This window comes from Phodopus roborovskii, unplaced genomic scaffold (assembly GCF_943737965.1).
Source record: "Phodopus roborovskii unplaced genomic scaffold, PHOROB, whole genome shotgun sequence".
Lineage (NCBI taxonomy): Eukaryota > Metazoa > Chordata > Mammalia > Rodentia > Cricetidae > Phodopus > Phodopus roborovskii.
Window position 1 is genome coordinate 3,209,967 of NW_026126619.1, and position 1,030,034 is coordinate 4,240,000.

At 37.6% G+C, this 1,030,034-nt stretch overlaps 4 protein-coding genes across 7 annotated transcripts; 2 read left to right on the forward strand and 2 right to left on the reverse strand.

Annotated features, from left to right (window-relative positions):
- Nucleotides 1-39,357: 39,357 nt before the first annotated feature.
- Mettl25 (methyltransferase like 25) lies at nt 39,358-96,561 on the reverse strand. 4 transcript variants are annotated; one of them, XM_051206400.1, is made up of 12 exons: nt 96,303-96,561; nt 88,566-88,736; nt 85,856-85,962; nt 84,100-84,687; nt 81,070-81,217; nt 71,195-71,289; nt 68,403-68,432; nt 64,703-64,776; nt 55,057-55,150; nt 41,846-41,920; nt 41,082-41,153; nt 39,358-39,582 (listed from the first exon to the last, which is right to left on the reverse strand). In XM_051206400.1, exons 1-12 carry the CDS (start codon nt 96,532-96,534, stop codon nt 39,481-39,483), a joined length of 1,788 nt encoding a protein of 595 aa, XP_051062357.1. In that variant the 5' UTR covers nt 96,535-96,561; the 3' UTR covers nt 39,358-39,480. The 4 variants fall into 4 exon arrangements, 3 of the variants coding, with proteins under 3 accessions (XP_051062357.1, XP_051062358.1, XP_051062359.1); XR_007835892.1 differs by lacking the exon at nt 55,057-55,150 and having other exon boundaries at nt 39,512-39,582; XM_051206401.1 differs by lacking the exons at nt 55,057-55,150; nt 64,703-64,776.
- A 160-nt stretch (nt 96,562-96,721) lies between these two features.
- On the forward strand, nt 96,722-100,991 carry Ccdc59 (coiled-coil domain containing 59). Its single transcript, XM_051206407.1, has 4 exons — nt 96,722-96,875; nt 97,650-97,956; nt 98,389-98,482; nt 100,311-100,991. The coding sequence occupies exons 1-4, from the start codon at nt 96,722-96,724 to the stop codon at nt 100,470-100,472; spliced, it is 717 nt and encodes a 238-aa protein (XP_051062364.1). The 3' UTR covers nt 100,473-100,991.
- Nucleotides 100,992-433,071: 332,080 nt separating this feature from the next.
- On the forward strand, nt 433,072-805,425 carry Ppfia2 (PTPRF interacting protein alpha 2). The gene is made up of 32 exons (XM_051206391.1): nt 433,072-433,143; nt 437,074-437,324; nt 504,501-504,554; nt 656,423-656,524; nt 661,959-662,123; nt 665,874-665,948; nt 691,940-692,056; nt 703,987-704,208; nt 712,255-712,401; nt 714,281-714,415; nt 718,982-719,068; nt 719,498-719,581; nt 719,853-719,984; nt 721,022-721,084; nt 723,852-723,943; nt 729,246-729,381; nt 731,350-731,570; nt 734,991-735,228; nt 738,663-738,692; nt 741,437-741,567; nt 743,416-743,570; nt 747,809-747,902; nt 770,648-770,729; nt 773,498-773,698; nt 781,992-782,054; nt 783,196-783,225; nt 784,975-785,150; nt 787,502-787,599; nt 798,628-798,803; nt 800,247-800,315; nt 803,981-804,140; nt 805,307-805,425. Exons 2-32 carry the CDS (start codon nt 437,076-437,078, stop codon nt 805,363-805,365), a joined length of 3,843 nt encoding a protein of 1,280 aa, XP_051062348.1. The 5' UTR covers nt 433,072-433,143; nt 437,074-437,075; the 3' UTR covers nt 805,366-805,425.
- Nucleotides 805,426-812,071: 6,646 nt separating this feature from the next.
- Acss3 (acyl-CoA synthetase short chain family member 3) lies at nt 812,072-974,903 on the reverse strand. Its single transcript, XM_051206396.1, has 16 exons — nt 974,594-974,903; nt 946,188-946,332; nt 920,453-920,641; nt 914,037-914,171; nt 910,296-910,436; nt 893,700-893,780; nt 893,519-893,614; nt 871,319-871,470; nt 866,824-866,927; nt 851,811-851,906; nt 848,262-848,325; nt 824,585-824,666; nt 822,321-822,443; nt 813,388-813,487; nt 813,126-813,301; nt 812,072-812,244 (listed from the first exon to the last, which is right to left on the reverse strand). The coding sequence occupies exons 1-16, from the start codon at nt 974,887-974,889 to the stop codon at nt 812,176-812,178; spliced, it is 2,049 nt and encodes a 682-aa protein (XP_051062353.1). The 5' UTR covers nt 974,890-974,903; the 3' UTR covers nt 812,072-812,175.
- Between the last annotated feature and the right edge of the window lie 55,131 nt (nt 974,904-1,030,034).

Sequence of the window (1,030,034 nt, forward strand, 5' to 3'; positions counted from 1 at the left end):
TCACAGGAGTTTGGGCATCTTATTTAATTATCCGTGGCGCTGTTTCCACTATAAAATGTGGCTACCAAGGGCTACCATACTGGGTTTTTATTGTTGTGGGGGGTGCTAAACGAGTACAATAGATGTTTACGTTGGGATTTTTGACCAATACATCAAGATAAAATAAATGTGAGATAGAATATACTGCAAGTATACCTTTGTTTGATCGTTTGAAGATGAATAATTCTGTATATTAGTGTGAGAGGATTTGCGAGAGAACAGGTACCCATGACCAGAAGAGGCGATCCATTTTCCTGGAGCTGGGGTTACAGGCAGTTTTGAACTACCCTTACTTGGGTGCTGGGAACTCAACTGGTTTCCTCTGTAAGAGCAGTTGAGTGCTCTGAGCTGCTGAGACATGTTTCTAGCTCACGCCTCTTTGATTTTGGAGACTGGGTCTCACTCTGAAGCTCAAGCTGGCTTGAGCAATCCCCCTGCCTCAGCCTTCCACGTTCGGGGACTGTAGATGTGTACCACTTCACCCGGTCTGGCCCCAAATGCGAACTGAAAAGACAGCTTTAGTGGGCCTAGAGAATGGTCACAGAAACCTAACGGGGTCAGGATTGGGGAAAGCTTTATAAGGATGCTCAGGTGCAGCTGCACCATCACTGTCCCTTGATGTGGATATGCTGCCTCCCGTGCTAGATGAAGTGACCTAGGAAACTAGAGTGAGACCATTCAGAGGAGGCTGGGTGTTCTTAGGTTTGGGTGACTGGTCTAAACATTGGCAGCGGAAGGAAGAGAGAGCAGCTGCTGGCAGAACAGCGTATCTATTCCTGGAGAGGGACCACTGCTGTTTGATCACTGGCACATTAACTGTGCCTAGACCCCAGGCCCGCATCTTACCATCATGTCAGCCATCAACCTGTTTTTATTGCTGTTATTGTTTCAGCCATCCCCACCTCCTCACTCCACTCTGGCAGGGTCTCAGGTAGCCCTGGCTGGCTTTGAACTTTCTATGCAGCCAAGGTTGAGTTTGATCTTCTGATCCTCCTGCCTCAACTCCCCAAATTGGGAAGTTGGGGTTGTTTGCTAAAGGGATCCTGTGCAAGGATATGGTTGACAGAGAAAAAAGAAAACACAGGCTTCCCTGGTGGTCAATGAGGGGTGTGGGTCCATGGTAGCGTGATTGCCTAGCCTGTATGAGGTTCCAGGTTCCATCCCCAGAGCCACCTAAGTGGCAGAAAAGATGTATTATCAACTCAGAAAGAGGACAGCCAATGCTGAGGCCTTGCCAATGACCAGGAGTTCCCAATAATCAGAAAGTTCCCACAGGAGAGCTATCAATGTCACCCACTCCACTCCCGAGGTTATTTTTATTTCACAGAACACATTGCCAACTTAGGGAAGCACAGTCAAGAGGGAACCTTGTCTCACATCTACTGCTCTGTCCTTGGGGTTTCCTATTACTGTTTCCCTCGCAAGTCCAAGGACAGGATCCAGACTACAGGAAGAAGGGAGCATTTTCACCTTCATCCAGGCTTGGACTTCTGACTGTAAGACAATAGCGGATGCTTCTGTGATGAATTCGATGGTTGTTAGAATTTAAAGTGACTCTAGACTACCATGCAAGTGTACAGAGTGAAGTCGCAGGCTGGGCCAAGTTTCATCCAAAAAGGAAAGGGATAACCCCACTGAGCAGTCCTGGAAGAAGGGGCAGAAACAAGGTAATTTTTGTAATAATTCTGTATAATGCGTGCTATTCTAGAACAGGCAGATTGGGTTTGCCATTAACTGAAACCCTCAAGTTATTTTCATAGGAAATATCCTCCCATGTCAGATCTAGCTCATCCTGTACTTACACAGGAAGGGTATAATTTTAAAATCCCCTGTCTTTGTTTCTCTTTCCCCTCTTTGTACTGCACAGTGGGGCTATTCCATTCCCCATTCCCCATGGCTTCCCACTAAGGTCAGTTAAAAAACCTTGGATATATTGTGCTCTCAATGCTATTAATAGTCTTTCTGCAGTCTACAGGTCTATTTTCTTATTATAGAAATAAGACCTTAAAATGCAAAAGAACATGAAGAAAATTTAAGCCATTTAAAAATCTCTCTCTCAATAGCTAATAACAGGAAAGTTGTCAATGTCTTCCTGATTGCTTCCAGCAGTAACTCAACTACCCCATTACACTACTGGAAACCTACAGATGTCAGAAAGCTCCTTCTCAAACTTAAACAAAATCCATATTCATGGGGTTTCTAGCCACTTGCTCATGTTTTATCTCCTAGAGGAATACAGCTCATGCTCAGCTGGGATTCCATGCTTTTAAGATTTTTCCCCTCCTCACTTAATGGCAGAAGACAGTTATTTCTTCCTCTCACTGAACGCCAGGCCCAGATGTAACCAAAGAGGAGAGTTCACTCTGCTGTCATGGAACACGCATATTAGGTTTGTGGTCAACTCCAACCCTCCAGTGATTTTCATAGGAAACACACGCAGAAGCCAACTCTGTCCCATCCTGTGCTTGTATGTGGGCGCCCAAATCAGAAAATTTAACACATTAGATTCTTTCTGCTCATTGCTCCCCCCCTTCCCCCATGTCCAAGGCTTTTACACATACTTGGTGTTTCGTGATATTTTGTTTGTGTTCTGACAAGTAAAACATGCCTGGAGATCAGAGGGCAGAGCTAGCCACTAGTCAACCACAGAAGCTGGGCGGTGGTGCCTCACACCTTTAATCCCAGCACAGGAAGTGATAAGGTGGGATGTAGACAGGACCTCAGCCTTTTGGATGGAGGAAGGAGATAGGTAGTGTAAGAGCCTCAGAATGAGGAGTCTCCCCGTTCTGGTCAGTTCTCTCAAGAATTCAATGTCCAGTCCAGTTGATGCAACACGCAAGAGGCTTTAACTGACCGGAAGGTGTTTGTACAAACAGGCTCCCTCAGCATGCAGGCTAGAGAGAAGCATCACTCTTCGGGCATGGGTATTTTTAAAGTCAGAAACCACAAGCTTAGGGAGGGGCCATGACCCTCTGACCATTGAGTACATCTAAAACGATAAAGAGCATGCTCGTTATCATTTTAGATGGTCTCACTATTTAGGTCAGTAGGCCTCAGGGTGTGCTAATCAATCTTGCCTAAGCAAAGGAGAGTTACAGCTTATCTCTTTGTTTCTCTAGGTCCCATATGGAAATTCTTGGTATCCAGCTATCTTGGGGCCTTGTAAGAGAGAGGTTGCAGGTGGTTAGCAAATTCCAGGAACTAAGTCACAGTGGCCTTGGTCAGCTTTCTGGGTCAGACTGCCCTGTATTTCAATTATTTGGGCTCTATTTCCTTTCTTTGTTAGTTTAAGTCTTTCAATAGGAAGCAACTGGTAGCTGCTCCGGGTTCTCTGACCTTCCATGTTTTACTCCAATGTCTGGCTCCTGGTCTTTGTTGAAAGATTAATTAGATTAAGGCTTCAATTTGGAGTTCCTCTTGTTGTTTAGAAAGACTGGTGTTTGGAAACTACCTTTTTCTTGTATACCCACACAGATTTGTCCTTTGATGGTTTACTTATCTATTTATTTGAGTGTAGTCTTTGTTTCATCCACAGGTAAAAGAATTGAATAGGAAAGTTCTTCGTGGCCATTCCTGGATATGTAGATCCTTGAGTATCTCCAGGACCATGCATCCCAGTGTGAAATCACTGAGAGATGTCAGGGTCAGACCCATTAGGAAGTACCAGCTATGGAAAAGCTGACTATTTTAAAGAGAAGTTAAAGGCAAGTGCTCTGATGACAATTAAAATCAAGGTGTTGCTATTCTGGAAGTCGTTGCTTACATGGAGTATATCTAAGAGGGTCATGCAGAACGGAGCACAGTATCTAGGGTTAAGGGACAAACCTCAGGTCCAGATTCCCATGGTAGCAGCAAGAGTGTCATTAGTTTGGCTTCTGGTGTGATGTGGGTTCTGGCCTGAGCTTCTTCCTACCCACATTGTTAAGCTTGCTTGCCCTGTTCCATGATGCTTCTCATATTAACTTGTACCCTTTGAACAAATTCCATTTCTGCTCAAACCCAGAGCCCCCGCCCCCATCCTGTTGCTTACAGGGAACATCACAACTATTTTCCTAGTGCTATTTAATTTGCAATTTCTATTTTCTGTCCTAACACTTTTAGAGCAAGACTTCACGACCCTGTTTACACGTATATGCATAGACGTGTCTGCGTTCCTGCAAGCTGGTGACTCTTGTCCCATAGGAGCGTCATTCAATCCTCTTTTCTTTGAATGTCTAGAGGTGAACAGGACTTGGAGGAAATCTCCAAATTCACATAAAACAGTCAGTCTTTTATCAGTGGAAGCGCTCATCATTTAAACCAAAGACTGTTTATGTGTACATAATCACTCACAAAAATAAACCAATAGGTAAATACTGTAGGCTTGTGGTCCCATGGTCTTCAGCAACAGTTCTAGTTGGTCCTTTTATTTGCTTTGCATGTCCCTACTCTAATCCATGTCTAAAGGGCTGGTCATCTACGTCTTGGAAAAGAACATTCCTTGATCTCTTTTAATGGTTTTGTTTGTTTTTAGAAAGGAATTGTATATTTTTTTGTATGCACATGTATCTTAATAGGAGTATTTTTTCAATCTTAAAAAAGTAGTTGTTCTGAAGATGGGTGAAATGGCACTCGGTAAAGGGACCTACTGCCAAGCCTTAGGTGCTAATTTGGATTCCTGGCAGTCACAGGGTGGAAGAGAACCAAGACCTCCAAGTTGTCCTCCTGATCTCTCTACTCAATCACTGTGCCGTGCCTGCCATCCATCAGAGAGTAAATAAGCGTAATCTTTAAAAAGAAGTTATGCCAGGAATCCCTTACTATTTCCAGTAACCTATTCCTGGAAAGACCAAATTCCCAGTATTAACTGATGCTAAGAACCTAAAATTAACCAGCTCTCAGTTCCTATATCCCAGAGTACTAGGAAGACTTGCAATTAGCACATCTAAAAGTACATGTCTGCCATTTGCAGTATTTACAAATTCCTCTAGTATAGCATGAAACCGGAGCTGATGAAATCTGCATATGAAACACAGCAGAGTCTCTCACTGGACTTGGCCTGATGTACTTTCCCCTTTCTGGGGCTCTGCTGGTGGACAAAGGCTGCTCCAGCTTATAGCCCACAATTCAGCAGGGACTGATTCAAGGCTGTGGCTTGGGGTAGATGAGCAGGCTTACCCATTATTCATTGCCTTGGCTATGGTGATGACTTTAGGGGTAAGCGCCTGACCTCAACAACGTCAGCAGACTTGACTAAAACTGGACATTCGATTTCATTCTGAGATCTCCTGGCTCCTACCTGCCACTTCACTCACTATGGACTTCTGCTCTCACAGTGTTTGAAGCACGGCTAAGGAGAACAAATCTCTTTTCTGATGTTTCTTTACTAACACAACATTTTTATTCCCTCTGTATACTGTTTATGGTCTAATAAAGCTTGCCTGGGAAACAGAAGGCAATGCTAGCCTTATTCATAGAGGCCAGGCAATGGTGGTGCCCACCTGTAATTCAGAAGCCACACTAGTTAGCCTAGAGCTGGGCAATGGTGGTGCACTAGAGAGGTATGTAAGATGGGAGCAAGGTCTCATACGCTGGCAATTAGTCTCCAGCCACGTTGAGGACAGGATCGCCCTAACCTTGGTAGAGGTAAGGGCTCTCTAGTGGCTTGGCTGCTTTGCTTTGCTGATCTTCAGCTTGAGCCCCAATGTCTGTCTCTGGGTTTTCATTATTCGTGATATACTTCTGTGTGTTTCATACATGCATACAATGTATTTTCGTCATGCCCTTCCCTCACTCCTCCCTCTAACTCCTCCCAGCCCTCTCTCTCACTTTTTTTAAATACCCTGCAAAGTCCAATATTAGGGCTTCACCCGCATGACCTCATTTTATCTTAATTATTTTCTTATAAATTCTATCTCCAAACGCTGCCATGTTTGAGACTACGGATTAAACACATGAACCCCGGAGAAATGTAAGTCAGTTTTTTAACCATGGTCCTCCGAAAGCATCGGGCTGCACTTTAAATCCTCTTACATGACAAGGTTCCAAATGCAACAGCTGCCACTGTTGACTCTTAAACTCACCTCACTCTGTGTCTGTCCTGCCTTTCCAAGTAGATCAGTGCATTAGAACAACCAGGCAATTGGGATGGGAAAGAGCTAGGGCTGGAGAGATGGCTCTTAGTAAAGTGCGCAAGCCTGAGACTCAGTGCAATCCATACAGAGAAGTCAGGTTCTGTAGCATGCTGTTGTTGTTTTCATTTTACTCTTTGGGCTCTTCGATCTTTACTCTTTGGGGGGGGCCTGTCACCCCACTCCCAAATGAATACACACAGACATTATTTCTCATAAATGCCAGGCTTAGCATGCTGTATTTCTAGCCAGCTTTTCTTTTTTTCTTTTCTTTCTCTCTTTCTCCTTCCTTCCTTCCTTTTCTTTTTCCTTTTTGGTTTTTCAAGACAGGGTTTCTCTGTATTGCTTTGGAGCCTGTCCTGGAACTACCTCTGTGTACCAGGATGGCCTCAAACTCAGAGATCAGCTTGCCGTTGGCTCCTGAATGCTGGGATCAAAAGTGTGTGCCACCAATGCCCAGGACCAGCTTTTCTTAAATTATCCCATCTACCTTGTTCCCCTGGGCTTTTACCTTTCTGTATTTGTGTGTGTGTTCTTACTCTGTGTCTGTCTGTGTGCTCCGCCCCTTCTTTTCTCACTCCTTGATCTCTCTTGCTTCCCAATCCCTCCTTTTCTCCTTCTCTTTATTCTCTCTGCCTGCCAGCCCCTCCTATCCTTTCTCCGGCCTTGCTATTGACCATTCAGCTCTTTATTAGACCAATCAGGTGTTTTAGACAGGCAAAGCAACACAGCCTCACAGAGTTAAACAAATGAAACAAAAGAATGCAACACATCTTTGCATCATTAAAACAAATGTCCCACGGCATAAACAAATGTAACACATCTGAAAATAACATTCTATAAACGTAGCTCAAGCTTCTACTCACAGCATTGAGAAGGCAGAGACAGGTGGGACCCTAAAGCTAATAGGGCAAGCCTAAACAGTGAGAAACTAGACAATGACATACTCTGCATCAAAACCCAGGATGGATAGCTGCCTGAGTACTGGCATCTGAGGCTTGACCTTCCACATGCCCATGTACACGCATGAACATATACACAAAGAGATGGACAAGATTATCTAGCGGTGTAGTTCAAATGGGACCTTTTGTATACTGACTGCTAGTGTTACCATTTACTTAACCTTCTGTCTGAAATCATTCACCTGTAAAAGGTCAATACAAGAGCCCATCTCTGCCATCGTGTAGCTTTCTTGCATTAGTATTTGTCAGGTGGCACTGTGTTATTACATTTGTTGAATAGACCTGAGTTTATTGCTCATATGATTATAAAGATACAACTATATACACGTTAGCTGACTTTCCCAAACTTGTTTATTCCTAATGTGTAAAAAGAGGGTGATTGCTACAGGGGACAACACATGTAAATCACATGTAAATGAGCCAGGATGGGTCCTGACACAGCAAATGATAAATGGTATGTGAACAAAGGGATACATTGCAATTAAGGGATGTAGTCCTGTTTTTTTTTTTTCTTTTTTTTTCCCTTGAAATGTTCACTTTGTACTTGAGTATATCCAATAATTTTGGATTATTTCATGCATTTATTAGACTCATCTATTTTTCTCTCTTAAGCATTAGTTCTCTAGTGCTCAAATGTAATTACATGGGAAGGACAGTTGTGCCCAAATGAGAGAGAATAATTTAGACAAGATTTGATAATAGTATTCTCTGTGATTCTTTTTAAAATCTGTTGCTGAAAAAAAAAAATTGTAGCCCAAAGTGGAAGTCTAACAGAAACTGTGTAATTAAGCAATTATTTAAATAGATTATGTTTTCAAGAAACTTACTGTAATGGAAAAAACAGTAGCCTGCCTGTGAAAATTATACACTTTATGTTGAAAATTAGGGCCAGGCAGTAAAAAAAGGAGTTCTGACAGGCTTGTGTAGTTAAAAGCAGGGCCTGATTCAGAGTCAAGGTCCTCTCCAGCTTTAGATGAAATTTATATAAATGTAATTCCCCTTCAGACTCTTGAACTGCTGGCTTGAGTTGGGAAACAAATATGATGTTATTATGTTATTTTCCAGTCAGATTAAAAATTATACACACACACACACACACACACACACACACACACACACACATACACACACACACACACACACACACACACACACACACAACCTACTGCTAGAGAGGGTCAATACAGGAGGTTGGCTCCCCGGGACTGGCATTAACAATCAAAAGCTGCCATGTGGGTGCTGGAAATTGAACTTGGGTTCTCTAGAAGAGTAGTCTGTACTTAAGTGCTGAGACATTTCTCCAGCCCATGTTTTCTTTTCTGCACTTTGCTTTTGTTGTTTCTGTTAGTATCTGTGATAAATAAAAGAACCGGAGATGGATGTTGGGATTCAAGCTTCAAGCTGAAGATCAGAAAAGCAAAGCAGCCAAGCCAGTAGATCTTACCTCTTCCCAGCCGAAGTAATCCTGTCTCCACGAATCCTCAGAGGTAAAAGCTCTTAGTTCCTGTCTCCTCCTGCCTTCTATTCCTTTCTCCATCCAGCCATATCACTCCTGCCTCCACCTCCCTAGTGCTGAGATTAAAAGCGTGTAATCCCAGGTGCTGAGATCAGCTTTGTGTCAGCTGTTTCTTTTAGGGCTGGATTAATTTCTTGGCGTCAATGTGACCTTGAACTAACAGATTCATCTACTTCTTAATCCTGAGTCCTGAGATTAAAGGTGTGCACCACCACCCTCTAGCTTTTATAGCTAACTGGTGTGGCTGACTTAGCATCCTGAGTCCTCAGGCAAGCTTTATTAAATCATAAATAATGTGTTGCCACATGTATCTCTTAGCTCCCCTTCAGCTTAGAACTGTAGCTCACGCTCACTTTGCATATAAGACCACTGTATTTCAAGAGAAGCATCATTTTTTCCCCCAGTAAAGATGTGACAGGATTGTTCACTGGGTCATCAAGGCTGTCTCTGGTTTCCATTATATTTTACTTTTGGTCTTCATAAAGAATGTACCAATAAACAAGCACATGTTACTACATTTACAGAATCTTACAATGGGATTCTTTCAATGTTTAGCTATTTTGGGGTAATTTCAGATGGCTGCTGCCACATAACTCAAAGAGATTAGGAATGATCTGTATAGACAGGAAGCTTTGGTGATAACAATAAAAGAATGTATAAATCAAAGGTAAGTCATTTATGTCAAAAGTGTTTCAACTCACTTCTGCAAATGTGGGGCTTACTCTACGTAACCTTCATAAATCATTGCTAAATTTGTCAAAAGAGACAAAGTGTCCATACTCATTTCAAGGCTGGTTTTGTTTGATAGAAGCTAGAGTCGTTAGAGAGGACAGAGTCACAGTTGAGGAAAAGCCTCCATGAGATCTAGCTGTGAGGCATTTTCTCAATTAGTGAACAATGAGGAAGGGCCCAGCCCATGGTGGGTGGTGCCATCCCTGGGCTGCTAGTCCTGGGTTCTATAAGAAAGCAGGCTGAGCAAGCCAAAAGAACAAGCCAGTAAGCAGCATCTCTCCATGGCCTCTGCATCAGCTCCTTCCTTTGGGATCCTCCCTGTTTGAGTTTCTGTCCTGATTTCCTTCAGTGATGAACAGTAATGTGGAAATGTAAGCCAAATAAACCCTTTCCTCCCCAACCTGCTGTTTTGTCTTTCATCGCAGCAATAGGCACCCTAACTAAGACAGGGCATTTGTCAAAGTGTGGTCCCTAGAAACACACCAGTAGGGCACATATGTGTTTTTACTGTACAGATTCCATTGCCCCCCCCCAACAGATTTTCATCCAATATACTCAGTAGGGCCCAGGTCAATTCACTCTTCAGCAAAAATTCCCAAATGATACAAATGCCTGAGTAAAACACTCCACCTGATATTTATGGCACAGAGATGGGTAGTTGTGAGGATGATAAAAATCATTTAAGAATGGTTTCCCACTGAGCACAACCGGGGAATTTGTCTCTGCTATTTTATGAGATTCAAGTTCCAGATTACTGTGGCATGTCCATGCCCATTCACGACACCTAGTTTTAGGGTTTCAGCAGCATTTCAGGAACAGAGAGAAAGGAAGACTACTATCCTATCTCTCTTTTGAAGTGTGCGTGCGTGCGTGCGTGCGTGTACACCCTACAGGAGTTTTCTTCTCCTACCTTATGAGTCCCAGGCATCAAACTGAGGTGGCCAGGCTTTTCCACAAACACCTGTACTCACTTAGCCATCTTTCCTGCCTCCGGTTCTTTATCTGAGAAAGAAGCTGTATAATGAACTGATCTCATGTAGTTGGGTTGCCAGGGTCCACCAGGTGTGGCAGGGACTCATCTCTACTTTGACTGACATTGCATTCATAAGAATACTTTTGATTTTTGTAGTATGATCCCCCAAATATTTATGAACAGAGAAGTTAATTCAAATATTAAAAAACAAAGGAAACTCCCTATGTGGTCAGAACAGCTAAAGACTACAGGCCACTAGGGTATAAGCCATGCTGTGGTATTTTTATTTCTAGATTAAGTCATTCCAAGCCTTTGCTGTGTCTCACTAGATAGAGATGTTTAATGGGAATCATGACTAGCCTATGAACATATGCCAAGCTTCGCAATCATCTCTGGTTGAAGACAGCTCTAATGTTAATTTCAGAAGTTGTCTCACCTGGAAGACAGGGTATCCCAAAGGCTAATAACCTACTTGTGTTTGTTATAAAACATGCCTGCTTTCTATTATGGCAGACAATCTTGCTGGGACCCACAGCAGTGATAAGTGCTTTCTCTTAACTTAAAAGCATATTTTTGTAGCTCTTCCAGGAATATCTTGATGTTTTTAATGGAACTACAACCCATTTCCTTATTTAATCTTCAATCATATAATGTTTGTTTATTGAATATAATGGTTCACGCACATCTACTAGTGGTTCCAGAATAAAATATCTTTTTTTAAAATTTGAAAACATTTTTGGAGCAGAATACACAAAAAGAAAAAAAAAAAACAAAAATGCCACTTGTTTATTTGAAGTGTAAAATACAAAGTTTGGAATACTAAAACCATGAGTGATAAATCACTGTAACAAAATATTTTTAAAAGTTAATCATTCTGGCAATCTGAAAAAAAGTATTTAAGTTATTCAGGCATCCTCCTGAAAATCAAACTAAAGAACCTTCAGATCCTATAAGAAACATTTTTTAATAAACAATATTTTATATTTCCAATGAACATCTATTTAGAAAAATAGTACTTTGGGTGGAAAATTTAAATCAATCATAATTTATTACTCAAGTATGACATTTATGTGTTCTTGTTGGAGTTCATGGACTCTGCACAGAGTGGGCATTATATTGAATATTTTCAGTTCTTTAATATATAGTGTCATAAATAAGGAACAAGTTGTCGTTAGAGATTTGCCTGGGAGTCAAGAGTGTGAAAAACGTGGCATGTTGGCACTCACAGCAATTCTCCAAAGAACACAGCTGCATTAAATGCTTAGTTGGAAGCAGCAACGGGGTTGCAAATTAAGAAATGTAGAACATTACAAAAGATCAGTTTTTAAAAGAACAAAAAAACATTGCAAAACTGTGTACAATGTAAGGTTCTCACTTAGACTGTTACACAGCAAAAGGTGGTATTAGGAAACTAGCGTAACTAACATCCTTTAGTTACTTTATTCTGAGCTAACAGTAATATTCCAACACGGCTTTCTAAGTATTTACAAAGGCATCCAAGGAATGTGAGATGTAAGAGGGGGAAACTGACATAAGACATGTGTGGGATTCTCCTTTTGCTATTTTCCTGCAACTCTAAAATCACCCCCATTTGAAGGTCTATTCTTAATGTACTTTGTGCCTTTAAAGCATCCAACACAATAGGGTAAGCTAATAAAGTTAACTTTTTTTGCTCATGTATGGCTATATGATTATAGTTTACTGATTTAGATCTTTTCTTCAAATTTTTAACCCTGCATTCAGGATTTAAAAGGACAGAACTAAGTGTGGAATGGAAGCTTGCAAATATTCTGTTGATGTCTAAGGCCAGACATACTGGTGTATGCTGCACAGTATCTGATCACACTGTGAACCCCTAGGTCACATTTTGTACTGGCAAACCTGTTTCTAGTTATGGTGTGGTTCAGCCCCAGCACACACACACCTTTAACCCAAGAGGTTTCTGCTTGAATATTGTAAACAGGGTTAAAAAAAAAGTCAACCATCGGTCAAGAGGCAGAGCAAGCAACCAGCTGACAGGAGGGGACACAGGATGATGAAGGAAAAAAAACCATAGAGAGGAAGGGGCAGCCAGGAGGGTGAAGAGAGAGAGGCGCAGGAGGTAGAGGGAGGGGCACTGAGTTTGAGGAATCTTGTTTGAGACAGCATAAGAGAAAGCTTTCTGAGCTGTCAGCTGAGGAGAAGGAAAGCCAGCTGGGTAATTTCTCCTCCTCTCTGAGCTAGCAGGCTTTCACCCCAGCATCTGGCTCCTGAGTCTTTGTTGGTAAAATGGAACTGAAGGATTGAGACTCTGTTAAAAGCAGCAGATACATGTCTGTGACCCCAGCACTCAAGCTGAGCAGCAGGCTCAGCCCACACTGCCATAGGCGTGGTCTTTACAACGTTTCAGGTATTTCAACATCTTGTTTAAAATACTGAGAAATTCAGCCAGTGTAGTAGCACTCACCCAGCATTCTAGCACTGGGAGACTGGGTAGTATGATCAGGAGATCAAGACTAGCCTTAGCTACATAGTAAGCCCAAAATATCCTGGGCTCCATGAGAAACTGTAACAAACAACAACAACAACAATAACACACACACATACACCATGTGTCTGTGTGTTTACATACATATACATGCATATTCTCCTTAACACAAGTCTTGCCTTAGTTATAAATGGAAAAATTAGAACACTTGTTCTTATGTGCATTTGTTACTTTTAATTTCCATTTATGCCCTGAGAGACATCTTTTCTGACCACCTGTGCATCATCCCCAGAAGCAGACATGTGTCCCTTGCACCTGGACACTCACATGAACCCTTAGGGCCAGGTTCTCACAATTGGAAAGGTGGTGATGACTTTGTGTGAACATGCCGGGACCAAACTCCTTCAAAGTTGGAACGGATCCTCGAGTGCAGGAAGCCTGGGTTGAGCTCATGCGCAGATCTCCATTGGGTGTCTGCGTGGTGGTTTTGGTCCACTTGAAAAGTGTATGCCAGCTATCAATGTCATGTCTACAGACATGCAGAACTTCTTAACTATGGAGGGAGTTGGAGAACTTATTTTCCTTCTTAATAAATATGAGCAGGGGACATTTGCCTTCAAGTTTCCAGAAATGTTGATATATGCACAAAGAGTTGCATTAACGAATGGCATCAGCTGTGGGCTGTAAATTCTGCAAGTGGTAGAAAGAAAATCAGTGCTGTGGCCAGGGATTCAGACGTGGGTTACTCTTTCCTTAATGGACTCAGTCATTATTATTTCTTTTCCCCTTTGGGTTTTAATCTTCAATGTTCTTGGCACTGTTCCAGTATGCATTGTTCTAAGAACCCATGAAAGGCACGTCAGACTCTAACTTCTTGGTACACTTAATTTGCCACCATAAAGAGCAAAGTAAGCCTGAGTCAGCAGGAACAATTTTAGTGAAACTAAAGGATAAAAACCCAATGTCAAGGCCTTGGGGAATATTTCATCCTCTCTATCCTATCTTCATCCCAATGTATACTCAATAATATTAAGTAATTTGGGTTTATTAAAATAGGTATATGACACATGAGATGGTCACTAAACACTAAAATCTGGTGATTTGTCACTTGATGTGGGGTCTAACAAGATCAGTGTTCAAGAAATTACATTTATGTTGTTTTTGGGACCAACAATAATAAAAAAAACAGTAAAATAAAATGAAAAATACACAGTAGGTTTCAGAATAAATTAGAAAGGGCTGGAGATATAGCTCAGTAGTTAAGAACACTGGTTGCTCTTCCAGAGGACCTGGGACCTGGGTTCAATTCCCACCACCCAATTGGCAACTCACAACTGTCGGTAACTCCAGTTCCAGTGGACCCAATTTCCTCACACAGACATGCAGGCCAAATATCAATGCACATAGAAATAAAAATACAAAGGAAATAAATTAGAAACTTGAGGACACTGCCAATATATGAAAAATCAGGACACATTTTGTTTTGTTTTGCCTTGTTGATTATGCCTACTGAGAGTTAATAATTAAAAGGAAGTCATAGCTTCGGAAAAGATTATGTCACAGTTAGGTAGTTGTACTTGTATTCACAATATTTTGCTTAACGAGGATCTGAATTTGGAGTCTGATATAAGCAATCTATAGGGAACTAGGGCTATTTTGGTAGTAGTGGTATACATACATACACACATACTACATATATTACTATAGCTCTATAGTAGAGCTTGAAGTCAGGGATGGTGATACCCCCAGAAGCTCCTTTATTGTACAGGATTGGTTTTTAGCAATCCTGGGTTTTTTGTTTGTTTGTTTTTCCATATGAAGCTGAGTATTGTTCTTTCAAGTTCTGTGATGAATTGTGTTGTGATTTTGATGGGGAATGCATTAAATCTGTAGATTGCTTTTGGTAATACTGTCATTTTTACTATGTTAATTCATGGCCGTCCTTGGTAAAGACACACTTGAACAGACAACAAGGAGATGATCTGCCTACACACTGCTCAAACTAGAAGTCAAATCCCATCAGCCGCCTGCTTATGGTCTTCAAGTTTCCAGTGGCTTTTGCATTTTTGGATGTGCCTATTTGGGGGATGGAGATAAATGCATCCTATAATAGCCTCGGTTTTGCCTGTTGGACTATGAACTCTAATTATTGCCATCAACCTCTTTGAGAAGTGCTTTCTGACTTTGACCTAGACCACTGTGGTGTTAGTCCTTTTCTGAAGATGCTGACTCTGTGCTGTGGAGCACCATAGGCATGTGGACACTGAGCCCAAGAGGTTTGTCTAGTGTGCCTGGGACACTGCATTTTCTATGTTATTTAACACATTTAATTTAAATACTCTCATATGGACAGTAATGAATGTGCTCAAAACAAACAACTTAACAGCCTTGGGTAAAAACAGTAGTTACACATATCCAAGAAAAAAAAAAAAGAAAAATATGCGCTAAAACATACTTTAGCTTATTGATGCTTAAGGTGATCTAGATACTTACTACATATTAAAAGGCATACATAAACATGCATATATAGGTGAATTAAATCCCTCAATTCATAGAAACTGGTATTATAACACCAACACTTTGAAAATAAAGGCAAGAAAGAATTCATCTAACTTGACAGTTACAAATTCATTGTAACTTATTTTTAACCTATTTTTCATTGAACACAAGCACTGGTTCTATTGACATATGAAAAAAAAATTCCTGAAGATTTAAGCCATTCTTTCTATTTTTGAAGAAGTTACCACTTATTTGAAAGAACTTCTTGAAATAATCCAGTGGCCTCGTAGAGTAAAGCATGCTATGGTGCAGTAGGAAAATGTGGGCGACAGTAACTAGGTCAGCACCATTTGGCAGCACTGAAGTAGGTATTAGAGTGGCCTGGGACATGAAGACCCAAAATGCAGAACGAGGTTTACAACAACCACACCCACAGGAGGCTGCAAGTCTTTACGGCGACAGGCATTTCAGGGGAATTCTGAAATATGTACTATTTAGGATTAAAATTGTTTAGTTCTGTTATTCATAAGCCTTAAATAACAAAATTGAAAACTGGAGTGTACTTTCTTTTCATGCTTTTGGTGTTTCTGACATGGATGAAATAATATCTCTCCAAGTAAAACTACTTTGGCTGCCTTCTTATTTCAAAATGAGTTTATCATTAGGGGAAAGTTTAAAGTCACGGCGGACAAATAATCTCTTAATGCTTTTCCTGGCTAACAAGTAATTCGTCAAAGCAATCCAATTTCTAAATAGCACACAAATCCAGTAAGACAGTGAGCCAACACATCTGTTCCTTCTGTATTTAGGCTCTATATGAACATCTTTTATTTGGGATTGGGGAAGTCAATCCTGAGGTTGGATTTTTGAGTAGGGTAATTTAGCATTGTTGACAAAATATTACTTATACTTGTGTATGCTTTGCAGTATCTACATTTGTTTAGATTTATTTAGTTTGTGTATGAATGCTTTGCCTGCATGTTTGTAATGTGCACTACATGTATGCCTGGTCCTGACAGAGGCCAGAAGAGGACATTAGATCCCCAGTAACCGGAGTCATGGATGGTTGTGAACCAGTAAGTGGGTGACAGGCACTGAACTGGGTCTTCTGTAAAGAGCAAAAAGTGCTCTTAACCACTGAGCCATCTTGCCAGCCCAAGTTTGCAATATTTTTTTTTTTAAAAAATAATCTGTGGTCTATTTTTTTTTCTTTGTCTTGAGGTCTGTTGGAGAGTAGACATCTTCAATTTTTTTCCACAACAAGTTCTCATTTTATTGACCTGGAACTCACCATGTAGAGCAGTTTGGCCTGAACTCACAGAGATCTACTTGCCCCTGCCTCTTCGGTGCTGAGACTTAAGGTGTGTCTAAGTGCTAAGACTTGTGCTGCTATTTTAAGTTTTTGTTTTTTAGTTTAATTAGGATTTTTGTACTCTGATAAATGTTTTTAAAATCAAAATAGACAAAATATTTTCTCTTGCATGTTCTTCTAGATACAGTTCAGTTTCCATTGGCTATAACTCGGTTATATAAAGCATTGCCGAGAAGAGACAGAGGTACTGATGGATGCTTCCATGTCCATGGCGTAGAAGCACTTTGTACACCAGCGCGCCCATCTTGCAGGTCAGCTGTTTCGCTTCTCCTCCACTCTGGGAAGGACATTACTGTGATTTTAATAATCAAGGTGGTTTTGCTTTCCTTTAATCTCTTTAGCTCAATAAATGTTAGCTGAATGCGTGAGCCTGGGCACATGCTGTCCCCGCCAGAATCTGGAGATGTAAACATTGACACGGAAGGGGACCCTGGACAGGTGACTGTTTATGTGAGCCACTGAGTTCTTACAGCGGTGTACTAGCTTTCCCTGCTGTGATAAACAACCTGAAGAAAGTGACATACACAGATAAAAGCTTTATTCTGGCTCACAGCTTTGGAGTTCCTGGGCCTGATTTAAATGGCCCCACTGCTTTGAGCTTTTAGATAAACAAAAGCATCAGCTCATAACCACAAAGCAAAATTCACGAACAGTTTTTCAGGGTTCCATGACCCTTCAAGGGCACATTCCCAGGCGTCCAAAGATTTTATGCTTAGCTATACCTCTTACACATTAAACCACATGCAGACAGAATCATAGTGGGTACCTGCTAACAGCACAGGCCGGTGAGGACCAATCAAGCCCCGACCTACCGTGGAATGTGGGAGATGGTGTTCTTATCCCTCTAGTGTGGTGGATGATGTGAGAGCAGATCATCTGCTTTGCCCAGGACTCCAGGTCCATTAGCCTGGAGACCATGAAGGTATTAAGTAGAATCGGAAGAGGTTGTTTTTACACAGAGGAAATGTGCAAGTTTCTTTTATCATTCTGCCTGAAGCACTGGGGCAGAGCAAGCCCAAAGGAGGAATTTCACACTTCTTTCCCTACCTCCTCTAGAGTGCACTGGAGCAAAACAAAGCAAAACAAAACCTGGAGAGGCAGAAACCAAAGCAAGGTCCTTCTTGAATGGAATACCCCCCCCCCCCACGCTCTGGCATGCAGAGGTTTTCTCTAAGCTCTTTCTCCCAATAACTGCATAGAGTTGCAGAGCCCATAGCCAGAGAAGTCCTTCTGGCAATGTACAAGTAGTTGGAAGGCTTTGGTGGTTATGGACAGTCCTGATTTCTCCGTCAGTCACCCGCTTGAGACCGGTTCGGCTAGGGCAGAGGTGTCCTTTCCCACTCTTGGTTAAATAAGCCATCAGTTATATCCAAACAGAGATGATTAGTGAGACACATTTCTGCTAACAATGTTATTACATGTCATTACAGTACTTCCGCAAGGCCAGCAGCATCAGTGTCTCCTCAGCTAATTCCTGACTAATTGACTCCTCAGCTCTGTTAAAAGCTACAACAGCCTTCTCTGCCTTCCGTTTCCTGGAGTACCTGGGGCCAGACCTCTGTGACAGGGTTACTTTCCTTTATCTCAATGGAACAAAGCCTAGCTGCCCATTTCACATTGTCTTGTGAATTATGCGAGGGTGCCAGGAAAAGTGTGTGCTGGTGATGGATGTCTCTATTAGTTTAGGACTTGTAAGCCGTTGCTTAGGTATCATGAGGGAAACCACTGGCTTGCATTTGTGCTTCTGTTTCTAATTGCTGACAGAACAGTACAGTTTCTGACAAAGAGCATGCTACCTTTCCTACAGCCAGTGAGAAGGTTTGAGGGGGCAGGAAAATGCATATAGAATGGAAACCCACAGTGTCATGATGTCATTTACCTGACACTCTTGTCTTTTGGGGGGGCGGGCTAAGTTTTCATGGCCACAGATGGTCAAGTATGCTTATGTTCCTCCTTTCTGGTGAGCAAATGCCGAATACCTTCACTGCCAGCCAGGGGACAGAACAGATAACGCTCCCATATTTATGCCCTTCCAGGAGGAACACAAAGGTTTTTAGATTAAGTGAACTGCATAGAGCATTGTGGAGACATAATAAAAACAAAGGGATCCAAATGCGGAGAAAGGATAATAAATATTGAGGACAGCATAGGAAAGTGTTGACAGCAAGAGAGAGGGAAGGCAGGCTTTTTTTTTGGATCAGGAATCAGCGAACAAAATCCAGATGGCGGTAACAACGATTAAAATTTTCTGGGTAATTTGAAAAATCTCGTTAGATAGAGTGCAGCAAAAGATTATGCTGATGAAGTAGCCAGGGGAAACACTGTTGGGGATTTGAATGTCACACTTAGGGCCTTCACAAATTCTTCTCGTATGAGGAATCTAGATTTAAAACATCTGCCGTGTGTCTATCATCCATCCATCCATCCATCCATCCATCCATCCATCCATCCATCCGTCTATTTGTTCATCTGTATGATTTGAAAGTAGTAAAGGGACTTTTTTGAGGGTAACAAAAAGATCTAAAGGCTCTAAAGGGATGAGAGAAGGAAGGACAAGACGAGTGGATAGGAGAGGTTGGAAAAATACAGCAAGCATAGCATGATTCCTTATGCACAATCTAGACAGATACACATGCATACACACACAGAGACACAAACTTTATGAAGCAAAAGCACAATGCAGGGAGGTTTGCTATTCCTGGAGAGGAGTGCAGTCTGGGAGAAAGCACAATAATTGTGTAAGAATGCAAATGTCATAATTAAATCCATGAGTTTTTACACTAAAATACTGACAGCACTATTAGGCTCCCCTATAAGGAACTGGGATGTCAGAAGATAGGCAGGATTCATCGCTAGATGCCAAAGAACACAAGAGTCATTGGGATGCCCTGAGTTTAGACACTTGGATTAGAAAGGGGTGGCAGCTAGGAGACATGGAACAGGCAGAATGAACCAGATTCAGTGTTTCACAGGAGAACTATGGAATGGTTTTTGGGCTTGGGTGGAAATTCCCTTTCATGGAAAGGAAGCAAGGGAAGGTAGGATTGACAGGCGCATTCCATTTTAAACATGCCAATTTTAGGACCGCGAGCCAACAGTTCCTGAATGAGCCCTCGTGGCTTGAAAAGAAATCTACTTCTTTAGCAAGAGCATTAAACATCCTTATTATCAAAACCCATAACCTCTCTGGTTATCTCCACTTAGTATTTGGATTAGTAAACTTCCAAACCCGTGCAGCTGCCATGCTGTTTCATGATTATGTGATAGACTGAATCTAGTATTTACTTAATACTTTAACATTTCTATATGCAAGAATTCTTAATAGCAGATCTCTTCTTCCATAGTCTGGTTTCCCCTAATTAGTAGGTATGGGATAGGCATACCGAAGAAGTCTGTAGTAAGATATTTACTTTGTCTCCTCCTGTGACACTAACCACGCCCATTGTGGGGTGGAGCCATGGGCGGAAGTGACCGGTGGAAGGAGGTCTGAGGAGGAGCAGGGGAAGTCTCTCTTGCTGGCGGGACTCGGACAGGAGAGCATCCGGTGGAACTTGCTGGTGTCCATCTGTCTAGGTTGTAAGTTAGTTCTCCCTGAATAAACATCTATTCGGCCTATTTGTTTATACTGATTCTTATTTAACCGCAATAGAAGTCTGACTAATGTTACACATCTAATAAGGGACAAAACCAGAACTCAAGATATATTGCTTTCATCCTTGAAACTGTCACTTTTAATCCGTCCCACTGTCTCTTCTGGATGATTCGATGTCCCTTGTGAAACAGCTGACTTCATACTTAACTCCTCATCTACTTTATCTGTGTTCTACTTCTAAAAATACAAGAAAAAAAAATCAGTGATGAATTTTTTCAGGCTTCGTGTGTGTGTTTGTGTGTGTGTGTGTGTGTGTGTGTGTGTGTGTGTGTGTGTTGTTTTTTGTCTCTCAGATGCTTCAACCAGTTGTCACCTCTCCCTCCCGCGGTCCTCATGCCTTAGGACAGTCTTCCTGGCAATGGTACACCCGGTCTTTGTGTATATCTTCTATGTGTTTCTCAGTCTTCTTGTTATTTACCCTTCTCCATAGGTTCTTCCTGCTGGGGCTCTTCAGCAATCAGGACTTGTTTTCTCATTCTCCTTCCTCAGACTTTTTATGATGAGTGATCATCATAGACTAGTTTCAATTTCTGTTTCCATGTTAATAATTTTTAAATTTGTCAGTCTTATCATTTGTGTGCTATGATCCTTACTGACTAGTACATTTGAATGGCTAAACAGTTTGCTAAATTCAGCAGATCCAAATTAGTATGTGGACATCCCCTCCCGCTGCAAATGTTGTTGTGTAGTGAGCTTGAGTACTATTTTATGTCAAACAAGCTAGACACATACATAGTTTATCAAACAAAGAGCATGAGAAGCATGACAGTAGTTTATATTAGACTTATTTACTGTTTTTGTTTGTTTTTGAGACAGGGTTTCTCTGTATTGCTTTGGAGCCTGTCCTGGAACTCAAGCTATAGACCAGGCTGGCCTCAAACTCACAGAGATCTGCCTGTCTCTGCCTTCATAGTGCTGGAATTAAAGGTGTGTACCACCACTACTCTAGACTTTTGAAAAAAAATACCTTCCAGAAAAACTAGAAGCTGATATTTCTAGTTGAATTTGTAGGTGCTTCTCACAGGATTTGGGCTTGTACAAGGTGGTAGAAGATTCAAAGCCATGGAATCCTCTTTTGGAGAGGATGTTATCAGGAATCTTTAGAGCTCATAACCAAGAGGATGGACAGTGAAGTGAGAATACTTACAGAGTGGAAAGAGAAGTCACTCCTGCTGATAACGAAGGAATGAGAGGGAGTTTTCCACTGTGTCCCTCAGATCACCGAGGAACTCACTGACATTGTAATTATGTAAATATTTAGTTATCTTATGTATTTAGAGTTTTATGATCTTTAAGGTGTTTTGGTTTTTTTTTTTTTTTTTTTTTTTTTTGGTTTTGTTTTTCTAGACATCTGATTGCCTCTGCTAGGATTGAAGGCATATGCCACCACCTCCCAGCTTTTGAATCTTTTAAGTAATTAAATTGGAAGAAATGATTTTAACTCTCAGTTTGCTAATGCAAAAATGAAGGCAAATATCTATTGTGTTAGGCAGAAATTCAAAAATTATTTATAAGTGATTTTAGCTGGACATACCTTTCCCTTAATTTTAATATGATGTTTTAATGGTTTGCATCAAAAATAAAGACACACATTCTACTCACTTCCTAAACAGCTCTATCTTATTGGGAGATTATGAGTTGTATTTATTTTGAGATAGGACACAAAAGCATCAATTGTTTATGATTGCTAGCATTGTGTGTCCAGTGAAACCTTGCATTTGTCAAAGGGAAAATGCAAAGGTGAAGAATATCACAGAAAACATTCAAATAACGAAGGAATAAGACAGCATCTGTAACAGCTAGGTAGTTAGATTTTTCTGGTCAGAAGGCTTGATTCTGACACTAAATTTTTCTTTTAAATTATAGCTGTCTCTACCTATATTTATTTGGAGCAAGTTGCTTGGCATCTGTGTACTGCGTCTTCAGTAAAGCAATAGAAACAATATAGTCCCTTCCTCTTAGAATTGTTTTAAGGGTAATAAAAGTTAAAGTATGTGGAGTGCCTTAGAGCAGTGCCTATCACAGAGGAGGCACCCAATAAATATCTAGCTGGCATTATTCTTATAAATCACCACTCCATATGAACATTTAAAAGCTTTTAAATATTGAGTTGTCGCCAAGGACACTGTATGAATGGTATGCATGTATGTAATAGAAATCTACCATTGGAGTCACCTCTGAAATTGTTTAAACAGCTTGGGTCATTTGAGAAGATTCTTCAGAGAGTTGCTTATAAAATTATGTTAACATATAATAAGATTCTGTGGTGATTGGGATGGCAATCATCAGCTAGAATAAGACCTTCAAAACTGTCAATAAAAATTACATGTTCCTGCTTGCCAGGAAGGGCTTATAACACCTTAGGTCTGCATAGGAGGCCAACACAATGGAAATTCTGAGGGGCTCTGTGAAATCTGTTAACTAAAGTGGCCACATTTTTCTATTGCTGTCAAGGTGGCCATTTTGACGTCTATTAGGTAATACAAGTGAGCAAGGTATTTATTATTATTATTATTATGTCATCTGTTTAAAGTAGGTGTCTGTTTGAATGATTCGTAATTTCAGTTAAACTCTATACATTTTGCATATTCTAGTTTTCGAGGTAGTTTCTTTGAGATGGAGAAAACAGTTTACCATATTTTAAGTTTCAGGCTTTCTTCTAGTTATATGGGACCCATGGAAAACAGCCTATATGTACCTGGCTAGTGGTCATTTGTACAACTTTTGGAAGGTATTTGAAATAATTTTCTGGACACATTTATATAGAAGACTCCAGTTATGTAAACTGATATTCCTCCTCAAGCCATTAATAGATCAGGTCTTTATATCTCCTGATATCTTATGTACAAATATCTAGGTAGGAGGCTATGGAGGGTTTGAAGTTCATTGTCATAAGATGTTTTTGGATCTTGCTTTCAACTACCAATGCCTTCACAAGATGAGCAGAGCCAATAAATAAATTCTAATTTCAAAGGTTTTTGGGGAGAGGGATGTAGTGATATTTTGTTTAGGATCTAATAAAGCTTGCCTGAAGATCAGAGTGCAGAGCTAAGCCACTAAATAGCCACACACGTAGTTAACAGCCGAGCCACTGCTTAGCCACACACCTAAGCCACTTGTTAGCCATAGAGGGCAGACAGTAGTGGCCACGCCTTTAATCCCAGCCCTAGAGAGACAGATAAGGCAGGAGCTCTGCGGACTCTCATTGAGCAGCTGAGGTTTTGGGTGGCGAGGTGAGCAGTCTGAGTGAATCTGAGGAGCAGGGCAGTGGGGACCAACCTGAGTTTGGGTGAATCGCCTTTTTGGTCTGGGCACTGACAGAGGTGAGAGCTCTCTAGTGGCTGCTGCTTTGCTTCTCTGGTCTTCAGCTTTAACCTCAGTATCTGTCTTTGGGTTTCTATTATTCATGCTACGTGGGTGCTCCTACTTAATATAGAACATGTAACTCCTGGGGATATATTTGCTGGAAGCCCAAATGGCATAAAAAAGGTAACGCTTTAGGCATCATAACAGTCTTAGATATCGACAGGAAGAAGTTTAAAGCAACCCACCTCAAGTCAGAAAAGGAAACACTGACAAAGGAGAATATATTTATTAGGATAGACCTTATGAATCCATTAAAAATTGTAATCATAACAGTAGTAGAAGGCCCAATAAAGTGTTCGTTACATAATGTTAAATGAGAGACCCAGAGAACCGGGTAGTGGGATGGCTCAGTGGTTAAGGTGCTTGCCACCTACCCAGGAGATGCAGGTCTGTTGACTTGAGTTTGATTCCTGGAACATAAAAAAGTTAGAAGCAGAGAATCAACTTTAAGAGGCTCTCCTCTCAGTGAGAACATGTACATCATGTGAACAGTGGCACCCTGCTCCACCATCCCAGATAATAACAAATCTAAAGACTAAGAATACAAACAAAAGGCACACTCAGTGCTTAGGCCAATATAAACAATGTATGCCTAAGAACAAATACAAGTATTCACTCCATTGTAAGAATAGTAAGTAACTTAATAGTAATTTTTGCCTTTCTTGAAATGGAGGAACATTCAGTTTTAAATACCATTACCTATATTAAGCAAGAGCTAATTTCTTTGTTCATTTTTTTCATAGACTTGTAAAAATGTCATCTTCTATGTCAAGATAATTTGAGCTTTGTCTCTCAGTTTTCTTAATCAATTCTGTGACAGTTACAGTGCCATTATGATTATGAAAAAACAAACAGGAAAAGCCTAGCATATGGTGTGTAGAGTTCAGCAAAAAATATAAACACCTAATAATAAGTTACGTTTTCCATGTTGCAATACTTACTTTTTAGAAATGAGATAGCAACTAAATGTCATTATTAGATTTAGTCTTAAATTAGTTCCTCTATACTAAAAAGATACAGCCACAGTCAATAATAAGTTAATAATAAGATGCAATGGTTTAAAAATATAACTCTAAACCCAAAATTCATTAACTGTTATGAGAAATGTTTGCTAAGTGCATCAGCTGAAGGTATAGTATCTAATTCTGGCAATTTTTGTATCTGTTCTTTGGTAGTGGTTAACAAGAAGGAGGTCCTGTCTTGTCCTATACATGAGTCAAGACATGAGTCCATTTAGGGAAAGGATGAGTGTTGAGTCCATTATACTAGCAAGCCCTCTAGATTTGGAAGACACAGATACTATGGAGCCAGCTAGGACTCTGTGTTGAGCATAAAGCTTTTTCAGAGAGCTACTATATGTCTGTGTTTCTCAAAGACGGAACACATGGGGGTCTCCTTAAAAAGGTGATTCTGATTGAGTAGATTCTGAGGCAAGGCCTCCGATCCCACATTTTTAATAAGACCTCTAGAGACACTGATACTGGTGGTCCCTAGAACACAGATTAGTAATGATATCCAGGGAACACAGTGTGTAACACTGAAGTTGAGGTCATAACATAACACTAAAGTTGAGGTCATAGCATGGAACACTGAAGTTGAGGTCATACATTTAACACTGAAGTTGAGATCATTGTGTGGGACTCTAAAGTTGAGGTCACAATGACTTCTGTTTTGAAAAACTGCCTTGGACTTTTCAATTTCATTTATAAATAAATCTCTTCACAAAACCTCTCACATTCTTTTGACGGCCCTTCAGTATATTTGTAAAGCATCAAAGCATTTAGTTTTTAATAACTGCCAATAGATAGGTTTATTTTTAGGAATTATTTTAAGAATTCTTTTAAAATGAATGTTACTAGTTTGGATTAGGAAATTTCTTCATTTCCATAATCTTCCAAAGTTAAGTTATAATTAACACTGTTGTTAGTATTCAATTCATTCAAAAGTAGCTTCAGGCTAAAACTTTTATCTTTGAATTATAAAGTTCTAATAATAACTTTACATACTTGGAGTTAATAAAAGCTAAACATGGAATATGTTACTCACTGTAGTAAAATCAAATGCTATATTTGGAATCAGTGGGATTTGTATCCCTGAATCTTTTTAAGTTCATGACCACTGAACTGAAAGATGTAAAGTATATACCTTATATTAACTAATTTCTATGGAAAACACATTTCTATGATATTGTTTCCCTATTTTGGAAAACTACATTCTCTAGATATTTGGCCTAGCAAGGTTTAGACATTAGGAGTATTTAAAAAAGTGAACTAGCAAAAGAGAAGCTAGCATGAAGACAGATATTGGATATTCAAATCATACTTTCAAGATAATGAAAGCCTTAGAGTGAATGGAGAACTGATGAAACATTCTAAAGTATTATTGCATCCTTCCTGGATGGAAACTAATGCTTTGATATGAAGAATTCATATCCTGAGTACACATTATAAAAATCAGTTGTTCCAGGGACTGAGAGTCTGAGATTAAGTGTGGAAACACCCATCACAGTGTCTAGCCCACAGATGGGAAATGTTCGCTGGAATTCAATATTTGTCACATGATCTTTGAAAGGCTACACAAACCTGATTTCCTGCCTCCTATCTTTCTATAATGGCAATTTGTTTTGGTTCCAAAAGCCTTTCCATCTTCCTTCCACAACAGCATTTTGCAGGGAGGTTAGGATCTTAAAATTAGGGCACACACTAAATGTACATGTTGTAATCCCATGAGATTTCTGTAACTCCTGAACTCTGTGTCACTACTTTGCTTACTTAATTGAATAGAAGTCTATAAGAATAAGTTTTAATTTCTGTAATAAAAGAAAGCTAAGGAGATTTGATTGATTCACCCTGTTTCATCACCTTTAAAGTAAGAGCTAAGAAGACCAATTTTCTTTGCCAAACACAACCAATGCGTTGTAATCAAAGCCATGTATTAAAACCAAAACAAGACACATGCAATCTTGTTAATAAAAGTAAATACTGTGGTAGATATCTACAACAAGAAGCATATTTTAAAAAAGAATCTCAAATCTGTTTATATGCAAGATATATACCATTTGCTGTTAGTGAGAGCACAATTAACTAAAAATTTCTTGCAAGAGTCTTTAGTTTCCTATTCAGAATTCTGGCCCTGAAAATATATAAAAAATAAACAAACAACAACAACAAAAAACTTGAACTTCAGAATACTAAAATTTACCCTTTAGGCTAGCTGTGCAGTAGCAAACAGGTCATCCCAGCACTTGGGAGGCTGAGGCAAGAGAACCAGGAGTGTTCAAGGTCATCCTCAACAATGTAGCAAGTCTGAGGCCAGTTGTGTTTGAAAAAAAATGTATATAATAAAATCCTCCTGTGTAGTATAACCTGTTCTCAGCTAATAGCTTCTTGAACTCTCTAGCCTTAGCAGCTGGTCATGTGAATACAGGCATGACTTCTTTGGAGGTCTGCTTTTGTTTATAAGAACATCTTCTACATGTTCAACAATAGAACACTGATACTCTATGATTTAAATTCTCCCGGCAACTGCCAGGGAACCAGGTAGAATGATTACAGATCTTTAATCCCGCTCACAACTCCAACAGGCACCCCCTACTAATACACAGGGAGAGCACTCTTGCCAGGGAGGCAATTAGGCAGATCTTCATCTCTCCCCTCTGTTCCTCTAGACCAGCAGTTCTCAACCTGTGGGTCAAGACCCCTTTGGTTTACCTATCACATAATCTTGGATATCAGATATTTACATTAAGATTTATAATGGTAGCAAAATTACAGTTATGAGGTATCAATGAAATAATTTTATGGATGGGGGGGGTCACCACAGCATGAGGAACTGTTTGAAAAAGTCACAACATTAGTGAGATTAAGAACCAGTGCTTTAGACCCAATGCCTAAATGTCACCTGCTACAACAGAACATTGGCTGAAGCCTTCCCTTCCTTGCCTTCCTGCCTCCATCTTCTGTGGGTACCACAGAGCTTTGACTCATACCGCTCCCCCCCCCCCACACACACACACAACACACACCACTGCTTTATTCCAGTCCTGGACAGCAGCAGGCAGTCTCTGCTCACCCTAAGGCTACCCCAACCAGGAAAGCAGGTAGGCTGAAGGCAAACCCAAACTTCTGCTTCTGCTCCTCCAGATCCAACGCCCAGTCTCATCCCCTGCTCTGTAAGAGAACACCTGCTGGGGTCTCCATTTCCTCAGTGACCCCATTCCAACAGATCAGGTAGATCTTCTCAACCCTTCCTTTCTCCTATTCAACCTGTCATCCAAGACTCCATTCCCAGGGATCACACCAGTTGAGCAAGCCAGGGAAACGGATGGGCTAACTAAAGAGATTCACTACTCTCCTCCCCTCCCCACCCCACCGCCAGTTCCTCCAAATCCAACCCCTCATTCCCATTCCTAGCTCTGCAACACAACACCAGGTGCAGCCTTCCTTCATCCTTCCCCAACATCTCCTGTGGATCCCACTTTCCATCCTCTCCATCCCAACCCTCCCCCACCACACCTCTCAGCCCTCAACTCCAACAGGCATTCCCTGATAACGCTCAGGCTGCTTCTGCCAGGGAAGCAGGTAGGCTGACTGTAGATCTTGCCCTCTCTTCTGTTCCTTCAGATCCAATCCCCCAGTCTCATCTCCAGCTCTATAGCAGACCTTCTGGGGTGACCTCTCTTCTCTTCCTACACCCCCATTCCAAAAACGATTAAATAAAAAGATCCTGGTGGAACATTCTGCTTTTCTCCTTCCTGTGAACCAATTTCAGGCCCCCAGACTATCCCCATCCCTAAGTGTCAGCTCCCAATATTCAGGAACACACTTTACCCTGACCCCCTAGCGGTCACACCTATCAGATACACAGACAACTTTCTACCAGGCAACCCACAGCCACTTTACTCTCCTAAAACCCAAAGAGGAAACAGAAACCACTGAACAAAATGTTGTAGAATAATCATTTTGTGCACTGTGAAGATGTGTTGCTCTCAATGGTTTTAATAAAGCTCTAAATGGCCAATAACTAGGCAGAAACAGGTTAGGCAGGATGTCAGGATAGAAGAGGGCTCTCTGCAATGAAGGAGGGCAGAGTAGCTGGGAAACTGGGAGAGAATCAAGATGAGCTTGCTATGCTCAGAAAACATTTGTGGTAGAACAAAGACAAGAAATACGGGTTACTAGCTAGTAACACGCCTAAACTATTGGCTGAATAGTTATTATTATTTTTTCAGTCTTTAGTTCTTCCTCTCTCTTTTTATAAATTTAAATTAGAAACAATCTTGTTTTACACATCCATCCCAGTTCCCTCTCACTCCCATGCCCCTCACTGACCCCGCCCCCAAATTCCATCCCCTTTCTGCTCCCCAGGGAGGGTGAGGCCTTCCATGGGGAGTCTTCAAAGTCTGTCACATTATTCAGGGCCCAGGCCCTCCCCCATGTGTCTAGGCTGAGGGAGTATCCCTCTATGTGAAATTGGCTCCCAAAGTCCATTCGTACAACTAGGGATAAATACTAATCCACTAACAGAGGCCCCATAGACTGCCAAGTCCTCCTAACTGACACCCACATTCAGGGTATCTGGGTTGGTCCCAAGCTGGTTTCCCAGCTATCAGTCTGGGGTCCATGAGCTCCCCCTTGTTCAGGTCAGCTGTTTCTGTGTGTTTCTCCAGCTTGGTCTTGACCCCTTTGCTCATTACTCCTCCCTCTCTGCAACTGGATTCCAGGAGTTTGGCTCAGTGTTTAGCTGTGGGTGTCTGCTTCTGCTTCCATCAGCTACTGGATGAAGGCTCTAGGAGCATATCTCATTATATGGGAAGGGCATTTAAGGTTGGTTGAGCATTTATTATAATAATAAATCTGTTTTTGTGATCCAGGTGATGGGAAAGAGCTGACTGGCCAGACAGAAAATTATGCCTACAGCAAAGCATCTATCCAACAAAGACAAAACCAGGTATCTGTATTTAGAACTCTAATTTCCCCAGTGTAGATGCCTAGACAGCAGTGTAAAAATATAGTAATAATAGACAGGATAATATGTTTCCAGTAGAGCCTAGCAACTAACTCTACCAAAGCAAACCCTGAATATTCCAACACAGATGAAACACAAGAAAGACCTTAGAACAGTCTTTATGAACATAACAGAAGTCCTTAAATAAACCCCTTAAAGAAATTCAGGGACCACACACACACACACACACACACACACACACACACACAAGAAGGAAGCTAATACAATGGTTCACTATGTGAAAATGTAAAGTAAAGCAATCAACAAAACCCAAACTGAAGGAATTCTGGGAATGCAAACATAACTACAGCAGCAAGCTTCGCCAACAGAATACAGCAGACAGAAGAAAGAATCTCAGGTGTTGAAGATAAAATACAAGAAATGGATATATTGGTCAAAGAAAATGTTGAATCTAAAGAAACTCTTCACACAAAATATCCAGGAAATCTGGGGCACTATGAAAAGACCAGACATCCACTCAGAAAAACAAAACAAACAAAACAAAAAAAAAAAAAAAAAAAAAAAAAAAAAAAAAAATCAAAACTAAATCCAAACAGCAAAGCTGCAAGCGCAAAAGACCAAGTAACAAATAAAGCAGACCTATTAGAACTACACTTGACTTCTCAGTGGAGACTCTAAAACCCAGAAGGGCCTGGACAGATGTGCTGCAGACTCTAAGAGACCACAGATGCCAGCCCAGCAAAACTTTCAATTAATATACATGGAGAAAATACATTCCATGATAGAGCCAAATTTAAGCAATATTCATCTAAAAAAAAAAAGTGCTAGAAGGAAAACTCCAATCTAAGTATGTTAACTGCAAACATGAAAATACACAGAATAAATAATCCTAGATGGCAAAATAAAAAGAAGGGAGGTGGACACGCACACACCACTGCCACTGCTACCAAAATAACTATTGACACCTCTTAACACTAACGGTCTCATTTCACCAATAGAAAGACACAGACTAACAGAATGGATGTGGAAATAGGACCCATCTATCTGTCTGCTGCATTCAAGAAACATACCTCCACATCAAGAGACATTACCTTAGGGTAAAGTGTTGGAAGAAGACATTCCAAGTAAATAGACCAAAGAAGCAAACTGGGGTAGCCATTTAAATATCTGACAAAATACATTTCAAGTCAAAATTAACCAGAAGAGATAGGCAAGGACACTGCATACGCATTAAAGGAAAAACTCACAACGATGACATTTCAATTCTTAACATCACTGTCCCACACACAAGAGAAATAAAACTTGCAAAAGGAACACTACTACAGATTAAATCACATATTGACCCTTGCACACTAATAATGGGAGACTTTAATACCCCACAATGAACAGGTCATCCAAACAAAAACTAAACTGAGAAATGCTGGAGCTAACAGACTTTATAAGCCAAATGGACCTAACAGATATTTACAGAACACTTCACCCACCCAAACAGAAGAAAAAATATGCCTTCTGTTCTGCACCTCATGGAACTTTCCAAAATTGACCACATAGTTGAACACAAAGCAAGCATCAAACACACATAAGAAGATTGAAACAACTCTTCATCTTATGAGATCATCATGGGTTAAGCTGGATATCAACAACAGAAACAACACTAAGCTTAAAATCTCATGGAAAGGAACAATCCTCTTCTGAATGAAAAATGGGCCAAGTCAAAAGATTAAGAAGTATATGAAAGAATTTCTAGAATTGAATGAAAATGAATGCACACCATACTCACATGGAACACACTGAAGGCTGTTCTAATAGGCAAGTTCATAGCACTAAGTGCATATGGGGGTGGGGTGGGGATCGTAGTAACAACAGCACACCTGAAAGCTCTAGAACAACAAGAAATCACATGGAAAAGGAGTGGAAAGCAAGGAAGAATCAAATCTTCCTACGTGTAGCAGCAATATTAGATGTCTAAAGCTTTTTCTGGAAAGGGCCGCTAACTGTGAGTACGTGAACACCTTTAATTCGGGAAGATAAATTGGTGTACACAGAATCCCAAATGAAAAGGAATGAGGTACATTAAGGCTGGAATCTGCAGTGTTCTCTGCTTTTCTGACAGTCAGCATGTTCAATGCTAACTGTCTCAGTACAAGTCAAAGGCATTTCCTCCCATGAGATTTAAATCCATGGTGCTTTGTTCTATACAGAAATCTGGTAATACTCTTATGCTGGATTGTCCATTGGAAAATTCTAGTAAAAATACTAAAAAATTTGACAGAGTCCTTCCATTGACAGAACATCTGCAAATTTAATGAGGGAACCTGCTGAGATACATGCATCAATTAGTAAATTCCTCTACATGCAGACAGCAGCTTCACTAGCCAAGTACAACCCTTCTGTGGAGCCTTGAGGACTTAGTTATTGGTTAGAGTAGTAGTTCACACAGCAGATAATTCATTAAAAGTCCTCATAAAAAACAAGCTACTCTGTGGAGCACATTTTAGAACAACCCAGGGAGAGTAAATAATGGCCAGAATAGGGTAAAGTGAAATAAATATTCCAGAGTACTATTCATTATACAGTATTACATGCTTATAAAGCATGTTTCTCCCTTGACTTTCCAAGGTCGTTATCTATTGGGCCATGATCTTAACTCTCTTGTGTACTTATTGTATGTGTTTCAATGATTATGACCTCTTGAAGATTATGAAATATCACATATTTCAAATCTTTTTCACAATCATTAGTCTTTTCTATTAAATAAATTTTGTTCTTTGAAAACCTCATGCATGTTTATAATGAATTCCAGTTCTCCCCAAACTCTTTTATTTCCCCTCACCCTTGACAACCTCCTTATCCTTATTGATTTCCTTCTCATACTTTTATTTTGTTTCATATTCTGTAAAGTCATTTGCGTGACCCTGAGTTTAGAACTAACCATCAGAGCTTGATGGACTCATGAGTAGGTACAAGACTGGGTTCTATTTCTCTTCCTTTCCCAGAGAGTCTGCTAGTGGACAAGAGATCAGCAGTAAGTGGCAGGCCTTGTGAATCCCTTTTCATTCCATAGCTGACTGTTAGGAGAGCCCAACGAGTATGGGCCTAGTAAAACAGCTGGGATGACTTCAGGATGGCCATGGCCATGTTGTACTAAGAACTTAGCATTTTTCAGTCCTTCTCCCCATCTTCTGGGTCTTATATTCCCTCTTCTTCCTTCTCTGCCATGTTCACTGATCCTTCAGGGGTGGTATAAATGTCTTGTTTAAGGCTGGGCACTTAATCAACTTTTATTCTCAGCATCTTTTGTGGTTATGGGTCTCCACATTCAGCTCCATTCACTGCAAGAAGCTTCTTTGATTAAGGCTGAGAATATCTTTTGTCTGTGTGAATAAACATAGACACTCAGAAGGTAATTTGATGCTATGCCAATTCAGCTAAGCAGCAATATTAGATTCCTCCCTAGCCAATAAACAAACAGTGGTTAAAAATTATGCAACATTTACACAATACTTTTATTGATGAGTAGAGATTCAATAAAGGATTGCAGCTTCAATTAAATAGCTATATGCTAATTAACGACTTACTTTTCTTGAAACACTCTCTTCTTAAGAAACATTTCCAAAGTAATGTATGTTTAAATTCATGGGTAAAAGTTATTCCTACTATTTTTTTTCCTGATTCATGTAGGTTCTACAATAACAGTTTTCATTTCTCATACTGTTTGAGTGTTATTTTAACACTAATTAGTTTTGTCAAAGTTGTATCAATTTCTTAATTGTTTAATAACTAAATCCATTTGGATGTGTTAACTACTTATGTGACTGTTGTTTATTAATTACTAATCTTTTCATTTGCTGAGTACTTCTTTTCTAATAATTACATTACAAAGCAGAACACCAAGTCTCAAAGACAAAGTGGAGGAATCAGACAACATACGCAAAGAATATGAAAAAATCCAGTTTCATATGAATATGCGGGACCTTTGGGACACCATGAACAGAGCAAATCTTTGAATTATAGGCACAGACAATGGAAAAGAGTCCTAGATCAATGGCATAGATCAGATCTTCACCAAGATCATATATAAAAACTTCCTTCAACTAAGAAAAGATATAAACATACATAACATCAAATGCACAAGACCAGAAAAGAAATTCCCCATGACATACCATAGCTAAAGCACTAAATACACAGAACATCAACAACAGAGTATCACTGTTCTTCATAATTGAAATTGATGTTGCTTATTGATTACTATTAATTATTAATGGAAGCTTCATTGGTCTGTTGTGTTCCACACTTTGTTCAGCCTGTCTATATTTTGTTACTTTTGCTGGTGGGCAGACCATTACCTACAAAATTGTTTATAGGATGAATCAAAGCCCAGAATGGTGTATTTGATAAAAGATTTACTTCTACAAGTTCCCATCTTCATATAGGCATAATGAACTTTCAAGAGGATCAGAGCTAATATATATGTTTTGGCAATGTCTAACCAAAGTTCACTTGCTGGTACTGTGATACCATCAAGCACTAAGTTCTATAACATATTTAGGATGTGACTGAAGCAGATGGTGCATTCCTTTGGCAAACTGTCATAGCTGTCATAGTGAGTAGGTTGTGCTTTAGGCCTTGTACTTGTTTCTGGATAATGGAATTTCCTACTATTTTGTGTGATGTAACCTAATGTGACACCATGGCAGACTGGTGGCAGAGTTTGATTGTTTGATGTTATACTTGGACATATTCTGGGCATCTCTCTTGTGTTCTATTCTATTCCAATCTTCCACAGTACTATAGGCAGGATCAGCAGTAGTGAACTTAGACTAGGTACTATCCTGTATTTTGTTGTAACAGTACTTCTCTTGGACATATACATTTGTAGGAATAATTTATGGCAACAATATTCTTATGTGATTTTATAGCAATGAATTAAAGTTTGGGAGAATTAAATATCTTTTCTTTTTTGTTGTTCAAGACTGGTTTTCTCTGGGTAGCTTTGGCTCAGACTCACAAAGATTTACCTGCCTGTACCTCCCAAGTACTGGGATTAAAGGTGTGCACCACTACTGCCTGGCAAAATATATTTTCTTACATTTTGATAAGAAACCCAAAAGAATAGAGAATTTTGAGAAATTTGAGAGAAAGAAAATCCCAAGAATAGTCAATTTAAACTCATAGCCATTTGGAAAAATATGAAACTTCATGCCTCATGAGAGAGATTTGGGTTAATGGGTTAATAAGCATGCTTGAAAGGTACCAGTATACTACCACCACCACCATCTGTGCTCAGGCTACAACTACAAATCAAAGAACAATCTATCCATACATATCATATGGGAATAACTATTTATGTTATCTCTATTTATGCCTATGGATAAATACTAAGACAGAAAATACAGAAGGTAAATGGAGGAAATTACCATAAAATCAATATTAACTTGGAGGATATAGCTCAGTGGTATAACCAGGCAAAGATAGCACTTGGTAAAGGACACTTACGGCCCAGAGTTTAATTCCCTGTAACCCTCCCCCTATGATTATTAATTAAAGGACAATGTATTATCTCAGCCAGCAAAAATGCTATACAACTTTGCTTTTCATCTGATGACATTTCACCTTTAAATGTAGGTAATTCCACTTGCAAGTTTTTTGACTGTTATTTAGAACACACGTTTCCCCATCAGATCAATGCTATAAACATGAGTAAGTTCCCATTTCTATCCCTCTAGGACACTTAACTAATACAAGTACCAAATACCATGCATTAGGGGCCAGGAAACAAGTGTTTTACACTTGGAACTGCACCACCTGCATGAGTGTGATGGAGCTCCTGGGTCTAAGAACTGAAACCACCTGCACCGCCATGATTTATTTGCTTGTTACAGGAAAACTTTTCCTGGGAAAGATAAGACTGTAAAGCAATAAAGAACCTCATTGTTTGTTTCAGGAAATTCCTATTTATTAACTTATCTCAGAAAAACAATCTTTTTGCCTTGGTAAAGAGCTCACTTATCAAGGGTTTCTTCAAGACCTTTGCGGTGCTGTATTTATTTATCCTGGACAATAATGTCTAGACCTTTACAAAGCCTGGTCTCTTCTTTATAGAGAAACCCAGACACTCAGGTACCCATAAGTATTCTCTTGACTTCTCCTTCAGCAACACTAATGAGACTGTCAAGCTGGACATTTCTATTGCTGCAATGAGTCCTAATAAACTAAATCTCATTTTTTGATGGCTGTCTTGGAGTTCAGTAACACGTATGAGTACAATTCTCATAGCATCTAGCCTAATCTGTGTTGCTATAAACATACCTGAGACTCAAATACAATACAAATTCCTTCTTCTACAGTTGTGAAAGCTGGACAGTCCATTATGATGTTGCATGTTGGCCTGGGACTTTTCAGTATATCTTTAGTGGTGAGAACAGATGGACAGAGTGAACACCCCCATCAGCTCATCTGTAACAGTGGAGCTTCCAGGACCTAAACACATTCCAAAGGCTCCATTTGCCTTCATGGGGTTGGAGTTTCTAACAGGACTCTTTTGACTGGATGAATCATAAAACTCATAACAACACCATTATGAGTAAAAAATTAATAGATGAGAAAATCGAGGTACACTGAAGAGTCTGGCTACTTACCCAATTTCAATCATTTTGACTTCTGCAATTGAAATCATGTGACTCTAAACTACAATGCTTCTGGCTAAGCATTCCTAACCTGAAAAGCCTGAAACTGAAATGATCCAAGATTCAAAGTACTGTCATACATAGAAATGCCATACCTGTTATACATAGAAATTTCCATGCCAAATAAGTGTTATGCATAAAATTATTAAAATTGAGAAAAATTTATTATCAGGCTGTATAAAAATGCGTATGACTCACAGATGAATTTTAGGTTTATACTTGAGTCCTATCCAAAATATATTGTAGATGTATATACCAAGAATCCAAGTACCTTAAAGACAGGTCTCAAGTGTTCAGAATATAGGGCAGTTAATAGGTAGCATTTTTGAGTTCCTTTCTAAAGTATTGTCTATTCACTGAAAAACAATCCAAAGAATCCATTGTAGGTTGCCAAGAATATTGTTAAATTTTTATAGAACTAAAATTGCAAAAGGAAAGAAAAGGCTAGCTAGATTTTCTGTTCCTTCTGAGATAGCTACATATTGCAAGCAATATGAGAAAATAAAAGGACAGTATGTTGAAACAAAAAGGCACTTTAGCACTACTAAAGTGGTAAGCTGTTAAAGTAAAATCAGGAATATTCTCACCCAGCCAACTGGAATATGGCAAATGAATGCATTGTTTGTAATGTTATCTGTCTTTATTGGTTACTTTTTATTTTTGAGAACATAATTAAAGCATTTTTCTATTATCTCTCTTTCCTCCAAACTCTCCTCTCACATAATCCTCCCACTCTCCTTCAAATTCATGGCTTTTTTGTGTGTTTGTGTTGTTATTGCATATATATATATATATACATATATATATATATAATATATATTATATATTCCTAAATATAACCTATTCGGCCTATATTATTATTTTTTATTTAAAAATTATTTTACATTTTACAATCCAACCCCAGTTCCCCCTCCCTCCCCTTCTCCTGACCCTCAACTCTGCTTCCCCCTAAACAACTCCAATTCACTGGTTCGGGAGCCCCAAGTCTGGCATATCAAGTTGAGGCAGGACCAAACCCCTCCTCCTTGTATCAAGGCTGAGCAAGGTACCCCACAATAGGGAGTGGGATCCATAAAGCCAGTTCGTGCCCCTGGGTTAGGTCCTGGTTTGTTTATATTATTTGTACGTGCGTTTTCAGGGATGAGCATATGGCACAACCACTCCACTAAGAGGAAGGCTGAAGGAGGAAGTTTGTGTTAATTAGGTCCACAGCTGCAAGGAACTCATCAATACTATTAGCACCGACACAAGGCAGCCAGAGAAGGTGTGACGCATGAGAAATCACGACACTAACCACTATAAATAAAACCAAACCAAGCAAACAAATAAACAAGGCAGTGAGATGACCCAGAGGTTACAGGCACTCCTAGTCGACTGATGGCTTGAGTTCCAGTCTTGGCGTTTTCATGGTAGAAGGGCAGCACTGACGCCCACAAGTTGTCCTCTGACCTCCACACACTGCTGTGGCACACACGCACCTACCAACTCCCCTCCGCAGAACCCGAGTAAATGTGAAAGATGTAGTCAGAGCAACGATCTCACATCTGTAAACAATAATCTGAACTTGACTAATTCAGTTTAAATTGACCTGATATAAAGGTTTTCTTAACAAATCAAAGATATGTGAATGAGAACACCTACAAACATCACAGAAAGATTCCTAGGTTTTGGAATTTATAACAGATTAATTATGAAAACTCACCAGCTGTCTGGAATTTTCTTTACAATTCTTTAGCAGGGGAAGTTTTGGTGGAGGTATGTGTGTATGTATATTCATAAAGGTGAAGTAGGACTGATAAAATACTGATAGCATTAGAGTATATGACTAGTACAGGGATTCCTCAAAATTGACTTGTTCCTCGCAGACATTTGACTTTTTATCAAATAACAGGTAGTTTAAAGTAGCTCCCTAGGAAAGTCCGGGTTAATCATTTGCATCAGCTAGAGATTGGACAGCCTGGGCAAAAGCCCTAATTTGCATTAAGTGGCACGCTTCTATCACAAGGCTCATTATGTAGCAATAGGGTACCATACCAGAGCTCCTTAGCACAAGTCTCCTTAGCAGGGATGTATGCCAAAGGCCAAGCTAAAGATGAATCAGGCATCTGGTTCAGGGATGAGACAGCTTTCAGATACACTCAGTCCCAGGGACAGACTCCAGATAAGGGCAGGTAGAGAGCAGGAAGCTTTGCTGGGGGGGGGGGGAGTTCTATGTTGCCTAGCTTAGAGAAAAAGTTGCTGGCTTATGGCAGACTGTGACCTCTAACCAGCCAGCAATGTATTCCAACAGAAACTCACAGGAAAACCAAAAGAAGTAAACTCCTTCTCATCTAGGGAAAGGCTCAAACATTCACAAAGCCATTACTATTCTTCTCCAGGGACTCTGAGTGCTCTCCAGCTGAGCACCCAGGAGGCCCTATCTAGCCCAGCTGTCCTGCTCTTTAGTGTGCACCAGAGACTTGGTGTTTTGCTCTACACTGGGCGGAGGCGTCTCCCATTCAGTCTGGTTCACTCAAGGTGGCTTTTTATAGAGTACAACTTAATTCTCCTGAGCATCACCCCATCCCTACATCGTAGTAGGATAAATAACCTAAAGAATCCTGAAAGTGAATACTTTCTCATAAGATACACATTTCCTTAAAGAAATACAATACTGCCAAATGTACTTCATGTTAAAACAGTGTAAAATACGCTCTGTATTAGGCATATTTACAACTTACCTGCTTGTGAGTCTCTTTAAATGTACATCTCCCCATTATGGCAATGTAGAAACTATTCTGAAATGTTCTGAAAACACATATACTCAGTGTTTGATAACATCAACATTTGGACTCATTTTCCTTTAAGCAAATAAAGGTCAAAATGTGACGTGTGGTAAATGCTAAGGGTCCCAAATATTGAACCAGAATTACAATCTGCTACTGACACACTCAGGAATGTTGGTCATAATTTTTTCATAAGTTCTTATTGTATTAATGAATGCTTTGAGAATGGAAGAATTGATTATGATCTTATGTAGCCATTATTTTTATTATTTAAAATATATCAAGTATTCAAAAATGTTTATAGGACAGGATATAAATGTTTAGAAATGTAATCTTCGAGGTGTGTCCCCAAACAAGCTGCCAAGCCACTTGCTTCAGCTTTGGTCACTTTGTTTCTTGAGGGCAATGACACCGTAGCATCTGGGAGACTGAACAGGATCAAACAGCTTCACAAGAGCACACCACGCTACATCTTCCTGAAAATTGATAAAGGATTTACATATACAGCCACTTCTGAGCAAACAAAAGCAACATGAGTCAGACTACACAGAAGAATCAAACTACAAACTGTAATAGGAAGGGTCAGTAGACACCAAAGGCTGAGATGTTTTTCTGAAAGAAAATTAACACTTACAATTTCACTTTCATGAAGTTATGTTGAAAAAATAAACACTTATAGAGACCGACTGCCAAAGTTTTCTTTGTTTCAATGTAGAAAAGCTGGACAAAGCCAATAACAAATACTGTATTTTAAAAAAAGAATTAAAAGAATTTTATGGTGAATCACTATTCACCTTGCACAGATAGGGAAAAAGTGAGATGTATATATATATATATATACACACACACACACACACACACACACACATATATACACACACACATATATATATTACACGCTTTAAATTTTATTAGTTTTAAAGTGAAAATAATATGCACACATATACACAATCTATAATCATGTGTGACATCATTATAAAAATATACATAGTATTCAATAGTTAAGTCTGAAAGGTGGGATTATTACTTCTTTTACTTTTCTATATTATATACCTTACATTTTTAACAAACATGACTACTTTCATAAGACATTTAAATATTTAAAATGAATAATCATTTGCTTGTATCATTCCATTTAGACCTATTTATTTTGTTGTGTGCTATTCTATTTCATTATTTACCTGGATCAATTGGATTTTTTTTAAAGGAAATAAGTACCTATTTAAATAGGTAGTGTATCACCCCCTATTTGAGGATCAAGGTTTTGTAGGGATTTGGAATTAAACGGTGGCTAAAGGAAGTGTATTATTGAAATACTTAAAAATTGCCTTAATCTGTAAAACCACCAATTAAAACACATTTAATAAAATCCATTTATTTAAAGAAGTCTTTTGAAAAGAAAAATCAGTAAGTATCCAAATAAAGTTGTTAAAATAAAGGATTTATAGTGGACAATAAGTTGATTCTATGAAAGGGATTACACAGTTCAAAACAATTTATTGACCACAGCTCAGTAGACCATATAACACAGACAACATGATAAAGATTGTGGGAGAGAAGAAATACTCCTCACTGATTAGAAAGATATTTGCACATCATAGAACATATATATCCAAAGCACATTAAAAGACCAAGCCTTACAAAGTGAAATGTGTACATAGGATCTTCTATGCCTGGCCATGATTAATTTTGGCTCTAAGATCACATATGATTACTTGTATTCACTGTCTATGAATATTAACTATCACATAATTTTAAAAAATCAAGTTTATTACAGCAAGTTTTGAAGACATCTGCTGTACATATGTTTACATATTAAGCAGGAAATAGAGTGAATATTAAAAGTAATAGGGTATGAGAGACATTATCTTACTAATTTGTGTGAAATACCTTTATCCCAGCTATATGATTTTACTTATTTTTTTTTTTCCACCTAATAAAGATATTTGTTAGGCTCTGAAAAATAACATGATACCTGTTCCTTCAGGTAACAAAGTCGATCAAGAAGAATCAGGGTTTCTATGCAAGGAGCCAGGACAACTTTCAACTGGAAGAAAAGAAAAGCTAGTGGTATTTTAATAGTTTATTAGCTATAACATTAATGTTTGAGAAACTAGCTACAAAACTTCACATACGTCAGATACCCAATACCTACTGTATATCATCGGAAAGTGAGTACTACAGATCAAAAGCTTTTCTTTACTAGGAACAGGGAAAGAATGCCCTCCAAGAGACACGAGGTGGAATCCAGGAAGCAATCATGGGATGGAAAGCTTTTAAAGGAGACCTAAGAATGCAATTCATTAAATGGAAAGCTCGTGAAATAACTGCTCTGGAGATCAACATGTGTTCAAAGGACTGTGAAGCATTGCTCTGTGCATTTATGATGCACTTTAATAGAAATCTACCATGTGCTCTTTTTATGACATTACTAACACCTAATATAGTTCTGAAATAGGAAATCATCCCAGATAGTTTTCCTACAAACACACAGACGTGCAGACACACACACGCACACACACATGCACACACATACATGTGCATGTCCATGTCTATACACACACTCTCTCTGTCTCTCACATGCATACAACAACAGCAACAAAACAGGCTGATTGGCCCATAATAATATTTAATAGAATACTATTCTAGTGTAGCAAAAAATACAGAATAATACACACACAGAACTATATATACACACACACGCATACATATATGTATATGCATATGTACATGACTTACCATATTAAATGCCTCCAGTTCATTCATTCTAGGCTTATATTTCTCATAGTAGTCCATGATAATTTCTTCAGAGACCTTTGAAATAAAAAAGCAGCAATACATTTATCAATAGTCACAGCTAAATAATTTAAAAAGTCTTTATAACATAACCTAAAGTGAAATAAGAACGGTATCAATTTAAGATAACCTTATGTCTGAAGAAGTGTCTTGAAGCAAGTGAATTTAACAAAATCCTGCCATTCCAATCTTCTGCACTGATGCTAGTCACCATTTCATAAATAACATTGCCTTAAGTTTCCCCACGTTTAGTACTTATTGCTATGTTGGCAAAATGAAGGTGTAACTTATCTTTTTTATATTGTCTTTTTATAGCAAATACCTGTAATGCATACTCTTTAGTGCCTAGCCTTGGTTGAAATAAAGCAGGTCTTATTTTTTCATGAAAGAATAAATATGGTTTTCTCATCTTTTCTCTCCAGAATATCTCTAGTAAGCAAATATAGAAAGAAACAAAACCACATACTTCTTTGGCCAACATTAAAGGGCATGTTCAGCCTTAAATTAGGTGTGTTGTAAAGTACTATGGCTATGATAGAGTGACATAGAAAGGGGCCAAAGACATGTTCTGGGTCACAGGTCCCCAACAAATCAGCAGGACAGTCTTCCAACATTATGTCTTCTGAGCAGCAGGGTCAACAACAACATCGCAGCCCCTGGTTCTTTTCAACTGGCACCAAGAGAAAGCAGCATGGAGAATTCAGAGTCACAGAAAACTCGTACGCGTAGACGTCAGCACACTAAACATCATGCATGCACACTGCCCTTCAACTGCTGACCTCAGCACACAGGAAGAGATATGCAAAAGGCCCTGACTCTGACACACGTCGGTGAAATGGAGCCCTCTGCAGTCTCTGACAGCCATTCGACACTTTTATACTTTCAAAATTTACAAAATCTGCACAACAGAAGAATTAGGCATGTATGAGAAAAATCTGACATCCTGTCAATTTTTTAACTCTTTATTCTCTTTGCCTTGCTCTGACATGTCTTCTTAGTTACTTTTCTCTTGCTGTCATGAGATATCATAGCCAAGGCAACTTACAGGAGAAACGTGAAGGCTTACAGGAGAAACGTGAAGGCTTACAGGAGAAACGTGAAGGCTTACAGGAGAAACGTGAAGGCTTACAGTTTCAGAGGGTGAGCCCGTGGCTAGCACAGTGGTGAGCATGGCAGCAGATAGGCAGGCGTGCAGGCATTGTTCTGGAGCAGTAGCTGAGAGCTCACGTTGTGAAACAGCCACATGGCCTCAAAGCCCAGTCCCCAGGGGCGCACCTCCTCCTACAGCGCCACACCTCCTTATCCTTCTCGAACAGTTCCACCAACTGGGGACCAGCATTCCTTTAATGAGCCTGTGGGGGTCACTCTTACTGAAACTTCACTCGTGTATATTTATTTGGTTGGTTGATTTTGGTTTCATGAGATAAGGTCTTGATGGATAGCCCAGTCTGGTCTTGGATTTGTGGTCCTCCTTCCTGGGCCTCCTAAGGGCTGGGATTCTAGGGAACATGGTTGTGCCCTGATTCTGACATGTACTCTGATTGCAGTTTCATCGGGTGATTTCCCTTTAAGTAGCACTTCACAAAGACATTCACCTTATAAACACAATTTTCTTTGCATTCATTTTATTGATTATGCAACTTCATCAATTATGTATGTTTTATATTATTATTCTGATAATATAATGGACATTAAAAAGCTGAGAAATGCAAAACAATTGACACACTAATCATTCAGCTGCTGAATTCACACTTATATGTGACCTACAAAGTGCCTCGCAAGTGTGAGGAGTGAGTATAGTATGAGTGCATTATTTAGACAAAAAAAAAAAAAAAAAAAGGAAAGTAATGGTTGTTGCTGTCTTACAAAATTGCTTTAAAAGTGAACTGTGCTGTTCTTGTCCTTGCTGCCATTGAACATAGAATGTACACTGAATGGCAGATCAAAGTACTAAAAACAAATCTATTGTTTCCTGCCGTCCAAGTCCCACATTCTAGAAACTGCCCCTATTATGAGTTGAGCTGTCTGTGAGACTTACGGGTTATAGTCAAAGAAATGGTCAGTTCTAAAGAGAAAGTGTAGTGGAAACAGTGTGTAAATGACCATCTCAGGCACTTTATTCAATATCCTACCCTCCTTGTAATTTATTGAATTATTCTGGCTCTTAACAGGGTTTACACATTAGATAGTATTATGTGTTACTGCCCAGTGGATTTTGTGCACCTGACCATATTCAATCTTTCTGGAAGAATTTCAAGAGTGAGGATTTGGGGGGAAGCATCTGTTAACTGTTCACTAACATAACTTCTTGAATTTCTTCTGCCTTTATTTCAAACCTTAATATTTAGTCTGCTTTAGAAATAAGTTTATCTGTTGGCAAGCATGAATTTCCTCTTTATTCCTTTGCAGCCTGTTTGCTTGATAACTGCCAGCTTTGGAAACATGCCCAACAAACATTCTTCATGTGAACAAAGCCTGTTAACATGTTATGGAAGTATGAAAAATATGGCCTATAGAGTTAGCTGTTTTAAATTAGAATACTTCTTCCCCAATGAACTAGATATTGCCTTTAGAAAGCCACTTAACTTCAACTTAGATATGACTGTTTTTGCTTCATCTTATTCTATTTTATTTTGTCATATGTGGTTGTTGTAACTTAGAACCCTGTTCTTTAAGGGGAGACAGAAAGGGAATGGATGAGGAGCGAGGGAAGGGAGGGAGGAGCAAGAAGGAAACTATAATCGGGTTATAGGATATATTGTCTGAAAAAGGAAATCTGTTTTCAATAAAAGAAAACCAATTTTAAAATATACCTAATAGAAGTAGGAAAATGAAGCACTGGAGAGAGGTGACTGAATGAGAATTTAGGAAGAGTAAAATTAGAAGGGCTTTAGAGTTTTACATAGAAATTGGTATTCAAGTCTGTGGAAGTTTTGGGTTGTTCTATCTACTTGTGCCTACACCTAGAACAACATAATTCATGTACCCAGACCTCCACTGGATTTTGTAGGTATTTAAAAAGAAATACACCAAATTTCCCAAAATAAGTAAAGTTCACTTAACTTACATCTCAATCTTCACCTAGAAGATGAAAATCACATCAATTATTTTATAATCGTTAATATTAAACATGATAAAATGCTTTAGCACAATATTTACAAGAGCAGAAATTCAAGAACTTTTTGGTGCTATTTTAAAAAATATTTTGATTGGTTTTCATGTTGCATTCATGTTGGACTGGGCATATGCAGGTGAACTGCAGATGTGCAGAGCCATTAGAGAGTCACAGACCCTGTGGAACTAAGTTACCTTATGTACACACTGACAGCCAAAACCTGGTCCTCCTCAAGATCAGCAAGTGCTCCTAAGCCCCGAGTCACCTCTCCAGGCCTCATTTATTATTTTTTTTAATAATCATGTTTCAGTAGGGCTTTTATAACTATATAATTTCCACAATGCATTTTAGTTTTTTTTTAAATCAGACAATTTACTTTTATTTTTTTCCTCAGACAGGGTTTCTCTGTGTAGTTTTTGAGCCTGTCCTGGAACTTACTCTGTAGACCACCAGGCTGGCCTTGAACTCACAGAGATCTGCCTGCCTCTGCCTTCTGAGTGCTGGGATTAAAGGTGTGCGCCACCAACGCCCAGCAAGACAATTTACTCTTATCAACGTTTCCTGTACTCCCAACTCCTCCGGATTCCCCTCACCTCCCATCTCTCCATCTCACACAGTGGTATATTTGTATTAGTTAATGAGCCTATGCTGATACATTTTTAACTAAAGTCTATACTACAGTCAGAGTCCCTTGGCTTTTACATCATGTGCTCTTTCAGTTTCAGAATCAAACATAGGATGTCACAAACATTTAGCTGTATTAGCTTTGATAATTTCTTACTTATTTCTAATGACCTTAACAGTTTTGGGAAATGCTGGTCATACATTTTACAGAAAGTTCTTCTAGTACATTTTAGATTTTTTTTTTTTCTCAAAAATCAAAAAGCGTTATGGCTTGTGAGAGGAGGAATTTAGGAGAAACAGTACATGCCCTCACTGCAAGTGTCCACACTATTCATCACTTATCACTGTTGACACTGACCTTGCCTGTTTGGTAGAGAGGGTGTCTGCCAGGTTTCCTCACTGGAGAATTCCTCTCTTGTCCCATTTCTAAATCCTACTCTTTAAAGGAAAGTTACTGTGTCCTGGAGATGCCTAATTAGTTGACACTTATATTGTCTGTCTTTGAGTATAGAATATTGTGGTGGTTTTAGTGAGAATGTTCCCCCATTGACATAGATATTTACACACTTGGTCTTTAATTGATGGAACTTTTTGGTAGGCATAGTAGATGCAGCCTTGCTGGAGGAAGTAATCACTGGGACAGACATTGAGATTTTAAAATCACACACCACGCACAGTTTTCTCTCTGTATTTCCTGCTTGAGGTTCAAGAAATGTTGCAGCCACAATTTCCTGCCATGAAGAATCTGGAACCGTAAACAACTGACTTATTTCTCATCACTAGATAGCGAGACAAAAGCTGCTGAGAGAGATACCACTGGCCAATAAAGAATTAGCTGAAGAACTAAGCTAAGTAGAGAACCCACCCACTTCATGCAATTATAACAAGAGGATTTCCAAATGTGGGGAAAGATAGGGATGGATAAATACAAGAGCAATGTACAACTTCAAGTAGACATGGCCAGAAAAGAACTTCTCTGAGACAGACCATTTTTAAAATATTGAAGCTGGCAAAAAAGAAACAAAGCAGCAAGAGAAACTCATTACTTAGCGTGTCAAACACGCCAGAATAACACTATACTTCTTAACAGAAGGCTTAAAACCTATGTGAAGCAGTTCAGTGGGTAAAGGTGCTGGTGGGTGACGGAGTTTAATCCCTGGACCCCACATAAATGGTGAAGGAAAAAACCACAAAGCTGTTTTCTGATCTCCATATGTGCACCAAGAAATGTACCCTTCCTGTTATGTACACACACACACACACACACACACACACACACACACACAGGCACACACACAAATAATAAATAAAACAAACAAGCTTGAAAACCAGAAACACATGGAATGATATGTTTTAGGTCAGAAAAGCAAATAACTGTCAAAATAGATTATATCTTATCTAGCAAATATTGCTTAAAATTAATGGAAAATATTTTCCAAGATAAGCACAGGTGAAAGCAATTCACCAGCATTACAGAGGTTCTTAAATAAATTCCCCGCATCCAGGAGGAAAAAAGTCACAACGTAAGAGCACATGGAAGACTGCATCTCAGGAAGAACATATTAAGAAATGAGAATTATGGGGCTGGGATGAGTCAGTGTTTAGTAATACCTGCTGTTCTCACAAAGCACTGGATTTCAGCTACCAGCACCTATGCTGGGCAACTGTACTGCCTGTAATTTAGATCCAGGGTAGCCAACATTTTCTTCTGGCCTTCATAGGCACCCATGTGCAAATAAGCATAGACACACACACACACACACGCGCACACACACTCAAAGAAATCTTTTATTTAAAGAGAGCTAGAATAGAATAGAATCAAACATTTCCAATTCAGTAATCAATACACCTCTAATAAGACCTTGTAGAAATGCATACATTAATGATTTTGGGTTAATATTTAAGACAGAGCTACCCAATAAGAAGCTCTAGACATCAGCCAACAGCAATATAATAATAAAACACCGAAGCAGTATCAGAACCAACTAGCACTGTAGTAACAGGAATTAGCAAATACCTTAATTATAACCTTGATAGATGTTAATACTCTCAATACTCCAATTAAAACATGTAGAGCAGTTAACTGGATCAAAGCAGAAGATCCAGTTATTTTAAAAGACTTAATAGTAAAGACTCACACAGAAAAGCAAAGGACATAGTAGTATGTGTCAAGAGAACGATAGTAGGAAAGGCATGATATCTCACAAAGTAAGCAAAATTCAGTTGAAAGAGATAAAGGTCACTGCATACTACCAAAGAGTACAGTTCATCAAGAAGAAAAAACGAGTAAATACATATTCATCAATTATTGGAGCACTTACTTTGACAAGACCAACTATGGGGCATAAAGAATGGCTAGGCATGCATCTATCTATCATCTATCTATCTATCTATCTATCTATCTATCTATCTATCTATCTATCTATCTATCTATCTATCTATCTATCATCTATCTATCTATCATCTATCTATCTATCATCTATCTATCTATCTATCTATCTATCTATCTATCTATCTATCTATCTATCATGAATGGGTGACCTCAATAGCCCAGTTTCAGCAACAGAAAATCATTCATATAGAAATTCAGCAATGAAAATTCAGACTTAAAATGTCATACATCAAATGGATATAGCAGGCATCTAAGAGATCTTGTTTGCAACAGCTATAGAATATACCATCCACTTAGAAGCCCATGAAACTTTCTTTAAAACAGACTACAATTAGGGCCTTACATCAAGTCATGAAAATACAAAAGAATAAAGTTAATTTGCATATGTTACAGGCAATAATTGAATAAAATAGAGGTAAATAATAGGAGAAACTACAAACACATGGAAACTAAGCAATATACTCCTAAATGACAAGGGCGGGGGTCGCTGAAGAAATCAGGGACGAAACTGAAAACTTCTTGGAATTAAATGAAAAATACATAGACATACAAATTTCTACTAAAATACTTGCAAACTCCATTCAACAATACATTATAAAATCATACACTACAATCAAGTTTGTTTCATTTGAGGGAAGCAAGCATGACTTCACATATACCAATCAATAGGAAAAATGTATCACACAGGCAGCAGAATTTAGGAGTAGGAGGAATATACTTTATCTAATAAACGGTATAGAGGGCAAACTGTCTGAAAAAAGTACAATTCTAAAAACAGTGTTGGAAACAAAGACAGAACCACCATATGATCCAGCTATACCATATTATATTCAGTATGATAGAAGTTATTAAACCAATCAGAAACAAGTTCTGTGACTACTGGAGCACAATCCACAATAACTCAGGTATAGAATAAGCTTGCGTTCAGCAACACATGAGTAGAGAAAGAGAAAGCAGCATGCATATACAATGGAGGTTTATTCAGATGTAAAGGAGGACGAAAATATGTCATTCTTAGGAAATGAACAGAGTCGGTCATCATAAATGAAATAAGCCAGACCCATAAAGACAATATCAGACATTTTTCTCAGATGAGAAACCTAGTTAACAGATATACATATAAGCACAGAAACACAGGTACCACACGCGCACACACATGGCACAGGTAAGACATGAAAATTAATGGGGGGGCTACTTGAGAAGAGAAAGGAATCTAAACAGGAGAGGGTACAGAGAGAGTAGTGACAGGGAGTGAAAAAAACATATTGAGCAAAACATGAACAGCTGGACAAAGCAGCCAGGATTTCTGCATCTTCTTCGAATCCCCCATGACAGCACCCCTTACCAGCAGGAAGTAGTTTGGAAAGAACGACGCCCAAATTCCCAAATATTGTGTATAAATGTTTGTTTTCATTTAATTGGACTTTGTTATATAAAATAAAATAATAAAAAAACATGTCATTAGTGAAACCAGCTACTTCAACAAATATATTCTAATAAAAATTTAAAAACATGCTTTGTATAAATTATCAAAAGAAAGGAAAAGGCAACAAAAAGCATTAAAAGAGGTGGCTGTGGAGGTAAGGTTAATTTCTGAAACCCTGCCAACCAAGCCGGAGAGATAAAGGCAGTGCAGAGAGGCTCAGGTAGTCATGGCATTCTTAGGCTGACTGAGAAACTAACCATACTCTTTCTCAAAAGATTACTGACACTGTGTTTCTATGAAGAAACAGAGAAAATGGAACATATATATTACCCTTTGAAACCATGAAATCATACATGCACCTAACCTTCAGGAACTTGAATTTTAAGGGAAGTAAAATAGATACTTTTAATTTAAAAAATGAAAAGTAAATTATGAGGGGCTCTTTATCCTCCCCTTCCTCCTTATTTGGGTTTGAATTATTAAGATTGAGATTCCACAGTCCTTCTGGGCAAATATCCAAAGGAAATGAAATCACAACATTGGAAAAATATCTATACTTCCATGTTTACTGCGGTATTATACACAAGAGCCAAGACATATTAATGACATTTTGTTTCACTGACAGGAATGGAAAAATATACTGTGGTATCTGTGTGCATGTATGATATGTACACACACACAAACACACACACACTGAAATACTATTCGGCCTCCAAAAAGAAGAGAATCCTGTTATTTGTCACAAGGTACTTGATATCGTCCCACAATTTCTTGTTTTCAGAGGTGTGTATGTAGTCCTAACTTTGCTGGGGGATGGTAAATATGTCTTAAAAACAGTCTATACTTAATGAAGGGGGCATGGTGACCACAACTATCCGAGATGAAAGATCAAAGAAGGGATCATTTTGAATAACAAAAGCTTCAAGCATAGAAACGGTATACTACAACCATTACACAGTCCTCTTTCCTCTCCCATACTCACCAATGGGAATGGCGGTTTAAAACATAGACACGTAACGGGACTGTTAGGTGGTGGCAGGTGAAATCATAAAGGGGGAAAATGCTCAAAATCAGTGATTCTTAATGGGTCAATTTTGTTACTCGCCAGAGTGTTAATCATTGTGTTACTGCTGACATCTAGTGGACAGAGTCCAGAGATGCAGCTGAATGCACAGACCAGCCTTTCACTAGGAATTAAGAGCAAAGTCCTGCTGTTGACTTTCACAACTGACTACAGACTTAGGGAGAAAGCCTTCACACTGTGTGAGAGCCACTGTGAACCCAGCATGTTTTTCTTTCTGGGTCTGGGTTACCTCACTCAGTATGGTCTCCTCTAGCTCCATCCGAATTTGTATTCTATTTGAAAATCTATATATGTCACTTTGGGGGAGGGTACTCATGTGATGCTGATGTACCTTAATTTCATTGTTCATTGTTGCTGTTGAGGAAAACGATTTTGTAGACACTGTCTTTATATCATAACTTGCTTAATTTTCTTATCTTAATTGCTCATTATTATTTTTAGTGAAGATGATCATTGTATTCTGAATAAGGATAACTTTCTTCCTTCCCAATAAGGATACCATTCAGTGTCCTTTTTTTCTCTTAATGCACTAGCCAGTATTATGGAATGATGAAAAAAAATCCTTATTTTTCATCTTACTGAGAAGACTTTGTGTTTCTCACATTAAATGTAGTGTTGTACTTAGTCTTTTTGGGGCTATTTTTCATCAGTGTACAAATGATCCTCCATGGGAGGCCTCACCCTCACCATTGGGGGTGGAGGGATGGGAAGATGGGAGGGAGAGGGAACTGGGGTTAAAATGTAAAATAAGATTGCTTTTAATTTAAATGAAAATTAATTAAAAAAGAAAATATCTACCCACATGATCAAGTGATTTTATTTTTATATCCTGTTACTAATCTGGGCCACATTAAATGGTATTTGAATGCTGAACCCAGCTCATGTCCTTGCGTAGATTTAACTTGAAGTCTGTAACTTCCTTTAATTTTTATTAGTTTGAAAAATGCTTCATGAATAATAATTTCACAGCCTAAAGTATTTCAATGCCCCCTTCTCTCATATTTAAAATATTTCCCTTACTTTCTTATTGTTCGTGTGATTTCTAAGCTGAATTTAGATGTGATTTTTCATCTTTGCTTATCCATGGGTAAAAGGCCATCTTTATCTTCTTTCTGTTTTTCTTTAGCTGTGACATTTCTGTTTGTTAAAACTATCTATCTTAATGCATCTTTTTCTTACTTGTCTTGCTTGGTGGTCTCTGTTTTCGGGATCTGTGGTTTGGTAACTAGCCAACTGGAGACATTTCCAACATTAGCAATTCAATTATTTCCCCTGCTCCTTTCCCGTCTTCATTCTGATAAAAGCACAGTGTGTATTCATGCTTCACCTACTTTTCCAGTCCGTGGATTCTCCCCAGCTCCCCCTTTTGCCTTTGCTTCAGGTTTTGCAGCTTTGTGAGTTTGCTACTCACACATCCTCAACCTCTGAGGCTCTTTCCTCAGCTGTGTTTGGTATACTAGTAAGTCTCAAACATTTACTCATTTCCCTCACAGTGCTTTTTTATTCATTCATTCACTCAGTTATCCGGGAATGTTCATACGGTATATTTTGACCATGTTTTTAAGTCTGTCAGACCCTCCCCACTTTGCGTCCTTTCTCTTTCCTTCTCTCTTCTTCTCTCCAGAAACAAAACCAAATCAAAACGAATAACTTAAAAAAAAAGTAAGACAAAAGGTGCCAAAACAAAACAAAACATCCACCCGCCCTGATCGCACACAGACACGTATGCAACATGGAGTCTGTTTTGTGTTGGTCAGCTCTTCCTCAACGCGCTGCCTGCTGCAGAGGGTGGCTGACATCCACCAGAGAGGTTTCCCTTTCCTAGCACCATCAAATCCAAATGGCTTCTTGCTTAGTTAGAGGTGCCTTCTCGCACTTTTGCCCACTTCTGTTTCTCAGAGTGGGGATTTTTCTGGATTGAACTGTGTAGGTCTTGGAGGTGCTGTCACACTCTGTGTGAATTCATTTGTGCATCAGTCCTATTGATCTGTAAGACAATGTTTCTTCGGAGGCATCCTCTACCTCTGGCTTCTATAATCTTCCTGCCTGCCTGCGTATTTAGAACTTCGTCTAACATCTTTTGAAAGTTTTATCTTAGGCTGCCCAAAGTCTCTCTGCTTACACTGTCCATCTACTCTTGGGTGCTATCCAGTTTACTAATTCAAACCTTTGGCATATTACTCTATTGCAATTGTAGATTAACACGTCCCCTGTCCCTGTCAAGTCACAGTGTGGCTGTGACCAGTTCCATCTCGTCAAACTGTTTATTGTCTTCAGTATGCCTTATAAATTCAAAAGTAATACACTATGTAAGAAGTACTTATGAACGTGTCATTAGTACTGTGGTGGGAAGAAGGATTTTGTATCCTTATGCTTGGGTCTCTGTCTGTCACCGAGCCTGTCACCTGACTATGAACTTCACGGCACTTGTCAGTTTTTTCACGCCCTCTTGGGTGGGACAGAATTGACAAACTTGACTAAGGCTGGATACTTGCTTTCCTCTCTTCAGTTAGCTGCGGATAAAACTCTAGCCGACAGGTTCTGATTACACATGGTCTCTTTAAAAGCAGGTTTGGGTATGAACAGAATATACTGACTTATTTAAATGGTCATTCTTTCAGTTCCCTTGCCACAAGAATGAAGGGCGTTTTGTCCAGTGTTCATCAGAACTCGGTCATATTCAGAGGCACTCACACAAGTGTGGCAACCCCTTAAAACTGTCTGCACACCTCTAGTGTTTCGTCCTCACGACCGCCCACTCTGAGTCACCGGTAGGTACGCTGCCAGGGTTTCTTACTGTGCTTCTTGCTTCCTATCAAACTTCTCCGTTGGAGTTTGCTCCTCTTTGCAGTCTCCTGTTTCCCTCCAGTCTGAGGGAGTCAGTGGTTTTTGCCTTATGATTTCAGCTGTCTCCTGTAACTGTTTTGTGAAGAGTAAACAAGGCAATAGCATAGCATCTATCACACAGGGTTTAGTAAATGTTAACCATAATTCATATTCTAATAAATATTAACAGATGTAGGAATGGACTTTTACTGTGGTTACTATTAATAACAATAAACTTGAGATGACAAAGTCAGAAAGGAGGGTAAATATTAATCCTGGATGTTTTACTGTTTATTTTTGGAAAGGACAGAATGTTTTCAGTTTAAGCAAGCTACAAGGAACATGCTCAATCATCCCCACAAAACTGGCTTTGTTTTATTAAGTAAAAATATATATAAGAATTCTATCAATTATGTCATCACTAATAATTACCAATAGAGATAAGCAGTAAGATGTCATGCAGTCAGCAATTATATACAAATATAGGGTGACTTTGACATGTATCTTCTCATTCATTCCTAAATTGTACAGCTTCCATAACTATTTGATAGGGAATAAAGCAACAAAACTACTACTAGTCTAGTTGCTTTAAGAAATAAATAATAAGACCAAAATGACAACAGGACGGTATATAATCAAACACTTTTAAGTTGGATGCAATACAATTATGTCTGTATAAGTTTTGTCTTTCAAAAGAATAATTTTGTACTGTGATGGTTAGTTTTAATAACCAATGGACATAATCCAGAATCACGTAGGAAGAGTCCCGGTGTAGGACTGTCACAGATGTCCCTGAGCATGTGTATGGGGATTGTATTGAAAACACTGAGGTAAAAAGATGCATTCACTGTGGGTAGCACCATTCCAGGGCAGGGGATGCGGAACCACAAGACAGTGGACAATGTGAGCTGGTGGATTTGTTGCTCTCTGTCTTCGATTATGGATATGATACAACCAACTTCCTCAAGCGCCTACTATCATGATCTCACTATTATGAAAGGATGTAACCTGGAGGTGTGAGCTGAAATAAATCTTTTTTTTTTCCCTAAAGCTTTTATTAGGGCATTTTACCACAGCAACCAGAAAAGAGACTAAAAGGCATATTATTTTCTAATTTACAATCAATTCAATATGTTAGCATAACAGTAGTTCAGTTTAAATATTTTAGTTAATGTATAATTTGAATTACATTGAGTTTTTCATGAGTCACTTAGCCTACTATTTACTTTTAATGATGTTATCAACAATGTTAGGGCATAGCTATTGTGACGGTCCAACTTAACAGAGTGCTCACAGGGAGCGGCATTCTAAATTTAATATTGAAAGTTATAATTTGCCATAAAATTGCAAATAAATGATTTTAAAACTAATCATCTCTTCCTTATTCAATTCTAATTTCCATTGATAGTGTTTCGCCTTTTGGTCTTATTTTATTCAGTGAAATTAAATATTCTTTTAACTAAAATTCCCTAAGGAAGAGTTGCTTTGGTGATACACAATAATAAAAAACTTTCTATAGATTTGACAGGAAAGGTGAATTGCAAAAGAGGTAGCAGGGGCTTAATTTCAATATAATTTTGAGTTTTTATAGGATGGAGAAAGGTAGCAAATGACTTTGTACTGCCTCAATCCACTATCCTACCAAGAATTCTGTTTTTGTGAAAATAAAAGGTAACCACACACTGACCTTGGACTCATCTAATCCAAGCTTCTTGAGAGACATTCTGACATAATCCAGAAAGGAAGAACACTTGGAATAAATTTTACCAACGTGCCGATCGCTGCAAAACAAAAGTGAATCTCTTTTTAGTTTTTCCAACTTAAAGTATAGATAGTTTTACATTACAACATGAGCTATTTTAAAATATCTTTCATATATATGGCATAAAATCCAGATGTGGTGAAAACGAACTAATGCCTTTGTGACATTTATAAAGTGATGTGATAGGGTCTGCTTTGGAGGATTCTTGGAAAACAAAGCAGTGGAAGATAACACAATACTACGTAAGAAACATTTCAAATTCATACTATTATTACAAATCTTGTTTATCAAGGTCCTCAAACATTTCCACTCTGCTTGAAATACATTTTCCTTTGTTGGCACTATTTACTGCAGCATGTTCTAGCAGGAGCAATACTTCAGCAACTATTCAACAACAACTACCAAGCAGCAACGGCCAACTGGGGTCTGACTATCATCCATGCCTTGCAGATTTGCAATATAACTTAAAAAAAAAAAAAAAAAAGCATCATGACATAGTTTTCAATTTAAGTAATACTAGGCTAGACTATCACATCTCTTGATTTGGGCTATAACTTTAGCATGATGTAAAAATCAGAGGCATAAAAAAAAATCAGTATCTATATGTTATCAGAAGTGATAAATTGAGCCTCATTTACCCTTGATAGAACATTAAACCCATGATTAGACACTATATTCTATACTTCTATCTTTGCAATGCATCTTAGATTCCTCCAGCTATACTTCCAGAGAGCAGCTTTAATTCTATTTACCATGTCATAGAATTGTAATCCTAAGTATTTACTGAAGTCTGTTATCATTGCTGTTTGAGAATTTTATAGATGCATCCATGCATATGATATTTTGTTCTCTTAATTCCTCCCCTTACCCCTATAACCCCATCACCTTTCCCTCTGTACTCTATGTGCTGTTTTTAGTAAACAAGTCCACTGTGTGTGTGTGTGTGTGTGTGTGTGTGTGTGTGTGTGCGCGCGCATGGATAAAGGAGCATCTATTGGATCATGGGCAGCCTCTCAGCGGTCTTATAAGAACTGGCTATCCTCCACAGTCTCCATCTATCGCTAATAACTCCCAAGCCAGGTGTGAGATTCCATTCACGTTAGTAATTTGGCTAGCTTGGTGTTGTTATTACGCATGCAGTCACAGCTTTATGTGCTCAATGACCCTCTAATGTCCGTCAAATGTGGCTTTACCTCAGAGCTCCACTACCATTGAATTTTACAGTTATTCACCCTCTCTTCTGAAACGACTCCTGAGCCTGAGGGTGAGGAGCTATGGTACAGATGTCCCATGTAGAGCTAAGCACCCCAGTCTCTTATTCTCTGCAGGATGATCAGTTGTGGATCTCCACATTAATCACCATCTACTCCAGAAAGCAGCTTCTCTGATAAGGGTTGAGAGATGTACTACTCGATGGGTATAAAGATAAGAACACAGGGGACATTTTATTGCTATGTCCAGTTAGAATATTAGTATTGGGTTGTCCCTTAGGGCCCATGAATTAGCCAATTAGCCAGTTATGGGATTTGGCCCAGGTAACAACACTAGACATGCATTCCATTTTGTAGTGTTGGCTTTAAATCCAGCCGGAACGTTGTTGGTTAATCTCATAACATCTGTGCCACTATACATCAGTAAACATATTTAGCCAGGATAGTTGTTGCCATAGCTCTGAGTGTTCCCAGCTGGATAAGACTTTTAATGACTCTTCTTTGCCATCAGCATGCACAGAACTATGGAAATCAGCCAGCAAGGACAGAACTTCCAGTTTTGTATCAGCTTGATTTTTTTCATATACTATGTGGCATCTTTTAAAACTATAATTTTTTTGTGTGGTAAAGGCCACTCATAAAATATATTCTAGCTCCCATTTTATGACTTCAAACTTTTTTTTTTCCCAAAAAATAGAATTTTCCTATCAAGGTCTAGAGGTTAACCAAAATCAATGGCAATAGCTTATACTTTTTTGGGTGTGTGTGTGTGTGGGGGGGGAACTATAGTACCTCATTGGCCAATAACTCAAAAAGAGGCAACCCACATCTGACACTAGCCTTTTTACTTAACGAACTATGGTATCTGGAGAGAAATGACCCTGTTACGAGGTAACATCCCTTAAACTTGTGCATATGTATATGTATATGTATGTACTTTTGGAAGCTTCCATAGATTTCTATAAGACATTTTCAAAGGTCTTTATTGTTTGTTATTCCTCCCCATACTCCCTTCTCTCCCATCTCCCACACCATCTGACCCTTTTTCCATTATACCCTCTTCCCCCCCCCCCATCATACCACCAATGTTCTACCCCAGCCTTGAAACCTCTCTTCATTCCTGTCTACATGTGTGTTCAGAGGTAACAGTTTTAGAGCCATTTCATCATTTCTCTGCCCTAAAAGTTGGGGATAACTATTCTATTAAAAAACAGAGAACCCTTAGTTACACCAGCATGACCCACATTTATATCATTTTCCTGCCTTCTCACACACCATTCATTACATTCTAGACTCTAGTTTTCTTTCCTTAAATGCTTGCTTCCTGGCCTTGTCTTACCTACTCACGTCATCACTTCTGAATATGTGAGGAGGGTCCTCACTCTTAGTTGTACAGTCATTCACATGACAAAGCTCATGTGTACATATTCTTTCTGGTGAAGTAGTTAACAATCCACTTATTCTGAATTTCTATAGCCCTTTTTATCTTTGCATCCAATTTGTTAGTTTACCACTGTGTTGAATGAAAAGACATTTGAGTAGGTGCACTTTGAGGAAGCAGGAAACAACACAAAAAACAACAAACAAAAACAAAACCTTTGCAGGGTTATGCGTCAGTCTCAGTTTCTATAAATGGTTACACATCTTACGCATAAGGAACTGATATAGCAGATAGGTACAGAATAGAAATCACAGAACACTGAACTGGTTAGCTAGGCAGAAAAGATTCCATTTAATGTCACTTCTTGATTTTCACCGTAAGGATGTGTGTAAGGTATTTATTCTCCACATCCCCAAAGGGGAAAAAAAAGCCCTTCATGTTTTCCCTTGATGCCTGCATTCTGCTTATCCTCACTGTTGCCTTACAGAGTCCCTCAACAGAGAAAGTAGGTACAGACAAAATGTAGCTTTCAGTTAGGTAGTTCTGCCATCAACTAGCTTCATGATGGCATTAATAGTACCTTTCTTTTAGCGACACTGTAATGACTTCCATGGATAATACAAGTATGGGGTTTAGGACAAGAGATACTATGTTAGATGTTTCTGTGTATTTTATTTCAAAACTACATTTATCTTGTGTGTGTGAGCATGGAAGTCATGGTACCTATGTGGAGGGCAATGGTCAGCTTGCAAGAGCCTGTGTACTCTCATTCTACCATGTGGGGCCCAGGATTGAACTCAGGTCATCAGGGTAGGAAGCGAGCACCTTTACCAAGTGAGCTAGCCCTCTGGCTCCATTAAAAAGAAAAAACATTCCTGAATTCATAGCCTGAATTTGTTTGGATGTGGTCTATGTAAGCGTGTGTGCATGTGTCCATTTATATATCCCTGTGTATGTGTTGTAAGCCACTGCAGGTTAAAGTCAGGGTATAAGTATTGGCACACTGGTTTGATTCCTGGGTTTTATATTTTTGGATGCTTAAAAAATAAGAGAAACATTTTCAGTTTTGATCTGCTCATGTCTTACTTTTCCTTTTTAGAGTAAACTTTCATTGTTCCAAAATCTGACAGCATTGTTATTGTTAAGACTACTTTTAGTACATTATATAATAATATGTTGCATAAGACATTTGACATCTTTTATTTATCTGTATTATTATTTATCGTTAGTAATAACAGGAAGAAACTCTAAGCCAAATAGAACAAGAAAGGTGATTGGTTGGGTCACTCTTGCTTTTTAAATTCTTTAAGAGTGTCTCAAGAGTCTTAAATCTTGAGAGTGAGATGTGAACCCTTCCCTGAGTGCATAAGTCTGTTATGTGGTTCTCATTAGCTCTCCGACATTGTGATATGGCACTGTCTCCTCAGCAACACTAGCATTTTAACAGCTTTTGGAGCACACTTTCTTTTAACTATAAACACTAGTCTTGGAACATTCGTTCCAGTTTCAAGCCTTGTCCTTGGAATCCCAAACTCCTTTCAGATCCTACCTCAAACACTGCTTCCTCTGACCTCCACACAGCTACCAAGGCACACACAAAGCATCCCTCAAATTTTGAGTCAAACAGACAGAAACATAAGTGTAATAGTTTTTTTAAATTTGTTGTTGTTGTTGTTGTTTTTAAATTCATGCTGTAAAACCCAAAATGTTCAAGGAACTGTATAGATGGCTCAGTTGGTAGAGTGCCTGGTTTTCAAGCATGAGGATCTGTGTCCCTAGATCTGAGGTAACTACCTAGGCATAGAAGCTTGTGCCTTCAACCCCAAACTTGGAAGCTGGAGAGGTGGAAACAGGCAGATCCTTGAAGCTCAGTGGCCAATCAGCTTAGACAAACCATGAATTTCAGGTTTGTCTGAAAATGTCAGGTTTGTCACTCAAAAGTGATCAAGGAAAGACTAGACATTAACCCCTGGCCTTCCCTGTGCACCTGTGCTCACAATGCTGGCATGTACGACAACACACACACACACACACACACGGGCATACACACACACACACACACGGGCACACACAGACATACACCAGCACACACATACACACACAAGCACACACACACACGGGCACACACACACAAACGGGCATACACAGACATAGGCACACACACATGGGCACACACACACACAGGACACACACAGTGCACACACCCGGGCACACATACAGACACGCACACACACATGCACATGGGCACATGTCCAATCTTTACCTCTGAAAAAGAAAACTGCAAACAAGCAAACAGCAATAACAAAAATACAACCCTCTCCTCAAACCCATTATCCCCAAATTCCCAAACTATTTACAATAATAGCATGCCACATGAACAAAAGATAGGGAGGAGTTGGTTCCTAGTGGGTTTTAAATTACATGAAGAAAAGTAATACTTGCATGGATTATCACAAATACCATAGTATGTTATTTAAAGTATTACATAATATTTTACACAAGTATTTTGAGATATACAGGCAAATAATATGCAGACGAAACTATCAAAAATACTTACAGGCTTCTAGACATAGGGTAATCTTGTCATACATAAAACTTTAAACGACAGCAAAGACCACTCAGACCAATGAAAAGGAGTTGAACAAAACTTCCCAAATTTAAAACATGCCTGCATTTACCACAGCTAACAGAATATTAATGTAAACAGTTCCATTTAAGAATCGCAGTACCTCACTGGTTGTTCACAAGCGATTATAATATTTAAAAAAATCACAGCAACTTAATTTATTTTTTGTCTTTGTTGTTGTCAGCTCCTTTGGCTTTTTGGTAGACAAATACTGACTTAAATACCGACGGAGGCCCTCAGAAGGGATACAATAATTCCTCTCGTGCGTGCGTGCGTGCATGCGTGCGTGTGTGCGTGCATGTGTGCGTGCTTCAGAGTTTGGTTCATAAAACACTGAAAGAATGAGTGTGTGTATTTTTTGAGAGATGGTTTCAACAAAGAAAATGAATAAACACTATGTTTCAAGCACTGTTTTGAGCAGTGACTGAACTTTCAAATATCCATTTAAGGTAAGTATCATCCATCCCAATTTACTATCAGGATAACGGGGGGTGGGGGGCTCAGAGACACTGGAGTCCTCACTGATGTAACACTGGGGACAGGATTAGTGTGGTAGAGTATTAGAAGGTGTGTGACTTTCATTTATGCTGCACTTGGTTAACGCAGAGAAGCTGTGATTCTTTCCCTGTCTCAAACACCTGATGGTCCTAATAAAGAGCTGAGCGTCCACCAGCAAGGTTAGGTGGGGCTGGCAGGCAGAGGCTATGAATAGGAGACATGGGGAAGGAGGGAAGAAGGACAGCGCCAGGCCGGACACCCGGCTGCCCATCCAGCCAGAGTGGAGTAAGAGATATGAAAGTAAGAAAGACAAAAGCCCAGAGGCAAAAGGTAGATGGGGTAAGTTAAGAAAAACTGGCTAAGCTAAGGCTGGTCGTTCCTAAGAATAAGCCTTCATGTGTGATTTGAGAGATGGGTGGTTGACCCCTCAGAAAGACTGAAGAACCAAACCAGCAAAACAGCGTAGAACAGATCAGTGCCTGAGGCGTACATCTCCTGGGCTTATGAACTTGTTTTTCTTTATCTTCACATTTTTGAGGCAAGACTGCCACAGAGTTGCCCAAACTAGTTATGAAGTGGCGATCTTCTTGCATCAGCCACCCAAAATGCTTTTAGTTTCAATGGTGGCTCTGCTGTCTCTGAACCAATCACCCGGTCTTTAACATATGAGCGTGCAGTCTGGATCTAGGCAGGGCAACGGCAGATGATGCATTCAGGCACACGGAGAACCCTTCTCTTTTTAAGTCCATTCGCTTTTAACGGTGGCTCTGCTGTCTCTGAACCACTACCCAGTTCCAGCCAGGGAATATCAGAGGCAGAGCCCTAAGTGTCTGTGGCATTTTCAAGGATCATTAAGGGACTCAGTGTTTCACTAGAATAGGAGATAAGTATGCTTCATCACAGAACAATAGACTATGGGCTGCACAGATGACAGGCAAAGAAAGATGGGGCTTGAGAAGTGACTGGTATTTAGCAACATGGGGACATTCAGGCTTCTGCAAAGGGTGGTCTGCTCAGGTGGGGTAAATGAAATAGAGCAGAATATATTTAAGGGAAATAGAAAAGTAACAGCAGTAAAATAGTTTGTTTATTATTATTATTATTATTCTTGTTGTTGTAAAGGAAAGGAAACACTAAGACCACAATCGACTGGGCAGATGACCAACAAGGAAAATATGGTCCAGAGAGGACTTTTCGTGTAATAGGGTGTGGCCATTTAGGAATTCATAAAGTGGTTGAGGAGTAGGGGGAAACGTCATTTTACTATGACTATCATGAAAAGCTATTGACTACAGTTTAAGTACTATGGAAGGAAAGAGGAGGCGAGAAGACATGCAAACTCCAGTGTGGAAATTGAAGGCCACTTCGGAGTTCATCTGCTGCATGTTCTAGGGGAAAGTGGTGGCAGTAATGGGTAAGAGAATACAGCTGGTAGGTAAATGGGTTCAAAAAGCAAAGTTACACAGGAATGCAATAATCTAGTGCAGCCAGGCTGCATGGGCAGATAGCTACTCACAGACCAAAGAATGATCTTAGTGGAACGGATATTTGAATGAGACAATGAGTATCTTTTAGTTTGGGTATATAAAGGTGAAGAATTATCAAACATTTCAACAATCTAGAAAAATGCAATGACTCTCTGAACAAAAAATGATAGGAAATTAAGGGCAGATTAAAAGAGAGCCCTCTGTGAGACTGTGAGAATAAAGCATGGCCAGCATGCTAAGGAGGAATTGTATTGTCTTTTAATAAAACGGAATCACTAGGTCTAATTAAAATTCTACTCAAGGCAATCCACCACCACCCACTTGCTTTTTCAAAACTACAACCATAAGAGTAGGGCAGCAGGCACGCAGCACTCTCTAGCCACAGCAAAATGGATTTCTAGGACACAATGAAGCAGATGTACGCTAAATTAATAAAAACAAACACGAAAAGAACAGACATGTTCAGAAGCTCAGTTTCTCCAACATCATGGAAGGGCCATGATCTTGTACCTTTTCCATGCTAACACACATTGAAGACTTCAAATATTATTTACGAGTCCCTCCCATTTTGTAAAATCTTTACATTTCATTTCATGGCGCTTTTAATTTTAGCTTGACCACACATTACAGATTAAAAGATCTGCTGTAATTTTGTGAGAAAGTTTCAAAGATCTGGGTTTTCATTTTACTATTTGGTCAGACTGGAAAAAAAAAAAAACTAAAATAAAACTCAGCAACAAATAATTACAATAGAAAAAAATTTCTTATAATAGGTGGGTATGGTTCTTATCACAGATTAGAATCAAATGGGTAAGGCACTAATGATGCAGTTCAGCAGTAAAATATTTTCCTAGTATGCTTGGGTTTGTCCCCAGTACAGCAAAAAATAAGGACAGTAGAGTAGCTAATAACTGTTGGGAAATGGTGTAAATTCTGATTATTATACCGGTGGGAGAAAAGGGATGCAATTCATCAGGGCTGGGTAGCTTGGTAGGAAGATGTCAAGCTTCTCATGTGGTTTCTACAAGACTAAGTTGTTAGTGATAGGGTATGATAGGGTTCTTCTTAACAAGGAACATTAGAGTGCCAGTTTTCTATTCAGTCTTAACTGGCAGGACCCTACCATGCTGAAGAGAGGTAGAAGGAGTCTAAGAGCCAAAGAGTAGATAACTCCAAGAAAACAGTGTCTTCTGTATACATCAGTGCAGCTGCACATATGACCTCAAAGCAGTAGTTAAGGTATGCACAAGACCATGCAAGCCCAAGCCAGATCAAATCGCAGTCTGGAGAGGGGAGGTGAGCACAAAGTCCCACTAATGGGGGGAGCTATTAGCACTTGTGAAGGGCTGGGAAAGGAAGGGTCAGGTGGTGTAGTCTCTGCCTGGTAAGTCAAACACACTCCAGTAGAAGAACACACATCCAAGAATATTGGGGCAGCACAAATTACCCTTATTTTTTGGGTGGGACTGGTGGGGATACAAAGGCAAAAACTTGGGTGTGGAGGGAAGGGAGATAAATCTGGGAAGAGTGGGGGAAAGGATTGCACATGCTGAAAATTCATTGTTGCTCTTCCAAACACTGAGAAAGTATACCTTCCAAACCCCAGCTCCCAGTTTTCCTCACTGGATAGTTCCCTACTATTCCACAGAGTTCGAAAACATGTCACAAGACGCCTTGTCCAATTTAAAGTCCACTCAGGGGATGCTTGCAAACCTGGGAGTTTGCACTCAAAAGTCTGTTTGGAGACTCAGTTTGAGCACAGTAGGAGCACGCACTCCTTGGGTTTGCAACGGATCCTTATGCCACTTCTGATGTCAGTGTGGGTCAGGGTCAAGGGAGATGGAAATTTCGGCTTTAGTTATAGTGCTTCAGGGGAAGGATTATCCAACCCCTTTAACAGAACAAGCAGTTATTAATGGAGGGAAGGACCACCATTGACTCACTTTCAGATGATTGCCACACTTGCTTTACTTTCACGGCCACATTTTCAGCTTCCAGAAAACCACTGAGGCTGCACTATATTCCACTGTTACAGATGATGAAATGTCCCAGAGTTACTGACATCCCCGTTTCTCTTTGTTTGGGCCAATTCTTGGCCACACTTATTATCCTTAAGTAATTATTAATAAACACCATGTTCTCTCTCTCAGAAAAAAAAATGTTTCTTTTTTTCAAAAAATACATGAACAAAAACTAATCATAATTTATTCTGCATAAGTTTATGCAAATATTAAAAATTCACCTAACAATATAACACAGTTATTTATCTACTCATTACTCGACTGCTATTTAATGAAAGACATTTCATGACCTAGGAAAACTATCTACCTCTGGGACCCAGCATAATTACAAAGTAAAATTCTCATACCATTTGGTGATGCCATAATAATCTTTAATGATATTCTGAAGAACAGCACGATAGAAGAGCGATTCAGTGGGCAGCTGAAAAAAAAAAAAGAAAAAGAAAAAGAAAGAAGATGTACATATATATGTATGCGAATAGTAAATACATGAAACCCAGAAACAAAATTAATACGGAAGACTTGGGAACTTGTAAATGTTATAACCTGACTTTGTTGTTAAAAAAAAGAGTAGGATTTTTATAGTTTTTCCACTGTAAACTAAAGGATTACCCAGAGACTAACTCTCACTGAGAAAGTAATTCTGAAACAAAACAAGAAACCATAGAAGGAATAGCATTAAGTGGGGGAATAAAAGTCATAATCAATAAAAAGTAAGCTATTGCCCCAAGTGGATGAGGTATCACCGAAGAGGGATGAACTTTGGAGTCTATCCACAGCATCTCTGAGTCCAGCAGAGTCAGGAAGGACATGTGTGAAAGAGAGTGTCATGAGGCCCTTTCCTAATGGGGATGGACTAGAGATAGCACCCAGGACCCACACTGTGAAAGACAGTGCCCATGTGGAATGTTTTAAATCATATGTCCGAAGCATGACAGGTCACAGCACCACAGTGTTGAAGAGTAGAGGTAAATGGGACAAAGGAACTGGAGACGCTGCTTGGAGGAGAAAACCAGAAGAGTCTATGAATGATCCAAGTTTTATTTTATTTTTTAAATTATATTCAAGTACAGGTCGTCTGCATTCAGACATGTGTACACATGCCCACAGAGGCCCGGGGGTGTTGAAAACCCTGGAGCTAGAGTTATAGGAGGCTGTGAGCTGTCTAACACGGACACTGGGAACTGAACTTAAACAAACAAAACTATAAAAGCTACCAAAATGCCACTTTACCTCAAGAGAGTTCATGATACTGACATGGAACAGGAACAAAGGAAAATAATCCTAGCAACAAGCCAGCATCCATGGAAAATTATTATTTTAAAAAGAGAAAAATATAAGCAAAGATTAAGGAAGGCCAAGGATAATGCATGCTTTTGAGATGGCAAATAACATAAAAACTGATTGCCCAATGTCTGGTCAAGTTTTATGGATAGATTTCAGTGGGATGAATATTTTACTGACTTAGTCTTTTCAAGCTCTGTTTTTCTGTAAAGTGACAGTGTAGTTTTATTTTCTCTGGATGCATGTGTGTGTTCTTGTGTGGATGTGTGTGTGTGTGTGTGTGTGTGTGTGTGTGTATACAGTGGGCAAGCTGGGATGATTTTCCTCAGGAAAAGCCCATGTCTACATTTCTTGTCAAAACAGGGTCTCTTGCTAGTGAATAGCTCCCCAAGTCGACTGGCTGGCTAGCTGGCAAGAGCCAGGGGCTGTCTCTGCCTTGCCAGGGCTGGGATTAAAAGTGCCTTACCTACTTGTTAACATGGGGTTTGATTTCAGATTATCTGGCTTGCAGCGCCAGAACTTTATAAATTAAATTATCTTCCCAGCTTCATTTTTTAAAGTCTATTTTTAACTGGAATAATTATGTTTGGATTCTGTACGAGGCAAACACTAAATAAAATTTTATCTTTGTTTTAAGGCAGAAAAAGTACAAAACATTGGAACCAAAACCAATCACCATTCCCAAGTTACCCTGAGCAAATAAAAGCTTAACAGGTGTTTCTCGAGAGAAAGGGAAGTGAATTATAAAATGCCTTCAAATATCCACTCTTGGAATAACTAGGCTCATCCATGTGGTGAATAGAATGGGGTGGGGGGTGAGGGGGGATGGCACAAGCAGCCTGTGCCTGACTGTTTCAGGTGTAAACTGGGTGTGGCTTAGAATTGATTATCCTTCCCTCACAAGTGATAAAGTCACTTAACACTTTTAATGTATTTAACACCAGGAAAACACAGGGTATACCCCGATGCATGTATTATGCACGTGAAGTACAGGACTATGGCAAAGGGTACAAGCTACAAATCACTTTTATGCAATTAATTTAGGGAGCTGGACTATATCATTAAACTCCTGCTGCAAATCGTGTTCTTATGTAAGGCTAAAATAATACCCAACTCCTCAGACTGAATGGAAGCATGAGCAATATCTGGAAAATTTAAAAACGACCACAACTAATGGATACCAACAAGATAAAGGTTTCTCACTTTCCCAGGGGCCTAGGGAGCCACTAAGGAAGCATGTACTACAGATGTTAAGGATGTCTAGTGTGAAATAGAGATTGAAATTCTAGAATTTGTTATCTTACAGTTGCCTCCTGTATATCAGGGCATAATAGTCAAAAATAACTCACAGTCCTATGTATTCATTACCACAATTGACAAGAAGTTTTGACACTGGTTTACAAAGCTCTATATGAGACTTAACTATTACTTTTTAGATAATAATTATTATTGCTGAAGACGGTTCTGTTAGCATTCAGGCGTCTGTACCGGCCGCCCTTGGGGTTCTGACAGGATACATCCTCAGCTGCAGCCACTAAGAGCATCACCTGTGCACATTCACTACATTGTTTTAAAGGGCCCTGCCCACCCCCGTCCTCCTCCTCTCCCTCTCTCCCCCTCTTTCTTTGCTCCCTCGTTCCTCTCTCCCACTGCTCCTGTCCCTGGATGTTGGTCTCCCACATCTCCTTTCCCTAACAAAAACCCGTCCACTTGAACTCTGTCACATGGCCTCTTTCTCTCTCATGCCACTTTTTACAATTACAACAGATTGGCTTTCTTGTTGTTGTTGCTTTGTTTTTTGAGACAGGGTTTCTCTGTGCAGCTTTGGCTGTCCTGGAACTCACTGTAGACCAAGCTAGCCTTGAACTCGCAGAGATCTGCCTGCCTCTGCCTCCTGAGCGCTGGAATCAAAGGGGTGCAACCCTCATTGCCTGGCAACTGTTGACATTTACTGAGCACTCTGTATTCATGTTAAGCATTTTACCTGTTTCACTCACTTTGCTCACCATGATACACCTTAGACAGGCACAATTAATACATGGGGGGATAAAAGGCAACTGCTACCACCACCAAAGTACTTATCAGGGTAACTGGCCTAGAGGAAGTAATGCTTGTTATTGCAATTATTATCTTAAATAAGTCAACATTAACATTCCTTAAAAAATGAAACAATAGATTTTTTTAAACTTAGGTTCAGCAGGATAATTTTATGAAAATGTTCAAAACTGCTTTTAAAAATGTATAAGTTTCATGAATACATGGTAATAATATACTGTATGGATATTTAGGATGTATCAAACTTGTAGTTATACTTTCAAGCCTGTTTAGCTATTTCAACTAAGGACTAATTAAATTGAAAAAGGTATCAAATAACCAAATGAAATGTGTTTTCGATTACACATTTCGATTAACATTGCCCTGTTAATGCCATTTTCTTTGCTTGAACTGACCCCATTAAAGCCTGATGGTCAGCTACAACGTTTGTTAGGAATACTTACAGATTGTTAATACAATAATGAAGAAATGTGAGGTTGGTGGAGGAGAATAATGTGGAAACTTTCTTCCAACCTCAATGTATCTATCGTTCCGAAAGTTCACTTTAAACACTCAGAGCGTGTGTACACTTGCACGAGCATCAGTGACAAGCGGAGGTGATATTTATTAAAATCCACCGGGTTTCAAGTTCAACAGCAGGTCAAGTCTGAAGAGGGCTTGAGAGAAAAACTATCTTGTTCATTAGCTACATTAAACACTCTGACTTACCCCTTGGCCAACTGCAACCCGTTCCAATGCCTTAAAGGAGAAAGAAACAAGACAAAGATTGCTGATGTATTTTTAGTCTTATGAGATTTATAAATCTACTCTGTAAGAATTTGCAATAGTGACAATCAAAAAGATTAATGAAGTGATTACATGTAAGTTTACATAGTTAAAAGTATCAATATTATTAAAGAATGTTAGCTCATACGAATATAAATTAGGACTAATTTATAATGGGAAAGTGTCATACATAAAAATACAAATCATGTTCTGATTATAAACTACATGAATAGTGCAGAAGAAATTAGAAAGCAGCAAGAAATAAAAACGGCAGTCGGACCCATGTTCACTATTGCCCTTATGTACCATACAGACATAGATGTGTTTTTAAACTTCTTCTTAACATCCTGCAGTTTGTGGGGCATGTGATTTCATCTCTAAGTTTTACTCTGGTGTTGGGAACTAAACCCAGGTTCTTGTACTTAACTACACAGGTGCTCCATCAGTAAGCAAACTCCCGACCTCTTAGTTGCATCTTTGAGCAAGCAAACAGGAACAGACTGTGTAGGTGGAAGAGTGTTTCAGGGGAAAACATGATCTGCATGTTGTGTGAATTCGAAGCCTATTCTCATCTGATCTAGCATCACAAGGAACAGAACGGGCTACAGCACACAGTGTCTGCATGCTCTGAATGCTTGTTGGGTGATGGCACTAGGCACTATTTGGGGAGGCTGTAGAGCATTTAAGAGGCAGTCTATTTGGAATCACAGCATAAGCAAAAACAGTAAAGTTAAATTTGAGGCTGTTTTTTTTTTTTTTTTTAAACTTTAGGTATGGTTATTTAGCAGAACACAGGAAAGCAAGAAACTGTGTCAGACTTATACTAAATTAAGGATATTGAGTTATGTTACTAATATATGCAACTTTAATTTTGTTTAACACTACCTGCCAAAATATATTTTATTCCCTGTAACTTAAAAAAAAAAGAGAGAGAGGCAGTCTAGCTGGTGGGAACTGGTTACTAGTGGGGAACTGGTGATGGCTTCTGCTTCCTAACGTGTGGTGGCATGCATACTATGCTCTTGCCGCCATGACCTAGGCTGCCTCACCCTGACTTCCCTGTCTTACAGTTACTGTTAGTTACTACAGTGATATAACTGTAACTAATAGAACACTATAACAATTTTATGGTATTGATTTTACAGTTAAACTTAAAGAACACAGACATTTCATATAGTACTTCCTAACATTTCTAATAATCATGTTGAACATATGATACTTACTATATAATTTATAAATGGAATAGGCCTTTATAAATTTCTTCATTTCTTAGACATACATTTCCAGATTTATTGGATACTAAGTACTTAATGAAGATCATGTTTTTAAATGTTAATTAGGAAACATTCCAAACATAAGGTAGATAAAGTATAATTGATCTGTGTAACCTTGATACTCAAATTTTAAATATCTGTGTTTTGCTTCAGGTTTCTAGGTTTCCACAAATTTTTAAGTGATAGCTGAAACAAACACTTTTTGAATTAAAGTGTAATCTACAAACTAACTTTTCTAAACGCCGTGTCCAATGTATAAGATGGTTGACATGATCAGTAGCTTCCCAGGAACTATGTGGCTAGGTAGCAAATGATCATGGGCTGAATCTTGTTCTTTGACTCTTGATTTATAACTTTTTTTCTCATGTCTTGGCGGGTGTGCTTCAGTGAACATCACAGAACAAATGCATATCAAGTTAACCCTAAAGTCTACTTCAATGTCTTGCCTTTAGGGAATAGGCCTGGCTAGCAGCGTTCCGTTAGAGTCATCCTCACTCTAACAATCTTCTGAGCATGTCCCATTCACACACAGCATGAAGGAAGAGGGATTTCCAGGGAAGTACATTAAGCATGCCACATAAGAAAATGATTATTTGGGAACAAATAGATTTCTAAGCTATTCCTAGGACACAAACTCTTTGCAGCTACATATAAGCACATAGTAGTAGACTAGTAACTTAGAAACAATGAGCTTTGAAAGAATTCATTTATCTAAGATTGGACAGTAAACAAATTATTCAATGAACTGTATGTTATTTTTAAAAAGTTACTCTATGTTTAAGTAAACATGTTGTGGTGTCTGCATATACACAGTGGGATGATTAACACAGGTAAGCAATTTCCTATGTCCATTATCATTTTCTTTTTAAGTGTATGTATTGTCAGAATAATTACGTACATAATAGCATATTAATTATAGTCTTGTTCTATCATTTAGTTTTCTAGATTCATTCTTCCAAACTAACTACAACATTTAAGCTTTCTGATAATTATTCACTTGTGATATTTAGCTTGCTCTTTTGTAGACTAATATGGTATCATGAACAAAAAATGCCAACGGCTAAAGTGTTCTACATTTAGGAACACCAGTCAAATCAAACAAAATAAAGTTTTTGACTAGTTAGTTCATATCTCACAGATTGTTTCCTATCCTATAAGGAAATTAGAAGGTGAAACAACTTTTACAAATATATAAAGATACTGCCAAGCTATGTATAAAACATTGAACTGATTCTGTGTTTAAGACCTGGCAGTTGATACGCTTCATAAACTTTCCTATGATGCTGCGTGTAAAATGGGTGATTGAATACCTTTATCATTATTGTTTTTACACTCACAATGTTCAAAAGCATTAATGGGATGCTTTGTTAAAATTTGGCATTTAACATAATCTAGCTAAGAATAATGAACTGCATAGCGTCTGGATAAAGCTCTCGAGTTTTCTAGAATGCACAGGCATACCAAGCACGCTGACATCCTTGCATTACGGCCACAACACCATCTCTCCTCTTTCAGATAGCGGCACATTGGAAATCCCCAGTTTTCTTGGGCATATTCTGCAGATGGGAAAAATGAGGGCTCGTCAAATAAAATCCTTCCTCTTCCAGTTACAATAAATAATCTATTGAGAGAGCAGATTAGTCATTGAGGAAGTCAACAGTGATGAGATGAGCTGGTGACAAGATGTTTAATAGTGCATTCCAGTGTGCTAAATGGCAGCTTGTAAATGTTATCAAATATGTTTGCTCAGCAACAGCCACCTTGTGTTTAAGCTCCAGGTCTGATATTAGCCAATTTGCCAAAAACTATTTATGTAAGATTTAGCAAAAGCCACTTAAAATTCAACAGTCTTCCTGTTTAGTGTAACCATAGGAGACAACTAATAACACACTGGACATTTATTGCCGACCTAACCTTCTAAAATGAAAAAGAAAATTTAGCAGCTGGCAGTTTATTAAAGAAAGGACAGCTTCATCCCTAACAATACTGAAGCACCGTCTTTCTTGTCACTGTGGTCACCCCTCTGGAATGGAACAGCTGTACGGACTCTTAGTATTTTCACTGTTTGAAGAGACTGTAATGTTTTTCCTCTACACTCCTATTTGGCGCAACTGCATTTATGACTCAAATAATGACAACCAAAATCATAATTCAGACTTAAATAACTTGCTAATGCTAAAATACCTTACACGGATATATTGAATCCAATATACTCTCGGGAAAGCAAAGAAACCACTTAAATTTTAAATTGAGGTCTCTGAAATAGATATCAATGTTATTACAATTATGACAAATAATTGAAAATTGAGATAAATACACATTATTGTTAGAATTAAGAAAAACATACTACCTTGAAAAACTCCTGAAAAGAGAATACAACTGAGGTATATTCTACTAAGAAAAAACTGTACTAAGAAGGATTGGGTGACTTTTCATTAAAAGAAATAAAGTTTTCATTTTATGCAGACCATATATCATTGAAGTATTACATTAAAATTTAGAATACACCCTACCAAAAGCCAGATACAGGGAACAAGGCAGGCTTGTTCCCTACCTTCAGAATTGGGTATTCATAATTCTAATACTGATTCTAGTATTGATATGGCATTCAATACTGTGAAATACTATGCTAAGTGCTTTAAATGTACTAATCTAGTTTATATCTCTGATGCAGTTCTATGAACTAAGTACACTATAATCCCTCTGTTTCAGATAGGAAAACTGGACACAAGCAAGTTAAGAAAACACTCTCACATGGGCAGTCTTACTCCAGAGTGCATGCTTTCAGTTATCAAGCTGACATTAAACATTCATAATCCATCCCACTTACAATTAGAGTGTTCACGGAGCCCCTGAAGTCTACCAGGACTGCCGGGTCCCTGAGCCACTGCTATTTTCAAGATGACCCCAAAAACCATTTGAGTGTTGCTGAAGGTTTTAGGACCTGACTGAGACATAATTCTTGCTTAATGAAAGAACTGCCATAGATAGCCAGGTATTACTGCAAAGGTGAAGTACTAGAGAGCAGGTAAGCGTGGTAAGAATAAAACACTCACCAAATAAAAGCTACTCCTGTCCTTTCCTTGTTCTTTGTTCTCAGAGGGGGGTCTCACTGTTGAGACTGGACTGAAATTTCCAGTTTTCCACAGAGTTGCTAGAAAAGCTAGCTACAGGACTATGCTTTGGCCAGCTGGATGTGTGCAGAAACAATGGATGTGAACTCTTACTCTAAATGTGGTGGACATTTTCTAGTTCTCTAGTTGAATGTGATGACTGTGGTAGACCAACTACCTTTGGACTGAAACAGAAATATCCCCGTGTTTTGTTTAAGCCACTGTCACTCTGATTCTGAACCTATTATTATTATTTTTCCCCCCTCAACTTTTTTTTTTTTTTTTTTTTTTTTTGGCATTTTTAGAACAAGTTAATACACCAACCTGATCTTATTCAGAAGGAGACCCACAGAGTGTTAACAGGACAGTAATTAAATATTTTTCTCCTAATTGTTACAGTGATTTTTTTTTTAAAGGATGTTACATTTAAAGAGAGAGCTAAATCAAATGAGAAAGTAAGTCATGAGAATTTGGTCAGACCCATTTCCTATATTCCATGTCTATAGGGACATCAATTCTTGCTTAATGCAACAGTGCATTTTTAAAAATTCAGTCTGTACTGAATGAACATACACTTTTTCATGTCATTATTCCCTAAAGAAATAGGCATAACAGCTATTTATTTAACATCTACATTTAGGACGTATTGATTCAATCTGTGAATGATGTTTAAGATTAAGGGATCTTCAATGTGAAATTTTATCCTATTTTGTAAGAAGGACTAGGACAGATGCAGCTTTTGGTAGCTCTGGGGGAGCCTGTTACCAATGCCCTGCATAAATTGAGGGACAACAGTTATCAGGAATGATTCAATGCAAAAGGACAAACAAACAAAGCCCCCATGCTTCCAAGAGATATTTGCCCCAAACAGCCGAATACTTTCTTAACAACTCCAAATCATAACTGAATAGCAATTCCCCAATCTCTTTAATATCCCAACCAAATACTTGTAAGTAAACAAGCTTGTCTCACTGAAAAACAGCATGAAAGGCAATTTATTTACTCAAGAACACACAAATTCCACTTACATGAAGCAACAGAGGAAATCCACCCAAAAACAAACAAACAAACAAACTACAGTCCCCAAGGGGAGAGGTAGGCTAACTGCAGCTCTCCATCCCTCCCTTTACTCCTCTAGCCTCATCCCCAGCTCTGCAGCAGACCACCTGGTGTGGCCCCTCCTCACTAGGGGAAGCTCCTCTGCATGCTACCAAAGGAGAATTATAAGCTCCAGGCTAGTCACAGTCCCTTTGATCTATAGTGGTGTCCTGCTGATGAGACATGCAATGGTGGCATAAAGCCTGTGGCAGTAACCAACCAATACCTGATTTGACTTAAGGTCTACTCCATGAGATGGAACCCATACCTGCCACTGCTTGGGTTACCAAGAATGGGTGATTTAGACAGCTCAGGGATCTAGGGTAAAATCAAACACTACTATTATAAAAAATAAAAGTAAAATAAAGTTAGAATAAAATAAAATACTGACATTTTGCTATACTCAAAGATCAGTGCCTTGCTTAACCACTATCAGAGAAGCTTCCTCCTGCATCAAATGGGAACAAATATGGAGACCCACAGACAGACATTCTGCTGAGAGAGACAGATAAAAGACATTGGAACACTTATCCCTAAATGGGAGGTCTCCATCAAATTCCTCCCCTCAGGGTCGGGGAACTCCAAGGGAGCAGAAGCAGGAAGAGTGTAAGAGCTAAAGAGAAGGGAGGACACAGAATATCTTCCTAAGTCTGACTTCTTTCTCTTTAGAAATTGTCCTGACTGTGCTACAAGTTGTGCATATTTCTGCTAATGTCTATGACAGAGCTTTGGTGAGAGACTGAGATTTAAACTGGTAGAAAGGGTCAATCAGACTTCCTTCCCTGGTGTGGGGAGAGACCAGTGAGAAAGTATACAACCTTAGAGTTCTATCCAGATTGAAACTGTCTGGGATGGATTCCAGTCCAGATACTACTGCTTTATGATTTCACTCATGACTACAAATTAGCACAGCTCAGGTACTAAGGGAAACAAATATTCTAGTAAACACTGTAACAACAGCTTCCCAATGAGTATATCACTGTGTACGACAGGGTGCCCTCTGTTGCAAGAATCTTGTTGTGATTAAACAAACAATCAAACAATATTAAAATATATATGGAACCTTTATACTAATATTAAAGGTGAGGTTATATTTTTAATTTCTGTTGTTTTAGACAAAAAAAGGAGGCCATTTTGACAACTAATGTATGATTACCTCAGGAAAAAAGAAAACTAATACAAGGTATTTTCCATATAAATACAATTTACTGTAAACTAGTTTTCATTAAAGGCTATTAGCCTCCTCTATTAACTTTAATATTTATTTATGTTCAGTTGAGATTATTTCTCTTTACTAGTACTTTTGTGTGATGTGGGTATCTGCATGTGGACAGGTGCACATATGTGTCCAGATTCACATATACAGAGGCCAGAGATCAAGTTTGTTGTTCCTCAGGCGCCAGTTACTTTACATTCTTTTTTGAGATAGAATCCATCACTGAGACCTGGAGCTCACTGATAGGGCTAGGTGCTGGCCAGTGAGCCAAAGGAATCCTGGTACCCCTGCCTCCCACATAGATTACAAGCGCCATTCACCACCCCAGGTATGTGTACACTGGGATCAAACTCATGTCCTCTTGCTTGGGAGCCAAGCATTTTACAAACGAAGCCAGCTCCCCAGGCCTTTCTTTACTAATTCTGAGTGAATTTTTGTTTCAGATTTATTCATTCATATTCTTGGCTTCCTTTATTTACCATGAACAAACATAAGATGGACTTTGTGTGTGTGTGTGTGTGTGCTCAACAAACCCAATCTACATAAGCTCCAAAAACACTTTACAGTAATTGGAGAAAATAATGAGGTGTAAACTAAAGTAAGGAGGAGGATGCTATATTAAAGATCCATTTTTTAAAAGCACGAGACAGCTAAAAGATGGCCCAGGGCGAAAAATAAATGAGTGCCAACATTCTAGAAAACACACAGCTGCCTGAAGATCAGATACAGCTGTTGGCTTGAAGACTGCCAAATATATCTACAAACATCTGCACTCACCCCATGCATACTGCCAAAAGGTTTTCTGAGACATGGGTCCAGCTTTAAAAAGAAAAGGAATATGGTATGAAAGAAAACTATAGGTAGGTGGCTCTCAAGTTGGTAGTACAATTTACCTATCTCCTTTAGCTTTCAAAGAACAACACCAAGAATATCATCCCTGATGATTTTTTCAAGCTGAGACATGTCCTGACAGTTTCCAACTGGTCAACTAACTATTAAACTTAATTTTGATGATTAAGAAGCTTAAGCATATATTTGGTATGGATTATTGCTGGGTTGACTTTCAGAAACCAGACATAAAATCTTTGAAAAACAGAAAATTTATGGACATTACAACACTGGTATTTTTAAATTTCTCAGAGTCAACCAAATGAAGAGTCACAGCAGGAAATCAGACTATCTAGTTAGGTAATGCCAAAATAATTAAGAAAATAAGGTGAAGTAAATCAAAATGTCAGGAAAAAATAAGCTAGGCTAAGTTTAAATAAGCCTGCTTTGGAAAGCTGTATTCAAATCAAATGCCAGTATCATTTCAGTCACAAGAGAGCATCCCAGTTAATTTTGTCTTCTTTCACTAATTTACAGAAGAGCTACACAGGAGAACTGATTTATTCCAGGACACAGCACAGCAGAAGTACACTGAGGAGTCAACCTCTCTCTGCTGAACAGTGTTTCTGTAGAAGCCATCATCTCTGTGCTTCTAATACAAATTGTTACCTAGCTTCAATACAACACTGTGGAGGGCTGGAATGGGTAGAGGGCCATGTAGGATCATGTGTTGAGCACGTGTTCCCCAGTCAGCAGCATTGTTGCAGAACACTGTGGAACTTTTTGGAAGTCCAGCCTTGATGTGAGAAGTGGGACACTTGGGTTCATTCTCTACGTCCCAAGTGTAAGAGAATGCAATGCGACCAGCCTGCTAGCTTCCTGTTCCTGCTGTATGTTGGACTGTATTCCTCTGAAACCATACCCAAATAAGCCATTTCTCTCTTAAGATGTCTTTACCAGGTTGTTTTCTCACAGCAATAAGGGGATAAAAGAGAATGAAGATGAGGTGTAAGGTACATAATGTTTAATACCCTTACACACCAGTTACCCTGAGATGCTAGAACACCTGACACTGTTAACAGTGTTTCTTCTTACCTGTAACACATTCTACCACGCTGTACATTCATTTAGCTAACTTTATGTGGGCACACCTCATACCTATCAGAGAGGGCTATGAGAGAGCACTCAGTCTGCTGATTAATCCCCAGCTCTAAGCACTGTAGATGAAGTTTTTCATTGGGACCACTAGCCAGTTCTGCCCGTCAGTTAGCTCCCAAATAACTACACAGAGTGGTTATTATATAATGACTAATTATAAATTCTCAGCTGATAGCTTAGGCTTGTTTTTTTAAGCTATTTCATCACTTGAATTAATCCATCTCTATTACTGTGTGTGCTGCTCCAAGGCTTGTGGACCTCATGTCTGTACTTCTCATCCTGCTCACCCTGCATCTCATGGCATGGCCTCTGGACTCCGCCCTTCTTCCCACAACATTCTCTCTGCCCCAAGAATCCTGCCTAGCTACTACTGGCTAGATTAGTTTAACTTTCTATTAAACTAATCACAGTGACATATCACATATTTGTCCATTCTAGGACAGAACTCTATGGAACCTGGAGCTTGGTATAAGACAGGGATTATGTTAACTTTGCCACACAAACCCCTTGCCCTGTAAAGTCAACTGTTTTAATATAATGACTAAGCTACACAGTGATATATTTGTAATTTTGTGAAGACTTCTAGTGGTGGGGCTGGAGAGTTAACTCAGTTCTCAAGAACCTTGTTGCTCTTGTAGAGGATCAGGTTTGGTTCCCATCACCCACATTGTGGCACAGAAACATCTCTAACTCCAGTCTCAGGGGATCTGATGCCCTTTTCTGACCACTGCAGGCACATGGTGCACATACATACATGGAAGTAACATACTTGGAAGTAAAACACTACTCATACACATTAAAAAAAAAAAACAAAAACTAAAATAAGTTAAAAAGAATACCAGGACCATACTGTGTACATTAAATATATAAAATAAGGCTACATTTATAGTCTATTGGTTGCTAACTACACATACAGTCATATACGCTGACCGCCCCCCCCCCACACCTCTTAAGTGCTTAGCAATAAAGAAATACAAGCTATCAAAATTCTAGTGGTACCATACTTATCTTGAATACTCTACTAATTGCTTTTCTCCTTGTGACAAAGCTGCTCATTTTGGCTCACTGTTCAAGGGCACAGTCTATCTTGGCAGCAGGGTCTTAAGGCAGCCATCACATTGCATCCACAGCCAGGAAGCAGAAAGCAACGGATGCTTGAGATGGACTGGCTTTCTCCTTTTTATCCAGTCAAGAGTCCCAGCTCATGAAATGGTACCATCCACATTTAGGGTGACTCTTCCCATTTAATTATTTCATCTCTAATCTAGATAATCTCATACGGCTGCACCCAGGGATTTGTCTCCAGGGTGAGTCTAAATCTGATTGGACTGACAATCAAGATTAACTACCACAGATACTGCTTGCTAGTTTTAGGCTTTCCTCCATCAATCTGTCTTGTTTCTAACCTATCACTCCAGATTTACAACCCAATTTCCTCTGTTCTTGAAACTATGTCTGCTAGGAAGCTAGAGGCCTGTTTGGTGGGCTTTGTTAGGAACAATGAGCCTGGCTTTCTGTACGTTGACTTTGATATGTCTTGCTGTGGTCTTGTAGCTCAATCTCTGCTTCTGATCTGTAAAGGGCATCTGAATATATAGCCCACTTAAGTCTATGCATAGGAAAAGTTAAAATAAATATTGTGCGTATTTTCTTAAACATACTTCTACAAGCCATTTTCTCAAATTCTATGTCTTAATCGTAATCAATTCCTTGTTTTCAAAGTGGTATTCATCAGAACTACTTATGGAGCATCTTAAAAATACATGCATTCATGTTCTGTCCCTGGAAGCTATACTTCAGACGGCCACAGGCAGTTCTCCCACGTCCTGTACTGACAAATTAGATTTAGCTGTACAGTCAGCGTTAAGAAGCCTGATACAATGCTGCAGGCATGGCTATCCCACTTCCTTTTACTGAGGACATGGTAGGAAATGAGAACGCAATATGGCAAAAGGTGGAGAAGGTGCCTGCCTGGCTCCCCAATCCAGCTGGTTTTGTACATAAGACAAAGAACAGTCCAGATGAAACAGAAACACGAACCAAGCTTGTTATGCTTACCACTCGCTTTTGCACACTCTCTTTTTTCTTGGCTGGGCAACTGTTTTCCTGATGCTCAGGCTTCGGTGTTACTGACACTGCATGCATCTGCACCCAGTTCAATCATCAGTCATCAGTCAGACCACTGTCTTCCCATTTCTACTCTGCTCTCCTGACAAGCAGAACTCTCAACTCTGTTCATTTCAGGTATATATGGAAAATAGTATGTGTTTTACCTGACCAAAGCTTATTACTACCTATCTGGTAAGGCAGTCATTCTTAATAGATAAGATACTCTTCCCAGGAAGGTCTTCCCGTGAATTAACAAAGCCCACAACAGTGAGAGAAAATGACAGAGTGTGGCTGTTGGTCTCTGAGGACAAATTTTCACACTTCTTTTTGTCTACCTCAGGACTTCAAATGTTCAATAAACTCATTGAACAATGGTAACTTCGCCTTTTGTCACGGCACTTCTAAAGTAACTGAGACACGAGGGGGAAGAGGAGACAACAAGTGCATGGGTATAGCAATTGCTCAGTTCCTTCAGACTCTTCCAGTGACTTCCTAATGTGTCTCAGTCAGTGTTCTCCTGCTGTAAAGGGACACCATGACTGCAGCAACTCTTATAAAGGAAAACATTTAATTGGGGCTGCCTTACACTTTCTGAGGTTAACAGTTAGTAGCATGTCAGGAAGCAGGGCAGAATGCAGGCAGACATTGTTGATGGAGAGGCATCAGAGAGTTCTACAGGCATCTAGATCTACAGGCAGCAGAGACTCTGGGCCTGGCTTGAGCATTTGAAACCTCAAAGCCCGTCCCCAGTGACACCCTTCCTCCAACAAGGCCACATCTACTCCCACAAGGTCCCAGCTCCTAATTCCTGTCAAACAGTGCCACTTCCTAATGACAAAGTATTCATACTTATGAGCCTATGGGGACCATTCTTTTTCAAACCACCACACTTTCCTATTCAAACTGAATTTAATCAAATACTGCCCTATATAAGAGAACTGCCACTATTAATAGTCTAAAAACTGTTGTGAAACAAATTTGAAACAGCAGTTTTGAAGCTGTATCTTAGAGAGAGTTATCATATAAAAATGCATCAAGCAAATACTATATTTGAAGCTTCCAACATATTTTTCACTTTTCTCTATAGAGTCCAGAGAGCACGTAATGAATATTACTGTTTTAATAAAACAACAGTACTAAGGTTTTCTAGACTCATAGTCTAGAAAACATAGTCATAGACATCTAAGTATGTTGACTTTTCTTTTTTTTTTTTTAAACAAAGAAATATTGATTCTTCAGAAATGGAGAAAAGTTTGGAAATGAGAATAAATGTTTGTACATAACAGTTTCATAATCACAATTAAAGCAAAACTTACAAGTATTTATAAACTTAAGTCCTACAAAATATATATCATATACCAGTGAAATTTTAGGTATTTGCAAATTTTACGTTTTCAGTAAGCCCATTTTATGGCCAAAGAAATACAATATAAAATACAATATAATACAATATAAAAGTGATATAATATAATATAATATAAAATATATTATAATATAATATAAAAGTCCTTCATACTACTAGTGTTAAATTCGCAAAAAAATTAGATGTTATCTTAAATGCTAATTCAAGTCACAATCATGGCTAGGCATAGTACCACAAGTCTCTAATGCAGCTCTCAGGAGGAAGAGGCAGACGGATCTTCGAGTTCATGGCCAGCCTGGTCTTTATAGTGAGCCCCCAGATGTGAGGGACTATATAGGGAGACCCTTTCTCAACATGGAAATAAGACAAATCAATCAAGACACAATAATAATGGACAAAAGAGAAAGAGAAAACAGCCACGATAATTGAAACACCACAGAACGCTTACTACCTTTAGGCTGGTTTTCAAATTCCTCAGATAAGAGATGGTAGCAACAGCCCACACTGCAAACTCCCTTGACTTCAGACTTGGATGCAAAGATCCGCAGAGTGTTTGATGCAAGGTCGCCACAAGTGTGCAGCCCCACCATTAGACAGTCCTGTGGAGACAAGGCAAGGAAAGACTGATGGGAGATGTCATTCTGTAAATATGTTTCTCGTGTTGGCCAATAGGAAAGCAAGATAGGCAGGACTAGGAGACTAGGAGGAGAGAGGAAGTAGTAGGGAGAAGATCCAAGATGGAGGACAGAGAGAGCAGAACACCAGCCCCTCTTTCCGGTAAGATGAGATCAAGTGGAAATACTTAGATAACTAGAAGTGGGTTAGTATTTAAGACAGAGCTACCCGATAAGAAACTAGTAACTGGCCAACAGAATTATATATTAATACAGAGTCTCTGTATTATTTGCAGTGGGACCAGGCTGCCGGGGAAAAACCTACTCGTAACAAAAGACAAAGGCAATTAAGAGAAGTTAAAAACTACACAAGCCAAGATTTGAAGTGTGTTTTCAAATATGTGAACCTTTTAAGTAATCAATTCTATATAAAATTCTACATACCATTTTATATGCAAAATAACTAACTGTTCATTTTAGTCAAAATGGCCGTATTTTCCCACAGCTTCTGTTTCTTTAATTTCATTTGCATTTTTCTCATCTCTTTTACAACTGTTTGCTCAACAGACAAGACACTGCACATTAAAGGTTAAGGTTGGATCAAAAGTGCAGCTACTCCATAAACCTGAGATTTGCGATGTTTATACGATACTGTGACTCTTCTAGTCAAATTTCTTCTATTGATTGAACTTATTCAGGCTGCCCACCTTATAAAACATGGTTATAAGAAACAGAAAACAAACAAAACTGCCATTTCTAACATAATACGAATATATTTATTTTACTGATCAAATTTACCAAAATAAAAATCAAAATATCTATTCTTGCTCTCAATTTTCTAAAATGAATTTTATGTAAAAAATTGTCTTACAAAATGCTTTTGCTAATTCCTCCAATCCTAATTTAAATGTACTCACATGAAATTGAGTACAAATGTATACATGCATAGAATCTTGTCAATCTATCAAGCATCTCATAGTTGTATTTATTATTGCTTTGCTTAACATGAATCATAAAACTGAATTAAAGAGGGGCAACTGGGACCTTTCATGCACACAATCTGTGCCCGTATACTTTTGCCATTTGTGACTGGAGACTTTTAGGGAAATTGTACTATCTTTTGAGGGTTTAAGAAGATACCGTTTAACATACACATTCATGGGTCACACTATTATTACATTTATGATATAAATATACTGACAGCAATTTCTCAGGTTCTCTTCACAACAACACCTTTAAAAATCATCTACCAATGCTGTGTTAAGAATTATTCAGCCAAAAACTCAATTTTTATAGTGCCAATTAGAATTTTAAAGGCATAGGGGTAATGAGACTATAGTCCTCAGGAGGCTGAGGCAAGAGGATTCTCAAGTTAGTCTTGGCTACATAATAAATTATACTCTAGCCAGGTTTACATAGCAAGACTCTATCCCAAAGCAAAACAAATACTGATGATACTGCTTAAGAGACATCAAAGAACTGAGTAATTATCAATAAGTCTAATACAGATGGAATATATCAATATCACTAAGAACATAAATTTGAGAAACAGGTAGCTGGCTTTAGAGTCTAGTTTGTTACAAATGTGATTTTGCAAATTTAACTTCAGTTTGTTATGGACTCCTCATGTCTTCCTACATAGCCCAGGCTGTCCTTGAAATCAGGAAGCTCCTGCTTCAGTGTTTATGCTATTTATATATGTGTGCCACCATGCTCAGTAATATAATCTCAAGACTACTTTGAAAAAATGAAGTGGCAAAATACACTAAAATTTTGAATTTTACCAGATAACTAATTACTGTTTTTTTTTAATTCATGAGGACTAATGTTTCCTATAACTGGTACCTTTTATGGGTATCTGGCAAGAGGGAAGGCATTGGAGTGATGGCTCATTGGTTAAGAGCGTGCACTACTCTTGCAGTGAACCCAAGTCTGGTTCTCAGCGTGCAGGTTGGGTGCCTCACTCGCCTATAACTCTAGATCCATGCCATCTCTCATCTCTTCTGACCTATGTAGTTGTTGCCCTAACATTCACAAAGCCTCAAAGAGACACATACATATATGCATAATTCAAAAATAAGAATAAAACCTTTAAAAAAATATCTGTGGAGGAAAACCCCTTTTTTGCAAAAATCATATAAAACAAAGATTTAAATTTATCAAGAATTCCGGTACTTTGTTTAGCCATTGCTTTTGGCTAGATTTTTAAAAATTAAGAAAGAATAATATTAACTTCAAAAGATACTTTGTCTTACAAGAGGCTAGATAATCTGTAGAAGCTTCTGTAAATATTGTTTTAACATACAGTAGCACATTTAAGACATATTGTCTTTCAATTATACAACTTGAAAACTTAGAGAGCATTAAAGCCATAAGGAATTCTCACAGGCTATTCGTGCTCTAGGACACTGCATGCCTGTCAATATATTTATGTTAATTACCTCTTTACTGGTTCTCATTGCCCTGATCGGATCATCAAGTGTGGATGCATGAGAACATGCTTCACTTCATGAACATCTACAACCACTGTGTCAGTTTACAACAATAAGAATTACGAAAACACAGACTTCTTGGACTAGAAATTTAAACAGTCTCTAAATTGTAGATATAATAATTTTGCTAACTGACTAGCATTTGTGCTAGTGCTTCTATTTAGAGGTGAAATGAGGCGAGGGTTTGTATTCTTCAGCATGTACTTATTAAATTTTGACAGTTGAGGGGACAAAGAAAATCAGTGCAGGACTTCGTTCTTTATCTTTAGGACTGAAGTGTCAGATAATATCATATTAGTACAATAATAAACTATTCAGAGTGTATTCTATGGTGGTAGCATTCTTGCAAACCAGAGGATTCGAGAGCAGACTCACCTCCAGGTCTGTAATAATGTCGTGTAATTCTGAGTCAGCAGTGATAAAAGAGGTCAGTGGTGAATATACACTTGAATCATTTGGCTTGGATTTCATATCTCTTCTCTGTTTCCCCACTTCAGACATTTCTGTGTTGTGCACCTGGGGTGAGGTAGGTTCGATGGCATCAACAGGCAAAAGGTCCATGAGAGAAAAGGCATTTTCCAAACAGAACTTGTCTTCTTCTCGTGGCTGAGCATGTAGATCTTGCTGTTTCCCAATGACTGAAACGGCTGATTCTGAAACCTCTGGCAAGACATCGGCAGCCATGTTTTGACTCCCCAGGCTGCTCTTGGGTGCGCTCTCAACACCTCCCTTACACTCTGCTTCCTTCTGAGTTTCCACTGCTTTCGGCATTTTTAATGCCGCTCCACTGGCATCTACTCTTGTCTGACGATGATTCAGCTTACAGTGTCTCCTCAACTTCCTGTTTCTCTCCTTAGCTCCATGAGTATTGGTATTTGAGGAATCGATGCCGTAGACATTTAAACCATACTTTAAGGACAAGAAGGAGCTTAGGTAGCCTTTACCAGAACCCACGTCAATTATCTGGGGAAAACAAAAGAGAATGAATTCAGGATTTTAGTCAGTTGGTAGTGGAAACATTCCAAATATTTTACTAAGACGAGTCAACAAAAGTAATGTGTCATTTATGTAATATGTTTGTTATTTTAATGTTTGATTCCTATTAAAAATCAATCACTGATCATTTTCATTAAACATTTTCCAGTTCTAAATAGCATACTAAATCAGAGCAACAATTAAGTAACAGAAATAGTATTTGGTAGTGACGAAGACAACATGTTTTTATCATACATGACATAACTGTTTCCACGGAAAATCCCAAAGAATATATTTAAAAGTCACCAAAAATGACAGATGAGCTAAGCAATGTGCCAAGGTACAAAGCAAACAGAAACTAACAAAGATCTATTAGAGTGTAGTAACACAGTAGCAATGGACGTTGTGAAAGAAAGGTTTTCAAACAAGACTGTAGTGTACTCTCTCTCTGAACCACCCATCCTGACTCCTCCTCTTCTGACTGATGACTCCACCTGCCTTCCTCCCAGAGTTCTCTCTCCGCTCAGAAGTCCCTGCTATACCTCCTGCTTGTCTACAGGCTGTTCAGCTTTTGATTACACCAATCTCAGCAATGCATCTTCACACAGTGTACAAATATCCCACATTTCCCCCCTTTTGTCTAAATAAAAGGAAAGGTTTTAACTCTAATACAGTAAAACTATATAATCTGAAAGCTGAGTGCTCACATTTCATTCATAATAGGAAGTGGGGCCAGGCTACAAACCTCAACTTCATCCCCAGTGACATAGTTCCTCCAGCAAGGCTCCAGCTCTCAAAGATTCCATAACCTCCGTAAACAGCACCCCCGACTGTTCGGATACATGCGCCTATGGGCAACATCTCACATGCAAACCACAACACTGGCTTACATAGTATTTCACATAAATACAAATACATAAAGTTATGAGGACAAGGATACAGTAAACAGTCTTCACCTTTCTAGTTTGGTATAGCTTAGTGACGGCTCTATCAATGAAGACCTGAGACCTGTGTGTGATCTCTTTGGCAAGTGAAGTAAACACTGAGAGGAAGCTCAAAAAGGGGCGGGGTGGAGAACAACAGTCCAATAAAAAGTAAAAAAAATGAAATAAGCGTGATGCTAAAAATGGTAATACTTATAAGGAAATAATCTTACCTGCTTTAAACCACAGTAATCAGCGATACTGCAGATTAGCTCTGACATTGCTTGAACCTCATGAGATTTTTTTGTATTCATAAACTCAATTGCCTTCACATTTTCACCTGAATGAAAATAAAGATAATTAATATACTTCTACTAAAAAGACTTTTAATGAGTTGTCACAACTTTTTATATTAATATGGAAGTGGCATAAACCCTATTGTAATATCTGTATGATTGCTATTAATTTAACAGTTATGATTCCAATTGAATAAAATAAAAATATCCACAGATAATTAAAATCAATCCTTGATATAACAAGTAGTTAACTATGAATGGAAAAAAAACTGTACTACAAAATAATTCAAGGAACAGCATTAACACAATAAAAAGATAAGCAAGAAAGTGGAAATAGACATTGTTATACACACATAGGAAAATAAAACCAAGTCTTATTCACCAAAAAAAAAAAAAAACCAAAACCAAACCAAACCAAACCAAACAAACAAAAAAAGCCTAATACAAGAACAGACAAATGAACAATTTAAACTTTCAAGCTACACTAGCCACATATGAAGAGCTTAATATCCACATGTGGCTATTTTCTTCTATATAGTGTGCTCCGGGGCCCTGCTCCAAATGATATGACAGACTTTGAAGATCCCATGTAAGTCTGCTCCCTGGATAGCAGAAAGGGAATGGGCTGGGGGTTTGTGGGGGAGCAGGGGAGGAGGGGAGGGTAAGGGAACTGGGGTTGACATGTAAAGCAAGTTGTTTCAAATTTAAATAATAAAAAAAAAACTTGCTAATAAGGTCTTCCCAGGTGAACATGGTTACTATACAATGGCATTCTGCTGACTGACACCAGCCCAGAAAACAGACAGACATACTCCAGCATGGGGAGCAGATTCCCTCCATGCACAGCTGTCACTAGCCTGTATCCCTACACTGAGAAGTCAACTTTCTTTTACTGGCATAAGACAACATCCATCTAGATCTTGGTAATGGTTTCATGTTTGTGTACGCTATTGTTGCTCCTTTGACACCCAACATATAGTTCCTATGTTTTAGAAGGCAGATGGAAGGCCAGGCTTTACTCAGCCGTGGCCACTTAGCAACAGCTTGGTGTTTTGATTACAATGTCAGTAGCAATGTTGCTGATTAACTCAATTACAGCCAGAATGCTCTTGCCCAGAGCCACCATTGCCCAAAATCCTTTGTTTTGTTTCAGGAGGAACATAATAAAATATCTTCATTAAAATGCTTAGAGATAAAGGAAAACAACAATAACAATGAGAAAATTGGACTAGAAGGGGGATAAGCTCCTTTTGCAATGAAGGGTTTCGGAGGATCCAGTTTTGCCAGCAAACACTAAGTACCAGTGATAGGTAAATATTACATTGCCTCTTAGTGAGGGGCATGAGAAAGAAATCCTTTAATTAGAATCTCAATTAAAAGTGTAAAGCTGTACTTAATCAAACAAACCTTCCTGCATGGATCAACCTATCAGTGTCAGGAAAAACAACCAGACGAAAGAGGAGAAAATTCTAGGTCCATTATCGGACACCCATGGCAGCGCATGCATACCTTTTCAAAACTAGAGGCCCTCTTCTGACCTCTGTGCTCATCAGGGACACACTTGTACTCACACGTGCGTGTAAGCAAAGCACTCATACATGTAAAATATATTTAAAAAAGTATGAAAAAAAAGAAGCTGTAATTTCTGCAACACTAAAACATATTGAATACAGTCTGCTTATTAGATAATGTTACTAAAGCCAAGTGAAAGTCCTGAATAAACCGACATGATATGGGGTAAGTAGGAATTTATCCTGGTTCTTATGGATACATATTAAAATTCTTGTGGGTAATTCCATGTCTCGGACTGATGGTCAGAGGATCCAGACTTTTACAAAGTGTGTGAGGGTGCCTGCTTACAGCAAGTAAGACTTTAACATGGCAAATTTAGGTCAAAAGTATCCAGGATTCACTGTAGTATTAAACAGTGTTTCTGTAAGTTTAGAGCTTTCTTTAAAAACAAAAAACAAAAGAGAGTTGGTGAAATAATGAGGATCAAATGAGGTAGCAGCAAAAAAGACCTTGGTAAACAATAAATTAGGCATGTAGTCCCTATTTTATCGTGAATGTAATTATTATTTAACCCATTGGCTCTACTACTAAAGCTGATTCCTTGACATGGAGCACAGTCAGTTTTTAAAACCTCAGCCTCCTCATCACGACCATCTAACTGGGGTGTCTACTGGCATTTAACATAACTATGGAAGGAAATGACTTTTAACCTATCTTGACACTTGAGTTTTAATTTGGGTTTTCCCCACTTTCATATACTTATGTCTCCCCCATTTTCCCAGCCACCATCATCCACATTCCTCATATTCTTCCCAAAGAACCAGGTGCAGAGGTCATTATCCAACTGCAATAAAAACTAACGCAAGGATTTTTGACATCGTAGTAGCACAATACATATGTGCTTGAAAGTCTGAAATTAACTGTGGTAAAGACATCCAGGGACTAATGTAGGGAAAAGCATAGAGATATGTATGTGACTTTAATTTAGGATAAGAGAACCTGTTCCTCCCAGAATGAGTGAACGTATCAGTGCTCGGAATATCCAGGAACAAACTAGACTATAATGGAGAGACATATATATGAACCGTGTCCTGCTGTTAAGAACCTAGAAAGCGTAAGCATATGTCACACTCACACGTATCAGTCCTCTGTTCTTTATTTACTCCAAGGGCTGTAAGCAACTGCTCAAAAGGAGTACACAGACCCAAGCTTTGCACAGAGTAGTGTCTGGCGGCTAGAGCGAAGGCTTCCGTGCTCAACAGCTTCTGAGACCTTTCACAAAATACTCTGGGGAGATCAATAAGACCTGAAAATCGGACAGAAAAGGAAGATGAGCAGTATTAATATCTAAATTGTTTGCGATTTTAAAACAGTAAATAAACCATGGAGATTTTACAGCAGCTTACAAGATTTTAACTGTAGAGTATGGCAATATTTCTAACAGTTCCTTTGCATTTGTTACTTAAATGATCGGCCTCTGCAAAACCCAGTTTTAGCATTTTCTCTAATCATGTCTTGAAAGATCAAATTAAAATTTGGTCTTTCTGTTTTCCAGGGACAACAGCAGCAGCCGTTTCCTGCCTGAAGAGTACTGTGGTTGCGTAACTGTGAGCTGTCTCGTCTGACCCACAATTGTGCGTTTCAAGGTGCCAGTCCCAACAACACTGTTACCCCTGCGTTGCACAGTCTCACTCTTCTGGACGGCTGCTAGGGGGCGACACTTTATTTCTAAGGTTTTCATTCCAGTTTGTCATAGCAGTCATAGACCTCAATGGATAAAGCAGTCCAAGTGAGCCCATTCATTAAAGGGTGTTTCTAAAAACTAAACCAACATGTGACAAAATAAAAGCAAGCTCACAAAACCATCAAATCCAGTTGTTAAACAATGTGTGCAGAGCACTCACTTAGGGGAAACATACAATCTTGGGAACAACTTGGACTCTACCAAAACCAGACAGACATAACATACATGCCATGACATCTTGCCTAGCCTACACTACATTCATAACTACTTCTTAAAATATCCAGCTAAACACAAAGGGGACCATTGCTCTCTGACAAAACTTGAAAACAATGTAACTGATGAATATCTTCAGATTCTAAAGAAAATTATACTCCCACTCATAGCTTCTTAAAAAATAGCATCTCTTAAGATGAGGTATAATGTGTGCACAATTTATTAAACAGCAAAAAGCAGAGATGTGTGTACTTCAACTTTTGAGTCAATTAAATAGAAAATAAAACCACAAGGTTACCTTGGTGAATTTATTTAATATAGATTTTAGGAAATTTTACGAGCTGAATTTACCGATGCAGCCAAAGCAATAAAATCTACATCAAAATATTTAGACATGATGCAGGAGGGAAAACTCAGTCGACTATTAAGTGAGACTTTCAGGTTTAAGAGCAGTTTCAACATTTGAAGGTTCCAGGGGAGCAGTTTCTTAGAGTGTGATAGAATAAAGTATGAAATCGCAGTGAGCAGAGGGGCCATTATACCTGGCAATTATTGGGCAATGTTGCCAACAGAAAGAAATGTGGTGTTTCTGTTGGAAAAGTAAGTGTCTGAATCAACTTAGCTATCCTATTGAAAATTCTTGAAAATATTCCACTTTGACCTGAACTAAATGCTATTGATTTGCTTTTAATTGCCAGCATTCCAGAAACTTTGGGTACTGGAGGCCTAAGTTAAAATGGTAGCACATTTTCAGTGATAGTCAATGTTTTAAAGGATTGCATATTTTGATTCAATCTCATAGTTTATTTCTTTAGAGTTAAAACCAGTTTATTCCTATTTTGATTCAATCTCATAGTTTATTTCTTTAGAGTTAAAACCAGTTTATTCCGTCTAGAGTTCCACAATTGTTTTTTTTTTTTTTTTTTTTACCACAGAAACACAGCTGAGTTATTATTATTGTTTTTTTTTTCCGAGTGGTTCAGTCTATATAACTGCCACAATTTGCTGCTTTTGGAGATTCATAGAGAATGAGAAGGGCCAAAAATCTAGGCTTGCCTTTCTTCTGCATGCGAGAAGGCCATGGGGCATGGGCCCAGATCCTCACAGTGCCGTGTGTGCATAGTAAGTTTGTGATTGGCAGCCAGTAGCACAGAAGCCCCATGGCCACTGAGTTTTAGTTACTTCTTAGTTGGGTGTAGATATTCTTCCCCACAGAGAAAGTTCCTGCATTTGTTACATTTGTTGCATATTCTGCAGCTTGATTGCCTTGCCTGCATCTCCCTCTGCTGGGAGTTTCTGATTTTCCTCGGGTGTCTTCTTCACTTGTCTCTTTGTGTGACCTATCACTATCCCAGGGTGTCGAGGCTAGGAGACCGACCATTGGGGAAGAGATTAGCGGCAGAGCCAGAGGGCTGGCTCGGTGGGTAAAGATGATTGCTTCCACACGGTGGAAGGCTAGAAACGACTCCTGCCTGCTGCCCTCTGACCTCCACAGACTCACCCCAGTACACTACGCACACATATATACTAACAAATCATACATCATACACATAGTGATAAAAAAAAAACACAGGATTTAAAAATAGCATCAAACTAGGAAATGAGATGGGGAAAAAGCAGGAGAGGTTATTTTCGATAAACACGATACCAGGATATACCTCGAACCTGCTTTTAATCTTTTACCAGATATCACTGTACACAGGAAAACCAAAGAGTCAAATGCAGACTGGAAGAATTTTTCAAAAGAAAAAATGCATAAAGTTTTAAAACCAGAAATAAGACCAATGGATGCATATTCATAATTAACAAGTAAAATTTCCAAGCTACTTACCTGTTCTGGTACTTGGATGTCCTATAAGACTCTAAGGAAGATGAGCTCCATCAGGGTGAACAATAACTCACCACCCCACTGCAGACAGCTACTGCACGTTTAATGCTACATGCCAGGCAGGATGCCAGACACTTTACCTGTTATACGAGCATGCTAATTGTTGCTCTTTCTTCATTTGCAGAGGAGATTCCTGAGACCTGACAAGACTGTAACGGATTCAAATGTCACACACTAACACTGTCAGAGCAAATAAGCTGTGGCAGTATGCGTTTACACTGCGCTCTTAACCCTCATGCTCCACTGGCATAGGTCACAGCAAGCAAATAGCAGTGAGCATCGATGGACCTGACTATCAGTCAGACAACTTCCCTGGCAGAGATCCATCTAGAGTGGTGAGTTTTTATTACACACTTGGTTTTCCTTTGTAATCACTCCTATACTCCTCTTCACATCTCCCTCTCCACTAGAAGTGATCTTGCTTCCAGAAACTGAAGCATAATTTGGATATCTAAAATAATTAATGTCTCTGAAAAGAAAGCAAATTCAAGGTGTACGATTTTCTGTGGCGTCTACTAATAGAAGCAAATACCACTGTCTCCTATGTTCAGTTGTAAAGCAAAAGGACTTTGCACACAACATGAATGATGGATGATGGATGGATGCATGCATGCATGAACGACAGCATATTTCAATGCACTTACTATTGTAGCATCACCGGCTACGGAATTCTCCTAAGACTCTGTAGTGGCTGAAATCACTGAGGCCACTGTGAGGACTTCCATAGCACCACTGAGCCTGTTAGGGAAGCATAAAACCTCATTTCAGCCCGAGTACTCACAACCTTAGGGTGAGACAGGAGTGATTTAGATCACACAGAATACAATGTAAGATACGAATATGTACTAAAGTTACGGATGTAATTTTGTTATAGGGGTATAAGAAATTATTAATCACACAGCCAATAGACCAGAATTTCAGGGAGATATTGACAGCAGTACCTTCCTGATGATCATCTTCACAAGGATATGGAAATATTTTGTATTTATTTCTACAAATATTCTTATTCCTGACACATCTTGCCTTTTTCCTGTCTCCTGTGTTGGTAAATAGCATTTCCATTCACTGTTAAAATTAAAAACATCTTTAGTTCATGTGTCCAGCCAGTCATCCATCCTGACATAAAATTGTCTTTCATTTGGAAACCCTCCCCATCACCGCTACAGTTCAAATCCCATTAATTCCAGCATTACCACAAAAGCCTCAAGGTATGTTCCTTTTGGATAAAAAGCACAGTGTTCCCCAAGTGTTGGATGAGTTGAGCATGTGTTTCTTAAAAGGAAATTAATTTTTATTTAATGCAAACTTAATAGTTAATAGAAGTTTTTAAGGCTTTGGTTTTTGCAATAGTTGACTGTTGGATTACATCTTTGTTAATTGCTTAATAGCTGAACGTTAACTCTGTCTTATTAAACTTTGAAAACTAAAGAAGGAATGGTTAAGTTTTACATACTTTGCATCTATCCAACATACTGTAATGTACTAAGAGAACAAATACAATACATATTGTTGCTCTTAAAATGAATCAATTATATGATCCAATTATGTGGTAGTATTTTTTTTTTTTTGAATAAGCAACTCTAGCTTAATTTATAGTTGAATACAAAATAAAAAAAATATGTTAAACAGGTAAACCATGTTTTTGGATGAAATAACACATATTCACAAGGACTGACATATGGTTCCTTACCATACCAACATTAACACCATAATGAATGCATAAGTATAGTCAATCATGCCAAAAGCATTTTCACATTGAACTATGTTATTTATGAAAATTAAATTAAATGTAAAACTAGAAAAGTTAACCATAATATTTTAACTTTAAGATTCCTTACTTAGTTTAACTTGTTGAGAAATACAACTGTTCAATGAGACATATTTAGAAACACATTTGCTAAATAAAATGATAAAAAGCAAAGTAATTCAGGGGTGTCTAATGCTATGTGAAATAACAGTCATGGAACACTGGGTCAGTTTCCTGCTAAAATGGCATAAAAGCCCTCAAGAAACACAGCACAGTAGAAAGAACTGGTCTGGGGAGAAAGTTCAGTGGGTAAAATGCTTGCCACATTAACCATAAAGACCAAAGTTAGGATCCCCCAAACCAGCAGTCCTCAACCTTCCTAGTGCCGCGACCCTTCAATACAGTTTCTCATGTTGTGGTGACTCCCAAGCATAAAATTATTTTTGTTGCTACTTCATAACTGTAAGTTTGCCACTGTTGTGAATTGCAATGTAAATATATGTGCTTTTCAATGGTCTTAGGTGACCCCCTATGAAAGAGTCATTTGATTCCCCAAAGGGCTACACCTCACCAGTTGAGATCCCCTGCCCAAAAGTCACATGAAGACACAGGTCCAGCAGCCTCTGTCCTGTTCCAGTTTACTTCTACTGCTGTGCTCAAGACCACACACAAGGGGAACGTGGGGAAGATGATTCTGTGTCCTCTTTTTGGAAAAGGTATATAAGAGTGGTGGAAAATAAACTCGTGGCATTTCAGTATTGACTGGTCTGCCCTCCTGACCTTTATTCTGTCTCTTTATTGTCTATAGCTAGCCTTTCCCTCATCCCCACTCACCCACTCAGGTACGGACTTGGGGCCGCTCAACTGGCTCTGATTACAGCCCCACAAAGACCGATCCCGACACAATTGTGTAAAACAAAAAGCCGATATCTCATATGTGTCTTATCTCATACATATACAAAGATCAAAAGTACCCTTTGGACACTGCTCAATGCACAGGACTTTCCTATATTCATCTAGAAAAAAACTGCAATCAGTTAACTCTGAATCTGTCTTCACTGAGAAGTGTAAGGTTCCAGTTAAAATAAATACTTCATTTGTTAGTGTGCTATACAATTGCTGACGTCTGTGATCTCCCAACACGGACGTCAGATTTGTTTAACTTGTTCTACCGATGATGAGAAAATCCTAAGTGATGCTTCCAATAAATCAGTATTTTATACTGGAAAAGTTATTAGGTTCAGAGACATTTCAAAGGTCAATAACCCAGCCAGTCTCTGTTGTTTTTGTTGGACAGACATATAATTGACTGTCAGGTCTCTCTCTCTCTCTCTCTCTCTCTCTCACACACACACACACACACACACACACACACACACACACACACACATTCCTAGTCTAAGAAAGCAAACACAAGGTATTACTGATGTGCTCAGTTATACTTTGGCAATACTTATTAACCATCTTCACTGACCAGACACTGTCCTAAACACACAGACAAGATACTCTTAACATTACTGCTCATGGGAACAAAAACTAAGAAGGAATGCATTCAGATTACTAAGAAATCACTCTGGTGAGAAACTGACTTCGTAATTACTTGCTAAACAAACCAATAGATTCAAATATGGATATGACGAGCTCATACTGTGGCGTCAGATAATGAGAAACTGACAGTATGAACCTTCTGCTAAAAACTGTGGTCCCTGGGAAATGAATTTAAGCTGCAAATTCACAAGCCAAGATTAAAGAATCCAATTTCAGTACAATGTAAAGAGTAAGAGAAAACGGGGTCTGGAAGATAAAATGTTTGCTTTGCAAGCATGGGGGCCTGAGGATCCACATAAAAGCCAGGCATGGTGGTACACACTTGCAATTCCAGGGTTGGGGGGGGGGTGCAGAATTCTTCAGGTAGATTCCTGAAGTTCACTAGCCAAGCACCTTAGCCTAACTGATGAGTCCCTGTTCAAAACATAGGGTGCACAGCCCCTGAGAAATAATGCTGGAAGCTGACCTGATCTCCCACATGAGGACAGGCGTGTACACACACACACACACACACACACACACACACACACGAAAGAGAAAATATATATATGGAGAAAAATATAATTGTGCACCTAGCAATAGTACATAGCAGAATTCACGAGGAATACAACTATTAATATACGTAAAATAATGTAATCCCATCGGGCAGAGACCCAGTTAGGCACACATTAAAGCCTTGTTCTGCTCTTAATAGTCGCTTTTCTTCACATTTTCTTTTTTGAAAGCCACCATGAGTCAGTGGTTCAACAAATGTTTAAGGCGCACTTAACACATGCCAAGTATTTTCCCACGTGTTGGAATCCACCCACTGTTCAGACAAATATGGTTCGGGCTCTTTGCAAGTTTTCCAAGAGAGACTTGAAAAGACCGGATATTTACTAAGTTCCATCTTCACTACCCCCACCCCGACCCCCCGTGGCACACTGCATATTCAGGGATTTGAGGGAAGACGTTCACTAGCGACACCTGGAGAGCCTGGAAGCGAAGCAGAAATGCCAGTAGATAGACAGTTCCTCCGTCTGTTCGCAAAACCGACACTCGATAGAATCTACGTCTCTTGAGGGTGCGAAACCCCAGAGCCTAGAAAACTTCTGGTCCCATAACTGGTACTGAAAATACAGTTTCCAAACGAACTGGAGAGCATTCACAGGATTTTCACCCTGCGAACCCAAGACACACTCTACAGATGCGACACAGGCTCTTAACTGATCTGTCCACGCTGCACCTGTCTCCAAACAACCTTTCTGTGTTCCCGGACCTAAGCTGCTGATGCCCGTAAACTGGGGCAACACAACAACGCCCGAAGATGAGAAGGCGGACGGGGCCTCTCCCACCTCCTATTCAGATCCCTGCCTTCAATTCCCACAGGCGCCACGATAGTCTCCGCCACTTCCGCCGAGATGCACCAGGGGGCGCACGACTAGCCGCGTCCCGCCCACCGCCCGTCAGGCACCAGATCCCGCACCGCCCACTCGCCCGTCAGTCACCCTGTCCCGCCACGCCCACCCGTTAGTCACCCGGTCCCGCCCCCACCTCCCGTCAGTCACCGGGTCCAGCCCCGCCCCCTGCCCGTCAGTCACCAGGTCTCGCCTCGCCCACCTGTCACATGGCCCCGCCTCCGCCCGCCCACCTGTCACATGGCCCCGCCCCCGCCCGCCCCATGCCCCGCCCCCGCCCGCCAATGCCCCGCCCATCAGTCACCTGGCCCCGCCCCCACCCGCCCGTCAGTCACCTGGTCCCGGCCCCGCCTCCCGCGGCTCGGCCCCCGCCGGCGCCCCGAGCGCCGCCAGCACGCCGTCCGGCGACAAGTCCACCAGCTCCCGCCACAGCGACTCGGTGTAGAAGTCCACCGTGTGCGCGCTGCAGATGGGCAGGGCTGCCCTCAGGAAGCCCAGCAGGTCCTGTAACGTGGCCCGCAGCGCGGACAGGTCCGGGCTGCCGGGGAGAGAGCAAAGCGCCGCCATGGCGCTCGCCCTCCAGGGCTGCAGGTGGCGCCAACGTGGCCGCGCCGCACCTCCGTTCGCGGGCCAGGCCGAAGCAGCCGAGCTCCGAGCACGCGCCGCTGGCGTGGGGCTGGTCGATTGCTTCGGCCTGATGACGTGCTAAGCCGGCGCCCGCCGTGGTTCCTGCAGCGCGAGCGGCGGGCGCGGGATGGCGCCGGCGGGGCGGTCTCCCGAGTGGCGGGCCCGAGGCCCGGCGGCGCGGGAGCAGGGGGCGCCTCGGGTCGGACCCCAGAGCCCAAGAGGGAAGCGCAGGGCCTGGCGGCCCCGCCACCAGCAAGCCTTCCCCGGCAGCGTCCGCGAGGGTACGGCGGGCGGCCGCGGTGGGGAGGCCCGGGCGCCAGCGCGCGTGCGTGCCGGGGCTGCCGGGGCTCAGCCGCGGGGCCGCTGCTGTCAATCTAACCCGAGGCACGCAGCGTCGGGTGCGCCCGTCCGTGTGCTGTCCGAGGCAGATTCGTACCTGTGCCGCAGCAAAGGAAAGAGGGACCGGGCTAAGCATGCACTGATAATCGCAGCGCCCCAGCCCCGTTCCCCTCTCTTCCTTAGATCCCTCCTTCTGTCTCTGTAAGGCCTCAGTCGCTCTTCACATGGTTGAGTGTTGTGTTGGGTCTGAAAGTAATCGACAAGATGTAAAGAAAGTTGTACGTTGTTGTCCCCTCTGGTGGTGTTGTGTCTTAATTTGGAAAATTAATGATTATTAAGTTCCTCTAGTGGAAAATCAAAAGTCTTCCCCACCCTACTTTTAATTATTTGCTGAGGACCCCCAGTGATGTTTTAGAGGGATGTAAAAAAATTTTAATTTGTGAATACGATTATAAATTCAAGTGGAGTTTAGCTTACTCTTTAGTTTTACTTTGAAGTGTTTTGTCTGTTTTGGTGGTGTTTGACAGTTGTTGGCCTTATATTCAGGCCAACTTGCTCCCCCAGTGCAGAAATAAATGTATTGACTAACCTAATCTTTAAAGCAAAACCAAGTAATTCTGTCATTTGAGTATAATGTTAAAAAAAAAAAAAAAAAGCTTCATCTCTAGTAACCTTTATCACTTTCTGTGAAAGTAACTGAAATCCTTCGATGTTAGGACAAGGTTTTGCATTTCGGAGGAAACTGAAGATCCAGCAGAATTACAAGAAATTGCAATGGAAGGTAAAGAAGGCACCAACGTCCCAGGAACCCCAGTTCACGGATCACTACCCAGACCATCTGAAACACCTCTATTTAGCTGAAGAAGAAAGACTCAGGAAACAGCGGAGAAAGGTTGGTCAGCCTCCATCAGAAGAACAAGTTGACCAGCCCGTGCCTGAAGAAGAATGTAACACTGAACAGACTTTGTCTGAAGAACAGTCTAGTGATTACCAGCCTCAGCCAGAACAGCTGTGTACACTAAAGTATGTACTTCCTTCCTTTGAAACTCAATGTTTTGTAGACGATACAGAGCAATATGGGTAAGAAATTAGAAATTTTCTTAACAAATTTTTGAAGTCATGCTGTAATGTTTTCACAATCTCATTCATTCATCTCCATATTTTTAACAGTCTAATATTCATCAGAACCTACTGTGCTTTCCGTGCTTAAATATTTGTTGAAAAATATCCATTTACCATCATCCTTTAATCTGTAATTGTAACTATAAATGTAAATGGGGTTTTAATGTCTTATTTGGGCATTTTCCTACTTTTTGCTGCTGTTTTTTCTCATGCTAACTTCAATTTGTATTAGTGACCTTTTTGTATATAAATAATGTATTTGACACAGTTGCATAATTTTGTCCAAATCATTTCTTAATGATTTAACTTGCATGTCTTAATTTCTCTTGCAAGTTCTGTCACGGTTCCCAAGAAAAAGAAAACTTCAAACCAAAAGGCACAAGAAGAGTATGAACGGATACAAGCAAAGCGTGCTGCTAAGAAATTCGTAAGTTCTACTTTTTAATTATTTAAGGTTTATTTTTCTTTATCTTTAACATGGGTACAAGACATATGTCTTAGTATTTAGGCCCATAATATTGTCTTCTCCAGTACTTTTTGTATTACTCAGCAGATTTGTAGAATTGTACAATATTCTAAGTCCTTGATTAGCTCAGACAATTCTACTAGGTCAGTGAAAAAATTCCAAAAAAAAAAAGGTTGCTTGTCAGTTAATAATACGAGCATCTAGCGTCTGTGATAATGTTTCTCAGACTGCAGCCTAGAAACTTAGATCTTCAATGAGTTCCTTGAAATAATCTGATATGCTGTGAATTAGAGGACCTGAGACCTAAGGGAAGTATTGATGGAGTAAAAACTCCAGAGGAAGTGTTGGGATAAAATACTCAGAAACAAAGCCATCTCCCATGCTGAGATATTTCCTCAAACATCTCCTTCCGTCCTTGCTCTGTGACCTTAAAAACTGCATCTGTGCAGGGTAGCAGTCCTTAGTCTCAAGGTTCAGGGTTTTAGGTTTTTGTCAGTTTGTTTTGTACTAAAGCTTAAGTAATGTGCCACTATTTCATCAAAATATCCCCAAAGACAGTACTGATATAATTTCATTTATACCCATTAGGATATGAATAAAGAAATTGGAGTTTAATATCTAAAATGCTTGTGATTATTCTGCAGCTGGTGACAGGGAGAGATGATCTCTATCTCATGTTAATACAAAAGCCAGTGACACTTTACCCATGAGATCAGAATTGTGAACAACTGGTTAAATAGAGCTGTAAATAAGAGTAATGACATAGGGGTAAACCAGGCAACCAGGCCAGGCAGCAGAACTCATGAATAAGTTTCAGTATTTTTTGAGGCAGGATTCACTGTGTAGCTCTGGCTGGCCTGGAACTTAGAAGATCTTCCTGCTTCTGCCTCCCCAGTGCTGGGATTAAAGACGGACACCACCAGCATACAGCTTCAGATCTCTAAGTACATATTAAAATAAATACTATGTCACATGTGAGCATTTGAATCTGTTTACAGCCAAGCCTGGCCACATAGTGGTCCCTGCAAGTTCTTCTTTATCACTCAGCTTGGTCCTTGTTTGTAAGATCAACAGGGTAGACTAGAAAAGTTTTTAGAGGAATGGAGTATACTGCAGTTTCTCAAATTGCATGTATGACTCTTTGCTAACTATAATTACGTGTAATCACAGTTGCGTGTAAGTCTAATGTGTTTCTAGTAGATCATTTGGAGGCTCCCTGAACTGGAGATAAGCACACTACAGTGCGGCTTCTTTTCAGCTGTTGTTTTAAGTTAGAATGTTGTAGTGCTTGTTTGATAGTGCATCTTCAGAACTGGTTACCAGTTTGAGTTACAATCTTCTGTATTTGAGTTTCTGTCAGAGCAACAAATGAGCACAATAGTGAAGCTCGTGGTGTCTGACTGAGGGTTTTACACTAGAGTAGTAAGTAGGTAGCCACCATTTTTAAATTAAATCTGTAAATTAGCTAAAGGACAGATAAAAACACGGGATACAGTTTTTTTTGGAAATAAACTTCAGTGTTACGCAGAATATTACACTAGTTAACCTCTGTCAGGGTCCCTCTAATTCTTATAGATTTAAACGGTGAAATTTCTAAAGAAGTATTTGACTTCTCTTTTAGTTATGTAACATTTGATATGAAAGCAAAGAGCTCACACTACTTCAGTTTTGGAAAATTATTCACATTTTATACAACAGAAGAGACAAATAGCAGTGGGTCTGCTATTGTGGTATATGACCTGTGTTTTCTGTTTGTGACAATGAACATTGTGTATGTTTATAATTGCAGGAATTTGAAACGAGAAAACGAGAACGAGAAGAGGCTCAGAGGCTCTACAAGAAGAAGAAGATGGAAGCTTTCAAAGTCCTGAGCAAAAAGACTAGAAAGGGCCAGCCAAACCTCAATCTACAGATGGAGTATCTTCTCCAGAAGATACAAGGGACCAGTTAAAGCCGTGTTAAATGCTGACTGACTACTGCATCTGCATCCGCATCCTCTTATGTGTGTATTGGCAGCACTGAACTGAATTTGCTGACGTCAGTGGATTAGTGAATTACTTTTTTGTTTTTGTAATACAAAAAAGTTCTCTATATTTTTTTTCCACAATGAATGACTTTATCCTGAAGAACTTTAAAAACCATCCATGGAAATTGTATGAAATAAACTGTTTTTGGAATAGGAGGCCCGAGCTGGCGGTGAAGCATTTCAGTGATGTGAACGAGTTTCAGTGCAACAGTCAGCTACGGCACTGGGGTCTTGCCTACTGAGAGTTGGGTGCTTGCTCTTGTCTGGCGGTTGTACTATCCCGAAGGTGCATTGTATCCCCTGGCAGTTTGTGGTAGGGTTTCAGCGTTGCTGCCACGTCTCAGGCTGGTCTCAAACTTGGGATCCTCTTGCCTCTGCCACGAGGGCACTACCGTGCCTGACAGGTTGAATAGTGTTTAAATTAAAGTCATTTTAATGGTAAAGGAAGGAATGACTCTCCTTGGAGTTTTTATTTGTAGTACCTGTTGCAGGAAAGTGGATTTTCTAGGCTATCTGAAAGTAGGTTACCTGGGCCCTAAGTTTGCACCCCATGATAAGATACACCTAGTAAGTACGGTTTATGAATTGAATTTCATAGGTATGTTCTGTTATGTGGAATTACTTTTGGTGTCTTAAGTGATGGGAGAAGCCCAGTATTTTCTCATTGTTAAGCTCCCCACATCCTTGAGGGGGACCCTGTACTTTGAAGGGTATTGTCACCATGTAATATTTTTGGTACCTTTGTGAGCTGAGAACCTTTCTGCTTTTAGTTGCAACAGAACAAGAAAGCCTTGTCAGCAAAAAAAAAAAAAAAGTGCACAATAATGGTTGTAAAACTGCGTGCCAGCAAGTATTCTAACATTGTGTTAAGGTTTTAGAGAACCTTTGCATGCTGCAGCCTTTCTCCTGGGTTACAATGACAGATAATTAGGAAATATGAAACTTGCTCTTTGCCTAGAAGAACAATGTTTAGAAGTTTATGATATTGAGATGCTATTGCACTTAAACAGCCCAGAAAGCCAAAATCTGATGAAGGAAGTGTGCACAGTGAACAATTCACTCAATCCCTCTCCTCAAATCTGTATTTTACATTCTTATCCTGACAACACATGAAGAGCTGGTCCCTTGAAGTGCATTTTACAGGACTGTTAAGGAGAGGTCTATATTTATTGTTTGCTTTCTTTTGTTTGTATCCTAAGGTGTTTTAGGGCAGAAAGCAGTTAACACCAGGATCAAAACAAAAGCTTTCAGACTTTGGTGTAAAAACTACATAGCTCATGTTGTTGGTTGGTTTTTACTCAGCTCTGTTTATGGGCCAGTTTTGCTTGATTTTAAATTATCCCGTTTTATCTTTTGCCTCTGGGCTTTTATCTTTCTCTATTGTATATACCTTTCTTCACTTTTTACTTCAAGGCTTATGTAGCAGGGTGGCTGGCCCCTAGTGTGCATTCTCCTATTTTTGCTTCTCCTTTTCTTTCCAGATTTCTCCTATTTACTCTGTCTGCCTGCCAGTCCCGCCTAGCCTTTCTCTGCCCAGCTCTCGACCATTCAGCTCTGTTAAACCAATCAGGTGCCTTAGACAGGTACAGTAACACAGCCTCACAGCGTTAAACAAATGCAACATAAAAGAATGCAATACATCTTTTTTGTAATCAAACATGTTCTACTGATAAATATAACACATCTTAAAATAATATTCCAGGACACCTGCAGGTTTGATAGTAGAGATTGGCTTGGTAATGGCTGTTGATTATTCTGCCACACTTAACCAAAGTCTCAGCCAAAATATCAAGGGGGAGATTTAGTGTGAAGAGATTAGGGGAGCTGGTGTGGGGGCTGGAGACAGAAGCTAGGGCCAAAGTGATTGGCTGTCTCAGTGAGGCTATGTAGGCAGATAAGAATTTTATGGGTGAAATATTTAAGAAAAGTATTCAAGGTTGTAAAAAAAACTACAGGCAAATGGAGCAGGAGGAAAATTACAAGGGAAAAAAGGTTTGAGATGTAGTGACGTATATAAAAATAGTTTCAGTGGGGTAATGTTTTCCCTCTATTCCTAATGGTTCCTCCCATACAGAGAAAACGTCATTGTCTCCATATTGACTGACTTGTTTGCCTTGGGGCAATATTGTAACTGTTTTATGTGTGAAAACATATAAACTGTTTTAGAGTACATACAATCTCCCTGTCCTCCCACCCCATGCTACTTGTTATGTGTTTGTATGTACATGTACACATCTGGGCATGTGTGTGGAGGTCTTCAATCACAACCTCATTGTTTGACACAAGAGTTTCTCATTAACCTGGGTCTTTCTGTCTCTACCTCCCCAGCACTTGGTTATTAGGAATGGCATTCTGGACTTTGGGGAACCCCAGCTCAGGTCCATATGCTTGGACAGTAGTGCCTCAGTCATTTTAGTGACTGAACTGTCTTCTGAGATGGGTTCTCATGCTGTTTTGCCTAAGCTGGCCGTAATTAAGTGCTCCTCAGATTCTTGTACATTAGAACCTGGGCCCCATGCTTCTCTGCATGGACTGCTCTCTCTTGATGTCCTGTTACATCTGGCTATTTCTATTCTGGGGCTTCAAAATTTGATTAATATGACTAGAATATTTGTATTTCATTAAATGAGCCTTGTAAAACCACACTAACACCATTCCAATATCCACTTAAATCTGAATAAAAGCCAGCTATAAGTATTTATTAGAATAATGGTGGATGTATCTGAGACTTCGAAATACTCTTAAATTTTCAGGTAAGTAACCGGCTTATCAGAGAAGAAGACTCATGCTCAAGTCACGGTGTTCTGTCAATTTCCTGAAGAAAGACACAATGCATTTTTCTTTAGTAAATATGGACACAAAAGTAGTTGACATTTTTTTTATTTTAAAAATTTTAGTGTGCAGGGATGGTTATACCATGTTTTTGGAATTCCCTTCATGTTTCTTTTCATTATAAATGATTTAAACAAAAGGATTCAAAGTGTGTTTTCAATCTACTTCACTTGAACATTGTGTAAGGAGCTGGCTCATAGCATGTGTGGCTGACACATTGCCATGCTTACTTACTCTAAGATATGAGAAACTCTACATACGTCTTTTCAAAGTTAGCTGAACAGGGATATAACAACTCTAGAGAAAAGTCTTAATGTTGTCCAAAGCTGAGGAAATTATTTGGATCTCCGTAAACGTGGACACTTTCTGCCCTGCAAAAAACAGGCTACATTTCTAAAAGACTGAAAATTTTAGAAAGACTGGTGATTAAAGCATAAAATAAATAAATAAATAGTACCCACTTAAAAATTAGTTACTCCCTTCAGGAACTTTCTAAGATGGCACTTCTTAAGCCTCCGCATAGACCCAAATTTGAAGAAGCCTTTTTTTTTTTTTTTTGCCTTTGTTTTCCTCTTCAGAAACTTCCAACTTGGAGTGCCTCTTTTGTTTAAAAAAGAAAAAGGAAGAAGGTGCATGGTGAGTAGAAACCCAGCAGAAGCTTTCTGCTGCCTTTTAGGGCACGTCCCTTCAGTCACAAAGGCCCACCTTTCACGGTTGCGAAAGTTGGCTACAGCTGAAGCATTTGAAGCTTCTGCTAATATGGTGTTTGTAGGAGGGCTTGCTGACTTGGGTTTGCAATCCCATCTACTCAGCTCAGGCAGCAGGCCTGTCTGCTATAGAGTGAGTTGTATTGTCCATTAATCATCACTGTTCAACATTGTGCAAATCTCCCTGCCAAAACTGGATTTCCTCTATGAAAACATTTGGCTATAGCAATAACTCAAAAGTTCAGCACTCCCAAGTAAGATCTTACTTTAAAAGAGACACTATCATCTTTTGTTGTATTCTTTGAAAATACAGTCATCTAGACCACTCCATTCTTTCGTGTCCAATCTTCCAGGGTGGCTGAACTAACAGTCTTGACTCTATTAAAGTCTTGACTTTATTAAAGATAAGAGATGAAAAAGTAGTTATGCTCTAAGAATTGCTCCTGATTTGGATATATTCTGAACATTGGAAAGATTTAAGACTCCTTCATACTTTTTGACTACCGCTCTGACCATCTGGGCAGCAACGAAGGCATGAACCCCAAAGGACCTGGAATGAAGGACAGGAGAAACTGGGTGCAAGACAGACTTTCTGATCAAGCTGCAAAAGTTTAAAGCATGTGATATAGTGGTTAGGGAGGGGAAGGTGGATAAGGTGGGGAATCAGAGGCTGGGAGGTCACTGGTGTTCATTACAGGTCACTGAAGGTGAGCAGGATATGCAGATAAGAACATTGTTAGCAGGGGAAGGGGTATTTGGAGTTGCTAAGTAACTGCATAAGGAGGGAGGGGGTACCTAACTGCATTCCTGCAAGCCCTAAATTCTCAGGAAGTTGGGGAGGGGGAGAAGGTAGATTGGAACTGAAGGTAGCAACCTTCTAATTCAATGGGCTATTCTGAGAAAAAGCTGGCAATCTCTAAGGCTTATGCCATGATCGCTCCCGGCATACTACCAGTAGAAAAGATCAATAGGTAGTGGAAGCTATTAAAAACCCCAAGTTTATGAAGATAAAAGTAATATGAGGTGAGAATAAGTGTGAAAATAGGTACAGGGGGATGGAGGGGAATAGGGTTGGAGATGAGGGTGAGGAAGTGTGCATGGAAATTCACATGGAAACCTTTTACTTGTAGTTAAAAAGCTTAAAACTAAATATAAAAGCAGGTAAAATGTTGTGTTCGTGAAAACTTGGACAGTGTCATTTCTAGGGTCTCACTCTTTCTTTTGCTTATGACTGGAGTGACACAAAATGTGAGGGGATGGATGTCTTAGGGTTTCTTTTATTGTTCTTTGTTGTTTTGCTTTTTGTTTTGTTTTTCAAGACAGCATTTTCTTTAGCTTTGGAGCCTGTCCTGGAATTCACTGTATAGACCAAGCTGGCCTCGAACTCACAGAGATCTGCCTGCCTCTGCCTCCTTAGTGCTTAGTTCGGATTTGTACTTCTGTGAAGAGATACCATGACCACAAGTGTTTGTTTGTTTTTTGTTTTTTTTCGAGACAGGGTCTCTCTGTGTGACAGTCCTGACTGTCCTGGAAACTGCTTTACCAGGTTGGGGTTGGACTCACTGAGATCCACCTGCCTCTGCCTCCCAAGTGCTGGAATTAACGGTGTGCACCATTACGTATAGGGAACTCTTATAGGGAAAACATTTAATTGAGATGGCTGGCTTACAGTTTCAGAGGTTCAATCCATTGTTATCATGGCAGGGAGCATGCTGATTTGCAGGCAGACATGCTGGCTATATCTTGATCAGAAGGAAACAGGAAGTAGACTGAGACACTGGACAGTATCCTGAGCATAGGACACCTCAAAGCCTACTTCCTCCAACAAAGCCACACCTCCCAATAGTACCACTCCTTATGAGATGATGGGGGCCAGTTACATTCAAACTACTGGGGAGGGGAGGGTGACTGAATAGGTCACTCAGATCTGTATGGCCCTGGCTGTAGCCTGACCATTAGTTACAAACTTGTTCTCGGGTGGTAGCCCAGACCCCAGACATCTGTATGGCCTTCCATGGAAACTGAAGCCATGGAGCTCGACATAGACCCTGGCTTCGATAGAGCCACAGACTCAGACAGGTAAAGCCACAGACATAGCCCTAGGCTATCACCATGGCCCCGTGTGGCAGCATAGGCCACTCAGATTAGCCTGACCCCACTGGCAGCATAACTCTCAGACACCAATATAGACAATAATATATAAATGATATGAATCACACAAAAGGTCTGTAGTGCAAGTTTCTTAAGGATTGGTTTTTGTCATACTTCCTTCTTTCTGTATTGGGTTTGTGGATCTAGTACTTAGTGGAAGGAACCTTAGAAATAATTTGGCCTAGGTTTTGTTGTTATTATTTTAAACCTACTTTTTGACAACCATGAAGAGTGGCTAGGACCCAGTATAAAAGGTAAAACAATAGTCCACGTATCAAAGGATGTCACCTTTGGCTAGAAGATTATTTTGTTGAAGGGAAACTTCTAATTGTGATTGTGTTTACCATAACATGATGTGATTATATCATTAGAAAATCGGTATCTAGTTTTATGGCTGACACTTAAGTGGTGATTACATGCAGAGTTGACTAAATTCCTAAGGGGTGAACCTGTTTTCAGATAAAAGTTACTTGCAGGGAGAAACTGGTTAAGTTTTGACCTCTTGGATGCATGATTATCTTCAAAACAGTTAGCCTAAAGTCATGATTACAGTTGTAGAACTTTAGCCTGCAATCCAAGGAATATAGATGTCCTGACCATAAAATGGGAATTACACATATATTCCATCTGGATTTATGTTATATAACCCATAAATCTAGATGGAGATAGTAGATAACAGTCTTGCTTTTCTAATGTGAAGCAGATGGTTCATAATCTCATGGAGACACAAGACCTACTGCATTTCCTCCCCTAACTCTTTATATGAGCCTCCAATATTAGTCCTTTTATTATATGAACATAGTATGTTTATTATTACAACACCAGGTATAGAGAAACAAATAAAAGACCATGCTTTGGTTAAAAATCTTGAGTTTGTTAGATATTTATATCTAAATAGGTTTGGAAGCAGTGAGGGAAGTCAAGTTTGTGTCTTTGAGGCTATCCATTCCCTATTACCATGCTTAGAAACAGGCCTCAGAAATTCTAAGTACATTAATCACTGTGGCTAGGTATTGAGGGCGAATTTTCATGCTCTCAATTGTATACCAAAACATGATTTCATTTTTAAAATGTTAGCATTTAGTGTGCCTTATGATTTATACTTGTATGTTGAGAAATGTGGTTTGATCACACTGTGCAAATCAGTTTACAATTAGTGTTTGTGTTCATGTGGCTTCTTACTTTGCAAACATTTGCAAAAGCTGTTTGCAGTAGAAAGGGATAAACTACTGTGGATCTATTACATTTTACCCCTAAACTATGTTTACAGAAAATTTTTATTTTGCATATTTATTAATAGCATAATATAAAACAAGTTTGGACATCAGCATCTTGATTCTTTGTGGCAATAGATGGGTTGTCATTTAAAAATATTGTGTGATACAAATAATTATGATTGACATTAGTATATACAGGGTGTATAATATTCCCATAACTAAAAGGGCTTATCTAAATTCTTTGCTTTCATAAGAACGGGTTTACATTGGTGGATGTATTAGAGGAATATCCACATAAGCCACACACAGACATCCTTCTGTGTACACAGAACTTTTAGCAGCACAGAATATAGCCTGTTCTATAAATTAGAAACCATTAATCCAGTATAAAAGGTCAGAGTTGATTGAAATTATTTATCTGTTTGCAGTATTGTTCTGTCCCAACATTTATTGCAATTCTGAGACATCATTGATGATTTATATGGAGTGTGATGGGGATATAAACACTTGAGGGACTGTTATCTTACACATGTACAATTCCACTACTTAAGGCATATGATTTTGGAGTGCAATTATGAAATTACCCACTTACTGCTTTAACAGCTATTAAGGTCTCAGGAACAAATTTAAGTGTTCTATCTTGGGGGCATACTGCAGATGACAAATATCCACTGCTGTGAAACTAGGACACACCATTTTCTGAAATAATCAATGCTACTTGTAGGCCTTCCTTAAAATGGTTCAATTAAATGCACTCATGTCCATTTATTCCATTTATGGTTCATGAAAACAGAATTTTAAATATGATTTAAATTTTAAGAGTGAAAATATGTGATGGGAAAAATCCTTAGTTACTGATTCAAGGTCACACAACATTTTAGTTTCAGAGTTAGAAACAGAAACTCAGTTTCCTAACATCCATCCCTAGCGGCTGGATGATATCTCTAGAAATTGCATCTGTGAAATTACAATCAAGACAGATATATTTAAGCCCTTGAAAAGCTTTGCTTGCTCTGTAATTCCATATCTCAGGCTGATTATTACATCATAATTCACAGCAGGTTTTTAGACTATCCATGCTGGCACAGCATTTGGCACCCTAATAGAAAAAAATAAGACGCATACTTCAATAAGTTCATATTTCTGCATTGAGTCTTCTGGGTAACCAGTATGTCCTCCTTTCTCGAAGATGCAATTATTTCTTAGCTAGCAACATTAGGAATAGTCATTTTATCTAGTTTTACCTTTCTAATGACAGTCAATGAGTATATGTAGCAAACCACACTTAAGATAATGGAGTCGTAGAAAAGGAGAGGATTGGAGAAACATTTATCTCCCCAGTAAATATTTATTGGAGTAATGGAAATGATTCTCATTTCAACTGCTTACAAGCTGTGTGATTTTGTGTAATTTCCTATTTTATCTCTGCCCCATTTATTTGCTGATGATCTGAATAAGAAAAGGGTTCATAACTTACTTCTAAAACACTGGGTAAGTGTGCTCGTCTTGTTTTATTAAAAAAAAAAATTGTGATAGGAGTTGGAGAGAGATGGGGGTGTTAATTAGTTCAGGTTAGATTTCTGACCCTGTGGGAAAATAATGAAACCATGGCAGGCAGGCTTTCAAACTGTTGGATGGAGACTCTAGATCTGGGATAACATGATCACAGAGAGGGAGCTGTACATAATAATTTACAGTTGCGACAGCATGCACAAGACCTGGGAAAACCAAGCTAGATCAAATCCCAGCATGGTGATGGGAGATGCACATGGAATCCCGGATTCTAACCTTGGAGTTATTGGCTGGTTTTAGCTGCTGGGAGTGTTAGAATATAACACTGGGTAAATCAACCGCAAACTGGTAGAAGACATTTTATCGAACAACATTTGGGCAGAACATAGTGGTTTTGATAAGGTTACAAACAAAAACAAGGACACAAATTGGGGTGCATAGGGAATGGCGATGGGTCTGGAAGTGTTGGTAGAGGAGTGATGACAATCAAGGTGTACAAAAAACTTAAAGAATGAGTATTCTTAAATAAACAAATGAAATATGTGCACATCATATTTAAAAAGAATCCAACAAAATAGACATTCCCTAAATTGCGTTGAAGTATATAATCCCTAGATCACAGTATAGCTTGAGATTTAACATAACACACTTTTTGTTTCTAAAATGAGATGGAAACATAATTTCTGCATTCTCTCAAGTCACGGCATGAGGCTGCTTAAATTGTAGTTGGATGTTTATAGCTACTTTCTCCTAAATCTCCTTGTAGTGTTTTAACTGGATTGCTACATATTAAAATTAATAACTTTTCATTTATATTGTATTAATGCATCTTCTCAAGCTGACCATTGCAAAAAAAAAAAAAAAAAAAAAAAAAAAAAAGACTAACAGACTATGATATTCCTGTTTTGTCTTTTGCTGTAACGTAAAGGGAAATTAACTTCTTATTGCAACATGGGATCCCCTTTATGATGTTCTATTACTGTAACTTTATCTGTTATTGTCTTTTTAATAATAATCTGTATTATAGCAAGATTTATTTGACTTTAAGCATGAAACCCTGATGCTGTATTGGGTAGCAACTTCCCATTCCTTTTCTCTCTCATCTTGTTATGTTTCTAGTGTTGTCCTGAGCTCAAGGGTACTCTTTTCTTTGGATTGCGAATGCTGGGACTACAGCTATATACCGACATGCCTGTGATCAAGTCTAGGAAAGCAAAGACAAAAATCTTTTTACAAGGCTTCTTGATATTCTCTTTAAATTTGAACTAATTGCTTTCTCATCAACATCATCACAAGAATCCCAAATCCCTGTGTGGTGGTATCTTTCTTGCACAAATAAAGCCTGTCTGGGAGTCAGACAATGGAGCTTGCCACTAGCTAACCATAGAGGTCTGGAGGACAGGAAGTTGAGGTAGCTGGTCAGAAACAGGATATAAGCAGGGAGAAACAGGAACGTGCTGTCTTCTCTGCAGAGATGCTTAGGAGGTTAGGTGTTCTGTTGGTGCGAGGCGGTAAGGATGGGATGTGCCAGCGCTGGGAATTCTCAAGGTCTGGGAGCGTGTCCCTTTGTCCGAGTAAAAGCTGGGTGAAACCCCCAGATGCAAAGGAAAAGGTTTTAGGGATTGTATGAAACACCGGCCTGGGCGCAGGGGAGTAGCAGGGAGTCTGAGCCAGGCAGCTGAAAGCTTCCTCGGGCCTTACTGGGACCCTCGTGCAGCCACTTGCCCCTGGCCACGCGGGTGCCAATATGTAAAAAGGAGTTCTTAATTGGTCTAGATAATAAAAAACTGGAGTGAGATACAGAGGGAAATGCTGAGAGATCGGAGAGAAGGAGCAAGCTGCTGCACACCTCACCACCCTTGCAGCACAGCACACCTCACCACCCATGCAGCACAGCACACCTTCCCGCCCATGCAGCACAGCACACCTCACCGCCCTTGCAGCACAGCACACCTTCCCGCCCATGCAGCACAGCACACCTTCCCGCCCATGCAGCACAGCACACCTTCCCGCCCATGCAGCACAGCACACCTTCCCGCCCATGCAGCACAGCACACCTCACCGCCCATGCAGCACAGCACACCTTCCCGCCCATGCAGCACAGCACACCTTCCCGCCCATGCAGCACAGCACACCTTCCCGCCCATGCAGCACAGCACACCTTCCCGCCCATGCAGCACAGCACACCTTCCCGCCCATGCAGCACAGCACACCTCACCGCCCAAGCATCTCCGCTTGCGGGCCCTAGCTAACCATAGAGGTCTGGAGGTCTGGACAGACAGACAGGAAGTGAGGTAGCTGGGCGGAAACAGGATATAAGCAGGGAGAAAGATGTCCTCGCTCTCGAGGCTGAGGAGGTAAGGTGTGCCGTGTCCTTGCGCACTCAGCATTTCCCTCAATATCTGACTCCGGCTTTTTATTACTTAGACAAATTAAGAACTCCATGTGCAGGTCACCAGAAGAACTCAGGGAGCGTCTAGTCTTTAGGGCCCAGGGATTCAGATACCCCAAGCCAGCGGTTCTCAGCCTGTAGCTCACAACCCTTGGGGGAGGGTCAATGGCGCTTTCACAGGGATTGGTGGAAAACAGAGATGTTTACATTACAGTTCATAGCAGTGGCAAAATTCGAACTAGGAAGTAGCCTGACAGCAACAAGAGTAGCTGATTCTTCCGCATGCAAAACGTGTGGAAACAGTAAAGATGCATTAGAATTGACTCACACCACTGGTGAGAATGGAAAATGTTATAGCTGCTTCGGAAAATTTTGACAGTTTCTTAACAAGTTTAGCTGATACTTTTGATACAGTTACATGAATCTGTACCTAATATATGAAGTAATGGAATACATATCCACCCATAGGTTTGCATGGGCATTCTCACAAAATTGATGTTAAGAAGATCTCCCTAACTACAAAAAGCTCAAATCATTTTTGATCAGAGACTAAAGCTGGAATACTCCTTAGCAACAAGAAATAAGAAACTACGGTTATATGCAACGGAATTGATAGTTCTGAAACATATTCCTGTTGTGGTTTAATAGGGATTGGGATAAACAAATAAGCGAGTAGATGTTTATTCAGGGAGAAACAACTTACAACATAGATAGATGAACACCAGCAAGTTACACCTGATGCTCTTGGGGTCCGCCAACAAGAGAGGGCCCCCGGGCTCCTCCTCAGACCTGGGTCCCCAGGTCACTTCCACCCCTGTCTCCACCCCCCAATGGGTGTGGTCAGTGCCACAGATATGGACAAAGTGAATACCTCACTACATATTGCACTAAGGAAGCATGAAGCAGAGCACAGGAAGGGGCTCCCTCCTGTACCCAGATTAGTCACAAGCCACACCAAGTATCTGTTTTCAGAGAGATCCTTTATTAAACAGGGATGAAAAGTTCAAGTGGCTGTGTTTTGACTCAGGCAGAAAAACAGAAGCAAATGACCTTGCAGGGGTCATTTTTAAGAAGAGAAAAAGGGAAGCCCGGCTAGCTTTAGGAATGTAATCTAATGGTTTTTAGCAAGGCAGAGAGGATGGGGGAGAAGGGCAAAGCCTGCCAGAGCCATGCTTTCTGTGCTTGAGCGGGCCAGATTCCCTTCGCTTAGGGGCTGGGATGGGTTGCAAATGGGTATGGGAAGTTTTGGGGAGTGGTGATGAGTGAATTATTCTAGACCTTGGCAGGGTTCTCTAAAGGATCAGAACTGATAGAATGAATGCATATAAAAGGATTTATTAGTTCGGCCTACAGAATAGTGTCTGGGTAGTTCAACATTGATTGTCTCACACTAGAGGGGGCAAAAGTCAAGTACTTGTTTAGTCCACGAGGCTAGATGTCTCAGCAGTCTTAGTCTGTTGTTGACATCCGGCAGGAATCCTGGAGAGCCCCTGGCTTTCAGTATACTTTGGAATCTGGAAGACCTAGGTTCTGATATTGGTGAAGGTATGCCACAGCAGCAGGATGGACATACTTAACCTGGGAGAGTGAAGGCTGCCCAGGTTCAGGGATGCTCTTCCTGCTTCAGACAATCTGATTTTAAGAAAATCCTTCAAAAGGGTGCCGGTCAAGCTGTGTTTCAGTTAAGACCAGATATAGTCAGGTTGATGACAAAGATTTGCCATCACTCTTGGCCATAGCGGTGGTTGCTCAATACCATAAAGTTAGTGAAACTCACCGAATTAAATATTTATTTAAGGCTTATTTATGTATACAGTGTTCTATCTGCATGTTTGCCTGCACATCAGAAGAGGGCACCAGACCTTATTATAGATGGTTGTGAGCCACTATGAACTCAGGACCTCTGGAAGAGCAGTCAAGGCTCTTAAAACTCTGAGCCACTTCTCCAGCCCTGAACTAAATATTTAAATGGGAAGATCTAACTCAATGAAATCTTTTTTTAAAATAGTGTGAAAAGGGGAAAAAATTCAGCCGTGAGCATGAGGCACCAGCACAAGACTCTATTTTTTACTCCTATGTATTATATTGGTGTTTTTCCTCAGGTTACCCGGCTGAGGCACCAAGCAGACTCCAGGCAGTTCTCCAGCGAGGGTTTAAGGCACAGTACTGAGTCTCAATCCTCACTGTGCTTCAGAATCACCTGGAGAGCTGTCTAAAAATAGCATAGAAGAAGCTAGCCCCAGTTCCAAGATGGAAAACAGTCCAGACAAAGCAGGGTGTCTTGTTTGCTTTGTCCTCTGCTTGATTCTCGGGTGGAGCCCAGGCTGAAGGAAAATAACTAACAAAATCCAGCAACACTACACTTTATTTATTTATTTTTTTTCTGGAAGAAGTTTTGAAGCTATTTTGGGAATCTGTCTAAGTATTGCCCACACCTGTGATCACAGCCAACCACGAGGATTCACATCAAGTGTCACGTGGAGAGAGTACTTAACCCTGGGAAATCTGTAAGCCTACATACAGCCCTAAGCAGGGCTTAGGCTGGAAAGGCAGAATCCAAAAACCACTAGGGAGTTCTCCCACATAAGGGTGTGCTTAGGGGCACTTGTCATACTTCTCTCCCTGGAGTTTATGGATACACATTGCTGGGTGATTAATTTTATTTCTCTTGGAGGTAAGAAGAGAAACGCACAGTCCAAGCAAAGGTACCATATATCTTCAAAGATTGACTGTGTGTGTGTGTGTGTGTGTGTGTGTGTGTGTGTGTGTGAACTTAATAGAAGGTAGAGTCATCAAGAGGAAGGAGCCTCAGTTGAGGAAATGTCACTTTGAGATCCATCTTTGAGACAGTTTCTCAACTAGTGATAAATGAAGGGCCCAGCCCATGGTGGGCGGGGCCATCCCTGGTCTGGTAGTTCTGGTTCTATGAGAAAGCAGCTTGAGCAAGCCAGTGGAGGGAATCAGCTCCTCCCTCCAGGTTCAGGTCCCTGCCCTGTTTGACTTCCTGTCCTGATTTCCTTTGGTGATGAACAGCAATGAGGAAGTGTAAGCCAAACAAACCCTTTTCTCCTCAGCTTGTTTGCTGGCCACAGCATTTTGTTGCAGCAATAGAAATCCTAACTAAGATAGCTGTAATATATGAGTATTTCCTATCAATTCCCCATGCTTCCTTTCCTTTATTAAATGTTATTCACATATTAATACATTTTTAACTGGAAAAAAATTAAAATGTTGCAAAGAATTCAAGAATTATAAATAGTATAGTTGAAAATTACTTCCACACTGCCCATTTGTACCTCCTTGTTGGTTGATATAGAGGTCCTAGTCATTTCCTGCCGTGTCACTTACACACACCAGAAATCACACATAAAATGGCTTTATTATCTATGCTTTCTTTAGCTTTTTATTAAGAGTCATCTGAATGATTTCAACATGATCAAAATATACTTATTTTATATCAGTGTGTACATAGATCTTTCTTTTAAATAATTGTATAAAAGGAATGACTCTACCAAAATTCAATTACATGGTATTTCTATGGTATTTGAATTCTTTGCTACACCAAACATACCACATCATGGGTTGCTATTTGCATATTCTTTGGTACTGACCCTTTTGAGTTTTTGTTGGATACATTATAAGTCAAATACTTCACCAAAAATTGCGTATGTGCTTAATTTATAGACAGTGCCAAAGTGTAACCCTCGCATGGAATGTCATTAATGTTTCAGATTTTGGTCAGCACAGGCTTGAGCTATCTGGCCTATCAGTGACTCATAACCTTCACCACCCATTGCATTTTATTTCACCTTCCTTGACTGCTGATGAAGCTGAGAAGACTTTTACACACTTATTGGCATTCCCTTCTTTCTTCCTCTTCACTTTCTTGCCATGTTCCTGCCTCCTCTTGAGAAAGGCAAGCTTGAATAGCTCAGGCTAGCCTTGAACTTGTGATTCTCCTACCCCAGTCTCCTGAGTGCTGGCTGGTCTTACTGATAAACATCACCACGCTGAGCTTAGATTTCTTTTAGGATTTTCTTTAAAATCAATCTTTATTTTTCCATCGAGTTATTTTTATTTTCTCTCCAACTTATAGATACTCTGCATTCCAGGGGATTTTCGCCACACATTTATTATCTCTTGCAGTATTAACACATACATGGCTCTTTTGTTCAGTTCATATTGTTTGTAATGCCTGAAGGATGCTCTCTTCTTTGGGATCTTTTATTCCCCTCTGCCTGCTTGAATACCTCACATTGATTTGATTTTGATATCCCTTTAGTTTCCAGATATCATGACTCTAAATATGCTTTAATCCTGAAAAATATATGAATGGTTCATTTTTACTTTGATTTTAATTATAATTTAAGTAGTTGTGTAATGTTTAAAGTGTTGACAAGTGTTTATCATTTTTCAATGCTAAGCTACTGCGTAAATACACTATTCTTTGTAAAGTTGCACTAACCTGGGAAAGCCAGCAGAGGGCGGACAAGTAGCTATTTTGCTAAAGAACTGAAAATAATTTGTAAATGTTATCATGTAGTTGATTAATGGAATAAATTTAAAGACTTCAAAATATTTACTCATTTAGGCATTTTTATTGGTCAAAATTACTCCTACACAACCAAAGCTTACCTAAATATTTTATGCCTTTCATACATTACTGAATTTAGGGAAGAACCTAGGTCTTTTGGAAGGGAGGAATTTGGGGCATAAATTTAATTTATTTATAAAGCACAAGTAACATGAAATTGAAACAACATGGAGTGTATTAGATGTGACTCCTATGCATATTTTTAAAGATCACAGCTAGGGAAAATTTCAAATGATTGTAAAATAATAGAGGATACTATTTTTAACCACACATTTCATAAGATGAACAGTGCTCTAATGTAAAAATAAGACGTAAAAGTCTTTTGTGAATAAAAGCTATAGGTAATTTTAAAGCACTTGTTTATTTACCTACACTGTAGGAAACTTGAAAACAAAACACCGAGCACAGGATAAAATGGGGCTAATTTAATGAGAAATTCATAAACGGGCTGTTGGCTATTTTGAAAATGGTTGTCATCTGATGTTGTTTTTGTTTGTGGCCTGCTGCTTTTGCTATTTATAAATATTAGACTGGTGGAGACTGCTATGAAGTAGGAAATGCTCCACTGAACCTTTCAGGGACAGTAATTCAATCAAGCAAAGGTTACAAAAGCCCTGAGGGCCATTTATTTGTTATGTGACAACACAAATAGACCTGATTTTGTCGCATCAATGTTTTTTTAAGTCGGGGAGCCTGTTGTTAAATTAATGCTCTATCAGGCCAATGCACTACTCTGAATTTGCTGTATCTATTTCACTTTTGTCCTAGATTTAGTTCTGTTGTCAAGATATAGTATCTGCTATATGATTATGTATACATATGTTAATATGTAGTGTTGTGATGTGCAAATATACTTTATAAATGACAGTATAAATAAATTTAAATAGAGTAACTTAAATATTTACTCTGAATCTAAAATTTCTCACACAAATGAATTTTGCGGTATTGAAAAACTTTAAAATTTAAAATAAATACCCAGATGATACACTTCAATTGTCACCACTTGTGAGCCAAGCTTTCACTTAAAAATAGTGTGAGCGTTTTAGTTTTTCACCTTACCAATGAAAACAAATTTAACTGCAGTACTTGCAGATTTCTACTTATGGTTGAGACTACTGTCAGGCAAAAAGAATTTGGTTAGCATGTGTCAAGACCCAGGTTTAATCCTCACCAAACACACACACAGAGTTATGAAGCACAAAGACTTACTTATCCTTATAAAACATGTTCATTTGAAAATAGGCTTATGAAATATAAAGTAAATATGCACGTTAGGGCTCAGAACCTGCTGTCACACAGGCATGGGGACCAGAATTTATCCCCAACAACCAGGTAAATGCAGGATGGGCATAGTAACCTATTTGTAATCCCAGAGCCCCGGAGTCAGAGATGGGGTTCCTGCAGCAATCTGGTTGGCTAGACTGGCTGATGTGATGAGATCTGGACTGAAGTGAGGGGTCCTGCTTTATATCTAAAGTGGAGCACCAAACTCAGGTACACATATGCACACATGTGAACACACAAGTGCACACACATGCACACAAACCCTCACACGTGCAAAACTCACACATAGAGATTTGTACATGTGTTTTTGGTTATCCATGTTTTTTAGAACTGAGAAATAATTAAGTAGTACCTCAGTGTGAATCAAAGAAAAGAGTAGGTATATTTTAGTACAAGAACTTAGAAATATTTTTGCACATCAATTAACATCATCAGATGGAACGGACAGTGTCAAAACTGGCAAGATATTTTTCATAATGTATTACAAGTCATGCATCACAGAGTAAACTTTTCTGATTCATAGGATAAACTAGAATTTAAAAGTGAAACATACATTTCACGGTACAGGAACTTCTTAACGGAATAAGTACAAAATGATTTCTAAAACATCAAGTGGCACATTATCTAGAGAAAATGGAAATGCAAAGGGTGAAGTTGGCTTTGGGTTGATGAGCGAAGCGGTAACATTAATGTTGAAGTTTGGAAAGTAGTTACAGATGTGGGTTTTCTTTTGGGGGCCAAAGATGTCACAGAGATCACAGCTCATGAGAGGCCACTGCGGTACCACTGCCCTATGTCTCAAGTGCTATTAAACAAGTTTTCATTTGAAATAGCATTTCGCCAAACTGCCCAGGTTTACTACCTCAGTTTCATGAGCAGCTGGGCTTCCGAATATGTATCATCATCCCTGGTTTCATGCACGTTTTCAATGGAATTTCAATGCATGTAGTCTTTTAGGACTGAGATTTATGAAGACATTTAAAAATACCCTTGGTGAATATGATATGTGATCTGGTAATTACATTACTCAGACTTCATTGTAAAAACATATTCTTTGGCATTTTACACAGACTTGTCCTTTGCTTAAAAACTCTTAAAAATTTTGTGGCTAACTTTACCACTTTGCCATCCATCTTCACTGAAACAAGCATCAACTGTTCAATATGGTAACCCCAAACAACTTCTAAACCAAATTCTCTCATTATTGTCCCATTCCTTTATTTTGTAGCACGTAACATCTTCTGGTATACTTAGAATTTATGTGTTTATCACAGGATAGTGATTTTCTGTCTCTTCTCAGTGGAGTGCAAACTCAAGAAAGACAGTCTTGAAACCCTTGTGTTGTTTCGTCGTCCCAGTTACCCAGAAAAATCACTGCCCGTGTGTTTATATCAAAATCATGTTGAATGAAAAATTCCTAAGGGTCTGCATTCTAGAATTATTTACGGCAGCAAAAGGAAAAAAGGAAATGGTCCTTTGTAATTGAAGATGGTTGAATAAATCATAGCTCCTGCATGTGCTTTTCTAGGGCTGTCATAATTGCCCAGATGTGGGTAGTTAAGCAGAAATGTATTCTCCCATGGGTTTGATGTCCAACAGTGTGAAGGCAGGGTGTTGGCGGGGTCCCCTGGTTCTGAAGCTCAGAAGGAGTCAGTCAGGTCTTGGGTGCAGCCCCCAAATATTCATGTAATCTTTGTGTGTCTTATCCCCTTCTCCAGTTGCATAAGGATGCATAATAGTTTATTTGGGGCCGCTTTAGTCATTTATTGTGATCTCTTTTGGAGATCATAACTTTAGTTGCATGTGCACAGACTATTTTTTTTCCCAAAAATAAGGTCACATTCACAGTTTACACAGAAATTTGTATGGGGGTGAGGGTCAGCTCTCAATCCACTAAAATGCTATTACTATTTAAATTTGTAGATAATGTTTGTGTCTGATGCATAATTAAGAAAGGCAATGCTTTAGGTGGATGTTTTCTGTCCTGCCCATCAGTCCCCACAGCCACTTGTTAATCATTTTGAGGCTTATTATTATAATTGTTTGTCCAGTGGCTCAGACTGACTAGCTCTCTGAATTTAATTAACTCAATTAAATTTAATTTATATTTTACCACAATGCTTGTGGCTTGTTACCACACATCTTGTTGCCCTAGTGGCTACATGTTATCTCCCTGACTCAGACCTCGTTCTTTATCTCTATTTAGATTTCCCACCTAGCTATTTTCTGCCTGGCCATTGGCCAAACTAGCTTTATTTTTTCAGTAAAAGTAACACATATTCTTAGCATACAGAAAGACATACCATATCACAATGCTAATTATATTTTTGTGTATGTAGGTATCTGTTCACACATAGAGAATAAATAAGTTTTCATTGAAAGTATTTTTTTCATCGAGCATATTCTGTTCGTGTTTCTCTCTCCATCTCCTTCCAGAGCCTTCCCACCACACCATCCATCTTACTCCATGCCTTCTTGCTCTCTCTGTAGAAAACAAACAGGCAAATAAAAAACAAAAATAAAACAAAACAGAAAAAGAAACAAAGAAACATGAGAAATGCATACACACAGAGAGACGTGCATAAATGCACACATGAAACCCATAAAAACACAAAATCAGACACTATAACAGATAAACAAAAGACAAGTAAAGTTGAAAAATGCCAAACCAAATCATCAGAGTGGATATCTGGAAAAGCATCATCTGGTTCATTTGTGTTGGCTGTCTACTGCCTGCCGTTAAGCATGGTTTGTATATCCAATGAGACTTCATTGAGGAAAACGGATTTTTCCTTTGGTTGTCTGTTGGAACTAGCTATTGTGATGGGGACTTGTGTCGAGTTACACTCCCAGCACTCCATTTAGCTCTGCACGCCCTGCCCCATGCCTGCTACCACAGTCTCCGAGATCATATCTGTATTAACCCTTCTGTCTCTGGACAGCCTTGTTTTCTTGGTGACGTCCACCCCCGCTGATTCTTACTATCTTTCTACCTCTTCTACAAGAGTTCCCTGAACCTTGAGATGAGGGGTTTGATGAAGATGTCCCATTCAGGAGTGAATGTTCCAAGCTCTCTGTTCTTTGCACTATGCCATGTTGTGAGTCTCTCTATTAGTTACCATCTCCCGCAAGAGGAATCTTCTTGGGACACTGCTCTATGGATATTGTAGAATGTATTCAGGGCCATTTTATTGCTATATTCCTTTACTATAACAATACTATTTGGTTTTCCCCCAGATCCATGGCCTATCTACTTTCAGATTCTGGTCACCTGAGCAGTGTCAGGGATGGTTCCATATTATGGATTCCATATCATGGTTGAGTAGTTGGTTACCCGCACAAGTCTTGAGCCACTATTTTATTACACCAGCATATCATGCAGACAGGTCACCATTGTAGATCAAAGGGTTCATAGCTGGGTTGATGGTTATTTTTGGGGAAGCATTGCAGAGTACCTTCCAGTATCACAAACACTAGCCCATAGGGGTGAAAACTTTAGTTAGGCCCCAGCTCAGCTTCTTTGCGTTCAGTGAGCTATGTGTTGTCCTCAGCAATAGGGCCTTACTGTCAGCTTGTGGAGTACAATCAGTAGCCTTGGCAATAACCTCAACTGTCAGGGAATTTCAGTGGGGCCTTATTTGGCCAACAACTCAATTAGATGTAAGCCATCTCAGGCACGGGAGGTTTCACTTGGTGGTGAGAGAGTTCTGTTTGGGGATTTGTTTTCCCCTGTTATTTTGTGATTCTATTTAGATTTTTGTCATACATGTATATAGCCTAAGAAGCTTCTACTGCAGTAGGTTTCCATATGACCTCTGAAACATTAACCTTCTCTCTCTATTCCCTCTTACTTTACCCTCCTCCTCTGTCTTTAATACCCCACCCAGTCTCCCTCTGTCTCACTATAACTATATACTCTCTGTCCCCTATCTTAGACGTTCCTTCCCTCTCCCCTAGTCTTTTACTTTATACGTAAACTCTGTTGATTGTATGTATTGTAGCATGCTTATTGAAGACTTAAAAGCTAGATCCACACTAAGAGAATACATGACATATTTGGGGGAAAGGGGTTCCGGGTTACCTCACTGATATAAATTTTGTTGTTATTGTTGTTGTTGTTTTTTAACGGAAGTTTGAATTAAGTTAATACCATCTTAGAGGAACACTACTCTATCTTGTCCAAGGTTGTTAGCTATATCTGTTAGATACTTCTGGCAAGGTGGTATAGTTAAGGAGTAAAAATGAAAAATCATTGGTTTCCCTTTTAATATTTTATATTTGACGACTGAATATTGTTATAAGCAATTTAATATGAGTACTACACATGTAAGAGATCTCCTGGCAGTATAACATACAATACAGTATTCTTTTAAAAATTACATTTATTAGTAATCATTCATTCACTTAAACAATAAATAACTTGCTATGTAAATATTCCCTTTAGTCTTAGAAGTATTCATGGAAGCAATTCCCCATTTGTTCTGACCTGCTGTGGACATTAGCCAGTGTTAGGCCTTTTAACACTAATGTGAACACTTCCATTTTGAAGTTCATTCAAAAGATGATACCTCTAGGAATTCAGCAACCTTTTATGTTTCAAATCTATCTGGTGTACCTCTAGGGAAATCTGTCGGGCTGTCTTTCAATTAGTTGAGTTCAATTCTCAGAAAGCCTTTTAGCAGCACTTCAGTGATCTCAAGAATCCACTTGTATAAGATTCCGCTTAAGCTGATGAAAGTTCCTTCCCTATCTTGCACTCGATGCTCAGTACTATTGATGACAGTAGGAATTGTAGGAAATCCAGTCCTACTTTCAAGAGTTCAAATATGGCTGTGTCGGTCACACATGAGTAAGACAAGGAAGCACCTACCAAGTTTCTCTCTTGTCCTCATTGTTTAATTCAGATGTTCACCTTGCATAGCATGTTACTTTTCTTAATGCTTAGAGAAATGAAGCTATTCTAAAAACACCATTTTCTGTTCTCTTTCTATCAGACTATTGAAACAATGGGCTGCAGAGAAATGAAAATTTCCACAATAATTTCATGTTAGGAGAAGGAAAAGGCCTTGACTGGAGGGAGAATTTGTCTCTTGGACCACTTGTCAGATAACTTTATGAGGCTAAAACCTAGGGTGATGGATCAGTGGTGGGCAATGCCACACCTTGATCTCAACTGCTTAGGTCTACATATCGTTGGCCCTCCAAGTTTTAGATTTATTTATCTTCTTTATGTGCATGAATGCTTTACCTACATGTTATTTATATGCATCATGTGCTTTCCTGGTGGCTACAGATTTGATTAAAAGACATCAAATCCTCTGGAATTGGTGTGATGGATGGTTGCAAGACACCAAGTGCATACTGAGAACTGGACCAAGATTCTCTGAAAGAGCAGCAAGTCCTCTAAATGGCTGAGCTATCTCTCTGTCATGGTAGGGAAGCTACAGTAGTAGGAGCCTGAGGATACTGATTACACATGTTCACAGACAGGAGGCAGAGAGAGAGGAATGCTGGTGTCCAGCTCTCTTTGTCCTTTTTGTTTAGGTCACTATCCAAGCCCATAGAGTGACCCTTCCCCACAACCTCATAAACATACCTAGAAGTATGTTTCCATGGTGGCTTTACTCTCATCAAGTTGACAGTCAAGGCTAACAATTAAAGGTAGCACTTTAAACTATAAAAAAATAAAAGTTAAACAATAAGCCTACCTCTGATGGCTTCTGGAAGTGAAGGAATCACCTAGCCAAAGGTCAGTTCTGACACAGCACACACTGTCTCCAACACATTCCCAGATATTGAGTCTTTCTTTTCTTGTTCATTGTTTTTCGTTGTTACATTAAAAAAAAAAATTGTTGCTGCTAAGATCATTAAGATCGGTGAACCCTATTCTTAAAATAAAAATCTTTATTTTTTATTGTTTGATAGTTGTGTGCATGCATATGCCATTTCCTTTCCATCACGCCTTCCTTTTCTCCATCACTTCCCACTTGCATGGTTGCTTGTTCTCCCCACTGGGTACACTTACTGTTGCCTGCATGTGTCTGCATGTAGGACCATCTACTGGAGCATGGGTAAACCACATCATTAAAGAAAACCAACTCTCCCCAGTAACCATCAGTTGCCAGTAGCTCCTCAGCTACGGGAAGGACTTCATGACCACCTCATTCTTCCATGCTGGCATTTTGTGAATCTTGATCTTGAAAGGGTCTTATATGTGCTATGGGAGGTGCTGTGGGCTCATATGTGCAACTCCCCTGTTGTGCCTGGAAAACGCTGTTTTGCTGTTTTCAACCACTGCTTCTGGCTCTTGCGGTCTTTACATCCCTCTTCTATGAGATAATACCCGATCGTTAGGAAGAGAAGTGTGGTATAGATGTCCCATTTAGGGCTCAGCCTTCACTGCCTCTTCTATTCATTGACTAGTTGTGGGTCTCTGTATTAATTGGCACCTACTGCTAAAAGAAACATCACGATGAGGGCTGAGAGATGCATTAATCCGTGAGCATGAAGGTAACACTACATGAAGAGAAGCTTAATATTATGCCCATTTAGCAGGTAGGAGGTTCTTCCCTAGGACCTATGACCTCTCTACCAACAAGTTCTTAGCCCTAATTATGGCACCAGGCAAAATCTTCTCTTGTGAAATTAAAATTGTTAATAAATGAAAAGGAAAAAAAAAAAAAAACAGGAATGTTGCAAATGAAAGCTGCTTTGTTGACACAAGGAAGGAAAGTTAAAAGATGCTGTAATCTGATTCCTGATATTTGGAGTTGCATTTTTTTCCTTCCATAGTATCTGATTTAATGGTTCTTTATAGCACTTATGTCACACATTTACTTGCCTGCTTGAAAATATTTTCCCACCATTTAACAGTATTAACTGAAGCAGAGAACTTGTCTCCCATGTCCCCAGATGAATTTTAAGTGCTTAAAATAAAGTCTGGCACCCAGGAGACACTCAACTATTTTTAAAGAAATCAATACCACCTCATTGCAGCGAACTACACACCACAGGAATCAGTTTGCTTATGTGTGTGGCTTTTCTGTTCTGGTGGACCTACTTGAACTACAGAATGGAATAAGAACGTATTTTAATAAGATATAATTACACAAAGAAAAGACTTAAACTCTTTGTCTAGAGAGATATATTTTGCTACTGAAGGGTACAAGGCTACAGAGGAACACAAATTATCAAAGCATAATCATATGGTAGGCAGCACATACTCTTCTTGAGATATTAAACATTCCCTTTGTGAGGTTAATGCCTTATTTTTTTGCCACAGTCTTTAAAAGGCAGAGTTTAGTATTTATGTTGAAAAACACTAATGTCCCTTTAATATAAAACAGCGTTGGATGGAATGTTATAATCTATCAAAAAATCTTATGTTTAATTAGTATACATAAATATTATCTCATGTTTATTCAAGCATGTACTGAATTGGCATATTTTTGTCAGTTCTGGTCAAATTACTTCCTCCTTTGGGAAATGCTTACCCCAAACTAACAATTCGGCTTGTCTGACAATCTTCATCCATGGTTGTCTGACTTTTTTTTAATTTTTTTTTTTTAGTGCAAACTAGATGATTTTCATACATATGAGCTTAGCAATAAGAACTATTATTCCCTGTAATGGTTATTTTGTATTGAGTTCAAAGACATGTATTATTAACCTTAAATACTCCCTCAAGGATTATGTTAAGGTCTTTTAGGAATTACTTTAGTATTCTATGTTATTTCATAGGAGTAGTAGAAATTCCTTTCTGAATGTGAAAATTTTATTTATTTATATTTTGCTTAAGTAATGTGAATACTCAACAATTTCTATTTTTTATTTTCTGTTTAAATAGTGTGAAACATATGAAAAAAATAAGCCATTCTCTCAGGGCTGGAAAGATGGCTCAGTAGTTAAGAGCACTGGCTGTTTTTCCAAAGGACCCAGATTCAATTCACAGCACCTACATGGTCATTCACAGCTGTCTGTAACTCAGTTCCAGCGTACCCAACACCCTCATGTCGGAAAAACACCAATGCACATAAATTTTAAAAAATCATTCTCTCACACATTTCAAGGTAATATTTTAAGCTTTAGAAGCCAGATGATTGGCCAATTGACATTTTATCTGTTTTTAAACATTTGTTCTTCCAGTTTTTGCTTATTTGCTTGCCTCCATAATAAAAAAAAAAAATTTAAACAGAAACTATCCTATCTTTACTGACATTCTTTTATACCTGTGCTATTACAGTTTTAGATAATGTTTTTACCCTCTTGACTCTGTTATTACCCATATTGTGACACATATTTAAAGTTCAAAGTATTTTCTGTCAATTTGTTATACTAATGGTAACTAATAAAATGACATCCATGAGGGTTTTCTTTTTCCCCTCCCTCCCTTCCTTCCTTCCTTCCTTCCTTCCTTCCTTCCTTCCTTCCTTTCTTTTTCAATGTAGGGGCTCTCTATAAAGTCCTGACTGTTCTGGAACTTACTATGTAGACCAGGCTAGCCTTGAATTCAAAGATCTGTCTGCTTCTGCTTCTTGAGTGCTGTGATTATGCTGGGATTAAAGCCAATCACCACTTTACCCAGTCTCCCCCCCCCTTTGTTTTAGGAGATATTAATTTAACATACAGTGTTAGAACTTACAGTGTAGTCCACTTGTTAAAGAGATATTACAGATATAGTGCCGTTATCTTAATTAAAACTCTTAATTATACATAACAGGAAATGAACTCAAAGAGTATAAGGAAAATTTAATGGTAGATGTTGAGTTGCCCAATGGTATTGCAGGGCAGGAAGGGTGCTCTTCACTCTAGTCAAAATCAAGAAAGACATTAGGACTCCTGGTACAATTGGTCCCTTTCTCTGCCTCATACCCTAGTATCTATTTTAGGTTTTTGCTAAAGGATCTCTTCTGCTTTTCCATATCCTTGTTTATTTGCAGATACCAAATTGACACCAACATTGCTCAGACTACCTAACTGGTGGTTTTGACTTTAAATTGTAAGTTTTTAATGACCCCTCCCCCTTTTGTTTTTGTTGTTGTTTTTTTTTTACTAATTTAAGTTGGGTGCTTTTGTAATCACTAGTAATGTCACTCATCAACTATTTGATTTTCTTTCCATCTTATATGCATATCATAGACTAGTACTTCCAGGCCTCATTATGGTTGGATGTGACCATGTGACTTATCCAGGTCAATGAGTTGTGCATAGTAGTTATGTGTATCATTTACATAGCAGTAAGAGACTCTCTAGTGTGTGCTTCTCCTCGGCTGTCATGATCAGTGATGCTGTAGCTAATAGCTGCTTCATTAGCTCTGGTTCGGGAGTGAAGAGAAGGCAAACTAAAGGCCACATCCATCCCTCAAAGGAGCAAGAAATCAGGCTTTATTGTTTAAGTCATTGGGATTCTGGTACTGTTTAACTTAGTGTAGTCAAGCCTGTTTCCACTAATGTATCCATGGGGCTGCATTAGACTCCCAGTACCTTCAGTTGACTGTGTTAGTTATTTCAAACCTCTCTTGGCCAATGCCTGTCCCAGTTTGCCAAACATTCACACTACTCTCCTGTCTCCAATGTGATGCCATTTTGTTCCATCCTGCTGTGTTGCTGTTAGTATCCTCAGAAGACATATACACGGGAATTAAAATGTATTGAAGTAAGCATTGCCCTGGGAGTTAGAAGACACATATTCTTTGACTCATGCATTGGCCATGTGACCATGTGGCAGTTCATAATGTTGGTAATAATTACTTCAAAAACTACAGTTGCTTTGAAGCTTTTTTTTTTTTTTTTTTTTTTTTTTTTTTGGTATACCTGACACTAGCTTTGGAACTAAAGACTATTATAGCTACTTCAGAACAGAATGGGTCATGTCCAGGTCCTGCTTTAGCTATGCTGATCATTGAATGTCAACAGATAACATCTATATTCCTGGTTTTATTCTGTTATTTATCAAACAAATGCAGCGAGGAGATCTGTGGGATAGGCTCAGACTTTGTGTCTTCCCTCTTGATTAAATTCTATGAGAAATTTGAATGAAAATGTAAGGTCTGTTTGCTGTTGATTCTTAGGCTTCCTCTCTGGTTTTGGTATTGAGATATACATATCTGTAGACAGTAATGGTATGTCTTAATTGGGGTTCTCTAGAGGAGCTGAACTTATAGAATGAGTCTCTTCATATGTGTGTGTATGTGTAGAAAGGGGATTTATTAAAATGACTTACAGGCAGACGGTCATTGGTGGCACACACCTTTAGTCCCAGCACTTGGGAGGCAGAGGCATGTGAGTCTCTGTGAGTTTGAGGCCAGCTTGGTCTACAGAGCTAGTTCCAGGACAGACTCCAAAGCTACAGAGAAACCCTGCCTCAAAAACAAACAAAAAACAAAAACAAAAACAAAACAAGCTAAACCAACAATGGCTAGTTATGTACAAAAGTCCAAGAATCCAGTAGTTGTTCATTCAGTGAGCTTGGATGTCTCATATGGACTTGAAAAAATTCTGGACTTTTGAAGAAGTAAACTCTAACACCAGTGAAGAAATGGACTTGGTAGCAGGGAAAGAGTAAAATCTTCCTTCTCCCATGTCTTTATCGAGGCTTCTAGCAGGAGGTGTGGCTCAGATGAGAGGTGGGTTTTTTCAGCTCAAAGGACTTGGATTTCTATCTCAAAGATCTGGACTAGAAGTAGATCTTCCTAGGTCGTATCAGGCAAAAAAATCCCTTACAGGTGTGCTTTCCATTTGGGGCATTTAGTTAATTCCAGATGCAGTCAGTTTGACAACCAAACATAGCCATCACCTGGTGATTCGATTTCAGCATCCAGGTACAATTCCACAGCTATTGTACATGTTTATTTCTGGAGCTGTTGTTCAGTGTTTGCTCTCACAGCCTTCTCAGTATTATAATTAGCATCTAGCCCATATTAAATGCATTTTTTTGTGTTTTGTTTTTACATATGTGCATGTATGCCTATGTGTCTGCCATGGGCATAAAGATAGTTGTATAAGCTAGAAGAGAGTATCTGGTTCCTTGGACCTGGAGTTACAAGTAGTTGTGAGGTAACCAAGGAGGGTGCTAGGAACCAAACTCAGGTCCCTTGAAAGATCAGCAAACATTCTTAACCACTGGTTCATCTCCCAAGCCCCTTAAATGTATTACCCCATACAATATTTAAGAGTATGACTTCTCAAACTTTAGTAGGACTTAGAAACAGACTATCTGGCTATTTTCCCTGATTTTTGTCTAATTTGGCACAGGGTTAGAAACACTAGAAGTTATTAGATTGCTGATCAAAGGACCATACTTAGAGAATCACTGATCTAGAGTCTTTTCCATTTCCTACTCAGACTATATAATAAAATATTACTTGTCTCTAAATGTTTCAAATGATATGGGCTAGTCACAATCATTTGCATCTCAAATGGACAATATTAATTGCACTTAGAGTATAATACACATTGAGGTTTTTATGTAAGTTTAAAAGAAAAGCTATTAGAATAATTTATGGTGCTTATATATTTGTTTTTATTCTTTGCAATAAAGCCTGATGAGGTAATATAAATACAGTAATATTCCTGCACAGTGACACACATGTCTGAGACACTAGACTGTGTTAAAACATTTCATGTTGACTTTGTTATGTTCACCACCAAGACAAAATACCTAATTAAAGCAACTTATTGGAAGAAAGATTTGTTTGTGCTCATAATTCCAGTGGTTGAGATCATGGTTGGATGGCTCCATCTCTGAAGTGAACAGACTGGCATGGAGGTAGAAGACGGTAGAGGAGTCTCACCTTACAGTTTCCAGAAAGTGAAAATAGTGAGAGACAGGAAGAAGCCCCCTAGACATGACACACATATAAGAAATGCAGCCCCTGTGACTTCCTCTAGGTCATACACAATTCTTAGAGTGTCTACCACCTCCCGGTCAAAGACCATCAGTTCTGGACCAAGCCTTCAAGACATAAACCTGCAGCTGATGTTTCATTTTCCAACCGTGTCACACACGCCTATTAGAAATGATGGGAAATCTTCCTAATATTTAAAAGTAGCAACACTTCATGAATAATCACCCAGTGGGGCATTGTTTATCTTTTTTAATTGTCTTAATCACTGTACAGAAAAAACACAATTTTTAAAGAAAAACATTGCAGGCTTGACTTGAAAAATGATAAATCTAGGGTGGGGTGGTAAAAAAATGTACTTTGTTATCTCAGACTTGAAGAGAGGAGCGATTGACTGCTGAGTTCAATTAAATTTCAGAAAAGAAAATCAAAATTAGTAAATCCTTAACAGTCACTCTGGGAGGAAATTAAATTTTTGATTAAATAGCATGATTATAGAGTGAGAGAGATTAATTTGTAGTGAGCTTTTGGATGTCTTCCAAATAGATTACTTATTTCTAAGAATTAAAGAATAACTTAAAATAGTATAAATGATACTTTAAAGCAGAATTAAAATAGCAAAAACTGGTGGTAATCAAGTATCTCTGGTTAGCTATGTTGTATTTGGTGATGAATTTATACTAGTGAATTTTAAAAACCCATTTCAAATATGAGAATAAATTTCCAGTGTTGTATTTTGAACATGCATGTGCATGCTTACACACACACACACACACACATTTGCACACACATACACATGGACACACTCATTACACATACACACATTTGCATGTGAGCGTGCACACACACACACACACACACACACACGGCCCATACCCAGTAAGAGTTGGATGAATAGTACAAAGAATCAGGAAAAGAGTCTCTTTAGATCTCGTGTGAACAGACTGGCATGTAAGTAGAAGACTGTGGAGGAGGAGTCCTCACTCTACCCTGAACAAATGGAAAAATCAACCACCCTTCCTAGATCCATGACTGAAGCAAATCTACAGAGCAAACCAAGGCCACGAAACTCAAGAGACAAGTACAGAAAAATCACAAGTCACAGGAACCACAGTAGGAACTAGGGTACATTCTAAATATATTAAGCCTGTATTTTTGTCATATGTTTTAATAGTGTGCTTTTAACATGGGTGTTTCTGAGGTTTTCTGATCATACTGTGAACCCCAAATTTGCATTTGTGTTAATTAAGTAAAATTAATCTTTGGTCAGGAGGCAGAGTTAGCAACTAGTTCACAGATGGTAATCATAGAGCATCTGCGGGCATCTGGAAGAGATGAAGAGATCCATGGGAAGTAGTAGAGAGGAGTTTTGAGTAAGAGTGGTGTGACTTTTTCTGTCTTGTGGAGCAGAAGAACAGGTTTTCACCCCAGCCTTTGAACCTCAAGTTTTCTTTATAAAGAAATCAGTAGCGGTTTGGTTAAGGCTACCCTTTGCAGTTGTGACAGAGCCTGTGCTGTAGCCTGAGTGTTAGGCCACGGCTAGAGAAGCAGGGAGGTAACTGTGGAGTCAGAATGCTGGCTAAAAGAGCAGCCGATTACAGTACAATGGGAAATGAAGCAACAGCGTGCATCTAAGGAACTAGGATGGAAATCATTTCAGCAGTAGATTCCCATGGGCAAGTTTTTGTGGAAAGTCCAGACATTGTTTTTTCTATTTCTTTCTTTCTTTCTTCCTTTCTTTCTTTCTTTCTTTCTTCCTTCCTTCCTTCCTTCCTTCCTTCCTTCCTTCCTTCCTTCCTTCCTTTCATTCATTCATTCATTTTTTTGAAACAGTGTCCTGGTTAGCCACTCTGATCACACTGAACTTCTAGCAATTTCTCAATACAGACAAGGTACTGAGACCTTCTGCCCACACTCAGGAATGAACCATTTCAGAAGCCTAGCTTCCAGTGCAAGTTCCAGTGACTGAAACTTAGCTCACTTGCTAATTACAGACTCACAAGAAACCCTAGTGAGTCAGAACGATGTCCCCCTTCAATTCTCAGCCGTGGGAACTCTGAAATGACAAACGCTTATTATTGTAAGCCAACCTTTGCAGAATGATAGGTAGCTAGCTATACAGCAGACTTGAAATATTTTCTCATATGTGCAGTTAATACAGTTTTATCTCAGTATGGGAGATGATAGCACAAACTCCAAAGCCATTCTCTCTCTTCAAATTCCATGTGAGACATACATTAGCTCTGTGCCCTGGGGAAATTAGTGAACGTATTTGTGTTTTGGTTTCTTCATTGAAAAAGTGAGGAAATAGTATGTCTATATCAAGGTTGAGTGAAGGATTTAGAAAGCAAACACATATAATGTCTATCAAGTGAATCCTTTTAAAATTTTTAACAGTATTCTAGTTAAAATTTTTCATGTTTGTTTCTCATATGGATACATGGTTTTTAAAGTTGAGTGAAGTACGCTTTTCCTTATGTGTGAAAGATTTTCACCAATGTCATCTACATTATACCCAAAAAAAAACACATTCATGGCTTCTAAGAAAGTGTTTTTTTTGGGGGGGGGGGTGGGAAGGTGGGCTGGAGAAAAGGGATCAGCCAGTGAAGTGCTTGCTATGTAAGCATTAATATCTGAGTTTGATACTCAGCACCCATGTAATAAGCTAGACACAGTGGTGCCTACTTGTAATCCCATGGCTAGGGAGACAGAGCCAGGTGGGACTAGTTTGGTCAGTCAGCCTAGCCTAATCAGCAATTCCAAGACCAAGGGAGAAATCCTGTCTTACAAAACAAAATTGATGGTCCCTATAGAATAGTCAAGGCTGACTGCTGACCTCTCTGTGTATGAACACAGACTGTGCATGCCCTTACCCCATGAGCCTGTCACATGTGTGCACACTCTCTCACTCACTCTCTCCTTCTCCCTCCTCTACCGCCCCCCACATACATATTACAAAAGTTTTTGTACTTCCACTTGGGTTTGAAATGCTGTATTAAGCAGCTGGAAGACATATTCTCTATCCTATTTTTCTTCCTTCTTACCATATCAGAAACACTTCCAGTTTCAGTATCTAGGGTTAAAACCGTGTATGTTTCCTTATACAAGGCTCAACAAGGTTTTATTGTTCAAGTGTTTTCGTTCCTACAACATCCAGCTTGAACATCTCGGTAAATGAATCTTTTCTTTTCGAACCATATCCTCTCCCACTGTGTGTGACCTACATGCATTATTTTCTCTGTAAAGGAATGTTCTTACTGTTCTGGAGATATAATGTAGCTTGAGTTGTAGGTTACCATGGTGATCTGACCATATAGAATGACTTCAAGACTTTATCTTTCAGAGGTTTTATGTGTGTGTTGGGGGAAGGGGGAGGACTATGGGGGGAGGAGGGAGTGAGGGATAAATAAGGAACTGTCTTTTTCAAGAACACTTTCCTTAAATTTAATCCTCCCTGCCACTTCTTTTAAACATAAGTAAAGAAATGTTCTATTGGTTGATGTGTAGGCTTGTTATTTTCAAAAGTAGGCAACATTTGTCTCTTTTACACTTTTCTTTCCTGTGACCTTTTCCCTAGTATAGAAGTTCTCATAGCTACTGGCCTTACAATGCTTCTAACAAGAATAAATGAATTTGTGAATTCCATTCATGCAGAGCTTTAAAAAAAAAAAAAAAGTCAAATCACTATATGTGTATTGCATTGTGTAGGCTCAACTCAGAATTTCTGACTACAGAGAGTTACATTAGCGGAAGAATTCTAATAGCTTTGAAAAATGGCACTGGTGGTACAAATCTCTGTAACTGGAAATAGGCATTGAACTATTTTTTTTCCAAAATTACAACTATAAAACTTGAGTAGCTTTCAAATGATTCCCTAAATGTATATATTTCAAAAAGCAGAAAGGCCTATTTCTGCTCAAAACACTAGTTTTGTTCTTTGCCACAAATATTTTTTTCTTTGAGAACATAACTTACATCTTTTCACTTTGTTCTTTTTGAATTGGTAATATAGGGTTTTATTTATGTGTGTGTGGGGGGAGAGTTTCTCAAAATTTTATTGATTATACATTCAAGTAAGTATTGTCATCTTTAAAAATGGAATTACATTGTTACCGAAACAAAAAAAGACATTTTCACTAGTTGTCCTGGGAAATAAATATATCTGAACTTTTCAACAGTTCTTATTTTCATGTGTGTCAACCGTTCTCTGGCATCTCCTGGCCACCTGACACCTGCTTAGCTTTCTATGTGTACAGTTGTCTCCATGTCTAAATGTAAAGCCGTTTGATGTTAGCATCATGCCAAATGTTTTGTATGGTTCTAGTCTTTTGTTGTTACGTTTTTGCTCTTTTGGCCTTTTTGGGGGGCCCATCACCAAGCTCCAAGGTAAATCACACAGGGAGCTTAGTTATCAGTGCCTGGCCTTAGCTTGGCTTATTTCTAGTCAGCTTTTTTTACCTTTAAATTAAGCCATCTAATTTTTTTCCCTTTGGACTTTTATCTTTCTCACTTCTGTGTGTCTTACTTTTTCTTCTCACTCTGTGGCTGTCTGGGTGGCTGGTCCCTGGTGTCCTCCTCTCCTTGTTCTCTTGCTCCTTCTCTTCCTCTTTTCATTTTCTGTTTGTCCTCTCTGCCTGCCAGCCCCACCCATCTTTGCCCCCACCTCACTATTGGCCATTCAGCTCTTTATTAGCACCATCGGGTGTTTTAGATGGGCAAAGAATCATGGCTTTACATAGTTAAACAAATGCAGCATAATCAAAAGTCATACTCCAGAAAATAATTTACCAAAGTCCTTAGCAATTTAACAAACATTTAATTGACAATATATAACAGCATATGATGTTTCAGGGAAAGTGATTCTTATTCATCTCATCCCCCAAAGAAATGTTTTTTCACTGAATTTAAGTTTTAGTTCTTTGTTCAAGAAGGGTGACATGCTTATGCATTTGATAAATTCTTTTTTTGTGGTGGTGGTGGGGGGCTTCGAGACAGGGTTTCTCTGTATTACTTTGGAGCCTGTCTTAGAACTAGCTCTGTAGACTAGGTTGGCTTTGAACTCACAGAGATCTGCCTGCCTCTGCCTCCTGAGTGCTGGGATTAAAGATGTGCACCATCACCGCCCAGGTTATATTTGATAAATTCTTAATAAGAAAATCTCCATTCTTTAAGGTAGGAACATAGGTGACATGATCTCTAATTTCATGGACATTAGTGGAAACAAATACCCATGTATTTAGGCAAATGATGTACAAGTCTAGTGAATATAGAAGCTCATGGTACAAACTGTTTAGGTACTTTAGATAACTGTCTAGGAGGTGCCAAAACTTTTTACATGAGACAAATCAGAAAAGGGCTCATAAAAACCAGAAGCAACATCTGCAAGCGACAATGTGTGTGTATTGGCATGAAGATACAAAGAAGGCCACTGTGGGTGGAGTGCACAGGGTCAAGGAGTGTAGAGGTTATCTGTTAATGGCAAACAGGGAAAAAAAGGCTAGACTATGGAGCATGCAACCTCCTTTGTAAATTGTGGTAAAAGACATGAACTTTTTTTTTTCTTTTAAGGTATAGTGGGAACTGATGTGAATGCTATAAGGAAAGACGAAATAAGATCTGGCTTCTAGGTTAGAAAGCTGTTTTAGGTTAAGAGGTGAGAGTGAGCTCAGTTGTACTTGGGGGTAGGATGAGGGCAAGAATTTCAATTTCTCAGTGTTATGTGTTTATGTGTGACAATTTACTGGATATCCACTTGAAGATATCAGGTAGAAAGTTGGTGTCTATTTTGTTTTCAATAAAAACTGAAGAACATCTACATGGATAGACCCGAAAGATTTTCAACTTTCATTGAATAATTAAAAATATAAGTATGCTTTTGTGGTTTCTGCCTTGGCAATTTAATTATGTTCTTCCAGTCCTTTACATGTATGATTTCTGGTTAGAGTTGGCTAAGAGAAGAATCTGGAAGACTTTATTTTCTGAAGGCTGTCGTTGTTATCCGAAGTGACAGATACTGCCTATTGGACCCTGTTGTATCTTCCTCCTCCCCTACTATAGTTCTGGCTCTTGCTATTGTCCTTTCTGACCAGCACTGCAAACAAAATGTACGCAGATGCTGTGGCTTCTAGCTGGGCATTGCTGCAGTAGAAGTAGCTTCTGGATGGTTCTTTCTTGATGGGTGATGTGTTTCTTTTATTGGTTGATAAATAAAACACTGGAGAATAGAGGCACAAACATAGGCAGGGTGAAAAGATGAGGAGAATTCTGGGAAAGGTAGGTAGAGGGAGTGGGAAGATAGGATATACCAGGCGTTCTCCGGTAAGAGAAGGCCATGTAGAAATACATAGATTAGTAGTTATGGGTTAATAATTAAGACAGAGCTGCCAATAATAAGCCCTAGTAATTTGCCAACAGTTTTATAACTAATATAGCATCTGTGTGCTTATTTGGGGCTGAAGTGGAAATGGGACATGGCGGGAAAAGGAAACATATAGCAACACTCCCTAGCTACAGGTCCATCACAAGTTACTTGGATGTGAACTATCAGAGGTGACAGCTCCCTGGACATTTCCCCTTCCATGGTCCTGTTTTGCTATCTGTCTGCTTTCTCACATTGGCTGTTGATGATCCATCCTTCTGAACCTCTAACGCCTCTTTAATAATTCAGAAGTTTCAGTTACCTCCCTAAATAGTAAGGTCCAGTTCATGTAAAGCATTTTCTTATACTATGATCTAACTATTGTTTGACTATTGCTGACTAATTGATTGTGTCCTTACATCAGTATTTTTCATGGCTTGAGCTTCGTTTACTGCCTCCAGGGTCCCACTTTGAGTTCCTTCCCTGACTTCTGTTCATGATGGACCTGTAAGCTATAAGATGAAACACAACCCTCCCAACAAATAACAAAAATAAACATCAACAAATGAGCCAAACTCAAAATCAAAACAAACCCCCAAACTCCTGATACAGTTATTGGGAAAGAAATATATGATCTCTTAAGTAGCAGTAATATTTTAGTTCCTTTGCTGCACATTCATAGACTCCAAGAAATTTGGGGGTTTTTTTTGTTTGTTTTTTGTTTGTTTTGTTTTTTGTTTTTTTTTTTTTTTTTTTTTGGACAAATTGTGCTAGACAAGAACTGTAAGGTCTCTTATTCTTAGGAAAAAAAAACTTCTTTAGGATGCTCTTTCTACAAAACTGCCTTTCCCTATAACTTATTCTCAAAATATTATATTAATTACCAGTGAGAGAAATGCTTACAACCTAGTAGAGATAAATTAGAAAACAAAGAACACACACACACAAGAGAGCTACTGTGTGGAAATCCCTTTAGACCTTGGGAGTACTACAGCTTTACTTTCGGGATTTCATTTACTGTAATGAAGAAGATCCAGGACAAATAAACAATGAAGGAAGACTTCTGTGATGAGATGACTGGAGTTGGGTTTTGAAGAATAAGGTTCTAATCCTGCAATAAATTTGTGAGGTTTTGGGTAGAGAAAACTGCAAAAGAGATAAGGATAGTCTCAGATCAATGTAAAACATCACATGGCTGTTCTACAGTGAAGGAGAGGGAGAAGAGGTCCAGGTGTAATCTTTTTAAACAGTTTTGTAATCATGTCTACAATTTAAACTTTTGTTCTAAGTTGAAAAGTGCTGGGCACACTCTTTAGTCATTTGAGTATATTTAAACACTTGACCACAATGAAAATCAAACTCTCACAGTAGTTATCTTTGAGGGATGAACTTAAGGGGTGGTTTATTTTTAAAATCATTTTTATAACATTTCAGTTTTGTATAAATATGGAAGAAATTCTGGCTTTCAAAAAACCCTTTTTATATCAATGTGATTATCACTATGGATATATTTGGACTATGTGGTTAAAGTGGTAAGTGGCTACATATGTGAATGGAATGGATCATGCCATTTTTTTTATGGCATCCACAAAAGTGTCCTGGCTTCTTGTACAGCCTTTTGAACCACCCGCTATGTCTGGATGCCACCATAGTGCTTGTCACAATGAGAGAGCCAGACAGCGGAAGAAAACGTGGTCGTGGATTATTGGATGGAGAGCAACCACTCTGCTATGTGAGCAAGAAATAAACTTTGGCATGTTACATGAATTGCATTTTGGAACACATTGCCTCATTGTCTCACATAACTTAAACTAAGATAATGAGTATGGCCATTATTTTTTGTAATATGAAGGATTCAAAAATCCTCAAAAAGGATACATGTAGAGTAGTACTTCAAATTAAGTCTAAAGTCTTATTGAAATCTTGCTGCAAATAGTCAATAAGTTAATTGGAGCACTTGAGCAACTAAGTGCTTAGCAATAGCAATGAGACTGGATTTTGGTCTATGGGTACCAAATACTAAATACACAAGGATTCCTAATAGGTCCACTCTACCGAGTTACAAGTTTAGAATTACCTATTTAAATGTATCAAGGACTAATACGCACCATTGGATGATGCCTTTTAAAATCAACTTTAGTCAATGTTGAGCCATAATAAAATGTTCATTTATTATATTGTTAAGTTTCTTATCCCATTATTAGGCTCCTAAACAGAGAGAATGATTTACAATTAAGAAAAGGGCTGGAGAGATGGTTCAGAGGTTAAGAGCACTGGCTGCACTTCCAGAGGTCCCGAGTTCAATTCCCAGCAACCAATGGTGGCTTACAACCATCTGTAATGAGATCTGGTGTCTTCTTCTGGTGTACAGGCATGCATGCCAGCAGAATACTGAATATACATGATAAATAAATAAATCTTAAAGAAAAATAAACAAAGATAATAAATTTAAAAAATTAAATTAAGTTTCATTCACTAAGAATTTCAAATTAGCTGGACGTTGGTCGTGCATGCCTTTAGTCCTAGCACTTGGGAGGCAGAGGCAGGTAGATCTTTGTGAGTTTGAGGCCAGCCTGCCTGGTCTACAGAGCGAGTACCCAACACGCTCCAAAACAATACAGAGCTACAGAGCAACCTTGTCTCGAAAAACCAAATATATATATAGTATGACACATTTACTGCCTCATATGAGTACCTTTAGTTCTTATGCACAAACCTTAAAGACAAACCCAGAAACTGATATTGGGGTTCAACTTCAAGATGAAGACCAGCAAAGCAAAGCAGTTGGCCATTAGCTCTTACTCTACCTATGCTCAGACCAGAAGGGCAATCCTCAAACTGCTCCCTACTTAACTGCTCCTCAGATTCATTCAGACTTTTGTGCTCTCCTCAATGTGGCCAGAGACTACGCCTTAGACTGCATGTCTTTACCTTTTATACTTCTCACATCCTAGGATTAAAGGTGTGAGCTCTAATTCACTCTCTGGTATCCCAATGTGGTCTTGGACTGAGAGATCCTCTTAATCCTGAGACCTGGGGTTAAAGGTGTGTGCCACCACTTCCTAGGTCTATGGCTGCTGGGATTAAAGGTGTGTATAATCACTCAGGCAACCTTTAATAAATCATAAATATTATATCATCACAGCATTTGAATAGTTTTATTCAAATAATTTTAGAAATGCCAGAATTATGGTTAGGACATTATTTCAAGTACTATTACTGTCAATGGAAGGTTTTGAAAAGGAGGGTGTTATGATCTATTTATATTATGTAAAAATCACAAGAGAATTGTGTTAGTGGTAGGTGATGAGTTATAAATCGTACAAGCACACAAGCACACAGAATAAGAGAGAGAGAGAGAGAGAGAGAGAGAGAGAGAGAGAGAGAGAGAGAGAGCTCGTATAGCATAGTTTCCAGTTGGGTTGAATGTAGGGGGTCAGGGGCTCTTGGCCTTGAACCTCAAGAAATATGTGAATGAAGTATTTATTAGTTATTTTATATTGCCTTGACCAAATGCTTGACAGAAAGAACTTGGGAAGGAGTTACTTACCTTGGCTTACAGTTTCAAAAGATCCATCTGTGCACTTGAATAGAGCAACATTACAAGTAGAAGTGTGTGCCAGAGGAGGGTATATCCATGATAACTTACCTCCTGCACCGCCTCCTACTTTTCATCAACTCACAATAATGCCCTTCTATTAAGAATCCGTCATGGTATTAATCCATTCATTCAGTCAGAGTTTTCAAAATCTAATCCTCACTGAAATACATAGATAAACCTAGAGTTAAACTTTATTAGCCTTCTAGATATTTTTTCATCCAGGCAAATTGATAAAATTAAGCATCACAGAAGAGGGACAGGTCCTAGTGGGGAGATACGATTTTAGGTGTGCTGAATTTAAAATGTTTGTTAGATTATTGGTTCACGGGTGAATAGTGAGATGAAGGCACATGGAAGCTGATGAAAGAAGTAGAGTGGACATTATCTTCGAGAGTAATTAGTGTAGAGATGACATTTACAGGCAAGTGATTGAAATAGGGTCATTTATGGTGGTAAAGTAAATAGAGATACGTTCCTTTGGTTCCTTTGATTGCTCTCGGGACACTGTCATTCAGTCTTAAAGATGAGAAAAGAGGCAGCAGCAAGGACACAAGGAAGTAATAATGGGACAGGACGGGAGGAGGACACAGACCATGGTACCCTCAAAGACCAAGTAATTTTTAAAGGGGAATAACCCACTGTGTCAGGCAGTGGTTAGATGCCATGGAGGCTGAAGTCTGGGAGCTGATGTTTGTCTGCAATTGTTAAAGGGAAATCGGTGATGGTTTTGACAGAAATAGTTTCTACCAGAATAGCAGAGTTAAAGTATTGTTAAAAAGTAAGTTTAGACAAGAGAGAGTAGAACTTGAGAAAATCAAAGCACTTCCTCTCCTCCCAGTCTCTGTCTCTCCTGATGGAGAGGATTTATCCCGGGCATTGGTGTTCTATCATTGAAATACAATCTCATACCTACCTCAACTGTATATGTTTCTTAAATAAGAATGATCTGAGGTATATTTGAGAGAGTGAATGAATCCACATAAACTGTATTTTTGAACTATAAATGGTATTACTCTCTATACATACAATTTTCGGTAAACAATCTGAGAACAATTTTGAATCCAAGAGTTTCCATCTTGAATTAACAGATACAAATATATCAACTGATGTGTTAAATAAAAATTTCTGTCCAAAGTTTATTATGTGTTTTATATGATAATTAATCCATGAGTTAAAAAAAACAGTTGATCTTTTGCAGTAATTATCTTTGACTGAGAATTATCCTTTGCATACCTGTTAAATATTTATTTTAAAAATTTTATTATGTGTCTGTGTATGTTCTTATGTGTGTACGTGCCTGTGAGGCTGAAAGAGAATAGTGGATCTTCTGGAACTGTTGTGAGCCTCATGCCATGGGTTCTTGATACAGAACTAGGGTTTCCTCCAAGAAGTAAGTGTTGTTAATGGCTGAACCATCTCTTCAGCTTCCCCATCCTTTAGAGATAAGAAAGCTGAGGTGATGGGCTATAGGTGGCTTGCTCAAAGTCTTATAACTAGTTCTAGATGAATGGTTTTATTGCACACCTGACAGTACTGGTCCTTGATTTAAAGTTGCCAAACACTTGAGAGAAAAAGAAAACACTTATGCCCTGCCTATGTGACACCAATAAAACTAAGTACTTCTGAATGAATTCCAGTCCAGTAAATAAACATCCAATAATTATACATGTAAATTAAAGTCAAACATTCTGGATTTCCCAAATAGAGGGTGGTTGGTTAAATAATTAAAACAATTAACCAAATTAGTAAAAATAAATTATATATTAAAATATTTTAAATAGTCTTTTGAGGCAAGGTTCTGTTATGTCATCTTGGCTGGCCTGAAACATTGTTTTCCAAGTTGACTTTGAACTTGTGCTAATCCTTACTCCTGTGTGTTAGAAAAGATATGCACTGCTATGAAACCTAACTCTCCTCCTCTCTCTAGATTGACATATTTCATGAGGTTGAGCGATTTTCCTGAATGTGCATGTACCATATGCATGCCTGGTGCTTGTGGGGGGTCAGGAGAGGAAACTGGATACCCTGGATAGTCTGTGTCCAGAACACAGACTATTGTGAGCTACTATGTAGGTGCTGGCTCTCAAATATGGGTCTTCTGTGAGAGCAGCCAGTGCTTTTAATGTTGAGTTATCTCTCCAGCCTCAGTTTCTTTATGTAGTCTTAATGTATAATTGTACTTGACATTTCTTTTTTTTTTAACAGAACTGTTAACATACCTGTTAACATCTTTTAGACACACACAAGCACATGCACACACACACACACACACACACTCACACACTTAAACAATTTATAAAATATAAAATTTCTGAACTTAAGAAGATTAATGAAATATATACAGTCATTAAATAAATATGCATCATTGATTTTTGTGGATAAATAACATGAAGATTAACTCATTTAGTTATGACTATATTAAATAGAGATCTGAATCTATAGTGTATGCCAATTATGAATATAATGTCAAACCAATTATGCATTCAAGATTTATAGCAGCTATTACCTAGGCAACCACAAAATACATAATCTTAAACTGAATTTATTAAATTAAAAGTTTTCCTCTGTGTGCTTGCAATTGCTATGTGTAAAATGAGAAAACAATTTAAAAGAACATGGAATTATATAAAATAGGTTTAAATTTTTGTTTTTATATAATTAGAAAAGACAAGATAATTGAAGTATTTATTTGAATTCAATATCAAGGAATATGCAATGATGATTAATTTTTTATTGTACATTATTACAGTAAATAATTGAATGTGCTTTAATATTGTTCTTAAACTATTCTGAGAATATGTAAGAAGACAGTGGTTGAGAGTTATTTTTATTATGCTGACATTTAATGAGAATAAAAGCACTAAAATTTTTCAATAAGCATAAGTTGCTGAATAATACATTTTCTTTCCTGTGTGTCTTTCTTGTAAGTTATTTTAGCACGAGTGTAGTGAGTGATATTAAGCCAAATCCATCCTTCTTTCCTCTTCCCGGTTAGGAATGTTGAAGTGCTCTTACTTGGGTGTGATCATGCGGTTATATTGTCTTAAATATACGAGTGAGGAGATGTGTGCTATCCTGGGCACAGTCCTGAGTATTTCCCACCAGTCTCCCGTGTCTGCTAGCCAGAGCCATTTTCTTGATGAAGTATCCGATTTCCACTATATAGAAAAATATGATACTAAGAAACGATGGTGGAATATAGAAGAAAAATACTAGGAATCAACCAACTGCATGGAGCAGAGTAGATATTGGCCTAGAATTGTCACTATAGATGAAAGAGAAACAAATTACTGTCTTTTGAACTCCACTCAATAGTGATAATTCTCTTTCTGATAGTAGAGAAATTAAAATAATAGCCACTGATTAATTGGATCAGATTTAGTGAGAAAAAGACTAGATAATCCCCGTGCTTTCTCAAGTTTCAATAAATTCACGTACGTACGGCCACATTTGTTCACATAACGGTACCAGTCTTAGCGATGCACGGTTTCTCAGCCTTCTCTCAGGTTTACAGCGTGCGGCTCCACCTCCAGTTCATGCATCTTTTATCACCTGGACATTTACTTATTCTGGGTCACAGTTCAGGATGCTTTCAAAGGCTTTTTGGATCTGCCATGCTTGGGAAGAACATTATAGTGTGGGAGCACATGGCGGAGCAGCCCATCTCAAAGGAAGGAGAAAACTGAGATGGAGAGAAGAGCCCAGTGACGAGATAGCCCTCAGCTTCGCTCCCGGTTCCCCACTTTCTCCAGCTAAGCCCAAGCATCTAATGCTTTCAAGGACCCGCTAGATGGGTAACAAATGAGCCAATAGAACAATTTGCAAATCACCCTCTAACAGTGCTCCTCTCTAAATAGAGGAACATTTTGAGGATCACAGTGTCAAGACATTACCATATGAATTTTGAAAGACAGTGTTTTAAAAATGTCTTAACATTTAAAAGCCATAAGCCTGTACTATTCTCAATCTCTTTCAGGTACAGATTTACCTTTGCAAAACCACCATTGAGATAAGTATTAATATAAATTCCATCCCATAGATGGGAAAATTGAGGCATAGAGTAGCTAAACAAATTTCTAAACATTTTGGACTTGAGTGGTAGACTATGGAATGGGCATAGAGAGCCTGGTCTCATATCTACTTTCTCAGCGGAACAATGGAAAGTGAATGCATTATGTGTGAACTCCCAGTTCAGAAGATGACATCATGTTTTGGCTGCTCTGCTGGATGGCTTTCAGAAAGCCATCTGATCTCTTTTGGTCATCTGCATCCCCCCTTTTTTTTTCCTGCAGAATAATTGACAAGATGATGCAAAGCTCTTTTGCAAATAAGGACTAAATAAATGTCAACTGTTGTAATTTAATCAGTAGGAGTGTGTTTGTCACTTATATTTATGAGCAGCCTAGCTACTCAGGGCTATATGGAGAAAATAGATCCATGATAGAATGAAAAAAAAAAAATGGTAAAACTGTGTGGCAGATAAACTTTTGCAGCTCCTGCAGTAAATCTAACACGGTGCTGAATTGTCTCTAGCTAATATATGCTGGACTTTCACACCCAAATGAAAGTAGTTGTTTTAAAATTCACTCATGTGAGCAATAAAAAATACAGCCTTTGACATATTAGAACTGAGGTGGTACAACTTGAGGCTTTAATATTGTTTGAAATTGGGGTGGAATTCATTGCTAGTTCTTCTCTCATTGGATATGAACTGTCATCAAACACAGAAGACAAGGAGGCTCAGAAACAGTTAAAGGAAGGCATAAGAAGACGCCCTGTCTGTCATATTTACAAACACAGGCAAAACCAAGATCATTTTCTTTTTTTTTTTTTTTTTTTTGGTGTATTTTAAAATATATTTCTTTTTTATTATTTTATTTTATATAACAAAGTCCAATTAAATGAAAACAAATATTTATATACAATATTTGGGAATTTGGGCGTTGTTCGTTCCAAACTACTTCCTGCTGGTAAGGGGCGCTGTCATGGGGATCCTAAGAAGTTGCAGAAATCCTGGCTGTAGTCTGTAAGGCTGCTTTGTCCAGCTGTTTTGAATGTACAGCTTGTACTCTGTTTCAGGTGGTCTGGCGTGATCAAACCACATTAGTCTGGAAGGAATCCACATCTTTTCATTTTCTGTGGAAACAAAAATAGAAATCCTTTTCCCCAGTAACTTGTTCTTCAACTTAAATTTTGGAGTCAAAGCATTTTTTTAAATTTAATTTATTATTTTACATGTCGATCCCAGTTCCCTCTCCCTCCCTCCCTCCATCCATCCCTCCCTCCTTCCCTCCCTTTTACCCTCTCTGCCCTCTCACATGCACTCTAACCACCCTCCCCTCCCATCCCCCCACCCCAATTCCATATGTAGGGGAATGCCATCCAGTTGGGGTCATATAGATCTGACAGGTCATGTGAAGTAGGGACTAGGGCTTCTCTCCTGTCTCTAGATTAAGGCAGTTATCCCTCCATGGGGGATATGTTTGCAAAGTCCTTTTGTGCACCAGGGATACATCCTGGCTCCACTGTCTGAGGTCTCTTAGACTGCTCAGTCCTTCTGGCTGAGACCTATATTCAGGGGGGCCCGAGTCAGTCCCATGCTGGCTTCCCAGCTATCAGTCTAGTGGCCGTTAGCTCCTCCTTGTTCAGGTAACCTGTCTGTATGTGTTTCTGCCGCATGGTCTTGTCCTCTCCATCTGCATCTGGGTTCTAGTTCGACTCAGTGTTTATGTATGGGTGTTTGATCCTGTTTTCAACAGGCATTAGTTGAGGGCTCCATGGAGAAGTTAGATCATTTTCATACAGAATAACAGCACACAGACCCCTTTTCTGGATAGCAAAAAGGGACAGTTACTCCTTATAATGTTAGCTTCACTGTAGTCCATCTTTACTATAGATGGCAATTTATTGTGATGTCCAAGTGTTGAATTGTCTCTGCTCTCTCAGGAGCCTCAATAAGTTCTCAAATGCTTTTGTTTGTAGGAGCCTCCATGCTAATTTGCTGTGTCTGCTATATTGAAGTATCAGATTCCTTATATTAGCTAGTTTTCTTTTCCACTGTAGCAGTTTATAGAATAAAATGTTTAGTTTTGCTTATCCATAATGGTAGGCACAACATGAAATCGGGTGGCAGGCATGGTAGCAGAAACAGGAACCTGAGCACTCACATCTTCAGCATAGCAAGAAGTAGAGAGAACAAACTGGAAATGTCTCATGGCAAATTATTTTTTATTCAAATAACTATACTTGGTTTGGCTTAAACAGCAGAGATGTATTTTCTCACTGATTTTAGAGCTCAAGACCAAGGTTTCCTCAGGTTTTGTTTCTTAGAAATTGTTCTCTATGGCTTGCAGCTGGCCATGGTTTTGCTACGTCAGCTTTACCAGAGGCCAGGATGGTCCTAGGGACCCAAGGTAAGACATCTCTCACAACATGCTTAAATACTCCTTAAGGCCTACCCGGTACTGACTGAAATCTTAACTAAATCTAAAAGTTTTGTTTGTTTGTATGTTTTTAGAAAACCACCCAAGATTGAAATGATTTCATTATCGAAATAGAAATTTCTTCTGAGGCAGGATGCCCTTTTGTATGCTGTTAATATATGTTTCTATTATTGGTTGATGAAAAAACACTCGTTGTCCATTAGACAGGCAGGAAGTATAGGCAGGGCTACCAGAAGAGAATTCTGAGAAGAAGAGGCAGAGAGGAGCCGGCAGAGAGATGCCATGTAGCTACCAGGAAGATAGGATGCCAGACATTCTTCAGTGAGATAAGGCCATGTAGAAATACATAGATTAATAGTTATGAGTTGATATTTAAGAGAGAGAGCTAGCCAGTAAGAAGCCTGAGCCATTGGCCAAGCAGTTTATAATTAATATCAGCTTCTATGCATTTATTTGGGGCTGCAAGGCTGTGGGACCAGGTGGGACAGAAACTCTGTCCTCATTGTTCTATTCAAATGTGGGTTTTGCTTTTAATCTTTAGGCCATAAAGGATGAAATGATGTGCCAGTCACATTTTTTTTAAAATGTGTAAACATCACAGAGAGGTCAGTATGCTCTTGATTTGGTCTCTAGTTTTATGCTATCAGATGTAGAGAAACATTTAAAAGGTGTAGCCTAGCAAACTATTTTCAGATCACCAGGGAACAAGCCCTTGGTGGACGTAGTGGGACCCCGTTGTCTTCTTCTTTTTCTTTCTTTCTTTTTTCCTGACCATGAGATTACTTTTTCAGACAGGGTTTCTTTGTGTAACCCTGTAACCCTGTGACTCACTCTGTAGACCAGTCTGGCCTTGAACTCACAAAGATCCTCCTGGCTCTGCCTGCTGATTAAGGTGTGTGCCTTACAGCCAGGCTCCATGACACTCTTACTATGGTGGACTGCATTGAATACTAGAGATCTAAAAAAGGCACAGTGTTGACAATCCTGGACTTGAACTTCCCATACTTTTGAGCCAAATGAACCCAACTGAACTTATAAATTGATCATCCGAGGTATTTATTGTATTGATGGAAAGCCGAGTCATTCTAAATCAAACATTGTCCATCTTGTCACCAATAGCGTTACACATGGCTCAGCACCAAGCTCCAGTTCTAAGCATTCTTCCATTCTTTGAGCCACAATGGATAGAAAATAATGAGGTTTACAGTATTGCGAACTGCCTGCCCAATTTAGTTGCAAACTGTCCACCCACTGTTCTGTTCTTTGAGCTTTATGCCAATGCAGCAATTTGAATGATCACATTAAATGATGGACCTAATTAACTCTAAGAAAATTTCAGGCCTCTAACTGGAAAATCTACCTCTTATGGCTCATTTTATTTCCTCACAGAAAAACTGCTTTATGCTCACAGCTTATTACTGTGTGATAATTTATGCAGTATTTGCCTCCATGCACGTACACACTCACCTAATCTTATTTTTAACACCTTAATTCATAGTCTGTGGCTTGGAATTTCTGCCTTTCTCCATATGGTTGCATAGCAACCTCTGCAACTTGGGAACAACAAAATGACTTGTTATTGAGTGTGTGGTGAGCAGCATCGAGTGTGCACTTCCACTGGTAGATGTTTGTCCTTTATGCTCTACGGAAGTGGCTTAAAGCAGAAGGACTGGTGCCTGGGAATAGTGAGAAAAGCCAGCATTATCCAGCAGCAAAGACACATATTCAGACAACTCGATAAGTTAACCGACTCCCTAATTCACTTTCATTCATCCTTTGTCGAAATGTGAGTGTCAACATTTGACTTGTATTTCACATCCTATGAGTGGAGAGGTTAAGTTTTAAAATAATTAGGCAGAGTCACTACTGTGTTAAGGAATGTGCGTATTGCAAATGAAGTTAGGATCTGGGGGATATATCCAATACAACAGCATTACAAAGCAGTCTCAAAAATTCTTGGCTTCTAGTTCTCATGACAACGACTAACCTTCACTTTTGGTTTTGGTCTCTAATCTGCTTGAGAGTACAGAGATCAAGTGTCCCAGTGTCCCCAAGTCCCTTCTGTACTGCAAAGATGACTTGTCCTTTAAGAATAAATCTTGTGAGAGGTGGGGTGTAACTGGGGAAGATGGCAATAATTGTACATGTTTTTCTTTCTCCCCAAGAAGTTTGCTGAGTTTAGAATCTGTAGTATTGCAAACCTCACCTTTTACATCCTTTGTCTAGCTAATGCTCCTTATTAAAATATATGCACACAGCCACAATTCTTTCTGATGCAGCACTCCAGGGAGCCTTTCCTTGGCTATGCTTTTCATTTGATGGCAATGTACTGTGCCTTGTAATGCCATCCTTGAATGCCTTGTTCCTACAATGATTTTAAAGCATTTGTTTTCGTCTGAGATACCTTTTATTGTCTGCCTAGGGAGCTTCATATTGCCCAAAGGTTCTGGCCCCATTCTGAATTAGATCCTGTCTATCAGAAAGTCATTCAGTGTTAATGGACTTCTAATGATGCTCTGAGGCCCGGTTTATGGATAGGATCCACATATCAGGTTTCAGTTTCATGTACAGACAGACAACAAAATATTATTTTTCTAGCTTCTTGATCTGTTGTCTATTATAAACTCTAGACTTATAATCTTACAAAATCAATTATCTAATGGAAGGGAAAAACTATTATTTATAGAGCATCTAGTATACTTCACTATCCACATATTTTTCTCCATTATTGCAAGCAACAATCAAGTAGAATTATATAAACTTTATGTGCTACAATAACCAACTCTCAAACTAAGACTATCAATCCAAGGCACAGGGCAAAAAGTAGCAGAGAGGTTATTTAGCTCTGTCTATTTGATCTCCAAGCTCTTTCCTACATCCCTATCTGTGGTTCAGAATGTACTGACTACCATTTGCCCAGCGCTGGGTATAAGATACATGTATTCTATCAGGTGTAGTGGATAAAGAATTCTCAGCCATGACTTTTGAACTCACAGACTTCGTTAACAAATTTAAGGAAAGAAATTGTCTGAGGCAACATCAAAGTTCCAGAGGCAGAGCCAAAGGTGTGCAATAGGAGGTGAGCTCAGAGCTTCATTGCTCTCCTCTGGCAGCTAGAGGTTGCGACCCAAGAAAGCCATGTTAGTTTCCCACTGCAGGGAGATAGGGAGATGAGGAGGGAAAAGAATCTATTAAAACACGCTTTTTTTTCGAAAGTGCCATAATGATAGCCAATACCTTGTATAGCAATGTAAGAAATTAAAAAACTTGAAACAAAATCAGTACTTTCCTGATTTTGTCATTAATTGTATTTTCAATGGTTTAATTAGTGCCTTTTGACTCATCATCTCAACTGTACCACTTACTGCACGTGTGATTCTGGGAATATTGAATTCTGTGTCTAAATATCTTCTATAAAGTCTATGTGATGCAACCTACCTAATTTATGGGCTTGTGGAAGTGAGGGCATGAATGATGATTGATGATTATTAAATGAGAAACTCATAATTTTAATATATATTTTCCTTTTAGATACTGTGATCTTAAAATAAATTGAAGTTTATATTGGTCAGTTAATGTGACCCAAACACTGATAATCAAATTTATTCATTCCAAGGATATGATTTTAAATATGCTCGTGTGCTCAAAAATCATTTAACATCAATACCAATGAATATTTGTTGAGCACTGTGTACAAGCACTGTGATTCGTGCATTTGAGATACATATCATCATTGACAATGATGTAGCTCATCCGTGGAAGGAAGAGTAAGAACAACACGCATGAACAGACACTGCATGTAATTTTCAAGTAAAAAGTCTTTATCTGTTTGTAGCGAACCATGTTTCATTAGCCAAATGTTCCTGCTTATACAGCTGCCCTCTTAGCTGTCTAGTCCTTTGACAGAATTCCAACCATAGTATACTAATCACAGGTGAGTGCCCCTCTACTGGCTACATAGCTCTAACAAAACACAACAATAAACTATCCCCCAAAAGATAAGAACGGCTCTCCACAAGTATTTAGTCAACCACTACAACTGCCAAGAATTTTACTTTCATCTCTCTTTTAATTTTCAGATCAATCCATTTCCAGTGAGAACTCAACCTGTTTGAATCAAGCGCACAAGCTCCACATCAGACTACAGAGATGTGAGTGTTACTATACCGTCGTTTTTCTCCTTTACAGCCGTCAAGACCATCTCCAGGTCTATGGGAAAAGAAACCAGAGGGTCATATTATGTTTTCTTGATGCCTAAGGGGAAAGATTGCTTAACCATAAAGAATTCTTAAAATAAGATTGCTAGATTAGTTACTTTTGAATAAATACCCAGCAAGCAATTTAAGGAAGGAAGTCTTTACTTTGGGTACAGTTCAAAAACACAATAGAGTTGAGGGCATTCACATCTAAGGTTATAATTGGGAGATTTTCCTGGCTGTGGTTTTGGTGGATTGGGTTATGGTTTAATGCTTTCCTTTGTCTCTATTATCATTAGGGCATTGATGGTTCACTGATGAATTCTTTCCTAGCTCTCCTTTGTTCATCTACAGGTCTTAAAATTTATCTTTTGTGATTATGCCTTGCTAGTCATGTACATGTTCATTTTGAAATGTCTTTATTTCTCTCTCAAAGTTTATCTTTTAACAGATAGCTTTACTGCATATCATAATCTTGTTTGACAGTTCAGAGCTTGCAATATTGTTCCATATTTTCCTGGCTACTATTTTGGTGTGTTTGTGAATGAATTAGCAATTTCCTCATAGCTTTCCACATAGTTTCTTTGTAGCTTTGCAATATTAAATATAATAGATTGTGGAGAGAAAGGGCGGAATCTTTGTCTAATGATACTACGTTTTGTTGTCTTGTTCAATAAATAACAGCACCATTAGAGATAAAGATGGAAAACACAGAGAGAAATGGATATTAATTTGGGCTTATTTATCCTTGATTGGTTTCAATTACCCTAATAGGTAGTGTATTTTTTGTTGTTGCTGTTGCTGGTGTGTTTTTTTTGTTTGTTTTGTTTCTGTTTTTGTTTCATAACCACAACAATGCCTAATAATGAAATGATTCAATAAGTTAGATAAAAACTAAAAAGGGGCCACATGCCTTTAATCCCAGCACTTGGGAGGCAGAGGCAGGTGGATCTCAATGAGTTTGAGACCAGCCTGGTCTACAGAGCTAGTTCCAGGACAGGCTCAAAGCTACACAGAGAAACAACAACAACAACAACAACAACAACAAAACCAACCAACCAAACCAAAACAAAACAAAAAACCAATAAACAAAACTAAAAACGTTCAAAACGTCTGACAAAATGGTTTGGTGCCATAGCCCACTTGGATGTCCTACATTTGATCCCTGAAATCCACATGGTAGAAGGAAAGAAACACCTCCCACAAGTTGTCTAGTAATCCCCACATGTGTACCGTGGAACAGTGGAGTATGCACTTTTCCAAAAAGAAGTATTTTTAGGTAAAAATACAACTAAAAGTTTAGTAGGAAGGAAAAACTTAGAAGCGTAAGGCTCAAGAAAAATTGTGAGAGAAACTGATGATGATGATGGTGGTGATGATGATGATGATGATGACAACAATTGTTAGGGCACCTTCATCCTTTTTTCTCCAACTCTATTAGCTGCCAGTTTCATGCACAATACAGGAGATTTGGTATTGGCTGTACTTGTAGATGTTTTTTAAAATTTTCCTATGGTTACTCTGATGTTGTAGCTGTACTGGACAAGGATCTACTGTCTGCAGGAACTGGCTGTGCCTTTGTGTCTTTCCTACTTTTCATGCTAGAAGCATTACTGGGCAAAATTGTCTCTGAGTATATTGCAGCACAAATAATAGAAACCCAGAGGCAGATATTGGGGTTCAAGCTGAAGATCAGAAAAGTAAAGCAGCCAGCCACCAGAGAGCTCTTACCTCTACCAAGGCTGAGGGAGGGATCCTGTCCTCAGTGTGGCTGGAGACTAATTGCCAAAGAGTACTGAATGCCCTTTTCCTATTTTATATACCTCTCTAGTTCTGGGATTAAAGGTGTGTGCTGTTATTCTTTCAGACTGATTCACTCTTGTGTAGCCCTGGGTGGCCTTGAACTCACTGAGATCCATCTGCTTCTGTCCCGAGTCCTGGAATTAAATGTGTGTGCCGCCCCTGCGCAGCTTCTCTGCCTGTAGCTAGCTTTGCATTCTGATCTCCAGTGATGTTACTAGATCATATCCATATATTAGCACCGGATGTAGTAGGCAAGAGTCTCTGGAATGGCTCATGTCATGAGCTAGCTATGTGATGTCAGCAATATGGGAAGAAACAGTAGCACAGCATCTTTACAAGGGGAGGGTGTATCCTCATACATTTAAGATATTGTGAGTATTAATCAATCTTCTCATGAGATGTACTTCAGAACTCTCAGGCTTCACTGTGCTCAAGGGCAGATAGACAGATATGCAGATAGGAGGACCCAGAGGTTGAGCCTCTGTTCATCTCATACTCAGAACTATCCAGTCAGATAGTCTGTCAGCTCTGGTCACTGGAAGCCCCTTGTAGCCTACTCTGCTTCTTGTGTCTGGCCCTGAGGCTCTATAAAACTATTACCGTGGGTGGATATGGTCTCCTTATATTTGTTTCAATTTTAGATGGCTTATCTTCTGCAGACCAATTCCAATGACTAAATTTATGGTTTATTCCTTAAGAATAAGAATGATTGCTGAATTTAGTTCTACCAAGAGTCCCAAAGACTTACTGGCTTGAAGGCATTGTTTATCTCACATTGATTTCTAAGTTTTAGAGATTTGGAACGGGCAAGAGGTGGGGACCCACATTCTAACTATGACTAGGACTAAGTGTCTGATCACAAATTTTTGTCAGAGATCATTTCTCGGTTGGATCGGCAGAATATCAAGAATAAATTGTGGCCTTTTATTTCTCTTTTCTAGGAAATAGGAGGATGCTGATAGCTCAGCGTTTCCCATGCTTCTGCCCACTCTGAGAATCTTAGTTTTATGAGAATCGGGAGGGATGGTGAAGGGCTTTGAGGCAGTTAGTGCATATGGCTCTTTGTCAGAGCAACTGTACAATCTATCTATAAAGAAAGGTATTTGCTTTTCTAAATTTTTACTCTACTCTTCACTCTACTCCACAAAATTTTGTTAGTTTCTTCTGACATTTTGTGTAGTTTAAAACCATTTCATATGTTTACTCTGTGTGTTTGTAGATTTTAGAACTTGAGAGGATTTAGGGTTTCCTGGTTCTCCATAGTGTAAGAAATGCATCTACATTCACAGCAATACCTGGTGGGTTCAAGAAGCCGTGGTCTCTGCTGTGGGGATGCTAAAGGAGTGTTGTGATCTCACAGCATATTCTCCACACCGTGTCCGTGTAATTCTTTCTAAGTCACAAAGCCAATTACAACATGGCAAACAGCCGGTAAGTGATTTCTCATGCTCCCAGGCTAAATTCTAACCAGAACAGTACAGTACGTCTTTACTGACTCTTCCCACTCTGGCTTTTGTGTCTGCTCACAGGTTTGCATGATGTTAAAGAGAATGCCTTAGGTTTGCCAAGTTTCTCACTTTGTTTTCATCTGAACGTGCTGATCCTCCTGCTTGGAGCATAGCTGCTCATTACCATAATGTCTTTGATATTTATTTGTTAATTTTTAGAAGTATCAGTTTTCTAGAGGTGTTTTCTGATAGCCTTTCCCTTACTCAGCTATCTGTCTCAATTTAAGTCGCTATGACATTTTATACTTGCTGCTTCTCCTATTGATTTATTAGTCATTTTTGAAGTTTTCAAATTATATGAAAACAGTAGTATTATCTCACTTGTGATTATGTACTTTTGGTGTGATGTTATATTGTAGGAAATTTATATTTTTTGAATATTTTAATAGTTTTCATTTATTTAGCTAGTGCTTATAGAAGTTACTGGCATTGTGTTAGTTTTAGGGAACTCAAATGTGGGCTAATTTATCAGAGCATTTGAAAAATGGAAAATGTCCTATGTTTTGTAATTCTAGTCTTTTATTCTATAAGTCTGAGCTTTTGTAACTAAATAGAAAATGGAGAAGTTTTGAATGATACTGCTCCCCTGAACAAAGGGGAGCTCACGGACTCCAGTCTGACAGCTAGGAAACCTGCATGGAACCAACCCAGACCCCCTGAAAGTGGGTGTTAGTTGGTAGTGGATCAGTATTTATCCCTAGTATATGAATGGACTTTGGGAGCCCATTCCACATAGAGGGATGCTCTCTCAGCCTAGACACATGGGGGAGGGTCTCGGCCCTGCTCTAAATGATTTGACAGAATTTGAAGATCCCCAAGGAAGACCTCACCCTCCCTGGGGAGCAGAAAGGGGATGGGATGGGGGTTGGTGGGGGAAACAGGGTAGGATAGGAGGGTGCAGGAACTGGGATTGACATGTAAAACAAGCTTGTTTCAAATTTAAATAAAAAAGAAAAAAGAAAAGAAAAAGAAAAGAAAAAACAAATAATGCCCTTTTCAGCTCATCTTCTTCCCTCCCTGTTTCTTCCCTTCCTATACCCCTTTCTAATTCTTCCTTTACTATTCTTTCATCCCCTTTCTTCCTTCAACCCATTGGTTAAGACACCCTGCAGAGTGGAAGAATAGACTAGTTTCCTCAAAAGAGAAACAGAAAACAACACTTAGAATAGCACCTTCCTCTCATTGCTTCTATTCTTAGAAAGTCTTTTTGTATTTTTAGAACTTCTCCAGTCTGAGAGGTATGATGATAAACGGCATCAGGGGAGGGGGAGATGTGATAGGTTGGGAAGAATTGCCTAGGTAGGACAGTCTGTAGTTTATTTTACCTTAAACGTATTCTTCTTCGGGAAGACAGGTGACAAGATTGCTGTAGGATTAACTGAGTTTTGAGGACACACTTCCCTAGCTTATTTATTCATTTACTAGTCACATAAATTATACAACTGTAGCTTTCCTTTATCAAGACGTTTGAGAAGATGATGATGGATTAGTGAGGTGAGGGAGTTCAGAAGAGTTAGGAGCTGTGTAATGCTCATATGAGAAACTTGAAATATGGGTTCAGGATGTTGCCTTATGCAGAGCCTGACATTTATCTAGCACTGTGCTTCTCAAACTTTCCAACACTGTGACCCTTTAATATAGTTCCTCAGGTTCTGTTGACCCCCAACTGTAAAATGATTTCATTGATTCTTCGTTAACTATAATTTTGCTACTTTATGAATTGTAAGTATCTGATACACAGGGTATCTGATATGAGACCCCCAAAAGGGCTGTGACCCACAGCGAGAACCACTGAACTAGTGTATTAGAGAAATTTGGATGACATTTAGACATCTATATTCATATATTAAAACATCTCAAGAATTGTACAGATATATAATATATCCCAAATATTTGTCTGTTGAGACAAAGGGACTTTAAAATAAAAAAAGTAATATTTATTTACACTGAGAGTGTGTAGTTAGTGAGCTTGAGTTCATGCATACCAGGACACAATGTCAGAGGACAACTTGTTTCCTCCTCCAACTATACACGTTTTATAAGTTGAATTCAGGTTGTTAGGATTGGAGGCAAGCATCCTTACCTTCTGAGTCATCTTGTTGGCCTCTTTCATACAGTTCAATCCAATAAAGAAGCAAATGTCAGGAAGAGTGATTGCATCAAAAATAAGAGGTTGCTTCATTTAATAAATCCTTATGCTAGGAACCACCAGTTGGGTGACTACAGGGATGGTCTGAATGCAGACAAAACATCTCCATGGTAACTGAACAAGTACATCCTGTTGGGAGTTGGGATGCTGACTGGGGATTCTTGTGGTACTGCTGTTCTTTCTTGCACATCAGGACCTGACATTCAGGGTGCTGGTAAGGAATTTGAAAGAAACTCAATGAACATGCACACCAAAGCTTCAGTCCTTCCTAAACTTAGTGCAACTTTCCAGTTCCTCTAAACCAGTGTTCTCAACCCATGGGTCACGTCCCATTTGTGAGTCACATTTCAGATTTCCTGCAGGTCCTATATTTGCAGTACCATTCATAATGGCAGAAAAATTACAGTTATGAAAATAGCCATGAAATAGTTTGATGGTTTGGATCACCACAACATTAGGAACTATATTAAAGGGTTGCAGCATCGGGAACATTGAGAACCTCTTCTCTAAACAAAGCAAATGGGACTAGCAGATTGCAGTCGCATGATGGATTCTGTATGTGACATCATGGGAATCTCTATGTAACTACCTATTTTAAATGAAGGCAAATAGGATAGCTATACAAATGACATGGTTGATATGTATCTCTGATACCAGCAGGAAGGTTATGAGTATGAAATATGCCTGGGCTGGGGAGTGAGATCAGGTCTTAAAATACAATCAGTGTAGAAGAAAATATCTTTTCCGTAATTAGTATTTGGTGTTTTTCTTGGCTTAGTAATAATGCCTTCATGGAGGCAAAAATGATAGCCATAAAAAAAGTGTACTTTTGTTGGGGGAAAAGAGAAAAATAAGTTTTGTAGTTTAATTATTTGGACCATCAGTGGTTACTTCAGAGGAAAATTCTTTCCCATCAATTTGTCTAATGTCTATAACTGTGCAAACGCTTCTTATTTCTAAGTGGAAGATTCTTAGGTAATGAGAAGCCAGTGTGTTTCTTCTAGAGTGTTGTTGGGCTAGAGGTCATCTAGTCTGAACTCCACTTCCCCTTTCTCCCATCTGCTCCACAGAGAGGGTAAGGCCTCCTATAGGAAGTCTACTAAGTCTATCCCATCATCTCGTTGAGGCAGGACCAAGGCACCTCTCCACCCCCACACTCCTGTGTCTAGGTTGGGCATGGTATCTCTCCATATAGAATGGGCTCACATTATTGATGCTTTAAGACCTCACATAGATGTTGTTAACACTTGTCAATTTTCATTGATATGTAAATTTTAAGAATTATTCCAATGGGTAAAATTCAATGCACTGATTATAGATTTGGAATGGTGGCAATATTAATTTTAGCTCTAAGGGGTTCTTAAGCATGAGAAATTACATCATCAATAGGAATGAGTAAGTACTACTACTAACATGTTGATTGACACTTATAGATACAATTAAGATTGGGATGCTAGGCAGGCAGAAACAAAGTAATCAAAGTAATTAAACATTGTTATGGTAGACATCTTGTATGGCCTTGATAAGTACTAATGTCAAAGTCACCATATATCGTGTAATTTCCTGTAAGACTTAAGAATAAACCCAAGAACAAAAATAATTATGCTATTGTATATATTGTGTAGTAGCCCGCAGTGTGGATGGTTGATTCAGGATGCTTTAATCTAAAACAAGATACTTCTCCCCCCCCCCCCCCATGTCCCAGCATGCAACTCTACAGAGTGGCTGTGGGGATTAAATATTTTAATAAAAAGGTACTAGCAGATACTTGGTTAATACAAAATGTTGACCGTATTATTGGTTTGCCACTATTGGTCACACTTGTGAACTGTAATAATATTAAGGTATAGGTGGCTGAATGTAAAGAAAACTATAATACACAAAAAAGGGTTAAGAAAGTAGAATCCATGCTTGGGATTTTCATGTGTCAGGCTATGTTTTCTTTTATATTTTTAAATTTAAATTTGAAGCAAGCTTGTTTTACATGTCAATCCCAGTTCCCTAACCTTCCCTTCCTCCCCTGTCCCTTTATACCAACCCCCAGACCATCCCCTTTCTGCTCCCATGGGGAGTCCTCAAAGTGCCAGGTTATTTTTGAACAATAAGAGAGTAACTATTTAAATATTAGAGATAATTTGTGAACATCTAGCAAAGGGGACAGTGACTGTTACAAGCCCAGGTAGATTTCATTTCAAATGAACTATGTTAAGCTGAACACATTTCTCTTGACAGAAAACTAGAGTGATAAAGAGCTTTACCTCTAGCATTTTACCTTTAACAATATGTTCTTTCTTGTGATTGTGAACAAGATTAACAGGAGAGGATGATAGGCACATAGGTAATTGATTGGGGAAAATAATGGATCTGAAATGTGACCCAAAATGTCCTGATTCATAAGTTAATGAAAAAAAATTTATAGCTGTGTGTTCTGGGCTCTAGCTTTGGTTTACTCAATGAAGAACAATTAAAAATGTTAGCAAGATCTTCATGAAATATAATCTCAAAATGCAGTTATAAAATCAATACATAAGTAGATACAATTTAGAAAATATTTTTATCTCAATATTAAGGAAAATATGAAATTCTATTTTCAGAAATGTTTAAGTAAAACAATAATTAGACATCTATGCTCTTAAAGATTTGTTTTAGAAAATAAGACTAAAAATTTATATTAACTCTCTGTCTATAACTAATTAATGAAGTACCACATCATGACCTAAAAACAGTATGCGAAAGAACATGTAAATATAAGATATAAGCTAGGAAACAAGTATAAAAAATGAAGTATCAACTAAGCCTAAAGGCTGTTCTTTTAGAGTGAAAAGCTATATAGAGCTGATAAATATCTGCTGAGTTTGATTGCAGACACAACACACATATAACTCATTTAAAGAATGAAAATCAAGGTTAACTATAGGAGTTACAAATAGTAAATGTGATATTAAGTTGTGTATGCCTATACATTTGGAAACATAATTAATTTATACCAATAAAGTATTGAGAAAATGTTCAAGTTTCAGGGAAAATGAAAGCCTTTCCTGGATACCTAGTATTAATTGTATCCAACATCACAGACAGAAATTGTGAAAATTATTGAGGGATTTTAGTGAAGGTCTAGTTATACCAATACCACTTAGAAATATATTTAATGTTGTGACAGCTAACAAAAGAAAATAAAAATTTAGGATATTGTTGTCTATAACAACAACAAAGGTGTCAATGTCTGACATAAGCAATGGAATGTAAAATGACAAATAAAAAATGGCACTATAAAGACTAGGCAGTCTATGGGTCCTCTGGTAGTGGATCAGTACTTATCCCTAGCATACAAATGGACTTTGAGGGCCCATTTCACCTAGAGGGATACTCCCTCAGCCTAGACACATAGGGGAGGGCCTAAGACCTGCTCCAAGTGCTATGACAGACTTTGAAGATCCCTCATGGAAGGCCTCACCCTCCCTGGGGAGCAGAAAGGGGATGGGATGGGGGTTGGTACAGGGAACAGCAGAGGATGGGAGGGTGCAGGAACTGGGATTGACATGTAAAACAAGCTTGTTTCAAATTTAAATAAAAAAGAATTATTAAAAAAGAACACCTTTCAAACACATTTCTAGATTATCATTTAAATCAAATTCACATTACATATATTTGTTTTTTAATTTGAGTTGACACATAGTTTTCATGGAAATGCCTAATATCTAGGTATTATGAAATGAAAAGAACATGACTGTTGGTGAGAAGTGTCTCAGACATTAAAACATCTTCTAAACTTAAAAATAAAGAGTGTGCTGTATTGGATAGGTTTACTGAAATTGATGTAGGTGAGCAATCTAAGACAGTATGTATGAACAGAGCTGGTACTGATAGTACAGAATGGGTCTTTTAGAATAATAGTGATATTGGAAATTGTGACTTACATTTCATCCACTCACAGAAGTCAAGTGCAGGCAGGTAAAATTTCAAATTAGAATATCCTGTAATAATATCATGCCATTAGTATATAGAGAATTTCCTTTATTGGAGTACGAAAATCTTTAGCAGAGAAACATCTTCTAGTAGAGAGTAATGAATACAGATACCCACAACTGGCCAACTTGTGGAGAATGTAGAGTGACTGTAGAGAGCCCAGTTGTGAATGGGGCACACGTTTGCGTCTTCACATGTAAATAGGAACAGGAAGAGACTGTGGAGGACTCTGTTGTAAATGGGACACACATACCAAACTTTCTATCCACAAGCCTTAAAGGGGATTACACGAGCAAGAGGTAATGGAGACTTGCAGTGACGCAGCAATTCCTGGACAGGACAGGACCATTTCACAGATGAAATCACAACAACCATGAGTGTTTGCACAAGATCTGCACAACATCAGTCCAACTAAAATCTGAGCATGGATTGAGGAAAGGGCTCATGAGATCCCACCAACGGTGGATGCACAATCAACAACTGATGGCTTCTGGGAGAGGGAAAATCAGTTTTCTTCAGGGACACAGCCCTGAGAGGCCACATATGTTACAGCACATTACTCTATACTCACACACACACAGGCAACACAAAGCAGTCTCATGGCTGTAACTGAAGAACACATGGAGTTGAGAAAGAATTGTGGGGGGAGAATGGGTGAGAAACTGGAGGGCAGCAAAAGCAAAGTGCCGTTTCTCAAAATGCATTTAATGCATGTATGGAATTTCAAACAAACATAGCATGAGACTCTTTGAAGTAAAAGACTGATTTATCTTTATTTCACATTTAAACAGTGAGTTACTTGAATATATTAAGAATTTATTTTTCATACAGGGAATGCAGTTACAAGGAAGCTGAACATACACCGAATAAATGCACTAAGTAATTTATTTGTAACTAAGAAATTCTCTCAAGTCAATGGAAGTGAGAATATTTAAGTGGAAAATGAGCAAAAGGTTTATCTAGATTCTTAATGGGAATTAAGAATGGGAAACCCAATGATCTGTGAGCAAAGAGAAAGCAAATCTGCCTCACTTGTTAAAGAACTTCAAAAAGAGACACAGGTAAGTGTCCTTTCTCATCAAGCAATATAAAATTAAAAAAAAAATAAAAACTATGTGGCATAAAAATATACAGCTAGTTGAGAAGCAGCATAGCACTGTTGAGTTCAGTTCATGATATGCATAACAGTTATTGCCTTCTTAATTTATATTCTGGTGAACCATTTGCATGCGTTTACAAGGAGATGGCTACAAGAAATTTTATCACATCAGGTTATTTAAATAATCCCAAGTAAAAAGCTACACAAATATTCTTTATTAAGAAAATGAATAAGAAGGTCTGGTGTAATCATGTAATGGAATGTCTTGAGACTAGATGAATTTAACACATATAATAAAAATGAAAAAATAACAGTTAATTAACATATGCCAAATTATTATAATTAGTTAACACCAAAAAAATGAGAAAGTATTGTTTTAAGCAAGTGATAATTATTGTAAATTGCATATAAATTGCAATGCATTTCTTTGTGCTTAATCATCTTAAGTAAGTTTTCATATTCTTATTTGTTATTTGTTTGTCTTTTGAGAAATATATGTTCAGGTTATTTGCTCAATTTTTTCTTTTAACGAAATTGTTAAGTAATTTTTTTTTGAAGGTGTTTTGTTTTCTGCTTTTTCTTTTTTTTCTGTGTTTCTGGGAATTGAACTTGGTGCTTTGTGCATGGTAGTCAAGCACTCTTGCTCTTTGCAACATCTTAAATAGCTAACAGAACTCAGCGGTATTTTTGGAGGTTCCTTGTCTCATAATTTCACATTAGGATTATTTCTTCTTTCCTTCCTTCCTTTTTTCCTACCTACCTTCCTTTCTTCTCCTCTCTCCCTTTTTCTATATCCTTCCTTCCTTTTTTCTTTCTTTTTACTTATTTTTAATTTTATCTTTTATCTCTATTTATTTCTTCCTTTCCCTCTCTTTTTACCCGATATTTCTTTGCATGTATACATTATGGTATTGGATTTTGAATTTTTTTTTTGTGGGAATCCCGAGTATGAGAACAAGTTCATCTCTGCATCTGTATCTCTTTCTTGAAATTGGGCACTTTCTCTTCTCTTTATTTGTTTTGTCCTATTCCACTATGTTTTTTCTAAATCTTACTATTTATTATCCCTTAGATGCCTGTTTGTTTTCTAATGAGAGAAAGGAAGAGGGTGGATCCAGATGGGAAGGAAAGAGAGCGGAACTGTAAGGAGTAGAGGAAGGGGAATCCATAATCAGAATATAGTGTAAGAAAAAGTCTATTTTAATAAGGAAAAATTATAAAAATTTTATTCATGCAATATATTTTGATTATGTTCTTTCTCTCCCCCAACTCTTCAGATGTTCTACCTATTTCCCTACAGACCAAACTTCATGTTCTTTCTGTATCTCAAACAAGAAAACCAACAAAAAAGACAAAAATCAAAATCAAAACAGAAAAACTACAGAAAAAAAATCAATAAGACAATACCGAAACAAATAATGAGCAAAAAGCACCCAAAAATAAGTGGAGTACACTTTGTGTTGATCAAATACTCCTGGACATAAGGACATGAGGACATGAGGACATGGAACGTAGTTGATATGCTCAGTGACAGTCCATTGGAAAAAACAAACAAACAAACAAACAAGCAAACGCATACGCACACACACAAAACAAAAACCCCATTTTCCCATTCCTAGAATAGATCAATTGCAAATAGCTTCTTGTTTGGGAGTGGAAGTCTGTGTTCACTCCCTTTCTCAATGGTGGCGTTTTTTTCTGGCACATTGAGCCTGTGCAGGCCTTGCGTGGGCTGTCTCAGTCTCTGTGAGTTCATATGCTTCCACTCTTACGAATCCCACAAGAGGGTAAAACTGCAACATATATGTAAAGTGCCTAGGTCAGCCCTGTGTAGGTGTAGGCTGTCTGGGTGTCTGCTCAGTCTCTGTGAGCCCTTTGAGCCCAGGTTAGTTGATTCTGAGGGTTTTCTTGTGGTGTCCTTGACCATTCTGACACCTACAATCCCTTCTCTCCATCTTCTCTAGGATACCCTGAGCTCTGCCTAATGTTTAGCTGTGGGTCTGCATCTGTTTCCATCAGTTGCTGGATGAAGCCTCTCCAATGACAGTTGGGCTAGGCACCAATCTCTGAGCATAGGAGAATATCTTTAAGCACCATTACATTGACCTTTTTTCCTTCGAGTCCATTTTGGTTCTATCCCAGATCCCTGGGTCATCTGCCCTGTGGGTCCTTGTACTCCAGGCAATGTCAGGGGTGGGATTTCTCTTCTAGCATGGATTTCAGGCTAGACCAGTCATTGGTTGGCCACTCTAGGCCATCTTTACCCCAGCACATCCCATAGGCAGGACTAGTTTTAACTCTTAAGCATAGATCTTTAACCAGTTTGTTGACTTTTGTACATAATATAGCATAGGGCCCTATCATATGTTGATTGGATGTGAAGACTGAATTTTCAAAGTGCTATTTGTTGTTGTTAAGAATATATCTTTTGCCTATTGTGTTTTCTTAGCCAGCTTGTGCTTCAGATTTTAATATGCCCAATATAAGAATAGAGCTCAAAATTGATCATTAATGATAAAATGAAATTGGTTCATTCAAACAATAAGATACTATTCAGCAACATTAAATAAGCTGCAAGTTTAATGGACATTAAAACTGTGTGACAGTAGAGACATGACAGTAAAATAAAGAGACAAACAAAGCTACAAAATTGTGTATTCCCAGAATAGGGGGATTTATAACTAGATACAGTAGATTAGAGACTTAGCGAGTTTAAAAATTTTGGGTCAAGATATGGAATTGATTGTTAAATAGAATGCTTTATTTTGAGACAATAAAGTGTTCGAATATGGATTTGTGATAGAGTTGAACAACTGTGAATATACTTGAACTGTACACTTGGAATGCATGGGTTATGTGTTACATGGACTTCAAGAAAGCTGTTAGAAAAACAGAAAATATTAGGTTCAATTTGAATAGAAGGTACATGAAATGTATTTCATCACTATAAAGGGAAATGAATTACTACCAATGGAGCCATTTGATTCTGTAGTGTTTTAAGTTAAGATGCTTAAGATGGATGAGAATTAATGTAAAGTAATTAGTATGTGGTTGTCAAAAAAATGGTTCTTCAGTTTTCTTTTAACTTGATAGTTCACTATTAGGCAAGAAGCAAGTTAAACAGTTATAAAACATGAAATGACAATATGACATTTGTGAAATTGTATCTTGACCAATCATTGTTTTAAAAATAAAAACAGAAGCTATCAGTTTCACAGAATGGTGACTTATTTCCATGAAGAGAATATATATCAGTTGTCTTCTGGTCCAAATATGAAAAAGGCTCTGTTCATCTAGCTGATTCCTTAGAGGATAAGTTATTATTAAATTTCAACAGGAAAATAGGTGCTTTTCAGAACTATTCTGGAAAATCATTATTTCATCTTAACCTCTTTTTCTTTTCTGACTCTGTGAGCTTGCTCACACTTTAAATTTAACAGCTATGTAGAGTTAACAATGGCACCAAGCTCCTCTAGCATAGTGTCCAGCACATAATGAAGGCTCTAAACATGTTTTTTGAAAATGCTAGGTAAGAATACATGAACTCTACTCATGACAGTGGATAAGCAATGTGTTAGAAATCTAATGGAGATCTAGGGAAGAAAATGAATTAATCAGCAGAACTGTGTGGTGATATAGTGTTTATGATCCAAAGCTTGCCTGGAGAATACAAAGCTAGCCACACCCATAGAGGCTAGGCAGTCGTGGTACACACCTTTAATATCTGCAGCCTAACTAGTTAGCCATAGAAGCTGGGTGGTGGTCATGCACACCTTTAATCCCTGGACTCGGAAGACAGAAGCAGATATCTGTGACTTCAAAGTCACCCTAGCCTACACAAGAGTAGATCCATCCAAAAAGAGAAACAGAACACACACAAAGGTGATCTCAGCATTTGGGATCCCATGCCTTTAATCCCAGCACTAGAGAGGTATATAAGACAGGAGCAGGGGCTCAGAGCAGGCAACTAGTCTCCAGCCATGTTTAGGACAGGATTGCCCCAGCCTTGATAGAGGAAAGAGCTTTGCTTCTCAGATCTTCTGCTTGGACCCTAAAATATGTCTGGTTTTTTTTTTTTTCCTACTACAGAACTGCCTTATGATTTTTTAGTTATATTCTATATCAGCATACTGCTGTCCTTATTGTAGCTGCAGAACCTGTCCTCTAGTGATGGAGTATAGAGGACAAATGGGGACTTACAAGTGTATATGAATATTTCACTTTTTACATGTCCCTTGGGACCAGGAATGTGTATGCTTAGTGGACGATCACAAGACAATGTGGAAACTTACATATTTAACAAATATATTACACTTTTTTTATGAGCATATATGGAACCCCAAAGGACATTTTAAAGACTAAAGTCATGTTATAACTGATGGCATCTGTCACTTCATTCTTGGTGCTTAAAGTACATCCAAGACAAATGCAACATAAAATAGAATTTAAGCTTTGGTGCCGACACTAAAAATACAAATGCATGAATAAGTCATATCTTGGATGCCTGTCTATCTTAAATTTTATTTTCAGATTCCTCCAATGACCTTTGTTCTAGGCTGATATGGCTGTTATAATCTATGTTTTAGATTTATAGCTTAGGTGAAGATGTGATGTCTTATATTAAGATACTAGATCAATAATGCTTTCATTGATTTTACTTGAATCATAGCTAAGCATTTTGAAGCCTGAGATAATGCTATTTTTCTAACTTTGAGGCATTTGATACATTTCTAAAAGTGAGAGCAGGACACACAGTAATTATAGAACAGCAACAGCCTGTTTCTGGTTGTTTTATTTTGAATTTTATGGCTCACTATCTTTGAGTGCTGTAGATAATAATAGAGACAATTGAAATACATTGCATGGTTTCAGCATACATCAAGCCACCAAGATTTATTTATAAATGTGTTGAGGGATTTCTGTCTTGTCAGATCTTGTTGAAAAAATATCTCTTGTTTTTCACAATGAAAACTGAATTCTGTGAAAGAAGGAACCTTATACCTATAGGGCTTGTATCTACTCATTTTCATATTCTGTCCCCAAGCTGAGATTCTCAGAACTACTTAACTTATCTTTGGTCTTTCTTTACTTAAAATTTTTTCCAAGTGATAAATGCACATTCATTCTCAATTTTCCCATTCACACTCAGCTAAATTTGATTATATTCTAAATATAGAGATAATTTTCTTATAGTCCACATTCCTTGCTCTAAAAACAGTGTTCAACTAACTTATTTCTGATATGTGTTCCTCCCTGCTAAAATGTAACCTGTTCCTCATGAACATTTGAATATCTATGTGTTCTGCAGTCTTGCATTGGAAAGTTTGGAGGCCTTGGACTGTTTTTATTTGTTGAGATTGCCACCAAACTTCCCACAATTCTCTTCTTTTAGGGTTGAGAGAGCAGAGATGAAGTGATATAATTTTGAATATGGATAATAGACAAAATTTTGGAAAATATCAGTAGATCAAGTGCAAAAAATGAGAGAATGAAGCCATGACATGTGCTGGTTTTAGAGTAGACAATTGGAAATATTCAGGGAGAAGTAGAGGCAGATAGAGGGAGGTGTTGCCGTGTGTGGTGTGATTCAAGAGTTTTGCATGGAGTATGTCAGAGGTGCCGTAGACCAAGGGTCCCAGCACTTTGGAGGCAGATGAAGGCAGATCTCTGAGACTGAGATCAGCCTGGTATACAGAATGAATTTAAGGATGGCCAGGGCTACACAGAGAAAATGTCTCTCCAAAAAACAAAACAAAACAAAACAAAACAAAAAAAAAGAAAATAAAGTAATGTGAAGGCTAATAATTTTAACAGATAAACAAAATTTACACTAATATATAAAATGTCATTTTACATAAAATCTCTTTTGAAATGACATTATATGTCTGCCTTTCCCTTTTTTTTTGTTGAGGATACAGATAACAACAATGGGCAACAAGTCTTTATTTTAAACTATATTTAAATGTGTTATTATATTGTAGGATTGAAGAATAATCTTTCTATTGAAGCAGCATCTGTTGAAAAATATCATCAGAAAGCATTGACTGCATTAGCATTATTAATAAAATAATTGTTTTGATTCCTAAAATAGTACCCATTTTATAACCTAATTAATAAAGACTGTCACTTCATCATATGATATTTTGGCTTTATTCCAAATAATGTTGTAGTTTTATCATTCAAGGTGCTAACTAATTGCCGTTTTACTCTTAGTTGTTTTGGGTATTATCATAGAAATTATTAAAAACTCTAAAATTCAAGATGCATGTGTATTAAATAGATGAATTACTGATTTCGAGACTCAGTAGCATACAAATCTCCATGCAGATGCTATTTATACACAATATATTGTTCTAATTGGATATTTTTTATTTTAACTAATTTTGTAGCAGATTTTGCTCAAGACATAATAAATTCTTGAAGGAGAACAGAATCTTCTGTTTTCTTGGGAGAAAAATATACTTAACTGAAGAGATGAGATATGAGAGCCTTCAGGTTACTTTGTTGTCATGGAAATTAAAAAAAAAGAGATGTGCTGTAGATTTTCAATTTTCTTTCATTATTGATATTTTATCTCCCATAACAGTTTGGAATACAGTGTACTTGTCTAAGTGTAACATTCAATTCCATGGTATTTCTTGTAGACACATGGATGAGCTTCCTTTTTTTGCAGGGAAACAGGAAAAAAAGAAAGAAAGGAAGGAAGAATGAGAGAAAGAAAACAAAAGAAAAAGAACAGACAGTTAGGCAATAAAGAACCAGCATCTGTCCAGATTTACCTGAAACATCAGAGAGGTTTGAGCCAAATACATTTCATTTTACTTATATTTTCTATAAATTATAGGACTACCCTAAGTTATTGTCTGCTGAACAAAATACCTTTAAATCTGGCAATCATTATCTTCACATTTTTTTTCTTGTGTCTATGGTCCTGTATAACAAATAAAAATTCACAGCAATTTTGAAAAGATGCTTAGTGAGATCAAATCTTCGTCAGGTTTCTTTAAGCCCCTTTAAGAAAACCTAGAATTCTCTAAATTAACCCACATGTGTAATCATTAATGGAAGTGTTCTACACAGTGTCTATTATGAATATATTATTAAAATGTGTGATATAAGGAAATACCTTAAATATTTCAAACTCTGAAGAGCAAGCAATTATTGGGAGTTAGCAATGGGTCAGACTTGGTGCTGTTTTCGGGTACACATTGATGAATATAGATAGATGGGCATGGCTAACTAAAGGGCAGCTGACGCTCAGTGAAGATTCGGACTCAATGTGAGCTTCAATAGTCTGTCAGTTTCCTGAAGACACTGGCTGATGAATTCCCAATTGTGAAGTCATCCAGTTAGGTGAGAGAGAGAGCCATTGAACAATAAAAATGAAGGGGGAAAGAGTCCCATTGTGGTATCTTGGTCTGATCGTGTAGAGGAGTTTAATAGTTTTAAGCCACCACCTTTTTTTTTTTAATTTATTTATTTATTTTATATAACAAAGTCCATTTAAATGAAAACAAACATTTGTAGACAATATTTGGGAATTTGGGCGTCGTTCTTTCCAAACTACTTCCTGCTGGTAAGGGGCGCTGTCATGGGGGATTCGAAGAAGATTCAGAAATCCTAAGCCACCACCTTTTCATACTGGGTTGTAATTTGAGTTTCTGAGAGAGGTATCAGAATCTTCAGTAAACTCTCTGCAGGGCATTATGGGACTTGTCCTTTGAAATTAACATCAGGGTGTCCAGCTATAGTTAATAAGGACCCAGGAACCAAGCAGTTTTTGTCCTTAGGGAACTGTAACTAGAAGTTAGAGAATGTGAAGAATTAAAAATCCAATCCAGTCTCTAGATCAGTCATAAATGCTCCAAGTCAAGAAGTGGATGGGAAGTGAGGTTGGTCAATAAAGTGTGAGGACTTGAGTTCAATTCTCAAACCCATGCAAGACAATGAAAACAAACAATGAAAAAAGTCAAGCCAAAGTCTCCCAGACTGAACCCAAGCAGACCAGGCTAAGAGTCAGTACAGAGTTGTGCTAAAGTTCTGGCCCTAAAAATGAAGCTAATGAGTTTGCCTGACCTTCAAAGACGTAGGGATTAGAGAAATATTAGGCAAAGTTCCCCAAAAGGCCAGTTCCAACTGGGTGATAACAAAGCTCTTTGAGTTAATCTTTTCACAAAAGTTGTAATCTGAAACTGCCTGATATAGCCATCATTATTTTTCTCTTATCCTACCTCTCTGTCTCTTTGCTGTGGAAATAATTCAAAACAAATCACCCATCTTTCATTTTTGTTTCTGACTCCCTAAATGCTTTGTCTGTCAAACCAAAGTCTTTTGCACAGACTATGAGATCACTTACTTGATTGTATGAAATTAAATATTCTCTACATCTAGGATAAAGACAATTAAAATGGTTAAATTCAAAAATTATAACACACACACATGCACACATATTTATATACAGTTAAATAGAAAGAAGTAGAGAAGAAGATTAAATGGGACATCAAAATATTTGTGTGTGTGTGTGTGTGTGTGTGTGTGTGTTTTCCCTTTACCCAGTGGTATTAGTTGCAGATAGCCTTGCAGATAGTGAGAACCTTTGTCCTTTGTTCACTGGGAGCAACTGGGAAAAGGGGAAAAATGACCAAAATACATTGTAGAAATTTGCTTTCGATAAGAAAAAAATCTGTAGTATTTGGTAGATATTCATAACCCTGGATTATAGCAGTACTGGTGAACACCTATTGCAGAGTCCAGCTATCTTAGACATTTCTCTAAGAAGGTCATTTATAAGATGGGTTCTACACTGTGCCTGGAGGAAGCAGTGGTGGTGTTGTTGAAAAGTTGGACAATGGGCAGAGTGTTCTTTGGTGAAGAACTCTCAAGGTGCGTTCAGAATCTTATTTCCATATGTGTTTATAATTAATGTCTAAACTGCCTGCACAGAGACACATTTTCATGGGTCTGTCATACTTCTGCATATTTTATGAGCAGTTGCATTAATTACCTTTGTTCTAGACTGTCTTTTGGAGAATGCATGTATAGTGAGCGTGTAGCAGGATGGAGATAGGGCTTTCCTCCGGAGCAGAGGGCAGTTTTGTGGTGATAATGTCTCCCTCTGGGGACCTGTCAGGTAGACTCACTACCCATTATGAAAAATTCATTGTCTTGGAGCTCCAGATTTCTTTTATTTTTATTGTAACTCATGAGATACATGGATATTAACAGGTTTTCCACATTCACCTCTGTGGAAACTAGGACTCTGGCAATTGTTTTGAATATTACTTCCATTTTTACCCCCAGTGGTATACTAGGCAGCAAAGCGGATGCAATGTGTGTGATAAATGAGGTAGAAGAGGTGAACAGTTGCAGGCATAAGATTTATTTCATGAAATGAGCCTGGCAGGCCACATGAAGAAAGTCTGCTCAGAGGGGAAAGCAGACGTTTGGCAGTGATTGGGTTAACATCCAGGAAGACTGACAGTTTGTAAGAATCTACTGGATGAGTCATACTTTGATTGGTCTTAGTTTTACAAAGCATAGTGATCAAGCCATCGTCAGAAAAAGATAGTAGAGAGGAGCAGAAGCTGAAGATTCAAAAGTAAGAAAATACCGCTGGAACTTGGGAGAGTGGGCTAAGGCATCAAGCAGTGTTTTCTGAGTTCTGCCCACCCAGTGGAGGAGAGGTAGAATGTAAGAAAGCCTGCCACCCTGATAGAGACTCGCCAGTGTCTCTGAGAGGAGAAAAACAGGATAGGCACAGGTTAGCTGATGTTAAATAAGATGGGTCATGAAATGCCAGAAACCTCAAGCTTATCAAAAATGATGCAGTAGCTGAGGACTGATAGACAGAGCAAACAGGGTCATGAGGAGAGTCTTATGAGTAAACTATGGTAGGGTATTCCATTGTTTCTAGTAAATTTATCTGTGGAATACTTTAGGAGTAAACACCAAAGTTGTTTGTCTGGAACTTTCTAGTTTCTTGTTAAACTTTGCTAAAACAAACAACGAAGACACACTGACATAGGGAATGGCAAGCACACTCTCCACTCTTACCTAACTAGCTTCCATACTTCAGCTCAGAGGCAGGGCGGGTTGCTGTTCGCAGAGTTATGATTACAGAGCCCACTGCTAGCAGCGATCTTCCCCCTGTGCCGCCCAGCAGTGTTTTGTCTCTGTCAGATGATCATTTTGAGGGGGAACATTCAGTGTAAGAATGCTGGGACAACCAAATTCCACTCCCCACAGATTGCACATCTGAGCCATAGCGCTTAGACAAATACGAACAGAGCACGCAGGGAGCATGAGGTCTTTATCAATACACCAGGGCCGAAATTAAGCAAAGAGAACACCAACCTCACATCTCATTCGAAGGGCTTGCTGACTAGATGTTAGCAAATTATTTTCATGTGTTCTCCTGTTGCTCGTCAGATTTTCTTATTGGCCCATCCCCTTTCTGCTGCCCAGGGAGGGTGAGGCCTTCCATGGGGATCTTCAAAGTCTGTCACATCATTTAGAGCAGGGCCTAGGCCCTCCCCCATATGTCTAGGCTGAGAGGGTATCCCTCTATGTGCAGTGGGCTCCCAAAATCCATTCGTATACTAGGGATAAATACTAATCCACTACCAAAGGCCCCATAGACTGCCAAGTCCTCCTAACTGACACCCACGTTAGTTAGGTCTGGGTCAGTCCTATCTGTTTTCCAGCTATCAGACTGGGGTCCATGAGCTCCGCCTTGTTCAGGTCAGCAGTTTCTGTGGGTTTCTCCAGTCTGGTCTTGGCCCCTTTGCTCATGACTCTTCCCTCTCTGCAACTGGATTTCAGGAGTTTGGCTTAGTGTTTAGCTGTGGGTGTCTGTTTCTGCTTCCAACAGCTACTAGATGAAGATTCTAGGACTGCATATAAGGTAGTCATCAATCTCATTATGGGGGAAAGGCATTTAAGGTAGCCTCTCCACTGTTGCTTAGATTGTTAGTTGGGATCATCCTTGTAGATCTCTGGACATTTCCCTAGTGTCAGATTTCTCTTTAAACTCATAATGGCTCCCTGTATTACAGTGTCTCTTTTCTTGCTCTCCTCTATTCTTTCCCTGACTCAATGTTCCTGCTCCCTCATGTCCATCTCTCCTCTCCTCTTCCTCCTAACTCCCTCTCCTCCCCACCGTGCCCCCAATTTGCTTGGGAGATCTTTTCCCTTCCCCCTTCTCTGGGGAACCAGAGCTTTTCTGGTGGTGTGTACTGTAGGCTGGTAATCTTTTGCTCTATGTCTAAAAATCCATATTTAAGTGAGTACATACGGTGTTTGTCTTTTTGTGACTGGCTACCTCACTCAAGATGGTTTCTTCTAGTTCATCCATTTGCCTGCAAATTTCAAGATTCCATTGTTTTTTTTTCCACTGAGAAGTATTCCATTGTGTAAATGTACCACATTTTCTCCACCCATTTTTCAGTTGAGTGGCATTTAGGTTGCTTCAAAGTTCTGTCTATTACAAATAATGCTGCTATGAACATAGTTGAACAGATGTCCTTGTTGTATGAATGTGCATCTTTTGGGTATATGCACCGGATCTTGAGGTAAACTGATTCCCATTTTCCTGAGAAACTGACATACTGATTTCCAAAGAGGCTGTATGAGTTTGCACTCTCACCAGGAGTGGAGGAGTGTTCCCCTTCTCCACATCTTCTCCAGCATAAACTGTCTTTTTTTTTTTTTTTTTTTAGCCATTCTGACAGAAGTAAGATGGTATCTTAGAGTTGTTTTGATTTGCATTTCTTTGATGGCTAAGGATGTTGAGCACTTTCTTAAGGGTCTTTCAGTCATTTTAGATTACTCTATTGAGAATTCTCTATTTAGTTCTGAACCCTGCTTTTCAATTGTATTATTTGGTGTTTTGGTGAATAGCTTCTTAAGTTCTTTGTATATTTTGGAGATCAGCCCTCTGTCAGAGGTAGGATTGGTGAATATCTTTTCCCAGTCTGTGGGCTGCCCTTTGGTCTTGTCAACTGTGTTCATTGCCTTACAGAAGCTTCTCAGTTTGAGGAGGTCCCATGTATTAATTGTTACTCTCAGTGTATGTGCTACTGGAGTTATGTTCAGGAAGCGGTCTCCTGTACCAATTTATTCAAGGCTACCTCCCACTTTCTCATCTAAGAGGTCCAGTGTGGCTGGATTGATGTTGAGGTCTTTGATCCATTGGACTTGAGTTTTGTGCATGGCGATAGACATGGGTCTATCTGCAGTCTTTTACACACCATCATCCAGTTGTGTCAGCACCATATGTTGAAGATGCTTTCTCTTTTTCATTGTATATGTTTAGCTTCTTTTTCAAAAGTGAGGTGTTCATATGTACTGAGAATTGTTTTATCGTGGGTAATAACTGGTTTCTCTCCAACACAAAGTGTCAAGTGATAGAGAAATTGAATTAAGGAAGGAGGCAGGTAACAAATTGTGCAGGATACTGAACATTCAATGGAATTTGAGTTCTGGGGGAATAACAGACTGTGAATAGGTGACTGCACACAGTGAGGGGTGCAGGAAATTGAGCTAAACTAGTGTTTGTGATTATGCCCTGATACTACATTGTCTATTTTAAACATGAGAGTAATAACAGTGATCATGTATTCTTGTAATGTTTACTGTTCACAGAAAATGTATACTTAATAATAATTTTAGTGAGAATCAAGGTTTTCTTAAAGCGTATTGTTTGTTATTGTTTAACTTATTACAGTATTGAACTGTCATCCCCTTATCAGTAATTATAGTCTCATATCATGGCTTTGTTATAAGACAAACACCTACTGGTGATTAACCCCAAACACAGTGCTCAGAACTTGGGTTCATCATCTCCTTCCTCTCTCTATTTGTTTTATTGAGTTGAAGGTGTTTTCTCTTAGACTTTCTGATCGTTAATGTTTTAAATAGAATCCATCCATCTTAGACCACTTTAAGGAAAATGTGAAGATCCTAAGACTCTGAATGATATAGAACTATAAAGACTCAGAGTATGAAGCATATTATGGATATTTGGGAAACATAATATATTTTGAAAAGATCTATCAAGTATGCAATTTGAAGGTTAAAATGGGAAAAATAGGAAAGGTCCTTACTATCTGGCATGAGGTCTGCAAGAAGGAGGACCATGTAAGAGGCCTCATATAGATGATTTTAACTTCCCTGAAGAGACATCGTGAAATATCTACAACTACTAACTGCACTCAATATTTGTTTGTACCACAAGCAATTTCCACATTATTGTTGCTGATTGCATACTTATTACAATCAGTTGGATATGGTACTGATTGTGATAATTATGACAATACTAAGAAAATTTTATCAGACACTCAAAATAATCATATTCAAATGCCAAATGTAATACTTTGCTCACGCAGGAAAATACAACATTCTAAGAAAACAGTAGTAAATATTTCTAATAGATAATTGCATATTTGTTGGGTATCTCAGGAAACAGATTTATGTAGCTACATATTTTTGAGCAAGAATTTGAATAGCTAAAGTTGAATTTGTATAATAACCAGTTGTATGAAAATTTTATTTATGGTCATATACAATAAGAAGATATTTTGTGAAATCTATGCAATGTCTCTTTAAAAAATGTGTGTGTGTGTATGTGTGTGTGTGTGTGTGTGCGCGCGTGTGTGTGTGTGTTTTGGCTGCATGTATGTCTATCTGTCTACTGTGTAAGTGCCTAGTGGAGTCAGATCCCCTGGTACTGGAGTTAGAGATATTTGTAAACCATGACATAGGTGATGGGAATTGACCACAGACCCTCTGGAAGAATAGTCAGTTCTTGAAATCATCTCTGAATCATCTCTGCCTCCCAACCAAAACTTTATTTTAGTATGTATTTTTAGCTAAATATAATGAATGGAAGAAAGTGAGATAAAGAATTCTCAAAACAAACAAGTAAACAAACACCTTTCCTTATGTTCTACTAGATAAAAGGTTTATCTTCAAAAAATTCTTCATGTTTAATCTGTAGAAGCTTCAAATCTTGACAGAAACAGCTGTGCTCCACTACAGACTAACCTGAGCATTTTTCTATTTGGATAAGATCAAGAGAAAGGGATTCCTGAAGTTTGTAGGGCTTTAAACTCTTGGAGAGGTTTAACTCTGAGAAGACAGCATTTTGAAAGTCTTTATTGATCAGTAGTTACAAGTGTAAATCACACAGCATTAGCTCAGAACAAAAAAATTTCTGTCCAGATCTGTCATCTTGCCTGCCTCTTCCTTTCTGTGATATTTTGCTTCTGAAGAGGAAGGGTAAGCCCAGGAATTGTGCCATCATCGATCTCTGTGTAAAAGCTGGTTCCTGAGAGATTTTGAATGCATTATAAAAAAAATTAATGACTGTCTTTAAGTCAGTCTCCTTTTCCCGTGATCTAAGAGAAACTATATACAAAATGTTTGTGTTGTCAGTTGGTGCATATTTTATGTAAGAGATGCAATAGGTAGAATGGCCAATATTAGGCAATAAATATTGTTATTATTAAAGCTTATGAATATATACCTTATACTTGAAAGGCATGCAATTATCAGTTTAAGACTAGTTTCTATATTTCCAACTATGACTCTGTTAGCTTGGTTTAACTAAGTTGTTTCCTTTATGTGTATGGGCTTCTTAACTGTGTCTGTGTGCACGCACCGCATGCTGCCTGGTGTCCTTGGAGATCTCTGAAGAGAGCAGTATGACTGTGACTACACTTATAGATAGTTCTGAGCTGCCACAAGGGAACCAAGTCCTTGTCCTTTGGAAGAACAGTAAGTCCCGTTAACCACTCACACATCTCTTCAACCCCAAGAACATAGTTTCTATACAGGAACATTTTCTGTGGGTGAAGTGAGACAATACAAAAATCTATGTCCTTTTGATTAAAAATATTTAGTAAGACTGAAGAGATGGCTCAATGGTTAAGAATGCTGGCTGCTCTTACAGACTTGAGTTTGATTCCAAGAACCTACACCTACATGGCCACACACACACACACACACACACACACACACACACACACACACACACACACACGTATATACTTTAAGGAAGCTTCCAGAGTAATAGGTTTCCATATGGCCATTTCAAAAGCTTTACTATCACTCCTTATAGATACTACTTTTTACATCTGAGTGATATAGAAAATTAACAAGGGTATTCTTGGTGGAAATTCTCTTTTACATGTCTTGTAATGGAGGTAAGTAGGTTGTTAGACCTGGTTGGTGATAATTTTGGCAATAGAATGCCACTTAGGGATGTTTTGGTGATATGTGACAGGAAACTTGACTAGGAGTGACTTGAGCATATGAGACTTAGTTTTCTTACACATCAAAAATATGCATCAAAAATATGCTTAAAAGGGAAAGTTAATTCCAGGGGGTCAGTGATAATTGGCAGCAGCTTGTCTGGAATTCCCTTCATCTGCTTCTCATGTCTATCATATAATGGGCTCCATTGTTTGTTTTGATTCCAGGCATTTCATCTCCATCCCAAGTGGAGATGATGAGAAGAGTACACCAGCTTTGAGAGCAAAAGTCTCTCTAGACATTTCCCCAAATGCTTCCATTTGAGTTTCAAAAGGCCCGACTAGCGAAGCAAAGATGGAAAGCGACTATTTTCTTTTTAATTGCTCTGGTGAAATGTGGTAAAGGAGAAGCGGGTTGACGTTGGCTTTGCAGTATCCAACTAAAAATCAGTGCTTTCCAGTGTACGAAAGTTGTTTTCACATGTCCGCGTCTTTGATCTGATGACTTCATATTCACAGATGGCCCATTCAGATGAATTTCCAAGGATACTATATAGGGTGGTTGAGATACATTTTCTGAAAGTACTAAACTTGAAGGTAATAACTCATAGTTAATCTAGGGTCCATTTCTGCTCCTCTAGAATACACACCCCTCAACATAGCTTGAAGCAGAAATTGTTCTCAGACTCTCTTGTTGTAGAAGAGGTTTTCCTCCTTTCCAATGGTAGAAGCTTAAGAACACCTGCTTGTATTGATGTCAAGACAGTCAGATTGCACAAACCTAAAAGAACGTAGTTCACAGTAGGTGGGATAGTTACTGGGACAAGAAGCCCAGTAGAAATAAAAGGGTTTTAATTCATAACAGGACTTGGGCTTGAACGTGTCTTAAAATTGAAGAGGGACGCTAATAGAGTGAGGAGTCCTGTGAGTAAGCCCCAGAGGAAATAACTCTCTCATGGGACTGTGTAAATCAGAGATGCATGCAGACCTCTTTTAGACAATCTACATCATGCACCTGGCTCACCAAACATCCTGGTGGCTTGATGGTTGGGTTCTAACAATACAGAGCAAAGAAGATGGCTTTCTTCCTCTCCAGCTCTCCTTCCATAACATGTCAAAGAAGAGAAATTTAACAGTAAGGAGTATTGCTGTTTGCTGCCGCTGCAATGATGAGAAACAAACCACAGAACTCAACAAAACCCACATGGAGTTTATTAGGGAGAAGGAGCGAGGGGAGGGGTGTTGATATCCACTGGGAGAAATGGGGAACAGAGCTCCCTTGCTTAAAAGGGAAAGTTTGCGCATGCCTTGACTCCTTAAACAGCCACTCAACAGCATGACATAACCACACCACACAGGGCCCTTTGAGCTGGTGTGGGTATTCATACCCTGCCAGTTGACAGGGGGCAGGGTCAGCATAATGCCAGGGTATCAAAAGGAGTGAGAAAGGAGTCAAAAAGAGAATTGAGTTTGATGGGCCAGACCATGGTTTCAACACTGGAGGGAGCTGAGGTAGGAGGGCCATGCCATGATGAGCCGACTTGAGTTAAATAATGAGATCTTACATCCAAAGGAAAAGAATACTTAAAAACAAAACAAAACAAAACAACAACAAAAAACCTCACTATTCCAGAACTAACAAGAATAAGAGTAAATAATAGCAGTTAGCTCCTTCCTAGCCTTCCTTAGTCATGGTTCTAATTAAACTTTTCATTTAAGCTGTGAGATAGTATAATACCTAAAAGCAAGTTGTAGCATTGAATGATTTGCAGAAGCCAAGAGATTTGCCTTGCACATGAAGGAGTAGGAATGAGGGGTGGGGTCTGAGAAATTATTATAAAATTTTAGTGTGTATCGCAAATGCTCATGGGACCTGTTAAAACACACCCTAGGATCCCTGGTTCAATAGGTCTGGAGGAGTGGCTTTAGGCCTGTGCATTTACACTCCTCAGTTTTTAGTTGATGTTGGTGATCTAGCAACAGTTACATGCAAACTCTCGTTAGGGACAATGATTAGACTGTCTTGTTCTTTGTACCACTAATCCACTGTAACAGAGTGATGTGCATAAGAAATGCTAAGGGATGCTTCATGTATAGAAGAAATGGCCCTCTGAAACAATACTTGGTTGGTAAGTTTTTAGTGCAGTTGGTTAATAGTCTTGGTAAGAAGTCAGTATCAGTGCAGAGGTGGAGGCAGTTTGATTCTGAAATTTATATTTTTCTAAGTATTTTATTTAATATATGCATCAAAAGAAGTGAAGTGGTTATAAGGAGCCCATGCTTTTGCATCCTCAAGTCTAGTAGTTCTCCACCTTCCTGACGCTGCGACCCCTTAGTACAGTTCCTCTTGTTGTGGTGACCCCCAATCGTAAGATTATTTTCGATGACACTTCATAACCCTATTTTTGCCTCTGTGATGAATCTTAGTGTAAACATTTGTGTTTCCTGATTATCTCAGGCAACACCTGTGAGAGGGTCATTCAACTCCCCCAAAGGGTTGCGACCACAGGTTGGGAAGTACTGCTCTAGTCCAACCAAGCTTGATACTTTCCTATCTCTTTGAAAATTAACAGCTCGTCTAAGCATGCAGGAACTTTATCTCCTTTATGGATCATCCTATAAGTTATTTTTCATTCAGTTGCTTCGGTGTTACATCTTCCTAATTCTTATTTTGAAGTCTTGCTCATCAGTCATGCAAGCATTACTGTATTCTGCATAGGCCATGCAAGTACAAGGTGATATTTAGGTTAAATATGTACATGCAGGTGAGGACATAATGGGAAGGTGCAACAGACCTCAGACGAAATGAAATGTACTAATTGGATTCATATGTGCAATACACTTCTGCTATTTAAGACATCCAGTTATGTTGTTTTTGTTGGAGCAACTCGACCAAAATAATTGGTTCACAGTTTTTGTTCATCCATGTTGAATGTTTTGTTCATCCATGTTGAAATTCCACTTTAACACATTTATAATTCTTTCTAGCCACAGTGTTGGAACCTTGTTGGATTGGCTTTTATGGTGACAAACCATTTGCTACAATATTAATAGATTCAGACAACAATAATATTATTTTACCTATTTACTATAGATCAAGAGTCTGGTTCTGCTCTCTATGAGCTTAAATAAACATTGGTGCATTTCTGGAGGTTCCCAGAGGGAATCTACTGCCTGTACCATCAGATGTTGGCAGAAGTCAGCTCTATGTGGCTATGGGACCCAAGCTTCTCTTTCTTCTGTGGTTTTCAGTTTGTTCAAAGCGCTAGGGTCAGAGGCCTAACAAGCCAGCCACTTGTCTTTGGTTAGTCAGTTAAAAGAACCGAATAGTGGAAAGCAAAAAAAGATTTATTTATTGTGGTCACACTGGGAAGAGGCACAAAGGGATCGGATCACACTACCCCTCCCTCACCCCCAGGTCCATTTCTAGGGTTCTGGCATGAGGGTAAAATGTAAGCAGAAAATATGAAATGTGCACAATTATGTAGTTGTGGTCAAATGCAGTCATGTCCATCATTGATACAAGGAAGGTGGTCTGACAAGTTGTTGGAATTGTGTGAAATCTCTTTTCCTTTCCATGAGACAAATTGACCCCCTGTTGGGCTGTAGGCACGTGCTTTTCAGTTCCATCCATATGGAATCCCTGGAGGAAATTCTAGTTCTAGTTTGGTGAGGTGCCTTGTTTCAACTGTCCAGATGGCCAGACATATAGGTGCCACTTAAAATATATTCTCATTCCTTCTACGCATCCACTCATAAGCTTCAGGGTAACTCTGCTTTTAGAGGTCTTCTGCATCTCGAGGGAATCAAAGAGCCATGTGTCCTCACAGTGCACATCTCTCATCTTGTTCCCTTGAACTTAAATAAAATATTATCTTCAATTGAGATTAGTTTGGACTCTGTGGAATAAAACAGTGTGATCTTCCCATTTAAGCTTTATAATGTTGGTTAATCTACAATGTAAGGAGCCATGCCTGTACAGGTTATGGAGATGAGGACACAAGGATGCCTATATTTATGTATAGATTTCATTCTTTGTTTATTCTTAATATTTGACAGGGCTTGATAAATAGATGATGATGATTATTGTTATTATTATTATTGTTTCTTTTTTGAGCAAGGTTTCTTTGTGTAATAGTCCTGACTGACTGTCCTGAAACTAGCTCTGTAGACCATGCTGGACTCGAAGTTACAGAGATCCACCTGCCTTTGCCTCCCACGTGCTGGGATTAAAGGTGCCACCAACACCCAGCAACAAATAGATTCTTAACCACATTTTAAAACTGAACACATGGAAGGATGGAAAGCAGAAAGAGAAAAGAATGAGGGGGCTAGAGAAACTGTTGAACAGTTAAAGTCACACACAGCTCTCACAGAGGACCCTGGTTTGTTTTCCATGGCAGGTGGATTTGACACCCTCCCTCTTCTGGACTCTGAAAGCACTTGCGGCCTCTCTCTCTCTCTCTCTCTCTCTCTCTCTCTCTCTCTCTCTCTCTCACACACACACACACAAATTAAAGAGATATATTTAGAAGAGATTAGTGAGAGAGGGAGAGAAAGAGTAAGGAGAAAAGGGGGAGGAACGAACAAATAATATGCCTCAGGGAACTCCAATCAGATAGAGAACTTCATACTTAGTTCAAATCATAAAAAGGTTTCTGTCTGTTTAAGGAGACACATAATAGAATTTAAGAAGTGCTTCGAGTAGATTTGAGTCATAACGCTTATGAATTTCACTATTGTCAACTTAGCAATGACTGATCTAGAGAAGTAATTTCAATCAGTTTCAGTCAATTGTTTTCTAACATGATCAGAAATGAATTTAACCAATTTTCTTTGGATAGATTATAGAACCTATGACGTTTCATAACTTTTAAAGTGCTAGGGTGAAATATTACTTAAGGCAATTTAATATTTTTGTTAACTAAAAATGCCTGAAAATCTTGAAGTGAGTCATTTATCATTTTATAAATCTTCAGGATAATGTCTCCAACTTGAGAGAATATGCTTTCTAAATGAAACTATCCTTTTTGGGGAAAAAAAATTGGGTATTCTAAAAATGTCATTTGTTGGTTGAAATTCTGAAGTCATTACCAGGTATAGATATAATAGTAGCAAAAGCATTTTAGGAGGTAAATAGAATTTCTTGCATATTAACTTCAGAGTACATTGTTGAGAACAGCCTATTTCAGACATCTTGGTTGGGTTTTATGGGGATATTTTTAAAGAAAATGCAAAGAACTTAGTATCAAGTAATTGTCAAAGTGAGATGGCTCATAAAACTGCTGAGAAAAATATGATGTCTTTGATAAAAAAAATTATAGGTTTGCTTAGTAAGCCAGGAATTATCATCATAAACTTGATTTCTTCATTGTTTTGAATTTTCTTTGACTAACTAAATGCTCAGGGTTGTTGTGATTGCCAAGGTTTTCTGTCCATTGTTTCCATGGCAGACACTTTAAAAATCTCTTAAGATAAGCCATGCAGCTATTTGTTGATAAGTATTTATTTTTTCCCTTCTAAGTTTGAAGGAAAGAATGTTAGGTTCTTTGGGTTAATATTCCAATTCGAAACACACTATATCCATGCACCTGAAGTGCTTTGCTACTATGGTAACCCACAACTCAGAAGTGCATAGGTGGCATTTATCATGTTCTACATCTCACTGTGGGCTTAAGAATGTGCCCCCTCCAAGTCTCCTAACAATAAAGGCTATGGTTGTGTAGGCAGGTGGATGCCTGGCTTGAGTTCCTTCAGTTTCCTGCCTCCTTCAAGTTCACTTTGACTTGCATCATTTTGTTAATTTCACAAAGATAGATCTCAATTATCCGTGATAATTGAGTTCAAAGCAAGAAAAAAAAATTAAATCTACTGGTAATCAAAAACCCTAATTTAATTACAAGTTTCAATTTCCTCTTCAGAAATATTTATTTAACAAATTGGCTGCAAAGAAATTAAATGAGACTCTCTCTTTACCTCTCTCTCTGTGTCTTTCTCTCTGAAAAAAAAAAATGTCAGAATACACTAGGAGAATGCTCCTTTTAGTTTTCTGAATAATTTCCCAGACTGGACAATCAACTTCTGAAAAGCCTCAATTGAGATCAAATTAAGTCATATAAAATTTCCATACTCAAAGTATGTATCACAGAGTAATTTATTATAATTGTTTCTGATCCAGATCACTGCTCTTTGTATCATACATTCTGTTCTCATCAGTTTAGGGTGGGTATGTGCTGTTGGTATGTGTGTTGACAAGCAGCTGATGCTGATTAGAATACTGTATGGCAGTATATTATGACTCCTGATGGCTCGGCACTGATAACATTTCTCTGCTCTTAAATTTTTATTTCAGTGACATATCCTTGACACTTTTCTATCATCAAATAAATAAGAGGCATACAGCTTTGCTTTATGATGTTTTGGTGATTCCATGTATCATGTTCTGCTTTGGTCCAATAATTACAATTTGGTTTCATTGTGAGTTGAGGGTCTAACAGTGAGTTCATTATTTTTCTAGTTTATATTTAATGGTGGTGATACTGCATTAGTCAGAGATCTCTAGAGGAAATTATATATATATATATATATATATATATATATATACATATATATATATATATTGTATTTATGAATGAATGGTTTACAGTCTGTGGTCCGCTAGTTCAATAATGGCTATATACCAACAGAAGTTCCAAAAATCCTCTAGTTGTTCAGTCCATGAGGCTGGATGTCTCAGCTGCTCTTCAGTAGATGCTAAAATGCCAGTGAAGGAATGGACTTGCACATGTTAATGAGAGCAAGCAGGCAAGTAGAGCAAGATTCCTTCTTCCATGTACTTTAGGCTGTCAACAGAAGTGTGGTCCAGACAAAGGTGGATCTTCCCACATCAAAAGATGTAGATTAAGGGTGGGTTTTCCCACTTCAGATGACTTAATTAAGAAAAGAATCCCTCACAGATGTACCTAGACACTTGGGTTTCAGTTAATTCCAGGTGTAGAATTAACTGAATAGCCATCAAAGATACCAGAGAAGCACACTGACTGAGAAAATTCCTGTCTTTGATTCTTTAAAATATATTAAGAGGTTTATTACCGTTTATGCACTTATATCTATAATTACAAAGTAAAAGTAAACATATTAGCTTCAGAGTTCTTAAACAATCTTGGTGACCTGTTTATCAACCGATCTCTGGACTTGAATTACTTCTTTAGAACTAACTTGTCCTTGTTGTGGAGGAGAATTGTACTTCCAACCTTCCTGTTTGTATCAGTGTTGTCCGGGCTCTGGAGAGAGCCACTTAGTGAGATTGTGCTTTCCAGTTTGCTTCTTGCGGCACCGACAAGTGGAAGCAAAACCAGCCAATCGGCTCATATTTTCCTAGAGAATTATTCTTTTGAAAAAAAATTGCTGGTTTGTGTAGAAGAGAAGTAATCATATATTTTTGAGAATTACACTGAAGAGGCATAGACTACACCCATAGCACACAAAATCAACAATTACCTAGTTTTAAATCACATAGTCATAAAACTAGATAAAACATTATGGAAATGTGTGGATGTTAAATGAGATTTCTGTGATGCAATTCAATTATTAACTACTAAGCACATACTACAGGACACACAGTGCATTTTTATGTGAGCTAGCAATTTGGAACGGATTTTGAAAATGAATTGGGTTCAGAAGCATACAGATTAAAGGAAAGATACTTGGCCTTCAGGTCTGTCTGTCTATATACCTACCTCATTTATCATTCACCATCTTTCTATGTGTCTATGGACATAGCTATCATACATATCTTCAATCATCCATCCGTGTATTTGATATATTTATCTATTTTGTCTCATGTGGTGTATAGTAATCTGCCACTTTTAGCATGGGCCATTATATTTCTGTCACCCACATCTTAATTTCTGGCACTATAAGAATTGAATGGAGATTTTTGTATAGTCAAAATCTACTGTTTTACTTTTAGCCACATTGTAGTGAATTGACTTTTGTCAAATATATGCTAACTGAAAACGTTACTTCTCTTCTCTGGGAAAATGGAACTCTAAATAAACAGCCCACAAACAAACTTCTGGAAAATACAGTCATAAATTGTTGGGCAACAAATATTTGTCAAGAAAATATGCTTTGGTAAATTTGCTTCCATGGCATTTTCTCAGAATAACACATGGACCTTCACAGCAGGGAGATAGTGATACAAGCCATGAGCACCTGCTGTCTGCTCTGTAGCACTGACATTCAAAAGGTAAAGAAAGCAAGACATTTATTTATTGTGGTATTTGCTTTAGCAGCCTCAAGGTTGGTGTTGTACAGAGTTCCCCTCTCCTCTGTGTACGACTCAATATGTCTCCTTTTCTTGAGGCACAGACAAAACTGTAAGGATGAATAATGCATGTGGGAGGCGTTTCTGCTTTTTTTTTTCCTTCAGGACAGTTATTTTCATCAATTATTAAAATCTGATAATAAATGCTGATTATCTGAAAATGGACTAATAAATTAGGGCCTTGGTAGATACACAGGCAATTTCTCTGTCGAGGGAGATTAGTATAAATTAAAGAGGAAGTTAAAGCATTTTTTTAAAAGGCCCTTGAGGCTTATCTGTAATTGCAATAAGCCTTTGATGCCTGGGATGGGATGCTTCGCGAACAGACCAGAATATATGAGCAGTACTGTGAGTGGAACTGTTGGTGAATGGCAAGCTGAGTTTTGAGCTACTGCAAAAGTGTGAGCAAGCTAGCAGACTTCTTACCTTTCTTATTGTTGTGACTAAGGGCCTAACTGAACCAACCTGAGGAAGAAAAGTTTTCTTTGGCTCACAGATTGAGTGGATATAGTCCATCGTGGCAGGGAAGACATGGTATGGGCGTGTGAGGTGGCTGTTGATAACATTGCTTCACAGGACAAAGGAGTGGGGCCAGACAGGCAGGCAGAGACAGACAAACACAGCAAGACAGAGAGAAGAAAGGAGAGAGAGAGAGAGAGAGAGAGAGAGAGAGAGAGAGAGAGAGAGAGAGAGAGAGAGAGAGAGAGCTGTTGTGCAGGTGCTTATCAAGCCTCCTCTAGTTTCCATTTGATTTATTATAGGACCCTGGCCCATGGGATGGTGACATTCACATTTGGGGTGGGTCTTCTTCCCTTCTTAGCTAAACATTTATAGATGTTGCCTTCAAAGATCCCTTGGAGTGTGTCTCCTAAATGATTACAGATCTATGCAAGTGAACAATGAACATTAAGTATCATAATCAGAAAGGATTAAATGGGGAACGCCGTGAACCAGGGGGTGTGGGCAAGCACATGCGTCTGTAAGATTCTGAGAATTAAGTCTAATACCTTGTGTCTGGAAACTCAGAGAGAAAGAACTTAGTGGGGAGGGTCTTTACAGGGACAGGCAGAAGAGAAGAGACACACACTGAGAAACTACATCCTGTACGATACCATGTCCTGAGTCAGTGTGGAATTATGGAGCGAAAGCAGAGGTGCAATTATAGCAATGAACAGAAAAAAAATATTCAGAAGAAGACAAGAAAGGATGGTAAGTACAAATGAAAAATTTTAACCAGGTAAAGGCAGATGTGTAAATAAAGGCAGTGAGCACAGTGTAGTGTAAAAGATTTCAATAAATAATTTTTAAATTTTAAAAGTCCAGCCACTTGTAGCAACTATTTTGCAGGTATTCTTGTCATGCTGGCAAAGGATAAAGCAACATACATAATAACAGCTTTAAGTGAAAGATGAGTGTTGTGGTGTATGCCTTTAATCCTAGCATTCTGGAGGCAGAGATAGGCCAACTCTGTGAGTTTGAGGTCAGCCCGGTGTATGTAGTGAGATCCAGGACAGCCAGACTACATAGAAAGACTCTGTCTCAATAATGATAATAATGATAATTTTATTTATTTATTCATTTTTTTTTTGAAACAGGATTTTCTGTACAGCCCCGGATGTCCTGCAACTTGCTCTGTAGAATAATAATAATCTTAAGTGGTCAGTAAAAACTTATTATTCATTCAATTCAATTCTTAGAAAACCTAGGATATTATCCAGAATGACTTGATATCAGGTTTTGTGTGGGGTATTCTCTTAATATTAGATAAATTATTATGACAAACAATTAATTTTACAATATTGCATTTAAAATACAATAGACTGAATGTCTGCTGACTTTTCTCTTCTAACTAATTGCTTTCAACCTCAAAGTCCTCTTTAAATAAGTCTATGTGTTGGAAACCAGAATACCAAAGCAGATACACCAAACCAATATGCCCATTTATTTCATCATCAATAATTTGGTAAATGTCGGTTAACTGTCTGTGCAGCCTGGTTCTATGTCATCTTCACCCAGCAGCTGGAGCCATTTGGGAAGAGGGAACCTCAACTGAGAAAATGCCCAAATTAGCCTACCGATAAGCCTATGATGCATCAGTATATTCTGAGTATGTTCTCTACTCTTCCAACTCCTTGTAGATACTCCTTATCTCTCCACCCATACCTTTTCTTTCTCTTCCCCTTTAGAAAAAAAAAAAAAAAAACAAAAAAACCAAAAACCAAAAAACAAACCAAAAAACCAAAAACAAAAACAAATCACTATAAACAAAAGAGAGAAATGGAAGAAACACACACACACACACAATCCATATAAACACAAAACTGGAAATAATATACAAGTAAATGGCCAGTAAGAAGGAAAAAAATGTTCAAACAGAGCAATATGATTGATTAGGATGGCCTAGCTCACTGTAGGTAGGTAGCGATGCCCCTGGCCTGGTAGTCCTAGACGCTATAAGAAAGTAGACTGAGAAAGCTGTATGGATCAAGCCAGTAAACAGCGTCCTCCATGGCCTCTACATCAGCTCCTGGCTTCAGGTTCCTGCCTTTCCCTGCCCTGACTTCCCTTAATGACACGGTGTGACTTAAGAAGAGCAGAAAGATGAAATACACTCCACCCCAAGTTGCTTTTGGTCATGGTGTTTTATCACAGCATCAGAAACACTAAGAAACTATAAGGCTTTATAAAACCTATGTCTTTCATGGACCATGCACAGAGGCGGGAGACAGAAACTTAGGGAAAGTGTAACTTAAGTGTTGTATTGAGTGAGCATGGAAAAAGCAATTGACCACTCTTAAGGGAGACACTCCACCTATGTTTGAGTTCACAAGTTAAAGATGATGGGGAAGGGCTTTGCAATCCACAGAAATATTAATATATAAGTGATGTTATGGAGACACGAAGGAGCCTGCTGTTTTTGAAGAAACAGAAAAAGATAGTATGGTAAGAGAATAACAAAGTATTGATTGAGATGTAGGATAGAAACAGAGGTTGGGACCCTGGAAATTGACAAATAGAAATAAATCAGCAGTGCTAGAGTGTGCATGTTTTAAAAGACTTACATGATTTAAAATGGTCAAGAGCAAACACAGACATGGGGATTGGCGATGGAACACTGGGATATCTGTTCTTTTGTCTGTATGAAAGCAATGGCTGTTGGGTACCGGCAGAGGAGCAGAGCAAACTGACTAAATGGGGTGTAGGTTCTTTTGTATAAGTGACCTAGTTAGCTTTACTTGTCAATTTGACACAGCCTAGAGTCATCTGGGAGGAAAGCCTCAAAGTCAGATGGGCCTGTGGACATGTCCTTGGGAACTGTCTTGATTGTTAACAGATGTAGGAGGGCCCAGCCCAATGGGAGGAACCAGCCCTAGGTAGGTGGTCCTGGACTTCTGTCAGAAAGCAAACTGAGCTTAAGTTTGCCTCTGAGCCAACAGGCAGTGTTCCTTGATGGTTCTGCTTCAATTTCTTTCTTTCTTTTGTTTCCAAATAAATAAATGCATTTTATTAGTTAAAAAAAGAGAAGATTGCTTCAGAGATATTTTATAAATACAATTGATTTTATTACTTTTCATGTCGAGGGTGTCTGGTTGAATATGGGAGATGGATTGAGAAGACATGATTGAGAATGCAAACATTCTGTTTTTAAAATGCCTACATTGGGAAAGTCACGATGATGAAGACGAAGGAATAGGAGCAGGAAAGTGTCATGGAATGAAGGAGGATGCATTGTAGATTGTCACTAATTAGATAGCAAAATGCTTTTAATCAACTGACACTCAAATAGGGTGGTTATAACTGGTGGGGTATTGCTTGGTAAGCCAGGCTTAATTATAAGGTAGGAATCGCACTAAGAGATAATGTTAAACTAGTTACGCTTTGGCATCTGTGACAGGCAGCTTCCTTGTGCAGTGGTATGAGCAATGGTGGGGTTTTGTGTTTCTATATTTTCTCTGTGCTGTTTCCCCATGCATGGCAAGTTTTCCATATGTTAGCCTGGGTAGGCGCTTGTTGCCATATGGCAGCATACAACGCAATACAAAGAGATCAGGAGAAGATATGTCTTGCTGTGGAAAGGGAATGCTCTTGGGAAATCAGACTTCCAGTGTGCTGGAATTCCATGCTGAGTTGCAGAGCTATGCAAACTAGAATGTCTGTGTTTTAAAAAAGTAGCCCAGTAGGAGCCGTTAAGATATTCATGATGAAGACCTGGTCGTTTCTTTTCTTTAAATTTCCTTAAGAAATAACTGAGCACATTGAATACAAAAGCAAAAGCTAAAGTTGTTCACCTTGACAATACAACTGTTGGCAGAGGGTAGTTGTATTTTTAATTCAGGGCAGGGGCAGGGTAAAAAAAGAGGGCAGCTGACTGCTTTTGCTAGCTTATTTACGAGATGCCTTCACACTTTCAGTTCTGCTCAGGGAGCATTGTCATGACTATACAGACATCGAAGGAAGTCACGACTATACAGACGCTGGTGGGATTAAAAAGATGAGCTGGTCTTACGCCAGGGTGTGAATAGATAGCATTGTGGATATGGTACCAGGCAGCAGGTTTTGACCAGAGCCCTTGTTTCCCTGTGCTATCTTCTCATGTGGACCACCCCACATCCTATGCTTCAGTACCTTCACATCTAAAATGGAGAGAGTACTGCTATTTTGTTCAGAGCAATTAGGATCATTCGACACACATACAAAGGCCTTGGGGTGCTGCCCAGGATGGGAAATGGAAACCACTCTTTTGTGGCTTTCAATTCTATCCAGACTCAAAGCCTGACAAAGAGCTTCAGTGATAACTTTCATATTTTTATTTATCTTTTTACTTCATATATTATACAAATACATTTGATGTGGATTGAGACACATGTCTAAGGTGCTCCTTTCATTAAATGTGACATTGGTGTGACAATTGTTTACTCATACATGGGTGATGCTTACAAAACTAAGCATCTTTTTTTTCTAATATTTTTTGATAATATTTTTAATTTAAATTTGAAATAAGCTTGTTTTACATGTCAGTCCCAGTTCCCTTACCCTCTCTTCCTCCCCGGCCCCCTCACAACCCCCATCCCATCTTCTTTCTGCTGCCCAGGGAGGGCAAGGCCTTCCATGGGGGGTCCTCAAAGTCTGCCACATCATTTGGAGCAGAGCCTAGGCCCTCCCTCATGTGAATAGGTTGGGAGAGTATCCCTCTATATGGAATAGGCTCCCAAAGTTTATTTGTACACTAGGGATAAATACTGATCCACTACCAGAGGCCCCATAGACTGCCCAGTCCTCCTAACTGACACCCACATTCAAGGGGGTCTGGGTCAGTCCTGTGCTGGTTTCTCAGCTATCAGACTGGGGTCCATGAGCTCCCACTTGTTCAGGTCAGCTGATTCTGTGGGTTTCTCCAGCCTGGTCTTGACCCTTTTGCTTATTACTCCTCCCTCTCTGCAACTGGATTCCAGAAGTTCAGCTAGTGTTTAGCTGTGAGTGTCTGCTTTTGCTTCTATGAGCTACTAGATGAAGGCGCTAGGATAGCATATGAAGTAGTCATAAATCTCATGATCAAAACTAAGCATCTTATAAAATGCATATAGTCTGCAATCATTTAGAATATATCTCTTCAAATTGATACTGTCTTTTAAGTTGATTTGAAATGAATATGTAGCTTCTTTATTGTCTCAGTCATAGTATCTATTGCTATAAAAAGACACCACGATACAGCAACTCTTATAAATGAAAACATTTATTTGGGTTTAGCTTGTAAATTCAGAGGTATAGTCCATTATCATCATGGCCAGAAACAAGGCAGTGCACATGCAGACACAGTCCTAGAAAGGAACTGAAAGGTCTACATCCGGATTGGCAGGCAGTAGGAAGAGAGAGTACCACTGGACCTGGCTTGAACATCTGAATCCTCAATGCCCACCTACTCCAACAAAAGGACGCCTCCTAATGGCCCCACTACTGCATTAATCAAAGGTGGGACAAAAGAAGGGTTAAAAGGTGTTGTTGATCTGCTTTAATAAGCAAATATTCACATTCCAAAGTTAATGATAGCTGATCATTAATGTGACTGGTAGAATTGCCGGGAAGTATGAGCTTTTTATTTTTAATGCTTTTGAGGTGTACACTGTTGTTGGTCATTTTCTTTTCTTCATAGAAATAAAGTTCATAACAAGCAATCAGAAAATTCTCCATATATTCTAACAGTACATTTTTCTTATTCCTCCGGGTCTCCTGGTATGGTACTGTTCAGCTTGTCAGTGCTGGACTGCCTCAGGCCTGGGCAAAGCCCGGATACACTAAAATAACTTTGGCTTTGATCCAAGTCTACATCTCATGCTCCATCCTCGCCTGCAGACCCAAAGAGAAGTGGTTACATAGGGCCCATTTCATTCAGGGCAGAGGGCAACACTTCTAGGAGGCTTAGCCAAATTACACAGTCATCTTTAGAGCCCTTCATAGCAAAACCTAATACCTCGCAGAGAAGTAAAAAAAAGTAAACCAAACTTCAGAAGTGTGGGAATAATGTGCTCCATATGGAAGGAATTATAAAGCTACCTTTCAAAGCAAGTGAATGAATTTTCAAACAGTGTGGGATTTGGTTATTTATCCAACAAACCACAATATTATATTAACCGAATAGAAATACTGTTGTTTCCAGTACCCTAGAGCAGCCAGTTTTCAAGGCAAAAATGAAAGCTATTGACTTTTGCCTTTTTACTTAATGACTATGCTCTTCTTTCATTTAATAGATACCTACTGAAGGCTAGTCCATGGACTGCTTCCTAAGTTAGCACAAGTTTACCCTTGGTTAGTATGTGAATGGGATCCTCTAGGATAATGTCATACAATTGCCCACGTAAAATGATACAAAGCACTAGAAAAGTAGAAAATAAAGTCTAGGGGGTCACCCAGCAGTAGCAGACAGAGAAAACAGATTGGTTATTGTGCAATAGATTCTAGCTATTTCTTTCTTGAATAATAATAATAACATTTGCATGTTCTGAGGGCATGTCTTTCAAGGTTATATTTGGTAGACTTTTGCCTAGGATGATAGGCAGATATTAAATAATAAGTATATATAAAATAATAATGTCGGCAATTTTGATTGGCATTACCAAGAACATCATTATGAAAAGTGAAAGTGATGAATAGTATGGGAAACCTTAATCAGGAAGAGGCAAATCTCATGGGTCATGTAACTCAGAGCTGTCACTGAACTAAGGAATAATGGCAATGAGCACTTTTGCTTTCTTATAAGTGAGCCATGATTCTAATTTAAAAGCCAGCAACTAGCTTGGTATGGTGATACATACTTTTAATACCAGCACTCAAGAGGCAGAGGCAGACAGATCTCTATGAGTTCAAAGTTAGCCTGGTCTACATATCAAGTTCCAGTATAGCCATAACTATATAGTAAGACTCTGTCTCAAAACGAATCAAAGCAAAGCAAAACAAAACAAATGTTAGCACCTGTAGCTACAAGGTGATTTCCAGATTATGTTATAAATTATACAGAATCTATAAATACATTGCTCATAGAAAAATTAAAAGTTGCTAAGGTATAAAGTAAGAGGGAACATTATTATTTAATGAATAAATGCCATTCTTTGCTGTGGTTTTAGTTTTACAAAAGATCCTGATTTTTTACTATGATAGCCATCCTTCCTCTCTACCTATGCTAGGGTCCCTGTATCATTAACATCTTACATTAGAGCGGTACAAGATTAATACACTGTTTCTGGCTGAATAAAGTACATAGATCACAGCAGGGTTCACTCTTTATGTTATATATTCTGTGGGCTTTGCTGTATATATGACTTATACCCACAAGTATAGTAACACATGAAATAGTTGGACTTCTCTAAATATCCTTTGAACCATCTGTCCATGCTCCTCTTCTGTTGCTCAAATAGAAAATTACTTTTTTAAAAATCATACATCATTTTGGTTCATTTAAAATGTTTTAAAGGCAATTCTATTAAACTAGTAATTAAACTTTCAATTCCTAAGGAGTCTAACAACTATGGCATGGAAATGTAATAAAGTGATATTATAGAGTTGTTTCATAGATTAATATTGGTACTGGTAAAGGTACGGGTTAAAAATCATGCCATTAGGTGGGACACATGAAAGCTGTCTTTCAGACTTGGAGATGGTAGATTAATCAGAATTGATGACAATTTTTTTTTTGTTAAATAAAGGTAGATGTTAGAAAGTTCATAAAGTGGACTTGGAGTGCAAAACCATGATGATTTGATTCAGGTATAAAAGTTGTTGATCACACATGTTAAGTATCTGCATCTCATCTGATAGAATCCATGATTCCTCCTCTCAAGAAAGACTTAAGCTAAGCCAATACCATCAGGCCTTATACAAGCATATCTGAGAGTTTTACTATGGGGATAGGTGGCCACAAAAAGTGTATAGTTTGTTAGAACAGATCTCTGACAGAATATGATGAGACACTGGACTCCATTGACAGTTGCAAAGACCAAATGAGCTATGCTGTGCTGTGTTTTGCAGCATTATAAATGGCAGACATTTAAAAGTCTCAACTATCAGGATATTTTACTGACTTTTACTTGAGAGAATGAATTAACAATTCTCAGTCTTATATTATTAATGATTAGGTTTTATTATTTAGAGATATTTAAATCTCAGCCAAATGGATCCTATACCCTTTAGCTCCGAATACATTTCTAGCAGATATCTAATATAAGTTAATATTTGACATTCATTTCTAGACGCACAGAGAAGAGGATTAAACTGATATTTCAAAAAATAGAAAATTAGCACAAACTAGCCAAGAACAATAAAAGTTAATGCCTCCAATTCAATTTATCCATTTTAGGCTAAGAAAATAGTAGAAATATCAGCTTGTGTGCAGACTGTGTGTTCTGTTACTCATTCCACTCTCTGCTTGGCTTAGAATATGTGTAAATCAGATGAACAACAGAAAGCATGCATGCTGGAGTTACTCCGTTTGTCATCTGCTTCTGTTGAACATGCAACATGCTGTTCTGTAAGTCAGATCTCCTACTCTTGTACATCTGACCTTTTTGCCAAAGTCGGTTTGTTTTATTTCTCAGTATCCCCCAAGTCCAGCATTCCCTCTTCATTTGATTATGCATACCTACATGCATCTTCTTTGTCTAGCCTTAGTCATCTCTTGCATAGAGTTTCTAATTGTTGAATGACCTTTAAAATGCAAATTTTTATCATGTATCCTGTCTTCTTACAATCCTTTAATGACTTCTCATTGTTCTGAGAGTCAAGTAAAGAAATCCTGGCATTGTTTCTGTAGGCCAGACCCTTGACCACCTGCCTCATCTTGTCTGTCACATCCCCATCAACTACTGATATCGCCACAAAAACTCTACGGGAAATTTGTTTTTCACATTCTTTCACTTATTTGTATAATTTTAAGGCTAAAAATGAAGAGTCAGGAAGCATGTGAAATGACTGGGCCTTTTCTAGAGAAAATGCATTGCCAATTGGGAGAAGGGAACTTAAGTTATTGATTCAGTCTCTGCAAGGTACTGGAATATGATGGAGCAATTTATTATTGCCCCTTGTTCTCTGAGTATAGGGAAACTCAGAAATGTTATTGAGTGATGGTCAATAATCATCAAAAATTGAACTATTATAGACTTTAATTGCAATTGTAAATGACTATTTTTTTTTTAAATTCAAGTATGGTAATGGTGAGAGTGTCCTGGGTTTTATTATTTAGTCTGGAATGCTCATGAAAAATATTAAAGTAGGTAAAAGTGTATTAATAAAAGTTTTTAAGAAATAGAATATTTTAACTGTTTTGAGAAACAACATATTTTGATCATACTCACTTCCTACTCTTCCTCTTATACCCACCCTTATATTCCTAAAAGCATCTCAACTTTGTGAAGCCTTCTTAAAAATAACCCACTGTCCTGTTTAGATTTTTGTTTTTTCTTTTTGTCAACTTGGCAGAAACCAGGGTCATTCAGGAAAAGGAAACTTCAATTGAAGGGGGAAAAAAAAAAAAAAGGGCTCCATGAAATTGACCAGTAGCTAATTCTGTATGTGTGTGTGGGTGTGGGGGGCATTTTGTTTTCTTGATTAATGACTGATGTTGCAGAGCCCTGCCCACTGAGCGTGGGACTACCCCTAGGAAGGTGGTACAGGAGGTGTAATAAATAAAGCAGGCTGAGTCAGCCATGGGCAAAAAGCCAACAAGTGGCATGCTTCTGGGCTTTCTGCTTCAGATCCCACCTTGGTTTCCCATGATGGTATGTTGAGATCTTTACTCCATTTCACGATGACTTTGGTACAGGGCAAGAAGAAAGGGTATAGTTTCATGTTTCTATCTGCTCTTGTTGCTTCTATGTATTTAAGATGCTATCTTTGGTGTAAGAAATGCATTTGGCATCTTTGTCAAAAACTGGGTAACTGTAGTTACAATGAACTTGTATGAGTTCTTTATTCTGTTTATTTTTTTCCCTGTATCTTTTGTGTGTCAGTTCTATGCTATTTTTGTTTGTTTTGTTTTGTTTTTTTAGATTGGTTCTCTATTACAATTTGAAATCAGATATGATGATACCTCCTACAGTATTCAAAATCACCCTGGTTAGAGTAGTCAATATCAGAAATACAAAGGACAGCAAATGCAAGCATGGATGAGGGAAATGAGAAACACACAGTATTTGTGGGAGTACAAATTTATGCAACTACCTTTGAAATCAGTCTAGATGTTTCTTTGAAGAGACCATCTCTTAAGCTAATTTCTCATGGCTCACCTCCAATAGTTTTGAACAACAACCAAAGTTTGTTCAATACATGAGTGGAGTTGATGCCCTGTAGAGGGGCAGAAAAAGACCATTTGTGGGGATGAGATGACAAATGGCTGTCTTCCTGTTGTCCCTCAGAGTTATGCTGTCTCCCATTGGCCTGGACATTATTTAGGGCCCTTTTAACACGGTATTCGCAGCATTCTACTTCTCCATAGATCCATGGCATTCTGCCTCAGGTTTTCTTCCCATAACTCTGTTCTCTGTCTGGAATGCCCTCCTGCCCTGAATATCAAGCTACGGCTTCCATGATGCTACACACTTTTATATAATTTCTAGCCATCTGTGTGTCTTTGAAGAAATGCGTATTAAAATTCTTTGCTCACTTTAAGTCAAGTTTTTGTTACTCTTTGACTGTAGGGATTCTTTGGACTGAGCCAAAACTTAATCTGGTTCAGAAAATAAAGACTTCATTTCCATGAGGGTTCTGCAACAAACACAAGAAAAGCTGGCTTGGAAATTGCTTTAGCTCTGGTCTTTTAACTGAGAGGCTCATGTTTCTTCGGCTAGATCAAGAGCTCCTTTCTCCTCCTTGCTGCTCTTTGCAGCAAGTGCGGTAACCTGCTTGTCTTCCTTTACCTCAATCCAACCACTTCAGTTTCTTTTGAAAGTAGTTGCACTCACAACCATTTTGTCTTTCATGTTGTGGATTCCGGCAGACAAGCTATGAGGGATTCATTTGCTTGCCACATGCTGCTGCCAATCATGTCCGGGAGTAGTAGCAATTTGCAGCTGCTTAAACCACCATTGTTTACAAGATAAAGGCTAAACAGCACCATGATTACATAGAAATTAGAGCAATCAAAAGGCACCATAACACATGCGCCCCAGTCAGCTATAAAATACTGTGTTAGTGCGCAACTTAGTATTTCTTACTTTTGTTCACAATATAACTAGCGCAATGAGAAGTGGACAGTTGTTAGGAGTAGTTTTTTCCCTGCCTGCCTGGACCCACTGTGGTGCCAGCCACAAATAATACACAGAGAGACGCTGTATTTGATATAGTATTTGATATAATGCTGTTGGCCAGGTACTAGTTTCTTATCGCCTAGATCTGTCTTAATTATTAACCCATTTTATTAATCTAAGTATTTCCACGTGGTCTCATCTTACCTGAGAATGAGAAACATATTTACAGAATGACATCTCCTATCAGACAGTGAGTTTTAATCTTGCCTGGATTTTCTGTGTAAGACCAACCTTAGACCAAGTCACTATTGCCCTACAAATATCACATGTACACACACACACACACACACACACACACACACACGTATATGGATAATCACACCTGCTCTAACAATATTATTGAGCTTTTGCAAAAATTCTTTACACATGAAGAACACAATCTGTTAATGGTCATTGAACCAAGTAAAACGCCACAAGCTTGTATAATAGAATGTGTTTAAAATGGTGTTGGTGTTGTACACATTTCCTGTGTGTGCACGAAATCATCTTTCCAAGTGGGAAAAGTATGAAGCTGCTGTGTGGTTCTGTCTCCAACAGCTGTTGCTATGTAACACGCATTGTTCTACTGGGAAACCCTCTGAAGACTGCACATTCATTTCTGCTGTGTTAGGTAGCAGGAGGAGAAAACAAAACAAAACAAAAAAATATCCTTTTGCAAGAAATGTGCTAAGGAATAACCCCAAATCTATTGGTCCTTGTTTCTAAAATGCTGAATATGAATTTCCTAAAATGTATACATTTTTTGTAATGAAAATCAAAATTAGTTCAGTTGCATGCATTATTACCAGTTCAGGTGTATGTACCATTTTTCTTTGATTTTGTGTATCAACGAAAAAGGAAAAGATACATAATAATAATAATGACCATGTGAAGAACAATGGCTTATCAAAAAAAAAAAAAAAAAAGGAATGATTATTTATTGGCAGTTTCTGGAGGGCTGTTATAAAATGTGTTTAATTTCCATGTATAAATTAATCATCTCATTACTCTAGGTATGAACACAAAGCAATAAAATATATTATCCCAATTTTCTGTAAGAGGATACTAAAGTAGAAAGGTTATTAAATGCTGTAGGCTGTTCTCAAAATCAATGTCTTCACAGCGAGGGAAAAAAAAATCACCCTGCACTTACTTTATCTGCTGAAAATTAAATAAGTCCACTTATTCTTATTAGATTTACTTTTTTTTCTTGCTTAGGGCTTCTAGTGCTCGATTTTAGGTATTCTTCATTGCACAGGTTTCTTGTGATCTCCCCTGATTGGAGCCATGACAAAACAAACCTGTGGCCTATACAATCCTGTACAGTGCTTGCTGCACTGAGTCATGAGAAATAAGATGAACGCAGGTTTTTGTTTCTTGTTTTTTTTGACAGCGTGGACAAACTTTTTATTATGAGGATTTGGGGGAAACCAAAGAAACTTTGAAATATAAATCATGTGAAAATACAGGCATTGTGTTGTAATGGTGCATACATTTTTTTTTCTTTCTTTGTATCATTTCTGTGTTAGATGATCCCTTTGCTTTCTATTTAGCTCAGTGTCCTTTTCGGTGTACACAGTTACACACATGACATGCAGCTCTGCTATTCAAAGTTATAAGATTAATAAAGGGAAAGTAATGCTGTAGACATAGAGGTTCAGGACTTTTACAGTAAGCACTATAAAATAGAAAGCAGCTATTTCAATGAAGTCAGAATAAGGAATTCCTGATTTTGCCATGGCTCTGTATGTGGCACACACTCTGGAGGCCAGCTTCCTAATGTTCTCCCAGTGGCTCTACTTTGCTTCTTTGACACTATCCCCTCTCCTCAAGCTGATGTCTGGCTCATTTGGTTTGTGATGCTGCCTGTGTTTCAGCACGGGTGATAGGGAGGCTTGGTTCTGTCATAACTTTCTCCTTGGTGCCAGGTCTCTACAGTTGGCTTTATTACCAAAAAGCAGTTGGGGACCAGATCATGCTCACAAATGTTCTACATGGGAATCAAGAGGCTGCTACATTCCATGCAACCTCATTCAGCTTCTTCAGGGTTATTACACCCTCTACACGTCTATCCATTCGACGATGTACGGAAGTGATTTGTGACAAGACATTTGCTATATTTTCATGTGGTTCTTCAGTTTGTAACAGTGCTCTTGCCCTGACCCTGGATATCGTTTGACCCACAGACCTCTAACCCTGAATAGTAGTACATAGCATTGGGTAAGTGTTCCTTATTGTCTTACTGTCTGACAACATATGTTATGAGATGGGACGGTTTATTTTCTTACCAGGATTCAGCACACCAGCAATTCTAACCACAGTCAAAGTTTTGCTAGCAAGAAAACAGAAGGAACTAAACATGTGTGAAAATTGAAAACAAAAGTTTGCATGTAGGTCAATTGAGGTGAGAAGAAATACTGTTTCCATCACCAATCACACTATTAGTTTGTGGTAGACTGAGTATGGGCTAGCCAAGGCAGCTTAGGGAGTGACATTGGCTGATAAAGGAAAGCTACTAGGGGATTTTCCTGGCCACAATTCATTTGGGGCTCAAGAGGTGGGAGTTTCATATGTGAAACGGACTGTAGGAAGAATAGAGAGGATCAGGAAGAAAGTAAGCAAAATATTAGAAATTAAAGGTAAAAAACAAGCAACGGACTGGAGGAGAAGCATTTAGGTTTAAAAGCAACAGTGTGATCTGAAATAAGAACAGCTTTGTGCTCTTTGAGATCTGTCAGGGAAAGGAGAAATATTGTCAACTATACCTGCAGTCCCTGAGCCCGAGCAATGCATAGTAGCAGAGGGTGAGCATCATTACTCTGAAGGTTTAGATGCCAGGCAATCCCACATCTGAAACTCTGTGACTCTGCATGTTAGGGCAGCAGGAAGTTTCATTTTCTGGAACGTCCCTATTTTGGATTCTTCAGGTAGAGCTGCTTAGATTGTGCTGAAATGGCTGCTTTCAGCACTGGCCCTGGGGCCAGTCTGCAGTCAGCTTGCCTTCAGCTTGGTTGAGGGACACAGTCGTCAGAGCCATTTGGAAAACTGATTTGTGCGTTTTGTTCGCTTGCTTTTTTAATATCTTGTTTTATTTTTTAAAAATATCTTCCGTCTTTATTTTAAATGTCTGATGTTCTGAGATTCAATACATCGATGTATTCTATCATAGATTATAAGATTTTCAGCTGGAGAGATGGCTCAGCCATTAAAGGCTAGGCTCACAACCAAAATTAATAAGATTTCCCTTCTCTTCAGTAAGTTCCAAGTCCATTTTAAATATGAGACTCCAATTCTTTAGTCTTGGAGGAACTTATAAAACTTTGAGTTTTCTATAATTTTCTGTTGTTAATTTCCTATGTTCCACTTGTATGTTGTGAAATCACTTCTGATCCTTTAGTTTTTCGAAGCTTTATTATTGCTTTGATTTTCATTCTACTTTTAAAACATTGATGATATATATGCTTGAGTACATACATGGGATTATTTGCTTAACATAAGTTTGGGTCCTTATGTTTAGGTTTATTATAGCCATCTCTTTAAGGATCTGCCATTTTCTATTCTCCATCAGAATATTTCTTCTTATTGCCTTCCCTCTTTACCACCTGTATTGTTTTATTCCCTCTTTTCCCTTCCTTGCTCTCTCTCTCTCTCTCTCTCTCTCTCTCTCTCTCTCTCACACACACACACACACACACACATCTCTCTCAAGCTCTGAGTGTGTGCATGTGCATATGTATCACAGTTCGTATGTAAAGGTTCAAGAACAATTTTCTGGCAGTCAGTTCTCAGCTTCTGCTTTTGTTTTGAGACAGTCTTGCTCTTTCTGCCAGTAGGCTGCTCACAGAAGCTTCCAGGTGTTCTTCTGGCTCCCAGCGTCCGTCTGCTAAAGAACACGATGCTGTCTAGTTCTCCGGGTGTGCTCTTGTTGGGATTGGAGACAAAAGTCTCCTTATCTAGCTTTTTTGGCATGGATTATGGGGATGAAACTCAGATACTCAGGTTTGTTCCAGAGATGTATTTACCAGATGAGCTGGGCTTTTCGTTGATATTTTTATTTTATTTCTTTTTCTTTTATACCACTGTAAATAAGGCATGCATAATAACTTAGTTTAAGACAAAGATATTTGACATTATTTGTAGTTGGAGGTTTTCTGTCCTGCCCATCAGTTCCCACAGCTGCTTATAAAATAACACATCACTCTAAGGCTTAATACTAATTATAATTGTTTAGTCAATGGCTCAGTCATATTACAGACTAGCTCTCATAACTAAATTAACCCATGTCTAAAAGTCTGTGCATCACCATGAGGCTGTGAATTACTGGTAACGTTCTAGCTTCTTATCTCTTTGCTGGCTATCTGGTGTCTCTCTGAGGCCACCTCCTTTTCCTCTGTATCTTTGTTTGGATTTCCTGATTTGCTCTATTCTGCCTGGCTATTCATCAAATCATCTTTATTCATCAGCCAATAAAAATAACATATATTCCTAGCATACAGAAGAACACTCCACATCAGTTTTTTGAGTGTATATTTAGGTATCCAACTCTTGGGAGAGTTTTGCCTAGAATATAGATGGAACCCATGAGCTTCTTGAAATGGCAAAACATATCACACGTCATTCTCTTTCTAGAAAGCATCCCTATGTGCATGGATCATACTGTCATTTGTTGCCTTTCAAAGGACACTACAATCATATACTCTGTCTATCCTCACAAACATGCTTGCATGCAAGGATTCTTCATGAGGGAAAGACGAGCTAAAGATGGACCCGATACTTCTCGAAAACACCGGAGGGGGAAAGCCAGCAATTTTGGCTATATTTTCAGAAAAGACGATTCTCCAATTAAATCTCCCCAAAACACCATGTAAACAACCAGAAATGTCATAATTTTTTCTTCGTGTTTCCCCAAAGAGGCAAGTAGGACCCTTTCTAGGCCCTTCACCTGTATAGCCATCATTTTGTAGAATTAGAGAACAGAGAAGTCTGTTGTAGGGGAGGAGGCAGACAAGTATAGTTCAGCCTGAGACATGAGGTCACTGGTCAAGATGTGCATTAACCTGAGCCAAGGATGTCAACTCTTAAATGTTGTCATCTTTAGTTAGTTTACAAAATTTCCAAGAGGGTTAAAAATAGACTCAGCATATAAGGAAGGTTCCGTGGTAAAAGTGCAAAGCTGTGGGAAATTGGAAGATGGGAGGGTTTCAAGGTTAAGTGCACAGTCTCAGCTTGTACTAAGGCCCCTAAGTGTTAGACTATTGGAAAGATGGGCCTAAGCCAAGGCATTGGTGTTCGGGGGGAATTATGAAACTAAAGAAAAGAAGGTCACTTCATATTCTTAGTTTAGACCAGCATTACTTTGTATGTGGTATTATTTTACAGTTAAGTTTTGTGGGTTTTTTTTTTGTTGTTGTTTTGTTTTGTTTTGTTTGTTTCTTGTTTTTGAGATGGGGCAAAGTTAGCAGCTGTAGAGACATCATACTATATCAGGGAGAATGGAGAAAAACCTAAAATGCCACAGGCTTCCTAGGAGCAAAGGAAGATACCCTAAGCGTTCCAAGATCAGTTTGGGAGGCACATTGGTGTGGTGTCTGTGGCTGTGGTGGTAGTGATGGCACGCAAGTTCTTGTCAACCCAGAAAGTGGGTTTGTGCATGCAGACAACTCCTGAGCTTCCTTGTGTCTGTTATTGTAACTGGTTTTGTTTTCACCCCGGGATGGATATCGTAATTAAATAGATTGATTGTCCATGTCAGATTAGTTTAGAGGGAATGAGGTGTATTTCTTTCTTAGTGTCGGGTACTCATAGTCAGAAGTGCTGAATTTTCATGCATCTCAGTTGTCACATCTATGAGCATTATTTCCATTGATTCTCTCTTCTCCTCTCCTTTCTTCCCCTTTCCTCTCCTCCCCTCTCCTCCCCCCTCCTCTATTTACACAGCTCATCTAAAGCATCTTGAATATTTGTAAACTCCTGAGAGAACACACCTTCATGTGCTTCACTGTGACGTGAAAATCATCTGATGGCAGGGGACACAAGGCAGCATTATTCACGCACTTGTGTCAGACGTTTTTCTGGCCCAGAGTTGTCATGCTTTGCATCTGTATTTAGAGAAAGTCTGTCTTCTTATATTTTTGCTTGACATGTACATTGATCATGGCTGATGGACGGATTCCTAGTCTACAACCATTTTTTTTCCTTTTTTAGTGAGCTTAAATTAAATATGATGACATCATTAAGAGAACCTTGAAGAAATAATATCAGAAAAAAAAAACCCTGAGTCACCTTCCTTTCCCATCTTTCCAATTCCTCCTTTTTTTTCATCGCACATCTCTGCTCCCTATCAAATTGCTAATTATTCTAACTTCGTAAGTTTAAAGTGTGCTCCCATTAGTTTCCCATCATCCCTTGCTGAATTCTTGCATCATATCCCTCAGTTGTCTCTCCATAGGGAGTGCTCCCATTTCAATCTATGACAAACGAATATAAAATTGGATTTCTATAAAATAGTTTTCAGTATTTGGTACACATGTGTAAACGTGTGTGTGCATATTCATGTGAGTGCTGCTGCATGTATGTGTGGGCACCGGCATATGCCTGTGCCTGCATATACACGCTAACATAAACCTGGGTGTTGTTTCTCAACACGGCCTGTCCACGCTGACTGTTGACAGTCTCTCATTGAGACCTAGATCTTATCAGTTAGGCTAGTCTGGGCTACTAGTGAGCCCAAGGATGCTTTTGTCTCCAGCTCCGCATCTAAGGCATTGTGAGGACATGCTACCGACCTGGTCTTTTTACATGAGTCTGGGGTCAAATGTGTTTTCCTATGTGTGATGAAACCCTTGTATCAAGCTCTCAGCCTCATTAGTTTATGTTCACACTTTTGTGCAGAAAAGAACCCATATATATATATATATATATATATATATATATATATATATATATATATTTGATAGTTTGTTTTTCTTCCCCTTTCCTCCCTGTGTATCAATTACTGTTGTTCTCAAAAATATTATGGAATAGTACTTCTTGAACATAAGACTTCTGGTGCATGTATTAATAATGAATCCACATGTATTTCAAGAACTAGAAGGAATAATCTTTACATAAGAATTTCTCCTTCCTGTAGTGTATTCTGCAGGACAGTGTCTTTTGCAAGCTACTTGGTAGCGCTGTAGAGGCTGGCTCACCTATGTCTTATTGAACCATGAATTCTTAGAGGCATACAGAACAGCTGGTATACCTCTTGTAGCAGTACCATGCCCACAGTAATACTTTAAGTAGGCATTTTTTTGTGTGTGCGTGTCTAAATTTGAACACCTTTGTACTTCAAGTTTTTCACAACATGTTGTCTGTAAGTGCTGTGTTTATAATGGCATTTCTCATCATCCTTTCTTGGGTTTTCAAAGAGGAGGCTCTACAAAGTAAGATGCAAATTCACATGGGATAAATTGGATAGTCAACAGGACTGATGAAGAAACATCCTTACTGAGAGATTTAAAATAGTACATCGTTTATCATGGATCAATATCTATTGAGATAATAAGCAAATCAAATCAAATATTAGACAAGATACCAGGGATCTGATAATGAATAATCAAATTCCTTTCCTCAGTAGCCCATAATATAGTAGACGAGAAAAAGAATTTAGTTTAATGAAAATGTATTGATTGGGTGAACAAAAGGTCTCTGCCCACTAAATATCCCATTAACCATGAAGAAAGGGAGAGAACATAAATAAACAGCAAGAGTACAACACCTACATGTTATGATAGGAAAATCCGCAGAGGGTTTTGAATCCTAATGAGGATTGATTACCGTAGCTCACTGTGAAGCAATAATGGAGGCTTCCTATATGGGCCTGTAAACTTATAAATAGTTTAATACTATGCTATGAATAGAGGATTCATGTACAATATATGTTTCATTTCACAGAGGTGAGGTGGAACTGGAGCTGGGACTTCACAATGAATAGTATTCAATATCAGAGGCGGGAAATGGCATCTACCGAAGGGGGACAGAAAGTACAAGTGCATGGATATGTGTGTTGTTTGAGCTAGTTTTAAACAGCTTAGAAGAAGCCTACTACGTGTGTATGTGTGTGTGTGTGTGTGTGTGTGAGAGAGAGAGAGGGGGGGAGAGAGAGGGAGAGAGAGAGGGAGAGGGAGAGAGAGAATGAGAATGTTTATATCTCTATTGTGTACTTTCCTGAGATGGGAACAGTTGATATTTGCAGATAATGTCATATTTTGTTTATGCAAATTTAGATTTGGTGGGTATTCTAGGGTTCCATTTCATCAACAGCATAGTTTAATGATGCTTTAAAAGCTGGATATAATATAACCCTTCTACCCAGGAGGCTAAGATATGAGGTGCTCAGATAGCCAACCTGTGCACTCAACCTAACAATTACATGAAAATCTAAAACATTTTAAGAAGATAAAGGGGAAAAACAGCTGGCACACCTTTGGCCCCATCACTCATGAGGCAGATGCAGGTGGATCTCTATGAGTTCAAAGCCAGCCTGGTCTACAGAGCTATTTCCAGGACAAGTTCCAAAGCAATGCAGAGAAACCCTGTCTCGAAAAACAAACAAAAATATTAACTAATTATTGTAATTCACACTATTATTGGAATACTGGGATGGATACTATTATGCCATTATCCTTGTACTAACAAGAATACTTATAAAAAGTATGTGTCTCAGGGTAAACTAATAAAAGTGATAATCAATATTCAGTAAAAATTCACTATTAGGGAAATTTTTATTGTGCCATCTAATGTATAGTTGTGTTGCTTTAAACTGTCAGGGAACATAATGAAGGGCAGATTTACATGGGATTGTCTGGAGACAGAGGAGATAGGGAGCCAGATGGACTCTGTAGGTCACGTGTTAAGAACTTGGATCAGGTCAATTAGGAATAGATTCTTTTCATATATAAACAGCACTAATGATGACTGGAAGGATGTGCATTTATATTCTTGAGTCAATAGATGGATGAGTGAAGGAAAAAAGAAACAGATGCTATATTTTCTTATAGCATCAATTCTTAGATGATTACAAATTATATAAGAATCGTCCCTCGTTCTCCCTTTATTTCTCCTCCTCCTTTTCCTCTTCTCCTTCTCTCCTTCTTCCTCTTCTTTCTAGTCCTCTCCCTTTGGCACTGAGAAGTAAATCAGGTGTTCCTTGCATGCTATGCAAATTCTTTTTGGTTTAAAGCCCTGGTGTTTTCAGAAACCCTCCCTTTCCCCCCAAAAGTGTACACTCTGAACTCTTTAATATAAAAAGAAGAAACAGAAAAGTGAAACTGGAAATAAGAAGCACAGCCAATAGACAATAGTTAGAGTTTGCATAAGAAGTTTGTCCTCAAAGTCTCATGTGTTGAAGGTTTTGGTTCCCAACTGGTGGATCTAGTTGTTGAAGATTATAAGATGACACAGGAAACTAACTTCACCATTGAGTTTACTCAATGAGTTAACTACTCATTGAGTATTCACTATGAACTTATCAGTGAGTTAGGTGGGGCCTGGTTGGAGCAGGTAGGTTTGCTTGGGTGTGTATTTAAAAAGCCTAACCTGTCCAGGCACCTCGCTGTCTTTCTGCTCCTTAGCGTCATCAGATAAATGGCTTTGCTTTACTATGGTCTTACCGCCATAGGTTTGTATCTTATGCCAAACCAGGAAACATGGAGTAAGGCATCCAGGGACCGGAAGCTTTTAACCCCAGAGGAACACTGTTCTTATTTTATGAGTTTCGCTCAGTTGATCTTTATTGGCAATGAAAAGTTTGTGTGAGTCAACAGCTTCCATATATCCCAAGGAAAAGAAAGTTTGCTTTCTAAAATTTTATCAAGGTAATATGGCAAGTTATTTGGCAGTATTTACTAGGCTTTGGCAGTATTTACTAGGTAGTTTTGTTTCATTTCTTGACACACTATGTGAAAGGGAAAAGAGAACAAAACATATTTTAAATAAACATGGACTTAAATAGTTCATGTACAGATTTACTACACAATTACAAGTGTGCACTCGCTGTATCAGATATATCCAAGAGGCTTTAGAAAAGCAGTGCGAAGAGCCAGCACAGTTGGTTTTGCTCAATTCCAACTCTCATCTGAAACATTCAGAGATGCATTTGTCATTCGTAGTTTTGCACATGGGGATTTTTAGTCACAGATTCTAATTACTTGGTGCCAGCTCTGCAGTGGTATGCTTAAATGTTTAACAACAAACTCATAAATAAGTAAACTAATAAGTACCCTTGTTTTCCTGAGTTTGCTGGTTTCTGGACTTCCGCCTCGGCAAACTTCAGGATTCTAGGAGACATCATGCAGTGCTAATCACCCAAACTAGATGATGGTATCCGCACAGATTTTTAGCTTTTAGTGCTGGGGCTGATCCAAATGATGCCAAGTGGAGCCAGGCTTTGCCAAATTCAAACCAGGATGCACATTCATGAGTCAAATAAAGACCATGTTTTAAGCCATTTAGATTTTTTTTTTTTGAGGGGGCTGGTTATATTACATAGCTTTAGATAAGTAGAACACCCTGCTTCATGAAACTGTCACCATTTCTTACTCACTGTTGACTCCAAAATTTGGCACAGAGTCTTTCAAATGATATTTGATTCATAGTTTCTGATATAATAGGAAAAGAAAAAAATAATTCTGACATTTAAATTTTCATTTATTGAAAATAGATTGTTTTCATTCACTATATTCTGATTGTGGTTTCTCTTCCTTCTATTTTCCTCCAAGTTCCTCCGCACCTCCCTTCCAGTTCAGGCCTCTTTCTGACACTCTGTTTCCCCAGATATGATCCCTAGTGTCCTCCCTCTGCCATAGAACAGCGGTGGCCCCATTTCCTGTCATATTGTTCCCACCTCCTGTGGATCCCGCTGAGCTTCCCCTTCTAATTTGACTCTCCACACCTTTACTCATTGTTTTGTCCCAGCCCCCAACCCCACAGGCGCCCCCTGCTAACTCAAGGGCTGTTCCTGCCAGAGCAATAAGTGGTTGAAGATGGATGGACCCCCATCCCTCCTGATCCTCCAGAGCCCATCCAACAATGTCTCATCCCCAAACTCTGTAGCAGAACAGCTGCTGCTGCCCCCTCTCCTCTCTAACCTCATCCACAAAGGATCACAAAGATCTTCCCCTCCATCCTTACTTCCCCTGACTCACCCCAGTATGGCAGCCTCCAGCAGGCATTCCACCAGCTGAGCAGGCCAGGGAAATTACGCCCAACTCACACAGACATGCTGGGTTGACCCATAGACCACCCCTGACACAGAAGCAGGTAGTCTGTCAGTAGATCTTCCCCTCTTCTTGCTGTCCTCTATATCCAACCCGAGTCTCATCCTCAGGACTACAGAAGATCCTCTGGAATGACCTCATTACTGCCTCCGCTGATTCCAAGGAGACTAAACAAGCAGACCCTGGTTGAACACTCTGTTCTCCTTCCTCCAGCAAACCCTTCAGATCCCTAGCCTATCTCCATTCCTAATTCTGATAGACCTGACAGGTAGTGACACCCTGATTCTCAAGCTCCTTTACAGATCTGAGAGCATGGCATTGAACACAAAAGCTTCTTGAGATAGAAAGCCATGCCAGCTTCTGGCTGCATCTTGTATCTCCTCTGAGATAATGGATGCTGTGTAAAATCTTCCACTGGAGGTTCGCCTCAAAAGTGACAAAGCTCACAAAGTCACAAAGCAAAAACAAAAAACAAAAACCACAAAAAATCAAAACTACCTTTCACCTCAGCTGCCTTAGACCCTGCCTGACTGGATAAGAGGACACTGGGGGATGGATCATCCCATCCTGCCGAGACAGGTAGACTGATCCCTAGCCATACAGGAAAATCTGTTAGGCCTTCTGAGTTAGCAGCTAATGGCAAGTACTGCTTCTGTCTGGGACTTGTGTCCCACAAAGACCTCGGAGAGACTTGAGATTGTCTACATAGCCAGAAAGCAGTCCCACTTCTGCTCATTGAATTATCCCTCTCAGATCTACCTAATGGCATTTGATGACTAAGGTACTGATAGCTCGTAAGTTTCCCATTAAAAGTACAGACAGGTGTGCCTCTGTATGGGCTTCATAGTCACCGACTAACAGATGTAGTTTCAGAGTTTTAGATTCCCTTTGGTTGTTATTTTAAAAAGCGTTTGTGCCATGGGGCTCTGTGGTGCAATGGATGGCTCATTGGACTTCTTGTGAGGAAAAAAAATGTTCATGCTTTTAACCTAAAGCCATAGCACAAGCACAAGGGCACCTCTGTTTGCAAAACAAACACCCTTAAATCACATATAGGCCCTCATACAATAGTGGGAGTCTTCAATACCTCATTCTCATCATTGGACAGATCTTCTGAACAAAAGCTAACCAGAGAAATACTGGAGCTGACAGACCTTATAAAGCAAATGGACCTAAAAGATATTTACAGAACATTTTACCCAAACACAAAAGTATACCTTCTTCTCTGCACCACATGGAACTTTCTCTAGAATTGACTACATACCTAGACACAAAGCAAGAAAATTAAAATAACTCCCTGCATTCTAGCAGACTACGCAGATTAAAGCTAGATATCAGCAATGACAGAAACAACAGAAAGCTAGCCTTCCTGATTCCCTGACTAGCTGGCCTGAGGGTATACATGGGGGCTGGATAAAGATTTGTATGATGCTGGGGTGTGGCAGAAAGGAGGCAGGGCTGAAGCTGGGAACAAAACTGAATAACTGGATTTGAAAGACAGCAAATTTTGTCATTTTTTTTTTAAATCAAGGCAAAAAATAATTTCATAGCTTTATTTAATCACTCCAAGATAATGTAAGTGAAAATATCAAACATTGGTAGTGGATAGTAGGAATTTGTTGGGGGAAAGCTACATCTTAAGGATGTCTAACATGAATATGACTTCAGGAGGATTTATGGTCAAATGTATTTTTTCTAGTTAGCCTTCAGAATCCACTGACTAAGGCTCATTATAATAGTGCATTCAGTTCTGTCTACTCAATCAGAGATCAAACCTCAAAATCCTTAGGGATGCCTTAAATGTTAGCCTCACTATAAGCAGTTTTGGAGCTGTTAGATACTTCAGAACACGTCATCATTTTATCACTCCAGTTTTGTTTTCTTCATGCTGCTTCTTGGTATCCTTTACTGGCTTTGCTCAACTTGCCAGTCTCAAGAGCAATGCCTTTTATTCTGCTTTATTCCCCAGTCCCATTTACAGATTTTCTAATGGTGATCTACTATTCCCACAGACGAATGGCTCCAGATGATGGTGAATTCAGATGGTGTTTAATGATCTTTGATCTTTCTGCAGTTTGAATGAATGCCTCTCTTCTAGTGTCTTGTGGGTTTATTTGTATAGGCATCTAAGCATGTGTTCTGAGGTCTGATTAGAGTGTTCTTATTTTCATGCAGTAGATGACTCATTCTAAGAAATCCCTGCGTAAAATACTTATTAAGTTTCTGTCATATTGTCTGACATTCTAGAGATGGTCATAGGGTCAGTTAATGTCAATGTTGGAGGAAATCACATAGATGATTGGGCATGGCTGGTATAAAAACCTACTGCAAAGACGGAAGCTGAGTTGCTGTTTTTATATGTATACATAGCCAAAGAGTTTTAATTTCTTCATAAAACTCTTCATAGTTAAAGGTGTAAGATTAATCAAAATGAATTTTTGGCTAAATTGCTGGGTCTTTCACATGTGGTAAAGTTGGAACGTTTTGATAGCAATTAATGCTCTCTTGAGAATTTTATCAGTGACTGGCAAAAAATATTCTGCAGCACAAAATATATACTCTTCAATTTGCAGTAGTTCATTTTTATAGTGAACATTTTACAGTGAACCTAATGGGTATTTTGGCTTCATAGCATGCAGTGTGTTAAGTGAGAACTAGACTTTCCGTCACTGTTTCCTGTAGCAGACCCCAAAGACAGTGTTTCCTGCTGCAGCCCCCCCCCCCCGCCCCACTGTCTGCTGTAGCCTCCCTGCCATAGTGTCTCCTGCAGCATCCCTTGATGGGGGATGTCATTCTGTATGTTTCTCGTATCGGTTAATGAATAAAGCACTGTTGGCCAATAGGCAAGCAAGATAGGCGGAACCAGGAGAGAAGGAGGTTTCGGCGAGAGGTAGGAAGAGATTAAAAATGTAGGACTGAGAGAGAACAACTCCAGACCCTCTCTCGGGTAGGATAAGGCTACGTGGAAATACTTAGATTGATAGAAATGGGTTAATATTTAAGATAGGGCTAGCCAGTGAGAAACACTAGTAACAGGCCAACAGCTTTATATCTAATACAGAGTCTCTGTGTGTTATTTGGGGCTGGCTCGGCTGTGGGACCAGGCTGGCAGAAACCTACTCGTAACAATCCCCTGCCATAGTGTCTCCTGAGTCAGCCCATTGCCATATTTTCTCCTACTGCAGTCCCCAAGCCATAGTGTCTCCTGCAGTTCCCCATGCCATAGTGTCTTCTGCAGATAGAGTTCACGTTCCCAACAATTCCATACGGTTTTATTTTAATGTTATAACCCCAGTGAATATTCATGGCCTTTACTGGTTTCTTCAAGAGTTTGTTTTCTTTATTTCTTTTTATGATTGTGTTAGTGTATGCATATTGTAAAGAAAACTAATAAGCTTTATGTGCAAAGATGTTTACTATGACATTATTTATGATTAAAAAATAAAACACTAATGTTCAACGAAAGGGGATAGGTTAGTAAATTATTGCATGTCAGTGTGAGAGAATATCACAGGATGTTAAACCTGCAAATTGACAGCATGTAATCTGTCAGCTTAAAAAAGCAGACATAAAATAATTTTTCTCTGAGTCTGAAAGTCAGAAGGTAAACTTTCCTGGCTATAGCGATTTAGTCTGGACCATTTGTTGTTGTTTGGCTTGCTTTCTTTTAAGCCATGAAACAAAACATTTAAATACAAATAAATGTCTTAGGCCTTCACTGTTTCAGTGTGTGTGTGTGTTTGGGATATGCTGTTATTGTGGTTGTGTTGCCTTTGTGAATAAATTAGCCATTGTCTCTTGAAGTTAAGGCTGGCCTCAAATTCACTGTGTATCACAGGCTTTCCTGAAACTTTCAGTCTCCCTGCTTGAACTTTCCAAGTGCTAGGATGTAGGTGTATACCACCACACATAACTTTCTAAGAAGTATTCTTTTGGACATCACTTGTACATTGCAGTCACATAGAACTCAGTTAAACTCACAGTAGTGATGCTTATAAAATATGTGCTCCTAGATGGATTACTTACTGAATTCCACTTCAGAAAATCAAATTGAAAGAATTAAATAATGATAAAATCACGACTCATTGAGGAAATCATAAAAATGTTAGCAAATTTAAATAATCATTTAATCTGATAAAATACACAGTTTACCAATAATATCAGCACCCCCATTCTTCATATAGAACTGATTAAACCAAAACTAAACCATAACTCCAGTGCTAGGTGTGGGATATCTCTCAATTAGTTGTTGACTCAAAAGCTTCCAAAAGAATAAAGCCTATTACTGCTGCTCTTGGTTGCTGTGTTAGGTACTTTTCTATCGCTCTGATGGAATAGCATGGTTAAGGCAGTTTACAGAAGGAAGGGTTCACTGGGGAATTGTAATGAAGAAGGATAGGAAGCCATTGCCCTCATGGTAGAGAAAGAACGTGGTGGCAGGCAGGCAGGCGTGGCAGCTGAGTAACACCTGAGAGTTCACGTTCCAACCCACAAACCGGAGGCAGAGGGAATCCTGGGAATGATGACTCTTAGAAACCACAAAGTCCTCCCCTACTGACACACCTCCTCCCAGGCCACAGATGCTAATCTTTCCAAACAGCTCCAACAATTAGGGACCAAGTACTCAAACATATGAGCCCTTGGGACCAATCTTATTTAAGCCACCACAATTACTTAACAGAACTAGATAACCTCCCCGCCATCTGCTGATGATAACATACACTTTGATAGAAGATTCAGAGAAATCACTTCGAAACAAAGCTGGAAGCTTCCTCCTTGTTGTCTAGTATTCATAATGCCAGAGATGCTACAAAAGCTTTTGGGGAGAAAAGTCATCAACAATCTTACCAAGCTTTGGGCCCTGTGAGGTGCAACACTGACCTAGCAGTCAAAATATGCCTGCAGATGTATTACTGCCATTACTGTTCTAAGGATAATTGGCTATAAATCCCATTCCATGGAAGGGAAAAATATTTAGTGCTCTAAATATGGCCTAATGTCTGTGGCTAGGAAGGTCACAGGCCTTTGGGGGCTAAATGCCACCGATGTTAATGGACATGTAGTTAAACCATCTTCTAAATTATTATATTTGTACTCACATAGTGGTATATCTCAGTCTTAGTGAGTGAAACCTGTTTCAATAGTATGTAATAATAGAAGACTATTGACTATTGACAGATGGCTCATCAAAGAGCTAAGAAAAGGGGACAATTATGGATTGTTTATCACCCACGCTGGTCTGGGGAATATCATAGAAGAGATGAAAGACTGTAAGAGTGGAGAGTCGGGGAGAATTATAATAAAATGTTCTTTTCTGGATTAGACATGGTCATTGTAATCATCAATAGATGATATATGAAAATCTACATACACATAGACTTAAAGAAATGAAAATCAGAGTGAAATTAATCAGAAAAAGAAAGGGACCAGCAGGAATGGGGAGGATTAAGAGGAAGATATTGGGGAAGAGATGGTCACAATACACTGTATACCTGTAGGAAAGTGTCGAAAAATAAACAACTAAATAAAAAAACCATTTAAAATTCCTTGGATAGTTTTTCTTTCTGGTTCAAAGGCTTTTGTTTTTGGTGAATGATGAATTTCTAAAAATACTTTTAATACTTATCAAATTTTTGTTAACTAAACATCCCGTCCTCTTAAAAATAGCTCAATTTAATGTATTTAGGACCATTGTTGTGATGACCAGTCTTGACATCAACTTGAAAGAATTTAGAATTATCATGTAGACAAATCTCTGCTCATGTCTGTGAGCTATTATCTAGATTGTGTTAATTGAGGCTGAAAAAGAGACAGTAAAAGAGAGAAAGGGACCTACACTGTGGCATTTTATTGATCCTGCTGCTGGAAGCTGCAGTTGTCATGACTTCCCTACCATGACAAACAATAACCTCAGAGTGTGGCCCCCAATAACCCCCTCCTTCTTTATCTGTTTTTATCATGTGCATTGCCACCACAATGGGATAATTAGTTAAGCTGTGGACACCTTATAAACTGGACAAAATATGTTGCCAAATATAGAAGTTGGTTCATTAGTAGAACTGGATAAAGGATGTGGTTTTTATTTTACCAGTGAACCTACTTAATTTACTTAAGTGGGCCTCAAAAAGCTAAAAAAGAATGTGGTTTGATTGAACTTCCAGAAGAAAAGAAAATGCATAAACCAGGCTTTAAAACATATAAAGATGGAAAAACGGCAAACTCACTGGTGCACATGACAATTTTTCCTTTCAGATACAAAAATAAGATTTGATCGGCTACACTTTTCTTTGCCCCTCTCTGTCTTTTCTTGTGATGCAGTACTCTTCCTCTGGGATGACCCAAGCCCCCTAAAAATGATCGGATGAGCTAATGGATTCTTTTGGGAAGGAATGGATTGAAAGATGTGATGTACATTTGGCAATGTTTGGAAGCTATCTTTTTATTGACGGGACAGACAGTAGACATATTAAATGGAGTCAAGTGTTGGAGGCCAAGAATGTCAGTAACAATTCCACGGTGTACAGTAGGGTCCCATAACAAAGCAATATATCACATCCTCTATGCTCACAGTGCTGGCCTCGAGACTCTGCTTTAATCAAACGCTTTCTTACCTTTTCTCCTTCTCAATTTTGCAGTGTCAGGCTGAAGGGAAAGCAAAATCATTTCCCATCTTTGTGTTGGCTTTTCAAATACCTGAGTTTAAATGTAGACTTTGATTCCCCTTCCAATACTTTTTTCTTTTTTATATATGATTAAATCCCCTATTCCATTTGAGTTTTAAAATATTTTACCTTTTATATGCTCTGCTTGAAGTTCAACAGACACAGAGGAAATCCAGACAATTTTCAGGTCATACTTTGAAAACCTGTATTCCACAAAAAATTGAAAACTCAAAGGAAATGGACAAATTTCTGGATAACTATCACTTGCCAAAATTAAGTCAAGAACAAACAACTTAAATAGACCTATAACCCACAATGAAATAGAAGCAGTCATCGAAGCCTTCTAACCAAAAGAAGTTCAAAGAGAAAAAAAAAAAAGTCCAACTGCTGTAGCAGTAAATATTTTTCTCGATGATCTCAGGCATGGGCTGCCCTGGTTTGTGTGTGGTCTGAAGGCTTCTTTGTGGATTTGCTGCTTTGTTTCCATTAATAGCACCTGGCTTTACATCATCTTCATCATCATCATCATCATTATTATTGTGATTTTCTTTTTCGATAGGGTATGGCTTTGTAGCCTAGGTTGGTCTTAAATTTACAATCGTCTCAGTTTATAGGGTGCTGGGATTACAGCTGTGGACCACTGGTCTCAACTCACTTCTTAATCCAAGCTGGTCTTGAACACATAGACATTCTTAACCTCAGAAATTCTAGCCTGATTATATTTACCATTTGGTAAGGCCTTATAACCGTTTGAAAATTTCTCAGCCTAATAGTCTTTTACTCTTTCTATTTAATTACTCATTATCCATTTTCAGCATTTGCTATTCCACGGGATTGTTGAATTGATTTTGTCCAGTTTTGAAAAAAAAAAATCGATGAGCATTTTATTTTCTTGGTTTTATTTTTAGGGTTATTAATTAGGGCTTTGACTTTCTGTTTTTATTTCAACTTTTCAAGCTAGATATTGAGCTGCTTAGATTCAGACTTTTTTCCTAATAACAAGTACATCTGTATACAGTTTTACTTGAATGTGCTTTTGGCTGTGTCCAATAAATTGTAGTAGGATATTCTTAACATTTCTTGCTTTTTCCTACTATGTGTGTGTTTGTGTGCATAGAACGTCAGTATATATTCTTTGATCAAGTTTTAAAACATTTTTCATGTCTATAAAATTATTTTATTTCTTTATTTTTCTTATTTTACATATCTAGTTCCCCCTCCCTCTCTCTTCCCTCTCTCCTCCTCTCCCATGCCCCCACCCTCCCATCAAATGGATGCATGATTTTAAATTTAACGATGTTATAATGAGAAACACAAGATTCCCATATTCATTGACCACTTGTCCATCAAAAGTTGCTACTCACTAAGCTACCAAAACCAATAGCAGCACATCCCCTCCCAAAAAGATAATGGCCCAAACAACATAAAACAAAGTCAACCGGTCCCTTTGCATTTCTTAGAGTCATGTAGCTTTTCTCCACAGGGAAAATGTTTTCATTTCGTTCACCCCCAGCACTAGTTTAGTCTCAGTTTGGTTTTCTGATACTGTCGCCACAGCTTTCCCCAATGCCGCCTTTCTCTTTCATATTTCCATTTGCGCCCATCTGCTTACCGAAGGAAGGCCACAACCTGCACTACTTGAGGGAAGTCACAGTAGTGGACCCAGCCTGTGAAGCCTGGATCTGCCCTCTTAACTTTCGTCGGGAAAAGACTGTGAGGCAAGAGCTGGTGGGCTGGCCAACCTTGCAACTACACGGGCCCAGAAAGTATTGATGTACCCCAACACTCATCCCATCTGTGATCTGCTGGGGCACGGATAGGAGGGGGGTTGGTCCTGTGGACCCCAAGGCTACAGGAGCTCCACAACACAAGGCAGCCACAGGATATCCAGGGAGAGTCTCAGTGAAGGTCCAGTGTTGATGGTGTGTGTAGCAGAGATCAGGGGCCTTGAACCCGATTTTTTTTTTTTTTTAAGGTTAAAGGTTTTTTTCCATTTTTTTTCTTTTTTTAAAAAAATCTTTTCTTTTGCTTTATTGTTTTTTGATGGGGGTGGAGGTTGCTGGGGTAGAGGGTGGACATGGGATGGATGGAATCAGGATGCATGATGTGAGAGACACAGAGAATAAAAATGAAATAAAATTAAATATAATGACTATCTAAAAAATAAAGCGAAACAAAATGGACTTTATGTTAATGACTTTGCCCCACTGTAAGTTAATGTGAGTGCTCCACAGCTGTTGAAGTGAGACTAGGCAGTGTTGTGATGCTCAATGGAATACATGCAATTTAAAGAAAAAAAAACCCTGATTATTGTTAACGTGTAAGTGGGTACTGAGTCATTTGTCTTAAGTTATTTGTCTACCTGTGTTATTTCCCTAAGTCCTGAAAGAGAAGAAATTTCGCATTGTGTAATGTGAGGGGAAATATGCTCGTTTCCAAAGTCTTTTTCTTCAGAAAGTTAAGTGCTATGAATTTTTGAAGAGGGATTTTAAGACAACTCATTAGAATGCCCAATGGTGGACATTAATAGTTATTTCTAATGAAGTGATGTGCAGTAGCTCCCTTGAATCTTTTTTGAAAGCTCTGTTGGTAGAATTCTTATTAGGAGTATGCTCTCTATGAGACTTTAATAGTGGTTCTATTTTTATCTGGAAAGAAATGATCCTTACACTGCTAATTTTCTCATTTAATGAGATTTCCTTCCCTGTATAACCCGAAACTTTCTAACTTTGGGCTAGGAATAGCTTACTTTAGTCTATGTGCAAAGGTGCCTTCATATTATATGTCAGAAGGAAAGGTAGAGTAAGATTTAATTTAAGGCTTTCTTTTGGAAATTGAAGAAATCATTCCTGTTTTGCTTCCATGCCTCGTTTTGAATATAGACTACAAAGTCAAGGCATTTCAATTAGGCGAGAAGTATTGTAGAACTGGGCGGGAAGAGAACAGACTCTGCTTTTTAAATCCTTTCACACATTAAATCCCAACTGCAGTTTCCGTCTTCCTCTCCCTCCACTCCCACAGGTCCGGCTGCCACCTCCCCAAAATCCACTCCTCCTCCATTTTGCTTCAAAACATAAATAAAGAGAGAAGATCAGGTCTTCCAGTGATATCAGCTGAAAGCAGCATCACAAGATCAAATAAGACTAGACACAAACCCTCCTATCAACGCTGGAGTAGGCAACCCAGTAGGAGGAAAAGCGTCCCAAGCACAGGCAAAAGTGTCAGAATCCCCCCCCCCGCCCCTCCCCCCCCCCCCCCCGCTGTTGGGAATCCCCCAAGAACACCAGACTACCAAACAGTAAGGTGGTGTGTGTGTGTGTGTGTATACACACACACACACACACACACACACACACACACCAATATATATATATATGCGCAGAGGGTTAGCTCAGACCCATACAGAGTCCATGGTTGTTGCTTCAGTCTCTGTGAGCCCCGCTGAGCCCTGCTTAGACTCTGTGGACCGTGTTCTCCTCCTGGTGTCCTCTTTCCCTCTGGCTCCTACAATCCCTCCTTCTCATCTTCTTCCGGGTTCCTTGGGTTCCATTTATTATTATTATTACTCCATAATACCCCTCTGATGATGACTGGCTAGTCACTGATCTATGAGTATAACAGTTTTCATTAGGAATCATTTCATTGACTTTTTTTCTGTCACGTTTGGTTCTATCTTAGACTTCTGGGTTGACCTGCCTCTGCTTCCTGGCCATCCAGGCAGTGTCAGATGTGGCTGCCTCTTGTGGCATGGGACGCCAGTAGGACCAGTCACTGGTTGGCCACTCCCACGAGTCCTGCACCAACATTACCCCAGCATCTTGCAGGCAGGACAGATTGTAGGCTGACAGTTTTGTGGCTGGGTTGGTGTCCCAGTCCCACTATTAGGAGCCTTGACTGGTTCCAACCGTACCCTAAATAACACGCCAGTGGGAAGCATTCCCAGAAAAAAAAAAAAAAAAAAATGGAGGTGCCAAGGCTCTGCTACAGCAGCGTGCTTGGTGATTTATGGCAAAGCTATGAACAGAGTTCTGTTTGGCTGCAACACACTGAACAAGAGGTTGTGGGTAAGAAACGGTGTCAGGCATGGGGTGGAAACTGAGCATGAGGAAGCTTATAGACCACAGATTCACTGGTTTTCGGTGGATTTTATACTAAAAGTCCAGGGAAACCACTGGCAAGATGAGAGGAAGAGAGTGATTGGCATGAGTCTATTTGTGCTTTAGAAAACACGTAACTTCCATCAACAAACTTCTTTTTTGTCTTTTAATATTATTTATTTATTCTTATTTTACATATTGATCCCAGTTCCCTCTCCCTCCCTTCCTTCCTTTCTTCCTCTCCTCCCATCCCATCCCCCCCCCCACTCCACATGTAGGGTGGTGCCTTCCAGGAGGGGCCAACAAAATCTGTCAAGTCATTTGGAGTAGGGACTAGGCCCTCCCTCCTGTCTCTAGGTTAAGGGAGTATCCCTCCATGGGAGATGTGCCCCAAAAGTACTTTTGTGTACCAGGAATACATCCTGGTTCCACTGTCAGAGGTCCCTTACACTGCCCAGGCCTTCTAACTGAGACTCATGTTCAGGGGGGTCTGAGTTGGTCCAATGCTGATTTCCCAGCTATCAGTCTGGGGGGCCTGTTAGCTCCTCCTTGTTCAATTCAGCTGTCTCTGTGGGTTTCTGCTGCCTGGTCTTGTCCTCCCTCTCTGCATCTGGATTCCAGTTCAGCTCAGTGTTTAGTTGTAGGTGTTTAGAAGTAGGTGATTGCTTCTGTTTCTATCAGCTACTAGATGAGGAGCAAACATGTATGTAAGTCTTGCTTTAGTTAGAGAAAAACAGTAGAAGGCTGGAGCTTATTGGATTTTCTCTCTTCCTGGAGTCATGTTTTGAAGGCACAGATTTGTTCTAGCATTCCTCTTCTTACAAACTCTTTGAGTCCCCCATGAGGCTTCACATGTCTCACAGTATAATGGAGCTGGAGCTGTCCATGTATTTACTTATTTTTCTGATATTCCTATTACCATCCCATGGTAAAAAGGAGATAATCAAATAATAAATCAGCTAACCAGTAATTATGGTGTTTCCATCACTTACTGTTTTAAGTTAGATTCCAAAATACCCTGAAAATAACAAAGAAAAAACACTGAGAGGGTATTTTGCTGCTTGTTTTTGTTTTGTTTTTACATGTATATGTGAATGGTATGGATGTGTGCGTGTGTGTGTGTATGTGCGCATGCATGCGTGTGTGTGTGTGTGTGTGTGTGTGTGTGTGTGTGTGTGTTTGCGTAGGGCAGAGATTGCTGTCATGTATCTTTTTTCATCGCTCTCCACTTTCTCTGCTTAGGTAAGATCTCTCACTGAACATGGAGCTCACCTATTCAGTTAGTTTAACTAATCAGCTTTCCCTGAGCATTCCTTATCCTCTCCTTCTAAGCACTTAAAATTACAGTTGGGCTACCATGCTTGCCACAGTTTTTATGTGGATGGTAGTGATCCAAAGTCTAGTCCTTATGCTTGTACAGCAAATGTTTCATTCACTGCAACATCTCCTCTGCCACAGAATTAGTCTTTTAAAGAGAAAGTAATATAGATGACAAAACCTGTGACTTTAGGACTGATGCGCATATGTGAAAGCAATCCCAACACAGTAGACATATTCTTTGAAAACTGAGTGAAAGTTTAATGAGTCTTTTCAAAGAAGAATAAAAAGGAGTAATAGAGCATTTAACAATTCTCTTTAAGTTCATTTAAAGTGCTGTTGACTTCTAACTACAGCTAGTTCTTTATACTTAAATTAATCAAAATGAAATACCATTAAAATTTTAGTCATTGCCATGGATACATTTCAAATCCTCAAGAACCACATGTAGCTAGCTACTATTCCAATTAGGCCATAGATGTAGAACATTTGTACTATTTAGAAAGTTCTAGTGGGAAAGGGACATAGTAGAGGAACTGGTCTATAGAACTATGGATACTTTCTTTGAGCAAATAGCAGGGTTACGAAAGCCTAAGAGCAAACTAGATATGCTACGATTTTATGAGTCTTAGTATGTATATATTAAGTCTTATGACTTAAATTGTTTATGCTTCTCAGGCAGGTGCTTTATTAAACACCAGACCACCTTTTAAACAATTTAAAAAATTGTTTTATATATTCTGAAACTGTACTATTTATATTTGAACATAGAATTGTCAAATAATATGCCCTACAAATGGGGCATATTATTTTCTCTCTCTAAAAATGGTGTTAGCCATTCAGTCCACTTGTAAGTAAATCAGTCTAGCTACAAGGAAAAAAAGAAGGAGGAGGAGGACTATAGCTATAATGAGCACTTGCTTTACTGCCTACATCTTGGCCAACAAACTGTTGCCACAACATCTGATTCTAATTTGGTGCATCCCAAGTAAAAGACACATAAGAGCTGGTTAAATAAAGGATTTGCAGTGTCCATGGAGTAGAAATAGTTTGCCCAAAGTGGAGGGAACAGCATAGGGATGGGCATGGGGCAGATGAGATCGATGAAAATCTTGTTTATAACTTAGGGTGTGTGGTGGAGACAACTGAGTTGATGCTTAGCCAGTAAACAAACCAGAGAGCACAGAGCCTTACCACTCACTCCAGGATACCCTTTAATGGGCAGTGAGGGTATTTGTACATCTCAAGGAACAAAACATTATTCATTTTTGGCTCATTGGATTCTTCTGCAAATATGGGTAACGGACTGAAAAGCAGAAGGGGGCCGGGGAGGAGAAGCATGGTCGTAAATTAGAGGGATTAAAATAACTGGTTGAGAAGTAATGGTTTTAAGGCTGAGATGCTGCCATTGGCTGAGATAATAGGTTGCTTACTGCTGAGGCATTACCAGATAAGGACGACTTAGAGTTGACTTCTTTTCTGACTTACAGTCTGGGTGTCACATATTATGTTTGGAAAAATGACACCTTTGTTTCCCTGCTTTTGTTCCTCCCTTTTAACCGGCTTGTTTGAATTGTCCTTAAGCACGTCTCATTCGGGTGGCTCTGTTGTCATTGTGCATGAAATTTCTTCTCTATACATGATGCTTCCTTTACCAGGATTCATTTTCTTACGTACATTGAACAGAGAGCTCCAGGGAAATTAATTGCTCATTCTCATTCGTCTGTAATTTTATAAGATTTTTTTACATAACTCTAATGGAGAAGTAATTACTAAAACATCTGTGTCTGTGATTCCCACTGAATAATAAGCTTATGGTTATCACATTATTGCTTGTACAAGCCAGCATAGTGAGTTCAGCACATCAAAACAGATAGCTGTCTATATCACGAAGTGAAAGCATTCATTCCGCATGTGGACCATGGGAAATAATTCAAAAGGCTGTTTTAATTTGAGAAAGAAACACATGACTTTGAGGAAATGTTGGTAAAGGAGCAATCTATTTATACAGTTTACTTCCAGAAGAGGTGGTCAGAAATGCCTCTTGAAGAAGGGGATGATGCGTTATAGGTTGTCAACTCGTGCCTGAGGCAACTAGTTAAACAAGTGGGGACTAGAGGAAGACTTCGGGTTGAAGTCAAAAGAAAGGATGATGGAAAAGAACTCTGTCTCTCAAATTCGTATCAAGTTAGCTTTGAATGAATAAATAGTAGTTCTCATAATTGTCTTTCCCTAGAACTCAAACGACTCCATGGCTAGAGGTAGGTGATGTATTTAATTAGATAATATACTAATCTACTGACATAACAAGTAAATCACAACACCTGTGCCTTACATGCTAAAGCCATATTTCTCATTTAAATGCCACACTATAGTTAGCGTCCCTTCTTATGTGACATTCCTCATGATCACTCAGAGAACATATGCTTTGAGAGTTGAGCATCCTTTTCTTTACATCTGCAGATTTACCTGTGTGTGTGACCCTTGGGTTGGAAAATATCTTAGGGCATCAAGTATCAATCTTCTAGCTTGGGGGATGTCAACTCTGCTCACATTCTATTCATTAGGACCTTCTAAGAACAAAAACAAATTTAGGACCTAAACACGTGGGAATCAGGGAGATGAAGCGCAACTATGTGCCTAAGAGGAGGAAATGATGAATATGTGATCATACATAAATACACACACACACACACACACACACACACACACACACACACACACGCTCATGTAAAAAAAATAGTGATACCTCTGTATTTATTTGGGACAATAAATTATGTTGAAGATTATGACCTATTCTGTGATTGTTCTTGGTGTTGTGTTTGATGGGTGTTTTCTCAGTTAATTAGGAAATTAAAATCATATAAATAATGGCAAAGTCCAAGCATAACTATGAGTTGTCAGCAGACTCAGGGTGTGTGCTTATCCTGTGCTTTATTTTTCTTGGGTACACAGTAACCAGAGCAAAATTAAAGTGTCCCTTTTGTTTCCCATGTAGTTTACACACAGTTTTAGTCATTCTATTATATAGAATTCCTTGTAACTGGAATAAATGAACCGAATTACAGCCCAGAAGAAGATGCAGAATTAATATTTAATGGCAAATGTACATAAGCTGCTTGAGTATATCGAGAAACACCTAGCTTTGTGAATAGTTATAAGCATGCAAATGTTGACATTTCATTAATCTCTCATTAGAGACCCTCATGATTTCAATCCATTCTCGGACCAGAATCAAAGAACCTGAAAACTAAAAGAGATGTAAGAAATAATCTAACAAGCATTCTAGCTTTAAGACTTGGAAGTTAAAATCTAGAATGTAAAGTGATTAAATCCCCAGCAGCATAGAAATAATCTGTATCATACTAAAGTTATTCCTACACCTAATTATATGTAGATTCATTACATGTGCTATCCTCCTGGCAAGTGTATTCTAATGGTTACTCCTTGATATTCAAGCACATTATTCTCTGTTGTGAGTTCTGTCACATGCTCCTTTTACCTGGATTTAATAGACATTTACAGAGCATACATTTAAAAATTTTTACTTTATATAATAAAAATAGTCTTATTTTTATCATTAGTATCTTATCTCTATGATATCCAGAGGTTTTATAACTCAAATGGCTCACTTAATATTAGCATTAAATATAAATGGCTGAAGGAGGAAAGGTAATTTACCATGAAGGGCCATTGCATAAAGTCCTGTTTATTTCATTTATTGTATCTTAGAGCAGAGACATTGGTGCTGAAACTCAGGCCTTGCCTTCCTGGACTAGAATCATTTTATTTTGAAAATGGTAATTAAAAGTCACCTTTCACTGTCTACCTGGGAACCCCCTGCCAACACTGGCCTGGGATTCAGGCAGATAACATCCACGCTCCTTCCTATCCCCCGTTCTCAATGTGTCAGTCCCACCCCTCACCAGAAGATGACCACTTGTAGGGGCCTGTCCTCCCTCTCTGCCTCCACTCTGTCAGAATCCTGGACCTAGCCTTCCTCTCTTACTCTATTTATTTGTTTCAGCCTCCTGGCCACACCAGTCTAGGAATTAAGTAGGCAGTGTTTACTTCCCTTCCTTTTCTTCACTTCCAATTACCCAGTCTCATCACCAGCCCTGTAGCAGTTCCCTTTCAGGAACCTGTTCACAACGCCTTCCTCCATCCTCTGAACACTCCACAGATCCTCGTGGCAGTCAAAGCTTTCTTCCCCCCTGCGGATCCTTTTAGACACTTCTAGGATATCTCATTCTTTCCCGACAGCTCCCCAATACCTAGAAACACATTCTACCCAGATACCCAATGACCACACCTGACAGGGACTCAGAAGCACACCCTATCAGGCAACCCACAGCTGCCATGCTTTCCAAAGGTCCAAAGATAGTAACATAAAGAAAGGTACCCACCCAATAAAGACAGCACCTAGAATTACACTCACCCAAACCCAGATGCATAGACATCAGTGCAAACAAACACAAAATTCAAAACAACAACAAAAAACCAACCATCAACAACAGAGACAGTATATGTCCACCAAGAAACAGCAACCCTACTACAGTAGTCTCCGAGAAATACCATATAGCTGAAGCACAAGACAAGAGCTTCAAGATATCTATTATGAGTATGTTCAAAGGGCCGAAAGTAAATATGAAAAACATTATGAAAACTCAAACAGTCAAATGACATGAATAGTTCAAGATCTGAAAGTGGAAGTAGAATCAGTAATGAAAACTCAATCTGAGGTAAAATTGGAAAGGAAAAATTTAGGAAGCCAAACAGAAACCTCGGAGGCAAGTGTCACCAACAGAATACAAGGTATGGAAGAGGGAATCTCAGGCACTGAGGATGTGGTTGAAGAAATGGATACTTTGGTCAAAGAAAATGTTAAATCAAAAACACCAAAACAAACCAATTCAGAAACCCCAAAACATCCAGTAAATATATAGCACTGTGAAAAGACCAAGTCTATTAATGATAAGAATAGAGGAAGAATAAACCAAGGTCAAAGGCACAGAATATATTTTTAAAAAAATCATAGAGGAAAATTCCGTGACCTAAAAAAGGATGTGTCTACAAAGTAGAAACCTACAGAACATGAAATAGACTGGAACAGAAAAAAATTCCCTTCCACACATATATCAAAATACTAGACATACAGAAAAAAGACAGACTATTAAATGCTTCCGGGGGGGATATATAATAAAGATAGACCCACTTGAGTAACATCTGACTTATCAATGGAGACTCTAAAAGCCAGAAGAGGTTCAAGAATGTTCTACAGAATTTAAGAGACCACAGATAACAGTCTAGACTACTATATCCAGCAAAAATTTCAATCACAATTGGCAAAGAAAAAAAGTTCATTACAAAACCAAATTTAAGCAGAATCTACTTACTAACCCAGCTCTATAGAAGGCACTAGAAGGAAAAGTTCAATCTGAATGGTTAACCATACCAAAGAACCACAAGGAACAAATAATCCCAGACTAGCAAATCAGAGAGTCCCAAAACATAACAATGAATTAACAAACATTACTCATATGTATAAGATTTTCAGTGAATACGTGAAATATTATTAAAAAGTCATAGTCTGAAATAGTTTCATTTTTAAATGAAATATATCCAACATTATATTTGTGTTGGATACCTTCAGAAATTCTTATTCAGAAATATTTAATATTTGCACAACAAATAAATTAGAAAGATGTTCAAACCTAGAGTGGAGTCATCACTCCCAAGATTTGCCAATATTTGAGTCCACAGATGCTAGAAAAGAGACCTGGCAGCTAAGGCCATGGTTGTTTTCCATTTAATCGCTAGAAAAGTGGGTACATACTAATAGAGTAGAATACAATGTTTTGATATATGTGTACATTGTGGTCTTGTCTGCCCAGGCTGAACCTCAGACCACTTAAGTGAATCTTCCAAATTAGTATAGTTAGAAAGTGTGCTGTCTAGCTTTATGTCAACATGCTGGAGTCATCAGAGAGGAAGGAGCCTCAACTGAGAAAATGCCCCCATGAGATCAGGCTGTAGGCAGTCCTGTAGGGCACTCTCTTAACTTGTGATTGCTGATGAGGCATTGTGTGTGTGTGTGTGGCCAGCCTGTGCTGGTGTTCCTGGGTTCTATCAGAAAGCCAGTAAGCAGCAAGCCAGCAAGTACCTCCCCTCCACGGCCTCTGTGCCAGCTCCTGCCTCCAGGTTCCTACCCTGCTTGAGTTCCTGCTTTCATTGCTTTTAATGATTAACTGTTCTACAGAACTGTGAATAAAACAAGCCTTTCTTTCCCAAGTTGATTTTGGTCATGGTGTTTCATCACAGCAACAGTAATCCTAACAAAGACAACAAGTGAACAAATTGTAGGTGCTGGGTCTTAAGCTATTCCTAGCCATCTAGACCAGAAGCAGGCAGGAGTGGGAACTTATATGCTGTCACAAGACATCTCTATTTGTCACCATTCAGCATTTTTACCATCTCAGTTATATTTCCTTTCTTCTTCTACTTTAAATTTTTCCAAAATGCAAGAATATTTTGGCATATTGTAGCCAAGAATAACTAGCACTACCACATTATCATATATTTAATAGAACAAATCAAAATATAGCTTGAAATTATACAGTATTTTATACTTTTACAGTGAAAAATTATCTGAGTAAAAGTAGTTTTATAATCAAGTGAATCACAATCTCTATAGTTTAAAGGGATTTTCATGTACAATTGTATTTTATCTTCATTCAAATCAGTGAATAGATTATGAAACTAGTACTGGGAGCCATTTTTCTGTGAGAGGCACTATTATGAATATTAAAATGTATTACTCCATTTAACAACCATAGAAATTCAGGACTGGGGTACAGCCACAGCCCTCATCTTACTGATGAGGCACCTTAGAAAAGGAGATTATTCACCTTGACCTAACATCTAATAAGCAGGTGGATATATCTAGCATCAGAACCCATCTTTCCATCTAGTTTTGTTTATTTCAATTTGATGGAGGTGAATGGTCCAAAGATAGCTCAAAGAGTACATCTGCCCATGAAAAGCCACTAGAAATTTAGAAGTTCCGAGTGTTCTGGCTGATTTCATCTCTTTGGCATGTCCATAAGTTATGAGACAACAAGGTTTACACCCAGGTTAAATTGTGTTTGCACTCTATGTGGAATTTTCCTGATGGCTAATTATATCAAGTCAGAGATATTTACTGAGAGATCTGATTAAATAAATAGAGTGTGTGTTCATGCAACTAATCATTTATGAAGAGAGGAGAAAGGTGGAAGAGAGCTAAGAGAGAAGGGAAGGAAGAGAGGAGAGAACAGGCTTGGACTTTTGAATGATCACCCAATTGTGTATTAGTTATGGCTGTCATTATTAAGAGGGAGAATGGAGAAAAGATGGGGAGGGGAGAGAGAGAACATACCAGATTTAGTATCTCTTTTTTAAAAAAATTCTTTTAAAATCTTACTCTTGTGACCTTAATATTTTCCAACATAATTGAACTTAGTCACAATGTATGGTACATGCAGCTAAAGACTTAGGTTTCTTGTCTTGCAGAAAATGTGAAAATTGATTTAAACCTAATATTCTCCATCAAAGGCTTAGATTCAGAATCTCCTTGAGTCACAACTCTGAGAGAGGCCTATATCCTGTCCATTCCAGTGACACTACACTTAATCAGAGCACCCCTTAAAGAATAGGCTTTTAGGTTCTGACTCTGTCCCTGGGGTTCATTTTAGAGTCTCAATGCTTAATCAGATTTCCAGTTGAGTGTTTTTACATCATGTCAGTAACAGGTCTTTATGTGGACTTTTGGGGGCTGCTAATCTAGTGACTACATTTATTTTAGAAAATCGAGACCTTGGGAGATGAAGAGATTCAATTACGTTTACATATATTTTTGGTAGCCAGAGAGTCATCTAATAGTCTCTCAAACATGCCGTGATGGGACTCCATCAGGAATTGCATGTAACTATCAACCATACCAAATTTAAATGACAAATGTGACAGCTGACTTAATTTCTCAGCCATTATAATGAGAGAAAAAAAGTGTGAAAACATTTCAAAACATTAACTTCAATGCTTTGTATATCTGAGACTTGATAAATGTTACACAATACTTGCATTTCATCCAGTTCAAAATATACAGAAGTTACAAACAGGCATTATATAGGAAACCCTTATTTATCTCAGAGAAGTGTATTATAGAAGAATGATGGCTTTATTAGTTTGGTTAATTCCTACTTATTACCTGGCATATATACAAATACTGTCGTTCTTATATTTCATTACTAAATTAAATGACAACAACATAAAAGGTGCTAATATCAGTAACCCTGAATTACACTTTGGAGTATATCCTCAATCATTTTCTGAGATAAATATATGTCACATTAAATTTTGTCATATTTGTATCTGTAAGATTATTTGTAGCTGTAGTTTATTAACATACACATTTTATATGTATGGCAGTGAGTGTCATTTACATTTTATCATAGTGAAGGTGTCTTAGTGGTAAAGGTGTTTCATGGTAAAAGAGGCTTCATTTTAGATGTATGTAAATCCAAATACTTACAAATTATAATTATTACTAATAGTACTAATGTGTCTAGTTTTTTGGTCACTGTTATACCCATTCATTTAAAAATTGCTTACTGAGGATTTATTACACATTGGGAAGTAGAGATGCTTAGTGGCATTTTAATTACTCTGCAGAGACTAGGTATCAAATGTAGATAGACTCTTGGCCCTACATACACACATCAGAGATTCTCTATAGCTGCACCATGGAGAAACAATGACAAACAGACAGAAATTGAAGAGTAACTTGAATTGTCTTTATTTCTGAAAATAATTTCAATTTCCTATTGTATTAGTCAGGATTTTTCTCTAGAGTGAGTCTAAATATATAAAAGGGGGGATTTATTAGAGTGCCTTACAGACTGTGGTCCAACTAATCCAGTAATGACTGTTTCCTGTTTCCTGAAGAGCTGGGTTGTTATACCCAGGAAGGAAAGCTCAGAAGCAGGATATGTAAACTTGCCAGTGACAATGAGGGCAGGTAGGCAAAAAACAAACAAACAAGCAAAAAAAAAAAAAAAAACCCAAAAGCTCTTTTTCCCCCCTCTATGTCCTTTATCTACAAGAAGGAATGGCTAATATTTAGGGTGAGTCTTTTGACCTTAAATGGTCAGGGTTTAAGGTAAATCTACTTCAAATGATCCAGGTATTCCCAGCTGCTTGGAATTTTAGTTAATTGCAGTAACAAAACCAAATTAGAGAAACAAACTTCTAAAAATAGAATATCAAAGCAACACAGCAGTTATGACCTATGGGACATGAGAGCAGAATTGGTTCCAGCCCATGATGCTTGCAGTTTTGGGTGAGCTAGCCTGGGAGCTCATCCTGATGGTAAGGATGTGGGAGAGCCGTTGGGCTGACCGGCTCAGGTACCACCCAGGTCCAGATCCAGGGGAGGTGGCCCACTACAACACCTATCCCATCTCTGTACTCCTGAGGCGTGCAAAGTGGAGTTGGTCCTTCAGATTCAAGCTGCAGGATCTCCATGACACGGGGCAGCAACAGGGTACCCAAGAGGAGTCCCAGTGGGTGCCCAGTATTGATAAAGTAGCAGAAGCCAGAGACCTCCAACAAGATCAGTGACTCACAGCAATGCACATTTGCAAGTATAGATGTATCAAGTGAAGGATATATTATATGACTAACTATAACACATCATAGCTTTCAGCATGAGATTTTTTTTCTCTCTAATTTGTGTGGGGGTTGCAAAGGCAGAGGACAGATATGAAGGAGTGAGGAGATGAGTGGGATTGGGGTGCATAATGTGGAATACACAAAGACTCAACAAAAATTACAAAAAATAACCCCTTCAGGTCACTGAGATTCATAAAGTGTATGCAGTACTTAGTTGAATAAATAGTTACCTCCCTGATATTGTAAACACTTGAGATCTATGTGTTTATAAATTTTGAAAATTTTGTGTTTGACATATTGTATTATAATATTAAATTTTCCTTATTATTTTATGTTAAATACATTGCCATAGTAAATGATTTTATGATAGTTTGTGTATAAGATTGGTGACTGCCCTAGTTATTATCATAGAAGCTCCATCTAGTACCTGATAGAAGCAAGATGGAATCAGATGCACTGGGCTGAGCTCTGTGAATCAAGTCAAACAAAGGGAGTTGGCAGGGTGAGGCTATCAAGATTGTGATGGTAATACTGCAGAGACAGCTAACCTGAGTTTGTGGGAGCTCGTGGACTCTGGATGGACAACCTGGGCCCTCTGCATCTGAGTGACAATTGTTTGGGTTGGTCTTTTGTGGGGCCCCTAGTATTGGGACAAGGACCTGTTCCTGATGCATAAGCTGGCTCTTTGGAATCCATTCTCTATGGTGGGATGTCTTGCTTAGCCTTGATGCAGTTGGGAGGAGCTTGGCTCTGCCTCAGCTTGATGTGCCATGCTTTGCTGATTCCCATAGGAGGCCTTACCCCATCTAAGTGGAGATGGAGGAGCAGTGGATGGGAGGGGGTAGATGGGAGGAGGGGGAAATGGGGTGGGAGGAAAAGAGGGAGGAGAAACTGTGGTTATTATGTAAAATAAATTTTAAAATGATGAAAGAGGAAAAAAATGAAAAATAATAATTTTTTGCTTCATGATTAAAAAAATAGTGTGGATGAGGTGTGTTTGTGTGTGTGTGTGTGTGTATTTGAAGTAAAGAAAGTCACTATAGTGGACTGTTTCAAATGATGAACATAGTTTTTTTAGACATGAGATTAAAAAAAAAACAGCTCAGACATCTTAAGCATATGTTCTTTAAGTAAAAATAAAAAATCAAATACCAAGAAAGTTGTTCTCAGTTTAGCATCATTCAGAAGGAATCTTCTTCCATGTTAAAAATGGAAACTGTGGTAGTTAGAAAGATAATACTTTTCATTGAGTTAATATTCAGTACTGCATTTGTGTGGAGAAGGAAGACAGTTACTTAGAACAGCTCTAAGATGTCTCTCAGTAAAGCAGTGGAGAAGGCTGCTAGTAATTAGTAAAACAGACTTTGAAAGTCAACTCTTAAATTACAGCTTTTAAAGATTTACGCACCAATTTTACAGTTTCAATTCATTTGCAAGATGACACCCATGACAGATTTAAAAGGATCATACATACCTTTTCCCCTTCCTCAGCTGTGCAGTGTAATTCTTCTAGAATTTAAAAAATACCTTTGTTGGGTAGACAGGTTATTTACATCCGTCTCTTACGCTTGTTTTTCTTATCATCACAACCATGAAATTATCTATTACATGTGTACCAGGACTGACTATGCATTAGCTATGAAGATATAAGTAATTACTTAATATGCGGTGACTACACAGCAGTCTATAGTGAAGGTCTTATGAAAATCAAATAAAAGTGAATAGATTTTAGATAGAACACAGGGCCTTTAAGTACGTTTAGTCAATTCTTACTAGTATTATTTATGGAATGATATAGGAGAGATTAGTTTAAGCAACATACCTAAATATGTGATTTTTAAAAATATTTTCCCTCTTTTAATTAAATTAATTCTTTTCTCATACAGTGTAATCTGAAAACAGTTTCCCTTCTCTCCTCCCAGTTCCTTCCCACTTCACTGCCTCTCTGGATCCTCTCCCTTTCTGTCACTCATTAGAAAAGAATAGGCTTCTAAGACGTAACAACAGAACATAACAAAATAAAATATAATCAGAAAACCAAGATCATCATATCAAAATTGGACATGACAAGCTAACAGAAAAATAAAAGAGAAGGCACAAAAATCAGAGACATACTCGTTCACACAGTCAGGAGTCTCATAAAAGTACTAAACTGAAGACTGTAATATATGTACAGAGAACATGGTGCAGACCTGTGTAGGCCTTGTAAATGCTGCGTCAGTGTCTATCAGTTCGTATGGTCTCTGCTCAGTTGTTTTAGAGGGTCTTGTTATTCTGTTGTTTCCATCCCTTCTATCTCAACTCCTCATGCCTCACCTTCTGTGCATTTTCCTAAGCTTTGAAGGGAGAGATTTGATGGAGACATCTCATTTAGAGATATGTGTTGCAAGATCTCTCTCTGTTTAATGTTTTCCTGTGGGTCTCTGTCTTCATTCCCGTCTGCTGCAGAAGGACACCTCTCTGATAATAGCTGAATAGGGCCATCTATGAGTATAGCAGAAAATCGTTAGGAATATTTTATTGTTACTTATTTTCTTTTGATCAGTAATATTTGATGTTACCATAGATTTGTATGGGCTCCATTTCATGGAGTGGGCCTTAAGTAAAATCAGACATTGGTTGGTTACTTCCATTAGGTTTATGCCACCATTGCCCTAGAATATTTTGCAAGCAGGACAGGTTGTAAACCAACAATGTTGTGGTTGAGTTGATATGTGTGTTTCTCTGTTGATAGCATGCAGAGTAACTTTCCATAGACATAGACATGAGAATATGGGGGTGAGGGTTCTATGTAGGCACCACCTCAACCTCTCCATGTTCAGTGTGTTCTGTTGGTGTTGCCTTTAGCAAATGGGGCCTTGTTAGTTTTTGGAGAGCACCCCATTTTCTTGGTAAGAGTCTTCTTTGTCTATTCTTCAGTTGAGGGGCATCTAGGTTGCTTCCAGGTTTTTGCTATTACAAATAATGCTGCTATGAACATAGTTGAATAGATGTCTTTGTTGCATGAATGTGGGTCATTTGGGTATACGCCTAAGAGTGGGATTGCCGGGCCCTGTGGTAGACTGATTCCCATTTTCCCGAAAAACTGCCTTACTGATCTCCAAAATGGCCGGTACAGTTTGCACTCCTACCAGCAGTGGAGGAGTATTCTCATTTCTCCACATCCTCTCCAGCATAATTCATCAGTTGTGTTTCTAATTTTAGCCATTCTGGCAGGAGTAAGATGGTATCTCAGAGTTGTTTGATTTTCATTTCCCTGATAGCTAAGGTTGGTGAGCACTTTCTTAAGTGTCTTTGAGCCTGTCCTGGAACTAGCTCTGTAGACCAGGGTGGACTCAAAGTCACAGAGATCCACCTGCTTCTGCCTCCCAAGAGCTGTAATTAAAGGAGTGTACCACCAACGTCCAGCTCGTGATGTCTTTTTTTTAAAGAGCTGAGTAATACTCCATTGTGTAAATGCACCACATTTTCTTTATCCACTCATCTATTTAGGGACATCTGTGCTGTTTCCAATTTCTGGATGGATATTATGAATAGAACAGCTGTGAACATGGTTGAACAAGTGTCCTTATGGTAGGAAGAAGCATCCTTTTGGTGTACGCCCAAGAGTGGTATCACCACACTGATTTCTGTAGCAGCCTTATGAGTTTGCACACCCAGCAACAATGGATTAATATTTCCCTTGCCCCACATCCTCACAAGCAGAAGCTGTCACTTGTATAATTGATCTTAACTATTCTGAAAAATGTGAAATGGAGGTAATTTTGATAGGACTTTCCCTTATGACTAAGCGTGTTGAATATTTTTTTAAGTGTTTCTTAATTATTGGCATTTCTTATATTGAGAATACTCTATTTAGATCTGTATTCCACTTTTTAATTGGGTTATTTGAATTTTTTGATATCAAGTTTATTGAGTTATTTATATATTTTGGAAATTAGCCCCCTATCAAGGATGCAGCTGATAAAAATCTTTCCCTTCCTGTACACGTTGTCTGAATGACAGCATCCTTTTTGATTCAGAAGCTTTTCAGTTTCCTGAGATGCCATTTATTAGTCGTTAATCTTAGTACCCACATTAATAGTTTTCTGCTCAGAAAGTCTTCTCCTGTGCCAATGTGTTCAATGTGTTTCACTTCTACCAGGTTCAGTGTAATTGGTTTTATGTTGAAGGTCTTTGACTCATTTGGGTTGAGTTTTGTGAAGGATGATGAGTATGAATATATTTTGCATTCTTCTACATGCAGGCATCTAGCTAAACCTATACTTTCCAAATATCACTTCTAGAACTAAATGTGAACACACATATGTGTCAATGTCCATGTTTATATATGATAAATACACACACAGAGAGGCAGAAATGGCCAGTTTCAATTTTAATTGTAGTCTCAAAGAGATGTTCATCCCCTGCTTGGTAAGGGTTATGGAAGAAGAAAATGAAAAGAGAGCTGCGAAATAATATGAAAACCTACAAGCTATATTCAACTGCTAATCATTTGCAACAAGGAAATTAGTTCTTCCCAACATGGTCTTATGGGGAATACAAACCACACTTAAGGGCAGGCATCATGCCCAGCAGTAGACTTTGAACAAAATAATGAACTAAATGGTATTCTTTGAAAGTTTTTTTCTTTAACCTTCCAGACTTTTGCTTATGTATTATGGTTTCCAATTATTTCTTTATGGGTTTTCTGTGTGTATGTGACTGTGTGTGTTTCAGTATCTGTATGTGTTTCCTGTACTTTCTCTTAAGCTATTTTTCTTTTGTTTTTTGTTTATTTTGTCTTACTCTAGTTTTTAAATTATTTTTAGATACCGTTTATATTTTAATAAGAGATGAAGAAACAAGTGGATTTGCATGGGCGGGGAAGTGGGAAGGATCTGAGATGAGTTGAGGGATGGGAAACAATCAGAATATATAGTATGGGAAAAATTCTTAAAAAATGAAAACTAAAACCAATAGAAACCATATTGGTACTGAGGATGTGCGTTTAGGATAAAATAAAGCAGCCATTTTTAGGATTATTTTTTTTTTAAAAAACAATGTAACACCTTCTGCCTCATATCCATTGGGATCAAGAGGAGACTGTCTATCATGCTGAGAATCTCCCTGTGACTGAAATGTGCCAGGACACAGGTGTTCCTAATCCAATGGCTGTTCTTGCTTGTCAGGTTGACTACACCTGGGATTAACAAAAACCAAGGTGCCTGGGTAGACCTGTGGGGGACCTTTCTTAATTAAATCATTTGAAGTGGAAAGACCCACCTTTATTTTGAGTCTTTGGAGGTGGGAAGATCCACCTTTAATCAGGGTCACACCTTCTGGTGGCAGCCTATAAAAGAACATGCTGTTTGCCTGTTTGTGAGAGGCAAGGGATTTGGTGACTATATATACATAAAACCTTCGACAACTTGTAGAAAAATATGGGGAATGATGCTGCTGGTTGGTTGCTCCAAGCGTCTACGGATAAATTGACAAAGGAAAAGAATGGGCTCTGTGATAAAATCAACCAAACTTCTATCATCTCAGAACACAGCGAATGATAAGGATGAACTCAGTGATAAAACTGACCAGCTCCAGACCCTATAAACAGTCTAAATGTTGCAAATTGTGCCTTGGTAGAGAATCTTCTCTCCAGCAGACATGGAGGGCAAGCTATGGAAAAATCAAACTGAGGTCTTCATTATAAGGTTGGCCGAATGACTAAGAAAAGTCAATATCAACCTTGAAAGGTGTTGGTGATTAAAGTAGGGGCATTAATTGGTAAAGCATGGGATCCTGGAACTTGAGGTGGATGTTGGAAGGCTTTGCTCCTCAGAGGTTGCAGTCTGTCATGGCCTGAGAGCTGGTTAAAAAGCTCAGAAACATGAGGGACTCACTCACTCTCCAGCAAGACCTCTGTATCTCTACCTGACCTTATATGGAGAAGGGTCTTTAGGCCCAGAGGACTAACCTTATCTGGAAGCTGTCTTTAAGCCTGATTGTCCAATTTATCTCTAGACTGACCCTTAGCATAGCCCTCTGCTAGAAGATTCTCCCCCTGCTGCACATATGGTAACTAAGACTTGTACTAGAAACTTTGCCATAGGACCCTAATTGTCATAGACAAAGCAGGAGCATGCTGTTTAATGCAAATTACATGATTCCCCTGTAATCATCCTCAATCCTTTATATTCCCCATACACTGGGATAAGGTTGAGTTTTCTCACTGAACTCTCTCAGAGGGCTATCTCCATTGTATCCACAGACATCTGAAGCCTGTACCCCATTTCTGCTCCCTCCCCTGTTGAGGACATGTAGCAGAGGATACCATATTGTTAATTCTACTATGTGAGTGAGCATAAAGACCATTACCCGAATTCTTTGGTCAAATTAACCAAGTTCTTTTTATGTTTTATCTTCCCTTCTGGAAGACAAGGGTATTTCTGTAAAGTAGAATTTGAAAAATGGCAATCAACATAGGAAAAATCTGGGGATTATATAGCCCAAAAATTGTAAGACCAGGGTGTTTCCAAGGATTTCTGGTTACTTAGGAACTTCTAAGAACATCTCAAAATTATTTGGAAGTACATTTTATCTTATCATGGTGGAGGTCCGGATATAGGGTATGGAACATGTCAAATTTCAGGAAAGTGGATCAAAACATGGTCATACTTAAATTTTATAGAAAACAGGAATGAACTGCTTTTGATCTTGTAACAAGATAGCTTCTGAACGTAAGATGGAGTCAGGCTAATTCATCAATATCCCTTGGCTTAAGGTTGAGGAAATTACAATGCTAGGGTGGATATGCTGGGTAAAACTGAATTCTCCACAGTGGAAGGGCCCATAAGACACTAATCTTATAAGATGCAAAATTGTGAGAGGGGCTCCATCCCCTTTGAAGGGCTTTATTTCCATGGAGAAAAGAGCAGGAACAGAGACCTGTTACTCAGTTGAATGAATTAAATGCAATATGTTTAATTGGGCCCCAAAATAGCAGGGGCCAGGTGGCAGCACAGAGTCACCAAAGGCAAGGTGACAGTTATTGTAATGAGCTGCCTAAGAAAATCAATGTCCATAATAGCCTCAACCAAAATAGGCAGGACCGGCAAAGTTATTTTTATGGTGGCATGACTTGTATGAGTGTTTGGCTAGTCAATCATGCTGTTTCCAGGGACATGAAGTAGGTGAGGGGCCTACTGCACTTTGATTGATCTATGTATGTGGTAAAATTCTCAAAGGAAAGAAAGAAAGACTGTGTTAGATTATGGCAAAAGGGAATCTTGGCCCATGAATAATTCCCAGGCTTGAATCAGTTAGCAGATCCAGAACCCTTTGAATGAAGACTTGACCAGTTATCACTTAGGGAAGATCTTGATGAGATACCTAGTATTGATAGGTTAGATAAAAATACTCTAGTCTCTTCCCAGAGAGACCCAAGGTCTTTTACAAGTGTAAGTGTACACTGGGGGAAAGGAGACAATTAGACTCTCTGGGGTCTCTTGGATACTGGTTCTGAATTGAGTCTGAGCTTTGAAAACTCCAGGAAACATCATGTTTCTCCAGTTAAAGTAGGGGCTTACCGCGGTCAGGTGAGAAATGGAGTTTTTGTTGAAGTCCACTCCCCACAGTAGGTTCAGCAGGTCTCTAAACTCATGCTGTGGTTATTTCCCTAGTTCCCAAATGTATAATTGGGTTAGATAGATTTAGGAGTTAGCAGAAGTCTCACATTGATTCCCTGACCTGTAAAGTGGGGGTTGTTATGCTTGGAAAGGTTTAATGGAAGTCTTGGGGCTGCCTCTGCCAGGGAAAATAGTGGTTCCGAAACAGCATCACATTCCTGGAGGAACTGCAGAAATCAGTGCCCCCATCAAGGACTTGAGAGGTGCAGGGCTGGAAGTTCCCAGCACCTCTCCCTTTAACTTCCTTTCTGGACAGTGCAGAAGGCAGGTGGATTATGGAGAATGACAGCACTAAATCAAGTAGTGACTCCAGTTGCGGCTGCTGAACTAGGTGTTTTTACTTGGGCAGGATTAACACATCTCCGGATACATGCAGAGCTATTGATCTGGCAAATGCCTTTTTCCCCATAAGGACCACCACAAGCCATTTGCCTTTAGTTGCCAATGCCAGCAGTATATCCTTACAGTCTTACCTCAAAAATATATATTAACTCTGTGCCATAATTCAGTTTGAAGGAAACTTGATCCTCTGTCTCTTCCACAAAACAACACGGTAGTTAGTATATAGAAAATATTATGATAATTAGATTAAGTGAACAGAAGGTAGAAACCATTTTGGACTTGTTGGTAATAAAAATGAATGCCTGAGGATGGGGAATTAATGTACCTGTTTTCTTTAAAACCTCATTAGTGTATAGGTTACTTAAACATACGACGAACAACAATAGCAAAAAGAAATGTGAACAGAGAACCTCATAAGATAATAGGTTATTAAATAGAATTCTCAATGCTGGCCCTGAGTTAGCTCCTTAGGAATTAATTGTTAGGGAAGCCAATGAGGCTCCCAAACAATTCAGGCTATTGCCATTGCCCTTGAGTGGCTGCCATAACTAGATGTTGTAGTGGTTATCAGAATGGTCATAGGCTGATATACCTGAATACTTGGATCTCAGTTGGTGAAACTGTGTAGAAAGAATTAGGAGGTGTGGCCATCACTGGGGGGGGGTTAGTATTTGAGATTTTAAAAGATTCACACCATTCCCATTTAGCACTCTCTGCCTTGTGATTCAGATTTAAGATACTTCCCCCCATTGCTAGGCCTGCCTGCCTTTTGCCATGATGGTCTTGGACTCACCCCTTCAAATTATAAACAAGTTGCCAATGGAGCCAGGGGCTGGAAGAAAGAGAGAACTAGAGGCCACGGGAGTATCCTGAAGTGCTGGCCTCTGTGCATGACATGGCTGCTACACACATGAACTCACAGCAGCTATGGTTACCTGCACAAGGCCTGAACAAGATCAAGCTGGCAACAGCTCTAGTATGGTGAGGTTAGGGTCACTGGGGCCCCAGGGAAATACTAAATTTGATAGGTTCTGCTGCAGGGAGCAGCCACTTTTTACTTGGAGGGGTGGCTACTGGTAGGTTGACTGCCCAATGCATGACCTCGTACTTATGAGTATATGGGCAGCGCTAGTGGACTCAATAGATTTTTTTTTAATGGCAGAGAGGGGACATGAAGCGGGAAGGGAGATGTCTTGGGTGATTTGGAGGGAGTTGGGTGGATTTGATAAAAGTGCATTGCACCGTTGTATACAGTTATGTAATTTTGAGAGAGTGAGTGAGAGTTGGGGAAGAGTCTGAATGCATCTGGACAGTTTCACACATGGACTTGAATGGATGAAGTGATGCATAAACATCTGGCAAACATTATTTTGGTGTGCATCTGCAAGTGTGTTTACAGGTAGATTAGCATTTAAACTCACACACTGACTAGAACAGATTGCCTCCAATATGGGTAGGCATTGCCCATGCTGTTGAGGAACCAAATAGAAGCCGATGTCTCAGGAAGGGTGGACATTTTTTTTTTTTTTTTTATCTGAGATGGGTCAGGCATTTGCTAGTTAGTGCTCTTGGACATTAGTGCCTCTGGCTCTCATGTCTTCAGATTCGAGCTTTTTTTCTTAGATGTTAAGAAAAGAATCTGTTCGCTCTCCTCCGTTCTCCCTCTTACCTGGATTCAGCTTTCAGACTAATTATACTCCAGTAGTACTTCTTGCTTCGCCATCTTGGGGGCAGTGGATATTTTCAGATCTCTTGGCCTCTGTAATTATATAAGCCAACTCCTATTTTACGTGTGCATGTGTTTACACACATGTTCATGCATCTTATCAGTTTGCTTTCCTTAGAGGTCAGTAACATACTATCATTTCAGGAATGAAAATCTCCTGGACTACCTAGTGTTTCAGTATATTCTCTTGTTTCCCTTCCCAGTGTTTTTACTCATCTTTGTATTTTATTTTATTTAAATGTTTGAATCTTTGACTTTTGTCATTTGGCTGATATATAGGGTAGTGCTAATGAAGACAATATTTAAAAATAATCTTCATATATAAGCATTTGAATGCACACTAATTCAGGAATAGTATTGAAATATGAAACAAATTCTAAAATATTTAGTGTTAAGTAATTTCTGTGAAATTGTAGCATGTATTGTATATATATTTACTCTAATGAGAGTTATATTTATAGGACAAACACCTCTGTAAAGACTCAGCTATGGGAACTGAGGAGATGGCTCTGTGGGTAAAAACACTGGTTGCACATTCATAAGGACTGAGCTCAGATACCTAGTACCTGCATCGAAAGCTGGATATGGCCACTTGCATCTATAACACCAGCACTGTGGGGTCTTATTCTGGACAGGAAGCTCACTGAGACTTGATGGCTGCCACCCTGCCTGAAAATAAGTGAGGCCCAGGTTCAATAAGTGTCCTTATATCAGGGCAAGAAGTTAGAGCATGACAAAGCAGGGCACTAGACATCTCCTGTGACCCCCCTTCCACAAGTTCACACACACTAAACACACACACATGCAGACACACATACTTGGGCACACCATACATATCTCTCCTCATACAATAAAATTTATCTTGTTTCTTGTTAAGGAATAAGGTTTTCCCCCCGTCAGCCTGGACTTACCGTGGTGCCAGCCCCAAATAATACACAGAGAGATGTTATATTAGATATAATGCTGTTGGCCAGTTACTTGTTTCTTATTGGCTAGTTCTGTCTTATGTATTAACTCATTTCTATTAATCTAAGTATTTCCATATGGTCTCATTTTACCGGGGAGTGGGGCCAGCGTCTGTTCTCCCCAGTCTCTCTATACTGACTCCTCATCACTACTACTTCCTCAAATCCTCCTTGTCTCGTAGTCCCGCCTGTCTTGCTTTCCTATTGGCCAACGGTGCTTTAACCGTTGAGAAACCAGTATGAGAAACATTTACAAAATGACATCTCCCATCATCTCTTCTTTTCTATCTAAATTAAAAGAAGGGTTTTAACCTTAACATAGCAAAATATATCGCACAACAGTTATCACATAAGAACCACAGTTAACAAAATTTAGTCCATTAACATTTAGTAAGATTTGAGAAAATATTCCATCATCTATTCTATCTTTGTGAGTCTAAAGCCCTATATGTAATTTATCTGTAATCCTAACTAAGGAAAACTATAATTATAACTATTTGTCTTTAACTCACTCAAATACGAGAGCAGGATACTTTATAAACTCTAGAAATGACAGAGACAACTCGCCTGGTCAGTCACCCAAGTTCTTCTGTAATCTTCCATCTTCAGCCCATAGGCCATAGTGTGCCTAGCAGTCTCTTCAGCAAAGCAGGAAACTTTAAACTGTCCACCTGTATTGGCAGTTTGTCAGTCACTTTTCTCTGTGTCCTGCAGATTGTCTGGCAGACTCTTCCATGAAGTAGGAACCCTGTAGCAATGTCCATCTTGTTTTAGCAGTCACTTTTCTGTGGGTCCTGCATGTCCAGTTTATACAGCATAAAGTCAAACAGTCCAGACAAGAGCAGTATCTTGTCCAAATAGCTAGTTTTGCCATATTGGAAGTAAACTTCATAACACGTTTCTTCAATGTCCATCTTCCTTTCTGACACAGGTGGTGTTGCCAGGAGCAGTTGCACCTCACTGTTAAGAAAAATCCTAAACCATTTTAAATGCCATATTCTGTAGGTCTTTGAAAGGTTTGAAGAATGCCTATCCATCTCAAATACATCTTGAAAACCTAACTAACTTAACTCCAATTTTAGATTAACATTTGATCACACTTGAACACATTCAAAATTTATTTGCATGTCTGTTTCTTTTCTAAATGGTTTCCAGCCATGCTGCTTTAACATGGCCTGTCAGGATTTTTTAAAAATACCAAATATCCATACTAAGATATGTAAACAATGAGAGACCCTACATTTCAAAATATATTCCTTATATATAATGAATCATTTAAGAGTAATTGACATTTATAGACATTAAACCCTCTTACAAGTTAAAGCAACAGCATAAAAACACAAAGAAATTATTGTCTCATATTGGATGCTCATATGCCTGGTTATTAAATTTCAAAGAAATCAAACTCCAAATTTTATTATATTGTTCTCTTTTGAATATGAACAGGTAGGATTTCTTTATTCAGGATGATTTAGTACTTATTGTATACTCACAGTATGGAGGAAATCACACACTGAGATATTGAATGTGAAATCTCTAATGTGATCACTGTCTTATGAATATAGGTGAGGATAAATTTATTCAAAGATGCACTGAATGTAGAAAACTTGGTACCTCCCCTACAACGTAAGTCTCAGGTTTTGGAGTTAAAGAGAATATAATAGAAAAATCTTCTCATAGGTTTTAATCTTATTAGGATACCAGAATTTCATTTCACATATGCCAGTGGTATGAAATCTAAACATAATAAGAATTCATATTGTAAGATAATAATTGATATTATACCATGACAATAATAACTTAGGGAAATATGCTCGTGTTTCCTAGGTGCACATGATGAGGGATATATAAAAAACTGTCTGTGGACATCACACTACTCATCTAAGGGACTGAAAACTTTTAAAGAGCTGTTTGTCACTGAAGATCACCAATGACACTGTTCTACAAGTCTTCACTTTTTTAAAAAAGTTTTTTTTTGTGTTTTAATTATGTGTACTCTGTGTATGTCTCTTCACCCTCTGTGTGTGTGTCTGTGGGAAGATATGATATATATATATATATCATATCTATATCTATAAATCTGAGTATTGATGTCTATGGAGGCCAGTGGCATCAGATATCCCTAGAACTTGTGTGACTTAGTACCACTGTTTCCAAAAAAATTGCCCCTAACTGGGGACAACATTTTAAAACACATGAGCCTGTGAGGAATATTCCATGGTTAAGCTATAGCATTCCATCCCTAGATCCTGTAGACTTACAGTATCTTGCTGTGCAAGATACACTCAGTAAAACTTCAAAAACTTCCCATGCTTTGCCATTCTGACACTGTTTAAAAAGTCTTTGCTGAGACAAGACAATCTGATAATGTGATCTTCCATGAAATCTAAAACAAATTACCCATTGTCAACATACAAAGGCACATAATAAACATTACCACTCCCAGATAGAGGGTTAAGGAAGGTAAAGCCGGACCAAGGCAAAACTGACAAGAGGCAGGGGAAACACCACAACCATGGTCAGCTTCTGGAGCTCCTGCTGGTATTAACAAGCTTGGGTATCCCTCATGTCCCCGCTCTGTCCCTTTCAGTGTATAACTCTTCTAGCTGGTTGACATCACTCAGTTCCTACAGCTCCTCCCAACCCCAGATCTCCCACATTAAAATGGCATTACACCGTGCAGGGGCCTACACTGCGATTTGTTTCAGTTTCACAGCCTCATGCAACTCGCTCTAGAACTTCATGTAGGGTATCTGACTGTGCTACACTCTGCACTCTGCCTTGCCCAAGTGGCTATCTGAAATCTTGGTACAATCTATAATGACCTTATAACATTGGGAATTTGATGTTAAAAAAAAAAAAAAAAAACAAACCTTCAGCAACACATAGACAATGGCAAATTATGTTGCCAGCTCAAGATGTGTCTTTGCCTTCTCTTATCACAATTTTAGCTACTCATGGGAGCTAACTGAACCTGAAAAACACTCCAGGAGGAGAATTCTTTAAAATGTCTGTTTCCCACTTCCTTTAAGATCTCCTCCCACTGCTCACAAGCTCCCAATCACCTTTCTAGTTCTATGAGACACACATATAAATATATACTGTGGTGGTTCGAAAAGGGATACACCCACATAGACTTATCTATTTGGATGCTTAGTTACAGGGAGTGGTACTATTTTCAAAGATTGGAAGGATTAAGAGGTGTGACCTTTTTGGAGGAAGTATATTATTTTGGATGGGCCTTGAGGTTCCAAAATCCCACACCAAACCTAGAGTATCTCACTTTCTCCAAATCAGCTGCTGCTTCAGAGTCTAACTGCATAGTGCCATGCTCTCTACCATGATGATAATGGAGTAAACCTCTGAAACCACAAGCAAGCCCCCATTTAAATGGTTTCTTTCATAACAGTTATGGTCATCAGGACGTCTCTTTACAGCAATAGAACAGGGACTAAGACATAACACCTTCTGGGATATCTTAGACACAGAAATACATATATGGGGTGTATTCACTTAAATGAAGATATTAGCTGTTATAACAATGATAACTAACCTATAGTCAGAAAAGTTGCTGAGGATAGGTAGAGAATAAGGGACTAGGAGAGGGACAAATAGACCTTGTTTTAGGAAAGGAAAATAGGATAGTTATAGATGGATGGGTTTACATCTAATTGGGTTGTTGGCCAAAGGAGTCCACCTGAACCCTGGATTCATAAGGGTGCTGGAACAGGAGGATAAAGCAGGAAAAGGAAGGGATGGCGACAAGCGAGGGAATATGGGGAGAGACAGCAAAAATTAAGGGCCATCTGAGGTGTAGTATGGAAACCTAATACAGTGGAAACTTTCTAAAATATGTTCATATATTATGATGACCTAAATGCAATCACCAATAAATCACCAGATGGCACCAACTGAAGCATCCAGTACTAGAATGAGTTACATCTAATTGAGTTATTGACCAAAGGGGTCCTATAATCCCTGATGCCAAGACTCTATAGGCTGCTCTCCACAAAGTAATGGTAATGCCACGATGCTGAAGACAACATTTACATAACCCGTTGGACCTGGAGTCAATCGGGCATGTACTCAGAGCTGCCATATTCTTTGGTATGGGAAGGCACTCTGCAAGCTACTAAAAGAGAAATGTAAACACCAACTCAACCACAAACCCTTTGATTGAAAATGGTGACCGCCTTCAAGATACAGTAGTGCCAAGAGTGGCAAAAGCTTGTGGGAATAACCCAGTGATATCTGATTTGACTTAGGGCCCATTCCATGAGCTGACCTATTTAATTTAACACATTGCTTTCCAGTGTCAAACATTTTTTTTTTCCTGGATTGTACTAATTTTATTTTACTTTGTAGATGCATAAAAATTCCATCCTTTATATGTGTCTTTCCCCCTTTTTTCAGTAATATGTTGATATGCATCTAGGATGGTTCCATTTCCTGGACATTTTGAATAGTGCATCTGTAAACATAGATGTGTGTGGATTTGCTACTTGCTGTCTTTCCATATCTTAAATTTAGATGGGTATTTTTGGCTGTGACACCATTTCAATTTCAAATAAGATCACATAAGGGCTTAGATGTGTAACTTTTGCATTTTAGAAGTAGTGTTACTAATAATTAGTAATTGGGACACTGATACTAAGAAAAATACCTCCTTAATTATCTGATATTCAGAAAAACATGGGCTCTTTATTTTTTGCTTGCCGAATGGGGCAACCTACTTGAAAACCCACTGGCATTGTAGGAGTTCATTCAAAAGGCCACATGTGGTGCCAAGACCAGAGAGGTTGAAACACCATGTGGATTGAGAAAGAAAACAGACTGTCAAGACCCCAGCCATGACACTAAAGAAAGTTGTTAGGAAGTGAAACCCGCCAGTGTGAAACTAGCGGCTGAGACTTCCCCACATTCCTGACCCATAAAACTTGCTATCAAAATAAAGGGGTTTAAGCCACAAAATTGAGGGGTGGTTTGTTTTGTAGCTGACAATTGATAATTAAAATATAGCTGTGTTTGACAAACTAACAAAAATGATATCTTAGTAGGTTCCAATCTGTGTTTTGCTTTTGTTATTCTTGATCCTTTCTTCTGGTTTTGATTTCCTTTGTTTATGAGCCCATCTCGGATAGAATTGATATTTGAGGGTCTCAGTTTCCTGAATATTGAGGTTATTTGTTTTGAGAGAAAAGAGAATTGCATTTTGTTCTCTGCCCCTGGAGGTTGTAGAGTGACATATGCCACCCAATGGTCTCTGGGCCTCTTGCAGCCCAAGGAATCCAAGACTATAGTTCAACCTCAAACTGAAGACTTCCTTAAAAACATTATGAGGTATGGGTGTCTTTGTTGTAAATTATTTTTGCAATTTTTCTGGCCGTGACTGTGTAGTTCTCAAGTGTGAACTTCATAAATAATAATACCCTGTCACAATGCTGAACAAGCCCAGTAGAATAAGCATGTTCTAAACAGGACTTTTTTTTCTCAGTTCCCCATCAGAGATATCAAATTTGGAGACCTGTTTTGGGCCAATATCATGAGTAAATCCAGATTTTATCTACCCTCGTTATTAGATTTATTATGTTCAAGGTTCAAATCATAATTTATTATTTTTCTTTGAACAGAGAAGTAATGATTCATATTTTTTTTTGAGTTTCAGTGAATAATAAGGTTCTTTATATAAGCTCCTAAAAAGAAATTTTATCTAGAAGTGTTTCCTTTTTTGGTAGGGCCTTACAGATATCTATCAACTGCGCTGTGTAATTTCCTCCTGTTATTTATCCTGAAATTTGAAAGTAGGTCATATGAGATCAATTCACGCTGTGGTGTTAGTGTAACTATGCTATGTATTTCAGATTCTCATTTTGAGCCTATGCAGAATTCTCTGCTCTTTAAAATGGAATCAAGAAGAACCCTTTCAAGGTCCTAGCATAAATCAGGTAGAATCTTACCTTCTATAACTTTCTACTCAAAACAAAACAAACAAACAAACAAAAACACAAGAGGGTTTAATTTGAACTTTTTTGGATTTGGAGGTCTTCAATTTGCAACAAGATTTAATCTTTCCATCTTAATTCTTTCTTTAAAATATACAAGGAAAAGAAATTTATTTCAGACTTTAGCAGTCTTTGATGGCTACATAATTTTATACTTGGTCTTATATGTAGACCCATAGTCTATGTTGGACCATAACCAGACATAATTTGACATGAGAAGCAGAGGTGAAACCACACTGTTGGCTTTGGGCACAGCGTGCCTTTGGAGTCAACTCTTAGCGGACTAGGAAATGACCGGCTCTGCATGGCAGTGTATTTCACACAAGAAAATCATGTCCTAAGTTTGTAATTACTCCGTGCTTACAGTTTGGACAGTACAGTTTTATACAGTTGTGTAAACAACTCCGTGTTTTACAGTATCACTCGTGACATGGATATTTATACCATTTGGTATATTTTGTGCCATAGATAATTTCTCTGGTTAAGAAAAAGAAAAGAGTAACTTCCTGTTAAGTATTCCATTAGCTAACGTTGCTAACATTGTGTAAGCATGCAATGTTTGTCTGGGGTACTTTCAGAGAAATCCACTGCATTAAGTTTCATGAAACCATAGGGCCCCAGAGTGAGGATTTTTCTTCACTGTTCTTATAAAAAACAAGTATGTGTGCATATAACCCTGTATACCTTATAGCATTGAGTAACTTTTCATTTTGGAAAAGCCAGTTAGAATTACAAAAAAAAAAAAAAAAAAAAAAAAAAAAAATCTTTGACCAACTCAGTTACTTGTTATTTTAAATCATTTTAGAAACACCAAGAAAGAAATAAAATCTATACTGTCCATCAGTGATTTTCAGGAAGACATGAATAATTATGAGGGATGGTCAGTAAGGGATGATCTTGGACCATTAAAGAGGAGACCCCAGCAACTCAGTCCTTTCATAATATCCAACAGAGAATGCATACAAAGAAGCCATGTTTTTCTTTCTTTTTTTAATGTATGTGCAGCATTGGTGTTTCGTGTGTGTGTGTGTGTGTGTGTGTGTGTGTGTGTGTGTATGTGTGTGTGTGTGTATGTATTATATGCATGCATGTATGAGGGTAGATATGGGAGGGAACTGGAGTTACAGCTGGGAATTGAACCCAGGTCTTCTGAAAGAAATAGGCAGTGCTCTTAACTGCTGAGCCATCTCTCCAGCCTCAGGATGCTATATTTAAGAGTAGATGTGATATTAAAATTCAGTGAATGAAGAAAGCCAGTAGCTAATTGGAAGATGGCCAAATGGTGCAGACACTTAGCCGGTTTCTCACCCTTTCTCACACTCCCACACTCCCACAACTGTGTGCCGGCTCAGAAAGGGAAAGTGAACATGTGTAGTTCTGCTTTCTGCTTATCCTCTGTTTTCCAGGTGATTTTAAAGCTGAATTATGGATCAAAGTCCCCTAGAAATGCTATGTTTAAAATTTTTGATATGTGATATATTTGTATATATTTATAGGGTACACCATAAAATTATATATATGTACACTATAAAAATTTTATATGTGTGTGTGTGTGTGTGTGTGTGTGTATGTGTGTCTGCACGTGTATGTGTGTGTGTTCAATGTGTTTGAGAAAATCAGGATAATTAGCACTTCAATATCTGTAAACATTTAACGTGTGTGTGTTGGAACCATAACCCTTTTTCTTCTAATTATTTAGAAACAAAAAATGAATTACTGTGGATGACAGTGTTATTTGTTTGTACAGAATATTAGAACTAACTACCATTAGCTAACTAGAGACACTTGAAAAAATATGGAATGCAGGTTCCCTTCTCAGAGATTGGATTCAGTATGCCTACCATAGGCCCATGCATTTCTATTTTTCACGATTTCTCAGGTGATGCTGAGGCTTCTGGTCCAGAAACCACACCTTGAGATCTGGTGCTGTTTTACAGTTCTTCCCAATGACAGCTGAAGTCTGCCCTGCTTTTTTCCCAGCTAGGGGTTTGAAAGTGGAACTTCTGCCCTTGGGCTCGGGTCAGAACTATGGCTGACTCTAATATTAATGAGATCCTATTGGAGGTCAATAAGGATGCTACAAAAAGGGTGCTATTCTTCACTTTAGTTTTCTGACTGACTTCAGCTTCTTGTATGTTTAAATTAGATCAGAATTTGAACAGGAAAGTATGGTACTATTAATAGCATTGCATTAAAACTTGAAAATTAAGGTTACTATGCTCTCATGTGGTCAACACACATGCCAGTCAACATGGAGAGGCCGGAACATATATGTAGGCTACAGTGGATACACGAAGTTCTGTGTCTGTCTGTTTCAGTGAAAAGCCTGTTTTCACACTGTTCAGCACTGCCTTTTGTGCACTGGGGCCCATGCATGAAAGAGTAGCATATACACAATACTTCTGTAAGTATACTTACTCCAATAAGCTAGTTTAATTAGTTAGGTGTCCAGAAATGATTCAAAGGAGTGAAATGTTCCTGCTCCCCAAGGTGGATTGTGATTGTGTTGCAGGCTCTTCCGGAGGTCTGACCTTGATGAAATCACCACCAGCTGTGACTTCAGGGTTGAAGACTCTCTGCTCAGTAGGCCAGTTTCATAGCTGTGATCCCTTGATGTTCATATTTCAACTTTGATTAAGCGTCAACCTTGTTCCTTCAAGGTCTTCTACCTCACGCTGGGTGGAGTATAGTCCAGTGACTAGTGCTAGCAGCTAGCCAGCTGGTGGTAATGGCTGTTAATTTCCGGGTGTTTGGCAAGCAAACGTTCCTTGACAACTGGAGGGAGAGCATGCACAAGTGTCAGGAGGGCAGCGTCTACTGTTTCTATTTTATGGCAAAATGATACATACTTGTTGTTGAACACTTCAAATCATGAAATAATGCGAATCAAAATGTAAGGCTTTACACACAATCCCACAATCCTTTTATCGAGGAAAAAGAAATCATTTGCACAATTTAGGTGAATTTCCCTTGCATCATCTGTCCTTTGTCATGTTCCATTGTACTACTACCACCAAGCACTGACTGTCGGGCCCATTATACATAAGGAAAGATTGTTTTTTTGCATTTCTGGAAGTTGAAAGTCCATGATAAATGTGTCAGTGGGTTTGGTATCTGATGAATGTCTGCCTTCTCTGTCTCCAGTATCCCACAGAGCTGCACTATAATGAAGACAGGCAGAAAAGGGGGACCTAGATAGCTTCTTCCAGCCTGTTTGTAGGAGTACTAATCCCTATAGCACCCCAAATCCATTCCTGGCAATCTGACTTTCACTCATTATCAGGACTTGTTATTGCTATAAAACAGTTTCTTCATCAGATGCAGCATCCACACTTTGTCAGTTGTGAATGCTGACTTAAGTCACAATGATCACTGTCCAGCCATAGGAGCTCCTCTCACTTAAATATACTCCTAAAAATTGAAATTCCCCACTGATTCTGGAAGTGCATCATGTGCCTAACAGAAATCACTCCAGCCTAAGGTACATAGTGACGGGAATTCATCTTTGATGTTTGATTTCAATTTTGAGGAAACATCTCCTTTAGTTCTCAAGCTCTTTGGGCATAACGGTTTTCATAGAAAATGCTATTTGCTAGTCCTTACAGTTTTGGTAAGCAGAAATTTATCACAAGGAAGTGTCATGGTCTCAAATACCTGGTCAGAGAAGAGTAAGTAGAAAACGGTTCAGAATTTACTATATTGATGTGAATACAAGAATAGTGGATGGGAGAATGTAGAGTTATGATATTACAAAATCCAGCGAGTGCTGTATCTCTCCTATCACAGAAATCACAAGTATCATTTATAGAGGAAAATATATGTTTTAAAATCACTAGAATTTGCTCAAGGCTACAGAGAAAACAACAAGCCTATGTAGTTTGGGTGCTTTGGTACCTGTTTTTCCTGCCAAACATGACTGTCCCATATAATTGAGCAAACATTAGCAAAGTAGAAATTGTGTGTGTGTGTGTGTGTGTGTGTGTGTGTGTGCGTGCGTGCGTGCGTGCGTGCGTGTGTGTGTGTGTGTGTGTGTAGCATTTCAAGGGTTAAGATACAAGTTATAGGCCTGAGGAACAGAGAAATGTAATGCTCAAAGAAACAAGGATGGGAAAAAAATCTTTGCAAATAACAAAGGCAGAGATAAAAAGGTTAGAAAAGTGAAGTGAATGGAAGAGGAGAAATAAACTGCTTTACTGTATAACTAGTGTGGGTGGCATAGAACCCTTCCAAGGAACTGGTTTGTGTCCTAAAATCAACTGATAGCTTGTCTCTGTGTGTGAGCTTGTGTATGTGTGGTGTATGTATGTATGTGTTTAGAAGTGTGTGAATATGCTGGCCCATGCTTGTACATGTGAAGGTCAGAGGTCAGCAGAGAGTGCATTCCTCCATCACTCTCCCTGTTATTTTTTGAGAAAGGGTCCTCCACCACATCTGGAACTCACTGCTTCAGCTAGACTGGTTGGCCATTGGTCTCCTGTCTTTGTCCTCCTCCATCCTCAGGGTTACAAGCGGAACCATCACACCAGGGTTTATGTGGGTGCTGTGATATAAGGTGAAGGACATATGCCTGGGTCCTAAGCACCTTCTCTTGAGTTATGTCCCAGCTCCATGAAGTTTTGTCTTCTTACTAAAGGTGTGCACCTAACATGATGCACCCAGAGATGTAGTTCTGCGATGCAGATGCTAGCAGACAATCTGCTTCTTTCCCAGTCTCATTCAGTACAGAATATTTATTTTTAATTTACAAGACCATAAGTTTTATTTTCACAGGAGAAATCTCTAAGATGAGAAGAACATTTAAGCCACTATTCTACCGTCGAGGTGGTTATTATTTTAGATTGCTATTTTTTAGACAGCTGTGCAAGATTGTCAATGACTTCTTCCTTCTTTCAGTCTGTACAGAAGCTTCTGGGTTAGTGAGCATATTTATTTCATGTATTGCGACCCAAGTGAGTGGTGTCACTGAGAATGCTTATAAGTGAACCTATAGTTTGTTTCTGTGTTTGTGACAAATTATGCTACAAAATAGAAGTTAGTCACATGCCAGTCATATGGCAAAATATGACCCCAAAAACAACCTCAAGCAGGTAGCTTCCCTGTTAAGTTTGTAATGGATATAGTAGTAATACAGGCTTCTCTAATGTAAAAACAAACAAACAAGCAAACAAACAAACAAAAAACAGCTGAGCGATTTTAGGAAGATGAATTTTATAGGCCAGACAAGTCAGAGCTTGATTTGGCATCAATTGTACCTTTTGTGAGTTGGTGGTAAAGCTTGAATCAGGGTTCATATGCTGGAATTAGGTTGTCCATCAAGCTAAGTTCTTTTTTGTATTTTTGGAGGCTGTCCTGGAACTAGCTCTTGTAGACCAGGCTGGCCTTGAACTCACAGAGATCCATCAGCCTCTGCCTCCCTAGTGCTGGGATTAAAGGTGTTCACCACCAACACCTGGCTTCCAAACTAAGTTATTATCTGGATTATCTGTAAAATCAAGCAAACAAACAAAAACCAACCAAATAAAATAACAACAATAGCAGCAAAACCACATACCAAGTTTATTCTTGTTTAAATTTTGTGTGTTTAAAGGACTGGGCACTCTGTTTCTTCTCTGGTTCTAGAGTCCAAAGCTACTTTTGGTTACTCAAGACACTGTGACCTTGACATTGACAAGTAGACTTCACCTTCAACAGAAATTCCTTCATATTGAAGTCCTCCCTCTCAAACATTTCCCCCGCCCCAGCTTTCCCATCTCCAGTGAACAGAAAGAAATTCTCTGCCTTTTAATGTTCATGCAATTAGGTCAGCCTTAATCTGTTTCTTTTAAGATTTGAGTTCTTAATTATTTCTGCAAAATGCTTTCCTGGCAGTAACAAAATTACCCCCTGTAGCTGAATGTCTTCTGTGGGTTTGGGTCAATATCTTAAAGTCTATTTTTACTAGTTTACTCAAGCAAATCAAGCGTATTTAAATAAATAGGGCCTAGATTCTCATTTTGGGAAGCTGAATAAATTGAAAGATCTGGTATGGCAAGAATAACTCAGGTTTCTGTTTCCTCATATTGTTTCCTAGATGAAGGGGATGTTATCACAAACCCATGTACAATTCTGTTTCAAAAAAGTAGTCAACTACATAATGTAAATCATCCCTCTTAAGTTAGATCTCAGCTAAATGAATTCCCTATATTTTCTCTTATTAGTAGTATCAGATAAATATGGTTCATTTAGAAAAAAATCACTTCTATGGGTTAAATAATAGGAAGGATATAGTTGAGGTTAGGCCAAGGAAAGAAAGGACACCCAAGTTAGAAAGTAAAATGTTTATTTATTTCTGTTTGCAGAGAATGTGATATATAGAGAAATCCCATTAAATGCTTGCAAAGTTTTAATGTGAATAAATTTAGAAAAGTTGTAGAATAGGAAATAAATAGTATTCTTATATATTAATGGTACTTAGAGAATCTAGAAACCAAATAAACAAATCACATTTATGCTAGATTTTTCCTGTACATGTCTAGAAATAAGTGTGATGACACAGAGGTAAAAGATCTATACATTGAAAATCATGTTCTTGATAAAATAATTATTACAGGAATATCCCAATAAATGTGAAGGTAACAGTGTTTATGTATTAGAGTAATAAATATTGTTAAAAGACTTGTAAAACTCAGAGATCTACAGAATCATTGGAGTCATAATCACCATTTCAATGACTTTTTAAATAAGATGTGAAAGTATTCTAAATTTATATGGAACCACAAAAGACCCAAACTGGATAGAGATCATGATCTTGTCACTGTACTTGGTTTAAAAATCTATTCTACAAAAATAAAATAATAAAAACAGTATGATGCAATCATAGCAACACCACATTAACCAATGAAACAGGACAGAGAACTCCTAAATACATCTAAACATTCATTGTCCATTGGCTTGTGGCAAATGACTATTGGTTATTGACCTGGGCCTCCACCTGCAGAAGATTGAGATTAGAACATGATCTCATATAATATATAAAAATCAATTCAGCATCCTAGTAAGAGTATTACGTATGGGGTCAGTGGTAAAGGTCCTTGCTATCACACCTAATGACTTGAATTCAATCTCAGGACCCCCATAAATGAAGGGGAGAACTGACTCTCACGAGGTGCCCCGTGGTCATCACACCTGCAACAGCACTCCCCCCCCAGTACACACAAACACAAACACAAATCCATTTAAAATGGTCTAAATACTTTAAATAGTTGAACAAATGAAAGGAGTATAAACAGGGCAAGTCTTCTAAGACATTGGTTGTGGAGATTATTTTGTGGGGTGAGTTGGCCTCAAAAGAAAGTAGAAACAGCAAAAAAATAGAAACCTGGAGTTATATCAAGCTGACTGCTTCTGCAAAGAAAGCAATGAAGAGTGATGAGGTCATTTATAGGATGCAAGGGGTGTTTTTAAGCCCCACATCTGAAAAGGATTCTTTTGTGTGTTTTAAGTTATGTATCTCAGATTTAATGTGTCAGAGATTTAATCCCCAAAGTCACATGTTGACGATATTTAAGATAGGACCTTTATGACTTGACTAGTTTTTGATGAGGGTGAGGGTGGGTGATTCAATGTATGATTAGAGGCTCTTTCAGAGGAGCAGAAGATGTATATGTGGTCCCTTAGCCTTGCCATGTGACCTGCCATGTTATGATCCATAAAAAAATGGCTTTAAGAAGGACTTTACTTACTTTATTTGGCAGGTTTTATGAACTGTGTGAAATAAATCAATAATAAATCAATAAATGTTTGGGATTTAAGAAAAAAATTACCTAACGTCAGTCATTCTGTTATAGTCTGTTATAGCAGAAAATAGATTAAGATAGAGTCAACTACCTAAATACATAAGGAACTCAGTAGTGAAAAATCAAACCTGTTTTGAAATGAGCAGAGGGCCCAAAATGTATTTATCAGGAAAAGGCAAATAAATGGACAAAAAGGGAAATGGAACTTGAACCAAATGAGCTAGCACTGTTCAAGGGCTATTCCTTTTTTTTTTTTTTTTTTTTTTTTTTTTTTTTTTTTGTGAAAAATAACAGTGCGGAATGAACATGGAGAAACAGGGACCCTTGTACACTATGAGTGGTAATATAAATTAGCACAGTCATTATGGAAAATAGCTTCAAAACTGCTTTCTGTTCTAGACAGTACATTTCTGAATATGTAGCCAAGGAAATGAATCAAGTGTCTTAAAGATGAATATTTATTTTTCCTCATTCAAAACAGCGTTATTCACAATAGCCAAGATGTGGAACTGCCATAGATATTCAGCAGTGAATGACTGGCTAGAAAAAAGCTGTAAATATGTATACAATCATAGTAGAATGTTATTATCACTTAAACAAGAAAAAATATACTGCCATTGGTGACAACATAATTGAGCATTGAGGATTTTATGTTAAGTAAAAATAAGCCAGGCAGGAAAAATTTATTATATGTTGTGTAGAATCTAAGCATGTTGAACCTCTAGAAATGGAAGGTCAGATGGAGAGTCTCAGAGAGCCTGTGGTGATTGGAAGGAGAGTCATTAGAGAGATGTAGGTCCAAGGGTATCGAGGTTTAATTAGGAGGAAGACTATTCGAAGAAGATCAATCCTTAGTCATTGTCATCATGGCACATAATATGTTTTCTGTGCTTGAGATTGCTGAGAGGATAGATGTAAGCATACTTACCACTGAAAAGAGAAACATGTGAGGCCAAGTATGTGCTAATTTAGCTGTTCCAGAATGCACACACATATCAAAGCATGGTGCTGTGTGTCACAAATACACATATTTTTAACAACGACTTCAATTTGGGCGGCGCTTGTGAGAGTGTGAAAGGACAGGCAATAGTCACGTTATTACCACTGAAGAACTCAATACATAGATGCGTCTTCTTTATGAATCTTACATTTGAAGGTGACAGACTAACAGATGGAGCCATGGATGATGTGTCCCTGACACAAATCAAGGAGCTGGCACACAGGCAAAGTGAGGGACTTTGTGGACATCTGCTGGGAGTCAGTTGGCTAAAAATCAGAGTATCCAGCACAGTGTGGATTTGCCTGGCTGATGACTTCATCTCCCCAAAGGCAGAGAACAAAAACAGAAACTGCTCTTCTGATTGACTGTCTCTCCCAAAGAACTGGCATAGCACAAGACGTGGATGGCCACAGGGAAGGAAACAAAGCTATTTTTCAGGTCCGAGCAGCCACAAAAGAAAGCAATGCTTGTGCATCTAACTACTGTGAAATCTGCCATGGAAGGGGAAATGCAGGCTAAGTGCCAAGATAGAGCACTCACAAGAGAAGATAGTATGTTTCTATTGATGCAACAATAAACTAGCACCAAAATAGCGGCTTGAAAACACCCATTTATTAGCTCACCAATGTAGGGATCAAAAATCTGGGTATAATATGGCTAAGCTGGATTCTCTGATGAAGCCTTCAGAAAGACAAATCAATGAGCTTTTGTCTAGGTTGTTGACTAAATTCATCTCCTTGAAGTTGGGAGACTAAGATTCACATTTTCTTGTTAGTTATCACTGGGGTCAGTGCAAACCCTCTTTTACATGCCAAAGGGCAAAGATTGGCATGTGAATGTTTTGGGGAAGCATTATGCATACCATAGTAGTGATTCTCTTTCTCTCCTTCTGGGGTATGTGTATATATGTGTGGATGTATGTGTTTACTCTGTGTTTATACATAGTTGTACATGTTTGTGTTTGGGCCATATGTGTTCTGGCCAGAGATCAATGTTAGGTTTCTTCCTCTTGGTTTTTGGATAGGCTTTCTCATTGACCCTGGAGTTCATTGATACACCAAGACCTGTAAGGCAAAACTAGCTTTCCAGTGACCCAAAGTCTATGCCTCTCTACAACCAGGATTATTGTAATGCACCTGACACAAGCTCTGTATTGGGTATTCCCCTGATCTGAACTCAGACATTCATCTTTGCATTGCAAGAACTTTTCTGACCGAGTCCTCTCAACCTACAGCCAAGATGCATTTTTTCTTAAGATGTAAACTGTACAAGAGGTCCAAGAGTGGCTAAGGAGATGATACCTCGGTTAGTAAATGGGGCTTGCTGTGGAAGTGAGAGGATGTGAGTTATTAGAATAGATAGAAAAAGCTGGATGAAGCAGCCTGTGTTGGTAACTCCAGGGCTGGGGGCAGGGAGGCAGAGATAGATGGATTCCTAGAGGTCATGGACCAGCCACCCTGGCTAGTGAGTTTCAGGCTCATTGAGAGTTCCAGTCTCAAAATGTCATGTGGAACAAGTTTTGGGATGACGTCTGAGGGCAAACTCTGGCCTGCGCACATAAATGTACCTGCACAAGTGAATATCTACATACACTGCACACAAGAGAAAGTGGGTTGGGGAGTAAGAGAGGAGGAGGAGGAAGAGGAGGAACAAAATTTAGCATGTTTAAAGTTCAGAAGAAAGTGCTTACATTTTAAAACAGAATTTAAGAAGTGTTAGGAAGGCTAGCACCTGGCATCCGTAGCACAAAAACTAAAAGACCCAGAGACAGATACTGGAGTTCAAGCTTCAAGCTGAAGATCAGAAAAGCAAGGAAGCTGATCACTAGCCATTACTCTACTTCAGACTGAAAAGCAATCCGGGCTCCACCAAACCTCAGATTGCAATCCTATACTGCTATGCTTTCCTCAATGTGGCTGGACAATCCTGAAACTGAATGCCAGCTCTGAGACCTTGTTCCTGTCTTATATAACTCCTTAATTCTTGGATTAAAGACCTGTGATCCCAGGTGCTGGCATCAAAGGCATGAGCTCTGCTACTCTTCACTCTTGTGTAGGTCATGGTGGTCTTGAACTAACAGAGGTGCTGTCTGCCTCTTAATCCTGAGTCCTAGGATTAAATGTGTTTACCACCACTGTCTGGTCAGCTTGAGGCTCACTTTGCTTCTGAATCCCTAAGCAAGCTTTAGTAAATCATAAATATCACTACAAGCATCAGTCTTTTTTTTTCTCAAAAAAATATATAAAGAGAATCTGAAAGTACCATTACACAATACTTGTCATGAGAAAATGAAAGTTTTAAGGTGACAGCTGAGAAGAGAAAAATTGACAAATGTCTCTAATAATAACCAATGGGTATTCAGACTGGAAAAACAACCTACCCAAGAAATGTGATAACTGTTTTTGTTACTGAGATGGGTAGGCCTTCTTTAGCTGATTACACATCAGCACTGGGAGACAATGTAAACATCAAGGAGTCAAGTATGGCCTCTGAGGTATCATGCCAAATATGAGGCCTTCAGGAAATACAAGGCATTGACTTTATTCTATTCTAGTTAGAGGTTTTGACAATAATTTTGGCAAAGATGTCCAATAGATTTCTTGCTACGAATACAAACTGTATTTTCCCAGATTTAAGGTTTGAGTGATTATTAATTCCTGCTATGAGAACTCATCAATATGTTTTTGATATTGATACAGCTTATCACTAAAAGATAGTCTTGAAAAGAAAGGTGGACAGTTCCTGGAAAATCTTTGTATATACTGTAGGTCAGATATGCAGTAACCCATCAGAGGCTTGTGTGTTGAAGACTTAGTGCTCAGATGTTTTTGAGAGGTCATTGGATCTTAAGACTCCTAACTCCTCCCTTTTATTGGAAATAGTTTCTTTTCTCATACAGTACATCCTGATTACAGTTTCCCCTCCCTCCTCCTAATTCTTCTCCTCTCTCTTCTCCTCACCTCCCTTCTGGAACCACTCCATTCCTGTCTCTCATTAGGAAAGAAAAGGCTTCTAAAAGATAACAGCCAAACCATGGTCAAATGGTCAAAGGTGAAGGAAAAATTAGCATCACAATTGAACATGGCAACCCAACAGGAGGAAGAAAAGTCACAAGAGGAGTCACAAGAGTCAGAGACATACTCGTTGTCATGGTTGGGAGTCCCACAGAAACACTAAGCTCATAGCTCTAATATATATGCAGAAGATCTGGTGCAGAATCATGTAGACCCTGTGTTTGCTGCATCGGACTCTGAGATCATATATGCTTTGCTTAGTTGATTCAGAGGGCCTTGTTCTCCTGGTGTCCTTTATCCCCCCTGGCACTTACAATCTTTCTTCTTCATTTTTCACAGGATTCCTGAGCACTAAGGGGGGAATTTAATAATCTCTCATTTATTTCCCCCCCTCTCTGTCTGGCTGTGTGGGTCTCTGTACCTGTTCTCACCTGCTGCCAGAGGAAACCCGATGGTGACCTGTAAGTAGAGTAGAATACCATTAGGGACCATTTTATTAAGGAAAGTAGTATTTGGCTTTACTGTTGGTCTCTAGGCTACCTAGCCTCTGGTTACTCAAGCAGTGTTGGGTAGGAATTCTTGTAGAGCGAACCTTAAGTCAAATCAGACATTGCTTGTCTACTCCCACAAGTTCTGGGCCATCATTGATTGCCCTAGCATAGTTAGTGGGCAGGAAAGAATGGAGGTCAAATTTATGTGTCCACTTTTTGCTTTCAGTAGCCTGCAGAGTACCTTTGCTTTCATGCCTGCAGAGACTAGCATGTAAGGGTGAAGTCTCCATGAAAGCACCAGCTCAACTTCTCCAAATTTAATGAGTTGTGTGGGTGTTGTCCTCAGTGTGGGTGTTGTCCTCAGTGTGGGTGTTGTCCTCTGCAGTGGGGCCCTGCTGTCAGTGTGAAGGCAATCTCTTGCCTTAGGAACAGTCTGGATTGCTTAGGGATTTCCATGGGACCCATTTTGCCAACAAGTTAATTGAATACAACTCAATCCCACCACTGGTAGCTTTGCCTGGCTGCAGGAGACATCCAGTTGAGACTCCATATTCCCCATTGCTAGGAATCCTTATTAGGATATAACCTTCATAGATTTCAGGAAGTTTCCATTGCACTGTATTTCCACACCATTCCCCAAATCACACCCAATTTCAGCTGGCTCTCCCTGCACTACCTCCCTCCACCCGAATCCTCTCCTACTGATTCCTTGGCCTACATCCTCAGTCATCTCTTTTCCTCAGTAATATCTATTCTGTTTCCCCTTCCAGGGAGATCCATGCACCAATATGATCCTTTCCCAGAAAGGTAGAAATCCATATACCTCAGGACCCAGATATACCACTCTTGGATGTATACCCAAAGAATGAACATCTTATCACAAGGACACTTGCACTACCATGATCAGTACAGTTTTATTAACTATAACCAGAAACTGGAAACAACCTAGATATCACTCAACAGAAAAATTGATAGAGAGAATCTGATGTTGTTTCATCTACAATCCATAATTACCCTGTGTATTTTAGTGGTATCTTGGTTTCTATTTTTTTTTTTTTTTTTTTTTTGCTTTCAATTTCATGAATTGTTTTTCTTTTATTTAGTTTGGTTAAGGACTAATCAATTTGTGTGTGTGTGTGTGTGTGTGTGTGTGTGTGTGTGTGTGTGTGTGTGTGGTGAGGGAGTATGTGCATATAAGTGCAAGTGCTCACAGAGGTCAGAGGAGGGTCTATGATCCCTAGATCTGAAGTTATAGGTTGTGGTGAGCTACCCACCATGAGTACTGCGAACTAAACTCTCGTCCTCTGCAATAACAGTTTGGACACTGATGACTGTACCATGTCTTGAACCTCTTATGTGTTTGTTTTTTTTTTAAATCCCTTTGTATTATTCCTCTAGAATTTGTTTCATTAATTGTAACTCTGGTCATTATTATTTTTTTATACTGGTTTTGAAGGTGGCTCATTCTTGCTTTTTAGAACTGAATGAAACAATTATTTACCGATCCCTTTCTCTTTTTTTGTTATACTTTTAGATGTCAGCTAGTTTTTGAACCAACCTTAATTGTCGTCAATACCATTATCATTTTGAATCTTCAGGAGTCTCATCACATTACTTCTTATGTATACCAAAACTCAGACTGAATAGTGAGCCCTAGGTGGCGTTTATTGAACCTGCCACTGAGTCCTTATCCACAGTTTAAGACAAATATGCAAAAGTGGTATCTCCAGTTTCTTTTTTAAATACAACCACTCACAGCTACAAACCTTGGCTGTGTCTCACAGACAGACTGTTTTTGCGTTTCCACCTGCCATTTGACTCTAGGCATTTTGGAAGATCCTTTTGAATTTCTTCAGTAACAAACTGATCATTCAATGGTATCACTCAGTCCAACTTACCGTTACATGAGTGTGACACTAACACTTTTAATATTTGAAATTTAATATGTGAAATGCTACCTTGGGTTTTAGATTGGTCCAATGTCATTAATAAAAATTATCCCACATCTGAGTGCGGATCTGACTACAACAGCTACTCATTTATCATGAGCAGCTGTTTTTATTACCCCAAGTTGTCTCAGGAGGTAGCACAGGATCCCAGAGCCCAATCTGCTTGGAGAAGACAGTTTCTTTTACTTTTCACTTAATTCTAAAAGATTAGCAAAATAACTTTAGATGAAGTAATAAATATGAGTATCTTCATTGGACAAAACCATAGAATTTTAGAAAACCACTTTTTTCCTAGTTATTAAGTGAGGTCCACATGGATTTGATTTCAAACACCTCTCTTCTGAGATGCAAATTTATGCCTGTCTAGCCTCTTCTGAATCTACTTTCAAGTACTGCTTTGATTTCTTTTGTCCTTTTATGCCCTGTTCCAGATAAATTCACAATGCATTCCCAGACTGGTAATGTAATTAAGAGCCCAGGCACTGAAATCAAACTGCCTTTTGCCCACCCTGTATGTATTGCTTAATAGCTGTTTGACTCAGGAAAAGTCATAAGGTAAGACTAGTGAATACTTCATCATGTTGAAATATATTGCAGAGTAATAAACAAAATGTCTACATATTTGACTTGAGTGAAAGGCAATCACTATAGACACCATTTCTAACATGGCAACAGGATAGTTGGAGCAGTTGACTTTTTAAAATTTATACACAGAAGAGAGGTCCATGGAGTGTTGAGAAGGGAAAAATTTAGCTGGGCCAGAAGGGGAAAAACTCAGAAGAGACAGCACTAGAACTGCTTACCTGCTAATTCAAGTATATTTTAACAAATTAACAAATGATATAGTCATGTTAGTGTATAATCTTATGATATGGTTCTGGGCACATGCAAATAAAAGATAATGAAAAAGTTAAGTCTAATTATGAAATTAACCAAGAGCACTATCCATATTGAAATTTTAGAATTCTCCAATGAGTGACATTTTAAATCTATTTCATAGGCATGATTAACAAAAATAGTAGTGAATATTAAATGAGAAATTCCTAAGTGCTGAGTATTGTAACAAATGCTTTATGTGCATTTATTTTAAAATAAAAGTTTGAGGTGGGATTATTAAAACCTGAAATTTCTAGATGACAAAGAGCAGAGGGTCAAGATAAAAATTTAAAATCCCAATAGATATTTCAAGTATAATATATTTAGTATAAAAGACAGAAAGTGATGGTGTAGTTCAATCATAGAAGATGAGAGGTGAGTCCCCCTCAATATAGCTTGTTTCAGTTTGGGTTTTTATTGCTGCGAAGAGACACCATGACCATGGCAACTCATATAAAGGAAACGTTTAATTGGGGTGGCTCGCTTGCAGTTTCAGAGGTTCAATCCACTATCATCGTGACAGGGACCATGGTGGAGTGCTGGCCGGTGTGGTCCTGGGGTAGTAGCCGAGGGTTCTTCGTCTTTCAGGCAACTGGAATTTGACTGACAAGCTGGGTGGAATCCTGAGCATAGGAAACCTCAGATTCCCCCTGACAGTGATACACCTCTTCCAGCAAGGCCACGCCCAGCAAGGCCATGCCCATGCCCACACCCACAAAGCACCACTTCCCATGTGATCTGGAAGTCACATCATATCCAAACAACCACAGAGCTAGAGTTAGGCTTCTCTGGGACAAGTCACATCATATCCAAACAACCACAGAGCTAGAGTTAGGCTTCTCTGGGACAACTATTCAGAAAATGTTAAACTATACAAAAAGAGTCAACAATTGGAAGACAATTCTGAAGTACAAAGGAAACGGATATCCTATTTCTTTATTTTATAATACAGTTCAGAGGAGCCAAGCAGCTTATTCAAGTTTTTGTTAACCATCTTGTTAGCTAAATATCCAGTTTCATTGTACCAATCCTCCTTTCCATAAAACACTAGCACACAATAATATCCAGTCAGGTGTCCACCACTTTATAACAAGGATCGCATTTTCTCTATTGTTCAGTAACATATTCACTGTTTGTCTGAGACCTTTTCAAATGGCCCTTTACCATTCACACTTCTACCTGCATTCTGTTGTCATTTAGGTGTTCTCTAAGAAAACAGAATCTTTCTCTACAGCCTGACATTTCTTTTTGAGCTTGCACCACAATTACCATTAAAATCTCATCTGTTGTAAGCTAAGCTTTTCCTAACAAGTTTCTCAAAACTCTGTTTCTATTTGTTACCCAGTTTCAATATGTCTTTGGTATTTGTGGTTCCATTATCATCCTTGCCTCTTAAAACTGTCTACACTATTTAACACACACACACACACACACACACACACACACACACATAATATATATATATATATATATACATATACATATATACATATATATATGCCTATTATGATGACATATGACATCAAGGCAATTGAATGTGAGACTAGAGGTCTTTCAGGGGTAGAGATAAAAATCTTAACATTCACTGAGGTATATGTAGTAATGCTATCTATCTATATGATATTATCAAATAAGGTTGATAAACATTTGTTTCTTAAAATGTTAATCATCTTAAAGATTTACTTTTATTATTTTATGTATGTGTGTATATCTGTGTAAGGTTATGTGCATGTGAATGCAAGTATCTGTGGAGAAAGTTATTGGGGCAAGAGGCATAGGCAATTATGAGTCACCTCTTGTGAGGCCTAGAAAATGAACCTGGGTCCATTGGGAGAGCAATATGGGATGCTAACTACTTAGCCATATCTCTAGCCCCAGCATGAACTGTTCTTGTGTATTAGTAATTTATACTCTTCTCATCACCTTAAAATAAGTCATGTATTGTTTTATCCATCTTTGCTATAAGACACTAGAAGCAATTCCTCCTCTTTAACCATTCATTGCCCATTGTTTAACTTCTTCCCATCTCTTGATCTCATGTGAAGTTTTTATCGAGCACCAATCTACTCTGTTCAGTGAGATCAGAAGCTTTGTTTCCACTGATATGAAAACCTGCAGTGTTTGTCTGTGTGTGCCTGGATGATTTCCCTTGAAATAGCTCATTGAATACAGGAACTTATCACTTTTGATATATATATATATATATATATATATATATATATATTTTTTTTTTTTTTTCTTATTTTACATATCGGTATGCAGTCAATGGGAAGAGTTACCCACGTACACTGCCATTAAAGAACAGTGCATATATACCTATTTTCTACCCATATTCTATTTCCTTACACATAAATTCCTATAACTCAAATTGGTCCAAGAATTCCATAACACATTTTTAAAATCAAGTTGCTCATGTAGACGAACTTACAGACAAAAACATTTTCTCGAATGTTGCAATACCCAGCATGTTATGAGTAAAGACATCCACCCCCTAAAGTAGAATTATGAGCTATCATGTGTGATAAAAAGAGAAATTAACAGAAACATTCACTTTATCTTCTGGTTTGTTGTCCCTAAACACTGTTTGACTGAGTGATAGCAACTGAGTAAGGTCTCATTCAGGAAATAGGAGCCAGGCGAACCGTATGTGTGAAGTATTTAGACCTAGGAGCATGGAAGGTGTTGTGCCTGGAGGGAAAGAAGTGAAAAGCTGAGTGGCCTGTGCCATTGAGTAGGGACAGGTCACCGCCAGACTTGTGGTCACCAGTAAGCTCTTGTATCTCCTAAGAGCATTAGAAGTTCATTTTTTTTCCTTTGAAGGATTACATGACATTTGGAGGCATTTGTGTTTTTCAAATATTGCCTTTTCAGATTACAAAACAGATTGTACACAGGAAAGCACCTCTGAGGGGAAGCGTTAGAAGGATGCTGGCAGTCACCAAGGTGATGGGTTGATATTCAGAGTAGAGCAGTCAAAGGGAGGAAAGAACTAAAGTGAGATGCACACTTGGCAAGATTTGAAATGGATGACACTAACAATGAAGGTAGGGTAAAGCAATTTCCAGTTAAGATGAAAAGATATATAGTTTGCGATATTTGGTTTAACTATGGTTTACACACCTGGATGTGGTGGCACATGCCTGCAAAGTCAGTATTTGTGAGGTACATACAGAGTGATCAGAAACACAAGGTCAGCCTTAGCTATATATCATGTTTGAGTCCAGCCTGTGCTATATGAAACTGTATTTCAGAAATGACAAGACTGCTATAATTGTGATTAAAGCAATATGAATACTGTAAGGTTGTCAAGTTTCCAGGTGGAAATTATGAGTCTATTACTTAACAGTTTACACTGGATAGTCAGAGACATTAAATGGCCAATGACCTCACAAAACTCCAAAGTCTAATATGTATGATTTGCAGATTACTAGAATTGCACCAAATTTTCTCTATGTAAGACAACTCTTACACTTAACAATTTCAAAATCAGTAGGGAAATATACATGCCGACCTATCATTTTTATGAACTATTTGAGGGGCTATTTTAGAAGCAGTTAAAAGTGATATAGAAACAGGAAAATGATGTTTCCTCATGTAGGTACAAGAAATGTTGAAACAACATTAACTCTCAATCTGCTACTTGAAATATGAACACAATTAAGTGAAGGGAGTTTTTTTTCCCCCCCAAACCAAACCACTATTTTTTCTTCAGGGAACTATTTTCAAGAGGACTATGATTTTATAGAGATTTTATCGTTCATTGTGAATTCACTGAAATGAAAATACATTTTAAGTCTCTGAATAATGGATGCCATTAGTTCATTCAACAAATATGTACTCAGCACATCTTTTTCATCTACCACTATCTTGGGTACTGAGGATGCAGTAGTTAGTAAAGCAGAGAAATCTTTCCCAGGGTGATGCTGCTGTATCAATATAAAGGGGCTCAAATAAACAAGTGAAATATGTCAGTTGCAATTAATGAAGAACATGCATAAGAACGAGGAGGGGAATAGGAGTTGGTGAGTGGCATAAGCTTCAGTAAGATAATGGTACATAGCAAGACAGAAAGAAGGGGAGCATGCAGTTTACAAGTGTGCAGCGGTAAATGTCACGGCCTCAGTTCACACAATGGGCTAGTGTCAGAACCATCTTCTTGGGGTCTTGTTTCTGTGCTTTTGTTTCAAAGTGACACAGGTTTCTTTTCTCTGTTCAGACAGGAATCACGAATAGCAGAAGGCAGGCCCTTTAGAGTCAATGACAGTGGCCCTCAAATCTCAGGATTACACCCCTGAGCCTTGAGTGCTGGTGGACTCGTCCCCTGGGAGCTAGTGTCAACATCTTTGTCAGTAGCCATTGACAGCTGCTGGACTGTCGTGGCATGTTGGAGCTCCTTCGGTGGCTGGGGCTGGTATCTCTATGATTCCTCTGCTCTCCTGACATGTAGCTCTTCACATTCTGTAGTCTTGCATCCTCCACAATCTGGGGTCAACATGTCAGTCTCCTACCTTTTAGTACTTGAATGCATCCTTGCACGCTCAGTTTTATTGAAGTCTCTGCTCCTGGATATTTATTTCCTTTAATTCTTTAGTCATTTTGTTGTCATTGGGTATGACAGGGCTAATGGTCCTAGGGATTGCCTGTTCTTAGCATCACCAGGTCAGCCTACTCTAAATTTGATTTAAAAAAAAAAACAACTTCAATTGAGCAATAAAAACCTTCAGAAGAAGGCTTGGTACCTAAGGTGCAGCCGCAAAGGGCAGGAAAATGGGAACAGTGCTTCTTACAAAGCCAGACATGTGTTCGAGCTTCCTGTCAGTCCTAAAACATTTTGCTTGGTCATAGCAGTGCATGTGGTACTGGTACAGCCTGCTCTTGCATTGTGATAAAAGGTTCCCTTCTCTATGACCTCATTCATAGCATGTGCAAGGTAGGTAGGAACATCTGGAATGGCTGTAGTGGGGCCATCAGAAGTTGTTATGCAAAATGTAGCCTCTCAGAGTCATTAGGGGGTATCTTCAATGGCCCTGAATGAAACAGTTTCCTCAAGCAGAACCCTTGGCTTTAGTGGCAGCCATGACAGCTGTGGTAGGTTCTATGACAGGGGCAAAGTCTCCTTAAGTAGCCCTTGAGTCACTTAGAGCAGCTGGGTTTGCTTTTCAGCTCTGGGGAGAAGTGGCTGGTTGATTGCCAGCCCCCTATTTCTGTTAAAGCAGTAGGGCTAAATCAGAGTTTTTCCCACTTCCGATAGAACTTCAGGTGTTATAGTAATGCCCTTTGGAGTCCCACATGATTTGAGGGTTATGGAGGCAGAACCAGGGGGTTTGATCTGTTCTCCATCCCTGCCTTGCCTTTTTAGTTGCCCAGTCCCTGGGAAGTTCCCACTGATCTGAGTGGAAATGAAATAGGGAGAGGTTGACAGCTGTCAATTAATTGGATGAACATGTCACTCCTGGTAAGACACTTATTGAAAGAAAAATAATGTGTCAAGGTATTCTTGCCACAAACATTTAATGTGAAATTAATGTTTTTATTTAGCTAATTGACAATGCTTAATGCCCAGCAAATACTGTTAGAGATGATTGTATTCTCTTGAACCGAATCTTTCTCTCTTCTACAGCTTGTAAGGGACAATGACATTTTACAAAAAGTATTTATTTACTTTTGCGTGCGTGTTTGTTTGTGTGTGTGTGTGTGTGTGTGTGTGTGTGTGTGTGTTTTCTCCTACACATGGGTGCAGTGCCTGAAGAAGTCAGAGCGAGGCAACAGATCCTATGGAACTTAATTATAGGGGGTTGTTGGCTTCCATGTGGATGCGAGGAATTGAACCCAAATCATCTGGAAAAGAACCATTGCTTTCAAACTCCAAGTCATCTTTCTAACCCTCAGAGGATCTTTATTTGCTATAAAAGGAATAGAAGGGCCATGGATGGAACTAGAAAAGTAGTTCTATTCAGTAAAAAACAGGTGTCTCTGGGAGAACATAGCATGGTCTAATTTGAGATTACAACATCATCTATCTCCATGTCTGAGTGGCAGAAGAGGGAGAGACATGCAGGCGTACAGGAAGAACAGTCTCAGTCTTTTGTCTGAGGTGGGCACACCCATCCTAAAGCATCCTTTACAAGTGTCATTGAGGGTACCATGGCTTACTCATTCTAGAGTGCCATTACTGGGTAGGCAATAAAGAAAAGTTGGTCCTACCCTTGGGTGCTGCAGATCAGCAACTGCATGGCTATTTGACATTTTACATATTTTTCATTTATTATTTGACACATGAGCACAATGTAGAATAAGTATCATCAGTGTGCTGATGGCAGCTTAGAGCCCTGAAGCCACTCTGTAACCTATGTGGCCGAGTATATCACACTTGGCTTGTACCAAGACTTTGCTGAAAACACAATTTTAAATTGTTCTATGAAAGCAATTGATTTGCTGCCTCTGGGAGACACATTCTTTTTCTTGGGTTCTTTTTCTAGGAAGTAGAGCTCAGACCACATCCTTGGGGGGCCTGAGAAGAATCCAGGAGCTCTGGAATTATCATAGTACTTAAATTTGGGAAGAACCTAAAAAGGAGATACACAGAGAGAATATATGTGGGTCATTGTCCATGACACTAGGCCTGGGCTTCACTGTTGAACTGAGTTGACTTCAGATCTGGAGGAACCAGGAAGAGCCTCCAGGTTTCCGGGTACCAGTATCCATCTCCTAGTTACATACTTACACATTTAAAAATAGGTGTACACTGGTTGGTTTTACTGAAATGGTCAAAGTAAATGGTTATATTGATTATGCACTGGATGGGAGTTGTTGGGATTTTACTCTGCCCTCTGTGTAAAAGGCTTGAATTCTGACCAGGAATACCTAACAGTGAATAGAAGGGCTGATTTATTCATCATTTCCATTTCTTTTATCTACTTATAAAAGACTACTTTGTATGACTCAAAGATTAAAGTAAGTGTAAATTAAATATATCGAAACACACAGAGACAGTCTCTTTCCTTTTATTCTCAAATTATATATACTGTATTACAAGGAAAAATGTTGAATATTTTATTTGTAGGATTCTAATTCATATTAATAAAAATATGCTGAGCCTGTTAGTTATATTGTAATTTCCTTTGAAAATCTTTGAGGATAAGATTATTCTTTTATGTATACTTGTAATTCCCCATCTACAGCATGCCTTATCTTCAAATAACAACCAGTATTTGAGAAAAATGTATAATTCTATGGAACCTAAAAGCCCATCAGTATCTATGTAGAGGTTTGGCATATCCAGGAAAAGACAAAGGAAGACTGCAGAATCTTATTTGAATGTGAGATTTAAAATGATCAAAACGTATACTCTATGTTTATTCCTTAATTTTCTTCTTTGGATTTATATTTGTGGTTGTGAGCCTAACTTTTAACAGTTGAGCTATCCCTCCAGCCCCTTCTTTGGATTTAATAATGCATTTTAATGTAGATGTGCATGGCTGGCATCTAAGAAGCCTAAGCCTGTTCTTTGCCTTGTACATACTTTGGTTAGGGTGAAAGCTGTGGGTGAACATTCTGATCTTTTAAAATTCACTTCCTCATCATTGTCCCAGCGCTTCCCAGCAAGATGGCACCGCTATGGCTTTAATACATACTCTAAAGCTCAGGTGCTCTTGGGATAAACACTGGTCCCACTGTCAGAGGTCCCATTGCCTGCCCAGCCCTCCTCATATGGCGTCCACATTCTGAGGACTTGGTGCGGTCCAATGCTGGTTCCTCAGCTTTAATGACTGGAGTCCGTGTGCTCTCTCTAGGTCAGGTCAGCTGTTTCTGTGGTTTTCTCCTGCATGGTCTTGACCCCTTTGCTCATCCGTCTTCCTTCTCTACAACTGGATTCCAGGAACATGGCTCAGTGCTTAGCTGTGGATGTCTTTTTATAGCCGAGTTAAGGCCACTGATGTTGAGGGATATTAATGACCATTTGTTGCTAATTCTTGTTTGTTTTGTATTTGGCGGTGGTGGTGGTATTGTGTGTGCATTCCCCAGCCCTCTTTTTTCTTTCGGTTTTCGGTAAAGGGGAGTTATCTGTCGCCTATGTTTTGGTGAGTATAGGTAAATTCCTTGAATTGGAGTTTTCCTTCCAATTTATCCCCAGTGCACAAATGGGCTTTGGGAGCCCACACCCCAGGGCTCCCAGGGCCTACACAGGGAAGGGCCTAGGCCTTCCCCCAAATGATGGGACAGACTTTGATCTTCCCCCCATGGAAGGCCTCACCCTCCCTAGAGAGTAGATGGCGGTGGGATAGGGGAGTCAGTGGTAGGCAGGGGAGGGTGGGAGGGAGAGGGAGCTGGGACTAATATGTAAAATAAGATTGTTTCTAAATTAAATAAATAGAAAAGGCTCAGGTGTTTCAAAATAATGTACAATAAAATAACACTAGGTGGTGAGAGATTTAAGGAGGGTTTATATTATGCTCTTTCTTCCTACTGAATAAATTAATACTATTGTGGGTCAGTTATCTAGGATTTCAGATAAAAATGTGTTAATTTATTTCAGTTTAATATATACTGTTCCACTTACTACCAAAGATGACATATGGTATGAAGATGTTGCCAGATGGTGATGGCATGCTCTTGAATTTAATAAAATCGAGTAATATGAGTCAAAACAGCTAGTAGTTTACATATTATCCCTGCATTTTGTTGTAGCAGCAGAGCTTAGACAAAGACAAGTGTAAGCTTCAATGTGGCAAAACCCCTTTCTGCTTAGTACCCTTTATACAGGATGCCAAACTTTTCTGTAATGTATTGATACAATTTATGATAGTTTTTTTTTTATCATTTTTCACTGTTTGGTTCTACCTCTGGTCAAGACATTTCAGTTATATAATATGCATGAAAGATATGTTTGTATTTTATCTTTTTTCTCTTTTATTTATTATTCTTCGTTTTAATGAAAATACAATTTCTCTTATGTAATATATCCTGAAATAAATTTTCTTATATATCTCCCCTGTCATCTGGATCTATCCCTATTCTGTCTCTCATTAGAAAACAAACAGGCTTCCAAGAGATAATGAAAATATAATATGACATGATAGAAAATATGATATAATATAAAAAATATGATGAAATAAACCCAACACATCAGAATAGGGCAAAACAACCAGAAGAAAGAGAGCTTTTTGAGAAAAGGCACAAGAAACAGATATAGACCCAGAGTGTGCTTATTCCCACACTCAGGAATCCCATAAGGACACTGAATTGGAAGCATATATGCATATGCATATATATGGACATGTATGTTAAAAATAAAGATGAAATCCTGATGGTCTCACTGCCAGCACCGCTACCCCCACCCCCAACAAATCAAGTCACATAGCTGTCACTGGCATTCAGGGAGCCTACTTAGGTCCCATGCAGGTTCCCCAGCTGTCAGTCCATAGTCCATGAGTTCCCACTAGTTCAGGTCAGTTGCTGTGTGGTTTTTCTCCATTAATATCTTGACCCCCCCCCCTTGTTCATGTGATCCCTCCTCATCTCTTCAACTAAACTCAAGGAGCTCAGCCCAGTGCTTGGTTGTGGATCACTGAATCTTCTATCAGTGACTGATGTAGGTTCTATGATGACAATTAGGGTAGTCACTAATCTGATTCAAGGTTCGTGGGCTGGCTTCTTAGAGCCCATTACCTATGGGGATACCTTGTTCAACCTTGATACAGGGGGAGGGGCTTGGTTCTGCCTCAACTTGGTATGCCAGACTTTGTTGACTCCCAAGGTAGGCCCTACCCTTCTGAGGCATGGATGGGGATGGGGATGGGGAGAGGTGAGGGAAGGGGAATGAGGAGTTGGTATGTAAAATGAAAAAAAAATTAATCAAAATAGAGAAGAAAAATATACAAATAAAACAAAATGAAAAAACTAAAAAAATTAACATAATAATAATAATAACAAGACTACAGAAAGGCCCAAAAGCCTGGCACTACATTATGAGACCTCCAAAGGAACCTCCAAACATGCATTGAGTTCATTTTTGTTGGCCATCTACACCTGGGCCTGAAGCCTAACTTGAGGAGTAGCTTTTTTCCCAGTAAGACTCCATGGAGACAAGCAACATTTCATTTGCAAGTAGGTTAGGGATGGAGCATCCCATGGATAACAACCAGCCATGGCATATTAAGTTGCAGTGAAACTAGGCACCACTTCTACTAAGGCTGGATGAGGCAATCCTGTGTGTGTGTGTGTTTAGAACAGTAGTATTTAGTTTAACCCTAGGTCCCTGAACTCTCTAGTCTCAGGTTCTAGCTCATCCACGCAGTGTCAAGACTGGGTTCCATCCAGTGGAGTGGGCCCCAAGTCAGGTCTGATTCTGGTTGGTTACTCACAAGAGCTTAGTGCCACTTTCTGAACAGAAAACCATCAGCACAACACTGATTATTCAAAATTACCAACAATTAGCAAATGGAAAGTCATGAAACTGAAAAGCTTCTAAATGGCAAAAGACACGAACGTTCTGACAAAACTAGTCTACCAGATGGGAAAAGATTTTCTACCAACCACATATCTAATAGGGGGTTAGTATCCAAAATATTCAAAGGAATAAAAAACTGTGTATTAAGAAATCAAATAAATCCTATTTAAAATGGGGCATAGATCTAAGCAGAATTCTCAAAAGAGGGAAAGTCAATTTGTTGCGAAACATTCAAAGAAATTTTCACCATCCTTAGTCACCAGGGAGTACAAATCAAAACTACTTTGGTATTTTGTTTTACACCTGTCAGAATAGCTAAGATCAGCAAAACAAATGACAGCTCATGCTGGCAAGGATGTGGAGTAAGGGAATATTCATCCATTGCCAGTGGAGTGCAAAGTTATACAGCCACTATCAAAGTCAGCATGACAGTTCTTCAAGACAATGAGAATTGATTTACTTCAAGATCCAGCTCTGCTGTTCTTGGGCATATACCCAAAGATGCTTCATCCAACCACAGAAATGCTTATTCAACCATGTTCCTTGTTGCTCTATTCATAACAGGCAGAAATTGTAAACAACCCAGATGTCCCTCAGCAGAAAAATGGATAAAGAAATAGGCAATGGGATATTACTCCTCTGTTAAAAACATTGAAATCACAAAATTTGCAGGCAAGTGGATGAAACTAAAAAAAAAAAATCATCTTGAGTTAGGTATCTCAGACTCAGAAAGATAAACATGGTATGTGTTCATTTATATGTGGATGTTAGCTGCTAAATTAATAATAAACAAGTTACAGTCTGTAGAGCATCAGAGGCTTTAGAGTAAGGGACTTCAGACGGGGCAGAGAGAATGTCCTAGGAAATAGAGGGAGACCGGAATGGGAGAATCAAGTGGGAAAGGACAGGGAAGAGGAGGAAATACATTTAAGAAGCAGTATGTAAACTTAATACAGTATGCATACATATATAAAGGGGATCTAAGTGAAATCACCATATAATGGGGGAGACAGAGTCCCAACTTGCCTTCTTTTGTCACTAAATGGAGCTTCCAGGACTGAGATGAGATAGGGTTACATTTAACTGGATTGTTGGCAAAAAGGGGTCCTATGGGGGAAACTCCAAATAATCCAGGCTATTGCCAAGACTATTGGTTTCTCCACACAAGCTGATAGCAAGACCCCATTACTGAAGACAACACCCACACAACTCAAGTGAACATGGAGAGGTCAAGCTGGTGCCTACATAGAGCCTTCATCCCTATGTTCTAACTTGTTTGGTATCAGTCGAGCTGGTGCCTACATAGAGCCTTCATCCATCCCTATGTTCTAACTTGTTTGGTATCAGAAGGTACTCTGCATGCTACCAAAGGAGAAACATAACACAAACTCAGACACAAATCCTTTGATCTACAATGCTGTCCTGTCTGCAAGATATATTAGTGTAATAGTGGCAGTTTACATTATACCATGCTATAATAAATGTGCAATACAATTATTTGTAAAACCATGTATATATCTTAACTACTTATACTTTATTAGTGAATTTACATTTGAACTATTTTTTTTTGTTGTTGTTGGAAGAAGGTCTTGCCTCAAGATTTCTGGCTGCTAAATGATCATCATCATGTTGACAACTGTTCCATAAATTGATCTATTTTTGCACCAAGTAATTCTCTGTGGCATGAATTTCAACTTTCTAGCATTGTGTCTACTCTAGAATTTCTTTCAAATTGTTGACTAAATATCTATAAAATTCTATCTTTCCTGACATCACTTCAGCTATTTTCAAAGTATCTTCCTCGGGGATAGTGTCCATCTCAAGAAACTACCTTTTCTCACCTATATGAAGCAACTCTTTGAGTATGTATGCTTATCATGGAATGGCAGGCTTGAAATAACATGTTTATATTTCAAATGCAATTATAGTCATTTCACAACTTCAACCACATCTGTAGCTAACTCATCCCTGGAGTGTGGACCTATCAGAGTCATCTGCAAGGATTCGAGTCAGCTTCTCCCAAATTCCTTTTCACCTTGTGACGTCATCCTCATCTCATGACTCATAAATGCTCTTCATGGCTTCTAGAATGGTGATTTTTTTTTCCAGGAGCATGTTCAAGATACTTTCTCCATAACCACTGAAACAATCATTATGTCAGATATAGCCATATAAAATATATTTCTTAAATAATAAGACTTGAAAGTAAAAATTATTGATCCATGACCAACTGAATGGGAAGGATAGTAACAGGAATCATTCTGCCTCCATCCGAGCTCTTCTGTGAGTGGCATTGACAGTACAGTGATATTTGGAACAGGATCCCTTTTTTCCCTTGTGCAAAAGATCTCAACAATTTGCTTCAATAGTGTGTAGAACATACTATGTTTTAAACAGATGTTCTGCCATCCAGGCTTCATGCTTCCTTCTATATTCATTGAATGGATAGCTGTAGGGTGTACATTCTATATAATTGTAAGGGCTCTAGAGCTTTCAGAATGGGAAATAAGCATTGGCTTTAACATAAAGTCAGCCCCACTAGTCTCTAAAATCAGTTACCCTGTTCTCTAATCTCAGATGCCAGGACTTTTGACTTTTCTACCAAAGTAAATCTGAGATACCATGTTTTTTTCCAATAGGAGGTAGCTGCATTTGCGTGTAACATTTTTCAAAGCTGTATCCATCTTCATCAATTGTCTTAGCTAGATAACTTGCTATGGCTTCTGCCTTCTTGCACTTTTATGGTACTCAAATGTCTTTGTTTTGCAAGCCTCTTGAAGCAACATTTACTGGCATTAAACTTTCCTCTTGCAATTTCTTTACTTCTCTTGCCTTCATAGACCTAAAAAACAATTAAGACTTGATTTGTGTTAGGTCATGGTTTAAGAATATTATGGCGGGAATACTAACTTTCGCCAAATCAGAGACAGTGGTGTATCATTTTCTTTCTGTTTATGTACTCACTGAGAAAGCCCAAAATTCATTTCTTTTGTAGTCACAGCTTGGCTATATTTGTTGCAGAAGGCATAGGTTTATGCCTATCTAGACTTTTGACTTGCCTTTTAAAACTAAGTTTAATTATTTCTAGTTGTGGATGTTGGCTAAAGGAGGTGTGCCTGTGTCCATTACAAAGAGAGGAAGTAAAGCAAGGAATTCACCTTCAGATCTTAAAATGTAAAACTTCTTTGTTTTAAATTCAGGAGGTGGAGGTGGTGATCACAGCACTAAGTAAAACCAAGACTGTAGCTTTTATTCTCCTGGATTAATTGTATGAATTCAAAGCAGCACATATTTTTCACCTTTGGACATGGATTCTGTTAAAGACACATATATGCTGGAAAAGGAAAATCTTGGGTGAACAGCAGAAAAGGTGATATTTATTTAAAGGAGGTTCATGTGTGGCAATGAGGGCTAAGTAAGACTCAGTGTCCTCTATGAGTTACAGACTTCTGGACTACATTATTTTTAGGAAACTTTCACGATTACTTTTGAAGTATTCATCAGGGAAAGAAGCAGGACAAATGCATCAGCAGTGACCTAGTTTGGGCCTGACATCTCCTGTGGTTTCATTCAGAAGAATGTAAATAGTAAGATTGCTTATGTGCACTTGATATTGGCATGTGCCATGAGCCCTGACTATCTTGCTCCTGTCACACCCACTCAGTGGTGTCCCTACTGAACAGGTCCCTGCTGATGTCTCTCCCTTTTCCTTAAATTTTAGTCCTATCATCACAAGGAGTAATAGTTGAGAATCCAACTAGTTTTGATATTATTGTTTACTCTTTGTTTCAGACACACTAATCTGTCTCTGTTGTGTTGGCCCATGTCTAATTTTTGGACATAATCTCTTTTGGGTCAAATTTATCACCAAGTATGTTCACATATTGTTGTTTCCTACATCTTGCTCCTCATGTTCATTTTCTAGGACTTCCATAACTAAGCATCATGGATCAGTGAGTACAATAGTAGAGACTAGAAGTGTGAGGCTGAGTTAGTTGGGAGTAGCTATCTAAGACTCCCTCCTGGCTTAAGTCTTTTATAAAGATCCTATCCTAAATATAATCACATTCTTAGGTACTGATTAAGACTTCATATGAACTGATGGGGGAGTGTTTCAGCCTATAATACTTTTATTTTCCTAGATAGTATTTATTATCACACAACATCCTCAGTAGTTTATACCTGTTGTGCCAAAGACCAGACTCTGTCTGCACTTATCAAATTCTCCACCTTGTGACTTGACTACCATATTCTCTGTTGCCAGCTATTTGTTTTCTGATGCAAGATTGATGCCCAGCCATTTCTAGAGTGAAAGACTTGAGATGGCAATATACCCCAAACAGAATTTTATTTAACAGTTTGTCAGGCTGGAAGGCAAGACCAGGATGTCAGCAGGTTTAGAGTTTGCTGAGAGTACAGTCTGTTGTGATGATGGCACTTTTATGTCTGCAGAACGAGAATGAGCATTGTGCTTTTATGTCATAGAATTGCAAGACAGGAGCTTGGTAGTTTTATATAGCTTTTTCATTAAGATCTCTAATCTCATTCAGCAGGATAAAGCCCTCATTCCTCAAAGTTCCTACCTGTTAACACGTGCACTGGGAATTTTATCATTAATTTGAGTGACAATAAAAAAAAATTCCAACAACATATTTTTTTTTCCTATTGATTATAAAACTGGACTCCAGAAATAGTGCTTGTCTTTATTCTGGCTGTTGCCTTTATAGCTCATTTGACCTCCAAAAATTAAAACCAACTTTATACTTGTGCATCTGAGAATAAAATAATCACCCACAGAGCTGTTGATGCTGATGTTAGGAGGCATCACAAGTAAAAGTGTTTTGCAGTGTATGTGATGAGTACAGCGAAGCACTGATATAGTATATCCTACAGTAGTGCAAGTTAGTATGAAATACAATTGACAATTAGCAAATGTCCCACCCTTACCTTGGTCATTTCATTAACTTCACACTCCAAAGACAATATTCTTTTCTGAATGCGCTCATATCATTTTAGTGACATTACACTGTGTTCTCCATAATTTATCTCATCAGCAATCGTTCCTGCCACCCAGACATCCTGTGTTTGTTTCTGCACTTGCCATTGAGGACATCTGTTATTCCCTTTTATGTTGGTATCACCTACCTGAATTACCACATAGCTGTTACTATTTGAATTCTATTCCTGCCCAATTGTGCTTCTAACTGCTGCCTGTAATAGATTTGCCTTGCTCCACTGACTATGCTTAATTTGTTTCCTGGTTTTCTTTTCTAAGCGACTATATCTCATACCTGAAATAAGGCATGAACCTTTAAGATTGGCCATCTGGTACCAAGAGTCTTAGATCATTCTTATTCATTAGAGTGATATAATTAGTTACTTGTTTCTCAATAAAACATATCTTAACAGGTTGTGCTGTCTTTTATTGACTGATCCAATAAGATGTGGGGATAAATTAAGTGCTTGCTACCATGTGCATAGGTTATATTTGTGTTTATAATGAATTCAAAAGGTCTTAAATATTAGAGTTAAATCTACTTTCTCTGGATTCATTGATGGTCAGCATATCAATTCCACCACTTACTATATCTTTGGTATTTACTTCATTTTCTTGTATATACTAGTATATTAGACATGTTGGGGGGGAGTTTTGAGTAAAATGATTTGCCCAAAACAATTATATGTGCCAAGTACTGTACAAACATTTTATTTAATATCATGTATTATTATTATTGTTGTTGTTTGAAAAGATATTATGGTCAACATTCTTCCTAGATTCCTTTTACTTTTTAATTTTCTTTATTTAGAATTTCATATATGAGTACATACTTTATTTCTTGTCTTCCTTAAAAGTACTTTTCAGTATTTGGATATTCAGATGTCTTTATTATTTTTATTGACAGGAAGACTGTGTTGTGTTTGAAATATCTCTAGAAATCAGATGTGTTATAAATTACCTTTTTATTTTATTCCTTGGTAATATTATAAATATATTCAGTGGAAATGTATCTTGAACACACCAACTCCCAACTCCCCTCCCCCTCATATATCCAATAATATGTGTTCTTTCTACTTTGTGTCCTCTTTGATCTTCTTAATTACCTACATACTCCAGTCAGTGATGCCTGTAGGAGCAAAGGCAACCGACCAGTGGCCACACCCCTGGAGGATGTCTCCTGCTTCCCTAACACCAATCTGTCCTCAATAGCTCTTTACTTACACGGGGCCTCATAACCCCTTACTCATCAGTGATGGGATCAGTGACTAGAACTACATTTCTGCAGTGATTTCACAATTCAGTCTTCCCATGAAAACCTGTTATGGCAATTAAGAATGATATTTTGCTGTGTTCTAACATAAGACTCAAATTTGGGACAATAAATGCCAAAACCAGCTTTTCATCAAATCATTTCTGGCTCTGTGAGAGGAAAAAAAACAACATATTTTTAAAGATTAAATTTCACTGGTGGATTGGTTTATTTCGTGTGAAATTTTGTTTTATTTGAAGAAATGACTACAAGAAATCCTTAAAGGAAAAAGAAAACTATAGAGTGCACTTCTTGCTTGTTGAAGGCCCTGGGGTTGACAGCAGCACTTGGAAACCTTCCACCACAATAGAAACACAGCCAGGGTAGAAATGCTGGACAGTAGAAAAATAGAATTGTTCAGAAAATAGGCCATTTTTGGCATCAGAAATATGTTATTGGGACTAGAACCTGAGGCATTATGCAACTAAATCAGTCTGCCATGCTTTTGTATACTAGAGAGGGAATTGATCAATGGCTTTGTCATATATTGGCTGAAGACTTCATATGGAATATTAGAACAGGGTCAAAACACACACACACACACACACACACACACACACACACACACATGTTACTGGTGGCTGTTGACACTGACCTTTTCAAGTTTGTCTATGAAGTTATTCCTATGGAAGATATTTCTTTCTGTGGTCAGGATTCTAATTTCTCTTTCACTTCCAGTTTACTTTCTTGAACAGTGAAATCCAGACTTACTCTGCAGTACAGTTTTGCTCTGTCTTTTGTTTACCTCATTACGGAATAACCCAGTTTCAGCTTCCTTTTAAACAAGGTTTTATCCTTCTAGCAGATTTGGAAGCAGGACACGTTGTCTCACATCTGCTGCTGAATCACGTGCTTGCTGCAGCTGCTGATCTTAGTGCACAGCCCTCTGCAGAAATGGTTCCCTTCTGTATGCACATCTAGAACCTATGTGTAGGAATAATATTTATTCTTTTCAGCATAATTCCTTTTAATCTTGTTCTCATTTCCCTTTGCTTGTCTTACAAGTTGAACTTGACATATTCCATTTGGGTACATACTTTACTTATTTACTAAAATTGGGTATATTTAATTTGCATTCTATTCTACTTTCAAACATCAACATGTGTTATTTAATATAAATTTGTATTACTTATTAGAGAAAACTTATTAGAGACCATCATACACTCCTGATAGTCTCATATTAGGATTTAGCATCTATGGAACAAAATTCTATGTAAAGAGGAAATGGGTCCTCGGCTAATTAATATTATATTAATTAATATTAAAAGTTCTGTCAAACTTTACACACTTATTATAGAATCATATAATATCCTTCTGCCTTTGCCTGTCTAGATCTGGGATCAAAGATATATATCATGACAATTGGCCACAAGTATTAAACTTCCTTTCCAGTAATGGTGTCTTGTAGAATTTTATTTACCATATTGGAATGGTTTGGAGTGTTATTAAATTAAAAGTAATATATAGAGAAATCATGAATATTTCAATCCTTCAGTCATATTTTCAAGCAATTTGTCAGCTGAAATGCCAATAAAATGATTTCCCCAAATTACTTTCACTTTTTCATTTCAGAATCATTAGTTACAAATGATAGTATGGAAGAAATGTGAGACAAGGCTGAGAAAACAGCAGTCCATGACAAGTTTGCAGTGGGTTTCATTACATCAGTTCCCAGCGTTGAGCCTGAGAGCCTCTGTAGAATCTAGATAAATATATTCTACATATAAGCAGGATGTTATGCTGTTGGTGTGACTACTCAGATCCTACCTATTTAGAAATTCAAATTTCTACTTTGTCAAAACACTTTGTTTAACAATTTGTTTAAAAATTATGTATAGGCTTACATATTTTTGTTTCCTTTAAGATCCTATGGCCTCTTCAATGTTAACACAGATATCTAGTGTATTTTATCTTGTCCTTTTTTTTTTGGTAAGAAGTAGTATATTTATAACAGTATGTGTCTGTGATGGATAATCTTAATTTTGAACTCGACTGGATTGAGAGATGTCCAAGATATTAGTAAAGCATATCCATGTGTGTCTCTAAGGATGTATCCAGAAAGAATGGGTGTTAACTTGACACAAAACTAGAGTTATCAGACAGGAAGTAACCTCAGCTGAGGAAATGCCTCCATGAGAACCAGCTGTAAGACATTTTCTCAATTAGTGAGGGCCCAGCCCATGATGGTTGGTGCCATTCCTGGGCCGGTTGTGGGTTCTATTAGAAAACAGGCTAGGCAAAGTCAGGCAGTATGCATCTCACCACGGCCTCCAGGTTCCAGCCCTGCTGAAGTTTCTGTTCTGACTTCCTCCAATGACGGACAATGTAAGTCCAATAAACCCTCCCTTCTCCCCAACTTTCTTTGTTCATGGTGTTTTGTCATAGCAGTGGAAACCCTAACTAAGACAATGGGCATGTGGGGAAAACTGAGGGGTAAAGACTTGCCCTGAATGTGGGCTATACTAGCCAGTAGGCTAGGTACCTGGTGAATACAGATGGAAAGAGTGGAATGTAGTCAGCCTAAATGACATTTCCTGAATGAGGGCTCAACAGTGTCTGACTCCTTGTTCTTCACTGATCATATGGACTCACGCCAGTGATTCAGGTTAGAGACTATACAAACCATTGCTCCCTCTTCTCTGGCCAGAGAAGCTGCTGGGTTGCCTGGATCTTCCCTGTAGACAAATTGTTGGATTGCAGCTCCAGTTGTGTAATCAAATCTAATAATGCCCCTTTTAGTTACATTACTCTGAGGAGCTATGGCTAACTCGGTGCAAATCGTGAATGGAAATCCCATGAGTTGCATTGAAATGTTTGTCTGTTTCTGATGCTGAGATGGATTCTGCAGCTCCAGGAATGGCTTAAAGTGTTATGGAAGAAAAGGACAGTTCTAGCATATAAATCTTACTAAAATAGGATGCACAGAGAATACCAAGATTTAAACAGACTTGATCCCACGTAAGATGTTTGTGTAAATATTTGAGTATTATCTGCTGACTTGGAGTTTGGATATCAAAGAGGATCTGGCATGATAATCCCTATGAAAATGAGGTCTGCATATTTCAGTGGCCCGATGTGCTGAACAAAAAGGAAGTTACAGACATACAGATTTTATGCTTACCTCAGATTGTAATACAGAAATAGCAACAGAGCTCTAAAAGCTTAATTATCATGAAACTGAAACTAAAATACCACAAAACATTAGTTTAGCTCTTGTTTCCCAATGTTTCTGAGTAACAAAGTGAATATAACATGTTTCATTTCCATCAAAGGCCAGATAATTTTGTTTAGTCATATCTGCACATTGCGTGGCCCCCTTCTACAATGTACAGGGTTGTTTTGTAATTAACCGAAAATCGCAGAACTGATGGTACATTACATCCAAAAGTAGCTTGAAAAATCATTACAGAGACCAATACAGGAAACCACAACCAATCAAAATGCAAAGTTGGGGACACTAGTGCATATACATATGTACACACACACACACACACACACACACACACACACACACACACACACACACACACTTCAGAAGAAGGGCCGGAAAGATTGTAAGGGCCAGAGGATTGCTGATTTTGCAATGAGATTGTGTCTCCTGGTAATGTCTGAAGCTATGCCTGTGGAGTCACATCAACATGACTGCACAAATGTGAGCTGAACAAAGAGGATATCTGTGCCCATTCCAAACTACACAAGGAAAAGTCCATGAAGTCTCAGTCCTACACAAAGAACTACAGGCAAAGAAGGAATGTTGAGGGTGGAAGAAATAGTCTTCTCCAGGAAAGAGTATATCAATTGAGTGCCCACTACCAAAAAGTCAGCTCTTTTTGGGATCTCTCTTGAAGTAATTATTGTAAGGAAATATTTCCACGTTGCTTGTGCAGTTCTTGGAGGAGCCTCTGCGGTAAAGAATGGAAACCTCTGTCAAAGGGTCCTTCTGAAAACTTGGAAGAGAGTTTCTCAGCATCTTCCATATCCCTGCAACTGTTATAACTCAACCACTGGGGAACTTGGGAGCCAGAAATCCTAACCCTGCCTAAATTTCTGACCCTCAAAAGTTATGAGGTTATACACCTTGTCAATTTGACATACTATGTTTTCCATATTTTTAATGTATCAATAATAACTTACAATGCCTACAAATTACTCAGATTTTTATCATGTAGTTTTAAAAACACAATGATATTTTCAATAACAGCACCTTATTCTTGGGCGAACTCATGAAAACTTGGTCTTGCCATTTTCCCATGAGATGGAAAATAGTTACCCAAATTTTCTCAGACTTTATTTTCCTAAACCCAAACATGTCTTTGAGAGAGGAAGAAGTAAGGAAATGAAACTTAGAACTAAACTAACTAAAACACTTTATAGCCAGAATTGAAACATGGGTGAGTTTAGTTCCTATGTCTTCAATTTTCTAACGTGGAATATGTTAAACAAACCACATCTAAGTTCATGAGATAGGGACTAAATTTGTTGTGGTACTATTCGAGTCTGTTACAGTGTAGAATTCAATTTAAATGAATTAAATACCATAATTTGTAGACTTGACCTTAAGATAAAAGGAGAAAACAAGCCCAATGGTTTCATTATTGTAAATTATGTACTATGTAAGTATAAGACATATTGTGATATTTATCGGTATGTAATGGATGCTTAATACACATTTTCTAAAGGATCAATTTGTTGAACAGAGGGGGAACTTATTGTTCTTCATGCAAAATGAGTTTTAGAACCCATCTGCTTAATAATTCTTACATCTCCAGAATATACTTTGAATTTTAGGCATATCTGCCTAATCAATGTGTGTTAAAGTGTTAAGCCCCAGTGAGATCATGTGAGGAGGGAGGGCCATTGGGAAAAGGAGATGGTAAATGAGGATGGCATGGTGAATTTGGTGTCCTCATGAGAAGAGGATCAAAGCCAACTGTCCATCTGCTTTCTTCTGTGAGAGCAAACCAGGGAAAGCAGCTACCTTCGCAGGAGGAGCTGGGCTTTCCTTACACACTGCCTGCCAACACAATGACCTTGACTTCTAATCTCCAAGGACTATGGGAATTAAGATCGTTGTTTAAGTCAACTGATCTACAATGTATTTGTCAGCTACTTGAACACTGATGTATTTTTACTTCTTACATTGAGAATCTATTTAAAAAACACATTTCTATATAAACTTCATGCGTGAAAATTAATCTCCAAGCCATAGTGTTACCACTGTGGTTTTATCTGAAGTGTGAGGATGTGGATATATAGTTATGTTAAACTATTTAAAACACATGTGCTAATGTCATTTTGGGTTACATTTGTTGATCTCATATGACAAATTGTTTTATAAATATGCATATAATTTTGAGATTGCTTAATATTTGCTGAGACATTACCAATGTGTATTTCTGTGTATTATTTGCTTCATTTAATATCAATCTTGTTTTGCTTAATACCAAAATATGTTTGCAGTTATTCCTTCTGACTGTGTTGGTAGTACTCTCTCTCTCTCTCTCTGTTACTATTTTACTAATAGTTGGGTTTACAAACTACTGTATTTACTTCAAACAGTTTGTGGTTAAATGAAAAAACAGCTGAATAATTCCACACACATTCTATTGATTTTTTTCACAGATAAGTGACTCATGTTGACATCATCTGATCACCAAAGGGCATTGGTACCTGATGGGAGATGTCATTCTGTAACTATGTTTCTCATACTGGTTGATGAATAAGGCACTGTTGCCCAATAGGAAAGGACGATAGGAGGGACTAGGAGACAAGAAGGAAAGAGGAAGGAGTAAGGAGGGGTCAAGATGGAGAGTCTGGAGAGAACAGGATGCTAGCTGGCTCTCCGGTAAGATGAGACCACGTGGGAATACATAGATTAACAGAAATGGGTTAATACTTAAGACAGCTAGCCAATAAGAAACTAATAACTGGCCAAGAGAATTATATCAAATAGAGTCTCAGTGGGTTATTTGGGGCTGGCACGGCAGCAGGACAAGACCAGCGGCACGCGGAAAAACTTAGTCCTTACAGGTACCCTGTCCCTCCATCTCTGCATATATCATGTATAACTTTCTTTTTGTCATGTTCTCTTCTATGTCTACAGCTTTCCTAAATAGATTTACTTAACAACTATAAATGCTTTGTTACTATTTACCTTGTCTACAACTTTAAACCCTAGCCTTTCTCCCTCAAGTGAACTATTTTTCAGTGACACTTGTGATTCTCACATTATATCAGTCTTTACACAGATAAGAGACATGGGCACTGCTCATGACACAGACTGCATGCTATCTTGTCTTCATCTTTTTTTTCCAAACAAACTAACCCATTACTTTTGAATTCCGTCTCACTCGAGTTCTTATAGCATTGGCATAAAGCACCCAGATTCTTATTTCCCTCTGAAACCTTAGCTATGTTTTCATTTTTTGCATTTCTCTTGGATCTGGGATTTGCAGCTCAGGAAAGTCCAGTAAGCTCTACTTACAGCATTCTTTGGTTTCTCTAGCCCACAGCTTCAATTGCTTCCATTTTCCTCCCACAAATCAGTTCCAATACCCTACAAAGCACTTGCTCGGGTTCATCCTATCAATGACACCCCTACTTGGCACTGATTTTCTGTGTGGTTACTTTTTTCTCTCTGCAGTAAGAAGCTTGATAAAAGCAGCTGAAGGGAGGAAGGTTTTGTCTGTACGTAAAGTTAAAAGGGGTACAATTTGTTCTGTCAAGGAGAGGTTTTGGTCACATTATGTCCCCAGTCAAGAAGAAGAGTGGGTTAAAACCTGGTGTTCAATTTGCTTTATCATTGGGATTTAGATTGAGATGGCCCAGCAGATGCTGCTGGTCACATATAGGGTGCGACTTCCCAATTCAATTAGTAAATATGGAAAGTCCCATATATAATATCCAAAGGCTTATATGCTGGGATGTTCTAGACCTTGTGAAGCTGATATTAACTACCTCAGACTTGAGATGATCAATTTAGAATTGTAGAGAATCTTCTGGGGGTAAGTAGATTAAATTGCAGATGACAAGATTGATTGGAATAGTAATTCCAGCAATAGATGCTATTTTTCTACTAAAAATGGTTAAAGAGAGATAAGTTCTAAGTAGGTGGCAAATAATTAGGCATTTGACTGCAAATAGCAAAGAATATAAGTTGAAGTAATCAACATCTATCTTTATTTTTATATACCAAAAATCTTGGAAGTAGGTAATGACAATAATTGGTTCAAAAACTCAAGAAGTTCTTTCAGTTCTGTGGCTCTTTGGTGCATCTCTGTCTTATTTCCTATTGAACAACAAGAATAATGATGTAAGACACCCGTCAATGGACCAGTATCATGGAAGCCCACACTTTTCTAAAAACCCTTCTATAGTTTTCTTATTTTTTTTTTTTTCTTTCAGAGGAGATTCATTATCTAGTACTGACTAAAGAAGGATGAAAAATAAAAAGGAATTGTGATAATAGTTGATTATCAATGGTAGTTAGTACTGATTGTAAACATGACAAGATCAAGAATCATCTAGAAGAGTAGCTCTAGGGCACAACCATGAGGAATTATCTTGATTAGGCTAACTGGGGTGGAAAGAACAGCCCAAAGATGGACAGTGCTGTTCTCTTGACTTTAGTTCTGGATTGAATAAAAAGTACAAACCTAACTGAGCATTTTCATTCAACTCTCTCTGTTTTCTGACTGTGGATGTGATGCCTTAGATTCCTACTGACAGAATTTCCCTACCACGATGCACTGTACCCTTGAACTATGAATCCAAATACCCCTTCCTTCCTTAGCTTTCTTTTGTCATCCATTTAAAGCAACAGAAACACAGAAAATAACTAAGATAGTTGTCATATTTTTCCCTTAGTTAAAATAAGATCCTGTAGCTGGGTGTTGGTGGGACATGCCTTTAATCCCAGCACTGGGGAGGCAGAGGCAGGGGAATCTCTGTGAGTTCAAAGCCAGCCTGGTCTCCAGAGCTAGTACCAGGACAGACTCCAAAGCTACACAGAGAAACCGTGTGTGTGTGTGTGTGTGTGTGTGTGTGTGTGTGTGTGTGTGTGTGTGTGTGTGTGTATGCATGAATATTCAGTTTTATTATATGATTCTTGTTCATGAATTTTATTATAATCTTGCTTAGTGAATATCTTTTAAATGTAGGTAAAAATTAAATGTCTCAATCCATTTGACTTTCTTATCAAATGCTTTTATTTAGTAATGTCAACAACTAACCAGCATTATTGAAGCATCTCTCTCAGTCTCTAGCCTGGCTGAAGTACATCATTTTCCATTTTGATGTTTATAAAACATCATCAGTGCATACTAGCAGTAAAATGTATGAGGAGAAACTGAAGTAGAAGATTCAGAACTTAAATGTCAAGGGTATCATAACACTCCCCTGCATTTGAAATGTGTTATTTTGTAGACACTTTAATAGTGTGCATTTATTTTCACCAAGATAGTGGATTTTTCTTGTAACAGTGACATTCCAGTGTGAGTGAAATTATATGATTATGTAGCCTGGAACAGTCTGCTTCAGTTGTCTGGCAACAACCGCCTAAAGGACATTAACTCCAGGGAGCCTTCATCAAGCTTGAAGAGTTGTGGCATCTGGCATGTTAATTAGGGAGTTTCAAACAGTCCGTGAAACCAAATATCTTCTATGTATTTTTAATTAGTGTAAGAAAGTTGAATGCCATGGACCTTTAGGAGTTATCAATTTAATAATTTACTAAGTGTTTTAAAAATCTTGATTTATGTTGAGTAACTTGAACAGTTTTGTCATGGAGTAAATTTTGGAATGAAGCCACATACAGTCTGTCCCTAAAATATGTGATCAGAGAGAGTGAAAGTTGTTTTACTCGATGAAAATCAGCTTGCTCTGTTCTGTCTTTTTTAGTACTGTATTTTCTACTTCTGTGTTTTACATTTTTAAGTAATGTGTGTTTGATCATTACATGTTACAAGTAAACACTACAGTGGATGTAGTGCAGCCCATCTGGTCAGTTTTTTTGTTAAAATGTAGACCAAATTAAAATATTCCACTCTTAACAACAACCACCACAATAGAGTCAGTCATAGATGAGGTAGCTTTCGTTACCGAGATATTGTCTGAACTGAGAGACTAACTTCATTTTGCAAATGAAGAAATACAAAACAGCTCTTTGGATTTCTTCTCAAGACCTCACAGTTTACTAGGAAAAGTCAGTTCTAGGTTTGTAGTGTTCTAATACACCATTGCCTTATTTGGATCCCAAAACATATAGATACAGCTATTGCTCAACAAGAAGTTCTTCAATAGCATCTAGCACCAGAAATATGAAAATGGCTCGTTCATCACCACAAAGCCCTGTAGATAGTCCTTTCAGACTATCAGTTATAGAAACATGGATTTGTGGTGGGGCAGAGTGGTGGAGTATCAGCCTACACCATCAGAGTGTGTTTAGTGAAATTATTCATTTGTACAATAGATATTTATGGAGCATTTTCTGAGTGCCATATACTGCTTGAGAAACTCTAGCTATCTGTGTAAAAGATACTAATACTACTGTTGCTATAAAGCTTGTATTAGGAGACAATGTGGAGAACAAGCAGACAAAGGGATGCTAGAAATATGTTTACTTGAAAACATTCATCCTTAATGCCATTCCACAATGAAATTTTCCAAGTCTATGGAGTACTACATGTTCTCTGAAGCATGCACAAGTTCTGTTATCCTTCATTATGCTTTCAATGTTTACAGAAATGTCTCTAGTAAAGGAATTGTTTAACCTTCTTGCAACTGGCACACTAGAAAATCTCCAGCTTCGGGATAAAATAAGCCTGAATTCAGGTTTGCGTTTAATTATACACCATGTCTGTTGTTTAACATCCACAAGCCTGTTTCATCATGTGTAAAAACGACTTCATGGTATGCATCATATCATATGCTCAACAAATGTTACTTTCTTCTGTCTCCATCATTATTAAGGTTAAGAATATATTATCAAACACAGTTTGGTCTCCAAGATAAGCTTAAATTAATCTCTAGATAGGGTCCTTATCCAGAATATAGTTGTGAAGAATAGAGTGACTAGCCACTAAGAGTGCTAAGAATAGGAATCTGTTGACTCATTGCCTTTGCACTGCGAGCATGATTGAGCATCCACTCAGTCCTTCCACTGTCTTATGGGTCATAGCACCTATAAATCTAATGTATATTAATCATTTGCCGGTGTCCTTTCTTATTTGCTTGATAGAAGTATAGTTACATGGAACAATATATTGGTGCATTGTGCATGTAACAATTTCACAGATAGTTGTTTTTATAGAAGCAAATTAAGCAAGGAAAAGGCTTTATGAAAAGGAGTGTGTGTGTGTCTGTGATACTTTTGTTCCCTGCCTTCTTTCACTGTGGAAAGAATAATCTGTCATTACCTAGCAGGATTTTATCAGTGAAGCTTGAGTGCATGTTGAGGAACTTGAGGTAGTCTTAATGAAGGCTATCCCATAGCATCTTTGTCGAGTCTTTGTCTATCGCATTATGACCACACACTTTGATTCTAAGTCTACTGTATAAGTATTTGGTGTGGAAAAGGAGGGTAGCTGGTATCTAGAACAGCTGATCATATACACCAGTGTATAAGAGTAAATTCCATTATGGAAGTGTTTCATTGAGTACTTCTTTACTAATGTTCCATGTATGTCAGGATGGAATGAAACCTTATTTCTTCCAAGTCCATGATCAATATTAGAAAGATTTCTTAGCCTGGGGACTCTGTGTTTACAGACAAAGTGCTTGATGACCTACATAGAAAAGATTCTGCTGTGAAACTTCATAGTCCCCAAGGATTGGGCTAACTAACATAGCCACTTTCTGATTTACGTTTGAACTTTATTTCATTTATCTGCTTATCTGTGTGATATGGATTTGATTATATCAAATTTTAATATCTAGTTTCATTTGTATTTCTATAGTATGTTTTCTTTTTAAAAAATATTGTCCATCCTGTGTATTTCTTCTTTGGTGTGATCTTTCAGATTATTTCCCTATTCCCATAGGAATCATGTTGGGTTCTATTTAAAATAACTTCTACAGATTTGATAATTTCCATTACAGTCATCAGTTCCTTGAATTTGCTTTAAGATATTCAATAAAATTGGGTATACATGCTTTTCCTGTTTTCAAGAGCTCTGCATTGCTGAGCCTTACCCAAATTAGTTTTCCCCTTAATTATTAGTCTCTTTTCTTGAAGCCACCTACACAGATGTTTAAGTCTGTTAACAAGAAATACTATGAATTTATTATACCCCAGTTGCCAAGTAATTAACAGAGTAGGGTATTGTCTTCTAGAAATCTAAAAGTAGTAGATCCTTGTTACTTAAAAAAAATAGGGGCCTCCTGAGGATTGGGGACTGCATGTAGGGGAGCCCATCCCAGCAGACCAGCCCATCTGGAGTCTGCCAGTGCTCTAGTCCCACCACCATTCCCTGGAAGAGGAGAGCCATTGGAGTATTAGACCTGCTTGCACCCACCAGAAGAGAACCTTGGCCCCATACCCACCAGGAAAGGGAGAGACCCCACTGGTATGCACTGGAAGAAGAGATGAGTAGATGACAGTATAAGATAACAGTCAACAACAGAAAGATCAATATGATGGCATCAGAGCAGAGGGACTCCACTTCAGCAAGACCTGAACTTCCCAACATAGATGAAGCAGAAGAGAATGACACTAAAAACAACTTAATAAAGATGATAGCAACCCTAAGAGAGGAAATGAGAAAATCCTTTAAAGAAATGGAAGAAAAGACAAAAAATTGCAAGAAATAATTCAAACAGGGCAAAGTTTGAAAGCTGAAATAGAGTTAAAAAAAAAAAAAAAACCACAGTCTGAGGGAAGGCTGGAAATAGGAAAGCTGGGTAAATAATCAGGAAATTTAGATGCAAGTATAACTAACACAATACAAGAGATGGAAGAGAGAATCTCAGGTGTTGAAGATACATTAAGACACAAATCACACATAAAACCTCACACACTTTTATAGTGGGAGATTTCAATACCCCACTCTAAACACTAGACAGAACCACCAGACAGAAACTTAACAAAGCAATAAAGGAACTAACAGAAGTTATGACTCAATTGTGGTTAACAGACATTTATAGAACATGTCATCTAAACATGAAAGAATATACCTTCTCAGCTCCACATGGAACCTTCTCTAAAATCTATCACATAGCAAACATCTCAGTAGATACAAAAAACTGGAATAACGCCCTGTGTCTTATCAGACCACCATGCTTTAAAGTTAGAATTCAACAACAACACAAATTTCAGAAACTCTACAAACTCATGGAAATTGAACAATGCCCAATTACACCATTCCTGGGTCAAGGAAGAAATAAAGAAATTAAAGACTTCCTGGATTCAATGAGAGTGAAGACACAACATGACCCAAACTTATTGGACACTCTGAAAGGAGTGCTAAGAGAGTGCCAGCATGAAGTAACTGGAGAATAGTCACACTAAAGAATTAACAGCACAACTGAAAGCTCTAGAACAAAAAGACAAAAACTCACCCCAGAGGAGTAAACACCAGGAAATTATCTAATTGATGGCTGAAATAAATGAAGTAGAAACTATGAAAACAATACAAAGAATCAATGTAACAAAGAGTTGGTTCTTTAAGAGGATCAACAAGATAGACAAAACTTTATCCAAACTAACCAAAAGGCAGAGAGAGAACATGGAGGTTAACAAAATCAGAAATGAAAAGGGGAACATAATGATGGACACTGAGGAAGTCCAGAGACTCTTCAGGTCATACTTTGAAAACATGTACTCCACAAAATTTGAAAATTTAATGGAAGTGGACAATTTTCTGGATAGATATCACTTACCAAAATTAAATCAAGAACAGATAAGCAATTTTAGTAGACTATAAACCTGAAAGAAATAGAAGTCATCAAAGGTCTCCCAACAAATAGAAACTCAGGGCCAGATGGTTTCAGTGCACAATTCTACCAGAAATTCAAAGAACAGCTAATACCAATACTCTTCAAAGTGTTCCATACATAGAAGCAGAAAGTTCATTGCCAAACTCTTTTTATGAGGCTACAGTTATCTTGGTACCCAAGCCACACAAAAACACAACTAAGAAAGAGACCTACAGACCAATATCCTTCATAAACATTGATGCAAAAATACTCAATAAAATACTGAAAAATCTAATTCAAGTATATATCAAAGATATCATCTACCATGACCCAGTAGGCTCCATCCCGAGGATGCAGGGATGGTTTAATATAAGAAACCCCATCAGTGTAATCCTCCATATAAACAAACAGAAAAAGAAAAACCATATGAACATCTCACTACATACTGAAAGGGCCTTTGACAGGATCCAGAACTCCTTCATGATAAACATCTTGGAGAGAACAGGGATAACCTAAACATAATAAGAGCAATATACAGTAAACCAACAGCCAACATCAAACTAAATGGAGAGAAACAATGTGATTCCTCTAAAATCAGGAACAAGACAAGGCTGCTCATTCTCTCCATATCTCTTCAATATTGTACTTGAAGTTCTAGCTAGAGCAATAAGAAAACATAAAGGTTATCAAAGGTATACAAATTGGAATGGAAGAAGTCAAACTTTCACTATTTGCAAATTATAAGATAGTTTACATAAGTGATTAGAAAAACTCTACCAGAGAGCTCCTAAAGCTGATAACTGCTTTCAGAAAAGTGTCAGGAGACAAGATTAACTCAAAAAAAAAAAAAATCACTAGCCCTACTATATACAGAGTATACAAGGGGCCAAGAAATAAGTCACAGAAACATAGAGTAGCCACAAACAATATAAAATATATTGGGGTAATGCTAACTAAACAAGTTAAATATGTATATAATAAGAACTTTGAGACTTTAAAAAAAGAAATTAAAGAAGATATCAGAAATAGAAAGATCTCCCATGCTCTTGGATAGGAAGGATCAACATAGTAAAAATGGCAATCTTGCCAAAAATAATTTACAGATTCAATGAAATCCCCATCAAAATCCCAGCACAATTCTTCACAGACCTTGAAAGAAAAATATTCAACTTTATATGGAAAAACAAAAGATCCAGGATAGCCAAAACAACCCTGTACAATAAGGGAACTTCTGGAGGAATCAGCATCCCTGAGTTCAAGCTCCATTAAAGAGCTGTAGTCCTAAAAACAGCACAAATATAGACAGGTAGACCAATGGAACCAATTGAAAACCCTGATATTAACCCAAACATCTACGCACACCTGATTCTTGACAAAGAAGCTCAAATTATACAATGGAAAAAAAAGCATCTTCAATAAATGGTGCTGCCATAATAACTGGATGCTGGTATATAGAAGACTGCAGATATATTCATATCTATGGCCATGCATAAATCTTAAGTCCAAATGGATCAAACACCTCAACATAAATACAGCCACACTGAACCTGTTAGAAAATAAAGTGGGACCTCCTGCTTTGAACTAATTGGTACAGGAGACCACTTCCTGAACATAACCAGTAGCATAGACACTGAGATCAACAATTAATAGATTGGACCTCCTGAAACTGAAAAGCTTCTGTAAGGCAAAAGTCAACAGGTCAAAATGGCAGCCCACAGAGTGTGAAACAATCTTCACCAACCCCACTTCTGACAGTGCTGATTTCCAAAATATACAAAGAACTCAAGAAGCTAGTTACCAAAACACCAAATGATCCAATTAAAAAGTGGGGTATGGAACTAAATAGAGAATTGTCAATAGAGGAATCTGAAATGGCTGAAAGACCTTAAATTGCTCAACATCCTTAGCCACCAGGGAAATGCAAATTGAAACAACTCTGAGATACCATCTTGTTCCTGTCAGAATGGCTAAAAAAAAAAAAAAAAAAAAAACCACCAAAGACAGTTTATACTGGAGAGGCTGTGGAGAAAGAGGAACACTCCTACACTGCTGGTGGGAGTGCAAACTTGTATGGCCATATTGAAAATCAGTATGGCAGTTCCTCAGGAAAATGGGAATCACTCTACCACAAGATCCAGTAATTCCGAAAGATGCACATTCATACAACAACATCTGTTCAACTAAGTTCCTAGCAGCGTTATTTGTAATAGCCATAGCCTGGAAGCAATCTAAATGCCCCTCAACTGAGAAATGGATGGAGAAAATATACACAATGGAGTACTACTCAGCAGGAAAACAAAACAAAACAAAACAAAACAAAACAAAAAAAAAAAAAACAGTGGAATCTTGAAACTGGCAGGCAAATGGATGGAAACAGAAGAAACCATCGTGACTGAGGTAACCCAGTCACAAAAAGACAAACACGGTATGTACTCACTTACATATGGATTTTAGACATAGAGCAAAGGATCACTGCCTATAATCCACCTCACCAGAAAAGCCAGGAAGAAAGACTAAGGAGAGGTGAGATGACAGTGTACAAGCGGAAACCCAGTCTGGTTCTCAGTATCCCTGGAATGGGACACTAAGCTGGTATCCAGTGGATGAGGCGCCAATGGTACAAAATAGAATATTTTGCCAGCTGCAAAGTGTATGTGTAGAGAAAGTGGGGTTTAGAAGGACAGGATAGAAGCAGAAAAGGCAAATGTTGTCTGCATGGGAGTGGTGGGGAGGATATGATAGGAAAGTGGAGTGAGTGAAAAGGAACAATTATGCAGCTTTAGCAAAAAGGATTCCTGAATTCTGTTTAAAAGTCTATATGCAGGAGCTGGGGATTGCTAGAGGGAGTGGGATGTTTCATTTCACTTTAGCAGTGCGTTGGAGGATGCACTGGGTTGAGACTAGTGGTAAAATTAGAAGCACAGAGCTGGGTTTTGTGGATGGAGACAAACTGTGGAGGAGGAACTGGGAAAACTTCGTGAATAAAGGAATATAAAGGATCAGGAGCTCAGCAGAGAAAAACGGAGGACCAGCCACATGTGATCCAAAGCTATAATTTTTGGAAGAAAATATTGAAGCCTAATATATGCAAAGATGATTATAATTATAGGTATTATTTCCTCATAAGTTATATGGTGGGAATTTAATGTTTTATAAACAGTATTAAAGGACATTATCTGGAAAATTCATCAAATATTAAGGTAGCCCCCCAGATATAATCAACATAAAAGAAGGCTGTTAGGATTATTGACATGCTACAATTTTCTCCTTGCCTGACTTTCAACATGTACAGTATTTGCTCTGAAGAAGTTTCTCAGGCAAACATCAGCTCTTCATTTCCTACAATCTGATTGGCAAAAGTAGTGAGCTATTTATATTAAGATTTACCTGAAAGATAAATTGTGATGCCAAATATTAGTAGAGTGGATTTCAGTCCCATTATGTATTGTTCGTCCTTCTTTCTTTCCTTCCTTCCTTCCTTCCTTTCTTTCTTTTTTGCTGGAATAAACTCCCCATAATCCTTTTATTCCAGTTTATTATTTATTCTTTCATTTCTTCTAAGTCTTGGGTCTTATTCAAATTGTTACAATAACACTTTATTTTTTGTTGCATATTCTATAGCCACCCTTCAAGTGAAATATACAAAATCAACACTAAAATCAAAACTCTATTTCATTATAATATTGTGCACAGTTAATGATGAATGGAAATCTATTGTCTTGTTGTGCACCAATGTCACACACACACACACACACACACACACACACACACACACACACACAATTGCCAAAAGAAGACATAAATGAACTAGCTGCTAAGAGGACACAAATTATTAATCTCAGATTATTTTCTTGTTGTTTAACTGAACTGCACTAGTAATTTAATGTTATTGCTATTTGGAGTAATCTTTGTGTCAGGATGCAACCAAAGGTAAAATTTAATGATACTGTAACTTTAATTAAAACCTATCATAGTGATGGATTCTTTTTTATTTTTTTAAATTTATTTTTCATTTTACATACCAACCCCAGTTCCCCCTTCCTCCCCTTCTCTGCCCCCTCCTCCCATCTTTTCCAACCCCATCCATTCCTCAGAGTGGGCTAGGCCTTCCTTGGGGAGTCAACAAAGTCTGGCATCCCAAGTTGAGTCAGGACCCCCCCCCCCCGCCCTGGTGCTTGGCTATGGCTCACTACATCTGCTTCTGTTAGTGGATGTAGGTTCTATGATGACAACGAGGGTAGCCATTAATCTGACTAAAGGGGAAGGCCCATTCTGACAGCAGCTCCACTATTGCTAGGAGTCTTAGGAAGGCCCCAGGAAGGGAAAATGGTTATTATCTCCTGGATAAACTGGGAGGAGGGTAGAAGGGAGGGGATGGGGGATGGAAATATGAGGGATCAAGATGGCCAACAAGTTGGGGGAGGGGAGGAGGGGGTAAGAGTGAAAGCCATATGGTGATAGAAAGAGCCATTATGGCATTAGGGAGAAACCTGCTGCTAGAGAAATTCTCAGGAATCCACAAGGATAACCCCTGCTAAGAATCTTTTTTGTCTATTTATTTTTTTTATTTTACATGTTGATCCCAGTTCCCTCTCCCTCCCTCCCTGCCTCCTTCCCTTCCTCTCTTTCTCCCTCCCTCCCTCTTACCCTCTCTCTCCCCTCACATGCACCTCGACCACCCCTCTCATCCTGCCCCTACTCCACATGTAGGGTGATGCCATTCAGGAGGGGTCATCTAAAGCTGTCAAGTCCTGTTTCTAGGTTAAGGCAGTATCCCTCCATGGGGGATGTGTCCACAAGGTCATTTTGTGCACCAGGGATACATCCTGCCTCCACTGTCTGAGGTCTCTTAGACTGCTCAATCCTTCTAGCTGAAACCCATATTCAGGGGGCCTGAGTCAGTCCCATGCTGGATTCCCAGCTATCAGTCTAGGGGCCCATTAGCTCCTCCTTGTTCAGGTCAGGTGTCTCTATGTGTTTCTGCAACCTGGTCTTGTCCTCTCCTGAATCTGGATTCTAGTTCGACTCAATGTTTAGTTATGGGTGTTTGCTTCTGTTTCCAACAGGTACTAGATGAGGGCTCCATGGTAGTGGATAAGTTACTTGTTGATCTCACTATCCGGGAAGGGCATTTATGGTAGCCTTTCCACGGTTGCTCAAATTGTTAGTTTGTGGCAGTCTTATAGGTCTCTAGACTTTTCTTTAGGTTCAGTATTCTCTTCAAACCAATAATGGCTCCCTCTTTTATGTTCTCTCTCTCTCTCTCTCTCTCTCTCTCTCTCTCTCTCTCTCTCTCTCTCTCTCTCTCCTGTCTTCTATTCCTACCCTACCCTGACCCAATCTTCCTAGTCTCACATGCTTTCCTTTCCTCCCCTTCTCTTTCTCTTCTCTCTCCATTCACTGCCCCCCCACTTCCCCTGTGCTCTGGGGGACTTGTCCCTTCCCCCTTCTGTGAGGGTCTTTATATGAATCTCTTAAAATACACCTTGTATCCTAGTTCCTCTGGTGGCATGAATTATACGCTGGTAATCCTTTGCTCTAGGTCTAAAATCCATATATGAGTGAGTACATATCATGTTCCTCTTTTTGTGACTTGGTTTCCTCATTGAGGATATTCCACATATTTTCAAGAGTATCTGGATACTATGGTTTACTGAGTACTCATATTCAAATTGTTAACAGGGAGGTTAAGGAAGAACTTTCAGTCATCATCTTTGTTCTTATTAGTGTTAACTTTATGATAGTATAAAAGGTCACTGTCTTTGAGGGGAAAATTGAGACTCGTGGATATTGTTTTCTTTGAAAACTTCATATTGTAAATTATACCCTTCATCCTGTATTACAATCACACACACGTACACACACACACACACACACACACACACACACACACACACACGTACGTACGTACGTACGTATAATGTGATAAAATTCTTCGCAGTGTAAAAGTTTCATTCCACTAAGATGGTTTGTGATATGTAGTTCTGTGAATGTGCAAGATGACAAGACCTTGTCATCTTGATAAGGATAACTTTAATATGTAAGGAAAGACTGTCTCATGCACTTTTTATTGAATTACTTTATCTTTTAGCCAAGAATTTACTGTTTTTATTAAGTTTGTGAATGTGAAAGATGCCATCTGATGTGTTGAGTGTGAATTAAATGTTGGCTCAAATTGTTTCATAAGGAAACTCTAGGGAATATGCAGATGAATCCTTGTTGGTCACTAGTCTATGTATGCACCAACCTGAGCCCTGGACTCTCCTGTTGCTGCTCTAAAGTGTCAATGCTCTAGCACAACCTGGACACTTGCCTGGTTTCATCCGGCTTTATTCTGCTGAACAAACAACATAGAACTTGTCACTACCATATAGTTATGAAAATTAAAAATCATTAAAACAGTTGCAGTTCTTCAAATGAAGCCAAAATACCATTTTAAACCACCCAAGAGGAGAAAAGCAAGTAATATTTTGCAACCAAAGAGAAACAGATATAGACAACTAAATAGTCTGGCTTCTAAATAGTTTGGCTGTGAAAATATTCTTGAACTGGAAATGATAATTACTTTTTGTTCTCCAAAAGTAGTCTGGAAGAAATAATTATTTTAAGGCTGTGTTTTGGTCCTTTGAGGTCAGTCTGACATCCAAGTTTCTGACATATAGAATATGAAAATTTTTTTAAACAATTAGCATTAATTGTTACTTAAATGTTTGATAGGATTGATCTAATAGAACTATTTTGTGCTAGGTTTTCTCACCTAGAAGATTTTCCTTTAGAGATTAAGTTTCTTTGTTTTATGTACTTCATTTCATATTTTCTGTTTCTTTATGATTAGATTTAGATAGAAGATTGTTACACATTTACATATTATTGTAGGCATTCACACAGGAGTGTTTTTTAACACTCTTAGGACTCTTGGTTTATATGTGTCTTTGGCTCTCTGTCTTTCTTTTCTAACTTTTATGCTTTAATCTCCATTTCCCCCAAATTTGTCAATGTAGCTTGCCATTTCTAAAAACAACTGGTTTCATTATCTTTTCCACTTTTATTCTAAATTTAATTCTATTTATGTATTTGCTTCATTTTTTTAACCAATGTTGAGTTAGCTTTTTTTCCCCCTCATTCCTGGAGATATAAAGTTAAGTTGCTCATTTTTGCTTATTACAGATCTTTCTTTTTCTTCTTTAAGGTAAGCATCTCTCTGTCAGTTGTAATACCCTATATTCATTTCATTTGTCTCCATATTTTAAATTTTACATTTAGGTTCATTTAATATAGTTTATAACACACTTGGGAGAAATTCAATGGTACAAATTTAATTATACCTTTCATTTTATGTAATATAGGACAACGAGTTAAGGAACTAATACTTTGAAACCCATAGTATAGACACATTCATTAAACAGAATGAGACTTTTTAAGGTTTATATGTTTTTTATTTAAATTAGAGACAATCTTATTTTATATATCAATCCCAGTTTTGTCTCCCTCCCATTCTCCCATGATCCCCAGCCATCCCCGTCCCATCCCTCTTCTGCTCCATCGAAAGGGTGAGTGAGGCCTTCTGTGGGGAATCATGAAAGTCTGTCACATCATTTGGGGCAGGGCCTAGACCCTCCTCCATGTCTCTAGGTTGAGAGAATATCACTGTATGGGGAATGGGTTCACAATGTCCAGTCATACACTAGGTATAAATGATGTTCCATTACCAGGAGTCCCATAGACTGCCCAGGCCTCCTAACTGACACCCATGTTCAGGGGGCCTGAATTGATCCTATGCTGTTTTCCCAGCTATCAGACTGGAGTCCATAAGCTCCCTCTTGTTCAGGTCAGCTATTTCTGTGGGTTTCTCCAGCATGGTCTTGACCCCTTTGCTCATCACTCTCCCTCTCTACAACTGGATTCCGGGAATTCAGCTCAATGATTAGCTGTGGGTCTCTGCTTCTGTTTCCATCAGCTGCTAGACGAAAGGAATAATAGGTATAGAAGAAAGTGAAGAAACCCACCTCAAAGGTACAGAAAACATATTAAACAAAATTATAGAAGAAAACTTCCGCAACCTAAAGAAAGACATGCCAGTGAAAGTACAAGAAGCTTACAGAACACCAAATAGAGTGTACCACAAAAAAGAAGTCCCCCTCACCTAATAATCAAAACACCAAACATACAGCATAAGGTTTATAAGTAGTAGCTATTTATCACCTGACATCAGGTAGTATTTCGTGGCAGGAGGATGAGGTTGCTAGGGTAGTCATCATTGATGTTGGGTCATGAGAAATATTACCTAGCCTAAGAACAAATGAAAGAGCAAATTCCCATGGTTCATCTGTACCTGGATTCAGCTGCCTTTTCGTCTTCTCCCAGTTGTGTTATAGAGACTGCCTAAGAACCCTGGATCTTCAAAAGCTTTCTGCATTACAATACCCTGGGAAAAAATCAAAAGAAATTTATTTTGGAGACTTCTTTGTTTATTTAGTGAAGACTTTGGAAATGAGACTATAATTCAGATTAAAATACTTCGGTTAGCATTCTCACATGCATATGATCAGATTCATCTCCTTTCATCCCCTACAGTTTCTCCTCAGTCCCCACCATCTTCCCCACCACTTTTACGTGCTTCCGTTTTCTTCTTGTTTTAGTAGTCATTGAGTCTACTTAGTACCTTCATGGGTGTGGGGCCACCTGCTGGAGCATGCGCAGCCTCTCACAACCAGAATGCCTGAAGAAAACCGATTCTGCTTCCTCAGCTTTAAGGGTGGGGATTTATGGGTCATCTCCCATCCATGCTGGGAGTTTGGCTGGCTTGGTCTTGTACCTGCCTTGTATATGTGGTCACAGCCACCGTGACTTTGTGTGTTAAACTGAGCTGTCATGTCTGACAATTATGTTTTGCCATGGACTTCTACTTCCTTTGGCTTTTATAATCTTTCTACTCTTCCTTGGTGATCCCTGGAAGAGGGAATGTGCTGCAGGCATCCTATTTAGCGTTTTGCCCGCTGCCACTCACTGCAGTCTTGTATTCTCCTCATGTTAACTGGTTGTGGATCTCTCTATTAATCACCACCATCCAGTGGGAGCTGAGAAAAGATAAAGGTAAAAACAGGAGGTCTGTTTCTCACTATCTTTATTTAGCAGAGTAATACTATTGTGTTTCCCCCTAGGATCTAAGTCTGCTCTAGCCAATTGAATTTTTTGCTCCTTATCATTATTTTAAGATTTGTTATCAAGTATCTCTTATTCTTCTTTAGTTCAGTGATCAAAATTTAAGATGACAATGTGCCTTTGCATCAAGCTTTCAATTTTGCTTTACACTATATTTTATATATGTTTATTGTTGTTCTGAAGGAAGAAAAACTGATCCTATTTTCCTATTCATGAAAGACACCATTAATCACATTCCAGCTAAGGTTTGCATATACATAGACCTTTTGATCTAGTTCATGTTTCCTTTGAAACCCAGTGCCTTCATCAACTCCTTTTTGTCCTCCATTTTACCTTTGCCCACAGGCTTTTGGGTATTTTCAGATTATGATAAAGTGTCATTCTTTGCTGATCGGAATCATCTTCCATTATGCAAAATACTCTCCAGGTACTTTAATAAGTGACATTGTACTTTGGCACCATGGTAAAGGTTCCTGGAATTAAGCATTTGGTCATGATGAAGATAGTGTTCTTACACATTTGCTTGTCTGATTTTTACAACACTTACATGTTATTGTTATCAGTAGTGTTTATATATAAGCTTTCCCTAGTACTTTTAAGTTCATCTAGTTTCCAAAAGCTTTTTACCCTGTTTTGAAGTTACATTTTATCTAATAATGTGTGTGTGGGGGTAATAACCACAATCCACAATACATTTGAATGTTGGCTGTATGATAAAAAATCTTGTCTGATGGCAAGTGTATCATTTTATGCTTCTTTCCAAGAATCCCAAGCAACATAAATATGCACACAGACAGATTGAGATATAGACAGACACACATACACATTGATTGTTATGAATTTTGATTTGGTTATAGACTTTTGAGTACATAAGCTGTTGACTCCCCAAGGAAGGCCTTATGCCTTTTGAGGAGCTGGTGGGGAGGTGGGAAGGGGGTCAGGGGATGAGAGAAGGGAAGGGAGGGGGAACTGGGGTTTATATATATACATATATATATATATATGTATATATATATGTGTGTGTGTGTGTGTGTGTGTGTGTATATATATACAAACAAAAGATTGTGCTCAATTGAAACACATCTTTTACACAGACATTTCAGCGAGGGGGGATTTGGCAGACTGTATTATTGTGACTACTCATTGCTGCCTCTATAATAATAGGACTACACATTGATAGCCCCTGTCACATGCCTTTGGCCTATTCTTCCACTACTGTGAAAATGATACATCTCAACTCTGGGGTCTCCACTTGGAAGCAGCATGCTTTTCGCTGGATAATAACAAATATAATGTAAAGAAAAAAGTCTTAGAAGCATTTATATGTGATTGGATCTCCCTTTTTGTTTTTCTACATTGTTTTGAGATGACATACTTGTCCCAAGTTGTGATCTGGTCCTGGAGGAAGGCAAACAGTGATATGTGGAGTAGAACAAACCAGACCAGTTTTCCTCCAAATCAGCCATCCCTCTGTCCAGTGAGTGAACCCAATGGAGAGAAAAACACGTAGAGTCTTGTAGCTCAGCTCAATGTAAACCAGATTTACAAATGTTAGTCTAACATACAACCATGAGCTGATTATAACATGCTATGATTATAACTAGCTCAGTCTATGCTACTGAGATTTGGTACATATTACCCAAGTGATATCTATAATAAAAGAAAATAAAATAGATTGCATGACTATTAATTGATATCCCATACAGACTACCCTGAATATTCCACTTCTCCTGTATGTACGCTTAATACCTTCTCCATGATATCTCATAATCATGTTTGACTTATTGGTTATTTTATTGTGGTGTAGGCACATAAGATATAAAAATCCCATCAAAAGCCTGACTTACTAGATAAAGATACATTTTTATTTTTAAACTTGGATAGTCAGTGAAAAGCGGTGAGCCAAACACATCAGTTCCTCGTTCCACAAATTGAAAAGGATGACATTAAACATCAGAACTCAGAAAATGCAGTGAGATCTGTGGAACACAGGAGCAAAAAACAGACTGCACACTTTATATTCAGACACAATTACCAGGAGGTTGAGACAGACAGTTCCATGGCTCATCAAAACCCCGAGATGACAAACTGTCTTGGGCTAGTCTCCTGAAAGAGACAGAGATGAGTAGATGGCCTTATAATAACTGCTTATGGGGCTCTCATCGTCTTTTCTTGCAGGCTTATCTCAGGATATCCTGACAAGACTTAAAGAAGCTGGGCTTCAGGCCTTCACCTTGCAGACAGTGTGCAAAGTAACTGGTGTACCTTACAGATAATCCCTTCGGTGTTTTTGCTGCAACAAAAGCTTCAAGTTAATATAATCAGCAGATATGCAACAAGTCCTCTGCAGCCATGCAATACAGGAAGTTGCTTTGCTTGTTATTGCAAATGGCTTCATAATGTATCGGCATCTTTCTTAGGAGAACACAGAGCAAATTTTCCACTTGTGACATAATTATTTGCTCACCAACAGTAAGCAATATTTAGACACTGGCGATTATACAGCTAGTTGCATCTGTTTTCAGTAGAGGAGAACAATTTTCTGCAAGTAACAATTTCCTACCTGCCAGAGGTAAGTATGAAATTTCACTGTCTAATGCTAGGGGACTTAGGATAATCTAGTGACTTCCATAGAAGTGATTGTCCCGATACTTTATCATTAAGCCTTTTATCTTATACTGCATAAAATAAAATATCATTTACAAAATTCTCCTGATTTTCTTTTTTAGTTTTTCCTCTTGTTATACTATGTCATGTAGCATAGGATGGCCTCAAACTTTGTATGTAACAGAGAATGACCTTGAACTTTTCATCCTATCATATCTACCATTGAGTACTGAGTCTGTAGGTGCTCTTCATTGTACTCATTTTTATGTGTTTTGAGGGAATGGATCCTTAGACTTCATTCATGCTAGGCAAGCAGTCTACTAACTAAATTATATCCTTAGTCCCTAAGTGACAACATATAATTTTGAGAGTGTTTGTGATTTATATATATAAAAAATAATCTGTGGGGAAAAGTAATGGGCTGAGAATACAAGGTCTCTCACTCTCTGAATAACATCTGGCTGTGGCTCTTTGTATTTGTTCTTACATGCTCCAGGGGAAGCTTCTCTGATGGTGGCTGAACAAGGCACTGATCTATGGGCTTAGCAGAATGTCATTAAGAGTCATTTTGTTGCTACAGTTTTTTTTTTCTATAACTGTAGTGTTTGATTTTATCTTAGGTCCCTGTGCTGTTGTTTCAGTCCACAATCACCCAAGCAGTGTTTAGGTTTGGGTTCCATCACACAGAGTGGGCCTTAAGTTAAATTAGATATTGGTTGGTTACTCCCACAAGCTTTGGGCCACCGTTGCCCTGGCCTATCATGTAGGCAGGGCACTGTTGTAGATCAAAGATTTGTGGCTGGCTTGGAGTTTATGTTTCTCTTTTGGTAGTGTGCAGAATACCTTTCTGTACAAAAGATTCTAGAACACAGGGGTTAAAGGCTCTATGTAGGTACCAGCTTGACTTTGCCATGTTCATTGAGTTGTGTAGATGTTGTGTTCTGCAATGGGAACTTGCTGTTTGTAGAGAGTGACTGATAGTCTTGGCAACAGCCTTAGTTGTTTGGGGATTCCTACAGGAGCCCTTTGGCCAACAATTCCTTGTACTAGCAACTTCATTCAGTGACAAGAAATGACCAGTTCTGACTCTGTCTCCCACATTATTGGGTGATTTCATTTAAAAGTTCTACACATATATATATGTATATGTATATGTATATGTATATGTATATATACATATATACATATATGCTTCTACTCTATTGGGTTTCCTTACCACCCATCAAATGATACTTAATTTTAGTTGTTTCTCTCCATCTTTCCTCCCTGATTCCTTTGTTTCCTTCCTCTCCTCACTTGGTCCTCTCATTCCAACCCCCAGCCTGATCCTTCCCTAATTTTCTGTACTATTTTCCTTTCCTGATGAGATCTATCTGTACTAATCAGATGATGTTAGCTTTGAACGATATTTTTAAGGAAAATAATTAGACACCAACTTTCTTAGTCAAATTAGAAAGGCAGGACAATGACAGACAAAAGAATTCAACTCACTTTGGAAGAACCAGAGACTTGGACAAATGTACCCATTTGATTGCATTGACGAAGAACTGAAGCATTTGCCATTCAAAAGCTGAGGGTTTTGAACTGGGAGATGATGGGCACCACTGCCAGCTATAAAGATAGTCAGTGAATCCAGACTAGAGTCTTCTAAAGGGCTTCAATATAGGAAAAAAGCATGCAGTGGAAACAACATCCCAAGATTAAAGTCTTATTCTAAATCAGCTCAATCTCTGACTGGTGTGAGGAAACCTACCTTGTTTTGATTTAGTGTAGAGAGTAGAGACTGGTATAAATACTTGGATGCAACTAGATCTTGCGGGAACATTGTTCTGGAACCACAGAGAGATAATGGGGGTAAATATCATGGGAAGAGGGGAAGAAATAATTCAGAGTGTTTACTGATCTCATTGCTACTGGAAGCAGTTGGATCTCAAGCTAAAAGAGAACCACTGAGAAAGAATGCAGAAATTATTTAGGAATTATTTACCACTAGCAAAAGCAAATGAAAGATGCAGGTTTTATTATCGACATCTGGCTTTGTAAGTTGATTGCTATTCCAAGTATAGTATTTTTAGAACTTCATATCCTACCGCTAAGTTACTTGCTCATCCATGGCCACTGCTGGCCTATTCACAATAGCCAGTAAATACAGGTGGATATCTACTAACTGATAAATGAGTAATGAAAATGGGGTGCATGTGCCAAATAAATTTCATTCAGCTGTAAGAATAAAATTTTGATATACGTGCCTAAATTGGAATTGACAGAGAAGGCTTATAGTAATAAAGGGGGGCGGTTGGTGAAGTGGTTAGGTCACATGAAGACTGAAGATGGAAAGTAGGATAATGGAAGTGTTAACTTGGGGAAATTTATTGCTGTGTTTCCTAAAATCATATGTATGTATGTATGTATGTGTGTGTGTGTGTGTGTGTGTGTGTATGTATATACATATATATATGTATTCACACACACACACACACACACACACACACACACACACACACATATATATATATATATATATATTCTAGAATATGGGGACAGTGCATCTCCAAGACACCATAACCCTCCTTTAAGGTTCGTGGTCATACTGGAAGGAAATGTAGTGAAGGTTGATGGGGAAGGGATGGGAGGGAGTGGCAGATGAACTTGAAAAATATATGCACATAGGAAGTTGTTAAAACAAAAGACAAAAAAATATCACCACCTTATACTTTTACTATTTTACATATAATTATTTTTCTCTTGAGATATGAAGCAAATTTATAAGCAGTCTGTCTTCATATGAAAATACATTTCTAGGTGCTTACATTCACTTTATAGACATGTGCATTTTAAATAACTGTATTGCATTTGCTTTTGCACACTTGAAACACAATGGAGTAATTCATTTTTATGGCAGGCAAATAAAAAATATTGGTTTTTGATGGGTAATTAAATTTTACATCTTGATTTCAGATTGTATAACAGTACCAGATTGTTAAACTCTCCAGAAAAAAAAACATGTTGCTTTCTTGCATTTTTAAGACAGTCTCTGGATTGTCTTGGAACAGGTTTTTCTGTTAGGTAGAGGTACATCAGCATGCTGGTGTTGCATTATTTAATTTGTCTGATGTGCTGGAATCATGCATACCATTTTATATTTCAGCTGTGTTAGTACAAAGGAAATGTGTCTGAAAGCATCCAAATCAGTAGCTGGATAAGATCATAGGTTAAACCTTGCTGAAAGAATGTAATATTGTCAGGAATTTCAAGCTAGTTCTTCATTAGTTTTCAGATACAGTATCAGTATTTAGTCAGATGTAACTTATAAAAGACATATTTTGAGTGGAAGTAAAGACAGAAAAATACTTTAAAAGATATGTAACTAGATTCCAAAATTACCTATCATGTAGTTTAATATACGTAACTATTTCATTACATTAATGAAAATAAGTATATGCATCTGTAGAAAAATATATAAGGATTGCATATGAAACAAAAGTATAGTTTTTTTTTTTTTAAAATAGTCGTAGACAAAGAGGAAGATGAGTCAATGAAGGAAAACGATATGACTAAGCCTATACACAAAATGGGCAATATAAAAGGGACAATAAGCTATACACTGGGTAAATATAAAATCTTTGAATTTGGATTGCCAGTGAAAAGAGAGAGAATGAGCACTGATACAGCACTTGAGAAGGAAAAGGAAAGGTAACAAAATGAGGCATTTGAAGTATAGTGGGAAAAAAAAGCCAAGGTAAGCACTAAATGATAAAAAAGAAGAATCATAAAGAGTATTTTGAAATGAGGAACAGAAGCTCAGTTGACAGTTAGAGCATAGCTTTAAAATGCTTAAAGCACTGCTATTCTGGAAGATTGTAGTCACACAACCCCAAAGATACAATGAGGACACTTCAAGTAAGCAGACTGAAAATTAATGCATGTTTCAAATGTCATCTTTAAGATTTCACACATATAGAGAAAAGTGGGAGTAACTAAAGCTAAGGGAGTCTAAGATTTTGTCATTTATGAAGCCATGAACATAATTGTTTAGAATATAGGCTATGTGTAGAAATGCTGGTCTGTGTTCTGGACAATACAGATCCTACTGTCATCACAATTGTGTGTATTTGGGGGTTATTTGGCTTCTAAATACCCCATTAAACTGAAAAGAACCCATGTCGATTTTTTTTCCTTTGAGTCCTTGTAAAAAGACTTCATTAAAGAGCTAATTTAAACTGGAAAGATAAGAACATTTCTCGTTTCTGTTGTTAGTAATTGTTTTATCATTTGTCTGGTGGAGAAGGATGCTATGCAAATAAAGACAAGTTTGTAAATTATATTTGAGATAGCTTTAGATTGAAGTTATTAATGACCAAATTCTTCACTTAAGATATTATATTGGGGCCAATTTGTTCAATCTATTAAAACTCGCAATTTAATTTCTCTATAAGTACAGAAAATGTTAATTAGATTGTTAGACTTGTGTAAAACAAACTTATTTTTCTTTCATAATTATAAATCTTATCAACTCATTTCATTTTTATGAGCATGAATAGTACAAATGTGGTAAGAAAGACAAAATAACTCTATGTATAGATTCTATAACATGTTTAGGTTTATGACTCAAATTCCAATTTATATTTTTAAAACTTCTTTTTACAGGACAGAATAGTTCAACTATTCCCCAATGTTAGTTCCAACTTTAACAGCTTAAAATAGCTCTGCTTGAAGAGTTTTCACATCAGAGAGGTTAAGAATAAGAAACAGAAGTGTGTGTCCCTTCACATACACAGTCATCAGTATGAACACTTTATAAAAGATGTATTTTACAGCTTTCCTAGCAATTGCAATAGAAAAGAGTGCTCAGCTATCTATTGTCTCCCTTCCAAATAAGATTTTATTCTTTGTTGTGTGGTCCCTTGAACGAAAAAAAAAAAAAAAAAAAAAAAAAAAAAACATCCATTATAAGCTTGTGATGTATCACTTGTATTTACCCCAAACATACTTTGACTCATTGAAGTCAAAGATAACAATAGTCCTAGGATTCCTGTATGATTTCCTATGTGGGAAAGCTGTATACTTTAAAGTAATGTGGAATAGAGAATACTTTTCTTGGCAAGGCACACGCTGTCGATCTTGTCTGGCAGGTCATCAGTCAACAGGGTGTTTTCCTGCTCTACCTCAGCACATGCTGTCAGTGCCAGAATTAAACAGCTTCCTAAGTTCATACTTAAATCAATACACATCTTTGATTTCTGAGGATTAGGTCTCGTATAACAAACAATATCAGAACAAAAAAGTCTATGTTAAGATACACATAGATGTATAGGGAAACAAGTATTCTGTATGTTATTTAATTGAAATGCTACTTAAAATGTCAATAAAATTCTAACACATTTTAAGAAATTTGATTTCTTTTATCATACATATACACAAATAGCTCTTTCCTCAGAGGTGTCCATGATGGACAGATTTCTTTTTTATGTATCATCTGAAATGTTCTATGTATCTGTAGGTATATATATATATATATATGATTTCAGATAATTCTATTTTTATAGCTCTAGAAATATTACAAAAATGTCAAGTAATATGTAGTAATTCACTTAAGTGGTACTAGTAGAGGCACTTCAGGTGGGTTTATTTAAAATACTTTATTGTTATTAGCTAGTTTTTCTCTATAGTCAGTTTATTGAGAATAACAAAATTATCTGCAATGTATTTTAGTACATGTATTTTAGTACATTGACAGATCTTATTAATGTATTGTTCATGTAAATATGACAATAATAGATGGAGTTATTTTGTGCTAATTGCATTTCATACACTGTTCTAAGTGATTTATGCATATTGTTATATAATTAATTGTCTTATAAGTTTAACTCATCCCATATTATAGGTAAATATGCTTATTCTCAGAAACTTTGTATTTGTTAAAGGTTGCAGAGTGTTTAAACAGTTCATGATAGCTAGTATGACTGGAGAGATCATATTCCTAAATTGTGCTATCTTGGCTATCAGTATCTTATAAGGAGTCCATTTGTTCTACTAATCTGAAAAAGTATGTTCAACTACATAGATTTTAAAGAAAGTTCACATTGTAACCATAGATCCTCCTTTTTAATTTTGTTTTTCTTTCCAGCAAAAGAAAAACAATAGAAAGATCCTTTTCTCTGTTATCATTCATATTGCTGACATTCCTAACTCTTTCCAATAGAACTCTCAGATTTTTGACAAAGACTGTCTTGTCAACCACATGGAATGCAGGACTTATATATTTGAGTTATGGCACCAAATTTTCCTGCCTCATGTACATCCATCTGGAATTGACTTTCTGCCTCTCTTGCTATTACAAGCCTCAGCTATGTGACACTTGGTTAGTGATTACACCCTTCTTTCTGGCCTCTCTCCTACCTGCCTGTCACTCTCAACAGAACAAAATTCTTTAATGTTATGTTCCTCTTCTGGGATCAAACCCCCTTTAAAAGGAGTAATGAAGAGATGTGGTCTTCCCCAGGGAAGATGCACCAATCAGTTTCCAGTGCCAAATCACCAGCCTTGAAAATATAGATAAAGTAGCATTACTTATGGACTCAGAAGGTTATATTTAGGAATATATATGTATGTGATAACATACAATTGTTGAAAACAGAGGCCATGAATTTGAATGAGAGCTGGGAGGGGTATAGGAGAAGGTTTAGGGAGAGAAAGAGAAAAGGAGAGATGTTGTAATTAAAACACAGTTTCAAAACACTAACAACAAAAGGAGTAATCAGTGGCTTTGAAATAGTTTTTTTTTTTTTTTTTTTTTTTTTTAATGCTGTCAATGTATCAACCCACTTTATCTTGCTCAACAGCAATTTGGTGTTAAACTTGTCAGAAAGCTGCCATGCTTGACCAAAATACTCCCATATATGGCCTATCCTTCTATAGGTAGCTGAACAACGCTGCAAAGGAAAGACAATTGTTCTGATTTTTATGGATGGGGAACACTTTTAAACTTCTTTCTTAAATCATGTATATGTACATTTATATACATTTGTTTAGGTTCTGCATTGCAACCTATGAAGTTATTGAACTATGAACAACACAAAGTCATCTGGGGAAAAAAAAAGAAAAATAGGTACAGGGTAATGGAGAATTGTTTTTTTTTTCCCTCAAAAACTTATTAGCCTTGTATCTCAAGTAAGTTTTGGTTTCTTTCTCCATCTCTTTTTCTTATTTCTCCTTTTTTATTCTTATCAGTTGCTCTCCTTCCTATTTTTTGTTGTTTTGTGACACATCTAGTTTAACCAGGGCCATCTGTATCATCACTGGATTGGAAATATTCATTATATTCTTGTAGGAGCAGCAATGGTTACACAGCCGAGGGCAATGATTTTATCATCCACTGACTCTTAGTTAATAGTCAAGCAGTTAAAATTAAGGCTCTCTGATACCCTTATCCACCCTTGCTTGATAGACCCTGTCATAATTAGGATTTCTATTGCTGTGATGAAACACCATGACCATAGAGCAAGTTGGGTGTAGGTAAGGCTTTATTCAGCTAACACTTCCACATTGCTGTTTGTCACTGAAGGAAGTCAGGACAGGAACTCAAACAGGGCAGCATCCTGGAGGCAGAAGCTGATACAAAAGCCATGGATGGGTGTTGCTTACTGGCTGGCTTTCTCGGGCTTGCCAAGACTGCTTTCTAATAGAATACAGATCCACCAGCCCGATGGCCACACATTGATCACTAGTTGAGAAAATGATGACTCTAGCTTGTGTCAAGTTGACATTCAAAACTATCTACTACAGATCAATTCTTGTAAAGATGCAATGCTTGATGGACTCTTGATGGGCTCATTTTTTTTCATAGACCCACTGTATTCACCCATAGCTATTCAGTGGTCATGACTGCAATGACTATGCATTGCCTAGAAGATTTAATAGCCTCTTTACCTGTGTTTTCGTTCTTTTTTTTTCTGTGTACTCTTTTGTGATGTTCACTGAGCCTTGGAAGGGATGATATAAATGTCTAGACTAAGGATTTTCACTCAACTGTTTTTTCTCCTTTGTTTTGTTTTGTAGGTGAAGTTTTCTGTTCCACCAGTCAGTTCCCAAATAACAATACAGAGATGTGTTATTAATTATAAATGCTAGTCTGCTAGCCCAGGCTTGTTATTGACTAGCTCTTACATTTTAAGCTAACCCATATTTCTTATTTACAGTCTTCCAAAGTTTTAGCACCCTTTTCAGTATGGAAAGTTTATCTTGATTCTTTCTGCATCTCCTCAAGACTCCTGACACTCTGCCCTTCTTCCTAGCTTTATCTCTGCCCTCAAAAATCCTGCCTAGCTATCAACCAATCAGCTTTTTACTAACAATAAGAACATCACATTTTCTTTCTTCCTTTCTTTCTTTCTTTCTTTCTTTCTTTCTTTCTTTCTTTCTTTCTTTCTTTCTTCCTTCCTTCCTTCCTTCCTTCCTTCCTTCCTTCCTTCCTTCCTTCCTTCTTTCCCATTTGAAACAAGGTTGTTTTACATGTCAATCCCAGTTCACTCACCCTCTCATCCTCCCCTATCACCCCAACAACTCCCAGCCCATCCCCTTTCTGCTCCCCAGGGAGAGTGAGGCCTTCCATGGGGAGTCTTCAAAGTCTGTCATATCATTTGGAGGCAGAAACATTATCCCACAGCATTGTTTTGTTTTGTTTTTACCTATTCTCAAAACTGTTCATCACCATGCATCTATACATTCAGCAAAATTCAACAGAAAGAAACAATTTTCTAATTAAGGCTGAGATTGGTGGTTGTATGTACACACAGCCCCTCACACAAAGTTGTTTGATTCTATGCACATTTTGTTACACAGCAGAGTTAAGCAACTCACACAGTCTGTGACCACTCTCACCAGGACATTCTGGGTGGGTTGTAGTGACAAGTCCTGTCTCTCACCTGTGGAGTGGGACTCAAATCCATCCAGAGAGTGGCTACTACCCCTATAACAGTCTGGCCACTGTTTCCCAAGTGGTCACATCGTGCCTGTCTGGTTAGAATTTTGATGTGTAGCATTCACTGCCGAGTAAGACCAGTTGAGAATCTTTTTTTCCTCAGCTGTCTGTACGTGAGTTTTCAGCATTAGGAAAGAAAGCTGGTAGAGGAAGAGATGTCCAGCTCAGTTTCAGCTGGACTTCTCTATATTACGCAACCACGGTATATGGTGTTGAAGTGGATATTTAAACAGTTATTTGCTTAAATTGTGGAACTACTATATTAATAGGGTTTATGCACAAAATCGTAAAAATAACAACATATTAATGATGCTCTAAAATATTGATAAAATCTTATTAAACCTCTTTTCAAAACATTTAGTTGTGCAATTATAATTTGTTGAATTGCATCACTAGCTTCTAGGGCCTCCCTCCGCCCCAACTGTTAATTTTTATTTTTTTCCACACTAGATGTTTTATTTTGTTTTTATTGTTTCATAATTTTATACACGCGTGATGTATTTTTATAAAACCATTCCTCACTCTCTCCTCTATTCCTCCACCATCTTTCCCTCTCAGCTTCATATGCTATTTCTTTACACCTACTTTATGCACTTAATGCTAATTTTATGTGTATTGGTGTAGGACCATCTCATGGGTAGCCTCTCAGGGGCCACACCCTTGAAGACAACTGGCGCTGCATCTCCACAAATCCATAATCTTCCAATTACTCCTCTAGTGTAGGAAATTTATGAGCCCCTACCCAATTCATCCTGAGATTTTACCACCTGAAGAAATAATGTATATACTTTAATTTGAGACAATATTTCCATTTATGTTTGGTGAAAAGCATAATTATCCGAAAATGTTATAATTCCCCCTGTCAACATTGTGCAAATATTTGTAAAGAGTAATAACATTAACAAAAGCTTAGACACTCATTTTGTCCAGTATCAGTACAAAAACTGAAAGCAAAGGCAAAGTCCTTTTATTTTTGACATTACGGATCTCACAGCATAATGTAACTGCATAATTGATTTGTCAGTTTGCAGATCACACAGAAGATTTCTGCATTTGTTTCACTTCATTTTGTCTTGAATTGGCAGAATAAGCTATTTGGGGGGTATTCTGGTTTCAAAAAAAAAAAAAAAAAACACTGTGAAATTTTCCAATCAAAATCAATATCTCTAAAATAGGCATGCAAGAAGACTGGGATTTTGTGTGTTTAACGATTACCTCCACAGTTCTCAACTGTCTCACTGTGAAGGACAAAGTAATCATAAAATAAGCTTGCAGTAGGCTTCCTGTTGCTTTCTTCAAGTCAAATAATTTCCCCCTTTTGGATTTCATTGCCTGAAATGAAATTGCCTCATTGATTGGGATGCAACGCTCTGTACTTTTTTCTGATAGTTGTTTCCCTGAGCTTGTGGATTACATCTTTAATGCCAAATAGTTTACATAGGATCAAGAGGCATCTATATAAAAGCCCACATATTATATGGATGAACATTAATGAAGTATTGATAGTCTACAATAAATAAGGCTGTGATTAGCAGTATCTGTTGAAATCCTTATAGTTTAAAATGGTCTCATAGTCAATTGCTTATGCTTTGAATATTACCAAAAGCCTGGTATTAAAAACAGAGAAACACTAATGCAGTCATCAATGATAAGAATCAGTAACATTCCATTGTTAGAAAAATCTGAATGCAGACAAAAAGGAGAGATCTATTATTATATCATGCATTTCACAACTCAACACAGGGCACATGTTGGATTACACTAGTCTTCATACTTTTGTTTAAAAAAAAAAAACCCTTTCTAATCTGTAGTGTAGTCCTCTATCTCCAAATCCTTAAATGGTCACATCGTTTTTCCAACTTGAAATGCTTTTTGTCTTCCTTTTGTTATTCTGTACAAATACTCTACTCTTATTATCCTTTAACCTCTGGTTCACTTCAATTCTTGCCTCAAGACATTCCAAGACAAGCATCTATCATCCAATACCCGTAATCAAAACTCACAGAACTATAAATCCTCTCTTTAAACCTGGTTTTTATTACTCAAAACTCTGGTTCTTTCTATGCCCAAACCATTCTCCGTATTACATTGTATAATCCAGGCTATGTGTGTTTCCACTACTTGATGCTCAAGCCCTTGAAAACTTACTCCCTCTCTTTCAAGTTCTACAATACTCATCAATAAAAAGATTTTCAGTTAATTGATGTGCCTGTTTGTGAGTGTGTGTTAGTAGAAATACAAACTAGTAATTATGAGGCAAAATTTTCTTTAGGTAAATGAGAGTTACAGATAAAACAACAAATCCATTGGAAAACTTTGAAAGAAAATTTTATTTTCATGGTAACTGAGAATGATCTGTATTCAGTCCATACACTCACTCTTATTTTTCATCCCTGACACCGAGTGCCTTCACTGCTGTGATTCTATGATTTGCTACCTCTCTGTTGAGATTTTTGCCTGATTTTCATTTGGGAAATAGACTATCCTTGAAATTTGAATGCTTCTTAGGTAGCTGAAACTGCTTTTACGTATATGATTACTCTAGTCCCAGAATAAGGAAGAGTATTTCTTTCCCTGAATAGCTGGTTATTTCTTTCTTAGGACACCATGAAGTATGTAACTGAATCAATGCAATTCTTTGGAATGTTTTAAATTATCGCAGTTAAATAAGGATCAGGATAAACAAATAGGCCGAATAGATGTTTATTCAGGGAGAAATAACTTACAACCTAGACAGATGAACACCAGGAAATTCAACCCGATCCTCTCCTGTCTGAGTCATGCCAGCAAGAGAGCATTTTCCCGCTCTCCCTCCGACCTCCTTCCACAGGTCATTCCGCCCATGGCTCCACCCCCAATGGGCGTGGTCAGTGCCACAGAAGGACTATCTCACTACATTAAATTATTATTATTTTTTCTTATTTTACATATTAATCCCATTTCCCTCTCCCTCCCATCCTCCCATACCCCATCCCTCATCCCATCCCATTCCCCATTGTCTCAATTGACTGTTCATAGCCATTTACATTCTTTGGAAGTTTTGAGCCAATTTTTGTATCTTCCATAATTGTTAATGAGTTTTAAACTTACTCTGGCTTCATTTTATTTCCTCATTCATTTTTATATGATATATGATCTTCACTTTACATCTTCTTAAATTCCTGTCTAGACAAACAAAACTATATATCTATATCTATATATCTATATCTATATATACATATATATATCACATCACATTGGGAGACTACAACAGTGATTATTGCTCAGGTAACATTTCTCAGTAACCTTTAGCTTAGTTTGATATTCTCCCAGTTAGCACTAAGTTCAGAATTGTTTTCTGAGTGTATAGAAAACCCTCATCCAAAGCGTTGTATGGAATACTTGTACATAGTGAAATGTAGTTGGGTCTACTACCAGAGAACTGGGAAACATAGTTGTGGGTGCTCTTACATTTCTGTGTCTTACAGAGTCAGAGTAAGCCTGTGAAATGTTACTTCATAACAGCATCTGATTTTCCTTGGCATTCAGACATATTTAATTATTGTTCCTCTTGTACCTCAACAGGAGTAAAGAGCACAGGAGCTTTCTCTTCACTTCCGATGCTTAAAGTCTTTCCCCGATGTAATAAAATTAGTATTGAATTATTCCACTTGTCCTTCCATAAGCCAAGGTTGATTAATGTTAATATTATAAATGCATCTTCGTTATTTCTGTTTTATGATTTAAAGTCTTGCTTATGAAACAAGTTCACTTATTAAATGCTGGATAGCATTACCATCAACCATTTCTCTTCAATAGCATAATGATACAATGACAATCAACTCACACTGTTACACGTGTAGTTTCTCCCTACCTGTAATTCTTTCTATGACTTCACCTCTTAACACTCTCTGTTGGATTCTCTGGGAGGCAATGCAGGTCTTTTCGGCTTACTCTCAGATACCCACATCATTGCTCTTTGGGAAATTTCTCCTTGAACCTCACATTACTATTCCATTCTTTTTAATCTTTTTTTTTTAAATTAAACAACTTAAGAGTATATTCTCCATGAACACCCTGTATTCTCTCCTACCAGTAACATGCCATCATTATTTTGGTTATTTTATATAGCTGTTTATGCTAACCTATTTCTTTCTTAGATTTTTGTGTTCTGTGGGTTCCTTTGGATATTAGTTCCTCATAGCAGGGAACAGATAAATCTGCTTGAGTTCCTTATCTTGTGTTTCAGTGACAGATCTGGTACACAGCATGTTCATAATCAACACTTTTTATCTTAGTGAGCCAAGTGAAGGCCATTTTTCCTGATTTACTGAAGCAATGCTTGGCGTAAATCTACTTGTACTTGGCCCAGTTGGTGAGTGGAAATCCTGTGAGAATCTGCACTCTTCCTTGCAGTAGCTTCCATGAGCAAAACCAGCAACATCAACAGCTTCTTCATTCCCTGACAACTGGATTTTCCTTGGAAAATCTGGACACATCTATTCGTTTTGTAAGGGAGGCTCAAGTCTGTGATGGCTAGTACATTTCTTAATTACTTTTGAACGTGTCATAACAAAATGAACTCACTCATTGTATGCTCCCCATGCTCTCCCTACTTGATTCCAATTTGAAATTAAATAAATATGCTTGCCTGCATTGTTATAAAGTTAATCTCAGTTGCAGCAACCCATGAGTTCTCGGGCGTTGCAATGTATTTATGGAAAAAGTTGTTATAGATTTTGTTCAAGGTCATGAGGGATGAGTCATGACAATAGCAGCAAAAGAAAACAACATGAACTGAGTTGACATTACACACCCATCACCTTTCTCTTTCAGTTCTAAAACAAACTTCTGTTTGATTGGGCAGTCCTCCAAGAAGTTCTCATATTTGTTGCAGTTTGCAAATAAGGGATAGAGACAAAGAGAACACAGTATGGAATGAGAATTTTAAATCCAGGTAGCCGGGCAGATAACTTGTGTCACTTCTAGAAGGGAAAGGGAGGCAAATTTTGTCACTTGCAGCTGAAGAGCCCAGTGGAAACTGTTCTGCACTCCCTTTGCATCACAGTCTGCCAGGCTCTTGTCCTGGGAAGTAGGATCATCCACCCAACTCAAATCTTACCCATATTATCTTTGGTCTTTCCTTTTAGTCCTTCTCTAAGCCTGTTTATTTCTAATTTGCATTTTTAATTACAAAACAATTTACATACTAGAGAATTTTATAAAAATATATTGATTAAAAACAATAAAATCCCCTTTGAATGTGTCATGTCATATGACTGTTGTTTTTCCTCTAGTGTCTCATAATGTCTTCTCTTCATCGTTATTTGCATTAAGCTGCCATCTCATGTCAGCTTTCTTGAGTCTTCTAGAAGTAGATGGTGAGGTGGATTACATTTATAAGAGACTTAGTAATGCTACCTGTCCTGGAACAGAGGTGACAGCTGGGCAGAGCAGGGGAGAATCTGAGATCTATATTATATATGGAATCCTTAACCTTCCATGCATCAGTATTTACAAAAAAGGACTTTGCAGAGACAGTCAAGATTGAAAGAAGATCATAAATATCTGGTACAATATGACAGGATTGGTGTTCCCATAAATAAAGGAATAGACATGAAGACATTCTCTCTTTGTGTGCATATGCACAGAGAGGAAGCCTTACACTAACATAGTGACAAGGTGTCAAGGAAAACCCAGTAAGAAAAGGTTAACTAGAAACAAACTCTGTGGGCACTTTGACCTTTGACATTCTAGTCCCCAGAATGCTAAGAAAATAATTAACTATTGCTTTAGTTGCTCAGTGTGGTATCATTTTATGGTTGCTCAGTAGACAAAAAGTGGGAACCATTTGCCAACATTCTGACAATTAGGTATCTACTGATTATGCTATCTGAAGAAGAGGGTGAGGTGAATACATATTTCAAAGTCTGTCCCATTATCTCACTATTCAATAGTCAGGGACTTTGGGAAAGGATTTATTTTAAACATGGAAATACAACATGGAATTCTAACAGAATGCATTTTCTATTCAAATTCCTAATTAATAACTAGATATTTAAATTAAGTGGGTGGACAAAATGGAGAGCCAATATGTCTTTGTCCTATGAGCTTCTAGTATATGGAAATTCAATGCAGAAATTCAGGAAGAAGGCAGTCACGCTCAGTTCCATAAGTATTTGGAATGCCTTTGGTAAAAATAATATGTTGGGTCATCTTGAATATGCCCTTATGTTATATTCCTTAACTCTTTAGTACAGGTAATTGTGAATATGATGCTTACAAAATATCAAATAATGTAGCACAGATATTATAAACTAGAGACAGTTATTGGGGTTTAAGCTGAATTTCAGAGAAACAAGGCAGCCAAGCCGTCAGAGAGCTCTTACCTGTGCCAAGGCTGGGGAGATCTTGTCCTCGACATGGCTGGAAGTTAATTGCCTAGGACTGAATGCCAGCTCTGAGACTGTCTTAGACACCTTTCTAATGCTGGGATTAAAGGCATGAGCTCTGTTTCTCCTTTAGACTAATTCACTCTCATATAGCCCTGGGTGGCCTTGAACTCACAAAGGTCCATCTGCCTCTGTCTCCTGAGTCCCAGAATGAAAAGTGTGGTTACCATGGCCCAGCTTCTATGGCTTTGGCTAGCTTTGAATTCTGATCTCCAGGCAGGTTTTATTAGATCATAAACAACATATGACAACAAAATAAAGATAATTTTATACTTTTCCAGAATAGACAGTTCTAAACCATATTTTATTGTGGACCTATTATATTTGTATCTGCCAGATCTCCAGGATCCTGCCCTGCTTGAATTCCTGTCCTGACTTTCTTCAGTAATGAACAACACTATGGAAATGTAAACTTCCTCCCTAACTTGGCTCTTTGACTAAACCTTAACTAAAATAATAACCCTGCCTGTGATGTGTGATATGCTATAAAACATTTTGTGCTCTATATTCTAGTATGGAAAGGCACGTAAAACAATAATAGTATGATGGAATTGAATGGAGAACACCGAGATTCCAAGCCCTCTGAATCCACTAAGCAAGGCACATATGAACTCACAGATACTGAGGTGGTAAGCACAGAGCCCGCATGAATCTGACCTAGGTCCTCTGTGTATTTATTGTAGCTACTAGCTTAATACATTTTATGGATCCTCCTGACTTTGATAAGGAGTGGGTTTTAGGGAGAGATGGCTTAGTGGTTAAGAGTACTGACTGCTCTTCCAGAGCACCAGATTCAGTCCCCAGCACCCACATGGCAGCTCACAACTGTTTGTGATTCTAGTTCCAAGGAATCCCAAACCCTTACAGACATACATGCAGATGGTGAGTGGGTCTCTGCCTCTTGGAACTTTGTCCTGTTGGGTTGCCATATCCAACTTCAATATGATAGTTTTTGCTTCATCTTATTATATTTTTGCCATGTTTGTGCGCTGCCTCTTAAAAGTCTGTTCTTAGATCGGAAACAGCAGAGTGGATTTGGGGGGGAAGGAGGGATAGAGAGGATGAGAGGGGAGGAGGCGAGGAACTAAAAGGAGGAGAAAGAGGGGAAACTATAATCAGGATATATTGTATGAGAAAAATAATGTATTTTCAATAAAAGGGAAAGGGTGGAGAAAAACACCTATATAATATGACATTTAAATGAAATTTTCAATAAAAACAATACTTACCAAAGACATTTTAATGTTTCAAGATATTAGTGTCTTTTGGCACTGACAAAAAACTTTTTTTTGTGGGAGACCACTGAGTGGTGTGTGTGAGTCTTCATGCATCTCTTTCTCTGTGTGCCTGTGTACACAGTGTTGAATATACTCGCTATCTAATTTAGTTTTTAAACTGAATAAACACACGGATGTTTATTCTATATTAAACTTCTAATCCTCATGGGGAAATGCTCTTCCTTCCATAAAGAGATTTATTCTGGTCATATTAAAGTTGGTTCTCAAGCACTTTAGGTACATTCAAAAACATATGCAAGTATAAGTCATTTATTTTTCTATTGCCAAGCTCAAGGACAATAGCACTGGATGATTTTTATATGTCTTTTACATATTTTTATATGTAATCCTTCTGTTGGAGCTGCCTGGGAACACATTGTATTCAAAAGTTTCTCCAGAAGTCACATTGGAGTTGAACTAACCAGAAATTATATAATATTATATATATATATATGTATATGTATATGTATATATATATCTTTTATGAAGTTATTATATACTGAACTTCTTTAAAAGTATACTGTGCCAATATTCTAAAAGATTTTTGAAGTTATATAAGGCAGTTGCTTTGGGTACTTACTACAACAAAGTGAGATGTCTTACTAAGTTGACCAATAGTGTATCCACATTAAAAATACACTTAGGGATATTGGAAAGTTTGCTTTTAAGGTGTTTAAAATGTCTACCTCATAATTAGTCATATATGCTATAATATTTTAAAAATCACTCCATCCATTCTTCCTTGCACAATGGGGACACTGAATAGTTTATGGTGTACACGTCATACCCACATGGCAAGTAACTCAGCAACCCAGTGAGATGTTTAAATTATCTTTACTGATGTGTATCCTTCAGCTTCTATTTTAAATATTATATTAATGTCAAAGTTTTATGAATTAAAGTAATCTTGTTTACATCATGATACTTTCTGATTGAGAAAATATTTCGTGAGAAACAGAGGGACACTCAGTTTAAGGAAGTTATGAACAGGGCATGTGCTATTAAAAAATTAAAATTAGCATAAATGAGCCTTGCATTGGGGCACATATCTTTAATCCATCACTCAGGAGGCAGAGGCAGAGGCAGAGGCAGATCTCTGTGAGTTCAAAGTCAGTCTGGTCTACAGAGCAACTTCCAGGACAGGCTCCAGAATAATACAGAGAAACCCTGTCTTGAAAAACCAAAAACCAATTAATAAATAAATAAAAATACAAATAAAATAGCATAAATGAATGTATTGCTTATTGCCCATAAAGATGGCTGCACTCCATCTTGGCACAAGGACAGAGTTCAAAGCAGTCCTCAGCAAGTCATAAGACCTAAAGGTCCAAGGTGTGGCTACAGAAGGATGTTTGGCTGTCTTAGTCTAAATAACAACAGACCTGAATCTGAGGTGTGGCTACTCCTGACCCCAAGGCTAGGGAACAAGAAGTTGGAGCTAAGGTGTGGTTACTGAACCCTTAGAATAAGTGAGGAAGAAAAGTCTGTTTGTTCTGTATACATGATACTGTGTTCCCCTTTTTGGATAATGTATGTATATAAGAGTGGTGAAAAATAAACTTGTGACATTTTCAATGTTGACTGATCTGCCCTCCTGACCTTTATTCTGACCCTCTGTCTTTTCTTTATCATCCGTAGCTAGCCTCTCCCTCATCCATACTCACTCACTCCGGTACTGACTTGGGGCCTAACCTGGCTCCAATTGCAGCCCCACAAAGACTGCTCCCAACAATTGCCTCTTTGCTACATGTCTTACACAAAATTACTATTTTATTCTTAATCCTTTAACAGTACTACGGTTGACTCACATTTTGCAAATTTTCCTCTATTAAGAGGTACTTATATTACTATTGTAAAGCAATGTCTGTCTGTGTGTGGCTCTAACATAGAGAATTGTGTAACTATGTAGTGAATGTTAACATGAAATTTGTTTGACTTGAATAGACAGTAATCCACAACTCAAAGATGCAAAAAAATCATAAAGCACTTGATCATCAAGCATTATTGCCTGAGCATGATGCTTATGCACTATATGACAACTTACTGTTTTCCTAGTTAATCCTAATGCCAGTCCAAGATATTCTACAGACAAAATAATGTCAACAAACTTATTCTACATTATAGCAAAGAGCTAGACATTTTCAGGATATTTTCTCCCCTTTTTGACTTTACCTACTTCAAGTTTCCTATTTCACTACCCATGGGAGAGTTTTTTTGATATAAATTTTTATTTTGTCTTCTATTGTAAGGTTTGAAGGGGAAAAATGCTTAATACAGCTTATGCAATAGCTGAGTTAGATGTTCTGGGTTAGGACATGTGTCATGAATTGGGTGGTATTATTGACCCAGATTCTTACAGTGACTCCTGCAACATTTGCCAGGTTCACCCTGTGGTTGGGTTCATTCTGAAGAAATAGATGATCAGAGTGTTCACAGACAAATAATTCAAGTATTTTCATGTGATCACAAACAAGCATGTTTACAACTGATAATATAAAAGTTGGGTCTCTTTGGGTGCAATGCCAAGAATAGTTTTGTTGACTAGTTTTCTAGTGAAAATTACATTTATTATGGAACAAATTGCCAATAAAAATAATGCTGAAAAGTAATGTCTAAATGATACTTTTTAATTTATTTTTCCAAAATTATGTGTAAAATGCTATTTCCAGAACAAGTTCATTGACCTATAATATCTGAATGACTTTTTGTTTAGAAAGTTCCAAGACTTATAAACTAGTTAAAAGTTTTATACACTGGCTCACCAACACAGATAAAGCATTACTGAAATTTTAATTAATAGTAATCCAATTATAATTGAGATTCTATTATTATTCCATACTCAACCCTCTATCTGAATGTATGCACATCCACACATTTACATAATCATTCAAAAAGCATTAAAAATAATTGCTTTATAAAGGTATGGATTTGTCTTGTAAAAGTCAAACACACTGTCATGGACCTTGAATGTTTCCGCTGTAGGGATATCTTCACATTTAAAAAATTGCTTTACAATGTTGCTTAGCAACAATCTGGTCATTTAATTCAAAGACTATTTCTAAACTACATTTTTTTTTTCTCTAAGAGAAAAACTTCTCATGGAAAAGAAATTAAATACTCTGACTTTCATTTTTCACTGAAAATGTACCAGTCTTGTATTTTGTGTAAGGCACCATAGTTTTAATATCTTGGAAATCACATTGTTTGTTGTGAAATTGAAGTCCTTTTATCTAAGACATTAATGACAATGAATTCAATTGCTCTTTTATCTGCTTATTTGATTGTTTAAGATAATATCCAACTTATATCCAAAACCGTGAGTACCCATGGGAACTAATATTTTAAGCAAATCCTGATTAAATTACAGCCCTTCTTTTTTATAATGACTTAAGGAGAGAAGTTTAAATAAGGGCTTAATGCTTTAGTTATACAAACAAGTACAGTAAACACAGTGCCTATGCATCTTTCATAAGCACTCAATAATTCTGTTTGGTGTCAGATTTACATATATATATATATATGTATATATATGTATATATGATAAGTTGTATTGTTATGGGTGGTCCTAAAACTGTGATACACATTTTATTTATCATTGAGTTCCTTATAGCTAGGAATGAATTCTATATGACAGACAATTGATAAATATGTTGCAAATTAAATATGTTAATAATAGTGGTAATCATAATATCTAGAGTAGTTATCTATATATAATATATTTTTCCAGTATTGTTTTTTAATAGTAAAGAAAAATTACTATTAATTGCTTCTCCAGCACAGGATAGAAGTCTTAAATTATAGCAACTTTAAGTAGAAACTGAATAGGTGTTAAAATGTTTTTTTTTTTTTTTTTTTTTGCATGGGGATGACTAAATTAAATGCTTATATTATAAAGAATTGATGGTGTTAGGATTTGTTTTTCAGAAATGAAGATTTCAGGGCAAATCAGGAACAGAGAATTGTCTCTAAAGTAGCAATGCCTCTGTGTTTGGCCTGTGTTATGTCTGTTTTCTCTTCTGGTAATTTTTCCCCTTCAGAAATCTCTTCTCTGTTATTCCCAGTTCAATGAATATAGGAATGGGAACCTAATCAACACTTCTTTTTGATAATGACCTTTCTTCATTCGTATAAGGTCATCAGTTTAATAGCATATGGCTCAAGTGAAAAACACAAGTGATAGCCAGTTATAAAGGTTGCAGTTAGTGATAAAGCTATTCTTTGTGTTGGCATTACTGGACTTTTGACTTAAACCTAGAATTGCCATGGCCATTATTTTTAAGCAATGTTTATCTGAAAATGCAGCTAATGTCAAAGAAGCAATGTCAGCTGAACACCCCAGAATAAGTGCTATAAGTAACATCCACCAATGGATGCTAATCTCACTGGGTGAAAGGTCGAGAAGAAAAATGGATATTGGCTCAGTCTCAGTGTGTCTCCCATATAACTTGTTAATTACGAAGAGGAAAATGTTAACTTTCCAATGCCCAACACAGTAGGGGAACCCTAACATAATTGCCACTGTCAGGGATGCCAAATATATCATATTCATGTATCATCCTTATTATTTTGGGGGGAAGTCATAACTGCTGTTTATTTGTGTCAAAAGTACATGACTTAAAGATTGTGATGAAAAACAATCACACAACCCTAAATAAGAGACATCTATGAAACGATGGACAGGTTTAGCCATCACTAGTGTCAGACTTTAAGTGATAAAGCCCATGGATTTGCCTTAAATAGGAAGAGATAAAGAGAACAATTCAATTAATTAAATACAATGTAGACCCTTTCAGTCTTTGGAGGTGAGAATGGGGGAGAAATAAAGGATAATACAATTCAAGCATGTTTTAATTAATAGTATCATACCAATGTTATATAGTTGGCTTAGAATATGGCTTTATGGCAAATAAAATTTTAACATCATATAAAACCAAAGATGCAGGTGTGAAGCATTTGTAATATTGTCCCCTTTTTTTGTGACTCTAAAATTATTCCAAAGTAAAAGTTAAAAAAGAAAGTGAAACATTTAGACATAGATACTGAATATTATTTATGCTTTTATTCTGCCACATGTAATATCCAGTGATAGGATTTTCAGGCACATAGGTGTAAGCATTGTTTAATTATTTTATTTAGGTTTCCCTACTTCCAAGGGAGGGACATATGACATATCTATAGGTACTTTTCCAATTGAGCTCCTTATGGTCTGCCTAGAAAATGACTCACGACTAATGAGACATTTCTCATAAACAAATATAATGGATAAATTTCATAATCAAGGCAATTCTATTCATTTTAGTAATTTTACATGAGTGCCTTTTGTGCTGGATAGTTTTATGTCAACTTGACACAAGCTAAAGTTATCTGAGGTAAGAAAATGACTCCTTAGTATCAGACAGTAGGTTGGCCTATAGGCCATTTTCTTAATTAGTGATTGATAGGACAGGGTCCAGCCCATTGAGGGTGGTGCCATCCTTGGCCTGGTTTTCTTGGCTTCTGTAAGAAAATAAGCTGTGCAAGCCATGATGAGCAAGCCAGCAAGCAGCAGTCCTCCATGGACTCTGCATCAGTTCTGGCCTCCAGGTTCCAGCCCTCACTGTTTTTGATGATATGGGACTTTGAGCAAAGTAATTCCTTTCTTCCCTAGGTTGGTTTTGGTCATGGTGTTTCATCACAACAATAGTAACCCTAGCTAACTCACCATTCTATGCCATACTTCTCTGTTCTCATCAAGTATGTGAAACTGATTTTCTGTTGTTTCATTCACTTCTGTGGCTTCCAGTTGCCACTAAGGATGCAAAGATTTTTGAACAAGATACAAATCATCTTTGTAAGTGATGTGTGTATACATTGTTTTGCACTATTTGAGTTCTGCTAGGCAGTTTTGTCTTTAGCTTTTGGTTCTTTTATCTTATGTGGTTTTGCATAATATTGTGTTCTTAATTTTACATGCCAGTCCTTCTCCTCGAGAATACGCTGCTTTGCAACTGTCAGAAGAACAGCCTTATTGAAACCATAACACAAGAGTCACACTCTGAGTCTTAGTCTCATGACTAATGTGAGTGAATTATTTGATATGTATTTGATCCAAGAATATTTTAGTGGTTTTGCTTTTATGTATTCATAAGCCTGGGCTGTGGTTGATAGGAATGAATTCACTGAGTATTGCCTGTAGGGGGTGACATGTGATCCTATAAGGAAAGAGTATCCTTAACTTATATATCTTTATTATTATATTCTTTCTAGCCATCTATCTATCTATCTATCTATCTATCTATCTATCTATCTATGTATCTATCTAGCTATATATCTATCATCTATCTATCTATCTATCTATCTATCTATCTATCTATCATCTACCTACCTACCTACCTGCATATCTATGCAAATATGCCAGTCCCTCCTCTCAGTTGCCTTTGGCGCTTGTCCCTGGCACAGGCTTTGGACTTGCAATTAGTCTGAGCTCATCACACATTTCCTTGCTTCCCAGGTGCATCTATTATTACCCAGTCTTTTTTTCCTTCTGCCTTCAATTCAGCAGCAGCTCTGCTTGCTATGCGGTCAGCTACTTGGCTTGGAATCAATTCCCGCTTCCTGCTGAGTGCCATAGATCCTACAAAGTGCTTTTGTCGTAGTAATGCTGCTACTTAATAGGACAGAACAGCACAGCCTCAGGCCTTTGCTATAAATAGTATAGACCTTCCCAAAGGTGTCCCTCGGATTCCTCATCAGACTGATTTAATGTCTACCAATTCCCAAATTGATGCTAGTAGTCATTTCAAAATTTTTACTCTAATGCTGATTGCTTTTAATTGTTACATAGAGTGTTGCTTGTGCACTGTTCCTATTGGAACAGTTGTAGATAAACATGCCTAATCCTAGAGAATAAGGAGAACCAGAGGAACGAGAATAATCAGGGTTCCCCGTTACTTTTTGTTCTCGTGACATACATGTCACTCTAAGCAGGATGTAATTTTGAGGCTTCTGTTGTCTTTACTGTTATTTAGTTTTTTTAAAGAAGGGTTTCTCTACGTAGCTCTGACTGTCCAGGAACTTACTGTGTAGATAAGGCTAGCCTTGATCTCACTGAGATCCAACTACCTCTGCCTCCCAATTGCTGGGATTAATGGCACGAGCCACCATGCTGGGCTGCTTAGATCTGCTGGTCACTCACTAGCCACATTTAGTTCAGAGTTCAGTTAGCAGAAAATGATGTGGACACTGGAGAGAATATGGGCATGGAGCCAAGGGAGGTTATTCCTTGTCTTAGCCAGGCCAATGTATTTCTGTGTGTTCATATTTATGTTACCTCCCTTCTTCTGAAATTCTTTAGGTATGGCTATATAAATTCAAATTTCAAATTGCCTTTGTTTCTAATATGTTAATAGTCGAGATTCTAAACTCTAGAATGTGGCTTCTTTTTTAATCTGCAGTTTAGTTAAGAAGAGAATGAGGTAAGTATGTCATTTCTGAGAATTTCTGTATAGGTTTTGGAGCACAGAGATCATGCCATATCTTTGCTACCATCTTAACTATAAAGATAATGTGTGGTAGAGGTTTCAGTCTTTCCCTCAGAGATACAAATAGCACATGGCATGTATATTTCCAATACACATGTACAGGTATGCATGGTATGTAGTGATCAATATGGCTCTGTACTTGATGCGAAGTTATTGTTTGGTTTCCATGGAACCAGATATTATCCTTCCCTCCCATCTGTCATATTAAAAGCTCAATAACAATACTAATCTGATTTTCCATGTTTATTTATTATTTTCAGATGTAATGACCATATGTATAAAGTGCACATATTTAAAATATTGAATGTACTGTGTTGGCATTTATGTAAGATTTAGCACAATGATAAAAACTTTATCAACTCTAATCACTTCCACATAATGAGGCCTTGTAGTCCATTCTCTTTTTCCTTCTTCTCCACCCACAGGCAACTAAACATCTTAATCTTTAATATAATCAATAGTATTTTGATTTACTCGAATAATAAACAGATGAGACCAGGGACCAAGACTATAATATAAATGGTTTGGTTTTATATCATGTGATTATTTTGATATGTACTATTTTCTTATGGGTAGAAATTATTACTTACTTTTAAATTAGATTTTATCTTTAGATTTATTCTAGGTTCAAAACAAGATTGAGCAAGACATAAAGAGGCATTCCGTGTCGTCTTTGTCTAATATATATGTAGAGTCACCTGCTATTAACACCTACTCCCAGAGGGATAACAGCCCTACACTAATTTGTCTGTATTAACACATCCTCTTTATCCACACTCCATTTTTTACTCTATTGTTCACTCTTGATGCTTGACATGGTATGGACTGAGACCAGTTATGATGGCATGCATTCACCATTACACAGTCATCCTGACTACTTTGCCAGTGTTCCTCTGTTTTCTCTCTAGTAATCTTCCCCTTAGTAATAACTCAGTGCCAACTAACATTGTATTATTATTTCCAGTTTTGCCTTTTATTGAATATTATTAAATGTCAATAATACACAATGTAACCTTCTTGGATTGGCTTTTTTTCACATAGTAATATGCACTTAAGTTTACCTTATGTCTTTTCATTGCCTGGTAGATCATTTATTGGTGGTGAATATTATCCCATTGTCTCGGTACAGATTTATCTATTTTCTACTTGCATACTGAAGTGTATTTTTCTTAGGTCTGTCATTTGTCAGTAAACTGTTTATAAATATTTCTCTCTAGGTTTTATATGAATATAGAATTTAAATTCAATGGAATTTTAAAGTTTAATTTGAATTTTAAAACAATGGAATGGAAGTTGCTGGAGAGATTACCTGTTAAGGGTATGTCTAACTTCATAGAAACCACTAAAGCACCTTCCCAACTTTCCCTTTCATGCTTCATGTTCAGTGTAAATGAGCGCTCTTGTGACTTCACCCTTTCGGCAGCCTTTGATGATTATTTTAGTTCTGCATTTTATCCTTTTGAGTAAGTTATATTGTGCTCCTTCATAATTGCTTTAATTTGTTTTTCTCTGAAGACAATCTGTAATGTGTACCCTTATGAAAAGTCCTTTTTCAAAAAGTACAAAACCCTTTGCTTAATATTTAGCTTAATGGTGGTTGTTCAATGTCCCGCATTCGTCGAGGCTTCAGTTCTTTGGTGGGTGACCTTTGAGTGTGAACTTGCAGTCATTCCAGCACATTTTTGACATGACCAACTCTTCTCTGCTGCAGTGTATTTTGTATTTAGCCAAAGGTTCCTTGGTGATATGCATGTGTGTATGGTTCTGAGTGCTGCATGGTGTTCCACTGATCTGCCTGTTTGTCATTTCACCAGTGTTACACTGTCTTGATCGCTGTCACTTTTTCACCATCGATCGTTTTCCTTGCTTTACTGAAGTTTTAGTTTGATCTGATTCTGTCTGTTTTGTATAGCCTTGGGAGATAATATTGTACATGGCCTTTAATAAGGGCTGTCCGCATGTTCTTACAAACCACCCAAGTTGTCACACTTTATGATAACTTTACTCATGGGCTCCTAGCAATTTGCTTTTAGGTGAGTGCCTTTTATGCAAACCAATAACTACTTTTTTATGGATAAGATTACACAAGAAGCTCTGGAAAGTGCACATGAACATTATTGCCCTGTGGCATTCTGTTATATAGAAAAATAATGCAGAAATATGGTTTTCTGCCATATAATAGATTTCTCCAACCTTAGAAGCTTAATATAATACAAATATATAATCTCACCCTTGCCATGGTTCAGTGGTTCTGGCAAGGATTAGTTAAATCTAATGCCTGGGTATCAAATAACATCAGTGTGTCAACTGGATCTACATCCTCATCTCAGACTGGAGAACATTTTCCAATCTCATTCAGGGTGGCAAATTTCACAGATCTGCAGATAAGAAATTGATGAAAACAAATTTGTCTAGGCCAGTTAGCATTATACTTCGTCTTATTGTTTGCTATTTGTTGATTTGTTTACATAGTTATTACCATGTATGTTTAATTTTGCTCTGAATACTTAGCATGCAAGTTATCCCATGATAAAGTTTTCAAACTCACAATATGCTACTGTTTATTGTATACACAATGTTGATAGAAGATCTCAGTAACATTTTCATTTCATATACCTTACATTTCATATCTACCCATTAAAACTAGGAATAAAAACGGGCTTCCACAATTTGATAATGGAATCTACCAAAACTAGTTAAGATTAGTGACCAAAGGTTTAGTATTTCAACCTAAGATCAAGATATAGACAAGAACATCCAAATCTCACTAATCATCTTAACATTTTAATGGAGGCTCGAGTCTACAGAGCTAGGCAGATAAAAAGAGTGGAATGAAAGAAAATTAGGGTGAACTAAGTAAATTGAACTCTATATGTGAACAGTATATGACACTGTATCAAGAGAACCCATGCCCACAAATACACTCACACTTAGAACTAAAAGCAACACTAATAAGTGTGCAATACTTAAGACTATTAGAAAAAAAATCCATTACTTCTATTACATTCCTAAGACTAAAAACTAATTTAAATGGAGGAGAATGAGACTTGTACTATGAAAAATAAAGTGATGGAAGAGGCAATCAAAAGGACTTTAAAACTAGAAAGATATTACATGATTGTGAACGGGAAGGCTCAACATACATTGTTGAGATGGCCTTAGATCACTACGAAGTGATCCAAGGATCAAGTATAATTTCCATCAAAAATCTCTGCTGGAGTTTTGGAAGCAATTGGAAAGCTGAAGTTAAATCTGAAGCAGAATTGCAAACAACCCAGAATAGCCAAGCAATCTTGCCTACAAGTCTTTGATTTCCACCCTTGCTGCAGTGCCACAGTAATCAAGATAGGGTGGTACTGGCGTAATTGCAGACATATGGTCAATTTATTTTTGAAAAGGGTGCCAAGAAAATTGAATGCTGAAAAATAGTCATTTCGGCAAATGATTCTGGGGAAACTGTATGAAAATGAATAAAGTTAGCACCTCACCTCATACCATATACAAAACAAAATTCAAACAAATATAAATAAAAAGCAAGACAAACTCCCACAAAAGTTGAAAGGGGCCATAGACCTAAATACAAGAACTGAGTCTACAATCATGGGTGAAAACATTAAAAATATCCTTATGACTCTAAGGCAGATGACAGTGACTCAATAGCACATTTAAAACACAAGGAACAAAAGGAAAAAAAAAATACAGCTGGACTGCATTATTTAAATTCTTTTGAGAGTCAAAGGAAGGTAATGAATCAGATTGAGAAAGCATACTTGCAAATTATTTCTGACATCTGACTTCTGTCCAGACATGTAAAAATGTTTTGCCATTTGATAATAAAATGCTAATAATGCCATTAAAATAAAAAAGTTAAGACATTTTCCGTCATAACATATGCAAGTGGCCAATAAGCACACCCGAAGACAATTAATCATAAGTAAAACTCAGAAGCCTTAAGGCTGAGTCATTATATACTGACTGGGATAACTACCAGACAGACAATAGCAAATTTAACAAAGATAGGGAGAAGCTGATGCACGTGTATTGCTGATCAGAACAGAAAATCGTCCACTTGTTTTGAGAATAAGTTTGGTAGTGAAACTAGATCAGTGGTCGTCAACCTTCCTAATCCTATGACCCTGTAATACAGCAACTCATGTCGTGGGGACACCTAACCATAAAATTATTTTTGTTGCTACTTCATAACTGTAATCTTGGTACTGTTATGAATTGCAAGGCAAATATCTGTATTTTCTGATGGTCTTAGGCAACTCCTGTGAAAGGGCCATTCGACCCCAAACAGTCATGACCCAAGCTTGAGAGCCAATGCTCTAAATGTAAGCATAGTGTTAACCATGCAACCCTTAATTTCACTCCAATATATATCCAAATTAAATGTAAATATATTCAACACAAAAAAACTTGTGGAAGAATATTCATAAAGGGTTAGGAGTGGAAACCCTGACCTATCTGATGAGTATGTGAATAATATTTAGTGTACCTGCACCATTGTGTTATTATTTTGCATTAGAAATGATCACCCTTGAAAATACCAACCTAAATCTTAGATGTTAACCACAGAAGTGGGCAAAAAAGTGTGGGGCATTTCCATTTATATGAAGTGATAAGGGTAAGAAAAGAGGATGTGTATAGTGGATTTACAAATTCATGAGTATATTCAAAATTTTTTCAAGCGTGCACTTTGAATGGGTGAGTTTTGTGGTAGGTAAATTCTATCTCAGTGAATCCTGTTGCAGACAAGTGATTAGAAAATGTTACACAAGACCTAAGACTTCCAAATCAGAGAAAAACAAACTGATTGAGTAATATACAGCAGAAACTGGTCAATCTCACACCAGTGGAGTGACAAACTATACAGAAAAAGACAGAGTGATTTTGTTTTAGATATATGCCAAGGGTGAGTCTCCAAATTGAAATAAATCAAATAACTAGGAAACAAAGTTTTCTATGCCATATATTGAAAAATAATCTTAAAGGCTATCCTTACTAAATGACTGATCAGAAACACAACACTCACCTGCTTCTACACAGCAATGTGTGAAATCACAGAGGCATAAGATTCGTGGACTTAGCGAAGGTTAAATCAAAGTTAGAATGCATGTATAGAGGGAGTAAGACAGCATGTGGGGACTAGAGCTCTTAGTAGTTTTAGTTTCTAAGTTTTCCAAAAGGCAGCACTCGCTCAGCTGTTATTCTGAGACAAGCAGCTGGCTTTCTTTCTAAAATAATAATAAAAAAGGGGGTTTATTGAAAATTATTTTTCTCCATGAGAACTTTCTCCTAACTGAATTGCACACCTGTGTATTTAAATATACACGGTCTCTGAGAGCATGCCATGTCACTGTAGCTCCCATAAATGTTTCTTTCATCCCTCCTTTAAAATATGACCAAGTGTTTGTTATGGTTTTGGCATATATTTTGGAATCTATTTAGACATGAAAATATCCTGGAATAAGATGTCTGTCACCAGGTAAAAGGATAAATAGACTGATGTAGCCACACAAAGAAATGTTCTTAGCAATAAAGACAAATGTGTTTTCAAACCACAAATGAATTAGAGGAAGCTGCCAATTTTCAAAGGCTGCATGTTGCCTATATCTAACTAGGGAAATCTGCTGAATAAGCCATGAGACAGAAGAAAAAACAATGATGGCCAAGGCTTCATGTGAGGAGATGGATGAATAGACATAGCACAGGTCAATAAAACCATTCCATATGACACCATAAATGATGGTTGCATTTGTCAAAACACATCTAATACACAGCACAAAGAATGAATGAACTCCATCATAAACTATAGATATCAATTAATAGTTGTGTTGACATTTTATCAAATGAACCATATTAATGCAACTTATTAACAAGAGAGAGAGAGCTATTGGGGGAGGAGACCATTGAGGAAGCACATAGGAACTATAATCTACTCACTTGTATAAAATTAAAATGGCTCCAAGAACTTAGTCTATAAAACTTCTGAGGAATTTTAAAAAATGTTATTCTCACAGACTTAAAGAGACCTAAATATGTGCCTGCCATGCCATGATTCAGAAGAAAAGATGAATGTCATTTTCTTCATGACCTCTTTAATGTAGAAGCATGGTTTTCCTGGAAAAAGTTCAACTATGCTTACCTGGGTAATTTATAATTTAGGGTCACTTTAGGTCACATATCTCAGATCAACAGGTAAGAATGCAAAGAGTGTATGTTGACTATGGCTCTCCCTTCCCTAGAAAACACCTGCACTGAATATTGCTTGCACACTGAAATATAGCAGGTCACTTTCCAAAGTCCCTTTGCCAGTGCAGCACAGAGATGACTGGAGAATATCTTGGTTTATCCTTGGCCTCTGAGAGCAGGAGGTGTGTGTTCCTTGGAGAGTAGGAGAGATACCCTGATAGGGTAGGACATTGATTTATTTTTGCTCTCACTTGAAATTTGCCTGACCAGTGTATAATACCTTTGCTTCAATGTTGTGATTCTGCTTAGTAGGATGGCCTTTTGTAGGTGAGACCTTCATCTTTCTGTCTTGGTTTGTAATAGTGCAGGTAAAGTTGGCACATTTAGAAAATGGCCTAATTTTTTTTTTCCACCCGCTGAGTCCCCACAGGCATTTAATGAAATAACCATGTGACTTAATATCAGTTAGAATCATTTAACCAATGACTTGGCTTCTGAGTAGCTAGCTCTCTCTTAATTGTTACCCCATTTCTATTAACCTGTGTACCTCCACGTGACCTTAGCTTACCATTGATGTCCTGGCATCTTGACTCCCTGGTAGCCACATGGTATCTATTTGACTCTGCCTACTAACTCTCTTTATCCCTGTTTGGATTTCGTGCCTGGCTTTACTCCATCAAGCCATTGGCTAAAACAGCTTTATTCATCAACCAATAAGAGAAACATACAGTCAAAGCATACAGAAGGACATCTCCATCACATTTATGAAGCAGAGAAATAGCAGGTAGCTGTTTTTGGAAACAGTTGGTTTCATATACATCGAAGAGTTCCTAATACTTTCTTGTGCGCATTCTTACATTCTAGTTCTCTATTGTTTTAGTTCATTCTCTAGAGCCCTACAGTGCATATTCAGCCTCATTTGCTTTTTCTTCAGAAAGTATAATCTTTGAGTATCTCTGTGAGTCACTGTAAGTTTAGCTTTCTGCGACAGTTACATTCATCACCTGAAAACCCAACACCAACATTAAGCTCCGTCTCTTGATCTCAAAATCTCAGAACAAATTTATAGGAGATATATGATAATATTATCCTGTAAGGAAGTATATATTCAGCTGTGTTTGTAGAAAGTCACACATTATAAGGGGCCTTCCCATACTTTAACCAGTCTGAGTTTGAAGGTTTCTGAGGTAGATGTTGTTCAGAAAAACTTGTGTAATATATACATTGAATAGCTAGCTGTCTGTTTTATGATGGTTTTAATATCTATTACAGGTCTTCTTTATATTCTTCAACAGGTCTCTGAAGTCTCTCCATCACTGTCTGTCTGCTTGTCTGTCTGTCTGTCTGTCTGTCTGTCTATATCTATCTATCTATCTATCTATCTATCTATCTATCTATCTATCTATATCTTCCCTTTCCAGTTCAACTTGGGTTGGACAATTTCTTTTGGGTGTTGAAACTGCCTTAGTGTGATCAGTATACTAGGTTTCATATTACCAAACAAAACTGGCTTTTTTTCTTCTAGTAGCAATCAAATGCCAATAACTTATTAATCGATAGTTAGGTTTCAGGCCTACTTCATATTTTCCATGCTGATATTTTTGTCTGACCTGAATTGTGAAGTTTGAGTGATATCTCCTTATCTGCTTCTTGGTTATTATCAGAAGATAATACCTGGGTTTCATCCACCAGGATCACTATATCTTGTTACATCTACTCTTAATCCTACGTCTCTATTTCTTAATTTAATCTACATATACCTTTATCATGATTAAACAGTTTCCCAGTGAGTAGCAATCACTACCTTTTGAGGAATAATGACCCAAAATTTACTATTTACAGTTGTATTCTGATTTCTTAGTGCAGTACATTGCTGAAATCGATATGCAGTAACCTTTTGTTGAGTGTATTAATTGAACATGAACAGTTTTGGAAATGGAAAATAGAAATCCTGTTGTCTATTTTATATTTCTTCGTGGCTTCTGAGAAAGGTCAGCTTCATCTATGTTGTTTTCAAAAATCTAATGTTTGCCTCTGTAATGTTAGCTCCTTTTCTTGCCTCATTGGTTATATATATAAAACCAATATAAATATATATAACCGATGTATCTTTAATTAAAGACGGTTTTCTCTTAAGAATGACTTGATTTCTTAAAACTTGGATTATTAAACTTTTTTTCTAAAACTTGTCCTTGACTTTTCTAGAACTGGTTAACTACCACTCTTCGCTTTCTTAGCATGCTTGTATAAAATTTGTCACAAATTTTAACTCACAGAACGTGCTCTGCTTTCCATGTTCAGGATGCAGTAGATAGATACTTTGCAAATATTTTGTGAGTTAAGTCAGAATCGCAACATTGAAAGCATGTTTTAACATTCACTGTCAGAAGTTTGATGGAGTACTTCCCTTAAGCCTGAAGACATTCATTTCTTCCATTATTAAAATCATATTAGGTGTTCTTCCTCTAAAAGGGCTAAGTTGCTTTTCTTTGTTCTCAAAATAATTCTCAAGAGTGAGCTTGGTGTTATTCGATCTCAAGTTCATCAGTGTCCAAACCTTTCTTTGCAGTGAGACTTGACTTTATTTCTCTCTGATTGCTTTTGTTGATTGAGCTGGTGGCTTATGTTTTATTCCTGAAAAGTATTAAAGTACAGGCTCATTCAAGTAAGGCTATGCTTATAAAATGATAAATGATTTGTTTGGCAGTGACAAAATTATTTTGGCATCTTTGAGCACAGAATTGGCCTCAGCTTCTCCCTTAATGATAATATTGTGTTAGTATAATGGGCTTCAGGAGTAAAGAGAAATCCAGCATTGATTTGACAGGACTAAGTTTTAAGTGGGTCCTGCTACATTTGCTTTTGGATAGAAATAGAAAAATACTAACTATACCAAAGGTCAAGTGAATCTTGTAAGTGCCATTGGTACATAAATTAAAGTGCCCCAGGCAAGCTATTAGTTACTATTTCTGACTTACTATCTTTCTTAAAATGGAACATAAATGCATTCTAAACATTTTTAGGTCACCTACTGCCTTCATATATTTCCCAACTATATCTCAATTTATAAATTCTTAACCCGTTAGTGTAAAGTGGCATAAATGTATGATCTACTTAAGAAAATATAGAAGAAAATGCCAAAATATATGTATATAATTAAAGTATATTTTTTAAATAAATGGTTACTAGATAGATATATTTGATAACCTTAAAAGATGAAGGGGCTTTCTGTAGAAACCACTGAAACTTTACATTTTTCTATGCAGTTACTTGAAGTTGAGCATATGCTTTTGATGATAATCAGTTCATTTCTCTCCTTACTGAACAAAATCACCATTAACACACTAAAAATGCATCTTAGGATGAGTAGGAATCTGATAAGTAAAAGCTAAAATACCCCCTGTAGTCAGATGAGCAAATAGAAGGTCAGAGAAAAACATGTGCTGAGGTCAAAACATCTGCTATTCAAAGCCATATGCTATTTAATAATAATAATAATAATAATAATAATAATAATAATAATAATAATAAAAACAACAGCAACAACATGCGTTTAGAGCTGAACATTTCATTCTCTCCCCTTTATATTTTGTATTCCACTTACATAACTTTAATGCTAAAGCTGTCTCTTTTTTTTTTGCATCATTCATTGCTTTTTGTTACTTTTAAAGATTTATAATGATTGTCTTTGTGTGTGTGTGTGTGTGTGTGTGTGTGTGTGTGTGTATTGCCCATGAGGGCAGGTGCCTTCAGAATCTAGAAGATGGCATCAGATTCTCTGGAACTAGAGTTAAAAAGCTAAAACTGCCTTGTCTGGATGCTGAGAACTGAACATGGATCTCTTGGAAGAGCAGTAAGCAAGTGTAACTTCTGAAACAACACCCCCACCCCAGGCCCGCCATTGGTTCATTTCATGTAAGAGAAACTGCAGCCAGCCTACCCAAGCCTCAGTCGCCCTGGTCAGCTGCCCATACCAGCCCATATGAGCATGCATAGCAGGTACTTCCTCCCTGAGCCAAGCCTGCCTCTATGCCCAGGGACTGCTGATTAAGAGACACCTGACCAGAGACACCAGTGAGGAAAGGAAAGGCAGCAGAGTCATGCCTGAGCCAGTAGCACCTTGGGTGGGGGTATAAAGGCAGGCCTCACTCCCTTAATAAATGAGTCTGCTACTCACTGATGGCCAGTATCTGTGTTGTTGGTCCTGCATCTTCTCACCCCCTCCCCCAAGGGGTGTCCAAGCAGTATAACCCACAACAATTTCTAACATTGTTTTATAATTTTCTGTATATACAAAAAAACATTAAGGTTTGTTTTGTTTTAGCTCAATTCAATTTAATTTTGCAAAGATTTGCATGGCGATTATCTGCTCAAAATTTTAAATTATTTTTTAAAATTTAATATATACAAAATTTGGTTCAGGACATGTTGGAATATATGCTGCAGGCCCCTCTGGAGAGCATGACAAAGGCAGGGAAGAAAGCCCTATGTTAAAGTGAAGAATGTTATCCATGTGTAATTTGTACTTCAAAATTGAATTTTACCTTAGGAATTACTAAGGCATATTCTAGAACACTCTTCTGGGCCTGATGGTAATATATCATTAAGTTGTGCACAGTCTTTATTATAAATCAGCATACAAGAGCATCATGTTTGTGAACGCTTTAATTTCTCATTTCCAGCTAGATCAATACTCAGCCACTCAAGACACAAATATGTCTGAGTAGTATTGAACCCTGTCCAGGTTATTTTTTTTTTCTTTAAGTTATATTATTTGTGTATATACCAAGGTGCTAGACTGTGAATTGTGCTGTTTACTCTGTTAGGTATGCCATGTCAACCTGAAAAGAACTTACAAAGCATTGTTACAAACTACTGGTCTATAGAAACAAAGATACTGGCATATTGTTTGTGCCAGATGAGCATGGTCTATTCATAAGTACTTCAACATGCATTTGCTTACAAATTTTATTCATTTAATCATATTTAAATTGTTTCACTTGGTACTAATTGTCTTCGTCTTCAGTGATAGGATTTTCAGAAATCAAAATCAGTTTCTCAATTTCAGATCATCTCAATGTGTAAGATGCCCCAGACCTAATTAGGGTCCCAGACTATTTCACAACTGATGTCATGTAGGAAATGCCATTCAGGCCTTGGAACCCAGCATGTAGGCAGCAACACCTGCAGAAGGAGGAAGAGAGACTTAATCAGTCAAAGTCTATAGTTCTGGGGAAGTACTAACCTTGCATTTTGGCCTCTCCGGATCCATTACTGGCTAGCTGCTGTTGATAACTAAAGTATTGCCAGCACAGGATGAGGGTTTGTGTGTGTGTGTGTGTGTGTGTGTGTGTGTGTGTGTGTGTGTGCTTGAAAAGTCACTTTGAGAAAGGCCTTAGGTTTCACCTGGGTCCCAAACACCCAGTGTAGTCGCCTACCACCTCATAATGACTCTCAATTGGTCGGAACCCATGTCTGAGTGGTCTTCTTTGGTGGATAACTTACAACTAAAGCTTTCAGTAAAAAGATGTAGAAGTAATGACATGAGGGGCAGATATTAACATTAAAGGAGGTTATACAAAAAGGAGAATTAGGTTAACATTTTAAAGGAGGGCATGCAGAAGTAGAATTTTTAACAATGTGGTTTCCAGCTAATTTTGCTGCTAACATTGGCTTGAGCTCACGTTACTTGTTTTGTTTCACCATATGACATGCTGAAATCTGGAGTCTCTCCCTGGAAACCAAATGACTGTGTGGGGGTTAAAGCTGATCGTTATGCACTCAAGTGAAGTGTTAATTGTCAAATGATAACACTTGGAATTCAATCTTCAGTGTGTGTGTCTGTGTGTATGTATGTGTGTGGTTTGAGAAAGGGGGTTGATAGTGTGAATTTTATGGGACTATTGCTGGAGGAGACTGAAAATTGCTTGTGGAATGATATTAGACAGAAGAAAAGGAAAGAGAACACAAAAGCACTGTGAGTAAATGGCAAGTGAAAACATGAAGGCAGAACCTGCTTCATAAAACAAAAGAAACTTCTTAACCTACTGTAACCTTCTTAAATATTCCGCAGCTGCAGGCCACAAAATCCCGGCTGAATCTAGATGAAGCACAAGAAATTCTTGTTAGAGAACTTCCCAGAGCAGATCTGTTTCAGGTCACCAAAATCCAGCCCTTTGACACCTTGACATCATCAAGAATTTCATCTTCTTCTGTCCCCCTGTTCTTTGTCACTTTGCATGCCTGCAACTTGGGAACAAGAGATGTAGAGTGACGTAGACTGAGATATTCATGAAGTGTACACTTAGGGTAGAAGGAAAATTCCTTGATGGTGGTCAACTAATATGAAGAGGACCTTGAAAAGACTGGATAAATGCCAGCACAGAGTGTGGAAAGGGAGCCAACCACAACCAAGAAGGAGCCGCCTGGAAATGAAAGGTGTCAAGAGTACAAAGGCAAGACGAAGGCTGTTTTCCCAAACTTCTCCTCAGTCGTCGTATTTATAACAAGTTCTCCCTTTTCGTAAAACTGGCCATCTGCATGTTATGATGATGATTTCGGGCAACAGCCAACCGTTTCAGGTGCTTATAATTGAACCAAGCTAGGACCACCAGATTTTCAATTCTAAGAATCTTTAGTTTAGAATAGAAAGAGATTGCAGTAACACCCCGGAGATTTACTCAAGGTGAGCACATTAAACAAGGATAGAACCATGGACCAGTGAGGAAGCAGGAGAGAGCCGGTATCCCCAGAGGAAACACACAGAGAGGAGGGACACTTCTACATTTTGTCTTGTCTCTTAGATCTTAAAGGTCTGAGTTACATTCCAACGCATGAGCCTATGTATTCTCATCGCATAGCTTCCTTTTGCAAAGGAAATGGAACTTTTTACACAGAAAGTTCTTCAGTTCCTTATCACCGAAGATACAAAACATCAGCATTTACACTAACCCCTTTTGTATTATGTCAAGATGACAAAAAAAAAAAAAAAAAAAAAAAAAAAGGTGCTTACAAATGCGATCCCCAAATAGTGTGTTGACTTTATTACACGATTAGTCAAAAGGAGGTTTAAACTTGCTACCCAGCTTCCGGTAATCTGCGTGAAGGGTCTAAATGTGACCTTTGTTACTGGCACTCAGGCATTATCAGATAGTGATCCTCCATTTGGTTTAGACACTAGAGTGGTGGCGACACCAAGATAGAATACTGACAGTGACTTACAGATCACTAGGAGTCATTCCACCACCCTTTCTATTAGAGCTGATAAGAGAGCTAAGGCAGGCAGCTTCTAGTTCTATGACTCCATTCTCTCCTTGTTACTTATTTTCTTCCTCAAAATCAAAGCTGTACTCTCTAGTTTGAGAATGAAAGTGGGAATGGAGGATGTTATCCTGCCAGGTTACACTGGGAATCAATATTTTGACTCGTTTATGATAAATGAAATAATGTGCAAATCTCCTTAAACTTTCTCTCCAGAATGTGAAGGGTTGCTCAATTTTTCTCTTCATATTTAAATCCCAGGCCAGAGTTAATCTTTTCTACTTACTCAACATGTTCTCTGGGATTACTGTAGCCACAATGACTAGTGTAATGGGCCACAAATAACAGAGCCTCAGTTCAACCCTTGCGACTAGGAGAACGGATGGGCAATTCATTGACAGATGAATAGTTTGTGCAGATGGTTGGAAGATACAGAGGAAAAAAGACAAGTTTTGGAGGGAATAAAGCCTTTTTCCTGTTAAAAACCCCGTTTAACACAGGGAAGGATACACTATGAATTCACGTGGCATCTTCACACTGCAAAGAAAAGAGAGCGTCAGATGAAGTATGCTTCTTGCAGTGGCTATAGGCTCATGGAGACATTGATGAGAAGGTACAGAGAGTTTTGTATCTACTCTTGACCTCACAGCTATTTTTTCTCTACCAGAAATAGCATCCCTCAAGAGAGGGGTGCATTTGTTACTATTGTTATACCCTTTCTAATACTTAGATGATCTTCTCATGAATGACTACAATGATTTGAAACATGTTTAAATGGTTACGTGAGGGGTTCATTTATGTGTGAATTAATTGAAGCATTTTGATGAAAAATTATTTTTGAAGCAGCTGGAATAATTAAAGTAAGTTATCATTGATCAAACTGCTACAACTTTTAGACTAAGCATAGGTGTTAAAGCAATGTGTCTTGGTCTTCCAGAGTTCTTTGTGTTCATTGTTATTAAAATGTGGCCTGGATTGATAAAACTTTGGAAAAATTATGTGATACTTGCTTTAAAAATACTGGCTTTTTAATTAATTTATTTTAATTCTTGCTCCTTTCTCTCCTATTATAAGAATGATTCTTATTCCTATCTCCCGAGACATGGGGGTCAGTCTTCTACAATAGGCTTGCTCACGATATGCATGAATTTCTTTGACTCTAAATATTTTAACATTGCCTGTTTTTTTCTCCTATTGTTTCAAAAGATGCACAGTAGCTTTTTTTTCTATTTGTTAACTTTATAGTGAGCGAAATGAAAATATAAATGGCCTTTATCTTTTACTAAAGATTACAAAGGTTATGGAAGCTTTATTACGTGGTGAAGATAGTTTTTAAAAGTGTAGGTATTTCATCTTAATTACCCTTGATCTCAATAATTGGTGCCTCTACAAAGCCATTCTGCTTAACACAGTTTCCATCTGACACCTTTTAGAATACTTTAGTCTCTCTTAGAGGAAAACAATAAAATAAAGGAACTTGCTGTTTTAAACAGTAGCATTTAATAGGATTTGGAGGATGTTCTGTTTCTTTAAAACTAGGTTACTCTTGTGGATGTGCTCAGAGCTGTTTACCCTATTTGGTTCTCGTGTCCTGGTCGTAGTGCAAGACTGCTTCTTTGGCATTTTGGAAGACAGACACACACAGCTTTGCAGTGACTAAACAGTGACTAGAAGTAGCAACTTTGAAGAGTGGGAGTCCTTGATAAGCTACAGCCCTTGAGAACTGATGCCTCACTCATCCTGTTCATTGTTTGCCTCTTATGGCAAATCACATATCAAGAGGTGGAATTTTCAGAGTCTAAAACTCCAAGAGTTGAGAAAATGTCATGTTGACCCACGATAGACATGAGGTAGAGTGAAATGTAAACTGTTGTTTTAAATATCTCTGATTTGGGATGTCATAAAATATAAACATGCCATCTTTTTTTTTCTTTTTTTATAAATTCCTAAATTAGAAAACTATTGTAAAACTTTCATCACACACACACACACACACACACACACACACACACACACACAGAGAGAGAGAGAGAGAGAGAGAGAGAAAGAGAGAGAGAGAGAGAGAGAGCAAGAGAGAGAGGAAGAGAGGAAGGGAGCAAGAGCTAGCCATATCATATGAGTATGATATTCACTTAGCTAGTAAATCATCATACACCAGTCTGTATTATGAAATAATAATCTATATTATGTGATAGCAAAGTATGTGGTGAATCTGTCTCCTGAGGTAAAATAGGAATTAGTCTTTACACCCAGTGAACTTTAGCGGTAGAGCAGGAGTTTGGGAGAAGAATGCCTACGGTTACCCTGGCTGCTGTTGCTTGAATTGGTCTAGTAATTGAATATTGCAATGAGGTAAAGGATTTTCCTAGGTTTACAGAGAAGAGTGTGTGTAAGTAGATAACCTGAAATTCGGGGTTAAAATATATTGGCTCAACTCATTTTCAGATCTTAACAGGGGATCTCATTAAGAGATATTTTCAACATTAGAGTGACAAAAACTCAGTTCTGTCACTTCATCACTATGCTAAACACAAAAACACAGCAAACACAAAATGTGCATGAGAGTGTGAAACAAAAGGAATTTGTTGCTACTGGAAAAGCCATGTTGGAATGCATTTTCATAGACTAAAACATTTTGTGGTTGCCAGGAGTGCCCCCCCCACACTCACACACACTAAAATCATGCTAGACACAGTACTGGGAGTTTTGAACAATATGTAAGCAGTTATTCAAGCGCTGACTGGAATTTTCTGTTGCTATTTGTGCAGCATTGAAGAAAGGAGAAATTCAACAACTGGTTATTTCTTTTTCCAATGGATATGTAGATGTTTGGATTGATTACATTGCTTTATTGAAAAATATAGTATTCTTCATTTTCATAAATTTACATTTTTGAGTCATATGAACTTCTTTCTGAGTATCTCAGACTATTTAGTATTTTTCATAAAAATTTCTCAATATATGCCATCTTATACACAAATAAATCAGTTGATACAATAATAACTAATAATGAGAAATTTCTGTTTTGTCCATTAAAAACTTATTGGAATATAATCAAGGTCAGTTTTGGGAACTTAAACTCATCATACATTGCTTCCACTTCTGAATTCTCTGGGAGATCATTTAAAAGTAACTACAAATAAATTGAGAAAATTGTCACTGATGTGCTGTATTAGGAGAGAAACACATTATCAATTTATGCAATTGTTTGCTTATTCACAGTGACTTAAGATTATCTACCAAAATTTTAATAAAAATGCCATGGGAATGCCTTTTTTTTCCTCCAAAATAAATTTTTTTTTGTTATCATTTTTCTTATTTTACATATCAATCCCAGTGCCCTTTCCCTCCCATCCTCCCATTTTCCTCCCGCTCTCCCAATCCCATTCCCCACTAACTCCACAGGGAGGGTGAGGCCTTCCAGAAGAAATGTTTTTAGAGCAGCCAAATTAATTTTCAACAAGATACTCTGTGGCATAGTCATTGCTTTTCACACAGGCAAGGCTTACAAAAAATTTGTTAAGAGAGTCAGTGTTTTTTTTTTTTTTTTCTTAAGCAGCTTAGCATATTGTATTTTATGTGAGATTATTTATTGGTTGTTTAATTTGCAGTTAAAATATATCTGTTTATTATTAGGTTTTCCTAGTAGTTAGCCAACTGTCTCATGTCGTATGTGATAAAATTTTGAATGAGTAACAGTATTTACTGTCTGTTACTGTTTAATGTGAAAGCTATGAAATACACTCTGCTAATATTAATATATAAACACAAAGGAGAAAGTAATCGTCCTATAGGTATGAGACTTGAGGCTAATGATCATGAATTTTAGGAAGAACAAGAACAGATAGAGAGTTTGAAATGATACTCAGAAGCTGAGGTTTTCTTGATGACGTTATACTTGACCTAGGCATTACGAGTTTATCCAAATAGAATTGTTTCAAAAATCATAGCCCAGGAAAATATAATGTTAAAAAAACAGATGTAGCATGAGTAAATAAAAGGCCCTGAGACTGATATTGGGATTCCAGCTTCAAGTCGAAGGTCAGAAAAACAAAGTAGCAGGTCACTAGCTCTTACCACTACCTCAGGCTGAATGGGCTGATTCTGCTGCCTCTCCTCAGCATAGCTTTAGAATCCTGAGACTTCAATGTCTTCCTATCCTCAATGTGGCTGGAGAATGAATGCTTGATACTGAGACCTTGCTTCTATCTTATATACTTCCCTCATGCTGGGACTAAAGGTGTGTGACCCAGATACTGAGATCATCTTTGTGTGAGCTGTTTCTCTTTAGGACTGTATCAGTCTTGTGTAGCTCTGGGTGGCCTTGAACTCATCCATCTACCTCTTAATCCTGAGTCTTAGGATTAAAAGTGTGTGACTGACTCCTAATGCCTTGTGGTTGACTTTGCTTTCTAAATCCTCAGGCAAGCTCTAATAAACCATAAAAATTATATCACCACAAACAGATAAGGACTGAACAAAACTAAATTAATAACCCATAATAATTCAGATTCTTAGATAATATCCATGATGATCTGAGTTTAAGATACCATTTCTATTTTCCTAAAGCTAACAAAATGTATGATGGTGGGATTTCAAAAGTAGGGAAGGGAAATGGCCTATTTATTAAAATTAGTTGAGTATTCAGTAATTTCCTTAAAAGTATTTTCTACAAGTTTAGAGATACATGCATGGGGACACGTAGTCATTAACAGTCAGAAGAAAGTCATGTATTGAGATAGTCATGACCTATTCCCCGTACTCATCCTCTTAAACCTAACTGGTCCACTAGTTCTAGCTTGCTGTTATGATAAATTTATTAGCCTTTCTCCTTGTTATAGCAAAATTATGAAGTTGCCAATTTAATCTAATTTCCAATAAATATTAGCTCAATTAGCATATTTATTTGAGCATGGTCCATGAATGAGATAATGAGCCATAGATGATGAAAGCATCTATTCTTCAGTCTGTCGTTTGAAGAAGAATTGGCAAAGCAATTAGTTAATGACAATGAGGTATGCATATGAGATATCAAGGCTACCAGATAGATTCCATTTAGTTTATCTTTTATTTGCCTTTTCTCTGAGAGCCGTTTCTGGTTTGACATGTGGATAACGTAGAAGTCACCATTCACAGCACCCCAGGGAGGAAAACACATAAGTGTGGAGTGTTATTCCTTAGAACTGCACAGGAAACCTCTGCACTAAACTGTAGGGACACTTGAGTAGAGAATAGCCACAGTGTGCTGAGAACAGAAGGTCAGACTTGAAGGGTAACTGAATGCTGAATACAGAGATGGACTTCTTACAGAATTAAAAGTTCCTCAGGAGAAACTATACTTTTATGTATTTTAATCTAACAATTTCTCAAGGAATCATTCCCTTCTGCTTCTGTTTGGGGGAGAAATGCATAGTTCAAAAATATACAGAGAGCTCTCTGCGCTCTTTACCAAAGACCTCATTCCAAAGGGAACTTATTTTTATAAGAATGTCATCAAATCGGGTTATACCATAGTACAACTAAAGGGTGCTGCAGGGGTAGGCACAGATATGCCCAGTTACAGCCCAGTTTGGTCTTCTCCCATGATCAGAGGTTGATACTAGCTGCGAAAGCACAGATCAAGGTTACACTTCACAGACGGAGGTCCAGTGAAAGCCAAGACAACCACAGAGTTAGCGAAAAGTCCCCCGCTCCTACACTGTACTATTTCATCAACAGGGTTCAGCATAATAAAAGGATATTGCAAGTGGAAAATTGTCAGACTTAGGTCTTGTTTCAGAAATATTCTGTATAGTAACCCAAAGCAGTGGAAGAGAGAAATTCTCCAAGCTCTCAAAGGAAATATGTCCTAACTCTTAGCCAGGTAAATGAGTACCCTTTCAACTTGCAACAACAAAAATGGTAAACCCATTCTGAAACCCAGTCTGAAAACATGAAGGATAAATTACAACCAGATTCATATATATGGTGCAATGTTTTGAATTTTTATAACACCAATTCTAAATAAGAGTTATTATGGGAAATATGAAAGAACCGATGGGGGAATGTGAGCTGAGAGGTAGAAATCAAACATAAAACATATCTTTCAAGAGCTCATCCATAAACCTCCCATGACTTTAGGAAAACACGGCGATCTTGGGAAAAGGTCACCACAAAGTTCTTAAACCAAAAAGAAAAAGAAACAGAACTGGAAGAGAGTCTCACAAGTGATGGGAATTACAGAAGGAGTACAGTGCTGGCAATGGGAAGACAGGAGACTGGAAGAAAGGAGAAGATGGATTTGAAATAAGCATGGCTGAGACTTTCCTACATTCATAATTTATCTACAAAGTTCAAAGAATTCAGAGATAGACAGCTAAGAATCTATATGTAGGTACATTGTTTACAAATTACATAAAAATCAAAGACAGCAAATGTGTCTTAAGGTAAACAGAGATGCTGTGCAATATTTCTTTATACCATGTGCTTATATGTCACTGTGGTTGGTTTAATAAACAAATTGACTGGCCAATATCTGAACAGGATATAGTTAGTTGGGATAGCCTAGAGAATGATGGGATGAGGAAGGGTAGAGTTAGAGCAGTCGCCAGTAGACACAGGGGAAACGGAAGATGAATGTGCTGTGTTAATAAAGGTACTGCCATGTGGCAGAGTGTAAATAAGGAGTATGGGTTAATGTAAAATGCAGGAGTAAGTTAATATTAAGTTTGAGCTATTAGCCAAGCATCTATAAGTAATATTAAGCCTCTGACTGGTTATTTGCGAACTGGAAAGTGGGAAAGAAACGTTCATATATACAGATAAGGGAGAAAAAACATTTATTTAAGAGGAATACAGATAATAATTTTATTACACTGATTAAAACAAATGTCTCAAGAAAGAGCCATCACATTCAACTCTATAGAAAATATTGATTAATTTATCACCCAAGTTCAAGAAATAGTAAAGGCATTCCTCACAGGGAAAACATGACATAGAAGAGGAATTGATGTATACACAAAGGAAGATGATTGGAGAAGAAATAAATGAATATATAATAACATAACATAGTTTATAAATTCATCTAGTAACATGTAATTTCTTCACAATAATAACACCAACATCCTGGGAGATCATAACTATGTGCAAATGATATGAATATTAGCAATGTCATAAAGTACGGGGGGATGATTTGTGACTCCTCCCTATCTGAACTACCCAACAAAGCAGTATGGCACTATTTATGCTATTTGTGAATGTCCTTCAGGTACCTACATAGTTACAATCTGATACATAGTTACATAAATTCCCAGTCTGCTAATAGCAGAGTGAAAGTTGGGTTGCACCGGAACACAGCTATCATGGAAGGCACAGAACTTTTTTCTCAGCAAGATAAGCAATACATTCTTCAAGATCCTTGATACTATTATGCAGCAACAATGATTTGGGAGATGATATCTACAAAACAAGTCTACCAGCAAGGATGAAAATAGTAAGGGACTCACACCTTTCCACTCCAAACCTTGGGGAATACACCAAACCAATGAGCATGTATTGTGTGCTAAGGACGTTTTCTGAGCAGATTTAGTAGAGTAAGCAAAGTAAAGGTAGTCCCTTGGGGCTGCACTTAGGTGACTTTCGTGACCATTGTCATGTGACCACTGTGCTTTTCCTGGGGTTAAGCGTTACCAGTGCAGGGCTTTGCACACAGTGGCGGGTGATGTGTTTAAATCCAACTTGAACTGACTTTGGGATCTGTTTCCATTATGAATTATGTACATATCATGTATCATTATCATCAACACACCGAACACTTTGTACTTCAAAATGAACACATGGATACAAATTGGGTCAACTTTTCTGCCTCCAGTCCTCCAAATAATGGAATACTATGCACATCCCACAAGTAACACACTCTTTATCAAAACCTGACGAATTCTGAGCAGAGGCATTTTCCTGTATCCTGATTTTGCATGGCTAATGTTTGAACATATGTGCTGATTTTTGTTTCATAATGTCCACATGCTCAAGGACTAGTTTGCTACCTTGAACAGACTAATATAAACTTGGTAAATTTAGTCATTCTGCAGTATTAATGTTTAGACTCCTCCCATCTTCACATGGATGCTGGGAATTAAATTCAGATCGACAAAGTTTTACTGAACCATCTTGCCAGCTCTTCCAACATATCATAAGGAAAGTGTAAATATATGTGTTGTCACTATTACTAAAAAATATTCATGTTCCTCTTCTTTTTGATGAAGTGCGAAGCCAAGGCTTGTCTTTATTTTTCTTTTTTTATATGAATTCACTTCCTTCTTCATTCAGGTAGAATAATAAAAATACAATAATAAAGCTATTATATTCATAATGAAGGCACTAAGAGAATTGACTGAAATGGTATTATTAAATTCAGACTCATTTCCACTCTAGCAGACCAGAATCTAAATTGACTGAATAACAACCACAAGCTAATTTGAGGATTTTTGATGTAACATATTGGACTTTTCTAATGTCATTAAAATTTATTCAGTAATCTTCCCTCATTTTAAAGTGGATATACTGCTTTATGTTTTGTAAAATAATAGTAAAATACAATGCATTTACATGTTAATTTAAACAAACACTGACTTTATTTATGAGTAGAGATTTTCCATGAAGAGTTTATTTTATTCACACACCTTTGTGGAATATATATATTTTAGCTGTGATAGTTTTAAACTACATTCCTAGAACATCATTGTTAGACTACCCTGTGGGAATTATTGTCTTGCTATTACCAAAGGTTTAAGTGAAAACATGTGGAGTATTGTTGATATGTGTGTTTAGAAAGAGTGATAAATAGTGTGCTGAGACACACTTCAGACTTGGCCCTATGAGGGAGATTCTCGTGAGAGATTTGTTTGTGGAATTTTGTACTTTTCTTAAATTAGATTTATAAAAGAGTATCTCAAACTGCAGCCTAGGCTGTCTTCAGACTCCTAGCAATTCTCCTTTCTCAGCCTCCTAAGTCCTGGGATATTATAACTATGTGCCACTATGCTTGGCTTATATATTGTATGCTATTGCATTAAGATAGTTGAGAATGAGCTGTCTCTGTGGGAGAGAGGGCAGAGGCAGAGTTGCCTAAGTTATTTCAGCAGCCCCTACAAAGGTTTTAACACCAAAGGAGAAAAAAGAAAAAACTATAAAATTAATGTAAGGAGTAAGATTTTTCTGCCCTCCGCTGGTCTTGTCCCGCCACCGTGCCAGCCCCAAATAATACACAGAGAGATGCTGTATTTGATATAATGCTGATGGCCCATTACTGTTTCTTATCGGCTAGCTCTGTCTTAATTATTAACCCATTTCTGTTAATTTAAGTATTTCCACGTGGTCTTATCTTACCAGGGAGTGGGGCCGGCATCTGGTCTCCCCAGTCTCTCCATCTTGACTCCTCCTTACTACTTCCTCCAATCCTCCTTGTCTCCTAGCCCCACCTATCTTGCTTTCCTATTGGCCAACAGTGCTTTATTCATTAACAAGTATGAGAAACATATTTACAGAATGACATCTCCCATCAAATTAATATGACTCTTCAGAAGGTTTCTGTTGTACCTATAGTGTCATACTGTATTGCACTTACATTGGTCGGTCACTAAATTTATGGTGTTATCCAAAGAGACCTTGAGGGGAAGGTCTTTAACTGTGCACATTCTAAAGGCTCTAAGATAATTATTCATAGGGCATTCTAAAAGCTCTGGGATGAATGTTCATCCCTACCATCCTGGGTGACTTTCAGTGTTCAGTCATGTAAACTGGTAGGGTGTTGCTATGAATGAAATTCCAGTTGTCTTTATGTAAAACTGACTCCATAGACAATTAAGCTGAGCTTGACTCAGAACACTGAAAATCCCTTATATCTGAACTGATAAGAAAGGCTTTTCTGGGTATCTGGGGATGAAAACATTTTAGCTAACAGCAGCTTTAGTTTGTTCCCAAGATGCTCAGTCCCTCTTTTGCTGAGAGCCTGCCCTACAGATTTAATGCTTGCCTTAGCATTCTCCATATGAGAAAACAACTGAGCATGGTGTGTGTGTGTGTGTGTGTGTGTGTGTGTGTGTGTGTGTGTGTGTGTGTGTGTGTTCATCCTCTGGATTCGGCTTTACTTTTGGTTGAATCCTGACTGACACAGGCCAACAGCTAAGAGCGCATATTAACAGAAAGCCTACTTGCTGAATGATTAAATGGTTTCTTCTTATCTACCACTTGCACTCAGTTCATAGATTTACCACTTGCTAGACAGAGAAAGGAAGGAAAGGGCTTGGAATAGCTATTGTACTATGTGGCAGATAGAACTATCGTATTAAAGTTGCAGAAACCCAGGTTAAGCAGATCTCAACCCAGGTAAGTGGAAAATTGGAGGTAGATCAGGTCGTGCTGAACCTGTGGAATCAAATGAACTCCATTTTGGATCCCTGTTCTTTATTTTTCACCCCTGTTTTCCTGTGGGCTAATCATATATGTATATACTACACTCTATAGGATTTCATAAGTTTCATACTTGCAAAGGCCCAACTCTGTGCATCAGTCTGGAATCCTGATACTAGGATTTCTATTTCTTATGGTTAGATGGCAAACCTTGAGCCATTCATAATGATCAGACAAAACACAATGTACTGACTGGTTGCTGCAACATAGCTCCAATGCTGGTGATGGAGATAGAGGATTTATAGTAACTGCAATGCACGAAGCTAGAGATTTGGTCAAGATATTTTAAAAGGACTTCTGGTCTACATCTGGGAGAAGTACTCTACTGGTAACCAGAAGGACATCCAGTCCAGCATCAGAGAAATAGAGGGAAGTTTGTCTCAGCTGAACCTTTTCTCCTGAGACTCAAGGGCATCTCTGTTTAGGATTCCAGATATCCCTCACCTAATTTGAGATGTTTGGTCTGTTCTATATCTATGGTGAATCTGTGAGAACCAGTGTCCCAAGAAAATACCAACATCAAGGAACTGGGGTTGACAAGGCAATTCTCATATAGAAAAGACATGACCTTGTGCTTGTGTTGTAGATGCTTTGCTGAAGCCCAGGGTGAAAATCAGTTAGATTCAACAACAGTCCACCGACTTCAAGTTTTAGGCACAGAAAGCAGAGCACAGGCAGACACAGTGCATAGTGATCTGGGTAGAGTTTGAGTTAAGCCAGCAGGGAGGTTTGCAGACAGCCACTTGTTGAGGAGGGGGTCTGTAGCAAAGGTAAATAAGCCCAAAGTTTCATGAAAGATACATTTAAGGCCTGGCCAGCATTTGAAACAAGGGGACAGAAAAAGAATACAAGGAAGATTTCATCTTTCTGAGAAACTGAGAAGACAAAACAGAACATTATGGTAGCCTGTAGGAACCAGGGAGCTAGAGTTCTGGGAAAGAAGGAACAGTGTTTCACTGAAGGGCTGATTATTCCTCTTAAAGTTTTAGCACACATTAAGGCGAAAATATCTTCATAGGTGTAGACCTTGCCTTCCTAAGCAGGTTAGTCCCTTAGCAAAGTTTTTAATCCTACCAATCAGGAATGTTAAGTCTCCACCTAAGCCAGGTATTTTATTCTCTTAGCCAGAAAGAAATAATTTTCCCTTAAGGAGTTTTGTCCCTTAACTGCTGTTGTGTCAATTACATTTGGAAGAATTTCACAGGGCTTCTTTCAAATCTATAATAAGAGAATAATGAATATGGTTAAGAACCTTCGACATCACATCTTTTTCAATTTTGTATGTTCACTCCTTAATTGAATGTGAGTGACACTGAAACCAGCAATGATCCTTTTCCCATCTGAGTCAAATATTCACATAATTTCTGCTATGTTGAAATGAAATTGCATTAACAGATCTGAACTGTGAACATTGACTTAATTTGAGCTCATTACATTAAGGGAGAGAAATAATTGCAAAATTGGAAGAAGACCGAAGTAAATTTCACTGAAAGGAAAGGTAGAAAGAGGAGAAAAATACCAAAGAACAAGGTTCATGATGATAGCCAATGTGATTTCGGCACTTGGGGTGTATTAATTGTATTTTATTGACATTTGCAACAATTAGACTCTTTTCTCCTAAGGGAGACAAAGCAGCTCAAATTTTTGAGATGATTTCATTTGAAAAGGATGTCTGCAAAAGGCATCATGTAGTAGATTAAAATAATTCATTGCAGGAATATTTACTTGTTTATAATACTTCAGTCTTTGCCTGACATTTCCCAAATGACCATATGTGAAAGTTTTGGTATTTGTTTATAGTCTTATCTTTTTATAATTTTAATTACTTTTTTATTGTTGAGACTATAGTTATGTAAATATACCTTCCCTTTTCATGATGACCTTTACAATAGACATGTGTCTTAAAGTAATGTTGGGTTGCTCACTAAATATAACTTGTGCCATTTCTAACATTTGTGGAATCTTTGAGTAAAAAAAAAAAAAAAAATTAAAAGTTACTTGAAGTAAAAAAGCAATTACAGAATGACTGACTAACAGATACTGTAGAAATACATCACTGTATTGTTCAAGTTGCACATTTCAGAGCACAGAGAAAGAATTTATTAGTGTGAATGTTCTACAGCAAATATTCTGACAAGGGACGTTCAGGTTTCCAAAGAAGGAAAGACTTCTGCCTGAATTTGAGTGAACTTGAGGAGAATGTGAAGATGCTTATCTACGTCAATTATATCAATAACTTTCAAACTACATTAATATTCTTACTATTGTCCCAGAAACAAGTGTATTAGAAAAAAATGATGTGTTTTGTACTGTTACTCTAAATGTTTGATGCAAAGTGATAGCCTGTTGTCTCAAATTTACTTGCTGCCTTAATTAGTATTTTATTTTGCTCTAACACATCATGCTACCATCAATTTAAGGTCTGCATATAACTAGAAAAATGTTTTTGAGAACTACTATATGGAGAAAAGGCAGTTAATGTGCTATTATAGACAAAGAGGGCCAATAACCTGCCCGACTTTTAAACAATAATAAATTTCTATGCTAACTCAAAAGGTCATCTATGGTCCTGAGTCCTTTGTGGGATATTGGGCATGCGCATAAATCGTGACAAACTAAGTCATAAACAGCCATGTTTTTATTATTTGTTTATTTTCTTTATAAACAGCCATTTTTGTGAGGAAAAAAAATCCAGGCATTTCATTTCAAGATAAAACTGCTAGCTTGGTTTGTTTGAACCCCACACTTCCTTTTTCTTACTAAGTGCACTTGCATTCCAAGAGTTCTGGCTTTTCTTGGCTTTAAACTTGGTAACTGGTATTTTGAGCTAATGATGTTTTTAGGAAGAGCACAAGCACACAAAAGAAATTCTTCAGAAAATAGTGAAGTGACTGTGTCTCTGGGACCCTTTGGAAAAGGTAAGCAACAAAAATGTTTGTTTCATTTCTTGAGCAGAAAAAGACAAACAGCCAAGTTTATATTTTCTTTTTTATGAACGCAATGCTAGAAAATACTTGGGATACACACTTCTAAAAGTACTTATGTACAGAAAGAACGTGTGTATGCAACAGGTGTGAGAAATGAAGGAGTATGATGAAAAACTGGTAGAAACAGGGCAAAGAGAAGCTGTTGCCTGCTCTTCTGCAGGGCAGGCAACATTTGAGTGAGGAAAAAATATCATTTTATCATCACGCATCCTTAAGTTTTGCCATACTCTGAGTTTTACAGCTATTTGGGTCAATATCAGTTATTACACTAATTAAAGACCATTATCATATCAGTTCATAAATGTTATGAACTCTATTTGCAAATGCTGGTATTATATACATTGCATATATATGTCTACACACACACACACACACACACACACACACAGACACACACACACCTACCTGTCTGGTTCACTGTTCTCTATCTGCTATTAATAATAAAGCTGTCCAAGATGAAGATGCTTAAAGGTTGAGTACCCCCTCACTCTTCTGCACACTGACACAACTCAATTTCCGTCTGTGTGAACTGTTGACAAAAGAGACATCTCTCACCTCAAATGAATAGAGATGATGTATTCTTGAACCAATATGAGTGATACTGTCTTGGGAGCACAGATTTAGGTCACCCCAATACACTGTTGTAATGAGGTGACAATTCCATGAACTTTTTTATAGTAGCAGAACAAAAGAAGTCATAAAATAATACACTTTGAAAACATTGTTCATCATTCAGTCAGATTATGGCGAAGTAGGGGAAACTCTGCTTTTGGCTTTAGATGCTATCTGAAGGTATTCTTAGTTTTTGTCTGGGGATACAGGGACCTGTAAATACTTTCCACATATCCCTTTTCTATTTTTTTCTTCATCGACAATAGATGTTTTCCATACAATATATTCTGATCATAGTTTCCCCTCCTCAAGAATTCTAAGCTCCTCCCCTCCTCTGGGAGTCTACACCCCTTTTTCTCTTTAGCAAACAAGCAGGCATCTAATAAGAATAATAAAATAAGATTAAACAAAAAACAATCCAGTGTAGGTCAAACCAATGAAGACAATTAAGAAAAAGGAGCCAAAGAAAAAACACAGGGAAACTAAATCCATGCAGGAGCACACATGTTTGTAGTCACAGGAATCCCAGAGAGACATGAGTCTGTATAAATTCCAAGGACCCGTTAAGATAAAGCAATTATCAGACAGAGAACTTCCAAAAATGTTATTGACTTTGTTTTGTCTTGGCCATCTAGTGATTGACAAGGGGCCTTCTCTTAAGAGTGGCTTTTATTCCCAGTGAGACTCTGTTGGAGACAAATTTTCATTTGTCAGTGGTTTTCAACTGGGGAGAGCTTATGAGTTAGGGATGGTGGCATGTGTCCATTTCTTCTCTCAGGGTTGAGACCCCCATCTGGTACAGACCTATGCAAGCCTGTACATGTTGTCACTATCTCTATGAATTCATATGTGTTGGTTCCACTGTATTTACAGGGACTTATTTCCTTGGTGTTCTCCTCCATCCCCTGTGGCTCTTGTAATCTTTCAGCTTCCTCTTCCACAGGATTCCCTGAGCACTGAGAGGGAAGTTTTTGATGGAGACATCTCATTTAAGACTGTGTGATCCAAGGTTCCATTGTCTGTACATGGTTCAGCTGTGGGGTCCCTGTATTTTTTTCCATCTACTGCAGGGAGAAGCTTCTCTGGTGGCGGCTGAGCAAGAAACTGATCTGTGACTATAACAGAATGTCTTTAGGAGTCTAGTCATTTTATGTCTACTTTCCTTTGTCATAACAATAGTATTTATTTTTCCAGAGGTCCCTGACCTATCTGGTTCTTGGCTATTCAGATAGTGTTAGGTATGGGCTTTAAGTCTAATCAGATAGTGGTTGACTACTTCCACAAGCTTTGTACCACTACTGCACTAGTCTACTAGGTCATCATTGTAGAACATAGAATTTATAGCTGTGCTGATGTTTACCGTTCTCTTTTGGAAACAGAGTATCTCCCAGTAGCCCAAACACTAGTGCATTGGGGTAAAGGCTCAGGTAGGTACCAGTTTGACCTCTCTGTTTTCAGTGAGTTATATAGGTCTTATCTTCCAAAACAGGGCTTTACCATCAGTTTGTGGAGATCAACAGTCTTGACAATAGTTTGAGTTGTTTTGTGGTTTTCATGGGATATCTTTGGCCGGGAACTCTTTAGATATACAACATTCCTGGCACTGGAAGTTTCATTTGGAAATAAGAGATGTGCAGTTGGGCTCCATCTACCCTGTTACTTTGCAATTTCACACCCTCACCAATAGACAGATCATCCAGACAAAACTAAACAGAGAAATGACTGAGCTAAATGTCATCAGAAACCAAAGGAACCTAACAGATATTTACTGAACATTTCGCCCAAACACACACACACACACACACACACACACACACACACACACACACACACACTGTTTTCTCAGAAGCTCATGGAACTTTCTACAAAGTTCATCACATACACAAAGTTAGTCTCAACTGATACAAGAAAATTGAAGTAACACCATGAATTCTCTCTGACCACCATGGATTAAAGCCATATATTAACAAGAGTTACAACAGAAAGCTTGCACACTCGTGAACCCTGAACAACTCACTATTGAATGAAAGATGTGTCAAGACAGAAATCAAGAAAGAGACTAAAATCTTTAGAACTGAATGTCATTGAAAAGACAACACACGTAAATTTATGGGACACAATGAAGATGCCTCTAACAGGCAAGTTTGTAAGCACTAAGTGCCTACATTAAAAAATAAAGTGAAGGAGTTTGTGTGGTGGTGGTGGTGGTGGTGGTGGTGGTGGTGGTGGTGGTGGTGGTGGTGGTGTGTGTGTGTGTGTGTGTGTGTGTGTGTGTGTGTGTGTGTGTGTGTTATAACAAATAAAGCTTGCCTGAAGATCAGAGGGTGGAACTAGTCACTACTTAACCATAGAGGTACGGAGGTCTGTACAGACAGGCAGGAAGTGATATGGCTTGCTGGAGAGAGGAATGAATGTAAGGCAGGAGGAGACAGGAGCTTGGCCCTTTTTCAGCTGAGGAGTTAGCAAAGTAAGAGTTGGCTGTGGCTTGCTCTTTTCTCTGATCTTTCATGATTTGCTCTGACATCTGGCTGTGGGTTTTTATTATTAAAACCAATTAGAACTTGTGCTACAAAATTTCATTTTAATAACTTAACTGTGTTTATGAAAGCTCTACTACATAACACCCAAAATCAAACTCATGGTTAAAAAAAAAATCAATAAAGTAGAAACAATCAACAATAACAAAAAATACAAAAAGTCAATAAAGCATACTTTCTAAAGTAGTATCTCAGTAGTCACAGAGGTTGTTAGGTTATCAGTTGTTAGGTTATTTGTAGAGGAGGGTAATAGAAGGTATTAAAGATGCTCCAGGATAATTTGCCTGCAGCTATGCAGTATTGCAACTTCTCCACAGTACTTAAGTTCTAACCAGTGGATCAGGATCAGCAAATACAGCTTCTTTTTAAGGATATTTCATTCATACGGTACTTCATTTACTGCATAACGTAAGCTGGATAGATATTTAACAGACCCATATCTTATTCAGCTTGATCTTCATGTTCTAAATCAAGTACCATCAATTTAACCTACAATCTTTTTATGTCAGAAGAGTATTTTGACATTCTGAGGCTGAATGAAACAGGCTCCATTGACAGGGCTACCTACTCACACAGTGACTCTTTCCCCCATCACTATCCACATCTACAGCTTTGCTGTGATGTGTACATCCTCTCTCTCCCCAGTGTGCAGTGTCACCACTTGACCTAGTAATGACTGCCACAACCTGGAGGCTAGACAATTTACATCTCTTCCCACTGCATTTTCTCAGCCAAGCCACAAACACATCAGTATGTTGAAACACTGGTACCGAGAGATCTTTTCAAAATGTAATCCGCTGATATATCAATATCTCACTTCTTATTTAAACTGTTGGATGGCTTGCCTATGCTTCTGAACTACAACACATTTTTCTTAATAAGACATAGAAGGGTCTGCGTTGGGTGGGTTCGTTTTATCATGACAGTTTATCCTATTTCCTCATTCACTGAGTCACTAAATACTATCTGTTGTGTTTCCATCTAGAGAGAGCCATGTTTGCTGGCTCCTTGACCAAGCTTTTTTCCCTAGATGGCCACAGAGCCCCATCCCCTCCTCCTTCACACCTCTGCTCAAATATCAGTTCCTCGGTGAGACCTTCCCCGCCCGTTCTATTAGAGAGCATTACTACCCCTAACTTACTTTCTATTCTCACTGTTTTTGTTTATAATTTGCACATGACGTATGTTTTACTTGTTTTCACTATACTGTTAACGTGTAAACTGCCTCCTGAAGGGTGTCATTCCATGTACTCTTAATACTGCACTGCCTGAAAGGGCACCTTTTAGAACCCTGTCTGTTCTCCATTGCTGCGATAAAACTGCTTCCAGGGTTCCTTCCTGTCTGTCCCATATCCCAGTGGCCAGCTTCCGCAGATTGCTTAAGGGACTCCCTAACACATTAGTTTCTACTTTCCCAATGTCAGAGAGAAGAGAAAATTACACTGGTTAAAACTCCTCGGAACATCCACAGCCCTAGCTGAGGTTTTCTTCCGGCTGCAGTAGTCTCCTGGTTCATTCCTTGAGGCTGGGTGGAATGGTAGGGTCTGATAAGTGTTCTTTGTTTCTTCTCTGGGCCCTTTGGTGAGGAAACCTCCACTGTTTTCACCCCTAGTCTTCATCTCTTCTCTCCATTCTTTCAGGCACTCTTAAATCTCACACAAATGCTCCTCTGTATTCACAGCTTCTCTGTCATATATTAAGCTAGTTGCAGAAGGAAGATGCACATATTTCCCTTGACATTATATAGGAAACAACATACACAGTGTCAGAACATGTGCACTGAAACTGATGTCAAAATATTATCCATTTTCATAAGGGTCTGGTGAACCTTTATGCCTTGGTCTCAAGTAGTGGGGATCTGCCTTCGCACAAATGTCATATGGATCAGGAGGGAAAATTATGTTTCTCTGTGAGAGCATTCTCAGATCTCCATTTGGATGGGAGTCTATTTTTGCTGGGATCCTAGCAGATACAGTAAGCATCCAATAGTATCCCAAGCCAAAAAAAAAAAAAAAAAAAAAAAAAAAAAAAAAACCCAACAAAAACATTGTTAATAAGCTATATTGTAGGAAAACTGGAACCAGGAATATAAAGTATTAAACAAGGTATTTTTCTATGTTTGCTGTAAGTTCTGATTGCCTGATTCTTGCTATTAATATTTAGTCAAGATGTATTGTTAATGCTGAAGTCTTAGTAGAATTCCATGTGGAATCTTGTATGTGACATACTATTTTAATAATTACCATGGTGCATATGCATATCATTTTACTAAATCCAATCACTTTTCCCCAGTTTCAGTGATATTAACAATAATCAGAGAGCAGTCTTGTAATAACTTTGTTAAGAACTGGGTCTTCATGATTCATTTATTGTCATTTTATAAAAATTCAAGTGCATCCCCAAAGCTGCTGCAGAACCAGGAATATATTTGCTTTTTTTTTGTATCAGCCAGGTGACTCCTCTGTGTACAACAGCACAGTTCAAACACAGCTCAATATATGATGCAAACTGGATTCTAAAAATATCCCGTGATTACCTGCCAGCTCCCTCTGTTTCATCAAAAAGAAGCAGCACATAGATAGCTACAGAATACAAATGACCAACTCTAAAGCTGTGGGGTGTTCAATTTAAGGATGAGCTTTGATTTCTGTGCTGCTAAATGACTCTCTGTGGGTGTATTTTTGGAGGGTAAGTGTACGTGAGGTTATCGATGACATTAGAAAAATTCTACACCAATACTGAAACCCGTCTTGCTACATTCTGTTCCAGTGTATTGTTGTGTTCCCAACTGAGCACTCTGTGATCCCTATAATGATCCCTCACATTCCCAGAAGGTTCTTAATGAGCTAGGACAGAGTTAAAAAAAAAAAAGAAAGAAAGAAAGAAAGAAGGAAAGAAAGAAAGAAAGGAAAAGTGATTACAGCAGAGCTATGGGAGCTGCATAAAGAAACATATCTAAAAAACCGTTGGCTTGGTTGCAAAACTTAGAAGAAAATTAAGATTTTTTTCCCTGTATATTCCATATACAAACAATGTATTTCATGCTACATAATTTTTAAAAAATGAATAATAAGTGATTATATTTTAGTAATTACAAATGTTACTTTCTCAACAGTACAAAGTACATGATAACAAATAAAAGTTAAAGGCCAAAAGGCCAAATGTTCTTTTTGTTGATATCTAAGCAATCTCTGTCAAGTTTTGTTTTCTCCGTTTATGCCCGTGACTACAAAAGGTAAAGGGGCTTCTATATTTCAAGACCTGCTTTAACCTGCTTTAAATCAGATTCCTGTGTCACCTAGCCTATGACATTTGCTTTCCTGATTTGTATGTGGTCACACGAGACTAGACACAGCTATGCATTTTTCGCTATCCTTTCAGATCTCTGCAGACTTACTTTATAGAAGTACACATGGTCCCAGGGCTCACAGATAAGGCTTATAAATCTAGAATTGTTAAATACACAAGCTTTTCTTTTTAACATGAGGTATTTACACCTGTTTTGGCCAGAAATCTGGGAATAGATGTATCTAATAACTTGGTGATATTTTGCTATTCTGTAGATTCACACTTCACTTGACTTCCCTAGAATCTTGAGCATAGTTTAACCCATTTTTATGAAAGAGGACCTATCTATCTACATTGCAAAATACATGTGCTTTGCAAAGGAGCTTCTACATAGTCATGTCTTAAGCTTTATTGTGATAATTGTCACAAGGAAACCATTTTCTGAAGTATGCTTGAGCTCATCTCCATTCATTTTTTGACACCTGGGAACCCATAGAAACATTCTTGGGATCAGAGACCATACAACCACCAGACTTGTGTAAGATATAGAGTGAACCAAAGTACAGAAAACCCACTCAATATTAAGACCAGGCCAGATATATATATATATATATATATATATATATATATATATATATATATATAATATATCTCAAATATCATATAACTCATGCTGCTAAAATCCAGCACAAAATTATAAATGTGAAAGGCAAAGACAGTATGCCACTTTCAGAAGCCAGTAAAAGTCCCTGAAAAATGCAATTCAGCTGAAGTACAAGACAAAGTCCTCACAATAGCAATTATGAATATGTTCAATGACCCTAAAGAGGATATAAATAAATGTCCCAGTTAAGACTGTGGAAACACAGTCGAATGAAATAATGAAAACATTTAAGACATGAAATTAGAAATGGAATCAATAAACAAAAACAAAGTGTAATAAGGCTAGAAATTGAAAACATAGGAGGCCAAACAAACAAAAAATCTCAAAGTTGAGCCTTACCAACAAATCAAAAGTCACTAAAGAGGTAATAGTAGGTCTTGAAGACAGGGTAGTAGAATGGGATACCCCAATCAAAGAAAACATTAAATCTAAAATATTATAATTAAAAAAGGTTCAGGAAAACTAGGACACTATGAAAAGACCAAATCAAGAAATTATAAGGATAGAAGAAGGAGAAGAAAGGTCAAATGCACAAAATATTTTTAATCTAAAAAGGAGGTGCCAATCAAGGTACCTTTCGGTACACGAAGAATACAAAACAACAAATAGGACCAGAAAAGAAATTTCCCACAACACATGGAAAAACAAAACAACAACAACAACAAAAAAAACAGAAAAACAAACAAACAAAACTAATGGTCTAGAACAAGAAAGGGCATTAAACTTGCAAGGGAAAACAAACAAGCAACCCAAAGCCAGGCCCATTAGGATTAGCAACTGACTTCTCAAATGAGACTCTGAAAGATAGACCAGCCTGGATAGATGCTCAATAAATTCTGAGACACCACAAATGCCAGCAAAACCAGCAACCACAATCTATGGGGAAAGAAGCGCTTCACACCATAAAACCACCTTTCAGTAACTTTTATCTCTACATACTGCTCTACAGAAGGAAAACTTCAATATGAGTAGGTTAGCCACACCCAAGAGAATACAAGGAATAAATAATCACTGTACTGTAAATGAAGACAGTGGAGGGAATCCCCACAATATTTTTCAGTAACAGTGCTCGTTGATACTCTCAATATTAATGGTATCAATTCCACAAGTTAAAAAAAAAAAAAACAGACTAAAATATTAGATCGAAGAACAATAGCCATCTTTTAGGATGGACATAATTTCAGTGTCAAAGGATGAAAAAAAAAAGTATTCCAAACAAATGGGTCCAAGGTGTTGTCACTGTAATATCTGGCAAAATAGACTTCAAGCCAAAATTAATCAGAAGAGATAGGGAAGGACACTACATACTCATCAAAGTAAAAAATCCACCTAGAAGATATGTCAGTTCTAAATCTTTGTGCACCAAAATGAGAGATCCCAAGTTCATAAAAGAAGCACTACTACAATTAAAACCTCCACACAGTGAAAATAACAGTGTTCCTCACTCTCACAATAGGTCATCCAGACAAAAACTAAGCAGGGAAATGCTAGAATCAAATAACATCATTAATACAATAGACCTAGTTATATCTACAAAACGTTTGACACAAAGACTAAAAATTAAACCCTTGTGTAAAAAGCTTATGGAACTTTCTCCAAAGCTGACCACAAACTAGAAGACTAACAAATCTCAATAGATACAAAGAAGCTAAAATAACACCCTACATCCTATCTGACCATCATAGATTAGAGCTGGATACCAGCAATAACAGAAATAGCAGAATGTTTACAAATTCATGGAACATGAGCAACTCAGTACTGAATGCAAAATGTACCAGCCACAAGCTTCTTAAACTTGAAAAGAAATTACATTTCAAAGGCATTGTCTATGTTTTAAAGATTACAGTTTCCCATGGTGGAAAATTGTCATGCTTGAATAATTTTAATAATTATTTGTCATTATATAACAAATATAATAATTACAATCCCCTGAAGTTTCTGGGGAACTACTACCAGTTTAAATTATTAAATGTTAGTATTTATAACTATATGCAACCACCAATATATCTTCATTTAATATACATATTTTATATCATACTTTCATACATGTATTATATTTTAAATTACTTAATGAATCTGTAAGAGCAAATCATATTTACAAATGAAATAGAAAATATGACAAAAATTACTATCTGTATATAATAACGATTCTAGTATTTTGAGGAATCTACTTGAAGATGCCTAATTCACACACGCACCCCGCCCCCCCCCCCACTTTCCATGTAGTAAATATGCTATACTTCATTCCTTCACTGTTTTCCACTCAATATTGTGTTTTATACTACATAGAGAACATATTAACAGTGGCTTTAGAAAAATTATAATACAAGTAAGTCTGAAGATAATAGCTGAGATATATTGGGGTTATAGGTAAAGGGGGTTTTTAAAAAATCCTTTTGATTTCCTTTCATCTATTCTTACACATATTAAAACTGCAACACTAATTCCACTGTGGATAGCACATTGTATGCACTAGCACCAGACAATGGACACAACAGCAGACTGTCATTCGGAATTATCAACCCGGTAAAGAGGAAACAGAATTCAGCATACTAGCATATTTAGAAACTACCAGGGGCACAGAGAGCAATTGCTGGTACTTTGTAGGATAAACACACACACACACACACACACACACACACACACAAACCCCCCCCCAAAAAAAAACCAAAAGTGGGCAAACATTTTGAAAGAACATGAAGTGAGCTATACTTGTGAAAGATGGACATTTGTTGGGTTATTTGGAAGACTCAGAATGAGATAGAATAAGTAGTGTGTGATATTCAAATAGTAATATACTCAGTAGATTTTGTGAACTACTGTCAAAGATTGTTGAATTACCGATAATGATGGCAGAACTAAATTAAAGTTAGCACAATTAGTAAAACATTCAAACTCATGAAAAAGACATGCTTCCAGTTACATTCACTTTTTTCCAGTGTTATGTACTCCTTGTATTATTAGACACAGCTACATCATGTGCATTCTACAGTAGTGAGATTAGGTAGTTGTTTCAGCAAACACAAGCATGTTTTAATTAAAATGTCTTCTGAGAAAATGGAATGTCACGTTTTTAAATAGAATTTCAGGTTGCTATGGTAACTAATAAACTGTCACTATCTATTCTAAATAACATTAAAAGCATCTCTAAAAGATGGTAAATCATTACCAACATTGTCTGGTTATTAGTTACTGGTATTAAATCGAAACATATTAACAATTAGGCGATGGGAGAGAAACTGCAGAAAATGAAGAGGAAAACAAAACAGCAACATCTTTACAAAACTTGGTGGTTTAGCTGGAGACAAATGTGTAATCCCCTTTTGCAAAAGAGTGTGTCTCCCATGATCTGTTAGACTTAAATCATTTAGTCACAATAGATGGTCTTTTTCCTTTCTTCCCTATAGAAGTGTATAAGACACTACCATGTAAGTGTACTTAGTGAGAGAAACAGTAAAATGTCTATGAACCTCTGGGAGGTAGATATCCCTGTGGGAATTGTCTGGGACAGACCTTGTGTCACTGGAATTAAAGTAGTAAATTTATAAGTATTTTAAAAATATTTTAAGTGTAATTAATACCTCAAATACTGCCAGAGGCTTCCTGATAGTTTTTTCCTTTTTGAAACAAAATGCAGTAAAGTTGAGCAATACTTAATCATGTTCCTACTTACATGATGATGGTCCATAAACCCTACAACATTAATAAGTCAGAACTAATATTCCATCCTAGGTAGAAGAGAGGACCAGGAGGCACCACCCTTGTTAGGGTTCCATGGTTGAGTGAATAGTGTTAGGAAGAGGCTGTTATTTGCTTCATAGGTGTGCCCACTGAAAAGTAGACATGCACCAGTACATAAACTCCTACCCACATTTGGGGAAGAGATCCCAACTAAACTCAGTGGGGTTCATACAAAAAGAAGGTATGAATGTAGCAGCGGCCTTGTTGGTAAGGGGGTTTCGGTGGGAATAGGACGGGGTTGGTGGTGTTGGACAGAGAGTAAAAGCAACTAAAACTTTCCTTATAGAAATGTATGAATAATAATGTCAAACAGCAATAAGAAACACACAAACAAAACAACAACCATAAAAAAAAAGGAAGTCAAAAGGTCAGTAGGTTGTGGCCAAGAATACATTTAAAATTTAAGACTTGTCAGTGAAAAGCATCAAAGCATCTAGGGTAAGTTCAGAGTTAAACACAAATTCCCAAATTAAAAATTATACATACTTTTATTGTAATACCAGGATGTCCCTTCTGTTTTGAGGAAACTGAGTGACTGCTGTATTGTGCTGGCTGGTCTTTGATACAGTTTCTCTATGTGCCAGATGGGGTAGGTGGAATCCATTAGACTGAGGAAATGATTTTAGGGATTCTGGCATAGAACCGGATACATCTTGGGTCTTTTACTTTTCCTTCTCTTTTCAAGTTTAATAGAAGTCAACAAATCCTATGTTTTTATGCATACATTTTACACAAGTGTAGCATTTAAGGATAAAACATTTTAAAGAGGAAAATTAAACACCCTTTTCTTCATATGCCCATGCTGTGTGAGCCAAAGTAATGTAAATAATTTCAATGATGAAACAATGATACAATTTAGGAAACTCTTTGTCTTACCTATGGTGTTTTATTTGTTACATAGGCTGAAAGGTTATGCTGTTTGAGAAATGCCATGCTATGGCCATGTGCTACAAAACTGAAAAACTGATTAACACAAAGTGCTCTTACATAATTTCTTTTTATAGTTTTTAGAATACTAAGAAAAATACAATTTTCTAGATATATAATGCCTTATTTTAGGGTCTATGAAGTTTCTAAGATTTTATGGTGATTATTACATGAACAATTCTTATTAGAATTTGTTTACATGTTATGTATTTATGTTGTGTGTATGTGCATGTTTGTGTCTGTGCATGTCTGCGTATGTGCTTGTGCTCATACCATGACGCATGTGCTGAGACAACTTTTAGGAGTTGGTTCTCTTTCTACCATGTGGGTCTCAGGAGTCAAGCCCAAACTTCTATTTATTTATTTATTTATTTATTTATTTATTTATTTATTTATATGTCGATCCCAGTTCTTTCCCCCTCCCTCCCTTCCTCTCTCTTACCCTCTCTGCCTCCTCACATGCCCTGGCCACCCTCCCCTCCCATCCACCACCCCCATTCCACAGGTAGTGCAATGATATCCAGGTGGGGTCATGTAGATCTGTCAAGTCGTTTGAAGTAGGGACTAGGACTTCTCTCCTGTCTCTAGGTTAAGGCAGTATCCCTCCATGGGGGATGTGTCCACAAGGTCCTTTTGTGCACCAGGGATACATCCTGGTTCCACTGTCTGAGGTCCCTTAGACTGCTCAGTCCTTCTGGCTGAGACCCATATTCAGGGGGGTCTGAGTCAGTCCCATGCTGGATTCCCAGCTATCAGTCTGGGGGCCCGTTAGCTCCTCCTTGTTCAGGTCAGCTGTCTCTATGTGTTTCTGCAACCTGGTCTTGTTTTCTCCCTCTGCATCTGGATTCTAGTTCGACTCCCTGTTTAGGCATGGGTGTTTGCTTCTGTTTCCAACAGGTACTAGATGAGGGCTCCATGATGGTGGATAAGTTACTTGTTGATCTCACTATTGATTTCAAAAATATTTAGTACGTTCTTTTAGAACAGGATGTTCATTTTTAAATATAAATAATCTGTATCAACTATTTTCATTAGTTTGATTAAATGCATACTGGATGGCATGTTTTGTCTTATAGAAGTCAGTGTTAGAAGATCTGATCAGAAAACAAAATTAATTGTGGCCAATGACTGAATAATAGTTAAAATATATTAAACAGTATCTTAAACTATACTGGTATACTTTATTAACTTTCTCAGCCTCAATTCATGGGGAGGGGCTTGGTTCTGTCTTAAGTTAATGGGCCAACACTTATTACTTAGCTTATTAACATCAGATAGATCCACCTTAAACAAATGGGAGAGGGGAAACAACTCTAACTTCTAAAAGCATGTTGTGGCCCATGTGCACACACTCTAACATACATACACGGTAAATAAATGGAATGTTTTCTCAAAAACAAACAAACAACAAACCTAAAAACCTAGGTGGACAACTTCTGAGGAATAAGACAAAAGAGTATCTTCTGACCTACGTGCGTGCATACACACACACTCACACATTCATGCACCAGCACCCACTACAAATATACACACACAGACATTCACACACACAGATGTACAATATATACAGTAATTGCTGTGACATGATGTGATGAAATATATAACATAAAAATCAAGTGTTAATTTTAGGAAAAATGAATTTTAATACAATATGTTTTCATTTTAGCTAATGCATTGCTTAATATCTGTGTATATGGTTTACTCAGTCATGAAAAAGTTAAAAATCTATTGTAAAGAAATAGTTAAATTATATACTCAGTAACTTCAGGGAACATTGTGTGATGATAAAGGCACTTATTCCGTGAATATTATCATTACATTTCTAATCATTTTCTTTTTGGGTACAGTGTTGCATGTAATATGGCTAAGGATATAATTTATTTCCTACATCTCTTTTGTTTCAACAGCTTGTTCACTACTATTTTAGTGCAATGGGTAAAGCTACAGAATAATACATACTTTTTTATTTTCATTGCTACATTCTCTAAAATGAGAATATATGATTTCTATAAATAGTAGAAAATAATATATGTATTGATGCTTCCTCCAAGGAGTATTTATTGTACCAGATAATAAACATTTGCCTTACATACTTATTAGTTTGTGGAAGTTGACTAGCAGTGATTATGGTTTCCCTGAGTACTGCAGTTGTAGAAGCACTTGAACAATCTGAGCCAGTCTATATTTAAGACAATGTATTATATATTATGCCATACATGCCCTAAAGCATAAAATAACTAGTTATAAAATCATACCATATCAAAGGCAACTTTAGCATATGGTACAGATATTTCCAGCACCATATAATTTGTAATTAAACACTGAACCAATGAGCATGAATAATTATGTGCTTCATCTGAAAATTTACATAATAACCCCTTTGTATGTACTTATATAACTTTAATATATCAGAGGAAGCACTCATACATTCATAAATTTTTTGAGGAAAAGCTTAATAGGAAATCAGAGAAAACAGTTTAACAAAATGTGTCTACCATGTTTGCTCACATGTGAGTCTAGCCTTCAAACATTTATCACAGTGAGTTAATATATTTTTTCTGGATAACTGACAACTGTTTGCAATCTCCAGAGACTCCAATACCCTCTTCTGGCTTCATAGAGACAGATACACATACACACACAAATAAAAATAATCTTTAAAACAAATAATTATATGTGTTATAATCAGTCTATGAGTTGTGGATTTAAAAATAAGTTTCTCTCCTCAGGACATCATAAATTCCAGAGGACATTTCTTTTTTAAATTTAGCATCGAATAAAATTTGCTGCATGACTAGATTGAACTGATTGAAGGACAGACTCCTGGAGGTCCATGTTGGAGGAAGCTCCTATGCGTCTTCTTATAGTGTTAATGCTCTTAGACACAGAGCCTGCTGTAAGTCTTGAGTCTCGAATTTCCTCCTATAGGTGTGATTGCTGGCAAGTTGACTCTCAAACTATGCTGAGTATATTTTAGTACAGGATACTACAAATGCTCCATGTCCTCCTTCACCACGTACTCTTAACCCTAATCATGGATTTTGCTAAGTGACATTAAGTTATAAGGCTTAGATTTGCAAGGCCAGTCTTTGATGATAAAATAAATAATTCATATCAATTTTCTCATTAAAGACAAATTTCTGTCCATAAATATTTGCTGATATATTTTTCTAAAGAAATGATTATCCTAAAAATTGAGAATGATTAAATTGCCAAATAAGGATATGTAAGAATTTCATTAGGTATATTTCACATGAGAAGTCCCATCTTGTTTTAGACCACTACTTTAAAAAACATATATTTTCACTTAAAATTCAAAGAAAAGTCCATCCCTCAGGTTCAAACAGAAGCCACTGCCAAGAAGACAATCTTTGTTGGCCTTTCCTAGAGATATGGAATAAAATTAGATTGTATCTTTATAGTAATATACTGAACTCAGATGACAAATGCCAGGCCAAGTAATATTAAAACAATCTATCACGTTAAAAAAGCATTGTGTCAAGTTATAGACCAAACACAAATTTCTATAATAAATAAGTTCGGAGTTCTTACTCTTACACCTTAGAATCCTGTCTGTTTATAAGCACAGCCCACTTGGTACTGATGCCCACCAAGCTGTTCTGCCTGCTAAAGACCAGAGCTCCATTTCCAATCAGCAGGGATGCTGCAGCCCAGTTGAAAAGAAAGATAATAACAGTGGCCCAGCTGATTTGCATGCTTAGTGATGTTACCAGCTGCTGTTCAATAATAAATGAAGCCATCACTTTTAGCAGTCTGGGAAATAAACTGGAACAATTATGTTTTCAGTTTTGATTTAACTGAAAATACAGTCAATGGGAGGGAACCAACATGCTCACAACTGAGGCAAACCAAAGTCCACTGACAACCAGGTCAATTGTATAATTGTCAAGGTGGTCTAATTATTAGTATACATACATAACATATACTTCAATATATATCTGGCTTTAATATGGAGATGCCAGAATACATGGTAACATAACACAAGGTAAACATAAATTATTACTACCGGTCCTCTAATTAAGGGATATAAAAGTGAATGGAACATATGGTTATTCTACAGACTGAATATAGACTTTGTATATAAAAGGAGGATAACTGGTAAAAATACCGATCTCTAATTAATTTTGAAAATTGAATGAGTGGGGGACACCTTAGCACAGAGCTTGTGACACACAATAGTAATCGTGTTTAATATATGATAAGTAGCTGTAAAACATTGTTGCCAATGCAGCAGAAGGAAAAGTCTATTTTATTAATAATACAAGTTATGAGAAGAATAAATTGTGAAAAGAATGGAAATAGACCAACAAAAGAGGAAATACAATACAAAAAAAGAAATTCCTAAGAGTATTTTGAAAAAAAAAATTCACTGTAGTCATTCTCCAATTAAAGTAAAATTTACCATTTTCACTTATTATGAGATATAATAAATGTGTACAGTGCAGAGTATGAAAAGCTGTTTTATGTTTCACTGATGGTGATTTTCTAGGTTTGTAACTATATTTAAATATACTAGGCCATCTGGATCAAGATCCAATTTACTGTTATCTTTGGTCCACCAACATCAAAACCATGCATCTATACTTAATGAATTGAGTCCAGCATCCAGACAAATGCAAAAATGCTCTACTGAGATTCTCACATGAACAATAGTTTATTACATGAGAATCTTGTATGCCTAAAACCAAACTGCATCAGCAATTTGTCACACAAAGCACAATCCTTCCTACTTTAAGAAAAGGGAGTAGGTTCAGTTTTGTGAAATATTATGTTCTATAGTGAATTTTATCATAATGATAAGTATTAAATTGATTGCATGCACTATCTATTTTCTTATCTTTTTATATTTGTTGTCTTAGTTAGGACTAATTGTTATCATTGCTATAATGAAACATCATAAACAAAAGAAATTGACAAAGGAGTGGGTTATTTGGCTTACACTTGCACAGCTGTTAACCTGACGTCTCAGAGAGACCTAGACACTGATTACTTTGATCAGATCTGCCTGTGGGCACTTTAGTGTTTCCTTGACCACTGATTGATGTAAGAAGGCCTTGCCCACAGTGAGCATTATCATCCCTTGGTCAGTGAACCTGGGCTCTGTAAAGTAGTTCCTGAATGGGAGCCATGGAGAAAGCTAGTTAGTGTACCTCCTCCATAGCTCCTGACTGAAATGTCTGTCATGATTTCTCCTGATGGTGGAAGTGTAAGGGAAGCAAACCCTTGACTCCCTTGTCTTGGTCTCAGTCCATGTTGTCACACTGTCAAACAGGGCAAATGAGGACAAAAGCTAAATGACTAGTTTTTTTTAAGTCTCACTATTTTATGCATATGGTATTTTTAGCATTTGAATTCATTAAAATAAAAGTTTTGCTGAGTAGAAACATACAGAAAAAAAAAAAATGTCCAGGTATCATTTGATTGGTTGGGAATACAAGTTCCTTTTCATGTTGGGAAGGAAAATGAAATTATGTATAAAGGCTAAGTCAATCTATTTGATTACTCTATTCGCAATCATTTCCGTGGGGTTGTCTTATAATATGTCCCATTGGACAAAATAGAAATAATGATTGTTAGCCATTTAGTTTTCTTTAAACTATATTCTAGGGCAGTGAAATGAAATGCTTTGTAGACAGGTTGTAATGGGAGCGTTATTTGAGTACTACAGAAATTTCATAATAGAATGTGAATGACTGTGAGAACAGCCAAAGAAATCCCTAAGAAAAAACACATCTTATCCACCCTTTTAATTGCTACTTCTAGAGGAGAACGTATCCAATAATGTTGGTAGTCTGTAACTGACTGAATGGATAATTAAAGATTAGCTTTACCCCTAACAAAAAGGCAACCTGAAAATAATTTGATTTTACTACTTTTTCAAATTCACAATAAGATACTTTGAATATTTACTGTCTTCAACATTAGAAAAGGCTGGAAAATATTTTCCCTTCACTGTGTCTGGCTATCATAGAGTGATACAGGTGCATTTTTTAAGGGTGAGTGCAATTTTTGGAACATTTATTTATCATAAAAATACTGTAATAAAAACAAAAGAAGCAGGCATTGTTGCTGATAGAGTTGTCTCGTATTTAGAAACAAAATACCTTATGAAATCTGCGGTGTGCTAAAATATGGTTTTTAAAAGTTGGATTTGTTAAAATTCTCTTACCCTAGGGCTGATAGACATTTCTTTCAATTGTCTTACCAAAATAATTGATTGTTTAAACAATAAGCATTAAATATCAAAATACTGTCAATAAATGGCTAAAAGAGAAAAAAGTATTTCTGACAAATTGTTCACAAACTCTAAGCATTGATGTTAGATTAGTTTAGGTTGTTCTTTACAACACAGGCAGGCTGACTGTGTTGCCATAGCATGCATACTTCATAGAATGGCTGAAGCTGTGATGATATATTGTTTATGATATATTAAACCTTGCCTGCAGATTAGAATGCAAAGCTAGCCACAGCCATGGAAGCTGGGCAGTGGTGTCACACACCTTTAATCCCAGTACTCAGGCAGATGGATCTCTGAGTTCAAGACCAACCTGGGCGACATGAGAATGAATCAGTCTAAAAGAGAAACTGAGCTTCTGCCATTAATCCCAGTACTGGAGAGAATATAAGGAGCTCAGTGCAGTCTCAGGCAGCAGTCTGAGATTTGGTGAGGCGCAGTGCAATTAGGAGATACAAGCTGTGGCTCAGCGGATCACCCCTCCAGGCTGACCATTAATAGAGGTGAGAGCTCTCTGGTGGCTTGCTGCTTTGCTCTTCTGACCTTCAGCTTGAGCCCCAATACCTGTATTTGTGTTACATGAAGCAGTGATATGGTCAATCCAATATATCTCTGGCACATGGTAGGATGGATAGTTTTGATTGCATGCTTGACTGGGTTGAGGAATGCCTGAGAGATTAGTGAAGCATGCCAGCAAGGACTTTTCAGAGGTGAGCATATTATGAAGGCTCACGCATAAGAAACCATTTAATTTATTGATCTTTTCAAAATGTTAATGCGCTACTAAGAAGGGTTAAAACTATGGGGGATGGGGCCTGCTTCAGGAAGTAAGTCATTTGGGGTATGTTCTAGGAGGCTTTATCATGCTCTGGCCCCTTCCTGTTACTGTTTGCCATCAGCTCTCTATCCAAAATGATGTAAGCTCCTTCACCACGCCTCCCTTGACACAGTGACTTGAAATCTTTGAAGACATGGACAAAATAAATCATTTCACCCTTAGACTTTTTCTTTCAGGGATTGGTGTCCATCAGCAATGGCATTCACAGGTGGGTATTCTTCCTCAAGAGAACAACTCAGCTGTTTCCTGCTAAATTCCTGCTGAAATGAGAAACAGAAAATTAATCTTTGCTCTGAAGAGGTGAATGGTATTTCCATTCATGTTTCATCATCGTGAACTGGAAAATGGCTACACTTGCCTGCAATAGGAACTGAGACGCAGACCCACCAATGAATTAGCATTTGTTAGCAAAACTTGGTTAACTCGTTGAATAGAAAACTGGTGATATCTTGCTTGTACAAATAAAGCCTGTCTGAGGGTCAGAGAATGGAGCTTGCCACTAGCTAACTGTAGAGGCCTGGAGGTCTACACCAACAGATAGGAAGCGAGGTCGCTGGGCAGAAACAGGATATAAGCAGGGAGGACCAGGAACTCATTCTTCTGTCTGCTGAGATGCTGAGAAGCTAAGGTGTAGCTGGGGCATGCTCATTCTCTCAGCAGTTTCCTCAATATCTGACTCCGGGTTTTTATTATTTAGACCAATTAAGAACTCCAGTTACTGAAAGCAGCCTAGTACACAAATACCACGAGTATGTGAAAGGACCTAGGTCAGTCCCATTCAGGCTTCCTAGTTGTTGGTTCAGAGCCTGTGAGTTTCTCTGGGCTCAGGTTAATTGTTTCTGTGCATTTTCTTGTTCTGTCCTTGACCTCTTAGGTTTCTGCAATTCTTCCTCTTTTCAGGATTCCACAAGCTTGGCTTAATGTTTAGCTGTGCGTCTCTGCATCTCTTTCCATCAGTTACTAGTGGAAGGCTCTCTGATAACAATTGGGATTGCTTGGTCTACTTGTGGAACTCCTAACAGTAGGAGCAGGGACTGTCCCTAATGCGCTGGGTAGCTTTTGGGAACCTAGACCTCATATTGGATTGCCTTGCCCAGACTAAATACAAGGGGAGGAGCTTAGTCCCACCTCAGATTCATATGCCATGCGTTGTTGACACCCATAGGAAGCCTTGCCTTTACTGAACAGAAACAGGGGAGTACACTGAGAGGTGAGGAAGCTGGTGAGGGGAGGGGACAGGGGAGAGAGGAGAAACTGTAGTTTGTATAAATATATAGTTTGTATAAATAAATAATACAAATCAGCTGGGTAGGCATTGATTGTATGTGCATTTAGCTAATAATTAAACTCAGCATAAGATTATTAAGAAACTTGTTGAAGATCACATACTGACTATGTACATAAGTGTGTATATATCTGTTATTTTGTCATCTGTCTGTCTGGATGTCTGTCTGTCTGTCTGGCTGGCTACCTCTGTTATTCTGGGAATTGAAACTCAGGGCCTCGTGTTTTTTATATGTCCAGGTCAGAATTACCATAATTTTGATATCAATTGAGATAATTTTGCCTTTTGATTTTCTACCTGTTTGTGTCTCCCGAGCTGTAACTAAAGTTATTAAAAACAGAGCCCATGAATTTGAAAAGGAGCAAGCAGGTTTATATGAGAAGTTTTGGAGGAAGGAAGGGAAGGGGAGAAATGATGCAATTACACTATAATCTCAATAATAATTAAAAACAACCCAAATAACTGTGTCTTGGCATGTGTTTATGTATTTGTAATGCCCAGTACACACATAAATCAGCCATGATGGCACATATGTGTACTTTTAATTATAGTTCTGGGGAAACAGAGTCAATCAGATCCCTGGGACACTCTTGCCTGCAGGCCCACTCAGTGACTCCCAGGTCAATGAGTGACCCTGTCACAGCAAACAAAATAGATGTCTCCCGAGGGATGATACCTGAGGTGTCATTCTGATCTCCACATGAGTGAACCCACATATATGGACTCGTGTATGTGGGCTCACACACACACCTATACACAATGACAAATACAAATTGTCTAGTAGGAGTTTTTGCATATTTAGAATTTTGTTTATATACCGCTTCCAAGTTTGAAGATGCAATGTTTCCAAATGAGGACCTTATATGTGACCCCTGAATACTTTTTAAATTTAATAAATTACGTTAAAGATTGCTTACTTTGTATTTACGTCAATGTTTTTTCCTCAGATTTATTTTAAAATAAAATCTTATACTATTATTTAAACAAAAGAGGATGTTTCTGCTAAAGAAATATAAAAGTCAATATTAAAATAATTGGGCTGAATTGATACACATTTTATTAAACTAATGATTGAGTGCTTGTTAAAGTTGTATCAGATATGTTATTGAAAGCAGACTAACGTCAAGCTAAATACAAACAGTAGTGAGATTTTTTTTTTCTTTAATAATCTTTTTTTCTTCAAAAGTGCTGAGTACTTCCACTCTCCCTTATTTCATCGGCAAAACTCCTTGTTATATCCAGACTGAACACGTCGAGGGAAGGAATCATACCTTCAAAATGTATGTAAAACTGAAAGCTAGTGAGAATCTGTCTTTCCCCCTGCCCTTTACAAGTATAAAATGCAAACACATCCTTCCCATAAGTACCACGCAGAGAATTATTACAAGGCTTTTGGATTCTCTGCAGGAGATTAATATGACAGGCAGTTGTAACAGGACCTATTCTGTGGCTTGTTGGATACATAAAGCTGCAAGACAGCAGTTAGCAAGATTATAGGGAGTTGCTTAAATATTAGCAAGCTATAAAAATCTGGAGCTGTATTGTAGCCACTATAGATGTCTTGTTCTTACTACAGTAGTTTTGCCTTTTATTTGTTAGTGGAAATACACACCAGTTAAAAGGTGCAATATTACATGCTTGTTAACGTAAAATTTTGTTATTACAGCAACGAGTCTAAAGTAGAGGCGTTTATTTAAAGCATGTTAAATTCTTATGCTCGTTGCTCAAGAAAATTAATGATGTGTGTAAGCCATCTATGATATTTCTTTATATTTAAACAGTCCTGTGGGGGACTTACTTAGAGTAATATCAGTGGCTCATGAAGACAGGGAGTTCACATCTACTGAAGTGGGTTCAGTGCATGCTTTACATGTGAGTGTTTATCTTAAGAAAAACTGTTCCCTAGAGCATGTGTATTTTAGCTAATGTTGTCAGAGAAGCCATGGTATTGGATCACTCTTGAAAGTATAGTCTTTCATTGATAGCAGTGCGAGAGTTTTAATTAATTCCCTCTGTCTTTCAGTCTTTTTATTTAATAGTTCTGTTAGCATCTTGTTTCACTATTGGAACAGTTTTGGAAATATGCAAAGGACACTTGTGTCAGATCAATGATGACTGCTTATAAACAGAAAGTTGCCTCAAATTAATCCATTGCTACTAGCCATTCTGGAATTCAAGTCAAGTTTTTAGAAGGCTACACTCTACTGGATGAAATACATACTACTGTAAATGCTGCAGTAAATTTGTTTTAAAAATCTACTATTAAATGTAAAATAAATGCTTCGTGGTGGTAGTATACACAAATGCCAGGAAAGCAAATTGTCACAGAAAGCTAGGAACTTTTGTAATGGTAATATGTTTAGATCTGATTGCGGTGCAAACACTTTCTAATATTGTGTATACTATGATAACCCACACATAAAGTATAATACAATATTTCCAAGTATATTTGAGTCAACATTGATAATCTATTGAACTATACATTTTATAATGAATCTATATTAAATGTAACAAAATTAATGAAATAGCGTTCAATATGGCAATATCATTTTTTCCTTCTTCTCTTCCCTCTTCTTCCATCTTCCTCCCTCTTTCCTCTGCCCCCTTTCACTTCCTTCCTTCTACTCAATCTTCCCTTTGTTTGTTTCTTTCTTCCTTTTTCTTTTTAATCCCCAAAAGTGCCAGAGAGACCTAATCAAGGCCCTTCTACATGGCAGACAAGCTCTCTACCACTTAGCTTTTATCTCCAAGCTTGTGATTCCTTTATTTACTGTCTATCAACAATTGACTTTCAAGTGTTTTACCATTTGATGAACTATATACATGGATTTCAGTGTCCTGGGATACTGCTAGTTCCTTTGGTGCATTAGTAAATGTTCTGCATCTTGTTGTGTTTATCTAATAAAGTCAGGCTTTGAAATACTCAGAACTAAAATTCTGGAAAGGACAATAGCAAACCAAGAAATGATTTGCTACATTCAAAAACAGTGAGAGAAGTGAATAAATCAAATGATGGGAACACAAATAGGCATATGAAGTTTTAAAATAGGGTAATTATATTCATATTCTGAGGTATTAGAAGATTCTTTGTAGGGACTCATTGGGCAGATTAGTATTCTATGAAAAAGCTGCATTTCATTTTTAATGACTATTATGAGTTGGAAGGCTGGCTTGTTTCCTTCTTTCTTTTTCTGTTTTTTTCTTTGCTTCATTCCTTCTTTTATTTGAATGGAAACCCAGAAGGAGTTGGTCAGTGGTGAGGGAATGGAGGAATGTAGGGAAGGGAAACTGTAGTCAGGTTGTAATACATAATAGAAGAATAAAAGTTAACAACAACAACAAAAAAATATCAAATTCGGTGAAATTTTAAGTAGATTGTAAGTTCTCATGATGCAAAATCTTTCATAATGAAGGGAAATACATTTACATTTGAAAACATAAGCTGAATTACTTATCCACCTTAATTAAAAAAGCTGTGAGAATCTATTCCATTTATATGACCATCCTCCAAATTACACCACTTTCGCATGGTCGCAGAGATATTCTCAAATAAGGACATTCTATTTCTGGAGGTCCAGTTCAACATGTGGAACTTTTAATATTTATCATTCAGCAACATCATATAGCTTTGTAGATAATTTTAGACAGCTTTATGAAAAACTAAAATAATAATAGCAATGTAATTTTTGGAAACAGGCACAGGATGTTAACTAAATGTGTAAGGTGGGCTGGGGAAATGATGGCTGGGGGAAAGTGCTTGCTAGACAAACTTGAGTACTTGGGTTCAGATCCCCAGAGTACAACTCAATGCAGACTAGGTATGGCTGCTCACCTGCAATTCCCACCTCAGATCCTCACAGGAAATGGACTAGTGAGGTTGATCATATCTGCTAGCTCTACTTTTGATTGACAGGCCCTGCCTCAGAGAATAAAGTGGAAGAGCCATTGTGAAGGATACCTGATGCGAGCCTTAGTCTCTACACGTACACAAATGTGTGCCTTGCACCCACATACATGTGTACCTATACACACATGTGCACACACATACATGCACACACATGTATGTACATGCATGCAATACACATGTATGGCACACACACATGAAAATGGAAAAGGAATAGAATAAATGTCTAGCAAATTCACAAAAATTTATAAATATTTACCCAGAATATGTATTTGGTTGTGAAATTTACTAGCAAATTAAATATTAGTTTAAGAATATGTCTAACAGTGTTATATATAACATTGTTAGGGCTTAGTAAATTTTTTAATTGCAACCCATTTAGAAAACTGTTACAGGAAGCAAATAAGCTTCCCTTGTTCCTGTAATCCACTCTTTCATTGGTCGATTCTGCCACTTTTTCCTGTATGTGGCTTCTTGTTACAGCCTTATTCCTAGACACATCTATTAATGTATGTTCAATGCTTTCCAGGATTCTATTGTGTGTACATGCCAAGTTTTACTTACCCATTTTCTTTTTGTTAGATATCTTCTTCTTTTGGATTATTAAAACTGTTATGAATCCTTAGTGTTTTGTTTGAGAATGTATATATTGTCTTTTGTCAGTACACAAGTGGAATGGAGCTGCAGAGTTTCAGTGCTACATTTTAAAATAATTTCATTTTAGTATGCCTCTTTTATACAGCAGCTTGTAAACCATTGTAGTATTTATTGTGTGAATTAATCTGTTGGAGATTTCTTTCTTTAAAATTTGTCTCAGTTTGAAATAAAAGTAGCAATAACAAAACTACCTCATGCTGATGTTAACAAACTCTGTTTTGTTTTGTTTGGAAACATGGACTCCATTAGATTCTCTCTCTTTGTTCCACAAATAAAAGAACATAATTTAAACAAACATTTTAAGTTAAATTTATGTTCAACTTTCTTATAAAGTAATTAAAATTAAATGGAGGTCAAGAAGAGTCATTAACAAAATGTAATGTTAATTTACTAAACATTTTGAGATAGTGACCTCGTTAAATTTCTGGGGAATAACTAAAATCACAGGAAAAGAATGAAAGATAATTTAAGAACTAAAATGAGCATCTTGCAAATTCACTTTATTTAACAAGAAAATGATAGTACTAAAGAGAAAACAATATGTTGTTCTTTAAACAAGGTGTTTATAACTCTGATTTAGATTCCTTTTATGTGATCTTATCTTCCATTTAAATATCTTAAATTCAGAACTCCTTGATGACTTTATTCATTTATTTCACTAATAATAAGCAAACTCCTACTATGCCTGAGGCATTGTGTGTATTGGGTAGATAGTAACAAAAAGAAAGAATCTAACATGAATGTACTAAAGGAAACAAATGTATAACATGTTATCTGTAAAGTGTGAGTCAAGGTAAGGATAGCTGTATATTATGATATGGTAAGAGTTAAGTTTACAAGACAGCTGCATCAAGGAAAAGAGAAAATGTTGGATAATCATTTCATGAAGACACTAGGTAAATCCACTTTAGAGATTAGAGCAAACTGGGTTGGGTTTAGTAATGGAAATTATAACACTCTGGGTAATTTATCCATGATGTGCCTCTGCCATCCTTTTAAAGTTCTGTGATATAACATTCTAGTTATATAATAGACACTTGCTTACAGAATTTTGCTAACTAGGGTGTAATTTTTCCTCACATTTAAGAATCTGTATGAACATCAGATTGTTAAAGAACTTTAGACCAGATGGTGATGCTATATACCTTTATTCCCAACATTCTGGAGGCAGAGGCAGGGAGATTTATGAGTTCAAAGCCAGCTTTACAGAGCAACTTTCTGGACAGCCATAGTTATATAGAGAAACAATGTCTTGAAAAGTAAAAACCAAACAAACAAAAAGCCTGAGCAAACAAACAAAAGACCCCAAAACAACAATAACAAAAATCTTAGAACTTTAAACATTTTTCATTTTGTCTTTTCTTGGGATTTTCTAAGTGTATTTGATTTTAAAAAAGAACTTTTGGTTTGTTTTAATCAAGCACCTGTTGTTGCTGGAAAAACCTGATATTTTTGAAACATATTTTGGAGTATCTTGGAAAACCCGTCAAACTACCAAATAATGAAAAGGAATTTGAAATTGTTAGTCACAGTAGGGCAGCTGAAAGCAATTTTTAGGCAGTACCCAAAAGGGAAAAACAGAAAAAAGAAATGGCACATAAGTAAGTAAATTTTTGAAATAATTTGCATTAAATTATTGATGTTTACTGATAACTGACACAAGAAATACGAATAAGATGAGATTTAAGTGTGTTTTTAGCCCTTTGTGTATTTTTTATGACTACTAGCAAAATGATGGCCAGGGAATCGATTCTTTTTAAATTTAACACATACAATTGACCTTTAGATTCACTTATGTAGCTTTCAGAGAAAATGCTTTTTTACTTTTGGGACAACAGCAGCTCACCCTGTATGCTGGAGTGGCAGCAAGCCATGATCTAAAGATACTCAGCTTTACATAGCTTTTTATATCCAACAAATTCATAGTTGAAAGTGTATATAGTGTATTTTATAGAGTCGTAAATTTATTTAAACACATTATAAAAGATGTTTAAAATGTATTTTTTTTTCATATAAGGTACACTGTTTGCATAGTCATGTAACCCCGTGGTGTGAAATGCACTATCATGCCAGGAGGCTAGCACACATAGACTACACTAAAGCATGAATGATAGGATGGGAAGAATAGCACATGCCAACAGCTCATTGAAAATTCTGTACATAACAGTATTCAGGATATATAAGTAAGGTATATATCATTTTATTCTAGACTGATTATTTATTTCTGAAAAACTGTGCAGGTTTGTTAAATGGTGCCCAAATGATCAGGGCAATAGTTAATACTTTGGCCTTGATCTTATGACCAAATAAAGTTTTTGAAAATCGTTAAGTAAAACAGCCTGATCATATCATCATTTGAAAATACTTGTGTGTGTGTGTGTGTGTGTGTGTGTGTGTGTGTGTGTGTTTGAATATACCTAGTAGGAAAACATGGAATTGGAGTGTAGAGTTGTTTAATTTTTAATTGTGTGTGTGTGTGTGTGTGTGTGTGTGTGTGTCTGTGTCATATGCATTATATGAGGGTATGATAGTGCCATGACACACATGTAAAGGCCAAAGGAAAACTTGCTGAGCTGTTGACTCTTTCAACAATTTGGATTAAGCCAGGGTTGTCTGACACAGCAGCAGGTGTCTTTATTCACTGGGCCATCTCACATGCACTGGAATGAAGTTTAAAACTTCAGTCTGTCCTGGACTCATTACAGAGCTCTGTGCCCATCTGCCCTTCCCCCCTTTTAGTAGGCAGTGTTGTAATTTTACTTCTTAGCAAATCAGAGAAGATTCGGCATATCAATGCTGGATGGTATAGGAGAGATCAGAGGAAAAGGTAAACATTGACTGTAGATTAAAAAGCAAACATTCCACCCCCCCCAAAAAAAAAAGAACAGCAGAAGATGCTTGTTGACAGAGGCCAAAGGGAGGGCCAAGTACATGAATGCCAGTAGTGGTAAGCAGCAGCCAATTCCCAGTGTAGATGCTAAACTATCCCTACTCACATCACCTTCACTCAGTTTAGACATCTTGGCAAGATCTTACACACAAATTACACAACTATAAAAAATGTCATGAATTAATATTGTATCAATATAATGTCTTAAATTTTCAACTTGTAGAGGAAACATGTTTGAAAGGAAAAAGGATACGATAAATAGCAAGGAAATAACTTTTAAATCGTCACACTTAGTCTTGAATGATATTTTAGAAGCACAGATTTTTACTTTGGGTCACAAAAATGAAGATTAGTTATATTCCAGTTGATTATTTTTGTTAAATTAAATCAGGTTGCTTCTGTTATTCAAATATCATTTATCATCTTTGAAGTAGTTTCCATATTATAAATTATATTATTGCTTACTCCTCTCTTCCCTCCATGCACACTAAATAGTTCTAACATTTGAAAACAATCATTTTTAAACTGAATGTATATGTATGTATATATATTCACCTGGTTGTTTATATTAAATATGTAAGTTTAAATATCAATTAAATTTCAGTAACACTGTTAAGAGAGGAAGATAATACACTGAGCCCTGTAGCTGCATTAGCATACATATTTTATATATAATTTAAAAGTTCAACACATTTCTCTTGATAACTGGCATGATATTAAAGGAGTTTCTTTTTAAAATTTCATAGAAAAACAAGTACAATTTTGTGCAATTTAAATTTTTCTTTCTATTCTCTTTTGACTCATAAATTCTGATTGTTAAAATATTTGCATTAGTTCCTTGAGAATTTCACATGTGTTTTGATCATGTTCACTCTCTTTCCCCCAACTCTTTCAATTCTCTTCCAACACAACTTTGTATCCTTTGTGCTTGTTTGTTTCTCCTCAAAATCTGTTTGTGGTGCCTAAATGTTTTTGTATGTGTAGCCTTTGACTGGAGCGTGACAGAATTATCAGGGGCTACAACACTTGCAGAGAAGTTTGAGTCGTCCCCTCCATCCCTCTCCCCCAGCCAGCAGCTAACAGTAGTCAATAACTACTTCATTAGGGGTGAAATTTGTGCCCATCTCCCCTCTCCAAGGTTGATTTAGACTGTTTTCCACATGCTGCCACACCTGCTGTGAGTTCATTTGTTCAGCTGCCCAGAAGATGGTAAGTTCAATGTTCTATATGCTGTTTTAAATTCATTAACTCACTATTTAGCTAGAAGCCAATTTATAATACATTAAGCATGCAACGAAATAAACTCCTGTAAGCAATTCTCAAGTGATGTCAATCATGTGGCCCTATCTGGGAATTATAGCGGTGTGGAGAATGTAGGCTGTTTGTGTTTATTTCCTATTTGATAACTATAGGCTGGTTAACAAATATGCATTTCATTTTTTGAAGGAAAATGGAAGAAACAATTTAAGAACATCTGTGTTATTGGATAAAGTTTATTAATTGCTTAAGAAAGAAGCACTTTAAAAAAAATAGCTTGCAAAGTAATTTGTCATGTCAGTTTATTAATTTAAAAAGATTCATGGTCTTGTCAGAAAAACCTCCCAGAGCATGAAGAAACTAGAAGTTATTGTGCATTAACATAAACATGTGATATAATTTGGTGCTTATTGGATTTACACATTATCAGTTGATACATGAAACATGAAGTAAGAATGAAGTTTTAGCTTTTCTTCACATGCATTTATCATAGAGACAGGAATGGCTTTCTCCCTATTTTGAAAGCAATTTGATCACATCTGATGCATTCTCGTGTGTGTGTGTGTGTGTGTGTGTGTGTGTGTGTGTGTGTGTGTGTGTGTGTGTAATTTTTACATTGAGATGTACTTATAATTAATTATACCAATTAATGCATATCAGTATCCAGTTACTAAGGCTTGGCATTAATATAATTTTAAGTGTCTGGAATGGTTTTAATGTATGAATATCTACAATACTACTGTATCTATGTAATCACTACAAAAACAGAGATATCAAACTCCAGAACATTCTCTGTCGCTCTACTCCATCATCATCGATAACTCTTTCCAGAGACAATAAATATTCTCATATCTACTCCAACAGACTTATCGCCATCATCTGTCCTCGAACTTAGTATAAATTGCATAATTAATGGATGCCTTATCTCACCTGTAGTATTTTTGTGCAATATATATCTGAGAAATTGTAATTTAGACTAGCTTTATGTTTTTATTAAAGGGTAGGTCTTCTCTAAATATTCATTATTTAAAAAAAACTAATTTTCTTTTTACCAAGTTCAAATTAAATATCTGCCATTATCTATCTTCTATCTATCCATCTCTCTATAATATGTCATCATTTCTATCAACCATCAAGTATCTTTTCGTACAAGTTTTGGGTCAGTTTTGTATCTCTATTCATCACGTTCCTTGCATTGTCAAAACTACTAAGATTTCACTTCTACCAAAATCCAGCACGTGTTAAAAGTTTCTTTTTCTCAAGTTCTTGGAACTATTGTGAAGTATATACAGAATCACTACACTAATGTGGCTGTTCTGATTTTATTTCTAAGGCTGTTTTTAGCACAACACAGAGAGAAGAGCAATGCATTGTTAGTCAGACTGGCTCACTCCTGCAGGAAAAGCCTCATTATATTGCTGTATGTGAGCCACTTGATCCCTGAGAACCAGATGCGGGATTTTCTCCTTTTCAGTTCTTTCAAATAACTATTTTATAAAACTTCAAGTTAATTACTCAAATTATTAAATCCAGTTAAAACTATGTAAAGTAATCCAATTATCATTTCTACACCCCTTAGGCAAAAGAAAAGAATGCTTCAGAATGTGTATCTGAGCTTTCTAATTTATCAGTGTTCTGACACACACAAGCAATTATCCAGATTATATTTTGTCATGAGGCATAAGTAAAATTATAATAAATACAATTAAACATACAACTTTAAATACTTAATAAATAAGATGTCTGCATTGTAAGTATTCATATTTTAAGGAATGCTTCCAAGTTTCAAAGATGTGGTTCAATATTTAACATTTTATATAAACCAATGGCAGTGTAAATCTAAAACTATCATAATTAGTAGTTAAAATTGATTCTATTGATATGACCCATGGTATCTTTTTATTTTTCATAGAATAAGAATGCCATGACAACTTTAAAAACATATTGAACATCTTTTCCAAGCTGAACAAAATAAGACAGACCATTTTAAAATCATATCCCTATAAATATTTGCATATATGTTGCTCTAAAATATGGTAAGAGCTTGAAAATGTGCCGGTTTTATTAGTCATTGGGAAAGTGAATCAAAATCACCATGAAACTTGACATAAAGCACATGGAATTGGCAGTAACACAGCACTCCTAACAGCAGGCGTTGATAACCAATGTAGAAAACTTGCAGGCCTTGTACATTGTTGGCAGAAATACAAAAGGGTGTAGCTCATGTTAGTACACCAGATGTAGACTTACTGGCTACTAAAGCTTTATGTCTTCATCTTTCCATTTGGCCACATTGAATATATATCCACTCTTGGTGTTTCACTGTTAGTTATTTCTGTTTTAGAAAAAAAAATTACATGCATGAGTATGATGTGTGTGGATGCTTGTGTGTGAGAAAGCGGAGTACATACCAGGATACATGTATGGAGTTCAGATGAGTACTTGGCAAGGCATTGCCTTTCACCTTGTTTGAATCAAGGTCTCTGTTGGTCTCTGGTAGGTATGATGGATTAGCTGGTCTAAAAGCTTCAACTCTCTTGTCTCTACATCCTAACTTCAGTAACTGCACTAGGGTCACTCAGAAACACTCGGGTGCATTCCAGGGATTTAAACTCAGGTTCCACACACTTGCATGATGAGAGCTTTCCCCTTTTAGCCATTTCCCCAACCCATTTACTAGACTCTTTTAGAGTTACTTTGGGGAACAAGTTTCTATATATTTGTTGAAATTCCTTAAGCCCAAGTTTTGTCATTAAAATCTCTAGTTTTGTGATTACTTTAGAAACTGATGAGATAATGAGAAAAATACTTGAATAAGCATAACTTTTTTATATGTATATACATGATCAACTAGGCAGGTTGCAAACTTATTTGAGTGCTGACATCAAATGTTTTATTGTCAAGAAAATTGTGGAACTTACCTTTCAACAATAAATCAGATGGCAACCAGGACTTAAAATGTTCAGTGTCAGCTCTGAAATACAACTTGTTTTCAAATACTGCATTTTCAGTTGAATGTGGAGGGGGATGTAATCGAAGACAGAGCAGAAAGTGGGCAGACAAGTGAAAGAGAGAGTTCATCCAGTGGTTTGGAGTGCGTTCTAATCAAACTGCACATCCCGCTTCACTTCCCGCTTTGTCCCTTGCATTAATAACTCAAGCTTGTTCCATCCATAGAAGATTTCTACCTTCACATGTTTTGAACAAACAAAAATATGAGCAATGAGACAGATTTCAAAGACAGCCTTAGATTGGCTCTGTTTATAATCCTGTTTCTCGTCAGTTTCTACTTCCATCATCTGCTGTGCATCCTTGTGATAGAAAACTGGTGTATGCAAGGAGATGAAAATTGTCCCCATATTTGTACTGAGGCATTGGATTTCCAATGCTTCTCGTGCTCATTGATGCAGTGTGGTAGGAATGGTAATGGAGACCTTCTCTTAGGAGATTTAGGACTACATGGAATGAATTTTAGCTCAAGTTTAGAAATGACCTTGTGGAGTTTATCTTAGATTTCATCTCCTTTTTTACTTTTCTTCATTTGCATTTAAATCATTAACATCGTCTGTCAACTTTCCTACTCTTTGCTAGACACCCCTCTCTTTTTTTCATTTTAAAAAATTAATAATTTTATATTGTGACTGTAGTTTTCCCTCCCTCCTCTCCTCCCAGTGCCCTCCCCCACCTTTCCTCTGCCTCCTGCCCCATCAAATCCTCCATTTCTCTTCAGAAAAGAGCAGGCTTCATATGGATATCGACAGAGTTGTAGTAAGACTAAGCACCTCACCTTGTATTAAGGCAAGGCAACCCAGTATGAAGAATAGGGTCCCAAAAGCCAGCCAAAGATAGACATCTTTCTTCTTTGCTTCTGCAAAAGTATTACAAGTAATATCTGAATAGACATTAGTGTCCTGATACAACCCAAACATTGTCATGGCTTTTTTTGTCTTCCTATGCTACTGGGAGCTCAAAGGTCAGTGTGGTTTACAGAATTCTACTGAGTCTAGAGACAAAATGGCTTAGTACCTTGACATTCTTTATTGGATAATTATGAAATAAAATAATGAACATGATATTTAAACTAAGTGGCCAAAACGAAGGGTTGGTTTCAATTTCAAGGTTGTTCTTACCTTGGCTGATCTAGGAGCTACTGTCTCTCAGTGTCCATATATTAGTACTGTAATACACTGAGGTCCAGGTGTCATGTTATTTCTTGAGAATAGTCGGGCATTTAGTAGTAAATTAATTACTTCAGGTTTTCCTCTCCTTTTCCAAAGGTTGATAGATTTTATATTTGTGAGTTTGGCCAGCACCATTATTCACGTGTTCATGAATACCAATCTATGAATATTGCATTCCACCTAACTCACTTTATAGAGAAGAAAGTGTAAGAGTTGTGGGGAAACGTGGCTATGGAATCTGTTGCTGGTTCTAAGAAAGGCATCATCCAGAAGCCGTTATCTCTATAGGATATTAAAACAGCCATCTAAAGGTACAGCTATCTGGGCATTTACCATCTTAAGACCATAGAGTGATGGCATCAACAGATGGTAATGGAAAACAGGTCTTAACTGGAGATGCTCAGAACAAAGAAATGATACTAGTTTCTTACTTATCGACACTGTAAAAAAACATCCCTAATATAGTAACTTTAAACAAAAATAACTTATTATCTTACTGTTTATGACTCAGAAGTCAGAAACAGACCTCTGTGTTATAATCCAGGTGTTAGTGGAATGGATTCCTCCTGGGGCCATAAAGAAAAAAAAAGGTCTTTCTCCCTCTCTTTCTTATCCTTACTTCTGGAAGTCACATTTCTCGATCATGGGTCCATGCCTCTTTATTCAAGGCTGTCCATGTGTGGTTCAGTCTTTTTATACTGCTACCTCTTGAGTCTGTCTGGGTTCTGTTCTACATTTGCTTTAGGGAGATTTAACACCATTAAAATGATTGTACAGATCGATAAAATTCTCCCAGCCTGTGGATATCTCTTTGTTGAATGACTGTTCTTTGTTTATTCCAAAACCATTTTCCACTTGATTCTCTACCATAGGAACGTGGCCTGAGAATGCTGTGTCAATGCCATCCCTCTAGTTGGGCCAGGAATTATCCAGGTCAGGAAAAGTGCAAAAAGGAGGTTGGGGAGATTTGACATTTTTGTTTTTTTCCCTCCAAAAAGTCTTAGTTGCTACTGCATATTTACATAGTCTTGAAACTGGAGTTTCCAGTTTCCCAAATCAATCCTGAAGACATGAGTGCTTGCCTCTCATCTGGCGTTTTTCTGACCTACAGCTACAAACATCCATCACCAACAGCTTGAGGGTACTGCATCACCTAGGTGTTGCTCTGCACATTCATAAAATTTAAATAGTCTTAGCTGAGTGATCCTTGCACTCTGGTTGATGAAGGACAAGGATGTTTATCCACTTGTTTCCTTTAAAATATTCTTAATGAGTTTAAGTAGTATTTCCCTACCTACTTGTCTCTCCATTTCTTAACTAGCTGAAACTTAAATGCCCCAAACCCAATCTTCCCCACTTGGGGGGCGACATTGCCTTTTTTGAGGCAGAATGGCGGTTTGGGGCAGCAGAAATACACTAATTGGGGTCTCCATTGTTGTGAAACACAATTATCCACTTGCCTATGTTCTTAGCATACTTAGTAATAGGAAACGAAAGGGAGCTGTAAAGTTACTCTCGATTTGACCACCTGTCCTTGTTGCTCTTCAGTGTAGAATAATTTCACTTCCTGGACATAGAAATAGACAGGGGTCCTCTGGGCCAAAGCAAGGATATTTTCTCAACTAAAGACAGCCACAATTCCAAGCATATGGAAGCTAAGCCCACTACTTCTTTGGGCTTGTCATTCTTCTAAATCAATGGAAAGAGATGTTCCTGGGATTATTGGTCTCCCCACTAGAAAGGCATCTGAAGAAGGAGTCTGTTGCAAGAAGGCACTAAATTTACTGAGAGCTTCCTAGTTCTGATCAATGGGATTATGGGCAAACAGGCTTTCTACAGGAAGGGGCTTGGTTACCGGCAGTCAGAAAGAATTAGATGAAGTAAGCATATTGCAGATTAAAGCACTTGTTTTCTCAGCCGAGGGCTTCCGATGCAATACAGAAATAGAGCTTAGCAGTCATACGATGCTCAGATAATCTTTTTGCCTTTGTTGTGAGAACAGCAGTTGTGATAGATATTTTTTTAGACTAAACTGAAGTTCTGTGGGACTTTCTGGGTGTTTCTTTTCTCTCTCTCTCTCTCTCTCTCTCTCTCTCTCTCTCTCTCTCTTTTAATTTTTTCTTATTTCACATCAATCTCAGTTCCCTCTCCTTCCCATCCTCCTATGCCACACACACACACCTATCCCAGTCTACCAGTCTACCACAGGAACCAGCAATTCCACTCTTAGGCATATACCCAAAAGATGTACATTCATGCAACAATGACACCTGTTCAACTATGTTCATAGCAGCGTTATTTGTAATAGCCAGAACCTGGAAACAACCTAGATGCCCCTCAATTGAAGAATGGAGAAAATGTGGTACATTTACACAATGGAGTACTACTCACGGGGTGTGGGGAGAAGAGGAAACAAAGGAATCTTGAAATTCACAGGCAAATGGATGGAATGAGTAGAAACCATCCTGAGTAAGGTAACCCAGTCACAAAAAGATGAACATAGTATGTACTCACTCATATATGGATTTTAGACATAGAGCAAAGGATCACCAGCCTACAATTCCCACATCCAGAGAAGCTAGGAAACAAGGAGGACCCTAAGCGAGACATACTTGGTCCCCCACAGAAGGGGAAAGGAACAAGATTTTCTGAGCAAAGTGGGGGGGGGAGAGGGGAGCAGTGAGTGGAGAGAGAGTTAGGAGAAAGAGAAGGGGAGAGAAGAGCATGAGAGAGAAGGAAGATCCAGTCAGGGGAGGAATAGAGGAGAGCAAGAAAAGAGATATCATAATAGAGGGAGCCATTATAGGTTTTAAGGAGAAATCTGGCACTAGGGAAATGTCCAAAGATCTATAAGGATGACCCCAGCTAACAATCTGAGCAACAGTGGAGAGGCAACCTTAAATTACCTTCCCTGATAATGAGATTGACGATTACCTTATAGACTATCCTAGAGCTTTCATCCAGTAGCTGATGGAAACAAAAGCTGAACACTGAGTCAAACTCCTGAATCCATTTAGAAAGAGGGAGAAGTGAAGAGTAAATGTGGTCAAGACCAGGAAGGAGAAACCCTCAGAGACAACCTGACCTGAACAAGGGGGAGCTCATGGACCCCCAGACTGATAGCTGGAAAACCAGCATTGGACCAACCCAGACCCCCTGAACATGAGTCTCAGTTAGAGGGACAGTCTAAGGAGTGGAACCAGGATGTATCCCTGACCCACAAAAGGATTTAGGGAGCACATTCTCCATGGAGGGTTACCCCTTTAGCCTAGAGACACAATGAGGGCCTAGGCCCTACCCAAAATGACTTGACAGATTTTGATGATCCCTCCTGGAGTTTCTGGGTATTTGAAAGGCAATGCAGCTATTACCTGGGCCATAGGAGTGTATGTTGAAAAACGAAAGTGTGAATTTTGTGTCCCTTTGGGTTCACTGTATTTTATCTTCTGAGGGAAGACAGTACTGACCATTTTAGCAATTCTCTGACATCTAGTTGATTTGGGACAAAAACAACCCTCAGTTGCCAATAAGAGGAATCAAGGCAGCTGCTTAGAGAACCAGTTTTTTCCCGTAAGGATTTCTTCCTGTGAAAGTTGCGACCTTCTCATTTTTTTATTAGTTTCTTTAATAAACAATCCTTGGTTGAATTTTAACTGTTAGACCCATTTTTCTTCAAGTTCCTCAAGATAACTACCTTTGATGAGTTTTCTTCTGAACGCCTAATTACAAACTGATTTATCTTGTTTTTCATATGGGTTCTACTGTGCTACTTAAAATGGAATCATATGGGAAAATATTTCTATTTATACAAAGTGATCTGCAGCTTAAACCCCTCAGAATTTATTGTTAGCTCAAGGAAAAAGGAATGCATTTTGGCTTAAATGAAGCCTTCACTAACACAAAGTAACTCCATTCTGTGAAAAGTGAGTTTGTTTTCAGAGGCCTGTGTGGTGATTTAAACTCTGTTAGACCAATAGATAAGAAATGTAAATAAATTCTTCTCTCTATTTTCCCTGTGCTGATAATGCTCAGATAAAAATCTTGTAAATAACTAGTATGTCTTTACTGCATAGGCTCAATATACTATCATCCCTCCGGTTTATATGTTACACATTCTCAAATATAAAATCAGAACCAAATTCTAATTTGAATAATACATGATATTCCATTTGAGTTTGAGCATATAATTTATATATATATATGTATATATATATATATATAGTTTTGCTTCTCATTTACAACAGAGTAAATGACTTAATTCACTTCAATTAAAATAGACTATCAATACTTATTGATTAAGTGAATCCTAGGCTAAAACATACTTTAAATCTCACATAGGGAATACAAGACTTTGTGTAATTTTGCAAAACCTAAACTGAAATGAGAAAATGCACTCAATGGGAGAGTGACATTTCTTTTTTATTTCAATTTTTAAAAAAATTTTTTATTACGTGTGTGTGTGTGTGTGTGTGTGTGTGTGTGTGTGTGTACGCGTACCTCTGTATGCATACCTGAGAGTAACTTATGAGGGTCATTTTGTTATTAATATTTCATTGCAATCAGCTAAAATGACTATTTTTAACCCAACAATATTTTTATTATGTTTTAGGTAAAATATGGCTTGGTGTTGGCATTATGAGTTCCACTAAGGGAGTGGTTAGGTTTGGGATGTGTTTGGTTTGGATTAAGAGATAGATTTGTGAGGGCCAGACTTACTGCCTTGCCCTGTTCTGACATTGCTAGCTGTCCTTTTGTAGAGATGATTTCCCTCACTGTTCCCTATGACAGTTTGCCATCTGAGGAGATGGAGTTCTGGGCAAGAGGAGTTATTATAAAATGGACATTTTTATCTACATCAGAAAATAGAAGTGTGCTAAATACTGGCTAGAAAAATTATGTTTTTTATTTAAAGAAAGATCTGAAGTCTATAGAGGTGAAAGTAATCTCTGAAACCATACATTTAATCACATGAGTATATAACATTCACAGACATTTCTAAGGACAGGCAAGGAGATCATAGGTAGACAGACAGATGAGACAGGCAGAAAGAAAGACAAGACTTGATGAAAATTGCTGAGTTCCCTTTGTGTTTGCCAATATGCCAATACTGCTGAGCATTAAATCTGAAATCATTGATCTGTAAAACTCCTAAGCTGCTTACTTTCAGTAAGTGGACTTTTCGTGGCTCGCCACTTAAATGATTCATTCACCAGTTTGACTGACCACCTTTACTGAGCAGGAAAGTTCAGATGATATATCCTCATTTGCCCCTTTATATCCTCATGGACTCCTTCACCATGCAGGAACCTTGGGGATCGTGAACTTTACTTCATTTTCCAGGTATATCCTGTACCCACTACCATAGGTGCATTAAGACATGTGTGACCATGGAGAACACCTGTAAGAGAGTTTAAAACTATAGTCTAAATGGGATCTTCCTTCCCTGCCAAAACTTACAGGAAAAAAAGTAAACCAAATTCAATCTCACATCCTCTGTCTCTGCCTCTGTCTCTGTCTCTCTCTCTCCCTCCCTCTCTCTCTCTCTCTCTCATGTTCCCATAACTCTCCTGACCAGACACAAACCAGTTTATCTCTGTGCTGTTTTCCGTTAAGAATAAAGGCGCTTAAAGGATAGCCATGTCAGAAGAAATAGACCTGTTCCCAGTGCATGGCTGTGTGCTTTGTTACTGGATCAAATTGGAAATGAGATAGCCTGGTAATTTTTTTCTTTCTTCATAGAGCTGGTTTTTCGGGTCCTAAGGTCCTACTCCTTCCTCCCAGGAACAATAAACCTCTTAGCTAGGCCCTGAAAATGGAAGTTTGAAAGTAGAGATAGCTAAATGGTGACATTTAGTTTTGCATTTTGCAAAATAGTAACCACAATATGCAAACTTGTAAATTTAAGGAGGTTTTTTTTTTATTCATACCCCTTATTTTTCAACCATTTATTAAAGGAGAAAACACAGATGAGGATATTGATACCCTTTTTTTGTATTTAAAAAGTAAAAGTTCTATGTCAGCCACTGTTAAAACAATGAGACACTTGAGTTCCTGTGGTCAAGGATTTCTTTTGTTTAATCATAAGATGAGATAACATTACATAGGTGACAGCCAGCTTACACAGTCATCATTTTCCTCATAGAAAAACTGCTTATTTGTGTACCTAAAAGTAAAACAAAAATAACTTTTTAGTTTCCCTTTCTTTCCCCCTCGATAGAAAGAAAAAGAACTTAGATTTTTTTTTCTATCACTGCAACTGTTGTAATTTTCATCCTTTTCATATTTTATTTGTCAAGGCAAAAATTGTAGTTTCTCTTTTTTCAGCCAAAATTCTGAAGGGAGGACTGCTAAACATTCTGGAAGATTGCCACCATCAGATGAAGCTTCCAGGCTGCTCTCATTCATCCATCTTTGCTGTCCATAGATACCTCAATCTTCCTGCCTCCCTTTGTGATTATCGTGTTAATGATATAGACAGAAAGAGTGAAGGTGGTGAAAGATAAAAGCCTGTATCCTTCAAAAAAATCAACCTATTCATTCAAGAAATAAAGCTTCCTGCACAGCATTTCATTGTCCAGGGCAAACTGAGCCTAGTACAGTGGTTTGACATTGGTAATTCTCTCCTAAAGTCCAAGCACAAACACGTGGTATGCAGAATGATATGATTGGGGAGGTATGCTGGACCTTTAGGAAAGTTATTCAAAAATGGTCTCTCCCTCTGCTTCCTCATTCAAGTGTGACTGGCTCTTCTTAGGAGCATTTCTACCTTGATATGCCGTCCTAACAAGAGCGCAAAATAATTGGGCAACCTGAGCATCTTGGACTTGGGCAATAACCTTTTCTTTGTTGCCTTGTCACAGTAGCATGAAGCTGATAAACACCTGAGCCCTGCAATCTACAAAAGATACAGAAGAGGTGAATAAACAGAAGTTGGCTTCCTGGACTTAAGAGCAGAGGGATACAAAAGATATTTGCAGATACTTATAAATAGAATGAGCTACCAGAGTTTACAGTCACCTGAAGTTCCTTAGATGTGAACACAAAGCTTCCATTAAAGTTCAAGCTTTTATTTTGACTAACTATACTTGGATATACTGTATTAAAATGAGGCTACACAGTATTGATATACCTTGGGCACCAAAGAAAGTTATTAATCCTGGACATATAATGACAGAGTTTCTCCAGGATGTAGGCAATGAGACATTTTCTTTGCAAAGCCATGAAACAGACAATAAACTCAAAATATAGAGTAAAAGTTTTATATGAATTATTAACTTTTTTCAGAAAGTAAAGTCTATTTTAAGTTGAAATTCTATTGCTTGACATTTCTTAAAAAAATATTTTGTCAACACATCTAAAGGAATACAAAAAGAAGGGATGAAACAAGTTCAGGAGCTTCTCACCCAGGAGACTAGCTCTATTAGAGCTGAGGAAATCAGATAAGAGATATCAGTTTCTGAGACAGGGTAAATCAACAGAAAGCAAACAGAGACCAGGGTGTGACCTCAACAGATGGTTACTAAGACACATAGTGAGGGGCAGCCCTCACTCCTAGATCGAAAGGTCTAGGAGTGGGAAAGGCTGATTTTGGCCTGTTATGGGAATGTGCTGAGGGTTTTGAGAATGGGAAAATAATTTTAGCCAAGGGAAATGCATGCAACTTCAAATTCAGGCAGATAATCTGGCATAAGCTTACAATTTCTGGGCATAAAACAGGATAATAAATGTTACTTTGACTGAAAATGTGGTGCTGAGCTGATAAAACATAACATTTGATGGGTCCTAAGGACCTTCATCCTAGTGCCCCAGGCCTGTTTGTGTACAGAGAGTCTGATTATGGCAGTTCTAGTCTACTGGTCTACTCTAGCAAGTAGACAGCCCACAGTAATGTGGGAGTATTATACTTCAGTGTCATGTCAATCTTTGTAAGTATAGACTCAGTGCATCACACAACTTGGTGGCATTTCTGGCCATAAGTGTGATTCACAGAATAAGTGCTCTACCATCCATTGTAACTGTCCTTGGTGCTGAGTAAAGAAACACACAATGCCAGATCATAACCTGGTAACTACTGGTGTGGGATCTGTGCCTATCCTCACCCCAGGGACAGTTTTATAGGAAAAACAGATACATATTTGAGGCACTTCCTTGATTTTTCTGAAAAATATGACAATAGTGTTTTGGAATTAAACCTGTACTTCTTTGACCTCTAACACTAATATCAGAATCCCAAATACCTGGACCTGCATATCACCCAGAGCTAACATAATGGAAATCAGAAAAAAAAGGCTATTTCAAGAAATACAAACATAAAATTTCAAGAAATACAAACATAAAATAGTCACACTATGAAGACCATGAAACACAACTAATCCTTAAATGTGCAGAGAGCCTTGTATGTCAACTTAGTACCAGTAACTTACTATAGAAGTACCGGCATTGCATCTACATTATTTATGGCTTTGATACTAAAGATGTGGTACTAAGCAGCAGGGATAGGATGTTTGCCCTACTTTAAACATGGCAGCTTAGAAAGGGTGAAAATTTTCTTCAGAGATCAGTTTAAGAAAGATCAATGGTCCCAATAAAGAATGTAGCATGGAATGTTAGCCTCTATGTTCAGAAGGCCGATGTATGGTAATTGCTATAAGTTAGGTGTTTTGATCAGTGGGATGAATTGTTGGCATTCTGGAAGTTGGAAAATGGATTTATATTAATGAAAAGCAGTGACATTTGAAGACGATGATAATTTGGACATTTGAACTGTCAGCGAAGAATTTAATGACAGTCAAAAGCATCTACTGCTTGAAATGTTTTGGAGATCATCTCTGTCTTTTCACAAAGAAATCCCAAATCAAATGAATCTGGTGTCTTTTCATCTTATACTTGGTCTCCAGGAGGGTATTAGCTAATTGCTTCAAGATGACTATGTATTTAAAAAAAAAAAAAAAAGGACATTATTTTGCCTGTTTTTTTTTTCTTGTGCAAATTGTGCTTGGAGACCTTGAAGAGAAAGGGTCCTAATGTTTTGATTTACAGACTGTTTTGTGTGAATTATTTTGTGCCTGCCAATGACCATAGTTTGGCAGTGTCTGGAATGTAATAACATTGGTTTTAAACAATTCTCAATTCAGATACAGCAGCAAAACTCTGAAGATGAAGAGAGGCTGTGGGGGAGGAGCATGCTATCTGAAGCATTTTGACAGCTGCTATGATCAGTACAGATAAAAATGAAAACTAAAAGACTGAAAGTTGGTCATGACTAAACTGAGACAGGTTGTTACTAAAGCATCTTGCCCTGTGGAGTTTATCTTCTTGGAAAACAAATTGACAGCACATCAATAAATGCTACTATAAACACTTTTTTGTTGTTGTATACTCCACAAATATTCCTGAAGAAATCATGATTCACCCAAGATCTGAATAAAATATGTTATAATAAGTTAAAGCAAACAACCAAAATGTAGGTACAGTAAAGGTTTTTGTTGAGTATCAGGATCTAGGAGAGCCTTCATTTTAGAGCACACATAACCTACTTGAGGAAATTAAGCCTTCTAGCCTTGAAAAATGACTGTCGTGAAAGGAAACAAACAGTTCTAGCTCCCAGAGAAGAGTGAGAGCATCTTATGTAACCCAGGGAGGGACAGTGGTTACTTTAACTGACCTTGTAGATTTTCAGGCCAATATTTGCACATGTAAACATTTTGTAAAAGAGCTTCTCATTGTCTTTCATCTGCCTAAGTTACAATTCCATGGATCGCTATTGTTGAAATTAATCACATTTTGAAATGTGGTAGATGGAACAATTGTTCCCAAAGATAACCCAGCCTAATCCCCGTGTCTTAAAATTTATGTAGCAAAGTGACTTTCTGATATGATTAAATTAAGACTCCTGTTTTGAAAAGACCATCAAAGATAATTCTGATGAGTCCTAAATGCAAACCCAAGAGAGAAGAAGTCAGTGCAGGTTCTGAAGCAAGAAGCTGTCCTGCTGGCTTTGAAATTGGACAAAGTAATAGCAGCAAAAATTCTTTACAGGATGATGGTAGAATAGAAAACAATAGACAGTTCACTAGCAACTGGAAGACACCCATCATGGTTAATGCAAAGTGCAACTAATTTCATGCTTCGGCATCAAGTACTGTAAGAGAATAAACAGCAGTTTCAAGCCAACAAATTTGTAGCTATTGTTGCAAATCTAAAGAAACTACTGTTTGAGACAGTACATTTATATGTAAATTGATTTCTTAGGAGAATAATTATATTTATTTATTTCGTTTGTTTTGTGTGAGTTTTGTTTTATTATGTTTTGTTTGCATGTATATTTTTGTATCACATATGCACTCAGCAAATAAGGTCAAATAAGGTGTTGGATCCCCTAGGACAGGAATTAAAGATAATTGCCAGCCATCATATCTGGAATCTGAACCTAGATCTTCTAAAAGAATAGCAAGTGCTCACAACCACTGAGCTGTCTCTGCCTTCCCCTTCTCCTTCCCCCAGATATTTTTTTAAAGCAGGCTTTTAAGTAGTCCGGTCTAGCCTAGAACCCATTTTACTGTCAAGGATGAGCTTGAACTCCCAATCCTCCTGCTCAGTTTATGTAGTTCTGGTTATGGGAGTTGAACTTATAACCTCATGCATATCATGTAGTCAGTCTACCATTTAAGCATAGTAACAGCAATTCTAATTCAAAGAGGAATCACATTCATGAAACATGTAATAGAGGCATTTAGCAAGTTTTATGTTTTATAGAATAATACATTCAACATGGCAGTTAAATCTTAATTTCTGTGATTAGGAAAGTACACAAAGGAATTTAGATTCTGAAGGAATGATGTTCAGGATTCTATGGAAGAGAGTATTCATTTTATTTCACCACCTCAGTGTGTAGGTAAGGATGCTTACTTGTCAAATGTTTTCAGCAAGCAGCCTTTGATCACAGGAAGCATGCTTTTGATATTTCTTTACTTCCAGGTGAAGTATATATTATCTATTGGTTTCTAAATTTAGGCTTATATAAAGAAAGTCATCAGCGTGTGCTAGTAAGCAAAATGTGCATATTCTTCCAATTATTGCTATTAACATTGCAGTCAAGGAGTCTGCTAATGATATTTGTATACCGCCAAGACCTCAGATTCTGAAGTCAGACTATGTGAATCTGGATCCTTGTAGACATAGCTGTTAGACTCATGGGGAAGTCATTTGTCATTTCTCTGTTTCTTGTCCCTCATTCATAAATTGCTATTACTCAATGAACTAATATGTTTGGATGATGTAACATGAATGCATTAAAGCAAGCTCAACAGGTCATGCATAATTCCAGAGACTTGGTAATATTAATACTAGATAGTATCTAAAGGATCTAATCTAAAGGCATTAGATTCTTTTATTTTTAGCTGAGGTACATGCTCTCAGTTTGTAGGGATGCATTTTTGTTTATTGAGGACACAATGAGCCTGTATATATTGATGCCATATTTCTGTCTGCCAGCCTGTACCTCTTCTTTTCAAAACACTCTTGCTAAATACATAAAATAACATCTGGCTTCCAAAAATTAAGGCAAACCCTACTACTTGCCCCGTTTATTCAACCCACTGAAACAGGTTGATTATAAAGACTTCTGCAATCTGCAAGCCTCCCTAAGGGCAGAGCCTGCAAATACCATTTGTGTACATGCTAATTCCTTCACTGAGAGAAACCAGCCTTGTTTGTGATGACAGCTCTCAAGTAAACACCTGAGAGAGCTCAGTTTACAAAATGCTAGCTCCAAATCTAGATCAGATACGGGGGATATACAGCATGTGATCAAACTCTCAGAACTGGAAGGAAAGGAAACAGGAAATGGAGTAATGTACTACATTTTCTGTGAGAGTGAATAGACAATGTCATGCAGTTTGTTCCAAGCAAACTTTATTTGCAACACTCCTTAAACTAGCGTTTCAATTTCACACATGTTCAAGGCAGTGTAAAAGTGTCATCGCAAAATGCCCTGATATGGGTATTTCTAAACTCATTTTGTACTTGAAGGAAGATAGACTAAACACCACGCAGAAACGAAGAATCACCATTGCATCTATTGGTGATCTAGACACCCAAATAGCAAATGGATGTGCCAATATACATTTCACCACTTTTCTAGTGGTGGAGGCATAAGTGGCTTTCAATATCTCAATATTAAAAGTAACAGAACATCATTAATCTTTGTCAACACTTTTGTTGTCTTCAATAGGATAATAGAAAGGAACACAGTAGATCAAATGGTATGTAATATTGCTAAAGATTTTTTTTTTTAATAGCTGAGATGAAATTACTTCCCAGAAAGAAGGCACTTGGCTGTGGTCCTAGCAGGAATTAGTGCCAAACCTGAGCACTTCCATCACACGTTCATTCTTGAATCTTTGTGTTTTCCATATTTGTTACCCATAAATATTTATATTATGAATTATGATTATCTTTTTAAAATAGGAGAAGGTGTGATTTCAGAAATTGCTTTGTGAGAGATCTTCATGCATTTCAACATTTTTTTCACTCCAATGTAATAATTCCCTTGAGGAAATTTTGCCTTTAACTCTATTCTGGTTTTATTGTTTAAGGTTTCATTTGTACATGTAAAATTTTGCTCAAATTTTCTCCATTATCTTATTTCCAGATATTTTTATTTTCTACTTCTTTTCCCTTCCAAATTTCTGTGTTCTTAAAAAAATCCCTAAGAGTTTTAAAATCCACTTAGTGCTGTGAGTATGAGCCTAAGACCATCTATAGGAGTTTAATAATACCATGTTTTGGTACAACTATTTTAAAAAATGTTTTTAGTGTTAGTAATCTCTCCCTACAGTACCCCCACTTTTAACCTTCCTGTTCTGATATTTCCCTTCTCTCCTTCATCTCACTTACATTCCATCCCCAGATTGTGATGATCCCTTAGTTTCGTGTCTCCTATGGGTACTCTGGTTCAAATACACATAACTAAAGAGTTCAAACACGTATGAGAAAAATTTCAAATCATATCCACATATGAGAGAAAGCATGCCACATTTGGCTTGCTGGGTCCTAGTTAGCTCACTCAGAATCTTTATTCATAAGGCAGCCATTTATCTTCACGTTTCATAGCTTCATATATATATATATATATATATATATATATATATATATATCAGAATGAAATTTCTTTCTTTATATTTACTATATTATCATTATCTGTTCATCTGTTAATGGACATCTAGGCAGTTTGAAATTCTTGGCTATTGTGAATAGGTAGCATCGAATGTGGGTGAGCAAATGCCTCTGTAGTAGGATATAAAATCTTTTGTTTATGCCCAGGAGCAGATAGTCTGATCATACGGTTAGTCTATTTTCAGTTTTGTGAGAAACATCTACACTGATTTCCACAGTGGCTATTCCAGTTTATACTCCCACCAGCAGTGACTAACTTCTGCTCTTCACCCACATCCGCGTCAACATCTGCAGTGATTTGTTTCTTAGGTCTTTGGCATTCTGACTGGGGTTTGGGGGAAGACAAAACCTCAAAATAGCTTTAATTTTCATTTTCCTTATGACATGAGATGGTGAACATTTTTAAATATTCTCATTTAAATTTCTTAGCCATTTATATTTCCTTCGTGAGAACTGTTTAGGTTCACACTCCAGTTTCATCTGGGTTGTTTGTTTGTTTTTTTTTTTTTTTTTTTTTGATGTTTAGGATATTATTGTTGTTATTTTTCTCAGTTCTATGTCTATTCTAGAAACTAACCCTCTGTCGGGTCACGTGCTCTGGGCTGTTTTTCATGTTAGCAAGGATGCCCTTTACTGAGCAGAGCCATTTTAGTCATGATGTCCAATTTCTTATCTGTTGTTTTAATGTCTTTGCTGTTTCCATTTCTTGTTCTACTGTGAACAGAATGGTAATTATGTTGATGAGCAAATATCTCTGTAATGAGACATATAGAACCGATTGGGTATATGCCCATGTGTGACAGCCCTTGATCATACAGTATCTTCTAGCTTTCCGAGAATTCTTCCCATTACATTTCACAGTGGCTTCTACAATAGTTATTTCCCAAAAGCTGTAACTGTTACTTTCTCACTTTGTGCCAACAGTTCTTATCATGTTTAAAATATTGACCTTAGCCATTCTGATCAAGATATGATGGACTCTTAAAGTAGTTTTAATTTGTATCTCCCAGATGGCTAAGGATGTTGAATATTTCAAAGATATTTTTTCAGCTTTTTGTATTTCTTGAAAACTCTCTGTTAAGTTATGTCTTTAAAAAACAAACAAACTGGGTTATTTGTTTTCTTTGTGTCCAGCTTTTTTCCCTCCGTTGTATGTTTTAGATTCTAATCCTCTGTCAGGCATATACCCGGAATTTTTCCCAATTCTTCTCTGCGGGTAGAAGCATGTCTTGGGAGTGCATGTTGAGAGCTTATAGCTTCTCTCATGTCTAGTTTGCTCTGTTTGGGGTTTGTGATTGAAGATATGATCTCTCAACTTCTTACTGCAGCTTACCTGCTGCCATACCTCTCTCTGAAATTATGGCTATCTGCCCCCCCCCATGTCTGTGGAATCATAAGCCCACATAGAAGCCTCTGTAAAAACAATCCCCATTCTGTAGGCTGGTTCTTCACTCAAATGATGCTGTCCTTTGCTGTACAGATTCTTTTTAATTTCATGAGGTACCATTCATTAGTTGTTAACTCCTGTGCTGTTGGAGTTCTGTGCATAAAGTGTTTTCCTGTGCCTCATTACTTGGAGAGTGTTCCCTACTTTCTTCTCTAATACTTTCAAGATATCAGATCTTATGTTGAAGTCCTGGAACCATTTAGAACTGAGTTTTGTGAGGGGTGGCATGAGAATCTAGTTTCATCCTTTATATAGTGTCCAGTTTCCTCAGCACCATTTGGTGAAGATGCTGTCTTTTCTACAATGCACATTACTAGCATCTTTGTAAAAAGTAGGGTGGCATAGAGGGTTACTCCCTCAGCCTAGACACATGGGGGAGGGCCCAGACCCTGCTCCAAATATATGACAGATATTGAAGACTCCCCATGGAAAACCTCAGTCTCCCTGGGGAGCAGAAAGGGAATGGAGTGGGGGTTGGGGGAAATAGGGGAGGAGGGCAGGGAGAGGAAACTGGGATTAACATGCAAAACAAGCTTCCTCAGATTTAAAATTTAAAAAAGGAAAAAAATCGCATGGCTGTAGGAGTTTGATTTCATATCTACATCATCAACGACTAGATGAATTAATATTGTGAAAATGGCCATTCTGTCAATGCAGTCTACACAATGAATGTAATCATCATAAAATCCCAACATAATTGTTGAAAGAATTTGAACAAAAAAAATTATAAAGTTCATAAAGAAGCACAAAAGCCCAAGGATAGCTAAACAAACTTGTAACTGAAAATACCGATGTTGGTATCACTATCCCTGATTTCAGTTTCTACTATATAGTAATGAAAAGTATGGCACAGATAAACATAAAGAGACAGTGATGAATGGGATAGAACTGAAGTTTAATTATTTGTAACTACAGTTATACTCAACAATAATATTATTACTGAATTTATCTTTATGAGTTCTTTTAATTCATCTTTATTCCTGGATATCTCTTCACCCTCAGCCTCTGCCCACACACGTTTCTATTCTCAAACCACTTTTTTTGCAATTAGATACTAAGTAAATATATCATTTATTTTCAACTGGACTAAAATTTGTAGCTGTTCCATGTATTGATCTTTTACTCTGTCTCTCAGTAGAACTTTTAAGCCTGTGGTACAGATGTCATGTATTTCTTTATTAGAGTTTTATAATTCCTTGATCTTTGTCCTTATTGGGTGTGTGTATGTGTATATATATATATATATATATATATATATATATATATATATATATGTATTATATCATTTAATGGTAGACTGATGGCTGTACAAATTAAATAACCACTTGAATAGAGTTGAGAAGTCTAGATGCTGTCCAAGTTTCCTAGATCTAATTCTTATACAGTTATAATATGCTGACCTGTCTTCATTTCATTTCTTCTCTCTGATACAGTTTTACTATATTGGTGATGATGACACAGCAAATGTTATCACCCACTTCCTGTCTAGATATTCCCCATGGCAAGAACATGCGTTCTGCTGAATTAAGGCAGTGCCCTGATTATACTTACATTATGTCATTACTGCAAAGTCACTTTCACTCAGCATAATTCCAGGACTGGTTTTTTTTTTTTTAATTCTTGAAAACAGAACTCTTTCTACACCAATATTTAACTGTTCAAAACTGATAAAGTGCTTATTTTTGAATCTTCTAAAGTACATTGCAAGTCTCCAAAATATCACCTCACCCCAATATTTATCCTGCAAACAATTTGATGTGCAAAGCCTTTGCCAAATTCCTACTGTCTTTCAGGCTTTAGGAAGCATGTTTCTGTAAGATTAGGAAACAATGTGGTTATCACTTTGCTTATTCTTCCAACCCTGAAGGATGAAATTCTTTCCTATTAGGGACTGAGAACATCTGTAGTTCTTTTGCCAGCTTCAGAATGATCCCCTCAAGTTATATTGAAGTTAATATTTAGGTGTCAGCTTTCTGGAAACGTGTTCATAGTGGGCGCTCAGACTCAAGGGAGTAGACTCAAAGTACTGAAGTTCAAAATGAAACTGAAGAAAGCTGATTCACAGATACAGGCACAGATCTTGTCTGTTGGAAGTCATTCTACTACTGTATATGAGCCTCACTCAAAAGCTTTACTGTGTTCATGCCCTCTCTGCCCAGGATTTTCTTATGTGTCCTTTTTGTTCTACTCATCAGAAATATGGAGCAGATTTGAATATTTGTGGAATATGGAACACTGTCATGAGGTAGACAAATTATTCCCAGAATATGGCCAATGAACACTCTTGCTCCCCACAGTTCTAGAGATCTGGACACTGGTAATTTCGTAGGTTGAAGAGAAATAGGTGGAGGAAAGTCTATAATTGGAAAGTGTGAGCATCATCAGTGTAAGAAAAAGAGCTGTCATCCTGTGTAAAAATGTTAACAGCTATGGGACAGTGAGATGGTTCAGCAATACAGGAGCAGATCTCTTAGTCTGAAGACCTGGGTTTGATCCCCAGGTCTAAGATGGCAGAAGAACAGACACCTGCAAGTTGTCCTCTGACCTCCACAAGCAGACCATAGCACATGTGAGCAAGCATACATGTTTGACCCACACTTTCACTTGCACATAGAAAAATGTAATAAAAGCAAACTTTTTAAAATTGAACCCTGAGCCAGGTGTGGTAGTGCACATCTTTAGCCCCAGCACCCAGTAGGCAGAGGCAGGTGGATCTCTGTGAATGCCAGGCCAGCCTGGTCTACAGAGTGAGTTCCAGGACAGCCAGGACTCTGTTACACAGAGAAACCTTGTCTAGAAAACCCCCAAACAAAATGACAAAAAGAAAGACAAATCATTAGTCTTCTTTCTTTGCCATCAAACTCTGTTCCCTTCTTCAATCTGTTTTCCCTTTGCAGAAGTCAAGGCTGTGAAAAAAAATATCTTCAGACACAAAGTCAATGTCTGTTTGATTATAAGCAGGTTTCATCCTCTTCCTGTTTTGTCCTAAAATGTTGAAGGGCCCCTACTTTATGCCTATCATTTTTTCTTATGAGAATTGAGACATAAGATGCACTGGCTCTAGAAACATTTTGGTCATTTTCTCTTCCTTCTGTTAACGCTTTAAGAAGCATGCATGGTGTATCCAGTTTCTGTCATTGTATCAACAGTTTTGCTTTTGTCTTTATTTTTGTTCTGGGGTATGTTCTACTTTATTTCTCCCCACCCCATTCTGATATTATTTAGCAATTTCTTGAGAAAAAAAAATTTTAATACATAGAGGAAAACTTGTTTAGAATGATATCAAAGGTTTGCCCATAGTGACATACCTAAAGCAGTTGTATCCCAAAGTGGATATAGGATGCTTACCTTATGGGTTGACATTTTAAGCTTCTGTATGATATGCTAACTGTCCTTTGTTATGTTTTATTACAGACAACATTTTCCAACTAATATGAAGTACATTTTTTATTAACTATGGCATTACACAAATCTTCATAAAGGTAAAAGTGCCATTTTAATAATATGTCATTTCATAATAATTAATTTAAAAGAAGAAAAGAGACAATAGATATGAAGTAGACACTGCACTGGCATAGTCAGTGCTCATTAAGAATTCATGATCATTATTTATGTAGTTGATAGAGGCCAAGTAAGCTACTATTCAATTCATAGCTAAGAAAGATTTTGAAAAAATCATTACAATTTCTAAAGTTCTTACTAGGCTTTGATAAGTCCTTTGACTTTATTATATTGACCCACTATCATTTCACTTACAATGTAATTGAAACTTTCATATCACTAAGTAATTGATAATTTGCATATCAGAAAGTATTAAGCAATTTTCTTCATCTATTTAAATCCATTTAATAGTATGCTTCAGTAAATACCTAAGTCTGTGATTGCATTTTTTTAAAATAGTGTATATTTACACATATGTTTGTGGTTGTCTGCAGTAGTTTATTCTTAAGGAAATTTAGGAACAGACAAAACTATGTCTTCAATTTTTGTCCCAATATTTCTTAAATAGTAAGGACATAGAAAGGAATGTTGTGAACAATCAACAGTTCTAACTGATGATATCAGTAATGTTAAGGCTACAGTTCGATAAGAAGAGCTTCTTAGTTCTTGTACATTCATACATGCATACATAAAACACAAAGGTGTTTGCTTACAACAGAGCAAATACAACAAAAGATGGACAGGCACTTGTTTAGGTGATTGCATGCAAAGGGAAGAGAGCCAAAACAGAATGGCCATATGACAAAACTCTTCAGCTCAATAAACTTGCATAAAAAGCACACACCAGGCTTCTCTAATCTTGACAAAAATAATATTAGGGATCTATTTAAGAAATGCAAACAGGCTTCTTTTTTTTTTTTTTTTTTTGTAAATAAATGATGCTGTCTTAGTGACTTTTTTCTTTTGCTGAGACATCATACCCTGAGAAAATCTACTTAAAGGAGATAGAATTTATTTTTGCTCCCAGTTTGAGGGTCTAATCTGCCATGGCAGGAACATCCTAGTGACAGTACCTTTGAGACATTTGGTTACATTGCATCTATAGTCAGGAAACAAAGAACAGTGAATGTCTGTGTTCATCTTACTCTCTCATTTTTATTCAGTCCCAGATCCAAGCCAGATCATGTTGCTACCCACAGTGGGCAGGGTAGGACTGTGCACTGCAAGTAATCCCCAATGATCATTCCCAGAGGTGTGTCTCACAGGTGATTTTAAATATAGTCAAATGGATAGTTGAGATCAGCCATTACAGATGCTCAGTAATGTCTGTTCATTCACAACTCTACAGTGCCCTTTCTCCCTCTGCAATTCAGGGTTAAACTGATTCCTCAAGAGCTAGCATCCATTTTTGGAGTTCCCAGAACCCCATGATTACAGCCTTGATTCTTAGATATTGATGGTTCTTTTTTCATAATCTTTGAGGATGAGACCTTTTCATCTTTTGATCACAGGATAGTGGCCAAATTCATTCTTCTCCGTGGTCCAAAGCTAGTTTTGGTTTTTGTCTTTTTTCTCTCACTCTGGATGATGGCCAAATAAGTCACATTTCCTCCTATAGTCCGTGTAAATGATAGGCACCACCAGGAAATGTAAAATATATGATATTTACCGCTATCTACTCACCCTCTTCTGATCAACAATAGAAAAAAATTTATACCAGAAGGTTCAGCATGTTGAGAAAGAATCAGACAAATCAAAGAAGCATAGCATGTGGAATGTGACATATCCCTTAGGGGAAGCAGAGCCCCAGTTTTCTTTGGTAACAAAATGCCGAACTTGCCAGTAATATGCACCCTTATGTACTGTTTTGTTGCCTGGGCTTTTTTTAAAAAAATGCAAAGCCTTGACTACAACTAGAAGTAGATTTTTCTCTGGCAGGCTGTTGCCTGTGGTAATGGATCTCTCTCAAACACTCCATTTTTGTATTATTTTGTTCCTCTATAAGGAAATTCTCAAATATCTGTCGGCCAGTCTTACAAATTGTGATGTGATGGTGTTTTAAACAAAATTTTCTTAGTCTAAGGATTGTGGATTTGCTAGAGTGCAGAGGTGGTATGTGAAGCTACAACATAAAAAATAGCATGTGTAGTTAGCAGTTCTAACAACCAAATGTTTAAAAAATTGTCTTTTAGGTTAATATAGGTTTGATGATATGTGACAACTGGTCACAATATATTTACATGAGAAGTTGTCTTGTTTATACTCTAACAAATAAAGATTGCCTAAACACCAGAGGTAACCACTAGCCAACCATAGATGTCTGGAGGTCTGTGCAGACAGACAGAAAGTGAGATGGCAGAGCAGAGAGAGGAAGTAATAAGGCAGGAGCTCACTTTTTTTTTTTTTTTTTTTTATCTAGGAAGTTGAGTAGGTAACGTGGCTTTGGCTTGCTCCTTTGTCTGTCTGATCTCACATTATTTTCCCTGGTATCTGACACTAGGCTTTTATTATTAAGACCTTTTAGGACTCATGCTGCAAAAAGTAAACCAAATTAAGCATTTATCCCTTATGTCACTAGCCGTAGTTCACAAATCCTATAATTATACACATGGCTACTGTGCAGAATTACAGAAAACATCATCACAGGAAGTTGCAGTGACTGATAGATAACTAACCAGTCACCGTGCTGGTTAACACTTGGCCACCTTCTACATTAGTAGTTGTTTGCCTGTGAGTCCCTCCCCCTTTTGAGGTCTTATGACCCCTTCACAGTGGTCGTCTGAGACTACTGGAAAACACAGATATGTATGGCTTATAACAGTAGCAAGATAACAGTTATGAAGTAACAACAAAAATAATTTTATGATTGGGGGACAACATGAGGAACTGCATTAAAGGGCGGCAACATTGGGAGGTTGAGAACCATTGTTCTAGATGCAGACAAGGTTATCCATTGTGCACACATGCCGTGAGTTCTTAGTCTGCTCTATCTTCAAGTCTTGTGTTGAAGCTTCAGGCAGTAAAGAGAAGCCTAAGGAGGATGAGCTGATCACAGATCACTTTCCAATGTTTGTTTGTTAGAAAAGCAACAGCTTATCAAAGATCTACAAACTCTTCTCTTAACTAATGAAAACTAAGTGGGATACATGTGATGGGAGATGTCATTCTGTAAATATGTTTCTCATACTGGTTAATGAATAAAGCACTGTTGGCCAATAGGAAAGCAAGATAGGCGGGACTAGGGGACAAGGAGGATTTGAGGAAGTAGTAGGGAGGAATCAGCATGTAGAGACTGGAGAGAACAGAGGTCCGGGCCCACTCTCTGGTAAGATGAGACCACGTGGAAGTACTTAGATTAATAGAAATGGGTTAATAATTAAGACAGAGCTAGCCGATAAGAAACTAGTACCTGGCCAACAGCATTATATCAAATACAGAGTCTTCATGTGTTATTTGGGGCTGGTGCCCTGGTGGGTCCAGGCCAACAGGAAAACCTTACTTCTTACATACATGCCTTTCCCTGACTGAGAAAAGGAATGAAACAGTTAATTGTCCCATTACTATTACTTTTACTACCACAAAGAATATTGTGGTATACATCAAAAGAAGTGTTTAGTAGTCCATATCAGGATCCAAAGCCATGAGCTACCTGCTTGTTTAAATTTAAGCAAATTAACATATGAGTTCTGAATATATGATAAATGAATTTGGAGTACTTTATAACTTTGATGTGTGTGCACCTTATAAGAGGCTGGATTCTATTTTTGTCACAAAACATGAAAATATAATGAAATTGTGGCTAAAACATAATAGTAGCAAAAACTGACTTTTAGCAAACCACGTTATTATACACTCGCACATAATTTGCAATACTAAATCTTCTGTTAGATTTTTGATTTATTGATTTTGAATTTAATATATATTAATAATATAATAATGTATATGCCTATATGGTGCTTCATCTATGAGTAAATTTTTTTTTGTCATAGAAGACTTAGACAATTGAGAATTCTTCAAGATAGCAAAATATAATGACATATATACCACAGCCATAGTGCAACATCTATTGCTTTTGAGGCATCTTATAGAAATAAAACATTTCTGGAGCTGCTAAATAAGCATGTAATCCTCTGTTGACATAGAGTGTTAATGGTTCATCTAACTTAAGAGCTCTTCCAATGCTTTTTAAGATGTCATCAAATTTAGAATGTGGGTTTGGGATTTCTTGATGTTGTGATGATGGAGAAGAAATATTAGTCTACTTTTTATGCTACATGTTTAATACACAAAAACGTATACAAAAGTTGCAGGGTGGTGGCAGCCCATGCCTTTAATCCCAGCACTCATGAGGCACACATATTCTATTCCCACATACATACACATTCCACACACATGCAAGTATATGATATCCCCATTATGCTATAGTGCTTTATGTTGTGAACAGATAAGAATTTTCCACAAATGTATTTAAATTGATCTAATCTACTTTTTTCTTTGTCCTACATCATACAAATACAGTTCTTACCATTTACATTGGTAATGCTACCTTGAATTTTATAATGTAAGTTTTGTCTCATATGACATAATTTAGTTATGACTCCTTGGGTTTTATTTTCCTCTTAATAGTCTAATTTGCAGAGGGAGAAGAAAATGTAGACTTTATTTCCAGTAAAATCAATATTGGTAAAAATTAGTAAGGATAATGGTAATCACCAAAATATAGAGATTTATTTCTATGTAAAAGAAAGTGAAAGACATACTTATAAAAGATATAAGCAGTGATAATATTCCAATTTGAAAAAAATGTTTCTTATTACTAACAATAAATTTTTTTTACTTACTTTCTTCTATAACATTTTCTGTCTTAAAATATGTCAATTAGAGCTGGGCATTGGTGATGCACACCTTTAATCTCAGCACTCAGGAGTCAGAAGCAGAGGCAGGTGGATCTCTGTGAATTCGAGGCCAGCAGATCTACAGAGCTAGTTCCAGGACAGGTTCCAAATGTACACAGAGTAACCCAGTATTGAAAAACCAAAATAAGAAAATCAAGTGTCAATAAACAAATTTCTCTGGACTATTTTCCCTGATAAACTATTCATGCTTGAATTCTTACAAGGCAAAGACCTTGACATAAAATTTCTACCAACAGAATGTAGCACTTTCACATCTTTGCATGAATGCAGAATTCGTGTGATTTTTATATTTACAGGGAACCTCTGTGCTGACAGAATCATCACGGGTGAGAACTGATGTGAGCAGGAAGGACAGGTGAAGAGGAGACATGGCATCTTCAGAGGACTTGATTGTCCAAAACCAGTCCGGGGAAGCTCCTTGTTTAGCTCGTTCAGTAATGGTTTTCAGAGGCACAAACTCTAAATGTTGTTAATTTAGACATTTTGTAATTTGACATATAACTCCTTATGTGTGGGATTCTACAAAGGAAATATCGTTTGTGGTTAGGTAATCATCAGAAATGATTAAGTAGAAGTGTAGCTGGGAACCAAGTCCTTAAAATAATGGAATGTATTTATTTATTGTGTTTTTTTTTAACACACACACACAAGTCCATGCATGCACACACATATATTTGTGTGTTTCTGTGCGCATGGGTATCTGCAGAGACTAGCAGAATGGATTGGACTCTCAGAGCTGGAATTACCAGTGATATGAGGTGCACAATGTTGACACTGGTTCTGTGAACCAAGTCTGCTTCTCTGAGGGAGCAGGAAGCACTCTAAACCACTGGCCCTTCTCTCCAGTCCCAAGGGATTCACGTTTTCCACCTTCCAAATTTCAAAGAGAAATGAAAGAAAAATTTACTCTGCCGTTAGTGACGAGAGGTGATTGCCTTTACACACAGATAGCAATTGAAATCAGACAAACTATGCAGCAACAAATCTTTGTTGACCACTCCCTTTGTTTCTTACAGAACTAGTTTTTCAGTAAGAGGTCCTCATGCTTGATGGTTCCCACATGTCTATGAAAAATCACTAAGCACAATTCCAGAAGGCACTGGCATCTTCTAGTGGGAAAATTATGCTCTGAGTGCCAACAATTAGGAAAAGGGGCCCGATGTACTCTTGCCTTCTTTCTTTGTTTTAATAGAATCTTTATGGTTAGGCGATAGTAATTGGCAATTCTTTCCACTTGTTCACATAAAAAAATGTGTTTTACCATCAAGCTCATTACCTCTACGAATTTGTTTCATTTACCAAATCAGGAAAATATGTCAACTAAGAGCAATATGCAGTATGCCCAGTCTGCTTGGCATTTCCTGTTATCTGCCCAGAGTTGTTTTTTGTCTCTCTAACCTGGTTATAAAAATCAAGCAGAGACAGTAGCAACAACCCCAGCAGTTTTAAGAATCATATTGACTTGTTAATAATTTGTTCTCTCGAAACCAAAGCTTATGAAAAATATCCCTCAGTTATTAAGTGGCAGTATTTGTGTTGTTGGGGAGAGAGGTGGGTCACATCTAAGTGTGTACAGTGTTATTCCTGGATTTGCCATTTATCAGAACAGACACACAAATCAAATCTGTGTGACTTAGTTTCCCTTCTCTGTGGGTAATGATTTCTAGTTGCTGTATCATTAGGGAAAGGTCAGACACAACATCCTTACAGTGCAACAGCTGTGTCTTTAAATGAGCTGGAAATCAAACTAAAGTCCAAAGTTGCCACCTTTAGCTAGCTTAGAATATAATTGGAGATACATGATACATTGTGTGTGTGTGTGTGGGGGGGTGGATTAGTACACAGAACAACGTGAAATTCCAGCAGATGATTGATGGTGATAGTAGGTGTTAGAGAACTTTAGAAGCCTGCCTGTAAGATTCAGTGACATTCATAAGCTAGTGACCTTTTCTCAGCCAAACACCATGACGTAATTGTCTTTGCCAGGTCCTAAATTTTTTTAAAGAGTGTTGCTTTTCATTTTAGAGATTGCTATATAATTACATCATTTACTTCTTCTATTTCCTCCTTCCAAACCCTCGATCTAATCCTTGTTGCTCTCTTTCAAATTCACGACCTCTTTTTTATTCATACACACACACACACACACACACACACACACACACACATTCCTGAGTACATAAATACAATTTGGCACATCCTCTTGATGGCAGTTCACACAGTATACTAGCATTGGCTATTAGAGGTTAAAAAGCACATTGCAAAAATTGCATGACACACTCAGGCTAGAATTGCACCGACAGAAAATGCTATTTATACAGGAATTAAATGCATTTAAGGTCTGCCTAAACTGAGAAGGGAGCACAAGCAGGTAGCCTGATCCCCAAATATTAAAGAGAGATAAGTATACATTTCTGCATAAGTGGATTGATAGCATCATTGATTTGAAACAAATTGCATTGCATGGAGCTACTTATTAATTCAAAGAAAGCCAATTGTGACTAAAAATAAGCAGTTTACCAATGATTCTCCTAGCAACTTCACACCCTGGTGCTAGTATTGAATTTAATAAAACAAGGCCAAAGGAGCTTTGGCAATTGAAACGTGTAGCTTAGCTGCAAAGCAGAGAAGGGTCAGACAGGGCTTTCTCTGAGCTGCTTCACAAGCATATGCAATAATCACAGGAAACGCTTCAGGATTTGCTGCTCCATATTCCTGGTCATCTCTCCATCCTTGCCCTCCTACTGTCCCAGAGGCAGAAGAAACAAATGAAAAGTATCCATTAAACACTGTGTCTATCATGTTTAGCAATTTAGAGATGCCAGGCTATAATCACTTCTATTTTCAATGATTTGTGTTTGACTATCCTAAAATTTTGAGTATGTATTTATAGCCATAATCACAATATCTGGGTGTGTGACATTAAAGAAGAAAGCAGAGAATTCACCCACTGTCCCATCACTTTAGAGGTATTAGGTGAGTAGAAATGCAACAAGTTTGGCTAGAATAATTTTATCTTTGGTAGGAAAGGAATTCTTAATTTTGAGAACCTGGATTTTGTTTAAGAGACTGAAATGAAGTATATGGAACTAGGCTTTGAAGATGATGAGTGACAGAAAAAAAAATTTGTAGCAAATTTCCTGTGTTTCAATCTGACCTCTGCAATTCATCAGTTTAGATCTAATATGTTTACATAAGTCTGTCAAGAAAGATATTGGCATTTTCGGAACTCTTAAAATAATGCCCCAGGAAATAGGAAGTATTTTATGAGTATGTAAATGGTTTGTACTCAGTGTGCTCAGGGACAGATGACCAAGTTGGCAAACTTAAATTACTCATCATCTCTCTTAATTCTGAGTCATATGAGAAACAATCTATGTACCAGTGATCCTAAAAGGAAGTGAGTATCTTTTTTAAAATGTGTGCCTGGACTAGATGAATCACCACTTCTGCTATAGGAAATCAGTAGTTATAAACTATAAACACATTGAACAGATACTAAAGAGGCTTAGACACATGGAGGTCAAAGGTGACATGATTCAGAGAATGTTGGTTTTTGTCGAATGAATAAGAGCTAATGAAATGGAGGGCATCCTTTTTGAGTAGGTTTCCATGCTTGTAGCAATGACTCAAAATACATAGAGAGATCAATAATAATTAAAGGGGTAGAGGGAGGAAGGGTGGTGGGAAGGAGGGATGGAGAAAGAGAGGAAGGGAGCTCACTAGAGGAAATGGGTGGCAACTAGAACAAAATGGGAGTGAGGGCTGAGAGTCAGTAGGAAAACGGATCCCTAATGTGTTGGTTCCTGGCTTCCAATCAAATGAGTGAAAGTAAAACAAAATGCAAACGAGCAATAAAAGGAAAACCGTGAAATCAAGGTAAAATCTCTGTGGAAAATTCACCTGAGCACATGTGAGGCAAACTAGAATGAATGGGAACTAGCACAAAAAAATAAAGTAGGATAACTTACACTTATTAAGGAGGGATACAATAATAATTTACCAAGGCAAGTTTTTAGCAGTTTGAAATGAATTTCATTATAAAGTGAATTAAATAAATGAGAAAATATTAAGGAGGGCTGATTGCAGCAGTAATGGATTTTAAATTTTATGAAATGCTGGGATAATTAGGCCAGAAATTTCAAGTGGAAATTGAGTGATCATCTTTGGAAATGCAAAACAGTCACAGAAATGACACCCAGGATATTATTAAAATCTTCAGATAAATACAATCTTGGCACAAAATAATAACCTTTCATCTATCATCTCAAATCTTTATAAATTAGAATGAAAATGCTCTTGTAGGAACAAAAGTAATATGGGAGTGCTGAGTAAGAACACGGACGTGAGCTAGGTTTGAAAAGCAACTTTTGTTGGATTTTTTTTTTAAATTGAAAGTTGTGAAACTATTTTCTATGTGTATAGTTAAAGAATGCACATGTTTCAAGCACTTGGCTTAGGCTGAGTTCCCTACTGGGATGTCTTTATCAAAGCCCTTCCTCCCCTGCTGGCTCAGGGAACTTTCCTTGCAGAGGTGGAATAGCCTGAAGGGTCCATTGACTCCCAGGAAAGGGGTTTCCAGGCACAAGCGGAACTGATTCACGCATGAATGAACACACAGACTGTGGCAGTACCCACAAGGCCTGCACAGGTGCAAGACAGGACACCAGCTCGGAGAGGCTGACGTTTTCACAAGATCCCAGCCGTAATCAAGAAGCTGTCTAAAACTGACACAAAACTAACTTGAAAGTATTTTTGTAGAGTTTGACATCTTGCTTTGTTTGCTCTTCATCATCTCCTCCTCCTCCTCCTTCTGCTTCATTGATCTTTTGTGTGTTTTTGTATTTTTGTGGGGTTTGTGCTTCTGGTTTTTGGTTATTCTTGTTTTGTTTGTCTGGCTGATTTTTTTTTTTTTTTTTTTTTTTTTGTAAAGACAAGAAAAAAGCATAAAGTTAGATGGGTAGGGGGTTGGGCTGATCAAGCAGGAACTGGGGAGGGGAAATTTATTAAAATATTTTTCTTTTTTCCTTTTTGTTTTTTTCTGAGACAGGGTTTCTCTGTATAGCCTTTGAGACCAGACTGGCTTTGAACTCACTGAGATCCTCCTGTCTCTGATTCCCAAGTGCTGGGATTAAAGTTGTGCATCGCCACCACCTGGCTTAAAATATTTTTCAATAAAAGAAAGTAGTTAAATTCCGTCATTATTTCAACTTTTGCATAAGAATTCAATTTACTAGGTAGAATTTATTGTCTATATTTGTCTTACCATGTCTTTTATTGTTTTTACCATTGCTGAAAGGAAATCAATATTTGCATACATGCTGTAGCTGATAAAAAGTCTCTTTTAACTTGTTGTTTTTAATTGGTAAGATCTGTGATGTAGGGAATCTAGTAAGAGTCTAAAAATGCAACCTCTCTTCTCTTATAGGAGTGTGACTGCCTCAGTACCTCACATTAGAGATTCAGCCCATGCCTCACATATTCATTGCCACAGGCAAAACCGGATGGAATGCATCTTGGAATAGGTTCAGAGAAAAAGACATTCCAGAGGCCTAGCCACCCTACTCCTCACAGAGCTATAGCTCTATGTCCCACACATACCTACCTACATACATACATATTAATATAGCGTCACTGTTAAAGGTACTACTTCTTCGATGCATGGTGCTATTTTTCCAATTAATATTTTTACTTATTAACAGTGTCCTGTGAGCATTTAGTGAATTTTTGTCATTTACATCCCGCCTCATGTGATTCTCTCTTTTGTTAATATTCCCTTCTTACTTTCATGTATTTTGTGACATTTTCATTAACATCTTACCATTACCTTTTTGAAACATTCATAATGCAAAATTGTTATACAGTTTACAGTTTTTTTTTTTTTTTTTTTTTTTTTTTTTTTTGCTTGATAAGAGTTTCATCCACCTCTCCTAAAGCTTCCTGGATTAATTCCTCTTTTCCTTCTCAACCAACTTTGTGTCTTTACTGTTTTTTTTTTTTTTAATCCTAAAAGACCAATTTGTGCTGCCAAAATATGACTGTGTTTGTGGCCTTCCCCTTGAGTAGTTGGTTTATCAGAGATTACACTTTTCACAAAGACTGTGTCACTCTTGCCCAGTGTTAAGAAATGCCAGTATGCTTCGGGATGAGATAACGTTTCCAACTCCCCTCACTGTGCTGATGTTTAGTCTGGCTTGCATTTGCACAGGTTTTTTCAGTGCTGTTGTAATCTCTGAGTTTATATCTGAAGCTGTTGTGCTGTGTCCAGGTGATAAGGCTTCCTTGTAGGCTTGCACAGCTTCACACTCTTAAACTCTTTGTCCCCGTCTTCTGCAATGATTTCCGAGCCTTTGGGACAGAAATGTGGTACATACGCTCTCATTAGGGTTAAGTGTTCTGAAGTCCCTTATTTTTGTGCCTTTGCCAGTGTCACTGTATTAATCATTACCTGTTGTAAATAGAAGCTTCTCAGATTCAGGTTAAGTGATACATTGATCTAGGGTTTATCAGTAAGTTATTAGATGTCGGTATAGTGCTAGGTTCATTTAGCAGTATAATGATAGTGAATTTTCCCTTACAGCCTGTTGTCTCTCTAGCCATAGGATCTCAGCCTGGCAATGGTACCAGATAAGGAACAAAATGCTAACTCCAAGCATAAAATGGTTGGTTACATCAATGATGCTTGTGTCACTTTGAATCATTAAGTATATATTCCCAGATCAATGATTCTTGAAGCTCTCGGGGTTAATAGGTATATATTAAGCTTGCATTAGACACTGAAGAATTATGACAGCTAGCCCATAGGGAAGAAACATGAAGGTCCATACCAGCTTGTTTTCACTATGTTCTATGACTCAAGCATAGAATGTCTTCAACAATAGGCCTTACCATCAAGTTCTAGAGGGTCCCTATGGTCAGTGGCAAATTGCATGCAACCTTTGAGTAGGATATTTGGGACCTCAGTCATCAACAACTGCAACAGATGTAACTGATATACAGTATTAGGATTTTATGTGTTATCCTGTGGTGACTTGGGCCTTAAAGAATACCAGGTAGTTAACTCATATGGAGGAAAACATCTATCCTAAAGTGAGAAATGGGAAATGAAGGTTGTTTATGAACATAAGATGAGGGTTCTGAGAGGGATAATGAACTCACAAAGCAGAGCTTGTCCCAAAGCTACTGGACCACTGTGCTTTCTGTCAGCTGTAGGACCCCTGGAGCCTCATGGTGCTTTGGCTCCTTGCTTGCAAGACAAGCAACCTGTACCGAAGAGCAGGGTCCACTCTTAGCATGTGGAAACTGAAAATACTCAGCAGATGTGTGCACCAGATGCATGGACAGTCTGAGGGGAGAATTCCATTTGGGCAAAGCAGATTAGCAAACTAGCATAGGCGCTTTCCAACTATGCACTTCTGACAGCATGATGCTGTCATTGGTACGATGTGCAGAGAGCATTGATGTATAGGGATCTCCTTGGGGCAAGAGCTTCAAAACATGTGTTAATCAGGCTGCTGCCAAATTCACAATGCTCATTCCACACATTGTATTGTAGTGGAATGAATAGTGTCTATAACAGGTGTTAAACCAAAGGTTGCATTTTGCTTTTTTTTTCATCTTATTTAAGAACCTCCAGTACTGTTTAATAAGAGTAGTATAAGAGTAGTTGTATTTCTGAAGTCATCTCTTATTTTATTTCCCTTAAGAGCTGAATTTTCTCAAGTCTCCAATATAGGACACCACACACACAAATTAATAGACTCTCTGACTAATGGGTAAAGAACTTCAAATGTAACCATGGTTTCATCATTGAACATTTCTATTGTTAGTCCTCTATTGTGGAGGAGAAAGGCAAACAGCAGGACTTTTTATATTAAGATAAAATGAATGTACAATGACAGGATGTAATACCAATGGGAGATAACTGAATTTCATGTAAGTATGGGTACTTTTTTTTATTTCTAAAGGTTTTATGCATTGTAATGTCGAGCTGTGATTGACTGTGGAGGATGAAGGGCTGAAGAATCACCAAGGCTAACTTTCAGGATTGAAGCTTAAATATTGTGATTACAGTTGCTACTCAGAAGAGGAGATAATTTTTCCTTGAATTCTGTTCCCATAAACTTATTGTTCAAATAACATGATCCTAAAAATATGGCATCAAACAACTTAACTCACAGACTTAGATTTAATTATCTGTTTAGATATTTCCATTGTCTGATCACTGCATTTAGAGAAAATAAAGAATGCCAGTCTGTGGTGGAAAGACCTAGATAAAAGTGACAAAATGTGATTTTAATTCACTCAATGGCAGAGAAATTTCAAGGTAGATACTAGCTTCATAGGCATTTGGCTGTTTTGTGATTGGAAGAAGTTCATATTCTGAAAATAAAAGCACAAAATATGAAGAAGTACCAACAATTTTTGTAAATAACTTAAGATAATATTATGGAGATGATGAAGTTAAATTGAATTGATGTTGTCAATTGATATTGTTAAACAGAGGTGAAATAATTGATTACATTAATTATTGCAATGTGAAGCAGAAATTCAAAAACTCACAGACTAAAACCTTCAAAGATTATAATCTGCATTTGACCTGTCACCCAATCAATGACTCATACATACAGAGAAGATATTTGTCAATAAATTCCCTTGTTCTCATAAATATGTTCAGATAAACAAAGAAAATACTTTGGGCTTTAGAATTCTGTATGAGGAAACCAGTTAGCTTTTGATTGGATTATTAAAAACTCATATGCATTCTACATAGAAGAATGTTTTAGTGACCATCTGATCACCTGTCTAGGCAAATAGAGATCCCAGAATGAGATCTAAAATTTTTTAGTGCACATTCAAACTACAGTGAAATTTCCCTGGCTCCTTTTTAAACAATTTCTGCTCTTGATAAATGTTCCTAAAATATCAGAGATGTAGATCATGAGACCAGATATTTTACCTGTATCTTAAGTCAGTATAAAAATTTTAAAAGTCATTTCATACTTACAGCTTTTATGTAATGATTATTGATTTTTAAAAATTCACAATGGGGTCATGGAGTCACAGCATATATTACAATAGTAAAGGTCTTCGCTATGACAATCACTTATTCCTAAGTTCCTTCCAGATGAACATTTGTCTCTGCAGACATTGGAAACTTCTCGTATATTTCAACCTATTATACTTTCTACTAGCACTAATCCGATCATGCAGGAAGTCATTTGAAGAGAGTTAAATGTCATTTTATTTTCTTCCAAATACATATTCTAACACTATACAAAGAACTGCTTTCTCGTGCTATTTTTTTTAATTGTGTGGTTTCATGGAAAAGTAGCTTAACTTTTAACAATGAAAAATTCAAATATGCAAACGTGGTAGCACTCAGCTTAAAGGTATCATTTAATATGATGGCATTTTAATCTGGTTTCCTTTCACAATGATTAAATTGTGAACTCCATGGTCAGAATGACTCTTGATGTGAAAAAAAAATTGTACTTGGGGTGATATAATTTAAGAATTGATTTATCTTAGAAAACTGACAACATAATGGATTTGATATCATTAACCTTGAAACCAAGGCTTATAAATAGCCAGGATTGACAAGGAACAAAGGTCGTCATCTGAAAGTTAACCTTAACATTCTGATCTACTCTGGAGAGGAGGAATGGAGAGGAGGAACTACATAGTGTGTAATCTTTACGAGATAATTGTCAATTAGTCTAGACTGAACCAGCCTGTCCATTTTTAGAGCTCTTCTGACCTTTGATAGGTAAGCGACTAAGCAAAGCTGCTTCCTATCAGACATGTTGACATCCACCCGGAGCCCATCCACAGACTTTCACAGTCTCTTAATGAACTGGTATGTTGATCATCTTCCCCAGATGTGGCAATATAGTTAGTCCTTCCTAAAATGCCTTTCCTTCTCTAAGCAAAGATTTTCAACTAGAACTTTTCTAATAAGTAATATCAATGCAATTCTAGAAGCTTGAATAATTTCCTAACTTGAATATCTTAAATGTGTTTTCTTGTGATAGAATAGCAGTTAATTGAGTGCAGTGAAGGACCTTTAAGGAGAGGAGAGTACAACAAAAATACATTATTTCCTGAACAGGATAAGTAAGTGAGTGAAAATATTACCTGGGAAACTTTTCAATCATTGTGATTCTGTAACTATATCATGGTGTTGAAGAAACTGAAGTCACAAGACTCTTGTTTTCTTACAATCACTCAGAACTCTCCTCTCATGACTACAGTCTTGGACTATGTTCCAACAGGGAAGCAATGTAATTTTAATTTAATTAAAAGTTCTAATTAAATAAGTTAAATAAGTAAATGCTCTCATACTTATTTTAATAACATATAATGATGACATAAACATATCGATAAAGAATTAAAGATATTAAAAGCATTCTATATGTTCATTAAAAAGTTAGATGATTATAGTAGGAGTTTTATGTCAATATGAAGTATACATAGTTATATGCCTTTTAAGGGGGGATTGGAGACAGGGTTTCTCTGTGTAGCTTTGGAGCCTGTCCTGGCATTCACTCTGTAGTCCAGGCTGGCCTGGAAATCACAAAGATTTGCCCGCCTCTGCCTCCCAAATGCTGGGATTAAAGGTCTGTGCCCCCACTACCCAGCTAGTTACATGCTTTTTTGATAAAACATTACAGTATTGAGAGGCTGAAGAAAATGCATTTATCTACTAAGGGCAGCTGTGACTTTCATCTGCTCAGACACAGTAGCTTTATTGTGACTTGTAAATGTTATCTCAGCAACAATTACAAAGTTTTGCCAGGTTTCTCAGGTCAGGAATTACTGGTGCTAATAAGACTGGTCACTTACTAAGCCTTCAGTGTGAATGTCCTTTTTTCATCCTGCGGCGTAGGTAGACATGATCTTTTCTTGATTTTACACATATAATGAATTGAAAAATACAGAAAGATTAAATAATTTGCCTTACATCTGCTGGCAAGCAGCAGACAAGATTTACACAGGCGATGTGCTTAAATCATTCTTCCATCGTTGCATTTAGATCACTGAATATTCATCCTGAGACACGTTGAAGTAGGTTAGCACCTTATGCGTGGCTGTCGCACATTCTCTGTCTGGAGTTCTGTTTCGTCTATATCTGTATAAACCTCCACATGCTGTCAAGCAAGCTGCCTCTTTGCCCTTACTTGCTTGTTGAGTCACACACATCTTACGTATAGGCTGGATTTTCAAATGTTTTCCCTGCTAAGATCATTGTGAATAATACAGCATCGTACCTCATTGGTGTACTTTTTTTTTCCTTTTGCCTGCTTTATATCAATTATCCATTAACTTTTGTATTATTTCTCCAAAATTTGCTGTACTCCTTCACAGTCAGCAAATGGCATTAGTTACGTGACCGATTTTGTCTATGTGGTATATGCATGTAAGGACACACGTATGCATGCATGCACATACATGAGGCAAATGGAAACAACTGTGTCTTCCTCAATCGCTCTCTACTTTATTGTATGAGATGTAGTCCTCACCGAACATGATGTTTTGCCATTTGGCCACACTGGCAGGTCACCAGCTTCCCATTTAAGACTGGATGTTCCCAGGTCCCTCACTCTCTGCAGGGAGTAAAACATCAGTCTTAGGAGTTCATCCTCTTGACATTTAATTACTTCACCATTTCTACAAAGTCCCAAATGCATTCTATTTGTCTATTCAGTATATTGTTACATTTAAAATAAAATTCATATGTGCTTCATATAAAATCATTATTCACTTGGTTGGCACAAAATTGTGCTCAATTATACTTTTGATTTTTAAGCTAATTTACTAAGTGACTTCTTTTTGTTTCCTCCTTACAGGCTAAGACCTGCAGCTTGAACTGTCTTTTCACGTGGTACCTGTCTGTCTGTCTGTCTGTCTTTCCGTTTATCTATCTAATCTATGTATCTATCATCACCTGTCTGTCTCTCTAATTTATCTAACCTATCATCCATCCATCCATCCACCCACCCACCCACCCACCCACCTACCTACCTATCCATCCATCTATCTGCATCTGTCTATCATCTGTCTGTCAGGCATCCATCCATCCATCTATCTAGTCTATCATCTCTTTATTATATGTATATGTTTTTTTTTGCCTTCACCTAGTATTTTCTTTTTCCCACAACAATGGGGAATTTCTGTACACTGGTTAAGCTGTAGAAACCTGAAGTTGCTGCCAATTTCAAATGGGTATCGCCCTGCAAAACTACTTGATAAGGTCTGGATGTAAGGGATATGCATCGTGTTCTGTTCTGTCTTCAAGCTGCCTGCTATCTTAAATCTGTTGTGGAAAAAAAGAAGAACTTCAGCCAGTTATAAACTGTTGCACATTTTGTGTGACACGAAAACTTCTGTTTACATTTCATGAGCAACAAATATGAACAGGCTTAAACTACGCCATGCACAGAAGGGTTTGCAGAGGGTACACAATAAATGTAGTATTACATGATTATTTATATCTTCTTTTGGTGGACTGAATACTAGTAAAAGTAATACAAGACAAAATGCATATTTTAATAATAGTATTTATTACCTAAACCAAACAAAGCTTATAATAATATGCATTTGTTGTCATTACATGTTCTATTTTTATATACAGAGTGTATAAAACTAATCAATATATTTGCATAGCTGTAGTTATTTTATCTGATTGCATTAAAATAACACATACTAGCAATAACTGAGCATCTCAAAGCAGTGCAACTATGCATATACATGTAAATTTTGATTTGTATTTCAGGAGAATATGGGCCTGGCCACTTAGAGTTGTATTGGCTCTCAAGACAAAAACTGCTATTGTCTCTCTACAGCTTGCCTCTCCCCCTTATGCTATTAGCAATCACATTTATGGGAAAGTCAGTATTTCCACTTAAGCATCTTCTGCAATCTCCTCTAGTCATTATGACCTCTTTTCTACAATAATCATTTTTCTGAATTTCCTTAACCACTTGAATAAATACACTTATTGTTGCTCAATCCAAACAATTTGGTCCAAATTTTACCTATCTATTTTCCTGGTAGTGATCTGGGTCTCTTCTCTCATTTTTACAACTCTTGCCTCCTCTGTTGTTTGTTTGTTTGTGTTTACTAGCCATAACTCCCATTTCTTTCCAGAGTGATTAGCTCACTAGCAATGACCACTGGATTCTATCATTCTCTTGTCTCATTTAATTTATACTTTCTTCATCTACTATTTTATCTAATTTCATGATTTCAAACACTATTAATGTTTTACAAGCATTTATCATCAGCCAAGGTTTCTCTTTGATACAGTGGCATTTTTAAACTCTCTGCTTTGATAGCTCAGTCAGATGATGAGACTGAACACAATTAAAACTGGATCCATTTTGTTTCAGGCCACATATTCTCTTCATTTTTCATTGTGCCTTTGAAAATTGGCTCAATATTCACCTCAGCCACTCTCTTGAGCATACTCAATGTTCTTGACTTATAATTTTACTAAGACTCTGGTTATCAAGATTGTATTTAAACCACTTTAAAGATATTCTTTCATACACTGTCCAACCTTAGATTTTTATACCCTGTTTTTAGGATAACCTCCACCTTCGTAGACCATGCTAGTCTTGAAAGCACAGAGATCCGATTAAAGGTGTGTGACACTACTGCCAGGTGCAAGACCATTTTGGATGTCACCAATGGGTAGCCAAATAAGGACCCATGCATACAAGTTTTTCTTGAATGACTTTTATGCCCAGAATACTTAGAACCTCTCCGGGTTTTTTTTTTTTAAGGTGCATTTGCACTTGAAAATCAAAGTATTTAACAAAGAATTCATGTGAATACAAATATATCTTACCTTTATATTCCTTTTTATGTGTATTTAACATGTTTTGCAAACCATTTGTCTTATACAGAACAGTTCTCATGTGTTCTATTTAAACATTTTGCTTACTGGGTATATAAATCATTCCTAAAATAATTTAAAAGCTTTGTCTTTGTTTTATGAACTACAGATTTATTCATCTAGCAGAATTGAGTGTTTTTCAGTAGCAAATGAACATTTACAAAAAAGGGCTGCTGGGGATGACTGAGTGTTTTAACCATATTATTTTGTGTGTGTGTGTGTGTGTGTGTGTGTGTGTGAGAGAGAGAGAGAGAGAGAGAGAGAGAGAGAGAGAGAGAGAGAGAGAGAGAGAGAGAAGTGATTTTCCCTCTTGAAGCAAGAATATATATATACATACATATATATATATGGTTTCCAAAGGAGTCTGCCAGATGTGAATCTACTTTGCTTGTTTTAACTACTTGCTCTTACAGAACATCCCTGCTGTGTCTGACTGCCTGGAGGCTGCCATACTTTTGTGAAACCCTAATTCTTCCACTTAATATTTCACAGGTAATCCATAATGTGTCATGCACACAGGACAGATCCCCACATAGTCTCACGTGCTCCGGGAGCCCTCAATCCCAGTGTTCTCTATCTAGCTACGGTTTGATTACAGTGTCCTTGGCAATTCTAATTCAGAAGTTGTACTGTGATATTTAGGGTGCTGCTTCCACTTTCAGTTTACTGTGCTTTTTAACAAATACTCAGCAGGAGATATTAGGGCACCGTCTATTTCCTAACTTTGCTTTGAACCCTCTTTTCACATCTTGTTCCTCAGTGCTCATGACATACAAACCCCACACATATGGCCCGTCAGAAGACAACAGTCCATTGGTAGATTAAATACATCCCTGTCACTTTGGAAAGATTTTTCTGCATGACTTTCATTCCTGGACTTGAAAATAGGTTACTCTTACTAACTGAATGTTAAATATGCTACCATTTCTTTTGTATTATTTCCAAACCACAGTTTCTGTTCTCCATTGCTCCATGGGTCTAAACTCTACCTGAAATGAAAATCATCCTGGTCAGATATTTTTATTGTTGACTGTACTGTCCATGCCATATCCATGTTTGTGCATGTCTGTGGACACCATCAGGAAGATGATTTTTATTTGATGTTTTGTGCAGTGCTTTCTCACCAAAAGAACAAAGGTAATCATGCAATTTATTTTTCCTGCTGGCTAAGTTGAATGTTCAATTGGCTTCACTAATACAAGTGAACAAAGTCATGAAGGAATAATGAATAAGTTAGTTATATTTTGATGGCTTACATTTGGTACATGGTGTGCAGTATCTATGAGAAGTCAAGCAGTATCTTGAGAAGTTGTTTCTTCAATGCAGGAATTAACATAACTGAGCTTAGTTTACTCATTTATGTGAATGGAGTTGTACATAAAATTCTGTGACTCTAAATAACAACCTCTAAATTGGATCGCAGTAAGGAGGAAAAAAATATGTACCAGGAGACTTTACAATAGTACTTTTCTATCTAAAAGTTTTTCTTTTTTCTTTTTTTCCCCACGTTTTCTTCAGACAAAGTTTCTCAATGTAGCCTTGGCTATCCTGGAACACACTCTGTAGACCAGGCTGGCCTCAAACTCAGAGGTCTGCCTGCCTCTGCTTTCCAAGTGCTGGAACTGATTGAAAGTATGTGCTACCACCCTCTGGCCTGAAACTGAATGTATTGAGAATGACTTTGTAATTGTCTGAGGAAATATTAGGAAGAATGTGGAGTATTTTCTCCCTAATTTATCATTTTCTTTTAAAAATGAGAAAATATTTTAGAACCCTAAATGAACTTCTTTGCCTCCACAGGTGTCACTCTTAGGCCCAATGCCATCTGTATGAGTGATACGAAGCTCCCTGTAACTTGCCTTCTTACCCATGTTCTCAAAGAATAACTAACTACCTACGTTCCTCAAGAACACTGAGATAGCATTAGTTTCTATTCGAAATTCAGGTATACATTTGTTGAATTGCTAGTTTACAGCCATCCTACGCATGCATGAAGGCTGATTAATGTAGTGTTTACACACTAATGTATCCTGTAAGATGATGCATATTTGGAGGCACATGAGTCGGCAAACATGCACTTTGTGTGATTTCTATGTTAAACAGCAGTTTTGGAGAGATAGCAAGAGGTGAATTGTGTAAGCCTAGCAGGAAGCATGAAAGCCAATGAAAGCAATTACGCTCTCTCTCACAACCAGTATCATTTAGTATAATATTTGTAACCAGAATACAATTCATCTATTTAATCTATCCTGTGCTCATGGGTGTTTTGCCTGTATGTATGTCTGTGCATCTCATGCATGCCTGGTAACCGTGGAGACCAGAAAGCATCAGATCCCATGCAAATGGAGTAACAGACCACTGTGAGCTGCCAGGTGAGAGCTGAGCACTGGAAATTCAACCTGGGTGTTATTCACCAATAAGCCAGCCACCCCTCATCTAATGTATTTTTAAATAGTTTAGGTAATTTATTGAGAATTTCATATGATGTATTTTATCATATCCATCACAAGCCATTTCAGATTAACCCCACCACCCAAACTAACACAATACCATGTTGTCTTCTTGTTTTTAATGTGTTTTAGGCTCATGGAGTTCAATTTGTGCTACCTGAATAATCTTAGCTGTGTGGCTGTCCACACACGTTCCCTTAAAAAGAAATCCATTTCCCACCAGCTACTAACCACCCATGTGACTTCAGCTAGGCATGGAACTCTGTATCCACCTCCCCACCCATACTGAGATTTCGTGACTTGAGCTTTCTCTTGTCTTATGCATGCATGCTGTCACAAGATGTGTACTTTCTTCCATAAAACCACTCTGTTGTGTCGGGAAAACAAATTTTTTGAATTGTTCTCATCCACCTCCTCTGGCTCTTGTCATAGTTTTGCTCCCTCTTCTATGATGGTTATGATCCATGAGGGGATACATGATATATATGTCCTATTCAGGACAGAGACTCACTAGTCCAGTTATTAGTCTCTGTAATAATCACCATCTCCAATGAGGAGGAGTTTCTCTGTTAAGGTCTGAAAGATGCATTCATCTCTGGGTATAATGATATCATTAGATTTTGGTTTAATACTATGTCTATTTCGCAGAATAACAGTAATAAGGACTCCTCCTAGGGTTTATGATGACATATCAGAACAGGTTTATGGCCCTGATCATGGTGTCAGTTGTGGAATTATATCTTGGGGAGCTGGTCTAAATGAAATTTAAATGTATCTGGTCACTCCCATATCATTTTAAATCTACTTAAAAATGTTATACAGCAGCAAAGGTTTATGTCTCTTTTTTCCTATCTTTTAGTTCTGCATTTGCCAAGAGTATACAGAAACCACTGGCTAAGTTTTTGCATTTTTGACAGAATGTTTTTATTCTTCTTCAGAGATTAAGGCTTTCTCAGGCACTCTTATAATTAGATGCTACCCTCTGAGCACTCCTCACCAGTACAATGCAAGGAAAATGTGGCATTTCAGGTTCTATCTACTATCTCCATGTAAGAAGCAAAGAGCAGGGCACAGACCAGAAAGGAGCCCGAACCACTTTTTAGTAGAAAGTAGTCACTGGCATTCTCACTGTTGAATGTAGAAAAAGCCAATCATTAATTGCAATAGTCTTTGACCTACTATACTTACTTGGCTCTTTGGTGTTCCCCCTATGTAACACAGTATATTACTGTAATACATTAATATTAGACAGTGTCTATGAAGTTTTGGCTTGCCTGGAACTCATGTGTCCACTGGAAGTAAGACATACTAATGTCCCTTTCTCTGCATTCCAAGTATTGGAATTAAAGGTATATACTACAGGCTCAATGTACTGAGTGCATAATAAAAAAGTGGAAATAACTCTCTGTTAAGCTCCACAGTCAATTTTTATTAGATATAAAGATTCTATTCCACTCTGTGGACCCCCTTTTCACTTGGTCAATTATTTATCTTTCTGTACAGAAAATATTTTAGTTTTAAGTTTTAGTTTTAGTTTAGTTTTAAAAGGTCCCATTTGTCAATTGTTGGCAACTGAAAGCTTTCACCTCTCACCAAGTAATTCTATTTTTGGAGGCGATGGAGATCATCATAGCGAACTACAACATGTTAAAATACAGAAAACAACCAACTTTGGAATGCCCATCCCCAGTTGCATATCTACAGTTCAACTCCTACACCTAAGGCTCAGGACATATGGAAAAGGGGGAGGAACAATTGTAAGAGACCAGAGGACCACAAAGTCTGCTAGAGGATAATGTCTTACAACCATGAAATTGTAAAAATATAATCACTGACCTGCTCAATGGCATTAATTGACACGTCAGTGTTACAAAATGAGGAGATACAGGCAATTAATGGCTGCCAAGAGGGTCAATTGCCCTTGTCCAGGGATGAGTCCCAGATAAGTTATGTAATCCTAAATCATAATCCCTAAACATAGACACATATGAGAAACACTAATTGGAGCTTACAGGTTATATATTATTTATATATATATATATATATATATATATAAATAATTTCTAAAGTATAGGTCATGAATTTGAGGGGGAGTGGGGTCATTCCATTGAAGTGGATGTTCAGGTGTCCACCAGCCACTTTAAGTTTCTGGATCTCTTAAGCCAAGAGGGTAAGAAAAGAGTAACTATGTTAGGAGGATTTATTGATTCAGACTAAACCATATTGAGATTAAACCAGTGACTTGTGCAGGAGAACTGAAGTGGAATTCAAGATTCAGCACAAAAAGGGGCTCAAGGCTATGCCACTCAACTGTGCTTTACTGGCATTCAGTGGAGTTTTTAATTTAGATAGCTCAGGCTTCGAACTAGAAACAGAGAAACCATGAAAAACTTGCAGTATATTTCTCCTCACTATCTCCAGATCTGCTTAGGAGACTTAAGGTCTTCTGGTGAATAGGGACTGATTGAATAGTGTCCTCGGAGAGCTAAGCCGTATTGCTAAGAAGGAGAGAAGAAACATCTTGCTAGTGCCCTTTTTTTTTTTTTTTTTTTTTTTTTTTTTCAGACAGACACATTACTCCTAGGGGAGTCTACAGAGTTCTATGAAAACACGGTTTACACAGGTGGATAGTGTGGAAAAGTCTATTATGCACATGCTACAGGGGTGAAATTGGATTTCTTCTCTCACGTGGAGATAAGGAAGATTATGTCAGGAGTGCAGGAGGTTCTTGAGGGCATCTCTTGGTGTTATCATGTACTGTGTTTAAAGTCAACAGGAAGCTACAACCACTCAATTCAGTCATGTCAACAAAGGCCCAGGTTCTTAATGAATGAAGGTAAGAGTGACTCCTCTAGATAAATAACCAAAACCTGCTGAGGTTCTTTCCGGAGGTGGAGGAAAAACAGAATGCGTAATAGAGGAAGGTAGGTATAACCACTAGTTGAAGCCACATGACCATTTGCAAGAATGCTGATTGTAATTGATGATTGTGCCCACTCATCAATTTGTTAAGAATGTGTTTGTGCATGTATATGTATATTAGGTAGATATTTGTATTTCTTTATCATGTACTTTGATTTAGAAAATAATCAGTGATTATCATCACTCTGAGCTGAGACACTAAAAAACCAAGCATTCCTCAGAGGACATTATATAATCATAAATTATTTAATTCATTTGTGGTTGTATATGGGATAATTGTGTCATGTTAATTAATTGTTTGCATTTAGAAATTAGTCGTGATATAAAGAGATGGGACTGTGTGTCAAATTGACAAAGAGTTGACTTGTGATGGCTAATCTAGATTGCAACTTTACAACATTTGGTACCAATTAAAACCCAAGCAGCTGAGCATGCCTGAGGTGGATTTTCTTGATTGGATCATTTGCGGATCCACACTAAACCAGGGCTACACCTTCTGGTAGTAACCCACATAGAAGGACTAGGAAGAAGAAAGCTGTTGATTTTTGCCTGCTTACCCTCTTTTTCATTGGCAAGTTCATCTATCTTGTGGCTTAGGCACTCCTTCCATGGTACCAGAATTTATTTCTTTGGTATTCCAGTGTCGACTGGAGACTAGCTAAGACATACAGCTGGATGCACTGAACAATTCTTGGATTCTTAGCCATTCTATTGAGAGACAGACTTTAAGAAGCTATCCAGACCACATTCCATAATCCATTTATTCTCCATTTATGTATTATCATTTTATCAGGTCTGCTCTTTTGGAGAACCTGGCTAATACTAACAATTCATTAGAACATACAGAAGTAGAATACTCCGCCACTATAATGTAAGTGAGCATAGTTACATGCTATACTCCATTTAAAGAATGAATGTACACAGCAATATTTGAAATTGTGCAAAAGAAGCATTAGTTTTTTATGACCATAATACCATATGTGTCTATGAACTAGATCCATATTTGATCTTGTGCACTAGTACTAGTAGTAAGTGGCTAATATCACACTTGATAGATTAGATGCAGTTAATTATTTAGAGATAGGTTTAGTTCATACTCTTTGATTTACCATCTTGTAAAAATCAATGGAAGCAGGTGATAGCCTTAACATACCAAATATGTAGAGAAGTATAAAAGACAATTCACCTCATGCAAGGATGTTTAGTAGCTCTTGCTCTATGTTTTTAAGTCTCTCGGAATATGTAAAGAGTGGATGTCAAAGTAGGGTGTTGACCTAGCAGTATTAGTATCACTTTGGAACTCACTAAAAATGAAAATGTTGAGACAGAACCATTGACCCGAGAGATGCATAACTATGGGGGATGATGCTGAGCAATGTTCATTATAACAAGCCACTCTGCATAGTGTCTTGTATGTTGAATTTGATGATCAGTAAGCTATAAAAAAGGTGCACAGATGGTGGCCCTAGTGTTCTCACCAATGGTTTAATCTAATTTCTTTTCAAAATTACTTCTCCATTTCAATAGGGAATGTTACATTTTCTGCCTATCTGTTACAGGTAGGAATGCCTAGTTTCTAAAGTGAAAGGGATTGTGAATATCTTGACCCTTATCAAAATTATATTTATTATGGAGTCACTTCTTGCCCTTCCTTACCACACTTTGGTGTTATCAACTGCAGAGCGGCCTTTTAAAAATATTCGGTGTAAGATAATGTGAATGTGATATTTAGAATTAGAATTTGTATCTGATATATGGGAATCAGGCAAATAAATACTCTCGAAAATGGCAAGATCATTTTCAACTTCTACTTGCCAGCTATTGATTGGCATGAAAACTAAAATCAAGGTTTAATAAGGCAGCAATTGTCACATAGACACACATAGCATCTGTCTCTAAAATTGTGAAAGTTAAGGGACATTTTAATTCATATGTAAGATTCCAGACAGAGAAAGTTCTGAGCACTGAAATATGGATAATATAATGTGACTATTGCAATGTTAGACTTGTTTGAGGATAGACTTGGGTGCCTCTAGATTTCCTGTGATTGTGTGCATTGAAGCCTAGATAACAGTCACATGTTCCTGTAATCATGACTCCAAGAAGGCAGAAATAGGACGATTGTGAGTATAAAACCAGCCTGGGCTACACAGCGAAATCCTACCTTCAAATAAAAAAAAAAAATAAAACATGCACATACAATATTTCAGTGGGTATTCTATACCTTTACAATATCAACATAAAAAAGAAAACCACAGCTCTTATCTAAAATGAATATGACAGTTTATTTTTTGAATGGTCATGATTTGGAAACTCATCTATAGGTTACTAAAAATTCAATCATACAACATGGAATCAATTTCATACATTTTTATAGTTTCATAGAACAATGAAATTCACAGATCAAGGAAAGTTTAAATTAATACATTGGTGGGTACAGCAGAGAGACTGTTACCTCTAGATGAGGTGAGCCTTGCTGTGTGCCCAAGATGCTAATGGCATTCTTAGCTTCTAGGTTTGGGACCAGATAGTCTCCTAAGTTAATTGATACCAAAATAGTTTTATCTACTATTCACAGGATACTAGTTCTGACAGAGTAGTAAGATAAGGAATGGCTATTATGAATAGTTAAAGCTACCCTATGATAAGGTAATTAGCCTACAGACCAGCATTCCAGCATCTCCATAGTACTCCAGTTCAGCTGGACTCAGGTGACAGATTCTTTTCTGGAATTTTCGTTCACACCAACAAAAAGTATTGTGTGGGCACTTTCAGGAGTGTGGACAGTAAAGGTACACTCTAGCCTTAAAGTTTCCAGATCTACAAGGTGAAAGGATCCACAAGTTTGAGAAACATTGTTCCAGTTAGCATATAATAAATTTAATATGTTCGTGCTTAATATTTTATACTTAATCTTTGCATTGAGATTCAAAACTTGAATAGCAGTCTATGAGAGAAAGGGTTAAAATTCATGAAGTTCGTCTTATTTTACTGTTGAATTATCAACTACTTTAAGTTCTTCCCCATGAAAGAACTCTGCATGATGACCACACTTTAGCGAGTCAGTGATTAGGCAACATTCCTTAGTAAAATTTGGACTCCTTTAAGCGTAAATAAAGAATCCCTTTTGAGTTTCTTACCCGGCTTCCTGTGGACATTCGCTATAACTTCCACTGTATAATTGATGTTTAATTCATTTTTTCATTCCCTTAGTGCATCAGTAACTTCCTCTCAAACATTTCCTTAAATGTGTTGGAATTGTCTACTGATGCCTCCTTATTCCTGACCTACATGAATAAGCATATCACACACACACACACACACACACACACACACACCACGCGCACACACACACACGGGGTGGGGGGGAGATGGAGAGAGAAAGAGAGAGGAGGGAAAGAGGAGAAAGAGAGGGTATCATTTAACATGAGATCCTTATCACTAAAGCAATGAATGGGGGAGAAATGAAGAGATATTGCAAAGTGGCAGACACAGCCACACCCTAGACTGATTCAGGTTCCTACAAGCATGCCTATCCTTCCTCTGGTTCAAGGGAAGAAAGCCGCGGAAAGCAAGTACCTAAGGCCACAGAGCAGGAAGGTTCCCACTTCCCGAGAGCACATGCCAACACAAGCTTTCCTATCAAGATGATGTGTGGCAGAAGCTCAGGGCGGGCAAAGAGAACGTGGACCGACCCCCTTTACACGTTTGCCTGTCCTTGGCCCTTGACATCATTGAGAGAACTGAGACCAGCTAGATCCTCAGCAGCCCTGGAGAAGCTTTGAGGGAGACAAGTGTATCCACGAGCGCGTGTGCGTGAGGAGGAGAGCAAAGACGTGATTACTTCAGAATTTATTTAAGGGCCGGTGGAAACCACTGCAGCAGCTTCCAGGGGAAGCCCTTGTTCCGAGGAAGAGGAGGTGGAGGCTGCCAAGGAGGAGGAGGGGAGGAGACAGAAGGAGGAGTAGCAGCCTCTTGCATGAGGCAAGGATGCTATAGCATCCTCACACGTTCCCAGCAGGTTGGTTCTGTTGGTCAAATGATGCAAGCAGATGAGTTGCAGGGGTGGGGTGGGGGAGCTGGGAGAAGAAAATTGGTGCCGGGGTGGGGGCAGGTGATGGTCGGTGTGTGTGTGTGTGTGTGTGTGTGTGTGTGTGTGTGTGTGTGTGTTCTCCCCTTCCCAGAAAATAAACCTCTCAAGTGAAAGGATACACCCTAAGGCACAAGTAGGCTGGGTTGCCCAAAAGGAGACCTGTCCTGCTTCTAGCATCCCTGGGGACTCACTTCCTCTTAACCATCAAACTCCCAGCAATCCCCATAAACTCCACAGTGGCTCCGGGTGGGGTAAAGGGTGGAGAATTTTCCTTCTACATAGGTACTTGCCATACTTCACCCCCGCAGTTCGTGTTTGAAGGGAAGCTTGTTCGCCCGCTGGGTGGCCTGGGAGACCGCGGGAAGCCCTGGTACTAGGTTAAGTTTCTGAAAGTCAGTTCCAGTCCCGGATTACCAGCTCTCCGCCCCGGGGCTCCTGCTGCACGCTCAAACTGCTGCTGCTGCTGGGCGGCAAAGGGGCCGCGGCTGCTTTAAGAACCGCCTCCCCCTCTCTTCCCTTTGACAATGGTCTGAACCGAGCTCTGCTTCCCAAAGCAAAATTTGTAATATGCCATTTTTCGATGGACCCGTCTCCCTTTGGCTGCTGACGGAGCCACGGGAAGATGCCTAGTGGCTGCCACGCTACAGAGCCGGGGCACGTTCCAGGAGAACGCCGGGGCTCGCGGGTGTCTAAGCAGCCTTTCTCCTCCCGTTGCTAGGGAAATGGTCCAGGACTGCTGGGTGTGAGCCTCACCTCTCCTCCAGCCGAGACTGCGGTTGTCAGTGATCCATTGAAGAAACAGGACCTGAAATAAGAGACATTAGGTACAGACACCGTATTCGAGTTGCATGGTTTCTCTTCCGCTTCATTCCCCCCCCCCCTTTCTCTTTTTGACCACCTCCCCAGCCCCACCCCGCCCCCAGGGAAGAGGAGATGCAAAGTCCTTGTGGGTTACTGTTAGTTATCTTTGCTTTCCACCCATCTTCTCCATCTCCGATTTCTCTGCCTCCTACTTAGCCGGCTCTCTCCCGGGGCAGATGAACAGTTTTAGTGTGGAAATTATGAAGTCAACTTCTTTCGGGGTGGTGGGGGTGTGGCTGAACAGTAACTTGTCCAGCAGTGTGGGGTGAGCTCGCTTTGGCCATCTGAACAGGCGCTAGGGTGAAGAGAAGTGAAAGCGCTTCCATTGGAGCGGTAGGAATATTTCCTGAGGACGGGGGATTTCAAAGAGTTAAAGAGGAGGAGGAATATTCGTGTAATGTAATCAGACAATGGCTAGGCTTTCTCTTACTGAATTACTCCTTGCGGGTTAACAGAGATGGAGCTGGGAGGGTTCTGAAGACTAAACCTTTGCGAAGAAGAAACTTACTACAGAGAATGACTGCATCTTTCTTTGCCTGTGGTCGTGTATACATTCTAGCGACACAATTAAATGAAATGAAAGTCTTCTTGGACTATTCTTGTCTGAATAGGTAAAGCTCATAAGAACGTACATGACTGAGGAACATGCTAGATCTCAAGATCCTTCCTGAATGAGTCCACTGGGCGTTGAAAACTTTTATTTTGGAATCTGAGAGATTTAAAAGACAGTCAAGGTTATATGCTCATAGCACGGGAGTTGGTTTTCGTGGCATAAAAAATTATTCAGGCTAAATTTAAGCACTGAGATAATTAAACAAATCAGGGTTATTTATTCTCTCTCTTAAAGATAAAATTTGCATTGCCTGAAACTGGGTCCTGGAACCTTCAGTAGTTTCGTGAACAAGTGATCTATATATCTAGATGGGGCTAATAAAATTATATTTCACATTGACTTGAGAGAAGGCTAATGAAAAGACAAATACCTCTCTCAGTAAACTGTGTACTCTGCCTCGTTTCTCAGTGATGGTGTAGTATTTGCAGTATTAGTTCCAAAATTACTATAAAAGCAAAATGTGATCTATCAGGGTGCAATACACAAGATGCTGGGTGACCATATCTTTCTGCACCATATTCCCGATATTCATCCTACAAAATATTCTTCCTAGGTTTTTAATTACTCCCAGTACACTCAAGCTGTGCAGCTGTGCATTTAGGAACTGTCACACTATGTTGTGAGGGACATACAATTGTTTTAAAGCTTGTATCAGTATCTGAGGTTTAATGTTCAGTAACTGGCTGATGAAAGTAGCTTTGGTATTTGTAGACATATTTTTTTTTCTTTGGGGGAAAGAACTTTAGAGTTGCTTATTTAGATTGACTGGAAGGGCAGATAGCATGCATTCATCTTATTTTCTGGTAATTTTGCATACTTTGAATTTTATGAATTGAATTTGGAGAGTTCAGAAGTATATGCTAGAATCATAACTATGGGCCTAGTAGCAAGAGTTTTAAAATGCAATATCATTCTGTAAGGATAAGTAGTGACCTGTGTGTAATAGAGAATGTTGGGTTTTTATAATCCTAAAGACATTTCACTATGTCGGGACACATGAAATGGAAATTTCATAAATTTTATAAAAAATGTAATGTGTTTATTTCATAAAGAAATTGTTTATATTTTATGAACTGGTTATCATTTTAACTTTGGGGAAGGGAGCCTGAAGTTTTGAAAGGCAACCCAACTTTCCCCATTTCACATGCTCCAGGAGTGGGCTGGAACTGAGTTATTCAAAGTATGGAATGAATACCTTTTTCTAAGCTTGTCATCATAGCATCTTTTGGCTGAGCACATCCATGACACCTTTTCCACTGATCTGAAAATCTCCAGCTTGTGACTGTCCAGTGTCTCCTGGTAATACCAAGCCTTTGAACACATGCAGCATGCTTTATTTATGTGAAATAGATGCTTGGAGTATTAAAGACTGCTAACCCCTCCTTAGAATTTAAAGTTGGCAGTAATAGCTTTCCTCTTACATGGGTGTGATTTAAAATGCAGATTGAGGAACATTTAAATGACTAGATTTCATAGTACAATTGGTTCTGGTACTTTCTTTTAACCTCCGATGTCAAAAATTAACACATAGTTCATGGTCATGTCTCTTGGGGCATCACAGTAGTTGCATGTGTGAATGACACACAAGGCATGTGAATTAAGCCAATGTGTTGAAAAGTTTTTGTTTTGTTTTCAATTAGTGTAAAAAAATTATAGCAGTTAAAGGGGGGGTATTTTTAACGGTTGGGATAGTCCATGGATGAAAATCAAAATGGCAAACGTGTAAAGTGTACATTAAATAGGAAATGGTAATAGTAAAAGTGAATGCCTGTGTGGGTGTATTTGTAAAGGCATTCTAAAGATCTGCTCCACAACTTTCTCTCTTCAGATAGCTCAGTGTTTTCAATGATGGACACCTTTCAAAGTATTTTGAATTATTTTAGAAATTTCCAACTCTTTATTTCTTTACCTAGATTACTTGTCATAAAATGAGTCCCTTTCATTACCTTAGACTTTTCCTTAATATCCAATGGGTCATAACCAAATAGTTCACATGTAATTAAGTTTGCCCCTTAACAATCAGATTTACATGTCAAATCACATAGAAAGTAATTAAATATTGAACCTCTAAATCTTGACATTTTATTTCAAAATATCACCAGAAATATTTTCCCTAAGGATACATATGTGAACAGAAAAATTGATTGACCTTTCATTATAAAATCACGAGAAAGCTTTGGGACACACAACCAAACTGGGCTATCCTCACACCAGGCTCTCTGCAAAACCAAGGTCACTAATACCTTTATAACCATCACACAACAACTGAAATTGAGATGAGTTAGACATTTAAGCGCACACACACACACACGCGCACGCACACACACACACACACAGAGAGAGAGAGAGTGAAAGGGAAATTAAAATTAGTTTCTGATTTTTAAAGATGCCCCATGTGACAGAACAATGCTACACATCAATGACTGTGTCACCTACTTTAAATAAAATTAGTAAATAATCTTAAAAAGGATTCAGTCCATTTATTCCGACACTCAGAGTCTCTGATTAGCAGCTGAGATGTGAGGTGAGACTGTATTTGGTAATGTAATTTACTGCAATCTGTTTTATGGAATATTTGGGAAGAGTGTTAGTTTGTAATTGTCTGGATGGAAACCAGACAAGGCATCTACTAGGAAAGCTAAGTGTAATTAGCAGTATAATAACCAAGAGTTAATCATATATCTCAGATTAACTCTTAGAGTTTATGTCTAATTCAATCTGAATCATTCATCAAGTCTGTGCACAGTTCTGAAAGACAGGATATGAAAATAAATTTTAAAAGATCACATCAGAAGGGGTAGTAACAACAGAAATATGTTGAGGCTGTAAGAAAATAACAGTATGTTACCTAAAATAGTCAAGTTATTTTGGGGATTTTCTGACTGAAACAGTGAATATTAGGTCACTTACCTGCCTGTCACTCAAAAATTGTGTAGTTTCTACTCAATGGAATGCAAGGATTCGATTGACAAGTAAAGTACAGTTATGTTCATTATGAGAGATTATTTTAACAAGCATAGGTGGACAGGAATGGGATGTATGGTTATTCAAATGATGCATTTCTGCAAATCAAATTATAAGTGATAATTATATTGCATAATTAATTATGCAAAAGAAAATGGAAAAAAGGTTAAGTATTGTATATAAGACATGTATGGATTGCCATGACAGCTGACAGCATTTGGGTTGGACTGTGAAGGCTTTAGTGAGATGAACGTGGAGAGGGGAACATTATTGAAAATAATATATTTACTGAAAATTTCCCTTTGTGTTCTTCAAGCAATGATGTGTGAAGTGATGCCCACGATTAATGAGGACACCCCAATGAGCCAACGGGGGTCCCAAAGCAGTGGCTCCGACTCGGACTCCCACTTTGAGCAACTGATGGTCAATATGCTGGATGAAAGGGATCGTCTACTAGATACACTTCGAGAGACCCAGGAAAGCCTCTCCCTTGCCCAGCAAAGACTCCAGGATGTCATCTATGACAGAGACTCACTCCAGAGACAGCTCAATTCAGGCCTACCTCAGGTATGCTTCAGCGGTACAGGTTATCTTGTCAAAATGAAAGAAATAGAACAAGCTCTTTCTAATATTTACATCATGGTCGTTACTATAACTACTTTCCTACTGAATATATAATATGTGTCCAGGATTAAATTGCATAATAAATCACTTGTGTCTATCAAGATTTGCCTTACACAAAGTTACAGTGTACTGGTGTGTACGTGTGTGTGTGTGTGTGTGTGTGTGTGTGTGTGTGTGTGTGTGTAATGAAAGAGTTAGTGATTACCTAGACTTTTGTTCATTGAAAATTTCATTTCAAAGTTTTGGTGGAGATAGAAAAATACTTCTTTATTAGCCGTAATGTAGGGATGGTACATAATCTTGTCCTCAAAATGTTAACCTTTTAAACATTTTGAAAATGATTATTTTCAGTTTTCATCTGTTTGGTCTGTCTGTCTTTGAAAATGGTTGTAGTCTGGGAATTCACTCTATAATATTGTTTTCAAAAATATCCAGTACTTGAATAACTTTTAAAAAAATCCATACATTATCTGTTCTTAAAAGTACTCGTAGCAATTTCTTTTTACATATAAAATATTTTGGAAATTGCCAACCCTGGTTTCTCACACCTATTACCCTTGCGCTCAAAAAAGAGGATTATTCATTCAAGGACAGCCTACATTATGAAACAAAATTCTTTCAAAAATTAAAATAAATAAAAGAAGGAAATTAGTCAAAGTCAAATTGCAGACTAATATCTTTCAAACTAATGTTTCAAACTAATATTGTTAGTTATTGTAGTTATTTTTATATCTCTTCCTGTCAATTTTTAATATTATGGAAATAAAAAAATAGTGATCACAAGTATTTTTGTTTATGTAATTAACAGGATCAGTAACACCTTGAGGAGTTTCATGATTACACTGTTTTTTTTTTTTTTTTTTTTTTTTTTTTTTTTGGTAGAAAAACTACACAGAATATGAATGACTTTTTGTTTGGTAATTAGTTAGTTTGTTTGTTTGTTTTGAGACAGGGTTTCTCTGTGTAGCCCTGGCTATCTCTGTAGACCAAGATGGCCTTGAACTCATAGAGATTTACCTATCTCTGCTTCCTCAGGGCTGGGATTAAAGGTGTGTGCAACCGCTGGCTGACTAACTTTTTAAATAATTTCTGGCAATGAAATTTGTTATAAATATTAATTTTGGTTCTTTAATTAAAAAATAGAGTATCTAAATTTGAAGGATTGACTTAACTCCTAGAAGTGATATCTTGTAACACATATCCTTCTACTGTATAAAGTGAGTAAAACTCTGAAGCCACCTCTGTTATTAACTTTCTGTGTCACTTTCAGAGTAGTCTGGATCATGGTCTGTCTTACCCACTGGTAACCCAAGATCCCTATAAATGATTCCTGTTCTAGACCTACACAAGCTCGGTCTGTTTGTAATGGGAAATAAGCTTTAAGTGACTCCCACATGTTGTAACACTGCTTTACTTCAGCACCAGAATATGTTGACACATTCCTCAAAGCAGCTGTGCATTCTTCACCTGGAACACAGCGACTTCTTACACTGTCATCTTTCTCACTTTTGTAGAAGACTGCTTCAGTAGCTCACAGGTGTTTGTAAAACAATGTCCTACAGTAAATCATTATTCACTTACCTGTCTCACACAAGGTGATTGTTGGGCTTTCATGATAGTGTTGCATTGGAGAGGCCCATTGTACTTTGTGCATATACTAGGAATAAGGGTAAAAAACTTCTAGCAATTCTAGATAACTAAATTATTGGGATTATTATGTCAAATAATTCATATATTTTATACTGACATACAATTTGTTATGACAACTATTTTTAGTCTAGTTGTACTTTTTTATGTGTGTGCCAATGTACCTTCTCTCTCTCTCTCTGTGTGTGTGTGTGTGTGTGTGTGTGTGTGTGTGTGTGTGTGTGTAGTTACAAGAGTGCAAGCCTAAGATTGTCTTTGGGATCCTCACTCCACTGCTTTCCTTCTTATTCATCGAGGTATACCCTCTCTCACTTGAACCTAGGGCTAGCCTATGTGACTAGTCTGGCTTGCTGGCTAGCCTCAAGCAGCCCTTTTCTTCCTTTCAGAGCACTGGAGTTACAGACAGAATGCCATACAACATAAAACTCACATGTCCAATCCAGATGCTTGCTGTTTCTCTGCCAAACATTTAACTGATGAACAATTGCCTTGGTCCTAGGCTGGTTGTCTAGTGGACTTTTCTGCTTGTACACAATGCATGCACATATAACTCTGAGGAGAATCGTATAAATAATTCTACTTCATAGAAAAATTGAAATGTATGGTCTCATCACTAAAGGTTCTAGCTTTGCTATATAGTTTCAATAAGATACCAATTTTCAGTATATATTTGCTAGGAATTGTGGGCAGGGATTGTGCTCATGAACTATTGCATTGTCATAGCCATTTTTATATTATTTAACATTTTACATATATTGATCTACATGTCACTACTATTAACATCAGAAACCTACATCCTTAGACATAGTGATGCTACTCCCATTTCTCTAATATGAATATTTAATAGCCCAATCTGCACTAATAGGAGTGTATATTTCATGCAAATAATAGATTATTACTCTTCAACTGGCATGTATAAATGTTTGTGGATATTTGAAAGAAGTGCATTGTTGCTGACATTCACATTTTACAGGGAAATGTAAGAAGAAAATGGCCACCATAAATATGAGGTTTAAGGCAGAAATAAATAAAAGACATAAAACTCAAAACTACCATAGTGACATAAAAATGAAATTATTTCAGCAAGCAGAATTGAAAGCAGACACAAACTTTGTGACATAGGTATTCTAAAGTGACTCACATAGCTTTGGGGCACTGTAGGGGCTGGTGCTTAGCTTTAGTTACCCCATCTCCTTCTGTCTTGGGGGAGAAATGTAGTAATATTTCAATAATCTTAACTATGTAAATACCTGCCTTGTAGTGTATTTTGTTGCTCTATGGAGTGTACGCTTAAAGAGAACGGATAATTTCACATCATTTTACATTCTACCCCGATGTTTGTAGCTATACACCCATGTGCCTGCCATTGTACTCTTCCGTAGAAACTCCCAGTAAAAGCCCTGCACTCTCCCCCATCCCTGCCTTCTACTCTTCACTCAGATCTGCTCTAGCTTCCTAGACAAAACCTAAGCATCCTTAGTGAGGATTCTCGGTCCCACATCTCTGATCCCCTGCATCAGGAAGCCATATTATTCAGCCTCTTGAATAAGGCTGAGCTCTCCCCCCACCCTTTTTTTAAAACCTGACCCTACATTTCTAAGCCTTGTCTCCTAAGATCTACTGTTTGACAAATGTGGTCATAACGTATCTTCAAAAGAAAAACCCTGAACGATTTGTATGTCAGCAACAAACTCCTTGTCTATGCAGTGCTTTTCTTTTATGCTGTCTTAGTGTTCCTATTGCTGTGCTGAAACACCATGACCAAAAGCAACAAGTGGAGAAAATGGTTTAGTTTCATTCATAGTTCCATGTAGCAGTTCATCATCAACAGCAACGAAGTCTAAGACTTTGTCCACTGCAGGAACCCTTTCTGAAACCTAAGTACATTTCCTGTTTTACTTTCTTCTGTCATTTTCCACATAGAAAATAAGTTACCACTGAGTCCTCTGTGTCCTAACCCAAGCTTCATGGCATCAGAAACATGTCTTTTTTTTAATTAATTAATTTATTTATTTAATTTTATTTAACAAAGTCCAATTAAATGAAAACAAACATTTATACACAATATTTGGGAATTTGGGCGTCGTTCTTTCCAAACTACTTCCTGCTGGTAAGGGGCGCTGTCTTGGGGGATTCGAAGAAGATGCAGAAATCCTGGCTGTAGTCTGTAGGGCTGTTTTGTCCAGCTGTTTTGAATGTAGGATCAGCTTGTACTCTGTTTCAGGCGGTCTGGCGTGATCAAACCACATTAGTCTGGAAGGAATCCACATCTTTTCATTTTCTGTGGAAACAAAAATAGAAATCCTTTTCCCCAGTAACGTGTTCTTCAAGTTAAATTTTGGAGTCAAAGCATTTTTTTTTTAATTTATTATTTGACATGTCGATCCAAGTTCCCTCTCCCTCCTTCCCTCCCTCCCTCCCTCCCTCCCCTTCCTTCCCTTCCCCTTCCCTCCCTTTTACCCTCTCTGCCCTCTCACGTGCACTCTAAACACCCTCCCCTCCCATAGCCCCACCACAATTCCATATGTAGGGGAATGCCATCCAGTTGGGGTCAAGTAGATGTGACAGGTCTTGTGAAGTAGGGACTAGGGCTTCTCTCCTGTCTCTAGAATAAGGCAGTTATCCCTCCATGGGAGATATGTTTGCAAAGTCCTTTTGTGCACCAGGGATACATCCTGGCTCCACTGTCTGAGGTCTCTCAGACTGCTCAGTCCTTCTGGCTGAGACCCATATTCAGGGGGGCCCGAGGCAGTCCCCTGCTGGCTTCCCAGCTATCAGTCTAGTGGCCCTTAGCTCCTCCTTGTTCAGGTAAGCTGTCTCTATGTGCTTCTGCCGCATGGTCTTGTCCTCTCCATCTGCTTCTGGGTTCTAGTTCGACTCAGAGTTTATGTATGGGTGTTTGCTCCTTTTTTCAACAGGCATTAGTTGAAGGCTCCATGGAGAAGTTAGTTGTTGATCTCACTCTCCAGGAAGGGCATTTATGATAGCCTTTCCACGGAAGCTGAGATTGTTAGTTGGGAGCAGTCTTGTAGTTCTCTCGACCTTTCTTTGTGTTCAACTTTATCTTCAAACCAATATTGGCTCCCTCTTTTATGTTCTCTCTCTCTGTCTCTCTCTCTCTCTCTCTTTCCTATCTTCCATTCCTAACCAGGCTCAATCCTCCTGGTCGCACATGCCTTCCTCTCCTCCCCCTCATTTTCTCCTACTTCTCTCTCCATTCGCGGTCCTCCCCCACTTTACCTGAGCTCTGGGGGACTTGTCCCTTCCCAGTTCTGTCCCAGGGACTTTATATGAATCTCTTAGAATACACCTTGTATCCTAGTTCCTCTGATGATGTGAATTATAGGCTGGTGATCATTTGATCTAGTTCTAAAATCCATATATGAGTGAGTACATACTGTGTTCCTCTTTTTGTGACTGGGTTACCTCATTCAGGATGGTTTCTTCAAGTGCCATCCACTTGCCTGCGAATTTCAAGATACCATTATTTTTTTCTGCAGAGTAGTATTCCATTGTGTAGATGTGCCACATCTTCATTACCCATTCTTCAATTGAGGGGCATCTAGGTTGCTTCCAGGTTCTTGCTATTACAAATAGTGCTGCTATGAACATAATTGAACAGATGTCTTTGAATCCTTTGGGTATATGCCTAAGAGGGGGATTGCCGGGTCCTGTGGTAAACTAATTCCCATTTTCCTGAGGAACCGCCATACTGATCTCCAAAATGGCTGTATGAGTTTGCACTCCCACCAGCAGTGGAGGAGTGTTCCACTTTCTCCACATCCTCTCCAACATAAGCAATCACTGGTGTTTCTAATTTTAGCCATTATGGCAGGGGTAAGATGGTATCTCAAAGTTGTTTTGATTTGCATTTCCCTGATAGCTAAGGATGTGGAGCATTTTCTTAAGTGTCTTTCAGCCGTTTTGATTTCATCTATTGAGAATTCTTTCTTCAGTTCTGTACCCCATTTTTTAATAGGGTTATTTGGTGTTTTGTTGACTAGTTTCCCGAGTTCTTTGTGTATTTTGGAGATCAGCCCTTTGTCAGATATAGGATTAGTGAAAATCTTTTCCCAGTCAGTGGGCTGCCGTTTGGTCTTGTCAACTGTGTCCTTTGCCTTACAGAAGCTTCTAAGTTTGAAGAGGTCCCATTTATTAATTGTTTCTTTCAGTTTCTGTGCCCCTGGAGTTATGTTCAAGAAGCGGTCTCCTATACCAATTTGTTCAAGGGTACCTCCTACTTTCTCTTCTAGGAGGTTCAATGTGACTGGATTGATGTTGAGGTCTTTGATCCATTTGGACTTGAGTTTTGTGCATGGCGACAGACATGGGACCATCTGCAGTCTTTTACACACACTCATCCAATTGTGCCAGCACCATTTGTTGAAGATGCTGTCTTTGCCCCATTGTATCATTTTAGCTGTTTTGTCGAAAATCAGGTGTTCATAGGTGCGTGGATTAATATCAGGATTTTCAATTCGATTCCATTGGTCTACCTGTCTATTTTTATGCCAATACCAGGCTGTTTTCAGAACTATAGCTCTGTAGTAGAGCTTAAAGTCAGGAATGGTGATGCCTCCTGACGTTCTTTTATTGTATAGGGTTGTTTTGGCTATCCTGGGTCTTTTGTTTTTCCATATTAAGTTGATTATTATCCTTTCAAGGTCGGTGAAGAATTGTGGTGGGATTTTAATGGGGATTGCATTGAATCTGTAGATTGCTTTTGGTAAGATTGCCATTTTTACTATGTTTATCCTACCTAACCAAGAGCATGGGAGATCTTTCCATTTTCTGGTATCTTCTTTAATTTCTTTCTTTAGAGTTACAAAGTTCTTATTATATAGGTCTTTTACTTGTTTGGTAAGCGTTACACCAAGATACTTTATGTTGCTTGTGGCTATTGTAAAGGGTGATGTTTCTCTGATTTCTTTCTCTGCCTCTTTGTCATCTGAAAAAAATAGGGCTACTGATTTTTTTGAGTTTATCTTGTATCCTGCTAGTTTGCTGAAGGTGTTTATCAGCTGTAGGAGTTCCCTGGTAGAGTTTATTGGGTCGCTTATGTAAACTATCATATCATCTGCAAATAGAGACAGTTTGACTTCTTCCTTTCCAATTTGGATGCCCTTGATCTCCTTTTGTTGTCTTATAGCATTAGCTAGAACTTCTAGTACGATATTGAAGAGATATGGAGAGAGAGGACAGCCTTGTCTTGTTCCTGATTTTAGAGGAATTGGCTTAAGTTTCTCTCCATTCAGTTTGATGTTGGCAGTTGGTTTGCTGTATATTGCTCTTATTATGTTTAGGTATGTTCCTGTTATCCCTGACCTCTCTAATATCTTTATCATGAAAGGGTGTTGAATTTTGTCGAAGGCTTTTTCTGCATCTAGGGAGATAATCATATGGTTTTTCTTTTTCAATTTGTTTATATGGTGGATCACGTTGATAGATTTTCGTATGTTAAACCATCCCTGCAATCCAGGTATGAAGCCTACTTGATCATGGTGGATGATTTCTCTGATGTATTCTTGAATTCGGTTTGCCAGTATTTTATTGAGTATTTCTGCATCGATGTTCATCAGGGATATTGGTCTGTAGTTTTCTTTCTTAGTTGTGTCTTTGTGAGGTTTGGGTACAAAAGTTATTGTGGCCTCATAAAAAGAGTTTGGCAATAAACCTTCTGTTTCTATCTTGTGGAACAGTTTGAGGAGTAGTGGTATTAGTTCTTCCTTGAATGTCTGGTAGAATTCTGCACTGAATCCATCTGGCCCTGGACTTTTTTTTCGTTGGAAGGCTTTTGATGACTGCTTCTATTTCATTGCGGGTTATAGGTCTATTTAAGTTGTTTGTCTGTTCTTGATTTAATTTTGGTAAGTGATAGTTATCCAGAAACTTGTCCATTTCCTTTGAATTTTCAATTTTTGTGGAATACAGATTTTCAAAGTATGACCTGAAAATTGTCTGGATTTCCTCTGTGTCTGTTGTTATGTTCCCCATTTCGTTTCTGATTTTGTTAATTTGCATGTTCTGTCTCTGCTTTTTCGTTAATTTGGATAAAGGTTTGTCTATCTTGTTGATTTTCTCAAAAAAAACCAACTATTTGTTGCATTGATTGTTTGTATTGTTTTCCTGGTTTCTATTTTGTTGATTTCAGCCCTCAAGTTGATTATTTCCTGGCGTCTACTCCTGCTTGGTGAATTCGCTTCTCTCTGTTCTAAGGTTTTCAGTTGGGCTGTTAATTCTTTTATGTGACTATCCTGTTTTCTTCATATGGGCACTTAGTGCAATGAACTTCCCTAGTAGCACTGCTTTCAAGGTGTCCCATAAGTTCGGGTATGTTGTATCCTCATTCTCGTTGAATATTAGAAAGTCTTTAATTTCTTTCTTTATTTCTTCTTTGACCCAGGAACGGTGCAATTGCATATTGTTAAGTTTCCATGAGTTTGCAGGTTTTCTGCTATTTGTGTTGTTGTTGAATTCCAATTTTAAAGCATGGTGGTCCGATAAGATACAGGGGACTATTCCTATTCTCTTGTATCTGTTGAGGTTTGTTATGTCTCCTAGTATGTGGTCGATTTTAGAGAAGGTTCCATGTGGAGCAGAGAAGAAGGTATATTCTTTTGTCTTTGGATGGAATGTTCTATAGATGTCTGTTAACCCCAGTTGAGACATAACTTCTGTTAATTCTTTTGTTTCTTTGTTGAGTTTCTGATTGGTGGTCCTGTCTAGTGTTGAGAGTGGTGTATTGAAGTCTCCCACTATAAGTGTGTGAGGTTTTATATGAGCTTTGAGTTTTAGTAGTGTTTCTTTTACGAATGTGGGTGACTTTGTATTAGGGGCATAGATGTTCAGAATTGAGACTTTGTGTTGATGGATTTCTCCTGAGATGCATATGAAATGACCATCTTCATCTCTTTTGACTAATTTTGGTTTCAAGTCTAACTTGTTAGATATTAGGATAGCTACGCCTGCTTGCTTCTTATTTCCATTTGATTGGAAAATCTTTTCCCAACCCTTTACCCTAAGGTAATGTCTATCTTTGGAGCTAAGATGTGTTTCTTGTATGCAGCAGAAGGATGGATTCTGTCTTCGTATCCATTCTGTTAATCTGTGTCTTTTTATAGGTGAGTTAAGACCATTAATGTTGAGGGTGAGTAAGGTCCATTGATTGTTGATGCTTGTTTGATTTAGGTTTGTTGTTGGCAGTGGTATTGTGAATATATTTGTTCTGCTTCACCCTAGGTTCTGGTGTAGTTGGATTATCTGTTGCCTACATTTTTGTGGGTGTAGTTACCTTCCTTGGGTTGGAGTTTTCCTTCCAATACTTTCTGTAGGGCTGGATTTATAGATACATATTGGGAAAATCTGGTTTTGTCATTAAATATCTTGTTCTCTCCATCTATATTGATTGAGAGTTTTGCTGGATATAGTAGCCTAGGCTGGCATCCGTGTTCTCTAAATACTTTTAGAACATCTATCCAGGACCTTCTGGCCTTGAGGGGTTCCATGGAGAAGTCAGGTGTAATTTTGATAGGTCTGCCTTTATATGTTGCCTGTCCTTTTTCCTTCGCTGCTCTTAATATTCTTTCTTTATTCTGTATGCTAGGTGTTTTGATTATTATATGTCGAGGGGTCTTTTTTCTTTGGTCTAGCCTATTTGGGGTTCGGTATGCTTCTTGTACTTTCATGGGCATGTCCTTCTTCAGATTTGGAAAGTTTTCCTCGATGATTTTGTTGAATATGTTTTCAGCACCTTTGAGCTGGGCTTCCTCACCTTCCTCTATGCCTATTATTCTTAGGTTTGGCCTTTTCATGGTGTCCCACATTTCCTGGATGTTTTGTGTTAATGATTTGTTGGATTTATGATTTTCTTTGGTCGATGAATCTATTTCTTCTAGTTTATCTTCTGCGCCTGAGATTCTCTCTTCCATCTCTTGAATTCTATTGGTTATGCTTGTGTCCGTGGTTTCCGATTTTTTGCCCAGCTTTTCAATTTCCAGCCTTCCTTCCGTTTGTGTTGCCTTTATTTTCTCAATTTCAGTTTTCAAGTCTTGAACTGTTTCCTTCACATGGTTAATTGTTTTTTCTTGGCTTTCTGTACTTTCCTTAAGGAATTTGTTCATTTCTTCCACTTTTTTGTTTGTTTTTTCCTCCATTGCTTTAAGGGATTTTCTCACATCTTCTTTGAGGGCCTCTATCATTTTTATGATGGTGATTTTCAAGTCGTACCCTTCTGCTTCCTCTGCTTTGTTGTTGTGTTCCATTCTAGTTGGTGTATATTCCCTAGATTCTGGTGGTGTCATGTTTGTCTTTCTGTTGTTAGGTGTTCTCTTGTATTGCCTTCTTCCCATAGTTTCTTCCAGTAGGTGTTGGTGGTGTCTCTTCCCTCTCTCTATGGTACTTCCCCGATGGACTTATGTGGATCTGAGATTCAATATCTGTAGCTCTGTGCGGTCCAAGCTCTCTAGGAGGTTTCTCCGCAGACAGGGATCCAGGGATGGGGTCAAGGATGAGGATCCAGAAGAACATTCCAGCAGGTACTCACAGTGGTCCTCTGGCCAATAGCTCTGGCCAATAGCTCTGGCCAATAGCCAGCAGAAGAGGACGAGGGCTGAGCTTGAACTTGAGAAGGTTTTGCAGGGTAGTGGGATCTCACTGGAAACTGGTGCTCTCCTCGTTCTTTGGCAGGGGCCCGGATTTGGGGGTCAAGGATCTTGCCTGCAGGAACTCTGAGTAGACCCACAGAGATAGGCGGATCTCTGGGAGGGGCCCGGGACTCCAGAGGACTGGAGGCGGGGTCAGAGACCAAGCTGGTGGAAATTACAGGTGGTCCCAGGTGGATAGTCAGGTCTCCTTTGTTCGGAGTTGCTCCGAGAAGTCTCCGAAGTAGGGTGGACTGTTGGCTCCACCCTCTGTCCCAGTGCTCAACCAGAGCAGCAGGACCGTAGGTGGGGTAGGGCACAGGGTAGGGGGGGTAGGCTGGAGGTGGGGATGGGTGGGGGTGTATCAGAGCTCCAAGGGTGCTCTCCATGGGGACCAGAGACAGGAGCAGCAGGATCAGGGGCCAATCCAGGGAGTTCAGGCGGGGGAGGGAGGAAAAGAAATTGTAGGGGACAGGCAGCCCCAATTGGGCCCAGACTCACCTCTGGCCAATAGCTGGTGGAAGAGGACGAGGGCTGGGCTGGAACTTGAGAAGGTTTTGCAGGGTAGTGGGATCTCACTGGAAACTGGCGCTCTCCAGCTGATACCTCGTTCTTTGGCAGGGGCCCGGATTTGGGGGTCAAGGATCTTGCCTGCAGGAACTCCGGGTGGACCCGCAGAGATAGGCCAGAAACATGTCTTAATCGTTAACACCTTACTAGTATGTCAGAGATCTGATGTATTAGTTATCTGTTTCTTAAATAGTTCTTGGTAACAAACACTATGATATTTCGGTACAATTCAGAACTATGGTGATGGGGCGGATATCTTTCTGTATGCTGTGAATATATATTTCTCTTACTGGTCGATGAATAAAAAAGCTGTTTGGGTCCATGGATAGGCAGGATTTAGGCAGGTGGGAAATCCAAACAGGGTTAGAAAAAGGTAGTAGGCAGAGTCTGGGAGACTCCGTGTAGCCGCCAAGGAAGCAAGAGGCCTGGGCATCACCAATACGCTAAAACTAGTTGGAGATGCATAGATTAATAGAAATGGGTTAATAATTAAGAGAGAGCTAGCCATTAAGAAGCCATTGGTCAAGTAGTTTGTAATTAATATATTATTTGAGAATAAACGGCCGTGGGACTGGGCAGGACAGAAACTTCTGTCTACACTGCCGGTTTGTGGAGTTTGACTGATTATATGGGTTTGTGGAATTTGGCTGATTTGGGCTTGGATTAGCTGGTCTTGAATAGGTTAATTCATGCTACAAAATGTTTCTAATTATCTGCATACAATCTGCTTATTGACGGTTTCTAGTTGGATTTGATTGTGTATACTGGAACAACTCCTATCTGGGCTGTCAAATTCTAGGATAGTCTGGTGCTGCAAGTTCTTATATACAATGGCTCAGGAGGAAAAACAGCAGAAAGTTCATTTTCAAGTTCTACCTCCTTCTTTATTTTTGTATTGTCCTTTAGACAAGGCCAGAGATTCAATGGAAAATAATATCAAATGGCATGTACAAAGAAATGGGGGGGGGGCTGAAACATTAGATCAGTGTAATTGGTCTACCACAAATGTAATCAGGTGTCATCCACAGCATTGTCTGGTCAGGGAAAACTGCTATGAAAACAATGTACTGTTGGATATTAAAGACTTGAAATAGGATTGCAAAACCCCCAAACTACAAACTACAGTGTGAATATGAGAACACCAAAGAGAAAAAAAAATGGTCATAATTAGTAACTTGCTGAATGGCCAAGACTGTGGACTCTAGCCAGAGGATAGAGATTTGAATTGAGACATTTTTATATATAACTAAAAGTTTTTTTAAAAAATAAGGTTATTTTCTTTATTACCCTTTCATTCATGAGAGAGAAGTGTCAAGGAGTTGCATAAATGTATTTGTGAGAATATTCAAAAAGTGCCAGCTATTATTTTCAAGGTGATATACAACTGTCACAACTCAATGATAAATTAAGTTAGGAGGGGACTGATTATGGAGGTTTAAAAAAAGTGATTTTCCTTTAATGTCTCAAAACATTAAGGGGAACTCAATGAAAACATTTAGGAGAAATTTGCAGAGAGACAAATTTGCTCTGATACTGTTGTGTAGAAACTATTTTGCCTTGGAACTTGTAGCTCAATAACCTTGGTACAAGTACTGATTTCCGATGGTAGAAGGTGGTACATTGGATCATTATGAGAAATAAATGAGTTGGAACATGTTAAATAATTAGTTGAGTAATCACAGATACTATATGCTCAATAAATACTGCATTGAGCTATAGTTTCAGTATCATTGCTATAATGATTATCATCATATTTAGTCAACCTTAGCAGTGTGGTTTTACTTAGTGTGATTATGACCTCTTTGGAATACTAGAAATGTTCCATTTGCTCAATATTAATCAAATTTTGGGTGTTCTCTGGTGTAGTGAGATAGTTCTGTGGCACTGACCACGCCCGTTGGGGGGTGGAGCCATGGGCGGAGTGACCTGTGGAAGGAGGTTGGAGGGGGCCAGGAAAGGCGCTCTCTTTCTGGCGTGACTCGGACAGGAGAGGATCGGGTTGAATTTCCTGGTGTTCATCTGTCTAGGTTGTAAGTTATTTCTCCCTGAATAAACATCTATTCGGCCTATTTGTTTATCCTGATCCTTATTTACTGCGATACTCTGGTCTGTCATTTTTACTATTAGAAATGTTATTAGAGGTCTGAGAAATGGCCAGTGGATACATCCTGTGGTGCACAGGTAAAGGGCTCAGGTTTAGCTCTCAGTACCTGTATCAGGTAGCTCATAGCTGCTTGTAACTCCAGCTATAGGTTATCCAATGCCTTCCTTTGGCCTCTAGTGATTCTTGTGTTCTTGTGTGCATAACAGCCTCCACACAAACATACATGTTATTAAAATAAACATTTAAACATATTCTTAATTATGCTCTTAATAGTGTTCTCAAGTCCTCTGTTTCTATAGTAACTGTGGTCATAAGCACTTGTTGTATCACACAAGATCCCTTTGTACTGTGCCTAAATGACATTTGGATTGAGCAGATATCGTTTGTTGTATATGCCAATTCAACACACTGAAAGTGTTTTACCATTTGTCTGTTTTAGACAAAGACTTCATCTTTTCTAACTGCCTTTATTGTAACCATTACTACACTTTTCTCTGAGTAGTTCTTTTTTTATTCCTCCACAACTAAACACAGTATTATCCACTTGGAAATTATTTTTTCTTAGTTCTTTTATTTCTTTAATCCTTGCAACTGTGTTTCTCTCACGTGTGTTCCAAAAGTACACTTGTCAGGACTACTGTTGTAGCTTGATTGTGTGCATGTCTAGCCAGCTCAAGGTTCTGGGTTTAACCTTCCCACTACTCCAGAAGCAACAATACAGCAACCACTATTGCATTCTGCCTTCAGATATTTGCAAATATAGTCTTTCCCGCTTATTCCTATGCCTCTGATTGATCCAGCAAGACTGCCAATAATTTCATTTGGAATTCTCCTTCCCTTATTTCTTTATCATCATTTTGCCCTAGAGTCATTCTTTTCCTACACATGCTTCCAAATTGCCTCTATTCATATTTGCCTTTGTGTATTGTGTAGTATGTTCTCTAGTCTTTAAGTATTTCTGCTTTTATACTTTCAACCACTCCTTTTATCTTCCCTTTTGGTTAGTTTTTTCCTATCTATAGTATCAAGTGCTTCAAATGATTTTCCTCCCACCTGAATAGCTTTGTAACATCCAAATCTACTGCTTCAACTGTTGAGTATAATAACAACCCTCTGACTCTGTTTTCCTTTAGTCATCCCATCCCCCAAAACCTATTTCTCAGCTTGTTGTTCTATCTAAATTTCTTCATCTTCTCAACCGCAGCCTGGTTTCTCCAACTCTACAGACTCACACGAAACAGCAGAAGAGGAAAATCATTGTTTTACAGTTTTTGATTTGCTATGCATTATGTATTACCTTATACCTCACAGGCTATGGTACATAGTTTCAAGGAAACTACTCAGAAAGCTGGTGAGCCTCCTCCAGATTCTGAAATCAAAAAGCACAGTCAAGGCTGATGATGCCCTTTCCTCTATAGCAAGCTAGAAGCAGTCTTCTAGCTTTGGGGGCAAAAATAAAGTTGGTGACTCTTAAAATTCCCAATGAGCCTTCCTAAGGGAACTTTCTTAGGATTATCTTCAATCCACTGAATAGTAGCAGGCTGTCACATGCACAGCTTTTATGTTGAAACATAAATGACTAATTGGATGACTGACTCCCAGAGAGGAAATGGACAAAGCAAACTAAAATGGAGAAAAATGTACCCAGGGTTCTCTAAGAAAGTCACAAATGAACTCCTTGGGGGACATAGGACCATTGATTATAGATGTTCAATTATGAAAGCCCAGACCAAAGATGACAAGGAGATCAACCCCATCCCACTGCCCTCCAACCCAAGTTCTCTGACTCTGTTTTGACTGAAAACAGTTCCCTGTGTGTCAGTTTCCAGAGTAAAGAGAGACAACAATAACTCCCACAGTCTCAGGAGGATCGCAAACCTTAAAAGAGCCTGTACTGAGTATGAAGGTGGGTCATTTATATTGAGCAGGACATATTGCATTTTATGTTCTCTCATTGAACCGGAAGGAGGTCATCAATGTAAATTGGATTTTTAAGATCTAAAACTAAAGGACAGATAGTTTGCCTAAGCATAGTGGCAAGGTCAAGATTTCTGTCTAAAATTTTATTTGAAGTTTATTTCTTCTCCTGAGAGAATAGGAAGAGAGTCTGGGGTTTCCTGAGTCCAGATGACTTTCGGAACCACTTTGAAGTATCATCTCAATTTGTGCTCACAGATTTCTAGAAAGACCATATTTTGTGCTTCCATTTCACAGATAACAAAACCAAGGCAAAGAGACTTGCTAGGTACTGCACAGTGGTGAATGTTTGTTGGATTCCATGAATGGGACACATTTATTCTTGCGGTCTGCCATTTCCTTCATCTTATTGTGGTACATCTAGGTTAGAAGAGATATTAAACTACACTGGACACAAAAGTATGTTTGGGACATTGGCCATCAAAAGAATTTCCATGACTCTTTCTAAGTTCTTAAAAAAAAGAGCATTTCTTGTCATTTTTAATGAGATTGTAAATGATGGTTAGAATTAACATAGCTACTTGTGATAAAATGAATTTGCCTTTTTATGTAGTCAGCATACTTTATGGCCTCTTGGGTCATCTTTATAAGCAAGATAGCATGAGTCATATGAACAAATATTCTAATAACAACTTTAACATTTTAGTTTTAGTTTATGTTTTACTAAACCTTATGATGTTGGGAAACCATTGAACTGATATTTGCCTGGCAAATGAAAGACATTTTAGATCTTTCTATTGTTTTCTACTGAGAAGGACCCTGCCAGGTGGTCAAGGCAGACAGGGAAACAAGACACAAAGAGGTGAGGATGAAAGGTTCACATTGACTCTGTCAATCTGTACCTAGACTTCAGGGATTCTGATGCCAATCAGTTCACTATCAGCACATTTCAACCACAGGGCTATTTGTGAAGTGTTACTGGTATAATGCAACCCTCAGTGCACAAGGAGGCATAATGACATTGAAACTCAAATCAAAGTACATGTCATTTCTTCTAAGGAAATGAGTTCCAGAGATAGGCTACCTGTGCTAGCCTAAAGGACTATGGAAGTGTCCATCCTGGTCCAGATGTTTGTTAATATATCTATCTATATCTATATCTATATCTATCTATCTATCTATCTATATATATATATATATATATCAGTTCTCATGATGGTTTCTAACATTCATTATAACTTTGGTAACAATACAACTTTAATTGGTCAAGTTTTTAAAGCAATAATAATATGTTGTTAATATATCTATCTATCTATCTATCTATATCTATATCTATATCTATATCTATATATATATATATATATATATCAGTTCTCATGATGGTTTCTAACATTCATTATAACTTTGGTAACAATACAACTTTAATTGGTCAAGTTTTTAAAGCAATAAATTAAAAGTTTCCATGAAAAAATTTTATCTAGTGATATTTTTCTAACGTGTGTGTGTATGTGTGTTGCATGTGTGGACTTCAGTACTTTGGCATCCAGAGAAGATTTGTAAGAATTTGGTTACTTCTTTACTTCGTTTCTAAATATGGAAAGCAGCTCTCCAGGCTTGTGTGGTAACCCTTTACCTGCTTTATGTTTTGTGAGAATTCAGATCAAGGAAGGGCTCTAACAGGAGGAGGGGAGGATAATGGGGTAACAAATATTGCATATTTTCTCTCATATGGAAATCTAGATTTAAATATGCAATATGACATGAAAGTGATGGGTTGAAGAAAGGAGAGCAGAAATATGGGAAAAGGCATCAATGAAGGACATTGAAGGGTACAATGAAACATGTGAAAATAATGCAATTCTTCATATCATACGCTACATAATCATGAAATATTAAAAAGGAATATATCCCCATGACTTATTTTTTAAGCTTGACAATTAGTAGCAGTCAGTGTTGATTTAGTTAAAAGGAGCTAATCAAATTAGAAATTTGTGACTCCTGAAATCACAAATATTAATGGCTATAATAAATTTAATATTTTGTTAAATGTAATTTTATTTGAAATTTCCTGTCTGAAATTCTGTGTACACATAAGTTTTAGTGTCTACAATAATTATAGATTTTTTCTCTTAATTTTCATTTTTTCTTTGCTTTTTTATTTGGGGGTTATTAGTTTCACTCAACTATATCATTGTTATTAATAGTAGGATTTTATTTTCACGGTGTCTGTGTTCATTTCCAGACACTTGTTTTCTTATTAATTTTTATCATAACTTATTTTATGATTAATTAGTGTGGTGGTTTAAGTGAGGATGGCCCCCATAGTTTCATATAATTTAATTTTCCTTTCCCAGTTGTTAGACAGTTTAGGAAGAATTAGGAGGTGTAGCCATTTGAAGTAGGTGTGGCATTGTTGGAAAACGTGTGTCATTAATGGTGGGCTTTGAGATTTCAAAAGCCCATTCCAGGCCCATGTCTTTTTCTTTCTCTCTGTCTGCTTCCTTTCTCTCGGCTGCTCGGCTGTACACTTCCTGTTTGCTTTCCATGAGACGATCATGGACTAATCCTCTAAAGCTGTGAACAAGTTACCAGTTAAATGCTTCCCTTTAGGAGTGTTGCCTTGGTCACAGTGTCACTTCACAGCAATGGAACGGTAACTAGGACAATTAGCAAAAGCAATTCCTGTATGCTTCAATTGTATGCCATTTCTATATTTGGACTTTCAATTGGAGATACATATGTATTTATATCTGGGTTATACTGTTATAGCTTGACAAAATATCTCAACTTATTTCCTATCTTTATTTTTTACTGTGGTTGCCTATATGCTTGTGTTTAACCTGCAGTCTATAATATTTCTACATTCTTATTTGGTCAGTGTTCCTTTGATTATTTTTTCATGTTTTCGTGGAATTGATTGAATAAATTTTCTTTATTAACTATTTTCTCTCTTCTACTCTGGAAAGTTTACACTTTACACTGTTTAATGTTTTGCCTATAATTTGAAATGTACATCTTCAACACAGTGGGTTTCTCAATATGCCCTTCTCTTTATTGTATAGGAAACAATGTAAGGATATTGTCATATGATAGAGTAATGCTTCTTTGGACTTATTTTCATAATTACACTAGCCATTTCTTTTGGACCTCTAATCTTTTATCTGGGATTTTCATAAAAATGTGTACTTTGTTCTCTAAATAGTAATATCTAGACTATTTCCATTCGCCTCATATTTAAAACATAGGGGCTTTGCAATGGTATAGAAGTTTAGGTTAGCAATAATTTTGGCCATAAATTTTCATCTTTTTACTATATTTTAATTTTTTTAATTGGGAGGTAGTCATCAGTTTTCTACCTCTGAAGGTAACTTCTGCTTCCTACTATTTTGGAGGAACATTACTTTTAGAAGATCTGTGATATTCTTTCGTCTCATCATAGAACTATACTTCCCTTAATTCCTTTTATTTTATCTTCAATTCCTCTTATATCTCATGTATTTTTCCTTCCATTTTTCTCTCTATTTCATTTGGAATTTTATTTTTGTACTGGATTTTCTTGTTCACTGTTTTCTCTAAGAGCTGACTGAGTTGTTACCAAATGTATTTATCTGTCTCTTTGTTTTATAATTCACCATCACCATTTACTTCATTTCACTTTACAGTTTTATTTTTATTCCCCTGAACACTATCAAGTATATGAGCTTGTGAGGGTCATTCTTACTTAAACCAACACAAATTGACATTACATTAATTTAATATCTATACTTCAATGTGCATAGAAAAAGCATGATAAACATCTATAGCACATAGGCATTTGACATAAAAAGTACAATGAGATCATACATTGTATTCACTAAAATTTTTGTTTAATTAAAAAAGACAGTGCAAACCTTCGTGTGAAGCTTAGACCTTTAAGACATTGCTAAAGGCATATACTATGGCATGATCATTATCAAAAACAATTTGACAATTACTTTAAATAATAATCAAGCATGCATTCTATTTCTAGAACTCTCACATAGAGATTGAGAATGCATTTTCATATCTAGTCTGTTCACAGATGTTCACAATAGCATTATTTATAACATGCGATTAACAGAAGTGGATACAGATATCCTTCAAATAGTAAAGAGATTTTAAAACATCATAGTTACCTGTACCAGACTTCTATTTGGCAATCAGGATTAACAAACTACTGGAATTACAGCAGAGCTAAAGCTGGAAGTTTCATATGAAATAAATCAACATTCATGAGTTATCTAGACAAGGCAAAGCTCCAAAACAAAGACCAGTGGTTAATTTAGGGGTTGGGTTACAAATGAAGTAACTTCAAATGGACACAAGGGATACTGCCAAGTGGATTGTAGTGAAGAATACACAGATTACAAATATGTAAGATCGTGGCATTGGACATGTAAAGAGTATAAACTTTGTATTATGTAAATTATTTCTTTATGGTTTTGAAATAATTTTCTACGGTTCTTTATCACCTAGAGGAACTTTTCCAAACATGTCTGAAAATGAGAATTATTCACAACACTTGTTGACAATTGCATAATTTCATCTGGAAATTTTGTTTATGCTGTATTTTTGACAATTATCTTTGAAAATTCACAGATTGGGTTTACAAAATACCAATCTGGAAAAATGAATGATTAATTCTTCTATGTCTTAAAGCCAGATTTCTGTCTTGCCTCTTTTCTCTTTTCCCTTTAAAAAGCTCTTCCCCTTTGCTTTATAGCTGAAAATACAGGCCTGAACTTTTTAATCCTATCATGTTCAATGTCAGTTTATGTGTCTCTGTTATGTTTAAATGCAACATCATCTCTTATACTATAAGAGATTCTATCCTTAGGTCCACATCTTCCCACACTAGTAACAGTGCTGAGGCTGGTTTTATCTTCAGTCAACCACTGTGAGATGTCTGCAAAGTTTTGTCCTGTTAAACACAAATCAGACCGTGAACTCTAAGTAAAAAGGGAGAGTCCTGGTCACCCCACCATTCCACAAGTGTAGGGAAAGCCTCCATTAGCTTCGCAGTACCATTCCCTGGGCACTGGGAATGCCCAGGAGTTGTCACCCCACCCTTCATGTGCACAAGGAGAAGAACCCCATCCACTGTCCCGTCACCACTGCACGGGAACAGGGGGAACCTTTCCTGTGTTAGCATAGCATCAACAGCTCAGGTTCAGCTCACCGTGAAAGTGGTACAGTGGCTTCATCTTCTCTAAGGAAGAGAGTGCGTTCCTGCCCTCAATGGTTTATGTATTCCCACATTTTGTGTTACTGATTTGGGGGGGCCTAAGTACACATGTTATAGTCAGTTAGCTGATTTTTTGAGAACAAAGGAGGGCATTCACTTTTTCCCGTGAGCCTGTCCTGGGCCTACAGAAGGGAGCAGCGCAAATGAAGACTGCCTCCCCTGTGAAGAATGCTCAGTTTATTTGAGGTGACTGATGATTAAGCCAATATTTACGCTTATATGTGATAGATATGCGGTAATGACAGGAGAGTGACAGCTAATGAGTAAGAGCACAGAACTCGGTGTACCGCAGTGAAAAGAGGCATCTGTTGATCGCCATATTAGTTGTCATTTTCAAATGTTCCATCTTTGTTGACTTGAGATTAAACCACTAATTTAATTTCACACCTAGCAAGATAAAAATCTCTGAAAAAAAAACAAACATGCCTTTTTTTCTCACATTACTGGTCACAGAGGGTTTTACTAATTGTGTTTTCACTGTGGCAAAAGGGTCTTATCATGACATCTGAACAAATGTCTGCACACAGAATGCAGTTTTAAATATATGCCACAGGTTGCACAGTAGATCTCTATAACTTGATCATCTTGTTTAGCTGGAAAACATATGCCCATTACACTTTTGATATGTAATATCTCTAAAATCTTTAATATTTTGCAGTCAATGATAATCAGAAACACATGGTTGTAGCCATTTAAATTTTGGAAAATATTACACATAAATCTTTTTAAAATGCAGATATATATTGTATATACATTATATATTGTCTTAGGGATGACAAATATCCTTAAGAACTGGGGCAGTATCCTTATCTTCAATAAATTTATAATCTTATTGTTATTACATAGAACACATGAGGGATTACAATTTCAGTTTATAAAACCTCAGTGACAGATTATTCCAGTCAATATTTGGAGGGCTAATTAGGTACATATCCATAGTCAAGAAATACTATGAAATAAACTAAACCATCAGACTTGAATATTTTACATTGCCATCTGGGTAACCAGAAATAAAATGAGAAGGTATAGTATGACTTTCAATTTACCCTAACAGATGAGGGACTTCCTTTTAGTTTCAGGATTCAGACAGAAAGGAGAAATTTCGATAAAAGAGACAAAAGCATTTGCAGCAACAATCACTGGGCCAAGGCAGCATTTGTTCTAAGAAGATGGGGTGGAATTTTAAGAAAGACTTCTGTAGTTGGTAGAGGCTAAAGTGGTTCTATGAAAACACTGATAATTGATCAGGGCCAGTTGGCACAGACATCCAAAAGCTTAAACAAATATTGTTGACTCTGTCCTTAACCGCGATTGACATTTTAGTGCCTAACAGTGTCACTTGCGAAGAGTCAGGAGATTTTTGTTGTTGTTCTTTGTTCTTTTTTTTTTTTTTAATCATCAATGGGATCTATTTTTAAAACTATCTTCTGGTAGTTAGACTAACAGGTTTGGTAGGAATAATACTGACTTCATACCTTTTGACATTTATATAATGGTTGGTAATTTGTCCTCTAGTACATAACACACACACAGAGGTTGGTTGCTTTATCATAAGAATGCAGGCTGAATTGTAGTCCAGGCATTTATTTTGTGAAAATGTAAGTAACACTCTTATCTTTAATTTAAATAAACCTTAAAAATCATTGAATTTTCCTAGGCTGAATTAGTGTGGAGAATGGAAATACTTATATAGTAGCATGATATCTAAACATGCACTATGCTTTTCTTACGTTTGCCATTGCAAGAAGAGAGAGTTAACTGAATGGCTTAAGACCAGAATAATTTTCCCCTCATAATTGTGTGGCCAAGAAATTCAAGTAAGGCCTGGATTAGTTTGACACTCTCTGCATAGAGTCTCACAGAGCCAAAACATAGGCATCTTTGGAGCTACCTTGTTATATGATACCAAACCCCTTTGGGTAGTTACTGGAATTCTGTTCCAGCAGTTGAAAAATCCTGATTTGTTCTCTTTGTTGGCTATTTATGGGAGATTTCTCTTAGCTACCTAAGTATTTCCCGTGTATTCAACTCAGCAACACTGTTGGGTCCACACTGTCTTCTAATCTGTCTTTTCTTACCCCTGACATTACCTCATCATTAAAAAGCATGGAAGAAAGAAAAAAAACAAAACACTCTAAGCAAGTAAAATTGGAAATCAAGTGGTCACCCCTTTTCTAGTATGTAGCAAAATAGACTTCAAACAAAAACCTCAGAAGAGACAAAGAAGGCCACTTGATACTCATAAAGGGACAATCTTACCCAGCGGACATCACAGGTCTCAACAGAAAGGTGCACCACATCACAGGTCTCAACAGAAAGGTGCACCGAATTTCATAAATCAAGCACAGCTAGTTGTAATGTCACAAATTTTACCTCAACATAGTAATTGCAGGTGGTATTAATGCCCTAGTTTCACCAATAGGCTGGTCATCCATACAAAAATTAATTGTGAACATCGATGCTATAAATCAGTTGGATTTAATAGACATCTGCAGAACATGCCACCCTAAAGAATACATTCTTAGTTGACCATGGGATAGCCTTTCAAAACATGCATTTTATGAACCAAATCAAGCCTTAACAAACACAGGAAAACTGAAATAATGTGATGTCTTCTCTCTGACAACCACGGAATGAAGTTAGGTGCAAGCAGTCTAAGCAACACACACAGGAATGATAAATGGGTCATTGAAAAGAAAACCAGGAAGGAGAAAAATATCTAAAACTGGATAAAAGTATAACTATCACTTGCCAAACTCATTTGGACCTAATGGAGGCATTGCTTAGAGGAAAGTTCATATAGCTAAGTGCCTACATGAACACACACACACACAGTGCTTAAATAAATAATGATGTAATAAACCAAATCCAAAAGTAGTAGGTGGAAAGAAACAATTAAGTTGGGGACAGAAATTAATGAAATGGAAATGAAAAATCTTACAAATGATTTTTGTTTTCTGAGAAAGATTTCACCTGTGATTAGTCCCATAGTCAAGGACCCTCTCCATTACTAAAGTTCAAGCCACTACTTACCTTCACTTTGCCAAATGTGCAATATAATCACAAGTTCCAGTAATTAATGTACCATACCTTTTGAGATCAATCTGCCTACCACAATTGGTACTATATCTTTTTTATATACATTTTATTTTTTTAATCATTTTACAGACAAACTACAGTTCCCCTCCCTCCCCTCCTCCGCCAACCTTCCCCAAACCCACCCCCATCCCTTCCTCAGAAAGAGTAAGGCCTCCCATGGGGACTGGGACTATTTCTTACAAGATAAACTGCGTGAGACATTCACAATGTGAGACAGGAATTCACTTCAGTGTGGAAATGCAGTGGTGCATTGTGAATTAACCATGCAACCAGAACTTGACAGGTTCTTATTAAGCATGCCTTCATTGATTTAGCAAATATCCACTGTGCTTGTTTTAAAACTCAATCCAGATGTTCCTGGATGTTTTATGAGTTATACATGTTTTTTTTCTGTGTGACCATGAGTAATGCGATTTCTGTAAGGGGAAATTATGTAAAATGAACCAATTTATTCAAGTTTAGTGATGGTTATTGTCACTGTATTAGTCCTAAGTAGCATTTTCATATTAGTATATTGTGGTAGTATATTATTTTCAGGAATGTGACTTTTGTTTCTGCCACATTTGTTTAACTCTGTGAAGCTGTGATTCTTTGCTGGTCTAAAGCACCTGATGGTCTAATAAAGAGCTGAATGCCTGTCCAATAGAGAGGCAGGAGCAAGGGTAGGTGGGGCTGGAAGGCAGCGAACATAAATAGAAGGGGACTGAGAAAAGAAGCTGCATCAAGGTCAGGGGCCAGCCACCCAGCCACCCAGCCACCCAGCCACCCAGCCACCCAGCCACCCAGCCACCCAGCCACCCAGCCAGCCATGGAAAAAAGAGGAAAGTAAAATATACAAAAATAAGAAAGATAAAAGCCCAAAGGGAAAGGGGCTTATTTTATTATAAGAAAAGTTGGCTAGAAACAAGCCAAGCTAAGATCAGGTACTGATAACTAAGAATAAGCCTCAGTGAGTGATTTGTTGGGAGCTGGGTGGTGAGCCCCTCAAAAAGAGCCACAAAGCCCAAAGAGAAAAAAACTTACTACAGTATACAAAACACTTCATTCGTTGTTTGGAAAATATTTGATTCTGAGGAAAGATGATATTGCTTGTCCAGTTTCTAATTAACTGCTCATGGGTATTACAGTATTATTGATAGAGTTTGGGGTTAAGAACCAATTCATTCACTCCCAAAATAATTTTGTCACCCTATAATGAAGCCATGATTTTATATTTACTTAATTATAGTCTATGCTTGCATATTCTTTTGGTAAATAGTATGTGGTGTGCACTGGCTGGTTTTGTGTCAACTTGACACAAGCTAGAGTCATCAGAGAGGAAGGAGCCTCAGCTGAGGAAATGTCTCCATGAGATCCAGCTGTAAGCATTTTCTTAAGTAGTGGGAGGGCTTGGCCCATGGTGCCTGGTGTAATCCCTCAGCTAGTGGCCCTGGGTTCTATAAGAAAGCAAGCTGAGAAAGCCATGGGAAGCAAACAGGTAGACAGCTCCCCTCATGGTTTCTGCGTCAGCCTCTATGTTCTTCTAGCCAAGCTTGAGTTGCTGTCCTGACTTTGTCCAGTGATGGATTATGATCTGGAAGTGTGAGCTCAATAAACACCCCTTCCTTCCCAACTCGCTTTTTGATCATGGTGTTTTGTTGCAGCAATAGAAACTCTAACTAAGACACTGGTGTTACATTTAATTTTTTTGGTTGGAACATAAAATGGTGTTAACTAAGAAATCTAAGAAATATAGTTCTCTTCTGTTTCATATATTCACTGTATGACTCTTTGTAACACACGGCTGTTCAATTCAAAGCAGTTTTAAGAGCCATGGTGGATTTTTAAATTTTCTGATTCAATAAATTATAATTGTTATTTTACATAACATTTATATTCTCTTGTCAGATAAATCTAGAATTAACATTAATATGGAAATGTATGGAAAATCCAAAACATCATATTATTGAACAAAGTACAATGTACATTAAACTTTGGTAATAGAAATTTAGAGATGGGAAGGACTTAAAGAAAATGTATAAGCAAATGTTCTTTCCTTACACTAAGATTCTAGAGATAAATGAAAAAAGAAAAATTGGCCAAATGAAACAAAAAATTGACCGAAAGAAGAAATAGCACTCATCATATGAATTCTCAACAAATGAATATTTGACTTTGAATTTATATTGTATTCTATTTTTGCCATTGAAATCCCTTACATTATTGTGAGTGAAATTCATAATTAGTGAAAAAAGATATTTCTAATCATTTTTAGGTGATTTCCTTTGGTATTTTGCTTAGGGTAAAGCAGAGAAACTAAAACACAAAAGATGAAACACCAAACAGCAGAAAGTTAAGCCAGCTGCCAAAGCCTGTAGAATGATGACAGCCATTAACATTGCTTCCTGAGGCCATTCCTTCATGCTTCTTCTCCCTTCTGTATTAGATTTGCATGATATGAATTCACACATTCATTTACTAATCAATCAGCAAACGTTTGTAAGCCTCTAATTGGTTTGAGGCTTCATTTCTTTAATCCTTAAGACATTTTGTATGCTGTTTCATACAACCTGATAGCCCTTCGAGTCACAGGTGGAGAACTTGAAACTCGAAGCTTGAAGCAGCATCTTCTGTGTGCTACAGTGGGGCTGATGGCAGAGCTAGGATTCCAGAGCAATCAGCTATGTCTGCATTAGGTTTTCAGACAGAGTATTCTATGGATATCCAAATGCCAGAATCACCTGCAAAACAGAGAGGGGGAGAGAGAGAGAGAGAGAGAGAGAGAGAGAGAGAGAGAGAGAGAGAGAGAGAGAGAGAGAGAGAGGAGAGAAGGGAGGGGAGAGAGGAGAAGGGAGGAAAGGGGGAGGGGAGAGGAGAAAAAGGAGAGGAGAGAGGGAAAGTGGAAAGGAGAAGAAAGGAGAGGAGGTGAAGGGAGGGAAAGAGAGAGAGAGACAGAGAGAGAGTGTATGTGTGAGAGAGATAGGAGAAACTGAAAAGAAACGCTTGCCTCCAATAGCCTAGACCTCTGAGACAGAATGTCTAGTGGAAAGGCATGGTAGCAGGCACCTTTATCCACCACTCCTGGGCTGTTATCTCAATGGCAAAGGTAGAGATAATCAAGGCAGCAGTAAAAAGCTGCCCTTTCAATTCAATTGAAAAGTGAAATTGAATAACTTTTATTTTCATTCTGGGTTTTTTATTGCTTATTTATTTATTTATTCGATTGTTTGTTTTGGCTCTTGCCTTGGGGACATCCTAGTTGGATTTCTTTGGTACTCTTTGCTTAGCTTTACCAACTGAACTTCTGCTTCTGAACTAAGCCAACTGTCTGATCAAATTGAATAAAGTAAAATTTCCTTTGCTGGTTCTTAGTGAAAAGGTCTTTTATAAATTTTCTAAATAGTGAAGAGGACAGTGAAACACAATAATGAAAAACAAGATTTCAGAAGGTGTACACAGAATTTTAATTACATAAGGAAGTTTGTGACAAAAAAAGTAGTGTTATTCTAATTTGATATGGCACTCAGTTGTCTGGAATGGGTACTAGACACCTATAAATCTGTGACTTTCTAGTTTGGGCACCCTTAAACAGGGATGCGTCCATTCCTTTTTGCTAGATTAAACTGCCATAAGACAGCCACAGGTCAATCACAATAGTTTGTAAAAACAAATACTGCATTCCATTTTTTACATCATACTCTTTATCTTATTGATGGTTTGGTTTTGTGATCCTATACAAGCCAAGATCTAGCTAAAACTATAGCTTCCCTGAAGAGGTAGAAAACATCAGGGTAGAGAAGGGATAATGATCAAGAAATAGGAGACATCAGGGAAGAGAAGAGACAATGGCCAGCCATGCAGTGATTTACAGTGAATTTGCTAGTGCCAGCAATATTTTTCCATACATTGTTTGCCAAGGCTCAGCTCAGAAGCGATGTTATGGGAAATTCACTCTGTGTGTCAACAGACACCTCACAATTATTAATAGTATATATAATCCTTAATTATCATGAGATTGGCCGTTGGCGAATTGCTTACATGTACTTGGTAATAAGAATCTTTGATCTTAGTGAAAGTTTTGACTATTTTACATTAGAAACTCCCAAGTCTGTGTGAGACTTAACTGAAGAGTATTTCCAGGATTTGTAGAGTCTGACACTAAATTTTTTCCTTCATATTTTCAGTGTATTAGGATGGACAAAATACGGGTTCAGTGAGCTTAAGAGAAAAATTGCCCACTAAAAATTTCAAAGAAGGTCAAGAAATTTCATAAAATAGAAAATGTAAAGAAATAAACATCCCCTAGCTGGTAGATGGAGAGAATTCAAGAGAAAAAGTTGTACTTTTCCAGAAAGAGTAGCAAGGTGCAAAGTTTTTACACCTGATAAGCCTCTCCTGATTCAGTAATCTAAATCAGACCAAATCAAACTGAATCAGAAAACACCCATATTTAATGGATACAACTCCCCAGATGACTTTCCAGCCCCGCAGAGAGGAGATGGGAGAGACTGGGGTACAGTTTAAATGCTGGTATTTGGAAGGATCTAGGGGAGGAGGCTTGGGTGGAACTTCCACCATAACATTCCAAACTCTTTGAGTATATGATTCGAGGGGCAGGTTGAAGCTTCCATCAAAATACAAGGTTTTCTCGGTGAAGTAGAAAGTAGGGGCATCTCTTTAGAGTGAATATGTAAGATGGAGAAGAGAAGATGTGGTACACTTTTCTGAGAAGGAAAGATTAAAAAGGATTAGGTGCAGAGAGTGACCTCTGGAAATCAGTGTGTACTTTTTTTTTCCTGTCAAATTTCAACTTGATTCTCATTTGCCTTTCTCTTTTCTTGATTACATGCTAACATCTTTGTTTGTTTGTTTGTTTGTTTGTTTGTTTTTGTTTTAGGGCTTGTCTTGCTCATGCAAGTTGCTGTTGTTCTTTTCCTACTCTATATTTTTTTATTTACTTATTTTTTGTTAATATGAGTATTAATATGGCTTTTTGGGGGGGATAATCTTTTTGGTTTGTACTTTCAAAAGAAATAAGATTTCAACTTTTTTTGTTTATCTTATTTATTTACTTATTTATTTATTTTGAGGCGGGGTTTCTCTGTGTACCGCTGGCTATCCTGGCATTTACTCTATAGACCAGGCTGGCCTCAAAGTCGGAGATCTGCTAGCCTTTGCCTTCTTAGTACTGAGGTTAAAAACATGTGGCATCATGCCTAGTGATAAAGGAGAATTTTAAACTATCATTTATACTGATTTCATTTTTATTGCACCATGCTCAGAAATAGTGGTATCTAATAATCCTAATTTTAAAATTATTGCATTTTATGCAATATGTTGAAAATATATGAATTTTCTAAGGCAGTTTGGATACAAAACTAAAGTACATATTTTTTAGGGTGTACTATGTAATGAATAGATCATCTGGCCTGATAATAAAAAGTTTATTGTTAGGTATTTTTAAGTACTAACTTCCTTTTTTTGCCCCCTTGATTTGTCTTGAACTAAGAAAAATCTATAATTCTACAAGCAATTTAATAACATTTATTATTGCTTATAATTATAAAGCTTTCAAATAATTGGCTAGACATTACACAGCATTTGCCACTTTGAAATTTATTTAAAAACCTTTGAGCAGTTAACAAACACTATTAATAATATGCAATACATCTTTTAAGAAGATATCTTACAATGATTTTTATATTGCTTTAAGAGTATTCAAATGTGTTGCCAAGGCAAAGGATGATGGAGATTACTGTCATACAAAAAAGTTATCTTCCTTGGGTCAATAGCTACTTTTACCTTTCAACTTCACACAAACCTGGACTCACCTGGAAAGAGGGAACCTTCACTGAAAACCTACCTAGTTCACCTTGGCCAGTGCTATTCCTTGATTGCTAATGATGTAGAAGTTCCCAACCCACTGAAGTCAATGCCATTCCTGGACTGGTGTGCATGGGCTGTGGAAAAAAAAAAAAAAAAAAAAAAAAAAAAAAACAGCAGCAAGCTGAGCAAGCCAAGCATTGCAGGCCAGTAAGCAGTATATACCCCTACAGATTCTTCTTCAAACTTCTGCCTTGCATTCATGCCTTGGTGTTCCAGGATTCTATCCTGGAAGCTAAAATGTACCATTTCTTTCCTAAAATGTTTTTGGTCAGTTTTTTTTATGACATCAGAAAGCAGACTAGAGGAGCTGTTGTCAGTTTTTCTATTCTTTGGAGATAGTGCCACTACTAGAAAAAAAAAGTAGCTTATTTATTATATGAAACATCCCAATCTGAGATACTTTAGTTGATCATTTAGATGGAATTAACAGAAAATATAATTTACTATTCTTTTCAACTATAATCTTGAAGGAAAAATGTCACAATTTTGCGCTCTGATTTTTTTCTTTCATAAATAAAGCCCAGCAAAGGGGGGGGGGGAGATATTATCCCATTATTGAATGCAGAATTTTCTCAATGATTTTGCTTTATAGACAGAAATGGCAGAGCATTTTTATAGTTCATATTTACATGACAATACATGTATTTGCAAGGATTTAATTGGCTCAACAGGCAGGAAAAATTTCAGTGCCCTTGGGGAGCTGAAGATCTTAGTGATGCCATGTTTTTTGTGGTTTTGTTTTGTTTTTGTTTTTTGATAGAATGATTGTTTTTTGCTTGTTTGTTTTACTTTTTTTTGTGTGTGTGTGTGTGTGTGTGTGTGTGTGTGTACACCTGGATCAGTTTGTTAAAATTCAAATGGTAATGACAGAGCAGTTGACTATAATGGCAATTGATATTATGAGATTGTATATCATAGATTCCTCCAGATATATCAATAGAGCAATATATTTTCGATGTTTAGAAAATACTTAAAGTGGGTCTCAGCCAGAAGGACTGAGCAGTCTAAGGGACCTCAGACAGTGGAACCAGGATGTATCCCTGGTGCACAAATGACCTTGCGAACACATCCCCCATGGAGGGATACTGCCTTAACCTAGAGACAGGAGAGAAGTCCTAGTCCCTACTAAAAATAACTTGACAGAATTGGGGTGGGGGGATGGGAGGGGAGGGTGGTCAGGGTGCATGGGAGGGGTCAGAGAGGGTAAAAGGGAGGGAGGGAGAGGGAACTGGGATCGACATGTAAAATAATAAATAAAAAAAGAAAGAAAATACTTTAAGTGGACTAGAGAAATGACTCATAGGTTAACAGGTCTGGTTGCTCTTCTGGAGGTCCTGAGTTCAATTCTTAGCAACCACATGGTGGCTCACAACCATCTATAATGGCATGCAGGCAGAACACTGTATACATAATAAATAAATAAAGCTTTCAATTGAAAAAACACAACGTATATTAACTTCCCATATAGTAGTAGTCATCTATCTATTGTCTAACTATTGTTCTATTTATTGGCTTAATCCTTAAATTTTTACTTGGTTATTTATTTCTATTTCTTACTGTATCTGATAATACCCTTTATGTACTTGACATAATTGCATGTGTGCCATAGATCATTTAATTTATTCTTCAACTCTGAAATAATGTGTGAATTCTTGGCTATGCATCATCTGTGTACTTACTGCAGCTTGCCCTTTTAGATTTTATATTCAAATGAAGGCTAAAAGGGGGCCGTGAGTGAGTCAGCTTTTGACAAGTTAAAAAGAGGGCTTAAAGGGTTGCATGGAGTTAGTAGGACAGTGAAATATGAAGCAACCACATAAAGTGTAGTCTGCTCAGCTCATAACAACAGCTTTCTTACATGTTTGCCTGTATGCTTTAACATGTACTCATATGTACCTAGTCATTTATTTGAAGATAACATGGAATGAAAGGTTACATCTTTAGGCTGTGCTCTACAATTTGGTGTTAAATTATGCAAGTTGATTAGTAATTCACATGTTTTGGAACTCTGCCACATTGGGGGTAATGTTTATCTTTCATGAACCCATAGAAACTCATAAAGTAAATCATAAATGGGCCAAACAATACACCAGTTCAGATCAGCATCAGATAATCAAATCGTTTTAGATAAACATGATTTTTTTTTTTTTCGGGACATGGTTCTTCCTTGTAAGGGTTGAATTGAGTTGATCTGGAACAATAAATATATAAACACCTTCCTTTGTGGGAGTAAAAGCTGCCTACAGCAGTGTCCTTATTTGCATTTTTGAAGGCAAAACGAAAGAAGTAAAGATAACATTCCTCAAGGGATTTTTCTGGGAAAGCTAAACTTCAGATGGAAAATAGAAATGAGATCGGTTTCCCGTTTCTCCTGGGGTCTGTCATATTAGGGAAATCCTTCTTGATTGATGAAGAAATTTGTTTTCACTTTTTCAGGGAAACTTCAGAGGTTTAACTCCTTTTTATTTTAATCATATTTTGCAAAGGTCAATGTAAGATGTCATCAATTTAGATTTAGAGGTTTGATACAGTGAGCAGAACCTCACAGAATCCTCATAAACACCTGGCTTTATGGGCAGTGATTCTTGTTTACAGAAAATCAATATCAGAGACAAGTTGATATATATGGCAGCCAATTCTTAATATAGGTTGCTGTATATTGCCTTGTAATATTACAGATATTTGACCATTTGCTTTTTGTTAAGATTAACCTTGTCCCTTTGAAATATCAGACTAGTGATAGACACTGAGGGGTGAGTTACACTGCAGAAATCAGTTTCTGCTAGAGCAACTTTATATATTACACTCACACTACAATATCTAGGGTTGGTATAATTAATGTTTTGGAGATGATCACTGTAGAATATTTGCTTGAAAAGCTATCATGTTTGTTTTGTCTTGTGTCATTGGTTAACTTCTAGACACTAGAAAAAAATAGAAATCTAACATATAAACCAGTAGCCTACAGATGCCACAGAAGATACATTTGGGTTTTACAATATTCTTTATATACAGCAATAATAGTTAATATTTATTAAATGCTCTTAATTGATCAAATGCCACATTATATCTCACTGAAATCCTCATAAACCCCTTATGACATTAATGTTGCTACTATCTCATTTTTTTCCAATGAGTAAAGGGAATGCTTACTTACAGATGACATGACCAATGAAGCGGAAAATATAAATTCGGGCAGCCTAAACTGATATTTAATCACTTTAACATTCCCACTTTGCATTAATTGCAAAGTTGAAACTTGAGAGATTTCATTGGAAACCTGTAATTTTAATTTCTCTTCGGTTTTCAATAATCTGATAGATAACTAGGATTTACATTTATTCTGGAACAGATGAGTTTGAGCTGGGTTTTAAAGATACCTTACAGGGAGGTTGTCTGAAACATTTGTGTTCAAAGTTGGGATTCTGAAAAACAAAATTGGCTGTGTTTTTTTATCCATACTTGACTAAACTGCAGAGATCCACCTTTGATATTGTTAGTACCATGTGAACCATGGCAATTATGTGGACATGTGTAACTTCATTTTATGGTTTCCTTCTGGCATTGATTTTTATCCAAGACAGCTTAAGATTTTTGTTGGTTGCATATGAAAGCAATGTAGGACGATGACTGTATAAAGACATTAGATAATTTTAAATACACATGAATTTTGTCATGGAAGATTTAGTCTCCTTTTGGCCAAAGAGAGGAAGTGAAGTGACAGTATTTGTGTGTGTGTATGTGTGTGTGTGTGTGTGTATGTGTGTGTGTGTGTGTGTGTGTGTGTGTGTGTGTGTGTGTATGATGGAGCTGTGGGGGGCTCCTTAGCAGGAGAGGAGAATAAAGGTTGTTCAGGGAAAGAAATGCATGACACTCCTGTTAGAATTTCCTTTCTTTCTTTCTTTCTTTCTTTCTTTCTTTCTTTCTTTCTTTCTTCCTTCCTTCCTTCCTTTCTTTCTATTTTAGACCAATTTAAATACGATTAATTCTTGACTGTGTAAGAGTGAATTGAACAAATTGATGAACGTTAATTCGAAAAGCCGGAATTCAATGTTGTTAAGAGTGTCACAGCTTTTATTGTTTGGGTGTTTTAGTTACTTTTCTGTTACTGTGATAAAACACCCATACTAAGACACTTAAAAAGAAAACTTTTAATTGTGTTTATACTTTCAGTAGGTTACAGTTAACTGTAATGGCAGAACAAAGGCATAGTGATAGGATTAGCTGAGAGAGAGATCACTTATGTATTTACACTTAAGAGGCAGAAAGAGAGCACACTGGGAATGGCAAAAAAAAAGTCTTTAGGAACTTCAAAACTTGCCCCTAGGACACACTTCCTCCAATAAGGCCACACCATTTTATCCTTCCCAGATAGTTCTACCAATTAATGACCAAGTATTCAGACATATATGAGTATGTATGTAGACATCCCGATTCAACTACCACATCAAGTGTGTTCTTGTGGAATTTACATGGCTTATGTAACTGAAACATGTTGAAAGTCTAGTTGTCAATGGGATTGCGTGAGGTTACAGGGGAGGGAATGGAGTTTCTTTTTAAAACTATTGTAACAAAAATATTTTAATAGTAAAATTGTATACACTACCCCTGTTTGAATTATATATTAGAAACTAGACCATGTAAGAGTATAAATATGCTTTGTGAGATCCCAAATCTGTGAAATAATGTTAGTTACCTGTTAGCTGGGTACTCTGTGTGTGTGTGTGTGTGTGTAAAACCCTGTGGTTCTTGCGTACCAGAAATACATCCTGGTTCCACTGTCTGAGGTCCCTTAGATTGCTCAGGCCTTCTAGCTGAGAAGGGGGTTTGAGTCAGTCCCATGCTGGTTTACCAGCTATCAGTCTGGGGGCCCGTTAGCTCCTCCTTGTTCAGGTCAGCTGTCTCTATGTGTTTCTGCAGCCTGGTCTTGTCCTCCCTCTCTGCATCTGGATTCCAGTTTGGCTCAGTGTTTAGCTGTGGGTGTCTGCTTCTGTTTCCATCAGCTACTAGATGAGGGCTCTATGATAGTGGATAAGTTAGTCATCCATCTCATTATCAGGGAAGAGCATTTATGGTCCTTTCCATTGTTGCTCAAATTGTTAGTTGGGGTCAGACTTGTAGGTCTCTGAATATTTCTGCAGGTTCAGTTTTTTCTTCAAACCTATAATGGCTCCCTCTTTTATGGTCTCTCTCTCTCTCTCTCTCTCTCTCTCTCTCTCTCTCTCTCTCTCTCTCTCTCTCTCTCCTCTTGTCTATTCCTTCCCTGACTCAATCTTCACAGTACAATCATTGTTTATTAAAGAAATAATACAGTGCTCTGTCACAAAACAGTGCTGTATATGTTTGAAATACGACTACTTTAGTAAGTTGAGTTAAATTTCCTGTGCTATTTTTTTTGTGAAAAAACACATTTCAGTTGTTATTGAGCATTAATAACACCTTTGCAAAATGATGTTCCCCACATAAGTATATACCTATTACATTCAAATTTAATATAAAATCTTTTTTATTTTATTTAATTTTATATAACAAAGACAATTAAATGAAAACAAACATTTATACACAATATTTGGGAATTTGGGCGTCGTTCTTTCCAAACTACTTCCTGCTCGTAAGGGGCGCTGTCATGGGGGATTCAAAGAAGATTCAGATATCCTGGCTGTAGTCTGTAAGGCTGTTTTGTCCAGCTGTTTTGAATGTAGGATCACCTGGTACTCTGTTTTCAGGCAGTCTGGCGTGATCAAACCGCATTAGTCAGGAAGGAATCCACATCTTTTCATTTTCTTTGGAAACAAAAATAGAAATCCTTTTTCCCAGTAACTTGTCCTTCAACTTAAATTTTGGAGTCAAAGCATTTTTTTTTAATTTAATTTATTATTTTACATGTTGATCCCAGTTCCCTCTCCCTCCCTCCCTCCCTGCCTCCCTCCCTCCCTTTTACCCTCTCTGCCCTCTCACATGCACTCTAAATATCAAATCTTAATAGATCATCTTTTCATGCTGGATTATTAAGTTTCTGTTTCAAATACAAATTTAATCAGTGTACATAAATACATTTGGATGGAATGTTTTGGCTTCTCTAATTGCATATATCTTGCATTTATTTTGTAAGACATTGCAAACCTAACATTATGAAAGAGGATGTGCAGCACAGGCATGAAATTTACTCTTCTGTTTAAAGAAAACATGGGTAATGGATAATCATAACAGGGGAAGATATTAGTGTCAACTACTCATGAGGAAGAATTAGACTCCAAAGCATACATGGCAAAAGAAAAGCCGTTAGATTAAAATAAAGGTGGTTTTCACGAAAATCTGGAAACTTAGAAAACTCTTTTCCAAGAAATAAAGGGGCTGTAGCTTTGCACGAGACGGTAGGAGATAAGTATGATTCCGCGTAGGCACTCTGTAAGGTTACTTAACAGGCCTGAAGCTAGTCATAAATATTTTTATACAAGTCAAGTGTTCATATAAATTAAATTATTTCTTCAAAGTTGATAAAATTACAATGTATCAGCAGCTCCTGCACAATCTTGTGCAGTGGTATTTTCAAATTGTGCTTCAAAGATAGTCTGCCTGTCTATGTTCTTAAAATGAAAAAAAGAGAAATATCCTCCACAGAATTTAGTATAAACAAAAATTTGTGGGCCATACTCATCTTGGCGATAGCTGACCACTATATACAAGGGAACTCAGGCTTACAAGGTTGAAGTTATTATCACTTTATGCTGATGCAAGGTGCTGAAATTCTAGCTAGAGTAAATGCTAGCTAAGGGCAGCCTGTGAGTGTGAGCGCTATGCACAGCTGCCGGCTCTGCTCTTCTCACAGCTTCGCCAATGATGGGATGACATTAAGATGCAGGACTTCAACAAATGAAGTATGATGTGTGGAAACTGTTCAAACATTTATAGCAGACTTTCTCCAAATGTACTGAGTGGGAAGTCTCTTTCCACACATTTGAAAACTCTCTTCCTGCCTTTTAGTTTCAGTGAAATTCCCCACTGTAAAAGTGCTCCTGAAATTTGAAGTTAGACCAGATGTCTTTTGAGAGCCCTTCTGGTTCTAAAATTATGATGCCGAGGTCTTGTGGAACTCGGTGATTTTGATTCACCAGCGTAACTGCTGAGTGCTCTACAATGACACTCAACCTGTCACCACCCTTTCATTCCAGCCTCAGTCCCCACCTCTCAGCCCATCCATGTAATGTTTCGACACTACTTTTGGCTTCACTCAAAGAGTCTTTCTTCAGATAACTGCACACATTGGACTCAATTCCTTCACATCTATTCATGATTCACACAAACCCAGAGGCTCTCCTTGACCATCTTACATGAGAACAATGAATCTCTTGCTCCAAATGAATGTATTTGTATTTGCCCTTGCTATCCACCTCCATATTTCATGCCCAGATTTCTCTGCTTATCCATCATAGATGCCCATGTCTCTTTCTACATGAATGGGAAAAAGAAGAGCTACCACATTTTTTAAAGTATAGACATTCAAGATCTGAAATTTCTCTGGGGATTAGTTTCAAACCAAGGTTCAACCAAGACTCTCCTCCTGAATAAGCCAGAACTTTGCCTCCATGGACCCTAATGGAAGTCACTACTTTGAAATAAAAATTACCCCAATTTAGGTAATGTGCCTCCCTCATTCATTAGTATGGTCCCAGTAGCCAGGACAGTTCCCAACCTATGCAGTATTTAAGAAATTGTGAATGGCTGCCTTCATATTGACTATTTACTTGAATTGAGCTTTCTCTCTCTGAATTTGTGAACACATACACACACACACACACACACACACACACACACACACACACACACAGAAAACAACCCTGTTTGTTAGCTTTATCTCTCTCTCTTTTTTTTTTTTTTTTTGCAATTATCTTACGAGGTAGAAAGAGACCCACTAACCTACATGTACGATTACTATCTGCCAGCAGCATTCCATGTTCTGTATCTGTGAGATGACTTAGGCAAAAGTTAGCAAACTAATATCAAAGCAGATCTGGAGCTGCTTTGAATCACTTGTGATATTAACGTTTTCTTTATGTTTTGAAATGGTTGTGAAAGATAAAAACACCAGTCCTTTGTCAGGCTCCATGGGAATTGTACAAAGTGGACACTCGAAGTGTAGTGCTCATCCACGGATGCATTGTCTCTGGCTGGTTTGATGCTATGCAAGTGAGCTGAGTCATTGCAGCTGAGGCCTTGTGGCCCACACTGCCTAAAACAATTATCTGTGTCATCACAGAAGGTCTTTTCTGATTTCTTACTAATGCTGTCCCAGTGTCCCTTAGCATCTAAAAATACCATCAAGTCTGATGATACAAAGTTAACTCAAATAAGGCCTATGACACCGTTGTCTTACATGTTAGCAACCTGTTCTGTTCTGCTGAAGATGTTTAGGATAACCTTCGTTCTTTCCTGCTGGGATTTCATTAGTACCAGCTTCTTACTTATGCCAAGCTTCCTCCATCCTAAGAACATTTGCTGTCTGACCTCTGAAAATATTACTTGCAGAAGCCTAAAAACAGAAGCAACATCAAAACATAGAAAGCTCCCTATGTAATTAAAAGTGGTACACACTTTCAATCCCAGCACTTGGGAGGCAGAGGCAGGGAGATCTCTGTGTATGGGCCAGCCTGTTCTAAATGGTGAGTTCCAGGATTAGGGTCTGTCCAAAACATAGGACAAACAGGAAACTCCTCATATGTGACAACTTTCTTCTGATACATCTTCATTATTTTTCAGATGTGAGCCCTGTAATCATTTATCTCAGACAGTGTTCATAGAAAGACTTCTAAATTGTGCAACTTATCTTTATCTTTTTAGAAGGAGCTTTTATTTTTTATTTCTTCAACAGACATCATGGAAACAAAATTCTGTGTGCAAATGTGGTTTCCAATTAAAAGGTAGTTTAATATTTAATATAATTTCAAGAAGCTAGTGAGATGATTTGGTCTTAGTCCTACATAAAGTGTCTAAAAATCTCACCAAGGCAACTTGTGTCTATAATCCTAGCTCAGGAGAGGCAGAGAAAAGCAGATATCTGGATTTAAACCTAACTTAGGCAAATCACTGGGGTCCAGGTTCAAAAAAAATCCTGTCTCATAAAATAATGTAGTCAGTGATAAAGATACCTATTGTCTACCAATGAACTCCCATCATCACCCCAAAAGTCTCTAATCCATGACTCCTTTTTCTTTGTTTCATACAAATGTGAAAGGTAGGATGAGAGAGATAAATAAATAAATAAATAAATAAATAAATAAATAAATAAATAAATACAACCTGCTCCATCCATTTAATATTCCTTCTCTGTATATGATTTCATGGCTGACCACTTGGTATTGGATAACCAATTAGGGTACCCAATTGGAGGGGGGTCATCCTTGAGGAAGACTCATTCTCACTCCCACAGCAGTGGTTAATCTACCATAGCTCTTTGTTCATTTCACAGAGTGACAGTTTCAGAGCAGATGCCCAGGTCTTCTGACTCCCCAGACTTCCTGCCTATGTTCTGTGAGATTCCCTGAGCCTTAAGTGTGGAGATCGTGTTTAGATGTATCGAATGGAGCTGGCTATCTCATGATTCATCTCTGCCCTTTGACCACTTGTGGCTTTCCAGAATGGTCCCCATCTGTTGCAAAAAAAAAAAAAAAAAAAAAAAAAGCTGTTTTGATAAGGGATGAGAGTTACAGATTTAAGGCTAAGTATTTAGAATGCAGTTAAGAATCACTCTTGTGTATAGTAAAGTAGCAATAGTAGGTTCTCTTTTATGATTAATGACTTCAGGAGCCCCAACTAGTTGGCCAGGTTGACAATATCAGGCATTATTTTTCCCTCTTGAGTGTGCTTAATTTTTATTAGAAAATTGTTGCTTGGGGCTGGAGAGGTGGCTCAGAGTTTAAGAGCACTGGCTGCTTTTCCAGATGTCCCAAGTTCAATTTCCAGCAAGCGCATGGGCTTACAACCATCTGCAGTGGTTGCTCTCTCTGGCGTGCAGGCATACATGCATGCAGAACACTGCCTATATACATAATAAATTTAAGAAAAAATAACATAAAGTTGTTGGGTGGGACTGGAGAAGGACTCAGAAGTTTAAGAGCACTGGCTGTACTTCCAGATGTCTCAAGTTTAATTTCCATCAAGCACATTGGCTTACAACCATCTGTAATGGTTGCTGTCCTTGCCATGAAGGCAGACATGCAGGCAGAACAGTACCTGTATACGTAATAAATTTCAGAGAGAATAAAAGAAACTTATTGGTTACTACCAAGATGTGGGTGACACAATTGCATCTGTAGGGACATCTTGCTATGCTGCACATTGCCATGGTTCATAGATGTCACAGATAGGGAGAACTAATGATTGCTTTCTTCTCTAATCCTCATGTAGGAGGCGTTCAGGGTGGATCCAGCTCAACCTTCTGACCCCTGTGTTCTAAGTGTATAGTTTTCAGAGTCTCTTGAACTTGCCTGCCCTATATTTGAAAGAGGTTTCTCATGCCTAGACCTGGATATTGTGTTGGATAATCTGTTGCTCTTAGAGTAAGCATTACCATGAAGTGTCACCACACACCTCCCATACTCATTCAGACCACACACACACACACACACACACACACACACACACACACACTCACACACTCACACACACACACACACACACGGGGAGGGGCAGGGGGAGAGAGAGAAGGAGATAGAGTGACAGAGAGATTTATCTCTCCTCCCTCTCCTTGGGTATTGTCTCCCACACCCTCCCCAATTAAAGACCTCCTTGCCATTTCCAGTTTCCATTCATAGCACTTCTATCCAGCTGTTTACCCCTCTAGTATTCCTCCGCTCCGCCCCTGGTCTCTTTTCAGTTCCCCGGTTTGTTTGGTTATATATTTACATCTGAACTCTTGAAGCTAGGCACCACAGGTGTGAGAGAAAGTGCAACATTTGTGTTTGTGGGTCTTACCTAAACATTTTCATTGAACCTTGGTTTACGTTTTAAAGTTACCTGTTTAACAAGGTTAGTCAGATAAAAACTATTGTGTTGAAAATAGTACTCTAAGCCGATTAAATTATTTATTTTTAGATAGTTAAATAAAGAGATACAATGAGATCAAGAAGCATTTTGCTGTGTGTGTGTGTGTGTGTGTGTGTGTGTGTGTGTAGGGGTGAGAGTCATAGTCTAAGCTGACAAACTCTCTATGTAGTCTCAGCTAACCTTGGAATAATTCCTAGTCTTCATCAGCCTCCCAAGAACTAGAATTTCAGATATTTTTTACCATGCGTACACTTGAATTATTAAATTTTATCAATGATTATGTATTTCTTTTATATAATTCACATTTTTTTGTATTTTTTCCAACCAGTTTACAAGCTGTCATGCTCAAGTGATAAATGTGTTTTCCATTATTTATCCTTGTGTTGATATTTATGTTCATGGAAAAATGACAGTACATTTTACATTTTTCTCAAGGTTATGAAAAAAGCTGTGAAAAAAAAATCATGCAAAACTTGACTTTCTCCTGAGCTATTCATCTCTAGTCTCTCTCCTTTCTCCCAAGGCTTGAGTATGTCAATGTCTGAGAAAATATAAGTTCCTCTCTGATTCTCTGTTCAAGAAGTATTGAAGTTTTTCATTGAATGCTAGAGATAAAGAAACATTCAATAACATGCACGAGATTAATTCTTCCTGTGTCAGAGCTTTCCTGTAACAGTCATTTCTTCCTGTGACTAAATTTCCTAAGATCAATAAGGGACAGATGTATAAATGAAGAAAAATTGTTCAGAATCTAATCCAATATAAATTTTTCCAAGACTAGATCCTTATGTAAGAATATTTTATTTCCATTGTCTGGCACTTTTTTTTTTAATAGTTGACTAGACATGGGGTTACAGGCTTGTAGTCCCAACACAAGGAAATTGAGAGAGGAAAGTTAGGAGGGTCACAGATGTTCTCATGCATGGTTGACTCAAGGCTAATCTGTCCTATGAAAGACTCTGCCCAAATAAACCCAGAGCCAAAATCTCACCATCAAAAATGAAATGATTTGAATATTTAAACTATGGTTTTGTGTTCTCTTGACATAAAAACCAATGGACATATCTATCACTTTGCCAGCACCAATAGCCACTGATTACAGATAATTATATATAGTAAGGATAAATACTGATCCAATACCGGGGCCCCATAATTGCCCAGTCCTCCTAGCTAATACCCACATTCAGGGTGTCTGGGTCAGTCCTATGATGTTTCCCAGCTGTCAGACTGGGGTCCATGAGCTTCCCCTTGTTCAGGTCAGCTGTCTCTGTGGGTTTCTTCAGCCTGATCTTGACCCCTTTGCTCATCACTTCTCCATCTCTGCAACTGGATTCCAGGAGTTCGACTTAATGTTTAGCTGTGGGTGTTTGCTTCTGCTTCCATCAGCTACTGGGTGAAGGCTCTAGGATGGCATATAAGGTAGTCATCAATCTCATTATTGAGGAAAGGAATTTAAAGTTGCCTCTCCACTATTGCTTAGATTGTTAATTGGAGTCATCCTTGTAGGTCTCTGGACATTTCCGTTGTTATGACCCCCATTTTATTTCTGATTTGGCTAATTTGCATGTTCTCTCTGTTTTTTGGTTAGTTTGGATAAAAGTTTGTCTATCTTGTTTATCCTCTGGAATAACCAACTCTTTGTTATATTGATTCTTTGTATTGTTTTCTTTGTTGATAATTTTATTGATTTCAGTCCTCAATTTGATTATTTCCTGGTGTCAACTTCTCCCAGGTGAGTTTGCTTCTTTTTGTTCTAGAGCTTTCAATTGTGCTCTTAATTTCCTAGTGTGACGATTCTCCAGTTTCTTCATGTGGGCACTTAGTGCTATGAACTTGCCACTTAGCACTGCCTTCAAAGTGTCCCCTAAGTGTGAGTGTGTTATGTCTTCATTCTCATTGAATTCTAGGAAGTATTTAATTTTTTTCTTCATTTCTTCCTTGACCCAGGAATGATTCATTTGCATATTTTTCAATTTCCTTGAATTTGTAGGGTTTCTTCAATTTGTGTTGTTGTTGAATTCTAACTTTGAAGCATGCTGGTCTGATAAGATACAGCAGGTTATTACACCCACCCTTTTTGTTTAGTTTGTACTTATTGAGGTTTGCTATATTGCTAAGTATGTGGTTGATTATAGAGAACGTTCCATGTGGAGCTGAGAAGAAGGTACATTCTTTAGTGTTTGAATGGAATGTTCTATAAATGTCTGTTAATCTCAATTGGGTTATAACTTATGTTAGTTAATTTTTTTTTTTGTTAAGTTTCTGTCTGGTGGTGCTGTCTAGTGTTGAGATCAGGGTATTGAAATCTCCCATTATAAATGTGTGAGGTTTTATGTATGATTTAAGTTTTAGTAATGTTTCTTTGACCAATGTGGGTGCCTTTTTTATTTGGGGCATAGATATTCAGAAAGAATTGAGACTTCATCTGGGTGGATTTCTCTTGTGATGAATAAAAAATTATCTTCTTCATCTCTTTTGATTGATTTTGGTTCAAAGTCTAATTTGTTAGCTACACCTGCTTGTTTCTTGGGTCCATTTGGTTAGAAAATCTTTTCCCAACCCTTAAGTCTTAGGTAACGTGGGTCTTTGAAGTTGCGGTACATTTCTTGTATGCAGCAGAAGGATGGATTATGTCTTCATATCCCTTATGTTAGCCTGTGTCTTTTTATAGGCAAGTTAAGACCATTAATACTGAGGGATATCATTGACCAATGATTGTTAATTTTTATTTGTTTTGGATTTGTTGTTGGTGGTGATATTGTTTAAATCTGTTTTTGTCATGGAATATCTTGGTTTCTCCATCTAAATGATTGAAAGCTTTGCTGGGTATAGTAGTTTTGACTAGCATCCATGGTCTTAGTGTTGGCAGAATATCTATCCAGGACCTTCTGGCCTTCAGAGTTTCCATGTAGATGTCAGCTATAATTCTACTAGGTTTGCCATTATATATTACTTTTCCTTTTTCCTTTGCTGCTCTTAACATTCTTTGTTACCTTGTATGTTTGGTGTTTTGATTATTATGTGATGAGGGAAATTTTTTTTGTTGTTGTCCACTCTATTTGGTATTCTGTAAGCTTCTTGTACTTTCATTGGCATGTAATTATTAGGTTGGGAAAGTTTTTTTCCTATGATTTAGTTGAATATGTTTTCATATTCAACTAACTTTGAGGTGGGTTTCTTCACCTTCTTATATACATATTATTCTAAGTTTTGGTCCTTTCATGGTCCCATATTTCCTGGATATTTTGTGTTAGGGATTTTTTTTTTTTTTGAAATTAAGATTTTCTTTGGTCGATGAATCTATTTCTCCTCGTGTATCTTCAACGTCTGAGATTCTCTTTTCCATCTCTTGTAATCTGTTGGTTATACGTGTATCTGTAGTTCCTGATCATTTACCTAGCTTTTTTATTTTTTAGCATTCCCTCAGACTGTGGGTTTTTGTTTTTTTAATGGTCTCTATTTCAGCTTTCAAACCTTGCACTGTTTGAATTGTTTCTTCCAATTTTTGGTTTGTCTTTTCCTCCATTTCTTGATTTTTTTGTTTTTGCTTCTATTTCTTTAAGGGATTTTTTCATTACCTCTTTGAAGGTCTCTGTCATTGTCATAAATTTGTTTTAAGGGTAGTTTTCTTGTGCTTCATCTATGTTGTGATGTTCATGGTGTGGAGTCCCCAGGCCCTGGTGGCTTCATATGGATCTTTCTCTTGTTGACTGTGTTCTTTTACTGTTGTCTACCGATCTCTTCTTCAGTGTGTACTGGTGGGGTCTGCCCCTCTCCTGGTGGGTATGGTACCAAGTTTCTCTTTGGGTGGGTGCAAGAAGGCTCAGTACTCCAATGGCTCTCCAGTGGTGCAGGCCCCAGTCCTTAGGAGGCTCAGAGCAGGGCAGTAGAAGCCAGACTCCTTCCTACACGTACAACTTTTATAGCAGTACTATATTGTATACTGCTACACTGATTATCGAACTAATGTCCAGTTTGTAACTAGGTATAAGTTATTTGACAGCAAAGTAAATAACTCCCATGACAGAGTGCCTGGAATCCCTGCAGTGGGGTTTAGACAAAAGGTTTCCTGGAGCTGAATAACTGCTCAACAATGAAAAACTAAGCACAATATTGTAAACACACACGCACGCACACCCACACGCACACACACACACACATGCACGCACACACGCACGCACGCACACACACACGCACCGGAAACTAATTCCTAAGTCAAACAGAATGATAAGCATTTTAAAGTAAATTTTGCATCGAATAATGGACAAAGATATAAACGAGCATAAGAAGCTATTGTAAAAGAATGGGAACTATGCTTTTCAAGGAGAGGGGACCGACAGGAAGGGTGAGAACTCCAGCCCAGAATCAGCATTCTGGCTGGAGAGGGGAACAGTCCAAAGGAGCTGAGCTGAAGTATTCTGAGTAGAGGAAGGGGAATTCTGGGACACTAACAATCAGAAAGCTCTGATATCCATGAGCCTGAAACAAAACAAAAAAAAAAAAGGAATTTTAGTTCTGTTACAATGTATGAATGAATTTAATTTTGTGTAAGTACAAAATGAGAAAAATAATAAAAATGAATTTTATTTTAGACAATATCTTTTAAAAAAATAAAGTTTCAGCTGTACAGCAATCTGCTTTGTCTTTATAAAACAAGGGATATGATTTGGCTTCCCCAAGTATTTAATTTAATAGAGATTCACAGGCCCATTGAATCACAGATAATCGTCAAGCTTTCTTAGCAGAATTCTTCCATTAGTGTTCCAGTGATTATGTTTATTAGTAGTTGAAGTCTGATTTGTGATTCGGTAAAGATTGTTATCACCAAGTAATCTCATGCATTTTAACAGCTGTGTTATGCTCAAGCATTTCAGGAAGACTGTGTACTGATTATTAGCAGAGATTCCCTAAACACAGTAGATGGTATACAGCAATTTTATTTTAAGTGAATTCACAGAAGTAAGTGTTGCTCTATCATTAATTCAATGTTCTTCATGTTGTCACTCTTCTTATTAACTTTGTCAAGTTAATTTTAGTAATAATATTTTTAGAAGTGGTGATATTTTTCAGGATAACAAGAATTTTGAATGTGGTTTATTGACTGACAAGTAAATTCTCACTGAATTTTAATTAATTTTTAAAATAATTGATAAAAGGACTACAATGGGTCTTGTTCAGTGTTTCCAAATAAATGACGAACATTTTCTATCATTTTTTTAAATTATTAGGCTCTAGATTTTAATTACTTTCTAAATTAAAAAGTAAAGATAATCATAGTACATTGGTTTTTGAATTCTCCACTAGGATAAATACTTTTTTTAAAAAATTCTCATATTTAATTAGTACAGTAAAACAGCATTTTGTTAGACAAAAACAAATTTCCCAATACCTCAGGGTTAAGAGTAATACTTAGGTTTTATTCAGTGTGAAACTTTCATAGATTTATGTACACAATATATATTTTCCTCCATGGGAAGTTTTAGGGATTCAGTATTAAATAATCCCTAAAACATAAGTTGATGTTGATCCTTGACTTGAAAAGAACACTAACTTGGTTCATTAACTTTTGGGCCAGCAATAACGAACAGAAATGAAATGGGAACTCCATGCGTGACTCTGCATATATAATGCTGCATTTTCAAGTGGTCATAGTTAGAAAAACACAGGTGGGTATAGTTGCAACCCCTTTAATCCCAGAATTCAGTAGGCTGAGTCAGGAGAATCACAAATTCCAGGCCAGCCTAGACTGGACAGTGAGGCTAATATTGGAAGCATGGTTTAAGAAAGATTGTGAATTTATATGATACATTTTAATAACGTTTCCTCCCCACTCAAATTTTCTCAGACTTCCCTTACCTCCACACCTATCCTCAGCCTCATGTTCTTTCCCATTTAGTCTTGCTCTCACCCAACTCCACCCAACCGTGCCTACTCCCCTCCCAAACACCTCTCTCCTCTCTTTCATTAAAATGAAGAATATTCTTAATCAGGAAAGCTATTTGGCAATTGATACCTATGGAGAAAGGATCATTTTTCTCCAGTGCAGTGTTGATGGTATCAAACACACTCCAGTGCAGGCCAGATGTGCTGGAGTAGTTGCTGATACAAAGGCTCAATGAACTTCTTGGTGTGTGTGTGTGTGTGTGTGTGGTGTGTTGGGGTGATTTTTGTTTCCCATTGATTTGTTTTGGCATTATCGTCTCACTGTGATTTGTGAATTTATTGAATAATACATTTGACATTGCCCAGTACATCGAAAATTTAAACACAACCTGTGTCTACACTTTATGGCTAGGAGCTCTCAGATTAAACAGAGCCACTTTACATGATGAATTGTTCCCGAATGAAAAGCCCCTTCTCGTCTTGTCTTTCGTGGTTTTTGTTGCCTTTAGAGACTGGATCCCACTCTCTAGTTCGGAATGGGTTTAAAACTCTCCTGCTTCTACACAGCAAACGTGAGAATTATAGATCTGCTCTACCACTCTTGGCTGCCTTTTTATTGGCAGCTCACACCCTACCTACCCTCGTGGTCTGGGCTGATGAGTGTGTGTTCTGTAGATCCATCTTAGACTCTACCATATCAAATTAGATGCCTCCCCAATAATGGGATTTCTACAGCATGGTGTTTATGCCTTTCATATTCTGTCATTGTGTTTCTAGATGAATTTGGACCTCCTAAGATGGTCCTTCTTCTGTCCAAGATAGAATGTTTCCATTTGGAGGAAATAGCTGCACAGTGAGAAACAGTAGTGTGGGGAATGCTTTGGGAGAACCCTTGATAGAGGCACTGGGCTGGAAAAGAGCTTATTGTGGTGTTAAAGAGAGGCTGACATCCTGGGATTGTTCTGAGGAAGATATGTTGACAGAGCAGTGTGTGGGGGATGCTGATGAGCAGGATGAGTGATAAATCTGGAGAAAGGCAGTTTTATTACATTTGAAGTGTGTTGGATGATGGAAGTTTCTAATGAACAAATTTGACAGAAACACCATTGGAGGCTCTAAAAATAAAAAAGAGAAAGAGACATTTTTGAAGTTAGAAAATTTGAGGATTTCATGATATACCCCCTGAGATGTCAGAGAACAGACTTTTGCGGATATCTGGAGATCAGAAGAAAAAATTTAGATGTACAACTTTGAAAGTCCCTGGTGCAAATATCTCTTAATTTTTATGAAACCCTTCTATAGGTAAAAGAGGAGATAGCTGGAGTTAAAACAGGGGGCTGTGTTTTACCATTCCTCTGTAGTAACAAATTACCATGGACAGCAGCTCACACAGCAGATCATTATTGCTAACAGTCTCAGAGTTTGGAAGGTTGAAGATTAAGTGAAAGTAAAAATTCAGTTTTGGCAAGAAGCTACTTACTAGTGAGTATACTGGACCGTGTATGTGTGTGTGTGTGTGTGTGTGTGTGTGTGTGTGTGTGTGTGTGTGTGTGTGTGTGTGTGTGTGCGCGCGCACGCGCATGCGCGCGCGCTTAATTGGCAAAGAGAAGCAACTGCAGTCTCTCAGACACACTAAGTGTTGAACTAAGGTGTCAAGCCTCCAAACTAGATGTATATATGCATGTCTATGCCCAAAGACAAATGCCACCCTCAGCCTTAGTTGGGGAAGCTTCTCTTTACCACAAACGGTGGTGAATGTGGAGTTGTGGCTGCTCAAGGTGGGGAGAATAAGGAACAGTGGAATGCTCATTAATCTAATTAACTTTTAAAAATGCACTTATTAGTGGCTACAGTAAAGGACAGTAATAATTGGGGGAAGGGAAAAGAACATGAAAAGACACTTGGGCAATGAAACGGTCACCCATTTCTCTGAGGAAGAGGTATATGCAAACCTCCACCAATGTGAAGACTGAGCCATCACGTGACTGTGAGCAAGTGATGTCATTGGGGTTCCTTAAGTGTTTCACCAGATGCCCCGATTCTCCTCATTCCTGTCCAGAAACAAGTTGTGGAGGAAATCCAAAATTGTATCCACACTCTCCAATGTCTAGTCTCCTTTTGCTGGTCTATTTTCTCCTTTGCTCTTTTTACCCTGATCACAAACGTCCTACTTTTTGTGGGGTTAATTGAAATGAGCAGATAGGATCAATCTGTGATTTATTGGAACAGTCCATGTGACTGGTGAAATGATTCCTCTTGGTCCTGGTGGAGAAATGCATTCCAAGTTTTCATATACAGCAGAGAATGGCGGACCACAACTGTGAGTGACTTTGATGGCCACCTGACTATTTCATAAGCATTCCTTGAGCTTTTATGGAGAGTGTGCCATTCAAATATTACAACAACCTATTTATTTGGCCTTTATTCTTTTTCTTTTTTTTTTCTTTCTTTCTTCCTTCCTTCCTTCCTTTCTTTCTTTTCATAGACAATGAAACTAAGTAACTCAAGTAAAAGGATACATTTAAGTGACTTCACCAGTAAGATTTAAACCCAAGTAACCCTTGAAAAGCCTGAGCTCTAGCCTTCATGTTGTACCTGCTTAGGAATCAGAACACAATGTGGATGCGTGAACTTCTACTTCCAGTGTATAAACACCAGTTGATTCTTTCAGATGCTGATGTCACCCTGCTATTTCTCTCTGAACGCTGAAGCAATTTTCCTGGCACACCAGAGCTCTACCTAACACTACAGGCACTAACAGAGCAGATTCAGCAGCCATTCTAGTAACAGCATTTGTTAGATGTGAGCCCAGGCAATGCTCCAGTCACTCCTTTCATTTCACCTCATCTTCCCAAAGCTCCATGAAGAAGGCATCTCACAGCAGAGAGAAACCTCATCAGCTGTCGACCCCAACAGAGGTCTTATTCCTCACACTGCATACACTTTCCAAAACATCTCCCCAGCGCCATCAATAAAGGTTGGCTTTCTAACATATACTCCATTTTATCCACAAAATGAGAGAAAGGACAAATCATCAATTGTTTCCATACGGAGTCTAAAAAATAAAACTGAAAGACATACTGCTTGCTCGCAAGCCTGATGTCCTGAGTTCTGTCAATAGTAGAAGAGAATTCATTCGCAAATTTGTATGAGATTACACACACATGCAAACACATGCATGCACATTTACACCTCTCATATACACATGCACACACAATAATAATGAATAAAAATAAATAAATATTGCAAAAAGTAAGAGGTAGGCATTTTTTGACTCACGTGATCTGCTTATATTCAAAAACTTGGGCCAAAGGCTTAAAGGGATCAATTTAACAGTGGCTAGGGGGATTTTTATTTTTGTGTCAACACAAAATTTCTATGATTAAGATTTAGGAATATTCTATATATAAATATTTTAATAAATGTATTATTAAGCTTTAATGGTTTAATGTTATGGAAACATGGCTTATGTGGAGATATTTTCTTGGTCTTAAGGATTCTTCAACATTAACATAAAATTTTTATGTATCCAAATTGTGTAGTAGTTAAATTACATTATTCATGAAAGTTATAGTGTAAGAGATTCTCTATAATCTGCAAACTTACAAAAACACCCTAGGCTTTCCACAACAAAAACCAGTGTCCTTTTCAACTGCTAGAAATAAATGTGGCTTTGTAATGTGCGATCAAGTGAATGAGACAAAAATAACTCATTAAAAAAAAGAGTTGCATTATTTATTTAATCAATAGCAGCTTGTTACTATTTCTTGAGTCCTATGTTTTCTTTTGTGTGTCTTTCTGGGGACTGGGAGATAGTTCTGTCAGTAAAACACTTGCTGCATAAGCTTGACAACATGAGTTAGGACCCAGAACACATCCATAAAAGGCTGCCAATGGCAGAGCACGTGTAGAACATCAGGGCTGGAGAGGCAGGACAATCCCCGAAGTTCACAGACTCTGAGCTTCAAGTTCACATACACAAAATGTGAAAGGCAAGAGAGTAAGATAGACAGCCAGTGTTGAACTCGGGCCTACATGTGCACGTGTAGACATGTTCAGAGGCAGCCTTTCACACATTCCAGTAAACATCCACAGATATAAGTATGCACACATTACACACACACACACACACACACACACACACACACACACACACACACAGAATAAACAGCTTGAAAGTAATTAACACCTTTAAAATATTCATCTTCTGTTCTTTCCTTCTTCCCTCCATTGGTATAAGAACAGCAAGAAATTGTATAAACAATCTTATAAGGGAGGTTGGCATAAAGCATAATTAAAGTGTTTTTGTCTAGTAGGCACCAATTAATGAAATTTGTTCCTCTAACTATAGTCATTGAAGAACATAAATCTTTATTAGATAACAAGGTTTATAGTCTCTGACTTATTGAATCAGTAATCTCAGATAATGGTTTAGAATCTTAGATTCCAAATATTACTATGACGATAAAGTAAAATCCATCAGCATTCACATACAATTATGTAAGATATATGCCACGTAACTTCTTTTTGCATTGACCAGTACAAAACATGTTACGTTTTTTAGTAGAATCAGCATACAAGTTAGTTTTCTTCACAAGCATCTCAGGATTCATTCATTGTTAACACATTTGTTTCACTGTTCACCTATGTACTGTTGCAGTATTCGCATGTACTCAGGGTCCACACACCGTATCTACTTTGTTTAAATTCCTTGACTGGTCATTCTGGTTTTGTTTGAACTGAAGGTATATAGTCATCCAAACACAAACTCATATTCCTTTAATTTTTTTTTTAGATCTATCTATATGTAGGATTGTTTTGCCTTCACGTATATAAATTCATCATGTTGGTGCCTGGTGCCCATGGAGTTGAGAACAGTGCTTTAGATTTTCTAAAATAAAGTTACCAAGAGACACGAGTCACCATGTGGGTGCCAGGACCCAAACCCGGCTCTTTTGAAACAATAGTCAGTGCTCCAAACTGTTGGGTACTGCCCAGCTCAGTCATGTTTGAGTGCCTAGCTCGTGCAGGTGCTGATCAGGCTGGTGTCGTGGAATAACTGTGAACAGACACGGAGGAGGAATGGGGACAGGCACAGGAGAACACCGATAGCATTCAGGAAACGGCTCTACTAGTGCTTTGAGTTTTCAGCACAAATATTCTAGAAAACTCTCTTCTAATGAGCAATGTCTATTTCCCATGATTAGTCATTCCCTTCCTTAGAGTAATTCAATATATGCTTAGTTTGAGCCGAGGGTCATTTGGGGATGAGGCATACATGTAACGAACACATTTTTTTTCTTATTTGGTAGCTTTCCAATATTTTCAGATAATTTTCTGTGCCATCACACATTGTAACATTTAATAAATTGGAATCACATCAAGGTCCTAAGAAGGATTTCCTGTGATATGGCATTTTAAATGAATTTCTTTTATGAGAATGAGCCATTTAAAGAGACAAGAAAGACATTTTATTTTTATGTTGACATCACTACATAATTAAAATGTTTCCTTTAATTAAAACATTCAACAGGTTCCATTTTTTTTCCAGTAAACCAAGAACTTCTCTCTTCAAGCATTACCTGCTTATGGGTAATTTCAATAATAAAAGGATTGCATATTAATATAAGATGTGAACTTAAGATCAGGATTTTAATGTACATATAAAATAATGCATACTGCTACAGGTAAGGGAGGTCAAGGTCAAAAGGTAGAATACCATTTCAAGTGTCTGATATTTATCTAGGATTTGATATCTTGTGCAGTAGGGCACAGCAGGGAACCACTCAGGAGAGGGATAATTGGATCTCGTTTTAATAGGTTAAATTTTTTCTGCATATCTACAAATAAGTGTCCAAGATAATGCTTAACTCGTTACTTGGGGGAAAAATTCATGACCTGGCTTGTAAGCCTGCTTGAACTACATCAAGTGAATCAAATAAAAACCTCGAGTTATTTGCTTTTTTGAAACAAAGCTGTTCTGTTGAGGGTGTTACATACAAGAAGCCTTCAGAGGACCCTGTTTAATTAGGGTTGAAATCTGTGGAAATGCTCTCTGCTTTGTAATCCAAGGCAAGTGACTTTCTGGGGTTGCAAGTCAGACGTGTGAGTTATGTGCAAATGTGTGTCTATTTGTGTGAGTCTTTTTCTCCACCACTCACTGAGTTACAGTGTCTCTTGGAGACCCCACTGCTGTTCCTTTACAACTCAGTGGTGACACTGGAGAGACCACAGCCACAGATCAGGTAGAGACACCAACAAGGCCAGATTCTTCTCATGTGGATTGAAATTTAAGTAAAGCAACAGTCTTTTTTGTAAAAAGTACGATTTTTCCTCCCGCCACTGGTCTTGTCCCGCCGCCGCGCCAGCCCCAAATAATGCACAGAGACTCTGTATTTGATATTATGCTGTTGGCCAGGTGCTAGTTTCTTATCAGCTAGCTCTGTCTTAATTATTAACCCATTTCTATGTATTTCCATGTGGTCTTACCAGCGAGAGGCGGCTGGCGATTCTATTCTCTCCAGATTCTCCATGTTGACTGACTCCTCCTTCTTACTTCCTCTTTCCTCCTTGTCTCCTAGTCTCTCCTATCTTCCTTTCCTATTGGCCAACAGTGCTTTATTCATTAACCAGTATGAGAAACATATACAGAATGACATCTCCCATCACTTTTTAATGACTCTACCTGCTAAATTATTTCCATTCATGGTGCATGCCAGTTTTCCTTCCCAACAACAATTTCAGACTAATACTATATTATATAATTTTTTAATGGGGAATTAAGTTATAGAACTAGCTTGAGATCTTATAGTTGGACTTTGTCAGAGTTCACACTCCAACACCAGTATATTGACTTGAAAGATTATATCTGAAACCACATCTAATTCACTAATGACAGCACTAAATTACATGGCCCGAAATCATAGCCAGTTGGTTTCAATTATATTTTCAACTGATTTTCTGTCTGCAAGCTACTGAATAAGTTCAGTCCTCATTTTGGGGGATCCTGCTTGTTCAAACAATTATATAAAAAGCAGAGGGAATTATAGAATGAGGTCATGAAGTTGCCCAAGGAAACTAGAGCTGGAAAATAGGAAATAAAAATCCAATTATAAGGAGCAGAAACCAACAGCTATATAGTGAAAATAATCTAAGCAGAAAGTAAGTTTGCTAAAGGGAATACTTATTTAATTTTGACTGATGGCTTTCTATGCAAAGTAAAACTTAACCATTTGCTCATAAGGGAAAATTCTCAATATAATATATACCATATTATATGCCATATACCATCTGATTATATATACAAAATCATATATATATACATACATATGTATATATATATATGACCTTCTGAATTTCATTTATTTTAAAAATTATTTAGAGATAAATTGAATAGATACTTTCATTATGTGGTGAGACCATTGACCAAGGAGTCAGTTAAATCTATTATATTAACCCAAGTTTTAAAAAGCATGCATGAATCACCTGCTCTGACTGTTAATATTTAACTGATAAAATTTTTAGCCCTTTTAAAAAACCTCTTTTCAGTTTGGCCTGGCTATTCATACATCATTGAAAGGAAATAGTTTTTCATGAGATTCGGAATCTGCTCTGATAGTTACACAGCTTTTGGGTACCATATGTCAGCTGAATAGTTATAACCACAAACTGGTTGTCAGAAAGAGTGAATGATCCCTACACATTCAGAACTGGCCAAGTAAATAGAAATGTATATGAAAGAAAGTATGTTGTATTTTGATCAAACTATTTTTATGAGTCATGTTGATATTTTAACAATAGGCACAGTTAGTTATAATTAGTTATAGGAACATAAATGTTTCCTTTCTCTAGTCTTTATTTTTTTATTGATTCACTAATATAACATATCCATATTTTAAAACTTTTTTATTTTATAATCAATACTTATGTAATAAGAACACAAAAATGGATGATAGGTGTGCATGGATATCTATATTTGTGTTAGTATGTTCCTATATAAATAAGAAGACTTATTAGCTCATAACAACATTAGCTATTTCAGAAAATCGACAGGTAGGAGTTCAGTGTAGTTTAGGTAGGCCCTCTGTATCAGGGTCTCACTCAAGGCTATAATCAAAGAACCAGATGGGGTGGACATCATCTCAGTATTCAGAAGTTTTGAGGATAAGAAATAGATCCCGTGTCTAATTGGCCTGAGCATGGTGTGCTTGGTGTGAGACATTAGTTTCTGGCCTCAAGGAATTATGAGAGAAGGGGAGACAGGAGAGATGAGAGGGAGAAGGGTTTTGGGATCTACCTCAGGACACTTGGCAAATTTGCCTGAGGTTCAGTCAAGGAGAGTGAGCATAAATACCAAAAGGGGACCATTTGAGGATTTTAAAATTAATATTCCTTCCACATTTCCTAAATAAAAAATAATATATTTAAATTGTCATACAAGAAGACTGTATTATATCATTTCTACGTCATCCTCATTACCCTCCAGCTCCTTCTTTGTTCCCCTTCCTCCCCAAATCATGATTTACCCTCAATTGTTATTGTTTTAAACACATGTATGCATGTGCACGCATGCACACACACACACACACACATACACACACACACACACACACACACACACACACACACACACACACCTGCTGAGTACAGTTGCTGTTGCTTGTGTGTGTATGTATTTAGGGATCACTACTTGAATTTTGTAACCTACCAGGGTGCTGTCCCTGGAAACGTCTGGACTCAGGATCACAGAAGCTGTTACTGGCTTGATGCTCTTCATCTAAGGGTGGGGGCTTGTGAGAAGCCTCACATGCCCACCACAGCATGTCATCATGCAGGTCTTGTTTAGGCAGCCTATTTTTTGAGAGCTTCCCAGTCTTATACTGAACCCCTATTTCTTAGCAGACATCCTGATCCTCTGCTGTTGCCATCTTTCACCCTTCTGTCCCTTCTCCCATGGTGTTCCTTGAGCCTTGGATAACAGGGTTGTAGTGTGGATGTATGTATCAGTTGATGTCAGGCACCTCATGCTTAGTTTTCTCTGCTTTTGATCAGTTGTGTATTTCTGTAATGGATCCTAGAGGAGCACCTTCTGCCACCACTTTTAGAAATCAGTATATTTCCTAATTGTGTTCTTAATACTTATCCTTATAACCACAAACGTGCAGCTTTTATCCTCCATCAAAGAAACTTCTTGTTGCACTGCACACCCCAAAATGATCTTAATAGTAATGTAAATTAAGTACCCCCTCTGTTCCTCCCTCCCTCCCTCTCCTCTTCTTATGTAATTCTCCCTAGGTCCTATCCTATTATGATTAAAGTTTGCTTTCAGCTTTTATCCAGCAATATATTGTTATCATTTCAGTCTTATATGAAAGGCCCTGAATAACAAAGTACACTTTTTTTAAAACCTCTTCCTAATGAGTTTGCAGTGGAGGAGTTTAGCTTTGGGTAGAATCTATTGGTATGATTCACTTGAGGTCGGTGACTAATTCACATGAAATCATGCAATTGTTGCTAAGTGTTCACAGTCTTAAAACACAAAAGAGGATGTATCATGGCAGAGTCATTGTTCCCCCCCCCCACAGTTTTACAGAGTTCTTTAGAAAAGCCTGTTTGTGGCTAGGATGGTGACTCAGAAGTAGGAGAAGTACATGGGTTCAGTTCCTATAACCCACACAAGGCCTCTCATAACCACCGACAACTCCTGTTCCAGGTGACCCAATGACCTTTTGTTACCTCTGTGAACACCTATACTCACACATGCATATATGCACCTAGTTTGAAATAAAAAAAAATATTTTAAAGGAAATCTTGTGTTCTGTACATCCAGGAATGACTATTCAGAGCGGAACTTCCATTCATCCATTCATCCACAGCTATGATTTTTTTTTTTTTTTTTTGATATTTATTGAGAATTTGTAAAATACGAGAATTGTGTGAAACTGTTAAAGGAGTTAGGATACACATGGATAGAAACATGCATGCTGATTTAAGATAATATAAACATGAAAACAAGTGATATGGGAATTTAGTAGATGGGGTGGTCATTCCTGCCAGGTGGTTTTGGGAAGCCTCACTTTATTTGGAATCTGAGATATTCTTTTTTAATTCAATTTTTTTATCCCATTTTACACACCAGCCACTGTTCTGTCCCTCTCCTCCTCCTTCCTGCTCTCCTACCTTCTTTTCCCCACCTCTTCCCCATCCCCACTTCTGAAAGTGCAAGGCCTCCCATGGTGTATGAGCTGGCTTGTTTGGAGCCCGCTCCCTATGGTGGATGTCTTGCTGAGCCCTGATGCAGGGGTGGTGGCAGTGGTCCTTCCTTGTCTCAGCTTGGTATGCCTGAATCCGAGTTATTCTTACAAACATCTTCAGTCCAGTATAAGGCTATTGTACCTTACATTTTTATTTCCCTTTACTTCTATATCATAACTCACAGAACTTCTCACTATGTACATTTCATAGGAAAAAGAATCTAATAGACAAATTTAAGAACTTTGATCTTTAGGGATGACTTGGTATTTCTTGGGTGGATATGTGGTAGTCACAGGGTTGTTAAAAGAAGAAAGCCAAAGAGCTAGAGTTAGAAATAGGATACCTTTTCAGTACTGAAGACGGAGGAGATACAAGTCAAGGGATGCTGGTGGTTTCTAGGAATAGGGGATGGCAAGGAAATTATTCTGATCTGAATTCTTAAAAAGGGTTACAACACTTTAAATTTTCAGTCTTGTGTCCTCCAAAAGTATAAACCATATATCCTCACTCTCCATAGTAACTTATCCAAGTAACATGCAAAGTGAAGACACCTTAGCATACTCCCTAGTTTCTGTTACTGCTGTACAAGTGAGAACCATCTGTTTTTCTGTCTGGTTTAATTTAAGCAACAACATCCCTACTTCCTTGCCATAGCACTACCCCAAATATTAGTTCTGCAGTTCAGATGTCTTACCAGCCTGCATGGCTCCATTAAACATTGTCAATTACAATCAGAAAGCAGCTATACAAACTCTTAGTTTATAAACTAATATTGATATCAGTTACATGTTTGAAAAATATTAAGGATAGAGATGAACTGAATATAAAGTATTTCAAATTAATTTCCATAAGTTGAATAATAGCATGAAATTTGAAGCTTGAATTCTTATTTATTTGGATGGATAGAAGAAAACAAGATTGTCCGTAGCAAATACCATGACAATAGAACATTCTGTAACTGATGTTAAATCTCCACCTTGTTCTGTGTTCTTAGGCTCTTGTACTATGCTACAGCCCCAGTTAACGTAATAGCATAGATTAAAAATTCTCATTTGTTTCATAGCTTTTTAAATTGTGCTATTGATATCGCAGTCATTAGTAGCATCACTTATAGCAGCTCTCCCAAAGTGAAGTAGAGATATTAAATGTCCTGCTGCTGTTTATTACAATAATAATTTATCACTTCTAAATCTAAAGTAAGACATATATAATTATTATAACGGAGATGTGAGTTTTGATTAGTTTTCTTTAAATAAAGAAAATAGCAAAAAGTTGGCTTTTCCCCCCACATATCTTAGATTCAACTTCCTTCTGAAAATTTGGCATGTGCTTTTGGATATTGCCCAAAATTTCCCTCTCATCATATAGCTCTATACAATTCTTCTGTGATGGTAATTTCCAAAATCTGAGTGTGCAATACCAAATATCTTGCTGAAAAATATCTCTTGGCTAAATTCTCTACATGTGTGAATTTCATGTGTTAGAAAACATAACACCTGTTCTCTTGCCATGTTCTCATGATAAGAACTGTTGTTCATGGTTGGATTGATATATCAAGGCAATAGAGAAAAGGTATAGTCAAATCAAGTATTAAAATGCTTACTTTAGGAACAAATTTTATTTGTAGTAGATATGTACATATAAATTTTCCTGTTATGTTTGCCCTCTTTTGTTTGAAGCTAATAAGAAATTCTACCCTATTGTTTCATATGAACTAAGATTTTATATATATATATATATATATATATATATATATATGAGAAATAGAGTTATTTGCATCTAGAAATGATAGAAATATTTTATTTCTAGAGAGGTGTTCAGTTCCTGAAAGCAGCTAGTCACAGCACATCTGTGTTGAAAAGCTGAGATAAAATGATTAATCTGGCAATATCAACACTCAGCTTATTTTTTCACTCTAGTGTCATCCAGGATCCAAACCTAGGGAATGGTGTCACCCAAGACAGTTTGGTTCTTACAGCAATTAAGGTTATCAAGATGAATCCCCACAGGCCAATCTGATCTAGATAATCAGTCCCACACTTAGTCTTCCCGCGTGATTCTAGGTGGTACCAAATTGGTAATTAAAACCACCCATCACAGATACTAAATGTTGGGCATTTCCTTTTCAGTTTATATAGCACATTTCAACACACTTAAAGCTGCCTGCATTAGCATTTAAACATGTGGTGGTAAAAACATTGAAAAAAAAAGGAAACAAAACTATGTATATATTCATGGAATGCAGTTAACCAATAGAAAATAGCAACTACTTTATTGAAAGATCATTGCTGTTTATAACTGGAAGAATAGATACTATATTTTAAAAAGCAAATTTGATGAAGAATGTATAGACAATGACAAGGATAGCCAGGAGAAATGAAATAATTTTAGAATTTTTGTCCTTTCATAAAAGCCAAATTCCAAAAATCTTAGAAATATTTGTGCCCAAGATGACTTTATTCTGGGTTTTATCTGTGTGCATTATCCTGCTTGTTTACTTTGATGTATTACAGCTTAGGTAATCTGTGCATAGAGCCCATTGTAGTTTGTTACATGTACAATCTGTCTTGTACCTGTTAGTCACTTTACTAACAATAGGACTTATTGTTATTTGACAATTTTTGACAAATTGTCAATAGGTGATATATAAAATAATAATATATAAAATAATTAATAAGCTCAAGACTTTCCAATTAAAAAATGTGGATAGAAATTATTTAATCTATGACTTACACAATTAATATTGTGTTACTATAATTTCTATAATTAATAAATAAAAACTTCCTAAGTTAGATTTACTTTATATAAGGACTATCAATCCTATGGAGGTCACATTTTAGTATAGGACCTATTCTTACTTTTTTTCTAAATGGATATACTGTCAAATTACCCTCTAAATATGGATGATACAACTGGGACTGTTCTCAATGGTTGGTGAAGCTCCTTTTTCTGTGGCAGCAGGTAATGGAGAGATTCACAATTGGTCAAAGTGCTGAGAATAAGAAATTCAGTGATTACCCATTCCTTGAACATCTATACTGAGTCATTACCACTTATGGACAGAGGGGAGAGGAGACTGAAGATTGCTTGGGCATGCTGTCTTCCAGACATAGCATGGCTATCACAATTATTATCTAATATAGCACTGGTTACCTGCACAAGACCTATACAAGATCAATACTACAAAAATCCTGGAATAGATGGAGTAGATGATTTTGAGTCTCCAGTCCTTATTATTAACAGTCAATATCTGCTGTGAGAGTAATGGTTATTCTTTATTGAAGATATGATCACATGAAAGTTTCCATTAGATGGTCCCATTGGCTTGCACATATGGACAGAACTGATCAAATTTCTTGGATTATCCAAAGAGAAAAGGACATTAAGTTTGGAGGTGGACTTGTTGGGAGGTATACAGGGGAAGATGAACTGAGGGGACAAGGGATAAAATATTCATATTTTTGCATAGATGTATTTACTTGTTGGGAGCACAAAGGTCTTAGCTCCCACAAAATACTTGGAAAACCAAGAATGTTAAGCAATCTGTGTTGTCTTTTCAAAGAAAAATATGTATAACCTGTTTTTCCACCCAGAAACCTCGGAATCAGAGATGATTGATAGCCTGGTTATCTTACCTGAGGGGCTAGGCCATATCAGGTTCCCACAGCAGGAGCAGAGGTGGCTAATAATCTAGAGGACCTTTGCATTATATGTATGTCCAGACACTCCCCTAAACTTCCATGGCTAAGATGAGGGATATTTAATGACGTAGATGACCCTTGTATTATCTGTTTAATTAGGTTTTCCCCTAAACTCCCACATCCAGAAATTGAGGTGACTAATACCCAAATTACCTCTATGCTCTTTGGATGACTGAGACCATGCCAGATAAGGTAACCTTAAGACCATGCCCTTAAGGTAACATAGGTAATCTATCTTGAAACTCATCTTCTTAGAAGGGACATGCACACATGAGTCCCTTGTGTGTGCCAGGGAATTTGTTACTATGCTCTTTGGATGACTGAGACCATGCCAGATAAGGTAACCTTAAGGTAACCTTAAGACCATGCCCTTAAGGTAACATAGGTAATCTATCTTGAAACTCATCTTCTTAGAAGGGACATGCACACATGAGTCCCTTGTTTGTGCCAGGGAATTTGTTACACCAAGACCCCCCCCCCGATAGTACTGTGCTTAAAAGTGCTTACAAAACACTGCTTGAGGTCAGACTCTGAAGGGTTGAGCCAGCCTGGCTAAGTTTTTCTGAATGGGATTTCCTTCCCACCTCTTGTGGTTTATTTCTCTGACTGGAGCACAGCTTGCAGAAACTCCAACAATTACTAGTCATGAAAGACTATTACAACATGAGTTCAGAGCAACAGTGGCCACATGCAAAATATCTGTACAGTAGACAGCCCATCAGCACTTTACCATATAGTGGGGAGGGGCCTCATGGCTTCACTGCTCCCTGAGGAGCTGTAGGCAACTAATTGCTTCTGTGGAGGAAAGTAGACATTCTAAAATATCATGACCACTGGTAAGTTGTCATTGATCAGTCACTAAATACGCCTCCATCCAACCTTATGTAAACGAAGTGGGCCAGAAGCAAACAAAAAGCACATATGTAGGAAGTGACAAGGGAGACATTGGGAAGACGGGATTTAGTGGATGGGAACATGGGATGACTGGAGAATGGTGGATAATATGAGAAAAATATAATGAATAAATGCGTAATGATACATGTAGTGAAAGGAAAATTAAAGTGTTTACTTACATACACACAGAGAAAGGAGGAATCGTTGAATGTTGAGAACTGAAGTAGCCTATACATATTTGCACCTGAGATCCGTTCCTCTGGCATGGTGGCTCTCAAACCTGAGTCTGAGTCACAAAGCTTGCCAGTCGGCACTTCTGGGGAAGAACCCAAGAAAGCAGACTCTGACAAGATTCCAAGGAGTGCAGGTGCTCTCTTCACACATGGAGATGAGATCATAGAGGATCAGTAGTGGAAGAGAAAGCTCAAGGAACACATGGTTTTGAGGAAGCCAGAAGTAGGTTAAGTGGAAATGAATTAAAGCTGTGAACTAAGGGAGTAAATTCAGATGAGGGACAAAACATAAGAACAGAAGTTACCGGATGGATCCAGATATAGAGAAGGAACGATTAGCAGATTGTGAGGGGATACTGTTGATTGTCATGAATCCAGATAGGAAGATTGTTTGTTAGATATATCATTACAGTGGTAAATTGGACGGTAGTCAGTTTGTGGTGGACATGATAAGGGAAGAGAACAAAGCTTTCCTAGGTTGGGTACATTTTGTCTGTGAGAGCAAGGAAGCGAATGCAGTCATTTGTCAATGGTGTTCTTTATCACCTAGGCATACAAGGGAGGAAAGGAGAAGCTGTGCGCTGCCCCCCCCCCAGTTACATTGGGGGGGGGGTGCTTCAAACACAGCATTCCTTTAAAAAGTCAGAAAGTAAATCTGTGACGTCCTTGAAAGATTCCTGTCATGTGCACTATTGACTATTGACACAATCGTATACTTGATTCCTGGGATATGGCCCTGTTGTAATTTAAGAAATTACCGATGTTAGTTTAAGAAAAACGGCACTCAAGAGAACACTTCATAGAAAGACACCATGTGGCAGGGTTCAAGGAGAGGGGTTTGTTTTTTGTTTGTTTGCTTTTGTTCTTTGTTGTTTTTCTTTTGGATTTTTTTTTTGTGGGGGGGAGAGTGGTCATAAAAAGTTGAAAGGGAAGTGGGGGGGAACCAGCCTCCAGAGACAGGAGTAGCAGGAGAGAAGAGAAAGGAAAGGGGGGGAGAGAGAGACAGAGAGAGAGAGAGAGAGAGAGAGAGAGAGAGAGAGAGACGGGAGGTGGGTAGGGCCCTTTTAAAAGGGAACACAGTGAATCAGTGAATGTGCACAGGTGTTGCTCTTAGTGGCTGCAGCTGGAGGCATATCCCATCAGAACCCACAGGACAGACCAGTACCGATGCCTGAACACTAACAGATCTGCTCCCCACCCCTTGGCTTTAGTCTGGAAAGAATACTTTGAAATTAGAAACACGAACATACATACATACATACATACATATATATGTTCATTTGTTAAATTTCATATTAATTACACCTATCTGTACAGATTCTTCTCTGTCCCATCTGAGACCTTCCTTACCTCAAATGCTTCTTCTCCTGCTTTCAGTTCTTCATATGACACATAATTAGCATTGCTTCCCAGGCCTCTCTGCAGCATTCCAGCAAGCCTTTCCAATTCTTTGCTCAAACTTCAGCCAATTTTAGAGCCTCTGGCCATCACAGTGTTCTGTCTCGGGAGTCAGAATTTGAATTTGAACAGTTATTAGTCACTTACATGACCTCTCTGGAGTTATTCAACTCTGAAGGTCCCAGGCTGACCACCTTGAAAGTGTGAACTGAGACCAGGTAAGAGGGCTGAGATGCTGTAGTCAGTGCTAATGACTGCTGCTCAGGTAGTTTCTGTGGGGAAACTAATATGCATTCTAAGACAAAGTACAGCTCAGAATTACTGTCACCCATGCATTTACTACAACTGCTGTGTTTTAATGTGTCTCTTTTCAGAATCCCTCCATACATTTTCCTGTGCATTGGCTCCGCCTTAGATTTGAGAAATAAAACTTTAAGTCAGAAGTATATCTCACAGACTGTATTCCATACCTCAGGTTCAGTATGGTATGCTATCTTGGTTAAGTATTCAAAGTATGTATGATGGCTGACTTTTCTTTGCTATTCTGATTCTGCACAACACTCCGAATGCTATTAAAGCTTTGACTCCATTTCTTTACCATTATCTTTCTACTATGAACCTCATATCACCGCAATCACACTATATACTCAGCCTTTCCTCTGGAATGGAGTTAATTATAGAACTGGAAGGAAATCAGATTTGAAATAAACTATTTTCAAAGCAACAGAAAAGGATGCTATTTTGTCTCCCTGGGTGATATTTATGAAATGGGTTTGTGCATTTTCTATTTCTCTGCCCCCCCCCCCGACCCCAGGAAATTTACCCTGTAATGTTGCCAAGGAAACACTAACAGCCTCATTAAGAAATTTTACTTTATGATTTGGATATTTGCCTTAAAGAGCCTGTCCTTTTTTAAAATGAAAGATTGTTCCCACTAAAGAGCATGTGAAATTTGTCTTCCCGTATGCATTCCTTCTGTTAAGTAAACATTATGGATGCTAGTTTAACATCTTGGAAATACTTTCTTATGCTAGGCACCTGTAAATGTCTCAAACACTTTCATTCATTGAATGATAGTATACGTATCATGTCTATTGGCAGTATTTCATCCGGAGAAAATTAACGTATTGTGTGCTATCTACTAAGTCTTGTTTTTTACATTTTATCCCTTCATACGAGCTATAAAAACCTTGATATGTATAGAAATGTAATGTCTCAATATGAGATCGCATTGCTGAGCACTTTCCCATTAGTGATAGATGATAAAATCCAAAGTAAACTAAGCTTGAGGTTACAACACTGGGGAATTTCAAAGCTTTTTCCTGCATACACCATCTGTGTGATCATGGGTAGGTAATACATTATTTTGTTCATTTCTCAATTTTATGAAAATACATTGTACAAACATTATTGTCTGGTGCTATTGCTATGCTTTTCAAGGAATGCATTTATATAAAAGTGAGAACTGTTTTACCACACACACCCCAAGCTTCAGATCTTATCAGAGTGATATCATATGCTTTATTCATTTGCTCAGTCATTCTGCACTCAATAAATACTTACTGAACTTTCCTGTAAGGTGTATGGTTTTTCCACCTGCCACAGGTCTTGTCCCATCGCCGCACCAGCCCCAATTAATACACTGAGACTTTGTGAATGACATCTCCCAATACTTTCCTGTGTGGTAATCTTGTTAGAGGATGAGAGATGGCATTTGTCACCTGCTGGACATTGACAAACAGCACTACCCTAATACTTTATTCTTTTATATTCACGGCTTACATAGCTTCCAGCTATTATCAGTCCTAGTTATTCACCTTTCACCCGGATCTGATAAATTCCTCAGACATCTGTTAATTGGCCCTTCATTATACATCTTTCTTTAACTTCTTTGAGTTTAACCTTTTTTCCCCCTAGGTGAAACCTTGACTGTTTTGAACAAGTCCATTTTGATATTTTGGTAGTTAATCTTGTATGTAAGCAAAGTGAGTCAATTAATCAACTAGAAAGGTGCTTGAGGAATGTGCACTTTGAACAGAATAAAAAAACACATGAAAAGGTCCAAAGCCATGCTCGGACTGGTTATATTAATTAGCAAATGAATTAAGACTGCTATGACCCGAATAGCATAGGACACAGAGCATTTCAAGAGATGGCATTAGAGGAATTGTCTGAATTGAGACCACACAAGGTAAGGCAGAGCATAATAGTAAGCTGAATTTTATTCTAAGGTTTTTGAAAAAAAAAAAAAAGCGTAAGCTTGTTTGGGGTAAGAATTTAGTTAATCCATTTTGAACTTAAAATAGAGAAGGTGGGATGAAATGGAAGATAAAAACAGACTTATAGATAACAATTATATTGCTGTTTCTTTAGATACTGTTGAACAAATCCTAGAGATTATGATGCTAGGGGTTGTTAAAGGTAACTAAGTTAAACTTCCATTAAGACATTTGTGGTAGGATTTGATAATAGATTTCGACCTGAACAACTAGTAGTTCATTCAGTTATGGAATGAGGTACATAGTTTGGAGAAGTTGAGGTGAAAATTGATGTTTCAGCCACTTAACAAAACTTAACTCCAGAGATATCCAAATATAAATTGAAAAGACAGTGTGAATATGGGAAGATAAACCTAGGGTAAAGATAGAAATTCAGAATGCGTTGGGCCTGGAGAGATGACTCAAGAATTAAGAGACCATCTCTTGGGTGCATTTTATCAACTGAGGCTCCCTTTTCCCAAATGACTCTAGCGATGTGAAGTTGACATAAAACTGACCAGCCTACACCACCCAACTTTGCATCTTTCCCCCATACCCCATAAAGGCCAATTTGTGCTACCTAAATATTCTTAGATGTATATCAAGCTGCTGGAGCAAGGCTGACTTTCCAAGAATACTCAAAGAGGAACCTGACTTTCCCCATCTAGCACCTAAGAATGGCCAATAGCTCCTCAGGGAGAGATAAAACTTCCTGCCCATCTTTCTCCTGTCCATGCTGAGACCGGCTATTTTTGTTCAACACATGTGTTGATGAATACATTTAGATAACAAAACAGGCACATCTGTCAAAGATTTTATAGTCTTCTATAAAAATTACAATAATTGTCAGAAAACATGGCTTTTTTTTTTTTTTTTTTTTTTTTTTATGCTATGTAGAAGCAATGGCAGGCCAAAGGAAAGGCAAGCTGCTTTGTCAGAGAACAGCTGAGGCTGAAAGGGCTGTGAATATAGCCCAATATAAAATCGTAACCTGCATTTAAACATTAGGAAAGGATTACTTTGCTGCTGTGTGTGTGTGGGGGGGGGGGCGTGCTTTGTTTGGTTTGTAACTTAATTATTTAATTCTTCAGAGTGAACCCTGTAGATGGCAACATTGCATTGAAATGTCTAAACATTAACATGCCTTTTCATGGTTGGGGTTCCACCAAGTTATTAATATTATTTTTTTTAATCTATTGATTTCTCTACTCTTAATTCAAAAGCACAGCTCCTAATGCAAAGGGAACAAGAGAGGTTTTTGGTTTTTATTTTTTTTAAGAGCCAGATTTGAGTAACAGTGGCCCAGAAACATAGATTTAAGCTACCTTAGACATATGTTCCAATATGGAGGCAGTTTCATGGGGTTTTAATCATAACAGAAAAAAAATAGGAGGTTATTAATTAAGACGTGTAAAACACATTGGTGGAAACATCAGAAAACCAGATTACAGCAAGATGGGAACAGAGTCTGTCTTAGATATTATGTGACAACTTCTCAAACCTAAGGTTTGATTAAGCTATTATATTTCAGAGTGTTTTTATCAAGGTGTCAGTGTCAGTTATGGTTAGTAGCAAGAAGCCATTGAGCAGACTGGTGTGTGTGTGTGTGTGTGTGTGTGTGTGTGTGTGTGTGTGTGTGTGATTAAAACTTAGTGAGATTTTGTTTTAACACCTGACATTGTAGTTTATTTTGAAAAAGTTGTATGATCAGTATCAGTTACATTAATCCCTAGAACTGATATAATAGAATTATCATCATTTCTATAAATGTCACTGCCTCTAGCATCTTTCATGTCTCTGTGCATAATAACTCTGACATATATTATCATTTCTTATGTATTATCTTCTCTGGTTGTTAATTCAACAGGAAGAATTAATCTTTTTACAAGAACACCTAAGCTACCCATATCTTCTAACATTTTATACTTGCATTAACAGAATGGGCCACAGATAATTTAAAAGTTTTGTGGATACAGTACCATCATGAAGTAATGTTATCAAGAATAATATGTTGATTGCGGTTTATTTCTTTTGTTGTTCTCTGTGTCCTTTGGCTCTCTGCCTCAAAACATTTATTTTCCTGTCTAGAGCTAGTTTATTTTTATTTTTCAAAATCAATTGCCCGCTTACATTTACTCTTCCTTTTATACATCGTAGAGAGTCAGAGATAATAATTATATATTTACATATAGGGCATTTTATAGTTTTGTAGGGTCCAATATTGTCACAAAACAAAAATAGCTGAAGCATCCTAGCTTTGTTGCCGATGACAATACACTATGGGCCTGGGTATTGCTGTTGAGTGCATTCTATTGGGCAGCATTTAAAATCATCCCTTTCCCCCTTTTCAGGACATCGAATCCCTAACAGGAGGACTGACTGGTTCTAAGGGGGCAGATCCACCGGTAAGTTAGACCATCATTAGATATAAGTATTGCATTTAACAGACAGTTGCTGTATAGTATGTGTCCTGTATTGAGGCTTATTGAAATACAGTTATTGCCATAAGTAACTAAAAGTGTAGCATTGTTCAGGTGGCTTCTTGAAATGGTTACTTCTCAAATAATTAATCTACATTCATTCTGGTTACACAGAAGTGTAAAGAATTAGGGTTGTGGCTTATTGGTGAATACTTGCCTAACATACGCAATGCTCTAGACTCAATTCCCAGTAGAAAAGAGGAAAAAGTGTAAATGCTTTGTAGGAAATCATGAATAATTTCTAGTCAAATAACAGGCTGCAACTAACTTGATAATTTATAATTCTAAATTTGAGTACTGGATTTGAGTTTTACAGTATTTTGATTTTTACACAGAAAAATTGCAGGCATGCTGTGATTTGCACTGATTCTTGATTGCATTGTTTCTTTCCTACTCAACCCAGGAGTCTTTTAGACAAACAAGGAATGCGTTCTCAAGGGTGCATGTATATTTGCATGTGTGTGAGTACATATTGGCAGATACTTGTACATGGGCAAATGGATATGTAGAGGCCTACAGTGAATTTTAGAAGCAACCCTCAATATAAAATTACAAGTGGGCACCATGCCCACCATTCATTTTCATAGGTCCTGGGGACCCAAACAGTGGTTCTAATGTTTGAGTGGGAAGTGCTTGACCCCAGAACAATTTCCTCATCCCTTGCGGGAAAATTTTACATACTAAGAGGAGTTTGATGTATTGGAACATCACAGTTTTTACTGAGCAAGTGATTTCAACAGGCATTAATTAAGATGATTTCCCTGTGACTCAGGCTTGAGACACAAAATCCAGAGTATGTAAATTAAGTAATAAGTCACATCCAGTTTATGTTAGCAAACGGTCAATGTATAAATTTTTATCACTGTTTGCTTTATTTGAGTGCGGTGAGATTTAATGAGGAGCATGCATGTGCTGGCTAAATTTATGTCAACTTCAGACAAGCTAGAGTCATTTGAAAGGAGGGAACCTCACTGAGGACATGGGTCCACAAGGTTGAACTCTAGTCTATCTTCTTATTTAGTGATTGATGGGGAGGGCCCCAGCCCATTGAGGGTGGTGCATCCCTGGGCTGGTGAACCTGGATTTTATTTAAAAAAGAAAAGCAGGTTGAGAAGTACAAGAGGGTAAAGAAAGGAAGCAACAGCCCTCCATCGCCTCTGTGTCAGCTCCTGTATTTAGATTCTAGTCCTTCTTGAGTCTCTGTCCTGACTTCCTTCAATGATGAAGCTGCAGCCTGGATGTGTGAGCCAAATAAATCCACCACCACCCCTCCGCATCTTGCTTTTGGTCATGGTGTTTCAACATAGCAATACCTTAAGTAAGACAACATACAACTCAAGTTCATCAGGTTTGGTTCCATTAAAGCATCAGTGAATGTTCAAATGATAATCTTGATTGAAATTGTTTTCTGTCCAAAACTATGTGCCTCACGATACACCATCATCCTCACTGACTGACTTCTAGCAGGAGCTCAGCAGCGCTTACCAGTCCCTTTCTGTGATTACCTTCTAGATTCATACAGGAAACATGTTTTGGACTCACATAGCTATTTACACTACTCACAGCCCTGTAAAATATAGAAAGGTGAAACATATGCTTAAATGTTATAGGTAACATGTTATAGGTGACATATTTTACATTCTGCTTTTTACGGAGCATGCTCATAGTAACAGATATATCAGAATAAATTTATCTCCTCGAAAGTACCTCCTTCACCTTTACACTAATTCCAACAAGAAATATATAAGTGGAGAATGAATTATTTGAACAGGATTTGTTCCTCATTCACACCAAAACTAGATTACTTTCCTCTGTAAGTGGTGACAAAAATCTGATCTAACACATACATGTCAAAATGATGACAATATCATATCACTTAAGAAAGCACACTTTTCAGTATGAAATTTTGGGTGGGTAGGTAGTACAGCTATTGAAAGAAACCATTTTTAGTGGGAAAGGGTCATGGGCGAAGATGTGTTCTAAAGGCAACTTTTACCCAGTCCTTCCCACCAGAAAAGAAGGGTATGAATCTTTGGATACTGGGTAGAAAAATGCACACACACACACACACACACACACACACACACACATACACGCATGCACACGCGCGCGCGCACACACACACACACTTCTGTTTTAAACTTTTAAAATTGGTTTTCCTTTAAGCATAATTTTTAAAGATACAAATTTGGTTTTTTTTTGTTTTCTTTCTTTTTTTTTTTTTTGTGGAATTACTGATTTTATTACTGGAACATTAGCCACCAAACAGAACACAAGAACAAATCTAAAAATTCTCCCATGTCTCTCTGCCTTTCTTTCTAGTGGTAGAATTCCTGCTTAATATGACTGAGGCTCAAAATTGGTCCCCAGAACTGTAAAACCACAATTTAAAAATAAGTTAGGGAATCAGAAGTTGGATTAAATTATACGTATCTCAAATTCTACTGAAGTTTTATTTTTAATTTAAAATATGACATATGAGATAATCAAATACTAATTCCCATTTCAAAAGTTGTCTTTTTTACGTGTATTCATATTATATTTATAAAACCTTTCTACCAATTTTGCCAATAAAATTTTCATTGTTAAGTATCTCAAAGTCGCTTAAAAAGTAAAATTTAATGAACAGGAGCTGTGAGTTAGTGGATGAATGGTTTCTTATGAGGATATAAAACAGTGGAGTGATTTATGTTTTAGTATAACATGACACTGAGAAATGTTTAAGCAAGTGGAATATTAAAAATGAAAATTTTGCTTTGTGTGCACGTAAGAATTAACTTTGAAGGCTAAAGTTGTGGAACTTGTTTTATTTCAAAAGTTAGGATGTGTCTACTTAGTGCACCCAATGATAGTATTAATAAATAGCAATCCAGGTAAGATTGAATTTGCAGAACTCTAGGCACGTTTGGTATTAGTCATTTTAATAATAAATGTTAAGTACAATTTTTGAAAACTCCTTAGTTTTACCACTAAAGAGAAAACAGTTTACTATTTTTTCAGAGATAACTCAAGAAGACTTTAGAATTACTTTCTCTTTTAAAAAGTATTTTTAAGAGGGATAAATTTTTATTAATTAAATCTTCTCATTAATCTGCATCCTGCCTGCAGTCTTCCTCCCATTCTCTCTCCTCATCCCCCCTCTATCCCTCTCCTATAGCCACACCTCCTTCACCTCTGCTCAGAAAGGGGCAGGCTTCTCATGGGTGCCGACAAAGCATGGCATCCTAAGTTGAGGTAGGACTGAACTCTTCTCTTTGTGTTTAGCCTGTGCAATGCAACCCAGCTTTAGGAACACGTTCCCAAAAAGCCAGTGGGACAGGCCACACCCCCACTGCCTGGAGTCCCACAAGTAGAGCAAGCCACAAAACTGTCACACATATACAGAGGCCAGAAGCTGGTCCTGTGCAGGCTCACTAGCTGTGCTCCATGGTCCTTAGTTCTGTGGGTTCTTTTGTTATAACCCTGACACACCCCTGACCCTTATACAGTCCCTCTCCTTAGCCCAGTGCTTGGCTGGGGATCTCTGCTTCTGAGTTCATCAGTTACTGGACTATAGCTCTCCAATGGCAATTGAAGTAGTTATAGAACTGAATTACAGGAGATGGCCAGCTCAGTCTTAGCTGGGGTCATCCTTGTAGATTCAGCGTAGTTTCCATTGCATCAGATTTTTACCTGACCCCCAAATACTCCCCATTTCTGATCATCTACTTCAGTATACTCCTCCTCCTCCATCCCGCCCTCAACACAGTCGCTCAGGTCCAGTACTCAGGAGTTCTCTTCTACTTCCCCTTCCCAGGGAAATCCATGCACCTCCCCCTCCCCTGGATTCTTATTACCAAGTCTCTCTGGGGTTGTGGATTGTAGCATGGTTATCATTTACTTTACAGCTAATACCCATTTCTGAGAGCGTACATACCGTGTTTGTCTTCCTGGGTCTGGGTTACCTCACTCAGGATGATTTTTCTTCGAGTTCTGTCCACCTTCAAATTTCCTGACGCCACTGTTTTTAACAGCTGAGTAATAGTCCATTGTGTAAATAAATATACCACATTTTAAGAAGGCTATTTTAAAATAGAGAACCTAACAATGATGCTGTTGAGAATAGAGCTTCAGCTCTAAATTATATGTTTATCCTAGAATAATAATTGTGTTATTACCAAGAAAAAAATGTTAAGATAGATCTGTTCAAAAAATTTTCTTGAAGGATGTTCAACATTTAGCATATGCTTTAAGTTCATATAAATTAGATCACAGATTAATATGCATCATAAAAAGGCAGTATATGTTTATGTAGAAATGTTAATATAGCAAACTAAGTAATTACTAACCAAAGTGTTGCATATAACAGCTAAAATGTTCATGTTTGTTTTTCAGTGCTAGGGGAAATAGCCCATAGACTTGCTTGTATTTGTATTTGCTTGTATTTGCTATATTTGTAATGACACACATTTCAGTAGAACCTGTACCAAAGGATTTATTTTTATAAGTTGATTATATTTTGGGGTATGATTTGGAATATATTCTGTTTGTTAACCAGAACTTATACTCTTGAAAACATGATGTTTCTTAATGTCATTGTGAATAAAATCTAATGAGTGATGTGGGCCAAACTTAAAACACAAGAAGCATGTTTCTGAATACATGCAAACTTAAACCACATGAAGCATGTTCCTGAATACATGGTAACATATATCAATGTACATCAGGAAAATGTGAACACATTTTATTCTCCTTCAGGATGTAATTGAGTTTTAAATCTGTCTCGTAGCCTCACTCAGAAATTACATCAATAATGCCACTGGCAATGTGCTTCGTTTTGTTTTGTTTTTCTATCTTAAGCAGTAATTTTTGGACTGGGTTTATTTTTAATTGTTCTAAGATTCTTCTCGCCAATTGTCAATGGTGTTCTTCAGTTCTGGAGTGTGATGAATAAACCAATCCCCACTCGGCTTGTCCTGGGCTTGATGCACACAATGTCCTGAACATTCTTTAGCTCTATTAATTTCTCCCACTGAGTAGCAGAAATTGCCCATTCTGTGTTTTTGTACTTTCTGTTCAGATTTTATGGCCTCTTGATAGTTCTTACAATTTGGATACACACACGCACAGCAGAAGGGGTTTTTTTTTTTTTAATTATTATTCAATTTCCTGAAGCTGTTGCTTAAACTAAGGTTTTAAATTTAAAGTGCACTTAAAATTTTATATCTCCCAGACTCATTTTAAGTTTCATTATCCAAATATGCCATCAGTTTACTCATGATAAGAAATATTAATCTTAGTTTTGATCTCATTTAACTTTTTTGCATCCTAAGTTTCACATTTAGTAAATTCATTCTATTTATTTCGAACCCGGGCATAAATTATGTGTTATTTGATTAGGTTTTATAGTTTTACAATACAGTGGGCAGACAGCTTGGCAACAACTAAAACATCACGTGTGTGAAGAAAGTGTAAAGTGTCAGGCAAGTGAGAAGGCCAGAGGTCATTTTCACAGGACAGCAGAGTGAAGTCCCTCTTTACAACTGCAGGATGAGGAGAAAATCTCCAGGCGAGGAGAAGGAGGTGTGTCAAAAGCTGCATCTATACAGACCCAAAGTAAAATAACTGTAGTCTGGGATGGAAGGTACGGTAAGACCATAGGCTAAAAGATTAGGTTGAAGGGGGACATGGGAGGAATTTGTATTCAATAGTGAGGAACTTAAAGGACTCTTGGGTTTTCAAATATGAAAACAACTTTATTGGATTTTTCTTTATAATATCTTCTTGGCCGTATTTGTGAATAAATCAGAGTAAAAGGAAAATCCATGAAAAGTTTCTTGCAGCCCCCCCCTCCCGCCAGTTAAACTATACTGGCGATTTTTAAAATAAATTATATAAAGTATGGTAGTGAAAATCTCTTGTGATCTTTGCCATATACAGATGATAAAATAGTGTTTGTAATAGTATTTATGAAAGGCTAATATAGGAGAGAGGGGATACAAGAATAAAATCGATAATAGGGTTCTATAGAGCTAAATAGAAACAAGTCCTAATGTTCTGTAGTCCAGTGGTGGGACTATACCTCAATCTGATTATTGAGTTTTGTTTTATAAGAACTATTAGACAGTTTTATAAGAACTATGAGAGAGGAACTTGAAAAGTTCAAAACACAGTATAATGATAGCGATATAGAAATCCCCCCAGATTTGATCAGAGCATACTGAAACAACATACCATGCCCCATGAGTGGATTTCTTGTGTATTGATTACTTTTAAGCAGAGAAAGAAAATGTAATTGAGAGTACTGTTTCAGATGAGATGAGATGGTTGAGTATCTATCTGCTGAGGTAGGGTCACGTCTCTTCCATGATGTTTCTGCTGCTAGGTTGACCCCATGCCATGTTAGGTCCCTTTGTGAAGACAGTGCAAATGGACTTGAAGAAAGAAAAAAAAAATAAGAAAATTAAGTAAAGATTAAGTAAGGAGGGAGGGAAGTTTGAAGAGGGTGGTTATGGGAGAAGTTGGAGAGAGATGTGAGTCTGTTCATGAAATTCTCAAGAATTAATACAAATATCATTAAAAATAATAAACATAGTTTAAAAAAAGACATATTTTGCTGGTGTGAGTAGAGAGGAGTGGCTTGATCTGTGAGATATTGAGAGCATAGTAATAATAGATTTTTATTCACAAAGAGGAGAATGAAAGTTAGAAATAAATATCTTCGCTTTCTCCTTTGACCAATGAGGAAAGCTGGGACCTTTTGTAGTGACAACAAACAAATAGTGGAGAAAATATTTCTAGAGTAAATGAGGCATCTACAGATGAATTAACAGCTGAGTTGAGGAAAGTAAATGCTTTGGAGTTTATGTCATTTTACGTATATTAATTGAATAAGTAGAAGAACCCATGGACGTTTCAGAGGGGGTGAAATAGTCCCCCGTGTTACAAAGGTAGATAAGAAAAGAGTTGCATACAAAGCTTTAAGGAAGAAACATTTTGAAGTAAGCCATCGTGCAAGTGAAACATCAGAAAAGGAAGAACAGGCCTGCAAAAGGACAGAGCAGAGAGGAGGGTACAGCACAAACCCGAAGAAAGCATGGCATGATAACCACGGCTGAGCAGGGACCAATGGCAAAGGTTATTAGCAGTTTCATCACTTAGAGAGTTCTAGAGGAATGGTGTCCTTTGTATTCAGTGACAAGAAAATAAGCAGTGATGTAGTTGAGAATGATGTTAGCTGAATAGTTCATAGGAAATCAAGGTTGAAGTGGCCTAAAAGAGTAAGAAGGGAGAAAAATGGATTTAGAATTCTATATTAAAGAGCTTTGCTGTGAAGGAAATGTGTGCATAAAATGTAAGATATGAAGTGGAATGCAAATTTGAACGCATCCGTGTCATAAACCTGAGGATCGAAACACTGCTTGGTATCAATAAGATCCATAAATGTTTATAGAAAAGCATGATACGGGAAGTGAGAATTAATCTCGTTGAAGCTGGTTCCATCAAGGACCTGATAGGCTATGTCACTGAATGCTTCTTGTACTCTTTTCTACCAACATTTACTTTCTTGATTCTGAACTATTTTGACAATTAATACCAAATAATCTTTAGTCTTAACAACTGAAGAGGTAGCTGAAAACATGTCAACTATGTTGATACATTTCAGACTTTTGTGTTCAATTAAATATTAGACGAACCCTCTGGGGCAGTCAGTGGAATTCAAACCACTGCAAGTAAAACCCATATTTCTGACCGTCTTTAACAAGGTTACTATAGCTTCACCCATATCAGTCAATAGCTGATCATACCTATATTGTCCAGAAGCCACAGCCACAGAGCTGTATTGCAAGCTAGCTCTTCACAGCTATTCTGGAATACACTAGATTTTCTCACTATTTCTCATAAACTGCTCAGTGGTCATATCCATGTTATTTCCTAACACCTGCTTTCAGTGCAACCAGGAGGGTAGATGGTTTTGTGTGTAAGTAAAACCATGGCATATTTATGCTTAAGTCTTGTTGGCTTCCCAACAACTCGAAATTTACTTGGCTCAATGATGGTGTAAGTTGGTTTCAGGCTTTGGTGGTGTAAGATTGTAAGTAGGGATTAAGAAACCTCTACAGTAAAATTTTAGGTTGAGGAAAGAAATAGGACTTCAAAGAAACTTCCAATACAGTCTATTATGAGAAATAACAGCAAAGAAAATCAAATGCAAATAGAGTATCATACATCTTACGATGTTTTGTGCATGTGTGGTATGTACCTATGTGTACTCATGATTATGTAGGTGTAGGTATATTCACCTGAAATGAACATAGGTGTTTCCTTCTCTCACTTGCTACCATTTGATTATGAGACAGGTCCCTTGAATCTAAAGCTTGCAGTTTAGGCTAGACTAGTTGGCCAGCCTCTGGGGTTCATTTGACTGTGTGTGCTATCTCTGAACCATAGTGCTGGGATTGGAGATACGCACTGTCATGCACAGTTTTTGTTGTTCCTTTTGTTTTTTATTTTTGTTTGGAGTAGTGGTGGAAATCTAAACTCGGGCCTTCATCTTGGCAAAGTGATTATCCATTCTACCATTTCTTTTGTCTCTTACATTGTTTGCTATTACTTGGATGTGATAATTTCTTTTGCCTGTTTTTAGTTGAATTTTTAATTGTTTGACAGTTTCACACATTTGCTTAATGAATTTTAGTCATTTTCCACTCTGCACTTTCCCCCAACAGCCCACTCACTCCCCCACTGGCACGTTCCATTCCGAGGCCTCACCTCCTACTCCCCTGTCTTCTTTTTAGGGCCCACTGATAATTAGGGCTCCCTGCCTCAGAGTGGGTGGGAAGTTACTCAGCAGAACAAGGCCAATTTATCTGTGTCTCTTTAGTGCATGAGTTTGTGTGTGTGTGTATGTTCCCTTTCCTGTCAGAAGCCTGATAGGCCCCAAAATGCCTAGAATATCACAAGCTGTAATGAATAATTGATGAACAAGTAAGCTGGGCTACAAGGCTGATTATACTAGATCTTCAGATGGCAAAACTTTGATTTAGGTCTTGAACACATCAATGAACATGGAGCTCCAACATATAGAGTGGAATTTCCATCGCTTCACTGAAAACGTTCTTCGCAGCTAGGGCCAAGTGCCTGATAGAATATTTAAGGAGGAAAATGTTTATCTTAGTCCACAGTTTTAGATTCTTCTGCGAGTGGTTCCTTGAAACCATAAATGTGGACAGACCATCATGATGGCAAGAGAGGGTGCTAGAGGAATTTCTTGACATCATGGTGAACAGGAAGTAGCTGGAGATGCATGTCAACAAGTCCAGGTATCGTGTTTCTCCAGCTAGATTCCACCTTCTAAAATTGCTACCACTTCCTTACATAGTATTATCATTTAAGGTTCAACCCTTGAGCCCGTGACAATATCCAATTGTAACAAGGCCTAAATTGTACCATTGTCAATAGTTGTCATCATGTACATGGTGAAATATTAGGAGTATTAGCAGCAAACTTAATAACTGATATTCATGCCAGGCTTGCCACTGTGAGTTACCAATAATGTAAAGGATGATAAGAACAAAGTTGTCACCTGGTAAGTAGAACTCCAGAGGCTTTAGTCTCTATGACACAAGGAAGATGCATCACCTATGCAAACTGAGACCTCCCCCAAACTGTGTTTCAGAACAGGCAATATATACCCATGTTTAGAGGAGCAGAAAAGGGGATAGACTCAAGGAGTAAACTAAACTAGCAAGTACTTGGGAACATCTGTGACTAAATGTCTTCTTCACTTTCAGTAAATTTAGAAAGTCAAAACCAGTTCTGAGCTGTCTTAAGTCAAATCGTTGATAAGCCATGGCAATTAAAATGACCATTATATTCAGAAGCTGGCTTAAAAGTGTCCCAAACTATTGAAAGGCGGCAATAGTAACTTCCCCTGTGACTTATTACTGGGCAGCAGGACCAAAAGTGATAGAAACTGGGATGTGACCTGGAAGAGAAAAAGGAGCAAACAGGAAATTGCATAAATCTATGAATTTCACTGACTGATGGTAAGACTTCAAAATGGGACATTCCACTAAAGGCTCATGCATTAAAGGCTTGGTTCTCATCTTATGATGAACTACTGAATGGTGATTGGATGGTGAGCATGCCACCTCTACCAATGGCTATAAGAATGAGGAGGTGGAGACTAGTGGAGGAAATAGGTCACAGGGCTTGCTTCTTCTAGAGGGCATTGCTTCTTGTCCAAAGCCCCTTGCTCTTCTCTCTGTCCCCTTCGGCCTCTCTTTCTCTGTCTCCCTCTCTTCTCCTTCTCTCTTCCCACTCTCTCCCTCCTCCTCTTTGCCTCTCCTTACTCCTCTCCTTCCCTCTTCCTCTCTGTTCTTCCCTTTTCCTCTCCATCCTTTCCTCTTCCTCTCTGTTCTTCCCTTTTCCTCTCCATCCTTTCCTTTTCCTCTCCATCCTTTCCTCTTCCTCTCCATCCTTTCCTCTTCCTCTCCATCCTTTCCTCTTCCTCTCCATCCTTTCCTCTTCCTCTCCATCCTTTCCTCTTCCTCTCTCAGTCTCCCGTCTCTTTTTCCTGACCCTGAGTGTCAATGCACTCTCTCTGCTATGTTGCTCCCTCAGGCCTACAGGGATGGGGACAAGTGACACCAGACTGAAACATCTAAAACTAAACTCAACTTAAATGTCCCCATTCAAATTGTTTTCTTCACAAACTCTGCCACTGTGATGGCAAATATGGTGAAGACTCATGGTGTTCTCATGGGAACACTTCCAAAGACTAATCTATAATTAATCTCAAGTTACAAATCTAGAATTTAAATGCCTGACACATAGCTTGGCAGCATGTTATTCCTGCCCCAATTTAGTATAAAAATATATGAGGCGGAGAGAAGACAAACAAGAAGAGAATGGATCAAGCCCCTCTTTCTTAGTGGAGTTTCTCAGTTCTGCTTTAGAATTCTCAGAAGAGCTCAAAGCTGCAGTGAGATTAAAGCTCTTCTCTGAGCAGCGCTGAAACTTCTCAGTATGAAAAACAGACTTCAGGTCCCAGTGATAGTCATTCTTAAAGCTCTAAACTGACGGAAATGTATCAACCAACTCAGACTTAGGGCCATGACGAGGCATATTTAAAAAATAAATGAGATCAGAATGTTGCTTATTTGAGATGTGTTTAACTTGTATAATTAATTCTCTGAATTTAATTGATCTCACTCAGAAAATTCTCTAACTTTGTGAAGATTCCCATGCCACTCTAATTATATTAAAAACATACGATTTTTTTTTTTTAAAGTTACATATATAGTCATGCAAGTCTGATTGTGGTATGTGCACATGGTTGAAATGCCCCTGAAGGCCAGTGCACATTTACAGGTATTTTATGAGCTACCTCTTATGGGTACTGGGAACTAAACTCAGGTCCTCTGCAGGAGAGTCAAATACTTTTAACTGCTCAGTCACCTTTCTGACCGTACCCCCAAATCTTAACTAGTAATTATGGAGAAAAGAGGAAGAAGTTTTCCCTTCCGAGTAGAATCGTGATGGCTTACAATGATGCGTGCTTGTGGCCCCAGCATGTGGGAAACCAAGGCAAAAGCTGCACTGTAATTCCAAGGCTTATCTGAGTAAGATTTAGTAGGTTAGCTGGAACTATATGAAATTATTCTAGCCCTGCCCCCCCCCACTTGCCAAGAAAAGCTAGAACATATTCAGTATTGTATTCATGTTGCAATTTATTAAACAATGAACTCAAATATCTGCTCAGCAGTGAGTGATCTATGCTTTTCCTTGTGACTCAGTTTCTTAAACTTTGTATGAGGGTAAAACATAATCTCTTCCACAAGATACCTTGTATTCAATGAGTTACAAAGCTTAGAATGGTCTGCAAGGTGGCTAGCAGTTGTGCCTGTTCACCTTTGTAATTGTGACTCAAATATTTATGGTGTTACAGAAATCACTCTCCTCAGAGTATGTATTAGGATGAGCAAACACAAGTTTAAGTTATGGGTTAGAGATCGTGTCTCTATGGCAGGGTGTTTGACAAGCATCTGCAAAGCCTTAAGTTTGCCCTCTAACACCCCACCCCCCAAAAAGACTTTAAATTATGCTACATGTAGAAGTGAATTATAAATATGGAATGAATACATAGGAAATACAAAGTAGATTTTAACATCCAGAAGTTATTATCTTTAGTATAGTTACTAAGAGAAAAAAGCATTATCAGATACTAGCATTTTGTTTTGTTGGTGGTTGATCTGATAGAAAATAATAGAGGTATGGCATTTTTCTAATACCCGGCAAATTACTTGAGATATTAGAAGGATGTAGAAACTCAGTTGCTAGAGATAGCCTTTGCCTAATTTTCTCCTAATTTTTAATTAATCTGTTAAAATATAGTTGAGGTAAAAAAGTGGATACTGGGGATTAATTCTGGACCGACACATATGGTAGGCAAGAACTCCATCATTAAGCTGTATCCTCATCAATAAGGAAGATGTGTTAAAAGTCAATACAAAAATGAAGTATGATATGATAATAAAAATGAACTAGAAGCTTGTGTTTAGCCCGTATACTTTTTTGTTGTGGATTTGATAAAAACAATTGAGGACTTAGTTGTTAAAGACATTGGCTATCAGGCCTGTTGATCAGTGCTCAATTCCTGGGACTCACATAGTAAGAAAATCAGCTCCTGTAATATTTTTCTCTGCCTTCCACCCATGCATGTAAATTGCATATACTCATACTCACATGAAAACAATGCAATAAAATTATAAATACATAAGTGATTGAAATACATGCTTTATCACAAAATGCTATGTAGGATCAACTATGAATAGTATTAACACAGCTCTCTGGTTCCTCAAAATAGATATCATGACAAATATGACAGATCACTATAAATATTAAATTTATAATATATATTTGACGTTATATTTATATTTTTCTCTTTTGCTTCTGTCTTTGATTTTTCTTTACTATTTATTCAGCTGCTTATTTTACATACATTATATTTATATAACATGTATAACTATAAAATGCATTATATATGTATAAATATATTCATATCTGTATATACTCTTCTATAGAAAATAGAACAGATTTTTGAGTATTTTAAATTCTTGGCTAAGTAGAGGACATTTGCTAATTAGAATGTTCTTATCTAACACAATAAAGTGGAGCTATTTTTATTTTTTATCAAAGATGCTATAATTTCGAGTGTTTATCTGAAGAACAGAGTTGAATACAGCTATATATATATAATTACCCATTAAAATGCGAAAATATGAAGTAAAAATAAATGCTCACTGAGGAAACATCTTGGAATGTCTACTGGGTATTTGGTACTATTTTAGGCATTTTAGAAAATAAGTTCAAGATAACAAGTCGGCTACAGAATTTCACACTGTAATTTCTTACTGATTTTTCCTTTTGTTGATGAAATAAATATAAAGGGTAGCATATAGATGATGTCTAGTTATATAAAAATCATCATCATACTTTTGGGGCAGTTTTATTTTATTAGAAGATATATATATTCCGAGATATATGTTGAATCAGTTCTTGAAGGTATGATTTGCACTAAATTGCCAACGTTCTTCTGGGATAGGAATAAATCAAAAATCTTTTCGTGGTATGCCAAAATATTTAAAATATTTGGACTTCAGCAACTAATAGAGATTTTTGTATAAGTTTTAAATGGTATATCAGTTTAAATTTAGTTCCAAAGAATGAAGAAATGTGGCATACGAGGTCATGAACATCGGTACATACAATATAGTGTACGTCGGTACATAAAATATAGTGTATATCAGTACATACAATATCATGTACATCAGTACATAAAATATAGTGTACATCAGTACATACAATGGGCTTTTACTTCAAGCTACATCCTTTTCAGGGAAATAGATGGAATTAGAGATTATCATGTTAATTTGTAGAAGCCATCTCCACAAAGACAAATACTGAGTATCTTCTCCCTGAAGTTTAATGCAGGCATATAGGACAAAGTAAAATGAAAAGAAAAGCCATGAAAATGAAATGAAAAACACCATGGAAAGGGGTGCAGTAGAGAAAAGATGAGCATGGGTGGTGAATATGCTCAAAGTAGGTAATTTATGCAAGGAAATGTGACGATGAAACACCTTTGGTTGTCCGGTTAACATATACTAATAATTTTTTCCTATGTGTAAGATGCTGATGATACTCATGCAAGACCTGTTATTCTCAAAGAGACATTGGAAGCCATTAATGTATGATTAGAAAATTATGGGTGATTGCATCAACATTATATAAAAAATAAAAAGAAATAGAGTCTTTAATTCAAAACTTTTTTAAAAAAGTACTGTTGGGCTCTTGAATTTTTTTCTATATGAATTCTGCAATTATTTAATGATAGGATTCTGCCAACTAATATAACTTCTAAATATAGAGGCAAGAAGTACTTCCCCAGGTTGTTTTTGTTTGTTGTTCAAGACAGGGTTTCTCTGTATTGCTTTGGAGCCTGTCCTGGAACTTGCTCTGTAGGCCAGACTGATTTCCAACTCACAGAGATCCGCCTGCCTCTGCCTCCCAAGTTCTGGGATTAAAGGTGTGCTCCACCAGGTTGTTTTGTAAAACACATTGGCCTTCTATTGCTGTACAACAAATTTCAACTACCTCCATGGATTAATAAAACACATTTTATTTCATCTTAAGTAGGTCAGTATTTGAGTGATGGCTTATTTGTGTGGTTTGCACAATGATTAACAAAAACCAAGGCAAAAGCAGGTTTCGATGCTTTCTCAAGTCTATCCTTTAGTTCTTTCCTGGGTGCTCATGCAGGCTTCTCTCCATGTGACTCTCTCGGCATATCTGTCTGTCTCTCTCCTCTTGCTCTCTCACATCTTATAAAAATGCATCCCTTTACCTTGGGCTATCACAGGCTTGGTGTACCCGTGAAAGGATGGAATGATAGAAAGAATGAACACAGACCCCACCAGGAAGTGCTTTGACACCAAAGGCAATAATTGAAACAAAGGCTGATGTGATATTATGTCTTTACTCTAAATGTTTATCTTTTTCTGGCCACGAGTCTTTTATCTGGTAAACAACATTGCTAAAATGAAAGTCATAGCTGTGTCAGCCATGGTTTATCAAAGATGGCGGCGGCTATTTTACCGCCAGCAATGGTCTACGTTGCCTTGGTCTACACGGCAGCAAGCAGCATGTTGCTGGCTTGGAGATGTGGTCACTGCCATTGCCAGCTCTCATACACACCAATAAATTGTTAGCAGAGTTTTTTAAAGGCCGTGCAGTTTTTTGCCGCTTATGCTGAGTCAGGAATCCTCCTTTAAAAGAGCCGTGCAAATATCTGCTTGTCTCTTGCAAGTCAGAGTCCAACCGAGAAAAAGGCTGCTACCAAGAAACCTTGCTTGTCTTTGTTCTTTTGTTTCTAAAACCTTTTTTTAAGCTTTTGTTAAATTTTAAGTGTTCTTATTAGCCACGTGGGCGCCATATATAGGGAATAAAATTTTCCGCCCACCACCAGTCTTGTCCCGCCACCGCGCCAGCCCCAAATAACACACAGAGACTCTGTATTTGATATAATGCTGTTGGAAAGTTACTTGTTTCTTATCGGCTAGCTCTGTCTTAATTATTAACCCATTTCTATGTATTTCCACGTGGTCTTACCAGGGAGAGGTGGCTTGCGGTTCTGCTTTCTCCAGACTCTCCATCTTGACTCCTCCTTACTCCTTCCCCTTTCCTCGTCTCCTAGTCCCTCCTATCTAGCTTTCCTATTGGCCAACAGTGCTTTATTCATTAACCAATATGAGAAACATATTTACAGAATGATATCTCCCATCAATTATGAGCACAACAAAAATCAAACACAAGTCAATTTACTGTGTAAGAAGTTGCAGAAGCCCAACTTTAGTTAATTAAATGCAGAAGTGAGTTAGGATGCATACTCTTTATAGAGACAGGAAAATACAGTGGTCATTTGTAAAGCAACTCTCCATGCTTTTTATTTTGCTGCTATGTACAAAACTTTAATTCTGTAGGAAACCAATACCAGGATTATTGATGAGCTTTATGTTAGTATACTTTAAAATGTAAGCATTTGGAAAGCATTTCTTTCTGTTCTTTTAATTTCCTTATTATTCATACTGTCATATATGTATACAGTAAAATATGATATTCACTTTCTCCCTATAACTCTGTCCATGCCTCCTCAACATGTCCACTCCCCACTTCTTTTTACTACACACTAAAGTCTAGTTAGTGCTGCCCTTGTAGGGCCATCTATAAGAGTGTGGGACACCTATCTAGTGGCCATTACATCAAGAAGGAATAATTCTCCTTCCCCCAGTAACTACCTATAGCCAGGAGCTCTTCAACATTAGGAGGGGCCTGAGGACCTTTATCTGTGCAGGAATTTTGGCCGACTTCATTTATGCAGGTCTTGTGCATGTCCCCTGAGTTTCTGTGAGTTCATGATTTAATAGCTATGTCATGGTCAGAATATTTGAATTTGAAATTGGCAATTACATTTTATTTATTTTAAATTTTTTCAATATTGGAATTTTATCCCCCTGCCCCCCAGATTTCTAGTACAAATCATATCTGGCTCAGTATTAATAAAAGACATGACTATAGTCAAGTCTGAATAGCAAGATTTATGTCCTTACTCCAACCACCCCCTTCTTTGTTTCCATAGCTTTCAAAGGTCTTGCTCATGGATGTTTGTTTGGGCTATAAGCTATGAGTTGTCATAGATTACAGGAATAGTATTTTGCTCCTTTAAGCTATATGATTTTAAAAATAAGGGTCCATGCCCAGATGATAATTCTATGTGCTAGCCCTTGAGAAGCATAATTCTCCAATCCCCAACACATTAAAGTAACCCCGCATACTTTAATGCTTCTCAAACATTTAAAGATATTTACTTAAATTTTATTTTCAAGATAACATTGCAAGTAAATGTCTGTAGATACGCAAAAGGCAATTTCATTTGAATTAATGTTGGAGTAGTGCCAAGAATTTCAATGTTGTTTTCATAATGTAATTACAAAAAGTGTGCTTTTGTAAAGTGTGTGAAGGTTTTATGCATAGATCCATCTATAGCCCATCAATCAATATTCATAGACCCTTATCTAACTTGCCCGTGTTCTAACTTGCCCGTGTCCTTTCAAGGTCACATTTAATAGTAACATGGGAGAAAGCTTTTTTCCCCCCTCTGTCCCTCCTTAGGATATGACTCCTCTTGACACTGTAGATCATTCTTTTAACAGCAACAAAATCAAAAAATAAACCAATCACTCAACCTGACCTTTGTGGCCTGGTAACATAGGCCTAGAACTCTGAGAGGAGGAAGCATGAGGCAGGAGAATTGCAAGACTACACTAGACTACAACTTCTGTCCTGGAACACTTAGTGAGGCTTTATCTTAAAAATAAAAATTGATAAAAGTACACAGAGGGATGGAGATGTAGCTCATTGGTGACTGGAGTGCTGGAAGAGCATTCATGAGACTGTGGATTCAATCTGTGCAGGGAAAGAAAAAAGTCATCTTGTTTTTTCTCTTACAGGTTCAAGGACTCTATTAGTCCTTACTGAGATTAGTAGCCTACAAAGCTCTTTATTTAAATGTATTAGAACTTTGTAGCTTTGTTGCTTAACATTTCCATTGCCTTAGTCCCTACTCTATAACACAGTGCTTAAAAGGTACTGTACTATGCAGGATACTGAGGAAGAAAATTATACCAATGGCCTTAGACAGCTGTGTTTCTAAGATCCATGATAGCGACCTGCAGAGCAAGATGTGTTCACTTGTGCAATAATGGCAAAACTGCATGTCACAGGAGTAACCAACTGCTCTATGATTGGATTTGAGAACCTCTGAACAGGAAGGAATCCATGAGTAGTTCTGATCAGTGTACCTTTCATTACTTGGTATGTGTTATCATTAGTGTCTATTTATATTTTCAAGTTTTTTTTTCATTTTCTTTTCTTTCTGGGTAATATTACTCACTGTTTAACTGAAATCATTTTTCTTCATATTTTAAATACTCCAGTAGTTCCCTGCTACCTTACTTTGAGTATATGAATTAAGTTATATTAATATTCTCATGATTCTAAATAATCACAAGGTATGGAAACATATACACTCACAATCACACATTTTACCTTTATAGATTTACCTTTATAATTGTAATTATATACATGTATTTATTATGTATACTTGTATGTATATAATTGTAATTAATATATGTAATATATGTTATATATATGCTAAATATATATTATATATACACACATATATAAACACACACACACATTCGATAGATACTGAATGGCCCCAGGGGCTCACTGGGCTGCTAGTCTATCTATCCATTTGGTGAGCACCAGTGCCTTTCTTATTGGGGCATCCCCCAACAAGAATTCTATGCCCATGGGTTGGGCAGAGACAAACCACTGGAGATGGTTTCGAGGAACAGGGTCTGCTTCATTGCATACGAACTACTATTGAGAATGATACTCTTGGTGATGCAGTCATCAACACATAACTGTAACTTAGTGTAAAGCATCATTTCAGAAACGCATCTTGAAAAGAGGAATCGAGTAGCTGGAAGTGAAAAGAAGAAAATAGTACTTTTAGCTTTTAGTCCCATAACACAAGAGTGAAACTTTTGCCTTCAAGTACCCAGTGAAAGTTTTAATGTTTATACAGTGTGGTCCAGACTGTTTCAAGAATAAATCCCATGTCTTTTATTTTAACCTTTTTATTAACATATTAATATTATGGAGAGTTTTACTGTGTCACCATCGGTAAACCGTGGTCTCCGCTCATACCTCATGTGTTCTTTGTAAATTTTTCTCTATTTCAAAGTTTCAGTTTTATATTTAGGATTGTGCTGACCTTCAGTAGATTCTTTTTCTTTCTTTTTTTTAAATTTCAAACAAGGTTGTTTTACACGTCAATCCCAGTTCCCTCTCCCTCCCATCCTCCCCTATCACCGCTGCCATTCCCTTTCTGCTCCCCAGGGAGGGTGAGACCTTCCATGGGGAGTCTTCAAAGTCTGTCACATCATTTGGAGCAGGGCCTAGGCCCACCTTCATGTGTCTAGGCTGAAGGAGTATCCCTCTATGTGGAATGGGCTCCCAAAGTCCATTTGGGTACTAGGGATAAATATTGATCCATTACTAGAGGCCCCATAGACTGCCTAAAGTTACAGGTAGGTTCAGTTTTTAATCCTGTATGTAACTGTCCACTTTCCCTTAAAGAAAGTGTCTCCTCTCCAGTGCCTCCCATGTATGTTTTTGGTACCTTGGTTAAAGATTCAGTGGTTATAGCTCTATGGATTCATTTCTGGGTCTTTCATTCTATTCCAGTGGTCTTATTTGTCTGGAGAGAGAGAGGGAGAGAGATAGAGAGAGGGAGGGAGTGTGTGTGTGTGTGTGTGTGTGTGTGTGTGTGTGTGTGTGTGTATACCATGTTGTTTTAGTTAAGATTGCTCCATAGTATAAACTGAGGTCACCCACACTCTGCACTCAGAATTACTTTGGCCATTTGGAATGTTTGGTATTTTCATTTTTTAAAATTAATTCTACAAGGGATGTGATTAGAATTTTGATAGTGATTAGAGTGAGTTTGTATTGGTGGCTACTGGTAATTTGCTATTTTTACAGTATTAATTCCAGCATTCCTTGAATATGGGTGGTCTTTTGGTGGTCTATGCAGAATGACAGCTGGTCATAGGAAACTGAAGTAATGATTCCAATTGCAGCTCTTCTACCAGATGTGGTTTCCTTAATTTGAGCAGATTAACACATCTCTACATACTATATCTCTATCTGATGGTCTAGCAAATGCCTATATCCCTGTTGCGACCATCAGAAGAAATTTGCGTCCCGTGGATAATGTCGGAAGCAAATCTTTACCTTTTCACCTGAAGGGTGCGTTACTTCTTCAACCCTGTGTAAAATTTTACTTGGCAGGGAACTTGTTAACGTCAAAATATCACCCTGATCCATTACACTGACATGTTGCTGATTGGACCAAGGGAGCAGGAGGAAGGAACCACTTTGGACTTGGTAAAACATATGCCCATCAAAGGGTGAGAAATAAACCCACTCAAAATTCAAAGGATTTTTGTTTTAGCTAGATTTCCAACATTACAGTGGGATGGACACATATTTCTGATTGTCTTAGGAACTGAGGCGACATTCAGTACAGAAATGACAGTTATGAAGTAGCAACAACAGTGAATTTAAGGTCGTGGGTTCCTAAGGTCATCAGAAATAGGGGTTTTCTGATGGTCGGGATCCACAGCTTGAGAATTTCTTTAAAGAAGTTGCTGCACTACACCCGGGGCCCTTCTGCCCCTAAGTAAAAACCGTGAAACTCATTGAGCCTACTTGGAGTTTGGAAATAGCACAATACTCTAGCTCCTATGCCAAGTGACCCACAAAGCTGCTGGTTCTGACTAGAACCTGGGACAGAGGAAGGCAATCTTTTAAGTCCAGGCTGTTGAGCAGTGGGCTGTTCCATCACGTGCACCATGCGACCCAGCAGGACTTCACCCTCCCTTAGGGGGGAACAAAATCTTTGAGACAGAATTTGTTTAATTTTGTGCTTGGAGTACTCGATTTTGCGAATTTTAAAGAAAGAAAATAAATGAATTTTTTTGCCCCTATTTTCCTTTTCTTTTTTCTTTCTTTCTTTTTTTTTTTTTTCTTTTTTAACACAACAGGGATCTTGTTAGAATAATAGCAATGTTTTCTTAGCGTTTTTATGCCCAGAGTGGACACACAGCTTCCTTGATTTGTTTTTCAGTATTAGGACCCTAGTTTGGGCCCCGACTGAGAGGGACAGCATAAACTTGTAAAATTCTGGACATCAAACCAGGCCTCAGCAGCATCAGATGCTACACACGAGGAAGCTGGGGGAAACTGAGGACTTGAAGCCAGCAGATTGTCCTCCACCCCCCCCCCCCCGAAATAAGGTCTCCGAAATATGGTGGCAGAAATATTGTTCTATCTCTCTCCCTCTCCTCTCCCTCTTCCCCTCCTCCCCCTCCATTATCGAACCTCTACCTATCTTTGTGCTTGTTTCCATCAGTGGCCGGATTCCAGTTAACAAAATGAACATGTATGACTCCTTTGTCTGTTGGTTTTAGCCACATAAGTGGCACATATGTGCATCCGTGTTACATCCTACTGTTGAGTTTTGATTTTGTGGAGCAACTCCTGGCTAAACCTAACTCAGGCTATGCCTGCTGAGGCCCTGGACACATTTTCAGATGCAGATTTTTAACTCTAAGCCTTTAAAAATAAACTTAGGTAGATTTTCAATGACTTAAATTTCCATCAAAACCCACTCCGGCATTAGCGTCTTTAGAAAATACACAGCCAATCACAAGAAATCACAAATAAGAAATGCACTTCATTTCCTCCTTGGCAACTTCTAGTATTCTGAGGCCTGCATCATCTTTTCAGAGAGCACTCTGCAAATACAAACCCAAGCCGGGTCTCCTTGGAGTTTCTAAAGAACGAGCGCCACCGTGTGGACGTATGTGCTCTGTCCGATTACATGACCTGGGAAGGGGAGAAATGCTGGTGATATTATTTATTTAGATTATTTCTAGTGTATGCCATATTAAATTATTGATGTGAAAAAGAATTTTTCATTCCTTTTCGAAAAGTGATGAAAATAATACAAATACGCTCAATTTTGAATCTTTTCACCTCAACAAAAATCATTTGCAAAGTTATAATAGTAACAAAAATTCTAATAACAATTTAATGATTAGTTCCGTGTAAATATCTTCCTTCCATTTAATAGAACAAAATAATGAATAGAATTATAAGGAATTGTGATGTGATGTAAGCTCTAAAACCTTCGTATTCAAAAGTAAAGAATCAAAAGTATCCAACAGTAAGTGGACACATTTAGTATTTTTGCTGACATACGCAATGAGACATATTCATAACATCAGTTCTTTTGGGCTGGCTGGTTTTTATCACTTATCAGATATTATAATATATGAATCAGAATTCATTAGAATACTTTATTGATAAATACTTGGAGATACAGTTTAATAAAAAGATAAATGTGTTGGCCTGGCAAAATATGCATAACATAATGCACTATTCTTTAAATAAGTGTTATTGTTTTCCTTGTCTGTGATGGATTTTTGTTTAAAAAAAGATATTCAATGCATCCAATTTGAAAGAAATGAAAATGTTTCTTTTTCATTAGCATGCAGAATTTGGAATAAATTTCATTGAGATCCTTCTTCAACAGATGCTCAAAGCAGAAACTAGTTCTGTCTCTGTATGTGAAAAGAATATAGAATCACCCTGTAAATTCTGAACTGGACCCTCTTACTTTGTAAAGTCATTGTGCTTTTCTGGGTTGGAATTGTAGAATATTAGAATCTTTTCTTTCTTCATAGTAATACCAAGTGTATTGTTAAGTGGCTCCCACCTTGCTCTGACAGAGTTGGGCCAATAACAATTTATAGTGAAGCTGAGCTTTTATTCTTTCCGTTGTCTTTTTTATGCTTTAAGAAGGAACTTCCCCCCATGACTGGCAGAGAGTTAAGATTTTGGGGGGATGCATTAGTAATAAGCCGTAAGTCAGAAACTGTTGTATACTAGGCTAATCTTCTCTTCATTCTTCTTGTATTTCTTTAACTTCCTGTTACGCAAACTGAGCATGTGTGTGCATATGTGTATTGTATGAGTATGTCAGTGTGTGTGTATCAGAGCGTGTGTATGTATGACTCTGTGTGTGTGTGTGTGCATGATGTATGTTTAGTTGGCGTGTCACAATATCAGATATATATATATATATATCTGGGATCCCATATCTCCATATATTTAGGCTGTGATTCTCTGCTAAGGGATCTGCAGGTCTGCAGGGTAGTTCTGCTATGTGGACTTTGCTTAGTTGAGTTTAGCTCTGTCTGTTTGTTCAAGAGACCTCTGTCAGCCATTGGGTCAAGGACGCGTCTATTCTATAGTGGTTCATCTGGATGACACATCTTGTGTGGGTTGGCATCCTTTAGCAGCTTAGGAAGATTTGCTTGGCAGGAAGCAGTTACAGATGGCTTGACCTGAGTTCAGATTTAAAGCACCCACATAAAAAGTCAGACTTGGTAGCTGGTGCCTATAACTCCTGCACTGTTGGGGACAGCGGGTGTGTTGGGGAGGTAGAGACAGAAGGAGCTCTGGAGTTGGCTGGCCATCAGCCAAGCAGAAACACAAAAACTGTGAGCTCTCTCTGAAGGGAATAAAGCATTTGGTAATAGAAGAGGCCATCCAGTATTCTCTGTGAACAAATGAATACTATATTGAGTACACACACACACACACACACACACACACACACACACACGCACACACACACACGCACGCACGCACGCACGCACGCACGCGCGCGCGCGCGCGCACATTCCTCCGCCACCCCATACCAGTCCTGATTGAGTTGTGAATGGAATGGTGGTTGGGCCACTGGTAACCAGAATGAAAAACAAAGAAAGAACTCTCTTAGAGAGACAGCACAGAGAGGAAGCTGAAACAAATTCATGAATTCAGAAGATGTAATTATCATTGATTTGACGTTTGTTCAAACATATGGGGTGAGGTTTTACTTGTTTTGGGGACTAAGTTTTTGCTCATTCTGGTACAATCAGGGTTAACTCTTATAGGTGAGTCCTTCAGCAAGGATTTTGTTCATGTGTCCTCTGCTCTCAATCCTTAGTTTAGGTAAATAACAGCTCGTCAAATGCCACAACTGCATTAGATGTAACATTCATATCAGAAATTGATAAAAAAGTTTAGACAACCCATTGAAATACTACTTGATTGTAATATTAGGGTATTCCTGTGTGCACATATATTTATTATATAATATCATGCATATTGGGGGGCATCATCTAATATAGCAAAGCTTCCATCTAGCAAAATCGAAAAAAAATCACAATTGTAATTGTGTGCCATCATGAGATTATCTGATTCCTTCCAGAGAGAAGACACATTTCTATTACTAAGGCAATGGATCTTGCTTTTTTAAAGGAAAGACTTTTCCCAATTATGCACAACAGAGTGGGAGTGATCCCAGATTTCCAACAGTGATGGCCCAATGTGTAGAGTCTGTGCTTATAATACCAGTTCCAACTACAGTGAAGTAGTCTGTTCTTTTTCAGTCCTTCACTGAGAGTTTTAGCATAAATTACATGAACGACGGCCTTGTGTATCAGCTCATATATTCCCAACTTTATCAAAAATTCCAAATGTATGTAAGGGTTCTTGATTTAAGTCCAACACCAATTTCAGCATGCATGGTGCATTGTATTATATTTTATTGCTAGTATTAAAGAGACTAAAATTATTCAGTAAGTGGATTTCTTTGTTAAGTGTGGATAAAGGGAATATGTGTGCTTGAGTCATGCTGGAGGTTGGAAGGAATGTAGGTGGTTTATTTTATTTTTCTAGGCTGTGGGTGGTATTTTGATATGTTGGGGGATATTTCCAGGTTTGGGAGTGAATGTTCTATTGTAGTTTCTATTTTCTAGGCTTAGAGATCTGTTATTCTGTTTTTCTTGCAAATGGTATTTGGAAATATGATCTAGAGGAACAGGTTTGAAAAGGGAGAGAAAACGAGGGGGGAATTGATACTAGTCACACATGCACCCACGCTGTTCATCTGGTAGCAGTTCTTTCCTGGTCTTGTTTTGTTTCTCCACAAGGAAAAGGTGTTGCATGATAAAGAAGCATCCCCAATTTTAATCTTGGACCTACTCAGGCCTTTGACCTTTCCTATCCTTGGTAACAAGGACTTCTTTTAAATGAAGAAGGGAATGTGGGAAAACACTAAAGAAAAATTCTAAGAAAGTAATTCCAAAATAAATTAATGAGACAGTGAATTTAAGGACAAGAACAGAAAAAAAAATGCAACAGAAATCACTGGGTCCATTTTCTATAGTGATTATGACTCTCTGAAGAGAAATATGCACAGCAATTGTATTTCAGGGTTCCACCTTTATCTGTGTCTTCAAAATGGATTTTTCCAACTTAAGGCTTGTAGTGTAGCTGAGGGAATGATATACTATAAGTTTTTTATTTCCCTATAGAAATTGTTACTTATTTGTTTGCTTTTTAAAGCTCTGATCTACTTTATTTGAGCGTCACATCAGGCCTCACCCTACAAAATCCACGATTACCATCACTTTTTTAAAATATGTTCTTTATCTAAGTAAATAGTATTCCTCCCATTCAAATATTTTGTATCAATCTTGAATCATCCATTCATTTGAACCGTCCTCCTATTATCAACTTGCATCAAGTCATTTTTTTTAATACCTCTCAGATCTAAACACTCTTTCCCTTTCAATGCTGCTATTCTGAGTCTGCTACTGAAGTCCCTTAAGTGTACCTCCACATTGGCCTCTTCAGTGAAGTCCTCACAATGTCAAATGTCAGCTCAGCCTATAAACTCTATACCAAGTGTCCTCTTCCCAGCATATCTGGTTCCTGTGCAGCAGCGATGGCATTTGAGAGAAAACTCACTGGCAGCATAGGAGGGAGTCAAGGATTTGCATCCTGAAGCTCAGATTTAGGGGATGAGACCCTGCCTGGTGATGGCACTATGAAGACAAGGCTGTGGGCAGTGGCTCAGAGAATGGTCCAATGCATATGAACAGACCTGGAAAGGGATGACAATCACCAAGTTTCCAGAGTAGCTCTGCAAGTCGTAAGGAGCAATGATAGGTGTTGAGATCGAAACATCCAAGGCTTATTGGAGTTAAAAGATGTAACAAATGAAATTTAGTGACTATGGAGGAGAGGCTCAGGGCTGGAGGAGTAGATAACAATGAGAAATAAAACTAGTGACTAAAAAAATAAACACCATTGGCGTTGCAATCAAGCAGTTGACTGGCGATTCCTTTTGCTCTACTCAAGCAGGAACCACTGTTGGGCAAGATGAAACTCTTCAAAGGACAGACCGAAGAGACCGCACACCATTGGGTGCTCCCCACTGTACCCAGATTAGGCAGGAACCACAGGCAGACACTAATTTCCAACACAAAAGGATCCTTGATTAACCAAGGCAACATAGAATAGATAAGGTGGCTGAATCTGAATGCAGCAGAAACAGCAGCAAATAGCTTTGCAGATGGAATTTTGAGAAGGAAAAAGAGGGATGTCTATGTTTGAAATCATCAAAGATGGGGTGGTGAATTTGGATTGGGTGTGTTCATTGCAGTAGACAGATGCGGGGGGGGGGCTTGATTGCTGGACCTTGACATTTTGATCGTTGTGTCTTGGTGATCAGCCTGAGGAATATGTCAGGCTAAAGAAAGTGGCCAAATAAGGGAATATACCCTGGTGTCTAGCTTTAGGAATGCAATCTAATGGCTTGTTTAGCAAGGGAAAGGGGAGGGCAGAATCGGGTAGGACCATGTTTGCCATGCTTGGGACTGTTAGCGCCCTGCACACACTTTGGCTGTTACCATTCCTCTTGACAACACTGAGAAGCAGCACAATGTCCTTGAGAGTGACAACAGTTGGTGCCATCCACTGCATCAGGCCTGGGGTACTGTGGCAGCCACTGTGTGTGCCTAGGAAGTCAGGTCCCTTTGAGTCATTGTTGCAGATGGCACAGAGGACATGGATTTCTGTCCTGCCTAGTCCCAAGTAAACACCCTGAGGCTTATATTAATTGTAAACTGTTTGGGTTGATGGCTCAGGCTTCTTATTGGCTAGCTCTCTCTTAATTATTAATTCATTTCTATTCATCTATTTACACATAGTCTTGGCTTACCAGAGAATTCCCAGTGTCCTGTTCTCAGTAGCTACATGGCATCTCCCTGACAACTCTTCGTCCTGCCCTTCCCAGCATTCTCCTAATCTGGTAGCTCTGCCTATACTTCCTGCCTGGCTACTGGCCAATCAGCATTTATTCATCAACCAATAAGAGAAGCATGTATTCATAGCATACACGACATTCCCCCATCACTACTAGGCCTAATGGGGATGACTGTAATGTTGCATAGAGTTCTTCAAGCTTGTGGTAGCTGAAAGTCTGGTACATGTAGTTTCAGACAGCCCTCAGTGAGGCTCTAAGTTTTTAGGGAAATCAGCCATGATTGTTACATCATTTTCTTAAGGCACTTGTGAAATTCAAGATGACTAGTACTGGTCTAAGAGTAGTCTGTCTGGTGTTGGTTGATTGTCAGTTACAGTACCTTTGCTCAGAGATGCAAGGAAGCAAGAAAAATCATTTACTAACCAGAAAGTCAAGTTTTACCATCCATGTTGTCTCCTTATAGGAAAATTTAACAGCCAGAGTGCTTCCAAAAATTCATTTTTGAAATTTTTATTTTATAATATTTTACATTTTACACAATGTATTTTTATAATGATTTCTCTCATCCAAGATACTTCCTGATCTGGATACATTCAATTTCATTTCCTTTATCTCTCTTTAACAAAACAAACATACAAAACCAACGTGAATGCCAAATAAAACTAAAGTAAACAGCAACACAGAAACCATGGAGTCCATTTTTGTGTTGGCCAGCCACTCCTGAGCATGAGTCTTGACATAAAATATGTGGGTGATATACTCAGTGTCTTTTAGAACAACCAAGCATCCAATGGATTTGATATTTAGGATATCAGTAACAAAAATGAGTAATAATACAAAAGCATCATTATCACGCAAAGTAAACAAAGTAATTTTAATAATCGCAATGCCACTTAAAGTCTTCCCAGAGCTACAGAGAACATAGATACTCCCTTTCCATCTCCATCTGAACAGTGGGCATTGCCAAACTGTATTGTCACTGAGGTTTTAATTGTGTCTTTTAATAAGATGCATCTTTTTCCTTTGTATGTCTCAGATGCTAGATAGTTTATAACTGTTGTTGCCTCTTCATGGAAGAGAAAGCCCATGGCCCAGGCCATTCAGGATGAAAAGAAAGATGCCCTCTATTGTCTCTTCTCACTATTAGAATTTAAGCTCACAGGCAACTGACAGCAAGTTGACTGTTATCACTTTTAAAATCTTGCTTTGCACATTGTAAGTTCTCACTCTCTTTATTAATTGATAAATGAATACTGTTATTTAATATTTGGTTCCTAGGCTTGGAAAGTTTAAAGTCTAACAGAGGAAATAAGTTTTGCAAATGAACAGTCACAATGTGATAACCCTTAAAAGGCACAGTTGCATAAAGTGGTTCTATACTGTGAGAGCTGGAACTAGAGATGGGCATACCTTGAGCTAGATCAAGACATCGGATATTTCTCGTATAGCTAAAGGGAAGTGAACTTTAGGAAAGGCAATGCCACACATAAAGACACATGATATTTACACTAATGGGTATGATTTCAGGTAGCAAGTCATTTGAGGATAAATGCCTAGAAGGAGATAATACATGAGAACAGAAAGATGAAGGGCAGGTCTGAAGACTTACCAAAGCTCATTGGAAGGACTTTGAACATTACCATGGCAGCCATGTCTTTACTGACACTTCTTTAATTCACACTGGCTGGCGTTGAAAGTAATTCAGTGGCAGCAGCACACGGATTAACTTGTAGAAGAGCCAAGAGTCTTGACATTGTAAAAGAAGACCAGATAAGCATCATCCTATGCATCTTCAGTTGCTCACACTTTACAAGAGCCATCATGCTTGGCAAAAACAAGAATGAAGATAAAGGAATAAGAGATTTGAGAGGCTGTGAGAGCTAATGATAAAGCGGACTACAAGAATAACTGTTAAAGCAAGGTGTGTTCATTCTAAACCCCAAACATGGGACATGTGTGTGGTATGGTGGATGGAGAGTGCCTGATAAAAATAGCCACGGTGATGTTTCCTATTTTCACATGTTCTTCTGGAAGTGAGACTTTCCTAAAATCCCAAGAGAACTCTATTTTCCCCGTGTCCTTGTGTCTGAGAGTGATGTGAGGAGGAATTGGGCCACGTGGCTTCTATTCCTAGGCCACAGAAAAAGCAACAGAGCTTGCATTTGGCTCTTTTCAGAAAGGAGACTCGAAGGGGTGCATTTAAGGAGGCTGCAGGAACAAGCCAAGCATGGCTGGTTTCCCAGCTATCAGCACAGCTGGAGGCTCAGCGGACAGCCAGCACGCATGAATAAAGCACGTCCAGATGACTTCACCCTTCAGTTGCGGGTCATTTCATCTATTCTTGGTCGAGGCAGCAGACATCATTGAACAAAGCCAGGGAAGCCTCATGGTAATCTCTCCAAATCCCCAACCCAGGGAATCTACTCAGAAATAAAAAGCATCCTTTTCTGTGGGAATTTTTCATACAATATCTGCTAGGAAAATAACTGTGTATTCTCTTCATAGAACAAATTTAGTGTTAGTGAGTGACCATCCTTCTTATGTGTCCAATCAACTTAGTTGTTCTACTGTCTATAATTTTATAGGCAGGAATGTCCCAGAGATTTTTTTTCAACCTAAAGTATCCCTGTCGTGGCTCACATTTAGAAGATGAATGGTAGTGTTGCTAGAATATAGGGGGTGGGTTTTATTTTTTTTTTTCATTTAAAATTTTCATTGTTGCTCCATTTATAGGATCAGATGGTCTCAATTATGTAATAATAAAAATAAAAATTCATTACATTTTGAGAGGGAAGGGAGTGTGTCTTAAACTAATGTCTCATGGCATCTGATAATGACTATGAGGATATAGTGAAGATCAAAGATTTCATATGCTGTTATTTGGTTAAAAAAAAACAAACAAACAAAGAAACCAACAAACACACACAATATGTTTCCAAGGAAACATGAAACATTACCTTAGGAATACCATTGTAAATGAATTGGAATTGAAACATCAGAAAAGAAAAATAAACAAAGAAGATTTGAAACTATTGACAATATAAGAGATCTTCATTTGGAAATATCCTAACTGCTTACTGTTTGAAACAAAAAATTTACACTAGATTAATCAGACTTTTGTCATTATGAAAAATACCTGACATCCTCAACTTACATGCAGAAAGATTTGTCTAGTCTTACAGTTTCATTTCATTTGTTTGTTTATTTTTGTGTTTTTAACCCAGGGTGTCTCTGTCTAACAGTTCTGGCTGCCTTGGATCTTACTTTGTAGAATTAGCTGGCCTTTCAGCACAGAATTTCTTACAAAAATTATGCAACTGTTGAGCAGTGCATGGATCCCAAGGTCTGTAAGAACAGCACATGCCAATGTAAAAGTTATAGACATTTCTAAACTGAATCATCTTTCATTTGGGTCCATATTTGATGTGACAAATATACTGAGGGAAAAAATGTGTCCCCTTTGCTTCTGTTCTAAATCATTACATGATCTCCAATCATCAGCTTAACAGAGGAGATTGTAACAAGTAGTTTCTCCTCTTTAAACGTTGTCAAATACCAAAGCATCTCTTAGCGTTTGTATGCGTGTTAACCTGTGTGTGTACTTGTGTGTAGGGCTGCGGGATCACGTGTGTATATGCATGTTGAGATCAGGGAGTGAGTTAGGCTGTCGTCTTCCTCAGTCATTCCCCATCTAAATTTTTGACTCAGTCTTGCACTCAACTTGGAGCTCAGAGGTTTTCATAGACTGTTTGGCCAGCAAGTTCCAGGAATTCTGCTTTCTTTGACTTCACAGGCTGTCATTTATGTGCTACAAGCCCTTTGTCCAATGAACTATGACAAATATTCTATTCTTTCATCTTTAAAAGTGTATTTCTCTCAATTCCTAATGAAAATGTAAAAACCTTATTATATGTGACTCAACATCCCCAAATACTACCACAAAACACAATCCTCAATTTTTTTCATCATTACAAAATTTCCATCCTTTAATTCATGCAGATCTTCTAACCCTTCATTTGCTGAGACTTGTTTCTGTTTATAACATTTCAGGGATGATCTATGCCTGCCATGCTCCTCCTCCTCTGTCAAGCCAGGGTTTCTCTAGCTTTCAAGAACCAATATACAAATCACTTCCTGTCTGTTCTCTCTCACCGATTCCCTATCAGGCTAAGCTAATAAAAATCAGAGCGTAGTTCTCTTCCCTGTCTCTCCAGGCAATTTCCTATTGGCTAACACTGGCTTAAGGCTGATGTGTACCTCTTTCCTCCTAACACTGTCGGACTGAAAAATGAGAGGGGTGTCGCCAGGCTTCTATTATATAACCCAACGTCCAACATTCAACACTAAATTCTGTTATTCAATACTTCCCAATAGAAAAAGTCCCTAAGCCATGTAGAGACCACCCTTTCATCTTCTGGATAATAACAAAGTAATCATAGGTATGTTACAAGTATACCAACTTGGATAATATTTTTTCCTATAGCTCCATAAGGATGAGCCAGTAGTATAATAAGATTATATTATTTCTGTTTGTTTTGTCCTATTCTATCTTTGTTAATTAATATTTATTATTACTGTTGGTGTTGTTATCACTTAGATGCCTGTTTATATTCTAATGCCAAATGAGGCATTTGGAGACTTGCTACTGTGAGGACAAGATGTTAGCAGCTCAGGAATTGGGTGGGGGGGCGTGGAGTTAGTGAACTAATCGCTCAACTTGACTTTTATATCTGAGGGAGTAAAATTTCTCTGGGCCCAGCCAGAAAGGGAAAACACACACACATATACACACGCACGCATGCATGCACACACGCAAGTGTGCACGCACACACGCAAGCATGCACGCATGTACACACACCTTTAGAGTCTATCAGCTCTTTTTATTTTTCTCACCTTTATCCAAATGTATCCCTTCTTTGTCTTTTGATGTCTTTCTTCTAAATAACTTTATTTTTCCTTTACACCCCAGCAAAATGTTTAAAGCAGAATAAAATTACAATATGATTACATTCTATTTTAAGTGAATGTTTATAATGAGTACAAGTAAAAAGTAAAAGTGGCATGTTTTCCAATTCCATTACATGATTAAACACTAAGTATTACAGGTGAAAAGCAAATTATTTCCAAGAGCCTGTATATTTCCAGGTCCAAGAAACTTTGTTGTAGATTAACAGAATATAAGCAAGTAAGGTAATTTTCTCTGTCAGTTATTTTACTGGCAGGCTGCATTTTGCACTTATTTAGAAAGGGTTCATTGCTTTATTATTTATCTCAAAAAAGTAACCTTATTAAAGATCTTAAAAGAATCACAAATCTAAACTTTTGTATATGAAAAGCAGTTATTTTTACATTTAATCGTTAGGGTGCATACTCATTCAACAGGTTTTTATATTGGGAAGCTGAGGGCAGAAAGTGGTACGAGGAATTAATAACCGTCTTTGATTGCCAGCCCATCCTAGCAAGAAAAGTGCATCAGCCAGCAATAGTCAGGGTTCCATTGGTCTTGTTCTCTGACCTCAACTATTCAACTAAACTTTGTCTTTCTAAACTTTGAATGTTTCCTTAAGACTTTCTGCCTCAAAGCCAGTAACAAAAACACCGCCTTACCATAATCATATTAATAATGCTTCATGTCCTAATTCTTTCTAAGGGTGGTGGCTGAATCATTACTCTGTTCCAGCAGCAATGCTTGGAAAAAGTCAATCACTATTATCGTAAGTATCAGTAACACTGCCCAGTGAGGGGCTAGAGACCCCGTGAGAGTTTTCATATAACCCATAGATAATGAGAGACGTGGTGAACCTGAAGGCGACAATCAGAGCCACGCTCAGGAACAGCATAAGGTCCTTAGGACATGCAGTCCTTGGGATTTTTCCCTCTAAGGCTCACTCAGGCACTCAGCAACCTTCCACGAGTTCCAATGCTGCCTGTTGATCCCCTCACATGGCCCCAGACAGAGACTGTACTAAAACTAAGTTAGAGTGATAACAAGTCAGAGTCATTCTTTGAAACTATGTTTGTTGGGAATTAGAGGCATTGGTCTTGGACACAGGTCTATGCTGTGTGGACATTTTGGATCTGTTATTAAGCAACATTATCATAAGTTTGTACATCAGAGTGTGAACAGTGGCTTCATTGTGCAGACATGTGACAAGTCAGTTCATGGGTACGATCTCTGTCAGCCTCTTAATACAAGGAAATATGCTTTAAATTTTTCCTTTTCCCTAAGTATGCTTATTTAGCAATCACTAACTTAGTGTAATCTTGGGAATTTTTTTTCTTTTATGTTATCATACCCTTAGACCGTTGGGTGATAAGCACAGGACTAAACTGGAAAGTACTGGGTTTAGAGAGAATCATCCTCATAGTCACTCATTTAAAGGGATTTCATTGTTAGTGTGTGAACCTGCTGTTCCGGAAAATACTGATTAATTATATAATTCACAATGTATACTCAGAATAATAACTGGAAGTATTTCATAGTATAATATTAATAGTCAATACATATTATTTCCTAATCATAGGAATTGGGTTTGTCACAGACATGGTAAGGATAGGACAGAGCAGAACAGAGCAGTATAATTTTGAAATAAAGGATTGTGTAATTATGTAAAACAGCATTCTTCTTTTTTTATAATGTATTCATACATGGTTCTAGTTTGAGGAATTTGCTTTGATCTCCCTGGCTGTGTCAGGGAGAGAAAACCTTTTGAAGTTTTATGGTTTTGTTGTGAACTTTTCAAGGCTTACTGATGATAGTCTAAGGAAAAGGATTAAAGTAGGATAGTAGCCAGATATTATCCACTGTTTGGGCTCCTCAGCCCTGGAATCCCTCACTTGTTTTGAAGAACTGTTCAGCATGTACAAGTCAGAGGGAACAGAACCTATGTGCCCTACTGAGGCTGCACAAACATTGCATTTAGGAGCAGCTGCACTCTGATGCATGCACTCAGGGCTAGAACTGAAAGCAATCAATGAAGTTATTTGTGTGTTAGCTCCCTTCTACAAGTGCAACAATTTACTATACACTTGGTAGCTGAAAACATCACAGCTCTATCACCTTATTCTTCTACAGACCAGAAGCCTGACTATATATAGAATTGCTGTGCTAAACTCACATCATCAGCCTGACTGGTCCAGGAAAGCTCTTCCAGAGAAGATGCCACCTCACCTTTTGTTTCCCATTCCTGGTAGCATGTTTAGGTAGTACTGGACTAGCAACTTGCCCTCCTGTGTTCCTTTAACAAGGATCATCAAACATGGTATTTATCATGCAAGATCGCTGGCCCAACCTTTCTCTTTACAGACGAAGACTCTAACATTGAGGAGACGAAAAGAGGTAGCTCAGATTCAACTGATTTTCAATAGCTTTAGTGTCTGACTATATTGGTGTTATTCATCATGCCAAAATCATTAGGAATAGAAACATCATCCTGGGAGATGGCTCCCAATACTTCCTGTGTAAGCTTGTCCACCTCACCTCAAGCCTTGCAACACGCAGTGTATTGTGAGACCCAACTCATGAAATTTGTTCTCTATCCCCCATATGTGCTGTGCCCTGCGCGCGCACGCACGCGTGCGCACACACACACACACAGACACACACAGACACACACACACAGACACACACAGACACACACACACAATAAATGTAGCTGAATTTAATTTTTCTGAGAAAAGAACAGAAATTCCCACTTGATTAGGTATGCTAGGTAATTAAAATACATTTTCCCACTAATTTTACGCACTAACTTTAGTCTTTCTTTTATATTGTCCTAGATCAGTAAGACTTTTTAATTTTAATTTGTGAAATCAATGAATTATTCAACTTATTATTTATTATTTAAAGCTAATAATTCTAGCAAGTCTCCCCCATTTACTATTCCAGTTATTGAGTAATTTCATAGTAGCATTATCAAATTTTTAATATTGTGATTTTTTTCCTATGTTTCAAATACATTTCCCCTTGATATACTATAAAGTTGATTTTTAATAAACTAACTACAGCATTTATTATTCAGAAAAATGAAACATTGCCATGGAACACTTCTTCTTTAAAATGCTTATTTTTGAGACTGTAATGTAGCTATATATTTCCCCTTTCTATCTCCCCTTCATAATATACTCCTTGCTCTCTTTCAATGCCATGGCCTCTATTTTCATTAATTGTCGTTTCATACACATATGCATACGTTATATACATATATAGTCCTAAATCATTAAATTCAACCTGTTCGGTCTGTTTGTCGTTTGTGTGGACGATGGCTGCTTTCAGTATTTATTGGAAATTTGATGTTTTCTTTTCTGTAGTAGTATCGCATATGGCCACAAGAGGGCAACCAATGAAAACATTTTAAATTTAAGAAACTACTAGGGCGTGTACAGGTATTGTGAAGACAACTTTGGCACCAAATTTAGCAGTGCTTATCAACCTATAAAATCACTGTATCTCTTGTAGGACACAGAAAGAAGGTTTGTTTCAATTGGTCATAATTTAATGTGTTATTCAAAGCAGGAAAATTCACAGAGGGAAATTAAGCTCTACATACCCTTGTGGGTTGTAGGATTGATTGACAGCTAGCGACAGATACAGTCGATGTGCGAGACTGACGTCCGATTGGATGTTTCTAGCTATTCTGTCTTGAATAACAGTGTGCAGCCAGGAATGGTTTGTGAGAACAGCTGTCCTTAAACTGATCGACGTGACTCTCGTTTGGTAACAATTGCCATGGATTTTGTTCACCCTTAACTTGTGAGTGGGATTCTCGCGTTCTCCCTGCTTGTTCCTTGGGAGAGGCAAAGTTCCTGTTTAGGGCAGACGGAATGGAACCTGAGAAAGACAAATTGGCCTGAGTACAGAAAGAGCAAAAGGAAACGGAACAAAATAAAAGGGAAAGACCATCTTTGTTACGGCTGACGCCTCCCCTCTGAGGTGGGAGGGGCGAGGCAGAATGGGGAGTCAGAGGTGAAGGGGGGAGGGCTGGGTTAGGCATTCCGGAAGACCCCTGGGTCCTCTCTCCTCCCTGTGGGATGTCAGGGATGCCTGATGTTTGCTCCTGGGTAGGCTTCTTCTCTGTGCTGCTCTCCCCTTGGCAAAGCTTTTGAGAAAGCTTCTTTTCAGTCTCCGCCCCATACATCCTAAATCCCCTACCTACTTTCAAACACATCTCATAACTAAGGCATAGAGAGAGGATCCATTATGGGTTTGAAAGATGATTTTTTTTTTTTTTTGATAGGAAAGAACAGGCTGTTTATGGGCTTGCATGTTTCCCAATGCTCATAGTAATAGATCATAAAATAACTACGTTTCACATCGATGAAGACAGACAGTATTTACAGGCTAGAGAATGATTTACACCAAATACTTCCAAACCTCTTCCTCCCTGCTCTCCCCCCCCCTTGGCAATCACCAAATATTGTCCATCACATAAAATGCACCCAATTTTTGCTCTTAGGGAAATTATGTAGCAGAGTCCTCTCACTGAATTTTTGAAAGCAGGTGTCCTTCATGATAACATCTGTTAGTCTTTGCCAAGAACATCATGTTCAGCTCCAAATTACACTTTTATTAATTTCATTATTGTTTGCAGCGCTTTTCAGGCCAACCAGATATAAGGCAGTGGCTCGAAACAGGCATGGGGAGAGAGAGAGAGAGAGAGAGAGAGAGAGAGAGAGAGAAAGGAGGGGAGGAGAGGAAGAGAGAGAAATGAGAGAGAGGACAGTGTGCATGGGGTAGAGATAAAGAGAGACAGAGGTGCACAGAAAAGATAATCTATTTAATTTCTCAACATGTTCTTTATTTTATTACAAGATTTAATACTCAAGATGTGGCATTGTAAATTTTAATTTGAGTGCAATAGCAATTTTGGATTCAATATTTTATAAACATAAATTTTAATTATAAATATGGCTTTAGTATTATAAAATGACTTCATGTTTTGAGATTTTATAAGGTGACAGATGCTAGGCATTAACATAAAATGTAGCCCTTTGATGCATCCACCCAGATGTGGGAAACACTTTCTTTTTCGCTCTTGGAGAGAACTCTCTGTTAGCTCTGACATCTTTTTTGGCATTTTAACCTGGAGTCTCCTCTCTTGTTTAATGTTCTTGTAATTAAGAAGGATGTGTAAAGCAAATAAGCAAACTTGTGGTAAATGATAATAACAACATGAACTGATTACCTAAAGACATATGGAACAGACTTCCAGAAACAACAAACAGCAGTTCTATTTATCTAACTCAATAAGCTGAGTTTTGCTATTGATGTGGCAAAGTCAGGCCTTGGACTTTTAATAGGACAATGATTGCTTTTGCTAACTGCTTCTGTCTGGGTTTCTTTTTTCTTTTTCTTTTTTTCTTTTTTCTTTTTTTTTTTTTTTTGAGATGTTTATATATTTTTCTCTTTATTACAGAAAACTATGGAATGGCACATAAAGCAATTGTAGTAATATTTTTTTAAAAAAGAGGAAATCAGGAAATTATTATAATGCACTGAAAATGCAAGAAATGATAACAATGGAAATACAACTGAAGCATTTTCATTTAACTACACAAATAGTAAGATATACTCAACTTTTCCAAATGCCAGTGTCCTAAGACCCTCCTAGGTTGGATATGGTACTGAAGGACGGTAATCCTAGCTTTTAGGAGGTGGGGGGAAGAAGGATGGAGAGTTCAAGATCATCTTTGAGGGTAGCCTGAGCTACAAGAAACCTTGTTTCAAAACACAAAGGTAACAGTAAAAGGTCCTTTCAGGTGATTGCTATTCTAGCTGACACTATTACTGGGGTGACTTTAAAATTTGAGTGTCAGAGACAGACACACAAAGGGGCAGAGGAGGACCCAAACTAGGCTGCCTTATTTCAAGTTAGGTAGTCACACACATAATGTTTTTTCCTTTTGCTTGGTATTAAGTGCTTGGATATGCGCATGTACTGTGGAAAGGTGACTATTATTTTCAGGTGAGTGACTTTTGTTCATGCTGCATTTGTTTAACTCCGTGAAGCTGTGTTACTTTGCCTGTCTAAAACACCTAGAGATCTAATAATGTGCTGAATGGCCCAGAGTGAGGCAGGAGCGAGGATAGGCAGGGTGGCAGGCAGAGAGGGTAAATAGGAGGACCAGGGAAAGGAGGATGAGGAGCAAGAGACAAGGAGAGGGGGACATCAGGAGCTAAGCCAGCCACCCAGCCAGTCACCCAGCCAGTCACCCAGCCACCCAGCCACCCAGCCAGTCACCCAGCCACCCACCCAGCCACCCAGCCAGTCACCCAGCCAGCCACCCAGCCAGTCACCCAGCCACCCAGCCAGTCACCCAGCCAGTCACCCAGCCAGCCACCCAGCCACCCACCCAGCCACCAGCCACCCAGCCACCCAGCCAATCACCCAGCCAGTCATCCAGCTACCCAGCCACCCAGCCAGCCATGGAGTAAGAAGGAAAGTAAGATACACAGAAGTAAGAAAGACTAAGGCCTGGGCCTCCTAACTAACACCCACATTCAAGGGGTCTGGGTTGGTCCTACGCTGGTGAGGGAATTGGGATTGATATGTAAAACAAGCTTGTTTCAAATTTAAATTGAAAAAGGAAAAAAAAAATCCCAGAGGGAACAGGTAGATGGGTTAAATTAAAATAAAAACTGTCTAGAAACAAGCCAAGCTAAGGCCAGGCACTCATAAGTAAAGAATAAGCCTTGGTGACTTATTTGGGAGCTGGGTGGCAGCTCCCCCCAAAAGCCAAGAGTTAAATGTCACACAACACTGCTGGGAAAAAAATCTGCTGAAGACTTCTAAATCATTAAATGCTTGGGATCAACAGAGGTGCCCAACAGAAAGGCAAAGTAACAGGAGGCGAACCCCAGTGCAGGCAAAAAGAAAATGTTTGTTAGGATGTGGAGGTAAAGAAATTTGAATCTGTATCTGCAGAACCCCCCACACAAAAGTCTCCCCTCTGTTAATTCCTCAATTATTGTCAAGCATGGCTAAGGTGCAGCTTAGCTACTGCGTTCTGTGAGTGAACACAGCGGTCTGCATTGTGGCCTGTTCTGTAGCCAGATGTAATTAACACTCCTCGGTTGGTACGGTCATGACAATTAAATCTGGGTAAATTTATGATACTCTCTGAAAGCTTTATTTGTGTTAGCATATATTAATGGCATATAATAATGGGTTTCACTATGGCAGCTCCTGCTTACAGTGCTTTGAGGGTATTAACTCCAGTTACTCTGTCCTGTCCTCTTGCCTCTTAGCTGGTTCCTGTTTTTTTTTTTTTCCAGCCAATTTGATTCAGTTTCAATTTCCATGTCTTTCTTTCATTTACCCTTCCTTCTCTCCCTCCCTCCCTCCCTCCCTCAGTCCCTCCCTCCTTCCCTCCCTCCCATCCTCCCTTCCTCCTTCCCTCCCTTCCTTCCTCCTTCTTTATCTTTCCTTTCCTCTCTCTCTCTCTCTCTCTCTCTCTCTCTCTCTCTCTCTCTCTCTCTCTCTCTCTCTCTCTCTCTCTATGTCTGTCTGTGTCTGTGTCTGTCTGCCCTAAATGGGATCAACTAGGATTTCTTAGGGGATACTCACAGGAGTATGTATGAATCACCAATGACTACATTACTCTTTCCACTCCCAGTCGCCATTAAGCATCAGCTGCCTCTAAATCTCCATGGAGGGACAGGCTTTATAATCTCATCTCCCCGCCCCCCTGTGATAAAATGTTGATGGCCCAATTCAGAGCATACCTGCATACCTTACACGGGTAATTTCAACAGTTCAAGGGGTCACTGTCTGCACCATGCACCCCACAGTTCCCCATCTGTTCCTCCTGCTCTTACACCCTCGCTTGACTCTTTCCACAGCCTTCCCTGCATCGTATGGGCGGTTTTAGAGATGCTCTCTGTAAACCCGAGCAGTCCACAGTCACTCAGTCACACATTCTTAGTAGTAGGACCGGTTTTGAGTCTGCATTAGGCGCCCCTCATGGATGAAAGTTTCTTTAGCCAAATCTGAGAGCAGCGCTCATCTGTGGGGATAAATATTGAAGTCACTGTTGGTCGCATCCTTTTCACTTAGTAAGACGCTAACTAGCAGGGTCTCTGTTCTTGACAAGGTATTATGACACCCCCTCCCTGCTGCTGCAAACTTCAAAAACACTTGTGATATGTGTACGTATGTGTGGAGTGTATGCATGTGTGCTTATATATTCACGATGCCACTGCTATATTTATAGCTTGATTACTTTACTTTGGTTTTGACACATAACTTTCAATTTTATTTTTTTTTTATTTTTATGTCACACTGAGTTTTCTTGTCTCCCTGGGGTGCCATCCAAGAACAGCTAAAAGTTGAATGAGTCCAGAGTTGACCATGATGCTTTTGTATTCAGTTTTCCTTTGTCACATTAGTTAGATAAAGGTTTTAAGTTTCTCATTCTTATCTCTTTCCAAGTTTCCAAGATCGATAGATTTGACTTTAGATCATGTGCTGATATATTCCTCTCTATAGATTTTTTTTTTTTTTTACAATTCTCATAAGCAGAAGGGATGCATCTCAGACATTCCTGCTCCTTATGGTCATCATGTTTTATATGGTCATATATTTATGTCCTTATAAATACTCTATTTGTGTAAATGTACCCACAAATAACATATTGTTTTAAAGGAATCAGTTTTGTTTTATTTCATTGATGGACAAAGTGTTTCTCATACTTCCATAAATTTTCATTGAGTCCAATTATAGAAAGGGCAAAGGGGTCAAGACCATGTTGGGGAAACCAACAGAAAGAGCTGAGCAGAGCAAGTGAGAGCTCTCAGACTCCAGACTGACCACTAGGGAACTTGCATAAGAGGGAACTAAGCCCTTGAATGTGGGTATCACCTGGGGGATGGAGCAGTCTGTGGGGCAGTGGAACCAGAATTCATCTCTAGTGCATGGCTTCTTTTTTTTTTTTTTTTTTTTTTTTTTTTTTTGGAGCCCATTCCCTACGGAGGGATACCTTGCTCAGCCTAGATACAAGGGGAGGGCCTTGGTCCTGCTCCTAATGAGTGACAGACTTTGATGATTCTCCGTGGGGGTGGGGTGGGGGCTCACCCTCCCTGAGGAGAGGATGTGGGGGATGGTAAAGGAAGAGGGAGGGTGGGAGGGAAGAGGGAACTGGGATTGGTATGTAAAATAATAGTGTTTTAAAAATAAAAAAAAATTAATAAAAACATTTTTGTCTTGGAACAAAATTGAGTGCTAATAAAACTGAGAAACGGATATGAGAAATATCAGTATAATCACTATGCTTTCAATAAATTAATATCATCTATGGATGAAATGTGTTCAATAATTCATAGGGAACATTCTATAACTTAAAGTAATATAGGAATTTAGCCTCCTTTTTTGTCCATTGATAACCACATTTATAATATGAAAATATATTTATATAATCTGCACCTTAGCAAGTTACCCCTGTTACCAGAATTCTGAAAATGACCAAAACCAGTAAAAGAACACATTAGCCCCTAAAGTCACTATCTGTGTCATAAAATCTCTCCGGTATTTAATCATCATCATTCTGTCATTTATGTATTATAAATTCATCATTTGTGCACACCACTGTCATAGGGTAATTGTTAACAGAATCCAAAGAATATAGGATTGGCCTGGCATGGAGCATGAGAAAATAATCCTTAAGGAATAAAGCTAACAGTAATTAATAGGTACGTAGCTTCTGTCTATTTCTCTGGTTTTGCACATTGGCATATGAGATATGAGTAATGTAAATGCAGTATACACGTGCATGCATGCAGTACACACATTCATGCACACACGCAGTACACACACGCGCGCATGCAGTATACACGTGCATGCATGCAGTACACACATTCATGCACACACGCAGTACACACATGTATGTATGCATACACACAGTACACATGTACGCACACACAGTACACACACATGCACACACATACAGCACACATACAGCATGCAGTACACACAGCACATAGTACACACACACGCACACACACTGTCATCAGCTGCTGCAAGGAGAATGTGTTTTGACATTCAGAGCATGTAGACATGAATACCTTTCTCCAGCCACCTGCTTTCCATTGCACCTGCACCTTCCTGTTCACAGTTCCACACTGAATAATTTCCCTCAGCAAGTGAAAGACAGATTGCAGTAACCAGGCAGCACATATGAAAGTTCTCATGTAAAAACAGTTTTGATATAATGCCCAACAAACAAGACATAGTAATAAAAATTAGTGAAGCTTTGTGCAAAGGTTTTACAGATACTAAGTAGTATCCAAATTGTTACTTTCTTTCTTTTTTTATGAGAGATTAATGTACCAAGTAAAATTTGCTTCTTCTTTTTTTAACCCAAATATCACGGTCTTACATTTATCACATCCTAGGTGAGAAATGATGCAGTTAACACTTTCTATTCAAAATAGGATTTCTGCTTTTAAAACAAGGTATCCCTAGCTAGCACATAACAATTCCTGTTTAAAACATTCCATATGCCCTATGTTCTCTAAGGAGAGGCTTCCTTAAGTATCAGAGTAAAACTGCTTTTGAACTAATAAACATTACATTTTCTATGTTCCAGAGTTTATGATTCTCCTAAGAACACAACACAGTTGACCTCATCATTTGCTAACCCATACACATTATTTTAATGCTTAACTCCAGTTATTCATAAAGATATATTCAGAAGTAAGGACCGTTTTCTTATGAGGGGCTCATAGCCTCGATTTAGAAATACAGAAGCTGGACTAGGAACTCATCCACAAGTTGTTACTGATTTCCAGAAGAGTACTGCTAATGGCTTGAGGGATAGCTACACAAATATTTCTAATATAGAATTTACAAAAATTAAAAGCAGAATGACCCAGGAGTATGTCACCCCATTATGATTGGACGTTTTGCCACACTCACACTCACACACACACAACGCACACTCTATATAGTAATACCATACAAACACACACACACACACACACACACACACACACACCATACCCTCACACACATTTAACACCACACACACACACCATACCCTCACACACATTTAACACCACACACACACACCATACCCTCACACACATTTAACACCACACACACACACACACACACACTACAGTGCCAAGACTGATGGTATGTTTTAATCTCAGTGTTGCCCAGTTAGAGACAGGAGGATCTCCTGTCTAGCTACTCCAGCCTAAATGGTGAGCCACAGCCCAAAAGCAGGTAATAGTTGTTCTTGACATGATACCCATGCTGGTTTTTGATTTTCATTCACAGACACATGCACACAAGCACCTTGGGAAAGAAAGGATTCAGTGTTGAGTATTTTTACTGTCCATATTTTTTCAACCTGCTTTGTCCTGCTTTCATTTTGATTCTAACATGGCCTGATCACATTTAAGGTTTTGAGTGTCTTTAAGTACTGATGGTTATTATCTGGGTGAATGTTTTTTTAAAGATCAGTTATTGATGTAGGATTCAGGCTTCATGATCTTTCCCTTGTTAATTTTGATGTGTCTGCTGTTGTTGAACATGCTCAAATTTAAAAGAAAATAACCAATTCTTTAACTCACATATTTAGTTCTGGTTACCATATTCATTGTTTCTATCTTCTCTGAAACTACATTGTGATATCTATAATTGGGGAATAGCTAATGCCTTTTCTTAGAAAGTAAATAGATATTTTAGGTCTCATTTCCATGCAAGCCTGTAATTCAGCCAGGCTAATAGCTTGTTTAAAGTGGACATTTCAAAAAAGCATTCTGTGTTGATGCTCTCTGGCTTGTATCCTCTAAGTGGTTCATTTAGTTAGTAAATGTTGCATTCATTTGTTATTTTCTGTGGGGAAGTGCCAGTAGGAAGGATGCTTGGACAAAATGCTTCTATATAGAGGGACACTCCGCAGGAGGGACACTGAGTTCGTTACACTCAATTTCAGCATTCTGTTTTCAAAGAATTTGAGTAAGAGGATTTCCAGTGACCTATTTATATCTTTGATGTGCACCCATAGGACACAACTCTGGCTGTATGATAGGCACATCCTGAAAATGGGTTGTGGTTTGATCTGTGGTTTCACTGCAAGACACATTCACGTTATCTTCAGGACACCATTTGACTATTTTGTATTTGCAAACTGGCAATACATCTTTTAGTCTGAAAGACAAAAACTAATGACCTGATTCTATGTAATGGTTGTATGATGTCAAAGATACATCAGTTTGGGTCAATTAAAATGCCTATGATACCCATTTGTTTTAATGAACATCTATTAATAACAGTTTGTGTTTCTCATGACACTTATTTTTTTTGTCCAGTGTTTTAAATCCGTTCCATACATTTTAGCATCTCTATTTTTGCTGTTCTGAATGCCTCTTGAAACTCTCACTTCTTTAAATAAGCTGCAGTATTTCTCTTGAGGGACCCCACAAAACTGGATTTCTGTTCATACTTCTACTTATTGTTGTCTGCAAGGATAATAACCTTCCATTTGATTAAAACAGACGATAGTGTATGCAATCTTCAGTTCATTATTACACCCGCTCTTTGTTGAAGCTACTCCCATCCCATGAGTGTTATGAAGAAGGATAGTCAGTACTTTGCTTTCTATTCATAAAAATATCTTTTAAATGTATAACATTTTTTGACTCACAGTATTTTTTTATTTTTTTGGGGGGGGGTGATGGGTAAACTTCACTGTGTACTTATTTTGTTTTTATCAAAATATTCCAGTTTGATGTTGTACTATAACTTGCCTCTTTTATTTAAATAAAAATAAGTAAATTTACCCCAACCTGAAAGCTGCCTCCCCAAGGACTGACTTTCATGACACTAGAAGCCAATATAAGACTCCCAAAAGAGGGAAGCAACCGACAGTCTTACCCAGCTATGAGGCTTATGAACCTCAACAATGAGCAACATGACACCATTACTCCAAGGCTGCAGTAGAGGCACCCATGCCTGGATGATAACCAACAGTTCTGTAACCTCTCTTAAAGCCCACACAAGGAGAGGTAGATCACACATGGTATTGAAAACCTAACTAACTACTCAGGGCCACTGAAGTCGTAGATCTTGGAGGGGACCTTACTTGTCTTCTAGAATGTCAGAGGGCACATTTATAAAGTCTAACCAAAATGACTGAACATGAGCTGAAAACAGACGACACCAATAGACTTGCCAAAGTGGATGGGGACAGAGACCACAAGGCCTCAACCTTACACAAAAACTACAGGCAACTAAATAATGCTCAGTGCAGGAGACACTACTCAAATACACTTCATAAGTACAACTGTGTGACTGATATCTTAAAGTTGACATTGCAAAATCTAAGCTCTGGGATTTCCCTCCAAAGCGGACACACCCATGATCTTCTCCATCATAGCTTAGGACATCTTTATCCATTCATTTGATTAGAACACTTTTTGGAGTTATTCTTGGTTATTTCCCTTTCATTCAAATCTATTTTCAGAGTCCAGCAATGCCTCCTCACTATCACATTTAAGTATAGCTAAGCCACCATACGTATTAATTGTTGTATTTTAGATCTTCTCCCACCATAGACTTAATCATCTACTGTGAAGAAGAAAGCTAGAGTGTGCTTTTAAAAGTGTTCATGAACCTTTCTTTGTGTTGTATTTTGGCTATATATGGGGATTTCTTTACTGTTTCTGTGCTCTTTGTTTCTTGTGCCTGTATGAGTCTTTCTTTCCTTAATTTTAAAGAAGTTCTCTTCTCAGAACTTGGTGATCTATACCATTGACCTGGGATTCTTCTCCTTCTAAGACCAATGATTCATCTTTTCATGGTGTCTCAATATTTCTGCAGTGTTTTAACATTTCTTTGTAGTTCCTGCTTGAGAGGCCCAGTTCTTCCACAGTGTCTCCAAGTTCTAGTGTTCTATCTTCACCTTGATCTTTTGTAATTGTTAGGCTTTCTCTATTTTTTCTAATGAGATATTTATTTATTTATGTCTTTTTCCTTTTGATTTCATCTTCACCGGAGCCCTAGTCTGTTTCAGTATTTGAATTTCTTTATTGAATTAGGGTTTCAAATTATACTTTGCCTTCATCATTTTACTCAGCCATGTATTTGTGGTTCCTTGAACATCACTCAGGAATTTGTTCTCTCCTTCTCATGGACTTCATTGTCATTGTTCTTTACATCTTATTTGCCCTCATTGATTTCTCTGATGAAGTCTGTTACTGCTCTTTTGAATTCTGTATCTGGGTTTCATTTAGGGGATATCTTCAGAGATTATTTCCAGAGTACTAGTGCATTTGGGTGCAAAGTCTTTCAAACACTGTTGTAATTTTGTGATATCTCTTTGGTATGTGAAGAATTTTCATTGGTTGTGTGTCTGATGTAAGATACTAGCCTCCCTCAGGCTGGGCCAGAGGAGCTGAATCACAAGAACTAAGCCTGCGTATGTAGGGAAAGCTTTGTGGGCTTGGTTCTGGGTATATTCTTTATGCAAACTGGTACATATGCTGTGTGTCTGGACTAAAGAGTGTGGAGATTGTGAGGGTGGACTTGGGTTTAGGAGAACTCACCAGGAAGACCAGAGCTGGAGCTATGTAATTAGAGCTTGGCTTAGGAGTGTGGGGATGGAGTTGGTAGGCAAGGTTATGGGGAGTTTACCAGCAAAGCCACTGTGCAAACTGCATGCCAGGAGCTAGGCCCTGGGGCTGTGAAGATGGCTGACTTTAGTTCTGGCCAGGAAAGGCCCACACAAAAGTAAAAAGCTGGTATAAGAAGGATTTTGGTGTTTATCCAAATTGTTATAGTAGATTATTGGAGAGTGGAGAGTATGGAAACAGAACAATTTGGTTTACAGGTACACAAGTAACCTAGGCTACAAGTTTGAGCAAAATCTAAAACAATAGAGACTAGCAAGGCTCCCTAAGATCTCTGTTGAGGGAGTAGCTAAGAATAGACCACTGCACATCTTAAGGAGAGCTGCAGCTAACAAACAATAATACTGGGAAAATTATGGTTCCTAACATTGGTCTGCTGAGCCATCAAAGATGGACATGAAACTGGATCTTAAATAAAAGTGAAAAGAGAATACCGGACAACTGAAATGTCATTGTAAAATGCACATATCTAACACAATCTAATCAAGAAAAGAAACTTATAAAGTTGAAAAATTTTGTTCTGAGTATCATGGGTGATGAAAATAACATTCAATGCTTTATAAGCATCACCTTGCCTAGTTTTCACAGCAAGATTGAAATGAGTTAATTCTTACAGGAAGAAACTTAAGCTTGGGGAAGCTAAGTCAATGTTTTATTCACTTAGAAAGTAAAAGGAAAGGAGCACATTCAAGAGACTGTTTGACATGAGTGTCAGTACTCTGAATGATTGCACTGAGTTGGTTATTTAATAAGTAGTATAATAAAAATGCAGAGACATCCAATTCATTGCACCTAATCAGTGTAATAAATATTAATATGCACATATGTGACTAGGATCTTCAGTGTAAATATTAATATGTATTTGTGTGGCTAGGACCTCCAATGTAAATATTAATATGTATTTGTGAGAGTAGGACTTCCAATGCTGTCCAAAACACAGTAATTATGTTCGTGATTATGTGCCCCATAGACATTAGAGGGGAACATTTAAAATAAGACTTTCTACATTAGTTATGAAATATTGGTATTTGTTTGCCTCATTTATTTACATGTTGTGAATGTCAAGTACAAGGAAGGTAATTTGAATACATTATGTAGCCCTATAATTTTTCATATCATAGCAGATTCTTAATTTTGTGTCTCAAACCTCTTATTAAGAAAGCTGAACTGAGACTTAATTAAAGCCTTTCATGTGCCTGTATTTCCAGTGTAGAGATTGTGACTTGATATACTTTTAAATAATTTTGTGTCAATGGGTACAGTAGAGTTGTGTTGAGGCCACTGTCCTATGAGTGGCATGTCACCTTTATTTTTTTCTTTAGTTATTGGAACCTAATATACTTACCAAGTTTCATTGACAACATGAAAAAATGATAGCATGATCTGGGCATAGAAGTGAGTATCATACTAAAAGACACGATTTAGTTGAGGATAGAAATTGTTAAAGTTTACCACATTAATGTTTCTCAACGTTTGTGTCATGACATAGAAAATGCTATGTTTTTATAATCCAATGATATGCATAGAAAATAATGTGTAAGCATGGAAAACAATTTCTATCAATCGTACATAGCTGATATTCTTGCTTCCTAGTTTCCTGAGAATGTGCACAAATTTCATAGACACTACTAATAATGAATATTGAGCCCTATGCTATGCTTTTCTATCTATTACGCAAGAGAGTTTTATCTTCTCTAAAGCTGGTTCTATACCCTCAGTTCCTCCTCCCAATGACTCAGTAGTCTTACTCTGGACATTTACTTGTTGCATCTTCTGCCATCATTTTCCTCACCTTGTCTTAAGAGGGTTCTCTTTCCACATGAAGATGCTATTTCTTTGCCCGTTTTCATTGCAAACAAACCCTTGAATTTTTGGCTTTTTTTTATCCACTTGTGCTACAGAAAGGTTTTATGTGACTAGGGACTCAACCCACAAGTTAAAGCACTTGCAGTCGAAAGTGTGAAGAATTGAATTGGATTCTGGGCTGGTAGAGTGGCCACAGGCATCCCAATGCCTTGAAGAGAATACAAGTATTCCCAGAGCAAGCTGAACAGCTAAATTAGCCAAATTGAGAAATTGCTTAGTGAGATACATAAGGTGGAGAGTGATCAAGGAAGGCATGTGATGTCAATCCTTTTTCATCAGGCACACACATGGGCACATTCAACTACACACACATGCTCACATTTATACATTGGCACCATATGTACATATACACAAAAACCAAAGGCTTTATAAATATGACACTTATATATTAGTGTCAATCAGGTCCATTTTCTCTGTGTTGACACTCCAAAGTAACTTATATATTTTGATAGCCTATTGCTATTTCTCAGTCCCCACATCATCTGTCCTCTCAGGAGCATTTTGTACTCTTTGAGGTACCGCCCTCTGCTTGATTGGCAGGACTTTCAGTATACATCCATCCTTGTCTTCTTCCACGCCATCAATTGCTGGTTCATTCCTTATTGCTCCACTTTCAGAATGTCTTTTTTTTCTATGAGAGTCCACTTCCTTATTGATCTCATTCCAGTCTCTTGTTGTATTTCAAGTTGTATTCAGTTGTAGTTTCAGACTTGTATATTCATGCACCTCTGTGACATTATTAATTTGCTGCATAATAGTAATCTCAGATAAAACAGAGCATTCAGATTTGACCAAACCTGCTCTCCCAAAACACTTCTTGTCTCATATGAATGTAATTTTATTTTATCCTTCCACAACTTAGTCTGAAAATGTGAATCTCTACTAAGGACAAAAGTCTCTGGTTCTTTCCTTATTTTGTAACAATCTATATCTTATGAGTTAAGAAACTCTGAATAATTTCTTAAAATGAAAATAAGTATTTAATCAGATACAATGACATTTAGTAATTATTTTATGTATGATATACATTAATTAATCAGTAATTTACTCAGTTTTTGTATTATGAATCCAATTGATTTTTTTCTCAGAAAAGAATTGCCAAGAATATATTTTAATTTACAGGATACTTTGTAATCATATGCAGTGTTTTAAATGATAATGATTTACAACCTTTTACTTTTGTGGTCCTAAACAAATTTCATGATTGCAATCATGAAACAACTTTTCATATTCAGTAGGAAGAAAGAAACGTTTCTTCATGAGGATTCCTTTGAGGTCAACACAATGGCATACAACATCCTTTGATAAATGCAGCTATTGACATATTGTCATTCTTCTTAATCGGAAATTGATTGACTTTCTCTTCTGAACAAAATTCTTGGGGAAAGTAAAATTAAACAGGAAATAATATACTTGCTACCATGGCAACTGTGGCTCTGGAGATCTTGAAGAATGATAATGAAATTGGCATGAGGTTGGCATTAGCTTAGTTGTGCTAAGACTGCCCTTTCTTCCATAATATTGGGTCCTTCCTATGCATGAGATGCTGAATATAATGTCCATCCACTTTGGTGGCTATTTTTATTGAAAAAGATTTACTATTTAATACCAACCACGACACAATCCAAAACCCTTTCCATGGGTCAAGTGACTATTTTGGTTCTTTGCTACCTCTCATCATTTACGTCTCTTTCTTATGAGATGGTTAAAATGAAGTGTTTCAGGTTTAGAGAACAAGAACCTCTGCCCTTGGCAAGACATTCATTTCTCTTATTCCATAACACATTTTTTTCCAGAGCTTTGTGGTTGTACTGAGAAATGGACTTACACAAAGGTACAGATAGGGGAGTTGATGCATATAGACTAGCAAATGGTTGCCTTTCCATACAAAACCTATTAGATATCTTAAAGAAATTTGGAACTAATTCATTCTGTCATTAAAATAAGGACTGATATTTAGACTGCATTTAATTATTCTTGTCTTCATTAATTAATCAAAATCTTGCCTATTCTGTACCAAATACAGTATTTACTCCAAATTTACATATTGGCTATAAGAATCTGAAGGTAAATGTATTTTAATCATTAGGAGTGTTGATGAATCAAATAAGAGAGTTTATTTTAATTCACAAAAGGGTAAAAAATAGACAAAAGATTTTCAAACATTTCCCAAATGCTGATTGTATGAAAGCTCTAACCCATCTATAGAGTGTTGATCTTTCTTAGTGATATATTCAGAATTCTACGGGATCCATAACTTTTCAACACCGATGTACCTTATTACACTTCAAACTTTATTTAGAAACAATATTTGCAGTTATAAAAAGCTTCACATTAAGTGATAGAAAGCTTCACATTAAGTGATAGACTGGAGATTGTTGTTTGGTTGTTTGTTTGTTTTTGTTTTTGCTTTTGGTCAGTGAGCTTTTCATTAGACCAATCGGGTGCTTTAGGTAGGCAAGGCAACACATCATTACATCATTAAACAAATGCACCATAAACAAATGTAACGCATCTTTGCCTAATTAAAGTAATATTCCACAACATTTTTAGAAATGTTTTGTCTCATGATGTTTGGTAATTTTTGATAATTAGTTTTGTAATTTTACCTTCCTTTTCTCTTTGCTTACCTATTATGGTATCCAAGTTTGGGGTTTGGGTGTGTGTGTGTGTGTGTGTGCGTGTGTGTGTGTGTGCACATGCACATGTGTATGCTTCAACTGCTTTTTCTCTGTTGTAGAATGTTTTTTGTTTTCTAAAAGGAGAGAGACAAAAGTCTTGAAGTTCAATGAGTGAAGAGGATCTAGGAGGAGAGAGAGAGAGGAGAGAGAGAGACAGAGAGAGAGAATGGCCAGAATATACCATGTGAAAAAAATTTTCTGCAAAATAGAAGTAAACCAAAGAAATTGCACTGAACACAATATTCCTTATTATATATTATATTTTACAATTGAAGAATAAAGTTATTCATGACCCTTGTGCATGGAAATACTTCAAATATCTGAAAACATGGCTCAGGAAATAAGAAAATTAAGTAAAATAAGGAATAAAATATGAGAAAAGGAAAATGCCATTAAGATCTATCTAACCTTGTCCTGAAGACATACCTGTGCATCAGTATGGATAAATGTAAACACACACACACACACACACACACACACACACACACACACACACACACCTAAGAGTTTATGTGAAAATAAAGCAAAACATTAAAATGTGAACTGAGATCACACACAATATTTGTACCACTAGGAAGATACAGTGGTTTATTTTTATTTCAGTATAATATAATATTTATTTTTCCCTGGATATAAATCTTGATGAGCCCAGTGGATTATAGAGAACATGCAATGAAATTGGAAGGAAGCCTCTTTGTAACCTCTAATTGAAGAGTTTACTCCTAGTACTGAGGATCCATGCTGGAGGACATTTCTAATTCTCATGCATATAAAGAATAGTTTGTGTCCTTATTCCTTATTCACTTCTATCTTAACTATAGCTGTTATGTATTTCATAGCTCATCAATAATTATTGGTAAGTGAATGAATCCTTCATGTGGAGTGCAGTCAAAGTGATTTTGACTGGTTAGACAACTAAAAAAGAGGGTTAGTCAGGACAGTTAGTTTCCAGGTCATTGCTTATTTTACAAATGTGATATGAGCATAAAGATATATACCATTAGATCTGGAAATGGATAAATATCTCAGAGGCAAAGGACAGTAAATACCTAGCAATAAGTTACTGAGCTATCATAGTCCACATGGAATAACTCACATGCAGTGTCCATCTGGATCCTAACTTAAACCCCATCTGGTAGGACTTATAATTGAATGCTTGCTGACAGAACTATTTGTTATCGTATAGTTTTATGCTTCAAATCATAGCGACATGCCTATCTTTCCTCCTCCCCCCTCCTCTTCTCTGTTTTTTATCCCATACATTCTCCTTTTACTATGTCCTCTTTTCAACTCAAAGTTTGTCACAAACAAACAGAAAATGAGCACCCTGCATAATACGTTGTATAATCTCAAAAATTCTCATCACCATAGCAAACTTTTGAGCCTCTTATCCATGTGCATAAATGAATGCAATAAAAGCAAATTACTTACACGAAGCAAAATATGTCTGGCAACTACTTTTTAAAAGGTTTATTTAATCTGTACATATTTGCCTATTTTTGCACATGTGGCAGAACATGCAGAGGTCAGAAGAAGGTGGGCATTGGATCTCTTGGAGCTGGAGCTACAGGCATTAGTAAACTACCTGTTGTGTGTGGTGAGATCTGAACTCTGGGCCTCATCATTGAGCAGCACATACTTTTAACTGCTAATCCATCTCCCCAGTCAATCACAACTACTTAGAACAGTGGTTCTTAACCTTGTTAGTGCTACATCCTGTTAATACAGTTCCAGTGACCACCAACCATAAAATTAATTCCATTGCTACCTCGGAACTGTTATTTTGTTACTCTTATTAATCGTAATGTAAATATCTTGCTTTCCAATGGTCTTAGGTGAGCCCATGAAAGGGTGTCCACCCTCAAAGGGACTGTAATGAATAGGTTGAAAAGCACCAACTTAGAACAAAATCAATTTGAAGTACTATGCAACACTTTTGAGCAGAATCTTGATATTGACACACTATAGAATAACAAGTTCTGAAGAATTTTAGGATCATTCTAAATGAAAGTCTGTAACATACGTATTAGAAGGCCAGAGAATAGTCTCAGATGCAGAATGACATGGAAGATGATATCTGGGAGTCAATTAAAAACATTATTGGAGTTCAGGATTTTGCTCAACAATTTTAAGAAAGTAAAATTTAATGAGGGGGCAGGAAGATTAAGTCAGGGGAAGAATAGAGGGAGCCATTATAGGTTTGAAGAGAAAATTGGCACTAGGGAAGTGTCCAGAGATCTACAAGAATACTCCAAGTAACCATCTGAGCAATAGGAGAGAGGCTACCTTAAATGTCCTTCCCCGATGAGATTGATGACTACCTTATATGCTATTCTAGAGCTTTCATCTAGTGGATGGAAGCAGAAGTAGACACCCACAGCTAAACTCTGAGCCAAACTCCTGGAATCCAATTGCAAAGAGGGAGGAATGATGAGCAAAAGGGTTAAGACCAGGCTAGAAAAACCCACAGATACTGCTGACCTGAACAAGGGGGAGCTCATGGACTCCAGTCTGACAGCTGAGAAACCAGCATAGGACTGACCCAGGCCTCCTGAATGTGGTGTTAGTTTTGAGGACTGGACAGTCTATGGGGCCTCTGGTAGTGGATCAGTATTTATCCCTAGTATATGAAGAGACCTTGGGGAGCCCATCCCACATAGAGGGATACTCCCTCAGCCTAGACACATGGGGGAGGGCCTTGTCCCTGCTCCAAATGACATGACAGACTTTGAAGATCACCCATGGAAGGCCTTACCCTCCCTGGGGAGCAGAAAGGGGATGGGGTGGGTGTTGGGGGGGGCATAGGCAAACAGGAGGGTGAAGGAACTGGGATTGACATTTAAAACAAGCTTTTTTCAAATTGAAATAAAAAACTATTTAAAAAAGAAAGTAAAATTTAGTTGTATTTTTAATATCTTTTTTTATTTGATTTATATAAAACTACAAGTGTTTGGGAAAGCTATAATTAAAATTTCTAAAGTTTATATTCCTCTATTTTTTGTACATCTTAGAATGTGTTTTGCAATTATCTGTCCCTAGCAGTTGTCATGGATTCTTTTTATTTTATATGTAGAATGTTGCTTCAAAAGTACTGTTACTATGAACACATTACAAGTTATTTTACACAACATTTTTCTGTGCAGTATGTTCTTTCTGTGTATCTGTGTTAGACATTTACTTTATGTATGCATGGTATGTGCACAGGAATGTGAATATATATTCATATGTTCATACATATGAATAGGTCTCTAGTGTTTGTGGAACAAAGGTGCTTACCCACTGAGATATCTTCTTAGTCCCTGTGATATGTGTTTTATTATGTCCATTAATAATTTTATGATAAATAAAAACCAATCAGACAAATTAAGTTTTCTTAGTATTCTGAAATAACCTTGGAGTATTATTTCTTAAGCTGAGTAATGAAGTGAAAAAATGCTCATCAAAATTGTGGTCTTATAACTCTAAATCCGTATCTTTTACTAGACAAGAATGGTCTGATTCTACTTGGTTGCAGAGAAATAAATAATTGATCAGATTAAAGATTTTCCGAATTCTGCTTGGGAATTTATACACAAAAGACATCTAATTCAGGTACAGCAATATTTCTTGGTTGTACCATGTCATTAATGCTAATGTCTTTGAATACTAATCACTCTCTTTGGAATGTTGTCAGCCTTCTGTTTTTGCTGGTACCACTCTGATGCAGCCTTCAAAGGTAATTTTTAAACCAAATCACTTAGGATGGCTTATGCTGTATCACTGATTACTACTTGTCAAGTGCACTGCAAATCTTTTGTTAGGTAACTGTCTATTGTTAGTTGCTGTTGACCCTTCTAAAGTTATAGTTCTGTAAGGATCGTACTGCATAGTTGGCAGTCATTCAGAGCCTGGGAACAATACCAGTAAATGAACACATTTGATTATTAGCCATTAATTTATGCACAAGTGAATATTTAACTCTGGGGGAAAAATAATAGAGGGTGAGGCAGACATAGTCCTCTATTTAGGTTAGAATCATACCGTTTTCCTTGGGCAAGTTAAACTTATATACTATAGGACTGAGGTCTAAATTCTATGTTTTTTTTGTTATTCATGACAGGGTTTCTCTGTGTAGTCCTGGCTGTCCTGGCAATTGCTCTGTAAACCAGGCTGTCCTTGAACTCAGAGATCTGTATGCCTCTGCCTCCCAAACGCTAGGATTAAGAGTATGTGCCACCAAGGCCCAGTGAAGATAAGATCTTAATGATGGTCCTTCACTCCCTCTCATGTTTTCACAACATTTGCCTCTATGAAGTCAATTCCATCCATTCACCCGGTGTGAATTTCCTCATGTGAAGGATACCTTCAGACTTACACACTTCTCATAAATATTTACGAGTGCGCTCTCTTTAAATGATTCAAATGTTCTTTCAAAATAGACAAAATCTTGTGATTGCTATGAGTAGGAAGGTCACAAATCAAGCTTATCAATGGTATCTATTGTTAACATCTATTTTTAGCATCATAATTCACAGTTCCTTTTCAGCTTGATTATAAATTAACTATCCGATCACTAACCAAAGACAGACACCGTAAAACTACTTATACTATTTTCATGAACAAATCTGTAATCTGTACTCATTTAAAAGAACTATTTCATAAACAAAAATTCATCCATTTTATTGATGGATGAGCAAAAACCAACACTCATATGACTGCGTGCTTGAATATTTAAGTAATAAAGTATATTTCTTAAATCCAGTTATCCACAAAGCTACAGATTTGTGTTTGAGAAATGAGTTGTCCTTACAGGTCTCTGATGAACACAAAGTGAGTGTGTAGGGAGTTGAAGGGAATTAGAGTTAAAAAAAAATGTATAGAGACTTCAAGTTTTAAATGCATTTAATTGTCTTTCATTGGCTTTTCTAAGAACAGATTATGTCAATTCCATTTCACCTGCTGAATTTAATTTTAGATATCACAATGGGTTAACTTTTAAAGAATACACATGTTGTTAATTTAAAATTCAGCACACTTATTTTTAAATCAAGGGCAAGTACTACCTAGTCTTTTTTTTTTTTTTTTTTTTTTTTTGATTATCGACAAAAGAGACTAAAGTGATCATTATGAAAACCACAACATTGAACAGAGACCCAGAACTCAGAGCAGTTTAGACTACATATAGCTTTTCTGTCTGGGACTATCATAGCTTTTTAGGTCTGAACTGAAAGATTATCACTGGGGGTGGGTGGGAGGGGAGGTTGTTTAAATGTAGTGGAATAAATTTCATTCTCATTGTTTACTATACACTCTGTACAAGCCAAGTAGATGCAGTTTTAGTGAACAAGACTCTCCAAAACTAATGATCTAATTTACTCAGAGCTCCCGACTTCCACAATGATGGGGGAAACCTTATCGACAGCTTCTGTGAATGTAGCAAGTTACACATGCTCGACGGTATCTAGACCAGAACACCACCTTCCCTGTTGCCATCAGGCAGAGAACAAAAATAATTCGTTTCCAAATAAATTTTCAGAATAATGAGAAAATGTTATTAACATTATGCAAAGAAAGACTTTAAATTGGAGGTTTCCGTTGAGTCTCTCACTTCGGAGATCAGGGAACCTCACAGAAGAGATGGAAAGATTGTAGGAGTCAGAGGGGATGAAGGACACTGGGACAGCATGGCCCAAGGTAGGGGACCACTGAATCAACTAAGGGCCTACAGAGATTGAAATGGCAATCAAGGGGCCTGCATGGGGCTATATCAGGTCCTCTGCCTGTGCTATGGCTGTTAGCTCCATCCTAACAGATGGAGCATGTATATGTGACTCTTTGCCTGCTCTTGGGACTCTATTCCTCCTGTTAGGTTGCCTTGTTCAGCCTCTATATGAGGGCTTTTGCCTTGTTTCGTGTCTTGTTTTCTCATGTTAAGTTGTTGTCTCTTGGAGGCCTGCTCTTTTATGGAGAGGAAATGGAGTGGGGGGGCAAGTAAATCTGGTGAAGAAGGAATGTTGTAGGGAGCCAGGAGTTGTTGAGGGAGGGAAAACTGTTGCTGGGATATATTGTATGAGAGAATAATCTATTTTCAATTAGAAATATTACTATCTGTATTAAAAAAAACACTGAGGAAGGAGTGTGTACATTGACTGCTGTTACATTGAGAACAAAGCATCAGAAAGCATGAGTGTGTCATTACTGATTCTTCCTTATGCCTCTTTGAAGAGCAAACCATAACCCATTTTATTTCCTTCCTACAAAACGAATATGCATAATAAAGTTATCTTATTGACAGAGAGGCTTCAGGGATTCATAGCTATAGCAAAATAGCTTGAGTTGCTGCAAATTTAGCATATGCATGAGAACACATCAAATATGAGACTTGCACAAGACTATTCATAGTGTGTAATGTAAAGGCATACTGTTGTGTAATACTCTACTCAATGAACATCTTTTCCATGAAACTGAAATCTCCAAGAAGTTTCAGGTTTGTGCTTGAGAAAGCGAGTTCAGTTGACATTTTTAGGTGGCGGTGGGATAAACACAAAGCGAATGTTTGGGAAGTACCTTGTGTACATGAGTCTCTGAGGATCAAGAATCCACACTTTTACATGTAGCCTGATCATCACAGACAGCAAGCCTACACAATCACATTTAAACCTAAATCCATTTGAGAGAATCCCATGAGGGGTAAGAAGTAAGGGAGGGGGATTATTTATTTATTCATTCATTTTAATAGCAACCCCAGTTCCTCCTCCTCCTTCTCTCCCTCTCCAACTCCACCAACCACATCCACTCCTCAGAAAGGCTAAAGCCTCTCTTGGGGACTTATCAAAGTCTGGCATATACAGTATGTACTCACTCATACGTGGATATTAGAAGTAAAGCAAAGAATGACCAGGCTATAATCCATAACTTCAGAGAAGGTAGGTGAAAAGTAGGACCCTGAGATGGACACACATGGAGGATGCCCAAAAGCAGAAATAGTTAAAATCTCTAGGGTAAACTGTGTATGGGAATACAAGAGGGAACTACTAACTGAACAACAAAACATATCCAGGGCATGAGTACCTAAATTAAATATTTAAAATTGTTGTTGTTGTTGTTGCTTGAGACAGGGTTTTTCTGTGTAACAGCCCTAGGTGTCCTGGAACTTCTTTTGTAGATCAGGTTGGCCTCGTACTAAAAAATTATGCTTTTAAAACTTACCTTCAATGCAGATATGGTTAGTAAGTTGTTGAGATGAGATAAAAATTTAAAATTTCATTTAAGCTGAGATTCTGTAAACACACACACACAGAAAGAGAGAGAGAGAGACAGAGAGAGAGAGAGAGACGGGGAGGGGTAGATACCAAATGTCATTGTAACCTTGTGGAGGAGAAAACAAATAGAAGAGTGTGTACAAGTATAAACAAATGATTAAAATTGATGAAGACTAAGTAAATCCCTGCTCCATTTTTATGTGTACTGTGTGTGTGCATGTCTTTCTGAGGCCAGTCCATCCCAGAGCTCACTAATATGACTAGGCTTCTGGCCAGCCAGCCCTTGAGATCCTCTCTACCCAACATTTGCCTTAACCACTGAGCAACCTCCTCAGTCCTGGTAGTCCTTCAATGAGTTCCTTTTACCACAACATAGGTGCTTCCTCTTCCTAGATGAAAAACTCAGTTTCTCAGTTCACTTCCCCAATGTTGAGAGTGGGTAAACAGATTAATAAATTGAAGATGCCTTGCTTGGTTTTATTTTAATGTTTAGAGATAGAGTCTTGATTTATAAACTATAGACTAGGATAGCTGGTACTCATGAAGATTTTCTTGCCTCAGCCTCCCAATCCAGTGTGTGCCTGATGGAAATACCTTGGGATCCTATACTATCCTTTTATCCTGTCTCTTCCAAGTAGGTGGTTCCTAGTCCTTATGATGTGTAACTCTTTGAACTTAGATATTTTTGCTAAGACAGCTTCTTGGCTCATTCCATTTTATTCCTGACATCTCCACCTTTGAACCACGTGTAAATGGAACATTTATTTTTACCTGAAGAAGTTGTCATGTCACCCAAATCTGACCTTTTATACAGACTGAATGATTGCTTACAGAGTTAGAAAAATAGGGATGTTTAACAAATATTCTCAATGCTTATTAACACTTTTGAATCTTGAATTAAAAAGCCCATTTATATAAATACATTTATTAACTGCTTCCTATAAAAAATAACCTAGCTAAATGTGTGACATATACATTCACACACACACACACACACACACACACACACACACACACATATATATTGTAGAAATGACTGAGTAACAAACATATTGCATTTGTAATTTTTCATAGTTTCAGAAAGAAGAAAGTATTTGACTTTTATTAGTAAATATTCCCAGCATTTTACAGAGATTGAAAGGGTTTTTTATCTGTTGCTTCTCAGCATCGCAGCTAGTTGTATCGTACTTTGATCTATATGAAAGAATTCTCACTTTATAAAAGCTCTACAAAATAAATAAATAAAAAATGACACTACTGAAAAGGCTGGGAGTACCAGAGTGATAGAGGATTATAAAAAAGCAAGAGTGATAAAAAAAAAAAATCTTCACTTACCAAAGGCAGCTTTCAGTAGCATGTGAAGCAAGCTCCGCATTCGTCAGAATAGGCCCTTTGAATAACACCGTGCATGCTTCCGTGAAATGAAACTGTATGTTATTGGTTAACCAGGATATTTAGCATAATCACTCTGCGAGACTGTGGTGGAGGGAGGTGATTATCACCGAGAACAGATGGGCAGGTCCACAGCACTGCCAGATTCTGCACAGACTCCATTTATCGTTGGTTCTTGCTTCTTTCCTTCTGTGTGTTTAATTGTTTTTTCTTTTATACACTCTATGTTCTAAAGAACTAGATGCACGAAAGGTCAGTAGCTGATGCCCTTTTAGCTTAGATTTCAAACGTAGAAGAACGCTTCTAAAAGCTGTTCCCGTGTATCCAAGAGGGATGGGGCAGATTTCATCTTACCCTGTAGTCTCCCTCAATGCATGCACGGATTTATCTGCACACTAAGCTCTCGGCTCAGCATCCGTAACTCCTTGTGGATTATATTGTCTCTGTGATCAGGAATGATTTTCTCGGATATGAACACCGTTTCTGGCTCCCCCAAAGTGCATCTTCCTAACGGGACCCGGTTTTACACTTTTCAAGTAAGTGTGCTTTAAATGGCTTCACTACTTAGAAAGTTAATATATAGTCAAACTTTTAATAAAGAGAAATGAAAGGCAAACTGTAATGTGTGAAAATATGAAGTGGGTACACTGAGTGGATAGTGTGGATGCAACTTAATCTGTTTTTAAATGTGGGAAATGCAATGGCAGCTTTGTGAATTCAAGCTGAATAACATGTGGATTCAAGCTGAATAACAGAGAATGCTTTATTTCAGGGGGATTTTAAGTGCTCGCTTGTACTGTCATTGAAAGTTGTGGAGATGTGTTTGTTGTGCCTGATGTTTTTTATGGCTGCAATATGATGACTGCTATGAGGTTCTGTTCCTTATGGATCACAGAGTAAAAATTAAAGATAGCAAAGGGATTTTACAAACTAAATTCTTAGCTAAGAAAAGATTGCTGTCTTTCTTACACACAGCGTAAGATAATGCCTGTTACCTAATTTTGTTAAGGGTGATGCAAAAACAATCATTTTATCAGGAGGCTTAAACATGTTTACCATGCTATTCAATTTGAGGTAAAGTAGAAACTAATTAGGATAGATTTTTCTGCGTTATCAAAGATTCAAAATGATTTATATGGATTACAAAGGTGTTGCCTGCCAAATATGTCTCAATTGCCCAGGGATAACTCAGTTCTCGGTGTAGAAAATGCTTAAGTCTAAACCAAATCAGCTTTTACTTCTTAATGCTCAGAGGTGTGTCTTTCAGTAATAAGACTGACTGTATAGCTCTGTTACAGTCACTGCAGGAGACAATGGGTCTCTTCTGACTGCATGATTAACATTATGAAAATATAAAAGCCTTTCATTTAACTATTTTTTGTTGTTGTTATGGAATAAATACAAAGACACAGGGGGGAAAGTGTAGCAAAGCTAATTAGGGCGTGAGAGAGGAGCTCTGTATAAAAGATCATTGGATCTCCAGAAGTTTCTTGCTCTTGCAAACTGTAATCTCTCCTCCTTCCCATTGTACTTTTATTTTTAATCTTGTCACCTCTCCCGATTTACTTTGATGTCTACTGATAGTGCATGTCTGTGCTGTCCCGGAATATATTCCCTTCCCGGTGATGATGTGCTTACTGTGGCGGGGTGGTTCACAATGCCACTGCCCCGAGGCTGTGCACAGCAGCGTTACTCCTGCCCCCGTGCACTGAGATATAAACACCCTTTACAATAACCTGAAGCAGACTGAATGTGTGTCTCCTAGTTGAAGGGTCACTGAGTTTCACGAGATCAGTCGTGACACTGGCTTTTTCCAATCCCTTCCAAAGAGATCTTGCTGACCCTTCCTCAGCAGGCGATTTTCTCTGAAAACACAGAGGAATGATGTTTCCTTTATGGGATACCACACTCGGGTAAAAAAACCCTCTTACTCAGACAAGTCGTAAATGATACCAAATACAAACTTGCTTTTCCAACATGTTCCTGTTGTCTAAAATGGCATTTGATCTCGAAGTTTGCAGTAACAAGCAACGTGTTAAGTTTGGGTGCTTCTCTTTTGGCTGCTATTGCTTAGGATTTTTGTGGTAGTTCATACAGTTGCTAAAGCTGGAGCTACACAGGCTTGATGGTGAATCTTTATCTTTATTTTCAAAGGGAAGAATTATATCATTATTTTTACTCACGTGACAACCTCTTTTTTAAGACAGTATGTTTGGCCAAAGAGGAGTGTAAAAAAGGAAATCAAATAAAATGCTGTGAAAAGAACACCATGTATCTTGTGAAAAGATTAGTTAAACTTTCAAAATTTCATTAGTATTGAAGTTGTGCCGTATGCTTCTGAGAGGAAACTTCTGTGAGGAACTGAGATCTCAGAGCTGACATTTTTTAAAATCATGCCACCACAAAAGTAAACACATGCAGGGACATTTAGACACGCCAGCATGAATAACATAAAATTTCAATTTCGTCTCTTCATTAAGAATCTAAACTATCCTATTTTTGGAAGTTTATGTTATAAAATTTTATGAGTATCATTTAGAATATTTTTACTTAAGAGTTTCAGGCGTAAGAGGGTGACCAATGAGAAATTTGAATAGGGTCAAGATTTTATTTTCATTGCATTTTAATTTAGTAAAATATATTCATACTTCTATGCATGTACATGCAAACACATTTTATGCAGAATATCTAACACAATTTGAATTAATGTTTCTATGTGTGAATTCTCACTTCTATGTTACTATGAATATACTACTATCTGTTCAGAAGTTTCTGGAGCCTGCGAGATCCAAAACACAGTTTATAAATTAAATTTATTGGGCCTTAACTAAAGCCCTAGAGTAGAATTTCTTGTGTGTATGTGCATGGACCATCTAAAATTTGTAGCAGAGTACATGGATTGTTTCATTTACAAACACAGAGTTGGATGGGAAATAATAAATCATGCTGGAAAATGTTTGCATGTGTGTGTATTCTCATATGTATATCTACATATGGCACACACACACACACACACATATATATATGTATATATATAAAACATTTGTTAAACATATTTCCCAATTGTATATACATTTGAATATCATAAAGTTTTCTACCATGGTGTACATAAGTATAATAATAGCACCCTAATAACCAGTGTTTTTAACTTTTGACTATTTTACAAAAAACAGAAAACAGTTGCTGTATAAAAAAAAAAAAACAAAATGAAGTTTGCCACAGACTTCCCAAATCAAAAGAATTTAATCTCAGAAGATGTGTTTTACCCATTTATCCCACAGAGGAATGATCTGTGTCATTTATTTCTAACCTGTGTAGCTTTATGTGTCTAGCCTGTGTAGAAGGAACTTTCTGGTACCCTAACACACAGAAACAATCAGAGGAACATACTTCCCTCTGACTATGAAAACAGTAACCTCTCATTTCTGTGGTTGAATTTATTCACATAACCCCTCTTCTTATGGAAAGAAGTCCCTTTTTCTATGCTGTCCTCAAATGCCCTCTGTCACTTAGACAACACATAATGCACAGTTCTCCTTTACCAGAAAATTGCATGTTTTGAGTTTCCTTTTCTTCCTCTCGCCTTTGCACATTGGAAAGACGTTTTGTTTAAAACTCATCTCAAAAGCTGTCTTTTTCCAGAAGGCTTTTATGGATTCTTCCTCACTGTGTTAAGTGTGCTTCCGTGGATTGCCTCTGCCTGTTCCTACCATGATTGAAGAAGCTAGCCTGCTTCTGTATAATCTGTGAGGCCATTTTGCTAATTTGCCTACAACACATGCATGTCAATAATATCTTTTCTTAGTAAGCACTGTTGATTTCTTAAAGAAGCAACAGTTTACTCTCTTTAAACACTTGGGTAGGTAATGCAGCATGACCATATATCAGTAGGGAAAATACATAAAGATGTTCATTTATATATATGAAAATGTGGTTGATGCTAGGCCTTTTCTACACAACTTCAGCTTGGACTATTTAAATATGTAATAGTTACACGAATGACCAAAGAAAATCTTCCACCTTATTGATATGTATTTGTAATTACATCACAGTTAGCCAATACCATTTGCAAAGTTCTCTTCAACATTTTATTTTTTACTGAGTTTTCTGTTTAATGTAGTTTTTAATTGAATTTTTATTTTTTGAGAATTTCAATCACCCCACCCCTCTCTCTCTGCCCTCTACTTCTTCCTGTGTTCTCTTTTAACTCCATCTCAAATTCATGACTTACGCTTTAATTGCTATTGCTACATTTATCAATCTGTATGCATGCTTGTGTGTATGTATGTGTATGTATGTATGTATGTTTGCGTGTTAATATATGTATAAGTAGACCTTGCTGACTCCATTCAATGTTGCTTGAACTTAAAAGTGTTAGGGCTGATACTTTTGATGGCACAACGTATTAGGAAAGCTATCCCTGGAAAAGACTCATTTTTCCCTCTCTCAGTGGCCACTGGTTGATTGCTTACAACTCTTCACCTAGGGGCAGAGCCTTGAGAGAGTTGCCACATCCACAGTGACAACTCATGTTGTCATTATTCTGGTCTTGTTTAGGGAATTATATCCCTGGGATTTCGCGGATGCAACTCTCTCATCATGTCTAGAAGGTACTGTGTAGCAGCAGGCACCCTGGACCCTTAGCTCTCAGTTTTCCAGCCTCCTTTTTCTCGGTTTCCACTGAGCATTTGGTATAGGAGTGGCATTGCAGGAATATCATTGGGGGTCCTGTGCATTTGGACCAGTTTGTGGATTTCTGTAATCCCTACCTGTTAATGACAGGTGATTGATTATTGTGGTTGATCTTGGTTGTCTAACAGAACTTGAAAATAAGGACGTACTGCTTAAGATACCACATTTAGGACACAGAACACGGAGAAAGTGATCTAGGACTCACTAACTGCTTCCTCCTTGGAAAATAGTTTTCATTTTACCTAAAAGTAGAATGCAACCAATAGCCATACCTACGAACCACAGCAGTGGCCAACATCATGACATCATCAATAGTATAATAGTGGCACATTTATTTTGGAGTAACCAACAACAGCTGTCTAAGTCTCACTTGATAGGAAGGAATTTGTTTCTTGTACCATTATCCTAGCCAACTACTCATGGCTGCTTAGGTCATGGACTACAGCTACTTTCCTAGAATATTGTAATTTCTAACTTCTTTCTAAATACCGGTTATCATACCCACAGATATGTGTAGATATCATCCTTCATCAAGCTAGAGGATTTAAAATTGATTGAACCCTATTTTCATTTTGAAGAGCTGACATTAGCATTTGAAATATCTAAGAGGTGAAATGAGTAGTCTTGAAGCCTCGATTGCCTTAAGAGCTCTCACTCTGGATATGTCGTTGATAATTGGTGTGAACCACATATCTTTATAATCAAACAACTTTCGACAGGGTAGTTGTCAGCTTTTTAGAAAAGTTCTAGATCTTGTATATTTTATCATTTTGCTGTTAGCCAAGATACTAACCTTATTTATTTGGGGGAGGGTGTTTCACATCAGCATTTCATTGAAATGTATCTGGAAATACTTATGAGAATGCTTTGCACAAGTTGTGTGATTAGCAACAACAAACGAGTGAAGGGAACGCTAGCCTAACCTTACAATACTTATTGGGGAAAAAACACTCCTTGTCTCCTTGTCTCTGGGGTTATTTAGTAATACCAGCCAGAATTCAGCTAAATGAGAGGTAGGGAGTTTTCTTCATCTTCCAATTTTACACATTCCCGATGACTAGTGGGAGTGTTGGGGAATATTATTTTAAGGTGTGTGACTTTTGTTTATGCTGCATTTGTTTAACTGTGTGAAGCTGCGATTCTTTGCCTGTCTAAAACACTTGAGCTGAGTGGCCGATAGCAAGGCAGGCGCAAGGGTAGGTAGGGCTGGCAGTTAGAGACTATAAAGAGAAGGAGAAGCAAGGGACAGGAAGAATAGGAGACCAAGGAGGAAAGGATATCATCAGCCAGCCACCCAGCTACACAGCAAGACACAGAGTAAGAAGGAAAGAAATGTGCACAGGAATAGAAAAAGAAAAGCCCAGAGGCAAAAGATGCCTAGAAACTGTCTAGAAACATGCCAGCTAAGGCCAGGCTCAGTATGTGCTTTATTTGGGAGCTTGGTGGTGGGACCCACCAAAAACCAAAGTACCAAAAGGGTAAAACTTCACACTGTGTGGGAGAAATATCAAAGGAAATGTTTTAGTTGAACGTCACAGCTTGTAGAACAGTCTTGTAGAACAAGAGAGAATTTGTTATAATGAGAACCATGGAAAAGAAATTTGTAAAAACAAACTACATAAATTCAAAGTTCAAAAAAGGTAAAACACACACACACACAAGCTGACTTTCATATTTGGGATATTGGATTTGGGATTTGATGTTTGATGATTCTTTGGTAGAGGCCCTGGCTTGGAACGCCTCTACAGTTATAATATTCTATATTGACTTAAGAATTGACCTAGATGACAATTCACTTCATTTTTAAATAAGTCACATAATCTAAAACAGTTGTTATATTTTTTTTAATAAAAAATGACCACAAAACATACCAACAAAGTGTTAATATGGCTAACAGCAATTAGTAGGATCCTGTTTAAGTTGAGTGTTATGAAACTCTAAATAGAGAAGAAGCCAATTCCCATCCCATATCTTCTATTTTCTGAAGGGGAAATGGTTATATCCAGCAGCAAAAATACAAATAATATCACATGAACATCTAAGACACAAGCTTTTTATTATTTTTCTCTTTTTACTTGTTTCAATTATTTTGAAATAAAATAAAAACGAATACATTGGAATTGGAGAAAGCAAACACAGAAAAGAGCCCAGATTAGAGAAATTTTCTTCTGTGACTTTGTTGAAAATATTCTCCGTGCATGACCTGGGTTTCTTCTCCTTTCTGCATTTGTATTATTTTTAGGTTTGGTCTTTTCATAGTGTCCTAGATTTCCTGGATATTTTATGCCAGGATTTAACATTTTTTTTCTTTGATCATATTGCACCTTCAATGCCCAAGATTATCGCTTCCATCTCTTGCACTCAAGTTCCTAAATTTTTCCATTTCCAGATTTCCCTCAGTTTGGGTCTGCTTTATTGACTCTGTTTACACTCTTAGATCTTGAACTGTCTTACTCATTTCCTTTCACTGTGTGTGCTTTCATGGTTCCTTAAGAAGTGTGCTCATTTATTCCTTAAGGAATTCTTACTATATTCATGAAGACTAATTTAAGGATTTTACTTGTGCTTCAACCATGTTGCTATGCACAGAGTCTGCTGTGGTAGGGTTGCTGTTCTCTGGAGGAGACATATTGTCCTGGATGGTGTTGATTGTGTTTTTGCCCTGGATCTAGGCATCTGGGTTATATATTCTTCATATATAAATGTTTCTGCTGCATTTTCAGGTTCTTAGGAGACTATGGTTGCTGTGTGTTGGCTGGTAGGAAATCCTTCTGGGATCTTAACAGGTGTGGACACTGAGGTGGTCACTGAGGGTTCCAGGGAAAATGTGGTTCTCGGTGTTGGGAACTGATACTTAGAAATGGGATCGGGCTATGGTGGAGTGGCTGAGGGATTCCATAGGAAGGAGGAGAGCTGGATGCTCACCAGGATCTGCTTGGTCCCTGGGGATGGGGGCACAGAGGAAGGAAGCTGAAGCAAGTGGTCTGCTACAGAGCTGGGGATATGATTGTGCGTTGGACTTGAGAATGGAGAGCCAGGTGAAGATATATAGGTAGCCTGTCTGCTCTGCTAGCTGCAATGGACTGCAGGTTCCCAGGGAGTGCCCGTTTGAGACGAGGGCTGAGATGAGTCAGGGGCAAGGGTATATTATGATCCTGGATGAAATAAAATAAAAATAAAAAAAAAAAAGCAACTCCAGTCAGGGAAGCAGATAACCTAACCACAGATCTTTACCTCTCCCTCAGCTCCCCCAAACCCAGTCCCCCAATCTCATCTCTACTTCTGCAACAGAGCACCTGCTGAGTCCCCCCTCAACCCCATCTCCAACGGTTCACACAGATTTCCCCCTCTTAATTTACCCTCTTGTGTTTAGTTACATTGCATCTCCCCATTTAATATATTTATAACATAATCTGCACGTTTATTTTTTCCATTTTTTATTTAAATTATTTTTCATTTTACATGCTAACCAGTTCCCCTTCTCCCTTCTCCCTTCCCCCACCCCTCCCCCACCCATCCCGTCCACTCCTCAGATGGGGTAATGTCTCTTCCCTTGAGGAGTCAATAAAGTCTGATACACCAGTGTGAGGCAGGACCTAGCCCTCTCCCTTGCATCCAGACTGAGCGAAGTATCCCACCATAGGGAATGTACTCCAAAAAGCCAGTTCATGTACCCAGTATAAGTTCTCGCACCACTGCCACCCCCTACACCCCAACATAGGAAGCCACATAACTGTCACCTACATGCAGAGGGCTTAGTTTGGTCCCATAAAGGATCCCCAGCTGTCAGTCCAGAGTCTGACAGCTCTGATCATAGGCCAGCTGTCTCTGTGGTTTTCCCCATCATGATCTTGACCCCCTTCCTCATATGATCCCTCCTCCCTCTCTTCAACTAAGCTCCACTGGCCTTCCTCTATAATCAGATTAGTGACTATCCTAATTGTCATCATAGAACCTACATCCAGTAACTGATGGAAGCAGATGCAGTGACCACAGCCAAGCACTGGGCTGAGCTCCTCATTTAATATTTAAGGACAGTTTCTCCTGGCTGGAAATATGTTTGGGTTTTTTGTTTGTTTTACACATTATCAAGTAGCTTGTATACTTATGTCTTAGACTTGTACTGAAAAACATATGAAAATCTTAGCTATGTAATATTTAACACGAGATATTTAACTCAATATTTAACAATGCTAAACACAGAAATCAATGAATAGTCTCTGGGGTTCCAAACAGCAAATCAATCACAACATTCATTTGCAGAAGTTTCTGCTTAATAGAAATCTGTTGGAGTGTTTGTTGCACAAGGAACCATGCATTTCATTGTTTGGAATTTAATAGCACATGGTTTGTATGCTTAGCTTACAGCCATGTTAGATAGACAAGCATCAACTTGATTATAAATAGAAAAGAATTTTTGTTCTTTGTTGCACACTCATTGATGACCTGATTACTACACCTTCTCCACAGACACGAACTGTTGATGATATTTTTAGGCATGCAAATGTATTTACTTTACATAAACTTAGCTAAAATCAGTGTATGTTTCATACATCCCTAGAGAGGAGGTAATTGAAATTATAATGTGGATGGTGTTTAAATTAAAGCATTTAATACACTAACTACAGTGACCAGAGATTAGAAAATGATGCTAAGTATATAGGTTCTAGACCATAGCAGAAATAGCAAGGGTGTGACAAGGTTTAGAAATATGATCAATGGAATTTTATAAGCTTCTGAATAACGGAGACAGGAAAGAAAGTTCAAGGCAGCATTGTAGATAACAAAGTTCCCAGTGAAACAATGTCAAAAGTTCAGTTGTTGACTGGGTGAAAATTAGTCAGGTTCGGCTCTCATGAGAGGGCTGAGTGGTGTCCACTTACAGAGTGGAGGGAGCATTATAATAGGGTGAATGAGTGAGACCCTTAGAAACAGATAAACAGAAGCAGACACCCACAGCTAAGCACTGAGCCAAACTCCTGGAATCCAGTTGCAGAGAGGGAGGAGTGATAAGAAAAGGGGTCAAGACTAGGCTGGAGAAACCCACAGAGACAGCTGACCTGAACAAGTAGGAGCTCATGGACCCCAGACTGATAGCTGGGAAACCAGCATTGGACTGACTCAGACCCTCTAAACATGGGTCTCAGTTAGAAAACCTGGGCAGTCTAAGGGACCTCTGACAGTGGAACCAGGATGCATCCCTGGTGCACAAAAGGACTTTGGGAGCACATTCTCCAGGGAGGGATACTCCCTTAGCCTAGAGACAGGAGGGAGGGCCTAGTCCCTACTCCAAATGACTTGACAGATTTTGATGATCCTTACTGGAAGGCATCACCCTCCCTGTGGATTGGGGGGGGGGGGTGGGATAGTAGGGGGAGTCTGGGGGCATGGGAAGGAGGGAGGGAGAGGGAACTGGGATTGATATGTAACATAAGACAAAAAAAAGAAAAAGAGAAACATATGCAGACTCGGCACCTTTTGAGGCTGTGCATTTGTTTTTAGGTTTCCCCTTGTTTTTCCAACTTGTTGAATATCATTCTGTACCTCAGGTTACTTGCTCCCCTAAGTATTGGAGAGCTTTACTGTGTGTACTATTTTTTTCTCTCAGACACACATGGAAACTTGCATTGTCTTTCACTCCATCCAAGAGTAACATTCCTGACTCTTATGCAGGCTATAACCTCCTGTTCTCATGTTCAATTTTTAGATGATATTTCGTGTATGTGTGTGTGTGTGTGTGTGCGCGTGCGTGCGTGCGTGCGTGCGTGTGTGTGTGTGTGTGTGTAGGCTGTGTTGGCCACAGCATGTGTGACCAGGTCAGATGTTGATGTTGACTTAGAGGGCTCCATTTTTCCATTCTCACTTTGTCTAATGTTAGGGATCAGAGTGAGATTACCAGGCTTAGCAGCAAGTGCTTTTATTCACACAGCCATTTTGCTGGTCTTCCTCTTCTAGTCTTCCTCTGGATATTACTGTCTTGGTGCTAATTTCACTGTTATACCACATTTAGGATTTTTTAAAGTCATTTTGGTGCGATTCTTTTAAGACAAAAATCTGCCCAGGCTGCCTTCAGCCTTGCACCCGAACTCTCGTGTCTCTTCCTTTCGCCCCTTAAGTGTGCTGATGTTCCTGATGTTCCTTTTGGCCTACAGGTTGGAGAGGGGAGTAGTGTAAGGAAACTCAGGGTTAGGGGCTGCTGTAAGAGCAGAATTCGGAAGCAAAAGAAAGCCTTTTTTGCTGTTGTGGAATGAGTGCCTGTCAGAACAGCTCTCACCTGTAGCACTAGAAGCTACACCAAATGTTCCTTCCTGGGGTGGGTAAGAAGAAATCCAAGGTAGGCTCTTCATGTATGTAGATGGAGGTCAAAGCAAGCAGTGCTGGCTTCCTGCCAAAGAGGGAGAGTTAAAGCCACTGGTTGCTCTTGAGGGTGAAGTAGTGTCATTTCTCTCTAGGGGAAGCTGCTGAGTTACTTGAAGATGAGTTTATTGGTTTTTGGTTCTTTTTTTTTTTTTTTTAAGTATTGGGATGTCAAGCTGTCAATTAGCCATGTTCCTATTTCAACCTCATTTTCTCATTGTCTTTAGAAAACAAAATACGTGATTCTGAATATCAAATCCATGAATTGTAGTTTTGTTTAAAGCCTAATTCACAGTGGTGCTGATTGTAATAACCACTATTGGGCTGGTGGTGTCCCATATGCCTGTTTGTTGCCATGCCAACGAGTAACGGAAGCAGTAATATCTCTTTGAGCATGCTCTATATGGCTGTAGAGCATCACAGTTGTGCAGACACTTTGTATATCGGGTGAGGGAGGGTTTTCTAGATTTGGGGGGAGGGTAAATTGGGATTTTTTTCTTCCTTCCTTGGTGAGTTGGGGAATATTGTATTCAGTCATGCCCTAAAAATAACATATATAAAATCCTGAAGAGTGTGGGTATGTGTGAGTGCGTGTTTTTAAACGTCTGGCAATTAAAACTTTGTCTTCTGGAAGTTGGTGAATTTTTTTCCTTTTGTGGAAGTATTTGTTACAAGATTTGTAAATAAGAGCTCTACATAGTTTACCATAAACATGTTGCAGCAAACCTTACATGCTTAATTCCTGCGAGGCATGACTTGCCGGGTTACGGCAGTAGCCGCAATCTCAGTAATTGTTTGCCTTGATTCATCTTTTAGTCTTCATTTGCCAGTTCTAACAGCTCCCAGTCTTACGTTCAGATTTCATCCGCCTTTCTTTGCTACCATATAATTTTACTTATCCATTAATATTTGTTTACTGACACGTAGACTAACACATGTCTAGAGAAGATGCCAGTACTTTTTAAGTAAATGAATGAGTCTTCCAGTCATTAATCATTTGACACACCTGACTGAATTCCCAGTTTACGCCAGACTTTAATAGTGTTGAGTGAAACTTGTTTTCTGTTTTCTAACTCTGAAATCTCAGTAGCATATGATTCTGCTAAGTACACAGGTACAGAAAGCATTGACTTGAACATATGTAAAAACTACCATTATAAATTGATCGAGACATTTTAAACTTTTCCCCCACCCCTCCATGGTAAACTTTCCCACTTATGTTCCATGCTTTTGCATTTTTTGTTTTGTGAAGTGAATCGGATGGTCTACAATATGGATGGTCCCAACATAGTTATTAGCAAGTGAATTTTTTTTTTAAATTTTGGGTAGTAACACTGCTTAGTTATGAGGGCATCATGATTCAATGGAACACATAAAATCTTATAATTTCATAGAAAAGTTTACAAAATATTTACTTGCAATGAAAATTAACTTTGAAGAGTGAAATTATATCATTGTTTTGGAAAGCAGAGGAAGCTGCATATAATCATACACAATAGTCTTGTGATATTAGCCCAATCCATAAAATACTTCACCTCTTTTCATTCATATGCAACATATGCTTGCATATGCATATATTTAACACACGTGTATGTAATACAATTAGAAGAGTATTTAATGGGACAGAGAGATAGGAACAGGGAAGTAAATGAGAGTTGTCAACAGTAACAATGACTAAAAGATTACCCTTGTCCCATTTTAATGGTTAGTGTACTTTTTATGTTTTACCATATACTTCTTCCTCTTTCCAGAAAAGTGATGCTAAATGAGCATTGCCATCATTCAAAATATCTAATACAAAAGCTAAACAGTTCATTAAAATGCATTGTATTAATTTTCTAATTTCATGAACTTTGTTTATAAATTATTTGCTGGTTTGACAGGACTATTAAGGGCATTTTGAAGGCATTCTGATACATTATTTACTAATATATTCCTTTGACTTTTTCCCTTTATTTTCAGGATTACAGTATGATTATATCATGTCTCCTTTCTTCTTCGAATCTTCCCATGTATCCCTTTCTTGCTCTTTTAATTCATGGCCTCCATTTTGGGGGGAGAGTTGCATTTACATTTTCTTATTTTTTTTTTAATTTAAATGTTTTTTTCTTTACATACCAAGCACATTTCCCCTTCCTTCCTCTCTCCATTCTTCATTTCCCCCCTCTCTACACCTCAAAGAGAGTGAGGCCTCCCCCATGGGGAGTCAACTAAGCTTGGGATGAGTTGAGGCAGGGCTAAGTTCCCTCCCCCTGCATCAAGGCTGAACAAGGTTTTTCACCATAGGGAATGGGTTCCAAAAAGTTTAAGAATCAGGGATAAATCTTGGTCCCACTGAATGAGCTCTTTTAAATTAGTTTTTTTCTGCAATCTCTTATTGTATGTTCTCATTATTATTTTGCATTATTTTAAAATTTTGTGTTATTTTAAAGTTTAAAAATGCAAGTTAAGATCATCAATTTGTGAAATTGAGTATTTCAAGATACAAATTAGAAGAGCACAATATGAAAAGATTCAAGAAAGTTTGTATTAATGAGCAGCAAGAGATAATGTTATTATCAGTGCTTAAAAACATCTTAATTCATAATTTACATTTCATCATAAAGCAGCAGTTGGTAAAATTAAGGGGTAGACTAGATAATGTCACTAAGAAGCAATGAGCATTAGCTAAATCTTGGCTTGTGTATTGCAACTTTAATTATGTTGCCAAAGAAAACATGATTCATAGAAAACAACCTTATAATTTGCCTGATTTCTATTAAAAAAAAATTAATGTAATGGCAAGAGTTTGGATAATGTCATTGTGTGCAGTGACCGTTTTAATTCTTTTTTTTTTTTTTTTTTTTTTTTTTTTTTGCTGTGATAAAACACCATGATTAAGGCAACTTATAGAAGAAAGAATTTATTGAGGCATACAGGTTCAGAGGGTGAGTTCATGACCACCATGGCTAGAAAAGCATGACAGCAGGCAGAGGGCCTGGGAGCAGTAACAGAGAGCTCATATCATCTCACCCACCCCATTAATCACATTATCTATATATGGGTAGTTTATTAAAACTTTTAAAATGTGTTAGTGCATACAGGATTGCAAAACATTTATTCACAAAATCACTTCAGAAATATTTTTGTAAACTACAAAAGCCAAAAAAAAAAAAACATGACTAATTCTAATTTTATAATAAGTGATGCTGAAACAACAAGTTGCCTTGTATTTTCTTGAAATTAACCGAAATGTACAGAAAAGCAAAGACGAGGCTGGGCGTTGATGGTGCACGCCTTTAATCGGGAGGCAGAGGCAGGCGAATCTTGGTGAGTTGGAGACCAGTCTGGTCTACAAGAGCTAGTTCCAGGACAGGCTCCAAAGCCACAGAGAAATGCTGTCTGGAAAAAGTAATTAAAAAAAAAAACCCAAAAATCAAAACAAAACAAAAAAAGCAAAGACTAAACAATACCATATTATAAATCACGAAAGTTAGCTTCAAAATGCATTATTCAAAAGGATGTTTTCTGCTAGTGCCTCTCAATCTCCTTTTTAAAAGAGTTTTATTGAATATAGATTTTTTTCCTTGCAATATATTCTGATTATGGTTTCTTTTTCCCCCTATTCCTCTCAAATCCTCACCATCTCTCCTCCCACCTAGAAACACACCCTTTCAGTCTCTCCTTAGGGGGAAAACACAGGTATCTAAAGAATCATGATAAAATAGATAGAATAAGATAAATAGAGTAAGATAAAATAGAATAAGATAATGCAAGTCCTTTGACACCTCAAAACCCACCCCAGTGACACTTCCTTCAACAAAGATATGCCTTCTAATCCATCCCAAATAGTTCTACCAACTGGGGGCTACTTAATCACACATATGCACTTATGGCGACTCTTATACAAACCACACAGAAACTCATGGATAGTATGTTTTCGTTGATCTCATTCATGACATTTTTAGAAAGTTTAAAAGGCTTTCATAAATAAAATGTTATGTTTGTCATATTTGATGCTTCCATCGGTTACTGGATGTAGGTTCTATGATGACAATAAGGGTAGTCCCTAATCTGATTAAAGGGGAAGGCCCATTCAGAAACACTCTGCACTCTGCTAGGAGACTTAGCTGGCCTCATCCTTGTGAATCCCTGTTAATTTTCCTAGCACCAGCTTTCCTCCTAACCTCACAATGACTACCTCTGTCTATCATGATACCTCTTTCATTGCTCTCTCCCTGTTCCTTCCCTAACTTTACTCCAATAAGAGCTTCTCTGAGGGAGTTGAGAGATGCACTGAGATGTGAGTATAATGATAAGCCATTAGGAAATAGCCAGCCATGTGTTACCTCCATTTAGTAGAAGAATAGAAGTAAGTTCTCTGTTGTGCCAATGTCCTATGTATCCATGGGGTTTTGATCCAATAATGATGTCAGGTAGGGTTTCATGTTGTGGAGCAGGACTTAAGTCCAACCAGAAAGATGTTGCTTACTCTCATGATAGTCTTGCCACTATTGCACTAGCGAGCAGGTTTGTCAGATCAGTCATTGTTCTAACTCCCAGTGTAGCATGAATAATGAAAACCCAGAGACAGATAGTGGGATGCAAGCTGAAGATCAGAAAAGCAAAGCAGCCAGCCACTAAAGAGTTCTTACCTCTACCAAGGCTGGGGCAACCTGTCCTCAGAGTGACTGCAGATTGAATACACACTGAGACCCTGAGTTCCTGCTCATATTCGTCCCCAGTGCTGGGATTAAAAGTGTGCACCACCAGCGTCCAGCTTCTATGGCTAACTAGGGTGGCTGCTGGGATTAAGGGTGTGTGCCACTACTGCCTGGCCTCTCTGATTGGCCTGCTTTGCATTCTGATCTTCAGGCAAGCTTTATTAGATCATAAACAGAATGTCACCACACCCAGTGTTCACAGATGGGTGAAACTGAGGGTTACTTTCTCCTCTGCTTTTGTGTGGAACATATTCCACCATGATGAATGCTAGCTTGTATGGGTGAAACTTCTGGGTGAGTTATCAGTTTGATTTCTCTATGTTCTATGCCTCTGTTTTGTTTTGTGTTGTCTTACCTTTAAGTGCTTAGCAGGAAAGGAACAGCTTGAGCAACTGTTTACAGTGTTTGAAGATCTATAGGCTCTCACCATTAAACAACTCTGAGTTACCCCATTCTTGGCCAAGGACCTTTTATTTTGGGCAACAATAAACATGGATGAGCATGTATCTTGTAGTAGGATAAGGCGTTCTTTGAGGATCTATCCAAGAACAGAATAGCTGGATCATGGAGATCTGTTTCTAGCATTTTAGGTAATCCCTATACTAATTGGTATGTTGGTGTATACAGTAGGTACTCTCCCCAGCAATGAATACATACTCTCCCTGTCAGCATTTGTTATGATTTGACTTTTGGGGGTCTTAGTGATTCTGACTGGGGTAAGGCAAAAATATACCAAATTATAATATGGCTTTTTTTGATCACTAGTGATATTGAAAATTTTAAAATGTTTCCTAGCCAATTGCATTTCAACTCTGTTTCATTTCATACCCCCATTTAATAATAAATGGTTGTTTTCTTGATGTTTAGTTTCATTGGGTTTTTATATATTTTATATACTATTCCTCTGTCAGATATATAGCTGTTGCTGTTTTTTTTTTTTTTTTTTTAATTGTCATTCATTCATTGTTTGGTATTAGTACCTGTGTTACCAGGATCTGGTTTGGAACGCTCATCCCTCTTTGAGTTGACTTTCTCTTCGTCAGACATCTGTGCAGGTGTGAGCCTACATGTGGGTCATCAATTCTATTAACATTGATCAATGTCTCTGCTTTAAGACAGTTTTATGTTTTTAACTCTGTAACTTGAATTTGGGGATTGTGAATCTCCTGCAAAAGGTAGTTTTGTTGTCCTTCAGGATTGTTTTAAAGATAAAACAAACTTAACAAATTTTCGAGCCATTAGGTAATTCTCTAATTCAATTATTTTGTTATATGTTGTAATGAAGGTAAGTATCAGTAAATATTAAACACAAGTAGTTGAGAAAATAGGAGCAATATAGGTCACAATGAAGGTAACAGTAGTTTAACACAATCTAAGCAAAAGGTAGAATAATTTTCTTGACAAGGCCAAATGCAGTAATAATAAAATGTTATATTTGTCCTTATATTTGCATTTATATATGTTCATTTACGATATCTAGTTAGTATGTCATATTTTCAAAATAAAGAAATATTACATCTCTTCATATATAATATATATTGCACATACATGTATGTATAATGCCACTATCATCATTTACTAAGTCAAATATAAAGATGGAGGAAGTTGACTACTGCAAGCTATCTCTGACCCCCATAGTTTTGCTGTATCATGTGTGGGTGCACAGACATACACATGAATGATAAATAAATGAATGTCAAAAAAACTATTCAGTCAAGGCCCTTGATTTCAAGGAGAGATAATACAATATGAGTATTTGGAACAAAAAAAAAAAAAAAAAAAAAAGACACTAGAGGAATCATGGCAGACAACAAATGAAAAACTTAAAATGTCCTTGTTAAGATCTTAAAACTCTTACCTGTGTGACAATAACTATTCTACATCTATTATAACTATGTATCTCTATGTCGTTTGTGAGTTTCTTCAGCACAGAATTGCACTTCTTAGGGGAAAATGTTTGTAGGTATTTATCAAATATCTAAATATTTAAAGGAAGCATAAAGTATACTTTGTATCAAGGCTGCATGCTCACAATGTGTTTATTAAGCTTAATACTTTTTCTATGAAGTTAAAGTCATACAACTAATGACAGTTGATTGAACTGATCACCGTATTCATTTTTTTTTTAATTTTATATAACCAAGTCCATTTAAATGAAAACAAACATTTATAGATAATATTTGGGAATTTGGGTGTCCGTCGTTCTTTCCAAACTACTTCCTGCTGGTAAGGGGCGCTGTCATGGGGGATTCGAAGAAAATTCAGAAAACCTGGCTGTAGTCTGTAAGGCTGCTTTGTCCAGCTGTTTTGAATGTAGGATCACCTGGTACTCTGTTTCAGGTGGTCTGGCTTGATCAAACCACATTGGTCTGGAAGGAATCCACATCTTTTCATTTTCTGTGGAAACAAAAATAGAAATCCTTTTCCCCAGTAACTTGTCCTTCAACTTAAATTTTGGAGTCAAAGCATTTTTTTTAAATGTAATTTATTATTTTACATGTCGATCCCAGTTCCCTCTCCCTCCCTCCCTCCCTGCCTCCCGCTCTCCCTCCTTCACTCCATTTTACCCTCTCTGCCCTCTCACATGCACTCTAACCACCCTTCTCTCCCATCCCCCCACCCCAATTCCATACATAGGGGTGATCACCGTATTCTTAGGTTTGTGGCTGTTGTGGTTGGTAATGCTTTATTCGATGGAGAAAAATTACCATTGAAAGCAATTATTTTTGTAGAGATTTTAACATACCAATTTTAAATAGTCATAAATTTGAAATAAATTACACTTAGAGTTCAGAAAATGCTATCATCAAGATGTGAGTTTCACATGAACTCCCTTTTACATGAAATTTTGAATGCTCTATTTCTGTTGTATTTGTGCGTTATAATGTTTTCAAATTAGCTTCAGTTTATCATTTCTCACTTCCTGAAGTATTATTGTTAATAACAAATCCTTATTAACTCAAATAATTGAAGTCTGAAACACCTTACACTATCCAGCTATGGACATATGATAATCTTTCGGTGACTTCAATGTTCTCATCATTTGTGTGGTGATGTACACGACAATACCAACCTCACAGGACAGTCATTAAGTTATGGAGGCTACACACAATGTAATTGTTACTGACTCAGCACACAACATTTAAGCCAGATGAACAGGTATCTTAATTTTAATATTAAAATATAAAACATATTAATACAATGTATTGTTCAACCTAAACATAATTAATTACTGTTTACTGTAGACTAATTTGATAAAGTAATTTAGCTTTCAGATTCTATGTTACTAACTGAAGTTTATTTTAATCTCTTACATCTCCTAAGCTGATGTAAAAGATCCTTTTAAGAGTTATGTCAATTGTCAAACTCCTGAATGCAAGATTATCTTAACAAATGTGAGCCACCAACTGCCACCTCCAGAGATGATTCAAAAAATCTGTAGGGACCATGGAATTTGAATTTTTGAAGTACATATCAGGTGACGATGCATATGCATAAATGTCACAAGCTGGACAGCACATCAAGTACTTATACTACTATTAAGGGTGTTCTCTGTGTGAAGGACAACAGATAACAGATGAGTGGAAGGTTAAATATCTGCAAGGCCTCCCTTCACATATAATTACATCAATGCAGAAAATTTACTTTGATTTGTTATGACAAAACCATTTAGAAATGTCTCTCATGGGCCAACTTTTAACTTTAATTAATATATACATTTTGAGGATTAAAAAATAAACTAGTTAAATTGAGGGTCCTTTAAGGCATATGTTTGCCAAGAAATTTCCAAATTGAGACAATAGATCATCATGACAAGAAGTATATTCATCTGCTGTTAATTAATGATGCATCTGTCACTCAGAAACTGCAAAAATAGAGGAGCTGCATCAGATTATTCCCTACCACCAGTGTGACAATTTCCTTTGTAGACTTGTGACTTCAAATTCTAATACGATTAATATGAATGTTGTATCTTGCTTTCCACTTACTCTAACAATGTGTCTGGGACAACTCTCAAAAGAATGAACGATTCATTTGGCTCAGAGTTTTCAAGTATAGGGACATGGTTTATTATCCTCATTGCTGTGGGACTTGTGAACCATCAAACCAACATGGTTAAAAAGGTGATACAGTAGGCTGCTCACATCACACTGACCAAGGGGCAATGCAAGTGAGAAATCGGGATTAAATCTCAGTATTCCTTTCCAGGGCATGTATCCAATGATCAAACATCCTCTCAGAAGAACATACCTCTTAACTACCACTTTTCAATAGCACTACAAGAAGGCCACCCAAGCCCTTCACATCAAACATTGGGGATCCAAAGCAGAGAAAGCGGATCTAGGGATGTAGCTTAGTGTCAAAATACTTGTTATTTTTTTTCAGTCTCTAGAACTTTCAGCAAGCAAAAAACACAAAGGAAGCATAGCAATTATTCCTGAGAAGAAAGGGTCCATGTGGCTCCTGCTTCTGCACAAATACCATGAGTCATCATGCCTAGCATGGTGGGTTGTTGCCTTGATGCTTACATTTGATTTCACAAAAAAATTTAAAAAAGCCATTACTATATCACAAGCAAATTGTGATTTTTAAAACAGTCATGAGTGGCACATTAGTTCATGATTGGAAAAACTGTCACTTGGAACTTGTCTCAAAATGTTTTTGTTTTGAAATTAAACTAAATGGGTAGAAAATTGGGGACCTTATTCTAAGGTAAAATAAATGATGTTTAAACCTAGTATATACAAATTTACTCTGATTTCCTGAGTTATTGCTCTCAAGAAAAGTCTCCATCTCCTGTTTCGATTATGTGTATTCATATTTATCTTTTTGTGCTGTGTTTAAAACATGCAGTAGTTACTATTCAGAAAGATATTCTCAGAGCAGAATTTGTTAAGCGGCATTATGGTCTGGCTAAAATGAATGAGATTAAAATAACAATTGCATTTAATTTGGCACTTGCTCTGTGATTTTGGGCAAGCTATTTACTCTGAGCACTTATCTTTTACAATATCAAGGGGGCGTTGGTGATGCACAGCTCTAGTCCCAGCACTCAGGAGGCAGAGGCAGATGGATCTCTATGAGTTCCATACGAGCCTGGTCTATAGATCAAATTCTGGGACAGTGAGAACCACACAAGAAACCCCATCCCATCCCCAAAAGAATTGTATAAGTAAATAAATGTTGTTAAAACTATAAATGATGTACATTTTTACCATCTATAACATATAGTAACCTTTTGTGTATGATGTTTAGGATCAAACTGATGTCTTGACATATACTAAGCAAATAATCTACCATTGAGTTACACCCTAGCCCTATATCCCCAGCAATCTTCATTTTCTACAGTACATGACTTCGTGTAGAGCTTGCCAGTAACTTAGAATTGATTCTGTGTGAATCTTATTATATAATACTAGTGGTACACTGAGCCTTTCACAACGATATCTTGAAGACCTTATAGCTTCCATCTGGTTTCCTTAAAATTCTCACAAGTTGACGATTCTCAAACAACCCTGTTGCAACACTCTCTTAGAGGGGCACCTAGGTCTCCGAGCACTGACAATACCTACCTGCTGTCAAGTGAGTGAAGCAAGTTGGAAATGCAACCCACAGATAAGGCCTTCATCAGACACACCAAGAGCTGACCTCTGCTAGTTCGTGGGAGACCTGTACCCCAGTCCTAACCTACACAGTCCTCATGAGTGAGGGTTGATAAATAACTTTTGGGATAATATGCTGTGGAACAGTAGCTAACCAATACAACTGCCAAGGTAGAAAGAACAACAGTATCTAACAGTTCAGACAGTAACCAATTTTGTTCATGTGTATTTTATTTTCCTTAATTCATTTTCCTTAGGAAAATCAAGTTGTTTCCCTATCCAATTTATTTTTGCTACTTAAAACACTAAGAAGGTTTTCCCCTTACAAATGTCCCCAATTTTAGAACGCTAGTATCTTTTATATTGTAGAACTCTTATCACCTTCTGTTCCCAAGATTATCTTTTTATGTATTTATTTTTGAGCTTATAATTGAATTACAATATTTTTACTGCCCTTTCCCTCCCTCCAATCCCTCCTTCCCATCCCTGTCCTCCTTCAAATTCATGGTCTTTTTTTTCATTGTCATTGTAGGCATATGAATTTACACAATAAAAATGTGTTTTGTGAGTCAGGTTATTCAATGGGTCCTCTGTTTCTTCTCTTGACTTTTACATAATCTAAATCGTATTGCAAGAGATTAAATAATATATGGTGCATATCATCTGCAGTAGCTTTTTCTTGGTAGAAACCCTATACAGTGGGTGATACTGACTGCTGCATAGTACCCTGCCTTAGAAATGATTCTTCAGGCAAGAGTAATCAGTCTTAAAAGAGAATTCAGAAAGAAAAGAGGAAGTAACTAAATATTTTAAATATTTTTCTGTAGCATACACAATTACCTCTTACACAAGAGAACTGTAATTGTAGACAGGCTGTTAATTGAAATTATTAGGCTATGAAAGATAAAGTAAATTAAAACTTCTCTTCTTTGGGTGAGATACACTGTATAGTTTTAACTTTTCTTAAGTGACTGCAGTCCATCTGAGTCCAATTAGTATGGCTTTTATTATTCTGAGCAACACAATTGAATATACATTTTCCTCCTTTTTCTAGTTCGATATTTATTCCTATTTGAAGTGTTAAAATATGTGTTTGACTTTAATATCATCACTGCTGTTTTTAAGACTATTCCTACTAAGGCTGTGTCAGAAATGAATGATTGATCTGAAAGTCTTTAAAATTACTTAAGATAAAATTCCAACCCTCCCACTAAAAGAAATCATCAAGAGGAATGCTTTTAAATAGTTAGAAAATGAATCATCATAGTTAAATGTCTGATTTTAAATATGTTTTTTATTTTGCTAAAATATGACTTATGATAAACTAAAAACTTTCATAATTTGGTTTATTTCAAAAAGAAAAATGTAAGCAGCTATTTCTAAATATAGAAATACTCAAAATTCTCATAGCATTTATTATTTAGACACTTATTTACCAGCATGACTTTAAATTTAAAAATCATGAATTCATGGTGAAGGAAAAGTCACTATTATTAACAAGAACAACTAGGTAAAAATTTTTTTTCATACTCCAGATTCAGAGAAACATAGCAAAATAGAGGAGCTAGGTCTCATCATGGTGCTGGAAATGGCTATTTTATTGCATAAGACTAAAGGCAAGATAGAAAGAAAGAAAAGCAGGAAGAAGCATCATTCACCAGATAATTTAATTTTTCTCATCTATCAAATACTGATGTTTATATACCTTTTTTTTTTTTTTTTTTTTTTTTTTTTTTTTTTGTCCAACCGCACCTGGGCAAAGCTTGTTTACCCCATGCATTGTATACTTCTTCATTCTTCACCTCTTTCTCTCTGGGTAACAAACTTCAGATGCAAACCTATTTTCTCAAGACAGCTATAGTAGATACTGACACTTATCACCAAACACGAATACCTCTTTTCTTGTACTGTTCTTCTATAATGAAGGTCTCCCAGTTCCTATTCAGACTCTCCAGCCTTCCTTGTAGGTAAGTACTCAGCCATGACTGTTAGAAGATAATTTACACAAGACACAAAGAGAACTTCCACAAACGGAATAGAAAAATGCCAATTCTTACTTTTGTTCTTCATAAATGGAATGGAAACCTTACAGCTGGACCTTCAGCTGCCATATTGAATATGAGATTGAAAGATATACTCAAATAGAGCAGACATAAAAGGAGCACTTCTTATGTCTGCTAATCTTCTATAAGATAGAACAAATAGTATTTCTTCATTGTGATATTTATTTTGTGAATTTTTACATGCATGCAAACAAACCACACGCTCTCTCGCGCACACACACACTTTTCTTTTTTGATTCAAATCTGTACATAGATCTATGTGTGTGCTGTCTCTCCCTGGTTCGTTGAGCCTATCATGATATTGAATATGAATATGTTTAATTCCTCACAGGTCCCTTGTCTCTAAGGAGTGCTGTGAGTGTTGGGGGAGTAACATTAAGTGTCTTTTTTAATTATTTCTGATAAAGCAGTTTGAGGAAAGGCATTACCCAGGACCACTTTCACAGTACATAATTGCCCAGCTATGGGAGTAGTTTCCATTTTCCACTTAATCATAAGTAGTGTGATAAACACTGTATTGGCTGAATCAGATGAAATTATCTGTATATAATTTTCGGACATCTTCATTACATTTATATCCACTTTTAGGAACTATTTCTACTGTGTGAAAGGGCATATTAAAAATAGTTGCTAGCTCTGTGTTCATAAATCTGCTCTAAGAAGGAAATGTCATAATCTTGGGTGATTTAAAAATTTCTGTGCCAACAAGTACTGCATTTTTAATTTTAGATGGCATTATTTCATGTTGTTATTCTTCAGTGTTCAACATAATTTAAATACGTGCTTTATTTGCTTCTCAGTATTTTGCTGGTGTTTAGATCCAAAGGAAATGCTAAGTTACTATTCAAATTCATTTTAATACAATACTATGAAAGAATGGAGTGGTGGTATCAAAATATTTCCAAGCCATTTGACCTGATTCTGGCTAACATAAGAGCATGTGCAGTAAGCTGATTCGATAACTGCAAGATCAGTTGAAGTTGAACTAAAATAAAATCATTTAAATTAGTAATCTTTTTCAATAATGGCAGGTGTCTCAGTTAAAGCAGAGCCTGGCAAAAAGGTTTTTTTTTTTCCTTTTTTTCTGAAGAAAATCAAAAAGGTCTGTGCAAATACTATGATGACTAGAGGAAAAAAGCTCATTTGAATACTTTTTATTCACAAAGATCAGAGAATCAGGGGTTTTCTGGAGACTGTGTTTCCAAAAGGGCAGTTGGTGAGTTTGCAATGCATAGACTTCATAACATTTACAGAAGGCTATGATGTTTCATATCTGAAATACTAAATAAGCAGCAAAGACATAAAGATTTTTTTCTCTATATGTGAATATTTTCTATCTAATCAGATTGTTATAAGCTTTGTTTTTAATGCCAAGAATTTGGACATATTTATAGGTGTTCTGAAAGATCAAGCTAAGAGTCAATTGCATTTTGTATCATTTTGTTCTTTAGTGCTATTTAGCTCTTTAAGAGCACATTATGTGATGCTACCAATATTCTTACAATATCTAGAATTCCTCACCAATTCCCTGAACATGACAAAAATGTATTAACAAGCAATACTCCAACAGATGGTGAGGCGTGGCATACAACCTTCTGGCTACACAGAAGTGTATGATAAAAAAGGAAATGTGAAAGTTAATTTTCTTGGATGTCTACAGAAAGTGGATATGCAGCTGATAATAACTATTTTTGTATTGTGATATTAGAAAATGTAACATTAAATGTGCAATTGAGTACCATCTGTCTAGATGCAAGCAAATCATGACCACAGATGTGACATATAAACTAAAGTGCTAAAAATGGGTGTGAGTGGCACAGTTCCTGCTGAGGGTATCACCAGTCTAGAACAATTTACAGATATGATTTATTTTCCTCTTTCTGAGACAGTATTAAGCTGTCTTTACATTAGAAAGACTCCTGACCTGGATAGGAAACAGGAAGTCATTGGCACTTTGTTTACTAGCAATGCATGTTTTAACAACACTTTACATTTAAGGAATAAAATTAATTTATATTGTTTTTCAGACAGACTTTTGCTTTGCAGCCCAGGTTGGGCTTGAACTCGTGATCCTAACTCCTCAGTCTCAGATGTGCTCAGCCAACCCTAGGCGTCCACATGCATTTCGATGAACTACACTTGAACTTGGCATCAGTGTTGGAAGGGATGCCGCTTTCTCTGTGCATTTTTCTCAGTTGCAAAGGCAGAGGCTACTTCTTGATTGTTGTGGTTTTAAGAGCAAACAGTGCACTGGGATGACGTTAAAACAAGTGAAGTGAGCACAGGGATTCAAACTTCTCGGAAAGAACCTATGCTAGAGGTGTGCCAGGGAGGCTAGCTGCTGATTCTGCAGTGTCCCTTTTGAGAACAGAATCTTCCTTACTATACGGTGCTAAGTAATGGTCCAAGAAGCAGAAACATGGATGCCTGTAAATATCTTTTCCATAGACACTTAGAGGTTGCTAACAAGCCACGATGGCAATATAAGTTCTACCTTTAAAACACCTGGGTGTTAACATCTAGGTTTTGACAGTTTTTCTAATACCATAGATGACAGTAATGGCAGTGTGTATCCATTGATTATGGTATCCAGGAGTGAGTGGGGGAAAACAAAACAAGGAAACAAAGGGGAAAGGGGGGATCTGTGAGAGATTTTCAAGAGATCTCAGGTCATTGCCTTATAGCTTGGTAGCTTGCAGCAAACACAAATGAACTGGGTTCATTTCCCAGCACTCTGAATATCTGAAAATAGTCATGTTTTACACTTAATGAACTAGTTAAGTGAATGTGTTGTGTTTTTATGATACAAGTCAAGCTACATTTGTTTCCACTATGTGTTATGTAATTGCTTCTAAATTTAGACTATACATTTGTATTGGTTTTCCATTAAATGTATGGCATATCCATGACTCATCCATGCAATTTGATGGGAAATAAACTTTTCTAAAGAAGAAACTTCATTAAGTAAGCACTGTAATTTTCCATGTAACTGTAATTAGATTCTAACATTATATTTTCTTCATTATATTTCTAACACATAGGATTTTTTTGGAGTAAGGCCTATGAATTTTGGTATACATATAAATTCATACAGTCAACACCACTGTTCAATCACAAAGCCATTCCATTACTTCAAAATTCTTAGTTCATTTGGCATCATATTTCTTCCAATATCTGCCCATTTTTCTTTTTAACCCTATATTCACCAAACCTGAATCCATACTGTAGATTGAGTCTCAAGAAGTTAAAGGATGCTTTTTGAGAAATCTTAAGCTCATTGTAAAGTTAGTCCTACTGGCCATGCTCTGAACTGGAGGCTCTATTTCCCGTAGCCTCCTTCCTATCTCTGAACTTTAGGCTTTTCTAAAATTGCCCCTCTTGCTCCTTGAACTACATTCCAAGATCCAATTAGCTCAAGTAAATGGATTCAATTTTCTCAAAAAAGTCAGTGGTAGGCCTTAACATGTGTAAAGTTAAATGTGTGCATCCTTTAGTCAAGCCCGGCTAGTTTGGATCTATACCCAGATCCCAAGCCATTGGGCAATACCACCCGGATTCTGTCCTTTTCAACTGTTCCCCTTCTTCTCTTACCCCTCCTGCTGTCTCCATCACTACCATTGCCATCTGCCTTTTCAGAATGAGTCTCTCCTCTTTCTCTGACTCCTTCCTGAAATAATACTTTCTCTGGTAAACTTTTGTGATATATTACTTTAGATATATTCCTCCCAGTCTGGGTCCTGCCCTGTCGAAGTGCACTGGTTCCCAAATAATAGGATGTCATTTTTGACACCAGATGTTAAATTTCTTGATAGTTGATATGATGTCATACCCATCATCAAGGGTCAGTATGATTTCCTTGAAAAAACGAGTCTATACATGGGTGAATATCAATCTCTCCTCTGTTACAACCGAAAATATACTTTTCAGAAATATCCTTCCTGAAGGAATTGTTGCTCAACTAAATAAAACTTCTTAAAATCAAATGACATTTGACAGATTATTGTAGCATGGCAATTCCAAGCTGAGTCCAGAGGTTCCTAGTTTGTTCACACCCTCAGTGGCTGTAAAGCACTCAACAGACAAGCACACACACACACACACACACACACACAGGTACAAACATATGTGTCTCTGTTTATGTTGAGAGCATATTTTTAAAATTCCAGGAAACCACATGGATGAAAAAACATACCCAGATCACTAAATTCCATAGCCCTAATTCTTTAATTAAAACAAATATACCTTTCTAATTTTTAGATTTGAGAAATTCAAATGACATTTGTGAGAGGTATAGGGATTACATAGAAAAAGCTTTTTATACAACTTATAATTTAATAAATATTGCTTTTTGACACTTTCAACAAAATTCTATTTGCCCAGAAATAGTGAAAAACATGTGTAGTGTTTTGTAAATATTTTAAAATAAGTGATGAGTAATTACTCAATGAATATAAATTTTGCAAGATTATAAAATAAGTAATGAATTTGACCTATTTTATAAGTGCTTCACCCATATGCACAAGCATTGCCCATTTCCTCCTGAGAAATTTACCTGCCAATAATTAGTTAAACTTTATATTCATTTTGGTAACTGATATAATTATCCTAATTGCAGGTGAGTAACATGCTTAGATTACAAAACCAATACCTGGACATCTGGTATTTCAAATCAAGCAATGTGGTTCTGAGTTTATGAACCAATTAGTGATGTTCTCAAATGAGCTGTTTGTATATATGTTGCTGGAAGCAAGTTAAAACAGAATGGTGGTTAAAAAAGCAGGCAGTATTCTAAATATTTCCTTCTAATATTCTGCCTTTGTATGTCTATAAATTTCTAGTTTTTTTTTTCTTCTTCATCCCTGGTTTCTACGCAATCACTCAAAGTGTAGTTCAGGATGCTAAAATAATAAGTTATCAATAACAAAAGGCAGTGTAATTTTTTAAATATCCAGTGGTTTCCCTGGATAGCATCATTAACCCTGGCATACTTTAAGTAGGCTCTGCACATGTTGGTATCTACTATTGTCTGTGTAACCCTAACACTAGAGGCAGTAAGGTTTTAGAAGTAAATAATTAATATTTTAAAATATTAAATGTTAAAATATTTCTCTATTGAATAGAAGATACGCTGAAGGTATAGAAGATGTGGTCTAGAAGGCGCAGTTGAAACTTAGCAGTGTGAAAGACAATAAAAACTTCGTGAATCCAGATTTGTAGAATGTAAACATTTGGGTAAATATAAGCAAGTAAAGGGCTCCTGACTCCTGTGACGGGACAACAACATCTGGCAGATGTGCGGATACTTCTGCCATTCCATGAGCTGTGGGTCCCTGGTAGAGTGGTTCTGCCGGTCTTGAGTCACAAAGGATTGGAAAGTGGCTTGAATTATGGCTGAAAGGGGTAGCAGGGAACAACTGGGGGGGGCGGGCGGAGGTCCCCTGCATTCTGTATCTACACCAAGAGACCAAGTTTTGTACTAATTAAAAAGAAAATCTTTTTACTCTTCACATATCATCAATGTGAACTGAGAGAACAGCTCTGTTACAAATTATGGAAGCATATGTGAAAGTGAGAGAATATGAACTATAAGAACTGATACTTTAGGTAAGTAAAATGTCTGTGACTTACTGCAAAGAATGTATTGTACGACTTTTAGGCGTAGGCTGTCCCTTTTTTGTACATTAATACTCAATTAAAAAAAAAAAAGACTTTGAGATTATAATATAATCAGGTTTCTCCCTTTCCTTCCCATCCTCTAAACCCTCTACTACTCCTGCACCATTCATCTTCAAATTCATGGCCTCCATTTTATTAATTATGACATACCTATATGTATGTTCCTAAATGTAAATTACTCAGTGTGAATGTTACTTGTATATTTTTTTGCAAGGCTGACCCTTTAACAGCAAACAACAAATTAGTGTGCTCTTCCCTGAGGAAGACCACCTTTCCCATGCCTAGGTTTCCTCAGTTTCTCATAGCTCTTCATGTAGGAGTTAGGTCTTGAAGACTTTGCCTTGTCCACTTTAACATGTCTATATCATCGTCATCTTTGTTAGCCCACATCCATCTTCTTTTAAAGGTTATACATGTATTCAGTGTATCTTGATAACATGCATCCCTACTTGAAGCATTTTTTCTCATGGCCTCAAAACTTACTTTATATGTAGCCTATTAACTCCATACTGCTGGCCAGATTCTCATATGTGTAGGGGTGGGAAACCTACCAATTGCCATCCCTTCTAAAGAAACATGAATCTCACTTCCTCGGCAGCCATCAGCTACCACTAACCCCACAGCTAGTACTCTGACATCATTGGTCTCGCTCTGCAATGGACATTACAACTATTGAACTTGTGAAGGTTATGCGCTGATTATCACAGATGCTGTGAAATCCTGTGTAGAACAACCATCTCCTATGCAGAGGCTAGCTTTTTATAGCATCCTCCTCACCCCCCCTCCCCCAGGCTATTACATTCTTTCTACAGCTCTTCCCTGATGTGCCATAAGCCTGTGGGAAAGGTGATCCATAAGGATGTCCCATATTTGGCACATTTTGAACAGTACCCTCATCATTTTGGACAGTACCCTACTCAATAAGACATTTTTCTGAACAAAATATTACGGGGCTATTTGACAACATGACAACTTAGCAAAGCAACCTCAGTGGATTCTCACATAGAGCCTACAGCTTCCCTAGCCATGGTTTTTGACCCTGTTTATAGGACCAGGCAAACATCCCCTTCATTAAAATATTTTACTCTAGACTATTGTAAATCCCTTCAGAAAGGGATATGTACAGTTGTGCAGTGTTCACGTTGTACCAAGATTACCATACTGAAGTGAGCGAGCAAGCAAGCAAACACCCCCTAACCCCCCCAAAAAACCCCACATGTTAAAGTAGAAAGCACCTTTCTGAACAATGGTTCAATCGTTATAAAAAGATGTTCAGGCTAACTAGCCCCTAAAGTCCCTTTAATTTTAGTTGTACAGTCCTGTAATGTTCCTTGCATTAAATAAATGGCTTGAATAGTGTCATTGGCATGATCAACTCCAAATTGTTCAGTGAATGCTAGAGATATCTATTTAGACTTTTAATCAGATTAGCAAAACTTCCTAAATTAATCAAGGATCATGGTTTTTACTATTTCACAAAATGACAGTAGTATTTTGTTGTTCATACATGTACTTGAAAGTGATTATTCTTTGTTTTCACTCAAAACTATTTATGTATAATAATTTTGGGATTTTAATATACATGAACAGAAACATTATTTTTAAATGCATTCCAAAATCTTAATGGAAAATATGTGGAATTTTGTTCAAAGTTCAGAGATTTTCACATTTTTTTTAAAATTTAAACTATAGAATAGACAATGATGCATAATCATGGTTTAATATATATTTGTTCATATATATAAATTAATAATTTGTTCTAGTATATATAAATACAGGAAATATTAAACTTGAGTGTGCACTATTTAATAGTATGGTATATTTATATAATAAAACAAATTAGTGTTTAGAAACAAAACAAAAGATTCTCCTAGTTATTTTAATTAAGTTGTCTTAAATGTTTTTACTTAAAATATAATTTTATAGTCAACAATACTGGTGTACACTTTTAATTTCAGAACTTGAGAGGCAGAGGCCAGTCTGGCCTACATAATGAGTTCTAGGACACCAAGAGCTAGATAGTGAGACCCTGTCCAGACATAAAACCTTCCAAACTATGGCAATATAATTTTCTTGTAAAACATCCCATAAATGACCTTTGGATTTATGATACCACAAGTTTTTCTTGGCACTTGCACTTCTTTAATTAATTAAACTTTACAGTTATTTCACTGAATTCATACAATTTGTTTATCCTGTTCCTCCGGTTATGTTATTTTTTTTTTTTACAATGCTTAGCAAAAATAGAATCTGCTACAAAATTCTGAATAACATGAAGGCTTATCTTCTGCAGAAATTGTAAGGATTTAGAAGAGAGGAAGTCTTGTCAATATTAACTTATTAAATGATATTTATCATTGATGATATCAGCATTCTCTTTCATTAGCAAAATGTGAAAATGAAATATTTGTTAAAGTTAATGGAAAATCTAGTCAGAATTTTTATTAGTATATTTTCCTAAAAGGGGACACACAGGTAGATAGGTAAGTAAACAGAAAAGCTGTTGAGTACAAACTATACAAATTAAAACTGCAATGGAACATATTTGTAGAATATTAAATTTTGATCTTAATGTACAAATTAGAACTAAAAAAGCCTAATACATTAAATCTTCAGCTAAAAATATTTCCAAATGCCAGTCCATGATGCCTTCACTATCTCCATAGCTTTTACTGGGCCATACTTGAGGCATAAAGGGCTATCTCTATATATAACTCTGTCTGCTGTAATGGGACAATTCCACCCTGTCCATAGTGTTTTGTATGGTGACTGGAGTCAAAGGATTTATCCTATTATTCAGAGAGTGTAGCTCAACCTTCAACTTTCCTCCAAAGTGTCATTATGAAACTGAGATAGAAGCATCCAAATGTCTTTTTCTTTTTGAGATTCAGGGGGCACTTAGTTTGATGGGAGATGTCATTCTGTAAATATGTTTATTGGTTAACGAATAAAGCACTATTGGCCAATAGGAAAGCAAGATAGGTGGGACTAGGAGAAGAGAGGAAGTAGTAGGGAGGAGATTCAAGATGGAGGACGGGGAGGAGAAGAATGCCAGCTTCTCTCTCCGGTAAGATAAGACCACATGGAAATACTTAGAGTAATAGAAATGGGTTAATATTTAAGACAGAACTAGCCAATAAGAAACTAGTAACAGACCAACAGCTTTATATGTAATATAGTGTCCCTGTGTATTATTTGGGGCTGGTGTGGCTGTGGGACCACACCAGTGGAAAGACATACTCTTAACACTAGTTCATTTAATATCAGAGGAAGTATCTGGAATGAAGCATCTGAATCTAGCATTAAATGCAGGTGCTTCCTTCCTGCAAGAGTCACTTATTTCCACAACTCAAGAGGTCAAGCAATGCCCATTATACCCAAGAACACCAAATAAAGTTTCTGAGAAAATATTAGAAAACTACAGAAGAATAAACTTGTACATATACACATAAAATCTAGGAGTTGAGTGGGCTCTTATTTTCAGTTAGGTGAGAGAGAAGAGAGTCATCGGATGTTGCGGGGGGGCGGAGAGGAAGGGAACTAGAGATAACAGGAGTATAAATGAATGGACTGAGTATAGTGACATTTAGGTATGCAACATTCTTTAGTTCTGAGACCCAGTTTTCTTATCTCCGATGCCCGTGAGACACACATGATCATCACTCCAAACTGCTCCCCACCTCCATGAACATGTGTAGTTTTCTCATATTCAATTCAGAGGGTTAATGCAACAAGAAATTAGACTCACTTCTGAAATTATTAGCATTTATACAGTGCTAGATATACATATGTAAAGGCAGAACATTTGACTGGTAAGTAGCTGTCTTATGCCAAATGAGGGATATTTCATAATATGTTCCATGATCAGAGTTTGCTCCAAGGCATGTGGTGAAGTTTTTCAAATGGGTGGCTTTAAAATAGAAAATGGAAGTTGGTGGCTTGCATCTGTTGCTAATGTCACCAGAACATTGTGTTGTACTTTTCTACAAGAGTGATTTTTGAAATCGTCTTAGTCAATATTCAGGAAACCTATAATTCATTCATCTCTGTTGAAGACCCAGCTTTATTCTTCCTCGGTATCCAAAGTCCGTGAGGTACATATACTCTATGTCACTCTTGCTTGTAGGCATCCTCAGGCTGTGATGTGTCTCCCATCACATAGTAAAGTATTTCTTTAATTAAACATTAGTAAATTATGTTATTCTTGTCCAAATATAACATATCTTTTCTCAAATATAATAGGCCATTTTTGAAACAGTTCATATAATATGGGTTATTTTTTTAATTTGGAAAGCTTTAGGAAACTCTGTTCCCCTCCTTCTCTCTCTCTCTCTCTCTCTCTCTCTCTCTCTCTCTCTCTCTCTATATATATATATATATATATATATATATATATATCTCCTAACTATCCTAACTGTCAGGTGTCAGGTATCTTTTGCAACACCCAATCTCATCTAGTACTAAACTATAGTTGGTAGCATTTTAGATATTTTCTATTATTTTCCCCTTTCAGTCTTCTCTGCTACTTCTACATACAAACAAGGCTACTTAATTTTAATCTATTAGAAGCCATTAAGATTGTCTCTCAGCATTGTAAAACATTTGAATACTGTTCAAAGAAAAATGACATTTTAAACACAAAGTGTTTTTTTTTTTTTTTTGTATTGCTTGTGTTCTTTAAGACCAACTCTCTTATAGTCCGACTTAGCCTTGAATTTTCTTATAGCATGATGGCCTTGATCCTCCTGACTCCAACTCCCAAGTTCTGGTAATATAGATGGATACCATTATGCCTATCTTTAACATATTTTAGAAGACCCTTGAAGCTTAATTCTGGGAGCATTTCTTCAACCTTGCTTGCTTCTCTCTCTGCAACAAAATATGCCTCTTTCTTAGTCTTGCATTTCTGCTGGATCTCTTTCAATTACACTTGGATAATTACTTTGCTTGTATGCTATTTCATATTTGATTTCTTTATTCATTAGGAGAATTTGTATTGACTAGCTACTAAATATGTAGTAAGAAGAAAATAGAGACAGGGTATTAAATCCTATTGATAATGAAGGATCACAGGCTCATTAATTAAATAACAAATATTTGGTAGCACATTTAGAGGAAAGGAATGAGGTTCAGGGAAGCTATCCTCCAGGACGTGTGATCCCATGAATAAGCCACAGGCAAGCATTAGTCCCTTGAGAGGGAGAGCACAAAAGGGCAGTGGGCAATTAAGCCACTTGGAAGGGTCTTTCAGCTACCTGTTGTTCTTGTCATTGCTACACCATTCTATTTACTGCTCCATTTATTATTGATATTTGCCACACTCGAGAGAAGGTAAACATCTTATACCTCAAGTTGTGTCATCTTTACAGATTTGTTCACAGTTGTCTGTCACAAGAAGGTCCCTAACTGAGTTTTATAAATTGATCCCTATATCAGAATTTAAATGTTATACTTCCAGTTGGTAAAATTAATTTAGCTGCATTGCTGAAAGGGAGACTTGAAACACAAGAGGCACCGTTGTACATTCATGCAGTTTGCTCTTTTTCATTTCATGAAAAATGACTTGTCTGTCTTCCTTCTTTTGTAAGCCGCAATAAAAATTTACGCAGATATGTATAGGACTGATTTGGAGGTTGTCCTCAATTTAAACATTTAATTGAGAATGTCATTGAACTAAAATAGTGTGCTTTTTAAACTTAGAAACTTTTGTTGTTGTTGTTGTTTAAAATATATGCACATGGTGAGATGGTTCAGTGGTTAAGAGCAGTAAGATTACCCTTCCAGAGGGCCCAGGTTCAATTCTTGGCACCCCCATGACTGCTTACAACTACTGGTAACCCCAATCTTAGGAAATCTGACACCTCTGCAGGTAAAAAGCACAAAGACATTCATGTCGGCAAAACACCCATACACATAAAATTACATTTAAAAATATACATGGAAAGCGCCTTGCATGAACAGTAGTTATTTTGTTGATATCTTCTGTGATCAGCTAGTTCCTAAATGGGCAAACATCAACATGCCTTCTAAGTACTTACCCTCAAACCCACGTTAGTGCATCACTCATTTCCTCAGCAGAGAAGCTCTTTATTGTACTGGCACTCAGTCAACATGGGACTCACAAAGAATCAAGCTGCACAGAACAAGTGAAAGTTCAGGGAACACGGAGAAAGAGACGATAAAACTATTGCAAGACAGTGTCTTCTGGCCAGGCCAGGCCAGGACAGGACGGTAATTTTGATAAAGCTACAATAACCGTGGTGGACACTACAAGACCTGCATGGAGTCACATTTGTCAATACCCCAGTGTGTCTTGGGGAATAGCTTTCAAGGCAGCAGCCTTATCTTGGAGCTTTTGATATCAGAAGGCTGCTGTGAGAGTGTGAGGTCAGTGCATGGCCTCTCATAGGCAGCCTTTCTGTGTGGATGGCCATATACGCATGCTAATGCAAGCAGGGCTATCTGGATTTAGTTGGCAGGAAGGAAATTAAGCAGAGGACATGAAGCTGCAAGGGAGACATTCGTGGAGCACTCTGGGGAAGTTGGAGATAGGGAGAGGTGGTAGATATGATTCATGCATATATGAAATTCTCAAAGATAGATACATACATGCATGCATGCATACATACATAGAAAAATTATTAGAGTGTTTCATCTCGTTGCTCTTTAGTGTTTGTTAGTACAGGGTCAAATAACAATTGTTATGTTTAGCAGGGTGTTCATATGTGTCTCCCTATTACTATTTGAACTTTTGATTGGGTATTAATTTATTGGAGGATTTGAATGTGGACATCAGTTGTGTGCTGGGGAGGTGGAAATAAGACATAAGGTAATAAAAATTATCTTCTATAAAAATCAGATATGAAAAATAAAACAAAATTATGTAATTAAAGATGTTATATTTGCAGAATTCTGCCACTATATGAACATACTTTTCTTTTGATATATTCAACAAAATTTAATGTACCTTAAAGTCAACTCATATAATAACTCTGAAATTGACATCCCCAAAGAAAAATATCTCTGCTCATAGTAGTTCATCTACAATTTTATATGCTTGTGAAAGCCATGTAGATTTCCCACAAAGCATATAAGAAACATTAGAACATACTTTTAAAGAGTACTACTAAAATATTTATTCTCTGCTAAAATAAAATATATCGAATACCAAAACAAATGCATGGTACAAATGCATGAAAGCTAAAAGAAGCTGTGGTATAATTTTAAAATGACCTGGAGCCACTATTCCCAAACATGTGACTGGTAACTATTAAGCCACCTCTTTAAGGTCTTGTTTATCCATTTCCCTAATAATCCATTTGACTCTGGAGAAGCATAACACAAATCTCAACAAGGATTAGTGCATTTATAAATTGTTCATGGGAAAGTTCATGTAAATTAGGCCACACCATTCCCTGAATTGGCTTCTGCAAGTCTCAGAGGATATTAGAGGAATAATTTATGGCCAGAGAATTTGTAAGACGATTTTAGCATAAGCATTTATTCTTTCAAAGCCATTAACACTTTTAAATGAATCGCATATTGAGTGAATCAACTATGATGCAATTTGAGAAGGTCTAGCTACCATCTGAAATTATTTAACACTGAGTAATGGCTTTAATTGAGTATAGTTCCATGAATTAGCATAAATCCCAGAAAGGAATTTATCCATGCACCAGGGTAAAACTAGATTTTATTGACTAATAATAAAACTCGGTAAAGGGTGATGTTTAACTTAACTAAAAGCCCTTACAATAAAACTTTTACATAAGAAGGCATAGACTCTTGAAATTATATGGCTTCTTAATGTTGATCATTTTTAAGTTCTTTCCACACTATGCTGAAGTGAAGTTCTAACCACAATGAGTTGAGTATTGTGTGTCTGTATTTGAATGGGCCTTAAAAATCCTCCAAAGTTGGGATCTTGGAGATTTGGAGCATTCATACTGCTCCAGAAACACACAATATTCTCAGACTACCATGATAATGGAAGTAGGCTCTCTCTTCGGCAGTCCAGTCGATTGGGCAGATAACATTAATCCAAGTAATCAGTCAAATTAGATCACAGAGATATAGCTAACTATGTTACGAAAGGAGAGAGTCAACTGAGGAATAGGGTAAGAACACGTCTACGGATTACCCAAGTTAATATTCCACCTATGTAATTTTCTGTTTCCCACAATGCTGTGACTGTCTCTATGGGCATAATTTAATGGAAAACTGAGTCAACATGACCAGTTACTCACATTTAAACATTAATTGGGTGGTTGTCAGTCATTTTAACTAAGATTATGTGGGTTCTTGGTCACATTTTAATTAAATTGTATAGCTAGTCCTTATAAGTAAAAATATTGGCTGTTACGTATTCAAACATTTGTGAGCATATGTTCAAGTTTTATAATCAAACATACCTACAAAAAGAAAACATCTCAATTCTAACAAATTATATGTTCACCAATTTGTATTCTAACTTTTCTTGTGCAATAAATATTAATAGTTTTACTGTTTCTTTACTTAAACTGTGTAAAGGGTGAGTGAAATTAATGACTAAAGCTTTACAAAGATGAAAATTCTGTTACTATATGAAAATTATACTTAGTTAGATTTATAGATTATAAATTCAAAGGGATTTGTTGAATGAAGCATTTTTATACTGAGAAGGCTAGAAAAATAATTCACCCTAATGTGATCCTTTGATTATTTTATCCAACAACACAGATTTAAATTGACTTTAATTAATATGTGATGATTTTTTATGCAGATTATTATATTTTATACTGTATTGTACACCTGATATCATAAATTGACTATCACAAACATTTTGAAATTTGCAATCATAAAAATACATATCCAAAATAATAATATTTGCACTCTCCACTAAATAATTATCAAAATATAAAATCCTAGCTTTAAAAGTGCCTATGAGTATTTGAATTTATACATACACATCAGTTAAGACCTAACAGAAATACTATATAGCACCTCTAAAATTCATTAGTTCATACTGCTTTGTCTGTGGAGGATACTGTGCTGGAAAGAGTAAACTTCCTATAATTTCTTCAAACATGGTAACAGGAGGTTTTTATTCTTCTTGCAGCATCACCTTAAAAATAAAAAGAACAATGTTCATGAAGTCTTTGAAATTAGTACATGAGTTGTGATGATGCTGATGTAGACATGTAATGAAGGTTACTTCTTTAGCAATGATAAAAGAAAAAGTCACATTCTCTTTACTTTTTTATTTGTGTAGGAGAGAAAGAGTGAAAGGAAATATACCAGTAATACACAAAGAAGTGCATGCGAGATACAAGATCAGTTCACTAAGGACTGCTCCTCCAGGAAGCATATTTTTAATGGTTAAAAAACAATGACTCTGAGATAATAGATACTTAAAAAATCTTGGAAGAAGAGGTGATGAGAACTTTCAAGGAGGATGCATCCAGCAGCAATAGAAACTGTTTTCAGATTTGATAAGAAACGGGTAGAAAAGCACTTTCTGGTTTTGGCTGGTGTAAAGTGGGAAAGTGAAATAATATCAGTGGTGTGTACAGGCTGAACACAGGTTACACTGTGTGAAGATCACCAGACCGGAAACCACCTGCAGTGTATGAGGGTAATATCAATGTCAAGGCCAGACAGCATGACTATGGATTGGACTGATATTGACAAGGTGTCTGAGGGGGATTTGATTTCTTACTGCTCACATATGTAGAAGCCGCACAGGGGTGTCTTAATAATGCACAATAGACTCCTAGGATTAAGCACACACGTGTCCTTTATCTTAGATCGAGTGATTATTGTACTGAAACAGGGAAGAGAAATGCTTTCTTTAAATTAAATAAGAGCTAAAAAGTTATTTTCAGCACAAGAACTGAAGACTGTTCAGAAATGTATGCATGGTTTTTCTTATTTATTTCACACTTTTGATGCTCAGATATCTACTGCAACCTCAGTCAGAAGCCTGAGTACACTGAAACTAAATGGCCCACCAAACCCACCTCCTAACTTCTGTAGCTACTTGTACAGCCATCTTAATTAGGCTTGAAAAGATAAACCTTCCCCTCTACTCACTATCAAATTGATTCAGAAGATCCTGAACACATCCTTCTGAGATGATAATTCTTACTACCTTTTTCAAATTGTTTACCTTGGAGGTTTTATAAATGTTCTCTCTTCTTTGGGTCAAGAATCCCCCAACCTCCGTGTGACCTATCAGAGATTCTTCAACATTCAAAGACAATGATCACGTCTTCCCTTCTGTGTGAATCCTATCCAAGGCCCAGATTTTCTAATCTCCAGATTAATCCTTTTCTTTAATTACTCTATATGGCTGTAGGACAATATTTTACATATTATTTGATAAAGTTTTCATTTGTTCATCTTCCAAACTAGAAACTTTGGTATTTATATTTTCAGTGCTTAAGGTAAGGGAATTGACCTTTTCACTTAAGTTAAATCCCCCCCCCCTTTGTTTTGATAAAATAACATTCTGTACCAGAAAACTTAGTATTCTTTCTGAGAGTTAAACAACTTTTTTGTTGAATATATCTTAACAAAATCAGTTTTTGTCAACATGAAATAACTAAGAAATAGTTTTGCTAAGCTGAAAGATATATTGACAAATTGCTTCATGTGCAAAGTTAGTTGTATGATCAGTCCCTGTTGAGAGAGAGAGAGAGAGGAGAGAGACACTAGGGATGCCTGGAGAGAAATCGTTGACTGGAGTACAAATCTGCTGTGATTAAAAATTACAAATAAAAACAGTTTAGGATTAGAATATTACAATGAACAGTCATGCTGCTAGTGTGTATTCTGTAGTCATTTATGTATGTCACTATTTATTCTGAAAGTATGATTTTATAATCAAATACACAAATGGTCTATGTGCATGACAAGTTTGAGCTGTACAAGAGAAAGATATTCATTAAATGACTAGGGAAATGACACTAGAGTGACCAAGCTACTTTAAAATGAAAACTTGTATTGTTAAGCTATAAGAAGACATGCGTCCATAGAATAAAGCATGGAGCAGCAGTCACCATTATTTAGCTATCAAAAGGAACAAGATTCCAACTGATTTGTAGGTCATATTTTTATAGACACATTTGTCGGTCCCTATAGTGAATGTGGTATGCATCATTAGATATTTTCAGACTATGAATTAATTTCTGCATGAGTCAATGAAGACTTTGTCTTGTTTAAGAATGATAGTGATAGTTATTTTTCCAATAAACCATTTAACCCTTACAAAATATCATAAGGGGACAGATGGGCGTAGGAAGATAGAGACAAAGTTAGAACTATACATAAATGAGAAATAATGATGCATATATGTGCCAATGTTGTTCCAGGAGAGACAGATCTCTCTAAAGGTCAGATTTGGGTTGGAAACAGATGGAATATTATTCACTGCTTTCATGGAGTCCGGCTTCAACTCAAAGACACCATTTCTCTAGTGAGAAACACACTTCTCTTTTAGTTGTTGCTACAAAGAATCTTATCAAGCAAATCTTTGGGATAACCCAAATAATTCCTTTTTAATTTATTAATATAGTTTCACAACAAACATGTAATTTGTATGTATAATATCAGAGTACCCATTGAAACAACAAAAAAAGATTTTTTTTATAACCAGCTCAATTATTTTATTTCAATTTTGTTTTTATTCTAGATCTGGCATTACATTTAATTTGGGAAAATGTGTTATATTTTAAATGTTTCATTGAAAAATTTTAAGTTACAAAGAGGCTTTAAAAACTACTTACAGATGAATCATTGACTATTATCAATGCATTGCAGTTCATCTTCCATCTTTTGAACAAATTTGCAAAACCAGTATCTTTTTGTGGAAACTCCAGACACTCAAATAGGCAAATTTCTTTACATTATTGTTATTATTATTATTATTATTATTATTATTAGTGTGTGTGTGTGTGTGTGTGTGTGTGGTGTACGTGGGCATGTGTGTACCTCTGCACAAGCATGGAGGTCAGAGGACAACATTTGCTGTGCCTTTTATCTTTTCACTTTTACTTTTGTTCCAAGGATTGAACTCAGGATATCAGGCATGCGAGAAAAGCATCTTTACCGACTGCTCCATTTCTCAAACTTAGAATTGAACAAATATCTTAATGTCTACATTTGAAATGGTAATTCAAATAGTAAACTTTTGTTTTTCTGCTGTCTCGGACCCTTTTACTGGCTTTTGGTACCCTATTCCTCATACTGGGTTGCCTTGCTTACAATGCCTAATCTTACTGTAACTTGATATACCATGTATTGTTGATATCCATGGGTAACCTGCCCTTTTCTTAATAGAAATAGATGAGGAGTGAGTGGTGTGGGGCAGGGTGGAACTATGAGGAGAAGAGCGAGGGGAAACTGTGGTCAGGGTGTAAATATAAATAAATAAATACAGAAATAATAATACAGAAAAAGAAAACAAAATACTCATGAGTTTTATATTATCCAACTTGGTTTATTATAGTCCTATGTTGTTTCAAAACTAGTTCTTTAAGACCCTTTAACAAATCATTACTGTATGTGTATGGACATTTGTGCTGTGTGCATGTCTGTACAACATGTATGTGTGTGGTCCTCACAGAGAACAGAAACATTTTTGGAACCCCTGGAAATGGAGATACACAGAGTTGTGTTTCGGGGAAGCATGAAGGGTTTGGCAGGTACATGTCCAACATTGTTATAGCTGAATCTTGTGGTAGCTCTATACATGAGCATAGATCTTCTTGAGGAGCCACCACACTGATTTCCATAGTTTGTGCAATATTGCATTCCATTATTGTTGCCTACATATGCTGTCATTTGTTTTATTGAATTCAGCCATTCTGATTGGTATAGGATGAAATCTCAATGTAGTTTTGATTTTCATTTACCTGAATTATAAGGATGTTGGATGTTTTAAGTCTCTCACAACAATTTGAGTTTCCTCTTTTGAGGATTCTCTGTTTAGATCTGTACCCTGTTTTAAAATTGGATTATTTATTTTATTGGTATCAAGTTTTTTGAATTATTTATATATTTTGTATATTAGTTCTCTATCCATTGTATAGTTGCTTTGTCTGAATGACAGTGTCCTTGGTTGTACAGAAGCTTTTCAGTTATATGAGTTCCAATTTATTAATTATTGGTCTTAGTGACTATGCTAATGGTGTTTTCTTCCCTTGCTAGAAAACTACATAAGAGCTTTGATTTATTTTGATGTATATCTTATTCTGTAGTTACTTGTTATCCTTGATATATTTAGAAAATTGTTTTTTCCTCTTTGATTGCAGTAATAGTCCCATGAAATCTTCATGGATGATTAAGAACTCCAGATCAAAACACAGCGGGGTCAAACTTAAATTCCCAATTCTCTTTGTTCTCCCTGTTGTTCTCTGCTTCTCCAGTGCATAATAAGTTTAGAGTCTCCCAATAGAACATTCTTTTTTTTTTCTAAAGCAAAATTTGTATAAAATGTAATCTGCCTAAATGTGCGAAAACCTTATCCCATTAGTTCACCTTACAATACAAATGTAGAATTTTGAGGCTAACATTCAGAGGTAGACATTTATATCTGAATTGGATGCCATTTAAAGTATATAACTAACCACTGTGCTATTAGAGTAATAAAATTTAACAGTTCCTGTCCCCAGTTATTGTTAGTACAATAGAGCAATGAACTAATTCCATCCCAATTTTTGTAAAAAAAGGAAAAAATGAATGCACGTTTGTTATGGACAAATAATCTCCATGCCAACACCAAACTCTAGGTGCTGGAACATGTTATTTCACTTTCCCTTCCAGCACACCCACCCCTAGCATCTGCCATATTTCTCCCTGCCAGACACAGGGCATGATTAGGAGTTGGAAAGTCACAACCTCCTAACTCTTTCACCCCAAAGAAAACAGTCAGCAAACCAAATGCTCTCTGGACCAGCGTCCAGAGAACCCCCGGAACAATAAATATCATCCCTTTTATCTCTAAGTCAATTCACTCAGTCATCAATGTGATGCTCTAATCCAACAGCGCAGTCAGATAAAGGAAGTAATTCATTATCAATGCCATGTACTTTATGGTATTCAGAAATGAGTAGCAGTAATTGATTCGTTGTTCTAATAGGCAACTATGTAATTTTCTATATTTCATCATTTATGCTGATGAAAATATTAGCCATGGTTGAAGGAAACTTACATCTAACTTTTGATGCCAAGTAAACTCAACTCAGGGATGAAGGACTTTCTTAAAAACAAACCTTCTTTACTTTAGAATATATTTTTAACTCAGAAAAAAATGACAAGATAAAATACAAAAATTGTATGTCTGTTCTTACCCAGTTGTCTCATTACTAGCATCACAATATTTGTGAAGTTCACAATATTTTTCTCAACCAACAAGCCTGAATTGACACAGAACTGTTAGTTAGTCTTGATCCCTTTTATTGGAGAACAGCCTCAGCAAGCTCTAGGTGTAGAAACACAATGACACAGTATTATTAGTTAGTCTTGATCTCTTTTGTTGGAGAACAGCCTCAGCAGCTCTAGGTGTAGAAATACAAGTTGCACCTGGCAAAAGTAAACAATGAGGGCAGTTGCTGTGGGGATGAGTAACCAGAACTCACCGTGAGCTCACTTCCCTAAAACAAAGGGCTGGGAGGCTTTTCAAGAGGAGGTAAGGCCATATTAGCCCACCAGAGAGGAGATGTCTTTATGCAAAGGAGGAGTTCGTTCATGTTCATTGGAAGTGCTGTGTTTATAACTTGGAGTGAAGCGCCGCATGAGGTAGAAGGTTTACCCTTCCCCCGGAGATGGAATAGCGCCCAGTTTTCCTGAAGACTGTTTTAAAAGTGTGCAATTCAGATCCTCAGGAAAGGCATTACTGAGTTATGAGACTCTTCAGAGATTTTTCCAAAGGCATATCTCAAAGGAACTGAGAAAGAACAAATTCTCTAAAAGTAACAGTTCTCCAGAAAATTCTACAGTCAGAAAATAGTCAGAAAAAGAATCATTTTAAAGTCTCAGTCATCAGTGGTTTAATTCTCTTTGCTTTCTGGGGTCCTTACTTGACACCTTTCTTAGCTGCCAGAGAAAGTTTGTATTTTTAAAATTCCTGTATTTATCTTTTTTTTTCTATCTTCTGTATATAATCTATCATCTATGTATCCACAAAACTATCATTTGTTTTGTGTATTTTAAGATGTGACTGGAGACTTCCTAGACTGAAGCATTCAAGTATAGTCTTTCACAGTCTGGTAGAATAAAACCAGAATTTCTTTATTCAGGTGTCAATAGAACCTCTTACCATTTGAAAGTCTACATTAGAATGTCACATGCATCTCTTCAAATCATTGTTAGCTTCCAAGTATTCCTTCCCTTTCTTCCTCTATTCTTCTGCCTCAAAACCTGTTCTTGTCTATGTTTAAAAAACAAACAACAAAACAGGAAAACAGTGATTGCTTGAAGGCTTATCAAAGTATATTAGAAAAGATCCCACTAAAGATTCTTAACTTAATGCAAAGAAAACCTGAATTGTTTCTAATTAAAAATTTAAGCAATTCAAATAGACTCAACCTTTAGGAGGTCGTCTGTCACCCCATCCTAGCATCATTCTGTATTAAATGAAATGTAAATGCACACTGACACATCTCACCTGGATGCTGTAGCATATTGACTATTCTAGCCTTCGCTATCATCTTGCCAGCTCATAACCACTCACTGAAAAAATAAGCTGCTAGTAGCATCCATTAATTTGTTCATTGTTCAATTTCACTATATTGGTATAGTGACTTCAGAATTGTGTTTATCTGTGAAAACACAGTTGACATTCTTCAAGGTGGTGAAATATTTATTTCTGTTACACCATGCTAACTATTGAAGTTATTATTATACTTTTTCTTATTAATTGCTTTAAAGATAAGTTAATGTAAAAGTAGGAACCATTTGTCCATGCAATTTTTGATTTTTCTACAAAATTTAACTAAACCTTTCCCCAATTGTTATAAGCACTGCAAACATCACATGGGAAGTCACCCAAACTGATTCATTTCATTGCATATTTTTTATTGGTGTCTTTGACTTTTCACTGACATTAGATTTCCCAATATGGAAGACAGGTCCTCTCCTGGGATCTTCTCATAGAAATATTAATTTTACATGAAATTATCTTGCATTAGTATGGGCAGGTGTTGAGGAGGAGCTCATGGACATGACTGTCAAATTTGAATATGCCACGGACAGTTTCCTCTAGCTGAATTCATTTGAATAGGACACATTTAAAAAAAAAAAAGAAAGAAAAAGAAAGTTCCTGCCAATGTTCTGCTTGTAAGAGGATAAAATGAAAGTGGAAATAGCCCAGCATTCTGTGTAAGAATATAAATAAATGATCCTATTCTTATAACAGAAGACTGCTTAGCAACACATATCAGCACTGATAAACTTCAGAGGCTCAATGGTAAGTGAAAGGGAGACTTACATATATACATTTAAAACCAGAACAACACTGTGTGTTACCTGGGAGTATGTGACCATGAATCGAATGTACAAGGATTTGCATGAGAATAACAGATCCCAAATTCTAGACTGTGGGTATTCTTGGGGATAGAAATGATAAGCACAGGTTTGTGACACCTATGTTCCTATGGCAGAATTAAAAATAAATATAATACTGTGATATAGTTCTTTAAAACACACTTTAGTCACATGCATGCCAACTTATATATTTTTCTATGAATTGTTTTCACTCAAGTGAATAAGTAGGCTTTATAATTCTAATATAATGATATGTATATTAATACTTATGTGAATTTTTGCTTTGAATATATGGTATGCTTGTGTTAATGACTCATTTGCATCTCTGAAGCTTGTATTTTAACTGTTCTTTGAAATCCTTGTTAATAGCTACACTTATTTTAAGTAAATAATAAATTCTTCCTGTCCTAAATCTCTTCCTTTCTTAATACATAGAGCTTTTTTTCTATTTTATCATCAATATAATCTTTTCTTATTTACAGGCTTGACAAAGCATACTCACATTTGAGAGCTCCATCAATTCTAGCCCTCAGGGGAATTCAGGCATCACTGCATAGGTTATAATTGTTAGGCTAACAATTTAAATCACATGTATAAATTTGTTATAGGGTAATATAAACACAATTCTTTACATGACTCTTTTTGTATGTGCATAACTATTTTGAGTATGAGATGTGTGTATGTGTTCAAGAGCACGTGCATGCATGTGCATGCATATAGGCAGCCACATGGATACCTAAGGTCGAAGTAGAGGGGCTTTCTTCAGCGTCCTCCACATTGTTTAGGGGGGGCACGGTCAAATGTTGAACCAATGTACAGTGCTTCAGCCAGTCTTGCTGACTGGCTTCCTGGTTTCCATCTTCTAGCTATGGTTTTAAGGTTGACCAAGACACCTGACTCCCTGGCATTTATGTAGACATATTCGGTTATAAACGGGATGGAACTGTTCTCTTGTCCCTGCTTCCCAGCCCTGAATAAACACATAAAAGCTCATGTTAATTACAGAATGTTTGACCTATAGTCAAACAATTTAAATTAACCCATTTCTGCTAATCTACATTTTGCCACTTGGCCTCCTGGCTTTTTACCTGTTCTCTAGCATCTTGCTTCCCCAACAGGTGGCTCGCCTCTCTCTCCCTCTGCACTTCTCAGTATTTTCAGTTTGGCTTCTCCACCTGGCCTTACTCTGCCTCACAATGGGGCAAAGAAGCTTCTTTATTAACCAGTGAGAGCTACATGTATTCACAGAGTAAATAAGGGTTACTCCCACAGCATTGGGGAGTCTGAAGTCTGGTCCCCACTGAATCACATTGTCAGTCCAACTCTTTCCAGTAATAATTGAGAATTCTACGAAAAATCTTTAACCTCTTCAAACATCAAGGAACTTCAAAGTGTTTATCTTTGTGGTGGTGGTTGGGGGAGAAGTCTGGCTTAAGTTTCTGATCCTGTATTATATGCCTGGATTCATTTGTAGACTCATTTGCTTTCATAAGTGATCTCGGTATTAGCAAGAGTTATAGAATCTACCTGCAATAGATAGTGAACACATATGACACCTCCAGGTTCATTTGTCTTCCATCAGCCTCCTCCTTTCCCTTCTCTTCTCATCCCCAGTCTTTCTTCAAGTCTCACCCTTTGTCTCAATTCCCTCTCCATGCCCTCCATTTATTCTTTCTCCTGGATTTCTTCCCCTCTCTATATTCCCCTTTTTCTCCTCCCCAGACCCCAGATTGCACTCACTCATCTTATTACACCAATTCCTTTGGAATGCTAAATTTGAGTCAGTTCAATTAGACGACTTAATGGAAAGGAACTGAAGCTAATGAGCTCCACTTGTGGAATAAAACTTAGCCCGAGCAACTGAGTCTAATGTCCATAGAAAATAGACAAGTGTTGTAAATATTTATAAAAGCATATATCAAAGGAAGTGTAGTAGCACCTTGGAGTAAAATGGTGTATGTTCTTTAGTGACTTCTAATTATAAATCCAAAAGAATGATTGTTTTATAGTATCAGTGTCAGCTTATTGACAAAAGAATTAAAGAACATTTTATGTATATACCAAGCTCAAATGTTCCTCTGTGGCAGCTAGAGTATATAACAATTACTTGAAACATAAATGGCCATGCCCCATCCCATTGATACTGATTCAAGTGCAGCATATAAATTGCCTTTCTCACAATTTCCCTTATGTTGATGTTGAAACTAATTGCGGAGTGACAACATTGTTTTCCTCTTATTCCATGATGCCTACTTCTCCATTTCCTTTGATTGTTTCTCTTCTCTGGAGCATTCTCTTAATGATAAAATATTACAAAGCCAAACCTTGGTCAGTTGAAGTCATTTCTGGATAAAACCAAATCTGACAATAGTCAAGAATATTTATATCCCAAGAGCCCTCAGCTATTTTAGACACATATACAGATGCCCACCTAACATTGTCATTACTCTAGTAACAGTCAACTTTTTTCTTTTAATCTTACATATCCTGACATAGAACTCTCAAACCCCTAAGTTTTTCCATTCAGCCTCGCCTTCAACTTTGGCAGGTGATTATTCAAACCATATTGCCTGGTGGGAAAATATTGAAAGCCTCCTTTCACACAGCCCATGAGGAAGTTTGAGTCTATCTCACCACCTCTGCCATTACCTCCTGTAAGGAGTATGGTTTTTCCGCCGCCAGTCTTGTCCCGCCTCTGCGCCAGCCCCAATTAACACACAGAGACTCTGTATTTGATATAATTCTGTTGGCCAGGTACTAGTTTCTTATCGGCTAGCTCTGTCTTAATTAACCCATTTCTATGTATTTCCACGTGGTCTTACCAGCGAGAGGTGGCTAGTGGTTCTATTCTCTCCAGATTCTCCATCTTGACCCCTCCTTACTCCTTCCTATTTCCTCCTTGTCTCCTAGTCCCTCCTATCTTCCTTTCCTATTGGCCAACAGTGCTTTATTCATTAACCAGTATGAGAAACACATACAGAATGAAATCTCCCATCATCTCCTCTTTTCTGTCTAAATAAAAAGGGTTTTAACCTTAACATAGCAAAATATATCACACAACAGTTATCAAATAAGAATCACAGTTAACAACATTTAGTCCATTAACATTTAGTAAGATTTGAAGAAAATATTCCATCATCTATCCTACCTTTGTGTGTCTAAGTAACTTATCTTTAATCCTAACTAAGGAAAACTATAACCATAACTATCTGTCTTCAACTCCTTCAAAGACCACAGAAGGATAATATATAAACTCTAGAAATGACTGAGACATCTCACTGCCTGGCCACCCAAAGGTCTTTTGTAATCTTCTATCTTCAGCCCATAGGCCATAGTGTGTCTGGCAGACTCTTCAGCAAATCAGGAAATTTTAAACTGTCTTCTTTTATTGGCAGATTGTCAGTCATTTTTCTCTGTGTCCTGCAGACTGTCTGGCAGACTCTTCCATGAAGCAGGAACTCTATAGCAATGTCCATCTTGAATCAGCAGTTACTTTTCTGTGGGTCCTGCATGTTCAGTTTATACAGCATAAAGTCAAACAATACAGACAAGAGCAGTATCATGTCCAAATGGCTAGTCTTGCCATATTGGAAGTAAACTCCATAACGAGTTAATTCAATGTCCATCTTCCTTTCTGGTGCAGGTGGTATTGCCAAGAGCAATTATGTCTCACTGTCACGAAAACCCTAAACCATTTTAAATGCCATATTCTGTAGATCTTTGAAAGATGCTTATCTTGAAGAATGCTTATCTATCTCAAATACATCTGTATGTATCTTGAAAACCTAGCTAACTTAACTCTAAGCTTTGACTATCATAGGTAATTATTTATAATCTGTACTACATTATATAATACATTTCTAAATGAGCTATACAAACACAATACCTAAACAAGAGGAGAAATATACATATGACAAAATTGAACTGAAATTTGTATCAATAAATGAAAATCCATTCCAAAATAAAGTATTCATATCTATATCATAATTCCCTTTTTATCTTTAAAAAGATATTGGTTGTGATCATTAACCATTTATAACCAACCCCATTTAAATGAAAACAAACATTTATAAACATTATTTGGGAATTTGGGTGTCGTTCTTTCCAATCTACTTCCTGCTGATAGAGGGCGCTGTCCTGGGGGGAATCCTAAGAAGATGAAGAAATCCTGGTTGTAGTCTGCAAGGCTGCTTTGTTCAGCTGTTTTGAATGTTGGATCACCAGGAACTCTGTTTCAGGGGGTCTGGCTTGATCAAACCATATTAGTCTGGAAGGAATCCACAGCTTTTCATTTTCTTTGGAAACAAAAATAGAAATCCTTTTCCCCAGTAACTTGTCCTTAGACTTAAATTTTGGAGTCAAAACATTTTTAAAATATATAAATTGAATTAATGCAGCAGCATTTCCTTTATCAGTTATTTTCTCAGCAGTCAAACAATGCAGAGTCAACACAATAGCATACAGTAACCAGATTCTCTCTGAGCTTTTCATCTTTACGTGGCTTTATTATTACTCTTGTTTATTTTACTTTTATTTTTTTCATTTTTTGAGACAGGGTTTCTCTGTGTAACTTTTATCGGTCCTGGGATTCACTCTGCATACCAGGTACTTTAAAAATCACAGAGATCTGCTTGCCTCTGTCTCCCGAGTGCTGGGATTAAAGGCGTGTGCCTCCACACCCAGTTCCTGTCTTTTTAAAACCATTTTTTTATTCTCTCCCAAGCCTACATATTTTTTAAAACACACTGTAAACTTTTAGCGCTTTTTCTTAATGTGAATCTGTCTTTATTGTAAATCTTTTTTATAGCCATGAGTCTTTTATCAGGTAAACAACAACATTGCTAAAATGAAAGTCATTGTTGTTTCTGCCGAGTTTTGCCAAAGATGGCGGCGGGTACTTTTACCACCAGCCCTGAAAGCTGTGGTCAATTCCTTGGTCTATGCTGGTATAGCATAGTCTTCTGCCTGTCCATCCAAAACTCCACTCCTGTCCTATTTGTCTAAGGTTTCTTGTCAACATAGCAGAAATAGTGATGGGCAAATGTCAATTTGGTGTTATTTTTGTCTTCAGAGATTTCCCATCACACAAAATTCTCAAAATGGAATAGGGATAATATTCACTTCATGCTTTTAAAACTTTGGTTGACCTCCACTCTGTAGCACAAAAGGGACAGTACTTTATACTTTAGAGAGATTTTGCATTTTCTCTATTACAGAAGCTAGCAAATAATTGCTCTCAGGATAGTGGAACTCCCTAGAGCTAGGAGTCTGCCCAATGGACTCTGTGTTGGGTACTTTATAAGACCCCTATTGGTTCTGTTCATATACCCAGGCCTGTCCTTTCTGGAAATCTCTCTTTCCAATGCCTAATGGGAACTCAAAGCTCCCATCTTAAGGAATATATTCTTCCTTTCTTTGTCTACGTCTGTTTCTCTAACATTCTCTCAAGTCATTTTACCAAATCTTGGTGGGGAGGAAGGGTAAATTTAAAAACAAAAAAGAAGATTGCAGTGTAGTTGAAAGAAACCCTTGAGTGCTTGGTCGAGAGAAGATTCATTGAAGATACAGAAAACAGTTCAGTGCTTCCAGTGCTTTCCATAGAGGACAGGACAAGAGGAAATCCAAGAGCATTACTGGACAGAGCTTCACAAGGGAGGGAGAACTGGTTGGTATGCAGATGTTCTCGGTTGTCTTCTCTTCTTCAATTTCTTGTTTCTTGTAGCAAATGAGTAGCCAGGGGGCTGTATGGAACCATGGGAAATGTTGTCAAATGTTTAAAATAAATACACAGCACCATTTTCCAGCAAAAATTTTTTCTTAAACCATACATCATATCAAATAATTATCCCGTCTCCTGGTTTCTACACAAACATTTCAGCTAAATTTGTTCTTTTCTCCCATCAACCATTTATAGTTTTAAGATCTTTATTTAAAGATACTTGTTTTTCACTTTGAAAAGCACATCCTTTCCCATTTTTTTTTCTCTCCATCCAGACATTAAGGTCATACTGTGTTCTACTAACAGTGTGTACCTAATAAAATGGAACTGACTATTGTAAAAATGCAAGTTAGTCAGGAACTGAAAGGAAGCCTAGCACTTACAAATATGTTGCTTTCTCAGCAGTAATGGTCTGTTATGAAACAGCCTCTTACCTAGCTGTGTTAACCCTTAACATAATCTTCATCAGGCCTCCCCTTCATAACCACTCAAAAGAGGTTTGACAAATGTGAAGCTGGACGGATGGCTCAGTGGTTGCATGCACCCATTACTTTTCCAAAAGACTCATCATCAGTTTCTCACAATTACCTGCAACTCCAATTCCAAAGGATCCAATTCTTCTGCTCTCCAAAGGAACCTGCACTAATGTGCACATACTCACATGGAGCCACATACTTACAAGTAATGAAAAATAACAGAGATATCTTTTTCAAATGAAGGTGAAAATATTTATTCCCCAAACTAAATATGCAGAAACACACATACAGAAAATTCCTGAAGACACTTTGGAAAGTAGAATTAGAGTATTTTATTTGCTTTGGATTTCACCCAGGAAACTATTAGTTGCCTTTAGCTCATATCTAAAATATAGGTTGTTTGTGGTATGACTCGAATCACTAGAGAAATGTGATCGACATTATTATTGTAGACACAATAACAGTCAAAGATTTAAAAAGTATGGGACCACATGATATTTTTCAAGAGATGCTGAGTTGGGAATATCATGTATACAGGGTAGAGCAGATGCCATGTCTGTCTTGTTTCTTGTTAATTTTCTTTTAATCTCATGTAGAAGTAAATAATAGCTGTCAGATGTGTTGTGATTTCTGATCAAATTCATTTGATTTTGTAATTAAGTTATATAATGTATTCTTTGCATAATAATGAGATATGACTGCATTTAAAGTGTTCACATGTTTCACCAAAGCATTCACTTTCTACTACGTGAAAACAAGTTTGAGAAACAAAAGACTAGCTTTTCTAGTCTTGGGACCTGCCTGACTTATTGAAGTGGCTACCTACACAGTGACACAGAATGCTAATGTTTTTTTTAGATGTTGTCTTAAATTCTCTCCTGGTGTCCTTGGTAAAGAATGACAGACAAAGGATTAAAAATTTGGAGATTTTCCAAATTATAATGAATGAAAATCTTCACAAAATTCTTAAAATTATTTTTTAAGAAGTTTCTGTGAATTTCCTCATTTCCTATAAAATGGTGGTCCTGAGCTTTCATTTGTGCGCATGAAAGAATCTAATTGTCATAAAGAAGATCTCAATCTCCCAGCTTAAAGCACTCTCAACAGATATGAACAGAGGAAAATCTGTCTACTGTGTTTACTCTTGAAATATCTCCTTTCCATCCTTGCCAATATGGTATCTGAAAGGAAAAAAAAAAAAACTTAAATATCTTACTGGCATCAAATAAATGTTTATGACATGGTACTTACCTGAACCCATATTTGCCATACCAAGGATTTACATTTCACATTAGACATCATCCATGACATGGTATGCTATGGATGAAGGGTGGTCACATCTGGATAGCCTCAACTGCTAGCTTCTTGGGTGTGGTGGTGAGAAATCCTGATATGGTACCCATCTGAGGTTATTGAGATAAGCCATGGCTTGGCTATGGAGACAAGACATTTCCAACCATTTTCCTTTCGCAAGTCAACTAGAATCCTTCAAAAGACATCACTCCTCCTGTCTTCAGGGATGACATTGAAATGTCATCTTCTGGATTCCCTGCTATGGCTCTCTTCCTTCCCTCCTCTGTTCCTGAAATAATATGTTAACTGCTGTATCTGTCTTTCATTGGCGTCATGGACTGTCTTCTTTTATGTTGATTGTGTTTTTTCCTTCCTTGTTAACATTTAAAATTGTCATGCATGATTATGAGGTTTATTATGGCATTTTCATCCATGAATGTCATTATACTTTCTTTTCATTGAAGATTTTTTTATGCTACTCTTGAAAGTCAACCTTGGTATGAATTATCAAGTTAAGCTTGATGCTAAAAGTTTATCCACCATTTATTTCATCTAAGGTTCCCTGTGGCCTTCACAAGAGGAATCAAACAGGAAAATGAGGAAAGTTTTCCAAAAATACAAACAGACATCTTAATCTTTTTAAAATACTGACTTCTTTAGTTCTATTTTTCCTACTTGTTAGAATTCCAGAAAAGAAATTATAATGTCAAGATAAAAACCATGTTATTGTAAAGTTTATAGGACATGAGAATGATCTGAGGATTGGGAATATGAATTTACCCATTATTATACTTAAAGAGATTTAGTTTTAGTATATTTATATTTTAATTTATTGTTTACCCTTGTGCCACCAACTTTTTGCAATCCCAAGTAGCTTTTGCACATAATCTTGGTTATTCCTCCAAAAACATCACATTTAAAAAAAAAAAAGATTTTTTTTATTTCCATTTTATGTGTATGAATGCTTGCTGACATATACATCTGTTCACAGTGAGAATATTGATGCCTGAAAATTTCAGAAGAGGGCATGAAATCTGTGATAGGAGTTACAGATGGTTGTGAGCCACCATATGAGTACTAGGAACCAAATCTGGGTTCTCTGTAAAAGCAGTCATTGCTCTTAACGACTGATCTAACTTGTTTAACTTCAAAAATTTTACAACCTAGAACTAAACAGGTAAGAGTGAACACATAAACAATTTTTGAAGTGGAGGACATAAATTTGCTAGACGCTAGGTTGACAAATGACACTTGGAGAATGTTAGTATCTTTATAAAAAGAGGTTTTTGTATTAAAATATTACCATTTTACTCATAAAGTTATATCATGGAATAACTATAAAACTTTGAATATCCTTTCCATGAAGGCTATACTTGTGATTTAGGAGAGCCCTTCTGGTACGTGGAGTCAACAAATAGGAAACTGAAGTCAATATGCTCAGAAGGTTGAGTTCCCCTTCCTGCCATTTAATCATGTTATGATGCAAATTGGCAAGGTCAACTAATATATTTTGCAAAATCCAGAAACATGAGAAACATGCTATTAATAGGAAACTCTTAAGCCATGCTTAAAAAACAGGAGGTGGTGTGTTTTGGATTGAAGTACAGAGGCATTTAATTGTGTTGTTAAGAAATTACCTTGGGTATATACGGGGGTAGAAGAAACCTCAAATAGCAGCTTTCAAAATTACTCCTAGACACTACCAAGGAGCAGGAAATCATGAAGTGAAGAGAAGATTAAAAAAAAAAAAAAAGGCATATGGCTGTTACTTTAAAAAGTAAAATGCATGCCAAGAAAGAAACAGCCTATAATTTTAGTACATGAAATTCTGAGAATAGGAAGATAATGGTTTCAGAAATGTACATGTTCTGGGAAGGGGTACATTCTAATAGATACCACATCATGTACTTGTCTGTTTTAGCTTGACTATTAAGATCAGACCTCTAGCTAATGCCATGGCTACATTTGCTAAATAATACAGTTTTGCGGTGAAGGGGACATTCTCTGAACCCCTATAGTCTCCTTTAGCTCAGACCAGTCTCATCAGATCATCGAAAAGGATGACCTTGATGTTCTGATCTTCCAGCTTCCATTTCCTGGGTGCTAATCTTACACGTGTTTACCACCATGTTACCTTATGTGGTGCTAGGGCTTCATGTGTGTTAGGTATGTACTCCACCAGGTGAGCCACATCCCCAGCCTATACAAGACAATCTATGATTGAGCCTTGGGACTAAGCATTGTAAACTCTGGAGAAATAGCTACATGGAAGGTAATGCTGACTTTTTAGAAACTTAGCACTTGGATTGTGCCCAATATATTTCCTCCACTACAGATTGTACCCACTATATTTCCCAATTAATATCTAACTGATTGTAAGTTATTTCCAAAAATGACTTAACAGGAAAGATTTGATGCTTCAGTTCATTTCTTATTATTTCTTACTGGTACTGTTGTAGTTATTGCCTTTCTGGGCCTCCAGGCTTATTCTGTGACATTTCACCATAGTCACTCCCCTGTTTGAAACAAGCAAATATTTAATAATCTCCACAGTTTGTTAAATGATGCATCCTACAAAGTGTCTGGGAAGGCACACCTCACCCATCTTCCTGTCTCTCACATAACTTGCTAAGTCTTCACAGGGTAGTATTTGAATCACCCTTGTCTTTTGTTGCTTGTTTGTTGTTGTTCCTTGTTTTGTTTTGTTCTTAACAATTTGACTTGAACTCACCCATTGATAACTAAAGACTTTTCCATCTGTATTCAAAGCTTGAAGTCATCTGAAATGAAGTTTTTTTGGCTTTTTTTTTTTTTTTTCTCCCACTTTAAAGGTGTTTTTTGTTTGGTTCTTATCTCTTGGAGGCCTGCTTTTTTTTTTTTTTTTTTTTTTTTTTTTTTTGTGAAAAGAAGACAGGATGGAGTGGAGAAGAAGGGGAGGGAGGGGGAACCATGCTCTGGATGTATTGTACAAGATAAGAATCTATTTTTATTAAAAAAATAAAAGCATTAGGATCTATTTTGCTTTTCTACGACTTTTATGAGACAAATAACAAATTGTCTACTGTATTAGTAGTTTTTTAAAATTCCGTCTTTTCTGCTATATCATTTTTTGGTGTGGATATATATATATCTTTCATTTGGAGTGTCTAGAGTTAAATTGAATTCCAGACACATTGTAATGGAATAATCAATCAGAATTTTAAATCCCGTAACCATTCCCTGAACTATTATACTAAATACCATTTTCTCTTAAATAATCAGTATTGCATATAAACATAGTAGGACTTACACTTTAAATCACACTTTTAAGTCAGTTACTCAAGTAGAGACCTTAATAGGAATCAGCAGTCTGGCTTAAGAAAACCATGATTCATAAAATATCACACATGCATAATATTGCAAATAGAGGTTTGTTTTCTGAAACAAATATAGTAATAGAATATGTTACTTTTTTCCTTTCTGTTCTTGATTTTCATTTACCCTGGGCTGACTTCCTGTTCCTGCCTTAGGTTTTACAGAAAGTTGTCTGTGCTGTTTCTGCGCAATATTCCATCAGTCAAAGGCTCTGACTCACATTCTGAGGGATTGTTTTGTTCTCTGCCATGGCCATGCTGAGCAACTTTTCAAAAGTCACAAGCTCTAAATATTGTTTTGGATTCTTCTTCTAGCATTTCTAGGCAGTTGGTTCTTTTTACAAACCGGATATCATTCACTTGCTTCTTATATCACTGGATTCAATTCTATCATGGTTAAGCACACAAGATTTTAATTCTATATACCTTGTGATTAGACAGGGAATTGTTGCCTATTTTAAAGATTTTATTTGTTCTGTGTGTGTGCCATTTTTGCTGTGTGTGTGAGAGAGAGAGAGAGAGAGAGAGTGTGTGTGTGTTTTCACAGACTAGTAGAGAACATCGGATCTCCAGAGCTACCTGACGTGGGTGCTGAGATTGAGGTTAAGACATCTGAATAAACAGTAAATGACTTTATCTACCAATCTTTCTCTTCAGATCAGCCCAGCTCCCTTTAAATTTCCTTACTATGTTCAGATGGAAAATATAAAGGCTAAAGTTGCTTTCAGTGGTGATGTGAATATCTCTTCCTCAAAGCATTCCTGAACGCTGTGATGGTACAGTTTTGTATGTAAAGTAAATTACATGTATCAAATCATGTAATATTTTATCATGACAGCCAGTCATCTCTGCTCAAGTGGCTCCAAAAATCACAGACAAGGCATATAGAACATGCGGTTTTGCCACATCCTAACAAAGCTATTAGGCTGGCCCTTGAAATTCAAATTTCATGTGCTTGTCACAAGTCAATAGTTATTCTTTTATTATTAGTTTTTAAACCATATAAAGATGAAGCTAGTAAACATGAGTGTTCAGTTGGATTTGACTATGGGGATGCAGCTTCCTAATCATGTACCTAAAAGTCGTAACTTCTAAGTACTTTCCACTGATTGACAATAAAGATGAGTAAACTTGCTAACTATTGTAATTAAGTTTCTAAAAAAAATCACATGTAGATCTTCCTGTCTCTTTGGCTTGTTAATGAATACAAACTTGTATTCTCTATGGAAAACTATTACTTAATGGGAGCCTTTGGGCTTGGGAGTCCCTTGTTATTTTAAAATTTGTCTTTTTCTGTCCCCTCTCCAATCTTAAAAGACATTAATGCATGTATTATGTGATGTGAAACAAAAATAATAACTTTCATTTAAAAAGCAAGAAAAGTAAACTGAAAAACAACATATTATTTCACTTGATGCTAAAAAAGTAAATGACATACTAGCAAATAATCTCAAGTATATATAGTTTTTGATTGGCAAAACAAATTTCCATGACTTCTTGGGTTCTGTGACTTAAAGCTATTAAATAAAGCAACATGTTCTTTGTTAGGTGGAGTCTGTTATAAACTTATAAACAGAGTTCTCTTTTGGTTGTCAGTTGAGTGTCATCTAGGACATTGGTTGGGATAGTCTATGCTTTTCTTGGTTCCAGACAGATATTGCCAGTGTTAGAGGAAAATAGTTATATTAATAGAGCTACAGATAAAATGAAGACATTTTATTTGGGTTTGTAGTTTCCTAATATTGTGGCCATTGTTTCAACTTGTTAATTTTGGAGAAAGTATCTCTTTGTATAGTAAATATGTAATATAATTTATGATCATGGGTTTATACATATTTACATAATATTCAATGATACTTTACACATAAAACACAATTTCTTGCTTAATATGCTTGTGGATGAATAGCGTAGCCCCATGAGTCTGAGATAATAAAATCTTGCTATTAGTGTATTTCTTCTGACCATAGTCATAGTTGTTTGTATTTTGTTATGGAAACACGTAAGATGGTACTTTTTGTAGTGTTTGTTTCTGTCACTTGTCTTATTGTTGGGTTACTCGTTTACTTCTAAACAAACTGATGAACTTTAATTGTATTTGTAATCATAAAAAAAATTATAAAGCTTACCCTAAAACTCATGCATCCTGAAGATTTCAATAGATTTTATATTTGTTCTCACTCCAAGACTCCTTTTGTTTTCCCTCATACATAGAAATGCTATTTCCATTTAAACATGAGGCTACTTACTTGGAGAAAGGAAAGAAAAGGGGAAATGATACTATATTATATTTAAAAAGTTAATCAGCCTCATCAAAAGAAAATTTGACCCTGGAGTCTGCAAGGTACACATGCATCTTCGGATATAGCTGATGCAACAGCTAATTCTATTCTGTAAGAGTCTCATGTCTTTTTTTTTATCTTTAATTTCTGTTGTCCATCACATTATCTGTGTTTTTATTTGTTTGTTTGACTGTGTGTATATGAATAGGCACTTAAATATGCAATGATATGTATGCGCAGGCCAAAGGGAAACTTTGGATAGTAAGTCTCTTCCTTTGACTATGTTTCAAAGTTAAGGTCATTCTGGTTTCTACACTGCACACTATAGTAACGGATACCTGAGATTCAGACCAATCCTCCTGACTCTACCTCCCAGCTCAACAAGTTTATGAATGCAGCCACTTCATCTGGCTTTTTATGTGGTTATGGGAGATGGCACTTAGGTGGCTTTTAGACTTGTGCAGCAAGGGCTTTCACAGGCGGAGTCATTTCCATGGTGTACTCACTGAGTATTAACTTTGCTATGAGCTGTGTCCTACATGAGGGCTATCCTCCATCTATCCTCTTTTTTCAGACAGGATTACCCTACTGTTTGCTCACTTGCTCAGTAGCATTCTCTTATTCACGGAAAAAATAAAAAAAGGATGTTAAGTGTAATTTAAGGATCTAACTTTAGGAATTGTAGATTGATACTGTGAAAATAAATAAAAGATTCATTCTTAAAATCCTAAATCTAGAAATTATTGATCATTGTGGAAATCATTGTTTTACCTTTTAGATTACTACAGCAAAATAGCATCCAGACTTCAAATATAATCTTAATGTGTTCTAATAAACTTCCCAAACATCACCACCAATGCTGTTATATTAGAGAGTAGGCATGAACACATATGCATCCGTATACACATACTTACACCTCATGTTTTAGCCATGGTGTGATGTATGCTTTTTCATTATTGTCTTTCTTGCTTTGCTGTTTGTCTTGCTGCCTGTTTTTACCTTAGCAACCTAACTCTAAAAGTTACCACACATTTCCACCAGAAGAAATCTGAGCTATCTCTTCTCTCTGTGAATAACTACTACCTGTTCTTTGCATCTCAGTCAGCTTCTCTGTCTTCTTTTATATTTTTTGGTAAATCTGTCAAAGTCCTCAGCATTGTGGATGGCCAACAATTATCGCGTGGGAAATAAGAATCTGGGACACAGTATAGGCTGATAAGATGTTTATTCGTGGAGAAATCACTTACAGATGACAGCGGCAGGTTCCCATTCAAAGGATGCCCCTGGATGCTCTCTGTCTCCCACCAGGAAGTAAAAGCCCGAGCTGGGTCCTGAACCTCAGACCTAGACCCCTAGGTCACATCTGCACCTGTCCCCATGCCCCAATGGGCGCGGTCAGTGAAACAGATGCGGGCTGGGTGGATATCTCACCACAAACAATAAATTAAGGAAGACAAAAAAGTAATTGTCTTTTATGCTCCCTAGAGTGATAAATATTAACTTACAAAGTTACATGCCAAGTTAAACCATCATCCAAGGCATTATGCTAAACTCTGGAGGCCATTATATGTAATATAACTCTTTGTCAACTATATAATGAGTGGAGATAGTAAGTTTATAATTCCATGCCACTCAACATATTGTTGACCCATAGATGATTCATTACATTAATGAAAACATTACTGTAAACTAACAACAATTACTGCCCAAAGGCATTTCTATAATCTCTCCTAGTGCATGCTCATATAATGTGTGTTTCCATAAGAAGATAATCACTTTACATAATTTTTACCAACTTAATTTTAATTCTCTATCTCTTACTAATAGATTCCCATGGATGATTTAGCTGATATGATTAATAACTTGGGAGCTACTGTATGACTGCTCAATTGCATAATTAAAATAAATCTTTAAAAATGTTCAAGCCATTTAATTTTCTTCCTTAACAGCTGATCAAAGAGAAACAGTTTTGATGCAAAGAATATCTGAGGCTCAATACAATATCAATATAACATGTTTTGAGTGGCCAATTTAAATTATCATCCAAATACCTAACTTAAATATTTTTAATTACCAAAATTTATTGTTACCTTAATTGAACTAATTTCCACTAACATGTGGAAAATTTGTTAGGAAAAGTTTTAAGACAATGTTTTCAAAGAATGGCCTGTAGCACAAATATTACAACAAATTAGAATAAGTGTATATAATTGATTTCAAGAAGTTGATGTTTCAGTGGGAAGTACAAACACTTTTTAGGGATTTGCTTTAATTTAGTATGTTTTATTCTGAGTAATTCAGCTATTCTGTGAAATGTCAACAATAGAATATATCATATATACATTAATATAAGATAATTATCCCACTCATTTACTCTGTGAATATTTATTGAATTCTTATTGCACAATAGAACTGTTCCAAGCTTATCAGCAGAAGAGGTTTGTTCAATAAAATTCATTGAAATAGATGATGACTGGATAGATGAGAGTAAGTTATAAAAATCACAAGGAAAGGGATGTAGTCTTCAGAATGCTTGAGAAGAGGGAATTCTTGGAAATGGGAAAATTTTACATCACAATGAATATAGAAGTGGGTCTTAGACTATTAAAAAAAAGAGCTGGGCAGTCATGGCATACACCGTTAATCCCATCACACACTTGGGCAGGGTCAAAGGCAGATGGATCTTTGTGACTTTAAGGCCAGGTTGGTCTATAGAGCAAGTTCCAGGACAGGCTCCAAAAGCTACACAGAGAAACCCTGTCTCAAAACAAACAAACAAACAAACCCCCCCCAACCAAAAAAGAATATAAAGGACTGTTAGGGAATTCAGGTGTGAAGAAAGGGGAGCTATGAAGAGAGAGTGTTGTGAAGAAAACAGGGACAGATGGTTATAGATGTAATTTCTGCTAAATCTGGTGTATTTGTGGAGTTCAGCTATTTGCAGGGGTGATGGCATAGGGTTATAGAGAATGAGATAATTAGAATTGAGTTTGGGTGTGTGGTTATTATTAACAGCAGAAGAGAGACATGGATTCAACTTGTTCCATTCTCCCTCTGGCACCTTCATGGGTAACAGAAGAGGGAGAGCGGCCACCAATGCTGTAAACGTGCTTGCACTCGGTTGTATGTGTGTGATTTATGGTTCGTCCCTTGTCCCCTGCCTTTTCCAGCCTTCCTTCTGGGTTCCTTCTGCATATATCATGAACATGGGTGCTGTCCCAGGGAAAAGCAGCAGTGGTCTCAGCATTTTTGTAGCCCTTGTAGATGCTGAAAGGCAGTGCACATGGCACAGATGTCCCTGAGGCCTGTGACAAATGTCTCAGGAATCAGGACTCACTGCTGCCATGGGTCCACTCTGTGTGTCAGAGGCATCGCTGGCAGGGATTTGTGAGTGCCTGACTGGAAATATTCACCACCTACCTCCTCTGGATGTTTTTTTCTGTTAGTTTTCAGTACTCACAGTATTTTTTAAAGACACTTAACAATCTGTGACAGATCACTACATAGAATGGATTCTGGTCTCTCTACTAGAATTCGGAGCAGTGTAGAATGGTACCAGTCTATTTCAATCCCTCAGTCATAAATACAGCCATATTAGGTTAGAAAACACCAAATGATATCCACTTGATAATCTTCAAAGGCCCTGTTATCAAATAAATTCACACATAGTCTATACTGTTTTGGGAGTCACTACTTAAGGCTTCACCAAACAGCCTTGGTTTTGTGAATCACTCTGTGTTCTTCTCTTCCCTGTCATCACTCTGTGTTCTTCTCTTCCCTGTCATCACTCTGTGTTCTTCTCTGTCCCTCCCACTGTAGTGTACTACTCCCTATTTTCCCTTTTCATATTACCTGTCTCACTCGATTGTTTTTGGGATTTTTAACACAATAATAATAATAAGCATAATGGGAAGCGTGAAAATTTGGACAGCAATGAATATATCCCTGTCATTGATACTGTTGGGAAGTTTTTTACATGTACATATTTATCTCATAGATCATCAATAGGTATATATTAAATGCATGTAGCTAGCCTCTTACATATTAATACAGTTACAATTAATACAGTTACAATTAATACATATAATACAGTTTTTCAAAAAAGAAATTATGCTTGAGTTCATTCAAGAAAAAGTAAGCAGGTATATCATGTCTTCAACATGGAGGTGCATGAAAATGTTGTAAACATTTGCAAAGTAAAGGTGAAAGATACATTAAATTTTAAATGTGCATTCTCTTTAATGTAAACATATGCTATGCCCCTTAGAGACTAAAGAACAAATTTAATCAAAATAAAACTATTTATGACAGCCTAAGTAAAGACCAAAACAAACAAAAATTTTAATGATTTGAATGCATATACTCTAGAAGTGATCATCACTATGAGGTTAATTAATTTTCTCTGCATGTAATAAGATTTCTCCAACATTTCCAGTTTTATAAATATTATAAAGCAACATTTTCATGATGGATGATTGAATCATGCATAGTTATAACCAAACAAAAGCTGTTACAAAATGTATTTATTTTATTTAAATATTTTCAAATTTTATTTCAAATGACTATTTGAACATTTTATATTCATTATCATACAGTATTTCTACTCAATGTACTATTATGAAATTTGGAACTGCAATAGCTCAGTTATCAATGGTTCTGCACTGTAAATACTCCATCATCTCTCTGAAACTACTTTCTTTACCCTATGTCCTACAGCTAAATCTTGTACCAGCAAGCTATCTGATAACAATGGTGAATAGTTTTTATACAATTCAAATATAATAGTATTTATTAATATATGATTAATATGTAATTGGAAAGTGTTCAGACATGAGTCAAATGTGGTCAGAAGATTTACCCACCATGTATGAATGCCCTGAAATATTTAATTGTGCATCAGTATACTAAAAGAATAATTACTTTTTGTAAATATAGACATCTTTCAGAAAATCTGAATGCATTCTGCAATAAAAATATTCCTAAAGATAGGTTTTCCTTTACTTAGTAAATCATTGCTGTAGATTTGACAACAGCTATCTCTTGAGCTGCCATTTGGAGATTAAGGGAAAGATGACGATGAGCAGCAAGGAAAATAATAAAAGACAGCTAATAATAATACTTTAATGAGCCCATTAGCTTGCCTGGCTTGATTTGTGTTTGATGCTTTGTGTGGGCGGACATGTTTTCAGAACTGGATTTCTTTTCATGCTTTCTAGTCATGAATAATTTGTTTATAAGCACATTTTCTTTGAAGTGCTTTTTGACAACTGTACAAGATTAGTGCATCAAAATAAGAATTTTTAAAAAGAAGAAATAGTTATAAGTGTTGGTTCTAGAGTTATTTTTGTGTTTAAATATTTTCTCTAATACATTTATAACATTCTGTACTTACTGTTTTTAAAAATTAAATTAAAAATTTAAAAACCTACAATGTTTTCTTTGTGATTAAAGGAATGGAATTTGTAAAGGCTTCTGAATAGTATGTGACATCTAAAATGTGAAAAATGAATGCTAAATATATTAGAAATTGAGGAGCTATCTGCTTGATCTGGAAAATAAGCTAGCTACATAAGTGATGGTTGTGGATCAACCTACACAAATCACTTTTACTACCCTCTCCACAGCTCAGGAAATATTACCAAGTAAAGGATGGAAAGAAAATACAAGTCGGAGAGATTGAAATGCCATTATCTAGTGTTGACACAAAGCAAGCATGAGCTCTCAACTGTAGTTGCCTACAGTAGGCCCAAAGAAAGAAGTCCTTATCTACAATCAGTCAAGGAAGGGATGGACTCATCAATCTGTATCTCTGAACTATAGAGTATAAATAAATTTTGGAAGAACAAATGTCATTGTCTTTAGTGGTGTGGTCTTCAGAACTCACCAGCCTTCAACAGATTGCTTGAAATCTTGTAGTCTGACTAATGGCCCTGTTAATTGCAATGGACACAAAACAAAACTAGAAGCCATGCACCTGAGACAGAAGACTTGTGAAGATGGTGGAGGGTGGAAAGCTGTGATGGGTGGAGAGTAAGAATAATCGGTGTGAATGCAATACATATGCAAGATCAAGTGTAAATGTTAAAAGTTATATTTTACAAGTTATGTTCCAAAAACTAACATATGGATAGGTTGGATAGAATTAAAATTATCCTGAGCCCATAGAGAGTTCTAATAGATTTTTGTGGGAACTATTATTAGGATACATGCACACATGCATACACACACACGCACAAATCCCATGCTCACACATGTGCATACCAACTATATAAAAGTTTACACATACACAGTTTTCTATGTATCTACTGTGTATGTCCATTGCCAGTCTGTAAATGGGACATGCAGAATAGTAGTTTGAATGCATTAAAATATAATTAATATATAAAATGTGAATAAAAGAAATTTTTTGGATCAGCCAGGAAGAAAAACCGCAAATGGAATATATAGCCTATTAAGCCACTGAAGTGGCCAAGTTAGATTTGCCCATCATCTATACTCTTTCCTTTGCTCCTCTTCTCTATCCTTGTTTCCCTCAGTGTCTGATGGATAGTATATGTTCATCATGGCTTAAAACATGCTCACCTTTTTAATTCTCATGAAGAAAAACAAATCATGTTGTTATAGAAACGATGTTAAATGTTCTATAACCAAGGCACAGAGAGCCTATTTTAAACATAGTATCTAATTTTCTTGTTTGAGATAGATTATTAGGCATTCCACCTGCTGTATTCCTGCAGCGTCTATGGCTGAGTATAGGACTGTGAGGAGGTACCGCACAGTGAAGCTTGGTTTTAAGTGATGAGTTTTGTGAAAGACATATTTACACACTTTCAACCCCATGAAGGATGTCAGACCAACAGTGACTAACACTGAAAAGATATTTAGGTAGGGTGACTTCTGTCAGAAAGAAAAGCCTAAAAGTAGTCCCTGATAAAAGATGGTATTGTTGAAGAAGAGGAGATACCTAGGATCCAAAAGACCTTCAAAGGAAGGAAAGCATTGCATAAGTCCGGGAAGTTAAAAGCCCTTCTGTTTGAATACTTTACCTAATAGAGGCACCTGAGATATGTTCGCAGACTCTTAGAACAGTACAGAGAAGGGAAAGATAGCCCAAGTTTCCCTCAATAGTGTTCCCTCATCCAGAAATCCAGGGCACAAATCTTTCCTTTTCTGTCCTATTTAATTCATCAGTTTCCATAAAAAACAAAACAAAACAACAACAAAAAGACAAAACCTCCTTTAGGAATATTTCATTTTTGCCTTACAGTTTGAGGTTACAGTATAGCATTGAGGCCATATCATAGCCACAGGAGTTTGAGGCAACTGATCCAGTTGCTTCCACAGTTCATAAGCAGAAAGTAAGGAATACCCATGTTCAGCCTACTTTATTCTTTTTCTACAGTTCAGAACCCCTTGCAAGACAATGGTTCTATCAACTATAGGTGGATCTGCCTTGTATTTATCCAAATAAATATAGTACCTTGCATGCATATGAAGAGGCTGATCTCCTATGTGGTTTTATATTTCATCATGTTGAAATTAGAGACTAACCACCATGCTTACAATTTTATAATCCTATGTTGTATCTGAAATTTGAAATTCACAAGTCAAGGTAGTCCCCTTAGGTATCTCAACAGCCAAAGGTGCTGTTGAGAGTTAATGCACAGAGACTCTCCTTTGGTTTCAGTCCTAGTAACCTGCTCATTTCTGATCTTTGAAAGTATGCACTTATTCTTTTTGTAATTAAGCATTAAAAACTTTAGTTCATACTCTGAGATTTTTATTTAATAATCCATGTGTTCTGAGAGAAGCGCTATCCACCCAGATGGTATACTTCTTTTCAAACTCCTTATATGAGCTAAACCACATATAAGAGATAGAAGTACAGTGATGTTGTCTTTGGGTTTTGATGACTATGCCTTGTATAATTGATTCTAGTTACATCTATTTACAAGCAAATTTAATGGATTCTGATCTCTTTGCTCCTAAGTAATACTTCATGTTATATATGTACCCAATTTTCATTATCCATTTCCAAACTGATATTTCAGTTGGTTTCACTTTGTAGCTACTGTGGCTCAAGCTTCAATAAACATAGATTTACAAGTATCTGTGTAGTATGACACAAAACTCTTTGTTATAAAATTCAGGTCCTTGGACATGTCATGAGTCTTAAACACACAATATACAGGGTCTGTGGTCACAATATTAAGCTAATGGGAAATTCTAATATGGATATCGATATGGCACACCTCTGCCCAGGGGAGAAGTAAGAGCAGTTTATGGATGTGTAGAAAGGAGTGTTCCTTATCTTTGGAGAAATAGCTATCAGCAGGTTTGCCCATGTCCCAGTACGTAACTCTATATCCATGAACATATGCACATTGATTTCACTGAGTATCATTTTTAAAAAAGACAGAATATGAAGTTGATCATAATCTGGGGGAGTTGGAGTGATGGAGTAGGTGGTAGATAAGGAAGTTACATTATTTGCATGTATGAAGTTTTCAAAGAAACATTGCTTTCATAAGATAATATATGAAAGAGATATGATTTATACCATGGACCTCCTTTCAAAGATGAAGGAAGGAATATGTAAAATATGTGTGCAAAATTATAATAAGTGAATACCATTCCATGAAGTTTAGTATGACTATTAGAATATAGATGCAGAAACTGTAAAATCAAATCATGTCAGTATTCCAGTAGAGGCTATTAGATACTGAGAGATTTTAAAATTCATAACACTAAAACAAACAACATATGTGTCTAAATTTAGATAAACAGGTCATGTGACAGGACCACAGCTTCCTTGCCAGATGTCCCCTGTTTGGTCTCCAAACCAGAACAGACTAGCCACAATCAATGTAAGCCTAGATTCCCTCCCCACCCAACTCCAGTGCTCTAGAGTATTCACACTTTGGGTTTAAAGCAAAGAAAAACATCAGGTCTTGTGTGTGTGTGTGTGTGTGTGTGTGTGTTGTGCATAGTATGTAAGCACCTGTGTGTAAATAGGTATGAAAATATCTGTATGTGTTTGAAGAGACAGACTTTAGGAATCATTGCCTATTGCTTTCTTCATTATTTCTTGAAATTTAGTCTTGCATTGGGTTTCATCTAATAGTTCAAAGAACCTCAATGAACCTCCTAGATTGATATGACTCCAATTAATATCCCTCCTCAGCACCGAATTTTGAATTTATAGGCACATGCCACAAAAGAATCAGTCTCTCTATCTCTTTCTCTCTGTATATACACACACACACACACACTCACACTCACACACACACACACACACACTCACACTCACACACACACACACACACACACATATGTGAACCAACTGGGTTGCTGAAAAATGATAAGAAGTAGTTATATTCCAGATATTTTTTGAAATGTAATAAATATAAATTTTTCTAGTAAATTGAATAAAATGAAAGGGAGAGTACTATCTAAAGAACTTGAATTAAGCATTGCATATCAAAAAATTACCTGTACAATTCTACCCAGACAGGGGAAATCAACAAAAATGTTTTATGTTTTTTCTATTTTTTTCAATTAAAGTAATAGTGCTGTTTATATTGTTTCAAGTTCATAAGTCAAGGAAAACATTACTTTTGTATAATTTGTACCCCCAAACTGAATTTTTTTCTTGGTAGTATGTCTAGAAAATAATTACTAATGATAAATGTTCAATTTCCAATCATATATAATAAAATAAATAGAGGAAGAAAGACCTAAGAAGTTTTTAAATAAAATAAATATAAAAATCATTATAATTATAATAGTCCCCAAATAGACTGTTATTTACAAATACATCTCTGTCAACCAGGGCTAGTCATCTAAAACATAGAAAGAGGAAGCTAGTGCAATAGCTTTCCCTGCTCTAGATGTATAATGTGGAAATCCATCCAATACTTAAATAGGTACCTTCAGGCATTGGATTCACTCTCCCTTTCAACCAAGTTAAAAGGCTGGTAGAGATCTGGGCTATAACTGCCTGCAATCTGTTCTCATAAGTGGAGTTGTATTGGGACATGGCCATGCACATTTGTTTCCCTGTTATCTTGGCTGCTTTTGTGGAACATCAGAAATGTTTACATAGTGGAGAAGAGACTGCATAATCAAAAGCTGTGTATTATTAACAAGGTGCTCATTTACATAAAAGGTAAAAGTAGTGACGTCATGATCTGGGTTGGGGAGGGCATCTTTGAGACTGTGGGACACTCATTAATGCAAAACTTAGAATAAGTCACATTTCCCTTAAAGAAATTGATAAGAACGACTTTTAAAATAAAGATGAATAGCATAGTAATGAAAAAAAAATCTAAGAGGTGTCCCTAATTCATCAGTCATTAGTTGTGTCCTTTCTATACAACAAGTGTTGTTCTTGGTTTGGGGCAAATAATGAATGAACTATGTTCCAAAAGCTTAATGGAGTTATACTGTAGTAGAGAAACTACATATCAATTAAGGTAATTCTGTATGGGAGCATTACATTAATTTGTTATGAAAAGTGTGTCTAAACATAATTCTGCTGATGATAGATAGGAGACGCTTCAATGTAAGTAGCTAACTCGGGCTTTTAAGTAACTCTGGAACATGTTTGTGTAAGAAAGAAAAGCTTTTGTCAATGAGGGATGAACAAGACTGAAGGATGAAAGATGAAACAGTCTGTTGTAAAGTGAGTATGGGTGTGCTTTATGACCATTATGCTTCTGTGATCCCTGGCTTCCTGGTGTTACTACATCCTGAAGCATGGCTATATTTTCATGACGACAGAAACTGCCTTCTCTTCTTGGTAGTCTGCCCTCACGCTCCACCAAGGACCTAAGAATGCAAAGGCAGCCTCATTTTGGGCTCCGTGTGTTGGCAAACCATGCTCTTCCGTGGTCTTTCTTTGACCTCAATTCTCCACACCAGAGTAAATGTTTCTGAGGTCAGAAAGCTATATCCAACTAGACATTATTGCTCACTGTAGACCAATTCTGTGTCCTAGGAACCTGGTAATCTGGACCCCCATTGTTTTAAGCCTGCTTACAAGCTTTATTGGAAATCCTCATTTATCTTTAAGCTTTCCCTCTGGCATGGCCTCAGTAGTAAAACCGAGTAGCTAGCAAGATGTTTGTAGTGGAGGGGGTTTTACTTATGAACCAGGATGAAGACAAGTGTATGTATATCTGAGATCCCTCGCTGTGTGGAACAAAGTTGGCTGCAGTAGAGAGAAAAGGTAGACATTGAACTTCTGTTTGTACTTCTGTTGTGGGATCTAACTGCTTTGGGAATGCATCTGTAGTCAAATAGAAAATAATCTCAAGCACTGAATCGCTATACATCTGAGTGTGGTTGAATTCATTTGTATAGGAACAGAAGCTCTGTAAACACATTGGCAGAAAGTACTGTGTGTGAATATGTCACTGAAGGCAAGCAGAATGCCGAATTCTAGATTCTGCCCAAACTGTTTACTCTTTATAAAGATTAGGCAAAACAGTTACTCTGCTAAAACTTCCAAAACATTAGTTAGTTGAACCCTATTTTGGGTAGTTAGGCTCTTCCTTCTGTGTCCTTTCTTTTCATGTTTTATAGGTTTTGCAGCATCAATAATAATAATAATAATAAAAAGAGGATTAGTAGTTGATGGACCTTTCAAATACCTGGAAAACAGCTAATTTATTTATAATTCAGTTATGATTAAATTATTTCATATTAACTGCACACAACTGTACCCCACAATGAAAATCAGTCACCCTAAGTTACCATTGCAAAGTTTAATTATCTTATTTTGTGCATATTGTTTACTCAGATGGATTCATTTCTTTTATTGTAAGTTTAAGCAACATAAAATATTTTGTTTTTAATGAGTTAGGAGACTAAACATTATTTTCTAGTCTGCCCTAGATTCCCCTGCACAAAATAATATGTGTGTGTGTGTGTGTGTTTATGCATGGACATTCACATGATTATTTAGGTTATGGGGTAAGTTTAAAAGATGAGAGGATTGCAAGTATGGAAACAATTACCCACCTACAGTTTGTTCAGAAAACAGGAAAATGTAAATCCCATTCAAACACTAACTTTAAATTTGTATTTTAGTTGTAAGGTTATGAAAATTGCATAAATGGCTAAAATTTCTCCATTATTTGTTTATTTTGTTGTTGTTGTTTAATAAAGTTTTTTCTTGTTCCAAACCCTACAAAAGGTTACAGAGTCTACAGTTCAGTACCACTGAGGAGGCCTTGCCTGGTCTAGAAGTGAAATCTTTCTCTGTTTCTCTTAAGACTTCCTCAGAAACAGGGCTTTTGATGGGGGAAACTATCCATGTGGAGAAAGCTGAGCTGTGGTGTTAGTTGTAATGGGACTAAAACGAAAGAAATGATCAATAATACTTAGTTGTGATGGATAGAACACTAGCACATAAATAGATGTGTATATATATTTCAGAAATATTTTCTGCTTTTCTGGTCAATTTTTTGGTCACCTAATGTGTGAAATGCATGAACTAGTTCCTAATGCATAGTAAACCCTTGGTGTAATGATTCAATGAAGAGCCCTAGACAAAAAGGCCTCGAGCCACATCTCCCCCACTCTTCCTCTCTCAGGATGGGTTCTACATGAAGTTGTTTGGAAAACTATCAAAAAGACAGATGCTTGAGACTTACTCGGTCACATTTCCCTGTGTGTGACAGAAGCATGGAGTTAGCAAACCAGAACCATATTTGCAAAAGCACCCAAGAGATACTGATACACAGCCAGAATGGAGAGGACCATTTTTCCTTTCCACTGGTGTTTTAGGTATTACTGATGGTAATTTGCACTCATTTATTCCAGGGAAGAGATTTGTTCATTCTGAAATAGAGTCAGAAACAACACATCACGTTTCTTTAGCCTCAACTTCTGGGCATTTCCAAACAGAGTAGCTGTGGGGAAGTAAATGCAGCCATTTACTCGATTCTTGGTATTTACGAAGCGTGTTTGCAGAGATGCGATCCAATGATAAGAGCATGTAATCTATTTCCTCCAAATGATGAATCAGGTCAAAGCAAGAAGCCCCCCCCCCCCACACACACACAAATATGCCATTCCGCTAGAACACAGGAAAGGGCGCTATTGTATCACGTTGCCTGGGGAGAGGTGAGCACATGCCTGATCCTTCCAGGGCATTGGAGAACAAAGGAATGACCTAACCTGGATCTGCTCACTGAACCAGTGGGGTTACTTTCAGAGAACAGGTAAGGTGTTAGAGGAGCATAGGCAAGCTCAGAACAGCTGTATTTCTAAATGTCCCATTACAGGAAGGATAATGACAAATGGAAACCACCTTTCTGGAGTTCCTAATGTAACCCACATACAGCGCCCCCTAGAGGCGGTCTCCTCTTCACCAGCTACTTATAACAGCATCTATAAACCTGAAGTCCTCAAATGCTTCTGCCGCCCTCAGGCAAACACACAGAGGACATGAGACTCAACGCCCAGGAGGAAGATGTAGTAGACAAACAAGCAAATAAACAACAAGTAAGTGATAAAATTCTGGCTAAAAATAAAGCCAAGAAGAACTCATGAAATTTAAGTGAGGAGATCAGAGATTGCCTTGATGACAGGCTCGGGGACTATCTCGGGGAAAGAGAAGGGAAGAGCAAAGCACAAAGGTCCTGAGATGGAAACATTCCTGCTATGTTCAAACACGTCAAATTTAAAATAATGACAGTGAAAACAACATTAGACATTGTAGGTAGTGGCAATTTCCTTGGCATTTCCAGCAAGTAGTATCACAGTCTGTTGGAGTCATGCCTACATTGTTAACAGAGAGAGCGCTGAGGCTCATCTGTTATGTGAATAGGATCTACTGGCAAATGTTGAGACCAGGTGAAGGGAGGGCATCCGCGATTATTGGCAGTGCTTTTGACTGCTTCTCTGAAGCAGCTTTGTCTGAATCAATCGGATTATGAAGAGCAACAGTGAGAAGCCAAACCACCAGGTCCATTTACAAACACAAGCAGCACCAACGTAACAGTTAAGTGTCAGAGAAATCACTGTTCAAATACAGTGGGAGATAGGCAAGTGGTTAATACAAATAAATGAATGACATGTGTGTCATGGTTATATACCTTGCTCACACTAGTGAAAGCTGGATGAAAGGGACATTAAAAGTAGAATGTTTGTAAGACCTCTACACACCTAAAGTTCTTTCTAACTATCTTTAAGAAAATGTGTCTAGGATATTTGGCTGCTTGAATCACACCAACTCTGTAAATTTGTGGGAATAGCAAACATGTTTTTTTTATTTTACATTTATTTTTTTATTTATTTTATATAATCAAGTCCATTTAAATGAAAACAAACATTTCTAGACAATATTTGGGAATTTGGGCGTCATTCTTTCCAAACTACTTCCTGCTGGTGAGGGGCGCTGTCATGGGGGATTCGAAGAAGATGCAGAAATCCTGGCTGTAAGGCTATCAAGGATAAGTATCTTTTGGTGTGGACAATTCAAAACTTCTCTGAATAATATTACATTAACTGGAAACACACCCTCGTTCTTTCCTCATGTTCCAATCATTAACACGTCTATTGAAATATATATAAGATAGAGTAAAAAGGAGTCACAGAGAGAGAAAGAGAGAGAGAGAGAGAGACAGAGAGAGAGAGGAGCAGAAGCAGGGAAATGCAGAAGGAAAGAAGAAAGGAGTGAAGGAGGAGAGAGAAAACGGTGCAGTGAGTATCATCACTGTTGAACCATTACATTCTTCTATGGCTTCCTTTCTGTTATTTAAGAAAAAAATCTCTGAGTCTCCAGTCAAACAAAGCCCTGGACTCAATCAAGCTACCATGTGCCTACCAACCCTTTCATTATATTGCATATGACCAATAACACTTCCTTTTTGTATGTATATATGAAACTTGATATCTGTGGGCTCTTATTAATTTCAATTAGTAATATTCTGTGAGGAATCAAACAAAAAGAAAGTAAGAAAAGAAGGTTCAAGGACAGAACAACACCATGACAAAAAAGTTGAAATACCTTCATCTTTTATTAATGGGACTATGATTCATTTGTTTTCTAAGAGTTATTTATTTAGATCCAGTCATAACATTTTCCAAATATAATTTTTTTTGTGGACATGATGACATCATTTATTAGTGAAGTCTCTCTGCCATTCATTGTGAAAACACAGACTTTAGTCTCTTTGGCGAATAATTTGGCAGTAAATCTAGATTTTTAAAACAAATATGTTTTCATTTACAAAACAGGTGATAAGACTCTGCTAAGAGTGCGTATTTAAACTCTGGGTAAGGTCCTCTCTTGTGTTTTAGCGCTAGAGAAAAGATCCTGGGAGAGGCCAGTGTAGCAACAAAGTTTGGCCAACACCGAAGTCTGCTCAGTGAATCTGTGAGTTTATTGGGGTGACCTACAGGAGCATGGGTGGGGTGTGACTTACAGAGGCAGAATTGACTCAAAGACAGCTGCATCACCAACGTCTCCCCTAAGCATGTATGACAGCTCATGAAAGTTCATAACCCAGAGTGCACTGCACAACCTGAAGGCAACTCAGCCGTTTGCAGGGCGTCATTCCTGGGGGCTGCACCTCTTCCAGGAAGCTTGCATTGGTTTTTCTTTCTTCCTGGCGGTTTGGCTGATCTCTGTTTCTTCCGGGCACAGGGGGTTCCCGTGACAGTGAGTCTCTGCAATCTTTACAGTTTTTATACTCTTGGGGAGGGAGGGCCCTAGTGAATCTGGTCAGTTTTGGGGACTTCATGAGGTGATTTTGAGTTATTTACTTCCTGTCTTGAGAAGCTTCTCCACAGGAATGTTCCACCTTCTCTTTGAGCAGTAGTTCTCAATCTTCCTAAGGCTGTGACCCTTCCATGCAGTTCCTCTTGGTGTGGTGACCCCCAACCATAGTTATTTTCATTGCTACTTCATAAATATAATTTTCGACTGTTATGAATCGTAATGTAATTATCTGATATGTAGGAAATCCGTTCTGTGAAATGAGCGGTGGAACTTTTTAATGATTTAACCTTTTGGGAATACTTCAAATTTATACATATGGGCAAGGATTAACTTATGTTTATATGTTCACTAAACAAAAAAGAATGAAAGAAAGGAAAAAGGAAGGAGGAAAGAAAGGAAAAAAGGGAATGTTACAAGAGGGTATTCTGGGAAGAACTTTGAAGTTGCTGCATTCATAATGATGTGAATTATCAAGAGTAAAACAGATTTAATTAACTTAAATATATATTTATAGAATTGAAAACACTAGACTTCCCCTCCGTTTTAATGTATTTTATATAGACTTTTGATAGCATGTAAGTAAAATGTATGTCAGTACTTTCACCATGTTCCTGGAGTTTTCCACTTCTATCTACTTTTAGATTGTATTCCAGGGATTCATTTACTGGTAATTTTAAGCTGCGAGCACTGTGTTTAGTGATTCACAGAGATATTTGGGAAAAGTAGGGTGCTGAAATCACCACTGACTGCTGAGTCAGAGCTCATCTTTATCTAAATCTACTAACATGGTTTTTGGATGCACCAGAGTTTGCTGAGTAGGTATCGCAATGCCTTCTGGGTTACTGGTTCCCTTAATTATCAAGAAGTGGCCTCCTTTATCTCTCTTGATTTGTTTCACTTCGATGATCATTTTGTCAGATATTAGGAGATTGCTTCCTGGTTCTATTGGCTTGGGATACTTTTTCCCATCCTTTCATTTTTAAGGATGTGAAGGGCAAGTGAGTTTCCTGCAGACAACATAAATATGGATTTTGTTTCTTTTTATATTTTTTAATTTTTTGATTTATTTTACATCCCAACAACAGTTCTCCCTCCCACCCCTCCTTTTACCTCCCTCACCTTCCACCTCCCTCACCATCCACCTAGCTCACCCACAGTCCACTCCTCCCGTGTAAGGGCTCCCACGAGGAGCCAACATTGTCTGACACAATAGGTTGGTGCAGGGCCAGGGCCTTCTCCCATGCATCAAGACTGAGCATGGCTTCCCATCATAGAGAATGGGCTTCAATAAGCTAGTTCGTATACCAGGTTTATATCCTGGTCCTACTGACAGGTGCCCCTCTGATTTCTTTTCTATTTAATTTTTCACATATTTGATCATGTTTTTCCTTCCCCTTCCCCAGTCCTTTCCAGATCTTCCATACCCCCAATCATTCATCCATTTTCATAATTTCATCTCTCTCTCTCTCTCTCTCCCTCTCTCTCTCTCTCAAAGCAGCAAAAGAAAAACAATAAAATGACACAATGACTTTTCCACCCAAGCTCAAAGATCTACACAGAAGAACAGGCAGGGAAATGACAAGAACCAGAGGTGGTGGGTGACTCCAAGGAACCGTCATCTTCCAGACACAACAGGACGGAATCATGTATGAACTCAGAGAGACTAACAGCTACACAAGACCCGTGCAGGTTCAAACCAGAGAAAACTCAAGTATGGAAGAGTACATGGGTACAAAGCTAGCCCTCACCAAGAAGCTATTTGAAGTTAATACCTACTGGGAAAGTGAAAATCACTTTTTTTCCCCAGTGGGTTTTGTTTCTTAACCCATTAAATTAATATGTCTTTTGACTATAAAATAAGGCCACAAGTACTTAAAACTGTTTTTTTTTTTATCATCTTTGGATTTTTAAAAGATAAATATTATTTTTCTCTTGCTTTTACATATTGATACCAGTTCCCTCTCCCTCCCATTCTCCCATGCCCCCCATCTCCCTCCCGTCCCATTTCCCACCCACTCCCCAGGGACAGTGAGACTTTCCAGGAGGGAACATCAAAATCTGCTAAGTCATTTGGAGTAGGGTCTAGCACCCCTCCCCCCTCCTGCCTCTAGGCTAAGGGAGTATCCCTCCATGGGGAATGTGCTCCCAAAGGCCTTTCATGCAATAGAGATACATCCTGGTTCCACTCTCAGAGGCCCCATAGACTGCCCAGTCCTTCCAACCAATGCCCACATTCAGGGCGACTGAGTCAGTCTTGTGCTGGTTTCCCAGTTATCAGTCTGGGTCCTTGAGCTCCGTCTTGATCAGGTCAGCTGTCTCTGTGGGTTTCTGCAGCCTGGTCTTGACCCCTTTGCTCATCACTTCTCCCTCTCTGCAACTGGATTCCAGGAGTTTGGCTCAGTGTTTAGCTGTGAATCTTTGCTTCTGCTTCCATCAGCTAGTGGATGAAGGTTCTAGGGTGGGATATAAGGTAATCATCAATCTCATCAGGGAAGGGCATTTAAGGTAGCCTCTCCACTATTGCTTAGATTGTTAGTGAGGTCATCCTGTAGGTCTCTGGACACTTTCCTATTGTCATTTTTCTCTTCAAACCTATAATGGCCCCCTCTATTATGATAACTTTTCTTGCTCTCTTCTATTCCTGCCCAACTCAACCTTCCTGCTTTCCCGTCTTCTCCTCTCCCCTCCTCTTCTCCCCTTCTTTTCCTCCTTACACTCTCTCCACTCACTGCCCCCTCTCCCACTCCTTTCCCTTTATGTAGGGGAACCTTGTATGTCTCTCTTAGGTTCCTCCTTGTATCCTAGATTCTCTGGTGGTGTGCATTATAGGCTGGCAATCCTTTGTTCTATAACTAAAATCCATATATGAGTGAGTACATACCAAGCTCATCTTTTTGTGACTGGATTGACTCACTCAGGATGGTTTCTTCTATTTCAGTCCATTTCCCTGTGAATTTCAGGATTCCATTGATTTTTTTTTTTCTGCTGAGTAGTACACCATTGTTTAAAGGTACCACATTTTCTTTATTCATTCTTCAGTTGTGGGGCATCTAGGCTGTTTTCACGTTCTAGCTATTATAAGTAGCTAGATGTCTTTGTTGCATGGATGTGCATCTTTTGGGTATATGCCTAAGAATGGAATTGCCAGGTCCTGTGGTAGACTAATTCCCATTTTCCTGAGGAACTGTCATACTGATCTCTAAAATGGCTGTACAAGTTTGCACTCCCACCAGCATTGGAGGAGTGTTCCCCTCCATATCCTCTCTAACATAAAGTGTCATTGGTGTTTAAGATTTTAGTTATTCTGACAGGAGTAAGATGGTATCTCAGAGTTGCCTTGTTTGGCATTTCCCTGATGCCTAATGATGTCTTTCAGCCATTTTGGATTCCTCTATTGAGAATTCTCTATTCTTATTCTTATCAATGTATATCCTATTGTGTTGATATATTGATCCTATTTATCCATGTGTCATCAACTGATGAAATAGCTGGATAGTTTAAATTTATAATGCTGATATAAATATTTATATCAAAGTGCATGCACATACATATGTATTCATTTCTCTTGGAAGATGAATTACTGGGTTAATTACTGGGTTGTTTATTATCCAGTATTTAATTGGTTTTTAAAAACTTCAAAGTCAGAAGTAACTGAGAACTTCAATTACTCAAAGTAGCTGAACTATTTTGCAATTCTACTAGCACAGTGAATGGTTCTATATATTCTTTTAAATTCACAGTCAAGATGCAGAGTTATTCTATTTTCGTAGAATAATCTTACAGCTTCATAAAATAAAATCTCACTCAAATGTATATGTGGAAAATGACTGTATCATTAAACCATAAGCAGAAGTTCCAAAGCTGGGACTCACTTGATTCATATTTAGTGATCTCAGCAATTTTTGACAAATGACAGTGACTTGAAAAACATTTAATAAGTAAAAGCTAATATGAGCATAGTATATTTATAATTTATTAAGTACATATTTTCACTTCTTTCTCTTCATGGCATTCATTGTATCTACAAGACAAACCTTTCAAGTTTCCAGACAAAAGGCATTCAAATCGTAGGAGGCAACTTTTCTTTTCCATACTACCCACACCTGAGACCAGTCTCTTAACAGGAAGTATGTTCAGTGTTCAAATGTATCTTTTTTCCTTTGTTCACACCTGTTTATATGCTGTTCAAATGTATGTGGCATAAGCCTAGGTATTGTATGTTTTCCTATCTGAATTCATATTTTACATCATGTTTAATGTGTCTCACCAAATATATAACCTGAAGAGGAAAAAAAGTTCCCAAACTAATTCCCCAGTGGCATGGATTACACTTAATTGCTAATTTGATATGAGAATTCACCATTTATAAATATTTCATCATGCTCACTTCTGTTTTTGTCTGTGTGGCAAACATGAATACCTAAAAGATTTTTCCCACTAAAGTAACTGAAATAAAATTTAATGCATTTGGTTCTAAATACATAAAACTGTTCTTGAGTTAGTAAATAAAACAAAATATAATGACTATTAAATAAAAAGCACAGTGTATTCGAATGTCAGAACACCCTGGAGGTGTGTGTTGGTTTGACAGCTAGACAGTTAGGGTTTCAAGTCTGTCACCAACAATGGCAGCAGGAAGGGCTTCAGACCTTCAAACTATAAAGAAATAAAACATATGCCACCACTAATTCAGTACAGGCTCAACAATAGAAGAGCTTGAAGGAATTCACTATACACTCCAGACACTAGTAATGTACGACTAAGTAAGTTAAGTTGCTAAACGAAAAGAATACAATCTGTAATGTTGCTGCCAAAGTAGGAATTTAAATTTAGAGTAGTCTTTGAATCACAGGGTGTGATTAAAAGGTACATTTTTTTTTCTGAAGCATTTGCCTTTTGTGGGATTTGTAAAATTCTCACAGATGCTGTAATTAAATATTGGTTTACAATTCAATTTAGATCAGAAGAAATGAGTTCTTTTATGATGGAATAAAAAGTTAAATTACATTTCTAAGGCTGTTGAGCATTATCATAATTTACATAGCATTATCTGAGGGGGGGGGAGCTTTTCCTTTTTGCAGAACTCATGTACTTTAACCACCACATGCATACATGGCATTTGCATGTTCTCTCTCTCTTTCATGCACACACACATTAAATAATAAAAATCTCCTCTCACACACACACTAATGACAATAATGATGATGTAAACAAAAGAATATTATGGGCGTCCTGAGGTAAGATTGCTGGGAATGTAAGGTAATACAACTTATGAAAAGCAGTGTGAGGATTGTTAAAATGTTAAAAGTAGAATTGTTCTTAGTATTTGGCAATTGTACTTAGCAGTAAGTATCCAAAATGATCTAAAACAAAATTTTGTAGAAATACATTCACTCATATGACTACTTTATCATTTTAAGCTTGTTGTTATATTGTAGTTAATCAAGGAAGCAATTCCATAGATATCTTGTATGATATAATGCAGACATATAATAGTTGCTGGGTACTTACATTTTAAGTCTTCAGAACTAAAATTACTACTACCATGGTAAATAGGTTCACTCTTTCGTTGTTGGACACTAACATTGATTTGGCTGTTAAACTGGGGTTGATAGTTGTGGTTCACACCAGTAATTCTAGGAGAATATCTGTTAGGGCATTTCATAATGAGTTGAAGAGCAGCCCGAAAGTATATTGTGACCTACCAATTCACATTTTCATTGTTGACATTTGAGGTTTCTCCATATCATGGTCAATACTTATTATCCATGATTGCATGCTTTGTTAGCATTTATTATTCATGTTTATTGTAGTCATCCTCATAGTTGTGAAGTTGTATCTCACTGAGCTTTCAATTTATGCTCCCCCAATCCTTATTTTTTGTTCTTTAACAGTTGTCTAGGTAGAAAACTTACTTTTAAGTTGGATAATTTGTCCTTTTTATTGTAAGATTGCAATGAGACTTTGATTTTCTAGAAACATACTCTTTGTCAGATGTTGACTATTCAAATATTTGTTCGTATTCTGTGGCTTGCCCTTTACTTTTTGATTTAACTTCAAATGTAAGTTTTTAATGGTACATAATCTTCAGTTGTCATGACAAAAATACCATATGCCATATTTTATATTGGTTACCTTATACACAACAAATATTTGATTCTATTGGCTTCAGAGCCTAGCAGCCTGATAAGGTACTGAACTACCTGGTTTTGATGAGAACCTCTATTGATTTCCAGATGATGGTATTATTATCATGTCATTTCACAGCAAGGGAAGGGATATGGTACCCTTTCTTACATGAAAACTTTCTTCATGAAAACCCCATTTTGACATATCTACTTTCATGAACTCATCTATATATACAAATTTTTAAGATCCCTTTCTCCAAATACTCAACATATAAGAGTTGGTGTTTCAACATAAGAAAATTGGAAAAGGCAACTCAGTACATTCTGGTGGTGATTAGCTCTTCTATCTGCTCTTAAAACAGTATGTCTTAGATAACAATTCAACAAATCATTGCTTAATCTAAGGTGTATCTGGATCTTTTATCCTAAGGGTTTTTATAACTTTATTATGTTTGGGGGTAAGGTTTGCTCTGCTAACTAGAACTATTTTTTTTTAGCTGCTCTCTTCACACAAATACAGCCTACAGGATTTCATTTAAAAGGGCCTATGGGCTCAGGGCACTTTGCATATAACCCTATCACTACAATTATCACAAAGCAATGTCATTTCTTTTATTTATCATAATTTTACACTGTTGTAAATGGGATTGTGTTATGCTAAGTTTCCAGTAACATTTTCTGGAGACAATATAAAGATCAAAATGTCAGTTTTTTGTTTTTGTTTGATGTGAGAAACAGAATTGCCAAGCAGAAATTTTATTTAAAATGGTAAAAGACAAATCCTCCTAAAAATTCACATACAATTAAACTGCTTTGAGATCATTTTTGGTGCACATGTGATCAGAACACATTGCTTGAGTGTTTTATGACACCAGGGTAATGCACTATATAATTATTCCAGAAGACTCGTCCACCTGTGTATACTTCTGGTCCTAGACAGTTATACCCTTTGCAGAGAAAGAATACTTAATATAAGCCACTCAGTTTCCTTTTGTACAATTGGTGTTTCTCTGTTATTTATAGCTAATACTACCTCACTTTCTTTGGAGAGTTCTATACATTATTAAAACACACAAAGTACAGGGCACCAAGTAATAAGCTCTGAGCATCCTCAAAGCACTTCATGAAATTCTCAATGGCAGAACAATATTTTCATGGAATTTACAGATTCAACAGGACCTACTCCAACATTTTAGCTCAGTGAAGAGCCAACAGCATCCTAGTCCAAACAATGTGGGTTATATAATTATAATTCTCTTGATGGCAAGAGAGACATGTTTTGATTTTGTTTTGCTTAGTTGAAGCTTTATTGAGATTTTAAAATATTCATCTTGAATACAATTTTGTATGTCTTCCACAGCAGGAATTATCTAAACAGATGCTAAAGCCCTTCAAATTAATATACAGCATCTTGTTAAGCATGCCTCCTGCTTCACACTGTCAGAGCTATGGAAACCTGGCTTTTCCTGCCAAAAGAGTCTTTAGTTGGCAAGGATTCAGCCTTGACATGGGTTAGCAACAGTGTTTACCAGGCCTGGAAATTTTTACTAATGCATCTAAAAGGTTAGATTTTAATAGTTTTCCAAATAATTCGAGCATTCAGTAACCAAAGATGCCTTCTGCATTGTTGCCATAGGTAAAAGATTGATTCTATTCTTTCCCATACAGATGCACTGGGGTCAAAGATATAACACTAATTTTATTATAAATCTAGGAACCTTGATTCCTCTGTGAGAAATTGTCTCTGAGGCTCTTCCTCTCTCCTCTTTCATATATTGGTTGATACAGCCAACACATGCCTAAATGGATTGAGGAATATTGAATAGGAGGTGAAGTAGTTCAAAGCGGCTATAAATTTAGAGTGGGTAACTCCACCATGATTCTAAACCCCTGTGTCTGTGTTTTTCCATATATATATTATGGCAGAGTTAGGAGAAAGTCAGCTCACAAACTTAGAGCCCAAGACTTAGGACTGCATTCCCTTCTACAAGCTTTTATTCTGCCTACCTGAATCTTGGCCAGACTAGTGGGTAGGTGGGATCCCTTAAGCAGTAGTTGTTGAAACAAATACTTGTGTTCACTGAAAATGCTTCATACATGCTTTATGTTAGCATTTTATCTAACAATTACATACTAATTGAGGACCTGTATGAACTCTTAAAGAGAAATACAGACAGAACAAAATGGGAAAAGTGAAATATAGGTGTTACACGAGTTTTGCTTTAAAAGTGGGGCTATAGAATTTTAACCCCAGACGTTTGGAGATTAGGACAGGAAGATCTCTGTAATGTCAAAGATATTCTGGCCTATGTAGCAGGTTCCAAGCCAGCCAGAGCTAGATCCTATCTCACAACATGTAAGGGCATGAGGATGAGAAGTGCTGTGAAATGGAAACTTCTGTCCCTAACAGAGACATCACATTCCTGAACTCCCACCAGCTGTGTAGAGGCAGCTTGCCTTGCCAGTGAACTTGTAGTGGTGGCCACACCCATTGGGCGTGGTTTCAGGTACAGATGTGACCCATTATAAGGTAGAGGAAGGGCTGGCTGACTCTCCTTGGGTTGCAGAGAGCATCAGAAGGACAAAGACCATATCTTCAGGAGCTGGAAGACTGTGGGGGTTATTTCCTATTCTCTGTGTAAGTGCTTCCCTAATAAATACCTGTTTATCATTTATCCTGTGTCTGGTGGACTCATTTAAACATCGCCTTCACTTCTGTGGTTATCTAACAAAGTCAATCCAGCTAAAGGCCTGCACAGATGAAGGAGCTGCTCACATCCCTTACTGGGGAGCTGTTGGCAGCTGATGACTGCCGGGGGAAGGAAAGTCATAGTTAAAATGACAACAACTATGTGACAGTACTGATGATGAGAAGTGGACAAAGAGTCCCACCTGGAACCACTAGCTATTTGCAAGCGATACCTACTTGGAAAGGGAAAATTAGTTTTGTTTGATAGAGTGATACTGGGTATATCAGCCACACCCCAGGACAGGCTGAATGGTCAGGAGCAGTTTGCACTTCTTAGCACTTCTCCTCATCTTCAAGCAGACAGGTTTTGTTCCTCCTCTTCTGAAACATTCCTTGATCGCGATCGGGGGTTATGGTGTCATTCAGTGCCGAGCACTAAGTATCCTAGCATTTTGACATTGACTACTTCACCTTGATCAAGTCTGGGAGAAGCCCCGGGTCTGTGAAGAGACACATAAATATGTAAACATAACATGACAACATGACCAGGTAGGAAAGTAAAACAGCAAGAGCCCCATGACCTCCCTAAGTATAAGCTCTTAACCAGAGTTACATACAAAATTCCTCCTCTGATATAAGTCTCAAATTCAGCCAGAATGTAGTCATTATCACACCTGATTAACAGTCTTGCCATGACTGCACTAATGAATACATCATGGCTGCTAGATCTGCGTTGTACTATTCGGGGCCCAGAACTGAATAATACCATTGATGCCTTTTCTTCCCCATCAACTTCTGTCACCATAAAAGATGACCATTAGGCCAGAAACACCCACGTCTTCTGAGAGTGTCATGGTCCACACATGCAGGATAATTCCAAACAAGTTCATCAAGGCAAAACCACAGAGGTCCCTCAGAAACCATAATAAAGGGATAGCAAGGGAGATAATTTGACTTATGAAATAAAGACCAAAAACCAAAGATCGAAAAATATGACTTTTTCTGTAAGTGTGTTTCTAACCAATGTACATTAACTGTCTACTCTCTGTGACTGAGGATTCAACAAGTTACAGAACACTAGCCACCTGGGTGTCTGATTATGTGTCTGTATATACTGACTGACTGACAAATTATAGCTTACAGAGCTAAGTGCAAGTAGGATACAAGATGAATTTCAGTAGGAGGACAGTGAATGACTCATGGTAGAAACAAGACTAGATAATTTAACAGCCCGAGGCTCCCTGACTGCAACACTGTTTGATTTCAACAAACATTTATATTTTACAAGAGTCTGGTTGCCTTGATTGGATGATTTTGAAAACAGAAGTTTAGCAAGTACTCATACACATATCTGCCATTAAAAAAAAAAAAAAAAGGGCCTTTGTGGTTTGCTATGTTAGGCACCGGCTTCTGTTTCAGCCCCCAGATCACTGTGGTGTGTTGAATAATCTATGCAGTTTTAGGGAGAAGGCGAAGAATTCTGCAGCTAGGATATGTAAAAATAATCAAAAGGCACAAAATAGAATTTGAATAGAGTTGAAATATCTTTCATTTTAATTTGGATGGCCTTGTTTATAGAGTTCGGTTAAAATCCTGAGTCTGGTTGTGCTTGTCAAATTGCATTATTTATGCAAGTGAGTTTTCCTTCAAGCTATCTTGCCTGGAGCTGACCATGAGACAGAGCTATCTTACACAGTAATTTTGGATGACAGCTTGCCTGAGCTTATCTTAGTCTAGGAGGCAATTATAGAAACAGAGGTCATCTGTACCACATTTTATTATATAACAGTGATGCAAACACTCATATATGTATATGTTACATATAATGGTATAATATAAAGACATTAATTTCTATAAGGAAAAGTTACTGTTGCCATAAAACATTTATAGACTATTTGAAGGCTTTTCAATTTTAACAATTTTAAGGATATTGTCATTCTGTTGCATTTCTCTGATATGTTTAATATAATGAATCTATTAGTTATAATTAATCTGCTCTAGAAAGTGTACATTCTGATTTGTACAAAGATATACTTAATTTTATACATGCTCATTTATGTGCTATAATCCAAAATAACACAGATTAAAAATGAGTATAACTTATTTAATATTCTAAACATAACTAATTACTCAAAGAGCCAATATTTCAAGAAGAAACACCAAAATGGAGTAAGTGGGGATGGATTAGCCTAAAGAAAGTAATTTTAGTTTTTAAATGATTGGTGTGTAGCTTCTCACATTCCTGGGAGACACACTCTCACAGCAAAGTACCTTGTTCCTCTTGCTCTTACAATCTCTCTGCCTTTCCTTTTTCAATGATCACTGAGCCCTAATTTCTGGAACTTTATTGTAGAGGAATCAATTGGGATTGCATTCTTCAACTACACATGTACACATACAGAAACATGTATATGCTTACACATAGATTACATACTCATACACTTTTGTAACAAGGATGAATGAGACTTTGAATAAAACAACAAAGCTAGGTGTGGGGGAGGGTTTAGAGAGAAGAAATGGAAGCGGAAATGATGTAATTATATAATACTCTCAAAAAATTATTACAGGCCAGGCATTGGTGGCACACACTCTCTAATCCCAGCACTCGGGAGTCAGAGGCAGGCAGATCTCTGAGAGTTTGAGGCCAGCCTGGTCTACAGAGCGAGTTCCAGGATGGCCTCCAAAGCAATACAGAGAAACCTAGTATCGAAAAACAAACAAACAAACACTTAACAAAATAACACTTAAAAGGGCTGATGTGTCTAATCTCCTTCTAGGTGGACCTATCAGCATGATTCTATGCAACTCTTTCTTTCTTTAGAGCTAGGTTTTCATTGGTACCAATGGTCAAGGAGTCAAGTACAAACATGCTTATTTGTGGTTGGGGAGGATGTTGATGCTGTTCAGTGAACCTGATTCTCAACTCACCCTTTATTTTCCCCCTTCAGCCTCAGTTTGATTGGTATTCATGGGTCTTTAACTGCTATTTATTCAGATATATAGCTGACAAAGTAAGGCCATGTGGCCTTGTTAATTAAGTGACTCACACAAAGAGAAAATGCAGGTTTAATGGAAAAGTAGAGTGCTAAAATTGTCATCAAGATGAGTGAGTATATTTCCAGAAATTTCTCTTGTGACTGCTTGGAGCCATGGGCTGGAAATAGAAAGGTTGAATTCTCTTCTTGGAATGAAGTTACTGCCTTTTTCTTTTTTAAGCAAGCACCTGCCTATGAAATACATGCTTTTAAACATTTAGTAAGTAAGTGTGTGTGAAAAAATATTATCTTTCATAATTAAACCTCAAATAAACAGACCATATAAAATTGAGTTAGGAAGGCAGCAGGGTGGGAAGTCACCTACATTTATTATTATGCATCAAAATTAGATTCATGTGAACATATGTAAGGTTGAATTGATCTTATCCGTTGGCAGAGTCCTGACAGCTGCTGATGGTAGGCAGAATGAAAAGAGATCTGAGTTGAAGAAAGGAATATACTGTTGTTAATCTACAGGAGCTTCCTTCTTCTACCTGGGTTACCTCTGGAGAGTGTAAAAAGACAGAAGAACTCAGTTAATGGCTACTGAGGTTTGAAGGGACCAAAACAAAAACTGGCCCAAAGTACTAAACTGATTGGGGAGCTGGACAATGAAGTTCATGCCTGTAATCTCAAAGCTCAGGAGTCCGAGGAATGAAGATGTATGCTTGAGGCCAGCCTGTCTCCATCTCAATATTGATAAAAACAAAACCACAAACAGCAGAAGTAAACCTCAGTGAATGGAACCCAGTGGACTAACGGTTCTCATGTGAGACATGAGCAACTAAACCACTCAAGTTGTGAATAGTTCACATGCAAATTCATAAAATGATACCACAATTAGGACCCAAAGCAGGTGACTGTATTGAGATAGTCTGTGGAACTGACCACGTGCATTGGGGGGTAGAGCCATGGGCAGAAGTGACCTGTGGAAGGAAGTAGGAGGAAGAGCCAGGAAAAGCTCTCTTGCTGGCGGGACTCGGATAGGAGAGCATACGGTGGAAATTGCTGATGTTCATCTGTCTAGGCTGTAAGTTATTTCTCCCTGAATAAATATCTATTTGGCCTATTTTTTTATCCTGATCCTTATTTAACGGCAATAGGTGATATTTTCTCTGACACCTCACAGACTTAGGGAGGTTGATGCTACTGCTGATACTTGCTGATCCTGCCACATCCTCACATGGGCCTGGCTAGAGTTACTACCTCCAATTTACTTTGTACAAGTTTTCTCATTTGTGTTCTTAGTAAAAATAAGGCATCCATGATGAGTAAATAATATAATAGGTACAGCATTGTTTAGGGGTCTTCTAGTTTAAAAATAAAGCTACTATAAAAATAAATAATGTAAGAGAATTGTAGAGGCTAGGGCAGAGAGATAGCAAACTAGAGAAATTAACTGATGGAGGCCCTTTATATTTTGTATGATTTCAGAGACACGTGTCTTAAAAGTGTTAATACACAGGAATGGCATGGCTTGTAGTGGCATATTAGAAATGCCACCCTCAGTTATTTAAAGACATTAATGGGAAAGAAGTTACTTTTTTGTTTTTTTGTTGTTGTTTTGTTTTTTAAATGACACTCTATATCATGAGTCTTCTTTGTGGAGAAAAGAATAGAATATGGTTTCAATCAGATAAAATGTTACTAAGGGTAAGTGGCTGGATGTGTATAAACATATTCTTTGTAGCAACTTTCTCTTTAATGTTGTAGTGCAGCACATAAACCACTGTGGCACCTACTGAATGTTCAAAGGAATGTGTGTAAGGTGCGTAAGGGATGCCAAGACAGAAACGGTTCCATTCCCTTTAGTCTGAGGGTATTTCATGGCATTGGCTTTTGTAGATTCTAACCACTCTTTAAAATTCCAAGAAAAACGTAGACTAAACAAAAATAATTCTGTTTATTGGAAAAGTAAGAAATTTCCAAATTATGGTTAGAGAACAAAATAAATAGTCTGGAGAATTGGGTGTTTCTGCTTCAAGGGACCTATTCCTTGTATCTCAATCCCTTAGAGAAAGTTCAGCTTCTCCTACAGACTGCTTTGATTAGACTTTCCAAAATGTGAACAAAGTTTTAGCATTTATCCTCATTGACTTCACTTTCTAATAATATCTGCCACATGCTATAGTTTTGAATACTTCTTTTTTAAAGTGATGATCTGACCTATGCATTGTGCATTGGCATAAGTTGCCAACACGTTGAGTTACTATACTAGTTTATTAATTTCCTGTAGCTATAATTGTACACTGCTGGCAATTCTTGGTCACAAAAATTTGGCTCACAATCATTACCATTTGCACTACATTTATAGATTTCTAATGGCAAACTATATAGCGTTTATTATTTCTCAAATCGATTTGGCTGTGGACTTTCTTCCTGGAATTGTGTATAAACATTTTAAATAATATGGTTTTAGATACCCTAGAGAAAAGAAATAAAATATGGGTCATATTTATGCTTTCTGAGTATGACCAATGTGATGTTGCCAATTAGAAAATGCTAGATCTGAACGAAGGAACTACCAAGTGCAGTAGGCTCAATGTGTTAAATAATAGAGACTAGTTTTATTATCGTTTTTCACTTCTTGACTCTTTAAGTACATGGTTCTCATTTGCACTCATGTTTTTCATGTTCAGCACAAACATGACACTATGTTGGCATGATAAAGAATGTTAACACTAGAGCTGGCCTACTACTTACTATTAGAAACACTGAACATCTACTTTTAGAGGCTATCAAAACCAAAGGTGATTTTTCTGAACACTGTCTTGAATTCTGAAAGTTTCCAGATAGTTACTACATCACTTAAACACATGAAATAAGATATAGCAGACAGTAATGTCATTTCTGTATAGGGTAAACATCAGTTAACAACAAAAATACAAAAAAAAAAAAAGGCAAATTATTACCATTTCTTCTGTATTAAGGGAAATGTATTTTTATTAAGAAAATGAAGTGTAGCTAATTAATATCTTAAATAGTACTCCATTACTTACAAATTTGTAAGAAAAGGTTATTATTGATTCATTCTTACAACAAATATTTATTTTTGCTTATTAAAAATTATACTAGGAAAGAAACTCTGTCTTAAATGGTCATATTACATTACCATAAAATACAATGAGGGATAGCAGAGCATTAACAAGGCAAGGTGATGTTTAAAAATGAAAATGTTAATTAAAAGATAGTGATTGAAATAGACTTGAAAAAGTAGATAGAAGTAGAAACAGAAAGACTCAATGGTAGGTAAAATCTGTAAATCTTCTGAAGCGAGGGCTTCAGTATCACCTGCAGCTTCACAGTACCCAATGGTAATAACTAATGTTAGTACTGGTGTGACAATTTGGCAATGGGTACTAATGATAAAAATCACACAAACATGAATTTTGGACACTGTTAGGGCAAAGTGAAATAAAACTTTCCTGTTACCTTTACTACTTCAGTATTCAACATAGACTATGGTAGGCAGGTGGTAGCCAATAAATATATGCATTGAGGTACAGATGGATGGGTACATGCCTGCATGGTGCATGGATGCATGCATGAAAGAATTCCTGAAAGCATGAAGAGATGATTCACTTGGTAAAACTGAGTGAAAAATTTCACAAGATAATTTTCATCTTTGGCTAGAGTCAGGGCATCAGAAATATAGATTTTGGGGGTTATAATGGGTCATTGTAGGGTCTTATACATTTATTAGGTTATTTATCACTATCATCAAGCTTTGCTACTCATATACTAAGACAGGCAATCTATAAGACAGTTCATGCAGTATCTGACTCCAAGCACAGCAAGCAAATCAAGATACCTACTGCTCAAAATGGTAGTCCAAATGTTTATTCATAACAAACACATTTTTTGAATTATTTTCATTTTGTATAGTTTGAATTTTAAAACTTAAAAACCATAAAGGTGGCATTTTTGGAAGTGGAAGCCTCTTAAAGTTTTGTGAGTTTGGAAAGAAGTAAATTTTACAGATTAAAGGAAAGACAGAAGGAGAAAGCTTGAATCCGAAGAGGGCACACCCCTCTCCAGCAGTGATTCCGTATGCTCCTTTTGTACATAATCTAAGTTCTGGAAGTCTCCTTGAACTTTTCATGTCTCATTATGTAGGGCCCTGCGTGGCCCCTGAGGCACCTTGTGCAAGCCTAAAACCGTTGGCTGGAACATCTTGGCCCAGAGTTGTTACTGGTACTCTTCCCGTTGTTCCTATTTTGCTAACACACATCTGCTAGGGAGGAGCTGAGCCTGAAAACTTACAGTCTTGACCCTGGGTCATTTTCCACTGTGCTGTGCGTCAGTATAAAAGCCCGCTCCTTCCCCTCAATAAACGGCATTCGGCATTCTGGTATCTGTGTGGAACGAGTGACCCACTGTCTTGTCTCTTTTTTTTTCCAATCTCTAGGCCTTCGCCCAATTAGCAGAACAGATTGTAATGTGGCCACTATAAAATTGGAGGTTTATTTCAACATTCCTTTCTGTTGCTGTAAAAAAAAAAAAAAATGACTAAAACAACTTAAGGGGATAAGAGTTTGTTTGAACTCACAACTCTTAGGTCATGATCCCTCCTTGAGGGAAGTCAAGGCAGGAACCAGGGAGAAATCAGGGAGGAAGGAGGACTCCTTGTTACATTTATTCTTACTACATCTCATACATAGTTCAGAACCTTCCCAAGGGCCCGTCTACACCATTGAAGACAATCCCTTGCAGATATGCTCATAGACAACCCTGTTAAAGACCATTACATATTGAGATGTTTTTGTAGTTGTTTCTAGGCTGTGTCATTTTGACAGTGCTAACTAGGTCATGAAAACTTGACGAGACAATAAAACACAAATTGCTTGAAGTTCTTGCGTTTATAGGAATTCAGTCATTGCAACTCTGTTTGGTTCAATGTGGTACTTATTTTTCCTTTTTATTAATTTTTTTTTCATTTATTTTACACACCAACTACAGTTTCCCTTCCCTCCTCTCTTGCTGTTCCCTCCACCTACCTCCCATCTACTCCCCACTCATCCTCTATGCCCATCCACTCCTCCTCTCTTCAGAAAGGGGCAGGATTCAAGGAAGGATGAAGCATCAATTTGAAGCAGAACCAGGTTAAGGCATCCCAGCATATGGAATATGTTCCTAAGAGCCAGCTCATGTGCCAATCACAGGTCCAACCCCACTGCTAGGGTCCCTACAAACAGACTAAGCTATACCTGGCACATGCAGAGGGGACTAGGTCAGTCTCACAAAGGCTCTCTAGCTGTTGGTCCAGAGTCCTTATAAAACAATGTTTCTCATTTCCTAACAACGGTAATAATGGAACAGTAGATGGAGATAAATGTTGGAAGAAAAGTATTAAAATGTTTGGTGGTTATTTAATTTGTGTGACATCTGTTTGCATTACAAGTCTAAATAATACCATGTTCATCAGGGGTGTGTGTTGTGATGGTGATCTATGTTATTAACTATAAGTGAATCAATCTAAGTTTATATAACTACATCACAAATTTATTCAAAGTATTCTAATGATACTTAGACTAACATTAAGTTCAATGACATATGGGATTAATAAACACATGTATTTGATAAACATGAAACCATATCATGGTAATTACAAATGTATGGATTAGATAAATGTCACCTATTAGTATTTATTGGAACCATGAATCAGGATATTTAAGTGATAGCACTGTTCCTTGGCCAGCCAACTATGAGTTTTTTCTTATTTTTTAATCATTCAAAGTTTGTCTTATATTATGTTGCTCCTATTTGAGGTTTATTTCTTTTTCAAATATGTCTTCAAATATTTTTATTTCTCTTCCAGGAATTTGCTGCACTGACTAAAGAACTTAATGCTTGCCGGGAACAACTTCTAGAAAAGGAAGAAGAGATCTCGGAGCTGAAAGCTGAAAGAAATAACACAAGGGTAAATATTAAGTTTTCTTTTTTTGGTATCTGTAAATCGTCTACTGCGTATATCAGTACATACATCTAAAGACTTGCAAAAACTTTATGAGTACTTTGAGCGGATTCCAATTCACAGTCAGTTACTTCAAAAAGAAGGAGACATGGTATAATGCCCAATATAAAAAGAAAGGAAACCAAAATTATAGTCTCTGCTAAATCACTATGTTGCCCTGCAAAAATGTCTTTTAAAAGGAGAGTAAGGGATGGGCTTCAACATTGCAGTGGCCTGCATTTGGTTCACATTTCCTTCTAGCAAAGCACTTATTTAAAAATAAAGCTATTGAGTCAGCCGCTACCAGTTAAAAGAAGTTTACCACCTTTATTCCATTAGATGTCTTAGATGTTGATAGTTCTTATCAGCATTCTATCGTGTGATAAAACAGATACTTTCTTCATTCTCCTCTTGGGAATTCCTGTACATTGTCAGTCTGATTATGTGCCATGTAAGAATAAAGTTCAGAATTAGATTGAAGATAATGTATGTTTTTATAGACCAGAATAAAATGTTACTGAATTTTGCAGAATACATAACTAATTATGTTACTCACAAATTAATGTAATGTCATAGCTAACTGAAAGAGAAACCACTTTCATACGGTCATGAATGCAATTTTACCATTAAGAAGGTAAAATTTTATTAAGTACCATAGTCTTCCTGGGCTGAACCTCTGCCTATCAAGTGTGATTAGTAGCCAACTTATTTTTGCACTTGGCCTTACAGTGTTATGCAGATGCAGCTCCGCAGACATTGCTTGCACCTCCAGTGACAGGCGGGCTTGCATACATGAGGGTTATACCATCAAACTCACTTTACTCATCAGGTTCTGATTGTGTGGTGAAACGAATTCACACGTGTGCATTGCACATGGTGATTGGTTTTCATCACAGCTTTGATGAGCAGGTCACATGGATTTCCTCTAATACAGCATGGCAAGAACAGTTTGGATCATGTGCAGAAAAAAACAGTTTTGCTCCCTGCGTGTTTTTTTTTTTTTTTCCCCTCTCGATTCTTAAAATAGTACTGCGTTTCTTTTACCTATTTCCACCATATTGTTTGTTCTCCCTGTCCTGTTATTTTGAAGAGCACTGACAGATGTGGGGGTAGGAGAATAAACATGGGAATTAAGGAAATCGAAGACCTTTTGTTTCATTTTCGGGAAAATTCTCACATTTAAAAATGCATCAGATCATTTTGTCACCTACATGTGTACATCTATCCATGTCTTTTCATTCTTCATTTGTTTATTCCATTTTACAACCATGTGAAGAACATACTGTGTTTTTCCCCACGTTAAAGACAAAGCAAGTCAAATGTTTCTAAGGTCACACACTAAAATAGCAGAGGACTGGAGAGGTAATACAATGTATGCCGAGCCTGTACCATTGGCACAGATCCACGAATCTACTGGGAGAACTACCCACATTATACCTACACAGGATCTCAAAGATTTATCATGGCTTAGATGAAACATTGCCTAAGAGTCAACACCCTGCTGTGTGACATATGCCATTTGTTTTAAGTGTAACTGGATTTAGTGTAATTTGTTTCAGTAGCCACAAGATTTTGAACATGGTAAACTCCCTGAGTGCACAAACACATTTGGCCCTTGTTCTGAAAAAGTTCAGAAGGATTGGGCAGCTATCCTGACATACCTGCTAAGATAACAGAGAGGAGACAAAGCTTTCCTGACAACACCACCACCAAAACAATGAAGTTGTTGATTAGAAATAAGATTGATAGCTACCGATACTTAACAAAGGTGCACAAAATTTTTCTGTATTCCTTAAAGAGGTAACAATGAATAGATTTTGCCATTCATTAGTTCAAAGCAAACAGATTTCTGAATCTTATGGAATATAAAATCTTGATAATATAATGACTTCTTAGGTTGTATAACCACTGCATAGTTCCTTGATCCCATCAAAAACAAAAATAAAGCTACAGCTCTGAGATTCAAGCAGCTCTTCCTCTTCACCTAAATGCCATATCAAATATGTATTGATATAGTTACATATGATAGTATTTCAGATACTAGATGCTGTGTTATAGTGTTGGTATGAACACCTACACACTGCTACTAGAAACCAAGCAGAAAGACAACACAAACTTCCTTCTCTCAACAAAAGAACCCCTGACTGTACAGTTGTGAATTTCATTGGAAAAGAATGTTCAGATTTCTGGGGTTCTGATAAACGTTTGGACTTTTCCACATTAATGAGTTAGCCTCTACTTATGAATTGAAACAAATAACACAAAAAGACAATGCAGAAAATGACCTATTCAATATGATGATGAAGTTGGACTATCAACAAAAATGTCAAATCAGAAAGCAGTCTGCACTGAGATAATTAAATGAATTATATCCTTTATCACAATTACTGTGATAGACAAATGGAGTTAAATATACAAACTTATAATAATGCAAATGTAGCATTTAACACTAGTTAAGGGCTGATGGTTTTTTTCTAAAGGTTTGCATGGATGCCCCATCATAGCCCCAAAGCAATTTCACCATCTCTAAAAGCTGCATAATTGTGAGGGAAGTAATATGGACATAATCTGCTGCTTTAGTGATCCTGGGTCCTATATTTCAGAATTGACACATTTGTATGTGACTCCAAATAATAATTGATACACAAGGAGTTCATTTTAAATATTGTAATTCACTTTTAATGCATTTCATTAGCTGTTCAGTAAATAGTGCATTTATTTAGTCAAAACTGGAATTTTTGTTCATGAATTTTTGTCACCAAAGAAATGCCTAGTCCTCAGTATTAAGTTAATGAAAGAGTTCAAATTTCAACTTGTTCTTAAAGCTATCTGCTCCCCAAGTAAGTAAATAGAGGCAAACCAGTAAACTAATAGTATACATGATTATATAATGATAAAATTTTCAAAACTTATAATGGACATTTATAGAAATATACCAACAAGCTTAACATTTCTATGCAACTAAGAATACAGAAAATCACAAAACATTTTTATTCATAAAATTCCTCTGATATTAAATAGGCAAGTTATGTATATCTATTCATCACAGATAGGGATTTGACAATGGAACAGATTAAGAATATCACCAAGTCCAACATGGGGAACCAAAGAATTTTTTGAGACTATGGAAGGAAGAGGTAAGGAGTTACTGGAGTAGAACTAGCTCATTTTAGAGGTTTGGATTATAACCCAATGAATGGGAGGATACAAATGTGAGTTCCAGTTAATAAGCTGTTATCACACTCATTCAGGAGGAGATAAGTGAGTCCTGAGCACATGTGGCATCATTGGATGTACTTGCAGGTGGCTGAATTCTGGAGCTGGACAGACACATAAAGAATGAGTATGCAAAGAGGAATGTAAAATGTAAGGTGTGGTTCACTGAGTGTGAGCATGACATAACAAATCCCTGTGGTACAAGACTTGAGAGTGAGCAGTTTTTTTGTTTGTTTGTTTTTCTTTTTTCTTTTTTTTTTTTTTGAGGTCAAACATATAAATAGGCCAAACTAGAAATACAGTCATCTGTGACTTAGTGGGTAGCATTTCAATTATGGAAGAGTTGCACTTACTGGTAATGGTAGAGTCTCTAGTGAAATCATTAGATGTGAATTAGTAGAATTAGTAGACAGGAAATCTAGATTGTTAAGAATACATAACTCTTAGAGTTTTGGAGGGTAAATATTGGAAAAAGCATCTCAATGAATAATAAATATCACCATAAATTGTGAATGGGGTAATGTTGGGAGGAAACTGAAGTAACCAGAAAGCTAAGAAATTTAATGGAAGTGACCAGGCCATGGCATATGATAATTATAAGCAAGTTAAACAGTCAGTAGAACCAAATAAGTTGAGTGTTAATGTGCTCTTAGAAAATAAAATTCATTGCAGTTACCTTTAACAGACAGTTACCTTTTATAGGAAGTAAGAATTCTTGTTTTCTTAGTAGAACTGCTAAGGGAAATAGTGTATATAGTCTGAGTTTTTAGAACTCAAGTCTAGAAACTCCAGGCAAAAACTGATGAGGAAACTGACTTGTTTCTCCAGGTCAGTAGAAACTTGAGATTCCTTTGCTCTGCTCATGTATCAAATCTGGGGGGATGCATGCCTTTGATCCCAGCACTAGGGAGGCAGAGGGAGGAGAATCTCCATGAGTTTGAAGCCAGCTTGATCTACAGAGCAAGTTCCAGGACAACTAGGGCTGTTACACAGGAAAACCTTGTCTTTAAAAACAAACAAACAAAAATGTGTGCGCACTCTGTGTTGGGAAAGTAGAATTGCAGTGTGTAGAACTTTCCGAAAGAATACAGAGTGATGAGATTTAGGAGGTCTCTAAAGACAGCTCTCTTTGGTAGTAGAACAATACTTCATTATGCTTCATCAAGTGAACGTTTTCCCATGAGTTCTTATTCCTACACTGACACAAGGCAATGTCAGATTCACAAATATTAATTGAATCTACAGAACTGCATTTACATTTAGGGAGAAATGTAATCATATAGTTTGGTTTTTCATGAGCATCATCTAACTGAAACACTCATGCCTGTTCTTATAATGATAATGATTAGATTGAACCTTTATGATTTAACACAAAATACCAAGAGTGCATGTTTAACTTTTGACACTGATCTGCCTTCACTTTAAAAATTCATCATGTATTTCCACGTTTGTGTAGGTACCTGAGGTGCTACGCAGGTACACAAAGAATCACAAGGATGCTATCTAAATGCATAAAATGATATCATTCTTGTGCCATTTACATTGCTACAAACAAACAACTACTTTTTAAAAAGTCAATATTGTGACATTTTCCAAAAGCAGTTCTCAAAGGAATAATATTAATTTTTAATATTACATTAAAATACTATACAATTGTATTTATTTAAGGAATAAATGCTATCTAGTATTTCATAACTAAGTTGTCATACTTATTAGAACAGATGCTCTCAACCTATGAGTCACTATCCCATTTGGAGTTCAAATGATCCCTTTCACAGAAATCACCTAAGACCACCGGAAAAACACAGATATTAATATTGTGATTCAACATTACAGTTATGAAGTAGCAATGGAAATAATTTTATGGCTAGATGTCACCACAACACAAGGAATTGCACTAAAGGTTCTCAGCATTAGGTTCTCACATGAGAACCATTGTGTTAGAAGAATGCATGGCATTGCTTTCTTTTCAGTGATTTATTGCAGTCATGTGTTTGGCTTTAATGTGTTTTATAAACCTTTACTTAACCAAGTAGGTGCTTATTTCTGTCCCATATTGCATTCCCTAGGGTTATCATGGGTATTGTGAAAACTTGTAATAGTTTAAGCTAGAGTTCACACACACAAAAAAAATTGCTGGTCAGCTGTATTCATAAGACTACTTCATTTTCTATTGATCCAACAGCTGTTATTGGAGCACTTGGAGTGTCTTGTGTCACGTCATGAAAGGTCACTAAGAATGACGGTGGTGAAGCGACAAGCCCAGTCTCCCTCAGGAGTGTCCAGTGAAGTTGAGGTCCTCAAGGCACTGAAATCTTTGTTTGAGCACCACAAGGCCTTGGATGAAAAGGTACAGTACAGATACTATTTTTTAGGCCAAACTGGGCTTTCATTATGAGCTGGAAACTCCTTATTTTCACACAAATGAGCATGTAACTTAGGTCTAAGGAACAGTTTTGAGTTAAAAAAAATTATTTAAAAACCAGTGACTGGCTGGGTTGGTGGCACATGCCTTTAGTCTCAGCACTCGGGAGGCCAGAGGCAGGCAGATCTCTGTGAGTTCAAGTCCAGCCTGGTCTACAGAGTGAGTTCCAGGACAGGCTCCAAACCAACCAACAAACAAACAAACATAAAACCAGTGGCTGTTTGTGGATGGACAATATTCTTGACCACAGTCTTCTATTTATACCACTGAATGTCAGAATTAGACCCTATTACATCCTTACACCCTGGTCCAGAGTTCAAGTACTGTGTAATGGTGGTCAGTCCTTCTAGCTCTGTCTCTACCATCTCTCCCTCTCCGTTCCTCTGATGTGTATGTCCATACATGTCATAGATTAAAAAAAAAAAAGTCCAGTAACAAAAGCCACTTGTAGTTTGAACTGCAAACTGGGAATGCTTTAACTGTTAGACATCTATATTCGAAGGCTCTCTAGTGAGGGTGCTGCTAAAACCTGAGTTTCAAGCTCACATTTTGACAGTTTCTGCTAGTAACAACATAATGTAATAGAAGGAAAACTCATTTTTCAGTCTTCCCAGAAGCAGCTCTGAGCCTCTCTTAGCTGCTATTTAAATAAGTGCAACTGGCAAATATAAGGCAGTCTGGAGATAATATCCTTTAGAGATTAAGTAAGGTTTATGACGTAATTTTCTATTTTGTGCAAGTTCAAAGAAGTTATTTGACTTAGCATATCAAGAATTAGGACACTTCATTGTAAAATATATGACAAGTTACAAGCATTAAAATTCAAGCTTGGAATTATTACCAGATTATACCTAGGTTTTGAGTATGTAGAATTTAGTTCCACTCAATATTTATGTACTTATACATTATTATCAGTCTCTCAACTAGTTCTTACAGCAGAGAGCCATATGTAATGTCTGTACAAGGATAACAGTAATTCTGTCTTCTAGATTATTAAAGAGAAGCTGTATCCCACTTTCATTTTGGTTATAAGATGCAAAAACTATGAAAAATTTGAAGAAGATAAAAACACAGGTTATATAAATAGCCACATTAAGCCTCATACCCAATAATTACTATACTTCCCTTTGTACCAAAAATTTAATGATAAAATTCTCTCAAATCTATCTGGCTAAAGATACATGCACACATAATCCAAAGAAAAATGATTGTTAAAAAATAATTATGATAGTCTGTCAGTGCAATGATCGAGGCAGAACAAAGAGCTGAAAAAATTGTGATACATATTGATTTTTCCTGTTATACAATTGAAGTAAACCAGATAAGGTAAACATGATCAAATTCTTAGCCATAGACAGGTTACATATTTGCATCCCTTTCTTTTCCTTATAAAGTGTGGTAAATAAAGGTAACATTTTACTAGCTGAAATTTTGTCTAAAACAGAGAAGCAAAATGAATAATTCAATATTATTATGGCATTCTCTTTTGATAATGGCAGTTAAAAATTTTTGCCTGCATAGTATTAATTAAAACTATATTTAAAATGTGCTCATTTTTATATAAAGGTAGTTTTATATTTATTGATTTATGGTTAATATGTACTTATTTGTCAAAACTCACATATATTTATGGAAAAATAATAATTCCTTACTCACATTTCTTGATAGGCTTCAAGACTTTTATTTCTTGAAATGCTTAACTTGTGGTAAAAGAAATCAGTAGCTAAGACACTGTAAGATTGTCAGGCTAACAGAAATAGTTAAGATATTTTAAACTATAGCTTCTATTCAGGCAATCTTTATTCAACCCCAACAATAACTGAGAAACATTCTGATGTAACAGCTAAAATGTAACAGTTAAAATGTGGTACTTTAATCCTTCTGTGGCATTCTGAGAGTGCCCTAATAAGGCAAATACTGATACAGGGAAATCCCTAATAGGAATGGATGTCTCATCAACCAGGGACACTAGACCCCTTTAGTAAGACCCATATTCTATACTCCTCTGAGTCAGACCAGAAAAGACTTCAGTTTTTAATCATAATTTATTCCTTGCTATTCTTATAAATAATTTGATATTTGTCTAAATCACTGAGGTATGGCAATCAATCAGAGCTAAACAGAGATTCTGTGTAGATCATTTTAATCCTATATGTTGGGCTATTTTGTATTACTAATATATATATATATATATAAATTATATATATTTGTATATATTATATATTCTATATATATTATATATATTTGTGTATATATATGTATATAAAACATTAGAACATAAACTATAGTAGGGCTATGCTTCAGTGTAAAATTACACTCAGTCAGCTGACTGTTTACAACCACCATAACAGAATGTTTAACATTAATGTTCGAGACCTTTACAACTCACGTTTTGCCCTAAAATTAAATAAAAACTACTTGCCCTATGTCTTAGATAATTAACAAGGCAATTATTCCAACTTTAAAATTTTATATAATTCATATATTTATACATCTAGCTTATATTCCTATTTAAACCTAATTATTTAAGAACAATGCTATATGACAAAATACACAGGCAATTAAATAGTAAAATTAGTTTTCAGGGATATAACTATAGTATCAATATGAATATTTATTGAAAAATTTCTATAAAGCTTAAATAGGAAATATATTAATTTATAAAAAATCAGAAACCTGTATTGTGTCTTAAATATATATTTTATTGATTTCTTAGGTAAATTAAACTAGTATATTCATTAAGTTAATATCTACCCAGGGGAGTTTGCCTTTGGTAAATGTAATATAAAGTTTACTTATTGGTATAAGCATACAATGATTTGGGAATTTTTTTTCTCCTTTTGATTTAGTTTGATTTTTTATTTATTTTGACATAGGATTTACTAAGTAGACTGAGCTAGCCTGTAATTTGTTATATATCTCAATGTGGCCTTCAGCTCACAGGCTTTGAAGGGTTGGGGATTGATTGGCATGTGCCATCATCATACATGGTTTCAACTTCAGAATTTTTCAGAAAACATAAATCAAGGAAACAGTTCTGTAAATCTCAGTTATATAGGGAACACATTTAAGACATCCCTGTTTTCAAACTAAAATGTGTTTTGTTCTACCGAACACAATGCCTTTTCCCGAGGCATAGGGCTACAAGGTGGGAACTCCCAAATCATTTTAACACTTCATAGTCATTCAAAAGAAATCCAAATCAGTTTTCATTCTCCAAGAACTCTTTGATTTTAAACAAATTACCTTGAAGTTAGGCACCAAAAGCCAACAAAGAAAAAAAATTTCAATTCATTTAAAGACATATTTCACCTATTTTGCTTGCTTGATCACTGACAATTTTGTAAGGATATCATGGTTATGCTTTTGAACTTGGTCTCTACTTACTATGAATCAGAAACTGGAGCAAGGCCAGTTGATTTCCAAGCCCACTGGAAGATTACCAGTTCACCTACAAAAGTATTTGCTGTAAGGACATCCCCTTGATGCACTGATACCTCTGAGGTGACACTGTGTTCATGATGCTCATGCCAGGTGTATGAACCTGCGATTTTAGGGATACAGATGCCTGAGGAATGTGACCATTTGTCTCTTATGTTAATGACAGCTTCGCCATAGTTTCGTATATCTGGGATGCACATTACGGCACATATTTTGATTTTTTTTTCCTTCTAGGTAAGGGAGCGACTGAGGGTTTCTTTAGAGAGAGTCTCTGCACTGGAAGAGGAACTAGCTTCAGCTAATCAGGAGGTAACACACCAAACTCGCCTCCTCAGAGGCGCACTATTGCTCGCATTCTGGCCCTCGTGTTACACATTGTTTTTGTTAACTCTGTCACAAAATCAATTACGTTCTTTCTGTTCATGCTGCTGACTGATGCCCATGGAAATTAGTTCCCAGAGACCTGTGTTCTGGTTTCTGCTTCTCCAGATCTGTCACCAGGAAACCAAAGAAAAGCAACCAACAGTTCAAAGTGGTCCTAGAAATAAGTAGAACACAACCCCCAAACTGGGATTTGTGTCCAGTTCCTCTTAAAACTCTGAAATGCTAGAAATGAAATAAATACCCCCAGATGGACACATGCACCCCTATTTCCCCTCAAACTTCACCCTATTTTCAGTTTCTGAAAGCATTGTGCCTACCCCTCGAGGCACCACTCAAGTAGCAGCTTTGTGAAGATTCAAAGACATCATTTAAAGTCATGGCTTAAGATTTACAGAGCAGGGACCCCGTGGGGCCCAGTCCTGTTCACCCTTGTGCATGTTGCCACAGCCCCTGTGAGCTCATCTGTGCTTCAGCCCTTCTGTGTTTAGGAGGCCTTGTTCCCCTGGAGGTCTCCCAGAAGCTATTTCCAATTGATAACTGCTTGCAAATGATAACATTAGTTTTCTCAAATGGAGTCTCATTGAGCATACAGACTCTCAAGGCCAAGACCCATGCCCAGCAGTAAATGACCAACACAAAATGAACTAAGTGGTATTTTGGGAGGCATTTTTGTCTCATAGTGCTTTGTATAGGCATATTTTTCCTTCTTTCTCTTTCATTATCCAATTGGCCTTTTGCTCTTATATTATAGTTTACTGCTTTGTGTCTTTCTGAGAGTTCCCTGCATGTACCTCTTAGTCTTTATTGCATTCTTGTTTTGCCTTGCCCCTATGTTCTTCTGTACATTTGTTTGTTGTTTATTTTATTTCTTGTCTTTATTTATTAGTTGCTGTTTTCTTTGTTTTGTTTTGAAGAGAGAAAGCCAGAAAGAATGAAAATTTGAGTGGATAGGGAGATGGGGAGGATCTGGGAGGAGCAGGGGGAGGGGCAACCATTGTACAGTAAATTGTATGAAAGAAGCATCTACTTTCAATAATTAAAAAGAACAAAGATTTTAAAATGCTTTTTTCTTTATGAGTTTTCTGTTTTTATTTTTATTGTATTAGTAAACTTGAATAATTAGAAAACATACACAGAGAGAAAAGTATGGGTTTTTATTAGGAAATAAAATAATGCCAACTATATCTAATTTTATGTTTCCTTACAAGTGCACTTGTAAAAGTTTATTATTGTGATATTTGATTTGCATTACTGGTAGTGAATATAAAAAATGAATAAGCATATCATCCTGAATCTTTTAATAATTTAAAATGTGAGAAGTTAATATTAATACTAAGTAATATTAAGGATTTCTAACAAAATAGTGTGTCCAAATAGATTTAACAAGATTAATTTGATATTTTTGCAGAAGTAAAAGTCTATTTCCATACATTTTCAAAACACAGAATAAATTCTACTTACTACAAACTACTTTAGTATTTCTTTTTAAAAAATAACTTCATTTTAACAAAGTCATTCATTTATGTCTTTGGCGTAAAGTTTAATAATTAAAACTTTGAAAATAATGGACTTTGGGTAGAGAAATGTCAGAGTGGAGAAATTGATTACCACACAACAATAGTGTGAAAATCATCTTAGTTTCTTTTCTGCTGCTGTGATAAAATTCCAAGACGAAAGCAGCTTGAGAGACTAAAAGGGTTATAATTATTTTACTTCACAGGTTAATGTCCACCATTGTCGCAGCATGAAGGTAGCAGCAATGGAAGTAGCTAGTCACAGCACACTGATAATCAAGAGTAGACATCCACAAGTAGATGCATTTGTACTGCTTGTCAAGTCACTTTCTCCTCTCTTACACAGTTCAGAGCCCTCTTCAAAGGGAATTTCCCCTGAAGACACGTAGCGATGCCAGCGATCTGCCATACTGTTATGACTTCACTTTTATTTCCTGAGGTTCTAATGGTAATAGTAACCGGTCAAGAAACAAGGGATTTACTCAACCCCCAAATTTAGAAACGAGAAGCCAGAGAGTAGATTATGAGACATATCTTGACATATTTATACCTAAATGTATTTATGAGTACATACAGATAGTTTGTTCTAAATCTTCTTATATAACCCGTTCAGCCCTGTTTTCTCTCTGTGTGTCCTGCTGGCTAGCACTCAGTTTCTTTAACCCCATCTTCTTATACACACACATGACTTGGCATTTTCTCTATAAACCATTTTGAAGATAATTTGTGTTTCTATAGACTTCATATATTATTTTCTTCCATAAGCATCCAGCTTTGGACACAGGGAAAAACTGAAATAGTACTTCTAGTTGGCTAATCAGTCCATACACTGAAAGGATTGCAAACATATCTGGGAGAACAGTTTTTAGTTTTTCCAAGGACATCACCTACTCTGGCATCTTCATTATTTTGTGTGACACACCTTGAGAGTCTACATGGGCTATTGACAGAATAAAATAAGTAGTTTTATTTATGAAACAGTTATAATTTCCAATCTGGTAAGTGCTCCAAAACATCTTGCTTTTTGGGTAAATGATAAAGTTTTGTTTAATGATCCTAGTGTTTTTATAAATATAATTACAATGATATGCTAGTTTTAAAAAAAGAAAAGATTTTATATGTAGTGAAAGTTTTTTGTTTTTATCAAAGTTGGAGAAGACACAAATGGAGAGTCCAAGAAAGTGACCCATTCTTTCACAAATTGGAAATACCATAAAATATCAAAACTAAAGTCGTGTGTGTGTGTGTGTGTGTGTGTGTGTGTGTGTGTGTGTGTTCCAAGGATCTTATGTAGATTTGCAGATGCTGCCTCAGTCTCTGTGAGTTCATATGAGCTTTGGTCATGTTGACTTAGAGAGACTTGATTTCTTGGTGTCTTTCATCCCCTATGGATCCTGCCTTTTCTGACTCCTCTTTTATAGGAGTCCTTGAACCCTTAGAGGAGGGATTTTATAGAGACATTCCATTTAGGGCCAGCTGTTCCTAGGCCTCTCACTTTCTATATATTGTTCCCACTTGTTGAAGGAAGAAGCTTCTTTGAAGATGGTGAAGCAAGGTACTGATCAATGTGTATAGATCAGAATGTTATTAGGCATCATTGTATTGCTAATTTGTTAAACAGTAGAATTTGGTTTTACCTTAGATCTCTGGGAAATCTGGGCAATGGCCCTTGGTCACTCGGGCAGTGTCAGGTATGGGTTCCATCTCACCATAAGGCAAATCAGATATAGGTTTGTTAGTCCCACAAGCTTTGTGCCCCAATTGCCCTGCATAACTCGAAGACCATAGACCACTGTAGATCAGAGGTTTTGCACCTGGCTTGCTGTTTACATTTCTCTTTTGGTAGTGTACCCAGTACCTTCCTGTACCCAAGAGGCTAGAAGAAAAGGGTTAAGACTCTCTCTATGGATGTATGATCTGACTTCTCCATGTTCAATCAGTTGGAAAGCTGTTGTCTTCAGCAATGGGGCCTTGCTTGTCAGTTTGTGGATAGTCTTAGAAACAGCTTTGGTTGTTTGGAGGTTTCTGTGGGCCCGTTTGATCAACAACTCAATTAGATGTAACCCAATCCCAGTACAGGAAACTTGAATTGATGACAAGAGATGGCCAGCTAGTACTCTTTCTCCCCTATTATTTGACAACTTCTTTAGATTGCCTTTGTATATGTATTTCAGGGAGCCTCTACTCTATTAGGTTTTTATAGTATCCTTCAAATTCCTTTAATTTTAGCAGTTGCTTCCTGTGTTCCTCTCCCTCGGTCCTCTCTGCCCTTATACTTTGCACAAGTTCTCACATTCCCACCCTTCCATATGTCCATGAATGTCTGTTCTAATTCGTTTTCCTGTCTGAACCTTGTAGTGCCATACTCTATACCTAACCTCGGTTGTTCTACATATTGTTGCTTGGTTATCACTGACTTAGCAGCTAATATCCACATGGAAGTAAACACATATAATATTTGTCTTTCTGGATAAATGGATGGATACCTCAATCAGGAAGGTATTTTTCCTAGTTCTTTCCATTTACCGGTAACATACAGGATTTCATTTTTAACGGCAGTATAATATTGCCCTGCATATGTGTTCCAAATTTTGTTTATCTATTCTTCTTTAAGAGAAATCTAGGTTGTTTATATTTCCTGGATATAATAAACAGAGCAGAAAAGAATGTAATTGAGCAAATTTTTTCTGTAGAAGCAAGCATCCTTTGGATATATGCACAAAAGTGATATAGCTGGACCTTGGGATAGATCCCTTTCCATCTTCTTAGGAAGCACCATGCTGATTTGCACACTTGGTACACGCAACTTTGTGCTTCCACTAGCACTGAATGGGTGTTGCTCTTACTCTATATCCTTTCCAGCAATACGTGTCTCTTGTTTCGCTGATTTTAGCCATTCTGACAGGTATAAGATGAAATCTCACAATACTTTTGATTTCCATTTTCCTACTGCATAAGGGTGTTTAATATTTCTTTAAATGTTTCTCAGCCATTTGAATTTCTTTTTTGATAATTCTGTTTAGATCTGTACCACATTTATAAATTGTTATTTATTTTCTGGCTATCTAGATTTTTGAATTATTTATTTATTTTAGATATTAACCATCTATCACTGGTATAGTTTTAAAAATATTTCCCCCATCTGTGGGCTGCTCCTCTGTTTGAATGAAATGTCATTTGTTGTGCAGAGGTCCACTTTTATTATTTGTTGATCTTAGTGTCTATGCTAATGGTATTTTGTTCAGAAAGTCTTATCCTGTGGCAATGATATCAAGATTATTCATCACTTTCTCTTATAGCAGGTCCAATGAGACTTTGATCCATTTGGAACTGAGTTTTGTATTCTTCTATGTGGAGCCATCCAATTTGACCAGCACCATTTGTTGAAAATTATGTTGTTTTTTTTTTCTTGCTTTTGTTTTTGTTTTTCTTTCTAGTGTGAGTTTCAGGTGCCAATTGGTGTGTCGATTTGGTTCTTTGAGAATATCATTCAGATTAAATATTATCTATCCAAATTAAAAGAAATGCAGGCCAAGAATATCCAAATTAACAAAATTAGAAAGAAGAAGGTAACATAAGAACAAAGCACCAAGGAAATCCAGAGGATCATAAGAATATGGTGTAAAAACCTATAATCTACCAAAGAGGAAAATCTAAAAGAAATTTATAGTTTTTGACACATATACCACATATCAAAGTTAAATCAGTATGGGTAATCAATTTAAATGGAACTCTAATACCAACAACAACAGAAGTAGTCACTAAAAGTCCCCCTACCAAAATTAGCCCAGGGTCAGATAATTTTAGTGTAGAATTTTACCAGACTTTAAAAGAAGCATTAAATCCACTATTCATCAAATTATTCCACAATTTAAAGACAGAAGGAACATTGCACAGTTCATTTCATGAAGCCACATTTACCCTGATAACAAAGCAACATAAACACAGAAGTAGGAAAGATAATTATAAGCCAGTTCTCCTTATGAAAATCCATGCAAAAAAAAAAAAAATGACTACTGTAGTTATAAAAGAGACCCCAGACAGTTACCTTGCTCTTTCAGGAAAAAAAAACTCCATAAAATATTTGTATATCAAATCCAGGAACACATCAAAAAAATTACCTACCATGATTAAGAAAGCTTGAACCCAGTGATTCAGGGATGGTTCAACATCCATAAACCAATAAATGTAATCCAAACCGAAAGACAAAACCCACATGATCTTTTCATTAGGTGCAGAAAAGGTGACTGAGAACATCCAGAACCTCTTTATGATAAAAGTCCTGAAGATATTAGAGATAGAAGAGACACATCTAAACAAAATAAATGCAATTTTACAACAAGCTTATAGCCAACATAAAATTAAATGGAGAGAAATGCAATTGTTGCTACAGTCAATAACAATACAAGGTTATCTACTCTCTCCATAGCAATTCATTACAGTACTTGAAGTTTTAGCCAGAGCAATAAGACATCTGAAGGAAATCATTGAGGGGCTACTAATTGGAAAGGCAGAAGTCAAAGTATCACTATTTGCAGATGATATATTACAGTATATATAAGTGATCCCAAAAATCCCATGAGGGAGCTCAAACGGCTGAAAAACACTTCCAGTAAACATATCTGGATACAAAATTGATTCACAGATTCACAAAAAGCAGAAGCCTTCCTATATACAAATAGACTGAAGAAAAAGCAAAAAACAAACAACAAAAACAGGGAAACAAGTCCTTTTACAATAGGCTCAAAAACTATGAACTATCTAGGGGTCACCCTAAGCAAGCAAGTAAAAGACTTGTGTGATAAAACCTTTAACACAATGAAGACATTCCTCATCCCAAATTACAGAATCACTTATTTGTAGTTTTTAAGAAATGGTGAAATTCATTTTCTCTCCAAATTAAAATATCCATACCTGTAAGGGGAGGTTCCAAGACCAGAAAGACACAACAAAGCTCTATGCCTTGGTTTTCAATAAAGACAACTGCCCCTGGCCAACACTTTGCAAAACTCACTTCGGATATTTATATTTTAATTATTTGTCATTTCTATGAGGCAAAAGTTGATTGAATTCTGCATATCTAGTCTTGACAGATATGATTATTCCCATAATGGCTTTCAAATTTCCTTTGTTCATATAAACCTTGACTGGTTAATTAGCTTATTCATCATTAATAATCACATTGGTAAATTCCTTAGGATCTCTGAACTAACATCTGGGCAGGAAGTGAAATATTATTGAAACACCAGTATACATACATGTAAACGTGACAAGACACAGTGTTCATTTAATGAACAGAGTTTGTATGTGGCAAAACACGTGGTAGCATTAAAAATTAACTGCTTGAAGACAATATAAAACTCAGGAGCTAAAGCTTTTCTTTCCTTGAAAACATACCAGGAACTTGGTTTTCCTATTGAAGTTGCCTCTTTTTAAAAATAATTTATAATTATTAATTTATATATTTCATAAAAAAACTTGAATACTGATTGAATATATCTTTTTTCTTATTGGCCAACCCAAAAATTTCAGCTTTGTTAAACCAGTAGTTTAAAAGTTCTGTAAAGTTTTATTTTACTTCTAGGTAATCTTTGTTATGATATTATATTATAATGATCAATGTAGAAACTGTAAATTACTCAAGTCTTTACCCTCAATAGAAAATTGTTTCTTTTGCTGCTGATAAGTATGCATGTCAGTAAAATAATCTTTCCCAAATAAAATCATATCATATCTGTTTTCTTACAATATGTATTAAAATTCAACAAAGAAGATCGAATGAACATACAATTAATATACAATTAGAACATACAAAACATAACAAAATAAGATAAAATTCCCCTTTTTCATGTATTTGGTAAAATTATTGTATATACTATTGGGGAAGATTACTGTGTGCTTAGACCTGTGCTAAGAAGTCTACATTTTTAATCATCACAATTGACCTATGGGTAAAACCAAGTAATTACTAGCATTTTGTAAAATAGGATAAGCACCTTTTAGAAGCACAGTGAAATGTTCAGAGTAACAACAGTGATCAGTATGGTTTGAAATTTAAGGGGGCTAAATACAAGGATATTTGGCCTTTTTCTTCATAAAATGACTTCATACATGCAAAATTGGCATGACGTTTTAAGTTATCAGTTCATTTATCCTAGTTATTTAAATCCATCTTCCTACTTACCCTTTTCTATGAATTGTTTCAATGTTCAGAACTTCTACTGAAAGCCAAAACATTGTACTAGTTACATTAATAATTCAGACATTAAATTATGTAATTTAGCCTCTGAAAAAAATTGTTAAATATTTTATAATAAACATTGAATTCTTTAAAACATCCATTAAATTGTCCACATTCTGAAGCTATTTGGAAAACTTTAATGAGTAAATTATGTACTTTACATCCTAATCATTTCCCTTAGTATGAAAATTAAAAGCCCATTGATTGCTTTATTTTTTAACTAATATTTAATTACTGGTTTAATTGATTTTGAAAGTTTCTCTTAGCCAGAAATACCATAGTTCAATCAGCACTACAGATATTCTTTATACAAGGTTTGTTTCTGTTGCTATGATAAAATATACTGACAAAAACTGACTTATGGAGAACGAGTTGGTTTAGCTCATAGTTGAATTTGCATTCCAGCACTGCAGAAAACCAAGATGTCAGAAAGTCAAAATAGCTCTTTGTCATATGTAGAGTCAAGGACAAAGAGAAACCAAAGCATAACTACTTAACAGTATTCAACTTACTTTGCTCTATTCTTATATCATTCAGGGCTCAGTCTGTGAAATGGTACCATCCATGTTCACGGTGGACTCTCCCAGCTGAATTAACTCAATTAATAGTGTCTCTTGTATTCCAACAGTCTAATGTGATCTAGACAACTTCTTTTTGAGATCCTCTTTACACTTGATTATACATTGTATCAAATTGACAATTATAAGCAATCTTTGCACCCATAGATTTGTGGTAGAACTATATCCCAATAAACTCATCACAAATTAAAAACATTATAATACAAAAATATGTTATCTATTATACAGAGAATAGTACATGTTTGCATCCTTAGAAAAAAATTCAATATATAGTTTGTACTGAGTATGTAACCATTAATATCAGAATGCCAGCACACTGTTCAGTCCTAATAAGTTAGAAACCATCTGTCTTTTACCATAGCTTTTTTCATAACTAACCAAACTGCAAAGTCCAAGATCATGGTACTTCCCAAGACCCCCACCCCTAATAACAACCTAAAACATGGGGCAGTCCCAGATTCCCAACAGGTTCACTGGTTCTCTCTGAAGACATACAGAATTCATACTCAAAGCCATGATCTGTTACGTTAAAGAGACAGATTAAAGTTATTCAAGAAAAGAATATCAAGAGTCAGAGCCTAGGAAGTTCCCAACACGGAACATCTGTTATCTTATTGACTGATATGGTATTGTCCTAGATCCATGCTAGACAGAGTATGTTAACCAGGAAATGTCTAAGAGTTTTTCTTGTGTTTCATTATAGAAAAAAAAATGATTTACTGACTAGCCACATGGTTGATCTTAGATTCATTGGTGAGAGACAAAATACCCTAATCTTACTGGGATTTTTTTCTCACATAACCTGTCCCCAAACTAAGCCTATTCATTCAAATGCACTGTGGTCCAAATCCTCAAACAGATGGACTGCAAATATTACCACTTCAAATAAAGATCAAGACATTTCCAGAAATAATAATAGAAGTCATCTTATAAGGATGTTGTAATGTTTAAATGACTTGATGCATGGGGAAAAAATTGAAATTACTCTCAGAAAAAACTTCAATAAATATTGCTGTTGATAATAATATTGCTAATGTCACGGTTGCCCTAGAGAATATTTTTAATATTGTTTAGGCTGTTTCAAAACAGAAAGAATGAAAGAATCTCTGTCAAAGTGGGATTGTCTAGTTGCCTAGCTGCCAATTTCTTGGGAATAGGTAAAGGGTTTATTGTTAATTGTAATTTTTTTTTTGCCATGAAATAAGGTCATTATAACCACTCTCTGCCCTCTTCCCCTAGTGACATTTTGTTATGTGAACACATTTTTAAAAATGACACAAAAGTAAAATTGAAATGCATTCAGATGAACACAGCACATAATAATTATCATTGGAACCAAAGCGAGCGAATTACTTTAAAAGGAATTGTTCAGAATAATGGGCCTAGCATGCTTTTGTTATTTCTAAGGAAGGGACTAAATGGATAAATCCTTTTCATTTCCTTGACTTGCTTCTTACACCCAGTAATGACTAATGAATGTTGTTTCTTTCCCTTCTGTTCCCTACATTTTTCTCAAGTAGTTCTCAAACACACTGAAAGTCTTTCTTTCCCTTCATACTCTTTCACTCACTGAAGCTGAGCGGGGGGGGGGGGGGGGGGGGTGGGATTCTGAAACCCAGCCTGCTATTTTGTCACATTTGTCTTGACTGGGAAACAAAACAAAGCAATAACCCAAAGGTTCAAACGTTGTAGTGATTACCCCGCATGGCTGAGGCGGTCATATTGTATGATGCTGTGAGGGGAAAGACAGTGATCAGCAAGCCTGTCAAAGATTGTCATTAATACGACATTTTATAAGATGCCAGTATTTATTAATAGAACTACACTGTGATTGGTTATAAGACGGAAGGTTCATCCTAAACCATCAACATTCCTCACAGTAGACCAGCGTAGCTGAATAGTGAGAAGACAAAGACACATTAGGTTATGCAGCCATAGCCTTTTAAAATTTCACAATATTTGCTCCAAGTGTTTTAGCACACTAACAGCAAACTTCAAAAGAACTCTTGTTCATTTAAAAGTAAATATTTTCTGAGACTTGAAGCCAGGGACTCTTCATCACAGAATGTGCCTATTTTTTGCACTGTGATACCCCTTGAACTCATTGGATGTTTTTCGTGCTTCTCAGCATAGTCTGATTGCCACATTTTTTTTTTTTTTTTATTTTGTAGGGGAAAGTTTTGTGTAAAATCAGTTGTATTCTACCCTTAGCTAGTGGCAAAACCGCTTCAGCATAATTTATTCTCTGTAGATTCAGGATGTAAAAGGATCCAGAGGTGTTCTCGATGAGTGTAGCCTTGCTAAGAAGTACTTTATAACAATATAACAATAAAGGCATCTAATGAGGTCTTTTTTTTTTTTTTTAAGAAGAGCTCTGTTGTAGTCTTTTTTTTATGCATATAGAGTATTTTTTATTTAATTTTATATAACAAAGTCCAATTAAATGAAAACAAACATTTATACACAATATTTGGGAATTTGGGCGTCGTTCTTTCCAAACTACTTCCTGCTGGTAAGGGGCGCTGTCTTGGGGGATTCGAAGAAGATTCAGATATCCTAGCTGTAGTCTGTAGGGCTGTTTTGTCCAGCTGTTTGGAATGTAGGATCAGCTTGTACTCTGTTTCAGGCGGTCTGGTGTGATCAAACCACATTAGTCTGGAAGGAATCCACATCTTTTCATTTTCTGTGGAAACAAAAATAGAAATACTTTTCCCCAGTAACTTGTTCTTCAACTTAAATTTTGGAGTCAAAGCGTTTTTTTTTTTTTTTTTTTTTTTTATTATTTTACATGTCGATCCCAGTTCCCTCTCCCTCCCTCCCTCCCTCCCTCCCCCCAAGCCCTCCCTCCCTCCTTCCCTCCCTTTTGCCCTCTCTACCCTCTCCCATGCACTCTAAACACCCTCCCCTCCCAACCCCCCACCACAATACAATATGTAGGGGAATGCCATCCAGTTGGGGTCATGTAGATCTGACAGGTCCTGTGAAGTAGGGACTAGGGCTTCTCTCCTATCTCTAGAATAAGGCAGTTATCCCTCCATGGGGGATGTTTGCAAAGTCCTTTTGTGCACCAGGGATACATCCTGGCTCCACCGTCTGAGGTCTCTTAGACTGCTCAGACCTTCCGGCTGAGACCCATATTCAGGGGGGTCCGAGTCAGACCCCTGTTGGCTTCCCAGCTATCAGTCTAGTGGCCCTTAGCTCCTCCTTGTTCAGGTAAGCTGTCTCTATGTACTTCTACCACATGGTCTTGTCCTCTCCATCTGCTTCTGGGTTCTAGTTTGACTCAGTGTTTATGTATGGGTGTTTGCTCCTGTTTTCAACAGGCATTAGTTGAGGACTCCATGGAGAAGTTAGTTGTTGATCTCACTCTCCGGGAAGGGCATTTATGATAGCCTTTCCACGGAAGCTGAGATTGTTAGTTGGGAGCAGTCTTGTAGTTCCCTCGACCTTTCTTTGTGTTCAACTTTATCTTCAAACCAATATTGGCTCCCTCTTTTATGTTCTCTCTCTCTGTCTCTGTCTCTCTCTCTCTTTCCTATTTTCCATTCCTAACCAGGCTCAATCCTCCTGGTCGCACATGCCTTCCTCTCCTCCCTCTCATTTTCTCCTACTTCTCTCTCCATTAGCTGTCCTCCCCCACTATACCTGAGGTCTGGGGGACTTGTCCCTTCCCAGTTCTGTGAGGGACTTTATATGAATCTCTTAGAATACAACTTGTATCCTAGTTCCTCTGGTGATGTGAATTATAGGCTGGTGATCATTTGATCTAGGTCTAAAATCCATATATGAGTGAGTACATACTGTGTTCCTCTTTTTGTGACTGGGTTACCTCATTCAGGATGGTTTCTTCAAGTGCCATCCACTTGCCTGCGAATTTCAAGATACCATTATTTTTTTCTGCAGAGTAGTATTCCATTGTGTAGATGTGCCACATCTTCATTAACCATTCTTCAATTGAAGGGCATCTAGGTTGCTTCCAGGTTCTTGCTATTACAAATAGTGCTGCTATGAACATAGTTGAACAGATGTCTTTGTTGCATTGATGTGAATCCTTTGGGTATATGCCTAAGAGGGGGATTGCCGGGTCCTGTGGTAAACTAATTCCCATTTTCCTGAGGAACCGCCATACTGATCTCCAAAGTGGCTGTATGAGTTTGCACTCCCACCAGCAGTGGAGGAGTGTTCCACTTTCTCCACATCCTCTCCAACATAAGTCATCACTGGTGTTTCTAATTTTAGCCATTCTGGCAGGGGTAAGATGGTATCTCAAAGTTGTTTTGATTTGCATTTCCCTGATAGCTAAGGATGTGGAGCATTTTCTTAAGTGTCTTTCAGCCTTTTTGATTTCCTCCATTGAGAATTCTTTCTTCAGTTCTGTACCCCATTTTTTAATAGGGTTATTTGGTGTTTTGTTGACTAGTTTCTTGAGTTCTTTGTATATTTTGGAGATCAGCCCTTTGTCGGATATAGGATTAGTGAAAATCTTTTCCCAGTCAGTGGGCTGCCGTTTGGTCTTGTCAAATGTGTCCTTTGCCTTACAGAAGCTTCTAAGTTTGAAGAGGTCCCATTTATTAATTGTTTCTTTCAGTGTCTGTGCCCCTGGAGTTATGTTCAAGAAGTGGTCTCCTATACCAATTTGTTCAAGGGTACCTCCTACTTTCTCTTCTAAGAGGTTCAATGTGGCTGGATTGATGTTGAGGTCTTTGATCCATTTGGACTTGAGTTTTGTGCATGGCGACAGACATGGGTCTATCTGCAGTCTTCTACACACCCTCATCCAATTGTGCCAGCACCATTTGTTGAAGATGCTGTCTTTGCCCCATTGTATAATTTTAGCTGTTTTGTCGAAAATCAGGTGTTCATAGGTGCGTGGATTAATATCAGGATTTTCAATTCGATTCCATTGGTCTACCTGTCTATTTTTATGCCAATACCAGGCTGTTTTCAGAACTATAGCTCTGTAGTAGAGCTTAAAGTCAGGAATGGTGATGCCTCCTGATGTTCTTTTATTGTATAGGGTTGTTTTGGCTATCCTGGGTCTTTTGTTTTTCCATATAAAGTTGATTATTATCCTTTCAAGGTCGGTGAAGAATTGTGGTGGGATTTTAATGGGGATTGCATTGAATCTGTAGATTGCTTTTGGTAAGATTGCCATTTTTACTATGTTTATCCTACCTATCCAAGAGCATGGGAGGTCTTTCCATTTTCTGGTATCTTCTTTAATTTCTTTCTTTAGAGTCACAAAGTTCTTATTATATAGATCTTTTACTTGTTTGGTAAGCGTTACACCAAGATACTTTATGTTGCTTGTGGCTATTGTAAAGAGTGATGTTTCTCTGATTTCTTTCTCTGCCTCTTTGTCGTCTGAAAAAAATAGGGCTACTGATTTTTTTTGAGTTTATCTTGTATCCTGCTAGTTTGCTGAAGGTGTTTATCAGCTGTAGGAGTTCCCTGGTAGAGTTTATTGGGTCGCTTATGTAAACTATCATATCATCTGCAAATAGAGACAGTTTGACTTCTTCCTTTCCAATTTGGATGCCCTTGATCTCCTTTTGTTGTCTTATAGCATTAGCTAGAACTTCTAGTACGATATTGAAGAGATATGGAGAGAGAGGACAGCCTTGTCTTGTTCCTGATTTTAGAGGAATTGGCTTAAGTTTCTCTCCATTCAGTTTGATGTTGGCAGTTGGTTTGCTGTATATTGCTCTTATTATGTTTAGGTATGTTCCTGTTATCCCTGACCTCTCTAATACCTTTATCATGAAAGGGTGTTGAATTTTATCGAAGGCTGCATCTAGGGAGATAATCATATGGTTTTTCTTTTTCAGTTTGTTTATATGGTGGATCACGTTGATAGATTTTCGTATGTTAAACCATCCCTGCAATCCAGGTATGAAGCCTACTTGATCATGGTGGATGATTTCTCTGATGTATTTTTGAATTCGGTTTGCCATTATTTTATTGAGTATTTTTGCATCGATGTTCATCAGGGATATTGGTCTGTAGTTTTCTTTCATAGTTGTGTCTTTGTGAGGTTTGGGTACCAAAGTTATTGTGGCCTCATAAAAAGAGATTGGCAATAAACCTTCTGTTTCTATCTTGTGGAACAGTTTGAGGAGTAGTGGTATTAGTTCTTCCTTGAATGTCTGGTAGAATTCTGCACTGAATCCATCTGGCCCTGGACTTTTTTTCGTTGGAAGGCTTTCGATGACTGCTTCTATTTCATTTCGGGTTATAGGTCTATTTAAGTTGTTTGTCTGTTCTTGATTTAATTTTGGTAAGTGATAGTTATCCAGAAACTTGTCCATTTCCTTTGAATTTTAAATTTTTGTGGAATACAGATTTTCGAAGTATGACCTGAAAATTGTCTGGATTTCCTCTGTGTCTGTTGTTATGTTCCCCATTTCGTTTCTGATTTTGTTAATTTGCATGTTCTGTCTCTGCTTTTTCGTTAATTTGGATAAAGGTTTATCAATCTTGTTGATTTTCTCAAAAAACCAACTCTTTGTTGCATTGATTTTTTGTATTGTTTTCCTGGTTTCTATTTTGTTGATTTCAGCCCTCAAGTTGATTATTTCCTGGCGTCTGCTCCTGCGGGGTGAATTCGCTTCTCTCTGTTCTAAGGTTTTCAGTTGCGCTGTTAATTCATTTATGTGACTATCCTCTGTTTTCTTCATATGGGCACTTAGTGCAATGAACTTCCCTCGTAGCACTGCTTTCAAGGTGTCCCATAAGTTCGGGTATGTTGTATCCTCATTCTCGTTGAATATTAGAAAGTCTTTAATTTCTTTCTTTATTTCTTCTTTGACCCAGGAGTGGTGCAATTGCACATTGTTAAGTTTCCATGAGTTTGCAGGTTTTCTGCTATTTGTATTGTTGTTGAATTCCAATTTTAAAGCATGGTGGTCCGATAAGATACAGGGAACTATTTCTATTCTCTTGTATCTGTTGAGGTTTGTTATGTCTCCTAGTATGTGGTCGATTTTAGAGAAGGTTCCATGTGGAGCAGAGAAGAAGGTATATTCTTTTGTCTTTGGATGGAATGTTCTATAGATGTCTGTTAGCCCCAGTTGAGACATAACTTCTGTTAATTCTTTTGTTTCTTTGTTGAGTTTCTGATTTGTGGTCCTGTCTACTGTTGAGAGTGGTGTATTGAAGTCTCCCACTATAAGTGTGTGAGGTTTTATATGAGCTTTGAGTTTTAGTAGTGTTTCTTTTACGAATGTGGGTGGCTTTGTATTAGGGGCATAGATGTTCAGAATTGAGACTTTGTGTTGATGGATTTCTCCTGAGATGAATATGAAATGACCGTCTTCATCTCTTTTGACTAGTTTTGGTTTGAAGTCTAGCTTGTTAGATATTAGGATAGCTACGCCTGCTTGCTTCTTATTTCCATTTGATTGGAAAATCTTTTCCCAACCCTTTACCCTGAGGTAATGTCTATCTTTGGAGCTAAGATGTGTTTCTTGTATGCAGCAGAAGGATGGATTCTGTCTTCGTATCCATTCTGTTAATCTGTGTCTTTTTATAGGTGAGTTAAGACCATTAATGTTGAGGGTAAGGACCATTGATTGTTGATGGTTGTTTGATTTAGGTTTGTTGTTGGCAGTGGTATTGTGAATATATTTGTTCTGCTTCACCCTAGGTTTCTGGTGTAGTTGGATTATCTGTTGCCTACATTTTTGTGGGCGTAGTTACCTTCCTTGGGTTGGAATTTTCCTTCCAATACTTTCTGTAGGGCTGGATTTGTAGATACATATTGGGAAAATCTGGTTTTGTCATTGAATATCTTGTTCTCTCCATCTATATTGACTGAGAGTTTTGCTGGATATAGTAGCCTAGGCTGGCATCCGTGTTCTCTTAATACTTTTAGAACATCTATCCAGGACCTTCTGGCTTTGAGGGTTTCCATGGAGAAGTCAGGTGTAATTTTGATAGGTCTGCCTTTATATGTTACCTGTCCTTTTTCCTTCGCTGCTCTTAATATTTTTTCTTTATTCTGTATGCTAGGTGTTTTGATTATTATATGTCGAGGGGTCTTTTTTCTTTGGTCCAGCCTATTTGGGGTTCGGTATGCTTCTTGTACTTTCATGGGCATGTCCTTCTTCAGATTTGGAAAGTTTTCCTCGATGATTTTGTTGAATATGTTTTCAGCACCTTTGATCTGGGCTTCCTCACCTTCCTCTATGCCTATTATTCTTAGGTTTGGCCTTTTCATGGTGTCCCACATTTCCTGGATATTGTGTGTTAAGGATTTGTTGGATTTATGGTTTTCTTTGGTCGATGAATCTATTTCTTCTAGTTTATCTTCTGCGCCTGAGATTCTCTCTTCCATCTCTTGAATTCTATTGGTTATGCTTGTGTCCGTGGTTTCTGATTTTTTGCCCAGCTTTTCAATTTCCAGCTTTCCTTCCATTTGTGTTGCCTTTATTTTCTCAATTTCGGTTTTCAAATCTTGAACCGTTTCCTTCACCTGGTTAATTGTTTTTTCTTGGCTTTCTGTACTTTCCTTAAGGAATTTGTTCATTTCTTCCACTTTTTTGTTTGTTTTTTCCTCTATTTCTTTAAGGGATTTTCTCATATCTTCTTTGAGGGCCTCTATCATTTTTATGATGGTGATTTTTAAGTCGTACCCTTCTGCTTCCTCTGCTTTGTTGTTGTGTTCCATTCTAGTTGGTGTAGATTCCCTAGATTCTGGTGGTGTCATGTTTGTCTTTCTGTTGTTAGGTGTTCTCTTGTATTGCCTTCTTCCCATAGTTTCTTCCTGTAGGTGTTGGTGGTGTCTCTTCCCTCTCTCTATGGTCCTTCCCAGATGGGCTTATGTGGATCAAAGATTCAATGTCTGTATCTCTGTGTGGTCCAAGCTCTCTAGGAGGCTTCTCTCTGGCCAATAGCCGGCAGAAGAGGACGAGGGCTGGACTGGAACTTGAGAAGGTTTTGCAGGGTAGTGGGATCTCACTGGAAACTGGCGCTCTCCAGCTGAGACCTCGTTCTTTGGCAGGGGCCCGGATTTGGGGGTCAAGGATCTTGCCTGCAGGAACTCCTCTGTTGTAGTCTTCATGGAGATGACAAATTACTAGTGGAAAATGAAGAATATAGTTTGATATATTTAAAAACCTGTAGCCAACTGGCCGCCAACCTTCTCAGAAATCAGCTTTGAAGTCTCTTTTCTTTAGCTTTTCCTACTAATCTCCAATTTTAGGTCACTCTTAGCCAAGAGCTCACTATAAATTCTTTTCTGTGCCATAAACTGCTATTAATTCTTCTGGCCAATTTTACTTATTTTTTCCTTCTTTAAATTTATTCATGTTTATTTTATGGGCATGAGGTACTCGGGGTTTGCCTGCATTTGTGTCTGAATAAGCTGTTAGATCCCTAGATAGAGTTATATGGGATTGTGCGCCACCATGTGGGTGCTGGACACTGAACCTGGGTCCTCTGCAAGAGCAGTAGGTGCTTTTAACCACTGAGCCCTCTCTCCAGCCTCAGTCATATTATGTTTTCTGTAACCCTTTACAAGTCTCTGTCAAAAACACCAATATCCAATTGTGTTCACATTAGCCAGAAAAAAAAAAGTTTAACTTGATGTGAGAAAATATAATTAGAGATCAGGTGAATAAAATAGTCAGTTTGGTATAAAATTTCAAAACACAGTTGTTCTTAAAATGACTATTATTAAAATAGTAGTCATAGTTCTTATAAGCATCCAGCTGCAAAATCAGTGCGATATTTGATATTTTTATTGCTCCTGAAATAATCCCACAAAGTAGTTTTTCTCTTAAACAAGAGTAAATTTAGAATTTTGCAGCTCAGTGCTTAAACAATGCCATTTTGAGTAGTTTTTAAGGACTTGCAAGGCAGCTCAGTGAATAAAGGCACTTCCTGCAAGGTCAGTGGTATGGGCATAATTGTTCATTAGGACCTCTGGCTCCCCAAATAGCACACACACACACACACACACACACACACACACACACACACACACACACACTGCTTTCTCTGCACCTGACAGCCACTCTACCCTCCTTCTTCCCAGCATTCTCTCTGTCTTTCCCACCTAACCTCTTTCTGTATAGCTATTGGCCAGTTGGCTCTTCAAAAAACAAATGACAGCAAAACCTCTTCACAGTGTGCAGGAGGATTATTCCACAGCCCAATGACCTGAGTTTGATATGATCCCTCAGATCCACATGGTAGGAAGTGATGGCAGACCCCCAAAAGCTGACCTCGGACCACCACACTGGTATGGGAGGAAGCATACCTACCATCAAATATAAAGACACATGATACATTCATTTATTTAATCATCTATTATGACTGTTAGATCCTAAACATGCTTGGTATCAGGAAAAGCAGTTTTGTGATTTTTTTACCTCTAAGTGAAACCTGTTCAGTTGTAAATATGGCAATAGGTAATGTCACAACCTTTGCAGGAAAGACATTTCCCATTAAAGAAAATGCAGAAACTATCTGATAATGTGCTTTTGAAAGTTAGCACTAGGCTTTATTTGTATAGAGTATAGGGCCTGGCCACCAAAATCGATTGAGTCAGGGAAAGAATAGAGGAGAGCAAGAAAAGAGATACCATACTAGAGGTAACCATTATAGGTTTTAAGAGAAATCTGGCACTAGGGAAATGTCCAGTGATCTACAAGGATGACCCCAACTAACAATCTAAGCAATAATACAGAGGCTACTTAAATGTTCTTCCCCGATAGTGAGATGGATAACTACCTTATATACCATCCTAGAGCCCTTATCTAGTAACTGATGGAAGCAGAAGCAGACACCCACAGCTAAACACTGAGCCAAACTCCTGGAATCCAGTTGCAGAGAGGGAGGAGTAATGAGCAAAGGGGTCAAGACCAGGCTAGGGAAAACTGTTGACCTGAACAAGGGGGAGCTCATGGACTCTAGACTGATAGCTGGGAAACCAGCATAGGACTGACCCAGATCCCCTGAATATAGGTGTTAGTTAGGAGGACTGGGCAGTTTATGGGGCCTCTGGTAATGGACCAGTATTTATACCTAGTGTACGAATAGACTTTGGGAGCCCATTCCACATAGAGGGATACTCTTTTGGCCTAGACACTGGGGGAAGGGCCTGGGCCCTGCTCCAAATGCTATGACAGACTTTGAAGACTCCCCTATGGAAGGCCTCACCCTCCCTGAGGAGCAGAAAGGGGATGGGATGGGGGATGGTTGAGGGAACAGGGAAGGATGGGAGCTTGGGGGAACTTGGATTCACATGCAAAACAAGCTTGTATCAAATTTAAATAAAATATTATCATAAAAACCCAAAATTGAATGTGAGAGAATTTTTAAATAAGTATCTGTAGCAGAGTTCGAGTAAGTGATACAAATAATCAAGACAACTAAGAAGTGAGCCTGTGCTTCTCAAATACAAATGGTCTGATCCAATTAAGATAAATGGATAGTTTAAATATACCATTAATAAAATAGCCTTTATTTGACTTGATTCGAAACACATTCTCTTAATCAAACTTGGTATTCTCACCTCAAGCAACTCAATGGAACAGTTGACTTTCACAATCTATCCATGCTTCCTGAAACAAAGGTGAAATATAGGTAAAACTGATAGATAGATAGATAGATAGATAGATAGATAGATAGATAGGTAGGTAGGTAGATGATAAAAAGTTAGATGATAAATAGATGAGAGAGAGAAAGAGAGAGAGAGTCCAGGGAAGTAATAGGAGAAATTGATAGGTCAGGAAATATATATGTGAAACTAATGAGTTTGCACAGATTATACAAAGGTGTTTATACAATCTTAATATGCTTGTATGTTTTTTTATAAATCTTTTTCTCAAAACCAAAGACATAAAGTAAAATGGAGACTGTTTAGAACTCTAAAATCTGTTTGAATGTGTCTTGGCATTTAGGATTTCCCAAATGTATAGAACAATCCAGACCAAAGCAGAAATTGCTTTAGTAAACTCTCCTGCTCTAGTTTCTGTTGTATCTTATTTTGTTTATTGTAATCACAGTGTTATATAAATGTTGATTTCAGATAGAATTAGAAACAATCTACGTAGAACCTAATTATGTGTTGATATGTTGATACATCTTATGTATCACTCCTAGAATTTGAAATAAAAATAGATGAAATGAATCACGCTTAATCACATGGGTATACCTCCTGAAAATTGTTGTGAAATTGGTTAAGGGAAATATGAATTTTCAACCATGAGCATGAAGGTCCCTGTAGAATAAGCAGTGGGGTTTCATGTATGGATGAAGTTTAATTTAAAAGAAAATATTTGAGGAATTTTCATGATTAATATAAATGCTTAGAGGCCACTTAAAATTTGTAAATTAAAATGTTGAGTAATGTAAAAACCATTATTTTTTTCTTATTATGAGAACGCCAGACACCTTCAACCTGGTTTTTAAAGATATATTCTAAATTGCCAGCCAAAAGTAATACAGTAAATTGCACTGCTATCAGAACCTAGACCCTAGATAGATAGGATTATATTTTCAGGGAAGCATTCCACTGGTTATTCATAGATCTGTTATCCTGACAAGGTAGATAGGATTATTTTTTCAGGGAAGCTTTTCACTAGTTATTCAAAGATACTATTGTTATGCACAGATCTTCGTGATCCCCAAAAGACAACTACAGAGACAGAATGCTGTTTTAAAAGCAAAGAACCTTCACTTCACACTGGAGCTTGGATCCTCCATGTGTCCAAGATTAGAGAGTGTCAAGCTCAGTTGGGGTGGGGTTTTAATCATAGCAGAGGTTGGGGTGAGGGGATTTCTAAGATTCAGGACCCTTGATTGACTGACATTTGTCTAGGGGTGTCTTGGCGAAAGGGGATTGGTGTGGGCTGGGTTAAGAAATATCTGGTGATCCTATCTACTATGGTTGGAACCTTAAGTATTTCCATTGGAACATTGAGAATTGACCCCTTGGATGATGATTGATCCATTCACGGATAGTGCCTGGGTGGTCTTCACTTTCTGGCTGCTTTCTATTAAGCTTGTCATGGTGTCAGTGCAGCCAAGCAGTAGCAATGTAGCCAAGCTGCGCTGGGCCCTACACTAAAACACAATGTGTAAAAATGATAGAGCTTTGGCCAGGTGTTGGTGCCATATGCCTTTAATGCCAGCACTCAGAAGACAGAGGCAGGTGGATCTCTGTGAGTTCCAGGCCAGACTGGTCTACAGAGCTAGTTCCAGGACAGGCTCCAGAGCAAAACTCTGTGAGCTCACCACTCAGCTCCTAAAAAAAATCAAGAAGACTTATTCTTACTTATAAATGTGTGGCTTATGATTGGCTGGTTTCTAGCCAGGTTTTGTAACTATTATTCTGTTTCTTTTTAACTACAGTCTGTAGTTTTTAATTTTTCTTTATTCTGTGTATCTTTCTTTCCTTCTTACTACATGGCTGGCTGTGTGGGGATGCTTGGCTGCTGGCACCCTCCTCTCCATCTTCCTTTCCACTCATCACTTCTCTCTCTTCTCACGCGTTCTCCTCCTACTTATTTATTATTTATGCCAGCCTTGCATGTGTCTCTCTCCTGCCTAGCTATCTCACAGATTTCACATTCTGTACCCCTGTAAAGTTAGCACTATAAGGATGCTGCACCAATGATAGATGGGAGAGGGTGCTTTGAAATCATCCACGAAGTCTTCAGCATCACTTCTCTATGTTATGATATGAGTGAGTAACATCTTAGTCTCAGTGTTTCCATTATAATATTTATAAACAGATTTTGGCTACACTTGGAATTTATCCTCTAAAATGGCTGTCAATTCCTTACATTCCCTAAATTAAAGACTTTCCAACTCTAATTCTGTCTGGTTATGAGTTATTCTGGAATCTGTCACCATCCTCTGACATTGTACTTTAGTCAGACAGGAAGAGCCATACCACAAACCAAGTACTTTGTGTGAAAAGTTCTTCCGCTAATTATCCTGCACAGCTCCTCTACGTTTTTTGCAAAGCATTAAATCGAAGATTTAATCCAATCAGGGGCTTAGCTGTTTTATAACAAACACAGCCTTCCCTCTACTTCCAAAGCCTTCTTCCCCATTTTCAGGTAGTTTATTATCAAAATCACCTTACCATACATATTGCCAACAGCATGACTACAGCGATCTCTCAGATTCAGGCACTCTACATTCCTCTTCTTTCGGGTGCTCCAGAATTTCCCATTACATTTCACGGCAATCATCCCAAGGTTTTTCTGAAGTTCACTTCAACATCACACCTACATCACACCTTTCTCCTCTCTCATCCAGACCTAAACTACTCCCACATCTTTAGGTATTTCCATAATCACACCCTGTTCTGGGAACCACTGCTTACCCTGATTTCTTTGTCCTGCTCTGAACTAAGATTGGAGATTTTCTAAATAGGAAAATGTATTTCTGGAAACTAGAAGGTCTAAGATCAAGCAGCCCAGACTGTGTGTACTACAGTTCTTTCTTCCTTCAAGATGGTGTGGTGAGCACTGCGTTCCTGCACGACTGAAGTGAAAGGGGAAGCTCAAAGAGGGACTTGGCCTACATTCTCACAAGAGCCCTCTTATGAAGGATTTGTCTCATTCAGAGGGTCAGAATTTTCTTCAACCAATCATTTCATCTCTATATTATTGCATTGACTCTTATATATGAATTTGTATATTATTTATATTTACATATATAATTATCCAACTATATCAGTCCTCATTAATTAAATTATGTTAACCTTTTATTAGGAATGTATAATACCATTATCCCTATAAAAATATTTTAACATAGTGTTTGCCCTCAGAGTATTTTCAGCATTTTCTAAAGGTTGTAAAGAAATGCATAGGGTGTGAGGTTTCCACGGAAGAACTATTCAGTAGTGAGTAGTGTAGATATTTTAGTGTACCTCCAGCCTTCCCTCTGACCATCTCCCTATGAGAGAACTCCAAAAGTGTTTTCAGAGCATTAGCTGATATTCATTCTGCTGTGTGTCTCTAGTCGATTCTGTAGTCATCCATTAAGTTCAATTCTCAGGCAGTGGGCCAAATTTTCCTGCAAGGCCAGAAGTACCTCAATCAGCAAACATTCCTTAGGTAATTTCTCCCTCCTCAGGACAACTGCAATATCACATATGTGAGTTCTGGGAAAGGAGTACAGATTCTCTAAAACAAAAGGAAGAGTCATCTTATTTATTAAGATTACTAAATTTATTAAGATGGTTATAGCAGATGATAAAGGCTCACTCCCATAGCACCTGTTGTAATTTATTATTTCTGCAAACAGAACAGAATAAAATTATATGACACTGATTGAAAATAACAACCCCTTGTCCTATTTTAAAGAGCTAGCCTAGATTTATTTAAAATTGGGATTTTTATGTGAGTGGCTGAAATTATATCTACATGGAACAAAGTTACATCCACACCTTGAGAAAGACTTGAAATTTATAACATATGAAAGTATTGTGTTACTCGAATGCTCAATAAATGAAAATTCAATTTATCTTTAAAGAAAATTGATATACCTATCCAGTGACTCATTCTTTAACCTTTCCAAATGGTCTGCTTTTGTTAATCAACAAGATATATTTGAAATTCATATAACTTACTAATAAATTTAAATTAGCCTAAATGCTGGGAATTAAAACTAGAGTTTGAGTTTTGGTGTGTGTGTGTGTGTGTGTGTGTGTGTGTGTGTCTTTACTTATGTATGTGTGCCACTGATTATCTATAGAAGCCAGAGAGTGCATCTAATATCCTGAAACTAGAGTTATAGGCTATTGTAAAGAACCCTATGTGAGTTCTGGGAAAGGAGTACAGATCTCTTGCAAGAGCATCAAAGTATTCACTCCTGACCCTTCTCTCTAGCCCAAAATCTGGAGTCTTAGTATTTTGGTTTGATTTGTTTTGGGGCAGCGGAGAGGGATGTTCTTTAGAATGAAATGCCTAGAATTTTTTCATGACTTGGCTCATGAATCTCTTGAGTTAGTAGAGTAACAATTCTGTTATTTTATATACTCAAATTCCTCTATCTTAATAGAACTGTAGCATCCCCCACCCCCCAACAAAGGCAGCAAATTAGGAAAGTGACTTTCCCATGTACTGTTTCCTTCTAGTCTTTCATTTGGTGTCATCCATTCCTGTGTTAATAGGAAAATGCTGACTCTGAAGCTGCCTGTGTGCTTCAAGTCTTTTGCTCCTGATTTAACTAGGTTTATACCCTTCATCATTTCATACCCATTCCTTGTTTAATTCATTATTTCATTGACTAACCTGCACAAAACAGTTTGTTGTGCTAATTCCAACAAGCACTCTTTTTGAAACTGTTTTACAACTTGAATACTCAAAATTGAACTGAAATATCTTATAGAAAGTTTTGTAGGTAAAGACTCCATCTTTGAGGAGAGTTATTTCTGATGAGTTTTGAAAACTGGGTATTGTCAACTGTAGGACTTAGGAGAAATGTCTCAGGTAGGAGGACAATGATTTCCTTAGGAATCAAGTAAGACACCCAGTGTCAACCTCTGGCCTCCACATTCTCAAACTCAAACTTGAATATACATGCACATTTGTGTACCCTCTCAAAATAATATATACATATACAACAAAAACACAGAGATTTACATATACACACTTTCATGCAAACATGATTATGGATAGTATGTTGGTTTGTGTGTGTGGGGAAAAGGATTTAAAAACATCAACCATTTCTTGACTGTTTTGCTTTAATGCAATGTTTAAGTAGTTGTTCTTTGCTATATAGTGACGTGTTCCTATAAAACAGTATGACATATATTCACATGCCAGAGGCCATATGCATAGCCATAGACACATCCTGGAAAATCCCAGCCCTGAAGCACTGATAAGCAACATGAGGGACACTCAAGTTCTGTCTTGTTCTTTAATAGTTGTTGGTCTATGTGGTCCATTGGTCTCATGAGTTCAAATATTACATAGTTTTGTTTGATTCACTATTTACCACATACAAAATTGGAACTGCTTGAGAAGCTGTTTCTTAGTTTCAATTTCATGTCCCTAAAATTGAGCTGAGAAACAAGCATTTATTGCTTATTTCTTTTTCAAATAAGTAAATTTGGATGAAAAGTCCTGTTAATGACCATTGAAGAAATGAATGATTGTGGGTCTGATTTAAACATAGTAGTTTGGATCATGTACAAATTCATGTAAGTCTTGCTCAATGATTTGCTATAGGGTATCTCGCTAGGTTAAGCAATTGGAACTATACTTATTTCTCAGCCTATCTATATTCTTCTTATTTATATGTTTTTCATATTTTGAAAGTACACACAGCAGGACTTTTTAATGACACAACTTAAAGGTTAATTTTGCAATTACTCACTGTATTTCCAAATGAAAAATATATTCTCAGGTAAATTTTTGCAGTGCTTTAAATTTTTTAAGGAGAAATGTTATGAATTATAATAAGAATTTTCAAAATGCTGTCCTTAAAGACAATGTTTTTGAAATAATTATGTAGGTAAATTTAATCTTTGTGTTTCAATCATGTGTCCATCTTCATTAGTGATTGGCCACATTAAGGTAAATTACTTTTTAAAGGAATTACTCTTTTATTTTGCAGATTGTTGCCTTGCGTGAACAAAATGTTCATATTCAAAGAAAAATGGCATCAAGTGAGGGATCCACAGAATCAGAACATCTTGAAGGGATGGAACCTGGTCAGAAAGTTCATGAAAAGGTATGATACACATGACCTGCTTTTAAATGGAAATAAATGTCTACCGGCCTTTTCATTTGATAGGAATATAAAAAATAAATCCATATATTAAATGAACTATAATATGTGTTGAGTTTTTTAATCAGAAGTTTACATGTTTTTCTTTACTTATTTTAATTTGTTAATTTTAAAGTTTAATATGTTTGTACTGTACAAAGTTAGGCATATATATGACATTTTTATTAATTGCTATTAATTTTATTATATATACAATTTATATATTAAAGACTTACAAAATATACATTTTAAACTTCACATAAAGTGTTTTGTATGGTACTCTATTGAAGGCACTATATCTGAGTTATTCAGATAGGTGTTATTGCATCCAGTGTATTAATGAAAAATGTTCTTGATAATCATTATTTTTCTGTTTTGATTCATAATTTAAGTTCTTCATCTTATATCAAAGATCCTAGTCTTACTTCTGATAATGAAATATTGTGAAACTTAATATATGGAGCCATTGGGTTTTCGCCAGTTTTATTAATTCATTGATTGATTCATTCATTCACCTTTGAAAGAAACCATTTTTCTTTGCAATATAGTTTAGACACAGGCAAAGGATATAAGCAGCCTGTTTAGGCACTATCAAAAGATAGTTTCAGTCTTTCTAATGTAACACGAGGAACATAAGTTATAACTGGGTCTTAAATTAGATGAAAATTACTTAAGTATTTGCATAAACTGAGCTTAAAAGTCAAGAGAATCTACTTGTTTGCCTGTAACTCTTGATATTTTTGGACAGCTAATCTCCTTGGACATTAAGCTCACATGAAACAAGTAGCTAAACTGGTGTAATTGAAAGTGCCAAGAGGCTCTAAAACCCAGAGATTAAGAAGGAAGTGAGGGAATGATAAGGCAGGTAGCCTTAGATTCCCCATGAAGTGTGAAGCAGCAGCATTCCTCATTGGAGCTGTGGAAACACATGGGGGTGGGGCATTTCGTTTTACTTCCTTCACAAGACAGGGAAACTAAGACACTCAGGTGGGTTTCCGGGGACAACCTTTGGATCTGGTGGCCAACACTCGTACAGATCTTTATACAACACCACTATTTATTGAAAATGTAAGCCACATCTTACTAATAAACAATTTGGGATGAATTTATAAGCTGTAACTGGAATTAAAATAAAAAAAAAATAATTCATCTTTCAGCTAAGTTGGTCCAAAGAGGTTGATTGTACAAGGTATTTGCATTCAGGAAAACGTTGAGGAAGGGAACATAAATTTTACCATTATTCATTCATTTAAATGATGTCATCAGTAACAGATTTTTCACAAACAACTCTAAAAGCACACAGATTTAATTATGAACATTGATTTTATATTACAGATTTTTACTTATGTAACTATAGTGGCAAAATATATAACATTTGTGTTCCTACATTACATGATGAGAAACATAGGTGACGTGATTTCAGGAATAAATAACTCAAATATTTGCCTGTCTTTAACGTACATATATGCACTTACACATCTGCATTTATCTATGTTATGTGCCAGCAAATGATGTTCCATTTAATGACAGGTAATATAAAGGATAATATATGCCAGATGTAGTATGCAGTAAGAATATTATCTAGTGCGTAACTAATCTGTGATTCACAAGTGACAATATTGCTGCATGATATATTATTCATAATTCATAAGACTTTCTCATTTTAGGCAACACACAGCCCCATATATTTCCTGCTCAAATTATAGCTTCTAAGATAGGTAGCCATTGGAAGATTTTAAAATAGTTTCTTTCATGTTAATTCTCAGCTGCACTTACAAAACTGGGGGAAAAAGTAATTCTGTGTAATTGTTTTTGTTCCCTGGCCTCATAGCTACAGGGACACATATGGAAGACTCTGGGAAAAGATGACTTGAAAACTTTCACGATTTTGTTCATTCTTTTGGCAGGAATATATAATAAAACATTTCAAACATAGTGGTTATGGATATTCATTACTCTTTAATTTTCTGCTATTTGTAGAATTATTTCTGTATGCTTGAGACTGACAGCATATTATTGTTTGAAATAACCTTTTAGTATGAGCCTTTTCCTGAATAGTTTTCTGTCAACTTGAAACAAGCTAAAGTCATCTGAGAGAAAAGAACCTTAATTTTAAAAATGTCTCCAGAGGATTAGGATATAGGCAAGCCTGTAGGGACTTTTTACATTAGAGATTGGTGGGGGCGGGCCCAGCCTCTTGTGGGTGGTGCTATCCCTGGGCTAGAGTCCTGGGTCCTATGAAAAGTCATGATGAGCATGTTGTTAGGCAGGTCTCCTCCCACGTGGCCTCTAAATTAGTTCCTTCCTCCAGGATCCATCCCAGTTCGTTCGAATGAATTCCCTACCTGACTTCCTTCAGTTATGGACTACTATGTGGATGTGTAAGCCAAATAAATCCTTTTCTCCTCAGCCTTCATTTGTTTGTGGTGTTTCATCACAGCCATAGTAACCCTAACTAGGACAGAAAATCGGTACCTGAATCATGGGGGTATTGCTGTGACAGACCTGACCATATGTTTTTGGACAGATTATGGAAGTACTTGGAACTTGGGGCTGGAAAATCCATGCAAAACTTGGTGAACTGTCCTGAGGGAACTTGGAAGATTAAGAATGTTGAGAAAAACACAGACAATGGAGGCCTTGCTGTGGAGTTTAAAAGTGAAGCAAAGACTCTACGGGGCCTTTTTTGCAAAGAATCTGTGGTGTCTGCTCAGCTGGAGATGAAAAATAGGCTGTGGTTGTCAAGAGACCAGAAACACTGATGTAAACCCTTCACTTCATTGGGACAACTGATGCTGCTCGGATGGAGCTGAAAAATTAGTGGTGATTAAAGAGGAAACCAGAATCACTAAGGTGAAATCCTCTGGGAAGTCTCCCAGGAGGTAGCAGATCTGGAGGCATGAAGGGGTACGCTGAGGCTTGATACTGATAGAGAGCAGGAGAGGCCATTGGTGAAGGTTAGGCAGGAGTAGCTGTGGAAGCCAGGATTGAAAGTGTCATGGAGAGACTTGAGGCTTTGTACCTTGAAGAGAGCCCAGGAGATGCTATTGGTGAGAGTGCAACACAGTAACACAGTTGCTACAGAGACCTCAGCATTTTGGAGATGCCAGTACCACGTGACAGCCACCAAGAACAATGGCAGGTGTGGAGTGGACAGGAGATGACCACCAAGACAGCAGCAGATATAGAGTGGACCCGGCCTGGCCCTCGAAGACAAACTCAGTGTGTTGCAAAGGGCGGAGCTGGAGAAGTGACCCATGCCCCTTGGAGGAACTCAGAAGATCGTGAGTAAATCCCAGATATTGAACCCCGACTGATTTACACTGTTGAATTTTGGTTTTGTTTCCATCTTGCTGTGACTGGTACCCTCATGCCTCCCTCCTGAAATAACTCACTTTTGATTTTAGAGGAGCCCCTAGTTGAGGTGCTTTCAATTTTAAAGGAGACTTTGGACTGTAAAAGGAATTTTGAACTTCGTTTAAAGAGACTGAATTTTTGAGTGTTTCAATTTATAAGATTGGGGTCCTTCTTATGTATGTAACATGTTTTAATGTTTTATATTGGGGTGTTAATACCAATGTGTGATCTTGGAGATGAACATTAAAGGAGAAGTTATGGATGTATATTGGTGTCTGGGTGTTAATTGGATAAGGGGTCTATTGTGCTAGCTATTTTTTATGTCAATTTGACCCAACCTAAAAAGAAGGAAACCACACTTAAGAAAATAACCCCATATGATTAAGAAATAGGCAAACCTGAAGGTAATTTTCTTAATTAGTGATTGAAGGATGAGGGCTCAGGCCATTGTGGGTGGTGCCACACTGGGCCAGTGGTCCTGGGTTCTATAAGAAAGCAGGCTCAGCAAGCCAATAAGAAGCACTCTTCCATGATCTTTGCATCAGCTCCTGTTTGAATTCCTGTCTTGACTTCCTTTAGTGATGAATAGAAATGTGGAAGTATAAGCCAAATAAACCATTTTATCCCCCAGATTGCTTGGTCATGGTATTTCACCACTGTAATAATAACCCAAACTAGGATAAGCCTAAAGCATACAATTTATACTTTATTCATATTTAAATTTGAAACAAGTAGACTATGATCCATTTTACATTATTAAACCTGTAATTTCTTCATGATTAAATAATTGCTGCATATGAGTGCAAATTTCCCTGTCTTATCAAGTGTGAATCAAATACAGAATAATAAATATGTGTTATTATTTTGATAATTTAAGTAAATAATACAGTTACAAACAAAGGCATTATTAATCATTAATTTCTGGTCTTTTCATAACAAGACCACCTGGGAAATTAGCAATACCTTTGAGTAATAAGTTATCATAAGATTATAATTTAAAGGTTGTTTCGTTAGCTGAATCAAGAATTCATATATAACTAGGCATAAGAAAATAGAATGCAAGTCTGGAGAATGTGTAATGAAGTTTATCAGTAAAGGATTTACTATGATTTCAATGCATAAATTGCCAAGTTGTTATTTAGAAGAAAATAATCTAGATTGCTGTTAACTAACAATAGAAGTAATAGATGGTAATTTGTAATCCTTGTCACAAGTACCACCTTTTGTTCAGAGCAGTAAAATTATTTAAGTTTCATACTCAGGATAGATTATTAACCATAACAGAATGTTTTATATCAGTGTATTGATAATTCAGCCAGGCAAAAATTCTAGCAAGGGATAAATACTGATCTACTACCAGAGGCCCAATAGACTGCCCAGTCATTCTAATACCCACATTCAGGGGCTCTGGGCCGATCCTATTCTGGTTTCCCAGCTATCCAGTCTGGAGGTCCATCAGCTCCCACTTGTTCAGGTCAGCTGTCTCTGTGGGTTTCTCCAGCCTGATCTTGACCCCTTTGATCATCACTTCTCTCTCTCTCTGTGACTGGATTCACGAATTCAGCTCAGTGTTTAGGTGTGGGTGTCTGCTTCTGCTTCCTTCCGCTGTGAATGGACTTTGGGAGCCCATTCCACATAGAGGGATACTCCCCCAGCCTAGACACATTGGGGAGGACCTTGGCCCTGCTCCAAATGATATGACAGACTTTGAAGATCCCCATGGAAGGCTTCACCCTCCCTGGGGAGCAGAAAGGAGATGGTATGGGGGTTTGTGGGGGGGGTTACTGGGGAGGACGGGAGGGTGTGGTAACTGGGATTGACATGTAAAACAAGCTTGTTTCTATTTAAATAAAGATATATTTTAAAAATTTAAAAAAAATTCTAGCAAGGAGGGAACAAGGGATTCTGAGGACACACCCTCTGCAGAGCAGGACTTACTGAGATCTAATGTCTGCAGGGGAAGGAGAATCATTTTTCTTTAGGTATGTAACAACTGGTAGGCTCCCCCTGCCCCAGTGAATGAGGCCAGTACTCATGCACAAATGGACAGCAATAATTGAAATCAATGGGTTAAAATAACAAATAAAGAAGACATAAAGAAAGCATCTATTGTATACTTATCAATAAAGACAATTAGTCATATAAAATTAGGAATGATAAAGGACTGTCGAGTATCTTATGATTTGAAACATTTAAAATACCTAGTGGATACTAAGTGAAAGAAAAATAAGTAATTCCTCATGCCTATTATTTTATTCCTCAATAATTTCATTATCTTATTATTTTTTCATTCTCTACTACTTTTACAGTTAATGGCTAATAAGGCACAGCAATCAATTAAGTACAACCAAGATATTGATCTGTGGTTCTTAATCCTATTTAAGCATTGATTATACCTAAGCATTGATGAAAATCTGTAAAACAATTACAAGGAAAATTCTCATCTTTTTATGTTGTCCAGAATGGAGTCCGTCAATATTTACTCATTCAATTCTCCCAGGGATTCTAAACATAATCATGGATTAGATTAACAGACACACACAGAAAACACTATTTCTGCTTTGAACTCTAGGTTTACAGAAAGTGAAACCACATGCCTTGTGTGCTATCAAAGATACATAAAGAAGCAATGCAGAATTAAAAATAAAAGCTGTCGATGTGCTAGAGAATCTTTAATAAGAGATAAAACATGGTATATGTCAGGCAACAATTGATATCAGTGGGCATTTCTGATATTTGAAAGAAAAAAAAGAGAATAAGGCAAAATAATGAAATTAACCAACTAATAATATAGACAGACCTAAAGCTCACTCAAGTTATGACTTACAATCTTAAAGCCTGTGTGTCTCTAGTCAATAAATGATTTCTGGTCCTTTGCACACATGTGACTGCTTGGTTTGCTTGTATTCATACTCAAAAAAGCACACATGATGTTATTTTTAAACAGGACTATTGATAGTCTAGGACTGGCATATACAGATAAATAGAGTTTGAATTCTGATGGTTTAGTGAATGAATGGATAGGCTGATGAATGAATAAATAGAAATGCAAAGAAAAGGAAGCAAATGGGGAGGCAGGAAAGAGAAACACAGCTTCTAGCAGTAGACACTACAACCAGACATTGAGGGTAGAATCTTCATCTCGTGACATTTTGTAAGTCTCACCCACAATACATTGCCTTTTATACATTAATTTATTTTTCTGAATCAGATGTAATCAACAGCCATTAAATAACTAAATTACATTATTGACTTAGAATTGTGTCAACCATATGATGAGTTCTTAATCATTGTGAGCAACGTAGAAATAGAGTTTTAGGTGCATTCTTAGAAATAGAGCCCTTACTAATTATGCTTTTTGGTAGATCATCTTGCTAGTGTAATCTTACTTGATAACTTGGATGTAAATTCAAGCTCAAGAATTCTGTATATTACAGGGACTTTCATGAAAAGTAGGAAAAAACAGAAATGTTTGCTAGGGCATTCTACTGCCTAAATCCTTCCAAAAATCTCTTCTTGTACTAATGCTAAATAGAGGTCATTAGGACTCAATGATTTTTAAGTGCAACATTTTTTTTATTAAAAGAGCAATAATTTTGAGTTATTTTAGAGATTTTGTAGTTTATTAAAATGAAATGACTCTATTAACTTTCAGTGTTAATACATAAAATTGTATGTGTGTATGGAGATCTGCCCGTGTAAATAGCATACCTGAATCAAAAGGAAAGCAACTGCTTCACACTGTAAAGTGAATCTGTGTCCTTGTGTGTTCAGTCTCTCTGCCCTGACACAGGCAGCAGCCAAACTGCTTTCCTGACACTGTTGATTAGAATTTTCTGTTGTGGGCTTCCATATAAATGGGACTGCATTTTTGTCCTTCTCTAGGTTCACCATCCTTTTTATAACATAAAGTTTTGTGTGTGTGTGTGTGTGTGTGTGTGTGTGTGTGTGTGTGAGAGAGAGAGAGAGAGAGAGAGAGAGAGTCATTTGGATCCATTGCAGATGCAAGTAATTTGTTATTTTGCATTGTGGGAAATATAGCTGTAAAATATTTGTTTTAACCATACAATTCATGTTTTTATGTAATTTAAGACATTTTAAAATCAATAATATAGGTGTACATGTTTCCATTTGTCCACAAGGAAAATGCTATAGATGACTAGCTTCTGTTGTACTGAACATTTGTGAACAGTACTCTCATGATAGAGGTTCTGAACTTTCTCAAAGGAAAGGGGAGGGCATTGCAGTGGATGCAGTAGTCTTTTAGCTATGCACTCCTTCAGTGACTGTGGCCCTAATGCCAGCAGTGATGCTTGCAGAGTGCTGAGAGATGATTACCTCTCCCTGAATTGTTCTTAGAAGAAGGTAACTGAATTCTCACATTATGCAAATATCTGGACATTGACTAAGAACAGAACACTGAACAGCAACTGAAAGATGGATGATTGAAAAGGCTCGTACCACTTGCCAAATGTATAGTGGATGTGATAGTTTTGCAGGGTTTGAAATTGTGATTATAGCATCTTTGAATGGTGATAAATATGGACCTTTACCTTCAAAGAGCACTCTTTTCTTTAAGGTGTGTATGTGTCACACTAGTTAAAGGTTGTCTTTTAGAAGTAAATGGTGGTTGCAGAGGAAACTATGATCACACAGATTTGGAAGGCAGATGTGGATGAGTAAATTTGGAACATGTGCCTGAACTGGAGTCCACTGATGTAAACAGTGATCAGAATGAATGCAATTTGGTTTAGCAAGGGTCTGTTTTCTTACTTAGCCATGCATCTTGGGAACAAATTTACACACAGAGAACACAGTTTCCTAATCCAGTGTTGGAACAAATCCCTGCTGCTAGATAAGCATCAAAGCAGATCAGACTGCACTGTTCTGGTTTCCTGATACCTTCCAATTCTGCTTGGATGAGATTGTCCTTTTGATATCATCACCCCAAAGTCTCTGTACTACCTACACTTTAAGCTGCTATGGGACAAGTTTTCTCATCTTCTCTTCCTTCCTTCCTTCTGTCCGTCCGTCTATCCTTCCTTCCATCCATCCTTCTTTCCTTCCTTCCTTCTCTTTGCCTCTCTTCCTTCCTTCCTTCATTCTTTTCTTCATTTCTTTCCTTCTTTCCATCCCTCTTTTTCCCACTATTTTCTTCCCCTTCCTCTCTCCCTCCCATTCATGCTCACATCATCCCTTTTTCTTTCTTCCTCCATCCTTACCTCTTTGTTATTCATTCATTTATTTTCTTCCTCTTTACTGTTCCCATTTTTCATCCTTTCCTCTTCTTTCTTTTCTTTTCTCTGACCATTGTCTGATTGTTTACAATATTGGTGACTGAATTTGAGGCCCCACATGGTAGACAAATATTTTTCAATAAAGATTGTTTTTACACTATTAATTGAAAAACAATATATTCTCTTTAATGATAATTTACTAATCAGTTATCCTAATTACCACTCCTCTAGAAATTTTCAAATACACAAAATGTCATTTTGAAATGAACAACAAAAGAAATGAATAACACATTGACTATGAATAACTTGTTCCTCCCATCCAACTGAAACATTGCACTCTGATTAATGTATCGTTTTTTTCCAATAACCATTTAATAACCATTCCTTTTTCTCCTGACTTTGTTAAAAATCACTGTGTTCTAGCTTGTTAGCTTTGTTTGACTCTGTATACACACAAACTTTTTCATTATAAACAAATGGTTCACTGTATTTATAATATTCTCTAAGTTCAATCATGGTGTGGACAATTGAAATTTTCTTCTTTGTAAAGGAAAAATAGAATTTCATTAGCATATGTACCATACTTTCTTTACCCATCTGATCAGTTGGTATTTTGATGCCTTACGGTTACTATTATGAATAACACTACATTGAATAACATGGTCGAGATGACATATAAAACATTCCTTTGGAGACTTGATATACACTGAAAACTTGCTAGATCATGTAGAAGTCCTACTTAAGTTTTTTTTTTCTGTAGATGTCTTACCAATTTCCATAACTTTTATATAATTTATATTCACTCCTATAGTGTAAAATCTTGCAAATACTTGATGTCCTCTAACTTTTATAAAACAGGCATTAGAATAACCCAGAGATGATATTTCATAGTGATATTAATTTTTACCTCCCCTGGTGATTTCTAATGCCAAGACAATTTTTATAAATCTGGTCGTGTGTAGGTCTTATCTTGAGAAATGTCCTTCTAGGTCCTTTCAAGTTTCCTTGATCTGTTTTTGTTTTGTATTCTTATTATTAAGTTCTCTGCTTTCTTTAAAGATTTTGCATAGTGGCTTGTAGAATACTTTTGAAACATAGACTTGCTATTCTTTTAAAAGAGTGAAAATAACTGTTTCAAAATATTTGACCTCTTTCACCTTCCTCCCTTGTGGCATATATAAAGTTTAAATTGGTGGCCATCCTGAAAGCAACATTGCTGGGTAAAATATCTTCCAAAGGTACAAGGAGTATCATATAAATTATGCACCTTTAACAAAATTGTAAATGTTATTTGTACAATTGTCAGTAACCTAAAAACCTGTTATTTTAGAATCCTATTTATCACTTTTGCTATTTGAGGCAGGATGGAAGAGATAAGTAATTGAAGGGTTTATGGGAAGGACAACTAACACTGAAAGCTCTTTGAAAAGCCACATGGAAAACTACTACTGTAGAAAATACCTAAACCATACAAATATATGAAAGGAGTATAAATGAAGAGATCATATGATGAGGAAGACAATTCCCCAAAAAAGATGTTGTAAGCCAGTAAGTAGACATCACAGTGCCAGTAATGGATTATGTCTTGTTGGACAGTTCACCAAAATGGTCCTCTAGATTGTCCAAACACCACAGGCTATTGTCAAGGCTTTTTATTACCCTCCTTAGACTGGTGGTAAGGCTTTATTGCTGAGAACGTCATGTACTTAGGTCATTGAACATGAAGAGAAAAAAAAAAAAAGCTGAAGCTCAACCTCTACTGACTTGCATTCATGCTGATGGGATGTACTTTGCACACTATAGGAGGAGATAAGCAATCACCAATATCACCTGAATAAAAACCCCGAGACCAGCAACAGAGGCCTGCCCACATGATATACTGGCTAAATAGTGGCAAAAAGTTTGTGGTCATAACCAGGCACTTTTTGATATTTTTAATGCCCATTCTATGAGATGGAACCATAGTTATAACGTAGCCCAAAAACCCTGAAATTAAATAGATCATGGGCTCTAGCAAAAGCATACTACAATTATTCTGCTAATGAAATACATAAATAAAATGACTTCTACTAACACATTGCTATGTGAATAGATCATTACATCACCCAGCCCTCATCAGAGAAACAACTTCTTATAATAGATGGTAACGAACACAGAGACCCACAAATGTGGACAATATGTAGAAAGGCACACAGACCTAAATGGGATATCTGTATCAACTGTCCCCCTTTCCTGTGCTGGGGAATCTATGTGGAAAAGAACACAGAAGGAATCATATGTTCCTTACACAGCAGGACTTAGACAAATACAGACTCGGGAAAACTGGAACATTACGTGCACAATGCACTGAGAAGAGGAAGTAAACAGATAGTCCTACCTGTAAATAAGATGTTATTTTCAACTGACCCCTGCTAGAGAATGGAAAAGTCAGTTTTCTCCAATGGGATGTCACTGGATATTTTAACCACATTCTAGAACAGGCCCTACTCATAGGAATAGCTGGATAGCACAAAAGAGTTCCATGTTTTCAGAAGTTAGGTAGGGAGGTGGGAGGGTCTGGGAGGAATTAGGGGAGGGGAAAGAATATGATTTGAATAAAGTGTATAAAGTATTTTAATTAAAAAATAAAATGAAGTAAAGCCTGTAAAGTTCAAAAGAATTCGAATAAAAAATAAAATATAATGTCTTATCTGCACACATATGCTTATATATGCAACTCTCACACAGACTCCTGACACATACAAAGAAAAATAATGAGATAAGTATTTTTAAAATACATCATATGAGTATGAAAGCCAACCATTGGTTTTGAAGCAGGGTGACAGAGGCATTTGCCCAGCAAGTGTATAGGTATATATGAGAAACCTATATTATATGTATAATTTAGCACAGATCCATGTATATGAGATACATATAGCACATTATTTAATAAGTATTTAAACGGTGTGGTATTGTATTTTTTATTCAAATTCTTTTGAACTTTACCCATGGAGTCCAGAAGAGAGAACAAGATGAAACTAAAGTTACACGGGGTTGTGAGCCATTCACTTCCAGGTCTCCTGGAAGAGAAGCAGCCGAGAAAGTCGTAACTCCTCGGCCACCACCCCAGCACCTACATACATAATTTCAATATTAGTATCAGTTTTCTCAGAAACTTTGTTTGTTTGTTTGTTTTTCTCCAGCACTAGGCTTGTTTCAGAATTCTTGTTTCTCACGGTGAATAATGCTCGCTTTCCTCGCGTGCATGTGGGTTAAGGATACAGAGGGTCCTAAGCACCCTGCTTTTGTGTCTTCCTGCAGCGTCTATCCAATGGCTCCATAGACTCCACGGATGACACCAGCCAGATAGTCGAGCTACAAGAATTGCTTGAAAAGCAAAACTATGAAATGGCCCAAATGAAAGAGCGCTTGACAGCTCTTTCTTCCCGAGTGGGAGAAGCCGAGCAGGAGGCAGAGACAGCAAGAAAGGACCTCATAAAAACAGAAGAAATGAACACAAAATATCAAAGGGACATCCGGGAGGTAGGTGGCTCATAGCATTCTCTGCTTTTGATTTCTGAATGCCTTCCCGCAGCTTACTCTGAGAATCTCTCTCCATGCACTTCCTTAGTGGCTGGTAGTCTTTACCTCTAGAAGACCATAATTAGAAATGGTATTTCAGTCATGTACCTGTTTACAAGACAGAAATAGTTTACTTATTGGTCCTTTAAATATATATGAATGGAAAGGTTTCCTATCAAGTCTTGCTCTGCTAAAGTCTTTGTGAAGATTTAATGACATCTCAAGGCTTCAAGGTTTTAAATGTGAATAAGTGTGCATGTGGAAATGAATCATGGTTTTCTATAATGATGTATAAGAGTGCTCAGAAACATTTAACTTGTCTATTTGAGTCTGTGAATGCCTGTGTATGAATACAATATGCATATGTATAATATAACCTTTCATTTTTATTTATATTCATTTCTTGCTAGGATTAGCATTGCTTTGTCTACAAAAAAAGGAAGGAATGGTGGAAGGAAGGGAGTAAATTAGATTTATTAAATGATACAGACATATTTTATTCATAATGTCTTATTATCTATTAGTATAGAAGGTGTAAATTTTTCCTTTTCTTTTTCTCGCTCTTAAAAATGCAATTCTTTGATTTTTCAGGAAATTTTGCTCTTGGACGTTTTTCCTTTTCACATTTTCTTGTGAGGCATATCTTAGTATCTTCAAATATGTTTCTATGTGGCTACCAAGTTAGTATAACTATCTCTGTTTGTTGTCTCCAACTTTGGTTTTCTCTTTTCCCGATGCTGGGTTATTACATTTGTCCCTATTGTCCCATTAAGAGTATTTGTAATAAAGCATCTCATTGATTATGGTATGGAATGAAGGGATACATTCCTTCTGAAGAACCAGATCATGTCCTCAGCTCCATTCTTGGAGCATATGTTCTTCTCTGGGATAGCAGTATCCCAAACTGTCCCGGATGTCCTTCAGGATACTTCTTCCCCTCATCCCCACTGGTTCAGTGCTTAGCTTCCTTCCCCTGTGTTGGCTATCATTGCTTTGCTTAAGCTAATGAAGGATAATGAGCTACACACAAATCAACCATAGACTCCCAGGTTTGTCCTCTACCTCGCCTTCCTCCCTTTTCTTCTTTCTCCCTTGCCCAGTGGTTATACCTAAGCCTCGAAAAGATGCCTCGGCAGTATAAACTTGACATTTACTTCTTTCTGATTCCACCAATAAAACTTACTTCCTAAACTATAGTATTGTTTAGGTCCAAATCTTAGAGGACCCATGAAATTTTCCTTCATTCCCATGCTGCATTTGATTGCATGGAAAATCCTATAATCTGTAGATCCAATATTTGATGTCTCCCAGTCTTGCACAACTTCCCCTTGTTTTATAAATCATTATCTTTTTTAGTTAATGGTCTGACATTTTGTTATGCCTCCCAGTGAATTGGCTCACATTACTTTTCTTCTTACAATTCCTTAATTGCGTTATATTCTACTTGTAATAACAATAAAGCCATGTAAGTAGCCTGAAAAATATGTGTACTATTATACACCCTCTCTTGACCCCCTGTTATCCAAGCCTACTCTGATCATTTGGAGTCTTAAGCAAGTAGGACTTGATTGATTTTCTTTTAGTGTTCCCATACCTTACTCTGTGCAGGTACAAACTTTATCTTGTATTTCATTTCATGTTTTTTTTTTTTATCCCACAATACACATTCCTCATTTTCCCACACATGTTCTTCATTGAGTCCTATTGGTTTCTCTTTTTATCCTACCTACATAACTAATGAGTACATAATACTAAAAACCTTTGTTTTTACCATCCTTCACTGAAATGTGTAGCTAGAATGTGTATTGACACATCACTTATGAAGGAAAAGGATGAATACAGTGGCATTTTCACTCAAGTTCAGAAACTGACACAACTTCATATAATCTCAGGTTCATGAATAATAAGTCTTGCTTCTCCATTGCTTCCTACAGTTCAAACTCATATAATATATGATATACATTAAAGAATATTATCATACAATATATCATACAATATATAATGTAAATTAAAGAATATTATGACCCCTGCCTTTTAAGTTGTTATATCAATACTTTACCTTTTGCTCGTTCTCTAGTTCTTCATGCTTGCAATTCCAGAGATTTCCTTTCTCATATACTTTAAAAGCATTCATATGCTTTATGTTTGCTTATCTTTCACACAGAGGCTGCGGTATCTCTGGCTCACCCTTCCTCATTACACATTTTAAAATAACTCCTTATTATAAATAGTTCTTAGATAAAGGTGAACAAAAAAATCAGGTCAGACATAAAACAGCAATGCTGTGTTGCCAGAGATCGTTTTAGCAGGAATCTATTTCAATAGGTTTGCTCTTCCGTTATTGTAAGTAATTTTTGTGTAAGATATAACTATACTTTTAAGGTACCTAATTCCCCAGGTAGCCACGTTTTAGTGGAGACTTGTGGAAAAGGGGGGGTATCCCACCATCTGCCTCAGAGGGGAGTTTGTAAACAAATATTTTCAGAGCCTGGCAGCAGATGGATGTGTAAATGCCAAGTGTAAGACAGTAGGAAGTGACACTCTTGAAAAAGTCCTAAGAAAGAACCTGCACCCACTGTACTCATCCTGCCTGGCTCTGGCTCGATAAAGCACTTAATATGATCTTACTGTGTTCTGACTCTCTTTCTCTGTTCCAATGACATATTTGAAAAATATTTTGATTTGCCTCTTTGTTTTACATCAAAAAAAAAAACATCAAACTGTTATATTTTAACATGGAATTTTGATAAGTCTAAATCTGTATCCCTATATCATGGTCACTTATATTTGGCTTCAGAATAAATTATGTTATTCTCTTTCAGTTGGGAGTTATGTTTTGGCATATATAGTATAGTATTTTACTCTATGGCAACTATCAGACAAAATTCCAGCCACAGTGTAACTACCACTTACATAACCAGTAATTTTGTCATTCTTTCCAAAAAGTTAAAATGATGTAAAATTTCTGTCACTTAAACTCCAGCTCCAGACTCTGTCCCCTAAGTAATATGTCCTTGCATTTCACTCTCACAAAGTCTAATAATGTCTTGTGAGTTTCTTAATGATTAAAAGGGAAGATATTTCTTCTCTGTCCCCTCTCAGAATTGCAACATATTATCACATCAATATATCACAAATAAAAACCACTCAGTGAATTAATTAAGGAAAAACTTGGGCAAGAAGGAAGAAAAACCAACCACTTAATTACAAATTGAAATGCATTTCATTTTGTATATGAGGACAATATAATAAATCTAAACTGGGTTATATAATTATGTGCAGTCAATGATTTCTGAACATATTTGTGTAATTGCTTTATTAAGAATCTTGATATTTCACTTTAGCTGTTCTTTGCAGTAATATTGATCTAGAAGCAGATGGAGCTAGACATATTGCAATTATGCAGAAAATAATTGTAAATGTGCCTTTGACCTCTACTTTTTAATCAAGACGATACTAACCATACATGAGTAACAACATTTAACTCTCTATGTAGGTATGCAGAGAGCTTAAATTTTCTGTGAAATATTTATTATATTTTATGAGTGAAGATAACTTGTCTTTCTGACATGGCATTGGTAAACTCTTCTCACATTTGCAAACAATCAAATCCATGAAGCTATAAATTCTCATTTTTATTGGTTGAAACATGAATTATATACTTACTACATTACTATAGAACTATATTTATATAATGTAATAAAAATCAAGTTATATATGAACTTTGGTTTAGGGAATCATTGGATTTTCATGCTATTTCCCTTTTTATATAACAACATTTAGGAGCTAGGAAAAAAAGCTCACTTCTTTATACTCTCCAAATAACACAGAGGAAAAGCTATTTCTAAGACTTGTAAATTCAAGTTTTATTTTTGGTAACACAGCGTGCAGTTAAAAAATGAATCACTCACGTCAAAAAAAAATGCCATTCCAAATCTACATACACTGACTCCTACATGGACGGTGTGCAATAAGCCTGAACAGCTAAGTGAGAACAGGTTTGTAATCACTAATTACAAAGTAGCTATTAAAGAGTGCATATTCCACTCTGGGCAGTGCAGAAGGTAGCTGAACTATGATATCACCTAATTCCTCATAATTATATGATAGTTATTAATAACCCCCCAAAAAATAGAATGAAAGTGAACCAAATGACAACTCTTAACTCGAGTGGTGTACCATACCAAGTTTCATTTCCCAGAAAAAGATGTCTGTCTCTTATTTCTGAAGATACCATTATTAAATTGTATACATGTTAGATTCATAGATTTCTTTTATCCTTTGAAACTGGCAAATATTCCTAGATATCTATGTGAAAATTAACATGAACTACACACTCACTGAGTAAAAAAAATACAAACTAACAGAAATAAAGTTTGTGAATCAACATCATTTTAACCACTAAGTACTGTGATTATTATCTGGGGGGACTTTCTAAAACATACGGGAATACTGGCAACATATTACAAAATCATCTGAATTATTTTTGCTAAACTAATGGATTACTTTAATTTCATGTGTTTAAATTTTAGTATTAACATGGATAGGTTTTCGTTTACTAACTCCTGAATGACAGGAAGACTTCTCACAGTAAAGAAAGAATAAAAGACTATTCCAGGTGAAAATGGAATCAGAGATATGGTAGTTTCATGTTCTTACCATAGCAAATTGATACAAAGTGATTGGTTTGTGATGACTGTAATTTAAACAAATATTGTGTGATCATATGATATTTGTGTCCACACACATACACACACACACACACACACACACACACACACACACACACACACACACAGCACAGCACACATGGGGAACAGTGGACAACTTTATAAACTTGGCTCTCTTCTTCTAACCTTGTGTAGATTCTAGGCATGCACCTTGGGATTTTCTGCTTGCCTTCGGTTAGCAAGGCTCCTCACCCAGTCGGCAGCCTTTCCTTCCAAATAGCAAATCTATTTCATCTCCTCACATTTGCTGAGGATTTTGTTTGAAATCAACGTCTCAATTGGACAGGTTCTCTCTGAGAGCAGTAAAGAAGAATACAATCATTTCTGCTTCAAGCTTCTGGTATATGGTTGATGGGCATGGCATTCTTGTTTATGCATCAGACTAACTTCACATTCTGCTATTCTGTGTCTATATTTCCCATTCTCTCTCTGAGGATGCAACCATTCAATCTATGGTCTACATGAATCCTACTTTGTTTCATCTTAATTTTATTATAGCTATAACATCGTATTTGCTTATTAACTTTCTTTCACAGATCCAGAGTAGGCACACATTTGGAAGGACCATTATATACCTCAATATACAGAAGTAGGGATGCATTAGGTCAAGAAAGCAAGAGCTTCATTGCTCCTATTTTATCCTGAAGATAAAAGAAACAAAACAAAGGAGTTCAGGCTAAGAAGGAATATGATCAAACTAGGATTTAGAATAGGCTTTAGGGCAGCAGCATGGTAAAGACAACAAAGCAAGAAAATAAGTGAGGCTATCAGCTTTCCAAGGATGATAGCGGTGCTCCAAAGGGAGTCCTGGTTTGTGTGTGGAGAAACAAGCAAAGCGCAGCATGTGTGCCTCGTGGCCTTTTAATTAATTCTTGCATGAACATAAATTTCCAACAGCAAATAATTTCAAAATAATCACAGATGGAGAGACACAGACACGCGTAATCTCTCCTCTCGTTTTCCCCTTTCCTTTTCCCCTAATTCTTTCTTTATACCCTTACACTTAGACATTTTCTTTTTTTGTTTTTGAGAACTTTATTTTATTTACAAGAAAGCGTATGTTACATATCAATTCCTCGTTGCCTCTCCCTCCCATCCTCCTATACCCACTACCACCACCAACCCTCCCAACGCACCTCCACCCAGTCCCCAAGGATACTGAGGCCTTCCATGAGTGATTATCAAAGTCTGTCACATCATGTGGAGCAGGGCCTAGGACCTCCTCCGTGTTTCTGGGCTGAAATTGTATCCTGCCATAGGGAATGGGCTCCCAGAGTCCACTTGTGCCATTGGGATAAATACTGGTTCCACTGTTAGAGGTCCCATAGACTGCTCAGGTCTCCTAACTGGCACCCACATTCAGAGGGCTTTCTTTGGTCCAATACTGTAAAGCTGGGGAACCTGTGCTCTAATTGGATCAGGTCAGCTCTTTCTGTAGGTTTCTCCAGCACAGTGTTATTTAATATCCATATATGGATGAGTATATATCATGCTTGTCTTTCTGTGGTTGGGTTACCTCACGCAGGTAGCACAGACACAGATTGATAATTAATAAATGGGACCTCCTGAACCCGAGAAACTGCTGTAAAGCAAAGGACACAGTCAACAAGACAAAACATCAGCCTACAGAGTAGGAAAAGATCTTCACCAACCCCACATCTGATAGAGGGCTGATCTCCAAAATATACAAAGGACATTTTCTCTTTTATTTAAAGCTAACATAAGATTTTCTAATTAATGCATTAGGTATGGATTTAATCTTACACCCCTTCCTTAATTGCTGCTATTTTCCCAATGTAATTATTGTCAAAATCACATTCAGGACTATACTTATTATTACTATGTGACTACTCTTCACAATTGATCCAAGGGGTAGTTTCCTGTAATATTTTCTATTATGTATAGCTTTCTGTTTTTTATGGGTCCCATTAGCTAATTCTCATTTTCATTCTGTTACCTGTTTTTGTGATTTATGGTTAAGTCATTACACACTCTCTAATAGTTTTGTAATATTCCTTTAAATTGTCATCAGTAACCAGAAAATGAAAGTATTGTATTGATTTTTTATTTCTTAAGAAGCATCTTTTTCCTTTACCTCCCTGTTCTAGTTTGTAGTAGCTTCTGTTGTGGAGCACAGCTCTGTCAATTAGGAACAACATAAATTTACCTCAGAAGAAAGCCTTAATGAATAATTTTCTAAATCAAACTTGCATATATAATGTCCAGTCTACCTGAGGCTGCCCCATTCCCTACACAGGGGTCCCTAGGAAGTGATGGAGGAAAAGTCTAGGTGTGAGAACACAAACAATCAAAGATGCTAACTCTGTGTCTGCTGTAAAGAGAAGTTTCATTTATGAGTGAAGACTACACTTCTGTGTGGGTATAGATATGGATGTTTATAGATTATTGTTTATAGATATGTTGGATTAGTTAATTAGTGATTGTAGCTTTTCATAATAAATGTGGCTTCTAATACTGAGTAGATTCTTGTAAGTACATTTTATTTTTATTTTATATGTATGTAAGGTGGTTTACCTGTGTGTATGTATGTGTACTTTGTGTGTGCAATAAGTTGAGAGGTTGAAACATGTGTCAGATTCACCTGAGGTGGAATTACAGAAGGCTTCTAGCTGCCACATGGGTATTGGGAGCCAAACCCACTCCCTCTGTAAAAGCAACAAGTGTTCTTAATCACTAAGATGTCCCTCCAGCCCTCTGGAGGTATCAATGTCTTATTTGAAGATACCTTTGGAACTACGGTCACAAATTTTACAATATCCTGGCTTTCAACTCTACTTGTAGTTGTACTTCTACTATTTAAAATGAATAAATTTTCCTGTCATTTAATTCTACAGTATGAAGTTTCAAAATACACTTTTTTTTATTCTTAGACATTCAAAATCCTTGCTTAATCTATTATAAAAATTACAAACCAAAACATGATAAAGAGACTAAGAAAATACACATGGAATCTTTTTTATTTGGTTTGTTAGCCTGTTAGACCAGGTTAGCCTCAAACTCAGAGATCCACCTGACTCTGCCTTCCAAGTGCTGGGTTTAAAGGTGTATGCCACCAGCCCCGGCATACATGAAAACTTTAAAATGACCTTGAAGAATGTGTCTTTACCTGGAACAAAAGCCATGTTCTGATATCTTATTATTTCATTTAAGTAAGAAAATTCCATCTCTCTGAAAGGCTGTCAGTTTCTTTTGTGTTTCGCTCTCATGGGGGATGAAATCAAAGACGTTCACATGACTTTTACAGTGTTATTTTCAGGCAATGGCTCAGAAGGAAGACATGGAAGAAAGAATCACAACGCTGGAGAAACGTTACCTCAGTGCTCAGAGAGAATCTACCTCCATTCATGACATGAATGATAAACTAGAAAACGAATTGGCAAACAAGGAAGCCATCTTACGGCAGGTTCAGTATCGCCGCTTCAGTATCACGAGGTTTTGCCTCACTCTTTGTATGTGTTCCCACCATTTTCACAACACATGAAATATTAGAAACCACTCATATGAAAATAATAATACAGTAACTATTGACTTTACGTATAGATTTGTATGAGGCAGACTCTAAGGATTTTTTGTTTGTTTGTTTGTTTGCTTTTTATAACTTCACTTAACTCTAGCCTCCACTACCTGATTATCTGGAGTTATTCTATTGAGTACTCTGACACTCAAAAACAGGACTGCTTGCTGAGGTCACACACATATTATCAGTGTCAAGAATGGAAGGTATACCTTTTCTCTCTCTCTCTCTCTCTCTCTCTCTCTCTCTCTCTCTCTCTCTCTCTCTCTCTCTCTCTCTCAGCATCCCTGCCTCTAAAAATTAAGTTTTAATGGAATATAAGCACCTAGTTATTTAATCATTATTTGTGGTTGTCTTGTTTACATCCGTATAGTAGAGGAATTGAGCCAGAGATTAAATGAGATACAATTCTAAAATACTTTTTGTCCTATACAAAAAGTTGTTCATCCAAACTCTACAGTGTGGACTCCTGTGCTACTATACTCCTTTTCTTACCCTAGCCTAAAATTAGCAGGGATTTTTGAGTACCAGTCTCGATGCCCCCTTAGGTGTCCGAGACTTCAGCAAGCAGGGGGACTTAAAAAATCTGAGGGAGAATGAATTCTTCACACGTACTGTTCCAAATCAGTTTCTTCAGTTTTCTGTTTGTATTCTAACTCTCCAGTCCTACTTCTAATTCCTCCTAGCTGCTTCTTCAATTTCCCAAACTCTCTTTCTCCCAGGAGCCTTGAAGTGATAAAGGAAATGCAAACGTTGCCTCTCATTGGTCAAAAGCACATTCCTATGGCAAGCTATAGGGAGCTGAGCCATTACCATGGAAACACAAGGATCCAAGACTACAGAAGTGAGACTGTGACCAGAGAGTGGGGTACAGGGAGATGAGCTTTGAGGACAGGTCTTTTGTTAGCAGACTGGCAAGCAAACAACTGGCATGCTTTCCTTAGTAACCTTGGTTGGACATCTGTGGCTCTGACCTTGTGCATAGTGTCTACAGTCCCAATTGGACAAATAGATCCAATGATGAAGTATGTCCCAGTATATTTTCTATATACCACAATTGTTCATCAAACAAAATAAAATCATTTTCCTGATGGCCACAGATATATGTGCCCAGTAGATGGAACATTTACATGAGAAAACACACAAGCAGTGGGAATGCATTCAAAGCTATTCTTAAGGAAGAAATGAAGTTCTTAGGGAAGAAATGAAGTTACTCATGAGAGAGATGACAGACAGGGGCGACACGTTTCCATAGCCAGTAACTCCACAGCCTTTCTAGGTGAGGATACCTTTCAGAGAATTACTCAGACGCTATGTCAGATTGTTGAGCACTAGTGATCCACCTGCTCTGTCTCATGGCCTCCAACATAAAACTATGATTTTTTTAAAAATGTGCTTTCTGTTGTTATGATATCCTAGGACCAGTAGAAACCACATCCGTTTAACCTGAAAAGTCTTGGTTCTGTCACTAAATCATGTTTTCCTTTTATGTCAGTTAAAAGCTACACACACATTCAAGTTCATTCTTATTTGGAATACCGTTACAACAGTAAAGATGGTTACGATGCTAAAATAGTCACTATTTCATTGTGTTGAATTTCAGTAATTAAAATGGACAAATAACACATGAAATCATGACAGCCGTCATCACCTAGCATAGTTAAATATGGTAATAGCTGGTTTTAAATCCTGAAGACAATCCATATGACTCATTCTAGATAATCTAACTCTTGACTGTTTAAATGGCACCTTCATTGTTCTTTTTCAGATGGAAGAGAAGAATAGACAATTACAAGAGCGTCTTGAACTGGCTGAGCAAAAGTTACAGCAGACCATGAGAAAGGCTGAAACCCTGCCTGAAGTAGAGGCTGAACTGGCTCAGAGAATTGCAGCCCTAACAAAGGTACTGTACTAAACCTATATTTTCAGCCTAGATATGTTTGCATATATGACTGTCTGTCAAAGTGGAGTCTACAATTACTTCAGGCTTTGCAAAACATACATTAGTCAGATCTTTATTCCTTATCTTTGTTCATTAACATTCTGTTTCCTTGTGACATATATCTTTCAGTGACATGAATGACTGACTGTTACAAGAGTATGATGATTTCTTTATCTATTAAACATTATCTAGACAAGCAATATTTAATGCCATAGCTATAGTAAATTTTCTATGGTAGTTTCTGCTCATATTAACCATGTTATTTAAAAATCTCAAAATATGTAAATAAACTACTACAATTTAATCAGCTTTGTATAAATGGTTTTCTATTGAACCAATAAAATATAATAACTGTTGATGTAAATTATATTATAAAATGGCAAACATTGTAAGAAGAAGGGGGTCTAAAAGCTACAGTTGAAAGCTATTAAGTTATATGAAAAAAAATGAGATTGGGTACAATGTATCTAAAACTGTTCTATACTGTATATCATAAAGTCATTCTAATAGAGCTATTTAAATTGTTAAGGAACAATAGAAATCCCATCCATTTCACTGGAAAAATTCTGTTTTACTTTAATGTCAGTTGAATGCTATAAACACACTCTGAACATGCATAATACCATAGCAGTTCTTTGAGTGTTGCAGGCTACACAGTGAGTAAATACCATCAATATGTGAACACTCTGGTTAACAGAGGTTATTCAAACAATTGTTACAGTGGTGGAGAGGGGGACACAAACTAACCATCTTGGTGAGAAAGGCAATGAATAAGACAAAGTCTTTGATGGTTTCTTACATGTTAAAATGAATTATGTATGTCAGAAAGCAGCAGGTCTAGAGAGCATCAGATTAAAGTGAATTTTGTAGTTTTAGAGTATGACCTGATGAAACATTAGTCTTTTATGGCAAGGCTGTTAAATTTAAATCCTCTGTAACCATAAACCACACCAGTAGATACCTCTGGTACTGTGAAAAATATAGAGGTTCAAAATGTAGCATATATATTATGTAACTTCAAAATGTTTCCTAAGTTATATAAAGCTATATAAGCTTATCGGTAGTATTGTATTTTTTCCTACAAAAGCTTAATTTAGATTAGTACAATATCGATTAAAACATTCACATAGTTGTTCTTTTTTAATCTAAAGGATATTAGAAGTTCACATAAAAAGTTACCATGTTAAATTTTGCTATGGTAAGATTGAATAAGAAAATAACTGGTAAGACTTGGAATATAATAATCATCAGTATTTATTTACTGAACAAAATGCCAAAATTTAATACTTTTCCTAAAGAAATACACCTTATAATTTACTAAATCATTACTACAATAAGTGCAGCCATTGATGCACTTATAATCAAAAATAACTTAAAATATAACAATTGATTGTGTAGCTTTAAATTAAGTTGTCCTAAATCATTTTATGATATAAACCCTCTAAAACTTGACTCCATTATCACTAGCATCTGGTAACTCTTCTGCACTTTTATTAGAATACAGTACATAATACAGGCAGAAATTAATTACCATGGTGAATAACCTTCCCCTTATCTGAATTGATTTTTTAAAAATTTCAGAAAACGTTTAACATTCTTTGAAATTCTTCTAATAGTGTGTAATTTCTTCTTTAACTCCTATCACTTTTGTCAGCTCCTAGAATGACAACATATTTCAGGTGTCTATGATAGTATTTATACTATTGACACAGCTGCTTTATTTTGTGATATCCTGAGCTCATACCATGTTGATAACATTTAAGTCAGGTTCTCTGAGCCCTCTGATGTCAGCCACCTTGCACCCATTCATGGGTTTGCTCCAAACCCTCGGAGATGATCTTAATAATTAGTTTTATTCAGTTTAAATTTGCTGTCCACATATGATCATTATCGAATATCAGTGGTCTTTTTTCTACCCTTTGTCAAACTTTCTGCTCTTCTACATTACAGTCTACCTAGCTCAAGTCTCAGATTTTCTGCTCTTGTGTTTTGAAATGATATTTCAACAACTAATCAAGCATTTAACTTGACATATATGCATATGTACGTGTGTGTGTGTGTGTGTGTGTGTGTGTGTGTCTTTTGTTTTTATCAATTCTGTGTTTTATTTTCTCTTTAGGATTTTCTTGTACTACTTTTTTTCATCATTCTGATTGTATTCACATTCTTACATGAATTTCTGTCATGATTTACCTAAAACCACTCATTTGAAATTTCCCTATATCATATTACAGAATAGAACCAAGATGAACCTTCAGGGACAAATAAAAGCAGACTGATCCTGGGAAGCACTGGGTTTGTGTCAAACAATACCACTGTGCTATCCCCAAGTCTAAAGGCAATATTGTACAATACTGTTGGCTAAAAATGGCTCCCTGTATTTCTTAGAGATGATGGCTAAATTTATTCCTTGGATTATTATATAAGACTGTTTGTTTTTAAATCATTTATCTAGAGAGATATGCAAAGTAGTTAAAACTCATTTAAGGCTTTCACAAAGAATTCTTAATTAATGGCCATAAATAAAACTAAAATTTGATGTTTATATATAATTAACTATCAAAGATTATTCTGGACTCCCAGTGTTATGATTTGTTGTATCTACTTCTTTAATTAAAATCCAAATTTACTTGAGTAGGACATAATTCATCTTGAATTTTATGAGGTATTTTATTCATTTCAGTACTAATAAAAATTTCAGTAATAACATAATTCAGAAATGACAGTATTTGTTTTTTATATTGGAAGTGAATTTTCTAAGTGTTTTTGCATGGTCTCCAGTGAAGGAAGAAGCATGATGAGGTTTAAAATCTTAAAAACTTACATTATTAAAGAGATACTTCTAGAAGTTCAAATATCCATACCACTCTTTTGAATCAACCACTTATACAATTTTAATGACTTTAATGATTATAAAATATACATGTTCATTTGCAAATTTAGGTTACACAATTTCAACAACCTCTTATTTCTATTTTTAAAATAGGATTTGCAAGTTTTAAATGGTATAAATACAGAGGGATGGAGAGATTGCTCTAGAAGATCTGTGTTCAGTTTCCAGCACCCACACTGGGTAGCTCTAACTATCACCTGTAATTACAGTTCTGTTTATCTGCCTTCTAACCCGCATACGGAAGCACATATAAGAAATATAAGATAATTAATTGAAATTTAAATAATACAAAACTCATTTGCTTACCTTTGAGGGTCATGGTAGCCTTTCTTGCTGCTTCTATTGAAACCTGTGTAAGACACTGGGGAGGAAATTGTGATAATCTAGGTTTATAAACTTATGAGATGGATTCTAAGATGTACAGATGATGAATTATAATTTACACAAATACAACAGATTTGAAAAGTTATATGTTACTCCTTAACGTACCTCAGAATTTGTTGTGTTAAGTAGCACAAATGCATATTAGCTGGTTACTGTTCCTTTTCAGTTACTGCATATGCTTATATATAGTCCTGTATTGGTTTAAAATAAGGTTCACTATTTCCAAATGAGCTGATATGGCAAAGAAAATGTTCTAGAGCTAAAATTGCATTACTGACAAAGACAGTTTTGGTGATGTAATTATTTAATGTGTAATTGTAATTAGATTGTTGATGTAATAAATATTTCGCACATAACATACTAATACAATTCAGCTATCAGCAATGTCCCATGTATTAACACTCTACACCTGTGGTGTCCTAACAGCAAGACATGTAACTAAACTCAGCACTAGGCAAAAATTAGATCACAGAGGCGCTGTGCTTCCTATTCACTCTAAGGCACTATTCCATAGCAACAAATTAATGCAGACACTCTTTTGATGTGGTCCTTCATATTGTTTTTCATCATTCACAAGTTTTTTTGTCCTTGTGACATTATCACCTGTTGAGAAATTTTGATCATTTTTATTTGAATATTTAAATTACACTTGAGGATTGCTTCCTAGAATAATGTAGGATGTATCTTGGAGTCATTTCTTATGTGGACCACTGTTGCTGATAACATATCCTGGGGCTTAGGCTTATTTCTGATTTCCACATATGAGGCCATAATATTGATCCCAATATGACGCCCCTGAGTCATAACCAAGGAAGTTCTCCTTAAAATCAAGGTTTACACCATACACCATTTTTTATCTAGCAACATGAAAAACCAAAATACAAAATTTTTAAGCATCTATCAGAGACATTATAGTGTTTGGTTTCTCATAATCCCAGTTATTACATGTCATTTCCGGAGTTGCTTTAACTCACCTTGTAAAAATCATTCATTGCCAGCTGTACTAATCCTCCATACTTCAGGTCTGTGGCTTTTTATTTGAGCATATCATTGTCTTCCATTACAACCATCAACTGCATTATCTTCACTAGATATCAGAATAGTTCCTTCTACATAAAATTTTGTCTATTAAAGTATTGAACTTGCTGTCACTTTTATTTTAAGCATTCTGTACTATGTTCTGTTTGGTGTCAGTGTCTTTAGTTCTGATTTTTTCAATTTTGTCCCTCTCCTTTTCCTTGACTTGTTAGTCTGATCCAACCTCTTCTACCTCATCTGATGATTATCAATATGTTATGGAAGCTAAACTACAAGAAATGATCTCCATACGTAGGAAGGTAGTCCTACTGGACTTTACTTTCTATTGCTAAATAGAATCCATCTAAGTTTTTTTCTTTTCATTTATAAAAATTATGTTACTTTTATTTATTGATAATCGACCATCTGTGCAGTTCAGTGCTTCAAGGAGCTTAAGATTGGACAATGGCAGGTTTGTGTTCAAACCATGCACAGTCTGCATGTTACATTTGGCTGATTTCATTGCTCATAAATAACTCCAGTGTTTTGCTGATGCTTGAATGTAACAGGCCTTTGTAGCTGACACATTTCAAGCAATGCTGTTCAGCTGCCTGTTTAAATAAAGTTTATTTTTGGAAACTATGTTTGCAGTTGGGTAGTAGCTTGCTTTACATTTTATTTCAGTTTGTTTAGATGGGAGGAATTAACTCATCTTGCATTTTAGGTCCACTTTTCGTATTTCTTAATAGGCTGAAGAGAGGCATGGAAATATTGAGGAGCGTATGAGACATCTAGAGGGCCAACTGGAAGAGAAGAATCAGGAACTTCAAAGAGTATGTAAAAGCTTTTCCCTCTATCCTTAGTCTTTGAATCCACAGACTGCACATTGGAAGAAAACAATCTTAATTAGAAGCCATGTTTAAAATTATATGATTATGTTCTGGGAATTTCAGAGCAACTAGGTTCTACAAAGTTTAATAAAATTCATGCATAAAATTATATTCATTTCAAAACTAGTGAAACTTTAAAATTAACATTGAATAGCAGTGAGTGTTTTCTTCTTTTCATGCCAAAAATATTTTTGCTTTTTTCCTTAAATATAAGGCTAGGCAAAGAGAGAAAATGAATGAGGAACATAATAAAAGATTATCCGATACTGTGGACAGGCTTCTGACAGAATCCAATGAGCGCCTACAGCTTCACTTGAAGGAAAGGATGGCCGCTTTGGAAGAGAAGGTACAATTGCACATGGATGCTTAGCCATATTGTCTGTGTTGTGATGTTTTCCTAGCCTGCTGTAATTGTTATTTGTGCCAGGTATTCAACTGACTTTCCTTCGCCTAAAACTACTCAATATTGTCTTTGTAAGTGAATCAATAATTTTAATAAAATACTACAACATCCTGTTTTGAATGAATATATGACATATGATATATATCACATATTAGTATGTTTGTAAGAATCAGATCTATAAAACTATGTCATGATTTGAGATAAAAATGTATTCTTTACCTTTTCGTTATTTGTAAGTGGACACTCTGAAGGCAAACATAAATATTGAGTGTGAGTCTGCTTGAAACTATTTAGTGTATAGTTTACTAACCACTGGCACTGAGAGTAAGAATCTATGTCAGCTAGAGGAAATGTGCTTATGTTCAGCCTGAAACATGATTCAAAATCATGATTGCCACATTAGTAACTGAAAATTATCACACCAATTTGAGTTGTTAGAGCTGGTGGCCAAACCTAGACCTAAACAGAGAAATAATTATTAAAACATTAGGAGGACAAATCTACACAGAATTTCACTCACTATCTTATTCAGGCATTTTTCCATTGACATACAGTCAGGAAAAAAAATAGGGAAAATTTTATAACAAAATGTTAGCGAATTTTGGTTTATTAACATATTAAGAGATCAAAGTGTACTGCTAATAGTTGGCCTGGTATTGCCCACTTATCATTTGAATAATAGGTTAATTCTTTCTCAATTTAAAACATAGGATGAGAAGGATTGGAGTAGTAGCTCAGAGGGTAATATTTATGCTGTTCATCTATCCAAGTGTAGCAAAAAATGGCATTTCTCATTTAGATAATTTATTTTGCAAACTGTTGAGTATCACTTTTAAAGGATTCAATGGAACTTAGCTTCTATAGAAACCAGGATATAGATTTATGAGGAAAGGAAGCATAAGAGGTTCTTGAGTGCTACAGTGTTCATATAAAGATTTAAATATTTTCTGCATGTTGCTTCTTTCTGTTTATTTCTATAGAACGTTTTGATTCAAGAATCAGAGACCTTCAGAAAAAATCTTGAAGAATCTTTACATGACAAGGTATTATGGGAAAATTTTTCTCATTTATCTTATTCATATTGATGTATATATTGTAAAGTAAATAAGATGAGAATGATTTCAACTTTTTATGCTTATAGCAAAGCATAAATTTATATAATAACTGAACAGATTTTAGAATTTAACACGTTGAAAGTACATAGGAAACTCAAATACGGTTAACTTAAAATCATTATTAATCTCTATCTCTACTAATAAAGATGGTCTTATTTTGTTTTTGACCTTACACAAATAAAATAAAAACATATTCATATATTCACTAAATTTTGTGCAGTTTTTGAAATAATTTATGCAAAAGCAATTTAAGTACCTATTATATAGAAGAACAGTGTCTTTAATACTTTCTAGAATTATCCTACTTTAAAGTAATTGAAAATCTAGTACAAGAAGCATACCATACAAACAATGATTCAGAATAGCAGAAACCGAGGGTCGATATGATCAGATTCACATGAGCCACAGTGGTAAAGACCACAGCACACTGATGATACAAAGAAGGCCTCCAGGGACTCGGGATGTGACTAAAGAATGAGGTAGTGACAGACAGTGCTGTAGACTTTGTAAGTACAAGACACACAGATGGACTACAGGTGCTTGTTAGTTATTTATAAGTGTGATATTTTTAAATTGTCGAGGTCTTTGGTGAGGACCAGCCATTCATATTTGTAGGATATGTGACTTACAAGGCTGACAAAGCATGGGTTTTTACATCTTAAAAGTTGTGATAGAATACTAGTAATGCATAGTCTCCTACTTCGTTTGCCTTGTTTCCTTAAAACTTCCCTTAAATTGTCAGCTTGATGTACATACTCTAATTGTGTATTGGAAACATATAAAAGGGAATAGTGGACGAGAAGGGTGAAAGGGTGTGAAGAAAAGAAAGGAGAGCAAAAGAGAAACAGGAAGGAGGGAAAGGGGAGGGAGGAAAAAAGAATTAAAGGTTTATCATCAGTGCAATAATACAGAAGGTACTGAAAGTAAGACAGGAAAGGGAAACTTAAGAGTTTTATGGGATGCTATATATTTTGTTCCATAGTCAGAATGTCTATACTCTTCTGTCTGTTTAATACCATACAATAGCAGGGGTACCTGAAACATAGCATTGAATTATTACTGAATAAAGATTGCACAGAGGAGACCATATTTTAATAGGCTCTTGCACAGATTTAGTGAACAGCTAGTGGTCCAGGGAGATGTTGGACCCTATGGAACAGCACAGAGGAACCAAGGATGAGTGATAGATGAATCATCAGAATTTTGATGTGTGTGTGATCTATTTATGACCAGATTGTGGATTTTGAACTTGATCTTGTTATGCAATGTTAAGTTATTTAAAGTTCTGTGGGTTCCTGGCAATATCCTCAAACCTACTCCCCCAACACCTACTCAAGCCTGTAGCTGCAACAATCTGCCCAGGCAACTTATGCATCCCAAGTCATCTTATGCATTATATCCTTGCTAATGTCAGTCTCCAGAAAAGGTATCCCTAGATCAAACTTTATTTTGGGGGCTGTCATTCCATACAGCTAAGCACACTCACTGATCTTAGTATGTGTACAATTGTTCAAATGTCCACTTAAGTAACTAGGATCACAACCAACTATCAACAATATCTCCTCCATACCAAGTCTTCCCCATTTTTATTTTTCTCCTTGTGATTTTTTTTATCATTACAATCTAAAGTGCTTACACTCTTCCCAAAGCTCTTCTTTTTTTCAGTTTCTCGCAGATTTATTGGATCTCATGGATTCCAACACCAATATGAATTATGATTATGTGCTTCCTAGTTTAGATCATCTACTGGCTACTTTTCAAGGAAGAACTTTCATATTTCAGTGCTAAATCTTTGTTACTATTCTCTCTCTCTCTCTCTCTCTCTCTCTCTCTATCTCACACACACACACACACACACACACACACACACACACACACACCACACATACCACACACACAGAAATGGGACTTATTAGAGTAGTTTACAGGATATGGTCCAACTAGTCCATATCCTATCAGTGAAAGGTTCAAGATCAAGAACCTAATAGTTGTTTAGTCCACAAGGCTCAACTTCTCAGCTGGTCTTCAGTATGCACTGAAATTCTGAGGAAGTAGACTCTATTACCAGCGAAGAAATAGACTTCTCATGGACAATGAGAGAGCATTTTCAAGGAGCAAGCTTCCTTCTTCTATGTCCTCTACACCGGCTTCCATGAGAAGAGGTGGCACAGATAAAAGATAAGTCTCCCCACCTCAAGATCAGGGTTAAAAGTAGGTTTTCTCACTTTGAAAGAATTAATTAAAAAACAACAACCAAAAATTACATTACAGGTGAACTTGGGTTTTCATTATTCAAAAGTGAACCCAGCCACTTGGGTTTTCATTAATTCTAGATGTAGTCAAGTTGACAACCAAGAATAGCTATCATACTTACTTAGTATGTAAAGATGTTTTATTTAACCTAAAACTAGATATGATTTGTCTTTTGCATTTTAAGTGTCATAGTTATATTTATGATCCTAATAATCTCACAAATTCACAAATATTTAGGATTAATAAATATCAAGAATAGAGTTGGTTTTGTTGACTTGTTGTTGGCATTTACATTATGAAAAGTAAACACAAGTGTACTTTCTGATTATATCCAGTGTCCTTTAATCATTGCCCTTTTAAGTATCTATTTATTCATCACCATTTAATGCTGATTTGTTGGATGTGACCATCATCTGAGTAACTGTTTCTTTTTAATTTTTAGGAAAGATTGGCAGAAGAAATTGAGAAGTTAAGATCTGAACTTGACCAAATGAAAGTGAGAACTGGCTCTCTAATTGAACCCACTATATCGAGGTAACATTAAGTTAAATGTTTATTTGTATTTCGGCAAACGTCCATGTGAATTTTCTTATATTTTTCAGTCATTTTCAAGTAAAATAAGGATCTCACATTTCTCAGTAGACATTGGCACATTTTAATCTACAAATTTGTTTCTAAATTTAGAGACCACTTTCTAATTTGGAAATCAACTTTGAAGTTATGCAATTAAAATACAACTGGAAAATCTTTTGTGTAGTTGGTACAAGAATGTAGCTACAAGTGCATAAACAACTCTTAACTTGAAAACGTGGGAGTACATATAAAATTGCACTGTATTACAAGAGGAGATATTAAAATTTTCTTTTTCTTTCCATAATTTTTTTTCTCTCATGTAATATACCCTAAGTGTGGTATGGGTTTCCTTCCCTCCCCCCCCCCCCAGTACTTGGCCCCTCCTATCTGAACCCATCCCCTTTCTGTCTCTGATTATAAAATAAACATATCTTTAAGAGATAAAATAATATAATGTAATATAAAAGAAAACAAAAACTAACCATCAGAATAGGGGGGAAACCAACCAACCAACCAAACAAACAAACAAAAAAGAAACCCAAGAAGAGGCTCAAGAAATATATATATATATTCTATGTCATAAGGAACAGTGCAGTTTCTCTGAATCCATGTTTGGGCTGATCCTGTTGCTTTTACAAGGCATTATTTCCTTGGTGTCCTCCTTTTGGTTCTTACTCTCTTTCTGCCTCCTCTTCCAGAGCACTTAGGGGAGGGACTTGATGGACATATCCCATTTAGAGCTGAGTATTCCAAGGTTTATCTGTCTCTGCATGTTGTCTGGCTGCAAGTCTCCAAATTTATCACCATCTGCTGCAGAAGGAAGGCTCTCTAATGATAGCTGAGCAAGGCACTAGTCTATGACTATAGCAGAATGTCACGAGAGACTCTATTGCTATTTCTTCTGATAGAGCAGTAGTGTTTGGTTTTACCCTATGTCAATGGGCTAGCCAGGCTCTGGCTATCATCAGGTATGGGCTCCATCTCAGGGTTTTGGCCTTAAGTCAAGTCAGATGTTGGTTACTCCCAAGTTACAATAGCACATCTGTAGGCATGTCACCATTGTACATCAAAGGTTTTGCAGCTCCGTTGGCAGTTAAATTTTTCCTTTGGTAGTGTGCAGAGTATCTTCTTTATCAAGGATGCTAGAGACTGTGGGTGAAGGCACCAGCTCAGCTCTTTGATGTTTAATGAGATGTGTAGCTATTATCTTCAGCAATAGGGATTTGTTATACATTGTGTGGAGAGCAACCTATCTATAGTCTTGGCAACAGCCTCGGTTGTTTTTAGGCTCCTATGGAAACCCTTTGACCAACTCAATTAGAAGCAACCCAGTCCAGTACTGAAAACTTCAAAACTTCATTTGGTGACAAGAGATGTCTCCCTCGTTATTTGACAGTTTCCTTTATATCATATATATTCATACATGCATGAATAAATGTTGATGTATGCATGTACATGTGCATACACATACATACATATATATATATTTATATACATATGTGAGTATATACACTTATACATGTATATGCAGCTTAAACCGTGTTAGGTTTCCATGCTAACCTTCAAGTGAAAATTAACCACAGCTGTTTTTCATCATATTCCCTCCCCCACCCCCATCTTCCCTAACCCCTCTTCTCTTGATCAAGTACCCCATTCCCAGTCATCAAAACTGTCTATTCTACTTCTCTTTCTTATGGAGATGTATCTGTCCCTCCTGGTCCCTTACTCTACACTGATCCTCTGTGGTTCTGTGTACTATAGCTCGGTTATCATTGCCTTAAAAGATAATACCCACATTTAAGTGAATACATACTGTATTTGACTTTCTGGGCCTGGGTTACCTCAAGAGATTTTTTTCTAGTTCCATTCATTTGTCTGAGAGTTTCATAGTTTTATTTAACTGCTTAGTCCACTGTGTAAATCTATCACATTTTCTTTGCCCACTCATCTGTTAATAGGCCTCTAGATTATTTCCAGTGTCTGAATTTTATGAATAGAGCAGTAATGAATATGTTTGAGCAAGTGTCTCTGTGGTAGGATGAAGCATCCTTTGACATATTCATAAGAATGGTATTGCTGGACCCTGAGATAGATCAATTTCCATCTTTCTGAGGAAGCATGGAATTTATTTCCACAGGGTCTGTACAAGTTTGTAGTCCCACCATCAATGGATGAGTCTTCCTCTTACTCTATCTTCAGCAGCATGAGTTGTGTATAATTAATATATCCAGGGTTTCACAAGGCTTTGCAAATGAATTATTTTAGAAAATGGTTTTATTGTACATTGATATTGTAATCATATCACAAGTAAGCATTTATAAAAATTATTGATAATTACATTGATGACCCTCATAAGTCATTGCTTAAAGAAATGAAAGACTTTTAAAATTAAGCTTATTCATTTCTAATACATCCTGACCTAAGTTTCCCCTCCATCTTCTCTCCCCACTCCCTCCCCCTACCTCCTCTCTGCCTCCCACTTTGAATCAACTCTTCCTCTGTTTCTGCTGAGAAAGGAGCAGGCCTCAAATGGGTGTCAACAAAGTATGGCATATCAAGTTGAGGTAGGACTAAGCTCCTCCCCTCATATTAAGGTTTGTTAAGGCAGCAAAGTATGAGGAATAGGTTCCCTAAGGCCTGCTAAAGTGTCCCAAAGTGTCAGGGAACAAGTCTGGCTCCCACTGCTAGGAGTTCTACAAGTGGACCAAGATATAAATTGTCTCATATATGCAGAACTTTGAAGACAAATGAATGGAACTAGGAAAAAATCATCCTGAGTGAGGTAACCAAGATTCAGAAAGACAAACATGGTATGTGCTCACTTGTAAGTGGATATTAACTATACAGTAAAGGATAGCCATGTTGCAATCCACAGCCCTGAATAGGCTAGTTAACAGGAAGGGTTCAAAAGGGGATACATAGATTTCTCTGGGAAGCGGAATAGAAGAGATCTCCTGGGTAAACTAGGGGCAAGGAGGTGGGGATGGAAACCTGAGAGATTGTCTTGCAGGGCAGGAGAAAGGGAGGGAATGATGAAAGAGATGTCTTGATCAGGGCATTTTGGTGTCATGTAGAAACCTGGTGCAAGGGAAACTCCCATGAACCTACAAGTATGACTCCAGCCAACACTCCTAACAATAGTAGGTAGGAAGCCTGAACTCATCATCTACAGTAATCAAATTGAAGAAAGACATTCTTTTTTTTTAAGTTACTTCAACTTCAACTAATAGGTATGCAGAAAATGATGTAGAGTGGAAATATAGCTTCCTCTATACCTTATTATAAAATGAGGTTTTAAAAAGTGTATAGAGGAAGCTATATTTCCACTCAGGATGATAACAACTTGTCATTCTAGAATGGCTTTCATGTTTTGTTTTGTTTTCTCTGAACCGTATACCATTAAAAAAAACTATCGCATATCAGTATTTAGCTTAAAACACATTCTTGTCCCATTGAGGCTTCTGTAATTTGGAACTTCCTAGTTTACAGTTTCACATTAGTTTCCCATCCGTCTTCATCCATCTTAACTGACGGGCATTCAATTCCTTCAATAATTTGCACTTTATTTTATTTCTGAGCCTTTGAACATGCCATTGCTTCTGCTAAAGTGGCCTCTTAACACCTTTATGTGTCTAGCATTCTTTGAGTTTCAACTTAAATGTCCAGTTGCCCCATGCTGTCCTAGTTTGTTTTTGTTTTCTATATTTCATCTTTACAACAGTCTACAATGCAGCATTCCCCTGTTTCCTTTTAACAACATCTGTTTTCATCACCCCTGGAGCCCCTAGTGCTTCTCTAGCTGGCAAATAAACCACAATTAATAGAGCCAGCACCGATCCAGAAGGGGTATAGCACAAACTGTAGAGAGGCAAGCAGTAATTTTACACAGTTGTTATGGTAGACACTCCTCTGTGATGGCCAAAGATATGACTTGAGCAGTCATAGAAATATAGACCTAGGTTATTTTGATGTAGGAAATTTAGGGACTATAATTCTATCCATTCGCTCATTGGTCCACTGGAATTGAAAAAATATTCATGGCATAGAAGGAATGTCTTTCTGGTTAAATAATAGTGACTAAAATTTAATTTTTCTTCATAAAATGGAATGTCTGTCCAACAGACTAAGACCACGAGTTATACCATTTCTGAGTTAATCACTTTTATATACGACTCATTTGAGATAAATGGACATTGAACTCATGTTCACTGCTATAAAAACATTGTCATCGGTTTGAAGATTTACTCTTTATTTCATTTGATCTAATTAATCATCTGGTAAAACAAGGTCTTCCTTAAAGTAGTTTATCGTCACCTACTACTGTTGTAAACAACTGGATCCCATCTAAACTTTATAAATCCTGACAAATATAGACCAAAGGCTTATCTTTGATTTCTACAGTGACTTAAGGAAGGGAGTGTCATTAATCAGGAGGAGCCCAAAATTGAAGAGAAAGCACTGACTGATGATGAATCTGTGATTTCATTTTATAAGACAACATGAAGTCACTTTTGTTATCACCAACACTACTACAAGAATAAATTTAATTTGCAGTAAATCTATATACAATGTGCCTGACTTTACATTATGATTACAGTGTAGTTTATTACCATGTTTATTGAAAACCAGTGTGGTGGTATTTTTCAGTTGCAATTTTTCACCTATTTCATCTCTAAGCAAAATGAAGCATCAAGTGTGATTACCAAGATTTGTCTTCATCTTGTAAAAATGATTTACTCAAAGTTAAAATCCTAGCTATTTACTAAAATGAGATTATTCATTGTGAAGCAAACATTTTACCGTTTCTCTAAATTGGAAAACAGAGCACTTCAGGATAGAAAGTGGTAGTGAATTTATCTGTAATTTATAAAACTTAAAAGTTCTGAACTCACAAGTTCATACATTTTTCAGTAAGCATATTTAAAATTATAGCAATAAATGGTATGAGCCTATATGCAAGTGAGAAAAAAACAATACAGAATGTCTAGTATCAATGGACCCTGGCTGTTGCTAACATAGTTCATTTTAATACAATATTGAAAACTGTAAGAAAGAATAAGGTTATAAGAGTAGTCTAAAATTAGAAAATGTACCTTACATTCAAGAATGAAAATCTACCCCATCATCTCATGTCCAAGAGTAAGATAAGAATAATATTGTTCTTTCTGGAGATTTAGTTGCTTGAGAGATTCTGCCTTATCAACAATTTAGAAGCAGGTAGCGATGAATTTAATTTGTGAGACTTGATATTTTTGTTTTCCAGGACTCATCTAGACACATCAGCTGAGATGCGGTATTCAGTGGGGTCCCTTGTGGACAGCCAGTCTGACTATAGAACCACTAAAGTAATCCGGAGGCCCAGGAGAGGCCGCATGGGTGTGCGAAGAGATGAGCCAAAGGTGATTGTTTTCTCCCTGCATTAGTCATTTTAGCTAAATAAGATGATGCTATTCTAGATGGTGTTTCTACTAGAAGAGAATCCTGAATGCCAGCATTAATTTATGCTGGTGTCAAGGATGGAAAATGACTTATTTTGAAATTAAGTAATGTAAGGAATCTAATATGTACTTGAAATTTTCCACATATTTACTTGCCATTATTAATTGTGTTCAATTTTCATACTAATTTTAAGAAACTTAAGATTTGGGCAAAGAAATATTAAGTATTCCACAGTACAGAGATAGTACATTGATTCAAAATTGGAGTTAGATGTAGGTAATGAGAAATGCTATGTTTTAACCGCTATGTTATATTGACCAGCAAATGGACATTTGGTATGCTAGGATTCTTGTGCACTAACATTATGTTTTTATCTAAATTGAGAAAGTGTTTTGTTAAAAATTGCTGTTTAAAACACCCTTTAAAGAGTGTTTAAAGACTTTAAAAATTGCCTGTGAAGTCCTGTTCAAGAGAAACTGCTACTCTGGCAGTAACTTATTTTGTATTTAATTATTAAATTATATATATATATATATACATATACATATATATAATTTTTTTCTTATTTCACATATTGATCTCAGTTCCCTCTCCCTTCGTCCCATGCCCCCCAAACCCCTCCCATCCCATCACCCCCTCACATATTCCACAGGGAGGGAGATGCCTCATCAGGAGAGATCATCAAAATCTGTCAAGTCACTTGGAGTAGGATCTAGGGCCCTCCCTCCTGTTTCTAGGCTCAGGGAGTATCCTTCCATGGGGGATGTGCTCCCAAAGTCCTTTTGTGCACCAGGAATACATCCTGGTTCCACTCTCCGAGGTCCCTTAGACTCTGCCCAGGCCTTTTAACTGAGACCCACATTAAGGGGGCCTGAATCTGTCCAATGCTGGTTTCCCAACTATCAGTCTGGGGGTTCATGAGCTCACCCTTGTTCAGGTCAGCTGTTTCTGTGGGTTTCTGTAGCCTGGTCTTGACCTCTTTTCTCATCACTCCTCCCTCTCTGCAACTGAATTCCAGTTCAATCAGTGTTTAGCTGTGAATCTCTGCTTCTGCTTCCATCAGCTTCTGGATGGGGGCTCTATGATGACAGATAAGTTAGTTATCAGTGTACATGCTATGTTTACATCATGTTCATCACTGCCTGTCCCTGATATATGTCATTAATTTGGTATATCAAAAAATGTAGTTCTATCTCCCACATAACTCATTTTGAATGACTGTAGCAGTGAAATTAATTACATTAAGAGCATAAAATTCTAGGGCCAGTCTATTGAGATCACAGTTGGCAAAATAATTTACCTATAGATTACTCAAAACTCTCAAAAGAATTGCTATGTTAACTTAAAAAACATAAGCCATGATTGTTTCAAAAGTTTAGTGAGGGTAAAAGTGAGCATGACAATAGACACGAAATTATGTTGTTTTTCAATTATTGGAAGTAATATTTTGCCTAAATCTATCAATTGAATTTTGAGAAGAAATTTATTATGCAATATGATTCCTGTTAATATTTATATACTCATCTTTTCATGAGAAAAGTGTGAACATGACTAATAAGAAATGAAAATGCTTGAGATTAAGTGTGAATTGTTATATTTGGAAATCTGGGGGGGTGGGGTGTTTTGCAAATGTAATATCTTAAAAACAATCACTACCTTGAAAGCTGATTGTTTATAAATCTTATGGAAATTTGTCATATCTGCTCCTACTAAAATATTAATTTAAGTGAACAATTCATAACCCCTATCTCATTAGATGTCGGGAAATATTTTTATTGTACTGGTGAATTAAAATATTACTACTTGATCTGGATTTGGCTGAGCAGCTGGGAAGGCATGCATGCTTGTTTTGATGTCGCCGCTGTGGTTGTCAGTTTTCAGATTCGTTCTTTTAATATGAGTATCTGATTTGTTCACTTACCATTCAGGTGAAATCTCTTGGGGATCATGAATGGAACAGAACTCAGCAAATTGGAGTCCTAGGCAGCCACCCATTTGAAAGTGACACCGAAATGTCTGATATTGATGATGATGATAGAGAAACAATTTTTAGCTCAATGGATCTTCTCTCTCCAAGTGGTCATTCTGATGCCCAGACCCTAGCTATGATGCTGCAAGAACAACTGGATGCAATCAACAAAGAAATAAGGTATCAGTGTGATGGTTTCAGGAGCTTAGGAAACCTTAATGCATCAAATATGTTTCTCAAACTGTTTGGCTTGGCATCTCCTGGTGCCTTGTTAGGCCTGCAGAATATCAGTCTTCCTCATGCCTTCCATTTGAGAACATGCCTTATTACAAGATGCATCAAGGTAAGTCACCTTCCTCAAAGATTAGACATGAATCATACATAGTAATGATGTTAAGAATGATATAAAAGAGTAATTTTTATGTTTTGGAGAATTTTACATATTAATGTTATATTTCTATAATTTCCTCTTTTCCCTTCCTCCCTGAAGCTCCTCCTTTGTAACCCCACTACTCAATTTCATGGATCCTTTATTAAGTTTGATATATGACTATATGTAGAGACATAGATTTATGGATATTACCTGCTGAGTTCATTTGATGTTACTCATTTATACACGTGTGTATGTGTGTGTGTGTGTGTGTGTGTATAAACATATACTTGTATGTATATGTGTTAGTTTTCTCTGCACTTGGAGTACTTGTGGCTCTTGGTAATGACCCCATGTGCTACAAAATTAAGCACCACTGATTAGGGGTAAGAACTATACTCACCTGTGGGTCTAAGGTTTGTACTTAGAAGGTAGACATTATATGACTTTAGGGTAGTAGGTAGTAGATTCTCCTCTAGGGTCAAAATTCTCACTAGATATTGGTTTGGGGGAGAGGTTTACAATACCAGACATAAACTCCGTGCTATTGAGAGATTCTTAAGTTCCAATAGATGGCTGCTAAACCATCTTGTCTTTCTAATCATTGTTGTTCAGAGGTGTTCCAGCTGGGTAGAACTATTGATTGCATTCTCCCTTGGCAGCTTGCATAGCTGTGGAAGCTACCAGGGAAGAGGCTTCAAGATCAATTCCAGCTCAATTCATTCTAAGTACTCTGTCCAAATTGTTTGGCTTTTTAAGAAATTGGATCTAAGCTTCAAGTTTGGAAAGGCAATCAAGGGCATCAAAAATAGCTTATATTGTTTTGAGGCCCCCTTGGCACCTGACCACCAATCTTTCCCACCTTTTCTTTTCTTTTCTTTTCTTTTCTTTTCTTTTCTTTCTTTCTTTCTTTCTTTCTTTCTTTCTTTCTTTCTTTTTTTTTAATTGTCTGTGGCCTTTGGTGTGATCACTGTCACTGTAAATATCTTAGCTACTTTTAAATTATGAACATACACACACACACACACAATGCACACAAACACATTCCAAAGCAAGTATAAAATAAAGTGATTCCTTATGTCTTTTAAAGCATCCTAGGTGTTATTTTTCCTACATGCTTCCTCTCTGTGTGTTGCTCTCTCTACCCCTCTGCCCAAGTAACTCTCCCCCACAATTCTCATTTCTCTCCTTGTCCCTCCATGTTATATACTCACATCTAAAGGTTTGAAACTAAGATCCATAAATAATAAGTAAACACACGCAGTGTTCATCCTTCAAAATCTGGGTTATATTTCAGGGTCTGGGTCATCTCACTCAGTATAATGTGTTCTAGTTTGAAACATTTGCCTGAAATTTTCATGCTTTTAATATGTCTTCAACTTCAGAAAAATATTTGTGAAGTAAGATAAAAGGTATTTATTTAAGTGTTTAGATCACTCACACTCCTAATGTATATTTAAATATCTGTCTTCTGAATGGTTGTATCACCTTGTTGGCTACTGTTTCCTCAACCAATAATGATAATAACAATGGTACCCACCATAAAAGGCAAGAAAATGTATAGAATATCCTAATGCTAGAGAAAATATTCATAAGTATTAGATAAAGCATGAAAGACTTTAACAGCTCAGGTTATGATATGTATATATCATAACAAGGCCATGTCTCCCATGGGGTCCATTACCCTGGTAAGGATTCTTGGGGTGAACTTAGGTCTTGACTGTCCACTCAGCTATCGGAGAGTTTTCAATGCCAATTCTTTTACTGAATGCACAAATTTACAATTCCATGAACAGTGAATGAGTGTCCCCCACATTCTCTCCAACATTTGTTGTCAGTTGTTTGATCATAGCCATTGTGACCAGGGTAAAACTAAATGCCAATATAGATTTAGCTTGTATTTTCCCAAAGCTAAGAATGTCGAGGATAGAAATTAAAATACACAGAACTCACTTAAACGTGTGAAATTACTTTTTTCTAAAATGTTATCTTGGCCATCACACATGAATACTAATTTCTTGTAGTTTTATTGATGTTTAATGTCATTTTTAAAACACCATCCTTTCTTTTCATGCAATACCAGTGAAGCATGTATTAGTAGGTCCAGAGAATTACTAAATTCAAGGGTAAGGTTTTGGCAGGGTTTGGATTCTAGTGAAGTTTCTTTTCCTGGCTTGTGGGAAAGGCTAAGTGGCAGGGAGGTCAAGAGAGAAGTTAGACAAAAGGAAGGCTAATTCTGTCAAATCAAGGTCCCACCCTTATGACTTGCTGTGTTTTCGTCTGCAAATACAGTGGCAGCCCATGGATCCAGGCTTCTTTGGGATCTTAATACTATGTGTAGAGGGATCTGCATTGCAGAGCATATGATGACAGTAGCGTATTTGTACTTCCCTGGCAGAGCTAGAGACCTGAAAACACACTATTTACTTAAATAATAGTATAAACTAGTGCTGATACTTCTATTCTTAATAACAAATGTTAAATTCTTTTTGTAACTATCACATGAAAATCCAGATTGATTTTGTACTTGTGAGTAATCTGCTGTACTTGGCAGTACCTGAGATCTGCCTTTCAATGTGGCCCTACTCTATTTCGAAATGAGACATACACTCACACACACACACACACACACAGAGAGAGAGAGAGAGAGAGAGAGAGAGAGAGAGAGAGAGAGAGAGAGGAGAGAGGAGAGAGGGAGGGAGGGGGATAGGATGGGAGAGATTTGGGCTCTGCTGAAACTCCTTTTGCTACCCAAACCAGCTTTGACGTCATTATTATACTACATCTATCTTGTCTTCCAAAAGTGAAATTATAGGTTATACTGCCATGCCTGACTTCATTGTTGTTTTTGTTTGTTTTTAAAATCAGAGCCAATGAAACATAGACATTTTGTTTTAATTATGAATTATTTCATAATATATATGAAAATTATAATTACACATTCTATACAGAAGCGATTGTTGAAATGAAAATTTTTATTATGCAATTAAAGGTGTCAAATTAGAAAGTTTGAATATATGCCATAAAAGTTTTAAAGGAAAAAAACACACCCAGATTTTTCTTCATCATAGCCAGCAAATCCATGCAATTTAAAATTGACCCACCTCAAAAGAAAACATGAATGCTAGATTTGAAACAAAATCTTATAGTACTTAAATGAGTAATTTATGGGTGAAATTTAATTGCCACTAGCAGTCTCATAATGGGGAAAATATATTTCTGTCTCCTAGGCTAATTCAAGAAGAAAAGGAATCTACAGAACTGCGAGCAGAAGAGATTGAGAACAGAGTGGCTAGTGTAAGCTTGGAAGGCCTGAATTTGGCAAGGGTCCACCCAGGCACGTCCATCACTGCGTCTGTTACAGCTTCATCACTCGCCAGTTCATCTCCCCCGAGTGGGCACTCTACACCAAAGCTCACACCAAGAAGTCCGGCCCGGGAAATGGACCGCATGGGAGTCATGACCCTGGTAATGCTGTGTATCCAGAGAAACTTGTTATTCGTTCTTTGAGTTACAGGGTATTTGCTCTCATCTGATTATCTCTGCATTTTATTGTCTATTTACACATGAAAATAATGTGTGAATCTGTTTACCACAACAGCCATTTGTAGTTGTTACCACCATTCGTCAGTAGCATCATGGGTTGAGGGGACAGTAGCCGTTGACAGCGAGGACAGTCACTAGGAAGTCAGGGGTCTAAACACACATCAGAAATTTGAGTGACTTAAACTATTAGGTATCTTTTAGCAGATGGGAAACACATCACTACCTTTAAAAATATAGCTAATGGCAAAACATGCAAGATAACAAACCAAGATAAAAATGTATAGTTTTGTAATATGTAAATTCTAGAAAAGCATGCAAATGGCAGCATCGGTCTTCAGTGTTTCTTTTCTTATATTTCATAAAATCACTTTCATGTTTCCTTCTTGATTTTTTACTTTTATTGTATTTGGATATTTAAGTCAGGAAGTACACTAGAAGGAAATGAAAGAAAATGAAACGGCCACATATTGAAAGTAATATAAGAAAGCCTGTGGTCAGTTTCACTGGACTGACTCCTGAGTGCTGCAAGGTGTGGTCATTTACTGCCCATCATGACTTGAGGGAAGAGAGCACTTTGTTGGTTAAGGGAAGAGATAACTTTGAAAGCTTGGATAAACTGCCTGTGCTAAAATGGCTACTATATGGAGTTAGGTTTTCCTCAAATTGTCTTAACTACAAAATAATACAATGTTTTATTCTTCACACCAGTTGAGTACATTGTAAACACTGCATTGAAAAAAAAAATAAAGCAAAATACTGTTTCTTTAACAAAGATTAAAATTATAAAATTTCAATTAAAGTAAGACAGTTTAGTTACAGAAACTAATTGAGCTACAAATAGATAATATACACTGTAAAATATAACCAGCTATAATAAAATGGAGAAAAATTAATGATACCATAGAAGAATCAGGATTATATGTATCATTTATTGCCAGAAGACCTTGAATTGACTATGAAAAAATACTGCCCTTACCTGTCTGTGTGTATGATCCCCTAATATGAATAGTGAAGTTCAATTCCATGTCTAAATTGAACAAACCCTGTTCTTAAAGAATGTGTAATATAGCTAATGATTTAAAAATAATTCATTTTACAGTTAATTTATACAAACATGTTATGAACTTATAAGGCTTTCATATGAATAGAAATATATACATATTCCTCACCATAGAAAAAACAGTCATATAAGTAAGTATTTTATCTTATGCTCAAAGGTTTTAAGTTCACCATCATGAAAATATTTTCATATAGAGAGTTTAGATATTATTTTCTTTTATTATGAAACTGGGATCTGAAACAAAACCATTGACATGGATTTGGAACATTGCTCCTATTCAAATTTGTCAGAATATTTTACATATCAATCCCAATTCCCTCTCCCTCCCTCTTTCCCTCTCTTCCACCCTCTCATGCCCCCGACCACCCTCCCCTCCAACTCCCCCACTCCACATGTAGGATGATCCCCTCCAGGAAGGGTCATCTAAATCTGTCAAGTCATTTGGAGTAGGGCCTAGGCCCTCTCTCCTGCCTCTAGGTTAAGGGAGTATTCCTCCATGGGGAATGTGCCCCCAAAGTCCTTTTGTGCACCAGGGATACATCTTGGTTCCACGTCAGAAGTCCCTTAGACTGCTCAGTCCTTCTAATTGAGACCCATGTTCAAGGGGTCTGAGTCAGTCCCGTGCTGGATTCCCAGCTATCAGTCTGGGGGCTCCTTAGCTTCTCCTTGTCCAGGTCTGCTGTCTCTATGTGGTTCTGTAGCCTGGTCTTGTCCTCTCCCTCTGCATCTGGATTCCAGTTTGGCTCAGTGTTTAGCTGTGGGTGTCTGCTTCTGTTTCCATCAGCTACTATATGAGGGCTCTATGATAGTGGGCATTTCTCTGGATTCAGTTTTCTCTTCAAACCTAAAATGGCTCCCTCTTTTATGGTAGGTCTTTCTCTCTCTCTCTCTCTCTCTCTCTCTCTCTCTCTCTCTCTCTCTCTCTCTCTCTCTCTCTCCTTCTCTTCTCTCATCTGTTCCTTCTCTGACTCAATCTTCCTAGTCCCACGTGCTTTCCTCTCCTCCCCTTCTCTTTCTCCCAGTTCCCTCTCCACTCACTGCCCCCCCAAATATATTTTGATTCCTCATTTCTTTCCTACCCACTCCCATATCCACACACCACTTCCAAAACCTCCTGACAACTTTTATCTTTTTTTAAAAAAACAACTTGTCAAGTTTTATTTGTGAGGCCCATAGAGTCACAAGAATGGATTGTGTTTGACATATAAGGGCAGTGAACACTCCCAAAAAAAACTGGTTTTCACTTCCCCAAAGGCATCAACTGTCCATTGATCCTACTGATCCAGTCCTCCCACACTAGAAGGTTGATTGGCTAGATTTAGTGCAAGTCTTTTGCAGGCAACCGAGCTCATGACTACAGCATCTTAGCATATGCAGAAGACAGTTTTGCTCCAGCTCTCTCCAACTCCCAGCTCTTTTAATCTTTGACCTACCTCTTCCTCAATAGTCCCCGAGTCTTATGGGAGAGGTGATATAGCTGTGCCTTTTGTGGCTGAGCACTTAAGGGACACTAGCTCTCTGTTTATTGACCAGTTATGAGTTTCTGCATTAACACACAGCTGGTGAACAAAGGAAAGATCTCTATTATGTCTGTGAGTTGCACCAAAATATGGATACAGAGATACAGGACTGGAAGGAAGTATAATAACTACTATGTTTACCTATCAGAATAATAGTAGTGGTTTTACCCCCAATGACCAACCTCATCTTCTTGGCCAGTCTTACAGTTCTTGGTATGCATTTCCTCCTATTCAGTAGGCTTGAACACAATCTACAAGTAGTTGGTTACCTCCATAACTTTTGTATCACAAAAGTTGTAAGGCAAACCATAACATCCCATCATTATTTGTATCCCATAGGGTTCACAAATGGTTAAGACTATGCCAGAAAAGCAATATATGATATCCAGGGAGTCTTTGCCATCCAACAAAATTCTGTTCTTGACCTCACTGTTTTATAAAGATGTTCTATAACCTACATAAAATGATGGAGAAAAAATAATTTTGGGGGGAAAGTTTGTGTTTGAATATTATATATTCAATGATATGATGATAAAAGGTGTATATTCAGGTATAGTGAGATATCTACTCCACCCGCACCTGTTGCACTGACCATGCCCAATGGGCATGCATTAAATGCGGTTGGGATGAATATCTCACTACATTACTACATTCAGGAAATAATGGAATGAAGAAAAACGAGATTCAAGTTATAGATACTAACCAAACTGGTATATCATCAGATGGTAATTATTAATTAGTCCTTTTTATGTTTCTCTTATTACTGCCTGTTGCAGCCAAGTGATCTAAGGAAACATCGGAGAAAGGTATTGTAGATAATTTCCACATGTTATTATTACCATTTAAAATACTATTGTTCAAATTATTTTGTTAGCATAGGATAAACATTAATGTATTTATATGTTATTGCACTTTAAAATATGATCTCAAGAGCAAATATTTTAATATTACATTGTATCTAGATACCAATTATATTGTTATCTAGGCAAATACTCACTTAAGAGAATTAACTCAAAAATACACTCATGAGTGAGATAAGATCAATGTTATAACAGCATTGGTTGTTTTCAATATTTTCAGTATGGATTGCTTTTAATGTTAGATTTATTATTATTGAGTGATGATGAGCCAGCAGATCTCGTTCACCTATCAAAGAAAATATAACAGTTATTTACCAGTTTCAAAAGAACAAAGGACATGCCTTGAGAGAGCCCAGAGGGTAGCCTGGGGCATGAGTGAGATTAAAAACCTGGCTTCCAGGACTCATTTTGAGGTCTCTTGCAGAAAATGAAGAAAAGGAAGGTTAAGCAAGTTTAGGATTGATAAGATGATTACAGATAGCTTTGGTGTCTAAAGTCCTGGGTAACTTTGTTCAGGGTACCATTACAACAGTAGTATAGGCATCAGCTAAGGAGGATGATTTCCAGCACTATTACTATCTCTACATATTAGTGAGCCTTGAAAGAAAAAAATCTCCAGATGTCAGGGGGCTCAGCCAGAAGAGGTATTAAAAAAAAAATTTAAATCTGAAGACACCAGAGCCAGCATGGAGGAAGGAAAGCACACAAAGCGAATTCATGCAAGTTGTCCTCTGACCCCAAAAAGCACAGTGTGGCATACCCAAGACCAAAACCACACACATGCGTGCACACACACATAGAGAAAACAAGTTGACTGAAATCATTGACCATTTTCCTGATTCTGGGGCAAATCAAGACACTTAATATGACATGAAAGCAATGTGAGGGGCAGTGGACTTGATTTGGATTCACCAAGTTCAATTTCATTTGACAAGTGTGAAAAGCAAAGCTTTTAGTCCCTCGTTAGTGGATGGGAAACATTTCAGAGTTATGGCAGGCCCTGTGACTTGCAGCCTCTTACAGATGAGGAGGTCAGGGGCTATGGAGACAGCTCAGCCATCGAGAACACCTGCTCAGAGACAACTCCAGGTGGTTTCCCTCACTTACATGGTGGCTCACAAATATCCATAACTCCATGGTTATAGAATCCAATATCTTCTTCTGGTTTCTGCACAGAGAGAGTGCTCATACACATAAAATAAAAATAAATAAAACCTTAATTTTAAAAGGAGATCTTTGGTAGTAAATACATGCTAAAACATATCTAAATCCAGAAAATACCATTAATCATTTCCTTAAAGAAAACTGTGTTTACACAAATTAAATTGATAGAAATTTATTTTTGTTTAGTTATGACCCATCTATAAGAATAAAGGAATAAATAGAAATATAATTACATAGTACATATAGCCATCTATGTATATAGATATATAGATATAGAACTCTCAATGACTATAATATCAGCTTAGCACTCACAGTTGGCTCTAGGTGATGAAATTGACCTTATGTAGGTCCTCAGCTTTTGACTTTCTCAACCTGCTGTAAAGAGTCTAAGACATCCATAAATTTAGAAAGAGATCCCAGTAAATAGTGTTAGTAATTTGGTCTTATAAGGGAAAGAAGGTAGGATGAAAAGTTTTGCATAGAAAAGTGATTTGTGTAACAGAAATCATGGAAAGAGGACTCCTCACCAAGAACTGCTGGGTAGCAGGGTAAATAACTATATGGTTGGTTTCGTTTACATACTAGAACAGTTAAGATAATCATTATTATATTTACCTTGTTAACTGACTGCAAAGCCTTTCTACCCCAAGGCCTAGGATGCATTTGCATCTGGTGTTTTAGAGGAGGAAAACTGGAGGGGTGTAGTTTGATGGTGCATGGTGGTGTATGTCCTATGAAGATGTTTCAGGAAGAGAACTGTGAGGCAGAAATGAATCCTCTCACCAAGAACAATCGTAGAAAAGCATTATGGCTATCTCATGAAACTGTGAAAATGCTAATTAGTCTGTATGGAATCTGAACTATGCTTAAAGAGTTCAGAATAAATGCAGGTTAGCAATCTTTGATTTTTTTTTTCCTCATCACCCTGGAGCCGTGCTAAAAACAATTCCTGAGAACACTGTTCAGATGGGGCCATGCAGTTGAATTGTCAGAGCTCTCCCTGAACTGTAATAGAATTATAACCAAAGAAGGAAAAAAAACTGGGAAGAAAATATCATTAAGTTTTGGGTATGCATGAGGTCTTGATTGTATATGAAAACTTCTGTGCACAGTATACTCAGTGCAAAAACACATAGGGTGTTTTTGCAGAATAGAGCTTTAAGTATGCTGTGGCCTAATCAGGACCTCTCCTGTGCATTTCCACAATCACGTATTAGTAGCAGTATTTCAATAACTTTGATTCCCCTAACATGTTTTGATCATTCAATGATAAAAATGTGAATCCATTTACAGAGAGAATATCTTTTCATTGAAGCTGTATTTCTGTAATTAGCTCATTAGTTTAAAGATGTATTATTTTTACTTTTAAGTAGATATGAAAAACGCATGCTTACAATAACAACTTGCATGTATAAGACATACATGCTTATGGGGACTCAAGTCCCCTTCCCTTTATGATTCTCCTTTTGAGGCAATTTCAATTGCAATTATAGTTCTCTCGTTTGATGAACTGCTCCCGTTTCTAGATTGCAGTGGTGGAAGAAGATGGACGGGAAGATAAAGCAACAATTAAATGTGAAACATCTCCTCCTCCAACACCCAGAGCCGTCAGAATGACACACACGCTCCCTTCTTCCTACCACAATGATGCCCGGAGGTAAGACTCGAGCAGGGTGCACATTAAATATTTTCTTCTCCAAATTCTTCCTCTTCTGTCACTGTTGTCAAATAAACTGTTCTACTATTTATAGAAAGAACAGACTCAAGAGATGTCTCAATTGTTAAGAGTGCTGACTGCTTTTGCAGAAGGCCAGAAACTGCTTCCCATCATCCACTTCAGGCAGCTTCTCAATGACTATAACTCCAACTCCAAGGGATCCAACACTCTCTAGTGGCTTCTGCATGCACCTGCACTCATGCAAATGAGTCATACACACATACATACATATTCATATATAATTAAAAATAAAATTGGTATGTATGTAATTTGATTTGAAACAGTTCTTAATCATGCTCTTTTCCTGATTTCCCTTTTTCCATTTCTCCCATGACACATGAAAATTTCCAATTGTATATCAAACTTCTACTTTTAAAACTAAAAAGATGACAGACACATTTATGCCTTTGTTTTGTGACCAGTAAATATGCAAATTGCTCTTCTATATTTAGAAGACATTTCCTATTAAAGTTATGACTAGTGATAGATAACTCTAGGATTTCTCAGGCAAGACTAAAAATGTGTATTGTAAGAGAAATGAAGGTCTGAAAAATATATTCCTGGACTACTTCTGTTGTATTTCTGTGCTACTGTGCACATTCTGAGTCCTGAGATGTAAGGCCTTAGCATTGAAATGAACACTGACCAAAATATTTTTTAAAGGTGATGAAGCATTTCATATGCCATAAGATTCTTCATAATGTCTTATCCAAATGGCTAAAACTTTCATGTTGGTCTCTGTAATCGACAGCATGAATATATCTCACCATTAAGTTTTCATCTTACATGCCAGAATCCTCACTGGTTATCAGTAGCAGCAGCAGCATTTCTGAACCAAGTAGCATGAGTTAAAGATCAGCACATCTTCTAGTGAGTAGCTGCATGACATATGGTTTTGAAAGGTGGTATTTCTGTGCAGACAGGTGTTATCTATGTATTTCATTGGTTTCAGTTACTACTTTCAAAATTTGTGCATCTTTACTCCTTAAGAGCAGAGGATTATATTTTAGAATAGCAAAGCTCTTTGTTAATGGAGGTTAAAGTAACTCAGGTTACATTGGATGTGTAAGTAAAGATTAAAAGCTATATAGAGCAGCAAACTATTCACTATTATAGCAACATCTGGTGAACTCTTCTTTTTAAGACCGTGTAAGACATATTGATCAGAGTTAAGAATTGATCAACCATTTGGAAGTCATTTAGTTTTTTTGTACATTTAAAATAGTACTTTATCGATAGCCATCGAGCAGAAAGACAGCAATATGCATTTAAATAAGTTGCTGCTGGACTCAGTAAGATGGCATTGTAATAAATGAGTTTGTCTCAATCCTGTGACAGAGAAAGAAAGATAAACGGACTCCTATGAAGACAAAGACTAAGTTGGCAGCTTCAGTTTCACAATCAACAGATTGCCATGGGTCATTCTCTTTAAATTAGAAAAAAAAGAAGACTCTGGAGAAAAAATAATGGGCCAAATGCTCAATAAAAGATAACATACAGTTATTAAACTAGGCTAAGGAGGATGATTAATTTGACGGTACACAGGAGTAAGAGAAAAAAAATTGTTTGGAATAAAATGATGGATTTTTTTGTGCTGAAAATTTGTAGACCCACGAAACCAAGAAAGAAATATTTCAATAACTTAGAGAGAGATGAGGGGGACAGGGGTAAAAATCACATTTAAAATCTACTTATTCTTCTTTTTGTCACTTATAAAGGAAAGAAGCCTTGTGCACTTTGTGGACAGTGCATCAAAATGAACAGTTTTTCATCTTTTGTGTTCTGCAGCAGTTTGTCTGCCTCTCTTGAGCCAGAAAGCCTTGGGCTTGGCAGTGCCAATAGCAGCCAAGACTCTCTTCACAAAGCCCCCAAAAAGAAAGGAATCAAGTCTTCAATAGGGCGCTTGTTTGGTAAAAAAGAAAAGGCTCGACTTGGGCAACTTCGTGAGTATGGGGCTTTTCCACTTAGTACTCCCACTGGATTTGTCACTTCTGAGTGTCCTGGTGATTGTTTTCTCATCTGTAAGTTCTTTTCCACACCTAGTGAGTTGCTTGCCATTTACTCAGCTTCATGAAGCCAGTGTAGCTGACTAATGCTAAATACAAGTTGCAGCAAAACAATATTGGAAGACACTCAAGTCTTTTGTCTCTTTGTTAATAGCAATAGCTGAGCTACTGAAATGCTAGTTTTATGAAGTTGCATTAATACTGTGAATCAAGCATTATTATTGACACCCATATTTTATTGATGTGTAAACAAAGTCTGAGAAATTTTCTGAACAGAGACCACCACAAAAGTAGTTTGAGAGATGGCTCAGTTGATAAAATGCCAAACATGTAATCATGAGGACCTGAACTCAGATCCTCAGAGCACATGTAAAAGCTAGCATGGGTAAATATTTGTAATTCCAGTGCTGGTACAGTCAGAGATAAGTGGCTCCTTGGATCTCAATGTAGGGCCATCCTAACTAAATCAGTGAACTTTATTGAGACACACCCAGTAAAAGATAAGGTGGAGAATGATTATGAACAACCACAAGCATAACATGTATACACACATACACACACACACACACACACACACACACACACATGCATGCACACCTATATACTCATGTGCATTCACCTACAAGAGCATGTATACACACATTTACAAATGTACCAGGCAAAAAGAAATAGAAAAGTATGCTATCACTTAGAGCATCTATAAATATAAAAATCTTAATTTTGTGAACTCATAACATGTTCTGTAGAAAAGAGATGAAACCTGCATACACCAAAAGGAATTGAAATGTTAAACCAAATAACAAGGGGATAAAATATGAAGGATACCTACAATCTATCACAGTTTCTTGCTACTAACTCTGAGCAATAGAGATGAGATTAGGATGAAGAAATAAAGCATTAGAAGTTTGGCTAGGATAAGTTATTACCAGTGACGGATAATATGAAAATATGAATGAAATGACCCTAGGTAAGGATATAGTTATGAAAAAGATACATATGCACACTCATACATTCATACACATGGAATTAGCCAAGATTTACCAATTGAAATTTCTGAAATAAAATGTACACCACTGGCACAGTGGTGAGAATATTGTCTTAGTCACTGTTCTATTGGGGTGAAAAACATCATGGCCAAGACTCTTATTGAAAGGAGTATTTACTTTATTGGGGACTTCTTTACATTTTTAAAAGGTGAGACTATAAATGTCATGGTGGGAGGCAGACACACATGACATGGGAACAGTGGTAGAGAGATTTACATCCTACATCCTGACCAGTAGGCAGGGATGGGTGGGTGTATGTATAGATGGATGGATGGATGGTTGGATGGACAGACAGATGGACAAACAGGCAGACAGACCGACTAATGGACAGACCGATAATCTTCCTGTATATTCCTCTTTATAGTTAAATTGTTAAGAAATGATTAAACTGCTTCTAAGGGTAAATGTTACCTGGAGTTATACAGATTTCCAAATATGTTCTGGGGTTAATTAGAGAAATCAATATTTACAGGTAGCAACCATCACCTAGGTTTATTCCCACTGTAGCACAAAGAATTTCTGTTCTGATGCTCATGTTTGCAGGTTTGTGGCAGTAAAGTTCTTCAAAATCCCTTCCCTGGAATCCAGGGTATGCAACCACACAAAGCAGAAGAAGCTAGGGAAGGCTGATCTGCATATGACCATGTGTCCAGTGTAATTGAATGGGACAGTTTAAATAGAATCCTTGGATGTCTATTTCCCAGGAGAAGGACTCCTTAGGCAATAAGAAATATAACATAGGAAATGAAAGCTGTATTTAAACATAAATCAACATACCCATCAACAATGTTTGTTTTATTTAATTTGATGATTTTTCATAGCCCTTACCAAATTATTTGTAATTTGCAATAATATAACTCACAATCGTTATCATTGAAATGTTTGCTAATATAGGGATTGCTTATTTATTAACATATTAGCATATGTTAGCTCTTATAATTTGCTTTTTTCATTTAAAATATTTTTGATTGTCCTTTGTAGATAAGTATTTTATGCTTATTTTCAGTTGAGTTTGATGAGAAAATACTAAACCATTAGGGATTTTTTCCAGCAAAATTGTTTTTATCAGGATAACTAAGGTATAATTTAAAACCTAGAAAATAGTCTTCTAAACACCTAAGCTTTATTTTATACTTTCAGAGGCTATAAATTTTTACATTAGAATATGAGAAACTATGCTTAATTATAGTTACAGTTAAATCAACTCCTCCAAAGTCACAAAGTAGCAAAACCTATTTGTGCTGTCTCATTATAGAATTTTTTCTTTCAAAACTTCTGTTGCTTAACAAATCACCATGTTTTATCTAAAAAGTTGAGTTCATGAAAAGTTTAAGTAACAATTGTCCTTTTATGACTCTGAAAAAAAGTCTGATTCATCCAACAACTTGGAAATTGAATGTATTTCCATTATTTATTGAATAGATTTGTTGCATCGATCTGTAGTGAAACCATATGGACCAATGAAGAATTTTATGAGTTTTAAATCAATCATTCACTTCATTTTCATTTTAAGAGAACATTTTTATTGTTACTCTCTGATTATAAATGATAATTTATGGATGATTCATAGGAAGCAAAGTCAAAATATTCTGTCACTATGAATGATGGAAAAGTTGAGATTTGAAAATGTTCCCTAGGAGAATTTCAGGTAGCCACTGGATGGCTTTCCAAATAAAAGCCACAGCGACTTCCTTCATCAAACTCTTTCCACTGCATTAATTGCACATGGATATAATGAATAAAATAAATTTGGCCTTGTATCTCCATAACACAGAATTGAATATGGACAGTCACTGATGTGCTTTGATTAAAGGGGACTTTCTTACAATTATCCAGTCCAGTAGTAAGATAATCAGGCTGAGTTAAGTTAATTAATGTCAAGATTATATATTAATAATCTCCAGCTTTACAAATTATTTGCTAAAATAAATTACAAGAAGCAGTACTAATTTACTAGTTCATTCCATGAATGAAAGAAACCATATCACAGTCAAGTTCTCAAACTGTAAGAAAGAAGCTATGCAAAAGAAATCTGTGACGATTATCTTCAAAGGTGGTTTTATGATATATTGGCTAAATTTGGAGGATGACATTTGTTAACAATGAAGTTATGGTTAGTATTAGATTAGTATCATTTGAATATTTCTAGTCTTATGCTTAAATATGACTTAAATCCATTCTATTTAAAAGTAAAGTATATATACGTGTGTGTATGTTCCTATTCCTTACATGAAATTTGTGAATAATTTTCAATGAATGTGATTTTATGATATATATATATATATGATAAATATTAAAGAGAAGGAAGGGTCAGTATTAAGTCGTACGTTTTCAGTATACTTAACAATTTTTGAATCAATAGGGTATTGAAGTGAAATAATTGTTTTGTAATGTGTCTAAACTTTAATATAACTGGCACACATGAAATTTCTCTTGTTCACACCAAGAGTAAGTATACATGCTCTAATTTCTGATTCTGCTAATTCAAATAATAATTGGTATATTAGGTGAAAACAATCTTATTGAGGTTTTTAGAAAGATCTATTTTTTTCCAGTTCATAAAAAAATATGAAAGGAAAAGCTATCCCAGAACACAGACGACATCTGCTTAAGGATGTAAGACTAAGCAGGCTGAACACAAGGTATTCCAGGAACTTCACATACACAATTTTGATAAGCCAACAAGAGCCTCTGCATTCTTTAAACTTGGGGCTGAAAGAATACATCTAGCTTTCTGTTCTCCAGACTTTCTCAATGTAAATTAGATATGACACACATGCTATTCATGTATTCACTCTTACTTTTCACTACAGTGTCACAGAATGGCCTTGACCATTGAGTGCTGTACAACTGTCTATTAGTACACATACATACATACATGCATACATATATCTTCCACAATTATGTTTGTGAAAATGAACACCAGTAGACACTTCCTTTTGTGCTGATTTTTTCAGAGCATTTGTATGTGTGACAGCCATTGGTGTATGGTATGTTGAACAATAATATAAGGGAAACCCTATAAGAAAAAGTGTTTCTGAGTAGTTTCCCCAATATGCCTTTGAGACTTTAACTTCAGGGTGGACAAATACTTGTCCTATATCTTGATCTCCAATTGCTTCTTCTCAGGAGGCTTCATGGAGACCGAGGCTGCAGCACAGGAATCCCTGGGCTTGGGCAAACTCGGAACTCAAGCTGAGAAGGACAGAAGACTGAAGAAAAAGTAGGTTTGGGGGTTGTTTTTACTTGTTTTTCTAACGCTTCATTACATCTTATCTTTTTTTTTTCTTTTTTGAGCAATTTAAGAAGAAAGGAATGGGAAGTAAACCCACTTAACAGCTTACCTGGTATTATCTCAAGCAAATGAATGCTCACAACAAACTGCATACTTTAAACTAATGACCAAAGCACTAATTTAAAAACTGAGTTACATATAACATACTTGTATGTGGTCCTGACAGCCACCCAGTATACTACTGAAGTTAAGGGAAGGTCTGATTGGCATTACAAAACCAGAGTGAAATTTTGTGTACTCTCATGACAATTATGTGTCTAGTCTTCATAAAGGAGGACTTATGAAGAAAAAAATATTCCTCTGAATATAAGCTTAATATAGGCAGGAACAGATTGTTCTGCATCTGCCAGGAAACTGATAGTGTATCTTTCCATTCATATGTGATATGGAACATTGAAATGACTTGTAAAATTGGAAAGGTTTGAGTTTCAACAGCTGTGAGAAAGGGATTCCATGAATAACGTATTTTTAGCAGTGTAGTAACATTTCAGTGACAAGAAGTCACCATCCTGAAAGCACATTCTTTAAAAGCATAATAATTTCACTTTATTACCAAGTCTCCTTTGAGTTGTTTCATCTCTGCTCTTTAAATGATTATGCCATTTTAATGGTTTTTATATTTGTGCTTTCTCCTACTAAAGAATAGTCTTTTTTTTTTTCTAGCTATCAATTTGTGATCCATTTATTTTTATTATTAGAAAACACAGGCTTGTCAAGGTACTTCACATTTTGTCTTTCCTCTTGCATTTCAGGCATTTACCAATAACAGGAAATGTGAACATATACATTGCAGAAGAACTCATTAGCATAATAATTTATTAGTCAGCAATTTGCTGAATCTATCCAGATCCCATAGAAACTCAATCTAGAAAGAAATTTTTCAGACTACTGTGTCTTGAAATGTTTTTTATTTAGTTACTGATAACTTAAAAATATTAGTATTTGCCACAAACTGCTTTCAATATCTTCATTTGCATATAATACCCTTAAATCCAATCTTAAATTGTATGGCTATCTGTGGTGAACATTCTTCTATGAAGTATGATTCTTTGCTTTGTATTCTGGTTAGTTAACCACAAATTGAAAAAGGAGATGAAATTTTAAAATAAGCCTTCCAGTAGCATTATATGTAGCCAGTGCAGTGATATTTGATATGACCAAGTGCTGACATTTACTTGCTTGAAACAGTTATTTTTGTGTTGTAGCATCAACATAAAGAATGTTTCATTGTGTATCAATTACCTTGCCATTATCTATTCTCATTACATATTATTGGCGTGTTCTCAAGCGGAAACTCAATTATTCATATATCTTTACATTTATAGTTTTGGCAATCCTTCATTAAAATTGAGGTTTCTCATTAGCTTCCTGCCTTCATTCTCCTAGTCTTTTAGGGTTGAGCTACTTATGCTCAGAATTTAGTCTTCATGTAATGGTGTGATGTTTGTCATGTGAACCCACTTTGCATTTGTCTTGATGCTTAGATCTTACCCCTCATCTTCTGTCTTGTTTCACTGGATTATAGGTACATTTTCCTGAAATGCAGATCTCTTCAAAAACTGACATTGAGAGCAGATAGAAATAAGAATTTTACTCCTTCATCTTGTGTCTGTCATCCTGACTATTAAGCACTCATTGTCTTTTTTTTTTTTTTTTTTTTCCTCAGCCATCCAGCCATTTACTTAAGACCTTAAGCTATTTACTTAGGAGAGTTCAAAAGGTAATGATAAGCACACAGATATCAAACACAGCAGGATAGAATAATATGGATCAGCCATATTCTCGCTAGGTTAGACAAAAACAAAACAAAAACAGAAAAACAACTCAATTTCTAAATAAGTTTCAATTCATCCAAATTTTAGAAAAGTCTAGATTTTGGTGGTATAGGGTCCTGTCATAGTTGTTTTTCTCATTGCTATAACAAAATACCCAACATTCGTCTTTTAAGAAAGGAAAAATTCTTTTTTTAAAAAATTTTATATATACATTTATTATTTTTTCTTATTTTACCTATCAGTCCCAGTTCCCTCTCCCTCTCTCCCTTCCTTCATTCTTCCCTCCCTCCCATAGCCCCCCCCACCACCACCCCCGCCATCCCATTCCCGCCCCACTCCATAGGGAGGGTGATGCCTTCCAGAAGGCATCATGAACATCTGTCAAGTCATTTGGAGTAGGGCCTAGGCCCTCCCTCCTGCCTCTAGGCTAAGGGAGTATCCCTCCATGGGGAATGTGCTCCCAAAGTACTTTCGTGCACCAGGAATACATCCTACTTCCTCTGTCTGAGGTCCCTTAGACTGCCCAGGCCTTCTTTTGGTTCATAGTTTTCAGGGATATAGTCTTTAACAGTAGAGAATATGTTTTGGGAGGAGCAGGAGGAATCTGGCTCCATCATGTTTACAGTTAGGAAGTAGAAATACTGATGCTCAACTTATTTTCTTCTTTTTATTCACAAGAGGAAGTCAGCCCTTGGAAAAGCATCACCCACATGTAGGGTTTGTCTCCCTGCTCCAATGAACATACTCTAGAAAAATCTCTCCAATACACAAACAGAGGTTTGTTTTCAAGGTGGTTCTAGGTTCCATCAAGTTGACTTTTAAGTTTAATTATCCCGGGTGCAATGGATAAAAACTATCATCCTTGGCTACTTTCAAAATCTGTCTGACAATAAGCAGAACATTCAGAAAAACTGAGATCAGATGTCAACCCATGTCTGACAGGCCAAGTAAAGGCCTGTGAGGCACAGTCTTCTAAAGTCTCGGGTATAAGCCCTATGCCATAATGGTGAAGTTTACAATTTTATCATATGATAATATGATATACTAAACAAAAAAATACTGACAAATGAAAATGTGTTATTAGCATTGTTGCCTGCAAAATTATTTTAAAGAAACAGTGTTAATTTTATTTATACTATTTTTATATTCTCTATATTCTCTCGGAATATTTAATTATTAGTTTTTTATCTGTCCATCCTTAGAAATGTGATAGTAAGGTACCTAATTCCCTGAGGTATTTCAGATACAAAAATATACTTTAAACTTAAAAACTATTAATTGCCAAAGCTTCAGAATTACTGCTTTAAAATATTCCCTTCAATATTTTTAACTAAGTGCTTTTCCTCTAGTCATATTTAATGTTAATCATTCTTTGCATATAGTAAGAAGAATTTATTTTTTCATGCCTTGGCATTTTTAAAACCTTTTAATTGGGCTTAATTTTTGAGGTTCTAGAATGTCTATTTATTTATATACTGTGATGTTGAAAGAACTCGTGTGTGCTGGAAAGATACTCTAGCAATGCCATTTATCCCCAGCCATTATACATTTTATGTACGTTTCACTTTTATTCTTTTTATTTTCATTCTGTAATCATAGTAGATTATTTGACATATATTGACCCAAGGGATTTACATTTGTAGTGTCTTCTTTGATTCCAAGAAACTTGTTATTGACAGGGCTAAAGCTAAAGATGTATGCTTGAGTAATCAAACCCGTCTAATTCCAAAGATAACAGTGACAGGACATTTTTGAAAACCAACAGAAGTCACTCACTGGATATTTATCCCCAGAAACATTAATCATTGAAATTATAGCTTAGTCTTTGTGGTTATATTTTCCCGGGGCTTCTAATCATTGAATCATATTTTAGTGAAATATATGTGTGTGTGTGCTAAAAATCTTCTATACCTGGATGTTGTGTGCTAAAAATCTTCTATACCTTGATGTGTAATTGAAAAAATTTACATGAGATTTGACACACTGAGTAATTTATCATTTTGTTCTTCAGTTATAATATCAACAATATGTTATTATTACATAATTTAGATTTTTTCATTCTCCTGAAAAGATAACACTAATAAATAAACATTAATTTTGTATTTGGATCAATTTTTCAACATCATAAAAATGAAATTAATGCTCCAGTTCAGCTCTCAACAGCATCCTCTACAAAGAAGTAGCTTTATCCTTGGAGCATGGCAATCAAACTTAATCACTACCAATGAATCTTTATATTAGAACTTCAAAGAGCTCAAAGTAGACTGTAGACTTGTCTAATTTATTCTCATCACAATCCTGAGGCTGTATTTCCACATATAATTTTTATTATGTTTTGAGATGCTGCACTTTTAATCCTTGGCATCTGAGAGGTTCAGAGGATATCTCCAAGCAAAGTAAATATCACTTAAATTATTCATACTCTAAGGTACCATAAAACTCAGTGACAAATTTTCATTCAATAAATATTTATCAAGTGATTATATGCCAGTTTTAAATGATAAAGTAGTTGTAGTCAAGAACTTATGTTAAAAGATATGGTGGTGCTGTCTGTGTCCATGGAAGGTAAACATCTGAACTTTGTTCACACAAGTCCATTTTCTATCTACACTGTAGACATGGACTTTAGTTACATAAAGCGTAAAGAGGGGAGCAACTGGTTAGTAACTGAGCCTCTCATAGATCCCTGAGATGTCAGAGCCAAGATGACGATGAGCGATCATATTTCTGCAGTGTACTTACACAAGCACATTCATTCTCCCTCACTCAATTAGAGGCTTGATGTCTGGTTAAATTATGCAGAGCAAGAATTAGCACTTCTGACACTAAGTTGCTATAGAGGGTTCATGCAGTCACTAAGGGTCTGCTGGTGGTCAATTAACTCATACCCTCCATCATCTATTATAGTATAACTTTAAAGAACCTAAACCCAATATTTCTCTGAGAAAATATATTCCAGTTTCCTATTCAGAGCTCAGAGTGTGGAGTTTGTGGCTATACTGAGACCGAGCTATCATTTCAGATATCTGTTGTGCTCCAGCCAAGGATAATAAACAGCCTTTCCTGAACCTAAATAACATGACCCAAAGACTAACAGTGAAAAATAATGCACTGTTCTTTCATGAAAACTAAAGCTAAGAAAACCGGTAGTACTTTTTTATGATTAGACATATCTGATCTGATCTGTTTGAAGAATGAAGAAGAATGAGAAAGGGAAAGCTATTTTGAGCTAACAGTAAGTGGCAATATATTATACGGTAACAATATATTACAGGGTAAGCCTCATATTATCTACACACATTTTTGCTTTCAAGAAATATCTTGACCTAGAAAAGGTTATCTAACAAGGAATGATTACAAAATTAAACTCCAATTTTTTACAAATGCTGGAATCACCTTATTTTCTACCATTAGTTTGACTAAAAAATCTTATTATTAATTTAACTAAATAAACCCTAAATAAAATAAGTACAATATAAGTTTGGCAAATAGCAACAGTTCTCTTTATTCATTTAGTGTTGCTATATCCCAATAACTATGTGTTGGCTATCACATATTTCCATTTAATAAGAAAAACATCTTGAAAAGACAGATGTGGGGACAAAAGACTGTAGTTAATTTCATCTGGTCCCATGACCATTTATCTAAATTGCAAGTCTTTGAAGAGAATGATAAAAGTCACCCAGCGTGAAAGCAACCAAATGCTCTTGTCTCAAACTTATTCTTCCATGTTAAAACCAATGACTTTTGTGACAAAAGGAGCCAAACAAGTGATGTGAAGATTACTGATGAAATATGAAATGAGTGCAAGGTGCTGTCATGAGTGGCTAAAATAAGAACATATTTTTGGCAAACTATGTAAAAGAAGATACACCTTAGATTTTTGATAAAGTCTTCCTATGAGCTTTATAGTTTCATCCAACATTCATAAATTTCAATAGGGATCTTTCCATAATCCTGATATTAACTACAGGGCTATTATAAATATGTGCAGGCACATATACATTTGCAAGTCCCCAGGGATAGGAGAATGGCTTTTGTAAATTAAGCAAGTGAACAACACCTAATAAAGAATTTTACATTCTACACAAGCGATGAAGGGTCAAAATTCTAGGCACTAACCAGATTGTAACAGGGCCTTGTACAAAGCTCTGGAAAACACCAAGGCATGTTTTCAAATCCCAGTAAAAAGAATAGGGAATATTTTAAATGTGTAGAATGAGAACCCAGGTTTTGTCATACAAATCAAATATGCCCTACTCTGGTCTTTTGATAAGACCTAGAGCCAAAATATTAAGTTGATGATGTTGAGCCAATTCTAAGACAGTAACTGGTCATCACAGACTAGAGAAAAATGTGCTGACCACCTGGGAGGGAGTGTGGACCCTTGCTTATAATCAACCCAGACTAAGTAATCATGTGTACTGGGTAGGATTTTAATAGGTGAATTAACTTTTCATTGACAGATTAGACTGTAGGTTCTTTATGTTGCCCGTGCTCTGATATTCTGGAGTCAATTCTGAGATGAGCTACACTCAGAAGAACATTTCGATTCTTTTTTAATCCAACTTATTTGCATTTTCTCTGTGTTTAAAATGCATTTCCAGAATATCTGCATTCATGATTAGAAGCAGGGTTTGGATGAAGAGGAAATCTTTGGATCAAGTAGAAACACAGATATTGATTTCTAGTCAGTTTATAAAACCCAAGTTCTATCTTCTGCCTTGTTCGTATTCTTCCCTGTCCAAAGTTTCTACTCTACTGATATTATCCTAAGTCTTGCTGGTTACATTCTTTTTGGTCTTTTAGACCACATTATTTGCTTCCTAGCCCTTGAGATTCCCATATTATATCTGTTTCTCTTGTTCCAGATTGCCTTCGTATAAACCATTCTTCATGTTTCAGATAAAGAAATTTTTCTTAGTCATGTCTCTGAGTTGTTCAAAACCCCTCAGTACTTCCTTAGAATATCAAAATAATTTTCGAATGTCTTCAAGTAGCCTACCTAGCCTCACATTGCCAGGTTTCCAGTCATCTCACTAGCCTCGTTGTTCTCTACTTATCATCTTGGACTTCATGGATTTCTAGATATTTAGCATCAGTGTTTCTTTCTTTCTTTATTTTTGGTTATGACTGTGTGTACATACCTTTGCTTCATTTCATCCCGCATATTTTCTATTGTCATCATGACCGTATCTGTTTTATGTGCATCAACTGCCTACCCAGCAACCACAGTGAACAGTGTGCAAGGCTAGGCATTATTGTGTTTATTTTGCATGTATTACATTGGTATCCCATGGAGTCTTTGACGGAGAAACTGCATTCCTTCCACACATGAAGTCTCCAAGAAAGGGAAGACATCTCCTAGAAAGGGAAGAGAGGTCACACCAGCATTAGGTTCCAATACCTGATGTGAACAAGAACAATAGAATAAACATATTAATGCGGTTGGGGGAGACTCATGAAGTTTAAGACTTCAACGAAGGACTACAGGCAACTAATAAATACATATCATGAAAAACAGTCTTCCTTGGGAAAGACCACAGCAATCTGAAAACAAATATAAGTGAGAACGAAGTGTCTAGACTGAGCCATTCATTACACAGACTGGGCAGGTTGTATTCATGTATTTAGAAATTCACACACATACAAACATACATATATACATACATATATATAAACATATATATATAAACATATATATATATATGAAGCGACAATAGATTTGGTTTTTCTTTGACTGTTACATTCCATGGTCCTTAACTGAAGAAAGCCTATTCTTAAAAAATTTCTATTCCTGTCATCATGACACTGACAAATTAGGATAGATATTAAAATAATAATGTTTACAACTTAATGTAAACAAATATAAGAAAGTAGGAAAGAGTGAAATGCATTTTTTAAAATAAACACCTTATATAGAAGATGAATTTTTCTAGTAATACATATTGCATCCAAATTAAACTATTATCACACAATCTTTGAATAATTTTTTCTATACATTTTAGGCTTTGCATAATATATTTCTGAGTTTAAATACTTGATATTCTGAAGTAAGAATATCAACTAAGAATTCATTAGCAATGAAAGAGAAGAACATTCATGATATTGATTAGAAATCAAACAATTATATTGGTAAAACAAAATTTTAGTGCTATGGACTCCACTTCAAAATTTGTTTCATATTTATTTTAATAATTATATTATATTTTATATTTCAAAGGTTTTTATTTTACAACCCGTAATTTTTAAAAGCATGACAAAGAAAGCATGAAGGCTTGAGGATTATTAATGTTTCACTGTGTACAAATTTAATCAACTTGTGTTATTGGAAAGTGAAGAATCAGTTGCAGTCAGGGTGATGGAGATTCCTTTGCTCATGGTCACACCTCATTCCAGATGCACTGGGCAGCTTTCCTGGAAGGCTTAGAAATTGCCTTATGTCTTTTTTCAAAGTTCATGATAGCAGCACACATGTATGTTGGTAAAAAGTCCATTTACCATGTATAAAGCTATCTCTTTTAGGTCATAACTTATTTTTTCATGTATGATTTGAAATAAAAATATTGTTACTTAGGTGGTTGTATTTGCCAACTTTCAGACATTTAAGTTTTGTTTGGTGTGTAAGAAAACCTAAGGAGCTTGCTGTAGCTGTTCTGGAGTTGAGGCCAAAGAATATGCATTTTCTCAAAGTCCCCCCTGGTTTCTCTGAATGAATGCTATCAGATGAGGCATGTGCAGAGTGTTTACTACACATCAAGCTTTTCTTTATGGTAGTTTTGCAATATAAAAGGAAATGCTTTACTTCGCTTAATTTCTGAATCAAGAATTTCTGCCTCATATTGTGTTATATACCGTATATAGTTTATGAGTTGTAGTAATGATTTCATTTGCTAAGAATTATTGTTCTATTGTTTGTGTAGAATTTTTGAAATATTATTCTCATGACTTTTTGTTGGATTATTTAACTTCCAAATTTTCTGAATGCCTCTACTACATCCAGGGAGTAAGTGGCTGAGTTCAAAGATAAATTTCAATGATTTTGGTTTTGTGATGACTCAGATATTGATAAATCACCCAGTTTATACATTTTATAAGCAACATTTATAAGTCGCTGTTCAAGCAACGAAGTTTCCCATTAAAATCCATATATCCATATAGTAGGCAGAGATTTAAGATGTTATAGCGCATATATATATATATATATATATATATGCTATAACAAGGCAACAGAAAATTAAGTTGTTTTACACTTCCTTCAGTTCTTATTACAGTGGCACATGTTAGAATAAAAATTTGGCACCTGGAATGAAGCTCACACATTTTTAGCAATTTTGTTACAACACATATGAATGTTGGGACCCATTTATCCTGACCCTCCAATGAATGCCTTCTCTACTTAAGGTGTGACTTTCTGCTTTGTAATTTCTCTTGAGCTTTAACAGTAGTCTCAAAAGGCTGTAGGCTATTCAGTAACATATTTTTCCTATTTATAACATGACAGAAACAGATGTGCCCCCAAGTAAAGAATGTTCTTAGCTTTCCTCCTGGGATGTACCAGAGGCTAAGAAAATCTGGTCCTGCATGTTTCAGAGTGGCTCATACTAAATACAGACTTACTGGTCAACTGTCAGACGTGCCTTCAGCCTAACCAGACTTTTAGACATGGTTTGTGTATCATGGTGGAATAAAAACAGTACCTACCACTACTGAAATGATTTCTAAGGCACTGTATTGTTCTCACATGAGATTTCTCACATCTGAAATAATGCTACTGTTTTACTCCATGGCTTTCTTTGGATTGAAATGTATCCATTAACATTTGTGTGCTTTTCTTTTCCATCCATCCTTCTCCATCTCATGAAAAGCACATCGGGGTAAGTTGACTCACAACGGCTGCTGAACATGTTGACTTTGACTTTCAGCACCATCTTTTTTTTTCTTTTTCTTTTTTATCTTTAGTATTTCTACTTTCAGTTGTAACACAAGCTGCACTGCCTCTGACCTAAAACAAAACCTACAGTGTGCACTCTTTATACACAGAAAAATGAATCATTGGTTCAGAGAAATGTTTATATTTGAATCACATTGGCCTTTCCGACACCATTATTGTTTGGTTCTATGAGATGCATACAAAGTGACTCAGCAGACTTGACTATCCTATCTCTTGAGTCTTTCTGCAGGAATTAATGGGAGCTTCATGAGGCTCAAGTCATGCTTTCAAAATGAGCTTCGTCCATTTGCACTGCTTGTCTGAAAATGTACTTATCTAAGGCATGCGGGTGTGTTCTTCAAATTATATTCAGAAGATGAACTCCTTTGTCAGTTTTTATAGCAAACTTAGCTAGAAAGATTTAAATGCTTCATGTCCTTAACAAGGCATTTAAAATGGTCAAGGTAGCCCAGATTTTAGCCGAATGTATGTATTTCCCACCGTTTCTTACATGGGTGGTTATTTTTAATGGTTCAAGATTCATATTTCTCAAGTAACAATTTCAAATTTAATTTCCTTCTCTCCTGGAAATGGGGGACCGTGAAAGTGTCCACTGCTAGACAATGAATTATAGGCAAATAATAAATGTTGAGAAAAGGATGAATAGTCGGGCACAACAGACCAGTTGGTTATCAAAGGCCAAGTGATCAGCCCTGAAATCATATATGTATATATGCATCTTATGTATGTATACATAAATGTATATACAAGTAATGCATTGATTGAGTAGGTTGCATTTTTATATTTAGAAATGTTAAAACATATGCATAGGTATGAGGGCATTGAGGGATAGTGAGTCCGAATTTGTGTAACAACAGTTAAAGAAAGCCATGTCTTTCAGAGACAGCAAAGGAGAGTTACAAAAGAGGGGTTGGTTGAAGGAAAAGGAATTACATTTTTATTTCAAAATATATTAAAAATTAGAAAAAAAATGAAAAGTGAATAAAATAAAACCCTCTTCTTAGAAATAAGATTAGGGTATATTGTCCATTCACAAAACGGGGCTTTAAAGTAAAAGTCAGACAAAATATATACAACATTTATAAAACATTTATATTGGTATAGGATTTTGCAGTATAATCAATATGGTAAGTTCATGAAAGCATTTTATTTGGTAAAAGATATTACTGTTCAGTTAAGGCAGATTTCGCACCCCCCCTCCATAAACACAATGGCAGGCTAGAGAGAAATCTCAGTAGTTAACAATGCTTGTTACCAGTCATGAAGAGAAGAGTTCAGACCCTAGAACCCAAGGCTGGATGTCCTGCCAATGCCTACAACACATGCAGCGAAGACTAGAGCAGGAGGATCATGGCGACTTGCTAGCTTCTAGCCCTGTCTGCACAAGTGCAAGCCCCGGCTCCTTGGGAGAACTTGCCTCAAAGGAATAAGCACAGGGTGAAAGAGAAGAGCCCCTATCCCATTGTTGTTTAGTACTTTTTATGTATTCTTTACATAAAAACAGTTCACTAATTGTTTTAGTTTTATAATATGCGATATTAAGGAACACACTAGTGCACGTGAAGGATGACTCTTGACTGGCGGTTAGCCTGATGGCTACTGTAAGGTCTCCTACAACATTGATCTTTCCAGCAGCATTCAGTGTCACCATGCACATTTTGCCTATTGCCCTTCCATTATTTCAACATTCCTGAAGGAAAAGAATTGCAAGAAATGAGAATTAACTTCCTAACCCATTTTGAATGCAATACTAGAAAACAATAGCAACAAGAAGAAGAAGAATGATTGACTCACTGCCATTATTGTAACGAACTGGCATACTGGTTCTCATTCCCATTGAACTTCCAGCTGTCCCAAATGTCTTTGGGCTTGTGCATAGCAAAGTGTCAAAATTACTTCATTAGTAGAATCACTAAATAAAGAGCAGAAGGCAGCAAAGAGAGTGTGTGTGTGTGTGTGTGTTGGGGGTTCAGATAGATAGCAAAGATGACAGCTAAGGGTGATGAGACTAAGATGTGGGATTTGAAAATCGCAACCTTGAGTCCCACTTGCTTGCTATGTACCCTTGGAGGCCACTCTGTGCTCACTAATACAACTCTGTGCCCAGTAAGGGAATTAGTGATACATATAACCTCAGGAGCATGGAAACTGAATGCTTCCAAGCTGATCAAAAGAGGCCTCAAAATTAAATGAAGCACAGAAGCAATCTAAGTGGTATCAATACAACTTGGAGCATTACCAACCCTTTCCAGTAAATCCTCAATTACCATCAGGAAGTGCGTGAGTGGGGAGTTTGGACCATGGTGTCAAGAAAAAGAAAGGAAACCAGTTAATGGGAAGTAATACAAGTCCCTCTAGCTTGCAAAGCCAGCGTGGTCAATTGTATTCCTTAATCACAGCCTGTGTTTGTGTGTTTACTCCTTTTTAATGGTTTCAAAAATGATCAAATTCAAAATAAATTGAGAGTAGAAATTATGTAAATCCCAACTCAAATTCACTAATAAACTCCTTCCCTGAGACTAGTTCCACAGCTTCTAGAAGAAAAGAGAGAGTTTAAATATGAATTAATTCAGAGCTTTATGTAATCTATTTATTTCAGAAGCAGCCTTATAAGTGTCTTTGGAGGCTATATAAAATTTATTTAAATGTCATAGTTTTTTTCCACTTTCCCTGAGCATGAAAATGCCCAGTAATCAGACACCTACACACACTTCCACACACATAATATTCTTGTATGCTGTACTTTAAAAATCAAAATTTTGAACGTAGAATTTGAAACTTAAATTTATGAAGCTAGCTATATATTTAAGTAATCAGTGTTCTGAAGCATATGATTGGAATTTTGACATATTTATGTTCAGAATAGTTATGTTAATGAAGACATACGCCATCAACTTGCAGATGTTTCACAAATTAGGTGGCACCATATATTATCCACATTTGCATACAAGAATTCTAGCTAGCTCCTCGTGTTAGTATGACATCCGTAGAATTTATCAACAAATTCAAATCCCTTAATAATAGAGGTATACATCCCACCTTCACTTCCGCTGACATCCAAATGATAATCTTCCTACTTCTGCCTCCAAGCATCAGGTCCTGTAACCTGATGCTTATATACAGTAAGTTTATTCTTCAGTTGAACTTTGGAAAGAGTATATCATATGGACACTTCCTACTAACATTTTCTAGGGAAAACACAGTCCTGAGAAGTTAAAAGCTGGTGATTCAAATGTCAGATCACTTAATTTTCTCAAGCTGCATTTTTATTTCTTCTAGTTTTAACTAAATACTTGCAATGAGGTAAACTGTACCACTAGCTCTCAAGACTTGCTTTTTGACTAGAAGATGACGCTAACAGATCCATAATCACTGCAACTGTAACAGCAAGTTCATTGCTTCCATTTCTGAATGTAATCTTTATCTGTCATCCTCTGGCCAACATAGAGAACCCAGTAGGTTGTAAAAATAAGGCACACTTTCTTCCGTGATGTATAGAGATAGCTCGTCATGCATGAGAGTAAGGATGGAAATACCATTTCACTATATAAATACATGAGCCACAAGTAAAGAAATCTTGGATTGTGTCTTTTCAGTTCTATTCACAATGAGAAAAATGCAATTACCCTTCTTTTTTAGTTATTAAAACTTTCAGATTTTGTGACCCAGCTGTTGGGTTTTCAGTTTTAGCTTTTCTTCTCAATTGTTCTAGTTCCAAGTAGCCTCTACTCATTAGTGTCCATATCTGTGTGTGTGTCAATACTTATCCTAGTGAATTACTGTGGAGATTAAGTTAATTCATATGTACATAAATATGCTCATTTGCATGTAGGCTAAATAAGGCATTAGTAAATGGTGAATGCATGTTATCTCTTATCTTGTGAGACATGGTGCTTACTTTATGTACACTCAAAACCTTTGTCCTTTCAAACTTTTATCGTATGCCCTGTAAGAATATGAAGTTGCACACTGATAATGAGATAAAATGCTAGACAAACCTCTATCATACATAATACATTTTATATACACAAATCAAATGATATCTTAAACATCAGCAAATTGGCTAAAGTTTATTCACATTGTGTTAATACATAAAATAATGAGTTTATTTGGGAGAGGCCCTGGAATTCTAATGCAAAGGATAAACCATACATTGTTGCTGATGGATGAGTTTGAGTTATGATTGAAAGTGGTGTACAGAAATAAGTTCCTTAGCAAAGTAAAAGTATTATTCATGAGTAAATGAATTAGTACGAGGCATTTGTATAATGGCTCATATTTGATCATTCACTGAGAAGGAGAAGGATAGACAGTATGGACCCGATGAATAATATTCTTTTTAAAAATTATATATTTATAATATAATCACAGCATTTCCTCCTTTTCCCCTTCAACTCCTCCAACACTCCTCTATTCTCATTCAAATCTATAGTTTCTTTTACTATAATTGTTCTTATTGTTGTCTGTGTGTGTGTGTGTCTGTCTGTTTGTCTCTGTGTGTAAGTGTGTGTGTCTGTGTACTGGGGTAATTCTTGATAATAGATATTGAAAGAATTAAACTTTCAGGAACATGTTTTCGTAATGCAAAAACTTTTTATGAAACGAAGTTTTCAACTTGGGTTAGACGTTAGAGAAGACTTTTGGAAAGGTAAATTAGGGCTGGTCCCTGTCCATTTTGGCAATGATTAGGAACTGGAAGTATGCCTTGCCTGCTTCCTTTCTGTGAGCCACTGAAGTTTTCACATCTCCGTGTTTCCTCATGAAAATGTCTACCTTTGAGGTAGGCTCATTTGTCCATTTCACTCTACCCTGAGCCACAACAGGGAAAGAATCAAGCCCAGGCCACCTCATTTCAGGGAACAAGCTCTCCCTCACTCTGCTAAAATCTCCCTCCTAGGCAGACTTTCTGGAAGTAGCCTGAGGAGAGAGGCCAATTAAAGACTGAGAGAAAAAGCATGATGCAGGTGAAAACTAAAGGAAGATGCGGTAGAAATCAGGAAGGGGAGATTGGCAGGCATTCAATGGGAGGTGAAAGAAAAGGCCAACTCAGAGGCGGAAAAAATAGTACTGTGTCATATCTACATAGTCATGTCTCAAACTGATGGACCTAAAATAGTTCTCTGGACAGTGGTCTGAGGACAAAGTCTCTCTTCAATGACACATTGAGAAAAATATGGAAGGAGGTATTACCAACCCCGTCATCTATGACTTCCTGAGCAAATACTGAGTTTTACTTTTCAGAGATGTAAATACAAACACTAATCATTCAAGTTTTGCCTTTCTAATATATTTTTCCCCAAAGACAGCTATTTCTTTTTTAAATTAATTAATTAATTAATTTGCTTTGGTTTTTATTTTTAATTATTATTATTTTATCTTATTTTACATATCGATCCCAGTTCCCTCTCCCTCCCTCCCACCTTTCCTCCCTCCCATGCCCCCCCAACCCTCCTCCTATCCCATCCCCCCCACACTCCACAAGAAGAGTGGTGCTTTCCAGGAGGGATCATCAAAATCTGTCAAGTCATTTGGAGTAGGGACTAGGCCCTTCCTCCTGCCTCTAGGCTAAGGGAGTATCCCTCCATGTGGAATGTGCTCCCAAACAAAGACAGGTATTTCAAAGAAAGATTATTAGGAAATAGTTTATCATTCCCATAAACTTGGTAGTATTTATTCACTCACAGGATAACCACAGTAAACAAGTCATAATAGAATCAGACATTCTGTTTATCTTTCTGTCTGTTAACAATGGGGCATATAAAAGCCAATGAGGCTGGGCTTATGTCCTGGTGATCAGAGATTACCAGAGCCCAAGCTTATTCACCCACAGTAGAATCTTGCCAAGAGTTAAGAATAGCCTCAAGGATGAGGAAGGTTGGGATGGAAGGACTGGAACAAGGCAATTCCAAACTGAAAGTTAACTGGAGAGAATAGTTATATCCTATTGGGAGAGACAAAAGAATGGAACCTGATACTACTAGGGAAATGTGTTCCAGTAGCCAGTGAAGAGTTATTGCAAAAATCTGAGCTCTGTGCTAACTTGATAAATGTTTCTTGTTTAAGGGGTTTGATCTGATAGTGATTCATAAAATGAATTACATTGGAAAAACAAGAGGACATTGAGAAAGGAATTAGTATGGCTAAACATCTATTGGCTATTAGACGGTCTTAGGAGAATTGTTACATTTTCATAACTCATACTGATCGTAATCCATAACTGTATGTAAGCATGACATTAAATTATTTATAAAGAGATTAATAAGTAGCTAAAACATGTGTAGCTAATATGAAGAAAATCTGGGCGGCATTTGGTCACTCGGTTAAGGGTTACTGATTATGTATCACATTGCTGAGCCCCTGTCCTGGTAACTTCTCATCATTGAAACTGTCACATCCCACAGCTGAGTTATTGCCATTGTTTACAGGAGAGCTGGTCTGTTTCAAGTCCATTGTACTGTCAGTAGCCAGAATGGCCTTTTAGGTGTATACATCATGCTATATTCCTGTGATTGCAGCTTCCAGTTGCTTCACTTTGCACTCAGAATATGTTAGGTACAGAAGCCTCGGGCTCATAACCTCCACTTAATCTCAACTGTCTCCATTTTCATCTACCTCACCCCATTCTTCAAGATAACCCAGATGTTGATGGTCTTTCTCAATTTCTTTGTTGCCCAACCATCTAATTCCACTCATTTCATTGGAAACATTTGTGTTTCCTCTCCTTGAAATGCATTTAGAATCTCATTTCAATACAATATTGTTAGTAAATTTATGTCTCTTCATGGGGAACTTCCCAAGAGACCAGAGGAAAGCCAGTGGACCCTTGCAATAATTACTTGGCCACATATTAGATGGCCTCAGATTATTTTGTTTCCTGTATTTTTTTTTTTTTGAGAAAAGGTCTATGTAGCCCAGGCTAACCTGCAGCCCATTAGCCCAGGTTTGCCTCATACTGCTAAATCAGGTTCCAAATTGCTAAGAACACAGGAACGTATGCCTGGCTTGTTTGTTTAACGTACCATTGTATTTATGCTTCTTTCTCATTGAAACCTATGATCTCTGAAATAAGAGATTCAGCTGACTGTTTTCTATATGTTGCAAACAGACTGTAGCATACTGAGATCTATGGAAGTCAGATGATTCATTGCCTAGCCAACTTGCTTATCCATGGGGGGGGGGGTTACGATATCCCTGCTCCCAAGCCCACAGAGAAGGCAAAAACAACTTACAAGCTACTCAAATCAGTTAAATGTTAAAAAGGGAAGTGGGGAAGGATTAAGTAATACTATGACAGCTATAAAAAGAAGGAGGACAAAAATGACTGGGACTAGGTTTCTGTCATATGTGATATCATGGAGTCCATGACCATATATATATATATATATATATATATATATATATATATATATATATAAAGAAGTGAGCTAAAATAACAAAATAAAAGAAGAGGTGAAGATGGGGACACAGGGGAGGGGAGAAGAGGAGAAGAAAGGAGAAAAGAGGGAAAGGGAAGGGGGAGGAGGGAAGAAAACGTGGAGACTGCTGGCAAGTAAGCTCACTGTCTTAAAAAGCAAACTTAGTGGCATGATGGCAAAAGGCAGGGAGGCATGCTTGTTGTCAGGATAGAGGACTTATAGCTCACAGATGCTAGAAATGAGGCCACAGTCCCCACTGGATACAGGTTCAAACTGTCCGCAAATGCAATGGTTGAAGTGAGATGCCCCATCTAAAGAGAGGGCAGTGACATTTCCATTTGATGTCCCTTGAACAACACCAACAAAAAATTAAAGTTGAAAATTACTTGTAGCCCATCATTTAGTCTAGATGAGGCTCTGATTTAATTTACATTTCACAGATATTCCTTTTTTTCTTTAGATTTATACATGTATTATTTTTTTTTTAAATTATGTGTGTGGCCGGGGGTGCCTGCGATGGCCAGAGGGGTCAGATCACCTGGAGCCAGATATCGAGAATTTTGTGACCCACATGGCACTGTTTCTAGGAACTGAACTCAGGTGTCTGGAAGAGCAGAGCATGACCTGGTCAGACAGGCAATCTTCTCAGCCCTGACTCTTGGTCTTTATACTAGAAAATTTGGTATATGCTCATTTCAAAGGTGCCTAACCTTTGTTTAATGTCCAGCCCTGGGCAGTACAGAATTCCTTCTATATGTGGATAATAAAATTACACATTCCTGGATTAATATCCCAGGTTGGACCTCATTAACATGTCATACCGCATTACAGAAATCTGTCCCCAATGACAAGAGTCCCCACCTCTGAAAGCTATAAGTACATTCACACAACTCTTAAAAATGCAGGAAGATTGGAAGTTTTGTGTATTCAGAACAAGCTCCCTCTGTAATTAGTTCATTCCTTGTTTGAGTTTTCGTGCAGGTAATGACAAGTTTGTGCCTGCTACCTACTTGTGAACAGAGTTCATCCAATGTCCTGAAAGTATATTCTAAATCAGGGAACTAAAATTCATGCTCTTACCCACAATGACATGCAAGGGATCCTTGGGGAAAAAAATGATTAAGCATTATATTCTCAGGATAGGAAAGGAAAACAAGAATGATTCTTAACCCTGTATGGAAAGGCTGTAGCTTGCAAAGCCACCTTTCCAGCACTGATTTCTTCAAATCAGCATACACAGATACTTAGTTTCACATAACTGATACTTCCCTTTGGCTTAGGATTAAGGAAGTCTGGCATTAGTCTTACATATCATAAATCTACATTCAAATCCAGTCTGTTAGCTCTACAGTCACAAATTCATGACAGTAAGGTCATTGCTTGGGCTTCAGCCTCAGCAATTTGATGTCAAGGGCAGAATCAGGCCCCTTTGTCCCGTTCTTTGAGTTATCTTCCTGATGCTATTATATTATGAGAGTTGTGATTTAAGTAAAATCAAGTTCTTAGGGACCAGATTGCTCCCTAAGTTCCCATACAATCATATCATTATTTCTATTCATAAAGAGAATAGAAATACTCAGCACACTGGCTAGCATTATAACTAGGTTTTTAACAGTGACCCCAAATTAGAACAAATTCTTGGATTCAGTTAGAACCAGCAGTATTCCAAGGGGAATAAGAAGTCAAAGGGAGACAAGACACAATACATTTTTGCTCAATTTCAGACACAAAAATTTAAACATTGTCCTTGGACTATAAAAAAACCCACATAAGTAAAATTAAAACATGGAACACAATTTACTGAAGACTCACTAAATCAAAAGGTATTTAGACATCCAATTCAGCCTTGGCAGTGGGGCATGCTGGCATAGACCTTTAATCCTAGTTACTGCAGGGGAAGCCAAAGGATTGCTACAAAGTAAAGGCTAGCCTAGACTTCATACAAAATTCCAGGTAGTTGTGGTTATACAGGGAAACCCTGTCCCCAACAAAACAGAACAAAACACAAAACAATCCACAGTAAAATAAGGAAAAAATAATATGCCTCCGTTGGTTCGGTAGTCCACTCGGAGTTCTTGGAATGTGGGGCCAGGGGAATTGCAGTAAGTCTGAATTTCAAAGTCAGTTACTTATAGGCCAACCTGGTCTACAGAGTGAGACTCTCTGACACAAAACAAAACAAGACAAAACCAATCTAAACAAGACTAAACAAAACAAAATAAAAACAACAACAACAAAAAGCCGAAAACAGGAAGTAGTGAAGGGACTGGAGATGTGATTGAGTTAGAGCATATACAGGGACCTGGGTTTCATCCCCAGTACCAAGACACAGGTGTAAGCATGAGTGTATATGCATGCCTATGCATAAACACACACACACACACACACACACACACACACACACGCCCATATAACATTCACAATTATTTTAAAAATATATTTTCTATGGGTGGCTTTCTTGTAAATATAAAATAGATTTGTAAGCAGCACCGCATGTGGAAATAGCAGTCCTCTTGGCTTCAGGACCTATGGGCAGGTCACAGATTTCAGGGCTGTGAGTGAGAACAACAGAAGACAGTGGGCTTAGAAACAGCCTGAGGAGGCCGGAAGAGAGAGGGGAGGGGGCGGGAAGAGTATGGTAAGGTGAGATGTGGGAATGTGGTAAGATCGACTAGCCATGGAGGGAGTGATGGGAAAAAAAGTGACAGTGTAAAACCTAAGTTTTGATAGGATCCCCACACTTGAAATTGCATCATTCATTAGGGAGCCAGTTAGGGGTGAAGCATTCTAACTTTTAAAAATACTTTCTGGCATTCACATCTTTCACTTCCTACAATAACAGAATCATTTTAGGCTATTGGCATTCCTTTCTCATTCAGTAAATGAATAATGGCATTTATACAAGTCTGTGTGTTTCTCCCCATATGATGTCACTCAGATTGTAGACCTGGGTGTATTTCCCTCAATACTGGATATGCTGTGACACCTATAATGATTTTGTTCTCCTGAGGACTTCCCTAACTCTTCACACACACACACACACACACACACACACACACACACACACACACACACACACACACTGCATGCTAAGCCTGCCGTTGCGTATAACCTCTTATCGTGTTTTCCTCATACATCTCCTACTTGCTATTCAAAGACACCAAAACTACTATAAAACCACTAAAACCACAAGCATTCTATTATCAAGCAAAACAGTGATTGATGAGCAAAACCATTAGGATCGGGCTATGCATCCATTAGTCGAAGCATCTATTTGTGTGCCAAATACATATTGGGAAATTTCATGCATTTGCAGTGTCTAACGCGGAATCTCTTGGAAGCCCACTTTCATATGTCCATTTAAGTCACCAAGCATAAGTCTCAGCTTGTAGCATGTGAACAATACAGAATGCTTGCACATTTGATACCTTGCCCTACTTCTATAAATACATCTGTCAGAGGGAGACCAAGTTACTGGAGACACTTTCAGCTGAGTGTCACTGTGAAGCCCAAGGGACTTGGGTGATGGGATAGAAAGCTACATTTGAAAATGTTTGGACTTTCCACTGTGGATTTAGGGCATTTCTTCCTCTGTACACATCCCAGCTGCTGAATAGTTTACATACAGAACTTACTTTTGCTGTCTCCTTAACTCAAACAGCAATTAACTTATGTATCTTTTAAGTTAATATAGCCTTAGTTTTTTTTTTCCTTTGTCCCATATAAGGATTTTGTATATTCTATTATGTCTATTAGAAACACAAACCACTTGTATCCAAAGGCCTTCTCTTACATATTTTGATATATGACTCTTCCATACTATGCAGCTAATTAATTTGTAATGGGAAATAACCATGTTTTGTTTGAGAGTTCATATATGATGCCCACAATATATTTGTTAGTGTGAAAGATATACATTAGAAATAATATAATTTTTATACTGTGCTTTTATTATTTGCATGTAAGGTTATGCATACAGAGGTACATAAATATATTCATGCAAATCGATTCCACTTTTTCAATAACAAATTACTATATTCAACATGGGTGTTAAATAAAAGAAATAAAAAGGAAAGGACATGACTTCTAGGTATGTTGGAGGAAATGCTTTATTATGGTTATATGGGAGACCATATGGGGAGAAGGGGAGAGAGAAGATACAGAGAGAAACCAGGTACAGCAGCCAGGAGGCCAAAGATACGAGAAAGAGGTAGGAGACCAAAGTGTCTGGATTATATAGATAATAGCAACTGAGGGAAGGGCAGCCCAGCCCCTGGTCTAGAAAGTTCAGGGTAGAAGATGCGGTTATGCTGTGATCCACACCCACTAACAAGTAGGGGCTGAGGGATACCTGGAGAACCAGCTGGCCAAGACACGCTTTGATTATTTTTAAATTAGTACCTCAGCTGTTTGTCCTGGGATTGAAACTTAACAGATGCTAATTCTAAATTCTTAGGAGGCAATGTTGTCATACCCGTGTGTGTAAAGAACATTGCTACCAGAAAGAAGCAATAACTTTCACTAATGTATTATCCTTTCATTAATAAATAGTAGTGATTAGAAATTAAAGTCTCCGTTGAATTATAAACTGTATGCTGCTTCCTCGTGAAGGAAACCAACTAATGTTTGTGTAGCTGTCAAATGTGACATGGGTTTCAGCTGTCTTTGAGAAGTCAAAAGAGCAGGGATCGGGTAAGAGATAGAATAGCTGTAGGAGCATGTGTGGGAGCTTGGGGGCTTGCAGGATTCCAGAATAGTCCATTCATTTAGAAGACAAACTATAGACACCAGATGGAGGGTGTTTTGTTCTTGCCTTAAGAGTATGCATTTTGTCCTATGTGCCACAAACTTCAGAGCTCCTAGCTTCTCTTCTTGGCTTGATGTATCATCCTTCACGGCTATTCACTTTTATCTTAATATACATTCTTTGTAGGATAGTGTAAGTTGTATTTCAAACATGTATCAGCAATAGCTCGAGGCAAAAGTTTCTATATAGTCAAGGGATCAAATTCATTAGTTTTTGTGGAGATGCTCAAAACAACTGAGACGAGGAACTAACTTCTAAAACAGAACATTTGCTCAGAGGTCATGCTCAAAGTAAACGGCACGATAGCGGGAATAGAAGCACCAAATGTGTCTTGTGTCTCAACATGTTTTGCCTCTGCCACAAAGAGAATAAAGAGGTGGGAGAAGGGCAGGTGCAAAAGTCAAATTTAGAACTCAGAATGCATGATTACATATGAACATGTACGCTGTTCTTTTGCTAAACAGAAGTGATATTAGTTGATAACCCAGTTCATCTTAGTTGATTAACAAGGGTTCAAATCTTGATAATAAATGTTGGAGACAATTATTGTTCAATATAAATGTTTCCCTCACTGAATTCCACATGTGATTCAAAAGAAGAAGGAATTCTATCACTCTGTGTCACCCCTCGTTAAACCCTTGCAAGGGCTTATTGGTGGTTTATAAACAACCACAGGCATCTTCTTCCATATTAACTAACTAGTAATCTTTGCTGTACTTCAGGCATGAACTCCTTGAAGAAGCTCGTAGAAAAGGATTACCTTTTGCCCAGTGGGATGGACCCACGGTGGTCGCCTGGCTAGAGGTAAGCAAAGCAAGCCAAAGATTTGGCTTAAATCAATCATTGCTACTTTGATTATTTGGAGACAGATAAAGACCAGTTTCGGTAACCACAGCTTTCTTGTATCATCTAACTTCTCATTATGGAAACACATACATATGTATAGACTTGTGACCATTGAGATAGCATGGATTCTTTCTTGCACTGGGATAGGACAAAATATGCAAGGGTGTAAACAGAAGCAGCCCAATAATCTGTACTCTTCATGTGTACTAGAATAGGAGAATAAATAATTACTGCCATGTTTTGAGGGTTTTGAGGAAATATCAGTTCCTGTCCATCATTGTTATCAGAGAAAGAGAAGAATTAAAAACAACTTCCTTTCACACTGGACAAAATGCTTATGAATTATCTGGAATGTTCTTCATTTGTTTATAATTCGTTCCTAAAATGGCTACTGTTCAGCCAGATTTAGAGACTTGTGCACAAGGTGAAAATCAAGACCAGTGTTTCCTCCTTAGTCTAAATCACATAAGCATTCTGGTTACTTTATTAGTTATTAGTAAACTATTAGTTTATTAATTGATGTATTTATTAAATTTTGCTTGATGTAACAAGAATAGCATTCAGTGTTTCCTCTTCACTGCAGTACTGTGGAAAATAAAGCATTCTTTGACCATGATGGAGGACAGCACTCTGCTAGGGAGAGAAAGGCATATTTAACCCCAGGTTACCTCCATGTTGAACACCACTAGTATTGTCTGACCTTTGCATTCCCTTCCCCTAGGTGGTCTAGCCCATCCCCTAGGATAGCTGATGTCAGGAGAAAACACTGAGAATTCTTTCTTGCTTGGCCAAGGCAATAGCATTCATTGAAACAATTTAGGGTTCCAAAGTAAGAACATTATCATCATATCATATTCAGAGATAAGTAAATATCAAATAAGAAAAACTAAAGCTAATTTTTCTTTTGAAATGTTCACTTAGACAGATATGACTTTTTAGGTTTTCTTTTATTCTTGGACTGATTGAAATAAACCTGAGTTTTGCTTTTGTTATATTCTTTCAAAGTAATTAATTATGAAGTTACCTCTTCAAACCTATCATTTAAGTTACTATGTCAAAAACAAACAAACAAACAAACAAACAAACAAAGAACAAAATAACCTGGAGTACTAGAGGAAAGGTTTAAGAAATCACACCTTAGCAATGACAGGGATTCTTTGTTCAGATGAGCTATGGTTTGACAGAGGGTTCATTTTTATTTGGGCAAGGGATAAATTAAAAAAAACAAAAACAAAACAGATTTACAAATACTAAAGTGCTGGGAAATGTCAACCAGGGAAGTCAGAGCTAATTAGACCTATCCTGGGTGCTGAAGTTGCTCCTAATGTGTTTCTTAATGTGACTCAAATCACAAAGCAGAATAAACAAGATGAGCAAGCATGCTGAGACAGTGAATGGGAGCCCTTAACATTTACCTCCCCTCCCTCCTCCTGGTGTGCACAGTCTATAAAGAATGTCCTGTGGGAGGCAGGCTACTCCCCTCCATGCCATTTATCTACATCAAAAGCTCTTCAGTGTCTCATCACAGGTGACATTTGTAACAGTGGATTGGCAACATTTTGTGTAATGTTAACCAGCGTGGAAATTCAAATGTCTCAGAAGATGGCTAGGGAATCATGAGGGATGAGGGAAGATAGAGAGATCTTGAAGAGTTTTAGTTTATTAACCAAGAGAAATGGCCAAATATCTGTAACCTCTAGTGTCTTTGTCAATATAAGGCTAATACCATTTTTACCATTTTACCCTTCTGGAACTCAGTATGGGCCATACAATAACTATATGATACCTTTATATCCTGTGTTTGATCTCAGCCACAACTAAAGCTAAACTGATTCAGATTTGGCATTCTGTTTCTGGTCTCTTTCCCATTATAGATTTATTATGTTGTAGGATATATAGAAATATAGATGACTGCATCATTTAATCTACTTCTGGATTACAAGTTATTCCAAACAAATATAGATTATCTCATGAGTTTTACGGGTTGGATGTAAGTACTTCAGAGGAATTTTGTTTTGGCTAAGGTTCCTGCTTTGATGAAAATCAGAAGATTAGCAATTCAAAAATTTACTACCTAATTGTTGTTTGCAACATATCCTCAGTCTTTATATATCTATCTCTCTAGTTAAAAATAATAACATTTATCTTATGGAATTGTTGACCACAAAGAAATTTCTATTTGTGAAAATAATCTTGAATTCCTAAATTAAATGATGTACTAGTTTTCCTGTTGACACGAGAAATATAACTAACAAAAAAGGCTAAAAGAAAGGAAGGACTTCTTTGGGCTCACATTTGATATTCAATCATTTATAGAAAGAAAGGCAGGGAGGCCAGAACAGACATTAGTGTGACAGTAAGACTGCAAAGCAGCTGGTCCAATCCACCACCAGCCAGGAAGCAGAGAAAGAAAATGCTAATGTTCAACTGACTTACTGGTTTTTATTCATTCCGAAACTGCCTCCCATAGGTGGTTCTACCCACATTCAGGGTAATCTGTCTTGCTCAGTTACACTTTTCTGGTAATTTCTTCACAGACACTCCCAAGGGTGTGTTTCATGGAAAATTCTAAAATCCAGTCAAGTCGTACTGAAGATTCAACCATCACAGATGATGATAACTAAGATTATTCTAAACTCTGCTTTTGTTTGTTTGTTTGTTTGTTTTTTTGTTCTTGTTTTTTTTTTTTTGTTTGTTTGTTTTTTGTTTTTCTTCCAACACAACAGCTCTGGTTGGGAATGCCTGCTTGGTATGTGGCGGCATGCAGAGCCAATGTGAAAAGTGGTGCCATCATGTCTGCACTGTCGGACACTGAAATCCAAAGGGAGATTGGAATCAGCAACCCCCTGCATCGCTTGAAGCTCAGACTGGCCATCCAGGAGATGGTTTCCCTCACGAGTCCTTCAGCTCCTCCGACATCACGCACTGTGAGTCCCTGTGCACCCCTCCTTGCCCGGAGGTTGACATCATAGCAGCCTAAACGCAGAGAGCACAACGTGACAGCTCTCATTTTGGTGTCAGCGAGAGTTATTGTAAAGAGATACAGCTTGCTCTTATTAACCTCGCTGCTGCTCCTTTGGATAGGTTTTCAATCGAAGAACTCTGATTTCCATCAGACTTGAAAGCTGCAATGAAGATGGACTTAGGAGCTAGCGTTTAAAGGAGGATTTACACTCTCCTCCCAAGCTGAAAGATCTCAAAGCTTTCTACTTCTAGGAATCTCCTTTTCCTTTTATTGAAGTCTGGCATCTGCTTGGGATTATTCCTAAGCAACACAGGTTTCTGAGGGATGCACTGTTTAATATATTACGTGTAGAGAATTTCCTTTTAAAAACTGTATATGATTTGATGTTTTATAAATACAAATTGGAATGCTACTCTACAAAATTTGCCCCATTTGTAATTCCTTTTATAATGGTATCCATAATCTATAAGTATAAAATGATACACTGAAAAAAGGCATTCCTAACAAGTATATAATCATCAAGAAGTACTCTCAAATGATATTTTATTCTACTATTTAATAAGCTCTTGCGGATAGATGTGTTATCCCTTGTGTTAACTAGATTTCTTCAGCCCCCATCTTATACAACATAAGGAAATATGAGAGAATAAAATAAAATTGATGGGGGAAAGTGGTATTGCTTTATTGCAGCTTTCAGGCACAAAACAGACTTGAGTGTGTTTTTAAGATGGCCTTAGGTTCTATCTTATTTACCTACACACTCCCAGTATACTTGATTCTAAAGGCAGAGCATGGTAATGAAGTGTGATCCTAATTAGTCTCATCAATAAAATCCCAGAGTCAAGTAGAAAGATCGGAGAAGCAAAGGAGCACCGACTAGAGAGACTTCTTAGCTCTGCCGAATCCTAAAACTGAATGGCCGAGCTCCTGTCTCCTGCCTTATACTCCTCTCTCTGCCCAGCCTTATCACATCCTGTCTCCACCTCCCTAGTGTTGGGATTAAAGGTGTGTGCCACCACTGCCTGGCCTCTGTGGTTAACTAGTGGCTAGCACTGCCGTCTAACCTTCAGGAAAGCTTTATTTGTTAGAGCACAAACAAAATATCACCACATGGTAAGGTTTCAAAGACTTATTCTATAATTATATTTTAGTTATTTCCTCAATACAGTGTAAGAAATATATAAGTAATTTCTACTACAATGTTATTTTAAATAGATAAGAATGTACTCTGCTAATAGCTAATACAATCCAGCTAAAGGTAACTTAGAATATACTTATGGTAATATTTGAGGTCATTAAAATAGTTAGTACTTTAAGCCAAATTCAGACTTGGAGATTTTTATGAGTGTTTACAACAGAGGAAATAGCATTGTAACTTGCTTATAGAGAATTCTCTTCTCCCAAAAGTAAATGCAATAAGAAACATTTTATATTTTCAAATCCTGCAAAAATCAGAACAGACTTCCAACTTCCCGGTTTAAAAAATAGGATATACTGTCTCATTTCTTAAAGTTAGAAAGTCAAATCCCTTTCCTAGTGGAAAATGTTTTGGAAAAAGAACATTTTCCCCTGGGATGTTTACCCTGAAGCAAGTTAAATTAGAGATTAAAAATAAAACTACACTGAGTTGTCTTAAAAGCAGATGAAAATGAGGAATGCAAGAGATCCTTAGAATCTAGCTGCAGGTTAGTTATTTTGTTGTTTCCCTCAGAACATTTTTCCTACTTGAAGGTCACGAGACCTCCCCAACACACCTTTCACTTAATGTTCTCTATAAAGCTTTCTGTAAAATACTCTAAAACCTTGGTTTCTTTCCTACCGTGCATTAACATTTTGTGTACACTTAAAGGTCTTTGTAAAAATATTTCTTTTCTTAACGCCTCATCTTTGACTAGACCAAACAAGAATAATACCAATGTTTGCTCCAGGCTTTAAAATTATCATCAAGTATATTGCAATTATTCTAAACATAACCTAAAACATAACCATTGCAGAGCTGAACGGCGTTTCAGTGGATAAAGTTCTGGCCATGTGAGCTTGAGCAAAGAACCTTAGATTCCCAGGGAAAATACCAACACTGGGTGAGATTTTGGTACACCTGTAAGCCCTATACTGGGATCAAAGATCGGAGGGAAGGAGGGAAGCTATCTGAACCTCTGAGTTCATAGTTTGGCAAGAGACCCTACCTCAATTAAGTGGAATACCATCAAGAGACACACCTAAAGACAAATATGGCTTCTATTTGCACATCTATATAAATATGTGCACCACTACATAATACAAGCATGCATACACGTGCACGTGCGCGTGCGCACACACACACATAGTTATTGCATAGGACATGCTTCCCAGGTATACAGAGGATGTAAACTATACATGGCTCTGAGTTCCCAAAAACAAAACAAAAAAAAAAATACAGTAAGGAAGACATGAATAGTAAGTGCAGTGTTTAATTCCTACATGTGAAACAGAAGCAGAATATGAAAAATAATAATCTTTTTAATGCTAAATCTTACTGGAAAAATTAGTACTAACTTTTCGTTAAATTTTTAATAGGGACTTGTTTGTCATTTTCTCTTATTATAATACACATTGCTTTGTGATTCCCCTTCAAAATTAGTAATATGGCATAAATATATTCTTCAAGTATTAAAATATAAATTAATACTTTCATCTCTTCATTTTAGAAATGACATAAAATATAAACATCACTACCACTAAACATTTAGTAATTTTAGTATGTGTAAAATATGTACATATATTACTGCACAAAATGTGTGTATGTCCTCAGCAATATTTAATTACATATGGACAATTTATTTTCTTCACACCATGAAGTGGCAGATTGTGTTGCCATTCGTCCTGCCTTACCCACCAGTTATCTTGTTGCTCATGCTTAAACTTTTTAAAGTCCTGGTAAACTTAATGGTTTAGCATTTTCCAGTAGTTGTGGGAGCATTTCAGAAACTCTTCTGTGTTTCTGTTGAATTAAAGGGCGGGTTGCCTTTCTACTAATGGTTTACAGTTCTTTCATCATAGGGCTTGTATTGTATGCTTTAAGTAATCCACTGCTGCAAAATGCACATGGTAGGCACAATTGTGTTTCTTTTAAAATCACTCTTCTGCATTTACTTTCTACCTTATACTCCATCTTCGTGAAAGCATTCACCCATTTATAATGCAAATGCCATTTGCTTTTATAAAACAAAACTCTCGCATAAAAATTGTATTCTAAGCTAAACCAGGAGCTAGGGAGAGAGTAATCCAAATCACTGACATATGGGTTTGGTTGAATAAAAAGTAGGTAATATGGAGGTGAGGCACACGACATTGTCTTCCACATGCATTTGTACAGACCTACATGCTGCCTGCACACAGATGTGCCCACAAACAGACACATCATTTTAAGATATTTGCAGAATTTCTTTCCTGTAAGTGATCTGCCTGCATGTATGCCAGCTGGCCAGAAGAGGGCACCAAATCCCATTAGGAATGGTTGTGAGCAACCATGTGGTTGCTGGGAATTGAACATAGGACCTCTGGAAGAGCAGCCAGTGCTCTTAATCTCTGAACCATCTCTCCAACCCCCATTCTAGAAGATTTGATTAGTTCATTTTAAGTTGCTTTACTTTGTAATTCACCTATAAAGTGAACAATACATCAAGCTGATAACAAAATTTACTTTGAGCAAGATGAGATGTAGAAATATTCTGAGATCTGGCTGGTTGACTTCTTATAATTTTGAAAGCCGGAGTATTAATTATTTATCCTGATTCACTCGTATGAGTTATTCTTTAAGATAATGAAATATTTATTTTGCTGCCATAGCTTTTTCCTGGATGACTTAATTAGGTAAGGACTAGAATTGGTAACAACCTTTAAGAAATTCCTACCCAACTCTCACTTAGTAATAGTTTGTAAGTATTCTATCCCTTCCTCTCCTAAAGGGGGAAATAAGCCAAGGAGAGCATGGAGTTTAAGGAGGCATGCCTCATCAGGTACCAAACGTGCCTCCCCATAACTCTGAAAATGAACATTTCCTTAAATTTAGCATCATGGGATATCTTTACCTCCTCATCTTAGTCTGTTCTTGTGTTGTGATTTAAACTTTTACTATTTTTCCAGGATGAAGTACGTACTTTTAGTTCTTCCTCAGACACAAAGAATTTGATGGCTCATTGTTTTGCCATCATTCCAGGGCAATTACTGAGAAGTGGCAATACAAGAATTCAAATTTCCAGCACAGTAACCTGGAATGCACTAGGGCTTGGGATCCTTTTGTTTTGTTTACTTTTTTGTTTGTTTGGTTTGTTTTGTTTTGTTTTTCCAGACAGGGTTTCTCTTTAGTGATTTGGAGCCTGTCCTGGAACTCGCTCTTGCTCTTTAGACCAGGCAGGCCTGGAACTAACAGAGATCTGCCTGCCTCTGCCTCCTTCCTGAGTGCTGGGACTAAGGCATGCACCACCAATGTCCACCATGCACGTAGCATATCATTAGTCCCCTGCTAGATGACACCATCCACTAATAAGGCTTGCTGCTGTAATGTTTTACTCTTTTGGCTCCCAAGTAAATCATACACAGAGGCTTATTAGTTATGAGTGCCCAGCCTTAGCTTGGCTTGTTTCTAGCCAGCTTTCTTATCTTAAATTAACCCTTATACCTTTGTCCTCTGGGTTTTTATGTTTATTACTTCTGTATGTCTTATTTTCCTCCATTCTCCATGATTGTCTAGGTGGCTGGATGGCTGTCCCCTGATATCCTCCTCCTGTTCTTTGTTTTTTGCCTCTATTTTATCCTCTCTGCCTTCCAGCCTCACCTCTCCTTGCTCCTTGCCTGGGTTTTAACTGTTCAGCTCTTTATTAGGCCCATCAGGTGTTTTAGACAGGCACAGTAAGCCAGCTTCACAGAGTTAAACAAATGCAGCGTAAACAAAAGTCACACACCTGAAACTAATATTCCTCAACAAAAGATCACCTATATTTAGGAACTGAGCATTAACTGCTGTGATAGTAAGCTTCTCAGAAAGCCCCAGCTTCTTTGATATTTGTCCTTATTCTTGTTCAAACCAGTATTGGTATGTTCTTCGGTCTTGTTTTCAAGGCCCAAGATTCTTTCGGTTGTTCGTAACCTCCTAGATGAGCTGTCCTGCTCCTCTCTGAAGACTTGAACCACTAACTGACACTTACATGAGAACTGTATCCTCTAAAGCTACTGGGAAGAAAGTAAATTGGTTAATTTGCTTACAGGATATAGAGTAAATTATCTGAATAAACCCATTAAAACCTCAGCTATTCTGGAATGGTAGTCCATGCATTTAATGGACTCAGGAGACAGAGGCAGGTGAGCTCTGTGAGTTCAAGGACAGCCTAGAATACTTAGAGTGAGATAATGTCAACAAACAAACACCAAAAGCCCAAGCGCCAACCACCCTTTACCTGAGTGGACTGTAGAAAAGCTATTTCATGGTTTATTTCACAAAATTATAACCCCCTCAAATGGTCTACAAAAATATATATCATGGGCTGGAGAGATGTATCAGTGTTTAAGTGTGCTCACTGTGTAATCAGGAGTTCAAGTATCATGATCCAAGCACTCACATTTGAACCAGGAATCCTACACATGTTTAACCTCTTCCCACGGTCACGGAGGGGAGAATCATGGGAACTTGCTTACCTCCAACCATGCCAAGAAGGCTCAAGCCTCATGTTCAGGGAAGTCGTGTGCCTCACAGTATCCGGACACAAAGGAATGGAGAAAGATAACCAGCACCTTCATCTTACACTTGCCCACCTGTGTAGACACTGAAAATATGGGCCTACACTGCACTCACACACACTCCATCTCATACACACAAGAGAAAACAAGAAAAACACATTTTAGAAAAGGAAACCTTCACGTGAAATGGAACTTCTTAACGTGCAGCTCCTGAAAGCTTGGCCATCACATCACATGTTCACAAATTGCCTGGAATTATGCTTATTTTGTAAGTGAAGATTATTACACAAACCATAGCTTCTAGAGTCTTACCAATCTCAGAATACTTTGCATACCTCCCAGTACAGAATTACAGAAAACCTGTGGAACAGTTTTGTTCCACTAAGAGATAATACTGGTCAAAGCCCTTATGGGAAGAGTAATACCATCATTATTTGGAGTCGCAATCAATGGAGAAGCTGCATGTATCAGCATTAATGAGACATTCAATGTTATGAGTGTCTCTTGTATTGAAAATCTGTTTCATAAGTGTATGTTTCATTTTCATAGGGAAAATTGCCTATATCTAAATTCTGAAACAGTTAAGTGTATTACGATATTTAGCCCTCTTAACATTCCTGATTTATAATTGTGAACCTTCCCTATACAAATCTTTGTTATAGAATTGTGCTTGTGCATATTATTAAATAGAATATACATAGGAGAATAGCATGTATGATTCACTAATACACAATTTATGAGACTTCTTTCATCTGAAACAACACTCATTTTATATCCCATGTAATTGCTTCTAAAATCATGTCAAAATACATTGTTCATTATTCATAATTAAAGTCAAACATAATATTAGGTGAAGTGTAGAAAATCCCTGGAGTACCTTGTGATATGTGTATATTGCCTTTGCTGTTCCTTCCAAAACAATAAACTAGCAAGTTTCATGACATGAAGAACTTGGCATATAGATTTCCTGGAAAAAAAATGTGAAATTTGATGTGTAGTGGAAGGAACCTTAAATAATATTATGATGTTATGGTAGTTTTTCCCCCGCCGGTCTGGTCCCACAGCCACACCAGCCCCAAATAACACACAGAGATGCTGTATTAGATATAATTCTGTTGGCCAGGTACTAGTTTCTTATCGGCTAGCTCTGTCTTAAATATTAAGCCATTTCTATTAGATCTAAGTATTTCCAGGTGGTCTCATCTTACTGGAGAGAGGGCTGGGACCTCTGTTCTTTCAAGTCTCTACATGCTAACTCCTCCCTACTACTTCTGGAATCCTCTTTGTCTCCTAGTCCCACCTATCTTGATTTTCTATTGGCCAACAGTGTTTTATTCATTAACCAATATGAGAAACATATTTACAGAATGACATCTCCCATCATTATGATCCCTATGTTAATAAGTAGATTTTTAATTCAAATTCTTGTTTATTTAGTGTGTCGACCTAATAACAAGATTCTTCGGCTAGAAAAGAGGAACTTCTGAAAAGATTAGGCCACTATAGAGAAAATTCAGTTTTATTCTGTGTTTCTCTGACATGGTATGGACATGGCACTGGGGCAATTGCTTATTATGCACAAACAGGAAAAACATATTACAGTGGTATCTTAGTTACCGTTCAAGTGCTGACAAAGCAAGTTAAAAGAGGAAGGATTTACTCTGTCTTACACTTTCAGAGGGATTAAGGCCACTGTGCTGAGGAAGCCATGTCCACACCCAGGAAGCACATGTACATGAAAGTGAACATGAAGTTCTGGCCACAGTGACTCAGTCTACCAAGGAAGTTCTACCTCCTAAAAATTCCACAACCTTCCTCAAATTTGTCTCTGTTTGGAGAGTAGGCGTTCAAACAAACACACAAGCCCACAGGTGACATTTCACATTGAAACAACCAGCAACGGTGTGATAAGATACAACTGAGTGTTTGGGAATGTGACAGTATTGATGAGGCTGCAAAAACATCATCTTTTACTAAGCCAATGTATCTCAAAATAATGTGTTAAGTCATTTTCCTCTCCAAAAGTGCAGGGAAGAAAACAATCAAATAAAAACAATCAATCAAACAAACCCCTGGCAACGATCACGCTGTTTTCCAAACAGTCTATGGGATCTCCAGCTTTTCTTTGATGGCCAATTTGCTGAATAAGAGCTTGTGAATGAAATTCCCTTGATAAACAACTAATATATTGGGTCACGACATTAGAAATAAAAGAGCACAGTTATATTATTTTATAGTTAGCTTGCCATTTTTTCAAAAATGAACTTGGCGATAGCATTCTCTTGGAACTTGAAGTTTTTACCAAAGCACTTTTTTGTTTAGTAGCCAAAGAACTATTGCAAATATGAGCATCACAGCATGTTCCTGTCCAATTGGTCCCTTGAGTAAATGAAAAAAGGCTTCCAGGCTGTAGACTCACAATGCATGTGTAGAGCTGGAGTGATGTGTGTAAAATGATGTTGACTGACAGAGGTGTCTCCTTTCTCTCTGCCCTGTTCCTCCTCCGTGGATGATACTGGTTCCATTGGGATCCTCTCTAGCCTTCAGGCAATGTCTGGGTGACCCACGAAGAAATGGAAAATCTTGCAGCTCCAGCAAAAACGGTTAGTCTTCAAAGCTCTGTTGAACCCAAACAAAAGTATTTATATGTAGAAAGAAAAAAAATGGCAGAAATCATGCAGTAAAAAACAAAGAAATGGGGTGTGTTATATACTTATATACTTACACAATAATATAACTGATACTTTGGTTATATATTTCCTTTAGTAGGGCTCTTTGACAATTTAAAATGAAATAGTGTTAGATTGTCATGCGCTTTTAATCCTAAGTGTCCATGGGCTATGCTTGTAATATGCCAACAGTAATAATTTAGTAAAACTTAATGACACTGGAAATTATGATAGCTGGTACCTCTTGGTGGTGTTAAGCATGGTCACAGAACTATATGTTACTCAATCGAACATAATCAGTTGTACAAAAGCTTACGTTGAATCTTCACTTTTAATGTAATTACATAGTTTCTTGGGCGAAACCATTCCACATTTAGACCTCTAAGGAAAAAAATTACAATGTTAAATTAATTTTTTTAAGCTCAGTTTGAAATGACTTCAAGGGTTCTAATCACCTGTTTTAAAAATATGACGTTTTACAGAATCCCTTTTCATGGCAAGGATCAAAGTTGGACTTGCCATGTATTTTACCTCTAGCAACTTCATTTTAAAGTACTTTGATTTTCATTAAAAACTTTGATTATCTAGAACGCAATGGTGTAAATGTGACAATGTAAAGTCACATGCTAAATTGCATTTTTAGAGCATACTTTCTTCTGTTTTCTTGGTTGGCTGTTTTGGGGTATGTTTGCTACTAAGCTTTGACAGAAAGATACAGTTATCCACTTCGTTAATTTCTAGACCTCACCTCATTTAGGTCTGTAATCTTTCTGCACTATTATGTAGGAACATATGATTATGTTTGCACTAAATTTGAACATTTATATAAAATAAAAAACATCCAGATCAAATTTTTACAAATCTCATAAACTCCAGTAAGTTTTATGTATATCTAAATGAGAGTTAATTAAAATGTGTGTTCTTTGGGAAATTGAATGGGTCTAAGTATATACATGTCTGCTTCTGTCATGATACTTAACATTACAGTTATTCTTCTGGTAGAATTGTTTCAATATTCACTTGAAATTAATTTATGTTTACCTGCTTTATTAATCACTTCCTGCTGCTAACCCAGAAAGAATCTGAGGAAGGAAGCTGGGCCCAGGTAGGAAACTCATATGCTTTAAGACATAGTAAAATATGCGACATAAATTAGGAGACTACTGTAGGTCACAATATTTGAAAGCATCACTTATCTTAGTAATTAGACTGCTGTATATACCTAAATCACTTTTACACCTAATATTATAGGTGCATCATTAATACACCATGTTTTGTAGCCAAGATGATTACCATTTCATAATTGGTATATGTAATAGGGTAATTTTTCATTCTTCCTCCAAAGATGGATGTATAACTTAAATTTCTCTGATATTACTGTGTAATATATGCAACCAAGGCGTATATGATTATACAATTGATATCTCTGTGGAAGTCTTAAAAGACTTTTGATAAAGGAATGCCTCATATTCTTGAATGTGTTATGTGTAGTGTTTGGGGGTTGGAGCAGTGTCAGCACAGCAAGTGTAAGATGAAGACAATCCTCATTATTGAAATGATTACAGGAGATAGAAGTTTATATTAAATGAGCCCAAGTGTGCAAAGAAAACAATGCACACTTCCTTCAGCATTTCTGCAAGTTGGATAACTAAGAGAATAAATGGAGGACGTAAATAAAATTTGGTACCTTTATAAGGATTTGTATTTAAACATGCTATAGCAAAAGGTCATAATAAATTTTGAAACAAACCAATTTCATAATTCTTATGAATGAAATTCCTGATTTTTGCTATATTTACATTGTATAATTGGAACTGAATTCATAGCACAATTATTCACTAAGTAGACAACACTCTAAAAGTAATATCCTAATAATAACACCCATCCTTTAAATTAATATCCTCAAAAATGAATGATGCTTGAATTGAGTAATGATAGTTTATATAACTTTTGATTTTACCTGGAAATTCTTACTTTACAAAAAAAATTAGCATATCTGTCCTAGATTTTGACGAAGCCTGCTTTACACACATAGGCTAAATTGACTGATTTCTGGTCAAGGTTTCATACAGAGATATAATAGATGCTCAATATACCATCTTTTCCAAAACAAAGTGCTGACTAAGTGCGATCATGCTGTCTTTCACCCTCACTGGTGTTTATTTACTGAGGTTTCTGTTTCACATTAGGGTTTGCTGTGTCACAGGGACAATCGCAAAAGGACCATTGATAGAGGAAAATGGTGCAATATTTAAAAAATAAAAGAAATAAAAGAATTTTACCAGTATGGAATTGTTAGGCTTAAAACACATATCATCCTTCATCTCTCTACCTATATGTTGTTTTTTAACTATTAACAAGACATATATTTGGACAAAGTTTATTGTTTTAAAATAAACAACAAGGTTTTTTTTTGTTTTGTTTTTAACAGCCAAATGTTCTAACAAATTATTCAAAGTTTGCTTTGTGCATTCAGGTTAAATGTTATCTCTTGCTGGGCATTGGTGGCACAAGCCTTTAATCCCAACACTCGGGAGGCAGAGGCAGGAGGATCTCTGTGAGTTCAAAGCCAGCCTGGTCTACAGAGAGAGTTCCAGAACAGGCTCCAAAGCAATACAGAGAAACTCTGTCTCAAAAAACCTAAAATATATATATGTATGTGTGTGTATGTAATACATATCAATATATATTATATGTATATATATGTATGTGTGTATATAATACATATTATATATATTCATAATCATGAAATTTCAGTTACAGTAATTGTTAATATCCTCCATTTACCATCTCATTTTATTGGTTAAGAAACTTGACTGCTATAAAACAATTCCAGTGTCCTGTCTTTCTGCAGACCCTGGCTTATGGAGATATGAACCACGAGTGGATTGGAAACGAATGGCTTCCCAGCCTGGGGTTGCCTCAGTACAGAAGTTACTTTATGGAATGCTTGGTTGATGCACGAATGTTAGACCACCTTACTAAGAAAGATCTTCGTGTCCATTTAAAAATGGTGGATAGTTTCCATCGGTAGGTTTTCAGAAAAGAACGAGAGTAAAAACATAAACAATATGTGGCTATCTAGCACAAAACTGGAAGGACAGTAGAAATAAATGTTTCCCAATCAAAAGGTCTGTATCATCTGCTCACAACAAAAGCTAGGGCAGCATATGAAGAGTTTGCTAATGGAGAGCTATGGTTATGTTATATGTACATATACAAGCTATTCACACTTATGTGTGTACTTTTGTTTTTACTTGAGTGGATTTTTTAAATTATTTTTTTAGTTTATATTAGAGATGTACTTACAGGGTAGAAAGATGGGTTAATGGTTAGGAGCACTTGTTACTCTTTCAGAAGGCCCAGATTCAATTCCCAGCATCCATATGATGGGTCACAACCATCACTAAGTCCAGTTCTAACTGATCTGATGCCCTCTTCTGATATTCATGGGTATCAGGCTTGCACATGCTAGCAAAACATTCACATAAAATAAAATAAAAAAAATCCAAGAACAAAAGAAAAAAATATGAATAACAGGGTATTTGTGGCTTCAACCTTTGCAAAGGGGTGTGATTATAAACCATGTTACTTGAGGACAAACTAGGTAAAACTCTTCCATGAAGGACATAATTGTGCTTTTTGTTCTTACATAGATGTTCATTTTTTTAATAGCATATTATTTTTTGAAAAACTATTAATGAATTTTTTTGTTTAAAATCTTAGAGAATATCTACATGAGAATGTGTGACAAAACTTTTATTCAGATTATTTATCTTTTATCAAGCTCAGGCTTATGATGAATTATACTATTTATAAAATACTATGTGGTAGCCAGCTACCAGTCTAGTTTATACTATTTATAAAATACTATGTGGTAGCCAGCCAGTCTAGTTTCTGGAAGCAAAAGTTAAGATTTTGTTTGGAGACCTCCAATTCTCTCTGTGTGTCTATGTTTAGTTTAGGCTTTCCTCTGTAAGTACATCTACTGTCAGTGATTTTCCAAATTATTTATTCTTAGAAAAATAGATTAGGATCTACTTGATGACATCACTGAAATTGCCTTCTAAAGGTCTTATCTCCAAATATAATGAGGATAAAAGCTTCAAGATATGCATATAGGAATACATAGGCTCATATTTTTTTCTAGGATTTCAGATGTGTCACATTATTAAAATACACAATATAGAAATGTATACAATATTATGTATATAGATAAATAGACATAGATAATATAGACCATCTGATATACATGTCTGAGTATGTTTTACTGCTAAGCTTTTCAGAAAATAATTGTCAATGATTATTACTTTAAATCTAGAAGCACTTTTATTTTCCTATCATACCATTCTATAGCCTTTATTTCTAATATTACTCAATCTATTATTCCAATTCTAATTTTATTACTTCTTTCTGGCCATTTTTGGGTTTTGTTTTCATGCTTACGGCTGTAAGCCCTTAATTTTTTTCTGTCTCCTGGGATCATCATTTCCCTATGTCATACATGCTATGACATTCTTCACTAAGCAAAACAAAGGCAACAAGAAGTCTATTTATTATCACCCTTTCCTCCTCTGAAAAATCCCCCAGAATGCATTTCATGCATGGAATGCAAGTCTTGCCTTGGCATACTCAGATCTCTCACACTTGGGACTGCACTTTTCCACTAATCCCTAGCCTGAATTTCAGCCCTACATAGTGTGTCTCAATGACACCACATCTCTGAAAATTCATCCTCACTCCTGTACAATATATAATGTTTGGCTGCCCTGGTAGTCCAACATTTCTTGCGACCTACACTTCTGAGTGCCGTGATGTTTTCTTTTCCACAGCCCCCTCTGCACAGAGTCTCAGGAGACTCTGACTTGTTCTTTCCTACACTCTGCCTTTTCCTGGTGGTGTTGTCTACTTGTTCATATTTTATACCTTGCCTTACTACTTGGTTCACTCTTACTTTTCATCAGTCAAAGAAGCACTCATTTCCTATAAAGTTATTTCTGCTTTTGAAGAGAGACATTAAGCTCTTTGAGAAGGAATAAAACACTAATTTGCTAAAATGTACTGTAGAAAATGCTAAATTGAAGACAGATGCATAACTATGGTTAACTATGTATGATTATGTGTGTATGCATATGGATATGTATGGAAATATGAATATCTATGTCTATTTTCAAAAGTATGAATATCCTTTTAAAGTATTTTCTGTGTTTTAGAAACATTTTATTCTTGAGATCATTATAAATGTAATCCTTTCTAATTGAAGGGTGCTATTGTGTTAATTGATAAATGGGCTCTGCTAGAAAGTAGTTGGCCATAATTAATAACAGAATATTCTTCCACTGCTGATGCAATTTAATGTGATTTCTTCTTTCTAAAAATAGAACAAGTTTACAATATGGAATTATGTGCTTGAAAAGATTGAATTATGATAGAAAAGAACTAGAGAGAAGACGAGAAGCAAGCCAACATGAAATAAAAGGTAACACGTCCTCATTTAGTAACGAAAGTCTTTCCTATGGAGGTTTTTACATCTCTAATCTTAAACCTAAGATGATGCTCAATCGTCATCAGACTGTATTACACATTTTGATCCAACTATCATTGCTTTTTTTTCCCAATCATAGCACAGAAAAGGATAGTGCCACATCATAGGGCTAATCACTCTGAGGACATACTTTAGACTTTCTGAAAGAAGATTTAGCTCTCTGTATTATGTATTCTGTCCATGTTAAAGACTGCTTTCTGTAGACCTTTCGTTTTTTCAAACTTTTAAAAGAATATTGTCATTATAATTCAGAAAACATGTTGTTTCAACAGCAGTATATTATATCATTAAGGGAAAAGAACCCAACATAGGAAAATCTGGGGGACACTAAAACCATACCAAATTATCTGTTCACCTTAATATAGAGGATAAAATATGATTTAAAAAGCAAATACGTTAGACTTTCATTTGTTAGGGACAATTAGTTCTTTGTAAATGTTAAAGAAAACCTAGTTGTTTAATATAGATGTTCATCTAGGCTTATAACATTTGAATTTAATTTCAGTTCTCACAAAATTTTCATAAATATTATAAAAATTATATTGGGAATTTATGTGAAAATTCTATAAATATCCTCTCTCTGAAATTCACCAGTCCATTAATAACTTTAACTGATTATGGCATTATGATTCAAGACTAACAGTTGCAATCATTCTGTATTTAAAGACAGTCTGTGCTGCAGATACATCCCAAAATCAATATATTTAATAATTAACCACTCTAGTATTTACTTTTGAGTTACTATAAGAAAATATCAAAAGAGATGCTTCTCCAAGTTCTTGAGTCTAAAAATTGACACAGCATGGCACAGGCTTCTATGGGCACATCCCTTGACCTTGTAACCTCATGGTGGCTAACAATTAGGGAAGCAAACGGGTTCTAAGCAGTTGTATTTCAGATAAGATTCTGTGTCTTAGTGGACTCAGTCATTTATAGCAACCCCCTTATGAGAATTAGCAAGAAGTCCACAAGAATCACCATGGTGATATATTCAGAAAGCAAAATCAGCCACAACTGTAGAAGCCAGGAACTAAAGCATGGGAATTAAGATTCAGTGGACTCAGTATAGATTGGGTGAGGTTTATTGGGGGAGAATTCACTTACACATGAAACTGATGACCGCAAGCTGGTTCCCACTCCACAGACGCCAGACGCCACCCTGCCACCCGGATGCTCTCCGCAACCCAAGCAGGAAGCAAGAGAGCGAGCTCAGGTCCGGAACCCCAGACCTAGCCTTCCCCATCACATCTGCACCTGTGACCACGCCCAAATGGGCATGGTCAGTGAAACAGGTGTGGGTGGGGTGGATATCTTACTACAAGGCACATACCTTTATTCCTAGCAGTCAGAAGCTAGGAGGTGGTGGTACACACCTTCAATCCTAGGACTCGGGATTAAGACATAGAGAGATCTCTTTGAGATCAAGGCTACCCAGGGATACAAGAGCTTGAATCATTCTAAAAGAGTAACAGAGCTCTTGTCCTTAATCCCAGCACTAGAGAGGTACATGAAACCGGAGTAAGGTCTCAGGATCGGGATTGACATTGAGTTTCAGTCATTGGTTCTCCAGACAGGCTGAGAAGGGGCAGTAGTCTGAGACTGAGGGAAGACCTGGTGCTTGGATCAGCCCTTTCAGCCTGAGCTTGAGGTGAGAGCCGGCTGCTTTGCCTCCCTGATCTTCAGGTTGAACCCCAATATCTGCCTCTGGGTCTTTTAATTATTCGTGTTACAAATCACTTTACTCTCTTTCGAAGGAAGTACCCAGGGCTAACCCAAGAACCCCTGGCTGATTTTCACTTCAGCACAGGAAAAACGAACAAACAAAACAAAAACATATCAAACTATCCATTAGCTTTATATAGAGGAGAAAACATGATGATTTCATAAACCAGTACACTGGATTTTCCCTCATTAGAGAACATTAGCTCTTTCTAATTGTTAAAGAAAAACAAGTTTGGATATAAGCATCCACTGCCCTCTGTTTTGTTTTTTTTTTTTTTTTTTTTTTTTTTTTCGGTTTTTTGTTTGTTTGTTTTGTTTTTTTTATTTAATAAATATTTTTACATTACTTGTATTGTTTTAAAGGAGGAAAATCCTTGTTAAATGTTTCTCAGGTTTTTTTGTTTGTTTGTTTGTTTGTTTTGTTTTGTTTTTTTGAGGAAAGTTTTAATACTATCTTCATTAGGATTTCTGTTGTTCTGTTGCTGTGATGAAACACCATGACCAAACACCAAACAGCAAGTTGGGGAGGAAATGTTTTATTTGGTTTACAATTTCCATATCACTGTTCATCATTGAAAGAAGTCAGGGCAGGAACTCATAAACAGGGCAGGATCCCTGAAGCACGAGCTGATGTAGAAACCATGGGGGAGTGGTACCTACATGCATGTTTCTCATGTTTTGCTAAGTCTGCTTTGCTAAAGAAGCCAGGACCACCAGCTCAGGGTTGGCCCCACCTCCAATAGTCTGTGACCTACCACATCAGTCACTAATTTAAAAACTGCCCTACAGGGCTGCCTACAACCTGATCTTATGGAGGCATTTTCTTAGTTTGGGTTACCTCCTCTCAGATGACTTTAGGTTTGACATGAAATTATTATCATTTATATTCCCATTTCCCATGACCTATGAACTGACACTTGAAAGCATTTCATGATAATGAATGGGATTTTCAATGCCACATCAACTGTTCAAAGTTGGCTCAACTCTGTTTCCATCTTATATTTCTTGTAGGGCTTAATTTGTATAAGAAAATGGGGTGTTTTTACAAACCTCTCTCTTCCCATATTTAAGTTTAACACTGTTGTATGTGGTGTTATATTGTTTATGAGCTAATAAAGCAACTGGAGAGCAAAAGTCAAAGCTAGTCACAGCCATAGAGCCCGACAGTGGTGGCACACACCTTTAACCCCAGTGCTCAGAAGATAGGCAGATGGACCTCTATTAGTTCAAGGCCACACAGAGCTGCAGGAAATTAATCCAATCTAAAGGAGAAACAGCTCACACAAAGGTGATCTCAGCACTTGGGATCCCATGCCTTTAATCTCAGGATATGAGAGGTATAAAAGGAAGAGGCAACAGACTCATGGGAGAATTTGTCTCCAGCCATGTTGAGGAGAGGCAGAAATCTAGAAATGCAGCCTGAGCTTTAGTGGAGAACATTGCACTCTGAGGATTTGTGGAGACAGGGCAGTTCTTTCAGCCCAAGGTAGTGGCCGGCTGCTTTGCTTCTGATCTTCAGCTTGAAGCTTTAACCCCAATATCAATCTCTGGTGTGTGTGTGTGTGTGTGTGTGTGTGTGTGTGTTACAGTTGTATTTTTATTTATGGTTACCTGCCTTGGGCTTCCCTTACATTCATTTGTGTCAACCTCAGAACATTTATCACTAGCAACTTTGAACATTTAATTATATCTAGAAAGCTGTAATTGAATGCTTATGAAGGCAATATTTGAAAGTAATTTTCCATATAGACATTGTTCCTCAGTGAGCAGGTAAATATGCAATGGATTTCTTCTATCACATAATTTAGCTTGCTACCAAGAAGCAAAAGCGTATGTTTTTTTCCTTTGTCAAAAATCAAGTTCTCTGATTTTTCTTTATTTTTGGAACCCCAGGAAATTGTAGGTTGTTTTAAGTGTATTGTTCTATAGTTGAATTAAAATTCGCGAACTAATGGAACAAAGACAGATCCCAGAATGAATGTGGGTTTGAGCTAACAAAGGATGTTTGGTTTCATGAGTAGATTTTGCCCATGGGATGCCACTTTCTCGTGTTCTTTCTGAAGTACCTTACCCAACTAGATTGCATTATGCATCGTCACACTGCATGAACATCTTTACAGACAGATTGATCTGGCCCAGCAGCAAATGCTCTATTATTATTATTTGGCAGTTGCTGCTTAGACTGTAGCCCTGAGAAAAAGCTTATCAGATTCACTGTGATTACACACAAAGAATCACATATAAGTGGCTGGGAGCGAGATCGTTAGTAGACCCTGCTTCCTCCAATTGATCTGATGGCATTTAGAGGAAAGCTCTCAACACTGACTGGAGGCCTCTGTTATTATCGAAAGTGCTATTTAACCTTGACCTTAGAGAACAGTTTTCTGACATGAGGAAGGTGTCAAGAATGTACTGACCTTCAATTTGTTGAGAAGAATCATCTGACATTGCTCTTCAGCCATTTGTCCTTCAGGTCAAGAGGATTCTTATTAAGCATACATGCCAACACATTATTTAGCTGTGAAAGGTATTTTGAATATTACAATTACTACGAGGCTATGTTTCATATAAGAAAAGTTTCAATTAGAGTTTATATGCCTCAATGCCATAAATGTATTGTTTTCGTTAGTTATTCTGAACTACATGCATGATGGGGATTTTGTTTGCTATATATTTGTAGTAACAAGCTAATATGACTACTTAGCATGAACAAGCATGTTTATGTATGCATTTGCATCAACACATTGTAACGCTGAAAACGGGACATCTCTCACCATTTTTGAAGAAAGTTTGTGTCATTAATCTAAAAAATATTATGCATTTAGTAAAAGTGGTGTGATCCATCCACACTTAGGCAGTGCACTTAACCAATAGTTAGGAGTCAACAAGTCCACTGAGTAAAAGCAGAGTCAATCAATATCTTTTCAGGAAAACAATATCAGAAAAAGCTAAAATGGAAAATAAATACTAGAATCACAAATTTAGACAGAAAAACTATGAAGATAATACAAATTGCAGTATGGATATACACCTAAAGAATATATTGGTGACCCCTACTGGCCTTTGCAGTTCCTACTGTGCCTGCTCTATGGAGCCTTGCATTTTCTCCTTCCCCTGCCCTACCTGTGTGCAGGGGGGGGGGCACTCTTCAGGAAGGTGTTAAGGAGGAGGCTCTTTGGGGGTGGACTCCCAAGTGGAAGTTGCTTTCCTAGGTGGGGGTGGAGTCGTCCTAGGTGAATGTGGGTTGAACGTTACCAGTAGTTGGTGGATGGTGTGGAGCTCAAGCTGGAGCAGGAGTTCGGACAGATTCTACACGAAGAAGGGGTGTGTTTCAGGCCGAATCAGGATCCAGCTAAAGTTACAACAGATGGATGGGCATTGTCCTGCCTGCGGAGCAAAAGGAAAGCTAACAACTTACCAGATTAACTTCCAAGAGTCTATCTTTGTGTGTGAAGATCTTCAGTGCATTTATCCTTTGGGCTCTGAATCACTTACTAATTTAATTTCTCCTGATTCGGAAGATGGTCGCACTCAAAAAAGAAAGAGAGTGGAAACCAATGCTGAGTCTTCAGCTCTTCCAGTACATTCTAAAAAGACTAGAAATCATGTGGTCACTGATGGGCAACAGATTTTGAATGCTAAATGTAACGGAAAAGTGTGTGGTAACGCCTCATCAAACTTACCAGATAACAATGGCCACCAGAATCATGTCAGGGCAGTTGCTTCCTTGGAGCAGAATGAGACTTGGAAGTTGATACCATGGACATGGCTACCACAGAAGATCCTGCCACAGTTAATGTCTCTGGAATGTTCCCCCAAAGTCAAGGATCTGAGCTGGAAATGCCATCTGAGAGCAGATGTTTATCATTTGGCCAGACTCTCTGTGTCCAGTGGAAAAACTCTCAGGAACTCTGCTGGCTAGACTGTATTCTCTCTGCCCTGGTGCACCTGAGGAACACTGCGATGGACGTGTGCTCCAGAGAGCAGTGTGTGTGTTTGGGAGTTGGATAAGCTTCTGTACACCCACCACTTGGGTGGTGTCACAGGTGAGGATTATAAAAATCTGAGGTCAGAAATATTTGCAGAGATAAGAAACCCGTCTGAATGGAGTCAGATGATGAAATTTTTAGTAAACTTGAGCCAAAGCTTAGATGCACACTAGGTGAGACAGAAAGCCCTGTATTTGCTCTTTCTGCACTGTTAAAACTAGAACCCATGTTGAAAAGCATATTATATATTCTTGGAATTTTGAGTGTTCCCATTGTGGACACCAGTAGCAAAACAGGTGTCTGAAGAGTCTGGTCCCCTTTAGAAATGTTGTTCCTGAGTGGCATCCCGAGTAACAGTTGAAACAGTAAATCACAAATAAGAAAAATGGTGTTGGAAAGAGGGTCACCCATATTCATGCTGCACTTCATGGAAGGCTTACCTTGAAAGGATTTGCAGCGTTTCATTTTGAAGGTAGTCTTTATCAAGTCACGTGTGTAATTCATTACCAAGCAAATAACCATTTTATACATGGATCGTAGATACCGATGGGAATTGGCTGAAGTGTGATGACTTAAATGGCCCCAGTGCTAAAAGGCACATGACATGTGCAGTGCCAGCATCAGAGATACATATTGTTGTTTGGGAAAGTCCTAGGTGCCAACTGAAGAAGCCACCTATCTTCCATGCTCAAAGTAGAGCTGCCAGCTTCACCAACACTGTGTTCTGTAGGTGGGACTGCCACCTCAGAACCCCCAGTCACCTGCCCCATACATATGCCAGCCGCTCCTCAGACTCTTCCAGAAGTCCAAGCTGTAGCTCACAGAGATAGTGTACTTTCAGGAGCAAAAGGCTTGGTCGAAGCTGCCTCTGTTTTTCAGATTGACTCTAAAGATTGCCTGTTGGAAGATAAACCTGTGGCAGGAAGTGCAGAACTTGTTAGCGCACACTCTCTGCAACCACAAGACTCACTGATGATTTCCTTATTGTCTAACCCCTATGAAGGAAATCTAGTCCCAGCCGCACCAGTTGGTTGTGAGCACAGACCCGAAGTCATGCCTTCACAGGCAGGAGACACTGTAGTTCCTAACCCTGTGTCTAATGCCCCTGTTCCTGATCAGCAGTTGAAGTCCATGGTAGCTGAGAAGAACACTCAGACACAGTTACTGCAGCTTTCAGCTTTCAGCTGCAGCAACCTGCCAAACCTCAGGCATCTAAATTGAGAAAAAGAGAAACCGAAGTGTCTTCTAAAACGGTAACAGCCAGCTCGCCACACACTCAGCCTGGGAAAGAAGATCAGAAGAAAGTTTTCCTGGGAAGTTGGGTGAGAGGGCTGTTGAGCGGGGGGGTGCATTTGGGCTCACAATAGAGCAGCAACTGACCTGTAGCCTTCTGTTGAAGGAGCCAATAATTTTGAAGGTTTTAAGACAAAAATATATAAGCCGGCAGGCTAAGGATTTCCAGGAAGGCTTCTAAGCGTGTGGACTAACCTTCTGCAGGCAGCAGCTCTCCACCTTCAAGTAGCACAGCTGCTCCGTCCCATGCTGGTGGGAAGACCTCATCAGCCCTGTTGAATGGGCTGGGAAAACTCAAGTTCAGTTCACCTCAGCAACAGTTCCCATAGCCTAGCATGAACATGTCCGCTGCTCTCCAGCAAGCTCTGGGGATGCAGCTGAAGATCAGGTTCATAAGCTTCAGCTCAAAGTTCTTTTAAAAACTAAAGGCAAAAAAAGAAGAAGCTAGCTGCTCTGATTTCTACCCCTAACCATGGGACTTCTGTAAGTGACCATTCAGAGCCTGTGTCCCATTGTGGGTATCCAAATGACTGTGAGTTCATAGAAGCTCTGTTAAATGAGCTACAGTATCAAATTGGCCTTGCAGACAATAAATCTGGGTACACCACTGCTCCGGATGGCGCCTCATGTAAAAGCCAGAGTCATGAAGAGATTTTAGCAGAATTGCTTTCTCCTCCAGCCCTGTCAGAGCCCTCAGCAAGTGTGGAGCCAGCTTTGAGGTACTTGGGGGTGGGGGACAGCACACCAGCACCTGCTGAATTCAGTGCTGTTTCCCAGAACATCTGTCTGGGACAAGACCATAACTACTGCAGCCCCAAGAAAAGCCAGTGTGAAGCTGAGCTACAGTCACTCACAGACAGTGCCTGCACAAGAGCCTTGAACTTGGGGAGCCCCATGAAGACTGATATTTTTGATGATGATTTTTTTCCCTACTTCATCACTGAATTCTTTAACAAATGACACATTAGAATGCCTCATTTTGATGAATATCTGTTTGCGAATTGCCAAGTGTGGTGAATTGCCGAGTGTCGTTAACGTTTTAGTTTAACACTGACCATTGCTGCAAGAGGATGATGTGACTTATGGTAGGGTTGACTGACATGCACGCCCTTGTGTCCTAGCCATGGGGAAGCTGTAAGCTCCTGGGTCTCCCTCTGGTTCTTTTTGTGAAGCATGGGATCTAATGCAAATTAAAATCCTCAGCCTTAAAAAAAACAAGTGGTAAAAATTATCATCACTCCTGCAAGTAGTAATGTCTAGAAGGCTTAGATTTTACACAGAATTACAACAAATAACAACAGAAATGCTACAGTGACAATAGTGGAATTAAATTAATTTGAAATTTTTATATTATCTACAAAATGATATAAGGGCCAATATACAGAAGACTTTAATGAGTCAAGAATGTATAGTTTAAGTGATTCTTTTGCCTTTTTGCTTTTTAAAATTTTGTTTATTTCATTTAGAAACAATCTTATTTTACATATAAATCCAAGCTCTTTCTCCCTCCCATCCTCCCATGCCCACCCCAACAACCCCCAACGCTACCCCCAATCCACTCCCCAGGGAGGGCAAGGCCTTCCATGGGGAATCAACAAAGTCTGTCACATCATTTGGGGGAGTCCTGGGCCCTCCTCCATGTATCCCTTCATGTCCAAAGTCCAAGTGAGAGCACAAGGTCCCCCAGTCATAAAGCTGGGGAACCAGCATTGGCCCAACCAAGCCCTCTGAATGTGGGTGCCAGGTAGGAGGCCTGGGCAGTCTATGGCACCTCTGACAGTGGAACCAGTATTTATCCCTAGTGTAGAGTTTAAGTTTTAAATATGACTTTGGCAGAATAATATAAAATAAAGAAACTGTAATAGTGACTTAGAATAAAATTTTAAAAAATACATAATACTAAAAGGGTAAGGAAAAATGAAAGGTAAGACAAGCATCGTGATGGTAGATTTAAATTGAGATATCTGAGTGATAATATGAAAGAGGTGTGTGTTAACTAGTGTATTCAACACAGAAATAAAAAAAAATAGCATTGACACAGTGTATACAGAGGACACACTGTAGAATAAGAACATTGAGTATCAGAAGCTAGGGAGACACACATACAACTACTAGCCAGAGCCAGACAGGTTACTGTGAGAGTGTGACCTGTCATTGATGGAGTGAGTAGGGTTTCTGCTTGGGAGAGTGATGTCACGAGGAAACCCGACTGATGACAAATGAGAGAAGTACAAGAAGTTGATAACAATTTTGCAAACAAAACTTTAACAATATATAATTTAAGTACATAATGTATATTTTAATATAAATTTTAGCAGTGTATATTTAAACACAAATTTTAGCTCAAAAGTATTTACAGACATGCTGCTTTTAATTTGGCATGCTAAACACTTTGATTTCTTTTCTACAAGTAGAGAAAGTCTTTTATTTTTTTCTTATTTAATACTTGATTCCTTAATTTTTTTTCTTTGTACAGCACTATCGTTCACATATGGTTATAAAATTTTATGCATCATTCAACATAAAGATATGATAGAATCTATGGGGGGAAATCCCACATTTTTCTGGGTTTTATCTCAAACAGAAATGGTATTTCCTTTGAAGGTTTAATTTCTGGGGACTAAATGTTAAAATTTGTTGTACTTTCTTAAGATGCCACTTTTAAACAGCAAAAAAAGCAATGTATGGTATTGTAAATGTGCACTTGAGTTTTTTAATTAATAACTTATTCGAGAAATAATGACTTAATACCAAAGTGCCACCAGGTTGTGGTGGTACACTCAGGAGGCAGAGGCAGGAGAATCTCTGTGAGTTCGAGGCCAGCCTGACCTACAGAGTGAGTTCAAGGAGAGCTAGAGCTACACAAAGAAACTCTGTCTCAAAAAATTAAAATAATAATAATAATATTAAAGTATCAGTGTGCTTTTTTTTTGTTCTGATAATTCTCTTTTACATGTAACATCAGGAGAGAAATAAAGATTTTCTAATTATTTGCGATATTGAAGTGGTGGTTAAAAAACACTTCATTAGAGAACAGCCAAGCACTGGGCTGAGCTCCTGGAGTCAGATGAAGAGGGGGAGGAGGGATTATAGGAGCAAGGTGGGGTCAAGAGCATGATGGGGAACCACAGAGACAGCTGACCCGGGCTAGTGGGAGCTGCATGGGACCAAACAAGACCCTCTGAATGTGGGTGGCAGTTAGTGACTTGATCTGATGTGGGATGGACCCTAGCATTGGCATCAGGACCTATCTCCAGGTGAATGAACTGGCTTTTGGGGGATCATTCCCCATGGAGGGCTACCTTGCTCAGCCTTGACACAGGGGGAGAGGCATTTGGTCCTGTCTCATCTTGGTATGCCAGACTTAGTTGACTACCCAAGAAAGGCCTTACCAGCTCTGAGGAGTAGATGTGGTTAGGAGGGGGGAAGGCAGAGTTTGGGAGAAGGTGAAGAAGGGGGAATTGGGGTTAATATGTAAAAAGAAAAATTTAAAAAAGAATGGCATTAACAACATAATGTTGATATTGTGTATATATGTATACGTGTGTGTGTGTGTGTGTGTGAGAGAGAGAGAGAGAGAGAGAGAGAGAGAGAGAGAGAGAGAGAGAGAGAGGAAGGAGGAGGATGAGGACTACAGCTATGAAGGAGGGAGGAGTGAGAGACAAATATCCCCATGTGGTGGCAAAAGCGCCCAACTTCAGCTAGATCCCAATATAAAAGTAGCAATAAATACGTTTAGACAGTGTTCAGTGTGATAGGATGCTGCCTTTTGAGGAATAATAAGCTTCTGAGAATGCCAACGCATCCGGAGATTTAGTAACAGACAGGAGGCAACAGCTCTAGGAAGCAGAGAGGTCGGAATAAATGATGCTGGCGGGGAGCCGGGGCTCTTTTCAGCCAGGACTTTGTTCATCCTGCAGAGGACTTTATCTTGACATGATGCATCTCTTTTTTCTAGATGTCTTAGTGTGGAGCAATGATCGTGTTATCCGCTGGATACAAGCGATTGGACTTCGAGAATATGCAAATAACATTCTTGAGAGCGGCGTGCACGGCTCGCTCATAGCCCTGGATGAGAACTTTGACTACAGCAGCCTGGCTTTGTTGTTGCAGATTCCAACGCAGAACACACAGGCAAGGAAGCCCCTTTGTGCTGCCCTTTAGGAAAATATAGGGCTGTGAATTTACCTTCGTTTTTACTAACTACGTTTATCCTAATTAGCACATGTAACATAATAAATAAAAATGAAATAATGTGAGAGAGACAGACAGGAGAACAGAGTGTTGTTTAAATTGCGTTACACGTGTATAGTATCCTCAGACATTTTTATTTTGTTGTGATAAAACCTTTTAAAACAGCCGGGTAGGTATGGTGGCACATACCTTCATCCTAGTATTCAAGAAAAAGAGACAGGCAGATCTTGACCTTGAGGCAAGTCTGGTCTATACAGTGAGTTCCAGGCCAGCCAGGGCTACAGATAAAATCAGTCACAAAGAAATTAAAATATTTCTTCTAGCTTTAGAAATGCAAAAATATATTATAGTTATTTGCAAACTTGTAACTTTGTGCTCACTGCGTAGCTTTTATTCCAGCTCCTTTAATCACACATCTCTACTCCTTTAACCACACAATCCCACCGTCAACTCTGTGAGCTCAAATTTCACATTTGCCTGACATCATGTGTACATGTCTCTCTGTCCTTTAACATAGTCATAATTTATTTCTGTCACAGGAGTTTAGCTTTAAGGTAATAAGTTACTAGCCAAACACAACCTTAAATCAGAAGGTCGGGGTTAAGAGCACTTGCTCCAGCAGACCCAGGTTCAATTCCTAGCACCTACATGGTAGCTCATACATGTCTGTAACTAAAATTCTAGGGCTTCTGACACCCTTCCATAGGCATACATACAGGCAAAACACCAATGAGCATAAAATAACAATATTTTTAAAAGATCAGAAATGCAGACAGTTCCCAGGTTATAGCCCCCTACCTGACTACTATGTTTCCCCAAAACAGCATCTGTGACTGATGGCCTTTGGTCCCCAATAGGCAGTTCCTTCTCTTTACATATTTAATTATACTTACATTTGGCTGAATGTTCTGGCAATCTTTAAATCTGGAGAGTTATATGATTCAGCAGAGTTTGACAAAATTTAAAATACCTCCAATCTACCATCGTCCAGTCCAGAAAAATAACATTTTAAGACTAGATTGTGGGGATCCTGACATGTGTGATGTTTAAACTGTGTGAATGTAATCCCAGCACTTTGGTCACTAGCTCAAAGCCAGCCTGGGTTAGTGTCTTCACAGCCCTTGTGTTCATAATAAGATTTTGGAAAAAAAGAAAACTCTGAAGTTTCAAGTTTGTGAACTCCTGTTGTAAACTTGGTAAAATCCAATGTAATACAACTTTATTTTGTTCTTAACATTTTACAGTTTACATAAGATGCTCAATTGGAATAAAACAAGCATTTGAACTAAAAGCTCTTTGACTTCAGATGAATAAAACCTTTATGTTTTTTTTTTTAAATAAAATGTAACTTTAGTGACAGAATGTTTGATTTGATATTAACAGGCAAGGCAGATTCTTGAACGCGAGTACAATAACCTTTTGGCTCTGGGAACTGAGCGACGACTGGATGAAGTAAGTTGTCACCTCATTTTCAGAAGGACCTTATAACTTATAGTAGTCTCCCCAGAGAAGGGCACACTGATCTGATGTCCAACAGCAAATGGTCTACCCTAAAAAGCATAGACACCAGCACCACACATAGACCCAGCAGGTTATATGTAGGGATACATATATGGTCATATATGTATGCACGTAATAACAATTATTGAAAAAAGAAGACACGAATTTGAGAGGGGGCAAGGAGAGGTGTTACAGAGGTTTTTGGAGAGAGTAAAGGAAAGAAATGTAATTATATTTTAATCTCAAAACTAAATAAGAGGCATGAACTTGGGGGTTAGGGCATGGGAGGGATTGTAGAGGAAAAAAAGGGAAGGAAAAATAATGTAATCATATTTTAATTTTTAAAAAACTGATATTGGTAAGTCCAACTTTTAAATAAGGAATGTGGTTGTTTTCTAAGTCATAAGTCCTAACTCCTAAACTATTTGAAATATTCTCCAATCAGAATGACGTATATTCTTCAAAACGATCTATATTTCCCAAAACACAGTTAAAGTACTGAAAGGGTAGTTTAGTCAGTGATGTGCTTGCCATACAAGCATGAAGACAGGAATTTATGTAGAGCCAGGGAAGACACCACACATCTGTGATTTGGGCACTAGAGCAGTTGAGACAGAAACACTACTGGAGTAGCTTGACAGACAAACTAGCTGGGTAATCTCAAGGTACAAAATGGCCAAGTCTCACAAAAATGGCAGATAATGATTAACAAAGAACTCTGGTCCATATGCAGACACACACATGAACACATGCATATACCACACACGCGCGCGCATGCACACATGCACACACACACACACACACACACACACACACACACACACTAAATAACAGCAATATTGTAACATCTTTTGCCCAGTGTTTGAATCTGAGGAAAACTAATTAAGCAACTTGCTTTTAAGTATAGTGAATTTACTTCTGGGCTTCTATTGGCCACATTTATGTTGGCCATAACAATTCAAATTGACCTAATTTGAGAAGTTCTAATGTATGTATATTGAGTTTTTTTTATTTATTTTTCATTTTATATACAAACCCCAGTCCCCCCTCCCTTTCTTCCCCTCCCCACCCCCATTCATACTCCCCATCTACTCCTTAGAGGGAATAAAACCTTCCTTGGGGAGTCACCAAGGTCTGGCATATCAAATTGAGGGAAGACCAAGCCCCCATCCCCCTGTATCAAGGCTGAGCAAGATATCCCACCATAAGGAATGGTCTTCAAAAAGCCAGTTCAGGCACCCAGGATAGATCCTGGTCCCATTGCCAGCTCCCCCTCCCCCAGCCAACAAATCAAGCCACATAACTGTCATCCACATTCAGAGGGTCTAGTTTGGTCCCATGCAGGTTCCCTAGCTGTCAGCTGTTGTAATTTAAAAGGCAGCACTAGAGACAGACTCCATGCTACAGAGCTCGTGTTGGGGAGAGGACTTGTTAGGGGAAAGGGAATGCAAAGGAGGGAAATGGAGAGACCAGTTTCTGAGGACAGGAGCAGCAGAAGAGAAAAGAGAGGCTGGGGGTGGCAGAGAGAGACAGAGAGAGAGAGAGAGAGAGAGAGAGAGAGAGAGAGAGAGGGAGGGAGGGGGTGGGCAGGGCCCTTTGAAAGGGGAACTTAGTGATCCTGCACAGGTGATGCTCTTAGTGGCTGCAGCTGAGTGCATAGCTTCAGGGAGTGAGTCTTGGTGATATTAGAAGATAAGATCTATATGGAATGATTTATGCACTTGCTGGAAACATACACACACACACACACACACACATACAATGGCAAATTATGTGTTTCTACTTACTAATCCAGGGGAAAATAATTGCCTTTGTATAGGTACTTTATGTATACAGAAAAGGGAAAGTAATTTTTGTTGCAACAAAACAGAGTTAGTGACCATAACTACATAATTTTTTTCTTTATTGAAAATTCCATACACTGTCACTTCATTAAACTCACTCCTCCCCTAACTCTTCCCAAATATTCTCTCCATGTCATATCCATCCTACTTTAGGTCCTCGTCCCTTTTGTAAACACACAGAATCCAATTAGTGATATCCATATACTTTTGGAGTCATGGCCTTTCAAAGTTGTCAGTCTCCCAGGGGGCATACCCTTAGAGAAAACTAACTTTCCCTCTTCCAGCAACTATCAGTTATGGGTGAGATTTGAGGGTCATCTCTCTCTCTCTCCGGGCTGGGATTTTGTCTGGCCTGAGCATGCTCAAGTCTTTGGCCTGCTATCATCACCACTGTAAATTCATATGTTCAGCTCCCCTGATGTGTCTAGAACACAGCTTTGTTGTAAGCATCTACCACCTCTGGCTCTTACAATCATTCTACTCCATCTTCTACAATGATCTTGGAGCCTCAGGAGAAATGGGTGTGATACAGGATGTCTGATAAAAGGCTTAACATTCCAGTTTCTTATTCTCTGCACCTTGACTGGTGGTGAGTCTCTAGATTAAACCTCATTTACTGCACAAAGAAGCTTCTCTGATAAGGTTTGAGGGCTACACTAATCTATAGGTAAAATGACAAGTCATTAGAAGTCAGTTAAATGTTATATGCCTTTAGCAGAACAATATTAGTAAATTCCCCCTTAGGATACTATATCCTGTTTAGCCACATGTTCTTGGCCCTGAAAATGGTGCATGGTATATGAATCCTATCTTGTGGATTAGGCCTTATATTCAACCTGAAAGTGGTTGGTTACTCACACAATGTAAGTGCCACCATTGGACCAGGGACATGTTTTGTCAGGCTAGTTAGTGATGGTTGCCACTTGCATATATTATAGCTGTATAAGATGGTTGAGGGTTGTTTTTCTTTCCAGTAATGAGTACAGTAAAATAATTAGCATGAAAGCTAACTAGTAGGGTTGAAGTTTCTAGAATACTTCCAGCTTGATCTCATCATGTCCTATGACTCATATATCTGATTTTTTCAGCAATAAGGTCTTAACATCAAGTTCTGGAAGGTAACCAGGAACAGTATAATTAGCATGCAATTTTTATTAATGAGAGTTAGTTAGCCTTTGCTTTTAGTATCACCTTAAAATCAAATATGCTAATTGAAATGATGAAGCCCAATCTACAAAGGTTTTTCAAAAAATTCCAGTTAACTCGTAATCACCTAAAATCTAACAAATCACAAATTCAGCATTTCTTACTGTGTCTCAAATACAGATTTTTGGATACTGTCTGTCTTTGGTGTACATAAAAATACAATTTCATTTATTTCACTCATATGTAGTCTACTTAACAAGTGATGAAATTAAGCATATCAGTTCATATAAAAAAAACTCCATTAGCATGAAGTTTAACCAAATAAATCCAATGTTGCATTTAGATTTTTTTAAAAAAAGTCTTCAGTATTTTATGATTTCAAGAATGAATAAAGGTGACAAACTTTGGATTTAAAGCCACATTAAAATTTTACTTGAAAAACATTTCTGTCATATTTACTGTCTCCTCCTGGAAACAACAAAGACATTCAAAATGAAGCAAAGCATTCCTAAATGGACTTGACAGACTGAATTTAAATAATCTCCATCACATGCCCCTGAGCACACTGATTTATGAACCGCAGCTCATTTGTTTTCATGACATCAAATTCTAACTGTGTACTGGCAGAACGATGACAAGAATTTCCGACGTGGATCCACCTGGCGACGGCAGTTCCCGCCGCGTGAGGTCCACGGAATCAGCATGATGCCTGGGTCTTCAGAGACATTACCAGCTGGATTCAGGTTAACCACAACGTCTGGGCAGTCAAGAAAAGTGACGGCGGATGGTACAGTAGTTTTGCATTTCTACGTCTGAAGTAAAAAGCTTGTTTAGCTGAAGCTATATAATCCTTCAACTCTGCAAAGCTTCTGCAGTTGATTCTTTCCTTATGTTGGCTTGTTCTTCTTGAAATTTACTTTGCTTTTTTTTTTTTAATCAAAAAGACCATTTGTAAACTGCCAGTCCATGAATCCATTAGACTTTATACACATCTGAAAAGTAATTTACATCCCACCAAAAACAGTTCTGCTAATGTCCACATCTAGGAAAATATAATATACATATGCACAATTTGCATTTCTTTACTCTTCTATTCCCAAGTTAAACTACCCATTTAAAATGGAGGTTGGATTTCAAAGCAAATCCTACCTGAAGTGGGAATTCACTGTACTGGCACTTTTATGCATTGAAATACTACACATGTTGAGTTTTATCCTTCAAATTCAGATTCGTCAGGTGTTATTTGTCTCTGACCAAGCACAAACACGAGAAGAGAATTAACACACACAAAACCAACAGTGATCTCCCAATTGCATCTCTTTCTGTGGACATTAGACTTACACCACATCCTTCACAAAAGAAAACAGTCATTCTGGAGAGAGAACTCTGAAATAGTAACTCTAATCCTCAAGTCATTCATGTTTGGTAGGCGTTAAAGAACAATAGTCTTTCTCTTGTTATTAAGATAATAATCTAGACTCTTCATTCTTTTCAAGCTGTTAAGGCAATTACAATTCATCTAAGCCTAAAGTGTCTTTGATCCACATTTCTTTTAGCATGATAATATTTTGGAACTTGTTAGCGAGGTTCACGAATAATTTAACATGATTAAAAGCAGTATAGAAGTTTGTCACTACATAGAGGTGGGGGGGGGGGGACACAGTCTGCAATACTGAGTTCTCTGAGAGTAATCCTTACAACAAAAGTAGGCTCACCTGGGGACGTGCCTTGTTACAGAGTTCCTCTAAGGACGGATAAGTAGCTGCTGCAGAGCTCAGCTGAATTGCACTGGGGTAAATTTTCATTAGTCACTGGGGCTAGAGGCGAAGAATGTGAGTGCTCGTGTCTGAGAAAAGATAGCCTGCTAATACAGTCAGGACCCCTCCACACAGAGAAGACCAGTCCCTCTCATCTGTTGTGTGAGACCCACTAAAGCACTTTTCTCCTTCGCAGTTGCTTCTTCAAGGCTGCAGAGGTTAGACAACTCCACTGTTCGCACATACTCATGTTGACAAGCCACTCAAAGGAGGCAGCACTGACTGACCTGCTGTGAGTAGTTTCTCTTGGCTGACCAACAACAAACCAACAGAAAGATGGGGATTCCAACAGAAAGATGGGGATTACAGAGCTAGCCCACATGCCCCACACCCTTTGGGGTGGCCTAGCAGTGCAGAGGTGTGATCACCCCTGAAGAATCGTTACATTATAATTCTTCATCTAACACCTCCTATCATTACTGCCTTCTGTGTTTAGTGGTCTACTTGTTGAAGTTCTGCCACTCAGTCAACACACATTAATGGGTTCAGTGGCCTTTTATATTGACTCCAAAAAGTGTCATTAGCATTTGAATCAGATTTCACGTGTCTGTCTAAGAAGGAAGCCAAAATAGAATAAGGAATTGATGCAAGTTTTCAGTCAAATATGTAAGAGGCAGGAAATTAGACATGGATTAATATTTACAGCAACGTTGAAAATAAAAATATTTCATTTCCAATGTCTTGTTTTCCATCAATATGATTTATATTTACTGAAATCAAGTACTAATTTTATGAATCTGGGAAATACAACTTAGGAACAAAAATTAGAATTGAGAATAGAAATTGCATAAAACTTTGCTGTATCTTATGTGTGTGTATATATGTATATGTGTATATACACAGGCATACATATATATGGCATTTATAGGGAATTACTAATCAGTGGAAAGTATTGCTTTATCTATATAACACAGAATTTTCTTTTAAAATGGTTTGTTAGATTTAGAAATTTCAAAAATTTTAAAATACTTTAATCTAAAATTTGGGTATACAAAACTACTCTATGATTTTCAGTGACCTGATATTTGGGGAAGAATACTTTTCCAGCAGTATATGTACCCAGGGATATGATAAGAACACAGAAAGATAGAGCAGCAATCTGCCTTGTACTATTTATTCATTACCTTAAATCAGGATCTCTATACAACATAGTGTTGTCTTGGGAAACTAACTTTGGAGCGAATATGTTGCCTTACATAGGTTACTAACCAACAAAACAGAAAACAAAAAACATTGAAATTATTTAATTTCACAAAATGTTCTACTAATATAAACTCTTTTTATTTTTATATACTATTTGGTCTCATAAGACATGGCTTAAAATATATAACCATATTTCTAAATAAGAGACTTTCCAAAATACTGTTTATAACAGACTCAACATATAGCATAATAACTTTCTCATAAATGTAATAATTTACCAGCTTATAAATGACTAATATGTTCAGTAGTGCTTGCTGCTTAGCTCTAGGCTTATGGGTAGAATTACTCTTGAATTACTGCAGTTTTTTCCTGCATGCCATTCTAAGTTCATATTTCCTAGTTTTTAAGCTTTAAATGGAAAGAAGATATTTATCATTAGGATAATCATAGGCAATCCTTATTTTCATTTTGGTGAGAAATTAAAATGACTGTTGTGAACAATGAAGTCCGGTCATCCTTTTTATCAATCTATTGTGTCAGTAAGAGTAATTGTGAGTGTTTCCTATGTGACATCATGATTGTAGTCTGTGGTGAAATACATACAGCTGACACAGAAACTTCAAAATGTTTTATGTTCTGTTATGATTAAAGTAAAGCATCATTTTAAAAACTCTAAAATATGTGAGCTAGAATCTAAATCTATTCTATGGAATAGGTCAATTCAACCCAATTTAATAATTAGCAACCTATAACAAATTCAGAAGGCATGCTGACATTTTATATGACTATCTTTGTTTCTATTATAGCTGTATTTTTGCCCAAATTGAATAAATTCTACTTAACACCCCGGAAATAAATAAGTGGAGAGCAGTAAATATCACACTATCTACTATTGGTTACATCCTAGTAAGTGTTCTTTGCACTGAGGTTTTTAGAACAGACTTATGCAGCCTGCTTGGTAGCATACACCAGAGAACAGTGTGGGGTCCCCTGTCTAGAAGCTGTCAGTGAACTCACGCTATACATTTCCTTTTACAGATGCTATCTTTTCAGTCTACACGACCTAAAGTGCACTACTGCCTAAGAAGACAAATGGAGAAAGCCTTTATGAAGACTGAATTCTAAGGAAATAATATAAGTAACAGTTTACCAAACATTAAGCGTGATTTGGGGGGAGTCAGATAATAAGTTTGATTAGTTTACTATGATTGTAATAAAATGCTTAAGTCATCTGAAATATGAACGTCATCCACATCATAAACTGTACATCTGATGCTTTTATGAGATGGAATTACTTGTCTTTTCATGTTGTAATATAATAGGCATTGATGTATGACTGTGTATCATTTCTTTTTAAATGTGTAAGTCTTCTGTAAATGGATATAAATATGATTTTTTAAAAAATAAAATATATGGTTCATGGAGTCTCGAGTGCAAACATTGAACAATTCCAAGTCCCGTTTGTATTTTGCCATTCTACCATTTTTACAGATTCTGAATTGTAACAGTCAATCAGTATGTTTCCAAGAAGCATGTTTTGTGCTTCAACATGCTTCTCCTCCAAGTATGTCAAACCTTAAAGCTGAACACCTGCCTCTGATCATGTAAAAAAAAAAAATTAAAAAAACACAGAATGATTTAACCAGGACCTGGAGCCAAAAACAAACTTTAAAGGCAATCAGGGATGTGATGTCCTTTCTCTGTAGAAAAAGCACTGTGATGGCTCAATCTCCTTTTCAACAGAAAACAAAGCCAAACTCTGTTTACAAGCATCAAATGCAATGATTTTAAAAATTTATATTAAGAAAAACATTGTCTAATCTTGTTACCTGTGGACCAAGAAACATACACACACACACACACACACACACACACACACACACAGCACAGACAAACACACACACACACACACCCTCTTTATTAGGAAATACATGTTCATTCAATATCCCGAACTGCCAGCCAGCACTGGACAGTGAATGTCAAGCACTGTAGAGTCTGAGACCCATCTCCACTAGGAAAAAAAAAAAAAACAGAACCCATTAGCACCCACCTCCCTTTTTTATAATCACTGTTAACAGGGCATTAGCCAGACTCAAGTCTAAGCCTTTAGCTGAAATGACTTTTTTGTGACTTCCCTGAATTCATTTTCATCACAGAAAATAAAGACAGAATGATGAACATATGTAGTGTATAAAAGTAGAGGGGTCATCTCTTTCTTGTGGCTTTACTTGGTGACGTCACTGTTGTTTAGTCCTTGTTTATATGGGAGATTTCAAAGTGAAACCTATTTAATAATATACCATTGATCTAACTGCTGTTTTCCTGCTGCTTGGTCTTATTAAACGCAAGACCTGTCACTAGTTTAAAAAAAAATATTTTGTATTTTAATTTGTTATATTTGCACGTACATTTGTTTTGATGTCTATTTTTGTTGAACAGATTCAATCAAAAGGTAATGGTAACAGAAACCCTCTCCATTGTCAATAAAAAAAAAATGCTTCCAGTTTTCTGCTTAAGCTTTGTTTTCTAGTAGCATAACATTTAACGATTTACTTGAATTACAAAAGATTACCATTCAATGATTTCCAATGCCATTTTATTCAAAATCAAGTCTGCCACTAGAGGGAGGTCTAAACCAGCTGATGGAAGTGGATTTTTTAAATAATAAGAAAAAAAAAAAAAAAAAAAAAAAAAAAAAAAAAACAGGATGAAAGAAGCAAAGGGCAGCAAATAATGGGAATTAAATCATCTAAATGAAATATGAAACAATGGTAGGTGTGTGTGTGTGTGTGTGTGTGTGTGTGTGTGTGTGTGTGTGTGTTTGCGGAGCTGCAGTGAAATACTGGCGATAACTAACTTATAAAGAAGTTATTTTGGCTAGTAATTTTGGGTGATCAAGCTCAAGACCCAGCAGGTCCGAATGCTTTGGGAAATCAAGTGGGACGGAAGGGCATGGCAGGAAGCAAGCAGGAGAGAAAATGGCCTGCCTCGTGGCCACGGAAAATGGAGGAAGATGATGGCACTAGGGTGGGACCACAGTCCCCTTGGGAGCATCACTGCTCAGTGACCTAAGCATTTCCCCTCATCATTATCAAACTCACCAAGCACTGAGCTCAGAAGGTTTGGGAGAAATTCCATACCCAACTACAGCAACCACTCACTCAGTCACCAAAATCAGTTCCTTCTTTTGAGAAATTACATTTAAAAAAAATTATTGGTGGTAATGTACCAGGTCCTAACAGTGTGATGCAATGTCCAACCACTTTGATTAAGAAATGTAAAATATATATGCTTTAATGTAGAAGGAAATTTTAGTCATATTTGAAAATGAGTTTCCTGGATAGAATTTCTGGATGGGTTTTGTTTTTGTTTGTTTGTTTTACCCTTTTGACCATCAACATTAGGAATTGAAATATGGGGGAAAATAAATCAGCACACTCTTTAACTACTAGAAGTAGTTTTATTTTAATTTCTCAAATGTATTACAAATTTAAAAATTCCATAAAATACAAGATCACACAGAATCCATTCAGGTAAATTTAATATGCTCACATTTCTTAGATTGTATTATTGCTATCAAAGACACACTAAATCCAAAACATTTTAGATGCAGTTTGACAAAAAAAAAAAAAAAAAAAAAAAAAAAAAAAAAAGGATGGTGAGTTTTAAAATGGGACGTTATCGAATTTTCTCCCCAAATTTTAAGCAGTCTGATGACTAAGTTATATATTTCATAACCCCAGGAATGTGACCACTGTTTTTGAACTGTAATGGAGTAGTTCCCCACCAAAAGATAAAACAACTCCTCCAGAAATGTGATACGGAGGCCTGTTTGCTAAGGTGTCCCTTCAGATCTGACAAAGACGCATGTCTATAAATGGTCCAAAGATGGAATCTTTCTTTGCCCAATCCTTAGAGCTGCCCGGGTTTATAACTCGCAAAAGAAAAATGATGATTTCAGTTAAAATATCCAACTCATGTTGGGCGGTGGGATGAACTGTGTTGCAATGCTAACATATTAAAAGTGATTTGTAAACCCTACAGTTTCGATAATGTATATAATTTATATATACAACGGAAAATTCAAGGAACTCGACAGCTTCCAGTTATAAAACACCTATCCAGTTGATTTGACCGAGGCTATCAAAATAAAGATGATAAAGAATTGTTTTCAGATTTATCAATGAAGAAGGTAGTTTCCTTTAGAAGCCACTCACTATCTAAGCAGCAGTCCAAAGAGTCCTAGAAAGAGAGCTTTTGTGTAACGTACACATAATTGTATGATAAGCACATCCTAACCCGTTGCTTTTCGCCCGTATTTCATGTATTTGGACTATTCTGTTAGGACATTGTGTTCATCATAATATTGTTTTGCAAAAACTTAAGGATTGAGAAATTATTCTGAGAAAACTCCATGATTCAGTGAACGCAGGACTTAAATGCATGCTCTGATGGGTAACACATGGAGAGCTCTAAGCTAGTTAACTATTTCTTTCTACTTTCGTTAATGAACATATTCCCATAACCTTATCAAAGGCTCACTTTCAATTTTTTTTAAAAGACTCACTTTATACAGAAACATAGATAAAAATAAATGTTAGAGTATAATTTTTAAATGAATTAACACTTATTCAAAGTTAAAATTCGCAATAAAAGAAGATATTTGGGGGTGTCTTGGAACCAAGAGATTCTTGTGATGCTGTTCAGTCTCCCTCCTGAGCCATATTTGTCTGGGACTACCTCCTAGAGAGAACACATAATTTCCAGTACTAAAGTCTCCATATTGTTCTTAAAATCCCTTGTGGAGGGATGTGGCTCAAGGATCCACTCTGAAATCACTGGTATACTGCAGCATAGCTCATTGGAAGAGCGTTTGTCTAGCATGCATGAGGCTTTAGATACAATCCCATAAGAAAGGAAAAAATGCTAATTTGGAGCTAAATTCGGGGGTTCATGCTATCAGGAGTTAGAGGCAAGAGGACCAGGGTTTCAAAGTCAGCCACTCTTATACAGCAAATATGAGCCCAACCTAGGAAACATGTGACCTTGTAAGAAGAAAGGAAAAAAAAAAAGGGGGGGGGGAACAATGGGGGACTTGATAGCATCCAGAAAGTCCATGGTTTTTAGAATAAGATGAAAACTTTGTAATTTCTCTTTATATCATTCTTCCTGCCACTCCATTCCATTCCACTTGTATGCCATTTCCTTGATGCCATCTGAAGGCATCAAGATACACACAGACAACTGTGGCAGGGAATTTGAGAAGCCTTCATCTCTACAAAAGGTTTGGTGGAAAGCTGTGCAGTTTCGCTGCCAGACATATGTCCCCCCTTACCCAGTAACAGAAAACCTAGAAAGGGCGCTCCACCCTGGGACCCTGGGTTGCTAGGCAACCTAGTCTGTCTAGATGATTACTAAGAAACAAGGTCGTCATCTTAAGCAACATTTGAGTTCCCATGATAACATTTTAGATTATATTCTGACTTTGATTTGAGTTTAGATTTTGATCAGAGTGTGACGAGTTCTTATCTCCTGTAAGTGCATTTATATTAGGTGCTTTCAGTTAAAATGTGTTTGCAAGACACATGGATTTCTAAAATCATACACCAAAGACATGTTACTTAATGTTAGAGATAACCATATAATGACCCGTGTTACAGGAAAGAGGTGATAGTGCGAACTGGCTCAGGTAACAACACAAAATACAGCCTCTTCCGGGGGCTGCTACGCTGAATTAACCTAACTCTAAGGCTCACATTTGACTTGGTAAGGGATTTTCTTCACGTGCTTATTTATAGAAAATAAACAACTTAAGTCCAGCTAGAAAACTAAGACAGACTGACTGGAAATAGTAAATAAAAATCACAAGGTCCGCCTCAGCACTTCTTCTATGTGACCAAAAACGCTGGGGTCCTCGATAGTAGGAGTGACCTGGAAAGAAATGGACAGTGTCAGATGATCGTTTCCTCTTGAACTTCTCTGGGACTTTTTGCACAACAGTGACATGCTTTGCTTCAGCATTTGTCTTTTTGGTTTTGTTTTCAGTTCTTTTTTTCTTGAGACAGGGTATCGTGTAGTACATACAGATTGGCTTACAAAGCAGAGGTCAGCCTTGAGTTCCCGGTTTGCCACACTTTACTTCCCGAATGCTAGGGTTACAGGTCTCACGAGTTATACCCCCAATGATGTTATAAACACAGAAAAAATATGTAGAACAGGGGCCTTCAAGCACAGTACTTAAACATTTATCTTTTGGGATAGTAAAAGAAATAATGGTGTTAGAAAAGTTTTTGGTATTTCCACATAATCTCCGGAATGTATTTTTATTGATTTGGAAATTCGCTCAGACAATTGATGAAATTATAGCTGTTCAAGACAATAGGATGCATTAACACTGAAACGTGTATGAACGTGTATGTACTTGAATCAGTCTAAAGAATCCTACGACTCTTGATTAGTAGAAATAATTAGCACTGATATATTAGAACATTTTAGACTTCTCAAGTCCTTCACTTTCTCAATATGGATAGCCACTAGTGAGTATCAATACATTTAGTTCAAAGGAGTGAATTTCTGCAAGTCTGTTTGAAATTTACAAAATTGCTAAAAGCAAAATTCACAGTCAATTCCTGTAAGTAAAGCATCTGATTCTTACCAATGTATATCTTCCTCAAACTCTCATTCTTATGGACGAGGAAGAAGGTTAGCTGGGATAGAATTCATGATTGAAAACCTTAACAGAATTTTGCTCATGCCACACATATGAGCAAAACCATTTCAGGACTCAGAGTCATAGATTCTGAATTATGTACCTTATAAGGCTTGCCATTGACCAAGGCAGACAGTGTAGACCGTGGTATTTTACCAGACCTTGTTTTGGGTAACTGTTTGACAAAAACAGCATTTCGAAACGCAGCTACAGGACCAATGCTCTGTCTCACATGTTTCACAATTTCTTCCAGAACTTGTTCTTCTGTAACATTTATATCTAGGGGAAAAAAATCAAGCTGGTAAGTGCCAAAATTAATGTGAATCATTCAGACCCAAGAGCCAATTAAGACAAAGCTGGCTCACCTTTTTTCAACACGCAGAGTGCTAAGGGGATATGACCTTTCAAAGGGTCTTCCTTGCCAACCACAGCACAGTCAGTCACAGTGCCATGGGAAAGGACAGACTGGAATGAGAAAAGCCATGTCTTTAAAATATATGTGTGTTATTAGAATAAATACACATATAACATTAAAATATTAGATTTCTAATATTAAAATATTAGAAAAGAGAATCATGATAATTCATAGCTGTTTTCCTGGCATTTCCTACAGCTTCATACCATTTCATGTGAGGCAATCAGTTAGGATCCCCAAGGTAGTTACTAAGGGCTGACAGTAACAAAGATAAATTGCTTGGCTCATCTGGAAAGTAAAGGGATTGTTTGTTCACCTTAATTGCTTATTAATGAAGTCAAAGAAAATATGTTGTGGGTACCACATGTAAACAGAGCACATGGGCCTTTTCTAACAGGAAGCCTTGGGGGCTATTTGACTCGATATCAGAACTGTCTACCTAATACGTGTGCCCTTCAGTGGCTTCCAAGGATGCTCCAAAATGAACAAGTGAATTAGCTTTTGAGAAATAATGGAACATTCTATTCAGTGGGTGGATCGTTCCACCTAGAGAGGCTTTCAAAACACTTAGGGAAGATTTGTCATGCATAGGATCCTTGGTATCAGATTAGCATTGCTATAAGGACCACCCTAGCTCTGTATGTCATACTGAACAAAACGGCTATCTGTCAGGTCACAGACTTATTTACCACAGGCAATATAGATGGATATGGTTCAATTATCTTCTTAGATGGAACTTATAAAACTGTGTACGTGGAAGACCTCCTCTGAGCGTGATGCATATTGCACTCTTTCCAAAGGTAATAAGAGAGGCCATGACACAAAGAGAATGATACAAACTCATCCTCTGGAGTTATTCTGTCTTCTGTTCATCCATTCAACACATACTGGATGCTTTCTAAACTGCAGTGAAGAGCAAAAATGCGTAGAGTAGTGTGCTGGGTGGTTTTGTGTGTCAACTTGATGCAAGTTAGAATCATTAGAAGAAGGAGCCTCAGCTGAGGAAATGCCTCTTTGTGATCCAACTGTGAGGCATTCTCTCATTCAGTGATCACAACAGCGGAGGGCCCGGCCCATGGTGAGTGGTACCATCCCTGGGCTGGTGGCCATGCTTCCTATAAGAAGGTGGATTGAACAAGCTATGTGAAGTAAATCTATACGCAAGTCCCCTCCATTGCCTGGCATCAGCTCTTGCCTCCTGAATCCTGACCTGTTTGAGTTCATGCCCAGGCTTCCTTCAGTGATAACAGCAACACTGAAGTGTAAGCCTCATAGACACTTTCTTTGCCAAACTGCCTTTTGGACATGGTGTTTCTTTGAAGCAACCGAAACCCTAAGACAAATATTTCACAGACCTTAGTCTACCAGAGAAAGATATTAATAAGTCATCATGAATCTTTAATTTTTGTGACCATTTGTTAAGGTATCTGAGAGAATGGATTATATAAATGCAAGATAGCACCTAAAGCTGCTAATGTCACCCAAGGATATGGACCCCAGAGACATCTTCCCTTAGCAGAAGACAATAAAAAGATAGGGGTAGACACTTACCAGACAAGGAAGAGGGGACAGGAAAATCTCAATGAAACTAAACAAGGTCAATTCAGAAAGAAATGAGTGAGGCTGGAAAGCTGAGAGCAGGCAGTGTGGGTGGTGGCAGAGAAGCTGCAACTTGCTAAATGGTAGCTGCTTAGGGGATTTGACTCAGCTTGTATGATAGCAGCACTGGGAAAGAGAAGCAGTTTCAAGAAGAAATGCAAAGGCAGAGTGAAATTCTACGGTGTATATTTAGGGTAGGCATAGAATTACAATAAATTAAGCAGAAAGTTCCCACGGAGATCGTGCCTTCATTGTATACACAGCCTTCTTGACTCATCTGCATCAAAGTGGCATATTTGTTACAAGGAACTGACATTGGAAATTGCCGTCACTCAAGTCCATTCTGTACACACTTGTGCATCTTTGTTATAATCTAATAGGTTCTGACAATTTATGACATGTATCACCACCACTGTACAATGAACAGAATAGCTTGACTCATTTTAAAGTGCCCTGTCTGATCATCCATACTCTATTTCCATGAGCCCTTAGTAACAATAATCCCTTTGCTCTGCCCAAATTCCTTCCCATAGGTCCATAATGTTTCTATATTCAAATTGGCTTTTTACTTTTATTGACTTTTTGTTTTGGGGGGGATGATGATTTTTGTTCTATTCGTTTGCTTGGTTTTGTTTGTTTGTTTGTTTGTCTACTTTTTAAAGCTAGAAATTGCTAGGCTTAGGAAGAAAACATCACATATTGCCTTGGAGATGTTCCCTTCAGATACCTTAAAGACACCCAAGTAGAGAAACTATGTGCAGGGATCTGAGAAGATATGTGGTCTGCATATCACAGTGAGATGTCATTCATGCGAAGATGGCAATGGAAGTTGTAGACATAAATCATATTATTGAGGAAGGAAGTGCCAAGAAGAAAGTCTGCAGGACATAAGGAACAGCAACATCTAATGGACACACATAATTTAGATTAATAGAAATGGGTTAAATATTTAAGGCAGAGCTAGCCAATAAGAAACACTAGTAACTGAGCAACCTGATTATATCAAATACAATGTCTCTGTGTGTTATTGGGAGTTGGCATGGCTCTGGGACCAGGCTTGGGAGAAAACCTACTCATAACAACTGGCCAAGTAGAAAGAGGCACCACCAGAGTGCTGTGGTACATGGTTACAGAGGTTCAGCGTCTTCACCAGTACTCCCAGGATATATTCAGAGATATTGTAACTACTTAAACATAAAAGTTATTTAACATTGGGTGGAACTGAAATGGCCAGGGGTCTTTTGAGAGGACATGGCAATACATGGAAATATATTCGATCATATTGGAGTCATTCTTAAAATAACAAACAAAACAGCTAACTTGGAAAACACTGTGCTTGATCAGAGCCAACTTCCCTTCGATCATATTGGAGTCATTCTTAAAATAACAAACAAAACATCTAACTTGGAAAACATTGTGCTTCATCAGAGCCAACTTTCCTGGAAGAAATGTACAAAGACATTGCCCGGGGCTTTCCAGGTAGTGTTTTCAGAGTAGATTCCCAGACTCCCAGGGACATTGTTAGATTAATTAACAAATTTGAACTGAGAGTCCAATGTCTTTCCCACAGACATTGTCTATAAGAGTAAGAGAGACCCGAGTAAGAGAGAATATGCTGGCACTCTACTCATCTTGTCTCACCCTGAACTAGAAATTTTTAGTCACAATTTTCACGAGAACACTTCGAACTTCCTCAGATTTCTCGGTCCTTTAGCTACTCGCTAAGCTTTCAAAGATTAATCAGTGTTTAAAATAGCTCTTATCACTAAGTAGGCACAGAAGGCTATTTCTTGTACTGGGATCTGAAAAAATTATGTCCTTTTAAATTTATAAAAAACTATTTGACAGCTCCATTTACTTGTACAAAGAATGGAAAGAACAGAATGTTCTATAATATTTCTTACAGAGGTCTTCATAGACCATCAGCGGAATTTATGTTCTTTGCTAATTTAATACCCCTTTAAAATTTTATTTAGCCCTCCAATTGGTTATCCAATACCAAACGGTAAGCCCTGAAATCATATACACACAAGCAATACTAAACAAACTCTGTAAGGTATATATGGTTATATATAAATATGTTTATGAATATATTTTGTATATTCACACACACATATATAATATATATATATATACATATACATATATATATATATATATAAGAGTCTATGGATTTGAAGGGGTTAAAGGAAATAAAGGGAAAAGGAATTGAAAAAACTATAAGGTAATAAGTTAAAAATTTAAAGTTTTAATTAGTAAAACTAGAAAAAGATAAGCATTTTCAGCATTAAATATCATCACTTAATTGTTACTTTTATGGAAATGGACTTTTCAGTAGAGTCAGAACCTTAGATTCTTTTGAAATACACTAAAGCATAAATTTCTGGTTATCATAAATTATAGCCTTTTAAAAACAAGATAATAGTATAATAGCATTAAAAATCACATTCCATAAAATGTGTTATGAATCGCTTCTTGATAATACTTGGCACGTCCTACTTTTAAAACTATTAACATTCCAGCCTTGCTCATTGAAAAGTTAAGAAACTAAATAGTAAGACTGGGGCATATCAATAAGAGGTAGTAAAAATATCGGAGAGAACATTGCAGACACCTGCTGCATATTATTTATTAAGCGATTTTATGAGAAGCAAGAACATGCTACAGAAGATTCCAAATAAAGGGAAAGCAAGCCAGATATTAAAAAAGTGATTAGTTAATCATTTATTTATACTACGAGAGAGTTCAGAGTCAGGGGCTAAGAAATATTCTAAGACCCTACATAGCAATATTTCTGCTAGAAGTCAACCACTCCAGTCCTTTTTCTCATGTTTCTACTTAGCTTATTTGAGCTTATCTAAATTCTGCTGTTACACACAGTGAGGAGGACATCAGTAGAAGCATAAAAATCCACAATAACTGACTAGGACAACAGTTTTAATTTAAAAGTAAGGAAACTAAGGACTCCAACCTATAAGAGCTATGCAAACATCACTTGCATAGTTCGCTTAGCGAGGCTTCAAGAAAGGCATATGAACGGTGGCACTAATCTTCTAAAAGCAAGAAATTAAAATTTCATGCAAGCGGAACCAGCATTTGACAATACTTTGAAATACACGAAGGAAAAAAAAATTCTATTTCACGTTATGACAAAATGCTGGCATTTAGTAACAAGATATGTTCTAGGATATTTTATGACATTTTTTAATTCAAAAAAAAATCTCACTGACTGACACTCAAGAGAAAAAAGGGTCATCACTACAAGAAAAATAAAGTTGTTCTGTTTGTCCTAAAATCAGACATGGCCATTAGAGAAGATGAAACTGTCAATTACAAGGAGAAGAATGGGCTATGGGATCTTTTGAGCCGTTTACACTGAATTATTAACCATGTGAGCTCAAGATTTTCCTTCATTGAATTGCTCTTTGTGTATTCCATGTTGTATAAGAACTATTCTAGAGTTCTGCTATAGGAACAACAAAAAAAAAAAAAAAAATTGGAGTAACTAGATCTAGTTACAATGACATGTGACCAACTAAAATACCTATGAGATGGTTAATTGTTACACAACACCTTTCTCAGTAGTATACTTTTACCTATAACTGACAAAATTAATGTTACTATGAATTGTTTTCTTTTAATTTTTTTCTTTTTTACATAACAATTCCAGTTCCCTCTCCCTCCCTTTCTTGTCCCCCCCTCACCCCCAACTCCCCGTCCTGTCCCATTCCCCACCTGTTCCTCAGGGAGGGTGAGGCCTTCCATGAGGGATCATAAAAATCTGTCAAGTCATTTGGAGTAGGGGCTAGGCCCTCCCTCCTGTCTCTAGGTTAAGGGAGCATCCCTCCATGGGGAACGTGCTCCCAAGGTCATTTCATGTACCAGGGTTACATCCTGGTTCCACTGTCAGAGGTCCCAGGCCTTCTAACTGAGACCCATGTTCAGGGGGTCTGGGTCAGTCCTATGCTGTTTCCCAGCTATCAGTCTGGGGGTCCATGAGCTCCCCCTTGTTCAGGTCAGCTGTTTCTGTGGGTTTCTCCAGCCTGGACTTGACCCCTTTTCTTATCACTCCTCCCTCTCTGCAACTGGATTCCAGGATGTTAGCTCAGTGTTTAGCTGTGGTTGTCTGTTTCTGTTTCCATCAGCTATGAGATGAGGGCTCTATGATGGCATGTAAGTTATCAATCTCATTATCAGGGAAAGGCATTTAAGGTAGCCTCTCCACTGTTGCTCAGATTGTTAGTTGGGGTCATCCTTGTAGGTCTCTGGATATTTCTCTAGAGTGAATTTTCAGTTTTCTCTTCAAACCTATAATGGCTGCCTGTCAGTTTTTTTTTTTTTTTTCATGAATCTCTCAGGAATCAACAATATACTCATTTCTTACTGAAAATACAGGACTCTAGAAGTTGAGAACTGAAGCTGTTTCACAAACCACAGTGTAAAACTAGTTGGCGATATTTTCCATTTTCTTTTTACAATGTTTAATTTCTGTTTTGATTGGCATTAGTCTTTGTATACAGTGATGGGCTTATAAAGAAAATTTTAAATGGTATTCGCATATACTTTACCTATGTTCACTGCCCTATACCTTCCTGTTACTCCTATCTGCAACTCTCCTGTCCATTCCCTAGTTTTCTGATTTATAACATGTTTTCCCATATCCTCAAATATGGAATTCAAATAAGTGTATACAGAAAGAGATCTGAGAAGAACATGCTATGCCTTGGCAGAGGATCAAATGAAGGGAGAGAGCAACCTTGAAGCAGACTTCATCTTTCCACTCCAGATCAATACTACAAAAATTCGGGACCAGTTCCTGATCCCTAGATGTTCCACTCTTCATACTAGTTGAACATCAAGTAAGCTGAACCCCTTTGTTCTCATGAAGAACAGCATACCCTGTGGGAGGGGCACAGGCATCTCTCCACCCCATACTAAAAGCATAAATGTTCTGCTCTTTGCCTTTCTCATCCCTATTAGGACTTATGAAGATCAAGAATGGATCTCTGCTAACTCACCCTAATCTATCTCAGGATGTGCCAGGATACACACAGACCCTTACCCGTCCTGTCCCTGTGGATATCATTCCTAAAGACACTGTGGGATGAACCCAGGTAACATCATTGCCAAGTGAAATACCAGTTTATCTCATAGAAACCAATGAGAGGCGAACAGGGCCAGAGTGAATAAAGGCTTGATATTTGGATTCTATTGTTAGCTTTAAAGTCAGTACTCTACCCTGGCAACCAGTCACTGGACAAATCAAAACATTCAATGATTTTTTTTGATATATTAAAGAATGAGGGGATAGGGTAAGTCACTGCAGGAAAAGGAAAGTTAAGAAGGGAACACAAACAGTCACATCTTTCTGGAACAAATTCTGTAGGTTCAAGTGCAGGTGTAGGAGATGGACGCTCAATGTGGAAGAAGCTAAAAGCTGAAAATTTCACGAATATTCCCCCTTCAGAACATCTGAACTTCACAGATGAGAGCAAAGGTGAATGTCAGAGACAAAAAATCTCCTCATACTTCAGATATGAAATTGAGGAAAAGCATGACATTGGAAGGTTCCAGAACACTGCATGCTCTTCTATGTAAGCTGTACATTATAAACAAAATAAACAAACAAAAAACAAATAAAAACTGCCTTGCCACAGCCTAACTAGGTGAGTTTATATCATATCAAACCTAGAAATAGAAATGATTAATTCAAGAACCCCTCTATGACATCCTATTTATTGGCTTTCACCATTTTTGCTAATATTAAATAAGAAATTTCATCCAGTTCACAAAGACCAGAAAAATAAACATAAGAACCTTCAGATTTAAAAAGAGAAAAGAAACAATATTCACAGTAATATGCTTGTCAGTATTCACGCAAATGTACTGGCCTGTCCTTGGGGTCCTGACAGGATACACCCTCAGCTGCAGCCACTAAGAGCACCACCTGTGCACATTCACTAAGTTCCCTTTTAAAAGGGCCCTGATCATTTCCCATCTCTCTCTCTGTCTCTGTCTCTCTGTCTCTGCCTCTCTTCCTTTCTCTATCCCTCCCTCTCTCTTTTCCCTCTCCTAGTTTCTCTTTCTTCATCTCTTCATCTCTCTTTCTCTCTCTCTCTCTGCCTCTCTCCCATCCTGTTTCCTGATGCTGGTCTCCCTCCTCCCCTCACCCCTTTTTGCATTCCCTTTCCCCTAATAAAAAACCTTCCATGTGAGCTTTATCACATGGTATATTTCTCAAGCTGCTTTTAAAAATTACAGCATTGCTTGTACACAAACTATATCAAGATACCTAAAGGTTAAAAAAATCCATTTAAATTTTGTTACATATAGTTAGCAAAATAGCCTAGTACTTTAAATTTTAGAAAAGCCAAAATATATACATTTACTAGTATTTGTAAACTACTTAAAAAATATACTCTACCTTTAGTAGCTAAACATCAAATGCTCGACAATGCATCTGCCAAAATATGTTCACACAATACATTATGAAAGCAAAATATCAAAGAATACCTACTTCATTGGGGAGGCAATAAAGCTTGTGGGCTGGAAGGTCAGATTCATTTGGATATAAATTTTCCTAGGGGAATCTGTAGACTTAAAACCTACGGGTTTTGCTATAATACTGGTGAATGGATTCATTGTGACCACAGGGAAGTTCATCACGTCTATAATGTAGAAGAGTCAGAACAGCTGAAGCGATACTGAGAAAGAGCAGCAATGGCAGAAAACATACTCTTTGACCTTAAAATCCTCTTCAAAGCTGCACTATCAATCCGGCCTGTTCCTGGAGAAATGGCAGACTCCTACACTAAAGACAGGTGAGCTAAAAGCAGGCTACTCAAATAGCATCAGCTGATTTGTGGCGGATGAGTTAAGGTAATTCAGCAGGGAATAGGAAACTGATACTGGAAAAGGTGTATTACTAAAACACTAATCAAGACATTTAAAACAAAACAGACATTTTTTTTTAGATATTCCATCAAAAATATACATGCATGACAAATATGCCTACAAATCTGTTTAACATTGTTAATTGTTACCTTAGTGAAAAATAAAACATAATATTATTACTTAACACATAAGAAGGAAAGTGTAAGTGTGGGTAAAATGGAAATGCACACAAGCAGAAAAGGCAGAAAGACACCGATAGGTGTGTGTTGGAGAGAGAAGATCCTAGCTTTTCTCACAAATGAAGGCATCACCACTTTCCAGATGACCAGACCTCAGTTCATCAATGTTCATTGTTATAACTTGGCACAGAAGAGCAGTATCCATCAATACCTCTTCAATAGCACCTGCAGAAATCCTGTGGCCGGCAACATTTATTACATCATCCACCCGAGACATAACATATAGGTAACCTTCTTCATCCATGTAGCCAGCATCCATAGTGTCATAGTAGCCCTGAAAATAAAAATGCATATATTTAGTTAGCATGCAAAAGCAATAACACATGATCATTTTCAAAGCTTGGTAAAATATAAATAGTTAATTTACACTGTTGAAATTTATATGCTATCCTTTGATGATGGACACAAGATTCTATACAAATACAAAAGCTTAGAGTTTATACAATGAAAGAGACTTGCCATAGTTAATTTAAAAATTAAATAGTGAAAGAATGATTTTCAAATGAGACATAAGTTCCTTTATTGTGAGCATTTGACTATTTTCACAAGCTTTGAGATTACATCACTATTGGTTTTGAAAATTAGATACTTTTGCTTCTAGGGAAGTTAAACTATCCTTATATATGTTCAAGCTAAGTATTTGAACTTAGGATTCTAACGTTTGTGAACCCAATTACTTTTTTTTAATGGAGAAGTAATGGCTCAATATTTCTGATACATTTTGGTGTTATAAGGGAATTTTTAATGAAGATATCAAATTGTATCTATTTCAAAAACTTTTCATAAAAATTATAGAAAGAAATCACTAGTTTATTGACTTTGGGCTTGAACTCAGGCCTCAGTGAAACTTAATAATCAGTATCAGTATGAAATACAATATTTCACCAATCTCAAAGTAATACACCTTTATTCTTTTAGAAATCACAATAGAAAAATACTAATTATGAAGAAAACTATATATATTGTCTTTAATACCTCTAATTTATTTGATACTTGTGTTTAAGCTTAGGCTCTAAAAAAAAACCCCAGACAAGTAACTATTTGTATCTATTACCCTTTTTAATACTTGATATGGTTCTCTCTGAAAAGAGATAATACCATACTCCTTACCAGACTTCAATGAACTCTACAAAATGGTATCTATGATAGAGGAGAGATTCTGACACACATTCTCAGGAATTGCAATTTTTACTGCATACAGTAATTAGGGGAGGCCACACTTAGAGAAACAGTGAAGAGCTGGCTATTTTGGTTACGGCCTCAGGGCTTTTTCATCTAACCTGCATGAGCTCTGATTAAATTGCTTGACCACTGATGCTTTTACAAGGCTGTAGATGAGAGGCATGAGGTCAGGAAACAAGGGAAAATGTCAAGGTACCTCTTGTAGTTTAACCATGCCCTGGGACTAAGAGGAGACTATTGATCTCAAAGGCAATCATGCTAAAACCACATGACCATATTGCTTGCCATCATCATGTGGTAATGAATTGTATCAGTACTCTGATGCATTACCTGTGGCTCATCATATAGACTGAATTGGCTGACTAGAGTCAAGTCAAATGACAAATACTTCTGCCACACTTGATCGGGAAAATGTTTAATCTTGGCCGTTGAGGTCACTTGACTCTGGGATGTCTTTCTAAAGAAAGCAATTTAATCCCTGTCATTTGTCTAGTTGAGTAGGGCATCTATCTTTCACTCACACACAATAAAGCTAGAATGCTAAACACTTGGACTCAAGGCTCTTATGAAATCCTCATCATTCATTCATTTTGACCTGGCACATCATAAGGATGAGGTAAGTGTAGGATGCTGATGTGGACCATCAAGAAGGGTGTGGCCATGAACATAACACACAACACCTTGGCATGGGGTGACAGACGAATGAGAAGCTGACAGACTGGGACGAGGGACTGACTTTATGAATACTGTTCCTAACCAATATCGTTATTTTTTAATGGTATTTTAAAATAAAAAACATTAAGAAGGACTGTCAAAACTAGATAATGGAATGGAAAACACATTTGATTAGTGGAGGTGTCTTAATGAATTTCTAGCTTGGAGTGGTTGCTGGCTCTCTGTCTGTACAAAGGATTCCAGTATAATGTCCAAAGTGTTTAGAGTCCAGTATTACTGGATTTACTTCTAAAATATTCTGATACTTATAGTTAGTAAGAGTGAGTGAAAACTTCCCATGCATCGAGATTGACAATGATTATCCAACTGACTGGTTTGGATAATTCTGATTTCACCATTGTTATCCCTGAGATCTGAAAGCTGGTTTGCATAGATTTGAAGAGTTATTTTTGATCTATGATCCGAGAAGCAAGTTCCTTATGGTGCCAGATTAAAAACAACAAACAAACAAACAAATTGCACACACAAAAAAACTTGAAAGTATATTAAAGTTCTCACAGGAAACTTCTCGAAGTATAAATGCTTAAAAGCTTCCTGATTCTTCCAAAGTCCCGAAAAAGCTCCAGGTGGTAATGGCAACCTTATACAAACGCAAAGAAGACAGAATAACTAAGAATAAAACAATACAATCAATAATAATTATCAACACTATTTTACATTGTGATAAAATAATGAAATTGCTTGTTCAAACACGGACCACTAATTCTCTGGGAAGATCATGCTTAAATTTGAGGGCAAGTAAATAATAATACAATTATTTAAGAATTATTATAGTTTCTTAACCGGTCACATGCACAATTGAAATACTAATAAACACACTGTTTCAGTGGAAAACACATAATCTCTGGAAATTGAGCAAATGAACTAAGTGAACTATTTAGAAAAACACTTATAGGAATTTAAAAAAAAAAAAAAGAACCAACATACCAGTTTTCACTTTTGTCTGCCCACTGGAATATTTGCATTTAGGTAGTTAGCATATGACCTTATCTTTGCAACCTTTATTCCTCCTGCTCTTTTGAAGCTGTCTTTCACTGAATATTCTTTCTTCTTTTCATGGCCATTAATTAAGCCTTGTATATTTTGTAACTCCAATGGATAAATGGAAACACAGAGCATACGGAATACTGGCTTCTGTATTTCTTTCCTACACAACCAATCCCATATTTCATTCTTTCCCCAAACCAGTGATATTTGCATAGAAAGGCTTAGCCTCTACCTATGACTGATCTATCTGTGTTTACATAAACTAGAATAAATTCTTATGGTTCTTAATAAGAGGTGCCCATCAACAACTCAAATAGTTTCCTGTACACAGAAAACTTTTAGGTTCTTCGTAGTTTAGAAATTGAAATGTGATAGAACATGAGGAATATTTTCAAGTCATTCAGCTAGAAACATCACCAAGTCAAGTGTCGGTGTCCCAATTTTATCCCTGAGAAAAGTGAGAGATGGCTACTGTCCACATTAGGTGACATGACACATCCAAACCATACCAGTATTGTCAGTGTGGAGATGATGATGGCGACAGGGTCAGTGCGCCATCCCAATGTCAGCCATGCATGGCAGTGAATCTTACTTTCACCACTGGCAGAAGATGCTACCTTGAGTGGAGCAGCTATGAATACCTGTGGGCTCCCATCACTGGCACTCTAGTCATATTCTGCACCAAGTTCAGTCACCCTGTGGTTAGCTCAACTTTCCCCTTTAAAGGACTTTAATTTTGTCTCTTTAAAACATTGGGAATATGCTGTTATTTCAAGACATTATGGAATTATGAAAATGCAAGGGAAAGCACTTAGCAATCCCAAAAGGCAGAACAACAGCAAAAGCTACAGAAATTCTGGCTCATGGCTACTGTTGCAGCCCTTACCATTCCTACCCATCATTGAATCTGTTTAAAGATACCAGGCTGAGGGTGATAAGCCCCCTGGGCGCTTTCAAATGACTTTACTATGCTAATCTTTTTAAATCGCCATGTAAACAATTTTGCTTTATCAGTTTGTTTTAAATCAGCTCGGTGACATTTTGCAAAAAGGAATAAAAGTCAATTTCAAACACTGAAATATAACATGAATGTAACAACGTCTAATAATCAAGTTAAGGGCATCACTGGCATGCCAAATGTAGAGAAGTAAAATAGACCTTAAGTGGAAAATCAAATTCCACAAAGGGCCAGGAGGAACAGCAATAATTCGTGAAGCAGAGTATCTGTTAAATGAATGAGAATAACCTGATGTGGGTTCATATTGAAGAGGTCACTTTCATTTTCTCCCACAAAACATATCAAGGTATGGAGGCCTTCCATATTGGTGTAAAGATAACAGAGTTAAAGTGTGTTGGTACATAGGAATGTGGGTCTAGGTATGCACACATATATTCCCCATAATAGACATATGGAGCAACATATTGTTAAACAACTATTTCTCCAACTGTATCTATACAAAAGCAGAAATTCTGTTTCATAGGCGTCTGTATTGCTTCCCCCAAGTCCCCACACATCTCACTCATCACTCTTATTATAATGAAGCTCCTGTCGAGGTTTCAAAATGAATGAAACTTCCCTTTCTTTTAAAGGCCCATCATGCTAGATCCTCACACATATCATGCTGTTTCGGCCTAACCCTCTCCCTCTCACCTTGAAGCCTGATTCAAAGCCTTGAGGCCATTCTATTCTAATAAACCCCATTCCTGTAGAAAATCATGAGGTAGGTGGCGGTTTCCTTTGTGGACCAACAATTGCTGTTCCCTCATATTTACTTAACCTGGGATGTAGCGAGAGGGGAACTTTGAATTTCACACTCAACTTGCATCTTCAAAAGGAGAGCCATCATTTATGATGTTCATTATGAGGGTAGGTAGTGTGACTAATGTCTGTTACCCAAACAGTTAGAAGGAAAAGGCAGGAAAATGAGAATTCAAGAGCAGCCTCTACTTATCACACACACACACACACACGCACGCACGCACATAAGCACCACCACCACCACCACCAACAACAACAACAACAAATAAATATTAATCCTATGTCTAAAAGTTTGAGGGTAAGCCCACATGGACATAAGTGTCTCAATAGATATAAAAACCTTGGAGTTTGTGCAAGAGGAAGAAGAAAAAACTTTGGGGGAAAAAAAGCAACAATCCAAAAAGATTTAGAACCAGGAGATCACAGAATCTAAGGTAGGAAGTCTGAAAATATTAATAATGACCAATTTTCCACAAGCCGGAATGAAGGACAAACTTTCCTTTAAAATTGGTTCTAATTTTAGTGATGAAACTTAGTGTTCATGTGAAATATTTTGAATATCCTTAAGATTTCCATTTATGGCATGTAGGACAGATAACAACAGGAGAGGCTGGGGAGCAAGCATGAATGTTTTTATGAGACAGCATCTCACTGGCTGACCCGTAACTCCATATATGAACTGAGCTGGCGACAAACTCAAAGAGAACCCTTGCCTCTGCCTCTGCCTCTGCCTCCTGAGCACTGGGATTAAAAACATGTGCTACCCAGCTGGTGGTAATGGGGTATGACTTTAAACCCATCACTCAAGAGGCAGAGGCGTGTGAATATTGGAGTTCGAGGTCAGCCTGGTCTACAGAGTGAGTTCCAGGACAGGATCCAAAGCTACAGGGGGAAAAAAAAACCCATCTGGAAAAACAAAGACAAACAAGCAAACAAACAAAATGACTACCATGCCTTGTTTACACTATACTTAAATGTCTGTACTGTCCTAAACTAGAAGAGTTGCTGGTTCATGAATTAACACAGGAAGTAGCTTGTGGACAGATAAAGGTTTGAAAAATGAAAGGCCATCAGAGGAATTATTCAGCTGTTACATTTGTTTGCAAATTCATATGTGTGTTAAATCATGCATTCATTTCCTTCACTTGCTGCTTCTTCCAGGCTTGCTCTCTCTTACTCTGCATGTCAAGCACTAATAATACAATAATATAATTGCATGGAGATCCCGGCATAAAGGAAAATGTAAAAATTTAGTATTTTAACAATGCAAATAGGAGGTTTGGTGATATATTGTTTATGATCTAATAAAGCTTGCTTGAAGATCAGAATACAAAGCTAGCCACAGCCATAGTGGGCAGGCAGTGGTGGTGCACACCTTTAATCACAGCAACCACACTAGTTAGCTGGGCAGTGGTTGTGTATGCCTTTAATCCCAGCATATATATATATATACATAAGACAGGAGCTCAGGGTCTCATTAAGGTATTTAGTTTTTAGTTTGTGGCATTCAGATTCCAGTCATGGTGTGGACAGGTTCACCCCCGCCTCGGTAGAGCTAAGAGCTGGTGGCTGGCTGTTTTGCTTTTCTGATCTTCAGGTTAAACCCCAATATCTGTGTCTGAGTTTTTATTATTTGTACTACAGGAGGAAGTCTATAATTAATGTTGTTTTCTCATATATATATAATATATAATATTATTATATCACTTCTCCAAGTGAGTTAAATACTATAAAGTGAAAATACCCAAGATACTTTGGGAAGAATATTTTATATCAGTAAATTAAACTCTGCATTTCCAAAAGCTTCCAGAATGAAATTTTATATCCCTATTTAACATATATATTGCTAGAAATGGCAAGTATGGTTGTCTCAAATCAATGTAATAATTCAAGAAAACAGCTTAATTGTTCACAAGTGCAACCTATTTTGAGATGAGGGAGGGACATGCTCTCTGTTCTTCACTAACATGATGTGGTACCTCAATAAATTCAGATGTTTTTCTTTGAGTATTGAAAGGGATCTTAAACACAGACCCCTGAGGTGAATCTCATTCTAATGCTAGAGAAATGCAGAAAAGTTTCAGAGTGGAAACTATTTGTGATATATAGATACAGATAAATAGAAAGATAGAGAGATGATAGACATATCGATAAATAGGTGATAGAGGTAGAGATTGATTTTGATATATCAATAGATAGATAATAGATAGATGTTGTATAGATCAATAGATAGAGAGATAAGACACTAGACCCACCTACCCATACAGGACCACCCTGAATCCCTGCCTGCCTGATCTCTGACCCCCACCGCTGGTCCTTTGCTAGAGTTCCAGGCCTGGGCCAAAGATCCTCCTATCCCTGTGGGACCATCCTGAGTCACAGCCTGAAGGATGGATCTTTGAACCCTATCCCCAGGCCTCTGCTGGAGCGAGATAGCTTTCCTGGTGCTCTAATACACCCACCCCCCATGAATAGCCTACCCTCCCCCCACCCTGTGTCATTCCCTGCCCACTGTCTCACTGCTCTAGTTGAACACTGAAACAGGCCAAGGCCAGATCTGCCTATCCCCACATGACCTTCCTGAGTCCTGCCTGCAGGATCTCTGCTGGAGCCTGATCTTTGACCCCCATCACTGGGCCTCTGCTTGAGGAGAGACCTCCTGGAGAGCTTAAGCCAGCCAGAGCTACAGACATGGAATTCTGACCCACCTAAGCCCATAGGGGGAGTGCCATAAAGAGAGAGACCCAACCTGCACCCACTGGAAGAAGTGATGGGAATACAGCAATACAAGAAAACATCTAACAATAGAGAGGCAAGCATGACGACACTAGAATCTAAGGACTCTACACCAACTAGACCTGAACACCCCAAAGTAGATGAAGCAGAAGAGAACGACTTAAAAACTATCTTCATAAAAATGATAGAGGTCTCCAAAGACGATGTGAGAAAATCCCTTAAAAACAGAAGAAAAAACAAAGAAAAAATTGGAAGAAATTAACAAATTTCTTAAAAAGTAAGGAAAACCAAGAAAAAACAATTAAACAGGTGAAGGAAACAGTTCAAGACTTGAAAACTAAATAGAGAAAATAAAAACAACACAAACCAAAGGAATGCTGGAAATAAAAAAACTGGGCAAACGATCAGGAACTACAGACACGAGCATAACCAACAGAATAAAAGAGATGGAAGAGAGAATCTCAGGCACTGAAGATAAACTAGAGGAAATAGATTCATAGACCGAAATCTTAAATCCAACAAATCCTGAACATAAAAGATCCAGGAAATGTGGGGCACTGTGAAAAGGCCAAACCTAAGAATAATAGGTATAGAAGAAGGAGAAGAAGCCCAGCTCATAGGTGCAGAAAACACATTCAACAAAATCATTGAAGGAAACTTTCCCAATCTGAAGAAGGACATGCACATGGAAGTACAAGAAGCATACCTACCGAACACCAAATAGGCTGGACCAAAGGAAAAAGACCCCTCGGCACATAATAGTCAAAACACATAACATACAGAATAAAGAAAGAATATTAAGAGGAGCGAAGAAAAAAGGACAGGTAACATATAATGGCAGACCTATCGAAATTACACTTGACTTCTTCATGCAAACTCTCAAGGCCAGAAGGTCCTGGATAGATGTTCTACAAGTACTAAGAGCCCATGGATGCCAGCCCAGGCTACTATACCTAGCAAAACTCTCAATCACTATAGACAGGGAAAATAAGATATGACAAAGCCACATTTTCACAATATGTGTCTACAAATCCAGCCCTACAGAATGTTCTGAAAGGAAAATTCCAACCCAAGGAATTTAAAAAGACATAGGAAATAGCTAATCCCACTTCATCATAACCCAAGGGTAAAGCAGGGCAAATATAGTCATAATGCCATCTCCCACAACAAATCTAAAACAAACAAGCATCAACAATCAATGGTCCTTACTCACCCTTAACATTAATAGTCTTAACTCCCCTATAAAAAGACACAGGCTAACAGAATGGATACGAAGACAGAATCTACCCTTCTGCTACATACAAGAAACACATCTAAGCTTCAAGGATAGACATTACCTCAGGGTAAAGGGTTGGGAAATATCTTCCAACCAAATGGGCTCAAGATGCAAGTAGGTGTGGCTATCCTAATATATAGGAGTTAGACATCAAACCAAAATCAATCAAAAGAGATGAAGATGGTCATTTTGTATTCAGCACAGGAGAAATCCATCAAAACAAAGTCTCAATTCTGAAAATCTATGCTCCCAATACAAAGGCATTCGTAAAAGAAATGCTACTAAAACTCAAAGTTCACATAAAACCTCATACATTTATAGTTGGAGACTTCAACACCCTACTCTCACCTCTAGACAGGACCACCAGTCAGAAACTTAACAAAGAAACAAAAGAACTAATAGAAGTTATGTCTCAATAGACATTCCCTACAAACACAAAAGAATATACCTTCTTCTCTGCTCCACATGGAACCTTCTCTAAAATCAACCACATGCCAGGTGGCATAACAAGCCTCAACGGATACAAAAAAAAATTGGAATAGTCCCCTGTATGTTATCAGACCACCACGCTTTAAAGTTGGAATTCAACAACAACACAAATCGCTGAAACCCTACAAACTCATGGAAACTGAACAATGTGCAATTACACCATACCTGGGTCAAAGAAGAAATAAAGAAAGAAATTAAGGACTTCCTAAACTTCAACGAGAGTGAGGACACAAAATAACTGAACTTATGGGAAACCTTGAAAGCAGTGCTACAAGGGAAGTTTATTGAACTAAGTGCCCATATGAAGAAAACAGAGAATAGTCACATTAGAGAATTACCAGCATAACAGAAAGCCTTGGAACAAAAAGAAGCAAACTCACCCCGGAGGAGTAGATGCCAGGAAATAATCCATTTGAGGGCTGAAATCAATAAAGCAGAAACCAGGAAAACAATACAAAAAGTCAATGCAACAAAGAATTGGCTTTTCAAGAAAATTGACAAGATAGACAAACCCTTATCGAAACTACCCGAAAAGCAGGGAGAGAACATAAAAATCAACAAAATCAGAAACAAAAAGGAGGAAATAACAATGGACACTGAGGAAATACAATTTACAAGTCATACTTTGAATACCTGTACTCCACAAAATTTGAATATTCAAAGGAAATGGACAAATTTCTGGATAACTTTCACTTACAAAAAAAAAAAATCAAGAACAGATAAACAACTTAAATAGACCTATAAACCCTAATGAAATGGGAGCAGTCATCAAAAGCCTTCTAACCAAATAAAAGCCCAAGACCAGATGACTTAAGTGCAGATTTCTACCAGAATTCAAGGAAGAGCTAATACCAATACTCCTCAAATTGTTGCACACAATAGAAACAGAAGGTCCATTACCAAACTCTTTTTATGAGGCCACAGTCAACTTGTTACCCAAGCCACACTAAGACACAACTAAGAAAGAAAACCCAATATCCCTCATGAACATTCATGCAAAAATACTCCATAAAATACTGGTAACCAAATCCAAGAATACATCAGAGAAATCATCCACCATGACCAAGTATGTTTCATCCCTGGGTTGCAGAAATGGTTTAACATACGAAAATCTATCAATATGATCCACCATATAAACAACCTAAAAATGAAAATCACATGATCATCTCCTTAGGTGCTGAAAAAGCCTTCAGCAAAATTCAACATCCTTTCATGAAAAAGGTCTTGGAGATATCAGGGATAACAGGAACATACCTAAACATAAGGAAAGCATTATACAGTAAACCAACAGTCAACATCAAACTGAATGGAGAGAAGCTTAAGGTTATTCCTCTAAAATCAAGAACAAGACAAGGCTGCCCTCTCTCTCCATTTCTCTTCAATATTGTATTTGAAATTCTAGCTAAAGCAGTAAGACAACAAAAGGAAATCAAGGGGATATAAATTAGAAAGGAAGAAGTCAAACTTTCACTATTTGCAGATGATAAGATAGTTTACATAAGTGACCAAATAAACTCTACCAGAGAACTCCTACAGCTGATAAACACCTTCTGCAAACTAGCAGGATACAAGATAAACTAAAAAATAAATAAATAAATAAATAAATCAGTAGCCCTAGTATACGCAGATGACAAAGGGGCTGAGAAAGAAATCAGACAAACATCACCCTTTACAATAGCCACAAACAACATAAAGTATCTTGGGGTAACACTTACCAAACAAGTGAAAGACCTATATAATAAGAACCTTATGGCTTTAAAGAAAGAAATTAAAGAAGATACCAGAAAATGGAAAGATCTCCCATGGTCTTGGATAGGTAGGATAAACATAGTAAAAATGGCAATCTTGCCAAAAGCAATCTACAGATTCAATGCAATCCCCATTAAAATCCCACCACAATTCTTCACTGACTTTGAAAGGATAATACTCAAGTTTATATAGAAAAACAAAAGACCAAGGATAGCTAAAACAACCCTGTACAATAAAGGAACTTCAGGAGGAATCACCATCCCCGACTTTAAGCTCTACTACAGAGCTACAGTCCTGAAAACAGCCTGGTATTGGAACAAAAATAGACAAGTAGACCAATGGAATCAAATAGAGAATCCTGATATTAACCCATACACCTACTAACACCCGATTTTTGACAAAACAGCTAAAAGTATACAAATGGAGGAGAAAAGCATCTTCAATAAATGGTGCTGGTGCAACTGGATGATGGGGTATAGAAAATTGCAGATAGACTCATGTGTATCACCATACACAAATCTCAAGTCCAAATGGATCTAAGACCTCAATATAATAAATCCAGACACACTGAATGTCTTAGAAGAGAAAGTGGGAGGTACCCTTGAACAAATTGGTACAGGAGACTGCTTCCTAAACATAACTCCAGTAGCATAGACACTGATATATATAATTAATAAAGGGGACCTTCTCAAACTGAGAAGCCTCTGTAAGGCAAAGGACACAGTTGACAAGACCAAATGGCAGCCCACAGACTGGGAAAAGATCTTCATCAATCCTACATCTGACAAAAGGCTGATCTCCAAAATATACAAAGGACTCAAGAAAATAGTCAACAAAACACCAAACAACCCTATTTAAAAAATGGGGTACAGAATTGAAGGAAGAATTCTCAATAGAGGAAATCAAAAAGGCTGAAAGACACTTAAGAAAGTGCTCAAAATCCTTAGCCATCAGGGAAATGCAAATCAAAACAACTTTGAGATATCATTTTTTACTCCTGCCAGAATGGCTAAAATTGGAAACATCGCTGACAACTTGTGCTGGAGAGGATGTGAAGAAAGGGGAACACTTCTCCATTGCTGGTGGGAGTGCAAACTCATACAGCCATTTTGGAGATCAGTATGGTGGTTCCTCAGGAAAATGGGAATCAGTTTACCACAGGACCCAGCAATCCCCCTCTTAGGCATATACCCAAATGATCCACATCCATGCAACAAAGACATCTGTTCAACTATGTTCACAGCAGCATTATTTGTAATAGCAAGAACCTGGAAGCAACCTAGATGCCCCTCAACTGCCGAATGGATAAAGAAGATGTGGCATATTTACACAGTGAAATATTATTCTGCGGAAAAAAGGCAATGATATCTTGAAATTTGCAAATGGGTGGACCTTGAAAAACCATCTTGAATGAGGTAACCCACTCACAAAAAGAGGAACATGGTATGTACTCACTCATATATGGATTTTAGACATAGGGCAAAGGATCATTTCACACCTCCAGAGAAACTAGGATACAAGGAGGATTCTGAGATTCATATAATGTCCCTCACAGAGCGGGAAAGGGACAAGGTCTCCTGAGCATATAGGGAGTGGGAGCAGTGAGTTGGGATGGTAACTAGGAGAAAAAGAAGGGGAATATAGGAAAACATGTGGGTCTAGGAAGAATGAGTCAGGGGAGGAAAAGGCAAGACAAGAGAAGAGAGAGAGGGAGAGAGAGAGAGAGAGAGAGAGAGAGAGAGAGAGAGAGAGAGAGAATAAAAGAGGAAGCCCTCATAGGTTTGAAGATAAAACTGACTGTAGAGAAATGTCCAGAGACCTATAAGACTGACCCCAATTAACAATTTCAGCAACAGTGGAAAGGCTACCATAAATTTCCTCCCTGATAATGAGATCGACGACTAACTTATCCACCATCATAGAGCCCTCATCTAGTAGCTGATGGAAACAGAAGCAAACACCCACAACTAAACACTGAGCCAAACTGGAATCCAGATGCAGAGAGGGAGGCCAAGACCAGGCTGCAGAAACACATAGAGACAGCTGACCTGAACAAGGAGGAGCTAATGGGCCCCCAGACTGATAGCTGGGAATCCAGCATGGGACTGACTCAGACCCCATTAACATGGGTCTCAGTTAAAGGGCTAGACAATCTAACGGACGTTGGACAGTGGAACCAGGATATATCCCTGGTGCACAAAAGGACTTTGGGGGCATATTCCCCATGGAGGGATACTCCTTTAACCTAGAGGCAGGAGGGAGGGCCCAGTCCCTACTCCAAATGACTTGACAGATTTAGATGACCCTTCCTGGAAGGCATCACCCTACATGTGGATTGTGGGGAGCGAATGGGAGGGGAGGGTGGTCGGGGGAAGTATGGGAGGGGGGAGAGAAGGATAGAGGGAGTGGGGGAAGGAAAGGGAACTGGGATCGATATGTAAAAATAAAAAAAATACAGAGAGATAAATAGTAGATAGAGAGACAGATTCATGATGTTAGACAGATTAATGGATAGACATATAAATACACATATGTGTAGACAGACAGATGAAACATAAGATCCAGATAGAAGTTATATACAGACACAGAGACAACTTTTGTGGGCAATATTACAATCAAACCCGTTTGACTTTTTGATATCTTAAATATGATCCAGCATGAAGTGCAGTTCTGTAATATGTAATATTGATACAATGGTGACTTTTTCTGATGTCTTACAAAATGAACAGTCTCTACCATTGCAATGAAAAGAACCTGCTGGCCTGAAGGGGGAGAGAGGTGTGAAAATATTCAGACGATCTTGTAATTGGTTGTTCTTTTTTTTTTCATCCTTCAAATTCTACTACCCTGTGATGCTTTCCCTAACTCTTGCAAGTAGTGTGAAATTAGATTCTTGTTTTATTTCTCTAATTGCAAATTAGTAGTTCAGTTTAGGTAACACCTTCTCCAAAGGGACCATACTGAATGGAGAAAGAAATAATCCAGATCACAGTGGTTCCTGTGTAAGAAGGAGGTCAGAGTGTTACGAGATCATTAAAAAGCAAGATCAGAATGTCACTTGTTGAAGATGGTAACCAAATCCTGAGTTGTCTGCAATACAAAGCTCCCCTTGCCCTGATGGTTTCCTAAGCTTTATTCTCTATTCTACTCAGGAACCCTGGGCTCCAGAAATGAAGACCCAATTTCTGCTTTCTGTAGAATTTGGGAATGAAACACTATCTTTGGCCTCTTGGCAGTGCCTACAGTGTCCAGTGTGAGGCGTTTCTTGGGATATGAGTATAGAGTTACATTTTACTCCTAAAAGAGAAGGCCTAAAACATTTCCTTGTCTGTGTATGAACAAAGACAGAGTGGGTACTAGCTGTGTTTTTACTAATGCTACTATTTGGTTCATTTCAAAATTGAGGAGGATGCCAAGCTCTTCATCTCCCTGAACATTAGCACAGGGACCAGCAAAGGATCACAATAAAACCAGGCTCTGAGATTTAGAAGAGAACAGGACTAAAACCCTGCAGCATTCTTGTTTTCAGTCAAAGGATATACTCCAAAGGAGGCTCCCCTGGTGCTTTCCCGAGATGGGAACACACTGAATGACCTGAATGACAGAGACTGTGAAACTGTTGCTATGCGAGCAAACATCATCAATGGTCAGGAATTCAGTTATCTACAGAATGAGAAACTGGCCGACAAAGAAGTAAAAGCCACTGGATAATTCCACACAGTTCCCTGCCATCCTACCACTGCCCCAGGACCAGGTCAGAAGGACACAGTAGGGAGTGGATAAGCCATGCTTCCCATAGCAACAATGGTCAGAAAAACAAAACAAAACAAAACAAAAACAAAAACAAAAACAAACAAAACAAAAAACAAAAAACCATGTCCAAGCAAGGAAGAGTCAGAGACCAATGGCTTTAATAACTGCGAGCACTAGGTTTGAAGGCAGGTGATTGCAGTTAAAATTTTCTTAAGTGCAATGCTCTCTGTTGTCTGGAAATTACTGACTCACAGTTTTATTTCTGCACATTAGAACTCTGGATGCAATTACAGCAGCACTTTCTAAAATTCATGAGCATTTTGTATTCATAGCAACTCACACACCATAACTGCCGCACTAAATCACTAAATTAACTGGCTTCAGTATGCTTCAAAATCAAAAGGATTTCTAGTAGTAATGTGGACAAGAATATTCTCTTCTAAGAGAAATGTAAATTTTATAAATGATATTAATTGGCACCAAACAGTAAAGACACAGAAATACTGCTTATTTAATCTTAGGCCCACAGTCATTTGAGCCTCACTAGAATGCTATATATCTGACGAGGTCACCCACACAGAAATGTCTTCTAGAACAGTATAGTTGGTATACAACAAATGGCGAAATCTAAGATCATCAGAAGGTGTGAGATTTTGTCTGTTTGATTTTCCCACATGACACCGCTTCTAAACGTGAAATACCCTACACATACAGTTAAGCAAGCATTGACATGCACAAAAAAAAAAAAAATTCCCAGTTGATAAATTGATTGTTAGAGCTACTGAAATGTGAATCTAAAAGAGAGTTTATTTAAAAAAAAAAAAGCTTCCAAGGCTATTTCTATTTTGTAAATTAGAAGAAAAATGAGGGATCTTTGTGCTCATTTTTTCTAATCTATTCTACCTTACACATCTAATATAATATTTATTTTCAAATATATAGTTTCACCATTAACCAAAGAAAGAATCAATTTCTATCATGTCTTGACATGTTATATCTTTCAATTTCTAATGGCATCTAGTACTGAGAACCTGTGCATTAAAATTTCTGTCAAGGATGCAGGTGTAAAACACCATTCCTGATTGGTACCAGTTTAAGCATAGAATGCTTTTAGGCAAAAGATCTTGTTACCTTTGAGGACTTAAATAACGCTAGAAGCCATAGGGAAAAGTTGAAGTTTATGAGCGACACTGGATTCATGCATGGTAAAATCACCCATAGTTAGAATGAAGGAACTTCTAAACTGCAAGGGCCGACATCCTTCCCTGGGAACTCTCTGGGTTAGCTCCCAATCTCACCCCCCTCTATATCCTGGCCCTGGACGGTATAGTCCTAGTACTCTGTTCCGTACACTACCCAGAGCCAGCCCTCCCCCCCCCCACCCTTTGTCCTGCTGGCCCACTGCTCTGCTGCTCCACTACTCCAGGTCAACATTGGGCCAGAGTGCAGGTCCAACAACCTCTCCACCTCAGTGGAAATTTCTGGGTCTGCCCTCAGCACACTGGACCTGCCTATCCACGAGGGACCACCCTGAGTCCACACCTGCCTGATCTTTGGACCTCATCACTGGACCTCAGCTAGAGGAGAGACCCCCCAAGAGAGCTTGGATCATCCAGAGTTACAGACATCAAACTCCTAACCTACCTACTCCCACCTGGAGAGTAGGGTAGAGAAAGAGAGACTCCACCTGCACTCATTGGAAGAAGTGATGGGAAGACAGCAATACAAGAAAACACCCAATAATAGAAAGACAAGCATGGCAACACCAGAATCTAGGGACTGTACACCAATTAGACCTGAACACACCAAAGCAGATGAAACAGACAAAAACAACTTAAAAAAATAACTTCATAAAAATGATAGAGGTCTTCAAAGACAATATGATAAAATCCCTTAAAGAAATGGAAGAAAAAAACAAACAAAAAAAATTGGAAGAAATAGAGAAAAGACCAAGCAAAAAATGCAAGAAATGAACAAACCTCATAAAGTAAAGAAAAGAAAGCCAAGGGGAAAAAAATCAAACAGATGAAGGAAACAATTCAAAACCTAAAAACTGAAATAGAGACAATAAAGAAAACACAAACTGAGGGAATTATGGAAATATAAAAACTGGGTAAACAATCAGGAACTACAGATGCAAGCATAACCAACAGAAAGAATACAAGAGATGGAAGAGAGAATCTCAGGCGCTGAAGATAAACTATAGGAAATAGATTCATAGACCAAATAAAATCTTAAATCCAACAAATCCCTAACACAAAACATCCAGGAAATGTGGGACACCATTAAAAGGCCAAACCTAAGACTAATAGGAATAGAAGAAGGCAAAGAACCCCAGCCCAAAGGTACAGAAAACATTCAACAAAATCATTTAAGAAAACTTTCCCAACTTGAAGAAGGACATGCCTACGAAAGTACAAGAAGCATACTGAACACCAAATAGACTGGACCAAATATAAAATATATATGACCCCCCTCACCACATAATAACCAAAGCCCCTAACATACAGAATAAAGAAAGAATGTTAAGTGGAGTGAAGGAAAAAGGCGAGGTAACATATAAAGGCAGACATATCAAAATTACACTTGACTTCTCTATGGAAATCTCAAAGCCAGAAGGTCCTGGATAGATGTTCTACCAATACAAAGAGTCCATAGATGCCAGCCCAGGCTACTATACCCAGCAAAACTCACAAACACTGTGAGTTGGAGAAAACAAGATATTCAATGACAAAGCCAAATTTTCACAATACATATCCACAAATCCAGCCCTACAGAAAGTTTTGGAAGGAAAACTCCAACCGAAGGAAGTTAACTACTCTCACAAAGACATAGGTAATAGATAATCCCACTTTACCAAAACCCAAAAGAAAAAGCAGGGCAAATATACTCACTATACCACAGCCAATATCAAATCTAAAACAAACAAGAATTAACAATCAACAGTCCTTACTTTCCCTCAACATTAATGGTCTTAACTAGCCTATAAAAAGACACAGGCTAACAGAATGGATACAAAGACAAAATCCATCCTTCTGCTGCATACAAGAAACACATCTAAGCTTCAAAGACAGTCATTACCTCAGGGCAAAGGGTTGGGAAAAGATCTTCCAATCAAATGGACCCAAGAAGCAAGCAGATGTAGCTATCTTAATATCTAACAAGTTAGATGTCAAACCAAAATCAATCAAAAAAGGTGAAGAAGCTGATTTCATATTCATCACAGGAGAAATCCATCAGGATAAAGCCTCAATTGTGAATATCTACGCCTCAAATAAAAAGGCATCCACATTTGTAAAAGAAATGCTACTAAAACTCAAAGCTCACATAAAACATCACACACTCATAGTGGGAGACTTCAACACTACTCTCTCATCATTACACAAGACCACCAGACAGAAACTTAACAAAGAAACAAAAGAACCAAATGAAGTTATCTCCAAATTAGATTTAAGCGATATCTATAGATTATTCCATCCAAATACAAAAGAATATACCTTCTTCTCAGCTCCACATGGAACTTTCTCTAAAATCAACCATATACTAGGCAACACAAAAAAAGCTCAACAGATACAAAAAAAAAAAAAAAAAAAAAAAAAAAAAAGGAACAGTCCCCTGTATCTTATCAGACTACCACACTTTAAAGTCAGAATTCAACAACAACACAAATCTCAGAAAACACTTACAAACTCATGGAAACTGAACAATGTCCAACTGCAACATAACTGGGTCAAAGAAGAAATAAAGAAAGAAATTAAGGACTTCCTAAAATTCCACGAGAGTGAGGACACAACAAAACCGAAATTATGGCACACCTTGAAATCAGTGCTATGAGGGAAGTTCATTGCACTAACTGCCCATATGAAGAAAACAGAGGATAGTCACATAAGAGAATTAACAGCCCAACTGAAAACCTTAGAACAAAACTAAACAAACTCACCACGGAGGAGTAAATGCCAGGAAATAATCAACTTGAGGGCTGATATCAATAAAGTAGAAAATAGGAAAACAATACAAAGAATCAGTGTAAGAAAGAGTTGGTTTTTCGAGAAAATCAACAAGAGAGACAAATCTTTATCAAAACTAATCAAAAAGCAGAGAGAAGATGCAAATCAACAGAATCAGAAATGGAAAGGGGGACATAACAAAAGAAACTGAGGAAATCCAGAGAATGAATTTGCAGGTCATACTTTGTAAACCTGTACTAACAAAATTTTAAAATTCAAAGGAAATGGACAAATTTCTGGATTAAATTAAATCAAGAAACATAAGCAACTTGAATAGACCTTTAACCCTAATGAAATAGAAGCAGTCATCAAATCAAAAGTCTCCCAACCAAAAAAAAAAAGCCCAGGACCAGATGGCTTCAGTGCAGAATTCTACCAGAAACTCAAGGAAGTGCTAATACAAATACTACTCCAATTGTTCCTACACAATAGAAGCAGAAGGTTCATTACCAAATGCATTTTATGAGGCAACATTTATCTTGGTAACCAAGCCACACAAACACATAATTAAGAAAGAGAACTACAGACCAATATCCCTCATGAACACTGATGCAAAAATACTCCATTAAATACCAGCAAATCAAATCCAACAGCACATCAAAGAAAACATCCATCATAACTAAGTAGGCTTTATCTTAGGGATGCAACAACCTATGAAAATCTATCAACGTGATCCACCATATAAAAATATTGAAAGAAAAACCACAAAATCATCTCATTAGATGATGAAAAAGCCCTTTGACAAAATCCAACCCCCTTTCATGATAAAGGTCTTGGAGAGATCAGGAATAACAGGAATATACCTAAACATAATAAAAGCAATATACAGCAAACCAACAGCCAACATCAAACTGAATGGAGAGAAGCTTAAAGCCATTCCTCTAAAATCAGGAAAAAAACAAGGCTGTCCTCTCTCTCCATATCTTTTCAATATTGTACTTGAAGTTCTAGCTAAAGCTATAAGAGAACAAAAGGTGATCAAGGAGATACAAATTGAAAAAAGAAGTCAAACTTTCACTATTTGCAGATGATATGATAGTTTACATAATAAATCCGAAAAACTCTACCAGGAAAATCCTACATCTGATAAAAACCTTCAGCAAATTAGCAGGCGGCAACATTGAGTCAAAAAATCAATAGCCTTACTATATACAGACAATGAAGGGACTGAGAAAGAAATCAGAGAAACAAAACCCTTTACAATAGTCAGAAACAAAAAAATAAAAAATAAAAAATATATCTTGTGGAAAAGCTTACCAAACAAGTGAAAGTCCTATATAGCAAGAACTTTGTGTCTTAAAAGAAAGAAATTAAAGAAGATGCCAGAATTTGGAAAGCTCTCCTATGCTCTTGGATAGGTTAAGATAAATATAGTAAAAATGGCACTCTTGCCTAAAGCAATCTACAGATTCAATGCAATCCAATCAAAATCCCAGCACAATACTCCACTGACCTTGAAAGGATAATACTCAACTTTATACGGAAAAACAAAGCCCCAGAATAGCCAAAACAAACTCATACAATAAAAGAACTTCAGGAAGCATCACCATCCCTGACTTTAAGCTCTACTACAGATATATAGTCCTGAAAACCATCTGCTATTGGCACAAAAATTGACAGGTAGACCGATGAAATAGAATCGAAAAACTTGGTATTATCCCACACACCTGCTAACACCTAATTTTTGACAAAACAGCTAAAAGTATACAACTGGGGGAGAAAAGCAACTTCAACAAATGGTGCTGGCACAATTGGATGAGGGTGTGTAGAAGATTGAAGATAGACCCATGTCTATCGCCATGCACAAAACTCAAGTCCAAATGCATCAAAAACCTCAAAAATCAATCTAGGCACACTGAACATCTTAGAAGAGAAAGTGGGAGGTACCCTTGAATAAACAGGTACAGGAGACCAAATCCTGAACACTAGTATCACAGACACTAATCAACAATTAATAAATGGAACCCCCTGAAACTAAGAAGCTTCTGTAAGGCAAAGTAGACAGTCAACAAGACCAAACGGCAACCTCAAATTGGGAAAATATCTTCACCAACCTCATATATGACTGAGGACTGATCTCCAAAATATACAAAGAAATCAAGAAACTCATCACCAAAATGCCAAATAACACTATTTAAAAAGTGGGGCACAGAACTGAAAAGAGAATTCTCAATAGAGGAATCTAAAATTGCTGAAAGACACTTAAGAAAGTGCTCAACATCTTTAGCCATCAGAGAAATGCAACTCAAAACAACTCTGAGATACCATCTTACTCCTGTCAGAATGGCTACAGTTAGAAACTCCAATGGCAACTTATGCTGGAGAGGATGTGGAGAAAGGGAATACTCTTTCACTGCCAGTGAGAGTGCAAACATGTACAGTTAGATCAATAAGGCAATTCCTCAGGAAAATGATTTTCGACAAAACCGGTAAAAGAATACAATGGGGGGAGGAAAGCATCTTCAACAAATGGTGTTGGCATAATTGGATGATGGTGTGTAGAAGACTACAGATAGACCCATGTCTATCACCATGCACAAAACTCATGTCCAAATGGATCAAAGATGTCAACATCAATCCAGCCACACTGATCCTCTTAGTTGAACAAATTGGTATAGGAGACTGCTTCCTGAACATAACTCCAGTAGCACAGACACTGAGATCAACAATTAATAAATGGGAAAGAATTCTCAATAGAGGAAATCAAAAAGGCTGAAGGGCACTTAAGAAAGTGCTCAAAATCCTTAGATATCAGGGAAATGCAAGTCAAAACAACTTTGAGATACCATCTTATTCCTGCCAGAATGGCTAAAATTAGAAACACCAATGATGACTCATTCTGGAGAGGATGTGGAGAAAGGGGAACACTCCTCCACTACTGGTGGGAGTGCAAACCCATACAGCCATTTTGGAGATCAGTATGGCAGTTCCTCAGGAAAGTGGGAATTAGTTTACCATAAGACCAGGCAATCTCCCTCTTAGGCATATACAAAAATAATCCACATCTATGCAACAAAGACATGTGCTCTACTATGTTCATAGCAGCATTATTTGTAATAGCAAGAACCTGGAAGCAAGATAGATGCCCTCAACTGCCAAATGGATAAAGAAGATGTGGCACATCTACACAATGGAATCCTAATCTGCAGAAAAAAATAATGGAATCTTGAAATTCACAGGGAAGTGGGTGGTAATTAACAAGGTAACCCAGTTACAAAAAGAGGAACAAGGTACATATTCCCTCATAAATGAATTTTAGACCTAGAGAAAAGGATCTCCAGCCTATAATTAACACCACCAGAGGAACTAGGATACAAGATGTATCTAAAAGATTCATATAAAGTCCCTCACAAAAGGGGGAAGGGACAAATCACCCATAGCACATATAAAGTTGGGGGGGGAGTGAAAGGAGAGAGAAGTAGGAGAAAGAGAAGGGAAGGAGAAGAAAGTGTGTGCCACTAGGAAGATTGAGTCGGGGTAGGAATTAGGAATAGAAGACAAGAGAGAGAGAGAGAGAGAGAGAGAGAGAGAGAGAGAGAGAGAGAGAGAGAGAGAGAGAGAGTAAAATAGGGAGCCATTATTGGTTTGCAGAGAAAACTGAACCTAAAGAAAGTTCTAGAGACCTACAAGACTCACTCCAGCTAACAATTTGAGCAACTGTGGAAAGGCTACCATAAATGCCCTTCCCTGATAGAGATCAACAACTAACTTATCCACCATCATGGAGCCCTCATCTATTACCTGTTAGAAACAGGAGCAAACACCCATAACTAAGCACGGAGTCGAACTAGAATCCACTTGCAGAGAGAGAGGACAAGACCAGGTTGCAGAAACACATAGAGACAGCTGACCTGAACAAGGAGGAGCTAAGTGTCCCCCAGACTGATAGCTGGGAATGCAGCATGGAACTGACTCAGATCCCCTAAATATGGGTCTTCGCCAGAAGGACTGAGCAGTCTGAGGGACCTCAGACAGTGGAACCAGGATGTATCCCTGGTGCACAAAAGGGCCTTTTGACACATCCCCCATGGAGGGATACTCCCTTAACCCAGAGACAGGAGAGAAGTCCTACTCCCTAATTCAAATGACTTGACAGAATTACATGACCCCACCTGGATAGCATAGCTCTACATGTTGAATTGGCGTGGGGGGATGGGAGGGGAAGGTGGTCAGGGTGCATGTGAGGGGGAGAGAGGATAAGAGGGAGGATGGGAGGAAGGGAGGGAGTGAGGGAGGCAGGGAGAGGGAACTAGGATGGTCATGTAAAATAAAATAAAATAAAATAAAATAAAATAAAATAAAATAAAGAAAGAAACAGAGGCAGATACCCACAGGTAAACACTGAGCCGAATTCCTGGAATCCAGTTGCAGAGAGGGAGGAGTGATAAGAAAATGGGTTCAAGACCAGGCTGGAGAAACCCACAGAGACAGGTACCCTGAACAAGGAGGAGCTAATGAACTCCCAGACAGATAGCTGGGAAATCAGCATCATACCCACTCAGACCCCCTGAACATGGGTCTCAGTTAGAAGGGACCGCTGACAGTGGAACCAGGATGTATCCCTGGTGCACAAAAGGACCTTGCGGGCACATCTCCCATGAAGGGATACTGCCTTAACCTAGAGACAGGAGAGAGGGCCTAGTCCCTACTCCAAATAGCTTGACAGATTTTGATGATCCCTCCTGGAAGGTATCATCCTCACTATGGAATGGGGGAGGATGGGGTGGAAGGGGGATTGGGGGACGTGGGAGGGAGAGAAAGAGGGAGAGGCAACTGGGATCCATATGTAAAATAAAAAAATGTGGATAGAATGAACTGCTTAATTAATAATAATAATAATAATAATAATAATAATAATAATAATAATAAAACTGTGAGGGCCTCAAATGTCATCACTGAGATTCTGAAAAACATCCCTCTCATCCCTTTGCTAGGGATGATTCATTAAAATTAGGTTACATAAAGGTATATGCTGCTAGAAAGGTTTTTAAATTTTAAAATAAATGTACTTCTGTAAATTAAGTTATAATCCATCTGCAAATAGCCTCATATTTTCTCTAGCAAGGCCCTGCCTTCAAAAGATTAAGATATAATAATATTTTTCCCTCAAAAGATTATAATATAATATAATTGTTATTAATATCAGTTCAGTCTGCTTTAATTATATATATATATATATATGTATATATATTCATAACTTTCATTATCCATGCATTGGATGTCTAGGGTGATTATAATTTTTCATACAGTGACTAGAGCAGCAATTAACATGGGTGTGTGATTATCTCTAGGAGGAGGTATGGAGTTCTCTGGGTATGTGCACCAGAGTCAAAGAGTTGGGCCATATGTTAGTCCTATTTTGGATTTTAATATGATTTAAAGAGAATTTTGAAACCAACCATAATATTCAATAATAAATTTTTCCATCCTTTTAGATGTGATACATTTAAAAAGGCAACACAGGCCTTACATAGTTACTGAGAAGAACAGGGGAAGATATGTACTCTTATCTAGTCTAATGAGAAAGGATTTGTTATCAGATAATGAGATTTATATTGTTTAAATTTTTATATGAATGTATTGTATTTCATGAATCTTAAAATAATTCTACATGAAGAAATATATTTGTAAAACTGTTTAAAGTTATACCATTTAATGTATTTTATTAAAGGAAGGAAACCTTGCACCTTCTAAAGATGCAAGGGAATCTGTTCAGTAGAAGTAAGTTTCATGGCAAATCTTAGTTTAGCTGGGACATGCGATATTCTTTACTCATAACAACTCATCCTACTGAAAGTCTGCTGCTTCAGACATATCAACAATGATGTGAAAGTTATGTTAATTAGAGACACCAAGCAGCCTGCAACAATTTTTTAAATGTCACACATTATGTGGCTACCAACTTAATCATTTCATATTCTACTCTCATGATGATTTTTAAGTATTTTATAATAAATGTAATTGAAATATGTTCCATCAAGTTTTGGCAATTTTTCCAGCTAGTGAACAGTGATTAAAAAAAAAATATGTTTCAAGAAACTGTGGTATCACTGTTGTGAGGAATTTAGTTATATGCTTCACTTTGATTCAGTAATTTTATATTTACTTAAGCATTCAGTACAATACAGATGATCTGAAAAAGAGAAAATATGAAGCCAAAGAGATATACAATACAGCATTATGTGTAATCATAAAAGTGCAAAAGGAACTGAGCTTCGTAATAGAGAAAAAAAAAAAAAACCAGAAAGGACGGGGAATAAAATAAAACTGCTTTTAAGACAAGATTAAGAGAAGACTGTAAACTGTAGCTGATAAAACACTTTACTGAGTCCACAATATAAATTATTTGTCAAAAATGTACAGTCAGAGTCAATCACAAACTGGTTAATTATGCAACATGTTTAAAAATATATACCACTAGGTAATTTGTGAGCAACATAGAGTTCATTTGCACAAACCTAATGTTACAGATGAAATATAGGACATGCCTATCAATAGAATGAAACATGGCATTTATAAACTACTGCCATTAAAGCACTGATCTGTTTCCTAGTACCATTTTCTGTACAGGTATGGGTAAACACTCAAGTCATGAATGCATGATACATTGCATGGAATACAGAGCTGGTAGCATAGACATTTATTAACATTATCAAACATAAAAATCCATCCATACTTGGGTATGACACACTTTAAAATACAATCAGAACAGTATGTTGTTTGCATCAGCGTGAATGATACAAGTCCTTGAGTGCTGTCCTCACTACAGAGATGTAAGCAGGTAGAGGGTGTTTGCCTCGAAATCACTCAGGAGCCACTATCTCATACCCAGTGTTTGTAGATGACGTCTCGATAGTGGCTATGTCACCAGAGCTGTACATTGCAAAATTAGTGTTGTGGGAGTAAGGGGCACAGAAATGGCTTTCTGTTTTATATTTTTCTGTTCCTTTTGAGATTATAATATAGTTATGCCATTTCTCCCTTCCCTTTCTTCCCTCTAAACCCTTCCTACTATTTTCAACAATTGTTATTGAATATATATATATGCTTATGGTTAGACAAATATAACCGTAAATATAACCTGTCCAGTTTGTATAATGTTACACAGATGTATGTTTCCAGGATTGGCCATTAATATTATTTTATATTTTCTATATACAAGGTATTTTTATCATCTATACATTGTCTAATATTAAAAAGGGTTATTTTAAAAGAACAAGACTTGGTGATTTTAAATTTTAATCTGAATATCTGTTTGTTATGGGGCTTCCATTTTAAATTACAGTTGAGTTGAAATACTTCTCAAGCAAAACACATCTCACCACTTGTATGTAATACCAATGCAATCAATTAATTTGACCTGAATATATCCAGTTCATTTTTTTTCTTTTAGGTGGTTAGCTTAAAATTTTTGCTTACTTTACCACAATATTTCCTAAGCTTCGGGCCTTCAGTTTTTGCATGTTGTCATCCAAAATCATAACTAAAAGAAAAATATGAACACAAATCTGAACACAATTGTAAACACAAAGACTAACCCCCCCAATCATCAAATATCTCCCACATTTTCTAAATTCAATTCTAAAGTTGTATTCCTGCTAGAACATGAAGACATAAAGTTAGATAAACTGCTTTCTAAAATATAAAAGGTCATGCATTTGACATGTAGCAAGGTAGTAAATTTCCTCAGAACATTCCTAAAATAAACATATATCTTTAAAAGCCCACAGAATTACATTTTATGGTTTTGTCCATGTAAGAATATTAACCATATGTCTATCTTTTATAAATTAAGTACAATTTAAAAGTACAGCCAAACATATGGACAATAAAAACAAAGACAGCATATTCATTTGTGAGATGTAAATTAGGTCAATTTATGTTTCCAAATATTATTCTAATATTTTCTGGGATGTCCTGACAAAATATGGAAAGTGTTTAGTAGCAAACCTAGTGCCCACCTTATAGTATATTAAACAAAAAATGAATTATAATCATCTAGATTCTTTGTGTAGACCCTTTATGTGTCTCTCTTCACTTAGGTCATTCTTAAGCAGCTAAGAGAAGACACTGGCCCAAGATTAAAACAATCACCTAGATTTTTTCATAAAGAAAGACTTCCTTTCCTAAAGCAGCTTTCTCTTTTACCATCATTCTGTGTATTTCATTATGCTTTCAAAGTTCCATATAGACATAAAACAAACCAAAAATATATCAGTCATAAAGTGGCCGGCTCCTCAACTACAGTTGTTTAATCTTTCCTCTGGAAACCAGTGGTTTCCAGACAATGAGGAGTTTCTGTATTAAAGTGAGACATCAAAGCTTAACTCTTCCTTACAACTGAGTATAAAAGTGGAACAGATATACTAAGGGAAAAATGTCTTTAACATGTGCCACAGTTGGCAGCCCCTACAAAATGTCTCAACACAAAGCCAGTTTTCTGATCAAATGGGGAGGATGATGACTATTCGGGTGAGGGATATGGGCTCATTCTCTCATGGCAGGAGAAGTCTAGGCTTCACAGAATTATAAAACTGATATGCACCTGCAATGAAATGTCCAACATGACTGTCTATACATTAGCTGAACAAGGACAACTGCAGACATGCTAAAGTGGATGGGAAAAGTCAGGAGGCTTCAATGCTATGTATAGACAAGTAAGCAAACTGGGCGTAGGGGAAATGATCTCCCCCAGAGAAAAATCAGATTAATTGGTTATCCAATGTCAAATGGCTAGCCCTGAAAATATACATACTGTAACATGTCTTACTTAGGGTTTCTATTGCAGTGATGAAACACCAGGCTCAAAAAGCAACTTGGAGAAGAAAGGGTTTATTTTGCTCACAGTTTCCGTAACCCTTTAGTAAAAAATCAGTGACAGCAGACACTCAGGCAAGTTAGGAACCTGAATGCCAGAGCTGATGACATAGAAGCCATGGGAGTGGGGGGGGGGGGGGAGCTGCTTACTGGCTTGTTCCCCTGGCTTGCTCAGCCTGCTGTATATATATGTATAATGTTTTAATTTAAATTTGAAACAAGCTTGTTTTACATGTCAATCCCAGCTCCTGCACCCTCCCATCCTCCCCTGTTCCCCCCACCAACCCCCATCCCCAGGGAGAGTGAGGCCTTCTATGAGGAGGCTTGAAAGTCTGTTTTAGAGAACTCAGGACCATCAGTCCAGGGATAGCACCACCCACCATGAGCTAGGCCCTCCCCCATTGATCACTACTTAAGAAAATGCCCTACAGCTGAATCTTGTGAAGACATTTCTTCAATTGAGACTCCTTCCTCTCTGATGACTCTAGCTTGTGTAAAATTGACATGAAACTAGCCAGTACATCACATTAAGCAGAATGTCCCTGAAAACTAGCTTTTCCTTATCAATGTACTAGACGAAATTGTGTGACCTTGTGTACATTATGTATCTAAAACTTTATATATTAAGTGTACACACACACACACACACACACACACACACACACACACACACACATATATATATATATATATATATATATATATATATATAATATAACTTTTATGCCTCATTTCTCTGGGTTTTTTTTTACAATGAATGTCTGAATCTGTTGAAAGACCTAAAAAGTAATGTTAATGATGGACTAACCTAGAAACCAATATCTGTTCCTTGGAATTTGCTAGCTTCCTCTCACAAGGCCCTGAGATAAGAAGAATTCACACTGCCCCTCATTTCCTGTGAGTCAACAGGTGGTAAATAGGGTCAAGAGATAGCTGTAACTCTGGTTTGCCCAGACTAGATTAATTGGCACACCTGAAGCCCTAAGGTCTGCTGACCCTAATAGCAGACCATCCGGCCTCCAAGGGTCACGTACTCAATGGACAGAGGGTCCCACCCCCTCCCTAAGCTTGTGGGGTTGCCTTTAAAAACACCTGGGCCCAGGGGAGGGGGCTTCTCCCTAGCCTGCGTGCTGGAGGAGCCCGTTTGCGCAAACGTTTCCTGTTCATTAAAGCCTCTTGCGTTTTGCAGCAACTGGACTGGACATTGAGTTCTTGGGGTATCAACCGAACCTGGAAGACTCCTCATTCTGAGGGTCTTACATTGTGTCAATTTGGTTTCCCTGGCTTCTCTGAAATGTTTGTGGCACTAACAGCTGAGATTTCATTCCATACTTTGTGTTGTGGTACCTGTATAAGTCCCTGGTTCTATAATACCACAATTCACCAGACCTATAATGCCATACAATCATAGGCGATTAGAAATAAGAAAACTGAATATTGAAGAGTTAAAATTTTTGCAACTAAGGAGGGGAGTCCCATTGAAATTATTTGGCTATAATGGCCAATATATATATATATATATATATAAATCAAATATTGGGAGGATATAGTATTGTTATATGAATTGGGTAGTGAAGAAACTTTTATTTAAAATTATTTACTCTGCATTTACTTTTTAGCCAACAAGATTCAAGAACCTTTACAACATTCTTCAAAAGCATTATGAAAGAAGCTATCGATTGTTTTGTTAATGAAGCAAGGAAACAAAGGAAAGCACAGATTTGTATGTTCTTGAAAACTAAAGGGCTGCATTATTGTAGAAATGATGGACAGTCTCTATGTGTGCTTCATGTTATTATTCTCTAAGTATTTACAAAACTGTAGACTAAATATGCATCATCAAAAAATGAAATGATACATGTAAGCACTGGGAACTTCACATGTCATAATTTCAAATCCCATAACCTTAAAAGACTTCAAGTGACATTTTATTGAGTTTTTAGTCATTCAAAAGAAGACATCAGAAGAACATAGCACCATTTTTATGGCAAAAACTGAAACATCCGTTTCTAATGTATGACATTCTTAAAAACGAGTATTTTATATATATATATATATATATATATATATATATATATATATATATATGGTACAAGAAAATACCAAAGTCATTAACAATGTACATTTCAAATTTCTGGTATCACGACTTACCATTGAACCCCGGAACACATTTTCCTGCCTGCCCTGGTGGAGGTGTTTTAGAGTTGCCCAGTCCAATACAGGATGCTGTTATTGGAGATCCAGTCTCTGGAAGGGAGCAGGAAGGGTGGAAAACACAGCTTATCACTTATGTCTTCATCATTGAGTTAAGTTACTTTAGTACTTGTGCACAGTTTCTTTAGTCCTGGACCCAGGTTGGATGGCCCCATAATTTCATCTCATAAGGAGTAGAGTCAACTCTAGCTGCCTCCTACTATTTAAGATACTTAGCTTTATGGTCAGTGCTGCAGATCTGCAACTTGAATTCAGAACCACCCTCGATGTTTAACAGACACTCTTACATCACAATAAAAAGCAGACAAATGCCTCTTGAAAGTTTTTGCAGCATTGGCTAAAAGGCAAAAGAGCACTAGAGAAGCTATCCCTTCTGGAGTCATCTAAAGTTATTACGTTGTTCAATATACAGGTTATTTGTGTGCTTTATTACTGGTACTTTTAGCTTGTTGTCTCGAGAGCTTGCACCTTGACCTGGTTTTACCAGTGTTTTGTAAAAGGGTTCCCAAGCTGTTGTTCATGGACCTACCACACAGCTACAAACACAGAAAATTCTGTGCACCCTTTGCTATCCACCCAGTCCCATAGGCTTACAATCAGCTTGCATAGATTAAATGTTAAGTCTGTTGTCCCTAAACCATCTGCAAGAATAACCACAGCTCACACTTTTAACCATAAATTGTGAAGTTAAATATATTTTGGAGAAAACTATTTGTAGCATAAACATTTAGAGTCTCTGGTAAAATGTTATTTTAAGGTGTGTTATTTTTGTTTATGCTCTGGAATGATGCAAAGATGTGTTTGATTAAATAAAATTCACCTGTGGTCAGGAGACTGGGTCAGCAACTAGCTGACTGAACGTTGTAGGGAGCAGCCAGGTGCAGAAAGGTTTACAAGGAGGGGCTGGAAAAACCAAGAGGAATTTTTGGGAGATGTGAAGAGGTGAGCTAGGTGAGCCTCACTGAGAAGCAAGATTCTGCCTCAATCTTTGAATCTTCGATTTTTTACTGGGATAGAGATTTAAGTTATGTTTCCTTAGTAGTTTTGAAAGAGTAGGTGCCTGAGGGAACAGAATTCTCTCAGGCTTTGGCTCTTGTGGTTTAGTTTCTGCTGGTAGCTGTGGAGTTGCAGTTGATGAATAGGATGGCTTTAGTTTAAAGGGAGAAACAATTTAAAAAAAAAAAGCTAGAGTCAATAGGGTCTTTAATGTCAATGCAGGGACAGGATAAGAAAATAATGGTAGCGAAAGGGTGACACCTCTGGGATTCTTGTTGCACATCTCAACACCACACACACACACACACACACACACACACACACACACAGGATTAGCTGCAAAGACAACCCTTTCCAAAGCAGTAAGAGAACAGGAGCAACATTGATACAAGTATTCTGAATAGACATCAGCTCAGCAGTAATTACCAAGCATCTGTGTCATTTGAGGATGGAAAAGATTCACAGCTGTTCTCTACCGTCCAGAGAGAGGTTTACAATTTCACACGTTAGCAATAATGCCTCATGTGACATCAACACGAGATGTAATTTTGAACACTAGGGAATAGGTCCTAAGTCACAGTCTAAAGAAGTGGTTCTCAACACGTGGGTCACAATTCCACTGTGTGTGTAGGGGGCGGGCATCATATGACCTTTACGTAGGAGTCACCTAAGACCATCGAAAACACAGATATTTACATTATGATTCATAGTAGTAGTAAAAATTGCAGTTACGAGGTAGCATTGAAAATAATTTTATGGCTGGCAGTCACCACAACATGAGGAATTGTATTAAAGGGTCCCAGCATTCGGAAGGTTGGGAACCACTTGTCTAAAGTTTAAGAAAATAAGCATGTGCCCCTGGTATAGATAATCAGTAACAATAACTGGATTTTTCTGCGGCTTAAGAGAGAATTCACAGATATTTTTGCATCCTATCTAATCTCATTTTTTCCCATAAAGTGGCATTTTGTATCTATGAGATACTCGTATTGTTTCTATTTCTTTCCCCTACCTTATACTCAGTTCAAAGAAAGAGATGTATGTGGTTGGAAGACCTACAGTGTTTTCTTCTTCATAGTTCTGAAAGCATATTCTCCTCAACTACCCTCCAAAACTGATGTGAGAGGTAATGAGAGATAATGACAAGAGGAACCCAGGATGCAGAAGTTCATTGCTGTACACAAACACAATCTAATGAGACACTGGGACATATTAAGAAAGGGGACAAACTTTCCTGGGCACTTGTATCCCTACCAGTGCTTCAGCTGCTTCAGTCAAATCTAATTGAAAAGTATTTGCTATCCAGTTTTTAACAAGATTCTCACTCTAATCAAATGGAGTTCAAACTCTGTACAGGTTTTAGCAACGTAGACCTGTGTATCTTGTTAAGAGACACTTGCAGAATCCAAAAAGAACCAGTAGTCTCTGGTGTCTACCAGAGTCTATTACTTGCCTCCTAAAATACTTACAAACAAACCTCATAACAAATAACAAAACAACAAAACTGTAATTGGTCCCATCACAATATAAACTGGTCCGGAACTCTGTATGTTCATGTACAATAGGCTAGCCTAGAATTCACAGAGATCCAACTGTGTCTGCCTGCTGAGTCCTGTGCATTAAAGGCATGGAGCAAGAAGCCAGACTCGTGGATCCTTATAAGTGCTGTCAACACTGTTCTTCCCACTTCACATAGAAAAGGGGTTTTAAAGATGATGGAAAAAAACTTTCCTTAAACAAAAATGCTGGAAAGCATGAGCAAGAAATCGTCATCACCCTGCACTGCATGGGAAGGTAACATACACACTTCCTGAAATGCTTATGTTATTTTCTATTTACAGTCGTTCAACCTTTCAGCTGTCTTTGTTAATATTATTTTAATTATTAAATGGCTACAGAGAGCAAGTTTCTATATAACTCATTTTACTCAGAATGGCAAAAAAGATAACTCATAAGTCACTTAAATTAGATAAGTTTATACTTCAAATACCTATTTAGCTGAATTTTATATTCATTTGGAGTATTAGTGAATGAACTACTGATAATGAAAGCATGCAATATGAACCAGTAAAGGGCAGTGATTAGGAAGATCAGGGTACTAAGGATACTTAGATAGGAGCAAGGGGGTATGAAAATAGATGCTATTCTCTAATAGTTTTCTGTCTTTGCAACTGGGAATATATTGAGATGCAACAACTTATCCTTATGCCACACCATGAAGTCCACAGGTATCCATCTATCCACACACACAGTCCTGAAGAACACACTGTTGATCAAGCTGGCCCAATGCAAAGCAAATTTCTAGCTAGAGAAAGCCCTACCTCCCGCCCTCTAGGATCCAATCCTTAAGGGCAATCCCACAGCTCCTCTTTGGGGATCTTCTAAAAGCATCTGTTTCCTGTTACAGAAGCTATAATTAGCTGACTAGCTATTATCTGGGGAGCCAGGAAATCCAGATGTGATATTCTGATTAGGATATAGAAGATATTAAATAAACCAGAACATCATTTTTGAGCAAGAGACTTGGAAACAATGTTTGAGGTAAGCTCTGTGAAGATATGGAACCTTAGAAATAAAATGCTCTACAAATTACTAGATTAATTTCTGTTCAAACAGAGAGCAGAAGGCAAGAGACTCAAGAACTTGAGGAATATCAATTGGCATTTTCCTCTCATACTGCATTACATGTTAGTCAAGGAATGTCATTTACTGCCTTACACTATTTTATCATGCTGTGACTTATTACTACTTAGAATTCTGGTGAGGAAACAAGGTGAGATATAATAGATATAATTATAAATTGTTATATACAGAATCAACTACTCTTTATTTATATAATTCCACTTAGTCATACTATAAGATTGCAAAAGAAACAGTGCTCTTGGACATTGTAAATTCTGAGACAGTTAAAAGACATGTCACTGAAAATGTAAATAACCTGTCCTGGTTCACATAGTCATTTCAGAAGGTACTATGAATGTTGTAGGCAAACTTGTTAACTTCTGAGATACTCACAAAGAATCCATAGGACAAGCAGTAAAGAGAAATTGCCCAGATGGCTTCAGCACAGAAAGAAATGTCTTTGAAACAGTGAACCACATTTTCTCCTATTTACAAATGGAAATTGTGGTGGTAAAAATTACCTAGAACTAATGTTTATTTAGCAATTATTATTTGATAGGGATAGTTCTTAGAACTAGATGTACAATAATAAAATGACATAAATCTTTCATCAACCACAATGGACAATAACATAAAATACAATATATGGCATATTAAAGAATGATAAATGCTCAGGGAAAAAGCAAACTGTTCATGAAATACCATGGAGGGTGTTTAGCATTACACAAACTAAATATAAAAATGACCTTCCTGAAAAGATGATACTTGACTAGAAACCAAAAAGGAGTAAGAGTATAAGGCACACAGATAAAGGGAAAATTTAGTAGGCAGGGACTTCAAGAACCCTGGGGTGAATTTATTCCTACAGTGTTGGAGAACAATTGGCCAACCAATGACACCGAGCTGAAAGGCTGAGGAAAGGATTCACAGGAAACAAAGTCAGAGAGATCATGAGCAGGAGAATTAAATAACCTAATTATGGAATCTGAACAAACTTTAATGAATCATAACATGGAATATTTTAATATGTGTATAGTATTCTAGATGAAGAAGAAAGAAAATGCAGAAGCAGACAGAAAGTATGTTAGAATATCTGGCTGGTAGGTTTTTGATAGCTTCTTGAAAATCCAGAGTTGGTTATAGAAGAATGCATAAGATTGGCAAAAGAACCAGTACTTTTGGGACATGGGTCACAAGGGTAGATGGTGCATACAAGCCAAAGATAACAAGTTTTATGTGAGTGTATGTATACATTTCTAAATTTCTGGTACTAGCAATATATCTCAGTAAGTATCAAAGCATGTAATCAGGCCCAACCACCAGCTTCACACACACACACACACACACATACACACACACACACACACACACACACACACGTACACATTTATTCCAGGGATATATATACAAAGAATTATGTCAGTTCATAGATACTTAATGACAAGTATATTTCAACAATATTGTTTACATCAGACTATAGAAGATATCAAGTATGAATCATATTATATTAAAAAAATAATACAAAGCCATTCAAAGGTCAGAGATGAATATCTTCCAAAAAGAGAATGATTTTTTATCAAGTAAGATTTACAAGAAAGTTACTAAATGTACAATGTGATGCATTTTACCTAAATATTATACATTTGGCAACATGGATATGTTATATTTGCACAAATCTTGGCAAAACACACATCAAAATATTAAGAGATCTTATTTTGGGGCTGGTTTTTAAATACTTAATGACGAAAAGTTCAGAGCAGTACACCAACTGTTTGAAAGGTACCTACCGTAATGAGAAAATTGAATCAAATTCTTCCATACTTCTCCTATCAATCAGCAACCACCTTTCATTAACTTGGAGTCATTTCGATTACTTTGATCAAGAATGGAGGGATTTTATGTAAGTTTATGAGGACTTTTGTCCCTAAGCCACACGGGCCAGTAACTTGTATCCACCAAGCTAAAAATATCATGAACATATATCAGAGTCCTTGATGAATGCAATCCTCCAGTTATCATCGTATGTGGTGGAAGCCATAGCAGGTCCCCCAGAAAGCATATAGTATGAGAACTACATAAGATATATTTTAACTAGTATATGGAACCCCGGACCCATGAAACCATGAGATATGGCCTTTTTTATTAAGTCATTAGTTATGGTTGCAGCTTTTATGTAACTGCACATAAAAGTGCAACACATCATTGAAAAATATTACAAAAGCCTTTTGACTGAGTAAAACATATAATAAGACAAAGCAAAATCTTTCATACTGAAGTTGGACATGGACACCCGACAGGAGAAAAAGAGTCCCAAGAATGGGCAAAAGAGTCAGGAGTCCCATACTAAGGTAATAGTTACAGTATCTATCCAGAGGACCTGTATTATAATCTTTTGGAAAAAAAATAAAAGCTGTATAAGTTAGATGGTGCAATTACATGCCAAACAGAAATAGCAGTATGTATGAAAGTTCTAAGATGAGCCCATCAGGAAATTCAGTTGTTTAGCAGAGTGCACATCCAGGGAAAAGAAGTAGATTAAAGGAGAAGATAAAAGGCAGATTGAGAGAAGAAAATTACAAAGGACTTCCCATACCAAGTTTAGAAAACTGGACATCTGTCCATGGACAGTAGGATCCTCAGAGATTAGTGAGGCCAATCATTGCTAAATTGCCTTGTAAAACCATGTCTTCACTTGCAAACTAAACCACTAAATTAATAATCCCAGTACTCTGCAATATGTCAGGCACAGAGTAAGATGAGACCAACTTACGTTACATTCAGAATCAAAAGGCCATACTAATTGCTGCCATTAAAAAGAGCAAGAAGAGATGTCTGTTCAACTTCAAGGATTTGTTTCACAAAATCAGCAATCAGTAGTAAATGTAAGTGACAGTCAAGAGAACGGCAAGATGGCAAGAAGGCAAGTCCAATTTTGTGTCCCTGGTGTATCAGGAAAACTACTATTCTGCCCCTACAGTGGCTCTGGGGACACTGTATTAGGAAATGTGGATCGAGAACTTGGTAGTTGGGTGTTCAAAGCTGACATTCTGGGGATAAATCAATTCAGCAGGCTGGCTACTGCTGAGTCATATTAATCATAGCATCATGGTGGGCAAAGAGGCAATTTGTAAAGAAATTGTTCTCTCTACTTGTGAATCTTTACAGTGAGCTATAAATAACTTGAGTTGTGGGAGCAAATAGAAAGCAGAAACAGCGAGCTGGACACTAGTGAAAAAAATCAATTTAATCTCTGTGTTCAAGAGACTGTGGAATGACAGCTTGCAATACTTTCATCAAAACAATCTAACTTTTGTATAGGATGCAGAACATTCATCAGAGGTGTGGGACTGGTCCTCTTGGTACACTGTGGTTGACTCAGTGAACAATACAATATGCAATCAGCAGCTCAATTAGATAAGAAACGCTGAATTAATGAAGGCCTGAAATACAGTACAGGAAGAAAGCATCCCAGACTACAGAGAACAGTGAGCGCTCTAGTTCAAATCATACTGACCTTACACGATTAGATTCTGTACAGTTAAATGCTTACATTCTAAATTTTCATGATTTGAAGTATCTACAGTCCAGAGTGTTAAAGAGGGCCTTTTCTTTCATGTAGGATTATTCAGGGAAAAAATAAAACAGGATATATCAATAAGACATATTGTATGTGGACTAACAGAGCTCTTACATTCTTTGTTCTTGAATCTGGAGTACCTTACAGCTATAAAAGGTTATTCACAGCAAGCAAAGAAAAGGGAAACATTCTTTATTGCCTTTTGATAATAAACTGGGAATTGTTACAGTTTCTAGACATAATCAATTTCATTAAAGCTTTCTAGGGAGGCCAATGGGAAACAGTTGTGCAGAAGACGATCAAGGACTTGTCTGTTGCTCCAGAATAAGAGGCTGAGACTGGGATTTCAATGCTGTCCTATTAGGATTCAACATTGTCTTCTGCTGCACACCTTGCCTTTCCAGAGAGCATTTTTATCTGCTGTTCTCTAAATGAAGAATGACAGTAAAGGGGACCTGGGGTGATTCTGTTGGGCTACTGTGCTAAAACAAAGGGTTGTGTGACACTGGAGAAAAGACATTTCCAGATCAAGATTTCTCGGGATTTAAACACCTTTGTTCTCATGAAAATCTTTATAAACTCAACATAATATTAATCTCTGTAGGCTTTGGTTATAATGGATACTTGCTAAAGGCAGGAAAATTAGCATACATGATATTTTAAAGTCCAGGCTAGGAGCAGTATTGATCAGTTTCCTAATGTTCAATCTCTTTCCGTTAATTATCACTAATAATGGCACAAATAGCGATTTCCAAGAAATAATTATACCTCTCAAAAATAATCCCTGTAACTATTCTTTTTTTGAAAAATCATAATGTCTTATTTACACTAAAATGTTATAAACATAAAAATGTGCAATTCGGTTTGGGAATTCGTTTTCAGGTGGATTGACAACTGGAAAATAGTTGCCTTCAACACAAGATTTTATCAAGCATGTCTTACATTTCACAAAAGATTATTCTTTCCATAAACAAAATTCACATAACTTGCCTCTAAGCTCCTGTGTTTCAAATCATCAATGATAATCACCTGAACTAATAAGCAAATGAAGACTGCTCTAAACGAGAGGAAAATCTCGTTACCCGGCAACAGTGATGATCAAGATTTTGTCTCTCCCTTACCAGATGGATACTGTCACAGTTGTTCTAGCTGCACAATACTGAAGTTCATCAGCTTCTGCTTTCCCCAACCAAAATGTATCATGCTATAATATCTAAACGATCTTTTCTTTGAAGGAAAAGCGAGATGAGTCTATTTTGAACATGAAACTGAAAAACAAAGTTGTATCAGCCAATAGGAATTCATTCAGATTTTCCCAAGGCTTTTGGCATTCTTAACATTTGAAAATGCAACAGAGAATATTTTTTCCAGTTCCTGGGCAATGGCAATATTGGGCCAGTCCAATCCAGCTTTTCAGTTACACACCGTGCACTTGCCTGTTCATCCATTGCTCTCGAATTTACAGGCATAAACCCTGAAGAAACTTTCACATTAGCATAAATTGGATATTAGTAAGAATAGAGCAAAACCCAGACACAGGAAGTAACAAAGTGTTAATGAAACATATTTTGATAGCAACCCTCATTATTTAGTTATACTTTACGCAATGATCTATGGTTACCAAAACATGCACTAGTGGCAATTGATATTCAATATCCAGAAAATAGGTTTGTAAAAGAAGTCTGCAAGGTACAGTCACCAAAATTATACTTTACTCATCAGTGAGTCTGTTCACTGGGGCCTCTTAAGCTTTAAATCTGAAAAGGTATTGTGCAGTAAAGTTATAAGACCTCTTGGTGGCTCAAGCTACATACACACACAAGTATGTTTAAAGTCAAAGAAAGCCATCCACGTAGAGTGGAGGGATATGAGGAATAAGAGGAGATGTAACACTTTCAAAGCAGAACTCTAGCAATGAAGGGCATTTCTTCTAATAGACTAAACTTAAAATAATAGACTAGCATGTTCAGACATAGCATCTTATAATACAGGGGCAACAAAAGAGAAGGATAATTCAGAAATAATGCAAGTGGACTGTACATTGATGCATTATGGATCAAACCCTCAAATATTACCTAAGCAATTCAATGTACATAAGAGAAATAAGAGCGTGCAAGAGTGTGTCTGGAACATTTCCCATGGAGACATTTGTTTAGCATGCTTGTTAACAAACTACAAATAATGACTCTCTTCCATGGGTTTGCTTCTTCTAAGAAAATTACATTGATTTTTTTTTTTTAAGTTAAAAAACATTCCTGATCTAATGAGTCTTCCGTATATATTTTTAAGACTATAGTGTGATTTGGAAAGCCTGAACAACTGTCCTAGTTGGAATATGTATTGTGGTAGTCTGTTCTCAGGACAAAACCCCATGAGCAAGACAACATGAGGGAAAGCATTAGATTAGGCTTACAGTTTCCAGCGTTTGGAGACCATGATGGCAGCGTGAAGGGATGGTATGGTGCCAGGGACCTCTGAGAGCTCACATTTCAAAACCACGAGTAGGAGGCTGAGGGGGCATACTGGAAATTGTGCAAGTCTCCTGAGACCTCTAAGTCACAGTGACACATCTCCTATCACAAGGCGATACATCCTATTCATTCCATCTCTACCATCTGTGGACCAGGCATCCAAATATATGATTCCTTGGAGCCATTTTCATTCAAATCACTGTAGTACTGAACTGGGCAAAATGCATTTGTCATTTTAGTTATTTTTTAATATGCTTTGAAAAGCATGCTCTCAGTGTATGGGTACAATGTAGAGAAATGGTCTTAATTTACGGGTTGGCATGTCCCTAGTTTGCTGCAGCATTTTGACCTCTAGTTTAATAAAATCCAGAGTGATCAAGTTTGCTTTCAAAGGAGGAATATTTAGACTGTATAAAAACTGTAGTTACTTTAGAACTTCAACTGCAATTTAAACTGAAGCTGTTCAATCAAATAGGGTGAAAAATACTCTAATTATTCAAGTATAAGAACTCAACAAACGTGGCTCTAGGCACATAGAGTAAAATCAATAATTTCAATTACTACCCATGTCTTTCAGGTGACTATATTTTCTCACTAAAATTATTTCTTAGGATTTTTCAAATGCTAGGAGGAATTTTATGTGATGGAAACAAATGAATTAAATAATAAAATCATCTAGTAAATCTCAAGGCAGTGGTGATGAGCTTATTTTGGTCTGTCATAACTCCTTAGACATAAAAAAGATAAAAGCATTTTTCTTATAAACATTGTATCTCCTGATGGGAACAGCACAAATGTTATCCATACAATTAGAAAGACTCAAAATTGCTGATCAAAACCCTTCACTAAGATGCCCTTTTCAAAGTTATTGTAGAGCTTGACTGTTACAAGCTTGTGGTCATTGGTTCCTTTTTTATATTTAGTTTATGTTTTGCATCCTACTCCATGCAACCTGAGTTACAAGAGGCACCGTACAGGTGGTAGAATTGAACATGCACCCTCTGCGACCTCAGTGAGACCTCTGAATCACTGAGCAATCTCTCCAGCCCAGTGGCCAATGGTTTTAATATAACAACCAAAGGAGCCAAAAAGCCAAAAATAAGAACCAGAGATGTTTGTTGCATTCATTTCTCAAGCAATATCACGTTTTATAACAAGTGGGAAACGAAGATAGAAGAGAAAGGGGAAAGCGAATCTTCGAAATCAAAAGGTTCTACTCTAACTTAAAGAGTTAGTCTGAAGTGTAAGGGAAATTTTGTTAGGCCATTTATTCTTAAGAACTTCCTTAACTCATTTTGAATCATTTTGAATCATAAAAGGTGATTCTTTCAAAGAACATCATTTACTACATCGACAGCCCTTATTGTGAATACTGTTTCCTCTCTGATTTCTGAGAAAGCTCCTTTCTCTACAAAAAAAAAAAAAAAAAAAAAAAAAAACCCCAAAAAACAAAAAAAACCTACCTGTAACAATACAACCTTTTTATCCGGAGATTATACACTTGAGGGTAATGAATTTCAGAACCCTTCATTGTACGTGAAATGCTGTATATTAGAGAAATAGTTATCTGTTCTTTTAAACTTGTGCTTATACACCTGTCTCCATATTTCTATGATGAAAATGAAAACTCCTGCTGTTTTCAATCATCTTACAGATAAGTTACAGTGAAGATAAAACATGTCAGTGAATGACAATTCAGTTTTTATTGAAAGTAAGGAGCTCAACCTTTCTAGACTTAGTAAAACTGATTCTCCATGATAACATTAAATGCTCACATTGTTGTAATTAAAAGCAGGAGCTTGATGCTTCAGTGGTCACAAGCAGCAGAAAGCCTCCATCAGAGTACTTCTGGGAGGGGAGGAGGGAGAGTTCCATTCTTACATACTCCAAGATTAGCCTCCAATGTGGAATCGTAGTTATTTAATCAAACACTAAAGAATATTGACATTAATCGATCAGAAAAGAACATTCATAACAAAGGTTTGTTGTTGCTAACACAAACTGTTATCAAGTGGCAACAGATAATATTGCAGAGATTAGAGATGACTCAGTTGTTAAGAGTTCTGCCTGCTCCTCTGGAGATCTGAGTTTAGTTCCCAGCACCCAAGTCAGGGGGCTTAGAACCACCTGGACCTCCAGTTCCAAAGGGTCAGGAGCCCTCTTCTGGACAAGGCAGGCATGTGTGCATGCGCGCGTGCACACACACACTGCATGCATCCCACAAACACACAAATATAACAGCAAATCATTTTTAAAATCATAGTTATATACATTGACTACAGCTGAAATCACAGAACCCAGTGGATTTTACTCATCAATTTAAGTAGCTTGGCAGTCCTTACTAATTTCAAATTACACAGATTTCCCTAACAATTCATTTACACACGTATGTTAATACGGTCAAAGATCAAATTCATTACTCTTTCACACACATATTTAGACGGAAGGCTCATAAGTATATAAAATATCAATTTTTAAGTTCATAGTAAAAGAACACTTGAGATTTACAACAAAGAAAGTCACTTTTTGGTCAAAGCTTAATCTCCTTAGGAATATTATCTGGATATTTTGACCCTCTGATTAGTGGAACGTAAGAATATTTATCAATGTGCTAAAAATATCAAGGCCTTTTTATCTCACTAAATTAATAATCACCCATTCATTTGTCTTTTTCTCCTCTGGGTTTCATATTTATTTAACACACCTTAGGAAGATAACTGTAAGGTGCTAAAGAGATGGTTCTTGCTTCTATTGTAGAGGACCAAGGTTGGGTCCCCACAACCCACATATTGTATCCTATAACTCCTTGTAAACTGTTTAGTAGCTGCCAAATGTGTCCACAACCTTCAAATACGTACACACATGACTAAAAATAAAATAAATATTTTAAAAGAATGAGAACTTAGAGCTGGAAAATCCAGTTGCTTTATACACTTATCGCAATATACAGTTTTGAAAAATCAAAGAACAATTTCCTATGCGAATAAAGGTCTACCTATGCATCTACTGAGAACCATGAGGCTGCCCTGGCCTAGTTTCCTTGAGCTGCATGCATCATGGGTTTTTTCAGGTTAGAGCCCATGATCCTGTCCTGGGGCACTGTTTGCCTTCCAGTTACCGAGAACCTGAGGCTCTCTCTGAGGCGGTGAAGCATTCAAGCCACTTTGTGTTTCTCCATATGTTTTCTTAGAGAACAAGGAGGCACAGGAGCTTAACAGGACAATTGGTCTTAGACATTAATGGTGTGTACCCTGTACCACTTACAAACATCATTGTATCCTAGCAACTACTACCATATTGCTCCTGAAAAATCACTACTATATTCTGTTTCTGATAAGGGTGTTAAAAGTCTGATTGCTCCCGATAAAACTGTCACAGCCTCACACTGGTTGTGGCCAGTGCAACCCAAGCCTGGTTTGATTTCTCGCTGGCCACATCAGGTAACCTTGGCCCAATAGGAAAGTGCTGTCACTTACATGTATCCATCTAACTATCAGTTGACACCTGCATCATCTAGCATTCAACTCTATTCTGGAAAATGTTTTTCTTCATTCTTGCATTTGGTTTTTGCTGTGAAAAAAAAATGAAGAATTTTCCAAATTTCAGGCAATCTTTCTTGTGTTCTTAACTATGTGCCTATACCTTGCTTTAAGCTAATATATCGTGAAACAAAGTGATATCACATAGAAGTATGTAGTTAGTGCTTTTAGAAATATGTATTCTTTATAGGCCTCGTTGAGTTTTTTCATATTTCTGAAAGCAATATGTATATTTATATTTTTTTTTCCAGGCAAGGAAATTTAAAAGTTCACTGTATCTTCCAGTAATGTCCAAGAAAACAACGTTAAAAGGATGATAGGGAACACTCAATACTATCAACACTCTTTCTTGTTTTTAGTGTATTTAAGTATATAATATTATTATAATACTATATATTACTCCAAGTGAGGTCCTGTCTTTTGAGTTCTTGAGTATTTAAAAATCTGCCCACGGGTAGCCAATTTTCCCTTACTAAATAAACCTACAAAAAACAGAAATCCCATTGTTTCCTTTTATGTAGGAAGTAGGTCCTCTCCTCTGACCAGCTACTTAGATTATACATTACAAAGATGTATAGAAAACATGTTTTTCAAAAAAAAAAAAAAAAACTTTCAAGAAGACAATATAAGATAATGTATACAAATGAAAAATATCTAAACTATTAAATATTAGACTTAAGATTTAATTTTCTACTTGAGCTCCTATGAGGAGTGTCAACATTTTAACATAATGCTATCTAAAAATGTGCATGGCTACAAGCACAGCAACCCTAGGAATGTATAGCCAAGGACATGTGAGGGTGGAAGTGATTAGAAATGTTCATATCTGTTTAAATTATTTTAAAGGGCACTACTAAGTTTCACCATGAAACTTTGAAAATTGTATGCAGATTTGATAGTCTATCCTAGGTACTAAGAAAATTGAAATGTTAGGGGCATTGGCCCATGGCTTGTTCTAATTTGCTCTACTGAGTGGAACTAACATTTGGAGGATACTAGCCTACCTCATGGCTCACAACTACTTTTAAGGGTTGGATAAAAATATATGCAAACCATGAAGAGGAGATGTGATTCCAGCTCCCTGACTCACTCTCATATATATGCAAGTTATCCATATAAAAAAAGAAAGGATGGAGTAAGGTTTTTATTTTTCTTGTTTTCTTTTTCCAATACCTATATTTTATCTACCCAATATGAAATGCTGTTCCCAATGACCACTTGTTTTAAGGAAAAGATAAAATAACCAAACATGTAAATGAATGGTATCCATATAATATTATTGTCTGGAAGAAAAATTAATGTATCTAATATGCAAGAAATAGAGAGAGGTAGATTTTTATGAGACAAAGATGACAGAGTCTCCTATAACAGGAACAATGCTTTAACAAACACAAGGGGAGCAGTGTGTGGAGTGAATGAGGTGAGGGCAGGTCAAAGCAGGGCTGATGCTGCCTCTGCTGTCAAAACGCAAAAGCCATGGGGATGCTGATAATCTGAGGAAGGACAATCTGAGATTTGGGAACTCACTGCATGAAAGAAACAATGCTGAGTTGGTAAAATTGGCCTTAGTGGTGTCTGTCAATGGCTAAGGGAATGGTCACGTCCATGTGACTGACATTCAAGTGCTTATTTCTACTAAAACCAGAACTGTGGATCCTGATTGGCATGACTAACAGCCTCCTCTAGTCCACTGAGGGCTCCGAAGCATTTCAGCAGCTTTTTGGAAAGGTTTAGGGAGCAGTTACCTGTTTGCCACCAGTGGTCTAGAACAGGGACTCTGAAGACCTTTTTGGACCACTCCAGGGTCTCCACATCACACCTTTCCCCCGCCACAAACAGTGTCTTGAACCTGAATATGAGAGAGACAATGAGTTCAAAATATCCCCTTGAAAGTTAAATCAAACAATTTAGTTTATGTTTAAAAAAAAATATGTTGGACTCTAACCATTGCGGTTACATCAGTAAAACTGGTCTTTTAGAAGAGTACCATACAGTAGGACAGTAAAGTAAATTACTTGGGTGTATTCAAATGTAACCACGTGTAACTCACAGCATTGAGGTACTTCAAAAGCAGAGCCCAGAACTACAGATAGATGCTCACTTTGAGAAGGGCAATTGGGTTGACTTTATAATATACCTGTCACATTCCTCTAATGATCAAACATGAAAAGCCTTTCCCCCTTGACATTAGCCCCACTAATTTTAACTCCTAATTTCCTTCTTTTATTCTTATGAAGTATGTGCCAGAAATATGCTCACAAATACCCACGAAGACAGCAAATTTGATCACATATAATGAGTTCCTTCAGGAGAAATTACTATGACCTCAAGAACATATTTTCTCTATTGTGAGAAATACACAGGGAAAAAATCTCTAACGAAGAAGTATTATTGTAGCCTTTGGGGTCAAACAGACTACTATCACAAGGAATCTGGGCTATTGGAGGGTGACAGAGAATTAACATCACTGACAGAGCAACCTGTGCCCTAGAGTAGAAAGAACAAAAGAGAGAAATGGACCTAGCCTGACCCTGTTAGTGATTCATTGAAAGGAAGGCTGTTTTTCTTTCATGGCCATTGCTTTCATGGCTTGTCTGTCAGAAGGAAGAATGTGTGGATGAGCAATCAATTCATTATCATCAAAGGAAAAATATTCAACAAACAAAGAACCTGCCTGCTCATCTTGAACAATGCAGTCTGCTACTGACAGTACCTTACTGCTGTCTGCATTGATCAAACAGTTCCTTTAGCCTGTCTCTGTGATTGAGGAACACTTTGTTCCTATTTGCAACACACACACACACACACACACACACACAGAGAGAGAGAGAGAGAGAGAGAGAGAGAGAGAGAGAGAGAGAATAATTCCTATGTTGTATATTTTAATAACAACGTGTCCTAGAAAAAAAGAACATGAATATATATCTCTCTACAGGCATATCTTGAAGATTTTATTCCCACCATTCAGAATGTGACTATATATGGAGATTGGACCTTTAATAATCACTAATATAAGTGGTTTAGATGCTTTTCCCACAAGACAACCCGAAGGGCAAAAGTTTAAAATTGGCCAAAACATAATGATCTAATAAAGACACAAAAACTAGAACAATAATACACTACAAATACGTATGAATTTGCACAACTTTTGGAAATTATTTGCCTGTACTCTGCATTACATGCTAATACCATAGGTAATACCATGCACATGGCTAATACCATAGGTATGCACAATATTTAAATACGCATATAAACAAGATATCAATTGCATTTTGGAAAAGGCTCAAAATTATTCAGGTACTGCTGGACTACTGCATAGTGTAATGCTTCATGCAGAGAACTTGGAAGGTTTGGAGAGGTCCAGTTCAGGAGATTTAAATACAAGGTAGAAATTTACAGTCAGAGAGGACTAATTCAGTCCTCTAATTCAGTGGTAGACACTAAGAACATAATAAAGTCTTGAAAATGAAGAAACCAATAACAATATGTTAATTAGCTAAATTTAGTAATCTAATTATATATATTTCAAAGTTAACCAAGTAAACAAAAATGACAAAAAGCATGCATCTGTAAAATAGGTATAATAAACTGGCTCATTTGAGGAACTGTGGATGCCATAGATCTGAAATCTCTTTCCTCCTCCGAATACTTGGGAGTTTTCCAGTGATTTCATTAAATAAATGATCTCCCTCTTCTTTCTTTTGTGCCCACTGAGTCTCATAATGTAAATGTCTGTTTGCTCCGTGGTGTCCTCCATGCCTCTCTGCTAACCTTACTCTTCTTGTTCCGTGTTTTCTTTTTAGTCCCCAAGTCACTACAGAAGACACAGCTTCTATTGCAAGTTCTCTTCTTCTCCTTCTAATTTACGGTTGAAACTCTCAATTGTATATTCTATCTAATTGAGTGCATTATTCAGCCTCAAGAACTGTTTCTCTGTTGTGAAATCTACCTTCCCATTACATGTCTTAGGCCATGAACTATTTCCTACTTTTATTGAACTGTCTATTCATTTTCTTTTTTTGTTGAGTTTATACTAAGGGAATCATTTTAAACTCCCTTTGTAGCACTTCATGAACTTCTGTTTCTTTGAGGTCAGCTGCTGTCGAATCTTATATTTTGTTGGTGCTGCCATATCTCTGATTTTCATGTTCTTTCGGTCTGCTCGTTACAACTGTGTTTAAGACTACAGTCACTTGGGGCTGGAGAGATGGCTCAGAGGTCAAGAGCTCTCCTAGAGGTCTTGAGTTCAATTCCCAGCAACCACATGGTACCTCACAACCATCTGTAATGAGATCTGGTGCCCTCTTCTGGCCTGAGGGACACATGCAGGCAGAACACTGTATGCATAATAAATAAATCTTAAAAAAATAAAAAAGACTGCAGTCACTTTGCACAAACAGTGCAGGGGGGCTTCCAGAGAGAATTCTCCTCAGAGGGGCCTAGCAAGCTGATGCTGGTCAGTTGGTTACAATAATGTTAGTAACAGTTGTGGATGTGTTGATGATTTCAGCTGCAGCAGTTTGTAGCGGGAATGTTGGCTGAATAGGTAATGAGGTCTCTTGTTGCTTTGTTGATGAGTCTGACTTGGCTTACAAATTCTTCCTATGAAGATGCTACTGTTAAACAAGATAATATGTATGTCTTGTACAGTGTGTTCCATCATTAATAAGAATATTGTGAAGATTGGGGTTGCTTATAGATGAAAGTATTCTAAGCATTTAACATTCCTAAATATCAACTCAAAACAGATAAATGTGCTACCATGGATACCTTGGTTCCTAAAGACAGAGGGGGATGAAAAGGATAAAGATTTTTGTCATTGGGCCTATGATACACTCTACTATTCCATGAGTAGTTAATCATTTGAGAAGAGTGATAATTTTAGTAATCATTGTTGTGTGGAAGACAACATTTAAAAATCCATGTGTAAGTAGGAACACATGGGCGGGGGAAGACATTTTAGCACACTGACAAATAAATCCCATGCTCTACACTTGTGCCATTAAAGTATATTTATGTCGGTGAATAAACACTTACTAAACTAACTTAATGTTTTCTCACATCCTCTAGAATTGAAGTAAAATATGGATACTATATAACGGAGTATATATTTTTTGCCAAAATCTACTTTCTCTCTTCTGCACTGAACTAGGGACAACTGAAGTATGAGAAAGAAGTCACAAAAGGAAGATGAATAGAATGTTGTAGTGTGAGGGTCATATTATGCACACTTCTAAAAACAAAACTGCAGTATTTACATTACCTATGGAATTTTAATAAATCTAGATCTATTGCCTCCTAATATGAATGTATGTTAAATATGAATAAACAAAGCTAAAGATCCTCTCCAAGCAGAACCCAAACCATCTTGTTTATCTCAGCAGCTGACTGTCTGATACCTTTTTTTTTTTTTTTTTTTTTTTACTTCCGGCCACAGAAACAAAATTCAAGCATCATGGCATTTGACATTCAAACTCTCTTAATGCAAGTTCCCCTTTTACTTGAAGAAAAATAAAAATATCTTCTTTTAGCTTATGACAGCAATAACCTATATCAGAGAGTTCAGCAAGAACTAGCACTGGAAATGGCCTTGAGGGTATAAATTGTTATAATTACTTCAGAAGATACATGTCATTATGCTAAAGAATCAACAAAATAATGCAAAAATATCTAAGGTATCCACAGCATGTTGTTCCAAAGCAAAATAGAATAATTGCTGTCATTACAAACAAATGAAATCTGGACAATATTCACATTATTTCTGTGTATATGTAGCCAGGTAAAATTTCCCTCCATTTAAGGCATGCTTATATTAATATTTCCAGAAGACAGAAAAGTAGTATAGTAACATGCATCTGAAGTAATAATCAGAATTTTCCTTTTTAGGAGAGTATAAACAGTGTCTTTAAAAAGAGAAAGAAAGAAAGGAAGGAAGGAAGGAAGGAAGGAAGGAAGGAAGGAAGGAAGAAAGGAGGAAAGAAAGAAAGATGCAGGGAGGGAGGAAGGAAGGAAAGAAGGAAGGGAGGAAGGGTTATAGTTTGAGTTGAATTAAAACAAACAAATCTATCATATAGTCAGGTTCCTAATTCACCTATCTGAGTTACAAGTACAGAACAGTTCTTAATTACATTTTCAATAATTTACTCTTCTTATGGAGGTTTTACAAAACCACAAAACAATGCTTAGCTATATTTGGGCCACAGGCTCTGGTATAATTTGCCCTATGCACCTCTACTTCACCTTGTCAAAGAGTACTGCTTCCCCAAGGCTGCCCCAGGGTCCTGTTGACGGATTGCTCTAATTGCAGTTGGTGCTGTAAACAAGGCAGCCACTCCATGCTCTGCAAGCACACGGAAATAAGCACCAGCATCTGGCGTTCCCACAGGCTTTCCCTATGATGAGATTCATTTCATCATTGACAGTTCAATACCTACACATTTAACATAGCAATATTAACAAGTGTAGCTTCCCAACAAATCATAACTTTAAAACATTACCTTGTTGTGTTATAATTTAAAACTCAAGAAGAAAAATACTCAGGCTATTTTCTCCCATTTAGGATATTAGAAGTTTTTAAATTGCCATTATATCACATTGAAATTAGAAACTCAATAGACTCTTCCATATGTCAAGAAATTACATACATAGATTATGTATTTATATGCTTATATATAAATATTATGAATATATAACTATATTGCACAATATATAATATATGAGCATTCATTAGATCATATAGAGAAAGAGACAGAGTATTCTGTGGTAGACTAAACAAGAAATACAGCTATTTTCTTGGCATAAACAGGTTTATTGTTTCTAATATTAAAAGCAATGAGAGCAATTCTCAAGTATTTGAGAAAAAAAGATACCACATGATTCCTGAGCAATGGCATTTTCAATTAAAATGTCTGACTCCAGGAAAGAAACTCCTAGAAATTAAAACAAAACAAAACAAAACAAACAAACAAAAAACCCAACTCAGGCTAGCAACCAATATATATGCCTTTTAGCCTTAAACACATCAATTGAATGGTAATGCAAAAGTCATAGCAGTGCTGGTAATTATATAACTCAGAAATGCAAAACACTTTAGTAGATGCTTCCACAAAGAATAAAAACAAAACAAAACAAAAAACAAAAACAAAAACATCCCACGGGCAAAGTTTAAAGAATACCATTTTAAGTGAGTCATAAATCTTGACCCGCCCTATGCTTTCCTTTGTTCATCTCTCCTCATCATGGCTACACCATCCTATGCTTAAAGTAAGGTCTTGGGAATATTAATAAAAGCTTGTAACACGAATAATAAAAACCCAGAGACGATAAATTAGAGTTGAAGCTGAAGACCAGGTAAGCAAAGTGGCCAGCAACTAGAGATTTCTCACCTCTACCCACGCTCAGACTGAAGGGGCAATCAAGCCCTCTGATTGAATCTTCAAACTGAATTGCTCCTCAGACTCTCAGATGGTAATGCTCTCCACCAAAAATCTCAAACTGTTTTCTGAGACTGCGCTGAGCTCTTTATATTCTCTCTAGTGCTGGGATTAAAGGTGTGAGCTCTGTTTCTCTTCTCAGACTGATTCACTCTCCTGTAGGCCTGAGTGGCCTTGAACCCACAGAGATCCATCTGCCTCTGTCTCCTGAATCCTGAGATTAAAGGTGTGTGCCACCACTGCCTGGCTTCTATGGCTGTGACTAGCTTTTCATTCTGACCTCCAGGCAAGCTTTATTATATCATAAACAGTATATCACCACAAATGCTGAATAAAAATGTATACATATTCCCGGGTAAAACGTAAGTGGCTTAGGTTAAAACAAATAAAATAGTTACCTTATTTGATTCTTTTTTTTTTAATGCCTTGAATATGCTAGAGCACATCAGACATTCCCACAAGATGGGCCACTCTGTATGATAAAGTTTGCTGAGCTTCACTGATTAAATCCCGTCTAAGCTTCCCACGGGATCTTTGGTTCTAGGAAACCCACTTGGTAAACTACACTTAGGAAGGTAGAGGAAAGAATTTGCTTAAAGCAAACTCAGAAACCTCTTCAGACAGAGAATGAGAAAATAACTCTCAATGTGGTGGTTTAAATGAGAAGGGACAGCTTGCATATCTGAATGCTTGGTCCCCAGTTGGTGGAACTGTTTGGGAAGAATTAGGAGGTGTGGCCTTGTTGGAGAAGGTGTGCCACTCAGGAAGGGCTCTAAGGCTTCAAAAACCCGTGGTGTTCCTAATTTTCTATCTCTGCTTTGAGGTTATATCTCAAGAAGTGAAGCCCCCAAGTACTGCTCCAACATCATGCTTGCCTGTCTTCACTCATGCCCCACACCATGAGGGCCAGGGACTCTAGCCTTCTGAAACTGTAAGCCCCAAATAAATGTCTTTCTGTTTTAACTTGTCTTGGTCATGGTGTATTATCATGAGAATAGTAAAGTAAAGACAATCAATGAGAGGGAGACCCTAGTTGGACAATAATTTAGACTCAGCTCTTATTTCAGAATGGGTATTTGAGATGATACACTTAGGGTTTAGTGTTTATTTTTAAACAACATCATCAATGTTCTTTAACCATATTGCTTTTCTTTAAGAAATGCAACTTTTTATAGCTGAGAAACCAGCATAGGACCCATCAAGATTCCCTGAGTGTGGTGTTAGTTGGGAGGCCTGGTCAGTCTATGGGGACTCTGGTAGTGGATCAGTATTTATCCCTAGTATATGAATGGATTTTGGGAGCTCATTACATATACAGGGATACTCTCTCAGTCTAGACACATGGGGGAGGGCCTGGGCCCTGCTCCATATGATATAACAGACTTTGTAGACTCCCCATGGAAGGCCTCACCCTCCCTGGGGGAGCAGAAAGGAGATGATATGGGGGTTGGTGGGGAGAATAGGGGAGGACAGGAGGGTGCCTGAACTGGGATTGATATGTAAAACAAACTTGTTTCAAATTTAAATAAAAAATAATTTTAAAAAATGAAACAAAAGAAATACAACCTTTTAGGCCTCTCATAGGACTGTAATGCTGTCATTCTCATATTTTAAACATCATGTATTACAACTTGGCATTCTTTGTAATGATCCCAGTTATCCTAGAGAAGTCATCTTCCATTTAAATCATTACTATAGTAGTCAGTAAACTCAAATAGTACAGAAAGCTGCCCATTACAAACAGGCAACACACACATATATATAGTTTGACTCAAATATATGACTATCAGTTGGGAAAGGTATTACAACTTTATTCTTTCTAATGCAGTAAGGTGAACATTCATGACTTTTCTGTCTTCAAAATATCTTAAACATCAATCAATACTGAGGACTAGATAGTGATTTGGTAAATCTGATATCACCCTCATAAAAAGAAAATGCTTTATAAAATAAGCCTTATGCAACTGACTTGCCCTGTCTATCTTCCTATTTATTTATTTATTTGCCTGCTAAGTAGAAATACTTTGTCAAAATTTGCTTGGTAAGGCAACCTCACTGAGAATATTTCTCAAAATTGTTTAACCTTCACTAAAGAAACATATTCCATGGCCAATCGAAATAGAATGGCCCTGATTAGTAGAGTCAGAGGAAAATGATACAGAATAAACTTGATAATTGTGTTTATGTCCACTAATGGAAGACATGTGTCATAATGAAAGTACTGTGTGATATGTGACCATCTTCATAGAAAATATATTTTGATTCTTTTACAGTGCCTTCAACTCATTACTCTTAATAACAACAAAACGGTACACTAAATATTAGGAATATTACTGAAGTAACAGTTTTTGAATAATATGAGATTATAATTCTACTGCAGTTCTGGTAATGTGTTAAAGAAACATACAACAATATTGCATTTATTGAGCAAAAGGAAGAATGCCATGATACAGACTGACTATTATTTGAAGTGATGTATATAAAAGTCTCGCGATCCATTGTATATTAATTAAACTAAAAATTTCAGTTATTTTGAATTTAATGTCCATTTACCAGAAACTAATTAAATATTATAAATAAAACATTACCCTACTTTAAAATTACACAAATATATATATATATGTTTATTTATTTCCCAAGAATTCCTATATGATTTCAAAACTGATTAAAAATAATAATATCAAAGAAACTACTTTTTCTTAAAACAGTCTGCTGAATAACAAATATTAAGACTTCAGTTAAGTAAATATCTCTGCTGATATCAGGAAGAGCCTGAGTAGACATTTAATTAGAAAACATAACACAGATATACCTTATATAAATACATTGTGTTAGAGTAATCATAGGCTGAATAAATATTAAGCAGGTACTATGGGTTGGTTAGATCATGGAAACCATTTTTCTAGAAGCCAAGGAAGGCCTTCTCTGATATAAATTATAATTTGACAGATATAGGATATTGGCTGATGTATACCTATTATATAGTATAGCAGATGCTGCAGGCTGTGTGAAGAATAAAAGAAAGAGACACAGGAGTATCATGCAGTCAGCCCCATCACCGCTAGTAGGTTCACAAAACCAAAGCAAAGCCCAGAGGCATTTTTCTTTATGAACACTAAATAAACAGGACTTCAATACCGTATTGATTTTATTGAGCACATGCCTGCACATAGAGACACATGTGTGCATAAGCCTTACATAATCTTTGCCAGTGATGCCCAAACCATGGGTTGGCCTGTCTGATGGGAGATGTCATTCTGTAAATATGTTTCTCGTATTGGTTAATGAATAAAGCACTGTTGGCCAATAGGAAAGCAAGATAGGTGGGACTAGCAGACAAGGAGAGAGGAAGGAGTAAGGAGGAGATTCAAAACTGTGGGACCAAGAGAACAGAGGTCCTGATCCGCTCTCCAGTAAGATGAGACCACGTGGAAATACTTAGATTAATAGAAATGGGTTAATATTAAGACAGAGCTAGCTGATAAGAAGCTAGTAACTGGCCACAGCATCATATCTAATACAGCGTCTCTGTGTGTTCTTTGGGGCTGGCGTGGCTGTGGGACCAGGCCGGTGGGAAAACATGTCCCTAACACCTGTTGAAAAAGAAAGGGACACAAGGGTAGCAGAAGCAGCTAAAAGCAGCATATAAAATCTTCCTACTGAAGTCAGCGTCATCACTTCCTTATTGTGTACTTTTTAATAACCCCAGAGAAAATTCTTGGTTCTGCTTAAATGACATAAGGCAAACAGACTGTTATTGGCATTGATGAGGAAGAGAGTCTACAGATTCATTTGATACACTTCTTTATTTTTATTTGTTTATTTAACTATTTATCTAGTGTGTGTGCAAGGGAGGCCGGTAGTAGGCATATTTGTGCAACATGTACAACACTGAAAGACTATGGAGTCAGTTCTCTCCCTCTACCTTGTAGGATCCCAGGATCCAACTCCAGTCCTCACATTGCCACCACACAAGTACCTCTACCCACTGATCGGTCCTGCCAGCCCACACGACATAAAATTTTAACAACAGTTTTATAAAGTAGCAATCCCTAATATTAGCTAGGCTAGTAATGTGGTTAGTTGCATTTCATAGTCCAGAAATCAAAACAGTTATTTAAAAAAATACCTTGAAATTAACTTCCTTTTATAATACTGTTTACAGCTCTGAGGCTCAGCCTGTTATTAATATGCAACAGATGACCCAAGTTCCAGTTAGGAAACCTAGGAAACCACACAAATCTTTACATATTTACTGCTGATATTGTCTTTGAAACAGGGAAGCAGGAGAAGTACATGCCTTCTTTCAAAGAAATATAAACATCCAAGTTAAATCTTTGAACCCCAAACAAAATGAAGCCCTTTCTTACAAACCCTGCAACTTGGCTGGTGGACATCATTGCTACTTGTGGTTTTCTGGCCTTGACATAAACATTTTTTGAGTCCAGTCCAGTGCTTGCATCTGTTTTCACAGGGTAAGAAATATGTCTAGTTTCTTTTGAACACTGTTTTTTGAGAATGTCACCCAGGGCGCGTTTTCACTGAGGTTTGGAGGCGAGGAGAGCAGCCTTCCTCACCAGGCAGCGTGAATTTCATTTCGGCAGACAGGTACTGCGGGACATGGCCTTGTTTGCTTCGGAACAGTGATGGATCTGGCAATAGCATTTATTAAGTTTCTAATTCGCGTCACATGCCATTGCCAAGGTGTGTGTGAGTATTCTGACCTAAAACATTTCAATTCGAGGCTTACTATGACATAAACAAATCTCCAAGGTCTGGGAAAGGTCAGAATGGAGAATATGTCATAAAACAGAAAAAAAAAAAAAATACTGCTAGTGCACTAACTATCTCACATATATGAGATTGTGTGTGTGTGTGTGTGTGTGTGTGTGTGTGTGTGTGTGTGTGTCTTCAAGAGAGGAATTTGAAAACATGTAAACAGAAAAGAGAAACATGCAAAATTCTTCTTTGTCCTTTTCTGTTTTGAAACATGAAACAATCAAATTGATAGTTTTCATGACTGGAATGGTGTTCCATGACTTCAGAGCTAACTACTTTTTGTTTTTAATTCCTGTGAGAGACAATTTCTCCCTCTGCCAACCACCATTAGTTGCCTTTGGTTCTTTGTCTAGAGTTTAAACCCTATTAAAGGCGCCCACTTCCACATTAGAAAGCCTATTGATGGATCCCTGGTGCATGAAAGGACTTTGGGAGCACATTCCCAATGGAGGGATACTCCCTTAACCTAGAGGCAAGAGGCAGGATAGGCCTAGTCCCTATTCCAAATGACTTGACAGATTTTGTTGACCTCTCCTGGAAGGCATCACCCTCCCTGTGGAGTGGGTGATGAGGAATGGGATGGGAGGGTGGTGGTTGGGGGCATGGGATGGAGGGAGAGACAGAGAGAGGGAGGGAGAGGGAACTAGGATCAATATGTAAAATAAGAAAAAAAATAATAAATAAAAAAGAAAGCCTATTGATATTGCCATGGTTCTTGTTTGTTTCTGTTTCTGTGAGATACTTTCTGTTTCTAATTGTGGATGATTTCTTGTTTTATTTAATTACTACATTTAAATTTATCATAGGCATGTGTTTATAGGGAAAAAAAAACATTGTACTCAAAGGATTCAGACTATTCATTACTTTAGGAATCCACTGGGGGCTTTGGAATAAATTTCCATGTAGAAATAGGGGACTGTGTGTGTGTGTGTGTGTGTGTGTGTGTGTGTGTGTGTGTGTGTGTGTGATTCCTGTATGTTAAATATATGGAGAACTATGTGATCTGAATAATATCTGCGTATTAGAAGTGTAATACTAATATAGACTGTAGAGGAAGGGGCTTTTGAATAGATGTTTTGGTGGCAGGAGCTCTCTCGACCTTCTTGAATAGATTAAGGCTGCTATCTAAAGAGTTTGGAGGAGTGGATTTGCTCTCTCATTTAACTATTCTTTTGCCACTTGAGAACAGTTTTCCTCTGCCCTTCACTGTATAACAACAAGGTGCTATGCTGGAATTAAGCAGCAAGCATACTAGGAGGTTTGTCTTATTGTTTAGCCTTCAAAACTGTGAGTAACAGGTATCTGCTCTCTTCAAATTACCCAGTTTGTTGCATACTGTTATACCCTAAGTGAATGTACTCTGTATGTGTAGCTGTCCACTATTAATATTTATGATTTGCCTCTTTATCTGTCTTTTGCCAGCTCTGGGAATTAAGCACATTGGGTCTTAAAATGAGACTAACCCCGAGTAACAAAACCATTGCTTCCATCTAGGTAATTAGCATCTACCTATCTCCAGAAATAGAATCTTACTTCTGCAAGTGTTAGTATCAAGTAAATGATACAGAGCACACAATTGGCAACTCTGCAACCCCAGTGCTGAGCTAATTAGAGGTCTGACATATTTAGCATTCTCAGTAGTCATAGAGAGCATTTATCCTTGGCACAGCTAGTAGTTCACAGCTTCCAGTAGGACCATTTTTACCTCTGTGCGCGTCCATGCTAATTGATTTTCAATCACTCTGCTATCATGTACAAGAGGGAAACATTGAGGTTATTTGTTTGTTTGTTTGTTTCTGTACCACAGTGATCAGTGAATATGTGCAATTAACAGAGAAGTTAAATAGCTTCTTGCTAATCACACTTGCTGACTTCTTTGGGAGCTGGGATGTACGATATATATGCAGTATCTGAGATTGTGCAATGCCACATTCCTTCACCACATCCAACAAATTCCACAATTCTTGTTACGAGTTGACTGCAGACACACTGGTCACCGAAGCTCACTCCAGCTGTCCTGTTACACCAGTCTTAACTCATGGTGCTGGGCTCCATCTGTGTTCAACTGTTTCCCATTGTTCTTCAGTGTAGTTTGATCTTCAGATTCCCCCACAAGCTCTCAGATTTCTTGTTGTTTACTTCTGCAGCTTCTTGTTTTCAAGGCTTCACAGGTTCATCCAACTACTATTTTTAATGTTCTTTGCCCTGAGTTCCTTAATTAACTTAGAGGATTAAGTTATTAAATATAGCTACTGAAGTTTTCCTGGGCTTCAAAGCTTACATTTCAGTATCCAACGTGTGTCAGAATAACACATAGAAATTCATGATCCAAACCAAAAGCATTGTGTCCTCTCCTCCTGGCCATTCTTCCTACTACAGGGCTACATTTGATGACTGCCTTTCCACAAATTTTCCTAGCTCAAGACATCAGAGCTTCATTCCATGTCCTTGTTACCTTTCTAATGTTACCCAGCTGACACCTACAATCAGTATTCTCCTTAACACTGGACAGATGTGTCCTTGTGCCAAGCTGCTAGATCAGCAAATGTTTGCAGAGAGGACAAAGGAGTCTTAGAGTGCACATAGACTTAAAAAACCTGATTTCATCACCCGGTGCCACTAGTAAAGCTATTTAATACTCTCTGCTCTGTGTGTTTTGTTATGGTAATAATAAGATTCAAAATGCCTGCTTCATGGATGTGTAGTGAGAATTCATATATGAAATGTGCTTAGAAGAGTTCTGATTTCCCAAGTCTCAATTGATAATGGAGATTTAATTTTTTTTTTTTTTTTTTTTTTTTTTTTTACTTTTTTATACGCAAAGTCTTTTCTTTAACAAGGCATAGTATTCTCCTAAAAGTTAATGGACAGACTTTGGAACTAGGTTTCAAGAATCTGTTATGGAGTACTTTCCACAGATGACAAGAATTTCTTTTCTTTTTTGCAGTTTCCATGCAATATGAAAGATGCCTTATTTTGCTATCTTTATTTGTTTGCTTTCCGTTCATCGGATTGATTTTAATTTGTTGACTATATTGTCAGCTCCTACAGTGCAAGGACCATATCTCAAGCCTCTTCTGTTTCCTCTCTAGCCTCTAGAACAATGTTGCTCACAATATGATCCTGCAAATATTGCCCATTGAGTTATAACAAAGTGGGCACTTGTTTGCTCCAATATACCACAGGGAAAAGAAAAAGAAACGCAAAACCAAATATCTTTGTATTAATTGCTATTTGAAGAATCTAAAAGGTGTTGGCATCAGCTTCATAACGTCTTCATCTGAGAAGAAATTATACAAATCCAGTCACAGTAGCGACATGAGCTGTTTTCGTCACCGCACATGCTCAGAAAAGCAGAATGTTGCCATGCAACATTTGAGGAAAAAGGAAAAAGGAATCTTCCATAAAGACAAGAAGTCTTTATGTTGTGTATTGTGTTAGCTAGTTACATCACAGCTACTGGTCTTAAAGGGAAGTAACATTCCCTGTCTTTGAGAAAGAAATTTTAAAAATTGAGGAAATATGTGAATATTCAAATTATGGGCAGTGAAATATAACTACAGAAGCAGATAAAAATTGTGTTTTTTGAAGGATGGTGGATTAAGAAACTGCACTAGTGAACCTTTTGCATGGCATAACCTCATGAAAACTATAGATCCATGGCAACAAAGATATTCCAGAGAATGCCATCTAGGACACTTTAGAGAGAGCTAAAAGGTTTGTCATGTACTAAAACAAGTGTTCAATAGTTCTCATCTTTATTACTCTCAAATATGAGATTTTTATATTTGAAAATAACCTGAAATTAGTGTCTACAAAATGGTAGGAATTATTCATAATTCATTGACACATTATAGGCCTGTGTATGCTTTCACATACGCTATCTCCCCAGTGTCCTATGCAATACAGAAAAATGCAGAGCTCATTTTCATGCTGTTCCTTCTATTAAAAAAAAAAGATGCAGGATTGCCTCAACTCTCACTTCCGTCTGTGCGTTTAGAAAAGAGCATACAATAAAAAGGCTAACAAGCTGAGTGTTCCGAAGTCCTCAAAACTAGAAATAAAACTAGATGTGGGAGGTTATAAATATGTGGGTAGTGGTGAGCCATGAAAAGTGCTGTTATTCTTAGATGAAAAGCTTGAATGTCATGCTTATTTCCATCAAAAGTTCTATCGGTAAATGACAGATCCTAGGGCAGAGTGACCACTGGGATGTTTTCCACACCTGCTCCCCTTTCTTCAAAGCCGGTGGTAGCTCAAGGACTTCAGTACCTGGGGTGCTACTCCTTTAGCTTGGGCTTAGAAGGGAATTAATGGGTTCCAAAGGGAGCTACCTCTTGTACTCCAGTGACCATGACTGTGCTGTGAGGACAAACAGGCTTTGAAAGAAGAAATGTGGAATACTTAAAATTCCACCTTTTATAATAGCTGGTATGCAGAGGAATGGATAGTTTGTGCCTTTAATTTTGATTCCTTCTGCAGGAAGGAATTTGGGGTTTTTGAGCAATGACTTACAATGCCCATCTCAAATTTAATTTTATTATTATGATTTGCCAGTTATCCTACATACTTTGCACAGGTTGATCAGTAAAGCAGTACAAAGTGATTGCTATGCTTGGTCATTATAAATGAGAAACCTGAGGCTCAGCAGGTAAGTCACTTGCCTGAAGCCAAACAAATACAGAAATGTCAGGAATCCTGCCATCCTGGCTTTAACAAGTAAGAACAGTTTCTCAAATACATCATCGGGGACTTCTGAAAGGAAACTATAGTGAATTCCAGACATAAAGGTTAAACAATTTTACCGAATAAAATATTTTATTCTGGAAAAAAAAATCATCCAAAGAGTTTCAAAAATGGAAACTAGACAGTGTGTGTCAAAGTTTTCTTTTCATATGTGAGAAATGGGTCAAGTGATAATGCTTCTACATCATAATTCAGAATGTTGAGTCGTTTACCTTTTGCAACCAACTTTCTGTCCAATAAGGCAGAGTGCAGTACATCCCTTTAAAGTTACTTATTGAATTATTCACAATAATAACCATCCACTCATGTGAGCCTGAAGAGAATTTTGAAGACTTTATAAGAATGCCTTGCTCTCAGAAGATCTCTAATCTGTGGAATGCAATCAGATGCAAATCAGCAGTAAACTTGGTCTTGTGGATTGCATTTCTCTGTTTCTTTGTTCATTGGCTTACAAGATAGATTCAGGTAGCCCAAGTTGGCCTAAGTTGCAGTATGGAACTGAGGATGCCATTGATCTTACTGTCTTCCTGTCTCCTAGGACAACATCATGTCATTATATGGTGCTGAGGACCCAACCCAGAACTTAATTCATGCTAGGTAAGGAAACTATCAATGGAACCACATGTTCAGCTTTTTGAGGGTTCAAAAAAAAAAAAAAAAAAAAAAACAACCAGATTCTCAGTTATATAGAAATGGCAAGTGTACTAACTAGTTTACGGCTTTATCTTGAGATAGATTTAATATAAACAGTAACTAATACTGATCCACTGGACCTAGTTAATAACTTAGGCAATGATGAGCAAGTCAGCTGACTTTCTGCTCAACACCACTGCTGTCATTGGCAGTGCATAGGTGCACTTTATCCTGAAATGGAAATGTGTGTACAAGACACACATTTGCAACTGATGCACGGCAAAGATGAACACAAAGGTGGGCCCTGCAAGGACTGGCTGTCCTTGAGAAAATAGTCTTGGCTTTGATTCTACAGATGGCAGCCTGGAAAAGTAGGCAAACAACAAATAGAACACAGACCAAGAAGCATGTTTCTATATAATCACCGTGTGCCAACAGATAGTTATGTCTGCTATTAGCATTGCTTAGGACCAAAGTTCCTACATGAAAATATTTAGTTATTATAGTTTGGTCTGATGTGTACCCAAAGCCTGATAAGAAAGGCTCAATTGCTTCCTGATATTTGATGTAGGAATTGATGGAAACAATGTTTTCTTTGGGGGGGGGGAGGAAAACGTGTGAAAATAAGTTAAGTCATTATGATCATACTCTTGAAGGGAAACTGTGACAATGAACTCTTACTCTCTCTCTTTATTTCTATGCTGTCATGTACTCCCTGCCTTAATATATTGCTCTGCCAAAAGTACAAAGCAATGGAACCAAGCAATGATGGGCTGGAACCTCTGAAATCATGAGCAACAATTAACATTTCTTTGCATGTTCTTAGGTTGATTGCCTTAGATAGTCTGTCACAGGGACAGGAGGATATCTAGTGAGCTACCACAGCAAACACCTGTCATCCTCTATTTGATACTGGGGTTAGGTCTGTTGTAATCAACATTTCATCAGCAAAATAAAGACTGGAAGAAGTTCTGATTCTTTGTTTCCTCTCAAGAAGATGGGAATTGATTGTCAAGAACTATTTTATCTATTAGATGAAAAAGTGAGTATTCTAAATATATTCAGATGAACTAATAACCTCAAACCCTTTTCTATAAAAATGTAATCTGCCTGAAGAAGCCATTCATGAAGTGCTTTGTTTAAAAACAGAAGGTTAAAATTATATATTTCTCTTCTGGGACAAAAAAAAAAACACCATTTAAGACTCAATTGTTAATGTTACTAACAGGTTTTGGAAGATGAGTGGATGTAAAGGGCTAGCTTTGAAGGTGAACACTGATGCTATGCAGAATTCCAATGATTCCTGCAGAAAGGAACAAGCACACACTAGAAGAAGTTGCAAATGAATGAGAATCGCAACAAAGAAAGCAGTCAGAGTGACACAAGGTACTGGGCTACGGTGCAAAGGGAATTGGTCTCATCTAAGAGAGCAGAGAAGGAGTCATAAAATGAGATCTGCTGTATAACAGGAAATGTTTGGGGAAAAAAGGATAGATAGATGTGCTCCTGTGACAATGAACATGAAGACAACTACATATATGAAAGCAAGACTTAGAAAGGAAAAAGTAAAAAGTAAACTAGAGGGAATTGTTGGGGCCACAAGAAAAAAAAAAAAAGCTAAGCAGCTAAGAGCACCAAATGCTCTTACAGACCAATGGTCAGCTCCAAAAATCCCAGGTCACGGAGCTCACAGCCACTATAACTCCAGCTCCAAAAGACCCAGCGCCCACTTGCAGCATTTGTATACATATTTTTAGAAATAAAGCAAATGCCTTTTTAAAAGAGAGGAGATGGTGATCATACTTTGAAATGATATTGTGACCGAAGATGATGACAACCGTGGGAGAGATGGAGATGATGAGGTACCAGAAAAGACAATCATGGTGGTGAGAGAGGTCAGACTACAGGGTAAGTTTTTGTATGTAAAGAAGAGCTAGTGAGTGCAGACACTCCTTGAGAGGTGAACAGAGAGCAGAACATTGCAGTACCCATTACTATTCACAGCATTCTGGTTGAAAAATTGAGATAGGGGTCTTTATTTGTTCATTTTAATGAGAGACATAATGCATTTTGAATGTAGAAATCAACAGAATGCTGACATTTTCAGTCATGGTTTCACCCTATAGCTATAGAATGATATGTCCCCTCTTACAGAAGACAAAAAATCTTATTAATGTCTATTGCATTCATTAGTGTTGAAACAGACTTCTTTCTAGCAGGTAACAGTCTTGTATCTAAAAGTTGAAGGTCCGATGATGTTTTAACTATTTCTTTCTTTTAAATTTCATCAGCTAAAGTACTTACAGACTTTAATTAAATCCTAGAGTATATTAAATTATCTTTGTTGAAATGAAAGAGCTCATTAATTATTCATTCATAAAATGCCATGTGCTATTTGCATTAGAAAAGAAGTTTTGTTTGTGCATTGGCTCTTGTACTCCAGACAATTTGCCACATAATGAACAGCAAATCTCCTTGTACTTTGGAGCATCAGTTTTGTTCAATCAGAATTCATCACTAAGGAGGAACAATATACCAGGATCCTAATTCATTGTAACATTATGACTTTGAAATATTGTGACTTACTAAGTATAAAAATGAAACTTTAGTCAAGCTAAATGATAGATATATATTTTTTATTTAGAAAATTAACACTATGAAAACTATGATAAAGATCTAATAAATTATGTTTTCTATGTAAAGATTGTAGTTTTATTACTGAAACATAGGATTGTAGCTTCCTAAGTAAAATGTTTCTTATAATATTAAATTAAGCTAACACTAAGTATAATTCTCTTTTCATATCCATGGATTCTGGATGTGTCAATTCAAATAACCATGAATCATTAATGTTGGAAATAATATCTATAGTGTACATACTGATATTTTCTTGTCACCATTCCCTGAATCATACAATAACAACGATTTATATAGAATTTACCCTGTGTTATTTACTGTATAAAACATAAATGTGATTTGAAGTATATGTATGGAAGGATATGATTATTTTACATATATACATTATGTAGAGAATCTTCAAGTTTTATTATGTGCAAGGGATCCTGGAACCCTTCTCCCATGGGTACCATGAAAGCATGTGATACAGTTGGTAATTAGTATGGAAATAGTGGCACAGTTCTACAAATACTTTTCTTTTTCTTTTTTTCAATTGCTGTCCTAAAAACACATCAAGATTCTTTTTAACTTAATAACCTTAGTTTAAATTAATCAATTAGGTGAAAAACGACCCCTGCATTTTGCATGTGCATGGAGTCTGTTACCCTCTTTACAATGTCTCAATTTATCTGCCTCCCAGAAAGCACTGTGCCAGGCAGAGATGACAAATGTCCCTGGCCCACAGAGTTTACAGATTGACAGTGCTGCCTTTGCAAAGCTGGAGGAATCTGGATGATATGATGGAAGTATAAAGTAAAAATAACTTTAGTCAGCATGAGAGAAGCAAAAATTGAAATATCAGAGCTGATGTGATACTGATAAGCTGTGGCATGTCATACATAATATGTAAAAGTCAGTCCCTTGAGGAAAGGACTATCAGATCACAATAAACATGAAGCTTTAGCAGAGGGAAACATTTAACCACTGGCAGATCTCTGTCAGCTTACGTCATATTTTTATGTGGTGTTGGATGAGAAAAGTAGGATGCCAGGAACCAGAGAAAAGACTGGAAATGTAGGTAAGAGGATGATGGTGGATCATTACATTATGCAAACGAAGTATGTTCTTAAAGGGACAGGGACTCTTTGAAGCTGTGATAAACAATGGGCCTTTCTTGTAATTAAGTTTTTATAAAAACTACATTACTGCATCTAATCAAAATAATTATGTAGAGGAGATAAAGAGCTATCTCTCCTGGATCAGTGCTGTTCCCATTCAGTCACAAGTACTTATTGCTAAAATGTAGCACCCCAACAAGTATTTGTATATTTACTAGTTTCCGAAGTTTGGGTTGAATTTATTAGCTGAGGGGATTTTTATTCAGCCTGCAACTTTTCACTTATATAATCATACTACTTGTAAATGTAGATTTTTGTCACCCCTTATCCAATACTTATACCTTGTATTTCTCCATATTGTTGTATTCGACTAGCTATAAATTCAATAATTCTGTCAACTAGAATCATAGAAGCTGATTTCCTTGCCTTGTCCTATATTATGGGGAAAATCTTCCAATCTCATTTCATTAAATACAATGATCTTTATGTAGTTTTAAATGACCGTTTTCAGACTGAGGATGCAATTGCTATTCCTTGTGATTCTCAGCTATAAATGGATATTAAGTGTGTCAAATGATTTCTATACTAATAGGCATGACTGCATAACCCTTTTTCTTTAGCTCATGATTCTAATAGATATGATAAATCATATTTGATTGATTTTTCAAGAACTGAAAGAACTTGCATCTTGGAACAAATTCAACTTAGTCATTTTCTGCATTCTTTTAATACATACACCTGACCCTACTTCCTGCGTAGGATTTCACAGAATTATTAATTCTTTAAACATTTGGTAGAATTTTCAGTAAAGCCATCTGTGACTGATGATTTCTTTCAAGAAGTATTTTTCAGTTGCAAATTTGGTTGTCTTAATAATAACTATGTTTAAAAGATTGATTTCAAATTTGGTAGGTAAATTGTTTTGTGGAAAAAAACTGTTTATTTTCATTTAAGTCATGAGATTTACATTTTAAGTTGGCCATAATGTTCATGATCCTTTTTATAACTTCTGCATCATTAGTGATATATTGTCTCTTTTTTATTGATAATTGGTTTCTTCTTTTTCTCAGTTAGACTTGTATGGGTTTGTCAATTTGATTTTAAGAAAAACACTCTGTGATTCATTGGGTTTTCTCTCCATGCTTCCTCTTTTCCTTTTTGTTTATTTTTAACGTATATTAGGAACAAACCTATTTTCTGTATCAATTCCAGCTCCCCCTCCCTCCCATCTCCCCATGCCCCCACCTACCCGTACATACACTTCTCCTATAATGAGATTGATGGCTACCTTGTATGCCATCCTAGAGTCTTCACTCAGTAGCTGATGGAAGCAGAAGCCCACAGAGAAGTACTGAGCCAAATTTATGCTTCCTCTTTTCACTTTCATTATTGTCCACTCTTCTCTCTATTATTTCTTTTCTTCTATTTCTTTGGGTTTATTTTGCTCTTCCTTCCTAGTTTCTTAAGATGGGTGCTTAGATTCTTCATTTGAGGTTTATTCTATTTCCAATTGTATCCTATTAATATGATGAATTCCCTCTCAGCACTCAGCACTCTTGTGTAATGTGTAATGACATGATGTAGATGCATCTTTTTTTCATTCAGTTATGCAGTTATTTTATTTTCCTTAAGAGTATTATTTAATCTACTGATTAGTCAAAAAGTACATTTATCAGCTTTCAATGGTTTTATTTTCAATTTACATTTTTACCGATTCTGTGTTATTCAACATGGTCAAAGAAAAGATTTTATATAACTTCAAAAATTAGAAATTAGCTAAAGAGTAATGAAGGGACATACACATGTGAATGTGTGTGCTTATGTCTCACAAGACAATGAACATCTTGAAGTGTGTTTTAAAATATGTAAAATGTGTTTGGGGTAGGTGCTTAGGAAATATTGATAATATCTTACTTGAGAATGAGTACTTGTACATTGTTGCTGATTTAATTGCTGTTACCTTAATTATTTTTGGTAAAGGGTTGATGAGACGGGGAGAAGAGAGAAACCATGGTGGAAGTATACAGGGATATACTGACATGATGAGCAGAATCATCTTTCTGGAAGATCATCAGTATAGTGCTTATCTGAAATATACAACTACAGTCCCAGGTACAAATCATATTAGAATTCCAAACATAATACAAACCAAGAAAACATACTTGTTCACCATGGCCGAAAAGAAAATTTAGACACACGGCAAGAGACACGGGTAAGAGAAAACGCTTCCAAGAAATAAAAAATACGAACAGTAGATTCAAATAAATGTATTCAATAGAATGTGAGAAGAAAGAACAATTCATAGAGAGAGGTGACCTTGAACTTGACATAACTACTGAGTATATGCATGGGGACATGTTTTGTCAGGAGGCACAGAGCTATTAACTTAGTCAATAGTTAATGTCACTTGAGCATAACATACACATGGATCATCTATGGTTGACTGACAAAAAGCTGAAAATACAAAGGTTGGTCTGATAAAACAGAAAGGATTTGGGAATCTTGGTTAAAATGGGGATCCTTAAATCTATGTGCAAGGAGACTGTCTAAGAAATATAAGCAGAAATAAAGAATAGGGCTAAAAAAAAAAAAATGATCCCAATAGCTCCGATTTTAGGTCAAAGAGAGAAATCGGGACTGGGAAATTATAACAATTTTGAGAGAAGAGGCAAATGAGAAACAGAATTCAATTTAATTTCCAAAGTAAAAGTGAATTCCTCAATACACAGTATGTACTGTGCTGAAGACCAGCTTATGGTTATCACCTTTGTAAATGTGATCTGATCACGGAAGTACAGTGTGGCCAGCCCTGCCATAGATGCAGCTCAGTGGGCAAATACACTACATAAAAGGCACAGATGGAGACAGAGACATTTTTCAAGAGATGACACCATTCCTGCTAAGGATTTACAGATAGGAAAAATTCTCCAGGTAACTCTTGAGTATGTACCCATACAACTGAACATCCTACTACAGAGACACTTGTTCACCAATGTCCATTGTAGCTGTGTTCGTTATAACCGGAAATTATGAACAACCTAGAAACTATCAGTAGATGAAAAGATGAAGAGGATGTGGTACATTCACACAATGGCATATTACTCAGATTTTTAAAAAGAAAGAAATCATGAAATTCACAGCTAAATGGATGGAGACAGAAAACTCCATCTTGAGCGGAGCAACCCAGACCAAAGACAATTATGCTATGTTTTCACTTCTATGTGGATGTTAGCTTTAAGTCTTCAATAAGCAGGTTACAAATTATACAGCCACAGGGGTTAGGAAAAGAGTAAGGGCCTGGAGGGCAGGAATCATGCATCTCTCTTGGAATGAAAAGTAGAATAGATAGTTATGGATGGATGGCAATTGTGGAGGAGGGAGAATTGAACAAATGAATCTAATGAGGATGGAGAGAGAAGAGAGGGACATTATATAAACGGAGGGACATTATATAAAACTAAAGGTCATGTGGAAACATAATACAATAGAAAAACCTTTACATGGAATACAAATGACAAAGGCAGGTCCAATAGCCAACAGTAGATTGCTAATACAAAAACTCAGTAGTGATTTTGGAGAATTTTTGTCTTACAATGCTTTACCTAGGCTTTTTTTTCTCCCTTACAGGTCTTTCGTTTATATATGACTGTTTCTGGTTAGTATTCTTATGGGATTTCTGCACACACTGTTGTACATGTTTCTACATGTATATGTGTCTTTTGTGCTTTTGCTTTGGACATTTTTTTTCTGCTTGTTCTGTCCTGTTCTGATTTGCTTGTTTTTATTTGCTTTGATTTTTATTATTACTATTATCACTGACATGCCGGTTTGCTTTCTAATGAGATAGAGAGAGAAAGAGAGAGAGAGAGAGAGAGAGAGAGAGAGAGAGAGAGTGTGTGTGTGTGTGACAGAGTATTAATTGGGGGTTGGCAAAGTGTGAGGTTGTGAGAGGAGTAGGGGGAGGGAAACCATAACCAGAATATAGTATATGAAAAGTCTATTTTAAATATAGATAACTAGTGAGAAAGAGAGAGAGAGTGAAAGGCCAGCTGACTTACATGTGAGTCATCAAGGTATCAAGGTGCTGGAAGGCTGCAGTTTTGCAACTTGTCACCCATGCTGAGATGTGCATTTTTGTGATGCCACTACCTTTGTGTCACATTTACTCCTATTATTAACTTCAATAAATGCTTTGGTTCACGCACGCACACACACAATTTCATGGAAGAAGAGACAAGGGAAGAGTCACATCAAGTCAAATAAATTGATAACTAGTGAAGGGGAAGATAATAAATAAGAATGAAGAATATTGGTCATGATGACTGGTGAAACCAGAAGGATGGTGAAACCAGAATGGCAAAGGTCTTTGACTTTGCCACTTTTGAAGTCAACAGGGACCTCTGGTAACAGAAGCTGCCATGCAGTGCAACAGACTGAAACAAGACTGTAGTGGGATGAAGCCTGGGAGGAAGAGGTTGAAGCAGAGATGGTTTGGAAAGGGCTATTTCTCAAGGAGTCTAACTTATATAGGAGAAAATGAAGATCCAAGAGTTAGAAATGGTAAAACTCCAGAGAGGGTTTTTGGAGGTCAGCAAGAAAATAAGACATTATATGTAAGGAAGGGAAAAATCCAGAATTTACAGAAAGCATTTAAAATATTTCTTGTCAGTCATACAGCAAATGTTTATGGATAATCTATACTGATTATGAAAACACCATTCCAAGATAAACAACCAAGCTCTTTTGACAGTGTTAGCACAAGAAAACGAAAAACAAGAAAAATATTGGAAAGTCAATGAAAAAAATCAGATATACTTATTGTAAGTATTTCAGTTCTGAGGTCAGCTTAAGAGTCATGAAAACTTACTAATAAATTCTGTTTTGTCACATTTGAATAGGCAATGTCATATTTTAACATAAGCACTTATTTATTTTGTTTTCTTCAAGAGGAATAACGATCTTAATAAAAAAATTGTATCTGTTAGAAGGACTTTAGTGTGGAGCAGAAGTGTCAAGATGATTTCATGTGTTATATTACAAACATCTAAATGTCTATCAAGTCTACAGGATATGAAAACACTTGCAAGAAGCGTGGAATTGTGTGAGATGTTCTTATGTTTCTTCCAAAGTCTATTTTATTCTTCAGAGACAGAAAACTAGCCAACTAGAAATGGTGAGAGTCTTCAAATAATAGAGAGAGCAGGAGAATTTCATGAGACCAGAGGATGGCCTCACATGTTTCTACAATTGCTGAGCTGGCAATTCTTAATGTAACAAAATATCTAAGCAACCTGTTATCTTTCTCTACATGCACCATTTTTCAGTCTGATATTTCTTATCAGTGAGGGAATGCTGATGTGGAAGATAGCCTAAGATTGAGCCCATTCTGCTACAGCGTCAGATATTTGAATTTATGCCTGATAATTCCTAAAATACATGAACCACGATTGTATTATGAGGACTTAATAAAGTAGCAGTACTCTTCAAACTTCAAAGGAGACTTATAAAATATGCAAATTAAGCATGCTGTTTGAACTGACTGCTTCCAAACTCATCATTTCTTCCTCAGAAGTTGAGTACTTACTTTCTCCCTCATGAGAACTGAAAACAAATTTTCAAATGTGGAAAAGTGAGATTACTCCACTGCATACGGTGAATATTTTAAAAGCAAGCAATCAGTAGCTTGCTTTAGTGACAGAAGCTTATATGGAAAAATGTAAGGCAAAAGCTATAGACAATTAACAATCCTCCTAATTTATCTCTATGATAAGATTTTTAAGCATTTTAATTTGCTTTTTACTTGTGGGGGAGGGGAGGGAATGCACATGTGTATTTGTTCAGTGCCGGTGCCTGTGGAGGAGATCCCACAGAACTGGACTTATCCACTGTGGTGACCTGCCTGCTGTGGTTGCTGGGAAAGCACCCTCCCATCTCTGCAAGAACAGTAAGGTCTCTTGACTGCTGGGCCATTTCTGCAGCCCTACTCACTTTATAACGTTTCAATTTAAATGGAAATACACAGAGATGTTATTATTTTCCATCTTGCTAGATTTTCCAAAAAGAACAGAATCATATTAGATGATAACTCGGGGTAGAGGAGCATTTGTTACAACATTCAGATATTTAAAGTATTAGAAACGATATCCCCCCCCCGCTCCCCATGTGCATGTAAATAAACATGCTCAAGTCTGTGTCATGGTGGGCATGTGGACCACTTGCAGGACGAGTCAGTTCTCTCCTTCTATCATGTAGGTGCTGTAGATTGAATTCAGGTCATCAGACCGAGAGATAAGCCACCTTGACTTAGGGCCATCTTCTACTCCAGTGGTCCTCAACCATCCTAAGGCTGAGACCCTGTAATATAATTCTTCACATTGTAGTTGTGACCCCCCAACCATAAAATTATGTCTGCTGCTACTGTATAACTGTAATTTTGCTAATGGTATGAATTGAGATGTAAATTATCTGTGTTTTCTGATGCTCTTTGGGAAGTTGCACCCACAGGTTGAGAATCATTTCAAACTCGTTATGTTGATATGTCTTCATGAAAGTTGCTGATAGGATCACAGAGAATAGACAATGTGAGAGGAATTCTCCAATACACATATAGAAACCTCATGTCAGGGTGGTATTAATTTCTACATCAGATTCTCCAAGCTGTTAGTCATTCATCCAGTCACTCTAGTTTTCTTTCTCCTTTTATCTTCATAGTTGATATTGAAACCCATGAAAATATTTAAGGTAGAAAAATATTTTTCTAAATCCACTCATTGTATAAGAAAATAAAATGTGAGTCTATATTGATTGTCTTACCATAACACATTTTTTTAGGATTCTAAAATACCCATCTCTTTAATATTAACACTTAGAAATCTCTTGGTATAGATTTCTAAGCTTGTTATTTGATGCTCTCCACAATTTTGTCTTTATTGGCACTCTCCTTCAGCACAATTAAAACAGTTGACTATTATTTCCTTTATATCCCTTTCTATTTGTAATAACCATTTTAGCTGAAGAAGGTGTAACACTGTTTCCTGCTGACATCCAAATTCCACTCATCAATAACATCTAGCTAAATATGGGTCATATATATAGTATCAATTCTATTTTGTTACCTCGTATAAAACTGTTGTGTTTCCATGTAGAAGAGGCCCATAGCAAATATAGGAATGTCCAACAACCCAGCCTAAATCAGAAGCTGCCCACCATACCTAAAAAAATTAAAAAGATAATAAAATACATGTCTTAATCAGAAAAAAAAAATGTCATGTGGTAGAAGTGTAAAATCCCGATTACCTCTCCAGGTTTGAGGCCATATATGGAAGACATTGTCCAGTTCAACATTACAGCATATCCCCCAGTGGGTCTAACCACACCCTAAAAGAGAGAGAAAAATGAAGTCAACATTTACAAAATATGCTAAAAGTTCACTGTCTTCATTCTATCTACCCTAAAATTTACAGATTTAAATCATGTACTCTTCTATAACTTACAAATAATAGTGGCTCATACATGGCCTTATATAGAATTGTATTTGAAGTTTTATTTCTTTGAAATCTCCAATAGAGAACCCAGCGAGTTTGTGCTCATGGTTTTCATTTATAGAAAACTGTTGATATATAGCATTTTTAACAGTATACGAAAACATACAACTTCAAAAAGTGAAACACAAAGCAATTTTGTTAGTAATACATGGTATCAATATTGCATTTTCAAATGCATCAAAAGAACAAAAGTGGAAAGTACTCAAATTAAATGCACAAAATATTAAATGAAGTTGGCCTAAAATATAGAGCAACTTAAGAACATCCATTCCTAGCCATGACAACAAGAGACCACTTAGAGGAAACAAAGTTGCATTCTAATTAAGGACTGATTACTCTGCTAAGTGGGAATCACATGGTATGATATGGGAGTTGAGCAAATATTTCCTGATCATTTCCTGAACCCTGAACAATAAATCCTGATGAGTTAGCCTTCAGGTTAACAGATGTGTTTTATGTGGCTTTTGGGGCACATCAAGGCATTACTACATCATTACATATAGTTTTTATAAATCTGTTCCCAGTACCTTCCCTTTAACACTTGAAACTTATCCAAATGCAATAGAAAATTAATATTTGAACACTGGGCACATGAGTCACCATGATAAGAACAGATGATAAATATAATAATTAGGTTTGTTTATTACACCATTATAAATATTAGTGATCATTAGTGCCAATAAGACATGGCCATTAAATTGAGCCAGCAAATGCCTAGTGAGTAATAACACTAATATGAAATTTCCATGCCCTTCACAGCATCTCTGAGCCTACCGTTAGAACTGTTCTCTTCAAAACATTATTCTACTCAAAAGACGTAAGTATGCCATAACTAATGGATGTTCTCTTGGTTGCACACTTTTTTTTGTAACACTCCATATTTTAACACATGTACATGATTCAGCAGAATTACTCGGGCATGGGGAAAGCCCTGATGTTTAAATAGCTGCTAACATTGCTGCTCTCCTCGGGTTCCTCAAATAAAACACAGGCATCTCACTGTAGAACATACTGTGTCGGCCAACAACACCTGGTCTCTTGGCAAATATCGGGGACAGTTTTACTGGCATTTGAGAGCTCTTTTCTATGTTGTGTGATACAGTTCATAACCAGTTGGTTCTCTTGTTCACCTTAGAAATGTTAGATACTCTAAGCCTCTTTCTGGCAAGCTTTCTATATGTCCTTAGTCACCAAATCCAAATACTCTAGATGAACTCTAGTCTATCTTCCTTTTGCTAATTAGTTTCCTTTGCTAGTTGAAATGTACTTTCCTATGGCCCAGGAACTCAGTGTATTTGGTATTAATAGTTTCCAAACACACTTTCCTAAAAAAATAAATAAATTAGTCTTTTGGACTGTTCCTTTTTGATCCCGTTTGTTTTCATATGTTATAGTAGAAAGAACTATTTAGCATCAATAATGACTTGTGTAACATATTAGAGGTGACTTTTATCTACATATGTCCCAAAACTTTATTTATTTGGAAAGAAATGCTTTATGAGAATACTTCCAATACTCTGTGATTCTTGAACACAGAAGGTTCGTAAAATGTCTTTCACTTTTTTTTCTTCTGTTATCCGAAGAAGCATCAATGTATAGAACCCAGTACTTTTCCTGATACTCGTGAATATCATTCTGTGTTTCTGGGGCAGAACACAAAAAAACTAAAGATTCAGTCAGCTCTTAAACTTTCCCTAAGATTTTCTTCTATAATTACTTGGTCCAGATCCTATGTTTTATCCTTATGGACACTATTTAAGTAATAAATTCTGTAGAAAAACCAATTTGTGCACAGCCAATTCTCCCAGGGAATCATCATAAATTTTAATCTTATTAACATCAGCTTTCATAAGAATAGTTACATGGTCCCAGATCTAGCCATTCACAAAGGACCATTAAGAACAAGGAATTCAAACATTAAACATATAAAAAAACATAGGCAACAATTGTACAGCAAACTCCACTAAAGGCAGCAAAAGGTCAGTCCAAGTCATCTGAGCACTGTGATTTTTGCCAAGCAGAGTCTCAAGATGCATATCTTTGCCAGATACCTTTATCCTCTGGTAGGACCTACAAGTATTATCCACACTAGTCCACACTAGTGCGAAGCTCATAGTTAGGTAGCAACTAGAATTTCCCACATATATGTTGTGTTGCTGCTTTGTACCAAGGAATTATTTGTTATCACAGTGCAGTAAAATTTTATATGATAAACTGACTAGAAATTATGAAGACTAAAAGGCTTGGGATACATAACTGAGTATTAATGTGATTGCAAAACCTACAAGACAAATTAAAACTATGAATTAAACATTTATATCCATCAAATGACTACTTCTTGACATGATGCTTACCAAGTCATTCTATAATTACTCAATACTCAAACCTATGCCACCAAAAGTAAGAAAGAAAAACTATGAGATGTAAACATATGAACTATATCAACTCATGTTCTCATGTTTTATGAGTTCAGAAGTAAAAGAGAAAAGAAATATTAGGTTTTAAAGATATTATAAATATTAATAAGCTAATAAAACAGGGAGAGAAGTATGCTTTCCTTCTTGCCTGTTAACTATGATTTTCAGTTATGATAATTACATGTGAAGTAGAATCCTGTTTGGCCTCAGAACATAGAAGTCATTCTCAAAATAACCAACTATCAAATTACATTCTGGGTATGGAAAATTAATAAGGAACTAAAAATATCTATTTCTTAAAAAGTGATTCTTGGTGCATTTCCTATGCTGGCTTTAGCAATTATCCTGCCTTTAGCTTCAAGTAACTGTAACTATAGAGGTGTTTGCCAAAACTGGTTTTAAAGATGATAATTTTAAAGTATGTATTGGATATTGTGGTTAAGGTAAAATTACTTATTCAAGAATAATGCTTCCCTCTAAAATGCAAGTATAAGGTATTTCAGTCTTTTGGGTATCGGTTACCACTTTCCACCTTACACTCTATATTAAGTGTAAAAGGTTTAGGGATCTAAGGAAATCTCAGAAAAGCCCCATATATTACCAACATTGTGGACTCTACAGGATGAGACATAATCCTTAGGATACGGAAAAGCTGAATAATCTTCATGTGACTACAACACTTAGTTCTCAGAAGTAAAACATGACACAAATTATGTTTCAGAATAGGAAGTCTGAAAATATAGATATTTTTGACCACATAGAAATTTATACAGCATAGAAAAATTCAAATTCCATCCTCATAAAAGTAAAGGATGGTTACTTTCCATCCAGGAATGAGGCCAGACTCATCACAGAGAGCACCTTAAAATTACAACTTAATAGGATGATTTTTAACATGAGAAAAGTCACAGACTTACCTAAATTGTCACATTAAATGGAGACAGAAAATGGGACTGTAGGAAGTGTGCACACTTTCTGTTGCTGCAACTTGAGAATGAAACATTTAAATGGAGTAAGAGCATTGAAAGGCAAGAACAAGGAAGGCTGAAATGCATAGTGAGACTGAGTGTAAAGGATATCTATTCCCAAATAGTGTGTATGGGGTGAAGATACTTAAATTGTTCAATAAAAATATGAAGGCCTGAAACCGGAGAGATGGCTCAGGCCTTCTGAGATATATGATCGCTTAGTAGTGCTAATCCAGAGGACCAAAATTCAGTTACCAGAATTCATTTACAGGCAGCTTATAGCTCCCTGTAAACTCATCTCTAATGGAACTGGAACTGATACTCTTATTCAGCCTCTGCATGTGCACTCATGCACACACACACACACACACACACACACACACACACACCTGTTCCAAAACATGAAAGCCCTGAAAAATACATGTTGAATTTAAAAGAAAAACATCTACAAATGGTAAAGGGCATTGGAGAATTAACAAGAAAAGAAATAGCCCTTGTTAACTTAAACATTCTGTACGTCATTACAATTTTATTCACCCATGAACCTTGGCAAGACATAACCATTGGTGCAACAACAGCATGGATGTTGGGTTAGCCAACCAAGTTGAGCATCTAACTTGCTCCTAGCACTGTAAACATAGCCAAGAACCCATGGCTGAGGCAGTTATGTGCTAAAGGGGAGAATCTACTTCTATTATTTTGCTAAATGGACATAATATAAAACTGTTGTCTAAGTACTTATCTGTGTACCAATAGATTAATATCATTCAATTCTCAATAGAAATGCATTTTTCTAAATGGTGGTGTTGTGCTCAGCCCAAAATGGTCTGTATCAACTGTCTTTCCCTTAAGGCTTAGGGAACATATAGCAAGAAAGCAGAATTTGGAAAGAGACAGATTTTTCTGGAGGATATGAAACAGTGTCTTTTTGGTACACACTGAGTGCAGGGAGAATGTTGTAGTGTGTGTGCCACAGAATGGACATTTAGTTCAAGTGCTGACTGGAGAAAATAAACAGTGAAGAGGATAAGTACCTGATCAAGAAGACAATGGTCTGGAAAAAAAAAAAAGTACTTTTTTTTTTTTTTTTCCTTTTCAGGAGAATGCTTTCAAAGTTGTAGAACTTAGTGGAGCATCATAGAGGAGATGGAACCTCTCCATTTGAGATATTTCATCAAATACAAAACCTCTACCTACAGCTTCTTGAGGACTCCGAGACTACCTCTGCAGAAGATTTCTTAGCAGCTATGTAATGTTGTATTGATCTGTACAGCTATGAGATTAGGAGCTAAGACGTAGCAAGTTCAGCATTTTGCTAGCAAGAATTGTACCAGAGATGGGGGAGAAAATGTTCACTAATGTGTATTACTCTTGCTCTCTCTCATTTGCTCTCTTGGGGCAGAGAAGAAAACTAAGTCTACACAATGGGAACAAAAGTTACAAATTTGCTATGAATGCATAAAAATCCCTTATCTATAGCCTTCCTTTCAGCCCTTTCCTCCTGTTAGTTTTTCTTCCTTCCCTCTTACTTTTTTATTTTAACTTTTTTAGCACTGGAGCTTTTTTTTATCCTTTTCTGATTACCAGATTCCTTCTAAGGTAGAAAAATTGAGTGAAGACAAACCATTATTAAACTCTGTTGAATGCAGTCTTGAAAAGCCGACAGATATGAAGTCCACAACCAAACTAACTTATATATGAAGTAATTCAGGAACAGGCACACTTGAATATTGGCAGCAGCGACCAGATTTTCCTCTCATGTCACTCCCAGTTAACCCAAAGTTTGATAAAAGCAGATAAAAACACCCCCTGAAATTCGACTGAAGAACAGACTATATGGTGTAGACCTTACATATGCATATAAGAAACAGAACAGTGGGGACGGTGTGATGTAAGTGTACATGCATGTGGGTATAGACATACATGAGTTACCGAACATGTGTAGAGGTCAGAGGAAAGTCTGGTGCTGGTCCTTGCCTTCTGACTTATTTGATACACAGCCTTTATTGCTGTTTGTCGATGCTTTCCCTAAGCTCTCAAATGTGTGAGCATCTAGTACGTTTGTGGACTCCCAGGTCAAGGCAACCCCAAGATTTCAGACCCATATGCTGTCCTGGTGCAGTTTGTCATGTGCACTATGGGGACTGAGCTCAAGTCACTAAACTTACCTGACAAGTGGCTCTCCCCTGAGTCCTTCCCTGAGCTCAAGAAAGAGTATTTAAAACACTGTCAGTACTTTAAAATATTTTTCTAAGCAACAAAGCTTCATGGTGACATATAATTTATATATATATATATATATATATATATATATATATATATATATTCATGCTTCATTACTGAAAATCCACAAATCTTTCTGGTGTTTAAATTTTCTAATAAAATTATTTTCTATTATACCTTTAAAATGAAATAAGGATTATAGGAATGAAAACATACCAACTACAGAAAATTTGTTCAGCAAATAATCTGAAGGCCTGCCTTGGTCAAATTCTAAGATTAATGACAGAGTGAAATAAAAGCAGTTGATATATAATCTAAAACATACACTAACATACACGAAGTACAAGAAAGTAAGTGGCATAAAGGTCTGATGTCCATGCTTACCAAACATTTGCAAATCTTTTTAATGTAATTTATTTATTTTACATCCCCTCCTTCCTCTTCTGCCACTACCCACCACCGTCTCCCTCTTCTTTCCCTGCAATCTATTCCCACTCTGTATTAACTCAGAAAGGTCCAGGCCTCCCATGGGCCTCAGCAAAGCATGGTATATCAAGCTGTCATAATACCAAGCACCTCCCCCTGGATTCAGGCTGAGCAAGGCAATCAAGCATGAGGAGTGGGTTCCCAAGCGCCAGACATAGCACCAAGGACAGCGCCTGCTCCCATTGCCAGGAGTCTCACAAATAGACAAGGCTATAGGGCACAGCTGTCACGTATACACAAAGAGACTAAGTGTAGTGAGATATTTACTTTGTCTCCTTCTGTGGCACTGACCACGCCCATTGGGGGGTGGGGCCATGGGCAGAAGTGACCTGGGAAAGAAGGTCTGAGGAAGAGCTCGCTCTCTTGCTGGTGGGATTCAGACAGGAGAGCATCCGGTGGAACTTGCTGGTGTTCATCTATCTAGGTTGTAAGTTATTTCTTCCTGAATAAACATCTATTTGGCCTATCTGTTCATCCTGATCCTTATTTAACCACAATATCTGGTGTCAGGAGTGGGATTAAATTTTTCATGGGTTTCACCCAGGCAACAAACACGGCTCCCCTCACCCACCAGCCCCACTGGGCAGGGTCCCTTGCCTAACCAGATGGACTCACCACAACTTTGGGACATTTGCCTCTTCCCTACAACTCCTTTGCCTCCACAACACGCCTGAGAAGGCACTCAATACTTCTCATTTTTTGCCCATTTCCACACTTTGTATTCGTGCAGAGCCATTTGATGCCCACCCTGCTTGTGCGTTTCCCGCGATTAGCCCTGCAGTCCCAGCAATTCCACAAAACTCCTTTTACTCATTTGTCTAACAAAATTTAACTTGCCATAGTTTGTTAAGAGCTATTATACAGAGACTTGGATCAAAAGGATCGTCTGCTGCTGGACGCTATTTGGTGGTACACTTCCGGGCAAAACCGGGATCAAACGGGTCCTCTGCAACTGGATGCTATTTGATGGTACACCTCCAGGTGTAACTACCACAAACTAAGACCTACAACTAAAAACATTAAAGTTCCAAAACAACAAAATTACACCTAAGGTAATCATAACATCCTTTACAATTTAAACTAATATAGTACCTGAGATCAATTGTTTCATACCTTTGACAGATAATTTTACAATATAGGACTTTAAAAATTATTTTACTTCATATATAAAAAAATTTTAACAAAAAATATTATGACTGGACCAATATATACTTTTATTTTGTAATAACAATGGGTTTCATCATTAACATAATATTCTTTAAAAAGTGGTTTAAAATTACAACAAACAATAAAAAAACTTGTACAAACCATAGGAGACTTAGTAACAAAAATTCAAAACATAAAAAATAATAAATTCAAAATATAAAATACTTTTAAAAAAAGTTCAAAATATTAAAAATAACATTAAAAACTAACAGGTAAAATACAAACCATAAAACATAAAAATAACCAAGTAAAAAACAAAATTTGTTCTATGTCTAATGCTTCAATAACCAAAACCAAAACAATACAATACATTAACACACTAACAAAAACAATCGAATCTGGTAAATAAAAAATACTTACAAACCTAAAAACCATCAATAAAGTTATCCAGCCAATGGACTCTCTATAGCCTAAAATGCCTTTGCCTTCTTTGATACCCAAAAAATGGCCTATTATAGTTATTAATTTAAAAAATTAGTTCTTCACTATACCTTTACAAAAACAAAATTTAAAAAAAAAAATTTGCCTTCACGGTACCTAATTACAATAATTCTCAACTGGTTAAAAAAAAATATCAATAAAAGGTTTTGCCACAACTAAGTTGTTTTCTTGCAGGCCCCCCTGATTGTTGGTTCACATTCTGTGACTTCCCATGAGTCAGGCTAGCTATTTCTGTGAATTTTCCTAAGATGTCCCTGACCCCTGGCTCCTACAATACCTCCTCCCTCTCCTCAGCAAGACTCCCCAAACTTGGTCCGATGTTTGCCCATGGATCTCTGAATCTGCCCCCACCAGTTACTGGATAAAGGCTCTCCAATGACAACCAAAATAGTCACCAATCCAATCACCTGTTTAGGCTATGCATACACAGCTTGAGCCATCCTTGTAAACTCCCTTGATAGTTTCCCTTCCTTCTTCCCAACCCAGTAAAGCCTCCCTTTCCAGTCATCTCTCTCAGTACTCTCCTCCTCTGCCCAACCCATGGTCCCTCAAGTTCACATCATCCTGAATGAGGTAACCCAAACCCGGGAAAAACAAAGTTGGTTTGTACTCACTCATAAAGGGTTATCAGCTGTCAAGTAAAGGATAACCATTCCACAGTCCACAGACCCAGAGAGGCCAAGTAAAAAGGAAGTCCCAACAGGGGTTGCATAGATATCCCTCGGAAGGGGAATAAGAGAAGATCTCCTGGCTAGACTGGGGTGGATGGGAATGGGACATTTTCAAATCTTCCCAAGGGGAAAAATATGTTTGAGTAGCTGAGAGATAAATATTTGCCATTTGCTGTGTAAGAATTACCTCCTAATTGAAACAATTCCTCCTGAAGGGATGGTCATAACATTAAGAAATATAATAAAACTTAAAGGGCCCAATAGCTTAGGCATTTGTGAGTCACAAGGCTCTCCCCAAGTGGTATGCAGGAAGCAATTGCTAGAGGAAAAGATACTGTCCAGTAGAACTGCCTGCAAGCTGTGCAGTGAACACGGGGGATTTGGGGTTCATGAGCTGTCACTCACTCACGTGGTGGTAGGTTTTTGGTGATGCAGTAGCTGCTTTTGCACCATGTATGCTCCAAGAAGCAACCTCTAACAAACTCATTAGTTCAACATCGTAGACTTTGCTGGAATTCTTTGCTTTGTTATCAGTGCCCTTTCCTGGGAAATAAACATTTGTTTTTAATCTTCTTCCCAAATGTTACATAATACAGTTGACAGAACTAAAGGGTAGCCGTGGAGGAGAAGTTGCATGGTCTTAGCAATAAGAGATAGCACACTGATGGAAGCTGATTAAACTGTGGGTAGATATTTGTGAAGGCAATCTTTATATAGCTATGTTTTCATTTATAATAATGGATGCTGTGCCTTCTTGCTGTGCTGGAATATGCATGATCTCTGAATGATATCAAAGTCACATTTTCAGTTCTTCAAAGGGAAGGTTAATGATGGGATCCCATGATGGCCAGATTCTTCTATACATTATGGAGTAACATGAATCCTTCATGAATAAAGCCCACCTCAGGAGCATGAAGATGCCCTTATAACACCCGGAAGACTAGGAAATGCATTGCAATTCCAAAAAATATCATATGTCTACCTAGAAAGTAATTAGGGTATAGTGCCTGTTGTGTGTCCTCTGCTATGGGTATAAGAAATGCAACTGAGACTGAGTTGTCTTCACAGTAACGCGAAAATTGTCCGTATATGGGAAGAATTGCAATTGAAATGGATATTTACATGTTATGATATTTACATGTTATCTTCCATATAAGCATTTGATTTTTTGTGGGAGTGGAATGAAAGTAAGGATGAAGTGGACATGTTGGTTTGCCATTCTTTAAAACTGACAAAATGCAAGAAAACGACAGTACAAATTAGGAATGTGCTGAAGGTTCCTTCTTGACATTCACATTCTTGAAACACACATAAATAACTGGAGAATGAAAAAAGGGAAGAATAGGTAGAAATGAGAAAAGGTACCCTTCAGGTCTGACCTTTAATACAATAGATGTGATAAACCCATCTTTCAGTATGTAGATGGGGGCTTTGATAATGGTCCAGTACTGGAAATTGTGGGAATCGGGGAATATTCTTTCGTTGAACAGTGTGAATTAGTAAAGCACCTCTTGAAGCCTTGTTTGTAAGGCTGCCAGGCATAGTGTGGGTTAACAGGATCAGTCCCTGAGCTGTGGAGGTGGACAGATGGAGTAATCTAACTTTTCTTCACTCCTAGAGAAAAAAAGAAGGCATATCCTGAAGCAAGATAGAAATCAGTCTATGATGGACTGGCTTATTTGGTCTGACCCATTAAAGACCATTGGTAATAATCACTGACTGATCTCTCCACAAATATTAGAGGCAAGAAGACCACAGAGGCAGACAGGCATTGCTAATGGAACTGATTATGAGAGAGGTGATATTTGATGTTCAGTTCACTGGGCTAGAGAGGGCTGTGCATTAGTAGAGTTAAGGGAGAGGTTGATTCATCAGATACCATAGTTAAGACAAGGGCTTTGGGTAACATTGGTCAATGTTGACTGACAACATGTCAGTATTCAAAATTGTCTAAGACACAAACTTCTGGGTGGGTCTGTGAAAACGTTTCTAGAGTGGGTTAATTCAGATAGAAAGAACTACCCTAAATGTGCATTTTATCATTCCATGAACTAGTCCCTAAAGAGAGACTAAGTCAGTGTACATTTAAACTGAAGAAGAAGAGGAGGAGAAACCCCATTTGTTTCTGATGATAGTTATAGGGTATTTTGTCCCTGAAAAAGAAAAAGTATCTAACTGAAAATTTGCACTGTGGTTGGAGCTATTGCTATGATGAACCTTACTCTGTGTTTATTAAGTCTTTGGAACTTATCTCTAGAAGAAATCTTGGAAAGTCTAAGACATTGGCTAGAAAAGCCCTTGAATTCCACAAGTATAACTTAATAAGATAGTGGCCAGTTGGTGGGAGTCTTGAAGGCCAGAAAGCCATGCTAAATTCAGACAGTGGTGGCCTTATTCATGAAGTTCCAGGACCTTTCAGAACCTGAGCTTTTTCTGGGAAATAATCTGGTTGCATTCTCCCTGTGCCATGAGAACTTAAGCAAGATTAAATTCAAAAGTTAATGTTTTGCAGAAGAAATCTCAAGACAGGATAGCATTTGGGCTATATTATATTTACTCATCATTGCTCTTTTCCACACTGAGGAAAAAGAGAAAGAAGCAAGAGTCAGAAGGGAAGGGAGGAAGGAGGGAGAGCACAGGGAGGAAGAAAGGGAGAGAGGGAGAGAAGGTAAGATGAAGCAAAAAGGTATTTTAAAATGTGTAGTATTAATGAATTTAAAATTACAAACAAATCATGTTCTACAGCAATTGCTTGTATTAATTCAGTATCCTTAAAGAGAAATCTGCTATTCTACACTGATACAACAGAATAGGTTTGCTGTGGACAAGGGTCTCACCTTTGTTGAAAATGGAAATGAATTTGCAAAGAGAGACTAGACTAAGAACATCACGGGAGGGTTTTCCTGCTCAAAAAAACTGCCAAAGAAAATGTTTCTGTAGGTTCAGTGCATGTCAATATAATTGTGTCTCAAGGGTGAGAGGTTCAACCCCCAAATGACACCAAATCTAGACACTGCTACATACAGGGTACTGGTTTACAGGCACAAAAGACGCAACAGTGAGGGCAATATGAAATCATGGAACATATGCCATGTTTCTGTAAGGTCACTGAAACCAAGCCTGAACCAGGACTTGTAAGCTGTGCAAATTCCTGAGGTCACTGTGTAAAGCAATGATGGTGAGGTCCAAGCTGAAATGGAGAAATCAGGATGCCGAAGATGCCAAGACCACAGAGAGGCTGCCAAGAAAGGCTGGGTACACCAAGTGGAGCTGGCCCAAGGGAGAGGTCATGTGTGGGGCAGGTGGCAGAGCGGGAGGTTTGAAGCTAATCAAGGCCTCCCAGGTGATTCCACCTCAACCTCTGTTGCCTGACATGGAGCTGCAGGCTTTGGAATCTGACCCACCTGGTTTCAGTCCCCCCCCCTGCCCCCTTTCCTTGTTCTGTCCCCATCCCTCTCTATTAGAGGGAATACCTATCCTGTGACAGTGCATATAAGAACAATACTACAGTTTTTGTTTTTAATTTGATGGAAGCTCAAAGTCAAGCAATTGTTCTGATTCCCAGAAGAGGCTTAGACTTCAGACTCTTGAACAGAGCTAGTATTGCTAAAGACTATAGGGCCCTTTGATGTGGGGCTGAATTTATTTTCCATCACGACATGACTAAAACCTGAAGGGGACAAGGGGTAAAGGTTAATGACTTAAAAGTTATCTATTAGGGGACTGGGATGATGGCTCAATGGGTACAGTGCTTGCCATGAAAACACAAAAACCTGAATTTAGATAGGCAGACTTCACGGGAAGCCCTATCAAGTAGTGTGTGTCTGTAATCACAGTGTCCTGCAGAAACAGGCAGTAGAGAGAGGAGAATCCCTAGTGACTCTATGTAAAAAAAAAACACTTGGATACACTGGGCGGTGGCAGCGCACACCTTTAATCCCAGCACTCAGGAGGCAGAGGCAGGCTGATCTCTGTGAGTTCCAGGCCAGCCTGCTCTACAAAGCTACAGAGATAAACCCTGTCCCGAAAAACAAGAGCAAACAAAAAAAAAAAATAGTGGATGATGGGAACTGATATCATAGGCTGTCCTCTGAGCAGAAACACCCAGTGGCATGTACATGTTCCCGTCACATACATGCTATGGATGCAACATAACCAGCTGTCTCTAAATTCTGCTTCCTTCGTCTCTATCATGTTGAATGGTACCAAAGCATGCATTAAAATCAAGCTCTTTCTTCCTTATATTTTTTATTAAATACTTTTACTTATTTTAAATCCAAACCAAAGTTTCCCCTGTCTCCTATCCTTCCACCCCCTCCCCCAACACACATCCATTTCTCCTCTTTCTGTTCAGAAAGGGGCAGGAACTCCATGGTTGTCCACAAAGCATGGCATACCAAGTTGAGGTAAGACTATGCTACTCTCTTGGGCCAGGCTGCTGTAGAATTAGTCTGTACTGATAGCCAGGAGCCTGCATGGGACCAACCTAAGCCCTCTACATATGTGTGATAGCTGTGTAGTTTGGTCTACTTGTGAGACTCCTAACAGTGTGAGTGTGGGCTGTCCCTAACACTTTGGCTGGTGTCTAGAAACTTATTCTTATATTTCTTTTATTTTGTTTTCATTTGGCTTTTCTTTTATTTGTCTTCATTTTTATTTGGCAAGAGAGGAGAGGTCAGGAATTTTGTGGCAACAACAAAAAGATCAACTAATGTGGTACTTTAGTGGCTTTATTGAGTCCCATGTTGGGGGACTTTACAAACTAAGAAGGCTCTTGCAGATCTAAATGATTTAGGCTGGCATGGAAAACAGGTTCCTAAAGTGCTGAAGCAACTGGAAAAGAGAGGAATGATCAAAAGGCAAAAACAAACAAGAGTTCAGCTGAGGTCAGTGGAAAAATAAAATAAAATGTGGCAAGCTGTGTCCAACCAGAGTCCAAGGGAAGACAACAACAGAAGGCTAGTGAGCATCTGGAAGGCTTTACATCTTCAGAAATGATTCGTGGGAGACCTAAGTGATAAAACTGTGTAAGTAAAAAAGATTTCAGAAGGTTAAGCTTGTCCTAGGTGTGGGTGATTACACTATGTGGTACACAGTTCTCTCTTGCAAAGACAGTACACTGGGCGTAGAGATTTTCCACTCTTCCCAGGGACCTTTTAATAAACAAGTGGAGCTTATTGAAAGACAAGAGCTATAGAGCTTCTCCAGAGTTTATTGATAAGAACTTGGAAGCCTGTTCTACTCCCAGTCACACCAGAATATGGCCCTGCTCTCTCTTTGATATGAACAGACCCAAAGGTGCAAGCTGACCCCAAGATCATCTGGGTTCTGGATACACTCATTGGAAGCAGTGTAGCAGTAACCCAAGAATGCCAAGAATAGATTATGGATGTCTGAATAAGCTGGTGCAACCCATCAATGACAAGCATCACTCTTTTGATTAAACAAATGATGAAAACGATGGAACTATCTCCATTGAACAGTGTTAATACTTATTTGTTTTTTCCTGTGTGTGTGTATGTCCCCTTAGCCATCTAAGACCAGTGAAGAATGGCATAAAACAGCATTGGGCCCTCAGAAATCTTGCCTAACATGTGTAAAATTGGTGTTACAATATTATTCTAATTCTTGAGAATTGAGAAAACGTCTGTAATAAGAATATAAGTAGCTGTCAAGAAGTTTGAAAGCAGGTGTCCTGTGTAGGTGATGAAAGTATACCTAAAAAATCTACAGGTATGTTTTGGGTTTTGTTTTAAAGGCAAGTGCTAGGGAAGGGTTATGTCCCTATGAGTTTTTATACAAGGAAACCCAACTAACTATAAAGACTTTGGTGTGATTTTATGTTAGAATTAGAAAGTAGGTCCCTAGTGATGAACAAATTACGTGTTTTAGTTATAGGACTTGGAGAATTCAAGATGAGAGTCCGTGAAAGTTCCTTCCCCATGGGGGGCAGCTTTTGTAGTATTATGCAGGCCACTAGAGGTGAACTGTCATCTATTGCTGTGCTTAGTGTGGCACGGTGCATATCAGACTACCAACATGCAGGCCAGTATGTGTCCATTGGCATGAGTGAGTGAATGGGGTAAGTGGACTGTTGTCATGGCGTAGTGGCCCAATGCTCAAGCATAAATGAAGTGAAATAACCAGACTAGCACAGACCAGTATATCAGACCCGTCAAGGCTCGGGGAACATGATGGAGGAGTGTGGGGGGAAAAATGCAAGAGCTTAGATAGGGGGCAAAGTGCTGTGTAGCTATTCCCTCCAAATGGAGGGAATACCCTTTTGTAGATAGAAAGAGGCTCATAAAATGCAGGAACCTAATGAAGCCTACAGAGCATGGAACTGTTGGAATGTTATATGATTTGCAAGGCCCTTCCTTGGGGTGATAGAAAGGCCACCATCAATCGCTAGAGAAGTGAGAAGTCTCCGGTGGAGTTCCTATGAAGTGAGTGAGCTACGGGGGCATTTTGGTGATGCAGGTAGCTTTGAGTCATCATGCTCCTTGAAGTGGTCTCTTATCTCCGTTCCTGTATGTAATATCAGTAAAATCCCTAGATTGACTGCAAGAGTTTCTTTTATCTGTCACAGTGCATTTGGGGCAAATAGATATTTATTCACCTCTATCCAGGGGGGAAAAAAATCACACAACAGCACACCACATGTCACATTTTGCAAGTCGCCCACTCTCTGATTTGAAAGCCAGACCTCCATCCACACTGATTACTCACAAGGGCCTATATCCAGCTCCCAAGGTCGCTCTTGCAGTCAGGCTCATGTCCCATTACTGACTGTAGTAGTATTACTATCCCACAATACGTTCAACCCTTGTACTCTTTACCAGATCGAGACTATTTCCCTGTGTATCTATCCTCAAATTCATGGCTTCTTCTCTGTTGCATTCCCAAATCTGAGGCAAGTCGGATTCATGCAAATTAATTGTGCTGTCCTAAGAAGTATGCTAAGCCATATAGCCTGAAAACCAATCTCCTTGTCTTTGTTGTGTATGTCCTCCACAAACTGGTTGCTGTGTGTACTGCATCACTCATGTCCACCCTCCTAGATTAGGACTATGAAGTACTCACATTTTGTCTGTTTTCCATAGAATGAACGCTCAATGCAGTATATTCAAATGAGCAAAATTCTAAAGGATCAAAGCTTCCTCTAACATACGGAAATAAATTGTCTCCAGGATAGCCCTTTAGGTTATTTTGAGTTCAGGCCTGAGAGGAAGCAGGAAGGGAAGTCCACAACCCAGAGAAAATGTGAGGCAGCTACAGACCATGCTTTTCAGACTGAGTGCTCTGTGTATTTATGTGTGTGTGTGTGTGTGTGTGTGTGCGCGCGCGCATGTGTGTGTGTGCGCGCGTGTGTGTATTACAAAATATCACTAATCCAATCAATATTCGATTAACTGCATAGTGAACTTATCAGCTCACCAAAGCAATTATTTCTTACTGACAGTTAAGAAATTTGAACACGGAGGGTCAAAGTGTTTCCCCTTTAATAATATTATCCCGGTACTTGAGCTAGCTTGTAGGAGCCCATTCTCCATGGTGGGATGCCGCGCTCAGTATGAATGCATGGGAAAGGGGCCTGGGCCTGCTCCAACCTATTGTGCCAGACTATGTAGACTCCTCGTGGGAGCCCTTACCCATGAGGAGGAGTGGACCAGGAGTGGGCTAGAGGGCAGGCGACAGGGGTGGGAGGAGGGATAGGACAGAGAACTGTCGTTGGCATGTAAAATGAAATTAAAAAAAAAAATGAAAAGAAAGACTGAAAGAAAAAAATAAGAACATTTGTAGAGAATGCATTTAAGAAACGAAGGAATGTGTCTAAATCATCAAGCTACAATAGGCAAACATTTTCGTGCTACAGTCGCACAGATTCGCTGCAATGGAAACCTGCCACTGCGGATAGCCCAAAGGCAGCACATACCTTAGGCAGCCCCGTAGTTCCAGATGTGTAGAGAATGTACAACGGGTGCTCTGAGACAACCGGCACGCAGTCATGTGACTGAGCTTTGGCCATTTCTTCTTCCCAATCAAGATCACGGCCTGACATCAAAGGAACTTTCTCCTACACAGAAAAAAAAAAAAAAAAAAAAAAAAGTCAAAGCATGCACAGTAAATATAGGAGATTAAGTTACAGGAGAGCCAAGGAGCCACTAAATCTGTCAGTGTGAGCATCTGTTAGGAATCTGTGCCTTCATGACACTATCCTTGGACATATACCCAAAACATACTATATTTTTACACATCCAGTGGTTTGATGTTACTTTCTCCCTCATGGATAAAACCACATTTCTACTGCACTCTAAGGCTACCTTAAACAATTCAATGCCATGCTGTTGTGTTTTTTTTGGGGGGGGGGAGGCCTCAAGCTTAATTAACTGAGAGATATATATTTGCAAAAAAAAAAAAAAAAAGAATATGCACAAGTTACTTTAAAAACTAAGTTCCAGCTTGACTTTTTAATTCAGAAGTTCTGTCCTCACCAGGAAATATCAACTAATGCATTAAAATGCTTTTCTATGGGGGCATTTGGGAGCCACACTGCAGCTACATTTTTAATGGAGCAACTCAAGTCACCTTTGGAGACAAGAAAAAAGATCAATGTGCATTTGTTCAAGACTGAAACTAATTTTCCAAATTAAAGAGAGTACGCGACACACCCAAAATGTTTTCTTACTTCTCAGTTATTTACATGATAGAAAATAAAATGTCTTGTTTTTCTTCCCTCAAGAACTTCCCTCAAGGCTTCGTTTTTACAACTTTTGTGATAACCGCCATGTCATAAAAAGGAGACAACATTAAGTAAATTAAACAGCCATTAAGTGGGAAGGAAAATAAAGAATGGGGAGTGGACTTGGGCGATAGTCACTCTAGTGACAAACTACAGCCATCATGCTGTTTCTTGAAACACTAAATTCAAGTTTCTTTATCCAGAAGGGTGTATTGTTTTGATACTCGGTATCACTGGCTGACTTGGAACTCCTTATATAGATTGAGCTGGCTTCCAGTACTTAGAGATTTTTGCCTGCTGCCACCTCCATAGCTCTGAGATTAAAGTCATGCACTACGACACCTGGCATATTGAGAAGTTGATAGTGATGAAGTCCATAAACACAGAGAGAACCCAATTACATGAGGTTTAGTAGAGTAAATGAACAACACAAGACATGTATGTAACTTTTGACTCCATCAAGAGAACATCTGGGCTAAGCTCATAGGCTCTGGGCACTCCCACAAGAACGTAACTTCTACTTACCAGGACCCCTACTATTAGCCAGGGCTATAAAACACTTTTCATAAATTTAAATAAGCACCTTTACAAATTATGCATCAAGGCAATATCATAAGTACAATACGTCTGAGTGAATTCATTTGTACCTAAACATCTGAACTGAACACCGTTTGTAAAGTTTATATTTCAAGCCCAGCTGATGTCTTTTGCCTCCCTTGGATAGGTAGCAGCTGAGACCATTTAAATAAACAGAGCAGAGAACTTCAAGCAAATTGTGCTCCGGTTCCATGAGATAAACATGACCAATTTCAAATTGTCAAAGCTTTACCGTCATAATTGTACACCTGTAAAAATCATCATACTGCAAAATGAAAACTGGATTGTGATTACAAACATCTTTTATTTTTACAAGCCTCTAATGAAATGGGCAGTAGAAAAAAAAAAGGTTATTCTTTACGCTAAAATAATATGTGTGTGTAAAAGATTCTGAGGAAATGAAGAGAGAAGTAGCAACATTCGCATTTGTTGTATAAAGTTGTGTGTGTGTGTGTGTGTGTGTGTGTAGGCGAGTACTTCCTAGGTATTAGAATTAACAGACAACACTGAGAGAATGCCATGGAAACAAGGAATATTTGCTTCCTCGGCTTTCTTCGTAGTTTGCCTGAGGCTCAGGAGTAGCAGCCAAACTTTTACCACATTGGACAGAAGTACAGCTGGTTAATAAGACACAATTCCCAGCCTCGCCATTTGTTTCTCTCTAGATTCAAAGCAAACCCAACCCCCTGGGTTTAATTACCGCCTAAGCAGTAGGTCTTCAATAAAGACAAGATGTATCAAAAGCCTTCATCCGTATCACTGGAGAGGCAAGTCCGAGAAAGGTCAAAGGGGCAAGAGAGAGCCAGTTAGGTGGGATAAAGAGCTAAAACAATTCTATTGAGAGAAGAGAATCCCATTAAAATGTGGATAAAGAGGCTGAATATGGAAACATTGTGTGCTTAGGGAGCAGAAGAAATAGCTCATCTATTGTTTCAAAGTTATCAAACCTCAATTCGAACCTTACTATATCTATTAGCTAGAATTTGGGTGTTCACTGGTCCATAACTCAGTTTCTTTATCAGAAACATGGAGCCAGGGATAAGATCCAACTCTGATCTGTAAGAACTAAATAGGCAAAGACACTGGGAACCACTTCACATTGTTCACAGTCTAACACAAGGCCTTCGCCACTCCTAAGTGAACTCATATCTATGTGTACACAGTAGACACTCCAATAAAAGCTTTATGGAGCATTTCTGCCATTAGGCTTCTCTTTCCTCGCCTACAGTCTGCTCAGGGGCTGACTTCATGTTTCTCGATTTAAATGGCAAGAATGCCTCTTAAAAAAAAAAAAAAAAGTGCATGAAAGAAACTTGGCCTTCATCTCCGAGACAGTGAGAGCATTAAATTCACCAAATGTAGCAGTTCATGAACCACAACCCTCAAGCTCCACAAGGGAATTTATTGTGGCAATGATTCTTGTTATGTGCTCATCAAAATGACACAGTCTTAAGACTCTGGTCCCCAAACCTGTCAATTAAGTACTTTCAGATGAGATCCTCTTGAGAGGTCTACAAAAATGACACATGAGCATCTGCAATTTTGTAATTTATCTTCTGCAAGAAAAAAAAAAGAATAATGAGCTGCTAAAAATAATCAACTTGGTCCTTTAATATGTAGTTGGAGAACTTATTGAGTATTGAAGCAGGTCCAAGTTACAAGGCAAAGTATTTAATATTTTCATTGCTACAATCTTTTCTCCTCTGTGGATCATAGAACAAAATTGTCTGTGGAGAATATTCAAGTTTTATTTTTCTGAACACAGTTTATCTCTGGATGAGAAAAAAAAGCCTTAATTTTATGAATATACTCTGCAGATGAAGAATCAGATCTTTCCAACAGGTCACAAAAGCAGAGGAGTGAAGAACACATTCAGGTATAAGCGCTAGAGGCCAAATCAGGACTGTCACTAATCAGACAAGGTACGCCATCTTAACACACAGTGACTCCTCTTTCTTTAACAGTGGCCGGAAAATTTTATTAGTCCTGCTTGAATCTTGACAATGAAATCCATAATACCTTCAAAACCAAATAGTAAGCAGGTAGTTAGTATTCGCTCGTATGTAAAACTTATAAAGTCATAAATGACAGCCAAGGAGAACCATACACAAACCCAAAGTATTACTATCACATGCATTTGTGTTTCCTATTTTTGTTATTCTCACCTAGTTTTCCATAGACACTATCATCCCATTTTTTTCTTTCACTCCCATGATTGCAGTCACATTCAGGATATTTAGCAGTTTATGAGTCAATTGTAAATGTTCAGATGATCAGAACTAAAGTCATGCTTGCCACAACGCCATCAGCAAGGAGGAAGTCAAAGTTTCACATTACCATATTTGGACGATTGTAAATGAGAACCCTGTCTGGTCCATGTTGTCCTATTCTCAGTGCTTCTTCCAAAAGAGGGACATATTCTACCTTTCTCCCAGGTTCAATGCCAAATGATGCTGTAACAACCACCTTGGGCTAAAATGAGAAGAAGAAAAAAGAAAAGGCTTTACTAATCCTAGGGAAACTAATAAAAATATTGCAGGGTAGACTGTCAGTGTAACATTTAGAAAGAAATTTTAAAATGGTTTATGTCCACTACTAAACAATGGCCTCAAATCCAGCAAGACACCATTTAACCACTAATGCATAAAATCTCACTTACCTGTTCAAAGTCATACACCTAATGATACCTAGGGATCATAAGCCTGAATTGTATAAAATGTCTTCCAAAGAGTTCATTAAACCAAGTAAATTTCCCATGATCCAGAAAAATGCTGACTTATATTACATTCATACAGACACAAATGCACCCACATGCATGCACACACATGCCCATACACACACACACACACACACACACACACACAAAGATTTCTGTGTTTATGGGAGTATTGTATCTCTCTCTTTTTTTATTTTACATGTCGATCCCAGTTTTCTCTCCCTCCCTCTCTCCCTCCCTCCCTCTTACCTTCTCTCTCTCCCCTCACATGCACCCTGACCACCCTCACCTGCCATGCACCCATCCAAATTCCACATGTATGGCTATACCATCCAGGTAGGGTCACGTAAATCTGTCAAGTCATTTGAAGTAGGGCTAGGACTTCTCTCCTGTCTAGGTTAAGGGAGTGTCCCTCCATGGGGGATGTGTCCACAAGGTCCTTTTATGCACCAGGAATACATCCTGGCTCCACTGTCTGAGGTCCCTTAGACTGCTCAGTCCTTCTGGCTGAAACCCATATTCAGGAGGGCCTGAGTCTGTCCCATGCTGCATTCCCAGCTATCAGACTGGGGGCCTGTTAGCTCCTCCTTGTTCAGATCAGCTGTCTCTATGTATTTCTGCAACCTGGTCTTGCCCTCTCAGTCTGCATCTGGGTTCTAGTTGGACTGAGTGTTTAGGTATGGGTGTTTGCTTCTGTTTCCAACAGGTATTAGATGAGGGCTCCATGGATAAGTTAGTTGTGGATCTCAATATCAGGGAAGGGCATTTATGGCAGCCTTTCCATGGTTGCTCAAATTGTTAGTTGGAGTCAGTCTTGAAGGTTTCTAGACCTTTCTTTAGGTTCAATTTTATCTTCAAACCAATAATGGTTCCCTCTTTTATGTTCTCTCTCTCTCTCTCTCTCTCTCTCTCTCTCTCTCTCTCTCTCTCTCTCTCTCTTTACTGTCTTCTATTCCTACCCTGACTCAATCTTCCTAGTCTCACATGCTTTCCTCTCCTACCCTTCTCTTCCTCCTAGCTCCCTCTCCACTCACTGCCCCCCACTTCCCCACGTGCTCTGGGGGACTTGTCCCTTCCCCCTTTTGTGGGGGACCTTATATGACTCTCTTAGAATACACGTTGTATCCTAGTTCCTTTGCTGGCGTGAATTATAGGCTGGTGATTCTTTGCTCTAGGTCTAAAATCCATATGACCGAGTAAATACCATAGTGTAAGAAGTACATACTCGTTACACCATAGTCCTCTTTTTGTTGTCTGAATAAAGTAAGGCTACTGATTTTTTTGAGTTTATCTTGTATTCTGCTAGTTTGCTGAAGGTGTTTATCAGCTGTAGGAGTTCCCTGGTAGAGTTTATTGGGTCGCTTATGTAAACTATCATATCATCTGCAAATAGAGACAGTTTGACTTCTTCCTTTCCTATTTGGATCCCCTTGATCTCCTTTTGTTGTTGTATAGCTTTAGATAGAACTTCTAGTACGATATTGAAGAGATATGGAGAGAGAGGGCAGCCTTGTCTTGTTCCTGATTTTAAAGGAATCGCCTTAATCTTCTCTCCATTCAGTTTGATGTTAGTTGTAGGTTTACTGTATATTGCTCTTATTATGTTTAGGTATGTTCCTGTTATCCCTGATTTCTCCAAGACCTTTTTCATGAAAAGGTGTTGAATTTTGTCGAAGGCTTTTTCCGCATCTAGGGAGATAATCATATGGTTTTTCTTTTTCAGTTTGTTTATATGGTGGATCACATTGATAGATTTTCGTATGTTAAACCATCCCTGCATTCCAGGGATGAAGCCTACTTGGTCATGGTGGATGATTTCTCCGATGTATTCTTGGATTCGGTTTGGCAGTATTTTATTGAGTAGTTTTGCATTGATGTTCATCAGGGATATCGTTCTGTAGTTCTCTCTCTGCTTTTTCGTTAATTTGAATAAAGGTTTGTCTATCTTGTTGATTTTCTCAAAAAACCAACTCTTCGTTGCATTGATTTTTTTGTATGGTTTTCCTGGTTTCTATTTTATTGATTTCAGCACTCAAATTGATTATTTCCTGGAGTCTACTCCTCTGGGGTGAGTTTGCTTCTTTTTGTTCTAAGGCTTTCAGTTGTGCTGTTAATTCTCTAATGTGACTATCCTCTGTTTTCTTCATATGCACACTTAGTGCAATGAACTTCCCTCACAACACTGCTTTCAAGGTGTCCCATAAGTTCGGGTATGTTGTGTCCTCATTCTGGTTGAATATTAGAAAGTCCTTAATTTCTTTCTTTATTTCTTCTTTGACCTAGGTGTGGTGCAATTGCACATTGTTCAGTTTCCATGAGTTTGTAGGGTTTCTGGGATTTGTGTGGTTGTTGAATTCCAATATTAAAGCATGGTGGTCTGATAAGATACAGGGGACTATTCCCATTCTTTTGTATCTGTTGGGTTGTTAGGTCACCTAGTATGTGGTTGATTTTAGAGAAGGTTCCATGTGGAGCAGAGAAGTATATTCTTTTGTGTTAGGATAGAATGTTCTGTAGATGTCTGTTAAACCCAGTTGAGAAACAACTTCTGTTAGTTCTTTTGTTTCTTTTTTGAGTTTCTGATTGGTGGTCCTGTTTAGTGGTTAGAGTGATGTGTTGAAGTCTCCCACTATAACTGTGTGAGGTTTTATGTGAAGTTTGAGTTTTAGTAGCGCTTCTTTTATGAATGTGGGTGCCTTTGTATTTGTGGCATAGATGTTCAGAATTGAGACTTTGTGTTGATGGTTTTCTCCTTGGACGAATAAGAAATGTCCCTCTTCATGTCTTTTGATTAATTTTGGTTTTCTAAGAAGTATTGTATCTCTTAAGTGGCAAGTACAAACCAAGTTGCAACAGGGAAACTGTTTTAGGTTTTCTGTATAAACATTGTTTCTTAAATATAACAAAATGAGGCAATCCAAAACTTAAGTAGATTTTAGTGATGTTTTCCTCATCCTTAATACATAATTATGTTGATACATATTATATAGTATTGCTATTATCATTATTACTTGAAACAGAGTCTCATATATAGCTATGGCTGTCCTGGAACTGACTACATAGACCATATTTCACTCAAACTCACAGAGATTTTCATTCTTTTGCCTCCTAAGTGCTGAGGTTAAAGGTGTGTGCCACTATGACTATCTTATATTATTTTCCTTCAAAGGGCCCCCAAATAATTTGCTGCAACCTCATAAGTCCAGTACTTTCTCCTGTACTCAAGGTACATTCATCTGCATATTTTAAACATAGCTGAAAGGTGTTCCTGGAATGTCTGTGTTAACATTCTTTTTTTGTAACATGCTAAGTACGCTTCAGACATGGGACTGCAGTTCACATGTTCCTTTAACCTCCTCACACAGTAAGTTCTCCAATGACAAATGAGGATAGCAATTACTTTTACTTTTGTGTCTCTTATACCTCATACATTGCTTAGTACACCATCATTCACAACAGCAACCATGAACCTAGCCAATTTTTTTTCAGTAATTTATAGAAACAAACATGCCTTTATTTTTGTTAGGATATTGTTCCAAGACAAGCTGTCGTGTAATAAATTAATCAGGAGACAGATTATAACTCTGTGGTACTGCATCTGTTCATGAATTCTAACTTCAGGTTACAATGTAGTTAATTTAGGGACAGTTCAGACTACGTCAATTATATGCATATATAGACAATTTTGCATCGTAATGTCACCTAATATTCATGAAGCTGAAACTCACTACAGTTAACAAACTTGCCTCAGGCTAGGAGTGATGGGGGCAGAGAAAGCCGGTTCTGTGTGGTTTCAGAACTTTTCTATCCAACTAGATATAGTAAGATGCTTAAAGGCATCGAGAGAGAAAATAGAAGTAATTCTTGTTTAGTTTTATTATATTGTAAAGAATCATATTTTAACTTAGTTCACTAGACAGCATTTCCTAAGATTAGAATTTTGAACAAATAAGAGTAAGCTATACAATAAATGAAGGACACAAATAAATTTACAACACTTGAAGAATTCAAGTAAATCAAAATGAGAGACTGGCCTATCCCCTTTCAAAAACATTCTACTAACAGTTTTTACCAAATATTTCACAGATTTTGAAGAGTAAATCTTTTCTATGTTTGTTTCTTGAAGTATTTCTTATCCTTTTTATTTTAATCATAAAACAAACCTTTTTGGTGAGTTTGTTAAAGTTCACATGGTCAGTGGCTTTGTACATATAGACATGCATCATTCCCTAAAACCACTAGAAATGTTAAACATGTCTGTATGCATGTCTGTTGTGAATGAGACTCCTTCAATGGCATAGCACAAAGACTTGGTAGTTTTGTATAGGTTAACTTCTTTATATGTTATGAAAGAGTGTTTTTTGTAAAGTAATGTATCTAATGTATTTGTGTAGATGGTTTTTAGGCTTTCTGTGGTTAAAACCTGAGGTCTACAGTTTCCTCAAAAATCTTTTCCTTTTGACTTGCATGTCAGTGACTGATAACACCTTTAGATTTTTGCTTCCTCTTCTCCTTCTCCTCCTCCTTCTTCTTTCTTCTTCCTCTTCTTCTGATTATCCTCAACTCAATATGTTTTTCAAATTAAAAGCAAACACCCAAAAAACCAACTAACTCAAGTGCTACACACACACACACACACACACACACACACACACACACACACACACAAAATGATGTCCGTGCTCTAATACCTAATTGGTGTCCAAATGAAGCAGATACACAGTCTTACTGCATGCTGCCTCCCAAGGGGAATTGCTAATATACTAACTTCTCACCCTGCTAGGAATGATGCATCTGGGGCTTGTGTAACTGCAAGGTAAGCCATCTCCTCTTTCCTTCCTTCCTCAGTCTTGTGACCACCATCCACCATGCCCCCCACATATTCACAACTGCTTTGCAAATACACTACCTACCTACCCCAAGTTCTTGCTCAAGCTCTTAGTGTCTCCCACACTGCAAGATTGTCTTCCTAACGTCCAACACCTGTCTGCTCCAAACTCTGCACTGTTATTCCTTAGATTCAGTAGAATTCTATCTAGCCAGCTCTCTCCCTACTACATTCTGTTACACTAATCTGCAGCCCTCTCCCTGATGGCTCTTCTTCCCTCTTGCCAGTAACTCTTGATTACTACCATTTGTGGATCTCATTATCTGATTCCAATCCACTAGGAGGTCTTAGTCAACATCCCACTTAAATATTTCCATTTTTCCAGGAGTCCCTCTGTATCTGAGCAACGAAAAGAAAATATCCATACCTCTAAGTTAGGAGGCCATGCAATTTTTGTAAAGTTTTACTGTGACACAGATATCTTCACCCTTGTGTATATTCTCTATGCCTATTATAGTGCTACAATGGCAGCTCAATGGCTGCACCTGAAATAAAGTGGCACAGAAATCCTAAAACATTTACTGTGTGTCCCCTCACAGAAAAACTTGTGGTGAGTCTTGCTTAATTCATGAAATGGCAATGTCCAACATTTTTAAGTGAGTTGTGTAAGTCATAAATCACGTACTAGATGATTTAAGGTCATACCTCAAGAGTCTTTCACAATAGGTTTATGGAATTTGTTATCTTGGTACCCAATTTAAAAATGTGACAGCCATATTCCAAACATTACCTCTTAACCCTGTACCTCTGTGTCAATCTCTCGGGGGAATAATTGTTTATTACCGAGTTCTAAGGAATGAGCTTAGAGGGAGATTTGTTATTGGTTCCAAGGAAAGTATCAAGGACTTAGAGGTGTCTAAGAAGTAAATCACTTATCACTTGTTCTTCTTGGCTGTCTTATCCATGTCAGTACATAACAAAATAACATGGAAGGCACATGCTTCATCTCCTATTTTACATTACTCTAAACACCTAGAGAGGATGTTTTGTATAGCAACTACTCCCAAATTGATGTGTGCTGAACAGAAAAGAGAGAGAGAGAGAGAGAAGAAAGGAAGAGCAAACCATAAAATAATACTTAAATGAGGCCTACAGTTAAGTGCTTGTCTATAAGCACCTGAAAGACTTGACTCCATAGAAAGCACTTACCTTAACATGATCAATGCGGGTACTTAGTTCTTTGGATGCAAACCCTCCAAAGATGAGGCTGTGGATGGCTCCTATCCTTGCACATGCCAGCATGGTATATATTGCTTGTGGGATCATGGGCATATAAATGACCACAGTGTCACCTTTCTTGACTCCATGCTTGACCAAGACACCAGCCAGCTTAGAGACCTGTTGGGAAAATCATCAGTACTTTATTATTTCACTAAATTTGAGGTTGATATAGTAAATTTAGAAGGCGGCCATCTACATTGTGGCAAATTAAAGAAGCATGGAGAATGTACTTAATAATGAAGATAATGGTTTAGATATGATGACGATAATGTTCCTTCACTTAAAATGATTGCATATAAATACCTACCACTATTGTGTCAGATAAACTCCATGGCTTGCATTTACTTGATTATTCATCATACAACATATTTACTAAGCAATATATCATGTCTGACTTGATAATTATAATTAATGACACGTATTGAAAAAAAGAAAACTAGCCAGGTGTTGGTGGCACACACTTTTAATCCCAACAGAGACAGGCAGATCTCTGTGAGTTCAAGGCCAGCCTGATCGACAGAGCTAGTTCCAGGTCTGGCTCCAAAGCAATACAGAGAAACCCATTTCAAAAAACCAAAACCAAAAAACAAACAAAACAAAAACCAAAAAAAAAAAAAAAAAAAAAAAAAAAGAAAAAGGAAAGAAAATTAGATTTTTCCTTATGGAAAAATTAAACAGTCTTCTAAGCAAAGGGAAAATAAAACAGCTATTAATTTACATATATGATGGATTAGCTGTAAAAATAAATACATTGAGAAAGAAACATAGTAATTGAGGCTCAGTGGCTACAAACAGTTAGCCAGACAGCACACAACAGTTAGACATCATACAAATAGTAAATGAAATAGCAAGGAAACTATGAGGTTTACTGACCTCATGTTCTTTGCTCTTTTTAATACCTCAAGCCAAACTTTTCTTTGTACTTTTTATACTAAATATTTATACAAAAACAGAGTAGTATCCTTTTGGAGAAAGTTCACAATCCTCTTTTCAATTTTATCATGCATTTTGAGGCCAAATATAAAAATGACTTTCCTCCTAACACATTTTTGCAATTATGAGTAAAAATGTAGCAAAACAGATCATGAGCACACACATAATGTAATTTGCTAAAAGAAACCCTGCGACACCCAATTACAGCAGGCTGTGTGCCCAGACTTCACTATAAGTTCAACACTCTATCAATTAAAACTGCTCTTTCACTTAAAAATATTATTTCTACCAAAATAAGGGCAGTATCTGGCCTCCTCTCTCTCTCTCTCTCTCTCTCTCTCTCTCTCTCTCTCTCTCTCTCTCTCCCTCTCTCTCTCTCTCTCTCTCTCTTTGTGATTAATCGGATCTATAAATAAAATAAGACAAATAAAGACTACAGAAATCTCTACTCTCTTAGTATTTCATTTTATCAGAAGGAATATCTGTCATTAAAGGTAAGTACATGTATTTATTCAAAGATTATCTATCAACCCTATGAAAGAAGTAGGTGTAACTGCCAATGATTGTCAGGAGAGACATCCCTAAGGAAGTCACATTTCAGCAAAGACCTGTAGACAGTCAAGAATAAGTAAATATATATGAATATGTTACTTAGAGACAGAGAGAGACAGAGATGTTCATTGTCAAGGCACCTGTAGGGCCCAGTGGGCAACCAACCACAAGGATTATGGCTGGCCTTTTGAAAACGATTGTTCGAGAAAATGAGCAGAGGAGGCACGAGGAAAGGAGCTGACCACATAGCTGTTAGTGGTGCTCTTCCCTTCTTCCCAACTCTCTTTTCTGATGAGTTCACACAATTCTAAATCCTGTCCATTTTTCTTTAAGGTTAAGGTCTCTGGTAAAAGAAATGGGGGAAAATTAGTGTTTTATCTTACCACGTACTACAAACCATATAATGGAGTACTACCCAGAAGAAAGTTATAGGAAAAATACACAAAGGAGATATAACTATATCACATACTTAAATTCCATATAAATCTCAGAAATGGAAATAAACACTAGGGAGTTATATAGCCAAACATTGCAGCCTGCAATCACTACAGAAATCACTATGCCAGGACATTGCATTGCCCAATAAACAATTTAATGTAGAATTCTGAAAAAAAATGCCTGTTTATAACTTTAACATTAACATTTTGAATACTGTCTACAATATTATTCAATGTTAATCTAGGAATGATTCTATGGATTGTATATTTTAGTGTCACTCACAAAAAGCTGGAAGAGGCCTAAAACGTTTCTGTTCACTGAGAGCAATGAAATCGTGAGTCTCGATGCCTTTTTTTAAAAAACTAAGATCTCATAGAGATAAGTCATTGGCCAAACATGTCATCAAAATGAGTTTAATTTGGGATTATATCAGATAATAACAAGCAGGTAACATTAAATTTGTTAGGCTTCATAAATGCTTTTGCTTGAGTATGAGCTGGCATGCCCTTTAAGGAAATTTGGACCCTATTTGTGATATGAAGCAGCCAAAGTTTATTTCTTTTATTTGTATTTAGTTTTTAAATTTCTTTCCCTTCCCGCCAACTGTTTCCACTTCTTTTGTTCCCCCTGACCTACCCAACTTCATGCCTCTCTCTCTCTCTTTTTTCCTAGCTAGCCATCTTTATTTATACAGTTAAGTGGCTTGTATGAACAGCTTTTTTTTAATATAATTTTTTATTTAAATTTGAAACAAGCTTGTTTTACATATCTGTCCTAGTTCCCACACCCTCCTGTCCTCCCCATTCCCCCCACCAACCCCCATCCCATCCCCCTTCTGCTCCCCAGAAAGAGTGAGGCCTTCCATGGGGAGTCTTCAAAGTCTGCCATATCATTTGGAGCAGGGCCCAGGCCCTCCCCCATGTGTCTAGGCTGAGAGAGTATTCCTCTATGTGGAATGGGCTCCCAAAGTCCATTAGTACACTAGGTCTTTCTCTGTATTAAAAACCAAACCAAAACAAGCACACAAAATCATAGAGTGTATATAGTTTGTGTTGGACAACAACTCCTGAGATTAGGCCTACCCTGGAGTGTGTTGATATACTCCATCAGAAAGAACAAAACAAAATAAAACACAACAGACTTTTCCTTTCCTAGCAACCAGGACTTAAAATAGCTTCTTGGGTATGGATGTGACATGTTTTCAATGTTGGAAATTTGTTTGACTTGAGCTGGTATGTCTCCTTCATGCTGCCACAGTTTCTGTGAGTCTTGTGTGTATCGGCTTGTGTGAACAGCATTGGTAAATGCTGTTCTTAGAGTCTTAAACCGCTTCTGCCTCCTCTTCCAAGTAAATCTCTGAGCCTTAAGGCTTTGGGTGTAATAAAGACATCTTATCTCATTTAGCAGTGAGTGCTCCAAAGTCTCCTACTCTCAGCTGGGTGTTGGTGACGCACACCTTTAATCCCAGCACTCGGGAGGCAGAGGCAGGTGGATCTCTGTGAGTTTGAGACCAGCCTGATCTACAAGAGCTAGTTCCCAGACAGGCTCCGAAGCCACAGAGAAACCCTGTCTCAAAAAAAAAAAAAAAAGTCTCTCACTGTCTGCACATTGTCCATGTGTGGGTTTCTATGTAAATTATCATCTACCGCAAGAAACTTCTCTGGTGTAGGTTGAGTGAGACATTTATCTATAGGTACAGCATCTCTCTCTCTCTCTCTCTATATATATATATATATATGTGTGTGTGTGTGTGTGTGTGTGTGTGTGTATTATATGTAATAGATATTGGGCTTTATATATTAGGCTTTATCCAGGACACATGACATATCCAGTCCCAGGTTCTTGTCCCCTTTAGTAGTTACAGGTTTGGGTTTCATCTCATGGAGCTGTTCTTATATCCAGTAAAAACTGTTTGGTTACTCCCATAACATTTTGCCACTTTGTACCACTGGGTATGTCCTATAGGCAGCTTAGTACTGTAGCATCTATAGTATCTTTTCTGATAGCTTGTATATTGCCTTTGAACAACATAAATGTAGGGGAGGAGCTCATTTTTGAACACCAGCTACATTTCTCCATATTTGATGAAGAAAGTACGTGGTATATTCAGCAGCAGGGTGTTGCCATCAGGTTGGGGATAGTACCCAACAGCATAAGCAACAGCCTGCAGTTTGAAGAGATTCTTATGGCTAGCTACATGTGAAAGGGTGATTTATCACCCTGCATAGAACTCTACTCCAAATAGATCAAGGATCCCAAAGTAAGATCAGATACAGTAAGATCTGAATAATACAGATGAGAAAGTGAAGAATAGAACTGAATACATTGACACAGGAAAAGACGTTTTGAACATGAGCCTAAAGATGTAGGTATTGATACCAACAATTAATAAATGGGACTTCATGAAGATGAAGCTGGAAAAGTTTATGAAGAGCAAAGGACATCATCATTCAAGCAGAGGCAGCCTAAGGAATGGGGATGGATAGCACTTCAGACAGAGGGCGAATATCTAGACAATACGTAGAACTCAAAAAGTGAACATCAAGAAACCAATAACACAATTAAAAACTAGAATATAGAGCTACCGGAGAGTGTTCAAAAGATGAAACACAGATGCTAAGAAACTCTTAAACACATGTTTCCTAATACACTAGAGAAATGCAAATTAAAAGTGCTTTGAGAGTTCACCTTATCCTAGTCAGAATGGCCAAGATCATTACAACAAATGAAAAAAATAACACTTATGCACTGCTAGTGAGAATGCAAAATATTATTAAAATCAGTGAGAAGGGTCCTCATAAAGTTGAAAACTTATTTATCACAAGATCCAGCTATACCACTCTTGGACATATACCCAAATTTACTACTACAGAGACACTTATCCAAGTTCATCACTGTTCCACTCATAATAGCCAGAAAATGGAAATAGCTTAAATGTTCATCAACTGGCAAACGGGTCATGCAAATTTGGTAATTTACACAATAAAATGTTATTCAGCTGTTAAGAAAAATGAAATTTACAGGTAAATGGAGCTAGAAAATAATCATCACAAGTGAGGGACTTAGACATACACAGCATTTTTGCCTTATATGTAGGTGTTTTCTTTCGCGATATTTTTGTATTCTTCTCTCATACATTAAATCCTGAACGCAGTTTTCCCTCCTTCCACTCTCTCCACTCCTCTCTGCCATCTGCTCTCTCCCCCATGCCCACCCCTCCTCTGTTTCCCTTCAGAAAAGAGCTGGCCTCCCAGCGATACCAACTGGACAGCAACATAAAAAGTTGCACTAAAACTAGGGACAAACCCGCATTTCATGGCTGGACAAGGCAACCCAGTAGGAAGAAAGGGTTCCCAAGAGGAGGCAAAAGGTTCAAAGACACCCCCAGTCCCACTGTCAGGAGTCCCTTTTAAGCACTAGATATGTGCTTCGTTTAGACTATCCACGAAGATAGGTAGATCATAAGGTACCAGCAGGGTGGAAGTATCTTCCAAGGAAGGGGCAGTGGAATATAGTGTTATGAAGGGATAAAATGGAGGATCACATGGGTAGGGAATGGGAAGACAAGATGGTGGAAGGATAAAAGGAAGGGTAAGTAATGCTGAAGACCTTGTCTTTTTCCCATAGCTTATGGAAATACTGTTTTCCTTCTTTCTTTCCTTAGCTCAGGACCACTCATTGGCGATTCTAACCCACTCAGTGGCCTGTGCAGAGGGAGCTGATGGGCTGGCGGGACAGATACTAGAGTGTTCAGTAGGGAACTGCCATATAGATGGGGGCAAGCGCTCACCCTCAGACCGGTTTGCCACCCTTGGCTGAGCTGCAGTGGAGCTAATGCAGCTGAAATTCCCCCCGGTCCAGCCTTTTCAGTAGCGTCGTCCTGCTCTTCTTTCTCAGTGTCTTCCACATCTCTGTAGAAGTAGACATGAAGCATAATGTCCCGTGGGTGCTCACAGAAGATCATGCCACACATGCAGAGAACATGGTCACACATGGGCCAGCATCTACCACCTCAGACCCACTGAGCAAGCCCTTCTTTGCATGGAATGGCAAGAGTCACACAGCACAAAGGAGGGTGTGTTTACACAGAGCAATAGTGGGCATGTTTAACATAAGAAACCTCTGTGATGGGCAGGTGCTCAGCCCTGGGATCAGTGACCACTAGAAACAATGGCTCCACGAAGGCGGTTGAGATTCAGGTCCCTGGTGTGAAGCTGCTGGTAATCAGAGAAGTGCCAATAGAAATAGCAGACTTCAGTACAGCTAGTGGACCAATGTTCCTGGGGAAGATAAAACCAACCTTAGCAGGGCTCTCAACAGCAAGGATGGCTTGATCTGTGAATAACATCTACCTGGTCCTCTTTAGATTTATGAGGTAAATGCCATCACCACTTTTCTTTTTGTGCATGTACTACCCCATCTGGAAGACAAGACTGGCGCCATGTAAGTGGGTTTCTGTGGCAAGGAATTTGAGGGCATCCTCTTCCTTCATCTGCAAGACACCAAGGGCTCCAGACATTTTCCCTTAAATCATGATGGTAGGAAATAACAAGGCATTACTGTCTTGCCCTTGGTCAGTGCAGAAAAGCTAAAGTTCTTCTGAAAATGTATGGAAACCTACTTATGTAGAATCTTCATAAGCATATAAAGGAATTTTATAAAGGGATTTTAAGTGGTATTATAATATAATGGGGGAGACATTGGCCAAGCTAGAAATCATATTCTATCAAATAAGACCCCCAGAGTACCAGGAATGAGTTCCTTTTTTTTTTTTTTTTTTTTTTTTTTTTGAGTCCTGACAGAACTTTTAAGAGGAGGTGAGGTCTAAGACAAGGAAATGAGGTATTACATTGGCAGAAATAAATGTAGTTTTTGTGGGGTCCAAGTTGGTTCTTGTGGTACAAAAAGAAGTCATCTGACCTATGAATATCTTCTATTTCCTGTCAGCAGCATATTTTTCTCTCACATATTATTCTATATAAACTTTTCAGCTTCAATTTCTGATAGTACAAAACAGATGAAGACAGTGTACAAATTCAGTGAACCGAGTGATTTCCTTGAAAAGTAGGAAGGCTTCATAATACCAGGCCTGTGCCCTAAAGGACATCAGTCAACTGAACCTGATAGCATTTGCACTATTTACTCACTATTCCTGAGGACATTCAATATAAATATTAATTTTCTTATCACTTTCGCTTAAAATACCTTCTCCCCAAACCTAGGTAGAGAAGGTGTGATACAGACCAATAACTTGTTTTTCTGTCACCCACCTACTTTTCCTGTTTATAGTATGTGCTTGGCTTCTGAAGGTATCTGCACTGTCAATCACTGCCTTGATTGACAACCCATCAACTTAAGCTGCAATAGTTCTGTGAGACCACTAGATGGAGTACATTTGACCTTCTTGTTGCAGTTCATTCCAAATCAGGTTATTAGAAATTGTCTAAAATTTCAAATTGAACAACATTCAGGTAATACTTGTTTTTAAGTTTCCAAAAATCAAGTGTCCACTAATTTTTTCATTACAATATGAAAGTATAAGTTTTTAAGTTTACACTTACAATTATATAAGCAACTAACAATTTAATAAAAATTGAGTGCCCTCATTCTATAAAACAATTCAAAATTAGCTTATGTGTTATTAGGATTAATCGAAGAAAATTATACTTAATGGAATAAAAAGGAAAGTACACTTTAAATGATTATATATTGCAAACTCTTCTCCAATCAATAACAAAAGTACAATTAGTTAAGAAATGGTATCTGAGGAAACATATTACTACATTTGGGGAAAAATGACCTGCTGTGTACAATATGGAATTCCAAAAAAATGCTTAAGTTTTACTTTATATCAGATATTGATCATTGCTCCTACATTCCTACATTCCTGCATGCAAGGGAATGCATTCACAGGAATTCATTTTTAATGAATAATTTTCATTTGGCCATGTGTCAGCTGAGCATCCATATAAACAGCTATGAAAATTCATTATTTGAATACTATTTAAAATCTGAAACTAAATCAAAACTATCTAATATTTTAGGTATGTACATGTATATTTAATAACATGCAGCTTCCAAAAACATGCTGGAGAAACCTATAGAAACAGCAGGCCAGACCAAGTGGGAGCACAAAAATCCCAGTCATAAAACTGGGGAACCATTGAACTGAACCAAGCCTTCTGAATGTGGGTGTCCATGGGACTTCTGACAGTAGAACCAGCATTTATCCCCAGTGCACAGATGGACTTCCCCATGGAGGGCTATTCTTTCAGCCTAGAAACACTGGGGAGGGCATAGGCCCTCCCCCAAATGATATGACAGACATTCATGATCCCCCATGGAAGTCCTCAACCTCCCTAGGGAGTGGATGGGGGGTGGAATACGGAGTGGTCGGTGGGGGGCATGTGAGGATGGGGAGTGAGGAAACTGGGCTTGATCTGTAGAATGAGATTGTTTCCAAAATTAAAAAATAGCATAAAGCTTCTAGAAAAGTGGCTTCTAAGATAGTAGGAATTTACTATATTTAACACTGAAATAATTTTGAAGCAAACATGACACTCTTGAATACCACATCAGTTGTGAGACAGTCTTCCTGACAGGAGGAGAGACCATGTTATTAAATAAAGAAAAATAACTATTTCTTAAATGATAATATCATACAATATATATTCAAGAGTGAAGTATATTATTACTTTTCTAAAGCAGAAAATAATAAATATTTTATATTTAAGAATGGCTTTTCAATTTTGGAAGAAAAATATAAAATACTATGTTATGTTACATTGAAAATAGTTATCTGGCTGTTGGAAAATTTTACTGTAAAGTTTCCTCTTGTGAAATATTTTTTTCCAGTGAAGAAGTAAATATCATTACAGACAATAATAATTTTGCTCATTTCTTTTCTTCATATGAGTTTCTATCAATCAATATTCAGCCATTTTAATACTATGTGTTTGCAAGTAGAGTGTAATGAAGAATTACTCAATTCATTTGATTCAAGCTTGAAAAAAGCATAATTCCAATAGTCTGTTTGTAAATTCCAAACTATATTTCACAAAAAATTAGTTCAACATCATATTTCTGTGGCTTATATGCTAATAATCTTGAAAATGTTGAAACCTGCACCTACAGCATCAGAATTTAGCATGCCCTGAAAACAACTCCTTGTTAATTTTAAAACAGTACTCTTACATAGCAGGCCAGTATTGATAGAGAAAAAAAATTGTACTCCAAAGAGAAGTTCAAGGTCTAAAGATTGGGAAAGGTCACTGATGCCTATCATACACATGGCATGACTTCAGTGCATGTAACAAGAAAGGAAAGGAAAAGTACAGGTAAAGGTTAGGTCTTCAGTTTCCTCTGTCTTTTAGCCATTTTGACATCTATGAAGTCTAGAAGTCAATAATTGGGGAACTATGCCCCCCCTCACCTTTACTCACATGACAACATGTGCCAAATCCATTAATCATCGTATATGCATTGTCTGCTAGAGGAAGTCAAAGCAGTTCTGAATGGGTATGACAATTCTTAATCATGAAGATATGAGAGGGTTAGAAAGGTCAGAAAATATACCAAATATGCAACTTGTTAAAGCCCTTTGAGTTTAGACTTGTCCTAAGAACAATGCTACTGTGCTACACAGCTTCAGCTCATAAAAATAATCTTAATAACCAAGGAATCAAACATTCCTTGGTTAAAATAATTAATTTCAGCTCAGAGTTCTGGAATTTAGAGTCCAAGAGCAGGCAGACCCATCTCTTTGCTATCTTGGCAGGGTAGCACATCATAATAGGAGGATGAGGTGGAGACGTTACAGAGAGACAGAGAGATATCAAGATTCAATGACACTTCAAGGGGCACAGTTCCAATGATCTAATGTTCTCCTATTAAGTCCTACAACCTAATGGTCCACAGAACCTCCTAATACTCCATTCTGAGTCCCAAGCCCTTAACATAAAGACCTATGAAATATTGTATGTTCAAACCACACAAAGGGTAAAATAATTTCAAAAGGTTAACTCTGTGGAAATATGAATTTTACAAATTCTATACATGCACTGGTTATTTCATAAATTGGACTTGTGAGACTTGTACTTAATGAGAATTGCTCATTGTGGAGTATGGGAAAAGGTAATTGATACTTTCCAGAGAAGTAGGAGGAAAGTATTCATTTTTAGTTACTCTCTGAAAGATGGTAACAACCACAAAAAGCTTGGATGCAGAAGGAACATGGGCTTGGCATGTTTAAGTCTAAATGGAGATGAACTACTGAGTTTGGATATTTATTCGGTACCCACCAATTATCTTCTTAACATTTGGAGAGAGATATTGGTGATATGGACACAACTTTCACATGTCATGGGTGTCAACAAAAGTCAAGGGGGCAAGAATAATCACGCAGGTAGGGTGTGTAAAACCGAGAGAAGAAAGCCAGAAAAGGTCTTACTTAAGAGGGGCCAGACAGAAGAAAAGCATTCATTTTTTAGACAAAAATCGGAGAACACGGCAGCTAAGAAGAACACAAAAGGAGCCAGGCAGAAGTGAGAGGTGAGTTTCCAAGACTGTAACTAAACAAATGATGTAAAATATTGACTTATAATGGTGATTAACTGTAGTGAATATTTTAGAGAGTCTTAGGGAAGTATGCAATAAAAATAGGAAAAAGAAAGCAGTTCATCATTTCCAAATTAACTAGTAACTAAAGAAGCAGCAGAAAGATTTGTTTGGTTTGTTATTTTTAAATTTTGAATTAATTTTAATTGATGTAAAAGAGCATATACATTGTGCTTACTAACTAGATTCCATGCAATATTTCAATACATGCAGGGACTGATAAAGGCAGGTTAAATCTCTAAGTACTCAAACACTAATAGTTTCTCTCTGGCGGAAAAAAAAATCATAATCTCCTCACTGTGGGAGCTGTGCAACACATGCTAGGTCCCCATGGTACAACCTCCTTTATTATTAATTCTGGTTTTAAAAGACTCCAGCACTGATTGAAATTACAAGAGACCAACAAACAACAGATGGGAAAGATCTCAAAGACTGACATCTTGATCTCAAGGAAGCAACAGTTGTGAACAGAAAAAAAAAAAAAAAAAAAAAAAAAAAAAAAAAAGCAGAATCAGAAAGGGTGGGCACAGGAAAGTCTATAGACAGAAAATCTGTGGGTTTGATAACAGAAAGTTTTAATCATAGCTCCCAGGTTTGAATTAATTTTCCCTATTAAGCTTGAAGGACTGAGATAGAAGGTCAAAAATATAAAATGGTGTTTGAAAGAAGTGAAATTTATTAGACAGGGTTTCAAATAAAATAGAAGACAGAGGTTTTGGAGCCTGAATGTATAGAGAACTGACTTCCATAAACTTGTTATTTATTCTTCCAAAATATTATACACATTGGGTAAAGATCGGAAATAACAGAACCAATCCAAGTGTATAGTTCTGCCATGCAGTTTGTCTTAGTGAGTTTCTATTGCTGTGAAGAGATACAATGATGACTGAAAATCTTATAAAGGAAAATATTTATTGGTGTGTCTTATAGTTTCAGATCTTTCATCCATTATTATCATGGTGGGACATAGCAGCATTAGGCAGACATGATGCCAGAGGTGCTGAACATTCTATATCTTGACCCAAAGGCAACAGGAAGTAAACTGAGACACTGGGTATGGCTTGAGCACATGAGACCTCAAAGCCCACCTCCACAGTGACACATGTCCTCCAACAAGGCCATACCTCCAATAGTGACATTCCCCATGATCTTATGGGGTCCAGTTACATTCAAACCATCACACAGTTAAAATGAACAAACATGTTTGTGGAATGGATGTATTCTGTAAGTAGAGACACAGTAGAATCATAGAATTTGATTTTGTGGGGATACATTAAACTCTGAAAATGCATAAGGAAAATTTGAACTCAGAGTTCATAACTTTTGTTGGGTTTATTTTAAAACCCTGGTGTTCTTAAGTAACACAACCACATCATATTTTCAAACAGTTTGTAATTTTACACAGAATACTCTTAAAATACTTTATTGTGGCTCTCATGATATATGGTGACTACCCAAGTCTCCTTTCTTTGTATTGCCCTAATATCTGTGTTATTTTACTATTGCTATGATAAAATACCATACTGAAGACAGCCTATAAAAGGAAGTGATTAATTTGGCTTCTGGCTTCAGGGGGTCAAAGTAAATGATGGCAGAATAAAAGAACAGCTGAGAACTTGGCTCTTGATTTACAACCATGACACAGACAGAAATTGGGAATAGCAGGAGTCTCAGAACTTGCTTCCAGTGACACACCGCCCTCTCCCCCCCCCCCAATCCTTCCAAATAGTACCACCAACTGGAGACAAAGTATTCAAATATATAAGCCTATGGGAACCATTATCACTCAGACCACCGCACCTGGCTACATTTTTGTTGTTGTTTTTGTTCATCCATGCAACTCCTCTCTTGCCAGTACTGACACATCTCTTGAGTGAGGGCAGAGAGTGAGTATTAACTCCATGGCAGAACCATAAATCTGGATCATTTCAATTCTTTACTCTCATCATCCATGTACCAAATAAGTCAAATCATACTGGAGGGAAAGCATATTTCCAGAACTGTGAGTTCAAGGGTATACAATTGTGATCACTTCATTTCCCTCCTAATTGTAACTATTGTAACCTTACTCCTTACTGTGAGTTAATGTTTAATGTTGTCTTAGCTACTTTTGTGTTGCCGTGACAGAACACCATGTCCAAGGCAACTTATAAAGCAAAACATTTAATTGAGGGCTTGTGCTTGCAGTATATAACCAACATGGTTGGGAGTTCTCATTTTGTTTATTCATGTGTGTTGTGCACAGGTATGTGCTCAAGTATTTGATTGTATGCACGCATAGCATGGACACATCGCTCTCTACCTTATTTTTTGAGAACAGAGTCTCACTAATCATGGAGCTTATGAAACAGTTTGGCTATTTTATTGGGTGGCTAGCCAGCAATCCCTAAGTTCCTTGTTTCTTCCTTTTACCCCCCAGTTCTAGGTTTATAAGAGCAACCTGTCGCCCCAAGTCCTCATCCTAAGACAAACAGCACTCTACCTACTGAGTCAACTCCCCACCCACTGTAAGTTATTACCTCAAAACATCCTCTCTATCTTTTATACCCTGCAATCATTGGCTAATGAAGACCATTAAATACAAAAGCCTATACTGCCAGTTGAAGCCAAATCTCTCTTCTCTTGACTAATTTAATGTTCAGTTCAGAGTTTCTCTAAATGGGATCTGTAGTAATGTTTTCAAAGTTCAGTTAACTGGATGAAATCTTATTTTTCATTTTCATAAATGTTATAGTTTTTTAATGAATGGGGAATCATACTCTGGATCATCTGGGCAATCGTTTAAACTAATTGTGTGCTACTTTTTATTATACCATGTAAATTAAAACAATGATGATGTCATGGAACATTGCATAATCAAAAGTTTTATTGAGTCACTCATCAATAAGTGACTCGAGAATTGAGACTTTAAAGAGAGCATGTCTGTAGTGAGATAGTCCTTCTGTGGCACTGACCACGCCCATTGGGGGTGGAGCCATGGGCGGAGTGACCTGTGGAAGGAGGTCGGAGGGGGCCAGGAAAGGTGCTCTCTTTCTGGCGTGACTCGGACAGGAGAGGATCGGGTTGAATTTCCTGGTGTTCATCTGTCTAGGTTGTAAGTTATTTCTCCCTGAATAAACATCTATCCGGCCTATTTGTTTATCCTGATCCTTATTTACCGCGATACATGTCAACAAAGCCAAAGATCACTGCATTTGTTTTCAGTTATTTAGTTGTAGGAAGACATTATTCACCATGTTAAATTAATATATTAATATAACAAGTAGTTCAATACTTTATAGGTTTGATTATTTTTCTATCCTGTTTGTTAGTGTTCATTCATCTGTACCAGCCTGTCCTTGAGGATCTGACAGGATACGCCCTCAGCTGCAGCCACAAAGAGCACCACCTGTGCACATTCACTATGTTCCCTACTAAAAGGGCCCTGCTTGCCTCCCATCCTCCTCCTCCTCTTTCTCCTCTCTCTCTCTCTCTCTCCTCCCTCTCTCTCTCTGTCTCTTGTGTGTGTGTGTGTGTGTGTGTGTGTGTGTGACTTTCTCTCCCTCTCTAACTTTCTGCCTCATTTTCCTCTCTCCCACTGATCCTGTCCCCATTTCCCATTTTATGATCTCTTTCTCTAATTAAAAAAAAAAAAAATCCTCTTCATGTTTGTCACATGGCATCTTTCTCTGTCACACCCCTTTCTTTTATCTTATTTTCATATTTTTATTTAAATTTGCAACAAGCTTGTTTTGCATGTCAATCCCAGTTCCCTCACACCTCCCTTGCTCCCCTGTACCCATCCCAAACCCCATCCCATCCCCTTTCTGCTCCCCAGGGAGGGTGAGGCCTTCCATGGGAATCTTCGAAGTCTGTCATATCATTTGGAGCAGGGCCTAGGTCCTACTTCATGTGTCAAGACTGAGTGAATATCCATATATGTCTCACACCACTTTTAAAAATTACAATACTATATATCACATTGTTGCCTGAGTGTGTGTGTAGAAAGAGAAAAAGATAGACTATGGGATTTGACTATATATTAAAATGATTCAGTCACTATCTAAATAATGCCCAATTTTTTATTTTCATAAGATGTGTCTCACAATTTTGAAAGAAAAAGATTGATAAGATTATCAATTAGATTAATTTCCTTATTTTTCTCCTGTCTTTTAAAGAAAGGTTGTCATAAAACAAACAGAAGACCTCATCAGAAACCATGCTTGTTTAGGTCAATCCTGCACTAATTATTTGATTGAACAAACACCAGCAATTTCATAACATGACAATTGCTCTGGGCACATCAAGCACATTTTGCAGCATTGGACCATGCTCCTATTAACCATCATGGTTTTGTTGCTGGGTATATCCCAAAAGCCAATCAATGCATGTGAAATATTCTCAGAAAATGAGCAGAATGGAATAAGGAATGAAATAGTGAAGGGAGTCATTTCAGCAGTCAGATGTTTTTAATAACATTTGTGTCAGTCAACCAAAGACTCTACGTAGAGTTAAAGGAAGCACAGATATAAACCACAAAATAATAACTAATAACAAGTAGCCATAATAACTTACCATGAATATTTATATACTAAATTTTCCCTACAAACCACATGTAATAAAATTGCATAGATTTGAATTATTATGTGTGACATGAAAAAAACAAGCCATCAATTTCCCCTGATCTATAATCTTGACAATAATTCAATTTACTGTGACTTTCCATTACCTCATTCGAATTTATTTTACTTTATGATACATCTCTACAAAGGGCATAAATATGAACATAAAAAGTGATAAATGATTCAAGTGGAATGAATTTAAATAATTTTAAATAACATCATCTCCATAGTGTTATTTTATCTAATTGAAAAAGGTTCGTGAAAAATACTATTTCACATACCCAAAAGGCAGCTTTATTTCCATCACTTTAGCCACTCAGTGTTGCTCGATACATGTTAATGAGTCTTATCCTCTACTTCTTATGACATTATGTCAGGTAAAATGATTTTATAATTTCCCATGTTAATTATTGAAGGTCAAGTTTTGAGTTGTTGAGGTGTTCAGCTGTACTACTGCTGAGTATGAAGCAGGTACATCTGCTGATCAACAGAAAAAGGAATAAATATTTCCAACTCTCCCTAAGTCCTGCTTACAGAAGTATAATTTCTTTCATATTTTGCTCATTTTTTTTAACATTAACTTTGACCTATCTTCCTCCATCATGAGCATAGGTCTAGAACCACCATCAGTGACTGCAGTTTTAGCTTCAGGGTATGTACCATCATTGTTAAACCAGGCAATGGCAAGTCTTGGCAAAATCTTCAAAAGTTCTGGACTCAGTCTTGCAGGGGAGCCACTTAGGTAAGAGCCACATATTTCTATCTGCTTTTCATGGCTCAAATAATATATGTATCATGGGGGACACTGCTAAACCTCAGTTTCTTCTTCATGATAATGGCTTATTATTAATGCTTTGCTATGTAAGGCTTTGTTCTAGCAGTATCACAATATATTCAATTTTTAATGTCATTCTCACCAGAAAAACAATGAAATACTGAACTTAAAGAATTATAATATATTTAGCTTTATAACTTCTTTGACTAATCTAATTAATGACATACAATCAAAATGAATTATATCTCAGAGTAATAGTTTACTCCAATAAAAAATGCATTGCTTATTCCTAACCAGATACTCTATGATATGGTTCCATGTGATACAATTTATTCAGTTCCCACTCACTTTAGGCTCATTAATTATTGATGTTCATAGAGTATAATTATTTAAAGGTAAGATCTTTATGAATGAAATAATTCCTTGCAGTTGACACTTATAACTGCCCATCTAACCCACCTGACTACACTATTCCCCAGACTCTCTTGTAGGCAATGGTCAAATGGTAGAGCTAGTAAAGCCATCTATACTCTATACTCTATTAGAGTATTTTGTTTTTATGAAGAAGAAAAGATTGCTTCAGGCTCACTGTTTGAGAACATGGTGGGGAAGACAAGGAAATAAGAATGTCTCCTGGCTGTGTAGGCAGGGATGTAGGCCAAGACCAAATACAAAGGAAAATTGAGTACTAAAACTTAGCTTTCAGACAACAACATTTATGAGATTTCTTCCCCCAAAGGATTGCATAAATTCTTAGAAAACCTTTAAATGATTAAAACCATAAATATTACATGCCTATGATGTTCTATCTGTCATAGATATAGACCCATATGAGAGATAAGGAGCAAAAACGATAAGTCACTATTCCAATGGTTCTACCTGGAAAATTACATAGAAACAATCAGTCCTTTATAGTGGAAAAATAAGACTTCAACCATGGGAACAAAGGGGACATATGCAAGTAACTGAAATTCAGGGATTTTTGTAGCATAGTTAAAAAAAAAAAAAGACCCAGAGACAGATATTGGGGTTCAAACTTCAAGCTAAAGATCAGAGAAGCAAAGCAACCAAGTCAGCTGATCTTACTTCTACCCAGCTGAAATGGCAATCCTGTCCCTACGAACCCTCAGAGGTAAAAGCTTCTTACAGACCCCCTGCTACTCCTCTCTCTGCCCAGCCACATCACTCCTGTCTCCACCTCCCTTGTACTGATCCCAGGTCTCCAGATTGCCTTTGTATGAAATGTTTCATTTAGGACCGGATCAATTTTGTGTAGTCAGCGTGGCCTTGAACTAACAGAGATCTGTCTGCCTCTTAATCCTGAGTCCTGGGATTCAAGGCGTGTACCACTACCACCTATCTATCATGGCTGCTCTCCTATTTTGATCTCCAGTAGCTTTAATAAATCATAAACAATGTATCACCACTGTTTTTGTTTGTTTGTTTGTTTGTTTTTCAAGAATGTGGCAGATATAGCCAGCGATGCTCGTTGATGTTCAAGTGTGGAGCAACCACCAATAAGCCATGACACAGGCTGTCTTTGCATTATGCTTCCAAAAAGCCACGGTACAGACTATCTTTACAATATCTCCCCATTGCCTATATGTCCGTGAAAGTTACTGCTCTAGGGTCATTCACGGTAAGCTCTATGCCTACTCATTTCTTCTTCTGAACCACTGTCATCTGCTTTCATCCTATTTTTCTTGCATGCCTCACAGAGAAGACAAAATGACTCCTTTAGCAATTTCCGCTATATTGGGAATAAATACAGCCTTGGTCCTGGTCTGTAAGTTTCTACACAGTCTGTCTTCCAATCAGGACCTACCACTCTCCTCTAGATTTCCCAAAGGGGCCAGGTCTACTTCAGTTTCACAGTCTCTGCACAACAAAATTTCCGTGTAAATATTCAAATGTTATTGGCTGCATTTTATTCATGGCTTGGCACAGGGCTTATCAGGTCGGTGACAAGCCTCTACTTTGGAAATACCTCTCGAAAAAAGGAACCCAAGTTGCTCACTAGCCTTTGTTTTTCTTTTACTTTCGCTATAGTGAATTAATGTGTACTTCATAATATATTTCCCCAATGACAATGTGTTTACCCTGTGTACAAAGACAGTTAACATTCACTACTGGAACTCATAATATCCATAGTGCCGTGGATGGGCTACCTCATGTGTGCTTTGCATCAGTACACTTGATTTTTATAATTTAGTCCAGAATAAAGAATCCCTGAAAGAGCCTCCTGGTTTTGTTTAACTGATTTGCTGATAGCTCATAGGGTAGCCATCCTGCAGACACATCATTTAGTAAGATGTACCAATGAATAGGATACATTTACTAAGAAAATACAAGAATAAAGTCTATGCACTACTTTCCCAGATTTTGAAAACGACGACACAAGGAAAGGGTCATGAGCAGAGCTGTAAGTAGGGCAGGATAAAGATCTTCAAAGTTAAGAAACACATTAGAACAGGGACTGTGTTCTCCCCATTAAAAATAAAAACCTTCATATGAAAATTAACATGTGGGAGGACGATGATATTTTTAGAAATCATTAATTCTCTTAGTCACAGACTGGATTTGTCTTTACTTTTTAATGAACGTTATCGAATGTTCCATTCCTGAACTCTGCCAGCATGCGATATGATCCTTCTCTGTGGGAGACCTATCTTAGCTACTGTGTAGGTTAAAAGATGAATAAAATATTGCTCTCACCTACGGGATTTCCTTTTCCACACTGGGATATTTACAAGTGGAGTAAAATGGAAGAACAAACCAGTCCTTTGGAGAAAATTATGAGGAAGGTGCTCTGGGTCTCACAGTGGTAAAATAGCATCTGGTGTAGCAAGAAGTGAAAGGAAGTTAGTTTTTACTCCAAACAGTAATCTTGCTTTCATAGATAATATAATCTACAAAAACCAAGCGAGAAAATTAGAGGGGCTTGTTGTACTATTTCAGAATTATGTGGAAAAAGCAGGCAGCTTTCATCTCCAATAAGTGATTTTAAATATTAAAATTGGAAAACTAGCAGATATTGAGGCATTTTTCCTTCCTTTTAATTAGTAGTTCCCTATATTGTCTATTAAAACTGAACTCGTAATTGGTTCCTTTATTTTTGAATAATCTCCGAATCTAACAAATTTTCTAAGTTGTAATAATTTTGGAGCAATTCAAGTTAATATTTAGTTGAGTATAACTTGTTTAAGTTGAATACAAGTGCTTCTAGTAGAAGACTCTGTGTGTGTGTGTGTGTGTGTGTGTGTGTGTGTGTGTGTGTGTGTGTGTTCAGGCATGAGCACATGCATGTGTAAAACATTACAACATAAAATGAATTCACAAAGACAAAAAGGGTTATGAAAAGTGTTTGGACTTCATCACTCAAAATCAATTTAACCAAAGCCTTTTAATATCAGTGAAAATATCAACACAGCATTATCTCTGTGGGTTTTAAATTTTTCCTTTTGTCTGCCTTAAGCAAAGGAACTCACGTTTCTTCTTCCAAGACATTATGCTGGAGAATATTCATGTCTAAATTGTTTCAAAGAGGATCTAGGGGGAACTATCATGGTGAAGTTATTTTTTTCTTTCATTAGTTCCCTTAGAAATAGAGAAAAATATATTTTTCAGCTTCAGATTCATAAAATAATGTAAATTCTTTAACTTGTGTTGTTTTATTTCTATGGTTTAAATATGTTGACGAAGATTTTCTTAATTTTGAAAATGTTTCCTTCCTAAATCTGAAAACATGGCAGTGTAAAAATCCTGTCCAAAAGTGAATGGGTAAAAGGTGTGGGTCATCCACCATGAGGAGGCTCAGCTTCAACATCTATTGGAGGCAAAAAAGTGAACTAAAACCATAATGTGTGACTGCCACACATGCACATTCATCAAAGGGACTAAAATTAAACAGTTATGCAACTGTCAACAGTGCTGGAAAATTATGTGTTCACGCAGCAGGGAAAACAGAAATGGCTACAACCACTGTAAAATAACAAATCACTCTCTGCATGAGCCAAAAGTGAACCACACACCTCACTCCTAATGTAACCCAATCCCAATGTATACATAGCATCATCAAGTTCAGCAATGCTCTTAACCAGGTACTTCTCAGGTAACCAAACCGCATCTGGGGATAAAAATGAACGTCATAAACAGAAAGTTGGGAGATAAACTCCATGTGCATAAAATATTACAGTATTCAATTTGTATAAAGTTTAAACTTAGGCATATCTCATGAATGTGTCAGAGTTGCACTCATATGGGGACCAGATGAGATGTAAGTAAAGGAACAATAATGAGGGCTTCTGGTGGCTTTGGAATACTGTGCTTCCTGATCTAGTTACCTACAAATATTATTTGTAAGAAATGTAATAATATATGGATATCATCTTAATTTTCTTTGAAACTAAATGTACTGCCTGTATATAGAACTGAACATATTGACACCAGGGCTGGGAAATTGTGTGAGTGATTGAAATATATATATATATATATATATATATATATATATATATATATATATGCATCACTCATCTACTTATCAAGCATCAAAACAATAATTTACAGAAATATACATTTAGTGTGTTTTAGTATTTATTTGGCTTTAGTATTTATTTGGGTATCTTTGAGATAGAAAATAGATGAAATATTGTCTCCCTTTCAACAAGACCATCACTAGATTTGAGTGTATAATATACTCTACCTCTGCTTTTGGATGTCTGCTTAAGCATAATATTGGTGAGAATGATAATGGAGCATTAGACGACTTTCCCATGACCTATTTCTGAGAAGATTGATTTCATACTCGAGGAGAGCATCCTGAAGAGCAGGGATTGGAAGTGGACTTCTCACAAAAAAACAGCCCATGATTGCAGAGTAATTTTCTCTGCTAAATTATTAAGCCTTCATAATTACAACTACAGCTGTAATTATATTGCAAAAATTACCTTTAATAAAGATAATAGGCACTTTGAGGTGGATTAGATCAGGAAAATTTAACACACACTACATTTTATCAATTTCCCTCATGTGCCTCTATTCATGAAAAAAAAATTCTCAGGTGCCTTTCATGGAAGGCCACCTTTTTACTTAGGGAATACACATTAAAAGTTATGGTTGCTGGGATAACAAAAACTAAAGTTCATACAGAGAGATTAATTCAATGCTAATTGTGATATTCTGTTTATATATTATGTTCATACAAACACACATGCCTTTGATATCAATGAGACTCAATATGCTAATCTGTTAACTTGAAAAGAGTTAAAATGAAAACAGTACGATAAACATATGCATGCTTCCTGGCATGCAGATTTTTTCGGGTGCTTATTTTGAAGAACCTAAAGATAATTTATACATTTTGGAGAATCAAGCAGAATGAAAATAAGTTAGGAAAGGTGTTCAAGTTCTGTTACTAATGTGCACTCGAGGATTTCATTCAAGTACGTAGAGTAGACATTAAAATTTCAGGTAGTGAGTTCATTCATTCATTCATAATTCAATAAATATTCCCTATGTGCCTTGCAACATTCTATAGATAAAACAAACATGTCTGTCCTTATAAACCTTACATATTGCAAGCAGCAGAATCACCCAAGAGCATATAAGTAAAACCCAAGGAATAATATTGAGTAATAAATAAGAAAGAAAAGGGGGGCTATCAAGCAGTGTAGGCAAGAACACTTGGAAATATGATCGGGGAAGATCATAAAGGTGGTAAAATAGAACAGACATACCATGAGTCCGAAGATACCTGGGGAGGCTAAAACTCATTTCAAGTACAAAATAAGCAACTGAAGTAAATCTAGGTGTCAACCAGAAAGTTTTACTCGCTCCTGTTGGGAAATACTATGGTTTTGGAATGTGTCTGTCAAGGTTCAGCCTCTGGAGAAGTACTCAGAGAAAGAAGTAACTGAACCCATAGCGGGTGGAGCTTCCTTGGGTCGCTAAGGTTTGTGTCTATAGAATGGGTTAGCTGTTCTTGGGCTTTCTCCCTGTTTTCTGTCTCCCAGGCATGAGGTAAGCAGTTTGCTTCACCATAGAGTCTCCAACACTACCATTGCCACACATCACGGGCCCAAAGAAACAGGAACACGAAATCTTGAATAGTAGCCCAAAATAAACCTTTAGTCTTTATAAATTAGTTATCACAGGGTCTGACCGAAGAGATGGCTCAATGCTTGAAAGCATGGCTGTACTTTCAGCAAACTCAGGCTTGATTCCTAAGACCATCAAGGCAGCTCACCATGGTCCTTAGTTCCAGTTCCAGAGGACTGTGTATCCTCTTATTGCCTCAGAATGTACATACGTGCACATATACAGGCACACGCACACACACACACACACACACACACACACACACACACACACACAACATCCATACACTTAACAAATTAAAGATTAAAAATAATAAACCCGTTAGCACAGATAATTGATAGAGGTGAAGAATCAATATCAAATACCAGTACTTTCCCACATTGTTTCCCCCCAGAGTTAAGAACCAATCCCTACCCTGATTCTTGTATTACAACTGAATTTTCATGTTTATGTATTTTGTCAGCACTTGGCATTAAGAGATTTGTTCAATGCTGTTTTCCTTTATTCCAAACAAAGTTTGACAATACAAAGGTGAACATTTACTGAATGGAGGACAGACCTTAAACAGGGCTCTGATCCCGGGACAAACGCCTGAACAAAGGCTTGTTTAAAATAATCAGATGTGCAGATAACATAGCCATTTTGGAAAGTCTCTGAGCTCTCCTTTTAAAACTGTCACTCTTATCACTGAGGCACATTAGCCTAAAGTTTTCAGTTTATTAATTAAATGAGAAACATTAAGCATTTAAATCAAGTTTCACCAATCGAAAATGCCAAGAGAAAAGGAACCAAGGTGGATTAAAATGAGACCATCCCACATGGAAGTAAACTCCCTCAGCCTAGACACATGGGGGAGGGCCTAGGCCCTGTCCTGAATGATATGACAGACTCTGAAGTCTGGGGAGCAGAAAGGGGATGGGCTGGGTTTTGGTGGGGATGAAAGGGGAGGATGGGAGGGTGAGGGAACTGGGATTGACATGTAAAACAAGCTTGTTTCAAATTTAATTTTAAAAAAGGAAAACAATTTTAAAAATAAAAAAAAAATGAGCTCTGGTACAAAGATTGTTCTTTCTGTTTGTTCTCAGTAGCATTGCTCATTAAATCTTTCTCTGTCTTCCTCACTTAATAAAATAGAGAGTGCAGGGAGCTGGAAGCAGATAATCAAAACAAGAGAACAATGGCCTTCTCTTTGGAACAGTTCTTCCCTTAGTACTTGGGAGAAGAGAGCCTGGGGACTCAGAGGCTGACAGCAGCTGTGAGAAATGGCCCTCTTAAGTACTTTCATGTCCCACTACACTGAAACTAGCATAGGAGTCAGAAGAGTCTCAGTCCAGATTCAGCAGGTGGAAATAAGATGAGTTTGCAGAAATATTCTGGGAAAAACATGTGCAGGTGATGATCTCAGAAAGTTACGTAATGTAAAGAGAAAGCAACAGAAAAAGATGCCTCGCTTACTGTCTACAATTTCCTTAAAGGTTTTTATTTGACTCCAATGTTTGTGTATGCGCCAAATTCAATATGCTAACAGAGATAATAGTTTTATAGTGTGCGAATAAACATCGTATTCTGTACAATCTGACATCAATTAAAATGTGCAATTATCTTAAGCTTTCAAATTTGCAAAATGAGAGTGTTGCATTGTGCCAAAATAACAGGAGCAGTTTTTCAACCACAGATAAAGCCTCTTCCAAAATGTGAAAAGGGAAACCTATAACAAAAAGTGCAGTAATACATAGACAAAGTGAGTGAGACAAAGGAATGAAAAATTTCAAAGAGCTCCAAATGCACAAATGGTGATGGGTTGGATGGTAGCATGTTCACAGCGATGGCTCCACACACAAAATGTTTGTATCACAGGAGTGACGATCAGAGTTCATGTCCCCAGCAACCACTTAAAAGCTACGTATGAAGCTGATCCTACATTCCAAACAGCTGGACAAAACAGCCCTACAGACTACAGGTAGGTTATCTGAATCTTCTTCGAATCCCCCAAGACAGCGCCCCTTACCAGCAGGAAGTAGTTTGGAAAGAACGACGCCCAAATTCCCAAATATTGTGTATAAATGTTTGTTTTCATTTAATTGGACTTTGTTATATAAAATTAAATAAAAAATACTCTATATGCAAAAAAAAAAAAAAAAAGCTACGTATGTTGGCACATGTCATGTGTGTGACCTATCAGCGGGAGAAAAGAGGTAAGCAGATCCCACGAGTTCAATGACCATCAAATCTAGCCAAAACAGTGATCTTCAGAGCCAGCAGGAGACCCCATTTCAAAAAAATAAGGTGGAGAAAATAGAGGAAGAGACCAAAATCAACTTTAGGCTTCTACCCATGCATGTGACCTGCAAACCTGTATGCATGCATGCACATGCACATACCACATACAAGAAGGGATAGGTGAGAAGGAAGAAGAGACGTTGTATAAATGGTTAAGAATATTAATAGATAAAAATTGGAGATGGTGTTGTGGTTGAATCTGAAAATGGCTTGAATGCCACAAGAGTCTGGATTTTTACAACAGTATTTTTAAACTACATTTTAATTAAAATATAATTACGTTACTTCTTCCCTTGCCATTTTTCCCTCAGCCACTCCAAATAAACCAGCTAAAGAGGAAACCCATGGTGAGAACCTTTGCCAACGTATACATGTAATAGTAGATTGATATTCAAGATACACAAAGAACTAAAACACAAAGAGCCAAGAAAACAAATGATCCAATTAAAAATAGGCTACCAAACTCAACAGAGAGGTCTCAGAAGAAGACATAAAAGTAGCTACGAAATAAATTTAAAAATGTTCAACATCCACGCCTTTATTCCCAGCACCCGGGAGGCAGAGGCAGGCAGATGTCTGTTAGTTTGAGACCAGCCTGGCCTACAAGAGCTAGTTCCAAAACAACATCAAAAAAAAAAAAGTGTTCATCTTCAGAAATAAGAGAAATGAAAATGATGAAAACTACCTTGAAATGTTAAGGAAAATGGGAAAGAAAAAAATAGCAAATGATGTGACAAATCTTGAAGATCTACCATGGAAGGCCTCACTCTCCCTGAAGAACAGAAAGAAGATGAGATGGGGAGTTGATCAGGGGCAGGGGAGGAAGGGAAGGACAGGGAACTGGGATTGACATGTAAAAAAAAAGATTGTTTGAATATAATTAAAAAAAATTCACCAAGAAAATATAAATTTAAAAGCCTCCTGAATGGTAAACTGAAGACAAATACTCCTATGATTATACAATAGCCCTGGACATTATTTTTCTTTTCACTAATTCATTCATTACTGACATAGTCAATATAGTAAATATAAAATAAATGAAGTCTTATATGTGCATTTAAAAAAAAAAATAAGAGAAGTCTCCTTTAGTTCTAGGGGTGGCTGTGAGGGTGTTGATCTAAGGCCAGAAGAGCATTTAAAACTGAACATTTGTTTGCCTCTCTCCAAGTAAAATGAGTACATTTCAGCATTATCAAATATGAAGGCATTAAGAAAAATCTAAATTGGCTTACATGTAAATCAGTGTTCACTTATAAAAAAAAATCATTAGTACATATCATTGTATTTAAAACAGCTCCGTAAGGAGAACATATGTTAGCTACACATAACTTCTATATAATAACCAATATCCAGAGAATGTTCGTGATCTTACCTGCTCCAAGACTTCCCTGTAGGTGATAGTCGCTTTAGTGTTTGTAACAGGACTGTCATAGATGATAGCAATCTTATCCCCTTGACCATTTTCAATGTGCCGGTCAATAGCGTTGTAACAGATATTAAGCATCCCTTCCACAAACCTGAAACACATTGGAAAGAAAAATAAATTACTCTTCGCATGATATAGTTTTGTTTAAGCACTTTGTTCCATATCTAGTTGCCCCAGATGCCCTCAGGACAGTGTTTTCCGCAGCATTTCGAGATGGGAAATAATGGTAGTGAAGCGCATATTTAAAATGCCACCTAGAGAACATTATTTTTACTTTACTAAATATGGATTTATATTCATGCATAACAGGAAAAATACACTTGGAACTTTCAATTGACATCTTTGTGGATATTGCTGGTTAGGGTGAGAGGGGAATCTACAGTACCTGGGTAATATATTTCTAGAGACAAAGTGAATCTTATGTTGTAAGTGTGGTGCAGAAACATCAGAGATTATGAAAAGGGAAATGGTAGATATATGGCAGACATTCTGCTAGCTGTTACAAATAGACAAACACTAAAAGAGTCAGTTCTTTGAAACATATTGTCATAGTTTGCTAGAGCTGTCAACTTGACACAGTTGGAAAGAGAAAAACTGCATTGAAGGATTGTTTACATGTCTTTAGGGACATTTATTAATTGTTAATTAACAGTCCACTGTGGACAGCACCATCCTTGGGCAAGGGGAAACAAGCTAATAAGTAGAATTCTTCCACAGACTCTGCTACAGTTCTTAGCTGCAAGTTCCTGTCATGTGTCTCTACTTAAAGGTCTGTAACCAATATCAAATGAAACTTTTCCAGAGGCCACACTGGCCAGTGAGGCACGTAGGTGATCTCTGAATTTTCAGTCATCTTCAAATCCTCCAAATCCAATCCCCCACTTTCATCCCCAACTCTGTAACTAGGTGTGGCTTCTTCTTGCTCTCCACCCCCATTTACAGGGGTGTAAGCAGACCTGCTTTCTTCCCTTCTATGGACCCTCTCAGAAACCCCCTTCTAGCCCATCTCCATCCTTAAGTGTCAGCACCCAACTCGAAGAAACACTATAACCAAAACGCCCAGTGACCACACCTGCCAGGATCTTAGAAGCATGCTCTACCAGGCAATCCAAAGCCATGACAGTCTCCTAAAATCCAGAGAGGGCAACAGAACCAAGAAATGTAATACTAACCCAACAAAAACAAGACCAGATATCAGCATCTAGTAGAAACCCAGATGCCTAGAAGCCAGCATAAAACATAACAGCTAGGAGAGACAAAATGTCCCCACTACAGAACCCTACTACAGTAGGCCATGAGAAATATAATGTAGATGAAGTACAAGACAAGGACTTCAAAATAGCCTTTAAGAATATGTTAAAGGAACTTAGAGAGAAAATAGATTAATTCCTTAAAGAAATCTGTAAAAACACAACAAAAAGCAGAATGAGATGAAACAGTTCAAGACTTAACAAGTGAAAATAAAATCAATAAAGAAAACTAAAACTGCAGGAAAACTAGAAATGAAAAAAAAAAACAAAAACAAACAAAAAAGTAGGAATTCACCTTAGAGTAAAAATATAGAAAAGATATTCCAAGAAAATGAAGCTAAGAAGCAAGCAAATGTAGCCATTTTAATATCTGACAAAATAGGATTCAACCCAAACTAATCAGGAGAAATAGATAAGGACACTATATACTCACCTAAGGAAAAATCTACTAGCATGGCATTGCACCAAACACAAGGGCACTCCAGTTCATAAGAGAAACACTACTACAGCTTAAATCACATATTAACTCACACACACTGATAGTGGGAGATTTCAATACTCCACTCTTGCCAATAACACAGGTCATCCAGAGAAACACTAGGCAGAGAAATACTGCACCTAACATGCATCATAAGCCAACTGGACCAAACCGGTAGTTATAGAACAGTTCACCCAAACATCAAAGAATATCCCTTCTTCTCTCCCAAAATTAACCATATAATCACACACACACATACACACACACACACACACACACACACACACACACACACACACACACAAAGTCTCAACAGACATCAAAAAGTCAAAATGACACCCACATCCTATCTGACCACCATGAACTAAGCTGGATGTCAACAATAGAAAACTTACAAAATTCTTAAAAACTTAACAACTTACTACTGAATGAAAAAATGGGGCAAAATGTGTTAAAGGATGTAAAGACTTTGCATAAATGAATGGAAACAGATACAAGGCACACCCAAACTTATGAGATACAATAAAAGTGATTCTAGGAGGAAAGTCTGCAAAAGCCTGGAAAAGGCAGAAATAAAACTTATCCTGCATCACGGACAAGGCAGACGGATTAGAGATGTAGCTTCATTGGCAGAGAGGTTGTCTAACAATTAAATGGCCCTTGGTTAGATCCCCAGGACTGCATGGTGACACGTTCATGCCATTCTAGCACTCTGGAGGTGGAGACAGGAGGATTAGAAGGTTGAGTTCATCCTTGGCTGCATACCACTCTGAGCTACATGAAATCCTCCTGTCTTATAAACATAAGTAAAGTGGGAAAAGAGAACAAACTCCTGGAAGTTGCCATCTGACTCCTACATGTGTGCTCTCACATGTACTAACTTGCACACACACATACACACATACATACATACACACTAATACTAAAAATTGTGAAAGTCTCTATGACGGAGACACCATCACAATTCATCACATTTTATATACAAACAAAACTGAGCCCTTCACCGTTATATGGCTTTTACAATAATGTTCACAGAATTTTAGTTTTTGTCATTGTTCACAACTTGCGAATAGATTGAGGTTTACATTATTAGCACACTCTACAGTTTTCCCTTTTAAGAATATGCTTAAAGAAATTTAGGAGAGAATAATGCCCTTGAGGGCAGTTAGGAAGGAGATCCAAAGATGGAGAAGGACGCACTAGCAATGCTCGGTATAACTGTGTTGCAGGAGTGAGCAAAGCGCCATGGCTCTTAGGAGTTAGAGCTAGCGAATCCAGCAACACAAACTGGCCTAACACACAGATGGATATACTGGGGACGACAGGATCAAGGGAACAGAGAGGACCACTGAGCTCAAAGATTCGATTATTCTACTGTGACAAGATGCTTACTTCTCTTTAAATCAAATCATGCCGGTAAAGGTCAATTGAAAATTTACTTGCCGTCTGTCTCCCGCCACTTCTAAGTCCCTGGGTAGATTTTTAATGAGAGTCTCTGCAGATTATAAAAATAACTTATGTTCCAAAACTTTGATTGCCTTTCAAAGTGTAAATATGGCACATTGTACATATGAGTTATTACTTTGACTCTGTATTTAGCATTGTACCTTGAGTTTCCCCAGAGGTTTGACATTTCCTGTTGGGTGGGTGGTGGCAATGGGACCAGTACTTACTCTCTTTGCATGAACTGGCCTTTTGGAGCCCATTCCCTATGGTGGGATACCTGCTTCAGCCTTGATACACCAGGAAGGAGCTTGGTCCTGCCTCAACTTTGCATGCCAGACCTTGTTGACTCCCCAGGGAAGTTTTACCCTTCTGAGGAGTGGATGGAAGATAAGAAGGGGGAGGATGGGAGGCAGGCAAAGGGGAGGAAGGGAGAATCGATCGGGGTTGGTATGTAATATGAAAAAATATTTAATAAAAAGGAGAAAGAAAGAGCATGTTGAGTGATGACATAATATTCTATTCAATCACTATCTATTCCATGATAAAGCTAAAACTTGTGGCTGAAAATTGCCTTTAATGAAATTATTATTACTGAAAACTATCTTTGGATGGAGTATACTGGAGAGAAATATTAGCCATATTGTTTATTTCAAATTATAGTTTCTGGTTGTAGTCCTACAGTTTAGCATATGTATACACACATTAAAGTCAGATAATCAGATTGCTTTCTGGAAATGTCGAATTGGTTTACACCACCATCAGTATTACCTGCATGATTGCTTCATCAAATTCCTACATATACAGCTTATGCTCAATTTCTATCAATACAAAAATTTAAAGATAACTTTAATTATTTTCATGGTTACCAGCCTGAACTACATCAACATAGAGATTTTTGAACGCACTTTCTATAGAATACTGAGCTTACATTTGACATCGCTCCATATTTTTTAGCATATTCATTTGTTTTAACTTGTGTCTAACCCAAAAGTGTTTTAAAATTGCATATAGTAAACAATTTCATCACTTCTTCTGTGGCTTTTCCCTAAGATAATTCATACACTATGCTTCTTATTTTATACAGTATATAAATCCAAATGCCCTTCTGTTTATTCATATGGAAAAGACTCAACTTGTACATAATACCCATTATATGTTACATGCCACCTATGAATTATATTTACGGTATACATGTATGTACACACACATATGTGTGGAAACAATTGTTTTACATGTTGATAGGTAGTTTTCTAAGTATCCTCCTATAAGAAGTAAGGTTTTTCCTCCCATTGCCTGGTCTTGTCCTGCTGCCGCGCCATCCCCAAATAATACACAGAGACTCTGTATTTGATACAATCTTTTGGCCAGGTGCTAGTTTCTTATCGGCTAGCTCTGTCTTAATTATTAACCCATTTCTATGTATTTCCACATTGGCTTACCAAGAGTGGAGGAATGGCGGTTCTGTTCTCTCCAGTCTCTCCATCCTGACTCCTCCTTACTACTTCCTCTTTCCTCCTTGTCTCCTAGTCCCTCCTATCTTGCTTTCCTATTGGCCAACAGTGCTTTATTCATTAACCAGTATGAGAAACATATACAGAATGACATCTCTAATCATCCTCCCCCCCCTTTTTTTTTGAGACAAGGTTTCTCTGGAACTCGCTCTGTAGACCAGGCTGGCCTTGAACTCACAGAGATCTGCCTACCTCTGTCTCCGGAGTGCTGAGATTAAAGACGTGTGCCACCAAAGCCCAAAAAGCCCAGGCAACATTTTATAAATAATTCTTAAGCTCTTTATTCAGTCTTGGCCCTCTTTTCTTCCCAAGCATTAGCACCATAAAAACACCAAAGTCTTTTTAGCAATATAAAATTTTCAAACCAGCTACTACTAGAATGTTCTGTCAGTAGAGATTTAGGAATTGCTCTCTCTCTCTCTCTCTCTCTCTCTCTCTCTCTCTCTCTCTCTCTCTCTCTCTCTCTCTCTCCACTGAGTCAGTTTTCAAGTCTGCTAAAGAAAGAAAGGAAACTTTCATGTCCATTATGATACATAATTACCGCCCATGAACTTCTTTGACAGAAATTTGAATGCACTTCATGGTAAAACTGAATAGTCAAAAAGCAAAAAACAAACTAAATTAATGTCAACTAGAAAGTATGGCTTGGTATTACCATGTTTATCTGACATGCCTAAGATGCTAGGTTTTTCTGTAGCAAGGAGGTAAATGTGAATTACTAATAACAGTGACATAACTAATAATGGAGACACCGCTAGTTCAGATCAGAGGTAACTTTTTGTATATATAAAGTAAGAGGTAGAAAAATTGTCAAATCCAAATTTCATGATGTGTGGTAGAACCAATACCATACACTACAAAACTATTCCCATAGAAATGTATATGTTATTATTGTTTTAAAACAGAAAAAAATGTTCAAAATGCTACAAAAAAGGGCTTCATCTCAATGATCCTCTAAAATAATTCCAAAATCAGACAGATGGGTTTTGGGTAAATGGTTAAGGACAACTGACTCCTTCTCCAATGTACGTGCACACAGACATACACATGAACACACATGTGTGCTCACACACATATCATATTATGCTAATATAAAAACGTTTACATGCGTAGAACAGGACTTCATGATTTTCAGGAGTTTCTGAATTAATATTAATATCTAACATATATAGATTAGAAATAAAAGTAACACAAATGCCACATGGTCATCTGAAACCTTTCTTTCTCTCAAATGATCATAGAAAAAAGGGTTTAGTCATGAAGACACACATTCACTGATGAGTGAAGGTAAGTTTTACTAAGATTCTGAAATACATCACTCAACTCTGCATTTTGACACTCATGTGAACATATACATAGATGTGATAGATAACTAAAAATATTAGAGAAGTAGATAAATTGGACAGATAGGTAATAGACAGATACATGCATGCATACATACATACATATATACATACAGGCTGAGGTTGAGGAAAAATATTTAAATTTTATGAGGAAGGATATATTTGCAGCTTCACTAGTATTTATAGCAGCTATATAAATAAATTAATTATAAAAACAGAACCCCTAAACAATGTGTATTGAGAACAACACTAACAGATCTTGAGCATAAAATACGATTGTCCTGTTTTGGCCACAATAAGGAAAATGAACATTAAAATAATGAGATGTAATTCCTCTTACTGGATTGATGCAAAGATGTGATATAGAGTGCTGTGGGAGTAAAGAGAGGCCAGCTGTGTCCCCAACCAGTCTCCCAGTGAGGATGAGTGACAGACAGAAAGCTCTCCATAACCAGAGATAAACTTGAGGATAAATGAGCTGTGCATTAGCGATTTTAAACCAGGAAGATTTGGAGGTTGTATCAAGTATGGTTTTTCCGCCCGCCACCGCTGGTCTTGTCCTGCTCTTGTTCCACCGCCACGCCAGCCCCAAATAATGCACAGAGATTCTGTATTTGATACAATACTGTTGGCCCGGTTACTTGTTTCTTATCGGCTAGCTCTGCCTTTAATTATTTACCCATTTCTGCTGATCTATGTATTTTCACATGGCCTTCTCTTACCGGGGAGCCGGAGGCATACTGCTTTCTTCAGACTCTCCATCTTGACTCCTCCTTCCTACTTCCTATTTCCTCCTTGTCTCCTAGTCCCTCCTATCTTCCTTTCCTATTGGCCAACAGTGCTTTATTATTAACCAGTATGAGAAACATATATATACATAATGGCATCTCCCATCAGGAGGTGGTTTTGTTTCTTGCAGTGAAGCTTTCTCTATTCAAAATACAGGAGTTTTCAAGTGTATCAGTTTGGCCAAGTTTAAGAAGCTTTCAGTTGTAATACTTTATACTTTAAGAGGAATTCATTACACACTCAATGACACAAGGGAAATCTCAGGTAGTGCAAGCCTGTGTTACCTGCAGAAAGGTGTGATGCCCTGTGTCTTCAAGGATCTGGGCTCTTTCTTTAAAACCTTTTTAAAATTATCATATGGGTGTGAGTGTTTCTGTGCATATATGTATGAATGCTGCATGTGTGTCTCATAGCTGTGGATGTCAGAAGAGGGAATCAGATTTCTGGAACTGAGTTACAAGCAGGTGTGAGCATCCATGTGGGTGCTAGGAGCAGAATCTATGTCTTTACAAGAACAGCTAGTTGTTAACAGATGAACCACCTTTCTAGCCCCCCTTTTCTGGGCTTCTAACTGGGCAGTTTTCTAGCATCCGTTTGTCCTTATTCACTACCCCTTTGTACTTATAACTAGCACAAAGGCTTGAACTCAGCCTGTCATATAGAAATCATGCTTGGGATTGACTCTTATGTTCTTTGCTCTGGCTAATCTGGTATTTCCTAAACATGACTTTATTTCAGCCTGTATTTGATTTCGTCCTTGTTCATAAAAATGAGGCAGGCAGCAGTGTGTGTTTGTTCTACACACTTCACTAAGTTGACGAAGATGAGCTGGGATTGGAAGTGGTTTTGATGGGGTGGGTGTGCCTGCTAAGCTGCATGATCTTCACCTATGGGCTCAAGGAGAAGCTACAATAACAGCAGTCCCGTAGCCCCATGTCCACACCAATTTCCCGGCATCCCTAATTTCCAGATTCCCCGTGCTCCAAGCTATTTAAGTCTGTATTTATTATTCAAGTATTTTAAAGGATAATCTAATCCTAACCCTAAAAATACTGCCTTCTGAATGAAGGCAGAAATGATAGCATTTGAGTTGTTGCATTAATTACCCTGCTACGGAAAGCTGAACGGAACAATTCCATGGCACCATCCTACTTTATAAAAAACAAAACTTGGTATAGCTGCACAGTGTAGCCTGTGGCATTCTAGTCAGTAGGCTTTGATTTACTGTGCTCTCCCATCCACTCATTAAAGGCCCAGGTACCTACAGATTACCGTCCAGAGCAAGACAGACAGGTTTCCTCAAGCACAGCAACTTATCTACCAACTTATCAAGTGACCAGCACAATGCTCACACTTAGCAAATACAACAGAAGAGTGAAGTTAAATTTTTATTTAATTTTTATGGAACATCACAGTTACAGGAGATATCAAGAAAGTACCGTTTCCCTGGTTCTGAAGAAATCAACCATTGAATGAAGCAACAGGTGAATGTTGAGGCTCTTTGGGAGGCTACTCTAGATAGAGAAGTGATGGTGCTGCCCCATTGTCACAGATGGAATGGTACTGGATGGGAACTAAAGTGGAACTTGAGAACCTAAAAGTTAGGATATTTAAGAAAGTGGGCTGTCCTAACATCTCTTTGGGTATAATTCCATTGCCTAGTCCCCAGTAAAAGAAATTGAAAGTTGGAATACTAAAGAGAGAGGGACTGAAAAATTAATGGTATGGTTTGTTTTTAGTGGCAAAGTCAAGTAAGACAAGATTACCTGCAATCAGATTAATGACTACCTGAATTATCACCACAGAAGCTTATCCAGCAACTGATGGAAGCAGATGCAGAGATCCCCCTGGGCCAAGCTCCGTGAGTTCAGTTGAAGACAGGGAGGAGTGATCACATGAGCAAAGTTATCAAGACTATTTTGTAGGTACCCACAGAAACAGCTGACCTGAGCTAGTGGGAATTCACTGACTCTGGAGTGACAACAGGGAGCCTGCATAGGACCAAACTAGACCCCCCCTGAATGTGAGTGAGAGTTGTGTGGCTTGGGCAGTCTATGGGGCCCCTGGCAGTGGGATTGGGGTTTATCCCCAGTGGGCTTTATGGAACCCATTCTCTTTGGGAAAGCCAAGCCCTTTAGTGATATTGAAGCAGAGGAGTTGTTTGAAACTGGGGTACTCATCCAAGGGCAGGAAATACATGTGTGAGCTTCCTCCCCAAAGCCTGAGCACTCTATTGACACAGAATATCAACAAAGGATTTGAAGCAGGGAAAAATCTGTTCTAAAATGGATTTGAGCTGTGCAACGATAAGACTTGATAGCTACACAAGAAATGAGACCTGGAAGGATCTATTGACCAGCATAGACCGTCATACTAAGGAGTAAAAGAATGGCTACGAAGAAGTCAAGTCAAAAGGAATTACAAGTATAAAGAAGGTGACTACCAAAGAGACAGAGGGTTTAGGATCTGCAAATGTCAACCGATGTGTGCTTTTTAGACCAGGAACAAGGATAAAAAGAAATAGTTTTGAAGTAGAGGAGAAACAACCATTCTATTAAAGCTGTCAATGTGTAAGGTTCGGGGTTTTACAATTTCTGTGTGCATTATATAACAACACTTGTATATAACATCACTTCTGGTAGACAAGGGTCTCCCCATTTTACAGGAAGGCTCATAGAGGTCAAAGCAATGCTCTGAGTGTGGTTCTCGTTTTATTTGGACATCATTTTATCTGAGTGCTTATTTGGATAATTGTCATGTCCTGCTAGATTCTTAGCTCTTACAAGCAGAGGCCAGAGACAAGCAAATGAGGACTGGCTGCAGGAAACACTCAACACTGATTTTTTTAAAAGTAAGCCCTACAAATGTCAATGAATAGAAATTAAACAGTACTCTTCTGACACATTTAACACAAACAGGAAAGGAGTCTCATGAGGTAAAGTTTGATGCTCAACAGAGACAAAGGCTAGCTCAAAAGACTACTATTACCCACAAACAGAGAGTGTTTTAAGCAGATTTGAGAGGGCATCATGTTGCTCTATTCACACAGTGTCATCCCATCTAAATTGCAGACACTTGGCTTTGGGCAGTATCAACTGGCTGTTCCAGGAAACCCTCCAAATTGGGTAATTGCTTACTTGGAGCAGAGTAATAACTTTATGTTAATTTAACCACTAGGGATATTGTTTGTGTGAAATTGTTTAGAAAGCGCTTCCCTTTGAAAGGCAGATAATTATTTGAACAAAGCAGCCCAGTGCAGATAGATATGCTTTATTCCTATCCTCCTCACATGAGTATCTATCGTCAGACCCCATCACACAAGTTCTGAGCATGGACTGGACCACTTCAGCATGAAAGGACATCTCACACATCCGCCAGATCATATCATGACCTCAGCCGGGTCATATCAGATTAAAACTGAATGAATTGCCAATGGTGAACAGTGCATCCAAAAGTAAAAGGAACAGAAAGAAAGGCTTTCAGGAAATCAATACCCGTTATCTGAACTGAATCCACTGCCAATGAAGAGAAAAGGCATGAATGGATGATCTTCGAGATTCTCAGGCTGTGAGTCATGCCTGACAGTGAGTTTAGAGAAGGCGAGGACACAAATGTATCCTGTTTCATTTGCATTCTACAAATAAACGTAGGAACAATCTGAGAACTGAAGTGAAAAGAAGATTTAGCTAAATGTGGAAGAGAGAAATTATCGCTAACTTGATATTAAGAGTCAGAAGTAAATAAAAAGACCAAATACAATTAAATATTAAATTACTTGTTTATTAAAATGAAATATAAGGTAAATGAACATAGTAGCTTTCTTATACACAAGTAAATATCTTCCTTCAGTCAGTCTTTCCATGATAACATGTATAACATGTTAGACACAGGGGTCCTCTCCCTACTAACTCAAAAAAAGAATAAGTCATGAGTAGGTCACAATGGGTAGATTCCAAATTAGAACAAGTTATTAGAAAATCACACCTACCACTCAGGGTACCACAGAGGCTCCAAGTTGGTGCCCTGCAAAAAATTGCAGGACACTATAGAGAAATAGAAAATGGTGTGATGGCAACTTAAGTTGCTCATTATTGACTGGTCTTTGTTGGAGGAGGAGGAAGATGCCTCCTTGTATTTAATCCCAGTGATAGCAAGAATCATGACACAACGAGGGAAGAAGAAGGGAATAGGGAAAAGAAAGAATTTTTAAAAAAGCATACAATGGCCAAAAAGAGGAGCCAAAATCATTTCTATGTTGTTATAATGTTCTGTTTAAGAAGGGGGAGTGAGAAGAGGCAGGCTTATAGAGATGGAAATAAATGTTCTACTGACAAACGTGCAGATTCCTGCTAAGGTAATAACTCACGAAAAGAAAATTGGGACCATGACTGTGAGGGTCAGTGGGAGCCCTGGAAATTAAGACCAATTAAGCAGAGAAGTAACAAAGAAAAGTGGAACAAAGAGACAATAATATGTCCCCACTAGGAAGAGAAGAGAGAGGTCCAGGGGAGACCTCCCATAAATCCACCTCTAAGGTCATGACATAGGGTTGCATTTTAAATACAAAGCAGTCCCCACTCAAGTTGTGGTCTTTCTCATCATTGGATCAGCTCTAGTCTCTTATAAATTGATCTCACAATACTCAAAACTATGGGAAATTTCTTTCTCAGAGCAAGCTCCTACTCTAAGTTGACCCAGTCTTTAGATTGTTTTTCCTTCTCCCAAGATAAGATTCAAAGAGAAATTTTAAGGTGATATTCAGAGGGAGGATACCAGTGTCTCTGTAGATATCATCACTTTGGCCAGGCTGCTCATGAAAGCAATGCAATATTCTGATGAAGCAAGCTGTACCCAAGGCTCCCAGAGGCAACCCCCACTTCATTAACTCACCCTGCTCATTACTTAGAGAAGTCCAGAGAGATGTTGAGTGCAAGCTGTTATAAAAGAGGAAGAATGTGACCTATCAATTTCAAATGCCTCTGGTTGTTTCCCTTGACTCTTATAGAATATTCTGTGGTTGGTCCTTAAAACAAGACATTAGAATTGGAAAAGATGCACAAGTAACTTTACAGCCATCCGTTTCATTGTCTATAGTAAAAAGATCCAGGTAAACAGGACAGAATGCAGAGACTTTTCCAAGCTTAGTAATAGCTGTTCTTTCATGGCTTCTTGCTTTTGTAATAGCTAAATGCTTTGTAAAAAGAAGGTGAGAACTTATCTTGAATATTAATTTCTGGACAATATTAAACATTGTTACTAAATATTAATAATAAACAACTAGTTCATACATTTTGACTCAGCTCTCTTTACAGCCCTCAAAGTAAGCCCAGATAACCTAAATCTGAGAGAAGAGGAAATGGGGGAAAGTCTTGAACTCATTGGCACAGGACAAGGCTTTCTGAGCAGAACATCAATAGCACAGGGGCTAAGACCAACAATTAATAAATAGGATCTCATGAAATTAAAAGGCTTCTTCATGCCAAAGGATATGTCACCCACACAAAATGGCAGGCTACAAAGTGGAAAAATCTCTTCACCAGTAATACATCTGATAGAGGTTTAGTATCCAGAATTGATAAAAAATGGATGACAACAAAAGCACTGAACATCAAGAAAATAAATAACCCATTTTTTAAAAAGATGTACAGGGCTGGAGAGATGGCTCAGCCGTTAAAGGCTAGGCTCACAACTAAAAACATAAAAAAGGTGTACAAAACTAAGCAGAGTGTTCTGAAAACACGGAACACAAATTGCTGAGAAATGCATGAAGACATTTACAGCATTCTTAGCCATGAGGAAAATGAAATTTTAAACTACTTTGAAATTTCATCTTTCCCCATTCAAAATGGCCATGATTAATAAAGTAAATGAAAATACAAGCTAGAGAAGGCACAGGAAAGGTAAACATTTATTCATTGCTAGAAGAAGTGTAAACTGGTATGGTCACTATGGAAACCAGTATGGGTGGAGAGGTTCCCATGAAGCTGGGAGTTGATCTACCTCTACAGAAAGCTATACCACCTTGGGCATATTGCCACTTGACTCTATACCCTCCTACAAAGACACTTGTTCATACATACTCATTGCTGCTTTCTTCATAATAGACTGAAATTTGAAGCAGCCTAGATGTCCACAAACCAATGAGTCCATACTAAAAATGTGTTCCATTTATCCAATGGAATATTACTTAGCTCTTAAGGAAAAATGAAATTTCCAGGCAAATGACTGAGTGAGGGGGAAAAACCCAGACCTCCCCCAAGAAATATTATATGTTTTCTCTTATGTGTGGATGTTAGCTTTTAAGCTTTTGGTATGTGCTAAATCGAATAACCTCAGAAGTTAGGGAATGTATCAGAGGTTAGGAGAGGATTTCTCAAAAAAGGCAAAGTAGAACAATGCTGTGGAGAGATAATGGGAAAACTAGAAAAGGAAGATTAACTAGGAATGAGGATGGAAGGGAAGAGTAAAGGGGGGGGAATATGGTAAGGGGCAATTAAGGGCATTTAAAAAACCATATGAAAACCTATTACTGTAGAAGCTTCCTAAAATAAGTAATTTAAATGGTTGCTAAATAAAAGGTGAGACAGTGTCCCAACTAGGCAACTTAAACCACAAAGTAGAACCTCCTGTGTTGGGAATGAGTCATAACATGAAGTGCTGGCCACTAGAATGCCTAAACATTCCATGCTGTAGATGAAGCTATTGACTGTTCTCAACAACCTGATCATGAGGCTCTATTGTGGAAGACAGAACTTCCTTATGTTATCAAACATAGAAATCGAGCTGACACATAGCTAGAAGCTTTATTCCTAGTGACTAGCATTCATGGTACTAGAAGGCACTCCATAGACTACCAGAAGGAGAATGATAATCATCAATATCTTTACGACAAACCCTGTGATTTACAACAGTGGCTTGTCTAGAAGATATAATGTTGCACAAAGATTATGGGGATAACCAATTACTTTTAAAATTTTTTTCTTTGCATTAGATGTTTGTCCTACTCCATGAGATGGAACCCACATCTGACAATGCAAAAGGGTTCAAGAACTTGAGACTGGATAAGCCTAAGGGGAAACCTAGTGCTATTATTCTGCTAAGGGAATATAACAACAACAAGAAAAAGATTAATGTATTGCTACACCCATAGATCAGTGCCTTACTCAACTCTCAGCCCTCATCGGAGGAGCTTATGTCTGCAGTAGATGGGAATTAACACAGAGGCCCAATATTTCGACTATATGCAGAGACTTTGTAACCCTCGGTCCTAAATGGGATATGTTCATCAAATCCTTCCCTTCAGGGTTCAGGGAGCTATGCCTGAAAAAGAGGCATAAAGATTATAAGATCCAGAGGTGATGGATAGAAACAACTAGAGAAGTCATGGGTCAAGGAGAAAACCTAATACTATTTTTCTGCTAAAGAAACATACCATAAAATGACTTTTAATGGCATACCCCTAAACTCATAGATCACTGTCTTAAAAATCCATGGAATAGACACTTATTCAACTTGTGGGATAGAAAAATTAATTAGAAATAGAAAATTTAGCTGTCAGAATTATACAATTCCAATAATTGTAGAATCAGTAGAGAGGCAAACATACTGCAACCTACATCTTGAAATAAGTATAATGCATACATGTACAGATACATGAATGCAAGAACAGGTGGATCTCCATAAAAACTATAAAACTGAATAATTTCTTCCCAAAGACAAATTGAGATTTAATAACATACTCTAGTTACTAAAAGGTTACCAAAGAAGAAAGTTGGCTGGTAGTATAATAATCCTATCTGAACTATTTCTATTTTTTGAGTCTACAGTTACTTCAAGATAAAAAGTTACAAGCCAAACAAAAAGGATAATTAGAATTAAAATTAAACACATACACCATATATATATATATATATATATATATATATATATATATTGCTTTTTTTATATTGAAGCATGGTGGATTTTTCCAACCACTTTTATATTTCTTGTGCTTTTCTGCATAAATGTTAAAATAATTCTAAATTTAAAATTGAATAAAAGGCAAAGATATAAATCTCAACCAGGATTATTTTAAGTAAATCAATGTCAGTGTGAATTAAGTCAAACATAAACAGTAAACACTAAGAGATTATATTTATGAAACCTTTTAATCAAGCCTCATGACAATGCTAATCAACAGCCACCTCTTACAGAAATGTCCTTTTATACAGATACGAACATAACAGTGTTATAATAATAACTGGATTAATTATTGTTCATAACTTGAATTGCCAAGCAAAGTAAAAAAAAAAAAAATCTGTATCCTGCCTTTTTCCCCCTAGTTTCATCCTCCAAATCATTAGAGAATAAGGCTAGACATGACTCTTTGCTACATGTTTGCTCACTGTCCACACACCATGCTCATAAATGAAACACTTTCCATTACCATGTTAACAATTTGAAGCTTGAATACAGTGCAGCCCACTTAATTATCCAAGAGCTCATTATGCAACTGGTGCTAACCAAGGCCATTACTTCCCTTTATTCTCTCTTTTGCTACTTTCTCTTCTCACCTTCCTACTTGTTTGCACCTCTACCTAAAAAGGAGGGGCTCCCCAGAAGGATAAACTTAAAATGACTTGATTCTTTTATCTACTGAAGGACTCATTAGCTGGGAACCAGTCAATGCTCACCAGAACGGAATCTGCGTACATTATTCACACTTCAGCATTCAAAGGTACTTCATAGAAGAGTTGTTTATAAAATGAAATGGACTTCATTACCTATAATTTCACAGACTAATGACTAGATAGCCCCTATCATCCATGATATACTTCTCTTGTTACACAGCTTGTCTGATAAGCTGCTTTATTATAAACAAAATTCTTTTCCTTGATATATGAGATTGTTTTCAAATGTATACTCTATTTGGACTTTAATCCAGCACCTGGGATACCACCAGGCTCATAAAAGGACATGATAAATATTTGGTGAACGACTAACTTAGGAAAGGAAGGATACAAATGGATGAAAAGAATTAAAGAATAAGTAAATTACAGAGCCAAGGAAAACACTTTCATAAATATGTCAAGCTGGATAATATGAATACATAAGTATATGTATGCACATAGATGTACACATGAATTATTTTTGAAGTTATGATATTATTATAAGGATAAAATAGGATTACCCCAGGTCAAATATGACACGAAGTGAATCGGATACACCTTACAACCTAACCAGGATGATTTTGCAGTCTAGATCTGTTGTCTGTATGATGAAACCACTAGCAAGTTAACTAAATGGCCTGAGTTATTTTTTTTAACATGTATGACTTTGAGAAATTAAAGAATTACATGTTGTTTTCATAGCATAAGCTTTAAATCTTATAGACTTTAATGCACACTCACGAACACATTCGGGTTTACACAACCACACACACAAATACACAAGAGTACAGGAAATTCACTTTTTCAGTTTAAGACAGTGCTTCTCAACCTATGGGTCACGACCCCTCTGCAAATGACCCTTTCACAGGGATCACCTAAGACCATTAGAAAGCATGGATTTTACATTATGATTCATAATAGCAGCAAAATTGCAGTTATGAAGTAGCAAGAAAAATAATTTTAAGGTTGGGAGATATCACAACATGAGGAACTATATTAAAGAGTTGCAGCATTAGGAAGGTTGAGAATCACTACTCTAGCACGATAAAGTACAAGGATTTCAGTTAAGAGCTAAGTTGATGTTATGTTATTCTGATATGCAGAATACAAAGGGGTTGTGAGCCACAGATACAGAGCTGCTGCTTCCAAACCTACTTTTTCCACTGCATACTCAGCTCTTACTTAGTCTGTGATACACAAATGAGAGACTGCCCTAGGTAGTAGGTACATTTTGGTCTTGGTGAATGTAAACACATGTTGATTGTAAAACACCCTCTACCTTAAATGCAGCTGGGTAATGAGTAAGACACTGAGCCAATAGACACAGAATAGGGTTTAAACCCATGACGAAGACATGACTTTCACACTCGGATGCCTTTCCAGAGGGTACATAAGCCATTTGAAAATCTGGTTGGATGGAAGATGAAGATACTATCTGCATGTAATTTATGTTGCAGTCTGATGTAATAAAAGAGGTAGATATTCATATAAGACATTTTTTAAGATCATTTCAACTGATGAACATTTTACAGTGTGGATTTTTAAAAAAAAAAAAAATAGTATATATCATAATTATACCCGAATCCGGATCTGCCACCCTAGTACCTGCTATTAATTTGTTAAATTACTGATATAAGAAGCATGTCAGCAGGCTTGACCTTACACAGCTGATGTTTCCTGATTGAATAAAGATAAATAAAATCAGTATTTTGGACGTAACTAGCACAAAGGGTAATGGGATTGGTGTGTTGTTTAGGAAATAACAGCGGGAGATTTTTAGGTTAAAATTGTTAGTCACACTAGAAGGAAGCGAAATGAAGGGAATGCATGAGTCAGCTCTAAGAAAACAAAGGCACAGACTCAGCAAGGAGCCTGATCAAAACATGCGCATGGCAATTGCTACTTTTGCTATTGTCTGTTGTTGTAATTACAGTGTGATGACTGCTGTGGTTGAGAGGTAACACATCAGCATCAAGGAAAGGGGTGACTCAGGCACAAAATAGAGAATAATTGCACGTGAGTTTCCCTTTCAATCGATTATGGACCCTGCTAGCCTATTCCTCATTTTGACTCTAAGACACTGAAATGAAGCATTTAACCTTTTCTGGATCATTCATGTCCCCAGAACTGTTAGAATATTGATTGAGTAACAGAAAAGTAACAGAGGCTACAACTTGCTCAGAAAGATAAATGATAGAAAGATAGATAGATGATAGATAGATAGATAGATAGATAGATAGATAGATAGAGAAACTTACAAGAGAGATAGATAGGTAGATGACAGATAAAAAATATATGAAAAAAATTGTTAGAAGATAGATGATAGATGAGAGATAGCTAAGAGATAGGTAGATGATAGATAAAATGATAGATGATAGGTAGGTAGATAGAAAATAGATGATAAATATAGATAAAAGATAGAGAATAGATGATAGATTAATGATATAAGACAGACAAATGATAAATATAGATAGAAGATACATTGTTGTTAGACAGACAGATCTTAAAACAACTGCTTCTGAAGAGGTCCCTGAGAAATGCATTTCTGTACTTAACAAAGCATGTCATTCATCAAGGTCTGTCTTGCTTGAATCCTTCCCTCGTGTAAATGCTGAAAAAAGCATGGAAAAAGAGTTATTGGGTGGGTGGCAAGAAGGACTACTACATATAAAGGTATTTAAAATTAAACCAGACCATCAACTTTCAGAACTACAAACGTGCTATCAGTTCCAGAATTTTAATAAGAGCTCAGAAGAGAGAAAAATTTTCAAATATTCATAATTAGATGAATTAATTAAGCTGTTTATCACCATCTTCTCATAAAAACAACATTAAAGCACATGGCACATGATGAATAATGTGGTCATTATAGATTTTCCTTAAGCCAGAAAATAACGGGGAATTCTTAGGAAGAAGATTAATACTGCGTTTTCCTGCTCAGGGAACAGTAATTGTCAGCAGATTCAAAGCTCCCTGCTGACATTTGGGTAAGTTGTGCCCAGTAAAACATAGTTTGTTTTTTTATCAGAGTGTACATAATATTTCACAAGTAATATATTTATCAAGTATTTCTGAACTACAAATCCAGATTTTTTTAATTCTTCCTATATCACTCATTTTTATACACATACATATTATATATACATATTATATAGACACAAATAAATTAGAATGATTCCCATTTCAGTGAAGAACATGTACAAGAAGAAAAAACCCTAACATTAATTGAAATTATTACAGATGCAATATAGTATATTTAGAACAACAACAAAAAAAAGAAAACAAAACAAAACCCAGTCTGGGTTCAAACCCTAGGTTTGCCACTTTCTTAGTTGTTTTGTACATTTAGCCAGACTTCTGGCAATCTCTCTACCTCCATTTCTGCACCTGTATAAGAGAACAAAAGCTGTTCTTACATCATATGGTTGTAATAATACTGAACACGCTGAAGCACTCAGCATCGGGCCTGGCTCATGTGTGGCTGCAAAGGTCGGCTGCTTTAATGCATTTCTAAAACTGCATTCATTGAGTTACTTAACAGTGCTATGAATTATTTCCTCTCAACCAACAAGAATAAGACGGGTTCTGTCATAGTAACAATTGTCAAATCTCAATAGATTATAAAAAATATTTGTTTGCCATTCATTCTACTCCACTGCGGTTCTGGGTAGATCCCCCAAAGCAAGCCTTCTATTAATTTTTACACATTTATTGGCTCCTACAGGCTCTTCCACAGCAAACCTGTCTCGGTTGGGCATAAGCTTGAAGATATAGCAATGCATTGGCACGACAAGCCTTCTCCACTTATTACATTAGCTCAAGTTCATCAATCACACCATTACACTTGCCTACAGAAACCTACCCTTCCCCTTACACTCTGTGTAGTCTAAAGTCAAGAACACATGAGAAAGGAAGATATCAAGCATTGAGGTACATCTCATATGCAGCTTACAATTTTCCCATTTCATAATTATTTGGGACAAAACAATGTTGAAAGATTTGATCTAGAATTCTACATATTCTTAATGACCCTCACTTTCATTTTGTGCTAGCCACCATAATTAGGATATCTAGGAAATCCCCACTGGTATGATTACCTAACTCTATCTCACACTGATTGCATTAAGAGTCCGGGAATTTAGTTTAAAATAGTTCTTAGCTCTCGATTGAAAATCAAATAAGAAAGAAGATGGAGAGAATATTAAGTGACATTAGATAAAACGTTGACTTAGTCCTCAGTGCCCATGCATTCATTAGCACAAAGTTATTTAGCAAATGATCAATAATACAGATTTCATGTCTCTTCAACAATGGAGAAAGTCCATCCTAGTAAATTTTTACAAGTGTCTACATTGACCTACAGTTAAGACTGAGGATTTGAGAATTCCTGTTTCTTTCATTTCTCAATTTGCCTTTTAAATATTATCAAGTATACATATATATGTGTGTGCGTGCACGAGTGCATGTGTGTGCCTATGTCTGTGTGTGTGTGCATGTGTGTGTACTACTTCAATAATGCATACACTCATAAGGTACATCTTAAAAGATTATACTAGGGAAGTATTATTGCTCTAACAACTAAATCTCAACAGAAGGTATTTCTATTGTCCACAACTTACAATTTTAGTTGTTTTTGTATCTACTTTGTAAAGTAAAATATGTGAAGTTTGGTTACTTACTTAAAAGTCATGCATGTCCCTCTCTAGCTTACTGTTTGAAAGTTTTTATGATTTGCCTGGGGTTTTTGGTTGTTTTGTTTTTGTTTTTCTTCAAATGGACTCTTCCACACCTAGAGCTGTTGTACTTTAGTTTTCTTGTGTATTATCAGAACACTGCCTTCTTTTTATACACCTACCTCATTCAGCAACAATGCCAGGAAAAGCAAATATAATTAGCAGGCTTAGTATAACAATCTCTTGCTATGCAGTTCAGATAAAGGATTTGAATTCCACTCTCACATGTTCTTCTTACCACTATAATTTTCAGAGTTTATTGTACTCATATATATTTATTGCAAAGATCCATTAGCCTCCTACACGTTCTCTTGCAATGACTCATCACAGTGGAAAGCAATGATCTCTTCTATCCAATGGCTCTGAATTGTTTACAAAAGTGAATTTTTTTTTTAATTTAAAAGAAGCAAGTAGTCCCAACTACACTTTTTAATTTCTCCAGCTAACAATACAGGGTCAGAATAAAGGAAAAGTAATCCGCCTTGCAGGAGGCACTAAGAGTTTGGATTTTCTCCCAGCACCTGGGAGTTGATCAGTCACAGCTGATTGAATTTCCATTGTTCATTGATTGTGCCATTTGCCAGGCAATCCATCCCTGCCTATGTAATTGCCGAATTCCTGCAGTTCACCCTGTTCTGTCCTAGAGGTTCAGGAGTGTGACAGGCTGAGAAAATTAGATACTGCCCATTCTGAGTTGCTGACCTTCAGAATACAAAATAAGGCCCATCTTTTAAAACTGGTCCTTACTGATGAGGTTATTTGGAGGGACATTATTTCTAACAGGTGATTTGTTTCATGCTGACCATGCCTTCTTAAAATATATTTATACCTCTGAAGACAGGTCGTTTTAAAATTTAAGTGCACCTGTACAGTACACAATGCTATGAATAAATCCACTTAATTTAAAACTTGTCAAAAGGGGGCACATGTCTCATCTTCAGAAAAAAAAAAAAACTCTCACTTCAAATTATAACTAAAAGTGATTTTGACAGCATTTGAAAATAGTATTATCTTGAAAATTGCTGAGAGTGGATGTCATATAAACCCACCAGAGAAAGATAAAACCCGTGTGAAGTAATGTTTATGTTAATTAAACCTAGTCATTTGGCAGTCTTTATATAATTCAGAAAACTGTGCACATAACAAACACATAATATGAAAGGGAAATAAAATCTTATAAATAGGAGGGCCTTTTATACAAGCCTAAATTTCAAACACACAAAAAAGGACTGCATTTCCCAGATACATTGACGACAATCAGAATTGTTTTGACGAACAAAAGTGCATCAGAGAGAACAGATCACCCTAAGGGTAAAACATTCTTCTTTGCTTTGCAATAGACTCAAACCCACAGATAAGCTTCAAGTGCAAGAGAGCTTGCCTCCTTCCCAAGGACTTCGTCACACAATGCCAAATGACTCCAGAATAATTTATCACCTAATTGCTCGGAACAAGGATGTTCCTCTGGAGCCACAATATAAAGATCAAATTCAGGAAACTCACACTGACATAAAACAACCACATAGCCCTCAAATCCCTTAAAGGTTCTTTAATTATCCTTCAAGATGTTAATTACAACAAAAGTGATATCCAATCCTCAATGACCTGTTGCAAGAAGTTCAGGTCTCTTTACCTTCCTTTAATGTAGAACAATTTCTCTGTCCAAAGTCTCCTTTAAAGGGTTCAAGATTTGGCACTGGGCCTCTGCAGCCTGTAGAGAAGGATTCTGGGCTCTGGGCCAGGACCACTGCAGCAGTTACTGTTACTAACCATCTCTGTCCTCCTTTGTAGAAAGCACATGGGCATGGCTAGCCCTGCAGTACTCAGGAAGTCGGTAATTAAAAGACATGATGAACAGTCTTGTATTGTTCATGACTTAGAGAACATTATGTAAATTAATCTCCTTTTTTTTTTTTTTCTATCTCTTACCTTCTGTCAGGATCATCTAGCGTAGCTATCTAGCTTATTGGAATCATTACAGGGCATAATAATAATTAAAGAAAGAAAGAAAGAAACCCTAAGAATCTCCTAAGTAGCTCTATATTCCACTTTGTAGGTTTTCCTATCCCATTTCTTCCAGGAAATTCTATCACTGAGAAGAACAAAAACAAAGCACAAAAAGTCCAGCTTGCAAAATCAGTGTGCTCTGAAGCAATGGGTTTCAAAATAAACAGCATTCCTTCATTCATGGTTTCTTCACTTCAGCCTTGAGACACACATTTCGCCTACCGCACTGGAGAGGGGAAAGGCCAAGGAGTGAAGAAGCCTTCATTTGAGACAGGACCTCTAAGAGCTGTCTCTCCTTCCTGCCATTGTCAAAGACGACCTTGCTAGAAGGTCTCCCTGTGCTACACTACCCCACCTCTGGTGGCAGTCTTTCCATGCTATCACCTGATTAAAAGCCACTGAATTTTCAAGGTGTCCTAACTAATTACTTGGGGGAATAACTAATTTCTTGCAATCCCATATTCTTAAAACGCCTCTTGTGCTCTTGACATGTTTTAAAATCTCTTCCCTTTCTTGAATAGGTCTCATCATTCCCACAGATAGTTATTTCTGCCTTGTACTTCTCCACAAAGTTTAATTCTTCCCTCCTTCCTGTCCACCCTCCAGTCCCCCTTCCCCCACCTTACCCTCCCCCTCCTTCCCTCTGCCAATCTCTCAGTTCCTCCCTCCCTGCCCTTTCTTCTCTCTATTATTTCAATCGTTTGAACATCGCCTATTTGCAATTCATACCCAAATTCAAAATTCTAGATTAAGTCATAGTTCCTGAACTTCTATACTTAACTCAGTTATCCATGTTACTATGACTGGGTCCCTTTCCTGGAGTTCATTTACTCCTCCTGAAGCTCCTATTTTCACTCCTGCTATGTTTTCCTGGGTTCACTAGGTACATGGTTTCGTGTCGAGGCTCCGTTGATAATTCTCAATCTCACATAAGAGCTACTGACATGTAAGGTCAAACTAGGTCTACAGTGAATTTCTTCCACCAGCATAGATAGTCTCTATTCTAATAGGCCATGTGAATAAAAAACACTCACCATGAGTGACCAAAAGGGACCAGAATATGAGGGGTACAATCAGTTATGATGGGGACAATAGTCTAAAGGGTTAGAGAAATGTTACCTAGCAAGACTCTCTCTCTCTCTCTATTTCTCTCTCTCTCTCTCATCTCCCATTTCCTCTCTCCCCTCCCTCCCTTCCTCCCATTCTCTTCCCTCTCTCCCTTTTCTCCTCTTCCCTCTCCCCCTGCCCTTCCTCCTCTCCCCTTTTCCCTCTCCCTCTCTTTCTGTCTCATAGGGGCAGAGTTGAGGCTGTTTATAAGAGAGGCTCGGACACTGAACTCTTCCCCAAATCTTTAATTTCAGGCAAAATAGCAAAATATTTTAGTGCTGTAAACTAATTATAAGCACACCACCATCAGCATCACTACCACCACCATCAGCACCATCACCACCTTCAAAGCTCTGCCAGGTTCAGTGAACATAGCACAAGAAGACAGTGAAAGCCGGATGTAATGAAATGCTGTCTTGTGAATGTGGCATAGCCACCACACTCGTGAGCTCACAGCTGCCCCGACCTTATACACAGGCACAGCATAGGTACAAGACTGAGCCAGTAAACATTCCATCACAGATGAGGGACGGGGGTTAATGACTTGAGGACTGCAGGAGGAGGGGAAGTCATTGCCTTCAGTGATGTGGTCACTGGTGTTACCACACCTCGAGGAGGCAGCTCCATGCCTATGCCTTGGCTAAACACAGGGAGTCCCAAAGCAACGTTTATAGACTAGAATCTAAAGTTAAATGATGGAAGTGGGATGGAGATTTGGGAGGAGACACGGATGGGTGGGTGTGGGGAAAGGGAAGGAGAAGAGATGGCAGAGGGACACTTACGGTCATAATTTATATTATACATGTACTAAAGGATAAATTAATAAACACAAATAAAGAAAAACATCGCCTCACTAAGTCACAGTTATTGCAGACTTCTCTGACTATGACAGGTAGCTTACAGCACGGCAAATGTCTCTGCTGGCTAGCTACTCCAGACCTTGTAAAGCCATCATGCTTCTATAATCGGGGATCTTTCAACTCAGAGAAAAACAAAACAAAGCAAAACAAACAAGCAAAAAACAAACAAACAAACAAAACCTATGAGCCGCTGGGGCACTGTTAACTATTATTCTCCAGGGGCCTCGGGACTTTCTTATCTCTGTGGATTTACCATATTGCTAGGAAACAGGAAAAATGTGTTGCTGCCTATCAGAGTTCTACTTAAAGATCTAGAGCCCCAGGGGCTATTACTCCCCTTAAACCCTTCTTGGCTCCCCTGCACCCCACATAGTACCATACCCAGCCCCCTTGACATTACAGCTGTGTAACGATGTACTTCAAGCTTTATCTTGAATCCTTTCACCTTCTCTCCATCCTTGCCTACGTAGTGTAGACACAGTGACTGAGATATCAATGTCCTTTAAGTTCTTTGAGCTAGTTTAAGGCTTGGCAGGATTAAACATTTGTGAATTGGGCAGGAAATGGATCTTGTATCTTTCCAACTCACACTAGTTCCACCAAAGGAATGTTAATCTACATTAATTGCTTTCCTAGTAATATAAATTTAGTCTTTTTGTTTCCCGTTTATAATAATACATAAGTGAACTGATCCAGATTCTAAGAATCTTTTTAGTTATTTGCTTGTTTGTTTTTGTTTTGAGTGTAGAGCATGCCATGATGTACATGTGGAAATCAGAGGACAGCTTTGCAGAGCTGATTCTGTCCTCCTACCAAATGGGTCCTTGAGATTGAACTCATATTACCACATTTGGTGACAGGTGCGCTTACCTACTGAGCCACCTTCAATGGCCCCCGGACACTGGAAATCTTACTACTGAGTGTTGTTTGAATAAGATAAAACTGTGTTGTGGTACATCTATAGAAAGGAATGGATTGATGGCTCAGAAAGCAGACTACAACTCAAAATGCAAAAGTCAATTTCCTAATCCCTTCAGAGAGGGATGCTTGTATTTCAATTTTAGGATAGGCAGGACAATGTCTCTTCATTGGAAAAAAAAAATGATAACCCAGAACATCCACCACCGTGTTCCAAAATTAAAGAAATTACGAGATTTTCTAGGTATTCCAGTTGTCACTCAAATTCTGGCATGAGATTCTCTCAAACAGAGACTTTAACACCCAGAAACCAAGGTATCGATAATAAGAAGAAATGACCAAACTCTGAGGAAAGCTGGTATAGTACAAGCTTAAAGTATTTATTTAATATTGCCCTTTACTGCTCAGAGACCTCAGAGTACAGGTCTAGAGATTTGATTTGGCCACTCCCTTCCAGTGTGGTCTGCATGTCATCCTTAAGATTTCTGCCCCATTTTGACATGCCTGTGCATATAAGGTACTGGAGACTTTATGGCATTTCCAAAGCGAGTCTGCAATGCCACATGTGCCAGTGCTTTGATGAGCCCGCATATAATGAGGAAAGTTTATGATCGGGAAAATGAAGAGATGGCCTTGTAGTAGAAGAAATTGAACCTGGCTTGCAGGAAGTCAACCGGAATTAGAGCATGTGCCAGAGGTATACCAGCTACAACTGGCTAAGTGCAGTTCCCTATAGCTACTGCCTTTAGTTCTGCTGAATATCTGAGCTGAAACTGTCATGCAAGTCATTTACTATTCAAATTCAGCAATAGAATCTGCTATTTGACTGTCATCGTTAAACATATATACTAATTCTGCCCTAGACCACGGAGATATATAGTAGGGCATAGAACAACCACCTTTCCTTGTGTTTGGCATTGTCAGAAATCACTAACCAAACAGGAATAGCTACAGATTACACAACACTGTGATTAGTAATAGTAACTCGAACTGGATCCGTCCACTGAAGGGAAATGAATTCTGGTGTCCCACCTCCCTCTCTCCCTTCCTCAACTCTGCTCTGACAACCAAGCGTCTTAGTAAGACTGAATCAGACCTCTGGACTTATTCAGGCTTAGAATGTTATTGTTCCTATTGATCATCTAGAATGCCATGGAAGAGGCAAGTAAGACCTTAAGGTACAAACCAGGAGCCACATTAGCAAACACCATCTGCACTGTATTGAAATTATTCACATACAAGGGCTTTTCTCAAAAGTTCTCATTAAAAGCAGTATTTTCTGTGCGTGACTTTGAGAAAAGTTAGGCTAAAAACTGGAGTTTAAATAGGAAAACTGGCTATTTGAAAGGAGATCCCACATCTTAAGCCACCATATGCACTTTTTTCTTTCTTCGCTGTTTTGTCTTCCCTGACCCACACTAGCTCTCTGGACTCGCTGCAGTCTCTCTCTTACACCACTGTTATTGCCCAAGCCTGCATGTGTTCATTTATTTATGTGTGTGCACTTCTCTGTGTGTGTCTCATGTGTGTGTATGTCTGTGCATGTATGTCTATATGTATGTGTATCTCTGTGTGTGTTCTATATCATGGGAACAGATATTAGAGGAAGCTTGTTGCTGGAACATTCCGAAGTCAGTTCCCCCTTCTACCACGAGAGTCACTAGGATTGAACCTAAACTGCCAATATAAGCATCAAGCATCTTTACCCACCGAGCCATCTTAACTGAAATCTCTGCATATTGGCTTTGAGGTAAAGGTGGCCACAAAAGATTATTAGAGGACAGTATTTATGACAGATATATGAACACTGAGCTTTGAGAACAAAGCTCTGCTGTGACATGAAGGACACTAGGAACACTTTCTATTCCTATAATGATTATAATACAAAATTTAAAAAAGGCAGTTTTCCCTCCAATAACAATTACAGGGTCTAAGCCATAGGGTCACTAGGCCTTAGTCCTGTTATCAGCTAATCCTTAAACTAATGAGTTGACCTTGAGAAAAAAAATGACGAACAAAGAGGTGAAGTCACCTGGCTATGAGTCCGGGAACTGGGAGGGGAAGAACTCGAACCCAGGCAGGCTGTTCTAGAAAACAAACACTGCTTTTCACTCATTGCTGTATACTTAGTGCCAGGTTCAATGTCAGCACACAAAAGCAGATCAATCAAATACTACTGGAAAAATCAGTTGAATTGGAGGGGCAAGGTACTCACATTTGGAAGAAACATCGCCTACACACTCCCTCAAAACAAAAACAGGAAGAGACAGACCCTGCGCAGTGCCCAGTTTCTCACAGAGTCTCTGCTCTGAGAAGAAAGGACTAAATGTCAGCTTGACCAAAGCATTGTCCTCATCTAAGGAGTGTTCTCCCAAATTTTACAGATAATAACCTTCCCTAATGATTAGCAGATGGGAGCAACCATAGCCTTAAAGGGCTAGGCACCTAGAAATCCCCTCTTAGTTTTCCACTCACTGGGCCTCACTGGCGATTGCCAAACAATGTTTTCTACAGTGTTTCTGTTTATTGTGACATAAGAAAACAAGGTTTGCCAGTATGTATAACTGAAACTTCCAGAGGAGCAATCCTTGCTGCCCAGATGCCTATTATCACCTTGCCCCTGGGCTACCTTTGCTTGAGTGGCATAGACACAGCAGGCTGATGGGTCTGAACCTACTACTCCCAGCTGTGGGGCCCACTATTTAAGTCCCATCTTACCCCAGTCCCCTTTGCCACTCCTCCCACACAATTACAGCCAAGGTTACTTCCAGCTGTTTTCTACGCCCCTGGACTTTGATGATTAGATCATGTCAACCTTCTTTCCAAACCCTGCTCAGTGACATTTTACTGAAGTTGTTCTTCAACCCTCTTCCTCCCCGCCATAATTCCCTGGCCTGTTACATGCCCTGTATTTGTCTCCTGTCCCAGTAGGTACAGTCCTGGCATGAGGCAAGCCTTTGTTTTGGAAAGCCTTTGCTTTGGTCTCTCAACATCCCCACTGCTGCCAAGCAGAGCTACTACAAGTAAATCTCTGTGCTGCGAAACTGGGATGCTCTAGATAACCAAGTGCTCCAAAGGGAGAATGGAGGGCGGCTATGAGAGTGAAACCGACCAGCAATGGAAAGAGCTGAAGGCTTGTTAAATTTTGATTCCACCCCCCTGCCCCCAAGTGGAACTCCAGATTCCTGATTCAAGGCCTTCCAGCTCTTGACATCCAAGACCTTAGGAGATATTGGAATTGACTAAATAAATGGTCACTCACCAACTAGTGGAAGGCGGGTATCTGCTCTCTAACGTTTTGGTCCAGGGCTTGTACCAACTGATCTGTTCAGCAGCTTTGCCCCAGAACCTCTCAGGGTCTGTCACAGAGGCTGCAAAATGGCTCTTATACTCGCCACCACTGCAGGTGGCCAGAGCTCTGCAGCCCCGGCCCCCGAGACTGGTCACCAAAGCCCTTCGGGCTGCACCGGCTCCTCTTGCTGAAGGGGACCCTGGCAGGGGCGTCCCAAGCGTCCCGGCGCCTGTAACTTTGCGACATTGCAGCCAGGATGGCTTCATCCTTGCTCTCTGTTCCCAGCCACAGGCCCAGCTGATAGCTTGCCCTGTGGCTGGGGCACTGCCCCTTAGGGGAGCCTGCTGGGGGCGGGGACTAACTCTGAACTAAGCCCCAAGCCCAGAAGTTTGGAAGACAAACTGAAGTCCGCGATAAAGACCGACCTGGAGCCACCAGGAAAGCAACAGGCTGTCGCGGGGAACTGAGGAACGGGAGCAGGGGTCTACAGAAGTCGAACTGTGTCTGTGTCACCCCTAAGATTCTACTCTAACACGGATTACCAACCCGTGACAGTCACTTGTCATTTGACAGAGCGCCTCCTGACTTAGACACATAAGAACGCCTAGCTCAAGTCCAAAGGGCCAAATGGCTTATTTTAAACAAAAAGTGTATCCCTGTCCCACAGCAGATTCCCGTAACTCTAGCCATTGCAGGGAGGCCCTGGCTTGTTAGTTTCCTTTGCTCCTTTATATTTTTTGTTTAAAATTCAACTCAAAGCCGTTACTAAGTAGTTCCGGGGCCATGTATGATCCAGGATTTCCCGACAGCCAAGAGGAGGCGTGGTAGGAGGCTTACACAGCAGCCTGGGGAAGTGCTTCCTAGAGTGATTGACAGCCAGGCCACTGGGGAAGGTAGCCCAGCTGGGATCTGGAGGCACCTGCCAGCCCCCTCCATGGGATTCAGTAGCTGAAGCACAAAGGACTTGGGACGTTTCTTCCCTTCTAATTTGCTGACTTTCTTTCAGAGAACACGTGGTTGTGAAGTTTCTTCGAGTTAATAAAACTGCTTTAAAACGGAATGCGATAACCACTGCACAACTAGGAGTCATGGACGTGAACCCCTCAAGGGGTTCACTATGTGTATGGGCTATGCCTTGGGAGGCTATTCTAAAACAAATCAAAAGATGAAATGAACCTAGAGAAAGAAGCTGCTGAGAAAACTCGAAGCACAAGGGTGGCAGGAACTCCTTGCCTGGCTTTAACTTTCTTTGAGCTCTGCCCTCTTTCACGCTTCAGCGAAATCCACAATCTTTTTGCTTTAATATCATGCCAGACATATTCAGTCTCGGTGTCACAACATTTGAAACTGTAAATGTAAAGATAATATATTCTCAAGCCTTAGGTGAGAAATGGCAGGATGCCCTTGACCCTGTAAAGGATAATAAATTAGGAAACTGTAAACAAATGATCCTTCAGGGAGAAAATGATGTGGAGATAAAGGCTAAACAGAACACAAGACAGAAAAAAAAAAATGACTTTAAGTACCCACCTCAACTATTTTCTTTAACTGAGAAGCAAGAAACAACACTTTTCCTATACACACAGCACTTTCCTTCCTACCAAAGTGATATCTGGTAGAAGAAGACTACCGTCATTTATTTTTACATTTTTAAATTGATTTATTTTTCAACATTCCAATCCCAGTTCCCCCTCACTCCTTCCCTCCCACTCCCCCCACTCCCCTCCCTCCCAACTGCTCCACAGAGAGGGTAAGGCCTCCCATGAGAAGGCTACTAAGACTGTCCCATCATCTTGTGAGGCAGGACCAAGGCACCTCTCCACCCCCACACCCCTGTGTCTAGGCTGGGCAAGGTATCTCTCCTTGTAAAATGGGCTCCACTAAGTCAGTTTGTGCATTAGTGTTAGATCTTGTACCCACAGCCAGTGGCCTCATGCACTGTCCCAGTCACACCATTGTCACCTATATTAAGGGAGTCTTGATTGGTTTTATGCTGGTTCCCCCTTTGTCAGACCTGAGTCAGTGACCTCTCACTAGCTCAGGCCAGCTGACTCTGTGAGTTTCCCCATTGCGGTCTTGAGTCCTTTGTTCATATTCTCGCTCCTCCCTCACTTTGATTGTACTCCAGGAGCTTGGGCCATTGTTTAGGTTTCTGCATCTGCTTCCATCTGTGTCTGGAGGAGGGTTCCCGCTTCTCTGGGGTTGTGGACTGTAGGCTGGGTATCTTTTGCTTTATGTGTGGTATCCACTTATGAGTGGATTTAACTTCTTTGTTCCTCCTCAGTGCTGCTCTCTGACACACACATTGGGTGGACTCCAACTTCGCACTAATCATGGAAAGGATGCATGGGTCCCTACATTGGATATAGATGACTTGAAGGAAGGAACTTAACTGCTTCTGGTATGCCTGGGATGTGTACCTTGTCTCAATGCTTTTAAAACCATAAGGTCGTGAGTTGACCCGGATTACATAAGAAGTGATCATTATCTTCCCTGTGCTTACTAAAGAAGCTTAGGGACAGGAGAACTCATTGCAGGGCTCAAGCCCACCAAGAAGGGAAGTCACAACTTAAATCCTCAAGAGCCAGAAAACCGGGTTGGAGAGTAAACTCACTGGTGAAGGACTCTTGCAAAAGAGCCAGGTTTGATTCCTGTGGTCAACCACATGGAGCAACACCGCCTCCTCAGGCACCAAGCATGTATGTGGTACATGGATGTCCATGCATGCAAAACACTCATACACATACAATATATTAAAAATATAAAATAAAAACTTAAAGGGGAAGAAAGCTTCAGGAAAAAAAAAAAAAAGATGGCAGATGGCAGGGTGCTAAGATCTCAAACAGGGAGAGGAAGGGACAATCCAGATTTGCAGACTGCAGTTTTATCACTCATGTTACATGCCTTATCTCTAGGCTTCATAACAGTAAGTGTGGGGATCTGACTACAGAGACCACAATTCTCATGCCAGGTTGATTACCTCCCAATATCAAGGTTGATTACCTCCCAATATCAAGAGGAATTTGCTGTATAATCAATTAAATGCTCTTATATATTTTCGTCTGAGAAAGCACACCACAGGGAAAAAGTGAATCAGAGAGCATAGTGATGGTGTTATAGACTCAGCAAGGACAAAGAGAACTAGAGAGGTGAAGAACCAAACAAGAAAACTGGAAACAAAGACGTTCTCTTTGTTAGTCTTAGAAGGGGGCAAGGAGGAAGCTGGATTTAGCTGTCTACTGAGAAGAAGGCAAAGTTGCTAATACCTGGAGTATCTCAGAACTTGGAGCCCTGGACTCAGAATGGAGATTAAGGCTGTCAAATGAATCTTAAAAACATAGGCAAGGGAATCTCCCTGCTGGACATGAAACTACTTTCTCTGGAACCATCAATACTTCATATCCTGAGTTTTAAATTTATTGTATAAAATAGACAGTGACTGTTTTTCTGGTCAGATCTTTAGCCCTGGGATTACAAGGTGGCAGCCTGATTACTAAGCACTAAGCACAGGAAATGTTTAAAAGCATTGACTACCAGATATGCTAAATTGGGAATGTTCCACTAACTTTTCCATGCAGCAGTTTCTTGATCTGTAATCTGAAGTTGATATAGCATATGTATCATAAAATTGGTACAAGATATAAATAAACGTGTAAATTGCATTAAGGCCATAGCAAGCCGATTCAGAATTTCACTAGTCTATAAACAAACATTCTCCCCTCACCAAAAAAAAAAAAAAAAAAAAAAAAAAAAACTTCTTTAAAACTTTGAAATTAGAGAGGAAGGCAGTTCTCTGTGAGTTCGAGGCCAGCCTGGTCTACAGAGCAGCAAGTGTCAGGCTCCAAAGCTACACAGAGAAAGCCTGTCTTGATAAACCAAAATAAGAAATTAGACTATTTGAAAAGACATGATTTTAATTGAAGCATCCTTGCAATATTTGTATGATTTGAAAGATAAAAATATACTTTAATGAGTTGGGGGGGAGCTATTGATGTTTAATAAGGATCAGGAGAAACAAATAGGCTGAATAGATGTTTATTCAGGGAGAAACAACTCACAACATAGACAGATGAACACTAGCAGGTTCCTGGTCCCAACGATGCCTCCGGATGTACTCCTGTCCCCATGCTACAAGCAAGAGAGCTCTCTGAGCCCCCTCCTCAGACTTAGTTCCCCCTGGTAACATCCGCCCCTGTCTCCACCCACAATGGGCATGGCCTGTTCTCACTACAGAGGATAAGATAATCAATGTTCAAGTCATATGAAACCGCAGTTTTCAAATGTTTCCTATGTATTTATTGATACACACATAACATCCTCACTAAAACACTATTCCAGGTGACATTTACAAAGCAAAAATACGATGATTCAAAGATTATCTGAAAGAAACAACCTAATGTAGAAACAGAAAAAAAAAAAAAAAAAAAAAAAAAAAGAAGTGGCTGAGCGAGAGAAAAGTGATTAGAAAGAACGGAAGCTATAAAAACCTGTTCAATGAAACCATAGGAAAGGGGAGGAAATGAGACTCGGAGTGTAAAATGCCCACAGAAAGGGACTAAACAAGAGGTAGGAGTGAGAAGGAGAATGAATACAGAGAAAGAGGTAGCAATTTACCACTCAGCAATGGACTCTGTCTCTCTCTGAAGAGTCTAAAGTTACTGCAGATTACCTTAACTCTGTATCCTCTGCTAGCCATAAGAATCATCTTTGCCTAACTTTGCCAGAAACGAAATGTCTGACTAGAGGAAGCATCCGAGCTACTAAACACTTGTCCTGTGATTCTTACACGTCTTTTTTCCTGGATAGCCCGAAAACTCCATGAGTGGAAGTATTTTGTCGACAGCGCTTACCTGTGAATTAGGTGTATGCTGAGCTGAATTCAACTGAAGCTGGGAGGGACATTTAAGATGCATTGAGATTCAGCAAAGCTTTGTTTAGGAAATAATACCAATATTTTGTAAGCCAAAATAGTTTTTGAATTTCTAAGATGAAATACAATATATAATGAAATTATAAATTTTAATTTTTAAAAATATATCTTCTGTTCTTCCCCATAGCAATGACTGTAAGGAAATAAAACTGGATGGATTTAATATGGTGGGGAGTGAGGGGGCAAGGTAGTGGAGGGTACATAAAGAGAGACAACTTATATTTAAATGTCCAGTAACTCAAACAGGGCAGGAAACTAGAGACAAAAACTAAAGAAAAGACTATAGAGGAATGCCTCTTACTAGCTTACCCCGCCCCATGGCTTGCTCAGAACCATAAAACCCACGAGTGGCTCTACCCACAGTGGACTTGGCTGTCCTCAATCATTAATGAAAAAAATCTCAGCCACAGATTTGCCAACAGGCAAGTCTTATGGAGTCATATTTTCTCAATGGAGGTCACCGCTTCCCAGATGAACCTAGCCGGTATCAAGTTGACAAAAAAACTTAACCAGTTCACCCAGCAAAGGGTGGGCATGAATCCCTATCATTCCTTGAGGAGCTATTAGCATTTGATAGCTACTGGAAAACAGACAGGCAGTTTTCTTTGAAGGTGTGATCCTTGGTATGTCAGAGCAGGCCCCATACCCAATAATGTTCTGCCAACACTAGCTGGACATGATGGGGAGGAGAGAGAGAGAGAGAGAGAGAGAGAGAGAGAGAGAAAGAGAGAGAGAGAGAGAGAGAGAGAGATACAGGGAGGTAGAGAGAGAAAGAGAGAAAGAATATGAACATAAGTTGGGTGGGTAGGGAGGAAGGGGATGAGTCTGTGAGTTGCAAAAGGGAAGGTAAATATGATCAGGATATCTTGTATAAATCCCAAAAGAATTAATGAATGAGTTACTTTTTAAAAAGCCATTGAGCTAAACCAGGTGAAAGGATTATTTCACAACAAGGCTTCCAAGGCTTGGGAGGACATTCTGCAACCCCAACTCATCCTTCAGTCAAATAAAGCAAGACCCATGATTCAGTCACCATCCTTATTTAGATTCCTGGGAAGTACCCAATAAAAATACTTTTACTTAAGAAATAATAGAAATGTTTCCATTTGAGAAAAGCCAGAGGAACATGATCTAGGTATTATTTCCAGTCAATTTTAGCATTCTTGTTTTCTTTTCTCTCTGCGCAGCAATTTGCCACTTCGAAGAAAATTCTCATTAGTGTAGCTGTGAAGGCCAATAAAAGTTATGATTTTTTTTAACCAAGACACCAAAACCTTCAAGGGTTTATTTTAATCCTTCTGTATGGAAAATTCCAGAAGATTTAGACTATTTCTGTGTCATATTTCCAAAGAAAAAATTTCTCTGTGACATTAAACTGTTTGTGATCCTAAGAAATGATCTTATAGTCCTTGTACCAAATGAAGAGGAAAACGAAGATTCTTTAATATTATGCTTTGTAGAGTATAATCATTGCCAAGCCAAACAGCAGCTCATATTCCCTATTTGTGTGTGTGTGTGTGTGCGCGCGCGCACGCGTGTGCGTGTGTACATCCATGTCTTTTGATGGTCAGGAATATGTTCATAAAATTAAACTATAAATTTAAGGGTGAGACCTCTATCCCAAAACAAGAGCTGGTCTAATATAACAAGAAATTGGACAAGAGTGTGGAGTTTCAGAGACAACACAAAGAAAACAGTTGAACTGTAGTTTAAATATGAGAAAACATAGCAAGAATGAAATGGTCTAATTTATTTCAGAAATGGAAGTAGATGCCTCATTTACTATGGAAAAGAAAAAAAAATTAAATGTGAGTATGTATTTGGTACTGGGGTGGTATGAAAGATGGCCAAGATTAATCTGTGCAGTCTCTTTCTGTTAGTATTCTTTTTTAAGATAATATCTTTTGAAATTATAATTGCATCATTTTAGCAGTCTCTTTTCTTTCTCCAACCTTCCTATGTATACCCTACCCCACTATAATTCAAATTCATGGCCTTTTAATTGTTGTTGAATGTGTGTGTGTGTGTGTGTGTGTGTGTGTGTGAGAGAGAGAGAGAGAGAGAGAGAGAGAGAGAGAGAGAGAGAGAGAGAGAGAGAGAGCACATATTCTTAAATGTACAAACCCAACCTGCTCTGTCTACAGAGTATGTTTCCAGGGTATGATCACTTGGTATTAGGTAGCCAATTGTTCTTCCCTGGGGAATACTTTCTCCTGCTTTCATCATCCCTGAGTTGCTTGTAGTATTTTGTCTAAGGCTGAGACCTTCTGAGCTTTTCTCATTCCATGTTAGCCTGTCTATTGATGTCATCCTTGTTCAGAACACATTGAGGTGGTCACATGGGGAAGACCTCAAGGGTGATGCTTCTGACATTTCTGGGAGACACAGCCTCACAGGTTTCCAGCACCATGAATGCTTTCTCTTTTAGTCAGTGGGTCTTAAGTCCAAGTAGAGAGCTGTTGGTTATTGCCAAGGCATTAGTGCTACCACTGAACCTTTGGGTTACTGTAGGCTTTGAAGAGGCACTATGATCAAAACAACCAACAACAACAAAAACAAAAAAAAAAAAAAAAAAACAAAAAACCCAACATTTGATTGGGGCTTTTTTACAATTTCAAAAGCTTAGTCCAATATCATCATTGCAGGGAGCATGAAGACAGATGGGAGTTCGTGCTGGAGAAGTAGTTGAAAGCAACATCCTGATCTGCAAGCAGGGGTTGGGGGGGGGGTGAATAGAGCAGTGAGAGACTGAGACAAAGACAGAGAGACTGGGCAGAGCATGGGCTTTTAAAACCTCAAAGCTCACACCCAATGACATACTTCCTCCAACAAGGCCACGCCTACTTCCAAAAGGCTTCACCTCCGAATCCTACTAACTCTGTTGCCCAAGCATTCAAATAGTCTCATTCAAACCACCAAAATGTTCAAATTCAAGAATCTTGTCATAGTGAAAGGAATTGCAGAATATATTTTAAAGAAGAAGAAGAGGAGACGAGAAGGAGGAAGAGGTGGAAGGGGGAAGTAAAAGAAGGAGGAAGAGGAGAAGAAGAAGAAGATGGAGAAGGAGAAGAAAAAGAAGAAGAAGATGGAGAAGGAGAAGAAGAAGATGGAGAAGGAGAAGGAGGAGGAGGAGAAGGAGAAGAAGGAGAACTGACTTAATATGCTTCAATTAAAACTGTCCCATACATGGGATATTTGCTCTTCCCACACCCTCATTTTCCCCTAATAAAGTCCAAATTTACCTTCGGTTATTTTTTTAAATTCAATATGCCCTTCTAAAACTCACTGAAATTTAATCTCTTACCATAAAATACTAAAAGATTAGAACTCTGTCTTCAAAAATATATTCATCCTTTCACATGATTAATCGGCAGGTTAATGATTGCCCCTGAGAGTAGTTTCTGAACATTAGGCAAAGTTAAGTTGGGGACCAGTTCTGAACTTCTACAAAATAAAAAATATAGATTGAAAAGACAATACTACTAGCAAATCAAAGTTGACTTTAGATTGGATAGGTACGCCATACATGTCAAAATTAGTAGCAAATGTTTATGGTAAGGGCCAGAATAAAGCCTATCACAATCCCAAAACTTTACAAATAAAAATAAGGTACTGTATAATAGCTATGCTAAAGTGCACATATGCGCTCTCAATTACAGGTAGTATAGAAGGTAAAATATTTTCCATTACCTAATACTTTTCATTATTCATGTGTTCCTATTTCTCAAATTACATCATTTTAAAAATCATGCAGTGTGCTCCCTTTTTAATCTGCTTTAATTTCACAGACATTCAAAACCGCTTGCCCACTTGACTTTGACTGAAGAACAAGGACCCTTTCTTCTACACCCTGATTTGTCATTTGACCCACTGGCTAGACAAGCACTTAATACTTCAAACACTCTTAATCTTTGATAACTTCATTTTCAAAGCTAAGGGGAGCTAACAGGAACTGGTCACCCACAGAAAGAAAACCTTTTAATATCTCAGACTCCATTTTTGGTACTTTGAAGTTTCAAGATTGGCTTGAAACAGCAGCCAAATTGTGCTTAAGGATCTGAGTTCACTGACTGTCACACTGTTCATTGCTTTACAATCTGGAGTAGCCTCAGTGGGTAGTTTAGGTTTGGAGCCTGCTTAGGAAAGATCTTAGTCTTAGATAAAAATACCAGTTAAAGATGTCCTTTCCTCCTACTTCCACTCCAATAAATATTTCCCTTGCTGTACTCAAGACAATCATCTGCCGGTATGACCTCTGTAATGGGATAATATTGAGAATAAATAGGAAAGCATAACTAAAGGAGAAGTATATGTGTATAGCATATATTACAGGAACTCCCCCCACTAATTTTAACAGTGTTGTCTATGGTCGCAGCCCAAGATTTTACATAGGAAAAGTTAAACTGATGTTCGACCATGTAAATGCATTTGTGCTAATGGAAAGGAAGTAATGATGGCCCCAAGTAAGTTGTAGTTATAATCCATCACCAAATCTTTCAGTTTCTACTAAATTCCAAATAATAATGCAGAGATAATAACTTTTGCAATAAAATCAAACTTTTCTAGGTACTTTGATGTGTTACAGATTAATAATCACATTTACTATATACAGGTTCTTTTAAGAAAGGCTTTATTTTAGCTTACAGTTCCAGGGGGAGAAAGTCTGTAATGGGGACGACGGCATGACAGTAGGAGCAGGAAGTAGAGAGATCAAATTCCATCCTTAGAGAGAAAACAAAAAGAAAGAACAAGAATTTGGGCAATTTTATAAATGATCAAATCCAACCCCAAAGATGTACTTCCTCCAGCAAGCGTCGATCTCCTAGGGGCTTCATAACCTCTCCAAACAACATTATCAACTGTTCAAAGTGTTCAAATACATGAGCCTATAGAGGAACATGTATGCTTCAAAACACACCATGAACATATAAACACGTCAACATATTACATACATTGTGCTACTGACATTTCTCAGGACTGTGACGCTATAACTGACAAAAGGGTTTATTTGACTCACAGGTTGAGAACTCAGTCCATTCTAGCAGGGAAATGTCAGTGGGAATGTGAGGCAGCTGTTCACATTGCTCCCACAACTGAAAAGCAGAGGGAGATAATGCTGGAGCTAGGCTCAGCTGCTCTTTTCTATTGAATCTTGAACTCTAGCATGTAAAATGGTACCCAATGTTCAGGGCAGTCTTCCCTATTCAATTAAGCTACTATGGAAACACCCTTCATATACACACAACCAAACATGGGTCTCCTGGGTGATTTCAAATCCAATCAAGTTGTGATCCCCCCATCACAGGGCCTCTGCTAAAGAGGCCTCAGCTGGAGAGTGCCAGATAGATCCACTTATCAGTGCTGAAACATCTGGAGTATCAGCCCAGCCTTTGTCTCCCATTGCCAGGCCTTGGCTACAGGTGTGTCTGGGACAAATTTGGGTGGGCTCTCCCCTACACCCTTCCTCATGAACTCCCTGGGTAGGATCCTGTGTCCTGTCCCCATTGAGAGCACTCTTGGAGCTTTGCTACACCCCCACCCACCCACACAGAGAGCCTACCCTCCCTCTACCCTGTGCTCTACCCTGCCCACTGTCCCACTGCTCTGGTTGAGCACTGGGACAGAGGGTGGAGCCAACAGTCCAGCCACCATCCTGGAGCTGCTCTGAGCAAACTAGACCTGCATATCCATGAGGGACCACCCGCAATTTCCGCCTGCCTGGTCTCTGACCCCTAGCGCTGGTCCTCTACTGGAGTTCTGGGGCCCCTCCCAAAGTTCTGCTGATCTCAGTGGGGCCTCTCTGAGTTCCTGGGGGCTGGATCTTTGACCCCCATCACAGGGCCTCTGCCAAAGAGACCTCAGCTGGAGAGTGCCAGGCCCAGCTTAAGGAACATCCTGAGTCCCAGCCTTTGAGATCTTTGACTCCCATGGCTAGTCTTCTACTGGAGCCTAATCTTTGACCCCCATTGTCCAGCCCCTACCTGTGGAGAGACCTCCTAGAGAGCATGGACCACCCAGAGCTAAAGACATCGAACCTCTGACCACCTAAACCAACCTGGGAAGTACCATAGAGAGAGGGAGAGACCCCACAAACACCTACTGGAATAAGCTATAGGAAGACGGCAATGCAAGAAAACACGTAACAACAGAAAGAAAAGCATAACACCACCAGAATCTAGGGAATCTACACCAACTAGACCTGAACACCCCAAAGCAGATGAAGCAGAAGAGAACGACTTAAAAACTATCTTCATAAAAATGGTAGAGGCCTTCAAAGAAGATGTGAGAAAAATCCCTTAAAGAAATGGAAGAAAAAACAAACAAAAAATTGTAAGAAATGAACACATTTCTTAAAGAAAGTACAGAAAGCCAAGGGGGGGGGGGAAACAATTAAACAGGTGAAGGAAACAGTTTAAGACTTGAAAACTAAATAGAGAAAATAAAGACAACACAAACCGAAGGAATGCTGGATAAAAAAAAAAAAAAAAAAAAAAAAAAAAACTAGGCAAACGATCGGGAACTACAGACACAAGCATAACCAACAGAATTCAAGAGATGGTAGAGAGAATCTCAGGCGCTGAAGATAAACTAGAGGAAATAGATTAATCGACCAAAGAAAATCATAAATCCAACAAATCCTTAACACAAAACATCCAGGAAATGTGGGACACCATGAAAAGGCCAAACCTAAGAAAAATAGGCATAGAGGAAGTTGAGGAAGCCCAGCTCAAAGATGACAAAAACATATTCAACAAAATCATCGAGGAAAACTTTCCAAATCTGAAGAAGGACATGCCCATAAAAGTACAAGAAGCATACCGAACACCAAATAGGCTGGACCAAAGAAAAAAGACCCCTCGACATATAATAATCAAAACACCTAGCATACAGAATAAAGAAAGAATATTAAGAGCAGTGAAGGAAATAGGACAGGTAACATATAAAGGCAGACCTATGAAGGTCCTGGATAGATGTTCTAAAAGCACTAAGAGTCCACGGATGCCTGCCCATGCTACTATATCCAGCAAAACTCTCAATCACTATAGATGGAAAAAAACAAGATATTTAATGACAAAGCCAGATTTTCACAATATTTATTTATAAGTCCAGCCCTACAGAAAGTTTTGGGAAGAAAACTCTAACCCAAAGAAGTTAACTATTCTCACAAAGACGTAAGGAAGAAATAATTCCACTTCATCAGAAACCAAGTGTAAAGCAAGACAAATATATTCACAATACCACTGCCAACAACAAATCTAAAACAAACAAGCATTGACAAAAAATGGTTGTTACTTTCCCTCAACATTAATGGTCTTAACTCGCCTATAAAAAGACACAGGCTAACAGAATGGGTACTAAGACTGAATCCATCCTTCTGCTGCATACAAGAAACACAGCTTCAAAGATAGACATTACCTCAGGGTAAACGGCTGTGAAAAGATCTTCCAATCAAATGGACCCAAGAAACAAGCAAGTATGGCTATCCTAATATTTAACAAGTTAGACTTCAAACCAAAATTAATCAAAAGAGATGAAGATTGTCATTTCATATTCATCGCAAGACAAATCCATCAAAACAAAGTCTCAATTCTGAACATGTATGCCCAAAATACAAAGGCACCCACATTCGTAAAAGAAACACTATTAAAACTCAAACCTCACATAAAACCTCACACAGTTATAGTGGGAGACTTCAACACACCACTCTCTCCACTAGACAGGACCACCAATGAGAAACTCAAGAAAGAAACAAAAGAACTAACAGAAGTTATGTCTCAGCTGGGTTTAACAGACATCTTTAGAACATTCCATCCAAACACAAAAGAATGTACTTTCTTCTCTGCTCCACATGGAACCTTCTCTAAAATCAACCACATACTAGGTGACATAACAAACCTCAACAGATACAAAAGAATTGGAAAAGTCCCCTGTATCTTATCAGACCACCATGCTTTAATATTGGAATTCAACAACAACAAAAATTGCAGAAACCCTAAAAACTCATGGAAACTGAACAATGTGCAATTGCACCACACCTGGGTCAAAGAAGAAATAAAGAAAGAAATTAAGGGCTTTCTAAAATTCAACCAGAATGAGGACATAACATACCCAAACTTATGGGACACCTTGAAAGCAGTGTTGTGAAGGAAGTTCCTTGCACTAAGTGCCCATATGAAGAAAACCAAGGATAGTTTCAGCACAACTGAAAGCCTTAGAACAAAAAGAAGCAAACTCACCCCTTAGGAGAAGATGCCAGGAAATAATCAATTTGAGTGCTGAAATCAATAAAATAGAAACCAGGAAAACAATACAAAAAAAAAAAAATCAATGCAACAAAGAGTTGGTTTTTTGAGAAAATCAACAAGTTAGACAAACCTTTATCAAAACTAACAAAAAAGCAGAGAGAGAATATGCAAATTTACGAAATCAGAAATGAAAAAGGGGACATAACAACAGACACAGAGGAAATCCAGACAACTTTCAGGTCATACTTTGAAAACCTGTACTCCACAAATTTTGAAAATTCAAAGGAAATGAACAAATTTTTGGATAACTACCACTTACCTAAATTAAATCAAGAACAGACAAACAACTTAAATAGACCTGTAACACCCAATGAAATAGAAGCAGTCATCGAAAGCCTTCAACCAAAAAAACCACAGGGCCAGACAGCTTCAGTGCAGAATTCTACCAGAAATTCAAGATAGAGCTAATACCAATACTCCTCAAGTTGTTCCACATAATAGAAACACAAGGTTCATTGCCAACCCCTCTCTACAAGGCCACAATCACCTGGGGAACCAAGCCTCAGAAAGACACAATTAAGAAAGAAAACTACAGACCAATATCTCTGATGAACATCTGATGATAGATGTCATTCTGTAAATATGTTTCTCATACTAGTTAATGAATAGAGCATTGTTGGCTAATAAGCAAGATAGGCGGGACTAGGAGACAGGAAGTATTCAAGGAAGTAGTAGGGAGGAGGCAAGAGTGCAGGACGCTGGTAAGATAAGATCACATGGAAGTACTTAGATTAATAGAAATGGGTTAATACTTAAGACAGAGCTAGCTGATAAGAAATTACTACCTGGCCAACAGGATTATATCAAATGCAGAGTCATGGTGTGTTAATTGGGGCTAGCATGTTAGTGGGACCAGACCAGTGGCAGGGGAAACCTACTCACAACAAATATTGATGCAAAAATAATCAATAAAATACTGGCAAACAGAATCCAAGAATACATCAGAGAAATCACCTACCAAGACCAAGTAGGCTTCATCCCTGGGTTGCAGGGATGGTTTAACATATGCAAATTTATCAATGTGATCCACCATATAAACAAACTGAAAAAGAAAAACCATATGATCATCTCCTTAGATGCTGAAAAAGCCTTCGACAAAATTCAAAACTCTTTCATGATAAAGGTATTGGAAAGATCGGGGACAACAGGAACATACCTAAACATAATAAGAGCAATATACACTAAACCAACAGCCAGACATTAAACTCTAAAATCAGGAACAAGACAAGGCTGCCTTCTCTCTCCATATCTCTTCCATATTGTACTTGAAGTTCTAGCTAAAGCAATAATAAAACAAAAGGAGATCAAGGGGATGCAAATTGGAAAGGAAGACATGAAACTGTCTCCATTTGCAGATGATATGATAGTTTACATAAGTGACACAATAAACTCTACCAGGGAACCCCTACAGGTGATAAACACCTTCAGGAAACTAGCAGGATATAAGATAAACTAAAAAGAAAAAGAAAAAGAAAAAAAAAAAAAACAGTAGCCCTACTTTATTCAGAAGACAGAAAAGCTGAGAAAGAAATCAGAGAAACATCACCCTTTACAATAGCCACAAACAGCATAAGGTATCTTTGGGTAATGCTTACCAAACAAATGAAAGACCTATATAATAAAAACTTTGTGGCTTTAAAGAAAGAAATTAAAGAAGACACCAGAAAATGGGAAAATCTCCCATGCTCTTGGATAGGTAAGATAAATATAGTAAAAATGGCAATTTTGTCAAAAGCAATCTACATATTCAATGCAATCCCCATTAAAATCCCACCACAATTCTTCACTGACCTTGAAAGGATAATAATCAACTTTATATGGAAAAACAAAAGACCAAGGATAGCCAAAACAAGTCTGTACAATAAAGGAACTTCAGGAGGCATCACCATCCCTGACTAAGCTCAACTACAGAGCTATATTTCTGAAAACATCCTGGTATTGGCATAAAAATAGACAGGTAGACCAATGGAATCGAATTGAAAATCCTGATATTAACCCACACACCTATGAACACCTGATTTTTGACAAAACATCGAAAAGAATACAATGGGGGGAGAGGAGGAAAGCATCTTCAACAAATGGTGCTGGCACAATTGGATGAGGGTTTGTAGAAGACTACAGATAGACCCATGTCTATCGCCAAGCACAAAACTCAAGTCCAAATGGATCAAAGACCTCAATATAAATCCAGCCACACTAAACCTCTTAGAAGAGAAAGAAGGAGGTACCCTTGAACAAATTGGTATAGGATACTTCTTCCTGAACTTAACTCCAGTAGCACAGACACTGAGATCAACAATTAATAAATGGGACCTCCTCAAACTTAGAAGTTTCTGTAAGGCAAAGGACACAGTGGACAAGACCAAATGGCAGCCCACAGACTGGGAAAAGATTCTTACCAATCCTATATCTGACAAAGGGCTGATCTCCAAAATATACAAAGAACTCAAGTAACTAGCCAACAAAACACCAAATAATCCTATTAAAAAATGGGTTACAGAACTGAAGAAAGAATTCTCAATAGAGGAAATCAAAAAGGCTGAAAGACACTTAAGACACTTAGCTATCAGGGAATTGCAAATCAAAACAACTTTGAGATACCATCTTACTCCTGCCAGAATGGGAAAATTATAAGCACCAATGACAACTTATGCTGGAGAGGATGTGGAGAAAGGGGAACACTCCTCAACTCCTGGTCGAAGTACAAACTCAGACAGACATTTTGGAGATCAGTATGGCGTTTCCTCAGGAAAGTAGGAATTAGTTTACCACAGGACTCGGCTCCCCCTCTTAGGCATATACCCAAATAATCCACATCAATGCAACAAAGACATGTACTCAACTATGTTCATAGCAGCATTATATGTAATAGCTAGAACCTGGAAGCATCCTAGATGCCCCTCAACTGAAGAATCATTAAAGAAGATCTGGCACATCCACACAATGGAATACTACTCTGCAGAAAAAAAAGTTAATGGAATCTTGAAATTCGCAGACAAGTGGATGGAACTTGAAGAAACCATCCTGAATGAGGGAACCCGTCACAAAAAGAGGAACATGGTATGTACTCACTCATATATGTATTTTAGACCTAGAGCAAAGTATCACCAGCCTATAATTCACACCAGCAGAGGAACTAGGATACAAGGTGTATTCTAAGAGATTCGTGTAAGTTCCCTCACAAAAGTGGGAAGGGACAAGTCCTCCAGAGCAAATGGGAAGTGGGGGGGCAGTGAATGGAGAGAGTACTAGGAGAAAGAGAAGGGGAGGAGAGGAAAGCATGTGGGGCTAGGAAGATTTGGTCAAGGTTAGGAATAGAAGACAGAAGAGAGAGAAGGAGAGAGGGAGAGAGAGATAGAACATAAAAGAGGGAGTCATTGTTGGTTTGAGGAGAAAACTGAACCTAGGGAGAGGTCTAGAGACCTACAAGTCTTGACTCCAACTAACAATTTGAGCAACCGTGGAAAGGCTACCAAGAATGTCCTTCCCTGATATTGAAATCAATGACTAACTTATCCACCATCACGGAGCCCTCATCTATTACCTATTGGAGGCAGAGGCAGACACCCATAACTGGACACTGAGTCTAACTGGAATCCAGATGCAGAGAGAGAGGACAAGGCCAGGTTTCAGAAACCCATAGAGACAGCTGACCTGAACAAGGAGGAGCTAAGGGTCCCCCAGACTGATAGCTGAGAATCCAACATGGGACTCACTCAGACCCCCTGAACATGGGTCTCAGCTGGAAGGACTGAGCAGTCTAAGGGACCTCAGACAGTGGAACCAGGATGTATTCCTGGTACACAAAAGGACCTTGTGGACACATCCCCCATGGAGGGATGCTCCCTTATCCTAGAAACAGTAGAGAAGTCCTAGTCCCTACTTCAAATAATTTGACAGATTTACATGACCCCACCTGGATGGCATTGCCCTACATGTGGAATTGCAGTGGAGGATATGGGAAAGGAGGGTGGTCAGTGTGCATGTGAAGAGGGATAGAGGGTAAGAGGGAGGGAGGGAAGGAGGGAGAGGAAATTGGGATGGACATGTAAAATAAAAATATTAATAATAAAAACAATCCAGTCAAGTTGACAGTAAAGATTGAGCATGTGCGCACACACACATACACACACACGCACGCGCGCGCGCGCACACACACACACACACACACACACACACACAGAGAGAGAGAGAGAGAGAGAGAAAGAGAATGTCTATCCTCTCTCTGTAGGTTTTAAGCTTGTCTCTTCCCCAAGTCAGATTTACTATTCTAAGGATGTCTAAGAACAGGCAGTTTCCAACAATCCATGGGTGCAACTTACTGTTCTGAATGAACATTGTAGACTTCCTTATCTTTTAATAACAGTTAGTAATTCATGTAGAGTTACATCACTTTTATTCCCTCCCTTTCTTCTTTCCAGCCCCACACAGATGCTATCATACTAAACCTTCCCATGCCTGTCTCCTGATTTACAAGTTGATAGTGTCTTTTCCTTTGCTTTGTTCATTATCATCATATATGTGAATATGTATGTAAATGTATGCACAAATATATAAACACAACCTGCTATATTCATTTTTGTTATCTCTGTATATGAACTTTCTAATAGGTTGTATAATACAAGTGAATGTGTGTATTCTTATGTGTATATATGTTTATTCTTGTGGACTGTTTTTCTGTTTATTGGCATATCATGTGAGTGTGTGTGTGTGTGTGTGTGTATGTGTCTGTGTCTGTGTGCATATGAGTAAGTGATACTTCTTTGGGGTTATTATCCTTCTAACTGAAGTTTATCTAGATAGTACCAAATATCTTCATCTGAGAGTAAAAAGATCAGCAATAGATTTTTACAGGCAGCTGAAAAAATAGACACAGAGATGGAATTTTCAACATTGAAAAATATCAATTTAAGTTGTAGACATCCTGGTGGTCTGTGTGGAAACAGTATCTATTCTGTGTAATTCTGGAAGTTCAACATATTCAGCAGGATGCAAATTTGAACCCAGCAGAGGGGGATTAGAGGAGTAAATACAAGATAGTTATTGAAGAGGATGACTAAAGAATCATGACTGCTTGGGAATGATCAAGTCAAATGGTAACGAGACAAAACAGAAAAGCCTGAGAGCCCCAGAGATAGAATAATTAGGGAAATGCAAATAATTGTGTTCACCTTCTGTTCTCCAATGGACTCCAAATACTGACAATGCTCTTTGTGATTCAAACCACCTTAGCTCTCTTCATCTCTCTTCTATGCCCAAATTCACTTATCAACTTAAGCCTATCTATCCCCTCTGAGTGAATGACTTATGATTGAAGGTCACAAAAATCTCAATATTTTAATGAGGTTCCAAGCAGAAGCTTGAATCATTCGAGTTATGTTTGGATTGTGTGTGTTTGTTGGGGTGGGGCGTGTACATGGGTGTGGTGCACTTGGCCATTTATGAGGAGGCTGTAGTTGATGTGAGGTGTCACTGTCCACCTTATTTTCCTGAGACAGGCTTTTGACCAAACCAGGAGCTAACAGATTTGGGTAGACCAACTGGCTCACAAGCTCCAGGAATCATCTCCACCCCAACCTTCCCCCAAGTGCCGGGAAAATAGATACGGACCACTGCTCGCAGATTTTACATTTGTGCTGAGCATCTGAACTCTGCTCCTCATGCTTGTATGAGAAGCATTTTACCAGCTCAATCATCTCCCCAGTACATTTAATTATAATATTTTCAGAGTATAAGAAACATCAAAGTGATTGACGTGTGTCTTTTTGAAAATACACAACAATTTAGGCCTTTTTGTCTTCCTATGTAACAGAACAGAAGGCTAAAATATTAATTACATGTAAGATATGGTACCAGCAAGGTTTGGGGGAAGCCCTTTTTGTTTATATTTGTTATTATATGATTGGCATCTTATTAAATACATGAGGATTTTTTTTTCTTTTTCTTCGGAAAGTGCATTCAAACACAATTTCATTGAACCTGAGCACTTATTTATTTGGTTTTACTAAAATTAAATCAATTTATTTTCACAATAGCTTTAGGTCAATATGTCAAGGTTCTCATGTAATTAAAATTAAAATGTCATATAATTTATTATTAAATATATAGAGTGAATACAACCAAAACATTCACAAAGAATCATGCCTTACTATTTATTGCCTTCTTAGAGAAAAAATATCGAAGAATTTGAACCAAGTCTCCTGAATTTCTGTACAGATGAGAAAGAGCCTAAAATATCTCCCCTCTTGCCCCCGTATCCATTTTCTCTACATTGTTATGCTTGCCACAAAAGTATTTTTCTAGCCATGCACAATTCTGACTCATAAAGTTGCAATCAATATAACTAATGTGCACCTGAGTTGTGTGCCACTTCTAAGACTGTCCCCCACAGTTTGAATAAGACTTAAAGAGGATATATATTTTGTTTCTTCTGCCTGTTCCCTAGTCAAAGAGAATTCAGTGAGAAACCCTTCTACATAAGACCTAGGCTACTGTATTTCCATGGAGAACAGAGTCACAACACCCACCATGTTCATTCAAGGTATGATGCAGGCAGGGTAAGAAGAAAACTACAGGTTCATCTGTTGTCCTCTTTTATTCCTAATCACCACACTCAACCTTGCTGTCCGATAAGGCACACCAGCCAGCTCACTGAATTCTTACAGTTGATATTTCTTCTGTTTATGAAAGCAAAAGGGTAGGTATTTTTCTTTGTAGGGATGTTATTGTATTTGTTAGGATTTGTATTTAACATAGATACCACTAACATATTGTGTTTGTCATTTGCATAAATTATTTGTTAGTATAAAGTTCACTTACTGAAAGCAATGTATTTTTCAGCAGCAAGTACTTGAAAGGGTTTCCTTTCAATTCTTGGATCATTACAATGATAGTCTGAAAAGGCTAGTACAGAGATTTAAAGTCTAACCAAGATTAGTTGTGATGATGTTATTTCTCAGAAAGTGGGCAGTATATAATGGGTTACAGCTAGACCCCAGAGGAAACCTGGAGAGGGTATGTTCAGTTGATTATTTCTACCAGATACAGCAAAAGCACTGAGAAGCTTTGAAATTGTAACGGTCTTTCCTAGAGAGCTAAGTAAACAGATTGAAATGAAATATTGTATTTGACTTCAACATGGAATATTCTGAGTGTATACACATCTTAACACAAGCAGTTACTCAGAACAACAGTCAAACATTGTGCATGCTAAATCATCCACATAGACTGATGGGTTCCTAAGTTCAAGGGCTTCAAAATGGATTGCTATTCGCAAGGTAATATTTGAATTCAAGCTGAAATTGTAGCCCTGCAGTCCAGAGGATAATGTATTTTCCACTCTGGGTTATATATGCATCATAGCATTTTGTGCTTGTGTAAAATGTGAAAGTGCCAGAAATAAATACAAATTGTTCCATTCCTCTCAAGTTATTGTGAAATTCAATTTGGCTAAAAATCATAGGGGGCAGCCTGCTGTGTGATGTCTTACAGATGTTTTCTCTCCGTCATTTACTATATCCAGTGTTTTAACTGTCAGCTTTTATCAGTGCTAATCAATAGCAAACACATCTATAACTGGCCCCCGATATTTTAGAACATGAAGCTGACCAATTGTTTCTGGGAAAAGGTGTCATATACTTATGATTGACTGTTTTCTGAGTCCTCCTATTAATACCTTTGAATCATTAATCCTACAACCTCACTGTTTTTTCTATAAATGTGCTCTCCTAGATGTTCTTTAACAGTCCATTATGTGTAACGAGAGTTAAAATTAAAGTTTTACTGGATGTTTGATTCACTGATTTGTAAAACAATTCAATTCAATGAGATGTAAACCAGCCATCTGTTCAACATATTCAAAGTATATGTGTCTGTAACATGACCTTTGGCAGTGTAAATTAAAAAAAAAAAAAAAAACCCTGATAAACATTATTTTTAGAACAATTCTCCACAAGTGTGGGACTAGGAGCAACTCTGAGTTTATGTTTCTTGGTATGAATATTAGTTTATATTCATTCTTTACTTGATATTACAAATACGTTCTAGCTTCTGAGCTACAAATACAAAATACAAAAACAAACAAAACAAGAAAAAAAAAGCCTTGTCTCATAGACATAATATCCGAAAACTCAGATGCATTAATCTTTAGAACAATTGGCAAAAACAGACCTTTTTTTTCTTGTAGTAATATATAATATAAAATTACCAGATTGTATCTCCTAGTCTCTGTTGAAAGCTTCTGTTTTCTTGGTAGACAGAAACACATAAAAGAACAAAAAGCATGGTACTGTACCAAAAACAACATACTTTCAAGTACTGAGTCTACTTTGGTACATACTGCTTTTTATTCATCCCAGTAGACTCTTTCTTCTTCTTTTTTTTTTTTACAGAAGCAAAGAAAACCAAATATTTTATTATTTGTGTAAGACTGTAAGGTTTATAGCCTAAGACAATCATCAAGATTCCTTCTTAAAATCTCCATCCACAGACATAAAGGTAGAGTGTATGTATCCAATGTTGACCAGGGTTCATAACATGACAAGACTTTTGAGTAACTACAGGAAAGCATTGCCAGCAAGAAGCCCAGCCTGAAAGACAAAAGAGAACACAGCCCTCAGACAATCCCTGCTCTCCTAGGAGAGTCTCAAGCTGTGATTTACAGTTTTCTTGAAGAATATGCTGTGAAATAGCAAACTGATTTAAACTTAGCTGCTACCTTGAGGATTTGTTAACTTCCCCAAATGGAGAAGCAGTATAAGATATAAAAATATGGTTCTGGATGAGCAAAGGGGTAAAGACCAGGGTGGAGAAACCTACAGAAACAGCTGACCTGAGCAAGGGGGAGCTCATGGACCTCAGACTGATAGCTGGGAAACCAGCATAGGACCGACCAAACACCCTGAACGTGGGTGTCAGTTAGGAGGACTGGGCAGTCTATGGAGCCTCTGGTAATTGACCAGTATTTATCTCTAGTGTACAAATGGACTTTGGGAGCCCATTTCACATAGAGGGATAATCTCCTAGCTCCAGACAGACTTTGAAGACTCCCCATGGAAGGCCTCACCATCCCTGGAGATCAGAAAGGGGATGGGATGGGGGCAAATGGGGGGGGCAGGGGAGGATGGGAGGGTGAGGGAACTAAGATTGACATTTAAAATAAGCTTGTTTCTAATTTAGAATTTTAAAAGGGCGGGGGAGCTTGCTATGTGACACTGTTTTCCCGGTCTCCTTCTAAAGAAAACTATCGTGATGGACAAACATGTTGTAGAAATATTGGATTAAACACAGGGAAAGTGCTTTCGCATCTGCTTTTTGAGATGGCTCCGGGCTCTTCTTTCACTTTGTGACTCTGTCTGAAGAAAATGGGAGTGAAAGCTTAATTATTCTACCATGTATACAGACATTGAATCCAGTGTTGCAAGGCATTGCTAGCTGGTCGGATGTTGCAGTCTATCATGTCTTGGCAGCTTTTTCCAAAACCTTGAAAACATGGAGACTCCCTCCCTCCCCTGGGAAATAATCTGCTCTCTACCTGCCCTTATCTGGAGAATGTCTCTTGGCCTGGAGGACTGACCTTATCTGAAAGCTGTCTCTAAACCAGATGCCTGATTTATCTCAGGCTTGACCCTCGGCACAGATTTCTACTAGAAGCCTTCTTTGCTGCACATATGATAACTAAGACTTTGCTAGGAGCCTAATGACAGCCTATATATTCCTTACACTCTGGGATGAAGTTGAGCTGTCTCCTGGAGGGCTGTCTCTGTCTTACCCACAGCTGTCAGCACCATGTCGCCTGCCTCTGTTCTGTCCCTCCTGGGCCATTGCAGCCAACACTATCGGGGAAGAAGCAGAGTCACAATCCAACATCACAGATACTCCATGGATGCACAGATTTTACTTGTCAAATTTTGTTATTTGATATAAGCATTCTTTTATGTTGCTATATGTACTTTGTTCACTTCCATTCAAGACTTAATTTAAAGGAGTACACGTTGGAAATGTTAACTTAGTAGAAGCTAATGTCAGTCACACCTGTTTTAAAGTTTCTGTATTTTTACAAGAAATTCACCTTTGGGTTTTAAGTGTGACGTTCAGTGAATAAAACTGGGATGCTTTTGTGCTTCAGATCCTATTGAGATATATTTCACTTTAAGTTTGGTGAATATCATACTTCTTCAGAGAGAATACCTGAGTAAGTGGATGAATTATCACATTATTATGTAAGTTTTTTTAATAACAACTATGACATAACACAATTATTCAAACAAAATATCAGTTATTTTTCTGCTAAATGAGACAGAAAGACAAAGTTCAAAGACTTCCTTTAGATAATGTATAAGCCTGACTTCATTTCTCCAGTGGAAGCAATTAGAGTAATTTATTCAGGATTTTAAAAAGAGAAAACAATAAAGAGCATAGCTATGGAATAATCAATAGACAACATTCCTCCCACACATAGGATAGCAGGCTTCTGCTCCAAGCTCCTTAACTTTATAGTGATGGCTGTCAGAGCTCTGGGCCCAAAGCTGTATCCATGACCCTTTATAACTGCTAAAGTTCCAGATCTAATTACCCATTCTACCCAGCAAGAACAGAGATTGAAATGGCTGAATGCCCTGGAAGTTGAACACCTTGTTCTTACATTGATCATTAATAGCTAGAATTCCACCATGTGCACACATAGAGAGGTGATAATAGTCTCATAGCTAGCTAACATTGAAAATGGTTTGAATGGTGATTGAGAAATAATTAGCAGCTTATTGCCACAGGGAACTCATTAGGGAAGAAGTTACAGGTGTAGCTTCCAGAATCCCTGCCCATCCTCTCATTAATGACACTTCTACCTACTGTGTGAACCTACTTAAGTGTTTTTTTTCTTATCATTTTAAATGTCTTTTATTGATTCATGTTTACCATGGCATATATGTACATAATGTATTTTCATCATATTCACTGCATTACCTTCTCCAACCCTCCACCCTTTCTTCTTCTCAACTCAACTTCTGTCTATCTACTTTCCATGTGGTTGATTGACTTGTTAATTGTGACCCGTTGAGTTTAATTAGGTTTGCTTCCATGTCCATGAGGTAAAGGGTTCTTTGCTGGAGCACCGGACACATTTATCAGTTGCAATACGGATGAAGAAAGTGGCTCCCACTTATTCATCAATCCTTAGCTACATACAATACTTCATGGGGTCGTGAGATCTTAGGATCCCAACCCTGTTAATGATAAAATGTTGACAAGCACATCCTAGTGGAAGCTTTATGGTGAAAGCCATAGTTATTAAAAGTTAACATTTTCAACAGCCATGCCATGCTTGGAAGACAGCTTCCAGCGTCGCTCTTCATGTATTTGCTCTTATTTACTTTTGGTTTCTTCTTCTGTGATATTCCCCAAGCCTTGCATGGAGTAATACAGATGTCCTGTTTCATGCTGAAGACTTAGACACATTTTCTTATCGGTCCCAGCATTAACAACTTCCACTGCAAAATGAGGATTCTCTGACCAAAGCTGAGTATAGCGCTAGTCTATGAGCATAAGCAGAAATATTTATAAGGCAGTTTCCTGAACACAACACAATCATTTAGCATAGCAACAGCAGTAGGTTATATTTTAAGACTTGTGGCCAGGTTCACAGTACCAAGCAAAAGTGCTTTCCTATGTAATAGTCCTCAAATTCAATTTAACAAGAAACATGATTGCAGTCATAATATTCATGGACTATTGTCCAAGTGCACACATATCACCAGACAATTCAGTTTTATACACTGAGGATCTACGGCTGAGTAATACTATTGATGCCTTTTCTCTCCCAACAACCCAGAGTGTCTTCTGACACCATAAAAGCTGGCCAGCAGGCAGGAAGGTTCTACCACAGTCCCTGTTTCTTCTCTTTGTATTCTGTCAAAGAAGTATGAAATGTCTTCAGCAGTAGGTCTTATACCTGGTTCTGAGTACTGGCAACAGGTTATGTGTGCTTCGGGGGCAATGCTGACCAGCAACTCATGGGGCAATGCTGACCGGCAACTCATGGGGCATTAGGGTTTGCAATTGATAGCCTAGAACTTCTGTGATAACATTATTCCCCTACCTCCCTTTAAATGGAGGATTAATTTTTCAGTGTGTGTGTGTGTGTGTGTGTGTGTGTGTGTGTGTGTGTGTGCGTGCGTGCGTGCGTGTGTGTGCGTGTGTGTCTGACCCTGGGTATGTGCCATTGACTATAGGTGCCCTGGAAGGCCAGAGCATTGAATCTGGAGTTGGATGACGTCTAAACTGATGCGTCATCTCCACAGCACTGGATCACCTGGGATCTGGAGTTGGATGGTTGAGAGTCTCTTAAAATGCTTACTCGTAGCTGAACTCAGGTCCTGTGGAAGGAAGATCAGTAAGCTGACAATAGTAGAGAGAGGGGAAACTGTGGTTCTGGAAGGCATAATTGTTATGATAAAGTGTGGTGAACCTTGGGGGATTCCATGACAGGCTAGGATGACCTAAGGGACAAACATGCCAGGCAGACAGAGCTTAGTGAGATGCTTATTAGAAAGGGGGGAGGGTGTGAAGAGGAACAGAGACACAGAGAAAGGACAAAAGAGAAGGGGGAGAAAGGAAAAATCCTATCTGTCCCAGGGGAACCATGGGGAAGAGAGAGGGAAAAAGGAGGCAAGAGCGTTTAAGTGGGCGTGGGGGGGGTCTTTCTTTTAAAGGGGTCCTTTGCAGCTGGGCTGACCAGGATACTGCCTGAGTACATTCTGCCAGGTGACAGGGACAGGCCAACCTAATGCCTGAATCCTTATAATAATTTGGATCAACCAAGGAGAAATAGGAGCTGGAAAAGCATCTTTCAGCAATGTCATACTTACTATCATTTAGGGTTAGAATGTTGCACAGGAAACCCACTGAAATTAGACAGATTATCCAGTCTGTGCAAGTGAACCCATATATGTGCTGTTAGCTCATTTATGTTTGAAAATCAGGATCTTTCTTCACTTTGCTTCCCTCTATAGTGAGCTGACAATGTTTTTATTTTTATTTTTTTTGTACCAAGTAAACTCTAATTATATTTCAAATGGATTTGCTTATTATGAGCATGAAATGTGACCATCTTGTTAGTGTAATTTATTACCAATGGGTCCTAATGATGGTAACATTTTCACTCTCACGATTGCCAAGACTGAAGACCCCTGCATGAAGTTCTGTGTTTCTTTGAATAGTCTCCTGAAATCAGTGCAATGACCCCATTAATATTAAAATTATTGAGTCATAAAGTTCAATCAGGATGGCAAGGTGATTCAAGGGAGTAAAGGTGTTTGTTACTAAGCCTGACAACTTGAGTTACATCCCTGGGATCTACAAGGTGAAGGAAAGAACAGATTCTATGAAGTTGTCCGTTGACATCCACACATGAAAAACATGGAAGGACACATGTACACACACACACACACACACACACACACACACACACATACACACACACACACACACACAAGACTCACACATACACATGAACAAATGCATAATTAAACTAAATAAGAAATTAAATACCCTTGAACTACTAGACTAAATTATTTCCTGTATCTGAAATCGTCAATACTTTCACTAATCAACCAATCTTTCTCTATCTATCTGACCCAATTTGAAGTTAAAAATACAAAAAGATGCAATTGAAGCCATCTGGGTCCCCTCCAATTCCATTCACCTCTCTCGCTTTCTGATTTCATTACTAGTAAATGTTTATGTGCCACAAAACAGTCAACTTGCCTTTTCTTGTTCAAAGTTTACTTTTGTTTCCTAAAACAGTGAATGCCTTCTAGGTATTTCTTTCCTTGTGAAAACCTTTAAACACTCTGTGGAATACCTAAACCGTTCATTTGATTGAGAAGTCAATAAGCAAGAAAATGTTAGAGAAAAAGTCATCACACTTCTGTATCTCAACTACCACCTTCTACTCACTTTATCCCCCAAAATAGGTACCCTTGTTTACGAGTGTCTTGTGTGTTTTTCCAGAGATATTTTAATGATAAACAAATGGCAGCATGCCATGTGTCCTGTTCTGTACATTGCTTTTAGTACCTAGTGTGTTGTCTTTTCATTTCAGGACACAAAAATTATCCCTGATCTTCATCTTATAGAATCATCCTACTTTTCAAATAAATGAGTCATACAAAATTTGATTCAGTTTTCATTGACTGACTTTTAGGTCTTTTCTTCTTTCTTAATAAAGAAATGTAATTTATTAAAAATGCACATAAATATATACTTTTGTGCATACGTGACACCAATAACCTTCTGTGCTATAAAAATTCTGTTGACTGAGAAGTCAGAAAAGTATGACTAAACTCTCTGTGTCTTAGTAATGCCTGTCAGGCTGTAGTTTGAGGTTGGCTAGGCCTGTGTTCTAATCTAAAGGTTCGGCTAAGGCAAAAATCTGTCCTCCAATCATGTTTGTTGAAAGTATTTAGAGAAACAAAAATAATTGAGATAGAAAAACCATAAATATAAATATATGATGATAAATAGACAGTAGATAGATGATAGATAGAAGATAGACTGATGATAGGTTAGACAGACAGATGAGAGAGTGAGGGAATGGGGAAAAGAGAGAGAGGATGTTGAGGCAACCTTATCTTTTAAATCATATATCACCACTTTCTTACCACATGACTCATGAGAAGTCAGTGAACCCCTCTTGTTTGCAAAGCTGTGATTACATGGGGACCATCCAGAGCAGAAACCCTGGGACCTTTTTGGCTGTAGCATTGCTATATCTGCAGGATAAAGTCCTTAGACTGATAATTGTTCAAGCCAATTCTGCATACAAAACTACAGCTGATAGTACTAAACTTCTTTGCCCAAAGTATAACAGATTACATTCTCAAAGCAATGTAAGGAAGTGTTCATCCCACATGGCCTTCTGATACATTATTGAGTGCCAGGGCTTACTCCATGGACGTTTTACTACAACCATGGCTGCACATTTTTAGAGTTTTAAGAGCCATTTGTATTATTAACCTATCAATAGTGACCTGTATTATTTTGCACTATCACATTTTGGCATATCAAAATACAGGGGAATTTTTACATATTTGATGTTTTTTTTTTTCTGTATGGGTGCATACACCTTCCCCAAACACCCCCCCCACATACATACACACAATCACAAAAATAATTTCAGAAAGCTAAAGCTATCTGTTACATATTGTTTAAATATCAATAAAATAGTCATCACAAAGGAAAAAAAATACACCTAAGTCACAAAAGATCTGTCAGTAGTGTCAACTAAAATCACAACTGGGCTGGAGAGATGACTCAGAAGTTGAGGGCACTGGCTGCTCTTTCAGAGATACTAAGTTCAGTTCCCAGTAACCACACGGTGGCTCTCACAACCATCTATATTAAAGTCTGGTGCCCTCTTCTGACATGTAGGCATAATGCAGGCAGAACACTGTAACACACACTCAAAAAATTAATTAAAAAAAAAAAAACAGAATGTAGAACATGACTGTTATGAAATGCTGTCATCTGGGTATGACATATTGCCTGGCCTCTTGATTTGCCAGCAGCAATGATTTCCTGAAGGAGACCTATAGATAAGGGGCATGTTAACTTTCCCTCATGGAAGTGTGAGCTCTCAGTATACACTGCCCCTCACCAAGGCTTTAGAATTGGTTACCTCTTACCAGGAGAGAGGGCTCAAGGGACACAGTGGCTCCTCAACAGTCACAGGTTGTCAAGGGTTACAAAGAAGACAGGTTAGTGAAACCCCTGCTCCCTAAGATTTTAAAGACAGTTAATGGTTCCTAAAAGAGAGAAATCATTTTTTCTTCAATAGTGAATCTATCTATACACTGTCTATGCACCTGTAAATAGTCTTTCTTTCATTAGTACAGCTATTTGTACTTAGACAATGCTTCTTTCTCTGTGTTCTTCATGCACAGTTTGGGGTGAGCATGTTTGCTCACATCTCTGCTAAGGGGAAAAAAACAATCAGATAACAAACATGTCTATCATTTGAGGAAAATGTCAAAGTAAGTACATAGATGGGAGCTGGCATCATATATAGGACTTAATAGAATATTGGACTAATATCTCTTTCTTGTGTGTAGTTTTCATTGGCATTTATTGGTTCTTCTTACATTGTACAATTAAAAATTCAAATTGATGTCTTCTACATTTAATGTCAACAAAAACGCACTATTGAATGGACATTTCTTGAGATGGGAATTATTAGGTAATATTATATAATCCATGGAATGTACTTATTTTTGGTTTGCTATCCTTTTTGTTTTAATGAGGTCTGGTTCTATTATTATTTTGGTTGGCATGTACTAATTGTTTCATAGATTTTCTTCACATGAGATTTTGTTCTTCTTTATGGTTGACGAATACTCCATTGAAATTTACATTCTTATACTTATTCAATTCATTGTTTTGATATCATTTGTCAGAGATGTCTTTCAAACTGAACATTGTCTCAACCTGATTTAAAATCTGGTTCTGATTTTTGTTCCTTATGTTTCTCACTTATATTCTCCCCCAAGTTGTCCTTTGCTCCTCTTGGTTTGTCATCATTCTCTCGATTGTTTTAAACTTTTCCCTACTCTGATTTTCAGTTACGCTGTGTCATTTGTCATTTCTATAGTTAATGTTTCTCAGTGTGTATTTTTGTACATTCTTAACAAAAATCGATCCTCTATCATTTTTTTTCAATAATTTTTTTCAAACTTTTCACTCATGACTTTGGGTGACATGCTTGTATTTTTGTAGCAAACTTTCATCCTGTGTTCAAATGTTTGCCTGTGTTCAAATGTGGGCTGGACAGTGCTCACAGTGGCAGAATGGTTCGCTCACAGTGGTGCAGAGACAACAAACGTTCCCCAGGTGTGGGTACTTTCTGTGACTCATTTGGAAGCTATGCCTCGACTTCTTAAAATTATAGAGAAGTTTCTACATATGGTGGGAAATAAAGGATATGACTGTTAAAGTTGTGAATAAACCTCATTTTAGAGCACACACACACACACACACACACACACACACACACACATGCTAGGATCTAGTGGCATGAGACCTACTGTGATTCCTCAATACTGCTTTTTATCCAGTTCATTCATAACATTACAGTTGCTGAGGGAAGATTTACAGGAGACCCTGAACAAAAGGGCTATTTTTATAACACAAATTGGGAAAAACGTAAGAGAATATGTCTTTGATACATGTTGTATATGGCCTCACATTTCTCCTCTCCCCCCATCCATCCTCACATTACCATCAGCATCATTGACCTGGAGTTCAGCCATGGAATTTGATTTCATTAACTACATAAGAACAAAAGAGATGGTCTGCTAGTTACAAACCGAGATCTTCACAGTCTTTGCGACCCCAACTCTACTGTTTAAGCCACGCACTGCCACATCCTGACCCAAGAGCTATTTCAGAATGACAGAATTAAAAAATAAGGGGGAGAGGATGATAAAGGTCAAGTGAGGCAGAAGGACCACTTGTGGATAAAGGAACTACAGTGCGAGGCACCGCTGTCGCAGCCACAGAGCAGGAAGAAGGCTTGCACAGATGAGCCGAGCCAGCGGCAGGTGTGGGAGCAATAATTACTGAGTGCCATTTTAAGCCATTGAATTCTTTGTTGTCATAGACATAATGGATGCACATGTTAGCTCAAATTTCTCTTTTTGCTTTTAAATCATCCTTCTTCGAAGAGATGCAAATGATGAGGATCCACTCAGTTATATTGATATTAAAAGAACAACATTTAACAATGAGGTTTTCTTAGGAGATCTTGTTCCTTTGCCCTTCTGTGAGTGAAGATCTCCTGATCATATTGGGAGGGGGAGGGGAGCAGTGAGTGGAGAGGGAGCAAGGAGAGAGAGAAGGGGAGGAGAGGAAAGCACGGGGACTAGGAAGATTGAGTCAGGGGAGGAATAGATGAGAGAGAAGAAAAAAAAAAAAAAGACAGAGGAGGGAGCCATTATAGGTTTGAAGAGAAAACTGACTCTAGAGAAATGTCCAGTGACCTGCAAGACTGACCCCACCTAACAATTTGAGCAACTGTGGAAAGGCTACCATAAATGCCCTTCTTTGATAATGAGATGGATGAGTAACTTATCCACCATCATAGAACCCTTATCTAGTAGCTGATGGAAACAGAAGCAAACACCCACAACTAAACACTGAGTTGAACTGGAATCCAGATGCAGAGAGGGAGGACAAGACCAGGCTACAGAAACACATAGAGACAGCTGACCTGAACAAGAAGGAGCTAATGGGCCCCCAGACTGATATCTGGGAATCCAGCATTGGACTGACTCAGACCCCCTGAACATGGGTTTCAGGCCTGGGCAATCTAAGGGTTCTCATACAGTGGAACCAGGATGTATCCCTCGTGCACAAAAGGACTTTGGGAGCACATTCCCCATGGAGGGATACTCCCTTAACCTAGAGGCAGGAGGGAGGGCCTAGTCTCTACTCCAAATGATTTGACAGGTTTTGTTGACCCCTCCTGGAAGGCACCACCCTCCCTGTGGAGTAGGGGGGTATAGGGTGGTAGGCAGAGGGAACTGGGATCGATATGTAAAATAAGAAAAAAAAAGAAAAATGAAAAATTTTGTTGACTAGAAAAGAAATTAGGTATTCTGGGTTGATTTAAGCATACTTTTAGTTAATCCATTTTTCAAATTGTAGCAGTATTCTCTGCTTATTGTAACCTGCTAACCCAGACTCCTCTTTGCTGAATATTTCCATTGTTATAAAATTGCATTATTTAAAACATCTGTGAGGAGTTAGCAATTGCAATCCTGGCTTTGTTTATCATTCTTCCCAAAAGTGTATGTTGGCAATCCGTAGACAACTTTTGAAATAAAAATAAACTCTGACAAGGTATATGAAACACTCCCAATACAAATGGATAGGAGGTAAACCAGAAGGAGCTGCAAGATCTATGAATACATTTTTATTACATGTTTAAGTTAGTCTGCAAAGTAATGAGCTTCACTGTGACAATATGTATGACCATTAGACTTTGTTCTAGTTTAACCCTCTACTGTTCTCCACCACCCTGTGTCTCTTCTCTTTGCTGGCCCTTTGTCCTCTGCTTTTATTCCATTTATACTCAAATGTTCTCCTTCAACCTTACATTAGATCTCTTGCTTTCCTCTTATTGTCTCATTTCTAATTTCTTGTCCTACACACACACACACACACACACACACACACACATGCACAGACATATGCATGCACATGCACACACATTTACACACACACATGCACAGACATTTAAATCTAGATTCTGCATATGAGATAAAATATTGTGAATGGTGAAGCAATAAATGTGTACATACAATATTTCTGTGGTATGTCTTTCAGATATTTACCTGGAAAGGCTGGTTGTATATAATTTAGATGTGTCTGTGTTTTCAGGTAGAATGAAAAGAAGAACAATATGGAGAAAAAAGACAGACAATAAAGCAATAAGTCCACAGACGGGCCTAAGGTAAGAAAAACATCCTTAGGGCCAATAAGTTTTCACTTGAAAGTACTGGAAACAAGCAAGCATCAGAAATGAATCTGGAAGGTGTTTACTATGCCCAAATGTAAGTAAACACAGGAGCTTGCAGTAAAGAAATCCAAAGAGATATGACCAGTATTCCTAGATATGGTTTGATAATGATCTGCTGATGGGCATTTCAAGACGGGCCCAGGAAGTTACTCATGGCTTAGATCAAAAGACAGAAAGAAAAATGTCCAGGTAGAATTCAGGAAGCCCTAGAGGCAGGAATCCCAGGGAGCAAGCTGCTACAGGAAACAGCAGAGGGAGCTCTGAGAAATGAGAAAAAGGTAAGTTGCAAACAGACAAGATTTTAAGAAAGGTAAGTTCACATAAAAATATAAATGGCAACTATAAGGCAAAACATACAATGAAGGGACTTCTAAAAGATATTCTTTAGACAGTATCATGTATGTCAACATTTATACACACATTTGCAAAGAACAAATTCCAAGACCGTACCTATTATTTTGAAAGGAGTTATCATCAAGCAATAAAGGAAGAAATGCATACAATGACAACCTGAGATTTGATTTAGAGAAACTCAGAAGGAAGCTAACAACACGCAAAAATTAATGAGATTTCACTGTTATGCATTGATTGTTTTGTTCCTGTACCTTGGAACTCCAGTATTGCATGTTCTCCAGTATTGACTGGCTTGATCTTATGTGGATGTTGTCTGAGTAACCACAGCTGCTATAAGTTCATGAGTGCCATGTCATATCATGTCATGTCATGCCATGTGAAGCACACCTCCTCATCCTCTGGCTCGAATATTCTTTGTTTCTCTTCCATGATGTTTCTAGAACTTTCATGTGGAATGGTACATATGCCTTTCCTTTTAGTGTCTCTTTCAATAAACAATACCTTTTAAAGTCAATGTTGTATGTTTGACAAGTTTTCATATTTTGTTGTATTTTGTGCTTTTTATTTACTGTTCAATAAGAAAAATGCATGGGTATCTATTACCTAACAATTTTTCAAGGACTGCTTCTGCAAATGAATCTTCACGAGGAACAGATTTTAAACATAATGTGAGTGATGATTCAATTTATTATTTGATATAATCATACACACATTGTAAGAAAATTTTTACTAATACAAGCAACTATACAATTGACAGTCACGTACACAAGAACAAATTTTCTGTGGTTACACTTATGAAAGGATCTATAGGAGTAAAGGTCATACTTATTTTTCAATCCTATAACATTTTTACATATGGACTGAATTCTACTTAACTATAAGTGTTACCAAAAGTTAAATAAGTATCAATATTGAGTGAGGTCATTTTTTTCTTTGTGTGCTTCCTTAAGATATTACAAAGTTGCCTGTCATAATCATTGGTTGGTGTTCTGAATGCATATAAATTTGTGAATTCAAGACTATTTCTTTCTGGATAGTGTTCAACTATCTTCTTAGGACTATAATAAACAAATGAAACTTATACCTATTTATTTCAATTGTCTCAGCTCCCTGCTGTACATATTCACAGTATTAATACCTGACACCTCTATGATGACTTGACAGTTTATGAATCCTAACGTGCAATTCAACAAGCATTTCAGTCTCTCAATATAGTTTCCCATAACTACCCACTATAATAGCACAAAGTTCATTTTGTTCCTGTAGTTTTTGTTGCCTAAGCTACCTGTTATAACGTGTTTCATCAAAAACAATTGCATATTTATCATCAACATTCTGTTTACCCCTTTGATTATTCATGCCCGAGTGGAGTGTCAGCTGGAGAGATGGGAGATTTAATGAGTTGCATGGGGATACCTCATTCCAAGAACAAAAACTGGAAAAAGAAAACACAAGAGTCTGCCTTCTAATATGGCCCCTTGTTAGAACTGATCTTGGGAGTGCCAGATGATAGACAGTCCCAGCACGCTGCTCATCTGGTTTTTACCTCCAGCCTAGTTATCTTTTTAAAAGTCAGTCTTGCACAAACGCTGCGCTAATGTTAAATATGTAAACCACAAATGCCCAAAGGGAAAGATTGTCATTACTCTACCCTGAATACTGTGCTGCTCTGCACCTGCTCACATGTTCCTTCCAGTTACTTCTTTGTTCTGCCCATCTTTCCCTTCATTGTCTTTTAAGAATCAGTATTGTTTGTAATTGAAATACAAAGCTCTGAAAACAGACACATGACTTCTTACCATTCTGCACATGCCCTTTGTCTCTTGAAGAGGGCTTCAGTTTACTGTGGTACAGATAAGGCATTATAGAGCCTTGTTTCTGATATATTTAATATATGCTACATGCATCTTCTGGGAGAACCAATGAAGTTAATTTAAAAGAGTGAAATCCAATGTTGACTGAAACACATAAAAATGCAGATCTGAAGCAATTGCTGTTGTTATTAATATGAAATATTTCTGAGTGTGTGTGTATAAAGCTATTAAGCTATTAAGGTCTATGAAATTTGCTATAGTATGGAATGTCTCTTGTGTGATTCCATGCAAGCAAGCACATACAATGAAATTGCTTGAAATGATCATTTCTACATTCTATTGCTCAACATATTTGGTTTTAAATGTTCAGGGGGAAAAAATTCAGCAAAGGTTTGCAAACCACCCTAAATTTCTAGGTTAGGTGAAACTTTTGAACCAACCTTTCCTGGTATTGCTCAGCAAAGATATAGTTCTTGGTTTCATCTTAAACTTCTCTTTGAACTAGAATCAGCATTTCCAGATGGATTTATTTTTTTAATTTCCTGATTTTCTCAAATTTCAAGGAGAATAAGTTCCAGTCAATCAAAAAATGTAATGATTTTTCCAACCACAATTGGTATGCAAAATGAAAAAAAAATCTTTTAAATAAATACAAAAAGGAAAAACAATCACTAGTCTGGAAAAAAGACGCTGTTGAGTACCAAGTCAAAAAGAAAAGAAAGCACTGGTTTTCAACAGATAAAGGAAACATTCAGATGTGATGCTCCAATGATGACAGTGAGAGACAGGCAGGTGGAGAACTGAGTAAACATCAAAGCAGTCACTAATGTATGCAAGACCCTTTGTGTATGCTCCCTACGCCATTCATCGCTGCGGCTAAAGTTGCTTCTTCTCATCCATGCATTTATCCCACAAAATCACATTTTCTATTTTTTGGCAGATGACAGGAGAGAAGGAAGCAACTTGTATAGTCAGTAGTTTCCAGACTTAAAGTGGAACTGTAGATTCTCTGTCTACATAGGCAAAATCCTTCCCAATACACCATGCAACAGAGAAATAGACAAAAAAAATGTGCAATTATGTTCAATAAGAACTCTTTCTTAGCGCTCTTCTATTTTGTTGAGAAATCACAAATATGCTGCCAGCAATGTTTACCTGAATATTTATAAAATATAACATTTGTGTAAACATTTATAGTTATGAAAATAGTTGCCCAGGGAATTAAACATACGGCATTCTCAGTAGGGCCTGCATTACATAATTATCATAACCTGTTTTTAATTTAGACCCTATTTGTTGACATATTATTGAATATATAATAGTGACTATAATAGTGAATATTATTATTCACTACTCAGAGTTGTATTATCCTATCTCAACAATGAGTAAGAACTATTAGGTAAATATAACAGAGGGAGGTTCTGAACCTCAAAGCTGGTTGATACCACAGAACCCTTCAGGGGTCGATTGTCTGGTTGGAGGTCTCCAAGCTTCAGAGAACCTAAACTCACACCTTCCAACTTGTTTTTTAACTGGACTGCCCAATGTATTCATGGTGGAGGACACTCACAGTATACCAGCAGTTTCCAGTGAGAGAAACTGAAAAATTGTGATCATTCATGTCTTACATACATTGCCTTTTTAAAAATGGAGCCACCCATGTGTCTAAATTTAAAAACATCCAATGTTATCTGAACCATTTCTTTCACTTTCCAGCAAATTAAAACTTGCCTCACCAACAACCTGGTAAATGTGCACAGTAGAATTTAGTTTGGTCACAGAGGAGAACAAATTATGACATTTACAGGATAATTAATAGAACTGGGGATTATAATATTAAGAAAAATGAGTCAGTTTCAGAAAAAAATCATATTGCTTCTCAAATGCTGAATCTAATATATAAATGTCTTCTACCATATGAGAAATTTAGAATATAAAGAACATACACACACACACACACACACACACACACACACACACACACACACCAGGGTACTATCTGGAGACTATCATTATTGGAAGAAAATAGAGGGCACTAGAAAAATGAACAAGATGTAAATCAAATTTCCTTTATCTTTAGACTCTAGATTAAAACACACACACACACACACACACACACACACACACACACACACACACACACAGAGCACACATAAAAACAAAAGATGAGGGCTATGAGCACTGCTATCCTTGTATGAAATATCCTAATGGAATCTATATTATTTTATACGTTACCTTAAAAAAGAATGAAAAGCATTTATTTCAAATAGTTTGAAAAATGGATAACAGTCCTATAAATATGTTGATAGCAAATAGTATAATGTGTCTATGGTCTAGAAAGGCCATTGTTATAATCATACACCATTGCTCTGGAGATTTTCAAATTACAAATATTAACTCTAGGGACTATGACTAATTTCTCAGAAGATCACATAACACTTCTGATTTCCCTTTTCTTGAGTGCATAGTGAGGAAAATATATAACTTATGATACTTATATCACAAAATCCAACTCAAATCAATCTTAACCAAAATATCTTTGACCATGTAAATAAAAATTTCAGAATTTACAAGTATTTTTAGAATCTCAGGTCAGATCTGGTTCCACTTTGTTAGATTTCTGTGTCAGTCCTAGCTGTCTTCGGGGTAGTTTAATGGTAGCAATTGTTTTGAGTCTTTCACTTAGTGGTACTTCCTGTAGAATAAGAAAAATTGAATTTTACTCAACTGCCAAATAAAAGCATACAGATAAAATTGTCTAGAGCATTGATTCTCAACCTGTGGGTCATGACCCCTTTGGGTCTCATATCAGATATTTATATTACGATTCATAACAGTAGAAAAATTACAGTTATGAAGCAGCAATGGGATGATTTTGTGGTTGGGGTCATCACAACATGAGGAACTGTGTTAAAGGAGTACATCATTAGGAAGGCTGAGAATCACTGGTCTGAAGGCAGCTGTTCTTAAAAACATTTCAGTGACAGAAAAATGAGAGAGCATTCTCATCGGTTTGAACTGCCGTTGGTCATGTGGTAGGCTCAACTTTGAATTGCATAATGCCTTCATGATGTTGGGAATGACAGCAATGTCATGGTGCATGCAGAAATCAATGTCCTCTGCAGGCCATGTCAAGGACGGTTATAATGAAACAAACAAACCACAATAGTATGTCAGAAATTTAGCAAAGACTGCGACTCAATAAAAATGCGTAAACATAAAATAGGTTTCTAATATTTTGCTTTATTTGGATTGTTTTTATTAGCACCAACATAAAATCCCAAAGCAATATATTATGCTCTACGTGAGAAATAATTTTTGCAGAATATTTATTCAGGATAACTAAACTAGACTGGAGTTGCTTCATGTCTGTAATATAGTTTACATGAAGGGAAACATAACTAATACCAGTTCAAGTGAATTTTACATTCGTTGCCCATGAAAAATGAAATGTAATAATTCAGCAGCCGCTGCTTAGTCACAACTGACTATGGACATTGCCTAAGCGTGGGCACTCAGTCTCACGTGGTATCTGTTCACAATGGCTTTCACTGTCACAGTTCTGAGATGCAATCATAAAAGAAAATGGGCACTTTTTTGACAATGAAAAAAAAAGCATATTTCAGACAATTGGAAAAAAGACATCTCCTCACTTGATGGTTATTCAACTATCCACGTAAGAACTGGGCTACCCATGCTTGTGTTTTCTGTTCTGAGAATATTCTCGAGAAGGTTCTAACGAGCATGTCATTTACATTTCCCCCTCTTCTTCCATTTCTTCTGTTTTTCATTGAAAGGCTTTCTGTTTCCCTTCACCCAGCTCCACTTTCTATAACATCTGTTATTTGTCAAGGACTATCTGAAGTCTCTCATATGCATTAACTCTTTCATCCTGACATTGGCATGTATGGTGAAAATTTTTAATGTACACAATAATGTACACCCATCATTGTGAAACACTGAACAATTCTGTCTTTTACAGCAATATACATTTCATAATTACTTTCCTTTTCAGTTTAAATAATTTGCCACAAGAAAGAATGCACACACATGCACATACACACACACACACACACACACATGCACACACACACACACACACACACACACACACACACACACACACACACACATCCCTGCTGTCTTCTACATCTGGAACTGGGCAGCTCTTCAATTATCATGAGTATGATTACCCATGCACAGAGACCCCCACATCTCCAGGGCTTAGAGTGTGCAACTCACTTACACACAGACTACCAATCTCTATGAATCATAGTTTCACATTCAAGGAAAAGAAAATTTGATTATATCAGATGAGGTTAAGTGTTCATGAGTAATTCACTAATCTATGTTCAAGAATATGAATCTTACACTTTAAAAGCCAAGAATAAAGCATTTTATAGACTGGCTAGTTTTGCTGTTACAAGGTTCCTGACTTAAAAAAGAAGGGATCTCACGTCACAGCTTAGGAGGGACTGGGAGAAAAGGGGATATCCAGAGATGAGCAGGTGTCAGACACAAAGGAAGCAAGCTCTTTTACAGACCATTTCTTAGCTAATGTCCAGGGACCTTAGCAAATGCTTGAGTAATGAGCATGGGAAATCAATGCACTACTTATAGTTAATTAATTTTTCTGTGGTACAAATTGAATCATTCTCATTTAGTTTCTTATCCTTTGAATCAAAGGAATCTTTGTTATTGTTATGCTATATCAGGATAGGACTTCCATGGGAAAGAGGAGTTCAGAGTCTTCTGCTCAGGAGAAGGAAGTTCATGGAAGTGGCCACCTTCACACACACCACTTTAAAACACAAACATATGAAAGAGAATATAAATAAGCAGCAACCACAAAGCAATGAATTTTACTCAGAAGTACAATAGTCAGTTCCTAGGACAAAATTTTCATAAAAGTTCACTCATATTCTTTCATAAAAGCTAATTCAAACTGTGGGTGGCTTTTGTGACCATTGCCTGGCCATTACTGAACAGTACCACAGTGTCTCTTGTTAAGGTGAAGACTGACAGACTTTCTTTCAGCAAGCCAACTGTACTATTTGTTTGTGAATACTAAACCTTCATTATAGATTCTGACTAATTCTAAAAGCAAAGACCTAAATCATACCAGATATTCAGGTCCCTTTAAAGGGGTGTTTATATGCTGGGGAGATGGTTATAAAGTATTTGACTCTCAAGAATGAGGACCTGAGTTTGAGCCCTAAAACCCACATAAAAATGCAAGTGTGGGGCTGCCCTGTTGTGGTCTCAGCCCAGGGGAGGCTCACGAGTGAGATCCACGTAATGTAAGAGCCTGCCCAGAAAATGTGGATGATGTTTCTTGGGATAACACCTGAGGATGTCCTATCCTGTGAACATGTAATCTCTCTGTAATCTCTCTGTAATCTCTCTCTCTCTCTCTCTCTCTCTCTCTCTCTCTCTCTCTCTCACACACACACACACACACACACACCACCAACACCAACACACATGCTGAAAAAAGGCAAAAAAATGTGTAAGGTTATTGCATTTGGTGTCATTAGTCAGCAATTGCAGTATTCGTGCAGTGAAATCTCATTACAATTTCAAATTGCATTTCCCTTAGAACTAGTGATGCTGAACAGGTTTTCATGACGTTTGCTCACCCACATCATACAATTGGTTGAACCATTTTCTCATACACTTGAGATTTATCTTCTTATTTGTTGACAGTCTTAAACTCATTATCAGTTGAATGGGGTATGTATTGCGTAGATGAGTTCTGTGTCTCATTATGTGAAGCCATTGTCTTCTTGGCAAAGGCTTGTGTTTTCACTCTTGTAAGTCTCCTTTACAAAGTGTATATTCTTAATTTCAAAGAGGATCCATATATATGCTGTTTTATTTAACTGTTTCATGTGTGTGTGTGTATATACACAGATATATATCCCAAGAACATTAAAGCAGTCTGTACTTTTATTCTGGAAGCTTTATTATTTTATATGTTGGGCAATGGTCCAATGAGATTACTTTTCAAGTGTTAAGTCAGTTGTTATTTTGTATATCCATTTTAGCTTGCATCATTTTTTGAAAAGATAATCCTTCACAAGACAGTTTTGTTGTGTGCTACAGAACAGATGAACATATGTGGCAGATCTATCCATACTTTGTTTGTCATCAATTCCTGCCTGTGTTCACACTGATATCACATACAATGAAAGTAGTTTTTGTGATGTTTTCATGTTTGGTATAAATACTTCAACTTTATTGTTGAAAATTTCTTCGGGTTACACAGATCCCCTTTCCTTTTCTTATACATTTTAAAACCAGGCTGTTAATAATTAAAAAAAATACATATGCTTGGATTTTGATTTGTACTGTATGTAGTCTATGTATTATTTGGAGGAGAGGTTTCTAATATTTAGTGTTTTAACTTTCTAATGGTTTAAAACAAATTACAAAAACATGGAATACTACAATAACACTCATTTGTCATCTCACATTTCTTACACAGAACTCTAGGCACAGATTGGCTTCTGTGACCGTAGTTCTTGCACTTCAGGTAGACGCTAAGCAGGGTCTTGAATGATAGTTAAGACTCAGAAACTTTTGTCTGCACCTTAATGTATGGAATTCATAGTGACTTTGGGATGAGGAGACAGAAACGTCTGACTTTTTTCTCTGCCATCAAAGCAGTCTTGAAAGGACTCACACTTAGAATAACTCTTTGCTTTACTTAATCAAATCAAAGCCTTTAATTGCAGGACACCTTCATTCTTACCATATATATATATGATATATATGTGTGTGTGTGTGTGTGTGTGTGTGTGTGTGTGTGTGTGTGTATCTTAACCACATGTCATATATCCCTCAACTTTGCCATATTCTGATGATTAGAGGCAGCTTACATGCCCTGTCCATACTGAAGATCAATATTTCATTCACTTATTTTGGGATTCATCCTACTATAAACAGTAGTCTCCCAATGCAGAAACACCACAGTGTACTTATGATACTTTAAACTCTGCTTTTTCTTGTAGTCACATTTATATCACTCATGCATATTTTGAAGTATTTCTTGCTAGAAATTTGATTATTAAGCTACTATAAGTGAGGATATATATAGTTATTTTCTAATTCCTCTTTAACACAGACAGACAAATGTATATGAACTTGGAGCTTAGCAACATTGCTAAACTAATTGTAATAGTTTAGCGGTGAAACTTGTAAGCTTTTGTATGTATAAAATCATATTATCTGTTTCACTTTACTTCTTTGCCTGGTCTTATAGAAGAGCAAAGGATCACCAGCCTATAATTCACACTGGCAGAGAAACTAGGATACAAAGAGGATTTTTAAGAGATTCATACAAGGTCCCTCACAGAAGGGGAAAGGAACAAGATCTCCTGAGCATATTGGGAGTGGGGGCAGTGAGTAGAGAGGAAGTTAGGAGAAAGAGAAGGGGAGGAGAGGAGAACATGTTTGACCAGGAATATTGTGTCAAGGGACGAATAGGCAAGAACAAAAACTGAGATACTATAATGGAGGGAGCCATTATAGGTTTGAAAAGAAAATTGACTCTAGAGAAAGGTCCAGTGACCTATAAGACTGACCCCCAACTAACAATCTGAACAACAATGGAGAGGCTACCATAAATGTCCTTCCCTGATAATGAGATTGATAACTAACATATGTCATCATAGAACCTTCATCTAGTAGTAGCTGATGGAAACAGAAGCAGACACTGAGCCGAACTCCTGGAATCCAGTTGCAGAAAGGGAGGAGTGATAGAAAATGGGTCAAGACAAGGCTACAGAAACCCACAGAGACAGCTGAACTGAACTGAACCTGGGAAACCAGCATTGGACCGACTCAGAACCCCTGAACATGGGTCTCAGTTAGAAGGCCTGGGTAGTCTAAGGGACCTCTAACAGTGGAACCAGGATGTATCCCTGGTGCACAAAGGACTTTGGGAGCACATTCCCCATGGAGGGATACTCCCTTAGCCTAGAGGCATGAGGGAGGGCCTAGACCCTACTCCAAATAACTTGACAGATTTTGATGATCCCTCCTGGAAGGCATCACCCTCCCTATGGAGTGGGGGTGGGGGATGGGACAGGAGAGGGGTCGAGGGGCATGGGAAAGAGGGAGGGAGAGGGCATTGGGATCAATATGTAAGATAAGAAAACACACACACACACACACACACACACACACTTTCCAACTTACAGTTTATGGTTTAAGAGAAGTGCCTAAATGCGTCCCTGTCATGTTCTTAGTCTGAGTGTAAAGCACCTTTAAATGTGATGTTAATATTGAAAGTTCAAGAGGAGGCTAAGGTAGATTGAAAAACACCTCAGATATTGCTCATCTAGGCAGATGCTCTACCACTGAGTTCTACCCAGCACCTTTGAGGGGTTTTTTGTTTTGTTTTGTTTTTTATTTTTGTTTTAATAAACATGCTTTATAAGACTTTGGGAGTTTCCTCTCATTGTTGAATTTGGAAAGTTATTTAATCATTAATGATTCAAATGGAGGTTATCATGTACTTTTTATTCACTATTTTCTTATGTGGATAGTCATAATGTTATATTTTCTGAGAGTAAATAAATAAATCCTTTGTTATACAACACATTGCATATTTCATATTTATCTTATTGACATGGCATTTTTTTTTCATGTCAAGGGAAATGTGGCCTGTAATTTTTCTTTCTTTTATGGTTCTCGTCAAGCTTTAGTACCAGACCTATTTCAACTTCATAAAATGTATTGCAAAGTACTCCTTCCTTTTAAATGTCCAGGAAATTTGTTTGTTTATGGCTTGATATTATTTTTCTTATACGTCTTAAAGAGTTTATCAATGATATGTCTTAAAGAGTCTATCAATAAACTCTGGAGTTTATTTTTTGTAAACACTATGTTTTAAGCAGTTTTATTGAGCTAAACTTTATAAGTAATGAATTATTCATATTTTCTCTATTCAAATGTTTTAGTCTAAATATATGCCTATACTGTGAAATCATTCCATATTCAATAGTCTAAGCCATCACTCCAAGTTGCTTCCGATTTCTATATATGTGCGTGTGTTTTCTCTTTTATGTTTAAAACACTTCAACTAAGACTAAGAACTATTGTCTTAACATTGAAGGTTTTAAGTTAAGAATAGTTAACTTAGACACTATTTGTGTTGCATTTTCTAAGTTCACTTTCTTTTCTTTGTTTGTTTGTTTGTAGAGGTTTTGTTTTGTTTTGAGATAGGATTTTTCTCTGAGTAACCCTGGCTTCCCTGGAACTTGATGGTAGATAAGGCTGGCGTGGAACTCACAGAGATCCACCTGCCTCTGTCTCCCTAGTGCTGGGATTAAAGGCATACACGACTATCACCCATCTCAAGTTTACTCTGTTTTTTCTCCTCTATTGCTGGTGGGAGTGCAAACGTATACAGCCACTCTGGAAATAAATATGGCAGTTTCTCGGGAAAATCTGAATCAGTCTACCTCAAAATCCAGCAATTCCATTCTTAAGCATGTACCCAAAGGATGCGCATTCATACCGCAGGGACACCTGTTCAACTACATTCAGAGCAGCATTATTTGTAATAGCCAGAACCTGGAAGCAACCAAGATACCCCTCAACCAAAGTATGGATAAAGAAAATGTGGTATATTTACACAATGGAGTACTATTCAGAAGAAAAAAACAATGAAAATCTGAAACTCACAGGCTAATGGATGGAACTAGGAGAAACTGTACTAAGTGAGGTAACCCAGATACAGAAAAACAAACAAGGTATGTACTCACTCACAAATGGATATTAGACAAACAGCAAATGATAGCCAGCCTACAATTCAAAACCCCAGGGCAGCTGGGAAACAAGGAGGACCCTAAGAGAGACATACATGGTCCCCCACAGAAGGAGAAAAGGACACGATCTCCTGAGAAAATTGGGAGCACAGGGGGAGTGAGGCGGTAGGAGAAAGAGTGGGGAAGAAGTAGGGGAGAACTTGAGGGATCAGGAAGAACTAGTTGGGGGAAGAATAGAGGAGAGCAAGTAAAGAGATAATTTCATAGAGGGGGGCACTATAGGTTTAAAGAGAAATCTGGCACTAGGGAAATGTTCAGGGACCATAAGGATGACTCCAAGAATCTAAGTAATAGTGGAAAGGCTACCTTAATGCCCTTCCCCTGTAAGGAGGTTGATGACTACCATAAATTCCATTCTAGAGCCTTCTTCCAGATGGAAGCAGAAGCTGAGATTCATAGCCAAGTACTGAGCCAAACTCCTGGAATCCAGTTACAGAGAGGGAGGAGGGATGAGCAAAGGGGTCAAAATCATGCTGGGGAACACACATTAACAGATGATCTGAGCAAGTGGAAGTTCACGGACCCCAGTCTGATAGCTGGGGAACTAGCATAAGACTGAACCAGGCCCCCTGAACCTGCATGTCAGTTAAGAGGCCTGGGAAGTCTATGGAGCCTATGGCAATGGAACCAGTATTTACCCCTAGTTCACGAATGGGTTTGGGGAGCCCATTTCCTATGGAGGGATACTCTCTCAGCCTAGATACACAGGGGAGGGCCTAGGTCCAACCCCAATGATGTGTCAGACTGTGATGATCCCTGATGGGAAGCCTCACCCTTTTCTGGGAGTGAATGGGGGGGTGGCATAGGTGGTTCGTGGGGGGCATTGGAGGACAGGAGGGAGAGGGAACTGGGATTGGTATGTAAAATAAGATTGTTTTTAATTTAAATAAAACTGTATTCCTGAGTTCATTGGTTGCAAATCTCTTGTCTCCAACTAGTGCAATCAAATCAAATTAATAAAGACTTCTCAATATTCTTACCATCGAACAAACTATAACAAGAAGTTATTGGCACAGATTTCCTTGTTATAGCCAATTAGATATAACCAATAATCAAGTAATTTAAGTTTTCATTTGCATTCCATGTGCTATTCCATTTCCTCAAGATTGGGGACATAATTCAGTAACTTTTTGAGCAGTATACCACTAACCCACGTCCCATTCCTAATTTATTTTCACAAAAAACACTTTTGCTTCTATACATTTCGCTAGTAAAGACTCATGCATTGGTAACCAGAATTAAAAAAAAAACATTTAAATGGGTGAGGTAGTCTTTTTCATATTGCTGTCCACACTGCATCTGAGCAGTATTGTCCCCAATCAGCCCTTTCAGCATCCATTCCATCATCCATCCATCCCTTATGATGTGCATATTTTTCTTAAAAAAAAATGTCAAATTGAGGCTTTCCATATCTTCATGATGTTGAAGTGTTCTAATCTAATGTGATGAAATTAAAATCTAAGTAACCATTTAGATCTCAATAGCTTATATCTTAAAAGTGAGGGTTTTTAAAAAAATGATTTCACTTTTTATAATAGCATACTTTGAAAAATTCTTAAGACAGTTCAAGACAAATGTACCAAGATCTTACCAAATATGTAAGAATTCCAGAAGAATGTGGACTTTGTTGTAACTTAGGTATATATTTAAAGAATATTCAACTTAAGCTTTAAGTAAGATTCGAATAGTCCATAAATTGGTCAATCAGGTTCCTTAGTGTGCTGTTTGTTGTAGAGATAAGTAATTTATGACAGATATGCCTCAGTTTCTTTATCTTCACTGTGGAATGATAAAATCAGATTAAATAGACTCAAAGATTTCTATGAGTTTCTATGAGTTCATAATTTGTACCTGTAGAATGTGTTTATGAGTGTAAATGGTAATACCAGTTCCATAATGGGATAATCAAAATCCTAGGATTATACCTGATGATTGAGAATTATGTAAATTTTCAATTGTTGTTGATGCAAGTGGTAATGAAAAGGTAGAAAATTATTAAAATGAATTTCTCAGAGGAATAAACAAAATAATAGGAAAATTCAACATAATGTGATCAGTGTGAACACTCATAAGTATGTTATCTAATCTGTGCATTCCAATGTTTCAAGTACAAACAAATTATATCAATATTCATGGTACATTAACCTCTTTTAGACCTCACTTATGATTGTCTGTAGCTAATTATTGAGTATGGCAACTCACCCCAGTGGAGAGTCAGGGAACTACGTCTTCTTTCTGCTAGCTTTGGCTTTAGGACAAGTACTTCATCAACTAGAATGAACCTTTCTTGGAACTGTGCTACAATTTGGAACTCTTAACCAAACTCTCTTTTCTTGTCTTGTGTAGATACTAGACTTGATTTTATAGGCATTGGAATGTCTATATAAGTCAAGAGAAGTGGATATTTTAGTGTTAGGCAATTTTTAAAACTTTAAAGATAAATCTTAGTCACTTGAGCTTTCACCTTTGTATTATACAAAAATATCCAAAAAAAAATATATTATCTATCAACATAGAACACACTCTTAGATGTTTGAAATTACTGTAATCCTTGCAAAGTTTTTTGGTTTTTTTTTTTTTTTTTTTAACCAGCGACAGCAATATTTACTTCCTGATTTGGAAATGCTCAGTCTTTAGCTATGTTGTCCCTTGAATCACAGGCATCTTTATTTGTTAATTTGTGTTTAACCTCCACAGCTTCAGGGAGTTGTATACCATAAGATAGTAAGAGGTTGGGGATTTAGCTCAGCAGTAGAGCATTTTCCTAGCAAGTGCAAGGCCCTGGGTTAGGTCCTCAGCTCTGGGGGGAAAAAAGGCAAAATAAACAACAACACAAAGACATTAAAGGGATGGCATGAGGTAACTATTTTTGTACATACATGAACAATACCCTGCACACTAGCTGCTCTCTGGTCAATACCTGCTGGGTTCCTATCACACTGTGGGACCACACTAAGAAATTCACTTTTTGATTCACTTTCTACCTCTATCACTTAAGCCTTCTCTGCTGGCTTATCCTAATTGTCTTCTTTCTGATATCTTAAGTGTTCATCTTACTTAAAGGGTCCCCTCTTTTACACTGATACTGTTCGCAATTATGTGATATTTTTATTACCTGCTACTGTTTTATCCTATGTGAATCATTAAAGTGTTAGCAATTTTATACAATTAAAACTAACAGATCCTAAAGTATTTTATGTCTGCTTATTTGATTCCATCTTGGTTTTTGGTTTGTTTGTTTGTTTTGTTTTGTTTGTAGTCTCAATTTTTTTGTACACAATTAAAAGCATACCAATTTCTATGTATGTTACAGACTATTGATGAAAAAGACCACTAGTGAAAATCAAAATACAGGGAATATTTAGAGACTGAATAAGAAAATAACAGCAGTACAGAGGGGGCTAATTCAGTTATTACTTAACAAACAAAATCAACGCATCACTGTGTATTTGTAGCATTTCCTTAAAAAAGTTTCTTTTATAAAACATAGGTAGATGAGAGATAAACAACATAAAGTTTGACCTATGACATTTGTTGTCTAGAAGCATGTATACCCATTCATTCATTCATTCATTGAGTGTCATCATCATATTTTAGACACCATTGGAGGGACAAAAGGCATCCCAACAAATGCCTTATTCTTACATACCAATAGCAATTAGAGTGCTTGTAAATTATTTGTAAATTTATTGACTTATTAACTGTGACTCTTTCATACTTGTGAACAATGCACTGTGATGTATTCACACCCCACACCCCACTCACTTCCTCCCCTTTCCACTGCCTTCTTCTTCCTATTCATACCTTCTTCTCCCACTCCTATTCATATGGTCCTCCTTCTCTTTCCTTTCATTTCCCTTGCTTTTGTCCACCCTGGATTCTTTGTAGAGGTGTGTGTGAGTGTGTGTGTGTGTAAGGCGTATGGTTTTTTCCGCCTGCCGCCGCTGGACTTGTCCCGCCGCTGCTCCAGCCCCAATTAACACACCGAGACTCTGTATTTGATATAATTCTGTTGGCCCGGTTTCTTATCGGCTAGCTCTGTCTTAAGTATTAACCTATTTCTGCTGATCTATGTATTTCTCTTACCGGGGAGCCTGCGGCATACTGCTTTCTCCAGACTCTCCATCTTGGCTCCTCCTTACTACTTCCTCTTTCCTCCTTGTCTCCTAGTCCCTCCTATCTTCCTTTCCTATTGGCCAACAGTGCTTTATTATTAACCAGTATGAGAAACATATACAAAATGACATCTCCCATCACGTGTGTGTTTTGTGTAGGTGTGTGTGTGTTGGTGTTGGTACATGTGTGTTTGTGGCATTTGTGTGGTATATGTGTGTTTGTGTATTTGTGTGTGTATTTGTGCATTTGTGTATGTATATTCCTTTTACTGGTGGTCATAGTTGCTGCCTTGGGACTCTGAGGGGGTGACATACATTTCCCACTTAGTACTGAGCACTCATGTCCTCAGAGAGTTTAAGTAACTTCCTCAAGCGTGAACAGATACATGGCTCAATGGAGAGGAGCTCTAAACCATGGAAGCTAGTTCCAGATCCATTCCCTTGAGTTCACAACTGAGACAGCTTGTCACCATAAAATCTAGATGCCATGCCCACAAGACTGGGAAGTTTAAAGATGCATCTGAAGCCTTTTTCATTACATCTTCAGACTTCAGACCAAGGCCTTGTACCTTACATACACAGAGTAGCTATTGCATGAACTAGAAACCTTTCTCCAAGAACATATGGAGAGCAAGATCAATAATAGACACTTTTGAAACAGTATTGTGGGAAATCTCAGGGTGAAGGAGTTAACGGTGCCCGAAAGAAGGTTTTTTGAAGCAGCCACATGAGAGTTGCATTACCTGCAAGAGGATGCCTGCTGTGGTAAACGGCACTTGCGAAAGCTTGGAATCTTGACATGAATGGAATTCTACTGCTAGATGTCAGTAGAATAAAACAGGAATGAGAAAAATATACAGACCATCTGGGTGGTGCATGGAGGGGTTCATGTCCATCTCAGAGAGTGCTCTACATGCTGTGGTAAGTGGAAGAGTGCTGGTTTCTTCACCTTTCTCCCAGTTTCAATGGACAGTAGTCTCCCTTTTCCGGTAGGACACTCCATGGAAGTCAAACCTTCCGAGAGTAACAAATCCTACTTATAGCAGCACGTTGTTCCTTGCACACGAATACATATAATTCCGTTTAATTTATAAACTGAGTATCACTAGTAATGAAATAGTAGCATTCTAACAATATATTGTAAGTAATAGATGGTATTTAAAATGTATGCATTTTAAATTTTCTCAAGTGATGCTTCTAAACTATCATTGGCCCCAGGTAGCTCAGATTGTGGAGAGCAAAAGCAAAGCTCAGGGAAGGCCACGGAACAGTTTTCGAGTATTTCAGTCAGGGAGTAGTGCACATTTCTTCTTACAGCTCCCCCCAAGCAACCCTCAGTTGGACTTAGCATTATCAAACCTCTACATTTCAGATGTTAAAAGTGTGTGAGAAAATATTATTAAATCTCCATAGAGCTAAGGATCACAAATTTAACTATTTATTAGGAAAAAATAAAAACACTGTCAGAAGAAAGTAATACAAGATAGGACCAACCCTTTCCAGCACACTGTGTAACATACAGTAAAAATTTCTATTTTCAAAGAAGGAACAAAATATGATTCACTGTCAGTCCATGTCAAATGTAATTTAAAAGGCTCTAAGGTGGTCACGGCATTAGAAACAACAGACAGAGGATTCATAGGTGCTACTGGGAATATTTTCAAGGTGTCTAATAACAGACTGGAGAGAATAGAAGAGAACATCACATATCCACCAAAATTATGCTATCTGAAGGTACCAAATATGTGTAGGAAAACTCAAAATAAACCAAGCCTCAGTGACTTTAAACAAATACTAAATCTGACATACATGGAACTGGAATTCTTTCATGGATGGAATTAATATGTCATGAAGGTAGAGCTGGAGCTACTAAGGAACAGAAAAGAGAGTGGGATGAGAAGACAGGACTGGGAGGGCAAGTATAGCCGCAACTCCATTATTTTGTAGAGTTAATACACTCTAATATGGAAGGGAAAGAATACAAGCTTGCTGCCATGTAAGTCAGTTACATTCTGTTAATCTCACAGGCAAACAGACGTCCTTGGAGTCTTTTCTCCTCGTTTTCTCTTATCCTTGTGTTCTACTGAAACTATCAACAGCACAATGGTTTCCCTTTTACTGTTTACAGAGTTCCTACCTTCTGTGGGGCAGTGGCTTGCATTTCATCTGTTCCGGTATTTCAGTTTAGTATCAGACACCTCCCAAGTCCTCATAAGTATATTCTAAGTCTCCGTGAAAGCACATTTGCTTCATTTCCTTCCTAGTCCAATAGTTTCTAAGCATTTCAGATGTCGTAAATAAAATTTCAATGTAACTGGATTGAAATAGCTTTTCTGTGATAAATTGATACATCAACATAGTAGCAGCCTGTCCTTAACTATTAATAGCTGTGGATATGTAGCTGTAAAAGGTTTTAATAAATTTCATGAAGTCCCATTTTGTGATTTTATATATATATATATATACACACACACATATATATATGTGTGTGTGTATATATATATATACATACATACATACATACATATATATATGTGTATATATATATATATATATATATATATATATATATATATATTTATCCATACTCAGGTTCATATAAATGAAATAGAAAAATTTACTACATTCTGATCTCACAAGTATCTTAATTTTAAAAGTAGGAAGCACATTTATTTTTCTATTCTGTGGCGTTATATAACTCCGGTTGCATCTATAACAAGGCCATTCTTTCATACGTTATTACAGTCATGAATAGCAGTGGCATAATATGTTTTTTAATTTTCTTCATCATTGTTAATATACTCAGGGCTTGCCTTTGAAGCCCAAGGTCAGGGTTCATAATTTTAGTAGTTGTTCCATGTGTTCTAGCCACACTATCTTATAGGAGCAACTTAGCAAGGGAAAGAGTAGCTTCGAAAGGCTCTCTGTCCACTGAGTTGGGGAAGTCATGTTGGAACAGTTCAGTTTGTGGTGACAGGATCATGTGGTGGAGGCTGTACTCACCACAGGCTGCTGGCCAGTAGGGACAGATCTGGGCAGGATCCAGAGACCCTATCGGAGCCAGAGTCCCACCCAAAGAAGTGAACTACTTCTGCCTGAGGAACCCAACTTGGGTCCCCCAAACAATTTCAAGCTAGTGAACAAGTGTTCAAAATGAGCCTACTGGGGACACTTCTGGTTCAAACATAGAAGTAGTATTTTCCAGAAAGACCTCTTTCTCATCAGGTATTTTTTTTATTATATTAGAGCTATGAAAAGGAGTCTGCTTTATGTCTATTTTACATTTTTCTGTTATTATCCTTGTCATTTTATATTCTGTTTTACTACAATGTCTTTCAATCCTTATTCTCTGAACTCATGCACACCCAAAACAACATCACAAATTTTGGTTGGTTTTATAGTTAGATATGAATTTTTCCTTAAAAATTATTGATGAACAATCTTCTGTTTAATCCTTCCATTCTCATAGCTTTTTAAAAAAGCTATCATATCCCATTTTATTCCTTGGAAAATAAATTATAAAGTTATTATTCCTTAAGTTCATGAGTCCCTCTGAGACTTTATCTTTGACTGCTGATTTGGCTAGAACATGTACTTCATTGCTTTTCATTTTGTATGTAAGAATTCTGCAAATGGAGAGTTTTTTTTTTTTTTTAGATCTTTTAATCTTATCTACACTAAGGATGTTCAAAATTAACAAGTTTTCAAACATTACTGTTTGTCCTTCTATGAAACACTGCACCAGGCTTCTCCTTCAGGTTACATGAGTATCATATGTTTATATTTACACACCTAGTTCTCATGATCCCTGTGTTTCATAGAAACACACCATGGAGCAGAGGTCTGTAACCCCTCTGCCCTTATCTACACTTGCCTTGATTTCTAATATGGATTTTGGGAGAGTTGTGGAAGGAGAAGCCAATGCTGCTGCTTTTGGAAGACCAAGCTTGTAGAATACTTATGATGTGTTACACTTGCTAAGACAGAAGATATTTTTCCCTGCCATGGTTTCTGTTCATGAAACATTTAATATTACTTTTTATAGCATCTTCTTGCTGCTAAATTTAATGTCAAGTTAAACTTCCTCATCAACTAGTCTCTTTTAAGTTAATTAATGTTCAGGTATCCTGAGCCTATTTAATGTGTGATTCAAAATTTTAAAGTTAAATAGAGTTTATGCGTACGGAATTTCACTGACAATAGTAGTTGAATTGCATGACGTTTTGTAGAATAATGATAAAAAATAAACTCGAATCTAAAAAAAAAAATAAATACCCACAATGAGTTGCTTCAATGTTTTCAATTTTTAGGATCCTAAGAAAATTATTCTAGTGGTTTGTCAGCTTTTAGTCTTTCATTCATATAACATCCAGAAGTACTTTTGAGTTCTTTTATGAGTTTGACAGAGTTAATTTGTATGTGTGTGGACAAATCAAAATTTTAATCTTGGACTCTATTATGCTTCAAATAGAAAAATGCCCCAGACAACAAAAATTGAGTAAGGAAATGAATGCGTTTTATAATCTCATTTTTTTTCTTTAAATAATGTGTGACTGTAGCAGAAGGCAGGCCTTAACTTATGATTATTCTGCCTTCATTTAAAGTTTGTTTCCAAAATCACCAAAATTTGATCATTGGCTGTGTGGGTTTTTTTTTTTTTTTGTTTTTGTTTCATTAAAATATATTCTAAAAATGTACCTTTCTATAATCCTAGCACTTAGAAAATGGAGGCAAAGAATGAAGACTAAAAACTGGTAAAACCTCAGGCCAAGCAAATATTCCATGAAATTTACTGATGAGAATTAACAATACTTTTGACAAAGTATTAAAATAATGTATAATAATTATCATGTTAGTATTACTATGGTGTTAACGATGCTTCATTTTATGTAACTCAACTACAGCCCCACAAAGCCATTCATTTCCTTAATGATAACTAGTAATGAATTGTGATCATTTTTTCTAGACTTTTCATATGCTATTTTCTTAGACTTTTTCCTGCTGTCATTCTATTCAAAAGAACACATGAGGCATACCTAACGCGCATTATTTTGCTGTATTGCATTTATTGCCTTCTATATATCTTACCCATGTATTATCTTCCTCCATCACAAGAGTAATGAGGAAAAGCACCATGACCCTTCATGACCTTGGGAATATTGTCTGTCTTTGTGATGCTCTAGCAACCAATACTAGCATATTGAAGAATGTTCCTGTTCCAGAGAAAACATTTTTATAGTGTTAACTAGCACAGCATTCAAATTAATTTACCAACAGAAGCACATTGCTTATTTATTGATTTTGCAAATTTCTATAGTTCCATTTGATACATACAATTTTATGAAGCTGCATTTGAAGAAAGAATCTAGAAAGAAGAAGATTGCAAACTTTGGTACTCTCGATTCCTGTGCATAGCGCAGATCTTTAATTACAAGTGTATTGAGGTTAGCACTAGCTATGAAGCATGAGAGCTAGAAGAAGATAAGACAGTAAATCAGATGTGATAGCAATAAGCTGATGGTTCCTCTCAGATGCACCACCCCATTCAGGCATCCTCACCATGACTCATTTCTCAGCACCATATTTCTCTATGCACATTCTCTGTGTGATATATATATATATATATATACGTACGTGTGTGTGTGTGTATTCATACATTATCTTTTCTTTTTAAAAATATTTTGCATTTTACATACTAGCCCCAGTTCCCCCTCCCCCCTTCTCCCTCACCCCCACCTCCCCCATCCCACCTCCATCTACATCTCAGAGGGGGTAAGGCCCTCCTTGGGGAGTCAACAAAGTCCAGCATATCACCATGGCAGTGGCACCAGGACTATCCCAGATGCATGAATTGGCTTTTTGGAGCCCACTCCCTATGGCAGTATAGTTTTTCTTATATTAGTTACAGCCTTCTTTTTTTTTTTTTTTTTTTTTTTTTGTTTTTAGACCAAAAGGCGATAGCTTGCTTATACTCTAATAAATAAAACTTGCCTGAAGATCAGAGGGCAGAGCTAGACACATAGACATCTGGAGATCTGTACACTCAGACAGGAAGTGATATGGCTCGGTGGAAAGGGGAATATAAGGCATCAAAAGACAAGAACTTTTTCATCCGAGGGGGTCGCAAGGTAAGAGTTGGCTGTGGCTTGTTCTTTTCTCTCTCTGATCTTCCTGGCGGGCTTTATTTGTTAGCATGTAAACAAGGTGTCACCACACGCCAGACTTTTATATTTGATAATATTTGAATATATATACAATTATATATATTCAAATATATAATATATATAATTGAATAATATAATTAAAATATATATATTTGAATATATATATATATATAATCAGGAGGAGCAAACCTGATAAATGCTTTTGCCCCTATTGATTTTCTGATTGTCTGATACACATCGTACTTGAGAAATAAAGGCTGCAAGTACAGCTGGAGTTCTTCCAGTTAAGGTTCATCTTGGTGTCTAATGAAGCAAAGCCCTC

Excerpts from the sequence above, each read along its gene's own strand:
- Acss3 (XM_051206396.1), bottom strand. The coding sequence starts at position 974,889 with ATGAAGCCATCCTGGCTGCAATGTCGCAAAGTTACAGGCGCCGGGACG. Across the intron at positions 871,471-893,518 it reads ACACAACAGTTTTATACGAG|GGAAAGCCTGTGGGAACGCC; the intron begins GTAACAAAATAG and ends ATCTCATCATAG. Across the intron at positions 851,907-866,823 it reads AGACCACTGGTGGCAAACAG|AGACTGGATCTCCAATAACA; the intron begins GTAACTGCTCCC and ends GCTCCCTTCCAG.
- Ppfia2 (XM_051206391.1), top strand. The coding sequence starts at position 437,076 with ATGATGTGTGAAGTGATGCCCACGATTAATGAGGACACCCCAATGAGC. Across the intron at positions 714,416-718,981 it reads GAATTGCAGCCCTAACAAAG|TCTGATCCAACCTCTTCTAC; the intron begins GTACTGTACTAA and ends TTGACTTGTTAG. Across the intron at positions 735,229-738,662 it reads GCATGGGAGTCATGACCCTG|CCAAGTGATCTAAGGAAACA; the intron begins GTAATGCTGTGT and ends TGCCTGTTGCAG.
- Ccdc59 (XM_051206407.1), top strand. The coding sequence starts at position 96,722 with ATGGCGCCGGCGGGGCGGTCTCCCGAGTGGCGGGCCCGAGGCCCGGCG. Across the intron at positions 96,876-97,649 it reads CCCCGGCAGCGTCCGCGAGG|GACAAGGTTTTGCATTTCGG; the intron begins GTACGGCGGGCG and ends CTTCGATGTTAG. Across the intron at positions 98,483-100,310 it reads AGCGTGCTGCTAAGAAATTC|GAATTTGAAACGAGAAAACG; the intron begins GTAAGTTCTACT and ends TTATAATTGCAG.
- Mettl25 (XM_051206400.1), bottom strand. The coding sequence starts at position 96,534 with ATGGCGGCGCTTTGCTCTCTCCCCGGCAGCCCGGACCTGTCCGCGCTG. Across the intron at positions 55,151-64,702 it reads TATTATGGCATCACCAAATG|CGATCGGCACGTTGGTAAAA; the intron begins GTATGAGAATTT and ends TTTGTTTTGCAG. Across the intron at positions 41,921-55,056 it reads TTGGATTAGATGAGTCCAAG|GTCTCTGAAGAAATTATCAT; the intron begins GTCAGTGTGTGG and ends TTTATTTCAAAG.